This window comes from Lampetra fluviatilis, chromosome 2 (genome assembly GCF_964198595.1).
Source record: "Lampetra fluviatilis chromosome 2, kcLamFluv1.1, whole genome shotgun sequence".
Taxonomy (NCBI): domain Eukaryota; kingdom Metazoa; phylum Chordata; class Hyperoartia; order Petromyzontiformes; family Petromyzontidae; genus Lampetra; species Lampetra fluviatilis.
The window spans coordinates 25,716,812-26,804,057 of NC_136276.1; the positions used below are offsets into that span (position 1 = coordinate 25,716,812).

A 1,087,246-nucleotide genomic window follows, 5' to 3' on the forward strand; every position below is an offset into this window, starting at 1 on the left:
GTGCGTTTAATCTTTAAACTTTTTAATTCAGAAGAATTCGGGTCTGTCATACGTAGTGGGTTTTTTTAAGGAACACATAAAATTACTACTTGAATCAACCGTTGTTCAATCAGCACGTTTCGTTGATCCCATGAGCTAAACGACGCTCGTAATTTTCTTCCTCGTCAACGATTTTAGAAAACAAACTAAAAGGAAGAATTTATTTGTACAGAATGTACAACAAATGGCTTTACAAATTGGTAAATATTGTTCAGTTTCCTTTGTCAGTTCATTGCCAACTGAAGTCCTCATCCACCCTCTGTCATCCACGGCGGTGGCGACGGGAGAGGGGAGGCCTAGATTCCACTCACCACTGTGTGGATGTTGAACTTCTTTCGTGCCATACGCAGACAACCGTGCCCGCGGGAGGCGCGGCCATTGACGTTAGCCGTGGCCGGGAATCAAACTCAGGTGGTCGAGTTCATAGCACAGCATGCTGACGCCTGCCCCACCGCTCCACCCGCTTGTAAATGCATTTATTGCAGTAAATAACGTGTTCAGACCTGTGAGAGTTCACATACATTTACATGCAGTGCCGGATTATCATAGTAGCAAAAGTAGCTACATATGTAGCTACGGGCCCCGCACTTTCAAGGGCTACGCGATACATACTTTCAAATGATCAATTCCGGTTCAGTGATTCTGCGCTTGCTCTATTACGATATTACTATAACGCCTTCAACTTTTATGAACGGCTGGGTGTTTAAGGTTAGCGATTTGTCGCATTATCTGGCTGTTTAGCAAATGAAAACATGCAATAGCTTTAGTATGCAAGTTAAAAAATTTGTGTTTTAATATTTACTTTTTTTTTATTTAGGGCCCCTTTATAACATATGCGACAGGCCCCGCACTAGCTTAATCCGTCACTGTCTACAGGAGCCACACACATTTGGTGCGCTGGCTAAGCGACAAACGTGAGCGTGTGAAGCTGCGCCACGTTGCTCGCCTTCACGTGCCGGCTGACAGTCGACTCAGCTCGTCGTTCTAAAAAAACTAGCTCCTGCCCAATGGAGTGTGGAATTTCCACCGCCGTGTAGTATGAATGAGAGAGCACGATGTGAATCAGAGAGTGCAAACAACAACAAAATACTGAACACACGAAAGACAAAACCGACGAGGCAACACGATTTGGATGAGCATATTGATTCAGTGATCGAAAAATGATCCCCGAACGCGATAATGTAAGAAATCGTCGGTGGGAGGGATGGGCTGCTTTGGCACGTGCCTCATAATTATAATGTCACGGATGTAAGATGTGGTGTAACGTGCAAAGCAGGTTAACTTTTAATATGGGCGAAGTTTGCGATATTTATCGTCCAAGTTGATGCCTCTCTGAACGACCTGAAGATCGCGGATTATAGAAGCCACTTTTTCTTTTAACAACTCCAAGACGAACGAGTTGACAGGTAATATTAAGAGCGGTCTTGATGAGGGTCACTGGGGTGCTTCTGGCATCAAAAGCTCCACACGCCCCATGAGACGCGCCCATCCGACAGCAGCAGATCCCCAGAACGTTTCTCCCGAGGCACATTTGGTATCACTGCGCTGCTAGAACAATTATCCCAGTCGCCGAACAGGTTTGATTTATCCTCACTCTGAAGGGATAGAGATGCTTCGTGCGAGTACGGCCGTTGAAATTCAACTGCTGTGAGTGCAGTCGAAGTCGAGTTCAATGTACTCTTTGGTTCTTTCGGTAAAGTCACGTAGGTATAAAATAAAAAAATAAATTAAATCACGACGTTTCGGGCGCAACACAAGCGGCCGTCATCAGGTGGGACAACCACAGCAAGAAACAATTGTTTATTTTGTTGTCAATTGTTTATTGGTGTGGTTGTCCCACCTGATGACGGCCGCTTGTGTTGCGCCCGAAACGTCGTGATTTAATTAATTTAATTCCATACCTACGTGACTTTACCGAAAGAACCAAAGAGTATGGATCCCTGCAGTCACGAAAACTTAAAATCGAGATTCAAGTTCAATGTTTTGGTTCACCCCCCCGCCCCCCCGAAGTGAGAATCCAACCGATCTGGGGTTTGCAAGAGTGACGACTAGAGTCACCAAATGTTTTTATTATACAAGATAAAAGTACAGCAATGAGGCAAATAGAAATCAGAACAGAAACAACTTGCGTTGTCACGTACGAGATTATATATATATAGCACAAATATAAATCGATGTTGAATCGTAAATGACCTGTTGTCAGCTCTGGCAGATTGTATTCTAATGATCATAGTACATTGACGTTGGAGCTGCAGAAAGGTTAAACAGATGTAGGGTGACGATTGTGCTCATACGTAAGCAGGAAAGGAGATGGAATGCAGACATTGAAGGTCTGTTTTGCATACAAACAGAAACTGCGCCTGCTCAACATGACGTACGGTGTGTCACGCCGCGTACCCAACTCGCTGCGGCACAGGCGGATGGATGTGTGATGAAGCCAGAGACGTGGACATCGACGTGAAACGACGGCTCTGCCGCCGCCATTCACGCGGCAGTGGGGGAAGGTGGTATATTAAACTTAAACTATTTTTAATTTCCATCAGGTTGGGCACCACTGAGCTGTATAGCTCTTTTTCAGAGGCGATCTGGCTATCACAAATAATAGCTCTCGACTGAGTGGCTTATCATCACGTGGACATTTATAGCAGCCAAATACTCTGAACCCACGTTGATTCCAAATGTGGAGGGGCAAAACCAGAGCACCCAGAGAATAATCCACGCGACCACGGCAGCAGGCGTCAGGGTCAGGATCGAACCCACGACTTTCTCTATACCAGGCGAGGTAGTTAACGTCTCCTAGCCACCGTGGGCGGATGTGTAACGTTCGGATATAAGACGTCGATCTGTACTTCAAAAATACGTGTTGAATCACACTTATTTCATTATTGCCAACTGCATAATTGCCGCGTTTCAGTTTCTTTTTTCGTCCATGACAACATCCTAAACACGTGTGGCACAGATGATCATTTCAACAACTCACATCTCTTTCTTAACAATCAACGTTTATTATTATTATTTGCAACTGATGTGACAATGTCCCGCTTTTCTCAGAATTGTCCTCTTGTTGAGTGGGGCGGCTGTCCGAGAAAACCGGCGAGCCGTCCTGGGGCCTTAAACGTCCACGTTTGTTGTCAGTTGCGCAATGGCACGCCACTCATGGCCCTGGCCAGTTCCTGTCATCGTGGGATTTATTTGTGGATCTTGGATAAATAATCCAGTGTCGCAACTTTTGCCCAAGAGGACCTGTAAGACGTTAGGTTTTGTTGTCTACGTGTGGTCTATCCATTCGTTGATTCTAAACACGAATTAAGAAATGATATTGAATCAGATATTGCTGTCTGAATTAGTTATCGCATTCCATAAGGGATCGGTGGTTGCACTCCACACGCAGTGGGTGCACGTATTTTGAAGAAAAAAACCGTAAGGACATTGATGCTCAATCAAATATGGGATGATTCCCTTCTCCGTTTGCCTGCCCTGTGTCCGTCATGATAATGCCACACTACTGTGGTGGTGGTGGGGGCAGGTCACAGCACATGTACGTACTATGTTCAATTTCTTGCGCACCGTACGTAGCCAACCGCGCTAATCAGAGGTGAGCTTCGCTGGTGGCTTCGCCAAGAAGGTGGGATATCATGGCACAGCCACCCTGTGAGGAGCCTTGCGCTCCATCACGGGGCCCATCTGGGCAGGAAGCGTTGGCGGTAAGGTCACGTGGAGCGTTCCACTGTCGCAAAGTTCACACAATTACTGGAACCCGAGGAGATTTACCAACTAGTCTGTGCACTTCATAGCAAACACTGCAGCTTTCATGCAGTACGTTAAAAAAACACATTTCAAATGAAGATTTTTTTTTCATGTAATCAGTGTATAAGATTTATTTCCAAACACTTATTTAATTCCACTTCTGGAAAATTGCAGCAAGCCAATGCTCCTTTTGGCAAGCTACTTTATTGAGTCATTAAGACAATGTTATTGTGAACACCTTAAATGATTCCTATCCATATTCCACATTCGTTTTGTTTAAATCATCATGTTGTTTAGCATGTCTCTCATATCTATGTTTAGTTTTATCCACGAGCCACTTTGAAATAACTGCTGTGCAGGTGAAAGTGAGCACGTGACCGTTAGGTACATGTTTACATGCATTATTATATTATTGCCTCCAATTTTTTTCAACCCGCACACACACGCTACACATCATCTCAATTTAATTACAGCTGAAGGCTTGAGAGTAAATGCAAACGCAATGAAAACAACTTCAGTGAATGATTACGTTTGAAACTTTAATATTTATTGAATTAGTAAAATGGGGGGGCATATTTTTGGTCTGTAAAGGTTAAATTTGCAACAGCTGTTTATTGCATTAGTAAAACTAAGGATATTTTTTGGTTAATATAGGTTAAATTTATCACAGCTGTTTCTGGTATTTGTTTTGGAAAGAATATTGCACTATATTACACAGATTGCTATCCAATACTGTCTGCATCGCAAGTCGAAATGCCCAAAAAATATATACTCTTTGTAACGTTAGCAATTCGCATTTTAAGACAAAAATGCTAAATGTCATTGAAAAAAACTTTGTTTTGGAAAAAAGATTACGAGTCAATTATAGACAATTCCCATATCAATTTAGATTTGTAAATTATTCTGTGCATTCGCACTATTTAAGCCTCAGACATTAAAACCATTTGCAAATCTCACAAATAATTAGCTTCACAGTAATCCCAGCTGTCTAAGTGACACTGTCAGAATGCCTGACTCGAAAAAATAAGATTGCGTACAAATACCATTCAGGGGGTTGACTTCCTCCTGGGGGTTGATAAAATGAATATCATTGTGGGAAACAATAAGGGTGATTTTTAAAAGAGTCGTAATATTTGCGTGACTTTTCCATTGTTTTTTTTAATACGGGTTTGGAACTAAGATCTGCACTTTATAACATCTGTACTGGCGTAGAGTACAAATGAAATAGATCCTAACAGCTCACTGGAGCCTTCCCACTGAAATAAATAAATAAGATGTACTTTCGCTACGTTCTAACATTTATTTAGGCCTCGCTTTGTGAGAGCTTGGATGAGTGCATCAGTCTCTGTATCCCCTACAAAGGCCAGGGCGCAAATGGCCGTTGAAATGAATGCGTCTCAGGCAGAATACGAGGAATCGTTTGTACGTGGCCTGGGGCCTATGGCAGAAAAATCCGTGATGTAACAAAAATCAAACCCCCGCTTAATCCCACGGTTGGTTGATGTCCGTAAACAATTCAAAAAGAGTAAAACTTCTCGAAGTCGGAATCGAGAAATATAATTGTTGTAGTATTCATTAATTTTATTATTTGCCGTAAGCCCCCCCCCCCACACCTATAAGCACGTGGGTTCCATGCCCTATTAGTCTCTGGCATCAGGAGACCAATGGATCTGGAGTTCTTCATGTCAGTTTTATGACCTTATTTTGGATAGAAGCAGATTGATTGAGGCATCATTCCCTTCCATGCAAGTTAAAGAGAACATGAGAACCGGTGGCCAAGCCTAACAATGGAATGGCAGTCAAAGGGAGTGAGAACGTGTCCAGGGTAACGTTTGCTCGTTGAGATAGCGCGATGGACTCAGTTCATGTGCAGGAGCTACGTGGATCGCAGAGGCCGTGAGAGATGCAGGCGGCATGGGGAAACCTCCATCCAGCAGTGATTGCGATCGTGGCTAATGATGAAGATGATGAATCTGCTATCAAGCGGCAATTGTCCACTCGTTACTCGTACAGCACGCAGTGCACAGCCCTGTTTTGGAGAACAGCCCCAATATGTGATGCCACAACATTAATCCTTCAAAGAAATGGGTCTCTGTGTGAGTCTACGCAGATTCATTCTGAAGTTACATCAACCAGGCCACCGTATCCACAACACGGGCGCGCCTATTATATCCCCTCCCAAGAGTGATCATCACACGCCGATCAAACGTAAACTCACTGTTACAATTCTCAGACCCGAAAAAGAAATTTCCACCAAATTAAGTGCAAAACTAAAATTAATGCGAGGGGTTTTTCAGTCATTGGGGGGAAGGGAGGGGAGAGGGGGGACTGAGAAGAAGCCATCGACTGAACCTTTACAGCCCCACCACACTCGAGAACCTGGCGCTACCGTGGGCGTCTGCCCTAGTCTCAGAGAGACGCCCGTGACCACAGCGGAGCCAGCTCAGCGTAGCAAAACTCGTACTGGGCCCTCCGGTTACTTTCTAAATATTAATGTCCACGCACACGCCCGATTGCCAAATGTTGATTTGCGTTGCTGTTACTAAATACGTGCTGTTGTTCGTGGGACGTCCTCCCCCTATTAATCACTGAGGTTCCCCTCCCAATGTTTGTGATGTGGCTTTGAAGCCTTCCGCCGCGCATCGGCCCGTGCGTGCGCGCCACCGGTTCTGTCTCCTGGAAGTTGTGCCTCTGCCACACTGGGCCCCGGGAGGGCCACGCCGCCAAACCACTTGCTTCCAAACTCAGTCGTCCACGCAGGTCCCCGTGGTGGAGAAAGCGAGACCGCAGTGTTGGTCAGATATCGTGACCACGTCATGCATTAAACAACTTGATCTTGCATACCGCACCGCCGATTAGCACGGTTGGCTACGTATGGTGCGAAAGAAGTTCAAAATACATACATAGACTCACACAGAGATACATAGACTCACACAGAGACCCATAGACTGACACGGAGATGCGTAGACTCACACAGAGACCCATTGACTCACACAGAGACCCATTGACTCACACATAGACCCATTTCTTTAGAACTGCTTTTTGTGTTTTTGTGTGTTGTCATTCCCTCTGGCACCTTCGATTAGCGCGGCTGGCGACGTACGGTGCAAAATAAGTTCAACGCACATACATACTGCATCTCTTGACTGATTGAACAATATTTAACCGATTGAACAATTTCCCTTCAGATCCGAAGGCAATGCCTACCTCTTTGTAGTTTAGTGTTACAGCCGGGTTAATACCTCGCCAGTCTACCACGTGGGGTTGTGGGAGCAACGTGACCCTACTTAATCGCGCCCGTCAGTGTGGGATGGTTCAAGACGCCGCTTGCCACGGACGAACTGCGATCTGTGCGGGAGGTCGCGTTGAGGGCCGTCGCATTTCTGGGAGTCTCAACCAGGATGCCCGGCGACATCTCCATCAGCCCCGCCCACTTTGTACAGCCACGCCCACTCAGCCACTAATGCCGCCCACACAGAGTGACTTTGCCCCGTTCAAACTTCAGCCCCACCCAGTGCATACGTAGGGCTCCCCACCCTACTGCTCTGACAATTCCACCAAATATTTAGCTGGGACAACATCCCGAATTTTCCAAAACGCTTTTGGAACGCTAGGACAGCCTCCCAAACGTCCCGGCCAAATCCGGGACGTTTGGTAGCACGTTGTCCCCAGGTGCCAGTGTCTCAGCTACGATTCTGGGCTACAGCCACATTCCTGCACACACGGGTTCAGGCACATACACAGGCCCGTGACATCGTTCACGTCGTTTCGTTGAAAGCGCGCGCGGGGCTCGGGAGGGACGAGTCACGGCCAGAAGGGATGGCAGCCAATGGTCAAGAATCATGGCGATGCTGGCCAGGTGCGGTGCCAGCCCAGGGATTGGCAACCTGCGGCTCTTTAAGGGCCTGCTGCTTCGTGACAGTTATTTATTAAGGAACCACCACCGTCTCGCGTCGACATGCATTGCGGCGCTTGAAATATTGCGTTTTAGTTTTTTTGTTACCGAATTCGGAAAATAAATATCTCCTCTTGTTCTTTGAGTTACCCAGCCCTGTGTTGGCCACACCACCACCACCACACGTGTGTTGTCTACCAGTCTCCATGTGGTGGGTGCCTCTTACATGTCCTCGCTTGGTGCCAATTTCCCCTGCAAATGTCGTTCCGACGGCTTCAAAGCACGTTGCTCAGTGCCAGACTGACTCAGAGCAATGGGCAGAGATCCGTTTAAAAGTTGGTGTTCCCATTCATGCGTCCCAGAGTTATAACCAACGGGTGTCCGGGAAATTTTCTGCAGACCTGGTCAATTGACTCCAGCTATTTTGACAGGATGTTAAAACACGGGCACGCTCTCACTACTGTATGCCGGGATCCTTGAATTTATGCCAGAAAATGAGAATTCCTTCCTGTGCTGTGTGGTCACATGCAGCATTTAAAAGATTAACTCCCGGCTCTCCTGCCAGCACGTTACTATGGGGAAGCATCGGGGGCAATAACAAAACACATCCTTCTTTTCCCGACGGGGGAGGGGGGTGGGTTTGAGGGGGGGGGCATGGTTACGGTCCTGCATTGTGGGAAGCAGTAAGTCAGGATTCATCAGTGGTTTTCTCAAACCAATAAAAGTAAGTGCAAGGCAGGGAGATTTATACCGAGGCCCAATTTTTCAGTTGCCATCTATTGGCTGCGCCGATTGTTACGCGAGCCTCTATGTGTTTAATTACCCTTTTGGGGGAGGTATTCTCACGTACAAGAATGTGCAACTGGCGCTCTGTAGTGCTGGAACGCCACTAACATGATCCGTGTGCACATTTTTTTTTTATTATATATGTGGACGACACTAACATGATCCGTGGGCACATTTTTTTTATTATATATGTGGACGACACGACCAGTGCATATGTGGACGACACGACCAGTGCATGATCTTCATTTCGAGTGTTTTTTGAGTGCGTATCGATTCGACTTTGAATCTGTAAAAAAAATTGCTTCATAGCTCATCGGATTATTTCAGTAAAAATACTTTGAAATAAAAAAATAAGATTCTGTATGATAAATAAGAATAGGTATTTACCCTTTCAGGTATTAAAACAGGGGGTGTTAAGATGTTCAAACACCAAAGAAACACATTTTTCAATTAATCAAATCTGCATTAACCAAATATGTTTGCAAACATAAATTGAAATATATATATACAAACACATGTTTGCATGTTTACCACAAATACGTTTGTTAATTCTGATATTCATGCTGCATGATTAACTTTGGATGTTGGTGATGTATGTAAATTGACCTTTAAAAGTTCTCACTGCACGAACGTAGATTTGAACTGGTATCAACTGTTATCATTTTCATCCGGATCACGATTAATTTCTTATCATTTGAATTATCCAAGCGTAAATTGAAATATATACAAACACTGTCCTCGAATTTTGATTACTTTTACGTAGTATTTAAGTTTAGTAGCACACTTCTTGCATATTGTTTGGATGTGTGTGGCCTCTAACCAGGTAATACACAACGTTTGTCGATTAGTTGCCAAACTTGTCCATTGCGTTCACTTGGGAAGAAATCTATTACTTGTCCAATCTGTTATTATGCTCGGTGCTGCCGCAATTATATTAAAAAATAAAATAAAAATCCTGCCAACGCATTGCGCAGGGGCGCATTGGCTTGGCTCAAAGGCTTTGGAGTGACTGCTGAACGCTAAGAATATTGGACTTCTCGGAAGAATGGATCGAGATAACCTCCTTCGCAAATGTCACCAAGGCTCGAATGACGTCTTTCAATCGGGTTGTATTACCGAATTCTCTCGATTATAATATGCCCCCCGCCCCACCTTAATTTTGAAGCAAAATTTGGGAGTGCATCTTATAATCTGGTATAGTCTTGTACGCGTATGTGTGTGTGTGACCACATTTCTATAAATTAAATGTAGGGAGCGGTGGCGCAGTGGTTAGCGCATTGCGCTACGAACTCGGTGACCTGAATTAAAATCCTGCTCACCGTCAACATCGGTGACGGTTACTGAACCGGTCCTGGGCCTTTCCCTCGGTCGATTCAGCCTTTATGGGTGTTCGCTAACAGCACTTGCCCTCACAATCTCGTCAAGGCTATATGGGGGACCTTTGTCATTTAATTTGCATAACTTCACTGACACCGGGACGAAGGTCAGAGTGCGTCTTACTATTCGGGACCGCCTTATTATCCGGGGAGCACAGATTTCTGTGAGTGTATAAGCCAAATAAAGCTGTGCACATATCTTTCGATCAATTAGGGAAATGTAATGTCATTTACAGATCTTATTTATACACCTAAATTGTATATAATGAAGCCGTTTGAAAGAAAATAAAACACGTATCTGCAGAATAATCTCCCGAAAAAAAAATCGTTTTGAAACTAAAGAACGAATCAAAACATTAACATCTGTGGTTCTAAGTAGAAGAAAAACACTGCAGCTGTAACAGCTTATTCTATTATGTACACAGTTATTTGTGGTGAAGGTTGGGTCAGAGTTTGAGAAAGCAAACACGGTCCTTGTCATTTATATTGGATTGATCTCAGCCTTACGAGCAGTTTTCGTTGTTGTTCTGAAGTAGAAAGAAAATAACAAAAATCCACAATGGAGTGACATAGCAAAGACAAAGACCCTCCCCCCAACAGACTGTTGCACCATTGAAGGCCGCAACGGCACACGAGGGGGTGGGTGGCCAGCACCACGCCGGGCCACCTTTATCTCCCTAGTGGCGATTTTTACACACCGTACCAGATACTCATTTGAGACTGAGTCGACCTAGAAGAGGCCCAGAACCGGTTCAAATAATCGTCACCGGTGTAGGCCGTGAGCGGGAATGGAACTCGGGTAGGCGGGGTTCGTAGCGCAACGTAGCGCGCTAACCACTACACCACCGCTCCCCATGGAGTGAGCGTGCACGCGCATACACGCGCACTTGACATTCCCGCAAAATCAGTTTTGATTGCCACACGCACACTGCACGCGGCTCGCAGCCACCTCATTAGGCCACCTCTTCTGCGTTGGCTTCAAGAAACGACTCCGGAAAGATTCTAGCCCTCCCCGCCCCATCACCGCCCTCGTGTTGTTTAAATTCAATGGACACATTTTCATACAATTAACTACGCGATTTCAATCAAACAAGCATCCCCCCAGCCCCATTCGCGTGCCCTTCGCATAGACGAGCAGACGGTTTTTCACGATCAAAGTTAACATCGGGTTACACACACATTCAAAGGTAACGTCCACGGAAATATTGGAACAGGTGGGCGATAATCTTGATTTGAGGCTTTCGTGACTGCAAGAATCCAAACTCTTTGGTTCTTTCGGTATATTCACGTAGGTAGGAAAATAATAGGTGGGGGATATCCAAACTTTTTCACCACCACACCTGACCTGTCTATCCACTCACTCTCTGTGCCGTACCCATTTCCACGGTATCGCTCCACGTGGTGTATCGCTACACGCGGCGTACATAATACGCACGTCGAGGACACGTCAAGGATTTGGCCGCGTGAGTTTGCGCAGACGCTGACGAGCCTCCTTTAATTTGAGACACCCAAAATCCCGCCCAACCGAGGGCCCCCCCCCGACCCCCTTACTCCGTGTGCTGTGCCAGCCCGGGGCTTGTCGAGGCCGTGACCCGCCTGGCCTCCTCAGACAGAGCGCCGCGACCACCGTGCTGCCCGGGCTTGCCCGCAGCTCGCATCGCATGCGCCGCCCTCCTCGCGATCTACAGCGCGGCCCCGCTGCGCCTTTCGTTTGGCTCCTTCCATCCCTTTGCGCTCTGGTTTTTTTTGTTTAATTAATGAAACTTTTTTTTATATATATAACAAAAAAAATATTAACGAGGATAATAAAAGACGGCTGCGCCTGCGCCCGCGGAGTGGGAAGGGACGACGCGGGGGGCACAGTCTGACGGCCGCGTGCCCATCCAGGGTGCAGGAACGCCACCACCACCGTCCCCACCACCGCCACCACCACCACCGCCACCACCACCACCGCCGCCGCTGAGATTCGCCAGCTCGCGGCCGGCGCCGGTGGAAACGGATAACGAACCGAGACGTCACCGATTTAATAAACTTTTATTTTTTTAATGTTCGTTCCAAAAAAAACAAAAACAAACACACAGTGGCTGCTCTTTTCAACGTGCCGTGCCCAAAGCAGAAGTTGGGCCACTACTGACCGTCTCATCTGAAGCACCGGATCACGGGCGTGCATCACTACCGTGGCCAGTCTGCGGCCGCTGATGATGATGACGCATCCGTTGATGTGGTTTATCCATGAAAGCCCCACGGTGTTGAGAGACTTTGCCCATGAGTGCCCTGCACGTGGCAGCAAGCTGTGAGCACTTGGAGTAAACCCACGCGTGTGAACCCGCTTGCTACGCTCCTCTTTTCCGATTACCTCGTCGCTCAGTGGAGGCTTCGTATATTGATTCCTCAACGATAGCCTCCACCACGACGACACTTGCCTGTGTGTGTCTGTGTGTGTGTGTGACTGTCTGTGTGTTTGTGTGTGTCTGTGTCTGTGTGTGTGTGTCTGTGTGTGTGTCTGTGTGTTTGTCTCTGTGTGTGTGTCTATGTGTTTGTGTTTGTGTGTGTCTGTGTGTGTGTGTCTGTGTGTGTAACGGTGTGTGCAAGGGAGCGGTAGTGTAGCAGTTAGCGCGCTGCACTTCAAACCTGGCGACACGGGTTCGATTCCCGCTCATTGCCATCACCAGTGACGATTATCTGAACCGGTCCTGGGCCTCCCCTAGGTCGACTCAACCTCAAATAAGTACCTGGTGCGATGAGTAAACATCGCCACTAGGGAGACAAAAGCGGACGAGCGTGGAGTTGGCCACCCACCCCCTCGTGTGCTGTGCCGGCCTTTATAGGTGCTGACTAACAACACTTGCCCCTAAAGTTTGTTAAGAATTTACGGGAGATCTTTATCTTTTGTGTGCAAGGTGCTTGCTAACAGCACTTGTCTCGAGGGTCTGCTAAGGCTATATACAGGGGATCTTTGTCTTTGTGCATGAGTGGGGAGCAGTTGCGCAATGGTTAGCGCACTGCACGATGAGCGCGGCAACTCGAGTTCGATTCTTCCTCACAGCCATTATCGGTGACGAATATCTAAACCGGCCCTGGGCCTCCCCTAGGTCAACTAAGCCTCAATTGAGAACCTGTGTGGTGTATCGTCATCAACGCTGGCAAGCCAGATGTATCTGGGCATGGTGCTGGGCACCCACCCTCTCGTGTGCCGTGCCGGCCTTCATAGGTGCTCGCGAATAGCACTTGCCTCTAATATTTCGTTGTGTCTATACAGGCGGGAGGTCCTTTGTCTTTGTGTGTGTGCGCAGTGTGACCTGGGCTTAAATCTCGGCAATGTGCACCAGTGGCCGGTTATCCGAAGCTGCCATGGGCCTCTGCTAGGCCAGCAGTGTGTGACTCACAGCGAGACCAAGGCGGCGGTCACTCTACGCCCCCCACGTGCCACGAGTAGCCCTTGCCCCGACATCCTATGAGGCCAGTGAGGTATATTGGTGAGGCGTTCAGGGGCCAACTAAGCAACAGCTGATCAGGCACAAGGAAGCAACAACGGCAGAGGCTCGGTGGCGTCAGCTGTGCATGGCTTTGCCGAACAGCATCTGTTGTGGATACAACGGTTGCTGATAGATGGCATCATGAGTGCCGAGAGGCTCGCGACGTCTGTGTTAATGACCGCGGTGTAACGAGGCCGGGGTAGACGTCGGCCTGAACAGCAAAGCCAGCGGCGGTCCAGAGGAGTGAAGCTCGGAGCTGCACGGTGGAGAGGGGCCCCGGGGTGGATGCTGCGGGTCGTCAAGTGCAAACCGCAAATTTCGGACAGGTCTCCTCGCTCGTAGAACACATTTCAACCGGCAGGGACATGCGGTAGTTCAACGTCGTCCGACCGTCGTCCCATTAACCGGCCACACGCGGTGCGGTACTTGTCCGCGTTGGCGTCACGGTCGTTCTCCACGGATGTTCACGCGTCCAACATTTGCTCACGTCCGCCTGTAGCTTTGCTCCCTCCCCCCCCACCGTGGGCCGGATATGCGACGTTGGTAATGCCAGGAGTATTTTTGGGGCTCGCCACACTTTGCTCATTGGGGTCAGATCTCAACGCAAGTAAAAATGTGTGTCGTAAAACCCTCCTCAACCTGATGCTCAGCCAGTAAATAAAAGTCTCAAGGCCAAGCTCAGTAGCAATAAACGTCAGGCAGGGCACGTGACGTTCCGCGTGAAGTGTCCCAAGTCAGGCGGTACCTCGTCTGCCAGGTTGGCATGGTACAGCCCGTGCAGAGACTACGAGGTGACCATTGTCCAATGTCAACATTTACGTAAAACATTTTCCATAGTTAAATAGGACAGAATGTTTTACAGTGAATTCTCATTGACATCACCATATAGATTGTACCAAAATAGTTATAATTGGATTTTATGGTGCTATATTTGTTTTCTTTGGTAGGACATTTGCAATGTGCCTTTGGCACTGTACTAATTAAATCCTGGCCATTCCTGACATCATTGGCGAGCGATATATGAACCGGTCCTGTGCCCCCCTTTACCGACCGGCGTTGACCAGTGTGGTGAAGTATGGTCAAACAGCCCCCATTGCCGACACGGCATGGGGGAGGCCTTCATCCGGCAGTGGATTGGTTTAATTTGTTGTGTCAGGTGGTGTTTGAACATCTTAGCACGGCCTGTTTTATTGCCAGAAAGTGCAAAGCCTATTCTTATTTGTTCATCCTTTGGTACTGGCAAAAAAAACGTCCCATTTTGGTCTAACAGATATTTACAAGTTTATATCCTAGATGCTGGTGATTCGGTGCTGCTTTGTGCTTCCAGACCTACACTTCTGTCACGCATTCGACTGTAATTGAAGCAGAGTCCAGGAACAAAAGTGCCACAATTAATCTACTGGGCCGAATAAACACATGACCTTGAACGCGACGTTGCATGGCAAGTTGCGACCCATTGCGTGAACATCTTCGCCGAATCTTATCATGGACAAATACAAAAAAGTGTGCCTCTTAACTTGGGGCAGTGGCTCATTATTCTAGACTACGGCAGAATTGTCTGACATTCCCAGGGTGAGTTGAACACGTAGCAGCAGGAGGCTTTCGCGACCAATATCATCCATAGTAGAGATCTTTTTGGGGTTAGATCGCATAAATATACATGCGTCGTTAAACCCGCCACAACCCGACACAGCCAGTTAGTAAGGTGTGTCACGTGTCTGGCTAATTGCCTGATGAAGCTGGTTGTTATCACAACCGAAACGTCGTATTCAAATTGTAAAGGTTATGGCTTTATTCTCCAACACACATCGGTGCACTAAAGTAGTAACTAATTGGCACGTTTTGTTTACGTGACAATTCTTACTAATTTGTTGTGTAGGGTGGTGGCGGGTTTAACGACACATTTACGCGATCTAACCCAACAAAAAAAAATAAACCTTTATAATGGATTCCCAGGGTGGTCATTGTGAACAAAAGCCACGTGAACGAAGACGAATAACAAAGTACTGCCCTGGCCACCAGGGACCACGCGGCTCGCCGAACTTGTGTGTTGTTCTACCGCATGGTGCTGTTCAGAACGATGTCCGACGTTTCACTCCACGTGCCGCCGAGAGCTTCTTCGGGAACTCAAGCTCACGCCAGCCACGCGTCGAGCGGAACGTCCGACACCGTGCCGTGCAACACGTGGTACGGCCCCCCAACAAAACAAAAAAACACTGCGGTACGAATCTTGCAAACCCGCGCAGCACTCTGGCAAACCATCCACTCGTAATAAAACTAATTCGGCAAAAAATGCTTCTTATGGAACATTTAAATAGCAACAATGGATTAGATCCCACGGGAATGGTAATTTTCGGAACAAATATACATCATCTTGCGTACGGGGTTGGACTCCTATGCCAACCTTCCCATTGCAATTGGCCCCACCTCTCAACCCACCCGGCCCTGCTACTGACAATAAACACCAGAAAAGTCGCTTGGGAGGAACAAAAAATGAAGTCCCTTGCCCCGAGGTGCATGCATATATGTCTCTTACCACTACAAGGAGTTTTTTCACAGATCTGGGAGGGAGGAAATTATTTGAAATGACCTATCTATCATCTAAAATTAAGCATCTCAGTCATTGCGGGAACATCGTGGTACAAACACCGTGGTGCAAACGCGAGATTTCGTTGTGTTTTTGCCCTTAGGTGTTTTTTTTTCTCTCTCTCTCTCAGCACATCGAAAACAATATTTACTTTTTAATTGTTTTAATTTACGGCTGTAGGCATTCGCATGCAACGTATTGCGCGATTATTTAATTGAACACGCCTGCAATGGGCGCGGGTGTATGTGAATACACGTGTAAGTTTATGCAAAAGTACAAACCTGGTTGTTCCTTTGTGTTTGTATTTGAAAGGATGTGTATTGCCAGACTCCCGACGAACTGCACTAATTGTGGGAGTGCAGGAACTTATTATGCACAGAGAAAACGTTTTGGCCATGAGACCATTATGACAATAATAATAATCAGGCCGACCATGGGGAAGTTTCCATAGTGTAACAGCAGAAGTGGGAGATTTAAGATCCAGAGATCTTAAATCTCCCACTTCTGCCCAACTAGCACCACAGTTCGGAATCAGAATAATTATTTCTAGTCGAGGAATCCGACGAGCTATGAAGCTTTTTATTTCCACAGACGTCCAGGAGAATGAACGACGTTGGATGGTCACGTGTGGTGGCCTTTCTGACCAGGGTGGAAGAGTAGGCCAAATACCTTCTCTAACCACCTCTTCCAAGACGTTCTGACCAGGGTGGAAGAGTAGGCCAAATACCTGCTCAAGAGGGTCACTCTAGGGCTCCATCAAGTGGTGGGCTTTCTGCGAAGCAGTGATGTGAACGAGCACTTGCAGGGGGCTGCACCTTTACCTTATGGGAAGAAATGTCGCGTGGGAATGAGCCCGGGCGAGGGGTTGGTGGGGAGAGAGGGGGAGGTGGGGAGGGGGAGGGGAGGAAGGAGAGGGTGGGGTTCAGAGAGAGGAGGAGCGAGAGGGGGGGGTGCAGGGAAAACGGGCCACGGATGGTATTTTAAAAACATACGTGCAATAATAATAATGCCAATTATTTACCCAAGCAAGCCTCAATAGGACTCGATAATCTTTCAGGAGTGTCCTGCATCTCGATGTTTGTCTAATTCCATTGGAATGATTAGCCAATCATCTCGCGTGGGAGGAAGCCAGAGGACCCAGTGACCACGCGTCACACACACACGACCGGGTGGTAACACGCAGCACGGCCATCACGTGGCCACTTACAACCTCACACCTACAACACCTGGTAAGCCACGGTGGTCACCACTGGTTAGCTTCCGATTAAATCTGACGCATTCAGCTCGTAGCCCATAAACCCCACATCCTTTAAAAGCCAAATACCTGCTTCAAGTGCTGTTCATTATGCATGCGATTCACTTGGGGAAGAGTTCATCATATATACGAAGAATGTATGTATGTTCTTTATCGGTCCATTGTGATGACGTACTTTAAAAAAAAACTTTCATTTTGGCGATAGTAATTTAGAATTAATATCCTAACAATTACGGGTAAGAAAAGATATCGAGGCATAATGATGATATGGTGTTGTGTACTCCAATACTTATGTAGTGACATAGAATGGGTCACTACGGCACGTAGCGGTGGTTACTGACAGAGAGAGGGAATGTGGGCGTCACGGCCAACCTGATGGCAGAGCAGAGTGTAGCAGGCGTTCTGCCAGCAGACCAATGCCACAGAGTGGGTCACCCAGGGTGCATGGCGCTGGCTGCTGGCAGAAGGGGGCATATTAGGACATGGCACCCCGGACGTCTGGTGGAGCACGTGATAGGCCGGGGTGAAGGATGTGGGGCAAAGGTGACCAAGGGGACACGTGAGGTATAGCCCAGCACCTTCTCGTGGGTTCCGGAAGGGGGCGTGGCCGAGGGTGGAGCGAGGCCACGCTGGGGTGCATAAAAGGGAAGTCCCGAGGCTGGATAGCGGCTAACTGTCGGTGGAATGGGACCCAAGGTGCTACGTCTTCGTCTTCATCTCTGGTGTCGTGCCAGCTGTTCTGACCCGTTCATAGTTATCCCATGTGTGAACAGTGTCCAAAGGTGCAGAATGAACGAGTATTGTCTCCTACTATTAGTGTCTCAGAAGTGACTCACTTTTGAGACACGTGGAGGAGCCGGAGGAAGACGTGCTGATTTAGGAAGGGTGAGTGGACAGCCATGCCGCCGCCATTAGCCACGCCGCCGCCATTAGCCGAGCGCGGGAAATGGCGGAGCCTCGGCTCGCACGAGCAACCGCCATTTTGTCCGCTGGGTGGGAAACAGCTCCCACCAAATTTGACTCGCCGCCGACTTCGCGCGCGGAGATGCGCACCCTACAGAAGCAGTTGCTGTTTGTACGAGTGTTTGCCGTCACGGGGGGCGATTGGGCTGCCTTTCAAAGGCGTTTTGCTGCTACATGTGAGCTCGCAGGATGGACTGATGTTGAGGCGCTGCGAGCGCTGCCTACGACTTTGGACGACAACGCCTTGGCGTAATTTTGTGCGATTCCTCCAACGGACAGGATGACGTTGTCACAGGCGTATGCCCAGATGGCAGCTATTTTCGATCCGCCATCCAATGTACGATGCCCCTCGCCTTCCGCAGCGCATTGATGTCGCTGGCCCAAGCCGCATACCCCAAGATGGAGCAAGTGGGGTTGGACTCCCTGGTGTTGGAGAGGTTGTTAACTTTGGCGTGGGAAATGAATGTTTTTCTGCCCGCCACGGAGGAGAACGACCTGACTTCGATTAAGGTGGCTCGATGCATACAGACACATTGTAACTTGCAACAGCGAGCAGGGGTGGCCACTTGTGCAGGAAAGTCGGGGGAAATGGAAGCCCCCTCAAATTTGTGCATCACTGGCTGGGAGTCCGCGGGGGAAAGTCGACGCGAGACGGCAACAGGAACGGGAACTGCAAGGGAGAACCATTACCTCACCATGGAGAGCTTCCGTCACTGGTTTCAAGTGTGGCCTGTGGGGCCACATTTCCAAGGGATGCCATGCCGAGCAGGGACAGTTCTACGTGCATACGCCATCTGCCAGCACGCCGACCTCCGCTTCTCCGAGCTAAAGGCGAGTTGGGTATGAAGAAAATTTGGACTTCACCCTACCATCCCCAGACTGACGGGATGGTAGAGCGCCTGCACAGGACACTTACGCCCATGTTGTGCCAACCAGTCAACGAGGCAGTCCGATTGGGACCTACACGTTCCGGGTATTCTCACGGCCTATAGGATGGCCCCTCATGCCTCTACCAGGTTCTCCCCGTTATTTTTAATGTACGGGAGAGAGTATGACCCCCCCATGGAAGCCCAGTTAAATATTGCGTCGGATAATAAGAGAGTCACTGTGCCGGGACTTATACGCCTCGCCATTAAACGATTGATAAAAGTGCGAGAGGCGTCCAGTGGCAATTCGGCCAAGAGGCAAGCGGCAAACAAAAAACTGGCAGGGTTTCGGGAGTCTGGAAACCCGTGAAAAATTGGGGAGAAGGCATGGCTGCATTGCCCCCAGGAGCCCCTAAATTGTATAGACCGTGGCAGGGTCCAGTTGAGGTGATAGAGGTCAGGAGGCCGCAATGTGTTCGGATCCAGGTTGGTCAAGCGTTGGTATGTGCACCCGTCTCGGCTGAAACCTTATTTTCCACCTTACCAGGTTGTTTCATCCCCACTACCCAAAGGCCGGGTGTCTGATGTGCCCGACGAGCCCGGGCGTGCGACCGTGGAGGTTGTGCCTCAGCGGATTTCTGTTCCTACGCCCACAGGCATCCAGCACTCGACAACCACGGAACCACCCTTTGAGCCATCTGAAAGCCATCCAAGGAGGGAGGAATGACTAACACCCACTTCTTCTTCTCCCCTATCTTCTTTCCAGGAGGGGCCGCGTCCATTAGGTCATCTGCAAGTCGTCCCCGGGGTCCCTGAGGAACCCGCTCTTGTCCCACCCGGGGGCCCGGCGACGAGGACGCGTTCAAGAACTGTATATTTCAAATAACTGCCCCGGTCTTCCTATTTCTTCCACCACCGTCTGGCCAGTGGTTACAGACTTGAGCCAGGCTGTGTTTGCCGGTTGAACTGGGTCCTTCCTGTATTCGTGGGCTGTGGCATGCCAGCAATCCTTGGGTGTTGTTTCTAGTCTGGGGGTTGGGTTTATTACGGTGCGTTCGCGAATGTTTTTTTTCTGTTGCTATTGTTGACTCGCGAGAGGATCTAACGGTTGTTGTTGTTGTGTTGACTCGCGAGGGGGGGGCTAATGGTTGTTTTTGCTGTTGCTGTTGTTGTCGTCGGGATTGTTGTTGGTTGATGGTGGGTCGTCACACTGCGCGAGGTATGGAGGTCAGCCGGGACGGTTGTGTTTGTTAAGGGGAGGTGATGTAGTGACATAGAATGGGTCACTATGGCGCGTAGCACTGGTTACTGACAATAAGAGGGAATGTGGGCGTCACGGCCGACCTTCCGGCAGAGCAGAGTGTAGCAGGCGTTCTGCCAGCAGAGCAATGCCACAGAGTGGGTCACCGAGGGTGCGTGGCGCTGGCTGCTGGCAGAAGGGGGCATATTAGGACATGGCACCGCGGACGTCTGGTGGAGCATGTGATAGGCCGAGGTAAAGGATGTGGGGCAAAGGTAGCACGTGAGTTATAGCCCAGAACCTTCTGGTAGGGTCCAGAAGGGGGCGTGGCCGAGGGCGGAGCCAGGCCACACCGGAGGGCATAAAAGGGAAGTCCCGAGACTGAATAGGGGCTGTCTGTCGATGGAATGGAACCCAAGGTGCTGCGTCTTCATCTTCGTCTCCGGCGTCGTGGGTCAGACAGCGTTCCGGCTGTTCGGACCCGTTTATAGTTATTCCATGTGTGAACAATGTCCAAAAGTGTAGAATAAACGAGTGTTGCCTCCTACTATTAGTGTCTCAGAAGTGAGTCACTAAACTTACATCAAGTGTCTGTCCCTTGGTATGTAGGCATTAAGTCATGGGGCACCGCGGTTGCGAGATGTTAACTTCCTCGCCTAGTATTCAGGAGGTATTGGCTTCGATCCTGACCCTGACGCCTGCTGTATATTTGGAGTTTGAGTGTTTCTCTCTCCCTGCGATCAAGTGTTTTTTTTTTCTCAGGGTCTTTCGGTTTTTCCCTCCACATTTAAAATCAACGTGCGTTGAGAGTGTTTGGCTGCTCCACATTTGTGTCCAGGTCGCTTCTGAAAAAGAGATATACAGCTCAGTGAGCCTTACTTGGTAAAATACAAATAAATTAGTTTTTCGTTCATAAGTGCATCCACTCCATGTTCATTACAAGCTCTAGTTAACCATGCAGGCGTTAGCCATGGCTGGAAGTCTAACTGGAGTGGTTGGGTCCATTGTACAAGGTGTTCCAGATGTCTTGTGACCCCCTCAATTAAATTATCTAAAACTTCATATTCTTTGTAAGTAAAGGTTTATTCTCCACCGAAATGAATATGCAAAGGTAAAAAACGTTAGGGGTCAATTCATTGGTGGTCACAAGACATCTGGACCACCCTGCATAATGCTCCAGCACCATTCCACTCCCATTGTCAATGCCGTCGCCTTGCCAGGACGCCTTTGGAAATGAGACGTCCATATCGTGGGTCTATCCTGGTTCAATACTGATGAATAAACACCACATTAGCCATCTGATTTACCGGCAGCAATTTTGAACAGAAGGGGTAGCGGTCGTTTCTGTGCAGCTCCCCGATGTGTGTGGTTTGTCGGGTTGTTGTGTGGCACGATGGCCAAGATTTTGCTCCACGTGCTGGGAGCTTCCTCTCCTGGAGCCGAACTCAATTCTGAAGGTGGGACATCATGCCGAACAACACACGCGGTGCACTGAGAAATGCATCGGAGAGCTGTAGCCACTGATAGTAACCAGCAACACTCTGCAACCTCTGTGAATGGGGACAGGGCTGTTTATTCAAACAGGTTTGGGGGAGTGGCTGCGTGCGTCGTAGTAGGGCGTAGGTTCGAACCCGACCCTGATGCCTGCTGTATATTTGGAGTTTGCATGTTTTCTCTCTCTCACCTCGCGGTCGTGTGGATTTGTCTCCGAGTCCTCTGGTTTTTCTATCCACATTTAGAATCAACGTGCATTTAAAGTATTTGGTTGCTATAAATGTCCACGCGATAAGCCAACTTTCGCTGAGCTACCATGTGGCGACACAGCTCAGTGGTGCCTTACCTGGTAAAAACATGTTTAATCGTTTTTAAAAGTCTGTGGAGGTCTGGCCTCGACTCCGTGGCGTTCTGTAAAACCCTCTAAGCCTTTTTTTGTGAGACCCAATGAATGATGATGCCTGTGAACATTTAACGATGCCCGTTCGAGAATACCTTTGATAGACCACGTGTAGCAACGATCGTAAACACGAATACACTCTTTCACGTGTTATTGTACGCGACGCTTGCCAGGTCACCTGCAGCTTCGGTTGAACACCGCACGCAGGCGACGCCGTGGTTGCTTGCCCCTGCCCGACACGGATCATTTCAGAGACGCAGAAATCGACTTTGAAGTACTTGCCTTTTAGTTTTTATTGATATTTGTTCTACGATGATGCAAAGCAGAGATGCAGGAATGAGGACTTTACGATAGTGTATTGAAGTGTCGGTGTCTTGAGATTTCGGAAGTAATATATGAAGTAGTAATACACGCGATTAGTACTACAATGGTACAGATGCGGCCCAGAAATGTCTTGCTCACGGGACCTGTTGGCGGAAGGGCCTCGTCTATAGGACGCTGTCTAGGCTGGTATTTGGCCTACCCTTGCACACTGGTCAGGCATCCTGGAAGAATCATAATAGAGAATATGCATTTATCTTGGAGAAATCCGATGAGCTATGAAGCCTATGTTGTTCCCAGATGTCCAGTAGGGACCGGTCTGAAAGTTTCAACATCAAAGGAGTACCCGCAACAACAAAAGAGGTCGGAGTACCCACACTTTACCACACCACACGTCATCTGCAGCTCAAATTGATGTGCCCATTAATGCTGCTAGGTGGACAGGTGGAGAGATTTAAGAAACTTGCCGCGAAGTTTCAGCTCCCGCGCTGGGAGATTGAACATGTGTCATCTGGATTGCAAGTCCAGTGTGCTAACAATTCCACGGTTAATATATTCCATGACACACAAAGCAATGTTTTAATGATTTTTTATTGTAATTCTTCTTTTTAATAGTATATATATGTGTTGTTTGTCTCTGAACCGGGATTCTTAAATATGTTATTGTTAGTGTTAATGTTATGTCAGAAACACTTACGTCTGTGATCTCCAGTTGCCTTGGTGAAAATTGTGCGAAAATAGTTTTGCTCAATCCTGGCCAGCTGACTCAACAAACGTAATATAAAATAGGGACTCATAGAGACCCACAGAGATACATCGAGGTTCATAGAGATATTTCGACATACATAGATACTCATAGAGATACATAGAGATTCATCGAGGCTCACAGAGATACATAGACTCATATCAATACAAAGAGACTCATAGAGACTCATAGAGACTCACAGAGATTAAAACTAATTTAATACATAGAGATACATCGAGATTCATAGAGATACATAGAGATTAATAGAAATACATCGTAAATCAGGGATACATAGAGACGCAGAAACCCAGAGACGCAGAAACCCATAGAGACACGTAGAAACTCATCGTGATACAAAGAGATACATAGAGACTCATAGAGAACCATAGAGACTAGAGTAAAAATTGGGCTCAGTTTTGGCCAAGCTTGGCCAATTGGCTCAATAATCTTTATAAACAAACAAAAAACAAGTAACAAATGTGATTGCGAGGTGGGTTTGGGGGAGTAAATGAAGAGAAACAACTGGGCGTGACGGTGGCTTGGAGAGCCCGTGACACGAGCAAAACCACGGGGAAGAGAGAGGTGGGTTGCGTGTCTGTGACTGCTGGCCTCAGAGCCAGGAGGCACGTTCGCCTCTCTTCACACGGAAACTAAATTAGTTTTTGTTTTACCAAGTTCAGCCCACCAAGCTATACGCAGCTCTTTTTCAGAAGCGGCCTGGCCATCACAAATGATCGCCCGACGAAGTCGCTTGTCGCGTGGGAGATTTATAGCGGCAGTCAAATACTCTGAACGCGTGACGTCGATTCTAAATGTGGAGGGATAAAAGCGGAGGACGCGGAAAAAACTCCACGCGACCACATGGAGGGAGAGAGAGACGCGCAAACTCCAAATATACAGCAGGCGTCAGGGTCGGGATCGAACCCACGACCTCCTGTATACCAGGCGAGGTAGTTAACATCTCCTAGCCACCGTGGTGATGATGACAGAGAGAGACACGCAAACTCCAAATATACAGCAGCAGGCGTCAGGGTCGGGATCAAACCCACGACTTCCTGCGTACCAGGCGAGGTAGTTAACATCTCGCCATAAATGAAACTCCCCCGCACCCACGGGGCTCTTCACAGCTCATCGGATTTCTCCAGGATAAAAGAAGATTCTCATCCTCTCTCCCTCTTCGCACCTCTTCGCACCTCCTCCCAAGAGGCAGAGATTAACGAGGAGGGCACGCCGATGCTTGCTTGCTTGTTTGCTGCATCGCCACGACGACGATTGCGCGGATCCTAAGGGCCGTCGGGAGCCGGGTGGGAAAAGCGACGGGGGTTGCCTTGTTTTGCTTTAACCCAGGGTAACCAGGCTCCGCTCACCCATCCGGATAATCAACCACGTGTAGGACTTATCACATGTTTCAATTACCCCCCCTCCTCACTCACCCTCCTCGCCTGCCTGCCATGAATAGACATTGCATTTACATAGATTACAAGCCTCCACTCGGTTTCATAATGGGGAATGTCATTCATTCACAGACGACGCATTAAAAAAAAACAGGGAAGCGGCTGCATTATTTAAAATGCGTACTCATGTTCAACGGTGCATTTTGCCTCAACGGGATGTGTGTGTGTAAGCGAGCGTCGATTTAATGCTGGCATATTTTACCTCGCTAAGCATCCATACTGGGGGGGGGGGGGGGTTAGATCGCGTGAAGATGTGTCGTTAAACCAGCCGCCACCCGACACAGAAAATTAGAACGGTTTGTCACGTAACGAACCTCACTAATTGGCTGTGTCGGGTGGCGGCGGATTTAGCGACACACTTATATTTACGCGATATAACCCAACACAGGTTTATTATGGTTAGTATTAGTCGCGAAAGCCTCCTCATACGACTACTCAGAGTTAAACATCGTTAAGCACGTTGTCTAAACACTCGTGAGAAGCATTAGTCACCTCCTACGGAGAGTTTTTTTTTTTAACCACGAGAGATGAATTAAAATAGTGAAAGAGGGCACAAGATTGAAATCAAGCAATCGGTGCATCTGAAAAAAAAACTGCCTTTGTATTCACGTTGGGCTTCATTATTTTTTCTCTCCCCCCCTCCTCCTCCTCCTCCTCTCTCTCTCCCTGCCCTCCCATAGCAGGAGACCCACAGTGACTTGAGACGCTGAGTGCACGTTGGCACAACGCCAGTTTTGCAACGTGACATTCCGGGAAATCGCTGCGAATAATGAATTCGGCGTGAACTTCGGGATTTACCAAGCATATTCCGAAAGGGCAGAGATTAAATAAACTTACCGGAAGTTGGACAGACCATCAAATTATATCAGAAACACGTGCGGGGGAAAATGGGAAGGAAGAAGAAAGAAAGAAAAGAACACGAGTCATATTTAGAAAGGAATTTGATGGAATGATCTTTAGCGTTTCCATGCGATGCTGCAGCAGGTCCATAACCCATGCATTGCAATAGCACTGCTGTAAAACAATGCAAATGCAGCATCTATGGCCTGCACTTTGGATACCCTAATCCCTGGCTTCTGTGAGTTTATTGAACTACATGAGTACTGCGTTTGTCGTCTCGGTCATTCCAAAGGATTAACCGTACTAATTGGCTGTATAGCGAATATCAATGACACTTTTACAATCACCCAAACACCGTGGCACTATAACTAGAACCTTCACAGCAGTGTCATGAAATGAACGCGTGTGTCATTACATGTCATTGCAACTCTGGTAATTAAACTGCAACGATAATGTCTCAAAGTAATTTTATCGATTCACTGCTGGATGAAGGTCTCCTCACGCTTTTCAGTCATCATGGAGGTTGTTACGCCATTCTCCACCGCGCTGGTCAGCACACATGATGGGGGGCGGAGGTGGGGGCATGGCTGGTTAAAATTTAATCGCAGAACCGATGTCACCATGGCCAGGAATCAAACCATAAACGCGTTGTTCCAAACCACCGTCCAATTTCGCTTGCAATTGGCACAGCCATTCCACAAAGTGCCGAATCGCTCTTCGCTTTGACATCAAGAGGCCTGAGGACATACACACACAGAAGTGTCTGTGTGTGCATGTCACGGCCAACACCAGTGACGATTATTTGAACCGGTCCTGGGCCTCCCCTAGGTCTACTCAGCCTCAAACGGGTACCTGGTGGGGTTTGTAAAAAACATCGTCACGAGGGAGACAAAGGCGGTCGGGCCTGGTGCTGGCAACCCCTTCGTGTGCCGTGCCGGCCTTATAGGTGCTGCTGGCGAACAACAGACTGTTGGCACTTGCCCCAACAGTCTGTTGGGGCGATACGGAGGATCTTTGTCTTTGATGAAATGGGCCTCATTGGTCGCCCAGGGGCAGTGATTAGCATCACGGTGATAATGGTGAAGTCCTTCACTCCCTCACTGTCCGTGAGCTGCTTGCACGTGGACTTCTGTCGGTAACTGCGTACGCGCGAGAGACGCTTTATTGTGCAAGGAGCGCGCGCGTGCATGCACGCGATGGCGACTGAAAATGTGATCGACGGCTCAGAACGAGTGCATTGAAAAATTAAATCGGATTGAATGTCCCGCCGGGAGTGTCTAGTTCTAATTACTGGCAAAACGCAACGCACGTGACGCAAGCTGTCACCGGGGTGGTGGCATGGCGGGTGTTGCGTCTGCTTGCTCAGAGGTCGGCGGGTTCGAGGCCCGGTGGCCACCCTGGTCAACATTGCGGGAGCGTCCGCCAAATACTGCGCGTCGACGGCGAACGACAAACGGCGGGGGGGGGGGGGGTGCTAGTAAAACACACGCCATTAATGTAAGTACGGTACCGTTACAGCCTCTGCGAAGCAACAGCAACAAAATAATCCAAAAGAGCGAGCAGCTGAGGGCTACTACACGGAGACTGCACGGGAACGACGTTTCTCGTCAGACACCGCACTGGATCCTGTGAGCGCAAGAACAAACTTCCAACCGGGGCGCGTGCACTAGACAAAATAACCACGGTGTGGGGGCGAGATGTTAACTACCTCGCCTGGTATACAGGATGTCGTGGGTTACATCCTGACTCTGACGCCTGCTGTATATTTGGAGTTTGCGTGTCTCTCTCTTCCCGTGGTCTCTGGGTCCTCTGGGTTTTCCCTCCATATTTATAAAGAGCACCACGCGTTCATACATCTGTTATACATTTCCACACGATGATAAGCCACTTCATTGGGTTCATCATTTGTAATCGCCAGGTCACTTCTGATAACAAGAGCTCTGTAGCTCAGTGAGCTTTTCCTTGGTGGAATAAAAAAAAACTATAAGCGTAGGGAGGAGGCGTAATGCACCCTGATCCACTGTTTCCACAAAGTATCCACTGCTATTCAAACCTCGGGTGCTCATTGCTATGCTCGCACCACCTTCGAGCGAGAGCCCCTGGGGGTGGCGGGGGATTTTCAACCCGGGTGTCCCTGGGACTGGCCCCTGGACGTTTACAGTGAGAGGTCGTGCACCCCCCCCCCCCCCCCGCAGCGTCGGCGAGGTAGCGCTGCGGGCTTGCAAGCTGGCCGATGCAGAGCCAGCGACTTGCAACGTCACATTTCGTATGCTCGAGCCCAGATAACCGCGTTCAGGAGTTAAGCATCGGAGTGTAATCCCCCCCCCCCCGGTGGTGTCTCCTTGCTATCCGGCGCGTTGTTTTTGAGCCCTGAGCAGGGGCGTCTTGGCGTGGCTCGCGATGCTGTCGCTGCGGAGAGCGACAGAGGTCTGTGATCGATGCTCGGTCGCCACCGCGTTGATGGCGTCCAGTCGTGATCTTCTCGCTTAACGACAGAGAGGGGCCACGCGAAGGCTTCTCGCCGTCTTCCGCCCCAGCGCCGCGGTGGCTGCGCCTGCGGTCGCGCAATTTGGAAGGCCGCAAGTTCAACGGTAGAGGCGCAGCCCTGCAGCGCCTCGCTCACGTCACTGCTGGCGGAAGACCCTCCACTAGAGGGATCTCAGGCGAGCCTCTAATGGGGGGGGGGGGGGGGGGGGAGTAACTTTGAACCTACTTTTACACGCTGGTGTAAGACGTCTCGGAAGAGTTGGTAGTAACCCCCATTCCTCACCCCCGCCCCACGACAACCTCCTGTGGCCTGCCCATCCATTGCGGTGTCGACATTTGTCCTGCTGCGTGGATAGAGGCGATGGTGGCGGGGGGAGGGGGGGATTTAAACGACAACGAAAAAAATTGCCCGAATTGTTGGGGCGGCCAAGCCGGGGGGTTGACCCGGTGACCTTTGGGCTGCAAGTCCAGCGCGATGGGGACCATTGCACCGCCGTGGCAAGGATCCCACAGATTGCTGGAGAGCAAACATGATGTTCGTGTTTGGTTCAGCGTAACAGATAATATTCGACAATCCCCCCCCCCCCTCACTTTGCGTGAGAGCGCAGAAGTGTGGTATCACATCTACGCCTCTATATAAGGAACGAAACAGGTTGACGTCTCCACAAATCTGGCTGTCGCCTGATGAAGCTAGTTGTAATTGCTGGCGAAACGTCGTACTCAGATTGTAAATGTTGTAGCTTGGCTCTCCAACACACCGGTGTGCTGTACTAGTGACGAATTGGCCACGTTCTGTTTACGTGACAACCTTTAATAGTTGGCTGTGTCGGGTGGTGGCGGGTTTTAGGGACACCTTTATTCACGCGATCTAATCCAAAATAAACTCTGATTAATTCAATGATATCTGTAATATAAGTTTTTTTTAAAGGTTAGATCGTGTAAATATAAACGCATCGTTAAACCCGTTACCACCCGACACAGCTAATTAGTAGTAAGGTTTGTCACGTAATCAAAACATGCCAATTAGTTACTAGTTCAGTACACCGGTGTGTTCGGTGTGTTGGAGAGTAAACCCGCAACGTTCATGTGACAACCCTTACTAATTGGTTGTGTCGGGTGGTAGCGGGTTTAACGACACATTTATATGTACGCGATTAAATCCAAACCCCCCCACCCCCTCTCTCTATTATGGATAATATCTGTCGCGAAAGCCTACGAATTTAAATTCCACTCCCACAAGAGACCGTGCCGTGCAAACTCGTGCGCTGGAAGCTCGCCCCAGTATCTGCAGGAGCGTAACTTGTACATCGCCACCCCCCTCCACGCCGACATTGAGGGTGCGTGCGCCTGCAGTCCGGGTCGCTATAACCACCACAGCGCCACGGTTATCTCGATCCCTTGGGGCACTCACGTCGAAAATGGCCAAATCGGGCAACCCCAGAAAATTGACAGCCTCTGTTTGCTCGCTGAGCCCGGGTCTAAAGCCCTCTCGCGAGAGACCACCGCCAAACCTTCTCTCTTTGATCTTGCTTGGGAACTCCAGGCGCTAGGGACATTAGCATACGCACAAAAGAAAACTCCCTCTCCTACACAAAAAGAGAGGGGGGTGGGCGGTGGGACGGGCGGTGGGGTGGACGGGGGGGCAGACGGGGGCGGGGGGAGGGGCACATTCGCACGAGTCCTGAAAGCCTCTGATGCTGATTTAGACGGTGCCTGGGTCATTGAATGGAAGGGTCCCGGGGATGCCTCCACACCGCTCCCATAGCAGCGATGTTTGTGCTCCTTCTGCACAATGGGGGGGGGGGGGCACTGTATTCCTTGGGAGCTCCCGGTCATGTATTTGTGTCTCGTGTGCTTCTCAGTTCTCCTGGACTTCGACCCCCCCCCCCCCTCTCAAAATAAAAAAACGTGTTTTTGCATTTTAACAGCCCGGAGCGACAGAACGTAATGGTTGTATTAATAGAGTATTGCATGCGATAATTCAGTACACCCTGTGCTTATGGAAATGCATAGCAGTGCATTCCATGCAACTTGCCAAGCTAATAGTCAGTGGGCAACAGAGATCAATACTTTCAAACATGTGACACTCCGTATTGCATTGAGCACACATGTAAACATACACGTTTTTATTTACACCAGTTGTTCTTGATTACGGTATACTATATCGCACATCTACCGTGTGTAGTATATGTGATATAGTCAAGCAAAATCTGGATTTAAGCACACTCCTTAGGAGGAGTGTGCTTAAATGTGTGCTTATATCCATCCTTGGGGAGTGTGCTTAATTCAGAAGTAGTGGTGCTTGTATCAGAGGTTGCCCTCTGTCTCTCTCCACCAGTACATTGCAAGCATATGCTGCTTCTATAAGAACAGTGCTCATACGAGGTGTGCTTTAATCCAGCTTTTGCTGTAGTTTCAGAAAATCTCTGTCGGGTGTCAAAACATAAAGCCTTGCCTCGTGCAGGGTTTTGACTTTTTGGTTTACATAATTACAGCATACATGTTTCTTTTTGCACGCACAACAGAAGCGATATGTTGTACTGTATACATCGATGTGTCCAAAATGACGACGTTTCACAGACCATCTCGTGTTGGTCGTTGTCTGCATTGGCCACCGGCCACGTGGCACGGCAGTGGGCTGCACGCGGTTCATTATTTCGTCAGCCACACTTCGAGTCACGCGACACGCGTGCTCGTTACACGCGCATTGGCTCCACTGCTGGATGAGGGCTCTTCCCATGCCATCCCAGCCGTGGGGGTGATCCGGCCATACTTGAGCACATCTAACGTGTGTAGTATACGTGATATAGTCCTTGGATGCTTGGTCAGTGCGGGCGTCGGTGCTGGGTGTGTTGGCAGGAAGAGAAGAGGGCGGCACCACATTTTGACGCGCATGCATTTTTCATTTGCGCCTCGAAACGGGAATTTACGGGGGTGTTAAAACGGCGTTAAAAAAAAAACTTTGCGCCCGCTGACAATCTTTGTGTTTACAACGCTCTCAGCGGTATATCTGCAATTTATTTTTTGTTTTTATTTTTATTAGCGCTGCTGAGGAAATACTTCAACCCCATTGTGAGCGGATCTGGGCCAGAATGCCCAAGCCCCCCAAACCTCTTCCTCCTCCTCCCTCCCCCTGTGCGACTTCGAGCTTCCTCCCGACATGATCCTGCACACCTGTTTGCAGGTTTATTAAGCCCTCCGACTGATTTCTGGGCCTATTAAATGCTGCTTCCTGCCGTTTGCCATCACGGCTGTTTGTTAATTTCTACCCCCCCCACCAACACCACCCTCCCTCTCCCCCACCTCCAGCCCTTATCAGATGCAGTCTGACAACTCCTTTAGAAAACAGCCTCCGCTCGCTTTGATCTGCGCTCTTGCTGCCTGCCTGGTGCTATAATTAGCATACGCACAATGAGCCCGGCAGTTCACACAGGACACAGCCGAGGACTTTATGGTTTCCTTGGATGTCACAATGAGGCCTTGAAAAGAACCATTAACCTTCCCTAGAGTACAGCGTACAAACGTAGTTATGCTCACTCGCCAATCAGGACATAGTGTGACATTTAAAAATTCAACCATTTGATCGTTCGTGAACGTACGCAGGCACTGGGTTAGATATTGTCATCTACGGATCGCTGCCATGGAAATGATAAACGACAAGAGATACGATTTAAAGCTGTATTCATATGTATAACTGTGCCAGTAAATCTTCTTATTTTGCTCAAATTTTTGCTGACATTTCTCAAAAATGCGATCAAAAAAGAACTACCGTCGAGCACAACAGGAGAATTTAAAATGTGCATCTGACAGACCTTTCGACACAACATGAAGATCATGCCTACACGCAGTGTGTCCCCCGCTCTCTAATCATTGTGAATGACTCTCCATAGACTCGCGTAAACTTTGCTTGTCTTCCCCTGCACAGATATTTGTGGACTTTATTGTTGCCTTGCCTCTGTGCCCAAATCGGCTTTAACTTGGCCGCTGGTAACGCCGAGTGTTCTTCCATGAATCAACAAGGCTCTCGGTGAAGACTGGTGGTGGTGACATCGGCTTCCCACTGCCCCCTCTTGCCCCCAACCTTCCCCATTGAAGAGGCGCCGCGGTGGCGAGATGTTAACTCCCTCGCCTGGTGTACAGGAGGTTGTGGATTCGATCCCAAACCTGACGCCTGCTGTATATTTGTAGTTTGCGCGTCTCTTTCTTCGTGATCGCGTGGATTTTTCTCCGGGTCCTCCGGTTTTCCTTCCACGTTTACAATCAACATCGCGCATTTATGAGTATTGAGGCTGCTATACATTTCCACGTGATGATCGGTCACGTCGTTGAGCTATTATGTGTCGCCAGGTGGCTTCTGAAAACGAGCTGTACTGTATAGTTCAGTGGGTCTTACCTGGTGAAACAAAGTTTAGTTTAGTTGTAATAAGCCACGGCATCCCCAAGGCAACATCACCACCCCTTTCCCACTCGGCAACCCGTACCTCTCTGGCTATTTAGTCGAGAAACCCGTGATGCACCGGCTTCACGAGAACACGTCCGAATCTGGCTCGGGGCCAAGCAGGGCCAGGGGCGTGGGCTAATTGCGTGTGCAGTGTGGGTGACGTTAGTATAATGTGACGTCACTGTCATGGCATCATCTACATTGCTTCTCGACTCGTTCACTGCACGTGATGTTGGTGATATTTTAAACTGTGATTGATATTTTAAACTATTAAACTAGAAATATAAACCATATAAAAAAAACGATTAACTCTTTTATTTTACCAGGTAAGGTTCACTCAGCAATATAGCTCTTTATTTAGAAACGATCTGGCCACGAAGTGACTTACCACGTGGAAATTTTAAGCAGCCAAACACTCGAAGCGCATGTTGATTCTAAATGTGGAGGGAACAACTGGAGGACCCAGAGAAAATGCAGGAGACCACATGGAGAGAGAGAGACACGCAAACTCCAAGTATACAGTAGGCGTCAGGGTTGGGATTGAACCCACGACCTCGTTATTACCAGACGAGGTAGTGAACATCTCACCACCAATCCCTTAGAACCCTCACCCTTCATAAAATTGCACTGACCAGTATAGGTACGGTAACCCCCAAGACCAACACCGTGCGGGCAGACTTTCATTCAGCAGTGGAATGACAAACGGATGTCAGTTAAATTGAATTACGTCAGTTAACTTTTTTTCTCGGTACAATAGCCAACAGGAATCTTCCCTTACTGTGTGGATAACACACGTACTCGCAGCCCACTGGGCTTACCAACTCTCGTTGACATCAGCGGGAAAAATAGTTTCACGTTTAGCCGAATGGAAGTCTGAGATTTCCAAACGTATGTATTGATGCGCTTCATGGGAGTTCATAGTTGTGTATTTCGCTGCGGCTAGGGACTGCGCCATATGGGAGGTCTTTTCGCATAAGATAAATTGTCCAAAATGTAGGCTCTTAGCAGCATTTAAATGTAATCTCACAAAAGATAGTTTCCAGCTTGGAGGCATCTGCAGTCATTTATATATTTACAGTATATATACACTGCAAGGTAATGTATACAACATGGGACCTCTTTTTACAAAGTGTCAAAGTGTGAAAAAATAAAATAGGGTTTCACCCTTTCTGGCAATAAAACAGGCGTTAAGATGTTCAAACACCAAATAGAAACCTTGACCACACGGACTTGTGGTGAAAATGCACATTTAAAAAGGTCCCATATTGTAGCTGCTCACCCCGAGCTATAAATGCTCTATGTGCCATTGTCTTTATACTGACCGCCTTTTGGCGTCCTCTGGTGTGACACTGGTGAAACTAGGCTTGAAAGAAAGCTGTCTCTGGTGTGGACCAATCAGTTTCAAAGACAATGTCATATATTATCAGAGCATGTTGTTGATTGCATGTTCACCACAATTACGTGTGCTTAATGCAGACACGATTCCTTGCAAAAGGTTTCTATTTCGTATTTGAACATCTTACCACCTGTTTTATAGCCAGAAAGGGTGAAACATATTCTTACTTTTTTCATAATGTATGCAATTTCTCACATAACTGAACAGTGTGTCATAGAAAGCGGGCAGCTTTTGTTTATTACACAAAACAATGAGAAGAGGGTTGTGTGTGTGTGTGATTCATGTCTGGGTTCGTGAATGCATAATACGCGTTTGTGTCTGCATTGTTTTTTTTTTGGGGGGGGCGGTCTCACTCTGATCATCGATGCCGGCTGAGTTCCTTCGAACGTTGTTCCCTGACTCATTCAAATACCACGTGACGCAAATACCACGTGACGCACACGGGTAACTTGCTGATCACTACCCGTCGACTGTGGTCATATTTTAGTTACAACCTGAAGCTGGAAAACGATGTTTAACCTCGAACGCAATCTTCTATCGTTGTAGAAATGCATTAAAGGCAGCGTGCATATAGACAAGCAAGCCCGACTGCTGATGAGACACGAAATGTCAAAACCAGTCCAGAGCTTGCTTGTGTTTAAACAATTTTTCTGAAATTATTTACCCCCAGAAGGCTCTGCGGCTGATGGAATGTGGAATTTTTATTATTTTATAGGTGCAGGGACAGTTACGTGAAGGGATATTGTCTGCTTACTGAATGTGTTGCTTATGTTCTCCATGCCCGCCGCTCGTTATTATGTTGTGCTTTGCATGGAGGCTTTTGATGAGATCATTATTAATTATACGGAATGGGAAACATGTTTCATTTTACTTTTTGTTAATAATTATGCGAGGATTTCGCACCACAGTATGATTTTTTATGTCAGTAAATTACATGTTTAATTGCAATGGGTGCATTGCTATTCCATGATAAACAGCGTTTATTACGACTTAACATATCTACAGATAATTTATCTGTACAGTAATTAGCTATGTATCATTAAAAATACATGTAAACTATTTTTGTTATTTTACCAGGTAAGGCTCGCTGAGCTACACAGCTCTTTTTCAGAAGCAACCTGGCCACGAATGATAGCTCAACGAAGTGGCTTATCCAGTGCAACATTATAGTAGCCAAATACTGTAAACGCAAGTTGATTCTAAATGTGGAGGAAAACCCCAGATTACCCGGATAAAAATCCACGCGACTACGGGGAGAACATGCAAACTCGAAATAGACATGCGTCAAGGTTTCGGGATGGAACCCACAACCTCCTGTGTACAAAGCGAGGTAGTTAACATCTCTCCACCGTGGTGACCGACGGTACATTCGCGAGGGTTAGGGTCTTCAACATCTCTGACAAAGTATAATTCGACAATGAAGAGACGAAGTTGATATTTGGGGAAACGGGGGGTTAGGTTGCCATGTCTGACTCAACATACGAGGGGAAACTATTTGTTTTACAACATTAATCCTGTACTGTACGCATAAATAACACCTTCACACGCGGTAAAATTTGCACAATAATACAAACATATAATAACCCAAATCATACGATGAAATAAAAGATAAACAAATTCTACTGCGAATTTGGACGTTGTAATTACCGCAACAACAACAACAAAACCCTCGCCACGATCACTTGAACACGTGACCGACGGCATGATGCGCACGACGATGACGCGCGTGCACGTCTGCGCTGTCGGGCGAGCGTGTCGAGTGTTGCACGACGGCGTTGGGGTGCGCACACGGGGCCCACCGCACTCCGCCACGAGCCCCGTCCGGTCCCCACGATGCCATGGTTGCCTAATCGCGAAGCTTGAACCGGTGTGCAAATTGAAAAATCGTGAATAAGGTAATTTCGTGCGAAGTAAAAATGCAAATGAAAAGGTTTTACTCCGTTAGTTTTTTGTGGAAGAAAATGTGATATATGTATTGTTGCACAACAACATTTACGTTATATGACTTCACGTTATGTAAATGTGATCCTTCAATCATCGCAGTGACTGAAGGCTGCACGTGCGAAATGATCTGAACTCAGAGGTTACAAATCCCACAAAAGCGCCGTTTATTAGTAAGCTCAATTTAAATATCACGATTGTGTCTAATACTATGAGCACAAACATTCATGCACACACAGAAACGTACAGACTCATATACAAGGATTGAAAATCAGTTGAAAGTCCTCAATGTCAATGGGTCTCGTGGTTTATTAAAAAAAACATTCTTTATGCGCTACAAATATGCAATGTAATTACGATGTAATACATGGATGTAATTACCAGCGAAACGTCGTACTCAGATTGTAAATGTTGTGAATTCACTCTCCAACACACCACTGGGCTGAAGTTGTAACTATTTGGCGTTTTGTTTACGTGACAAATCCCTTACTGATTTATACTTACGCGATCCAACCCCAGAAACGTTATGATGAATTATTATGGAAATAATGGAAATTACATTGCTTATGCATATTTACGACGATGCTGCAAAAATAAGTAGGTGTATGCCATTCTCATTCCATTCGTGTTAGTAACTGTTGGCTGTCGTCTGATGATGCTAGTTGTCATTATTGGCGAAACGTCGTACTCGAATTGTAAACATTGTGGATTTACTCTCCAACACACCGATGTGCTGTACTATTAACGAATTGGCACGTTTTTTTCGTGACAAACCTCACTAATTGGCTTGTCGGGTTATGGGCAGGTTTAACGACACGTTCCTATTTACACGATCTAACCCAACAAAAACCTCTATCATGGACCCTAAGATAACATTACTATTTGTCCACTTGAATTCCATCGTATGCACGATTGCCACCTGTAGACGGACTTGGACGTTTGATTGAAGCTGAAGGCACCCAAGGGCTATCTGGAACCGTCTCCAGCGCAGGTTTTGGGCAATGGGGAACAATCGCAGAGGAGAGTTTCGCGAGTGGAGAATTAAATTCGGCCGCTGCTTCAACTTGAACTAAAAACCCCAACGTAATAATGTAGACACATGCATAGCAATAGCTTAAATCATACGACGGAATAATAATTACATTTTTTACGTAATTACACTTGTGCAAATTAACCACGTGCCGCCTTTGAGTCAAATGGCTGTAAGAAGATCAAGTATGCGTGCATGCACATGGTGTTAGGAGACCTTCATCCAGCAGTGGATTTACGAAAGGCTGTAAAATATTATAACTGTTGGGGTTGTTCACAAATGTACAAACATGATATTCATCTTTTCCGTGAATGAAATAGTTTGGCAGCCGCTGTCTTGTTTTTGCGTATCAATAAGCATGCCACCAAAACCACGCATGAATGGGCAATGCATGAATAATATCTCTCTAAACTAGTTGTTGCCTTTACTCTGTTGTCATTGTTGTTGTTGTTTCTTCACTGCAGTTGAGCAATTTTCGCTCGCAGCGACGGATTACCGTTGTACAAGCTTTGCCAATTACACACCGAACACGCCCTACTCGCCCGCGTTCGTTTCGCGAATAGCGAATCTTTTCTCGACATTACCCACGTTGAGCAAGAATGGAGAACTGTATTTTTATGAAACTTTTCAGCCACGGGACTCTTTCTCCCCCCCCCCAACCCACCCCTCCGCCCAGCTCGCTCGCTCGCCCGTGGCTCGATGGCAATGTAGCGGAAAAATGCCAAGTCCCACACTGCAGCCAACTGGGCCGTTTAGTGTGCGCCCCACGTAGGGATAATGAGGCCATGTGACCTGGTTGGGACAGAGCCCCCTTTGTTATCAGATGAAATGGAAAGTTTAAACTAACAAGGTCCTAGGGCTCGCGAACATCTGGACAGCAGCGCAGGGCGGAGGCGGGGAGGGTAGGCACGGGATGGGGAACATTTAAAAAAATGTTCTCACACAAGCAGGCATGAAGACGCGTGCGTGTGTGTGTGTGCAGACACAGACAGACGTGCGTGCCTGCAGACCCCCACATTGGCCAAACCACACACGCAGTTGTCCGCTTCTCGTGTCGAGTGGAAATAGCGACACTCACACAAAAGGGGCAAATCGAGTCTGGTTTTTTTATATATCTGGTCAAGAAAATGACGGTCTGCGCACGTTACTGGAAACGCCGCGGCGCCGTGGAATGAGCCCGAAAAAATATTGAGCCGATTTATGCACGCAGCAATGAGCCGAATCTAGCCAATGGGAAGAAGCGTGGGATCGAGGTGCTGTGTGTTTGAGCGTGGGATCGAGTGTGTGAATTGGACTCGCCTGATGCAGCTAGTTGTAATTACTGGCGAAACGTCGTACTCCGATTGTAAATGTTGTGGCTTGGCTCTCCAACACACCGGTGTGCTGTACTAGTTACGAATTGGCATGTTCTGTTTATGTGTCGGGTGGTGGCGGGTTTAACGACACATTTATATATTTACGCGATCTAACCCAAAATAAAACCTCTATTATGGTCGCTATCACTTCTCTCGATTCCTCTTCTACAACTCCCTGACATGGCCAAGCGCACACGCCCAGGGAAACGTTATTTGGCCATGGCACAGCGTACTTTAGATTGTCATAATTTGGGCCTCCTTATTCCATGGACGTGTTCTGTGTCACTTTGCAGCGCCAGCCTGAACGCATTTCCCAACGCGCAAACGCCAATGACATCCGGCAAAACACATGCAACGCACGTCACGCTCACACTCACACACGTATCCATCCGTGTGTGTGTGCGTGCGTGTGTTCATTCACAAACTTTTACAAAGAACCCCCGCCTGTTGGGGCAAGTGCTGTTAGCGAGCACCTATGAAGACCGACACGGCGCACGAGGAGGTGGGTGGCCAACACCACGCCCGGCCGCCTTTGTCTGCCTAGTGGCGATGTTTACACACCGCACCAGGTACTCGTTTGAGGCTCAGTCGACCTAGGGGAGGCCCAGGATCGGTTCAGACAATCGTCACTGGTGTTGGTCCTTGAGCGATAATCGAAATCGGGTCGCAGCGCAGCGTAGCGCTAACCGCTACACTCACCGCTCCCCACACAAACATTTGCATACACACACGCACACTTAAATACACGCGGACAATCGGTTCTCTCTTCCTCTGCCTAAATGTCTGTCTGGTTTCCTAGCAGCTGCGCGAAACTAGCCGCTATCGTGGGCATGTCCGTGGGGTCACCAGTGAAAACAACACGGCAGGTCACCTACAACGTTATCATTCACCCACAACGCTCATTATTACCGCAGCGATGCGCCTGTGGTTTCTTTCGTATGTATATGTATGTTGAACTTCTTTTGCACCGTACGTAGCCAAAGCGCCGTGCCAATCGGAGGTGCCGGGGCAATAGCACGCGCGCGTGTCTGTGTGTGTAAGGTTGCTGCGCTACGAACCTGGCGACCCCGGGTTCGATTTTTTGTATCGAACCCTAGGTCGACTCAGCCTCAAATGAGTACCTGGTGCGATGTGTAAACATCGCCGCTAGGGAGACAAAAGCGACCGGGCGTGGTGTTGGCTACCTACCCCCTGGTGTGCCGTGCCGGCCTTTATAGATGCTCGCTAACAGCACTTGCCCCTACAGTCTGTTAAGGCTATACGGGGGATTTTTTTCTTTGGTCTCCACATTAAACGTAAGGGGCAAAGGTGTTAACTAGCAGCGTCGTTGCGTCTATTTTGGTTTGTATCCCTCGCTCGCTCTCAAGCGCTGACATGGAGGAGAGGGGTTTGCATTGAGATGTTTGTTGGAATGTCTTCGTCGAGATCTTCTCACGTCGCGCACGAGAGCTCGGTGCCCGGGAGAGAGAGAGAAAGAAAAACTTGCGAGATTCGAGGAGGTAACAGACACCCACGCAATCGCCACACACCGTGCAAGTTGGTCCACATGTCTCGTGACCCCCAATTAATTGGACGCAACGCGTGGCGAGATGTTAAGGGGCCGTCCATAAATGACGTCACGCGATTTTGGACGATTTTTGACCCCCCCCCCCTCCCTTCGTCACGCGGCGTCACAAAAAGTCAGATCCCCCCTCAAATATGACGTCACAAAGCTCTGCCCCCCTTCCCCCCAAAAAATAAAAACATGCTTCAAATATCGATTTAAAGCTTTCGTGACCGCAGGAATTCATATTCTTGGTTCTTTCGGTAAAGTAACGTAGAAGGGAAATAATAAAATAATATAAATATAAAATAATAACAATTCTCACGACGTTTCGACTGCAACACAAGCAATCATATTTATATTATTTTATTATTTCCCTTCTACGTCACTTTACCGAAAGAACCAAGAATATGCTTCAAATCGCTTTAAAATATTGTCATTGTAGTGCGTATTTAATGTGGTGCTGCACTCTGATGTTGTAGGAGAAAACATTTATTAAAAAGTCTATTTAATTAGTAGAGCGTGTTGTCTATATTTATTTAAAGTTGCGCATTTTGATGTGACGTCACATTTCTCAACCCCGCCCCCCCATCGTCACACATCGTCACAAATGTCTGACCCCCCCCCCCCAGGTGCGTGACGTCATTTATGGACGGCCCCTAACTCCCTCGCCTGGTACGCAAGGAGGTCGTGGGTTCGACCCCGTCCCTGACGCCTGCTGCTGTATATTTGGAGTTTGCGTGTCTCTCTCCCTGTGGTCGTGTAGATTTTTCTCCGGTCCGGTTTTCCCTCCACGTTTAGAAACGTGAGTTTAGAGTATTTGGACGCGATACATTTAACACGCGATAAGCCACTTCACTGAGCTATGATTTGTAGCCAGATCGCTTTTGAAAAAGAACTACATAGCTCAAGTGAGCCTTACCTGATAAAATAAAAAAAATAGTTTCAAATAGTAGTTTCATTGAACCCCGAACGTGTCTTTCCTTTGCATGCTAATTTATTTTTGTTAAATATACCGTACTCTTTGGTTCTTTCGGTAAAGTCACGTAGGTAGAAAAATAAAATAAACAAAAAATTATATATCACGACGTTTCGATCGCAACAGAAGCAGTCGTCCTCAGGCGGAAAACAATAATCCAGCAGTGGAAGTGCTAAACGTGACTTTACAGAAAGAACCAAATAGTATAGATTCCTGCAGTCACGAAAGCTTAAAATCAAATATACCGTACTTTTAAATATATATTACGTTATAGATAAATAAAAAGCGGGTCACAAGACATCTGGACCGCCCTGCACAGTCGACTTCCATATTATTCGTGGGCAGATTGTCCGGTCGTGGATGAACCGTCCTCGAAATGACTGCGGATCTTGATTCACGCGGCTGTCAATGATTCGTTGCTGCTCCTCATTCAGCGATGGTCTGCGGCTCAGTGGCTGCCACCCATCCCCCGGGATAGTTGAGTCGACTGCGGCATCGTGCCTGCAGATTGAGTCTCGCGCACGTTGGAAGCCGTGATGATCAACCAACATCGATTCCCGAGCGCTGCCGAGGGTTGCGCAACCACAGCTGAGAAAGAGCTCAACGGAGACTCCTCCCTTACCCCAATCAAAATCATCACCAGCACCGGTTCGACAAAGCCCGACTTTGCTGATGAGACACTGAATGTGGAAACCGGCTGCGAGTTGGCTTGCGTAAAACCAAATTACGTACTGTCAGAAGGCCGTGTGGCTGATGGAATGGGTAAAAATCAGTGTATCACTGTTGTATTTATTTTGCATGTATGTTGAACTCATATCGCACGTAGCCAACCGTGCTAATCAGAGGTGCGGGGAAAGGACAACAAACTTAACACAAAAATCAGTTATAAAGAAACGAGTTTTAAAAGTGCACGATTCCAGTGGCTTGACTAATATCGGAAGGAAGAGCGTTCCAGACGGCCGCAGAAGCGCGTCTGAAAGCGCCATGCGATGCAGTCACCGCCTTTGCTCGATGGCCTGCCAAAAGCCACTGCTGGGAGGATGACCGGAGTCTTCGTGATGATTTATGCTCCTTGAGATTTGGAGGGACAGATACGTGAAGGAGGTGTCGTGTCTGCTGATTTATGTTGCTACTTGAATCAGTGTGCGCGACTGGGATCAGAGACGGACATTGACACAAAAAACTGGAACAAATGCTGAGCACCGCACAAAGAAGCACAGCGAGACGCTTGGTTGGAATGACACTGAGAGACAGAACGAGGAAAACGTGGATTGGAGAACAAATATAATGATCCCCCGTATAGCTTGGTCAGACTGTTGGGACAAGTGCTGTTAGCGAGTAGCACCTATGAAGGCCGGCACGGCACACGAGGGGGCGGGTGGCCAACACCACACCCGGCCACCTTTGCCTCGACAGTGGCGATGTTTACACACCACACCACGTACTCATTTGAGGCCGAGTCGACCTAGGGGATGCCCATGAACGATTCAGATAAATCGTCACCGGTGTTAGCCGTAGAGCCGGAATCGAACTCGGGTCGGCGGGTTCGTAGCGCAGCGCGCTAACCGCTTCCGCTCCCCCACAGACGGATTCGAGGGCATTCAACAACGTGACAGACGACACCCGCCTGAACGTCCACAAACGTGGGGTTGGGCGAGACGCTAAGCTATTGGGGGGATGGCGGCTTCGAGAGGAAATGGGAGCGATGCAAATCAAGTCGCTCGATAGATTATCACGTAGCGACGATCGTGAGATAGGGGGACGGCTTGGGGAAAGCCCTCATCATGGCTGATGATGATGTTAATGATGTTAATGATGATGATGAGACTCCTTCATGGACTGTGACACGGCTGGTAGCCCAGCAGGATGTTTGTATGAACGACATTCGCTTATTTGAGTCGTTCCAAATTTCACGCAAATGCTGACTTATTTTTTAGTTAATTAAATATCTGATGCAGTCTGTTGACCGCTTCTGATGATTGCCCACAGTCTGCCGGGTAAAACTGGAGCCGTATCCCTGTTGAACAACCATCTCCCGAGTACACGCTTTGTAAACTTCCAGAGCCTGTAACTCAAACGTGCAGGTCACTTAATCCACCTCCCAGCCCCCAAATATATAATGGTTTTAAAAAGTGCAGTATCTAATAATTACGGCCCCTTCATAATTGTTTATATTACGGTGTGTTTTTATTGTGAGGGATTTAATTTGAATAGCAGTGACTAAACCTTTGAAGCTCCTAAGCCCGCTACAAATCTCAGCTTATTCTTTGATCAGGATGAGTCAAGGCATCGGTCACCCTATAGTTTGCTCTTCCGATAAAATGCGATGCTTCACACTTGCCCTGAGAATCAAGCAATACTTGCTTGTACACATGCGATGAAGTGGATTGTAATTGTTTCCTGATATATTTATCATAACAACAACAAAAACGTTCACGTTACACTAATTTCCTCACTTCTGAAATATTGTAATGCTGACTGTACATGCATCAGTTGATCAGCTTTCACACACATTGTTTTCACAATCACATTTGCAGTCTGCGCGTGAATTTTGTGCAATGTTAACCCTCGAATTGTATTCACTCACATTCCCAGCGCGCATCGTAGGAGCGTACGGGTGGTTTATGAACCGTGTGATATTTGTTACAACGTTGGAAACGATATTCTACCGTGTGCCTACGATAAAAAACCCCTAAACCACTGAAACCTGCGCTCCTTCAACGGAAGAGGAATAGCAAACAAACACTTGCAATAACTCTCTCCTGAAACCATCTCGTCGTGGCGAGCAGCGCATCTCGCCGTGACCATGTGGCTGCTGAACACATTGCTGCCCTCAGCCGCAAGAATCGAAGAGTGTTGACAAGTGTTAAAAAAAAACGGCGCAGGCGTGAATTGCAAATGCACCTGAGTTGCATTCGCCCAATCCATCTGATCACATCCAGTCGACATCCTGAATGAGACTCACCTCCGTGCCACGGTCTTGTGTGCCCATCGAGGAGAGGGGGGAATGGTGTAGCACAACTGCCGCTCGACGAAGGGCAATTTCTGAGCAAAGCGGTGGAATTATGTCATTGCGGCACTGCATGTCCTCCTTCGAAAGGTTCACCGCACACACTCTCTGGACGGGGGAAGGGGGCGGCAGGCCTGGCACACGAGTTCCGTTTAAGGGGGGGACTCAACGATGGCTGAACTGATCGAGTCCAAAGTTGTCCTCATCCAAAGCGACTTCAAACGCGCCGGCGTCAATTCTCGGCGAGCACCGTTCACTCCGTGCTTCGTAGACTCGTCAGGACGAAGGCACAATGCAGACTTTTAGTTTGTTAATCACACAACTGTCTTCACTGGTTGAGTTAAAATCAACCCATGCGCTCTGTGGAATCATACAGTTGAATTGTAAATGTTGAGGGTTTACTCTCCCACACACGTGACTAATTCTACGAATTCGATGGGTCGGGTGGTAGCGGGTTTAACGACACATTTATATTTACGCAATCTAACCCAAAACAAAAACTTTTTATTGAATCATACACTCGTGTTTCACAAAATCGCCTCGGCAAATATAGAACACGGACTTTTTTTTTATTCATCTCACAACGACCTTAAATGTTTGAGTCATAACTAACCGATGCACTCTGTGGAATCATAAAAAAAATTTGTAATACGATGCAAAATATAAAATACCGTTTTAGCTGAACCGGCGCTGTGGTTAACATTCGACGCTGATACAAACACCATGCGTGTGTACTGCATGTATGTTGAACTTCTTTCGCACCGTACGTAGCCAACCGTGATAATCAGAGGTGCGGGATATAGCACGTGTGTGTGTGTGTGTGAGCGGTGGTGGAGCGGCTCGCGCGCTGTGCTTCGAACCCAGCTACCCAAGTTAAATTCCGGCTCACGGACAACACCAGTTACGATTATCTGAACCGGTCATGGGCCTTCCCTAGGTCGACTCAGCCTCAAATTAGTTCCTTGTTAGGTGAGTAAACACCGGGCGTGGCGTTGGCCACCCACCCCCTCGTTTGCCGTGCTGGCCTTGATAAGTGCTCGCTAACAGCACTTGCCCCAAAGGTTTGACCGGGCTATATGGGGATCTTTGTCTTTGCTTTCTTTCCACATTAAACGGAAGGGGCAGCAGCAGAGTAAGCAAGCGGTTGTGCAGGTCGTAAAGATAACCGATGTGTCGAGAGCATTGAGGCAGTGAGCCTTGGGCTTCAATCCAATGGCCACTCGAGATGGTTGTCATCGGTTGGGACCGGCAACATTTCACCGCTGTCAGTAAAGATTCACCAGAACAATCTTCTGTGTCATTCCTCTTCACTTGGCGATGCAAATGCATAGGGCGCCACGGTGGTGAGATGTTAACTACCTCGCTTGGTATACAGGAGGTCGTGGGTTCGATAGCTGACGCCTGTTGTTTATTTTGAGTTTGCATGTTCTCTTTCTCCCCGTGGTCGCGTGGATTTTCTCCGGGTCCTCAGGTTTTCTCCTCCACATTCAGCAACATGTGTTTCGAGTTATTTGACTGCAATGCATTTCCAAGTGATGATAAGCCACTTCGTTGAGCTATCATTTTTCATTGCCAAGTCGCTTCTGAAAAAGAGCTATACAGCTCAGTGGGGCCTTACCTGGTAAAAAAAAAGTTTATCACAGCGATAACTCAGTGTGCTTGGCAAACTTAAAATTGATGGCAAACTTTAAAAAGTTCAACATTGGGCCTTTAAAAAAACATTCTGTACACATTTTTCCTCACGGGTTAAGTCACTTCCATGGCCATTTATATTCGTGTATATAAAGTAAAGAGAATTATTCGTCGTTTTTCTTCAACATTTTCCAAAAAATTAGATGTTGGAAAAGGAACAATGCTTAAGGGAAAAAAATCGACCGTGCTGCGGTGATTTTTAACATGTAAGCGCGGGGACTCGTTAAATAAAGGAGGCGATTATTCCGAGCTTAGCGCTTGCAGTCAGCCCTATGCCCGCCTCTCTGCGTATCCACACTTCGCGCAATTTTTCCAAGAGCCGCGTTTTTTATTTTTCTTCGGGAGCTAGAACACCGCGCCTTTCCAATGCCGAGGCTCTCCAAAGCCCCCCTCTTGCCCCCTTCTCTGGCCCAGTGTCTGTTGGCGTTGGACGTGGAGGATTTTTTTCTGTGATCAGTGGCGGCACCCCCCCTCCCACCCCTGCCCCCCCAGCCCCCCCCCCACCCTCCGGCCCCCCAGGCCCCCCACCCCCAGCCCACCCTCCGGCCCCCCCCCCCAGCCCCCCCACCCACCCCCCGCCCCCCCAAACCTCCCCCAGCCCCCCCAAACCTCCCCCAGCCCCCCCACCCACCTTCTGGCCCCCCCACCCACTCCCCAGCCCCCCCCACCCACCCCCCGCCCCCCCCACCCCCCCAGCCCCCCACCCCCCAGCCCCCCCCACCCACCCTCCGGCCCCCCGCCCGCCATCTTTCCCAGGGAGAGAGCCACGGGGGGGGCGGGCTTGGCATAGCTCCCAGCATTCCTGGGCATTCGCATCAGCTCCCTGATAGACTTTAAAGTAAACAGGACCAGAGGAAACCCTGTCTAGACGTGGGGCGCTCAGACGAGATTAGCGCATGCGGAGCTCCCCCTGGGTTCTTTGGGCCCTGCGCTTGGGGTAAGACGCGGGGGCCTATTCATGAGCTGACAGCTGAGCGCAGGATGGGGCTGGAATTAGCCCAAAAACGCTGCCGCCGTTTTGCCCGTTTCTCTGAACGCGGTGCGCCTCAAAAGACCCAACGAGGCGACGACGACTTTCTCTCTTTCCCGTGATGATTTTGTGAGAATTAAATGTGCGAAATCGTTTTTTTTGTGACTCGCATCTCGCACCGGGCGGCCCCAAACAACAACAGCAGCAGCGGCAAAACAAATGTGCACGATACATCAATGAATGAGCGCGTACCTAGAGGTGACACTAATGATGGTGGATTAAAACCTCTACCTCGTTTTTGGTTGAAACTGTGGCGTCAACAATTTAACCCTTTTACCAAGGGAAATTATCAAGCAACCCCTTGCACTGTACGTGTGTCGGCGGGTGCTGGATTTATGAGAGAGCCATTAGGGATTTTTTTTAGCCCTGGTGAAACCAAGACAAAGAATTTCCCTCACAATTTAACTAAATGTTTATTTTAAGTTACTGCAAACGTGAGGGGCGGGGAAGGGGTGATGGGGGGAATCACTGTAAAGTCTAGTGGATAACACTGCCGTTTAAAAAAAAAAGTTGTATAATTACTTTGCGTGTGTTTTTTTAAATATCTTACTGTACTTTTGCAAAGTGAATATAGCATAACGGTACTTTATTTAACACGGCGTTTTCAGGGCTGTCGCCGTGTCATTTCATCACTTTTTTTTCCTTCCCTTGAAGATTTATCGGTCTGACCCCCCCGCCCGCACCATTTGACCGAAGCACCTTTCTCTTCGGCCCCACTGTACACCCCGAGAGCTCTCGTGTGCCATCAGAAGCCACCGTACGCACAGGAGGGCCAACAACAGCAGACGATTTGACATTGGCTCGACGGCTTGTGGAGGGAGGAACGTTCATCCAGCGGTGGATAGACCGCGGCTAGCTGACGAAAGTCGAAAACGCGATGACAGCCGCCACGGGTATTTTAGGAGCGCACGAGTATGCACCATTGCGAGTCATCTTAGCGATGCTGATGATGATGATGCTGCTGCTGACGAATTGAAATTGTTCACAGCGTTCTACTGTACACCACTTTGCTGTCTTTTGATTTGTGTATAGAACCGTGACCAGACCACATGTGCTGCCCAGATCGAGGAGTTTCCAGGCCAAACCCTGTAACTGGCAGACCTTTTGATCCACGGTCGTGACATCAGCATCTACGACTCCTGTTGACGAGCGCACAGCTGAGGGGGAGGCTGAGCCACAAATATACTTTGGGTAAGTCTCCTGAGATGTATTTGTTAAACATAGTCCAAATTGAAAAGCCATGATTTTTGAATGTGGTCCAAGGTACTGCCCGGACAAGAAAGAATCACAATTAGGAATGTCACTTCCCATATTTGGCTCGCGAATACTTTCACGTATCAATATGTTTTTGTTTTTTTTTGCCGGAATATGACGAATGGGCAATTTTTCGCCTCATAAACACCGTGCTATGCATCACAGAGCTCTGAGGTTGGTATTTTAGGGTCCACATGCCATGGTCATCTGTCACACAATGAAAAGCTTTTCCATTTGTTTACGGACTTAAACAGTTTCCTTTTTCAGATTATAATGATACTTGTACACTTTGATTAAGCGTCCTTTTGGCATGTTTTAAGCAATGGCTTTCTCCCTGTACCAGCAGAGGTGTTGTAAATTAAATCCACGGCACAAGCGCCAACTGTGCCAAGTTAGCATTGAGCCACTCTGGATGAACTTGTCCCTGCCGTGGAAAAGTCGAATTTCCACCACTTGCCAGTCAGTCGCCTCCAAATCACTCTCCCATCGCTACTTGCCCTGGTTCCTGTTCCTGTGAACTTCACTTAATGTAACCTCCACCCATGTGGAGGCCTCTGTCTACCGAATGCGACTGCATCCACACTCTCTGCTCAACGACCACACCGCAGCTCAAAACACTGCAGCTCTTCCTGCTCGACTGTGGAATGTCTTCCCGTCGTCTCTTTTCCCCCAAGCTCCCAACAAACCGATTTTTTAATTCAAGAAACGTGTAAACGCTTTATCTATCACAGGGATGACGAGTGCCGTTTGTTCCTGGCTTCTTGCTGCTGCAGGCGCTTTGGGCCTGTGCTCAGAAACCGTGCTGTAGAAATAACAGGGGGAGAGAGATAAGCACAACCGTCTGGTCTCTTGGCCATGGAAACGAGTGAAATGGGTTTGCTTGTTTCTTCAGCTACAAGTTTCCAAGACTCTGTGATTGTTTGTGAACTAAAAATGGGGCTCTCAGTGTGGTTCTCTGTGGAATATTCGGGACAGGTGAAATTATGTATGTGCTCGCAAAAGAAATGGAATTTGGCACCGTCATAATAGTGCACAGTTCGAGCAGTGGTCGAATGCCAAACTACTCCGCGCTTGCGTTCAACGCCCGGCGCGGCTTCGTGTCGGATTCTTGGTGGAAGAGGCTTCGACCTGAGGAACCCAGCCTCAACTGCTCCGTTTCTTCTTTCAAACATTTCCTGGCAGCTGCTGCTGCTTGCGCTGCTGCTCACAACACACTTTGAACGTTTCGGAACTTTGGGCTTTTTCGGTCCTTGGCCCTCAGATTTGGGACACCCTCTGCCTGAAGAACTGCGGCTGGCGGCTGTTGATTCTCCCATTTATAAAGAAACTACAAACTTGCTTATTTCCTATGGCATGTTAGATCAACTATAGATATATATTTAACTCTTTGTACGACACGCTTGAACCCTTTGTTGGGTCTGCTGCGCCTTATGAAAACGTAAATAATGCCCGTCGATATTTCACTGAACATAGAACCTTTTTTTTCGGCTTATTTGTGATTGTTTCATTATTATAGGACAGCATCAAAGGAGTTCAATTAATTGGTATGTATAGTTGCACATTGAGCATGCATCGTGCACTGGTGAGCTGTGGGTGCACAGAGATTCAGTGTAAATAAGTATATCTTCTTCTTCTATATATAAAAGGGAAATTTGTGAATATGTGTGTCTGTTCGAAATGTTTAGCATACTCCCAACATGCAACAAACTTGAAATTCGGCATGTGGGTAGCTTCCAGACTGTACACAAAGCAAAAAAGTATAAAAATAGACTTTTGTATTTTTGGAAGGGGGGGGGCGCAATAATAGCTATATTTTGCACGGCAAGTGAGCGGTGACGTCACATCTGTGATGTCACCCACATGCGGCAGCGTCACGCAGTGTGCCTGCTGACGTCACGCACCCCCCCTCCAACCCTCCGCGTAGGCCGTGTATTTATTATTTATTTTATACCTACGTGACTTTACCGAAAGAACCAAAGAGTAAAGAATCCAAGTCTTCGGCGAAGCCGGGTAGTAAAGCTAGTCTCAGAATAACCGGAGTAGGGGAATAACTGCAAAACGCATGGGTCCTGATATAGATGCAGAGCAACGACTACAACCTCACATTCAGGTGGTGTAGCCAGACAACTGCGGTGGTCAGGAGGAGTAGAGGAGTCTATCGCTGCGATGTCTCCTTCGTATTTATGGATCGGGGAATTGCGTCGGTAGACATTGTACGGTCTGTTCTGGATGACCACAGTCGTACACTCCTGGAAAGTTTTTAATTTTCCACTTGTGCATCAGATATCCGCATCTTCTGCCATGGTTTGTGCAGTGGTTGCGGTTTACGGTGGACCATGAACTTCGTGGAAGATCAGACCCAGGACTCTTCTGCGTTGGGTCTCTCACAACAAGGTGTTTGTGATTTTTTTTTACTCCATTCAGCTCTCCAAGCTTCATCGGGTTTGAACTTTCATTGTTGACGGTTAAGCGTGTGGGTCCTGAGCGGTGTATTATTACAACTATTATTATTAGTGCACAAATGGATAAAAAAAATATTTTCCAACACAGCGACCGCACCTCAAAAAGAGGACAATCCAGGAAAAACCAGGACAGGTGGCAACCCTCCTTTGCGAGATTCCTAGCTTCGCTAAACTATTTAACTTTTAATATTTTACAAGGTAAGACCCACTGCGTTATGTAGCTGTTTTTCAAAAGTAACCTGGCTATCACAAATGATAGCTCAACGAAGGGGCTTCTCGCGTGGAAATTTATAGAAGCCAAATACTCGAAACGCACGATGTTGATTCTATATTTGGAGGGTGAAACCGGAGGGCCCGAAGAAAAATCGACCCGACTGCGGGGAGAGACACCGCAAACTCAAAATGCACAGACGTCAGGGTCGGCATCGACCCCACGACCTACTGTATAGCAGGCGAGGTAGTTAACACCTCGCCACCGTGGCACACTAATTTAGTATCTAGAGGGGAACATTTTGACACTGACGACAACTGACTTAGCACTCGGTCCCTTCCGCCGCAGCGAAGAAATCCGCCGGCCCAGTGGAAGCGCGCTGCGCTGCGTGTTGTTGTTGTTGTTGGACAGCGCTGAGCTGTGCATTGATGCACTTGCCCACCAAAGGTTTTTTTGAAAATCCCATTCAGGCCACGGTAAGGGAAAATGATCCCCCGGCCGCTGATATCGGGCATTAAAAAAAATCACCGTGTATCAAATAAAGTTTCCTACATAGTTCTTGTATGTTAAATCCCCTTTCAAAACACAATTCCTGACATCATAACAATGACTACTATTTCTATTTTACCAGGTAAGGCCCACTTAGCTATATAGCTCTTGTTCAGAATCGACCTGGCCACAAATGATAACTCAACGAAGTGGCTTATCCCGTGGAAATGATTAGCAGCCAAATATTCGAAACGCGTGTTAATTCCTCTTCACATGAAGCAAGCCCCCTCCCCTGTCGAGTTTCCACTCCTCCCTCAAGACCCCCACGGCCTCTTCTCCCTGGCCCACCCTTCCCTCCATCCGCAGGTACCCCCCTAATTCCCGTGCCCACTAACCTCCCTGCCCATACCCTTTCCCTATTCACCATATCACCTTCATATACCCTAATTTTAAAACTCATAACCATTGTGAAGCGCTTTGGATAAAAGCGCTATGTAATTTAAAAGCTAATATTATAAATGTGGAGAAAAAATCAACGCGACCACGGGGAGAACCCAGGGGCCAGACGTCTGGCCGCGATGAGGGGGGGGGGGGGTCTCAAAATTGGACAGGGGGGCCCCATTTCACGCAGTGGCAAGGAGATGTTAACTACCTCGCCTGGTATACAGGAGGTCGTGGCTTCGATCCGGACCTTGATGCCTGCTGTATTTTGAGTTTGTGTCTTTCTCCCCGTGGTCACGTGCATTTTTCTCCGGGGCCTCCGGTTTTACCCTCCACATTTAGAATCAACATCACGTGTTTAGAGTATTTGGTTGCTATTAATGTCAACACGATAAGCCGTTGGGTTATCATTTGTGACGTCCAGATCGCGTCTGAAAATAAGCTACATAGCCTGGTGGGCCTTACCTGGTACAATAAAAAATACTTAGTTTATAAAACAGGTGTTAAAATATTCAAACACCAAATACCTTTTGTAAAGCATCAAGTCTGCATTAACCACACGTACTTGTGGTGAACATGCAAACAAACATGCTCTGATAATATATGGCATTGTCTTTGATACTGATTGGCCTACACCAGAGAGGGCTTTGTATGGCCTTATCTCACAATCAGTGTCAGACCAGAGAGCACCAAAAGTCGAACAGGACAAAGACAATGCATGTATCAGAACATTTATAATGCAGTAATATCTAAAGGACCTTTTTTGCCAAAATGGTTTTGCCCTTTCTGGCAAGCTCCCCCAAGCTCCACCTGCAAACAACTGCAGAGGCATGCTGGGTTGAACCGCATAGCCCAGCTGAGCTGGAATATGCAGTTATGTAAAGGTGCATCGGCTTGTGACAAGGGATCAATTTAAGGATAAAAAAATAGAAATCTTGTACGTACTCACGATACATGCATCACGCGGTCGGTTTGTGTAAGGGGTGATTCTGATTTATGCTAATTGGTTGCAAATTACTGTATATGTAAGATGCAAATTATATGTCTGTTTAGGTTGATGGCGCATATGAGAGATTGTACAGACGAGAGATGGAGTAAACAGGGAATAATAGAAATAAGGCGGAGGAAAAACGAGACAAAATAATCAATTATTGAATGGGATCGCCACCCCGATTCCGGACGATTCGTTGAAATGCTGGGGGAGGGGTGAGGTGCGAGAACGAATAAGCGCGCATCTAAGGACGTGTCTACGTGGATATGTCAAGGTCACGGAGGGCATCACGGTCAACGCACCAACGCATCTCGCTGCGACGTTCGCCTCCAACGTCACCACCACGTGACCGACTGTGCCCCCCGCTTGGTCATCCACCGCTGTCCGCCTCCCCCAGGGGCGCCTCAGTTCCCTGCCCTGCCCCACCCTGCACATACAAAGACAAAGATCCCCCGTATAGCCTTAACAGACTGTAGGGGCAAGTGCTGTTAGCGAGCACCTATGAAGGCCGGAACGGTACACGAACGAGGGTGTGTGTGGCCAGCACCACGCCCGACCGCCTTTGTCTCCCCAGTAGCGATGTTTACACACCGCACCAGGTACTCATTTAAGGCTGAGTCGACCTAGGGGAGGTCCAGGACCGGTTCAGATAATCGTCACTGGTGTTAGCCGTGAGCGGGAATCGAACCCGGGTCGCCAGGTTCATAGCGCAGCGCGCTAACCGCTACACTAACGCTCCCCACACACATACCAGGCCAGGTGCACTTTGAGGCCACGTGAAGTGTCGAAGGCTCGCTGACAGAAGGTCTCGGGACAGCCTTAGGTGCCATGGGTTGGCTGACCGAGATGACTGGCAGATGCACCCGCTTTACCCCCTACTATACTGTGCCACCTTGCCGCATTTTATCCATCCGGCGCTCCGCTCGTTGTTGTGAGCTTCGCTCCTCTCCCCTCCGTTGTTGCTAGAGGGCGACTGCCTCCAATTTCCCAGTGGCAGCGTTCTTCACGAGCCTCCTTCATAGAGGCCGATCCTGACACCGCCGGTACCAGCCGTGGGCAAGTGCACTCAGCTGCACATCCTCGCGAACCGCTTCAGTCCATCTCTTCTCCAGCCCACGTCCTGCCCCCCCACCTCCCCCCACCCTGCACACCCACGCAGGCGCGCCGCACCCACTGCAGCCTCCCACCCAGTCACATCCGCAACACCTCGTGGCCGAATTTTTAATCTTCAACTTCCAAGTTCCCGTCGTATCCTGCGTTGACGTTCATGGCATCCTCCACGTGCACCTTTATTTAAAGGCGAACCCGTTGTGGTCCCGACCCACCCCCCGAGGTATTGCCAGGGTGTGGCTCCCTGAACACGGACGAGACTCTCCCTTCACAGCCATTCCCCCAGCTCTGCAGTAAAAAACTTGCTTACTCTTGCAAAGCTGATTTTGTGTCTCTTACAAAAAAAACTGCCCCGGTGACGCGATACATATCCTGAGCTCCTCTCTCAAAAGCTCCCTTAAATGATCCACACTTTGGAAAGCTCAGCATGCAACTTTGGATATGTTTACGTTCAAACGGTTTCATATTCGTTCGAATGGGGACCTCGCCGTTTGTCTCCAACGCATCCGAAATCTGCTGCGGCGGAGTTCTTTCCGGAAGGGTTCATGCGGGGGAAGCAAAACACAACTTTTGTGACAGTTTCCACCTGTGTGTGTGTCTCATTGAAACAACAACAAACAACACAGAATGTAGCTGGTATCGGTAAAAAAAATCCCAGTGCTGAAAAATTACCTCCTTACTCAATCGATATTATGCATATTAAACTATGAACAAATGTTTGTTTTGTACCAGGTAAGGCCCACTGAGTTATATAACTTTTTTGACAAGCGACCTGGCTATCGCAAACGATAGCTCAAAACGTGGCTTATCATGTGGAAATATATAGGAGGCAAATACTGTAAACGCACGTTTCTAAATGTGCAGGGAATAACCGGAGAAAATGCCAAGTGACCACGGGGAGAGAGACACGCAAACTACAAATATACACAGGCGTCAGGGTCGGAATCGAACCCACGACCTCCTGCGTACCAGGCGAGGTAGTTCACATCTCGGTCCCTCCCTACTGCAAAAACATAGCAGGACCCTCCTGAAAACTAATCTAGAGACTCAATGAGGCTTTTCCTGGGCAAACGAGCGCAGGAGTGACAATAAAGAATGCCGAATGCGTCCTGTGGAATTGATCACCACGCCCTCCGCACACTCATTGCATACAGCCGCATCTGCCACTGAGACTCCAGAGGAATGATCGCTTCTCACGAATCGCACGCAGCAAACACTTCACAATTCCGTGGCGCCCCACGTAGCCCAGCGCCACTCTTGGACCCCCGTCCATCGTGACAATTGGGACACGGTGGAATGCAGTGTGAACGTGGCTGGAAGCGACCTGAATAAACACCGAGAAAAGAGCGGGGCAGTCATTGGGCCCAAACAGGGCAAGATGGTGACTCAGAGATGATTCATGCTCCCTAATCTTCCACGCGTCCTCGATCAATCCACATCGTCTCGCCCCTCCTGGCTCCCTCGGCTCTTTCCCCTCCTTGTTGTGTGCGCTTCGTGCCGGGACCTGCGATCCACCGGGCAGACACGCTCCCCTTGGCGGCAGCATGAAGGCTGCTTTGGAGAGAGAGCAGTCAACATCAGTTCCTTCTGGCACCGTTAACGTGAACATCTTCTCCCCCCACCCGCCCCTCCGTCGCGTTCTCTGCGTCTTAACAGGCACGAATGTGCCCGCGCGATGTCCAATTATGTTGCCCAGCAGGAGCAAGCGACGTCGTGGAATAGGTGAAGCGGCGATGGGGGGGGGGGAGCGGCCCGTGCGATGTCCTGCCCGCAACGCTTCTGAAGGACAATCGTCTGATGCTGCGTTCGCGCAGCCGCTTCGTAGCCCCGCTCACGAAACCAGGAAAGTGGTGCCCGTCCGGACGACTGCGGCAACCTACCGAGCCGCACTCGTGCCGCGCGGCTCTCGTGTTTGGGCTACCAAATCTCAGGCTGGCCGCACTCAGAAGCGGTCGCGACATCGCGACGCAACCGGCCTACGAGGCGCTCCTTAAGCAGCAGCAGCAGCACCACCCACACCACCACGGTGGAAACGTATAGCCAGTAATGCGCCGCCGCCTTGGTGGGGTGACGTAACCTGAGCCGAACAAACGTGAGACTGTGTCCACCCAAAATTACCATCCAGTGGCAAATACGGTCAGGTGGGGGCCCCAATCTTTGATTTGTCTCACACGGTGGCCACCCCAGAGGCTATTCTACATCGCGGCCTCCTCTTGCCTAATCTCATCGTTAAATGCGTGTTGTTGTTGTTGTTCTTTTACACTGTTGTCGAAAACATATCTCATGGAGGTCGTCAAGAAGGCCCCAGCTCGTAGCTTTGGCCACCAGGGGGAAGGGGGGGGGGTGGAAGCTGAGGCACCCCTACCCCCACGCTAGTTACGATAGTTACGCTAGTCAAGCATGTTACGCTAGTTACACGAGTTAAACTAGTTAAGCTAGTTACGATAGTCAAGCTAGTTACGCTAGTGACGCTTATTACACTAGTTACACTAGTTATCCTAGTTAAGCTAGTTACGCTTATTATGCTAGTTACGCTAGTTATGTTAGTCAAGCTTGTTACGCTAGTTAAGCTAGTCAACCTTGGTACGCCCCTGTTACCATCGCTTCGCTCGAGCCGTAGAGGCGACGGACACAGGGCGAGGGTTGGTGCACGTCGGTAGGAGACCCCGAGTCGTTGCAAGGATCATCCGGAGCGGCCGGGCGCTGCTCGTGTCTGGTCCCCTATCACCGTAGAAACGCATCGACAAAGACAAAGATCCCCCGTATATCCTGAACAGACTGTTGGGGCAAGTGCTGTTAGCGAGCACCTATTAAGGCCGGAATGACACACGAAGGGGTGGGTGGCCAGCAGCCACGCCCGGCCGCCTTTGTCTCCCCAGTGCCGATGTTTACGCACCGTACCAGGTATTCATTTAAGGCTGAGTCGACCTAGGGGATGCCCAGGATCGGTTCAGATAATCGTCACTGGTGTTGGCCGTGAACGGAAATCGAACTCGGGCCGCCGGGTTCATAGCGCAGAGAGCTAAACGCTACACCACCACTCCCCAAAACACATACACATACACACATACAAAGTACATACACAGATACACACATACAAAGTACACACACACACAAACACACATACACAACGCTGCCAGGATCTGGGAATTGTGACCTGGGCCCTGGCACCACCCAACCAGATTCGCCCTCTTCTCAAGACACGGACTGAAGAAATTAAAATACATCAGTCAGTATGTGCACAAACATGGAATTTTATTTTATTTTACTAGGTAAGGCCCACAGAGCCATATACAGGTAGTCCCCGAGTTACAATGGTCCGACTAACGATATTTCGATCTTACGATGGCGATATCGATACGAGAAAATTGCCATCAACAACCTAACATCGTTCAAGTATGCAGACGACGGACATAATCTTGGTGAGTACAGTACAATATGATACGTTACGATACGTTCAATGCCCTGTATGATACGTTGCTTTAGCGATTTCATTTCAGGGTTACCACGATACGATACGTTCAATGCATGTTAAAAGTTTGTTTTATAGCAGATAGGATTGTTTCCTGAAAAAAACTTTCTATTAAATTACAGTTCATTTAGGTAGGCTAAGAATTTACCTTGATTTGTTTTACTTTAAATTTTACTGTGTAATACAGTATTGTAATTAATAACTACATACAGTATATAGTTTATACAGTACGGTACTGTAAATTGCTCTGTTTTGCTAAATTATCACCATTCTTTAAGACTCCTGGGTAGGCTAGGCCATGTTCGACTTATGCTATTTTCGACTTACGATAGGGTCGTCGTAATGCATCTCCATCGTAAGTAGAGGACTACCTGTAATTGTTTTCATTAGCGGCCTGGACATCACAAATGACAGCTCAACGAAGTGGCTTATCATCACATTTATCGCAGCCAAATAACTCGAAATGCGTGATGTTGATCCTAAATGTGGTAGTTAAAAACCGGAGGACCCGGAGAAAAATCCACGCGACCACAGAGACAGAGAAACATGCAAAGTTCAAATATACAGCAGGCGTCAGGGTCGGGATCAAACCCACGACCTCCTGTATACCAAGCGAGGGAGTTAACATATCATAACCACCGCGGTGCCCAGGGCATTAAATCGGAGCATTATTGCACACCTAGTTGGCCAATGTTTGCAGTAAACAAGAAACATCGTTTAAAAGTCCATATCAGAGGCAATAACGCAAATTCCTACCGATGTATTATGACATCACAGTCATGTTCTGTTTGCGTGTGTGTCCGCGTGCAATGGGGCATGCTAAATTAGTAACCATGCAAGTTTAAAAAAAAATTTTTGCATAACATAGCAGCGTCTTGAGCCGACATTCCCTGCCACCACGCTGTGCAACCTGTGCAGCAATGTATGCATGTTGTATGTTGAACTTCGTTCGCACCGTACGTAGCCAACCGTCCTCGTCATAAGTGCGTGGGGAAGGTGACCAAACTAAACGCAAAAAGCAGTTTTAAAGAAATGAGTTTGTCAATCTGAATGATGATTTAAAAGTGAATAACTCCAGTGGCTTCCTAATATCGGAAGGAAGAGCGTTCCAGACGGCCGCAGAAGCGCATCTGAAAGCGCCCCGCGATGCGGTGACCGCCGTCTTTGTTCGATGGCTGATATCGTTGAAGAGGCTGCAACGTTTGTCGAGGAGTCCACAGAGCAAGAAGAACAACGCTGAGTGCTCTTCAGGACGAAGGCGAATTGAGAAGCGCCGCTGCTCATTAACGCCGCAGAAAACCGCTCTCCCGAATGTGCGTGGCCTTAAAACAAACCACTCGTCAGAAAACAGCGGTGGCAAAACGGCCACAGAAAGTTCCCCTAATTGCAAACAAATTGTTCCTAAGTAGGTAAAACGATATTCCGCCAATTAAATATTTCTGTGTGCCTCAACTCGTACACAGCAGGGGTAATATTTTATTTTCGTTGAAGCCAAACAGCAGCTCCCTTATCCTTGACACATTACGTGTATCCGGCTTTATGCATGTCTCGTTTGTCACTATTTTCACGCTCTTAGCTGAATGCAAAAAAACAATCATCAAAACGGAAACTATACTGTCTACAATTAAAACGTATTTATTCCCACAAGCTGTATGATTAAGACCAATTTTGTGTGAACTTGCATAAATTCGCGCAGTATTGCACAGTTCTGTTCGACTCTGTGTTGTGAATCCACACCCTAGCCACCGCACTGCAGGCCATAACAGCACACTCACTCACCCAGTCACTCACCCGACCATTCACCCAGTCACTCACCCAACCACTCACGCAGTTGTTCACCCAACCACTCACAAAGTCACTCACCCAACCACTCACTCACCCACCCAGTCACTCACCCAACCACTCAATCAGTCACTCACCCAACCACCCAGTCACTCACCCAAACACTCACTCAGTCACTCACCCAACCACGCAGTCACTCACCCAACCACTCACCCAGTCACTCACCCAACTACTCACCCAGTCACTCACCCAACCACCCAGTCACTCACCCAACCACTCACTCAGTCACTCACCCAACCACCCAGTCACTCACCCAAACACTCACTCACCAAGTCACTCACCCAACCACTCACTCAGTCACTCACCTACCCACCCAGTCACTCACCCAACCACTCACTCACCCACCCAACAACCCAGTCACTCACCTAACCACTCACTCAGTCACTCACCCAACCACGCACCCAGTCACGCACCCAACAACTCACCCAGTCACTCACCCACCCACTCGCTCACCCACCCAGTCACTCACCCACCACTCACTCACCCACCCAGTCACTCACCCAACCACTCACCCAATCACTCACCCAACCACTCACCCAGTCACTCCACCAACCACCCAGTCACTCACCCAACCACTCACCCACCCAGTCACTCACCCAACCACTCACTCACCCAGTCACTCATCCACCCAGTCACTCACCCAACCACTCACCCAACCACTCACTCACCCACCCAGTCACTCACCCAACCACTCACCCACCCAGTCACTCACCCACCCAGTCACTCACTCAGTCACTCACCCAACCACTCACCCACCCAGTCACTCACTCACTCAGTCACTCACCCAACCACTCACCCACCCAGTCACTCACCCACCCAGTCACTCACTCAACCACTCACTCACCCACCCAGTAACTTACCCAACCACTCACCCACCCAAACATTTACTTACCTAGTCACTCACCCAACCACTCACTCACCCAAACACTCACTCACCCAGTCACCCAACCACTCACTCACCCACCCAGTCACTCACCCAACCACCCACTCACCCACCCAGTCACTTACCCAACCACTCACTCACCCACCCAGTCACTCACCCAACCACTCACTCACCCAGTCACTCACTCAACCACTCACTCACCCACCCAGTCACTCACCCACCCAGTCACTTACCCAACCACTCACCCAACCACTCACTCACCCACCCAGTCACTCACCCAACCACTCACCCACCCAGTCACTCACCCACCCAGTCACTCACTCAGTCACTCACCCAACCACTCAACCACCCAGTCACTCACTCACTCAGTCACTCACCCAACCACTCACCCACCGAGTCACTCACCCACCCAGTCACTCACTCAACCACTCAATCACCCACCCAGTCACTTACCCAACCACTCACCAACCCAAACATTTACTTACCTAGTCACTCACCCAACCACTCACTCACCCAAACACTCACTCACCCAGTCACCCACCCAGTCACTCACCCAACCACTCACTCACCCACCCAGTCACTTACCCAACCACTCACTCACCCACCCAGTCACTCACCCAACCACTCACTCACCCACCCAATCACTCACCTAACCACTCACTCACCCACCCAGTCACTCACCCAACCACTCACTCACCCACCCAGTCACTCACCCAACCACTCACTCACCCAGTAACTCACCCAACCACTCACTCACCCACCCAGTCACTCACCTACCCAGTCACTCACCCAACCACTCACTCACCCACCCAGTCACTCACCCAACCACTCACTCACCCACTCACCCAACCACTCACTCACCCACCCAGTCACTCACCCAACCACTCACCCACCCAGTCACTCACCCACCCAGTCACTCACTCAGTCACTCACCCAACCACTCACCCACCCAGTCACTCACTCACTCAGTCACTCACCCAACCACTCACCCACCCAGTCACTCACCCACCCAGTCACTTACCCAACCACTCACCAACCCAAACATTTACTTACCTAGTCACTCACCCAACCACTCACTCACCCAAACACTCACTCACCCAGTCACCCAACCACTCACTCACCCACCCAGTCACTCACCCAACCACTCACTCACCCACCCAGTCACTTACCCAACCACTCACTCACCCACCCAGTCACTCACCCAACCACTCACTCACCCAGTCACTCACCCAACCACTCACTCACCCACCCAGTCACTCACCCACCCACTCACTCACCCAACCACTCACTCACCCACCCAAGCACTCACCTAACCACTCACTCACCCACCCAGTCACTCACCCAACCACTCACCCACCCAGTCACTCACCCAACCACTCACTCACCCACCCAGTCACTCACCCAACCACTCACTCACCCACCCAGTCACTCACCCAACCACTCACTCACCCACTCACCCAACCACTCACTCACCCACCCAGTCACTCACCCAACCACTCACCCACCCAGTCACTCAAGCACCCACCACACTGCAGGTCACCTCCCATCTCTCTCTCTCTGTTTCTTCCATCACACTGCTACCCCGCATCCCATCCCCCATCCACTATTTTCTGACGCTTCTACAATGGCCCGTGCTCAATGCCGTCAAACGCGTCATCTCCCCTTTGTCCATGACAACTCTAACGGTGCTGTCTGTTGCTGATCGCTTGCCGTTTTGGGGCTTCTGGGCCTACTGTGCTCAGCGGCTGCCGGGTTTTAATCATATATATTTATAAATAAGTATATATATAAACAAAATATAAATCCACTGAGAGCTGTGGACTTTTAAATCATCCAGATCGAAAACGCATTTCTCTCGGCACTGCTCGTGATTGTGTTCAGTTTTGTTTGTCCCGTCCCCCGCACACCTCTGATTAGAAACTGTTGGCTACGTTCGGTGAAAAAGAAGTCCAACATATCATATTATCGCTGCCAAGGACGAGGTGAGAGCAATCCGCTTCGTCGACATTGACACGGGAACGTCCGACTTGGTTGCCTGCAGCAAACAGACGAACGGGCGATCGCCAAGAACCGGTGATATTAAAACAAATCTGTCGTGTTTCCATGTTGTGTCCCCCCCCCCGCCTCTTGTGTGTGTTCATCACTGGGACGCGAGAGAGCGACAGACGCGACCGAAGCAAACATTTTTGTAACTTCTTCTGCGCCCGACTCGAAATGTTTTCAAGATTTTAGTTTTTTTGAGTTTTACTCGTCAACCTAGTGCAGGCGATGAGATGGAATCTCGCGGGCGAAGTGGGAAAATCTGGTCGGTTTATAAGGCAGCGGTGAATAGCCGAATAGTTCCATAGCAATCATAAAAGAGAATGGGGGGGAGGGAGATTAACAGTTTAACATTCCAGTTTACCGTATTTCCTTGCATAGACGAGAAGCGAGATGTTATTAAACGCAGGCCCTGAATGGGGCTCTCACATCCATGAGAAAAATAAACGTTGAGGTATTTATACACGCGCCCCCCCCCCATCACCACACCCCCATCCGCCCTCCCAACAAAAAAAAATAATTCTCTGGTCACTTCCCCTTTCAAAAAAATAAAACCACACACACACGGGGAAGTGAGGAATTGGGGAGGGTGCGGCCGCATGAACACACATCACATCACGGGTCAGTTCAACACGTAGTAGTCGGGATGTCGAGACCAATATTGTCCACGAGCGGTTTTATTTCGGGGGGTTAGAGCAACTTTGGCTGTCGCCTGATGAGGCTGGTTGTAATTATCGCCAAGGTGCTCGACTTGTAAATGTTGCCGTGGGTTCACTCTACAACACACAAGCGGTGTGCTGCACTCGTAACTCATTGGCATGTTTTGTTTACGTGACAAACATTACTCATTGGCTGTGTCGGGTGGTGGCGGGTTTAACGACACATTTATATTTACGCGATCTAACCCAATAAAATATATTCTGGATCACGAGTCACTCAGAGACCCCCCCCCCCTCATCCCTCCTCCTCCTCCTCACACATGTGATGCACATGCATGAACAACGCAACAACACACGCCGTGCCTTAACCGTGCCCCGTGGGTGTAATATTCACATGGCTGGCAGGAGGTGGCAGCGACCCCCCGCCCCACACACTGCTGGATGGAACATAACCTTGTGCCAGGTCACGTAGAGTGCTCCCGTGTGTGTGTGTATTTAGAACTTATTTCGCACCGTACATAGCCAACCGTGCTAATCGTGGCCGTGCTATTTTATGTACTTTCGAGGCCCCTTTGCTGACTTCATGGCCCTCTGGAACGCTCTTCCTTCCGATAATAGGAAGCCACCGGAGCTATGCGCTTGTAAATCATCAATATTGAAAACTCCGATGAGCACGGTTGGCTATGTACGGCGCGATAGAAATTAACAGAACATTCATTCACATTGAGGCCACCCCACATCTCCCTGCGCGCATCTTTACGATCGTTCCCACACAGCTGCCGTAAAGGTGGTGCATCACGTGCTGCCAATGCTATACCGTCGCCTCAAGCTACACGTACAGAAAGTCCAAGTGTTTTTTAACTCGGAAAGCCGCACAAAGTCCTTAAGATGCATTGTCAGCAGGGAGGTTGGCATTAATTTTGCCACCGGCAGTTATGTGTGAGTGCTGCGAAGAAACACGACGCGATTGTGGCTTGGTATTGGAGAGGCGAAAAGAAGAACGCGTGGATCAATACATTTATTTTTTGTCGGTTCAATCGTATGAATATGAATGCCTTGTTAAACCCAGCACCACGTGACGCAGCCAATTAGTAGGTTTGTCACGTAAACAAAACGTGCAAATTCGTTACTACTTCAGAACACCGCTTGTGTGTTGGAGAGTAAACTCACAACATTTACACTTTCGCTGGTGATTACAACCAGCTTCATCCGGCGATTTGCCAGAATTGTGAAGAAGTCCTCCTGTTTCCGGTCTTAAACAGAGTAAGATGACCTCATCACTGTGGACCTACCAGGTGCGAAGATCAGAGGAGGGGGGCGGGTTAATGTAATCGTATACATTATACAAGAAATATAGATTAAAAGTCTACATCGGAGGCAATAACGCAAATTCGTACCAATGTATTACGATATCACAGTCATATTCTGTTGGTATATGTGTGTGTGTCAGTGTACAATGGGGCATGTGAAATGAGTAACCATGCAAGTTTTATAAATTTTCATAACATAGCAGCGTCTTGAGCCCACATTCCCTGCACCCACGCTGTGCAACCTGTGCAGCAATGTATGCATGTTGCATGTTGAACTTCTTTCGCACCATACGTAGCCAACCGTCCTCATCAGGAAGTGCATGGGGAATGACACCAAACTTAACACAAAAAGCAGTTCTAAAGAAATGAGTTTTCAATCTAGATGTCAAGGTGCACAGCTCCAATGGCTTCCTAATATCGGAGGGAAAGAGCATTCCAGACGGCCGCAGAAGCGCATATGAAAGCGCCACGTCTTTGTTCGATGGCTGATATCGTTGAAGAGGATGCGACGTTTGTCGAGGAGTCCACAGAGCAAGAAGAACAACGCCGAGTGCTCTTCAGGACGAAGGCGAATTGAGAAGCGCCGATGCTCATTAACGCCGCAGAAAACCGCTCTCCCGAATGCGCGTGGCATTAAAACAAACCACTCGTCAGAAAACAGCGGTGGGGGGAAAAAGAGCAACCGAAAGTTTCCCTAATTACGATAGATCACGCGAATCTCAAAATATGCAGTGCGTGCGACATTCTAACAGGTAAACAAAAGTGGAGCGGGTTCCGTCAGGACGTGTCGCTGGAAGAACCGGCGGTCGGTGGTCAAGACTCGCGATGGAGTGGCAGCCGGCGTGGATGGACCGCGTCCGAGAGGAGCTTCACCCGGGGGGAGACGGACCGGCGATGAAATCGGCTCGTGCGCGGGCGCCCATGGGATTTGTTACGACGCCGAACCGTGCAAGGCGGCGGTGGCTTGGGGAGGCCTTCATCCAGCAGTGGATTAGGATGGCGAGCGTTGGCGAGTCCTGGGCAGTACAGTGAAAGCCCTCTTTTCGTAACGACGTTGGGAAAAATGTTTTTGTTGGGTCCGTGAAAACCACCCCCTGTTGTCTAATCATCACTATCTTCATCATCACCATCATCGTTACCGTCATTGCCATCGTCTTCATTGCCATTATAACCATCATCGCGTCGAACCACTGTCGATCCACGGCCACCTATTCGCAAGCTCGCTTACTTTTCCCAACAATGAATGTGTCTCTAATATGCCTCGTAGTTTGTTGTCCTTCCCCCGCACCTCCGATTGGCACGGTTGGCTACGCACGGAGTTCAACATACGTACATATTTGCATGCGATGAAAATGCATTTGACTCGGCGTTGGTTAACTCACAAACCGAAGCCTCAATGAGATATAGTTAGACATTATACAAACCATTTAGATGGCTGGGAAGAGCGACACTGAGATCAACGGTATTACAAATACACCCATCATCAACATGACCTTCCACCATCATCCTTATCATTATTATTACCATCATCTTCTCCATCATTATCATCACCATGATCAACATGATCATATCCACGGTGGGAGGCCGACAGACGATGCGGATTTATGAGGAGTGATTTGCCTCCACTCCAACACGGCTCCTCTCATTCACGAAATCGCCACGTGGGTAATTCTGCCCCACGGATAACAGACGCTGTGGACAATAGGGTGATGGGTAAGTGGAGCTCCACTGTGTTCACAAGTGTCAGTGGGTGCTGGTGAGTGCTGGTGAACAAAGTGTGCATTTGTGTCAGTGGCTATTGGTGAGTGATGGTGAGCAAAGTGAGCATTTGTGTCAGTAGGAATTGGTGAGTGCTGGTGAGCAAAGTGAGTGTGTCAGTGGGTATTGGTGAGTGTTACAGCAGATAGTATACAAACAGTACTTTGATATAGCATGCAATACGCGTGATGATAAATATACCGTACTGCATATGCACACTACACTAGCCGTATTGTACCTACTTGGCCCAATTCCATGTTAGAAGTCGTGGCATTGATTCAAGCAACATCTGTTGAATCGTAAAATGTTCATGCTATATTTAGCGGAGCACAACTGGAATGGTGCGACAGTTGACATGAACAAAAGTTTATTACTTTTCAAAACGCACCTGTACCTTGTTATTATTACTACATATTTTAGTTTTAATCTATTCCGTGACACAACCAGACAGCGAACGGCATGCGATTATTAATAAGGCCATTCTGGAGCCTAAACCCACAATCATTATCAAAGCTATGTTTGGGGGGTCGCAACGGTCATATTACAGCTGTACGGACGTCTGTCAAATCGCCATCAGTTCATTACATTTCATGCTGCGACTATTGACAATCGTTTCGTCGCGAAATCTCTCAGCTGTTGCACAGTTTACATTTGAACCTTCGACATTCAGTCCTCACACAATTGGGCGGCCTACTCCTTAAATTGATCACACCTGCATTCGAATGAACGACTTCCATTCCGCCTAGATGTGCTTAAGGTTGATAAAAAAAAAGAAATGTGCCATCGCGAAAAGTCTACCGACAATTCTACAAAACCATTTCGGGTCTACGCTCCATCAACGGAGGAGGAACAACACAAACTACGCGGATTCTCTCCCGAAGCCCTCGCCTGGCTAGAGATCTCGAGAGTGGCATTCGACGACTGAACGTATTAGCATACCAGTGTTAGCCGCACCTCCGATTAGCGTGGTTGGCGACGTACGGTGCGAAAGAAGTTGAACCTACATACTGTACATGTACACGTAAATAGAAATGCTTACACCGGGAGGGTTGGCGATGACGATTCACGTTATGCGCAGGTGGCGATGCAGAGGGTAAGGGTTCATCTAACCCTGCGTGGCATTACTGGAAGCCAGAGCCAAGTCCAGATTGTGTGGGGCATCCATGGCCGACATTATTTAGGTGTAGAGGTTGAAAAAAGACTCAAGATAATTTCCCTCATTTATTACATTTGAATGTATAATTATGATCAGGGATGTGTACGTATGTATGTTGAACTTCTTTTGCACTGTACGTAGCCAGCCATGCTAATCGGACGTGCGGGGGAAGGACAACAAACTAAACACAAAAAGGAGTTCTAAAAAATGTTGTTTTAAATAAAGATTCAAAAGTACATGGGTCCAGTGGCTGCCTAAACCCGGAACGAAGAGCGTTCCAGAACATCGCAGAAGCTCATCTGAAAGCGCGCGATGCAGTGACCGTCTTTGTTCGAAGGTTAGCCAAAAGCCGCTGCGAGGATGAGCTGCTGGGAGGATGTGGAACAATGGAACAATTGCCATAAATATTTAATTATGGTTTCATTCTCAACAGAAAATATCCTTTTCTGAACTGCCTTTTTGGCTTTTTATGAGATGGTCCTTAAAAAATGAATTAAATTTGTGGCAATGACGGTGTGACTTGATATATGTAACACTCAAGGAGAAAAGGCATATCTCTCACTGCATGGATTCATAATAAAGGTTATATCGCGAAATAGAAATGTGTCGTTAAACCTGCCACCACCAATTAGTAAGGTTTGTCACGTAAACAAAAACGTGCCAATCAGTTACTACTTCAGCACACCGTGTATTGGAGAGGAAACCCACAACATTTTACAATTCAAATACTCGAATTATGAATGTCGTGTGTTTACTCTGCAACACACCGGACTTTGCGAATAATATGATTTGTGGCTAAAAGGATTTGTAGATAATATAATAATAATAATATCAATCACTACGACATCTGTATCTACCCAGGATATTGCAACGTACTCTGCAGGAGATTTTCATTTTTCGGATCGTTGGTCATTTCCCTGAGTATATATGGGATTACCCTAATTAATGAAGAACAGCATACGTAATAGTATTTTTGATAGCAAATATCAGATACCAGGGTGGGCAGAAGCGCGGGGGTGGGGGGGGGGGTTAAGAAACTTGCCCAAAGTTTCAGATGCCACGCTGGGACATTGTCCACTGGATTGCAAGTCCAGTGTGATAAAATAAAATAAAAAAATCCACCACAGTGAGTGGATCGGCAGGTTGCGTGTGGTGGGGGTAAAGTGTGGCCACTGCCACCTCTTCCAAGACATCTGGCCAGCGTGGACGAATAGGCCAAACACCATCACTCGAGAGGCTCTCTGAAGCGCCCTCTAGTGGAGGCCCTTCCACCAGCAGCAGTGGCAATGCAATTGCAGGACTTCGCCTTTATCTTTTAATAGATACCCAAAAGAGCGAAGATGAATTACTAAACCGCACCGACATGCATTTTAGGGGAAATATATATTAAAAAAAGATTCTCATCATGTTTATGTTAGGCGCTCACAGGTGTATTTTCGCAAACGAACAGGCCTCTTTGAGTGACTCCGTGATTTGCATCCCCACTATGCCCACCACGTCTCACACGCGCCCGGTGTACAAAGCGCGCCACTGTGTAACGTGCAGACAGAATTATTTTGATAACGGGGGGGGTGGGGAATTCTGTAACCTAAATCCGTGGGTTGAGCACGAGGTCACATTTTTTTTTTCAAGTGTGCGGAAGGAAAAAGTGTGCAAGCAATTCAGGGGGATTGATGGGAAGATGTATACAGTCACACACACACACTTACAGTGGGCGGGGGAGGGAGCAGTGGCGCAATGGTTAGCGCACCGAGCTCTGGAACCCAGCGACGCGAGTTCGATTCCTTGGCCACGTCGAATAAAGGCGGTCACCGCATCGCGCGCTCTCAGAGGAGCTCCTGCGGCCGTCTGGAACGCTCTTCCTTCCGATGCTATGAAACTCCTGGAATTAATCCACTTCGAAATCATCCAGAATGAAAACTCTTTAGAATTGCTCTTAGTGTTTAGTTTGGTGTACTTCCCCCGCACCTCCGATTAGCACGGTCTGCTACGTACGTTCAACGTACATACATAACATCAGTGGCGAGTGATATATCCTCCCCCCTCCACACCTTCCTCCAACTTCACCAACCCACATTGACCAACATTGGGAAGCATTGTCAAACAACTCCCATGACTTACATGTCACGGCCCTTCACCAAGCAGTGGCCTGAGATAGCGCTCAGATTGGTAACCATCACCCGCTCCGCTACACGCTACAGCTGCGTGGCACGGCTGAAGTCATGCAACTTGCAATCAGAAGCTTCCAAGTTCAAATGCAAGTCTGGAGCTTGAGCCTGACCTTCCACAGGGGTCGATAAACGAGTGCGCCATTGTTAGAGGTGATTGATTTTTGCTGTTGTTATTGTTGGAGGTACTTGCCTCTGCCATGATACTGTGGAATTTCCACGACTGGCTCAGTTGCCATCGATGGAGATGAGCGCCGCCGCCGTGCCTCGTTTGTCACTCGACAGCGTGGACCGCGCGCGTCAACCTCGTTAAGACACGTGCACGCGCGTCAACCTCATGAACACACGTGCACGCGCGTCAACCTCGTGAACACACGGGCACGCGCGTCAACCTCGTGAACACACGGGCACGCGCGCACTCTCCCAACGCCTACGTGGACACTGCCCACGCAGGGCGCAGCCACCGAGAGCGCAGGCGGTGCAACTGCCCATGGGCACCACGTGCCGGTGGGGGAGGGGGGGCACGGCGCTGCGGAGAGAGCGGGGGAACATTGGACAAGAGCTCCCCCCCCCCTCTGCCCCCCCCGCCCCCCGCCCCCGCTATGCGCCATGGCCGACGCTGGCCTCGCCACTGCGCCACTCTGTGGATGGATCCGCACGCGCCGTGTTCTCGATGACACCAACAACAACAAAAATGTATATTCTAAGCGCGAACAAATGACGCAGTAAAAGCACGTTTGCGTCAATGAAATGTGACGACCGGGTTTCATATAAATACTCAAATTGTAAATCTCGTGGGTTTACTCTGCAACACGCCGGTCTGCTGAACATGCAACGTTTTGTTTTTCCGTGACAAACCTCACTAATTGGCTGTGTTGGGTGGTGGCGGGTAAACGACACAGGACGCTATTTTATTCATATTCTGTGCTCTGTTGCACAGCTCGTTTGTATCCTACACAGATGTCCATGAAAACCTTCTGGACATCTGTTAAAAAGAGCTTCATAGCTCATCGGATTCCTCCAGTATCAATACATATTCTGATTGATTCTGTGCAATGTATAGAGGAGTTCCGATACGAGTCACTTCATAGCATCAACTTACGAAGCGCGGGCAGCTTGCAACACGCGTAGCGGGCATGCAGTCACTTGGTAGGTAGTCGGCAGAGGTGGAAATCATCAACCCGGCTCCGTGCAGATACAGCAGAGGCCCAGGCTTTTCAAGGCCAATCGCCTCACACATTCGGGATGGCCAACCTCAACGCAACTGGGCTATTATCATGGGAAGAGTTTGCAGGGGGAGGGACAAAGCCTCTTCCCCCCGTCGTTTACAATAAATATAAAATAAATACATTTTATGCACCCGCGATTCCTAACGTCAGGGACAAAGCGAAACCCTGCCCTGCCCCCCACTATAGAAGTCAAACTCTGCCCAGTGCCGTATTAAGCGAGTGCGGGGCCTGTTGCATATGTTATAAAGGGGCCCTAAATTTAAAAAACATGAATTAATAAAACACTAAATTTTTACTTGCATAGTAAAGTAATTATATTTTTCATTTGCTATACAGCCAGATAATACGACAAATCGCTTACCTTAAACACCCAGTTGTTCATGAAAGTTGAAGGCAGTACAGTACTATATTAATAGAGCAAGTGCAGAATCCTAGATTTGAGGCTTTTGTGACTGCAAGTATCCATACTCTTTGTTTTTTTCGGTGAAGTCACGTAGGTTAAAACGGAAAACAAATAAATTAAATCACGACGTTTCGGAGGCAACACTGTATCAACTGTATCACTTGATACAGTAATTTTGCTGTGACAGTTCTACCTGAAGACGGAGGCTTGTGTTGCCTCCGAAACGTCGTGATTGAAATTTATTTGTTTTCCGTTTTTAACCTACGTGACTTTATCGAAAAAACCAAAGAGTGCAGAATCACTGAACAGGAATTAATAGCTTTAAATATTTTAGCGCGGGACCTTTGAAAGTGCGGGGCCCGTAGCTACTACATATGTAGCTACTTTTGCTACTACAATAATCCTGCACTGACCCCGCCAGTGGACTTATTTTACCTACACGTGCCCATTTTCAGTGCAATGTCCAACTTGGTTCACCAAACGTAGCCGAGGCGCTATAATCCCCAGAAAAAATCTAACGCTCATTCAAAAACAACAAACGTCGCTCCGTTGTCACGAGACAATTTCTCTCGCTTTTGAATGTTTTTTTTGTCTTCTCCATCTTCTTCTGAAATCGTGGATCTGTTATGGGGACGGCGATGGTGTGGGCATGTCTGGCGTATGGGGAGGGATCGACCAATCGAAGGAGTGGCATTGTATGAAAATTAAGAATAGATTTTCCCTTCCTGGCAATGAAACAGGTGTTAAGATGTTCAAACACCAACTAGATACCTTTTGCAGGCAATCATGTGCTGCATTAACCACAAGTACTTGTGGTGAACATGCAAAAACACGTGCTCTGATATTATTTAGGCATTTGTCTTTGAAACTCATTGGCTTACACGAGAGCCAGTCTTCTTTGTGGCCTAGTCTCACCAGTGTCAAACCACAGAACTCCAAAAGACGAACAGTACAGAGACAATGCCACACGTATCAGAGCATTTAAAGCTCGGGTGAGCAGCTATATCACAGGGGCCTTTTTTGCCAGTATCAAAGTATGAAAAATAAGAATAGGTTTAACCCTTTCTAAAACAGGTTTTAAGATGTGCAAACGCCAAATGGAGAGTGTTTCAAAACAATGTTAACACTTTTGAGAATTTGCAACAATACCACAAGACTTGTGCCTTCGGGTTCTGGAGACCACCTGGAGAAGATTCCAGGCAACGCGTTGACAATGATGGCGAACAAGTGGAGACTCTTTGACTTGTTGAAGCTATTAACATACATTTGTTATCATGTTACAGTGTATTATCCGTTCTTTTTCCATTATAAACGATAGTCCCATGTAAGTGTGAACATTCTTTTGAAGCACCATGTATATACCATTGGCAAAGAATCAAGTCTGCATTAACCACACGTACTTGTGCTGAACATGCACTGAACATTGATATAGACTGGCATCGTGATTGCAGCCGTGGCAGCTGGTGAACCGAGCGCAGCCCGGGTTAAAGGCATCGTGCCGCTTGTCAATTTGACCTCAAGCAATGTGTTCCATCGCACCGCGACATATTTCTGCATCTTGGGTCTGCATAACACTGGTCAACACACTTTTTCTGGCATAAGGTATTCCAACGGTATTAAGGTCATTTTGGGGTGCTGATTCCAAATCTGGCATCAGTTTTTGTCTATCACATCAGGTTTTTGAGATATCAAATATTGCATTTTCAATAAAAACTGCAGAAAAAAAATATTAAATAAATGTGGATATCTACATAAAATTATATTATAAACACACTATCCTAAAAATACAGCACCATATTTTAACACTAAAGCAGTCACTGACTCGCAACAACTTGCAATCATAAGTGACAGAGTTAATTTCGGATAAAATCAATGAAAATGGGGTATGCCGATAACATAAAATGAGATGTGATAGAGCAAATCTGAGATCAGATTTGGAATCAGCACCCTGAAATTAGTCTAAAACAGCTGCAAAAGTCCAGGGCAGAAAAAAAATGTTGTTGACCAGTGTAATAATGCACGGAGCTCAATCGTGAATCGATGGAGAAACGGGCGAGTAAAACTCAAAGCAGATTATTCGAAACCGCAAAAGGGCGCTTTGAAGAAGAGGACAACATCGAACGAGAGGTGCAGAGATCTGACGTAGTCAATCGTAAAGACTGATAAAATAATTGTGAGAATTTGCCAATCGACTTTTCTTAACTTGCCATAGAATTGCGAATAGAAGGGTTTTAACTCGCCTACGCTATTAACACTGTCGTGGAAAATCAGATGAAACTTCCGCGTGTATCCACTGAAGGGCCGTCCATAAATGACGTCACGCACCTGGGGGGGGGGGTCAGACATTTGTGACGATGTGTGACGAGGGGGGGGTTGAGAAATGTGACGTCACATCAAAATGTGCAACTTTAAATAAATATAGACAACACGTTCTACTTAATTAAATATACTTTTTAATTAATGGTTTCTCCTACAACATCATATTTGAGGGGGGGGTCTGACTTTTTGTGACGCCGTGTGACGAAGGGGGGGGGTCAAAAATCGTCCAAAATCGCGTGACGTCATTTATGGACTGCCCCTTATCCGTGAAACAAATTGCGGATAACAGCAAGCTGTCCCGCAATGCAGGATGGGAACATTTACAGATATTTGCGAATAGGTAAATTAGTGGACCCTTTTTTCGAACTCCGGATGACAGGAGTAAGAATAAAAATATGTTCTTTATACTTGAGAAATACGATGAGCTATACAGCTTTTTGCCGCAGATGTTCAGTGGAGTCACTCGTACTCTGGTCGCGGATGAAAGGAATTCTACCGTATTCTTTGGTTCTTTTCGGTTAAGTCACGTCTAAAAATAAAATAATAAATCAAAATAAAACAACACATTACGACGTTTCGATTGCAACACAAGCAATCATCATCAGGCATAAAAGAAAATAGCAACAAACATCTAACTAGAAAACTATAGACAGACATACAAACATGACATGTATGTCTGTCTATAGTTTTCTAGTTAGATGTTTGTTGCTCACACAGCCGATTTGTGTCCTCTCTCTGTGTGCCGTTGTGATGTCTGTCTGCTTGTATGTCTGTCTATAGTTTTCTAGTTAGATATTTGTTGCTCACACTTAAAATTCTAACTTAGCAAATTTTGAAACACGTAGTCAACCAGGCCATGCGTTAATTGTGTGTTAACCGACTCTCTGTGTTGTATTACATTACATTTCAATATTTTACTAGGTTATTTAATTTTCGTGTGCCTGTATACTCCTCTCTATGTGTGCCGTTGTGATGTCTGTCTGCTTGTATGTCGGTCTATAGTTTTCTAGTTAGATTTTTGTTGCTATTTCTTTTATGCCTGATGATGATTGTTTGTGTTGCAATCGAAACGTCGTAATGTGTTGTTTTATTTTGATTTATTATTTTATTTTTAGACGTGACTTAACCTAAAAGAACCAAAGAATAATTCCTGCAGTCACGAAAGCTCCCAAATTAAGATTGTACCGTATACCAGTATTCTGTCATGGTCTGTATACCCGCACAGTGCACGTGATTGGCTAACGGATCTGTCATTCTTCAAGTGGGTTTCATCGTGATTTTTTTTGAAGACGAATGATCGAGGTGTCGTAAAACTGTTACCTTCTTTCACGTCTCCATAAACCTCCGGTAAATAGTTCCGCGAAAGCGGGTCCTCCTTCTTTGATGGCGGTGTTATTTGTGAGTAATTGCTCATGGATAAAACGCCGCACCACTTTAACGTCGACTATTACGTTTGCTGCGTGTGCGTTGAACGGCATGCGTATTCACGTGCTTTTACACTCGTTGCACGTAATGAGTTCACGTGGCCACTTGAGCCACTAGGGAGCCACTACCATTCACCACGATTAAACACAACTCATTCAAGTGATGACCATGAATTGTGACAATTGAGTTATTGGCTTGGAGCTCGGGGAGAACCATTCCGCCCGAAAAAAAATGTCGCTCCCACCACCCTTCCAATCCACTCCCCCATTCTCCACAAATTCACGGACACACGAAAGGCTACTCGATCAGTCGACGGACGTTCATTTTTTTATATTTGACGATCAGCGCTATAACAGTTGCAATATATCTAAACACCGTTGGACCTGTAACCCCGCAGCTTCATGTTGTCCGCGATGCACTGCGTTGTGCTCGTTGGCGCAGGCACCGGCGAACGCGTACGCCTGCAACGTGTGTATACGATTACGCGCCACGGTCGGCACAGAAATCATTTTAAATTATACGTCTGACTAATACAAAACATATATATACACTACAAATATTAAACATGCGTGCGCAGCGCACAAACCGCACACCGCCTTATGTACACTGGATGCGCAATCAATTGAAATATGGCATATCTCTGTGACTGTTTGAAACAATATGAGAGTGGACAAGCCAAAGTAATGTAAACATCAACGTTATTGCTGTTTTGTGGCACGTGTTAATTTTGCTGTAATATTTCTGTCATGTTCTATTTCTTCAACAAACACTTCCTTGCGCACATGGTAAGCCTCACAGCCGACAGCGTGGGGCAATGCTGGCATCCATCTCCACGCCGCCCTTTCTCTGGCGGCATCTAAAACAAAACGTTTTTTTATTCTACCAGGTAAAGCCCACTGAGCTATGTAGCTCTTTTTCAGAATCGACCTGGCCACAAATGAAAGCTCAGCGAAGTGGCCTATCATCACGTGGACATTTCTATCAGCCAAATAATCCAAACACGCGTTTAGATTATTTGGACAAAAATCCACGCGACCCACGGGGAGAGAGAATCGCAAACTCCAAATATACAGCACGCGTCAAGGGTCGGGATCGAACCCACGAACCTCCTGCATACCTTGCGAGGGAGTTAACATCTCGCAACCACTATGGGAACCTCATTTGCCAGTAAAAATATGATAATTGGTTCTTTACCCTTCTATCTGGCAACAAAACTGACACCTTTTTACAAGGAGTCATGTTTGCATAGACCGCAATACCTGCAGTCATAATACAAACAAAAGAACATAACTCTGATAATGTGCACTGTCCTTAAAGTTGATTGATCCACACCCGAGACAGCTTTCCTTAGAGCCTAGTATCATATGGGTTGGACCAGATGACGCCAAAAGGCGCACAACTCAAAGACAATGCACCATCAGAGTATGAGAGCTCGGGGCAAGCATCTACACTATGGGAACCTCATTTGCCAGTAAAAATATGATAATTGGTTCTTTAAGGACAGTGCACATTATCAGAGTTATGTTCTTTTGTTTGTATTATGACTGCAGGTATTGCGGTCTATGCAAACATGACTCCTTGTAAAAAGGTGTCAGTTTTGTTGCCAGATAGAAGGGTAAAGAACCAATTATCATATTTTTACTGGCAAATGAGGTTCCCATAGTGTAGATGCTTGCCCCGAGCTCTCATACTCTGATGGTGCATTGTCTTTGAGTTGTGCGCCTTTTGGCGTCATCTGGTCCAACCCATATGAGACTAGGCTCTAAGGAAAGCTGTTTCGGGTGTGGATCAATCAACTTTAAGGACAGTGCACATTATCAGAGTTATGTTCTTTTGTTTGTATTATGACTGCAGGTATTGCGGTCTATGCAAACATGACTCCTTGTAAAAAGGTGTCAGTTTTGTTGCCCGATAGAAGGGTAAAGAACCAATTATCTCGCAACCAGCAGCGCCCTGATGTGCCTAATGGTGAAATAAGTAGCACGTCAATAAATAAAATGTATACAGTATTAAGCGTTATACATAAGAGGCTTTTTTGTGGGGTTAGATCGCGTAAATATATATGTGTCGTTAAACCCGCCACCACCCGACACAGCCAATTGGCAAGGTTTGTCACGTAAACAGAACGTGCCAATTCATTACAAGTTTATTCTCCGACACACCGGTGCGTGCTGAACTAGTCACGAATTGGCACGTTTTGTTTACGTGACAAACCTTACCAATTGGCTGTGTCGGGTGGTGGCGGGTTTAACGACACATTTAGATTTGCGCGATCTAACCCAAAAATCTCTAATGTGGATAATATTGCTCGCGAAAGCCCTACTACGTGTTCAACAATATTAAACGTTGTTTTCAATTCATCCTTAGCCTCATCGTCTAAGGCCAATTGAATGTTAAGGCAAAGCGCAAACAGCAGAGCAATCAAAAAGGAACGGCGACATTAAAACTATTTGAGCGTTTTCACGGCCAGTGCCCCGGATGGATTGTTGGTCGCATCGCAGGATCGTGAAAAGTTTGTGGTGGCGGCTTCGGGAGGCCTCCATCCAGCAGTGGATTGCTCATGGCTGACGATGACAACGATGATGATGATGGTGATGATTGCGGCGAGTGAATGGCAATGGATGGCAATGAAAAAACAAACCGGGGCATCCAGCAAGTGACTTTCACAACGTCGGCAAGGCATTATTGAGGCGTGCGACGACGGATAACCCCCCAGCTGTTGGTTGCATGTGAAGAACAAACAAGGCAGTGAAGACAGCGGGAACGACATCGCACCGTGGTGGCGACTGCGCATTGCGGAGGAAGGAGAGAGCGTTGCAAAAACGGCCGCCCGTGTGTTTCAAAGTCTGCTGTGGAAACCGGGCAAGACTGTTGGCGTCTGCGGCTTCTTAGACACACACACACAAAAACACAAAGATCCCCCATGTAGCCTTAATAGACTGTCGGGGCACGTGCTGCTAGCGAGCACATATGAAGGCCGCAACGGCACACGAGGGGGTGGGTGGCCAGCACCACACCCGACCGCCTTTGTCTCCCCAGTGACGATGTTTACTTACTGCACCAGGTACCCATTTGAGGCTGAGTCGACCTGGGGGAGGCCCAGGACCGGTTCAGATAATCGTCACCGGTGTTGGCCGTGAGAGGAAATCGAACCCGGTTCGCCGGGTTCGTAGCGTTGCCGCTACACTACCGCTCACACACACAGATAGACACACAGACATAGAGACACACAAACACACAGATAGACACACAGACATACAGCCACACACACACAAATAGACACACAGACATACAGACACACACACAGACACAGGGCGCACGTGGCTGGTAGTGGGTGTGTGGGTGGCGGTGTCTATTGTTTATGGAGAATCTCCTTCCAAAGGGAAAGTTTCCAGCGAGACTCCTCCTCTCTCCTCTCCCCGCGTCCACCGCGAGCGCGCCGCGCAGACCGACCCAGCCAGACGTCTCGGAATTAGCGCCGGGTGGAGCCGCAGCCCCCCCCCCCTCTTGTTAAGGGGGTGGGGGGCCCCCCTATTGGGAAAGGGGGGGGCGGTTGAGGGGCCTTTGGCGAACGGGAAATCAAAAAAAATCGTGGAACGTTTCTGGGAGATTTAACGACGACGATGAGGGCGATTTTTAGGACGCTGCATCCCCGTCGTGAATGGTAACAACTTCACACACGCACGTGCAACGAGGCGATCAGGGCGTTCCAGTAGCCGCGCTAATGAATTAAAATGAAGTGGGAGAAACATCACAAAAAAGGAACGAATCAGAACAAGTGGAAATAAAAGCAAACAAGTGCGATGCTTGTCTACTCCGCTCCGTGTGATGCTATTTTGACAAGATCTGAGCAATGTTCAGACATCATTAATGTGGTGGATTGCAGCTAGCAGCTTAATGGCAAACGTCCAAAGCCTACAGTCAGTGCAGATATATATGTGGGAGGAAGGTGGGGGTGGAAAGTTGCAATAACAAAAGTGTTCTTTGAGTTACCAGACTATAAGACAGGAAACCAAATGTCAAAATTTAACTTTACACTTTAGGGATTGCTACTTATATGACTGCTATATTGTAACCAATACCGGGGCAACATGATCTTCATACTCGCTTTTATATAAACATGTCGTGCAAGACAGTGCACCGACGCGCCTAAAACGATTCTTAAATGTGTGATTAAAGTCGAAACGCTTTGACAACAAGGGGTTGTTTGTTCGAGAAACGGCGTTGTTGCACAAAGAGAGTAAGTCACGGGGCGAGCAGAAGGACGTGGAATGGAGTTGCAGGAAATGTACCACCGGGGCCTCTGAAGCCGCGAGCTTTCTGTGACGAATTTCACCACGCGCAATCGCGACTCTTAACCAACAAATATTTTGCTCGAGATACATCAAAAACGAAAAGTTAGTTTTTTACATTTACAGCACGAGCGCGGACGTAATAATTCACGCGCCGAGTTCACCAAAGCGGTTTCCAGCACAACGTCGTAATATTCAACGTCACTTATCCACCGCGACCGTTTAACCGCCCACACGCCCAGTGCGCTATTTGTGAACGGTGTAACGGTAATTTTCTGTAGATGTTCACATGTCCGACCTCGTCACATATCCACCAATGCCTCCGGTCCTCAGCACAGTGGCGAGATGTTAACTCCCTCGCCTGGTAAGCAGGAGGTCGTGGGTTCGATCCCAACCCTGACGCCAGTATATTTGGAGTTTGTATGTTCTCCCCGTGGTCGCGTTACATTTTCTCCGGGTCCTCCGGTCTGTCCCTCTGCATTGAAAAACATTTGTTTAGAGTATTTGGCTGCTATAAATGTCCACGTAGTAAGCCACTTCGTTGAGCTATCATTTGTGGCCAGGTCGCTTTTGAAAAAAGCCAAAAGCTCAGTGGGCTTTACATGCTAAAATGAAAAAAGTTTAGCTTGATAGATATGATGCTGGTCTGTTCTCTCCTCTGTGGATTTGATCGCACAATATCAATATCAATAGCCCATCAAATTCCACTCTCCACAGTCTCAGTATTTATTGTTTAATCTTTGCTTTCATAAATAAAATTGCGCTTTAAAGTGTGAACGTGACCTATCCTTTGTTCCAGCCTATGATCTTATTTTAGAAACACGCATAGAGGATCTGGCTGCAAAATAAATGCCACGTGATAAGCCATTACGTTGAGCAATCGTTTGTGGCCAGGTCGCTTCTGAAAAAGAGCTATCCAGCTCAGTAGGACCTAACCAGGTAAAATAAAAAAAATAGATTATTTCAGTTTAATTTGACGATGTGAGAATTAACAGATTAAACATGAATATAAAAACAAACTATTTTCACCAATCCTTAGTTCAGGTGAAGCCACTTTGACTGCGAGAAGTATTCTGTGTGTCTGTAGGTGTGTTACATTTATTTCGCACCGTACGTAGCCAACTGTGCTAATCAGAGGTGCGGGCAGGGAAGGATGGACAGCAATCTATGATGCACAACGTGACAGGTGCGGGGATGCGTGCGTTGCCAAACCAAAGTTGTGCACCTTAACCCGTAGGCTTTTGCGACCAATATTATCCATAATAGAGGGTTTTTTGGGGTTAGATCGGGTGAACATAAATGTGTCGTTAAACCCGCCACCACCTGACGACACAGCCAATGAGTAAGGTTTGTCATGTAAACGGAACATGCAAATTCGTTACTCGTACAGCACACCGTTTTGTGGAGTATAAACTACTAACGAATTGGCTCGTTTTGTTAATGTGACACACCTTACCAATCGGCCGTGTCGGGTGGTGGCGGGTTTAACGACGCATATATTTACGCGATATAACCCAACAACAAAAAAGAAGAAAACCCTCAATTATGAAGTCGTGCATCATTAGAAGCAAGGTCGCCCAGGGGGGGTAGACGGGTGGGGGAGGGCAAAGGAGGCAACTACACCCTGGGCACCACACAGCAGAAGAGGGCCCAGAACGGAGCCTGGCATTGAGTCACTCACTGAACAAAGGGGCCCCCGAGGGGGGGGGGGGCTCCAGCCTCAGGCCTTCTGCCCCTGTGGTCTCCAGGAAAGCTCTCTCTGGAGCCCCGGTTAAAAGGGCTGTAGGTTCTGGAAAGGAGTTGGAGTTGTGTTATTCAGCGCATTCAGGAGTGTGCTTCTGTCGAGAAAGCGTCATAAATTTCACCATTAGGTAGCTTTAGGTATTGATTCTCCACAATCGGAACGAAGGCCCAATGGCAAGCAGAGAACGAGGAGAATTCAAACACACCGGCCTTCATGAGGGGGTACAGAGGGACGGATTAGTAGTAGCCACTCGCATTTGTCTACCCAGGCTGGCTGATCTTGTTCAGCGATCTCATGCGAGTGAGTTTGCGCCACTTACGGCTGGAACGATTAGTCAATTCATTGATGGTCATTAATGAAATATACAGAATATAAACTCAAAAGCGCGCAGGAATTCACGAAGAGACGCATGTTTAGAATGTTCTTTCGTGCGACAAGGTGACATGGCAACGTTACGTGTGGATACCGAGGTGATTCGACATTTCAGTAGCCTCTGTGGAGGCTGGGTGGATGTCTGTGATATTATCCACGAATCGGCGGCACGGGCAGTGTGGGATTACATTGGGACAGAGAAAGAAGAACACCTGGACTGGAAAACATGCGCAGGTTCATGCCACCATCCTAACTATTCAAAAAAGTAAAAGGGCTTGGTCAGGAGACGTTGCTAGAAGGGATGGTGGACGATGGTCAAAAAATGATAACAGAGTGGCAGCCAAGACGAGGCCACGAAGGAGATGGAGCGATGCAATCAGAGCGCAGGTTCTGGATGGAGTGTTGCATCACATTAGGCTTGGACCACTCTTTTAATTTTTTCCTCGTGCAGCAAGGGAGTAAAGTGTGGTTTTGTGAAAGTCCTCATGTGCTGTGCAGTCCATCGATGCACGTGTGTACACCAGCATGCGATAACGGAGTTGGGCCTGTAGGGGGCTGGCAGGGTTAGTTATTAACCGCACTTGTACACCAGTGACCTGGTTAATGGCGACTCGATTGAAAATTGCTGTGTGTGACACACGTGATGTTGCATTTTACAGATTGACCACAATAAATGGGTTTGCCCTCGATTTGGAGCACCTGCCCACGTCCTTCATTTCGAGTGTGCAACAGTAGCCTTTTAAATTCTTCATAAAGCAGTGGATTCATCATGTCTGATGATGATGACTATTGTTAGCCAGTCTTAGCTATTTTCACATTTGTAAAAACAAACATTGTGGGTTTTGGGGAGAGAGCAAAATGTTCTGCTGACTTAAAAAAAGTACACTGCAAGATTAATGTTTCAACCTGTGCGCTATTCCACTGCCCGAGATGGATGGAACCCACATTTTCACTGTGGACCACAGCCAATCCCAAGACATTGGTCAGAGTGCAGAACTTCTGAACGAAACTAAAACGAAACTATGTTTTATTTCACCAGGTAATGCCAATTAGCTATATATAGCTCATTTATAGAAGCGATCTGGCCACCATTGATAGCAAAGTGGCTTATCACGTGGACATTTATAGCAACCAAAAAACTCAAAACATTCTACCTGAGTCAATGGCGGCGCTGCCACCGTGCGAACCAAACTGCCAGAGCACGAAAGGACTGCGGTCGCAGCCTGGATCTTACAGAATCAGAATCTTTATTTATCCTGGAGAAGTCCGATGAGCTATGAAGCTTTTTTCACAGATGTCCAGTAAGCGGCCGGGGGGTGGGGGCAGACAGTTGCAAACAATACAACAAACGATAGGAGTGGAATGTATAGGAGAAGTAAGCAAATCACTCAAATTAAATGCGTAAAATTGAAGTATATACGTTTACATTGCATATGGACACCAATTGCCAAAATTGGGCAAGAAAGCAAAAACAACAGCAAGAAAAGTCCCAGACCACACACCAAGACAACGACACACAGTCCTCAATACAATTGCGCAAATACAAATTGAGCTATCGATACGTACAATGTAACTATTCCACATGTCACGACACTTGTTTCTTTGAACCAGATGGGAGAGTCTGCGGCAGAAAATGTCACCTCTGGCGGTTAGGAAGAAACATCATTCTGCTTGTGAGCGCAAGTTGTCCCACCGATGAGATGGATTTTGCGTAATGAAGTAACATGTGACGATGTTTTTTTCTCCACATTTCTGCCTTCTGAGTTGTGCATAATAAAGGTTATTTTTTTAGGTTAGATAGCGTGAATATAAATATGTCCGTAAACCCGCCACCACTCGACACAGCTAACTAGTAAGGGTTGTCACGTAAACATAACGTACCAATTAGTTACTACCTCAGCACAACCGGTGTGTTGGAGAGTAAACCCACAGCATTTACAATCAGCATACGACGTTTCGCTGGCGATTATAACCACATTTATTGCATGAAGAAGCTGGTTGTAAATGTTTTAAGTTTACTCTTGAACACACTGGTTGTGCTGATCTACTAACTAATTGGCACGTTTTAGTTTACGTGTCAAACCTTACTAATTGGTTGTGTCGGGTGGTGGCGGGTTTAACGACACATTTATATCTAAGCGATCTAAACTAAAAAAAACTTTATTATGGATAATGTTGTTCGTGAAAGCCTACTACTACTACGTGTTATTCTAAGCTGTGCAACGATTTGTTTTTACAAGTCACAGTGAATAGCGCTGTAAAGAGACACACACACTCACTCATCTGTGCCACCCTGGCCCTTGCGAGGACAACTCAACTTACCGCGGTGGCGAGTTGTGAGCTCCCTCGCCTGGTATACAGGAGGTCGTGGGTTCGATCGCGACCCTGACGCCTGCTGTATGTTTGGAGTTTGCGTGTTTCTCTCTCTCTCTACCCGTGGGTCGCGTGGATTCTTCTCCAGTTCCTCCGGGATTTCCCTCCACATTTAGAAACATGCGTTTAGATTATTTGGCTGCTCTAAATGTCCACTTGACAAGCCACTTCGTTGAGCTATCACGTTGTGACAGCCAGTTCGCTTCTGACAAATGGCTTTTTGACGCCAGTGGGTCTTACCTGGTAAAATTAAAATAGTTAATAGTTAGATAATTATTTAATACATACTCCCACCCATTCTTGAGAATACCAGCCGGTGCATTAACCCGCTGTCCGCACGGTGGAAATCATATAACGTGAATAACGGTGAACAGGATTAATGTTATTATTAGGATGAGTTATTGCTATCGTTTCCAATAAATTGGCAAAGCAGATAGTCTGTTTCCGGCGACAACGTGATTTATACTCAGAGTAGAATAAGTATTGCGCCCACATGTTCTGGTGAGGAACAGCTCTCCTCAGCTGTTTGGAAAGCATTGCTCCGACTTCTCGTGCGCACTCTCGAACAAAAACGTGCACAGCCGCTGGAGGGGCAACAACGCCACGTCGTGTGCCTGGGACACTTTGCTGGGTCCATACTGAGTTGGCAGTGGTGCGCCAGAAACGAATACTGCACTCAACACAATCACCATTTATATTCTTGGTTCGTTTGGTAAAGTCACGTAGAATGGAAATAATAAAGTAATAAATAATAAAACCACAGCTATTTTTGTTGCTGTGGCTGTCACAACTGATGATGATTGCTTGTGTTGCAATCGAAACGTCGTGAGAATTGTATTGTTTTATTGTTATTATTTTATTATTTCCCTTCTACGTGACTTTACCGAAAGAACCAAGAATATGAATCCCTGCAGTCACGAAAGCTTTAAATCGAAACATTCACCATTGACACTGTGGTCTTCAAGGTTAAAACGATATATATAGTAATGGTAGTAGCCAACGATTTGGGACATGGGCCTTCTTCAGAGCAATTTTATTTATGTATTATGAAAGGCAATTTCCTGAAACGTCGCCTGCTGATGATATGTTTTTTTTTAGCTTAAAGGCCCACCACCGTGTTATTGTGCGAATGTGTTGCGGTTGTTGTCGTTCGTGTCTGGACAGCGAGATCTCACCCAGAGTTGGGTCTGAGAGACTGGAGCTGGGGAGTTGGAGATGCGTCATCGTGACACTTTGTTGGGAAGCAAGCTGGGCAAAAGCTGTAAATGAGCAATGGCTGGCTTAGTCATCGGAGTCGGCTGTGGTCTATGCCCAAAAACAGTCGTTGCTGCTACTATTTAAACAAAACTCATTTTTATTTACCAGGTAAGGTAGACTGAGCTATATAGTTGTTGTTTTTAGAAGTGACCTGGCCACAAATAATAGCTCAACGATGTGGCTTATCTTGTGGAAATTTATATCAGTCAGATAATTTTTAACGCATGTTTCTCAATATGGAGGGTAAACCGGAGGACCCGGAGAAGAGAGACACACAAAGTTCAAATATGCAGGCGTCATCAGGGTCGGGATCGAACCCATGACCTCCTGTATACCTGGCGAGGTACTTATTTTTATTCAGCTGTGTAGTATATGAAGGCATACTATAAACAGCATTGTTTTGACGTACTGTGAATTCTCTCACGATGTGCATGTGGTTATGGGTGGCTCTATGCAGTTCAGAATCAGAATATGTATTTGTACTGGAGGAATCCGATGAACTTTAAAGCTCTTTTTCACAGATGCCCAGTCAGGGCGGGTCAGAACGTTACAACAACAAACAATACAAAACACGATAGGAGTGCAAAGTATAGAAAAGGTAAGCAAATCACACAAAAATATAGACACAAATAAAACTTAATATTTAATTTTGCCAGGTAAAGCCCACTGATCGAATAGCTCTTTTTCAGAAGCAACCTGGCCACAAATGATAGCTCAACGAAGTGGCTTATCACGTGGCAATTTATAGCAGCCAGATATTCTAAACGATTGTTTAGAGCAGGGGTGGGGAACGTCCGGCCCGCGGGCCGTATAAGGCCCGCGAAATCATTTGATCTGGCCCTGCCAAGGCAACCGCAGGCGGGACACGAAATTCAATAAATCTAGGAGCAAACCTGGAAAAGCAGTTGCAAGTAGCAACATCATCAATACCAGCTAACATCACACGCCTCGCCAAAGAGAAGCAGTTCCAGCCATCGCATTAGGGGTGAGTTAATTAAATGGTTGACCAAATATAACAGACTAATTTTTAAGTTGATAATTTTGTATGGCCCGCGAATGATGTTATAAATATCCAAATTGCCCTTGGCAGAAAACAGGTTCCCCACCCCTGGTTTAGAGTATTCCCAAGAGCGGGTGGGAGTATTTATTTGCTATCAAACTATTAATGAACTATTTTTATTTTACCAGGTAAGGCCCACTGAGTTTCATAGCTCTTTTTTCAGAAGCGACCGGGCCAGACATGACAGGTCAACGAAGTGGCTTGTCACGCGAAACAATCTACAATGATATAAACATATGACAATGCGACTATAAACTTTACTTGTGCGAATATGATGACGCACACATGAACACGCTGGGGGGGGGGGGGTGCGGGGGGACTCTCTTGTTACTGTTGTTTGTTTCCAATTTGTTGCTTAGAAAGAGGGCAATACATTTAGAGAGAAATGCTCATCTCGCAAGGCGCGTGGCGCAGGGAGGCAGATATGTATCACGTGGGGTCAGGTTCGCACGGTGGACCTACGGATCGGAGGAGCACATTGCTACGGAGGAGCGGTTCTTCTCTCCCTCGGCGCTCAAAGTGCAGGTGGCAATTTTTTTAAATATTCTCGACCCACATAAACCACCCCCCCCCCCCCCGATTGGAGTGCTTAATCTCGATTGTTATTTTCTCGTTCCCCCTAATTGTTTAATTGGCCGTAATGAGAGGCGATGGTAATAATAAGCTCGTGTTTGTTTGTGGACGCGGAACCACACTCTCAGCGGAATACAGGCTTGCGGGAGGACTCAGCGCCAGGATTTTGCCCGAGTCTGTGCTCTCGCTCCGTGGAAAGGGAACCGTGTGCTCTCCCTCCCTCATCACCCCCCTCCCCTCTCTCTGCCAAACACCCCCCCACCACCCCGTCCAGCCCATGGTCAGAAATAAAATAACAAAAAAACATGACCACAGTCAGCGCAATAATAATTGTAATTTATTATTCCGTGGATCCTTACGTCGTAATTAGCAGCGTCAATTACAACAAACCATGGGAAAAGCAGGCAGCGGTGCAATTGAAGGCGAGCCCTGCTTCGGACTTGCATGCTTCCGATGAGCGATGTTTACACGATGCACGCTGGGGCCGAGCGAACGAGCGAGGCGCACAGGGCGCAGATGTCCGCTACTGTGGGAATGCGACGTGGCGAGATTCCCAACCCGAGCAGTGTAAATATAGCGCGCGCACGGAGCAATCGTCTCGAGCAATAATAACGCACAGCCCACGGCTGAGCTCATTGATTTGAATACGACAGCTAAACTATCGCGGCGATTAGCAGCATCAGCGTGAATGCACTTTTTTCTACAACATTCCAAATTGTCTTGAGACGACACGTGACAGCCGTGTTGTAGCACCTCCGATTAGCACGGTTAGCTACAGACGGTGCGAAAGAAGTTACACTACATGGATGCGTAAAGCCCTGTTGTTGATCAATGCCTGAGTGAGCCCCCCCCCCGCCATTGCTAAACCGTGTGACTCCTGGGGGTTATTTGGCAAGACCGCAACCACGATGGTCAACGTGGGTTGGTCAGAGAGCGGAGCACGGACGGACGAGCAGTAAGAACGATGGATCTTTGTTGCTACGCGATGTGTTGCTGTTGTTCGTGCGACTTTCCTGATGCGTTCTCGTGCGCCACTGCCAACGCAGCCGCAGCGGCAGCGGCATGACCAAGCATTGTGCTTGATCGCGAGTGAAAAGGTGGGGTGAGGAACACGCTTCCGTCTCCGCATCTCTGTAACGACTCGCGCTGAAGCCGAGCTGCAGGCTCAATGTGTGAACGTGCGTTGAACTTCTTTCCCACGGCACGCAGCCGACCGTGCTCATCGGAGGTGCGGGAGGCGAAGGACAGCAAACGAAACACATCAACAGGCAGTGCTCGAGACGTTCGTTTTCAAACGAGATTATTTCAAAGTTCATGGGAAGAGCGATTCCGGACGGCCCCAGAAGCTCATCAATGTCACGCACGGGGGATGCCCCCCCCCCGCCCCACCCCCGAGGAGAACCCACGACGAGCAGCGCCGCGCGAGGCGAGCTACGCGTGGGGGTCACCGCTCGCGCCGGTGACCCAGCGAGAGAGACCCCCACCGATCTCTCCTGCAGACGTGGGCTGGAGGAGTCATCGCGCGCCTGAAGACCGTTCGCTCGCAGCGCTGCCGCGCGTCATCGCGTGTGCTGCCTCTTGTTTGTATGCGTCGTTCAGCTTGTTGACGCCGGAAGGACTCGCCGACTCTCAAGGCTTGTTTTCAAGAGGAAACTCCTTGCCGAACTTTCTCGGTCGGAGATGATGATGATGATGATGATGCTGTTGCTGCTGCGTGTAATCCCAATTGAGCACTTTGCAGGTATTTTTGTTGCATTTGGGATATTGTTTGCTCCAATATCCGTCGTAATTATGCGTGCGTGTGCTTTTTTTGTAAGCTATGGGAAGAACGCGGATGAAATGCATGCACCACTCGGGAGGGGGTGGTGGGAACGGAGCGAGAGATAACACGCAAAGGCAACAGAAAGGCGTCCGGTGTCGAGACTCGAACCCAGGAACCCTTCTTGCTGCGAGGGACGAGTGCAACAACCAATGTGGACCACCGCCCTGCTTCCTGACTAATACACACGTGTGCAGGGCTAACAAATAAATGCCCGCGAGTGGTGAACGGTGGTGTGAACGGGACGTGCAGGAGGGAGAGGGCGCTGACTGAGGTCGTGAGCGCAGTTGGCAGTCGCGAGCCGCGTGTCGCCGTCAACATCACAACAGCCGTCGCTAGGGGGCTGCGGGGCTCGGGGTGAGTTTCATCAATGGAGATTGTTGAAGGAAGGATGTACAGGGGACGTTCTTGGAGAGTGTCGCGAAAGCCAAAACGGCGATATTCAATACCGAGGCCTTACCTACATAATGGGGTTTAGGTACACGGCAAACCAAAAAATGGACATCGCAATTGAAATAAGTACTGTAATGTCATGCCAAGTAAACTAAAAAAACTAAATAATTTAAATAAACATGTAAAAATAATTACAAACAATAAATAGTAGTACAGTATAAGTACCGAATACGTACTGTACTTACCAATGATGATCCAAGTGGAGAGCGGAGCGGTTAGCGAACTGCGCTACGAACCCGGCGATACGAGTTGGATTCCCGCTGACGCCCAACACTAGTGACGATTATCTGAACCAGTCCTGGGCCTCCCCTAGGTCGACTCAGCTCCAAATCAGTACCTGGTGTGTTGTGTAAACTTCGCAACTGGGAAGATAAAGGCGGCCGAGCGTGGCGCTGGCCACCCACACCCTCGCATGCCGTGCCAACTTTCATAGGTGCTCGCTGACAGCACTTGCCCCAACAGTCTGTTAATATCTTGATTTTAAGCTTTCGTGACTGCAGGAATCCATACTCTTTAGTTCTTTCGGTAAAGTAACGTAGGTAGAAAAATAATAGATCACGACGTTTCGATCGCAACACAAGCAATCGTCATCAGTTGGAACAACCACAGCAAGAAAACAACTGCTGAAGTAGGCGAGAGATCTGCCGCGTTAATCGGCTGTTCGGGGGATCTTTGTCCACGAGAAGCTTATTTGGTAAAGGTGCCGTGGTACTCGTCTGTCCCGCACCACGGTACCAGCCAATGATACCATAGTTGTAATAGTTTACCGCTGGCTTTGTCTTATTTCCCTGCTTTATATACACGCGCACCTTTGGATGCTTATATGAAATGCACCTTGCAAATGTAAATTATTATTATTATTCGCGCTCGCGGGCTGATCTCATGACGGCGGACGTGCTTTCGTGCCCAGTCGCTCCTTTCCAACCGCCTGTCCTGTCCACCGCTACATCTCGTGCCCAAACACCACCGGTCATATCGTTCTGTGCAGATACGGGGTGCTTCAAAAAAAGGTGAACACTTCCGAGAATTTGCAACAATACCACAAAAAATGTGCCTCCGGGCTCTGGAGACCACTTGGAGAACATTCCAGGCAATGTGTTGATAATGATGGCTAACAAGTGGAGACTCTTTGACTTTTTAAGCTATTAATATTACATTTGTTATCATGTGACAGTGTATTATCCATTTTTTCCTAATAAAAACGATAGCCCCATGTAAGTGTTAACATTGTTTTGAAGCACCTTGTAATTCTCGTCGTTGACAAGTAATAATTCGTATGTGCGTCATTCCATGCTTATTTGAATCGCGGGGCATGCCACGGTGGCGATATGTTAACTTCCTTGCGGCTTCGATCTCGACCCTGATGCCTGTATATTTGGAGTTCGAGTGTCTCTCTCTCTCACCGTGGTGGCGTCGATTTGCCTCAGGTTTCTCCGATTTTTCCCTCCACATTTAGAATCAACAAGCATTGAGAGTATTTGGCTGCTATACATTCCACACGATAGGCAACTTTGTTGGGCGATAGTTTGTGGCCAGGTCGCTTCTGAAAAAGAGGTGTACGGCTTAGTGGGCCTTACCTGCTAAAATAAAAATAGGCAATAGTTGTTCCGATTTATTTATATATTTACTTGACAGCTTATGAATTGTTACAAGAGCTTGCTACGTGTGAACCGAGAACGCATTTGTGAATGACTGCACTGATAAGCAGACTTACAGACATACTTACGTACACGCCTGGTCACTTGGTAGTGGTGGTAAATTGTAGGGCACGGTTCAAATATTGAGGGGCTTCTTCATGTAAAAACACACATGCCTCGTCGTAAGGAAAAGCTTAATCGCCGATCGGCTGTGGTTTCCATCCAATACGGTGGAATTAACAATTTCATCTTTAGAAAATACGCTGCTGTGTGTGTGGTTTCTGTGTCTTTATTCTTGCAGAATGCGAACCCCATTCAGGTGCACACTTGGCAGGACTGCGGCCCTCTGCTTTATGAAGGTTTTAATGAAAAAGTTCCCTGGGATATTCACGGGGATTGCGCTTTGTTTAAAAAACATGCAGTCAACTTTATTGTCATTGTTTAAGGTGGAAATGTTAAGTATTTTTAGGGGTGGGGTGGAGAGGGGGGGAGAATTTCAAAATGAAAACCGACCACACAAATGTATTCTGGGTGTTCTTGTGCAGAAATAAAACGCGTACGGTACATATATAATAAGACTAAAGTTCTCTTGTGTCGTTCTGACTTACAAAACAACATGTCAATGCCTTTCCAGAAAGACCTCATGATGAATGGAAAGAATGCCTCCGAGCGAGAATGACTCCTAACAACTGCGGTGAGTGGGAGCGTTTCCGCCTTGTCCACGGACCAAACCTGAACATGTATCTCCGTCAGCGTCGGTCTATCAGAACTGGGCAGTCTGCTGCAATAAAGTTGAACGCAGCAATTCCAGTATAGTGCCTGATCTCGGCACAAATTGAACCTTGCCACCCGAACAAATACGCCGACTGGTCAGACATTCTGGGTGTAGCCCGATTCAGGTGGCAACCCTGAGCGGTGGCCTACACACTGCACCTTGAACCCAGAAGCTTGAGTTAAATTCCCGACCATGGCTGACGCCAGCAGTGAGTGATTTATTTGAACCAAACCTGGGCGCCCACTCAATCCTGTCCACCTGCACTGACCAACGTGGAGAGGCCTTCATCCAGCAGTGGATTGACAAAGGGCTGTTGATATTACAGTCTTGTTCTCCTATAACACTACGTAGTTTTCATATCGCGAATTGGATATAACGCGATGAATGTATTAGGGAACACATTTTTTTGTATAACGCAGATGCGATTTGGATATAACGTTATCGATCGAATGGAACTACGTCGCGCGAGTAGGAATAAGCGGTCTTTCGGCTGCCTCGGCGTAGCATCGCACAAAATGGCAAGGCAGTGGGATGCTGCTGGATGCTTATAGACGCTACCCACGCGCCTCAGTCTTTGTTTAGCCTGCGTACGCATCTCACGGTTTTATCGCGGACTGTGCTTTACCCCATCATTACATATTATTTATTACAATGCGATTTTTTTCCATCACGCGGTGTTCTTCAGGAACGCAACGACTACCGCGTCATGGGAGAACAGATTTTAAGAGTAAAAGTGATTCATTGCGGCTATAGGCCGCTCGAAACTCTGGCCGCCGGGCATCTACTCTGGACACACAGAATCCCAGGTGCCACACCGCGTGATGTGTGTTGCCACATTAACGCCCCGGCGTGCCGGTGGCTGCCCAGTGACACACGCAAGCGCACGACTCGTGAAACGTTCGCCAGTTGTAAACATTCGAGTGAGCAGGGGCGTTATGCCCGTCGCGTGTTATATTGGGCTCAGCGTGGAGTGGCATAAATAAACCGCACGTTTCCTGCAGCATAGGAGAAGCACTGTTAGAATTTTTGAATTAGTCATCAGTCTGTTTACGCCTCCCTCTTGCAGATAAATGAGAGGCGATGTCACCGATCGAGTTCCCCCCAAATACTAAAGTGAAGCTGAACGCTGTGTGCACGCGTACACCGCCTGCTGCTGCTGCTGCTCGAATTAATCGTGCCCGCCAAGAATGCTCAAACTAAACACATTTTCTTTTCTTTTACTAGATAAGGCCCACTGAGCTATATAGCTATTTTTCAGAAGCGACGTGGCTATCGCAAATTCATAGCAGCCAAATGCTCTAAACGCACGTTGATTCTAAATGTGGAGGGAAAAGACCCGGAGAAAAATCCACACGACCACGGGGACAACATGCAAGCTCCAAATATACAAGCATCGTCAGGGTCAGGATCGAACACACGACCTCCTGTATACCAGGCGAGGTAGTTAGCATCTCGCCACCGAAACGCGTTCGCTGCCATTGTGCCATTGATGAAATGTACATTTGTTTATTGTTTGTTCAGTTTTTTTTTATAGGGGGCAGCTGGCCACGATTTGCGCACGAACATAGGCCATCTTCTCCTCTCCCAGGCAAGCAACCGGACAGCGCAGACTCGGGGATTAAAACTCACAATCTATTCGCATTGCCACAAATCCGCACTTTCCACTGCAACACAAAAAACTGGATTTTTTGTTTAAAGAGTGCAGCAAGCTGCGTGCTACGCATGGTTTTGTGAACAACTCTGAAAGAGATTCCCCGGGGTGGAGGACATTCCCACAAGTCAGCGAGGAGTACAGTAACTCGTGTTATTTTTAGTAATGTGGGATGAAGGGGTCACTCCCCGCTGGATCATCGAACATGATCCATGGGCTATGTTAAATGGACTTCAGCTTCCGCAGATTGCTTTGGTCTGCGCTGCACGAGAGCAACGACACGGGGAGACCTACGGCTATTGACGCACATTGTGTGAGGGACGTGCTCCCATACTGATACGAAATAAATCCCCAATATTTCGTACGATCCCTAAAAACGGATTTTGTTTCGGATTGATCAAGCCACGTGACGTCACTCGGGCCGCATCGGGTGACGTCATTATCGTTAGCACGAAGCCATTTGAGATTCGTGCGTAATGGGAATCAATTCCGAAAGTTCGGAACATTCTTTAAAAAAAACGAATCCTAAATGCATCGATCTGAAAGTCATCGCTAGTAGAGGCACATATATAACGAGTGATGTTTTACATTAATGCCGAGTATTAACAACGATAGCCTCTGATCAGTTCACGATGATCGTGCTTGGATTGGCCAACCATCGTGCATACCAGGTGTTATAGGCCGTGGCGCTGGGTGGCTGTCAGCAGATGGCAGTGCAGCAAAATCAATTGTACTGTATTTCTATGGTCCGCGCCTTCACCAACCCACATCGACCGACGTGGTGAAGTATGGTCAAATAGCCCCCACAGCGTGGAGTAGAGGCCCTCAACCGCGGTGGCTCGGAGATGTTATCTCCCTCGCCTGGTATACAGGACGTCGTGGGTTCGATCCCGACCCTGACGCCTGTATAGTTGGAGTTTGCATGTCTCTCTCTCGCCGTGGTAGCGTGTACTTTTTTTCCCCTCCACGTTTAGAATAAACATCACGCGTCTACGTTATATTTGTCTGTTATAAATTTCAAGGTGGCGATAAGCCACTTCGTTGGGCTATCATTTGTGATAGCCAGGTCGCTTCTGAAAAACTAAAAAAGCTACACAGCTCCGTGGACTTTAAATGGTGGGGGGGGGGGGCGTGGAGCCGCTCGCCACCTTGTACAACATCAACATCGACATCATCATCGTGTGCGCGGTGTCACTTCGGTGTCAATTGTAATTGATGGCGCGCAGGGTGAGTGGGGACACGAACCCTCGTTGGGCATCAAGTTGTGGGCCACTCGAGCCGTGCATTTGAAGGGCTCGCTCGGTCTCTCCCCTCCTCCTCCTCTTCGTCATCGTGCCTGCACGTGCCCACCACTATCGGCACGCGCGTGTGGCGATGGAGCTGAGTACGAAACTTCCACCGTCGTCGACTCCCCAATCCACCCATTGGATTCTGGGGGAATTTGCGCGCTGCTTCGCCAAAGCGACGGAGTTTCACGCCAATTGTGACGACGCACGCGGCGCGAAGTCACTCGTCTGAATGTTTCACCTGTTACAAGACAGGCCCGGGCACCGCACCTATTTATCTTGAGTTGAACACGTAGGCTTTCGCGACCAATATCATCCATAATAGAGTTTTTTTTTTGTTAGATCACCGACATGTATAAATGTGGCTCTCCAACACACAAGTGGGTGCTGTACTAGTGACGAATTGGCATGTTCTTTTGATGTGACAACCATTACTCGTTGGCTGTGTCGGGTGGTGGCAGGTTTTAACGACATGTTTATATATTTACGCGCTCTAACCCGAAAAAAAACTCTATTACGGATTATCTTGAGTTGTTTGTTTTTGTCTTTTAAAATAGGGGACAGCCCGACCTGATCTGTGGCATCGCACACTTTGCTAAGGCCCATGTGGATGGGCAATTCATACAAACAATTAAAAACACACTGCGCAGTCATATGTCAACCGCAACTCTGAAAATCTGCACCAAACGAGATCGTGAATGACATTTCAGGATGGCAGCACATTGTTGGCTGTGACCCAATTGTTTAAAAAAAAATACAGCCGAATGCACCGTTCGCGGACCCACACATATATAACGCTTTGCAACTGTTATCATCTCAGCAAGGAGGTGGGAGGAGGAGGAATGAGATGAGGCTGGGTAAAGGTTACATTTTCACCGCAGCGAGCACGCAAGCGCTGATCGTGGCCGAGCCAGCGCCCGCAGATGGTTGCGTTCACCCCCCAAAAAAGTGATGACAACTCAATATTTCTGTTAAAGGTTGGGGACATTTGTCATTGGCATCAACAAAGCTTGCGCAGACAGCAAGCAAAGTTTGTTTTTTAACAAGATCCAACTGGCAATCTGGATCGCGTTTCTATTGCGCCAATCACGGGGCGCTTCTCGAAATCACATGGTAGACATGCACAGCAATGGCACTCCAAGTAAGTCTTGAGTTCTTCTGGGGTTTGTGCCACCTATTGCAGTTATACATTCCCTGCTGATTAAACAAAGCCATGTGGTTCTCTTTAAAGTAATGACACGAAGCCTTTTTTTAGTTTTCGGTGTGTGTGTGTTCTTTTTTTGCACAAAAAAAACTCACTGGAAAATATTAGCCATGCTGGGCTATCAAAATCGCTCCCCTTGTAACTTGGCAAGTGCACAGCCGCGGTATTTAAAAACGGCAACTGCACTTCCTGACCAGCTTGGGAAATCAGAGCCACACGGCACTGCCTTAAATAAAGCCACATTTTGCTACCATTTATGGCAAAAATGTTAAACGATTCACGTTGTATCCTCACATCCATCCGAATGCGCTGATCTCGTTTCTGACGGATGACCACTGCAACCGGACGCGAACCAGAGTCTCCCGCACGTTGTAGTGATAGACGGCTCGTGCTGGCTTTAATGTGTCAATTAAAAGTTATAGCCCATTTCATTGATTCCTTCGTTTTCCTTTTTTCCCTGAAGCTCGACTTGCTGTGTCACATGCACTCGAGGTTGCAAATATCTTCTCCAAATAGTTGGACTGCTGATAAAATCGTTCATGAATCACGCACACAAAACGTTTGCTCGTGTTAAGCGCAAGTTCTCTTCAAACGATGCATACTGTACATTCTGCCGAGAAAGCTCTTTGTTGTCAAAGGAACCGTTGCAAAGAAGTGTGTTCATTCTGCTGTACCCTGCCTTGCTCATAAGATGTAAAGACTCAATTATTAATTCACTACCATCAACCTGTTACATTGCCAGCTATCTGAACCATTTTTCTCTTCAAGTTGTGTCGCACTCCCTCGGCATTTATACGAGAAGCTGTTACTCTATCCACGGGATTATCAAAACTCCAGGAAAGACAACTCAAGTGCGAATCTGCTGGAGGTGACAGGAGGAGCAGGCATAACACCCTGGTTTGGTGGTGCCAGTCGAGGGACTCCTCTAGTTACGAACATTCGACTTACGAACTTTCAGAGATACGAACAAACCTGTCCGGATGTCCAGTTGCCTGTTCGGACTGAGAGTCGTAAGTTTAACCGCCGCGCAATAGATGGCGGTGGTGGAAACCACATCTGCAGAACATGAAGAACCAGTGGCATCTACGTCTACAGGAGGTTATACAACTTTTAAAGCCATTCCCCGTGTTTAGTGTATATGCCTTACAACATGTTTGGAATCGACAGGATGTAGTTGGACTAACGAACAAATTGACTTACGAACAGACCTCTGGAACCTAACTCGTTCGTAAGTAGAGGTGTCCCCGGAGTCAACTGAAACCTCGTGAGCGTTGAGCTTCCAGGCAATGGGTGACGTTAATGGCTGGGCCACGTTTGGGGGGGGGTCCGATGGTCCCTGGGGAGTAAGAGCCTGCCGCTCCCACCGTCCGGAGCTGGTACCCGTGCCACCGCGAGAGAACTCTGGTCAGTTAAATGTGCTGTGGGTTTGCTCTCCAACACACCGGTTTGCTGAACTAATAAGGAATTGGCACGTTTTGTTCACGTGACAAACCGTACGACTTGACTGTTGGGTGGCGGCGTGTTTAATGACACATTTATATTTACGCGATATAACCCCCCCCCCTCCCAAAAAAACTCTATGGATAATATTGGTAGCCAAAGCCTTCAACGTGTTGAAAGGAGGTGCGTTAAACTTTTATTTAACATTTTTTTTCACTCGAATATTACACCCCATCGGAAAACAAAAATCCCCCTCGAGATGGAACGTCTCGTTCTTTGTTAAAAGAGCGTCCACAGATGTGGCTCCAGCTCCTTCGTCAGCGGAGGCGGACGGGCAGTTATCCACTCGGGGCCAAGTGTATCGCAGACAAGGGGCAGTGTGGGCCTTTGTACGAACAAACGCGTTAACAGGGAGGGGCGTATCTCGGCAGCGAGGTCTGGGGAGGCAACGGCTTCCCGGCAGTTGTGAGCTCGTTTTTCTATCAACGGGGGGTGAGGAATTACATTGGCGGTTGCCTGTGCCCCCATACCCCCCCACCACGCCCCCATCACTGACCATTCACATCTGTGGCGGGATGTGGGCAAGACAGATGAAGCAGACGTCTTCAATGGCATTTCTAAGGTGTTGGATGAATTGGCCCCCTTGGACAGTCACGTCTCCTCACCTCGCCCACCTCCGAGGCTGCAAGCCGGATTGAGATAACGCCTTGGGTGGTGAATGCCTTCCACGAACACCTGCACCAAGCCAACACATTCTTTGAGATCACAACTCTGGTGGTGGATACCTTACATGAACACCTGCACCAGGCCACGACATTTTTTGAGATCCCAACTCTGGTGGTGGATGCATTTCACAAACACCTGCACCAGACGGAGACATTCAGGCGAGCCTGCAGTTTCCCTGGGCTCGTGAAGGTCCGAGTAGCACATAGATACTGGAAATGTTTTGGTCGAGTGCCACAAGGGGCTTTACCCACAGGCAAGGATGCAATCGGACTGCATGCCCAATGAGCGGGGGTCGCGATGGCGAGATGTTAATTACCTCGCTTGGTATACAGGAGGTTGTGGGTTCGACCACGACCATGACGGCTGTATATTTAGAATTTGCATGTTCTCCCGGTGGTCGCGTGATTCTTTTTTCTCCGTGTCCTCCGGTTTTTCCTTCCATACTTAAAATGAACATGCGTTTTGGCTGCTATAAATTGGCATATGATAAGCCACTTCTTTGAGCTATCATTTGTGTCCAGGTCGCATCTGAAAAAAGAGCTATATAGCTTAGTGGGTGCTTTACAATTTTCACGTGATAAGCCACTTCATTGGGCTATCATCATTTGTGTCCAAGCCGCTTCTGACAAAGAGCCACATAGCTGAGGACCTGGTAAAATAAAAATAGTTGAATTTAGTTCAGCTCTTGTGTGGCTGCATAGAGGGAAGAGCTGATGTGATATACACTCGGACCTGGACCAAGTGGGCCTGTCTGCAGTCAGTAACCGCAGATGTCGTGCAGCAGAGAGAGAGAGAAAGCGGTGGGCAATGAGCCGAACGGACTTCGGCTACAACATAAATTCGTCATAATGGGGAATTGTTGGTCGCGTATCCACCAGTCGCCATGCTCTTTCAAACCCACAACACCTGGATTACACTCTTTGATCTTTCCGTGATTAAACAGCCTCGCGCACTACATAAGCGCAGCACTTAAACAATGTACGCATGCAGTAATAATGAAGCGTGTAATGTTATACAACCGTGCAAACATCAGAAAGGTATATAAGCCGAATTCGTGAATACGCGAGGAATATACAACGCACGTGGTACGAAGCGCAGCAAGGTTCAGCTTCGTGTGTGGTCAAAGTTTTTTTCGCAGTGGCCTGCGGCTCATCGGGCCCTTGAACGAGCACTTGCGGCTCGCAATTAAGGAAAAAGTGCGGATGTGCAGCGCTGCAGGAGGATACAATCAGTGCAGCGCTGCAGTTATACAAAAAGTGCAGCGCTGAACAAAGATACAATCACCAAGAGCAAGATAAAGAAGTGGCGCACGTGTAGCATTGAGGAGGGCGCCGCGGTGGCGAGATGTTAACTACCTTACTTGGTATACAGGAGGTCCTGAGTTCGATCCTGGCCCTGATGCCTTCATATTTAGAGTTTTGTGTCTTTCTCTCTCCTGTACTTGGATTTTTCTCCGGGACCTACGGTTTTCCCCTCCACATTTAAAATCAACATCACGCGTTTCGAGTATTTGGCTTCTTTAAATTTCCACATAATACGCCACTTTATTCTAACAAAGAGCTATGTAGCTCAGTGGGCCTTACCTGGCAAAATAAAATTTAAAAAAACACCACGTAGTTTCTAGTTTTATGGGTTTGCCGAGACCGAAAGAGAGTGGCACAAAGAAGTAGAACTCCGTGCAGCATTGCTGTGAGGGTAGCCTTTTGGTGGTCACGTGTTGACTGATATATTTGTGGCATCTGGCAGTGTTGGCAACGTGTGAGCAACTGCATTGGGCATAATGATTGCATGGATTTGCACCGGTCCTAAATGATGTTGGAACCGTTTCACAGGTTTAACTTCTTTCGTGCCATACGTAGCACATCGTGCTATAATCTAAGTTTACTCCTCTAGTTGAAAATGTCGTTAAAGAACTCACGCTGATTATACTGTAAGGGTAATTGTCTCACTAAAAAACACTATACACATTTCCATGTTGAATTATTAACTCTTAGATTTTTTGAATCCTTCATTTCTAAAGCGCGACATTTGTGCACGCAACGTTTCTGGACGTACTATTCCCATACAACATAAATCTGCAAATATCAACATTTTCCCGACCCAACACGTTTTCTTTTCCCCCCTTGATAAATCTTCTCAGAACCTCTCACCTTGTCCACTTCCTGTCCTGAAAAAACTGCCCCGTCAGCTGTGGGTGCTTACATAGACTCACGGGGGAGGGGGCGCGAGGGGAGGGGGTAGGATAATCCTCAGAAATAATCAAAAGAGCCATCCGTAGGACTGAGCATTCGATCACAAAAGTTGAACCTCTAACAAAGACGATTGAGCTGGCACCTTGGCAGTTTTTATTTAATTCGCATTCCGCAGTATCCTTCACATTCGCTCAAACATGACGCGGAATGGGAGGTGGTCAGCAGGCGAAGGAAAAGCGGGGGAGAGTGGGGGGGTTGGCGTACCCAGATGGGATTTGCAAGCAAATCAAATCTATCGAATTACAGTATTGAAAACGCCTCGCGACGTGACCGCAGTGTTCATCTTTAGACGCGAATGTTTTTTTTCCCCTCTCTAAAGATACGACCGCGTATCGTAAAAAAGAAAATACTTCTTTGTTTACATTGTAATAAAACAGCTTTTGTACACAATGTGATTTAGTGAGTGTGTATGTGTTCAAAATTGTACAACTCGAGAAAACACGTTTTTTTACAAGAATAATTCGATATTACTTAAAATATATATTACTTCGCGACTGCGTGCAAAGTCTAAAAAATGTGAACCCCCCCAAAAAAATAGTCTTGCAAAATGTCATTCGTAAATAGGACCTCGGCGTTATATATCCCTGTGGGTTCCTCGCAAATGCTCGCTCCCTGATGTTACTCTACCCGCCCCCTTCAGACGCTATTGTTGAAAGCGCTCATTGTAACATCTGGCGCGGAATAGCGGGCGTTTAAACTGGAGGGTTTCATCTGATAGCGCAGCTGCGGCTCAAAGCCGGTATCAAGTGTACATATCTACAGTCTCAGCTGGATTGATACCATCAGCGGTTATTAATAACAACCACGGCTCCTTATGTGCGGCCCTCGTGGTGGAAAAAAAACGACGCTGGAAAATGCCCGCGAAACAAAGAAGGGGTTGTCTTTATGCAGCAGACCATCACGCTGGCAGAGTGGGCGAGTCCACTGGCCAGGGCCCCACGTTTTGGACCCATCGTCTTCAATTAGGTGCACGCTGGAGTCCTTCCCAAGCTGGATATTTAATATCGCCAGCGTCAAAGTGTCCCGCGGCTCCCCGCTAAGTGCGACGGCCGCTCTTGCGTCGGATTGTGTTGGCCGTGTCCAAAACTCATGGTGCGGATGAGAGGTGGGGGCAGAGGATTGTGATGGTGGTGGTATGAAAGAAAGAGAGGTCTTATTTTTGCGAGGACATTGAGCGATGCATTGTGGCATTAAACGAGCAAAAGAAGTTCAGGACTTCTGGCTTCCATTGTTCAAGGGGCGCCACGGTGGCGAGATGTTCACTACCTTGCCTGGTATACAGGAGGTCGTGGCTTTGATCCCGACCCTGTAGCCTGTATATTTTCGAGTTTTAGTGCCTCTCCTCCCGTGGTTGCATAGATTTTTCTCCGGGTCCTCCGGTTTTTCCTTCCTCATTTCGAATCAATATCATATATATTTCCACGTGATAAGCCACTTCGTCGAGCTATCATTTGTGGTCAGGTTGCTTCTGAAAAAAGAGTTCTATAAATCAGTGGGCCCTTACCTCGTAAAAAATAAATCTAGATTTTTTTTTAAATTAGTTTAGGTTTTAGTTTAAAAAGCGCTGGCTCCAGCGAGCTGTGTGGCCATTTTCTCGTTGAGAGCGTGGGGGTTCGCTGGTTTGGGGGTGGTGGTGGAGGGGTGAGATGGGGGGATGGGGGGATGGGGTACCTGGAGAAACATCAATGTAAAATAAGGGGCATATTGTCGACAAAGACCTCCCACCTCCCGCATACATGTGTTACTTGGCAGGGAGACAGCCTCCCGTCTGCACGCGCCGTGCCTCACCAGATGCTGCAACTAATCATCTGGCTAGGCTTACGGCTGAGCTCCAGCGACAATGGAAACTCTCCATCTTTACAAAATCTTCATTAATTACAGGACACCGAAATGAATAAAAAACACAATAAAGTTGAACAAGCGCCGTTGCTTAACTCGTGTGGGAAAATGTAACCGTATTCCCTTCTGTTATGAAGACGGCTCTAAAATTAAATTGCGAACGCTGATGAGTAATACTTACGTTATTGTATTAAGCTACAACGACATGAAACCTCCTCATCTTACTCAAGGTCAGCATTGTGCAAAGCTGGAGGATTCATGGCCTACACACACAGGGCTACTTATTGCTTTGTGATTCTTGATTCAAACTGAATTCACGCCTGCAAATCGGCGCGAGGCCGCTGAGAGCAAAATTAAGTTACGTCACGGATCTTCAACGATATTTTCTGACGGGGAACACAATACCGTGAGCACGTGCTGGCGGGCCACGTTGCGTCACGTGACGTCACGTGCACGCGTGCTGGCGGGCCACGTTGCATCACGTGACATCACGTGCACGCGCCGTGGCAACGTCATGGCGAATGATCGTTGGGTCATCTCGACCGCTCCAGCAGAAGCGTCGTCCGTCCCACAGAAGTCCAATCTCCCCGGGCGCGCCTGGGCCCATGCGTGGCCCTAGACGCGACTGTACGGACGCCACGCGGCACCGTGACGTCGCCAAGGCCGCACTCGTAACCAGGCAATCCCGTCGCTGCCGCGTCCGTCTCGACGGTGCCAAGTCGACACGGAAAGCAGCTCGGACGTGATCCCCCCCATTGGCTCCCACACCCTCCGCTGGCTCCGCCACACTCCACGTGGGCATGACAGTGCTCATTGTGATGACACGACACGTAAACGCGCGGACAGCGCGCATGAGTCTCACGCATACATGGACACGCATTGCACTCTTAACTTTACGATTAGACTCTTTAGTTTGAACAGCGATCATCTGGGGTTTGTCCATGACAATGAAGTCACTCTCGAGTCGTGGGTTCGATCCCGACTCTGACGTCTGGTATATTTGGAGTTTGCGTGTTCTCCCCGTGGTCGCGTGGATTTTTGTCCGGGTCTTCCGGTTTTTGCCTCCACACTTAGAATGAAGATGCGTTATAAATTGGCACATGATAAGCCACTTCTTTGAGCTATCATTTGTGGCCAGGTCGCTTCTGAAAAAAGAGCTATATAGCTTAGTGGGCTTCGCCTGGTGAATACAATAGTTTAAAATCAAATAGCTCCTAAATTAATTATACTTGCTCCTCCGCATTCACTTTATACGAACAGTCCCCGATTTACGACCATGTTAAGTTCCTGAGACCCGTTCGAAAGTCGAACAGTTAATAAGTCGGAACACATTCATGTACTTTATTTAAATGCACATATGGTCAGTGTTATTAAATGTGTTCCGGTTAACAAAAAAGGGAAGCATTGTTTAACTAATAAATTAGAAGAAATATTGTACATTTACTGAACCAAATTGTTCCGCAGTTCGGTTCGCAAGTGCGAGTTCACGTTCGCAAGTCGAATGGTTAAAAATAAATATCGTATGAAAGCTTGTTCGTAAGTGTGGATGATTGTAAGTCAGGCGGTAGTAAGTTGGGGACTGCCTGGAGACTCATTTTCTTATATGATACTTGGTAATATATGTGTGTTCATAAAATGGGTATCATTATAAAAGCGTCTTGCCTTATTGGCAATGGAACAATTGTCAACCGTATTGGGAACTGGTTGGTTGTTAACCTTGTGCAGAAAGCCGCGAGTTAACATGTTTCCATCTCCCAGTTGCAAACTGTAATCACCAGAATAACATTCTAATTCAGTAACTGCTTGGTTTCCATTAGGGCTGCCTTTCCTGCCCTGAGACTTGCTAGTGCAAGATATAATTTCAGTTTCTCCATGAAAGCACAAATGTCTGTGTTTTAGCACCGCTCTCCCAGTCTATCAGGCATGAATGCAACAGACCATGTCCTAAATGTGTATTTTACTAAAAATTTGTACATTCCAGGGCTTAATTAACAAGTGGCCTTTGTGAAACTTTGCTAAATCTCAACACCCAAGTCAAGAAGTGTGCCAGACTCTGAATAGACTGAGACTTCCTATGTTAACATTGGCATACTGACACACTGATTTTATACCACAATTTCCACACGCTTCACAGATGAACATGGAACGTATTGGTGCCAGATCCACATCTTCCTGCTTCCCCACTCCCCATCTTCCTGCTTCCCCACTCCCCATCTTCCTGCTTCCCCACTCCCCATCTTCCTGCTTCCCCACTCCCCATCTTCCTGCTTCCCCACTCCCCATCTTCCTGCTTCCCCACTCCCCATCTTCCTGCTTCCCCACTCTCCATCTTCCTGCTTCCCCACTCTCCATCTTCCTGCTTCCCCACTCCCCATCTTCCTGCTTCCCCACTCCCCATCTTCCTGCTTCCCCACTCCCCATATTCCTGCTTCCCCACTCCCCATCTTCCTGCTTCCCCACTCCCCATCTTCCTGCTTCCCCACTCCTCATCTTCCTGCTTCTCCACTCCCCATCTCCCTGCTTCCTCACTCCCCATCTTCCTGCTTCCCCACTCCCCATCTTCCTGCTTCCTTACTACCCATCTTCCTGCTTCCCCACTCCCCATCTTCCTGCTTCCCCACTCCCCATCTCCCTGCTTCCTCACTCCCCATCTTCCTGCTTCCCCACTCCCCATCTTCCTGCTTCCCCACTCCCCATATTCCTGCTTCCCCACTCCCCATCTTCCTGCTTCCCCACTCTCCATCTTCCTGCTTCCCCACTCTCCATCTTCCTGCTTCCCCACTCCCCATCTTCCTGCTTCCTTACTACCCATCTTCCTGCTTCCCCACTCCCCATCTTCCTGCTTCCCCACTCCCCATCTCCCTGCTTCCTTACTCCCCATCTTCCTGCTTCCCCACTCCCCATCTTCCTGCTTCCCCACTACCCATCTTCCTGCTTCCCCACTACTCATCTTCCTGCTTCCCCACTCTCCATCTTCCTGCTTCCCCACTCTCCATCTTCCTGCTTCCCCACTCCCCATCTTCCTGCTTCCCCACTCCCCATCTTCCTGCTTCCCCACTCCCCATCTTCCTGCTTCCCCACTCCCCATCTTCCTGCTTCCCCACTCCTCATCTTCCTGCTTCCCCACTCCCCATCTTCCTGCTTCCCCACTCCCCATCTTCCTGCTTCCTTACTACCCATCTTCCTGCTTCCCCACCCCCCATCTTCCTGCTTCCCCACTCTCCATATTCCTGCTTCCCCACTCCCCATCTTCCTACTTCCCCACTCCCCATCTTTCTGCTTCCCCACTCCCCATCTTCCTGCTTCCCCACTCCCCATCTCCCTGCTTCCCCACTCCCCATCTTCCTGCTTCCCCACTCCCCATCTTCCTGCTTCCCCACTCCCCATCTTCCTGCTTCCTTACTACCCATCTTCCTGCTTCCCCACCCCCCATCTTCCTGCTTCCCCACTCTCCATATTCCTGCTTCCCCACTCCCCATCTTCCTACTTCCCCACTCCCCATCTTTCTGCTTCCCCACTCCCCATCTTCCTGCTTCCCCACTCCCCATCTCCCTGCTTCCCCACTCCCCATCTTCCTGCTTCCCCACTCCCCATCTTCCTGCTCCCTTACTCCCCATCTTCCTGCTTCCTTACTCCCCATCTTCCTGCTCCCCCACTCCCCATCTCCCTGCTTCCCCACTCCCCATCTTCCTGCTTCCTTACTCTCCATCTTCCTGCTTCCCCACTCTCCATCTTCCTGCTTCCTTACTCTCCATCTTCCTGCTTCCCCACTCCCCATATTCCTGCTTCCCCACTCCCCATCTTCCTGCTTCCCCACTCCCCATCTTCCTGCTTCCCCACTCCTCATCTTCCTGCTTCCCCACTCCCCATCTCCCTGCTTCCTTACTACCCATCTTCCTGCTTCCCCACTCCTCATCTTCCTGCTTCCCCACTCACCATCTTCCTGCTTCCTTACTACCCATTTTCCTGCTTCCCCACCCCCCATCTCCCTGCTTCCTTACTCTCCATCTTCCTGCTTCCCCACTCCCCATCTTCCTGCTTCCCCACTACCCATCTTCCTGCTTCCCCACTCCCCATATTCCTGCTTCCCCACTCCCCATCTTCCTGCTTCCCCACTACCCATCTTCCTGCTTCCCCACCCCCCATCTCCCTGCTTCCCCACTCCCCATATTCCTGCTTCCCCACTCCCCATCTTCCTGCTTCCCCACTCCTCATCTTCCTGCTTCCCCACTCCCCATCTTCCTGCTTCCTCACTCCCCATCTTCCTGCTTCCCCACTCCCCATCTTCCTGCTTCCTTACTACCCATCTTCCTGCTTCCCCACCCCCCATCTTCCTGCTTCCCCACTCCCCATCTTCCTACTTCCCCACTCCCCATCTTCCTGCTTCCCCACTCCCCATCTTCCTGCTTCCCCACTCCCCATCTTCCTGCTTCCCCACTCCCCATCTCCCTGCTTCCCCACTCCCCATCTTCCTGCTTCCCCACTCCCCATCTTCCTGCTTTCTTACTCCCCATCTTCCTGCTTCCCCACTCCCCATCTTCCTACTTCCCCACTCCCCATCTTTCTGCTTCCCCACTCCCCATCTTCCTGCTCCCTTACTCCCCATCTTCCTGCTCCCTTACTCCCCATCTTCCTGCTCCCTTACTCCCCATCTTCCTGCTTCCCCACTCCCCATCTTCCTGCTTCCCCACTCCCCATCTTCCTGCTTCCCCACTACCCATCTTCCTGCTTCCCCACTACTCATCTTCCTGCTTCCTTACTCCCCATCTTCCTGCTTCCCCACTACCCATCTTCCTGGTTCCTTACTCCCCATCTTCCTGCTTCCCCACTCCCCATCTTCCTGCTTCCCCACTACTCATCTTCCTGCTTCCTTACTCCCCATCTTCCTGCTTCCCCACTACCCATCTTCCTGGTTCCTTACTCCCCATCTTCCTGCTTCCCCACTCCCCATCTTCCTACTTCCCCACTCCCCATCTTCCTGCTTCCCCACTCCCCATCTTCCTGCTTCCCCACTCCCCATCTTCCTGCTTCCCCACTCCCCATCTTCCTGCTTCCCCACTCCCCATCTTCCCTGCTTCCCCGTTATCCAGCTTCCCTGCTTTCCCGCTTTCAGTTCTCTCACTTGGGCGGCTACTCAGGCATACTTACTCGTTGGTCAGGCAACATCGGGTGCTGTTAAAGCAACAATACAATGGCAATGTTTGTTCACGTGATAACTTTATTAATTGGCCGTGTGGGGTTGAAAGTAGGGTATACGACACGCATTTTACTTGTGTGATCTGGCCCGATTATACATTACGAATCAGGCAATGTGCCCTGTGATGATGCAGCAACCCCCCAGGGAAGCTGAGAAGGACGGATGCACTGTGGGACAGAGTCTGGAACGGCCCTCAGTTAGAGTTGCAGTAATACAATTTTTCACAATATGATACATTATTAAATGTATATACTAAGATCGCGGTTCCCATTCACTTTATCACCATCTCTCTCATTTTAATCATCACCATTTTGTCAAGTGATGAACTTCAGGTACTAATTAGCTTAACATACTTCAACTGCAGTTTTAAACTAAAATAAACTATTTTTTTTTTATTTTGCCAGTTAAGGCCCATTTCATACTAGGCAAGAGAGTTAACATCTCGCCACCGCGGCTCCTAATTTACTTAAGGGAAGCCTGCCACGAGTCTCCTGGGCAATGCAATGTCACAATCTGTAACTCACAAAATGCTGCCAAGTCACACCAGAAATATTCCACAATTATACGTCAATATATCAGGCCACTCTCTAGTTCTGCTCTGCAGTAGAGCCATTTCTGAATACGGCAGCCCATTATATATATGTCTGGTATAAGTCGGTATTCACGACAAAGGTGGTGTTTTTGTCTACATATATATTTATTCATGTCAAATTATGTTGTGCTCGTACACCACTGCCAATGCCGCCCTATGATATTTTTGTTGCATTTTCCACAAATAGTCGCGCCGGAGCCTTCGTGAAAATCTATATATATATTTTTAATCATCTAGATTTAAAACGAATTTCTTTAGAACTGCTTTTTATTATTTGGTTTCTTGGCCTGCCCCCGCCCCTCCGATTAACGCGCTTGGCTACATACAGTGCGAAAGAAGTTCAACATAAATGCAAACCCCCTCGCTAACGTGGAATTGCGACAAATAGTTTGTGCTGTGTTTGCACATTTCTCCTTGAAACACTCCTCCTCTCCCCCCTCCAACCTCCAAAGCCTTGCTTCTCTCTTCGGTCCCTGCAGACTGTGCCCAGCCCCTCCGCTCCTCCTGCGCTTATCCGAGATCTCGGCGCGAGTTGTCGGGTTCACGGTGTCCTATCCCCTTCCCTTCACCCCCAGCAGCGTCCAATTAATGTCCTCTCCTCGTGTCACTGCCTCTTTCATCCGCCCGGGAACTTCCCCCTCACTCCCTTCAACCTCCCCGCTATCTCCTCTCCCTCTACCCCCTCCTCTCCTCTTCTTAACCCCCTAACATAGCAGCAGTTTTTAACCAAAGTGTAACTTTTGTTAAGTATGTTGAGCTGCCAGGGAGCGCTCGACAGACAGAGAGAGATAGAGCGAGAGTGAGAGATCGAGTTAGAGAGAGATACAACGAGAGAGAGATAGAATGAGAGAGAGATATTGCCGCCAGCAGCAACAGCACTGGAGGTGATTTCGATACGAAAAACAAAGTCACCAGCAACAAATAACACAATAAAAAAAAACGCGCTGTGGCACTGGACGTGCCACGCACAACACAAAAAAGTCACGTGGTGGTGGTCATCACGCACACCACGCCGACGACGGAGCACGTTAGAAGGTGAACACGAGGGTGCCGTTGCCGCTGGGACAGAGGGCTTTTCCGGCCCCCCAGCGTTCGAAGAAGACGCGCACGTGACCGGCATGTGTGTGGTACGCGTGTTTCAGACGGAGCCGCTCCTTGAGCAGGCCCCTGAACCCTGGAAGCACAAAGCTGCCGTCAGTGTCGCCTTGCAGCGTATTTTTCCTCGTCTTGTACACCGCCATCTTTTCTTGAGCGCAGACGAAGTTGGCGAGATCTTGGCGCTTGTTAGCCAGGTAAGGCACCCCATATACGAAGCGGTTGTTGTAGAAGGGCATCCCCAGTTTCCTGAAAATGTTACCCAAAAGCCGGAACACTGGGTTGAGCCACTGGCAGCATTAAGTACTGGTGTAGGGGTGTCAGGGGAAGGACTCCCACCAATAGGAGGGTTAGTGGGACGATGACAGGAGAAGGGGGAGGGGTAATCGAGAAGATATAAGGGGAGAACGGGCGGGAAGAAGGGGCTTTTGGCGGGAACGAGATTGGGACGGCTGGGGACAGGTGTGGATGGGAGAAAAGGATTAAAAGACGAACCCCCTGCAACCTTGTGTCGGTTCTCCTTTACACTGGTGGGGCAGATCCTCCTTGGCACCGCAGGAAATGCACAAGTCTGTTACCCATGGCGAGATTCGGCTGAGCCACACGGCTGATGGCAATGTGCAGTATGCCAATCTTCGCTGGAGGTCACCGCAGCGTTTGGCTATGGGAGACTTCATGGGACATCCTTTGCCAGTACCAAAATGTGAGAATAGGTTTCCCCCTCTTCTTTTTCTGGCAACAAACGGGTGTTAAGATGTTCAAACACCAAACTGAAACCTTTTACGAATGAAAAAGGGGAAAACCTATTCTCATACGGGAAACTTGTACATTTGTTTCCACTGGGGGGCGGCCACAATGAGGGGAGAGAAATGATCTCTCCATTTTGTGTCCGGTAGGTCAGCCAGGTGCAGCGCATTGACACAGCACGTGTAGAGCGCTTTGTTCGTGGCGCTCTTCAGGGGCACGCTCCTGCAGCCTCGGAGCTTCAGTAGCTTGCCGGAGTCGCTGTGGCCAGGGGGCTGCGTGCAGGAGAAGCGCCACTCCGGGAAAGAGGGGGAGGGGGGAGGGCCGCCACCGTCCCCCGTCGCCTCCAACTCCAGGCGCAGCTACTGCATAACACGGAGCACGTCCCGCAGCAGCTTCTCCCCAGCAAACATGGGTCCTCTCTCCTCTGATCCCCTGAAAGAGAGCGAGAGCGAGAGATACAGCGAGAGAGTTACAGCAAGAGAGATAGAGCAAGAGCGAGATAGAGCAAGATACTTTGACTTTTTAAGCAAATTTATTCCTCCAGCAGCAATTGCGCTGGAGTCATTTCCAATATGCGAGCCCTCACGGCAGGGAAAACAACACACAGGCACACGCGCCACACCGCCACACGCAGCGTCGGCACCACATCGTTACGCACGCTACCCTCCACAGTCAATCCTTCAAGCATGCTCTCCTCAGAGCCACGCCTCGGCCATTCCGCACGGCCTCGCCACCACCAAGTTGCGGTGGTGATGGTGATAACGCCGTTAGCGCTACGGGGAGGGGGTCTGTTGTTTCTTAACCTTTCCCATCATCGCTTTCAGCCGGTAAATCTCCTGGCGGTTGAACCCGTGCTTGTGCAGGTCCTGGACCGCCAGCTGGGCCGTCTTCATGAAACCCCCCTTGGCGGGGAACGTATCTTGCACCCGGACCTTGCGCCTTCCAAACGACCACTTCAGGAAGCCTCGAAGTCTTTCGGGCATGCACCCAGCTGAGGGCGACGGAGGCCATCGCCCCGCCTCCCCCTTCGGCCTCACCGGGTCGACATTGCTGGCCCCGCTCACCGTGTTCAACTCTGATGCCCCAGCATCAGAGTCGATTGTCACGTCGGCGCAGGTCTCCTCTGCCACCTCCGCCGACCCATCTGGAGCCAGGGTCCCACTGGGCTCGATCCCAAGCCCGGGCAGCCCACTCCCCTCGGGTTCCGCGGTCGCCTCCTCGCCACCCGTCGGGGCAGGCGAAGAGGTGCTCCCCGGAGCCGCAGCACCGCCCGGCACGCCAGTGGCGCCGGCGGCGGTCGGCGGCTCTTCCCCTCCCTGCGTCGTGGTGGGTGAGGCCGGGTCCGGCGGTCGCCCTCCTGGCTCGGTCGCGTCCGCCAGGTGCGCGTCGGTGAATCCTCCACCATCGTCATTTTTCTTGTCAGGTGCCGACTCTCCGCACTCTGGCACAGAGTCGGCACCAACTTGCTGCGGCTGCTGCTGCTGCAGTTGATGCTCCCGCTGCTGCTGCTGTTGTAGCTGCCGTGGCTGCCGCAGTTGCGGCACCGGCGTCTTCCGCTCCATAGCTGCTTGGCCAGACCTCACCACTCCCTCCTTGGTTTTGGCCGAGCAGTTTCTCCTCACATGCCCGATGCTGCCATACCCGTAGCACCGCGGTGCGGCTGTAGCCAGGTACACTATGTGGATGCGGCCACCAGTGGTATGCTTGATGGCCACGTCCAGCTCGGTGCGCCCGCCTTTTAATATGAGGAAAGCCTGCCGTTGCCCCGACAGGATGTGCTCCATAGCAGGGTTCCGCGACCGCATGGGCAGCAGGACAATGCTCGAAGCCACCGTGCCGTAGCGCTTTAGGTCTCCCACCAGCTCTGCGTTCGTGAGGTACGGCGGCACGCCAGAGATAGTCACTCTCACAGCCGGCGTGGAGAGAGGGCTCCACTGGACGAGCAGCCCCCCCTCCCCCCCGACGCCGAGTCCCCTCTCCACAACGCATGCCGCCGCATCCACCATGGCCACGTAAATCACGTAGCCACGGTTCTCCTTCTGTACCACATGGATGACTGCCGGCCCGATGTGTACCGCCACCACACCAGCGATGTTGTCGGGCGACGTCCCCGGCGGAGGGAAACACCTGAAGCCGTGCTCATCCGTGAGAGCTTCAGTACTGTTGTGCTGAGCCATGGCACTCACATGGCAGCAGCACAACAGTAACAAAAATAATAACAAAAATTAAACCCGACAACAGTAATAGTAATACTAATAATAAAGACTAAATACAGGGAGAGATGCTGCGATGACGGCGCATTTCTCCCTCCGTTTACCTCTCTCTAGGCCAGGCTCAGGCTTCACCTGTGCCCGGGCCTCCATCCGTACACCTGGGAAAGCAGGAGCAACCGGTAGGTGCGGCCACCCTCCACGGCGCCAGAGAGAGAGAGAGAGCGAGAGAAACAGCGATGCACAGGGGCACCCAGAGTTGGGCTCAGCCACCTCGAGTCCCCAGCCCACCGATCACGCGCGCCTACTCCATCCATGGTGACATCGTCACGTCGCCTGTCAGTGTGTAGGCAGAGTTGACCCCTAGCATGTGGCTTGGCAATAAAAGCATTGTACGCATGTTGAACTTCTTTCGCACCTTATGTAGCCAAGCATTCTAATCGGAGGTGCGGGGGAAAGACAATAAACTTAACACAAAAAGCAGTTCTAATGAAATAAGTTTTTAATCTAGATGATTTAAAAGTGCAGAGCTCGAGTGGCTTTCTAATATCGAAAAGAAGAGCGTCCCAGACGACAGCAGAAGAACATCTAAAAGCCATAACGTATAACCCCTCTCTCCAGACTCCCGCCATATCTCCTGCCGTCATTTATCGTTATAATTACTCTGCTTGTTGACCCAGGAAAGCCTCGCCAAGTCTCAAGGTCTCTTCTACAAGTGGGTCCTGCCCGTTTTCGCAATCGGGGGTGAATGTTGCCATGCGAAAAGCCCAATTGAGTCATTTGGAGGGAATTTTCCTGCATTGGGATATTTTTTGGGTCGATACAATCTACATTGTGTGTATTTATTTGTATTACGTGTTGTTGCTGCGGAGACCATGACATCGATTATCGATGTTCGGTAAATGCGTTGATGGCATTCATCGAAATTTCTCACCTAGCATAGTTGGTCGAGTGAAGGCTGCCATCTTCCACTTCATTATGATTATTTCTACGGGATAAGACTCAAGGTGGAGGAAACTCACGCGTGTGGGTGGGGGGGGGAAGAACATACAAATTCCACGCAGAAAGGTGCCCGAGTCGGGAATCAAACCCAGGCTTTCGCTGTGAGGCACGAGTGATACCACTGGCACACTTTACACTCAACTCACAATATTTTCTCTCCTACATCTCTCTCCATCTCGTTAACTCTCCCAAATTAGCCAGACTCCTTTACTCTCCCATCGTCATCATCATCATCGCGATCCATGGGCAGATGGCCCCGTAGGTGTCCACTGCACATTTCATCTTTTGTTTCCACGTTCCTCTCTGTCTTGTGCCACGATGCTCAAGTAGTGGCCACGTCTTTCTGGCACCAGTCTCTTGATCGTCGTGAAGCCACTCTCTGTGAGGGCTTCCTTTCTTGCCGGTTCCTTCCATTTTTACGAGCAACAACACTTTTAATTTCCCTGTTGTTGTCTATCCTACATGTGGTGTCCAAATAGTGCCGGTTTCCTTCTCACCACTGCCATCAGGTCTTCTTCTGTGTGCAACCTTTTTATTACCGCTACGTTGGGCACTCTTCGGGTCCGCCTTCGATGCAGCAGTATCCTTCTGTAACAATACATTTCGTTTGACAATATCTTATCTCTGCCAGTCTTACTCTTTTTCCTATGGCATCGTGAACAATGATGCCCCGTGCTGTTGGCAGCGCGCACGGCACAGCCGACGTCATCGCTCGCAGTGAACATCGTGAGGATGCCATCCTTGCGCGTACATCTTTTTTGTCACCCAAGACACACGCGGAAACAAAACAAAAATCCTGCCAAGGGCATTTCACCAAGGTTTCCTAAAGTCTCTACCAGTTGGCACAAAAAGACGTCAATAATGATGCTAAATGACCGATCCAGTCAGGAGAAGCAAACCACGGAGCATCTCCTGAGATACCCTGCAGCAGCACAATGCTCTCCTCACGATTTGGCAATGACAACGCCAGAAGCGGTGGCCTGTGCGGAATATTGGGCAAAGACTATATACGTTGGACAGGAGACACGAGGAAGAAGACCGATCCATACAATAAAAAAAATTGTGGGGACGCTGCTGTAGAGCAATGGGCAGTGCACCGGACTTGTAATCCAGAGGTCGCCGTTTCAATCTGCCAGCGTGGCGGTGGAGACCACTATTTCCTAAATCCCTCCGCCGCTGTGCACTCAGCAGTGTAACCGTGGACACCACGGTGAGTCAACGGGCAGGTCACGAGCGGAGGTATACAGTGCCGGTGCTCCCAGCTCTGCCAGAACGAGCGGTGATTCTTTTTAACCTGGGGTGCACTTGGCACCCCCTGGGGGATGCGAGACATGGCCATATTGTTTTAAAAGGTAAATCATCGAAAGACAAATTAAGTACAGGCATATAAGTACAACGACTTTTTTTCATCAAGCCCTATGTATTTATTAACGTTATACTTTGTTTTACGATTGGAAACCAAAGGGCTGCATGCCTGCAGTAAAGGTGAAGAACCACTGCTCTAGATCTACCTTTAGCAGTAGTGTGAGCAAGACATATGCGGGGCTGCACCTTTACAACCTTAACAAAGTGTGTGTAGTCGAGTGCCAACTCACTCCTTCAACAAGATCAAAACCATGGAGTTACATAGGTCGGGCAGGTGAGGGCATAGAGGGCGTTCGCAATCATCAGGTGTGAGCGGGACACCTGGCACCAAACCATTGTTGTGCACACACCAGACAGAATACATTGCCAAATAAGCGATATGACGCACAGAGCTCTGTGAGGCCGGTAGGATAGGAATGAGAAAATAAAGCAGAGAACAGCACCGCGAAGCGATGGATGACATCGCAATTGTAACTACTGGCCTTCGTGGCAGGAAGTCAAGAGGAAGCTTCTGGGCCAGGTGCAATGACTGTGGACATCGTCGGAGAAGTTAAGACCAGCTGTTGAAACAGAGTTAACTGACCTGTTCAGTGAATGTTTACACAGAAATCAAACGCCCCAATCGTGCCTCAATCATTCCTCCGTTCAAAACCCATGCGAAGGATTACATAAAAATTCGACTCCTGTCACAGATATATATATAAACAAATTTATAGTTCAATAATATTTTATGGAATCTAATTATATAAATCTTAGGCGGGACAACCGCATGCTATCAGACGATACAAAATATATATATTCGTGTCAAATACCACAATGCCTGACTTTTATGACGAAGTGGGTGTTTGATTTGAGTTGAATTTAAGTGGCAGACAGATCGTTCACACACCAAGGCCCTAACAAAAAAATGCACATTATCAAAGCTATTAGCAGACGAGGAGGCACTCCATTAATAATGCATAACGGCAGAAGCAGCACAGCAAAATACAAATCAGAAGAGGGGTCAGACAAGAAGACACTTTCACCAAGGCCACTCACAGCAACACGAATATGTCTTTGATAAGACGTTATCTCAACAATATAACTTTTGGAGGGATATAACTTGAAAACAAAGCATAATCCCTACGTCAAATGCAACAACAGAAACTCAGAGTTTATTGTCCTTACCCCGCACCTCCGATTAGCACGGTTGGCTACGTACGGTGCGAAAGAAGTTCAACATACAAAGTACACTCCCACCAGCCTCCAACCCCGATTAGCACGGCTGGCTACGTATGGTGCAACAACAAGTTCAACATTAATACTTCTATTTCATTCAAATGTATAAATAAAGTACAAAATAAGAGCAGGAATTATTCTTTGGTTTTTTCAGCAGGAATATACTGCATTCGTTTGAAAAGCCGAGCTTAATAACGAAATGCAATTCACAAATGTGCAAGATTGGTTTTCCAATTCAAAAACCATTACAACCAATTTGAATTTTTTGATTTTTTCATTGCCAGTTGCGCAATTGTGGATCAGAAAACTGCACACTTTGACGAAGGACATGGCTCACAAGCTGAAGAGCGCACAGAGGAGCGTTAAAGAGATGCGCGCGTGCCGGTGGGATTTCACCGCCGGAGACCTCGCGGGGCGCTGCTGCTGCTGCTTCTCGTCCGCGGTGCCACGGACCCGACACTCGCCGACGCCAAAGAGACGTTGCGATTTCCCTGAAGCATTAGGCTGACCTATGCATATTTCTTTTAACGAGAGGAGGTAATGATGAATGTGGGTGGGTTCTTACATGTTGTCGCGATTTATCGTTGCACACAACTGCTAGGGCAACAGTCCCCTTATTGTGGGGTCGCACTCGTTACACACAAAGTGCTCGCCGCAAATGAACCCCAATATATTGCTGATCTCGTCAAGGAGCATAAACCACCACGTGAACTCCGGTCATCCTCGCAGCAGCAGATTTTGGCTAGCTATCGAACATAGACTGTCACTGCATCACGCAATTTCAGATGCGCTTCTGCGGCCGTCTGGAACGCTCTTCCTTCCGATATCAGGAAGTCACTGGAGCTATGCACTTTTAAATAATCTACATTGAAAACGTATTTCTTTAGAACTGCTTTTTGTGTTCAATTAGTTGTCCTTCCCCCGCACCTCCGATTAGCACGCTTGGCTACGTACGGTGCGAAAGAAGTTCAATATGCGTACGTAGAGACATTATATTTATCGCCAAGCCACATGCAATGATTGGTGGGCTGTGGAGCGCGAGGTGGCGAGCCCAGCTGTGGGTGCCCACGCGCGCCGCTTTCTCTCCCCTCTCTGTCTCCCTCTCGCTCTCTGTCTCGTGCTCCCTGGCAGTGCGGTCGTCTCTCACAGCGGTGGTGGTGGTGATTCACTCACTCCAGCGGTCCGTTGCATAAAATATCTGAAAGTGATATTGTCTCCGAGTGTGCGGTGTAAACCGGTGCGAACCAATGGAAAAGTCACTTGCGGGATTGTATACAACTTGAAACACAAGCTGTGCGGTCATGGTTCGCGCGCGTGTGTTTGTGTTTGTGCGTGAAATGCCACTCAGGGTAGCGGTGATGTGGCGGTTAGTGCCCTGCGCCTGCGAACCCGGCGACCCGAGTTGGATTCCCGCTCCCCCGTATAGCCCTTAACAGACTTTAATTTCAGGGCAAGTCCTGTTCGTGGGTAGCACCTATGAAGGCCGGCACTTCACACGAGAGGGTGGGTGGCTAGCATCACGCCCGGACACCGTTGTCTCCCTTGTGGCTCAGATATAATCGTGGCCAGTCTTAGTGGCCGTGATAGGGAATCTCGACCTCGGGTCTGCCGGGTTTCTGAGGCGCAGCGCGGCCCTCCCGCCACCGGGGCCCGTTCCAGACGGCGGCAGGCCGAGAAGAGGCAACGGCCGCGCTCCTCCCAGCCTGCCAACCCCTCCGCCTCCCCAGCTCCGCGCGGTGCGGAATGAGCAGCACCTCGTGCGGCGGCTGAAGACGTTCCGCGTGTGTTGTTGTTGTTTTTGTTTGTTGCACCGCGTCTCTGCATTCGTGGTAGCGACTCCGCGAGCACGAATTTTGCCTCACCTTTACTGGACTTCTGTGAAAAAATATCTTTATAGCTCTTCGGATTCCTCGAGTCCAAATAAAGGTTTTGATTCCGACGTACTGTTTGTTGTTGTTGTTGTTGCGGGGCTGCAGATGTAAGGGTTAGGGGCTCTCAGCAGCAGAGCCACACACACACATACTGCGCTGGCCATGCTCACATTCTTCTGAGAAGTGCGGGCGAACAGCACAGGGCCTGTAATCACCAGCCGGACGTGCATCAGACGAACCGTCTTTGGCAGGGGCTATCTCAGAGAGCGCTGTAACCACAGCAGTGTTTACTGCCAAAAAACCGAGCAGTTAAACCCCATATTGGGGACGTGCAAATCACGTATTTGTGTGTGTGTACACGTGTACGGCCGTGCATCATAGTCCGCCTGTGTGTTAATGTTTGACTTACCTGACTCTTTTGGTGTTCATATGATTCAGGTTCTTGTAGGCTCTAGGGCACGTGTTTTCGCAGGCCTTCAGTTATGACATTGTGTAACAAAAATATATGTTCTTTGTTCCTGGGTAGTAAGTGTTATTTTCCAATTGCTTATGCCTCAAAAGTACAGAAAATGGCTATTATTCCCCGCAAACTTTGCTTTTGTGACCAGGACAGTGATATTTTGAAATGTACCTATTTTCAATGAGAAAACTTGTGCATTTGTGTCATTCCTTCACGTAAAGTCCTGGTCAAAAAAGCAAAGTTTGTGTGGAATAATAGCCATTTGCTATACTTTTGAGGCATAAGCAATTCGACAATAACACTTCCTACCCAGAAACAAAAATCATGTTACATAGTGTAACTTGCTACAGTTGCCACTGCTGCTGACCCATGTTGCTGCTGCTGTCACTCCACTTGTTTCACGCGGAGTTCATCCAGCCGCCGGACAGATGTCGTTACTGCTGATACTTCGTTATTTAGTCGGTGCCCTCATTCGATGGGAGCGCGGCGCTGTGTGCCGCAGATAAGCGGTTAAGGCTTTACATATTACGAGCGAAAATGTCTTCAGAAACATGGTCACAATTGTTTGTCGTAGGCCCTTTAGTTTTGTAGGCCCTACGCAGTGCCGGATTAAGCTAGTGCGGGGCCCGTAGCATATGTTATAATGGGGCCCTAAATAAATAAAAAACACACGTAAATATTAAAACACGCATTTTTAACTTGCATAGTAAAGTCATTGTATTTTTTCATTTGCTATACAGCCAGATAACACGACAAATCGCTAACCTTAAACACCCAGTCGTTCATAAAAGTTGAAGGCAGTACAGTACTATAGCAATAGAGCAAGTGCAGAATCACTGAACCGGAATTGATAGCTTGAAAGCATTTAACGCGGGGCCCTTGAAAGTGCGGGGCCCGTAGCATATGAAGCTACTTTTGCTCCTAGGATAATCCGGCACTGGCCCTAAGCCTGTGATAGGCACGTGACAATATGAAGCCACTGGAGCCGATGCACTTTAAATCGAGATCGAAGACTAATGTCTTTAGAGCTGCCAGCGCAACAGTAGCTTATTGTCAGGTCGCACTCATTACACACAAAGTGCTTGCCACGAATGAACCACACAATCTTGCTGATCTCGTCAAGGAGCACAAACCATCACGCGAACTCCGGTCATCATCACAGCAACAAATGTTGGCTGGCCATCAAACAAAGACGGTCACTGCATCGCGCGGCGCTTTCAAATGCGCTTTTGCGGCCGCCTGGAACGCTCTTCCGATATTAGGAAGCCACTGGAGCCGTGCATGTTTAAATCACCTAGTTTGAAATTTTCATTTCTTTGAAACAGCTTTTGTCGCGTTTAGTTTGGTGTGCTTCCCCCGCACCTCCGATTTAGCACGTTTGGCTATGCAGGTTGTCAAAATAACTTCAAGAAGTCTGCAGGCTGAGAGGGGCCGGAGGGCTCCCGCCGATGGGGAGCGAGGGCTGCGGGCTCGTCGAAAAGGGGTCGTCGCACCAATGGGGGGGGGGGGGGGCGAGGGGGGGGGGGCTTGATCGCACTACGACGGTATTCCCTCATTATTCACGAACTTGTTGTCAGCGATTCACATCTGGAACTCTCCGCGACTCCATTGAGAAAGAGAGAGAGATAAAGAAAGCGATGAGATGAAGTGATGAGAGATAAAGTGATGCAATTGAGTGATGAGAGATAAAGTGATGAGATGAAGGTAAGTTCATTCTGTAGTATTTAATACTTAGATTTTTATTAAATTTACTTTGTTTATTTTAAAATTTTTTGTGTCATAACGTTCACATACTGAATAATTTATTCATGGATTTACTTAAGGCAATTCATTAAAACGATAGGTTTCCATAGAACCAATATCACTCACATCTTCGGAACCTATTCCTCGCGAATAACGAAGGACCACTGTGCAGTGACCTTACGGGCCTGAGGCTGCAGTTGAAACGTCGAGATCGGAATCGCGCTCAGCTCACCAACCACTGCCCTGATTGCAGCCCCGTCTGCCTTGCAGCAGCAGCAGCAGCATCAGGCCCGAGCACGCTTCTTGCTCCAAAGCCCTGGTGATTTGAGGTTTCGCGGGAAACTTAGTGCGAAACGCAAAGATTTATCACCGCACGGCTTTGGTGCGGCTATAACTTTGCAACAATGCTCAGAATTGCATTTGTCTCGCCATAATTCTGCACAATTGGCTCAAATTACATTTTTAGCAGGGGGCAGCAGCAGCAGGGGCCTCTGGGGGTGAGGTTTTATTTGTGTATTATCATCTGCTCTGCGCCTCAGCCCCACAACAATACTGGCAGCAGGGCACTGCCGGGGCACGCCGTTGCTCTCACCGCGATCGTGGGCTGCACAAAAGGGTGGTTGGGAAGATCCATGGAGCGACCGTACGTATGACGTGGCGTAGTGTCGAACCTCTTTGGCCAGCGCACGAGGCCTATCGTGCTCATTGGTAGGTGGGTAGCGTCTTGAGCAACCATGGGAAACGTCGTCGTCACAAACATTTGGCTACATACAAAAAAACGCGAATGGCGAATCTTCACTTGCCAGCGCTACTACGACGTCGTCAGCACTCCCACGTGCCTGGGCTTACTCATCGCAAATCGAAGTCCCAACGCCGCCACAAAGCGAAGCGTTGCACTTGCGCAGTCCGTCTTTGCCAATCCTCTGCTGGATGACGGCCTGCCCATGCTGTTCAGGCAGTGAGGCTTATTTCACCCCATACGAACCCCTACTTACCGCCACCTGCTTATGCTTCATGGTGCTCACCCAGCACGATCCATGCTCAAGCCCTGCTTAGCTCTCGGGTTCTGGCTGGATCGAGCGGATTCCGGGGGCGATTTGTTTTCGTAGGCACAGAGAGAGCAGCGGTGACAAATGATGCACACCGATTGACAATACACTTTCATGCACATTGCACATTTTTTTGAGGCACAATATTGTTCCACTGTAAACACACCGCAGCGCGGGTGGAATGGGTCAAATTATCATCGCGAGTTAAGATGAAGTTGCGTTACATGGCGCGATGCTGCACGCGGCTGGTTTTTCGGTTGCAATTTAGCCCTGTTGAGTTTGCATTTTCAAAGCTTTGCTCAGTCAAAGCAGCACACACGAAGGTTCGTGCCTCTCCACTGGCGATAAAGAAGACCCGCGTGCAGTGTGTCATTAGTTGCCCATCACGGCAGTGACCGCAATTCCAAACACACAAAATATTAAAACTGAACTCATTGTGTCGCTTTCACAAACGCGCGTTCTCGTCGCTGATTGTTAAAACGCGCGAGTGGCTGCCAATGTAACCAACGACCACAAGAACACCGACTCCGCTTACAAGTGAACACAATGCATTGTCCGAAGTAATCCTGAAAATCGCACGACTATTTTTATAATAAAAGCAGGAAGTCTAGTACCCTTTGCTGCCCCCCCATTTCCAATCACATCCGCTGCTGCACCGCTAACCCCACAGTCACCCGCTTCCCTGACGTACGAGCCACTTCCCCACAGGATCCACAGCTTTGAAAATGATCTTGCGTCGTCCCCTCGCGGGGACCGCCCCTGGGCTCGCCTCTGCGTGTCGGGGGAGGTGACCACGCACACTCAGGGGTTGTTGCTGAGAGCGCGTAATCGGACGGAGGGGTACAAGTGCGCTAGTGGGAGGCGGGCGGGGGGGTTGGTGGTGGTTGTTTTGAGAGGGGCTTCAGGGATCGTGGCGGAGGAGGTTGTGGCAGCCAAGAATGGGCAAAGGAGGGAAAGCATCTGCCGCCTCCGATTATTTTTTTATGACACACCAAAAAAAACGTTGGGATTTTTGTTGTTGTTGTTGTAAATCAAAAAATCACTGTCGTCACACTGTCTCGGATGTGTGGAGTGCGTGTTGTGAAACGATTACCAAATGTCTGCAAAATGTACGAAACATTTCAAACAAAATCCGAAACACACGTTCATCGTTTCGAGAGTTCCGTGTCTTTTGACGGTTTTTTTGGATAGCGCCTTTGTATTCGCTGCCGACACAAAGACACAAACCCCCCATATAGCCTTAACAGACTGTTGGGGCAAGCGCTGTTAGCAAGCACCTATGACGGCCGGCACGGAAAACAAAGGGGGTGGGTGGCCAGCACCATGCCCAGCTTCCTTGTCTCCTCAGTTGCGATGTTTACACACTGCACAAGGTACTCATTTAAGGCTGAGTCGATCTAGGGGAGACCCAGGACCGGTTCAGATAATCGTCACCGGTGTTGGCCGTGAACGGGAAACGAACTCGGGTCGCCAGGTTCGTAACGCAACGCGCTAACCGCTGCACTACCGTTTCCCACACAAACCTTTGGGCCGACACACAACAAACCTTCGAGCAAAAAAAAAAGTCGTGAGCAAAGATGCATTTAAACGTTTCCATCATTTAAATCCCCCCACCACCCACCTCTCCCACGTGGTTGACAGGGGCCCAAAATGAACACCGACTTCCCCAGCTGGTTCTTGAACGACAACAAAAAAAACACAGGCAGCGCTTCATCAGAATTCCGGTACGAAAAAAAACGCCGACCCAGGTGGTAAAGCTCACACGCGGAAGCTTTATCCGGGCGCTGTGGAATGCGTTAATTGGCGGGGTTTAACATCGGGTTATTCAGGGCCCTTTTTTGCTAGGAGGCTAAGGCCGCTTTTGGCCGATAACAAATGAAAACACCTGCACTTGTTAGCGCAGGGGAAGCTGTGGGAAAGCCACGACCCCCGGATGAGGCAACGATACGGGGCCACAAGTTCACAACAACAACTTAGCAGCAGGCAGCCCACCACGTTAACGCCATCATCACCACCACCGCCGCCGCCGCCACCACCACACTGGGCTGAGCCACACCAGAGAAAGGGGAGATGGTGGTGGTGACAGTGTTGGTGGAATTCCCCGACTCAAAGGGAAGGATAAATCAAAGTGCGTGTGATGGAACTAGATCGCGACTTCTATTCCTTAGCCATTGGCAAGAGCGCCCCAAGGAAGGCCACATCATGACACAAACCTGACGCAACAAAGACGAGCTTGGGGTTTCTTGTATGAATGTATCACAGAAGTTGCATTGCATCATCTGATGTATGACGTAATTTGGTATACATTTATTTTTACTATCTTCTTGGTTCTTTCGGTAAAGTCACGTAGAAGGGAAGTGATAAAATAATAAAAATAAAACATAATAAAATCAAATAATTCTCACGACGTTTCGGCTACAACGCAAGCAGCCGTCTTCAGGTGACGGCTTCAGGTGACGGCTGCTTGCGTTGTAGCCGAAACGTCGTGAGAATTATTTGATTTTATTATGTTTTATTTTTATTATTTTATCACTTCCCTTCTACGTGACTTTACCGAAAGAACCAAGAAGATGAATCCCTGCAGTCACGAACACTTTAAATCGATATTTTTACTATATTGACTGTTTTGTTTTTATTGACAAATATGAACTAATGAGAATGAAACTGACAACATTATGGTGCAAGAAGGGTTTAAATGATCAGAGGGCGGAATAATACTCAATTCTCCATATTTTTGTAAAGCACTTATTTTCTGAAGTAACCTCCCATATAAAGCTCATCAGCACTTTACCTTTCGTGAACGAGCGATGGTAAATATCATTCAAGTGTTCCCTGTGCCCCGATGCCTGTGTGGTATCCATATATTAATTCACAAAACCCACTACAAAGGCACGTGAAAAACATTGATGCTAACTAAACAAATGCTCTTTTTTAACTTCTCTCTCTCTCTCTATGGATCGACTTCGACAAGTATTTAGCCACCAACGCCATCTCCTCCGTGTGTGGTACGGTGACAAGAGACGGACGGGTTCACGCCTGAGATGGGTCATTATTTATCCAGTGCTTAACATTCTCCAGATGTGGTGATTAGCGTTGCTTCCCTTCCCAGTGGGACAACGGGCACTTTTGTCTCCTCGATTCCACACAACGTCCCTTTGTGTCTCGACCGGACGGACGACACCTAACGGGCAGAACAAAGTCAAAGTACCTTCACAAGGGAGAAGGCGAAAAAGCGCGCTCCAGACTGCCACGCATACGCGAGGGTTGCTCAGCTCTCGCTCGATGTTCACCGTCCTGAGCACGCGGTGCAAACTCTACATTCCCATGGTAGGAACCGGGCTCTCCGTGGTATAAGCACTGTTAGCCTTTGACAAAAGTGTCACTCAAATTGTTATCAAGCCTGGTGGCATTATGTATCCGGTTGTCCCCCCTCCCCCCCCCCGACTGGGAGTTTCACAAGGCACAAGTTCTCGATCCCCAGGTCGGGTGAACTGCTGCGAGTCACATTCGTCGGGCGGGATAATTTTCGGCCGGCATTGCGGCCAAACAATTCGCGCACGTTTCCCGTCGCCGGTATGCACAACGGCGAACTCGCTCTCTCACTTGTGCCCGAACCCAGGGGCCATCTCCTTGACACGGCACGAGATCTCTCTCCCAGCCTTTGATGGGATGAACCGCAACGAGGCCCGTGGGCTAGGAGGCTAAGACACAACACAAACACACGAAACACACGCGCCCTGACCCCCCCCCCCACCCACTATCACACGGTGGCCTGGCCGCAGCAAGCTGGAACTGGATTTGTTTAGCAGTTCATTGCGCCCTGATATTGCAATTAAAACGTCTACGCAGAAACACGCGTGTGTGTGTGTGTACATAAACAGTATTCATATACAACCCATGTTAATTATTATTGTTTGGTGTAATGGTTAACATTATTTATCATGCTCCTTTAATCGTAATAATCTACCACGGCTCCCATTGCAATTGTGATCAAGGTTACCACTCGAGGTTATTCACAAAATAACAGGCCACGGGCTCCCTGGGGTACCATGGAATCTGTTATTGACACGTGAAAGGGCAAAAGGACGCTCCAAGCATTCCCTCTCTCTCTCGCTGGCCTCTGTAAGTGCTGTGAAATAGGGCCATCGCTCGAAACGTCGCCTCGTATCTATTTCATTTATTTTTAAAACCACAGTTGATAAATGTGTTGTGCTGTTGGCCGTGCTTGTGTGCCGATGCCAACGCAGCATCTCCACATGGACGCGTCATCCCAGTGCAATGCTTATGTTAGCCGAGTGATTGAAACGTCCACGAGTTTTACCGCCATTGCCCACACACACGCAACAAAAAGTCACGCATTGCTTTTGTATTTATGTTAAAATCACACACATTTGTTACGTTAACCGGCCGATTTGTCCAAACGTTGACCAATGAGGCGTCGTAGGAATTGTTTTCACCAAAATGTTGAATTCCTGTACGCAGATTGTAAATGTTGTGGATTTGCTCTCCGACACACCGGTGTGCTGCACTATTAACGCATTGGCATGTTCTGTTTACGTGACAACACCTTTACTAATTGGCTGTGTCGGGTGGTGGTGGGTTTAACAACAAATTTAAATTTACGCGAACGACCTGAAAAAAAACACATTTATTAATCCATGCATTTCTCTGTCCGCCTCCAATACCAAACCCGAAAAAGAAACCCCTGTATTATGGATGTAAAATTCCTCAAACACCGTTACAGTGTTCACGATAACTCCCTTGTTCCAGAATGTTCTATAATACATTTTCTCTTCAAGTTAAACCGCGTTCTGCTCGCTGCACACTCGCTCCGGGGACTCTCTCCGCCTTTCCGTGCGCCCTTCATTTTCGCGCACAAAATGGACCCGACGGCACTTTCTCTTTCATTTTCTTTTACTGCAAGCTCTGAATGTGACGGGACAATACACACGTGGACATTAAACCACCGGAGGGTGAGGGGGGGGGCTCTTTTGGAGGCACGTCACGGGAAGCAGTTTAATGACTGACACCACAGTGATACCAAACACACCTGCAGGAGCTTTCATATGGCGCTCACCCCCCTCCCCCCTATCAGTACAAACCCATCACGGGAAATGGGCTATTGTAGAGGCACACTGTGAAGAGGAATATAACACGAGCTGTTTAATTGGCGCGCGCCTCTGAAGTGATCCAAACCCATCATCTCGGCAATCCCCATCACCGTTTTACCGGCGCGGGGGAAATTTTGGGAACGTGCGATTTACATAGTTTGTGTCGTAAGTGAAATCTGTAGGGTTCTGCATTCGTAAGTAAGTAAAAAAAACTATACATGTTTATTCGAGCAGTATATGTAAAATTGCCTTGCCGTTTTAATACGTTTTGCAATTGCCAATAACGACGAAGTTTTAAAGCTGTGTTTAAAGGCAGATCGTGGCGATCACAGTCGAACCGCCCCGTGCGCTGCCGTTTCATTTCGAAAGATGGCCCGTTATTTGTCGTCGAATGTAATGCGATTTCTTTTCATTAACGCCAAGCGCCACGAACCGATGAACCCGGTTCGATGTCGCCCCAGCGGCTGGCATCCCGCGTGGTGAAGTATGGTCAAACAAACACCCACGGCCGACGGGCAACGACGGAAGTGGATTGATCAAGGGTAGCAACCCTATTTTGTCCAGTTAATGGTACACGGTGCCGCTCAGGCGACCATTACAATCGCCCTTGATTGTCGTGGTCGGTTTGTCCGTGATATATTGTGCAAAGATCGGTGGCTACGAACCCGGTGACCCAAGATCGATAATTTTGACTTGCATCCCACTAGGATTTTTGCACACAGCGTTATTGCTTTTTCTGCAATATTTTGCTGTCTTTTTTTGGATTTTCTGTTTGCACTTAGTCACTTTAAGATGTTTTCTTGTTCATGTGTTTTTGTTTTTTGTTTGGTGCGGTTGCACCCGATTCAAGAGCCGAATGGCTCACAGGGCTATACCAAATAAATGAAACTGAAACTGATTGCCGCTCACGGCCAACCCCGGTGACAACTGAGTCGGTCCTGGGCTCTTCCCTAGGTCGACTCAGCCTCAAATGAGTACCTGGTGCGGTGTGTGAACATCGCCGCTGGGGAGACAAAGGCGGTCGTGCGTGGTGCTGGCCACCCACCTCCCCGTGAGCCATGCCGGCCTTAATAGGTGCTCGCGAACAGCACTTTCCCCAACAGTTTGTTAAGGCTATACGGGGGGAGGGGGAACTTTGTCTTTGATGGTATAAATTGCATTAATCATTAACATCCATTAATAAAAGGGGACTTACAACCTTTCTGTGCGTGCCTTCTAAACATCCCTTGCTCCCATGTCTGTGATCACGATGGTAAATGAATACCGGAGAACTACTCTTATCAGCGGTGAAGTGGGGGAGGGAGGGAGGGAGGGAGGGAGGGAGGGAGGGAGGGAGGGAGGGAGGGAGGGAGGGAGGGAGGGAGGGAGGGGGGAGGGTCCTCCGATCCGCGAGGGTTGTTGTGGGCACTTTAATTTAACTTTTACACCACTCTCACTCCACTTATTCGCAGGCATAATCTCAGATGACGGGAGTTGCGTAAACAACCACGGGGTGCCACGAGGAGTAGTGGCGGGGTAACGGGGCCACCAGTTGGGTGGCGGCGTGCTCCTTGCACAGCGTTGAAGCGGGGCCGGTAAGGCCCCCCTAACGTTTGTAAACGTGGAGCTGTGGCAGAATGGTTTGCTCAGTGGTCCGAAAGAACTCCTCCTCTCTGCAGTGCCGTATTAAGCTAGTGCGGGGCATGTAGCATATGTTATAAAGGGGCCCTAAATAAACAAAAAAACACGTAAATATTTAAACAAATTTCTAAGAATAGTTTTTCCCCTTTTTTCTGGTAACAAGTTAACGATGTTAACTTGCATAGTGAAGTAATTGCATTTTTTCATTTGCTATACAGCCAGATAATACGATAAATCGCTAACCTTAAACACCCAATAGTTCATAAAAGTTCAAGGCAGTATAGTACTATAGTGATAGAGCAAGTGCAGAAGCACTGAACCGGAATTGATAGCTTAAAAGTATTTAGCGGGGCCCGTAGCATAAGTAGCTACTTTTGCTACGAGGATAATCCGGCACTGCCTCTCTAACGCCGAAACGAAAGCCCTCGGCGCTTCTCCTTCTCTCGTATGGCGGCTGACGTGGACGCAGAGCAACGACTACAAAGTCACATTCAGGTCGTCTGGCCACCAGTCAACCCGTCAGCTGGAGCAGTAGCGGAGTAGCGTCTGGTCTGGTGACCACAGTAATTCGTGCCCGTTCTGTATCACAGCAGGCAGGGTCGCAGGGCAAACGCTGCATTCGACGCTGCGCGGACGGTCATGCACGAAACGAAACGCGGCGTTGTGCGTCGCCCGTCGCTTGTTTGCCGAAAGCGCGCACGGTGAATTGTGACGACATTCGCAGTCAAGCCCAGACTTGCAAGCAATTTTGGAAGCCCCCGAGAAGGAGTGGGCCAGGAAAGAGGAGAGTCACTGGGTTAGGGGCTGTAAGAGGCAATCTGTCGTTAGCAAGGGTCGTGGTGGGGTCAATTATAATAATAATAATGTATAGGTGTCGTTCAACCCACCACCACGCGACACAGCCAATTAGTAAGGGTTGTCACGTAAATAGAACGTGCCAATTCGTTACGAGTACAGCAACACCGGTGTGTTGGAGAGCCAAGCCACAATATTTACAATCTGAGTACGACGTGTTGCCAGTAATTACAACTAGCTTCATCGGACGACAGCCAAATTCATAATACAGGTTTTTTTTGGGGGGGGGGTTAACGACACGTTAAAATATTTACGGGATCTAACCCAAAAATCTGTATTATGGATGATATTAGTCGCGAAAGCCTACGTGTTAAACTATAATAATAATAATAAGGCTCAACTAAATAATGTTTTGTGACCAAGTCAGGCCCACTGACCTATACAGTTATTTTTCAGAAGCGACCTGGCTATCACAAATGATAGCTCGACGAAGTGGCTCATGACGTGGCCATGTATAGTACGTGTGTACAGTATGTTGCACTTCTTTCGCGCCGTACGTATCCAACCGTGCGAATCGGAGGTGCGGGACAAAACGCAGTTCTAAAGAAATGAGTTTTCAAATTAGAGCGTTCACACCAAATACTCTAAATGTTGAGCGAACAACCAGGTTACCTGGAGAGAGAGAACATGGAACGGGGGGATGATCCGAACTCCAAATACACAGCTATCATCGTGAGGGTCGGGATCGAAAACCCACGACCTCCTGTATACCGGGCGAGGGAATTAACATATCTTAGCCCAGGAGAGCCTCACAAACAACTCTCACGGCTTTCTGTCAGAAGCGTCATGCCAAGTGCTTTTGTTGTAGATGAGGGGGGGGGGGATGATTGCTATGTGTGTACAGCCGAGTAATTGAGTGATCTGTGGGTAAAAAAGTTTGGAACCGCGATGTGCCCGCCTCGAGTGAGAGAGGCGTGTTTACTGTGGACAAGTTCTGCAATGTTTTTCCAAACAATGCGATAGGATTTGGATACGTCAAGCGACATACGTGAATCAGCTTTACATGATACTGCACTCATGTCATTGAGCACATCGCAGACGTTACATCTGCAGCAGTGCTATTATTCTATTTACACATGTATGAAATACTGTACGCTACAGTAGGTAGATTAACTCAATGCTCTTTCACTTACGGCACGAATACTAATCAGCTCATTGTAATTACACATCTGAATGAAGGCCTCCCCCTATGCCTCTCAGACGTGAAGGTTGCTTCACCATACTTCACCACTCTGGTCAGCGCGAGTTGATGGGAGGGGGGCTGTGATGAGAGATATCAACTCACGTATGGCCCCGGGGAATTGAAACTCTCAGAGGCCGAGTTCATATCGAAGCACAGTACCACCCCCTCCCATCTATCGCTCGATAGCCACGCATTCTCTCACGCTCCCTCCGCAGAGTTTCCACTGCCTGCATGCCCCCGGGGGGCGAAGTGAGCCTTGATATATTGGCCGTCTGGACAATGCGGACAAATTGGACTTGGAGACACTGGTACACTGTTTCACTTCGTTGTGCTCTTGCACATTGCAGATGCCACGTATTCCTGTGCGTTTCACGAATTGTTATGGGCACACTTGGGGTGCCTTCGAAAATGCAATTCCCACATCAATATACGCCATGAACATTTGTTAGCCAAAGAGTGAATGAATTGTCTTAATCTGCAAGCCTATATTTGTTTGTTACATTATTTCTTTTTTAAATGTATCTATCGCTACAGATATAATATCGAAATACCTTAAAGTATATTGCCCAAAAACGTAAAGTTTAATTCCTCCGCTCTTCATGTTAAAGGAGGAGGCGATTGTCTGTAATTTTTGTCGCTGCCAATTTCACCTTGCACCCCACTGTGAGCTGCAGTGGCATTCCCAGCTCAAATAAAGATGATTTCATCATTGTTCCATTGGGTGTGGAACTGCCCCGAGTGAAGGAATGTTCGTTATGGACACAAAAGTTCGTAATGGTTTAACTCTTTGCCATCGGCGGGTAATACGGTTACGAGCCCGAGTTACGCCTCTCCCCCGTTTAACGTCGTTTCGCAAATGCGTCGTCACGTTGTTAACACCGCCACTCGATTTGCGTCGCCTCAGCCCTCCCACTCGCATCGCTGACCGCATCAGCATCACTATGCGTCGCCTCTCAGCCTTCGTCTCCACCACCACCAACCCTCTACACGAACCACTTTGGGACGTACCATACAACGTATTATTTACGTGATTTGAAGAAGACGCCTTGTTTTATGTCGTTTCGATATTAGCCGCACCTACCAGGCACGCAACCCCGACGTAAACCGGGGACTGACTGCACTTAACACCACCACACAGCCTTCAGCAGCAGTTCGCGGACGTCATGAGCAACCTCACGTGGTGCCTTGACAGCTCCTGCAAGTGTCTCCACGCACGCCCTCAGACAACAACAACAAACACCTTGGGTAATGGTATGACGACAACTTTATTATACTGTACAGCCTTGAGTCAATTCCCCTGCCCTCCTGTGCGTCGTGTCGGTTGTGTCGGGTTTCATTTGACCATACTTCGCCATTCTGGTCAACGTGGGTTCGTGCAGCGGGTGCTGGGGGTTCGTAGGGCATTGCATATTGTGTGTATGTGTTTTTGTGTCGAGTCGCATCTCATGTTCCAGTCAAGGCCACCGAGAGCCCTTTGCTTGGTTCGGGCCTCATCACGCAAAGCACGCGCAGTCTGGGGAGACCTCTTGTGGTCGAGAATCCGCATTGCGACCTCCAATCGACGTTCTCAGCGATTTTTTGCGCAAATGAGCATGGGGCGGGGGGGGGGCTCCGATTGGACCCTGTCAATCAGCCCTGGTGGAAATTCCACATTCTTATGGGTGGGTGGGGGGAGGCGATTCTAGGACAACCACTGGTGACATCACAATGCTGAACTTATTGTAATGACCCCCCCCCACCCCGAAGGGAGGGTGACACGCGTCAACCCCCAATCAGGAACCTTCCGACTGTGAGTCGCTCCCTCAACCCTGCCGCTGAGTCAGCTGGCTGGCCGGTCCGTGCACGGCCTGTTTGCAAAATCCACTGCTGGATGTATGTTGAACTTCTTTCGCACCGTACGTGGCCAACCGTGCTAATCAGAGGTGCGACTTGGCTTCACACCTCTATCCATTCACCGTTGTCGACGTTGTGTTACGTCGTCGTCATCGTTATTTGACCATACTTCACCACGCTGATCAGTGCGTCTTGGTGAAGGTGGGGGGTGGTGGGGTGGGGGAGCTGGGGGTACAACGGATGTTACTGCACCGCCGTCTGCTGCCCGGTGTCAAGTCACGATGAACGCGGTTGGCTCAACATACGCACACTCACAGTGGGAGGAGGCAGTCGTTCGCCCTCCGAGCTATGAACGCAGCGACCCGAGTTGGATTCCCGGCCACGTCGAACAAAGGCGGTCACCGCATCGCGGCACGTTCAGATGCCCTTCTGCGCCCTGCCTGGAACTCTCTTCCTTCCGATATTAGGAAGCTATCCACTTTGATTGAAAACTCATTTTTTGAGAATACATTTTGTGTGTGTTTAGTTTGTCGTCCTTCTCCCGCACATCCGATGAGCATACACACATATACTAGAGATGTACATTTGCAAGTACAGGCGTGTACTCACATCTCAGGAAGAAACAAGGAAGATAAAGTATACATATATATGGGTTCTGTATTGTTTGCGTTTATCCTTGGAAGTTGTTTAAATAAACGCGAACTTCCTGCAATGGCACGGATTAGACGCCTTATTTGCATTGATGGAAGGCAATTAAACAACAGCTGGTGAGTTTTAAGAATGCCCTCATGCATCATTATTTGGATTATATCTGTAAACGATTTGATCTGGCACTGCACGTGTCACTCACACACAAAGATACAAAAAAAGTGGTTCATCTCCCACAAGGGATGTATTTACCTGTCCCTTCCATGTTGCTCAGACAAACTTCATCATGGGACCTTTTTTGCCAGTATCAAAGTTTGGAAATATGGGAACATGTTTTACCCTTTATGACAATAAAGCAGGAGGTGTTAAGATGTTCAGACACCAAATAGAAACCTTTCGCAATGAATGAAGTCTGCATTATACCACACAGACTTGTGGTGAACATGCAAAAAAACATGCTCTGATAATTATCAGAGCCAATCCGTTTCAAAGACAATGCATATATTATAATATAATAATAATGCATTGTCTATTATAATACATGCATTAATTCTAGATTTGAAGCTTTCGTGACTGCAAGGAATCATCTTCTTAGGTTTTTTCGGTAAAGTCACGTAGAAAGTAAAATAAAATAAAAACAAAAATCACGACGTTTCGGAGGCAACACAAGTCTCCGTCATCAGGTGGGACCGTCACAGCCAGATTAGCTGTATCAAGTGAGGCAATGATTCAAGATGTAATCCCTTAAAAGCGAGTTGAGGGGGGAGGGAGAGGGAGGGGGGAGCTCATCAGACTATGGTAGCCAATGAAAGGAACGTATCGGGAGGGAGGGGGGGCGAGGCCAAAAGGGTGGGCGATGGACGTGGAAGCGCTTGTGCGCAAGCGGCCAATTACTGCACACGCCAACACAATGGAGCGATTGTGCGCAAGCGGCCAGCCACTGCGGGTGCAAGCGGCCAGCCACTGCGGGTGCAAGCGGCCAGCCACTGCGGGTGCAGTGGCTGGCCGCTTGCGCACAAACGCTCCATTGTGTTGGCGTGTGCAGTAATTGGCCGCTTGCGCACAAGCGCTTCCACGTCCATCGCCCACCCTTTTGGCCTCGCCCCCCCTCCCTCCCGATACGTTCCTTTCATTGGCTACCATAGTCTGATGAGCTCCCCCCTCCCTCTCCCTCCCCCCTCAACTCGCTTTTAAGGGATTACATCTTGAATCATTGCCTCAATTGATACAGCTAATCTGGCTGTGACGGTCCCACCTGATGACGGAGACTTGTGTTGCCTCCGAAACGTCGTAATTTTTGTTTTTATTTTATTTTACTTTCTACGTGACTTTACCGAAAAAACCTAAGAAGAATACATACATTGTCTATTATAATATATGCCCCGTCTATTATAATACATGCACTGTATATTATAATATATGCACGGTCTATTATAATGCATGAACTGTATATTATAATATATGCACTGTCAACTATAATACATGCACTGTCTATTATAATATATGGCATGGTCTTTTAAACGGATTGGCCTACACCAGAGACAGCTTTCTTCATGGCCTAGTCCGACCAGTGTAAGACCAGAGAACGCCAAAAGTCAAACAATACAAAGACAATGCCAAACGTATCAGAGCATTTAAAGCTCGGGGTGAGCAGCTATACCGAGACATTTTTGCAAGTATCAAAGTGTAATGCGGGCGTAAGCGACCTTCCGGAGGTGACGTCACGGGGGGTGGAGTCATGTGACGTGGGGGGAAGGTTCGGGGCTTTAAGCGGGTAAACCGGAAGGGGAAGTTAGTCCGGTTGTGAATGGAAAAGGGTGAGGCCACGAGGGCGAACGAGAGGAGGGAGGCACCGCCGGCGAGCGGGGGCCGACCCCAGAGTACAGCCAGGAAGGCTGTGTGTTAGAGGTAGCGGTGTGGCTGCAGAGAGTCGCAGGAGCGACGAAGAGAGAGGAGAGTACAGCCAGGAAGGCTGTGTGTTAGAGGCAGCGGTGTGGCTGCCAGGAGGAGCTGCGGAGAGAGAGAGAGACAGCAAGAGGTTGTCGGAGCTGCGGAGGGAGAAGAGCAGCAGAGAGTACAGCCAAGGGGGGGCTGTGTGAGAGAAACAGCAGCGGAGCTGCTGTTGTGGATCGGGCCGACATTGGAGTCAGCACCGTGGAGAAGTTACCGAGTCAAGACAGCCGTGTGGGTGTACAGCACGAACCGAATAATAAAGGACACTGAGCCAGACATCGTGGTCCAGTCGTTTATTACACTGGTGTCAGAAGTGAAACGGCTTGTCAAGACGGCTCGGAAGAAAGAATATTCCTGTGCCATCATCTGCTACATCATCCGACTTACGATTGAGACAGATGGCGCAGCTGGAGACCTGGAAAATCGTGCTGGCGAAACCGTGTGAGCTCACCACGCCGACGACGGCAGTGGGGAAAGCCGATGGTGGTCTGCAGGCCGACGCCTTGCCTGCGCTGCCAGCGCCATCTGCCACGTGGCACGAAGACGCCATCTTGGGCGTGGCAGGGGAGAAACGGCGGGAAGCCGCCATCTTGTCTTCACCGCGGCGGGGAGACGCCGCCATCTTCAACATCGCGGCGGAGAGGCAGCCTTGCGCTGCCATCTGGAGGTGCCGCGGGGAGAGCAGCCTGCTGTGAGCTGCTGTTATGCGAGGGGGAGCTGCGAGGAGAGGACGACGACGCTACAGCTGCTGGGGCGGGAGCACTCCCGTCCTGGCTCGGGTGCGTGACAACGGAGCAGTCAAGTCGCCGAACGAGTTCTGCGAGACGACTCAAGTTGCCGCCCTGCCATCCTCTTCTTGCTGCAGCCCCGGGCGGGTCGTAACGATACGCAACCGGCCTTTACACACACCTCACCCATCTTTCGAGGGCCGGGTGGGGGCGATTTTGTTCTCTCATGACTCGATTGTGCGGAGCGCGGTTCGGAAAGTGTGTATGTGTGTGTAATAACGATGAACGCGCTATCTGCTTGTTGCTCGGTGTCAATTAAAGTGTGTACGTGTGTTGAGAATGGACGGAGAGTATGCTGTGCTTGCTGAGTGTTAAATTGTGTGTGTGCGCTGCGGTGTGGAGTTGTTATATTGATGGCGAAGTTAATTATTAACTCGGGAGCGTCGGGTATCTTGCGCTGTATCATCTCGTGGGTTACCTTGTGCGATGGGCTTAATTGGAAAATATATATATTTTTTTTGGTGTATTGTGCTGCGAGGTGCTAGGTGCGATGTGGTTGTTGCAAGAGAGAGAATATTGGTGTTGTTGCTGCAATGTTACGACTGGATTAATGGTGTGTTGGTTACCTGCAGATCGGTTTGCTATTGTGCTTAAATGTGCGCGTGTGATCGCGATATGTTGACTGTATGTGCTGTTACACCGTTCTGTACGGTTATGGGGTGCGATGCATTGATTGACTATTGGGATTGGGATGTTATTAATTGTGCGTACCTGTTTGGAAATTGGTAACAAATTTGAGGGGGACCCTATTATTTGGTCGTATGGATGTTATGTACACGCGATTTTGTGTATATTATGGGTAACGGCGCTTTGTGAGAGAGAGAGCGCGCTTTGAGGGTGCGTGATGACGCCGTTGTGGGTGTCTCAAAGGTTAATGCTAATGGGACCGTAAATTGGCGCAAAGTTGCGTCGCGTATTCGGTTGATCGCATGCAGCCACGAGTTGCTTTGCGAGTTGGGTTGTGTAACCAATGTGGTTGGTAAAATATTGGTTAAAAATTCCCCGATATGACTGCTGCGCGCAGCAAGCTGGGGCTGTGCGTCTATCGTTGTTGGGATTGTTACAATAAGACGGGGGATGCAATTTGTGACCCCCAGCAAAGGGAAGCTGGGGTGCACGAATGGAGAAAACTGGCCACGTGTTCGCACGTTGGGCCGCCATTTTGCGCACACGCGGGGTATGGCGTCGATGCGCTTTGCGGAAAGGGCCGCCATTTTGAGTGCGCGCGAGATATTGCGCGAACGCGCTGGGCGAAGGGGGCCGCCATTGTGAGCGCGCGGGGAAAACCTCGGTGGGGCAAATATTCCATCTGTTATGCCTGCCATTGTTGATTGGGTGATGCAAGAGTGGTGGTCACGTTGGCCTATGGCTGATGGCTGACCTGACAGCCGGGAGGCGAAACCTCCGTGGTATGTCTTAAACTAATGGGCCGTGTGCTCATATGGCTCGGGGAGTCATGGTTCAGTTGTGCGGTGGCAGACTGAACCTGGTGTGCCGGGGGCTCACGGGATTTGGGTTAGGGCGTTATTGTCTCTATAAGAGAACATTACCCCATGGGGGGGGTCGTTGATATCTGGCCTTGCCGAGGGATTGATCTTCCCTTGGCTATAAAGCGTCAGACTATAAGAGGCTGGTGTGTGTCCATCGCTGATGGGATAGTAAGGGAGGAGCATGGCCGAGTGCTGCTCATCCCCGAAATGGCACTAGCCGAGAGTATGGTAAATGGATGTTGCTGTGGGTTGACGACCACGGTGAGGGTTACGGCGAGTTAAACGTTACCGCTGGGGAGCGTGGCTCTCCACGCGAGGGTGTGCGATTAGGGGTTTTGTTGGTTCGTTGAGAGTGACTGTGGGTACATGCTGTGTACGACTGAGGTCTGTGCTGGTCCTCAAGGGAAGACTGCTGGTGGGTAAGAGCAGAAATTTTTTTGTTGTTGTTGTTTTCACGTGTAAATAATATTGCTGTTCAAATGTAAATACTGGGGCGTCCATCGCGGTTATTTGGGTAATTATTGGGGGTTTCTTAAGCGGCCCGGAATTACATCATCTCTATCCTGGGGCCGGGGGGCTGTCGTGTACGACATGCGGATGTGCGTTGTTGTGCTTTGCGTTGTTGTTGTTCTTGTTGTTACATTAAATGCTTAGTGTCCTTTAGGGGGGGAAGCTCGGTTCGCCGCATTACGATTTGCTATTGGTCAGCCGAGGTCGGCTGGGATTTTTCTACGGGGGAGGGTGGTGTAATGCGGGCGTAAGCGACCTTCCGGAGGTGACGTCACGGGGGGTGGAGTCATGTGACGTGGGGGGAAGGTTCGGGGCTTTAAGCGGGTAAACCGGAAGGGGAAGTTAGTCCGGTTGTGAATGGAAAAGGGTGAGGCCACGAGGGCGAACGAGAGGAGGGAGGCACCGCCGGCGAGCGGGGGCCGACCCCAGAGTACAGCCAGGAAGGCTGTGTGTTAGAGGCAGCGGTGTGGCTGCAGAGAGTCGCAGGAGCGACGAAGAGAGAGGAGAGTACAGCCAGGAAGGCTGTGTGTTAGAGGCAGCGGTGTGGCTGCCAGGAGGAGCTGCGGAGAGAGAGAGAGACAGCAAGAGGTTGTCGGAGCTGCGGAGGGAGAAGAGCAGCAGAGAGTACAGCCAAGGGGGGGCTGTGTGAGAGAAACAGCAGCGGAGCTGCTGTTGTGGATCGGGCCGACATTGGAGTCAGCACCGTGGAGAAGTTACCGAGTCAAGACAGCCGTGTGGGTGTACAGCACGAACCGAATAATAAAGGACACTGAGCCAGACATCGTGGTCCAGTCGTTTATTACAAAAGTATGAAAAACAAGAATAGGTTTTATCCTTTCTGGCAATAAAAACAGGTGTTAAGATGTTCAAACACCAAATAGAACATCTGAACACCTGATTTGTCGCAAGAAAGAGTAACACCTATTCTTATCATCCAGACAAACTCTTCCTGACGAGCCAGGCTGCCCACCACCAGAGATCACAACAATACAACTCACTCGTTGCAGTGAACGTCTTTCACCAGTGGGTGGACCCCGGAGACTCTTCACGAGAGACCTACGCCGAGTCTGTCACGGTCGTTAAAACGGGTTTCTATTATCGGTATTAGAGTAGAAGCCCTCTTCACGACGGCAATTGGTTTCGCGAAAGTGGTCGTTAAGTGATTAGGGTCATTAAGTGAGTATAGGAAATGCACGTTAAAGACTTCATTCGTTCCGATAGCATCGAAAGTCACCGCTTTTTCACCCAAAAAACGTACTTTATAATATTGAAACAATGGATATGAATATAAAGAGACTAACAACATCATAAACACATGATATTAAAATAAACATCGTTAATCAATGCATGAATTAATATTTACTGTACCTACAACAGCCCTTTGTTAACAGGGGAATGGTCGGTAAGTGAACACATTGGGCTCTATGGAGGCACTACACTACTATACACTACACTATACACTACTACACACTACACTATACACTACACTACTATACACTACACTACTATACACTACACTATACACTACACTACTATACACTACACTATACACTATACACTACACTATACACTACTATACACTACACTATACACTACACTATACACTACTAATACACTATACACTACACTATACACCACACCATACACTACACTATACACTACACATTGGGCTCTATGGATGCCCGTCGTTAAGCGATTAGTCGTTAACAGGGGGTGGTCGTTAAGAGGGGTTCTACTGTACAGGTAAGCGCATGAAAACCACCAACAAATGGTTACCGGTTAGCTTGGCACATACAAACAAAGATTACGTCCCCTCACGTGCGAGGTTCATCTGCAGCCACTTCAGTCTCCTCCCACATCGGTAACTCTACCGTGCTGATGACTCCGACTCAGAATATGTATTCGTCCCGGAGGGATCCGATCAGCTGTGAAGATCTTTTTCCCATGAAAAATCCGGCAGTTTCACGGATATCCAGCAGCAGTCAGGGCGAGAACGGTCCACAGTTCTCTACGCTGCTGTCAGTTCGGTTACGTTTGCCGTAAATTATACTGGTAGGAACCTCCTGGTTCCACCAGCCCACAGGGGATTATTGTGTCCGTCAGTCGTGCATCAAAAAATGGGAGGGGTGGGGCTGGGTGGAGAGGGTGGGGAGGGGCTGGGTGGGGAGGGTGGGGTGGGGCTAAGTGGGGAGGGACTGGTCACCCCGTGGTGCCCTTATAAAAATCAACGTTTAACCTACTCACGCCGGCTTGTGCCCGCCCTCACAGTCAGCCATATTTGCGGAATACACCACGCCGCCGTTGACCCTGGCCCTTGACCGAGCAACCCAACGTTCCTACCAGCTCCCTCCGCAGGAATGTGTTTTTCGATGGCGACCTCAGGAACAAGAGGACCACAATGCACTTCGGGCAGGCGACGCTCGCAGACGTTTTTGTTTGTTCCAAATGCGCCGTGGCTGCGTGCTCCTGACTCCGGTCGGTGCGTTATTTGAAACCTGCCGTTTGTATGGCCCCTGCAACTGCACAATTATTTTTCGATTTAAAGCTTTCGTGACTGCAGGGATTCATCTTCTTGGTTCTTTCGGTAAAGTCACGTAGAAGGGAAGTAATAAAATAATAAAAATAAAACATAATAAAATAATTCTCACGACGTTTCGGCCACAACGCAAGCAGCCGTCCTCAGGTGAAAAGCAGGTCTGTCGAGGCGACAGCGTCTGAATGAAACAGCACACGTGCTTGGAGCATATATATAAGCTGGGTTGGAAGGGGGGGGAAGGGCGCCTTGACAAAAGAATTTGCATATCAAGAGGAATTTAGCATATTTATGGGAAATGCAGGTATGTGATAAGTACTACTTATGCCAGTGCATTATGCAGGATTAGCAGCATCAAAAGGAGGGGATAAGGGAAATGCAGGTATGTGATTAGTACTACTTATGCCCGTGCATTATGCAGGATTAGCAGCATCAAAGGGAGGGGATATGGGAAATGCAGGTATGTGATTAGCATTATGCAGGATTAGCAGCATCAAAGGGAGGGGATATGGGAAATGCAGGTATGTGAATAGTACTACTTATGTCCGTGCATTATGTAGGATTAGCAGCATCAATGGGAGGGGATAGGGGTAGCATTAATAAAGGGAAGGAGTGTTAATAGTATGTAGCTGCAGTAACTAAAACCACCACGTAAACAACTAAAGTATAAACTACATAGTATCATCAGTATACTAAATATACTCTACAATAAGCTGAGTTACTAACAGTAAGTAATACATTACAATTCTAAGTCGTAAAATATAATATGCTTCCATCTAAACTTTATTCTCTTACATCACACGAGTCTACACCGTACTATATACTGCCATAGACAAACCCAACATTAAATTATATACTGTATTGCTATAAACCACTTATACGTTGTAATATTACACTATGTATTATTCTACCCACCCTAATGTATATCACACTGCTGTATATTCACTATACAATTACGATACTATATATTACTTTGTACATTGTATTAAGCATATAAATTTTATACTATTTGTTATTATACACTGTACCATTGACCGTCGTGTGAAAGATACTAAGAGGAAGCAATGAAATATGTCAATGGGAGAGTAGTGATAGGAAACTTGCAGTGGAGTAAAGAATCCATTCCCTGCGGTTAGTTACTGCAGCTACATACTATTAACACTCCTTCCCTTTATTAATGCTACCCCTATCCCCTCCCTTTGATGCTGCTAATCCTGCATAATGCACGGGCATTAGTAGTACTAATCACATACCTGCATTTCCCATATCCCCTCCCTTTGATGCTGCTAATCCTGCATAATGCACGGGCATAAGTAGTACTAATCACATACCTGCATTTCCCATATCTCCTCCCTTTGATGCTGCTAATCCTGCGTAATGCACTGGCATAAGTAGTACTAATCACATACCTGCATTTCCCATAAATATGCTAAATTCCTCTTGATATGCAAATTCTTTAGTCAAGGCGCCCTTTCCCCCCCTTCCAACCCAGCTTATATATATATGCTCCAAGCACGTGTGCTGTTTCATTCAGACGCTGTCGCCTCGACAGACCTGCTTTTCACCTGAGGACGGCTGCTTGCGTTGTGGCCGAAACGTCGTGAGAATTATTTATTATGTTTAATTTTTATTATTTTATTACTTCCCTTCTACGTGACTTTACCGAAAGAACCAAGAAGATGCACAATTATTCTTTCGTGATAGGGGTCTTCTCGTCATTCTATAGATCTGATTCCACGTAAAAAAAAACGTTGCAAAAGCAATTGGCCAAACGCCCTAATGCAGGTAGCTTTAACAACATACAGAGATGTGCGATGCATGTACTACCAGACAAGGTGCCGCCTTGAATCCTGGCTGAGACTTCGCGAGCCGACCTATCATACACACGTTGGACCCATTGCATTCAACATGTTGAAATACATGAATAACTAGAAGTCTTACACACACATCTACAATTAAATGTGTGTGTCAAGATTTACAAAAAAACACATCTTCCCATGACAATAGATGTCGAGCAACAATTATAATTTTACAATTCGGCGGTTGAGATCCCGGATTGGAATCCAGTGTTCATACGTCTGAGTAAACCAAATTCAACTAAAAAAAATATGTTTTAATCCTTTATATTAAGTTCGCTTGCTTGCTTACGACCGTGCAAATCTTTCGGTCGTTTTTTAACCCACTTCCCGTGATCCAACCGAGCTGACATTTTCCACACAGACTCGTTGTGCGTGACAATTAATGTTCGTGAAAGATTTTTTCCAAAATTTCACACTTTTTAGGACAAAAATATTATATTTAATTACCAATTGCTTAATGGTGCAATGCAATCATCTGACCTATAGGTGGCAGCCATCTCAAGCCAGAGGACGAGAGGACTCTAGCCGCTACGCATATAAAGGATGTATAGTGAAAAACTTTGTTTTTACGGGTTATACTTGTTTTTATTTTAGCAGGTAAGGCCCACTGAGCTATATAGTTCCTTTACAAGAGGCGACGTGGCTATCACAAATGATAGCTCAATGAAGTGGCTTATCGTGGTGTGAACATTGAGCGCAGCCAAATACTCTCAATGCGTGATGTTGATTCTAAACGTGGAGGGGAAATATCACAGCACCCGGAGACAAATCCACGCGACCACGGGGAGAGAGAGAGAGACGTGCAAACTCCAAATATACAGCAGGCGTCAGGGTCGGGATCAAGCCCACGACCACCTGTATACCAGGCGAGGTAGTTAACATCTCACCACCGTAGTGAGTCCTCGGAATGGGTGGAGGTATCGATGATTGATGTACACGAGAACAGCAATTCGTGGTATTAGCAGAAGAAGAGAGATATGGAGGCGACTGACCACCGGTGAGAGAGTGGCCGGAGTGAATCGGTGAGTGCTGGTCTCAGCAGTTAAAACATGAGCACAGCAAGTGGTCTCAGCCCGCTCACCAGTGACCGCACACAAAAAATAACGTTACATTTGGTTCCCCACCCTTAACGTGGCTAAATATGGGACGCCGCGGTGGCATAAAGGTTGGGATTTGCTATCTACGAGCTGCCGGTTCGATCTACCCGGCACGGCAGGTGAAACAAGGAACACATTTTTTTCCATAAATCTCCCGACGCCGTCCAACGAGAGGGATACATCTGTCCAAGGCATTCAGTTGATTGAGAGTCTGTGTGTGTGTGTTGGGGGGTAAACTAGCCATCGAACAAAAACGGTCACCACATCAGCACGCGTTCAGATGCGCTTCTGCGGCCGATATTACGAAGTCACTGGAGCTATGCTCTTTTAAATCATCGAGATTGACAAACTAATTCCTTTAGAACTGATTTTTATGTTCAGTTTGTTGTCCTCTCCCCGCACTTCCGGTTAGCATGGTTTGCTACGTACGGTGCCAAAGAAGTAAAAAATGCTCACAAAATACTGTGGGGAGCGATAGCGCAGTCGTCAGCGCACTAAACTACGCACACAGGCACTCGAGTTCGATTCCCGCTCACAGCCAACACCAGTGACGATTATGTTAACCGGTTCTGGTCTGACCCTAGGTAGACTCAGCCTCAAATGAGTACTTGGTTGCGGTGTGTAAACATCGCCACTGGGGAGACAAATTCGATCGGGCGTGGTGTTGGCCACCCACCCCCTCATGTTCCGTGCCGGCCTTCATAGGTGCTCGCTAACAGCACTTGCCCCAACAACCTTTTAAAGACTATACGGGGTATCTTTGTCTTTGTGGGTACTCACACCTCTTTCAAGACGTCTGACAAGTGTGGAAGAAGAAGCCAAAGTACCCTCCGCAGTGGCACTCTCGAGTGAGGCATCTAAGTGTTGAAAAATGTACCTGCAATCTTGAGTTGAAGCTTTCATGACTGCATGAATCCATACTCTGGTTTTTTCTGTAAAGTCACGTAGGTAGAAAAAATAATAGATCACGACGTTTCGATCGCAACACAAGCAATCGTCGTCAGGTGAGACGACTACAGCAAGAAAACTTCTGAAGCAGCTACTACTTCTACTATTTCACGAGAAAACTTCAGCAGTTTTGTTGCTGTAGTCGTCTCACCTGATGACGATTGCTTGTGTTGCGATCGAAACGTCGTGATCTATTATTTTTTCGACTTACGTGACTTTACCGAAAGAACCAAAGAGTAAAAATTACCTGCAATTTACTCAATTGGGATCACACACAGCAGCAACATCGCCCCTCCCCCCACTGTGCAAACTCAGCAGGTCCCTCTTTAAAAAGAGTCTTGAGACTCAAGTGAAGCTTTCCTGGGTACACCAGCGTAAATATATGTTTAAAAAAATAATCTACAGGTAACTCGTTGTCCTGCAAGTGAGTGTCGCACACGCATCATAGACCCGTCTGTACGTGGTGTACCCAATCCATCTCCAGTTGGGTGGATCGTCAGCCTACTGCAGTACAAAGGGCGCACACAACTGCTTGGGGTCCATACGTATTTTTTCCCTTTGCGATATTCATGCCTGGTTTTCTGTGGGTCCCCGTGCTGACGGACGTTAACAAACACTGCATCTCCTCCGCACCTGCACGGGGTATCGTGTGAATGTGGGTTACCAGGAAGGTGGATTCTCAATCATAATATGCCAGAAATGTTCTTTTTTGGAGGCAAAAAAAAAATAAAGTCATCATAAAGCCAAAAATACGATCTTGCACAACGGCAAACCCCTTATTTAAAATTGCTGTGTAGCTTACGTGTAAAATAAATGTGGGAAATGTGTGTCAGCAACATTCAACATTAACACACATGTATGGTTTACTTTGCAGAGTTGACCTGGAATATGTCAAATTTCAGTGTTCTTAAACAGTGACCTCAAAAGACCCCGTACACAAGTTTGTGTGCATTGTGCATGCAGGAATATATGTTTCGGGTCACGGGTTTGTTTTTCAGCAGAAGCTGAAGCGAAATGTCAAAACTTTTGCAAATGTATTTAATCGCTCAAAATCGACCGCACTGTATGCAACAGTTCACGAGCAAGGCCGACACGGCTCACACCTCGGTGGAATGGGTCGATCCAGGTCACTGGGAAGGATATCCACACGTGCCGTGGCTAGAACTACCAAGGATGGACTTAGTATGTACGTTGAACGTCTTTCGCGCAGTACGTAGCAAACCGTGCTCATCGGAGGTGAGACTTGTTTTCTTACGTCTAACCATTCACCATTGTCGACGTCATATTATGTCATCATCATTCAGTATTAACTACATTAACATGCTGAATGATGATGAGATAACATGACGTCGACAGGCACAATACCGCTTGACTCACAGTCAGAAGGTAGACTTCGCGTACCATCAAGGTGTGGCAAAAGATGGTCTCTTTCGGAGCCACATGTTCACCAGGTGGAAGAGGTTTAACTGGGGGATGGCGAGTAGGGTTTGACATCCTGTCCACGGACCAAACCCAGACATTTCAGTCAGCCTAGGTCAGGGGTCGGCAACCAAAACACTGTAACAAGAAGAGCCATTTTGATCGAATTCGGTAAAAAAACGTCAATATTTCAAGGGCTGCAATGCAATGTAAGTACGAGACCGTGGTCCTTAAAAACTAGCGTCACTTAGCAGTCCTGAAAGAGCCGCACGCTGCTCCAGAGCCGCAGGTTGCCGACGCCTTGGTCTAGGAGGTCTATCAAATTTGTGCAACATGCTGGTGATAGACTTTAATTCCTGGCAACCCACACAGCATATGCCAATTTCTTGGACAGGTGGTACGACCCTCGTGGGCAGGGCAGGGACATACATCCAAGAGAATGGGTGATGCTTGTTTTATGTATTCATCAGGAAAGGCCGCAACATGCTCTGCGTCCTTGGTCTCCGTTTCTGTTCGGCATCGGCAGATTCCCGCGTAGATGGTGATTGCAAGGGGCCCTCGCCGCAGCCCGTAGAGAGTCGAGCGCATCCAGGAACGCGGTGGGAGGAGGGATGCCGGCCACGAACGAAATTCGTCTCCTGCCGTGGGAGAGTTCTATTGCGGGGGCTCTTGAACTGGCGGCCGGTGGCTCACATTTGGCCCGCGAAGACCCTTGGAGTGGTCCGACGAGAGAGATACGGCTCGCCAAAACATGAGGAAAAAAAACGCTAGACGTTGGTGAGATGAAAGAGCGATAAACACGAGATAGAGATGAGAGAGTCGTGGAGACAGAGATAACGATTAGTGAAATGAAAGGGAGATTAACAAGGGGGAGTTGAGAGACACGGAGACAAGAGGGGCGCAGATTAGTGGTCACTAATCAGCACGCACCTATTTTATTTTGTGGCCCGCAGGAAAATATAGCACAGAAACTGTTGGGTTAGGGGGGCATTGAGGACCTGGAGACATTGGGCTGTAGGTCCCTGCCTGGGGCCACCAACAAAGATAAAGACGACCCCCACCCCCCCAACCCCGTATAGCTTACACAGGCTATTAGGGCAGGGCCGTATTATCCAAAAGGCACAGTAGGGACTGTGCCAAGGGCCAACGAAAACATTTTTGCCATGTTTTTTTGTTTATATGATAAAAACATTTAAGCAAGATATCTTCTTGAAAATATATGTATATAGCAAGGATAGGCAAATCTTAAATACAAAAAGGCAGAGTCATGTCAATCGGTTTGTTTCCATAAGGTGAGAGAGAAATGAACACCGGAAATTCATCTTTCGAGATTTTTTCATTGCAAAATTGGCTATAACATTGAATGTTATCGATGAAAATGAACGGCATCCTTTTAAAGCTGTGTCATCCGAAATTATGATCTTAGTCAAAAAAAATTTGAAGAAATGTTCTCTTGTATTTTTAGGCTTACCTTGTTTTTGTTCAAAGATTTCAAATTAAATTTGCTTATATGCTGTGCACAGCACGCTCCCCGTCGAATTAGGGGCACCGACTAAATAATGAACGTGTCAGCTGTAAGGACATCTGTTCAGTGGCTGGACGAAGTAACCGCGTGAAACTATTGGGGTGACAGCGGCAGCGATAGTAGTCGTGACATGGTGCAGCAGCAGTAGCAACTGTAGAAAATTATCACTGAAGGCCTACGAAACTGCAGTGCCTAAGGGCCTTACAAGAACCTTCATCCGGGCCTGTATTGGGGCAACAGTGCATGTGGCAGTCTTGCAGAATGGCGCTTTTGGCAATTTTCTGGCTACGGCCACGCGTGACAACCAGCTGGGCTTCTCATACACAAAATGCGAGGAGAGGAAATTGTGAGGGCAAGGAAAACAGTTGTTCATAAATAGGATTTTTTTTTTTAGAACAAACTGTTGTGAGTATATGTCTCCATTGCAAGGCGCGCGGAATGACTGCTGTGATGTAAACATTAGCTTTAGCTACTGTACCAGCACGATTTCTGGAATATTCTGGATTATGTTCACGTACTTATTTCTTCTTCACGTTACACTGACATCCTCCCACCCTCTCAAAATGGGCCTTAAAGATAAGGTGTGAAATATAAGTTACTGTAATAGTTACACTTTGTTGACATTTCGTGTTTTAAGTAACAGTGCCTACTGTATCTGTCACTTGAGTACTCGGGTGTCGTTGTTTGCTCTTGATGCGATTTTTTATCTTCTCGAGCTTTGGCTCGAGAACAAACGTTCCTTGCGAGCCTACTTTAATTTTATTGCCAAGTGCTCTTGGAAGAGAAAATAAAGCACTTTTATTATAACAGAGGCACGAGGAATGGGGGAAGGATAACCCTGCCCGTACCGCATTGGGAGATCTTGTAGGTTGAATCATTCTGCTACTTCGCTGAAGCAATTCAGAACCAGAATCAGAATATTTATACTGGAGGAATCCGATGAGCTATAAAGCTCGTTTCACACATGTCCAGTAGGGGCACGGGGTAAGAACGCTACAACAACAATAATACCAAAACACGACAGTAGTGCAAAGTACATGAAAGGTAAACACATCACCCAAACACATACAAAAACAACGTAACCACCATCCCCATCCTACCAGACAAAGCCCACTGAGGTTTTCACTTGTTTTTTTATAGCGACCTGGCCACAAATGATAGCTCAACGAAGTGGCTTATCACGTGGACATTTACAGCAACAAAATAATCTAAGTCGTCTAAACGCTTGTTTGTAAATGTGGAGGGAAAAACGAGAGGATCCGGAGAAAAAAATCCACGCGACCAAGGGGAGAACACGCAAACTCCATATATACATGCATCAGGTCGGGATTGAACCCCCGACCTCCTGCATACCAGGCGAGGACGATAACATCACACCACCGTGGCGCCCCTACCACTGCTAACTGCTGTTGGCGACGATACCAAGTAGCCTAACAAGCACTGTGCATCCATCAAAGACCAAGATCCCCCGTGTAGCCTGAACAGATTGTTGTTAGCGAGTGGGCACCTGTAAAGGCCGGCACGGCATACGACGGGGTGGGTTGCCAACCCCAGGCACGGCCGCCTTTGTCTCCCCAGTGGCGAGGTTTACACAGTGCCAGGTACAGCACTCATTTGCGGTTGAGTCGACCTAGGAGAGTCCTATGACTGGTTCGTTACTGGTGTTGGTGGCTGTGAGCGGGAATCGAACTCGGGTCGCCAGGTTCGTAGCGCAGCGCACTAACAGCTACGCTACCGTTCCCCATCGCACGCACGCACGTCGCTCTGTTACTGCCACTACAAGGGCAGCTTTCCCCAGTGGTGTGATGGTTAGCACGCTGGCCTTGCAATCATCCGGTGGTCGCCATGTTCCATTTCATTGTCCAACACGGCAGTTGAAACAACGAGGCAATGGTTCTCTCAAACCTCTGCTGTCCACAAAACGTTTACGGATGCCCACACGGTCAGTCTAAACAGGTAACAATCACAGTTAGTTGATCAGCCAGCCGCTCGTTATGTGATGGAGTAATGTGTGGTTTACTGACACACGTCTGGTCAATGTTACGTACCTAGTGTTGAACTTCTTTCTCACCGTAGGTAGCCAAACGTGCTAATCGGAGGTGCGGGGGAAAGGACAAAAAGCTAAACACAAAAAGGAGTTCTAAAAAATGAAATTTTCAATTTACTGTTGGCGACAAGGAAGAGTAGGCCAAACATCCTCTAGAGTTCGCTGGAGGGGAGGCCCTTCTGCAGCAGTGGTGCGAGGGAGTGTATTACAGGGCCACACACTTTGTACCTTTACAGAACGGACAGTGCTCCGGGTTTCTCTGGGATTCGACCACCCCTGGTTACTCTGACCACGGACAATTGTGGTGAACCATCGGTTTGGTTTTAAATTGGATTGATTCAGTCACTTGAGCAAAAATTCTAGTCGGATTGGCGAATTTGACCGAACAAAGATAAAATGTAATGTGACATCAAGGTCACATACCGAACATCTGATCAGATACTTTGGAATCTAACATACCCTGGACACTTGGTAACAAGATGTTCCATCTCATGATTTTTTCCGAGGTGAAATATTTTAATAAACTTTAATAAGGATGATAGTGGCTGTAGAAGTCATGATTTGAGTCACAAATCCATTTTTTTTATCGTGGAACATTATAATCGATTCATTGTGGAGAATTACAATAACAGCTACAATTATATTTATGATCAGATTATTGTTTTCACCATTGTTGCAGAATGTGAAGCAACATTAGCTGCAGGGGTCATGATCACGTTCACGAATTAATATGTTTAATTTACTTGTGTTTCCATATGTGATGGTGGGGATGGTACTGTCATGATTCTCCCATCTCCTCCACAAACAAAACAACCGCTAAACGTCCCTCATTTCTCGAGATTCGCAGACGCTCCCACTGTCAGGTTATACACATTGAGTATTACTATAATTCACAGTGTCGTAGCATACGGGGGACATCTTGTTACTCATTGTTTAACCATCATGGGTCGTGTAGAATCCATAGTTGGCTGCAGAGTTTCAAGAAAGCAAAACATAAGCGACGACGCGATAGGAATGACGCGTTGCCGATTGCCAAAACGCACGGTTTGAATCGCGTACCGTCTGGGCCGGATTAAGGATCTTGTAGGCCCTATGCGCTTCAGCTTTGTAGGTATTCAGTGATAACTCTCTACAGTTGATACTGCCCCATGTCACTACTACTGCTGCTGTCACGCCGCGTGTTTCACGCGTGGCACAACAACGCCTGGTCTTGCCTTGCACTACTACTCTCCATTGAGAATTAGATTGTGCGAAAAACACCATTTGAAGATGTTATTGCTAATTTTGCAATATGTTTTTTTTAGAAAAGTTCATCTCCGGTGTTAATTTCTCTCACCTTAAAAAAAACATTGACATGAATCTGTCCTTTGTATATACACTGTGCCTCTCCTTTCTATATAAATATATTTATTCAATAATATACCTTGGTTACATTTTTTATCAAACAAAAAACGAAAAACGTGTTAAACAAATTATAGGCCCTTTAGCTTTCATAGGCGCTAGGCACAGTGCCGACTGTGCCAATTGTATAATACGGCCCTGCGAACCGTTTGCGTAGACATTCATTCCATGCTTCAATTGTTACAACACAAACAGTTTTGCCTTGGAAGAGAAACTGCAGTATAACACGGAGAAGTTCTGCTCCGTGATCAATGTGGATGAGCGAGCTGAATTTAACTTTACACGTTGGGTAACCCCCAGTGCTTATTTTTTATCTGAAACGGTCCGAAACATTGTTCCAGTACTTACTTTGGCACGCCACGTCTATTACAGCTTATATTGTCCTCAATTCATTATAGGACGATAGAATACAATAACAGATTATTACCTTGTATTAGAGTGGTCGTGCCTTATGTATGTATCTGTTTTGAACTTCATTCGCACCGTATGTAGCCAACTGTGCTTATCGGAGGTGCGGGGAAAGGACAACAAACTAAACACAAAGGGCAGTTCTGAAAAAAATAGTTTTCAATATAGACGATTTTAAAATCGGATGGAAGAGCATTCCAGACGGCCGCAGAAGCGCATCAAGTCAGTTTAGCAGCGTTCAGGAAAATCAAGTGAGAAATAAATCCCTGGGTAGCAGCCCTGTGCTCGCCTCTACGTCCACATTATTGTGGGCCCAGCTGCAGAGTCGTCCGCTCACATTCGCGATGGTTCAACTCCTGGTCAGTGGTCAATTCAGCCAACCGTCCCTCAGCAAATTAGGCCCATTAATTAATTGGAAAGTAATGCGTAATAAACACGTGCTTTTCTGTTTTTATATTTTTATGCACACTGCGCAAAGACTCGAAGGCGCATTGCAATTATTCGAAGTCAGGGGAAGTTAGTTCCCTTAGAACGATTGCTGAAGGTAGCTTTAGAAATTTTAATTATTATTAGTTACACAGGGCAGGTAAGTGCAAGTGATATTATTTGAAATTGTATTCGCTGCATTATAGATAACACCGACAGTAATTAGTGTGGCAAGCCAACGTCACAGCTTTCCATCACGATGTCCGACGTTTCGCTCCACGTGCTGCTCTTCAGTGAATACAGTTGTTGAAGGAGCTCCGAGCACATGCAGCGAGACACGGGCCTGAAACTCTTTCGAGAGCCATACAGCACGAAACCCTACACCGCAGCAAACACCGCGGCAGAATTACACCAGTTACACAGAAACAATAGTGAGACTTTGTGTGTTTTTTTCAACCTTCCCATTAACTTGTTTTAAATTACAACACTTTAAAAAGGGTGTTGATTTTTGCTCCACGCAAGTTGATGCACATGTACGGCCCCGAGTTGACCTACTGCTGGATGAGGGCCTCCCCAACCCAGCGCTTGGTCATGGGAGTTAATTGGCCGTACTTCAGTGCGGATTGGTGAAGCCCGAGAGCACAGATGTGGGAGCATCGAAGCGCAGTACAATACCACAATGAATGATTCTGCACGGCCCCGTGCTGCCCACCATGCAGCACAGCCTATAACACCCCTCTTTGCATCGTGGTCGCCCATACAAGCACTATCCAGGCTCAACTGCGCTTAGCACCTGTGTGACACCGACACAAAAGTCATTTAAACCAGTGGTAAATTTCCCATGGCCTGCTTTTTACGTATGTTAACACTTTAAAAGCTTTATTTTTGCTATACCTGTGCAATACCTCGAAGTAATTGAAACCCGCGCTTGTTATTCGCCCACATATGGGGTGTTCCATACAGGTCCATGGGGATTCTCAGGTGTGAGACAATAAGTGCTTAGTGTTTGCAGCCGTTTGGGCGTAACGCTGGAATGCAACCACCCGCCCCAACAGCTGGGCCTTCAATTGGGCGGCCCTTGCAGTTGTTCGCGTTTTAACTGCCGAGACCAGCACTCACCAATTCACTCCGGTCACTCTCTTAACGGCGGTCAGTCGCCTCCTTAATCACTCGCCTACTGCTATGACCGCGCGGTGCTGTTCCCGTGTACATCACTCATCGGACACCACTACCCGTGTTGAGGACTCGGGTCTTCCAGACTGACCTTTTGTTTTTCGCCCGGTCCGAACTGTGTTCTATCACCGCAGTGCAGGTCACAACGGCACACTCACCCAACCACTCATCCAGTCACTCATCCATCCACTTCACTTATCCAACTACTCACTCACCCAACCATTCACTCACCCAATCACTTCACTCACCCACCACATTGCAGGTAACCCCTCACTGCTATGAAAGTAAACGATATTTTTTTTATCTTACCAGGTAAGGCCAACTGAGCTATGTAGCTCTTTTTCAGAAGCGAACTGGTCACAAATTTTAGCGCAACAAAGTGGCTCATCGTGCGGAAATGTATCGCAGTCAAATACTCCAAACGCGTTTCTAAATAGAGGAAAAACCAGAGGACCCGGAGAAAAATCCACGTGACCACAGGGAGAGACATGCAAACTCCAAATATACAGCAAGCGTCAAGGTAGGGATCGAACCTACGACCTCCTGCATACCAGGCAAGGTTGTTAACATCTCATCACCGCGGCTCTACTGGAATTTCCTCCAATCGTCTCTTTTGACCCCACCCCCCCAAGCTCTGACAACAACCTTACTCAATTCAAGAAACGGGGTACTCTTTTTATCCACTGCAACTTTGGTGGGGCTGCTTGTTGCAGGCCGCCTGAACGTGTCTAGGCCTGTGGGCCAACAGTGCTTGAGCGACTGCGTCTCTCCGAGCCAGAGGGACGAGGAGGCCGCGATCGATGGCCATGCTGGGAAGACAGACGCAAGCGAAGATCTCTTCAAAGTCGGCACCCGACAAACAAATCCGTCAAACCACCGCTACGCAACCATTACACAACGTACGGCGCTTTTGTGAAGTTTGACGTCGCTGTGACATGCTTTTAGCATCGCCTAAGCAGTTACATTTAAAAAAAAACGATGTTTGCACTTGCAAAGAACTCTCGGAAGCCGTATTTTATCGGTGGGGTATGAATGTACAAATAGGAGCTGAATGCGGTATATGTGTAAGGAAACTCTTTGGAGACGTCCATTTTATAACAAGGGGTAATTCTTTATTTTTGCCACCAGTTCTTCCAACGTGTTGTATTTTATCAATTCCCTTTACCGTCCCCTGCATCACTCCCCCCCGCCCCGCGAAAATAATAGCTGTCCCAGCTATAAAATATATTTTAATACTAGAAGACTCACAACGCTTCTATCATTATGTTTAACCGTAACAATGTTGGACACAGTCACCCCATAACCATGGAATTTCACAAGGGAGAAGTGCTTTCTCCCTGATTGCCTAAGGACACAATTCCTGAGGCACGGGTATCACAAGGGAATTTTCCCTGGGAGCATGGGACTCTACTTCTCATTGTCGTTTTAAGTCAACGCTAAACATAGGTCCGTGGACAAGTGGGGGAAGGCGTTATGATCGACAATGGCCTCTGCATTCAGCAGGTATAGTTAGCACAAGTTATATTTGGGTTTAGTACGGTGATTAAAGAGGAATATTTATGTACAACCAAACACACAATAAACTGGTACACCCCCTCAACCGTCGCCATGAATTCCCGTCCATTTGCACGCGATCTAACAGGCATGCTCGCTCCGGCGATATTTCTCCACAATTTGAGATTGGTTGAGTAAGTCTACACTGCATCACCTCTCCGTCTTCATTGAGGTCGTGCCTAAGAAGGGGGGTGAGAGTACGTAAGTAGTACCTTGCTGGGGCGGACATTTTTTGTCTCAGGCTTCCGTCATGACACATTCCTGGGCCCGACCTTTATGAACTTAGGTGACACTTTGTGTCAGTGGTTCCCTATATGGTTTCAAACGACTCGGGTGGACCACCCATCACCGGTGCCCCATTTGGATGTGTACACTTTGTGGGCAAAGAACCTGGACATTTTCTACAGGATCCTGCAAGGAGCAGTGCAGTTTAAGCGAAGTGTCCACCCAGACCTGGGGACAATGTAACCAGGTCCGATCCCCCTAATCAAAGGGCACCGGTGTTTCGGTCTCTTTCTCTGCATGCGTTCGTTTACAGCTTGTGATCTGCTGGATTCTGCTATTGTGGCTTTGCGATCTTCTTGCAGCCTTTCTACTGGTAATCTGAGGGAGGCCGTTCACGTGACTGCTTCAGCTGGGAGAGCCACCAGCTGGTCTTCAATCAATGGCTGTGGATCTCTCCCGTCCATCAAAAAAAGGCAGAGAGCCTGAACGATGTGTGCGGTGCCTTTGGGTATGCACACAGAACTCCTGCGATGTGCAAGTCCCAGTATGTCTGGTCATCCATGACAACATGGCACAGCATTGCCGATAACGTGCAATTAAGCCGTTCCACCTGGCCATCTGTCTGAGGGTGGTACGGCGAGGTTCACATTTTCTTCGTGCCCATAATGTCGCAGACGTCGTGCAGTAGTTTAGCCAAAAAAAAATCGACCCTAATCTGTGAACAGTTTCTCAGAGGCCTTTGTCCAAAAAGTATCCATGTGTAGAATAGTCGGAGACTGGTTAAGCACTTCTTTATTCTTCAAACCACAGCCACACTTGTTCCTCAAACCAACCTCAAACACGCGTTTCACAGACCCTTGTAAACCCTCCATCTCCGCCCTCCTTCCTAGTCCACATCTCTGCAAACATCGAAGTTTGCTTGTTCTCTGACACAATGGGTAGTACAATTATGTTCCTCTGGATGAGGCTCCGTATCCGCTCCACCACCAGTGCGTCCCTGGCCACCTCATCCATCCTTTGGAATGCCACCTTAGCGCTAAAAGGGCGCTACGGAAGGCCATCGGCAGTTCATTCTTTTCCCGTCGCCTGTTTGAAAACCGTTGCCTGGTGCTGGAAGGAGGGCAGAAGATATCTGCCATCTCCTCGTATGCCTGCTGTAGCATTGCGCGTTGGGTTTCTGGGATGGTGCAGAAGGCCGTCAGTGCTCCGTCGTCGAGCAAACATGAGTAGTGCTCAGAGTGCCTCCTCTTCGTTCCATCCGCTTTCACTGCCACTATGGAGCGTTTCACGAAGGCTGTCCAGTCGCCTCTGCTGGGTCCCAGCCTTCGTATCCTCTCCGTCAGACCCTGGGCTGGTTCAGTGAGTAGCCGTGGTGGTGGCTCGGGCGGTGCAGTTGTAATGGGTTCCGGAGTCACTTGTAGAGGTAACTTCTTTATTACAATCCAACACTCCAACAGTCCTGATACTCTGTTACAGCCTAGGTACACAGCCTAGGTACACAACCTAGATACACTACTCTGGCTACGCTCTGGAACTCGCCCTCACAAGGACGTAGAGCCGGGAGTTCCACAGTCCCACCACTGGCCCTCACAGCGTCCCAGGGTCCTCAGATGGCTGGTCTTGAGTCTTGGGTCTTGAGCTACAACTGGCCTCGATCGACCAGGGAGCTGCCCTTTTATGCCTCGTCCCCAACGAGGGGTGGGGTTGTGTGCGCCCCCAGATATCCCACAGAGCACACACAGCCCCCCCCCCCCCGTTGGTGGCGCCAAGGGGCTTAAGCGTCTGGGTTGCCTGGGAACCTAACGCCTGGCGCCAAGGGGCTTAAGAGTCTGGGTTGCCTGGGAACCTAGCGCCTGGCACCAAGGGGCTTAAGCGTCTGGGTTGCCTAGGGTCCCAGAGCCCCCAGCAGCCCCTCCCCTCTTATGTCACTGTCACTACACAGTGATGGCTCGCGTTGTTCGTGAAGGCGGCGGCTCAGATAATGCAGCCAAAACCCCAAGCCGTGCAGGCTGATTGGCCCCTGCTCCGGCTCGGCGATGTAAGCTTGTTGCACTGCGGAGAGAGGCGGCCGCTCAGGCCATGCAGCTTCGGCTCGCTCCCTCTCTTCAATGATCTTCACCAGCAGCCGTTCGATTGATGAGGTAAGACGTCTGGCTTTCCCTCAATTTGTCCAAGGAGCTCTCCAGCTGTGGCATCTTAGCCTCCTTGGTCCGTAGCAGGTTCTCTGTCTCCTTGGGGAATGTGGCCGCCAGCAGAGTTCGGCTCCCGCTTGTGTCCGGGTCCCGTAGGGATTGTCTCTTCCTTTTCAGTTTGAGCTCCTTTCTGGGTCCTTCTTCGTGATGCCGTAGACAGTATCCCACCGCAGCCACCAGTGTAAGAAAACTATTTGGAGACGTCCATTTTATAACAAAGGATAATTCTTTATTTTCGTATGTGAAGGTCGAACTCGTCCCAAATGTAGTTAGCCCCACTTCTTCACCGTTGTCCTCGTCGCCGTCCTCGTCCTCAGCCAGCGCTCCGACCAAATGCCTCTTCCTCCTTTATATACTCTCTTGGCCCCACCTTTGATTGGACAGTGCGCCTCGCCCCGCGTGTGTCACGTGTCCTTAATCATCTGAACGTGTTGTATTCCATTCGGTCACCTGTTCTTCCGTGTTGTATTTTATCAATTCCCTGTATACTCCCCTACACATGTATGTATGTTGAACTTTTTTCACACCGTGCTACTCGGAATCAGTATTGATCATTTCTTTTGCGTAACCTGTTTTAGAGTCGTAAAGCCAGTGGCAGGAATTCCACGTTCCCATGATGGGGACAGTTCTATCTATAAAACAACAACTCTCATCGTCACAACATATTAGCACACATGTACATTTATAATTTAAATGATTGAGTTTATTTCATAAAATATGAGAAAATTTCTCTTTAGAAAAAATAAAATAAGCAGTGATAATCAAATTGACGATACAGGGCAGTGTTTAAAAGACAATACAATTATAATGGAACTTACATCGTACAATATATCGGAGTTATCACCACATAGCACCAACCCTAGTATGTACACAATGACGAATGAATACACAAACTCATAAACACGTACACACGTAGCTAGAAACGCACACACGTTCAGATGTGAAGGCACGCATACACAGGAGCACAACAACACCCGCCAATCGCCACCAAGTGGCGGTGACGTCACTGCGGCACCTGTGCCAGGCTAGGTGCACTTTGAAGTCACGTGAAGTGTCGAAGGCTCGCTGCTGACAGGAGGTCACGGGGCAGGTCCAGGTGCCATGGGTTGTCTGAAACGACTGGCAGAAGCACCACCTGTGCCCCCTACTGTGCTAACTTGCTGCATTTTATCCGCCCGGTGCTCCGCTCGTTGTTGTGGGCTTCGCTGCTCTGCCTTCCGTTGTTGTTGGAGGGCGACTGCCTACAACTGCCCAGTAGCGTCCTTTACGAGCCTCCTCCACAGAGGCCGAGCTTGCCACCGCTGGTATCAGTCTTCGGCAAGTACACTCAGCTTCACATCCTCTGCATCAGTTTATCTCTTCTCTAGCTCGTGTCGTACCCGTTTAGCCCACCTCTATCCGGCGAAACAGAAGCTGCTTTGGTTCTTTCGGTAAAGTCACGTAGTTAGAAATAAAATAAAATAAAACAAATCACGACGTTTCGATCGCAATACAAGCGATCGTCATCAGGCAAAGGAGTCAGCCTCTAAAGGCAAACTGTGTATTAGGGTTTGGGGATGGGAGCCCAAGTGTTACACTTGGGCTACTCCATGGATTCCTGCAGTCACGAAAGCTTCAAATCAAGATAGAAGCTGCTTTGGCATGCGGTGGCTGGGCCATTGCGGGCTACATGACCATAGAGTGTGGTGTACACATGAGTACACACACACGAACACATACAAATATCCCAGGAATACCTTTAACAGGCTGTTGGGGAAAGTGCTTTAAGCTAGTATTTGTGGGCCCCCCCCCACCCCCGCTGGGCGGGCGGGGCGCGATGTCCACCCCCTCCACTCCCTCCTCCCCCTCGTCGGCCGCCTCTTGCCGGGCCCCCGCCGATCGGGTGATCGCCCCCCTCCCCCGCTTGCCAGCGCCCTCTCTGAGGGACATAGCTAACTGTCTGGCTCACCACCGCCCGGGGTTATCCCGCACACTCTCGCGTACACCGCCTCAAAAGTTTATTAGCCTAACTCTGCCTACGAACCCAGTCACTCAAACGTCCTACCACGTACTTCAAAGCTGTACTCACGGCGTCGCACGGACGCTGTGAGAGTCGGAGGGAGAAGAACGAGCGAAAACTTCACCTATCACTGCCTGAAAGCAGCACTCACTGGCATCACACGGATGCTGCGAGCGGCTTGAGAAGGCAGGACGGCAGGGAGGGGTCTTAACGGCCCGGAGGTTGAAAACAAGAGCCCAAAATCGTCCCGGGCTACTCTTTGTATTCCCTTAACTTCAAAGGCCCAGGGTGCCATTGTACTGCGCGGACAATCGTTCGCTTACCTGTAGTTACCCCCCCCCCGCCCTGTTACCGTGTCCTTCCTCTAGTCTAGTCCGTGGCAGTTGTTGACAGCCACCCATTGTCCCTCGTTGCCCATTGTCTGGAAGGGCGCTTGCGCTTTTCTTGCTTAATATTCCGTCCTCCCCCCCAATGTTGTAACTCATTGCGGTTGGCCCAGGAAACCTTTTATTTCTGCGCCCATACAATTTTAAACAAATTTTAGGGGCATTACAATGTAACCTGTACTGCGATGGTCGGCCAAACTCCTGGCACCGGGAAACCGTTGGACTTTCCCTCTAGGAGCCCTTCGGATTTAAAACCCTATGTGCCAGGCAATCCTCCGCCAGGACACCACGTGGGTACAAGTGCTATGTGTGTGTGCGTGTGCTCAGGGTGGGGGGTAGTGGACAATCACAGCGCTTGCAGAGTTGCTCCGCGGTCGTGGCACCACATATTCCCTATGAAGGCCAGCAAGGCGCACGAGGAGGGTGTGGCCAACGCCAAACCCGGCCACCTTTGTCTCCAAAGTGCTGATGTTTACACACCGCACCAAGTAATGATTTTCAAGGCCGAGTCAACCTAGGTGAGGCCCAGAACTGGTTCAGATATTCGCCGTCACTCTTACCGATCGTGAACGAAATTTGAACAACACGGGTCGCTGGGTTTGTGGTGTGCTCGAACCACTGCGCCACCGCACCCATAATAAAGACAGACAGCCACGTGTGGGCGGATGAACCCACTTTGTCAAAGGGTCATTTGCACACAGAGGCAGGCTTCTGTGAATCTTAGGGTCAAATCGAAGACGGCGCTTGCACACACACAATACACAATCATTAATTAACGTCAGTTTAGATTATTTGGCTGCGACTAGAAATTCCGCCGTGATGGATGATGCGAGCCACTGCGATGAGCTATCGTGCGTGGCCAGGTCACCTCTGAAAGAGAGCTCATAGCTCAGTGGACTTTTACCTGGTGAATAAAAAAGAAGGGTGGAGAATATATGTCACAAAATAAATAAACAGGCATACGACTCCATTACATATCCATTTCCACATAAAACGTAGACATGCATTTCTTTGTACACATCCCGCAAGGCCCTCTGGGGGGAGTTAAATTTTTTCAGCACCATTGGTTGAATACAAGTAAAAATCTGGACCGGTTTCGACGTTTGGTGTCCCATCAACAGAGGCAGACTTGCTGCAAGCAATGCTGGTGAACGGCCAGATGTTTGTATGCGAGCGCCCTCCCCTCTGTTACACGTGGGTCCGAGTTCGACGCCGCACGCGAATAGACTGCGTGGCTTCACCAATCCGCCCCATCACTACACGTGTCTGCAGTGTGTGTAAACGTGTCTGTAGTGTGTGTACACGTGTCTGCAGTGTGTGTACACGTGTCTGTAGTGTGTGTCTGTAGTGTGTGTATACACGTGTCTGCGGTGTGTGTGTACACGTGTCTGTACACGTGCCTGTAGTGTGTGTACACGTGTCTGTACACGTGTCTGTAGTGTGTGTACACGTGTCTGTACACGTGTCTGCAGTGTGTGTACACGTGTCTGCGGTGTGTGTGTACACGTGTCTGTAGTGTGTGTCTGTAGTGTGTGTGTACACGTGTCTGCGGTGTGTGTACACGTGTCTGTACACGTGTCTGTAGTGTGTGTACACGTGTCTGTAGTGTGTGTACACGTGTCTGTACACGTGTCTATAGTGTGTGTACACGTGTCTGTACACGTGTCTGCAGTGTGTGTACACGTGTCTGTAGTGTGTGTACACGTGTCTGTAGTGTGTACACGTGCCTGTAGTGTGTGTACACGTGTCTGTACACGTGTCTGCTGGTGTGTGTATACGTGTCTCTGTACACGTGTCTGTAGTGCATCAGTCAGTCATGACGGTCTCTGGAAAACACTGTCCAAACTGGGTTGCCCTACTAAGTTCCATCGTGCAGCAACTGCTCGTCGGACTGAATGGCCATGGGGTCAAACACAATGGAAGCCTCACGGACAGCGTCCCCATCAACCATGGGGTCAAGCAAGGTCGCGTGCTGGCACCTTGCACGCTTCGCCACAGCCTGATGCTCCAGGAGGCAAAGGAGGGGATTGACAGAAGGCCCCGACATCCGATTCCGGAAGGATGGCAGTCTTCTTTACAATCTTCGGCGTCTCTTCGTGAAGACCAAAACCCACGGTGCGACACATTCTGGAACTGCTCTTTGCAGATGACTGCGCACTGCTTGCACACACGGAGAAGGCCCTACAGCTCTGACTTGTTACTCTGAGGCAGCTAATGCTCTTGGCCTGACCACCAGCCTCAAGAAAACAACGGCGTTATACCAGCCCCCATCCACCTCGTGGAGTGTAAACCCCACCATCAATCACCATCGACAACACTCATCTCAACGCAATGGAACAGTGTACATAGCTGGGCAGCGTCATATCCAACGACGCGGTCCAGCACCAAGAATATTGACAACGGACTTGCGAGGCAAACTGCTCCTTTGGCAGGCTCCAAGAGCGCGTCTGACAGAGCCGCTCACTTCGCCTCGCCGCAAAGATGCAGGCATATGTGGCAGTTGTAGTAACCAGCCTATACGGCCCAGAATCATGTGCTATGGACAGTAAACAGCTGAGGCTGTTGGAGCGTTGCCACCAGAGCTGCCGGCGTTCCTACGTGAACATCAGGTGACAGGACTATGTGACGAACAACATAGTCCTGGAAATAACTCAAGACACCCAGCATTGAATCCACCCTGCTGCTTCGTCAGCTTGGCTGTGCTGTCCACGTGTTACGCATGGAGGACAACATGATTCCCAAAGCAGTCCTCTACAGCGAGCTGTGTCACGGGAAGCGAGACGGGAGGAGGACCTTGCAGACGCTTCAAGGAACAGCTCATACAGCAACTGACTGCTGCAGGTATCGACACCCGAAGCTGGGAGCTCAGGGCTACGGACAAAGACCTCTGGGGCTCCACAGCCAACGAAGCAGCTAAAATGGAAAAGCACAAAGCTTCAACAGAATAATGGGGGCGCAGAAAGACTCCCACCACGGACACGTTCTCCACTCTAGCCCCGACTGGTCAGGAGTTCAAATGCACCAGCTGCCACAAAATATGCAAGTCAAGGATTGGCCTGGACAGCCACCAGCGCGCTTGCCAACTACATGGACCTCATAATCCTCCCTGATATTCGCAGGCGAAGAACCAGCTGACGACGATGTAGTGTCTCTACACGTGTCCGTACACTTCCAGTCGACGTGGAATCGATTAAATGCTTGAATATATATTCTTACACTCGCCACAACACGTTCATACACCCACTTTCCAATGTGGAATCGACTGCAAACTTGTTATACTTATGTCATATTGATGACAATACTATATTCTATCATGAAATATATTTTTAAACATTATTTTGTATATGTTATGTTTCGGCTTGGGTCTAATTGTACACGGTCAACTGACGTTGGCTGTAATTGGCCACGGTCCCTTACGTTATGGCAAGCTTCAGGGCCACTTCCTGGAGTCGTGGAGTTGTTATGTATCGGCCTCGCTTTGAGCTGCGTTGCACCGCAAGCTGAGTAGATAACCTCGCGTCCAATAAACCCTCAGAGCCAGGGTGAACATCCGACTCCAAACGTCATTTATTGATTTTAACGAGGTAAAACTGGTGAGAAAACAGCACAGATACAGCATCTGTTAATACCCGGAAACACCAACACAATGAATGAACACCACAGCATCATAACATTGTCTTAGATAATGTCTCTAAACAATAGATCCTGGATGGACCAGGCCCCTACATTACCACTGAATAACTATACAAGAGCATAAGCTTCTGTGTTACATAAAGGCACATCGTGTATTCATCACACTGCACCCCAAATGTACAGTATTACACATAACACTAAATTGTGGATGAGATATTTCGTCATCCTTGCTCTCAGGATCGCAATATAGTTACTTGGGTACAAGTTTGACTCGACCTATTAAATTACAAGTTACATTCACAATAAGGAAAGTTGCAGGCTTCGTTGTTAACTAGGCCTCGTATTTATCATAACAATTTAACAGCATTATAAAGGCATTTACATCATTATAACGGTCATTCTAACATTATAACAGCATTGCCAATATTATAAGAACATAAACGAACTTACAGACAATGCTTCCTAAGGTCCCACAATGGACAATTGCGGCTGGCTTCACAGGGACGCGATGTGTGCCGCCATCTTGAATTATGTGTGTAATGGTCGGCGCCCGCGTGGTTGAGCGGGAATCTTAAATCGCAACTTCCTGGTCATGTGACCAAACTTAGCATCAAAAACAGGAAATTTCTGTGTACATACGCCCCCTCCTCCCCCATCTGCCGTGAGGCAAACCCCGTGCCGTGAGGCAGAACATTCCCCGTCTGGTATCTAAGAGATGCCACCATTTATTTCCTATTTCATAAACAAATGTATAACAACTTCAACGGGTCAACTTATTTGTCCATATCTTTGCGAGAGAGAAGTAGTACTGTCTCGACTATGGGCCTGACGAAAGTTCTTGCAACACCTTGCTTCGCAATCATAACCTCGACTTTTCTAACTTTTCCATCAGCACTTGGAATCGACTTGAGGATGCGGCCCATTGGCTACTCATTCCGTTTGGCTTGGTTGTCCTTCAGTAGGACAAGGTCGCCTTCCTGGATGTCTGATCTGTTAGACTGCCACTTGTTGCACACTTGGAGTGTCGCAATGTACTCGTTTTTCCAGCGATGCCAGAACGTGTTCGCGAAGCTCTGCACTTGTCTCCATTGACGTCTGTAGAGGTCTGCAGTGCTAGCCTCCTCGGTAGGTGCTGTGAGCACGTCTGTCTTCTGGGTAAGAAGTGTAGCAGGAGTCAAGATGAATGGTTACTCCGGGTCGGTTGAGACGGGGATCAGAGGTCTTGAATTAATTATGGCTGAGACCTCGGCCATGAGAGTGGTCAAGACCTCGTGAGAGAGCCGTGTGGACCCGACATCACATAGCATGGAGTCGAGAATACGTCGAGCAATCCCAATCATGCGTTCCCAGGCTCCACCCATATGCGAAGAGTGAGGAGGGTTGAAGATCCATGTGCAGCCTTGGTCACAAAGGTATTTGCTGACAGAATCATCTTCGACATTATCCGTATTGATCTTAAGCCCTTTACATGCTCCAATGAAATTGGTTCCACAATCAGAAAGGAGTTGCTTGGCTGGCCCTCTGATGGCGAAGAATCTCCGGAGTGCATTTATAAAGCTCGAAGAGTCCATGGACTCGATGACTTCGATGTGCACTGCTCGTGTACTCATACAGGTGAACAGCACTGCCCAACGTTTGCTGTTCACGAGCCCTCCTCTGGTGCGGCGAGAGATGACTGTCCATGGTCCGAACTCGTTGATCCCTACAGAGGTGAAGGGAGATTCCACACTGAGTCGATCGGCTGGGAGGTCTGCCATTTTCTGTTCTTCCTGTTTTCCACGTAGCTTGTGACACCTGATACACTTGTGGATTGTGCTGGTCGATGCACCTCTTTGCTCCAACGATCCACAGCCCTGCAGATCGGATTGCTCCTTCTGTGAAATGCCGACCTTGGTGCTTGACCTTCTCGTGGTAGTGGCGCACAAGTAAGATTGCGATGTGGCTCTGGCTTGGGATTATGAGGGGGTTTCGTTCATTCTCATCTAATTTTGCATTCCCTAGCCGACCACCGATCCTGAGCAAGTCGTCTTTGTCCATTCTGGGGTTTAGCTTCCTGAGGGTGCTGACCCTAGGAAGGTCTTCTCCCTTGTTGATGGCCTTGATCTCACTTGTATAAGCTGCCTGTTGCACACAGCGGAAGATTGATTTCCTTGCTCTGGAAAGCTCGTCTTCAGTGCGTTGCACTGTGCAGTGATGCCATCCATTGCAGCTACCAGTGGTGCCTCTCATCGGGCGATGGAAGCAGTCTGCGATATGCGTTAGATGTGCTATCGCTCGCATGAGTGTCGTCAATTTCGAGAAATGTTCAAAATGGTGTGGACTCAGTGGACTTCTTAGTCGCACATTTGTTACGAAAGTTGTCACTTGAGGACAAATCTCATTGTCTGACTCGGGCTCTATGAGTCCAAAAGTTTATTTGGTAGTACATGGGCCACCGTCACGTCGTAAAAGGAACGCTGGACCCGTCAGCCAGATGGTTTGCTTCAGCAGAGAAGCAGGGACGAACCTAGTTGCGAGATCTGCTGGATTCTGGTCAATTGGAACGTAATTCCATTGCTCCGGCTGCATCAATCTCCTGATGCGTTCCACCCTATTACTGATGTAGGTGTAGAACCTTCTCGTTTGGTTGTTTATGTAGCCTATTACGACCTTACTGTCCGTGTAGAACTTCACTGCATCCAATTGGATGTCCAATTCGTCTAAGATCAGTTTCGCCATCTCTGTAGCTAGAACAGCTCCACACAGATCGAGCCTTGGGATGGTATGTTCTGGTTGTGGGGCCTTGCCGTGGAACTCCTTCCAGGATTCCCACTCGGACGACAGCTCCAGGTCTAGGAACGGAGAGGCCACGGCCGCAGCGACCACCGCCACGACCATTAGCAGAGCGACGAGCAGTAGCTTCATCTTTGGCTTCCTCTTGTCAGTCAGGACTGGCTTGGAGAAACGTGGAGGAACAAAATCCAGCGAAGACGGTGGATGTACGAGGGAAGTTGTGGTCAGCATGGTGGTTTCTTTGTAAGTCTGCACGGTACAGCCTTCACTTCTGTCTTTGAGTTTCTTTTCCAGCGTGAAGTGGTTTGGGAATGGTTTGAAGAGCGACGTGCGTCCATTTGTGAGCACACTCGTTATGAATGTGCTAATGTGGTCTGGTTTGTGTGCTCCATCGAGACAAACGTCACCTACAATGACCCATCCTAGGTCGAGTCTCTGGGCGTAGGGAGCGTCGTGAGGTCCGTTGCGTTGATCATGAACCTTGTGGACCCTCAGCATGTCCCTGCCAAGCAGAAGTAAAATCTGTGCCGCGTGATCCAATGGCGGGATGAACTCTGCTATGGGTTTCAGGTGTGGGTGGTGACATGCGACTTCGGGCGTGGGAATTTCACTCCTGTCGTCCGGTATCTCATTGCATTCTGTCACCGTAGGAAGGGCTAGCTTCATGGTGCTATCCATGGTTTCCACCATGAGGCCGCTCGCTCTTCTTCCCGCTGTCTCCATCAGTCCTGAGCATGTTCTGAGCGTATATGTAAAGGAATTCCCACCTACACTTAGCTGATCAAAGAACTCTGACCTTGCCAAGGACTTGTTACTCTGGTCGTCCATTTAGGCGTACATCCTTACTGCCCTTTCAGGATGTCCTTTGGGATACACTCGGACGAGGCATATCTTTGAGCAAGATCTTCTTTTGAAGCCTTCTCCGCAGACTTCGGTGCATTTGGTTGTGATTGAGGAAGTGAGTGCGGCGGTCTCGCCTTGCTCCCCGCCGTGCTCTGCTTCGGGATCGGAAGCCTTAGTGCCACTGGGTTTGGAGTAAAATGTGTGCAGAGCAGTTGCGTGTTTGTCGCTGCCACATTCCTTGCAATTGATATCTGCCTTGCAATTCCTTGCAAGGTGGTTTGTAGAAGCACAGCATTTGAAGCACACTTCGAATTATTTCAGCATGTTCTTCCGCTCTTCCAATGGCTTCCTCCTGACCTCATGGCATTCCTGGAGGGAGTGAGGTTTATCATGCAATGGGCATTGCTTTTCTGGATCCTCTATCTTTTTCTTTGTGGTGGTTGCCTGGACGGAGTTTGCGAATGTCGTAGGAGATACCTCAGTCTTGTGTACAAAAATTGGCACTCTCGCTGTTCCTCATTTCACCATTGCTCTTTCCATTTTTGGGAGATCTGGACTGGAAATCCCCGTGGTGCCAAACATGAAACTCGGGTCATTTCTGGTCTTAGTCAGGCTGTGGATAAACTTTGAGAAAAAAGACAATGGGGGGAATGCAACCTGATGCTCTGACTTGTATCTTGAACCCGCTGTTCTCGATTTTACCTGCACGTCAAATGGCATTTTCTCTACGATGGGGTTCACGCCATGGTAGGTATTCAAGAAAATGAGACCTGGTAAGTAGGGGTCAGCCTGGGCTGATTCAAGCTCCACCAAAAGATATCCAAGCTCTCGTAACCTTTTATTGTCCCTACCAGAGATTTTTGGAAAGTCCTGAAATTTCTTGAAGAGAGCCTTCTCAATAGTTTCTGGGCTACCATAGCACTCCTCGAGCCTCTCCCACACTGCATGCAGGCTTGAGGCGGGGTCGTCTATGTTTGCCGACCGGATCCTCTTTGCGTTCTCTGCAGATTCATTTCCTAACCATTTCACCAACAGGTCGAGTTGTTCACTTGCAGAGATGTCTGCATTTCGGATTGCATTCCTGAAGGTAGATCTCCAGGCTCGATAGTTCTCAGAGTGGTCATCAAACTTAACGAGTCCTGTGTTGAATAGTTCACGGTGAGCCAGGTACCTAGCAAAGTCCCCTAGTCCTGCTGATCCAGGGTGTGTCCATACTGGCGCTTGTGAAGTGGCATTATTGGCTGTATTGCCTTGCATGCCGTCATTTGCGATGGCGTTGGACTGTGGGCCCAAAGGGTTTCGATCACGTTGGTTTGATCCCTTTATGTGACTGTCTGGAATGTGGGTCTGACTTGATGCATCCACGTCTGACCCCTCGTGTGCGACGCTAAGTCGGCGACTAACTGCGATGGCAGGATATGCATTTCCACCATTCCCGTAGACAGCATTCATGTTCATTCGGTGTGGAGATGGTGATACCTGAATGTCCACCCTTTGTTCAGTATCGTTTGGTGGAGGAGCATTGATGCATTGTTCAGACCAGTCCAAAATGTTTTTTCTGGTGAGTTGATCACGGTCCTTGACAGGTATCTGAGTGCCAAACTCACTCCAATTATCTTCCTTATCCAGGTTGGCTGCTCCCTCGAGCACCTCTGCCTGGGCCCTTGCAGCAGCTGCTTCCTTTTGAGTTGTAGGGTGCTTAACTTAGCATCCAGCTCAATTTTCTTCCGTGTGGCAGTAGCCACTAATATACTCTCTTGCTCTTCAAGCTCTGCTTTCTTTCATGCAGCAGTAGCGGCTAATGTACTTGCTTCTTCTTGTATGCGAGCCTTTTCAATTAGCATGGCTTCCTCTTCAGCCATGTAGGCAATACGGGCGTTTGCTGCTTCTGCTGCTGAGCGTGCCTGAGCTGCTGCTATACCAGTAGATGATGTATTTGAATGTGCTGAGGCTTTAGATCTTGTGGTGGACCTGAATGCTGAGATCGTGTCTCTCTTAAGCCCTCCACACGGTCCATTGCATCTTGTATCACTGCCTGCACATTATCATCGAGCAGTTCAAGAAAGTGCTCTTGCGTGCGCACTCCCTCAATGCCCTCATCTGTTTTCACCTTCATCAGGAGGGAGATATATTTATTTGCCAGCAGCCTTTAGCTTGAGCTGCTCACCTTCACTCGCTGGATGGCCCGCTGAATTAAGGCCACTGTGTCTGAGGCGTTTGAAGCTTCGGATATATCTGATTCAACCCGGTCCCATGCCCTTTGTATCCTGGCATCAAGGTCCTGCTTCTCAGCATCATAGCTTTCCAAAGCCCGTTTTGTCAACCTGACCTCTCTTTGGGGCCTTGAACTCCCTTGGTCCTCTTGAGGCAGGATGGGAGGTCCTGTATTGCTTAAATCACCTTCTTCAGCATCTCTCCCTGCTGAACTGTGGCTTTCCATGCTGCGATGCTTGCAACACGATTTTAATGTAGACTCTTTGCAGAGCTGGTTGCTTGCTGCAGGCTGACTGCTTGAGAGCTCCTTTGCTTGCTGCAAGCTGACTGCTTGAGAGCTCCTTTGCTTGCTGCAGGCTGACTGCTTGAGAGCTCCTTTGCTTGCTGTAGGCTGACTGCTTGAGAGCTCCTTGCTTGCTGCAGGGCTGGCTGCAGAGCTGGCTGCAGAGCTGACTGCAGGGCTGGTTGGGAGCTTCAAGAAGAATATATTTTTACTTGCTGCAGAGCTGGCTGCAGCACTGGTTGGGAGCTTCAAGAAGAATGTCTTTTTAATGACTCGGCCTTGCTGTGCGCTGCATTGCATCGCTAGCTGAGTAGATAACCTCGCGTCCAATAAACCCTCAGAGGCAGGGTGAACATCCGACTCCAAACGTCATTTATTGATTTTAACGAGGTAAAACTGGTGAGAAAACAGCACAGATACAACATCTGTTAATACCTGGAAACACCAACACAATGAATGAACACCAAGCATCATAACATTGTCTTAGATAATGTCTCTAAACAATAGATCCTGGATGGACCAGGTCCCTACATTACCACTGAATAACTATACAAGAGCATAAGCTGCTGTGTTACATAAAGGCACAACGTGTATTCATCACAATGCACCCCAAATGTACAGTATTACACATAACACTAAATTGTGGATGAGATATTTCGTCATCCTTGCTCTCAGGATCGCAATATAGTTACTTGGGTACAAGTTTGACTCGACTTATTAAATTACAAGTAACATTCACAGTAAGGAAAGTTGCAGGCTTCGTTGTTAACTAGGCCTCGTATTTATCATAACAATTTAACAGCATTATAAAGGCATTCACATCATTTTAACGGTCATTCTAACATTATAACAACATTGCCAATATTATAAGAACATAAACGAACTTACAGACAATGTTTATTAAGGTCCCACAATGGACAATTACGGTTGGCTTCACAGGGACGCGATGTGTGCCGCCATCTTGAATTATGTGTGTAATGGCCGGCACCCGCGTGTTGAGCGGGAATCTTAAATCGCAACTTCCTGGTCACGTGACCAAACTTAGCATCAAAAACAGGAAATTCCTGTGTAAATACGCCCCCCCCCCCCCCCATCTGCAGTGAGGCAAAACCCCTGTCGTGAGGCAGAACATCTTCCATTACTAGTACATTTCATAAAAGCGTGTTTAAAAAAAAGTTTTTTTAAATATAACTTATTTTATAAGCAATTACCGTGTTCCCCTGCTGCCGCTAGAGGCTGCTATATATTTCACCATGATGTTGTATTCATGAATCAAATTGTGATCCTGACTTGTGACAAGGCATCGCACTGCGAGGAGTGAAAATAATTTGCAAGGTCGAGGGGGCATCGCCTGTACTGATGCAATCAGCACCACACCTTGCCATCGCCTCCTTCCCTCTGCCCGATCCTGCAGAACAACTCACACTCGACCACCAACAGTGGCTTTTCCAGTCTCCCACTAACTGGCTGGAGTGCACACACACTCTTTTAGTCATCTGAGCTCGTGGGAAAAAAACATCCTGACAGAATGAGAACTCAAGCATCGTTGTGTGACTAGAACTCCGTTCTACATCCGTTTGACATCTACACAAATTCAAACCTAGTAATTTCTCAGAGTTATGCCTGTTGAATTTCTTTTGCACCATACGCAGCCAACCGTGCTAATCGGAGGTTTTGGGAAAACCCATCAGACATCAGGAAAATGTGTGCAGGGCATTCTACTGATGTGCACTACTCACAAACAGCAGTAGGGGATGATTGCCATCACACCTTGCATGCATGTCATGTGATTCATGATGTTAAAATCACTGTATTAGGCACAGTAAATGCTTATTTGGGCAGTGAATGCTCAATGTTGATGGGGACCTGGATACACCACAGAAACCTGGTTTGGATAGCAAAAAAAGAGTGAACAATACAAAACTAACTTTATGTGGTCATGTTGCGAATGGCAAGGTCGTTCATCAGCATGGTAGAACAGGAGTCCATGCCGCTGATGGGATTTGTTAAAACTACTACTTGTAGAGCGGCATATATTTTATGTGGAGATATAAGGGAAGGAGGTGTCTTGTCTGCTTATTTATTTTGTTGCTTAATTTACACAAGATCATCTTTCCGAGTTATCATACGTACCTATGTACAGTGAGGGAAAAAAGTATTTGATCCCCTGCTGATTTTGTACGTTTGCCCACTGACAAAGGAATGATCAGTCTATAATTTTAATGGTAGGTTTACTTGAACTGTGAGAGACAGAATAACAACAACAAAATCCACAAAAACGCATGTCAAAAATGTTATAAATTGATTTGCATTTTAATGAGGGAAATAAGTACTTGAAACCCTCTCAATCAGAAAGATTTCTGACTCCCATGTGTCTTTTATACAGGTAACGAGCTGAGATTAGGAGCACACTCTTAAAGGGAGTGCTCCTAATCTCAGCTTTGTTACCTGTATAAAAGACACCTGTTCAAAGAAGCAATCAATCAGATTCCAAACTCTCCACCATGGCCAAGACCAAGAGCTCTCCAAGGATGTCAGGGACAGGATTGTAGACCTACACAAGGCTGGAATGGGCTACAAGACCATCGCCAAGCACATTGGTGAGAAGGTGACAACAGTTGGTGCGATTATTCGCAAAGGGAAGAAACACAAAAGAACTGTCAATCTCCCTCGGCCTGGGGCTCCATGCAAGATCTCACCTCGAGGAGTTGCAATGATCATGAGAACGGTGAGGAATCAGCCCATAACTACACGGGAGGATCTTGTCAATGATCTCAAGGCAGCTGGGACCATAGTCACCAAGAAAACAGTTGGTAACACACTACTGAAATCCTGCAGCGCCCACAAGGTCCCCCTGCTCAAGAAAGCACATATACATGCCCGTCTGAAGTTTGCCAATGAACATCTGAATGATTCAGAGGACAACTGGGTGAAAGTGTTGTGGTCAAATGAGACCAAAATGGAGCTCTTTGGCATCAACTCAACTCGCCGTGTTTGGAGGAGGAGGAATGCTGCCTATGACCCCAAGAACACCATCCCCACCGTCAAACATGGAGGTGGAAACATTATGCTGTGGGGGTATTTTTCTGCTAAGGGGACAGGACAACTTCACCGCATCAAAGGGACGATGGACGGGGCCATGTACCGTCAAATCTTGGGTGAAACCTCCTTCCCTCAGCCAGGGCATTGAAAATGATGGGTCGTGGATGGGTATTCCAGCATGACAATGTCCCAAAACACACGGCCAAGGCAACAAAGGAGTGGCTCAAGAACATTACGGTCCAGGAGTGGCCTAGCCAGCCTCCAGACCTTAATCCCATAGAAAATCTGTGGAGGGAGCTGAAGGTTCGAGTTGCAAAACTTCAGCCTCGAAACCTTAATGATTTGGAGAAGATCTGCAAAGAGGAGTGGGACAAAATCCCTACTGAGATGTGTTAAAACCTGGTGGCCAACTACAAGAAACGTCTGACCTCTGTGATTGCCAACAAGGGTTTTTCCACCAAGTACTAAGTCATGTTTTGCAGAGGGGTCAAATACTTATTTCCCTCATTAAAATGCAAATCAATTTATAACATTTTTGACATTCGTTTTTCTGGATTGTTTTGTTGTTATTCTGTCTCTCACTTTTTTTTCTCTTCTTGGTTCTTTCGGTAAAGTCACGTAGAATGGAAATAATAAAATAATAAAAATAAAACATAAATAAACCTACCATTATAATTATAGACTGATAATTTCTTTGTCAGTGGGTAAACATACAAAATCAGCAGGGGATCAAATATATTTTCCCTCACTGTACATGAATACAAACCACAGAGAGCTGTACAGCTCAACAGTAAACACCATACAGGGATAACATACGTTATTGCTACTGTAGTGACGGCGTTTAACACCAAAATAATCTGAAAGTGGTATGAATAACAAATGCGACAATGTTACTTTATTTCATAACACAATTCTCATTAGTTTAATTCGAACATTTATTTTCCTAAACCATCAAAGTGTGCGCGCTCGTTCCGGAAGGAATTCATGAATTACTTCTAGATGCTCAATTGCCCCCCGCCCAGAAAGGCAACAATTAGCAGCTGTGCGATGAAGCGCTTTTGGAGAAGACAACGTCCACGCGCATTGCCGGAATGGCTGGTACACAGTCCCCCTCGCAGGAATGCGCCGTCGTGTTTACGATATACGGTGGCTGCAGTATCAGCCAGGATGAGGGCCTCACGCATACGTCGCGGCCTTTGAGGTGAGTCTACCGCCACCACCCCCTCCCCCATCCCCTATGCTAGATCACACACACACACGTACGTGTAAAGCAATACGTGTTTATACGTAACATTCGTCGTGATTTGAAAATGATTTGTTCGAAACCGTTACGTTGCTGCCACTCTCTCCCTCTCTCTCCCTTTGGACAACGCTTACGCGGGCGGCGGGGTGTGGGGATACGCGCACGTACGCGTGTCAATCCCATTTCCTAGACGGTAGTTGTGCAAAGGGGTTACGTTTTGAAAATAGGGCATTGGGAGGATGCGTTGCCACTCATTGCAATGTTGTACTTTCGGCAATCCTAACAGTGCAATTCATGTTGATGATATACATATTTAAAACATGAATCACGTGAATGGGATTCACTTTTGTGGTGTCTATCATATTTCTTGACCGTGTGCTCAACAAATATATCCAAAATGTTGTCCATAGCCTGTCCAAGTCACCTGCTGCTGGTCGATAATCCACCTCGCGTGACATCAGCAGCGGCGTTGGCGTCGTTCCTACGGGACTCGCGAGCAGCCAGCCCCCCCCCCATCAGTCCTGAAACACGATCCCGACAGTACCACCGGTGCGGTGCAGAATCCAGGATGTTCATACGCTGCACCAGGTGCTCAGTTTTGACCTGAGCCAAATTGGAGAGAATCGTGTTCTGGTTGCTGCCCCCCCCCCACCCCCCGGACCTCCAATAATCACGGTTGGTTACGTACGGTGTGAAAGAAGTTTAGCATGCGGGTCATACAACCGTGGGAGGGGGACATTAAACAACGCACCGCCTCCCACCCCCTCCCCCCTTCTTCCACTCGCTCCCTCCACATTCTGTATTAAACTTCTTTCTCCCACCTCGCCTGCCGTGCCCCCCCCCCCCCCCACTCGGCGAGGGCAGCAGCGAGCCCAATCTCTCCTCCCTTCTCCTCCTCCCAGCTCCATGTGCACAGCGTTCGGGACTAAGATCCGCGGACGTACTGCTGTACCCCCCCGCCCCTCCTACCTGTGTCACGGTTCGTGCTCTTTAGCGGGCTCCTGTTGAAATAGATATATATATTTAACCCCCATAACATTAAAACAACGCACCGCCTATTCTCCACAACAGCATGGAGATTTTCCATCACAATCGTGGCGATGTCACCGCGCGCTGTGCGTGCCAGGCCAGGGACACTCCGAGGGCATGTGGACTGGTGAAGGATCATAACGGGCTGTTAAGAGACAGGGCCCATATGTTTACCATCAACAGACGACTAGAATGTGCACCGACCACGACAGCCATGATTGTGCCAGCGCTCTGTTCGGACTACCAAAATGCTCGGCTTGTTGTTGCTGTGTCACACTGTTGATGTGTGGGGGAGTCGCTGCCAGTTGGCACGTGCCGTTGTTCTTGAACCTCCCCCACCACAGAGGCAGTGTTTACACATCCAATACAAACACACATGCCTACAACTTAGTACCAGGTTCCCCTAGATCACATTAGTCCAACATCATTCCACGCGATGCTTTTATCGTTCTATATTTGGCCAAAGTTAATCTGCTTGGGTATGCAGTGGCTGGGCATGCAGGACATATGATCAGCCAACACTGACTACTGATGAGATTTTATCAAAAGAGTATTCATATTTTACATTGCATAATCCATTCTAGATAAACTTAAAATGTCAGGCCAGCTTAACCAGTTGTTGTAAGTCAACACGGGTGTTTTTATAAGGGTTGTCCACGTTTCTCAATTATAGAGGGCACGACAGTGGCCAAAACGCAATGGAGTTGTGTCAAAAGTGACAGGCTGGTCAGCCAAAATGCAGCAAATTACATTGTCGCCATTGATTTGGATTGATGCCTCACAACCAACGTCTGGCCTGAGAACACTTTCCACCTGTGGGAAGTGCTCTCTAAGCGTCAAACTGTGTTCACACGTGTGCCACGGATCTGGATGGGAGGTGATGAGTGGCGCTCTGTGATGTCGTCGGTATCGTCACCCACGTGATGCTGGGCTTGGCTTGTGGGGGGTTTCCTGCCTTCTGTCGGCAGGCTGCGGGATCGGCCACCATTTTTAGAAGGGCCCGAGTCATAATGCTCGACAAAAAAAAGTAGCCTTATGACATAACTCCGATGGCATATGTCAAATATAGTTGGCGAAAGAGGTAGACAAAAAAAATGTAATTATCAAAAACAATGACACGGCATTGCATACATCTATGTGTATGTATGTTGAATTTATTTCGCACCATACGTAGCCAACCGTGCTCAGTAACAGCACACCACACTCGCAAGTAAGATTTGTAAAAAGGTGAAGTTGTAAATATCAAAATTATTGACCTGTTATATGGACCACCGGGGTACCTGTCACTTCCAGAAGTGTTTCACCAGTGTTACAAACGTTACCAGTGCACATGTCATCCTCTGAACTGCACTCTGAGTGTGCATCTTCAGCCGTTTAATTCACTTGTGAATGTGCCCGAGGCAGGGTCACCACTTTATCATATTTCACGTGGAAAATCCCTAGAGATGAAATGTTAAATTTTCAGTGATGATCAGGTGATCCACTCACACGGTGACAGAGCAGTGGAGATCAAAATGCAATGTAATACTGGTAGGAACCTCCTGGTTACACCAGCCCACAGGGAATTATTGTGTCCGTCCGTCCGTCGTGCAGGGAGGGGCTGGGTAGGGAGGGATGGGATGGGTGGGGAGGGGCTGGGTGGGGAGGGTGGGGCTGGGTGGGGAGGGGAGGGTGGGGAGGGGCTGGGTGGGGATGGTGGGGAGGGGCTGGGTGGGGAGGGTGGGGAGGGGCTGGGTGGGGAGGGTGGGGCTGGGTGGGGTGTGAGAGGGGTGGGGCTTGGTGGGGAGGGGCTGGTCACCCCGTGGTGCCCTTATAAAACTCAACGTTTAACCTACTCACGCCGGCTTGTGCCCGCCCTCACAGTCGGGCATATTTGCGTAATACACCACGCCGCCGTTGACCCTGGCCATTGACCGAGCAACCCAAAGTTCCTACCAGCTGCCTCCGCAGGAATGTGTTTATCGCTCTGGCAAACATGGAGGATTGTGGTTGAAAAGGATGCATGGAAATAAACTAAAACTAAACCATGTTTTTATTTTACCAAGTAAGGCACACTAAGTTATTTGGCTGTTTCCAAGAAGCGACCTGGATTCCACGAATGATAGCTCAACGAAGAGGCTTAATCATGTTGACATTTATAACAGCCAAATACTCTAAACGCACGTTTTTAAATGTGGAGGGAAAAACCAGAGAAAAATCCACACGATCACGGGGAGAACATGCAAACTCAAATATACAGGTGTCAGGGTTGGGATCGAACCCACGACCTCTCTGTATACCAGGCGAGGTAGTAAACATCTCTCCACTGCTGCTCCATTATAATGTAGGTTATTTTCTCTCTGGGCTTGCTCGGGCAGTTGGCATGAGTCACAAATTGTCAGAAGGTTGAATTCGTTTTACATGCAAATTCCGGTACTTTATGTATCTGCTGCTTTACGTGTGACATGCGGAAACTTACGAGGCACGAGCACGAGCAGAGACGAATGAGCAAACGAGTGAGCACATAAACGACCCATTGTGAAGATCGTGAAGCCGCGTGGCAGCGTTAGCAAGGAGGCACAGGGATTTGACGACACCAATGGGAAGCAGCAAGTGTGGAGCTACAAAGACATAGATCCCTGTATAGCCTCAACACACCTCATGAGTTGATCCTGGTCATCCATTGGCACTGCAGAGGTAACGTTTTTGTTGAGGCCAGCAGAAACGATACACATGGAGGCGTTTTAGCGCAGCGTGTGGGCAACAACAACACCCCACAAGGTCGCCAATTCTTTTCTTCCACTATAGACCAAACCCAGACACGTTTCTCAGTCAGCACTCGGTCGATCAACACTGCTCAGTGTCCTGCAATAAGGTTCAACACTACACCGGTACCAGGTCATGGCACAAAACAAAAACATGACAACAACAACTACAAAACAGATGCCAATTCCCAGCAGACTGTCCGGATCAAACCCAGACAGGCGGCAACTGTAGCCAACCAGCTGAGCAAGTCGACAGACAATAACTCTCATGGCCACCTCCTTGTGGAGGGTGATTTTGGAGAGGCTCCAATCCGGCGTCACACAGAGCAGCGTCGCCGTGTGGATGGCAAGGAATGAAATGAGGTCCCCCTGTACAATTTTCCTCCGCTCTCTGTTACTTCGTGCCTGGATCCCTCCAGCCCGTGGGCCTCTGCGCAGCTGCACTGCCTTCGCACTCAAAAGCCACGCCACTGAACCGTGCGAAAGCTGGCTCAAGATCGTGGACGACTCGATGGTCCTTCAACCGTACCCCGATCATGTGCTGTGATCGGACACTGCAAGTAAAATGCAGCTTAGACGCACATGCGCACACACATCGTACTTACGCCTGGCCGGAGACACCACTTGCGGTAGCAATCCTTGATGGTAATCGGGTCATTGTTCAGTGTCACCTCAAAGATAGCATCGCTGTTCGGCAAGGTCTTTGGTTGCGAGACAGATGCTATCTGCGTACACAAAGCAATGGGGACTTTGTGGCAGGCAAATCGGGTGACGGCGTTGAAAGGCTCCGAGGTAACCCACTCCTTTTGCATCCACCGCGGGTCCACTCAGGTGACGGATCAAAACCTGTAGGTGGCAACCGAAGGCCCATGGCTGCCACGTTCGAGTGCGGGCAGGACCCGCGACAGCTCCAGTGGCACACCGTGTGCATTGCGGTGCCACAGTGGCGATATGTTAACTATCTCGCCTGCTTTCAATCCGGACCCTGATGCCTATATATTTGGAGTTTGCGTGTCTCTTCCCATGGTCACGTGGTTTTTTCCTCCAGAAACACACAGTATTTCGCTGCTATAAATGTCCACATGATAAGCCACTTTCATTGAGCTATTGTTTGTGATCAAGTCGCTTCTGAAAAAGAGCTACATAACTCAGTGGGCCTTACCAAGTAAAATAACAAGTTTAGTTAATTTGGACCGTTGCGTTATTTAACACGGGTCAGAATCTGAATATTCATTTACTGGTTGAATTCGATTATTCCTGATGATATACTGGAGGAATTCGATGAGCTATGAAGCTCTTTATATCACACTCACAGAGCACAACAGGCCAAACGGCCCAAACATGTGAAGTTGCCAACAACGAACATCACAGCAAAGCTGTAATGCATATGAGTGTCACATGTTTTCATGAATAAAGCGAGATTATTATTCGTGCTCTGTGTGGGGGGAGGGGGGGCGGCAAAAAATGCAATGGAGGAGGGAATTAAGAAGTAGAGCAGTGCTCGGGAAGAATCATGAAGAGAGACGTTGTTACCTGCAGTGTGGTGTGTGGGTGTGTGGTGAGCGAGCGGCTTGGTGAGTGGGTGAGGCATAAAAGGTCAGTGGGATGAATGTTGACCTCGTCGAGGTGGCGTAGGGAGGGGGAAACTGCCAAGAGTAAGACTGGACAACAAATAAGATTAAGGCTGCTATGTACTTTGTGATATTACAAAGGTTGTGTAATAGTTTTAAGCAATAACCACACGTGTTAAGATGTTTAGTGTTCCAGAAAGGGATACATTTGTGCTTCAGTGCTATACGCTTCTTAAGAATATATCTTATGAAGTACTTATGAAGATATATAAACTAAATTCATATTCTATGGTTCTTTCGGTAAAGTCATGTAGATAAAATAAATAATACAAATAAAATAATAAAAATTGAAAATAAAGTTCATAAAAATAAGATGTTCTGCCTCACGGTAGGTGTTTTGCTCCGTGGGAGGAGTGGGGTCGTATGTACACAATAAATTCCTGTTTTTGATGCTGAGTTTGGTCACGAGACCAGGAAGTTGTGATTTGAGATTCCTGCTCAACCACGCGGGCGTCAGCCATTATACACAGAGTTCAAGATGGCGGCACACATCGCGCCCCCCAGTGAAGCCAGCTGTAAATGTACATTGTGGGACTTTAAGAAGCATTGTCTGTAAGTTCGTTTATGTTCTTGTAATACTGGGAATGCTGTTATAATGTTAGAATGACCGTTATAATGCTATAAATGCCTTTATAATGCTGTTAAATTGTTATGATAAATATGAGGCCTAGTTAACAACGAAGCCTGCGACTTTCCTTATTATGAATGTTACTTGTAATTGAATAAGTCCAGTCAGACTTGCGTTTTCTCCCTCTCCGCAGATTTTTCTCCGAGTCTTCCGGTTTCTCCCTCCACATTTATAATCGATGTGCGTTTATAGTATTTGGCTGCTATATATTTCCACGTGATAAGCCACTTCGTTGAGCTATGATTCGTGACTAGGTCGCTTTTGAAAAAAGAGCTATATAGCTCAGTGGGTATTACTTGTATTTTTAAACAGTTTTATAGGTATGGCTAGTGCGTGTAATTTCGTGTGCACATTCTTTCACGAGTTCTAGGCAGCAGGCTGTAGCTGCCCGAGACTCGATGAGTTCCTTGACATCAACGTTTCCAAATGGCAGTGACAAACCTCCCACGCTCCATCTCCATCGGAAATGTGAATTACTCACGTCCTAGTTTTATTATGAAAACCACTGACAAGCTTCACACTGCTTGTACGCGGCACAGATGAGAGGTTATACATACTTCCATTGTCCAATGCTGGTCTTGTATCACATTTTCCCATAACCCAGTGAAGAGGGCTTAATAAATCAAATATGTCAGCCGGTACATCAGCGGGCACCTGGAACGTGGGTGACACTGAACAGTCCAAATGAGATTTTTTTTAATCAAATTTTTATTTTCCTTCCCACCTGCAGCTCACTACATCGTAAATATTAATAATTTCCTGCCACTAAGGAAGTGTAGAAATTAAGCTTGTCTCTTGCAACAAGTCCGAGGTGTGGTCAGAAACAATCCACGGAAGTACAATATACAGGGTTATCTAGTTATAGACACCCCACTCATCCCTAATGACCCCCTTTACTCTCTTCTAGTGGCTCCCTACCATACCGTGGTGGCAAAATATTAACTCCCTCGCCTGTTATGCGGGAGGTGGTGGGTCCAATCCTGACACTGACGCCTGCTGTATATTTTGAATGTGCATGTTCTCCCCGTGCTTAAGTGGATATTGCTCCAGGTCTTCCAGTTTTTCCCTCCACATTTAGAATCAACATCACGCGTTTACAGCATTTGGCTGCTATACATTTCCATACGATGATAAGCCACTTCGTTGAGCTATCATTTGTGACCAGGTTGCTTCTGAAAAATATAGTTATATAGGTCGGTGGGCCGTATGCGGTAAGATAGTCGTTCAGAAGTTTAGTTTTAGCTTATACGGAGACAGTAACATTGCTAGGAAACATGTAGGGGCTTTGAAATAACCGGGGCCAAAGACTCTTTTTTCAGGAGGGTCCCGCTACATTGGGATGTTTGGCCAACACCGATGACCCTCTGTGTGTCTAGCCACGGGAGGGAAATCAGAGGTCCTATGCAGATGAAGAGAGCATGCAACCTCCAAAAGTAAGACAGCCCAAGTTTGGAAAGAACCCCTAATTGGCATGGTGAGAGGGCATCAGCAGATGTGACATTAAGGTGAACATTGCAAAATTAAGTAAATTAACATAAACATGAGTGAAAATCTTCTTGGTTCTTTCGGTAAAGTCACGTAGAAGGGAAGTAATAAAATAATAAAGATAAAACATAATAAAATAATTCTCACGACGTTTAGGCCACAACACAAGCAGCCGTCCTCAGGTGAAGACCAGTTCTGTCGAGGCGACAGCGTCTAAATGAAACACCACCACGCTTGGAGCATCTATTTAAGCTGGGTTGGAAGGGGGGGGGGATGCGCCTTGACAAAAGAATATGCATATCAAGAGGAATTTAGCATATTTATGGGAAATGCAGGAATGCGAATAGTGCTAATTTGTGAAATGCATAGGAGGTGGGCGGGGGGTTTTCAAAGTCATATTATGCCTATGCATTATGCAGGATTAGCAGCATCAAAGGGAGGGGGTAGGGGTAGCATTAATAAAGGGAAGGAATGTTAATAGTATGTAGCTGCAGTAACTAAACAACCACGTAAAAAACTAAAGTATAAACTACATAGTATCATCAGTATGCTAAATATACTCTCAATAAGCTGAGCTACCAACCGTAAGCAATACATTACAATTCAAGGTCGCAAAAAATATAATGTGCTTCCAGCTAAACTTTTTAAACTTTTTCCTTACATCACACGGGTCTATCCCATACTATATGTTGCCATAGACAACCCCAACATTAAATTGTATACTGTATTTCTATACACTACCCTATGTCTTAGAATAATACATAGTGTAATATTACACTATGTATTATTCTACCCACCCAACTGTATACCACACTGCTGTATATTCACTATACAATTACGATACTATATACTACCTTATACATTGTATTAAACATTTCACTTTAATACTATTTATTATTATACACTATACCATTGACCGTCGCGTGAAAGGTACTAAGAGGAAGCAACGAAATATGTCAATGGGAGAGTGGTGATAGGAAGCTTGTAGCGGACCAAAGAATCCATTCCCTGCAGAGAATACAAGATATATAGTCAATGTCAGTGAGTGGAACGCAGTCTGAAAGTCACCGTAAACGTGGACACAATCAGTTAAGATCCGAAATGGTTTATTACGTCCTTCCAATGATTGCTAAGCCGGAATCCATCTTCTCGGTTGAAATTGTCTCTGTGTTTGTATATGTGGATCGCCTCATGAACGAATCTCTCATGGTAGCCAGATGGCTTGCAGAGAACCTCTGTCTTGGAGAAGTCAATATCATGTGAACCCACTGAATTGTAACAGTGATCTGCCACAGCTGAGGTGTTTGTCCTACCGTGTTTCAAGTCTGCTTTAAGTTCACGGATGCGGTCCGAGACATGTCGTTTGGTTTCTCCAATGTAACTGCTACCACAGAGGCAGCTTAGTTTGTAGACGCCAGGGTACTGTATGTCTGGAACCACATCTTTTACACACGGGTAGAGGAGATGGAGGTCCCCTTGGCAGAGGAGGCGACAGCAGAGGTCGGCAGCGGCAGTCAAGGGCGAAGTGGCCCCGTCTGCCGCACTTGAAACACGCGGCCGACGTCGGCCGGTGGTCGGACGACCCGGCCGCCGCACGCGGCCGGCCCGTGAAGTCGCCCCGCTGGTCGCGCAGCCGCCGTCCCGGAATCCTATGCGGGACAGCAGCAGCCAGCATGTCGTCGTCGCCCGAGTCGTCGGAGCAGTGGACAACCAGTCACGGAGACCACCCCAGAGGCGGCCCGTCGATCTCGGGTTTCCCCGTCCACACCGCCATCTGGTCCCAACGCTTGATATTAAACTTAGCGTCCAGGCAGCGCGCCACCCACCGCGATGAAAGCAGTTCGTGGCCGCACACTGGTAGAGAGATGTTGAGCTCCTGAGACAACTCCAGCATGCGGGAAAGGATGAGCGGATCCAAATGCTCGGCCTTTGCGTCGGGGTAGGCGGCCATGGCCATCGCCATCAACGCCCCCCGATAGGCCAACGGCGATTCCTCCGGTGCTCGGCGACGCGACATAAATTTTCTGGTGGCCGTTGTCGGTGGGTCGTAAAATTCCGCCATCTCTGTGAACGCATCCCGCAGTGTCTTCTTCTTGGACGCCGGGATGGAGCGGAAGACTCCCAGAGACACATCATCGAGCAGCGTAGGTAGCGCTCCCAGCGCTTCTTCCTTCGTCCAGTTGACAGATCTAAAAGCTGACTCGAAGCGCCATGTAAAAGCACTCCAATCGCACCCGGCGATAAATTCTTTTATTTGTGGAAGGCGAAGTCCATGGTGGCAGGCGCGTGCCGCGGGCGTCTCCGACTGCCGTTCCTGCTCTCCACTCGGTGCAGACAAAATGGCGTCCGGCGGCCGCGTGGTGGTAGGCGCGCCCAAAATGGCGGCCGACGACTCCGGCGCAGCCGCCCCACCCAAGACGACGGCGTCCTCCCGCGTGGCAGGAGCAATGGCGGGTCCCGATTCCATAACCGGACCCCTTCCCGCGGCGTCCAGCTGATCGGCGATCTGGCGACCCACGGCTGGTGAGGACGCCACCGCGGTCACCAGGCTTAGCAGAATGGCGCGCAACGACTCAATCTGCTCCGCCATCAGCCGCCATTCGTCTCTCGGTCCTGCGGTGGTCGCATCCTCCCCCGGTCGACGCTGAGAGGCGTCGAGGCGAGTGTCATCAGCAGGCGGCACAAGGGCTGTAGCTCCCAACAGCTCATCTTCATCCGTCTCGACCTCTTCCTCCGATAGAGGCACGGGCAGGTTCTATTTTCTGGGGTGTTTAGACATCTTGACGATCGTCCAAACAGTCGCAGAATTACTTCTGACACCAGTGTAATAATCTTTCTTGAGACGGCTTCGGGATCAGTCCTTTTATTTCCACTCCACAATGCACTTTGCTCACTCACTCTCCGTTGCTGGCAGACAACGGAGAGAGGACAGACTTCGCACTAAGTCCCCACCGCGCACGTGGCACCCAGAGCCCCGTCCGCGCGTGACCCTGCTCTTGTCAGTTTCAGTCTGCTCTCGATCGTTCTCCCTCACTCTCTCTTAATACCTTCGTCACGTGGTCCCCCCAGCCAATCGTTCATGGACAGCTTCGACCATTCTCGATGGTTCCCTGTCAATCTCGGGACCACGCCCCTCATCCGGCTCCCCAATAGCTGGGGCCCCGAATGGCTAGGCCAATCACTCCTGATCACGCCTGGGCCATGGTCCTTATCTCAACCCTTATTGGCTACAAGCAGGACCGGCAAGCCAATCCCCACGTGAACCCTCTATGGCTGTTATTACACATTCATGGAACGTGTATGCGCATCTGCCGTGTTGTGTTCGAGCGTGGTTCAGTGTGGTCCATAGTCGTCATGGAAGAGAGAATCCCGGTACTCCCACCGTCGGATCGTGAATGATGTTTTTGTTTGCCACGTCCATAGCCGCCCATGATAATGGGCTCACAGCACTCCAATATTTGACACCAGCAAGGCACCCAGGTCAGGTCAATGCATCTCCAAACCTTCTGAGTCTCTGTATATGGTACTGATTGGCATGTTTCTCTGCTATGGAGAGTTCTTTTGCTTTGTGCCTACGGAGGACATTGTTCTTGCAACCCAGGTCTGCCACTTTGTCAGCCTCACGAACATCATGAACGGGGACGCGACCCCCGCCGAGACACGAGTCGCTTGTCCCCAAACACCAAGCACCTGGCTTTCCTCGCTCAGAGTTAATCTGCGGCGGGGAACGGTGCCCACTGTGTGGGCACGACCAGCCAGCACTCGGCAGAACAACAACACCACGAGGCTCATCTCCGGTGCCAGGGCTCTCAGTTCGAACCAACACCACCACCGCCAATCCACCCGCAAGCTGCAGCAAACCAATGGTCGGAAAGAGTGAGCCCAATGCCATAATTTGCCACATCACACCAACGTCTACGAAGCCACCGCTGCTTTGTGTCTGTCTGACGTTTTGCCATTTCCATCTCCAAACCCTGAGGCTGCGAGTACACAGCCCTGGGGCGAGGAATGCTTGAGGGTGTGCGTCAGGATCCCTCAGGACCTCGCCACGGTGGCGAGATGTGAATTCCTTCAGCTGATTTACAGGTGATGGGTATATTTGGATTTTGCGTGTCTCTCTCCCCGTGGTCGCATAGATTTTTCTCCAGGTCCTCAGGTTTTTCCCTCCACATTTAGAAACATGCGTAAATAGGCACTTCATTGAGTTATCATTTGTGGCCAGGTCGCTTCTGAAAAAGCTAGCTTAATGGGCCTTACCTAATGAATTAAAACGTTTTTTTTTCAACCCCTCTTAAAGCAGGAGTCCACCCCATCCGAGTTCTTAGCGCAGAGCCACTCCTCAGCAAAGGTCAACTGAAGCTAAGAACCACTGACTGTTACCAATACAACTTTTAATGAGAACAAAACGCAACTAAACAATCAACCCACTCACGTCTCTCCCCGACAAGTCACCCAACCGCACGTTGGGGTCTTGACTCTGGAAACTCTTCTGGCCCTTGTGCCGGAACAGCTTGCAGGCTTAGTCAGACTCCTGGGCTCTGATGCAGGAGCCGTGTGCAGCTTCAGACCCCTGAGCTAGTCTCAGGAGGGGCTTGCAGCCTCAGACCCCTGGGCTAGTCTCAGGAGGGGTTTGCAGCCTCATGCCCCTGGGCTAGTCTCGCAGCTGTATCCACAATCGAGGTCCTGAACATCGTCCACTTTGACTCAATGTCCACGACCTAGCCTGGAGTGCAAAATACGTTTTCTCAGAGGTGTAAGTTGAAAAATTTCTGCACTGGGTCTTCCGCGAGACGTTCCCAGAAAACTTGCACTATTCGCTTGGGCCTTCCACATCGATCTGGTTGGTGCCCTAAGTGTCGGATCCAACTTACCACCAGGTAGTGATCGGTTGATAGCTCTGCCCCTCTCTTCACCCGAGTGTCTAGAACATATGGCCTTAGGTCCGATGATACAACTATAAAGGCAATCATTGACCTTTGGCCCAAGGTGCTCTGGTACCAAGTACACTTATGAGCATGCTTGTGTTCAAACATGGTGTTGTTATTGACATTCCACTAGTGCAGAATTCCAATAACATCTCACCGTCTGGGTTCAGATCAGGGGGGCCATTTCTCCCAATCTCGCCTCTCCAGGTATCTCCATCATTTCCGACATGAGCATTGAAGTTGCCCAGTAAGAATGTGAAGTCGGTAGGTGGCACCTTGTCGAGCACTGCATCCACTGTCTCCAAGAAGGTCGAATAATCTGAACTGCTGTTTGGTGCATAAGCACAGACAACAGTCAGAGTTTTCCTCTCTGAGACCTGAAGTCTCATTGCGGTGACCTCTCATCCACTGGGACAAACTCCGACTGAACAGCACCCAGCCGGGGGGTTGTGAGTATCCCCACACCCGCCCAGGGCCTTTTACCAGGGGTTACTCCGGAATAGGAGAGAGACCACCCAAAATCGAGAAGTGTGGTTCCAGTGCCAATGCTGTTTGTGAAAGTGAGACCAACTCTATGTCGTCAGTACTCTGCCGCCTCATCTACCAGCTCCGGCACCTCCCCCCCCAGTGATGTGACATTCCATGCCCCAATAGCGAGTGTCCATTGCCAAGGTCCAGTCCATCTCAGACCATCCCTCTCCCTGTCATACTGGCATCGCACCCGCCCCTCACCCTTCGTCCTGTGGATGGTGGGCCCACAGGACGTGCAAGTCATTAACCGTATAAAGAAACGGTCCCAATCCCACCCACCCCTGATTCCCCACCAACATCCCTACGTGAGACCTACTCCTTTGCTTGGAGCTGTGCATTACGTATGTATGTTGAACTTCTTTCGCACTGTACCCAGCCAACCATGTTAATCAGAGGTGCAGGAAAGGACAACAAACTAAACACAAACGCAGTTTTGAAGAAATGAGGTTTCAATGTGGATTCAAAAGTGCATAGTTCCATTGGCTTCCTAATATCGGGAGGGAAGAGCATTCCAGATAGCCGCAGAAGCGAATCTGAAAGCGCGCGATGCAGTGGCCATCTTTATTTGATGGCTAGCCAATAAGTTCGATGGCTAGCCAAAATGTTTGATGGCTAGTCAAAAGGCTCCGGAAGGACCACGCTTGTCCAAGTTGCATGATCAAGTTCGTTTGTTTATGCTCTCAGTTTCTTCCTGGTGAAGTGACCCAAAATACCATCAGAAGCCACCGCTGCATTTGGAATACAGTACAGTTTTGGCGATCGTTTGACACTTCTCACCTGCCTCATCTGAGATGCCTGCCTCATCTGAGACGGGGGTTAATGTGAGTTTTAGTTTTAAATCGTATCACCTGCGGCTCAAACCCTGGTCTGTAGAGAAGAACTGCTGGCTTAGAACAAGAAGTGAAAATTAGCACAATGAGACTCTCATAAACCTCCGGTTTTTCCCTCCACACTTAGAATCAATATCACGCGTTTTTTGTGTATGGCTGCTATATATTTTCACATGATGAACCACTTAGTGGATCTATCATATGTAATAGCCAGGTCGCTTCTTAAAAAGAGCTATGAAGCTCAGTGGGTCTTTCCTGATAAAATAAAACTTTTTTATAGTAGTTTAATAGGTTCACACATGCACACACGCCTGCGGTCCCACGCGATGGACACAGTGTCGTTGGCTCTGGCGCAACCATGAGAGGTTCTCGCGACCTGCATAGGCGGAATATGGGAATCCGAGCCCCGTCTGCAAATGACCTCTCAGAATGTACCCGATAACGCAACATTTCAGAAGCCAAGCGTAGTCGAGGCTAGATGGTGGTTATATGGGCGACCGCCGCCCACACCAGGTTGCCGCCATAAGTGGCTACGGGGCTGGTACTACGTTGCAGGCCGCAGAGGGAAGTGCACAAAAATCAATTTACGATACTACACTGTGCTTCTATGCAACCACGTCAATGATCCCCTCCTTCAGTATACTCGCAACTGTGAGTTTTTGGGCTCAAATCCCAGTGAGCAGTAAATTCAACCGAGCAATCGTCCCCTCTGAAGCACATAATACGAGTACAACCTGTGAAGATTCACTTATGACCAAATCGCAATGCGTCCAATGTATGTAGAACTGATTTCACACCGAGCTAATCGGAGGTGTGGGCGAAGGACAACAAATTTAACACAAAAAGCAGTTCTAAAGAAACGAGTATTCAATCTTTATGATTTAAAAGTACATCGCTCCAGTGGCTTCCTAACAGCGGAACGAAGAGCGTTCCAGGCTGCCGTCGAAGCTCATTTGAAAGCACACGATGCAGAGACTGTCTTTGTTCGATGGCCAGCCAAAAGCTGCTGCTGCTGCTGCTGCGAAGACTACCGTAACTCACGTGATGGGTTTATGCTCCTTGACGAGATTAGCAAGGTACTGTGGATTGTTTGTGGAAAGCAAATCTCAGAAACCAAGCAGGGTTGTGCCTGGATAGTGCTTGGATGGGCTTCATCCATGCACACGTTGTCAGCATAGAAAACTTCGTGGTTGTACTGTATTCCGGTCCAGTCTATGTGCCCCCCCGCCCTTACCAATTCACACTGACCGGCGTGGTGAGGTATGGTAAAATAACCATCCAACCCACACCGCGTGGGGAGGTACTCATCCAGCAGTGGAACAATACAAGGGGGGGATGTACGTGCACAAACGCATGACAGATATGTTGCTGACCTACTTCGACGCAATTTAATAAATCTCCTCGCGCATGAAGGTGCTCTTCAGGTGGTCTGGTTTCTTCAATCAATACATCCAAGTTTCATAAACGTGGCACATTCAGCAAAAGGCCGAGACACAAAGGAGAGCTATTCAAACGGACTCCATGTTCTCAGCAGAGCCCACTGAGAGACTTATCTTGAGAATTGAAGGACGTTATAATTGCTTTCTTGTTCTCTGCTGTGACTAATACATAGTACGTATGTTGCGAGCTGCGTCTAATTATAGATGCATAACACAATATATCCTCATAATCCAAGCTCAGATATCCCAATTTTGTGAAAACGTGTGTCAGCGAGTTGTTAAAGGTGGTGTGTGTGACCTGTAAATTACCAAAAATCTCAGTTATGCACCGGTCGTAAAGACTTCGAGACGAGTCGTAAACAAGCACACCTGGCATTCATCGTCGTCGGAGGTAAATTTTTGCTTTGGTGAAAGAGTGCTAAAAGTTGGAAGGTTTCTAAATTTACGAAGTTACATATTTGCCTTATAACGATTATTTATTGCATCGAGAAAGGACACTCAGAAATATTTCGTGAAATATAAATGACAAAAAACAATATTTATTAACAATAAAGGGTTTTATTGGGTTAGATCGCACAGTAGAAATGTGTCATTAACCCGCCACCACCCGACACAGCCAATTAGTAAAGTTTATCACGTAAACAAAACGTGCCAATTGGTTACTACTTGAGCCCACCCGGTTTGTTGGAGAGTGAATCCACAACATTTTCAATTTGAGCACTGTGACATTTCGCTGGTAATTACATCAACCAGCATCATCGGGCGATTTTGCATGGATTGTGAAGAGATATACTGTCTATTGTTTGTAAATGTCAATTAAGATGTGTATAACAGAGGTGAGTCAAGATGAAGAGGTCATTATGACCAATGTGAGTAATGCCACCGCATCTTGCCATCAGTTCCTTCTGCCATATGCCGGAGTCATGGAAAAGTCATGTGGCTACAGCATGTTCAAACCCTGGCTATTTTAAGATATTCGTCATCTGAACATTGCGCACAACTGCTACCCTTAATACTGTTTTATATGTGTAATAACAGCCATAGAGGGTTCACGTGGGGATTGGCTTGCCGGTCCTGCTTGTAGCCAATAAGGGTTGAGATAGGGACCATGGCCCATGCGTCATCACGACAGGTCATCAGGAGTGATTGGCCTAGCCATTCGGGGCCCCAGCCAATGGGGAGCCGGGTGAGGGGCGTGGTCCCGGGATTGACAGGGAACCATCGAGAATGGTCGAAGCTGTCCATGTACGATTGGCTGGGGGAACCACGTGACGAAGGTATTAAGAGCGAGTGGAGGGGAACGATCGAGAGCAGACTGAAACTGACAAGAACAGGGTCACGCGCGGACGGGGGCTGGGGTTGCCACGTGCGCGGTGGGGACTTAGTGCGTGGTCTGTCCTCTCTCCGTTGTCTGCCAGCAACGGAGAGTGAGTGAGCAAAGTGTATTGTGGAGTGGAAATAAAAGGACCGATTCCGAAGCCGTCTCTGGAAGGATTATTACACTGGTGTCAGAAGTAATTCTGCGACTGTTTGGACGATCGTCAAGATGTCTAAACACCTCAGAAAAAAGAACCTGCCCGTGCCTCTGTCGGAGGAAGAGGCCGAGACGGAGGAAGATGAGCTGTTGGGAGCTACAGCCCTGGTGCCGCCAGCTGACGACGCTCGTCTCGACGCCTGTCAGCGTCGACCGCGGGAAGATGCGACCACCGCAGGACCGAGAGACGAATGGCGGCTGATGGCGGAGCAGATTGAGTCGTTGCGCGCAATTCTGCTAAGCCTGGTGACCGCGGTGGCGTCTTCACCAGTCGTGGGTCGCCAGATCGCCGATCAGCTGGACGCCGCGGGAAGGGGTCCTGCTATGGAAGCGGGTCCCGCCATTGCTCCTGCCACGCGGGAGGACGCCGTCGTCTTGGGTGGGGCGGCTGCGCCGGAGTCGTCGGCCGCCATTTTGGGCGCGCCTGCTACCACGCGGCCGCCGGACGCCATTTAGTCTGCACCGAGCGGAGAGCGGGAACGGCGGCCGGAGACGCCCGCGGCACGCACCTGCCACCGCGGACATCGCCTTCCACAAATAAAATAATTTATCGCCGGGGGCGATTGGAGTGCTTTTACGTGGCACTTCGAGTCGGCTTTTAGATCTGTCAACTGGACGGAGGAAGAAGCGCTGGGAGCTCTACCTACGCTGCTCGATGATGTGTCTCTGGGAGTCTTCCGCTCCATTCCGGCGTCCAAGAAGAAGACACTGCAGGATGCGTTCACAGAGATGGCGGAATTTTACGACCCGCCGACATCGGCCACCAGAAAATTTATGTCGCGTCGCCGGGCACCGGAGGAATCGCCGTTGGCCTATCGGGGGGCGTTGATGGCGATGGCCATGGCCGCCTACCCCGACGCAACGGCCGAGCATTTGGATCCACTCATCCTTTCCCGCATGCTGGAGTTATCTCAGGAGCTCAACATCTCTCTACCAGTGTGCGGCCACGAACCTCTTTCATCGCGGTGGGTGGCGCGCTGCCTGGACGCTAAGTTTAATATCAAGCGGTGGGACCAGATGGCGGCGTGGACGGGGAAACCCGACATCGACGGGCCGCCTCTGGGGTGGTCTCCGCGACTGGTTGTCCACTGCTCCGACGACTCGGGCGACGACGACATGCTGGCTGCTGCTGTCCCGCGTAGGATTCCGGGCCGGCGGCTGCGCGACCAGCGGGACGACTACACGGCCCGACCGCGTGCGAGGGCCGGGTCGTCCGACCACCGGCCGACGTCGGCCGCGTGTTTTAAGTGTGGCAGACGGGGCCACTTCGCCCGTGACTGCCGCTGCCGACCTCTGCTGTCGCCTCCTCCACCAAGGGGACCTCCATCTCCTCTACCTGCCGCGGAGCTGCAACAACCTCGGGCGAGTCGGCACAAATCGGGCACCCGGCAGGTCGTGTCACATCACTCATCCACTCGCACTCATTCTTACGCTCCTAGGGCCAATTTTACTTCTCCTGCTCCATTGACACGCTCTGCTACACAGTGGAAGAAATTGGCTCGCAGGATTGTGGCTGCGGCGTCGGGCTCGTCGACGGTACGCGGTACCATCGACGGCGTTGACGTCCGTATCTTGGTGGACACTGGCGCATCGGCTACCATCATTTCGGATGTCATTTTTCATTTGTTGTCCATTCCTGCGTCGAGAATACGCAAGGTTAATGATGCATGTGTTGCCGCCAATGGGGGGAGCATGGGTATCTGCGGACAGGTGGATGTGAGCATCGCTATCGGAAATATTACCGCCGCAGTACCTGTGTTAATTTCTCGCTCGCTAGCTGTTCCATGCGTGTTGGGGACGGATTTCCTGCGCCGGATGCCGTTGCGAATACGGGTCGACCAGGACTGTTTGGAAATGCCGGGGGGTCGTAGGATGGCGTTCCTGCCTTCCCTGCTGGCCAAGGTGCCTACAGGTAACGCAGTTACTGCTGTAGTTGCGGCTACGGTGGAAGTTCCATCGGGAGCACAAATGCTCATTCCGCTACGTTACCGAAAACCGCTTCAAATGGGAAAGGGTGCGAAAGGCGTGCTATTATCCCCATCGAATTCCGTATCGAAATCTTTTTCTTTGGCGGCGGCACAAACGATTGTGCGCCCAGGTCAGGCACCTTTCATACAGGTCTTGAATGGGGGACCTGATCGCGTTGTTGTTCCGGAGGGGTCGGTGCTGGCTCACGCCACTACCGATTTCGCCTCTTGTGAAAAACCGCCGCGCGCTCGGATGCCTGCTGATGGGTCTCCGCATGATCGTTCACAAGAACGCTGGATCGCGGAATTATGCGGAGAGAATTCTTCCTTGTCAAATGAACATAGGAACGCCTTGCGTTCGCTGTTGCTGCAGTACGCTGATGTGTTCAGCAGGAATGATTTGGACCTCGGACGCACATCGCTTTTGTCGCACCATATTGAAACCGGTGCATCGCCACCTGTCTGTATGCACCCTCACCGCATGAGCCCGGCGGAAAGGGAACACGTGCGTGGGGTGGTAGACGAATTGCTGGCGGCGGATATTATCTCGCCATCCAATAGTCCTTGGGGCGCGCCCGTCGTTTTGGTTAAGAAAAAAGATGGTGGTGCGAGGTTTTGCGTTGATTTCCGCCGGTTGAACAAAATCTCGGTAGCGGACGCGTACCCCTTACCGAGGATGGATGACTCATTGGATGCTTTATCGGGTGCTAAATTATTTTCCACCCTTGACCTGTCCTCGGGCTTCTGGCAGCTTCCCCTCGATGATGAGTCAAAACCCAAAACGGCATTCTGCACGCCGCAAGGCCTCTTTGAATTTAATCGGTTGCCGATGGGCCTGAACGCGGCTCCGGCCACGTTTCAGCGGCTCATGGAATTGGTGTTGGCGGGACTGCAGTGGGAAACGTGCCTCATATATCTAGACGATATAATTGTCTTTAGCCGCACGTTCGAGGAACACCTCCAACGCCTTGAGACAGTTTTTCAAAGAATGCGTGCGGCTGACCTTAAGTTTAAACCGAGGAAATGCCACCTCCTGCAACACTCCGTTCGTTACCTGGGTCATATTGTCAGTTCGGACGGCGTATCCACTGACCCTCTGAAAACGAAGTGTGTACGTGAGTGGCCCACACCCACTTCAGTGGGTGATGTTCGGCGGTTTATTGGATTCGCTTCCTATTATCGCCGCTTCGTTAAGAACTTTGCGATGTTGGCAAAACCATTACACGTTCTGACTGGCAAAAATCAAAGGTTTAAATGGGGGGCGGAGGAAGAAAGTTCCTTTATGTCACTTCGGGACCACCTCGCCACGGCGCCTACGTTAGATTACCCAGATTTTTCACAGCCGTTCATCCTTGATACGGATGCTAGTGATATCGGCATTGGGGCCGTTTTGTCGCAACGTAAGGATGGGGTTGAGAGAGTGATGGCGTATGGCAGCAGGGTTCTGTCCCCTGCGGAAACGCGATATTGCGTGACAAGGCGGGAACTTTTGGCAATTGTCCATTTTGTTCGATTGTACCGACCGTACCTGTATGGACGGAAATTCCTGGTCCGCACTGATCATGCGGCTTTGCAATATTCCCTCAAATTGGATCAGCCGTCAGGCCAATTGGCCCGGTGGTTGGAATCGTTACAGGAATTTTCCTTCGATATAACGTACCGAAAGGGAGCCCGTCATGCGAACGCTGATGCGCTCTCAAGGCTGCCGCCCGTTCCTCCGTGCACTTGCCTGACGGGCACGCACCGCTGCGCCGCACCGCCCACGTCGCCCTGCCCGGTTATGGGGGCGATGGCGAATGAGGACGACGCAGGGGCGAAAGCGAAAGAGGAGGACCAGCAGGTGTCGGTGGACACCAATGACACCTTACGGCTGCCGCACGCGGTCTGGTTGCGCGAGCAGGAGGCCGATGCCTCGCTGTTTCCACTAGGTAAATTGGTTGGGAAACAGAAATTGCAATTGGCGGGCTGGAAGTGGCAGATGTTCCGGGGTAAGTCGGGATTGCTAATGTGTACCGACGGGGTGTCTGACCGACCACGCTTGGTGGTGCCTACTTCGCTTCGCTACGACCTGCTCCGTGCTCTGCACGCTGATAAGTTGATGCACCTTGGCGTCCAAAAGACTGTGGCCGCGATGCAAAAGGATTTTTTCTGGGCCGGTATGACGGCGGACATCAATGATTTTGTCGGCTCGTGCCATGACTGTGCGAAAAGGAAGCCGCCTCGGAACCACTATGTACCACCGTTGCGTTCCATTGAAGTGTCCCGTATTAACAAATTAGTGGCTCTCGACATTCTGGGGCCGTTTCCCCCGTCGGCTAGGGGCAATAAATACCTTCTGGTCGGGGTGGAATATTTTTCTCGATGGCCGATGGCCTGGCCTCTGCCCGACCAAACGGCAGCGTCCATCACCGACGCTTTCTTGAACGGGTATGTCATGGACAAGGGGGCACCTGAAAGGCTGCTCACAGATCAAGGCCGGAATTTCTCCTCTAAATTGCTTAGGGAAGTTTGTGACGCGCTAGGTACAAAGAAAGTTCGCACCTCCCCATACCATCCACAAACAGATGGTATGGTGGAACGATTCAACCGTACCCTTTCCGCTATGCTTTGTCACACGGTCAGTGAAAAGCAAACCGATTGGGACTTGCACATACCAGGCGTCTTGGCGGCATACCGCATGGTTCCGCACACGTCCACGGGATACTCACCGTTTTTTTTGATGTATGGCCGTGAAAATGTTCCACCCATCGATGTGCAACTGGGTACACCGAGTAAACAACCGTCCCGCTCCCTGCCTGACCACGTGCGTGACTCGCTTGAACGAGTAACGGAAGCGCGAGAGGCTGCCCGGTGTGCGACGGCCCGTGCTCAGGCAAGGAACGAACGGTACGCGCGTCGATCGCATACTCGCATGCCTTGGTCAGTGGGAGACCTGGCATGGCTCCACTGCCCCCAGGTACCGGCGGGCACATCCCCTAAACTGCACAGGCCATGGCGGGGGCCTGTGACGCTTGTAGACGTTCGGAACTCGCAAAGTATCCGCGTTCAATACGGCAAACGTCGGTGGTATGTTCATTCCTCGCGACTTAAACCCTATGTTGACGCGCGTGTCGGTCCTTCATCCCCAATAGCTGACCTGCCGGGTTCTGCTGGGCCGACTACGCCGCTTGACATGCCCGTTGATCCCAGGGGGGATTGTGTTGTGCCTCCTGCAGATGAACAGGTTCTGAGGGCTGAGAAAGCCCCCGCTGCCCCCCCTCCAACGGGGCCCGCCCTGGACGTGACCAAGCACCAACAACCGACTTCTCCTTCGAGCCTGCCACCTCCTGTCCATCTGGAAGCAAAGCGACCTTGCGCTGGGAGCGGAGAGGGTCCCGCGTCGCGTACGCGGTCGAAATCTCTTCCGTTTCGTTAACGTTTGATCGTTTCGCTGATTCCCTGTCGTTACCACGCTGCAGGGGCGCCCTAATGTATGTTGTGATTTTTTATTATTATTATGGGTGACTGTTTTAAATGTTGTTAGGCGCGGGAACGCCGGTTCACCCTCAAATTGTTAAACGCACCTTGGTGCCCTAATAAGATGTTGTGGAATTGGTTCTTCACCCTTTTCCCAGCCGAGATGGCTAAATTTTTTCACCGGGGGGGGGGTGATGTAATAACAGCCATAGAGGGTTCACGTGGGGATTGGCTTGCCGGTCCTGCTTGTAGCCAATAAGGGTTGAGATAGGGACCATGGCCCATGCGTCATCACGACAGGTCATCAGGAGTGATTGGCCTAGCCATTCGGGGCCCCAGCCAATGGGGAGCCGGATGAGGGGCGTGGTCCCGGGATTGACAGGGAACCATCGAGAATGGTCGAAGCTGTCCATGTACGATTGGCTGGGGGAACCACGTGACGAAGGTATTAAGAGCGAGTGGAGGGGAACGATCGAGAGCAGACTGAAACTGACAAGAGCAGGGTCACGCACGGACGGGGGCTGGGGTTGCCACGTGCGCGGTGAGGACTTAGTGCGTGGTCTGTCCTCTCTCCGTTGTCTGCCAGCAATGGAGAGTGAGTGAGCAAAGTGTATTGTGGAGTGGAAATAAAAGGACCGATTCCGAAGCCGTCTCTGGAAGGATTATTACATATGTAAAAAAAAACTACTGCTCTTAAAACTAAATCTGTCAACTGTACCACTCTCACAAGGTGTGCTCCCAAACGACAGGGAGGTGGCAACTTCCCCCACCATGCCTTGCGGGCATATCATGTGACCACCACGCTGCATGAACTTGGTGACAATTCATTTGTAAATGCGCGAAGGACAAAATGAGAGCAGTGCACAAGTCACCTTGCTGACAGTGACAACAGTGTTCTTGCAGGCGTGGGCAGGTGTGTTTGTGTACAGCATTCCCTCGTTATTTGCGAGGGATATGTTCCGGAGATGCTCGTGAATGGAACATTTCGCGGATAATGATATTTGCCTACTGATACCGTGCGCGGATAGTTTCCAGATGTTTCTAAAGCTTTGAGAAGTTATCTCTCTCTCTAGCATCTCTTTATCTCATAACTTCTCGCATCACATTTTGTCTCATCACTTTCTCTATCTTTCTCTCGATGCAGTCGATTCGCGGATAGGCAAAATCACGGATATCAAGTTCGTGAATCTTCTTGGTTCTTTCGGTAAAGTCACGTAGAAGGGAAGTAATAAAATAATAAAAATAAAACATAATAAAATAATTCTCACGACGTTTCGGCCACAACGCCAGCAGCCGTCTTCAGGTGGAGAACAGGTCTGTCAAGTAGACAGAGTCTGAATGGCACGCTCCAGGCTTGGAGCGACTATTTATGCTGGGATGGAGGGGCGAAGAGCGTCTTGACAAAATAATTTGCATATCAAGAGGAATTTAGCATATTTATGGGAAATGCAGATATGCGATTAGTACTACTTGTGAAATGCGTAGGAGGTTTGGCGAGGGGTTTAAAGTCATTATGCCCATGCATTATGCAGGATTAGCAGTAACAAAGGGAGGGAGTAAGGTTAGAATTAATAAAGGGAAGGAATGTTAATAATATGGTGCCGCAGCAACTAATATGCTTATTGACTATACCTTGTCATATTACACTGTTTTATTCTACCCACTCAACTGTATAGCACACTGCTATATATTCACTATAAAATTACGATACTATATATTACCTTATACATTGTATTAAACATTACACTTTAATACTATTTATTATTATATAATATGCTATACACTATACGATAAACCGTCGCGTGAAAAGTACTAAGAGGAAGCAACGAAATATGTCAATGGGAGAATGGTGGTAGGAAGCTTGCAGCGGAGCAAAGAATCCATTCCCTGCGGAGTGCATATCAAGAGGAATTTGGCATATTTATGGGAAATGCAGATATGCGATTAGTACTACTTGTGAGATAGGTGGGAGGATTGGCGAGGGGTTTAAAGTCATTATGCCCATGCATAATGACATTATTAACATTCCTTCCTTTTATTAATTCTACCTTACTCCCTCCCTTTGATACTGCTAATCCTGCATAATGCATGGGCATAATGACTTTAAACCCCTCGCCAAACCTCCTACGCATTTCACAAGTAGTACTAATCGCATATCTGCATTTCCCATAAATATGCTAAATTCCTCTTGATATGCAAATTATTTTGTCAAGATGCTCTTTGCCCCTCCATCCCAGCATAAATAGTCGCTCCAAGCCTGGAGCGTGCCATTCAGACTCTGTCTACTTGACAGACCTGTTCTCCACCTGAAGACGGCTGCTTGCGTTGTGGCCGAAACGTCGTGAGAATTATTTTATTATGTTTTATTTTTATTATTGTATTACTTCCCTTCTACGTGACTTTACCGAAAGAACCAAGAAGATGAATCCCTGCAGTCACGAAAGCTTTAAATCGAAGTTCGTGAATATCGACGGAATACTGTACATGCTGTGCACATACAGCCCGTTTGTCAATCCACTGTGCCTTGCAACACATGAGTAATATTTTACCATATGTTGCACATTCGAATTGAAGGACGTGGGCAGGTGCTCTAAATCACAACACATTTGTTGTGATAAATCTGTAAAATGCAACAGCACGTGTGTCACACACAGCAATCCTCAACCGAGTCGCCATTAACCACGTGACTGGTGTACATCAATAACCCTGCCAGCCACCCACAGGCCCAACTCAGTTATCGCATGCTGCTGTACACACGCGCATTGGTATACTGCACAGCACATAAGGACTTTCACAAAACCACACTTTACTCTCTGGCTGCATGAGGAAATAAGTATTTAAAATAGTGGTCCATTCCTAATGTGCCACACTTTCCCCAAAAAGAATGAGTGTCGTCTCCACACTCCATTTTTCCCCTTGCAAATCTTTTGCAGTGTTTTTTCTTAAACTGGTCATGAAAGGAGTTTATGAAATGGTGAAAACAATTTTTATATGGATCAAATCCCTTCCAAGATAGTGCCACTACATAATCTCTCTATTTTGGATGAACTCCAACTCTTTGTGCACGAAGAGACAGGAGCCCAAGTATTGTATTATGCTTTTGAAATTACCAGACACTCTGGTATTATTTAACCATGCTTCACATTTTACTGACCAGAAATGATTAGGATTCTTTTCCTAGTACCTGTCAAGATAAAATCCTTTGCAGCTTGTTAAGGCCGTGTGGAATTTAGCTCTTAGGTACTTACTTATTGGCCTACCAACATACTTGAAACCTTTTCCTCACCATTTTTTTTCATCTTAAGCAATAACCCCTTGGTTAACATATTAAACACATCACTTACAAAAAAATCTCAAACAAATGAACAACCATATAACCATCTTATAGTTTGTCTTGATCACCCATTTTGTAGTCAAAAGTCCCTTATTTCATAACTGTTATTCCTCGTGCTATCGGGCTCCCTCACGATGGTAGGTTCGCCCAACTTGTCATAGGTGATAGTCTTTGACTGTCTCCTCTCTCTTTGAGGGTGAAGTCTCCTGTTGTGATGACTACTCTCATTCTCTTCATCACTCTGTTCCAAGTACCTTGCAGATTCACTTGCTGGACTCAACTGCTCTCCTTCATTATTTATAGCTAAATCGGTCTCACCGTATTCTGATCCCTTCGGCAAGATCTGTTCCTCAGTTGCTTCAGTTAACTGATATTCACTCTCTGAATCTGTCTCTCTGCTCTCTGTACCAGTTGGTGATAAATGTACCTGGGCTGCTGCCGATAACTGTTGTTCACCGTCTTGTGTGGATGGAATTCTTCCGCTTCTGAGTTTAATGGTGACTCCGTGTTTTGTATTGCTCTAGCTTGCTGAACAGTTTTTGGCCAACTGAAGTAACCTCTGTCAAATCCTTCCTCCGTTTCCAACTCACTGTCTGTTGATTCCTGCGTGTCTTTCCATGGGCCGCTTGTCCTTGTTGGGTGAGTTCTATTTGTTGCCTTATTACTCCGTTGCTTTTGTGATGGCTGCTAAATTGGGAGGAAGTTACAAGGTAGCAGCACGGCTCTCAGGTTTCACCTCATAAACTGGGATGTCATTTACTTATTCTCCCAATGACAACATACACCCTGTCCTCCCAGTAGGAGCGAATTTTGCCTGGTCCCCCTTTCTCACTCATGTTTCTCACCAGGACACGATTGCCTGGCTGTAGCTCTGCCCCATGAATTTTCTTGTCATACTGGCCCTTTACTTTAGTGGCTTATTTTGTTGCACAGTCGGATGCTATTCTGTAGGCTTCCACAATCCGCTGTCTCCACTTCTCCAATATTGGTTATCGGATCCTTACTCTCCCTGGTGTTCAAAACCAAATATAAGATCCACTGGTAGTTTTGGAGACCTCCCAAACATGAGATAAAATGTGAGATTCCTGTGGTTTAACTACGAGTACAGTTATAGGCATGCACTACCTTGGCCAGGGAGCTCTTCCAATCTGTCTTCTGCTCTTCAGAGTCCTTAACATTGACAGCAATGTCCTGTTGAATCCATCTACCTGTCCGTTACCCTGTGGGTGGTATGGGGTAGTGTGGGAGCCTCTTTTTCCACAATTTTTATTTATTTAGGCCATCAACTGATTCTCAAATTCTCTTCCCTGATCATGGTGTATTTTTGTGAGGAAACCAAATTTAAGGGCGTAGTCATTAAACAGCTTGTCAGTCACTGTTTTTGCTGTTTTGTTGGTTGTAGCATAAGCTTGAGCAAATCGTATAAAATGATCCATTACACCCAGGATATATGCATATCCCTGCTTACATGTTTATAGGTGCAGGAATCAATGGAAACCATCTCAAAAGGGTATGTGGTTTTGATGTTAGACAAATGTGCCCGTGTTGGTGTGTTTGGCTTTCTTTTCTTTAGGCAGTCACATACCTTTGTGACAAAATGCTCGACGTCGTTCTGCATCCTGGGTCAATAAAATCGATCTCTGATCAAGTTCAATGTCCTTTCCACGCCAAGGTAGCCCATTTCTTGATGCATTTCTTCATAGACCAATGGGTGATACTGTTTAGGCAATATCAGCTGGGACCTGGTATTGGTTTTCCGGTACAGAATTCCCTCCTTACAGATATGAACCTTTGCCCATTCTCTTAATAATGCCCTCACATCATGGTTTTCTGTATGGCTTGCTTTTACCGTGGGCCTTTGATGTTTGACTTTGTACTCCAATACTTTGCCAATGACTGGGTCTCTTTGCTGGGCTTGTCTGAGTTCACCCCTTGGGATCGGTTGCACTGAGCAAGCTAGTGAGTCACAATCCTATATTTCAATGGCATGGAGTGGTATCAATCTGGACCAGGCTGTTGATTCCTCATGCTGAATGGTGACTCCCTGCATTGTGGCACTAATCACCTCTTAGCTGACTTTTTCAGTGCACTGAGCTATGAGTCCATCAATGTCCAGTGGTATCCTTGACAGTCCATCAGCATCTGCATTGGTTATACCCGGGCGGTACTTGATTGTGAAATGAAAGTCGGTCAATTCGGCAACCCATCTTTGTCCAGTTCCATTGAGTTTGGCAGTGGTGAGGACATAGGTGAGGGGATTATTGTCTGTGCATACCACAAACGAAGGGCTGTGATACAGATAATCCCAGAAACGTTCACACACTGCCCACTTCAGTGCCAGAAATTCCAGCTTGCCTGAGTGAAGGTGGGAATTTTTCTCTGGTGGAGTGAGAGTTCTGGACCCATATGCTATGACTCTTATTATTCCATCTTGCCTCTGGTAAAGGATAGCTCCAAGGGCTTCTTGTGAGGCTTCGCAATGTAAGACGAATGTTTGATTAAAGTTTGGGTATGCCAATATCGGTGGACTGGATAGGTGATTAACCAACTGTATCAGAACACTTTGGTGCGAATCTGTCCATGTTATTGGTGTTCTGCTAAGCAGTTGGCCTGATTGTATTCCCTATACTGTTTTGTTGTTTGGAAATTGCCTAGGTGTTGTTAAAAGAAAGTCATACAGTGGCCTGGCAATACTTTAAAAGTTCCGTATATACGACCTGTAGTAAGAGATGAATCCCAGCATCATCCTTAGCTCTCCCATTGTTGCAGGCTTCCTTGCTTTAAGTGCAAGGAAGGCCATAGTATAGCTATCTTTCGATACAATTTTGACTAAGTATCGCACCTTTCTCTGGAACAACTCACATTTCTTGGCTGTCAGTTTGACACCATGCTGTTGATACCGACGCAAGACATTTTTTACATGCCGCACATGATCTTCAAAGGACTTGCTGTGAACAAGGTTGCCATCCAGGTACAGTGAGGGAAAAAAGTATTTGATCCCCTGCTGATTTTGTACGTTTGCCCACTGAAAAAAAAATGATCAGTCTATAATTTTAATGGTAGGTTTATTTGAACAGTGAGATACAGAATAACAACAACATCCAGAAAAACGCATGTCAAAAATGTTATAAATTGATTTGCATTCTAATGAGGGAACAAGTATTTCACCCCTCTGCAAAACATGACTTAGTACTTGGTGGCAAAACCCTTGTTGGCAATCACAGAGGTCAGACGTTTCTTTTAGTTGGCCACCAGGTTTGCACACATCTCAGGAGGGATTTTGTCCCACACCTTTTTGCAGATCTTCTCCAAGTAATTAAGATTTCGAGGCTGACGTTTGGCAACTCGAACCTTCAGCTCCCTCCACAGATTTTATTTGGGATTAAGGTCTGGAGACTGGCTAGGCCACTCCAGGACATTAATGTGCTTCTTCTTGAGCCACTCCTTTGTTGCCTTGGCCGTGTGTTTTGGGTCATTATCATGCTGGAATACCAATCCACGACCCATTTTCAATGCCCTGGCGTAGGGAAGGAGGTTCTCACCCAAGATTTGACGGTACATGGCCCCGTCCATCGTCCCTTTGATGCGGTGAAGTTGTCCTGTCCCCTTAGCAGAAAAACACCCCGAAGGAGAATATTTCCACCTCCATGTTTGACGGTGGGGATGGTGTTCTTGGGGTCATGGGCAACATTCCTCCTCCTCCAAACACGGCGAGTTGATTTGATGCCAAAGAGCTCCATTTTGGTCTCATCTGACCATAACACTTTCACCCAGTTGTCCTCTGAATCATTCAGATGTTTATTGGCAAACTTCAGACGGGCATGTATATGTGCTTTCTTGAGCAGGGGGGCCTTGCGGGCGCTGCAGGATTTCAGTCCTTCACGGCGTAGTGTGTTACCAACTGTTTTCTTGGTGACTATGGTCCCAGCTGCCTTGAGATCATTGACAAGATCCTCCCGTGTAGTTCTGGGCTGATTCCTCACCGTTCTCATGATCATTACAACTCCACGAGGTGAGATCTTACATGGAGCCCCAGGCCGAGGGAGATTGACAGTTCTTTTGTGTTTCTTCCATTTGCGAATAATCGCACCAACTGTTGTCACCTTCTCACCAAGCTGCTTGGCGATGGTCTTGTAGCCCATTCCAGCCTTGTGTAGGTCTACAATCTTGTCCCTGACATCCTTGGAGAGCTCTTTGGTTTTGGTCATGGTGGAGAGTTTGGAATCTGATTGATTGCTTCTGTGAACAAGTGTCTTTTATACAGGTAACAAGCTGAGATTAGGAGCACTCCCTTTAGGAGTGTGCTCCTAATCTCAGCTCGTTACCTGTATAAAATACACCTGGGAGCCAGAAATCTTTCTGATTGAGAGGGGGTCAAATACTTATTTCCCTCATTAAAATGCAAATCAATTTATAACATTTTTGACATGCGTTTTTCTGGATGTTGCTGTTGTTCTTCTGTCTCTCACTGTTCAAATAAACCTACCATTATAATTATAGACTGATCATGTCTTTGTCAGTGGACAAACGTATAAAATCAGCAGGGGATCAAATACTTTTTCCCTCACTGTAAGGCTGATAGATTTCATCCCGAAGGCCAGACAGGCAGTCCTCCATGCTCCTCTGGAATTCTGCTGGTGCTGAACTCAAGCCAAAGGGAATACGCACCCACTCATATAATCCCCATGGTGTGATAAAAGCTGTGAGGGGGCGACTTTCTTCATCGAGGAAGCCTAGATAGTAGGCTTTTCCTTGGTCTAAAACAGAAAACCATGAACTCCCACTCATACTGTCAAGCTTGTATTGGATCCTTGAAATGGAATGTCTGTTAGGAACAGACTTCCGATTCAGCTCTCGGTAATCACAACATAAACTCATGTTTCTTCCTTATGCAGACAATGGGTGAAGAATATTATTATCTTGATTTTGTCCCCCAGCCTCGATTGATCAAGTCTTGCAGATACTGCTTAACTTCATTATGCAATGGTTTTGGGACTGAAATGTACGTCTTTTGCACTGGAGTCCTATCCTTGAGGGTGATATTCATTTTCAATGAATGTCATCCCTAGAAAAATAATGGCATTCTTCTCTGAGCATAATCTTGGCGGAAATTTGCTGCTCTTAATTTTGAAGCTTTCGTGACTGCAGGAATTATTCTTATTTGCTGCTCCTTTGTTAGGTGGTCCAGTTTTACCAATGGGTCCTATTTTTCACTTTGCTCTTGAAGTTTTGGTCTCAGCTGCAGCCCCTTGGCTTTTGCTCCACAAGTTGTGTGGTCACCCTGTGTTTGTTGGCATGTCTGATCCTGAATAGGGGTGCCTTGGTGGTACGCTACAGGTCTTACTGCTGCTGGATATACAGATTTCACTCGCTGTAAGTGTCCTAGGGTGACCCGCTGATCATTGATCTGTAAACCCTCTGGCCATTGGGGCTTATCTTCAGGGACAAACAGCATCACTTCATCTCCCTCCAGCTGTCCCAAATGAACCATTGTGGCTTGAGCTGGTGGTAGCATCACTCTCTGCTTGCCTGTCTTGACTGCCCCACCATCACTGCCAGAAGACAACAGGTGGATGAGGACTTCTGTGTCTCCCGGAGTGATGGAGAAAGCTGCACCCACAACCCCCACTTAATGGGGTCCGCAATTGGCTCTCCTCGATGACTTTACAACCAATAATCGGATTTTCTACAATCCTGGGGTCACTGGATACCAGCATTGGAATGAGAAAGCATTGACTGGTCCCAATATTACTGTTTAATCTGAATGCCACCTCTATCTAGCCTGTGAATGGTATTTCTTTTTGGTGAACTGCCATGCCAGTAATTGTACCAGTCCCCAAGAGCTCTTCAACTGGTCTGACTCTTGACTTAGGTAGATGCTCTTTTCGCCAAGCTTCATTTATAACACTGTCTTGAGCTCCTGTGTCCCAGAGGGCAGATGTTGATACGTGGTCCAGTGAACACTTCACCATGCATTTTTTCTCAATTCACTTTAACAGTCTGTTGTTGCATTTAGGCCTGAGAAAGCTAACCTTGCCCATATTTGGGTTCCTCCACTCTGGTGTCTTTTCACATTCTGTTTTCTTCTGTAATGTGTTGATTGCTCGGCAGAGTACCTTGTGCTCTGGCCAGTGTTGTTTTTGGCAAGTATTCGAGCAGTACTCTACTGCGTGATAACCCTGGCACTTCTGCAGTCTTACAACATCATTCTCTTCACATAAACAGTAATGACACCCTTGGGACTCTGGCGTGTAGGTTACTGCTGGTCCCCCTGCAGCAACCCTCGCCAGTTTCCTTGCTGCTATCGAGAGGCTCGACATCCACGGGCCAGGTGTATCGGCTGGCCACATTTGAAACAATGGTCACATGTACCACCTGATCCAGCCTCTTGGTACATCTTACAGCCTCTTGGTCGCATTTCTCTATCTTGGGCTGGTTGTTTCCAGTGTCCTCGCTTGGTGTCTGGGGTGACATCATCCTGCCACCTCCTCCTGATCTCTGCAACTTCATCCCTTAACTCTCTTACCATTTTTCAATCCCATCTCGAGATGGCCTTTCAGTTGCTGATGTCTTGGTGCCCTTCTCTGGTTTGGTCCTGGCATTTCCATTGTTGGATGGTTGTATTGGTGATGTAACCACTTAAAATGATCCCTGTGAGTCCTGCTGACAGCTTTCCCTGCTACCCTTCAAATCAGCTTGCAGTTAATTAATTTCAGTCATTTTGGGAGCCAAATTATGTTAGAGCATGTTTACTCTCTCATGTTCAAAGCTGGCTGCTTCATTGACGTTTTCAATCAGCATCTCATCAGTGACAGTGATGTCATCCAGATGGGGTTTTATTTAGAATTGTATAGGGTCACTGAGCAATCATGTGCCAATCGATCTCAGGAATTTCCTGCGTAGGAAATCTGGATTGTACTGATCATCAGCTCCTTTTTCTTTAGATGCAAATAATAGTCTGTCGTTTAATTCGATAGCTCAGAACAAAACGTTGTGTGCAGTTTCTCTTGGCTCCTGAGAGATGTTCATCAACTTCTGATAGAGATCAGATGTGCTTTCTTCTCTATAGTGTCCTTTCAAAATGGTTTTTAACTTGTAAATATTCAAATCAGTTTTTATTTCTAGCATGTCCCTCAAATTTAGACCAGGACTGATTGCTCTGACTACTGTCTCAATTATGTCAGACTCAGCATGGCCCAATACGGGTTCCTGTGTCGATCTGGTGCATCAGATTGGTGTAAGATAACTTGTATTTCTGCACTCTTTCACCAAATCTGCCCGTAGATCCTGAATTCTCTCCGTATTGTGACTTCAGGCACATTTCCTCGTCTGGCCATTCGTATGGGATCCAATGCTGCTGTGGTGTTTGTTCCACCTTCACTTGAGGTTTTCCTTTCCTCAAGGGTTTTTCTGGATTCTTCTTGTGACTCTTGTATTTCACCATCCATATCTTCAGATAGTTTTGATGGTGGCAGTGTTTGGCCTGTTCCCTTGCTGTCTTTGTCTTTCTGCTGTATTGTTTCAATGAAAGACAGCAGGTTTTGAATATATACACAGACCTCATCATCTTATTCTTGGTCTTAAACTTCATCAAGTACTATTTCTGTCATACGAATCAAAGCCTGTCTGCTTTTATCTTCACCAGTCTCATCATATAGGGAACATTCAAATATCTGCATGTTTCCATGAGCTGGGCTCTCTGCAGCTGATTCAAAGCAGTACTGGCCTTGTCCTTCAGCTGTTCCAGTGCCATGATGTGAAGACCATTCAAATCCTCGCACGACTGTCTTTACATATGCTGCCTGTACAATTGCTTGGCCCGTCTTGTTGGAAGAGTTGATCCCTGTTAGTGAACTCTGGGAAACTCTCCTACCAGGCTCGCCAAAATATGTTGCACACTCCACATGAAGGACGTGGGCAGGTGCTCCAAATCGTGGACAAACACATTTATTGTCGTCAATCTGTAAAATGCAACAGCACATGTGAAGTATTGGAAAATGACGGCAGGAAACTCCTTGACGGGAACACACTTCTTTTATTAAATCTTGACTTGTAACAATACAACGCGTGGCCTCTCTTCTTCACAATGCGCTTCTCTTGACTCTGGATTCTGTGCTGCTGGCTCTCTGTGCCTCGTGTAGACTCCGCGCCTCGGCTACACTCCTCTCTCGCCTCGTGTAGACTCTGCGCCTCTGCTACACTCTCCACTCGCCTCGTGTAGACTTTGCATCTCTCTCTCTCTGGCTACACCGTATGCATACTCGGCTCGTGTAGACCTTCCTCTCTCTCTGGCTACACACTATACATTACTCAGCTCGTGTAGACCGTTCTCTCTCGCTGGCTACACCGTATGCATACTCGGCTCGTGTAGACCGTTCTCTCTCGCTGGCTACACACTATACATTACTCAGCTCGTGTAGACCGTTCTCTCTCGCTGGCTACACACTATACATTACCCAGCTCGTGTAGACCGTTCTCTCTCGCTGGCTACACACTATACATTACTCAGCTCGTGTAGACCGTTCTCTCTCGCTGGCTACACACTTATACCTTACTCTCCTCTACTCTCCATTACTCTCCATTACTCTCCATTACTCTCCATTACTCTCCTCTCCGGGCTCTATCTCTGCACCTTCGTCTTCATTCTTAGATGGTTCCACTTCTGCCCCTGCTCCTCTGTGCATCACCTTATATACCCCTTCTTCCCGGGAGACGGAGCGGATGCGGACCTCAACGTCGGCACCGCTCCTCAGTTACCCAATCCCCACGCGCTATCCCTACGATCCGGTTCCGCTCAGCGCGTGTTTCCACTCCCCGACCAATCACACCGCGCTGCTACCCGATCACTCCCTCTGGGCGCGTCACCGGCACACAGCCAATCAGCAGCACTACCCCCACCCGCGCACTGACGCCTGCTCCTCCCCGTCAGCGCGCGTCACCACACACACACCCGTACATACGCGCTGGCACACGACATACACACCCAGCGCGCATCACCACTACATCACCCCCTCCCACATAGCTCGCAGCCGGCCCGGCTGCTAACAACAACCAACCGCGACGATAAAACGACAACCAACAAAAAAAAACCCCGTAACCCCCCGAGTGTGCCCCGTAACATAACACAACAACAACAACAACAAGAATAACTATGTACAGATTGACAATGAACCCGAAAAGTCAACAATAACACGATACGAGCAAATTCGAAACGAACGCGCCCCACGTCCCTGCGACTACACGCAGTGACGAGGCGCTCCAACTGCCCCGACTCCTCACGAGGCAGGTCATGCAAAGTAGCACGACCTGGCGCGAGTCCGTCTGGCTGGTCCATCGTATGGGGCGGGACACTGACGACCGTCCGGCGGTTCCGGCTGCTCCAGACGGCGCGGAACGGGCCTGAAAGGGCCGGCCCCGCCGCGGAGATCCGGCCGCCGGTGATCGGCAGCTGTCAGTTCCGAGACACCTGGGAGCAGATCAGGCGAAAATACGTGTGGATCAGGCAGAGACATTTCCCCCTCTGGGTCGCCGGTCACGTCACACGCCCGGCCATCACGACACAAGGGGAGGCCATATGGAGGCGAGAACGGTTTCAGTCGGGAGGGGTGAACGTACCAACGGCGCTTTCCCCACTTTATCTGAACGCACTGGGGCCGTGCAACGCGCACGACCTCCACGGGTCCCCTCCACGGTCTCAACAATTTAGGCGACGTAGCCAAGGGTGCCTGAGGGCAATGCAGCCAGGCCCTGTCACCTGGTTTCCATTCGTGCATGGACACCTTCCGTGCCCGCAACCGTTCATTAGCAATTTGGCGAGCCCGCGAATTAAGCCGCGCGGCCTCCCTCGCCTCTGTCAGCTTGTGAATATTAAACTTAATATGTTCTGCCAAATTAGAATTAGTTCGTGGAGCGGACAGGCCAAGTTGCGTTTCTATTGGCGGGTCAGCTTCCCGACCGTACATCAAATAGAATGGGGAAAACCCCGTAGCTGCATGGGGGGCCATTCTATACGCGGCAAGGACTCCCGGGACCTGCAGGTCCCAATCTACATGTGCCTCGCACACCTGCTGGCACAGCATGGAAGTCAAGGTTTTGTGGAGTCTCTCCACCATCCCGTCAGTCTGCGGGTGGTACGGGGAGGTACGCACCTTCTTGGTACCCAACAGATCGCACACCTCTTGCAACAATTTACTCGAAAAATTTTTACCTTGGTCGGTCAGCAGGCGTTCGGGAGCCCCCTTGTCCAGGACATAGCCCTGGACGAAGGCATCCGTCACAGCCGCTGCCGACTGGTTAGCGAGAGGCCACGCCATAGGCCATCGGGTAAAGTATTCGACCCCCACTAACAAATATTTATTCCCTCTCGGCGTGACTGGGAAGGGCCCCAAAATATCGAGTGCAACGAGCTCGTTGGTACGCGAGACCTGAATAGATTGCAGCGGTGGATTAGCTGCCACGGCCGGTGGTTTACGCCTGGCGCACTCAACGCACCCCTTCAGAATATGCACCACATGACTTCCCGTTCCCGGCCAGTAATAGTCACGCTGAAGCAGGGCAAGCGTCTTGTTAACTCCCAAGTGCAAGAGGCGTTCGTGTGCCGCCAAGACAACCCTCCCCCTCACAGCGGAAGGCACCACGAGTGCGTTCCGCCGGGACAAACTGTCCCATTTCAATAACACGCCCCGCTCAAGTACATAGGAGCCGGTACGCTCCTGGTCCCCCTCGGGACCCCCAACCTTGCGGCGCAATGCTAGCAGCGAGCTGTCCGCCATCTGGAGGCGGCCCCATTCGCTGAGCGACAGCGAGAGCAGCGAGTCCCGACCCTGAGAGGCAGTGGAATCATCCCCGATCGGTGCGCCCGCTGTCGCAGCCAGTGCCCCCATCTCTCCCGCAAGCGTCGGTTTACAGCGCGCCGATCCCGACAAACACGCGCATTCATCACAAGGCAACAACCGCGACAAGCAATCGGCATTCGTGTGTCGCAACCCCTTACGGTACGTAGTCGTAAACTGATAGTCCTGGAGGACTTCCAACCAACGCGACAACTGGCCCGAGGGCTGGGCGACCCTCAATGAATACTGTAGCGCCGCGTGGTCCGTTCGGACTGTAAAGTGACGACCATAAAGATATGGCCTAAACTGCTGCACAAAAAAAACAATGGCAAGCAGCTCGCGACGGGTGACACAGTAGCGCTGCTCCGCCGGAGACAACACCCTACTACCGTAGGCGACAACTCTTTCGACACCCCCAACGACTTGGGATAGCACCCCCCCAATGCCCGTGTTGCTAGCATCCGTGTCCAGCAAAAAGGGACTGGCAAAATCGGGATAACACAAGGGTGGGGCACCCACCAAGGCGTCCCGGAGGGAGCGAAACGCGGCCTCCTCCTCCGGTCCCCATTTGAACTTCACTCCCTTCGCCGTTAGAGCATGCAAGGGTTTTGCAATAGTGGCGAAGTGCTCAACGAACCGCCGATAATAAGAAGCAAACCCGATGAAACTACGCACGTCGGAAACGGACGTAGGTGTCGGCCACGAACCGACACAATCCGTCTTCGCGGGATCGGTGGAGATCCCCGAAGAATCGACAATGTGACCCAAGTATCTAACGGACCTACGAAGGAGGTGACATTTGGCCGGTTTAAATTTCAACTTAGCCGATCGCATTCGCAAGAACACCCCTCTCAATCGCCGGATGTGTTCCTCAAACGTTTTACTGAAAACAATGACATCGTCCATATAAATCAAGCATGTATCCCACTGCAAGCCCGACAAAACCAGCTCCATAAGTCGCTGAAACGTCGCTGGAGAGGAGTGAAGTCCCATGGGTAACCGGTTAAACTGGAACAGCCCCCCTGGAGTCCGAAATGCTGTCTTAGGTTTCGACTCTTCGTCGAGCGGCAACTGCCAAAACCCCGATAACAAATCAAGAGTCGAAAAATATCGCGCACCAGACAATGCATCGAGGGACTCATCCATCCTGGGGAGCGGATACGCGTCAGCCACAGAGATCTTATTCAGGCGACGGAAATCAACGCAGAATCGCAGGGACCCGTCCTGCTTCTTAACCAGCACAATAGGCGCCCCCCACGGGCTAGAGGAGGGCGAAATAATATCGGCTTCTAGCATATCGTTAACAGCCGACTGAACATGTTCCTTCTCCACGGGACTCAGTCGGAAGGGATTTAGCCTGACCGGCGCCGCATCGCCCGTTTCAATGTGATGGTGCAACAAATCCGTGCACCCAATGTCATACTTATGTTTACTGAATACATCAGAGAATTCAATGAGCAACTCGCGCAGCGCACCCAACTGCGCCGCCGACAAATCGTCCGAGGCGGCACATAACGAATGGACCCACTCAAGGTCTTCCCTTGGCTCAACGTTCCGCGCGGGGCTCGAGCCCACCTGCGCAACCAACCCATCATCCCCAGGGACCTGCGCCGCGTGAGCCAGCACGGTGCCCTGCGGAATGACAGCTGGTCGCGACCCCGCGTTCAAAACCATCACAAACGGATCCCTGTCAGCCCGCACCAAAGTGTGAGCCACCGATAAATCAAGACCCCCGACAGCCTTGTTAGAAGGACCCAAAAGCATACTCTGTCCCGAAGCCTCCCTCACCCATGGTTTCCGCAACCGGAGGGGAATCAACATCTGTGAACCCGGGGGCACTTGCACTGTCTGCGTCGCCACCGCTTGTATCGTAGCGCACGCCGTCCGAATGTCAGTAGGGCCCGTCAAAAATGAAATCCGGCGACCCGATGGCAGTTCAATGCATCGTTGATCGATAAGAATTTTAATGGGCATTTTAGCCAAAAAGTCAGTGCCCAAAAGACACGGAACTGCCAAAGAAGACGAAACGAAAACGGGTCCCGACAATTTGATATCTCCAATGCAAATGGACGCCCTAACCTGACCGATAATGCCCAACGATCCCCCATTAGCGGCGTAAAATGGCACATCCACTGGAAGCAGCGGACGACATTGGACCGGAAGAATATTATAAATGAGGTCCGATATAATAGTTGCCGATGCCCCCGTGTCCACTAACACCCTAATCTCAACCCCATCAATAGATCCCGTAACAACGGACGAACCCGCCGAAGCAGCCACAATTCTATGCCCCAATTCCGCCCATTCAATGTCTCCCTGGTCCCGGCCGAACCCCCCTCGCCGAACTGAATCCCCGAACCTTAACCGGCCCTCCTCCGCCGCAACGCGGCGTCCCATGTGTGCCGAATAAACAGGCCGAGCGTGTGAGGTGCCGCGACTTGCCGGGGATTGTAGAGATGACTTGGGCTCTCGGTCGTCGTCCAGCCGAGCTCCCATGGCGCGCTGCCGCGGAGCGCGGCACCCGGACGCCACGTGGCCCCGGAGGCCGCAGTTATAGCACGTGACGAGGGTCGGAGTAGATCTTGGTTGCTCCGACTTTCGGCCCGATCGCAGAGGCGACCGGGCCCCCGGCCTCCAGTCCCCTGGTCGTCCCGTGGCGAACGCCTCCTCTCGGCGACCACCAAACCCGGGGCTGCGACGACAGCAGCGTTGCAACCAACGCCTTGCTTCCGTTGTAGGGCCTCGTGCGCTTGAATACTCGTGGCGACTCTCAAAGAAGAAATATCAATCTCGTCAGCTGTGTTGATAGGGACCCCCAGGTCCTGCGCCAACTTGAGCAGCTGCTCCAAAACCATCGCGTCTTGGCCCTCCTCGTCCATCCGAGGGAACGCAGCATCAGCAAGAGCCAGCAACGCCGTGCGATAGGCCAGCGCGGTCTCCGTGGCCGCTTTCCGTCTTGCGTAGAACTGATGGCGGCACGTAGAGGGAGGCCCGTAGACCCTGGCCAACAAACCCAGCGCATCCTTCAGCGTGGAGCGGTCCGACTTCCGTGCAGCCCTGAAGGCCGCGAGCGCATCGTCGTCCAGCATGGCGGGCAATGCCCGCAGCGCCGTAGCATCGGACCACGCTGACATCTCTTGATGCGCCAAAAACCTTCGCTGAAATTGGCCCCAGTCTCCGCCTTCCGCCTTGAAGGCTGACAACGTGGGCAGGCGCTGCTGAAAAATGAAGTCATCCGCCTCGTGGTTCCTCTCCGCCTGTCCGTCGGTGTCTAAGATGGCGGCTCCAGCAGCAGACGTAAGATGGCGGACCCCCTCGCGCGCTGATGACGTCGATGCGCGCGCTTGGGAACCCACCACCACGTGGCGCTCGCCGTTCCCGCCAAAAGTAGGCCCAGGCGCAATGGCGGGAATCCCCCATTCGTTTTGGCGGGAATCTGCGGGGCGACCTTGTAAAATGTCCCCCACCGTCCCCGCTCCTCCCGACGAGCTGATCTCCGCCAAGATGGACGCGGCGGCGAGCAGCAGCTCCGCCAGTCGGGAGTGCGCCTCACGAAGCCCGGCGTCTGTCCCCGGTCGCTCGGCCGGCGCCGTCGACGGACCCTGCAGCGTGGGCAAGTCCTCTTCCTCACCCCCCGCCACCAGCGGCCCCGAGTCGTCCAGGTCTTCCTCGCGGTCAATCCCGTGGGTCCTACGGGTCTTCCTCGTCTCCATACTTGGAAGCCCGTTTCACTTCTGACGCCAGATGAAGTATTGGAAAATGACGGCAGGAAACTCCTTGACGGGAACACACTTCTTTTATTAAATCTTGACTTGTAACAATACAACGCGTGGCCTCTCTTCTTCACAATGCGCTTCTCTTGACTCTGGATTCTGTGCTGCTGGCTCTCTGTGCCTCGTGTAGACTCCGCGCCTCGGCTACACTCCTCTCTCGCCTCGTGTAGACTCTGCGCCTCTGCTACACTCTCCACTCGCCTCGTGTAGACTTTGCATCTCTCTCTCTGGCTACACCGTATGCATACTCGGCTCGTGTAGACCTTCCTCTCTCTCTGGCTACACCGTATGCATACTCGGCTCGTGTAGACCGTTCTCTCTCGCTGGCTACACACTATACATTACTCAGCTCGTGTAGACCGTTCTCTCTCGCTGGCTACACCGTATGCATACTCGGCTCGTGTAGACCGTTCTCTCTCGCTGGCTACACACTATACATTACTCAGCTCGTGTAGACCGTTCTCTCTCGCTGGCTACACACTATACATTACTCAGCTCGTGTAGACCGTTCTCTCTCGCTGGCTACACACTATACATTACTCAGCTCGTGTAGACCGTTCTCTCTCGCTGGCTACACACTTATACCTTACTCTCCTCTACTCTCCATTACTCTCCATTACTCTCCATTACTCTCCATTACTCTCCTCTCCGGGCTCTATCTCTGCACCTTCGTCTTCATTCTTAGATGGTTCCACTTCTGCCCCTGCTCCTCTGTGCATCACCTTATATACCCCTTCTTCCCGGGAGACGGAGCGGATGCGGACCTCAACGTCGGCACCGCTCCTCAGTTACCCAATCCCCACGCGCTATCCCTACGATCCGGTTCCGCTCAGCGCGTGTTTCCACTCCCCGACCAATCACACCGCGCTGCTACCCGATCACTCCCTCTGGGCGCGTCACCGGCACACAGCCAATCAGCAGCACTACCCCCACCCGCGCACTGACGCCTGCTCCTCCCCGTCAGCGCGCGTCACCACACACACACCCGTACATACGCGCTGGCATACGACATACACACCCAGCGCGCATCACCACTACACATGTGTCACGTACAGCAATCCTCAACCGAGTCGCCATTAACCACGTGACTGGTGTACAAGTCTGGTTAATCAATAACTCTGCCAGCCACCAACAGGCCCAACTCAGTTATCGCATGCTGGTATACACCCGTGCATTGATGTACTGCACAGCACATAGGGACTTTCACAAAACCACACTTTACTCTCTTGCTGCACGAATAAATAATTAAAAGTGGGCCATTCCTCATGTGCCACACATACTTCACCACGCTGCTCAGTGGAGGTTGAAGGTGGGGGAGTGTAGATGGATTTTGATACTCTGCCCTCTACTGCCCACTTAAGCACGGTGGTCACCCATCCAAGCACTGTCCAGGCTCGACCTTGCATACAGATGTGTAGTGGCGTATATTGAGCCATTACGTCGTCTAGCGCCAGCTACTGAAGAAAGGGTGGAACTGTCTGTTGTTGAGTCTCTCTGGTGACGGTCAGAGAGAGGGCAAGTGAGCACGTGACAGTATGGGTGAACCCGAGAGGGCACGTGACCAGGTGAAGGTAGCGAGGGGGGCCAAGGGGTGGCGAGAGGGACATGTGACATGTGGCCCAGAACCTTCTAGAAGGACCCAGAAGGGAGCGTGGCCGGGGGCGGAGCCGGGCCATGCTCAGGGGCATATAAGGGTGGTCCCGAGAGCCGATCTGGGCTGTCTTCAGGAATCAACCCGCGGTGCTACGTCTCCTCGCTCTTCGGTCTTCGGTCATCACGTATGGCATCACGAGTCAGGCAGTACGTTACTGACCTGACTCAGATGAGTAGTTATCCCGTTGGGGTCTGAGTTAACCGTGGTAGTTACCACCTATATCGTTATGTGTTGTGGGTGTAGATATAAACGTGTTGCCTCCAAGTTAAAGTGTGTGCTTCCGTGGAAACCACTGCAGATGTAACGAAGTAGACACCAGGGATGTCGAGCTTATTGAAACACGCGGCATAGAAGGGTTCACATTATAAAACATGAGCAATAATTAATCATTGTACTTTGCATTATGTCTATGCTGGTGGCAATTCCCGCATATGTCTTCGCTGTGTAACTGAATCGTTGGATAAAAAAATAATTTTAGGGGGAAAAAAAGATAACAATTCCCGCTATAAGAATCCGAGTGCGTTCAGGACTCCGATGCGTCGCGACTAGTTACACCACATCACCACGACCACCACAATCCACGCTTTCCATTTGTATACAACAGGTTGGTTAACATGTAAATTAGCGCCGCAATGGCGAGATCTTAATTACCTTGTCTGGTGTACAGGAGGTCGTGGATTCGATCCAGACCCTGACGCCTACTGTATACAGAATTTGAGTTTGCGTGTCTCTCTCCCCGTGGTCACGTGGATTTTTGTCCGGGTCATACGGATTTCCCTCCACATTTAGTAACATGTGTTTCGAGTATTGGTAGCTATAAATGTCCACGTGATTTACCACTTCGCTGAGCTTTCATTTGTGACCAACTCGCTTCTGAAAAAGAGCTATATAGCTCAGTGGGTCTTACCTGGTAAAATAAAAATAGTGGTTTAGTTAGTAAAAGTGTGGCCCTACAGTTGCTTGCTCAAGCCACCACTGGCAGAAGGCACACCAGTCGCGAGAAAAACAAAAAAAAAATGTTACTACCACAAATGATAGTTGAACAAAGTGCCTTATTGTGGGAGACTTATAGCAACCAAATACTCTAAATGCGTGATGTTGATTCTAAATCGGGAGAGAAAAAACAGAGGACCCAGAGAAAAATTCACTCGACCACGGGGAGAGAGATAAATGCAAACTCTAAATATACAGGCGTCAGGGTTGGATTTGAACCCGTGACCTCCTGTTTAGCAGGCAAGGCAGTTAACATCTCGCCACCGTGATGCACTCTCGAGGGTATTTGGTCTCCTCTTCCATGTTGACTAAACGTGTTGGGAGAGGTGCGGGTACCCACACTTTACATCACCGCACACGGCCTCCTCCCTTATAAAGGGCCCGGCATGCACGGAAACTTTTTAAATAACCAAAAATTAATTGTAAACCGTCAATTGGTCAAGAAGTGGCCCAGAGTCCAAGCTCCTGAAGTGTCCACACTCTTGAGTGTAATCTGGAATTAAGGCACGGTCGGTATCGTTCTTGGCTTTGAGTGCGAATAGAAAGTATGCACAGGTGGTTCCACTATTCCACTGGCATTGGCAGCCCATTTTCAGTGGTGAATATAAATAGAAAATAAATAAAAAGAGAGGCAGATATGTTCCGCTATTGGCCATCATTGCCGCTCATTATGTAAAAGAAAATACAAGTCCCATCACAAGGGAGAAACACAAACAAATAGACAATTTTTTCTAAATGTTTGTCTGTATTGAAGTCGGCTGTACGCCATATGGACCTGAAAACTCAATTTCCCTGCACAATAATATGGGGTAAACCGTATGGGTTGACAGGTATGCCTTCCCCGCACACATTTTAAAGTTCACAACCGCGCACGACTAATCGTTTGAAACCCATACGCTCAAGAAAGGCGGCTGTTCATAGCTGGAACCGAATAAGCTCGCCCCGATCAATAAAAAAAAGCATGCAGGCAGTTGCTCAGGATTGCTGCTATGGGGGGTGGGAAGCGCTCACCTACCCCGGTGCTGTCAGGCGATTGCACTGGTTGCAACGTGCTCTCCATTCACACAGCAGCCCAGGGGGAGAGTGGGTGGAGGTCGTGGGGGGATGGTGCCTTCCTGGTTCGGCGCTTTTGCACTAACGAGACGCGCACGTGCGCAGCGGATGATGGCAGTGACGTTGATACCAACCGGCCAACCAGTTTAACACCAACCTGCCACCACCATCCTGCGGTTGGTGTAAGGCTGCCACATTGGATAATTCCACAGCAGTAGGAGTCCTATGCGATCGTCAGGTGCGCAACGATCACAGCCAGGATTCCTTGAAGATCACTCGGCCCACAAAATAAGAACCCGCACCGGGAGCCGCGTGAGCTGGAATTGACAGCACATGGAAGAGGTGTCCATCAAAGCGCCCGCGACGCCAACGGTTTCACATCTGAATCGTCGGCAAGGTCTCCATAGCACCGATGCTTCAGGAGGACGTCTGGGGAGGGCAAGCAGGCCACTGGCATCAGAGCCTCTGCATCTCACCTCCGTCAACATCCACAGAAGTACTCGCTGTAATTGCGAATGGGGTCCTACGTTGGACGTGACAATTCGTGGGCACGTGGCAGTAGCCAGAGCGTTAAAAACGCACACTCCTCACACTTTTGTAATGCGAGCAAGGACAGGGTCATGTGAGTGTGGGCGGAGTCAGGGTCGCGTGCGGAGGAGGAGGAGTCAGGGTCACGTGAGGGGGAGGATATAAGGGGAGAACCGGAAGGGGATCGGGAGTGGAGACAGAATAGAGAAAGGAGAGGCCACGCGGAGTGCTGGCGAGGAGTGGCGCGATTGCCACGAGGCAGGAGTCACGGTACCGTCGGCCAGCAGTGTTCGTGGAGCAGCGGTGGGTGTCTGCAAGATGTGCGGGAGCACACGGAGCAGCAGGGTGGCTGCTGGGTGTGCGGAGTCACACGGAGCAGCAAGGGGGCTGCGGAGTGCGCGGAGCACACGAGCAGCGGTGTGGCTGCAGAGAGAGAGAGCGGGAGCGGAGGACTCAGACAACGTGCGGAGGCACGAGGCAGAGAAGGTACGGGTCGGAGCGGAGGCATCGCGGGGTGCGAGCAAGAACCCAATAAAGAACACGGAGAACAACATCGTCTGAGAGTCCTTTATTACACTGGGGTCAGAAGTGAGACATGTCGAAACAGCTCAAAAGAAAGGCCATACCTGCACCATCTTCTGCGCCATCTTCTGAAGACAACGACGACCTTTCTCCGGCGGTGGCGCTACCAACAATGGAAGGCGGAGGCGAGACAGGGACGGGCGACGCGCCGAAAGTGCAGGATGTCGCCGGCGCAGCGGGACCGTCTCCGGGGGTGGGCGCCGAGGAAGGGTGGCGACACGTGGCAGCCCAACTTGAGTCGCTGAAGGCTGTTTTAACTCAGCTTTGCACCCTGGTGACGCCCACGACGAGTCCGGGGAGCCCGAGCCGACGGCAGCCAAGTGGGGCCTTGTCGTCGCTTCCAGCCCTCTCCGCCACGCGGCACGGGGCCGCCATCTTGGGCGTGCTCGGGGAAGAACGGCGGGAAGACGCCATCTTGCCGCCTCCGACGCGGGAGGACGCCATCTTGGGAGTGGTCGGAGACGAACGACGGGGAGCCGCCATTTTGAACACGTTGCAACGTGACGCCATCTTGTCGCTACCGCATGGGACATCATCGGCGAATGAAGGCGGCGTGGGGACCTGCAGCCAGCGTCTGACGACTGTGAAAGAGTTCTCCATTGGTGGAGATTGGAGCGCATTCGCCTGCCGGTTTCAAGCGGCGGTACGATCCGCTAAATGGACTGATGCGGAGGCTTTGGAGGTCTTGCCAACGGTTCTTGCCGACAAGTCCATCCGGTTCTTTCGTTCCATCAAAGCCGCTAAGAAGACGACGCTACAGGGGGTCTTTGAGGAAATGGTGGAGGTGTACGAGCCCCCGGACGATGCACACCGCAGGTTCGTGCAGCGGCAACGGGCACCTGAAGAATCGCCGGTGGCATTCCGGGGCGCGGTGATCGAGTTGGCAATGGCCGCATGTCCAGAGACTGAGCCCTATTTGTTGCAACCCCTGATACTGGGCAAAATGTTGGAGTTATCCCGGGATTTGGGCATCCCCATGCCCGTGTGCGGCCACGATAAGTTGACGTCCCGGACGGCGGCCAAGTGCCTGGATGCCCAATTCAATCTTCGCCGGTGGAAACAGGTGACGGCGTGGACAAGGAGCCCCACAGTCGACGGTGGTGCAACAGGAGGGGTCCTGAAGGAGGCCGTCTACGTTCGGGACGAGAGGGGTCCAGAGGAGCTGACGGCGGCATCGACCCAGTGGCCGCCTCGGGGGGGAGCGGGGTTGCGACCAGGGCCGCCGGCGCGGGAGCGACAAGACAGAGGGGGTGCTGCACGGTGAGCCGATCTGGCATGTTTCCGCTGCGGCCGTAAAGGCCACTTCGCCAGGGAATGCTGGGCTCGCGTTCGACAGCCGCCCCAGCAGGAGGCCTCGGTCACAGACGCGACGGGGAAGGACCACCCACGACAGGCGAGTCGGTACACATCAGACACCCGGCAAGGCCTGTCACCTCATGCATCACCATCGATACGCGGGCCGGGTGCCATTACTGATGGGGGGGCGTTCGGTGGTCAGCGTCGCTTGCTGACGCAGTGGCGCAAATTGGCACGGAGAGTAGTTGCGGCCGCTACGGGCTCGTCGACCGTGCCGGGGTCGATCCAAGGGATAGACGTGCGCATTTTGGTTGATCCGGGAGCGTCAGCGACCATTATCTCCAACGTGATATTTCACCTCTTGTCCATTCTGCCGGGGCGCGTGAGGCCGGTTTACGACTCTTGCATAGCGGCGAACGGGGGTAGTATGGGCATTGTGGGTCAGGTGGACGCCAATATATCGGTTGGGGGTGTTTCAGCTACTGGGACAGTGTTGATTTCCAGGTCTCCCGCGGTGCCCTGTTTGTTGGGAACCGATTTCCTAGCCAAGATGCCAATTCAAATAAGGGTGGATCATAATTGTATTGAATTGCCGGGGGGTCGGCGTGTTTCATTCTTGCCGTCACCCTGGGGCCGGGCAGCTCCTGACCGTCAAGTGCAGGTGCTGTCCGAGGTATCGGTCGATATTCTGCCTGGCTCGCAGATGCTTATTTCGCTGCGGTATCGGAAACCGGTGCCTGGAATCGAAGGGACGGTGGGTGTTTTGTTATCACCGTCTGCTGCTATAATGAGTGGCTTGACGCTGGTGGGGGCACAGACGATTGTCCGGCCGGGTCAACCTCCGTTTTTACAGGTATTGAATGGGAGCGGGGAAAATGTTGTTGTACCAGCCGGAACGGTTTAGGCTCACGCTACAACTGCTTTCACGAGCCATGGCGATCATGACCGTCGAGGCCTTGTAGGGGGGGTATCGGTCTCAACGTCACAGGACGATCGATGGATTGCCGAGTTGTGCCGTGAATATACGTCTTCGACTGCGGACCAGCGGTCCGTGCTCCGCGCACTGTTGGGAAGGTATTCCGACGTCTTTAGTGCGGACGATTTCAATTTGGGTCGCACCTCCTTGCTTTCCCACCACATTGATAAGGGGGATGCCGCTTCGATTTGGATGAACCCGCATCGGTTGAGTCCGCCGGAGCGGGATCACATTCGCGGCGCAGTGGAGGAGATGCTGGCCGCCGACATTATTTCCCCGTCAAACAGCCCGTGGGGCACGCCGGTGGTCCTTGTGAAAAAAAAAGGATGGGAAGCTGCGTTTTTGTGTGGATTTTCGCAAATTAAATAAGGTGTCGATTGCGGATGCGTACCCCCTGCCGCGTATGGACGATTCCCTCGATGCCTTGTCTGGGGCGAATTTTTTTTCTACTCTTGATCTCTCATCGGGATTCTGACAACTTCCCCTAGACGAGTCCTCGAGGGAAAAGACGGCCTTCCGGACGCCGCAGGGATTGTTTCAGTTTAATTGTCTTCCCATGGGCCTGAACGCCGCCCCCGCGACATTCCAGCGGCTGATGGAACTCGTGTTAACGGGTCTGCAGTGGGAGACGTGCTTGATATATTTAGACGATGTTATCATTTTCAGCCGCATGTTTGAGGAACATTTGCGGAGGTTGGACACGGTGTTTGCCAGAATGCGTTCGGCCAATTTGAAATTTAAGCCCAAAAAATGTCACCTTTTACAACGATCCGTGCACTATTTGGGCCACATTGTTAGTTCCGACGGGGTCGCCACGGACCCGGAGAAGATGGCGTGCGTCCGTAACTGGCCGACTCCGGCCTCGGTGGGCGACGTGCGTCGGTTTGTTGGGTTCGCCTCATACTACCGCCGATTCGTTCCTAACTTTGCCACGATCGCGAGGCCGTTGCACCTCCTTACGGCTTAAGGCCGGAGATTCAGCTGGGGACCAACGGAAGAGGCGGCGTTTCAGGGCCTGCGCGATCGTTTGGCGTCGGCACCGACGTTGGACTATCCAGATTTCACTCGACCTTTTATTCTGGATACTGACGCTAGTGACACCGGGATTGGGGCTGTTCTCTCCCAGTCTAAGAACGGCGTTGAACGCGTGGTTGCGTACGATAGTTGCGTGTTGTCTCCTGCAGAGACCCATTACTGCGTTACTCGCCGCGAACTTTTGGCCATTGTACATTTTCTTCGCCAATATCGGCCGTATTTGTACGTCCGTACGTTTATTGTGCGCACGGACCATGCGGCTTTGCAATATGCCCTGCGAGTCGACCAACCGTCTGGCCAATTGGCACGATGGTTGGAGACTCTGCAGGAATTTTCGTTTGATATTCAATATCGGAAGGGCACGCGTCATGCGAACGCGGACGCACTCTCCAGATTGCCGCAGGGGTCCCCTTGCGCTTGCGCTTCGGGCACGAACAGATGTACGCGGGTTCAGCAACCCCCTCGGCCTGTTGTGTCCGCTGATAAAGTGCCCGAGACTCCCGTTTGCCCGGGACCGGTTGAGGTGCCCGGTGTTCCCGTATGCCCGGTACCAGCTGAGGTGGCCGAGGATCCCGTGTGTCCGGGACCGGCAGATGGCGTTTTGAACCTGCCACGTTCGGTATGGCTTCGCGAGCAATTGCTCGATGAGTCGCTGGGAGCCATGCGGAGTCGGGCTGCAAAGGGGACGGGGGGCCTGCTGTCCGGTGGGACGCCGGAAGCCAATCTCCGGGATGAGTTGCTAATGTGGAGAGAAGGGTTGCACGATCGCTGGCGCCTGGTGGTGCCGTCGTCGTTACGGTACGAGTTGGTTCGGACTCTGCACTCCAAGACGTTGTTACATCTCGGGGTGCAGAAAACCTTGTTAACGTTGCAGCAGGACTACTTCTGGCACGGCATGACGACTGATGTCGTCGGGCACATTCTGGCGTGTCCCGACTGTGCCCGGCGGAAGCCGCCTAAACAACCATATGTTCCACCAGTGCAGTCCATACAGGTGTCCCGGATTAACGAGTTGGTGGCGTTGGATATTTTGGGGCCTTTCCCGCCGTCCGCTCGGGGGAATACATTTCTGCTGGTCGGGGTGGAATATCTTTCCCGCTGGGCTATGGCTTGGCCCTTGCCCGACCAGTCGGTGGCGTCTATCATGGACGCGTTCCTGTTCGAATATGTAATGGGCAAATGGGTGCCGGAAAGGTTGCTCACAGACCAAGGGCGAAATTTTTCTTCTAAATTATTGGCTGAGGTGTGTGCTGCACTGGGGACCAAGAAAGTTTGAACGTCTCCCTACCACCCTCAAACGGATGGCATGGTGGAACGGCTTAATCGGACCCTGTCGGCTATGCTCTGTCACACGGTTAGCGAAAAGCAGGCTGATTGGGATTTGCACATCCCTGTGGTGCTCTCTGCATACAGGATGACGCCTCATGCGTCGACGGGGTACTCACCTTTTTTTTTAATGTTGTGAGAATGTGCCGCCGATGAACGTGCAGCTGGGTACGGGGGTGAAGGGTCCTGTTAAGCCTCTTCCGGAGTACATTCGGGATGCCGTTCGTCGCGTGGCGGAGGCACGGGAGGGGGCCAGATTGGCTACAGCTAAGACCCAGGCCCGGAACGAACGTTGTGCTCAGCGCTCGGATGGGGAATCCCCCTGGCGAGTGGGGGACATGGCCTGGCTGCACTGCCCGCAGGTGCGGGTGGGGACCTCCCCCAAGTTGCACAAACCATGGCAGGGGCCGGTTGTGCTTATCGAGGTGACTAGTCCGCAGTCCGCGCGTGTTCGTTTCGGATCGCGGCGCTGGTACGTGCATACGTCTCGATTGAAACCCTACGTGGCCCCACGGCCGGATGCGTCATCTCCTAACGTTGCCTTGCCGGTGTCTGTTGAGTCCGACGCGCCACTGACTTTGCCTGTTCAACCTGCAAGCACGCCTGTCGTGCCTTCTACAGACGGACCGGCCGTGACACGGACAGAGACAGTGAGTTCTGCTCCGGGTGGGCCTACCACGGCGACGGGGACACTTGGCCCCGCCGCCCCTCCAACCCCGCCGCGGACGCATTTGCTGGAGACCCCGGTGACGGGTCTCCTGGGGGTACGGGACTCTGACATTGGCGGGACTCCAACAGCGGCGGGCGGTTCCGATCCCGCCGCTCTTAAAATCCTGTCGTGGTCACGGTCTATGCGGGGGCTGCCCCCCGTTCAGGACGGGCCGGCGACCCACACGCGTTCCAAGTCCCTTTCCTTTCGTTAATTGTGCTATTTATTGTTGTTGTGTTGCTGTTGTTGTGTTGTTGTTGTTGTTATCATCTCCGTTGTCTTGTTATGCCTGTTGCTGGACTCTTGCTCGCATTATTTTGCTCTGTTGCAGCCGGGGACGGCTGGGTTTTTCTACACGGGGGGGGGGGGGGTCATATAATGCGAGCAAGGACAGGGTCACGTGAGTGTGGGCGGAGTCAGGGTCACGTGCGGAGGAGGAGTCAGGGTGGAGAATATAAGGGGAGAACCGGAAGGGGATCGGGAGTGGAGACAGAATAGAGAAGGGAGAGGCCACGCGGAGTGCTGGCGAGGAGTGGCGCGATTGCCACGAGGCAGGAGTCACGGCACCGTCGGCCAGCGGTGTTCGTGGAGCAGCGGGGGTGTCTGCAGAATGTGCGGGAGCACACGGAGCAGCAGGGTGGCTGCTGGGTGTGCGGAGTCACACGGAGCAGCGAGGGGGCTGCGGAGTGCGCGGAGCACACGAGCAGCGGTGTGGCTGCAGAGAGAGAGAGCGGGAGCGGAGGATTCAGACGACGTGCGGAGGCACGAGGCAGAGAAGGTGCGGGTCGGAGCGGAGGCATCGCGGGGTGCGAGCAAGAACCCAATAAAGGACACGGAGAACAACATCGTCTGAGAGTCCTTTATTACACTTTTGTTCACGGGCGCGCGATCCTCCGCTGTGTGTCGCCGATTATGGCCACAGCAGGTGTCATGACCACCCCAAGTCTTTTTTTCTTGGAGTGCAATGGCCCGTAATAGGAGCATTGCAGCCCTATCCAAGTGAAGTATCACAGGAAATGTACCCGCGGAGAACAGCTCGCAATGTGAAAAATGATTTGCATTCATTAAGCGTTGAATTCAATTGAGGTGTCTCAATGTGCTGTAACAGGACGTAAAAAAACAAAGCTGTAATACATGACAGGGATAAGGGAAAAGTAATGACAATGTAAAGGCAAATGCAGGAGACAGAAAACAACCTCACGCACATATGTTTGGGTTCTTTCGGTAAAGTCACGTAGATAGAAAAATATATAATGAAAATAAAATAAAGTGAATATTTTTTTTTTTCGATTTAAAGCTTTTGTGACTGCAGGGATTCATATTACTGGTAGGAACGAAGTGGACCAGACCACCAATAGATTAATGTGTCCGTCCGTCCGTCCGTCCGACTGTCCGTCCGTCTGTCCGTCCGTCCGTGTATCAACATCGCCCCCTACTGAAAACACTTGGCATGACCCTGTCCGACAAGATGGCCGCCCGCTCCCCATGCGATCTGTCAACTAAACAAGATGGCCGTCGCTTCCGGCGCCTCACGGCGAAACTTTAAACTTCGCTTCAAAATTACTTTACTGAAACGCAGCACGTTTTAAAAAAAAATTACTTTACTGAAACGCAGCACGTTTTTTTAACACAGAGACAAGAAACATTTATTAACACAGAGACGAGATACATTTAATCGCCTTATTTGTGCACGAAAAGCACGGCGCGAGGCCTAGTGCGGCAGGCTTCGCGAGGCCTAGTGCGGCAGGCTTATTAACACAGAGACGAGATACATTTAATCGCCTTATTTGTGCACGAAAAGCACGGCTTCGCGAGGCCTACTGCAGAGGCTTCGCGAGGCCTAGTGCAGAAGGCTTCGCTAAGTCTACTGCAGAGAAGGCTTCGCGAGGCCTAGTGCAGTAGGCTTCGCGAGGCCTAGTGCGGCAGGCTTCGCGAGGCCTAGTGCGGGAGGCTTATTAACACAGAGACGAGATACATTTAATCGCCTTATTTGTGCACGAAAAGCGCGGCTTCGCGAGGCCTACTGCAGAGGCTTCGCGAGGCCTAGTGCAGAAGGCTTCGCTAAGTCTACTGCAGAGAAGGCTTCGCGAGGCCTAGTGCAGTAGGCTTCGCGAGGCCTAGTGCGGCAGGCTTCGCGAGGCCTAGTGCAGAAGGTGGTGGTGGGGGGTGGTGGGGTGGTGGGGGGTGGTGGTGGTGGGGGGTGGTGGTGGGGGGTGGTGGGGGGTGGTGAGGGCTGGTGGGAGGGGTGGTGTTGAGGGTGGTGTTGGGGGGTCTTTAAATCTCACAGCGTTTCTTGTCAAAACAAACACTTTTAATTAACGTTACACTAGAATACAGTTAAATTTTTTCTTTAACTCCTCTATACCCGGTCGATATCCCTGTACCGGTACTAAGTATTATTCCTACCAGCCCACCGCGCAGGGTCCTGTTATTGGTTCTTTCGGTAAAGTCACGTAGAAGGGAAATAATAAAATAATAAAACTGCCACGTTTTTGCAATTTTCTTGTTTTGGTTTTCACACCTGATGATTGCTTGTGTTGCAATCGAAACGTCGTGAGAATTTTATTGTTTTATTTTTTTATTTCCCTTCTACATGACTTTACCGAAAGAACCAAGAATATATTTTTATTATTATCCTTTTTTTATATCTACGTGACTTTACCGAAAGAAGCAAAGAATATTAATTCCTGCAGTCACGAAAGTTTTAATTCAAAATTTTACCTCACGCAAAACCCGCAGGGGCGCAAGGGTCTCCAAAAGCCAAACGCACCACCGATACTTTCAGAGAGAGCCCAGACACAGCCGTTGCTATCCACCGTCCACGGCAGTCTTCTCCCCGACTGCACCGCACCGCACACACCAACACGGTGCCAGGGGACGGACCGAGCTGGCCACGCTGCCATCGCATCCACCGGGCGTGGGCCAGACATCAGCACGGCAGCCCCAGAAGGTCCACGGCAGCTGCACGTGGCATAGCAATGTCGTCGTAGTGTAGGCCGTGCTATGCTGGACGGTCGCTCGACGAGGAGATACTGCTGCTGCTGCCGTATTTGTGGACTTAGAGTAGAGTGTTTTTTTGGGCAAGCTAGATTTGATGAGAGATCAGCAATGTACCGAAATGAGAATTGTTTTTAACAAGTTGCGCGAATTGTGAATGCAAAACGTGCAACATTGGCAGCGATACAATTTTAAAAAATGCTCAAAAATGCGCAGAGAAGTCTGGAGAGATGCCGTGCTCGCAATAACATTGGGAGACAGAAAGAGGAACACACGTGGTTTAGTGAAGACATGCAAGTTAGAGACACCGTTAAGAAAGGTAAGAGGGCGCTTGGGCAGGACACGTCACTGGAAGGAGTGGATGATGGCCAGTGGGCGAGACTAACAAGCTCAATCCAAAGAAGACGTCTAATGTGGAGATAGAGCGGTGACGTTAGCTCTTGTACAGGGGTGCTCAATGGATCGTTACATCGCAAGTCCATGAGAGATGACGACAGCTTTGGGTGGCGGAGGCTTTCATCTCGCAGTGGATTTATGATGACCGATGATTAAGATGATCAAGCTCAATCAAAATCATCGAACCTCATCCGGGAAATCTGCCCACACCTCACACCTTTGCCCCTCCCCCCACCCCCACCTGGCATCCCCCCGCTCTGTCTCTCACTGCCATCCACCCTGCTCGGCATCCAACTCGGTCGAGCAAGGCCAACGGGGCATCAACCCCTACGCATCAACACGAGCGCGCGCACTTCACTCGAGTGGCGCCATCAATTGGCCCGAAGCGGGCTCTGAGGACTTCTGAAAACTGCATAACAGATCGCTTTCGCCGCGCGTCTGACCCGCGTGGCATCTTACGCCGCCGGTGGGTTCACCGATCGTGCCGGCTTTTGATTACATTTGGGCAGCGAGAGAGAAGCAAATTTGTGCACGGGGCAAACGGCCCGTTGCGCCATTTTACTTTCCATGCTGGAAGTGTCAAGAGGACCAGCAAATTGATGTTTCATGTTTTGATGGAAAGGTCAATTGTGCACAGAAGATGTTTCTGTGAGGGTTGTGTTCTGGCCCATCTTAGTGGAATTTTCTGCACTCTTGGTCGAGACCAAATAGGCAAGGAACTTTATAATTAACTCTCTTGTATAAATGCAACAAAACTTAAATAGAAGTAAAGAAAAAAAATGCCAATAAAAAGCACAAAGCAGCCGTTTCATTGGTAATACTGAAACTAAATGTTGTGCACATGTTCTTAATAGACTGTGGTGAGAGATTTACTGAGTGAGTGTGGATTTCATATGTGCTTACACCTGCATTGAACCACTGACGTACGGCCACGTTTTCTGCTTCCACCGTTAACGGATGATAGGCGCAAAACTGAAAGAGGTGGATGGATTTGATCCCAGTTAAAAAATAAAATCTGGCCTCGTTCTCAACTCACGATACAGACACTAGGAGCGGTCGGCAGGAAAATATTTCATGTTGTCCAACGTGCTTTTGTGTTGCACTGCAAGGACGTGGAGCGAAACGTCAGACATTGTGCCGGACACTGCGCGGGAAAACCCGAAAACGCATAATAAAATAAAAATATACAATATTTTTTTTCTTAACTAGGTAAGGCCCACTAAGCTTTAGAACTCTTTTTCAGAAGTTACCTGGCCACAAATGATAGCCCAATGAAGTGGCTTATCACATGCAAATTTATAGCAGCCAAATACTCTAAATGCACTTTTCTAAATGTGGAGGGAAAAAACCTGAGGACCCAGGGGAAAAGCCACGTGACCACGAGGAGACAGAGAGACATGCAAACTTCAAATATACAGGCATCAGGGTCGGGATCGATCCCGCGACCTCTTGTATACCAGGCGAGGTAGTTAACATCTCGCCACCTTGGCACCCCAAAGTGGCATCGGCGAGGCGTACAACACAGTGACTAAACACGAAGGCGGTGTGAGACTGCGCACGTTGCATAACTACGATAGAGATGTTTGAATGTCGCTACATTGGAAATAAATACGAGTCTCTCATCTCGGCCCAGTGGAAAACAAAACTGGGGAAGACAACCGTGAACATGTACCCTTTAGCCCGACCACTGCTGCTGTGGAATACGCACGGACGCATTGGAAATGTAAATTTTCCCTGCATGCACGATAAAGTCCGCTTGGATTTTTCCACTTTAGGGAGCAACGCGCATTTCCCGGGGAACGCTGCGGTGGGAGCCATTGACGTAAGGACGACGATGAAACGACGCCAATGCTGGAACTTTTCAACAAAGTCTTGCTCAGTTTTCCTACAAAAGCTGTGTGCCTCACAATGCACCCGACTGTTACATGAGCCACAGAGTGTTTGAAGAGGAAACGTCTTCCACGGGAGTTTTCCAATCGCCAGGTCCAACGCACAATATTTTACAACTGGAATATTACTGCCGATGGCTTTTGACAGCGAAATTTACCACACGTACCGCACAAAATTGTCAAGTTCATTCCTGGTCACCTGAAACAGGGTTACCATCGCTGCACCATTATTTAAAAAAAAACATTAATCAGATCGCTAAAGATTTGTTTTACATTCTGTAAATTAATCATCAAAATTATTTTAGAGAATGTTACAGCAGAATGAAACCCACTAGCAAATTGAGTCAATCTTTAACAAAAACTACGCACTTAGGAATTATTTCCAATCAGAAATATCCCAGCTCTTAATTCCACTCAAGAGATCACCTTCACCATTGTGGCTGCTACCACCACACCTCACCTTCATTCGTTCCTTGTGCTTGAACCCATCATTGTAAGGCCCTCCCTTTAACAGTGTCTCACCATCTGGCTTTAAGGTCTTTCAATGAGCACCTGCACTAAAAGTAAGCTGCCATCCTCCATCCCACGGATGTGTCCTACCCATCACAACCTCCGTTTCCCGATTGTATTTGCAACACTTTCTTGCGATATTAAACTCCCACGTTTCCAAGTTGCTCAGCGTTTCCTTCCGTGAAATTCCCAGAATTCTCCGAAATTACTCGGGGAGACCCAAATCGTATTTACACACAGAGACACAGACGTAACTCTTCGTCTCAAGCACCCACGACTTAACACAAAAGTGTACGTCTCTACTCATCCCAATCGTTTCACGATGTAGTTAACGAGCCCAACAATGGGCCACAATCAATACAACGCTGTAAAAACATGGTACGTAATGAACCCATTGGTCACAGGGGGGAGGGCGGGGGACAGATCACGCCCAAGATTGCATTCACCAAGGAGATGGAGAAAATGAGATCAGCTTTGGTGCAGGAGGATAAATGGATCGTTACTTTGCAATACCGTGGGAGATTGTGATGGCTTGGACAGGCCTTCTTCCAGCAGTGGATATATCATGGCTAAGGATGATGACGGTTGTGAACAATTATTGTATCACCTCTTTTTGGGCCCATCTTTCTTTTTACACGAGCAACAGAGTTTCCTCGCTTTTTTTTTACAGTCATGAGTTTATGCGGCTTCTCAGCTTATTTGTTCAAGCCCCGAGTTATTTTGTTTGGACCGGCGCGGGTTTGAGCGGCGCGCCACAAGCGGCGCCTATTTGGTTTTAGAGCCCCAAGTGAAACGACCTGAAAATTGTGAGAGCAGAAACGCGTGCTCCCCCGCCACTCCGATGGGCGAGCGTCTGGCTTGCGTCGTAGCTTCAGTTTAGAACGCCCTATTTAAACGGCGAAATATTAGGGGTGAGTTTCGCGTTGAAAAAGGTGTGGACAAATCAGTTTCAAGGACAACGCATATATTATCAGAGTGTGTTTTTTGTTTGCATTCTGCCCACAAGCATTGTGGTTAATGCAGACATGACTCTTTGTAAAAGGTTTCAGTTTGGTGTTTTAACATCTTAACACCTGTTTTGTTGCCAGAAAAAAGGGGAAAAAGCTATAATCATATGTTGGTACTGGCAAAGGAGATCCCATGATGTAAAACAAACATATTGGATTTTCAAGGACGGTTTCGGATTTGTGTCAGATTTTCGGATAATATACGCAATGTATCCAGGGGCGGATGAAGGTTCTTGTAGGCCCTAGGGAACTTCTGTTTCGTAGGCCGACAGTGATAACTTTCTACAGTAGCTACTGCTGCTGCCCGTGTTACTACCGCCGCCGCTGTTACTCCGCGTGTAGCACAACAACGCCTCGTCTTGCCTTGCACTACTACTCTCCATTGAGAATGAGATTGTGCGAAAAACACCATTTGAAGATGTTATTGCTAATTTTGCAATGAAAAACATTCTCAAAAAGGTAATCTCCGGTGTTAATTTCTCTCTCACCTTATGAAGAAAAGAAAAAAAACGATTGACGTTGGCATGACTCTGCCTATTTGTATCTACACTGTACCGATCCGTGTTATATAAATATATTTATTCAATATCATATCTTGGTTAAATTTTTCATCATACAAACAAAAAACATGGTCATTTTTTTCAGAGGCCCTTTAGTTTTTGTAGGCTTCTATGCACAGTGTCTACTGTGGCCTATTGGGTAAGACGGCCCTGGATGAACCGGATCATGGACACGATGTCGCGATACCAAAGGTGACATCGCCAGATGCCGTGCGACACCACGTTTGGCGGGAAAAGTGCGGAGGTCACTTCGGATCTTTTTATTATTTCAGCGCTTTGGCACCATGTGACAAATGAGATGGCAGTTTCAAGGAGTATATATGAATGACAGGATTCATTATAATTATCATGATATTAACACCGAGCGATGTGACAAGCCAGTAGTTACTATTTAAACTTTTTTTTATTTTACCAGGTAAGGCCCACTGAGCTATGTTCTTTATCAGAAGCGACCTGGCCACAGATAATGGCTCAATGAAGTGGCTCATCACGTGGCAATTTATAGCAACCAGATACTTTCTCAGGGTCGGGAATCGAACCCACGCGGTCCTCTATACCGGGCGAGTTAACATCTCGCCACCGTGGCGCCCTATGCAACAACTGAGGCTGCACAAGCTGGCGGCGAAGGGCACATCTTGATGGGATGCAACGCATTAGCAGCAACGTGTTTCCCGAGCATCATGTCCTCCGGGGCTTTGAGAACACTTGAAGGGCACAAGCAGGTACGGGGCAGTGGGGGCCGCGTGCGAAGCCAGCATGGGATGAGAGAATTGTAAAGGAACGCGATGGGTTGGGTTTTGCAGTAACGCACAGTTAGTTCCAGAAGAGAAGGGCGAACGTGTGCATTGACGCGGTAATGCCCGGCTAATGAGTGTTGTGTTAAAGCAGTACCTTTAAAGTCGGTTGTTTAAATTCGTGCGATTAGCGAATCCCTTGCAATATCTGCAAGGTACATTAGCTCTGCGAAAGAAAATATTCCTTACAAAAAATATTGAACATTCAGGTCTTGGACAAATAAATGTTTGGTCCCCCACTTTGGACTGGCTGCCCTTCATGGCTCTTTAACCGCGAATTGCGGCGCTATCAGATATATCGGTAGGAGGGGGGGAGCTTGGAATTGGGTCTGCTACTCTAACACGCCAGCTGCTCAAATGTGGTGCCAAGCCATCACACTGAACGGTGATGCACGGTCGCAAATTGACTTCATTTTATCTCATTTTTAAAAAATGCACGCACTTTAAATATGTTTTTTTTATCTATCATCATCTCCTTCTTATTTACAGCTACCAGATTTGATGATTTCACTAGAGATAGGCCCAGCATTAATATGTGGGAATGTCCAGATGTAGTTAGGAAGCTTTTTTGCATGTAAGCATGTAATTTAATGTTCAAAAAGAATTAAAAAAATTGTGAACGTGCAAGATAGACAAAAAATTGCCGATTCCTTTTAGCATTCCGCTTTTTCTCTTTTGACAATCATCTACAGCTTAAATTTATATCGAGTGTAAAGTAGTGACATTTCTCAAGAATCAATGTTAAGTGATTTGACATTGCAATCAAACAAATTACATATTAAACCAATTTAATTTGTATTTATTATGTTATTGTACCCCACCCTTCTGCCATAATCCGTGAACAGTTAGCGGATTAAGGTTTATTTATTTTTACAATACTCCGCAGAAAACCGCGCCAGTGAGAGCCATTTAGTATTTTTTCTTTCTTTTTATTTTACCAGTTAAGGCCCACTAAGCAATATAGCTAATTTTTTTAATACGCGACCTGGCTATCACAAATGAAAATGTATAGCAGCCAAATACTCTCAACGCATGTTTCTATATGTGGAGGGACAAACTGGAGGACCCGGAGAAAAATCCACGCGACCACGGGGAAAACAGACAAACTCCACATATACAGACGTCAAGGTGGTGATCAATCCCACGACCACCTAATATGCCAGGCGAGGTAGTTAAAATTTTGCCACTGCATCGAGGCCTACGGTGAGGACATTCACATATTTGGGCACCTGAGTGAGAAAATGTTCCGCGAATCTGACAAGGCCAGAATACTAGTTAGCAAATGCTGGTTATGCTAGCTGGCGAGTTCAGATGGGAAAATCTTTGCCTTTTAGTGGCATAAAATGCAATTTTAATAGAGGATTGCACGCTTTGCTATGGTGGGTGAAATGGACAGAAACCCAAAACAGGCATTGGTATTCTCTTTGGCAAAACGGTCACGTGGTGTAGGTCCGAGTGATCATTCTGGTTACAGTGAGGTTTAACCGTCGTGACAAGACAGCAATTGAAGCCGAATGACGTCACAGCGAAGTACAGGGGAGGTGCATGCTGGGAATAACACCGAAGGAGCACGTGCGTGGCAGAACAGATGTGCGTTGGCAACGCCGCATTGGCCCAAAATAAGACGCATCGCGAGAAGCGACGATGGCCAAGGGCCAAGACTCATGACGTGGTGACACTCAAAGGAGAGGTACTCGGCCGAGAGGATAACCACCGCGGAGACGGAGTGATGAGATGAGGTCACGTGCAGGAGATGGATCGCTGCTGTCGCAATATCAAAATTGGAGGGACGGTGACCACCATTTGAGGTTTTCATCCCATCAGTGGATAGCTCACGGGTGACTGTGATTATTCTGTTGGACAACTCAAAGCATATTTGCTGGATTTGAGAGATAATGAGTGGGACCAACAACAGGAGAGGGTTAAAAACAATGTACAGGAGTTCCGCGAGGACCCAACGAGGGGCGAGCGCGGGAAGAGGTGCAGGCCAAGGGAGGAGTCGCGGAAGGTCAAGGCATGATGGAAGGTTGAGTAAGACGTCCGCTAAGGGGGGAGCCTGGCGGAAGGGAGGAACCCCGGGCAGAGGGGATAACAGGGGCACCTCGTGAGGGGGCAGGATAGAGAGAGAGGAAAAGCCTGAGGGAAGACGTCCCGTGCCGGCCGAGAAGGGGGGCTCCATGTGGAGGAGGTCTGACCTCACTCTCGGGCGGTGTTGGCTGACCCCCCGCCTGGAGAAGACGAGTGTGGAGACCTGGGGGTAGCCTTGGCAGGGTAGTTGAGGAAGGGGTGAAGGGACGGGGTGTAGCGTGCACCCACCACGGGTTCGAAGTGTCGAGTGGAGAGAGTGTGGAGAGGAGAGTGCGAGTGAATAAACGGCAAGCAGCCCTGAGTAAGAATCTGGTCTCCGTCTGGTTCTGGAATGCTCCTCGGCATCAAAGAGAAATACACTACAACAACAACAACCACCATTCGCCACTAAGTGGCGGTGACATCACCACTGCGCTTGTGCCAGGCTACGTGCACGTTAAGGCCACGTGAAGTGTTGAAGGCTCGCTGGCAGGAGTTCACGGAACAGACCCAGGCGCCATGGGTTGACTGACGGAGATGACTGGATGATGCCCCAGCTGTGCCCCTATTGTGTCAACTTGTTGAGCTTTAGCCACGGGGTGCTCCACAAGGTTGTTGTGAGCGTCACTCCTCTGCCCTCTGTTGTTGTTGGAGGGCGACTGCCTCCAACTGCCCAGTAGCAGCATCCTTCATGAGCCTCCTCCACAGAGGCCGATCTTGACACTGCTGGTACCAGTCATCGGCAAGTCCACTCAGTTCGACATCCTCCTGTACCACATCACTCCATCTCTTCACTAGCCCGTGCCGCGCCCGTTAGCCCCCCCCCCCCCCCTATTAGGCATGCGGTGGCCGGGCATGAGGGCTGCATGACCCAACTAATGCAGCCTTGCCTGCCGGAGGAGCTCACCGATTTGTGAGCTCCTCACACAATCCAGCCTGGTTGAACCCAGGATGGATCGCAGGCAGGCCAGCCTAAATGTTTCTAACCGGCAAAGATTTTCCATTAGGGGGGTCCACGTTTCGCAAGCACAGAGAAGGGAGGGCATAACCGTGACTGAGAAGACCTGAAGCTTCGTATGGAGCGACAGACCAGGTAGCTTCCTCACAGCGTTATACAGCCGATGAAAGATAATGTCGCCTGCCTGGAGTGAGACCTCTGCTGTCAAAACGGAGCCGATCATGACAAGGCCATGGAGTCAACATTGGGGGCGACCAAATCTTCCAGGGTGTCTGGGGGTCCCAACCCAGAAAAATATCTAAATTTGAAAACGAATTCCCTGCCTAAAATATAAAAAAAATTCACTAACACGTGGGATAGACATTTTATTTATGTTTTACAATAATGTCTAATAATGTATTGTATTACATTGCTCTGTTTTTACTTTTTTTACCATTTCTTGTTTCATTGTATGTAATGGCAGAGATTATGGATTAATAAAGTACAACCATAACCACAATCATATAAACATAAATCTATGCATTGATTTATATGAAGACAAGTCCAGATAGTGTGGCCAAGGTTTAGCAAATTGTCATTTTTATTTACATTGCATAGCAATTATTTTCTTTATAGCAATATATTGGGGGGGGGACATTTTGAGCATATTAGAATATTGGGGGGGATGTGTCCCCCCCAATATATATTTTAATTACGGCCTTGGGTCATGAGCACACTGCCCAGGTATGGAAAACTCTCCAATCTCTCCACAACTGCCCCATCGCCAATTGGGAGTTGTGATGGCGAGTGTTTGATGGCAGAATACCCAGGCAGGGTTATACACACACCAGCTGTCATTTGGCACGCTGTGCCAGGCTGGGTGCACTTTTATTTCAAGTCAAGTGTCAAAAGCATTCTGGCAGGAAGTCGCAGGACATACCCACGTGGTGTGGATTACAAGATTGGCCAGTGGGGAAGGCTGCCTACTGGGAGGTGGTCGGCTGGCACTGCCCAGTCGCATCCTTCGTGAGCTTCCCTTACAAAGTTTCATGTCGACATCACCGGTGCCAGTCGTTAGCACGTCGACTCAGCTCCAAATCCTCCCGTTATTATGAATCCACACACCCAACTACCAATTGCATTCCTATACTTGGCACTGTTTTCGTCTTTTGTTTACTGCTGTGACGATCGGACCTGCCCCTACTGGACATCTGTGGAAAATCGCTTTATAGCTCATCGGATTCCTGCTGCAGTATAAATACAGATTCTGATTCTCATTTCCAGAACAGTATAAATACAGATTCTGATTTCCAGACCACGGCTAAAGTGAGTGACGACTGGAATCCCATCCACTCATCCCCCCTTCCTCACAAAGGATCCATATCACAAAGGGATGAACATGTTTTTTTTTTTATCAAGCCCAATTGCATTCGGGAATTCCCATTGGAAGAATGAATGGGATAATAGAAAGCTGCCATGTTTGACCGAGTGACAGTTAAACGACAGCTCAGGTGTGAATGTGAAACGACAGCTCAGGTGTGAATTTGAAACGACAGCTCAGGTGTGAATGTGAAACGACAGCTCAGGTGTGAATGTGAAACGACAGCTCAGGTGTGAATGTAAGACGACAGCTCAGGTGTGAATGTGAAAAGACAGCTCAGGTGTGAATGTAAGACGACAGCTCAGGTGTGAATGTGAAACGACAGCTCAGGTGTGAATGTAAGACGACAGCTCAGGTGTGAATGTGAAAAGACAGCTCAGGTGTGAATGTAAGACGACAGCTCAGGTGTGAATGTGAAAAGACAGCTCAGGTGTGAATGTAAGACGACAGCTCAGCTGTGAATGTGAAAAGACAGCTCAGGTGTGAATGTAAGACGACAGCTCAGGTGTGAATGTGAAAAGACAGCTCAGCTGTGAATGTGAAACGACAGCTCAGGTGTGAATGTAAGACGACAGCTCAGGTGTGAATGTGAAACGACAGCTCAGCTGTGAATGTGAAACGACAGCTCAGGTGTGAATGTGAAACGACAGCTCAGGTGTGAATGTAAGACGACAGCTCAGCTGTGAATGTGAAACGACAGCTCAGGTGTGAATGTGAAACGACAGCTCAGCTGTGAATGTAAGACGACAGCTCAGCTGTGAATGTGAAACGACAGCTCAGGTGTGAATGTAAGACGACAGCTCAGGTGTGAATGTGAAACGACAGCTCAGCTGTGAATGTGAAACGACAGCTCAGGTGTGAATGTGAAACGACAGCTCAGGTGTGAATGTAAGACGACAGCTCAGCTGTGAATGTAAAACGACAGCTCAGGTGTGAATGTGAAACGACAGCTCAGTTGTGAATGTAAGACGACAGCTCAGCTGTGAATGTGAAACGACAGCTCAGGTGTGAATGTAAGACGACAGCTCAGGTGTGAATGTGAAACGACAGTTCAGGTGTAAATGTGAAACGACAGCTCAGCTGTGAATGTAAGACGACAGCTCAGGTGTGAATGTGAAACGACAGCTCAGGTGTGAATGTAAGACGACAGCTCAGGTGTGAATGTGAAACGACAGCTCAGCTGTGAATGTGAAACGACAGCTCAGGTGTGAATGTAAGACGACAGCTCAGCTGTGAATGTGAAAAGACAGCTCAGCTGTGAATGTGAAACGACAGCTAAGGTGTGAATATGAAACGACAGCTCAGCTGTGAATGTGAAAAGACAGCTCAGGTGTGAATATGAAACGACAGCTCAGCTGTGAATGAGAAACGACAGCTCAGGTGTGAAGGTGAAACGACAGCTCAGGTGTGAATGTGAAACGACAGCTCAGGTGTGAATGTAAGACGACAACTCAGCTGTGAATGTGAAACGACAGCTCAGGTGTGAATGTGAAACGACAGCTCAGATGTGAATGTAAGACGACAGCTCAGGTGTGAATGTGAAACGACATCTCAGGTGTGAATGTGAAACGACAGCTCAGGTGTGAATGTGAAACGACAGCTCAGCAGTGAATGTGAAACGACAGCTCAGATGTGAATGTGAGACGACAGCTCAGCTGTGAATGTGAGAAAACAGCTCAGGTGTGAATATGAAACGACAGCTCAGGTGTGAATGTGAAACGACAGCTCAGGTGTGAATGTGAAACGACAGCTCAGGTGTGAATGTGAAACGACAGCTCAGGTGTGAATGTGAAACGACAGCTCAGGTGTGAATGTAAGACGACAGCTCAGGTGTGAATGTGAAAAGACAGCTCAGGTGTGAATGTAAGACGACAGCTCAGGTGTGAATGTGAAACGACAGCTCAGGTGTGAATGTAAGACGACAGCTCAGGTGTGAATGTGAAAAGACAGCTCAGGTGTGAATGTAAGACGACAGCTCAGGTGTGAATGTGAAAAGACAGCTCAGGTGTGAATGTAAGACGACAGCTCAGCTGTGAATGTGAAAAGACAGCTCAGGTGTGAATGTAAGACGACAGCTCAGGTGTGAATGTGAAAAGACAGCTCAGCTGTGAATGTGAAACGACAGCTCAGGTGTGAATGTAAGACGACAGCTCAGGTGTGAATGTGAAACGACAGCTCAGCTGTGAATGTGAAACGACAGCACAGGTGTGAATGTGAAACAACAGCTCAGGTGTGAATGTAAGACGACAGCTCAGCTGTGAATGTGAAACGACAGCTCAGGTGTGAATGTGAAACGACAGCTCAGCTGTGAATGTAAGACGACAGCTCAGCTGTGAATGTGAAACGACAGCTCAGGTGTGAATGTAAGACGACAGCTCAGGTGTGAATGTGAAACGACAGCTCAGGTGTGAATGTGAAACGACAGCTCAGCTGTGAATGTAAGACGACAGCTCAGGTGTGAATGTGAAACGACAGCTCAGGTGTGAATGTAAGACGACAGCTCAGGTGTGAATGTGAAACGACAGCTCAGCTGTGAATGTGAAACGACAGCTCAGGTGTGAATGTAAGACGACAGCTCAGCTGTGAATGTGAAAAGACAGCTCAGCTGTGAATGTGAAACGACAGCTCAGGTGTGAATATGAAGCAACAGCTCAGCTGTGAATGTGAAAAGACAGCTCAGGTGTGAATATGAAACGACATCTCAGCTGTGAATGAGAAACGACAGCTCAGGTGTGAAGGTGAAACGACAGCTCAGGTGTGAATGTGAAACGACAGCTCAGGTGTGAATGTAAGACGACAACTCAGCTGTGAATGTGAAACGACAGCTCAGGTGTGAATGTGAAACGACAGCTCAGATGTGAATGTGAAACGACAGCTCAGATGTGAATGTGAGACGACAGCTCAGCTATGAATGTGAGACAACAGCTCAGGTGTGAATATGAAACGACAGCTCAGCTGTGAATGTGAAACGACAGCTCAGGTGTGAATGTGAAACGACAGCTCAGGTGTGAATGTGAAACGACAGCTCAGGTGTGAATGTGAAACGACAGCTCAGGTGTGAATGTGAAACGACAGCTCAGGTGTGAATGTGAGACGACAGCTCAGGTGTGAATGTGAGACGACAGCTCAGGTGTGAATATGAGACGACAGCTCAGGTGTGAATGTGAAACGACAGCTCAGGTGTGAATGTGAGACGACAGCTCAGGTGTGAATGTGAGACGACAGCTCAGGTGTGAATGTAAGACGACAGCTCAGGTGTGAATGTGAGACGACAGCTCAGGTGTGAATGTGAGACGACAGCTCAGGTGTGAATGTAAGACAACAGCTCAGGTGTGAATGTGAAACGACAGCTCAGGTGTGAATGCAAGACGACAGCTCAGGTGTGAATGTAAGACGACAGCTCAGGTGTGAATGTGAGACGACAGCTCAGGTGTGAATGTGAGACGACAGCTCAGGTGTGAATGTAAGATGACAGCTCAGGTGTGAATGTGAAACGACAGCTCAGGTGTGAATGTGAAACGACAGCTCAGGTGTAAATGTAAGACGACAGCTCAGGTGTGAATGTGAAACGACAGCTCAGGTATGAATGAAAGACGACAGCTCAGGTGTGAATGTGAGACGACAGCTCAGGTGTGAATGTAAGACGACAGCTCAGGTGAATGTAAGATGACAGCTCAGGTGTGAATGTGAAACGACAGCTCAGGTGTGAATGTAAGACGACAGCTCAGGTGTGAATGTGAGACGACAGCTCAGGTGTGAATGTAAGACGACAGCTCAGGTGTGAATGTAAGACGACAGCTCAGGTGTGAATGTGAGACGACAGCTCAGGTGTGAATGTAAGACGACAGCTCAGCTGTGAATGTGACACGACAGCTCAGGTGTGAATTGTGAAACGAGAGCTCAGGTGTGAATGTAAGACGACAGCTCAGGTGTGAATGTAAGACGACAGCTCAGGTGTGAATGTGAGACGACAGCTCAGGTGTGAATGTAAGACGACAGCTCAGCTGTGAATGTTAAACGACAGCTCAGGTGTGAATGTGAAACGACAGCTCAGGTGTGAATGTGAGACGACAGCTCAGGTGTGAATGTGAGACGACAGCTCAGCTGTGAATGTGAAACGACAGCTCAGGTGTGAATGTAAGACAACAGCTCAGGTGTGAATGTGAAACGACAGCTCAGGTGTGAATGCAAGACGACAGCTCAGGTGTGAATGTAAGACGACAGCTCAGGTGTGAATGTGAGACGACAGCTCAGGTGTGAATGTGAGAAGACAGCTCAGGTGTGAATGTAAGATGACAGCTCAGGTGTGAATGTGAAACGACAGCTCAGGTGTGAATGTGAAACGACAGCTCAGGTGTGAATGTAAGACGACAGCTCAGGTGTGAATGTGAAACGACAGCTCAGGTATGAATGAAAGACGACAGCTCAGGTGTGAATGTGAGACGACAGCTCAGGTGTGAATGTAAGACGACAGCTCAGGTGAATGTAAGACGACAGCTCAGGTGTGAATGTGAAACGACAGCTCAGGTGTGAATGTAAGACGACAGCTCAGGTGTGAATGTGAGACGACAGCTCAGGTGTGAATGTAAGACGACAGCTCAGGTGTGAATGTAAGATGACAGCTCAGGTGTGAATGTGAGACGACAGCTCAGGTGTGAATGTAAGACGACAGCTCAGCTGTGAATGTGAAACGACAGCTCAGGTGTGAATGTGAAACGACAGCTCAGGTGTGAATGTAAGACGACAGCTCAGGTGTGAATGTAAGACGACAGCTCAGGTGTGAATGTGAGACGACAGCTCAGGTGTGAATGTAAGACGACAGCTCAGCTGTGAATGTTAAACGACAGCTCAGGTGTGAATGTGAAACGACAGCTCAGGTGTGAATGTGAGACGACAGCTCAGGTGTGAATGTGAGACGACAGCTCAGCTGTGAATGTGAAACGACAGCTCAGCTGTGAATGTAAGACGACAGCTCAGCTGTGAATGTGAAACGACAGCTCAGATGTGAATGTAAGACGACAGCTCAGGTGTGAATGTGAAACGACAGCTCAGCTGTGAATGTGAGACGACAGCTCAGGTGTGAATGTGAAACGACAGCTCAGCTGTGAATGTGAAACGACAGCTCAGCTGTGAATGTGAGACGACAGCTCAGGTGTGAATGTGAAACGACAGCTCAGGTGTGAATGTAAGACGACAGCTCAGGTGTGAATGTGAGACGACAGCTCAGGTGTGAATGTAAGACGACAGCTCAGGTGTGAATGTAAGATGACAGCTCAGGTGTGAATGTGAGACGACAGCTCAGGTGTGAATGTAAGACGACAGCTCAGCTGTGAATGTGAAACGACAGCTCAGGTGTGAATGTGAAACGACAGCTCAGGTGTGAATGTAAGACGACAGCTCAGGTGTGAATGTAAGACGACAGCTCAGGTGTGAATGTGAGACGACAGCTCAGGTGTGAATGTAAGACGACAGCTCAGCTGTGAATGTTAAGCGACAGCTCAGGTGTGAATGTGAAACGACAGCTCAGGTGTGAATGTGAGACGACAGCTCAGGTGTGAATGTGAGACGACAGCTCAGCTGTGAATGTGAAACGACAGCTCAGCTGTGAATGTAAGACGACAGCTCAGCTGTGAATGTGAAACGACAGCTCAGATGTGAATGTAAGACGACAGCTCAGGTGTGAATGTGAAACGACAGCTCAGCTGTGAATGTGAGACGACAGCTCAGGTGTGAATGTGAAACGACAGCTCAGCTGTGAATGTGAAACGACAGCTCAGCTGTGAATGTGAGACGACAGCTCAGGTGTGAATGTGAGACGACAGCTCAGGTGTGAATGTGAAACGACAGCTCAGCTGTGAATGTGAGACGACAGCTCAGGTGTGAATGTGAGACGACAGCTCAGCTGTGAATGTGAGACGACAGCTCAGGTGTGAATGTGAAATGACAGCGCAGGTGTGAATGTGTGACGACAGCTCAGGTGTGAATGTGAAAAGACAGCTCAGGTGTGAATGTAAGACGACAGCTCAGGTGTGAATGTGAAACGACAGCTCAGGTGTGAATGCAAGACGACATCTCAGGTGTGAATGTAAGACGACAGCTCAGGTGTGAATGTGAAACGACAGCTCAGGTGTGAATGTGAGACGACAGCTCAGGTGTGAATGTGAGACGACAGCTCAGCTGTGAATGTGAAACGACAGCTCAGCTGTGAATGTAAGACGACAGCTCAGCTGTGAATGTGAAACGACAGCTCAGATGTGAATGTAAGACGACAGCTCAGATGTGAATGTAAGACGACAGCTCAGGTGTGAATGTGAAACGACAGCTCAGCTGTGAATGTGAGACGACAGCTCAGGTGTGAATGTGAAACGACAGCTCAGCTGTGAATGTGAAACGACAGCTCAGCTGTGAATGTGAGACGACAGCTCAGGTGTGAATGTGAGACGACAGCTCAGGTGTGAATGTGAAACGACAGCTCAGGTGTGAATGTGAGACGACAGCTCAGGTGTGAATGTGAGACGACAGCTCAGCTGTGAATGTGAAACGACAGCTCAGCTGTGAATGTAAGACGACAGCTCAGCTGTGAATGTGAAACGACAGCTCAGATGTGAATGTAAGACGACAGCTCAGGTGTGAATGTGAAACGACAGCTCAGCTGTGAATGTGAGACGACAGCTCAGGTGAGAATGTAAAACGACAGCTCAGCTGTGAATGTGAAACGACAGCTCAGCTGTGAATGTGAGACGACAGCTCAGGTGTGAATGTGAAACGACAGCTCAGGTGTGAATGTAAGACGACAGCTCAGGTGTGAATGTGAGACGACAGCTCAGGTGTGAATGTAAGACGACAGCTCAGGTGTGAATGTAAGATGACAGCTCAGGTGTGAATGTGAGACGACAGCTCAGGTGTGAATGTAAGACGACAGCTCAGCTGTGAATGTGAAACGACAGCTCAGGTGTGAATGTGAAACGACAGCTCAGGTGTGAATGTAAGACGACAGCTCAGGTGTGAATGTAAGACGACAGCTCAGGTGTGAATGTGAGACGACAGCTCAGGTGTGAATGTAAGACGACAGCTCAGCTGTGAATGTTAAACGACAGCTCAGGTGTGAATGTGAAACGACAGCTCAGGTGTGAATGTGAGACGACAGCTCAGGTGTGAATGTGAGACGACAGCTCAGCTGTGAATGTGAAACGACAGCTCAGCTGTGAATGTAAGACGACAGCTCAGCTGTGAATGTGAAACGACAGCTCAGATGTGAATGTAAGACGACAGCTCAGGTGTGAATGTGAAACGACAGCTCAGCTGTGAATGTGAGACGACAGCTCAGGTGTGAATGTGAAACGACAGCTCAGCTGTGAATGTGAAACGACAGCTCAGCTGTGAATGTGAGACGACAGCTCAGGTGTGAATGTGAGACGACAGCTCAGGTGTGAATGTGAAACGACAGCTCAGCTGTGAATGTCAGACGACAGCTCAGGTGTGAATGTGAGACGACAGCTCAGCTGTGAATGTGAGACGACAGCTCAGGTGTGAATGTGAAATGACAGCGCAGGTGTGAATGTGAGACGACAGCTCAGGTGTGAATGTGAAAAGACAGCTCAGGTGTGAATGTAAGACGACAGCTCAGGTGTGAATGTGAAACGACAGCTCAGGTGTGAATGCAAGACGACAGCTCAGGTGTGAATGTAAGACGACAGCTCAGGTGTGAATGTGAAACGACAGCTCAGGTGTGAATGTGAGACGACAGCTCAGGTGTGAATGTGAGACGACAGCTCAGCTGTGAATGTGAAACGACAGCTCAGCTGTGAATGTAAGACGACAGCTCAGCTGTGAATGTGAAACGACAGCTCAGATGTGAATGTAAGACGACAGCTCAGGTGTGAATGTGAAACGACAGCTCAGCTGTGAATGTGAGACGACAGCTCAGGTGTGAATGTGAAACGACAGCTCAGCTGTGAATGTGAAACGACAGCTCAGCTGTGAATGTGAGACGACAGCTCAGGTGTGAATGTGAGACGACAGCTCAGGTGTGAATGTGAAACGACAGCTCAGCTGTGAATGTGAGACGACAGCTCAGGTGTGAATGTGAGACGACAGCTCAGCTATGAATGTGAGACGACAGCTCAGGTGTGAATGTGAAATGACAGCGCAGGTGTGAATGTGAGACGACAGCTCAGGTGTGAATGTGAAAAGACAGCTCAGGTGTGAATGTAAGACGACAGCTCAGGTGTGAATGTGAAACGACAGCTCAGGTGTGAATGCAAGACGACAGCTCAGGTGTGAATGTAAGACGACAGCTCAGGTGTGAATGTGAGACGACAGCTCAGGTGTGAATGTGAGACGACAGCTCAGGTGTGAATGTAAGATGACAGCTCAGGTGTGAATGTGAAACGACAGTTCAGGTGTGAATGTGAAACGACAGCTCAGGTGTGAATGTAAGACGACAGCTCAGGTGTGAATGTGAAACGACAGCTCAGGTATGAATGAAAGACGACAGCTCAGGTGTGAATGTGAGACGACAGCTCAGGTGTGAATGTAAGACAACAGCTCAGGTGAATGTAAGACGACAGCTCAGGTGTGAATGTGAAACGACAGCTCAGGTGTGAATGTAAGACGACAGCTCAGGTGTGAATGTGAGACGACAGCTCAGGTGTGAATGTAAGACGACAGCTCAGGTGTGAATGTAAGATGACAGCTCAGGTGTGAATGTGAGAAAACAGCTCAGGTGTGAATGTAAGACGACAGCTCAGCTGTGAATGTGAAACGACAGCTCAGGTGTGAATGTGAAACGACAGCTCAGGTGTGAATGTAAGACGACAGCTCAGGTGTGAATGTAAGACGACAGCTCAGGTGTGAATGTGAGACGACAGCTCAGGTGTGAATGTAAGACGACAGCTCAGCTGTGAATGTTAAACGACAGCTCAGGTGTGAATGTGAAACGACAGCTCAGGTGTGAATGTGAGACGACAGCTCAGGTGTGAATGTGAGACGACAGCTCAGCTGTGAATGTGAAACGACAGCTCAGCTGTGAATGTAAGACGACAGCTCGGCTGTGAATGTGAAACGACAGCTCAGATGTGAATGTAAGACGACAGCTCAGGTGTGAATGTGAAACGACAGCTCAGCTGTGAATGTGAGACGACAGCTCAGGTGTGAATGTGAAACGACAGCTCAGCTGTGAATGTGAAACGACAGCTCAGCTGTGAATGTGAGACGACAGCTCAGGTGTGAATGTGAGACGACAGCTCAGGTGTGAATGTGAAACGACAGCTCAGCTGTGAATGTGAGACGACAGCTCAGGTGTGAATGTGAGACGACAGCTCAGCTGTGAATGTGAGACGACAGCTCAGGTGTGAATGTGAAATGACAGCGCAGTTGTGAATGTGAGACGACAGCTCAGGTGTGAATGTGAGACGACAGCTCAGGTGTGAATGTGAGACGACAGCTCAGGTGTGAATGTGAGACGACAGCTCAGCTGTGAATGTAAGACAACAGCTCAGGTGTGAATGTGAGACGACAGCTCAGGTGTGAATGTGAAACGACAGCTCAGGTGTGAATGTGAGACGACAGCTCAGGTGTGAATGTAAGACGACAGCTCAGGTGTGAATGTGAAACGACAGCTCAGGTGTGAATGTGAGACGACAGCTCAGGTGTGAATGTGAGACGACAGCTCAGGTGTGAATGTGAGACGACAGCTCAGGTGTGAATGTGAGACGACAGCTCAGGTATGAATGTGAGACGACAGCTCAGGTGTGAATGTAAGACGACAGCTCAGGTGTGAATGTGAGACGACAGCTCAGGTGTGAATGTAAGACGACAGCTCACGTCTTCCTATTGCCCTCGTCCCCGCCGTCTAACGCGGACTTTCACCGACCACACACGAACCCGACCGAGCGACTCTCACGCGGGCAACTTTGACGAGGGCCACGTGGAAGGCGCCATCATGTTTCCAACGTAGCTGTGTGGTGGGGGGGGGGTAAAAAAAATCGCATTGCAATCCATTTGACCGCATGCAAATAAATTTGACCATACTTCACCTCGCTGGTCGGTGCGAATTGTGTGTGCAACAGCAATTGATTGGGCGTAGTCCCGCAGCAGCCGATATAGTTGTTCGTGGCAGTGGTGACCCATCCCCCACTGCCCAGGTTCACGCCTGCTTAGCTTCATCAGATCTGAACGAGACGACCGTGCGCGCCTGAATTCCGGCCGTGTGGATGCACCTCGCGTGTTTCCCGATGTCTTTAGAGTGGGGAGCGCTCGTGCAGCGGGTTAGCGCGATGAGCTACAAACCCGGCGCACTCCGAGTTCGATTCACGCTCACGTCCAATACCAGTGACGATGGTGTTATCTGAAACCGGTCTTGGGCCTCCCCTGGGTCGACTCAGCTTAAAAAATGAGTGGCTGGTGCGGTGTGTGTAGTAAACATCGCCAGTGGGGAGACACAGACACGGCCGGGCTTGGTGTTGGCCACCCACCCCTCGTGTGCCGTGACGGCCTTCAAGGGTGCTGCTCGCTAACAGCACTTGCCCCAACAGACTGTTAAGGCTACACAGGGGGGGGGGGGCGGAATCTTTGTCTTTGTCTTAGAGTGAGTGGTGGAGATGTGCGGACGGGAGGAGTAGGGAGGGGGTTGGTGGCAGGGCACGCATCCCTCCCACGCGCTGCGTCATTCGCGGGCGGTGCACGAACGCCGGTTCCCTCGTCCCACGCGCGAGCCGCCCCCATCACGACAACGACGACGATCAATGACGACGATGCCGCCTGCCAGCAGGCTCCGCTTGCACGTGGCCCGGCTGCCCACCGTCGGCTTGCCCACTGTGCAAAGCAAGCTCCGTCATACGGCAGAGAGGAGGCTGCGGCGGCATTTGTTGAGGTCACCGACTCCAACGTTTAAAGTCAACGCACGTCGCGTTATTTTCTTTTGGTTTGGTGTTGTTAAAAGAGCTGTCTGTACACAAACTATAAATCGCGTTAAAATACTTGAATGTAATACATACAGTGCGAGCAACGGCGCATGTTCTTTGGACACTCACCGTCCGTCCCTCCAGCCAGCCAAACTTTTTTTTCTGATCTCGTCCAATTTATCGCACCTTCGATGAGCACGGTTGGCTACGTATGGGGCGAACAAAGCGCATCATACATTGACGAAGTGTCGTGGGAGTTGCAGCGATCTCGCAGTGATTCGCGCACCACATAGAGCGGCGATATCGCAACCCTCTGTAAATCCACTGCTAGATGAAGGCCTTTCCCAAGCCGCCGCAATTTCCTCCCCGTCATGCGATGTAAAACAAAATAAACCTGCTCACTGATTGATTTAAATCGCTCCATCTCCCCCCGGTGGACGTTTCGCTCTTTCTCGGCTGCGGACCTATTCCTTGGCTGCCACTCCGTCCTCGTCCTTAACCGGGCACGGGCGATTCATCCCCTTGGAGCGACGTGGCCTGGCCCGGCACTCCACCAAACAGGCGGCGTGATCGATGCCATTCAAACTGAGCGCGTTGCCCCACAGTGCCCGCGTCTCTCGTCGCCGTCTCAGTTCTAAATTCAAGCGTCTGCCCTCGATCGCGGTTGGGCCCCTTCCCCCGCTTGGCTCCTGCCCCTCGACGCCTCCTTCGTCTTCCTAATGCAACGATGCCCGATTACTTCTCAGCCTCCCGGCTCTCTGCCGGAATCACCCCCCACGCCTCGCCCAACTACGACCAGGCGCTTTCACGATCCCCCTCCTTATCTATCACCTATCACCTCTTGTTTTACTGCATCAAAACTACACCACCACTTACGTTCAAAGTATCATCACGCTGTGCACAATCGTTTTATTGCTGTTAAAGCACCTTCGTGAAGGCGCTATATAAATCTCAGCAGGATAAGATGCTACTTTGAACGCTTTGCAGGTTTCGCACACGTTCCATACTCTGCACACTCCCCCCGCCCCCCTCCCATATTCATCCTTGTCCATATCCATCGTTAAAGTGTCCACGCTTCTGATCTACTGCACAGCGGGTTACAGCAGTTCGCGTTCACAAACACCACCAGCAACACTCAAGGTCACTTGCCATTGACTCAAACCGCACGGTCACAAAGCGTTCGACACGATCCACGCGTGTGCACGGATTCGTCTTCCTCGTCCCCCTCGTGCGGATGATCGACACCCACAAACACGATGCGAGCATTGCCGGCACGGCGGGCGGTAGGCATAGTGGGGGGGGACACTGAAGATTGGGGGGGGGTGAACCACGCGGGTCCCTCCATACCTCACCCCACTCACTTCAGTTCCCCCGGTGGGGTGAGCTGAAGGCGTTCCCTGGTGCTGGACGTCTCGCGAGCGAAGGCGGGACTCGTCGCGCGGACGCAGCGTGGTGTGCACGGGAAGTGGTCCGCGTGCACGATATTGGAACGTCAGGAGGAGCCCGCTGAGCGTGGACTCGTATAAAGTGGTCCCACCCGCCGAGAAACTGTCCCGGTTGACTGCAGCAGCAGCATCAGCAGCAACAGCAGGTGGCTGATGGTGGTGGTGGTGAGGCTACCCGCAGAGGACGCGCGAGACGGGAGGAGGGAGATTCCCCAGCAGTTGTCAGCACGCGAGAAAGATGCCACCGCTCCGGGTCACCTCGCAATACCCCGGCCGTTCAAACAAACAATCGCGCAGCAGCAAGTGAAAGCATTAGGGACTACTTCACGCGACGAACGCTGTTGCCATGTGTTAGTTAGTTGCAGTGCGCGTCCGGGGTTTTATCTTGTTGTTTTGTTGTTATTGTTGTTGTTTTAAACCCACGCCGAGCTGGGAAGAGGAACCGTGGTGGGCGCCGCGACGTGGAGCGGGGGGGGTGGGGGAAGGGGGCTGGGGGAGGCTGCACCATGAGGCTGAGCTTCGTGTCGCTCGTTCTGCTGGCGTGGGACTGCGCGCAATGCGCCGCCGCCACCGCCGCTGCCGCCGCCGCCGCTCATGCGCAACGCGCTCACGGCATCATCCCGGCGCGGGGAGGACGGCGCGGGCGAGGTGAGTAGTGGGGAGGCGCGGCACGGCACTCACGCAGACACCAAACACACGCGTGACGGATGCAAACATCGGCAGGCACGCACGGGCGATGTGCTGCTGCTGTTGCCGCTGCTGCGATGGACCGCAGCGCTCTCTCTCTCTCTCGAGCGAAAATTGGACTGCAGCTCTCGGTTCAAATTTGACTGCAGCTTTCGCTCGCTCGCTCTCTCTCGAGCGGCGATGACGATGAGTGGTTTGTCAGGCTTGTTGCTGGTGCCGCGTGTTGTTTCGGCGCGATGTTCCGACGTTTCGCCGGCTGCCTCCACCTGCTCGGCGGTTTCTTCAAGGGGGGAATTAATTTGCCGAAGAAGCTTCCCGCAGCACGTGGAGCGGCGAAACGTCGGGACGTCGCGCCTCAAGGACACGCGGTACGAGCCGACAAACATCGCGGGAGAGCGACGTGAAGGTGGCCACGGCCGGTGGCAAACGCCGCGGTGCGCGAGTTGACGCGTGCACGTGTCCGTGACTTCGTCGTCTCCTCTTGGTGGTGGTGATGGTGGTAATGGTGGTGATGATGGTGGTGGTGGTGGTGGTGATGATGGTAATGGTGGTGATGGTGGTGGTGATGATGGTGGTGGTGGTGATGGTGGTAATGGTGGTGATGATGGTGGTCGTGGTGGTAATGATGGTAATGGTGGTAATGGTGGTGATGATGATGGTGGTGATGATGATTATGGTAATGGTCGTGATGATGGTAATGCTGGTGATGGTGGTAATGGTGGTGATGATGGTAACGGTGGTAATGATGGTAGTGGTGGTGGTGATGGTGGTGATGATGGTAACGGTGGTAATGATGGTAATGGTGGTGATGGTGGTGGTGATGATGGTAATGATGGTATTGGTGGTAATGGTGGTGGTGATGGTGGTGATGATGGTAACGGTGGTAATGATGGTAATGTTGGTGATTCTGGTGGTGACGGTGGTGATGATGGTAATGGTGGTGATGATGGTAATGGTGGTGATGATTGTGATGGGGTGGTGATGGTGGTGACAACGCGACTTGGTGCCGGGAGAAGGAATCTCTGCCGGCGAAGGAGGAGCGAGGTGACCGTGAGTGCGCCTGTCCCGCCAGACCCGAGTACGGCCTTTCCGCTCCTCGATAGGGTATTTGGCCTACTCTTCCATACAAGCCAGACCGTCTTGGAAGAGGTTCTATTATCCCCACCTTACCCCACCACGCGCGACCGACAACGGTACCCACTTACTCCTGATCGACCACTTATTCATGGAGATATCTGACACTGCTGGGAGGAGAGAGAACGGGTGTTGAGGGGGATTTAAGGATGTGTTTGCCGATTCTGCCTCCGCTTTGACCCATCGAGGGCATCGATGACAGCACGCATCGTCCCCGTTGGAGAAAACGTCTCAACTTTGCGCTAGTGGAATTTTAATGGTCGATGGGTTTTTTTGTTTTAGAGAGAGGGAGAGAATTCAACCTTCGCTTCGTCGCCTCCCACACCTCTCCCTCCCCCTCGCCTAAGTGGTTCCTCGTTGTTTTGTCACGGATGGGATGTCGCAAACGCGACGCCGACGCGCAGCGCCTCGACATTTCGTGGCGACGCAATTTCAAGGTCACATTTGACGCTCGCGACTTCTCGACGTTCCACACCGAACTCCCGCGCCGCCTACAGCAGCAGCACGACACGCTCACACACGGCAGATGTGTCACGGACGTTCAGGTGAGACTCAGGCACAACAACAATAACAACAAACGGCAGTTAAGAGCGTCCGTCTTCACAGACGTGTCGTCACGCACTCCCTAACGTGTGTCCGCGATGTCACAAATCTAGTCAAAGACAAAGATCCGCCCGTGTAGCCTGTAACAGACTGTTGGAGAAAGTGCTGTTAGCGAGCACCTTTGAAGGCGAGAAACGGCACACGAGGGGGTGGGTGGCCTACAGCCCGCACGGCCGCCTTTGTCTCCCCAATGGCGATGTTTACACACCGCACCAGGTACTCATTTGAGGCTGAGTCGACCTAGGGGAGGCCCAGGACAAGTTCAGATAATCGTCACTGGTGTTGGTGGCCGTGAGCTGGAATCGAACTCGGGTGGCCGGGTTCTTAGCGCAGCGTAGTGCTAACCGCTACACTGCCGCTCCCAACACAAATTAAGTCACGCACACACACACCCCCACCAAATTGTATAAGACGAAACCCCTAACTTTTGCTTTAGATCGAGTGGAACAAGTGTCCCTTGTAATCAGGAGAATAACGGTACAGTAGAAGTACCTTCATACCTATGAACCTATGGGGTAGTAACGATGCATTGCTACAATTGCCCACATAATATAATTATCGAAATAGCAGTGGCCGAAATGCCTTCACGTTTTAAAAACGCATCTCAATTCAAAGGTGGCTATAGGAGGAATTCGAATCAGGGATTCGCTTTCACGAAGCAATAGAAGGGGAATTTGATAACGATGACCATAATGGTGGTGGTGATGATGACGGCAATTAATTAATATCGAACTCTATACAACGTTCTGGATGTCGTCCCGATGTAAAAATGTTGGGCCTCGTGAGATATGCGATCCAGGGTTGTCATCTGACCAGCTGTGTCTACGGTAGCAGCGAGCAAGCTCGCAATGACTAGGTTGAGAGTTCGAGTTCTGTTTGGGGATTACCTCCCCTCGTCATCATCCCTCTGGTATTGATAAAAAGGCTGCTCGTCCCGAGCTGTCAATGCTCTGATACGTGTGGAATTGTCTTTGTACTGTTCGCCTATTGGCGTTCTCTGGTCTGACGCTGGTGGTGAGACTAGGCCACAAAGAAGGCTCTTTCTGGTGTAGGCCAATCAGTTTGAAATACATTGCACATCTTATCAGAACATGTTTGCATGTTCACCACAAGCACGCGTGGTTAGTGCAGACTTGATTCCTTGCAAAAGGTTCATATTTGGTGTTTGAACATCTGAACACCTCACGTTGTATTTCCAGAAAGGGTAAAAACTATTCTCATTTCTCATGAGTACCACTTTGTGGGCAAGTCACCAATGGTTGTCCCATAGATAGACTCGTCTCCTGTCATAGCAATGTGACATTCACACCACTGGTCCACGACTCTGAACAGGGATTTGAGCAACAAAACATGTAACTCTTCACAGTCAGGTCGCATGTGGTGGCGTGGGGGGGGGGTAAAGTGTGGTGGGGTAACTCCCTTTTCTTTTCACACGTCAGGCTAGCGTGGAAGAGTAGGCCAAATACCATCGAAAGGGGCTGTCTAAGAGACCACCTTTAGTGAAGGCCCTTCCGCCAGCAGTCGTCCCGAGCGGGGGATTCGAGGGCTGGAAAGACCGTTTACCCACACAGCGTTAAGCTGCACACGAACTACATTTGAACGTATTGGCGGTATATCGGTGCACCGTATTGAAAACAAAAAAGCGAAATTGTCGCAATAATTATTATTCGCAAACTACCGTCAGAAAATATTGTGGTGTGGTCCTACGTCAAAATATGTTCTGGTGATGTCGAAGGCGGAACGTTTATACGAGCGGCTGAACGCGAAGCTTCGCAGTCTGTCGCCGTATAGCAGCACCCAGCCTGATGACCATTGCCTGCTCCGTGTTCCAAAGGCAACATTTGATTCGTGCCCTAGACTCGGAACGAATCGGTTCCTCGATTCATTTCCGGAATCATTCCTTGGCGGATGGTGGCATCACAAGATTACGACTCGTGGTGGCGTCACCGCCCCGAGTTCGAATGGTGAAGCAGCTGCTGCTGTGGCATCAAAGTGCAATATCTGATGGAGAGTCCTGCAGCTCACTCAGGGGCAAACAGCGACTTCGTCAGACTATTTGATGAGGACCGGCGTCTTGGTACGCTGAACCCGGTGTTGATGTTACGCTGCACCGGTGTGCCGCCAATGCGTCCATTTGATCATCTTCCCTTTGAAATGCTCCAACACCTCTGGCACAGAGGCCACTGGCACCAAGCTCAAACTGCATCGGCTCCCGCGCTGTGGGGGTGATCTATGAAACGCGGTTGGCAGGTATACATTGTGAAGTCGCTTGTTAAAGGCAGTCCCATCGTGGGAGACGAGGCGCTAACTCAAACATGCCTGGGCCGATTTGGTTCGGTGCAATGATTTTTCAAAGCAGAAGATGTCCCAAATCCGGCGCGGTGCATTTGAACACCAAGCGTTGCATGTGCCGATGAAAGGTGACCTCACATTTGGTTTATTCACAGCGAGTATATAAATGCACCGTCCATTGTAAACCACAACAACAAATCTAGACAGCATTCAAACATCCTCTACTGGACTGACTTTGGCTTTTTGAGTATTGCCAGATGAGAGCGTAATGTATTTGAGCTCGTGTACAAGGATGTGTTTGGTTGTTCTTCACATTGGTGATTGCATAATGCTATTGGATTGTTTAAATTAAATACATTTAACGAGCTATTGGTTTTGTCACTGACCCGGCATCACTCTTGCACACGAGACGATTCTGCTCTTGAGTTCTCGCCCGGTCAAACTAAATGAACTTCAACTTGAACTTCATGAACATCTGTTTTCGTTTTAACCGGCCCGTGGCTCCCCTCCGTTACCCTAGATAATCTGAAGTTAACGGTCACAAACGAACCACAGAAACTTGCTGATCTCGTCAAGGAGCGTAAACCACCACGCCAACTCTGGTCATCCTCGCAGCAGCGGCTTTTGGCTGCTGGCCATCTAACAAAGACGGTGGTCACTGCATCGCGCGCTTTCAGATGCGCTTCTGCAGCCGTCTGGAACGCTCTTCCGGCATTAGTAAGCCACTGGGAGCTATGCGCTTTTAAATCATCTATGTTGAAATCGCATTTCTTCACAACTGATGTTTGTGTTTATTTCGTTGTCCTTCCCTCGCACCTCTGATAAGCACAGTTGTCTATGTACGGTGCGAAAAAAGTGCAACATACATTGTATCGTAATTGAGTCATTTTTGTATCAAGGCTCGTTTTCAGGAGGGTCCTGCACTGGAATATTTGTCCTTGCCATGAATGAGTGTTCGGTTTGTGAAAGTGATACCAGTAAATGCAATGAACGGGAGGATAAATGTCAGGAAGCCAGTAAATGGTGTGAGTGAGTGATTCATGGTTTTCAGTGAAAGATTTGGGCCTCAATATCCAGGATAAAACATTAAGGACCCATGCACAGGGGTTGAAAACCAACATAACAAGGAGATACTTTTGTTCGAATCCGGTAAAAACAAATCCTCAATATTTCTATAGCCGCAATGCACTGTGGGTGAATACGAGACGGTGGTAGTTCCTGAATGAGTCACGTGCGGCTCCGGAACTGCAGGTTGCCGACCCCGGCCCATGTAGATCCATTGTTACGAAATGCGGTGAAAAAATATAGTGGAATTCTGACTTGCTTTGTTCCAAAGTATGTCCAGTTGGGTCATGAATATAGTTTTATGGTTTTTCCACGATTATATCATGAACGGGTTGACTTTTTCCGTGAGTAGTAAAATGTGGAAGGCACCCTGACAGCCCACGCCTGACAACACAGAGCTCGACTTGGTGGACTTAGAACAAAGAAGAATATCATAATGAGTCTCCCATGTCGATGAGATGTTGCCGTGCGAAGCCCTTGTTTTTTGGAGATATTTCACGACTGCTATCAGCCAAACATTTGTCCATCTTTAAGTTATCAACAGATATCGGAAAACAAGCAGCGTTGAGCCTGGATAGCGCTCTGATGGGCGACCTCCATGTACAGCAGGGCGTTATAGGCTGCTGCTGCTGCTGCGGGGATATGTAGTGGGCAGGAGGGGGCAAAGCAGGGAAATTAACTTTGCCTACTGTGCTCCACGTCTATGCTCTCCACCTTCGCCAGCCCACAATAACCAGAGTGGTGAAGTATGGTTGAAATAACCCCAACGCTCTCCCAAGCATACAGATAAAACTATACTAAACACTTTATTTTTATTTTACCAGGTTAGACCCATTGAGCTATATAGATCTTTTTCAGAATGACGTGGCCACAAACGATAGTTCAACGAAGTGGCTTATCACGTGGAAATGTATAGCAGCCAAAAATACTCAAAAACGCGTGTTTCTAAATGTGGAGGGAAAAACCGGAGGGCCTGGAGAAAAATCCACGCGGCCACGGGGAAAGAGAGAGAACGTGCAGATTCCAAATATACAGCAGGCGTCAGGATCGGGGTCGAACTCAAGACCTCCTGTATACCTGGCGAAGTAGTTAACATCCAGCCACCATACGGTCCTCATTCTGCAGAAGATTGGCAAAAGCTTGTACTTGCCCATGTCCATAAATAAGGTAATTTTAAACACCTGAACACTATAACAGTTCATCGATTGTCATGGCATTTGGTAATCCATCTTCAATGTAATGTGCTTTTCACACCACTCCTATATTAGCCAAAAGCAGCTATTCATTTCTTCCCCGAATTTTTTTGCAGGTCCCTGGTTGACTGGGGTAGGTACACGTTTTGGTAGTCACAGACGTAGTGGGCGCCACGGTGGCAAGATGTTAACAACCTCGCCTGGTATGCCGGGGGGTGTGGGTTCGATCCCGACCCTGACGCCTGCTGTATATTTGGAGTTTGCATCTCGCTGTTCCTGTGGCCGCGTGGATTTGTCCTGGGTCCTCCGGGTTTTCCCTCCACATTTGTGGCTATATATAGCTCAGTGGGCCTTGCCTGGAAAATAATGTTCATAGTTCATAGTTTAAATAAATAGTTTCGTTTCATAGCGAGACATATACTGAATGTGGTGTGCATACATATTTCCGGAGGGACTTCTCCATCACTGTTCATGAAGGCATCTTCATCATCAGCAGCATCCTTGGTCAATCCGCTGCTAGATGGAGGGCCTCTCCAAGCCGCCGCCATCACTCACCATGCCGCGATGCAAGCTTATTTCATCGCTCCATCTCCGCAGTCAGCGTCCACTCGGATGCTCTCCGGTGGACATAAGCAGCGCCTAATTGAGACGTAGTCTCAATGAGATGCTGCACAGAAGTCGTGGGCTTCGGCGTTTTATAGGGAGAGGTGGTCAGTTAGAGTGGACGGGGGGGGGGGAAGTCTTGAGCCTGGACTTGAATGGGAGGGGGGGGATTTGTTGAAGACTGCGGGCGCAGGAGAATATAACACACCACAGTTCAACCACAATTGTGCCCATGTCTATGATGTAACTACGAGGCCGTGGTGGTTAAAGCGCCCAGCTCACGGTCAAACAGTCGCGAGCTCAACTCTGGGTAGGGGGTAAAGTTTTGGTAATTCCACCCTTTCCAACTCGTCTAGCCAGTGTGGAGGAGTAGGCCAATTACCAGTGTAGAGGGGCTCTCGAGCTCCCTCTAGTGGAGGCCCTTCTACCGAGCAGTGGCCTCATAAAGCAATTGCAGAGCTGCACCAAAATAGGTTGCACCCCCAGACCAATCCCAGACACGTTTTAGTGTTTTTTTCTCATCCAACGTCCGTTATCAAAACCACGCAGTTAAAGACAGGAATAAAAAAAATTCCAAACTCAACACCGGCACCAGATTCTCGCTGAAAATCAATTCCTGGCGCCAGAAAACGCGGGTGCCAATTCTCACCGTGTACTAGGGTCGAACCAGGCCAGGCAGGTGGTGGGCGACCCGGGCTGCACCAAGCGAACAAGTTTCAGAGTATTTGGCTGCTTTAAAGAGTTATCTTAAAAAAAAAACTAAACTTTTTTTTATTTTACCAGGAACGGCCCACGGAGCGATATGGCTCTTTTTCAGAAGCAACCTGGCCACATAGCTCAAAAAAGCGGCTTATCATCACGTGGAAATGTTTAGCAGCCAAATACTCTAAACGCGTGATGTTGATTGTAAATGTGGAGGGGAAAACCAGAGGACCCAGAGAAAAATCCACGCGACCACGGGGAGAGAGACACACAATCTCCAAATATACAGACGACATGGTCGCGATCAAACCTACGACCTCCGGCATACCAGGCGAGGGAGTTAACATCTCGCCACCATGGCGCCAATAGCAGTGGCCCTTACCTGGTCGCTTGCGCTTTCTGTCCCGTCAGCAGCGGCGGCTGGGGCAGCGGCGGCCGTGGTGAGCGCGTCCTGTCCCAGGGGCTGCCGCAGCTGCTCGGAGGTGAACGGCTGCCTGAGCTGCGAGCAGCGTTACTTCTTCTTCCTGGAGCGCAAGGGCATGCGGCAGCAGGGCCGCTGCACTGCCGCGTGTCCCCAGGGGCACTACGAGCAGCGAGAGCCCTCCATCAACAGGTGTGCAAGTGAGTAACCCCTGCCCCACCTGCCCACCCCCACCGCACGAAAGGACACCACCGGGCTGGGCATGGTCCCCCGCGTGGTCACCCGGCCTGACTCGTGGTCGTTAGGTTAGGCGAGTCGACGGTAAACTTTGGTAGGTTTTAGTCTAGGTCTTAGCCACGTGGATGTCACGGCCATGCTGGTGAAGTACGGTCGACGAACTCCCGTGGCCGACGCAGAATGGGGAGGCCTTGAAGCCAGCAGTGGATAGACGAAGGGGCCAGATTTATTTCTTTGTCTGCGTGTTTGGTTTATCCGCGTAAGGTTGCATGCTACAGGGGATTGCGTGCGACACAGGAGGGACGCATGTGGCAATTCTTGACAATTCAATTTTTAAAAGAAGCACAGTGATTGTCAAGTGTTTTCTTGTGTTTCACGTGCCACCCAGTGGCAAGGAGGGAGTCGAACCGAGTGTTGATTCTACATGTTCGTGGGGCGATTGAAAAGTCCACAGTCCGATATGGGAGTGGTGGCTCAGAATGTGGCCGTTCAGTTTTTTTAGTTTCATTGCAAATTAGGGTACAGCAGTGGTGAACAAGTGATAGGCAGAGGAATTGCACAGATGGAGAAAAAAAATGCGAGCGTGGCAGAGATGATGCGATGGCAATGTGACGCGGTACAGGAAGATTACGTGAGAATAAACACCACACAGGATGCAAGTGGATACCGACAAGGAAACAAAATAGTATAGTTTGCATCGCGGCCGTCTGGAATGCTCTTCCTTCCGATATTAGGAAGTCAATGGAGCTATGCACTTTTAACTCATCTAGATTGATAACTCATTTATTTAAAACTGCTTTTTGTGTTTAGTTTATTGCCCTTCCCCTGCACCCCCGATTAGCACGGTTGGCTATATACGGTGCGAAAGAAGTTCAACATACATATACTTACAGTGGTGAGACAGAAATGAGGAACCTCATGAAACATGAGATATCACGTGGTGAGATGCAATAAATTCATGCTGATACATTTCTGGGCGGCTCAACAGGGACGCATGGAGAGCTGGCAACCCCTCCCTCCATCATTCTCGCCCATTTTTACATGGCCACGCCCACCCAGCCACTAGCCCCACCCCCACAGTGGCTTCACTGCAACGTTGGCTCCACAATCCTGCCCATTGGCCCCACCCACTTCTCTGCCAACTCTGCCCACGACCCAGGTAGCCCTGCCCTCGTATAACGATTTGAGTTTCAAGCCAGAAAGAAAACGTTAAAACCCAACAACAAAAATCGATTTTTTTTTCCACAAATGCTTTGGAGGCGACACCAGGACAGCCTTTCTTTACCGGGCCACACTGGAACGTTTGGTGGACTTAACAAGGGTGCAAGTGGCAATGCTGCTAAGAGACTTGCGAGGTGACGTGAGATTGACACTGGACAGAAACCCCTGGTGCCGCGCTTACCGAGTTTACATGGCCATATTTGGTTTCAATTAAAACGTGGAAATAATTAAGGTGATTTTTAAAATGTCTCCAGCAGCCTTTGCCCACTTCGCAATCCGATTTGCTTTGCACCGCACCTGCCATTGCACAAACATAAACTGGACGATGGCGACGGGTCAAGCAGAACAGCAGCTAGCGGTAGGAGCTCACAGCGAAGGCCTGTGTCAAATCGTTCATCTCAGGATCTCTGATATCTTGGGTTCAAGCCGCAAGCATCTTACACAAGATATGAAAGAACAGTTCTCACGTGTTCCATATATGTTCGAGGTTCCGTCTCGGGGATTGTCAGTTCAGAAATATTTGCATAAGGACATGACGAAAAAAAATACATGTTGCACCGGTGGCGAGATATTAACTACCTCGCCTGGTATGCAAGAGGTTGTGGGTTCAATCTCGATCCTGACGCCTGCTGTATATTTGGAGTTTGCGTGTCTCTCTCCCCGTGGTCGCGTGGATTTTTCTCCAAGTCCTCCGGTTTTTCCCTCAACATTTAGAATCAACATCACACGTTTAGAGTATTTGGCCCGCTATAAATGTCCACACGATGATAAGCCACTTCGTTGAGCTATCATTTGTGATAAGCAGGTCGTGCTTCTGAAAAAGGGCTTCATAGCTCAGTGGGCCTTACCTGGTTACATACAATGTTTTTAGTGTGAATGGGAGTGGGGATTTCGGCAACTGCTTCAACCGCCGCTGCCGCGCCGGGAGATGGAACGGCTGACCTCTGGTCGGGCTGCACCACATGTTGATAAGCAAAGTTGTCCAACGTTCCGTATAACCTCCCCCTCCCCCAATTGACTTGGTGTGCTCTGAGACTGTTTTTGTTGTTTTTGCCGCCTCGACCAAGCTTGCATTTAGTGTTGGAAATTTGGACAGTCTCTAAGTTATTCTTTAATTACTTTTAACTATAGACTTGCTTACATTTTTCTCTATTTTGTACTCCTATCGTGTTTTTCAATTGTTTGTTGTAACTTGCCGACCCACCCCTACTGGACGTCTGATTCAGATTTTCCAAAACCCAAAATCACTTCCCTGAATTCAGTGCCTGAAGAAGTTCCCAGCAAAGCGGAGCAAAAAACGTTGGACAACGGTGCCGGACGACACGCGGTTGTTTGACATAAATCCCATTGGGGCAGCGGGACATCACAGCAGAGAAAGCCTACGCAGAATCAGCAGCAGCATGACGTGGTTTATATTTCACGGCATGGGTTACGGGGGGTGCGGGCATGGCCAAGCATTGAGGAGAGGACGGACGGGAGTTAAACGGAAATCTTTTTAAGAACATTTTATTGTCAACTTTATGTTGACTTTGTCATGAAATCACCGATGGAAACTATAAACTGGCATTTTCATTTTATCCGTTGATATAGCTTTCTTTATTTTCGGTGACTTTCAATTGCCTTTTTGAAAGATCCGTTTCAATCTCATATTTCTGTCAATAAATGACCCACGGGTCAACTTTTCACGTTTGAGATGCATTTAAAATCGATTTGTTTCAGGCAATATTTTCTCACATCTTAGGCGTCACTTTTATATATCTTCCTGTCTGAGATCACTTTCAATTCACTTTGCTGTAATTAAATCACCCAAAAACACTCCGTTCGATTTGCTTCGTAGTGAGTCCCTATTGCCTTTGCCTTGTGATGTAATGGGTAATTCACTTTCATGAGAAAGTTCACATCGAAATTAAAGTCACTAGAAAAGGACTTTCAATTGAATTTCAAGTAACCGTTCATATTACTTGAAAAGGTGGACGAGAATGCACGACCTCCACTTGTGAGATTACATTGAGAATTCACTTTTCTTCCATGGAATCAGTGATTTCCAATTGACTCTGCTTTTTTTTCAGTGTTCTCTCTGATCATTAACTTACTTGACAGTAAATTGCAATTAACAAAGCATCACGACCATCGTCGTCTGTGGCTACACAGTCATTCTTGTAGAAGGAGTTGCCAGAGATTCACGAATCCCCCCCCCATGTATCCTCGGCCACCTGGTCCGTTTTCTCAATCGTCAATTGAAACATTTTAATTAAAACAAACAGTACATTTTTCGGTCACTCTTGTGGTGATAATCGTTCTGAAGGCCAGGCATTTTTTGGCTGCCTGGTCTTGTTCGGAGAGATTACTTTTATCGCAAAGGATGGGTACGGTTTTTGTTAATACAGCGCTAATTACAGGAAAAACTTTTATCTGCAATGCCACGGTAAAGGTCATGGTGGTCGTGGGTGAATGAAACGGAACACAGGAGGACCATTTTTTAAACAATCCACGGGCCCATGTTTTCTTCACCGTGGGAAACTGTGAACAGATGTATTAAAAATGTAGCTTTATAGAAACGTGGTCACAGTATGGATGTGGAGTGCCAGGAGTTTTACACAATATTGTCCTGCCAAGTGTGTTGTTTTTTTATGTATCACGCAGTCGGTGGCGATGTTGCCTCGTGCTTTTTTTTGGCACGAAATATTTTCAGCATTTGTGATGTTTGGGTAACACCTGTTACATAGTAACGGTTTCTTGAGCTACGGTTGGGAATCGACCACCCCCCCCCCACCCGGAGGAAACCCCATGTAGAACAGGGGGAGAACATATACACTTCATAGAGAAAATGCCACCCGAATCGGGAATCCGTCCTCGGCGCTTTTTGGTGCGAGGCACGAGTGGTCGCCGCCTGTTCCGGCTGAAATTCAGTGCTGGTGTTTCGTGAGCGTAGCTAAGTTCACCGCAGAACACACGCGGGTGATAAAAAAAAACACTCGTATACGCCGATCTTTCCATCTAAACCACACACACACATGCACAATTTTCTTCATAATAGACCTAAAGGGCTTATCCTACCTGCAATTCCGTAACAATGCGGATGTTACGCGTAGCTGGCCCTGTATCCCCTCCCCCACCCCCCCAAGGCACCCAACGTTAAATGCCGAACGGCAACCGCGGTGTGCCCCACAGCGCACCTCCCGTCGCGATGCAGACGCCAGCATACGGGAAGGCCGGCGTGCAATATTGCCGACGGAGCTGTTTCTTGCTACCCTTCGCAGCTCCCGAGAGATGGGGCAGCATACATTAAACATGGGACACCGTGGGTGCGTGTGGTGGGATGGGGAGCGGTAGTGTAGCGGTTAGCACGCTGTACCACAAACCCAGCGACACAAGTTCGATTCCCGCTCACGGCTAACACGAGTGACGATGATGTAATCTGAACCGGTCTTGGGCCTCCCCTGGGTTGACTCAGCTTCATAAATGAGTGGCTGGTGCGGTGTGTGTAGTAAACATCGCCAGTGGGGAGACACAGACACGATCGGGCTTGGTGTTGGCCACCCACCCCCTCGTGTGCCGTGACGGCCTTCACGGGTGCTGCTCGCTAACAGCACTTACCCCAACAGTCTGTTAAGGCTACACAGGGGGCGAATCTTTGTCTTTAGTGGGATGGCATCGTCTGACCATGAACGATATCGGCTCCAATAATAATAGGGGGTTTCCCCTTTTTATCTGGCAACAAAACTTAAAACTTTTTGCAAGGATTCATGTCTGCATTAACCACAATACTTGCAGTCAAAATGCAAACAAAAACACACTATCATAATATATGCATTGTCCTTGAAACTGATTGGTCCACACCAAGGGACGGCTTTCTTTTGAGCCTCGACCCAATTGGTGCTCGACCAGAGGACGCCAAAAGGCGTACAGCTCAAAGACAATGCACTATCAAAGTAATGAGGGCTCGGGGTGAGCATCTACATCATTATACCTCCTTTGCCAGTACAAAAATATAATAATAGGGTTTTTCCCCTTTTTTCTGGCAACAAAACTGAAACCTTTTTACATGGATTCATGTCTGGATTAACCACAATACTTGCAGTCAAAATAGTAAGGCGTCTGTGCCACAGTGGGGGACACCAAATGGGGTTCGGACATCACGGTTGCTCTTGTGCCCAGGGGTACCAGCAGAGCTCCATTTCAGAGCTCCGAAACGCTGTTACGAGAATTAGAATGGCAACCACATCCATGTCACCTTATTTCGTCGTATTTTTGTTTAAAAAAACATACGACACATTAATATCGGATTATTATGGATAGGCGTACATTGTACTCTAGTGGTAGTGCCTCATGCCGATAATTCCGACTCCAAGCCAGCCGACCAGCGTTCACGGGAAAGCACCGAGTGAGAAATAAAAGCCATACACTCCATACTTGGCTACTTGGGAGGCAGCAGACTTTGTTAATTAGTCTGTCCCCTATCACGGACATCCACCGCTTCCACTTCTCATGGTCTTGTGCCATCGCTCGGGAGCTCTTCCCACGCAAACCGAGCTGTGCAGATAAAGCACATTTGCTTATCTGCCGCAACTGCCCTCACGGCATCACGGATAAGGATTGTCGGTATGCTCCGTCCACGGACTCTCACGTCCATTGACACAATTCGCACACTCATTCATGCTCGGAGCCACGAACAGAGATGAATCTCTCACCCCAAGAAAAAAAACTGCAACTATTTCTATTTTACCAGGTAAGGCCCACTGAGCTATACGGCTCTTGTTCAGAAGCAACCTGGCCACAAATTATAGCTCGACGAAGTGGCTTGTCGCGTGGAAATGTACAGCAGCCAAATACTCTGAACACATTTTTTTTCTTAAATGTGGAGGGAAAAAAACGGAGGATTCGGAGAAAAATCCACGCGACCACGGGGAGAACATGCAAACTGCAAATATACAGCAGCAGGCGTCAGGGTCAAGATTGAACCCACAACCTCCTGCATACCAGGCGAGGTAGTTAACATCTCGCCACCGGTGCAGCATATGGGATCGAGCCCCCAAGACTTCATGTAGACCAGGCGAGGTCGTGAACATTGTGCCACCGTTGCGCCCGTAAGATGTTTGTGGAAAGAGGACCTGGATAATCTATGCGACAGGGGACAATGGTGAAGAGCATTTCTAAAAGAAAAACCATTCCCGTGGAAAATACAGGGCTTTCCCAGCGAAGGGCAGACGATACCAAAAAGTGGACATCAGCAGCGGTTCATGACATCTTCTGACTTTCTGCCCATGATTAGCAAACTCCCGTTCATATGCGGTACGAATACACAGTGCTAGATCAAAACAAGATGGCGCAACCCTCAAAATACATGGTGCAGTCCAGCCATTGTTTCCCCACAGTGTCCTTTATTGTGCCAGACACCTGTTTGTAATTAGCTGCGGACTGTACCATGTTTTATAGGGGTGGTTCAACGAATTTGGACCAACACTTTGAATCCATCATAGAGTTGGCAAATGGTAAACGTTTACAGTGTGTGGTCTGGGAAAGCCAGTAGATATATTTAGTGATATAAAACTTGAAACCAAAATTTGAGGAATGCAATTATAATGTGCACCATAATTACATCTCAAGATTGTTATACTTGTGAAGTGAAAAAAGTGTCATTTTAAAAATATAAACATACAACGTGATCCATATCTGCACTGTAGTGAGCACGTGTTTCTTTCAAATATGGGCTTGGTATGTTGGTAGAGTCATGGCCTCAAACTTCAAGACACTTGTGACCTTAGCAGTCGGAGTGAAAAAAAAAATATTTGGAAGCAATACAAGTACGTAAAACATTGTTACATTTACGTGACAATGGAATGTGATGCAAAAGGGGCTAGGTTCAGTTAAAATAAAGTAATATAGGAGGTTACAAGTTTGACCCTCAGGTAGCGGAATGTATGAGGATGGGCAGTAATTTATCTACAGTAGAGCTGGGCTATTGATTACTTTAGTATCGGGGGCGCCACGGTGACGAGATGTTAACTACCTTGCCTGGTATACAGGAGGACATGGGTTCGATGCCGCCCTGACGCATCTACATTTGGAGTTTGCATGTCTCCCTCCCTGTGGTCGTGTGGATTTTTCTCTGGGTCCTCCGGTTATTCCCTCCACATTTTGAAACACGCGTTTAGAGTATTTGGCTACTCTACATTTCCACGTGATAAGCCAGGTCGCTTCTAAATAAGAGTTGTAAAGCTCAGTGGGCCTTACCTGGCAAAACAAAATAAAACCTCATGATGTGACTGATGTATGGGTTCCGTTACTCCGCTAAAATCGGATAACATGAAAATGGTCAGGAACGAATTTCTCAACTTCGATGCCACCTCGCCTGCGGTTCACTCGCATGTCCGCGCTTGACAAATCGTCAAAGAGACGCAAAATGCGGTGTACGTGAACGACGCTGAACGAAACAAAACATTTATCCGGGGTTTCCGATTGTCATCACTCGGGAGACGAGTTTGTCCTGAGGTCAAAACTGTCAGGGCACGGAGGACTCGTTAGGCTGTGTCACCTGCAGGAGGTATCACAATACTACTGCTGCTATGACGTTTGTTCACCCGGGAAAGCCCCACAAAGTCAGCACGGTTGGCTATGTACGGTGCGAAAGAAGTTTCACATGCGATGCATACATACGAGTTCAAGAATACTCTTCAGGAAGGTCCCACCAAGTCCTTGCAGTAGGAGGCAATGATTTCTATGCGTAATACCAATTGAGTAAACTGCCGGCAAACGTTTAGGATTGGGATGTTGGCCTATGATCAGTTCCATTGTACGGTTTTATTCAGTTTTTTGGGGGGAGGGGGGGGGGATGGGGGGGCACCAGAGAACCCAGAGAAAGCCACGAACAACAGGGGGGGACATGCAAACTCCACAATGAATAAAGATGCCCAGAGTCAGGAGGAATTGAACCCAGGTGTGCTTGGCTGAAGCGCAACTCTTACGACTGCGCCACCATGCTCCCCCCGTAGGCATCGTGGTGGCTAGGAGATTATATCTCCCTCGCCTGGTATGCAGGAGGTCGTGGGTTCGATCCTCAACCCTGATAACGCCTGCTGTATATTTGGAGTTACTTGTTCTCTACTCGTGGTCGCCTGAATTTATCTCTGGGTCTTCCGGTTTTTCCCTCCACGTTTAGAAACGTGCGTTTAGATTTCTTGGCTGCTGCAAAAATTCCACGTGATAAGCCACTCCGTTGAGCATTCATTTGTGGCCAGGTGACTTGTGAAAAATATTTGTATCGCCCAGCGGCCCTTACCTGGCAAAATAAAAATATAGTTTTGCCAAGTGTTAAAATATTAGTCTGCAATGTCAAATCAGAAGAATACCCTCTGCTTCTCGATGTAACATCAAATCCATGTGTGCGATGTGATTAAGACGTGGTGAAAATGCGGAGGCATCTGCTTCCAAGTAAAATAAATCAAATGGAGTTCCAATTGGAGCTGAAAAGGAATCTCCTCACATGAAATACACTGTGAGAATGAGTTCACGCAGAAATACTTCTATTTTTGTTGTTCGCTTTGTTTTGTTCCACAAATTTTTACAACGACCGTGCTGTCGGCATCACGTCATTGAGATGAAGAATTCTTTCCGAACTTTTTCAGAGTAGTTTAATAGCCCTTGTTATAAAAGACAGCCCGTGGAAACGGAGATCACAGAACTACTCATACCCACACCAAAGGGCAGCAGTCACCTTGTGCTGCTACAGAGTAATGCTTGTCATACGCTAGTAACATCTGACGTTTCATTCTTACAGCCAAAGTGCAAAACTAAATGTAATGCCAGTTTTGTTTCAGTATTGACTTGTGGCCAGGTTGAGACTATTAGCTCGCTACACTTGAGAGGCCAGTTGAAATCGCAGCTGGCGCCTGTATTCTACTTGATCGTTTTTACTTTTAAAAGTACGAGTGAGGTAGTGCGGCAAAATAATTTGGCCGACTTCATGCAAACACGGGTTTGGAACGCTCGCAAACAGCACGAAAGACGATGAATCAGCACGAGAAATATGAGGGCAGGATTTTCAAACAGCTGGCGCTTGACACTGGAGCAGAGGCACTGGCTCTGATGATGAAAAATAAAGCAAATGGATGAGGGCTCACAAAAAAGTGGAGTTAAAGTGGGGAAAAGGAATACACGCTTGCAATGGCGAGAGAGGATCCAGGTCGGTTCTCCGATACCTTTTTTGGGACTTGCCCCAGCATCGTCTGGCAGAATGTCTGACGTTTCACTCCAGATGCTCGGAGCTTCAGAGACCGAATTGAGCTGCTCATTTCTCACTTTTTCTTGGTTGAGTGAGGGAAGGAGGGAGGGGAAGTGAGACGTGAGCTGCTCCACTCAGTGCCGATCTACAGCGCGCACACACACAGCGGAGCGCTGTGCAGCGCAACACAACACCCGTGAACATCATCGGGAGAGCTGCTGAGAATATATACAACAGCTCTCCCGCGATATTTCTCACCTGATGACGATTGCTTGTGTTGCGATCGAAACGTCGTGATATTGTTAATATTTTTATTATTTTTTATCATTTGATCTATCTACGTGGCTTTACCGAAAGACCCAAAGAATATGAATTCCTGCAGTTACGAAAGCTTTAAGTCAAGATTTAATATGTATGAATGTTTCAACTTATTTCGCAGCGTAGGTAGCCAGCTGTGCTTATCGGACAACAAACTAAACATACAATAACATTTATAAGTTTAAAACCGGTTATGGGTGGTTGTGACAGAAATATATGCCTAAGAAGAAATGTTTGGGGAGCTGGTTTCGCTGGATTATGAAACGGAGGAGAGGAAACTTTGTGGATTCTCTGAGTTTTCGCTACTCAAGGCTTGGCTTCCTTGCCAAAAAATGTCATTGCATCATAGAGATGATTCCAATTAAAGAAAGAAAATAATTTCTGCAAGACTTATCTTCCATCTTATTAAATAAGCGTATCAGCTTCAAATTTCATTTCCAGATTTACCAGTGTCTCTGATGCATATATTCATTACGTAATATCTTGGGATTTTCCATGCCATAAAAAAGCACGTGTGGTTTTATGATATACGCGGATTTTCATTAAGCAGTTTTATTTCCCAGTTTGACAATGCTACCTCAACATTTACCGGCACGTCATTTCACGAGACATCTACACTCAAACTCGCATTCAAGTTGAAGTAAATGTGCGAGGTGAACTTGTATTTTAGCAGCCGCCAATCCATAATTTAATCTTTCTGCAGAAAATATTTCAATGCGAAAACGTTATACACACAATTGCAGATAGTAGTTTTTTCTTCAAACATACAATGAGATCACGTTTTATTGACACCCAATACATCTATTCTGATTCCGCACTGTTTCAATAAAACGTGATCACATGGTTACGTTTGAATAAAAACGTACTTCCTGTAATTACAAGCTAATGTCCTTGCTGGTACTCAAGATGGATTACATATGCTCTTGGCAATGCACCATCCAAAATATGGAATTTTAGATGCAAGCGATTGGAACAAAAATGTTTCCTTCAGTAGTAGTTACAGAAAATTGCACTGCACGAGCATTCTGCTCTGATGCACATGCATGCATTTGGCTCTCAGAACAGTGACCCCCCCCCTCTCTGGCTTACAATTCACCTGGGTCAGTGACGCAAAATATGCCCAGGAGATTTGCACCTATTTTTTTATTTTTGACAACCACGGGCCTGGAAAAGCATAATGGGAAGGAGGGAAGCCGGCGGGAAGGAGATGTAATCGGAACGCAGAATGGAGGTGGGGGGGGATTGACCTGGCAAGGTGTGGGACGGGTACTGCAAGATCCAAACGTGTCCGTCCAGTGCTCACCCAGCTGAATTGGCTTTCAGTTGCCGAACGAATACATAAAACTGTCGCACTCATGAGACACAAAGTGCTTGCCACAAATCAACCACAATGCCTTGCTAATCTCGCCAAAGACGTTCACCACATCAGGTGCTTTCAAATGCGCTTTTGTGGCCGTCTGGAACGCTCTTCCTTCAGATATTAGGAAGCTACTGCAGCTATGCACTTTAAATTTTAGATTCAAACTCATTTCTTTAAAACGGATTTTTGTGCTTAGTCCTTCCTCCGCACCTCCAATTATCATGGTTGGCTACGTTCGGTGCGGGAGAAGTTCAACGTACTTACAATTGATTATAGGCTCTGGCGAGTGACACTTCAGCACTAATTACAAGCAAGTGTCAGTTGAAGTCGAAAATGTAGTTCAGGAGCAAGCAAAATTAAAGCAAGCAACAGATTCAAATGTCTAAAAAAGCAAAACGATGTCATGAAAGGTGATGAGAGCGAAGCAAAAGGCGAACAAAGAATAAGTAATCTGATGCCACTAAAGACATGATGGGAAGGACAGATATGACAAGGGATGAAAATGCCAAAATAAATAAACACAACTCTGTCAAACAATTAGGAGGAGAGGGATATAATTAAAAAAAAGAGTTAAATCACAATGCACAAAAGATTGAAGATGTCATCACCACGGTCACGTGGTGCAGGGCAACAGTTGCAGATGCACAACGGGTCCTGTTGTGATGGCCACGAAACAAATCGGCCACACATTCAGTTCTTTTGAGCTGCTGGTCTGGATAAGGCCGAGGGCTTTTAAACACGCCGTGGTGGCGAGATGTTAACTACCTTGCCTGGTATGCAGGAGGTGGTGGATTCGATTCCGACCCTGGCGACGCCTGTATATTTGGAGTTTGCATGTTTCCCCCATGGTCGCATGGATTTTTATCCGGCTCCTGAATCTTAAACTGAACTTTTTCTTTTATTTTACCAGGTAAGGTTCACTGAGCCATATAGCTATTTTTTCAGAAGCGAACTTGGCGTGTTTAATATTGGTATTTATTTTGTGTTTTGTGCTAAATGTGGGGGGGTGTGTGTCCCCCTACCCTAAACTCGAGAATTTGAGACACACCGGGCAGCAAAGGGGAAAAATAAATGTGCGAATTGAAAGAATACAGAAGTGCTGGAGAAAAAGGTAGCGTTGGGCAAGGTGGCAGTGGCTGGATTATGGCAATGCAGAGAGAGAGAGAGAGAGCACTTGGCATCGCAGCGGCCCAGATGCTGACAGTTCAGTGGAAAGGTGAGCGTCTTGGAAGTTCATAATAAACTGGGGTGAGAAACCATCGTGGACATCGAACACGAGGTGGAGGTTGAAGGATGGGATGGCAGGTTACACAGGCAACCTACTGGGTGAGAAAAAGCTTTCAGTGAGGATAGGGGCTATGGGGGAAGGCCGTGAATCCGGAATACGTTGCATGTCGGGCTGTTTTAACCGTCCAACATCTTTGGGATCCGGCAGAAGGAAGTAACGGTGAAGAGCAGTGGCTGCGATGGTTGGCCCGATGACCTCGTGACCGCATGTAGTCCCTCCGATGTAGATGTTTGCTCAGCATTTAATGTGGAGATGCAAGAGAACGGCGCGTACAATTAAAAACAGGCCGCAATCTTTGACATGTGCTGCAACTTAGCATTCTTAAGAGTCTCTGGATTCTTGCGATTTTTTACGGAGGAGGCTATGACTCTTGACAGAAAACTAGAACCTCCTTCCAATTGTAAAAATAAATCAACAAAAACGGCAAGGGATTTGTGTTCTGCTCCACGATTGGAAAGAATCCGATGAGCAATGAGCCTAATCTGTCCACACTCAACGGACTGAGCCAACATTGAATTCTGTGTTGAAATCCAAACGGTCAAATAAAAAATGTATTTATAATTAAATTCAGATAATTTTAGTTCTGACGGCTAAACATGCAATGAGCAATCTCACTGCAGGCCGTTCAGGGTGTGCCGTTCGGTATAGGATCGGACACATACTTGAAAGCGACTCGACACAGCTTCTGGGACCTAACTAAACGACTAAACGATTTTTTATTTTACCAGGTAAGACCCACTGAGCTACCTAGGCTCTTTTCAGAAGCGACTTGGCCACACATTATAGCTCAACGAAGTGGCTGATCGTGTGGAAATGCATAGCAGCCAAATAAACTAAACGCACGTTGATTCCAGATGTGGAGGGAAAAACCGGAGGACCCGGAGAAAAATCCACGCAACCATAGGGAGAACACGCAAACTCTAAATATACAGGCGACCTCCTGTATACCAGACGAGGTAGTTAACATATCGACACCGTGTCCCCTGCACCTTATCCAAGGGTCGTTCCTTTGTGTGATGCAATAGTGCTCAGAGGTTTCTCTTCTTGGCACGATGCCGACAACAAAATTGGAAAAGATGGTTACTTTGTTTAAATACAGCCCTCTCCACACCGAGTCTCCAGTAAAATCAGAGAACAGATTTAAATCGGAATGATGTCATTTGCGTAACACGTAAGAGGCCATAATTGCTCTTTTTAGGTCTGGCCACGAAATTATCCGACCAAATTTTGACAGATTCTGAGACGCAGATTCTGTTGCTTGTCCAACCCAACCGTATATAAATATATAAATAAGTACACCACAGTGGGTCGACTGGCACCCCACCTCAGCATTAGCCCAGCGATTTGAGGACACTGCAGAGCTATGCGGCAGTTGAGATCCAGATTGGAGGCAGATCTAAAAAAAACGGAGAGGGTGAGGGGGATGAGGGAGTGCGGTGGAATTTAATTGATCATCTTGTTTATTTTAAAGTGCTATTTTTTTAAACACATCATAGTGAGCAAGTGTGGTGACCTGCCAACTTAAATCCAGCTGTCTCATGGAAAAGAGCTAGCAAACCACAACGTGCTCCTTGCATAGCCGCTAACCCACACCAGCCTTGCTACTGTCTGAAGCAAACCAAAAATAACATTATCTTGGGAGTCTCTATCAAGGTTGCTTGCGGTTTTGAGCATTCGAGAGCCTATTCCAAGTGCTTCGTTCACCGGAAACGTCTGTCCGCGATGGTGGAAGTTCCACATTTTGGTGGCGGGAGGGGGGCAGTCTCTTCGCAGGATGACCAAGTTTTAGCCATCCCACGCAGAATGAGGAGTTTGTCCTCAATCAAGGTTTTTGGGTTTGCAAAAATTTCAGATTGCGAGTTTGAAAGCTCCAGCGACAGTGGCTCCTGGCCGGGTCTTATTTGACAGTTGTGTTTCGTTTACATCATAGAGCGTTGGACATTTGGTGACGACATCGTGTTGAAGAAGAGCAAACGTTTAGAATACGATGTCAATTTGACATCCAGACAAGAGATTTGGGAGATGTGGAGTGACTCACGGCGATGTTTTCGCTGAATGAGCAACGGTGGTATCGCTGACTTGACGCTGAAGTTGTTAACCACATTTGCGCCGCTGGTGTGCACCTTAAATTCCACGTGACGTTCAACTTTCGGGTGCTTTAAAGCCTTCGCCGCAACACGCTGTGTAATTTTTTGTGCAATCGCTTTGTTTTTGCTTCTACTTCTTAAAAGAGAGCGCCTGTTTATCTCCAACAGAATGCAAAGTGGACCACTGCAGCAGCTGCTTCGCCAGAAGTTTTTGTACAAAATGTACATCTGGATATTATTTGCACCTGGGAAAATGTTCAAGCACCTGCCCAGAAGGTTTCGCTGTGGACAGCCAAAGCATGGAATGCATCAATGTCGGTACGTCTCCATGCCACCAGCATTGGCAGCACCCCCCCCCCCCCCCCCCCTCGGTGACAGGCTGCGGGAATGTTTCGGGCAACGAGCATGACAAACTTTAGCGCCGCGGCCATCACGCTTAATGACTCGCACGCTTGTGACCTCAGAATGGAGCAACACAGCACGATGTTTCGCAGTACACAGGAGCGTATTTATTAGTCTTTGGGATTAATCCCCTCCGTATCGCGGAGGCCAAATTTCGTGCAGATAACAAGGCCTTGCAGCGGTCGGTATTTGGCTCTCACCTTGCGCTGATGATTTACACCTGCCCTCGTCGTACCGCCCGTGCAGTCCTCCCCCCGGGCGCCATCCCTCATTTTAAAACCATGTCAGTCGAAACTGTGAAATGTACTCATTTGAAGTTGCTAGCAGCCGTAATTCGATGAGCAACTGTGGGCGATTTGCGTACAACGCGCTTTGGTGTCGCTTACAAGGGTTGAGCCCGCTGTGTTCGTTTAGGGCACGGTTGGCAATGTACGTCGTGAAAGAAGTTCAACATGCGTACATACAAAGTCAACTTTTTATTGCTTGTGATGAATTGGCAAAGCCGTGAGCTGCGGTCGCATTGCGACAAGCCATTTTGAGCCTTCTCGACTCAAGTGGGTGAAACGTGGCACGGCAGAGCCATCTACGTGTGTGTACAGTATACATTTCACATCTGCACAGACCCACGAAACAATTTTCAGTGAGGCAAAAAATCAAATCCACTTTTGAAATGTAACCCTAATTTTAGGGTTCAATACAGTGTCAACTGAAAGGTCAAATCATCGTTTTCAACACATGTTCAAAACATTTGGATTGAGAGGTTTTTGGAATTGCCGAGTAGATTTTTTTTTGGGACATTTTCTCAAAAGATCAAATACTAAATGTGAGCACAATCTTTACAGAAACAGGTTTTTTTTGGAGCAACAGCCTCCCCAAACGATTGCGTGCTTAAATCTTTGCCTCATCAACAGGATCAAACATGTTGATCCCAAAGGTCCTTCACTAAATCACAGCAGGCACACTCGGTATGAAGGGGTACATTTTTGGGTCACCAAATAATTGGGTCAAAGGTCAGTGCAACAATGTAACCTTCCCTCATGTATCGCAATATAGGCTTCTCGTCACTTTATAATTGTATTTCACATTATATTGTTTTATTTCTGTATTTTGACGTATGTCGAAATTTTATGAAGATTACTTCAAAGTTCTTCAACTGCAGTTCACTCAATATAAGACTGCCTTAAGTCATTACAATGTATATCTAAAATTAAACGATTAAAATGTAATCACAAAAATGACGTCATATAATCGCCACACCATCAATTACGCCAGAAAATATTTCGCAAAGAACACATTTCATAGATGATGGCTATTTATCACGACTTCAATTGTAGAGCAACGAAAAAAATAATAAAATTAAATCGGCAACAACAACAACAACAGTCGTGAGATGATGATAATTCGTGAAAGCGACGACGAAATTGTCATTGATCTCGCACTGTACAACATGGCCGTGGCAGCGGCAGCTGTCATCAGGAGGGTTCAAATTCTGGTCAAGGGGTCAACTCAGTTTTCTCTCAAGTACGTATGTTGCACTTCTTTCGCACTCTAAAGACATGATTTAAAAGTGCATAGCTTCCCAGTGGCTTCCCAATGTCGGAAGGGAGAGCGTTCCAGACGGCCGCAGAAGCACATCTGAAAACGCCCACTGCGGCGACCGTCTTTATTCGATGGCGAGCCAGACTCAGTTGTGAACACTGATCGCGCGCGGTCCCTCACACAATGGAAGGATGGCCACCACTGGCTTAGGCGCTGCCACCAACACAGCAGGCGAGTGCTGCCACGATGTTCAATCGAGCAGTCTATTAAACTATTTGAACTATTTTTAATATTTTACTAGATAAGATCCTCAGAGCTATATGGCTTTTTTTCAGAAGCGATCTGGCCACAAATTAAATCTTAACAAAGTGGATTATCACGTGGAAATGTATTGCAGTAAAATACTCCAAAAGCATGTTTCTAAATGTAGAGGGAAAAACCGGAGGACCCGGAGAAAAATCCACGCGACCAAGGGGAGAATACGCAAACTCCAGAGATACAACAAGCATTAGGGTCTGGATCGAACCCACAACCTCCTGTATACCAGTTGAGGTAGTTAACATCGAACCAACGCGGCACCCACTCGTCATTTAGAGATGAACAATTCAAGTCAGAACAGATCCCATCATCAGTAGTTGAAGCACACCAAGCAACAGCGTAGGGCCCAACCTATCCGGGTTTGACCTGAACAGGTGGCAACAGGGCTTGACCCGGGCAGTCCAGGAAGTGGCATCTGTGTTTTGAGTGACAGGAACAATCCCGGCCGCCGTAATGTTCAGGTTTACAGTCGACTGCCCGGCTCTGATGGACCTCGGCCGACGGAGAAACGTGTCCCAGTTTGGCCTGAAGCTCTTTTCACAGATATCCAGTAGGAGCAGGTCAGAACGTTACGACAACAAACAATCCAAAAACACAATAGGAGTGCAGAGTATTGGAAAGGTAAGCAAATCACGAAAAAATATATACAAATAATACTAAACATGTACGCCATCGGAACTAACCCGAAATAAAAACTATACCGGTACCGAGGCTCCCACAAGGACATGCTGGAAGGCGTGTGGCACAGTTTGGCGCCAGCCATCATTAGAGTGCGATCGTGTCGCTGCAGTTCTCTGCAGTGAGCAACGACGTCTTTAAAAACGACGGCGCTACTACGCCTCAATGAAATTAACGCCGAACCCGTGTTGCCGACAGTCGAGTGTGAGGTGGGGCCCTGGAGCGAGTGGGGGCCCTGCACGAAGAACGGCAAGCCGTGCGGCGGCAAGCGGGGCACCCACCACCGCGAGCGGACCATCGCGCGGGAGCCCTCCCTCCACGGCCGCCCGTGCCCGGCCGTGCGGGAGAGCAAGCGCTGCAGGCTCCAGCGCCGCCAGTGCGCAAAGAAGGAGGGGGCCGGCTCGGGTGAGTTCACCGCGCCTGGCACCGTACAGGAGCGCCACGTGTCCCCAGCGCAGCGGAGGATGCAAAAAGGGGGCTCCTCTGTCCGGTAACTCCCTGGCAATCCAAGGGAGCTCTGCGTTCGTGAAAAACGCGTTGGGCCGGCGCTCGTCTCGTCTGGTTTCACGAGAGTTATTAAAAAACAGAATTCACAACGGGCACTTCATTTGGATCGCCCATTGTACGGCGTGTGCATGAGAATGGCACGAGGCACAAAAAAACTTTGATTGATTTGACCTGCCCAGGCCACTGCTGGTAAAATGACCTCCAACAGAGGGAGCCTCCAGAGAGGCCCTCCAAAGGGTACTTTCGCCTACGCCTCCACGTCGGGCCAGACGATTTCGGAGGTGGAAGTTTCCACACTTTACCCCACTCAATGCAACCTGCCGATCAACTGTGGCATGGCCATTTATAGAGGGTGCCGCGGTGGAGAGATATTAACTACCTCACCTAGTATACAGGAGGTCGTGGGTTCGATCCCCGTCCTGACTATGCCTATATATTTGGAGTTTTTGTTTTTCTCCCCATGGTCGCGTAGATTTTTCTCCGAGTGTGTCCGATTTTTTCCTCCACAATAGGAATCAACGTGCTTTTAGAGTATTTGGCTGCTGTACATTTTCACTTGATAAGCCACTTCGCTGAACTATCATTTGTGGCCAGGTGGCATCTGAAAAATTGCTGTATAGCTCAGCAGGCCTTACCTGCTAAAATAACATTTTAAAAATATTGCCGAATGGACAGAGTTGGTGGGATTTAATAAACGTCCAAACTTCCGCACCGGAAGATTGTAAGCCCAGCGCGTTGACCGTTACACCAGTCCAGCATCCCTACATGCCATTGTAGCGTGGCGCGGACGACCAAATCACCCGGAATGCGCCCAGATCTCGAAAGCTGAGCAACGTTGAGCGTGGATGACGCTTGGACGGACAACCACCTTGCGCAATAAGGTTGTCAAATGTGTCTGTGGGGCTAGGTTGTGGTGTAGCAGAGGGCAGCACAGCAAAATGGCATTGTTGAACTGTATTTCTGTGCACCCACGTCTCTTGTGCCTGCTTTAACCAAGACAACCTTAATGACCCACATGGCGTGGGGAGGTCTCTATCCAGCAGTGGATTGACAAAAAGGCTGTACACGGACATTTTCAATGAGTTATCATAAAAAAACATGACTTGAGTGTGTATTGTTTACATGTTGGGGAGCAGTAGTGTAGCGATTAGCGAGCTGCACCACGAACCCGGCGACCTGGGTTCGACCCCCTGCCATCAACACCAGTTACGATCATCTGAACCGGTCCTGGGCCTCCCCTAGGTCGACTCAGCCTCAAATGAGTACCTGGTGCGGTATGAAAACATCGCCACTGGGGAGACAAATGCGGCCAGGCGTGGTACTGGCCACCCACCCGTCGTGTTCCGTGCCAGACTTCGTAGGTGCTGCTGCTCGCGAACAGCACTTGCCCCAAAAGTCTGTTAAGGCTACACGGGGGGGATATTTGTATTTGTGTTGTTTACAGTGTTGTGTGTGTGTATACCTAATAATAAGTAATAGTATGTGATGCCTTGTAAATACATCACATACTATTATTTGGTTCTTTCGGTTAAGTCACGTCTAAAGATAAAATAATAAATTAAATTAAATAATAGAATACGACGTTTCGATTGCAACACAAGCAATCATCATCAGGTATAATGAAATAGCGACATAAAATCTAACCAGAAAACTATAGATAGACATATTAGCAGACAGATATCACCAAGATACATAGCGGGAGCAACACAGGAAACAGAGAGGGGTGATCGTCTCCACAGAGACGATCTCCACAGAGACGATCACCCCTCTCTGTTTCCTGTGTTGCTCCAGCTTTTTTAGACGTGACTTAACCGAAAGAACCAAATAATAATAATAATTCCTGCAGTCACGAAAGTTCTAAAATTAAGATTACATCACATACTAATTAACTGTGATTAATAATCTATTGTTATATAATTACCCCCCCCCCCCCACCCTCTCTGCTCTCCGCATTTGATTGGCTTACAGTAATAACGTCACCTTGCTCTAATTAAGACCCAGAGCAGGTGGGTCTCTTCACAGTTCTGGCAAAATCCTGATGATGCTGGTTGATGTCACAGCACTCAAATAGAAAATGTTGTGGATTTACTCTCCCAACACACTGGTGGGCTGAAGTAGTAACGAATTGGCACGTTTTGTTTAAGAAACAAACCTTACTGGTTGGCCCTGTTGGGTGGTGGTGAGTTACGCCACATTTATACTTACGCGATCTAACCCAAAAAAACCTGTATTACGAATGCATATCTAACTACGGACTACGTGTGCTGTTGTCCTGTGTTAAAGAAACGGCTTCAGAAAAACCTCAAGAAAGGAAAGAGGTAGGCCACAAAGGACGGGGGAAGAAAAAAAATGGACAGCGTAAAAAAAACAGGAAGGACGTAACTGCAAGACCGCCTGCCACAAGCAAGGAGACCTAAGACGCCTCCTGGAGTCCAGCTACAACAAAGCCAAGTTTCCAAAACCGTTGCAGATCCACCAAGAAGTCAAGAGAGATCTGCGCCTTTGTATTTATAACTGGCGTTGTAATCATCGCGAACGATGCACACCAGAAACTTTGACGGTAATTGAATCGAACTCCTACAAGGTTACCTTCAACATCAACCCTCGCCAACTTGTCGGCATTACATTCCGTAAAAAAAGTGAATGTTTGACAAAGATACGAAATCTATTACTCTTTTGTTGTTGTTGCCAGCTTCGTCATCGCAAGCCACGACTGTCATGCAACAGCCAATAGTCTTGACAGGGTCCACTGATGTATGGGTCACCTTTGCCACAATCGCTTGGGTGCGAATTCCTGAACAATGGCGAAATCACCGGCAACGTAAACAACAGAGTCGGCAGAGCGCGAGATGCCGACCACGCGAGACCGTGGCCAAGAAATGGACCGGCGCCGCATGTCGAGCAGCGCACTTTTTTTAGTATCCTTCCAACGAGGACGGTGCGAGCTTTGTGAGCGGCGGCGCCGCGTGGACATCTGAGGGACAATCGCGAGCGCCGGCAAGAGGAGGACAACGCGTGAATCGATTCTACGGGCGGAGGAACGAGCAGAAAGAGGAGTGCCATCCCTGTTCCTTTTGACGTTTCGCATTTTAATGTTAAAAAAACCTAGTTTTTACTTTGCCACGGAAAAAAAACTGCCGTTATTTAAACAGCCTGAAGCATTAGTCACTGCTTCCTTCATAGTAATATAATAATAATTTACAGTCAGTTGTGTCAATCCACTGCTGGATAAAAGCCTCCCCGTGCCACGCATGGCATGGCGGCTGCTTGATCATGCTTCACCACGCTTGTCAGTGCCGGGGTTGGCGAAGGCTCTTTCACGGCCGTGTTACTGGCAGAACAACGTGGTGGGTTTCTGTTGGGCAGTGCTTGTACACCGGCCCCTTAATTGCTGTGCTCAAAAGTGCTCTCCATTGCATTCGTTTTAACAAAACACACTCCACCAACCACCAAGTGCTGATGGACGTCACAATGGTGGACACACGTTGGGGCGTGTTGCAGCAGCTGACCACATCCTGGCAGTTTCCTCTTCTCCCCCCCTCTCCTGGGATGGTATTGCAACGTGGCTGCGTAGGTGATCCGTTTGAGCGTTCCTCCAGAAAACTGGACGTGGCATCCTTGGGTGTCACCCGCGTCGGCTGCGCTGGTGTCCAGATCGAGTCCAAAGGGTGCCGTGGTGGCGAGATGTTAACTACCTCGCCTGGTATGCGGGAGCTCGTGGGTTCGATCCTGACCCTGACGTATATTTGGAGTTTGCATGTCTCTCTCCTCGTGGTCGTGTGGATTTTTCTCTGGGTCCTCAACATTTAGAATTAACATCACGCGTTTAGAGTATATGGCTGCTATAAATGTCCACACGATGATAAGCCACTTCATTGAGCTATCATTTGTGATAGCCAGGTCTCTTCTGAAAAATAGTTATATAGCTCAGTGGGCCTTACCTTCAGCTTAGTTTTCAGTTTCAGACGACATGCAGCCAAGCCAGGCCAAGTTGACCCCTTTTCCCCACTGGCATATTCGAGCAGAGCCAGCACGTGACCCCCACGGCACAGGTGGTTACTTACCGGCTTATTACCGAGCAGAGCCAGCAGAATCAAACCATGAAACTCGAAACCTTTGCAAGACTCCAAAGAATGGATCCGGACCAAGCAGGATCAGGGGGCGGGGCTAATTACACATTCAAATCGCTGATGACGTCAATGCACGGCTCGGCTTCTGCGGTGCAAAACAAACCGGCGCCTCCCGAGCCGCGCCAGGCTGGCTGGGCCCCAGCGTGGCTCGTTGTGCAGTGGAGAACACGAGGTAGTTGTGTCCCCACGAACCCTGTGGCCCTCATCCAGCTGTCCCACTTCCTGCACTCATCCCTCCCCACTGCACCACTTCCCCACTTCCCCACGGCTCGCGTTGTCGGGATATATTTTTTAAACTATTAATCATTGTTATTTTAACAGGTAAGGTGCCCTGAGTTATGTAGCTCTTTTTTAAAAGCCACCTGGCCACGTAGGATAGCTCAACAACGTCGCTTTATCGCGTGGAATTGTATGTTTCCAAATGTGGACGGAAAAACCGGAGGACCAAGAGAAAAATCCACCCGACCAACGGGGAGAACACGCAAACTCCAAATATACAGGCGTCAGGGTCCGATTCGAACCCACGACCTCCTGTATACTAGGCGAGGGAGATAACATCTTGCCACTGCGGAGCGACACGTTTCCCTTCCACCCCCCAAATTAATTCTAGCTGTGCCATCGACGTCGTGTTAGGAGACATCTGGCACTCTTGCAGGGGGGCAGTGCATGACTCCATGTTGGACACACGCCCACTGAAGGAGATAGTATCACGGAACTGCTCTGAATTCTGAAGGGACCTCCATTGCACACTTGGGTGGACTTTGACCCACCCTGATACCGAAAAAAGTTTGCATTACGCGACGGTCAGACCAACATTTCATTTCGCGCAGACCCAAATTTAATTACGTGCATTTTTTCGCTGCCAATGGCGACTGGATTTCGACCATCAACTCACAAGTTGTTTGAAATCGTGGGCAGCCGCCCAGACTTAAACCCAGGATCTCAACAGTGCCAGCTCAGCGCTCTGACCTCCACCCAGCCACCTGGTCAAGAAGCGATCTAACAAACAAATAAAAACACGTGTTAGACAAAATGTAACAGCTATATGTTCACCATCATCATCAGCAGCAGCCATGGTATATCCATTGCTGGATGAAGTTCTCTGAGATTACCACCATATCTTAAGGTCCTGCAATGCAACAATCCATCTGGCTCAGGGGTCGGCGACCAAAATAACAAGAAGAGCCAATTTTTTCGAACGCGCTAAAAACTCCAAAATTTCAAGAGCCGCAATGCGTGTGGTGAATACGGTGGTCCTTCATTAATAACATCATGAAGCAGTGCTCAAAGTGCCCCATGCGGCTCCGGAGCCGCACGTTGCCAACCCCTGATCTAGCCGATTCCAACACTCCATCTCCATGGCGGCCGCCCTATCCAGCATGTTCCCTCCTTTTGCTGCCACCTCGATCGTTAACGTCCCTGACCACGAGCCGTCATCGAGTTCAAGCAACATGCCCTTCACGGTCCACAGGAAGTCCCTAGCTTGTGTACGTCCTCAACTGCGGCTCGTCGTACGGAGATCCAGTGCAACACCCTCCGTTACAGATGGCAGCAACTCACATGCCACATGCTTTTTAGTTGTAACGCTCACTGTGCCTTATGAACTCAACCCCATGTTAAGACGCACGTGTTACCGGATGGGCAGCAGGTTCATATACCCTCGTTTTAAAAGCTGTTATTATGCTTTGCGGACTTCCCATCCAGCGTTAAATAACATAATGCAATGCTCGGTACATGCTGCCCTCGTTAATACCATACAGATTGTTCATACTTGCTTGTTAAGATTCACACAATGCTTGGGCCGCTTAATTCCACGAATATGTACAGTCTGGGGAATATACACACTTGGCACAAGATTGCAGATGGTATTGCAAAGAGTGTAGCAGCAATATTTGAGCGCATCAAACATTCCTTGGCATGGCCTTAAGTGAGAGCCCGTGAAAGATGAAGATGTAATCTATCATCTGCGAGACAGGCCGGGATAAAATTAATAATCGAGGATTATACCAACAACATGCTCGTGAGCGTATGCGTTCTAAGGACACATTAAAACCTGTACTGTACCGCATTATTGTAGGTTTCTGAGCAGGGCACAGCTGGGGAGGAGGGTAAATTAGATAGAGTTTGCTGTGTTCGTTTAATTTTAAAGGCTAAACCCTTAAATGCTACACCGCACTGCACAATTACCATTTTACACACGCCTATGGGTCGAATTTTAGAATAAGACTTACATTGTACTGCGTGTAAATTGCTTGATTTGATAGATGACAACCATTTATTGTATTATCCAGCAATGGAAATAGATTGCAGTTGTATCTGTACACCGTGTAACTGTATGCTCAGTAGTATCAAAGACAGAGTAAGATCGAGTCTGCGGCCTTTTACAATCATCGTAATAAATGTTGTTTTTTGGGTTTGATCGGGTAAATATAAACGTGTCGTTAAGCCACCGCCACCCGACAGCCAATTAGTAAGGTTTGTCACGAAAACAAAACATGCCAATTAGTTGCTATTTCAGTGTTGGAGGGTAAACCCACCACATTTATAATTTGAGTTGCTACGTTCTGCTGGTAAATACAACCAGCTTCATCGGGCGATTTTGCCTTTATCATGAATAATATTGTCCGTGAAAGCCTACGTTTTAACATCAGTGAACTTCACATCTGACTTGCACCGATGCTTCTGTAATTAGCGCAAAGGAACAGACAGAATCTTGGTTGTTCAAGGATCTGAAGGGAAAACAATGAAATTAGGGTCCCAGTAAAGTAGAAGTCCCATAGTTGATTAAACTTGAGTTTTGTGAACTCGTGAAATGAACTTTGTTTAGTGGCACCTGTCATGCACGCTGTACTGGCTGCAGAAGCGAGAATGAAGCATGAACGGTCCACTCACTTACAATCTAGGCGCGATACCCATCTCTGCTCGCGTAAGATTAATATGGTTATGTGCTTCAACAAATGCCGTTTATTTTTGTCCCAAAAATTCCTTCGAGAAACGTGTACCCGTATATTTCATGGTGTTCAAATGCAGCTGACAATGACAGTTTTATCTTGCGGTATTTGGTGAGGTTGCTTCATTAATATATTTTCACAACACTACTTTTCATATTTAAAACAATATTTCAGCGCCTCAAACATGCCTCGGCTCGGAATCAGGTGAGAAGCAATGGAGATAAAAAAAAATGTAACAATTCTTCTGTGAGTCAAGCCAGGGTGTTAATAAACCAGAGATTGTATATCAGCTTTACATGCTTGTGGAGCATTTGTGTTCTAAGGACATATTGCACCTTATTCAATGATGACATACCATGTTACTGAGCAGTGCTTCGTGGCGGGTAAATGAGAGGATTCCGTTCCGTGTAATTAGTACGGTATCACCACAGCAGGCGTATCTAAAACAGTGAAACTTGGATTATCTGGGGAAGGATTCTACGGATTATTTTTCCGGAGTTACCAGGAAGTGTTCGCCATAGGTGCTACATTTACATTTTTGGGGGGATGATTGTGGATAAGAGACAGTATTTTTGTGTCGATTTGGGTAATTCCTCCAACCCACAACTGTGGTCATCTGCTAACCACAGCTCCCACATCAACGTAGATAAGTTTCACTGAAGACAAAATCAAAAGAATGAGTTGTGTTCTATAGGCGGATCATAAAGGCATCAGCTAAAATGGCAGAATATTAAGAACTTACATCATTATTTTTCACATGGATGTACAAAAGAGTTTATTTTAATACTGCAAGTCACATAGATGTTTAAGAAAGACATTTTATTTTTGAATGCTACATTCTGACAGTGACCTCTGTATTCAAATGTGCTAAATGCTTTTGGCCTCGCTATTTTGTATTAAAAAAACACTCCACCTTATCTTCCACATTCATTGTGGTTATGGAATAAAAAAATTGGTTAAAACAACTTGCACAATTAGACATTTTACTAAAGGTAAAATGAGCTCATCATCCTACAGTGATAGATAAAATTCACATCACTTTGTGAAGTCAAGGGACGGGCTGGAGAACATGGCCGTGTGGTAAAAAATGTCACTCGTTGCGTTCGAGCCTGGTGACCACCTTGGTTAATACTGGCGGGTGTTTTAACCATTAATACGATCCATCTGCTTCACAGACTGGACGTTAAAGATCACGTGACATAAAAAGAGCAGGCCATGTGTGCCGATATCATGGTCTAAATGTGATACATTATTTAATTGGGGGAGAAGAAATAAACACGGAGAAACGTTGCTTCCTATTGGACGACCAATGCATATTTGCAGGCCGATGCTGCGCTCATCCTGTCTGCATAGGCACAGCTGCCACTGGGGGTCCCCTTAGCTAAACTGCAGCAGGGCATTGGAGTAGTTGAGATAAGATCTGGCGCAAGGTGCTTTGAGTTTCCAAGGCATACAAGCCCCTGTAATCCTCGTGTGATGTGAGACTTTGACCGGCTCAGAACCACGAAAGCTGATTGTAAAAAAACATGTTCATTCGAGCTATATTTTTCTAAATAGATAGACATACAATGACACCTTCATATATGTCTCTCCACATGAAAACTACAAGTATTTTATCACAAACACATAGGCCCCACAGCCTTCTGGGAGTGTGCAATTTCGGCAACAGTGTCTCATCAGCAGCAGTCAGGCTTGTATAAATGTTGAACTGCCAGATGTTATGGAAAGCACCACCTCTTTAAGATAAATCCTAATTTGATGCAAAATGATATATAAAATACAACTCTGAATAATAAAGTGTTCCTTTGTGGTGAATCACACTTTTAAAAAATATGCTGTTAAAAATAATGCCTCGAGTTTCCTGGCTGGCTGCTGGCTGGGCTCCTCTCCTCCCCGACAACAATTCTGTTGTGAGTGGCTGATGAGGGCCGTTGCCACCGAAACTAGCTGGGTGACTGGCTAAACGGTGTTTCCCGTGTAACAAATAAACGTTGAGTTCAAACGGTGCAAGACATTTAATATGTAGCGACACCGAAGCGGTGGGAGTATCGAATACAGAAGAATGAGGTTTCGTTTAAAATTGCTCAACATTTTCAATTTGTATTCATGGAATGGAATTCTTTCACCAGCATATTCTTTAAATTCTGGAAAATAAAAAATAAACGAATAATATATATCTTGGCATTTTATTACGTAAAAAATATTTTAGTGCTCCGAATACAGGATCGTGAGAAGAGCATGAACATCGATAGCTGTCTCTTATTTTCTGTTGAAGAGCAACGGGTTCAAACGCTGGCGGAAATCACAAACATGTAAATCAATATTTAGCTGCACTGCCCTCTGCTGCCCATGGCACGCAAATTCGTGAAGGTTGAAATGTTTCTCCTGACGTCTCTTTCCATGTTTGCACTGCCCCCTTTTCAATGCGCGTGTTTAAGATCTAAACTAAAACACGGGGCTTACTTGCACCCGCACCTAACTTTTATCTGGCGCCTTTTGCTCTCACATTTGAATTGTTTTTGATCCGCGTGTGTTTTTGTTTACGACTCTTACACACTCTTTGGTTCTTTCGGTAAAGTCACGTAGGTGAAAATAAATAAGAATAAAAATTAAGAATAAAATAGAAACAACTAACTTAAATCACGACGTTTCGGAAGCAACACAAACTTGGCACGGATTCGCTTTTCGTACGACGCGAAAGAAGCGAAAACTTCACCGCGAACACAAAAGCCGTGACGTCACTGAGCACCGTCAGTGGTGACGTCACGGCGGCGCAGGGCGACGTCACCGGGGTGACCCCGGCAGCAGCAGCAGGAGGAGGCGGAGATGGAGGCGCCGGGGAAGGTGAGAGAGGGGATGAGGCGGAGGGAGCTCGCGTGTTTACTGTTTGGTGGTGGTGGTGATGGTGGTGATGATGGTGGTGAAGTTGGTGGGGATGGTAGTGATGGTGGTGGTGATAATGGTGGTGGTGATGATGGTGGTGATGATGGTGATGGTGGTGATGTTGGTGATGTTTGGTGGTGGTGATGTTGGTGGTGATGGTGGTGATGATGGTGGTAATGATGGTGGGGATGGTGGTGATGGTGGTGATGGTGATAATGGTGATAATGGTGATGTTGGTGGTGGTGATGGTGGTGATGTTGGTGGTGGTGATGGTGGTGGTGATAGTGATGTTGGTGATGATGGTAATGTTGGTGATGGTGGTTCGCGCGCCGCGCTACGAACCAGGCGAATCGAGTTCGAGTCGAGCTCGCTCTGCCGTGACCATTATCATCTGAACCTCTGACGTCGACTCATCCTCACACGAGCACTGTACCCCCGGTGTGCGGTGTAAACAGTGTCGTAAACAGTCGCCACTGGGGAGACAAAGGCGGCCGGGCGTGATGCTGGCCACCTCCTTTTGAGCGCCGTGCCGGCCTTCGTAGGTTGCGACTCTCCCCCACGGTTCTCTTAAGAGCCCCCCACAGTTCTCTCAATGGGCGACACGGGGGCAGGGATCGTTGTCTTTGATGGTTTATGGCTGGAGTTGTAAAGGGAATGGGTTACGACCAGGGCCGCCCTATCACCGCAACTGTACACACGGTGGTGTAGCGCCACAAAACAACGTTAGTGTGAGTACTCTGTACACACACAACTCACAGACACTCATTACCTGTGAACCCCTTATCAGTGCCCTACCTTATTGCAGACCAATTCAGACCTTATTCGTCACCCCGTGCCCTTTGTAGATCTCAACGTTCATCCTACAGTCCCATCGCAAGGGAGAAACACAAACAAATAGACACAATTGTTGTTGCCTCTATTGAAATGCCGTATGGACTTTATAAAACTTTTTCTCTGTACAATAATTCGGGGGGGGGGGGGGGGGTTAACCCGTGTGGGTTAACAGGTATTAACAGTACACCGTGTGAAGTATTTGTGTTACCGTCAAACACAAATCATGATGTACATACACACCACAGTTCATTATAACCACACACAACCGTTAAACAATAGCAAATGGTAATTGTTTTTTTTACCCTTCTATCTGGCAACAAAACTGACCTATCTGGGAACAAAACTGACACCTTTTTTACAAGGAGTCATGTTTACATAGACCACAATACCTGCAGTCATAATGCAAACAAAAAACATAACTCTGATAATGTGCACTGTCCTTGAAGTTGATTGGTCCACACCCGAGACAGCTTTCCTTAGAGCCTAGTCTCACATGGGTTGGACCAACCCATGACTCCTTGTAAAAAAGGTGTCAGTTTTGTTGCCAGCTAGAAGGATAAAAAACAATTATCATATTTTTACTGGCAAATGAGGTTCCAATGGTGAACAGCAAATGGGTTATTATGACGCTAAATTATACATTACCTATAGATTATTATAACCACTGCTTTGTGCAACACTTATAACCTGTACGAAACACGAGCAACTTCACTAACAGACTAATCATCCACACTAACAATGTATGGACAGTATGTTGAACTTCTTTCACACCGTATGTAGCCAACCGTGCTAATCGGAGGTGCGACATCTACATGACCCATCACACTAACACCATCTAAACTAACACCCACCATCCATACGAACACCGTCTCAGCCTTCTATCCTCTTGCGCGTTCTCTTCCCCTTTGGCTGATATTCCATGGGCAGTCTTGATCATCATCCCCTCCTCGTCATGATACTACCTGCCCAAGCTCACTTAAAATAAAGGATTATCCCATGCAAGTGTTCCCTCCGAGTCTCAACGCAAATTTCCAGGAAAGCATCCCACTTTTTCCACGGCATAACATTCGGATTAAACTTTTTGTAAATGACCTTGTGACTGATCAATGTCTCCTGACCCACATCCTTATGGTTCTTTGCATGATCAAGTTTACTTTCCCAAAAAGCATTTCAACGCGCTCGCTCGCAATTCATAATCGATTGAAACGAAACACAAGAGTGGAACACGATACCATCCAATAATGAGATACACTAACAAGGACAGCCACTTTGGAGATACTCCAGCCAAAGTTAATTGTAGAAGATGTAGATTTGAAGCTTTCGTGACTGCAGGAATCCATACTCTTTGGTTCTTTCGGTAAAGTCACGTAGGTATAAAATATAGTTTAGATGGTGTTAGTGTGATGGGTAATGTAGATGTCGCACCTCCGATTACCGCGGTTGACTACGTACGGTGTGAATGAAGTTCAACATACTGTACATACATTGTTAAAATATACCTACGTGACTTTACCGAAAGAACCAGAGAGTATAGGTAGAAGATGTTTCAGAAAAAATATTATGCAGAAAGGCCAACATGAATTTGAAGAAATATTAACCATGTCAGATTGGCTTATAGTTGTTATATAATTAGTCAATAGAACTTTCAAAAGGCTGCAACAGTGTTTTTTTAGCACACTGCGCTGTGAAAACCCAGTGAACAGAGTTGAGTTCTTGGCCACAGCTAACATCATTGGTGAATGATATTCAAACCATTCCTTGGCTTCCCCCTATGTTGACTCGACCGTAATACCCAGTGTGTAAAAATAAAAATCAGCACTAGGAAGAAGACAAAGATGACCGTGCCTGGTTCTGGCTACAACACTTCTTCGTTCATTCTGTGTAGTCCCTGAATAGGTGCTCGCTATTAGCACTTGCCTTTTTGTTTATTATTGAATGTGGGGAGCTGGTGAAGTTGTTGGTGCCCTGCACTGCATCATGGATGGATCAAGGTTACGTTCTTGCCAGGAATAACATCAGCGTCGTGTGTCATCTGTCTTGGCGCCCTCAGAGTCTCACTGAGCCATAAGGGAAACTTAGCCTGGTGCTGTATGTAAGCAGCAGTAGCACTTGGAGGGATACATGTCAGAAGGCGTGATGTTGGCCACATCACATCACTCCATCGCGTGCAGTGCCTGCTTGAAGGACTCAATTAGTTACATCAGTGTCCCCCCAAGACAGAGCATTCATGAATGTCATAGAAATTATCGTCCATGGGCAATATTGCCAATAACGAAGATAACTGCTGTAACTAGAATGACTAAACTAAAGTAATTTTAATCTTGATTTGAAGCTTTCGTGACTGCAGGAATCCATACTCTTTGGTTCTTAATTTTACCAGGTAGTGGCCACTGAGCTTTTTTTCAGAAGCGACCTGGCCACAAATGATAGCTTAACAAAATGGCTTATTGTGTTTAAATTTATAGCATCCAAATACTTGAAACGCGTGATTTTGATTGTAAATGTGGAGGGAAAAACCGGAGGATCCCGATTAGAAATCCATGCAACCACGGAGAGAACAAGCAACTATACAAGTGTGGTGAGTGTAAGTAGCGCAGGAGACGTCGATGGAGGCAACACGTATTTATTAACAAGAGCTACGATACAGCGCGTAGCGAACCCTCACACTTGAAGGGGTAACGGCCCCTTCACCCGATTCTACTAGAGGATGTGTTCCTCAGCTAACGTTCCTCGTTAGCTCCTACTACACCCCTCTATCTCAGACCATCCTACAGGAGGCTAACTGACCTGGCCCAGCTTCAGCTCAGCTGAGTCCGACCCTCAGCCACTCGAGTCTGGCCCTCACAGGGACCCAGACCTCGCTCTCTGAGGTCGCCCCTGGCTTGCCCTGCTCGGCTCTTATAAGAACTGCGAGACAGGGTAGTCCCAGGGCTAGGCTAGTCGGTCTTCAATCTTCACTGGCTCTTCCTTCTGGCTCCAACGACTGCCTCGAGCTCTCTCTCTCACTGCCTTATATACCCAACCCCCCCCCGAGGGGCGGGGCTGTGTGGGATCCCAGCCACAGCTTTCACACAGCCCCCCAGGGTAGTGACCGTTTGCGGACGTTGATGTAGACACCCCCAACGTAACAGCTCGCCACACCCCGTTACATAATACCTCTACACAGGCGTCAGTCAGGATCAAACTCATGACCAGGCGAGGTAGTTAACATATCGCCACCGCAGTGCAGTGGTATTCACATGATATACAGCATAATAATATGCTGTGTGTAATATTACAGTAACACTAATAAAACATGTAATTTTAATTCCACTTACTCGCAGTTTTTGCCTATCCACTTCAATCAGATGAAGAGTGTTACCAATAAGGAATACGAAACCCGTGCCTTTGCTTGCGAGGATGCGAGTGTATCACTCTAATTATTCGATGGGGTTGCGCGAGATCGATACTGCTGGGACATCGCACATAGGAATACGAACTTCGAGCCTGGGTGGCTGTACGAATCCGCACATCAGCGTCAAGGAGAGGTGGAGGCCAGGCCAGTCTACCCCACCGCCCTCCCTCCATCCCCTGTGCTTGGGCACACGACAACCCTCGCGTCTTAATGCATCTTTAATCTGCGGCAGGTGCAGTCAACGGAGCAATCAAGGGTCTGTCATCACTGCCTGCCGCAGTGGCATGGAGCCGTTTGACCAGCTTGCGTGATTCGCGGGAGAGATTAGCTTCCGTTAATAAGTATATTTAAAGTAAATTGCATGCAGTTTTACCAGCTTAATTTTGTTTTGTTACCAAAAAAGTCTTGAGTATTAAAAGTCATGGGTTCGAGCACATATCTGTGCCATCTAAAGTATAAAATCTTTAGTCGTACTGTATTGACTTTTTTTTAGAGAGCCATGAGCCGTATCTCATTTAACAAGGTTATAATGCAGTGCTCAGGGCCATTGAAAGAGAAATACCTTCAAAGTTTAACCACTGCAATTGCTACTACCGATGAAAATATCTCTTTAGGGCCCGTGGACTAAGGTATGAGGAAATGCACTTCACTGCTGGCCATAACAGTCACTGCATAATGTAGCCATGCAGATGTTTCAATGTTATTGCACTCAAACTGTGTTCCACAAATTGAAAATATATAGACAACTAGCGGAAGTACCCGGCTTTGCCCGGGTGAAAAATATATTTCTTAAAAACCTTACATATATATACACAGATACTAAGGTATTGTCAAAGCCCGGTGGGCTGTTTGTACATTTCTCCACCAACAAATATATAAGAGGCTTTCACAAGTCCAAAAAGTTGTAGAAAGTGTGGGGTAAATAGTTGATGTTAAAAGGTTTCCGAAAATTGCGGTCTCCCCCCCCCCTCAAAAAATATCTTTACCCCTCGTAGGTATATATACTAACAACACCTTACATACAACAGAGGAAGTGGTATCTATTGACTCTGTAGTAGTATCTACCAGAGGTGTGGACTCGAGTCATGTGACTTGGACTCGAGTCAGACTCGAGTCATGAATTTGATGACTTGCGACTCGACTTGGACTTGCATAACAATGACTTTGTCCCACCTATGAGATGTGGACTCGAGTCATGTGACTTGGACTCGAGTCAGACTCGAGTCATGAATTTGATGACTTGCGACTCGACTTGGACTTGCATAACAATGACTTTGTCCCACCTCTGGTATCTACTGACTGTACCGTAGTATCTACTGAGCCAGTAGTAGCTACTGACTGTGTAGTAGTATTTAGTGACTGTAATAACTACTGACCATAGTAGTATTTACTGGGCCTACAGTAGTATCTACCGACTATATACTCGTAACGACTAACTGTATAGTATCTGATGACTCTATAGTTGTATCCACTGACTATAGTAGTAACTACAAAATCTATAGCAGTATCTACTCACTCTATAATAGTATCTACTGACTCTAGTAGCTACTCACCGTGGTAGTATGTACTGACTGTATAGTAGTATATACTGACTGTAGCAGTATTGACTGACTGTAGCGGTATATACTGACTGTTTTAGTATTTACTATAGCGGTATCTACCAACTCGATAGCAGTATCTACTATCGCTACAGCAGTGTATACCGACTGAGGTCGTACCTGCTATCACTACAGCAGTGCATACTGCTGTGTTGGTACCTGTTATGATGACAGCAGTGCATATTGTGGTGGAACCTGCTATGATTACAGCAGTGCATACTGCTGTGGTGGTATCTGCTATGATGAGAGGAGTACATATTGTGGTGGTGGTACCTGGTATGATAACAGCAGTGCATATTGACTGTACCCATCATTCACCCTCACCATTCACCACTCACAACTCACCCTTACCACTCATCATTCACCATTCACCCTCACAACTCACCACTCACCAACCTCCCTCACCAATCTCCCTCACCACTCACCCTCACCACTCACCCTCACCACTCACCCTCACCACTCACTCTCACCACTAACCCTCACCACTAACCCTCACCACTCTCACTCACCACTCTCCCTCACCACTCACCACTCACTCTCACCATTCACCCTCACCATTCAGCCTCACCACTCACCCTCACCACTCACCCTCACCACTCACCGTCACAACCACCACTCACCCTCACCACTCAACTTCACCCTCACTACTCACCATTCATCCTCACCAATCACCACTGACCAATCACCACTCTCCACTAACCCTCACCACTCAACCTCACCACTCACCCTCAAAACTAACCACTCTCTCACCACTCACCCTCACCACTCAGCACTCACCCTCACCACTCACCCTCACCACTCACCCTCACCACTCACCCTCACCACTCACCCCTCACCGCTCACCACTCGCCCATCACCACTCACAACCGCCACTCACCCTCACCACTCATCCTCACCACTCACCCTCACAACAACCACTCACCCTCACCACTCACCCTGACCACTCACCACTCATCCTCACCAATCACACCCTCACCAATCACCACTCACCCGCACTGCTCACCCTCACCACTCACGCTCACCCTCACCACTCACCCCTCACTAATCACCACTCATAACCGCCACTCACCCTCACCACTCACCCTCAACACTCACCCTCACCACTCACCGTCACCACTCACCCTCACTACTCACCACTCGTTCTCACCAATCACACCCTCAACAATCACCACTCACCCTCACAACTCACCCTCACCACTCACTCTCACCACTCACCCTCACAACAACCACTCACCCTCACCGCTCAGCACTCACCCTCACTACTCACCCTCACCACTCACCACTAATCCTCACCAATCACACCCTCACCACTCATCCTCACCACTTGCCACTCACCCTCACCCTCACCATTCACCCTCACCACTCTCCCTCACCACTCTCCCTCACCACTCTCCCTCACCACTCACCAGTCACGCTCACCACTCACCCTCACTACTCACCACTCACCCTCAACACTCACCCTCACCTCTCACCACTCACCCTCACCACTCACCCTCACCACTCACCCTGACCACTCACCACTCATCCTCACCAATCACACCCTCAACAATCACCACTCACCCTCACCACTCACGCTCAACACTCACCCTCACCACTAACCCTCACCCTCACCACTCACTATTCACCTCTCACAACCGTCACTCACCCTCACCACTCACTCTTACCACTCACCCTCATCACTCACCCTCACCACTCACCCTCACAACAAACACTCACCCTCACTACTCATCCTCACCAATCGCACCCTCACCAATCACCACTCACCCTCACTGCTCACCCTCACCGCTCACCACTCAACCTCACCTTCACCACTCACGCTCACCCTCACCACTCACCTCTCACTAATCACCACTCACAACTGCCACTCACCCTCCCCACTCACCCTCACCACTCACCCTCACCAATCACCACTCACCCTCACCACTCACCCTCACCATTCACCCTCACCACTCACCCTCACCACTTTCCCTCACCACTCCCTCACCACTCACCAGTCACGCTCACCACTCACCCTCACTACTCACCACTCACCCTCAACACTCACCCTCACCGCTCACCACTCACCCTCAACACTCACCCTCACCGCTCACCACTCACCCTGACCACTCACCACTCATCCTCACCAATCACACCCTCACCAATCACCACTCACCCTCACTGCTCACCACTCAACCTCACCACTCACGCTCACCCTCACCACTCACCCCTCACTAATCACCACTAACAACCGCCACTCACCCTCCCCACTCACCCTCACCACTCACCCTCACCAATCACCACTCACCCTCACTACTCACCCTCACCACTCTCCCTCACCACTCTCCCTCACCACTCTCCCTCACCACTCTCCCTCACCAGTCACGCTCACCACTCACCACTCACGCTCACCACTCACCCTCACCACTCACCCTGACCACTCACCACTCATCCTCACCAATCACACCCTCACCAATCACCACTCACCCTCACTGCTCACCCTCACTGCTCACCCTCACTGCTCACCCTCACCACTCACCCTAACCACTCATGCTCACCCTCACCACTCACCCCTCACTAATCACCACTCACAACCACCACTCACCCTCACCACTCACCCTCACCACTCACACTCACTACTCACCACTCATCCTCACCAATCACACCCTCAACAATCACCACTCACCCTCACCACTCACGCTCAACACCCACCCTCACCACTCATGCTCACCACTAACCCTCCCCACTCACCCCTCACTAATCACCACTAACAACCGCCACTCACCCTCCCCACTCACCCTCACCCTCACCACTCAACCTCACCCTCACCACTCACCCACACCACCACCACTCTCCCACACCACCACCACTCTCCCACACCACCACCACTCTCTCCCACACCACCACCACTCTCTCCCACACCACCACCACTCTCTCCCACACCACCACCACTCTCTCCCACACCACCACCACTCTCTCCCACACCACCACCACTCTCTCCCACACCACCACCACTCTCCCACACCACCACCACTCTCTCCCACGCCACCACCACTCTCTCCCACGCCACCACCACTCTCCCACGCCACCACCACTCTCTCCCACGCCACTACCACTCTCTCCCACGCCACCACCACTCTCTCCCACACCACCACCACTCTCTCCCACACCACCACCACTCTCTCTCACACCACCACCACTCTCTCCCACACCACCACCACTCTCTCCCACCCACCACCACTCTCTCCCACACCACCACCACTCTCTCCCACACCACCACCACTCTCTCCCACACCACCACCACTCTCTCCCACACCACCACCACTCTCTCCCACACCACCACCACTCTCTCCCACACCACCACCACTCTCTCCCACACCACCACCACTCTCTCCCACACCACCACCACTCTCTCCCACACCACCACCACTCTCTCCCACACCACCACCACTCTCTCCCACACCACCACCACTCTCTCCCACACCACCACCACTCTCTCCCACACCACCACCACTCTCTCCCACACCACCACCACTCTCTCCCACACCACCACCACTCTCTCCCACACCACCACCACTCTCTCCCACACCACCACCACTCTCTCCCACACCACCACCACTCTCTCCCACACCACCACCACTCTCTCCCACACCACCACCACTCTCTCCCACACCACCACCACTCTCTCCCACACCACCACCACTCTCTCCCACACCACCACCACTCTCTCCCACACCACCACCACTCTCTCCCACACCACCACCACTCTCTCCCACACCACCACCACTCTCTCCCACACCACCACCACTCTCTCCCACACCACCACCACTCTCTCCCACACCACCACCACTCTCTCCCACACCACCACCACTCTCTCCCACACCACCACCACTCTCTCCCACACCACCACCACTCTCTCCCACACCACCACCACTCTCTCCCACACCACCACCACTCTCTCCCACACCACCACCACTCTCTCCCACACCACCACCACTCTCTCCCACACCACCACCACTCTCTCCCACACCACCACCACTCTCTCCCACACCACCACCACTCTCTCCCACACCACCACCACTCTCTCCCACACCACCACCACTCTCCCCTACACCACCACCACTCTCCCCCACACCACTCTCCCCCTCACCACTCTCCCCCTCACCACATGTTAAGGGCGATCCTAAAGGAATCTACAACCTTCGATGATTCCTTTGCGCGATTCAAAGAATCGATTCCTGGCGCATAGGAGGTTTCCATTTTTAATTACAGAGTTTTATTTTCATTCTTATGTTATGTTTTAAAGTTTTCAGGAGTTTTAATTATATTTTAGTCCCGGTCAACGCCGGATATTTCCCATTCGTAGCAGTTTATATCAACTCGATAACCAACTAATATTAAACGGAAATAAGGCGATTCTAAATGAATCTACAACCTTCGATTCCTTTTCGCGAACCAGAGAATCGATTCTTGGCGCGGTCAGGTTTAGAGTTTTAATTACACAGTTGTATTTTCATTGGGATGTTATGTTTTAAAGTTTTCAGAAGATTTTAAATGTATTTTTCCCCCGGGCAACGCTGGGTATATCGAGTTTATACCACAAAGTCGACGCCTGACAGACTTGCGTGTCGAGGCCTAGTACCGTGCAGAGCCTCCGGCCTCGCCTAGATTGCCCACCCGGCTGAGGCTGGGTACTGGGTCCGTTAACCCCCCCCCCCCCCCCGCGCTACAATAATACTGTCTAATCGCTATAATTGTATTATCTACCGACCCTATAATAGTAACTGCACACATTGGGGTGGGGGGGGAGTGAAGAGGACGTGAAACTTTGATGAATTTACCTCAGAGTCGCGTGTTAATGCGTGTACATATTTTTAATGGTAATTCAAAATGGCGTCCACCCCGCAGCGAACGCGTTGCTATCCGTTGCCAGGGGCAACCGCCGTGGTCCGCGCCGGCCGGCAAGAGTAAATAAATAAATAAAGCGTTAAATAACTAATTAAAGATCAATCGCACTAAATCGATAATCGGTCCGATTTAAAGTTTAGAGACGAAACATCGGAAATGCCTAAGTTTACCGCGGGGCCGGGGGCGTGCCCACCTGCAAAATTTAATCTCGCCGAACGCCACGGTCCGAGAGCTAAATCCCCCGGTAGGGAGCGTACGCAGACGGACGGACGGACAGACAAAAAATGAATTATATAGGTTAGATGAGATGAAGAGTAGTTATGGATTCATGCTTTTTCTAGTTCCCATTTTTTTCCTAGGCCCCATTTGGAATTTATTTTCAAATTTAAATTGAGTTTATGCATGGAATAAAAAGCATAATTCCAAATATAAAACTTTGAAATTCAAATTAAAGTTCCATTGGTTAAAAAAAACTCCATACAAGTATATTTGGAAAAAAAATGTGTACAAATTTAAACCACGACGTTTCGATCGCAACACAAGCGGTCGTCCGCTTGTCATGTCACCATAAAAAAGTCATGTCACCATAAAAATTACACGAGGACACCACAGGTCAATCCACAACCATTTGTTTTGGACAATCCAAAATGTAGTATTTAGTCCTTATTTTCAGATATTCGCAGTTAATCATACAATTGGGAACACCCTGAGTTTAACATTCAGCTTTTTATCAATAGACACATTTTTTTTGCGACATTGCACAATATTTTATATTGTGATTCGTTCGAAAATGAATTATTTTTCTTTTTAAAAATCAACAAGGAATTTAACAGCTGGGATCCGAACCTACGACCCAATCTCAATGGGAAGTATTTACCCCATTACACCATCGTAACACTGGCCAGCTTGAGTTATTTTAACCACATCTGTTAATAATTTGGGCTAAAGAGTGCTTTGTATTTTTGTCAATTTGCCTGTATAACCATGTTAATACTTTGGCTTGCATGTCTTCGCTGTAGCCAGAGTTGCAGGGCAAGGCGTGTGGGCCAGCGCGGAGCCTGGTGCGCATGATCGGCACGCACCTACCTCTCAAGCCCTGCACCCGAGCCTTCATACAGGTACCCCCACTGCTATTGTATTTACGTATGTACGTTGAATTCCTTTCGCACTGTGCTCTAACCGCACCTCTAATTAGCACGGTTGGCCACCTACAGTGCGAAAGAATTTCAAGATACACACTTGTATCACATCAACGCTGCGCCATCATTGGCCTCACCCGAGCCCAACTTGAATCCCACGCACTCTTGCTGGGTGGCATGAGCAGCGGCAAAATTCTGCACGCAAAGAATCCTCCATTGGGCGGCACAGGGATCACTAAATGGAGACATTTCTAGATTTGAAAATGGCCTTTATTCTGCCAAAAAGTGGTGGAGCGATAGCCAACATAGTTGCATAGACTGGGCCTTTGTACTTTGTGCAAGTCTTCTGCAGACCTTTGCCGGTTATCATTAGATCATTATGGTTATGTAATATGGTGCGTTTTTTTTCTTCAGATTTTCAAAAGTTAAAGTTCTACCACATTTAAATCTTGGCAGTCTTAGTTTTAACGTTTTGAAATGTCTTATTTTGATACAAGCTTATACAACATAATATACATTGTATTTATCAACACTTGTTATTGGCCAAGTCATTTTCTATTTTAGGGTCATCAATAACAGACAAATGGTTTCCTTTGAGCAACATTTGGATCAGATTCTCGTTGCAAGGTAATGTTGACAACTCCCTACAAACTTCAAACCTGTAAATGAGAAAACGAATCTGCAACAGAAACAAACAAAATTGGGGTGGAAACAAATATATTTCACAATGAAAGGTGTGCATTAAATGCACAAAAAGCCAAATGTCCATCCAGCACTTTTGAGCCGATGGTCTGCATAAGTAGGAGAGGTTTTGTAATTGCAATGCACACGTGTGTGTGGCTAAATATATCCCTACAAAGTACAAAATGTTCGCTGGAGAAAGGTTTCCAAGTAATAGATAATACCGATGTTGTATTTCCATATTTTACCTGTATAAAATAATTTATTAAGGTGTACAAAAATTTAGCCCCGAGCTGAATTCCTCTAAATGTGCATTAATCTAGATGTTTGTTTACATTTACCACTGCTTGACGACACAAGACTGGTTTATCTTGGCTGGTCATTAAAATTTCACATTCATGTTTCCTTGCTTTTGGCTTTCGTGCAGCAATGTCGTATGAACACATTGAAACACCCATTTACATATTAGAAATTGTATGATTAATCTCGATCTAGATGTGCTCGGTTGTGACCGATGGATTCTACGTGGTGGTTGCATTCACCACTGAATCATTTGCACAGAATGAGCTGTTGCATTTTTGCAACTGTCTGCCAGGTAGTGTGGGCAATTACTAAAGTGCACCATGTGCTATAAATTGTACATCTAAATAACTTGTATGCAGTCGAGATAAAAACGTCTGTCGGCAGCAACTTCGATGAAAGCACATTCTGTCCTGTTGACTATGAGTTGAAGGTATCATTCTGCCAAGTTATATGGTCAGAGCCCATGTTCGCTCCGTATATATTTAACAAAATCATGGGTGTGCTACAAAATACAACACCAGGGAATAAACCTCGCCCACAGATGGTGGCCAACCAATCAGGTCCCGGATCCCTCTGACGTACATGCTTGTACACGTGTATGGCAGAGTTGGTCTGTTTATCATGTAGGCTTTCGTAACCAATATCCATAAGAGGTTTTTTGGGTTAGATCGCGTAAATATATAAATGTATCGTTTAAACCCGCCACCACCCGACACAGCCAACTAGTAAGGGTTGTCGCGTAAACAACATGCTAATTCGTCACTAGTACAGTACACCGGTGTGTTGGAGAGCCAAGCCACAACATTTACAATCTGAGTACGACGTTTCGCCAGTAATTACAACTAGCTTCAAGCTGCAGCCAGATTTGTCTGTTTCGTTCATTATATAGAGGCGTAGATGTGGTGATCACACTTCTGCGCTCTTGCGCCACGTGGGGGGGGGATTACTGAGGTCTGTCCGCCTGTCTTCAGAACATTGCTTGGGCTGGCACTTTCCTACCTCCAAAAAAAACACAACTTGGGTTGTGTTTTGTTGAGAGATCACTTATTCACCTCCACCGTGTGAAATCCCTTGCATTATCCGGCCAGCTCCCTCCCCTTGTGTCGAAGCCTATACCAGGGGTTGGCAACCTGCAGCTCCTGTGCCACGTGCGGCTCTTGAAATTTTAAAATAATCGCCGCTCTTGTTTTTTTGGTTGGCGACCCCTGGCCTAGACTCATACTTGTCAACCCCTTATCAGTGTCTAACTTATTACAGACCAGTTCAGATTTTTTTGGTCACCCCGTGCCCTTATAAATCTCACCGCGCATCCTACAAAGTCCCATCACAAGGGAGAAACACAAACCAACAGCCAATTTTTTTTTGCTCGTATTGAAACGGCTGTTCGCTGTATGGACTGTATACAGTGATGAAAAAACGTATTTGATCCCCTGCTGATTTTGTACGTTTGCCCACTGACAAAGAAATGATCAGTCTATAATTTTAATGGTAGGTTTCTTTGAACAGTGAGAGACAGAATAACAACAAAAAATCCAGAAAAACGCATGTCAAAAATGTTATAAATTGATTTGCATTTTAATGAGGGAAATAAGTATTTGACCCCTCTGCAAAACATGACTTAGTACTTGGTGGCAAAACCATTGTTGGCAATCACAGAGGTCAGACGTTTCTTTTAGTTGGCCACTAGGTTTGCACACATCTCAGGAGGGATTTTGTCCACTCCTTTGCAGATCTTCTCCAAGTCATTAAGGTTTCGAGGCTGACGTTTGGCAACTCGAACCTTCAGCTCCCTCCACAGATTTTCTATGGGATTAAGGTCTGGAGACTGGCTAGGCTACTCCAGGACCTTAATGTGCTTCTTCTTGAGCCACTCCTTTTTTGCCTTGGCCGTGTTGTTTGGGTCATTGTCTTGCTGGAATACCCATCCACGACTCATTTTCAATGCCCTGGCTGAGGGAAGGAGGTTCTCACCCAAGATTTGACGGTACATGGCCCCGTCCATCGTCCCTTTGATGCGGTGAAGTTGTCCTGTCCCCTTAGCAGAAAAACACTCCCAAAGCATAATGTTTCCACCTCCATGTTTGACGGTGGGGATGGTGTTCTTAGGGTCGTAGGCAGCATTCCTCCTCCTCCAAACACGGCGAGTTGAGTTGATGCCAAAGAGCTCCATTTTGGTCTCATCTGACCACAACACTTTCACCCAGTTGTCCTCTAAATCATTCAGATGTTCATTGGCAAACTTCAGACGGGCATGTATATGTGCTTTCTTGAGCAGGGGGACCTTGCGGGCGCTGCAGGATTTCAGTCCTTCACGGCGTAGTGTGTTACCAACTGTTTTGTTGGTGACTATGGTCCCAGCTGCCTTGAGATCATTGACAAGATCCTCCCGTGTAGCTCTGGGCTGATTCCTCACCGTTCTCATGATCATTGCAACTCTACGAGGTGAGATCTTGCATGGAGCCTCAGGCCAAGGGAGATTGAAAGTTATTTTGTGTTTCTTCCATTTGCGAATAATCGCACCAACTGTTGTCACCTTCTCACCAAGCTGCTTGACGATGGTCTTGTAGCCCATCCCAGCCTTGTGTAGGTCTACAATCTTGTCCCTGACATCCTTGGAGAGATCTTTGGTCTTGGCCATGGTGGAGAGTTTGGAATCTGATTGATTGATTGCTTCTGTGAACAGGTGTCTTTTATACAGGTAACAAGCTGAGATTAGGAGCACTCCCTTTAAGAGTGTGCTACTAATCTCAACTCGTTACCTGTATAAAAGACACCTGGGAGCCAGAAATCTTTCTGATTGAGAGAGGGTCAAATACTTATTCTTAGGTTTTTTCGGTAAAGTCACGTAGGTAAAACATTAAAATTAATAAAAATAAAATAAAAATCACGACGTTTCGGAGGCAACACAAGCTTCCGTCTTCAGGTGGAACCGTCACAGCCACGACAGCTGGAGTTTTACCCACGTGACTTTACCGAAAAAACCTAAGAATATGAATCCTTGCAGTCACGAAAGCTTCAAATCTAGGGTCAAATACTTATTTCCCTCATTAAAATGCAAATCAATTTATAACATTTTTGACATGCATTTTTCTGGATTTTGTTGTTGTTATTCTGTCTCCCATTGTTCAAATAAACCTACCATTAAAATTATAGGCTGATCATTTCTTTGTCAGTCGGCAAACGTACAAAATCAGCAGGGGATCAAATACTTTTTCCCTCACTGTAACAATTTGGGTTAACAGGTATGTAGTCTAAATACCTCTCTCTTTCCCTATTGTAATTGAGAGCTGTCCAACACAACAACAAACTCACATTGATTAACACTGTGGTCTTGAAAAGAAAAAATATATAAGAGGTGACGTTTCAGGCAATGACCCTTATGCACAGCACACGTGCCAGAGAGGGAGAGTAAAAAAAATATCGGGTCTGTTGGCAAAACACAACTCTTATGCCCGTATAATACAGGCTGGGTGCATTCCTCAAACTTGCAAATGAAGAGCCCAAGCTTCTCTGACATCAATGAAATGACGTTGACGATCATGCTCGGAATATAACCTTTGTAGTAGTACGAGACTCTGGAACGGAATCTGAAGGAAAACTAATGATGTACACGTACGTCATCAGAATGGGAAAGAGTTAAACCCATCATTCATGCCTCGCAAAGTATTTCACGCCGTACGTGTATTACGCGTGCCGTGCCGCAGACGGCGTTAATTTCGTAGCATGTCGCTTGTCCAACAGTCAGCGGGCGCGTGCAGCGTGGATCAACTGGGTGACCTGCGATGAATCACTAGATTATTTCATTCGTTCAAATTTGCGTGCACGATATTTCCGTCTTACCAAAACTTTCTAAAAACTGGACGGTGCTACGTTTCAAACAAATAACTTTAAACTTACATCTTCACTTTAACTTTTACTCAACAGCTACGACATACTGGTACTGTTAGGAGAGTAATTAATGCGTGCCATATGTGGTTAAACTTTTTCCAGAACTCTTATTTTAGAGCAGAGACCCTTGACATTGAAATAAAAGTTAGTGCTTTCACACTGCGAGAATAAAATAGCACCCAAACACTGAATTTGTTCCATCTTTTGTGAGTTAAGGTCAAATATGTAGACTCGCCCGGAACTAGTGTAGCAAGGATATCTTTTTTTATATCTCATAATAATAAGTCTACCATCTTGTGGAAGTATCTGGGTTCTAATTTATTCACTTCACATTGTTTCGCAAAATTTCACTGATGTAGGCTACAGAATAATTAGACATTTCTATACTTATTTTTTTTCGTTATTTAAATGCCATTGTAAACTTTATTATTTCCCAGGTTATAGTTTCCCAACAATATCGTCAACCTTCAACCCACCTTGCTTAATAACACGTTGAACTGTTGCCTGTTATGCCTGTCACAGACTGCTGGGAAGGATCAAGACATCCAGCAGTTAAATGCCAGCCCAGAGGAAGACCAGGACGTGCCTTCACTGGCAGATATCATGTGGATAATGGACGATGAGGGCGAGACCTTTAGCAGACTCCGGTGAGGCTCTAAGTTCAACATCTGGTTTTGGGTACAAATCGGAAAATCTTTTGCATTGTGGAAATTGTCCCACCTTGCACAGCTTGTGTACGCATCTGGCACATTGTCCGGCATTGGCAGTTAAGTTCTTGGTAGCGAAGAACGGTCATTTTCCCCCGTGGCATTTTTTGCCAATGGTAGGTTTTCCACGAACTGCAATTTTGACGAAAATGAGAGCATTGAGATCCTTCACAGTTTGCCATGGAAACACCTTTTGAAGCAAATAAGAGAACAACTTGACACCAATGTATTGCCTTTAAAGAATGATCTACCTTATTCGGAAAAGAAAAGTAGCATATTGTATAGCATTTTTATTATTTCATGTATATGCACTGCTATGCGTTTGTAGATTATAAATAGGTTGTATGGAAAATGAGCGTGCCCATTGAGATTATCTTGCACCATAGCCCCCGGTATATTTTGTTCCACTTGGACCAATCGTTTTAGGAGCTGGTTTTTGAGATGGCGATAGTTTTCACCTGCGTTACAGTATATAACAAAGTCCAATTCCATGGTCACCCTTCTCTAAATCACCAGTGCTCTTAACTGAGTAAAAGTAACGTGTTAAAGCGTTCGATAAATCAATCTTAAACGAGCTATGGGGCAGTGTCCATCCTTGTTGTGATGAAAAGTTCATGTTGGCATGCCAGCGGCATGGATAATAATCCACAAAAAATTACTATTTTTGCTCGTGACTCTAAGTTGATCATTTCAATTCTTTGTCAATTCTTACGGTTGTTACTTATCCATAAGAGGTTTTTTGGGTTAGATCGCGTAAATATAAATGTGTCGTTAAAACCCGCCACCACCCGACACAGCCAGTTAGTAAGGGTTGACATGTAAACAGAACGTGCCAATTCGTCACTAGTACAGCACACACATTGTAAATGTTGTGGCTTGGCTCTCCAACACACCGGTGTGCTGTACTAGTGACGAATTGGCATGTTCTATTAACATGACAACCATTACTAGTTGGCTGTGTCGGGTGGTGGCGGGTTTTAACGACACATTTATATATTTACGCGATCTAACCCAAAAACTTCTTATGGATGATATTGGTCGCGAAAGCCTCCTACGTGTTAGATTGTTACTTATGTCAAGGCCTAAAATCAGGCCCTCACTCCTAAATTGTTGGAAGAGGTCAACTATTTTTTCATCCGCCGCAGTTCCATTAAGAACAAGCAATTAATGTCTCGTAATCAACTTTCACATTTGAGATATGGATGTTGTTGGTACACCGTGAGCTCATGTGAATACATTTTTACAGCATCTTAGAATACAGTATTGCACAATTCATCGATTACCCCAGGCGTAGTAAACAGTCCCCTATATTACATTTTCCACATACATCTGTGCAGGCCACGAGGCAATTCAGTAGCCAGTATGTGGCATAAATGATTTCGAAATGAATTGGAAACTTACTGTGTGCATAATTCAATAATTAATATATCCCATGTGAAAGGTTTATCACCGTGTTAACTGAAGCACATTCTACTATTTGATAGAGCAGTACGGGGGGGGGTGCCGTGGTAACACTTGTGCCACACGCCAAGGGCCTGGGTTCGTCTATTCCAAACTCTGACACCTTTATGTGTCGGGTTTTTATATTACGCCCCCCCACTGAACAAGAGTTACCTCGGGATTCTCTATTTCCTCGATAGCTACAAAAACACACGCACGGTCATTGGTGCCTTGCCCAAAAATATCCCAACGCAAAGACCCTCATGAAAAAAAGAACAAAGTTCGACACACACGTGCCTTTCCCGGGTAAATAAGCAATTCATAATTATTCTCAAAACAATTTACAATCATATTTACCTTCTCTTGCTGCCAGGTCAGAGCTCAGGCCGGGCAAGCAGAATCGCCGCACCAACTCCCTGGCGTCGCTGCGCAAGGTTTTCTCTTCCCCGTGCATGCGTGGGCGTCCCGCGGGCGCCCAGCCCCCGCTCGCCGAGGAGGACGCGCCCTCTCACCCCCGTCTGGAGGAAGAGCTGAGCCACCTGCGCGCGCAGATTGCGCTGCTGCTCGCCTGCAAGCCGACCCTGCAAACCTCGCCAGGCGCCGGTCCGTCGCGTGCTCGGGCCGGGGTTTGCACTGAGAGACCTCTGGTGCTAGGTTCCGCTTTGTGTGCGCGGGCGTTCTTGCGCTTGATATCGTAAAAATGGAGCTGACTTTTCTAGCGTGTACCGCGTGTTGTTTGGCAGTATACGGCACAAGCCCAAGGCACATCGAAGAGCTAGACATAGAAAAACCACGCAATCCTGTGCAGGAGTACAAACAGGTCCATTGAAGTTTCCTAACATTCCGCTGGTTACTTGAAATGTGGCCGATTCATTTTAAATATGATAACGTTATTTTCATGCACCCTTCAGATTATAGTCAAAGCCCACGTTATGAAATCGGGCGTTTCCATGATACAGGCACTCCTTTACTTACGGACATTCGACTCACGAACTTTCAGAGATACCAACAAACCTGTCGGTATGTTCAGTTGCCTGTTCGAATCGAGAATCGTAAGTTTAACCCTTGCGCAATAGATGGAGGTGGTGGCATCTACATCCGCAGAACATGAAGAACCAGTGGATTCTTCATTTACAGGGGATTATACAACTCTTAAAGCCATTCCGGTGTGTTTAGTGTACACGCCGTACAACGTGTTTGGAATCGAGAGGAGTAAAGTTGGACTTATGAACAAATCGACTTACGAACGGACATGGAACATAACTTGTTCGTAAGTAGAGGAGTGCCTGTTTCCTGACCACTTTACCGTGAAGCCTCGTGCTCCATACATTTGCCATATACAGACCATGCGTGAGTTCTAGTACCTGTTGTGTGCGAGAGAGAGTGAGCACTGTTGTTCCCCAGTGATAACTCTCAACCTTGTGTTAGTGCTCATAGAAGCAGCCTAAGCAAAGCTCCATGCAGACAGAATCTATAATTAAAAAGAACGGTTATTTTTTAAATCCACTGCTGGATAAAGGCCCCCCACAGCATGTTGATCACCTGGGTAATTTGGCCTTACTTCACCACACTGGTCATTGTGGGTTGGTGAAGGGAGGGGCAGGACCGGTTCCCATACCACTTGCTGATAATGTTGGTCGTGACCAGGAATCAAACCCTGGTCTCGCTGGGTTTCCTGACGATGTGCGCTAGCCACTATTCTACCTCCAGACTAAGTTGATCGTAGTCCTAGCAATGTCTTAAAACGTGAAATCGCCACAGATCACACGTGAAGGTCTCCTTGGAAAGACGTGCGATGTTAAAGGATTCCTGCTTGGATGTTGCCTGTCATTCTACTATTTCAAACAAATGCTTTATCCATAAAAGCCTTGCCGAGAATCATTTGAAAAGAAGGAATGTGGGAGGGCAACTATGGTACCCAGAGAAACCGTGTGTAGAACACTTAAAATACACCCTGCAAATGTGCGAACTTGATTGTACTGCCATCTCCTGGCGACTGGATTTAATTTCAGCAAACAGGCTGGGCATCGACTACACCATGGCACCTCGTTGATCTCTCAATCTCACCTCGAAAAACAAACAAATTCCAAGGAGGTATACATCCCCAAGGTTCAACAAAAAACTTCGAACACCAACTTTGGCATCTGACAATGTATTATTTTGCTGTGTTTTGTGTTATTTCATCGATGAAAGGTGCCATGGTGTGCAGATAATCAAGTGCATTGCACCAAGATTTTAAAATTACATTACACCCATTATGGACTGACTGAAAATACATTTTAAACAAGGTTAATTCCCACAATACTTTGTTATTACTCCAGGAAGCCAATCAATTTATTGTTATTACTCCAGGAAGCCAATCAATTTATTAACCACCAAGACATCTTCAACGTACATCAAAATTTCCAAGGCGCAGGCAAGTGAAGCTGCTGTCGTTTTCCCGTTGCAATTCTAAAATCTTGTGTGAACGCCTGTGACCAATTCGCCCGGAAGCTCCCAGTCTCATATCAGAAGCCAAGCAGATTGGAGCCTGTGTAGCACGCACGACACTGGGAGGCCCTCATCCAGCAGTGGAAAAAGCACTGTACATGCACACGAAGGCTTAACTGTAGCGTGGATGCCTTTCCATCCCTCGCTGGACGGTGTGTGTGCGTGCGTGCGTGTGTGTTTGTACAGAGGACCAGTCGTGCAGCGTGCCGGCCGGCCTGGCGTGGGTTCTGGGCTCTGAGGAGCACAGTGACGACGAAGACGAGATGCCAAACGAACACTTCGGTCCCCTGAGCAACGCTCAGCCTTACAGGTGTGTGTGTGAGCGGTAGTGCAGCGGTTAGCACACTGTGCTACGAAACCGGTGACCCAAGTTCGATTCCCACTCATGGTTAACATCGGTAACATATCTGCACTGGTTCTGGGCCTCACCTAGGTCAACTCAGCCTTAAATGAGTATCTGGTACGATTTTTCAATATCACCACGAGGGAGATGAAGGTGGCCAGGTGATGCTGGCCACCCACCCCCTCCTGTGCAGTGCCGGCCTTCATTAGGTGATCGCTCACAGCACTTGCCCCAACCGTCTTTAAAGACTATACAGGGGGAATCTGTGTGCGCCCACCCGTCTAATGACCTGGTAAATGGCTCGTTTTAAGTACTTCTAGAATATTCTGCAGACGTGGGGGGCTGGTGGGTCCTTATCAAAAATCGCCCACAAACTAATTTGCCTGGGTGCATCACGGATGCCAACACCCTAACCTGTGGTTTATTTGGGGGGCGCGGAGGGGGCCCTCTGCCAGTGTGAATGTGGTTCTCACATCGGTAGGTTACTAACCGAGAAGTCTCCGTGGCCACCTTTGTGTTGTGTGAAGATGTCTTACCTCGGATGTCAATGAGCATTGAGTGCGTTAAGCTGTGGAGAAGCTGGCATGCCACAAAGCTCTTTTGTCCAATTTTCACGGAAACCACTTTCGCAAATAACTCGTAACTCGTAGACATTAAAATTCCAGCATGATCTTCCTCACTTCCTCACCACGGCTCTGAGGTGCACTAAGAACGTGCAAAAACTTGTATCGCTGTTGACCAACCGGTAGCTGCAGTGGCCACGGTCTAACAATAGGAGGCATAGCAGCAACTGCGATGAGGCAACATTTTCCAGTCCAAACACAACTGGTGGCGGTTGGGAGTCACGTTTGCACAGCAATTTCACATCGCTCATAAGACAATAGGTACCTGCACCCACCAGCCACGTTTAAAACATGAAAATTTAATGAAAACAAGTGTTTGTGAAAGCCTTATTTATTTAAAACAAGTACCGATACACTTAACTACAGAGATCTGAATTTACTTCATCGTAATATTCATGTTTGTGCAATTGAGGGCATCCTCCGTGCCAAGCTACGCTTGATCGTAATGGATACACTCCTGTGTCGCACCTCTTGTTCAATGAAGGCCGAGGCAGTCTGCGTTACAGCACTGCATTTATATAAGTGCAGCTCAGTACAATGTAAAGTAGCTACAGAACAGGACAAATACAATCAAATAACACATTTTCATCGTTGATAAAATTGAGTGTTAGTGAAGGCCTTTTTTAACGTGTGCAGGTCTTCAGGCGCGATAAAAAAAAATGGACAAGAATTGGCAGATCTGACCCAGGGTAGGTTAGGAGCATTACATGAACTGATTCCCTTAGCCCGAGTGTAGATTGTGAGCCGAGGGATGTCCTAATAATTAAAGAGTTTTGTGAATGGAGAGAAACATGCGAGCTCAGTGAGGCAACCAAGACCATTTCAATGCCTCGTAAAAAAATCAGAACGTCCAAATGGTGAACAAAACAGCGAGCGGGGAGCCCATAAAATGAGGCAAGAATTCAAGGAACGTGTACAGACTTTTTTTTATTCACTCATGGAAGTGTGTAACAATGTAGCAGGGACCATCCGTTCGCAGTAGAGTGAGCATCACGTTTTCGGGGCGAGGCTGCGGCGCTCTGCTCCCCTGGGCTCGCCGTGACCTCCAGCAGATGGAATATAGGAAGCGAGTGCAATTGTTCGGTCAAGCCGAGATGGACACGCGGTGTTCCTCTTCACACACGCAAGTCCATGCGCTCGTGTGACCCCCTTCGGAGCGTTACTCAGGCAGGATGGCTCAATTCACTGGCTCACAGGCCACATGAAGTGATTGTCAGGGTTAGTTGCGTTGAGAATTATTTACACGCATCCCTTTAAAATTGCAGTCTCTTTGAAGCTCATTTTTTTTGCGCAATTGTATATACACACACACACCCATGCGTGCTCCTGCCTGCCCTTGCTGTCGACTGTACTATACAGCCAGGAAGCTACGACACATCTTGTGTAGTACTGATCCAAATCTTAATCTGAATTAAAACAAGAGCTGTAATCAACAAGTCATACAATTAATACAAAGGCAACACACACACACCACATGAGCGCTTTGCTTGGACTGCAGCAAACATCAGTGCCGTATGAGTGAGCAGCGTCAGAATAGAGCCTGCCGACAAAACTACCCACGTGTCTACGCGGGCTGCCACTTTTTATCAGATTGCTCCTCCCCAGATAGATTTACAGGCTGCTGCTGCTGCTCGTTATTCTGATTGCATGATTATACAATTGAGTTCTCCCCCCCCCACCCAGTTGTCACACCAGTTGTCCCTCATTACAATCAGCTGATGCTACATACAAAGTGGCCGCTTTTATCGGCAAGACTTGATTAATCAGCTGGGACTTGCACCGTTGAATTGATTGCACTATGCATGAGCCTGTGTTCGTCAGTCGGTACCTGATGAACCCACAATTACCGTAATTCACCTTCTTATAGCCCTTAAAGTCCATAACGATTTGGTTTATGCAATGTATTAACCACGGTTGGCGATGTACGGTGTGAACGAAGTTCAACATACATTCAGAGTGCCCGTCGCCTGACAACACATGCACCATGTTGACATTTCTTACACTTGGAGGTGGCAGGCAACTCTTGTTTGTGCACAAACGCTGGCCCACTGAGCACACACACTAGCTAGATGCAGTTTAGTAGTTGAGCTATAATTATAGTGACTCAGGTTTCAATTGTTACCGTGCACAAAAGTGTAATTGGTGTCTTACACCAGTGTAATTGGTGTCTTACACCTGGCATGAACCTGCACGAGTGATAGCAGATGCTGTTTGTCAGCATCGGTACAGGAAGCTGGACATGTCTGCATCTCTCATACGCTTGCCCCAACATTATCTTTAGGCTTAATGGAGGTTTCGATTTAAAGCTTTCGTGACTGCAGGGATTCATCTTGTTGTTTTTTTCGGTAAAGTCTGTTGATATGCAAATTCCTTTGTCAAGGCGCCCTCCTCCTCTAACCCAGCTTAAATATACGCTGCCAAGCTTGGTGGTGTTCATTCAGACGCTGTCTTTCCGACAGCTCTGTTTCTTCACCTGAGGACGGCTGATTGCGTTGTGGCCGAAACGTCGTGAGAATTGTATTTTATTATGTTTTATTTTTATTATTTTATTATTTCCCTTCTATGTGACTTTACCGAAAGAACCAAGAAGATTAATGGAGGGTCTTTGTGCGTGTGGATGCACATATACGAACATCCTCATGATGTTTTGCATCTAGCTTGAGTCCCAACAGTTTTAACGAGGCCATGATAGGTGATTATGTTTGTGCATGTATTACATGCACACCTATATTTGAAACCAATAAATATTGCTCTTACAAAAAACTGATACACCATCATGTAATAAAAGTTCATGCCAGCATTGCATAGTTTTAAATCTCAAATCCTAGGACAGTGGTTCTTAACCTTGACAGCAGCCTCTCCAGCCCTTTGGTTCACAGGAAGGGCACCACGCACCGCCAGGAGGTGTGTGCACCCAGGTTAGAGCCACTGTCCGAGAGCCATCCCGCAGTCGTTCGTCTCATTTTCATCCGTTTTCCGAAAGGCGTTTGATTATAAACTAGATTCGAAGCTTCCCTGACTGCAGGAATTGCTCTTTGGTTCTTTCGGTAAAGTCACGTAGAAAATAAAATCAAATAATAATAGAATACGACGTTTCGATTGCAACACAAGCAACTATCATCAGAATGAATGATAAAACACAGACACGGGAACAGCATAGGCAGACACACATGTAGAGAGAGATGCACACAAAGACACACTGAGTGAGACACACCAAGATTGATGTTCTTCCAAAGATTGCTAAATTAGAAGTTAAGTGTGGAACAGACAAGCAAGGAGACATTTAGAGAGATAAATTGGAAGTTTGACAACAAATTTAGTAAAATTAGAGTGTCATGTAATGCAACGCAGAGAGTTGGCTAACACAGTTAACGCATAGCCTGGTTGATTAACGTTCTCCCAAAGATTTCTAAATTAGAAGTAAAGTGTGAGTTGTGAGTAAACCCTCCCCGTAGATGTGGTTCAAACTAGATTCAAAGCTTTTAGCAATCTAATTCAGCAATCTTTGTGAGAACGTTAATCAACCAGGCTCTGTGTTAACTGTGTGTTAACTGATCCTCTGTTGCATTGCATTACACTTCTCAATTTGACTAAATTTGCTTTCTCAAACTTTCGATTTTCTTGCTCTAAACCATTGACTCTCCTCCGGCCACTGTGGTCCGGAATTCCACACTGCTCCCTCCTTGTCCCCTCTCGTCTGTCCGCCTCCCCAGTCCTCTCTTTGCCTCAGCCCTCCCCCCCCTCTCTCTATTTAACGCCTCGGCACAGATTAGTTGTCCTTCTGTTTGTCTCGGTGTGTGTCTCGCTCGGTGTGTCTTTGTGTGTGTCGCTCTCTGCATGTGTGTCTGCCTATGTTGTTTCCGTGTCTTACCTGATGATGGTTGCTTGTGTTGCAATCGAAACGTCGTATTCTGTTATTATTTGATTTTTTTTTTCTACGTGACTTTACCGAAAGAACCAAAGAGTGTTTGATCATACTTTGGCACGCATCGATTTAGAAGCATTCAAAGTGGACCGTGGAGTTGCAAAGGTGCTTGAGTGTAAGAAGTTCTCGCTTTACAGCACGGTTTGTCTGTTGCTTACTTTGTATTTGTTGTTGTAACGTTCTGACCTGCCCCCTGCTTGCTCTGTGAAACAAAGAGCTTCATAGCCCATCGGATTCCTCCTGCAGTCTCAATGAACATTCTGATTCCAGTGGCACCGCACTGACGGACAACGGGCGCCACCCAGCCGACCCGGCGTCCGTCATCACGGAGGCCGTCAAGCTCAAGTTTTCGAGTCCTTCCTGAGGAGGCCTCTCGTCTTCCTCTCCCCCCCGAGTGGCAAGAGGTGGCACTGCCCACGTGGGGAAGTGTTTTTCCAACTGAGAGTGTGAGTGAGATTCGCGTACGTGAGCCGCGTGGCGTATAATCCCGTTGCCTTTCCCCCTCCATGCACCTTTGAGCATTGCCAACGTGAACGCACATTTACTTGCCTGTGTTTTATTGCCCTCTGCTGCACCATACGCTCTGACCTCAACCCTAAAATGGCCAATCTGTATCGCACACTCGGATGGATTCAGTTCACACCATGAATTGAGAGTGAACTCATAGCGTCAAAAAGTTATTTTTAGACGGCCACGTGTTACGTGCCAGTTATTAATCACTTGTGGAAAGTTACCAGATTACAATGTGTGTACACAAGCTTCTTTATAAAATAACGGAGTTCAAATCTGGTAATATGGGTCTTGCCTTCATGCGGCTTCAATGTACAAAATCAGTTAATTCGGGCGGGTGGCATGTTTATTAAAAAGCCTCACGGTAAATCGAGGAAGATGGAAAGCAAGAAGCATTGGCATTTGTGTTTTCATCATTCATACACCATACTCGCTTTTTAACTTACTTTTTAAAGTTTTTTCTTGAGGAAGCCTTCCCTTTTCTGTCTCAATGCAGGCCTTTAATTTCAACAAGCATCCATTGTTTTATATTTAACGTATTTGAAAGTTGTGAATTGTTATCCAGGTTTATACAAACTAACAGGTGATAAGAGAACAATATTATCGAATCTTTCGCAAAATGTACCTATGATTGAGCGCACTAGCTAAACATATACATAGCCTCGGGAAAACTCTTGTTTGTGACGGTGTACATGGAAAATGTCGTAAATAACATAAGATAACTCGTATGTAAAACGAGTCGCCTGGCAGGTTATATCAGGTGAATGGTGGAAGGTGTTTGTTTGAATGACTTCCCAGCGCCTCTGTGTCTGATTCACATAGTGTGGCTTAGAGGCATACCTGCATTCATGTAACTGAAGCGTCGAGGAAGTCCACCCTTGCTTGGCTGCTGTCACCCAGATAGTGTTAATCATTCATCTAATTTCTTCAAGGTATATATGTGAGCGGGATAGAGACTAACACCTGCTGGGTTCCGCAGCAGCATGAGCCAAGGGCAAGGCTGCACTTCCATCTATGATCACTAGCACGCGTGATGATGATGATGTGTGTCATACAATGTATGATACACTGCTATCTCATGCATCTTAGCGGATCCTCAATAATGTGGCGAATGGTGGACCTGCTGACCTCTGCAGAAAGCAGCGGGCTTAGGTGACACGGTCACAGATAAGCCGAATTCTCTTGCGCCATGATTTGCAAACATGTAAATCAAGCATTTTTATTATTAATACGTCTACCGCTGGCGGCGTTTACGCTGTGCGCGTGCGCATATAATCGCAAAGATCACCCGTCAACAGCTACGAGGCAAGTTGTGATGCCCGAAATGTTCAATCGTGAAGCTAATATTTTCGTCAAACGTACAGTTTATAAAAAAGATAGATTATCTTCTAATTTGTTACCAAAAAAGATCGCAGTATATCTAATTTATACGTGTGTACATTGGTCACAAGTGAGAACTTCAATGACTGCCTTGTTTGCTTTTCACTCATGAACACAAAACACCTGCACTGTGACGCGTTCACCCATGCAGTCTCGTGTCTTTTAAGCTCGTGGCCTCTGTGCGTGTGACGTTCAGTATTAATTGTAATCAAAATAGTGCATTGTCATATCTTGTTCGCTTGCTGTGATTTTAAAACTATCCTTAGATCGTTTTATGTTATTGGTGAACGTGTGAATAAAGCAAGTTTAAAAGCTCACGTCACATCAAGGGCATCTCGATATAAAGGGCAGGTTAATAACATAACTATTTGAAAAGTTCGCAATATTATTATAGTAGCAATGTAGTTTATCTCGGCCTTATTGAGGTTGGGTCTTCCAACCCAATTGTAAACACGAGTTAACGTGGGAGGAAAGTTACGCATACGAGGGAATAATCACTCGTGTTTTATTTCATTGAACATTTTGCCAAGATGTTTAATGTTATTAATAAACAATCCCTGCTAATGTAAGCCCTGTTTCTGATGTATGTTATGTGGCAAGGGAGTGTGCCAGGATTATTCATCATGTAATGAGACGTTATGAAAAAAAATTCCGTGAGAGTTCATAACCTACGATGTATGTAAGTTGTATGCAAGTGTACATTTAGGTGAATGGATTGAATGAGGTGTACGATGAAATTAGAATTAATGACAGGTGGGCCAAATGAGACCAATACTGACAGGATCGGTAAGTCGCACCTGCGATGAACGCGGTTGGCTACGTACCGTGCGAAAGAAGTTCCACATACTCGCCATCCGGATGATGGTGCTCATGTCAGCAAGCTGCACCCATCACCTGTCCAGCGACAAGCTTGGAAACAATTGAGATGTGTTTTTCCCCCAGCTCTTTTGGCGTTATCTGAACAGTTGCAAGATCAAACTAATAATCGGTAGAGTAATCAATTAAATTATTGAAGTAATTAACAACTCAACTATCAACTTCTAGCTCTTTTTCAGAAGCGACCTGACGACAAATGATAGCTCAACGAAGTGGCTTATCATGTGGAAATTTATAGCAGCCAAATACTGCAAACGCATGTGTCTAAATGTGGAGGGAAACACCAGAGGACCTGGAGAAAAATCCCCACGACAACGGGGAAAACATGCATACTCCAAATATACAACGGGCATCTGGGTCGGGATCGAACCCATGTGCTCCTGTATACCTAGCGAGGTATTTAACATCTTGCCACCGTGTGGTAAAGACATTGAAATACTCCGGGAAAACCCATGCAATAACGGAGATATCAAAGCTGCACATAGATAGGTTCAATAACCCACTTGCTACGTTGCTACCTGTGGAGTCTGTGACATTGGGCGTAATCCACCAACAACTGCCACAATAGCCATAAACTACCCCTTGTGCCACCACACGCAGACCAACAGCCCCTAGCCATGGTAGACATTCACGTGTGTGGTGTAATGTGTGGGGAGCGGTAGTGTAGCGATTATCTCACTGCGATAATCGCTACACGGTTAAAATAATCGGTGTGCAGTGTGTAGTTAACATCGACACTGGGGAAACAAAGGCGGCCGGGCGTGGTGCTGGCCACCCCACCCCGTGTGTCACAGTGCCGGCCTTCAAAAGGTGCTCACGAACATCACTTGCCCCAACAGTCTGTTAAGGCTATACGGGGGATCTCTGTCTTTGCCATACGGAGGACCTTAAGAGGTGGATGCACGAACGTGTCACAGCAAATGAGGGACCGCTGTCTGTGTAAAGAGTCCTTGTATGTTTCAGTTTCATGTACAGTGAGGGAAAAAGTATTTGATCCCCTGCTGATTTTGTACGTTTGCCCACTGACAAAGAAATGATCAGTCTATAATTTTAATGGTAGGTTTATTTGAACAGTGAGAGACAGAATAACAACAACAAAGTCCAGAAAAACGCATGTCAAAATTTTTATAAATTAATTTGCATTTTAAGGAGGGAAATAAGTATTTGACCCCTCTGCAAAACATGACTTAGTACTTGGTGGCAAAACCCTTGTTGGCAATCACAGAGGTCAGACGTTTCTTGTAGTTGGCCACCAGGTTTGCACACATCTCAGGAGAGATTTTGTCCCACTCTTTGCAGATCTTCTCCAAGTCATTAAGGTTTCGAGGCTGACGTTTGGGAACTCGAACCTTCAGCTGCCTCCACAGATTTTCTATGGGATTAAGGTCTGGAGACTGGCTAGGCCACTCCAGGACCTTAATGTGCTTCTTCTTGAGCCACTCCTTTGTTGCCTTGGCCGTGTGTTTTGGGTCATTGTCATGCTGGAATACCCATCCACGACCCATTTTCAATGCCCTGGCTGAGGGAAGGAGGTTCTCACCCAAGATGTGACGGTACATGGCCCCGTCCATCGTCCCTTTGATGCGGTGAAGTTGTCCTGTCCCCTTAGCAGAAAAACACCCCCAAAGCATAATGTTTCCACCTCCATGTTTGACGGTGGGGATGGTGTTCTTGGGGTCATAGGCAGCATTCCTCCTCCTCCAAACACGGCGAGTTGAGTTGATGCCAAAGAGCTCCATTTTGGTCTCATCTGACCACAACACTTTCACCCAGTTGTCCTCTGAATCATTTAAATGTTCATTGGCAAACTTCAGACGGGCATGTATGTGTGCTTTCTTGAGCAGGGGGACCTTGCAGGCGCTGCAGGATTGCAGTCCTTCACGGCATAGTGTGTTACCAACTATTTTCTTGATGACTATGGTCCCAGCTGCCTTGAGATCATTGACAAGATCCTCCCGTGTAGTTCTGGGCTGATTCCTCACCGTTCTCATGATCATTGCAACTCCACGAGGTGAGATCTTGCATGGAGCCCCAGGCCGAGGGAGATTGACAGTTCTTTTGTGTTTCTTCCATTTGCGAATAATCGCACCAACTGTTGTCACCTTCTCACCAAGCTGCTTGGCGATGGTCTTATAGCCCATTCGAGCCTTGTGTGTAGGTGGAGAGCTCTTTGGTCTTGGCCATGGTGGAGAGTTTGAAATCTGATTGATTGATTGCTTCTGTGAACAGGTGTCTTTATACAGGTAACAAGCTGAGATTAGGAGCACTCCCTTTAAGAGTGTGCTCCTAATCTCAGCTCGTTACCTGTATAAAAGACACCTGGGAGCCAGAAATCTTTATGATTGAGAGGGGGTCAAATACTTTTTCCCTCATTAAAATACAAATCAATGTATAACATTTTTGACATGCGTTTTTCTGGATCTTTTTGTTGTTATTCTGTCTCTCACTGTTCAAATAAACCTACCATTAAAATGAAAAACTGAGAATTTATTTGTCAGTGGGCAAACGTGCAAAATCAGCAGGGGATAAAATACTTTTATTCCCTCACTGTATTAGGTATAACCCTGTGAGCCATGCAGCTCTTGACTCGGGTGCAACCGCAACAAAACAAAAACATGAACAAGAAACATCTTAGAGTGACTACACGCAACAGAAAAAAAATCCTGGAAAAAACAGCAAAAGTCTTCCAGAAAAAACACCGAATTTCAACGCTGTGTGCAAAAATCCCAGTGGGATGCAATTCAAACAATATCAACCATAAGACAATGTAGATTCAAGTTATCAGGCCAACTCGGTACCACAACAAACAAACATGGCCAGACCAAACCGTCCTCAAAATCACCAAAATAAAGCCACAAAAACAATGTAACAGTGATCATAGGAACTGTGATTCACAGTTCAGAGTGGGTGTGCGCATGTGTAATGTGTGTGGGCGTCCCGCGTGTTATGTTGTGTGCGCGCTTACGCCACAAATGCACGTTTTTGCTACAGCAATTACAACTTAAAAGAGGCCGGTGAATTAAACCGTTGGTATTTTGCAACTGTCCGTGCTCCCAGGAAACTACTCCCCTATCTTTCGATTTAAAGCTTTCGTGACTGCAGGGATTCATATTCTTGGTTCTTTCGGTGAAGTCACGTAGAAGGGAAATAATAAAACAATAAAAATAAACATAATCAAATAAAATTCTCACGACGTTTCGGCCACAACGCAAGCAGCCGTCCTCAGGTGAAGAAACAGAGTTGTCGGAAAGACAGCGTCCTAATGTACACTGCTCAGCTTGGCAGCGTATTTTAAGCTGGGTGGGAGGAGGAGAGCGCCTTTATTATTTTATTATTTCCCTTCTACGTGACTTTACCGAAAGAACCAAGAATACTCCCCTATCGTGTCGGAGTAAAACTGTCCGTGTCAAAGTGGTGGCCCCTTGGTGTTATGTTGACTTGTTCCACTTGTTATGTCGGGCAACGCCGGCAAGCTGCAACCCCATCCATGTCTGCAGCTCGCTCGCAAGATCAATTCCCACACACGTGGGATGATGACCATGACGTGAGGCGTAGGTTTTTTTTTATTCCATGGATTTGAGGACATGGAAGCGTGCATGCCTCATTATTTGGCGAGATTATTACCTTGGCCTAATCTAAACATTAATTATAAAACAAGGCATAATATGTATGATTTATGTGTATAAGATGTCCAATGCAATATTAATTTACTGTATATTAAGATACTTTGGAACAAGGGTGGTTTCTTCATTAGGGCGATTGGGCGACTCACCACCAATGTCATTCAACCACAGAGTCACGCTAGCCGTCACTGTGCCTCTGGATATAGTCCAATCAGCGTCATGTCACGTTCTGTGGAGTACCGCCTCTTTTTGGGCGATTTCACTCCGGCTGAGAATCGCCCCGAGTGGCCCCATAGACTTACATTCAAAGATGGTTTTTTTTCGAACGGGGGCGCTGCAATGCATTCTCTATGGCTTCCGGGAGGGCTCGCACTAACGTGCTTACGTCATCATACGTAAGCACGTTTCATCCAACAATATAATTTGTCGCCACCTAGTGGAATCTTTAATAAAATAAACTTTAGTGGTTTGTTTTAATAGTGAGTATAGAAACAAACAAGATGTATTGTAAGAGTCACTTTATTTTTCATTAATATTAAAGAAGTGAAGTTGCCTTTACATGCTTAAGCTGTTAATTTATCCATTGCATGGGTGGACCTTATCCTTGTCAATCATCCAGACATTTGCCCCCCCTGAGAGATTTTGCAGGAGCCGCCACTGCTTTGGAAGAGGAGGGGACATTTGAATTATGGAAGCAGTGTGGGAGAGTTTTGAGGTGGCGAGATGTTAATTACCTCGCCTTGTGTCGTTGGTTCGATCCCGACCCTGACGATGCCTGTATTTTTTTGTGTTTACGTCTCTCTGTTTCCCCGTGGTCGCGTGGATTTTTCTCCGGGTCCTCCGGGGGTTTCCCTCCACATTTATAATCAACATCTCGCGTTTCGAGGTATTTTGGCATTTCAGATACCTATTGGGTTGCACTGATTGTCAATTGTATTCGCATGTAGCTCTGTTCATGAAATCATCTTGGAGCCATGGTCAAAGGATGGTGATGTCCACATCTTGTACACGGCTTATACTCCACATTTAGAATCAACAGGTGTTTTCCACGAAAAAACCACGTCGTTTGCGGCCGGATCACTTCTGAAAAAAAGCTATATAGCTCATTGGGCCTTACCTGGTAAATACAACAAAACGTTTGTAGGTTATTTGGCAACTGGAAAAAGTCTGTGCAAGGGGGAGAGGGGGGGGTGCAGACTAAACGAAGTTCAGGCAGAGTGACCGATCAGTCATGGACAGAGGGTAGCAGCAGGCTTTGCAGTTTGCACTTGAGGGGCGGGAGTCACGTGCAGCATGGAGAGGTGATGTTGACCATTTGTGAGTCTGCGGCAACACGACATTAATCATCTCGAGCACGAGCCGACCTTCGCTGGAGCGCAGGCATCGAGTCGCCCTGAACATCTGGTTCTATTTCCACGACATGCCAGTGGGTGAGTGCCAGTTTTGTCAACACGAGCCCTGATTTACGATGGCTCATCACGTGGGAAGAGATCACATTTTGTAAGACGTGCATGATTCAAGAATGCATTGAGTGTTTGTGTATACGTACATCATTGATTCATTCTGCTTCAAAGGTCGGAGTTAATATATAATAAGTGTTTTACGTCAAATATATGACACCTGAGATCTCCAGCAATGGACACAGTTTCTTAAAACCCCATGGCCAGTCATTGTCCACCCAGGAGTATGAATGGGTATGAGTTACTACAGTTGATTGGCGAGTCGCGTGTGGTGGGGTTGAGGTGTGAGTACTTCCACCTCTTACAAGACATCTTAAAAGAGACCCTTCTGCCAGCAGTGGCGTGAATGGGAAATTGCAGGGCTGCCCCTCAACACAACACGTAATGTATTGACATCGAATATCATAGGATGGAACTTGTGATGATCCGATGTATTCATATATCTGTATTTATAATGGACTCCGCTTGCCATACGTGATTTGAATTGTGCGTCCCTGAAGTCATGTGTAGTCAGTTTGGTTGGACAAGACCACTCTGTGTAGTCAGTTTGGTTGGACAAGGCCACTCTGTGCAGTCAGTTTGGTTGGACAAGGCCACTCTGTGTAGTCAGTTTGGGTGGACAAGGCCACTCTGTGTAGTCAGTTTGGTTGGGCAAGGCCACTTTGTGTAGTCAGTTTGGTTGGACAAGACCACTCTGTGTAGACAGTTTGGGTGGACAAGGCCACTCTGTGTAGTCAGTTTGGGTGGACAAGACCACTCTGTGTAGTTAGTTTGGTTGGACAAGGCCACTCTGTGTAGTCAGTTTGGTTGGACAAGGCCACTCTGTGTAGTCAGTTTGGTTGGACAAGGCCACTCTGTGCAGTCAGTTTGGTTGGACAAGGCCACTCTGTGTAGTCAGTTTGGGTGGACAAGGCCACTCTGTGTAGTCAGTTTGGTTGGACAAGGCCACTTTGTGTAGTCAGTTTGGGTGGACAAGGCCACTCTGTGTAGTCAGTTTGGTTGGACAAGGCCACTTTGTGTAGTCAGTTTGGGTGGACAAGGCCACTCTGTGTAGTCAGTTTTGGTGGACAAGGCCACTCTGTGTAGTCAGTTTGGGTGGACAAGACCACTCTGTGTAGTCAGTTTGGTTGGACAAGGCCACTCTGTGTAGTCAGTTTGGTTGGACAAGGCCACTCTGTGCAGTCAGTTTGGTTGGACAAGGCCACTCTGTGTAGTCAGTTTGGGTGGACAAGGCCACTCTGTGTAGTCAGTTTGGTTGGACAAGGCCACTTTGTGTAGTCAGTTTGGGTGGACAAGGCCACTCTGTGTAGTCAGTTTGGTTGGACAAGGCCACTCTGTGTAGTCAGTTTGGGTGGACAAGGCCACTCTGTGTAGTCAGTTTGGTTGGACAAGGCCACTCTGTGTAGTCACTTTGGGTGGACAAGGCCACTCTGTGTAGTCAGTTTGGTTGGACAAGGCCACTCTGTGTAGTCAGTTTGGTTGGACAAGGCCACTCTGTGTAGTCAGTTTGGTTGGACAAGGCCACTCTGTGTAGTCAGTTTGGTTGGACAAGGCCACTCTGTCCACGATAGCCCCACGACGAGTAACACACAACGCTCAGCACGTCAACAGTCCTACAAAGCAGAAGACGACGACGTTGCAGACGTCGGTTCTCCGGAACAGCACTCGAAGCCCACCCCGTGGCCACCCAGCCTGGCACGGGCACCGTGGCGACCTCCCAGACACCGACGACGGCTCGCTCAAGGTGTTTTTGAGGTCACCTGAGGGGTTGCCACCTGTACCGGTTTTCGCAGGATTCGTCCTTTTGCCAAGGGTGCAGCCCCTATTGGAGCCCGCGTTTGTTTACAGAACACAGCTGATCCATCAGCAAGGTTGGACATCTAAATGTCACAGAGACACTCACACTCACGAGCTGACCTTGACGGTTTTATGCCGACCGCAACAGTTCGTGGGACCCTGCAGAAGCTATGCGCAGGTGCGTCATGGCATCAATGGACATGCGCTGTGATGAACTCTTGACCTCTTTAACATTTAAACCATAAACACGGGTTAAGTTCCATGCGGGTCCATGCGGTACTTTTTAGGGGTTTAAGTCTTAGAGATAATACATTATGGGAGTATTATTGATATAAAAAAAGAACTTGTCGCGGTGTTTTTACGGAGCAGCACAATTGTCAGACAACAGTGACGTCATCTGAGACTGAGCTGCTTTACAAGTGATTGGTGGTGCAGCGTGCCTGTGACCGCACACAATGGGCACATCAACAACAACAACAACCGCCATCCGCCACTCAGCGGCGGTGACGTGACCACGGCGACTGTGCCAGGCCAGGCGCACTTTGAGGCCACGTGAAGCGTAACGAAGACTCGCTGGTGACAGGAGGTCACGGAACAGGCCTAGGTGCCTTGGGTTGACTGAGATGGCTGGCAGATGCACCAGTTGTGTCCCCTACTGTGCCAACTTGCTGTATTTTAGCCGCCCGGTGCTCCACCCGTTGGTGGGAGCGTCGCTCCTCCGCCCTCCGTTGTTGTTGGAGGGCGACTTCACAAGCCTCCTTCACAGAGGCCGATCTTGACACCGCTCGTACCAGTCTTCGGCAAGTCCACTCAGCTCCACATCCTCTGGTCCATCTCTTCTCCAGCTCGTGTCATGCCCGTTTAGCCCCCTCTATCCGGCCAAACAGAATCTGCTTGGGCATGCAGTAGCTGGGCATGTCAGCTACATGACCCAGCCAACGCTGCCTTGCCTGCTGGAGGAGCTCACAGATGGAAATGTGTACAGATTTAGATTTCAACTACAGCCACCGCCATACTCCCATCTAGGATCTCCCCAAAGATACAGGATTCTGTGTCCGACATACAGTATTTATTAACCACCCGCAATAAGCAGCGCCGGATGATCGTAGTAGTAGTAAAAGTAGCGACATAAGCTACGGGCCCCGCACGTTCAGGGGCCCCGCGCTAAATCCTTTCAAGCTATCAATTCCGGTTCAGTGATTCTGCACTTGCTCTATTACTAAATACTATACTGCCTTAAACTTTTATGAACGACTGGGTGTTTAAGGTTAGCTATGTGTCGTATTATCTGGCTGCATAGCAAATGAAACAATACAATTACTTTACTATGCAAGGTGCAAAGTTGTGTTTTAATATTTCTGTGTTTTTATTTATAATTTAGGGTCCCTTTATCACATCTGCTACAGGCCCTGCACAAGCTTCATCCGGCACTCCCAATACGATTACCCCGCTCGTGAATATAATACAAGACAACCCAAGATCCTGTAATAGCAGTTGCGTATGTATGTTGAACTTCTTTCACGCCGTACGTAGCCGACCGTGTCGTCTTTATGGTACGGCCCATAAAGATATCAACAGCAGCCGCTAGAGACTGCCCCGGGCCCCGCGCTTTGTGTGTGGGGGGGGGGTTGCGCGTTACGGTGTCAGATGGTTTAGTTTGAAGGCGATGGCGGTGGGGGCTCAGACGGTGTGGGGTTTGCACCGGGCACGGGAAACGCTAGCAATTATCGATAAAACAGGTTTGTTTGGGTTAAATCGCGATACAACCCAATAATACAGGTTGTTTTGTTGGGTTAGATCGTGATCTAACCCAAAAAAACACCTGTATTATGGATGATATTGGTCGTGAAAGCCTACGTGTTAAACAAGGGTCAATTAATTTGGAAGGGAGGGGGGTCACAGGACATATGGACCAACCCCCCGTATGTTGAACTTCTCTCGCACCGTGACGTGGACCACCGGCGCGAGTCGGAGGTGCGGGGGGAGGACGACAAAGGAACGGGGCTCGCCGTTCCGTGCCAAGCGCCACCTCCGCACAGCCGGGGCCCCGAGGGCACAGCGAGAAAGGGGCCGTCCGTAAATGACGTCACGCACCTAGGGGCGGGGGGGGGTCAGACATTTGTGACGATGTGTGACGAGAGGGGGGGGGGTAAGAAATGTGACGTCACATCAAGATGCGCAACTTTAAATAAATATGGACAACTTTTTAATCAATGTTTTCTCCTACATCAGAGTGCAGCGCCACATTAAATACGCACTACAATGACAATAGTTTAAAGCGATTTGAAGCATGATTTATTTTCAAAATGGAAATATGGTTTTGGGGGGGGGGGCAGAGCTTTGTGACGTCATATTTGAGGGGGGGTCTGACTTTTTGTGACGCCGTGTGACGAGGGGGGGGGGGGTCAAAAATCGTCCAAAATCGCGTGGCGTAATTTATGGACGGCCCCATAGACAAAGGCTTCACCACCCTCGGGGTGGTCTACGGGCTTTGCGGCGTGGTGTGTGTGCTGGACTTCTTTCGCACTGTTAGGTAACCAACGGGTGCTAATCGGAGGTGAGCTTCGCGAGTGGGTGGTAGTGGAACACTTTGCTGTGTGTGCTGGACCGTTTGCGTTAAGGCCACGTGATAACGATCTGACAACAAAATGTGTGTCGTCAAGACCCTCCACGACCCGATCACTTGAAATCTCTGAAGTAGTTCCGATACCCGATTCAATGGACCGTTCACGAATACGTGTTCGTAATGGGTTCCTAAAAATAACTTCCGATAATATATACACACGCGTGTACATTCTAGCCATTGCCCCACCGATATGACATGTGCGAGGGATGTTTGATAACACTGGTCAACAACAAAAAAAACATTTTTTTCTGGCCTGGACTTTTGCAGCTGATTTAGACATTTCAGGGTGCTGATTCGAAATGTGATCTCAGATTTGCTCTTTCACATCATTTTTATGCTATCGGCATACCCCATTTTCATTGATTTTACCCGAAATTAACTCCGTCACTTATGATTGCAAGTTGTTGCGAGTCAGTGACTGCTTTCGTGTAAAAATATGGTGCTGTATTTTTAGTATAGTGTGTTTATCATATCATTGTATGTAGATATCCACATTTATTTAATATTTTTCTTCTGCAGTTTTTATTGAAAATGCAATATTTGATATCTCAAAAACCTGATGTGATAGACAAAACTGATGCCAGATTTGGAATCAGCACCCCAAAATTACCTTAAACCCGTTGGAATACCTTATGCCAGAAAAAGTGTGTTGACCAGTGTAATCACTTCTCGAGTCACGCTCTTCTCAAACGCACTTGTCCGAGTGGCCTCTTCCTCGCCGTTCCAGCAGCTCAGATGTCTATAGGTAGGTCTCCAAAGCCATAAACATGTCGCCGCTTTCGCAACATCCTTCCTTGAGTCCTGCCTTCTTCATCACAGGTCGAAACAAATGGATGTCCGAAGGGGATAGGTCTGGGCTGTATGCTAGATGTTTCAGAATATTCCATCAAAGCTCTCCCCAATTCTGTCATTGCATGTGCAGGTTTTGGCTGTGTTATTGTGCCGAAACACCACTTTTCCTTTCTTAAGTCGGGATCCTTCCAAAATCAACGTGTGAAATTGACTGTAGCTGATCGATCACCTGGTCTACCGCTTTGCTATCATAAACATGTTCGCATCCTGATGTTCTTGTTTGTGAATGTTTCCGCAATCTATTGTTTCCACCATATTACAACTTTCGTCTTCAATGGATTCCACTTGCCTCTACACCCTCGGAGTAAATAACACAACTGCTTGCCACTCGTCGAATGTGCAGTTGTGTAAGGGTGCTGCCATCTTTGATCATGTGATGCGTCTGTCATCGAGTGGCAAAATATGCAAAAAAATTGTAACAATACCATGCCCCATTCACATCCCAAATGACCAAAATTGCAGATAGATTATAGTTATTCAAATCCCATAATTGACACAGCCGTGTAGAAGGTAAACATGGAAATGCATTTTACATAATCTGAAACTTGTTAGGGTAAAGGGCATACATTAATATTATATCCTATTTGTTTTTATATATTTTTTATCACATTTTTTTTTATCACAATCTGTCACTGCATCACGTAGCGCTTTCAGATGCGCTTATGCGGCCGTCTGGAACGTTCTTCCTTTCAATATTAGGAAGCCATTGGAGTTACGCACTTTAAAATCATCTAGACTGAAACTCATTTCTTTATAACAGTTTTTGCGTTTATGATAGTAGGTTTTTACCCTTTTAACTGGTACAAAACTGACACCTTTATTCAAGGCATCATGTTTGCAAACATGATGCCTTGAATAAAGGTGTCAGTTTTGTACCAGTTAAAAGGGTAAAAACCTACTATCATATTTTGCCACTGGTAAAAGAGATTTTTGCGTTTAGTTTGTTGTCCTTCCCCCACGCCTCCAATAAGCACGGATGGCTACGTATGGTACGAAAGAAGTTCAACATACATACGTACATGCATGAGATGGCCTAATTGTGCTCTTTATGGAAAGAATGGAGTTTTGTAAAGAGCAACCCATATAGCAGGGGGTACACCCCAATCCTGAATGACCCCAGAACCGCGAGGAGTGGCCCGGCTCACCTCGTACGAATGTGGGAGGCCGATAGCAGTTTGGTATCAGGCCTCTCTCCTTTGTCAAGTGCGTTTTTTTTTTTAACAAAACAACAGTGAAATGTGTGGGCACATTTTAAGGATTTCAATTGTTTATTTATTTTTCAATGTAAAAACCAAGGAAAACACAAAAAGCACCTTGTGCTGTCAACAGTTAACGTGTTACATACCGCGTAAGAATGAAAAACATCCACATAACTAAATGGCCATTATGGTATTATAAACTGCAATTAAAATAACTAAACCTAACATTACATAAAAAAACTAAGGGAGAAAAAAAAGGAAAATCAAAATACAAAATGGAATGTTCGCGAAGTGTTTTACGTTCCCAAAATGTAACCCAATTCCTTACAGTCAAGCAGAGCTGAATGGCAACCCCCAACGACCACGGTCTTAACTGTGACCAGATATCGCCGTGCACGTTAGGAAACGTGTTCAACTCAGCCATGTGCATAGGTTTAAGGCAATGGTATATTACGCCGATGGTTGTAATCGTTGCGACACTCTTTCGCCACGGCCCTGCTATGTTTTCCAAATGCGTGGCGCTGCGAAAGACGGACACACGTGAGTTTTTTTCGTTTTTTTTACCCAAGGCATTATTACGCGTGTCACAAATCTCACGACTTGGGCCTGCGGAGTTCCACTGAGATCACACCACGCGTGTCCCCACGCCCCATCGGCACGCCACGGAGACCGTGCGATGTGGCGTTCCGCACTTGGGCACCGAGAGAAAAATGTGTGTCGATTTAACAAAATTGTGGACCGACCTGCTGGTGGTGTTAGGCACAACTTTTAAAAAGGAAAAGAGCTTCTCCCGACACAATTCACCCGCTCCCCCCCCCCCCCCCGAGGCCAAGTCCCGAGCGTTTCACAGCGTCCCGTCAAGGTGCGTAAACCATCACGCGCGAACTCCGATCGTCACCTTCGCAGCAGCAGCAGCAGCGGCTTTTGCCGAGCCATCGCAACAGAGACGGGCACACGGCATCGTGCCACCAGAGCTATGCACTTTTAAAATCATCCAGATTGAAAAATAATTTCATTAGAACTGCTTTTTGGTGTTTAGTTTGTTGTCCTTCCCCCGCACCTCCGATTAGCGCGGTAGGCTACGTTCGGTGCGAAAGAAGTTCAACACACATACACGCACGCACACACATTTGTTGTGTTGCTTCCCTGTAGACTACTCGAATTATATTTACAAAAATGGTGACGCGCATCTGTGGATGTCTACGGGAACGGCCGAGACACAACGCCGTGATGCAATCCCAAACATTGGCAGTCACACGTTCACTTCTGATGTTCCGTTTGGGGGGGAAGATGACTGCATGGACTCCGTACCATTACGTCAACGTAAAGGATCCCAGGCTCAATGAAGAGGAACTAAAAAAAATGTGACAATGAAGCTTAATGTTAACAATTAAAAACAACGCATTACTCATCACAAACATGTTTGCCCAAGGCTTCAAAAAGGCAATACAAAATGCTTCATTTTAATGTACAACTCTCAGCACTAATGTGTACTCTTTCCGTCTCTCCTAAGGTTAAGCATAAAAAGACTGATAAATAAATGTATCTCAACAATAAAGAACTTTACATTATACATTAACATGAAAAAAATGCATCGATAAACATGCCAATTGACAGACGTAACAAAAGTACAGCATTCCAACAGTCGCTTCAGTGCAGCAGTAACACGTGGACATTTAGATTCTGAAAATGAGGCTACAGTGGCCATTGTGACTGCTATCTAAAGTCTTACACTGACGCCATATGTATGCATAACACGTATACATACATATCCACACGCTTATTTACACACACACATTCAACTTTTGAAAAGGGGGTCGCGCGAACAGAATTTAACCGGATGGTGTCAGTACTGAAAGTTTTTTTTTCCACAATGTTTTTTTTTATAATTATCATCATTCCGAGTGCACACTTTTGTTCTGTTTGTGTGTTCCTTTTACAAACAAGCCCAGCGCGTCGCGATGAAGCCGATTGTAAACAAGCGAGAGGGGTCTGAAACACACGCGCGCGCGCGAAGCATCCCATTCATCCCACCCCTCCCGGTCGCAACACTGCGTTTGTGAAGGCGGAAATTAATAAATAAACCCGGGGCCCCGGTTCGCTCCTGCCCATTCCCGTCTCATTCCAGCACAATGATCGCACGCGACACTGCTTAGTTTACCAAAGCTTTTTAGAACGCCCCGCCACCCGTACCCCCCACCCCCCATTATATATTTTTTAATAATCAGTGTTATATACTACCAATTTTTTTGTTTGTTGTTGTTCAGCCATATTAGTTCACAATTTGAAATAAAATCCTCTTGGGCCACACACAAGTTCCTCAGGCATGGTCGGTAACCATTATGGCAGCTAGAGAGATGAGGTAAGAGCATGTTATGAAACACAGAAAGGCTATAAAACCAAATTAAATTACAGTGCAAACTGCAAAAAACACCTCGGCTTATGCAGCTGGTTCTTGTCAGCAGAGTCGTTTGTCGTGAGCGTTTTAAACTGTTCTAAAAGCGGCATCGTTCAGCTTGCAGACCGCCCCTCGTCAATACGCACGCCACTGCACTCTCGTTCTCGATCAACTCCGAAGCGGTTTGCGATCTACTTGCCAACTCCGCCTTCTGTTCTCTCTGAAGCTATTGCGGATTATTACAGAGGTGTGGGCACCAACGCCCACCCCGCCGCCCCCCCCCCCTCAAATGTTCCCAGCCAGTTGGATTCCTTACAGCAAAATGTATCGGATAACATTTTACAAGTAACAAAAAAAAAGTTTGCTTTTGATGGTGTGAGTTTTGAGTTTGGTCACACTGTGCGATGTCACCGTCTCACCAAGTGCCCTCAAGCCAGAAATGAGGCGTGCGCGTGCTGCGCTGGAGCGACGCGTACACGGCTCCGTTCAGGAGTGGAATGTGGCGGCCCTTACTCCTCCAGGTTTCTGCGAACGACGGCATGGGGGACGACTTTCACGCAAGTCGGCGTTCCTGATTAAACTCCAATGTTCTGTTTAAGTGGCTCAACCGGGCTGGGGTTGGGGGTTTGACGGCCACGTTGGCTTCTCTCTTAATGCATCGCACGCGCTGGAGCGGACCCGCGTGGACGAGTGGTTGACCGAGCGAGTTCAGTTCGGAACGGTCGAAGCGCGATCGAGGAGAGGGCGGCCCTACTGCACAAATAACACGTCCCAGTTGCGGAGTACACTCACACGTGTGAGAGAGCTACACTTCCCGTGGCGGGTACCTCCCGCGGTGACGGTAGCTGTGCCGACACCCGCTGGGATTTCCCTGCAAGCTGGGATCGATCTACGCCGGTTTGCAGGGGCTGTGTTTTTGCACTTTAAGAGAGCTTCAAACTGGAAAAGTTTTGCTTAACACTGCCTGTGTAATAATAGCTTCCCTCCTTGAATTGTGTTTTTTATATTGTTTATTAACAGGTTACAGGTGGAAATATTGCAAATGATAAGAGTGCGGCCAGTTAGAAATTACTTTATATTATGCCAATGAAAACGAAAATGGGGTCAAAAATGCAATAGAATAATAATAATATAGAAATAATTTCCAACGAAAATATCTGCAGCAATGTGGGCTTGCGTGAGCGCACCTCCATTGGTTTTTCGTGCGTGTGCCATTCAACAGCTGTGAGCACGGAACCCCCACCGACTCTTCCCCTCACAAAACAGCGTCTCAAGACTTCGGATAATTGTATAAGGAGAGAAAGAGGAGTCTGCGAGATTCAGTGTCAACTCTGCATCGGAGGGGGGTTAGGGGGGGGAAATAATCGATGTTAACGTGAGGCCCCGCGACATGGCATAGGCATCGCCGTTGACTTCTGTCGAGTGGGCACAGGCGCGTGTGTGTGAAGCAAGAACAACTTCTATGGCCTCCCGAACGTCGACAATCGGATATAAAAACTTGACACAACCCTGTAATATACCTGAGAATGCATACTGTTCGCATTTTATATATGTACACACATCATACGCCCAAAAGTTTCCCCAGTCCCCCCCCCCCAACCGGCTTCACTCCACGACAGGCCAATTTTGCAGAAAGGAAACGCATCACAAATTGTTAAAAGTAAATCAAACTTAGCTGGACAGGGAACTGACGGGGACTTGGCAAAGCCTTGAGTTTTGTTGTTATATAAATGCGATTAACTTGCTCTTTCCATCGTTTATCAAACAGCAAGCATACAGGGAAAACCTCTAACAGTCTTGCAAGCTGAGTTTTGCTTGAGGTACTGTTTGCTTCGACAGTTTGAATTCAAGTCTTCACTTTTCTTGAAAAGGTGTTACCCCCCCCCGCCCGCTCCCCCCCCCCCTATAATTACATCACGCAACGCACGCACGCCCGTGCGTGAACGTGCACTTGCATTGCGCGCATGTGTGTAGAATAGCACGAGCTCGTACGCAAACACACGCGCACACAGAGCAAATGCATGCCATCCCTTTTTTCTTATTTCCATAGGTAAACAACAATTGGCCACGAACTCCCCAACGAGCCCACCCGTCACTCCATTAACGACACAATATACTTATTGAACATAGCAAAAATATCTCGACGGATTGTTTTAACGTGTTTCCGTGAATGCGCAAACTCATCGTTTTGGCCTTGTGCATGTATAAGACTTGGCTGCTGTTCCACCACCAGCGTTCATCGCTCTAAAATCTAAACCTGGAACTTTGACCACCTCAGAGACTTGACCCGCTCGCATTCAACTGCAGCCTTGACCAGTCGTTCGGCCACACGCCACCCCCACCGATTCCCGTGAGTGCACGGCGAGTACTTTGGTTTACCGCATACCCCATCTCCACGGCGGGCACGGTAAATGGTTAAAAACGACGCGTTCCATTCTGTGCTGGTTTGTGAAAGCGTGTAAAGGCCACGCCTCCTTCCTCGACCCGATGGATGTTTCACGATGATGGCTCCCGCCCATGCGCAAGTTTGTGAACGCGCCTTTGCACCCATTTCAACCACCGCAAGTCTCGAGATTTACGCAAGTGACGGTGGGAGGGGGGGGGCAACACGAGAACGTGAAGCGCAGGAGGAACGTGCGCCGCGTGGTGTGGGAAGAAATTAAAAAAAGAAATAAAAACCCAATCAGAAGAAAAAATATTCTCGGCAAACACCGCCGAGTTACCCCTGCTTGGTTGCACGAAGGATGTCGGTCCGGGTCAATCGATAAAAAAAAGGACACGCGACACCTCGCAGCCATCAGTGAGCACACCTTGGCATTTATCGGCCAACCAACAGGATGGGGAACTCTGATCATCCTCCGAGCCCTCATTGTTTTCATGTTCACTCGGCCTTTCGCAGGCTACCCAAGGGAGAAAACCGAATTTTAAAAGGCCGTCGAGGCGTTTTCCCCTTGCGACGGCCCCCGTGACCTGCTCGTCGTGGGCTGCGTGGGCCCCGACTGCGCACGCGCAAATTTAACTTAGGATTTTTGTTTTTTAATATTGGTAGAAAAGCAAAAGCCCAGCATGCGTGCGTGCCCTTCAAAGCTCTAAGCGCGCCTGTGTCAACCCCGCTGACGGCGCTTCTAGGACCCTAGAGAGAGGGCTCGCGCGGTCCCTCTACACCCCCGTGCTCGGACCGCGCGCGAGCGTCGGCAAGCGTCGCTCGCTCGCACGAGAACGGCGGGCCCCATTCGCTGGTGTCGAGTGTGTGGGCACAGCAGTGCAGCCGGTGCACGAGTTAAAGGCCTGGGGCTGGTGAAGTCAGAAAAAGGGGGTAATGAACTTCAGGGGTTTCAAGAAAGGGATTTAGGAATTGTTGTAAAATGCTTTTACTTTTTTAAAATCTCCATAGAAAATTCACCGGAGCAGCTGTCAGCCTAGCCTCAGTGGCTGTTGGGTAAGACTATGGCAGCGACATGAAACGAAGCTGGGATCGATAGATTCCGTGGGGGCCATTGTGTTCTTAAAACGGCCAGGGGGTTTTGGATGCGATTCTGACGAGTGACATTGAGAGGGTGACCAGACTTCATTTCGAGATTTCCAAGTGGCCTCTCCGTTTCCAACACTCTACGTTCCGTGTCCACGTGCCCCTTGGTCGAACTAATGCCTCGACGTTGCGTGAAGAAAAACAGGTTTTGAAGATTTTCACTTCTCCGTGTCATCAATAACTGCACACGGGCAGGGGCGGTCTGCTAACGCTGGTGAATCCTGCAATTGGAAGCGCATTCTATTCAGTATTGACGAATACATTTTTTCCCTTCATCTTCATCAGTCACAATCTATTGGGGCCCTCGAGAAGGCCACTTGTTTTTTTTAATCGGGGTGCAGGCCGCTCTGTCTTGATAGAGAGTTGAGGATGGGGGGGGGGGGGCGCATCACTGGCCAGCTGGATGTCCCTCCTCACGTTCTTTCTGAAAGTTTGGCATCATGGTCCTCACGTTAAGGGTTCATACAAATCCCTCTGAGATTCAATCACTTTTGCAAGTCCACCGTACACAGTCCTCACTTTCATCACGTATTGCGGTCGGTCTGCCCCGCTCGGCAATCCACAGCCACACACCGTGGTGGTGGTGGTGATGGTGGTGTCGCAAGGGCCGGTGGCGACGTTGGTGTCGGTGGCGGAGTGAAAGCAGGTGGGCGTGCTCAATACGTGGCTCCGTGCTCCTGCTGGGGAGCTCTCGTGATGCAAATAAAGGCCTTGGCTTACGTGACGCACAGCCAGCCATCTCGGCACCACCACATCGACGTGCGAACAAAACCGACGGTACTAAGGTCCGCGCAATCTTGGCACCGCTCTCGAGAAACCTCCGGCCGCTGCTGGAGGTCGAAGCGCCGCTATTGCGGGGAGGAGGAGGACGTGGGCCCCAGCTCGGGGCCCTCTCCGTCCTCGGGCGAGTCGTCCGCGGTATCGGCGGTGGCGGCGTCCGCCCTGACGCTGCCGGCCTCCAGCTCGTTCTGCAGGCCGCGCCAGCTGGCCTTGTTTAGTCCCAGGTGGCCCAGCATGGTGCGGGAGAGGTGCGTGAAGCCCATGAAGCGCGCCCACTCCATGAACAGCGGCTCCACCACGAACGTCATGAAGCCTGCGCGCACACGCCAACCGCACACGTCAGATCCTCGACGCTCCAGCGGCTTACGCGTCACGCACACGCCTGGGGATTTGAGTTTTCCCCATCCGCGATCGTGCACAGGGCCCAAGGATCCTCCAAGTTGCGTCAGGTTTTGCGGGAGAGACTTTGTGCATTTCAAAATTTCAGTGGCATTTGTAGACGTATCAACAACTGCACGAAGCTACCCAGTGTATACACAACAAGGAATAACATTAATTCACTTGGCTGGCTATCAGCATGAACCCTGGTGGATGCTGTACTATTAAGCTAGACATTACTGAATATATATCCTAACCCTCACACCTGTATATTTTGAGTTCGCATTTTCTCTCTCTCCCTGTGGTTGCGTGGATTTTTCTCCGGGTCCTCCAGTTTTTACCCTCCAAATTTAGAATCAACATCACGTATTTAGAGTATTTGGCTGCTATAAATGTTCACGTGATATGCCACTCCATTGAGCTTTACTTTGTGATACGCCATGTCGCTTCTGCAAAATAGCTACATAGCTCGGTGGGCCTTACATGGTAATGTAAAAAAATTGTTTAGGTTTCTTTTCTTTATATATGTTATTATAGTCACAAAAAACCCCCATGATTGTTGCATTTCTTCACAGCTCTAATTATTATTAACACGATCTCCGACCCTTCTTTGCATCATTAACCTTGTCTTATCGGAGCGAGGTCTATTTACACCCTGGCATGTCCAGGCAACAGGCAGGGCATGTTTTGTGCCCACAGTTACCATGGGAAGATCCTCCCCCCCATCGCATCACCGTGAGAAGTGGCCCTAAAGCTGCGACTAGCACGCACAGTAAAACAAAAAAACTACTCACCGATCTGAATGTTGGGCACAGTCTGTGTGTAGCGGTCACACAAAGGGCTGATTTCCAGCCTCCACTTGCGCTCCATGTCGCCTGCGCACACACCACACGCGGCCGGGCAAGAGGCGACAACGCAACCCGGGGGGGGGCTCGAGTTAGTGCACGGTTGGTTGCACGCGGAATGGTTCAACCGCCGCGGGTCAGTCCCGTAGGCCCCGCGTTCAACGCTCGTAGAGTTCACGATTGTTCACAGTCACACCCAGAATCTGGCAGATTTACTTTGTAGTCACAATGCAGATCTGTTTTTGTCATGTTTTTACCGTTCTGTTTGTATTCTCCTGTTACCGGCTTGTTTGTAAAGGTTTGTTCGTTAGAGTAAGCACAAAATCTGCATGAATTCCTTTTAACTGAATCTTGCGCACAATTGAGGCATTTGACGCACACTCTCGCACCTCCGATTAGCACGGTTGGCTACGTACGGTGCGAACGAAGTTCAACATACATACATGCGAACTTAATGATCAATACTAATCAATATTTTCGCCATTAATGCGAGGTCATCGCGATGGTGGAGACTTTCAGTTGAATGATACCTGAGAGTCCCTTGCTGTTGTAAAAATGTGCCACTCGGTAAACAAAATGTTTGTGGTCCCCCAACTCTTTATCGTGTTCATTCACATTCACAGCCATCCACGCGGATGACCGAGGCGACGGCATCAACTTTGCCACAGGCTCAAGTTAAAAATACTGCAGGCCGCGGTGGCGAGATGTTAACTTCCCCGCCCGGTATGCACGAGGTAGTGGGTTCGATCCTGACTCTGACATCTGTATATTTGGAGTTTGCATGTCTCTTTTCCCTGTGGTCGTGGATTATTCTCCGGGTCCTCTGGTTTTTTCCCTCCACATTTAGAATCAACATGCTTTTCGAGTATTTGGCTGCTATAAAAGTCCACGCGACAAGCCACTTCTATGAGCTATCGTTTGTGGCCAAGTTGCTTCTGAAAAAGAGCTCTATAGCTCAGTGGGCCTTAACTGGTAAAGGAAACAATCTTTTTTAAGTTTAAGAAGCCCGGGGCACCCACTTCGTGCTTGGACACACCATGCAGCAGCCCACAAGGGCTAGGATCACATGTGATCACGCTAACGCCCCGTGCTCGTGATGAAGCCTTCGTACACGTTCCGTGTGCCCACACCCCATCCTTGCGGGACAGAGGCTTTGTGCCACGTGTGCTGCTGCGTGTGCTGCCGCGTGTGCTGCTGCGTGTGCTGCTGCGTGTGCTAATGTGAGACGTATACCGTCTGTGCGAGTGTGCTGCGTGTGCCGCTTGTGCTGCCCCGTGTGGTGCCCCGTGGTGCCACGTGTGCCGTTGCGTGGTGTGCGCGCCACCCCACCTTGCTTGAAGAACTCCTCGCACACCTTCTCACTCCACCGCTTGCTGGTGTCCCATACGCGGCACGGGTTGCAGATGTCGGCGCACTTCAGAGCGATCTGTTAGAGGGCCGAATGCAAAGCCGAGCGAACATTTACAAAGTCGTCAAGTTTATCGCGCGGTTTATAAGTTCCGCTGCACCAATTGAATGCCATATTTTACACTGCAATTTAATGGATACAGCTGGCAACTGATCATCCTGAGGGACTAACAGCCACTTGCTTTGGGTGAATTACTTTAAAAGTGATGACTGATTAGCACGGTTGGCTATGTAAAGTGCGAAAGTAGTTCAACATACATACATACCAGTCGACCAAGTTTTTGGCCACTTTTGTGGCTATACATGCCCCTACATTCATGTGCATCACCTCTAGGTTCACGTGGTTTAGCCCATGATGTTTAAGTGGGGCGCACAAAGAGGTTGCAATTATTCCATATGTTTCAGCTACTTTAATGAAGTTAAAACCACTCTTGCAAGTAATTGATAAACCACCGGCTACACATTTCTTACATAACCAGCCAGGGTGGGTTTGGAGCAAGGCCACGATGATTAGTAAAACGGTTAATGGAAAATTACCTCACATTTTTATACTGCTTTCGAATGCCGATGTTAGCCATAACTTTCCACGTAATTAAAACGAACCGTCCTGTTAGTCAATCCATGAGGCCGGTGATGATTGTCAGTTCACATATTCCTTTGGTGGAGCAATAACAATAATGGCTGTTTCCAGCTCGTTATGTTCTGTTCGCCGGATCTGTGCGAGCGGCCTACTCAGGCGATGTAGGTAGGGACACTCTATTTAAACTATTTTAAAACACTCTGCTGTGTCAGCAATACACGGTCCTCCCAGACTGCCAGTCACACTATTCTATCGTAGAAGAATTCTCCTTTTGTTGTGCTTTCCCCGCACCTTCGGTTAGCACGGTTGGCTCTGTAAAACGAAACTGTTTTTTTATTTTTTATTTTACCAGGGAAGGCCCACTGAGCTATGTAGCTCTTTTTCAGAAGTGACCTGGCTATCACAAATTATAGCTCAATGAAGTGGCTTATTGAGTGGAAATTTATAGCAGCCATATACTCTAACTGCATGTTTCTAAATGTGGAAGGAAAAACTGGAGAACTCAGGGAAAAATCCACACAAACCACTGAGACACAGACATGCAAACTCCAAATATACAGGCAGCAGGGTTGGGATCGAACCCACGACTTCCTGCATACCAGGCGAGGTAGTTAACATCTTGCGGTGCGGAAGATGTTCAACATACATTCATAAAGCTAACTGGAATACACACGCGGTGTATCCGTTAATTACCGTCAGGGGGCTCTGATCTTCCACGCACGTACAATGCACGCTGCTATGAATCCTTAACGGTTTGCTTTGCTGTGTGACGGTCTATCCTGTTGCATCAGGTATCTTTACAGGATCACTTTCTTTTGGCTACTTGAAGTTTTAAGCTCATTTAATGTTTGCACTCGGGCTCAAAATAAGTATTGAGATGTATATAGTTCTGTCACAAAGTTGATATTCCTCCATATATGTCATCATCATACAGTTATTTTTATTGTCTCGATCGGTTGAAAGCAAATAACCCTCTCTTAAAATGTATCCACTTTTCATGTCAGGTGACTGATTTTGCCCCAAGATTCCTGGGGCTTTAGGGGAGTTTATCACGGATGGGCACCTGGGTTAAACCAGGACCTCGGAAATTCAAGCCCGGCACTCTGATTTTTTTTTTTATTATGAAGCAGCAATTGGCTGAAAAATAAAAGGCTAATGTCAATTTGGTCACGTACTTCCAGAGACCCAACGATGACAATGTACACATCGAGCTGATGCGGCAGGCCGCCTCTGCATTTGCTAGAAGAGGATTGTGCGATTCCTGAACCCATACCTGCAATATGAAGTGGCGATGAGGAGCTTCCTCAAGACATAAGTCCCCCTTGTCCAGGTGAGATTTGAACTGGGACAGGAACTCATTCTGTCGGCTGATGTCCGTGGCGAGAATCAGAGAACCAAGATCCCTCTCCATCTGCAGTCTGCACACAATAATTACAACACCACCACCAATCTATGGTTAGACAGCTTCACAACAAACAACCCTTACATGCATAGCGGATCACGCGTGACATTAATGACACTGCACACGGACAACTCATGTGTCACAAGTCACGCGACGACTCTGGGATGGTGATGATGATGAATACATGGCGGGAGAGTGACACTCGCCTCTCGTCCATTGGTAGGTGAGCGAAGAGTCCGGATTCCCGCAGCATCCCCACCGTGGAGCGCCAGTGGTGGTTCTCCAGCACGGAGGAGTTCTGCGGAGGCACGGCGCGCGCTGCTGTTACGCTCATCTCGGTGCGTTACATCGTCAGACCACATCAAGCGAGACTTTCAAAGTCATTTAATGAACGTATGTTCATTAAATTACTTTTTTTTGTTTTTGTGTTTGCATTCTGACCACAAGCATTGTGGTTAATGCAGACATGATTCCTTGTGAAAGGTTTCAGTTTGGTGTTTTAACATCTTAACACCTGTTTTGTTGCCAGAAAAAAGGGGAAAAACCTATTATCGTATGTGTGTGTACGTTGAACTTCTTTCGCACCGTACATAGCCAACCGAGCTCATCGGAGGTGCGATGAGACGGCGCGATGAGATGTCAATGTCCTTGAGAGAGACGCTTCAGCGTGATTGTGCATTTCTTAAATGCCTATTTACATTATGCTAACATTACAATGATTTATAGTGATTGGAAGATTTCCTCCTATCGTGCCAGTGGCAGGTCTTTGGCTGAAACTCCCTCCGTTCTATCTGATCTGGAGCCCTCTTCCTCATGCCACTTATGCACCCCCTTCTTCCTTCCTTCCTTGAAGGCGTCGAGCAGCATTTTTCTTTCTCTGCCTCTTGGCCTCTTTCCCAAGGTCCCTGACCCTTCCACAACGGATTAGCACAGTTGGCTGTGTACGGTGGGGACATAAAAAAAACAATAATCTGCAAACATAAATACAACCTTCTCCATCGAGCACACACCTGTGAGAATGTACCCAAACTACATCTCTTTCTCTCGATCGTCCTGATTAGACATCTGCAAGTAAGGCAAAGGGTGCCCACCAGTTTAAACAGGAGGCAAAGTCCTAACGAGCGCCACTTTGTGGGAAGCCTCCAGTTTTTTCGCTTAATGAATCGACTCGCCCGTGTCAGGGCAATGTGAAATTTCACCTCTTAAACTAAAACTAAACTATTTATTATTTTACCAGGTAAAGTGCACTGAACTATTTCGCCCTTTTTCAGAAGCGACATAGCCACAAATGATAGCTCAACGAAGTGGCTTATCACGTGGAAATATACAGCAGCCCAAATACTCTGAACGATTCAAGGATTCTAAAGGTGGATGCAAAAACCGGAAGACCCGGAGAAAAATCCATGCGACCACAGGGAGGGAGAGAACATGCCAACTCCAAAATTACAACAGGCGTCAGCATCGGGATCGAACCCACGACCTCCTGTGTACCAGGCGAGGGAGTTAACATCTCGCTATCGTGGCGCCCACCAGGCTGCCATAGGCAGTTGCAGGGCTGCGCCACGCTGTAGGTAGAAAGGGGCAGTGCAGAACAATCCGTTGTTGTGCTTCTAAGCTCAGTCTTTGCTCCCTACCTTCCACCCAGGCTGACCAGTGTGGTGAAGTATGGCCAAATAACTCCCACAACCCGCACGGCATGGAAGGGCTGTCGTCCGGCAGTTGATTAATGTAAGGGATGTACATTTACAATCGTACGTCTATGTGACTGTTGCTTAAATCGAGGAAATGCCGAATGGAGAGAGAGAGAGAGAAACTCAAGGTCTGTAGAAACGAGCGGTAGTCCATTTCAGTAGAAATGTACATACAATTATTGCTATATGAACGTAATAATGCGGACCCCGATACAAACGGTGTTTAATTCTTCAGAGCGTGTACGGACGGAGCTTTTAAACCAACGCGAAATGTCCTATCGTTATCAGTCCGATTTATACGATTTCAGAAAAGGCTTTTCAGAAAAAATAAAACTGAGCGACGGCGTTCACCCAGGGTGACCCCCCCCCCCCAGCGCCGCTGCGTGCTTGAACAGCCGGGCAGCCCGGCGGGTCTCCAAACAAACCTGACGCCCCATTTACGACTGTCATGCCACTCGAACGCTGCACGCGCATCTCATGTTCACGCCACTGAGCAAGGATCCTGGTGCACTCGACAGCTGGCTACGACAAGGACCTCCCATCGAGCCCTTCTGTAATGGATGGTGGCTGTCATCCATGGAGGAGTTTCTTACCACACACTCCCGCATAAGCACACGGTTGTGTATTTATTTGCCGAGTGTATTTATAGAGGGCAGATTAATTTTGCCACAGTTAAGTTTTTGTTTTAAACACCCTTCCTGTAAGTGTACGCGAGTTTTGAAGGGCAACTGGTTGTCATTGTAATGTAATATTGTTTATAACCAGCTGAGAGCACACTGGGACTAGAAGTCTCTTTTCTTAAGGTAGGCCCCGTGTTTAAACACATTCAGATGTAAAGGTGACACATTAGTCAGTATTAATGTGCACAATGTACACGTACACAAATTGTAACACAAAAAAGTACAAAGTAAAACTTCGAAATGAATAATAAAATTATGATTAAATACAAATTAAACGATGAATTAGTTAAAGAATCCAAAATGAAAGTGCAACTTCAGTGTCTAATCACACAGTGACTAAGATGAATGGATTGATGACAGCAAGCGTGTGCAGAGAGGCAGTGACGCATTAGCATGTGTTAAACACGGATCCCTACGGGTGAACGTCCAATAAGTGCAATTCCCAAATGCCTACACTCGTAACGTGTGAATAATGAATTTGATAATAATGATAATAATAATCAACATCTCGTGTCCGATGAGGGATGGGCGATTTGTCGTCAGGATGACGCTGCCACAGAGCAGATGCACTGCCTGAACACATGCCAACACGTCATCAATTTGCTCGGGCACGCACCGCTTAGGTCGCCGTTAATGTCGCACGCGACCGTGCGACACAGGCCAGAACTGCACGAGCAAAAAGTGTGTGCACGCGTGCGTGGGCCTTGCACGGAGTACGCACGCAACTGCGCAAAAGTACCTTTGTTTGCACTTGTTTGTACTTACACACGGTTTATGTTTGCATGCCGAGTTGTTCGCAGTGTGTGTGTGCGCGTGTGAATGACCTTTAGTCGGCACTGTGCCAAATACGGTGTTTAAAAATCTGTACAAGGTGGGGAAAACCGATCGCAACAGCAAGAGAAGAGATGACCACGATGCAGTTCTTCGGGCACTCGTGTTTTTTTTCTCATAACACTTATTGCCGGGAGCTTTTTTGTTTTTTTAAACGCAGTGCACATTTTTACGTGTTGTCCCAGTACAATGTGTAGATGGTGGCAGTGTGTGCTTGAGTGTTGCATGGGGTACGATGCGTGCGCATGTACGCATTTATGCGTATGCAAGTTTCCACTTCTGTGAACCTATTCTTAACGTTATCATCATCACGACCTCACCTTCCTCTATCCTGAGCTGGCAATTCTTGCATTTCTTTCAGTTATCCGGGTTCAACTTAGGGTCAAGCTGCTCTTACACACCGATGCTTCAAAAAAGGCTGTAGATTTAAACCCCGAGTGGATCCACATTCATATAAACAAGGTTTTATTTACATTCATCCAGCTCTTTTCAGCTGTCACACTTATCACCACCGAGCCCTCCAGCAAAGACTGGGACAACCTCAAAGAGCAACATTATTTTCCCACTGTTGCAAATCCACCCGGCGAAATCTCACGTACCGAAGGGCATAATCTCGTTTTGAAGTGGTGCACCGTTTTACAGTCGTCGACCGCCACAATTCGGGATCACGATTTGACAAAAAAAATACGTGGATGTATGTTTCACCTCGTTTTTAACGGTACTTGTTTGTATTACCGGCCTAAATGCTTTGCAAGTGTCAATGCAATACTGGAGGCTAAATACAAGAAAGGAAAAATGTAAGAGTCCTTAAAACGCAGGTTTTTGAAACCAACACAATGGTCACTCACTGTATTTGTAAAAGTTGAAAATGCTGTTGGGTGGCGGAGGGCAAATGACAGACAACACAAGGACTCCACTACTTACAAACAAGTTAGGTTCCAGAGGTCTGTCCGTAAGTCGATTTGTTCATACGTCCAACTTTACTCCTATGGATTCCAAACGTGTTGTACGGCGTGTACACTAAACACGGAGCATGGCTTTACAAGTTGTATAATCTCCTGTTGATCTAGATGCCACTGGGTCGTCATATTCTGCAGATGTAGATGCCACCGGCGGTTAAATTTACGACCACTATGTGGCAGAACCCAAATACAAATATGAATCATTTTAGGCTCGGTGACGTCAATTGCAAAAAAGCTGCCACCGTCAAAAACAATTTCCCAAATTAGAAACTTCTCCCCAATCAAACGACTAAAGCTACAACATATACACTCTCGTATACTCGCCCGTAGGAATCTTTAATCGTTATTCAGACTCTGAACGCTCATTGTGCCACAGTGACATGCTCACAACTGCACCCAAGCCGTGTTGTCGGTATATACAAGAAACCTCTTCCCACTGTGAACCTTAATATTTCCTGCAGGACATTTGCCGAAACACTTAAAAGCTTCTTTCCTCTCGGTGGCAGTAAAAACCCGTGATAATTTTTAATTAGCCTCTTAATATGCGGAAGATGCTGCACTCGGAGCAAGGGAATTACCCGACCTCCCTGGGTCACCCGAGGGTCTGTCTCGCTCTTCTCGTGCCTCGCTTCGTGTTTCTTTGTTTCCCCCTCGTGTCTCTCTATCCTCTCTCCCTCTCCCATCTCCTCGCGTCGCTCACACCGCCGACGCGGGCCCGCGGCGTGCGCAAGAGGTGCCCCTTACGTGGTACAGGCTGGCCAGGTGGTGGTGAGTCTTGATGAGGAAGGGCTGGTTGACCCCGGGGTGATCCACGTCGTGGGCCGATGCGGCCAGCAGGCCCAGCATGATGTCTCTGCGCGTCAGGTGCACGGCCAGCTGCAGGAAACCACACGCCAGGCACGCGTCGGTGAGCCACGGAAAAAGAGAGAGAGTGAGCCCGCACGTGATGACGCACACAACACAAAGCCACCCTTCACAGCTTCCATCAGACTGTCGAGGAAAGTGCCGTTACAGCCAGCACCCTGGTGGCACGCGAGAGGGTCGATGGCCAGCACCAATCCTGGCTGCCTTTGTCTTCCCAATTGGTGATGTTAACACACTGCACCAAGTGCAAATTTTACAACCTCTACCTGCTCAGGTATCCATGACTGATGCCAGCAGTGAGCGGGAATTGAACTCGGGTCGCCGCACTAGTCGCGCACTGCGCCAATCGCCACACGACCGCTCTCCACACATCAATGGACACGCACATGCATCCACGTAACAATATACTGCACACACTTGGTTATACACAAATACATTAAAAACTTCCAGATCATATATATAGACCAACGTATAGCCTTACAGGAACCAAGTGCTCTCAGTGAGCACCTACTAAAGCCAGCAAGATGAAAGATTTGGGGGAGGCGGGTGGGGGAGAAGAGGTAGTTATTCAGAATGCCTGGTCATCTTTGTCTCCCCAGTGCAGATGTTCTCACAGTCGGCATTTATTGATGGCTTGGTCAACTCAGGCCCAAGCGCAGGTTCATGGAGCCCTCGCCACTGATGTGCGTGGGCAGAATTCCAACCCCCGAGTGCCAGGAGGGCACCATCGAAGCGCGCCAACCACCGCACCTCACTGCTGCCGCAGCTGCAGACGTATCTCAGCACGTTTCGTAGTCGTGTACCATCTTGTGGTTAAGTCAACTCGCCCGTAAACGCACAGACGCTAACGCAAGCATCAATGAACACGACAATTCAGGTGGCCACATATGGACGTGCGTTGCGCAAAATATTAAAACCAGCAACACATTTTGCTTAATTGCTGAACTCTGTTTCGCTTTTGTAATTTTGGGTGACCCAGGTCACTCTTGGTCCCCTGGGTTTCCTGCCTGGATAAATAAAATAAAAACTTGAAACTAAATATACGTTGTGTTGTATTGCATTGTATTTCTAAGTTTACTATGTTTGTTTTCTCATTCATTCTTACCTGATGATGGTTGCTTGTGTTGCAATCGAAACGTCGTATTCTATTATCATTTTATTTATTTTCTTTCTACGTGACTTTACCGAAAGAACCAGAGAGTAATTCCTGCAGTCACGAAAGCTTCGAATCTAGTTTAAATCACAATATGTTGACTGTAGCTATACAGACATCCGCGTGACCACGCATGTGTTTACACATGCGTTAGCACACCACAACAGTCATGGGCACCAGCAGCCTCCATTCTTGCACCGAGTGACAATCGTGCCAGATCAGTACTGGCATCAGGATAGTTAAATGTCACACTGCATACACAAAGCCAAAGGTCTCCCAGTATAGCCTGAACAGACTGTTGGGGAAAGTGCTTTTAGCGAGCACCTATGTAGGCCAGAATGGCAAATGAAGGGAGTGGGTGGCCAGCACTACGCTCGGCCGCCTTTGTCTCCGTCGTGGGCAAGGCTTACAGACCGCACCAGGTAATAATTTTAGACCGAGTCAACCTAGGGGAGGCCCAGGACCAGTTGAGATAATCGTCACTGGTGTCAGCCATGAGCAGGAATCAAACCCAGGTCACCGGGTTCGTAACGCAGCGCGAAAATCACTACCACTACCGCTCCCCACATACACACATTTGCTGGACTAACTGGTAGCTGATGAGCAAATACGAGCCCCTGTCCTTGATGCCAGAACCGGCTCTGCAGCCGCTTTTCCATGGTTACTGGCTGGTCATCTGCAAGACGTGGCTGTTGTTATTCCACTGCGGGATTAGCCGACTGTCCCAAGTTCCATTCAAGCCTGCATCAGCCTGTCGCCACCATTCACTTGCTGAAGGTTCCAAGCGATACTGTGATCACCAATTGCGCAATCGGGCCCAGTCCCTGCCACCCCCTTGTCAACACGGAGGGCATGGGTGGGCATCCTTGAAGAACCGTGGTCAGTGCAGCCACGACGGTGGTGTCGACATTAACACAAAAACACCGTCGTATTTTAGTAACGTCCTGCGCAGAGAATTGCCAGGTGGTGGGGTAACATGAACTGTTGACTTGGCCCCAACTGGCGCAGTGGTAAGCGTTGACGAGCGTCACGCTTTCCCAGCTGCGTGACACTTTGCGGACGAGACAGATGACAGAGAAGGGTGGTGGGGGGGTTCAACTGGAACTGTCCGTGTCGATTTCTAAGAACGTGACCGTCATTTTTTTGTGGCACGTGCTGCGTAACCACTAAACTAAGCAACCTCTCGCGCTCGGTATGACACTGACATCACGCTGAAAACAATAGCCTGTGCACGGCCACACAAAGGCAGAGTGCCTATTTCGCAGAAGCATGCACGGACATTCTTTCTAATGCCCTACACGTAATGCGATACCGCATATGCAAACACGAAAATATTCAAACGAGCGGTATAACATATACCGTTCTTTAAATAATAACGATTTAACTAATGGATAAAAAAATTACTATTTTTATTTTACCAGGTAAAGCTCCACTAAGCTATATAGCTCTTTTTCAGAAGTAAGAGCACAATGAAGTGGCTTATCATGTGGACATTACAGCAGCCAAATACTAACCTAAACGCATGTTTCTAAATGTGTAGAGTACAAGCCGTATACAGGATGTGGACAAGATGATATAAAAACAGAGGCTATAATGAACACAGGTACATGCGAAGACAATTAACAATCACCACACCCCCAAGGGGTATCTGAAACAAAATAAAAAAGGGAACTGGAACAGCCAGCGCAATGCTGAGCTGAACACCAACGATTATTTGGACGCGTTAAAGTGACAAATGAATCTTCGTAGTACTGCGAGAGTGGCAGGTTGAATGGGACACTGTTTGAGCACGCTCTGACAAGTTGACCAACTGCTAGGGGAAAGGCTGTTTCCGTGTTAACGTTCCACACATGCAAATAGTGGACGTGACGGCTGCTTTCTGCAGGTGTGCGAAAGTGATCAATAGCCACTGCGTGGGCTCACATAGTACGTGCTGTGCGGCTCTGCGTGTGATGTGCAGCGTGTTGTTCGGCATGACGTCCGACGTTTCAAAACTCTGTGGAACCCCTCTAACCCCCCCCCCCCCCGAATTAAAACATTTTGCTTATCACGGCCTCACTCTTGCTGGGGAAGCGGGCCCATCCCCCTCCAACCCACTTCCTCCCCCCCCCCCGCTCTGGTTTATCCAGCTCAGTTGCATCGGGACGCCTTCGAGTGACGGGTGACCCTCAAACAGGACTGCGCGACTGGCTGCAATGGGCTCGTGTGTTGTTAAATAAAATCTTAATGTATATATAAAATAAAACCTCTCTGTAGAATCAGAATATGTATTTATACTGGAGGAACCCGATGAGCTGTCAAGCTCATTTTCACAGATGTCCAGTTGGGGCTGGTAAAAAAACAACAAACAGTACAAATACACGATAATAGCGCAAAGTACAAACAAGGTCAACAAATCACCCAAACACATACAAATACAATTAAACCATCCACATCCTACCAGACAAAGCCCAGTATTCACTTATTATTGAGAAGCGACCTTGCCACGATTAATAGTTCAAAGTGGTCCATCATTTGGACATTTATAGCAGCAAAATAATCTGAAAACTCTCAATGCATGTAGGGGCTCTCTCTCTTCAGTGGAGGTTCCTTCTGCCAGCAGTGACATGATCAAGCAAAATGCAGGGATGCCCCTTTAACAATTTACTTAACATGCCGAACTCGCAAAAGGCTCGTTGGCCGAAATTTTCGCAATTGGAAACGATAACATTGTTCAAGTAATATATCATCACGACTCGCAGCCCTCAGGGAAGTTTGTTCTGCTACGTTCTGCTGGACAAATTAATTTGTAAGAGAAGTGGGAGGCCGCAGAGTGAGCCCTGCCAAATTCCCTTTGCCACAACGCAGGCAGGCAGAGGGGACGCGTAATGACATTATCCACATTTGTATTTGGATTCGAACTTGTCTCCCCTGGACTGCCGTGACGAGCATGCCATTTCCCTGTACCATCGTGGCTTCCAATAACAGCAATAGCTATGCACTGACTGGAAAGATTTAGGGTTAAGAAAAGACTGGGGAGCAGCTACAATTACGACGACTACTGCCGCACGCAGTAATTTCTGTAACTCAAAACCACTGCGCTCCCCTGGATAAGACATCAGAGCAAAAAGAAATGTGTGTGTGGTGGCTGAAAAAATATATATTGTGAATCTTTACATTTTTTACCGAATAAAAACCAAACGCGCCGTCATCGGGCCCGATGGCTCTGAGACAACGCAATCACTGACCGCAGTCATGTCATTACCAGGGATGCCTTACGAGCAAGGCCAAGATTGCTGGGCTTCAATGCGCTGCGCTCTCCACAATCCACATTCCTGGGAGTAGGATTACGGGGGGCGGGGTGGAGGGCACGAGGTGACCGGGGGCTCTCTGTACAGCATACCCTAGCATTTTTTGTTTCACTATTTGGCCACAGGGATTTAGAGACACTGACGCTATTCGTGGCTCGCTTCAGAACCGACCTTCGGCGATAGTTGGAACGGCGGTGGCTCGACGTACCGCCCCCCCCCCCTCAAGGATGCTCCCGAAAGCGATACGTGTGCATGCGGTTAAGCCTCTTTCCACGCTGTGCACACAACTTGGCACGACCGCAGCGGCATCGTGGTGGCAGCCCAGGGTATAACAAGCACGGCGCACGCACGCACACTCTCTAACGAACGTCGCTGCCACCACAGACAGGACCAGCTTCTGCGCGGCACACAAGGCGGTGTGTCTACGTCAGAAGCGGTACAGAAAGTAGGCTTCCTCGCCTATCTGTGCAAAGTCCGAACGGTATCTTCTCAAACACACATGCCCGAGCTTTCTACGGGCATTGCGATTTCCACACTCGCGAGCATAATACTCTATCGGTCGGCCAAATGTCTAAACCCAGTCATAATACTTCGACCAGGATTTTAAGGGTTGTGATGTTATACGAGGCCTATGACCACATTACCAGGATGTGGTTATAGGCCTTGTATAACAGGCCTGTTAAGCTAAGCAGTGGGTTGAGCAGTGTTCTTCACTAATTTTCAGATAAGACATCATCAATGCGAGGGCCGCCACACATGATGATGATGGGGGGGGTGTTTTCACATTTGTGTATTGTCGGGGGCCGCACGTCAGCGGCCATACTAAAGGCCACCAGGGGCCGCCAGTAGCCTGCGGGGCTTTGCAGTGAAGAGCACTGATATTGAGTGTCGATTGTGCTCAGATCGGTGACCGCCATGTACAAAGGAGGCTGTCACAGGGCTGTGGTGGGGGATACATTTTGGGCAGTCACGGGCAGCACAATCCATGACGGAATTATAAAAAAAAAAGAATTCATGTCATGGGCAGAATAAATCCAGCACATCGCATACGGTCCATCTGAATGTTCATCCATTAATGGGCATACACTCGTTCAATTTGACCACAGTGGGGAGGTCAAACACTGTCCAAGTGGCTCCTTGCTCAATCGAGGGTGCAACAACTGCTCATCTACGTCGGGCCAAGCTCGTGGTGGAAATTCAACATTCCCATGGCTGGATTGAGGCTTACCAGAGAAGAACCACTGCTAATAAACCACAACGAAAGATGGGATTGGTGTCCCGAATTGACACTTCAACCGGGAATTTGAACTGGCAGAGTCGTTTGCTTCTCAGGCCAAGTACTCTTCACAGAGTGCCACTCATCGGTGAATCTGAGCATACACCGAATGACACTTGGCTTGAAGTGGGCGCGCAGCAGGTCCCATTTAAACAGTTCAGAAATCCACTCGTGTATTATAACGCGAGAGGCCACAAACTAATCATTGCTCTTCATCTACAACTGGCGTAAACTGTGTTACCAACCAAGCTGGACGAACAACATCCTTTGAATTAAATAGCACTTTTCATTGTAATGAAAACGTACAGAATTTGTGCCAAATCAGACATGCCCAATGACGAGATCACAATAAAGTGGGGTGTAAAACTGCGTGTGTAACCAAGCACACTGGATACCCAGCGTGGCAGTCAGTTGAAACAAAAGGGAAAGTTTATTAAATCCTCCCCCCACCACCTCTGTCCACCCAGTAGAACTTGGCCGCTTGCTACGGGGGGTAATGCGTGGGTAGCTCCCAGCGTGTAAAAGTAGGCCCCAAAACCCTCCCCTCCGTGGAGCTCTCAAGTTCCTGACAGGCCGGGGGCCCTTCTCTGGGCAGCAGAAGCGTGATACATTTTTTTTAGCAATGCCTTTAAAAAAAAAACGAAAGAGAAAAAAAAGCGTCCGCCAACACGCGTCGACGTTTCTCACCTTGGGCTCGCGCAGGTAGCAGTGCATGGCCTGCGTGACGTCCGCCGCGTGCACCGCGTTGTGGTACGGGTTCTGGTTATGGTAGTCTTCCTGCACCATCACTGCACAGAGACAACAACACCACCACACACCCACCGTACAGCCTTAACAGACTGTTGGGAGCAAGTGCTGTTCGCAAGCGGCACCTACAGAAGGACGTCACGGTACGCGAGGGGGGTGGGGTGGCCGGCACCACGCCCGGCCGCCTTTGTCTCCCCAGTGGCGATGTTTACACACCGAACTAGGTACTCATTTGAGGCCGAGTCTTCCTACGGGAGGCCCATGACCAGTTCAGGTAATCGTTACTGGTGTTGGCCGTGAGCGGGAATCAAACTTGGGTCGCCAGGTTCATAGCGCAGCGCGCTAACCGCTACACTACCGCTCCGCACCCACCGTGGAGAACACACCCACACACCAGGCACATGCAAACACACACACACATGGATGAAGCCACGCACCGTCAACAACGAGCCTCAGAACATGTGCTTTCAGTAGACTTTCCAATTGCCTAAAACTTCCATCGGTTGTGTTGCTCGTCAAAATGGTGCACTGCATAAACACAGGGCTTGGTTCCACAACGTACGCAAATGTTCACTCAATTCCAAGCACCCGCAAAACCAAATTCAGTCTAAATTTTGATGTAAAAGTTTCGTGACTGCAGGGATTCATATTCTTGGTTCTTTCGGTAAAGAAATCCACAGCAAAAAAAAATTCTTGCTATGGATTTCACACCTGATGATGATTGCTTGTGTTGCAGTCGTGAGAATTTGTATTGTTTTATATTTATATTATTTTACTATTTCTCTTCTACGTGACTTTACCGAAAGAACCAAGAATATCAACTTTAGTCTGTTCTCTTATAACGCTGCGTGTTTTCATAAGGCGATAAATGTATTTAGGGAACGCACTTTTTATCACGTGAAAGCAAATTGGATATCACGCGATTGAGCAAACGGAACTAGGTTGCACGAGTAGGAATAAGCGGTCGTACGGCTGCCTCGGCGTAGCTTCACACAAGGCAGTGGGACGCTGCTGGATGCTTCTAGATGCTATCTTTGTTCAGCCTGCGTACTCATCTCACGCGTTATTACCGACTGTGCTTTACTCTACATTATATCATTATATATTATTTATAATAACGAAATTTTTCCAAAACGTGGTTTTCTTCAGGAAGACAGCTACCACGTTACAGGAGAACAGGCTGTATTCAATATATGTATTTACTCGCTGTCACTTATTTAGTTTCAAAAATGATCTTGTGTTCTCAGGACTCCTGGTAACATAGAAGTTGCTAATTGACCTGGGTGATGATTAATTTGGGCTTGACAGTCAGCCGGGAAGAACATATTCTCGATACTTCAGGAACAACTGTCGCTCTCCTCTTCAGACGTCACAAACTGCTTTTAACCACCAGATTATCATTCCAGTTCACAAACGGGTTGTGATCCGTGTCAAGAAATGGTGCCGAGAAACTTGATTTGCTGTGGTGTGTGTGGTGCAAAGCAAAGGTGCCAAACATTTCACCTTAAATCAAACCTTCTTAAATATTTGCCAGGTTAAAATTAAGTTCAGAAAAAATAATTATGTTGTACTTAGGTTCATAGATTCTGAATCTGCATACAGAAATGCAGGAACGTGCAAAAACAGTGCGCAACATTCTACATCTACAACAGATTCCTAGAAATGGCTGCAAAGAAACACCTGTCAAGAGGGACTTCACCAACCTCCCTTCTAAATATTAAGTGATAATGTGGTGAACGTTTTTGAAAGCACCTCATAATACCTCTCACACTGCTTCCGAGGTTCCAGGCAAAAAATCAAAGCCATGTCACTTCCATCGTAGCGCCTGTATCTGATGATTTGACACGGAACAACCCAAACGGAACGGGCAGTGGGGAACCAACTCGGTGCAAAAAAAATAAATGCAAAGCCACGTCAACAGGCTTGCTGGTGCAGACCCACAGTGTTTGATGGCAGTACACCCCTGCCTGTGGTGTGTAGGCGACAGCGGCTTTAGAATCTCACCGAGAAATCCACGGAGCTTGACCATGTCGAGTTGGAAGTGCTGGATTAGTCCGTGGAAATTAAACAAGTGGCATGTGAGGGACACCAGGCTGTTCCCTGTTGAAAAACAAACAATGTACAACACTTTTAAGACCGGAACAGGAGGATTTACTCCGTAATTTTGGCCGTCGCCTAATGAGGCTGGTTGTAATTACTGGCGAAACGTCACGGTATTCAAATTGTAAATGTTGTGGATTTAATTCTCCAACACACCGGTGTGCTGAACTAGTAACTAATTGGAACTTCTTGATTACGTGACAAACCTTACGAATTGGCTGTGTCGGGGGGTGGTGGGTTTAACGACACATTCATATTTACGTGATCTAACCCAAAAAAAATCTCTATTATGGATATTGGTCGCGAAAGCCAACGTGTTAAACTACAAAACTTTTAACGTAGCAGCGATGCAGCTTTCCGATTATGTTTTCGCGGTGCGCTGTTTGACATTCGGCTCCTGAAGAAGCTTCCCAGCATACGGGGGCGAAACCTCGGACGTCGTGCGCAAAACAACACGCGGCGGTGCAATCGAGAAAACATCGGAGGAGCTGCGCGAGACAACGACGATAACCTGATGCAGCGGAGTTGACGTAGAAATAAACTTGGAGAGAGAGGAGGTGCACTAAATGAACCAAGCGAACCGAGTAAAACTCTAGGCCATGACTAACATCAGCGGAAATTGGCCAGAACTACATTTTTTAAAATATAAAATTAAGAAAAACTTTTTTTTTACCAAGTTTAAGATCATCGAAGTATAATATAAATGCGCATTCATGCTCAGCTGGTATTATCTCATTTTCAAGGGAATGCTCATAATTGAATTCTGACTTAGGTCGGGGAAACTTATGCCTTTGAGAGGACGCATGAATATTTTAACAACGGCGAAATTAAAAGTCTTACCGTTGGTTAATCGGTCGAACAAAAACATGTCAAAGCTCCAGCTTGCAGCCTTCATCAACATGCACTGCAACGGAAGGCACACACGTCTCACTTAGCACAAACCACGTGTACATCAATACACATGCAATGGTACATCCCTCGTCTACTCAAAGATGGTCCGAGCAATGAGCAGAGAATTATACAAATAAAAAAATTGGGAGTAAAAAATACTCCAAAGCTACACTTTACAACAAACCAATGGTAAATTATCTACTATATTCTATGCACAGGTATATACATATGAATTACCGTACTACTGTATGGCATTATAAATTCCAATGCACCTGAAGACGCCGTACAAAAACAGCGTGGCACTAATTTATATAATTTATTGCAGAGAAGAGAGAGTCACAGTCACAACAGATGAGGAAGTTCTTGAGACTGGACCTGACCAGGGGGGGTTTGGAAGCGAAATTGATCAAATGGTTTTGCCCAAAACCCGGCAGGAATAACACATGATCGGCCAAGGTGATAAGGTCATACACATGCCACCCTGATGCCATCATCATCGCCGCCATCATCATCGCCGCCATCATCATCGTTGTCGTATGAGAAAGATTGAGAACGAGTGGGGCAGTGATACGGCCCAGCGGTAGAGTGGTCGCCGTTTGTTGGAGAGATGCGTAGGTCGAATCCGAAAGGCGCCCCTGGTTAATACTGTGAATGTATGTATGTTGAACTTCTTTCGTGCCGGGCCAACTGTGCTATTCGGAGGTGCGGGGGAAGTATTAACCGCACGTGCCGTCCGTTTCACAGTGGACGTTAAAGATCCCGTGTCGTCATTCTCTCACTTGATACAGCTATCGTGCTGTGACTGTTCCACCTGAAGACGGAAGCTTGTGTTGCCTCCGAAACGTCGTGATTTTTATTTTATTTTTATTTTACTTTTTATTAATTTTAATTTTTTACCTATGTTACTTTACCGAAAAAACCTAAGAATAAGATGATCGTTGTTATGAATGTGAAGCTGATCGTTATTATGGATGTGAAGCTGATCGTTATTATGTGAAGACGATTTTTGTTATGAATGTGAAGACGATTGTTGTTACGAATGTGAAGCCGTGCAGGAGCCCACCTTGGCCTGCCCGTCGTAATCGTCGTCCAGCATGTGAAGGGAGAGACGCGAGCAGCCGCCCCGCTGCACCGGCGTGGCCCGCAGGTAGCGCTGGCAGCTCAGCAGGCGCTTCACCTTGCGCCGCGACGCGCTCTCTCCAGAGCCTGCCGCCGCAGCTGCATACGCGACACAGGATCGAGACGGCATGGCTGATGAGCACAGGATCGACAAAGCTCTGGCAACTACGAGGAGCACAGGATGAACACGGCGCCGGCACCACCGAATAGTCCAGGATGGACGATGCGTCGGCACTGCTGGTGGGAGACTCTTTTACTTTTCACCATCGCAAGGCACAAAGACTTCTGCTAAACCAAAAGACCGCTTGGGGCCGGGCTGCTCGGATTTGCTATTCTGCGCCTCTTCGAGGTCACGTCCACTGTCCTCGTTCCGCTGCATCCTCCCATCTCTCACCCTCTGTCTCCCTCCCCTCCTCCCCTGCACCGCTGGTGTCTCTACAGCCCTTCTATCGCTTCTTTACGCGTGCCCAAACACCAAAGTCTCACCGCACCTTAACTTCTCGAGAACATCAGTGACTCCCGCTAAGGCTCGAACGTATTCATTTGCATCTCAGCATTCTCATCTCTGCCCTTGCAAACGGTATTTATTTCTTGTTATTCTGAGGCAGAAATATTTATTTCCCGAATTAAATGCGGTTCCACATGGCTGAGACACTCCACTCCGGCTACCAAGAACCGAGCTCCGTGAAGCGAAGACGCTCCCTGTCGAAGGGAAACCCAAACGCGCATGAGCAAAGATGGCATTTCAATCGCTGGAGGGGGGTAACATGCTGGGTGATCGGGGTACTTTAAAGTTTCGTTGAAAATTCTGTCGCCCCTAAAGGACATGAATTGCATAGATTTTGATTTGATTTGCTTGTTTACCCAGGAAAGCCTCAACACTTTTTTTTCAGGGGTATCCTGCCAAGTTTTTCTATTCTTGCAGAAGGGGGTTACATTATATATATCTTTTTTAGCTATTGGGGGAGAATTTCAGGGAACTCGGAGGAATCCCATGTAGTGGTGGGTGAACATACAGAATAAGATTATTTATTTATACTGGAGAAATCCAATGAGCGATATAGCTCTTTTTCACAGATGTCCAGGATTCAAACTTCACGTAGAAAGGCAACCCAGTTGGGAATCGAACCCATGAAAAAAATCGTCGTGATCGGAGAAACCATACTGTTGCTTTAAACCTGTACGAGGTTATCTGTCACACTGCCATACACGTGGGGCTATTCAATGAAACCCATCGCTTCTCTGAAGACTTAGTGAGGCTTTCCTGGATGAGCAAACAACATCATCATCTTTATATTCTTGGTTCTTTTGGTAAAGTCACGTAAAAGGGAAATAATAAAAATAAAACAATAACATTTTCACGACGTGTCGATTGCAACACAAGCAATCATCATCAGGTGTGAAAACCACAGCAAGAAAATGTAAGTTTTATTTGCAAAAAAATTTATTTAATTATTTCCCTTCTACGTGACTTTACCGAAAGAACCAATAATATGAATCCCTGCAGTCACAAAAGCTTTAAATCGAAACATCATCATCATCATCAAGCCACAAACACTCCGGCAAAAAAAAATCACAATAAAGAGAACGGCGCACGATTCAACAGTATTTTCAGCACATTTACTGTGCGGTGAATGTGGGGGACTCTAAAAAAGGCAACATTCTATAGTAATTCTAATGGTATCACACAAATATGAGAGTAGATCAACTGGTGCTTTTTGTAAGGAAGTTGTCAGGAACTCTGGTTTGCCTCCAAAAATGACTTATTATTTGTACGCTTGCCTTTTTAAGCATTACATTGAGCAGCTCAATAGGTGTATCTTTCGTCAGCGAGACGTGTGTTCTATACGATTCTGATCATTTAATGTGACCAGTTGGCGGCTTCGGGAGAATTTCAAATCCGTGACGACGCGCTGGGACTTTCGTGGGTGCCTTGGTCGTTCACTTCGCCAGCTTTGAGAACTAACACGATTGGCTCACAAGTGACGACATCACATTCATCCCTATATTTAAGACCGAAACAGGAGGATTTCTCCGCAACTCTGGCTGTCCGTCTGATGATGCTGGTTGTTGTAATTACTGGTGAAACGTCACGGTACTCGAATTGTAAATGTTGTAGTGGTAACTAGTGGGTTTACTCTCCAACACACCGGCGTGCTGTACTAGTAGCGAATTGGCACGTTTTGTTGCCATGACAACCCTTACTAATTGGCTGTGTCGGGTGATGGCGGGTTTAACGACACCTTTATATTTACGCGATCTAACCCAAAAACCTCTACTATGGACAATATTGGTCGCAAAAGCCTGCATGTTAAATTGAGAACTAACAACACAAATTACCCGGTAAGATTTTGTGCGAGCTGGCCTAGTGGCCTGGTGGGGGGGGGGTTGTGGGGGGGGTGGGCACGCTGCGTGCTCGGTCACCCTAACCCCGACACAACGTGCATCGTCCATCCACTTGAGCGAGGAGGCGTGCGTCTGAAGTGGTGCGAGGGTGCGTGAGGCGTGGGATCGCCATGAGCCCGGGGACTGACTTACAGTGCAAAAGTCTAAAGTCGAGTTGAGGGTAGGAGCCCCTGCGCTGGGTCTGGGCTGAGAATCCTGCCTGGCTTCTTACTCGCACATCGCCTGCAACACACCAAACAAAATCGGCCACTCACAGAGCCTCCTGCAGTAGTAGGCGGAATAATAATTATCGTAAATAAGTACTGTAACGGCAAATAAGCAAATGTTAAGAATTGCTGAAGCTCTTGGCATTAACAAGCTTAAGTCGTATCGCTTAGTTTGCAATGGAACTTAGATTTAAAGAGCGTCTTCATGTTTTCACCTCGACAGTATCACACAAGGTATTGACCGATATACTCTATTGCGTTGGCAAAACCAAATTACCATTTTTGGTTGTAAATTGCCGGGATTGGTGCGGGAAAGCCTTTTCAGAATGAATGAGAGGCCCTGCCATAGGGGGTTTTCGCGTGCAATTTACCCCTGGGTGTGCTGGATTGCCGAGTGGTCACAACGTGGCTCAACACAGAGCGAGTGAGAGTTAGAAAGTGAGGTTCCCAAGCCACCTTAAAGCCACGTTGGGGGGGGGCACTACCAAAGTGAGCCGTTTCAATTGAAAGTTACACGATTTAGAAAGGTAGTAAAAAAAGTGATCGTTCTGTGCCTATGCCATCGCTGAGATAGCAAAATGAGAAAATTACACAAAACTAAATGACTTAAAAAAAACAACTCTGTGCAATTATGGTTATCTTGGCCTCCCTTGCGAAAACTGTAATGACGATTAACAAACAGGCTGTCACAGCCCGCTGAGTAATTCGCGTATATTGTTCACACTGCACAGTAATTGGACAATTGCGCTTTTACGTTAATTGGCCATAGAAAACGGTGTGGATGATTTTCACGTGCTCCCTTGCGGGCGAGCGACCGCGAGCGGACGCTCACCTCCCTTGATCCTCACTCCAGTGGCCAATGTCCTCCCCACCGTCTCCTCCATCTCTGCACCGTTTACCTCCTTGACTATTTCTATTTAACAATTTTTTCGTTTTACCAGGTAAGGTGCACCACTGAGCTGCTATATAGTGCTTTTTAAGAAGCAACCTGACTTTCACAAATGATAGGTCAACATCGTGGCTTATTGTGTAGAGATTTATAGCAGCCAAATACTCTGAACGCCTGTCGAGTCTAAATGTGGAGGGGACAACCACAGCAAAATCCACGTGACCACGGGGGGAACATGGAGAACTACAAACATACAGGAGTCAGGGCCGGGATCGAACCCACGACCTCTTGTATGCCAGGTGAGGTAGTTAACATTTCACCACCATGGCACACACTTCTGCATTGGAGTAACCCCATCACGAAGTTGGCATGCGCTCATTTGAGCAGTTGGACGATTTCCTCACACGTGGTCTATGTCGTCACCACCACTACGTGCTGCTGGAGTATACAGTTCAACGTTCACCGGTAATTATGCTACACAATCTGGTAACGTTAGTGGATTCCGATCATTTCCAAGCAGACAAAAGAAATAACGAGTCATTGATGATGCAGTTGCAGACAACCAATACACTCTTATAATATATGTACACAATGGTCTCGAAGAAAGAAGGGCACGGAACCTTAATTTTCAAACAACTCAAATGCATTTTAATGCCCGTTAACTTTGGCGAGGTCGTAAAATGCACCTTTCCCTGCAGTGATATGTTAGCGATGGATGCCTCGCTACCCACTGGCTACAACATTACGGGCACTGATGCACGGGGAGTCTCACAACAAAGAGGTTTGGGGAGGGGTCAAGAGGTTGAGGGTCATGCCAAGCAGCAACCAAGGGACAGGTCGTACACCAAGTACAGCAAGTACAGAGAGGCAGGCGTCAAGTCAAAGTAAGAGGAGACAGACGACAGTTGTGTAGCTTGGTGTACTGCACTATGACAATACGGACGGCCAGACACACTGGTCCCATATACTGGCCACGTATCACCGTGGCTAATTGGTTTATGAACAGAGTGAAGCAGCCCCTTAGGGCCAATGGGGTTCCCAACCTGTCTGGGCCCCTGGAGCACTATGGGCCTTTGAGATTTCCACGGACCACCATGCAGGAAAAGAAATCTGGCATTTCGTGAAAAGAAACTCATCTGCAACAGTTCCAGGAACACTTCCCATGGCCTCGCCAAGAACCAGTCGTCCGCGGACCAAACGCTAAATTATATATACATTTTTTTTTACCAGGTAAGGCCCACTGAGCCATAGCTCAATGAAGTGGCTTATCATGTGGAAATTTATAGCAGCCGAATAATATAAACGCACGTTTCTAAATGTGGAGGGAAAAACTGGAGGACCCGGAGAAAAATCCACGCGACCACGGAGAGACAAGACACGCAAACTCCGAATATACAGCAGGTGTCAAGGGCCGGGATCGAACCCACGACCTCCTGCATACCAGGCGAGGTAGTTAATACCTTGCCACCGCGGTGCCCCGGTGGGAACAAAAGGCTGGGAACCAATGCCCTAGATAAAATAGTTGTCACAACACGTGGCAAGACAAAGGTGGTTATGTGTGGCTCTAGCTACATCAACTCCTGCCGAGCGTTGCCCAATAAGAGCGTGCCCCAACAGTCCCTCTCGTCAGCGCGTGTGTAAAGTGCAGCAACCTTGCAACAATTTCACCAAAAACACTTAAGCCGGATCTATGTAAGAAAAAGTTTAATTGTAAATGTATGCCAACAAGCTAAGCAAAATTGACTTGCTCTGAAAGTATGTAGTATTGCTGCTACGACTAGTGTAAAAATGATACGTTCATTCTCTATGTGTGAGCCACGAGACAAAGGGAAGCTAGAATAGATCCAAAAGTGGAAAACATTCGGCATTAAAAAGGAATGCCACCTTTGAGAATTTTGGCCAAAATAATAACAGCAAGGAAGCGATGCTTAACCAACTTTAAAACCCCTTGCATACCCGTTCCAGCCTGCCCTGAAGCTGTAAATATTATGGAACTGCACTCATGGTCCATGTGCAAACACAAACGGCACTTACAGCCACGGCTGAAGTGTTTGAGCAATGCGAATGGATGGGAACACACAATACAATACAAGTGCACATGTATGGCAACAGCTGATGTTGAAATGAAAGTTCATGGAAATGAGTGTACGGAAATTAGAAGAAGTTGTGGGAACGGTTCATTAAAAACAACACAGAGCTAATAATGGGCTGAGGTGACCTCGAACCATCGGCACAATTCTCGTGACGTTAATGGACACCGCTTCACCATGTTTCTGGAGAATGACGGCCGATATTTTGCCGAAATTCTGTCCAGGCAGAGAAGAAAATGTCTTGAGTCAAGATTTAAAGGAGCAAGGATTTCAAGGAGGAGATAGCAGCTCACTTGTCGATGTTGATGGAAATCCAGAATTTATGGGCAGCCCAGGAGAGGAAAGAACTTCTAGATTGGAGGCTGACTGAGTTTTCCCAATAAGCCTCAACTGCTAGCGTTGCAGTAGGGTGGGGGGCAGTGGTAACACTTGTGTGTCACTGCAAGAACTGCTTGTAGTTTTAATACAGTTGTGGGATTTGGTAGAAAGATTAAAAGGGGCGGTGGTGGTGGCAGAGGGTGTTGGTGCAAAGGGGATTGGCTGCGATGACCTTTTGACCACGACATACGATCCTAACCCTGACGCTTGTTGTATATTTGTCGTTTGCATATCTCTCTCCCCCCGTGGTCGCATGGTTTTTTTTTCCGGGTCCTTAGTTTTTTCCCTCCATATTTAGAATCAACATGCATTTAGAGTATTTGGCTGCTATAAATGTCCACGTGATAAGCCACTTCGTGGACCTATCAATTGTGGCCAGGTAACTTCTGAAAAATAACTATATAGCTCAGTGGGCCTTACCTGGTAGAAAAAAAATTGTTTCGTTTGTAATTTAGTTTATATTGAAATAACAATGACATTAGCCATGCAATTCCAGATATCGCTGCAAGACATATTTGAATCCACCCAATCTTTCAAAGGGTTAATCGCGTGACCCTTGATGAGAATATTGATCAATGAGTCTGCCTACACTTCAGGGTTATTCAAACAGCACACAATTCTCAGTGCCTATGGTCATGGAAAGCAAAGGCCATTGCATGTTAAACATCAAAAAATATGCACTACGGCAAAACAACTCCTCATTACACATTGTTATTGTGTTTTTGAGCATGAAAAAAAAATGCTTGCGCAAGATAACGAATGTGATAATTACCTTCAAAACAGAAACTTAAATAGACATGAAGTTTTTACTACAAGCATGCGAGTCAGTGGAGAAGAAAGCTGCAGCCTACGAAAGTCAGAAAAAATGTCCGAACGGCACCGAATACAACACTGCACACGACGGCACGGCCACAGTGCGTGCATCAGAGAGCGGCGTGTACCTCTGCAGAAGACGTGCATAAAGCCTCCGGTGCTCCCTGCCTGCCTGCCGATGATCGAGACTCTCCCGCGCGTTTGCGAAATTGCACAGGGCTCTCCGCGAGCAGGCCACAGCGTGGACCGGGTGTCACATGGTCAAATTAGCCACCTGCTTTCAGTTACGTGTCACCCATTACTAAAGGGCACTCCTAAAAAACGAGTGGCACGCGACGCGGCCGAGTATTTATACGCGCATGCACACGGCAAGGCGGGGGGGGGGGGGGGCAAAATAAATTAATAAATAACACGTCCGTACGCCTCACAAGCCAGGGTGCCCTTGCTTCACAAGGCCAAGCCTTACGCTGGGCTACACGGGGGGGGGACGTGATATGGGCCAGCGGTGGCGCGTTCACAGGCTCGTTCTAGTGGGTCGCGGTTCGACTCTGGTGGCCGCCCTGGTTACTGTGGGGGGGGAGGAGGTAGCATTGACCGGACAACTTCATGGCGAGCATTGCAGATACCGTGATGTCAAGAGTAGGATATTGTGTGCCGGTGTGACGGTCCAAATTTGAAACATTACCCGCATAATGCACAGTTGGAATGTGGAATTTCGCCTCAAACTAAACAATTTGTATGTTACTAGTTAAGGTCCCACTGAGCGATATAGCTTGTTTTCAGAAGCGACCTGGCCATAAATGATGGCTCAACGAAGTGTCTTATCATGTGTAAATGTATAGAAGCCAGTTAATCTGATCGATTAAATGATTCTAAAATGTAGAGGGAATAGCCAGAGGACTCGGAGAAAAATCCACGCGACCACGGGGAGAGACATGCAAACTCCAAATATAAAAGCATCGTCGGGATGGCACCCACGACCTCTTTGCATACTAGGCGAGGTAGTTAACATCTCGCCACCGTGGCGCCCATAGCAGTCAAACTCCCCTACTGGATAAATACTTCGCAGGATCCTCCTTAAACAGAGTCATGAGACTCAGCGAGGCTTTCCTGGGTAAACACGTGTACCAAGTGAAACACGTATACATACGTTCATACAAGTACACACACGCATCTTCAGCATGTGCTCACAAACACAATTGTGTAATTTTCCATAGGGTACGCCAATTTATAAAGATCTTGGAACACCGACTTGCTATTTAAATTCCCATGACTTCAAATACACTCGAAGGAAAAGGTTCAGTGTTATGGACAGATGTGGATGAGAGTGCATTTATTTTTAGTGACGTCACAACGAGACGTCTGAAGTTTTGCCAGTGGAATTCCAGGATGTGAATACAGGGCTGGTCAAAAGCAAGATTCATAGAATGCTAAAAATTACTTATTCGGCAAGTTAGAGCAGTGGTGAGTTAGAGGGGTGGTGGGTTTTAGCGGTGGTGAGTTAAGAGTGGTGGTTAGTGCATCACTGCACCCTTTATTCCTCCATCGCTGAAGAAATGACTACCACTCTGCGGGAAATCAACGTGTTCGTACTATGAATGCACTCATCCCTGTCACTGGAATGTGGAATTTCCATGGCTGGATCACGGCAAAAAACAAGATGATGGCATTTACCTGTGATAGTTTGAGTGCAATGCTTTCATCCAATTTTATCATCCAATTTCCATTAAATATTTGAGAGCAGTGTTTCTGCATGACCTCGTACTTTATTCAGTAGCATTGTGTACACACACATATCTCGGCCATAGAATACGTACGTGTTCAGATATACTCATATTAATACTGTATATCAATCGTGTATGTGTGTAGAACTTATTTCGCACCGTACGTAGCCAACCGTGCTAATCGGAGGTACGAAAGCATGGACGGCCAACCGCAGGATGAAAAACAGGAAAATAAAAAGTGTGTTGTTGTTGTTGTGAAAAATGGAAGGAACCAGAAAGAGAGGAAGACCTCACAGAGAATGGCTTGATGACGGCATAAGAGATTGGTGTGAAAAAAAGATGTGGCACTTCTTGAACAAATTGGGAATAAGACAGAGGAAAGTGGAAACAAATGACGAAATGAGCAGTGGACACCTACAGGCTGTCCTGCCCATGGATCGGGGTTCGCCATCGAACAAAGATGGTCACTGCATCACTTGCTTTTGGATGCTTCTGCGGCCGTCTGGAACGCTCTTCCTTCGAATATTAGGAAGCCACTGGAGCTGTCGACTTTTAAATCAAATGGATTGATAACTAATTTCTTTAAAACTGATTTTTGTGTTTTATTTTGTTGTCCTTCCCCCCAACACCTCCGACGGGCACGGTCGGCTACGTACGGAACGGACAGAAGTTCAACATACGTACATACGTCACTGTGGACGAATGAGACTGTTAGAGCGTTTCGCCCCCGAAACTCGTGCACACGCGAGCGTTGTTAGAAATCCCGTTCTGGCTAGCGATGTGAACAGCCTTGACGAGGGTCACCCTGGCCACCAGCTCCACCCGTCTTGCGCTCACTTGGCAGAAAACTGGAAGACTAATCACGGGATGGTTTTGTTCCTCTTCATCCCTGGCCTAGAGCCACTTTAAAAAAAAATAATTCCTGCCCCAATGAGCATTGGAGGCAGTGCTCATCTCCTGTTTACAGTCTCTGAGCAAGTCGTTGGACATTCCACATACCTATGGCGGGGGCGAGTCTATTCACTGTTGATGTCACCACAAAGCGGGACTCAGTTAATCGACCCCCACAGGGACGATGGGTAGAGTCAACACACAACCGGAAATTTGAAATTGTAACCTTCGGATTTGCAAGCTGCCCGCTCTACCAATGGGCCAACTGGGCGGCTGACCTTAGCCCGACTCAATCGCTCGATGTGGTCTCGGCCAAGCAGAGATCATTAGCCATCGCCAGGTAGCACCCATTTGGTCGCAACGGAACTAAAATAAATGCAGTTTTCACCAACAACAGACCCGAGTGAAGCCTGAGTTCCACTGTGTAACACGTACGGTAAATAGGCACACAGTGATTCACTGCGTTAGCCATCAAAATGGATTCTTACGCTAACGATGCAATGCGGTGATTTGTGCGTATAGGAATCAATAGCTTACTAACGTTACATTTAGGCTACTGCAGAAGGAAGCTATACTTGAGAGGGAGAAGAGACAACAAACAATACAAACGAGGCAATAAATGAGAGGAAAAAAGAAAGGATTCTTGAATCGTACACACATTTTAAATGTGAAAATATATCAAATTACAGAGGCTGTCAATTGCTATATACCTACGGGAACAAACACAGAAATAAAACTCTCATTTTACATCGAGTGTAGGGTATTCATTTTACAAAGTATCCAGGGCCCAAATTGATAATAAATGTAAATTACCCATTTAGTTGGTGATGTCACAGCAGGCATTTTATTTCCCCAAGAGTATTTTTTTTATCGAACAAACGATTTGGAATCGACAGCAGTATATACAACAATTCGAAGTGCAATGATTAAACCCAAAGTTGTATAATTAGGAGGTGGATGCTGTGAAGGGGTTTCCAAGTGTGGTGCTGTGCTTCCTCCCTGCCCCGAAATCTTTCATTCGGATGTTGTCACGGCAGGTATTTAAATCGGTCAGCTGATGCAGCCCGTACGATTTCCAGAAGCACAGGGCTGAGCAAGCTCAATGCAGTTGGGAATAAAGTGCCGTCGTACATCTGGTGCCACATTCAATCGTGAAAAGTCTTACAAAGCCACCTTGAATGTGATCTATGCTTTTGGCACGTGTAATTAATCTCTGTAAATGTGACAATAGTGTTGGCTGGTGGAGAGGGGTTAACTACGAGAATTTTGGCATGAAAGAAATATCACTGTACGCGGCATAAACCCAAATCAAATTAGGCATTAAGCGTGGAGAGGGCTTTGGCGGTCAGAGTTGATGATCGCGTTGGCAATGGTGGCGGCGAGGAAGGGGAGAGACATCGCAGGCGCACTTACCTAGCATGCGAACGTAAATGGCATTCTGGTCCGAGCTTTCAAATGAGATTGCACCACGCCGCTGCAAGGAGGAGAGAGGGAACGAGAACACAAAAACAGGCTTTAGGTCATGTCGACAGTCGGTCACAAGTAGTAAGTGTTTTCCATCAACAGCAGCGGCCGCTTCTTATATAATAAGTATTCTGGCTCAGGGGCGAACAAATCATGTCGCGTGCCCCATAACCAAATCGCGTGGAATGCGCCTAATCTTGTCAGAGCTTGGAAGCTAAGCGGGCTGGGCCTGGAATAGATGCTAAAGGCTGCTGCCGGGCTCCGTTGTCAGCAGAGGGCATTGCAGAAAAAAAAGAAAGCCGTCGCTGTATTGTACCCTGCTCCAAAAGTCTATGCTCCCCCGCCTTCACCGACCGGCATGGCGGGAGTGTGGTAAAAACAAAACTCCATCCAGCAGTGGATTGACTAAAGAGCTGTACGTGTATAACAGTGTGTGGGTGTGCGCACACGGATGGCCACAGCGTACATGTTTGGCAAGAACAGAATGCACGTTTATCCACATTACACACAAAGCCTATTCTAGCCAGAGCATTACATAACAGGCCGTTTTAACATATATTCACTGGATTGTTGATGAGCAACAACAGTGAGCAGGTGTGCTTATTTTATATGGCATGAACAAGGAGCTGAGGTAAGTTAAGTTTTTTTTTTAATCTCATTAAGTGGGGGCAAGATGCACCGCCTGTGCTGTGTGTGTGCGCGTGCATTTGCCGGCCTGGGTTCGATTCCCGGTCACGGTTAACAGCAGTGACGATTATCTAAACCGGTCCTGGGCCTCCCCTTGGTCGACTCAGCCTCTAATGAGTACCTGGTGCAGTGTTTAATCATCGCCACTTGGGAGACAACGGCGGCTGGACGTGGCGCTGGCCACCCACCCCCTCGTGTGCCGTGTCCACCTTTATAGGTGCTGCTCGCTAACAGCACTTGCCCCAACAGTCTGTTAAGGCTATGCAGATGATCCTTTTTTCTTTGTACCGACAGAGCAAGTTTGGCAGTGGGGGGCACAGCCATCACAGTCAGTGAACAACAGTGACGTGCGGTGAGGTCAATGGCTGGGGAGGCACTGGCTCGTGTCAGAACCAGATTCACACACTGAGGGGCGTGGCCTCACGGAGGGAGGCGTGTCCTCACTGAGGGGGGCGTGTCCTCACTGAGGGGGGCGTGTTAGACACGTCCCCCTCAGTGAGGCAGATGTGATAGCTGCCTCCCCTGGTGCTTTTTCGTTGCAGTTTTATGACGAGACCAGCGAGCCTAAATATCTTTATACACATACGTGAGTATGGAAGGGTGAGGACATGAAACGAAGGGGTCTACAAACATTATATTGGTGACATACTGAGATAGTAACAGGCACGCGCTTATTGCCCGTGCTCCATCCAGTTACTGAGGGGTTGCGCAATCAGAGGGGAGGCTGAGCACGTCGCTGCCTCACCTCTCGTCTCTTCCTGTATTTGCAGCGGAGCTCCGCCAATTTGGCGATTTTGACTATAAAAATGATTGGAATCGTACAGAAATGACATTTATAACACAGATCAATGGAAAAATCTTAATATTAAATTTGATTTTTCTTTCTTTTTTACTTTTCGTAACAGCAATTTTCATTGGAGTATGACAGATGAGGCTCTGCCTCCCCTGCCTTCCCTGACCACACGCCCCTGGTGAACAAGTAACACCTGGGGGTCTCTGTCCCATGACCTGCCAACAAGCCTTCTACACTTCACACGGCCTCTAAGCGCGCATAACCCTGCGGTGACGTCACCGCCACTTACTGGCGAATGACGGCTGATGCTGCTGTTGTTGTTGATGCTGCTGCTTGAGAAAGTAATGTTCATTATTGGTGGCTGAAGTAGTAGCTACAGCTGTTAATATACTTGCCTCCCTAGTTACAAAACATTTGAAGCTGGATCAATAATGGATGGAGAAAAGGTGTCCGGCATAAAACATTTAGAAAAACATTGAAAATTGATGTATTCAAGTGTGTATGTAAAATGTACATGATTTGCATGAATTACTACTTTTGGTGAAACAAATATTGTCAAACAACCTCCATGGCCAATACATCTTGGGGAGGCCTTCATCCAGCAGTAGATTGACAAAGGGATGAGAAGGATTATGAATAATGATAATCAATCGAAGATGTCCAGCAGAGTTTGGTTATATAACACAACTGCTATTCTTTCTGTATTTAAACAAAACAATATTCAAATTGAGTTTAAAAAATCCGATGTACTTGTAGCCAAGAGGCAAGGCAATCATGCCCGACTTTGACCGTTTTCCGGAATAATAAGCCTCAGAAAATTGCGTGGGCAACCACAATTGGGAGTCATTACAGTCGGCTACTTTGCGGAACGTTACTTCAAAGGATTGGCGTACATAATTATTATGACCTCAATTTTTTTTTTATTACCACACGGAAAAAAAAGAATCTGTTTTATATCTCGTTGTTCATGAAAATTGTATCCCACAATCGCTGACGCAAGGCAGTGAGCCGGTGTCGATAATTTCCCAAGCTCTGCAGTCCTCTACATGTGTCTATTTTTCGTTCTTGCCTTAAAACTCACTTATTTTTCTGTGCTTAACCAAACTTCCCCCTCCCGTCCCCATCACTAACTCAATCCCTCTTCCCAAATTCTCTACCCCATCCATCATTTACCACTGATTGTCACACTTTCATCGTCCTTTACTTCACGCATTGTCAGACTCATGTCACACTTTTACAGTACACATCGTTAATTATTTCGTTCAGATAAGATAAAAAAGATGTTTAAAAACAATTAGTAAAACCACCAATCTTGAAGCAAGCGATGTAACATTCTGAATGGCACATCCCACTCCACCCTTCAATAATCCCAAACTCAGATACTGTCAAAGTTACACCACCACACAGCACAATTTCCAGGGAACAGATACCAGCTGGGCGAAAGGCAGATCTGCAATGCTTGCTGCCATAAGAATAATACGTCATATTTGCATTTATATCGCCATGTGCTTTTGGCTCACATAGTGTGCGTTCGTTGCTCGTGCCTTGGCACACTTTATTTGCAAACTCTGCGATATTTTTATTAAACTTGTTTACCCAGGAAAGCCACAAACAAAGCCTTACGACTCATTTTCAGGACGGCCTTGCCAAGTTTTCCGCAAGAGGCGCAGGGTGATGGCGATGCCTGGAACGTATATCCTCCGCGAGCAATTTCCGGGGCAATTGATTTCTTTTTGGCAATGTGGACCTTGATGCCGCCAATGCATTGGCCGCCTACCTCTTGCGCATGACGTCATGGGAGCTTTCACGCCGCCACTAGGAAGCGGATGGCGCGCATGGCATCATCACGGGAAAGACGCAGACCGCTTCATTAAAATCAGAAGCGGCCCTGCACCATTGCCACTGGGGCCGCCGCGTCACCGCAACGCATGCGGGGAATTGGAGAGAAAACCGCTAAAAGTGACGATGGGCGACTGGACAAGACCTATGTACGTAGCCAACCGTGCTAACTGGAGGTGCGGGGGGGAAAGGACAAACTAAACACCAAAAGTAGTTCTGAAGAAATTAGTTTTCAGTCTAGATGCTTTAAAGTGCATCGCTCTAGCAGCTTCCTAATATCGGAAAGAAGAGCGTTCCAGACGGCCACAGAAGCGCATCTGAAAGCGCGCAATGCAGTGACCGTCTTTGTCCGATGGGCTAGCAAAGAGCCGCTGTGAGGACGACCCAAGTTTGCGCGATGATTTATGCTCCTTGACGAGATCAGCAAGGTATTGTGGTTCACTTGTGGCAAGCACTTTATGTGAAATGAGTGCGACCTTATAAAGAGTAGTGACAGAATGACAGCCAAAATACAGAACATGCCCAAGCGGACAACCACCAGCGTGGAGATGGAGTGATGAGATTGGCTCGTGTGGTGCAAGAGTGAGATGGTTTATGGCAATGACTGTGAGGGGTGGTGACGGTGTAGGAAAAATTATAAAATACATTTCTCGTGTCTATATCTTTGTTAGTGCATAGGCCAAACGTCTGTTACGGTAGTGCATTGATAGTGCATCTACTCGTAATTTGCATTGTTTTATGTACTCAACTCTAATTTGTTAAGGGATTCTTATATACAGCGACGTTGATTTGTTATGTTTCAGTTAGATTTACGGAAATGTTTTTTGAAGTAGCAATCAAACTTCATCTTAAATTTTTATTTAAAGCTTTCGTGACTGCAGGGATTCATATTCTTGGTTATTTCGGTAAAGTAACGTGTGTTGCAGTCGAAACGTCGTGAGAATTGTATTGTTTTTCATTTGTATTATTTTATTATTTCCCTTCTACGTGACTTTACCGAAAGAACCAAGAATATAAACTTAATATTGTTTTCACATCGAAGTAAATATTTAAGCTACTTCGAGAACTTTGCAATATTAAGAGCTCGGTGACATGGAGTGCTGGCAACATCTATTAGCAGGTTTACATGGAAAAACAAGTGTCTGATAGGCTTCACAAGCACATACACAAGTGGGGAAGCTTATCAATAGATGTTAAAGCAATGCTTTTGTACAATGGACTCTTAAGACATTTTCTGAATGAATATTTAGATTTTTTTCTCCATTAAATATGACTTCAAATACTTACTCATTTAGCTCAATAAGTCAACTTTAACAGCTTTTAATCCACCGAGCCACATACAAAATTAGTAAAGTGTGATGAATATCCTTCATTGATCATTGCCTTTATGAAAAATAAACTAAACATATTTTACTTACTAGGTAAAACCCAGAGCTATTAGCTCTTTTTCAGAATCGACCTGGCCATAAATAATAGCTGAAAGTGGCTTATCGTGTGGAAATTTAGAGTAGCCTTCTAAACGTATTGTTTCTTAATGTAGAGGGAAAAACCCGAGGACCCGGATAAAAATCCACGCGACCACGGGGAGGACATGCATACTCCAAATAAACAGGCGTCAGGGTCAAGATCGAACCCACGACCTCCTGCATACCAGGAGAGGGAGCTAACATCATCTTGCCACCATAGCACCCCAAACCTAGAGCAATGGAGAAAGGAAATATGTAGCACATGGCATCTTGCATTATAATTCACCGGCTGATTTCTGGACTGTTTAAATGTACTAACCTCAAGCCAAGTGTATTCAGTGTCTGCTCAGATTCACAAACATTATCTTTGCCCCACATTCCCCGCCATCCACACGAGTGGCGCTCTGTGAAGAGCACTTGGCTTGAGAAGCAAAAGGCTGCCAGTTCAAATTCCGGTGAAGGGTCAAATCAGGCCACCATCCCATCTTTCGTTCTGGATCATGAGCAGTGGTTGTCCTGTGGTGACCCTAAACCATGCCACAAGAATGTGGAATTTCCACCACTAGCTTAGCCCGATGGAGATGAGCAGTGGTGCACCCTTGGTTGAGCAAGGAGCCACTTGGCCAGCGTTTCACCTCCCCGCCGCTGTCAAATTGAACGCGTGGACGCCATTAATGGATGAAAATACAGATCGGCCGCATACGATGTGGCGGCCTTATTCTGCAATTGACGGTAAGTTATTTGTTTACAGTGAAGTGACCATCTGTGTCATGAGATGAAGCGTCCACTTGGAACACCCACAAAGTAGCATCTTGTTAGAGAACAGCCCGGGGAAGCAGATTTCACAGAACTAATTCTGAGAACCCTTCAAGTTATTTATTTAAAAAATGCGCTGAGGGATACCACAGTCTCCCATACACCTGCTACAAACAAATGTTCATTTCAAGGATGAAAAATCGATATTCTTATTTTCAGAGGTGGAATTTCGCAAAATTAAGTGAAGCAACTAAAATTAATGCAATGGGTTTTTGTGTGTTCGTTTGACGGCCAGGTTAAAATCACGGCTCATGACTGCCAATGGTGGAGAGCACTGTCCCATCCTCGTCTAACCAGAAATTCTGTAACATCATTGACTTAAGAAGAACACATACACTCGATACTGCAGAGCGTTACAAACGACATTACACAACCCACTCGAGATTGTACCCTGTGTTTTCACGTAAGAAAACATCTGCCTGCCAAGCATATTGTGGCACACACAAACCTCCATCACAATGTGGTGAGAAATTGAACCTGCAGAGCTGAGCAGAATGCTATATTTTATCCTTAAAGACATTGAGATTACTTAGATAATTTCACTGCTATAATTCTAGATTTGAAGCTTTCGTGACTGCAAGGAATCATCTTCTTAGGTTTTTTCGGTAAAGTCACGTAGAAAGTAAAATAAAATAAAAACAAAAATCACGACGTTTCGGAGGCAACACAAGTCTCCGTCATCAGGTGGGACCGTCACAGCCAGATTAGCTGTATCAAGTCACTTGATACAGCTAATCTGGCTGTGACGGTCACTTGATACAGCTAATCTGGCTGTGACGGTCCCACCTGATGACGGAGACTTGTGTTGCCTCCGAAACGTCGTGATTTTTGTTTTTATTTTATTTTACTTTCTACGTGACTTTACCGAAAAAACCTAAGAAGATGTTCACTGCTATAAATGTCCTCATGATAAGCCACTTCGTTGAGCTATCATTTGTGGCCAGGTCGCTTCTGAAAAATAAGTTAACACCTCAGTGGGGTTTGCCTGGTCGGATGAGGATGGTTACAATGCATTTGCATGTGTTTGGGCGATTTGTTTACCTTTCTTGTACTTTAAACTACTATGATGTTTATTTTTATTGTTTGTTGTTGTATCTAATGTGCTTACCCGTCTCCTCCTGGACATCTCTGAACAAGAGCTTGATAGCTCATCGGATTCCTCCAGTAAAAATAAATATCCTGATTCTTAGTGCGACTCCCTCAGGGGTGAAGGTTCTCTGGGAACTTTGGTTTCCTCCCTGTGGTTTTGGCCTCGTGGTGCATGTCGTGAACAGGTCCGTGTGTTTGCGTTGTCGAGTTTCCACCGTTTTTCCTAGCTATCAGGCCTCAAGCCCCAACACCTCCTCCTCTGTGCTGCGTCCATCTGATAGCAGTTGCAGCTGAACCCACAGTGTTGGTTTTTTTCTTTCCATTGTCAGCCCATGCGCTGCAGCGTGTTACTGCACGTTAAGCGTACCGCACACAGGCAGGCACGCGTAAGAAAAGCCAAGGGGGGGGGGGTGTCACGTCCCCCCCCCGTGTGCGTGCCATGCCGCGATTGCGCATCGCAAGACCTTCCCCCGCCCGACTCGTCCTCTGAGTGCCTTGGCGTCAGAAAAAAATGCTGCAGTTTCCCCCCACCACCCCCATCTGGCATTAAATAAATGCTGCGTTTTTACGTGGCGACTCCCGAAGCATTTATTACGAGCCGCCTCAGGTGGTTGTGGCCGACCGAGGATAAAGTGAACGTATACAAGGAACGTCTTGTGTTTTAAACCTGGGTTTTAGCAGATCGTGCAAAAAAAATATTAAGCTTTTGATTCCCCCTATAAAGCAGAGGATAAGTGGCCACAGAGTTTTATAGATGTAGTGACATCGCAGATATCACTGTGTAATGCCAGCCCTAGAGAGGCACGGCGTGCGATGTATTAACATCGCCGACACCACGTGTATATGGGTGCAGCACCGACCCTAGAGGGGCTCTGTGAACGCTGACTGACAGTGCTGAGTGGCACCACGCTCTGCGTGCAGTGCCGATCCCTACAGGATAGGGTGTGAGAGTGCCGGCCATGGAAATGGGTTACTAAGGGCCATGACACACTGGCTGACCCCGAAGGACACGTAACGGGTAAAGTCTACACAGGGCCCCCAAATGGGGGCTAGGGGTGGTCACGTGTCAGGGTCGAGATTCTGCTCGAGGATTCTAGAAGGTGGTCGTGGCTAAGGGCGGAGCCAGCCACGCCACAGAGGATAGAAGCCGGGTCCCCCAGAAGGACCGGCGGCTGTTGTTCATCCTGAAGAATCTTCGTTCCACGTCCTACAGAGTCACCAACACGTGGACCTGGACCCAAGCTGTGGTCCGGTCCGTTGTAGCCAGTTACGTCGTAACTAGTGCAGTTAGCCTGGCGGTCCACCACCACAGGTTGTTATCTTGTTAAGGGGCAGTTACCCCGTGCGTTGGTATTAATAAATGTGTTGCCTACGAAAAGTGCGTCTGCGACTCAGTTGAACTCACTACATATATATAAAGAGAAAACTCTTTGAATGTAAGATAAAAGGATTGCCGTGGTATTGAGCAGATACTGCCGAGTATCCAGGAATTTCTAGAAAAGCAACGTTCAAAATCCTGCTTTATGGTCAAGGCCACCTGGGGCAGTGTGACAATGTGAAAAATACACGACTACATTATTGTTATTGTTTTGCATTCCACAACCAAAGCCATTCCTGGTGTTCACTGCCTGCCACACCTTGACCCTGTCCTTGACGCACTGCTCCCCCAGCTGTCTGACTCCCGTTCTCTTCGTTGTTCCCCTCTTGCCTGTGAACGACTGAGATGAGGTTGCCACAGTGGCGAGATGTTGACTATCTCGCCTGGTATACAGGAGGTTGCGGGTTTGATCCCGATCCTGATGTCTGCTGTATATTTGGAGTTTGTACGTTCTCCCCGTGGTCAATTGGATTTTTCTCCACGAGCTCCGTTTTTTCCCCTCCACATTTATAAATATGCATTTAGTTTGTTTGGCTGGCATAAATTTCCACATAAGCCACTTCATTGGGCGATCATTTGTGGCCAGGTCGCTTCTGAAAAAGAGCTATAAAGTAGCTTAGTGGTGCTTTAACTGGCAAAATAAAATAAAAAGTTTATTCTTAGACTGCCTCTTTCTCTCGATGAAATAAGCACGCACTCCCAGTCCAGCATCTTCAGATGCGGTCACATTCAGATGCTGCACTTTGTATAAATCCAAATTGTATTGTGTTACAAACGGTGCAAGTCAGAGGTTTCTACAATGCATGAAGGCACAATCTTGACAATTGGTTTCACATCCGGTCATCTGCAAGTGAAATTTTCCTCCATTTCCCCATATTTTGATGGATTTGCAAATACATAGTACAATCATAAAATTATATATCAGACAAAAAAAAACACTTTGGCCAAACTTGTCCGTGGCAAGTAGCATCGGGATAATGTTGACCTTTCGTTCTCCCAAAGCCGAGACACGCAAGGACAAATTATAACTCTTTGGCTTTTTCGGTAAAGTCACGTAGGTTAAAAGAAAACAAATACATTTTTTTTTTGTTTTCTTTTAACCTACGTAATTTTACCGAAAAAACCAAAGAGTATGAATCCTTGCAGTCACGAAAGCTTCAAATCTAGGACGAATTATAACCCAGCTTCAGTGTGGCATAGATAGATCTCTAAATCGGATGGGTTTTAAAACTCAGGCATGTTGAGACTCGATGTAAAAACAGCTGAAAATTGTGCCCTGTAATAACGTCTATATTCCCTGGTAGTAGCACCCTTCAGCTTCCACCAAGGCCTGTCAGCCGCCACTCAATTTCTCTTCCGTGCGAGTGACGACGACGTGTCGTGGTCCGATTATTTGTTGGCAAATTTTTCGAGAAAACGCAAATACGCGTGTAACTCCAAACACACAACACCAAGATAGCCGTTCCACTGACGTGTATGCACACACACCTTGAATCAAATGTTATTTACACAACATCTTTCATAATAACACGCCCGTGACCTTGAACGCCACGTAATGAATTTCGATGTGGGTGCACATACCCACTGGACCATTCCAGTCTGTCCAAGTCAGGTCTGGTCACGCTCGTTGTCTGCTATTATATTTATTGTTGCCATGGCATGAAACGTGGGTTGCCCCTGAGAGCAATCGTGTGATCCAGGATTGCTCTTGAGCAAGGTTGAAAAAAAAAACTGGATTGAGCGAAACATGTGCGGTAACAGTTGATTTAATTTAAAATGCGGACAGTCTTGACTGGTCCGAGCGTGACTGGGGTGGAGGACTCATTAATGTGACAGCGTTGTCAGAACCCCACAACAAAGCGACGGTGAATTGTTCGGTTGGGCCTCGACACACGGCTCGGCCAATGCTGCAACGTCTTCGCTGTGTTCGAGCAAAGGAAGCTCTCGAATTGTAAAATCTAGAAATTCTGCCGGTCCCTAATTAGTGCATGTTTGTTTGTCTTCAACTTAGCACTGCCGCTAAGAACACAAACTGGACCGCAGCCAGTTCAAAAGATGGCAACGCCAGACATCACAAAGCACTGCAAGGAATTTTTCAAAGGAAAGACAAAACTCAATTCCAAAACGTTTACACAACGCCCATCTCAAAGTAAACCAATGGGGTAATTTTTCTGCGATTTTGTTTCCTTTTTTGGTCTCGCAAATGGAAAGCAATTCTTCTTGTCTGGTCAGCAGACCCGCGCACGTGCGCACACTTGGAATCAATGAAGCGTAAGAATATCTATGATGTCACGGGCCATCGGGGGGCCCATTGGGTCACCACCCGCACCTCCAATTACCACGGTTAGCCTACGTACAGCGTAAAAGAAGTTCAACATACGTGCATACATTACATACATCGGGCCGCACAAGCGAGAAGGGAGGGGGTGTTCCCCCTCCAAAGCGGGGCCGCCACAAGGGAGCAGAGGTCGCCGTGGTTGATTTCACAGAAGCACGTTCGCCTGCAGCGTGACGCTAAGCATTCAGCAGCAAAAATAAAACCCCGCACGTGTTTATCAGGTGTGTCGGAGAGCTAAACTACCATTGGCGAAGGTGTATAATGTATTGTTTAATTTAAAAATTCTGCAGACGGGTTGTCTGCATAAAGACAGACACTGTTTATTTGCAAGAAAAAAAGTTCTGCTTTGTTTCAGCGACCGAAACGTATCGACGTATCATCGGGTGGTTAGTTGAGGCACGAGGTATTCAAGTGAAACATACATTACAGAGATTTATGGGCTCTTTAATGCCTCTAATGAGCACGTGAGATGCTTTCCTATGGCGTGCCGATCACAACGATGTCACGGGTTAGCCAAGGGGCATGAATTGTCAAAAAAATGTTGGACTGCCAGACTCGTCACTCGCCGCGTTAAACGAGACCACGTCTCCCTCCGCTGGCTCCCAAGCCAACCCCCGGGACAAGAAATGGATGGCACTCACCACCTTCAATATCCTCTCCATGGCCACTCCCCGGCCTACATCTCCCCTCTCATCTCCCTCTACCCCCCTCCACGCACTCTCCTACCTCTCCCCTCTCGTCTCACTCTACTACTCCCCTATGCCCGCTGTCTGCTCCATCAACGCAAAGCTCTTTGTCTAAACTCCCAGTCACCCAATGCTCAGTGGGAGATCACCCATCCGCCTCCTCCGCTGCCTCCGTTTGCTGGAACTCCAATCCCATCGCTAGCCAATCAGTAAATGTAGTAAATCCTTTTAAAAACATTTATAGTTAATTACCTTATGGTCCTCCTCAGTGTGCTGTTGTTTCTAATAAGGTTACTAAACGATCTCAGTCTTTGTCTTTATTTGGGCTCGTTAGCCTCCTCTCGCTGTAGTCCATCACGGTTGGGCCTGATCATTTTCCTCCACTCAGTCATCGTTGACTTAAATAAAAAAAAATAACACTTCTTTGCTTGTGTATATTTACGTAATGTTTTCATCAACAATTTCATTAACGGCATGCAAGCAAATCTGCTTCCTGCCTCGCAGTTATCCCACGTGTCTCCCGACAGCCCACGTCGTCACAAAACTGGAAAGTATTTGCGTGGCAGATGATAAGAACATCACATCAGTAATAATGCGTGCGCTCCGAGGGCCGGCCAGACGAATTATTATGTTGAACCGAACTCTCAAGCGGAGTGGCACACTAGGCACGGTGATCATCTCCGGCCGTATTTTGCGAGAGAGAGGAAGCAAAAACAGGCATCGTTTGCCATGAACCGCTTGTGCGGTTATACCAAATGGACTAATACACATTATCAGTACCCACTTCCACATCACATTCGTTTTTTTAATGAAATCAAATTGGAAAACCTACAGTATCTTGCATCGGCGGTCGTCTTAGTAAAACGTTGTGGGTTGTGAATTGGCATTCAGACAAGCCGGCCGAAGAGAATGCAAAGCTCAAACAATTTACGTCAATTGTGCTGCACGTACCGCGGGCAAATGCACATGCTTTTTTGCAAGCTCACTTTCCTGTATGAATTTCCTGTGAGATACGAACGGGCACAGAGCGGTGGCTCGCCGCAAATTGTGAGAGAGAGAAAATCACGGTGAATGACGTTCGGCATATGTGGTCCCAACAAACTTTGCTGGCAAGGGATGACTTGTTACAATAAAAGTGTAATGGCCAGCCTAAACATGTGCCCAGGAAAAAAAAAAGCAACGGCATAACTAGCCAATGCCAAGAACACATGTTCAAAGGTTTTTGGGAACAATGTCATTCTTTCAAGATCAGATGGTTTGAAACTTGGTTCCAAGAGACCTTGCAAAATGGATTTTGAGCCACTTTTTGGATCAAAATGAGCTTGAATTCCAGCTGTTGCCCATGGGAGCTGCGTGAATTTGCCAAATGGCATTCCATTATTAAAATGAGATTCATGAAACACAATTTACAAGATGTGTGCTCGCACCATGGTGGACAAGCATCCTCGTAAGAACTTCACCAACGACAGGGATGACGTAACCCAAGTGCCAGGTGAGGAATTTTTATTTATTTATTTTATATTTCACGACAATGCTGGAAGACAGACGAGTAATACATTTGCAAAAAGCACTTCAAACACGCTTCACTTCGCTCCGAGCTGTCCGCGCGAGCCTCGACAATTCTTATGGCCGGATCAAACGTACATTTGCTGGTCTTTAACACAACACAATTCAAAAAAATGTGCGTCACTGAGCCAGGCGATGAACAGATTACGCTCCTGTACCGGTGACGTAAATGGGAAAGCAGGCTTAGCGAGGACAATCAATGATCACAGCTAGAAGGGCTACCGGCAAAGTTCCTATGTTCGTCGTAATAACACAGACATTACTGGATGACAGGTTGTTCTGTAGATGGAAAGCCATGTTACTTTACATTCGGGAAAACGTTTGGGGGCACTGGTTCACCCACAATGCATTGCTATAACGGAATACATGGCAGTGTAAGCGACGGTGGCGATCTATTTAACACGTCGTGTTCGCTGCAGCCAATGCAGCCGGGGTCGGACGTGAATGAAGAAACGTTGCTCTAAAGCAGTGGTTCATGTTAGCATGGGGTGCGAGATGTCCTTTCTGGGAGTGCGAGACATGGCCAGATTTTTTTTTAAGGTAAATAATCGAAATACAAATTAAGCACGGGCACATAAGTACAACCACTGTGTTTAATCAAACCTACGTATTTATTAACATTATAAAACATTTTTACTATTGAGAACCAAACGGGTGCAAGGCTGCAGTAAAGGTTAAGAACCACGGCTCTGAAACAAGCGGGACCTCTTTGACGAACCGCACTGTAATTTTATTTCCACTACCTTTTAACCGATTTGGCTAAGGTGGCAAAGACGAAGCCGCACATGCTCCCGGTGCAGAGGTGTACGTATGTGTGTAAACTACTTATGTATGTTGAACTTCTTTTTCACACTTTACGTAGCCAACCGTGCTAATCGGAGGTGTGGGGGAAGGACAACAAACTAAACACAAAAAGCAGTTCTAAAGAAATGAGTTGTCAATCAAGATCAAAAAGTGCACAGCTCCAGTGGCTTCCCAATTTCGAAAAGGAAGAGGGTTCCAGACGGCCGCAGAAGCGCATCTGAAAGCGCGCGATGCGGTGACAGTCTTTGGTCGATGGTTAGGTGAGGAATTGTGGGAAGAGCGGGTGGGGTGAGTCATGTGGCCGGACCAGGCACTTGGTAGCTGATTTGTGGATGATGGCATTGGCATATAAAAATCGTACATGATTGCTATAAAGTCGGTACGTAATAATTAACAAAGATATTACAAATGTGATTGACACATAAAATTAATAAATAAATAGCTGTTAGCATGCTGTGCTGTCATTTCCAGGAACAGAGTTCAATTCCTGGCCAAGGCTAACGTAAGTTGCGGGCGATATATGAACTGGTACTGGGCACCAACCTGCACTCACCAGGGTGGAAGTATGGTCAAACAACCCCCAAGATGGACACCGCATGGGGAGACCTTCATCTAGCAGGGGGGTGACAGATATCTGCAAACTATTGCATTGTTAGGTGAGCGGCAAACACGGTGCGTTAGCAATTACATAACCTCCAGCCTCCACAGGTGGCCTCCGACACACTCCGACTCTGTGCTCATGAACACCATTCTGTGCCGCAAAACTTGATCAATCATTATTCACTTAATGATTGGGTAGGCGCTGACCCCCACCCCCCACAGCACCACGTAACTCCTCCGCCACCATTCCAGTGGGTGTCTAAGTTTTTGAGATCCATCTGGGTGCGAGATTTTTTTGTAATGCGCTCCTCTTAACGCCACGAAAGTAAAAAAAAAATGCCGTCATAGACGTCCCGGGTTTAAATCGCCAATGTCCGCAAGATTAAGTCATATTTTTGTCATAAAGGTAAAAAGAGGACTTGTATAGGACCAGTTAGGTGATAGTTAACACCAAGTGCTGGAAGCTCAGTTTAGAGTATTTGGCTACTGCTATAATGTCCACGTGATAAGCCACTTCGTTGAGCTTTCATTTGTGGCCAGGTTGCTTCTAATAAAACAGCTATATAGCTCAGAGGGCCTTACCTGGTAAAACAACAAATAAGTTTTAGTTTAGTTAAAAGTAAATGGCCGCACGCATTCAATATTGATTAAAGAGGGTGTACAAAGTTCCGGGAGCCTGGTACAAGACGTTATTTGCGGGCATGCCGACGGAGTGCGTCAGAATCAGAATAATGATTCATCCTGGAGAAATCCGATGAGCTGTGAAGCTCTTTTTCACAGATGTCCAGTGTCGGCGTCGTCGTCGGCGTCTGCCGCCGTACGCTTCTAACATGAGGCGGCCTGTTCGCGCCGAACATGCGTCTCTCGTCCAGGGATCGGCTGATGCCCGCTGCTGCTGCTGTTACTGCTGCTGCTGCTATGCCGAACGTGGCGGCGGGGGGGGGCGGTGAAGCTGCGCGTGAGAGCGCACGCCATCGGGCAGCCTTCCAGCCGCGCTGTCGGAGCCAAGCCTGAGACATCGGAGCCAGCCAGAGCGGCTCCAGCCATCCCTCGTGTTCACCACACAAGGGCCCCCCCCACCGCCCCTTTTCTCTTTACTCACGGCTTCGGTCAGAGCGGGTCTCGCACGTTCGCGCCGAGCGTTTTGAACGCATACCTCGAATAACCAACGGGGGGAGACGTGCCCAGTCGGGCGTTCTATTTGGCATGCCAAGGGGACTATTTCACGATGATTAAAGCACAACGGAGACGTTTCAATGTGTGCCTTTGTAATGAATTGTAAACGTTGAGCAACGGTGCGGTTTTAATGGAATCCGTATGGATTTGCCACACAGGCATGTAAGTCAGACAACAATTTTGGAATGTATTACATTTCAGCAAGTGCAGCGCCATCTCTTGTGTCACGATTAAGGCGAGCACATTTCTCTGGGAAGCTCAACCAGGAAACATGGCGAGTTGGCAGCACCACCCACTGTCACGTAGCCCCACCCACTCTGACATAGCCCCACCCACTCAACAGATAGTCCGCAAGGCACAGCGCATTGCCTCTTCTCATCAGCCCCGCCGAGGGCTTTGCCGATCCTGCCCACTACTCCTGGTAGCTCCAGTGGACAGCGGATAAAGGATTAAGAGGGATTAACGTCATGTCGATGCATTTTATTACTAAAGTTATTTCACTCTACTATTTTTTAACTGCAGAAAGAAATTCAAGTTATAGCCAGATGTTTAATAACTACCAACTTTCAATCGCATATGGGTCAGAATCCGCACACATGTGTACGTTTGCAAACACGTCCTTCAGAAAAAGGTGTTTGTTTTTGTATGCGGTGAGACCATAAACTCACTATACTTGAGAATCAACATGAATCATGGGTACCACTAACAGGATCTGAATATAAGATCTCAGAAGTACTATAAACTAGAAAAGTATTTTGTATTTTACCAGGTGAGGCCCACTGAGATATATAGCTTTTTCAAAAGCGACCTGGCTATCACACACGATGATAGCTCAACGAAGTGGCTTGTCATCGCGTGGAAATGTAGAGCGGCCAAATACTCGAAACGCATGTGGATTCTAAATGTGGAGGAAACAACTGGAGGACCCGAAGAAAAATCCACACGACCACGGGGAGAACATGCAAACTCCAAATAGACTGGTGTCAGGGTTGGCATGGAACACACAACCTCCTGTATACGAGGCGAGGTAGTTAACATCTCGCCATCATGGCAACCTAATTCAATATCAGCCATCTGGACCACGCACCCACCTGCAGACTCCATGCATTTTCAAACGCCGTTGTTTACGAAAAAAGACAAAGATCCCCGTATAGCATTAACAGACTATAGGGGCAAGTGCTGTTTGCAAGCAGCACCTATGAAGGCCCATTGCGCACACACACAAAGCCAGTATTTTTTTCAACGACCAAACGTGAAGCGATAATTCCTGCACAGACCCAATGTCCACCCACGACTTTCCCCACCGAAACACTTTGTTTGAGTTGAGAAACCAAAAAAGCCGTGATCTTTATATTGAGGCAAAATCCACTCTGGAAATAATTCATGACACACCACGTAGGCTGTGGGTAACGCCGTGCCACCAGGCTGGGCCGCCGCTGATGTAAAAACCACCGCGTGTCACGTGACGTTGTGTTGTGGTAAACGCATGCAAACTTCCACGATACGTACTTGCAACATTTTCCGAGGGATTGTTATGTAATCGTTTTCTGAATAAAAGGAGTAAAAAAAAAAGACGCGCACACACAACGTAGGAGAAACAATTTGGATCTTCATGCCCTTTTTAAACACATGCCCAGGAGGGAACCCCAAGGCCAGGAATCCCATCATCAAAGCCAAGGCTGAAGAGATGCGCAATGATGCCAGGCCCAAGGTTGACGACAGACTACAAAGGTCAGACGTGGCTATCATTCTGCAACTTTTCTCTTGTTGTTGTTGTAGAACCATAGGTTGCAGCACACACAATCAATTGTATCTCAACAGGCGGCTCCCAGCCAGTTCATACATGACAGTTAAAGGCACGGTATGTAACTGCTCACAGATAGTATCTGGGGAGGTAACAGACAACAACAACACCAAAGTCCCCAACAATTCAGCAAGCAAGTCTGGAAGTAATGCAGAGCTTGCCCCTGGAAACCAAACCGTGTCAAACTGCAGACTTCTAAGTCTGAGCAGCGGTATCGTAAAAACAATGGTTATTATCGAGGCCAGTGCTGCAATAAACCGAATTAGCGAGGCACTTTAACTGCGCCTCGTTAGACATTTGCTGAAGGAATATATTAGAAGGGATGGAGAATGAATCAGTTAAGCATTATTTAGAAAGTATATGCACGAAGCACGATTAAACTTGAAATGAATGGTGGATGTGTGTATAGCTCAGCATATGCACTTTTAAATCTAGATTTAAAACGAACTTTTTTATAGGACAGTTTTTGCGTTACTTGTGTTGTCCTTCTCCCACACCTGCAGTTAGCATGGTTGGCTACTTATCATGCGAAATAAGTTGAACGACATACATACAGAGCTTAGCCAACCATTTCAACTTGGACCAAACTGCTGCTAGGCAAGGCCGCTGCGCTCTTGACACTTTAATTAAATTTCAGTTACATACACCTTGTAACCAGAGAGCATGTTGTCATGTATTTGAAACTCCGGCTGTATTCCTGCAGGTGCCTCGAGGCTCCGACGCACGAGGTGGTGTCACGGAGACATGACGACGAAACGCTCCAAGCAGCAGCGGCCTCAAAAGCCGATTGTTTCCATCAATAAACGGCATCGAGCACTCTTGTGTCGTTCAAAACTGCAGCGCCACGCTGACGTCTCAACCCGTGTACGACAATGCACGCTTCAACGATCAAATGTCTACTTTTTTTTATTATTGTACAAACCTGCACTTTTCTGGGCAGCGGCGACAACGCATTGAGTGTCACACAGAAGCTTTATCCGCAAGCAAGGCTCGCCTAAGCCGAGGGATTGTGTCCTCGGCACCTTTATTCGTTACGTGGCAGCACAATCGTCGTGCGTTCCACGCGCGCACGAACGATCAACCAGCCAGTCACTTAACAGCCCACGGGGGTCAGGCGATAATTTCATAACCTCCCCTGTGACATAACAAAAAAATCCCTACAGCAAGGTCACCCGTCACCACTAAATCCACCTCTTCCATAACATGTGCAGCAGATAGGCGAGCACTGTGATGTCGTAGCTTGCTTGCACGCGCTGACCGAACCTTGCATTTGGTGGTTCAAATATGTTGTGCTGCAGTATTCAAGCCGCTGTTTTTAATCCTGACATGTACAAAAAATGCACGCGAGTCCATGAATTGGGCCATCCTAATGGCAAAGTTGGCTACGTACGGTGCAAAAAAATTTCAACGTACGTGCATACATAATAGAATTATACCGAAGGAGACCTGAAAGGCATTGATAATGATAACATCCAAAGGCTCAGGAGCAGCACTATGAGAGTAATCCAAGAGGATACCTACCCCATTTCAAAGTACACAACGATTAAGTGGGCCAGAATTTGCCCACACTTTTCTTCCCAAAATCAGTTGAGGATAACTTTCAAGGTCTTTGATCCCTCGTGAACACAATGGCTTATTCTGGCAAATGACGTCATTGGATTTTTCACCTCTACTTTGCAGCTGACAGCTCAATCTGGTATTTACTCCTCTGCAAAAATTACCAAGTATTTTCAGACGACGAAAATTGTTGAGCACCCATTGCAGTCGCCCTTGGCTCGGTGGCGTTGCGGTGTTTCCCCACTGACTCACAATTGGAGGATCAGAACGTCCAATCGTCATCAGGGGGTCGACAAGGCCATCATCCTTCCACGGTTGATAAAACTAAATTATCCCAAAACAAAACTTTTTTTTTTACAAGGTAAGACAAGCTGAGCTATATCGCTCTTCTTCAGAAGCGACCTGGCAATCACAAATGATAGCTCAACGAAGTGGCTTATCATGTGGAAATGTACAGCAGCCAAATACTCTGAACGCACGTTGATTCTAAACATGGAGGAAAATACTGGAGGACCTGGAAAGAAAGATCCACGCGACCACGGGCAGAGAGACATGCAAACTCCCAAATATACAGGTGTCAGGGTCGGGATCAAACCCACAACCTCTTGGAAACAAGGCAAGGTAGTTAACATTTCACCACCATAACACCCCCAAAAAAATGTGACTACTCGCACAGCTTTTCGCGGTTGTGCTCCCATGCGTTTCAGGTCGTACCGTGTGATGTTTGCCACGATGTACGTTTCCGTTCCCATGTACCAGGAGAGTGAATTCAGTTTTAAAAGACGCTCCCACCAGCACGTACAGCAAATTCATCACCGGTTGTCCGGAGGAAGGAGACTGGCCTCAACCAGGGGAATGTGGAATTTCCATGAGTTCAGGGCTCGCTGCAGAGATGAGTGCCCATCCCATTTATCATCATTAGAGCAAGTGAACACGTTGTTCTGATCTTCTGACAAGAGTATTCACCCACTTCCTAATTCATGCATTATTAAGTTTGAAGAGCAAGACGTGTCAAACTTTAATATGCTGACCTCTCTACACGCACCGGCGGAATGTCACAAATCAATGCATGAATTTAGTTAAGTTTCACATTCTTCTCCCTCGTTTTGTGTAAATTGTACCGCCTCGTCCATTGTGGTCATCAACAAAATACCGCGTATATTTTGCAGATATAAAAAAAGTCAACAAGTATTTAGCATAACATCTGCTAAATGGATAATGAACCTGAGATTATTCATAATGGAATCAATGCAGCCACACGAGGATCATAAACCATCACATGAACTCTGGTCATCCTCGCAGAGGCTTTTGAACTGACCATTGAACAAAGACGGTCACCGCATGACGCGCTTTCAAATGCGCTTCTGCGGCCGTCTGGAACCCTCTTTGGAAGTCACTGGAGCTATGCACTTTTACATTCAGATTGAAAATTCATTTATTTTGAACTGCTATTTGTGTTTAGTCTGTCATCCTTCCCTCGCAACCTCCAATTATCACGGTTTGCTATGTACGGTGCGAAAGAAGGTCAACATACATATATGTGCTCCAACTTGTAGAAGCAGTTCTTTCAATATCTCTCCACTTTTAAAACCAGGTCACATCTCCGAGTTATGAATGTCATCAATAATGCACTTCTGTGAATATGCCGAGGGGATTTAAATGGCGCTCCTCTGCCACAGCTCCCCTTACAATGAGGCAGCTTCAAAACGTAGCGCTTTATTTAGGGCTTTGTGAATAAGCAAATTACATAAATATTGTAGGCATGAGAGAATGCCATTGATGAATACCAGTTTTCTTTTGACAATATAAGAGCCTCCGATTAGAACTGTTGGCTACGTACGGTGCGAATGAAGTTCACATTTAAGCCTTAGAGCTGTGAACCTATTATGAAGTCAACTAATTTGTGCTCAAAAGCATCTATAACGTGCCAACATTAATCTCCACCCAATTATCAACACGAGCGTATTCAGCACCAACATTAACCATTACTTCATTTCGCAAACAAGTGCACCTATTCCGTGCACATGTTGTTTAAAACGATGAAGATCATTGCAATTCGCACAGTTTGCAGCTTGTGTTTATTGCACGGCAGCCGATTTGGTTGCAGCTATGCAATGCGCCACAGCATGCTAACCCTTGCCATTAATTGCACGCAGTGATGCAGAATAGCTACAAGCTAATCAATTGGGCAGCATCGTAACCGTTAAAGCCCTTGCCAGGTACGTTTCAAAGCTGAATAAGCACCTGGGGTTGATTGCATGACAAAGCTTGAGTGAAAATTGCCCTCAGTTCCCATGATGAGTCAACATATAAACGAATCGAAACGTTCACTTAAAGAGTAATTTGCTGTAGCCAGCCACTGGTGCCCAACACACTGCACATCTGTGAAAAAGAGCTTTACAGTTCATCGGATTTCTCCAATATAAATAAGCATTCTGGGTGGGGCAGTAGTGGCATGGTGGGTGGCACCACGCTGTGAGTGCAGCGAGCCGAGGGGATTCCCAGCCATGGCCAACGTCAAGTGACTGCTACTGTGGCACCTACCACCGTCACCGACTCACACTTGACCAGTGTGGTGAAGTATGGTCAAACACACCCACATGATCAAGGAGCAGGAGGGCCTTCAAGTTTATGGGTGCCGCAATGGCAGGATGTCAACTCTCTCGCCTGGTATGCAGGAGGTCGTGGGTTCGATGCCGACCCTGAAGCCTGCGGTTTGTTTGGAGTTTGCGTGTCTCTCTCCTCATGGTTGCGTGGACTTTTCTCTGGGTCCTCCAGTTTTTGCCTCCACATTTAGATTTAGCAAGCGTTTAGAGTATCTGGCTTCCATGCATTTCCTCAGGATAAGCGATTTTGTTGAGCTATCACTTGCGATAGCCAGCTCGTTACTTAAACCGCAACATAGCTCAGTGGGGCCTTACCTAGAAAAATTAAATAGTTTTTGTTTTGTTTAACACAGGTGAGATATCAGAGAGAGAGAGACCAGGGGCGAGCCTCATTTAGAGGAGTGACCTGGGTCACAAAAATGACAAAAGCTAAATAAATAAAATAAAGTACAGCAGTGAAGTGTGAAGTGAACCAAAATCATGGCAAAAACAACTTCATCCAACAGCGGCCTGATCATGGCTGATGATGATGATGATTGAGAGCAGGTGGTACATTTGACCCAAAAGGTCTCGAAGATTATAGACAAGACTACACAGTAATGCCCGAGCGCTCCAGGGCATTACGCCCTGCAACAAATAACAGCCTCGAGATCCAGTCAGAGGATTTCCACTAAGTAACAAGTGCAAGTTGTGTGAAGTGACGGACAATAATCTGGGACAAAGTGTCGAGCCAAGGCCACAGAGTCACGAGACGGGCTGACTACGTGTGTATGGTCTACACCAGGGGTCAGCAACCTGTGGCTCTTTAAGGACTGATACTCTTTGGATTTTTCGGTAAAGTCACGTAGGTAAAAAACCAAAGAGTAGGAATCCTTGCAGCCACGAAAGCTTCCAGTCTAGAATCTTTAAGGACTGCTTTGTGACGTTATTTTTGAGGATCACCGTCTCGTATTCACATAGCATTGTGGCTCTTGAAATATTTAGAATTTTTTTACAGAATTCGAAAAAAATAGCTCGTTGTTATTTTGGTTGCCGACAAATTCGAAAACGATAAGGAAATGCTGCACGTTAATATGCTCGTCCGGAGAGAGCCAATAGGCCAATGGAATAAAGCACGTGTTGTATTGACTGTATATGTGGCCACAACGGAGGTGTGCTTACGTATGCTGTTATTGTAAAACAATTATTGCGTGACCAGGGATCCAAAAGTTATGCAGCGCATTATCACTCGCACGGATTTGTTTGAGCGCTGTGATGCGCACACAGCTTGTTGAACCAGTGATATTGACATTATCCTTCTCTTTCACCCGGGCCCCCTTGACAGCACAGAAGCAGAGAGAGACTCAGCCAAAGATATTTCCCGAACACTCGTTCGCAGCTTCATTTCACCCTGCTGCAAAAGCAGACTTCTGTGATCAAATTATCAAATAGTATAGGTGAACATCCCCCAATCAACCTTTGCTCAGTGGGAGGTTTCTTATTCTCCTCTGCTACTCCCAGTCTTGAACTTCGTTCCCCCAGCCATCTGTGCTGTCGACTCCGTGCCCCTGTTCCAACTCCAGGCTCACGGCCATCGTCTTCTCCTCAGCCCAAGACAGACCGCCTCTTTTTCTCCATCAAATAAATATGAAAAATGTTCACGCACAGCGCCTTGAGACGCTGCTGCCTTTACACGCTATCAAAACAAAAAAAGATTCCGACGTATCGACTGTAACCGACTGTTGGGGCAAGTGCTGTTAGCGAGCACCTATTAAGGCACGGCCCACGAGGTGGTGGGTGGCCAGCACCACGCCCGGCCGCCTTGGTCTCCCAAGTGGCGATGCTATACACTATATACACATACACACACGTATTGTATTGCGATTGGACTGGACTGCATGGCCCACGCAGGTGAACCCAATGAAACAATATTTGCACACATCAACGGACAGGTACAATGTTATCGAATGTCCTTGGTTACCATGCCACCTAAAACCAACAGGCAGTTTAGTCACCAACAAACTATCTCTCCACGGTTGCGCTTCACCAGAAAGAAAGGTCCCCCCTGCTGAAATGCAGACGCTATAAAAGTCCCGTGTTGTGTTGTACAAACAGCAGGGCTGTGAAGCTGGCGGGGGGGAGGCAGGGGGGGTAACCGACAAGTGACATTTACCGGCTGGTGCTGCTAGGGTTACTGGTCGGAAAATACCTCCTCTGAATCGTTATGGGGGTGGGGGGGGCAGGTCACTTGGTGGAGCATACAGACGGCAGTGTCCGCGTTGGCAAGTGATCGCAAAAGATTTGTATGTCGGTGCGTGTTTGCACGTGTCCACGGTGCACGAGCACCCGGCGATCCTCTACCCGTTACGAACGGCATCCCTCACATTGCTGGCGCCCAGTGTGGTTTGCGAAGTGCAACGCAAGCCTTGGCAACCTGAGTTTGATTTCCGGTCACAGCCAACATTGGTGGCATGAGATATCCCAAAACCAGTCCAGAGCCTCCCTTCGTCGAACCGTACTGACCTGTGTATGGCAAAACAACCCGAACAGTCGATAAGGCAGGGGGAGATTTAAAACCCAGCAGCGGATTGGCAAGGGCTACACACAATACTAGGTTTTTCACTCTTTCCACCATTTTCGTCTGTAGTTACTTTGCAGACTCTTTCGGATGTAATCATCTCAAAGGCATGGAGGATGCACCGTGATGTGTTATGGACACAGTGCACGTTACGGGAGACGACCTGCGTGCTTATTGAATTGGTAACAGTTTCGGGGCACGGTGTATGGAAATTATTTGGCATACATAACTCGTACATGTTTACGAGACATGCCGTGGCTGTTGCTCCGATTTTGCACCGCTGCCGAGCTCCACAGTGGGACTCCGCTAATGCCACAGGGGGCCCTGTCTTTATTCACAAAGCCTGCTGCTGAATCTGCTATTTTGCCTGCCAACAGCACAAGCAATATATATAAGCATGAGGTTGAATATGTGAAGATTGTACTACCGTATGTGTTTTACTTTTCAAAACCAAGGTAGCAAATGCACCATTTTAATAATTTCTCTTTTGTGTACTTTCTCAGACAGTGACATCAAAGGCAAAAATGAGAGAACGTTGCCTTCCAAGGTGGCGTGGCCCCAGCTTCAAGCTATTCTTTCAAGACTCCCTGCCTGACATTTCCAGAAATGTTAACGCCTTACCAGCATGCCAAGCAAATAAAAAAAGGCTCTTTCGAGATCATCTGTTGCTGGACAATACCGCCGCAGATTCTATCTCTAGGTTGTACACCTTTTGGCATCCTCTGGTCTAACACCGTTTGAGACGAAGCTCAAAAGAAAGCTGTCTCTGGTGTGGACTAATGAGTTTCAAGGACAAGTATTGTGGTTAATTCAGACATGGTTCCTTGTAAAAAGGTTTCAGTTTTGTTGCCAAAAGGGAAAAAACCTATTCATATATTTTGGTACTGGCAAAAAGGAGGTCCATGATGAAATATTTCACTCAAGTTCGCTAACTCTGTGAACGTGAACGATATACCGTAAACACACTCGCAGTTAATGTTTACGTCTTTGCAATTGGCACGAACGGCAAGACGACCCCGACGTGTGCGCCACGCATGGAGAATGCAGCGGAGATAATGCAGCGTGCCGAATGCAGTGTCCACCACTTTCAGCGCCGTGTATTACGGTATAGCAAGGGAAAATGTGGGTCAAAAAGTGTTAAAAATATGAGAACGAACCAATTCATACTCAAGTTGCTCAAATGTGCTCCAAGACAATTCTTTTGTGGAATGACATTTCAAGCTCCCTTTGATATGAATGTACAATATTCCCTCGTTATTCACAAACTTGCTGTCCGCAAATCGCACCTGGAACTCTACACGACTGCAGCGAGAGAAAAAGAAATTGATGAGATAAAGCGATGGAGATAAAGCGATGAGAGATCATATATAATATAAGGTTAGTTCATTTATAAACTAAAATTTAATACTTTAACATTGATTTGCATTTACTTTATGTTCATTATAACCAATTAAAAATTATTTTGTGTTGTGATACTTTTCATGTATTTAATATCTTATTTACGTATTTATTTCAGGTAATTCATTTTTGTAGGACAATATAATTATTTGATTTTCACGAGGCATCTCCGGAACGTATCCCTCGCAAATGGGAATACTGAAATATGTTCCAGGTTTCGAGGAATAATGAAAATTATTACACGGACAATTAAAACAATATTCCAGACAACCGAAACTATAATTATCTTCCCACAAGAGTAACCTTGATTGTATTTTGTTTCATCATTAAGATCCAGGTTTCCAATGTCAAGACTTCTAAAATGTACATGGCTGCTTCATTGACAAGGGCGAGAAGTTACTGCAGCTGGCATTGAAGCCACAAGACCTTCCCAAATCTTTAGGCACATTGCTATAAAGTGTTGCTTGTAAGTTACGCATTCCTCGTTAACGTTTATTGTACAGCTAGCCGTGGGTTTATGTGCATGCATGCAAGAGATTCTACGGATTCGAGGTTGTTCCAAACATGTGGATTTGGCAATCGCGCAATTACACCAATTACGCTGTAACGGTCGCGGTTAAATATACTCGCCACATTCGACTTCCATATTCAGATATCGGCCGCTTCACTGGCAACACGAGCGCATCGATCCGTAAACACACGTGTAGTCATCAGCCGCGCTTTAGTCACGCGCGACGTTTTCTCTCCCACGGTGAGGCACACGAGCAACGTCGTGTGACGCTCCAGGATGAACGTGCGCAGTGAAGCGTGATCGTATGTCGGCAGGTCACTAGTGAAGAATTGAGATTTATGCTGTGCGACTTTACAGCCGTTACGTTTCACCTTTATTTCGTGTGGCGGCTGATGTAGATGCAGAGCAACAACACAAATTTCACATTTAGGTGGTCAAGCCAGATAACTGCGAAGATCAAACCCAGAGATCTTGTGTGTTGGGTCTTTCACAAGGTGGATGTTTGAGAGTTATTTTCTTTGTGAACTGTTACGTTTTATGCTCGAGTAATGGTTCTTCAATTTTAGGCCAACGTAGTTTACAGAACACAGTGTCTCATGGTACCGTAATTTGCTTGTGAAATATCATCCTCTATCTCCTGCAGTTCCATCGCTCATATCAAACTGCTATGAACAAAATAAAAATTCTGGCATTTGACTCCTCCAAACCTCACCATTGCTGCCCCGTGTCCCTGCCTGTTCTGCGGATCCCTTTGCTTGCAGCTACAGGGGCCTGTGACCTACTGAGCAATGGAAACCCCAACGAAATGTGGATGGAAAATATTTAAAAAAATCACGTTGAAGTGGAAATCTCTTTATTATATTCCCGCTCCTATTTTAATTATCACAAGCTTTAGGGATAGTGAACAGTAAAGCAATGTCTACATTGTGTCTGCGTTGGTGTTTACATCACATGGGTCATCAACTGGTTTGTACCGTATTCGCATTAACGTTAAAGTTTCACACAACATACACTTGCCACTTATTTGTTATGCTGTCCACGTTACCTCTGAAAGGGGTGCCCCATACATAAATAACTGTGAGAATAGCCGGGAGAATGTCCACTACGCTTGGGAAGCCAACTTACCATGAGTCGGTCGTAACCAGCTGAGTTGTGCATTGTGCTCTGCGTAAGAGGCACACTCAGAAAGTGAAAATGTATTTATACTGCAGGAGGAATCCGATGAGATGTAAAGCTCTTTTTCACAGATGTCTAGTAGGGGCGGGTTACAACGTTACAAAAACAAACAATACTAAAACACAATAGGAGTGCAAAGTATATGAAAGGAAAGAAAATCACAAAAATGTATACAAATAAACATAACCTATTTTTATTTTACCAGGTAAAGCCCACCGAGCTATTAGCTTCTTTTTCAAAAGTGACCTGGCCACAAACGAAGTGGCTTATCATGTGAAGTGCATGTTTGTGAGCCAATATGAAATCAAACCACGCACGAGTGTGTTCTGCGCGTTGAAGACGGCCCATTTAACGCACGTGCGAATCTACACACAACATCAGCGGTTAGCGGTTAGCTTGCAACTGTCAGAAACCAAAGAGCGGCCGTGCTTATAACACCACTGCCCAGTTCCTTCCATCATTCGCTGGCAGCACTGCAGATATTCATCACAAGGCTACTCCTGGGGCCGTCCATTGACTCACCCCTGGACCTCAACATGAACAGACCAGCGTCGTTCATCTACTTGCCACCAAACCAAACGAAAAGGAGGCGCGTTCGATCTCACGAAACACTTTGTCTGCGATGACCATGGCCTTTTAGAACATCTACGACACGCACCCGAGTACAACAGGAAATAAAATAAACTTTCAAAACACAACCTTTGACATGCATCTCAAAATTTTTTTTCTAAAAATGTTGTTCATTACAACCAATGACGTTTGATATATTCAGAAGGACAAAGTGTGTGTATGCATCTATACACGCGCAATGAAGATGGTAAATTTGTGTTGTAACGCATCCTTAAATAATGTAGCCTCGTGAGCACCACTATCACCACAGCACACTCACGAGTTTTCCAGAATGCTCTGTCCTTTAGCGCAGAACACACGGAGAGAGACCGGGGCAGGTGTTCCGTGTAAGCACGCTTGCCACAGAGTGAGATGTACCCTACCTCCTCCCGGCACCTCCAGAGCCGGCACAGCTGTGCCACCAGCTTGGAAAGGGCATCCTTAAACATAGTCATCTTCAGCTTCAACTCTGCGCAGCGAGTATAAACATGAATATTTACAGACGCAACGGCATACGGGTACGTGCGTGTGGTTATTACAGTAAATACACGGTGGTTAAAATTGTAATGTGCAATTATCTTCCAAGGGTGGCCAAGGCGTCTCAACCCCTGGCAAAAATTATTCTGAAGACGTTGCTTCGATTTCCGCAGCGTCCTTCAGTGCCAACGCTAAAATGCCCCTCGTTTTATAAAAAAGACAGTCACCATTGTATTGGTTGGGGAGTGGCGGCGGGGGAGTTGGGGAGGGAAGAGAAAATTAATTTTTAAATCTCAGTGTCCTGCAGACGATGCTGTAAAGTTTAGCTGGGCTTTAATCCGCCTGTCTGAACAGCGTGGGGCTCAAAGAATTCTGATATACTAATTGCTCTCAAGCAAAGCTGCCCCAGCGGGATTTCCAGTGAACTTCTTCTAATGAGACCTTCACATGTGGTCCAGTGGAAAGGAAAGGAGGAGGAGGCATCGCCGCTGACTGATATTCATGCCCCGCAAATCCCAATCCTCCTCAAGCCCCCCCCCCACCCAGATGCAACCCCTTCCCCACACTCCCCCAGCCGGTGCAGCCCAAAGATGGAGCGGTGTTCACGGTGCGATCCTATTTATATTGGGCTGGCCTTTGCCACAGGCCCATGTGGAGAGAAGGGTACAAACGTTTTGCGAAAGGTGCACGCTCTGTGCTGTCAGACTGTTGTTTGTAACGTAATTTTATATAATCGCTCTCTCTCTCTATCGTGTTCTGCTCTCCTCTGGCAGAAAGCATCCGTTTATGCCAGAACAAGTTGACTCGCAGTGTGATACATGATAGAGGTCCGATGCATTCTTTTCGCCATTTAACTGCAAAATAAAGTCCAACAATTCCTCGTATATTTACGTTACAAAGAAGAGGATATGTAAATCCTTTATTTAACCAGGAAGAGTCAAATATCCCAAGTGGTTGTTCTATGGATAGAATGGCCACCAGCATGGGAATGTGGAATTTCCATTGCTGCCTCGGCACCATCCATGGAGAGGAGCACATCCCCAATGCCCATTTGGGCATGGAAACTATTTGACTTTTGAGAGACCTTAGAGATGAACAGTTTGAGTTTCATAGGAGACATGGCTCACCATAGTTTCTGCAAAGTGGAATTCCTCAACATTTAATTAAATTGCAATCATATGTAAATGTACTACTATCTATCTGGCCACAAATGATAGCTCAACGAAGTGGCTTATCATGTGGAAATGTATAGCAGCCAAATACTATAAACGCATGTTTATAAAAGTGGAAGGTAAAACTAGAGGACCCGGAGAAAAATGAACGCGACCACGGGGAGAGAGTCATGCAAACTCCAAATATACAGGCGTCAGGGTCAGGATTGAACCCACGAGATCCTGCATACCAGACGAGGTAGTTAACATTTTGCCAGAGCGGCATCCCTAAGCTGTATAGTGGGCAACAATAAATGATGAAGTCTACCTGTGGGGCAGGAACAAGAATTGAACGTACTAGCACCCACATCCTACGCCTTTGTCTCTCTGTGCTGCTACACGCACGGAGGCCATTTTTAAAATTAATTATTTTTAACATCGAATTCGTACGCAATCGAAAAAAGCATGCTACCTGATACACACGCGCGTGCACACGCACACCCCCAGGCCGTGTGCGTGCCGTATACATTCCAACAGCACATTTTTGTCGTCGCCCATCTGCCCGCAGACCGTGCGCCGCAGCAGTCCCACCGGCGTGGTAAGGTGAGCCCGGCCAGCGCGCCGTGCCGACCAGCTGCGCCCCCCCCCCACACGCACTCCTCGGGGAGGCGGTCCCCCCCCCACCCGGCTTCACCCGGCTTCTCCCGGCAATGTTTCTCCATCGCACAGGTACCCTCAGTAGCGTCCTTCAGGAGCCTCCTCCATGTCACCACCCCGTACATATATACAAACATAACAATAGCCTTAACAGACTCGCTGAGGCAAGTGCTGTTAGCAAGCACCGACACACACTAACCGTACCGGCACAAACATCCCCATTCAACTAAAACAGACAAGTGGACAAGCGTGGTTATTGAACACCGATAATGACAGATGTGGTACACAATAGGATAATAAGACTAACAAGATAAATGCTGACATTAATACTAAATGCTATCTTCTCATTGCAAGCCAATTGACTTTTGGGAGGCTCAGTCCAAGTCCCAATAACAAATGTCAACGATGCACATCTCCGAAGCGTACGGCTTTAAATCGCTCATACTTTAATTAGCTAAGCGCACACGGACACATGCATGCACTCACTTACACAAGCACACAGGATGAGATGAATAGGTGTGCTCGCATTACACGCAAAGGCCTCAACTTCACACACTGCTCAATCATCCCCCCGGCTAATGCTTCGTCAGCAGTCAGCTGTAGACACTCAATTCTTGACGGCACTTTGCCACTAGAAGTCAACGCACGAGTATTCGGTGCTGTCATCGTAATCATTTTTCAGACTCTGCATTCCACTGTCAAGCAGGGCTTTCCACACACAGCAATGGCAAACAAGACTGGGCACTGGGCAGAGATGGTTCAATATCTACGCAAAGTTTACCTCCAGTTCAATTGCCGAACGATCCATGTTGGAGCAAAGATGCACGTTTCAATTGTTCGTATTTATGCTTCATGAAGCCATGACGTCTCTCGTACGATAGTTCAGATTGAATAACATACACTGTGGAACCTTTCTCAGGCTCAAAATGCCAAGGAGACTGTAACAATGCCCATCCCTGTTGTCATATTTATTTACCCCTCAGAAATATTTACATATTATGGATAAGGCAACATTCATTGGCTATTGGTGTCAATGAAATCATTTTACAGGAATTGGGAAACTGAGGTTTTCAAACGGAGAAGGAACTACCAATCAAATGTGCAGTCTCTTCACGAGCGAGTGGTGGCCATGGATCTCCATCTTTGTTCTGTCCTCTGCTCTTGTGAGCTATTCAAGTTTGGGTGCCGCAGTGGCGAGATGTTAACTACCTCGTCTGGTATACAAGAGGTAGTGGGTTTAATTCCGACCGTGATTCCTGTATAGTTGGAGTTTGCATGTTCTCCTTGTGGTCATGTGGATTATTCTCCGGTTCCTCCGGTTTTTACGTCCACATATAGAAACATGCGTTTATTTGTCTGCTATAAATTTCAACGTGATAGGCCACTTTGTTGAGCTATCATTTGTGGCCATGTCGCTTCTGAAAAAGAGCTATATGGCTCAGTGGGCCTTACATGGTAAAATTAAAATAGTAGTTTTATAGTTTACATCAATCAGGGTTACTCCATTATTTTAAGTTGTCAATCCATTTCTGTCGCTGCCTTGTGCAGCTATATATGTATATACACACATATACGAACGCACAATGCGAGAAGGTCTCCGCACACGTGTACGCTGAACAACATAGTGCCCGCCACGTGTTGCTGCTTGCTCTCTGCAGACGGTGGCTCTGCCATATGGAGAAAACGGTATCGTGGAAGGGGTGCCGGCAATGACAAATTAAAGGTGCTCTAAACATTTACAGGTTCCACTCCTTTTTTTAAAGTATTTTATCATCATTTCTCCCCCGCCATTCTATTCCGAATTAGCCATCGGCGTCACTTCATAAGACAGTTTCCATTTCTCGTAGAGCAGTGCGACTCTTCTTGTTCAAAGAACGACCCACGGAAGTGGATATCACGGAGCTACCTCTGAGACCCCTGCAAGTGACTTGGTCCATACACGATAGTGGGCAGCACTTCCCACTTGCATATGAGAATTAAGTTTACTTTAGTTAACCAGGTGATAACCTCAAGAAACAAGGCTAGTCTCATTTGCACGAGTGACCTGGAGTAATATTTGTTGCATGACAAACCAACATTACATTCTCAGAGATGGAATTTAGCCACATTGTGAGCAGAAGCGGATTTAACGATGGTTTATTTGTGCAGTCATTGGTCACTGGACTGAAACCATAACCGCACTACACTTGAGAACCCAGCCAGTCTTTGCCAGCAAGGGCAGCGGTGACGCGGCGGTTCACGCGCCGCCTACAAACCTGGCAACCAGAGTTCAATTCCTGACCATGGCAAACACCAGTAGAGTGAGCGATATATGAACCGATCCTGGGGCTCTCCTTTCACCAAACCACAAAGACCAGCGCGGTGAAGTATGTTGAAAAACCAGGGTGACCAAAGAGCATGGGGAGGCTTTCACCCAGAAGTTGATTGACAATGGCCTGAGTCGTACATACACAGGGTGTTGCCTATTCATAGAACCCAATGCATTCTGTTATTTACATCTGATCAAGCTGAATTGAGCCACAATATATGGACTTTCCCCACTGAAATAATACAACCACCCAGGAGAGAATCCGAGCGCTCGTGTCCAGGCACGAGCTTCTTGACCACGACTCCCACGGCCTACGAGCCACACAAGACCGCGGGGATCGTGCTGACACCCTCTCTCCTGTCGCCGCGTCATTCCGCCTCGGCAAATGTTTACTTTTAGCCACAGCGCGTGCGTGATTTGCAGCTTCGGTGTACGCACAGGCACGCACTTAGTGATGCTGTCACACGGTTGCGTGTAAGATAGCATTACTAAACAACCACAGACTTCGTCGGGAACTCAGACACTCCGCAAAATACTCTTGAAAATAATGAAGCGAAGGTGCCGAACTTGTGACAAAAGGGGCCATACATCTACACGCACGGCAACGTACACAACGGTGGCATTCACAGTGCCGCACTCAACATGGCCCGTGACCCGGTGGTGGGATAAGAGGCCAATCCTCTCCACATGGGGTGGGCAAGGCATGGGGGAGAGAAGTCGCCAGGGGCGAGACGCGGTGTGAGAGGCGTTGTGTCTACATTTCATAGGTTTGCTCACGTCAGCACACGGCGGTTCGCTGATTTTAAAAGGTTAAACAATTTTTTATTTTACCAGGTAGGGCTCACCGAGTTGTATAGCTCTTTCTCAGAAGGGGCCTGGCCCCAAATGATAGCTCAACGAAGTGGCTCATCATGTGGAAATGTACAGCAGCCAAATACTCTAAAACACATGTTTGTAAATGTGGAAGGTAAAAACCGGTGGACCAGGGGAAAAATCCACACGACCACGGGGAAAGACAGACATGCAAACTTTAAATATACAGCCGTCAGGGTCAGGATCGGACCTACGACCTCCTGTATACCAGACGAGGTTGTTAACATCTCACCACCGTGGTGTCCCATTTTAAAAGTCGTTGTGGTCATAGTTGTGACGTATTACGTGCATGGCCCTTTTTGTCAATGCACTGCTGGATGAGGACCTCTCCCCTCATGCCGTGTGGGTTCGTAGGGGTTATACCATCACACTTGACCACGCTGGTCAGTGCCAGTTGGTTAAGAAGGGGAGTATGGACATTAGAGCAGATGCGAAATATTAGGTCACCCACGTCGCCCCGGCTAACGGAAAGTTCTCCACACGCCTCAGAATTATGGTCATTTATATCTGTGGGAGATTGTCCGCGTAAAATAATTATTGCAATTATCGTGATATATTTTGTACCTGTGTAGATTGCTACATGCAACACATCAGAATTAATAAAAATTGGCCACAGTCGTGCACCTGTTTTTACATTTATAAAATTGTATGCTGCCCTGGATCGCTTCAACATGGACTGCATTTCAATCAACTCTGAAGCACGACAGGAAACCCAGAGTTTGCTTATTATTACAAGTCAAATTGCAACATTTGTTTGTTCCAGTTCCGTCCCATTGCTATTTTTTTTATTTTGCAAAGTGCACATAGTATAAATACGTAGACTTTTAAAACATATCAGGTTATACAGGTACATTTTACTCTCTGCCTTTCGCCACGGTGGCAATATGTTAACTACCTCACCTGGTATAGAGGAGGTCGTGGGTTCGATTCCAACCCTGACGCCTGCTGTATATTTTGAGTTTGTATGTCTCGTTCTCCCCATGGTCGCGTAGCTTTTCTACAAGTCCTTCGGTTTTTCCCTACACATTTAGAATCAACATGAACATACATTTAAATTCCCACGTGATAAGCCAACTTTCTCCTAGCTATCATTTATGATAGCCAGGTCGCTTCTGAAAAAAAAAGCTACACAGCTCAGTGGGCCTTACCTGGTAAAATAAAAATGTCTAAATAGTTTTCAATCTACGTAAGGAAACTTGCCCGAGTTTCAAAATTGCACAGGTGTTTCCTGACCACTTCACGCATGGCTGCCGTGTATGAGGAACCCGGGGTGGGGGGGGGGGAGTCTTCACTCTAACGGCTTCACAAATGAAAAATGTTGTAGTTCAGTCATTCGGCCTTTTTTCAAACTCCGAGACAAACGTTGGCCGCTGACGTGCCGGGACTTTTGTAAAACGAGCGAACGGCAATGGGAAATAATCGTACAGTTTTCTGTGAAGTGTGTTTACACGCGACATGCATACACACAGTAGTGTCATGTGTGCATGTAAGATACAGTAAAGTTCATAAAATACCGTGGGTGATGAGGAAGTCCTACTTCCGAGGACATATGCGTACTGGAAATCATTTCAGAATCTCTGTATATGGATGATTTTTGTTCCTCATGACCATGTCAGTCATGGGGTTGCTTGACCATACTTCACCACACTGGGTCAGTGCAGGCTGATGTTAGCCATAATGAAAAGCAATAGAGCAATGGGGCCTCGGGAAGAACATCTTCAACCATTGCAATTTAATGACCATGATGTACAGATCGAAAACATGGATTCTGTCAATGAACGTGGAACAAAATCTGAAAAGTACACAAAAATAACAAAATATGCACGTTGGGAATTACCCTCAAATACAGAAAGAGGAATACATGGATGAAGAAAACAAGTCCAAAAAATTGGACTTAAGCGTACTTGAGGAAGGTCCTTTTGCAAGAATGACAGTTGATGGGTGGGAATGGTGGTGGAGTGGCAGTCAAAGGTGGGATCAAGCCCGGGAGTTTTACCACCACTAAAACGGAGCGACGAAATCAGCTGGAGCGAGATGGACCGTGGCATCGCAAGCCCATTGAGCAATGGCAACAGCATCCAGCAGCGGGTGGATAATTGCTGACACGGACAAGAAACCACAGGACACGAACGGCTTAAAAACCTGGTGGCGAGTGAAGTCCGTAACTGGGCTCTCTGGGGTGGAAACCAACCTCACCCCCACATTAACCTGCCAGGGGAACATTCTCACGTAAGTGCTGGCTGATAAACAGTTCACACGTCACAGATCCCGTTCCATTGTTCCTAAGACCCAGGCCATTGTGTGTCCCTGCCTTGCCCAAATTTTACAAATTACCTGCAATTATCGAATTGTCTGAATGTTTGCTACGACTGAACACCTTGGTGGAAAGCTGTGATAGATCCATTGGGGCCCAACTGTCGCAAAAGCAATTCCTAGGTGTAGATGAAGGGACAAAACGATACTGCACAGGTTATCTTGAAGCGCGCACATTGCCACGGTTTAAAAATGTAAGTAAGGCTTTTCGCAGGCAAACCACTAAATGCCGAAATTAAAGCGTTGTGCAGTCCTAGAAGTTAACGCGCGTGCGCAGGCACTCGGTTAATGATTACATTGGCAGGTCACAACGAGAGGCGGTGGTGAGGTTTGGAAAAACATTTCATCGAGCTGTGGATTGAACGTGGCTGATAATGATGACAATCATGATGGCCCTGAATAATACGCATTTCATTTCGTTCATATATTTTTAGTTGTTGTTGTATTGTTTGTTGGATATTAACATAAAACGAGAGATGCCCTTCATGGAGGCGAAGCAATAACCCAGTGGTTCTTAACCTTTACGTCAAAGTAGTTGTAATCTGTGTTTAGATGATTTACGCGTCCAAAAAAAAAAATCTGGCCATGTCTCGCACCCCCAGGTGAAGAACCACTGCAATAACCGGTGATGGCTCCCTCTGGTGGTGGAGCGATGTAGCTATCCGGGTGCAGGACGTGTGCGTGGTGGCGCCGCTACGTGGAAGAAGCGTGTGTGACGAGCTATCACTTGCAGACGACTTTTGCAGGACGAGCAAATGCCAACGAGAGCTGGCTCCATTTGTGTACCATTCGATTACAATCGATTACAATCGTAATCGACTACTTTGCTGCGATAGATTAGTCCAGGGTTCGGCAATCCTGCGGCTCTTTAAGGAACCGCTCCGTGGCGTTATTTATTAAGGACCGACGGTCTCGTATCTTCACCAAATTGCGTTGCAGGCTTTTGAAAATAGATGGGGTTTTTTCCGAATTCGAACAAAATGTGGCTCTTCTCGTCATATTTGGTTGCCGACCCCATTGATTAGTCGAACCCCTTTGAAAAACTGACGGTCACCCCGACACCCTGGTTCTCCCCCCAAGTCAGGAACCCCACCCAAACTCACCAAGGCTGTTTCACAACACACGAGGAGGCTATAGTGGGGATCTTTGTCTTGTCTGAACATTGGACTTGGGGGGAGCGGCGGCGTAGCGGTCAGCAAACTGCGCTATAAAAACCGGCGACTCGAGTTCGATTCCCGCTCGCGACCAACAGCTGTGACGATTATCTGAACCGGTCCTGGGCCTCCTCTAGGTCGACTCGGCCTCAAATGAGTACCTGGTGCGGTGTGTAAACATCGCCACTGGGGAAACAAAGACGGCCCGGCATGGTGCTGGCCACCCTGCCCCTTGTGTGACGTTGCTGGCCTTCATAGGTGCTCGCTAACAGCACTTGCCCAAACGATCTGTTAAGGCTATACGGGGGATCTTTGTCTTGTCTGAACATTGGAATGAAGAAATCAAGTTATAAACATGACTGTTGAAACGTTTTGAGATCTTCGATTTGCTGATGACACAATCATGATAACAACTAAATGGAAATTTACTCGAGGAAATTATTTGAGAGTGTAATAGTGAGGACTGACAATATTTCGTGAGATACGCGAGAGAAAAACTACCATAAGTCATTACGAAAAAGTTTTCAGAGCAAAAAAAATAACCGTTGGGGGACACAAAACCGGAAAACGCTGTATTGTGTAAATACGGTAAGTTATTTGTAAGTAATCTTTGAACATCGTGTGCAGATTGAGTGTATTACACGATGATTTTGGTTGGACAGTTGCATGAAGGCACTTGTTTACCAGGCAAGGACATGATGATAGCAGGAAAGAATTAGTCCGCATTGAGCCATGCTTACGCAATGAGCATGCGTGCAAAAAAAACTGTGCAATGGTTCATTTAAACGTGGCCATGTAGGGTTAATTAAGTAAGATTATGCACAAATGAAACACTTGTGAGCAAAAACAAAATAGAAGACAATGACAACGCTGCTTTAGTCGACTCAAATGGAAAAAAAAATGTGATAGAGGTCTTTTTACACACCCACTATTACAGAACATCCACACCTATTATTACATGCCATCTCTTCTCGATCTCATCTCAATTCACCGTACGGTATTTACATTGGCATAAGTCAAAGTTATTTCCTACTCAAATGAACACCGAGGCAGTTCTCATCTGTTTGAAGCCCTGAAGTGAAGGGTGGAAATTCCACATTCATATGGCAGAGGCCAGTCGACCCACTGGACAAGCACTGTTGACTTCCCCACACAAAGTGGTACTTATTTTGTTGACACACGAGGAAATGATGGGCCAAGTCAACCCACAACCAGGAATCAAACTTGCAACATTGCGAGCCATTCCTGCTACAGTGCCGTAATTCATGAAGTACAGTGTGTAGCCAATGTGCTCCTTAGGCCAATGTTCACAGAACCACATCAACAAATCTCTGGACCCACGGAGACCAAGCCCAGGTGCTTAAATGTCACGGGCTGGGGTTTCCAGCCCCTCTTGACCTTTAGATTAATTTTCCTACTTGCTCGTCAGGTGGACATTGGTGCTGTTGTCGGGAGTGCACGCGCTATCTAGAGTTGTATAACTATTGCGGGTTGGTTCAAGAGTTTAAGCAAATACATTCCAAAAGCCGAAACATTCAGGATTTTGAAACCGAAGGCAATCCCAGTTTTTTGGCGACCGTTATTCACAATGGGCCCCGGGTTATGTTGGTGAAAATTCCTCGTCTGATTTTGGGGGGGCGGAAATAAATAAATGAGCCCATTTTACCATCTGTAAACCAAAGGGGCAAACTTGCCAAGGTGGTGGCAGTATTACCGACATTTTGCCAACACGCGCACGAGAATCTGGGATGTGTCCATACAATCGGGGTGTCGTCAAGACAGCGTGACGAGACCGAATGCCGTTCGATTGGTGAAGTAAAATCTAAGATTAAGCTTACGTTGGAAAAGCCATTCGCAGAAGTAAAAAAACGCCGCGCAAACCCGGCTTCAAAATAGATTTTTGTTACAGAATGTTCCGTACTGCTACCATTTACAATTAAGTTTGCACAGTCAAAGAAATCCTATAAGCTGCCTTTGATAGAACAAGTGCATTGTGGGAATGATACCAACGCGAGCTTATGCGTAAAACTAACTTAAGACATGACATGCAAACTAAAAACAACGGGTGGGCTTTCTGAGCATGATCTATGGAAACATAACATACACGAGCATACATTAAATCACAAAAACACATGCTTCCAAACCTCTGCGATATCTTTTGCACGGTGTAATGTTAAAACAAAGAAGAGGGCATTCACAAAAACGCCATCTCTCATTGTCAAACGCGACGGGTCGTACGAAAAAAACTGTGTTCTATATGGCCTTTGGCAAGGAACAAAACACACACCACATGATGTGTTTTGACGGGTGTGATTTTGACCCACCTGCGAGTTCAAAACCTTTCCAGAGTCCCATTGCCTATAGTCATGCGGGTGGACCAGCATGATATATGATATTTACAACACTGTAATGCCCATACGTTCTTGAATATTACCACCATTTACAATCCAAATGCGTCCACAGTGTCAAAAGACCCGTATTTTGGCAAAACCTTTCACCGCTAAATCTAACGAGGTACACAGTTAAATAACCGTCGAGTATGTATGACAGAATGACGGTACAGCCACACATTGTATTTCCAGTTCCTCTTGAAGACGCCCATTTTGCTAGCAACCCCAAAACAGCAATCTGCCGTTGTGTGAAGTGTGGACCTCACGCCACAAGCTCACGAACGAGTCTCCCTCTGGAGGAAGGGGCGGAAGGACCCACACTTTACCCCACCACACGTCACCTGCCGATTGACTCTGTATCCATTTATACTGCTGGATGGAGACAAATGAAAGTGGATTGAAAAAACGTGGCCACCGTTTGACCTGCCACACTGGGAGATTGAACCAGCGCCAACTGGACTGCGTGTCCAGTGTGCTAAGCACCACCCCACACGTAAGTGGTTTTAATTCAACAAAATCTTACTTGGCCTTCATAGCCCGATCACACTATTTTCTGGCACATAATATACACTTAACAGATATAAAATCTGAGACATTCCAGATTACATAGCAATGCATAATTTTCTAGAGATATCAAAAAATGTTTGCCGCATTGTATAGTGCAGTAGGTTTTTTTTATCTACAAACTTTAAATTGTAAAAATATAAAACCATGATATCTTTCCTGTAAGGCACAGAGCTAGTGCTGGTTTTTCACAATTGTGCACTTTCACTACCACTTCAGGAACACGTTATGAATGAAAAACTGAGGTAAGGAAAAGAACGCTAACGCTGGCGTGTGTACAGTACATCACAAAGTTTCTATGGGACGCGGTCAACAGCTTAAGAAACACTCCCTAATTATACTGCGGTTCCGCTTTTGCAATACGTTTTGGGTTATCAATTTTTTCACCCATCAGATAATGCGCTACGTGCGTCATTGGGGTTAACTTGTAACCCTATCTGTACCCCCAAAGGCGAGATCAAACGGCATCAGTGGAATGACCAAGAGCGGCCCACGGGACTCGAGATGGCAGGAGGCCAGCGGCGCAGCAGCGCCATAAACAAGCAACGCCACCACGACCGCCCGACCGCCCGCCCGCCACGGACTTTCGGGAGACCTTGCACCCCCCCCCTCCGCAGGCCAAGGCGCAGGGGGGTGCCTGCCGTGGTGCAGCCCTGCGCTGGGAGTTGTAAGACGGCGCTTGTTTTAGCGGAGGAGGAGGCAGGGGGGGGGGAAGGGAAGAATAATCCTGTAATAAAAAAAATCCAGGGTTTTTGTTGCACATATCGTTAATGCTCCCAGACCTGTGGAATGCGATTGCGTGGCTTTTTAAAAAATATTATTTTTACAAATTGCACGCTGGTCGTGTTACCGATGTCTGGGCACCAAGAAAAGCAGTTTTTTTTACCCCCATTTTGAAACTTGTACAACTGTACAGCGGCATGTCCTGTAGAACGGGCCCGTGAGTGACATCATACATATTCGTTTTTATCCGTAAGAAAAATCTAGCTCTTGCAAGCTCTGGACGGATTGCTTCAACTCAACAGAGGAATTAATTCTCATCAAGTCACCATCAACATCATCATCCAGGATCTATCCACGACTGGATGAAGGCCTCCGAAGATGTCATCATCTCTCATGGTCTTGCAATGGAACAGTCCGTCGAGCTCCTAGCACACGAGCCGATACCAATGACTTCCTCCTCCTCCTCCACAATGAGCGTCCATTTGGGCACGTTTTCTCATTTGGCTGCCAATCTGTCATTAGCCTCAACCACCAGCCATTATCTATTCTATGGATGTCTCCCTGCCCAAACACCACTCACATTTCTTATCAGTCTACCCTCCCGAGGGAGGAATGAATTATCCGTGGTCACCATCAACATCATTATCATCCAGTTCCCTCACCTCTTCTCCTTACCGTTGTGCTCCCATTCTTTTCTCTCTCATTGCATACCATTTCACTCTCTCCTCCTTCATCTCCCTCCCCCCACCTTCCCCTCCATTGTTGTAATGTAGGCACAGATATTTGATTCATAGACTGCCATTATAATACTGGCAGACCCTGTGATTAGCGAGCATTAAAAGAAGCATATTTTCTCTTTCGCTTTGTTATAGTCCAACCCGAGTGCCACACGCTAACAAACACTTGTATCCGACCAAAAAGTTGACATCTCTTCTACTCCTAAGTGGTTTATGCAGTCCCTCAAAACTACACGTTGCTACCGAAACACATTTCTTGACTTCCTTTTCGTATGCAACTGTGCACGGCTGCCGCAAAACACACTACGACGATGCAAAATAACAGTATCAGTTCCTTCGCCTCTTTGAAGCCAGCGGCATTATCCTCACCGTTACCACCATTACGTCGTCGTCGTCGTCCTCTCTACTGGGCAATTTAAATGACCACCGCGTGGCAAAGCTGCCGCTGGTTTCCGAGCGAATAGCGTCGGCGTTTAAAAGTATCGCGCGCTTTATGTCACCAGATTAAGAAACCCCGCTGAGACATTAAGCCTCCTTTGCCAGGGAGACATTTGGCTCACACAACTGCCAGTAGGTGCAAACACAACGGGCCTAACACATACAAGGTGAGGCCCGAACATCGAAAACAAATTCGAATAAACAAATAAACAGATTGGTTCCCATCGTCGTAGCAAGGCGAGCGTGCGTCACTGCCGTATCGCTCCGTTACAAAGACGAGCACCACCCAAAACCTCTGAGCATCCGCAACGCCGATGGCTGCTTGAGCATAAGGGAACACGACAAGGGAGTTGAGTTGTTCTGCTTACTGGCAGGAGACATTTAGTTTCCCACAAGGGATGAACGTAAATTCTGGTGCGTGAATGATTATGATGATGATGAGACTTCACTTAACTGCAGCCAAATTGCTGCCAAGACTTGCAAGTTGGCGCACAGTGATGATTTCCTCGTAATTATCTTACCGCCAGTTAAAACTTTACCTTTCGGCAATCTCGCACCGCCGTTGTTAACGTATCGCTGCGTTCGCTACAAATGTACCTCTCGCATTTCTAACGGGTTGTTTAAACTTGAGCCGGAGCCGTGCCGGTGGCGAAACTCTACGGGAACAGTCGAGTGGAGCTCCCTTGAGCGGCACAGCCTTTGCACTGCCACGTCGGACTCCCCTCCAGCCGTCGCTCCGCACACAGCTACCCCCCCCCCCAAACTTCTTCCTCCCCCAACCCGCCACGGCTGAGTGTCCAACCCTGCGATAAAAAAAACACCTTCGTCTCTGCCTAGTTGATTGTGATATTGCCTACAACTAAACTACATAGCTCATTTTCCGAAGTGAACCTTGCCACAAATGATAGCTCAACAAAGTGGGTTATCACGTGGAAATTTACATCAGCCAAATACGGTGAATGCCTAAAATGTGGATTTGTCCACAATCACGTGTGTTCGGAAATTCTACCCAACATTCCTTCCCGTCCATCTTACAAGAACTACGCCAGCATTAGCGAAACAGCCATTTATTTTGCACTCTGATAGATCTGGTTCAGTCACCAATTTCAAATAATAATTTGCACTTATGAGGTGCCTTTAACAATGAATATAGGCACCAACCACTTCACTCTGTCATTAAAAAAATAATTTCAATTGGAGACATGTTACCTAGCAACAATCATTAACCAGTCTGATGGGACAGGCATGGGAGTAAATCCATGAATATTACCGGAAGCACACCAACATTATCTGGGAAACTTCACCCAAAGTCGCTTTTGTAAAACTCGTAGCGTATAAAAACCTTGCCACTCCCGCGTTTCACTCCCATTTAATAATCGTCGCCAAACAGCAACCAGAAAAAAAACCTTGCTCTCAACTTCATGGAATGGTTACAAAACCACTTTCTAAAAGAGTGCCATAGGCTGTGTTTACAGGAGGGAATTAGTTAAACACTGAACTCGGTGTGAACCCCAACTAACCCATCTGATCCTTGTCCAAATTGACCCCCCCCCTATTAGCTATAGCAGCGGTTCTTAACCTAGGGTGCATCTCGCACTCCCTGGGGGTGTAGAGATGCCCTTTCTGTGGGTGTGAGACATGCAAGATTCTTTTTTAGAAGGTAAATCAGCTAAAGACAAATTAAGCACGGGCACGTAAGTATAACTACTTTGTTTAATCAAACCTGTGTATTTATTAACATTATACAGTTTGTTTTTTATACAGCTGAGAACCCAAGGGGTGCAAGGCTGCAGTAAAGGTTAAGAATCGCTGACCTAGAGAGAAAGGCTTGCCCCACGCACTTCACACACCAGTGCTCTTGTCCAGCGGAACCACCCCCACCTTTCGACGTGTCTCCACTCGTGTTGTCAAGCAAAAATTGCAACCGCGGTGTGTCCCCGTGTATCTGTTTATATAACCTCCACTTCCCCCGTGTGTTCTCTCCCAAACAAGAGGTGTTTTTGTCCAGAACAGGCTCTCCCCCTACTCCCCCCCGTGTAACGGTTGCGCTCTCGTGTTCCGAGCATTTCGGGAACGCGTCAGAACAGAGAGAAGAGGTTATCGAGATGAAGGCCGGCACTGGTGTTTTGAGTGAGAGGAAGAGAGGAGAAAAAACACATGGCAGAGTGACCCAAACCGAATCCTATGATGCGGCATCAAGCAAGTCTCTCTTCAAATCAAAAATGATCTCAAATCCACTCTGAACTATTTCGAGCAGGAAGGACTTTTTTTTCCTTTGACAAAAACCTACATCTGCTGGTTTTTGTTCATTACACCCATAAAAAAGCACGACCTGCACGACCTGGGTGAGATTGCAGGGGACATTTTTTTTTTCTCCAAAGCATTCACTGAACGCCTGTGGGCGCTGTGCCAATTTGCGAGCAGAAGGTCGCGGCCGGCAGCGGCGGCAGCGATCGTGTTTCTGCCTCATTTGTGTCCCGCCAGCGGAAGACCAGAAACCGGTGAGCAGAGAGACGCTTGCGTAACCCCAAGCGCTAAGGTTGTCTTTTAATTCAGAGGAGAAAAAAAGGGGCATGGTCAAGGTACTTGTTGTTTTTTTCCCCCCACTCAATTGACATATGTATTAACTAAAAAGAGAGATGCCCACTTCCAAACTCAGAATTGTTGCAAACTTTATAGGAAAAAAAACTGGCTTATTTACTTATTTTTCCTCCGACCACCGGGATTTGCATAAATGATTCCGCTTACGGAAAGACAGAGCACAACTATGAGCGCTGCGGAGTCGCACAAGAAACACTCCAGTCTGCTCCCACGTGTGACAGTTTATTTTAAAAAGCTAAAGTCGAATTGGAGAATCCATATTTGTGTTGTGAAAAGGTGATCAAATGTTGAAGCTACACAAAATGGCATTTATAGCGATTAAAACTTCCAGGATTTTTATTAAGAGGTTTCAACCTGACTATACATATGAACGAAGCGTAGCATAAACATGGGGCTTCAAAAATAAAACTTTACATACAGCAATGTATATGAATGGTGCTTTGTGACTACACACAGCGTAGACCTATGTCGCCAATGCACAGGAGGTCATGTTACACGTGTCTCAATTGGCCTGTATTTTCATCTCAAGGTAAAATAAAATTAAATACTACGTGCGCCGTATGAATGCGCGTGGGCTATACGGGACGAAGAAGCAGGAGCGGGGTGGTTTGCGCACGTGCGTTACGAACCAGGCAACCCAAGTTCAATTCCCGGGCCCGACTAACATCAGTGGCGAGTGGTGTCTGTAAAATGGTACTAAAATTAACGAGTTAAAACCAAGTTCAGCCACCGGGGCAACGACACGGATGCCGCTTTTACAAAAGGGGTGGGGGTATATTGCGTTGACAAAAACAGGTTAGGTGACTGATCGACATTCTGATCTCATGAAGCCGTATCCGACATTCGGTTGTATACAACTGTGGCCAATAAGACCGCAATGAAAGTACATTAAAGTATTTGCAAATACATTTGTTTGCTTTAAAACATATGAATATTACTGATTGACAGTTTTAAAATGGCAATGAACATTATGAGTAAATTATGCAATTGAATTAAATTACTTATTGTACATACTTTACTACTACACGTGAAATTAACTGCAGGAAAAATGCGCTAAGTTCATAATAAGTTTTTGTCTTCATACATTTCAATTAAAGAAGAAAAGAATACATGCAAAGTATATATAAAAAAAGAATATATACCCAGTACATATTCGGATGTTTCTCTCCCATCAGATGAACACAAAGGGTACGTTGTGAACCATCATCAGCGGACCCCAATCCACACCGTCTCCAATCCAGGCGAACTGCTGCTCCAGTCTCACCGGGGTCTGCGGCCCGGAAACCTGGACCCAGTCACCAGCAGCAGGGATCCAACCTCGAGAGGCCAGGTTTGCAACAGACTTACAACAGCGTCCTTCCTAAGCGCCTACTCTGCGTGATCGGCGCACGCTTGCGATGAACTGGACTCATAAGGGTGTGCGATAGCGCCGTGTTTACAGTCTTACTTGCAGCGTTCGCTTTTAGTTTTCCTTAAAATGTAAGTGACCGAACTTCACACGTAATGGTTACCCTGAAATAATCATTTGTTTTCCACACCAAAAAATGTCCCAACAACATTTTGCACTCACCGTGTTTACCCGGGAATTGTCAACATGCTGCTCCATGCAGGCTGTGGATTAACAATAACAGGCTACCCACAAACCACAGGCGGTACAATGAAACTGCAAACACGAGTGCCCAGACACCCGGCATTAAACATCGGAGTTCTAACGCATTTTATTGCTCGCGCATCTTTGCCAGCACGGGCATTTTATGGGTTTTTTGTTTATGCTTAACCGCAAGCACATTAAAACACGCTTTTACCTATACCAACGCATTGGCAGAAGCAATAATCCATCGCAGTGGTCGTGATGAACGCGCCAGCCCAGCACGCGTGAGGTGGAGGGGGGGCGCAACGTGACGCGCGCTCGCACGCGCCGCCGGTCGGTCGGTGACTGCCATTGGGAATTTTTCTCGTTGAACAGAAAGAAAAAAAACCCCGTCAGCGTTATCAAAACTCATGTAAAAATGCATTTTTCCCTTTAAGGCAGGCAAACAATTTCCTTTACAAATCTATCAACCGTGCAAGCGAATGCCAACACAAACTCCGACGCCGCAGAATTCCATGCGAAGAAACACGACCGCCACACACGTACGCACTGTATGCTGGCGATGAACGTCCGCTATAATTACATCGCGTAACAACACGCACAACCGTAATACCCAATGTGCAACCTACGGACGACGCAGAAATTCCGCTGCTAGGCTAACTGCGTCAGCTCCTGGAAGGGTCCCGCGTGATAACGTCTCAGCTGCGCGTCATTCAAGATCGCTGTGAGCATGCTCAAGGCTGCCGCAGGACAACCACACGTCTCCCTGGATTGGATTCTCCTTCTATAAAACTAAAAACCTCTTTTTAATTTGACCAGGTAAGGACCGCTGAGCTGTGTAGCTCTTTTTCAAAAGCGACCCAGCCACAAATGATAGCCCAAAGTAGAGGTCTTATCGTGTGGAAATGTAGAGCAGCCAAACGCTCTAAACGCGTGTTTCTAAATGTGGAGAGAAAAACTGGACCCGGAGAAAATTCCACGCGACCACTGTGGGAGAGAGAGAGAGAGACGCAAACTCCAAATATACAGCAGGCGTCAGGGTCGGGGTCGAACCTACAACCTCCTGCATACCAGGTGAGGGAGTCAACATCTCGCCCTACCACGGCACCCATTCAACTCGGCATCGCTGACAAATGAGGTCCCGCTGCCTTTCTGAACCTTCATCTTCCTGACCCCTTCCTTAATAATCGCATCGCCAAGATCGCGCACGCGCTCTCGCACGTGCTCTCGCACTCCAAAGAAAGCAAACGCATTCTCCGTCACCCTCCTGTCAACCTCCTCGCCACGCTAGCAATACGGTGCGCAAAAAAAGTTTAACTTCCACACATACATACGGCTACATGTCACCCGAGTCTGAAACAGCCTAGGAGAAGGAAAGAAAAAAAACCACTCCTTTTGTTAAATTCAAAACTAAAAGAGTTTGGTTAACAAGCCACACCAACCTACTTTTTAAGACACTTTATTTCTTCTTCTCCTCTCACGTTGCATAACTCTGTCGTCATAACTCCACCGTGTCTTGGATTGCCCTCGTGTACGGAGCTCTTTACAACAACAAGGTGAAGAGTGTCAACTCAATCAGCACCATCGTCGTCGTCCACTCTCTGCGCAGTGCCCCCCCCCCCCCGAGCTCTGACACAAGCAGCTATTTAGCTCCTCCAGCTAGTCCACGACCAAAGACGCAACGACGTGGAAACATAAATTACCGAGGTTATTTCCTCCAGACGTGCCCATGATGCAGATGCACGGTGGATATTGCTTTTGCAAAAAATAGCATCGCAGACAGTTTAACACGGAGACTTTCACAACCAATATCATCCATAATAGAGGTTGCGTTTGATCGCGTGAAAATAAAGGTGTCGTTAAACTTACCACACACCAGTGTGCTGTACCAGTAACAAATTGGCACGTTCTGTTTACGCGACAAACCTGACTCATTGGCTGTGTCGGGTGGTGGCAGGTTTCACGACACATTTATATTTACGCGACCTCGCCCAAAAAAACCTCTATTATGGAATGTTTACAGTGCCTACACCTTTTTACGGCTGACGGGTGTACGTCCTTGCAACCGCGAGTGGCAAGAGAAACTGGCCATCGGGTTATCCAGTGGCTCGCACCGCGTGCGTGAATATCCAACTAATATACGTGCGCAGACAATGAAACGTATCACTAAGTTACATTCCGCGATGCATTCATCTAAGCACTTTAATACTGTCCTGCTTGGCCTAAGCACCATGTTGAATGATGGGCTTACTCGCTACGAGTTTACACTGGACAGCATCAACATACGAAGCAAAATCTAACGTTTATTAGACTACTGTACGTGTTATTTATACGAACGTCGGACCAGGTATTGTGTAAATCCCATTTAACAAATCTCTCGTAAGCTGTTCAAATGATCCTTGAAGTTAAATACTTTATAACTTTTTAGGGAAAACATAACAACACGGGACGTCTTGCTAGCTTGCTTCGAGCATGGTTTTTTGTTTACAGGGCTCATGTGAGCTGCAACGTTTTGGCATCAAACCCATAATTCTACATTTTTGCACAGATCTTCTTCGGATGAATCCTGAGAGCATCACCGAGTATTTTTTTATTGTTATATAATACCCAATGCATTCGCTTGAACGTTTTCCTTTCTCCGAGTAAAATATGTTATCTTTTGTTGAAGCATTTCTTTGAGATTGTTTTAATGTTACATCAATTACTGTACTGTACACTCCCGTTGATATTTGGAAGCCACTGGAGCTATGCACTTTTAAATCTCGTTTGAAAACTAATTTCATTAATACTACATTTTGTGTTGAGTCGATTGGCATGGTTGGCTACGTTAGGTGCAAGAAAGGAAGTTCAACATACATATGTAACTAGTTTACATAGATTATAAAATACGATTCTGTGTTAATATCATTACACGCCTGCCACCCAAAAGCAAACAAAGAGGACCCCCCCCACCCAAAGTAAAGCAAGCACAAGTACATAAACAGTAATAAAAAAATATAAAAAATACAGTGCGAGATATAAACTTTAAAACGATGGCAATATATTGTCGACGTTCAAACCCTCAAAAACGTGCCGTCAGTTTGTGATAACCCCGAGAATCATCTGAATAGCCACTGTGAAGACAAACAAGCGGCGGGAGTCATTTTCCTCCTCTATCGCTCTGCTGGGGCAGTGGTTCTTCTCCTTCACCTGTGGTGCACGCTGCACCCCGTGGGGATGCGGGATGCCCTTTATGGGGGGGTGCGGGACGTGGCCAGATTTTTTTTCGAAGGTAAACCATCGAAAACACAAATTCAGCACGGCCGCCTAAGTACGACGACTTTGTTTCATCAAAACCAATGTATTTGTTAACATTGTACATTTTATATTTTTACGATTAAGAACCAAAGGGATGCAATGCTGCAGCCACGGTTAAGAACCGCTGGGCGAGGGTGGTGGCGTAAGGCTTCTGGCGCAATACACACAACTCCCGTACCGTCGCAGTCACTGCCGACTGGACCGACTTCCAATCCTGCCAGTGGGGGCCACAGGCATTGCCAAAGTGCTCCGCTGGAACACGGACAAATGTTGCATCCCCCCCCCCTCACAGCCGAATTTGTAAAGTTAAATAATAATAGACAAAAACAGTGCTAGCTTCCATCCTCACCTTGTAGGTGACCCGCATATTTTCCCCGCCAATAGATAATTAACCTCAAAAGTGCCTTAACTCGTGTTCGTTATAAATTGACAATAAGCTGAGATTGTTTTTTTTCCCTTCGGAGTGTAAAGTACCAAAAAAAATCGAAACAAAAAACTTAGAAGTACAAATTCGCGTAGCATTTTTTTTGTAAAATTGCTTTTGACTAACCATTTTGGCGCCATGTGCTGAATCATGCTCTGGAGTATAATCCGGTTCATTTGGCAGCTCCTGGCAAGGAAAACAGGCGTTTCGAAGGAAGAGACACCAGCAAGCACACGCTATCTCACAGCTCTCACACACACGCACGGCGCGGCAGCCCAAAACGTCAGTCCGCGTATCGCGCGACAGAATATTACAAAAACGACGCGAGTGTGCAAAAAGGTACGCGAAACTTAAAAAGCCGAAATTTAAACATAAAAAGATTACACTGTCCTCAGAACAAATTTAGCGCGTTAAAATTAAGATGAAAAATGAGACTCCAAAAACAGTGTATTATTAGCATACAGTACATTAGTATTACTGCAGAAGTGCCGATGGCTGTTATTGAACAAGAGAAAGGTGGAGATGGGTACCTCAATGGTAAGGAAAGGTCACACACCGCCTTTCCTCCGCAAACGATCAACAACGTTCAGTCAATTTTCTGCTGATGCTGCTGCTGCTGTTGTTACAAACCACTCGAGGCAATGCAGATGTGTGATCCAGAAAGTCGGAGCACTTCCACACCCAACAGCCAACAAGCCGTCCCCCCCCCCTCCCGCTGAAGGCTTTTAGAGGTGGTCCCTGGTTTATCGCCCATAAGGGGCAACTCGTTCGCTCCTGCCGAGCCAGAGATAACCAGCTGCAGTTCAGCGACCGGCCAACGTGCAAACGTCACTTCAGCACAGAATGCGCAAGCATTACACACACGTGCGCACATGCACACGCGCACACTCACTAAACAAAGACAAAGATCCCCCGTGTAGCCTTAACAGACTGTCGGGACAAGTACTAGTTAGCGAGCACCTATGAAAGCCGGCACGGCACACGAGCAGGTGGGAGGCAGGTGCCACGCCCGACAGCCTTCGTCTCCCCAGTGACGACGTTCTAGCACGCTGCGCCAGGTACTCATTTTAGGCTGAGTCGACCTAGGGGATGCACAGGACAGGATCAGATCATTGTCACCGGTGTTGGACGTGAGCGGGAAATCTAACTCGGGTGGCCGAGTTCGTAGCGCAGAGTGCTAACCGCTACACGACCGCTCCCCACACGCGCGCACACACACAAACCCACACAAACCCACACACACACGCGCATACAGAGGGGTGCAAAAGTCCACGCGAGAACGATGGCTGTAATGAGAGACAATTCGGGGAGTGGAGCCGAGATACAAACCGTCACATTCTCCAGCAAAGTGCGGAGAATATATAACAGTAAGTACATGCCAATAAAGTAGAAAAGTCCCCATCTTACCACATACAAGCAGCGGTGATGAAAGCCAGGCAAACTAGGTTTTTCCAGAGTGACCGGATAATGTGTACTAAAATTCATTAACTTAGTGGCATACAATTATAAAACTGTATACTGTAACTCCTCGTTTGTTTCGCAAGACTCGGTAACATGCTTTGTGTCTTCAAATACACCTCAAAGTATGTAAGTACTCGACATTTAATGTTTTTACTCTACTTCTGGTTTAGTTATGACACACAATGCATTTGAAATCGACTCGTGCAAAACATGGTCAGGTCGTGACACCAGATGTGAGCGGAGATGGCAAATGCTCAAAAGCGGGAGGACGGTCGAGCGGTGAAAAAATTAAACCCCAAATGTTCAACGCGTTGACAAACGTCTGTGAAATCAGCGTTGGATTTTCCTTGCAAAACCACAACTAGCTACGGTGTCACCTGTGGCAGCTTCACATGCAGCGCAATGGGACACAATTGGATATCATATTAAGAGAGAAACACCTGAATGCAATAGGTTAAACATGCAGGCTCTCGCGTCCAATAATATCCAAAAGAGGTTTTATGGATTAGATCGTGCAAATATGTGCCGTTAAATCCACCATCATCCGACAGCCAACTAGTAAGGTTAGTCACGTAAAAAAAACCATGTCAATTCGTTATTAGTTCAGCACACCAGTGTGTTAGGCAATTGTAATGTATGTGGGTGTTCTATCCAACAAACCGTTGTGCTGAAATAGTAACGAATTGGCAAGTATTGTTTACGTGACAAACCTTACTAATTGGCTGTGTAGGGTCTAACAACACATTTATATTTCCGTGATCAAACCCAAGGAAACCTCTGAATGTAATATTTTGGCAGAATTTTCAACTAGAATTCAATGTTAAATAAACAAATAAATATTTATGTACCCTCCCCATAGTGGTGTTCAATAGTGCCCCACTATATTATGGTCCGATGTTTGGGGTTTTTTTTCTTCTTCTTGCTTACGTCAATTGCCTAATCAGTAACTGGTGCAATTTGTGGGGGGGGCGGGGGTGGAGAAGTTCACACTGTTATGCGTGCACATGCGTGTGCACTTTTACAACGCCATAGCTCTCAGTCGCACATCTCCCGTTTCTACGTTTGACAAAAATACTGAGATGTCGATTTGTCTTCGGCAGCGTAGAAATATAAAACTTTATTTGTTTCTTTACTCAGCCTCTGAATTTTTTTGGGGGGTTTTATAATAATTACAAGCCATGTCCACCCATCAAGCATTGTATTCGCGATGGACGGTTGAAACACAAACGCCATCCTAAAAGACACATGGTGCTGGTGATCCACGCAAGCACTGGAGTCTACACAAAACCTCAAGATAATGGGGTCTAATCGTGTGTTCGGCCAAGCCGTTTCTTCGTAATTTTCTGCACAAAATGGGCAGGAACTCATCAAAAGTTCCTATGCCATTCAACCAAAGCAGTTTCCGCTATGCAAAAAAAAACTGCCTCGCGCCATGATTGGTACTCATTAAAAATGGCGGAGGGACTGGGGTTAGGCCAAACCCCAGTGGCCACACTTCCACGCAACTCACGAGGCAGGTTTTGCCACTTGACAAGGACCTTGCCGTGCTTCCAAGCATCGAGAAACTAAAACAATTTTTTATTTTACCAAGTAAGGCCCACTGAGCTATATTGATTTTTTTCAGCAGCAACCTGGCTATCAAAAACAAGAGCTCAACAAAGTGGCTTCTCAAGTGGAAATGTATACCAAGCAAATACCCTCAACGCACATTGATTCTAAATGCGGAGGGAAAAACCGGAGGAGCCAAAGAAGAAATCCACGCGACCAAGGGGAGAGAGACACAAACTCTAAATATACAGGCATCAGGGTCGGAATGGAACCCACAACCTCCTGTATTCCAGGCGAGGTAGTTAACATCTCGCCAACTGCTCTTCCAGCACGATAGCTCCTCATGGTTATCATGAAGAACATGGACCCATACCGACGTGTAACACACACGGATGGTCGGACGGATGGCTAGGCCTATGTAAGAAAGCGTTTCATTACCGTGTACCGCCTGCTCTGACATATGGTTCAGAAACACCGTCATTAATAAAAAGATAGAACGAAAACTGATAAGTGCACACCAGATGCGTGGAACGAAAGATGCATATGCTTGGAATTAAATTCGCAGCGTTCAATCTCTACACCGACTTAAGGGACACCGTTAGGCTGCAATCCCTTTCCTCTCACCTGACTTTTGAGTGATACGGGAGCTTGGCTCCGAGCACCCCCCCCCCCCAAAATAGTGGTCATTTATACCCGTGAAATATTGCGCGTGGTAATAGACATTGCCTTGTTACTACTACTACTATGATATTGAGAGAAGGTAAAAATGTGGGTTAGAGAACATACATAGGAGAAGCGATACTTTGAAGGCATTCAAACTATGGGAGTCGAGGAATGGCAGGCATCTGAGTGGACGTCCATTACGGAGATGTAGGGATGAAAATGAGTTCATGTGCAGCTGCTGGATGTTGTATTATTGCACCGCACGATCACGAGAAGCAGCGGCTTCGTTCGGTCGTGGTTTGTCAATGGCTCACGATGACGAGGCGGATTGAGAAATTAGCATTCTTCCTTACCACCAAAGTAAATAAGATGGTGTAGTATGCATACACAGATAATGCATATTGACTTGATCTCACAAAACGTTGCCCGTCTGTGCACACTCCCTGTGCGGACACCCAGTTGAGTTTGTTGGCCTCCGGCCAACACCTACAATTAGCACGGTTGGCTACATACGGTGCAAAAGAAGTTTAACATACATACATGAGTTGAAGCTTTCGTGACTGCAGGAATCCATACTCTTTGGTTCTTTCGGTAAATTCACGTAGGTAGAAATAAAATGATTTGTTTAATTTTATTTTATTTCTACCTACGTGACTTTACCGAAAGAACCAAAGAGTATACATACATGAGTGTTAGGTATTAGGGCAGTGATTTTGCAGCATTTCATGAATGGCGCATTAATAATATTTTCTGTAAATAGATTCAGAGACACACGATTGTAAGAGCAGACATTAGGGGCACGGATAAGAGGAGTTTCACTGCGAATGAGCCGCCTTTTAAATGACGATACATTACGTGTTTGTGGGTACATTACACGCACATTTATAAACTCCCATAATTAGCCGACACCTCGCACGCATCCACGTGGATGCGTATGGCCGAGTGTGCAGTACATGTGTGGGTAGTGTGTGGGTAGCACTCGTCGGTCTGGGGAATCTCCATCTGTGTGTGAGAGAGTGTGTGTGTTTTCACGGTGGATGGGGAGCTGTCGTGTAGCGGTTAGCCCACCGCGCTACAAAGCTGGCGACCCGAGTTCGATGCCCGCTCACGGCCAACACCAGTGACGATTCTCTGAACCGGTCCTGGACCTCTCCGAGGTTGACTCAGCCTCAAATGAGCACCTGGTGCGGTGTGTAAACATTGCCACTGGGGAGACAAAGGTGGCTTATACGTGGTGCTGGCCACCCACCCCCTCATGCGCCGTATCAACCTTCATTGGTGCAGCTCGCTAACAGCACTTGCCCCAACAGTCTGTTAAGGCTACATGGGGGATCTTTGTCTCTTGTCTTTGTGTGTGTCGGGATGCAGGGAGCCTCATCGCCCAGCCTCATCTGGGGACAGTTTGTTAGGTGGCATCGTGGATGCTCCAACGGAAATTCCACACTCTGGCCCCGGATTTGGATACCGATACGACGAGGTGGGGAGGGCAAGGGCGGGAGGGCAAGGGCGGGGGGGGGGGAAACACGGGCAACTCCCATTCTACCCAGTGGGAGGTCACGCAATTTCCTGAATGAATGCAGAAACGTGTACTTGCTGGAAACCTTTTCCCACCACTGCTTTCTACCTAAACATTGAATTAGGCGCGATATAATTTGCATCGACAAGCGTGAAATTATGACACAAGTTATCGGCGGTGTGGTCACAGGGCGATTACCATCCGAGAGCACCGAGTCGGCACCGATAAACTGGATTGGAATTCTCATCAGCGAAATTAGAAAAAATAATACATCTTTATTATCTATCACGTGTGTTTTGAAGGTAAACCAAAACAGAAAATACAGTCAACTCTCGATTATCCTACGTGTAAATGTACAAGTACAGATACATATCAAACATGCATAAACACCTCACATATATAAATCATGGAATAAATATTTATTTCACAAATCATTAAAGCCCCTAAATTGAGTTCCATTGCCCCAAAGATAAGCTTCAGTGTCCAGCACTCATTACACACAAAGTGCTTGCCACAAATGAACCACAATACTTTGCTGATTTCGTCAAGGAGCATAAACCATCACGTGAACTCCGGTCATCCTCAGAGGCTTTTGGCTGACCATCGAACAAAGATGGTCACGACATCGCGCACTTTCAGATGCGCTTCTGCGGCCGTCTGGAATGCTCTTCCTTCCAATATTAGGAAGACACGAGAGCTATGAACTTTTAAACCATCGTCTAGATTAAATGCTCGTCTTTACAACTGCTTTGTGTTAAGTTTGTTGTCCTTCACCCGCACCTCCGTTTAGCGCGGTTGGCTACGTACGGTGAGAAAAAAGTTCAACATACACTCATGAGACCTGTGGCTAGAACGACTGCTCTCCATTTGCAAAAAGTTATCAACGGTCCACAACACTCGCAATCATTGGTGCATGTCTTGCCAGCTCAGTGCCAACGTCAGACAAGAGGTTACAGCACACCCTGCACAGCACCTATCTAGCAATCAATTATTTTGATTCAAGTGACACTCAAAACATAAATGCCAAAGCAATCTGTAAGCCAAGAAACTACATGATTGCAAGATGTAAATGCCAGAGGTCCATGTGGAACAAGTTGTAAATACATTTATTCTGCTTGCTAATCTGTGGCCTTTCCTTCACCTCCCCCACCATCGTGCGCAATGACAAGATGGATTGTTCAGAAGTTGATCTTATTTGAAGTTCGAACCGGAAGCTGAATGTTTGCACTCTGGGCAAAGGTGGCTTCACTTGAAGGGGCATTCAAATGGGATGATGTTCTTGTGATCAAAGTCCAGCATTGACTTTGGGGATGCACACAAGCATACATGGCATGATAATGTTGTTATATATATATATTTTTACATTCTAGGACAATACAGACGCCAATTCCATGCACGGGATAGTGGTGGCACAGTGGTCAAGTGCGCTGCGCCGACCTGAGTTCGATTCCCAGCCGTGGCCGACGTGACTAACGAGTGGCATCTGAACGAGTCCTGGGTGCCCTCTTCACCCACCTGCACAGATGAGCGTGGTGAAGTATGGTCAAACAACTCCCACGGTGACCAACCAGGCACGGAGGGGGATTTTCTTCTAGCAGTGGATTTAAAAAGTGCTGCACATTCGTTTATTTACGTTTTTCTTCTGCTGTACTCAATTTAAGCTGCAAAATACCCACAGGGTTAACGTAATTTTCGGAGAGTGTTTTACGCAAGAATACGCCATCATGAAATTAAATTTTGCCAAAAAATAATACGGCATTAAAGAAACGTTCTGCTGTAGTAGTAACAATGAAATAAACAATTAATCAACATCAATATATACCAGATAGAGACCGCCCTATGTAGTATTAATGAGCAACACTCCTCCAGTTCTACGAATCAGCACAAGTCCGTCACCAAAATAAGCGCAAAAATCCAAAAAGTTGAATTGCTTATATTTTTCTTTCCCAGCATCTGTTTAAAACTCCCTTGTGTTCGAGCTGGGCAGGGAGGAAATGCTGACGCAGCAACTAAAATTACTGTTTATGCAACCGTGTTGCTTTAACTGAATCTAATGTCAACTCTGCTTATTGTCATGCATTTTTGCGCCCCCACCCCCCGCCCCCAAAAAATCCGCCATGCCAAAGTGAATTGCAGTGTTATTTTCCCTCCACGTTTTAAGTCTTTAACGTCATGCGTGCCACTGTAGTTCAAGAATGGTTATGAACAAACTATCTTTGCAAGCCTGCCCCACCTTATTGAGAACATATTTGCATTTCCATCCTCACCATCAGGAGCCATGGGGACTATCCTCACTGCTCGGTTAAGCCCTCCCCACCAGGCCGTCACCAGCTTCTCCCGATGCGATAATCTATTTAGCTCCGGCAAACAAGCCGGTTTCGTCGCTCCATCTCCATGACGGACGGAATTTTCTCGGGCGTGTTCATTCCCCTGTCATTAGTCTCGACATAGCGTCGGCTATCGTACCCGGTTGCAGTGTGTTCTCAAACCAATACAATGTCTCTAACCTCACGTGGATGTTATCTAATCCGTGTGTTCTTTTTGTCTCTCATTGCAATTCCAAGCGTGCACATCTCCATGCTTCTTCGTGCACTGTTCAGTCGTTGCTCAAATTACATCGTCATTGTCCATGTTTCTAATCCGTATCTATAGCAGGTCATGTACATGGGTTAAAAACTTCCTTCTTTAGGAAAATCAGTACACGTTGCTTTTCATTTTTAGGTTCAGTTTCTATAATATCAAATTGATTTATTTTACTTTATAATATTTAAGGTGAATGTGGCATATAACATACATAAGCATGTATATTATGCACGATTGAATGTATGCTACTGCAATGGTTGCAGTGGATAGATGACATATTTGGCAGGGCGAATAAAAAAATGCAGCACCCACTATGGGCAGTGAATAGCATTGCGTTAGAGAAGTCGTTTAATTTGGTGGATACACCACCATTCCAAAAATCGCTCCACATCCAACTGTGACCAAAGTGTCATCAGTTCTGCATGCGTTCAGCTCGTCAGTTGTGCACATTGACAGGCGTACACAGGTACAACCCAATCAGGAATCATTTAAATCCCCGATTATTAACCATGTACCCTACTGTACAAACGACCTGAGACATTGAAGTACATTTTTGCAAATGGCATGAGACTCAAAGAAAAGAACTCTTCGTCGTGGCTTTGCCAGCTCGAGCCTGTGACACAAAGCCAAACGTGTTGATGAATGCAAGGGTGGAGCATAAATCAGGATTGGAATTCAAACATTGACGTCATAGGCAACACTTTGCGGCAACTCCAGTCCCTGCATTCCACGTCTGATTTATGGTTCACTGCAACATTCATTTACATTTTGGCGTTGATACTAAAGGCAGGTTTACTCCGCCAAGCTGGTTTCACTCACACGGGGCTTGCCGCAAACTGGTTTGGAGCAGCGTGTGTTTACACCGCATTTGTGAGCCAGTCTCGTGACGTCACATGCAAAACTATCAGTTCCTTTATTTATTTACAGCAACGGGCAAGACACCCTGTTGAAATAAACCTTTATTCTTTTGCAACAGCGATCCGTGCCGGCACTGGAACACAATGGCCCGTGAATTTAAATGACGCCACGGTCTCTGGGGGGCCTCCGCAGAGCACACAGCAGTCGGCTTCGACGATGCGCCCCCATATATGGTACCTTAAATCACCGACATTTGTTAACCCGCCTGCGTCAAAGCACGCTAGGCAAATTACCGTCCGTGATGTCAAGCTCATAGGTGTGGTCACGGCTGTATTGTTGCTCTGCCGGCCCGTGTCATGATGGAACAGTGATGTCACCGGCTAATTTGCCTCCCAAATCAGATTGGGTTCAACCACTTGCAGCAAGCAGAGGGGTGGGAGAACAAACCGGGCGGGCGAGTGCAGGGCAGGAAGATGCCTTGTGGACGCAAGAGTAAACTGAATTGACTGCAGACCACAGTGAAGAGAGTAGAGTGAATGAAGCCTTCATTGAATTGCTTAGGAAAAAAGTATGTCCTTTGCCACATATACTTACGTACCAGCAGACCTACACGCATTGCCCCCTCTGTAATACTGCACTCCGAAAATAACATTGCACACTTACCAAAGTAATACCATTCGCTTGTAAACATTGCCCCTTTATTCATTCCAGAAAACCTAAATTGTCCGTATTCTTTGCAAAAACAGAATCTAATAGGAATTCAAGGGATTACTGTTCAATTACCATCTACAAAATGTATTTAAGGGAATACAGTACTCCGTACAAAATACATCAACTAGAAATTAAGTTTCGTACATTAATGTCATGAAGAATTATCAATGTCCAGCCTTTAACAATGCACTGCTAGATGAAGGCCTCTCCACGTTGTTTCGGTCATGCAAATTGTTTGACAAAATTTCAATTTAAAGCTTTCGTGACTGCAGGGATTCATATTCTTGGTTCTTTCAGTAAAGTCACGTAGAAGGGTAAAAAATGTTTTTATTTCCCTTCTACGTGACTTTACTGTTTGAGCAAACTTCACGGGGCTGGTGAATGAATCGTGAAGGGATCCCTGAGAACCGGTTTACAATACCACTCGCCACAATCGAGAGCCGTGGACAGGGGAGCCAGGTTCATCGCAGAGCGCGGAACCACTGCACCAGCTCTCCAGTCGCGGCGATTTATCTAAAGATCATATATCCTCACTATCCAGCAGTGAGATTCATAATATCGCGCCTTGTAACCTATTGTGAATATTCTAACCATCAGACGATGTTCCCATATCCAGGCTTTGCACATATCCTTCTGTAGTCCAGTCCTCCCTAGGCGAGTAGGGTGCAATGTTGCACTGTAACCACATTCAAGTAAAAATGAACGTGCATTTGCTAAAATGGAGTAACCAACATTTCGGCTGAAATTGCACCGGGGTCAATCATTTCCACTTACAAACTGCACAACACGTCAGACATGGACTGGCATTGAACACTTCACACTTATCCACGGGCCAAAGTTCATTGCACAATTTCCAAAGCTTATGCCTAGACAGTGCAAGCTGTGGCCAACACACACTCCACATTTCACCCATGTATATGCAGGAGGATGTTATAATATATGGTCAAAAAAGTAAGTGTCCCTCCTTTATCAAAACGGCGATGGAACTATGCAGGTGGTCACTTGGCGCGTGGCGATAATTCCACATGCCTATGGTTGGGAAAGTGTTTCCGTGAGATATCCACTGAATGATGCAAATCTCAAGCTTATAAACGTGGCTGACAAGAGTAAAATTTGGGAATGCGATAATGCAAGAACACGTTCACGAAACGTTTGAGAAAATAAGTGAATAGATATTATCTCTAGCATAGTGAATGAAAAATGTGTGATGTTACCTCTTAAAAATCATATTCTGGAATGGTTTGATCGTTTCTCATACATACATCCCCATGCTCCAACCAACATGTGGACTGGTAGTCCCGTGCCAACAGTTGAAATTCCACATTCCTATGACGGGGACGAGTGTTTTGCAAGACAACTACGCATACAGTATGTCTGCTGAATAACCCATCGGAGTCAAGATTACAAAAATTAGATTCCCATCGGGTTGAATCGATGACACAGGGATGTACACACTACGAATCCCACGACTTGAGCTTGATTCTCGGTCACAGCTAACATCAGTGGCGAGCGATATTGTCGACCAGCATGCTGAAGTATGGTCAAACAACCCCTACGACCAAGACAGAATTATAAGGCAGACAGAGCAGTGGATTGACTTAAGTGGCATAAATTATGATCACTGAAATATTCTAAAATATGAAACTATTAAAAGTAAAAACTATTTTTCCAGGATAAGGCCCACTGACCTGTATAACTCATTTTCAGAAGTGATCTGGCCATAAATTATAGCTCAACGAAGGGTATATCACGTGGAAATTTATTGCAGCCAAATACTCTAAACGCATGTTGATTCTAAACATTGAGGAAAATACCGGAGGACCTGGAGAGAAAGATCCACGCGACCACAGGAAGAGAGACACGCAAACTCCAAATATACCATCGTCAGTCAGGATCGAACCCACGACCTCCTGTATACCAGGCGAGGAAATGAACATGTCGCCACCGTGTTGCCCAGGCTCAACATCGGTAACACATCTTCATTTTGTGCAACGTACTTATTTTATTTGTTACATTGGAGCCGAGCGAAGCAACGGAGAGCGAACGTCCTGATTTTTTGGGCAGCACTGTCCCACTCGCAGCCATGCTCAGACAGCACAGCACTGCACAGCGAACACACACGAGCGGACGGACGGTGCGCACTGAGCGCGCCGAGCAGGGGGTGGCGGCAGGGCCCTGCAACCCGAGCCTATCCCCTTATTCCCTGCACGCAGGCACGGCTGTGCAAACAGGCATGCGCGCCGCCGCCCGTGGTAATTGGCATGCAAGGGGTGGTGCGTGCACACAACCGGGAGGGAAAGCCACCCGATTGGACATTCAGGCAGCGAGCTTCACCACGCAGCTTAACCTGCCTTGCAAATAACCCCCCCGTTTCAAAATTACAGTACATTATAAAAGCGTGCTAATGTAAATACTATGGTAGATGCATGTACGAACGCGCGCATGTTTCAATGCGGCGCATTATATGCCGCAACCATTTAAACCTTTAAGATGGGCAAAATCTCTTCCTGCGAGTTCCTGCACAAATATTCACAGATATTCAGGGTCGTAACATATTCACGTAAATAGGCGAATAATAACGTCAAAATCACAAAAAAATAATTTACGTGTTATCTTTATAATGAGATCATAATGATAAATAACCACAATTCACATAAATAATTTATATCAACCACCATAAACGCGCTCAACTTTATGTGTTGATCCTGCTTAGTAATTGGACGGGTGACCACCACCGGGTGCTGGCCAGTTGCCGTAGGAGTGGGGGCTGTAAGGCAGCCAGGAGACAGCCGTGCTGAGTGTCACTGCCTCACGTGTGGGCTTTTTCGCGGGTTCCAGACAGCCCCCCACACTCATTCGTGGAACGGGCAAAAACATCCCAAATGCAGGACCCTCCTAAAAAACGAGTCGTGAAACTCAATGAGGACTTCGTGGATGAAAGGGCCAGGTCGGAGGAATAAAACCAACAACTGCTGAGAGAGTGGAGGCCAAGTCCACGGGGGACTGCTCCGGCAAACAAGTGCTCGTTGCTACTCTGATTTTTTTTCGGTAAAGTCATGTAGGTAAAAAATAAAATAACGGTTCCACCTGAAGACGGAAGCTTGCGTTCCCTCCGAAACGTCGCGATTTAATTTAGTTGTTTTCATTTCTTTTATGTTCTACCTACGTGACTTCACCGAAAAAACCAAAGAGTATGAATCCTTGCAGTCACGAAAGCTGAAAATCTAGAATTAAGTGCTCGTTGCTCTGAAAGTTCGGTAGAACTCTTTGCCATGCTGCAAAAGCCTACTTTACGAAATAACACATCCAAAACATTTGTTTTGAAAATACAATTTTCCTTTAAAATACAATTTTCCTTTCGCTCCGATAATTTTCATATCCTACATAACGGAATAGACAAAAGAGTGAACGAACCAAGTGCGTACGAGGCCTTATGAAGAGACTAATATAATTTCGTCCTTTATTTAACCCAGCAATAGATGATGCAGTGGGACTGATCATCTTTATTGCTGGAAAGGTCCAAGTGTTGACACAAGTAGGCTAAACCATTACTTTAAAAGTTTAATTGTAACATTACATTCATATTGTAACACCGTACTGCACTCATATTTTGAGATTTGGATTAAGACGGCAACGTAATGGGTTTCGCAAGCAATTTAATTTATCTGGGAGTTTAATTAACATTGACTTTAAAGCACGCGGCAGCTTGGTAATTCACTTTTATATTCTTAGGTTTTTTCGGTAAAGTCACGTAGGTAAAACATCAATTAATGAAAATAAAATAAAAACAAAAATCACGACGTTTCGGAGGCAACACAAGTCTCCGTCATCAGGTGGGACCGTCACAGCCAGATTAGCTGCATCAAGTGAGGCTAATCTGGCTGTGACGGTCCAACCTGATGACGGAGACTTGTGTTGCCTCCGAAACGTCGTGATTTTTGTTTTTATTTTATTTTATTTTCATTAATTTTGATGTTTTACCTACGTGACTTTACCGAAAAAACCTAAGAATATGATTCCTTGCAGTCACGAAAGCTTCAAATCTAGAATGAATGGTAATTCACTGTTCAAATTATTAGGAGCAGAGCAATGCCTTGCTGTACACAAGTTTCATGACAAACGTGTAATTCCATGTGCCTTGAGACCAGTCAAACATCTTGAATATAGTTTGTGCCCTTAATGAAAATACATTTTGGGTTGTTTTGTGCACTCTTGTAAGTATACTTGCATGTTGAGACCGCTTTTAAAAATTCGTTTTAAAAGCAGTTTTCCGTGACAATTTTGCCTCAGATGAGTATTAAATCACTTAATTTGTCTTCGGAAATCTAATGAGGCGGTTGCCTTTAGCAATCATAAACTCAGGGAGACACACAAACACAGTTACGGATACACAAATAAAGCAATGCTACGCGAACAAGGACAGCAAGAGGAGAAACAGGTAACCCTTGAAAAAAAATCAAAACAGGGGTAACACGTGTGAAGCCTTCGAAGACGCCAGAAGTGTGCAAGGTACACATATATGAGATATACTATACTTACAAATGTGGGCATGCTGAGGAAGGTGCAACGTTCTGGCATTTGTCAGCTTGTGATTAGCATACTCGCAATGGGAACATCAGTTTTACTACATTCAAAACAAGAAGCCATGAGTCCAAGGATAAAGTGTGAGGTCGAACGCCAAAAATCTGAGCCGAGTCTAAGGCTGGGAAGCCTTGTAGATCGAGATCAGTGTCAAGGCCATTCAGGGCTGAATCCTCGAGGCTGAGGCCAGTGTCAAGGCCAGTCAAGGCCAGGTCCTCCAGGCTGAGGCCAGTGTCAAGGCCATTCAAGGCCAGGTCCTCCAGACTGAGGCCAGTGTCAAGGCCATTCAAGGCCAGGTCCTCCAGACTGAGGCCTGTGTCAAGGGGAGTTAAGGCCAGGTCCTCCAGGCTGAGGCCTGTGTCAAGGGGAGTCAAGGCCAGGTCCTCCAGACTGAGGCCAGTTCAAGGCCATTCAAGGCCAGGTCCTCCAGACTGAGGCCTGTGTCAAGGGGAGTCAAGGCCAGGTCCTCCAGGCTGAGGCCTGTGTCAAGGGGAGTCAAGGCCAGGTACTCTAGGCGGAGGCCTGTGTCAAGGGGTGTCAAGGCCAGGTACTCTAGGCTGAGGCCAGTGTCAAGGGGAGTCAAGGCCAGGTCCTCCAGGCTGAGGCCAGTGTCAAGGCCGTTGGGGCTCTAGGCCAAGTTCTCGGACGATACCACACACCCGAGGCCAAGGCGAAGAATCAGAGTTGAGGAAATGTTCCGAGCCAACCTCGTAGCCCAGGAACAGTTGCCAGTATTCAAGTCTTCCAGTTTGCATAAAATCAGTTCCATGCTGCTGCCTGGAAGTTCCTGCATGACATTACAAAAGGGAGCCCCCCCCACCGCCTCATGCAAAGATGGCATTAATTCCTCTTCCAATTTATTTAAAAAATTGCACCATTTATGTGGTCAGGCCAACATATGAATTCTCAAACTGAATATAGAAGAGCAATGTCAGATAACTTCAGTTAGCGAATTATAATGGGTTCCTCACTTTGTTAAATGTAGGACAATGAGCTGAAATTACCCTGACTTCATTACCGTGTTAATCACTCAAAAGTCTGCAAATAAGGCTGAACATCTACCAATGCTTAACGAGTATAACCATTGGATATCTGTGCTCTAGTAATCAGACACTATACAGTCCCATAATGCAAAGTAATTGTCAACATAGAAAGTATTTTCGAACAAAATAAAAAAAAATACTCTTTGCCTCCTTCCCATATCGGTCTCTTCACTTCATTTTATTTCTAAAATAAAAGTACTGTTAACACGTACCTTTCGCCACAGAAGCATTGGTTTAACACAAACTCTGAAACAGAGTTGAAATTATGCACTCGAGAGAGCCGTGTGGGCTGATGTGATATAAAAACTATGTTTTTGTTGAGGGAGAACGCGATGTGAATGAGACATATTTTCTGCTTATTTATTTTGTTATTTATATCCTTCGCATTGATATTTTGTCATGTATTGCAGGAAGAAAACATCCAGTTAGTGTTGAAACACTCGCTAAATTGCACAATCACCATATGTGGCGATACATCCTCAAGCTACACTGGCTGCAAACAATGCACAAGCTTCACTTTCAGACAAAAGCCGACGCTGGCAACGATCTCAGCTCCAATCACGGCAGACGCCAAAAGCTCCACACGAATGTCAGCAAAAAATGTGATGCTGTTACTCACTATATCACAAAAAAACATACCGCGCATTCACCAACAACACGGGTCTCAACAGGAATCATATATAGAAAGCTTCAGGCAATGGTCCTTCTAAACATAAACACGTTTAATTATTTTATGTGCGATGAAAACGTACCATTGCTCAAATCGTCGCCAACTATATCTTTTTCCTTTTAAGGCCGCAGTGTTGTTATTGACGGTCGTGGTGAGATTTTTTGTTAATTGTGCACCACTGCCAACGCTGCTTTACATATATTTTTAATCCCATCAAATACATCTGTCACCAATGACAGTTTTACAGAGGAACGAGTGACCCACAATACAAACGGCACTTTTTTTTTTAACACGCGTAACTCGGCTGAGTGTCGTCCACTCACAGTAGTTTGAAGCATCACTATCAATAACAAAAAAAAACTTTAATCTCACAACTGAGCAATCGAATACAATAACTGCATTGGTGTTGTATTCAAACATATGCCAGTATTGTCACTTGAGTGCTATAATAAAGCATTCGAATGTAGGTCTTAAACAATATTTTCTGTCATTAAATAAAAAAAACTCTTGCACAAGGAGTTAGTCAATCCAGGGCGCAGAGCCTATGTGTTTGTGTGTGTACCTGCAAAATGTATTCATTTGTTGGGTTGCATCTTCCTTGAGGGTGTGCTAAATGATGACTGTGCTCTTCGCGAGTCGTGAAACATCCCCCCCACCCTGTATGATTAAGGCCAGATCGTGAAGGTGTATGCAATGTATGTTGAACTTGTTTCGCATCTTACGTAGCCAACCGTGCAAATCGGAGGCACGGCCGAAATGAGTTTTCAATCTATATGATTTAAAATTGCATAGCTCCAGTCGCTTACTGATATCGGAAGGAGAGCGTTCCAGGCGGCCGCAGAAGCGCATCTGAAAGCGGGGGATGCGGTGACAGTCTTTATTCGATGGTTGAGCCAAAAACTGCTGCCGTCATGCTCGCAGGAACACCCCTGCGGCCGATGGAGATCCAAACTCCACACACAAAAGGCTGCAACAATATAGTAGGACATCCAGCGATACACTATACAGCTACTTACCTCATCAAAAGGAGAAGGGCCATGTCGACATTTGTAAAACGCAAATTAGTTATGAAAAACAAGCGTTGCATTCATGAAGCTCACAACACGTCTTGTTTAGCACTTGTCATTTGCTCATAACAACGCACCCAATACTCGCGGGTGCGCACAAACAGCACTGTAAGAATGTTGTACTTCCATTGTTGAAGTCCAATTATGGACATTAGAACGATATCCAGTAGCATTAACACGTTTGGTAGGAGGTTGACCAGTGACAATTCATTGTTGGCGGGGGAAAGGAGGTAACTGACAGAGTGAGGTGAAACTTTCGGCCATGGCACAGGCTCGGGGTGTGGAGCAAAACCAGGGTAAAGTGCTCGCCGCATCTCTCTCCGAGTCTCAAGGTTCTGAATATTTATGTTCTGCGTGATCCAGTTGCCCTGACAACTGGGAAGGGGGGTGGTGGGCAATAAAAACTGCTCATCCTGCAAAATGTTCTGGGTTTGCCAAGACCGAATGATGAGGATAAAGGCAAAAACTGTGCTCGCTCACAGACACGCAACCTCATGCCTGTGGCTGCGCGCGGGATGTGAACGTGAACGAATGCAAGCTGAACATCCTGCACGAACGTACGTTATGACAACGATGACATTATTAACCACATTTGAGAATAAAACTATCCTGGTCTCTTGAGTTAAACAAAATTAACTCAACCATTTTTTTTTACCAGGTTAGACCCACTGAGCTATATAGTTCGTTTTCAGAAACGACCTGGTCACAAATTATAGCTCAACGAAGTGGCTTATCACGTGTAAATGTACGGCAGACAAATACTCTAAACACATATTTATAAATGTGGTGGCAGAAATCAGAGGAAAAATCTACACAGCCGCGGGGAGAACTTGCAAACTCCAAATATAGGAGGCGAGGCAATTAAAATCTCGCTACCTTGGTGCCCCTACTGAATATTAACACAAGTAATTTACATAAAATAAAACTATATAGTTGTTGTATTCCCTATCTTCAGATGATTAACTAATGTTCTTATTCTACAACTTTACAAGTCATTCGGGTTCCTAATGAGAGCATATTTGTCACTGTATGATAAGATCTGTACAGAAACACTTCTATAAACGTATACCATATTAAAAAGGTATGGACTAATGTCAAGTTGTGTGTCTGCTCCAATGAGCAGTATTCATGTTATTTGGTGACCCTTAGGCATTTATGGAAAGTCCACATTCCCATGCAGGGCCAATCTGTCCACGGCATGACCATTGTTAACATATCACAAAGTGGAACTCGTTTTTTTGACCTAGGACAAATGATGGCTGAGTCCAGCCCAGACCAGGATTTGAGATTACATCACTTCCATTGGGAGCCATGTGCTCTTTAACCAGTGCCACCGAACTGGTTATGTAATCATAAAAGAGAAAACTAATATGCAAAATTGTTTAAAATAATGAAATGGAGATGATCATAATACATTCTAGTTTATGAACCAAGTGAACTCTTATAATTATGGGGGGGAAAAAATGTTTATTACGAGTAAAGATATACTTTAGCTTTTGTTCTGGTTTATTCCGCAGAGGGATCGAGTGAATTCCACATTTTGCTTTATTGACTATTGCCGTCACACAAGCACGGGAAATTGAACCGTGGCTGTAAACCCAGAGTTTAACGGCAACTGCTCTGCTGTTGTCCAACATTCCAGTAACATAACACATTTTAATTCTGCCACGACAATGTGGCTCTGCCCCAGCCGTGGCAAAGGGTCACTGGCTGGAATTCCTAGCTCCACTGTTGGGGGCCATTTGCCCGGCATGGAATCCTGAAACTTGTAGTCCTTCCAAGCAAGTCTTGGCCCACGAGAACACTGCTTGAGCTTACATCACAGCCATTTAATATGTCCACAATCATGAATACACGGGATCATGTCACAAACAAGGAGTTATATATATATATATTTATTTATTTTTGCCAGGTAAGGCCCGCTGAGCAACGTAGCTCTAAATGTACGCCATATATATGTGTCACCAGGTTATTGCAATTTTAGACACTACACACAGTATGACGAGTTGTGGCATATCGTGAGTCGACTGTACAAATAACTCGGAGGCCTGAGTTGTATTCCCAAAAAGACAAATACAATTCATTCGTGAATTAAATTATGACCGAAAATTGTGGCAAACCATTTAATAATTGAAGGGGTGAAATGTATATCCATCGTACTTTGCATCAACACACAGACACATCACAAGCGACAGATGTAAATAAATAACACAGCATGAGGCTGAAGTAACAACACGGGCATATACACTATTTTAACAAAAAACTAATCATTCGAGCCGAAAACATGCGTACAACATCTGAGCACTTACTAAACTGCATATTAACAAAAGTAGGCAGGCAGAAGGCATATAGAAAAAAATCAATGGAAATACTGAACATGCGATAGAATTAGTAGATAGGTCTTCAGGGTGACATGCTTGGAGTGTACGAGCAGCAGCAGCAGAAAGAATGAGCAGAAGATAGATACAGACCTCCCCCCCCTATTCCCTACCATATTAAGACTGGCCCAAGTTTGAGTTAGCAGGTGGAATAGTGAAGAGAAATTTAAATCGGAACTTCAGTAAACACTGTCATCTTGCGGGCATTAAGGATTTTACATGTTGTGTGCGTACGTACAAGGGGCAGATGAACAGGTCTTGTAAGAGGGTAATTAATGTAAGACACCTGACGGTATTTGCAGCGCTTCAACACGGCACTCTGCTTGCTAGCCGAGAACAGGTAGTCCCCTCGTTAACATCACTGCACCACGCTGTGAAAAGTCGTCATGGGTTGTTCTGTGGAGGGGATGTCCCCTGCTAGGAGCGGGGGGGGGGGGATCTTCAGCAGAGGCATTTGGGACTGCCGCTGGAGAAGAACGACACCTCCGCCGTGCTCGACGGCACATGGAGAGGACGCCTCGACTCGATCTATGCTCTTCACAAGGCCCTACCGCAAAAAGAGCTTAATAAAAAAAAGCCTCACAAAGCATCGCACGTGTGACTTTTATAATATCCCTCTTGAAACAGTTACCTCGGCGAGCGCGTAAAAACCAGAGTAGAATAAGTGAAATATAACAGCTGAGGGACGGCAAAGCACGCACGGTGGCAAACACACACCTCGAGAAACCGCTCAACAAGGCGCGCACACACACAAGACGTTGTGATGTGTGCGTGTGTGTCACCGCCAGCAACATCGGTGAAGGTGAGACAGATCATCTCGAGCGCGCATTGACGTCACGGGCGGTGTGCGGCGGTTGACGTCGAAGGTGGCTGTCAGTGCTCAGAGTCGTGGGGAGAAACTCACGCAGGCCAGCTTGCACAGCTGCCTTGTTTTAGTAATTCATTTCAGTCTGAAAATATTTTGGCGGTGTGGATTTTTTTTTCTTGCTCAAGCCACAGTGTGTTTATATGCTATTATTTTACATTAAGGTGTTCATGAAAAAAAAAGGACAGCACTGTTTTTTTTGATGGATGAAGTCACATCGTGACAATGTTTAACTGGTTCATACAAAACCAGCTCCATTGTATTGAAAACAGGCCCGGCAAGTAAGTCAATGGGCCACCATGTCACGTGAAAAGTTCAGTTTCACAACAACCAGCAAGTGACCCTGCTATTAAGTGCGTAGATATGCATCAGGTATTGGTTGAGTCAAATAATTATTCAATTACATCGTTATTCAGACATACAAATGCTACTACCTCAACATGTAAAAAATATTCAATTGCCTTCACTGCCAATTTAAATATCCCATTTTTATTGAACTCTAATAATGAACACCGAAAGATCTCCCATTCATGCAATTATGCACACAAAAGCAGACTTAACTGCGTACATGCATACATAACCATAACATAATTATACACATGACATTATGCCACACGTACTCAGTTCCAATAAGCATGAGTAATGTTGAGCTACATGAATAAAAATTCATTTTTTTTCTTTTCATTCTTGGCGCTCAAGAGCATTTGTTCCATAAAAAAAATACTTTTAATAATATCCTGATATTGAGTCCAACAAAAATGTGAAATTGATTTTTTTATCTATCCAATTTCGAAAAACCTTGTAACTAAATAAACAGTACTAATTTGACAGGGGAAAAAAAGCTTCATTTCAAACCGACTGAAGCCGACGAACAAATATTAAAAACAAAAATACAAATATTCTGGCACGAGGGTTATGCATAAATATAGTAATTGAGAACACATTGACCGAAAACATTTATCATTTATTAAAAACATGGAAATATGGACATTTCCAAATTGGGCAGAACTGGCTCAAATGTAACGTTTTTTTGTAGCAAACAGGAACTAATTACCACTATCGCCATGCAATGCCTCTACGCAGATCATTACAAGGTCAGCAAGTGAAAACATGTAAACTGTCAGCCAGCTATTCCTTCATAGCAGCATGTACTAACACAATCATACAATAGGACAAAACAGCAAGTGCGGCGCCATTATTGGCACTGTACATAACAATAATATTTTTTTTATAAAACCTATAACTGCTGGTTTCTGAATTTAAAATAAAAATCGTGAGTAAAAATGCAGTAAATGAAAATAACTGTATTTATGAAGACGCACTACTCCTCTATGGGAAGTAAATTAAAACTTCATGCCCCGTTGACAATGAATCGAATGTACAACATTTAGTAAACGTCAAGGTTCAGTCTTCGCCATCAGCAATCGTCGATCCACTGCTGGATGAAGGCCTCCCCACGCCGTCGCCATCTCTGACGATGTACATCCAGTGGCGGGGCGGACTACACTTCTGCTTCGTGTCATCTCAATGCGGCATTAAGGTTTGCTATTTGATACAGAGTAAAAACTTTATAACTGTGCGATGTCATTGTACGGTGTTAGTGGTAATAAAAACACGTTGCAACTAGATGTCTACAATAAGCATAGCCGCTGTTAGGCAGCTTATATTTGTGCCCACAGTCAAATGCATTGTAACCTGCATACCTCTTCATGGGAAGCCAATAGTGGTCATTCTATGGAGAAAGAGAGGCTGGCCATGCCAAGGGAATTTGGGGTTGCCATCACTGGCTTAGGCTCTCCGACGGACAGAAGCAGCGCATCATTGCTCATTTGTGTAAGGAAACAGACTTTTGCTGGGAAAATCTATAAAAAAAACAGACAGCAGTGTGAAATAACTACATTTACCATTATCTGTGATTTTGTAGGTTCCCTTGAGACGCAAGTAGTGTGTACAATGAAAATCCTAAAATACACGTCGATGCGAGGAACACTTTTCGTGGATCTTGAAATCCACAAATAATCTCGATAACAACTCCTCAAATTTTCTGTCAAAATAAACAGAGATGGACTGTTGCATTGCCAGATTTGTGAGGCCTTTACCCAGCAGTAGCTCATCAAGCCATCCATCTCCGTGTCATTTTGCGTGCGTCTAATTGTCTGCGAGTTTCCCTCCATATCCCGGTGTCTATCTCCATCTCTCTGTTTTCTCTCAATCTCTCTCTTTGTATTTCTGCGTGTCTCGGGTATTCCCACGTGTCTGTGTATGTCCCAGCTGTGGTTCGAAGATTTACCAAGTGCTTTTAAAAAAAATCGTGGGGGGCCGGGCCTCGCAATTTTAGCCGGGAGTTAAATGCGCCGACTCCAAACATTGCCAAAGACTCGTGAATTGTTGGGATTTGCTCTGAACTGCAGGGGTGTCGTGGAAATAAAATGATGCGCAGATTAAATCGGATGGCAGATTTTCAGTTTCACCAGAATGACAATTTGACTGTAAAATAAGACCGGTGGTCATGGGGTAACAAAGCTGGGGAGGGCACGAGGAATTTAGTTTGAGAAAACCCTGATGCAGGCAGCACAGAGGTTTCATCCCATGTTCACCTCGCGTACACACAAGCAACTGCATTCCCAATCAATCGTTCGATGTGCATGGAAAAGCCAGTTGTTTAACTTAAGCTTGAATAAAAAAAAATACACGACCGTTTATATAAAGGAAATCGTTTGTCTAAACAGCATTATTATATTTTGTAATTTAGATGTGGATTTGTTCCAATTTGGTATCCGATACAACACCACTACAGCGACCTAGTCACGTGCACCGTTGTTGCAGTTCCACGTGCCTACGGAGCAGTTGACATGCCAGGAATGGTAGCAGGATAACAGCTATTGAACCAGTACTAATGTACTCAGTGGCAGGTAACGATCAGTACCAATTAACCAGCTACCAAAAACAGAGCTGTACAGCATTAGCTCGAAAAGCTACACATGTAGTAGTAGTAACTAGCTACCTAGTGATGTGTACCACCATTACAAGGTGAAATTATAAAACACATGGGTCACTCTCTGTCATCTGAAAATCCGAAATTATTCACAAGCAAGAAATAAACAAGTCAATGCAGGAGAACGGTAATCAGTAGCCAACGTGTGCCAGCATGCGATGGGGGTACGTCATACCGGCAATTCTCAGAACACCAAGCACGTGTAGCCGTTACTCTTTAAAATGGATCTTATTTCTATGCTGCGATGTTTCCGAAGCAGGTGAAACGGCAGTGAACATGGGGCTCCAGGACAAGTCGGTTTCACACACTGGCACTTCTACATTTATATTTCCACTATTCGTGGTAATACAGTCGAAGCATCCTGGTTATATACATAGGACTGGCCACAGCCAGAGAAGCAGAGAAAATTAGGTCTTCATTCAGCCTTGGATAAAGAAAATCCGCAATTGACAATTTACATATTATATCCTCATGTAATGAAGATACACAAAAGAACCTGGCAAAGTTAATCCGGAAATTTTCACTCTAAATAGAAGAAATATTTTCGAAAATAGTGTTGCAAGAAAAAATTGCATTGCATTTACTACTGCACCGCATGTTGCTGCACACTGTATGCAATGCTGCCGAACACATTTTTTCATTGCTATTGCTAATTACTACACATAGCAGAAATTAAAGGAGAATTATGTTCACTATGCTATGATGATCACTAGAAGGAGTTGTACAGAAATGTGTTTTGAGTGGTGTAACGGCTTTTACCGAGAGCTGCATGCACATCCCCGACGATAAACCCCACTGTTGTCGTGCAGGCACATGGCAATGATTTTCAAGTTGGGGTGCAAATAAGCATGGGGTGCCCCAAGTTGAGTAGGATCTCAGGGGATCCATGAATTCAATTGAAAGGACAGAGCATAGCAGTTTGCTGGAAAAAAACCTCATCAAAAAGTTAGGTGCAGCTCTCCACATACATATCCACGATTCCCAATATTCCAATGCTCTTGTTACTTCTATAACAACACATAAAGCAGCTGATATTTGTTAATTGCCACATGCCACAAATATTACGCTTATGACATGTCCAAGCGTGACCACAAACAGGAGGGCACATCAATGTGCGTGTTCAAAAATGCACGTCAGTCTAGGAAGTAACCAAACAAAAGCGTCACGAACTTCTCTCCAATATACATTACGGCTGTGTGTGCCAATGGTCGTCCGCAAGCCACACATGTTAAAGCTTTAAGCCTTCGCGATGCACAGGAAAGCTCGCTCTATAACTGCAGCCTTGAGTCGCAATCGATTCACCCACATGGACATTGTAAGACAGCTGCTGTGATGGTAGGTTCCAATGTGATACACCTGTATGAGCACGCCTTTGAAACGGTTGTGCAAGCTACCCCGCAGATGTTTTAACACGTGAGAAATGCATCGTCATAGCAGGATACCTTCATCAATTATTAAGCCGTGCTGTTTACAACCCGAAGGCAGTAGCATCAATTCCACATTTCACAAGCGTGATCCGTATGCCAACTTACCTTGAATGGCACTTAAATAGCAGGTATTATATGGGGGCTATCAACAAATCACTCACAATGCACCCATCTCATTACAAAGTAAGCAGGGCTGAGACTGAATAGTACTTGGATGGGCGACCAACATGCACATGCGTTACTACATGCTAGTGTGAGGCCACATTGTAGAAAGGCAATCCGCACTGACCATTCAGGTGAAGTATGGTCAAATAACCACCATGACCTGCACAGAGCGGAGAGGCCCTCATCCAGTCGTCGTTTGACATGCACATGAGTAAATATTAACGATGTTACATTATCCATGTTACATTGCTTAAAGAGTGATGAATACAAAATAATGGGTGGTTACTAAACTGACACTGCAGTGTCAAACGATAGTCCCACACTCCGGCAGGAATTCAAAAATGAGCGTCACGAAGGCACTGACGTGGGCACTGCTGTGCCACAGTGTTTGTGGCGATACTGACGTGGGTGCAGAGCGGCGTTTGTGGAAACACGTCGGCACCCGTTACATAAAAAGAATACCAGCGTTTGAATGGCTGCCGTACAAAAAAAAACACGGAAATATTATAAGGGACACGACACTCGTTGACAATGCATTACACGATAAGAACTGCAGTCATATGAAATGTGCGTGTGCACAATGCACGCAATTGGTATTTTGCATGCATTGTCAGTAGAGCTGCTTAGCAAGTTCCACACGAGTGTATGCTCCTCTCCATGGTATTACGTGTTGCACAGCCCTTTATCAATCTACTGCTGGGTGAAGGCCTCCCCATGACTGGCCATGTGAGTGTGGTGAAGTACGGTCAAATAACCACGCTGATCAGTGCAGTTTGGTGACAGAGGGACAGCCAATAACGACACTCGAAAAGATAAACCAGAACACCACATTTGGGGTCTCAATCAAAAGGCCGTTTTTGCAAGCCATCATTAAACACAGCCCCAAGATGATTTTTTTTATTTCGCTTTCTTCACACACTGTGTACGTTAACAATTGACGGAAAATTAGGTTAGCCTTCAGCTTTGGACTTAACCTGAAAACTAGAAAAAAACGTGGGTGTTAGTGACCTACCGCAACACATTACGTTGAGAAGATTTGTTACCTTGGATGGAGCCATCCATGTAAATCCTAAAACATCGGAAGGAGTGACGGAGTAGTGGCTGGATGGCTCAATAAGCCATCCAGTCACCTCATCACTTCACAAAACTCTTAACAATCTCCAATGTAAATTGGCAGAGAAATCACTCGTTAATTTGGCCACCTTATATAACTTCCTAAAACAACAAGCAAAGGGATACGTGCAAAGAAAGAATTGCGATACGTCTGTGCATTGGCACGGCTTCTAAAAGAAGCCATTTCATTAGATAATAAACGTAAACATAAACCGTTTACAATTGTTTACAAGACCTCCACTGAACGTAGAGGAACGCCCTACGCACAACATACGCACAAGTTTTATGCTCTTCAAACGCAAACAAGTCATTTTGGTTTCTTGTGTGTACTATTACCTTCGGGCTATCATGAGCATACACCCACCACCATGTATTTCTATCGTGGTCGCTGGATGTCCCAGATTGTATTCCATTTGCCAGTGAGTTCAAAGTGTGAGGCCGAACCTCGTGGGCCCCGCTAACACACAGTGTCACCCACCCACTGTGGGAACACGTACACACAACAAGCTCACCCACCACTGCCTGATTATTTGTATGGACCCCCAGTGATGATGTTTACTATAAACGTGGACGACTGCATGCCAGTGCCTGGGCCAAATTTGGAATTATCCGCAATTACTGTACTAAATTGCAAAATTGTCCCTTCCTGAATCTTGAGCATGTGTACCGAAGTTTCCAGGGCTTAAAAAACGGCCGGGTTTTGAGTTTGTTGGGCCGCATACGTTTTAAAAAGTATCACACAACGATGCGTGTCTTGGCACACAAATGACGTATTACACATGTCTCCGATTATATTAGTACGTACAGTAGAGTGCATTATATACAGGATATATAGTGTAAACACACAGCACTTATAAAATAGTGTTTGTGTGTATGTGTATAGAAGGCACAATGATTCAATTAAAATAATGATATAATCCTTCCACAAGACACGGGGATTATAAAATACGATAAGTTAAACCATTTTTTTTACATAACAAAAAACTTCCTTGTGAAAAGACACGAAAAGTGTCTACTGACTCACAAGTGTAGCTTGAAGATCAAGTGGAGGCTGTGATCATTCCACATAGCACACTGGGACAAGGACAGTCCTTTAAAGCAAGTTCCTTACACTACTTAGAACAATGATACATTGAAAGGAATTCGCAGCACAAAAATTAGCTGTTCGCAAATAGTTTAATTATAGGAGGTAATAATTTTCTATGCGCTCCACAATACCCTCTTTTTAACTTAAGAGTGACAGACCTTCCCTATCTAATACCCACATGTTTGCCTCATCAAAAAGTGAACCACAAATCAATTTTCTACAGTTGCAGCCATTCACCCGCCCTCCCCACCAGATGGAATTCTGTATATCGCGAATTAACAACTCCAGTGTGACTCGAATATTGAACTGGCTACCTCTGGATTGCAGGCCGAAATGCCATGCTGTATAAATAATGCTCTACGGGGATCCATCGGCTTGCTAATTAAACCACCATGTGAAATGTCTACTAACGTTCAATGCAAGCCACTCATTCTCTTGTTCAACAGCAACGTCGCCAGGCTTGGACTGATGCTGTTTTTTTACAGTGGAGATAGTGTGAGTTTTTAGGGGGGTTTGCGTGCTACATTTTGGGAGGGGTTTCCTCGTTACATCTTCCTGTTTCTATCCCTTGTCTGTCCCTTTACGAACGCCGTGAAACCAAAGTGATGGAGTTTCATTGCGCCCCACTGCTCAGAGCTATCTCTCAGATTTAAACAGAAAAACAAATGCTGTCCGTATTGATTTCACATTATTCAGAAATATGCCCCGCGCTCGGCTAATACTGTAATATATACAGCATACTGTATGAATTTAGACACCGTAGACATATGTCCGGGTACAGTACCTGCACAAGAGTTTGTAAATGTGCAATGCTGCACGAACAATTTTAATTAATGAAAAGCGGGACGCACTCAAAACTGTACTTACCACCGTGATATAAATACGCAAACACATTTCACGTCGCCAATAATATAAATGCTCCAATATCTACTGCCCAAAGGCAATGAATATCGGCCGCCTGGTGTTGTCGTGCCTCTATAGAATATTCACTCCTTCCAAAGTAGTAGTCGAGGCAGAACACAATACGTACGACCTAGGAGGAGAGTCCTTTGAACACAATATATGGGTTGATTTAGTGTACTGCCCGACCACTGTCACCTGTGTTGTAACTACATTATCGGGCCACTTGATGAGAGAAGCCACACAAAGAAAGTCACCCTCGTGAAAAATAAGATTTTGAGTTGGCTATAGAAGGCAATGGGGAACGCAATTAAGTATTCTTTAAATACAAAAAACAGACCACGATTCATTTAGTGAAACCACGAAATAGCACAACTTTGAAATGATAACAGTTGGAGAAACGTAGAACGATCTCGGTGTTTTTCAACTAACACAAACATTTGTTTTAAAGAAATTAATTTTCAATCCAGATTTTAAAGTGCATCGCTCCAGTGGCTTCCTAATAAATTGTGACATTGGGACTGAGCAGCATTGCATACAAAACTTCACCAGGTCACTTACAAATGAGTCTCTCCTGGTCTCTTGAGTTCTCACCTGGTTAAACAAATCCACTCAACCCCACGCAAGGCTTATATTGTGTATAAAGCGATAAATATTAGCAGCTCCCCACTCACCATGGACACCTCCACCGCAGTGGCACTTATTTAAACAATTTACAAACGTGACTGTCCCAAACAAAATGCAGTGCTGCCTAGGGCCTCGTGATGCCGTCACACGTACCACCACAATGCAAAGTTTACACACTTGTAGCAAAGAAGGAGCCTACTACAATGGAGAGACCCCCCTGAGTTACCAGAGAACTCCATCCCAGTTTAGTGTCACGCTCAGGCATCCAAGGCATGGAACGCCTCAAATGCAAACAACTGAGCCACAATATTCTAGGTTAAGTGACAGCGCCATGAACATGCAATCGCTGTGCATGCGACGGTGCAGATTACCGTACATGTCTGCACGGTCAAAAAGTTTGCACGTTCGCTACTTTCCCTCCTGCACACGTGTAAGATGCACTTATTGTGTGAACGCGCAGACGAAGAGGGGTTTGGCAGACTTCGCTTGCTGTGCCGTCACTATGCACCGTAAAGTACTTGTGGCACAAGTAACAAACTCCGGCAGCTTTTGATGTGTGTCATCGCAGCAGCAATGCATCAGCCGCCTTGATTGTTCACAAGATTCAACGGATTCAACTTTGAAATTCCGATTAAAAAAACGTTGCAAAGAGGCGGCGTTTACCACTGCACCAATGCCCCCCCCCCACCACCCTAGCACGTTGTGCGACCATCCGATAGACCAGAATAAGCATTCTATACCGGAGGAATCCGATAAGCTACTAAGCTCTTTTTCACAGATGTCCAGTTAGGAGGCACGTGATGAGAACGTTACAGCAACAATCAATACAAGCACACGACGGGAGTGCAAAGTACAGCGAAGGCAAACAAATCACCCAAAAAACATACAAATTCAACTAAACCATCCCCATCAAACCAGGGGCAAAGCCCACCGAGGTATTCACTTAATGTGCAGACAACCACCGAGGTATTCACTTATTGTTCAGGCCACCACCGTGGTATTCACTTATTGTTCAGGCCACCACCGAGGTATTCACTTATTGTTCAGGCCACCGCCGTGGTATTCACTTATTGTTCAGGCCACCACCGAGGTATTCACTTATTGTTCAGGCCACCACCGAGCCCACCACCGAGGTATTAACTTATTGTTCAGTATTGACTTATTGTTCAGACCACCACCGAGGTATTCACTTATTGTTCAGGCCACACCGAGATATTCACTTATTGTTGAGTATTGACTTATTGTTCAGACCACCACCGAGGTATTCACTTATTGTTCAGACCACCACCATCTCCACCACCACCATCACCACCACCGTGTGGCAGCTAGCAGCGGCTCGCCTTCCCCACCGTACCTGTGACAGAAGCCTGGGCTGAGGTCCACTGAAGAGGGCCGTGCAGGAGCTGAAGCTTATGGCGCCTCGTCGCAAGAGGACGTGCTTGGGGATGGGTCGGTCGAGGGGCAGCACGGGCAGCTGGTGACATGTCTCCATCGACTTGGCCGCCTCAAGCTCCTGCTCCAGCTGATGATGCTGCTGATGCTGCTGATGCTGATGCTGTCCGGGCCGCAAGCTGTGATCTGCAGCCGGATCCCGGCCATGGGCCGCGGCGTCCTGGAGCAGACCGGACCCCGGGAACAGATCGGCTCGCATAGGAAAACAAAACCGAGCCCCAGAAAAGCTGCGGGGAAATGAGAGCCTGGGGTAGTCTCCTACTCCTCCTCCTGCTGCTGCTCTTCCTCCTCCTCCTCGGGTCGGGGGTGTCTCTCTTAGTCCACACTCTCCTCTTCACTATCGATCTCGCTATGAGGTTTCAAAGGAACGATGTAATACTGCAACGTCAGCTACAATGACGAGGCTAACGAAAAAAATAACAAAATAACCCCACCGCTAAACCAATTAAAAACACGAATGTCAACTTAAAAACGAACAGACTCGAATCGAAGGAAACACGAGGCTCGCTTTCTCGCCGGCTATGATATTCCTTGGAGAAACAACCACCACCACCATCACCGCTACTACTCAAGTCCAGTCGTCTTCTTACGCCGTGACCATCCGTCCTGGGGGGGCTTGGAAGCCACGAGGGGGGCCACGAAAAGAAGACGAGATGAGCGAGAGATGAGGAACGACCTCCACCGAGGCTGGCACGAAGCGACGACGGTGATGGAGAGATCTCTCTCGTCGGTGTTTGCAATGGGAATCCGAGCGAGAAGACCCTTTCTTCTTATTCTCGTGTCTCACAATAACAACAACAGCGAGACGAGAGCCTGCAAACAAGCTGGCTTTGTGGCTGGCCACGAAACAAGGGGGGGGGGGGCCCTCTCGCGCCGCCTGCTTGCCGCCGCCGACAACGATGGACAACCACACGGCAGACGCCGGAGACCGTGGTGGTGGTGGATGATGATGATCGATGAGAGCAGGAGGAGATTGTGGAGGCTGCGGCGGTGGCTGCCGACTCCTTTTAAGTCAGCGGCAGAACGACGAAGCGACGCCGGCGTGAGAGCTCGGGGACATCCGCATCGTCCCCCGCGTTTATTTCATTGTTTCTCCCTCTCACCAACCCCGCCTTTCGCTTCTCTTTCTCTCCCTCTCTCTCTGTTGTGTGTGTGCTGAGTGTGCCGAGTGTTGCAACACGGTGGGTGACACGGCGAGCGGGAGATAGATGATGATGGTTGTGGTGGGCGGGGTGGAGAACACAAAATCTCCTCCCGTCCTTATCCTCCTTCTCTCTTGTCCTCGTTTATTCGCTGCTGCTGCTGTTGTTGTTGTCGTCGTTGTTGTTGTCCTCGTTGTTGTTTTCCCCTCGGTCTTCCTTCGTCATTGCCCGTAGCCGCCACCGCTGCTATTATCGCTGTTATTGTTATCGCGGATGGGGGGGGGCGGCAAGGGAGGATTTTCCCTCCCTTTAGAATGGGGAGGGGAGGGAGAAGGAAGAGGAGGAGGAGGCGATAGAAGAGGAGGAAGAGGGAGGAGGGAATGAGAAGAAGAAATAAATAAAAATGTGCTTTAAATAAATAAAAATCCTACCAGCCAGCCAGCCAACCATGGGCGAGGAGGAGGAGAAAGAAAGAAAGAACGGGCGGGCGGTCGGTCGGGCAGACATGCGGCATTATCATTCCCATCGCGTGGCGCCTCCTCCTTCTCCTCCTCCCCCCACACCGCCAGGCCACACAGCTCACGCATGTCGGCCCAGAGGATTTCCCTCCACACGTTGAATGTGGGGGGTGGTGGGCGGTGTGGTTGTGTCAGAGGGCTTTTTCAATTGCGTGCCAAGAAATGTCCAAGCAAGCAACGTGTTCCCCCTCCCCCCAGGAGCAGTGTTGGTGTGCTCCGTCCCCCCTCACACCACGCACGTCCTAGCTCATCATGAGATTGCGAGTGCTTAAAGTCATTCGTCAGATGGAGGAAGATGCGTAGACGAGCGAGATGAGAGAAATGTGGAGAGAAAGATGTGAGATTAGAGGTGGGGGTGGGGTGAAAGATGGAGTTTTAATTGAGATTTATAGACAAAGAGATAAGAGATGTGGTCAATGTAGGCAAAAATAGAGATGAGAGAGATTAAGTGAAATGGCGTGTTTATATTAATTAGCCTGTTAGCTTATATTAAGATCTGAAATGGAGCTGATATCTGCTTCATTTCTTTCACAAATCTGGAGCCGCTCTGGCTGCGGTACTAACTCATGCCGGGAGCCACCGCTGGGGGGCCTGCGGGGGACTGAGCCCTCGTCCCTCTGCCCCTGCTGAATGCCCCCCCCTTTCCAAATCCTCATATCAATTATAATTGACTTATTATCTAGAAACGCCACACTGAAATCGTGGGACCATATTTTTTTTTCTTTCAGGAAAGTCCTGCCTTGGGATTTTATTTTTGAGATGCTTTCAGCCAATGGTTTTTTTTTCTAGTTGCCCTTGGCCACGTACGGTGCGAAAGAAATTCAACATACATGACAGAGACTACAGGAATCACAATGAATGTTTATTGTTTTACAAGTGGGAGGAAACCGGAGGACCTGGATACAACTCACGCGCGTGAGAGGGCAACACTCTATCCCCTTATAGATGGAAACACATGGTGATTAGTCAACTTGCAGTACTGAATTATAGTCAAGGGAGCAGTTTGTTTAACATTTTAGTTTTACCAGGTAAGGCCCACTGAACTATATTGCTCTTTTTCAGAAGTGACCTGGTCACAAATGATATCTGAACGAAGTGGCTTATCGCGTGGAAATGTTTAATGTGGATAAATCAGTTTAAACGCATGTTTTAAGTGTGGAGAGGACATCTGGAGGACCCAACCACCTGGAGAACATGCAACCTTCAAATATACAGGCATCGCCAGGGTCGGGATCGAACCCAAGACCTCCTGTATACCAGGCGAAGTAGCTAAGATCTCACCACCCGTGGCAAAGTGAGGGGGCATTTAAGAAACGTGTCCACTGTTTCAGCTGCCGCTGCACCTTGGCAGCAGCATCCTGTAGTTTATTTAAGAGTGGCTTATGCCTGCCCTCGACCGAGGGCATTAAAGAGCACACGTCAAACCTGAAGTCCTCTCAGATAAGTTCTTGACCGAGAATAACTCTCCCTTTTGTTAGTGCAGTTTCTAGATTTGTCCTTAATCCATAAACTCAATAGGTGTGTAATAAACGACTGGACCACGATGTCTGGCTCAGTGTCCTTTATTCGGTTCGTGCTGTACACCCACACGGCTGTCTTTACTCTGTAGCTTCTCCACGGTGCTGACTCCAATGTCGGCCCGATCCACAACAGCAGCTCCGCTGCTGTTTCTCTCACACAGCCCCCCTTGGCTGTACTCGCTGCAACTCCTCTCCCTCCGCAGCTCTGACAGCCTCTTGCTGTCTCTCTCTCTCTCCGCAGCTCCTCCTGGCAGCCACACCGCTGCCTCTAACACGCAGCCCTTCTGGCTGTCTCCTCTGCAGCTGCACACCACTCCGCAGCTTCCTCTTATCTTCGGGGTTGGCTCCCGATGGCCGTCGGCGCCCCCCCCTCTCCACACTCGCCCGCGTGGCCTCACTCTTTTCCGCTCACACCCCGACTGCCTTCCCCTTCCGGTTTATCCGCTTAAGGACCCGAACCTTCCCCCCACGTCACATGACTCCACCCCCCGTGACGTCACATCCGGAAGGTCGCTTACGCCCGCATTACACCACCCTCCCCCGTAGAAAAATCCCAGCCGACCTCGGCTGACCAATAGCAAATCGTAATGCGGCGAACCGAGCTTCCCCCCCTAAAGGACACTAAGCATACAATGTAACAGCAAGAACAACAACAACAACGCAATTAACATCAACGAACGTACAAAAAGCATGCAATAAATACAACTGTAAGAAAAAAATAACAAGACAACAACAATCAACGAAACGTAAGCGATTTGGAACGTGTGCGGGTCGCCGGCCCGTCCCGGACGGTCGGCGGCCCACTCGCAGAACGGGAACGCGATGAAAGTCGAGGAATGACAGGGGGTAATCCCCCTGTCGCAGCTGGAAGTCCACCGCCGTCCCGTGTCTCTAAAGAGTTAGTCTTGGGCTTGTCCTGCGACCGTGCCCGCAGCTGGGTCGGAAGGGCTGCAGGGCTCGAAGGTCCCGCAGACCTGGCAGGCGTCCTCCGAGCAGGGCCCCTCGTCCCCCGCAATGTCACGGCCGGCCTGTCTGGAACAGGTACGACAGGCGCTCTAGCAAGATCAATGGACGCAGGCAGGGGAGAGTCAGCAGCAACAGACCCCGGCAAGGCAACATTGGGGGATGACGCATCATGTAAGGGAGCAACATATGGTTTCAAGCGCGACGTATGCACAACCCAGCGACGAGACCCAATCTGGACGCGTGCTGACTGTGGGTTGGGAACCGCAATGAGGCGTACAGGACCATGCCAGGGTTTGTGCAATTTCGGCGAGGTCCCCGGACGTACCTGTGGACAATGAAGCCAGGCTAGGTCCCCAACCTTCCAAGGGCACTCCCCCTCAGACCGTCGCGCATATCGCTCGTTCCGGGCCTGGGCTTTGGCCGTAGCCACGCGGGCATTCTCCCGCGCCTCCGTGACTCGGCGAACCGTGTCCTGAATGTATTCAGGAAGTGGTTTACGAGGTCCCTTCACCCCAGTTCCCAATTGCACATCCACCGGCGGCACGTTTTCCCGACCATACATAAGGTAAAACGGCGAATATCCTGTAGCCGCATGAGGCGTCATCCTGTACGCCGAAAGCACCCCGGGGATGTGCAGATCCCAATCTGATTGTTGTTCACTCACGGTATGGCAAAGCATGGCAGACAATGTCCTGTTCAGCCGTTCAACCATACCATCCGTCTGCGGATGGTATGGGGATGTCCGTACTTTCTTAGTCCCAAGGCCCGCGCACACTTCCGCCAATAATTTAGAAGAGAAATTCCTGCCCTGGTCCGTGAGGAGTCTCTCAGGCGCCCCCTTATCCATAATATACCCAAACAAAAAGGCGTCGGTAATGGCCGCGGCCGACTGATCGGGCAACGGCCAGGCCATCGGCCAACGGGAGAGGTACTCAACCCCTACCAGCAAATATTTATTACCCCTCGCCGATGGTGGAAAAGGTCCCAATATGTCCAGTGCCACCAATTCATTGACTCGAGACACCTGAATCGACTGGAGAGGCGGCACGTAAGGATGTTTCGGCGGCTTACGTCGTGCACACGCAGGGCACGCGCGCACGTGCCCTACGACATCTGTCGCCATGCCGTGCCAAAAATAATGACGTTGCAACGTCAACAAGGTGTTCTGCACCCCTAAATGTAAGAGAGTGTCACAATGGAGGGTTCTAATCAACTCGAATCGCAAGGACGTTGGTACCACCAGGCGCCAACGTTCCTGGAACCCCTCCCGCCACATAAGCAGACCATCTCAGAGAGCGGTTTGCGGCCCCACAGCCTTACTCGGACTCCCATTGTCCTTAGCAGACCGCTTCCGCAAGGACACCAATGACTCATCCATCATCTGTTCCCGGATCCAGACAGACCGCGGCAGATTCAAAACCCCGTCAGCCGGTCCCGGTTCCATCGGAGTGTCCGACTTCTCGACGGCCAACGTAAGCGGCTGAGGGGGGTTTGGAATCGGCGAACACCTATGCGTCCCCGACTCACATTTACAAGGGGCGCGCCGCGGTAATCTGGAAAGTGCGTCAGCGTTCGCATGGCGCACTCCCTTCCGATGTTGAATTTGGAAGGAAAATTCATGTAGCATGTCCAACCAACGTGCCAACTGTCCGGATGGCTGGTCAATTTTAAGGGCATATTGCAAGGCCGCATGATCCGTACGCACAATAAAAGAACGACCGTAGAGGTATGGTCGAAATTGCCGTAGGAAAAAAACAACCGCCAATAGTTCTCTGCGAGTGACACAGTAGCGGGTTTCCGCAGGAGACAAGACTCGGCTACCATACGCCACGACACGCTCTACACCCCCTTTAGACTGTGATAACACCGCCCCAATACCTGTGTCACTCGCGTCCGTATCAAGAATGAATGGGTGATCGAAATCGGGATAATCCAATGTTGGGGCCGTGGCCAATAGATCACGCAGACTCCGAAAGGCCGCCTCCTCCGGCTGTCCCCAAACAAACTTCCGTCCTTTACCCGTAAGGAGATGCAAGGGCCTCGCAATCGTCGTAAAACCCGGCACAAATCTTCGGTAATACGAGGCAAATCCCAAAAACCGCCGAACATCCCCCACGGTGGCCAGAGTCGGCCAATCCCGGACGCACGCCGTCTTTTCCGGATCCGTGGACACTCCCTCAGCACTCACAATGTGCCCCAAATAGCGGACGGACCGTTGCAGTAGGTGACATTTCTTTGGTTTGAATTTCAATTTGGCAGAACGCATCCTCGTGAACACTGTCTCCAGCCGCGTCAAATGTTCATCAAATGTGCGGCTGAAGACAATGATATCGTCCAAATATATAAGACATGTCTCCCACTGCAACCCCGTCAAAACGAGCTCCATCAATCTTTGAAATGTAGCAGGGGCCGCATTCAATCCCATCGGGAGACAGTTGAATTGAAATAACCCCTGCGGCGTACGGAATGCGGTTTTCTCCCGTGAGGACTCGTCAAGGGGAAGCTGCCAAAATCCCGAAGAGAGGTCCAGTGTGGAAAAGAACTTAGCCCCCGACAATGCGTCGAGGGAGTCATCCATACGCGGCAGGGGGTACGCATCTGCCACCGATATCTTATTCAATTTGCGGAAATCAACACAAAATCGCAATTTGCCATCCTTCTTCTTAACCAAGACGACTGGAGCGCCCCATGGGCTGTTAGATGGCGATATAATGTCCGCAGCCAACATGTCTTCCACTGCCCCCCGTACGTGTTCTCGCTCCGCAGGACTCATCCGATGCGAATTTAATCGAATAGGGGCAGCATCGCCCGTCTCAATGTGATGGTAAAGCAACGAAGTGCGGCCCAAATCCAAATCATCGGAGCTGAACACATCGGAATATGTCAACAACAATTTACGCAGCGCACCACGTTGCTCCATGGACAGGGAAGAATTTTCGTCACATAAATGAGCAACCCAACGATCATCCGAACTCCTTGGCTCGGAAACCCCAGCAACAACTCCCCGGCTATGTGGACAATCATGGGTCGCAAACGCCGTAGTGGCATGTGCCACAACCGTACCGGCCGGGACACGGACGTTTTCTCCCCCCGCATTAAGCACCTGTAAAAACGGTAATTGATCCGGCCGGACGATGGTCTGTGCCCCCACTAACGCCAACCCGGTTGTTATCGCGGCGGACGGTGACAACAAGACCCCTACTGCTCCTAGCCGATCAGGCAGGGGCTTCCGATACCGCAAGGGTATAAGCATCTGTGTACCAGGTGGGATGTCCACAGATGCGACGGACAGCGCCTGCACTTGTACGGCCGAAGCAGGTCGCCCCCAGGGCGACGGCAGAAACGAGATTTGACGGCCCCCCGGCAGTTCAATACAATTCTCACTGATTTTGATCAAAATGGGCATCTTAGCCAAAAAATCGGTGCCTAACAAACAAGGAACCGCCAAAGATCTCGATATCAACACAACACCCGAGGCCGACACATCCCCAATAGATATCTTAGCATCCACCTGACCCACGATACCCATGCTACCCCCGTTCGCAGCGACGCACGACCCATAAACCGGACGCACAGCCCCCGGCGGGATGCCCAACAGATGAAAAATGACATCCGAAATAATAGTCGCAGACGCGCCGGAGTCGACCAAAATGCGTACGTCCACCCCTTGTATAGACCCCGGTACAGTGGACGAGCCCGTAGCGGCCGCGACTACTCTCCGTGCCAACTTGCGCCATTGCGTGACCGAGCGACAAGGCCCCGTCGAAGGGCATGCTTTAACCACAACGTTAGGATGGCGCAACGACGGTGATGGGTGAGGTGTAAAGCCTTGCCGAGTGTCTGGTGCGTGCCGACATGCCTGTTTCGGAGGATCTTTAGCCGACTTGACCGGTGCCGAGGCCTCCTGCTGCGGCGGAGCCGGGAAGCGGGCCCAGCAGTCTCTGGCGTAGTGGCCCCTACGCCCGCAGCGGAAACATTCGGCCTCGTTGCGCCGAAGCGCAGGCCTCGCCTCCTGACGGCCCCGTTCTGGTAGCGCCGCGCGCGGTCTCGGCCCGCCGCGTCCCGTCCATGGAGCGGAGGCGGCCGTCAGTTGTTGAGGGCCCCGGTCATCCGGAACATAGACAGCCTGCGCAGGGTTCCACCCCAGCGCATCCCCTTCTTTGACGGGCCCCCCCGTCCACGCCGTCACTTGTTTCCAGCGACGGAGGTTGAATTGCGCATCGAGACACTTAGCAGCCGTCCGGGAAGTTAGCTTCTCATGCCCACACACAGGCATGGGGATCCCTAGATCCCGAGACAGCTCCAACATTTTCCCTAATATGAGAGGCTCGAGCAGGTCCTGTGGCGTCTCAGGATAAGCTGCCATGGCCAGCTCCAGCACCGCACCCCTGAACGCCACGGGCGACTCCTCTGGTGCTCGTTGTCGTTGAGCGAATCGCCGATGCGCATCATCTGGTGGCTCATAAGCATCGGCCATTTCTTGAAAAACACCACATAAAGTTGCCTTCTTATCGGTCGTTATGGAACGGAAGAATCGGACAGATTCGTCGTCCAGGAGAGTCGGCAACACCTCCAAAGCCTCCGCATCGGTCCATCTTGCTGTGCGTACCGCCGCCAAGAAGCGGCAGGCGAACGCGCTCCAGTCCCCACCGACGGAAAATTCTTTAACCGTTGTAAGGTGGCGACTCCGACTCCTCTTCCAGCCGTCTTCCAATGGTGGTGGTTGTGATGGCAAATTCAAAATGGCGTCGGCCCGCGGCGTGGCCAAGATGGCGGTTTGGCGCCACGGAGCGCGCAAAATGGCGGCCTCTTGCCGCGTGGGCAATGGCGGCGGCAGGACAGGCAACGTGGCGGCCCGCGGAGCACCACTTGCATCATCCATCGTCCCTGGCGCGACGAGATGGCATAGATGCGCCAGGACGTCCTTAAGTGCCTCCAGTTGTACCGCCATCGCTTGCCATCGTTGATCCGCGTCTGATGATGTCGACGGACCCGCCACCGCGCCAACATCCTCCACTCCCGTTCCCGTGGTCGCCTCAGCCGGGCTCTCCTCCACCACCCCAACAGGATCCGTGGTTGGAGGGAGTTCGTCGTCGTCGGACGAAGAAGCCGATGCAGGCGCCGGATTAACTTTCTTCCTCACTTGTTTCGACATGCCGTTGCACTTCCGACACCAGTGTAATAAACGACTGGACCACGATGTCTGGCTCAGTGTCCTTTATTCGGTTCGTGCTGTACACCCACACGGCTGTCTTTACTCTGTAGCTTCTCCACGGTGCTGACTCCAATGTCGGCCCGATCCACAACAGCAGCTCCGCTGCTGTTTCTCTCACACAGCCCCCCTTGGCTGTACTCGCTGCAACTCCTCTCCCTCCGCAGCTCTGACAGCCTCTTGCTGTCTCTCTCTCTCTCCGCAGCTCCTCCTGGCAGCCACACCGCTGCCTCTAACACGCAGCCCTTCTGGCTGTCTCCTCTGCAGCTGCACACCACTCCGCAGCTTCCTCTTATCTTCGGGGTTGGCTCCCGATGGCCGTCGGCGCCCCCCCCTCTCCACACTCGCCCGCGTGGCCTCACTCTTTTCCGCTCACACCCCGACTGCCTTCCCCTTCCAGTTTACCCGCTTAAGGACCCGAACCTTCCCCCCACGTCACATGACTCCACCCCCCGTGACGTCACATCCGGAAGGTCGCTTACGCCCGCATTACAGGTGTTTGCCTACCTGTACGTTTTAAGATGGAATGTTTTTGTTGTGATATATATGAATGCAATCCTCTAATTGTGTTGAAAGTTTAAATGTATATTCTTGGTTATTTAGGTAAAGTCACGTAGAAGGGAAATAATACAATAATACAAATTTAACTATAAAATTCTCACGAAAATGTTCTTGCTGTGGTTTTCACACCTGATGATGATTGCTTGTGTTGCATATTTTAATAGCACGTTGATAACAAATGTAAAACTCGTGTTATATCCACAACTCATGGAATTAATGTAATGTAGCCACTCCACAATATTGTACATCCTTTTATGTGCATATCATTGTTTATTGTTACTGGCGCAGATCACACGAGGATTAACGGATGCATTTGACGACAGATAAGAAGAAGAAAACACCTTTTTAAACCGTGACATTGTTTGACCAGTGAACGAGACATCCTCATTGTCGTGTGGATTTACATATCGATGAATATGAGAATCTACGGTCAAGCAAACAAGGTGTTAAAACCAAAGCAGATGGCATCATCGACTCGCTGAGGTTGCATGTGCAGTGCTAAACGTACAGCCTTCAGCTATATATTAAGCATAACAAAAACAAGAGAAAGCTCCATTCCTTTTGAATATGTAACACAAAACTAGTATTATCATCGTGGAGAATGTAAGTAACAAAATAAACAATCAATCAGTCTTCTTCCCATATATGTCCCTTTAATGATGCTGAAATAATTTTCTGCCAGAAGGTCGTGTGGCTGATGGAATGTGTAAAATATACTTAAATTTGTATGTTGACAGGCATGGAACGAAGGCGTATTTTTCTGATTATTTATTGTATTTTTTTAAGTCAGTTTATATAGTCAACAAAAGTTTTAACGTTCAACAGGGTCCCCCATATCTGTGAAATGTAGGCATTTTTCATTGGTCAACACATTTCCCCTGGATCTGGTTACTGCTGATGTCATATTTCCTCATCGACAGCAGCAGCTGAGATGTCTGCAACAGTTTTAGATTCTGCATGCAGCAGCAGATGTGTTGAGGAGTAGAGTGACGACGGGATGAGTGATGACGGGATATCGCACTCGCCTCCGGAGCAGTGACGTCATGTCACCTCGGGGTATTTGAGGGGGGACCGGTCACATAGAGGGGCTCTTCGCCAGGAGCCAGGCGAGTGAGTGGTAGGGGAGTAGGGACCCCGGGTCAAAGGGGAATTGGCGCCAGGCTAGAGGGCTGCTTTAACCGGCTGACCGAGTTGGCTGAACCCTCGACCAGTGCTGAGGGTTAAGCTGGTAGGGTGTAAGGAACTCCCAGTACCCTTCCCTTGGCGAGATTAGTTAGTACCAAGTTGTGTTAACCCCTTCCCACGAGTTCGGCGTAAGCCCCTAATAAACTATTCGGCGTTAGCCCCTATACAACTCGCTTCCAAGTCGTTCTTCTACACAACAGATGTATAAACAGCAATTGTTACTTATGTAGAAGGCAGCCACGGCAAAATTCAATAGCAAAATCACAATATAATTTTGATTTATAAAGCTGTGTAAACAGGACAACAAAAATCATGGGCATCAAGCGGTAACTTTCAATGCTTGACTCAATGATAACGGCACGTCTACTGATCTATATTTAGGACAGAAGCAATAGAGAATGTTCACAACAGGAGCAAGTCATGATCGTATGGCAGAGATGTGCTGGCATATTACATGATGTCTCCTTGATATTGAAATACTGTAAAACAATACTTAAGGTACCCTACAAGGTGGAGAGGGGGCTAAAGAGTGGTCACGGAGTATTTTCTTGTTTGTGATTTTTTTGTTATTTCTTAGAACCTATCTACGTGACTTTACCGAAAGATCCAAAGAATATGAGTATTTTCTATTTATTTACATGAGAAATAAAATACAATTATAGTGCATCAGAAATAGGAATGGGATTTGGGAAGAGTAAGACCGTTTTGAGCTATGATTTACACGGGAATGAGATGGGAGTGCAGATGTAAGGACGAAGTTACATTGAGTGGACACGGAGGTTGTGACAAAGGGCCTTGCTTTCTATAGTGGAGTGCAACAGGTGGCGTTCAGAGATGAAATTGAGAATCTATGGAGGCTCTTCAAGATTAACGAAGACAATATTTTATTTTATTTGATTGGAGACCAGTGGAGGGATCTTTGCACTACGTTCTCATTGCAAGTAATACAAAGGACAAAGTCACGTAAGCTGCTTTATGCAACGACTGACAATTTGGGTAATGCGGTGCCTTTTATGGGAAGTCTGGAAGCAGCAATGTTGTAGTTACGGTTACCGTGTTTATGTCCCAGGCATCTCTTTAAGGAATGTTTTAATCTAGTACAGATTGTGAAAACAGTGGTGACAGTACTGTAATGCATAAGGGTTAACAGCAGCATTCGCTAATTAATTGATATAGAAGCAGTGAGTGACATAAGCTGTAGCAATGAAACGCATAACAATAGGAGTAATAGCAATGATATTACTTGACAATCACCATTAGCCATGGGCAATCTTCTACTGAAAGCCTGCCCAAGTCACCACCATCTCTCAGCATGCTGCGATAGAATAATCCATATGGCATCTTCACACACGAGCTCATATCATCACTGCATCTCCTCAGTGGCCAAACTCATGAACCCATTCCGTACCTTGGCTGTCACACCCCCCCCCTCCCAAGATTTGAACTCGCAACCTTCCGATTGCGAAGCACTCAACCCTACCACTCAACTACCTGGCCGGACATGTGCGTGTCAATCCACTGCTGGATGAGCGCCTCGCAGCGCGGATGGGTGAAACATCGAAGTACAAAACTTCGGATTTTTCTTCCCATCAGCCCCATGACTACCCTGATTGTGCAATGTGACCACCGATCCAAGCATCTGTCCATGCAGGCTCAATTCTTGGCTTCTGAAATCTGAAAAAAAAACTATTTAAGAAATATGAAACTCCTTCTTGGTTCTTTCGGTAAAGTCACGTAGAAGGGAAGTAATAAAATAATAAAAATAAAACATAATAAAATAATTCTGACGAAAAAAATGCTCACGACGTTTCGGCCTCTCCTGAGGACGGCTGCTTGCGTTGTGGCCGAAACGTCGTGAGAATTTTTTTATTATGTTTTATTTTTATTATTTTATTACTTCCCTTCTACGTGACTTTACCAAAAGAACCAAGAAGATGAATCCCTGGAGTCACGAAAGCTTTAAATCGAAATTTAAATATGAAACTATTTAAATTTTACCAGGTAAGCTATATCCTGTAGCTTTTTTCAGAAGCGACATGGCTACCAAGTGATAGCTCAACAAAGTGGTTTATCGCGTGGAAATTTATATCAAATAACTATAAACGAATGTTTCAAAATATGGAGGGAAAAACCAGAGGACCCGGAGAAAAAAAAGACACAAGACCAGACAGCGAGAGAGAGACGAAAACTTTCAATATACAGCAGACGTCAGGGTCGCATCCCTGGCCTATTACAGACCAATTCAGATCTTATTGGTCACCCCATGCCATTATAAACGTTCATCTTACAAAGTCCCATATGGACCTGAAAACTAAATTTACCCGTACAAGAATTCGGGGTTAAACTGTATGGGTTGACAGCTATGGGGTCGGGATCGAACCCACGACATCCTGTGCACCAGGCGAGGTAGTTAACATCTCGTGTGCACTGAGGAATATGGTCACAGGCCAGACGACAGAAATGTGAGTGGGGCCAATGGCAACAAATCCACTGCTGGATTATTTTTTTCCACCTTAGGACGACCGCTTGTATTGCGGTCGAAACGTCGTGATCGATTATTATTTTGTTCTACCTACGTGACTTAACCAGAGTAGAGAATACAATGGAACGTGATTTTTGCATGTTCCCTACAGTACAGCAGACACTTGATGTGCATAGGACGTCAAGGCTTTGTGCATTCAAGATGGGAAAGGCAACGCATAGATTGGCTGAAGAAAAACATTAAAACACCCAATGCAGGATATACCCCCATGAAAAAACTCGTCCTGTGACTCAGCGTGGCAGGATATAAATATACACGAAGTGACGAATGCGTGGTGTGGGCCGTGACGGAGCAGCGAATATCGCACTCGCTTCTCGCGGATTCAACGACGATCGTCGAGCAGAGGCATCGATCCATCATCGATTGCCGCGCGCTCCACGGACCGAATCGTGCGCACGTGCTTGGGGAATCGGATTAATGACCATTTGTTCGAATAGCAGTACATAAAATCGAACACAACAAAGTCAGATTGACAAAGTGTAAAGGAAACAGACAATGAAAAGGAGACGTTTTATTGTGTTTTTTTATATCGATTGTCGAACAGCTTGGGGCTGGAAGAGGGTGGATTGCAACGCGCTTATAAATACCCAGCGCCGATGTAACGAGCCACCCCATTGGATAGAGCCGAGGTCGTCACGGCGAGACGCGCGTTTTAATTGGTCACAACTGGGTTGTGGGCGTATCCCCTCCCCACCCCCTTCTCCGCCCCCACCTCCTCCCCCTTGGGTGACGTCACGCGGAACCCTCATTGAGAATCGCGGCGCGTGCTGGGGGTTTCCCGCCGCCGCTTCGCGCGCCACTGCGCATGCGCCTAGCTGAGTGAGTGGCGGGGGAGGGGGACAAGTAACCCCCCCCTCCATCCCTCGTAGTGTTGCCACCTCTGAGGTATAAAAACCGGGACGTTCGTTCAGATTTTTTTGTTGATTGAATCAGCTACGAACAAGGGGCCCAAGAGACGAGTCTCATTTGTATCAGAACTGCCCGCAACTGGTTTGCAGACACGCCCGCGTATAGGTTGCATGCAACTAAGCTGTGTGCTGATCACTCTCACAGGAGACATATTTCCTAACTCTTATTCTCTCTTATTCTTTATCCACGGATGATAGCTCTAGGACACCCTGTATAGCTTCACATCATTTGGGGAGTCTGTGAATTGAATTGCCTTGCCTGTAACTAACGTTGGTTTCTGAAGCCAATACAATGAACCACTGAAAAATAAGAGGTTTAACACGTTGGGGCCGTCGATAAATGACGTCACGCAACTGGGGGGGGGGGGGTCAGACATTTGTGACGATGTGTGACGAGGGGGGGGGGGGTGAGAAATGTGACGTCACATCAAAATGCGCAACTTTAAATAAATATAGACAACACGTTCTACTTAATTAAATTGACTTTTTAATAAATGTTTTCTCCTACAACATCAGAGTGCAGCGCCACATTAAATACGCACTACAATGACAATAGTTTAAAGCGATTTAAAGCATGTTTTATTTTTTCTGAGGGGGGGGGGCAGAGCTTTGTGACGTCATATTTGAGGGGGGTCTGACTTTTTGTGACGCCGTGTGACGAAGGGGGGGGGTCAAAAATCGTCCAAAATCGCGTGACGTCATTTATGGACGGCCCCTTTCTGGCAATAAAACAGGTGTTAAGATGTTCAAACACCTTTTGCAAGGAATCAAGTCTGCATTAACCACACATATTTCTGGTGAACATGCAAACAAACATGGTGTCAAAATATATGAATGGTCTTTGAAACTGATTGGCCTACTCCTGAGATGGCTTTCTTCATGGCCTCGTCTCAAGAGTGTCAGACCAGAGACGAACAGTGATACTGGCAAAAAGGTCCCATGATACAATGGACTGCTGCTTTTCGGTTAGTTTTACGCAGGATTTATTGCCACGAACCCTCCACCATCCGTCAAAATTGCCACATCGATACGTACAGTATCATTTACACGTGGCAATGTGTTGATCAATTTCTGACCAGTAAAGCTTCTCACCGGTTGCTCAAGACATTTTCATGACGTAATTAAACTTCAACATCTGTCGCTTACTAATTTGAAATTTTCTTATGACGTGTCCTTGTCATAACAAATGAAACTGCTCAGTTCAGTTTTTGCGCACAAACAACTAGCCTTGCCCTGAGGCAATTTGGCTGAACTGCATTGGGAAACCACATTTATTTTCCCTTCATACCCTGCAAACCTCTCATTCGCTTGAGGATTATACTTCAGATGTATGTCATAGCATAACTCTATAGTTGAACATTAAACAACACTTGTATTACTATACAAAGTATTTTATACTGGAGGAATCCGATGAGATATAAAGCTCTTTTTCACAGATCTCCAGTAGTTTTTAATTGTTACTGATAAATGTGTACGTATAAAATCCAATACTGGGAGTGGAGTGGTGGCCCAGTGGTTAGCACACTCCGCTATGGACTCGGGACGACCTTAGTTCGATTCCTGGAAATCGCCAACGGTGGTCGGGGAGTAATATCTGACGCATATCACATTTCTAATTGAATACAGAACGTCCAAGGACGAACGCATGTTGGAATGCATTCCAGCAATTGTCCCAACCTCTGTTCGCGTACCCCCTCTCAGCCCTATCAACTGTCAGCATATCCCCTACCAGCAGGGCTTTAATTTCTCGTGGAATATTTTATGGAGACCCCCCACCCACCCATGACCCCACAAATGGCAGATAATTTGTGTGATATTAGTATTGTTAGTTGCATCATTGGGTTGTTTACAGCGTGCGCGGCATCATGAATACACACACTTCCTCTTTCGTACGGCTGATGTAGATGCAGAGCGACAACTACAAATTCACGTTCAGGTGGTCAAGCCAGATAACCGCATCAGGAGCAGTGGAGTGGATCGCTGCGATGTCTCCTTCGTATTTGTGAATCGGGCATTGCGTCGTCATATGATGTACGGTCTGTTGTGGATGACCATGGATACCTGCATCAGGTATCTGCATCTTCCATGCTTTGTGTGGATGCGGTTTAGGGTGCACCATGAACTTTGTGGATGATCAAACCCAGGGATCTTCTGCGTTGAGTCTTTCACTACAAGGTGTTTGTTTATTTTGAACTCTATTCAGTTTTCCAAGCTTCATCGGGGGTCGAAATCGAATTGTTTAAGGTTAAGCGGATGGTGTCCAAAAGGCCTTGCTGTGATTTCAAGCGATGACGAGGGATGTTATGGAATGGCGACTGTATCCTTCGACTATGCATATGTAGTGACTATGGCTGTCACTGTATGGTGCCGGGGCTTACGAAGCCACGGCGGATAATGTGTTATCAATATGGGCAGCCCGGGTTACGGGGTGTAGTACCAGCCCTGGCGGGGCTGGGTGAGTGCTGGTTAGCGTGGAGGCACCGCGAGCAGTGTGCGGTGCAGGCTCCCGGTGAGGGAGCGAGAGGGAGCGTCAGCCAGCCAGGGTTACATTGGGGCATGATACGCTGGTTGACCTGCTGACACGTGACCGGATGATACTGGAGGGAGGCCACCTGTGGCCGGGGGCCGCGGGGTGGTCACGTGGTCCAAAAGAGCTCTCGGGAACCTTCGAGAAGGAGCTCGAGAGACCTGGAAGGTGGGCGGGGTGAAGGGCGGAGCCAGCCCCAGCCCGAGGGGATATAACGAGGGCCCCATGAAGAGCTCGAGGTTCTTCGTGTGCTGGTGTTATGAAGATCCACGTCAGGGAAAAGACGCCTCTAGCCACGCGGTCCGGGACCCAGCTTGTGGTCCGGACCGGGATAGCGAGTCGTGTCTAGTTCTGCCGTAGCGTGGTTAAATGGGCATTCGAGACCCGAGTGTAGATTGTGTTATGTTACGTACCGTTGTGTAAATAAATAGTGTTGCTCCTAAGATAACGTTTGCGACTCAGTTGGACTCACTACACATATGTAGTGGTGATACGCGCGGGTAGTAAGGATCGTGGGGTAGCGCGTGGTGATTGGCTGTGGGTTGGTGACGCGCGCTGACGGTGAGGGATCGTAGGTCAGCGCGGGGTCATGGGTTATGTGATGGTGATTGGCTGTGTGTTGGTGACGCACGCTGACAGTGATGGATCGTGTGGCAGCGCGTGGGGATTGGTTATGTGCGCTGGCACAAGAAAGGATCGTGTGGCAGCGCGTGATGATTGGTCGGTTAGGGTGGGTGCTCGCATCGCGGTCCGCATAGGCTCCGTCTCCTTGGAGTGGAGGGTTATATAAGGCGGTGCGCGCGGGTGCTCGGGGAGAAGTTGGTGACCAGTGAAGACGGAAGACGGAGGAGGAAGAGATAGGGCCCTGAAACACCTAGTCCCGCTGTCCTTGTAGGGACCGGGGCCCTGTGTGGCTCGGAAGCGGGACCTTGGGACCCGGGGGCCGGACGTCCGTGTGAGGACCGGGCCACGGGACCCAGTGGTCGTGATCCGTACCCAAGCTGGGGTGGGTCTGGAGGTTCCCCCGGATGCTACGGGGCTGGAATGCCCGTGTGTGTGTAGCCGGGTGGAACGTGTAGCGTGAGCAGTAGTTACCACCCGTGTCAGGTGGAACGTGTAGCGTGAGCAGTAGTTACCACCCGTGTCAGGTGGAACGTGTAGCGTGAGCTGTAGTGACAACACGTGTTATTGTGACAACCCAAGTGTGAATAAAGTGTGCTACCCGTCAAGTGGTTTCCCACCGTAGTTTACTATACTTCACCTGGCGTCAGGAGTGAAAGTCTTCCAGGCATGGATACCAGGAAGACTCATCGGACTCACGAGATTGACCGCGAGGATATGTGATGGTGATTGGCTGTGTGTTGGTGACGCGCGCTGACAGTGATGGATCGTGTGGCAGCGCGTGGGGATTGGTTATGTGCGCTGGCACAAGAAGGGATCGTGTGGCAGCGCGTGATGATTGGTCGGTTAGGGTGGGTGCTCGCATCGCGGTCCGCATAGGCTCCGTCTCCTTGGAGCGGAGGGTTATATAAGGCGGTGCGTGCGGGTGCTCGGGGAGAAGTTGGTGACCAGTGAAGACGGAAGACGGAGGAGGAAGAGATAGGGCCCTGAGACACCTAGTCCCGCTGTCCTTGTAGGGACCGGGGCCCTGTGTGGCTCGGAAGCGGAACCTTGGGACCCGGGGGCCGGACGTCCGTGTGAGGACCGGGCCACGGGACCCAGTGGTCGTGATCCGTACCCAAGCTGGGGTGGGTCTGGAGGTTCCCCCGGATGCTACGGGGCTGGAATGCCCGTGTGTGTGTAGCCGGGTGGAACGTGTAGTGTGAGCAGTAGTTACCACCCGTGTCAGGTGGAACGTGTAGCGTGAGCAGTAGTTACCACCCGTGTCAGGTGGAACGTGTTGCGTGAGCTGTAGTGACAACACGTGTTATTGTGACAACCCAAGTGTGAATAAAGTGTGCTACCCGTCAAGTGGTTTCCCGCCGTAGTTTGCTATACTTCACATACACTCGTAACGAAGGCATTCAGCCGGGCCCTCAGTGCTTTCTTTAGTGACCATCGCTATTCTTGGCCCCTGACCCATGTGGACTGATGCCCATCTCATAGGCAATCCTGTCTTTATGTATGTTGAACGTCTTTCGCAACATAAGTAGCCAAACGTGCTCATCGGAGGTGCCAATTTTCGCTCTAAAGTCTCCGCGGACAACCAAGGGCATCTCAAGCATCTCAAGTGGGACACGTGTCCACCTCGGTGGGAGCGTAGACAGCGGTAGGAGGCAACCAAAAGAGCGCCTCAGCTTCATCGTCGTCGTCATTGTCCGCTCACTGACCGCAGTGACCCATAACCACCAGGGGAACAAGAGCACCCTCAACCACAGTGGCCAACCAATGCCGGTGTTCACCCTCCCAGGCAGCCCGAGCAGCAGTGGTCTAGCCACCATGACTGACCTGGACCTCCCCAGGGTGACAACACCTCAAACAGGGCGGCCACTTTGACCTTTAGTCTGCGCAGTTCCTTTTGATAGGAGGGCCAAGGTATCATCATCTCCCAGAGTTAGGACGTTCCAGGAGATGAACCTTACAACTCGCCGAAGGTTCACCCCAGGCTGGCGCCTTCGGGGGCGGAGGGGGGGTATGACCCCCTCAGCTCTCCTCCACTGGTGCCCTTTGACTGCTGGAACAGCTGGGCTCGGGCACCAGCAAGAAGCCACTGTCCCCCTGGTCGCTGGTCCTGCAGATCTTTGTTGGGGCATCAGTGGAGGGACCTTACACATGGCTTAGTCCCAACTCGTATTCAGTGACTGAGACAAAAAATCGGTCCAGGCATTTATAAACACAGCGGTCCAAATTTGGGCTGTGGACATTTATTTTTTAGACGAGTTGTGCGACGAACTTTCATACTTGTAGCTCGATGTGCGCTGTGACGTCTTAGCGCCATTTTGCTGTGCGATCTCATTGGCCCATTTGGACTGGTCCAAAAAACAAATGGGCCGATGAAGAAGAATCTTTGGGGCTGCTGAATATGGGACTTAATGCCAACTGAGAGTGTAAATAACCAATGAGGCGTACACAGAAGTAATACAATATTTTAATAAAAAAATTACTCTGATCACATTTGCAATTTTCCCACACAGACCGGCCCACCGTACGGACTGCTGCTCCGATGGCCAGTCCGGGCCTGGTGGTATTCGACCGTGGATTCGTGTAATATTTGGGTTAATTGTAATAAAAACACATCTCTTATCCGTGACTTCATGTCGTCGTGGAGAGGGAGAGTTTAACTTTTATGAAATTATGTATGCATGTTTAATCTATTTCACACCGTACGTAGCCAACTGTGCTAATCGGAGGTGCGATAACTACGTATCATATAAATCATTTAAATATGGAGCATGTATAACATACAAGATTAGCGTCAGCTGTATTACCCTCAGTTTTTGCCTCCCGAGTTCCCCATTTCAAATCCAACATGAGTCCCTTGAAAATGCAATGCACTGACACCAGATATTTTCGCCATTGGCTAATTTGTGTGAATGCAAATGATCCTTGTTGACACTAGCAATTGGCACGTCATTGTGTGCCGGAGTGAACAGGTGCATTTGAAGCATTACTATCAACAACTTAATTACCACATTGTACCTTCCTTTGTGTGTGCCAGGGCAAGATGCCCCTGAACCGAGCTGTGACGAAGCATCAGTGAGTATGTTCTCCCCGTGGTCGCATGGATTTTCCCCCGGGTCCTCCGGTTTCTTCCTCCACACCTAGAATCAACACGCGTTTAGAGTATTTGGCTGCTATAAATGTCCATGTGAAAAGCCACTTCATTGAGCTATCGTTTGTGATAGCCGGGTCACTTCTGAAAAAGAGCTGTATCGCTCAGCCGGCCTTACCTGGTAAAATAAAGAAAGAAATCTTTGAATAGTTTTAATAGGTATACTGTACTCCTAACCTGCATCTGTTGACCACCACGAGAAAAATAAGTGCTGTAAAGTAGAGCACCACTCAGGGCATTCAAAGACTTACATTCGACATCGGTAAGAATCACAAAATGGCCCATAATATTGCCTTGGTACAGCTCTCGTTCAAAAAAGGGGGCATGTAAAAAAACTCACGCGTGGCAAGGCACAGCCAAATGTTAAACAAGCTTTAAACACGTGCTAAACACTTTACAGAATGAGCATAACTAAATGTAATCTGATTTGTTTTCTGTTATTCATTCTGCTAGAGCACTCCGCATGCCCTATGTCTATAACGTACAGTCTGTTCTCCGATAACGCGGTGGTAGTTGCGTTCCTGAAGAACACCGTGTTATGGACAAATCGCGTTATCATATATTAATTATAATAAAGAGTAAAACACAGTCCGCGATAACACGTGAGATGCGGATGCAGGCTGAATGAAGACTGAGGCGCAGGGGTAGCATCTAGAAGCATCCAGCAGCATCCCGCCTTGTGCGATGCTACGTAATTCTGTTCACTCAATCACGTTATGTCCAATTCGCATGTGTGTTATGAAAAATAATGTGTTCCCTAATATGTTCATCGGGTTACATCCAATGCGCGTTAGGAAAACATGCGCCGTTATAGGGGAGCAGACGGTTTAACACGTGGTAGGCTTTCACCACCAATATTATCCACAATCGAGGTTTTTGGGATATATCGCATAAATATAAATGCGACGTTAAACTCTCCACCACCTGACACAGCTAAATTAGTAAGGTTCTAGATTTGAAGCTTTCATGACTGCAAGGATTCATACTCTTAGGTTGTTTTGGTAAAGTCACGTAGGAAATACAAATAAATAATAAAATAATAGAATAAATCACGACGTTTCGGGCGCAACACAAGCGTCCGTCATCAGGTGGGACAACCACAGCAAGAAACAAATGCTGAAGTGGGCAAAAGAGCTGCTGTAACAAGGGGCTATATAGGTAAGAGACGGGGGAGGAGCCAGGGAGGAGAGATCGGGGGGGTGGGTGGGCGGGGATGGGAGTGGGAGGAGGAAGACACTGGAGAGTTTAGGGGGGTTTTGGATGAGTTTAGGGGGGTTTTTGGCTGAGTTTAGGGGGGTTTTTGGCTGAATTTAAGGGGGGTGTTGGCTGAGTTTAGGGGGGTTTTGGCTGAGTTTAGTAAGGGTTTGTTGCGTACACAAAACGTGGCAATTCGTCGCTCGTTCAGCACACAGCTAAGTTAAGAATATATTGTAGATAATTGTTTTACTTGTGTAGTGTTGTGTAGAATCACTCAGTCGGACATGTTGTTCCAAGTCACCTGCTTACACTTGATTACTCTCTCTCGCACCAGTTGTAGGCACTCCTATCTCTGTCTATACGGTCACTTTGTTAACCAACTTCCCCTATCTACTTTACACCTCGCTGACCTACCTGCGGTAGCTCTTCCTCTCAGCAGCTCCGCACTCACAGCTCCGCACACAGACAGCAGCTCACACAGAGGCTTGCACACAGCAGCAGTCACACAGAGCTTGCACACAGCAGCACTCACACAGAGCTTGCACATAGACAGCAGCTCACACAGCGCTTGCACACAGACAGCAGCTCACACAGAGCTTGCACACAGACAGCAGCTCACACAGAGCTTGTACACAGCAGCACTCACAGCTCCGCACACAGACAGCAGCTCACACAGAGCTTGCACACAGACAGCAGCTCACACAGAGCTTGTACACAGCAGCACTCACAGCTCCGCACACAGACAGCAGCTCACACAGAGGATTGCACACAGCAACACTCACACAGAGCTCGCACACAGCAGTGCTCACACAGAAGCTTGCACACAGCAGTGCTCACACAGAGCTCGCACACAGCAGTGCTCACACAGAAGCTTGCACACAGCAGTGCTCACACAGAGCTTGCACTCAGCTGCTCTCCCTCTGCGCCGCTGCCCTCGCCTACGTTCCCTCAGACCCACTCACTCGTCCGATCTGGGCGGGGGGATCAACCATCACCCGCCCGGCGACTCGTGAGGGTTGAGGTCCATCCCTGGCTTGAGCGGCGGCGGCAAGATGTCTTCACCTTGGTCCCAGAACCCGAACTCCTGCTCCGCTCTCACGCACCCCCTTATTTCCTCCTCCCAATTATCGAGCTCCTCCCTTGTGTCTCTTTAGGGCCCGATAGGCCGGCGCCTGTCAGGCCATCAATCACCCCTTATCGCACGTCTCCCTGGCAACACCTCCGGTGCCAGCGTACGACCCCGGACCGACCCCGTCTGCAACCGAATCTCCCGTTAAAGAGGTTGCGGTTTGCACGTGGAACCTGACATTGCACACAAGCAACCTGCCTGCCATCGGCAGCAGTGGCACCGCGTATTTTACCACACTACACTTGACTGAAAACTTAGAAGAGGGGGGGGGAATGAGCCCTCGGCAGGGGAAGCTTGCCCCCTCCCCATGGACACCTTCATTAATTTATTTTCAATAGTTTCCAATTAAGATTAAAACAAATCAATTACATGCACCCGGCTATTCCGAATGTGAGGGACAAAGCCGACCTCTGCTCCCCCACCCCCAAATATAGAAGTCAAACTCTGCCTGTGCTACGGCGGGGGGCTGCATGAGCAAATACCGGGTTCATTGCCATTCTCACAGTCGTCAATGCTCTCTTCCAGACATCCTGAAATTGCTGATGATCCTCGTGGGCCGACCGTGGCAATAGCCTGGTGCTCGCATCGGCCCGCCTCGGGTGACTTTGCTTCGGGTGTATCTGGAGGCAGAGCGGTGTACGTGTCGTGTGCATCGTTTGAACAAGAAGAAAAAAACCGGTTATCAGGGTTTTGTTGTTGTTGCGGAAATCAAATGCTGCAACTGCACACACGTAAGTTGGAACAAACGCTGCGGGCCGTGTTTAAATTTGCAAATTGACAGTGAAGAAGGTGGGGTGGACACCTAATTTGGTTGCGTGTTTGTCTATTTGTCTCGAGTTTCGCAACAAATAAGACTGGAGGATACAGTACATTAAACAAGTCACATTTAAAACACACATTTCCGGAACGTGCCGTTAACATCATAAAGTACGTACAAATTGTTTTTATAAACAATTGTATTACTCGGATGAGAGTAAATATTGGCAGGTATAGATTTGGCATTAATGAAGTGTTTTATTTCACGCGGCCAACTTCTGATTTCTCTCCTGTGTCACTTTTTATTGAACAGAACTCCTCGCATTCGACAGCACGTGACTCCGTCGTGATTTTCCCACTTGCGCTGCTCGCTCTGCTCCCCCCCTCTCTCTTTTTTTATGATCAGTGGAAACAAGAAGATGCTCGGTGTAGTCAGCACTTTGCTTCGTTCATCATTTCGTAATTTTTTTTTTATAACTTTGCTTTATGTAACCCCCCACCTCTCGCTCATTCTCTCGCTCTCTCTCGTTCTGCACGCAGCCCTTCTCGCAGTCCAACGGCCTCTGACGGGTAGTTCATATCAGCATGCAGAGCTCTCCACCGAGCACACGGCCTCCTCCAGCGCCCACTGCTCCTTGAAGGCCGGCACGGCGTGGGTCAGCCGCACATGGCGGAACTTCAGCCAAACCCTGGCTCCGACGAGAGCGCGGAAGATGCCCAGGCTGCTGACCGGACATTTCCCCTCCACGGCCACCTTTCTCGCCCTGTAAATGGCGAGCTTGGCGTAGCCGACGAGCACGTTGACCAGCCCCTGAAGATGTTGGGGTCCGTCGCCCTTCGGGTATCCAAAGATGAGGACTGTCGGGGAGAATTGGAGGCTGAACCTTAGGAGGATGTTTCTCAGGACCTTGAACAACATGTCCAGGCTCTTGCACTCCACGTACTGGTGCGCCACTGTCTCCACTTTACCACAGAACCGGCACTCCGCGGACGTGTCGGTGAAACACGCCAGGGAGGCATTGGTGGTGACGGTGCCGTGGGCGATGCTCCAGCTGAGGTTACCGATGCGGTTGTACGTCGGGCTGGAGTAGAGTTGCCTCCAGTGAGGCCTCTCCGAAGAGATGCAGGGCAGGGCTTTCCTCCAGCCATGGTCCTTGTGGTTCCTCAGGGTCTCCTGTTGGTGAAACCGGACCATGTAGGAGTAGAGCACCTTCCTCTTTACATTTGTGAAGGCCACCTCCGGTAGGTCTTCCAGCACAGATTGTGATCCGCCTTTGCTTGTCGGCATTGGTGATGCAGTGGCACGACGGAGAGCTCCGGTGGAGGGGGACCGAGAGGGGCCTCGTCATCCCTAACGCCGATGGGGGGCGTTGCTGCCGCTGAGAAGGCCCCCTTGGCTTTGGCCAGGATCCGGGCAGCCACCCGGAGCGACTGCAGCCCTGTCTTTGCGGCAATGTCTGCTGGTCCGAGCCACCGGCCCCGTGTTCCAGGCTCCACCAGATCTCCCATCCTGGTGAGCCGCGCATTGGCGAGGCACCTCTCCATGCCGGGGGTGGCGGTGGTGGATGGCAGCTTTGTCTGCGGGTTCCTGAGGATCGGTTCGAAGACCAGATCCTCGGCCGATCGCGGCTGGTTCAGCCTCCTGACGGCGAGGGAACTCCATGTCTGCAGGACACTCCTGTAGGAAGGTGTCAGCTGTCCCAGTGGGGGGCCCTGCAGGTCTCTCTCACTCTCCTAGCCTCTCTACTGCTAGCCTGTTATCTCACTCTCCTAGCCTCTCCACTGCTAGCCTGCTCTCTCTCTCTCTCACTCTCCTAGCCTCTCCACTGCTAGCCTGTTCTCACTCTCACTCTCTCTGCCTCTCCACTGCTAGCATGCTCTATCTCTCACTCTCCTAGCCTCTCCACTGCTAGCCTGCTCTCTCTCTCTCTCACTCTCCTAGTCTCTCCACTGCTAGCCTGCTCTCTCTCTCTCTCACTCTCCTAGCCTCTCCACTGCTAGCCTGTTCTCACTCTCACTCTCTCTGCCTCTCCACTGCTAGCATGCTCTATCTCTCACTCTCCTAGTCTCTCTACTGCTAGCCTGCTCTCTCACTCTCCTAACCTCTCTACTGTGAGTGATGGGTGGTAGGGGTGGGGGCTGGGTGGTGGGTGGTTGGGGGGTGCTAGGTAGGCCACTGAACGGCATGGAGTTCAACTGCTCCAGTGAAGTTCATCAAATCGCCTGATGAAGCTGGTTGTAATGACCAGAGAAACGTCGTACTCAAATTGTAAATGTTATGGTTTTAGTCTCCAACGCACCGGTTGTGCTGAAGTAGTGTTGTTAAACCCGCCATCACCCGACATTCCCCATATATGTTAGTCAGTTTAACACGTAGGCTTTCACGACCAATATCATCCATAATACAGGTTTTTTGGGTTAGATCGTGTAGATATATAAATGTATCGTTAAACCCTCCACATCCCTACACAGCCAACTACTAAGAGTTGCCACGTAAACAGAACATGCCAATTCGTTACTAGTACAGCACGCCAGTGTGTTGGAGAGCATAGCCACGACATTATTTCCTCTAATCCCTAAAATACCGAGAAGTACACCTGGGATGTTTGTGCCGAAATTGAATTCCAGCTGGGAATCACTGTCGTAAAGTGATAACACACCATTACATTAACAATCCAAAAACATAAACAATGGTCCGTATCTATTTGGTGTTTGAACATCTTAACATCTGTTGTATTGCCAGAAAGTGTAACGCCTAATTCTTATTTTTCATACTTTGATACTGTCAAAAAAAGATCCCATGATAATGGGATATATCTCGTAAAAATGTGTCTATTTCATCATTCCCACTGGGAGAGTGTTTGAATCAACGAGTACATTGGGTGAAGTTCACTACGCCCATGTGCGGAAGCCACAATGGTTTGAGATCGCAATAACAATCAAGGCAGTGCGATTGGAGAGGAGTGAGACTCCAACATATTGATCGCAGTGTGAAGAGTCAACAAAGTGCCGGAAGCCTTGGCAACTGTACACCTTCACTGGGAATCGTTCCAACGTGGCGCCTATTTTTTTTAATTGGCGCTCACGCTATTTCTACAATCTATTTGTGCAAGGAGGCAGTGTGACGTGATGCAGGCTGACTTGACTGCGTGAGTTTGGCTTGTTGAAGCTCCCAGAATCTGAGCAGTTCGCACAACGTATAAGGGTGTTGGACAGAGAGAGAGTGGATGTGCATTAAAGCCAGCTCAGCCAAAGGAATACATTTCCCCAAAATTTGGATCCACGTAAAAAAAAAGCAAGAAAGGCATGATTGCATTTTTGTGAATACGGAGCTTTATGAATCCTATACATTAGGAATAGTATATCTTTGAAGACGTTGAGCTAAAAATTATTTGAGATCCGGTGCAATAGAATTTCAACAGGATACCACCAGACACCTGGTACGAATAAATTCCTGCCATCTGAACACATTGATGCCAAATGCCGGACTATCTGGGTCAAACCCAGGTAAGTGGCAAACCTAGTACCCCGTCCACTTTATTTCGAGGGCAATACGGTATATATATGTTCCTCAAGTGTTACAGCAAACACCATGTACAGAATCTATTAGGTGGCAACATTTCTAAATCCCCGCCCTGAAGTCAACATCTGAGCACTCAAAAAATGCAATTTCTCTCTCCACACTGCTCTCTATTCATTGGCCAGACATTCCTGACGTGATTGGTTTCCATAATAAGTAGTTGTTTCAACGGTAATTGCTATGCTGAGCGAATGTAAACACTATTTAGATGCGCAAAACCATTTAATAGGTAGAAACCAGTTAAAGTGCGGTCTTTTAGGCGTTTTAATTAAAATTCCACTCGAGAATTCTACCCCACGCTAGATTGTGTTTTCTGTTGATCGCCGCCTCTCTGGCCCCACAAGTCCCGCGGTCGGTCGCCTTTCGTTTTAAATGGTGAAGAATTCGAACTTTTCCTCTCGAGCGACAACCATCTTCCTACAAAGGACCCAAAAGCTCTGCAAATAAGTAGCATGTACACTACAAAGGCGGTTGCAAGTTTACTGCATACACATGTACAAACGCACATGAAAAAGCCTGTACTGAAACATTGTTCATGTACGCGTGTTGTGACCGAGAGTGGGACGTGGGGGGGGAGGATCCATGAGATAGATGGTGATGATGATCATGATGGAGATGATGATGGTGTGAAACGACAATGTGGTCACGAGGGGACGTGACACGGTGTAAAACGCAATGATGTGGGGCTGTTATAATGCGGTGGTGTTGCGGTAGTGGGGAGCGGTAGTGTTGTCGTTCGTGCACTGGGCTACGAACCCAGTGACCCGAGTATGAATCCCGCTCAAAGCCAACATCGGTGACGAATATCTGAACCGGTCTTGGGCCTTACCTCGGTCGACTCAGCCTTAAATAAGTGGCTGGCGTGGTGTGTAAAGCATCAGCATTGGGGAGTCAAATACGGCCTTTGTGTGGTGCTGGCCACTCACCCCCTTATGTGACATGTGTACCTTGGGGGGCACATATGGAGGGGGGGAGGTAAGGGGGCGACCAGGGGGTGGGAGGGGGGGGCTATAGGTGTTGTCACGTGAGAGGGGGGCATCCAGGGGTGGGGAGGTAGGGAAGTTGGGGGTGGGGGAAAGACCGTCGTTCAAACAATGGTTACTATACTCTTTGGTTCTTTCGGTAAAGTCACGTAGGTAGAAAATAAAATAAATTAAATCACGACGTTTCAATCGCAACACAAGCAATCATCATCAGGTGGGAAAACCATAGCAAGAAATGTTTTCCCACCTGATGATGATTGCTTGTGTTGCAATCAAAACATCGTGATTAAATTATTTTATTTTCTACCTACGTGACATTACCGAAAGAACCAAAGAGTATGGATCCCTGCAGTCACGAAAACTTCAAATCTAGATAGAATGGTTACTTTCATGGTTTGTTAGGGAAAAGATTGGCTGGCTGGCTTGGAGGGACGAACAGACGGTCACGTCCAAAGGATGTGCGGCTGGATGCTTGTTAACATTTTTAACAACAAAAAAGTAGTTAATCGAATAGGTTTGCATTTCGCCTTCTCTACACTCTACCAAGCAGGTATCCACTCGTAATGTACGTATTTGCTATTTAAATTAGCGCATCTAATTTAAGCTACCGAGCAATAATCCTGCCTCACCCCCTACTCCCCAACCCAAAAAGTTGCATCTCTCAATCCCGTCGTCGCATGCGGCAGGCAGCAACTCCCCGCCGTGCCAGTCCGCGGATGAGCGAGGGAGACCGCGCGACGCCTCACGAGGAGGAGGACGACGAGGAGGGGTCACGTGGTCTTCGGTGGCCACGAGGAGGAGGCACGTGGTCCCAGGTGCACCAGGCGTGGCTGTCGCTGTGCGTCACTCGAAGTCACGTTCCACCCCACCGCCTTCCTCTTACCCCCGCGGGGTTTTTGTGCAACGCGTGAATCACAAATGCCCAGATGCCCCCCCTCCCCCCCATTGTGTTTATCATTACCAGAGGCGCGCCGCTCTCCTCCCAGCTACCAATGTAATGTGTGTGTATGTTGAACTTCTCTCTTTCTCATTGCACGTATTCCTCACCGTGCACTTTGTTGTCTCGACTGGCTCATGGAAATCGATGGAATTCATCGTGAACGTTTGTCTTGGCGGGCAAGAACATTGCTGCCATTTGACGGCGCGCCACGTGTCGGGGGAGTGAAGGGGGCTCACGACAACAGCCCGGCCAGATCATTCTGCAGTCCCAACTAAAACATACGTTAGCAATCACAATGTGTGTATGTATGTTGAACTTCTTTCGCGCCGTACGTCGCCAACCGTGTTAATTTGAGGTGCGGGGGCAGGGGAAGGACAACAAACTAAACACAAAAAGCGGTTCTAAAGAAGAAATTGAGTTTTCAATCTAGATGTATAAGTGCGTAGCACCAGTGCTACTTATACCATGGAAAGCCAAAATATTAAACATGTGCGTCTCGAGAGAGATCGATCCCACTCTTCCACTCGAGGCCTTATTGGTGAAGCAGGAATTTACATCGTGTTGGACACGTTGTGAGAACCTCTGGACGAGAGGAATCGGTCTTTGCTTGAGAATGGAGAAAGTAGCAGGGGCAGAGGTCGACCTTGGAGGAGGTGGATGGACGACATCAAAAACACCGCTGGCCTTACACTAACCCAGCTACGAAAGGCAGCGAGAGACAGGTGGTGTGGATGGCGGCAAGGCCGTAGCCATGGAGTCAACATTGGGGGGGACCAAATCTTCCAGGGGGTCTGGGGGTCCCTTCCCAGAAAAAAACAATTTGAAAACTAATTTCCTGCCTAAAATATTAAAACATTCACTAACATATGGGATGGACTTTTTATTTATTTTTACAATAATGTCTAATAGTGTATTGTATTACATTGCTCTGTTTTTTTCTTTTTTACCTTTTCTTGTTTCATTGTATGAAGTGGCAGAGATTAGGGATTCATAAAGTACAACCATAACCACAAGCATATACACATAAATCTATTTTATAGCAATATATTGGGGGGGACATTTTGAGCATCCTTGAATATTGTGGGGGATGTGTCCGCCCCAATATATATTATAATTACGGCCTTGGATGGTGGAGTCTGGTGGTGGATGTCACCAGAGGTCATACTCGACCTGACGGCACAGGGTGATGGGGTGAGCACCAGTGAAATCCCCCATTCATTCACCGGCGTTGCCGATTCATGTAAAATAAAATAAAAGATTCCTGACGATGTTGTTCACGTAAACATTGTCTCCCAACAGCACCGGTGGTGCTGCGGAAGCAGTAGCACATTGGCACGTTTGTTCACTTGACAGATGCATTGATTGGCTGCGTCGGGTGGAGCAGGGTGCACGACACATATTTCACTCACGCGAACTTGCCAAAACAAAAATCAACAATTAATCTTAGCGCGCTTGTCAAACACATGCGTACGTGAATATTGATTGATGTACTAAAACTATTATTTACAGTACGTGATCTTACCTCAGCCAAAATAATACAAAAAAACGGACGGTGCCAGGACATTCCTATAACTTGTCACCAGATGTATTCCGTGCCTGTGGCCTTGTGTGTTTTTTTAAGTGTTATCTGCGGGGAGCGGTGGCGCAGTGATTATCGCACTTCGCAATGAAACCCGGCGATCTGAGCTCACAACCGATCAGAGTGGATCATATTTAAACCAGTCTTGGGCCTCCACTTGGTCAGCACAGCCTTAAATGAGTGCAGTGTTTAAAACATCAGTGGTGGGGAAACAAAGGTGGCCGGATGTGGTGTTGGCCAACCACCCCGTTGTGTGCCGTGCCAGCCCTCGTAGGCGCTCGCAAACAGATCGTGCCCCAACAGTTTGTTGAAGGCTGTACGGGGGATGTTTGTCTCTTGCGTGTAACGGTTAGGGGCCGTCCATAAATGACGTCACGCGATTTTGGATGAATTTTGCCCCCCCCGCTTCGTCACACGGCGTTACAAAAAGTCAGACCCCCCTCAAATATGACGTCACAAAGCTCTGCCCACCCTCGCAAAATAAAACATGCTCCAAATCGCTTTAAACTATTGTCAATGTAGTGCGTATTTAATGCGGCGCTGCACTCTGATGTTGTAGGAGAAAACATTTATTAAAAAGTCTATTTAATTAAGTAGAATGTGTTGTCTATATTTATTTAAAGTTGCGCATTTTGATGTGACGTCACGTTTCTCAAACCCCCCCTCTCGTCACACATCGTCACAAATGTCTGACCCCACCCTCACCCCTTGGTGCGTGACGTCATTTATGGACGGCCCCTTATTCAAACAGTCATGCATCCTATCGTGAAACACTAAACACCGATGTTTACAAAACAGCGGCCTGCAGGAATGTGCCAACACTAGTCTCGGATCTTCACTCTCTTCTCTCACAGTTACCAGTCTGGGTCACCGCTGCACCGCTGACATTTGTTCAAAGTTCGCGGAGCGAAGAGGGGAGGTGACAGACGTCTCAGTGGTTTCCTCCCGTCAGCTCCCACGGTTTTTGCCTTTCACGACAATACAGGCTGTTCCGTCTCCAGAAAACATCGTCTTACTTAGATCGTCCTGCCGTAGGCTGCATGGGTGCTGGGAGACAGCTGCCGATAGCCCGAATCAGCCACGCGCACCGTGCCGTTTGTACGTCCGTTGGTGCCAATCGGTGCATTCCTCACATTTAACAGGAAATCGTTAGTGCTTCCCGAATTTTTATAATACGAGTGGTCGCCGTTTAACAACCCTCGTCTCTGTACACCATGTAAAACTGAACTAAACTATTTTTCTTACCAGGTAAGGCCCACTGAGTTATACAGTTCTTTTTCAGAAGCGACCTGGCCACAAATGTGGCTTATCATGTGGAAATGTATAGCAGCCGAATACTCTGAACACATAATTCTAAATGTGGAGGGAACACCCGGAGGACCCGGAGAAAAATCCACGCGACCACGGGGAGAGAGACACGCAAACTCCAAATTTACAGCAGGCATCAGGGTAGAACCGACGACCTCCTGTATACCAGTCGAAGTAGTTAACATCTCTCCACCGTGGCACCTTGTATGTTGAACTATTTCGCACCATACGTATCAACCGTGACCATTGCTACCTTCTCTCAGGGTAGGAATCATTCACTGATCTCGGATGGACGAGGAGCCGAGTTGGCTCTCGAGTGCCATTTGAACTCGTAACATTCAGACTTCAAGCCTCGCGTTCTAACCACCGTGGCCACGCAAGTGTAGTTCGGAACACCTTGATAGCTAAATCACACGGAACGAATTAATACAACATTTAATAACGATTTGACTTTCAAACTAGCAACGTGCAAATCTTTGGACGTGACCGTCCATCCGCCTCTCCCCCCGGATGTGACAGTCCTTTGGACATGACCATTACAGGGGACAGGATGGAAAGAGGAAAACAATAAATGATGGGCAGGCAGCCAGCCAGCCAGCAAAACTTTTTTCGAAAAAAAGATATCATACAGTATGGTTAGATTTAGTTGTTTAAAGTGTAACTACAAGCAAGCCGAGCGTAATCAACCACAGGGCTCCTTTCAGTTGGACTTAAACATTGCAAAAAAGTAATCTGATTAATGAGCAAGATGTGTGCTGGCTCATGAATCTGTCATAACACGACCGGCAGATTTTCACAAAGCTAAACACACAGTTTCGTCGCTGTCCGATTGGCTGTTTGCCATTTTGTTAAAGCCTCAAGGTTTTTTTTTTGGTGCACTTTGCACACTGGGCACATATTCTCCTGCACACGCGGCAACATTCTTCACCTGTCACTGCATGCCGTGTCCTGGAAGCCACGCTGTGACAAGAGAGCAGTGCATTCGTCACAGACGCCGTCGCCACACGTGGTGGATTTATTCCTTCGATGCACACTCCACATGCGGAATCCGCGAGACGTTGTACCGTCCTGAAAACTACTTAATATGTCTGCACAACTTATTGAAATGCTGAAGTAATTCGCACTGATACACGGGTGTAATGCCGTGCAGGAGAAATAATCTAATCCGTGGTGATATGGGGTTATCCACAAATTGACTTCTCATTTCGTGGGAGTAACAAAAAATAGCAGATAACCCGTCGGATAGTAGGATGAATTTGCTGCACGACTCCTTTTATCCGCATTTTTTGTTGTTGCAAATCTTAGTAAGCCGATTCACTTTGCATTATGGGTAAACTCACGGATAGTCACGAATAATAGTAAGAAATAGGGCCGCAGATAATGGGAGTTTTTATGAACCCCAGAGCTGCCGCGGATAATAGGAGTCGTGGGTAATAGTGCCGTGGGTGAGAGGAGTTCTGTGTTATTAAAGTTTTATCGGCGAGGTCGTTAACATTTCGCTTCGGTGGTGATATGTTAACTGCCTCGCCTGGTATACAGGAGGTCGTGGGTTCGATCCCGACCCTGCCGATGCCTGTATATTCAGAGTTTGCGTGTCTCTTTTTCCGTGGTCGCGGTGATTTTTGTCCGGGTCCTCCAGTTGTTCTCTCCACATTTAGAATCGACATGCATTAAGAGTGTTTCGCTGCCATACATTTCCGCGCGATGATAAGCCACTTCGTTGAGCTATCATTTGTGGCCAGGTCGCTTCTGAAAAAGACCTATGCAGCTCAGTGGGCCTTACCTGGTGAAGTAAAAATAAACTGTATAGTTTTTCGTTTATATCAGTTTTGTGCCATGAGACGTTGGGTGGACGTGAAACACGGTGAACATGGGCCATGGTTCACCTCCTGCCATCCGTAGAGACACATGAACAGGCAACACACTTCATTTCAGGATACGTGGCCATTGCTGGAAACAGATTTAAAAGAATTACAAATATTCACTGAAACTGGGATTGAACCCATCAAACCCTTTGCTTTTCAAAACGATCAAATAAAACCGATAACAGTACGCCACAGCAAGTTGGGATGCAAAAGTAATTTTCCTTTAGACTTTCAGTAGGTTTAATAATAAAAAAACACACTGCCCGGACGAGTTGCTCACACGGGGGTGGGGGGGGGGCTGTTTGCAAGCTGGATGTTGACCTTTGGGATCCATGAGGGGTTGAGTCCTTTATCAGGGCTGCAGAATCTTCTTTTTTCAGTCATAAATTACCTATTTATCTTAAACACTGATCGTGCTAGCATTTCTACTTTTCTTACAGTCCAACCTTGCGTGGCATACACAATCAGAATCTTTGTTTATCCTGGAGGAATCCGATGAGCTATAAAGCTCTTTTTCCACAGATAGGGGCGGGTCAGAACGTTACAGCAACAAACAACACAACAATCGACAGGAGCGCAAAGTATAGGAACGTTAAACAAATAAATAGGTAAAATATATCAAGTAAACACGTTCTAATTGCATAAGTACAAAGTATTCCACTTGCAATAGTGGTTTTACTTTGCAGTGATCCAAACAATTTGTAGTAACATAGATGTATGTATGTTGAACTTCTTTCGCACCGTACGTAGCCAACCGAGCTGATCGGAGGTGTAGGGTGAAGGAGAACAAACTAAACACAAAAAGCAGTAGTGGACACATCCAAGTGGAATCAGTCCCCTTGTTTAAACAATATACTCTCCCATTCCCGGCACTGTAAATACGTCTGTTTAAAAGACAAAGGACGTGTCGATATATAGAGAATTCAGTTGGGGCGTTTAGATATATTCTATTTATTTTGTTCAAATGTTGAAATTATGCGCAGCTCTCCGCCGTGCGTTCGGGTCGTAACGCGCGTCGGTGCCTGCGGGATGTCCGACGTTTCGCTCGTTGTGCTGGGACCTTCGTCAGGAACTCTATTCCAACTCTGGAACATCAGGCCCCAACTGAATTCTAGTTCCTGAGAGAAGCTCCCAGCAGCGTGTGGAACAAAACATCGGACATCGCGGCATGCGACAAAACATCGGACATCGCGCCAAGCGGCACGCGACAAAACATCGGAGAGCTGCAGAGAAAATGTACTTTTTATTTTACAAACCCATATATTTTTTCTGAAAATGTTTACTCGATAAGACAGCAATTATTTGGGGGGAAAAATCTCCAGGAACAGTCAAATGCATGTATGTAGGTTGAACTTCTTTCGCACCGTACGTCGCCAACCGTGCTAATCGGAGGTTGCGGGGGAAGCCTGTGACCAAACGACCCAATATAGGAGCACAGAGTTTGAGCAATTGTTGGCACCAGTCCTGGCCGTCTTGCCGCTTCCCCGTGGTTTCCCACTCCTTTGAATAATTTTCTCTCTGAGAGTGAACGAAAACTTTTGCCAGTGGCAGGGAAACAAAGCCTCGTCTGTGTGTGTGTATGTTGAACTTATTTCGCACCGTATGTAGCCGACCGTGCGAATTATATTACGTCGGTTGGTGGCAAGAAACAACCTTGAGCTGCAGTCATCCGCTCACTGTCTGCTCACTGTCTTCTCACCGTCTTCCATGCATTTAACATTGAAGACTGCTGACCATAATGTAATGTAGGCCTTCATGGACTCGTGTCATGAAAGCTGAATGCTTTGTGTTGTGGCCGAAACGTCGTGAGAATTTTATTTTATTATGTTTTATTTTTATTATTATTTCCCTTCTACGTGACTTTACCGAAAGAACCAAAAAGATGAATCCCTGCAGTCACGAAAGCTTTAAATCGAAAATCTTGGATAACCCTTTCTCGCTTCCCCAGACCTCAATTGTCAGAGAGAAATCGCATCCCAACGGGTTCTTTATTAAACAACGGGACAGTGACCGCCAGATAAATACCTTGCGGCACTCGATTTATGTGCGTATGTTGAACTTCTTTCGCACCGTACGTAGCCAACCGTGCTGGCCTATCCTCAATGTAACACTCCATTGCAATAATGTTGACTTCAGACTAAAGTGCAAAACAAATGTACGAATGGAGTCAACATGGGTTGATGTTTGTATGGCTGTAAATTACATCGCCATCAGCGATACGCTACAAAAACCACCGAAGCAAACTGTGCCAAAGGCAAACAGCGACACCACACTTGCAGCGACATTAATTGGGCCGTCGTTAAAATTGAAAATGTGCTGTGAATTTAAACGTTATTATTATTAACAAGTGACCGGTGTCAACACACTGCGGGAGTTGTAGCGAATGTGACGCTCGCGGTGAGTTCAGCGGGGTTTAAATCTGTTGACAATGCGGGGAAAAAAGCAGGGAAAGAGTCCACCCATCAACAGCAATGTGGTGAGATTACAGGGCATCATTTGCAAGGACACTCCAATGTTTGCCGGTATCACGACGCACATTCTTACAAGTTAAAAAAAAAATGTTATCTCCGGGCGCGCAGTTAATTTGTTATTTCCCTGGCGGCGTCGCTCCACGTGGAGTAGTGGCGGTGCGGGTGGCACAGTTGGCTTGTGCAGCACAGCTGACTTTGTCGGCGAGAATTCTCTGAATCAGCTGATGCACGGACACCAGCAACAATAACAGCAGCAGCAACAAAACTTGGACCTTGCATTGCCAAGAGATGAAAAGGAGACAAAAAAACCACACGGCTGTCGGATCTGAATCTAAGGTCGAGAAGGTGCTGATGTGCAGGCTTGGTGGCATACCACGGGAATTAAGGGTGCCAGCCACCCAGCCATGCTGCCTTTCTTTTGAAGTGAAAAGTCCGAATTGAATAGAAATCCACGTTCATGTTTGTAGAGACGTCAATTTGTCTGTGTCGTTTTTGTTGTTGTTGTTTTATTGCTGTCGACAAAACAGTGAACATATTAACACTGTGATGTTTGGGCACCAGGGTTCCACTATTCGACATTTTCATTATTATTGTACGATATAAACCCTTGGTGTAATATTGCATTGACAGTTATAAGAAGTTTTTTCTCTCTCTCTCACAAATTATATTGTATTCTATGGTTCTTTCAGTAAAGTCACGTAGATAGAAAAACAATAATGACAATAAAATAAAATAAATAAAGTGAATATATATATTTTTAAATATTACGACGTTTTGATCGCAACACAAACGGTCGACCGCTTGTGTTGCGATCGAAACGTCGTGATATTTTATCATTATTTTTATACACTTTATTTTTATTATTTAATTGTTATTATTTTTCCATCTACGTGACTTTATCGAAAGAACCATAGAATATGAATTATTGCAGTCACGAAAGTTTTAAGTCAAAAAATTACATTGTATTTATTTGTTTCCATTTGAATTGTTAATGCAAAAACAACTTCAAAGTCCTCTATTTGTTTTCTCTGTTTACCTTGTGCTCTGCGGTTTGTTCTGTGCAAGATTGAAAACAAATTTCTTCGAGAACTACTTTTTGTGTTGAGTGTTGTCGTCGTTTCCCTGCACCTCCAATTACCGCGGTTGGCTACGTATGGTGCGAAAGAAGTTCAACACACATACATACAAATCCCAAACACCTCCTTTTTGCGACAGGAGAAAGCCGATCAGCGCACCTCTTCCCTGCCCTACACACGTGCTGGCTTTACCTCGAGCTCACAGCCGTTTGCTTCTCCTTTGCAACAAATCGCTGGTGAAACGCCTGCAACGCCCAACAAACTCACACAGCTCGATAGTTGCCCACGTCAATATCCGTCCCTGTTTATTCGGAGATAAAAATGTGATCATGCTCAGGTTGAATGGGTCGTGCCACAGGGATGTGGAGTTTCCACCGCTGGCTGGACTTGGATGTATGCGACATCACAGCACTGCAAATGCTGTGAGCACCCAGCGTGACATCGCCAACCACCCCGGCTCTCTTACAAAGGCGTGTGTATACTTTTTTTCGTGTGTGTGCGTTGTTGTTATTGTGCAAGAACTATTGCCTTCAGCGCATGACTGTAGCCTCAGGTTTCCAATATCCCTGACATGCTTTTTCGTGTTGAAACACTGACGTACGTTTCTTACGCTGCACAACACAGTGAAATACTTTGCAGCCGCAGTGCATGCCAGTGCGGCATACCGACCTCGCGACGTATCTCTTCATACATCATCTTCAAAGTGTGCCGATGAGTAAACACGCCTGTTCCCACGTTTAATATCATTGCCTACAAGCTCACCTCAAATGTCCCTTGTACCTGACCTGAAATGTCCTTGACATTGTGTGCATCTGTAATCGAGTGCTTAGCCTAACCCACTGCATCGTTCTAGCGATGGTCACGAAGTGGAAACTTGCTATAACCTGTGAGTTGTGGATTCGTCTTCCCTCGCCTGTATCGTGGGGTAAAGTGTGGATACTTTCGTTCGAAGGCAGTGTGATAGAGCAGTGCGAATAGGGGCGCTCTGGTGGCGAGATGTTAACTGCCTCGTCTGGTATACAGGAGTTCGTGGGTTCCATCCCGACCCTGACGCCTGCTGCTGTATATTTGGAGTCTGCATGTTCTCCCCGTCGTCACGTGGGTTTGTCTCCGGGTCCTCTGGTTTTCCACCTTCATATTTAGAATCAACGTCACGCGTTTAGAGTATCTGGCTGCTATAAATTTTAACATGATGAGAAGCCACTTCGTTGAGCTATCATTTGCGGCCAGATCGCTTCTGAAAAAGAGCCGTATAGCTCAGTGGGCCTTACCTGGTAAAGTAAAATATAGTTTGTAGTTTAAATACCTTCTAGATGAGGGTACTAGATCATTGTCTAGTGGAGGCCTTTCCACCAGAAATGTCGTGAGCGAGCGATTGCAGGGCTGCGCCTTTGCCTGTGGCCATAGGACCCCTCCACTGTTTTGTGAATGAGCATTTATTTTTTTATTTACCCCCCTCCCTCACCGCCCCCCCCTTAATAAAAAAAACCTCGTCGTTTACTTTCCAAGGTTCGTCGACAGCGGTGGCTTCTCGCCTCTGTCCACTCGGCAGTGCCGATGGCTCACGACCACATTTTGGTCGATCGGCAGGTCACCTGTGGTGGTTGGGGTAAAGTGTGGGATTGGCACTCCCACCTCTTCCAAAGAAGACTTTTTTTATTGGCAATTCTGCAAGAGGGCCCTTTCTGCCAGGAGTGGCGCGATAAAAGTAAAATGACAGGGTCGTGTCCTAACCTATAAATCATAAAGTTGTAGAATCAATTTTTAAAAAGGATGGGTCATCGACATTTTACAAAAAGATCACATGCAAATTATAAGAACCCACGTCCTTGGGAATTTTTTTTGAGTTGTAATTTTTTTTTAATGCACACGGTGACGCAGTCAAAAAAAAATGCGTGAAAACGATTGTGACGCACAGGTGTCCCTGTACCGCCGCGAACTCCAATAATGCAATCGTGGTTGCTGGACCCTGCCCTTTCGGCGACAAGAGCGATCGTTTAGCTCGCGCAATTGACAGCACCACGTCAGTGCCGCAGCCTCGGGTTCAATTTCATGCAAATGAAACGAAGTTAAACGTTGTGCAAAACTTGCACATCCAACAAGTATTTACTTTTGTGTTCACGCTGTTGGCATCATGAGGTTTGTATTACTGTTGGAGTTGTGAAGTCTGTATGACTATTGGCATTATGAAGTCTGTATGACTATTGGCATTATGAAGACTGTATGACTATTGGCATTATGAAGACTGTATTACTGTTGGCATTATGAAGTCTGTATTACGGTTGGCATTATGAAGTCTGTATTACTGTTGGCATTATGAAGACTGTATTATGGTTGGCATTATGAAGACTGTATGACTATTGGCATTATGAAGACTGTATTACTGTTGGCATTATGAAGACTGTATTACGGTTGGCATTATGAAGTCTGTATTACTGTTGGCATTATGAAGTCTGTATTACCGTTGGCATTATGAAGTCTGTATTACCGTTGGCATTATGAAGACTGTATTACGGTTGGCATTATGAAGTCTGTATTACCGTTGGCATTATGAAGTCTGTATTACTGTTGGCATTATGAAGTCTGTATTACTGTTGGCATTATGAAGTCTGTATTACGGTTGGCATTATGAAGTCTGTATTACCGTTGGCATTATGAAGTCTGTATTACCGTTGGCATTATGAAGTCTGTATTACCGTTGGCATTATGAAGTCTGTATTACTGTTGGCATTATGAAGCCTGTATTACTGTTGGCATTATGAAGTCTGTATTCCTGTTGGCATTATGAAGACTGTATTCCTGTTGGCATTATGAAGACTGTATTACTGTTGGCATTATGAAGTATGTATTCCTGTTGGCATTATGAAGACTGCATTACTGTTGGCATTATGAAGTCTGTATTACTGTTGGCATTATGAAGTCTGTATTACTGTTGGCATTATGAAGACTGTATTACTGTTGGCATTATGAAGACTGTATTTCTGTTGGCATTATGAAGACTGTATTACTGTTGGCATTATGAAGACTGTATTTCTGTTGGCATTATGAAGACTGTATTTCTGTTGGCATTATGAAGACTGTATTACTGTTGGCATTATGAAGACTGTATTACTGTTGGCATTATGAAGACTGTATTACTGTTGGCATTATGAAGACTGTATTTCTGTTGGCATTATGAAGACTGTATTACTGTTGGCATTATGAAGACTGTATTTCTGTTGGCATTATGAAGTCTGTATTACTGTTGGCATTATGAAGTCTGTATTTCTGTTGGCATTATGAAGTCTGTATTACTGTTGGCATTATGAAGACTGTATTACTGTTGGCATTATGAAGTCTGTATTACTGTTGGCATTATGAAGTCTGTATTACTATTGGCATTATGAAGTCTGTATTACTGTTGGAGTTGTGAAGACTGTATTACTGTTGGCATTATGAAGTCTGTATTACTGTTGGCATTATGAAGACTGTATTACTGTTGGCATTATGAAGACTGTATTACTGTTGGCATTATGAAGTCTGTATTACTGTTGGAGTTGTGAAGTCTGTATTACTGTTGGCATTATGAAGTCTGTATTACTGTTGGCATTATGAAGTCTGTATTACTGTTGGCATTATGAGGACTGTATTACTGTTGGCATTATGAAGTCTGTATTACTGTTGGCATTATGAAGTCTGTATTACTGTTGGCATTATGACGTCTGTATTACTGTTGGCATTATGACGTCTGTATTACTGTTGGCATTATGACGTCTGTATTACTGTTGGCATCATAAAGTCTGTATTACTGTTGGCATTATGAAGACTGTATTACTGTTGGCATTATGAAATCTGTATTACTGTTGGCATTATGAAGTCTGTATTACTGTTGGCATTATGAAGACTGTATTACTGTTGGCATCATAAAGTCTGTATTACTGTTGGCATTATGAAGTCTGTATTACTCTTGGCATTATGAAGACTGTATTACTCTTGGCATTATGAAGTCTGTATTACTGTTGGCATTATGAAGTCTGTATTACTGTTGGCATTATGAAGACTGTATTACTGTTGGCATCATAAAGTCTGTATTACTGTTGGCATTATGAAGTCTGTATTACTGTTGGCATTATGAAGACTGTATTACTGTTGGCATCATAAAGTCTGTATTACTGTTGGCATTATGAAGTCTGTATTACTCTTGGCATTATGAAGACTGTATTACTCTTGGCATTATGAAGTCTGTATTAATGTTGGCATTATGAAGTCTGTATTACTGTTGGCATTATGAAGTCTGTATTACTGTTGGCATTATGAAGACTGTATTACTGTTGGCATTATGAAGTATGTATTACGGTTTGCATTATGAAGTCTGTATTAGGGTTGGCATTATGAAGTATGTATTACGGTTGGCATTATGAAGTCTGTATTACGGTTGGCATTATGAAGACTGTATTACGATTTGCATTATGAAGTATGTATTACGGTTGGCATTATGAAGTCTGTATTACGGTTGGTATTATGAAGTCTGTATTACGGTTGGCATTATGAAGTCTGTATTACGGTTGGCATTATGAAGACTGTATTACGGTTAGCATTATGAAGTATGTATTACGGTTGGCATTATGAAGTCTGTATTACGGTTTGCATTATGAAGTCTGTATTACGGTTTGCATTATGAAGTCTGTATTACGGTTGGCATTATGAAGTCTGTATTACGGTTGGCATTATGAAGTCTGTATTACGGTTGGCATTATGAAGTCTGTATTACGGTTGGCATTATGAAGTCTGTATTACGGTTGGCATTATGAAGTCTGTATTACGGTTGGCATTATGAAGTCTGTATTACGGTTGGCATTATGAAGTATGTATTACGGTTGGCATTATGAAGTCTGTATTACGGTTGGCATTATGAAGTCTGTATTACGGTTGGCATTATGAAGTATGTATTACGGTTGGCATTATGAAGTCTGTATTACGGTTGGTATTATGAAGTCTGTATTACGGTTGGCATTATGAAGTCTGTATTACGGTTGGCATTATGAAGACTGTATTACGGTTGGCATTATGAAGACTGTATTACTGTTGACATTATGAAGACTGTATTACTGTTGGCATTATGAAGTCTGTATTACGGTTGGCATTATGAAGACTGTATTACTGTTGGCATTATGAAGACTGTATTACGGTTGGCATTATGAAGTCTGTATTACGGTTGGCATTATGAAGACTGTATTACTGTTGGCATTATGAAGTCTGTATTACGGTTGGCATTATGAAGACTGTATTACTGTTGGCATTATGAAGTCTGTATTACTGTTGGCATTATGAAGACTGTATTACTGTTGGCATTATGAAGACTGTATTACGGTTGGCATTATGAAGACTGTATTACTGTTGGCATTATGAAGACTGTATTACCGTTGGCATTATGAAGTCTGTATTACGGTTGGCATTATGAAGTCTGTATTACTGTTGGCATTATGAAGACTGTATTACTGTTGGCATTATGAAGACTGTATTACCGTTGGCATTATGAAGTCTGTATTACGGTTGGCATTATGAAGTCTGTATTACGGTTGGCATTATGAAGACTGTATTACTGTTGGCATTATGAAGTCTGTATTACGGTTGGCATTATGAAGACTGTATTACGGTTGGCATTATGAAGACTGTATTACTGTTGGCATTATGAAGACTGTATTACGGTTGGCATTATGAAGACTGTATTACTGTTGGCATTATGAAGACTGTATTACCGTTGGCATTATGAAGACTGTATTACTGTTGGCATTATGAAGAATGTATTACCGTTGGCATTATGAAGACTGTATTACCGTTGGCATTATGAAGTCTGTATTACGGTTGGCATTATGAAGAATGTATTACCGTTGGCATTATGAAGACTGTATTACTGTTGGCATTATGAAGACTGTATTACGGTTGGCATTATGAAGACTGTATTACTGTTGGCATTATGAAGACTGTATTACCGTTGGCATTATGAAGACTGTATTACTGTTGGCATTATGAAGTCTGTATTACGGTTGGCATTATGAAGACTGTATTACTGTTGGCATTATGAAGACTGTATTACCGTTGGCATTATGAAGTCTGTATTACGGTTTGCATTATGAAGTCTGTATTACGGTTGGCATTATGAAGACTGTATTACTGTTGGCATTATGAAGTCTGTATTATGGTTGGCATTATGAAGACTGTATTATGGTTGGCATTATGAAGACTGTATAACGGTTGGCATTATGAAGACTGTATTACGGTTGGCATTATGAAGACTGTATTACGGTTGGCATTATGAAGACTGTATTACGGTTGGCATTATGAAGACTGTATTACGGTTGGCATTATGAAGACTGTATTACGGTTTGTATTATGAAGACTGTATTACGGTTGGCATTATGAAGTCTGTATTACGGTTGGCATTATGAAGTCTGTATTACGGTTGGCATTATGAAGTCTGTATTACGGTTGGCATTATGAAGACTGTATTACTGTTGGCATTATGAAGACTGTATTACGGTTGGCATTATGAAGTCTGTATTACTGTTGGAGTTGTAAAGTCTGTATTACTGTTGGCATTATGAAGTCTGTATTACTGTTGGCATTATGAAGTCTGTATTACTGTTGGAGTTGTAAAGTCTGTATTACTGTTGGCATTATGAAGTCTGTATTACTGTTTGCATTATGAAGACTGTATTACAGTTGGGATTATGAAGTCTGTATTACGGTTGGGATTATGAAGACTGTATTACTGTTGGCATTATGAAGTCTGTATTACGGTTGGCATTATGAAGTCTGTATTACGGTTGGGATTATGAAGACTGTATTACTGTTGGCATTATGAAGTCTGTATTACTGTTTGCATTATGAAGTCTGTATTACGGTTGGCATTATGAAGACTGTATTACGGTTTGCATTATGAAGACTGTATTACGGTTGGCATTATGAAGACTGTATTATGGTTGGCATTATGAAGACTGTATTACGGTTGGCATTATGAAGACTGTATTACGGTTGGCATTATGAAGACTGTATTACGGTTGGCATTATGAAGACTGTATTACGGTTTGCATTATGAAGACTGTATTACGGTTGGCATTATGAAGACTGTATTACGGTTGGCATTATGAAGACTGTATTACTGTTGGCATTATGAAGTCTGTATTACGGTTGGCATTATGAAGACTGTATTACGGTTGGCATTATGAAGTCTGTATTACTGTTGGCATTATGAAGACTGTATTACGGTTGGCATTATGAAGACTGTATTACGGTTGGCATTATGAAGTCTGTATTACTGTTGGCATTATGAAGTCTGTATTACGGTTGGCATTATGAAGACTGTATTACTGTTGGCATTATGAAGACTGTATTACGGTTGGCATTATGAAGACTGTATTACGGTTGGCATTATGAAGTCTGTATTACTGTTGGCATTATGAAGACTGTATTACGGTTGGCATTATGAAGTCTGTATTACCGTTGGCATTATGAAGTCTGTATTACCGTTGGCATTATGAAGTCTGTATTACCGTTGGCATTATGGAGTCTGCATTACTGTTGGCATTATGAAGACTGTATTACTGTTGGCATTATGAAGTCTGTATTACTGTTGGCATTATGAAGACTGTATTCCTGTTGGCATTATGAAGACTGTATTACCGTTAGCATTATGAAGTCTGTATTACTGTTGGCATTATGAAGTCTGTATTACTGTTGGCATTATGAAGACTGTATTACTGTTGGCATTATGAAGACTGTATTACTGTTGGCATTATGAAGACTGTATTACTGTTGGCATTATGAAGACTGTATTACTGTTGGCATTATGAAGTCTGTATTACTGTTGGCATTATGAAGACTGTATTACTGTTGGCATTATGAAGTCTGTATTACTGTTGGCATTATGAAGACTGTATTACTGTTGGCATTATGAAGTCTGTATTACTGTTGGCATTATGAAGTCTGTATTACTGTTGGCATTATGAAGTCTGTATTACTGTTGGCATTATGAAGTCTGTATTACTGTTGGCATTATGAAGTCTGTATTACTGTTGGCATTATGAAGTCTGTATTACTGTTGGCATTATGAAGTCTGTATTACTGTTGGCATTATGAAGTCTGTATTACTGTTGGCATTATGAAGACTGTATTACTGTTGACATTATGAAGACTGTATTACGGTTGGCATTATGAAGACTGTATTACTGTTGACATTATGAAGTCTGTATTACTGTTGGCATTATGAAGACTGTATTACTGTTGACATTATGAAGACTGTATTACTGTTGGCATTATGAAGACTGTATTACTGTTGACATTATGAAGTCTGTATTACTGTTGGCATTATGAAGACTGTATTACTGTTGGCATTATGAAGACTGTATTACTGTTGACATTATGAAGACTGTATTACTGTTGGCATTATGAAGACTGTATTACTGTTGACATTATGAAGTCTGTATTACTGTTGGCATTATGAAGACTGTATTACTGTTGACATTATGAAGTCTGTATTACTGTTGGCATTATGAAGACTGTATTACTGTTGGCATTATGAAGTCTGTATTACTGTTGGCATTATGAAGACTGTTTGAACTCCAACTAGACACCGACTGAAGTAAGCTATCCATCAAATCAGGCACGAGAGAATGCTTGATCTCGCACAATGTTGCCTAATCCACGCAGTATTTTTCAATGTAAAACCACAACTATTTGTTAAATGTAATGGGTTCACAGATTCTCATCTCGATTAGTGTTTACGAGCACCTCTTGCAAATGGCTTTTGCTGCCGTGAATGTGCGCTCACATTGCAGAAACAGGTCACAAAGTCGACAGAGCAGGGGGTCGGCAAAGAACAATAACAAGAAGAGCCACCTTTTTTGTCGAATTCGGTAAAAAAATAAAAATCGCCCTTCAATATATTCAAGGGCCGCGTGTATCGTGGTGGAATCCGAGACGGCGGAGGTCCTTAATGAACGTCACGAAGCAGTTCCTGGGAGAGCCGCATTCGGCTCCGGAGCGGCAGGTTGACAACCCCTGGACTAGAAGGCAAGGAGGAGAATCACTCCAGAAGTTCATTGAATGACAATGATAGTACATGTTGGTAGTACATGTTGTTTACGTCGTTTATTGTGAAAATTCGGTCACAGTTCCTATGACCACTGTTTCATTGCTTTTATGGCTTTATTTTGGTGATTTTCGAAACGTTTTTTGGTTTGGCCATGTTTGTTTGTTGTAGTACAGAGTTAGACTGATGGCCTTAATCTAAGTTGTCTTGTGGTTGTTGTTGTTTGACTTGCATCCCACTGGGATATTTGCACAGGGTTGGTGTACGGTGATTTTTTTTCTGCAATATTTTGCTGTCTTTTCTTGGATTTTCTGTTTGCACATAGTCACTTTAAGATGTTTTCTTGGTCATGTTTTTGTTTTTTGTTTGTTGCGGTTGCACCCGATTCAAGAGCCGAATGGCTCACAGGACTATACCTAATAAATGAACTTTGAACTTTGAATGACATAGGGAACGTCCAACATTGTCCTTGTGGTTCTGTGGGATATTCAAAAATACTGGGCAACTTAAAATACACACACATATATATCACTGGTGCAGGATATAAGCACCGCTTTGTGGGAAAGTCAATGGATATCCTCGCTCCCCGCTATGGGAATGGGGAATTTCCACCACTGGCTCGAGGGAGGGGGGGTATTAACAGATGAGCAATGCCTCCGTGCTCATTTGTGCAGGACGTCACTTCTACGTTGAGTGCAGGAGATCAATCATGGCAAAGAGTGAAGGCTTTCATAGTTACCAGGCCACTCACATAAAAGTGTCACAGAGATCGTAAAAAGTTACAAACGAGATGACATTCAAGGCTACACAGCATCTTCTGTGTAAAGATTTGCCACGAGGAACATATGGCACTTGAGTGGGTGAACGGTAACTTATTGCGTGAGCTGCACTCTGGTGGCAGCGGTTGCCACATAATTTTTCTCGCAAAACTAAACCCAGCCCACATCTATCAAAATTGTGCACGATTCCGCGTTAAAGTTCAACGCAAAATCGGTGACAGATATCCGTTCAAACTAATTCCTGCCACCAGAGCACAGACGCCTCGTCCTGGAGAGACCAGCTCAGTCGGCTACAGCAGTGGATCTCAACCAAGGAGTACGCGGACCCATGCGGGTAAGTGGCAATGTCCCCGGAGGGGGGAGGGGGGGTACGTGAGGTGCTTTATAACACATTCCTGCGGAGGGAGCTGGTAGGAACGTTGGGTTGCTCGGTCAATGGCCAGGGTCAACGGCGGCGTGGTGTATTCCGCAAATATGGCCGACTGTGAGGGCGGGCACAATTCGGCGTGAGTAGGTTAAACGTTGAGTTTTATGAGGGCACCACAGGGTGACCAGCCCCTCCCCTCCCCACCCAGCCCCACCCCTCCCACCCCCACCCAGCCCCAACATCCCCACCCAGCCCCTCCCCACCCTCCCCTCCCCACCCAGCCCCTCCCTTCCCACCCAGCCCCTCCCTGCACGACGGATACAATAATCCCCTGGGGCGCTGGTATAACCAGGAGGTTCTTACCAGTAAATGTGTCTATTTATATCGTACATGGGAGTCATTGGTGAATAATCACGAATGAATCTGGCAATATAAAATAACTACAATAACATTGTAATTCCCGTGGTAACCTCGAACGATCTAAAAGACCGTTCCCAACTCATCAATCGTAAACTCTCCGGGTTTCCAAGAGTAACCAGCGAGCGCAAACAAATGACGCCACGTTATTGTTTTATTCGTTTGCAGTTTTTTTTGCTATTTGGGATACCTCACAAAATGGGAAATTGATACAAATATCGATGTTCATTATTCGTACATTTATTTCTCGGAACCATGTTGGGTCAGGCTAGGGGGGGGGGGGGTGAAAATAAATTCACCAAAGGGGTCACATATAGTTGATACCCCACGGGGCTAGAGCATTATTCAGGATTGGGTTTGCCACCTTTCTGCATTTTTCCTGGACAGGTGGCACCCTAAATAGTAGCCGACTGTGATTGTGTTGACCTGCTCCTGTGTTTGGGTGCTCAATACGTCGATGTATGTTGAACTTCTTTCGCACCGTACGTAGCCAACCGTGCTAATCGGAGGTGCAGTGTTGAGTCTATGTGCAGTGTTAGCCTATGGATAGTGCTAGTCTATGGACAGTGTGGATGTTGAACTTCTTTCGCACCGTATGTAACCAACCGTGCTAATCAGAGGTGCAAATTAATGTCACATCAAATAGGCGCCTCTGTTTCGTTCAACAGATTTTTGCATACACCGTATGATAACACTCAGTACAATATTTCCAGCACTCACAAAAATCAAGTTCAGTAGGACTCTGTACTACATTGTGTCCTTATTTAGGCTGGTGGGAATTATGCTTGCAATTATTTCAATTGTGCACTTTTAAGTCTAGATTAAAACACTAATTTCTATAGAATCGTTTTTTGAGTGTTTAGTTTGGTATCCTTCCCCGGCACCTCCGATGAGCACGGTTGGCTACTTACAGTGTGAAAGAAGTTCAAAATACGTACAATTCCTCGTGTGACGAAAGTAGTTTTTCTTTTCTTTTGTCGTTTTGGTGACTCAGGTTACTCTTACAAACGAGACGAGACTCATCCTGGTCTCTTGACTTCTCACCTGATTGAACAAACTACACTTGAACTGACACAGGTAATATCCAGTGCCGGATTATCTGAGTAGCAAAAGTAGCATATGCTCCGGGCCCCGCACTTTCAAGGGCCCCGCGCTAAATGCTTTCAAGCTATCAATTCCGGTTCAGTGATTCTGCACCTTTGGTGGAGGGGGACGTCCCATGCCAAGTCGCACGCCTTCGCTGGGAGTGAGGGGGACATTTTCTTTCGCGTTAAAATGCTATAAAAATAGACTGCACGCTGAGCTTAAATCTTCACTGTGTGATGTCCCCCCCCCCACCCTGATGCGTGCAGTTACTAATATATACAGTCGACAGATGGTATCACTATAGGCCGTAGATATTACTGCAGAGCGGCCGGGGAGATCGTGGCTGGGGGGTGGGGGAGGTCAGGGTTAGCAACCCAGCCCCAGCCTGCCAAGGTGCCACCTCGGCCGGCTGGACAATCTAGGCGAGGCCGGAGGCTCTGCATGGGACTAGGCCTCACCACGCCACTCTGTCAGGTGAGTACTTTGTGCTATAGAGTCAATACATACTGCTATAGAGTCAGCATGTACGACTGTAGTGATAGCAGGTACCACCACAGTCGGTATGCACTGCTGTAATCATAGCAGGTACCACCACCGTCAGTATGCACTGCTGTTAGATTTTTAAGAGTAGGTGTGAAATATTTTTTGGACCCGGGCAATGCCGGGTACTTCCCGCTAGTAACAAATAAAAAAACATACAATTACTTTACCATGCAAGTAAAACATTTGTGTTTTCATATTTATGTTTTTTTTTATTTAGGGCCTCTTTATAACAGATGCTACAGGCCCCGTACTGGCTTTATCCGGCACTGGTAATATCGCATGCTCGAAAGTGTCTCTCTTGAGCGAGAGACAGGCGTATGACATCGTTGATGAAATCCACAACACGTCGCCTGCAGTGTGGAGGCCCCCTAGTGGATGATGATCAGAGGTCTCCAAGATAAACAGAACCGTCCTCTGGGGCCCCGTCCCCCACCTCTCCTGCAGCTACTCTCGCGGAAACAGTCTCTATTTATCCTGGAGAAATCCGACGAGCTATGAAGCTCTTGTTCACATATGTCCAGTAGAGACGGGTCAGAAAGTTACAACAACAAGCAATCCAAACACACGATAGGAGTGCAAAGTATAGTCGAGGTAAGCAAATCCCAACAAATAAATAAGTTAAATAGATAAAGTAAAGCCCACTGAGCTAAAGTATTCCATCGTTATTAACGAACTTGCTATCCGGGATTCTGGCTATCCGCGAATCGCATCTGGAACTCTACACGAAAGCATCGAGAGAGAAAGTGATGAGATAAATTGATGAGATCAAGTAATGAGAGATAAAGTGATAAGAGGTAAAGGGATGATAGATAGAGTGATGAGCAAAAAAGTGATGAGATAATTTCCATGTGTTTAATATCTTATTTACGTATTAATTTAAGGTCATTTATTAAAATGAAAGGCCAATATAATTATCCACGTAATTTGATATTCATGAGCATCTCCAGAACGTATCCCTCGCGAACAACGAGAGAACACTTAATCAGTTTTTTTTCAGAAGTGACCTGGCCACAAATGATAGCTCAATAAAGTGGCCTATCGTGTGGAAATGTATAGGCCTCGAATAATCTAAACGTATGTTTCTAAATTTGGAAGAAAAAAAACAGAGGACTCGGAGAAAAAATCCACACAACCACGAGGAAAGAGACACGCAAACTCCAAATATACGTGTCAGGATCGGAATCAAACCCACGACTTCCTGCAAACCAGGCAAGGGAGATAACATCTCGCCACCGCGGTAAGGAAAGGGCTAGTTTTAAATAAACAAGAGTTTATTTAAACATAAATTATAGTACATTGACGTCAAGAAAAAATGGGGTCCATCAACATCATTCACCATGATCCACTTCTGCATGAAGGCCTCCCCAAGCCATCTCCACGCCTGTATATTGGGAGTTTGTGTGTCTGCCCTTGATTGCGTGTAATTTTCTCTGGGTCCTCCGGTTTTTCCCCTTCACATTTAGAATGAACACGCGTTTAGAGTATTAGGCTGCTATACGTATCCACGTGATGTGGAACTTCCTTTAGCTATCAATTGTGGCAAGGTGGCTGCTGAAAAAGGGCTATATAGTTCAGTGGGCCTTAGTTGAATAGAAACAAGATAAATGTCTCATGTTGCTGCAATGTACCGATTCCTCCAGCACATGAGCTCATTTCTATACTCCTTCTCCACCGTGGACGTCCTAACAGGCCTGAACATTTGGCAAGGATTATTTGTAAAAAATAAAACACGATGAATTCAGCCCATTATCTCCCCAGGGTTGACAAAATGAGCACAAATCTTTGGGAAGGGAAACCGTGGTCAACCTGTAGAGAGAATGGCCCCGTCCATAGGAACGTGGAATTTCCACCACTGGCTCAGCGCCGATCCTTTACGAGGTTGGGGAAGGCAGACACGATTCATATTATCTGGAATCCTCCGCCCCCTTTCCCAACCTCTCCTCATCATGAGATATGAACAACACCACGCAAAGGAATCATTTAAATGAAATTCATTTTTTTTTATTGTATGCTCATTATGTTGCCAATCTCTCGCAATGAGAGGGGGGAGGGGGGTTCAACTGACCAAAATCTATCATCAATCTTTCATCATCAGACAATGATTCCCTTATACTCTTTGTTTTTTTCGGTAAAGTTACATAGGTATAAAATAAAATAAATCACGACGTTTCGGGAGCAACACAAGCGTCCATCATCAGGTGGGAAAGCATGGTCTGCTGCTGAGGCAGACTGAGTATGGATTCCTGCAGTCACGAAAGCTTCAAATCCATGATTCCCTCTTTTGTGTTGATATAGTACCAGGATGGCCGAGTGGTTAAGGCGTTGGACTTAAGATCCAATGGACGAATGTCCTCGTGGGTTCGAACCCCACTCCTGGTAGGTGTATTTAGCTTTTTATTTGTAAAAGCAAAAAAAAAACCATGAATGGTGGTGAGCACAGGAGAAACCCCCAGAAAGCAATGCAGGTCGGACGAAGGTGCAGCACTTGGCCAATGCAGATGAATGAGTATGCTTTGGAAACGAATGCTGCTGCCATCTGCTTGGTGTTAAAGCAGCGAATCAAAATGAGCATCATCATAGCCACGCACACAAAGATCGTGACGGGGCACGATTTGGCATGATAGGACAACATATGTTTGGTGTGGTGCCACAACCGCGGGGCAACTCCGCAAGCACCGCGATTCCCTCCCCCCCCTGGCACTAAACATGCAGCGCATCCACGTAGTGTCCTGGGGATTGCCTGCCACATCGGGTTTTAATCCAAAGGGCCTCTAGAGGGAAAGTCCGACGGTTTCCCGGTGCAAGGAGATTTGCCTACCCTCGGAGGGCAGATTTCATTGCGATGCCCATCAAATTGGTTGAAAATTGTGTGGGCGCAGAAAGAAAAGGTTCCCTGGGCCAACCGCAATGAGGTACAAGTCGGGGGAGGACGGAACCCTGAGCGTGAAGGGTGCAAGACAAAGGGACAATGGGTGGCCGCCGCCGGTGCACAATTGGCCGCGGGGTACAATGCCACCCTGGGCCTTTGAAGTGAGGGACTTAGGCCACGGTAGAGACGGCGGAGAGGGACGACGGCATGATTGGCTGCGCGGTACGACGTCACTCTGGGCCTTTGAAGTTTAGAGAATAAAAAGAGTAACCCAGGACAATTTTATTGCAGTTTTCTTCAACCTCTGGGTCGTCAAGACCCACTCCCTGCCATCCTGCAGTCGCATCTCACGTCGGTCTGGAACGCTCCCGCCTTATGGATGGATCTTTTGGTCTCTATCCCTACTCGCGAATCGTTCAACAGACATGTAAACCAGCGTCGATGTTGTTGTCGTTGTTTATTTCGCGCAGCACTTTGGGAGTTGCTCGGACCGAGAGTTCACGGCGCCTCTCGCTACTCGACCATCGCCAGAGGCCTCGCGACGTCGTCTCTGAAATGGGACAGATAAATGTTTGCTTATTGTTATTTATAATAAAAAAAATCCTTTAAAAATAACACCATGGTTGTCTGTTCTGAAGCAGCCAATGTTGTGTTTACTGTGGCCCACGTGGTGTGGTAATATCCATGGTGGTCCACATGTCTTGTGACCCCACAATTAATTGACCACTAAAAGTTTTTTCCCCTTTGCTTATTAATTTCTGTTTTCACACCCATTGGAATACAACAATATTATGTTTTAGAGCATTAAATGTGGGTCACAAAACATCTGGACCATCCTGTAGAGTACAATACCACTCACAATTTTCGTTTGTTGCCCTCAAAGTCGTAAATCGCGTGATGCCTTCAAGAAAATGATAAACACGAACAATGTGTGAAACAAACACAACAACAACATGCGACCGCTGCGTTGGCAGCGGTGCTCAAGTAAAAAAAGATCTCGACGAGTCGGTCAGTAACACTGCCTTCAAATGACAGACTGAATCGGCGACGTTTTGTGGAAACAGCCCTTGCTCGTGCGCTGCGAAGAAGGGCTATCGCCCGATACGTCGCCTGTTACAGATATTTTTTTTTACCCATAATAGAGGTTGTTTGGGTTAGATCGCGTAAATATGAAAATTGTGTCGTTAAACCCGCCGCCACCCGACACAGCCGATTAGGAATCTTTGTCACGTAAAACAAAGCGTGACAATTCGTTACTGGTTCAGCAGACCGGTTTGTTGGCAAATCGCCCGATGAAGCCAGTTGTTGTAATCACCAGCGAATTGTAAATGTTGTGGGTTTGCTATGCAAAGGTCCATCAAGCCAGGGTGTTACTTTCGTCGTAACGAGTGCTGCACTGTGGTCGTGCGGGAAATGCCTCTTATTTGCAGGAGAGAGGCACACGTGGAAGTGGTTGCAGCTCGCGCTGATTATTGTATCTAAGGCCAATGTCATGTTCATAGATTACCGCCATGACAATTCATGACAAAATCATCATAATTCCACAATGATTACACTATGTAACACAATTTTTGTTCCTGGGTAGTAAGTGTTATTTCGTAATAGCTTATGCCTAAAAAGTATAGAAAATGGCTATTATTCCCCACAAACTTTGCTTTTGTGACCAGGACAGTGATATTTTGAAATGTACCTATTTTCAATGAGAAAACGGGCGAATTTGTGTCTTTTCGTTCACATAAAGTCAGAAAAAAACAATATATGAATCAAAATTAACATGCATATATATACTGAAGTAATACAAAAATTACTAGAAAAGATTTAGAAGTGAGTAGTTTTTCGAGATTTACGATTATACTATAATTCACTTTAACGAATAAGCCCCACACATGTAGTCTCCCATCATGTTCTCGTTATACTGTCCTTGGTAGCGGCGTTCAAAGTCCAGTATATCCTGGTGGAAGCGCTCGCCTTGCTCCTTTGAGTACGCTCCCATGTTCACCTTGAATTTATCAAGATGAGCACCAAGGATTTGGACTTTGAGGGACATGCTACAGCCCATTGTGCCGTAGTTCTTCACCAGAGTCTCAAACAGCTCCACATAGTTTTCGACCTTGTGATTGCCCAGGAAGCCACGAACCACTGCGACAAAGCTGTTCCAAGCTGCTTTCTCCTTATTAGTGAGCTTCTTGGGGAATTCATTGCACTCCAGGATCTTCTTTAACTGTGGTCCGACAAAGACACCGGCTTTGACCTTTCCCTCAGGACAACTTAGGGAAGAAGTCTTGAAGGTACTTGAAGGCTGCTGACTCCTTATCTACAGCTCTGACAAATGGTTTCATAAGGCCCAATTTGATGTGCAGTGGTGGCATCATCACCTTCTGGGGGTCAACCAGTGGCTTCTACTTGACGTTGTTCCTCCCCACAGAGAACTCGGTCTGCTGTGGCCAGTCCCGCCTGTTGTAGTGCGCCTTGGTGTCGGAATCTGTCGTCGTCATTTTTGTATTACTTTAGTAAAATACATGTTCATTTTGATTCATATGTTTTTTTTTCTGACTTAATGTGAATGAAAAGATACAAATTCGCCCGTTTTCTCATTGAAAATAGGTACATTTCAAAATATAACTCTCTTGGTCACAAAAGCAAAGTTTGTGGGGAATAATAGCCATTTTCTGTACTTTTGAGGCATAAGCAATTAGGAAATAACACTTCCTACCCAGAAACAATTTTTTTTGTTGAACAGTGATTATCTCGGTGCTGCTGATATAGTACCAGGATGGCCGAGTGGTTAAGGCGTTGGACTTAAGATCCAATGGATGAATGTCCTCGTGGGTTCGAACCCCCACTCCTGGCAGCTGTTAACTTTTTATTCTTCAAACCATAAATGGGGCGGATTATCACAGGAGAAACACCAGGAAACACATTCCTGCGGAGGGAGCTGGAAGGAACGTTGGGTTGCTCGGTCAATGGCCAGGGTCAACGGCGGCGGGCCAGAAGATTTTATTTTTGCCGTCACCGTGGGGCCAGTCCGCCCTGGACCGCCAGGTGCAGGCGCTGTCCGATGTTTCGGTCGACATGCCACCTGGCTCGCAGATGCTCATTCCACTGCGTTATCGGAAGCCCGTGCCTGGGGTCGAGGGGGCGGCGGGGGTGTTATTGTCGCCGTCCAACGTGGTTACGGCTGGCCTGGCGCTGGTCGCGGCACGGACGATTGTTCGGCCGGGTCAGCCTCCGTTTTTGCAAGTGTTGAATGGAGGCGCGGACAATGTCGTCTTGCCGGCCAGAACGGTTCTGGCCCATGCTACGACCACCTTCATGGCCCATGACGATCCGGCCCACCGGGCCTCGAAGGGGGGGTTTCGGCCTCGACGTCGCAGGACGATCGATGGATCACCGGGTTGTGCCAAGAAAATGCGTCCTTGACTACGGACAAGCGGTCCGCGCTTCGCGCGCTGTTGGAGAATTATTCTGATGTCTTTAGTAAAGACGATTTCGATCTGGGACGCACCTCGTTGCTCTCCCACCATATTGATACTGGGGATGCTGCTCCCATTCGGATGAATCCACATCGGTTGAGCCCGGCGGAGAGGGATCATGTACGCGGCGCAGTGGATGATATGTTAGCTGCTGACATTATCTCTCCATCCAACAGCCCGTGGGGCGCTCCGGTGGTCTTGGTGAAGAAAAAGGATGGTAATTTGCGGTTTTGTGTTGATTTTCGGAGGTTAAACAAAGTGTCGGTTGCGGACGCTTACCCCCTGCCGCGTATGGATGATTCCCTCGATGCCTTGTCTGGGGCGAAATTTTTTCCACTCTTGACCTCTCTTCGGGGTTCTGGCAGCTCCCCCTCGACGAGTCCTCGAGGGAAAAGACGGCTTTCCATACGCCGCAGGGCCTGTTTCAGTTTAATTGTCTTCCCATGGGGTTGAACGCCGCCCATGCTACGTTCCAGAGGTTGATGGAACTCGTGTTGACCGGTCTGCAGTGGGACACGTGCTTGATATATTTGGATGATGTTATTGTGTTCAACCGTACGTTTGAGGAGCATCTTTAGAGATTGGATGCTGTTTTTGCTAGGGTGCATTCCGCCAATTTGAAATTTAGGCCCAAGAAGTGTCACCTTTTGCAACGGTCCGTGCGCTATTTGGGCCACATTGTCAGCTCTGACGGTGTGGCCACGGACCCAGAGAAAACGGCGTGCGTCCAGGACTGGCCGATTCCGGCCACGGTGGGTGACGTGCGTCGTTTTGTCGGGTTCGCTTCCTATTATCGCAGGCTCATTCCAAATTTTGCTATGATCGCTAGGCCGTTGCACCTCCTTACGGCAAAGAACCGGAGATTCAGCTTGGGGGCCAGCTGAGGAGGCGGTGTTTCATTGCCTACGCGATCGCTTGGCGTCAGCGCCGACGCTGGACTACCCTGATTTCTATTTTGGATACTGACGCTAGTGACACGGGGATTGGGGCCGTCCTATCTCAGTTTAAGGGTGGCGTCGAGCGCGTTGTGGCTTACGGGAGCCGCGTTTTATCTCTGGCGGAGACCTGCTACTGCGTTACCCGCCAGGAACTGTTGGCTATAGTGCATTTTGTCCGTCAATACCGCCCGTATTTGTATGGCCGCAAATTTATTGTGCGCACAGACCACGCGGCTCTGCAATATTCCCTGAAAGTTGACCAACCGTCTGGCCAATTGGCGCGATGGTTGGAAACTTTGCAGGAATTTTCGTTTGAGATTAAATATCGTAAGGGGTCGCGTCACGCAAATGCGGACACGCTCTCCCGATTGCCACAGGGATCCACCTGCGCCTGTGCCTCTGGCATGAATAGGTGCACGCGGGTTCCACAGCCCCCGCGTCCTGTCATGTCCGCTGTGGAGATGCCCAGGGCTTCCACGTGTCCGGAACCGGCCGACGGGGTTTTAAATTTGCCGCGTTCCGTGTGGATTCGAGAGCAATTGCTCGATGATTCGCTTGGGGCCTTACGGAGTCAGGCTGCGAAGGAGAGGGGATATCCGTCGTCCGATGGGACGCCGGGAGCGACTCTCAGTGACGGCTTGTTGATGTGGAGGGAAGGCTTGCACGATCGCTGGCGTCTTGTTGTGCCATCGTCGTTGCGATATGAGTTGATTCGGATTCTGCACGCTGAGAAGTTGTTACATCTCGGGGTGCAGAAAACCTTGTTGACGTTACAGCGGGATTATTTTTGGCACGGCATGACGACTGACGTCGTCAGGCATATTCCATCATGATTATCCACCCTCTTAATGGTAAATGCAGTTCTAGAGTTACCAAGTGGTTAAGGCGTTGGACTCTACATCCACTCCTGGTAGCTGTACTCGAACTTTTATTCGTTAAAAAATCAGATGAATGGTGGTTAGCACAGGGGACAAGCCAAGCAAGCAATACAGGTAAGACGAAGGTGTAGCACTTGGGCTATGCAGATGACGACAATGATTGCAAACACGGCAATATAGCAGGTGCCATCTTCCCAGTGTTAAAGCAGCGAATCAAACTGAGCGTCATCATTTTCCCCCAGAGGTCATGACGGGGATACGCTGTGCCACCAAATGCACACTTTCAAATACAGTGTAGGTATATTTAAAGCACACAATTGAGCAACATTTTGCGTAGCGCAACGGACCAATCAGTTCATGTGTGTCCCACTGGGAATTAGGAAATGTGATGAGCCTTCACCATTAATTTTAGACTTTTGGTTGAATCTTGTAACTTTCTAATATTGGTAAGTGACACATATACTGTATATAGTAGAACTATTTCGTGAAGTTTGAATTGATTCCGCATACACTCCTAATACCCCCAAGTATAAGCACCCTATTGTGCGCTTTTATCCACAGTTAAGAGTTGGCGGCATAGAGAAAGCGAGTACTGTGGTCGTGCGGGAAATGCCTCCTCTGATTTTCAGGAGAGAGGCGCGCGTGGAAGTGGTTGCAGCTCGCGCTGATTATTGTCTCCAAAGACAATGTCACGTTTATAGATTACCGCCATGACGATCCATGATAAAATCATCATAATTCCACATTGACTATCTCGGTATAGAACCAGGATGGCCGAGTAGTTAAGGCGTTGGACTTAAGATCCAATGGATGAATGTCCTCGTGGGTTCGAACCCCACTCCTGGTAGCTGTTAACTTTTTATTCTTAAAATCATGAATGTGGCGTGTTGTCACAACAGAAGACTTCTTTCGCACCAAACGTAGCCAATCGTGCAGATCGTTGCCACCATCAGAAGCCAATGAAACTGTGCGTCATGATATTCACCCACACAGGGGTCGTGACTCGGGAACGCCTTTGCAAAAAATGGGAAATGCAATGTTTGGCTCAACGTTGTGCAACACAATGAACAAATTGGTCAATGTATCTCCCAGTGGGCAACAGGAAATGTGAAGAGCCTTCAGCATTGACTTTTGAATTTCTGATTGTGTCTTATATCACCTGTCCTGTGGTGTGCGGTGCCGTTCTGTTGGTCGTGTCCTGCGTGGTGTGGTTATTCACGGAGCTCCTCACAATTGAAGTGTAAATCGCACGGCGTCTTCAAGAACACGATAACCACGAACACTCAGAGAGAGAGAGAACACAAAACGACCGCTGCGCAAGTGAGAGGAACGCTCTCGAACTCGACCACAGGGGCTGGAGGGGAGCCGCTGTGACGAGCTGTCAACTCGTGGCAGGCGCAGTGGGGATGGGGACAGCTTCCAGGGAACGGCGGGGACTGTCGAGGCATTACAGGGATTCATTTATCATTTGGCTGACAGGTTCGTTCGTTTGTTTTTAGTCCGCTTGTCCTGGTGAGGGTCGCGGTGGCAGCGTGTTGAGGAGGGCGGTCGAGACCTGCCTTTCTCTGGCGACAGACTCCAGCACTACACTACTATACACTACACGACTATACACTACACTATACACTACACGACTATACACAACACTCTACACTACACGACTATACATTATACACTACTATACACGATTATACACTACAGTATACACGACTATACACTACACTACTATACATTATACACTACTTTACACTACTATACACTACACTATACACGACTATACACTACACTATACACGACACTACTATACATTATACACTACTATACACGATTATATACTACACTATACACGACTATACACTACACTATACACTACACTATACACTACACTACTATACATTATACACTACTATACACGATTATACACTACACTATACACGACTATACACTACTATACACTACACTATACACTACACGACTATACATTATACACTACTTTATGCTACTATACACGACACTATACACGACAGTACTATACATTATACACTACTAGACACGACTATACACTAGTATACACTACACTATACACTACTATACACGACACAATACACGACACTACTATACATTATACACTACTATACACTACACTATACACTACACTACTATACATTATACACTACTATACACGACTATACACTAGTATACACTACACTATACACGACTATACACTGACATAATCCCGCCAGCATATCCTGGGCCCGACCCGAGGTCTTTGCCGACCTGGTTCGGCTAAAATGTGAACTCCAGATATCTTAAGGTCCAGCAAGCCGGGGTTTTACTTTAGTCGTAGCGAGTGCCGTACTCTGGTCGTGCATAAAATGCCTCCTCTGATTTCCAAGTGAGGGCAATGTAACCTAGATCAATGAGCACCAACACCAAACGCATTATATAATTCCATCATAACCCCATACATCCATCATGAGTCTCCACCCTCTTGCTACCAAGTGCAGAACCAGGATGGCCGAGTGGTTAAGGAGTTGGACTTCAAATCAAATTGCGCCAAATGGCCAGGTGGGTTCGATCCCCACTCTGGGTAGCTAGCTTTCGTGACTGCAGGGATTCATATTCTAGGATATTTCGGAAAAGTCACGTAGAAGGGAAATAATATAAAAATAAAACATAATAAAATTCTCACGACGTTTCGGCCGCAAGACAAACAGCCGTCCTCAGGTGAAGAACAGAGATGTCTGAAAAGCTTGTCTTGCGGCCGAAGCGTCGTGAGAATTTTATTATGTTTCATTTCATTATTTCCCTTCTTCGTGACTTTTCCGAAAGATCCAAAACCAGGAGAAACTCCATCAATCAATACAGTTCGAGTCAAGGTGCAGCACTTGGCTCAGTTGGGACGTGGAAAGCTTCTTTTTCCTTTAAAGGGCGGTCCATATGACCCATAAATGAGCTATTTCATTGCATATCCATTTCTGTTTTAAATCCACCTTACTTAAAAAAAAACATTAAGTTTGTAGAGAATTAAATGGGGGGGGGGGGGGGGGGGGTCACAAGAAATCTGGACCACCCTGCTCAGTCGTGGTAATGAATACGAGTTCTGTCGTAGTGTGGAAAATCCGTCCGATGATTTTCAGGAAAGGTAAAATTAACGTGAACAAATTACAACAATCATCCGTCCATTATACATCCATTATAATTCCCTCTTGCTGGTATATATGTAGTGAGTCCAACTGAGTCGCAGACGTTGTTCTTTAGAGGCAACACTTTTATTGTAACATCAACACGTTAACACAAAGGGGTAACTGCCCCTTCACCAGGTACAGCCTAGGGTGGTGATCACCCAGCTAACTACACTATACATAGGGGTTACAGCTACGAAGGGTCGGGCCCTAACTCGGGTCACCGACCACGTGTTGGTGCCTCGTAGGACGTAGAGCTTCTAGCTTGTAGACGGAGGGCTTCCAGTTGTCAAACGAAGAAGTCCGTCCCTCGCAGGGACCCGCCTTATATCCCCCGGGTCGGGGCCGCTCCGCCCTCGGCCCCGCCCGCCTTCTCGAGCCTTCTAGCTCCCCCTGGATCCCTCTCAGGAGCTTTCCCCGGACACGTGATCACCCCCTAGCCCCCCCATCTGGGGCATTCTCTGTGGACACTCCAGATCACGTGTCTGCGGGTTCAACCAGAGTGCTATGGCCCGGGGCAACCCTGCCCCTGGGCTGACACTCTCCCGCTCCCCCTTGTGGGAGCTCGCACTACACGCCACGCGTGGTGGCCGCGCTATCCCAGCGCTCGCCAAGCCCCGCTAGGGCTGGTACTACACCCGCCTACTGGGTGTACGCGATGACGGTGCATCGCACGCCATGGCCATCCCGGGCTGGAACCATACAGTGACATCCTCGATGTCGTTATGTATGGAACCAGGATGGCCGAGTGGTTAAGGCGTTGGACTTAAGATCCAATGGACGAATGTCTTCGTGGGTTCGAGCCCCACTCCTGGTAGCTGTTAACTTTTTATTCTTAAAACCATGACTGGAGCGTGTTGTCACAGCAGAAATACCACGAAACACATTCCTGCGGAGGGAGCTGGTAGGAAAGTTGGGTTGCTCGGTCAATGGCCAGCGTCAACGGCGGCGTGGTGTATTCCGCAAATATGCCCGACTGTGAGGGCAGGCACAAGCCGGTTTGAGTAGGTTAAACGTTGAGTTTTATAAGGGCACCACAGGGTGACCATCCACACCCAGTCCTACCCCCCACCCGACCTCCCCTCCCCACCCAGCCCCTCCCCCTCCCCACCCAGCCCCTCCCTGCACGACGGACGGACGGACACAATAATCCCCTGTGGGCTGGTGTAACCAGGAGGTTCCTACCAGTATGATACGTTGTCCAAACTTCTTTCGCACCACACGTAGCCAATCGTACTAATCGTATGTGCAGATCGTTGCCACCATCAGGAGCCAATGAAACTGTGCGTCATGATATTCACCGTCACAGGGGTCGTGACTCGGAAACGCCTTTGCAACAAATAGGAAATGCAATGTTTGGCTCAACGTTGTGCAGCACAATGAACCAATTGGTGAATGTATCTCCCAGTGGGCAACAGGAAATGTGAAGAGCCTTCAGCATTGACTTTTAACTTCTAATTGTATCTTATATCACCTGTCCTGTGGTGTGCGGTGCCGTTATGTTGCTCGTGTTTTTGCGTGGTGTGGTTATTCACGGAACTCGCAAGTCGTAAATTGCACGGCGTCTTCAAGAACACAATGACCACGAACACTCAGAGAGAGAGAGAAAACAAAACAACCGCTGCGCAAGTGAGAGGAACGCTCTCGAACTCGACCACAGGGGCTGGAGGGGAGCCGCTGTGACGAGCTGTCAACTCGTGGCAGGCGCAGTGGGGATGGGGACAGCTTCCAGGGAACGGCGGGGACTGTCGAGGCTTCACAGGGATTCATTTTTCATTCAGCGACCGGTTCGTTCCTTCGTTTGTTTCCAGTCCGCTTGTCCTGGCGAGGGTCGCGGCGGCAGCGTGTTGAGGAGGGCGGTCGAGACCTCCCTTTTACTGGCGACAGACTCCAGCACTACACGACTATACACTACTATACACTTTAACACGTAGGCTTTCGCGACCAATATTATTCATAATATTGGTTTTTTGGGGTCGGATCGCGTTATTTATAAATGTGTCGTATCCCTCCAACACCCGACACGGCCAAACAGTAAAAAATGTGTCACGTTTTTCAAAGGACAAAATAATACACTTCTTTAGCCCACCGGTGTGCTGAATAGAGAATCAACAGCATTTTGAAATTTGAGTACGACGTTTCGCTGATTGTAATTATTATTATTACAATAATCCCATGTGGGCTGGTGTAATCAGGTTGTTCCTACCAGTATCAACTTGGACAAATGACAACAATCATCCGTCCATCATACATCCATTATAATTCCATGATGATGAGCTCCCTCTTGCTGTTATGTAGAACCAGGATGGCCGAGTGGTTAAGGCGTTGGACTTAAGACCCAATGGACGAATGTCCTCGTGGGTTCGAACCCCACTCCTGGTATCTGTTAGCTTTTTATTCAAGAGACGAGCAAGGGAAAACCCCCAGGAATCAATACAGGTCAGATGAAATTCACGAACTTCGACTGTGCAGATGAATGATTACGATTTCAAATACTATCTAACTAAGCACCATATTCACCCACATAGAGATCCTGACGAAGTGCGCGTTGCCACCAAAATTTAAAATAAAGTGTTTGTATTTCGTTATGTGAAGCAGACAAATTGGCGATGTTTGGCTCAAAGGTTGCGCAGCGCAATGAACCAAGCGGTTAATGTCTGTCCGGCTTGGTGAGAAAACACGAGTAGAAGAGCCATCAGCATTAACTTTGGACTCCTTGCTGTTTCTTAAAACCTGTCCTGTCGTATGCAGTACTGTTCTGTTGATTGTGTCCTGCAGGATCCAGCTCGCCGCAGTTTTACTGCGGTGGTGGCTGAGACGAGTGACGTAGTCGCGCAGTAAATGCCGCCTCTGATTTGCAAGAGGCCCACGTGGAAGTGGCGACAGCTCGCGCGAAGTACAGGGTGTTTAATTAAGATTGACCCAATTTCAAAGCAGTATATTTCACGATGGCAACATGTTACAATTAAACAAAAAGTTATAAACGGTTTAATGAGTTATCACGTTTTACTAACCATTTTATAAATGCTCTATGTGCCCTCCACCTGCTGTACGGACATCGAGACGATAGTTGATTTCGTCCCAAACGCCTCTCAAAGTGTATTTTTCCACTAATAATAATAATAGTTCAATTTGTAACGCGCGCAAATTTGCAGACGTAGTGGCCGCAACTCAGAGGTCACCGCTGCCGTGATTCTGTTTTGAGGTCATCCAGATTAGTCGCTAATGGTGGCACAAAAACACCACGGTCTTTGACGAAATCCCCACAAGAAACAGTCGCAGGGTGTGATGATGTCTGGGGCTCTTGGGGGCCAGGAGTGGAGCGCCAAGTCTTGGGGTCCCGTGCGACCTATCCAACGTTGAGGCTGTGGGTCTTGCGAATGACTGAGGCTGTTTGTGCGCTGGGAGGCCTCTAACGTAATCATTTGAAACTATATGCCCCGCCCTCTCTATGCCCCGCCCTTTCAAGTGGTAAGAATTTAATTCATGGACGGTTCGTGGTTGCAGAGATATAGCGATTTCAAATCGGGTCCATATTTTGAAACACCCTGTATTGCTTCGTAGGGCAACGTGAGACGAGATGTTAACTACCTCGCCTGGTATGCAGGAGCTCGATCCCGACCCTGACGCCTGCTGTATATTTGGAGTTTGCATGTGTCTCTCTCTCCCCGTGGTCGCGTAGATTTTTCTCTGGGTCCTCCAGGTTTTCCCTCCAATTTTAGAATCAACGCCAAACGTTTAGAGTCATTTTGCTCCTATAAATTTGCACGTGATAAGCCACTCCTTGGAGCTATAATTTATGGCCAGGTCGCTTATAAAAAAAAAGCCATATAGCTCAGTGGGCCTTGCCTGGCAAAATTAACGTAGTGGACGTAATGTTGATAAATAATCACGACCGATCCATTATGAATCCGTTATGACCCCATCATTCCATAATGATTGTCCACATTGTGCTGATGTGTACCAGGATGGCCGAGTGGTTAAGGCGTTGGACTTAAGATCCAATGGACGAATGTCTTCGTGGGTTCGAACCCCACTCCTGGTAGCTGAAAAGTCTATCTTTTATTATTCACAAACACTATGACCGCGTGATGTGAGCACAGGAGAAACCCCAGGAATCAATACGTGCGGGTTTTTCTCTCTCTGACAGGATTAGTTAACATTGTAATGCAAGCATGCAACTTGCTCGAGATCTTCACCATCGCGTATGATCATCGATTCCATTGGAAAAAAAAGTCTTCTCGGTGGATTCCTGGCCGTATTGCTGACTTGCGTGCGTGATGACGTCACCCGTGTCCTCGACCGTTAATCCGGGTTTGGTGCGTGCTAACGTAAAGCCCCCCTCCCCCCACTCTTCCTCCACCCGGTCGCGTGGGAGAGGGATGAGTTTACGACTATAAGTAAGTTTAGGTGTATTCGTTTTGAAAAATAATGAATCGGTTTTTACCCTTTCTGGCAATAAAACAGGAATTGTGTTCAGATGTTCAAACGCCAAAGAGATACCCTTTTCGATTGAAAGCTTTCGTGACTGCAGGGATTCATCTTCTTGGTTCTTTTGGTAATGTCACGTAGAATGGAAATAATAAAATAATAAAAATAAAACATAATAAAATAATTCTCACGACGTTTCGGCCACAACTCAGGTGGAGAGCAGGTCTGTCGAGAAGACAGACTCTGTCTTCTCGACAGACCTGCTCTCCACTAGAGGACGGCTGCTTGCGTTGTGGCAAGACAGACTCTGTCTTCTCGACATACCTGCTCTCCACCTGAGGACGGCTGCTTGTGTTGTGGCCGAAACGTCGTGAGAATTATTTTATTATGTTTTATTTTTATTATTTTATTATTTCTATTCTACGTGACTTTACCGAAAGAACCAAGAAGAAGCTACCCTTTTGCAAGGCATCATTAGTCTGCATTAACCACAAATACTGGTGGCAAACCATGCAAACAACCACTCTCTGATAACTAATGAATATATGGCATTGACTGCTTGGCCTCTACCAGAGACAGCTTTCTCTATGGCCTCGTCTCACCAGTGTCAGGCCAGAGGACGCCAAAAGGCGAACGGCACATTCCATGAATGGATACCGGCAAAAAGGACCCATCGATGCGTTCTCGTCGTGTGACGCGGGTGGTGCCGTTGAGACGCTCTCCCGGCTATTTCACACGGGAGCGTGCGTGAGAACAGCAGCAACAAAAACCATCAGCACTGCAGGGAACGAGTTACGGGCCCTCTGAGGAATATTTAACAACAAACGAGGGTTTTAACGGTCATAAGCGAGGTAGGCGCGAATTAAAGAAAACAAACAGTGGAAACAATATGGGCGCATGGAGATAGGGGCCATCCATTGAGTACGTACGTACGGAGGGGGTGGGGGGTTAACCCAAATGCGTATGGGGGGTCTACTGACAATGTACGTACGCATAGGAAACTGGGGGGGGAAGCCTCGATAATAATTTGTCTACATTCAATTGAGTTAATCTGGCATTGGACTATCTGTTTGCTTAAGCACGTTAATATTAGTAATTCCTGATCGTTTCTGCGTGGATTAAATATCGGCCGTTCTATAGGATTGGGGGGGGTGCGTCAGGCGTACGTATGCAGGTGGGGGGGGGGGGGGGGTAAAAGTCCGCGTGCATACAGGGAGGGGGAAGGGCTCGAGTTTTGACAGATTTTTGCGTACCTACTCAATGGATGGCCCCATAGCGGGAGAGGTGACGGAGGGAGATGTAGGAGGGAGGTGGGGGAGGGATATACAGCAGGAAGGACGAGACGGCAGACCTGTCAACCCCTTATCAGTGCCCACCTTGTTCCAGACCAATTCAGACATTTTTGGTCACCCCGTGCCCCTTATACATCTCAACGTTCATCCCACAAAGTGCCATCACGAGGGAGAAACACAAACGAGTAGGCAAAAAAAACGCCGTATGGACCTGAAAACTCGATTTCCCTGCACAAGAATACGGGGTAAACCGCGTGGGTTGACGGCTATGAGACGGAGAGCGACGAGAGAATGAAAGGGGCGTCGGACGGAGAGGAAAGAGCGAGAGCAAAACTGAAAGCGGAGAGCGAAGGAAAGCAGCACAGCAGTTGGGAGGGTGGATGATATTGATGCAAGAGGGATGGAGATGGGAGAGGTAGGAATAAGGAGGGAGGGAGGTAAGAGAGAGAGAAACCACACACACAGGGAGAGAAATAGGGGGGGAGTGGTTGAGATGCAGTGGAGGGAGGAAGAGAAATTCAGAGGGGAGAGGCAGAAGAGGGGACAGAGAGCAACAGAGACACAGAGACGAAGTGAGAAGATGGAGATACATTGGACGACGCAATGCGCAGCTCATTGAATTGTTACTTTAGCGACACGATTCTGGCATGAAATATAAAATGTCGAATGTGATCATTTGGCAGCATCGATGCACTTGCCCGCAGGGTGGCTGTGTCGCTGTGTGCAAGTGCTCCGCTGCAGGGTTCGCCGTGACCGGCCACCGGGTTCCCGGCAGCAGCAGGGCCGGTCACGGAGTCTCCTGCAGCGCCAAATAACATTGCCCGTTGACTTGCACATGCGCTGGCCATACAATGCACAGCAGTGGGGAGCGGTCGTGTAGCGATTAGCGCGCTGTGCTACGAACCCGGCGACCCAAGTTCGATTCCCGCTCACGGCAAACATAGGTGACGAATATCTGAACCGGTCCTGCGCCTCCCCTAGGTCGAATCAGCCTCAAATGAGTACTTGGTACGGTGTGGATACATCGCTACTGGGGAGACAAAGGCGGCCGGACGTGGTGGTAGTGCTGGCCACCCACCACCTCGTGTGTCGTTTCGGCCTTCATAGGCGCTCGCCAACAGAATTTGCCTCAACAGTCTGTTGAGGCTATATGGGGGATATTTATCTTTGGGGTTGCCACCTCAGAAGTAAAAACTGAGACATATCATGCGGGAAAAGAACATCTCCCAATACCGGAAGAGAGAAGAACTGCATGTAAATTAATTGTCTTTGGTGGTGTATTGTCACGCAACTGACAAAAAAATATTTTTGTATGGAAACCTTGTGCCAGTGTCGTGTTGAACTTTAATAGACTGCCCAGTTCTGTTCGACCTCGGGAGACCGGGAAACGTCCCGGTTTGGTCTGTGGAAAAGGTAGTGACGGACTGGAACTCATTGGCCCCTTGTGGCTGGTCCAAAAAAAACAAATGAAGAAGAATCTTTGGGGCTTCCGCCAACTGAGAAAGTAAATGAGCAATTAAGCGCACACATTAGAAGTGATAAAATATTTATATATTTGGTTCATTGGAGAAATGTTACCCTGATCACATTTGCCGTTTCCCAACACAGACCGGCCCACCGAGTGGCCCACCCGGCATTTGGACTGTGGACTGCTGACCTCTGGCCAATGAGCGCCTCCTCTGAAAAGTCCACTGGGATTCATTGTCTCGTTTTGGAGGGAGACGTGGCCACGTGCCCTGTACGTGCAATGCATTCTTCATGAGATTACGTTTAGAATAGCATACCTTGTGCCAGTGTTGGGTTCAGGGAGGGGGAGGGCAGGGGAGGGCAATGACTTTCATAGAGACCCTGATAATTGATGTTTTATTGATATTTAGCAGAGGCAATGCATCGCATGATATCCTTTATTTATGTACGGCCTTGTTTTCAAAAGCTTGAAATCACGAGTTTCTAGATCTGCCTCTGTCTTGTGGATGGCCGATAACACACACACACACACGCAAAGTATGAACACATATGCAGTACAACACCAACAGCAAACCAAGTTATACACCAGTCTCACATACTGTGCACTCTGATAATCGAGAGCCTTCATAAAGTTATCCTACATCAGGCGGAAAGGTCCCTCTGTCCTTCTGGAAAGTATCCCAAGCGTAGCGGCCGGAGCAGCTGCTGTTCCAGCACTGCGGATTTGCAGGCTTTCCCAAGGGGCGGAAGTATGCGGCAGATTTCATTTCTGTAGAATTATATTCTCCAACCCGTCGTGACCGTGAACAATTGTTGGGGATTACGACGCACAACGATTTCGGTGATGGGCGCAGCAGTGGCGCAGTGGTTGGGTCACTGCTGGGGGTCGTGTCACGAGTTCTGTGCGTGATTCACCAAGTTCTTTCCCCGTGGAGGACGGATCACTGGCTCAATGTAACACATAAATTACATTTATATTATTATACAGTGTTCATACATTTGTGTCTTCTTTGGCTACTCTGTACATTGCCGACAATGCGATGAGCAATATAAACGCAGTACAGCGTCCGCTACGCAGTGAACAGGGAGCGTGCTGTGGGGCAGATGTTCGCACACTCGGATAGAAATCCACAAGTCGCCGGGTTCGATCTCCCCGGCGTGGCGAGTTGGAACGATGGTGCGAGTTTCTTAAACATCCCCTCACTGCTGTCCACCCAGAAATATATAGGCGCACCTCTTATAGCGCTCGCTGCCTCTTACAGCGCTGCTTCGTTATAACGCTCTTTGTCCTGAAGGAAAATTCCTGTGCGGGTCAGCCCCCATGTATGGAAGAAAGTCGGCGTGGCGTTGCCCGTAGGGTCGTGTGTTTGTATGTACCGTGTGCGTGAGTTGAACTTCTTTCGCACTGTACGTAGCCAACCGTGCTCATCGGAGGTGGTCTTGTGGAACTTGAGTCGAGGTGTCTATTGTGTCAAGTCTGCTCACAGTCGATCCGACAGCCACGTAGATTATCGATTCATCGATGGTTAATCAGTGCATCGATTCATTGGCGATCCATTGATCGAGTAATCCCATTGTTTAGTGCTGTACAGCTTCTTGCGGATCGTGTGTTTACGGCAGACGGCGGTTAATCCTACGCAAGCTCTGACCGAATGCACTGGTGAGTCCATAACTTATTGTATTTTTTCCTGTCATTATAAAAAAAAATCACAACATGCTTTTACAGAAATATCATCTGTACAGTATAATTATTCAGATTATTCACCGATATCCCAATGAAGCCCTCAGATATCGCTCATTGGTATAAAAAACCAAGTCGGGAACGCATCTCCATTAGAATCACGTTATAATTACCTCCTATAGCACTGTTTCGTATAGCGCTCCGTTTTACCAATAACGGCATCCTGAGCGCTATAGGAGGTATGCCTGTCTATGGGTACATGATAGTCGATCGTGGGGTAAAGCGTGGGTATATCGCACCTCTTCCAAGACGTCTGGCCCGCATGAAGGAGTCGGTTAAATACCTTCTAGAAAAAGGAGGCTCTGTGGAGCCCCTTCGAGTGAGTAAGCAATTGCAGGGCTGCCGGCTGCTTCCGTAACCCGGGGGTTTCCATCCTTCGTCACGTGGTGCCCTCTGTACCGTTACCCCAGGGCCAATCCACCCAGAGCTGCGTGTCGCAGCCTCCTAGCTGCAGAAGATGAAGTTTCTTTTCCGGCGGCTGGCAGATTTGGCATCAATTGTCCGGCAGTACACGTGATGTTGATTCTAAATGTGGAGGGAAACCCGTAGGACCCGGAGGAAAATCCACGTGACCACGGGGAGAGAGAATGACCTGAAAACTCCAAATACACAGGCGTGGAAATGGCTTGGGTAGGCCTTCATCCACGAGTGGATTGGTCATGGTTAATGATGATAATGATGATGACCTTGTATTGGGGGAAATTTTAAGCAGCCAAATAACTCGAAACGCGCGATGTTGATTCTAAATCTTGACTTAAAGGTTTCGTGACTGCAAGAATTCATATTCTTTGGGTCTTTCGGTAAAGTCACGTAGATAGAAAAAATATATAAAACATCACGACGTTTCGATTGCAACACAAGAAATCGTCATCAGATGCTTGTGTTGCGATCAAAACGTGATATTTTATTTTTTATTTTTTTTCTATCTACGTGGCTTTACCGAAAGACCCAAAGAATATGATTCTAAATCTGTTGAAGGTGCAACAGGTGGTTCACTTACCCCCCTCAGCAGCCACGCCGCCGGGTCCGCCCGTGTAATTTGTCACGGATTCCAATGACAACGCACAAAAGAAAATTGCGATCGGACTGTCAGGCTAAGCATAATTGCATGCTGCTGTAATTGTGACGGAACTCCCCCAACCCACCCACCCACAGCTCTGCTTCACAGTGCCCATGAGCAGCAAGCAGCAGCAGTAGCAGCAACACGTGGGGAGGAGACCCTGCGGGTCTGAGCGCAAGGCGGCGAGTGGGGGTGGCAGCGCTGCGCTGTGAACCCGGCCACCCGAGTTCCATTCCCGCCCACGGCCACCGACTCGTCCGCTGACGATTATATCTGAACCGGTTCCTGGGCCTCCCCCTAGGTCGACTCGGCCTCAAATGAATACCTGGTTGCGGCGCTTCGTGCGTGGTGCTGGTCACCCACCCCCCTTTCGTGTGCCGTTGCCGGCCTTTATAGGTGCTCGCTAACAGCACTTGCCCCTACAGTCTGTGCAAGGCTACACGGGGGGTCTCTGTCTTTGTCTCGCTAATAGCACTTGCCCTAAGTCTGTTGAAGGCTATTCGGGGGATCTTTGTATTTGTCTCGCGAAAAGCACTTTGCCCTAAGTCTTTGTAAGGCTATACGGGGGATATTTGTCTTCCACTAACAATACTTGCCCTAAGTATGTTGAAGGCTACACGGGGGATCTTTGTCTTTGTGCCTCTCACAGGGAGCGTGGCCACCCCTTTTGCTCGGCCCCCTCTCGCCATCCGCGTGCCCCCCCCCCCCCCCTCGTGTGAATTCACGAATTCACGGCAGCCTCCAGAGTTAAGACACTTAGCCCCCCACTACCCACCACCACCCCCATCGTTTAAACTGCCGCTCCGGGCGATCGAACGAGCGACTCTTGTGGTGTTGGCATCAATATTCCCCACCTCTCTCCGTTGTTGCGACGACCCTTTAGAGACAGAGCCCACAGGGCAGGAGGCGCTCGTGCCGCCGACTGTAACGGGGCAGACGATTTCCCTTCGCCCTACAAGTGACCATCAGCAGCAGTGAGTCGTATCAGTAGAGATGGTGGTGGTGTGGCGGTCCAACACGCAGATGGGCAAAAGTTGGAAAACAGCTCGCTCGGTTCGTTGTGTCGCCCGCCTCTGCTGTTGCCGCTGAACGCAAGCAGCTGTCAAGGGGCTCTTATAAACATCGCGTGACACGGACCGCATGGCAGTTCGAGCGGTCGCGGGCTCCGCTGCGAGCCGAGATTCCTCCCCGCCTGTGACGGTACGTCCAATTCCCGGCGCACGATCCGCGGACAACCCCTTCGGCGTGAACGTCTCGTTCGGTGTCTCGCCTTTGTGTGTCTCGTTGCCCTCGTCACGGTTGATGTGGTCGTCGTGAGGAGGAGGAGGTGCGCGTCTGTGTGTGAGCGAGTGTGTGAGTGCGTGCGTGAGAGAGAGAAACGGGGAGCGGTGGTGCAGCGGTTAGCGCTATATGCTGACCGCTACGAACCCGGCGAGCCGAATTCGATTCCCGCTCACTGGCCAACACCAGTGTCGATTATCCGAACTGGTCATGGGTCTCCTCTGCTAGGGTCGACTCAGCCTCAAATGAGTACCTGGTGCGGTGATGTAAACATCGCCACTGGGGAGACAAAGGCGGTCAGGCGTGGTGTTGGTACCCACCGCCTCGTGTGCCGTGCCGGCCTTCAATAGGTGCTCGCTAACAGCACTTGCCCCAACAGTCTGTTAAGGCTACACGGGGGATCTGTGTCTTTGTGAGAGAGAGAAAACGGCTCCGTCGTGTTCCCTCGGTTATTCTTTTGTCTGCAGGGTTCATGCACGACAGTTGTTGTTTACGATATTTCTAACACCCCCCCCCACCCCTTCAAAAGGAGCACACTACTATTATTTAACTCGAATTCACAACATTTTGGCACTCGCTCACTGTGTGTGAATGGCAAAGATGACAATGCAAAGTCGCTGTGACGCTTGCGACTTGAAGGATAAAACAAGAAGGGACGCGACACACACAGACACCAGGCCTCTGTGTTTACTCTGGCTCGTGCGTCTCGATGCTGCCAGCGAGTTTTTTTTCTTCGCGTCGGTTACGCAAGGCATGGAGTCTGGCTGGCTGTTGCTGCTCCTTCCTCTGGGCCTTTGTTCCACGGAACCACCCAGCCGCTCCTCCTCCGCCTGCCTGAGCACCTTCATGCTACCCGGACCCAACGGTAACTGCCACCACCGCCACCCAGGACCACGGCGAGCTCACTCTGCGACGCCTACGGCTGGGTCGATGGCAACTTAAAGGACTCCCCGTGTCCCTCCCCCCACCGCCCCAAAGTTTGAAAGCGACGCGAAAGGCTTCGGGTTTTGGGGCCACGGTTCTTTCTGTCTCCTTCGTCGCGCGCTTATTGAGTCGGCGACCGTCTTTGTGGTGTTTTTCTGTTGTCGCAGTCTCTCTGCGGAAATTTGTTTTTGTCAACTCTGTGACTTTCAAATGAGTCGCTCACTTAGACCGAATTCTCTACGACGACATCCTCACACCCACTGCCCTCCCCATCCACCTCCCCCCCGCGTGCCTCACCAACAATTGAGATCCACCCTCCCCCATTCGGTCGGTGCCCCCCACGCTCCACCCCCCCCCCACCTCCTTCAGGAGGGGCGCCTGAGCCAACCGACCCCACCCCGCCACTCCCCAGCCCCTGGAACGGCTGCGCCGCTCACAACGCCACGGCGAGACCCGCGCTGTGCGGCGAGCGGGTTCGGTAGGTCCCATCAAGACCCGCTCCGTGTCCCTTAACACTTGTGGGAATCGCCCATCCTATGGTGACTCTGAATCCCGTGGGAGGCGCTGAGCACGCTGTGGAGTGCGTGGGGAGCGGCAGCGGAGCGCTCGCGAACACCCCGGCGACCCGAGTTCGATTCCCGCTCGCTGCGAACGACGGTGGCGACAATCTCAACCGCTCTTGGGCCTCCCCTAGGACGACTCGGCCTCAAATGAGTACCCGGTGCGGTGTGTAAACATCGCCACTGGGGAGACAAAGGCGGCCGAGCGTGGTGCCGGCCACCTATCCTCTCATGCTCCGTGCCGGCCTTCATAGGTGCTTCTCGCTAACAGCACTTGCCCCAACAGTCTGTTCAGGCTATAGGGGAGGGGGGGGGGGCGATTTTTGATAAACGAAACATGATTTTGCATGGCACATTATACAGTGTTCACGTGAAGCCCCCCCCCCCCCCCCCGGCAGTGATCACCGTACGACTGGCGACTGTCGTCTGTGTTTTGTTTGCAGGAGACCAAGGGGGAAAAGGAGATAAGGGAGAGCAGGGGCTGGATGGGGAGCATGGAGCTGTGGGAGAGAGAGGTAACAGAGGGCCCCAAACTAAAAACCCTGAACCCATGGTGGCGGCTTCGTGGCTCAGAGGTCACAGCGCTGAGCTGGCACTGACGAGATCCTGGGTTAGAATCCAGTTGCATGAATGTGCAGTCGGCTCTCGATTATACGCGTGCGGTTTATCCGATTTGCAGATTAACCGCGCACCTGCGAATTTAATGAAAATTAACATCTCGTGGATTTCCCCCTAAGCACAAATCAATAATCTGACAACAGTTATACAGCATTGTTATGTCTGGAAATATGTATTACAAGTCACGTGCTTAAACCGAACAAATATGTGCTCCAGTGAATCCGAAATTCACGTGATCGCCTCTACACTACAGTAGTTGCAACAGTGGATGGATTTTGATTGATGTAAATTTGCGTGGCTCTGCTGCTGTCCACTTAGTGGGCAGTCTTCTGCACGGAAGCAGGAAAGTGTCATCAATGAGCACGCGCGTCTATCGGTCGATCGTTAATATTCGTAGGCTCGGCTCCAACACACCGGTGTGCTGTACTAGTAACGAATTGGCCACATTCTGTTTACGTAATACGTGACAAACCTGACTAATTGGCTGTGTCGGGTCGTGGCAGGTTTAACGACACATTTTTTATTTACGCGATCTAACCCCAAAAACCTGCATCATGGGTGATATTGGTCGCAAAAGCCTACTACGTGTTAAACTGACTGTTCATTAAGTTTAATTGTCCGCTTAATTTTGGCTCAACTTCATTTGGTTAAATTATATGCCGCACCACGTGACTGCCATGTGGCAACTACAGCTCTCATATGCAGAGCAGGTGGACAATGGCTTCTGTCTACTGTGAGGGCTCTCAGGGGTAGCTCTGTGACGTCCGCTTCCTCGGACCATTCTCTTATTCTCTAACGGTGGGATGTGCTGCTCTGTGAGAGATCTGAACGGACTATTTATTTGTCTCATGACAAGATTCCCCTCGCTAAAGCAGGATAAAATTGGTGGATGGCGGGGGGGGGAGTACTTTTTTTAATCTAACACACCTTGAATCATATTAAATGGAGTTATGCGAATGCGTTAATCTTTGCATCTCTGGCATGTTTATTTATAGTTGTATTTTATAATCGCGAAGTGTTGAACGCCGATCAAAGATCACCTTGGGCAGAAAAAAGAAACACGCCTTGAGTTCTGAAAATAATTGTAATAATGCGTTTGCAGGTTTTGCAGGTGAAAAGGGCTCCAAAGGAATCATGGGACCGTACGGCAAAATCGGCGCAGTCGGAGAAAAAGGTGAAACTCCTCTATCGGGGGCTTTCCCCGCCACGTGAATTATCTCCATTAAGTTGTATGAATAATTATCTCCATCAAGTTGTAATTCATGATCTCCATCAAGTTCGAATGAATTATCTCCATCAAGTGGTATGAATTGTCTCCATGAAGTTGTAATGAATTATCTCCATCAAGTTGGAATTAATTATCACCATCGGTAAAGTCACGTAGATATAAAAAATAATAACAATAAAATAATAAGCTGTGCAGTCGACTTTCATATAGTTCAACACAATCCCGGTGGCACATGTCGGAAGAAATCAATTCAGGACTCCCGAATAGAGATGACAATGTCCGGATTGTCCAGGTCACATCCTGGGACAGGTGGCAACCCTCTATGTAACACGTGTTGTATGTGTTACATAGTGTGTTGTATCGGTACGTCCTGAACACACGATCTCGATTCACCGAAGACTCCCTTATACAGTATACAAAGGAACAACAGTTTCAAAATGAAATGCACCAATGCCCAGGCAGATTCAGTTTTTAGCTGAAGCAGGGTTGGTAAACCTGTGGCTCCGGAGCCGCATGCGGTGGCTCTTGAAGGGCTGCAGTGGTGGCCTCGTGAAATAAAAATCAAAAAAATCTCCTCTTGTTATTTTGGTTGCCGACACCTGACCATGGGAGTCCAATTTAGCATGGGAGTCCAGTCCACCATGGGAGTCCAGTTTTTTCCATGGGATTCCAGTTTACTTTGGGAGTCCAGTTTACCATGGGAGTCCAGTTTACCGTGGGATTCCAGTTTACCATGGGAGTCCAGTTTACCATGGGAGTCCAGTTCACCATGGAAGTCCAGGTTACCATGCGAGTCCAGTTTACCGTGGGAGTTCAGTTCACCATGGGAGTCCAGTTCATTGGAGTTCAGTTTACCGTGGGAGTCCAGTTCACAATGGGTAGTTGTCGGCAACCTGGGGCACCACTGAGATCCTTGTGCACTGCTTCCCCGTGACGTTATTCACGCGCATCGCGGCTCTCGAAATATTGAGGTTTATTTTTTTACCGAATTAGATTTTTTTTTTAATGTCTCTTCTTGTTATTTTGGTTTGACGAGCCCCCTGTCGCTAAATGCACGGCGTTGATCGGAGATGAAGAGCCCCGTCAGCTCCGTGGCCCTGCCTGCCACGAGGTGGCGCCACAAGGCTGGGGCCGCTGTGCGCACCCACAGGCGGCAGACGAGGACGAGGAGAGGTCACGCAGAGGTCAAAGCGTCTCCCAGCCAACACGCAGTTTGCAATGTCTGCATGTGTTGGACTTCTTTCGCACCATACGTTAATCGGAGGTGTGGGAGATGGACAACAAACGGAACGCAAGAAGCATTATTTGTTTCTTTCGGTTAAGTCACGTCTAAAGATAAAATAATAAATTAAATAAATTAAATTAAATAATAGAATACGACGTTTCGATTGCGTCGTATTCTATTATTTAATTTAATTTATTATTTTATCTTTAGACGTGACTTAACCGAAAGAAACAAATAATAATTCCTGCAGTCACGAAAGTTCTAAAACGCAAGAAGCAGTTCTGTTCAAATGAGTTTGTCAATGTCGGTGCTTTAAAAGTGGATAGCTCCCAGTGGCTTTCTAATATCGGAAGAGCGTTCCAGACGGCCGCAGAAGCGCATCTGAAAGCGCGCGATGCGGTGACCGTCATTGTTCGATGGCCAGCCGAAAAGCGTTGCTGCGGCGAGGATGACCGGAGTTTGCGTGATGGATTATGCTCCTTGACGAGATCAGTCAGGTATTGTGGTTGATTTGTGGCAAGTGCTTTGTGTGTCGTGAGTGCGACATTATTATAATGTATTATTTCAGCAACCGGAAGTCGATGCAGCCCGGCGAGCAGTGTGGGGAGTCCAATAGTGTAGTGGTCAGCGCTATGCACTAGGAACCCGGCCACCCGAGTTCGATTTCCGCTCACTGGCCCTGAACCGGTCCTGGACTTTCCCGAGGTCGACTCAGCCTCAAATGAGTACCCGGTGCGGTGTGTAAACGTCGCCACGAGGGAGACGAAGGCGACAGGGCATGGTGCTGCTGGCCACCGACCTCCTCGTGTGCCATGCCGGCCTTCATAGGTGCTACTCGCTGACAGCACTTGCCCCGACAGTCTGTTAAGGCTACACTGTGGAACTTTGTCTTTGTCAGGCGTCAAAGGAGAGCTGGGTGGCGAGGGACCAATCGGGCCAGTAGGCGACCCAGGTGAGAGAGAAGCACACTCTGACACCAAGCGTCGTGCGCCGCCACACAGCAGCTCGCAAAACTGTCACATCCCCATTGTGAGGGGGTTGACTCAGCCCAGGGCTCAGGAACCTTGCGGCGCTGGAACCACGTGTGGCTCTTTAAGGAACGGCTTTGTGACGTCATTTACTAAGGGCCCACCGTGTCGTATTCACCACAAGCATTGGCGGCTCTTGGAAATATTGAGTTTTTTTAATATACCGAATTCAATAAAAAAAGGCTCTTCTTGTTATTTTTGCTTGCCGACCCCCGACTCAGCCCAAAAACTACTGGCCATCTCTGAACAAGAGCTTTATAGCTCATATGATACTGGTAGGAACCTCCTGGTTACACCAGCCCACAGGGGATTATTGTGTCCGTCCGTCCGTCGTGCAGGGAGGGGCTGGGTGGGGAGGCGAGGGTGGGGAGGGGCTGTGTGGGGACGGTGGGGAGGGGCTGGGTAGGGGGTGGGAGGGGTGGGGCTGGGTGAGGAGGGGCTGGTCACCCCGTGGTGCCCTTATAAAACTCAACGTTTAACCTACTCCCGCCGGCTTGTGCCCGCCCTCACAGTCGAGAATATTTGCGGAATACACCACTCCGCCGTTGACCCTGGCCATTGACCGAGCAACCCAACGTTCCTACCAGCTCCCTCCGCAGGAATGTGTTTCCTCCAGTATAAATCAATATTCGAGTTCTGATCCCTCTGGTGTCAATAATATGAGAACCAGTTTGAGGAAAAGTCACGAGAGTAGTTTTCCCGAAAGAGAGGCTCTTGCCATGAGAATGTGGAATTCTAACCGCTGACTCGGTGGTGTAAACAGGAGGCGAGCACTCGCAACTGATATGAACTGCGGCCGGGAATCAAACCCAGGTGGCCGTTGTTCATAGTGCGTGCAGTGCACCAGCCACTGCACCAGTGTTCCCACGCTGGTTTGTGTAACCAGTCATTAAAGCAGCACTAAGCCTATTGCACCACTGTAATGATCAGAGTAATGTGCTCTCTGCCCAAGGTTACTCAATGAAAGGGGTTGAATGCATTTTTCGTTGCAGGCTCCCACTGCGAATGTGGCCACCTGCGTAGGACTGTGGGAGAGCTGGACATCGTCATCTCACAGCTGAAAAACGAGGTTCAGCTGATGAAGAATGGTGAGGTGGCACACCGCGCGGTCCGTGTTCCATTACACGTGGGTGTCCGTGCTGCGAGCGTGTGTCTCGTGGGTGAGGAGCGGTGGTGTAGCGGTGAGCGCGCTGCGCTACAAGCCCGGCCACCCAAGATTGACTCCCGCTCACAGCCAACATATCGGTGACAGATATCTGAACTTGTCCTGGGCCCCCTCTAGTTAACATCTCGCCACGATGGCAAGTTGGTAACCACCTCTCCTGGTATCCAGGAGGTCGTGGGTTCGATCCCGATCCTGACCCTGACGCCTGTATATTTGGAGTTTGTATGTTCTCCCCGTGGCCGCGTGGATTTTTCTCCGGGTCCTTTTTTCCCCTCCACATTTAGAAACATGATTTGAGAGTATTTGTCTGCTATAAACTTTCACACGATAAGCCACTTTTGTTGAGCTATCATTTGTGGCTGGGTCGCTTCTGAAAAAGAGCTATGTAGCTCAGTGGGCCTTACCTGGAAAAATTACAAGCCAGGGAAATAATAACAAGTTGAGTTTGAGTTTATAGTTCGGCTTCTTTCAGGGAACCCACAGTTTCCCCGTGGTCCTCCAACCCCGGGGGTTGGGTGTGCGTGATGCGCATCCTCACCTTCCCCCATAAGGGTGGAGAGTGCCCACGTTTCCAAATCTGCCAACACTCTTTGCACACGTGTAGCCGTTTTCTCAATCCACCGCCGGATGACAGCCTCCCCACGGCACACGTGGGGTTTGTTGGGGGTTCATTCACCATGACTCACCGCGGCAGCGAGCACGGATTGCGGCAGCGAGCACGGAAGGGGGTTGTGAGGACCGGTTTAGGATATGACTCACCACGATAGGAATTGCACTCGGTTCAGCGGGTTCAACTCGCAGCGCAATAATCGCTGTGCCAGCGTACGGTGAAATCAGTCGGGTGGAAGAGAAAAATGTTCATAATTTTTTAAGCATTGTTTATTTTGCCATGGGAGTCTGCAATAATGTGTACTCCGAGCAAAATCATTTCCCCACTGGTTGGGCAGTGAACGAGTAGCTGCTATGGAGTAAAATGTTATTAGTTTTTTCAAAATCACCGAGGCTGGCTCTGGGTATTCAGTGGAGATCAACTCGACAGCACTCGCAACTTTTTTTAAAATTACTTGCACTGTTGAATTTTTTGCAAGTGACGTGTTATTTGAGCTTGTGTGTGGAGAGCAGTGCCAGTTGGAGGGAGGTGGCACAGTGGTTAGGGCACTGCACTGCACACCTGGCTACACGAGTTAGATTTCTGGCCACGGGTAACATCAGATGACAATTTATATCTGCACTGCTGCTGGTCCTGCCCAGCCTTAAGTGAGTTGCTGGCGCGGTGTGTAACTGGCCATGGTGTTACCGACATCACCCGCATGCTCGCGCGCCGTGCCCACCTTCACAGGTACCCGCTAACCGCGCTCGCCCCACCAGCCTGTGGAGGCTACACGGGAAGCTCTTCGCCTTTGCGTTTTTACAGCAGGAGTGCAGAGGCCATGGTCCAGAACAACCACTGCTCACTTTCATAATTCGCTGGCAAGCATTTATCTGGCAGCTTCAGGCTTCGTTGAGCTATCATTTGTGATAGCCTCTCAGCGGCTTTTGGCTAGCCATCGAAAAAAGACGGCCGCCGCATCGCGCGCTTCCAGACGCGTTTTTGCGGCCGTCTGGAATGCTCTTCTGATATTCGGAAGAAACTAGAGCTATGCACTTTTAAAACGAGATTCAAAACTAATTTCTCTAGAATTGCTTTTTGTGTTTAGCTTGTTGTCCTTCCCCCGCCACCTCTGATTAGCGTGGCCGGCTACGTACGTACGGTGCGAAAATAAGTTCAACGTGCGGTACGTACGCACGCATAACGCACGCACGCCCGTGAACGTAATTTAACAACAACAAAAAACCGCGTTGCACGCAGTGGTGGGCGTCTCCGAGCTGGGCCAGAAGAGTTACATCGTCGTCAAGGAGGGCAAGAGCCACGCGGACGCGGCGAGCGACTGCCAGCACCGTGGCGGCACGCTGGCCATGCCCAAGGACAAGGCCACCAACGACATGCTCGCCTCCTTCCTCTCCCACCGCGGCGTCGGCGCGGCGTACATCGGCGTGCGCGACCGGCGGGACGCGGCGGACGCGGGCGAGGGGCCGGCGGCGGCGCGGCGCTTCGCGTACGTGGACGGCGGCGCGCTGGTGGGCGGGCTGGCGCGCTGGGGCACGGGCGAGCCCAACGACTCGGGCGGCGCGGAGGGCTGCGTGGAGCTGACCGCCGCCGCGGGCGAGTGGAACGACGTGGACTGCGAGGCGCCGGCGTACTTCGTGTGCGAGTTCGAGCGCGCCGCCGCCGAGTAGCCGCGGGGATCGCCACGCGCGGTTAGGGGGGGGGGGGGGGGGTCCCGGTGCGCCGGGCTGTGCCAGAGGCTCGGCGGGTGTCCGTGGCATGGAGGGGACGCGCCCCAGCGGCCTGCGTCCCAACCCTCGCGGTCATCGCCCTTCCCCCGCGCCTCCGCTTAGCACGGTTGGCTACGTACGGTGCGGAAGAGGTTTAACGTGCGTACGTACGCGGACGCACGGGGTGACAGGGCCGACCTGAGGCTTGGAGCTGTGACTGCGATCGCGTGATGCCACTTTACTTTAAGCCAATTTGAAGATGAGATCAAATAAACAAACTTTGATTTGATCTCAGCACGTTCAATAACGGTCTTGCACACAGTTTGTAAACCGTGTTAAATTTGTAATATAATTTCAGGTATCCTTTGAAGTTTGAATGTAAACATTATGCGCAATGAGACTTTTAAATTGTGGTGTCAACGTGGAATATTGTTGCTGCGACATGACCAGTTGGTGCCATCACAGCGCTGCGAATTGTGCATTACAGTTTATTTTAAGTCTTATCTCCCAAGTTATTTACCGAAGAAATTTACCGTCGAGCTGGGCGTCTCGTGTACCAGCAACACCTCCAATTTAAAGTGGTTTACAAAGATCGAGGTGCCATCATCACGCGATCGCAACATGAGCGTACAGGAGAACAGACAATCCGGTCATGGCTTCAACACCAGCCAAGCCGTGACAATGCTACCAGGTGTGATGACTTCGGGCATAATGAGATGACGTCTGTGAAAAAGGGGCGTCGTGGCTCGTCGGATTACTCCAGGGGCAAGTCGAGATTGCCTCCGCCCGATAAGAGATTATGACGGCGGAAACAAAAATCATCGGTGGCTTCACGGATGTTTTAAATGCCGGTCTAACCCCACGCTATGGCCACAGAGCAGCCACGCCCTGCCCTCATGCCAGAGGAGAGTGCCATGGAGGGGATTTAGAGCCCCATGATTACCGGCATCTCCATTGTGTGGTTTCAAATAAAATCCGGCCATTCTCAGTCCACAAATTATTGCGGGGGCTTCCATTCTCCACCTTTGCTCATTTAAAATAATTTTTTTAACCATACTTCACCACTCCAAGTCATTACTGGTTGATGAAGGTGGGAGATGACATAACTCGTTTTCATATTGCTTACCGCTGATGTTAGCCGTGGCCCGGAATCAAACTTGGGTCGCCGGGTTCATAGCGGAGCGTGCTAATCACTGTGCCACCACTCCTCCCTGTGTCTTCCTTCAAATGTACACATTTTTAAATAAAGCACCTGATTGGTTTGCTCAGTGGCCAATCAGGAGCACGAATTCAGCACGGTTACCCTCCACTGTTCCTTGTATATGATTCCATCCCCACCCGTTGCCAGGCGGGGGTGTTAAAACAAGTAAATGTCTCAGTATCTTTCGCCGTCGTGACGTGAGGCGAAGAATCCCTTGGGGAATGTTACAGAGCGGCGCAACCACCGTGTGTGTGCAGCCCTGCAAGACATTTTGACGTATCTTCTTCGAAAACGTCCTTTTTAAATGGCCCCTTTTGTCTTTATAACACAGAGGGCGCACTTTCCCACGCACTCTGCTGTGAGAATGGTGAATATTGGCTTGACTTTCACATGACAGTCAGACACATTTTAATTCTCAAAGCTGGAATATAACCAAATTGAGAATCCAAACTTGAATGTGACGTGTTGTTATGCTGAGACCATCACCTCACTCCACTAAGGGACCCAGTTTGACCAGGCGGGTGGCTGGGACCCCGATCCAACCTGAGGCATCGGTGGCGATGGTTGACTCCTTAGCTGCCTGATAAGGTGGTTGCGGTCTTCGTGCTAATTTCACAACTGGGCGTGGTCTGATGGTCACCATAGGACGCAGCTGTCGACGAGCGAGCTAGCAGTGAAGATGCCTGACCGCTGACTATTGTGCCAAGGGGTGTCACGGTGGCGAGATGTTCATTGCCTCGTCTGGTATGCAGGAGGTCGTGGCTTCGATCCCTATCCTGACGCCTGCTCCTGTATATTTGGAGTTTGCATGTCTCTCTTTCGCTCTCCGTGGTCGCGTGGATTTTTTTCTGGGTCCTCCGGTTTTTTCCCTCCAGATTTAGAAACACGTGTTGAGAGTATTTGGATGCTATAAACTTCCACACGATAGGCCACTTCGTTGAGCTGTCATTAGTGGCCAGGTCGCTTCTGAAAAAAAATATCTTTATAGCTCAGTGGGGGCCTTACCTAGTAAAATAAACAAAAAAAAGTAAATCGACTATAGTCAAATCTAGAATTGATTGAGCAAGCGCCCGCGATCACAGCAGCAGCACCGTTCTGTTGTTCACCACCAGAGGGCATGGCGACCCCTCTCAACGTGCTCATCGCCAATGAAGTCGTCAGTTGGAGAGAGAGAGAGAAAAAAACGACTTTGAATCGACATGTAAACTCGTAAATAATGTGAAGGAGGCGGGAACCCGACTTAGCACCGTGTTGGTGACGTTGTCCTCGGCACGCGCGGCATGATGCGCCTGTTGCTCTGGACGAACGGGAGATGATTTCCAGCTGCTGTTCTTCTTATTCTCCTCCTCGTGTTTCTACCAAAAATGGTTTTCTGAAAATCATAAAATCCGTCTTAGTTGATGAGTGTCGATATATGAAAAAAAAGCATTACCAGAAGAGACCACGTGCTAGCATGTGACTCGTGTATCCAGAGACTCTTCTAAAGCAGCACACCAGTATTATTCACTCGCCGCATAATAGCACCCTTTCTCACGTTAGTTTGCTCTCGTAGTACTGTGTATACACAAAACATCGCTAATAATATCTGATGGAAGCCATACATTTGTCAATACATGGCCACTGAAATGTGGTTGCCATTTAGTTGATTGGGCAACTTGCATTGGGATGGGAAATGAAAGTAGCACATTAGGAATACATTATAAATGCTCATTGAGAGAGATGAGTCTTAACAATTATCCACTTAGTAGCAATAGAATGTCAGGAGTTAATGAAATAAAATAAAAATATATATTTGTTTAAAAATAAACGAATTGAGCAGTAAATTATGGGCTGCTATTAATACGTCGACATGAGCAAGACGTGTCTGGGATTATGGGTAGAGCAATCGTGAACTACAACATTTCCCAATTCACAACATTGCAAAACTCAAGAGCATCACGCCAACCTGAAGCTGCTGTGATGTTCTGCAAAACCGTGTCAGCGTAAGACGTCTGCGATTCTTTTGCAGTCTGTGGAGACGCCGCTGTCAAAATGAGCTTTGCCAAAAATATGCTGTTAATAAAATAGCGTTCATGCAAAATGACACTTTCAAATATTGTACTTTGTCTCTACGCAGAAAACAATAATAAACGTGAATACTTTAACATCATGAAGTTTGTATGTGTGCATCTGTTGTAGTACTTTGCATATTAGCAGTTGTGGGGAGCGGTAGTGTAGCGGTTAGCGCGCTGCACTATGAACTCGGCGACCCGAATTCGATTCCCGATCATGGCCAACACTAGTGACGATTATCTAAACCGGTCCTGGGCCTCCACTAGGTCAACTCAGCCTCAAATGAGTATCTGATGCGATGTGTAAACATGAGCATTGGGGAGTCAAAGGCGGTTGGGCGTGGTGCTGGCCACCCACCACCTCGTGTGCCGTTCTGGCCTTCATAGGTGCTGCTCACTAACAGCACTTGCCCCTACAGCCTGTTAAGGCTGAAAGTCTCTTCATGGTGGCATGCTGCTGCTTTGCGTATAGAGAGGGCTTGTGGAATCCAGAGATGAAAGCTCCTACTGATGCGACTACTACTGATGGTGATCATGTATGTTGAACCTCTTTCGCACCGTACGTAGTCAACCCTGCTAATCGGAGGAGTGGGTGAAGGACAACAAACTAAATACAAGAGCAGTTCTAAATAAATTAATTTTCAATCTAGATGATTTTAAAGCGCGTAGCTCCAGTGGCTTCCTAATATTGGGAGGAAGAGCGTTCCAGACGGCCACAGAAGCGCTTTTGAACGCACACGACGCAGTGACCGTCTTTGTTCGATGGCTAGCCAAAACCCGCGGCGATTATACGATGATGATGATGCTCCTGAGAGTCTGTGAGCGATTCATAAGAGGTGCACACTGTGAACACTCTTTTCTATAGTTCCCATGACAGCGCAAAAACGGCCGTTTCTACCGGCAGGAATGATCAATATCACTGTGATCAGGAAGATGAAATTGCAATGGGTGCGAAACACAGGCAAGGCGGAGGAGGGTAGAGTTATTGAGTGGCATCCAGAGGCCGTCAAAATCATCACCATCATCATATGTATTGACACTGGAGGAATCCGATGAGCTATGAAGCTCTTTTTCCACACATGTCCAGTAGAGGGGCGGGTCAGAACGTTACAACACTAAAAAATGCGAACATTCGATAGGAGCGCAACGTCTAGGAGAGAAAAAGAATCGCTTTAAGAAGGGGGAACATCCAACATGCAGAATGTGAATGCGATGAGAGCAGCCTCCGCAGGCACGCGGTGAACTTTGTGACACTTACGGGATTTCGATTTAAAAATGTCGTGACTGCAGGGATTCATATTCTTGGTTCTTTCGGTAAAGTCACGTACAAAGGAAATAATACAAATAAGAATAAAACAATACAATTCTCACGACGTTTCGATTGCAACACAAGCAATCATCATCAGCTGTGAAAACTACAGCAAGACATGTTTTTTTCTTGCTGTGGTTTTCACACCTGATGATGATTGCTTATGTTGCAATCGAAACGTCGTGAGAATTTAATTGTTCAATAATTATTTTATTATTTCCCTTCTACTTACGGGATTCTCGCAGGAATCGGCATTGTCCATCGGTGTTCCGATTCCCCCCCCCCATCCAATAGAAATGTACTGCGCTGCGAGTGGGGTCCAAATGTTATGGCACCACGTTAAAGTTAATCTCCTGCCATCAGGCAAAGGAAGGTCTTTAATGATGATAATAATAAGCCCGAGACAAGAATGAACACTTAGGAAGACCTGCCAACACTTGCGAGACTGCCGACACAAGGCAATCTCGCTCAGGATCAGGCAGGCTGGCCTCTAGACTGCCTCACCTAGTGCACTGTATGGATTTAGTTAAATGTTCATAATTGTGCAAATTGAGTTGTCGTGGGTTGTTACTGCTGCTATAGACGGCATTCCACTGGCCAAGCACAGAGGCCGCGGGGTTTGCTCCAAGGGAGTTAGGCGCGAAGGGAAATTTAACATCCATTTATGGGATAAAAGGACCAGTGAGGTTTAGATCGCGTAAATATCCACGTGTCGTTAAACCCGCGACCACCCGACACAGTGAGCAATTCTAGAGGATTTTTGTTCGCAAAAGTAGAGTGGGAATATTTAACGATGGGCGAAATTAATGAGTCACCCTTAATGAGGTTTTATTAAATTCATTTTCGGAAGGGGCCTTGATTGGAGTTACAAGGAACAAAAATCCGATTTGAGACACATACGGACATAATAGAGGTGTTTTGGGTTCGATGGCGTTAATATAAATGTGTCGTTAAACCCGCTACGACCCGACACAGCCAATTAGTCAGGTTTGTCACGTAAACAGAACGTGCCAATTCGTTGCTAGTACAGCACACCGGTGTGTTGGAGAGCAAAGCCACAACGACGTTTCGCCAGTAATTACAACTAGCTTCATCAGGCGACAGACAGATCACAAATCTGTCTGTCGCCTGATTTAGTTAGTTGCAATTACTGGCGAAACGTTGTACTCAGATTGCAAATGGACTTGCTCTCCAACACACCGGTGTGCTGTACTAGTAACGAATCGCCATGTTCTGTTTAGGTGACAAACCTTACTAATTGGCTGTGTCAGATGGTGGCGGGTTTAACGACGTATTTATATTTACGCGATCTAACCCAATAAAACCCCTGTATTATGGATGATATTGGTCGCGAAGCCTGCGTGTTAAACTGACATGCGGACAGTTTCAACTGCCACGGTGGTGAGATGTTAACTATCTTGCCTGGTATACATGAGGTCGCGGGTTCGATCCAGACCCTGGCGCCTGTATTATTGGAGTTTGCACGTTCTCCCCATGCTCGTGTGGATTTCTCTCAGAGTCCTCTAGATTTTCCCTCCACATTTAGAAAAATGCGTTTAAGATTATTTGGCTGTTTTACATTTGCACATGATAAGCAACTTCGTTGGGCTATCGTTTGTGGCCAGGTCGCTTCTGAAAAAGAGCTGTACAGCTCAGCGAGGCTTACCTGGTAAAATAAAAAAAATAGTTTCATAGTTTAGTTTTAGTTATTTGGCAAAGCGGCTTAAACGGGCGGCCTCGGCGATTCGTTCGTCAGCAATGGAGACGGTGAGACGCACACGTAAATCCACTGCTGGATGAGCACCTCGTGGCCCTGTGGGTTGTCAGTGTCGTTTGACCATACTTCACCATGCTGGTCAGTGAGGTCCGTGAATGCGGGAATCGTAGACGTAGCCGCATCGTACAGGAATCCCCCGATTCACGTCTCCCCCTATTACGTCGTTTCGCATACACGTCGTCGCTTTACTGACACCGCTGCCCCGATTGGCGTCCCCTCAAGCCCGCACTCACGTCGCTGACAGCATCACCGTCCCTCCTTTCTCTCTGTCGGTCGCCTCTCTCAGCCTTCGGCTTCCACAATCACCTGCTACTGACTACCCGGCAAATCGCTTCCACTCACGTCGTTTTGATATTCGCCGTCGCATCATTTGAGGAACGCATCCGCGACTTAAGCCGCCCTCTCGTGGCCACCACGCCGCGCAGCAGTCACTCACGATGACCTATCTGGTGGTCGCCCATCATACCCCAATTTTCCAGGCTGAACCTCAGCGTAGCTACCGAGATCTGAGGAGGTGGGGTACATTCCGGGTGATTTGACCGTAGCATTAGCATTTCGTTACGGTTGATGTTTAGTCTTAAAAAATAAATACTCTTTAGTTAATGTTTCCGTGTCGTTTAAAACGTGTTATTTGCAGCAATGCAATTTCGAGTTTGGCCAGACATCAAAGACAAAGATCTCCGTATAGCCTTAACAGACTGTGGGGGCAAGTGCTGTTAGCGAGCACCTATGAGGGCAGGAACGGCACACGCGAGGGGTTGGGTGACCAGCACCACACCCGGCCGCCTTTGTCCCGCCAGTGGCGAAGGTAACACATCGCACCAGGTACTCATTTGAGGCTCAGTCGACCTAGGGAGAGGCCTAGGACCGGTTCAAATAATCGTCACTGGTGTTGGCCAGTGAGCGGGAATCGAACTCGGGTCGCCGGTTTCAAAGGCGGTCACTGCATCGTGTGGCGCTTTCAGATGCGCTTCTGCAGCCGTCTGGAAACGCTTTTCCTTCCGATATTAGGAAGCTACCGGAGCTATGCACTTTTAAATCACAAAGATTCACAGACGCGTTTCTTTAGAACCGCTTTTGGCGTCTAGTTTGTTGTCCTTCCCCCGCACCACCAATTAGCACGGTTGGCTACGTACGGTGCGAAAGAAGTTCAACATACATACATATATAGTGATTGGTCAAATATGTGTCGTGTTGGACTGCGGAATGATCTGGCCAGGCTGTCGCCGTGAGGCCCTTCACTGCCCCGACACGTGGCGTGCCGTCAAGCGGACTGCTTCAAAGACAAATGTCACGATTTGTTTGATCTACAACAAAGTGCGCAGTGAGGAATACGTGCAGTGAGAAAGAGAGCAGTTCAACATACATACATAAACACACACACACATTACATTACAGTGATAGGTGGGCGCAGAGTGGCGCCTCTGATAATCACATCCGTCAACCTCTCATCAGCGCCCTACATTATCACAGACCAATTCAGACCTTATTGGCCACCCGTGCCCTTGATAAATCTCAACGTTCATCCTACAAAGTCCCATCGCAAGGGACACACACAAACAAACAGACACAACACATTTGCCCGCATGGAGACGGCCGTACGCCGTATGGACGTGAACACTCGATTTCCCCGTACAAGAAGACAACGGGCTTGAACCGCGTGGCTTGACAGCGATGGATGATGGAGGTGCCGGGGCGCATCTGGGACCTGCACGTCCATAACGTGGCGCGCCTCACGTGGCGAGACGACGTCGCCATCGTGCGGAGTAACAGCGGCGAAGCGGCAGTCGCGGACAAAACATTCGCTGCTCTCTGCGGGGAGGGAGCGGGGCATGAGGTGGTCCGTGGTGCTCGTTGATTTAAAACGCGTGGGGCAGCGCGAGGCCAACACACACCAGCGATACGACATCGATCTCCGCAATGCTTCTGCCCTGGCAATGTCGCCATCCAATAACCGTACGCCCAGTATTTACAAGGATTATGATTCGGTATATTTGGTATTAGACATCCTCCCCCCAAATATTTAGAATTACGTGTTGAACCTGCCCTAACGTGCGCCCTCTAATCCATACATTCCTCTATTTCCGTCTTTCCAAGCCTCTCTGGGCACTTGTCACTTCTTTGTTCGGTGCCTTCCCTGTTTCTGAAGCGCGCGTCGTCACAGCAGGTAGCGACGTGCCGATTCATGCACTCACTACCCACTCGTTTTGAGGCTGAGTCGACTTACGGGAGGCCAGGGCCGGTTCAGATAATCGTCACTGGTGTCGGCCGTAAGAGGGAATCGAACTCGGGTCGCCAGGTTCGTAGCACAGTGGGGCTAACCGCTAAACCACCGGCACCACCACAATCACAATCACCACCACAATCACCGCCACCACCGCCACACTCGTGGTCTCCTCGGCAACCCGCATTCTTCAAGCCCTCCGGAGCAGCGGCCACGTTTAGGAGGAGTAAATAAATAAACGGCCGCATAAATAAATATATAAACGAGCCGACAGTGGCCAAAACACACAGACACAGAACCACCAGCACCACCACCAGCCCCACCAGCACCACCATCACCAGCACCGCCCACCACCAGCACCGCCCACCACCAGCACCACCAGCAGCTGCACCAGCACCACCACCACTACCAGCAGCACCACCACCACTACCACCAGCACCACCAGCAACTGCACCAGCACCACCACTACCAGCTGCACCACCACCACCAGCAGCAGCACCACCACCACCACCAGCCCCACCAGCAGCAGCACCACCACCAGCAGCTGCACCAGCACCATCACTACCAGCACCACCACCACCAGCACCACCACCAGCAGCAGCACCACCACCAGCACCACCAGAATCACCACCAGCAGCTGCATCAGCAGCTGCACCAGCACCACCAGCACCACCAGCACCACCACCACCACGAGCACCACCACCAGCACCACCACCACCAGCATCACCACCAGCAGCACCACCAGCACCACCACCAGCTCCACCACCAGCACCACCACTACCAGCTGCACCACCACCAGCACCACCACCAGCAGCACCACTACCAGCTGCCACACCACCACCAGCACCACCACCAGCACCACCACCACTACCAGCATCACCACCAGCAGCTGCACCAGCAGCTGCACCAGCACCACCACCAGCACCACCACCACCATCACCAGCACCACCACCAGCACCACCAGCAGCACCACCAGCAACACCTCCAGCACCACCAGCACCACCACCAGCACCACCACCACCAGCAGCACCACCAGCAGTAGAGCTCTGCGCGAGCCGTCATCTCGAGCTGTGACTTGAGTTGAGCCACTTGATCCACGTCGGCAGATGATTGCCGAGCACAACATCGAACGTCAGGCCAACACGGGGCAACAACACTCGTGAAAGCGCGACCCTGGCGGAGGGAGGCCAAATCTCCGGCACCTCCAGCCACCCAGGGAGATGGTGTCCTCTTTCAGAAAATAAAGGCAACAGCAGAATAAACCTGCGCCGCTCCCATGAATGGACACATGTCGAGCAGCAGCAGCGGCAGGCAGCGGGAGTCGTGCCCACGGCAACGCTCACGCTCAAGTGGCCACTACGGCCGAGTCCACGCTGCTGGGACATGCTGCAGTGGAGGAGGAGCAGGCAGGAGGAGGGGGGGGGCACGCTCACAGGAGAGGGCTTAGCGCTGGTAAATCGTGAGCAGCGGCGGTAGCAGGAAGAGGCCGGTCCGCAAACACGACAGCAACACGAGCGAGACAGGGCGACACGCACACGGGACCCAACGCATAGCCCGCTCGGCTCCTGCTGGTGCTGTCCTACTGCTGCTGCTGCTGTTGACTGCTACTGCTGCTGCTGTTGACTGCTACTACCGCTGCCGGGCCAGGTGGAATTCGCTAAGGGACCCAATCTTTGGTTTTCGTTTGCGCAAAAAGACGCGCAAACGACGATTGAGCGTCAACAAACAACAACCGCGGGGTGCACGCCGCGCTGCTCACGCTCGCTGCCGGGGTGCGCGAAGACGCGCGTCGTAGTGCGCGGGGTGTCGTCAGGGGTAGGGCGGTTGCCAATCCGCTAGGACCCTTTAGCTTGTTTGTTTTAATTTCTCTATTAAAGAGCGAGAATTCGAACAATTGGCGACGAGACGTGCAGCGGCCGTTGTGAAACTCGAGATGTCCTCCAGCGCCGGGAAGACTCCGTTCGTGGCGACGCAGTCTCCGCCCGCGAAGAGCATCGTCGTGTACCGCAACGGAGACGCCTTCTTCCCGGGCAGGAGGCTCGTGGTGAACCCGCGCCACGTGGGCAACTTTGACGTCTTCCTGGGCACGGTCACGGACGGGCTGCGCTCCACGTTCGCCGTGCGGAACATCTACACGCCGGCGGGGGGCTCGCGCGTGCCAGACCTGCACAGCCTGCTGCAGCACGGCGGTCGCGAGTTCGTAGCGGCGGGCAGCGAGAGGTTCAAGAAGCTCCAGTGGGTAGCGCGCACACACACACACCAACACACACACACATACACACACCAACACACACACCAACACATACCAAACACACACACACACCAACACATACACACACCAACACACACACACACCAACACACACACCAACACACACACCAACACACACACACACCAAACACACACACATCAATACACACACCAACACAAACACACCAACACACACACACCAACACACACACCAAACACACACACACACCAACACACACACACACCAACACACACACACCAACACACACACACACACACCAACATACACCTATACACCAACACACACACACACCAACATACACCTACACACCAATACACACACACACCAACACACACACCAACACACATACACCAACAAACACACACCAACACACACACCAACACACACAAACACACACCCCAACACACACCAACACACACACCAACACACCAACACACACCAACACACACACACCAACACACACACACACCAACATACACCAACATACATACACCAACACACACACACCAACACACACACACACCAACACACACACAAAAATGCAAAGATCCCCCGTATAGCCTTAACAGACTGTAGGGGCAAGTGCTGTTAGCGAGCACCTATGAAGGCCGGAACGGTACACGAGGGGGTGGGTGGCCAGCACCACGCCCGACCGCCTTTGTCTCCCCAGTAGCGATGTTTACACACCGAACCAGCTACTCATTTGAGGCTGAGTCGACATAGGGGAGGCCCAGATAATCGTCACTGGTGTTGACCGTGAGCGGGAATCGAACTCGGGTCGCTGGGATCGCAGCGCAGCGCGCTAACCGCTATTTAAAAAGTAAATTAATATGAAAATAAAAAAAACAAATGTTACTTGTCAATTAATTAGGGGGTCACGGGACATCTGGACGACTGTAGAGCCCCATGAATTGAGATTATTGTGCAATTTGTACTTCATTACTTGATTCATATTTAGGGATTATATATTAGCGGCTTGTTAACCTCGTATCTGTCTCGCTCCCCCACCCCTCCGCACCTTCGATTACCGCGGTTGGCTACGCAGGGTGCAAAATTAAGTTCAACGTACATACATATATCGGCTTAAAGCCTTCGTGACTGTCTGTAAAGAATGTAAGTAAAGTATGTAAAGACTACATACACATATCGTTGCATTTGTATTGTTTGTTGATGTAACTCGCTTGGCCCCTCTGTGCCACTGCCGGACATCTGTGAAACAGAACTTCGTAGCTTCATCGGATTGCTCCCACACGACAGACACAGATTCTGATTCTGACATCATCCACCGGGGTTGTGTATTCCGGAGCGCAGCCCCGGACAGCTCCGGCTGCTCCAATCGTGTCACGCACGTGTCTAGCTAGAGCGCAGGTTGTCGCGAATTGCCCGATGATGCTGGATGTAATTACCAGCGAAACGTCGTCTCAAAAATAGTAAATGCTGTGGATTCACTCTTCAACACACCGGTGGGCTAAAGTAGTGAACTATTTGTCTTTTGTCAACGTGACACATTTTTTACTATATTCTTGGTTCTTTTGGTAAAGAAGGGAAATAATAAAATAATAAAAATTAAACATAATAAAATTTAAATGTTCTACGTGACTTTACCGAAAGAACCAAGAATATGAATCCCTGCAGTCACGAAAGCTTTAAATCGACATTTTTTACAGTTTGGCCGTGTCGGGTGGTGGAGGGTTACGACACATTTATAAATAACGCCATCAAACCCAAAAACCTTTATTATGAATAATATTGGTCGCGAAAGCCTACTACGTGTTAAACGGTCGCGGTAGTGTGCGCTCTCCAGCCCCTCCGATGTTGTCTTCAGTTTGTTTTTGTTGCTGACGTTTCACGCCACGTGCCGGGAACTTCTTCAGTTGTGTTCATTCGGCTCCTGAAGAAGCTGCCAGCACGTGCCGGTGAAACGTCGGACGCCGTGTCGAACAACATGGGTCAGAGCACGAAAAAAAACATCACAGGAGCCGAAACGACAATTCCAGAAGGGGCTACTTGATAATTGGTTTTTTACCCTTCTATCTGGCAACAAAACTGCCAGATAGAAGGGTAAAAAAACAATTATCAATTTTTTACTGGCAAATGAGGTTCCCATAAGGGGCTACTTGTGTTGGGGGAGCAGTGGCGCAGTGAGTTGGGGCGAAACGAGTTCGACTTTGGGTCACGGCTAACATCAGTGCGACAGATAACTGAACCGGTCCTAGACGCCGCTTCACCAACGTGGACTTGTGAGCGTTGGTTACATTATTAAAATCTGCTGCGTTATTTTTACACTCGGTGCATTACTGGTATATGTTTGTAAATACTACTGTATTATTATTCATAATACAGGTTTTTTTTGGGTTAGATGGCGTAAATATATTAGTAAAGGTTTGTCACGTAAACAAAACATGTCAATTCGTCACTAGTACAGCACACCGGTGTGTTGGAGAGCAAAGCCACAACATTTACAATCTGAGTACGACGTTTCGCCAGATATTACAACTAGCTTCAATAGGCGACAGACAGATTTGTGGAGAAATTCTGTTTCGTTCCTTAAATAGAGGGGTCATCTTTTGAGGAACGCCAGTGAAGACGACAACAACTTAATCTGCTTCATTCGGAGTTTCTCCAATTTTCTGGTTTGAAGAAAAGTATCCTCCCCATAGATGTTAGTCAGTTTAACACGTAGGAGGCTTTCACGACCAATATCATCCATAATACAGGTTTTTTTTGGGTTAGATCGCGTAGTTATATAAATGTGTCGTTAAACCCGCCACCACCCGACACAGCCAACTAGTAAGGGTTGTCACGTAAACAGAACGTGCCAATTCGTCACTAGTACAGCACACCGGTGTGTTGGAGCACAACGCAACAACATTTACAATCTGAGTACGACGTTTCGCCAGCAATTACAACTAGCTTCATCAGGGAACAGTATCGGGTGGTGGCGAGTTTAACGACACATATATTTACGCGATCTAACCCAAACAAACCTGTGCTATGGGTGATATTGGTTGTGAAAGCCTGCTACGTGTATTATTATTATTATTGTGGTTATCAATACTATTGATTTAAAAAGATGTGTGTTGTTGCTCTGGAGACCGGGAGATCAATGATCGATGCTCGGTCGCCGCGTTGCTAAAAACTCGTCGTGATTTCTCACTCAACAACGGAGTGGGGCTGCGTGAAAGCTGCCATCTTCAATTTTCATTAAAAAACAAATGACAGACACCCTTAGTCAATCGACTGCTGGAAGAAGGCCCCCTCACGCCGTGTCAGGCATTGGGCTTTGTTTGACCACACCGCAACCATTTGGTATAAGGGAAGGGCACAGGATGAGTTCATGTCACTCGCTCTGATGTCAGCCGTGACTGCGAGTCGAACTCAATTCGCGGGGTTCATCGCACAGCGCGCTCAGAACTACGCCACCACTCGGCCCCAATTTTTAAATTAATAATCATCTTCATCATCATCAACCATGATCTATTCACTGATGGATGAAGGCCACTAGCAGCCTCTGTCGTATTTCAAGGTCTTGCGATGGAACACTCCATCCAGGATCTGCACTAATCTTGTTGAAATTACACGGTGGAAAAATACCAAACGTTAAAATAGTTCACCCTAGGCTACGCCTGTGCTCAGCTTTTATTTTTTACAGGTGAATTTCTGCCCACCTGTGGAGGGGACAGCCGCAGGCTCAGCCGCCCTGCTATATTATTTTTCATTATTATAATAAAGTCCAAACAAGTTGGAACAATATTTAACACCAGTGGCAATTAATCGATGGGGACGTCGGAGCCATTCACGCAGATCGGGGGGGGGGGGGGGGGGGTGTGTGCAAGCGGAAGCAGAATACGCGACGGACAAAATCACCCCACTCATCCAGTTTAGCGTTTAGACATTGTTTAAAGTTTAACAACGGCTGTCTAGTGCCAAAGTGTTTTTTTTGTTTGCCCCCCCCCCCCCCCATTTTAAACAAGGTCACACTACAGCACTGACCTAACCCCACCGGGAGCCTCATTGATCGTGGCAATGGGGCCCACACGTCCCGGGTCATGCCTCTAAGCCAGCACAGCTCCCATTGGTCATGGAAACGAAGCATCAATAGGCCGCGTTTGGTGGCAGGCAGATAAGAGCTGTGGTCACTACCGGAGCAGCTGATGCCATACTCTTGTCTCGCTGCCATTAGACTGAGGGGTTGGGGTTTAATAAAAATAATAATCTCGGTGTCTTTATTCTAGTGAGTCTGGGCAGGGGTACAACGACCTTTTCCAAAGGGAGGGTAGGAGGGGGGGGCATTCAAGATACGAGTGTGGGCCCTCCTCCTTTCTCCCGACTCACTTTTACTGAAATAGCTACGGATGTTTTTAACACGTATACATCAATTTGTAGGCTATAACTATATGTATTATTTAAATTGCACCTCGTAAAGGCTTTCGAGCAAGTTTTACATTGACAGCATTAATAACACAGATGTAAAGGTACAATACTCACCTTATTTATATTGGCATTGGCCCCACGTTGGGGGCCTCGGTGCCGACGCTGCGTTTCAGGATGAAGGAAGAGGGAGGGAAGCGTTTTCCCGACCGATGTCAGCCACGCTGCCTTCCTGCTCGCCGACAGTAGCACGATTAACGCCGCGATATTCTGACGATGGGTGCAAAGGACGCGTTCTGAGTCTGTGAACATGAGCTTTGGAGCTCATCGGATTCCTCCGATGTAAATAAGTCGTCTGCTAGTCTGAAAAGTTACAGTGATCTCCTGCTCATCAAATGATGAGCGTTGAGGCATCGGTGGTCATTTGCCAATAGCAGCCCCGATCGAGTGGTGGAGATTCCAGATTCCTATGGTGGGAGCGAGTATTCCCAAAGGACAACCACTGTTTACTTTATCTTTGGGACTTTTCTTTGCCAGTATCAAAGTATGAAAAATAAGAATAGGTTTTACTAATTAAATAGGAAGTGTTAAGATGTTCAAACGCCGAATAGATACCCTTTTGCAAGGAATCAAGTTTGCATTAACCACACAGTACTTGTGGCAAAACATGCAAACAATATATGCTCTGATATATAAAACATGCATTGTACTTGAAACTGAATGATCTACACCAAAGATAGCCTTCTATATGGCCTTGTCTCACCAGTGTCAGACCAGAGAATGCCAAAAGGCGAACATTACAAAGACAATCAGATAATGTATAACTTAGGTTGAGCAGGTACAATTTTATCAACTACAAACAAATGGGTGACGGGCCGAGTCAAGCCCCAACCCGAATTGGAACTCGCAACCGGAAGGTTGTGAGCCGCTCGTTCTACAGCCGAGCCGCCACGCTGTAGAGACATTAGACAAAAGTAGCTCCACTCTGGCACATACAGGCAGGTCTCCCTCTCTTCTTTTTCTTCGTTCGTGCGGCAGCTGATGTAGATGCTGCAGAGCAACAACTACAATTTCACATTCAGATGTTCAAGCCAAACAACCGTACGTAGGCGACATCGCTGCGATGTCTCCTACGTACTTGTGGATCGGGCATTGCGTTGTTATACGTTGTTAAAGGTCTGTTCTGGATGACCACATTCGCCACATCACCGGAGAGTTTCTAATTTTCCATTTGCACATCGGGCAATCCCGCATCGACGGCCGTGGTTTGTGCGGCGGATGCGATGTAGGGTGAGGGGAAGGCGCTAACAGCGGCGGTGTGAAGAGGCCTCGGTGCACGGAGCAATTCTTGCTGCTCTCCGGAGGGGCTTTGCGAGTGGGTGGAGAGGGTGGGGTGCCGCGTCATCGATCGCTGCCATCTAGGACTATGCGTTCACTCGGGGCCCCTATGGGAACCTTAAACATTATGGGGGGGAGGAGGGGCATTGTGCAACCTTTAAATCGTGGGTCCCGAGTATGGTCCAGCGATTGAATCGCTGTCGATCCGGAGATGTTGCAATTGACAAATGCACTCATCACCAAAACTGGCTGTGGTTATTAAAATCTATGCTGTGTCAAAGTAATAATCTACGCGGTGAGGATTCAAGGCTCCTGGGTTTTACCGTGCTTGTGTGTTAGTCTGTTTTTGAGCACGCGGAATGAAGGGAATTCGACTCTGTTTGGTTGCTTTAGCAGCCAGATTGCCCATTCATACGTGCATACTTTCATCCACGTTTTGAACACAGCCACTTCAAAGGGCAGATGTCCATGCAAGCAAATCCTTGGGGAAGGTGTACCCCGAGTTGCTTATACAGCACAACGTTTTCATACATATTTAGAAACAAGTTGGAATCTTTACCAAGCCGTACTGAGATCTGATGAGATGCCAGGCTGGGATGTGCGTTGTTAATTCTGGCCTATGTGCTCGATTTGTCTCTGCATGTACCGTATATTGAACTTCTTTCGCACCGTACATAGCCAACCGTGCTAATCGGAGGTTCAATGTTGAGTCTATGGGTAGTGTTAGTCTATGGGTAGTGTTGTTCGATGGGCAGTGTTATTCTGTGGGTAGTATGTATGTTGAACTTCTTTCGCACCGTACATAGCCAACCGTGCAAATCGAAGGTGCAGTGTTGAGTCTATGGGCAGTGTTAGTCTATGGGTAGTAATAGCCTATGGGTAGTGTGGATGTTGAACTTCTTTCGCACCGTACGGAGCCAACCATGTTCATCGGAGGTGCGGTGGAAGGACAACAAACTAAACACTAAAATCAGTTGTTCCCCGATGATGATGTGCCACTGCTTTTGGTGCGGACTCACCGACACTGGTGACCCTATAAGTGACACAGTGAGAACTTTCAGCAGTAATACGATTGGTATCAAGTTTATTGGGAACGGACCGGCACTTTGCGCAGTCGTATAAGCATGATGATTAACGAATCCACGGAGTGGAGATTGAAACCCTGAGCGGGTGATGTGCTTATTGCATCAGCAACATTGCATCAGGGCAGAGCAGTGGGACGGTGGAGCAGTGGTTAGCACACAGTGCCATGAACCAGGGGGACCTGAGTTTGATTCCCATCCACGGCTAACATCAGTGACGAACGATGTCTGAACCGGTTCGGGGGCCTCCTCTTTTTCAAGTATTGAAGTATGGTCAAACAACCTCCTCGGGTGGCACGGCTTTGGAAGCCCCCTCAATCGAGCAGGGGATCAACACATGGATTAAAATAGTGTCTTTCGTTATCGAACCGTAACTCACGATCCGTCGTATTACTGGCGAGGATACAAGATTCATCGCAATCCCCCAAAGGCAAACATTTCTGTGAAGCCTAAAGTAAAAAAAAGTTGATATGTGAGGGCATTAAATATCCATTCACATTCGTGTTCATCGTATTCTTCCTAAACTGTTGTTGAATATTGCGTGTTTATGCAACGCACCGTGCAGTATAACATTGCAATGAATAATGAACCGTACATATTTTTTTAAAAATTAAACATAGTAGCTTTGCAGCCTATGACCAAATATTGCACCTGATGTCATCAGTTCTCAGAAGCTAAGTAGAATTGAGCTTGGAAAGTGTTTGGAAATGCGAGCACCATGCACACACCCAACCATCTATCTATCTTTAGTTTTACCAGGTAAGGCCCACTGAGCTATATAGCTCTTTTTTAGAAGTTAGAAACCAGAAGACCCGGAGAAATATCCACGCAACCAACGACTTGTATACCAGGCGAGGTAGTTAACATCTCGCTACCATGCCATAGGGCTGTGGGGCTACGTAGTGGTGATACGTAAACTGAGGTCAACACGTGCAATAGACGTGTTTAATTTCACGGGCTGGAGCAGTGAGCCTGCTAGTTGATGAACTGCACAATGAAACCCAGCAACTTGAGTTTCATTCCTGGCCACAGCTAACATGGGTGGCGGGTGATATCTCAACCAGCCCACGGTGGCCACGATACACACATAGGTTGCCATAGGGCAGCTGGGCAACGTGCTGGGCAGCAGCGGGAGAGGGCAGTGCACCAACATCTATTGCTGCACTGTACTTCTATGTTTCCTCTTTATTCTCCATGTCTTTACCCACCCACACTGACCAGCCCAGTGAAGTATGGTCAAATAGCTCCCATGACTCATAAGGTATGGGGAGGTATGGGGAGGTATGGGGAGGTATGTGGAGGTATGTGGAGGTATGGGGAGGTATGGGGAGGTATGGGGAGGTATGTGGAGGTATGGGGAGGTATGTGGAGGTATGGGGAGGTATGTGGAGGTATGGGGAGGTATGGGGAGGTATGTGGAGGTATGGGGAGGTATGGGGAGGTATGGGGAGGTATGGGGAGGCCCTCATCCAGCAGTGGATTGACAAAAGGACCGTGTGTGTACATTAGCTGTTCGCTACAGTACATGGTATACATTTACATTGCACTAAGTAATTCTGGCTGATGAGTTAATTAATAATTTCTGTCTGTGTTGCTTTACAGTTATGCTGAGATTGGAACCATTAAACCCAAAACGAACAACAAATGCTTTTCAGAGGTAAGCCCCAAAATACACGCTCACAAATATGATTTAAGTTGACATTTACAGCTAAATGTGAATGTGCTTTTCTCATATCTCTGTTAAATTCGAATGTCCTCTGCTTTGTCTCTGTCTGGCAGGATCTCTTTCTCATTGCACATAAAGTCTGTTCTCCTATTAAGAAGTAGTTGTGTTCCTGAAGAACACCACGTTATGGAAAATCGCCTTATAATTTATAAAATAGGGTAAATCACAGTCGGCGATAACACGTGAGATGCGTATGCAGGCCGAACAAAGACTGAGGCCCGTGGGTAGCATCTAGAAGCATCTAGCAGCATCCCGCTGCCTTGTGCGATGCTACGCCGAGGCAGCCGTACGGCCGCTTAGTCCTACTCGCGCGACGTAGTTCCATTCACTCAATCGCGTTATAAAAAATGTGTTCCCCAATGCATTCATTGCGTGATAACCAATTCGCGTTTTGAAAACTACACGCGTTGTAGGAGAACAGACTGCATCCCTCCCTGTGCACTCTGTTGTCTCCGCTAGCGGATGGAAATCGATGGAATAAATCGTTCACGTCTTGTCGGGCAAGAATATTGCTGACCTTCGACGCTGTCCGCTTGACATTTCGCGCCACGTGTCGGGGGAGTGAAGGGGCTCACCACAACAGCCTGGCCAAACCATTCCGCAGTTCCAACACACGCAAAAAATATTACCAATCACAATGTGTGTGTGTATGTATGTATGTTGAACTTCTTTCGCACCGTACATAGCCAACCGTGATTATCGGAGGTGCGGGGCCGAGGAAGGGGAAGGGCAACAAACTAATCACGAAGAGCATTCTAAAGAAATGAGTTTTCAATGTTGGTTTGCAAAAGCCTGCGTGGTTAAGTTCACAGCCATCACAATGATTTGCATTTCTAAGGCACACTTTCAGAAAATGTCTCAAGGCACCATAGCACAACCTTGTTTGACTTAAACTAGTGCCAAAGTAACCCTCTCAACTTGTTTCTCTTCACTCTTGCTCCTTCTCCCTTGCCATCCCTTCCCCTTATAAAAAAAGTCCGCGTTCCTGATCACAGTCCCCACGCAAGTAGTTCCTACGCAAGTAGTCCCTGCGTGAGTGGGGTGGCGGGGCCCATTTCTCGCCCTGTCCCCAGACCCGTGTGAACACGGCGTTTAGGGCTTCTGCCCGCAGAAATTTCTATGCCCCCCCTTAACTTTTCATTGCTCGCGCTTCATACCCGGGGCTCTTGTCAAAATATAAAAAATAAAACTACACGGATATAAAAGAAAACTCGTGCCCAAGTAGATATTCGCGTCAGTTCTTGCCACGGTCATCTTTTCTGTGTCGCATGTTTCAGCAATGCCAACAGAGCGCCGTGGCGTCGGGGGCAGGCACTGCACACTGTTTTGTTTTAGGGCTCTAAAACAAACCTGCAGACGGTCCCTGCTGTTCCCCACGTTGTCTAAACTTTGCCACAAAACACGCTTCGTCGCTATCCCTTTGCCGTCGTGGATAATTTTATAAACGTGGATCTCTTTTGGACAATTTCATTCCCAAAAATCATGGCAATCCATAATATTGGGGTGTTATTGTGAACAATGTGTAATTTAGTACAAATGTTGATTCGTAGATAATCTAAATACCATTCCATCTCAAGACGCAGAGCCGACACTACAGCAAAGTGGATGCCTCCAGTAACATCCCAGTGCATTCCTGGGTGGCTGTGGGATTATAACTGGTGAACTGTGCAAAATATGCTCTCCGGTATGATATCCAAATGCCTACATAGAAACAACTTGATACGTACACTGCGGTCAACACGTGCAATACACGTGTTTAATTCCACGGGCTGGAGCGGTGCCCTGCTAGTTAGTGAATTGCACGATGAAACCCAGCAACTTGAGTTTTATTCCTGGCCACAGCTAACATGAGTGGCGGGTGATATCTCAACCAGCCCACGGTGGCCACGATACACAAATAGGTTGCCATAGGGCAGCGGGGCTACGTGGTGGGCAGTAGCGGGAGAGGGTAGTGCACCAACATAAATTGCTGTACTATACTTCTATGTTTCAACCTGTATTCTCCATACCTTTACCAGCCCACACTTGCCAGCAGAGTAAAGTATTGTCAAACAACCCCCAATGACTGAAAGGGTATGGGGGAGGCCTTCATTCAGCAATGGATTGGCAAACGTGCTGTAAAATATTAGAATTAGAATTATTTAATGGAACTAAACAACAATGTTCAGAAGCATCATTGTCCAGTGTTCACTTGTGAGTACAGGAGGTCATGCGTTGGATCCCGACCCTGACGCCTGCTACATATTTGGAGTCGGCGTGCTCTCCCCGTGGTCACGTGCATTGTTCTCTCTGGGTCCTCCGGTTTCCCCCTCCACATTTGGAATCAACATGCGTTTTAGAGTATTTGGCTGCTAGAAAGGTTCACGCGATAAGCCACGTGGTTGAGCTATCATTTGTGGCCAGGTCGCTTCTGAAAAAAGAGCTACATCGCTCAGTGGGCCCTTACCTGGTAAAACAATAATAACAGTTTAAGTGAGGTTGGTTTTGGGTGGCTTGCTGTCACGTGGCGACTATGCTGCTTGCTTACTTTGTCTATCGTTTTAAAATCGATGTCGCTGGCAAACAACAGACTCTTGATGTGAGGAGCACTGTGCTGCGGACGGACGCATGTTCTCGAGCATTCCAGGAGCCTCTCAAAAAGACTTTCCATCTTTTGTTCGGGATGGGTTCGAGAGTCTATCCACTGGCACGGCCATTGCGCTGCGCATCGTTGGCACGGACGCAGACACCAGCTCGTGTCCACGCTCCTCATTCGGGCTTCCATTCAAAATAAAAAAAACTTTTTATTTTATTTTAGCAGGTAAGGTCAACTGAGCTACGTTGCTCTTTTACCGCACGTGTTCACACACAAGGTGCTCACTCACCCAGCGCTATCCAGGCTCAAATCCTGGCTTAGCTTCCAATGTCTGACTGGGATCGGGCACATTCCGGGTGATTTTCTCACAGGACACCGAACACGCGAGCACAGAGGAATGCATTCCCAACGAGTGCCTCCAGCCTCACTATTCATTAACTTCGAACAAGCTTACGTGCCACGGCACAGTTCAGGTTCGTCGAGACAAAAAACGTTTATAATTTGATTTTATTTTACATTGAAACTGCCTTTCTCGATCCAACGTAAAAAAATAAAAGTCACCGGTCCACTGAACCATGTTAAACAATTTTACAGCCCCGGCTGTAATGAGTCATCATCGTGAGCCATCATCCCACAGACACGTTCGGCACAGTTAAGGCTTTTTTTCTGGGTCAAAACAAACCGTGGCGGAAATATTGCTCACTTGTCACGACCAAAGCCTTGTCCTTCCCCTCGTGGAGAGCAGTGCTCGGTTGCCTGCAATTACGCAACCTGTGACGGAATGGTCCTCTAAGAGCAAAGGGCAGAGCCGGGGCAAGGCCATGGAATGTGGAATGCACGGGCGGAGTTTGCGGTGGGTGGGGGGGCACGGAGGGGGGGCAACGCCCCTCCAAACCTGGGCACCTTAATTAATTTATTTTCAGTTGGCTTATAATTTAACATAATACATTAATTATACAGCCGCAATTCCTAATGTGAGGGAACACAGCGAACCCCTGCCACCCCCGCAAATATGGAAGTCAAACTCTACCGATGGTGGAATTTCCCACCCCCCATCCCTCACCCCCTGCAATTCACGGCCCAAATTTCCCCGTGGGGGGGGGGGCTCTCTCCCTCGTCGCAAGTGCAGTCGAGAATGTCATCAGCCTGCTTGGACGGGACCTCGTGCCCAGGGCCTTGTTGGTGTCCGAGTGCGCAAACACCACCTGCGATGAAACAAAAGGAACAGAAAACCTCTCCAGACACCGTGACGCCCCGAAGTGAAGTCAACGGACGCATTCAACATCAAGTTCGGGCACCTGGAGCGACATGGGGCCCTCCCTGCCATCCACCCGACCGGCGACAGAGAAGATTCTTCAGGACACAGACGTTGTGGTCACCTGTGAGCAAAAGAGAGCTTTCACCGCTCATCGGATTCTTCCGGTCCAAAGATTCTGATTCTGATTCCGGTCATCGTGGTGCCACACCGTGTGCATGCCGACCTTGGCTTTCAGGAGTGTTACGTGCGTCATCGTTATCGTCGCTATTTAATGTTCTAGTCATAGCACCTCACATCTGCGTGGGAAGTCTGTTTTTTGGGCACGAAAAGGAGGAAGGGGTTTGACACGGAATGTCCACGCGAGGAACTGAAAAGTGATTACCAATGGGTCAGGAAAGTTTTTGGTGGGGAGGAAGAGGCGATGGGGATGGCAATGCGGAAGTCGTTCATTCCTTTGCTAAATGCGTAACGCGCTCAAATTGAACTTAAAGATGACATTCGCAGGTTTGTGCGAGAATAGATAAAGTAAATAAACACGTTTGACACGTAGGCGATCTAACCCGATAAAACCTTCATTATAAATAAACAAGTCTTCAGATTTCCCACAGAAGGACAACACCCACGCCGAGGTGCGGTGCCGTGAGAGAGGAGGCGACGCATTCCAGACGACTGGAGCTGCTGCAGAGAAGCCACGTAATTTACTGGAGGTTTGAGCTAATTCCGTCATTCTAGATATTTGAATTTAAAAGGAGGCATTGCCACCAGCCCCTATTTCTGAATTTGGGCTTTTAAATATTTGCAACAATGTTATTCCAGTTTTGATACGGGCATGTACAATTCCAGATGCTGCAGTACTCCGATGCTTGAGCCAATGGGAATAAAATCACATGTAACATTTCACAGCAATCAAGAAGTGAAATCACAGGTCTTTGCCTGATATACTAATATGGTCTTATCTTGCATCACCTCTTCTCTTCTGATCTGCAAATGGGTGATTGGCTTAAATGTACAGCCTTTTGTCAATTCCAACTGCTGGATGAAGGCCAACACTTGCCCAAGAGGACTTTGACAATACTTTAGCACATTAATCAGTGCAGGTTGGTGAAGAAGGGAAGCTCAGTTCTAGGACAGATATCATTTACAGATAGACTACAAACTACTTAACATTTTTTTTTACTTCAGCAGGTAAGGCCCACTGAGCTATAGCTCTTTTCCAGAAGCGACCTGGCCACAAATGATAGCTAAACGAAGTGGCTTATCATGTGGAATATTTATTGCAGACAAATAATGTGGAGGGGAAACCCAGAGGCGCCGGAAAAAATCCACACGACCACAAGAAGAAAATGCAAACTCAAAATATACAGCAGGCGTCAGGGTCAGGATCGAACCCACGACCTCTTGCATGCCAGGCGAGGTAGTGAACATCTCGCTACCATCGGTACCCAAACGTTGGCCTTGGCCAAGAATTAAACTCGGGTGTCATAGTGCGGTGCGCGAACGTGGACGGCTCAATCTGTGGGTATTTTCCCAATACACATTTGGGGACAATTTTCACCCAATGAAGCGCAAAGCCAAATTTGCATCGGGCCCTTCACGACAGCTGCCTGTGTGTCATGGTGAGCACCGTCGACTTCCGAAGATTAATTCTGTCAGCGAGGCGCGAAAACAATGGTGGCATGTTCCTTAAAATCAATTTGTGTCCAACACACAGTACCTAAATGGTTACACCACAGAGAGCCATGGGCAGATCACGTATGGTGAGATAAAGTGTGGGTACTTCCACCTCGTCCAAGACATCTGGTCAGTGTGACAGAGCAGTTCCAATACCCTCTACAGGAGGGTACGAGCGCTTCCTCTATGCAGGTGTTCTTCATTTCAAGGCCGTGACGTGTGGAAACCCCGACAAGACACGGATGGTGAAGACACCCCCCACCCGTCATCATCATCGTCGTCGTGCTGCTGTCAAACCCAACGATGGTTTCAAATGGCGTGGCGGCCACTCACGCTGATGATGTTTCATCGGCGAAAGTGACCCCCCCTCCCTCTGAAAATGAGTGAAGAACTCTGCTCTTCTGAGACCATTCCGCCAGCAGTGGCGTGAGCGAGAAATTGCAGGGCCGCACCTTTGCCTGTGGCCAGAGACCCCCCTCAAAGCAGTTTTCTGAATTCACATTTAATTGTTTATTTACCTACACCTCCACCCCGCAAAAGAACACCCCCCCATCGTCTACTTTTCAAGGCCCATTGCTTCATCGTGCAGCCGTGGCTGGTGGCTCTGTTTGTATTCTGTCTTGGCAGGGGGGCAGGGCAAGGTGAGGTGGGGGTGCCCTCCACCCCCGCCCCTCCGTGCTTGGTCATCGCGCTGGGGTAGCTTTGGGTGGTGCGATGCCCCCCCGCTCGCCCTCCCCCCACCCTCCTCCACCACCCGCCCCCCGCTATCCTCCCCTAAGCACCCCCACCCCCCGTCCTCCTGCTCCCCGCTCTCCATGACCCCTCCGTCTCCCCCCGCCCTCCTCCCCTATGCGCCCTTCCCCCTTCCCTCCCCGCCCTGCTCCCCCTCCCATGAGCCCTCACCCCGCCCTCTTCACCCCCATGCGCCCTCCTCCTGCCCTCCTCCCCCTTTCCCCCCTCCCTCCCCGCCATGCGCCCTCCTCCACAGCCCCCCTCCCCCCATGCTCCCTCCTTCCCCCCTCCCTCCCCACACTCCTCTCCCCCAATGCGCCCTCCCCCCGCCTTCCTCCCCCGCCATGCGCCCTCCTCTACAGCCCCCCTCCCCCCTCCCCCCCATTCTCCCTCCTGCCCTCTCCCTCCCCGCCCTCCTCCCCCCAATGCGCCCCCCCCCCGCCCTCCCCCCCCACCACGCGCCCTCCTCTCCAGCCTGGTGCTCACAAACAAGGCGCTTCCCACTCAGGCGCTCGCTCTGTCCACCTGGCCACTCCACCCCGAGTGGCTTGGCGCTCCCGCTCTGTGTACACACGCGCGCCCGGTTTTGTTGAAATCGAGGCGTCGTTGCATGGGCATGTGGCGGTCCAGCCTTTTCATTCTTTTTCAAGTCGCCTTAAAATAATAATCGCAATAATAATCATAATAATAAACAATAGACTTTAACAAAAGCATTGAAATAATATAAATGCATACATGTGTTGCCTCCAGCGCACGCACGCCGGACGTTATCTGACGGTCATAAGGAAGGTGACATTTAAGGTTTGGAGTATTTTGGAAATTTTCCCTGCCCTGTTGTTACTACGCGAGAAAAATGTGTTTGCTGGGTCTAAAATTAAGTAGATTTTTGTGTTGTTTCATAAAAACTGCGAGCTTTAATGGCAACTTATGGAGTAAAGCATGAATCAGAGCATTATGTCTTCACTGCGATGCTACTTTGAAGCTGGACGTCTGTGAAAAAGAGCTTGATAGCTCATTAGATTGATCCAGTAAAAATAAATATTCTGATTGTGAACTATTTTTTTACATTTTGTAAAGATAAAAAAGACAACAGCTAAAAGGACGCAACTCCAAATAAGTTTCTTAGTGAGAATCTTTAAAATATGTTTTTTGTTGTTGCAAAGTAAACCAAAGCCACACATTCCTAGAGCCCCCCACCCTCCCACGGGGGCCCCACGGGGACCACACGGATCACGTGGCCGCTTCTTCACGCCTTGTGCGGGCAGCTTTATTTTGTATGTGACCCAAACTCGAGCAGAGAGGAGTGGGCCATCTCTACGCGTGTTGGTGCACACGCGAAAGAAGAGGGAGATTAATCCAAAGCCCGTATCCACGTTTGTCCACCAATTTAAGCGTCTATCTCTTTGCACCTCGATCAGAGCTACTCAACGATGTGTGCACATGTATGTATTGGGGAGGGGGGGCGGTAGTGTAGTGGTTAGCGCGCTGCGCTACGAACCTTGCGACCCTTGTTCGATTCCAGCTCACGGCCAACACCAGTGACGATTATCTGAACTGGTCATGGGCCTCCCCTAGGTCGACTCAGCCGCAAATGAGTATCTGGTGCGGTGTGAAAAAATATCGTCACTGGGGAGACAAAGGCGGTCGGGCGTGGTGCTGGCCACTCATCCCGTCGTGTGCCGTTGCCGGCCTTCGTAGGGTGCTACTCGCTAACAGCACTTGCTCCAACAGTCTGTTATGGCTATACGGGGCATCTTTGTTTTTTGTATGATGAAATTCTTTAGCCAACTGTGCTAATCGGAGGTACTCAGGCAATTGGTCTCCGCCAAGAGTTGCCTGTCGTCGGTTAAAACTGAAAACCGAGTGCGGTGCACCTTTAGTATAGATCTCAGTCCCGTGCGTGTCACTGGCACATCGGGAAACCCATTGCCTCGACGTTAATAAATAATTAACGTTTTATTTCACTAGTTGAGGCCCACTGAGCTAGACAGCTCATTTTCAGAAGCGACATGACCACAAATGACAGCTCAGTGAAGTGGCTTATCATCACGTGTAAATCTAAAGCAGCCAAATACTTTACACGCAAGTTGATTCTACATGTGGAGGGAAAAACTGGAGGATCCGGAGAAAAATCCACGCGACCACGGAGAGAACCAACAACCTACTGCATACCAGGCGAGGTAGTTAACATCTCGCCACTGTCACTTATCATGGCTTTGAGACGTTACCGACTCCCAGCTCTTCCCACGTAACACCAGTGTCTGCTGTGGCCTTCTGATGGAACCACAAAATCCTGACTAGCTGCAATGCCGGCTAGTTTGGTTCCAGCTCATGATCAATAATCAACAAAGTAATATATAAGGAACCACAGCAAATGACTCTGGCCTACAACGTCAAAGATTTGAGCTTCGAATATCGAATAAGTGTTAGAATACACGAAGAGTCCTGACTTATCTGCATGATATTTCAAATGAAAGTGGGAAATGCCATCCGTTTTTATTTTAATCGTATTGTGGAGTTTATTACAATTTTTTTTATTCCTCAAAGTGTGTTTTGTCCCTAAAATAGAGCCGCAACAGAACGGCTTCACGTTTCTGTTCTCTCTTTCAGTGACTTGAGATGCGGTTGCATTTGGACACTACAAATCTAAACTGTCAATTGCGTTGTGCGTCACACTCGCTAATGGGTCTACGTACTATCCATCGCGCAACATGTCGACAAACTCTAGGGCGATCCGTGGTTAGGGTTAGGGTGGTTTGTGCCTCTGATTAGCGCAGTTGGCTACATACGGTGTGAAAGAAGTTCAACATACATCCATTGGGTTAGATTCATTGGCCCAGACAGATCATAGAATTTTGACAAATGATGAAAAACAAGTTTGATCTCATGCAAATTTTGACTGCTTACTTTAGTTAGCTTGCTTCTTACGGATAGCATCCACACGTGCAGAGTTACTGACATGTATTGTGCGGTAGGGTTAAAAATTACGACCTCATACTCGGTAAGATGAAAGACCCCTTTCACTATTCCTTGCGCTACTCATGGATTTTTCGAAGCCTCCATTCCGAACAGGAGTACCCAGAACACGCACGTGCAGAAATCAATTGTGTCCTTGGTAACGCCGTATTTTCACCGGCACTGAAGCTGCAATACGGCATTCTACCCAAACAACAGAATCAATATTTGGAAATGGAAAGCTTTACAATGCATTTTTTGTAGTTATCACTTTGCCCCAAAGTGATGACTACAATTTTAATGGTTATCATGCAGTGTATCACTGAGCCTCGACTTCCTATCCAAAAACAATATCTCGGACCCATATCTCCTTGTCTATATATATCAGCTTTTTAATCTAGATTGAAAACTCACATCTTTAGAACTGATTTTTGCGTTTAGTTTGTTGTCCTTCCCCCCACACCTCCAATTATCACGGTTGGCTACGTACGTTGCAAAAGCAGCTCAACATACACATGTACATATCTGGCAGTTCACCAGCATTGGTTCAAGCAAGGCTGACTGCTGATGATGACGAGACATCTGCAGAGTTCCTTAAGCCAATGGTGCTGAAATTATGCACTCCCAGAATGCCGTACGGCAGATGTGATATGTAAAATAAACTTTTTTTTTTTACATAGAGGGACAGATATGGGAAGGAGGCTTATTGTGTGCTTGGCTATTGTGTAACACAGATACAAGATGTCCACAATGGAAATTAACCTCGAGTTAGACTTTGCTGTCTGAACTGCATGGTTGAAATGTAGGCAACATAATCTTCATGCGTATTAAGTTTTATACGCCTTAAATCTTGAGTCATCTTCAACATCAACCGACAACAATCACAGCTGATGTTGGTTACCACCTGGAGCCCTTCTCAAGTCTCGAGTCTCGAGCTGCAGAGGGATGCGACTCGGTCGATGAAACCTTCACACGCCGAGTGAGATACCTGGATGGACACCGTGAGCATCCCTTTGTAAAAGGAAAATCCGATGATTGATAGTGTCTCCCGACTCAAAAGGGCAGCAATGGGGCGGTACTTGTCTTTCTGCTGGTGACATCGAAGCAGCGGTGGAAATTCCACATTCCCATGGTGGGGGCCAGTCTTACAATATGAAAAAAACCCACAATATGCAAACTTGAGCTTTGCAGAGTTTTCTAGCTCGAAGCATGTGCTCCACTGTAGTTGTGTACCAACTACCCAATCTTCAGCCCTTTTATGATATAATTGGAATATATATAACTAACCCGTTCTGTTAAGAGGAGATTAATGCATAACCTAGTTGTATTAACCCTTTCCCATTCCGTTGACATACGTGTACGTCATTAATTTGTCTTCCAATCCGGAATAAAAACTAAAATGAAATATCTTTATCGCTACCGAGGCTCCCACAAGGCCATGCGGCAGGGCGTGTGGTAGCACAGTCTGGCGCCAGATGTCAATAAAGCGCTATCGTGTCGCTACGGTTCTCCGCAGTGAGTGACCGATGTCTTTTAAAAACACCGGCGCTATACGGTGCGAAATAAGTTCTACATACATACATGAGAAACGTGACCATTGTTTCAAGTGCCGCGCCAGGAGATCGAACCTGCGACCGCACGTGACACCGCGGTAGCCTCGAGGCATGCTCCTTCATCGGAATGGAAACCAAAATGTGTGTTTACTGAGCCAGCTGCCTGCGTGTCTGGTAGCGTGTGCCCAGGAAACCACTGGAGCCGTGCTGTGTGTATAACCCGGTCAATGCTGAAGCCAGTGCCGCTTCTGTTGCAGGGAGCACGGCTTTGTGTTCAGCGATGCAGGCTTTTTAACCCTTTCCCCCTTCCGAGACGTCTGCAAGTTGCAGGGTTTTGGGTGTACCCCTCACCTCTGAATCTCGGAATGTGCAAGTGGCACAGCGTTAATTTTATTTAGGGATGTGCAGTAGCAGCGCCGTTGTTTTTAATGGCATCGCTCCTCACAGCAGAGAATTGTAGTGACACGACCGCCGCACTCTATGATAGCTGGCGCCAAACTGTGCCACACGCCCTCTCTCCCGCGTAGGCCTTGCGGGAGCCTCGGCACTGATTATGTTATTTTATTTGAATTTTTCTTCCGGTTCCGTTCCGATGACATACACATACACGGTCGTCATCGGAACGCCGGAAGGGTTAATAACGCCAATCTCTGCCGGATCACGAAGTGCATCAGCTGAACTGGGCTCTCCACAGCGATGCATGACACACGATGCCGTACAATAATTAATGAAGCCAACACACAGCTGCGTGACCCCCAGGTTATCGTGTTAAACGTCGCATATCCCACTCGCTGTGGACTGAGGTACAGTATAGGTCAGGGGTCAGCTTCGGAGCCACATGCGGCTCCTCAAGGATCGCTTCGTGACGTTAGTTATGAAGGACCTCCGTATTCTTTGGGTCTTTCGGTAAAGTCACATAGATAGTTGCAAATTAATAAAAATAATCAATATAAAATAAAATAAAAGCTACGACGTTTCGATCACAACACAGGCGATCGTCATCAGGAGGAAATAAGGGAAAAGCTGCTGAATGCAGACGGTTTTACAGGGTGTAGTAGTCCTAGGGTCATAAACAAAGTGGGCGGGGCTAGCCACCCGCACACTTGTCGTGGAGGCCGCTCTCCGATCTTACATTGACATGCTAATTTCTCACATTAACATGGCCACCTCCATGCCCTCGTCGTGGAGACCACTCTCCGATCTTACATTGACATGCTAATTACTCACATTAACATGGCCACCTCCGTGCCCTCGTTGTGGAGACCACTCTCCGATCTTACATTAACATGCTAATTTCTCACATTAACATAGCCACCTCCATGCACTCGTCGCGGAGGCGGCTCTCCGATCTTACATAACATGCTATTACTCACATTAACATGGCCACCTCCGTGCCCTCGTCTTGGAGGCGGCTCTCCGATCCTACATTAACATGCTAATTTCTCACATTAACATCACTAGTCCCGCCCACTTCGTTTATGACCCGAGGACTACACCCATTTTAAACCTGTAGAACAGTCTCTATTCAGCAGCTTTCCCCCGTCGAAACGTCGTAGTTTTTTGTTTATTTAATATTTATAATTTTTTATTAATTTGTACCTATCTACGTGACTTTACCGACAGACCCAAAGAATATGAATTCCTGCGGTCACGAAAGCTTTAAGTCAAGATTTAAGAACCACTCTCTCGTATTCACCATGTGCATTGCGGCCTTTGATGCATTAATTCTTTTTTTACCTAATTCGAAAACAAATGCTCCTTTTCGGTTGCCGACACCTGGTATAGGCGGATATGTAAAGAGGGTGGATACGTGGACGTCGATAGAAATTGACACTTTGATTGGTTGAGGGCGGAAACGCGACGGTCGGATATGCAAGTTCTCACAGAAACAACAAAAACCCAAACTAGCCCGTGATGACACGGGCTGGGACGGGACAACGGGACCGTGACTCCACTCTCGTCACGCGCGCAAGAGACTTCCCCGCTCCGTTGCCACTCATCCTCGACACGGTGGCTCAGGACAGGGCGGGATGGGTCGTCATCGTTGCGGCCCCAAGGGGCTTGTCGATCGATGGTTGGAGGGAGGTTGGGGCAACGCCAGGAACAGGCGAGGGCCGCATCGCAGCGCCCCCTGTGGCGGCCTCGACTGGACGGGGGGAAGTGGTTGAGGGGAGGGGACAAAAGCATCCACAATAGAGGTGATTTTGGGTTAAGTCGCGTACACGGAGCTGTCAACCCATAAAGTTTACCCGTATTTTTGAACAGGCAAATTGCGTTTTCAGGTCAATAGGGCATTCAGCCGTTCCAATATGAGCAACAACAAAAAAATCATGCGGCCAAATAAGAAAAGTTGATGACTATTTTTTAAATTAAGTTAAGCAGCAGCATGCAAGATCACAGACAATAGCATGATAAGTCGTACAATTGAATTAATACATAACAAAGTTGCGTAGTAAAATCGTTTTTGTCTATTTATTTGTATTTCTCCCTTGTGATGGGACGTTGTAGGATGAACGTTGAGATGTATCAGGGCACGGGGTGACCAATAAGGTCTGAATTGGTCTGTAATAAGGTAGGCACCGATAAGGGGTTGACAGGTATGCGTAAATATATAAACTCACCACCACCCAAAACAGCCATTTAGTAAGGTTTATCACGTAAACAAAAATGTGCCAATTCATCACTAGTATAGCTCACCAGTGTGTTGGAGAGTAAACCCACATTCACAATTCAAGTACGACGTTTCGCAGTAATTACAACTGGCATTATCAGGCAAGAGCCAGAGTTGTGGAGAAATTCTCCTTTTACGGTGTTAAATCGAGGCGTTAGTTCTGATGTCGTCACGTTTAACCGTTGTACTCGCTGGAAGGTTGTGTTGCTCCCTTGCGAGTGGAGGTGTCAACCGTGCTTAATGTTCCCTGTATTTATGTTGAACTTCTGTCGCACCGTACGTAGCCAATCGTGCTCATCGGAGGTGGCGGTGGCCGGGGGCGGAAGGACCGCAAACTAAACGCGTCAAAATCCGTTCAAAAGAAATTCGTTTTCAATCTGGAAATCGTGTTTGTGTGTGGTTTATTTAGCGAATGCTTCTTTTTTACACGGGACTTTAACGCTGCTAGAGCAGCACATTGACAATAAATTCTAATTGTTAAACAAACGCAAATGTACGTCAATGTTATATTGTGGGTGAACGTCAGCCCCACGTAGCCACACACCCACGTGACAGCCTCCTCCTTCAGCACGTGCAGGGCAATGAGGGTGTCCATCGACAGGCGTGCCACCCCTATAGAATGTGTAAACAGACAAGCAAGCAACCAACAGCAGCAGCAATATCCCCAATCTTACATGGCTTGTCTAAGTCACGATCATCCTCCAGATCAGTGAAAAACTCTCTCCTCCCCCACTCACCCTTACGCATAACAGACTGTTGGGGCAAGTGCTGTGAGCGAGTGGCTCCTGTTGAATGCCGATGTGGCGCACAAGTGGGGTGGCGATGTTTGTACGTCACAACAGGTCGTCATTTGAGGCCGAGTCGACCTAGGGGGGAGGCTCAGGACCGGTTTAGTTTCGGTGACCACGAGCGGGAATCGAACTTGGGTCGCCGGATTCGTAGCACTCACCATGGGCGAGTGTTGATCATGTTCCATACGTTAAGCGTTTGCTCTCTGGGCTGCACTCTTGAGAGTGTGATAATTAATCTGATTTATTTACACCACGTGTTGCATTCGTCACTCAACGGTTGCATGGCGGGTTAAAGGAACGAGGCAAAGATTCCATTTTCCAAACGAAGAGTGGCTTTTTACTTAAAACTCAGGAACACGAAGCATTTACACTCAGAAATGCAGTTTCCATACAGGAACATGCCGTCACTGCTACCAGTACCTGGAAATAGACACGCATCTCCAGGGTTGTAACCTTGCCTCACTTCCTGACATCACACATCTTGTCATTTCCTTCCTCTGCCAATATGCAAATAAACATCAAAGGATCCATGTGTGTAAACTCAAGACTAGACACCAGAGTAAGCCTCATTATTGTCTGCATATTTTAGATAATTTAACCCGTGAAATGTAGTAACACAACCAACTGAAATTTACCACTATATGTGCTGTAATGTATATTAACTCATGATTGGGGATATGCTCTTTTAAATCTAGATTGAACACTCATTTCTTTTGAACTCCTTTTTGTGTTTAGTTTGTTGTCCTTCCCCCGCACCTCATGATTAGCAAGATTGGCTACGTACGGTGCGAAGAAGTTCAACATACATATTCATATCTATCTATTTGACTGGATGGCTCACCTGCAACATAAAGAATCAAAATGATTACACTCAGAGATGCGGTTTCCATGCAGCCACACACTTCACCATGCCGGAGGCTGCATCACCACCAGCTGGGATCATCATCCGCGATGTTTGATGCATCCAGGCTGACAATTTGTCATCCTGCTCGGCACGTATAGCACGACCAATGATCTGTTACGATTTTGTCAATGATGACGATTGGGTGATGCATGATCGGTGATCGTGGATGATGGCACAAGATGATGGTGGATGATGATAATGCTGTATTTCACATAAGGTTCCCAAGGTATACACTCAGTACTTTAAAGAAGTTAATAATAAGCAGATGTTATATTCCTATAAAGATTTCATTACATTCTCATTCGACCGGATTTTCTACTCATACCCAGATTAACTCCCAACAGCCAAACATTCACAAATAAAATTTTTTCCCCGAACTTCCAACGCAAGAACCGTGCTGAAAGATAGTTTGAAGGCACCACGAGGTTATCCGGTCTCAACAAGGGGCATGAGCTTTGTAGTTTTTTTTAAATCACAGCACGCGTTGTGTTTTCAGGAGGTGCCACACGTTGTTCGGGCATGACGCCCGAAGTTTCCCTCCACGTGCTGGGATCTTCTTCAGGAACTGAATCGAAGAAGCTTCCGGCACGTGGAGCGAAAACACAGAGCTCGAGCACTGCCCTGAATACCGACACATTAGTAGGGGCGCCACGGTGGCGAGATGTTAACTACATCTCCATATATACAGGATGTCACGTGTTCAATCCCCACCATGACGCCTGCATATTTTGAGCTTGCATGTTCTCCCCGTGGTCGTGTGGAATTATCTCCGGATCTTCCGCTTTTCTCCTTTCACATTTAGAATAAACATCACGCGGCTAGAGTATTTGGCTGCTATACATTTCCATATGATAAGCCACTTTATTGAGTTATCATATGTGGCCAGCTGGCTTTTGAACAAAGAGCTGTATAGATCAGTGGGCCTTACCTGCTAAAATAAAAATTGCAAAAATAGTTCCGGTTAGTTTTTAGTAAAATAAAAAGAGTTTTTTCAGTTTTTTTTTTGGGTAATGCTTTCGACAAGCGACCCGAATGAAGACGGTAACGTTTGGCCGTTGTTGTGCTGCGCTCAGATCAAGCCGGTGCTGCATAGCAGAGTGGTGGTGTCCGCCCGGTGGAGGAAGTGCGCTCCTGAGCCCTGCTTCATATTGTGAGTCACGGGGCTCACGCCCTGCCTCCACGCGCCACCACATGACCACGTGCTCCTGCACCTCTTTACACGTGTCACGAATGACCCCCCCCCGCTCCGCCGGCTGACTATAATGGCACGAACTAAAGACACATTTGTGATTTCCGGAGCCTGAAACTCGAGGGACGATCTTCTGCGCAGGGTGCTCAGATCGGTTCGTCTTCACCACCGTCGATTGTTGTTTAGACCGCGCCTCGCATGGATTACAGCTCGAGGCGCCGGGACAAAGGGGAATTTGAGACGATTGCTCGGCGAGGGAGGGATTGCAGACTAAATACAACGTTTAAATATAAATATACGGGATAGATGACGCAAGCAACGAACGGGAACGCAATTGAAAATGTAAACTGTGGTCGAGGATGCTCTCCTTGTAGTTCAGTTAATTCGAGTCATTCAAACACTACCTATAATGTCTCTAAGTGAGTCATAAATTGATCAATTGTGGGTGCAATAACAATATTGGCAGGTACGCTGTTACACAACTTTGGAGTCAAACGACTAAATGCCCATTCAGTAAATGGCAACATGATCATCATTACGCTCACTTTAGAGGGAAACAAATATATCAGCGTGTACTTTGATACTCGAAAAAAATGTCCCATGGAATATATCACAGGTGACGTTTGGGATAATGGCATTTCATCTAACCAAGTGGCATGAAGAATGGCCATTATCCATATTTTTGGGAAATATCACTAATTTTATTTTGGCTGCAGGTTTTTTTTTCCTCACGCGTGCTTGTGCACCGCTGCCAATGCAATATCACCAAATAATAATACCACAATTAATCCGTTATCGTAGATAAGTGGAATATCAGAGTTCACACCGGGTGAACGTGGAGGACTTGCTACTCCACAGCAACAGCTCCCCCAGGGGGGGAATTGATTGCCGGAAAGACCCCCCCCCCCTAACTCCCCCCTACCTCCACCCTACCTCCACCCTACCTCCCCACCCCCCGTGATGACTCAGCTCCTGGCTAATTGGGCTCAGTGCACAGACAGCAAGGCTATTTAAAATGCAAATGAGAGCTCAATTTATTTATGTTTTTTTGGTCTAAAATATTTAACCGTCCGACCTGCAAGTGAGCTGGGAGCTTCTTTTCCGCGTCAATGGACACAGTTGACGATGCAGCAAATGCACGCGACAGACTTGGCTTGAGGAAAATGTTAACATTTGACGGCCGTACACATTAAAACCAACCGTGTTAAAGAAAGTACACCAAAAAATATATACGCGACCAGGTTATGGAACTGACATGCTCGCGAATATTTTACTTGGAGTCACAAGGGGAGATGGAATAGGAAGTGAAGACATAAGCAAGAACATGAAAGGTGGAACTGATAACACAGAAGTAGAAAGAAAGAATTACACTTACTATTTGTGTTTAACCAAGTAAGGCTCACTGAGCTATATAGTTCTTACTCAGAAGCGACCTGGCCACAAATGATAGCCCAAAGAAGTGGCTTATCGTGTGGAAATGTGGAGGGAAAAGAAGCAGGACCCGGAGAAAACTTGCAAACCCCAAATATACAGACAATGTCAGGGTTGGGATCGAACGCAGGAGCCTCCTGCATACCATCTCGCCACCGCGGCGCCCTAATTGAGGGGTGCAATGGCAAACAGGAATCGAGCAGAGTGAATGGCTAAAAGACTGGTAGGTGACAGAGGTTGGTGGGCGACCGACAAGGAGTGTCGGAGTGGAGAAAGGAGGCAACAGCATGGAGAGGAATGACACGGAAGCATCAGCAGCGGATGGGACATCGTGACGACGATGACGACGATGACGACAATCGCCGACAGTGGAGGACATCTTCTGCTGCTGCCGAAAGTCCATGAACCCAGCGGCCTCCGTAAAAGGCTTGGACAAGGAAGAAGGGAATAAGCTGCATTAAAGTTAAAACCCCGATTAGTTTATTGGTGACATCAGATGGCCAACTCTCGTAGGATATATGCACATTGCTTAACAGAAGAGAGTGTGCGAGGAGGACCTTCGTCCAATTGAGCAACTCCCCCCCCTAAAATCTCGTTGTCTCGACTCGGACGAGACCCCGCTGACATAACTCGTCCAATTTCTCCGCGGCGAGGGGAGACGTAACAGGGTGCGGGGGGGGGGTCCACAATGTTGGCAACGTTGCCGCCGGCGACGACCTCACGGAGATTTGTCTCCCCCGCCTACGCTCAGAGGCAGTCGACGACGCAGCTTCATTAATCTCCCGCCCGACAATAATTACCGAGCGGGTTAACCCGGGGGGAGGGGGGGTCACCCACTACAATGCACTGGCCCACATCGGGTCAGCACGCGAACCGCGAGGTCGTCACCGCGTGCTTTCTGTACGCGAAGAGCGACGGGCCGTAGCCTGGCCACAAGCATCGTCGTCGTCGTCGCTTTAGGCCAGTGGTTCTTTAGCTGGGGGTGCGTGATGCCCTTTTTGGGGGTGCGGGACATGGGCAGACTTTTTAAGGAGGTAAATGATCGAAAACACAAATTTTAGCACGGGCACGTAAGTGCAACTACTTTGTTTCATCAAACCTCTGCATTCAGGAGAAGAACCACTGCTTTAGGCCTTTTCTCTGTCCACGTGATGATGATAAGCCACTTCGTTGAGGCAACAATTTGTAATAGCCAAGTTACTTCTGCAAAAAAGATAAAGCTAATAGCTCTGTGGGCCTTTACACCTGGTAAGATTAGAAAAAAATTAGGTTAGTTTAATTTGTATATTTTTTGTTAAAAGTTATTTCTTTTCCTTTCCTGTACTTTGTACTCCTATCGTGTTTTTTATTGTTGTTGTAACGTTCTGACCAGCCCCAACTGTACATCTTTGAAAAAGAGCTTTGGAGCTCATCCGATTCCTCCAGTACGAATAAGCATTCTAATTCTGACTGTTGAATGAAGGCCTTCCCACGTTGAGTCGACTGTGGAGGTCGTTTGACCACACTTTGCCAAACTAACCTTTGTACCACCACTCCACCACAGGCAGAGCCTATTTTAATAATAATATACAGTGTCCATCTAGCAATGATTAGCAATGGGAAGGCACGGAAAAAAGCACACAATTGATTGCTTTAATAATTAACCGTACATTTCCATGCAAATCAGACCCGTCTCAATGGGCTTTCACTTGGCTGAAAGGCTATTGTTTGTGGTGTTGGGAGAATTACGTGGGTAATTTTCGGATGTAGACTTTTTGGCCGTGACTGAGCAAACGAATGCTTTAGTGCATGAATCATTGAGTGGGTTAGTCAGTGAGTAAACGCTTTGGTGAACGAGTGAGTAAGCGACTGAGTGATTGAGTGAGTGAATGATTTGGTGAGTTAGTGAGGGAGTGAATTCTTTGGTGAGTGAATGAGTGAGTGAATGAGCAGGTGAGTGAATTAATTGGTGAGTGAGTTAATGAGTGAATTAATGATTTAGTGAGTGAGTGAATAAGTGAGGTAATGATTTGGTGAGTGAGCGAGTGAGTGAATAATTTGGTGAGTGAATGAGTGTAAATTAATTGTAAATGTTGTGGGTTTACTCTCCAACACACCGGTGTGCTGTGCTAGTAGCAAATCGGCATGTTGTTGTTTACGTGGCAAACCTTACTAATTGGCTGTGTCGGGTGGTGGCGTGTTTAACGACACATTTATGTTTACGCGATCTAACCCCAAAAACCCCTCTATTTTGGATAATATCGGTCGCCAAAGCCCTACTACGTGTTATAACTGGATGAGCGAGTTCACGAGTGAGTGAATGATTTTGGCGAGTGAATGATTTTGGCGAGTGAATGATTTTGGTCACTCCACCCCTGGCAGCTTGTTCACCAATGGGGACCTGGTGGTGCCTCCGGCGCGGTTGCTCATCCCGCGGCGCGTGATGGCCGACTGGGAGCGCGTCCTCGCCCTGGCCACCGAGCGCCTCAACCTCCGCACCGGCGCCGTGCGCAGGCGAGCACGGACGCACACACACGGAGATGCACACGCACGCACGCACACACGCACACGGAGATGCACACACACACACGCACGCACACACACGGAGATGCACACGCACACACACACGGAGATGCAAACGCACGGACGCACGCACACGGAGATGCACACGCACGGACGACGCACACCACACGAGCGCACGTGCACGCACATGGACATGCACACACACGGGCATGCACACAAACACACATACACAAACGCACACGCACGCACGCACATGGATATGCGCGCACGCACGCACGCACGCACACGCACGCACATGGACATGCGCGCACGCACACACACGTGCGCACGCACTCACACACGGACAAGCACACAGACACATATACGCGCGCGGACGGCATGCATGCGGCTCTGTGTGTGGGGAGCGGTGGTGCATTGCTGAGCGCACTGTGCTTTGAATCCGGCAACCCTGCTGAACCGCCCCTACTGGACATCTGTTAAAAAAGTGCTTCATAGCTCATCGGATTCTTCTTCCAGTCCAAATAAAGATGCTGATTCTGCCCTGAGTTTGAGTCCCGTTCACGGGCAACGTCAGTGACGATTGACTCATTTTACACTTGTTTAGATCGGCGCAGCGCCTCGTTACAAAGGGACTTCACGACAATTCTGAACGAGTACGTGAGATGATATCGGTTGAAATAAAGAGTGGGGGTTATGGTAAGTGGCGGTGTAGTCATGGTGACAGGAGGAGGAGAGGTGTGAGTGGTTAAGGAGGGGTTGGGATAGGCCTGGTGCTAGCTGAGGGGCAGGGATAGCAGTAGGGATAGTGATAGGGGTAGTGAAAGTGATAGGGGTAGTGATAGGGGTAGTGAAAGTGATAGGGGTAGTGATAGGGGTAGTGAAAGTGATAGGGGTAGTGATAGGGGTAGTGAAAGTGATCAGGGTAGTGATAGGGGTAGTGAAAGTGATAGGGATAGTGATAGGGGTAGTGAAAGTGATAGGGGTAGTGATAGGGGTAGTGAAAGTGATCGGGGTAGTGATAGGGGTAGTGAAAGTGATAGGGATAGTGATAGGGGTAGTGAAAGTGATAGGGGTAGTCATAGGGGTAGTGATAGGGTAGTGAAAGGGGTAGGGATAGTGATAGGGTAGTGAAAGGGGTAGGGATAGTGATAGGGTAGTGAAAGGGGTAGGGATAGTGATAGGGTAGTGAAAGGGGTAGGGATAGTGATAGGGTAGTGAAAGGGGTAGGGATAGTGATAGGGGCAGTGATAGGGGTAGTGAAAGGGGTAGGTATAGTGATAGGGGTAGTGATAGGGGTAGTGAAAGGGGTAGGGATAGGCCTGGTCCTAGCTGGGAGGAGGGAGGGCTAGGGAGAAGAGATGGGTTTTAAGGGAGGAACGGAAACTGGTCATGGGCCTCCCCTAGCTCGACTCAGCCTCAAAATGAGTAGCTGGAGTGATGGTGCAAACATCGCCACTGGGGAGACAAAAGTGGCCCGGCGTGGCACTGACCGTCCACCCCCTCGTGTGCCATGCTGGCCTTTACAGGTGCTCGATAACAGCATCTTCCCCAGCAGTATGTTTAAGTCACTATGGGGAATATGTGTCTTTAACTTGTTTTATGTGTGGAGCGGTGGTTCAGTGGTTAGCGCACTGCATTACCAAACTAAACTGTGACTGCAGGAATTCATATTCTTTGGTTCTTTCGGTAAAGTCACGTAGATTAAAAAAACATAAATTAAAGGGGTTAGCCTCTAAAGGCAAACTGTTTATAAAGGTTTGGCGTAGCCCAAGTGTATCAGCAGTACCAGCAGCATGGGCGGGGCAGCAATGCTAATGCAGCAGCAATGCCAATGCAGCAGCAATGCCAATGCAGCAGCAATGCCAATGCAGCAGCAATGCCAATGCAGCAGCAATTCCAATGCAGCAGCAATGCCAATGCAGCAGCAATGCCAATGCAGCAGCAATGCCAATGCAGCAGCAATACCAATGCAGCAAAGGGCCGCCAAGAAATCACTGCACCCCGCTCCACACACCACACTGCGGACGGTGGATGTTGATTGACAAGAAAACACAAGTCAAGTCATGACCCAAAGTGGTTGCTGACATCTTTCCAATGATTTCCAGTCTATAAACTTTATCTCGGTTGAAATTGTGTTTGTGCCTGTATAGATGGATGGCTTCATGAGCTAATCTAGAGCCAGTCGGCCATGTGGCCAGATGACAAACGTGTCATCCACGTACCTCTTCCACAAGGACAGGCGTAGAGTGGATGCCTGGATGGGGGGTCAAAAATCGTTCAAAATCGCGTGACGTCATTTATGCACAGCCCCAAATGTATAGCAGCCATTTTTCTAAATGTTGAGGGGAATTTCGATTTAAAGCTTTCGTGACTGCAGGGATTCATCTTCTTGGTTCTTTCGGTAAAGTCACGTAGAAGGGAAGTAATAAAATACTAAAAATAAAACATAATAAAACAATTCTCACGACGTTTCGGCTACAACGCAAGCAGCCGTCTTCAGGTGAAGAATGAGACACTGCCAAGCTAGGAGCTTATATATAAGCTGAGTTGTAGGTGGAAGAAGAAGAGAGCCTTAACAAAATAATGTGCATATCAAGAGGAATTTAGCATATTCAAGGTAAATGCGTAGTGAGTGGACTGCAGATACACAGTTAATGCCAGTGAGTGGACTGCAGTCCGATTTTGATTTCCTCGCACGGCCAATATCAAGCATGAATATCTGAACTGGTTCAGGGTCTCCGCTTGTGCAGAGGTCTATGTCAACTTGTCAACATCATCCCTATACATCGGCACTCGCGAGTTCGATTCCCTGATTTGGCCGACATCAGTGGTGAGTGAAGACAACTAACCTGACCCTGGGCTCCCCTTTGCATGTATGTATGTTGAACTTCTTTCTCACCGTACGTAGCCAACCAGCGTGGTAAAGTATGGTCAAACAATTCCTTATGACTAACATGGCATGGAAAGACCTTCATCCAGCAGTGGATGAACAACAAGGCTGTAAATGATAATAATAATAAATCATCATCACAATCCATCGGCAGATAGGTGCCCGCTGTACGTTCCGTCATTTCTTTCCACTTTTCTCTGTCTTGTGCCAATATGCTCAAGTCGCGCCACATCTGTCTGGCACCGATCTCTTCATGTCATCGTCAAGCCACTCTCTGTGAGGTCTTCCTCTCTTTCCCGTCCATTCCATTTATCCGAACAACAACAACAACAACACGCTTTAAATTTTCCTGTTATTGTCCATCCTCCATGTGTTTTCAAATCGTGCCAGTTTCCTTCTCACCACTGCCTGCATCAGGTCTTCTTCTCATGTGCAAGCTTTTTCTTACTTTGCATTATTATTGTATTATTATTATTATTATCATCATGTAAGCTCGTGTACATCAACACAGCAGGTGATCGTTCTTCCTTGCTGGGGGAAATACAGATCATGAGGCCACCAGTGCGTCATTCTGAGCAGCTGTTAGCACTCACACACTCTCAGGCCGCTGCCCATGGCTAAGCCCTTCATCATCATCATCATCAACATCGTGAGCCGTGATCTATCTGCTGTTGGATGATAGCTTGTATGTAAGCACGTATAATTTATTTTGCACCGTGCATAACCAAACCTGCTAATGGGAGGTGCGGTGGATGGTCAAGCAACTAAACGACAAGCTAAACTAAAACATTGATTCACGAGAGATTCGATGACCGTGGTAGCTATAGGAATGGTATAAAGAACAGCATCACTAGGCACCTATTGATTCACTTTATCTAAGGCAGTGTTTACAGACGTAATGCGTTGTTAACGGCTCTATTCTCCTCTATAACATTGTTGTAACTACTTCCTATGGCCGTAATCATCTCTCTCAGTCTTGCGATGCAAATTCCCATCAGTAAATTCTGGCTGCTACACACATCGACGGTCGCCGCATTACATGCCCTTGGATGTGCCTCTGCGGCCGTCTGGAACGCTCTTTCTTGCCGATATCATGAAGCCACTGTAGCTATGGAGTTTTAAATCTGAATTGCAAACTCATTTCTTTAGAACTGCTTTTTGTGTTTAAGTTGGTGTCAGTGCGAAAGAAGTTCAACGTACAAACATTGCCTGTTAAGTGTCAAATGTAACGTGGTACCAGACTCCATCGCCACTCACGCTTATTTCTTTAGTACTACTTTTTGTGTTTCGTTGATTCTCCTCCCGCACCTCCGATGAGCACGGTTGACTACGTACGGTGCGAGAGAAGTTCAACGTACACGCATACACACGAGCGGATTTCACCACTCCGTCTCCGCAGTGGGACGTCCTCGCTCTCGGACAGCTTCGTCTCCTGTGGCCGCCACTCCACCATTCGTCCAACATCACCGGTCGTGCTCTCACACCGTGATAATTCCAGGCTCTGTCCAACTCATGGGTGTATGGGTTAGTGTATTTAAGACCTTCGAGTGCAGGTCAAGTGACTGAAGTCACGCTGCTAAGCAACTTCGAGAGACTCGTTGCTAATCCCGGAAGTCAGCGCTTAGGGATAAATAAACTCGCCGGGCTGGAGAGTCATGTGTCCTTGCAAAACGACAGGCGCCATCGACCCAAATACGATCGCTAAATTTACAGATGAGCGGTAAATAAAAGTAGATGTTTGTAACTTTTCCATTACTTCCTTAATTTATTCACATTTTTAAAGGTTATTCATGAATTACCAATTAATGCCAGTTGTTGGTCAGACCAAAATGCTGCACATGGGCCTTCCCATGCCACGTGGATCACGGAGACGGCGTGATCGTACTTAAACACGCCTTGGTGATGGGAACACCCTCTACGCAGACAGAGAAACCCCACGTAGATCGGTGTAGCGACTCCTGTTCGTGCAGAATGCAGCCGCCCAGATGTGTCTACGTACGTGTGTTGAACTTTTGTTTTGCACCGTCCATCACCAACCGTGCTAATCGGAGGTGTGGGGGGAGGAAAACAAACTAAAGACAACACTCAATTCTAAAGAAATTAATTTTAAATCTAGATAAAAAAATATATATATATGATGATCCGGCGGGTTAGCCGATCTGAACACATTACGCCTCCCCTCCGTGGCTTGCACTGGCTACCGGTCCGCTTCCACATCCAATGTAAGGTTGCTGTTTTCCTAACCTACAAAGCACTGCATAGCTTGGCCACTATGTGCCTGCAAAACCGCATCTCCCTCCAATCCTCAGGCACATATACACTCCGTTCCACAGGAACGGCAATGTATGTATGTTGAGCTTCTTTCACACGGTACGTAGCTAGCCATGCTAATCAGAGGTGTTGGAAAAGGACAACAAACTAAACACAAAAAGCAGTTCTAAATAAATAAGCTCTCAATCTGTGTGATTTAAAAGTGCATTTCTCCAGTGGCTTCCTAATATCAGAAGGAAGAGCGTTACAGACGGCCGCAGAAGTGCAACTGAAAGCGCCACGCGATGACCGTCTTTGTTCGATTGCCAGCCAAAAGCTGCAGTGAGAATGACTGGAGTTTGCATGGTGGTTTACGCTCCTTTACGAGATCAGCAAGATATTGTGGCTCATTTGTGGCACAAACTTTGTGTGTAATGGTTGCGACCTTATAATGTATTTGTTCCACTACCGGAAACCAATGCAGCTCAGTGAGCACTGGACGGACATGGTCTCGGATCTTGCAGCACCCGTCACGACACTATAGCTGGTTAATGTTTTTGCCAGACGTCCCGTATAGTAGTGAGTTGTAATATTCGAGCCTTGTCGATACTATGCTACACGCTGCCGTGTTGGCTATGTCACAACTCAATAGTGGCCGAATGTGTCGTACAGCCCTGATATAAAGATTGCAAGACCTGACTAGATTTTGCACGTGGTGATCAAACGAGATTCTGGTTGAGTCTGGTGCCGAATCTCTTTAGATGAGTAGACAACTGCGACCGCCACACCTGATCCTCCCACAAAGTTTTCGCCTGAGTGCCAACCAGCAGAACCTCCGATTTTTTTGGGATTAAGCAGCATTTCGTTTTGTGCAAACCACACGTGCACCGCTCACGTGCAATCTACCGAGGCTCTCCAATATCTAACTTTGACTTCACTGCGGTGCACAATTGTGTATCATCAGCAGATTGATGGAACGTATTGTCATGCTATGAGATGACATCGGCGATCGGAGAGACATATGTTGAACATAGGAAGGGCCCATGTGGTATGCCAACTAGGGACGGCATAGGAGCTGACTGTTCGTCACCCAGCTTGACGAACTGTGATCGACCATGTAGGTATGACTCGATCCACCCAAGTGCCGTATTCACTGAACCTTGACCTTAGCCGCCCAACGAGTATCTCATGGTCGATGGTGTCGAAGGCGGCTGAGAGATGGAGGCCAACCAACATTTGGGATGCATTAGTGATCTTTAGTAGAGCCATCTGGGTGCTGAGAAATATCCGGTACGCCGACTGCAACGGGTTGAATCTGCCTGTCGCAGCGACGAGGGGGGAAGTAACCGCTTCAGACAAATGTGCTTTATGACCTTTGAATTCGTATTCAGTTTTGAGATCCGGCGATAGTTTGCGGGGTCACTACGGCACAAGCCTGGACTTGCACACCCCAGGATTTTTCACCAGACGCTGGGGGGATGAAGCCTTCTCGAACGCAGCCCCAAAAATCTGGAACACCCCGCCAGCCTGCCACCGGACATCCAATGAGCGCCGAGTGTCTCTGAATTCCGCGGTCTGTAAAAGACTCACGTACTCAGACTTGCCTTCCCATACAATTTTATTTACCTATTTATTTTCATGTACTACTTACTTTTCTTATCCTATTCGATGCACACGGTCGCAGTTTACTTTGTTCAGTCATTCCCGTTGCTCTGTGCCCCATCCCGTTATCGTTCCCGTTCTGCTGTTAACGTGCACCGATGCCCACTTTATTGAGGGCGATATTGGCACGTAATATAAAGGTCGATTGATTGATACGTAGTCACGCCGGTCAGTGCGGGTTGGTGAAGGCCCCAGTTTAGATCTAATTTGCCGCTGATGTTAGTTGTGGCCTGGAATCAAACTCAGGTGGCTGGGCTCATAGGGCAGTTCGCTAACCGCCGCTCCACCCTGCCGTTGTACATGACGCTAATCATGAGGATAATTTGTATTTACAATACGTAAATATGATGTACACATTTAATTACGTTAATACAGTAACAGCCATTTCATGAATTCATTTATTAAATCAACTGTAACAGCGATGCACTATATACTGTAGCGTAATATTCCCACATTTTAACAATAAAAAACTAGCTCTGCTCATGATGTATCGAGCACAGGGTCTGGATTGCATTCAATTTCATCCGTCCTCGATGCGTGATGCATTTGGGGTAATTGTCTCTTTCACTAATGGGTGAAAGCCAACCTGTATTAAATATTCACAAGAGGGCAATGAAATAATTGATATAACTCTAAGGTTTCTGCTTGGGCGCATTCAAGCGCGTGCCGCTGGTACCGTTAATTGTTTTATGGGTTTTAGTAAGTTGAACCCAGCTTCAAAATATAATTACTAAAGTGTGACATTTCATGGTCACGCTCAATACTTCATTGCGGTGAATTATAATTTCTTACGTGGTGTACAGAGGACATTTAATTAGGTTCTGTTTCATTATGAATACAAATTGAAACCAAGAAAGTGGGTACTTGATGGAATCATGAACAATATTTTTCGTTTCTCCATTACGCGTACATCTGAGTCGTCACGTGAGGCCATTAAATTTAGCTTTTCACTTAATTTGGCACAATTCCAGCTCTCGGAATTAAAAAACGGAGTTTGTCGGAAAGTAAAGCAGCCCCGAGTGTGGATAAATGACGTCACCAGGAGGGATCTCAGAAATAGTTATGTGATATCTCCTTCCATGAATCCTTCTCCGAAAACTAGGCTCCACACAGGTAGAACATTTAAACTACACTAAACTTATATTCTTGGTTCTTATGGTAAAGTCAAATAGCAGGGAAATAATAAAATAATAAAAATATAAAAACAATAAAAATTATCACAACGTTTCGACTGCAACACATGCAATCATCATCAGGTGTGAAATCCACTGCAAGAAAATTTGGAGTGAAAACCCGGAGGACCCGGACAAAAATCCACACGACCAAGGGGAGAGAGACATGCAAACTCCAAATATACAGCAGCAGGGTCGGGATCGAATCTACGAACCCAAGACCGGGTGCCACTGTGGTGAGATGTTAACTACCTCGACTGATATACAGGAGGTCGTACGTTCGATCACGACCCTGATGCCTGTATATTCCGAGTTGACATGTTTCTCCCTGTGGTCGCGTGGATTTCTCTCCGGGTCCTCCGTTTTTTTCCCTCCACATTTAGAAACATCCATTTAGTATTTGGCTGATATACATTTCTACATTGATAAACCACTTAGTTCAGCTATCATTTGTGGCAAGGTCGCTTCTGACAAAGCGCTATATCGATCAGTGGGCCTTACCTGGTAGAATAAAAAATAGTATAGTAGTAAGACGTCCTGTATACCAGGTGAGGTTATTAACATCTCACCACCCTGGCACACATGTTGAGTAACGTTGGGTAAAAAAGAAAGTAATAAGAACAACATAAGCCTGTCTGTTCCAAGTCACCTTTGGTATAAGTGGGATCTTGGTTTTGAAAAAAATGTCCAAGTGCTTAAAACACCTTTAAAAAAAGAAAAATATTCGAAGTACAATAAATAATTACATTTGAGTAGTGATTTGAGCAAACCGAGAGCACAGCTGCCTTCTGGGAGGCTGGCCAGGCGCAAGTGGCTTGCATCTCCGTGCCTTTGTTTGCGCTGATAAAGCCCCTTTTTGGCACCGCTCTGTTTTGATCTGCTGCTAAGTAACTGGTTTGATAATTTCAGCTCACGTTCCAAGCAAGCTGGAGCGGATAAAGCAGGGCAAAAGAAAGGGGCAACAAAATTCAAACTGTGCCTGCCAGTCAATCGCATTGTCGTTTACTTCAACCTAAATCTCTGCATTCGCGCGAGTATCGTCTTCCATTGAGACAGATGTACGGAGCCCCCACACACCCCACCACCGTGTCTATATCGAGCACGACGCAACGTGGCCTAAGTTACGATTCCAGAGTTCCGATACAACTGAGGGGCATCTCAGTTGATGGCGCATTACGGAAATGACTTTGCTGCGTGTGAATGAAAACTAACTTCTTTAGAATGTATTTTTGTGTTTTGCCTGTTGTCCTTCACCCGCACCTCCGATTAGCACGGTTGGCTACGTGCGGTGCGAAAGAAGTTCAGTGTACAGTACGTGCATACGTTGTGACCCGCACCTGCATTCACCTCGGGTTGTCACCCGTCCTGGCTTCTTGTTCAGGTAGCCCTCCTGGGAAATCTAGCGTCAATAGTCGTCCCGATCGTTTTGTTGATAGCTACATGGGGTACTGCCTCCGTATTCCCAGTTGTCCTCTGTTTTTGTACCGCAGAGGTGGCAAGCCTAGACTTGACAACTTTGCAAAAGCTAAGCCACGTCGAGCCTCGTAATGACTTTATGTAAATCCCTGTCTTAATAAAAAAACATCTAGTAGCCATGCTAAACTGTGACCCCTGCTGATCTGCACGGTCCATGCATTACTGCATCGCGAGTTTGAAAACAGAGGTCACCTCCCGTAAATTGTTGTTGTCCGTGCACAGAATAGTTAGTAAATGAATATAAATGTATTTTTTTTTATATATCCACGGCCCTTTGTCAATCTACTTCTGGATTGAAGGCTTTGCCATATCTAGCATCAGAATCTTTATTTAGACTGGAGGAACGCGATGAGCTACAAGGCTCTTTCCCACAGACGTCTAGTAGGTTTCACAGATGTCCAGCAGGACCAACTATGTTGGTCATGGGGATTGTTCGTCCATACTTCACCACACTGGTCAGTGCGGGTTGGTAGTCTATCCACAGCACGGTGATATAAGCGGAATCCAACAAGTGCTCATAGTTTGTACTGTATTAAATCATTGTTATTCAGTTCGGGAATTAAGATGCAGTATCCCTTACCGTATAGACTCGTCAAGTTACATATTGTTTCTTGAAAGAAACACACGTGATATTGTACAGAACTCACGGCTAGAATTTATTTGGTGTTCCGAGTCGGAAACAAGACGTTCTTACGAAGAGTTACATCACTTAGCCGTCCAGGGCCACGCGACGCACAGTGCAAAAGGTCCCTCAAATTTGTGAAGCCGATGGCGAGCGCATTCACAAACCGTGGACGCGATACATAAAACACGTGCGGTGTGAATTGTGTCCCCTGCCGTTGGTGCTGTTCGGTGGCCAAACTTTGAGAGCTGAATGTGAGTTCTCAAAATGACCCACAAACACCTTGTTGTGAAAGATCCAACGCAGAAGATCCCCACTTCTGATCTTCCAAGAAGCTCACGGTCCATCCTGAACCGCATTTACTGGACACACCGTGGCAGATGTGGACACCTGATACACGAGCGGGGAATTAAAAACTCTCCAGTAGTGTGCGACTGCGGCCATCCAGAACAGATCGTACAACATATAACGACGCAATAAGTCCCGACCCACAAAAATACGAAAGAGACATCGCAGCAATACACTCCTCCTGACGCGGTTGTCTGGCTTGACCACCTGAATGTACAACTTGGCATGGATACGAGTCGACAACGCTCAAGAGGTCTGCACGGATGGATTCAACAATCTGCTCGCTGATCTGCCAATGTCCATGGCATTGTAGTTGTTGCTCTGCGTCTACATCATCGATAGAAAATAAGTCTCCATCTCGCCAGCATTGGTGCCCATCATGGGAAGCCTTCACGCCCCAAATCCACAATGTAGCCTTGTAACGATGATGCAAATAACACAAACTGCTGGAAGATTAAGCATTGGGTAAAACCATTTTAATGTGGGCCTTATACGTAATGTTTCCATGACGAAACAATAGGTGTATTATTGGCGGTACAATAACAAGGAGACTCCCACATTGGGATGTTTGTTCAATTCTGCTATTTATTGTTTGGCACGTGGGCAGAAACTGTTATGGCCCCGGAGTAAACTCATGGATACGAGTGGACAACGCTCAAGAGGTCTGCACGGATGGACTCAACAATCCGCTCGCTGTGCTGCCAATGTCCATGGCATCTAGCACAGCAGGTTTTCAGCATTCCACAAACACGGCACGATCCGGTCCCGACCCTTTGCCTGCGGTGCCTTGCCAGGGCAAGGATATTTGTTCGACAGCCTTCGGAAATGACTATCGCCTGGGCCTGGGCCAGGCACGACGAGCACAGGGGAACTCTCCGGCGCGTGCAACGCCTCCAACGTTGGGAAGGTCCGGGGGCCCTGTTGTTGTTGTTGTTCGAGAGAGAGAAAAAAGGCACGGCGTTCACTGATCTGCTTCGACCTGATTAAATATCACCCGATCAAATGCGGCGCCCACCCCCCACCCCGTAACAACGGGTCGAACAAACGGCATTGCACTTAGAGCGGGTGGGAAAGTGCTCGGTGGCCCCGCCCCCCCCCACCTAACGCGTCATTGCCACGAAACGGATCCGAAAACTTCGTTAAAGTTTAACTCGGGTCAATGGGTGAAACAAGTTTCAGCATTGAGCAAAGAGCATTAAGTGCTACGGTACCCCAAAGTGCTTCGACAAACGGTAATTTATTCATACGCACATGACGACCATATTCTCCAGGTTATAAGACACGCTGTCACACACTTTAAATCAAAACGATATGCGGGGCATTTTATCATCTGGAAGATGTGTAGGTGTCTCTAAGTGACCACCAATTTTCTTTTTTACAACTTTATTGACTCTGAGGACAAGTTTCGGGTGTGTATTGCTTTCCGGAGTGTCTTAAAATCCGGAGAATATGGTAACAGAACGAGCAATGCAATTGAGATTATCAAGTGCTTATACATTTGGCGCCCTTATGTTGAGTTAAACGGTGCATTAAATATAAGTTTTGATTTTAAGATATTTATCTGTTGCATCACATTATTTGATATGTTGACCTCATAGCTGTCAGTCCCACGCATTCCGTACAATGTTTATTTGCTTTCTATGGACAGGATTTATGCAAGCCTCGACTTGCCTGCTCTGGGGTTTAATCTCAAGGTACACAAGCATAAGCCCTCGCTGTTTAATGTCCCTGCCACTTTAATATGTTTTTTCCCACAGATCGCTAGACATTCTTTGTATTATGAGTTATTTAATGTATTTTTTGGTTAACCAGCAACGGAAAACCTGAGGCCTAGAGATTCAATTAAGTGCAAAACATTGCGGCACGTCTATTAAAGATTTACCAGCTGCACTCTCGTAGTTTTTAACACCATCAGAATATCAACATGACCATATGTTCTTAAACCTGTGTTGTTCCGTAGAATACCAGTCCTGTCCTTAAACCATTATGATGCTGCTCATCAACGTAAGCCTGATTCCCATCAAGCAAGATTCTTAAAGCAGGTTGCTTATCGAGTGAGATGAGCCAAAGCAACTAAGTCATTTCCACAGTCACTCTGTCCAGTGAAATTCTTGTTCACATCTACATAAATATTCTTAGAATGCTTATAACCACGAAGTCAATTGCCTAAAACAACTTCTTTCTATTTGTTTATGTTAGGATCTTCCATCAATTCTGCCTCCTGTACTCTTGCCAGGAAATAGACCCATTACGATTGATGACAAACATGTCAGTCTGCTTGTATGTGACTTCAGTATGAATTCAGATACATTTAAAATAACTTTTAGTCAATGTTATTTCAGACGAACCTGGCTTAAAATAAATACATTTCCTGGCTCGGAGCGTGCACGTCTCCTGGGTTAAGTGCATGTGTCTTGCGATCCCAGTGCAGGTTCTCGCAACCTATGCAGGAGGTGAACAACATCGGCACGTTCAGAATTATCAACGATGCCGATTCATTGACTGAAATAAATCCCTACGTTCGTGATATCGTGAGCATGAAAAAGCAATCGTTATTGCTTTACATGACGTGTACGTCGAATGTAATTGCTGTTATGTGAATGGTCCTTTTGTGAACTCTGCACCCAACAGGGGGGCTCTACATTCACCACATTGCCAACACACAACTCTGGCCGTCGCCTGAGTTGTAATCACTGGCGAAACGTCGTACTCAGATTGTAAATGTTGTGGCTTTGCTCTCCAACACACCGGTGTGCCGTTCTAGTAACGAACTACCATGTTCTGTTTACGTGACAAACCTTACTAATTGGCTGTGTCGGGTGGTGGCGGGTTTAATGACACATTTATATATTTACACGATCTAACCCAAAAAAAACTGCATTATACAGAAAAAAAACTTGGGAACCCCAAAATTGAGACAATTTATAGAATCGCGTGGGGGGAAATTGTTACGAGTCTAGCTGTTGCCCTGCTCACTCTCCCCGCTCTGTGTCCCTCATGTGGCTGTATAGGAAGGCCTCTGTGAGTGAAAGTAACCTCGAAGCCCATGGGCAGAGAGCAGTGAACCAGGGAACGGCTTCAGTCTATGTGCAGTGGATTGCTTCAATGCTTCCGTTGAATGTTCGAGGGTTCACAGTGCTTCATTGCTATGTGCGCTCACACGTAATTATATGAGACCCATAGACTCACATAGCGGCCCATAGACTCACACAGAGGCCCATAGGCTCGCATAGGGACCCACAGACTCACATAGAGACCCACAGACTCTACGTACATAGAGACCCGTAGACTCACACAGAGACCCATAGACTCGCATAGAGACCCAATAGATTCACATAGAGACCCATAGACTCACACAGAGCCCCATAGACTCACATAGAGACCCACAGACGCTATGTACATAAAGACCCATAGACTCATATTGAGACTCATCGACTCGCATAGAGACCCATAGACTCGCATAGAGACCCATAGACTTACACAGAGCCCCATAGACTCACATAGAGACCCACAGACGCTATGTACATAGAGACCCATATACTCGCATAAAGACCCATAGACTTACACACAATCCACGGTAGTTCACGACAATATAGGTTCCTAGACTGGCATAGAGACGCATGAACTCACGTAGAGTTCACATTGGTTCATGATTAAGTGGTCTCACGAGTCACATGACGACTCAAAGACTCACTTGGCGACACAGTCTCACGTGGGGAGACACAAAAACTCGCACGGAGTTCAAAGTGGATCACTGCTGTGTGGTGATTTGTTTACCTTGCCCGCAATTTGCACTCGTAGCGTGTGTTTACATTATTTGTTGTTGTGACATCTGTGAGAAAGAGCTTCATAGCTCATCGGATTCCTCCAGTATGAATACATGCGGTGTTCGGATTCTGTTCCCGCAAAGGGGCTTCATCCGTCTGTCATCCTCGCCACCTGCTGGCCACTCTGACTCAGCGCAGCGCCAGTGGGTCGCTTCACCCCTCCTGGTTCGTTGCCCTGCACGTGGCTGAGTGAGGCTGTCACGTGGCTCTGTCGTGACGTGGGGGCTGACGTCCACACACATGCATATAACACATTCCTGCGGAGGGAGCTGGTAGGAACGTTGGGTTGCTCGGTCAATGGCCTGCAGGGTCAACGGCGGCGTGGTGTATTCCGCAAATATGGCCGACTGTGAGGGCGGGCACAAGCCGGCGTGAGTAGGTTAAACGTTGAGTTTTATAAAGGCACCACGGGGTGACCGGCCCCTCCCCACCCAGCCCCACCCTTCCCACCCTCCCCACCCAGCCCCTCCCCACCTTCCCCACCCAGCCCCTCCCCACCCTCCCCACCCAGCCCCTCCTCACCCTCCTCTCTCCACTCAATCTCACCCCTCCCATTTTTGGATGCACGACGGACGGACACAATCCCCTGTGGGCTGGTGTAACCAGGAGGTTCCTACCAGTATAACATTGACATACAGGGACTCCACTACTTACTAACATTCGACTTACGAACTTTCAGAGATACGAACAAACGTGTCCGTATGTCCAGTTGCCTGCCATAGATGGCGGTGGTGGCATCTACATCTGCAGAACATGAAGAACCAGTGGCATCTACATCTACAGGGGATTATACAACTATTAAAGCCATTCCGGCGTGTTTAGTGCACATGCCGTACAACGTGTTTGGAATCGACAGGAGTAACGTCGGACTTACGAACAAATCGACTTACGAACAGACCTCCGGGACCCAACTCGTTTGTAAGTAGAAGAGTCCCTGCACGTAAGCACCAACAATATGTATTTATTTACATTGTGTGTTCAGTGCTCTCGCTGTGTCAAAGTCGCGTGCAAAAGCATTCGCTAAATAAACTAAACCTGTTGATCCACACGCGGGGCTCACCGCTGATGTGCCCTTACAAAGAGTGTGTGTGCGCACACATCAACCAACGCACCATTTTTAATTTTGAGAACAGGAAGATTTTAAAATGAGGTGGAAAAAAATAATAATATCACTTTTGGTCTTGTGCAATGGTTGGTGGCCAGTCTGACAATAATTTCACTTACAATGAAGAAACCGATGCAATAATGTTGTGGCTGAAGCCCGGATTATAACCCACGAACTCAGTGGTGCCAGGCTCAGTGCTCTGACACCTGGAATTCGCCTTCAGTCACCTCCACGATTCCCAGTTTCTCAATGAGTTTTTTTTTCCCTTTCGGATATGGTGGGGAAATAGACGAACACGCGGTTATCGCACACTCTGAGGGTCTGAAACAGGTCTGTGCAGGATGGGTCACAAACGTTTCTGCTGCACTGCCGTCTACTGACGCCTTTGGAGCACTGCAGGTTGGAAGGCTCAAATGAAAGGCACAATCTGCGTGCCTTCAGATTCGGGGGTCGGCGACCTTGCAAAAAACAAGAACAAGAAGAAGCAGAGGCATTGTTTGGGTGTTTTTGTATTTGACAAAAATAGTTGGGGAGCCGCATCACACGCAGAGTCGCTTGTACACAAACACAGCAGGTATACAGCAGATGACGACGACACATTCTGACGTGAACAAAACAGGCGATTGAATAAACTGCGTCTATTTAGTATTTTTCCCCCCCACCTCCCCTTTAGTTATTCTTTGACAATACAGTACGACTGCACATTGTGTTGTCACCACGACATTCCACAGTGACCCATATTTATTCTATTATTTTTTTCTGTTAAATTATGTTTTAAGATTTATGGTTTGAAAAAAGAAAAATGGTTGCCCGCAAGGGGGCAGCCAAAGAGCCGCGTGTTGTCAACCCCTGCGCCAGAGCCTTAGAATTCACGTGGGCACTGCCTTGCCAGGCCACACTGTGGCCAGTGCCGGATTATAATTCTCGTCGCAAAAATAGCTAAAAATGCTATGGGCCCCGCACTTTCAAGAGCCCCGCGCTAAATGCTTTCAAGCTATTAATGCCGGTTCAGTGAATCTGCACTTGCTCTATTAATACAGTACTGTACCGCCTTCAACTTTTATGAACGACTGGGTGTTGAAGGTTAGCGATTTGTCGTATTATCTGGCTGTATAGCAAATGAAAAAATACAATTACTTTATTATGCAAGTTAAACATTTGTGTTTTAATATGAATGCTTTTTTAGAGCCTGTTTATAACATTTGCTGCAGGCCCCGCACTAGCTTAATCCGGCACTGACTGTGGGCATTATTCTATTTTGGAACAGAGTACAACTCTTTTGCACCTATCATGGAGCACGAGGTTCCAGTGTCACCATCCGGCTGTGGGACAGATGCGAGTTCACGGCATGAGCTGTCATAGTTGATTCACCATTTCCGTTTATTCGATGTTCATTTTGTAAATGGTTAGATTTAGTTACTGGATTTATTCAAACTTTCAGTCAATAGCGTTTTTTTTCACATGCAAATCTAAAATTACCAGTGAATGAAAAAAATTTTAATCCCAAAATTGATATAACTGAGGGATATCTCGATAAAAAATGTATCGTCTTCCATTGAGACAGATGTACGGAGCCCCCACACATCCCACCACCGTGTCTATATCGAGCACGACACAATGTGGCCGAAGTTACGATTTCAGAGTTCCAATACAACTGAGGGTTGTCTCAGTTGATGGCGCGTTCGAGAAATGACGATGCTGTGTGTGATTGAAAACTCATTTCTTCAGAACTGCTTTTTGTGATTAGCCTGTTTTCCTTCTCCCGTGCCCGCGATAAGCCACAGTTGTCTACGGGCGGTGCGAACGACGTTCAGCATTCATACGGTACATAAACGACACCACAATAAACCGGGCTCAGAAATGGAATAACAGGGCCGTGTGATCATTCGCGTTTGCTCGCGGCCCCACTCTGTGTGAGCAGGCTGTGCCAGCTGGAGGGGCTGCCTGTGCATGGGGCCAGCGAGCTCGAGAACGGACACTTCTACGTGGCCGTGGGCAGCGAGCGCTTCAAGCCGATGCCCTACGGGGAGCTGGTGGCGCGGTGGGCGTCACGCAGTCGGGTGCGCAGGTAAGCGGCCCGTCACGCGGAGACACTCTTTGCTTCGTCGGCGCGAACGTCAACTCTGTCCGTCATCACCGTCGTCGTCGTAGCGAGTCGGAATTAAAGCGCGGTGCAGGTTTGGGAGGTGCGGTTCCCGTGCGATAGAATTAACGCCCACTCGTGACTTGTGAATCCTTTAGAAATCCTTTACAGATTACGCACGTTGAACTTCTTTCGCACCGTACGTAGCCAACCGTGCAAATCGGAGGTGCGGGGAAAGGACAACAAACTAAACGCAAAAAAGCAGTTCTAAAGAATGTTTTTTTCAATCTAGATGATTAAAAAATGCACATCTCCAGTGGCTTCCTAATATCGTAAGGAAGAGCGTTTCAGACAGCTGCATAAACATTCCAGACAGCCCCATGAACGCCATCAATGCGTGGCATGTCCCCCCTCCCACACACACTGCATCAAGCAGTAGGCAGCACTCCCAGCTCCAGGTGCAGCATTGGGATGAGGAGGCCCTCACAGCTCGCGGTTTGGTGTCTCCAAACTCCAGCAGTGGAGAGCGGACCTCCTGCCTGCTGTTTGCTGCTCCTCCCGCACCCCACCACCTCCCCTCCCCTTGTGCTTTGTAGCTTCCTCGTTTGCATAAACTGGAGGGGACCCAACCTGGATGCGACTGGGGATTGGCCCTTGCGAACTCCTTGTACTTTACATCGTGCAGATGGAAGCTTCCGGAACCCACTTCTCAAAAAACTCCACAAACACGACAAAGATCCCCCGTATAGCCTTGACAGACTTTTGCGGCAAGTGTTGTCAGCGAGAACCAATCAAGGCCGGTACGGCACATGAATGGGGGGTGGGTGGCGAAGCACCACGCCCGGCCGCCTTTGTCTCTCTCGTGGAGATGTTTACCACACACCGCAGCAGGTACTCATTAGAGGCTGAGTCAGCATAGGAGAGACCCAGGACCGGTTCAGATAATCATCACTGATGTTGGCCGTGAGCGGGAATCGAATTCGGGTCATAGCGCAGCGTGCTAACCACTACTCTACCGCTTGTCAAACAGGAGAGACCATCACACACAGCGGACATTCTCTCAGGGGATGGGAATTCTGCTTCACATCATCACACTCATAATCATCATCATTGCCATGATCATTATTTCTTTCAAGCCAATGCTATCTTTTTCTCTTCTGATTGAGTCGTCTGCCCAGTGGTAAGCTCAAACTCCACAATGCTGCCGAAATTATTCTAATCTTGTCGGAATGGAGTCTGACACACAAGTCGATGGGAAGCAGTGGGGTTCTTACCGTCATTCCATGCGTACCAGGAGAACGTGTGCATGTGCAGGTAGTACAAATCTGTTGTCTTTAAGGATGTCAACTCCCTTGCTTGGTATGCAGGAGGTCGTGGGCTCAATCCTGACCCCGACGCCTGGACATTTGGAGTTTGTGTGTCTCTCTCCCCATAGTCACGTGGTTTTTCTCCGGGTCCTCCGGTTTTTCCCTGCACATTTAGAATCAACGTGCATTTGGAATATTTGGCTGTTATAAATGTCCACACGCTAAGTCACTTTGTTGAGCTATAATTTGTGGCCAGGTCGCTTCTGAAAAAGAGCTACGTAGCTCAGTGGGCCTTACCTGGTAAAATAAAGAGTTTAGTTTTCGTATGATGGGGTTATTTGTGAGTAGAAAGTCAAGAGATTACTGCATTAGCAAGTTATTTTATGGACAACATTAACAACTTCGGGAACCTGGCCATGCCAATTGTAATGTTTGGACAGGTTCTTGTGGCGACATGAATGCCTGTTGCTGTACGGGTTAGAGAACTGCCCTTGAGTGAAACAATAACCAAATAATCTCGTGGCTTTTGGACGCAGTTGCTTGTGAAGGATGCAATAATGGGAGGAGAGGTGTAAGCAGCTTTGTGGCTCGGAATAGAATGTGTCAGGAAAGCTCTGTAGACATACCAGTCAAGCCCTTATCAGTGCGCTACCTCATTACAGACCATTGCTGACCTTATTGGTCACCCAGTGCCCCTTATAAATCTCAAAGTTCATCCGACAAAGTCCCATCACGACAAGGGAGAAACACAAACAAATAGACACAATTTTTTGCCCTTATTGAAAAGGCTGCACGCCGTATGGACCTGAAAACGTATTTCCCCCGTAGAAGAATACGGGTAAACCAAATGGGTTGACGCGGTGTGTGTAGATGTAATTGTGAAGAGGAGGTTGCGGATGGGTGCAACACGTTTGCAGGAATGAGCAAGACAGGTTCCAAACACAGGGACAAAGGGGGCACAAGAGGGACTTACTTTTCAAAAACATTATCGCCATCATGATGGCTGCAAATTGTTCACAGCGTTACAACCAGTATCGTGCCGTGTAAGAGCTTATCATGGGGTTTTGCCCCATGGTAAAAATAAATAGTGGGCAGAGCAAAGGTACCTTGGTGTCACAGAGGATGTAGGTAACGTTTAATTACTCTATTGTAATGCGAGCAAGGATTGAGGGGGGGGGGCGGAGTCTGGGTCACGTGGGGAGTGGGTGGAGTTAGGGTCACGTGGGGAGTGGGTGGAGTTAGGGTCACGTGGGGGAGAGGATTTAGGGAGAGAACCGGAAGGGGAAGGGGGAGTTGAGACGGAGTGAAACACGAGGAGGCCACGCTGGGCAGGACGGAGAGAGTGGCGCGGTCGCCACGCGGTGGGAGACGTCGACACCGTCAGCCATCGGTGTCAGACGCAGAGAGCTAGCGGCTGTGGGAGGCTAGCTGTATACGGGGCAGCAGTGAAGCTAGAGAGCGGAGCAGCGGTGTGGCTGCAAGGCGGAGCAGCAGGGAGACTGCATATCGGAGCAGCAGGGAGACTGCATATCGGAGCAGCAGGGAGACTGCATATCGGAGCAGCCGAGGGGCTGTGGAGAGGTCGTCGAGAGGGACGCGGGCCTGAGCGAGGACGCCGTGGTATCGAGATTCTACGAACCCAATAAAGGACAACGGAGATCGACATCTGAGAGAGAGTCCTTTATTACACTATTGCTGCAAGCTTCTCTCTCTGTCTCTCTTCGCTAAGTTGTGTATTAAATAAATTAATAACAGTGCTGCACTTGACTACTTTTTGTTTTCTTCCAGATCTAACCGTACTTCTCTTCCGCCCGTGTCTCCAAATTGGAAGAAGAAATCAGAGGTAAAATAAAAAAATATATTACTCAAATGTTAGAGTGATGCAGCTTCTCACCTGAACTAGTTTGGAGAACCTGAATTTGTGAGCAAACTTATCAGACCGAGCACGTGTTATAATTCGGGGCAGCGAGGTGGCTGGGTGTATCAGAGATCAAAGCACTGGGCCAGTAACCGCTGAGAACCTGGGTTGGAATCTGGGTCGACCTCCCATGAATAAATATGGAATCTCAAGAGTAACTCGTATAAGGCCTCTGCTCAGTCACCAATGATGGCACAAGAAACCCACCACATAATGATTTTGTCATTAATTTTCTGAAATTCGAGGTCTGAGAATTCGACAAACTAATAGCAGAGTGAAAGGGACAGTGCGGCCACAATTGTGTGAACGATTAAAAACGTCACTTGAAGGGTTTTGCCCAAGAACTATTAAATGTCTCATGTACAGCTGGAGAGGGCCCCCTCTAGAAGGTGTATATGTCTCCTCTTTCACAGTCGCCAGAGATGTTGGAAGAAGTGGGGGTACCCACACTCTACCCCACCACACATACAACCTGCCAATTGGCTAAAGTTGGTGCCCCCAGTTCATGCTGCTGGGTGGACAGAGGCGGGAGGAGATTTAAAACAAAAAACGTGCCCATTGTTTTAACCGCCGTTGCCGGGAGATTGAACCATTGACTTATGGATTTTGAGTCCAGTATGGTAACGATTACGTCAGGGCAACAGGCCTGTTTTAGTGCAGTTGAGTAAAAAAACATGAACAGGGCTGACAGTGCCGAGACACTCCAACAAAGTGTTGGAGTTATTTATCGGTTGGAAGTTATTTATTAGGCATGAAATGTCTCCTCGAACATTTGCTAAATGGTCACAATTCAATTAAACGATCGATAATATTTAGCCTCTTTTTGACCGTTTCATTCGCGTTGTTTCTAATTGTTTCCCCCCCCCCCGTCTTGTTTGCACAGTTTTGGTCACTCCATGGCCAGAAATGTAACAGCCTTTCATTGTCACGAATGGTAAATAAATGACTCTTCTTCGTTCCGCGCGGTCTCCTTTCATCTTGCGTTAGCGCAGTAGAGCTCTGTCGGTCTCTCTGTGCATCCCTGTGATCAGATTAAGAGGCTCAGCCAGTCTACAGGGGGAGTCAGTGACTCTGTCCTAATCTCTCCACCTCTGCAGGTGAGCTCCGAGTGCTTTTGAATATCAATCATAAAGTGTTCGCTTGCTTTGAAAACTAAAAACCCCGAGAATCAATATATCGCTTTCGTTGTTGGCAGTTCCATGATTTACGACAGACATTGAAGACTCATTCGTGTAACCGTGAAGTATATTTTTACTTGGGCAAAGTGTATCAATCAATTAGGACTGTTACGCAGATAGCAATGTATTTTCATTTGCCGATAAGGGAGACATACTCATATACTCTTTGTATATATGACAATAGCATCTTTTGTGATTGGCTGTGTTTTTTTCGACGACTATATATAAAAACAAGCTTGTCTCTTATCCACACTTTGCATGCAAAACACTTTCTAAAAGCTCTCCACTTTCTGAGAACGGAGACACCGGGCTTAGACCGTGATACCCCCCACACTCAAAAGTGATCTTTCATTTTTAATGAGAACTCAAGAACCAAACCCTCAAATCTCACCAGTTGCTCTCTCAGTATTTCTTATTGGTTGTCAACAACTTTCATTTTGCGCTCGACCCAGTGAAGCCTCATCCTGAAACTCTGTTGCAAGCCAAACAGTTTAGCGTGGCGGGTCCTGTAAGTTCAGTTCACGCGTTAGTTTTGTACGTCTGGCCATAAAGGGGGGGGGGGGAGGGTGTCGAAGTTCCATCGCTCACGTAAACACGGCGCAATATGAGCAAAAGTTGCCATTACTATGAGGGACTTGCCATTATCGAAAAGCAGCCAAGCAGATACAAGCTTTGCTCCAAAAACTGGGAAGACACAAACCAGAGCAAAAAAAGAACTCCTTTGGGAGCATACCATCTAATTTTCGCCGTGATGGCGACTCTTCAGCTCCTTGCCTGTTCAATACTTCTGAAGAGAGACACGTGTTGCAAAGCCTGACACGATCCCTGCGCGTGTGTGATTTTATTACATTTTTCCCCAACCTGTTTTTTCCACTTTTTTTTTGCATCTCGACGTGGTGTTTTTTTTTGCGCGTGTGTGCGTGTCAGGAGGAAAACCGGCACACGCGCTCCACAGGTGACGTGCGCGAGGGGGCCTCGGATGGGCCGACCAGGCCTAAGGCGGCTGGCAAGAAGGATGAGGAGGGGAAGGGCGACCGCACCGACTCCGACGCGGTGTTCCACGCCCGGCCAGTCAGGGTGAAGCGGGGCAATGGCGGCAGGCGGTCCTCTCATTCCCCGTCCTCCGGAGGTGATGAACGTTTCATCCGGTTCAATGGCGGCGAGCGGAGGAGATACGGGAGATCGCACAAACCGAAAAGCACTTGAAACGGAAGAACCCAGTATAACGGTCCAATATATTGTTTGTGTCCTGGCGCTTTGCTTTTTTGCTCCTTTTCCAGACGAGGCCGGGGTGTTCAAGGCACGGCCAGGCCGAAGGGAGATGCAGGGGGCACGGGAAGTGAAGGAGGACACCAACACGAAGGTGGAGCTTCCACTGGACCAGGTGAACATTGCGCTTCTGCTACCCCCGACACCTAAAAATAAAAACCCATATATTTATATTACTAGGTTAGGCCCACTGAGCTATGTAGCTCGTTATATAGAAGTGACCAGGCTACCACAAATGATAGCTCAACCAAGTGTGCTTATCATGTGGACATTTATAGTAACCAAATAACTCTGAACGCATGTTTCTAACTGTGGAGGGAAAAACCGGAGGACCTGGAGAAAAATCCACATGACCACGGGCACAGAGACATGCAAACTCAAAATATACAGGCGTCAGGGTCAGAATCGAACCCACGATGTGCTGTATACCAGGCGAGGCAGTTAACATCTCCTAGCCACCGTGGCACCTGCGGCCCGGGCGCTGGCCGCACCTTTGCAAGGCCGCGCTTTGCACGCACAACTTTCGCTCGAGTCATCAACGTCCCATCCCGCCCACGGCCATTGATGCGCCCTCGCCAGGCGTTCTGAAGGAGGTGGGGCTACCCACACTCGACCCCAGCACACGTGACCTGCCCAACGACCAACCGCGGTGTTCCCATTTACACTGCCGTGTGGATAGTGAGAGTACAATTGTCTATGCGCTGCGTAGATTGCTGCGTGATAATAAGACGTACCCATGCGTTTTACTGAGTGTGGCATACTCTGGTCTCACTCTGTAGAGGGCAGCAGAGATAGTGGAAGAGGACCTGACTGAACCCACGGCTAGAAAGGACAAGGTGAGGGCTCTCACCCACGGAAAGGTACAAGCTCGCTTATCAGGGAGAAGGTTGTCTTGATGTTATGAGGTTGCACTCATTACCACAATACTTTTCTGATCTCGTCAAGGAGCATAAACCATCATGTGAACACCGGTCATCCTCGCAGCAGCGGCTTTTGGCTAACCATCGAACAAAATGGTCACTGCATCGCGTGCTTTCAGATGTGCTTCTGCGGCTGTCTAGAAAGCTCTTCCTTCCGATATTAGGAAGCAACTGGAGCTATGCACTTTAAATCTAGATTGAAAATATTTTTTTGTAGAATATATTTTTGTGTTTAGTTTGTTGTCCTTCTCCCACACCTCCAATTAGCATGTTTGGCTATGTACGGTCTGAAAGAAGTTCAACATACATATATACATTTATGTGTGTTTTTCAATATAAAATGCAAGTGGCTGTCATTTACTTCATGGGATAAATGTCATTATTTACATTGTCTTCATTCACCATAGCTTGGGGCAATAGCAATTGTACTGCTATACTTTTCCCACATCTGACTCAAGCGCCACCAGTTTTCGAATGTCGTGCAACTTGCGCAAAGGATTTGGATGATGGAACAAAAATATACACGGCACATAAAGCGTCAGCACGGTAAATTGTGAAACATGTCTTGATATGATAAAAAAAATCCCCCAGCATAATCAAGCAGAATAAAACGTGGATTTACAGTGCATTTTTTTTTAGGATGTGAAACGTTGTACTGAAATTGTCAATGTTGTGGATTTGCTCTCCAATACACCATTGGGCTAATGGAGTAACTAATCGGCGTGTTTTGTTTACGTAACAAACCTTACTAATTGGCGATCTAACCTCAAAAAACTTTTATGATGAATACTATTGCTCGCCGAAAGCTTCCTACGTGTCAAACTGGGAGGCTTTACGTGAAATTAGGTCAGCCCAAAGGTCAACGAGATTTTAGGATTATTCCATTAAATCTGAGAATCTGGTCGAGATACAAATTTTGGATTGCCCCGAATGTTTGTTATTGTTTTGTATTGATTGGTAAACACGTCATCGGATGCTGTCACGGACATCGTGTCACGACCGCGCTTTTACCACGAGAAGTGGTGTCACATGGTATCTGGCGATGTCAGTTTTGTCAGCACGAAGACACATTACATGATTCACAAATGTGAATGATCCGAAAATATGAAAGAGATCCAAAATGATATGAAACAGCTTCATGCATATTAACAAACTAAATCACTGAACATTTTTCTATTTTACCAGGTAAGGCCCACTGAGTTTTACAGCTCTTTTTCAGAAGCAATCTGGCCACAAACGAAAGCTCAACAAAGTGGCTTATCGCGCGGAAATGTAGAGTATCCAAATACTATAAACGTATGTTGATTATGAATGTGGAGGATAAAACCGGAGGGCCCGGAGAAAAATCCACGCGACCATAGGGGGAGAGGCACCGCAAAACTCCAAATATACAGCAGGCCTCAGAGTCGTGATCAAACCCACGACCTACTGTGTACCAGGTGAGGGAGTTAACATCTCGCCACCATGGCGAGCCACCTAACCGCATGAAAGATGATGATTATGATGATGATGATGTCCCTCCGTGGCGCTACGTATGTAGGTGGCTCACAGCAAGGAGAGCCCACCTTTTTCTCTCCGGCCCGCGCGTGTCAATCACTCGCCACATACGGCCGCCCTGGTCAACGGCAACGGGCCTCGGAAGCAGGAGAACGCGGACAGCTCCGGCTCTCTGCAGCTGCCAAGGGAACCCATCGGCCCTCACTGATAGAGGGGCAGCCTGAATACCGGGGCTGCACAACAACGCCGTTCGCTTGCGAGCGCTGGGAAGGGGCACACTCGTCGGTGACGTGACGCGCGCTGAACTGACGCTGCGTTGTTTTTGCAGCCTATTTGTTGCAATGCCTGTAATAGAATAACATGTATCATAATCATCATTATCATCATTATCAGCCATTGTCAATTTACTGCTGGATGAAGTCCACGCCATGTTTACCCTAAAATAAATTGAAGAAAATAAATCGATCTTTCTAACTAGTCTGTCAGCCAGTTCTATCTTCGAGAGTCCATTCATAGCCAAATGAAATTATTGTTTGTCACCGATATTTTTTCAATTTTGATCAACATCACTTTCTGTTTTAATAGGCAACAACAATTTCAGTTTAAATTTCATCACCGTGTGTTAGCTGATTTTTTTCACCTGGTTTCTCGGTGATGCTGTCCGATTACCCCTGGCACCTGGGATGATGGCAGCTGCCGGATCAGGTCAAGCCAAAGTGTCTCGATGAGGAAGCGACTTTGGAGCCACTCTCATCCACTTTTGGAAACCCTGAACCATTGCTGGTGCATTCCAAATGTAGACGGTGGGTGCCAGATTATCCACAGTACAACGTTCGTTGAGATTTCACAAAGTGTTACTCATTTTATTCACCGAGTCCACCACAAAGTGAGGTTCAAATTCATGACCATCCCATGGTGATTTGCGGCCATACCCACTGAAGCGCTGCTGGCCAGACTGATGACCGCAACCAGCTCAATAATACAACACTGCGATAGTTAAGGGTTATAGCATCCACCGCAAAAGTTTTTGTTACGTTGTCGCTTTTTTGTTTTTTTTTCACGTAAGAATAATTACAATTTTTACATAGGCTTAGCAAACAATGACAATAAAAAAACGGTCTTGATATTGTGAATTAATAACGTGTAGCCCACTTCGCTGTGAATAACTTCGTGATGATGCTAGCGTGCGTTCATTTTGTTTGCACCGGTTTATAACGTTAGTCAGAATCTAATGAAATGCTTCTACACATTTACATAAAAAGGCTTTTAAAACGTTCCGAGGATTAAATACTTTTTAAAAAGTTTCTGCATCCTCATTGTATGATTTACGCGGTCATGTCAACGAGCAATGATAGTTGAACGTGAGCTAACGTGTTCGGTCAGTGACACTTTTCAACTACAGTTGACGCGATGCATTCACTCTGTCCTTCTGCCTGTCTGCAGCGTTGATCCCCCACGACTCTCAGAAAGACGATCCAAACACGAACACAATTTTGAGTATGAAAGCGGTGCCGCTATTGGGTACTTGTCCTTTGGAAAGCAGGCCAACGTGCTTAAAAGGGTTTCTCAGAATTCAGCAGTCAAGATAAAAACGTTTTCTTTTTTAATCCAAGGCGATGACGTCACACTTCGTACGCCCACGTGCGGCTCGGCAGGCTTGTGACGCTGCTTAGCCATGACAAACACACCGCTCGCCGTAGGCCTCTAGCCAAGCTGCCACCGCCCCCACCCCCACGGCGGTGGGTCCCGCGATGCGAGCATTCAACCGAGGCACCTGCGCGCACCACCAGCCGCTCTCGTCGCTTGCCATCGCCACGGCGCACGTGTGCTCTGGGGGCAGCATTCTCGCCCCCATGATTGTCGTCCCGTCGCTCTTTGCAACCGGCGGCCCTCTTAACGGCGCGTCCTGCCCAAGCCAACGTTTCTGAGCAGTCGGTAACCTGCACGTGTCCTTGAAGCCTGTGCGCTCCTCTTTCTGTCCCTCAACGTAATTCCAAGCGTGCACCTCCCCGTGCTTCTAACCACGAATTTAAGTTTGTGTTCTTTTTGCTTGGTCGACGTCCATATTGCTGATGTATGTATGTTGAACTTCTTTCGCACCATACGTAGCCAACCATGCTAATTGGAGGTGCGGGAAATCCGAAGTGCGGGATCCATGTCATAGCAGATAGTACGCATTCAGTAGCAAAGACAAATACTTCCGAGGGCAAACACGTTGGAAATCATTATAGAATTCGTGCATATGCATGCTTATTCTTCCTTAATAGTCTTGTGTGAGGTGTTGTAGGTAGGTCTCTCGTGCTATAAAAAATATTGTTTGCTATCTTGTGCTTGTATTTAAATTGACCCTCCAACTAAGAGGGTTACCCTTGAATATCCTCATAACCTTCCAACTGTGACTTGTGCACTTTCCACCGTGGCACACGACAGTATAAATGAATGGAAGTGAGGTGCCCGGGTGGTGCAAGGTTCACATTACTCAGTAGGCTCCACTGATGCTACTATGCTATATATGTTTTATTTTACCACGTAAGGCCCACTGAGTTATATATATAGCTCTTTTTCAGAAGCGACCTGGCTATCCCAAATGATAGCTCAACGAAGTGGCTTATCATGTGGAAATTTAGAGCTGCCAAATACTCTCAAACTCATGTTTTGTGAATGTGGAGGGAAAAGCCGGAGGACTCGGAGAAAAATCCACTCGACCACGGGGAGATAAGAACACGCAAACTCCAATTATACAGGCGTCAGGGTCGAGATCGAACCCACAAGCTCCTGATTACCAGGCGAGGTACATTCCATCTCGCCTCGGTGGTACACAATTCAGGCCGGGGTCCTTGATGGAAGAGGCTTCTCAAGTGGAGGGGAGAGTTAATGGTCTCACCCCAGACACCAATTGATGAAAAAAACACCGTATTATAGAATTCATTTGAAAACTTTATTCGAGTATGGCTGTGTGTGTGTGTGAGACTCGTCAACATTTGTTGCTTAAGTCGCCCGTCCTTGCATCCGTTCTCCGTAGACCACAAAGGTGGGCGAATTAGGAATGGGAATGTAACAGGACTGTGAACGTTACCAGTGAGTACAGCCGTAAAGCTTACTCATTGCGACTCTGTACTAACGGCTTGCTGTAGGCCAGGCGGCTTGTGTAGTAGCAGCAGCAGCAAATATGTTGCAGCAGCACGCACAACAGCAGCATCATTCAGCATGCACAGCAACATCATTAGACTGTTCACAGCAGCAATCTGCTGGCTATGTACGGTGCGAAAGAAGTTCAACATTCATCAAAGCCTTGTCTGGCATCATATTCCCCGATATCCTTCAGGCTTGGTCAGTCTTAGTGGGGCTTGGTGAAGGTTGTGTGTGATCCTGATATATTGTAGTCCTCATAAAAAAAGATGTCGTCTAGTTAATCGGACATGTACCAATAACAATGAATATGCCAGGTTCCAGACAGTAGTACACAACCTGAAGTTGCCATGACACACCCTGTGTGTGGGGTCAAAATAAGTTCCCCATAATCACCCAACCCCAATATGCGTGAAAAAGCCTAAAGCAGATCGGGCGAATCCGATGCCAGACAAGGCTTCTGAAAACAGACTGCTACTGCCGCACGGTCCGCTATCTATTAAAATGGTTATGCCATTTGTATAACACGACTGCGCATATACAACTTACACAATTGCTGCTTCAGTCGAAAAATGTGTTCCTTCATAAATATTTTGGAAAGTTTGGTGCAATTCCATGGCTTAAGCAGCTGTATAGTTGCGTTTAAAACGGTTCCCAACATCAACAGTTCTGTTCCAACGGTTGCCCTGTGATGTTGGAGGAATATTCATCAAATAATGCTACTGCTGTTAGGCATATTTTAAAGACCCTGTTGGAGTGCTTGAAGATTACGCCATTTTGTGTTGGTATCGTGGTCTGAATATGCAAGTTTAAAAATTACCTATTTGACACGTCTATAATACGAATATTTGTTGCTACAGGTCCCCGTTGAAAAATATATAAATACCAATGTGCTTTATTCTGGTTAACTTGAAACATTGGATAAAATTGTTTAAAACGATTCATTTTCCCAAAACCACGACAGCGACGTGTTTTCTAAAATCATGTATTGTCTCCTATCACTGCAACTAAAAAATACTGTAACAGATTATTAATGTAATATATCCAGGATGCTGCTGCAAAAGATAGATGTACATCTCTGCACGGAATCATTTGACATAATGGTGAATAACTACCCAATCAACTGCATTCTACCGACAAAAATAATCCGCAGATATTCAGTCACAACTGCCTCACTGCCTGTCACACCATGAGCAGCCAACAGTACAACTCTACCTTTCACTGTTCATCCAGTCTTCACACCGATTCACGGTATTGCCTTGATTCTAGCACCTCACCTATAATTGCCCTGTTGTTAAAACGACCAAACGATCGAGGTCTCATTTCGGTCAACACCCTTTTCATAAGTTCGGACAAGCCGATTTTTAAACACTCCCAAGAACAGCCACGCCGGTGCCACTCAACCCGTTTTTACGGAGGGCTGAACGTTCAGCACCTTGGACAGCGCTACCGGCAGCTTCTCAGCGGCACGGGCCCAGCCACCGCGCGCTTTGCCATCGCTGTGTCTCGTTTCCCCTTGCTCCTGGGACTGGAACCAAGCGCCTTTGTCGTCGCCCGAGCGGAGGACAGAGCACGCCGACAGGACGATGCCGAGGGCGAGGGAGGTTCCACCCAGGCAGAACAGGATGGCGCCGGACAGCTTGCACATCTCCAGCGCGCGGTTGAAGCGCAAGGCGTGCTTGTCCACCACGAAGAAGTCGCCCTTGCCGAACGACTCGATCTTGGGGGGGATGAGGTAGCCGGTGCACACCACTGCGATCCCGATGAGTAGAATGATGCAGCCCGTCACAGTTCCGGCCTGCGGGCCCAGGTGAGACATCGCGTTGGCAAATCACACCGTGGACCTGGGCAGGAATCGCTGGCTTTTTCCATGGGGATATTTATTTAAACCTTGGTGAATAAACCGTCTCTCACCTCGTTGAAAATGAGTGCCATTAACTAAATACGGTACAACCAGAGTCTTTGCTTCTGGAATAAAACCAAATAATGATCTGCATTGCTGTTCATTAAACTGACCACGTGGCTCCCAAGCCACGGGTTATCTGTAGAGACCGCAGCTGTAACCCACAACACAGGGCAATGCTGGACTTGCATTACAATCAGTCGGGGTAATTTGCTCCTTTAACAATGGCTATCACCTGCATGCCGTTTTCGAGAAGACATTAAAAAAGCATTGCCATTAACACCAATACAGTTTTTTTTTATATAATGCTGAGGACAGGTAACAACTAAATAATAAAGAAGGGATGAAAAAAACCAGTAAAGATTAATTATCTTTGAAAACAGGCGTAGACTAAAATTTGATGCACAGGTGCATCCCTGCAATGTTTCATTATGTCACGTACGATGGAAGGGTTTTCACCAGACAGAGCCCGTCTTGAGGGTATGTTGGCCTGCTCTTCCACGCTGGCTGATGTGTCCCAATTTAATTTATTTGCTGGACAGAGGCGTGGAGTGTTTGCTGCATATTATACATGGAATCCAGGAAAGCCTTGCTCAGTTTGAATGTACCGAAGGGTTCTGCATTGAAATGTTTCGCCACTTCTTTTCTAAGAAATAATGTTGCATGTTACAGAAAGCCAGAGTACCTGGGAAAAAACAGAAGTGACACAGGACAAAGGTCTGTGCAGAAGTGCCCACGAACGCATTTTCTGTATGACTCTCTTACCTTGCAGCCCTGCGGGATTGAGAGTCTAAAAAAACTCCACAACGACCCTTGCCTCCACAGTGCTGGAGTGCAGTCATCTTGGCACAATGCCCGGCTTTACCAAAATATCCAGCATTTAATTATCCCGTCTACTCGGCTCTTAATGGTGCCCTCGGCAATGAAGGATATGACCGTGTCGTTACATCAAGAGCATCACAAAGGAAATTCGAAGTCAATAATTGAGAGGGTGCAGTAATATAGCACTTACATGAGAAAGTATGTTACTATCAAAATAATGCAGTTAACTTCAAGATAAAGCCAATTCAGCAACAGAGTAGGTTTCATGACTAAAACTAATAATTGTATAACGGTCAATTTACTAACCAACGTAATTTACTAGCAAAATTGTTAAAATACGAATACAATACATTTACATAATTTATATTCAAAACTACGATGCATTGTAGTGCAGAGTATGTGAGGGGAACGCTGAACAACAATCAACGTAATAAAAAAAATATGAATTCTCTAAATGTATATTTGAACAATACGCATGATTTGAAAAAAATAAACCACCGCGATTACCCTCCGAGAATGTAATATTTTCATCCAGTTTAATCTGCGCTACAAATATGTAAAGCACAGAAGTATTTTGCTTCATACAAAAGATTCATACATTATTTCGAGCCTTAATTGTATTCCATTTTGTAACGTTGCAAAAAATATTACAGTTTTTTTTTTCTTTAACAACACAGATTCGTCTGTGGACCCAGCAATTGTGATTAACACAGAGGCGCAGATTAGAATAAGTAATGTTATATTGGGTTAGACAATTCCCCCAAGAAAACGCATTCGGGTAGAGCCTATTGTCCAAAGGTAAATCACAAGCATCACCGACAATGCTGTTGCTAAATCAATAGAATATCCAGTGGCAATGGTCAGCAGCATGCATATCATAAGAACATCTGACGAGAGATGAGAGACAAGAGCGGCAGCAGCAGCAGCAAGACAGCGCCGCAGAGTTCAGAGGCCACGAATGGACACGGGCAGCTCGGACAGGAAGGGATGGAGCAGAATGGGGGAGGATTTTGCCCAGCGGCGGGAAGCTCCAGGCTGTACGTGTATGGATGTTGTAAGGAGCCAAGCGTGCTGCCAACAACAGAAGCAGTAGCACCATTATCTAGAGTGCAACTGTCTGGCCTATGCTGCCCATAACTTCCATTACAGGCACTTAGGACCGTGATCTTATAATAATAATGACAAGCATCGACGAACCCGAACGATTAAGGGGCCGTCCATAAATTACGTCACGCGATTTTTGACGATTTTTGACATATATTAAAAAGTACATTTAATTCTAGATTTGAAGCTTTCGTGACTGTAATGATTCATATTCTTAGGTTTTTTTCGGTAAAGTCACGTAGGTAAAAACATTAAAAAGTAAAATAAAATAAAAATAAAAATCACGACGTTTCGGAGGCAACACAAGCTTCCGTCTTCAGGTGGTACCGTCACAGCCACGACAGCTGTATCAAGTAAATGAGAGATTGCAGGAGTTACCACTGCGTTTATATAATGGTTGGAGAAGGTGGTGGGGCAAGGGCTGCATACTTATTATTAATATGGTAAGGTGAGGTTTGAGACTAAGAATAGACTGCATAACAAAGGCTGAGCCTTTGTTATGGAGAGGTGCGGTTTGTGACTCAACCTGTAACAAGAAGACCACCACTAAACATGGTTAAACAATAATGGTTGTCTGTCAAATAAGATTGGCAAATAAGTGTAGTTAAATCTTTTTTGCATGGTTAATCACATCTTTCCAATGATTACTCAGTTTGTAACCGACATCACGGTTGAAATTATGTCTGTGTTTGTATATTTGTATGGCTTCGTGTACAAACCTTTGATGGTAGCCAGGAGGTTTGCAGAGAACCTTGGTCTCGGAAAATACAATTTCATGAGAGCCCACCGAGTTGTAGCAATGATCGGCAACGGCCGAACAATCAGTTCTGCCGTGTTTCAGATCTGACTTGTGCTCGCGGACACGATCAGAAACATGACGTTTCGTTTCTCCAATGTAGCAATCACCACAAATGCAACTCAATTTGTAGACTCCAGGATACTGTAAGTCAGGAACGACATCCTTCACAGATGGAATCAAATCACGGATTTTATGCACTGTACTGAATCGGACTTGGATCTTATGTTTGTTTAGAATTTTGGAGATCTTTTTGGTCACGCCTGCTATGTATGGCAACGTGATAGTTTTGGTCGGAGTTTCATGTGGCTGTTTCTGTATGGTGGGAGAGACAGCTTGGCGGATAGTGCGGTCAGAGTATCAGTTCATCCTGAGGGCCCGATGTACATGTCTTAATTCACCGGCCAGGTGGTGTTGGTCAGCAATGCCATGGGCTCTGTGGTATAGCGTTTTGATGAGAGAATTCTTTTGAGATGGGTGGTGGTGGGAATCCGGTTTTAAGTAGGAATCTGTGGTGGTGGCTTTCCTGTAGACAGAATGTCCCAAGGATCCGTCAGGCCTCCTCTCAAACACATCCGCTGCTGTGTCCTCACCGAACTCTAAACAGATCTTATTTAAAGCTAGCCTATCACTAATCTCGAAGAGAATAAGGTTACTCCGATCTGAACTCGATAATTTAGACAAGACTCTCTTACAAACACATTTAATGTTAACACAAAAAATGTCACCTTCCGATTGGAACCACGTTGATTACATGACTTCTCCTTCTGCTGACTCAATGTCAGCCAAATGCAAAGCTAACCTGATTTCTAAATTCAACCTCCTATCTAAGAAGAAACCAGAGCCACACATCGCAAAGCTGGATGTTAACAAGACCGTGATTAATCAGAGTAACATCCCAATTTCTGACAATCTAAAAACGGTACTGGCCAAAGGACTAAATTTCGCCGTCACCCCTATATATATACCAGTAGAGGATATGATTTCTCAGATTGATGTAGCCCTCAGAGGCATAGGACACATCCATGCGGATGTAGCAAGAGCTGAAATAGCTACTATTCTTAAGAATGCTAAAAAACCCACTAGTAACATCAGCAAAAACGAACGCTCTGAACTCGCGGACCTAAAAAAGAGCGATGATGTAGTCATCCTCTCGGCAGACAAGGGCAATGCCACGGTCATCATGGATAAAGATTCATACAACAACAAAATCCTGGACCTTCTTAATGATGGGAGTTACTCCAAAATTAAAAACGATCCCACTAAAAACCTAACGACAAAAAACCAACAGTATCGTCACGAGTTCGACTTCCCTAATCGAACCACGCAAACGTCCCTCTCTAAAACCATCGGCGGCTAGACCTCCCAGACTCTATGGTCTTCCCAAAATCCATGAAGAAGGCACCCCGCTACGACCCATCGTGTCGACGATAAACTCTCCTACGTACAAACTAGCCCGTTTTCTATCAGATACTCTGCTCCCCTTCACAGGCAAGACCTCTTCGGCAGTACTCAACTCAACCCAATTAGTCTCTATGGTTAAGGACATGGTACTATCTCCTGATTACATCCTCGTCAGCTTTGATGTAGTATCTTTGTTCACCAAAGTCCCAGTACCGGACACCCTAACAATAATTGAGGACTTAGTCCAACATGGATTGAATTCTGATGTACCTGCGCTGGTTAGGCATTGCCTCACCAACACTTATTTTACCTGGAATGGCACCTTCTACAAACAGAATGAGGGTACCCCTATGGGCTCCCCCTTGTCACCAGTTATAGCCAACATGTTCATGGAAAAGTTTGAATCAGACGCCATCCAGACATCCACCCTGCGTCCTTCCTTGTGGAAGAGGTATGTGGACGACACTTTCGTCATCTGGCCACATGGCCTCCCAGCATTGAACCACTTCTTGGACCACATCAATTCTAGACACCCATCCATCAGATTCACCATGGAAGTGGAGAAAGACGGTAAACTACCATTCTTGGATATTCTGTTTGAGAGGAGGCCTGACGGATCCTTGGGACATTCTGTCTACAGGAAAGCCACCCACACAGATTCCTACTTGAAACCGGATTCCCACCACCACCCATCTCAAAAGAATTCTCTCATCAAAACGCTATACCACAGAGCCCATGGCATTGCTGACCAACACCACCTGGCCGGTGAATTAAGACATGTACATCGGGCCCTCAGGATGAACGGATACTCTGACCGCACTATCCGCCAAGCTGTCTCTCCCACCATACAGAAACAGCCACATGAAACTCCGACCAAAACTATCACGTTGCCATACATAGCAGGCGTGACCAAAAAGATCTCCAAAATTCTAAACAAACATAAGATCCAAGTCCGATTCAGTACAGTGCATAAAATCCGTGATTTGATTCCATCTGTGAAGGATGTCGTTCCTGACTTACAGTATCCTGGAGTCTACAAATTGAGTTGCATTTGTGGTGATTGCTACATTGGAGAAACGAAACGTCATGTTTCTGATCGTGTCCGCGAGCACAAGTCAGATCTGAAACACGGCAGAACTGATTCTTCGGCCGTTGCCGATCATTGCTACAACTCGGTGGGCTCTCATGAAATTGTATTTTCCGAGACCAAGGTTCTCTGCAAACCTCCTGGCTACCATCAAAGGTTTGTACACGAAGCCATACAAATATACAAACACAGACATAATTTCAACCGTGATGACGGTTACAAACTGAGTAATCATTGGAAAGATGTGATTAACCATGCAAAAAAGATTTAACTACACTTATTTGCCAATCTTATTTGACAGACAACCATTATTGTTTAACCATGTTTAGTGGTGGTCTTCTTGTTACAGGTTGAGTCACAAACCGCACCTCTCCATAACAAAGGCTCAGCCTTTGTTATGCAGTCTATTCTTAGTCTCAAACCTCACCTTACCATATTAATAATAAGTATGCGGCCCTTGCCCCACCACCTTCTCCAACCATTATATAAACGCAGTGGTAACTCCTGCAATCTCTTATTTACTTGATACAGCTGTCGTGGCTGTGACGGTACCACCTGAAGACGGAAGCTTGTGTTGCCTCCGAAACGTCGTGATTTTTATTTTTATTTTATTTGACTTTTTAATGTTTTTACCTACGTGACTTTACCGAAAAAACCTAAGAATATAAAGTATATTTAATTAAGTAGAACGTGTTGTCTATATTTATTTAAAGTGGCGCATTTTGATGTCACATTTCTCAACCCCCCCCCCTCGTCACACATCGTCACAAATGTCTGACCCTCCCCCTCCAGGTGCGTGACGTCATTTATGGACGCCCCCTAACCTTGCTGTATCCCATTATCCAAATCATTACGGAGAGCTCAATTTAATTCATAATGATAAATTGTTAGTCCAACTGTTTTAAAAATACGGATCGCAGTACAGTATTTTAAACTCACTGTGACCTAAGAGGATTGGGGAAATAAAGATGTGAATGATAACGGGGGAAATATTAGTCACATCAGATGTGCTGAGGACAAAAACGTCCAATGATAATATTTGTGTGCTCCCATCGTTCGTCTTGTTCGTGATGTTTACATTGGTTGTTGTTGTCGCTTGCTGATCCGCCACTGATTTCCTCCTCTTGCAGTCTAAATCAAGACTTTGTAATCCGATTCTGAACGGAAGGTAATGTTCGGCCAACGCAACTGGGAAGGGTGCAACGTTGAGCTCAGGGTGAATGTGAGAATAAACAAAAGTCAATTTTCTAACAAAGTTCGCTGAACAATTGGAGACGAATGTACGAGTCTCACAAAACACGTGGGCAGAATGAGCAGAGCCACGAGAGGCATTGAAGGCAGCCCCAACCCTGCTCCCCCAACGTGAAATAAAGAGACGGGTAAGAGCAGTTTGACGTGATTATGGGAAGATGTTGTTGTTTTCTCTAAAGCTTTCACGGACATCGACTGCTTCGTATTGTAGCCAAATGAATAGCTGCATGCTTTCTGTAGGATACTGCTGTTTGGCTGTTTCTTGTGTCTGAGTAGCGTTTAACTCAAATGATGGATGAGACCCTTACTTTGTTTAGACCGTAGTGTTGACTGTAATGTAGATTGATAACGGTTTGGTCGTTTGTATGAAATAAAATCAATCTACGGTAATGTGTATCGAGAGATATATATAGTGTGTGTGTGTGCTATGTGAGCTGCGTGTATGGCGGTTTCTGCAGCGATGCACGTGGGAAGAGGGACGGAGTCATCGTCGTCGTTGTTTGACTTGCCATCACGGTGCTGACCTACTCACTGATGGATGCCCAGGACGCGGCATTGATTTGCAACCGACGGAAGGCAATGGGCCTTAGGGAGGGTGGGGGGGAGCATGTCATTAATTAAGAACATTTCTTTTTTTTCTTCAATGTTTCGTTACTGATGATGTCTATTTTTAGGTTTGACCTTTTTGCCGTTAACAGCCTCGGCTATGGGCGCCACGGATGCGACAAAAAACACCCTCGCCTGGTGTACAGGACGTCGTGGATTCTATCGCGACCCTGACGCCTGCTGTATATTTGGAGTCTGCGTGTCTCTCTCCCCATTGTCGCGTGCATTTTTCTCCGGGTCCTCCGGTTTTGTTCGCCTCCACATTTAGAATCAACTTCACGCGTTTAGAGTACGTGGCTGCTGTACAATGCCACGTGAGAAGCCACTTTGTTGAGCCATCATTTGTGATAGCCAGATCGCTTATGAAAATTGCTCCATAAGTGCTCAGCGGGCCTTAACTAGTAGTAAAAAAAAACCCACAAGTTTAGTTTATCATTTCGTGTGGGTGTTTGCCGCATGGGCAGGTCGTGGGGTTTGGTTACTATCTCGGCCTTGTCAAGATCATCCCGACGGCCTACACGGCGGGGGGAGGGGCTCCCTGGGCCGTAGCCCCCCCCCCCTCGAGCCCCCCCCTCCCTGTCCCCCGTTCAGTGGTGGACTGATGAAAGGGCGGCACGGCGTAGCCAGTCGGCGCTGCGAGGCTAATGAAGTTGTAAAATAAAAAAAAGTATAAAAATAACATTAGGACGGTATCGCGTGCACAGCCCAGGGTCAACACATCGATAAGCAATTAAGATAGATTTAACGCAGCGCTCGGGGAATCAGCGCTCATTATGCATAATTCACACAGGCACAAGCTTTTAGTGGTGCTATTAAAGCGTTATCATATTGCCCATCGATTGAGCTCTTATTTGTACACATCACATGTTAAAAATATCACAACCGCCCTGAGGATTGCACGTGAATGACCAGTGCTTTATCTGAGTGTACCCTGGGGGATTTGAGTATGCCACATGTATATACAGTACTCGGAATACCGTTCGGATTAAAACAAATTCTGACATCACATTTGCAGATATTTAGGAGCAGTCTCCGTCTTTCGTACTGCCGGAGGGAAAAGCAAGAGGTTGTGAATCGTCGCCTGGCAGTCGAACGCAAAGTTCGTTCAACCAGTCCAAGGAGGCAGCTGCAGACGCCGTGTGGATGTGTGTATGTGTGTAAGTGTGTATGTCTGTATGTGTGGATGTGTGGGGAGCGGTAGTGTAGCGGTTAGCGTGCTGCACTACGAACCTGGCGACCCGGGTTCGTTTCCCACTCACGGCAAACATCAGTGACGATTATCTGAACCGGTCCTAGGTCGACTCAGCCTCAAATGAGTACCTGATGCGATATGTAAACATTGCCGCTAGGCAGACAAAGGCGGCTGGGCGTGGTGTTGGCCACCCACCCCCTCGTGTGCCGTGCTGGCCTTTTTAGGTGCTCGCTAACAGCACTTGCCCCTACAGTCTGGTAAGGCTATACGGGGATCTTTTTTATCTTTATGTTGGACTTATTACGCACTGTGCGAAACCAACCGTGCTCGTGCTCATCGGAGGTGCGGGGGAAGGACACCAAACTAAAGCCCTGAAATAAATGTTAGATCTAATATCCAGTGGCGTAGTGACGCCATAATCATCTCAGGGTGTGCGGCAATCGGTCAGTTGGGGCCCCAATATTTGATTTGTCTCGCACGCTTGCACCCTGGAGGCTGTTGTGTATCGCGGCTTCCTCTTGCCTAATCACATCGTCGTTACGCTCACGGTCTCAAGCATTTAACGCTGTAGGGGCGCTCCGTCTTCTTTTACACTGTTGTTGAAAACATCTCACGGTAGTTTTCAAGGAGGCCCCAACTCGTTCCTTTGGCTACGGGGAGGTGGGGGGAGGCAAGGCACCCCCTGCCCCTATGCTGGTTACGCCAGTTATTACGCTAGTTACGTAAATTACGCTCCTGATAATATGAGAAATCCGTTCCAGACGGTCGCAGAAGCACGCGCGATGCAGTGACCGTCTTTGTTCGATGGCGAGCCAAAATCCCCTGCGAGGATGACCAGAGTTCGTGTGATGATGGTTTATGATCTTTGGCTTACGCTACTTAAGGGCATCAACGAGACAGCAACGTTCATATTTAGTACTCTATACGAAGGCCATGAATGGTTTTAGAAACTGGCGGATATTGGTTTTCGTGCCATCTGGTGCCGCCACGCGTTCCACCTGTTACCATACTCGGACATGTATTCACACAAGCAACCATGGTGACACAATTGCACAAGTGGCAACAAAGAATGCCTGGCAGTGCCTGCTCAGTGATTGGCCTCTTTGTGCGTCCACAAAAAGTCCACTCCAAAATGAACGAGTCTGCTTTGATGTGTGTGTAATGCACATGGCTGGAAATGGGAAGAAATTACTGGGGGAAGTCTTAAATGATTCCCTCCCACCTCCAATAGATCTGAGGAGAAGGAAGGGAGGAGCTTCGCTCTGTGTGTGGGTCTCTGCGTGTGTTTGTGGGTCTGTGTGTGTGTCTGTGGCTCTCTATGTGTATCTGTGGGTGTCTCTGTGTGTATGTGGGTCTCCGTATGTGTCTGTGGGTCTCTGTGTGTGTCTGTGGGTCTCTGTGTGTGTCTGTGGCTCTCTATGTGTATCTGTGTGGGTCTCCGTATGTGTCTGTGGGTCTCTGTGTGTGTCTGTGGGTCTGTGTGTGTGTCTGTGGCTCTCTATGTGTATCTGTCGGTGTCTCTGTGTGTATGTGGGTCTCTGTATGTGTCTGTGGGTCTCTGTGTGTGTCTGTGGGTCTGTGTGTGTGTGTATGGCTCTCTATGTGTATCTGTGGGTATCTGTGCGTGTCTGTGGGTCTCTGTGTGTGTCTGTGGGTCTCTGTATGTGTCTGTGGGTCTCTGTGTGTGTCTGTGGGTCTCTGTGTGTGTCTGTGGGTCAATCTGCGTGTCTGTGGGTGTCTGTGTGTCTGTAGGTCTTTGTGTGTGTATGTTGGTCTCTGAGCATGCCTGTGGGATTCTGTACGTGTCTGCGGGTCTCTCTATTAGCCTAAGCGTCTACCTGTGAGTAAAAAAAAATCATTGATTCCTTCCAGAAGGCAGTCAATCGGGTTCAAATTTTCACTCCCATCACAGCGTGCGTTCCGGGGCTTTCCTGCCCATTTTCACCGCTGGTAATGGAAAAATTTGTGGAACCTTTATTCGAACATTAAATTACGTTCCTTGGGTTGCATCAAACAGCTTGACACACAGGCATACCACGTGAGCGGTGAAAACTGCAGCGAACGCGACAGGATCCCCTTACATTGTACATGCTGGATGCGCACAGGCGATTTTCCTTCTCCAGCTCGTCAGAGCATTGGTCATCGGCCGCCCGCGCCGTCTCGAGTCTCGGGTTTCCGCAGGCACCCCCCTCCGACTCGGCGCCGCATGGTCCGCCGCGGTAGAAGTAGTGCAGGTAGGAGTGCACGCCGTACTGACGGCTGTGCACCGCCTCCTTGTGACTGCAGAAGGAACACTCGGGGCACGCCATGGCCATCTCTGTGGTCTGGCAGACGGGCGATGGCTGGCGACAAAAACAAAATGCGGTTATGGTTACGGCACCAATGCAAGATATTTCTCGGAAGCCGAGGTCAAGTGGAGGTCATCGATTGGCAAACATCGCCGATGCCACCGCAAACTTCCCTGCCGCGCATTTTGCACGGTGAGCGCTCCGCCAATGAGACCACAAGGCGACTCGCGGTATCGCGTCGGTCTGGCTCCAGCTCTTGGCCCCTGTTCACCAAGATGTTCGTACCCACTTACATTTCTGTCACAGTAATCAGCGCCGTTACTCAATCCTGCACACGTCCATAGTGTATGCAGTTCCTCTTCCAGATGATTTTTACCATGCTCTTTTGCAGTATTCCATCGAGAAATACAAAGTTACTTGTGATATCTTGCTTTCAAAAATTGCTCAAATGTTCTACATGTATATATACCCAAAGCCAAACGTTTGTTTTCTAGTTGCTTATAGTCCAGCTTTCAATACATCTGCTTTACGGCATCCACCAAATACCTGTCCTGCTTAGGCAATACAGTGAGGAAAAAAAGTATTTGATCCCCTGCTGATTTTGTACGTTTGCCCACTGACAAAGAAATGATCAGTCTATAATTTGAATGGTAGGTTTATTTGAACAGTGAGAGACAGAATAACAACAACAAAATCAAGAAAAAAGCATGTCAAAAATTGTATAAATTGATTGGCATTTTAATGAGGGAAATACGTTTTTGACCCCCTCTCAATCAGAAAGATCTCTGGCTCCCAGGTGTCTTTTATACAGGTAACGAGCCGAGATTAGGAGAACACTCTTAAGGGGAGTGCTCTTAATCTCAGCTTGTTACCTGTATAAAGACACCTGTTCACAGAAGAAATCAATAAATCAGATTCCAAACTCTCCACCATGGCCAAGACCAAAGAGCTCTCCAAGGATGTCAGGGAAAATATTGTAGACCTCACAAGGCTGGAATGGGCTACAAGACCATCGCATAGCAGCTTGGTGAGAAGGTGACAACAGTTGGTGTTATTATTCGCAAATGGAAGAAACACAAAATACTGTCAATCTCCCTCGGCCTGGGGTTCCATGCAAGATCTCACCTCGTGGAGTTGCAATGATCATGAGAACGGTGAGGAATCAGCCCAGAACTACACGGGAGGATCTTGTTAATGATCTGAATGCAGCTGGGACCATAGTCACCAAGAAAACAGTTGGTAACACACTACACCGTGAAGGACTGAAATCCTGCAGCGCCTGCAAGGTCCCCCTGCTCAAGAAAGCACATATACATGCCCGTCTGAAGTTTGCCAATGAACATCTGAATGATTCAGAAAACAACTGGGTGAATGTGTTGTGGACATGATGAGACCAAAATGGAGCTCTTTGGCATCAACTCAACTCGCCGTGTTTTGAGGAGGAGGAATGCTGCCTATGACCCCAAGAACACCATCCCCACCGTCAAACATGGAGGTGGAAACATTATGCTTTGGGGGTATTTTTCTGCTAAGGGGACAGGACAACTTCACCGCTTCAAAGGGACAATGGACGGGGCCATGTGCCGTCAAATCTTGGGTGAGAACCTCCTTCCCTCAGCCAGGGCATTGAAAATAGGTCGAAGATGGGTATTCCAGCATGACAATGACCCAAAACAACACGGCCAAGGCAACAAAGGAGTGGCTCAAGAAGAAGCACATTAAGGTCCTGGAGTGGCCTAGCCAGTCTCCAGACCTTAATCCCATAGAAAATATGTGGAGGGAGCTGAAGGTTCGAGTTGCCAAACGTCAGCCTCGAAACCTTAATGACTTGGAATTGATCTGCAAAGAGGAGTGGGACAAAATCCCTCCTGATATGTGTGCAAACCTGGTGGTCAACTACAAGAAACGTCTGACCTCTGTGATTGCCAACACGGGTTTTGCCACCAAGTACTAAGTCATGTTTTGCAGAGGGGTCAAATACTTATTTCCCTCATTAAAATGCCAATCAATTTATAACATTTTTGACATGCGTTTTTCTGGATATTTTTGTTGTTATTCTGTCTCTCACTGTTCAAATAAACCTACCATTAAAATTATAGACTGATCATTTCTTTGTCAGTGGGCAAACGTACAAAATCAGCAGGCGATCAAATACTTTTTCCCTCACTGTACATTTGTTAACCTCACAATCTTCCGTATTATATAATTCATTAGTGAATGATATAGCACATTATCTTTTATTTTCCGAAAGCAATTTATGTTTTTATTAACCAAAACACATTATGCATGTTGATATTGAGCAGATAAATATTTTACATGACATATGCAGAAGAATGTGTTCATCATGTTCACACTAACTTAGGATATTCGATTTGATGAGTTAAGTTGTTGCACTTGTTAATTGGGGCGCCACGGTGGCGAGATGTTAACTATCTCGCCTGCTATACAGGAGGTGGTGGGTTCGATCCCGTACCTGACGCCTGTATATTTCGGGTTGCATGTTCTCCCCGTGGTCGTGTGGATTTTTCTCTGAGTCCTGCGGTTTTCCCTCTACATTTAGAAAAATGCATTTGGAGTACTTGACTACAAGAAATTTCCACATGATAAGCCACTTCGTTGAACTAGCTATCATTTGTGGCCAGGTCGCTTAAAAAAACAATTAGCTCGGTGAGCCTTACCTGGTAAAATAAAAATAGCGAGTTGATTCGGAAAAAAACATCACAGCATGTCCCTGTGTCTCCCAGGAGGCTAATTATCGCCTTTAAAATCTCATTAAAAAAACTATTGTATTGATACATGCTGATGTTTTGTTTGTTTGTACACTAAAAGTACGCGGTGGTATGTGTATTTTATTTATTCCAATTTTCCTGGCCAAAATGCAATCCCACGTTAGGTCAATATCTATCTGCGAGTGTACGCACACTCAGTCATTTGTTACAACAGCTATATTTTAAAAGGTTAGGCCAGCCAAATTGGACACGGCAAAGCAAATGTATGCCAGGTTTGTACAAATCGGATTCAGAATTACCTTGGGTCGAACGTGACTGTCGTACAAAAGATATGGAGGACACATAAGCCTTGTAGGATGGGATAAGACCCCAGGGAACAAACATCCTGCAGTACGCAACACAAATTAATGTCAACCGCCATCGAGAAACTCTAGCATGCAGCCTCTGTACCATTTGATCAGGACAATATGTGCACATCTGGCCAGAGAGTACATTGGCAAAGTTCTGAACTCACGGCACAGAATCCTTGCAAGTGTGCGCTCTCAGGTTAAAATATGAGCAAATATTGCAGACGGCTCAATTATCCACGTTCTGGTGCTGTGTCAGGACGTCACACAGATCCACGTGAAACGAATTACACGACGGTGCTCCCCCGATACTTAGAAACTAACAACGCGTTGACGAAAATAATTCAAATGAGACAGCGTGAAAGCGCTGCACTACAGCGAACCGAATATGCTTTTTGACGATTTTTCTAAAGGCACTTTAATGGTCCATTGTGCGTAAAGGTACATCCATTCATCTTTTTTCCTTTTTCGCAATTTGAACATTTCTTGCTGCGCATGAATGGCTGGAAATCTCTTCTAATGGCACATCCATTCATGGACACTTTGCCTGGTGCAGGGCTGCCCATTCTATCTTCCTTCGGGAATATCTGATGGAGGGCGGACAATGACAAAGACCCATGGTCATGCTGTGGGATGCGTGGTACAGTACTGCAAGGAACAACGTGTTCCCGTGCACGAATCCCTGGGCAATGCGATGCCCATTCATCAACCGCAGATATCTCAAATTGACACGTCGAGAGTAAATATTTATGATTACCATCAGGCGATAATTTGCACCGCTGCGGAATCCTATTCGGGAATTAATTAGGCGTGTGGGACAGTGGGTTTGGCTATGTTTCCAATGCAACGATTTACTCGATGCATTTTTCTCTATGAAGAATCGTCACAAGCACGATGTACGTATGAGCTTTCTTCACACCGCACGGAGCCAAACGTGCTAATGGGAGGCGCGTTAAGGCACCACGAGCAATTGGCAAATCATTTTCTGTTTCACGAATCGCCTAAAATAAGATTTACCTTTAATGTATTCTGACAAAAAAGAAGTCTAATTTGATTTACGACCTCATGAAGCATTAATTAGTCGTAGAGCGCATATATTTAACGATAATCAGTTTTTGCACGGGGAAATTCAACCATGGGATGTTTTAAAATTGTTTGTACGCCGAACAGCTGATATCAGTGGGGACACCGCTCGATGACAGCGCTCACCACTCCGGTGAAGCCTCGCTCGCGCGTCCGTGCCACATTTAAAAGACACGTCTTGCGATTAAAGACACATGTTGCAATGCAGGCAGCAGAGGAAGACGATACCATGCTTATGTGTAATGATGTGAGCTGATTTGATACAGTTGATTGGCAGTGCCGGTTGGGTTTATCTGACCACATTTGACCACATCGGTCAGTTGATGGCATATTCGCGGGCGCGGAGCGGTACAGTACAACAATGGATGTTGCTCCACTGCCCTCTGCCGCCATTCGCGTTCACGACTCCATCCAAGGCGTCCAAACACGCTGGTGTGTAGGGACGGTCACCCATCATCAAGGCGTTACCCAGGCTCGAACTCGCCGTGCTTGCGAGACCTTCTCACGAGAGCCGGCGCATTCCGCGCTGTGTGGCCAAAGGCAAGATGTGTCCGAGGACGAAGTGAGGCTGATGCGAGTGGTGGTCGCGTGAGCGGGTTGCCGTTAGCCGCAGCGTGACGAGCAGGACGCCGTGAGCGGTGCACCGTCTCGAGCAATCGCGGCGAGTCTGGAACGCTGTTGGCGAGCGGGGCTTAGGGGCCATCCATTGAGTCGGTATGCACACATCTGTCACGACTTGACCCCTCCCACTCTCTATGTACGCACCCCCCCCCCCCCGAATCCTATAGAACGGCCGATATTTAATCCACGCAGAAACGATCAAGGATTAATAATATTAACGTGTTTAAGCAACCGGACAATTTAACTCATCTTCTTGGTTCTTTCGGTAAAGTCACGTAGAAGGGAAATGATAAAATAATAAAAATAAAACATAATAAAATACAATTCTCACGACGTTTCGGCCACAATGCAAGGAGCCGTCCTCAGGTGAAGAACATGTCTGTCAGAAAGACAGCGTCTGAATGAACTGCTTGCGTTGTGGCCGAAACGTCGTGAGAATTGTATTTTATTATGTTTTCTTTTTATTATTTTATTATTTCCCTTCTACGTGAGTTTACCGAAAGAACCAAGAAGATGAATCCCTGCAGTCACGAAAGCTTTAAATCGAAATATCTAACTCATTTGAAGGCCAATGTAGATAAATTAGTATCGAGGCTTCACCCCCCCCCCCCCCCCGGTTTCCTATGCGTACATTGTCAGTAGACCCCCCATACGCAAGCGTGCGCATTTAGGTTAACCCCTCTCCTCCCCCCTCCATGCGTACGTACTCAATGGATGGCCCCTTACGAAGGTGAGCGGCAGCGACTACGGGGGCTACAACGTCCACACCCCCGATGGGAAACTCCATTACCGGCACACCCTCGGGGCCAGTTGTCAAACCGCTGCTGCTGCGTCTGGCCCGGGATAGAACAAAAACCCCGCCGTGGCTTGTGGTACCATCAGCGCCTCCACAGACAGGCTGAGACGACCTGCCTCTGAATAGGGGGCACAGTGGGATGCGTGGGGTGGGCGGAGGGGGGGTCTGCTACTGATGCGTAATGTCACCTCGAGAGGGGGGGGGGAGAGTTAAAATCGCAGCAGCAGCAGCAGCGGCTGAATGAGAGAGAGAGAGAAATGTGGCGCGATCACTCATGGGGCGAAGCGAATGCGGGCCATGCACTGGGGAAGAGGCAAGCGGCAATCTCATTTCTGGCGTGGACTGCACGCACGTGGGCGAGGGGCATCAGGTGATGATGCAGTCGACGCGAGACGGGATGAGGGTAGACTGATTCACGAGGGAAAGAGCAATTTCGTCGTCGATAGCAGTTGCGTAGATCGCGTGGGGCAGGCAGGAGGTGGCTTGCACCCCCACCCAAGTTGGGCCCCCCTTGACAAGCACCGTGAGAATTATTTTCAACAACAGTGTCAAAAGAACAAAACACTAATTTAAAACGCGGTTTCAAATTATATATATATATATATTTTTAATGAAAATTATTTCGTTTACGGTCCGCGTTTCATTGTTTTAAGTCATTAGAGCAGTAATCGTTTGGCTTCCGCAACAATTTAGGCAAATCAAATATTTGGAGAAGGGGCGGGGGAGGCACCTGAGCCGATGGCCGCACTCCCTGAGCTGATTATAATAATATTGTCACGACGCCACTGGTCAATATACAACGTTGAGCGCGGCGTGCAGGACGTGGCAAATTCAATTGCAGCTCAGCGCCGTGTCGTGGCGATGTGATGGTGTTGGGGGGGGGGGTGCAGGGGTCAGATGGGGCCTCTTTACCCGCGCTGGACCGGCCTCAAGGGCCACACGTTGCGCCATGCACATGGGGACATTTTGGACAATCGTTCGTTCATTTCGTAACGCCGCCACTGTCAACTCAACCCTCACTTTGATCGAAAACCTCAAATCGATCGAGCTTCGAGCTCCCGCGTTGTTCACTCCAGCAGGACTTCCCCTGCTAATCGTGTCCTGCATAGCCCTTTGTCAATCCACTGCTGGATGGAGAGCTCGCGGAATGCCGTGTCGGTCGTGGGGTATTGTCTGGACATAACACGCTGGCCAGGGTGGGTTGAAGTTTGGTGCCCGGGGCTCGTTCGGATATCAATCGCGACCCATAAAGCCGTGGTCAAGAATCGAACTCAGCTTGCGGGTTCCATAGAGCAGTGCACTAACCACTGCACCACCACTCCCCCAACGCTGCTACGATCGTCACGTTTTCTGCTCGTCCCTTGTACCCCAGTACCTTACTGCTCTTAAAGGAAGCGCTGACGCCTGGACAACAGCTCCGTATATATTGACCTTGTTACGACCTTGAGTGGAGGTTTCAGCCCAGAGCGGCTGAACCGTACAGAAGCATCCTTCTCGTAATCACAGAAAGCCGTACGTGGTAGCTGCTACACCACCACCAGTAGCAGCTGTAGACTGCTGCAGAAGCAATTCGTGTCAATATCGTTTATCACGAGTAATTGTTTGCCCTGATGAGCCTGTTCCTGTCTTGAGTCCTTGAATGCAGTGCTGTCTATATCACAGCACGTATTGTGTTTTAGTTATATATTCAGCATATATGAAAAAAAGTCACCGTTATTTTCAAGTTCAATATGAGGTTCTGTGGTTCACATCTCATATTGCCCGTGCAAGTTCTGGGCACATTAAATTAAGGGGCGCCGCAGTGGCGAGATGTTATCTCCCTCGCCTGTTATGCAGGAGGTCTTGGGTGCGATCCCCACTCTGACGCCTGCTGCTGTATATTTGGAGTTTGAATGTCTCTGTCTGTCTCCCTCCCGGTGGAAGCGTGGATTTATCTCCGGGCCCTCTTGTTTTTCCATCCACATTTAGAATCAGCATTGCGCGTTTCGAGTATTTGGCTGCTATACATTTCCACGTGACGATAAGCCACTTCGTTCAACTATCATTTGCGGCCAGGTCGCTTCTGAAAAAAAGAAAAGAGCTCATAGCGATTTCGCTATTAGCATTTTTTGTTTGTTTAAATTCCCACGGCGACTAACTCATGTAAGGGAAGGCTGCGCAGTTGCGATGGAGTCACAAATCCGCATCTCCTTTGTCGATCGAAAACGTGTTCTGTTTTTGCTGAGCTATTACCGAGCCATCATCGTTGCCTGCCGAGCATCCATCAGGGTGCCTCGCCTGCTGTCGGGTTAATGTCCAACTACACTATCAAGATTTAATAGCGACGATCCGCCCACGGCAGGGGTTATACGTTGATTGAATGGCAAACACCAGCCACTACGTGCATGCACTTATATTCCACTCTCGTACGTATACACATAAGTGTGAGCGAATCTAAATTCAAAGGCTTACGGATGACAGCATTGTGAACAGCATTATAGTGGGTATAATATTGTGGTGATGTCCACGATAACAGAATTTCAGTATGGGATACATAAGCTAATACAGTAATCGCACGATTCAACCTAGAAATCACGTGTGTCCTGAAACATCGTGCACTAATGAATGTTCGCTCACACGGCACGTTTGGTGCCATATACAACGTAATCTGTTTCAAGGTCGTGCGTCAATATTGACACGCGCCGAAGACTTGCATGTACCCGTGAAAGCCTCGGCGGGCCCTCAAGACCCCAGGCCAATTCCATCCACGAAGTATCTGGAACTTGCAGACGAGCCGGAGTGCTGGGGAGAAATTCCGCATCGGAGAGGGCAACACTCAAAGCTCCCGAGACATCGACTCAAGAATCAATGGCCCTGCACTGCCATCTCCTTGCTCGCCTCCTAGCTTAAACTCACAGCACACGCGCGCTGTTCACCGGGCCGACGCTTGCTTATATATTTCGTTCTGCCGAGGATATGGGGTGCATTCGGGTTAACACGATGTTTCCTCGATTGTTCTCGTAATTCCGTGACCGCAGTGTCCTCTGCACAGTATACACGTGCATAGATTTCCGCGTAACACATTTTAATGATTGCACACACACATACACGTGCCATGCTCTACGTAATTGATCCGTGATGATTGTCGTACCAGTCTAAAGAGATACGTTCCTTTGGAGGTATGCCTATAAGAAAAATGCGTTTAAGGCTATCAATCATTTCAATGTGTACACCGATAACGCATGCAACTGATTAAAAATCCGGCAATGCGTCCCGTATGGGGGGTTGGGGGTGAGTACGCGTGTCATCTCTACCGAACAACACGACGTGACGGACGATACAACGGCAACACGCACGGACACTCGCTCACCGGTCTCGTGCACGGGCTATGCCTGAGAGCTCTGGCGCTGGGACATCGCAGACGCTACTGCTACAGCAGCAGCAGCAGGAGGAGCAGGAGCAGCAGGAGCAGCCGCCGAGCTGTGGCGGGACAGCCGAGGGAGCGGGGAGTTTATAAAGCGCGGAGGAGACGGCGCACATTGCGCATGCACAGAGCCCGCCTCCAGCCGCGTGACAGGGGCAGCAGCAGCGGCCTCCTCTGTGGCCTGTGGGACGATTCACCACCCCCTCCCCTACCCCCTCTCCTCCAGCCGCCACACCGCACGCGGCCACCTTTAGAATCCATCATCATCATCATCATAATAATAATAGGGGATTAATTTCAGATGGGGCTGTCCGTGGCTGAGATCCGGAATTGTTATATGGGACATTTTTGTCATGTTAAAAAATAATTATGACAAAAATAATAGGCTTCACCCTGTCTGCAAAAGATAAACATAAAGTCTGCATTTGCCACACGTACTTGTGGCAAACAAAACATGTCTTTGCTGGAGGCCAATCAGTTTCAAAGACAATATATTATCATAACATGTTTGTTTGCATGTTCACCACAAGTACGTGCGGTTCATGAAGACATGATTCCTTGCAAAAAGGGTTTTCTTTCGGTGTCTGAACATCTTAACACCTGTTGTATTGCCAGAAAGGGTTAAACCTATTCTTGTTTTTCAACATGCTCTAATAATACACGCATTGTCTTTGAAACTGATTGGCCTACACCAGAGACAGCTTTCTTCATGGCATTGTCTCACCAGTGTCAACAGGTATGTCATTCGGGACATTTTTGCCAGTCTCAAGCAAAAGGCTTGAACCTTTCTGGCAATAAAACGGGTGTTAAAACGTTCAAATATGTTAAATATACTCCCCTCCTACACACACCCCCTCGTCTCTCTCCCGCCACCCCCTACTGTCGTTTCGATTTGAACCCAGATAACTATCAGCCACGGTCGCACGACTGCTGCATTAAAGGCTTCCAGAAGTCGCCGATGCTGCGATGGATGTTAATATTCCAAGCCTGCACCTGCTCGCTCCGTCGACTCGGGATGGGTGTTGTCTACTGGACATCGGTGAAATGGAGCTTCGTAGTTCATCGGATTTCTCCTGGATAAATACAGACGCTGATTCTGTCGAACGCGTTTCATCTCGGCGACAAGATTAAGTGTCGCGATGCTGGGCCCGCGATTCGATTACGAAATCGACTTTCTGTGCTCGTGTTTTACAATCTCGCCTGCACTCACTGTTGTGTTCGTCCCATTAGCTCAAATGTCACATTAAAATATAATTTGCAGGATTAAAAAATGTTGATCCTAACACATGCACATTTCGTGCGCCATAAATATCACAAGCCTTCAGAATCAATACCAATCGAGAGTAATCGATCCGATGATTCCTCGTTGCAGCCTTGCACACAAACTACACAGTGATTGCTAATTCCCCGTTTAACGCGGTAGATGCGTTCCTAAAAATTGCCACGTGAAGAGATGACGCGTTAAGCGAAAACAATTTCGAATAAATAAATCACAATACAGTTTGGCGAGAGACGATGCACTACACACACACATTGAGATGGAGCGACAACTGAGAGTACGCCGCCGCGTCACTGCACTATTTAACGTGCTGTATCACTCCGCTCAGCTGCGCAGCTCAAGAAAGTCGTTTGCCGTTGACCACTCAGAAACCGCGTTATAACGGTGCGCGCTTCGCGTTGTGCGGAAAGTATAGAAACGCGTAATAGCGAAAACGCGTTGCGTGAACAATGCGCGTTAAGCAAGGACTTGTGGTACACAGAGAATATTGGAGATGCGCTCCCCAAGTTTAAGACTAATCCGAAACATCCGGAAATGAGGCCTCGATATGAAATGTAACGAATTATTGAATCCAGCATTTGTTAAAATTTAAGGATTCTCTCGCTGTGGAGGTGACCAAAGTGACCGAGAGAGCCACGTGACCTGTGACGACCCCTCGACAGAGCGCCACGTGGGCAACCTTGTCACGCTTTTGCGGATTGATCATTCCCGGCGCTGGTGTCGGGATTTAATTTTTCAAGGATCTTAATCACTCTCATTCCACTGGAGGTCGTGACGAGCGCGCTGGTTTTACAGCTCGGCATAACCTCAGTGGCGAGATGTGAACTACCTCGCCTGGTATACAGGAGGTCGTGGGTTCTATCCCGCCCCTGACGCCTTTTTATTAGGAGTTTTCGTGTCTCTCTCTCCGTGGTTGCATGCATTTTTATCCGGGTCCTCTGGTTTTCCCTTCACATTTAAAGACTTGCGTTTAGAGTATTTGGCTGCGATACATTTACATATAATAAGCCACTGGGCTATCATTTGTGGTCAGGTGGCTTCTGAAAAAGAGCTATATAGCTCAGTGGGCCTTACATGGCAATTTTTTTTTATCGTTTAAATAGTAATAGCCGTTACGTGCATTGGTGTCTGGGCTGTGTTGCGTGACTGACTTTCATTAAAATGGCCCCCAGGTTTCCACAGCGGAAATTGGCTCCATCTTTCCTTTCCACACTCATCTCATTAAGAAAATTGGATATATCCAGGCCAGACGTAGGCGGGTGGTGGCGGCAATGTATGAACTTCTTTAGCATCGTACGTAGCCAAACTGTGCTAATCGGAGGTGTGGGGGAAGGACGACTAAACACAAAAAGCAGTTCTATAGTAAAAAATGCGTCGCTCCCAGTGGCTTCCGAATATCGGAAGGAAGAGCGTTCCAGACGGCCGCAGAAGCGCATCTGAAAGCATGCGGTGACCGCCTTTGTTCGATGGCCAGCCAAAAACCGTTGCTCCGTGGATGACCGGATTTCGCGTGTAAGGCAATGCGTGATGAGACTCAATGTTTTTTTTTCACGTTTGTTACACAAATTTAACAGAACACGGAATTTACTTACTTTGTCAGTCATTGTGTATTAGGGAAGAAAAAGAAAATCCTTCCCTTAGAAAGAACCAGTGCCATCTTGTGTACATTACGAGGAATGTTTGTGGTACAAGTTCGAGTAGGATGTCAATCAGACGGGAATGAGATGCCAACCGAGTGTGCAGATTATGAACAATCCGTGAGCTATAATTATTTTGCTTAGTACAAAAATACTGGGACGTGCAAAATGACCGAGCTAGTCCGATGGGGGTTTGGCCATTTGTGAAATCGTCAATTTCCTGAGACGTTTTCAATTGATGAGCAGAAGTAAGATTTCCAAGTGAAGGAACATTTTTGCCCACAAGATTCCGACACAATGGTCACTTGTCTACATTGGGGAATTGGCTCTGTCCTGCATTTCTACACGAGCATAGTGAAGCAAATTGTACAAGACGAGATCAAAAGTCGCAGGATGCTGAATGCAACAAATAATGCACCTTACACTTCATTAACGCAGCCTGTAATCCAGCAATGTTGTGGCCAGGGTTGGTGGATCACATTCTTAGGTTTTTTTTCGGTAAAGTCACTTGATGCAGCTAATTCGGCTGTGACGGTCCCACCTGATGACGGAGACTTGTGTTGCCTCCGAAACGTCGTGATTTTTGTTTTATTTTATTTTCATTAATTTTGATGTTTTACCTACGTGACTTTACCGAAAAAAAACCTAAGAATATGATTCCTTGCAGTCACGAAAGCTTCAAATCTAGAATTGGTGGATCACTGCACGAATATTGAGAAACGCCCTTCCCGTAGGCATCGAGGTGCCATACTCTGGCTCGCCAGGAGAAGGCAGTACAGCGAATAGACTCATCACCATCTGTTTCCATCGTTTATGGGGATAAACCGCTGTCCCCTCTCGCACGTGGGTTTTCTCTGGGACCTTTGGGTTCCTCCAACTTGTGAAAGAGCTTTATAGCTCATCCGATTCCCCCAGTATAAATATATATTCTGATTCTGATAATTTAGAGAAACACTCATTAATTGTCTGAAAACATTTAAAAGAAAAAATGGAATGCAGGACCCTCCTGAAAACGAATCCTATGCCTCAGTGTGGCTTTTATGGATAAAAAAATAGATAACATGGATTTTTTTACATGAAGAATAGTATATATTGTAATTATATATACATGTGTAATATCAAAGATAATTGTGTAATTATGGGCCGGGGGGGGGGGATTCGTCTGCACCAGACAATGGGCACCAGGTGTACAGGTAGTCGCGGCAAGGTCGCCTTCTGATGCCGAGGCTGTAGCTGCTGTGGCCGGATATTACATTACATGCAGTAACACCACGGTTAATGAATCCTCGGGGAACGAAGCTTCTTCATCACGAAGTCGGCCATGGAGAAGCCTTAGGCCGCCCTATTTTTGCAACAAGAACAACAAAATTGGAAAACATTAAAATATAAAATGTAAAGCGATGTAAACATCGCTGCGCCCACGCCATGTGATCACGACCGAGCGGAGTTTTTTTCGCTCTACACGATCAGCAGCCAATCACAGAAGAGCTTCATGAGCCACCGTCTCCCGCACACCACTGCTCCATCTCCTCGTGCTGGTAACGCATTTTTTTCGTGTCTTTTGGTTGTTGTTGTTGCAAGTGATCGTATGGTCTTATTACCCCCTTTAAAGGCACCCAAACGAGCACCCAGTGTGCGTGGCCTTCCGTGGGGAGGAGGGGGGGGGACCTACAGCGTAAATTTATTTCTTTGGAAACTAAAACGCAGATCATACGGTGGATAGAGGCGGGACAGATGCAAAGTTAAGTGACGTTGTAATAGAGCGATAAAATCGTACACCCGACAAAATCGCCGATCAAAGTTTTGCCTAAGTATGGTATTGTGGATCGTAAATCGATATTCATTGTAATGATTGCGATCAGTTGATCCATAAAAAAACCCAGCAAAAACACCGGGTTAATCATAATTTATAATTTGCGGATTAATCGCCTTCTCGATTAATTGCCAATCGATCCATGGATCAAGTAATAATGTGACACGCCCCCTTCATTTGATTGGCTAATATCAGCAGCGAGTATCGGTGATTCCGTCGCAACCCGCTTTTATTGTACCACTTCGCGTTCGTTAGGGTTAGCGCAGTCCACCTTAAAGATAACTTTAAACCAAGCAGGCAAAGTGAAGGCTACTGTGCAGCATCGCTTTCATATTGTACCCCCCTTCTCTGATGTCCCGGATCGCATCCCTAGACCTCCCATGCTATATCTACCTCTGGTAACGAAGTTTCTGATAACGAGGCGACGTCACGGAACACATCGACTTCGTTAACCGAGGTACACCTGAATATCCCGTCTTTATGACAAACTGGTACCACCTTGTCACGACGTTTCGGCCACAACACAAGCAGCCGTCCTCAGGTGAAGAAATAGAGCTGTCGGAAAGACAGCGTCCTAATCATTAGGACGCTGTATTTTCCACAGCTCTGTATCTTAGGACGCTGTCTTTCCGACAGCTCTGTTTCTTCACCTGAGGACGGCTGCTTGCGTTGTGGCCGAAACGTCGTGAGAATTTTATAATGTTTAATTTGTATTATTTTATTATTTCCATTTTACGTGACTTTACCGAAAGAACCAGGAATATGAATCCCTGCAGTCACGAAAGCTTTATATCGAAATTTGGCACCACCTTGTGTACACTATGAGGAACTACGTAACTCCGCTTACAAGTCTCGAACGCGAACGCGGGAGGTTGCGCTTGAGTACGTGTTTGTTGCATAGCTTCGCAAGCCCCAAGACAACCTGCGTGTGCATTCCGGTTACTCATCCATTAGAGCACCATCCAGGCTGAAATCCGCTTAGCTTACAAGATCCAATGAGATGGGTTGCAATCCACAAGATTTGTTCTCAGACATTTACACACTATTCTGTGATTAAATTATGTTATTGTTGGCCATGCGTATATTTACATTTTCCCAGCATCTCATTCCTTCGGCTGCTCTCTATAGCCTCGCACGGCACACGACAAACCTGTCTGCGTGTGATGGTCACCCATCCATCGGGAGCACAATCCAGGCTTACAAGAGCCAATGAGATTGGTTCCAATGCAGAAGAGTTTGTTCACAGACATATAGACACTATTCTAGAATTGTGTGCATATTGGTGGGGCCTTACCTGGTAAAAAAAATGTGTTTATTAAATGATAATGTTATTATTGGTCATGCGTACGTAAAAAAACAGTATCTTTTTCCTTCTGGTGGTGTCTTCCAAGTGATTCAAAATCTCAATGACAGTCACCCCAACAGTAGGAGATCGGTGGGGGGAGCGGTGGGGGGAAGTGAGGGAGATGGGGAGAGGCCCACTCCGTGCCGATTCGAGAGGCCCCTTGTGACGCAGATGTTGCCATGGCGCCAGCCACCCTCTTCACAGCATCCCCTTGACAGTCACAGCCACCGGAAGAAAAGGAAAATTGCTAAAATGTTCCCGGCCCAAAATATATACAACTTTCATCTCGAATTGGTTTTTTTTTGTCGCTTCAGATAAAAAAGAAATATTAACCTTTGCTTTATAAAATCCAGTTATTTCATCGTATTCAACACATAAAAAAATATATAATTTGGAAATTGAAATCGCACGTTGTTAATTACTGCATCATAGATTTATTACGTGTATTTATATATTTATAGAGCCGTTTTGTCAGTCCACTGCTTGATGAGGCTCTCTCCACCCCGCACGGGTCATAGGGGTCATTTTACCATACTTCACCACGCTGGTTAGTGGCGGTTGGTGAAGACGGGGAGCTTAAATGTGGTGACACACAAGCGCCGTACAATAATTGCGTGTTTGCTCTCCTGCCCTCTGCTGCCCACTACTTAGCCCCAGTCTATGATACCAGCTGTGCGTGATATTTGCCATTCAAGAACAATCCAGGCCCAGCCCTGCTGAGAGTCTGAGATCTGACAGGATCAAGCAAATTCTCAACAATGCTTTATTCTGCTTGCTAGTGGAATGAGAAATGATGCTGTAGTAGTAAACATTTTATACATTTTGCACACACAATCCAGGCCCAACCCTAAACTAAACGATTTTATTTTATTTGAACAGGTAAAGTCCACTGAGCTATATAGCTTTTTTCAGAAGCGACCTGGCCACAAGTGATAGCCCAACGAAGTGGCTTATCATGTGGAAATGTATAAATGTGCATAGAAAAAATTGGAGGACAAGGAGAAAAATCCATGCGACCACGGGGAGAACATGCAAACTCCAAGGGTCGGGATCGAATCCATGACCTCCTGTATAGCAGGGGAGGTAGTTAACATCTCGCCACCACAGCATCCTGCTGAGAATCTGAGATATGACAGAATCAGTAAAATTACGGGTGGGCATTCATATGCTCTATAATGGTGTAGGGTTGTTACGGGAGGGCTGTAGGTGCATGGGATCCAACGGGGAATAAACACAGTGGGCGGAGCTCCGGGAGTACACGGGGGGGGTGCCCGCAGCGACGTCCGCATCAGGCAGCCTGGGGGGTTGTGATCCTGACGGGGGGTATAAAGGGGGAGGACAGAGAGAGCTCGTGGCTCAGTCTGGGAACGAAGGAGGAAGAAGGAAGATCTTCTAGTTAGAAGCCCTGGACTCCCCTCGACGCCGCCCTTGTAAGGGCTGCGGAGGATCGAGCCAGAGGCGTGGTTCCGTGAACCAGGGTCAGTACCCTGGGACTCCGGAGACCGTAGCCCGACTCACCAGTGTCGGGCCAGTTAGCCTCCCCTAGCCCGTTAGTGGAGGACTTGGGAGTAGGTCAGGACTAGCTAGGGTGTATCCCCAGTTATCCGGGTGAGGGGGCCGCTACCCCCTCTAGTGCTGTCCTGTACCGACAAGCTTGAATAAACATACGTGTGCCTCAACCTGGGTGTCCAGCGTAATTACCGGTACTTCATCTGGTGTCAGAAGAACTACGGACATGGAAACACGCCAGACAGCTCGAGCCAGAGTACCGGAGGAGGACACTGCTGAAGTCATTGAGCCCGAGACGGCTCACCAAGACATGGCGCAGCCGGGGGCCGACGCGTTCCTACCGGGGCATCGGCATGAGGAGGGGCCGCAGCCAGACGCGCTACGGCTGGCTCACGAGAGACTGGCGGAGCTACTGTACGCCGCTGCCGCCACGCTGGAAAACATCACGCGGCTGGGGGCTGGTGGTCCACCACGGGGCGAGGGGAGTCGTCGACCTGAGCGCCTTCCCGCCATTTCTGAAGACTCCAACTTTGAATTTCCCGCCATCGTTACGGCAGCTGCAGAGGGCGTGGCCGGGCTCAACCTTGGGTCCGACACCGCTCTCGCTGGGACAGCTGCGTCATCACCGGCGGAGGGAGCGTCATCACATCGGCGACAGGCGATTCCATCTGCCATTCGCGCCGACGCACAGCCGAGTCCCGGGAATAACAGCCTGCAGAATTCCAAGGCGAACGCTGCGCTGCAACAACGGCTGCCTCCGCTGAAAGAATTTGTTGGTGCAGAGGGCGACTGGGGCGGCTTCCAGCGACGCTTCATCGCCCACCAAGAAATGGCAAGGTGGTCCGACGATGAAGCCCTCTGCGCGCTGCCGGCGCTCCTCGACGCAGACGCGCTCGCCGCCCTCACATCGGCGCCGAAAGAGAAGCGGTCTACTCTGCCGAAGGCGCTACAACTGCTGGCCGGGGTCTATGGACCTTCAGCAGAATGCAGAGAGCAGTTCTACGAGCGCAAGCGGGGTGAAAAGGAGTCGCCCCTGGCATACAGGACGAGCCTCCTAGCGCTGGCTAAGACGGCTTTTCCCCGTATGGACGACGATGGCGTGGACGCGATGGTCACGGAGAAAATACTCCTCCTGGCAGACGACCTGGACATCGCTGTCGTCGCACAGGAGGACGCTGAGATGACCTCTCTTCAGGCGGCGCGCCTCCTTCACGCCAACCTTCTGTCCCTGCGGCGGAAAGCCAGCAGGGCATCGGCAGGGCGTGCGGTGGCTGCAGCCACCCTTCCGACGGAGGAGCTCTTCGCCGTCGACCATCGACGGCAACAGGCGCAAGAAGCACGGTCGGCCCGGGACGGGTCAAGCCGTTTCAACCGCCCATCGTCTCCACCGGGGCTCCCGCGGTGTTTCAACTGCGGCGTCCGGGGCCACGTCGCCTCGGGGTGCCGCTCTCCGCGACAGCGCGGGACGACGCCTCGACGGGACGCCGGCCCTCCTCTTCCCAAGCTCCAGCAACATGATCCGGCGAGTCGCGGCACCACACATGCTTGGCCAAAGCACCCACCCGTTGCACACTCTCGCACCACAACGAACGGGGGGCCGATGTTGCGTTGCGACGGCCCAACGCGGATCACTGCGGGGACTCGAATCGAGCCCAAACAGTGGTCCGTCTTGGCCCATCGCGTGGTAGCCGCGTCGTCAGGGTCGTCGGCCGTGGTCGGACACATTGACGGGGTAGAGGTACGCATCCTGGTCGATACGGGGGCATCGGCGACAATCATTTCGGAGTTAATTTACAATATTCTGCCTGTACAAAGCCGGCCCTTACTGCCGGTTAACGTCCCATTCTATGCCGCTAACGGGGGCTCTCTGGGCATCATGGGACAGATTCGCGCGCAAATTTGTATCGGGGACATCAAATTGTCGGGGCCGATTTTCGTTTCCTCCTCGCTGGCGGTTCCGTGCCTGCTGGGGACGGATTTCTTAGGCAAAATGCCAATTCGTATTTTGATCGACCAAGGATGCATTGAGCTTCCGTCAGGGCGACGCATGGCCTTCCTGCCTTCCCCTGCGGCGGCTCGGACGGCGTTCGCGACGGTACCGGCGTTCGTCGTCAGAACAGTTAGTGTGCCGCCGGGAGCTCAAATGCTAGTGCCTCTGAAACTTCGTAAGCCCTTCGCTAAGGGCGTAGGGGATCAGGGTGTTTTGCTGGGACCGTCTAGGGCCGGGGTTAGTGCACCTCATTTGATTCCGGCCCAGACCGTCGTAAGAGGGGACGAGGACCCTTTCATCGCGGTCCTCAATGTGGGGTCGCAGACAGTGGTGGTTCCTCAAGGGACGGTGCTCGCTCACGCGACGCCGGTACCCTGCGAGGAACCTGTCGCGAACCATGTTGGCACTGCTTCCCGAATGCTCCCACATTCGGACAGCGATGAAGGGTGGCTCGACGCGCTTTGTGCGGGATCGACGGACCTGACAAATTCAGAGCGCCAACAGCTTAGAACGCTACTGAGGGAATTTTCCGACGTTTTCAGTCGGGATAAATATGATTTGGGTTGCACTCACCTGCTGCGTCACCATATTGACACGGGTGACAGCGCGCCAATTCGCCAAAATCCGTTTCGGTTAAGTCCCGCCGAAAAGGACCATGTCAAATCGGCTGTTGATGACATGTTAGCCGCCGACATCATTTCTCCCTCCACCAGCCCTTGGGGAGCGCCGATCGTCCTGGTTAAAAAGCAGGACGGCTCGTTGCGGTTTTGCGTGGATTTTCGGCGCCTTAATAAAATTTCGGTTGCCGACGCATACCCGCTCCCACGGATGGACGAATCGCTGGACGCCTTGGCGGGAGCGCGATTCTTCTCCACACTAGATTTACTTTCGGGATTCTGGCAGCTTCCTCTGGACGATGATTCTAAGCCTAAAACTGCTTTCCGTACACCGCACGGCCTGTTCCAATTCAACCGGTTGCCGATGGGCTTACACTCAGCGCCGGCAACTTTCCAGCGATTGATGGAATTGGTTTTGGCTGGATTGCAATGGGAATCGTGCCTGATTTATTTGGATGACGTTATTGTCTTTGGTAAAACTTTTGATGAACATCTCCAGAGGTTGCGGGCGGTTTTCCTAAAGATGCGGGCTGCTAATTTGAAATTTAAGCCCCAGAAATGCCATTTGTTACGCGAGTCGGTGCGTTATTTGGGGCACATCGTAGGGCGCTCGGGTATTGCTACCGATCCCGCCAAAACGCAGTGTGTCAGCTCCTGGCCGACTCCCACCTCGGTGGGAGAGGTCAGGAGTTTTATTGGCTTCGCATCATATTACCGACGCTTCGTCGCTAATTTTGCAACGATTGCCAAACCCCTACACGCGTTAACATCTAAAGGGGTTCGGTTCCACTGGGGTCAGGAGGAGGAAGCTGCTTTCTGCTCCCTTCGGGACGCCCTGGTGAAGGCTCCTCCCCTGATTTACCCAGATTTTTCTAGGCCGTTTTTGCTCGACACCGACGCGAGCAACACGGGTATTGGAGGTGTGCTTTCCCAGGTGGTTGACGGCGTGGAACGGGTGGTTGCGTACGGCAGTCGGGTGTTGTCTCCAGCGGAGCAAAGATATTGTGTCACCCGTAGGGAACTGTTGGCAATTGTCTATTTCATCCAACAGTATCGCCCATATCTGTACGGTCGGCATTTCACCGTCCGCACAGATCATGCGGCACTGCAGTACGCCCTGAAGGTTCAACAGCCATCGGGACAATTGTCCCGATGGTTGGAGGTCCTCCAGGATTTCGATTTCGAAACCACCTACCGTAAGGGCGTTCGCCACACCAACGCTGACGCTCTGTCACGGATGCCAACCGCCTCCGAATGCGCATGCCTCCTGGGGTCTGGGCGTTGCAAGCCGGCAGGGGACATGATGGTTCCGGTCCTGGCGGCCGCCGCCAATGACGAAACATTGGTCACCAATGATATCGCGGAACAGGGGAAAGATTCCCTGCTTGGGTTGCCCGTTAATGAATGGGGGCGCCTCCAAATGGAGGATACCTCCCTCCTCGCGTTGCGTCGTCGCGCCGGAGAGAGGGGGCGGGGGACGGGTGAGGCCGACGCTTGGGGCATGCACGCAGGGTTGCTCATGCATTGGGACAGCAAATCCCACCGTCACCGGCTGGTGGTCCCTTCGGGATTACGGGGTAAGGTGGTGTGGGCTGCGCATGAGCGCCTCCTCCACCTGGGGACCCAGAAAACTCTCTCCTTGCTCCAGCTGAATTTTTTTTGGCCAGGCATGACAAGGGATGTCACTGATCTGTTGGCAGCATGCCCTCGGTGTGCGCAGCGCAAACCACCGGCACGGGAGTCGAACCCGCCCTTGCAGTCCATCCAGGTCTCCCGAGTAAATGAACTGGTCGCACTGGACATTCTGGGGCCATTCCCCGCCACCCCCAGGGGTAACAGATATTTGCTTACTGGGGTCGAATATTTTACGCGCTGGCCTATGGCCTGGCCCCTGCCAAATCAGTCGGCAGCAGCCATCGTCGACGCCTTTGTCCAGGGTTATGTCATGGACAAAGGTGCTCCGGAGCGGTTGCTGACCGACCAGGGTAGAAATTTTTCCGGGAAACTCCTAAAACAAGTCTGTGATCTCCTAGGAACGAAAAAAATTCGAACCTCTCCTTATCACCCGCAAACGGACGGGATGGTCGAGCGTCTGCATCGCACCATCTCGTCTATGTTGTCGCAGCAAGTCTCGGACTCACAGACTGATTGGGACTTACAAATTCAAGGGGTTCTAGCGGCATACAGATTGGCTCCCCATGCTGCGACGGGATTTTCACCATTCTTTCTTATGTATGGCCGCGAACCCGACCCACCTGTTCCGGCACAGCTGCAGATCCCCGCGCCGCTGGGTAAAATTAAATTGGATGAACACGTTAAATTTAACCTTGACAAACTGACTGAGGCGCGGGATGCTGCGAGGCTAAATTCTGACAGGCGTCAAAAGGCGAACGAACGCCTCAGGCTGGCTCGCGCGCACGTGCTGCAGTGGAAGCCGGGGGACAGGGCATGGCTGCACTGTCCCCAGGTACCGCTCGCGACCTCCTCTAAACTCGTGCGCCCGTGGCGGGGCCCCGTCGAGGTTGTCGAGGTTTTGAGGCCTCAGTGCGTTCGAATCAAATGGGGCAGGCGCCGGTGGTTTGTACACCCCTCTAGGCTAAAACCGTTTGTTGCGGTGCGAGGGCCCACTCCACACGCGCGGGGCCAAGCATGTGGGGGGTCGACCGACTCGGAGGGTCCGTCGCTGCTCTCGCCTGATGTGTTGCCGGCTGTCCCACCCACAGGTGCACCGGGAATGACGGGCTCATGCCCTACAACCCACACGGGTGATGCCGACGGTCGCGCCACTTCAATCGCGACCTCATCTCGAAAGGGACAGCCGCCACCGGATGGTCCGCCGTCCGGGGTTGCCCCGTGTGACGGGCCTGCGGCAAGGACGCGCGCTAAGATGCGCAGACTCTTATAATATACAAAAAGAAGAATTTTTTTTTTATTTCACGTGTCATGGTTACTGTATGCTGCGTCGGTGGTGCGCTCCTGCCACATTGTGTGTGTTGTGTTGTGTGTGTGGGCAGGGTGTGTGTGTTGTGGGTGCGTTGTGTGTCGTGGGTGTGCTGTGTGTGCTGGGGGAGTTCCTGGCTAGTTGTATATACGCGCTTTTACGGATTTCGTATTTATACGGGGGGGGGGGGTGCGTCGGACATTCCCTTCGGGGGTGTGCTTGTTCTTCTTGTTGTTCTTGTTGTTGTTGTTCAATTTGCATTTTGTTGGAAAAAAATGAGGCACACACGGGGTTGAGGGGTCAATGTTCCTTTATTGGAATTGTTGCAGCCGGGACGGCTGCGAGCTGTAATGGGGGGAGTGATGTAGGGTTGTTACGGGAGGGCTGTAGGTGCATGGGATCCAACGGGGAATAAACACAGTGGGCGGAGCTCCGGGAGTACACGGGGGGGGTGCCCGCAGCGACGTCCGCATCAGGCAGCCTGGGGGGTTGTGATCCTGACGGGGGGTATAAAGGGGGAGGACAGAGAGAGCTCGTGGCTCAGTCTGGGAACGAAGGAGGAAGAAGGAAGATCTTCTAGTTAGAAGCCCTGGACTCCCATCGACGCCGCCCTTGTAAGGGCTGCGGAGGATCGAGCCAGAGGCGTGGTTCCGTGAACCAGGGTCAGTACCCTGGGACTCCGGAGACCGTAGCCCGACTCACCAGTGTCGGGCCAGTTAGCCTCCCCTAGCCCGTTAGTGGAGGACTTGGGAGTAGGTCAGGACTAGCTAGGGTGTATCCCCAGTTATCCGGGTGAGGGGGCCGCTACCCCCTCTAGTGCTGTCCTGTACCGACAAGCTTGAATAAACATACGTGTGCCTCAACCTGGGTGTCCAGCGTAATTACCGGTACTTCAATGGCACAGTTTAAGGACGTATGTTTTTTTGGAGGTAGTCGTTCTCTGTTTTCAACAACAAATTAATAAAACAATGAATATGTATATATTTTAAGTGTTTCTCAACTCCAGTGCAACCATTCTAGTTAGTGCAATGATAAATGATGGTGTAGTATTAAATATTGTATTAATTTGGCAAGCACGCTATATTTCTCCATGTTCCTTTAGGTGTCCACAAGGCAAGGGTTAATGTCTAAAATTGAAACTGTCTCAGGGCATTAATCACTGCGTTAACGAGAATTGTGCTGCCAATGTGTTCGGAAATGCATCTGGGCACATGCCCTGTTGTACACACGACTCAGGGGTTGCAATAAAGAGCGAAAAGCACATTTCCATGTTTAAATTAGTGTTTTACGAACTAATCGTGTGTTACGATCTTTAACTGCGCTTTCATGCATTTCGACGCAACAGAATTGAAGTCTTAAATAGGTGCATATAATGATCATTGTTCAAATGTAACGATGAATTGAACATTTACCGCACAGAATAAGGTCATTAAACGACGCCTGAACACGGTTAGGAAATTGCCTATCATTGCAGGCAATAGAATCGTAGAATTCTTGACATTTGCATAAGTATAAGTGTTTAAATTTAGCTGTGCAAATTACGGGTACACTCAGCAGTTGTTTTTCAAATGCACCAGAATAACAATTCACATAGCGATAAACATTGATGGTGTCTGATGAACTCAACAAGTCGCAAAAACATGTGATTGAGAAAACAAACACGTGAAAACTAGAGCCCGTCTTACTGTGCATAGTGCCTTGGAAAAATAAGAACACGGCACTCTTTGCGGGACTGTGTAGGTATATTTTTACGAGTTTCCCGTGAGTGGAGAATTAATTGGTTCTCATCTCCAGGGTCTTACCGCCCTCTTGTGGCCAGTTTTACGTTGCCAAAATTAATTGCAGTATTTCCTGTTAAGCCATTGATTTTGAGCAGGGGTTTAGTTGTGGGAGCGTATTGAAAACCGATCGTTATGATTATTGTATGTATGTTTGATGAACTTATTTCGCTCCGTACGTAGCCAATCGTGATAATCGGAGGAGGTGCGGGGAAAGGACAACAAACTAGACGCAACAATCAGTTCGAAAGAAAAGTTTTCAATCGATTTTTAAAAGTCCATAGCTCAATGGCTTCCTAATATTGGAAGGAAAAGCGTTCCAGACGGCCGCAGAAGTGCATCTGAAGGCGCGCAAAGCAGTAACCGCCTCTGTTCAAGAGCTAAACGCAAAAATCAGTTCTTATCAATGACTTGAGGGTTAGATGTGATGTTGCGCCAGCTATGCATAGTAGCGTGGAGTGGTGGAGCACTGGGAGATGGAGCTGAATCGACGACCTCTGGATTACACGTGCAGTGTGTCAAACATTACGTATGTATGTAATGAATGTTAAACTTATTTCGCACCGTACGTAGCCAACCGTGCTAATCCGAGGTGCGATGCCAGCTGCCTTCGTTTCTCACGTCAGAAGTGGCCACGACGGGTTTATTGCGAGGCATTGTATGCGCGAGGCAAACCGGTGACACCTTTTTTTTACCTTCATGCGATTACCGGTAATGCATCAACACAAAATGTAACGACCTCATTTTAAACACAAGACATCAATTGGCATCCATTCTGATCCATCGTGCAACGTTCTGCATGTTTGGGTATCCGTAATGTATTTTTATTTTTCATGTTTGATTGAGAAACACCGACCACCGTCATCATCATCTTCTACCCTGCACAGTCACTTCCAAGTTAAACATGTGGGAAGGATGGTGGTGTGATTCATCAGAAACAGTTACGTTTCAAAAGTCGTTCAGAGTTGCAGACTCCGCCCTTCTGTACGTAACATCGATCCCGGCTGCGTTCCTGGGATGAGAGGGCATTTGCTGTGGCTGCAGCACGGTTGTGGAATTCCTTTCCGTAGGAAATTCGTTTCTCCGTTGTGTATACTTTTAAGTCACGTTTTGAAACCACATCTTCTGAAGACAGTTCATTATTTTTAGCTTCTCTCTCTATTGGCCGTTCCTCATCCGAATTCTTACAAGGCGCTTTGAGACATTAGTGGAAGGTGCCTTACACATAAATGTAAATGATTATTGTGAAGGCCCTTCCACCATTTTCACTTCAAAGCAGCGCAATTTTATTTCATTTTTATAAGTTTAAATCGTTTTCTACTTCAGAAAACACGTACAGGCATTTTTACAATGTTGAGTTTCCATTTAGTTTTTACAAAAACAATTCGTCTCCTTTGTGATGCACCTTGAATATTTGTCTGGTCGACGGCTCCACTTCGAAAGTTTGGACAGCACTGGTGTAGGCGTACCAATATCATTCGTCAACATTTTCACCTGTGAGTCACCATTCCAATAGAGTATCCCAATAGTCCCAGTCCCATGAAGCCACAGTCCTATGTTATTTCAGTTATAACTGTGTTTTACATGGGAATACCCAAACTACACACCAGCGGTCCCCAACCTTTTTGGCACCAGGGACCGGTTTCATGGAAGACAATTTTTTCATGGACCGGGGGGGGGGGGGAGTTCATCATTGGGTCTTTCCCCGTTTTCAAAGAAGCTTTCCAGCGACGTTTGTTTTTTACTCATGTTGGCTACTAGGGGTTAGCAGCTTGTGGGCTTACCAACACTGTGACTGTGACAAGTGCGCAGTGCGGGAAAGAGGCGTGGACGGAAGTGGTGAATAATAAAACAATGGGGGCGGGTTCCACGCGTGGACTCACCGCTCTCACCTCCTGCTGCTGCTGTGCGGCCCGGTTCCTAACAGTCCACGGACCGGTAGCGGTCCGCGGCCCGTGGGTTGGGGACCCCTGCTATACACCATTACAGGTAATCTCAGTCTTATGGAGTATTGGATTTGTGTGAACATCTCTCGACCGCCCTATAGATGGTGCTCTTCATCTCTCTAACGCACGGTAGGTTCGTCTCGCCTTGCGACCCTGACAATGTTGTAGCTTCGCACGGCTTTATCACAACAGCCATCCGATATTTGGGGCCGTCCATAAATGACGTCACGCGATTTTGGACGATTTTTGACCCCTCCCCCTCGTCACACGGCGTCACAAAAAGTCAGACGCTCAAATATCACGTCACAAAGCTCTGCCCTCCCCCCAAAAAATAAAACATGCTTCAAATCGCTTTAAACTATTGTCATTGCAGTGCGTATTTAATGTGGCGCTGCACTCTGATGTTGTTGGAGAAAACATTGATCAAAAAGTCTATTTAATTAATTAGAACGTGTTGTCTATATTTATTTAAAGTTGCGCATTTTGATGTGACGTCACATTTCTCAACCCCCCACCTCCTCACACATCGTCACAAATATCTGACCTCCCCCACCTAGGTGCGTGACGTCATTTATGGACGGCCCCTTTCCCCTTGTTTCCTCGCTACTCCTCCTTCATACCCGACGTTTCGGCTACAACGCAAGCAGCCGTCTTCAGCTGAAGACGGCTGCTTGCGTTGTAGCCGAAACGTCGTGAGAATTGTTTTATTATGTTTTATTTTTATTATTTTATTACTTCCCTTCTACGTGACTTTACCGAAAGAACCAAGAAGATAAACCCACTTAATTTACACTTTGAGTACGACGTTTCGCTGATTACAACCAGCTTCGTCAGGCGATTTGCCTGATGAAGCTGGTTGTGGTTCTGTGCCATTGTAAAAGAAGGGCCCCATGTTTACATTGGCGTCATGCAGGCCTGCATGACGACATGCCAATCATAAACCAATCGTAAATCATCACATCATATTCTCCCAAATGTTGAAGACTCGGTACACCAGATTGACTCTCTCATCCACCCTGTTTGAACCACAGCACTGCAGTGCTTTAATAACATTTGCTCAATTCAAGAAGCCTGTTGCACTCTTTGGCCGTTACAACGTTGATAGTGCTGCTCGTTGCTGGCCGCTTGATGTAAAACGAGCCTTCGGGAGGGTGCTCAGCAACTCTGTCCACATGTTCAGGTTTTAATAAATAATGGTGAATGTAGTTATAACGTGAGAAGTCTGGGTATTTAACGTTCATCGCATATGATGGTTTAGGCTCCTTGACGAGATCAGCGAGGTAGTGTGGTTCATTCGTGGCAAGCACTTTGTGTGCGATGAGTGCGACCTTATAATGTAGAACCTTAAAGGATGATACATATCTATTTTTGCCAGATGACACCACTTATCCACAGTTTCACCAAGTCCTCCGTCAACCCATTGCAGATAAACACCACGACTGCCTCCTGCCGGCAACTTATCAGATCATATTTCCGTAAAGAAGGCCTCTTGAGAAAGCAGGAAGAAATGACGAATATTCCCCTTTGAAGTTTAAATGAGTCTGTAAGCACATCACAGGGACAGTTCTATAACACAGCACGTTAACCTGTTGGGGCGCGCCCCTCTTTGAAAGGAACCAAGGGCATCACTAATATGCCGACAGTCAGGAACCTCTCCTGCAAGTGTCCTATGCGAAGAGCAGAACCGGCCCTAGACCTTTGGGGGCCCTAAGCAAAATTTGGCTGGAGGCCCCTTTGATGTATGATTTTTTTCACCCACTCGCTAGCAGTGACTCTAGGGGGCCCTCTGCTGGCCACGGGGCCCTTTGCAATTGCAAGGGTCGCTTAGTGGCAGGGCCGGCTCTGGCGAAGAGGCCCGCGGCAATGCGCGCCGGGGCCGAGAGGAGGATCGAGGGCAGCAGGAGAGCCGGTGGCATCAAAGGGCCGCCGACCTCCTCGGCTGTGCGCGTGCGGATCGCACGACTCGGGGAGCTGATGGGATTCTGAATTTCTGTTGCACGCGTCACATTCAGATGCACTAAAGGCTCCGGGGGTTTGGTTGCTGGGGGAAGGGGAGGGCTGAACAGAAATCCTTCAAGATATTTATTTTGAAATTTGGTTCTTGCCTGGGTCACTTCTTTTAAGTAAGAATCCATAGGATTTAATTGGGGATATTCCACTTTTTAGTTGTCGATGAATATGCATGTCATTGTTCGTCCCTCCCTGTAGACACTTTAAGGTGTTTCTCAATATCTTAGGAACATCATTTTCAACGCAAGGATGTGGGTGATAAACACCAAGGACTGCTTATACATGTAGCGTAACTGCATTTAATTTAAGGCTTACAAAACTAAGGGAGAGAAGCATCCCAACTTTCAGTGTGAGTTTCGAATGCCAGTCGCGCGTGTGTAATTTCGATGTTGCCTTTTTTTAATCTACGGTGATTCCACAGGGAGCATATGCCACCTATCTGCTTGGCCGATGCCAGCTATGCCAATTATTCGTAACGGAAAATCGAAATTTCTCATGTGTGGCTGTGCATGTGTCATGTGCATTTGCTATCGTCACCGCAATGCGTAGCGTAAGCACTTAATCGGGGCGCCACGGTGGCGAGATCTTAACTACCTCGCCTGATATACAGGAGGCCGTGGGTTTCATTCTGACCCTGATGCCTGCTGTATATTTGGAGTTTGCGTGTTTCTCTCCCTGTGGTCGCGTGGATTTTTCTCAGGGTCCTCCGGTTTTCCCCCTCCACATTTACAATCAACATCACGCGTTTAGAGTATTTGGTTGCTATGCATGTTCACGTGATGAAAAGCCGCATCGTTGAACTATCATTTGTGATAGCGAGGTCGCTTCTGTAAAATAGCTATATAGCTCAGTAGTGGGGCTTACCTGGTAAAATAAACATAGTACAGTAGTGGTAGGCATGCACAGGTAAAGGTGGAGCCCTGCAATCACTTGTTCAGGCTACTGCTGACAGAAGGACCTCCACTAGAGGGAGCTCTAAAGGGCACCTCTGAAGGGTATGTGGCCTGCCTCCCCGAGAAATGTGCGAGTTTGCCGACACTTTACCCCACCACACGCGACCTGCTGATGGATCAGCGTTTGGTGGAGCCCATTTTATTCTGCTGAATGGACAGAATCAGGGCGATTAAATAAACTTGCACCGGTCGTTTCAACCGCTCTGACCGGAGCTGTAACCGATGACCACTGGATTTGAAAAATCCACTATGTGAACTATCACACCGCGGCGCACAATAAAGTACAGTTTATATATTACTATATACAGGGTGTTTCAAACAGATGGACCCGATTTGAATCGCTGTATCTCTGCAACCACGAACCGCCCATGAATGAAACTCTTACCACTTGAAAGGGCGGGGCATAGCGAGGGCGGGGCATAAAGAGGGCGGGGCATAGATAGGGCGGGGCATAGAGTTTCAAATTATTACCGCGAGATGCCTCTCCCAGCGCACAAACAGCCCCTAGCCTCAGTCATTCGCAAGATGGCGACCCCACACCACAAGGCGTTTTGCGTTCTGCAGTTCAGCAAGACTGAATCCGTAATTGCGGTGCAGCGTGCGTTTCAACGGCGTTTTGGCATTGATCCGCGAATGTCAAAGAGCATTCGTCGTTGGTACCGACAATTTGAGGAAACAGGCTGTTTATAGAAGGGGAAGAGCACAGGGCGACCACGCACCTCAGAGGAAAACGTGAGAAGAAGACACTTTGAGAGGCGTTTGGGACGAATTCAACTATCGTCTCGATGTTGTCCGTACAGCAGGTCACATAGAGCATTTATAAAATGGTTAGTAAAACTAGATAACTCATTAAACCGTTTGTAACTTTTTGTGTTATTGTAACATGTTGCCATCGTGAAAAATACTGCTTTGAAATTGGGTCCATCTCTTTTAAACACTCTGCATCGCAATACCAATCAGAAACGTACTTAAGAGAGTCGCTCTCCAGCATTAAATATATTTGACGTCCGCAAAGCCCTGTGGCAGTTTTCCTTTTTTTGCGAGGACCTGCAACAGCAGCAGCAGCAGCAACAACAACAACAGACGTTGTCGACTCAGAGGAACAACGCCCACCTCTGATTGCCTGCACGGGATTGCCCAAAGCGAGTGGCAAAACGTGCAGTTTGAAACTCTAGACGCCCCATCAAACAATTATTTCCAATCACAAAGCGAAACTGTCAGTCTCACAACAAAGAGGGGTAGTGGTTGGGGAGGGGGGACTCATTGAAGTTGTCTTTGAAACCGTAACTGCACACACACGCACACTTCGGGATATGCTTTTAATGCACTCGTTTATCATTCTTGGAGAGAGAGTTTCCCATCCATAATACAAGTGTGTTGGGTTAGATCGCGTAAATATATAAATGTGTCGCTAAACCTTACACCACCCAACACAATGTTGTGGCTTGGCTCTCCAACACACCGGTGTGCTGTACTAGTGACGAATTGGCCACGTTCTGTTTACGTGACAAACCTTACTAGTTGGCTGTGTGGGGTGGTGGCGGGTTTAACGATACATTTATATATTTACGCGATCTAACCCAAAAAAAACCTGTATTATGGATGATATTGGTCGTGAAGCCGAGTTTCCCATGATGTGCATCCTGTGTGGATGACATTGCACGTGTTTGGGCAGTACCTTTGCAGCTCTGTATTATCAAATGCCCTAAATATATTTTACATCACGATATTATAAATCATTTACATACATATCAAAGCCATAATACGTTTTTTTTTTTACAAAACATAAATGACAGATTACATTGCTTCTCGGCCTTTTGGCTCAGATCAAGTGCAGTATCTGTTCTTATCAGTTTAATAAATGAAAGATTGCTATTTTGATGTAACAATTAAATAGTGTATTCGGCTTTACAGCTGCTAAGGAAATCAATCTCCAGTCTTTCTCACTGAATAATTGCAGAATGCAACCAAATAGGCCCGCACTATATATATGTGTGGTGTCGTGATTCGAGCACCACGCTACAAACCTGAGTTCGATCCCTGGTCATGGCTCACGTCAGTGGCGAGTGATATCTGAACCGGTCCTGGGTCCACATTTTGTCCCAACCCACACTCATGGGCCCAGACGAAAAATTGAACTGTGCTCGTAAAGTAAAAAAAAACTTGGGTTGTACCAACAATCTTGAAATCGCCAATGAAGTTAATGATACAATAACCTTGTTTAATAACTCAAATAATCGTTATTGTCGTTCTGTAGAATATATTTAACAAAATATACAAATAGACAATACGTCTCCTTAGTACAGGGTGTTTTAAAATGATTGGCACAATTTGAAATGACTATATCTCTGCAACCACGAACCAACCGCCCATGAATGAAACTCTTGCCACTTGAAAGGGCGGGGCATAGAGAGGGCGGGGCATAGAGAGGGTGGGGCATATAGTTTCAAGATTACCGCTAGAGGCCTCTCCCAGCGCACAAACAGCCCCTAGCCTCAATCATTCGCAAGACGCGCCGCCTCAACGTTAGATAGGTCGCACGGGACCCCAAGACTTGGCACTACACTCCTGGCCCCCAAGATCCCCAGACATCATCACAACCTGCGACTTTTTCTTGTGGGGATACGTCAAAGACCGTGTTTTTGTGCCACCGTTAGCGACTAATCTGGATGACCTCAAAAACAGAATCACGGCAGCGGTGATTTCAGTGGAAGAAGACACTTTGAGAGGCGTTTGGGACGAATTCAACTATCGTCTCGATGTTGTCCTTACAGCAGGTGGAGGGCACATAGAGCATTTATAAAGGTTAGTAAAACTTGATAACTCATTAAACCGTTTGTAACCTTTTGTGGAATTGTAACATGTTGCCATCGTGAAATATACTGCTTTGAAATTGGGTCCAACTTTGAAAAAACCCTGTATATCTGCCTATCCATGTACAAAAATAACAAAAGTATTCTTAACACAACCCATAGACCCCACGGCCTTCTTGGTGGAGTGAATAGTGTCAACAGAATTGATTCAGTACAAGCAAACTATGGACTAAATCAATGGTAAATCAATGTCGTTGAAGTTATTGACTCCCAGAAGGCCATGGCTGATCGGTTGTGGACAGAATACTTTTTTTTACGTGGAGATTTATATGATGGAGACTGCCTGTGTATCTACTAATGTGTTCCCACATAGTCCACTTGCATTAGCCATGTACAGGAACCGTCATTTATTAAATAAATAACACCTCTTGTACCAAAGTCTGCTCAGAAAAGGTCACTTCAAAACTCTGTATTTAAGGCAACAAAAACGACACACTGGTGTAAGTGTACACTCGCTACCACTGGATCGTTAGCGTGCGTTTCGTAGCAAAGAGTGTTACCCTTTAGTTGATGACTCAAAAATTACTAAGGGCATGCTGGAATGAAACTGTTAACTGTGCAAACTGCGGTCTTAAAAGTGTGCAAGTGACAACACTTTCCTGTTATACCACAGCACTCATAGCATTTAATAATATAGTATACATTTGTATGCACTTATGTCTTTTCTTCAGGTAGATTTTTCTAAACGTGATTTTTCTTTTTAATACGAAGGCAACATTAATAACTTGTAGCACACTTAGTAGATGTGTTATGCATTTAGTCAGAGTTAAATGTACAGCCTCCAGAAATTCAAGCTAATATTCATTGCATAAGCGTTGAATATCATCGCATCGGACAAGTTCCAAACTATGAAGTGTTGAGCTCTAACGAGGTGGCACTGGATTAACAATGTAGGAGTTGTGTTGGATCTTTTGTAAAATAAGTAATTTTCTTTCATTCCAAGTTGCAGTATTCTCTGATGAGAGAACCCATCACAACGGGAACGCGTGTGCCAGTTGCTGCCTGATGGCATGACCACATTTTCAATTCCTTGCGAGTTGGTGGTCTCAACAAATATACAACCGCATGTGCAGCTGTTGAACTAGTGGTCTAGATAAGGCTGAGAGCATTTAACGTGTAGTGTGGTGGTCACATGACAATACATGCATGGCATGATGGGAGCTATGTCTTCCTGTTGTTTTTGTGCAGAACTTTTGAGTATTTTTTCGTCAGTGGTAAAATAGTAGTGTTGGCACATTTGATTTAATTCCGACAGAAATTCGCTTTGGTTTTTATGGAATGCTTTAAAATATAAGTGTCGTGAGGTGGTTACGAGTAAAACGGGTAAAGGGGCAGCCCTGAAACTGCTTGCCCACACCATTGTTGGAAAAAGCGCCTCTTTGCTCGTGTGTCCATGATAGAGTCGTGCTCCAATTGCCATGGATTGCATCGTGTAGACTGGTGTGCGTCATCATTGTTACGTATATTGTGATGGCAGTAACCCAGAGTCTAACCATAACTTAAATTTTAAGCTGTTAAATTATTATTGAAATTGACTTCAAAATTAAAAGGTGTGCGAATACGTATAAATTATATATTAGGCCAAACAGTGAAAAGTGAAATTTGGTGCACCCCTAATTTTAATGCAATAATTTTTGTAAAACATTTAGAAATGCAATAGAGACTATTCAAAATCATGAAATAAAACGGTCGTTTAGTGTTAATAATTGTCCTGGTTTCTGTTAAAGCGTGGGAGTAATAACCATTGTGATTGTCTCCCATGAACAGTATATCAAATGCATTGCTTAGTTGGTTCTCATGATTTAAGTAATACACGGGGGAGCGTACACATCCATCGTGTGTTATTGGAAAGCATGGTCATTTCTTTTTTCCCCCCCAGAAAATTTCAACCAAGATCACATCGCAGTCACCATTTTATTTAGTCTCATAAAGATACCTAATATATTCCCTGATGCACATCATCAGAGCTATTAAGCTATTTTTTTCACAGATGTCCATTCGGGGCCGGTAAAAAACGTTACAACAACAGACAGTACAAAAACATGACAGTAGTGCAAAGTACAAGAAAGGTAAACAATTCACCAAAACAATTACAAATATAACTAAACCATCCCCATCCTACAAGGCAAAGGCCACTGAGGTAAAAAAGTATTTTTCAAAATCGACCTGGCCACAAAGTGGCTTATCATTTTGACATTTATAGCAGCAAAATAATAAAATAGTCGAAACGGATGTTTCCAAATGTGGAGAGAAAAAATGGAGGACCCGGAGAAAAAAAACCCACGCGACCACAGTGAGAACATGCAAACTCCAAGTATACAGCAGGCGTCAGGGTCAGGATTAAACCCCCGACCTCCTGCACACTAGGCGAGGAAAATGACATCACACCACCGTTCGAGGTTTCCATTATGATGTGGCCTAGTTTTTTAAAAATATATAATGGATTTTTTAACTCGGTCACTGCACTCGACATCACTGCCACGTTTGTCACTCACAGAAGAAAAAAACCGGCGCTGCGGGAAAGCGAGCCACGATTGCCGGAAGCTACTCCGAGCTCCCGTGTAGACGAACAATATAATCGGAGCACCTCCCAACTCCCCCGTGTGATGGACCCGAGCGCGCATGATAAATGACGTCATTTAAAGTTCGAAATGACTCGCTCGCTGGGGGTATGGGGGGGCTGTGGTCCAAATGGCAGATGGGAGAGAGACGGAACAGAGAGGCCAGAGTGACTTGTGCTAATGTCTGGTGTCCTCCCCCCACCACCACCCATTCAGTGGTTGTCTGAGTCTAAAGGGTTGCCAGGGCCTTGGTATTGATTTGCCTCTGGGGCTCGCAGTGCCACCTCTGGAAGCCTAAATGAGGGATTGATCGAGACATCTCGTTATATTGTCGTGAGCACACGGTGCCATTCACATTGCCGATGTCCTTTGGTGGCCAAAAAGACAGACGACTGGAATGTTCCATAAGTCGCGTTTATCAACAACAATACCAAGAACATAAAAAGAAGACATTGTTGGCTATAATAGTTAAGTTACATCATTATTACTTGTTGGTTCTTTCGGTAAAGTCACGTAGAAAGAAAATAAATTAAACAATAGAATACGACGTTTCGATTGCGACACAAGCAATCATCATTAGGTACAAATGAATGACAAAAACAAACCTAGTAAACTTAGAAATATAATGCAATACAACAGAGAGAGTCGGCTAACATAACATCATAATTTACACCCCTCTGTCAATCCACTTTAAATGCAAGCTTCCCCACGCGATATTATGGGCTTGTTTGACCATACTTCACCACACTGGTCAGTATGAGTTGGTCAGGGTGGGGGGGGGGTTGAGATATTACTCACCACTGACGTTAACCACGGTTGGAGATCGGCTATTGCTCACTGGGTTCAGAGTGTGCATGCTAATCGCTATGCCCGTCACTCCCCCATAAAATTCTTGGCCGAACCAGGATGAATACAACATCTATGATAGAAGCTGTGCTTGAGCGTCGCATCCTTCAGACTTCATGGGTGGACATGCAACCTCTGGACCGACGGTCAACTTCGGGGCAAGGTAACACATGTTTTCATAATGGAGGTTTTTTGGTGAGATCGCGTCAATAAAAATGTGTCGTTAAACACCGCCACCACCCGACACGGCCAATTAGTAAGGTTTGTCACGTGAACAAAACATGCCAATGCGTTCCTAGTACAGCAGCACACCGGGCAACGCCACAACATTTACGACGTTTTGCCAGTAATTACAACCGGCATCATCAGGCGACAGCCAGATTTGTAGAGAAATCCTCCTGTGTCGGTCTCAAATAAAAGGATACATGTGATGTCGTCACTTATGAGCCAATCCAGTGCGAAGGCCAGAGGGAAGGGGGGTTAATGTGTGCCAAGGCCGTAGCCATGGAGTCAACATTGGGGGGGACCCAATCTTTCAGGGGGTCTGGGGGTCTCCCTCCAGAATTTTTTTTGAAAACTAGTTTCCTGCCATTTCCTGCCTAAAATAAAAAAAAATTCACTAACACATAGAATGTACTTTTTTTATTTATAATGTCTACTAGTGTATTGTTTGCTCTGATTTTATCTTTTTTACCTTTTCTTGTTTCATTGTATGTAATGGCAGAGATTAGGGATTAATAAAGTACAGCCATGAAAAACAATCATATAATTTTTTTATAGCAATATATTGGGGGGGGGGACATTTTGAGCATATTTGAATATTGGGGGGGGTGTGTCCCCCTCAATATAAATTATAATTACGGCCTTGATGCGTGCACACATTTTTGTTCACATTGACTACTTCGTGGCACTACCCAACAGCAGATGCACAAACACGAGAGCAGGCCAAGCTGAGTGATAAGTCAGAAGTGGTGCCCCATCGTATGCCCGCATTGTGTTTGTTGTCTATCTTGCGGCTGTGTCGGCGACTGTCACTTTAATTGACGACGGTCGACTCAGAAGTTGAGCGCCCGTTTGGGGGGGGGGGGGGCAGGCATTTTACAGACGCGCATTATATGAGTGAAACGGGCACGAGTATCTGGTTCATAATCAAAGGCACGTCCTCCATCATGCCCTGACACTGCGGAGTGGATTTGATATTCCTGAAAAATGTAAAAAAAACATAAACATCGGGATGGAAGTACATGGGATAAATGTATTCTGTACTCGAGCAGGTGGGAGGAAATGCTAAGCTGCAACTGTTGCTTTCTAAATGGGTCACAGTTGTGAGTTATTTCATGGTTTGTGTACATCGTCATATACTATCTAGATTTGATGTTTTCGTGACTGCAGGGATCCATACTCTTTGGTTCTTTTGGTAAAGTCACGTAGGTATAAAATAAAATGAATAAAATCACGAAGTTTCGGGCGCAACACAAGCGTTCAGCAAGTGTTTCTTGCTGTGGTTGTCCCACCTGATGACGGACGCTTGTGTTGCGCCCGAAACTTCGTGATTTAATTTATTTTATTTTATACCTACGTGACTTTACCGAAAGAACCAAAGAGTATCGTCATATACTTTTTGATATTGTGCTTAGATCTGCCAAACATTTATCCGATGATAAAACGCGTTTTTAACGTCAATTGGAATGAGGGATGTTGCTGGACCTGCAATCCAGAGGTCACCGGATTCACCTCCCAACATGGCAATTGAAACAATGGCGCAAGTTTATTGAATCTCCACCACGTCTGTCCCACTCTGCAGTGTAAATGGGTCCACCACAGTCGGTTGGCAGATTGTGTGTGCTGCGACAAAGTGTGAGTATTCCCGCCTCTTTCAAGACGTCTGGCCAACGAGGAAGAGTAGGCCTATTACCCTCCAGAGGGGCTCACTCTCGAGCTCCCTCTAGTGGATGTCCTTCTGCCAGCAGCGGCGTGAGTACGGAATTTGCAAGGCGACGCCTTGACCTTTTACATTCCGATGGACCGGTAGCAGCAGCAGAAGATGAACTGTCTGAATAGGACTGTTAATGCCTTGCCTCCATGTAGTCGTAGTCACAAGCTCAGTCGCTGGCCCATCCAGTCACCCACGACTGGACTCGTGAATTGTGTTGACCTTGCCTGTGGAGTAATTATATTGTAATTTATTGATAGCTATCCATCTTTCAAACAACCATGAGATGTTGTCTACTTTAAATGTTTCATCCGTCTTGCACAGAGGCCGAAATAATGGATCCGAAGGCTTACGGACCTCACGGGACGTGTCAAAATAACATTTACGCTACTCGGGACAGGACGGCTGCTCCAGGTGATTGCTCGTTAGTGCGCGAATAAAAGGTTTCTGCACAAGTGGCATTTGAAAAAGAAAAACACTTTTTAGTGGTTCAAATGAAACATCTCTCATACTTGTAATTTCTCTGAGCATAGAAAGTTGGTGGTGTTGACTCACCAGCTGCGATCTCTTTGGGAATTTTGAAGCTAATTGGCTTTTTTAAAGTAAGGCTGCCAAGTTAATGCTTTGAATTCCAAGAATTCATAAATGCCTACGGCTTGAAAAGCAATCCTCAGATACTGTAAACCAAACCGCACAAATGAGAGTGCAGGGAACAATTCACACAACACATCACAATGTTAAAAGAAAAATTGTGGAAGATTTTAATGTAAAATGAACATAATTTTCGATGTGAGCTGGGCTACATTCATGTGGTTTCATTCATACAATTCAAAGCCTTTCGCATTTGCCTTAAAAAATTTATGATTTTTAAAAGCAAGTGCCATTCACATACACAATAGGGTTCATTCAGCACCAAAAATGAAAATTAATTTAAAAACTCATACGCCATCATGGGAATTATGAGTACCACAATGATAAATACAAAAAAGTATGTTTCTCCATGTTGGGTTTTTCTGTGACCTAAATTGTTACATTTAATAGGATTTGAATTTGATCTGATATTTGGTGCACCCTTATTTGTTCGTGAATAAAAGGCCCATTGGGCTGCTATGGGTCCTGGTTTGTTTACACCGAGCACCGCTACTGCTCGGATCACAAACATTATTGGTGCGGCACCCTTTGTCAGAGTTGCCCTATGGATAGACTGGCTTCTGCCATGGTAACGTGTAACGTCCACCTTGAAATCGGGGCTGTCAATGGAGACCAACATCAGCCCAAGCTCGACTGAGTGGACAGGCTTTGACTTTCGACTTTGAGCAGCACTCGTCCCAACAGTCCATCTCGGCTAAAATTTTTTTTTTTGTCTCTCGTTGAATTATCCACACTCCCACTCCATCACCCCACGACGCATGGAATGAGCCATCTGCTCACGAACTGACATTTCATCCTTTATGACAGTATAACCCGTGCCCCTGTGTACATCCAAATTTGGGGATGTCAAAAATACGACAAACAATTTTGAATACACGTGCAATTGTACTCAAACAATAAAATTACGTCACAAAAAGTAATTTTCTATCACTCAGGGTTTTCCAAAATGTTTTGCCAGAATTCTGACCGATTATGTGCATAGCCTGCTTGTAGTATGAATGACGGACCTGCATAAGAGGTCACACGTAATAGTGCCATATTCCAGTGAATTATGACTTCAGTATTAGTATCACCATCAGAGAGATTATATGCACAAATATATTGCTGCATATCAATCGCCATGGTTCTATGGAATAGAATAATAGATCATTCATGACATAACAACGTAATTTAGATGCAAATATGATTTTTCAAAGACCCAAAATAAAATGTTTATAAATAGTGTAGGTTTTATCTACGAATACTCAAGGCGATGCAGTGAACTCCGTTTACTTGTTCGTTTGATTGTTATTTAAAAATGCCATGCGAAATAAATTTTTAGTAAATGTAACTCCTCAAAAACGGAGCGTATCGGAAATCACACACGGCCCTACATTGTATAATGAAGCACTATATGGTTTAATGCACGTAATATATTACCTGCCAGCGCCGGTTTAGATCATTTAAAATGTTGCTATGCAAATGATGGCATGTTGTCTGGCCTCTGCGGTCAGGCGATTTGTAAATTAAGCGGAAGTGGCAGCGGCTGAAGGTGGCGCGCATTGCGGTGACACACGGTGACACACGGTGACACGCGGTGGACTGTGGCCCTTCACGTGAGGTTTCAAACGTCCAACTTGAACCGGCTCTTCCACACTGGAAAGGAGTTAGTTAAAAATTTAAATTTACATTTCTCTATTTGGTGTTGAGAACATGCCCAATAGGTAAAATGGAATTAATTGTACTCGGAAGGAAATAAAAAATAATAAAAGTAATGACATGTATTTAAAATGTAGCTACCATACAAGTTATTATTTTATGCTGATATTGTGCATGTTTTATTCTATATTTATATAGGATTGGTAATCCTGAGCAATTTCTCATACACATCATGCCCTGGTATAATGTGTTGAAATATCTCGTGGCTCCATGGAGATGATTTACCACCTCTGATGGAGCTGGTAAATGATGGAATGTTTTGTTTATTATGTAGATAAGGACAAGTACATAAAACATAACCAGATGGAACAGCTGCTAGAGACACCGTGCGCATGCTGTCTCAACGACCATAGCCCCTTACAGATGGTTGAGTCGTACTTCAAAGTTTAATGAAGCTGGGTAAGATTAAATCAATTGCAAACACCAATCCAGGCTGCATTTTCACTCATTGGCAACTGGGCTGAGACCCGCAAACTCATTACACAAGGGTATCTTATTGACCTCAGTGAGTAATCAAGGGCTCGAACCCAAGATCTCATACTTGCCGGTTCAGTGCCCTGACACAAGCGGTTAGCGATCCTGGGGAGCCACGCGGCCATCTCGTTTAGTTACAGAACGTGAGATGCGCCACCGCCGCATCGCGCAAAACCCCAATGTTTCGGATCGGCAAGCTTAAACGTGTTTTCCCGTTACATGGGGCAGCAATGTTTCAAGCCATATACATGGTCGCTGCTCAGGGCTGTATGTTAACCCTTGTGATATATATAGGCGCCACGGTGGCGAGATGTTATCTATCTCGCCTTGTATGAAGGAGGTCGTGGGTTTGATCCCGACCCTAATGCCTGTGTATTTGGAGTTTGCGTGTTCTTCCCATGGTAGCGTGGATTTTATCTGGGTCCTCCGGGTTTTATCTCCACATTTAGAAACATGCGTTTCGAGTATTTTAGCTGCTATAAATTTCCACGTGATAAGCCACTTCGTTGAGCTATCATTTGTGGCCAGGTCGCTTCTGGAAAAGATGTCTATAGCTCAGTGGGCCTTACCTGGTAAAATTAAAGATATTTATCGTTTTGTAGATACTACAGCATGCATTTAACAAGCACTATTGCAACTTTAAAGTGTGCAAAAGAAATACTCCTCAAAAGGCAATGACACTGTAACAATATTTATGCTCAATAGAGACAGCACTTCATTGGTCCATGATGTGGATATATGCATCTGTTGATGAAATACAACGACAGTACTGTATATCCAGTTCCGTAATGGACCTCATTTCCATCAGCCATTATCTGTCCATGTGAATGAAGGCTTTCCCACGTCTTCACCATCCTTCACAGCCCTACGATATCGCAATCCGTCTCGCTCCTGCACACATGAGCTGATATTATCGCTATATCTCTGCCACGGTTGTCCTTATGTAAACGAGATGGCTGACAAACGCGGTTGTTCTTTGAGCCATACATTTGCGAGCAAAAGCATGATGGAGTGGTTTTGGAAAATTAAGATTCATAATGAAAAGAAATGTTACCAATGTACCCGAATAGGAAAGTTTTCAATCAGTACGTATTACCTGCAACACAATGGATCATAAACATTGAGTTTGATAAAAAGAACATAAAACACAAGCTGAAGAGCATAACAAGAAGCATGGAGGGTTTCTGTAAATACTCTGCTGTATATCCTAGAGTGCATTATCAAACATGTATGCTCCTGTTCAGGTAATCAGTATCACCTTTCGATAACAAAAAAATCCAGAACTGAGCTGCACAGTATAGAGTCATGTTTAAGCCTCTAGTCAACAACATCGAAGGCTGCATCCAAACTGCCGTCATCCATGGAAACCAAACTTTCACGCGACGTAACCTCAGAGTTCGGTCCTCGGCCCATTGCTATTCCCTGCCTACACCTCTCCAAGTGGCCATCTCGTTGACAGCTTTGGTCTCAAGCACAGAAGATGGCCTACTCTTCACCTCCGTCGGTTCCACCCAACGCCTCTCGACTCGAATGGCTTCCTTTTTTTGTGTTTAGTTTGTCGTCCTTTCCCCGCACCTCCGATTCGCACGGTCGGCTACGCACGGTGCGAACGAAGTTCAACATACCACCTTGCAGCAGTGATTCTGGGCCCACGATCTCTCCTTGAATGCATCCAAATCCGAGGCCATCCCGATCGGCACCAGATAGCGACTCACCATGTCCGCGCTCCCCTTATAGCGGTTAAATTGCCGGCTCCATCCTTTTTCTCCACATTTGACAGCAGACACACTCGATTCCACCTTATCCTTCGACAGCTAGCTACATCAACCACATCATCAGATCTCGCAAACACCACCTCAGGGCCCTCCGTAATTTACGTCCACTCGTAACCATCGAAATCGCCAATACCCTCGCCTGCAGGGGAGTCGGGTCTCGCTTTGACTCTTGCAGTCCATCTTTGTTCGACCTTCACAGAGTAACCTTAAACAAAACAAAACTCCCAACGATTGCAAAACCATCTCGCCCGTATCATCCTCAGGCGCCTGCCATCCTCGGCAAGATTACCTTGCCTCCCTCCGTTCCCTCCGCTGGTGTCTCATCGTCAGCAGGGTCGGCTACAAGATCGCCTGCTTCTGCCAACGCGCCTCTACTTTCGGTCATTCACCTTCCCCCGCACCTCCGATTATCACGGTTGGCTACGTACGGTGCGAAAGAAGTTCAACATACATACATTTACTCCTATAACCAGTGGCGGCTCCTGCAAAATCTCTCAGGGGGGGCAAATGTCTGGATGATTGATAAGGATAAGGTCCACCCATGCAATGGATAAATTAACAGCTTAAGCATGTAAAGGCAACTTCACTTCTTTAATATTAATGAAAAATAAAGTGACTCTTACAATACATCTTGTTTGTTTCTATACTCACTATTAAAACAAACCACTCAAGTTTCTTTTATTAAAGATTCCACTAGGTGGCGACAAATTATATTGTTGGATGAAACGTGCTTACGTATGATGACGTAAGCACGTATGATGACGTAAGCACGTTAGGGCGAGCCCTCCCGGAAGCCATAGAGAATGCATTGCAGCGCCCCCGTTCGAAAAAAAACATCTTTGAATGTAAGTCTATGGGACCACTAGGGGCGATTCTCAGCTGGAGGGAAATCGCCCAAAAAGAGGCGGTACTCCACAGAACGTAGCATGACGCTGATTGGACTATATCCAGAGGCACAGTGACGGCTAGCGTGACTCTGTGGTTGAATGACATTGGTGGTGCGTCGCCCAATCGCCCTAATGAAGAAACCGCCCCTGCCTATAACTAAAGCTCATGGTAGAACTCTCCGCAGCGGTGGCAGGGTGACTCACAACCTCCTCCTCTCTACCCCAAGGACCAGGGCCGTCACTGCCAGGCGTCGTTTTTCCATGACAGTCCAAGGCGTCTGTAACGTCATCCCGCTGAAGATTCACAGTCGTGTTCAATGAACACTAATTACGCACACACAGTTCGTGCCATAAATGAATAACAACACCAAGAGCATAAACCGTCATGTGAACTTCGCTCATCCTAGTTTGTTGTACTTCCCCCATAGCTCTAATTAGCGCAGTTGGCGAATTACGGTGCTAAAGAAGTTCAACATATATACATATATACACCGACTTTTAAGAGACACTTAAAGCCCCACCTCTATCGCCCGGCTTTAGAGACACATTGAGTTTGGCTCCACATCTCAGAGCCATGGCCATTTATGTACCGTGAAATATTGTGCGCATTATCGTATATTATTATTCCCACATTGAAGTTGACACAATCCACCACGGTATTAATGTGTCCAAAACAAACCGTGAGGCACACGATGCGTTATCAGATATTCCAGTGGAAATCAAGAACTAACAATGTAATTAACCAATCAGTGATCTAAAACAGTTACACTGGGCGCTGACCTTGTATGACCCTGTCACCGGTATCGGGGAAGTGTTAGAGCCACGTGGTGAGATCATTAACAGGCCGTATAAGTGACTGGAGTAATCACAGTGGCTGCTACCTTGAACGGTGTGAAATGAGATGTCACAATTCATTTTACAGCAAGCTGCAGTCTGACAGATAGGCCCGCTCACTGCAATTGCGAGTCGTGATAGATTTCAGAGCAGAGCAACAACGCCGTTCAAATGAAGTATTTCGGGATGACGGTGTAAAAGTTGGCTAATGTCATTTTTGAAGATTGGTCTTGTTCTGCTCGTGCGATTTTCTTTTTTCTTTTCGCGCGGTTCTGTGATAGTTTTTTTGTTTGCTCTCAACTTAAAGAAGTTGATTATTCCGAATGGAAGCTTACTCAATTTGTACCCTCTGTGTTAGTTTATCCTTTATTACATTGGCTTTATCAGAATGACCAGAGTAGGACTTGTTTCCCATGCGGGCAATTGATTCTCGACCGTGTCAAATGCTACCTTGTCCCAGCAGAAGGGTAAATCACCAACTATGAGTTTTTCACACACTAGCATGCTTCCACAGCGATACTGTAGTACATAATCTACGAGTTGTACTTGCTAACACTTCATTAATAACACACTTACTGGACTCATGTGTCATGGGAAAGCATGGACCAGTGTAAGCGTTGAAGTTGGTTCCAATCGTGACATGTTTTAACGTGGCAATATTAGGTACAGTAATGCCCCGATTAACGTTTCCTCATTTTACGTCGTTTCGCAAATGCGTCGCCTCAACCCACACTGACGTCGCTGACAGCGTCATCTTTCCTTTGCCCTATCTGTCGCCTCTCTCAGCCTTCGCAGTCACCTACCTCGTACATCGCTTTGATTGAAGTCGTTTTGATGATATTCGTCATCGCCCCTTTCAGGAACGCAGCACCCCCGATGTAAACCGGGATACTACCGTTTCACATCTTCAGATGATGTAACCGATGTGTATTTTGCTTGGCGATATTTACTTACAATTCAATTGTTTAGCACGATACACCATCAAAATCTGTGAATTGATTTAATATTTAAACACGAATTCGATCGCTCTTGTAATTCATGCTGTCTTGGAGACTTGGTTAAAGTGTTATTTTTAATTTACAACACATCCTTTAAATAAAATAGAGTACCCATCAGGTTTATAAAATGTAAAAGCAAAAGTATAATTACAATACTTCAACAGTTTTGAATCCCTAGAGACACTTGTGAGATTATTATTTCGAACAAATTTAATCTCATCTTGAACATTTCCCTTGTATTAAATGAATTAAACATGAATTAAAATTGACGACAGCAAATGTCAGGCGCACGGAGCTAAGAATAAAATATTACCTTCAGAAATACCAACTGTGGATAGGGAAATTTACAATTAAAATGTAACATACCATGTTGAAAGACAAGCTAGTATCAAAATATGTTTATTTATTTATTCATATGTAACGCTTTCCGATAGTTAACATTATGTGCACCGAATATCGCAATGCTGAGTTTTTTTGCACAAATGGATGATCGCGCTTTTTTATGGAATAATCGTGACAACGCAAAATGGGACATGTTTTGATCTGCACCGTGACAATAATGAAGAACTTTGTATGGTCAAACGACCCCCACGACCTACAGTGTGGGGGAGGCCTTCATCCAGCAGGGGCTTGAGCTGTCGATGATTTACATAATTTATAAATAACTAGACAGTGATGTTGGGTTTAGTTTTACCGGCTTTACCTCTGCAGTGTTCGGCACCGTCGACAACGCACTGCAGGCAGTGTTAGATAATGCCTTGTTTGACCAGGTGCACTTGTGAACGGTACAGAGTGGGGGTGGACTTCACCGGTGCATGGGAGTTGAACCCACAAGCCACAAAGAACATGTCTATTCATTACCAAAATGCTCATTTCACGAATGTTTGTGGCACGTGACACAGTGCTGTATTTAAGAAAATTAACACTTCTACGAAGCAATTACACATACAGAGGTTCGGGGAGGTGTGGGGAGCATTTAGTTGTCTTTAAAGTTTATTCAGACGATGCCACGTCATACATGGGATTAAAGACAGCTTGTTGTAGAGGACAGCCAACAGACGTGCGGGCCATTATTTTCTCACCCGCGTCCATGACTTTATTTCAGCGTAAAGTACACATTTCCTTTCATATGTTTCGAAAAGCTATTTTCACAAGTACAAAATTGCAATTTTCAATGTCAGCCTCCATTATGCTTTGGAGAGAGAGGCAGCTTCTCCTCATGCATTTCAACGGAATCCAAATGTTTTGCAATTCAAAACAATGCATCTGTCGTTGTGTTCATAAATGCATATACCTGCTGTGCAGCCTAATTCAATATAATATCAATATGATCGCTTTGGTTTGCCTGAAAATGTATGTGCATAAAGTGTTTCCATTATGAGCTCTGCAGGTGCGCTGGAAGGGAATGAAAGACGGTAAATCCTCCACTCCCACTAAACACCCATTATTAACTGGCTAAAGGAAATTCTGGGAATCAGCTGAGGCTATTATTTTTCAAGATTATATGGACATTGACTTATCACCCTGATCATCACCATCATCATCAATGTCAAGTATTTACTTGATTTTACTCTTTGCATTTATATCTTAAGATTTTTAAAATTATTATATTCAAGCCCCCAATATACTTCATTAAATTCAAACCCAAAATAGATTTTTTTTAGTTAGGAGTAGCATTTATAAATGTGATATTTCAGAAAAAATTAATTCGGTTTAGCGTGACAAGGTAATGTATTAAAAATAATGTCCATATAAGTAGTTTGCAAAGTATTTGTAGTGTTTGAGGCATTTTTACTGTTTCTTTGAAACAAAATGCTAGTTAATGGAATATATTATCAGGTGGTGTGCATATATATAATGTGCAGTGAATAATATGATGACATTGGCTAGAAATGTAATAAAAAAAATGAAGGTACATTGAAAACGTGCGCTCATTATGTGCATGCTTCTCTAATAGAGCAACGATTTCCCTCGTGCAGGAAATTTCCCCCACCACCTGCAACAAAGCAGTGCCACTCCACATGGAACAACTTTTGGAATCCAAAGTTGCAGTGTCCCTCCCCGTTCTAACGATCCTTTTTTTTTCTCTTTTACTATTTTTTTTATTTTGTTTTACCAGGTAAGGCCCACTGAACTGTATAACTCTTTTTCGGAAGCGACCTGACTTTCACAAATAATAGCTCAACGAAGTGGCTTATCGTCACGTGGAAATATATAGCAGCCAAATACTCTAAACGCGCGATGTTGATTCGAAATGTGGATGGAAAAACGAGAGGGCCGGGAGATAAATCCACGCGACCACCGGGAGACAGAGACATTCAAACTCCAAATATACAGCAGCAGGCGTCAGGGTCGGGATCGAACCACAGCCTCCTGCATACCAGACGAGGTAGTTAACATCTCGATGAGGGAACGTAACCTTCCCAATGGCAGTGACCCTTGAAGCTGTGTGAAACATTTAAAATACGATTGGCTCACACTGATACATGTTAATTGGGACTGAACTAATTATGGATCAGTGATTATTTTTAATTACGTATGGTTCATTAGAAGCTAATGATATGCCGCTAATTATCATTCAGCCTGGTGTAATCGGGCACCACCACATGCTGGGCGAATGCTGAGCTTGGACAGAACACAGCCACATGCGAGCGAGCTCTCTGTTTTAACTTTGACTCTTGCAATCTTTCGGACACAACCAATGATATTGTACCGTATGAATTATAGTATACTGCATACATAATCGTGCACTGTGTATATTGAGTGTGCTGTAAACACTTTGGTTTTTTTCGTAAAAGGTTTGTGACTTTACCGAAAGAACCAAAGAGTAATTCCTGCAGTCACGAAAGCTGAAAATCAAGTTTGTGCTGTATACATTATGGTGTCCTGTAGAAATGATGGTGTCCTGTAGAAATTATAGTGCAGTGTATAAATTATATTGTACTGTATGCATCAGTGTACTGTATAAATCAGTGTACTGTATAAATCACATTATACTGTATACATTATGGGGAGGTTGGAGGGGTGGCGAATTTGCTCGCAACACTGCGCTGTTAAGAGATAACCCAAAGGTTGGGACAGGAGTCTTGATACCGCACCGTCCACACCTCGACAAGAGGTGCGCTGACGAGTAGGGCTGAACGATTCGGGGAAAATATGTAATTGCGATTTTTCTGACTGATATTGCGATTTGGTTTGCGGTTACATTTTTTCAAGTCAAGCATCAGTTCAATATTCGCTGTGTACTAGATATAAAACATGTGATGGAGCATTACCACATGATACCATCACAATATGAACTGCTCTATATATTCCAATGCAAGGATGAGAACTTAAAATATATGAATTCCTACCCACATGTATTTATTAAAATGTTTTAATTGAAGTAGAACAATCAAACGTAGAACAATTGTAAAAGTTAAATAAATAAAGTTATAATGATATAAACATTTCAATAGGAAAGCAATAGGACTTTTCAAATCGCAGCCTTTGCGATTTGATAATCGCATTGTATCAAATTGCGATTTAGATTTTAAATCGATTAATCGTTCAGCCCTCCCGGCGAGTTGCTGTTCGTGGAACTGGCCGGCTGGCCCTGGCAGGCTGGATCAACGTGGGGCGCTGGTAACCCGACGGTGCCCCTCGTTCTCTCTCTCCCTGTGCTGCTACTCTGCGAGCAGAACGCTGTGCAACACCGTGTGGACTCGGTCAGCTCGCACCAAATTGGTGGACACTCGCCTGAAGTGTCATCAATCAGGACGAGCCCAAAGCTGTCAACCCATACGTTTTACCCCGTATTCTTGTACAGGGACATCGAGTTTTCAGGTCCATACGGCGCACAGCCGTCTAAATACGCAAACACATTTTGTTTTGTCTATTTGTGTTGTGTTTCTCCCTTGTGATGGGACTTCGTATGATAAACGTTGACATTTTTAAGGGGCACGGGGTGACCAAAAAGGTCTGATTTGGCCTGTAATAAGGTGGGCACTGATAAGGGGCTGATAGGTGTGTGAAACCCCATGGCCGTGGTTTCCAATACTCTGCAACATCCCCCCCACTCCCCCCGGCCCAACAATATGCCACCAGGCTGCAGCGGCCTAGATCCTGGACAAGGTAGAACGTGCGGCACCGGTCGACACCTTAAAACCCGTGCTGTCCCCATGAGCCTGAAGTCCCGAACACCAAGGTGTGGGCATTGCCGCAGCCCGCCGGCTCGAGTGTGCGGGAGATACCCGCACTGCCTGGGGTGAGGAATGGAGATGCGTGGATGTGTGCCTAACAAAAAGGCCTGGTCAATGATCCGTCTGTGGAGCCGTCCATAAATGACGTCACGCACCTAGGAGGGAGGAGGGGTCAGACATTTGTGACGATGTGTGACGAGGGGGGGGGGGGGAGTTTGAGAAATGTGAAGTCACATCAAAATGTGCAACTTTAAATAAATATAGACAACACGTTCTAATTAAATAAATATACTTTTTTAATATAAATGTTTTATCCTGCAACATCAGAGTGCAGCGCCACATTAAATACGCACTACAATGACAATAGTTTAAAGCGATTTGAAGCATGTTTTATTTTCAAAATAGAAATATGGTTTTGGGGGGGGGGGGGGGGCAGAGCTTTGTGACGTCATATTTGAGGGGGGGTCTGACTTTTTGTGACGCCGTGTGACGAGGGGGGGGGGGGGGTCAAAAATCGTCCAAAATTGCGTAACGTCATTTATGGACGTCCCCTGTCCCAGATGCCTGGCTTCGACCTCCCAAGGTGCCAGTTGGGCAGTGGGCGGCACGTGACATGTCCACTAGGTGGGGCTGTTGTGAGTGACCTCTGAAATGATGGTGTTCCAATTAAGAAAAAACCTCGTCATGCTATTGGCCTTCCCGTGAAAGTGATATCACTGTCTTATCTACCAACGGTAGGCATTTATAAACAATATACGAAACAAAACAACAAAGCACTCAAATGCTGTCCCCATGACCCTCAAGTCCACACTACACAACCCTTGCATACTTTCAAATGGAATATTTAGGAGTGATTCCACAGTGTTTGTTGCTAATTCTTCGTTTGCTGCACCTGCTGCCATCGCTATTGCTGTTTCCTCCTAGGGCGTGTAGGCTGTGACCTGCGATATTTTCACAGCGCAACCTCGCAGTGTGACATGTGCGCCTTTTTCACCGCCCTGAATGGGTCTCGCAATGACTTAACGGGGGACATCTCTCACTCGGACGCCTTCACAGCCGTCCCGAGACCTCCCCGAGGCACAAATCAGACTGTGGTGTTGCAGCCGTTTCTAATATGAACAACTTAAAATGTTATCTTCGTAATTTTTTTTAATTAGAAAAATAATTTCTCAGCTCCAGCTGCTTGGTGAGGCTGCGCCCCAACGTCCCGAGTGGACGAATCACGCCTGCAGTCAGGTTCATTTGAACCACTTCGCGTGTGCCCAGGGGGTGTGTGCCGCTTCTGAACATTGATGGGGCATCATACTACTACGTGACAGTCCTGCTGTGTGAATGCGAGGAGCAGCAGGAGACAGTGGAGCACCATCGTCTCCGGCTGTGAAGTCTGTCAGGGCGTGCTGGTTGCCGACCCCTGACCATGGAAATCCAGTTCGCCATGGAAGTCCACTTTACTGTGGGCAGCGGTTGTCAACCGGTGAAGGACCGTCTTGTATTCACGTGCATTTCGGCTCTTGAAATATTGTTTTTTTTTACCGAATTTGGGAAAAAATGGCTCCTTGTCTGTGTTGACGTCACTACTCACCAGCGAGTACAGTCACTGTTAATCTCAGCCTACAATTTCTGTCCAAATGCACATCCTGAAAATTATACCCCATCAATAAATGAGTTGGGAAAGGCAATGCACAAGTAGAAATGGTGAGAATGGCAGTGGTGTCACTTAGTGTGGGCATAAAGAGATGTCTTGATATAATGGAGCACTTCTCTTCTCCGTGACCTCACTGTTCACGGCACCTGTTATGCGTATCCCGACCCTATGGGTAGATGTCGCCTTTTATCCACATTCATCCACAGCTGTCCACGTGGGTAAGATGTCTTTTTTTTGTGCAGATGAACAGATAATAGCATGCATGATGAATAGTACACCCCGCCCCCCCTCGGGTTTCGCCATAGGTATGAGGAGACTGACAGCCAGGCCATGAGAGTCCAGTTGAAACCCACCCTCTCGTTTTTAACCTCCACTACAAACTCGTTGCCTCTGGCTGTTAACTATGGACGTGCAGGTCGTGCACAACTCCATAATCAATGCGCGTATGATACAAAGTATTTGGTGATACTGTTAGGCAGTGGTGTACAAGCACAAATAACAACTTTCAACACGTTCATTAAAAACATTGCCTCAGAATGAAAACTATATGATAGGCGACAATTTGGCTAATGGCAATTCTTCATAGCAAAAACATATACATTTTTGTTACATTTGCTTTTAAGAATGGGCGTTGACCAAAACATCGCCAATTATATATATACATACATATTCATGCCACAGTGTTATCGACATACTATATATACGGTCAATACAAATGTACACAGCAAACTCAAATGTTTTCATTTCCATTACTTGACTTAAAATGTGGCTTAAAATACAGACGGTTACATTCCTTGCTGTAGATAAGAGGCACTGTAAATATCACAGCTGTTGGTGTGACCTCGCTTGCATTTAAGGGAAGACGGTGTTGCATCACTCAACGGATGGCCATGCCAGTGGTGGTGACAGCATACACTTAGTTGGAGGCATACGAAAGTAGTAAAATCACAGACACTCCCACCTATTTCTGCCGCACACTCTCGCAGGTTTACATCGCACGAAGATCACTGATCGGTCAGCCGCTGACTCTACGGGATTCTGGCCCATTGCCTGGGCCATATCCTGTCTTTGTTGCCGCTCTCTGTGCGATGACTGGGACACATTTATCTGCCGGCATGGGGTCCATCGCCCCAGGGACGAAGCAGAGGGCTGGTCCCAGCCATCTCGCAAACACATAAACCCCCTACGGCGCGCTCTGTGATTTGGAGGTGAAGAGAAATCAAGTCAGCGTAACTGGCCCACGCACCCACCCGCTTGCCAGACCCAATACACTCGGCATACCGGAGCCTTATCTCTAGGCTACGGTAACTTTAATACATTTGAACTTGTCTCAACCCAGGACATTCCCTCCAGAGTAGGGGTTTCTGTTCTTGCTCTTAAGCCCTCGGCCATGTTGCCCATTGGGAAATTGGAAACATTGTGATAGATGCCCCAATACAATGAGTTGGCTGTACGAGTGTTTTCAGATTAATGTCTGACCACAAAGTACTTCACTAGTTTCGGGAATTTGAGGTGTGTTTAGTTTCCGCATTTCATGATTGTTGAAAGGGTTCGTTGATACCGATATTTAGCTGGGATACTTAAACACCAGAGCAGCATTGTCTAGGGTAGTGGTTCTCAACCTTTTTTGGCGACTGTGACCCCCTTTTAATTATTAAACGCTTTTATTTAACTCACTCCGTCTGTTGTCGTATCCTAAAATCTTGTAACTCAATTTCAACCGTCTTCCCAATGTCGTATCGACTGTAAACATGGTATAGGTATGTCATACTGATGACAATACTATATTCTATCATTAAAAAATTAAAACACATTTTTAAACGATCTTTTTTACGGGTCTAATTGTCCACGCTCAACTCACGTTGCCTTTAAATCACCACGGTCCACTTCCTGGAGTCGTGGAGCCCTGCTATTACGAGTACGGTACATTTCATTAAAGCGTGTTTAAAAAAAAGGTATTTCCAAATATTTTATTGAATGTTTCAACCGAGTAACCTTTATGCATTACCCAACATGGTTCTGAGAAAATAATATATAAATAATGAACATCAATATTTTAACCGATTGTCCATTTATCGAGGTATCCTAACTGGCCAGTAACTCCAAGCGAATAAAAAAAAAATCAACGGACGCTCTGCATCCGTGACCTAATTTGTTCACGCTCCCTGGTTACTCTTGGTAACCACATTACTGCCGATAAATGAGTTTAGAAAGGTATTTCATGTCGTTCTGGGTTACCATGTGGATTACAATTTCATCGTAGTTATATTGGCAGATTCGTACATGATTATTCACCAATGACTCTCACGTGTGGTATTATTTCACGCATTTATAAATGACCCCACGCACCCTCTGGGACATTGCCACGTACCCCCCAGGGGTCCGCGTACCCCAGGTTGAGAACCACTGGTCTAGGGGGGGACAGCATATACTCGCATGCACCTCACTTGCAGGTTCCATTTCCTCTTTTCTTTGCCAATGATGAGCAAAGGGATTCCACGACGTCTGTCCCCTCTGGGGGCCCCAGTATTGAGAGGGGGGCCCATTCAGGTACCATACCTTACTGTTCATACGTATCATTTTAGCAATTACCATTTGCAACGAACGAGATGCCCACCAATGCTGAAATATAACATTCACTTTAGCCAAGAGAGGAACTCTCCTCTCACAGTGCCAGTGAGTCACTCAAGCACAGCCCGTTAGCGATGGCCTTGTCTAAAAGGGGGGTGGGGGGGGCATAGTAAAGTCAATGTTAAACAAATTTTAAACAAATGTTAAACCATGAACAGAATGAGCAACGATGTGATATGCTGTTGTCCATCGTGTAATCTGCTGCAGTCTCCCACCCTTTTTTATATGAGCCAGTCCCGTCCAGTTACCCCCCCCCGCGTCCCCCCCCCCACGCTACAGGGCTGCCCTGGCCCTTTTCCACCCTGACATATACCAACCCTGGGCTTCCTTCCCTTCCTCCTCTGAGTCACTCCGTAGCATCCCCTTAACAGAAAACATGGCTAAACTTGTTTTACAGATCATGTCCACGTTGATCCTTGTATGTATCTTCTTGGTTCTTTCGGTAAAGTCACGTAGAAGGGAAGTAATAAAATAATACAAATAAAACATAATAAAATGAAATAATTCTCACGACGTTTCGGCTACAACGCAAGCAGCCGAAACGTCGTGAGAATTATTTCATTTTATGTTTTATTTTTATTATTTTATTACTTCCCTTCTACGTGACTTTACCGAAAGAACCAAGAAGATGAATCCCTGCAGTCACGAAAGCTTTAAATCGAAACCTTGTATGTATGTTGAGTTTTTTCGCACAGTATGTAGCCAACCGTGCTTAACCTTCGCAAGCACCTTTGTTTTTGTGTGTTTTCACACGTGCATGGAGAGGGGGGGGGTGACGCTCACCCCCTTTGTAAACTCTGAGCGGGTGGTGTAAATTCCATATTTCCATGACGAGAGCCAACATTTCCAGAGAACAGCCAACGGTTGATATTTTTTGCACGTGGTATGTACACATAGCATTTTATTGACTCCAGCGCGATGATGGGCTTTTTCAACTCTTGGCCGACACTTGGGAATGTTCAAATGTGAGCAGAGGTCTGGCATAGCACCAAGCCCATAAGTGGCTCAAAAATCCCCGTAACAAGCCGTGTATCTGTCAATTAAAAAACTGGAAGCATGAACACTACAAAGCCTCGCAAATCGGCAGTGACAACCAATGTTATTGTGGTATTTTTTGCTCACAAGGCTGCAGCTTTAAACAGCCTTTGATTTTGTGAACTAAACTTGGCCGATTTGTAAATACAACCGCTGGCGCTGAAGGCTGTGAGTATACACTGAACAGATTGGTGTTCAGTGTACATCACCCTTTGCCACAACATGAACTAGAGAGGCACTGTGGTCTTCGTTTGACCTCGAGCTGCATACATTTCCTACAACGTCTACGGTTAATTGCCACCCCCAGAAATGACTGATATGTTTGAGAATACCATAAAATGATGAAGCACATTAGTCTGCCTGCAGCTACGGAATGCTACTCGCTTTGACTTTTGTTTTATGCACAAAGCACAACCCTCGTTACGTCACCCTCTTTTATCAACTCATCACACAACGATGATCCATTTCCTTGTGCCCTTAAATCATTAACAAATATTTGAGATGATGAGATGACTCGAAGGTCTAATGGAGCCGTCCGACATAAAACCGGGTCTCACGTGAGACCACATTTATGGTCTTCGTACATTTTCCAGATAAGGCCCAAAATGATCATCGTAAAATCTGCTTTTGGTTCTTAATGTTACGAAGCTCCCTAGGCTCATAAAACAAAGGTGAACGGTTATGATAGGATAGACCATTGACTGATAGTGATAATGTGTTATATACTGTGATGGACCAAACTAACCCGCTTTACAATGTACATTTTGATGAAGATGCACAACATACTACGTTTAATGGAAGGACTCTTTAACTACAAGGTTCAAAATGTTAGTGTAGAAGCCAGGGAACCTCCTTGTTGCACCCCTTGGTGCACTGGTTGCATGCATGTATGTTTGTTGAATTTCTTTCTCACCCTACATAGCCCACCGCGCTAATCATAGATGCATGTTTTGAACACAGCTTTCCTCACCACATGAAACGATCTCCCATTGGACCTAAGTACTGCAAACTGTCAGGGAAAGCGCTGTTAGCGAGCACCAACCAAGGCTAATGACTTCCGGTTCCTGTTGAGAACCCATTTAATGTTTGGTGGACAGACCCAATGTTATGCCAGGAAACCTAATCTATCTCTCATGGGAATTCAATCCAACTATTCTGGACTATGTTTGCATACACTGTGTATGTGTGTATGTTACTAGTCAATAGTGGAGATTTAACATCACAGTTATTAACATTCATTCTTAAGTTCACGATACTTCCATCAAAGTGTTGTAAGAATGAATTTGCTGTATTTAATAGTTTAGGCTATTTGCACAACTTGATAAAATAAAAAAACAATACTATTGTAACAGTTTATTTTATGAGAAAGTTCCCGATGCTGTGGGAAATATGTTTTATCCCAAAGCTCTGACCTTGACACATAAGATATATAGTTTGGATTCAAATCAATCGCAAAAGTTACAACTTCATAGTTTTCCAGGAGATAAGAACATCGAAAACTGGTAACTATATTTGAGATGCTCCAGCAGTATGATGCCTTCGATTGCTGATGTAAATATTGTTAGAATACTCCATCGAGTCGAGAACCCTTCTACATTTTTGAGTTTTTTTTGTTACAATAAATATCACTACATTGGCATGTACGTAACTTTGAAAAATGTTTAGAGAATTGGCGAGACGGAGCGGAGCATGGTCGACAGCAAAACAAAGGGTGGTTTGTGTTTCTGGGCTCTCGGGTCAGGGATAATGACAGGGCCCTCTGCAGTCACCAGTACACAGTGCGGCTTCAGTCGCCCATGCGAGGTGGTGATGGGGCCAGCACAATACTCGACTGTACGCCTTTATCTCGCTAGTCGTGACGGGGCACTATAAGATCCGACCGTGCCCGTCCAGTGCTCGTCGAGGCGGATTTGGCTTTTGGTTGCCGAACGAATACGTTTTAAGGTCGCAATCGTTACACGCAAAGTGCCTGCCACAAATGAACCACAATACCTTGCTGATCTCGTCATGGAGCATAAACCATCACGTTAACTCTGGTCTTCCTCGCGGCGGCTTTGGGCAAACCACCGCATCAGATGCGTTTCTGCGGCCGTCTGGAACGCTCTTCTGATGTTAGGAACCCACTGGGAGTTTGTGCACTGTTAAGTCATCTAGATTGAAAACTCATTTCTTGAGAACTGCTTTTTGTGTTTAGTTTGTTGCCCTTCCCCCGCACCTCCGATGAGCGCGGTTGGCTACGTACGGTGCGAAACAATTTCAACATACATCGCGCTCGTTGTGATTTTGACGCAGCTGCACAATACACAGCGCTCATTATACGCAGAGTTGACGTAGGGGAGAGACCAACTCCAGGTTCAGATAACACGTTTCGCTGGTGTGCAAGGTCAGAGAGTCGGAACCTGCTCACAGCGGCATCGCTCAACAATGCGCCGTCAACGCCACTGCGAAGCCCCTGGGTTTGCCGTACTCGCTGGACATCATCGCAGCAGCTTTGCGGCTGCAGAGTTTCGCGCTGTCAGCTTTTACGGCCTCCGATATCGGTTTGTAGACACTCGGAAGGCGAGTGCTGCCCGGTTATATAGCCTCCGCTCCGTGAAAACCAAACATTCGCTCCTTGGACAACTCACCAAGAGGCAGCGCTGCCAATTATAGTTGCCGCTGATTTATCTCGCTCATCCCCCTTGCACCTTTCTCTGCAAGAAGGGGGAGGATTTCACATCGAACATAGATTAATGAGTGCGTTTTTTTCGCCGTTTCTAAAAGTCTGAAAACCGAGGATTTATGACTCGAATATGTTTTTTTTATGTTCTTTTACTTTATTGTTATTGGGAATGGTTGCCCCATTTTGCTTCATAGAGTTGTGTTAACCACAGGGATTGGGGATGAGATAAATTATACTTTCTCTTCTTGCGATTTACATAATAATATTGCAATGATAATGCACTGCTTGTTTTTTTAGTATTATTGACGATTATGGTCCATATTTGTCATGGTTTGTGCCAAAAAAACAGGACATTAAACATACTGATATAGTTTAAATTATTAATATACTTTAACATTAACACAGTATGTTGTCAAATTTGCACGTACAGATGTGGCTTCAGTGTTTATTTTTTATAACCTATTGTACACTTAACAGATAAATATCATTAATCATTCTCTATCCCCTTCTAAGTGAAGGCCTACACATGTGGGAAATGTTCCAAGTCCAGTGATATGATTATTTATATATTTGTTTCCATGTGCTTGCGCACACATTTTTTTAACGTTGGTCAATGCAGATACGTTGTTGTCACGTGTTCACGTCACATACTTCGAGAAAGATGCGACCAAATGGGGTGGCTGCTTGTGGACATTGTTCCTGCAAATTGAAACCAATGTTTCACGAAATAATAACATCATTGATCAGGGGTCTCTTAAAATAGGGCACTGAAATGATCACAAAGCAGTGGCTGGGAACGTGGTGGGGGTCTTGGGGAAGGAAGCCAGGCAGAGAGAACCACTTCATTAGAAAGGTCCCTCAGGTGCACACCAAAGAACATTTGCCCACCCCTTCGCAGAACCACCCACAGCCACAGTCTGTCGCCCCACAGATAGAGCACGGGGAGTTGCGGGTGGAGGGGAGATGCAGAGTGTGGGTGTGCGTGTGCGTATCTGTGTGTGTGTGTTTGTGTGTGTGTCTGTGGGTGTGCGCGTGTGTGTCTGTGTGTGTGTCAGTCATCTCAGTCAGTCGACCCGTGGCACCTGGGTATGCCCCGTGACCTCCTGCCAGCGGGCGTTCGACATTTCACGTGGCCTCAAGGTGCACATAGCCTGGCACAAGCGTCGTGGTGACGTCACCGCCGCTTAGTGGCGAATGGCGGTTGTTGTTGTTTGTGTGTGTGTCTGTAGGTGTGCGTGTGTGCTGTCGTATAGCGGTTAGCGCGCTGCGCTACGAACCCGGCCACCCGAGTTCGTTTCCCGCTCACGGCCAGCACCGGTGACGATGATCTGAACCGGTCCTGGGCCTCCCCTAGGTCGACTCAGCCGCAAATGAGTATCTGGTGCAGTGTGTATATATCACCGCGAGGGAGACAAAGGCGGCCGGGTGTGGCGCTGGCCACCCACTCCCTCGTGTGCCGTGCCTACCTTCATTGGTGCTCGCTAACGGCACTTGCCCCAACATCCTGCTAGGGATACACGGGGGATCTTTGTCATTGCCTTGTGTGTGTTCCACGACCCAGAGGTTGATATTGGACCTCTTAGAAGACAAGGCAATTTCCCGCACACACAGATCTGCTACTGCACCGGACTAAGGATCTTCCCAGCAGCAGCAGGTCCAACAAACACGGGGCTTGCGAGCAGCCGTTCGCCTCCGTCCATCACTCCGGCTTTAGCGCCGCGCTCATGCTCACTCCCACAGCGGCCCGTGCGTTTGAGCGCACGTCACCTCGAGCGTGTCAAAAGGAAATTCTGCAAGGAAATGGTCCGTTAACAGACGCTTGGAAGTGGCCAAGGTGGAATTCGATGCCTCCATCTGGGGGAAGGTGCCTCCTGCTCGAGTGGTGGATGGCAGAGTTGGATTTGTTTCCAACTTTTTTTTCTTCTCACTGCCGATGTTCGGTTTACTTTATATACCAATTATTTCTCATAGTTCAACTGTGTATTGCGTCTGCGCTTTGCAGTATTTGTGACAACAGCATTCGTTTTTCTACGGGAAGGATTCTTGTGGGGGGTGGGGGGGGGGAAATACACGTACAAGGGCAAAAGAAGGCACTTGCTATTATTCCTACAGTCCTCGACTTAATTATTCATGTTTTGTAATCAGAGTCCATCTTTCAAAATCAAGAGTGGATTGATTCTAACACAGCGGTTCTTAACCTTGACTGCAGCCTTGCACCCCTTTGGTTCACAATCGTAATAAAAAAAAATGTTAATAAACACACAGAGAGTTTGATGAAACAAAGTCGTTGTACTTAGGTGCCCGTGCTTAATTTGTGTTTCGATGATTTACCTTCTTAAAAAAAATATATGGCCAAGTCTCGCACTCCCACAAAGGGCATCTCACACCTCGAGGTGCTGCGTTTACCCCAAGTGAAGAACCACTGTTAATTTAGCACAACACAGCCTCTGCCTGTGGAAGACATCACAGGATCCTTTAACTCGGTTGTACAACAAACAGCAACCCAGAGGCATTGCCGGGCACAGTGAAGAATCTCACGATCCCACAATGTATGTTCGACATCGTACGCGCCAACTCGGTCATAATTAGTTGAGTCAAGATAGTAAAATAAATTTACTACACTCGTTAAAAAGAGCAAACGTTTTACATTTTCTACTTTGAATGCTATCTCTGTCTGTTCAAGAAGGTGGTGCAAGCAAAGCGATAAAATGGTTCTGTGATAAATTATGATGACGTAAAGTCGGTTTGTCATACCCCGAAAACAAGGTTACCCTGGGCATGTGCTTTCCCATGTGAGGAGTTATGGAACAGGAATCGACAGAAATAATTTCGATTTTGATTCCACGCCCAATCTCCAACTGCTCAGAGCGCATGCTCCGACCCGACCCTGACGCCTGTATATTATTTAGATTATGTTGGTGCTATAAATGTCCAAATAATGGGCCACTGTGTTGAGCTATGATTTGTGGCCAGGTCGCTTCTGAAAAAATAAGTGAATACCTCAGTAGTTAATGCAGACATGATTTATTGCAAAAGGTTTCAAGTTGGCGTTTTAACATCTTAATCACCTTTTTTATTGCCAGAAAGGGTAAAACCTATTCTTATACCTCAGCAGGCTTTGTCTGGTAGGATTGGGATGGTTTAGTGTTGTATTTGTATGTACTTGGGTGATTTGTTTACCTTTCTTGTACTTTGCACTCCTAGAATTTGTTTGTACTGTTCGTTGTTGTAACGTTCTTACCTGCCCCTACATCTGGGAAAATAGCTTTATAGCTCATCAGATTTCTCCTGCAGTATAAATACATATTCTGATTATGATGACAGCTGGAACCCCACTTTCATCGTTTTCAACTCGATTTGGCCACCCGCCTGCCCCCAAAGTCCTGCGGCAGCTGCCGTGTGCATTTATTTGTTTGAAACGGGGTTTGTTGATTCTCTCTCCTCACCTACTTTTTTACGTAAACAAACTTCCGCGCTGGCCACAACTATCTTCAAGTTTCAGACTTCAAGGACAAAAGGTTCTGCCAGTCATGGTTCTGGGACTTTGGCTTCCGATAGACATAGAAGTAAAATGATGGGCAGAACCACCGTGCAATTGTTAAATGTACTGCTGACACGTGCAATGAAATGGAATAATATTTCATGAATGGAAGAAAAGGAAAAGCAAAGATGGTATGAAACTAATTAATATACATTGACTCATTTGCACAGCAGTACTGTGTATGTGCAATGCAGTGTATAGATAGCATTGGCACATTTCTAGGGTGTTGTACATGTGAGCAAGAACATTCAGTTAAAACTAAAAACACTAAAAGTTTTTTTTTATTTGACCAGGTAAGGCAACTGAGCTATACGGCTCTTTTACAGAAGCGACCTGGCCACAAATGATAGCTCAGCAAAGTGGCCTATTACGTGGAAATTTATAGCAGCCAAATACTTTATTTGTACAAAATTTGGTTTACCATGCTTATCTGTTTATCGTATTTGAAGACCCCTAAACCTCTCTTTGTAAAGACGCGTGATATATTGCCCACTCTACGTAAAATTTAGATGTAAAATTTTACAGCACGTGCTGTGTGCAGTGCTGAAGATTATTGGCGAACTCCTGCCAGACACAGTGCCAGGACAATACTGTACATCCTGGAAAATGTTGCCAAACCCTATCGTTAAATAAATCGAATTACAATTCACAAGAGTTCATATTTTGACTCTACATGTGCACCGCAGTCAAAGCACCTGACCTCTAGGGCCCTCCTCTTGAAGACAGATGTGGGAAGTCTAGTTGTAACCAAGATATTTTGGAAGCAATTGACAGCAAAGGCTGTTGCAAATCTTATACACTGGAGCGATGTGACCTTCTCATGTGCAGACTGATGGCAGAGTGAAAAGAAAGCATTGTATTTTTTTTGTTCGCACCAGAATCGTGGAGAAATAATAGCAGGGACACGGGAGTAAGGCCATGAAGGATTTAAGAGACAGTGACAGATGTGTTACACTTAAATGGGGCAAGTGAATGGAAGGCTTGTAACGAGACATGTAAAGGGATCACCTTTTGTGAGTTGGCATGTATACATTTTATTGATTCAGTTATGTCATCAGTTCCATTTACATCAGTGCATCTTATATTATTAATATTTTAACAAATGAGGAAAGGAATATTATGGATAGGATGATAAGTTAGCAAACTACTCCGGATCAAGACCGAGCTTCTTAAAGAGTGGAGTTAAAGCTGCCACCAGGAATTAAACTTAAGTCGCTAGTTTCATAACACAGTCCACAAATGTTAATGAACTTGAACTTATTTCACACCGTACGTAGCCAACCGTACTAATCGGAGGTGCGGGGAAGGACAACAAACCAAACATAAAAAACAGTTCTATAGAAATGAGTTTTCAATTTAGATTATTTAAAAGTGCATTGCTCCAGTGGCTTCCTAATATCGGAAGGAAGAGTGTTCCAGACGGTCGCAGAAGCGCATCTGAAAGCGCCGCGCGATGCAGTGACCGTCGTTGTTTGACGGCGAGCAGACAAACGCCGCTGCGAGGATGATTGACTGTGCTCCCCGCATTACACACACACTTCAAAAATAACAAGCGACATTTTTATACACATGAAGACACGCACGCAGATATTGACACGAGCGTACAGTGGCTCTCAGAATTCCTAGCCTGCTGCAGGAATTCCACAAAAGCACAAAATCAAATGATACATTAATGATTCCCAACGTGTCAGGGAAAAAAAAGGGCCGTGGATGTCACGTCACTTCTGATGATGATGTCACGTAACTTATGATGATGATGTCACGTAACTTCTGCAGGCGCGGAAGTGAGGCTCTTATCCAACACTAGATGGCATAATGCATGCGCTGCAATAGATACAATGCTAACGCATTTAAATACGTATTTCTGAGATCTGAAATAACATTATAAACAACCACAACAAAAAAACCAAGTTAGACATGGTATCGTGTGTGAAGTCATTTGTGAATGGGCTGAGACAATTGTTGAGAACCTGGTTTAAACAGGTGGCTGCCTGGATTCATAAACCATTTTTGTATTTTGCCAGCTCAGGCCCCACTGAGCTTTCCATCTCTTTTTCAGAAGCGACCTGGCTATCACAAAATGATCGCTCGACGAAGTGGCTTCTCATCACGTGGATATTTACAGGAGCCAAGCAACTCTAAACGCCTCACGTTTGTACTAAATATGGAGGGAACACTAAAAAAAAACCGGAGGACCCGGAGAAAAAACCCCACGTGACCACGGGGGGAGACTGCTGCTGTGTCGGCTCAGTGCTCTGACACAAGCAGGGCGAAGCCACCCAGCCACCCGGAATGTCACGACTGCTGTTGCCATCTCTTTTTCTGTCCATCGTGACCAAGTGATCTTTGTCGTGACATTGATCACGTGAGCGAGTTTTCACCGAACAAACTCCCAGCACCACCACAGCCCCACGATTGTTTCGCTCACAATCTACGGATTGAATGTAAACATGGTTTGAGACAAACGAAGGGAAAACAAAAGTGGTTGTGCATGCCAAAACAACATCACCGGAATAGGTCTGGAGCGAGGGGGCGATTGGTCGGGTGCAAAGGGGTCAAAGGGCATATGGACGCCGTGCACTTAGCAGCAGACAACACTCAGCAGGCTGCCACATGGTCCCTCGTGCAGCCCCAAGCTCACCACATCGCCACCCCTCACTGCTCACCCACTCCCCACCCAAAACCCCTTTAACACTGCAACCCCTATTATCTTCATAACCTCGGCCTTCCCAACAACGTCTGCTTCACCTCACCCAGTGGAGCGTCCAGTACTTCCCATCCGTACGTTGTAGCACCCAGCACCGCGCTCACCCGGCACGAACGCCAACACCCCCTTCCCGCTCCAGAGAGCCGGCTTACAGAGAATGACATCCAAAACAAAGTGTGCATGGGGGAAGAGGCTCAGTCATGCCTCAGCAACAGGGCAGCTCTTCCGTCAGCACTCCACCAGCTGCTCATCTGATGATCTCAAACGGAGGAGGGACAAGAAGAAAACACCATCATCATCGTCGTCGTGACAAACCACACATGGCTTCTACCTCAACCACAAAAAAACCTTCAAGTTGTTTTTTTCTTTGTTCTGTTAACAATGTTTACTATGGGGCCAAAATAACTTAGGAACAAAACGGCCACACGATGGCAGTACAGCAATTCGATTCCTTGCGAGGAGCTCTCACGACGTGTGGACTTTCTGGCTTCCAACCACGTACAGTTGGCCAAACCTTCCAAGAATCGATGCCCTTCTTGTAAAATAAGTCTTGCGACTCCTGGATAACTGCTGCTCGTGGTGGGTACAGGCATGTCTGCGCAGTGCTCTCCGAGCTGCATTGGCTTCCGGTTGCCGAACGAATACATTTAAGGTCGCACTCATTACACACAAAGTGCTTGCCACAAATAAACCACAATGCCTTGCTGATCTCGTCATATCTCGCAGATTGACTTCTGCGGCCGTCTGGAGTGCTCTTTCTTCCGACATTAGCAAGCCACTGGAGCTATGCAATTCCATGTCTTGACTGAAATTCCTTTCTTTAGAAATGCTTTTGGTGTTTAGTTTGTTGTCCTTCCCCCGCACCTCCGTTTAGCACGGTTTACTACATACTGCATACGGTGCGAAAGAAGTTCAAACATACATAGATACACGTTGAAATGAATTTGTGGTTCAAAAGGTCATGACCATTACAGAGCAACGAGTCACGGCAAACGAGATCCTGCCAATGAGCCCCAAATGTCAGCCATAACTATGACACTCTCTTCTCAAATGCGGACATCAGTAAATAATGGTGTCATGATGGATACGGGCGGTGGATTGATACGGACCCAAAACAAAAACAAATTTGGTTTGCCATTTCATTGCTTTTATCACATTTCAGACGAATGAACGACAACAGTAAATACAGTGGCAGGGAGCCACTCATTTGTGCAGCTTGAATGCATTCCAACTTGTGGTTGTGATATTGGTAGGAACCTCCTGGTTACACCAGCCCACAGGGGATTAATGTGTCCGTCCGTCCGTCGTGCAGGGAGGGGCAGGATGGGGAGGGAGGGGGCTGGGTGGGGAGGGGAGGGTGGGGAGGGGCTGGGTGGGGCTGGGTGGGGAGGGTGGGGAGGGGCTGGGGTGGGGAGGGTGGGGATGGGTGGGGGGTGGGAGGGGTGGGGCTGGGTGGGGAGGGGCTGGTCACCCCGTGGTGCCTTTATAAAAGTCAAGGTTTAACTTACTCACGCCGGCTTGTGCCCGCCCTCACAGTCGGGCATATTTGCGGAATACACCACGCCGCCGTTGACCCTGGCCATTGACCGAGCAACCCAACGTTCCTACCAGCTCCCTCCGCAGGAATGTGTTTCCCGTCTCATTTGTATTGTTGCTGGGTTGTTTTCTTACATCTCGCCTGTACAATTGTGTTTGCACCATTAACCTAAATGTAACATTTTATTTCCATTTGCAGATAATTAGCAGAAACCGTAAGCGATTCTCAACATATTGTGAGGTTAAGAATACATTTTAATGAACACAAATGCATCATTGCACACCGAATTAAAATTGATATTCACAGGATTCCGGTGTCAGCCTCGCTTGGGGGAACTGACGACATTTTGACCTTCATCTCTTGTGGAAGTCGTGGAAGTGAGAACGAATACGCGATGGAAGGGGCACCACACTTGGAGGATAGCAGCGAGCAGGTGGCAGCCAAGTAGTGGTTGTGGATGTAAAATGAGATGTTGACGACCTCGCCTGGTATACAGGAGGCCGTGGGTTCGATCCCGACCCTGACGCCTCTATATTTGGAGTTTGCACGTTCTCCCCGTGGTCGTGTGGATTTTTTTCCGGTGCTCCGGTTTTTCCCATTTAGAAAGATGCGTTTGGAGCATTTGGTTGCTATAAATGTACACGTGATGAGCCACTTCGTTGACCGATCATTTGTGGCAGGGTCGCTTCTGAAAAAGAGCTATATGGCTCAGTGGGCCTGACCTGGTCCTGTAAAATACATTCATAACATCAGGTGGTTGTGTCAATGCAGCAAAAGACAAAGATCCCCCGTATAGCCATAACAGAATGTTGGGGAAAGTGCTGTTAGCGAGCACCTATGAAGCCCGGAATGATACACGAGGGGTGGGTGACCAAAACCACGCCCGACCGCCTTTGTCTTCCTAGTGGCGATGTTTACACACTGCACCAGGTACTCATCTGAGGCTCAGTCGACCTAGGGGAGGCCCAGGACCGGTTCAAATAATCGTCACTGCTGTTGGCCATGAGCCGGAATCGAACTCGGGTCAGCGGGATCGTCGCGCAGCATGCTAACCGCAACACCACCACTCCCCAAATACGACACACGCAACGAAATAACAATTATGTTGATGATGAACGCTGTCTCAACCAGTCACCCCGCGTCTCCCGATTCCGCGCATCTCAACGGGCTGTCGCACGCTTAAATGAAAGAAGACGATCGATTGGATACAGTCGGAGAATGAAAGGCGCGGTGGGTGGGGTGGCCGAACACGGCTGAATGATGGAATAGGGGGATGACCTCTTGAAATTGGTCGCAGGAGGTTTAAGGCGCACAGTACCCCGCTCCACTTCAACCTTTAAAAGAAGTACAGTGTATATTTTTGGTTATTTCGGTAAAGTAACGTAGATAGGAAATAAAATTACTTAAAAATAAAGGTAAAAAAACCACGACGTTTCGATTGCAACACAAGCGGTCTTCATCCTACTGCAGCCACGAAAGTTTTAAGTCAAGTACAGTGTATATTGAGAGCCCTGGTAGTGTAAAATATTTGAGACTTAGACGTGACCCATGAAAGTCAATAAACATCTGGCACAATGTAATCTTCCGTCACAAACCTCATCCTAGAGATGAATCCCCTAAGTATTGTCCTGCCAAATATCTACCATGTCATTGAACATGCTGAGCACTACTGTGTATAACTTGAACATTTGACCAGAATGGAAACGGATCTAGTTTTTTTAGTAAACACAAGAAGCAGCAGCAATCCCACACACAAGTAATGTTCAACAATGGTATCCAGACAAGTAATGTGCATCCTATCATGTTAAACCACTAAATGACGAAGTAAATCATTAGCAACATGCTGGCCACTGCTGTGTGTCTTGCAGTTTGACCACGTGCCAGTTTTCTTTACTTGAAGTGCCAGAAACAGTTGATGGCTTGGTGCAAACTAACACAACGTATTGCAATGTCCAAGTAATGGTGTTGCGATGTCCATGGTATTGCAATGTGGTTTTGCTGTTGTGTGGCTGCTATAAATTACCAAACGATGATAAGCCACTTCATTGGACTATCATTTGTGGCCAGGTCTCTTCTGATAATAAGAGCTGCATACAGTGGCTTAATGGGCTTTACTCGGTTTAATAAAAAAAGATCACTTTCCTTTGTGCGATTTCATACACATCCTTTGTAAAAGCAATGACAAATGATGCATTACTTGATTACTTTTTCAATTTCAACTGTATCTCACAGTTATGCTATGCTTTCTTTTTTATTCCATTGCAAGTTGTTTTAAAATCAATGAAAATAGAATAATTAACCAATGCTATATAATTATATATATACATAAAACATATTTTAGAAAAGGGCAGGTTGGCAACTGTGGGTAATAGGAAGCAACAGCACAAATATGCACACATGATTTATTTTATGGCAATATACACTGAACAGTGTTGTTAAGTATGCTATAAAAACACATTCAAGTCTGTACGCATGTTGAAATTATTTCGCACCGTACATAGCCAACTCCGTTAAACGGAGGTGCGGAGAAAGGACAACAAACTAAATACAGAAAACAGTTCTAAAGAAATGAGTTTTCAATCTAGATGTCAAGGTGCACAGCTCCAGTGGCTTCCTAATATCGGAAAGAAGAGCGTTCCAGACTGCCGCTGCAAGGATGATCGGAGCTCGCGTGATGGTTCATACTCTTTGCCGAGATTTGCAAGGTATATATTAAAAAAAACAGCCCTGAGTATCCCGCAGTTCTGCACCCACCAGACAAAATATATTACTATGGAATGTCCTAATACAGTAATTACAAGCAATGGTATGTATATTCACTGAACATTCATATTTATTGTAGCAACAATTCTTCCATGTAAGGCGCCAAACTTTTCAATTACCCCTTGTGCGCGTACAACATATCTGCAGCTAAGATGCAATAAACAATTTGAATATATTTCAGACTCATAACTATGCAAGGACCATCTGCTGGTCTTTAACAAGAGCCCTTTGACATATATAAGTAACAGAGAAGACCAGGCCAAGCAGATATTACATTGCAAAGCCTTGCGACTGTATAATACAATTCGGAAGAAATAAAATGTGTCCGCTTATGGAAAGTAAAAATGATCGCAGTGAGCGAAAGGTTATGCGTGAAAGTAAAAGTATTCGTCTGCAGTCTGGAGATGCGGTTGTGTGTGTGCGTCGCGTCTGCGGTGGGCTGCAAGATGCATTCGTTTTGGCCCTGTCGTCGGCTGGAATGCCACGTTCACGTATTATCCCCACGGCGTAATTGCATACAGGCTCGGTGCCCTGCTGGTGCCCTCCGATTAAGCGAGATAACTTTTTTTCTTTAATATGTGTGCCTGGCACGTGTTCAAGTCAACACTCGATTTGCGTTCAGTGTTGCGTGCACAGTGAAGTATATCGGACGAAATAAGCGGCGTTTTTCTTGAACTGTTCACGTGGCTTGCATTTAGTTTTTTCAAGATTTGTAGCGCCTGTGGTGTAAAATGGTTAGCGCACTGAATGGTCTATTGAGAGGCCGCTGGTTCGATCTCCCCTCCACCATCACTGTCAGAGCCAGCAGCGTTAATGGGTAATACCACAGTTGATTGGTAGGTCGCTTGTGGTGGGAAAAAGTGTGGGGGTAACCTCACTTCTTCTGAAACGTCTGACCAGCCTGGAGGAAGTCAAAATGCCCTCCAGAGGAGCTCTCTAGAGCTCCCTCTCTTTGAAGGCCCATCAGGTAGCAGTGCCATTAGGGAGTTATTGCAGGCCTGCACCTTTATCTTTTTACCTAAAGGCAGATTGCAGTTACGCATTTAAATATGAATGTGACGCAATACCATGACTTAGACATTGCAATGACATCGACATCGCAATACCATGACTTTGACAAGAATATAATGATTTTGACATTGCAATATCACGATTATTGCAATGCCATAACTTGGACATCAATACCATTAATTAGACATTACAATATCATGGACATCACAATGCCATTACTTGGACATTGCAATACCATGGACATCACAATGCCATAACTTGGACATTGCAATACCATGGACACCGCAATGCCATGAATTGGACACTAATACCATGACTTGGACATCAACACCATTAATTCGACATTGCAATGACCGTACGAGCACTAAGCCACCTATTGCCAGCCCTATTATCAAATGGTGTTCTTCTACGGAGTTTCCGAATGGAATACCATCTGCTGGGCTGTTTATGGAGATGGGAAGACCGGTCGGATTGCGTGCTCGGAAAGGGGCACGGGTAACGGTATTGTGGCGGAGATATTTGAACACGTGTTGCTTATAAACGCAATCAAACTGAATTTCCCAACTGAGAAAATAATGGTGGTTTAACTCGGCAGGACATCTTGGCAAGCTTTCTGAGGCTGCAGCAGCGTGTTGTTTGCTTGTCTCAGGTGTAGCTAATTTCTGATTATTTTTAGAGTACTACCTCTCGTCTAAGATTTCTTGGAAAATGTTGGACACCAAATCTGGCGGAACAATGAGCATTCTATTGTTTAAAAAGCAGTTCCAATGCAGTCATCATCTCCACAATGCATCGTTACTTGTGTAGTGTTGATCACGGAGGCACACACTTGACTTGGAGGCAACACATTTATTACACAGCCCAACGGGGCTAAATACATAAACATACACTCTAGACCTCAACAGGGTAACGACACTGCTTTAACCGGGTAACTACATAACCGGGTCAGTCAGTAACAGCCTGACTGACCCACGATGCCGAGCGGAGACCGAAGATTGGAGAGACGTGGCGCCGAGGGTTGATTCCAGAGAACAGCCCAGAACGCTCTCGGGACTGCCCCTTTATGCTCCTGAGCGTGGCCTTGCTCTGCCTCCAGTCACGCCCCCTTCGAAACCTTTCCTGAAGGATCTTGAGCGAGCATCATGTGTCCCTTAAACCCCCCTCGGGCGCCTCTGCCTACCCTGTCCTGGTCACGTGCCCTCTCGGGTTCACCCAGACTAGCATGTCCTGACTTTCCCTCTCTCAGGCCGTCAACAGGACTATGCCCCCCAGGGCCCGTTCGCATGCTGTACTCACTCTGGCCCCAGGGAGAGGTTCCAGCCACACACAGTAGCACTCTTGTGACAATGCCTGGCGCTAACACCATAGTGACACCCTTAACGTCACTACATCACCCCCCCCCCCCTTTATAAAACACAACCGTCTCAGCTGTAAAATCCCCCATGTTAGAATGAAAAATAAATTTTAAAAACCCAGTCGCATGCCTCCCATGATAAAAAGAGTTGCGATGAAGATTGCAGCCAGCGGCGGAACAACTATTTCCAAAACCCTAATATATATACATTACCAAAAAACGAAATAAAAGGGGAAGATTTTAAAGAAAAAGAGAGAAAAAAATGTTGGCACTGTGAACGCACCAAAAAAAAATGTTGGCACTGCGAACACGCCAAGGATGCGCCAAAAAAAAATGTTGGGAACACGCCGATTCGACCTCCAGGCAGCAAGCAGCATTCCACCCCTGTCTGTGTGTCACCACCCGCGAGCACAGGATCAGCCAATGACCCATCCGGCTCGCGAGTGTGACCACAACCAGACGGTGTAAGGATAATTTGCCTGCCGAACAAAGGTCACTTAAAACGGGCAGTTTTTGAGCGGGTCCTCGTCGCTGGACCCCCAGGCAGGGTGATTGTGGGCTTCCCGGGGATTCCAGGGAAAGGTATAAGATGGCCTAATGAGCGCGGCCCCTCCCGAGATGAAGAAGAAGGAAGTCCAGCAAGAGGAGAAGGAGTGGACGATGGCCGCTCCTCTCTCCCCAATTCACCTCCGGTCGGTGCAGTCAGCTACGCCAAGAGTTCTAGACGCTGGGATCCTGTGCGTGGAGAACCAGAAATCCCCTGAGGAACAACCTCCATGGCCACACGCCCCGGCATCAGACACACAGCCCCTGCTTAGCGAAGATGAAGGGATCCTGGCCGGCGGAAAAAATGGTTTCAGTCGTGACGGATGCACAAACCAGCACCTGCGACCGAATTGAATGCGTACATTTTGTGGACATGCAACCTCTACAATTTTCACTGGACCTCGCTAGGGCTTATACAATGTATACAAGCCAAGCCATATCACCTGGCGACCATTTTGTTTCCGATTCCTGGTGCCCAACTAGACGTTCGTTTGCAGCTTGCCGTAAGGCCAAATTCCCTCGATAAGCTTCCCTTGCTTCCGATAACCGCTTGAGGGTAAGGGGAATGGGGCTAGGCATTTTCTTATTACCCTGCTCCGTGTTCAATTGAACCTCAATTGGTGGATCCTGCTCCCTCCCGTACGTAAGAAAGAACGGCGAGAAGCCGGTAGAGGTGTGAGGGGCCAATTTGTATGCAGCGAGAAAGCCTGGGACATGCAGGTCCCAATCAGACTGGTCCTCATTGACCTGCTGACACAGCATGGATGTCAAGGTCCTGTGTAGTCGTTCCACCATGCCATCAGTCTGTGGGTGATAGCGCGAGGTGCAAACCTTTTTGGTGCCCAACAGATCGCATACTTCCTCAAGTAATTTAGAGAAAAATATTTGACCTTGGTCCTTAAGAAGGCATTCCAGGGCCTCCTTATCCAAAACGGAACCGTGGAAAAATGCATCAGTAATCGTCGCAGCCAACTGGTCCGGCACCGGCCAGGCCAATGGTTACCGAGCTAGGTACTCAACACCCACCAACAAATATTTATTACCCCACGTGATGGTAGGAAACAGGCCGAGCACGTCGAGCGCGATGAGTTTGTTCACACGGGACACACTGATCGATTTTAGAGGGAGGCAAGCAATTTTAAGAGGAGGATTCCGACGAGCGCACTCCATGCATCCTTTTAAAACATTATGGACGTCTCCTGCTATCCCGGGCTAGAATATATTTAGCCAGAGAGTCGAAAATGTCTTTTGTACACCAAGATGCATCACTCCTTCATGCGTCGCCCATGTAACTTTACCCTGCAAAACGGTGGGCACAGCAATGTTATATTTCCGCAATTCTCCATCCCACCTCATCAATAGACCCCCTCGAAGGATCACCGTGGACAATGCACGTTGGCCCTTAACATGGCGCCTTATTTTAATTAAGGAGGTATCCTCCGCCTGGAGTCGCCCTCATTCCATGTGGGTGAGATTGATTGTATCATCCCGTATGTCAGCAGTGTCAGTGTGTGCAACATCCATTGCAGTGCCCTGCCCCCGTAATGCATGCACACTGATCACCTGGTAGCAGTCGTGATAGTGCGTCAGCATTTACATGGCGAACACCCTTTTTGTATGAAACCACAAACGAGTAGTCCTGAAGGACTTCTATCCATCGGGAGAGCTAGCCGGATGGCTGTTCAACTCATAGCGCATACTGGAGAGCCGCATGATCCGAGCGTACCTCAAACTTCCGTCCATAGAGGTACGGACGGTATTGCTGGACGAAGCGAACAATAGCCAGCAATTCATGGCGCATCACTCAGTAGCGCTGCTCCGCCGGGGACAGTACTCTACTCCCATATGCAACTATGCACTCCACTCCGTTTACAACCTGGGATAACATGGTGCCAATCCCAGTATTATTGGCGTCAGTATCAAGGATGAAGGGCAGGGAAAAATCAGGGAACCGAAGGGGAGGTGCGTTGACCAGGCAATCTCTCAGTGTGGCAAACGCAACCTCCTCCTCTCCCCATCGAAATTTCTGTCCCTTTGCCGTGAGGATGTGGAGAGGCTTTGCAATTGTGGCAAACCTGGGAACAAAACGCCGATAGTAGGAGGCAAACCCAACGAAACTACGCACTTCATCCACCGACATGGGGGTTGGCCATGTGCGCACACACGCAGTTTCATCAGGGTCCGTCGATATCCCAGATTCGCTGACAATGTGCCCCAGTACGTGGACTGACCATTGCAGCAGATGGAACTTTTGCAGCTTAAATTTGAGTTGCGCAGTCCGCATTTTAAGGAAAACCACGCGCAACCGCTGCAGGTGTTCCTCGAACGTTCGGCCGAAAACAATGACGTCGTCAAGGTAAATCAGACACGCGTCCCATTGGAGTCCCACCAGCACCAATTCCATGAGCCTCTGGAATGTGGCAGGGGCCGAATGAAGTCCCATTGGGAGTTGGTTTAATTCAGATATCCCCTGGGGTCTGCGGAAGGCAGTCTTAGGTTTTGAACTGTCGTCCAAGGGTATTCGCCAAAACCCCAAAAATAAATCAAGGGTTGAGAAGAACCGTGCCTCCGACAAAGCGTCCAAAGAGTCATCCATCCATGGGAGCGGGTACGCATCAGCCACGGAGACTTTGTTCAGCTTGCGAAAATCGACACAAAAGCATAGTCTCCCATCCTGCTTTTTAACGAGCACAATGGGGGCCCCCACCGTCTGTTCGACAGGGGAAATGATGTCATCCGCCAACATCTCGTCAACCACGTGATGCACATGGTCCTTCTCCTTGGGACTCAATCTATACAGGTTTTGGTGAATGGGGCCGGCATTTCCCATATCGATGTGGTGATGTAGCAGAGGCATGCAGCCAATATCGAATTTGGTTTTGATTAAAACATCGGAGAACTCATTCAAAAGTGCACGCAATTCGAGCCTCTGTGCGCATGATAAATCCTTGCTCTCGGTGCAAAGCGCGTCAAGCCATGATTCATCACATTTCTTACCCTGCCCCACAGCCGCCGCAACTTCTGCAGTTCTGCCATTTCCTTCCTCGCAACACACGACCGATGCGTGAGCCAATTCACTAACCCGCCTGTATGATGGATGTCTCTGACCCAACGTTCAGAACCTGGATACATGTCTGATGATCATTCGCCACCAAGGTCTGCGCATACACCAAGGTTGGACCGCTAACTGCCTTTTTGGAAGGGACCAACAGCATCCCTTACGCGGTCGTTTCCCAGTATAGTTGTTTACGCCGACGCAAGGGGATGAGCATCTGTGCACCAGGGGGAACTTTAACTGTCCACATGGCCAGCACTTGAACCGAGGCGTTAGCCATGCGGAACTGAGTTGGGGAGGACCAAAATGCCAATCCCGACGGCAATTCAATACAGCCTTGATCCACGAGGATCTTCAGCAGCATTTTACCAAGAAAATCTGTCCCTAACAGGCAGGATACAGCCAGGGACTTAGAGACAAGTACCAGTCCTGTTAGCCTAGTGTCGCCTATAGAGGCCGTCACTGATATCTGGCCAATAATCCCTAACGATTGTCCATTAGCAGCAAAACAGGGGATATCAACGGGCCGAATGGTGCACACATCTTGTGGAAAACAATAAAAATAATCTCGGAAATGATAGTGGTGGATGCTCCGGTGTCGATGAGCACCCGCACCTCTACGACCTGACACGGTTCTGATCATGGCCGATGAACCCGCAGCTGCAGCAACAACACGGGGGCCTAACGCCGACAACTGACCAGGGTATCACAGCCACCCATCGCCCGCAACAACACAATCCTCACCCAACGCATCCCGACGAGAACCGACGACCCGCGACTCCGAACACGATGCCTGAGGTGACTGCAAGGGCTGTGTGTGTGGTACACCACGACTCACCTGAGGACCCAGCGGAGTGAAGGACGGTCGAGCGGAGGATGGCGGCATCGTGAACGGTCTCCCACGTTGGATGTGGCATCGCATCAAGACGTGTTCCGGCAGGCCGCACCTGAAGCCCGTCATCCACTTGGTACCGTCAAGTGAAGCACAGGCTTGCAGAGGCTCCACATCTTCGGGTGCTCCACTGCCCTCGGGAGGTCCAGTGCATGCGGCCACGGTCGCACGCTGCTGGATATCGAGATGTGCCTGGAGACACCATGCAACTTGAAGTGACGACAAGTCGTCCTCTCCTGTGGCTGGCATGACGACTTTCAGGCCTTGGGCCAGCATCAACATCCTTTCAAGGACCAGGGAATCTCGTCTGACGTGGTCCATGCCGGGGTACGCAGACTTCGCCAGCGCCATGAGACCACTGCGGAAGGCGAGGGGCGTCTTGGCCTCGCCCCGCCTTCGCGTGGAAAACTTTTGGCACTTGTTGGATGGCGGTGCGAAAATTTCTTCCATCTGCACGAGGGTTTGAGGCAGCATCGACTTGTGCTCGGACAGGATGGCGTCGAATGCTGTCAAAGCGTTGTCGTCGAGAGCTGTGGGAAGCACCCGCAGTGCCTCCATCTCCGTCCACCCCGCAAGAGCGCAGGCGGCAGCGAAGCGTCGTCGGAATGCCTTTCAGTCGCCACCTGCAGCTGTAAATTCCCTAACGAAGGGAAGCCTTTTCTTCAGAGTGCCTTCTTGAAGCGTCGGTGCTTTCGGCGGGAGGTCCGTTATGGTGAGAATCTCGTCCCGACCGTCCGTCAAGATGGCGGTGGCTTATGTGGGCCGCGCCTCTCTGTTTTCCCGCGTGCGGGTAACACGGCGGCGGAGACTTCTTGGCGCAGCTCCGGGGCTCCGACGATGACCGTCCTCTTCACAGCGGCGGCCAGAGCAGCAAGGGCGGCCAGAACGTCGTCGATGCATTCCGACAGCGATCGGCGCTCCCCCTCCAGCGGCGATGGCGCGGCGAGGTCCGGGTCCACTTGCTGCTCCGCCGACAGCACCTCCTCGCACTCCATCTCCGGGGCTGCATCTCCCGGGGTTGTCTGTGGAATCACCCTGTCGTCCTTCTCCTCATCTGGAGACGACTTGGTAAGTTGTTTCCTCCTAGTTAACTTTACCGAAAGACCCAAAGAATATGAATTCCTGCAGTCACGAAAGCTTTAAGTCAAGATTTAACCTAACTGTTACTTTTTACTTCTGACACCAGTTCTAGTGTTGAACACGGGGGCACACACTTAACTTGGAGGCAACATGTTTATTACGCAGCCCAACGGGGCTAACTACATAAACGTACACTCTAGACCTCAACAGGGTAACGATGCTACTTTAACCGGGTAACTACTTAACCGGGTAAGTCCGTAACAGCCTGACTGACCCACGATGCCGAGCGAAAACCGAAGATTGTAGAGACGTGGCGCCGAGGGTTGATTCCAGAGAACAGCCCAGGACGCTCTCGGGACTGCCCCTTTATGCTCCTGAGCGTGGCCTTGCTCTGCCTCCAGTCACGCCCCCTTCGAGACCTTTCCCGAAGGATCTCGAGCGAGCATCACGTGTCCCTCAAGCCCCCCCCGGGCCCCTCTCCCTACCTTGTCCCGGTCACGTGCCCTCTCCTGTTCACCCAGACTAGCATGTCCTGACTTGCCCTCTCTCAGGACTATGCACCCTCGGGCCCGTTCGCATGTTGTACTCACTCTGGCCCCAGGGAGAGGTTTCAGACGCACAGTAGCACTCTTGTGACAGTGCCTGGCGCTAACACCAAATAAGTGACACCCTTAACGTCACTACACTTGTACACGATGCTGAATAGAATCGTTTATTTATTGGAGATTGATGCTTGAGTTGCAAAGGTAAATAATGCGTGTATTTTTTACATAATTTGCTCAAATACTACATTGTACTCCAGAATTTGAGCGATTCAAATGTAAAAATATTATGGACACTGTATAGTTTATGCTTCTACAGTAGTGTAAGGTGTCTGAGAGAACGGTATGTTGTCTATAAAAAATAAACTCAAATCGTGCTCCCTTTCTACCGAGCATTCATGCAATATCATACAGACCGCGCCAAGCACATACTATATGCACTTCAGTGCTCCATGAATAATAAGTCAACTTGCTTTTCTACACAACATTGCATTTCTGTGACACCACATGAGAGAAAAAGGTCAAAACAGACGCATTCAATCTCATAGGAATACATTGCATTCCACGCACAACATCGCACATGGAACATATCGCACATACGGGCACACACGACACACTGTGTGCGGATACAAACACAGACAAAGATCCCCCCGATAGCCTAAACAGACTGTTAGGGCAAGTGCTGTTAGCAAGGACCTATAAAGGCCGACACGGCTCATGGGTGGGTGACCAGTAACCACGTCCGGCCACCTTTGTCTCCCTATTGGCGATATTTGCACACCGCACCAGGTACTCATTTGAGGTGGAGTCGACCTAGGGGAGGCCCAGGACCGGTTTAGATAATCATCACTGGTTTTTGCCGTGACCGCAAATCGAACATTGGGGACGACGTTTGTAGTGCAGCTCGCTAACCGTTACACTACCGCCTCCCACAATACATTGCAACTAAAACGACCTCGGCACAACGCATAACTAACATACGTTTGGGGCTATGAAACGTGACAGCGAAAACAACGGTAGTGCATCGTTGTTAAATTACACAACATCCCATTGCATTACTGCCCAAGAAAAGAAAGCAAAGGGAAGAAAAAAACACGGATGATAGCTATCAAATATCTAAACTGAACTTTTTTATTTTATTTTACTAGGTAAGGCCCACTGAGCTATATAGTTATTTTTCATAAACGACCTGGCTACAAATGATAGCTCAACGACGTGACTTATGACGTGGAAATGTACAGCCGCCAATCACTCTATACGCATGTTTCTAAACGTGGAGGGAAAAATCAGAGGGTCTGGAGAAAAATCCAACGTGACCACATGCAACCTCCAAATATACAGCAGGCTTCAGGGCAGGATCGAACCCACGCCCTCCTGAATACCAGGCGAGGTAGTTAACATATCACCATCGCGGTGCCCCAGTGATGTACATGCTCTGACTTACCACTGCTGGTCAAAGGGCCTCCACTAAAGAGCCGCTCTAAGAGGGTCTTTTGGCCTATTCTTCCACACTGGTGCTAAACAATGACACCACTGTAGAGATGGACACATTAAAACAATATTTCCAAATTGGTATCAGCGATCCTAATTTCTTCTCTATGGGCCACTTCTCAGGGAATCCTTTTTTATATATGTACTCGAGCCATATCTCAGCAGCATCCCATCAGCTGATTGATCTAATCGTTATCTTTCTAGTTTAGTTATTGGTTGTAAATGAAGTTCAAAAGAACTCACAAACACCTCGTGAAAGACCCAACGTAGAAGATGTCTGGGCTTGATCTTCCACGAAGCTCATGGTCCACCCTAAACCGCATCCACTGCACAAACCATGGCAGTAGATGCGGATACCTGATGCACAAATGGAAAATGGAAAACTCTCCGGTAGTGTGCGACTGCGGTTATCCAGAACAGACCATACTACGTATAACAATGTAATGCCCGATCCACAAATACGTAGGAGACATCGCAGCAATAGCACTCCGCTGCTGCTGATGCGGTTATGTGGGCTTGACCGCCTGAACGTGACATTGTAGTCGTTGTTCTGCATCTACATCAGCAGCCGTGCGAATGAAGATTGGTTGTAAAGCAGATTCTTTCTTCTCTGCTTATTATTGTATTACTCACAACAATGCACCAAGACAATTCATGGTCATTTGCATAATCCTAAGTGTACCTTAGCCTGCTTTTCTGAGCCTCATGAATTAACTCTGAGCTAAAAGAATCCTAAGCATGCCTCAGGCATTGAATTAAATGAATTAGGGATTCATGGATTAAGGTTAAAGATTAGTGTTATAGTAAAGTATGTTGCCCAACTTACAAGATACATGGTAAACAACGAAAGTGTTCAATTGATAAAAAATCACTGCTTTTGTGTTTAGTCTGGTGTCCTTCCTCCGCATCTCCGATTAGCACGGCTGTCTACGTACGGTACGAAAGATGTTCAAAATACATTCTTTATGTATGCGTGTGTGTCAACTTATGCTTTGAAGAATTTCCCTGAAAGAAGAGGTGCAGTATGGAATCTCCCTGCGCTCCAAGCTGGGTAAGGACATGAATCAGCACAAGTGTAATGCGGCAAGTAAATACACTCATGTGAGTGACAGTCACATGACAAAAAACTAAACAAATAATTACAAAACTGTGCATACTTTAATACATTTTATAAATCTGTCATTTTTTACTGAACATCATAGCTTTTGACTTTTAGTGCTGTCAAATTTATGATTTTGGATCATTATGCAAACAGATGTAACTCTTTCCACAATTTACCACAAGGATTTTTTTTTCCACCAAAAAATTATGTTTCCTGTAAATACTCCTTCCCATTACCAACGGGTAAATGTGCTGGGTGACTTACTCGTGTGATACGATTTTGCTGTGAAATGCGTGTTTTTTGGGCGAGTATTGTGGGGCTGCCACCAGCAGACACGGTGGGAAGAGCTCAACACAAACATGCGGAGCATCTCAACAAAAAAATAACCCCATACCATAGCTGCGCTGACCAATGGACATAGCAATGCATTTACACAGGGCTGGACACACGGTGAACCCACTGCAATCTAAACCCAGTGATTTCCGATTAGCACGGTGGCTACGTACGGTGCAAAAGAAGTTCAACATACATAAATTTAAGTTTGATTCTCGGCCACGGCTAACAGCAGTGGCGACTAATATTCTTTCCTGGTCCGTAGTACTTTTCCCACATTGGCATTAGCTGCCAGGCCCATCTCTAAACCATCTGTAAACAGTTCTTTGATTGGTGTAGACCTACTGCAGGTTACGGAGACCTCTCCTACATTAACAGCTGCCCCGCCCATCTCTAAACCTTCATAAACAGCCTGCCTTGGCAGATTTCCCCCTCTTTTTTCACCTGAAGACGATTGCTTGTGTTGCGATCAAAACGTCGTGATATTGTATTATTTATTCTATCTACGTGGCTTTACCAAAAGACCCAAAAAATATGGTGAAGAATGGTTAAACAAACCCCATGACCAACGCAGCGTGGGGGAGGTCTTCGTCCAGCAGTGGCTGTAAGTTAATTTTACTGTCTTATAATTAAATTGGCAATATTACACGCATTGCTTGTATTTAAGTAAAGATTGGTAGTAGAATGTGAGGTTAAAACTGAATGTGCAACTGCATGCTTCACGGTGTCATTAGTTCCTCAAAATCTAAGGCAGACGTGAAGACAATTACAAGTGTGACAGTGAGGGCAATAATATGCACAATTTACCTTGCCAGAATTCAAATTTTAATAGCGCATAATCGTACCGCCAGACACAACAAAGTGGGTTCAGCTGCCCTTTAATTAAGAAATCTGTCAGCAGTCTGATTTTTAATAGCTTTCTAACGGCATATGCTGCTATCGGGCTTTCAAACAACTTGCTGTTCACTCAAGGCTCACGTCACGTCTCCAGCATAGCGCATGCAGCGGTCGCGCACCATGCCCATACCAATCACGAATTCACTGAGAAGGTGGAGGGGGGGTCACGAGAGCGAGGTGGAGAGTGATTGGAGGAAAGAGGACGAGGAATAAAAAAAAAATTTGTTTAAATATATTTTTAAAATGTATTCCATACCCTCCATGGCATCATACATTGATGGGTATAGAGCAACATTCTGACGTTCCGGCGGGCGGTAGTTCCAGGGGGTATCGACTTTATCGTGCACAACGGACTCATCAGAGCAGGTGAGGGGGGGACATTTTAAAGCAACGCTTTTACTGGGTCAGGTTTGATTTAGAGCATTGTTCTTCGCGAATTTTCAGAGGGGGGCGACTTTTGCCGAGAAGACATCATCAGTGTGAGGTGCCGCCACACATTTCAAACCATTGGTGTTTGACAGCACGTTGATAGGAGGGGCGGGGGGAGGTGTTTTCACTTGTTGTGTATTGTCAGGGGCCGCACTAAAGGCCACCAGATGCCATCGGTGGCCCGCGGGCCTTGCAAAGAAGGACATTGATTGAGAGCATTATCACGAGGTCAAGATGTCGACTGGAGCAGGTTTTATGTTGATGAATGAAAACCTTGCTCGTGCAACATGAACAAATCAAGCACCAGGTTAGCCGGAGCGGTGATGTCTACGTAAGTGGCCTGTAATCCAGCACTGGGGTTGGTGTATCACACACAAGTTGTGACACTCCCTTCTTGTTGGTGTCGAGTTGCCATACCCCGGCTCGCCAGGAGAAAGCGGGAGAGCAAAGTGCGGGCTAATATATATGTCCCTTCTGTATTTACTTCAATGTATGTTCAACTTCTTCCACATCGTACGGAGCCAACCATGGCTCATCGGGAGTACGGGGGAAGGACAACAAACTGAACACAAAAAGCAGTTCTCAAGAAATGAGTTTGTTCATCTATAGTCACTACATACCACTTTTATAATAATGATAATGTGCAGCCATTTGTCAATCCACTGCTGGATATAGGCCTTCCTATGCCATGTTGATCAGTATCCCGAGATGCATTGCACCTAAATGCGATTTGCAGATCCAAACTGCACTGAACTGAAATGCTTTAAAAAAAAATTGGTATATTTTATGCCTTCCTTAAACTGCATGTGTGTTGGGTGTATGTCGGGTGTTCTTTGTTACTTTCGCCATGCTGTACCTGCTGAATCAGCTTCGAAGATGAAAGAGAGCGAGAAAGACACGACCAACTGTTGAACGTTCACCAAACGAAAGACGTTCAGTATTGCTTCTCTGTGAGCAGCTAAGAGGTGGGCATCTCGCCCTCGTTTGCACCACGTGGTGTCCAGCACGATGTCCGGCGGTACTGAGCAGCTCGTTCTCACAGCGTTGCCTGCTCAAGAACCGATAAAACCAGCAGTAGCAGTCGATACGTGTCATTAACCCACCACCACTGGACACAGCCAATGAGTAAGGTTCGTCACGTAAACAAAACGTGCCAGTTATTACTTCAGCCAAACGGTGTGTTGGAGAGTAAGCTCACAACATTTACAATTTGAGTACGACGTTTCGCTGGTGATTGCAACCAGCTTCATCAGGCGATTTGCCAGAATTGTGAAGCAGTCTTCCTGTTTTCGTCTTACACAGAGTAAAGGTGATGTCATCACTGTGGGCCTATCAGGTGCGAAGACCAGGGAGGGGGTTAATGTCGTCATATAATTTACAATAGATAATGTTAATGTAACAAAAACATTTATTATTGATATATTGTTCGCGAAAGCCTACGTGCTAAACCAGGTAAGTTGCGTTCGCGAAGAAGATCCCAGTACGTGGAGCGAAACGTCGGGCACTATGCTGAACCACACGCATCGGAAAGAAACCCACTAACATATATTGTATAGTACACATAATACAGCCTTGCATGTGCCTGTAGGTGGTGGCTATGCACACCTGTAATCCAGCACTTGGGAAGCGAGGGTTGGTGGATGACACGCATTTTGAAAAACTTCCTTCCCATGCACTAATCCCCATCTGTTCCATCTGTTTTGGATAGGTGCATGGGTCGGGAACCTGCGGCTCCGGAGATTCGTGCGGCTCTTTAAGTGACTGCTTCGTGACAGTTATTTATTAAGGACAACACCGTCTCGTATTCACCCACAGTGCATTGTGGCTTTTGAAATATGGAGGGGTTTTTATTTTTTACGGAATTCGACAAAAATGGCTCTTCTTTGTTGTTTTTGTTGCCGAACCCTGGGATAGAGCGTTGCAGAATTTCTCCGCGTTCTCCAATTTACTCTCACGCAAATATAAACTCGTTTAATTGGTTAAACACATCCTGATTATATAAATGTGTCTCCGTGTATTGCAGATTGTGCAGCATTGTGAGATGCAGTTTGAATGAATGATGCTGTATAGAACAGTGATTATTACCATTACAAAGTGCAATATATTAGCGCTATGATCTGTTTACTAGTCACATAGTAAATGCATCTCTAGAGGGGAGAATATATCTTTTCGTAATTATAGCCTCTTAACTTGTCACTTAAAACATTCTCCATCCAATGCAAAACTGTTGTCTCTCTCATGAGGCTGAAACTTCACAAAAATAATTCAGATTATAAATACTGTGCTAAAACGGTCGCACTAGTGTCAGATTAATCAAATGTCCACTAATTACAACGGAAACCTGGCTGTAATTAGGTAATCAGTTTACCACACACTTGTTTGTTAACCTAAGATCCAATTTAAATAATTCATAATGTAATTATAATGCTCTCTGGCCACGTATGTTCTGGGCGAGGCCGCATGTGTTTGTGATGACCTCACGGATCTGGGGAGAAGTTTGGGTGGCGTTGGCATTTCTACATTGGCTAGGGGATGTTAACTCCCTCGCCTGGTATGCAGGAGGTCGTGGATTCGATCACGACCCCGACGCCTGTATATTTGGAGTCTGCGTATTCTCCCCATGGTCACGGCGATTTGTCTCTAGGTCCTCCGGTTTTTACCTCCTAATTTAGAGTCAATGTGCGTTTAGAGTATTTTGCTGCATTACATTTTCACGTAATAAGCCACTTCATTGAGATATCATTTGTGGCCAGGTCGCTTCTGAAAAACAGCTATATACGTCGGTGGGCCTTACCTGGTAAAATAAAATAGTTGAATTGTTTAACTTTAATTTCATCCTTTACTTGTGTAGTATATAAGTTTCCCTCAAAAATGATATCTGATTAGCATATGACCAAACAAAAAAGATAATAATTCGTTTACAACATGTAGTCCACCAGCCCAGACTAGATATTTCACTTGAGATGAAAAAACTTAGCCATGGATTTTTTTACGTAAATGTCCATAATCATATTTGTATATATTACCACATTGCAATGGGTATCTTGAAATAATCAACTTTTTACTGGCTATATCAAAATTGGCACTTCTCAAGTTCAAGTGAGGCCAATATCTGCCATGGCACATGACTAAAGGAGCATTGGACTGAAAAGTATTTTGACTCGAAATTGAACGCACCAGCATGAGATGAACTCTAAATCAACTCTCTTATTGTATTATGATTCAGACGCCTTTTACATTACATTCCTCTTGTGTGCCATGACCAAGTAAACAATCCGACTTAGAAGAAATAGGTATTTGAAAGTTTTTTTCTCCTTAATTAAGTGCTCCACTGCATTCCACTACCATTGCGTAATGTCGTGACCCCATTGATATAAATACAAATCCCAATATGGTTGCAAGTTAAAGTATGCCTGAGCTTTGCCATACGTACAGTAATACCATTTTAAATTAAGAGTCTCCGATCATTAATAACGACGACGTAAATACAGTAATGCGCCTATACAACAAGCCTTGATGCCATCAGAATTAAACGCTTAGCCGGTGTGTTGTCAGCCTGTAACATCGCATCTTACAAAATCCCTGCGAGGGGAGGTTTGCAATTACATTCTGAGAACAATAAGATTTCCCTACGGAAAGGAGTGAGTGTCTATTGGGGCTGATGCCCCACACCTTATGTAGGTCTTGACCGCAAGGGGTGGCTCCACCTATACTGGTGTACCCCCCCCCCCTTGTTTCATGATGATGTATGGGCCCATGTAGAACAGGCAAATCGTGTTTGTATCTCCGTATATCCGTAAACCTGTCGAATTGAATCTGTTCGCATATATTGCTCATTGCCTTTCCACATGTCTCCCTTAGCAATGATAGAGGTTTTTGGGTTAGACCGTGTAAATGTGTCGTTAAACCCACCACCACTCGACACAGCCAATTAGTAAGGTTTGTGACGTATAAAAACACATGCCAATTCATTACCAGTACACCACACCAGTGTGTTAGAGAGTAAATACACAACATTGATTATTTGAGTACGACGTTTCGCCAGTAATTACAACTATCACCATCAGACGATTGACAGAGTTGTGGAGAAATCATGTTTCGGTCTTAAATGTTGTGGGTTTACTCTCCAACAAACCGGTGTGCTGTACTGTAACGAATTGGCATGTTTTGTTTACGTGACAAACCTTACTAATTGGCTGTGTCGGGTGGTGGCGGATTTAACGACGCATTTATATATTTACGCGATCTAACCCAAACACCTCCATGGTCTAATATTGCTCGCGAAAGCCCTACTACTAATTGTTAAACTCTCTCCCTTAGGGTTGTCTCTCCGTCTGTGTGTGTTGCTATTAGAGCTGGGCGAGTCTCATAATCCATAACTTGGGATCATCGTTCACTTAGAGCAGACGCTACCAAGTGAAACTGTCCACAACTGGCGATAACTTTGGTGCTTCACGTTAAAGTTGGTGAAGCGTTCACGCCACCACCGTCTGCTCTCTCCCTCCCTTTATCAAACCTTACACTGGCAACCAAGACTAATGTGTCCACTGTGGTATGCAAGCCATGCGATAACAAACATTGAGCAAGCACAAACAACTATTGTACTTTACCAAATTGGTAAAAAATATGGGAATGTTATATTTATTCATGCAATACGTGCAATTTATAAAATGTTGGACTGTGCACACTGAAAGGAGTATGGTTGAGTTAATTTTGGTTAAACGTTTAAGGTAATTGGAGCCGATATATTTTACATCCTGGCATTCCTCTGGTCAATAAAAATGATTGATGTACCACTTTGTGGGAAATCAAGAGTGGTTGTCGCTAAGAATGACTTAGCCGAGTCATAGGAATCTGGAATTTCCAGCACTGGCTCAAGAATGCTAATGGAAGGATGATGGTTGAAGCATGGAGCCATTGACTTTTTCAATTTTAATAACCTTTAAGTAAGACGTGATTTTATAAAAAATGAAGTGGACAAATTCCAAAAATGTTAAGTTGAATGATTGACCTTAATTTAACCAGGCAAGTCCAGAGAGATGAATTTGTTTTATAATCTTGGCTAATTATAGTGACATACTGGGATACATTGTAATTTAGCCCACATGTAAGGCTAGAATTTCCATCAACGACACCATTAGACTGTGATGTAATACCGTGCCAATAATGGATACTGTGAAAATAACAAGAAAAGGTTTAGTGCAGATGATTAAACCCAGCACTTTCCAAAAATATGTCACCACTAATATTTGCTCGTGAACAGCACTATCTGATGAAGCTTAGAGAGCCCGTGGCAGCAAAATAATTATTATCCTCGATCTTAATTCACTTTGTTGTTTCCCTCGCTGCATGCTCGTGCCCTGAAAGCCCTGCAAGCAGGAACAGACACCTGCTCCACGTTAAGTCTAGCACAGGAAACGTTGAGGATTTACACCAGGGCCGGGCAAAGGAGCCGGGCCGTGGTCAGGGCACAAACGGCACGGCAGATTCCTCGGGCTTTCCGCCCTGTCGTTATTGCGTGCACGCATAGCGTCACGACGACCTGTGTGTATGTGCGTGACTGCGGGGTGGTGGGGGGGGGGGAATTCGATGGGACGCATTCCTGGTATGAAGGTTCGGGCGGAGTGGGCAGCCCGTATCCCACTATCTCTGGCGTCTGTCCGGCATTCCGCGGGATGGCCATGGTGGCAGTGTGCCACGCGGGTCGCAGCAAACAGCTCTCCCTACACAGGGCTCAGCGTTGGGAATGCCAAACGCGAGCGAGCTGGCCAAAGGTTACTGATACAATTATTTTTTTCCATTCCGCTGTTCATGCAATGCCTTTTGAGTAGGTAGCAGCACAGCACTGTGGACACGTTAGAAGGGCTCGTGTGTTTAAATATTACCTTCAATATGGGAAACATAGCGTTGCGTTCCTGGGTCCTAAATTATCAGCAACACCCTCTTTGTTCAACTAATTCTAATTGATTTCCACCCTTGTTTTTCGACTGAAGGATGCTAAATCGCTGTCCATTTCTTGCGTGTGTGTGGACAATCTTTACTTTTCAATTTCACCTCAAAGCACAACCCATTACTCTTGTCGCACCACGGCACTTACGCCAAATGCTCGCCCCTTACGCTGTCACTTGAACATTCACCATTCGCCATCTCGGCGTCCGTCTAACGTCCTCAACGAGATGCATTGAGCAATGTGTGGACATTTGCGCTGTGCCGTTATGCGTGTTGAGTGCGTTATGTTATCACACGAACAAATATACACGAAGAAACATACACGCAAAAAAAAAACATCCGTGATTATTACATCGTTCTCACTTTAGATTCATTCACAACTCTCCAATGGATGCGGCACTCTCAGGGCACTACTTTGTCGACGCGGAGATGACAATCAGCTGCGTCAAACTGTGTGGAGCCGGAACATCATCTCCCTGTTCCGGAAAACAGACCTCATTAGGTACACCGCAGAGACCCGAATCACGCGCTCGAAAAAGACGCGTTGAGCAAGGTTTTCCCTGTATAAATGTTCTTATTATGTCCAAGATGTACGTTTTGCAAGTCAGTTACAAAATATTTTTTTCACATCAAATATTATGCAGTATAATAGCATGGGTTGCTTTTCTTTTTTTAACAAAACACCCCCAAAACAGTAGGCCCAGAAGTAATATCATAGGCTTTCACTGGAAAAACTGCATTTCAGACGAATTCCCTCATGTCACTTCCAGACTGCATTTTGGCCAATGCAGCTGCATTAACGGTTCACTCCGAGCTGGTCTGTGATGTAAACGTTTAAAGAATGAAGAACCACAACAGCGCGTGCCAAACTAAACTCACGACATTCAATGTGAATTTTTTTTGCATAGTGGCTGGGCTGAGATCATCAACTTTTTGGTGGGAATTTGTTTTAAAACGTTGGGTGGCTGCCCCTAACACTTAAAAACCTGGTGTTTAATCGGTGCCCAGTTCCGAGTCGGAGGCACGCATCCACCCTACAACCAGCCCGGTGTTGCATCTGGGTGATATATCACAACTTTTAAGCGGTGGAATGACCTGCGACCGGTTGAACGTGGCGATTGGCTGTACACGACAACCTGTTTCCTCTCAAACGGACACCTGCTGACATGAATCACTCCTTTTTTATTTTTAGAGGAACAAAAAATGTTTTGAAGGAGCAAGCTTTGTAATAAGATACAGATGCTGGCTTACATATATATATCAAATGTTTGACTTGAGTAGGCGCTTGCGCAAAATGGAATGTTATTGAGAATTATGTTAACGGGTGTGTCTTACGTGTACTAAAACGTTAATAATTCCCGACAGAAGTTTCAAGAATAAAACAAACATCAGTTTCATGCAAACTGCTCTGGTCGTGCGTGACCAGCTATTGTCTGTAGATACGAAATGATTTTATTTCAGACGTGACCTGGCTATCACAAATGAGAACTCAACGGAGTGGTTCATCATCATGTGGAAATGTATAGCAGTCAAATACTACGAACGCATGTTAATTCTAAATTTGGAGGGGAAAAAACCAGAGGACCCTGAGAAAAATCTACACGTCCACGGGGAGAGAGAACATGGAAACTTAAAATATACAGCAGGCGTCAGGGTCGGGATCAAACCCACGACCTCCTCCATACCACGCGAGGGAGTTAACATCTCCTAGCCACTGTGATAACGGCACACCATACCCCTGCACCTCAAGATGCAATGCACAATTCTGGAAAGACTGACAGCTCACAATTTGATCGTGGTCTGAAATTATTTGAATGGCTTTAAAATTGTATCTTGCTAGCTGCCACGACTCCTATCACACTTTTTCACAGATGAATGATCCAGGTTGCAATTTTGATGGAAACAGTAATGAAAACATATCTCTATATATAGGCACTATATATCTATCTCACGGGCATGTATATCAGAAATTCCAGAAAAGAATTGGATCAAGCAATTATAAAACTGACTTGAAGTATATATTTTTTCACATTGTACGAAAACACAGTACGTTTTATGTATCCTATCATAACATCTGCACCTTCCTAGCTCTCCTCCCAAATAAGATATCTCAGAATGTTCCTGAAAATAAAAATAACAGGCCTGATTTACTTGTCAGCAGGTGTCCTCGGGGAAAAGGCAAAATGTGGCCGGGAGATGACGGGAATGGGATCGTCGAGGCTTTCAACGGTGTCACCTTTTGTTCTACAGGGTTCACTCCCACAAGCTAAGTGCTCATTAATAGAATTGGCCAAGCACCTCAATGCAGGACCCCCCCATCCTCCCTCCCGACTGAAAAATAATAATACGACTCAGTGATTCTTTGTGAGTAGATATAAAGGTCATTGTTATTATTTAACATTACAACTGCAACATCTAGAAAGATGTTGGAACAAATTGCCTTCATTATAGCCTTGCATCATTACAATCATTAAAACACCAAGTGTATTCATGATTTGACTTGACTATTTTATGTTTGGCAATGGACGTGGGTACCAGGAGTCACGTCGTGAATTCCATATGCTGTGGACAAACGTGGATACTACGGTAAGAGCAATCAGCCACTCGGGTGCCGTCTACCGTGACATCATTAACAGCAACAACATTACCATCACCATCAACAAAACCACGTCCACCATCAACAACATCAACAGTAGCTTGACCATCATCGCCATCATAAAACATCACGATCATCAACAGCACCACCACCATTAAAAGATAACCATCGACACGTTCACCTTCAGCATCATCACGATCTACAACACCATCAACAATATTATCACTATACCTTAATCACTATCACGAATATCATCATCAATACCACAACAACCATACTCATCACCAACCGTATCAATAGCATAATTGTTTATCCACTGCCGGAATAAGGTCGCTCTGCATTGTTACCATTCTTCATGGTCCTGTGATGCCTCCTTCACCGATCTCACTGCTGCACGCAACATGAGTCTCGGCTTCATCTCCTCGGCGGTCGTGCTCAGCCCATTCTCTTTGTTCCCACATGCGACGAAACCCGCCGAGCTCGTGCCTAGCTGGAGACAGCGGCCGCCACGCGCAGAGTGAGCTATGGCACTTCACTGCTGCGTGAGGCACGGCACTTTACCACGGGGTTAGCCACGGCGCTTCAACACGGAGCGAACCACAGCGCTTCAACACGGAGCGAGCCACGGAGCGAGCCACGGTGTTTTACCGCAACGAGAGCCATGGCGCTTCACCACGGCATGAGCCATGGCACTTCACCATGATGTGAGCCACCACGTCTCTCAACAGAGTGAGCCACGGCGCTCCACCGCGGGGTGAGCCACGGTGCTTCACCGCGGCACTTCACCATGGCGTGAACCACGATGCTTTACCGCGGAGTGAGCCGGGACACAGCCCAGCAACAGCGCACCCCAGCAATTACAGCATCACCATTGCCATGATCCATATTTGTTTTTGTGTTGGGCCACGTGGTAGGTTTACGCCATTATCCCTTCAACGAGTTGACAACATTGGCCCATTTACAATGATAGTTTTTAACGTGCCAATGATTTGATCAATTGATCTTATAATTTTCATCAATCCATTATCATCATCGCCGTAATCACATCCAAATATTATTGTCGATCTTTCAGCATCATGCCACGATAGGAGGCCATGGATAAATTGGAATACAAGGCGAAACTTTGCCTTGCGACTCCAAATAGCCACCCTTTACAGGATTCGCTGGAGATGGTACATTTGCGTGTCTTTTTTTACAATGTTAACTTACCGCCGTTACAATTTTACTGCTGCCACTTCTGGGTCATTCGCTTAGACACATAATAGTAACACATTATAGGAGCAATCTATGCTGTGGATAATAAGGGTTTCTGTGGATAGGTTTATGCCACGGATAAAGGGAATCAGGTTTAATAGGGTCGCGAATAAGTAAGAGGTGCTACAATGCACAGTGAAACTCCCCTTATCCTGATGATGTGATGAGTGATATTGGCGGATCCTATCATCTGTAAAAAATACTCCAGATATATCCGTGCAGTTACCCATAAATAACATGATGAGTTTTTAGCATTTCCGAGTAATCACTTTAAGTTAGCTCACTTATGGATTGAAGGTTGCATTTTTTGCTTCCATTTCTTGTTGTCCCCTTTGATCCGTATCGAATACAGATATAATGAAACGAATCCATACGTGGATAACTGGAGTTTCTGCGGATGAACTGGTGCTGCGGATACTTGACGTAGCAGATATTCGGGCCACGGAAAAGTGGAGCTTTGCTGTGCTGGGCCGTAGATGGGGAATCATCATCATCGACAGTTACAGTATCAGCATGGGGACGAGTCGAATGAGCATTGAGGCAAAGGGCTTCTATCACGTTTCATGCGCTCGCTCCATGAACCTGACCCATGCCCTGCGATGACAAACTGCAGGCAATGCTTCACCGCACGTTGAGAATCAATAATCTGTATCGAAATGCAGCAATCCCGTTGGTTCATTGCAGTACTGTACATTCAACACGACCACAGAGCCGCGACACAGACATGTGCGCAATCTGTTCTGGCGAAGTTGCTCAGCTGCATGTTTCCTAACAAAAGTGTGTTACTTTGGAAAAAAATCCACGGAAGTTACACGTAATTATAGCCAGATGTACATTAAACTATATAATGTTCTACATTTAGACACGTGCAATTGCAATTTTCCTGATGCAAGCTCACTTTTGGTTGTCGTTACCTTTCATATAACATTTTAATTATTACCCGATTATGTACAAAACGTTGCACTTATGCCTGCGCTGAAGAAACTTGAGATGGTGGTCAGAAATATTCCACTGAAATTTGGGAGTACGTCGTTTTTTATGTGTGATGCGTTTGACAGTGAACACATTCGACTGTCTCTCTGTGTATGCATGTAGAGTCCTCCTGTATGTTATCAGGTAAAAAAGGCATTACCTCTGTATTAATGAACACAATAGAATGTGTGATCCTACATACAGTTATACGAACGCTGCCCTGACAAAGAATTTCATGGTAGTGTACAGAAAAAAAAGATGAACTAGTCATCTTTTTACAGGTGTTTGAAATCATCTCGTTTAGAAACTGGAGCCGAGAACAGTCGTAACGTATATTCTCAAGAAGGGCATGACTCTGCCAGAGGTCTATAGCGACATGGGGAACACATTAGGAAGAATCTGGCTCATCGTCTTCCCCGGTTAAAAAGGAGTGCGTAGAGTTTAAATGTGGAATACAGGGAACACGGTCTGCGCATCCTCTTAACGTCCAGAATGTGGTCCAATGTCAGTAAAGTTCACGATCTTGTCCAGCCAACATCCTTGTCTGACCATAATAAAGATTTATTAGACTCTTGGTATTTCGTATGGCACCAGTCAAAACCACGCTGACACACCATTTAGGGACGAACGTGGTGTCTACAAAATGGCTGCCAAGATGTTTCAACCGTTAACGATGGCAAACCGCTCTCTATGCATTGTCAGGCTCCTCTGGAGCAGATGTCCAGCAAACACCGTCATCTGCTGGACGACAATCGATGAAAGAAGGCTCCCGTATTGTGATCCAAAAACCAAAAGCTCAAAGTATCCAACGGGAAGGACATGATGGTACCCCCCCACACCCCGCTAGGAGAATTTCCCTCTGATGGCAAAGAGGATCGCCTCAGTTAACTGGGATACAGATGGGATGATGCTCTTGAGAACATGAGGCATCAAGACAGGGCGGTACTTCATTAAACAGACGAAATAATGAATAATGCATCACCATCAAAACCGTTGACAAGCCGCGGGTTTCCATGGCTGCCCTTTCCTGGACATCTGTGAACAAAGAGCTTCATAGCTCATCGGATTTTTCCAAGATAAATATTCTGATTTTGACTGTGCCAGATCGTGACTGATTGGTCACACACTGTACTCACCAAACCCGACTCCCAGGAAGTTCTGCACATGTATACTGTAGAAGAACCACAATGTAGTGATACGTGTTTATATTTGCTGTTTCCAAATTGTTTATTATTGTTATTCCATGGAATTGCACTGTTGCATTAAATACCACAAGTACTGGACCTTATTACAATACCACATTGCACATTTTATAACTGCATATTGGGATTGCTTTTGAAAAATACACTTGAATATGTAAATAAAATCAATATGCCCAAAACATTTTAAAAAATGGTTCGAAAAATCTATGCTTATAGATGGATAGAAATATTGAATTTCACAACTTTTTAAAACAGTAAGTTGGACGTTCAATGTGAAGCCAACGTGAATGTGGTAGGAGACAAACCCCGTTTTTTTTTTGTTAACGGATGGTACAGCCGATCAGCAAGACAACACATAATACATTATCTCTCCAGTGTGCTCCAATTACAATTACAATAATCGCAATGCAGTAGCATAACGGTGCATTTGCAACTCGGCAGGCGTATACATGGGGGGGGTGGGGGATTTGGGGGGTGCTCTCGAATTCAGCACTTTCAGATCATTCCCCGGCGTTTCCCTGCGGTGACGCGGGTGGCCAGGATCTCGTGGGTCTCTGGGATCGAGAGAAATTCTCGCTGCGAACAGGTTGTGGCGGCAGGACCACTGTTGAGCTCACCGTGCTGGCAAACCGATCGGTCGGATTGACAAGGCCATGGCGGCCGAAAGGCCACCCCCCCCCTCCTTGGTTCGGCAAACGCGGCCATCTGAGTGTCGCACCGCGGCTGGCCAAATCTCACGCGCCAAACGACGTCCCCGACTTCACGGCTCCGAATTAAATAAAGATTAAAAAAAAAATAATGTGCACGACGGGCTAAAATAATAAGATGACAAAACGCTGTGCATTCAATATTTAATGTGGCACAAAAAAGTGGTGAATATTATAATCGCCGTATAGCAACAATAACTGTAAAATGACAGTGCAAAATAGCGGCGTTGAAAACAAGCGGCATGTAATACATGATAGTACAATTATAACAAGATAAAGTGCTATACAGTCCTTGCACAATATAGCATCCTGTCGACATATCTGGCAACCTGTGTCACTTGCCAGTAGGGCTGCTGGCTTTGCGTTGTAGCATTCACATAGATATTTTTAAATTGTAACATAGTGCATTGACCCTGAATCAAGCAGCTTCAAACGCCATAATCCCGACCCCTTTTGGCAAGAGGTGACGGACTAATTTCTGGAATAAGGGCTGAACGAGCCTCACTCAGCATTTAACTGCCTCCCATTACTTGTGGAGTACATTCAGCTCTGCATCCCACATGGTGGAACGGTGTCAATCAGTGGTTCTTAACCTTTTACTGCAGCCTTGCACCCCTTTGGTTCTCAATCGTAAATGTGTTTTTTTAAATATATATGCTAATAATAAATACATAGGTTTGATGAAACAAAGTAGTTGTACTTACTTTGTCCTTTCGATGATTTACCTTCTAAAAAAAATCTGGCCATGTCTCGCACCCCCAGAAAGGGCATCTCGTGCACCCCAGGTTAAGAACCACTGAGCAATGGGACTATCGCGGAGCTGAGGCACGGCCTGCAACACTGTGGAATGCCCCTGCTATTCGCAGTCCGTGTTTTAGTGTGTGGAACTGTTGAATTCTAAAAGGTCGTGGGTGTATCCACGACAATGAACCTGGGATTGGTCGAGGATGGAAGCTCCATTCCACACTATTCATGAGTGGTCATGCACGAATATTACGAAACGCATGCACAAAATCCCCCACATTATTATCCACATTTCGATCGCAACACAAGCGGTCGTCATCATTTCCTGATGACGACCTCTTGTGTTGTGATCGAAACGTCGTAGTGTTTGTTTGTTTGTTATCGAGGCTGATCACTGGAGCCTTAAATTGGTCTTTCCAAGGACACAGTTGAGCATAATGGTTAGTGATGAGTCTCCTGCTGCTTTATCACAGGGGTCAGATGGAACTAAGAGTGTCTGGGTACAAAGCAGACAATTACACCACGAATCAATAGACAGTTTGTTTTGCACGCAATATGTCAATAGATCAACCATGCTCAAAGCTTACCCTATCAATAATTAAGGTGTCCTTTGATATTGTTCTGCCCCATGGCAGGTATGGGAGTGTTGATTACACAGTGACTTCCTGATATGGTGTTGAGTTTGGTCACGTGACCAGGAAATTACGATTCAACATTCTCTAAGCCATGAGGCAGGGTGTCAGCCAATATACAGAGTACAAAATAGCGTCTCAGTGAAGACAGGTGCATCTGTTCATTGTGGGACTTTACGAAGCAGTCTGTAACTTCGTTTATGTTCTTATAATACTGGGAATGCTGTTATAATGTTAGGATTGCTGTCTTGCCTCACGGCAGATGGGGAGCGTACGTTCACAGGAAGTTCCTGTTTTTTTATGCTAATGTTGGTCACGTGACCAGGAAGTGACGATGTTAGATTTCCACTGTACCACGCGGGCGTCAGCCATTACACAGATAAGTCAAGATGGCGGCACGCATCGCATCTCAGTGAGACCACAGCCGCACTTGTCCATTGTGGAGCTTAAGAAGCATTATCTGTAAGTTGTTTATATTCCTATAATATTGGAAATGCTGTTGTAATGTTGGAATGACCGTTATAGCAATGTAAATGCCTTTATGGTGCCGTTAAGTTGTTGTAGTAAATACGAGGCCTAGTTAGTAACGAAGCATGTGACTTTCCTTATTGTGGATGTTACTTGTGATTTAGTAGGTCGAGTCAGACTTGTGCCTATGTTGCGATCCTGAGAGTGATGACGAAGTATCTCATCCACAATTTAGTGTTAAGTGTAATGCTGTACATTTGGGGTGCAGTGGGATGAATACACTATGTGCCTGTATGCAACGCACCAGCTTGTGCCTTTGTCTAGTTGTTCAGGGGTAATGTGGGGGCCTGGTCCTTCCAGGATCTATTGTTATCTGAGACAATGTTCTGATGCTGTGGTGTTCATTATGTGGGTGTTTCCGAATTATAACAGATGCTGTATCTGTGTTTTCTCACCAGTTTTACCTGTTACAATCAATAAATGACGATCGGAGTTGGACGGTCATCCTGGCTCCGAGGGTTTATTGAACACATGGTTATTTACTCGACTAGCGGTGCAACGCAGCGCACGGCGAGGCCGAGATAATTGCCGTTATAATGTTATAAATGCCTTTTAATGTTGCTAAATTGTTACGATGAATACGAGGCCTAATTAACAACGAAGCCTGCCACTTGCATTATTGCAAATGTTACTTGTAATTGAATACGTCGAGTAAGACTTGTACCCATGTAACTTTAATGCGATCTTGAGAGCTAGCATGAAGAAGTATCTCATCCACAGTTCAGTGTTATGTGCAGTGCTGTATATTAGGCTGCAGTATGGTGATTACACGATGTGATCTTATTTAACACAGTAGCTTATTCTCTTGTGTAGCTATTCAGTGCCAATGTAGGTGCCTGGTCCATCCAGGTCCTATTGTTGAGTTTCATGTCATCTAGGACAATGTTATGATGCTGCAGTGTTCATTGTATTGATATTCCAAGTATTAATAGCTTCTGTATTTTGTGCTGTGTTTTTCCATCAGTTTTACCTCGTTCTATTCATTAAATACGTCGGAGTCGGATGCTCACCCTGGCTCTGAAAGTTTATTGAATGCGAGGTTAACTACTCGGATAGTGGTGCAACGCAGCGCACAGCGAGGCCGAGACAGATGTCATATGACACGGCCGCCAAAAAGCAGGCATACCCTGTCTAAATAAAGAATGAACAACACCTCCTTAAGCAACATTATCAATCTGGCGACCCGGGAATAGCAAATCGCATCCCAGAGGGCCTGAATGAATCCTGAACAGCATGCTGGGAGAAGCAAGCTTATAAATGGACTTGTCAAGATCTATCGGGAAGGAACGGACGACACTCATCCCAAGCAGTGTGACCGCAAATCTGACCAATGTTGCTAAAGCGAAGAGAAAACCTATTTGGAGGCGTCAATCAAAACAGATTTGGCGTAAACACGGGCGCATCTCCTCAGCTCGACCAATAGAAATGCACAGATATCAACGAGCACAGCATATTCATATGACATCGCTCATATGATACCATCACATTTGAGTACAAAAATATGAATGCATAAGTAACTTTTTAATCCATTTATTTATTCGTTGGCAGGGGGGGGGGGGTAGCATAATTACAGACAAGAGTGTCGCTGACTTTTATGAAGCTTGCGGGATGCGATGCAAAAAAATAACATCAAACAACCAATCGTTCCCATTCACAGTGGAATCACAGCGTGCACAGTCCTGGCTCGTGCATAATGGGCACTGAAGCCAAATCTCTGTTATTAAATCCTTTATATTAAGTTTGCTTGCTTGCTTGCGTGCTTGCGTGCTTGCTTGCTTGCTTACGACCGTGCAAATCTTTCGGTCGTTTTTTAACCCACTTCCCGTGATCCAATCGAGCTGACATTTTCCACACAGACTCGTTGTGCGTGACAATTTATTTTCGTGAAAAATTTTTTCCAAAATTTTACACTGTTTAGGGAAATTTTTTAAAATATTTAATTACCAATTGCTTAATGCTGGCAGACAATCATCTGACCCATAGGTGGCAGCCATCTCAAGCCAGAGGACGAGAGGACTCTAGCCGCCACGCATATAAAGGATTTAGAGTGAAAAACTTTGTTTTTACGGGTTAATTTTTTTTAATGTTGACACGGCGGTGACAGTTGTGGCAGTGAAGACACATAAAGCGACACAAAAAAGTTAACGTTTCTTTCCCCATCATCTCGGATTGCCAGTTTAACGTGTAGTAGCAGTAGGCTTTCGTGACCAACATTATCCATAAGAGGTTTTTTTGGGTTTTATCTCGTGAATATAATTGCGTCATGAAACCCGCCACCACCCGACACAGCCAATTAGTAAGGTGTGTCACGTAAACCAAACATGACAATTAGTTACTCGTTCAGCACATTGGCTGTGTGTTGGGTGGTGACGGGTTTCACGACGCATTTATATTCACGCGAGCTCAGATTACCCATGCTGCTCCATGTGACGTGTAAATGTAAGTGGTGTTATTTACTTTTGCCCAGCATGTATATTAACTACCCAACCCAGTCCACCTCCTGCTTTGCAAGAGCCAAACCCAAGGCTTTTGAAACTTCAAACCTCTATAATTATTGACATATGTTGCATTTTCTAACATTGTCTCTTCAAATGTAATCAGGTAATGTACAGGGCGGTCCAAATGGCTTGTGATCCCCTATTAGTCGACCCCTCGACCCCTAACATTTGTTTTGTCCTTTGCATGTTCATTTCTGTTTTAAATAAACAAAACATATTACAATTTAGGAGAATTAAATTCGGGTCACAATACATCTGGACCACCATGTACTGAATTGCAATGGATCTTTTGTTGACCCACCTCCTCCCTGTAGTAACATAAGGCACTGCGTATTAGATTTCAGTCATGGCTACTGAGCACAGAAGGCCCTAATGCCCAAAACATTCAGCGGTCAGCAACAAACGGCACAATTAAATTAGGAATACAAAAGCGAGTAACGCGTTTTTTTTTTTAAGCAAGCAAGGTTTGTGAGAGCTCGGGTGAAGGGGATGATCGGAGGGACAGGCTCCAAGGTGGAGCAGTGCGAGGGAAGAAGCAGAGAGAGGAGTGCTGTGACCTGCAGCGTGGTGGTGGTGATTAAACACAGCGTGGTAGTGGTTGAACACAGTGTGGTGGTGGTGGTGGTTGAACACAGTGTGGTGGTGGTGGTGGTGGTTGAACACAGTGTGGTGGTGGTTGAACACAGTGTGGTGGTAGTGGTTGAACACAGTGTGGTGGTGGTTGAACACAACCTGGTGGTGGTTGAACACAGCGTGGTGGTGGTGGTTGTGGTGGTTGACCACAGTGTGGTGGTGGTGGTGGTTGAACACAGTGTGGTGGTTGAACACAGTGTGGGGGTGGTGGTTGTGGTGGTTGACCACAGTGTGGTGGTGGTGGTGGTTGAACACAGTGTGGTGGTGGTGGTGGTTGAACACAGTGTGGTGGTGGTGGTGGTTAAACACAGCGTGGTGGTGGTGGTTGAACACAGTGTGGTGGTTGAACACAGTGTGGGGGTGGTGGTGGATGAACACAGTGTGGTGGATGTCTGGTCGACGCCATGGGTGGAGGGATTATAGCGTTCACGGGAACCGGTAAACCATGTTGGTTGTGATTAGCAGCTGAGGACCGAAATTCACGCATTTCTTTGGTCCATTAAATGAACATGCCACATTTGAACCTACACGCTGTCAATGGCGACATGCAAATGTTACTTGATTGTGGCCCGGCTGGGGTTGTGCATTCACGGTTATTCAGAGAAATCTGGCGGGCATAAAGAAAACACACCGACTAGAAAGGCAATCCATGGAAAAGTTCTCCATGTGTGGCTGTCTACTTAAAGACGAAAAAAAATTGTCCAAAGACCCCGCAACTCCATACGACATTACTACATTATGTTCATTTCCTTAGCAGATGTTAATTGAAGTGAAATGTGATTTTTTTTCGTCTTCTTCTTCTTGTTACCGAGAAATTTTCTTCGAAAGTTTAATTGAACACAGAGCGCCCGGTGCTTCTGCGATGAACGCATTCCCTCATTCGCTGGCAAAAGGAACCAGATGTGTGTCCTGCAGCTTTGTAATCCACCCTGCGTGGCCATCCTTCCCCCCCTCCCGCACCTCCGATTGGCACGGCGGGCTACGCACGGTGCGAAAGAAGTCCGGCAGACGTAGACGTAAAGTGCCTTGCCTGGCGGCGCCTTCATCATCGAGAGGACGACGACGACATTTAAGATACATGAACTCTGAGGTGGCGTGGCGTATCTTGTGATTTTTTTCTCATCGACGGACGATCGATTAATTATGAATGTTCAGCCTCCTACTCGCCACCGCCGAGTCAGTTTGTGGTGGTCACTTTCTCTGCGGTGGTGGCGGTGTCCAGCAACGCTTGAGGGAGAGTGCGCCATTTGTTATGGATTAGGAATGAAATAATGTGACATGCTTAGAACACTGTTGCTACGTGTGTTACGGCCATAGCTTGAAGGCAATGTGCGTGTTTTTTACCTCTAACTGTATTTTAAAATAATTCTCCCCGCATAATTACTTACGCATGGGTCTCCATCGCAAAAATAGAACATTTGTATTGTTATTGATGCTCTTTCATTTGGTTGTACAAGGAACGCTGCTTTAAAAAAAGACACACGTAAAACTGTGATCCTTTTACAGTGATAGCAGATGAGTCTCACTGAGAATGAGCCTCATTTCACCGAGACACAGAATAGGAACATCTCTGCATCGGGAGAACATCCGCAAGTCAAATGAGTCATATTCACCGTAAACAAAATGTAGTTTGGGTCGGACGCGTCGCGAGAAGGCACGATCGTATCGCTTGTGGCCCAAACTTCTTCTTCTTCGGGTACGGATAATGTAAATGCAGAGCAACAACTTACGATTTCACATTCAGGTGGCCGAGACTGACGACAGGGTACAGAGCAAAGGAGCGACAATGCCCGAGGGGACATCCAACCCAAAAATGGAACAATGAGAGAGACCGGCTGGTGGTTGGATTGCTTCATCGCGTGAGGGGCAACAACAGCTGGGAGAGGCCTTCATCCAGCAGTGGATAGGGTCATGGCTGGGGCCACTTGGACTGTGTATTGGCTCCCTGGGATGTGAATAGTAATTTCCAAAATTAAGATGTAACAAAATGGAAACTATTAAGTTCTGCCAATTTGTAACATAGGCGAGTTTGGGTTACTTCGGGAGGTGTTGTGGTTTTGGAACGTGCTGACGCAGAGAGATCAACTGAATTGTCCATGTGCCAGTTAGTTACAGAGCTTGTGTGATTTCCTTGTACAGAGACGAGCAACAGCTTAATTGGACTAAAATATTGATGATGAAAATGTATTATGCTATCATATTACCATTAGAGGGTAGCATATGTTTCTACTGTACTTCAATATTTAATGCAAGTCAGTTCCAGCATGTAAATCTTGTCTAAACCACAATGCAAATTGTAATTAACTGAGATGTCATTTTTGTCACAAAAGTCCAAGTCAATTGCGATGTGGCTTTCGTAAACTGTACTCGGGTAAACCTGATGAGGTCAAAGGTGACCGGATGTTGGAGGGAAGATAACGATTATGGGTTATAAATCTAATCACATCCATAGGATGGGCTGGTTGCAGTTTATTAATATATATTCATGATAGTTTAGAAAACTAATCACACATCCATGGGATGGGCTTGCACCAGCCTATTTATATATATGATCAAGAACAATGTAGTATTGCTTAATAGTTATCATATTGTGGGCGAAACCAACATTTTTCACGCAATCTTCAGTGATTGAAGTGCGCAATTTTATAGATACGTGCAGGCAGGTGATGATGTCAGAGCCAACGTTATCAACTTAGGCGTGCCACAGTTGTGAGTGACATGATGCCTCCTGTTTAAAGTTAGTGAAGAACTCTAGGATAGGGAATTGCGTTCATTGAGTGGGTTAAATATTTACAAAAACATCCCCAAAGTGCTTTACAGTGCTAATGAGAAGACCAAAACACCATGTGACAACAAATGGACAATTTGGCGATGGTAAACACGTGAGAGAGAGAGCAATTAATTTAGGGAAACATTTAGGAACGGAACCTCAAAGACCCTGTACACACAAACACAAGGGCACAGCAGCCATCAAAGTTAAGAGAACCAAGGGAGCTCCAAAAAATGCTATCATTCACTGCCCTCATCTCTTCCTAATGCACAGAATTGTGGTCAGATTAAAACTCCTGTGTGCGACTGCGACTACAAACACCGAACTCTCAAGAATTGCAATTGCACGACTAAAACACTTGAAACTGAATCTGTCATAGTTTCACTATATAGGCTGTACTAAAATAAATACAATTATATGTTCCTTACCAAACATCACACTGATCTAAGCTTAATCATGTGAGTAGGACTGCCCTAGTATGACGTCATTGGATGTTTTTTTTTTAAACAAGAGTGGTGCTGCCACGATCTAAGCTAAAGGGCAAAGATACACGTCAAGGGCCTTGTGTTTCTGGTCTTACTCTAGAGAGCAGATGACTTACATGTCACGTTCACCACTGAGGACATAACTACATTTATATCTTCGAAGGACTGTGGCCTATCTATTCACATGAACCATAAACCAAAATGCTTATGAATGCACGTGTCCTTTCCTCATTTACGGAACCAGTGTGCATCCTCGCTGCGAGACATTCCTCCACTGGTAGTCCTGAATGTGACTCTGAGGAGTTACCCGAACGCAGGATAATCAATTTGGGAGCTACACTCTTCCCAAAAGGATTAACAAATGCCCCTTAAAAGCTGTTCGTGCTGCAACAGTTGTGCCATTTGGAATTAAAGTACACGATCTGCACGTAGCATACGAGAATGGTATCTGCCCAGCTTTATGATATCCCTGCCTGGTATGGCACCCAGCGCGGACAGGTGAGCAGAGCTACATACAGACTTCAATCGGTAGGGGAGTGAACTATGAAACATATTCCGGCATTATATCATGAGCAGGAGCATCAGCGGCACAGCACCAATGAGGAAGGCTTGCAATTGCTTAACCTTGCGGGGGCTGGCGTGCCATCAAGGCCAGCGCCGGGGTGACTCTTGCAAGATGAGACAAAGAGCAATAGACGCTGGAGTCAAACAGGAGCCTTTCTCGTCACACGTGCTGGCATCGCCCGGAATATGACGGAAGGAGGCGTCGTGTCGAGGGGAGGCATTCGATTTGATGGGGGAGCTCGCGGCGAGGGGAGCTGTTGTTTTAACATGGTCACACCACGGCCGCCCGCTACGACCACCGCCGTTGTCGCTGATAGAGGCGATGGGCTGGGGAGCGTTGGGCAGGAATCCGCGGGGTTTCACGCCACCCACCCCCACCTCTTCGTTTTCTGGCGTCTTTATCTGGGAGGATGCCTGTGAAAATAAACGCAGGATTGGGATGATATTTCAGAAGAAAGAAGGGTCTTACAATTTGTTTTAATCACGGTCACTCTGTTTTGTTATGATATCCTGTTTTTCCTGATTTTCCCATTAAAGAAAATACACACGCCATTATTTCAAATCTTCTTGTGCCCTTATACAAATAAATCAATGCCATTTATTCAAGGTGGTATACGCGTATTACCATATTATTATTTTTCGTGATTTCCATTTTAGTTCTCTATTAACTTTCTCAGCACCCGAGGGGGTGGGTGGCCAACACGACGCCCGACTGCTACCGCCTCCCCAGTGGCGATGTTTACACATTGCACCATGGTACTCATTCGAGTCTGAGTCGACCTAGGGGAGGCCCAGGATCCGTCCAGATAATCGTCTCTGGTTTTGGTGGTTGTCAGCGGGAATGGGACTTGGGTCGCAGGGTTGGTAGCACAGCGCGCTAACCGCTGCGCCACCGTTCCACCATTCAAATGATATATACTTAATGTGTATACCATTCGGCCGTGGGTAACATACAGATCGGATATTTGGATTCCGACACCTACATACGCACTTTCTCTTCGTTGAAAGGATATTGCAACATGTTAACAACCGCTTTCCATCACGGAGCATGGCCAGATAATTAGAGTGATGCTGTGGTAATGAATTGTTGACTTTGCTCTAAACCATGGCAAGTGCTCAATACTAGGCTGTATACCCAACCATATGGTGCACGTGTATTCAGCGCCTTAGAGTTGTTTTCAAATGAGTTCGTGTCGTCATTGATGTGGACATGTTGGCAAACATTCGTTATTGATTTTGATCCAGGGGTGAAAATTCCACATTTCTGTGGCAGGAGCCAGTCTATTTGAAGAATATAATGAGTCCCGTATACTGCATGCAAAAAATAATCTGGTGACATCACTGTCGCATTAATATTTTTACTCTCTAAAAATGCACGATTAGTGACTGTTGCAACAGTGGTATGGTATTGACACCACAAAAGCACTCCATATCACGACAGGTTGCGACTTTATCGTAATTTTGAGTAATCTATCTGCAATAGTGCAGAATTACTGAGCCTGATACTGCTGTCAGGCAGCTCAGAACATTAGGGCTTTGCCAGGTATCCTGCAGGAAGCTGCTTGTACTTTGCATTCCACATTTTTTTTATTAAAGAATGATATACTTGTACAGAACAACATACAGTAAGGATATATCTTACTGACATCAGTGGCATAGATGCAGACCAACTTTTTCTGTGTTCGTTTGTTGTCCGATTATCGCGGTTGGCTACGTACGGTGGTAAACAGTTCAACATGCATACATGCAGTTGTGGTGCAAATGTATGCCGTAATGCCAACGAAAGATAAGGCATGCAATTAGCTAAAATAAATATTCAATCAGTAATGCAAATTAGCACATCACGACATTTCACTGAAGCCTCCCGCAAAGCGTCAGCAATTAATGTTAAACAAAAAATAATCACACGGTCCTTTATCCGACGCTAAACGTTGAAACACGTTTGGCCAATTAAAGTGTCCGTGTCTTTGAAGGCAGCCAGCCACAAAGGTGTGCTTTTACTAACACTCAAAGCCCACTAATATATGCATTGCATAGGCGCACATATACTGTGCAGCACACAGGGTTGTTTCCCCTTCTAGAAATCCATGGTGTTGTACGTTAGCTCTCCGGGTTACGGAAGGGTCAGGTTACAGAGAACGATCCATAAGGGGCCATCCATAAATTACGTCACGCGATTTTGGACGATTTTTTACCCCCCCCCGCATCGTCACACGGCGTCACAAAAAGTCAGAGCCCCCCTCAAATATGACGTCACAAAGCTCTGCCCCCCCTCCCCCCAAAAAAAACATGCTTCAAATCGCTTTAAACTATTGTCATTGTAATTTAAAGCTTTCGTGACTGCAGGGATTCATCTTCTTGGTTCTTTCGGTAAAGTCACGTAGAAGGGAAATAATACAAATAAAACATAATAAAATAATTTTATTTTATTATGTTTTATTTTTATTATTTTATTACTTCCCTTCTACGTGACTTTACCGAAAGAACCAAGAAGATATTGTCATTGTAGTGCGTATTTAATGTGACGCTCTGATGTTGTAGGAAAAACATTTATTAAAACGTCTATTTAATTAAGTAGAACGTGTTGTCTATATTTATTTAGTTGCGCATTTTGATGTGACGTCACATTTCTCAAACCCCCCCTCGTCACACATCGTGCGTGACGTCATTTATGGACGGCCCCTAACCCGAATTTTCCGTATGTCGGAAATTGAACAATTTTCTCCCAAGATTGAGATAACATCACATAGCCGGAAATGGTTGTGAATTACTTAATTGTTAGATGAGGAGGAAGGAGAGGAGACGGGCATTATTACATCATCGGGGGTCAACAACAGCAGCCGTGGGTTCTAAAGCAGGGGTGGGGAACGTCCGGCCCGTGGGCCGTATAAGGCCCACGAAATAATTTGGTCTGGCCCTGCCAACGCAACCGCAAGCGGGACTCGAAATTCAATAAATATAGGAGCAAACCTGGAAAAGCAGTTGCGGTTAGCAACATCATCAATACCAGCTAACATCACACGCCTCACCAAAGAGAAGCAGTTCCAGCCATCGCATTAGGGGTGAGTTAATTAAATGTTTGACCAAATATAACAGACTAATTTTTAAGTTGATAATTTTGTATGGCCCGTGAATGATGTTATACATATCCAAATGGCCCTTGGCAGAATAAAGGTTCCCCGCCCCTGTTCTAAAGGCAGGGATGTATCTCTTCCACTGCAGCCCTGCAGAGGGGGCTGTCTTGACGCCCCGCTGCGCGGTATTCATTCGCACCCTCACCACGCTGCGCTATTTGCGCTTGCGTAACTAACGCAAACATTTCCGCATGTTGATCATTTTTAACACGATTTAATGGAGCATTTCCATGAAGTCGCATTTCCGTAAGTAGGATCTTCCATAACCCGGAGACTGCCTGTGTACGTTTTCTACTTCGGGAAATCTCAACAAACAACGTAAATAACGAAAACATTCTTATCAGTATCTTATAACATTGAGGTGCACTAACTTGTCCGGGCAATCAAGCCACAACTTACAAATCATGCAATGCATTGTCGTACGTCCGCTTGAGATAGATGAGAATTAAGATGCAGATTGAGCAGAGCACAGGCTATTTCAATACTGATTTTAAAAGAAAAACCCAATCAGCTGCAATGTTTACCGTACGTTGTTGTTCTATTCCATCGTAATTAGAATTCCTCCACACGTGCTTCGCCAAACGACTGTGCGCACCGTCGAGACACGATACTTGTTTGGCCACGGCTGGCTACGAACGATGCGAGAGAAGTTCAACGTTATTTACGCGCATACATTTAGACTATTTACATTATTTAGCTGTCCAAATGATGGGCCACATTGTTGAGCTATCATTTGTGGCCAGGTCACTTTTGAAAAATAAGCGAATACCTCAGTGGGCTTTGCCTGGTAGGATGGGGATGGTTTAGTTGCATATTTATGTGTTTGGGCGATTTGTTTACCTTTCTTGTACTTCACACTACTATCATGCGTTTGTATTGTTTGTTGTTGGACGTCTGTGAAAAAATAGCTTTATAGCTCATTGGATTTCTCCAGTATTAATAAATATTCTGATTCTGACATACAAACAGCTGCCAAGCCAACAATAATGCACGCACATCACTTTGGAGCAACTTTCGCTCCTCAAGATTGACGAGACATGCGAAAGCTTGGTTAGCCAAGTGCGGTAAATGCGCCACACGGTAGCCGCGCCTTTGCAAGGCACGGCATATAAACTTCCACGGTCGTCATGATCGGGCGTGCCTTGCTTCCTGAGGCTACGCGGAGTTGGAAGCCCACTGGAGGCTGGATCTGCAAGGGGAACGAGCAAATCTGCGAGTGACCGATACAACAAAAATACCCGCCCCTCTGCACAGCTGGGGCAGAGACAAACATCCTCTGTGTTATTTCCCAACCCTGCCCGAATCCCATGCCTCTACCTTTGTTTGTATTATCTCTGTGAATAATCCTTAACCCGTACTGGTGGCCCGCCACCCCCCCAAAAAAAAACATTTCGTGGGTTTGGCAGTCACTCCTAATGCCTCTCACCATTGGGGCCTGCTAATCAATAAGGGGTCAAAGGCCACGGAGGCAGCCATCTCCATTAGCAACCCAGGCAGCTGGCCCTACAAACTTTGCGGAACGTTCAGCATTTCAAATCTGTATTTTCACAAAAACGCAATGTGATTAAAGTGACTCTGGCCAGCTTTGTCTTATTCGCCTCTTTGTTGTTGGGGCAGAGCGAGCGTTGTCGTTATATCGACTGCCATAAGGGGGACGGCGCAAATACTAAACCCCGGTGTGTCTAATCATCTGCCAAGGAGTAAACATTAACTTGTGGCCCACCGTGGTCAGTGCTGCAGCTGCTCCTTGGCATCTTGCTTCAGTGCGGATGGACAAAGCACTCGCTCGACACTCAAAAAGAAAGTCCACGCCGCAATAGATGCTCGCGGTAAAAGATTCGCCTCACGGACGAGTTCTTCTGTTGTTGTACCTCCAAATGGCTTTTTTTTTGGTCAAAGTTGTAGATGGCTGTGCAATTATATGCGTTTTTGAGATCGTGTTTGGCTACAGAATTTGCCCTATTGAAATCGTCCAACTAGGGTATGGTAATAACCGCACTAGCCGGACGCGAGCTCGACAGATTTCACATTTAGCCCAGCAGGCTGGATTTTAAATAGAAGAATATAGTGAATAATGTAATTCGCATACAATATGCTTTAGAGTAAATTATTAATATAATGTGCATATTAAAATGTACGAGATCGCATTGGATTGTGTATAAGCTACACGAACATAAATACATAAACATGTGTACAATACACAGCAGACTTAGTTGTTGTTTGTCTGTACGACAACAAAGATCCCCGTGCAGCCTTAACAGATTGTTGGGGCAAGTGCTGTTAGCGAGTAGCACCTATAAAGGCAGGCACAGCACACGAGGGGGTGGGTGGCCAGCACCACGCCCGGCCGCATTTGTCTCCCTAGTGGCGATGTTTTTACACACTGCACCAGGTACTCATTTGAGGCTGAGTCGACCTAGGGGAAGCCCAGTACCGGTTCAGATAATCTTCAGCGGTGTTTGCTGTGTGAGCCGGAATCGAACTCTGCCCGCCGGTTTAATAGCGCAGCGCACTAACCGCTATACTACCTCTCCCCGAGACAACACTGTACAATTATACATTGCATTACATAGGTGCACCTACACTGTGCAGCACACACGGTTGTTATTTTATACATTGCTCTTTATTGAGATCGTGCTAAGCTGGACTCTTCAGCTAGCCAGGCCAGGGCTGCCCCCCCCCCTATCCCGATTAGCCCGGCTAGCTGAGGTTTCACTCAGATTAGTGGGTGGAACAATGCATCTATTCAATGCAATTTGTCTTGACTCAGGGCAGCGATTCGATTAGACCAGGGGTCAGCAACCCTGCAGGCTCTGGAGCCGCACGCGGCTCTTGAAGGACTCCAGTTGCGGCTCTTGAAATTCGGAAAAAAATGTCTCTACTTCTTGTTTTGGTTGCCGATCTCTGGCCATGGAAGTCTAGTTCACCATAGGAGTCCAGTTTAGCATGGGCAGGGGTCAGCAACCTGCATCTCCAGAGCCGCATGCAGTCCTTTCAGGACTGCTTCGTGACGTCACCGTATTCATTAAGGACCACCTCGTATCCACAAGCATTGCAGGTCTTGAAATATTTTTTTACTGAATTCTAAAAAAAAAAAATCTTCTTGCTGCTTTGGTTGCCGACTCCTGGATTAGACCATACCTCAGCACGTTGGTCAGCAATGGATTTAGCTCCACTGCTTTCTTCTATCCACCATGCAACCCCAAAGCCATGCTGGTACTGTGAATGCCATTTCACAATGTTTTCTGATTTCCTTTGGAGGTTCCATGATTGATTACTATTTATCCATGCGACTTAATTTTTAGCACATTTGACTAACCTCCAGATTTAATTATGTAATGTTCTATCGTCGGCTTGAAAATGCATAATAAAGATGAGGTTGCAATTGGTCGCAAATGCGTAAATGATAGAGGAGGGCAGGTTATTGAAGATGGCATTGTAATGGGCATCAGAAGACCTAAAGTCAGATGATGGGCATCTGTAAGAGTAGCAATTGTAGGCTGAGTTGTCAACTTTTGCAGCAGATGCAAGATCTATCAGAAGGAAACCACGGTGGGGTTGAATCAAAATCATCGGCCTTGATGACAATTTTCAGTGACGGTGAATTTTACTTTTAATTAGCTGTAGGGCAACTTGACGTCAGCGTCATAGTCCATGACCAGCCAAAAATTAGAAAGTGAAAACCTTGAAGTTGTATTGATTCAGGGGGCTGATAGAATGCTGTGAGTAAGCAGCTATGTATGGTTAAACCGAGTAATGCACACACGCGATATTACGCTGTAAAACGAGTTAATACTGAAACCCATTTCTCAATGTTGAAACATTTTAAATATGGGCTCATTGAAATCTCTGGCTGTAGAATGAACATGTCTAACAAGAAAGAGATGGAACTGTTTTAGATTTTACATCCTACGATTAATTTTCTTTGTGTAACTTTAATTAGATATACCTGTATGGAAAAAAAGGTAAAGTCCATTAATTCAGAGTATTACATTTCCTTGAATACGGTAAAGAATAAAAAAACATTTACACATGGCTCACATTATTCTCCAGACTCAACTGCCCCAAACAAACATCTGAACCGAAAGACGTGCGGCGCGTAGCCATCGCTGCTTTTGGTTTTGAATAACTCGCCATTGCTGTCCCCTGAGGGCTGGCTGTTGAATGCAAAGAGAAAAAAAACCTTTTCCTTTCAGATGTTATCTACCCCTTTCATGGTTTAATGGCATTACAACCTTTACACTTTGTCTGGATTTTTTTAGTCTTCACAAGGAACATTTTGCAGCTCAATAATGTTTTCATTGTAAAATTGAATGTTTGTTATATATTTTTTTTGAACGTTAAATTATTCGCTGTGGGCCTCCACTGTTTCATTCAAAGCACGATGACGATGATACTGATGACGACAACGATGATGATGACAACGATGATGATGACAATGATGATGATGACGACGATATTGATGATGATGACGACGATATTGATGATGATGATGACAACGATGATGATGACAATGATGACGACGATATTGATGATGATGACGACAACGATGATGATGACAACGATGATGTTGATGACAATGATGATGTTGACGACGATATTGATGATGATGATAACGATGATGATGATGACAATGATGATGATGATGACAATGATGATGATGACAATGATGATGATGACAATGATGTTCTTTTTTGCCAAGCAAAACGACTGTATTCGATTCTTGGATTAAGACAAATCGTTTCCCGTTCACTATGAGTGAGAGCTCTGTATTTACAGTGCGTTTGTAATGCACAATCATTTACACACAACTACTTATTGACATTTGACATTCTACAATATGCGAGCTAGGTAATTAAAGTAGGTCACCAACAAAACCAAATTACTACGAGGACTGTCACGGTTTATTCTGTATTCATCTTCATTTGAGATCAACAAATACGCAGTCGTTTCTAACATTAGAAAACAACACTTGTCTACACCATTGGAACCTCATTTGCCAGTAAAAATATGATAATTGTTTTTTTTACCCTTCCATCTGGCAACAAAACTGACACCTTTTTATTAGGAGTCATGTTTGCATAGACCACAATACCTGCAGTCATAATGCAAACAAAAAACATAACCCTGATAATGTGCACTGTCCTTGAAGTTGATTGGTCCACACCCAATACAGCTTTCCTTAGAGCCTAGTCTCACATGGGTTGGACCAGATGACGCCAAAAGACGCCAAAAGGCGTCATCTGGTCCAACCCATGTGAGACTAGGCTCTAAGGAAAGCTGTCTCGGGTGTGGACCAATCAACTTCAAGGACAGTGCACATTATCAGAGTTATGTTTTTTGTTTCCATTATGAATGCATATTCTTAGGTTTTTTTCGGTAAAGTCACGTAGGTAAAACATTAAAATTAATAAAAGTAAAATAAAATAAAAATCACGACGTTTCGGAGGCAACACAAGCTTCCGTCTTCAGGTGGAACCGTCACAGCCACGACAGCTGTATCAAGTAAATGAGAGATTGCAGGAGCTACCACTCCGTTTATATAATGGTTGGAGAGGGGGGAAGGGCCAAGTACAGCACACTTTTTATTCATATGGTAAGATGAGGCTTAAGAGGGTGAGCCTTTGTTATGGAGAGGTACGGTTTGTGACTCAACCTGTGAAAAGTAGAAAACAACTAAACATGGTAAACCTGTAATAGTTGTCTGTCAAATAAGATTGGCCAAATAAGTGCAGTTAAATCTTTTTTGCATGGTTAATCACATCTTTCCAATGATTACTCAGTTTGTAACCGAGACCAAGGTTCTCTGCAAACCTCCTGGCTACCATCAAAGGTTTGTACACGAAGCCATACAAATATACAAACACAGACATAGTTTCAACCGTGATGATGGTTACAAACTGAGTAATCATTGGAAAGATGTGATTAACCATGCAAAAAAGATTTAACTACACTTATTTGGCCAATCTTATTTGACAGACAACTATTACAGGTTTACCATGTTTAGTTGTTTTCTCCTTTTCACAGGTTGAGTCACAAACCGTACCTCTCCATAACAAAGGCTCACCCTCTTAAGCCTCACCTTACCATATGAATAAAAAGTGTGCTGTACTTGGCCCTTCCCCCCTCTCCAACCATTATATAAACGGAGTGGTAGCTCCTGCAATCTCTCATTTACTTGATACAGCTGTCGTGGCTGTGACGGTTCCACCTGAAGACAGAAGCTTGTGTTGCCTCCGAAACGTCGTGATTTTTATTTTTTTTACTTTTATTAATTTAAATGTTTTACCTACGTGACTTTACCGAAAAACCTAAGAATATGAATCCTTGCAGTCACGAAAGCTTCAAATCTAGAATTATGAATGCAGGTATTGTGGTCTATGCAAACATGACTCCTAGTAAAAAGGTGTCAGTTTTGTTGCCAGATAGAAGGGTAAAAAAAAACCAATTAACACTTGTCTACGTAAAACAAACTGAAGAAAATTGACAATATATTTTAATGTTGGCATTACACAGATAAATATAAAAATGTATAACATAAAATATGTTGTAATGTACTAATTGAAGCATAGACACTCATTCAATGTCTGAAAACCTCTTAATTATAGAGGAGTGGAGAACTTGGGCAATTATTGGCACCAGCTCTACCAGCTTGTCTGTGGTTCGTCAGTGATTGTAAGATACATTTTTCATGAACAACCACATTATATAAAAGTAAAACATTGTGATTACTTACAATAATTAAGAATATATATCGCATAAAAAAATACCATTTCAAAATACCGCTTTACTTCCTGGATTTCTAGCCAATTTTTTGACCGCCTACTCTCATGGAACGACACGGCTTCACGATCACACGTGCATTTTATATGTGCCTTTATTTCTTATCCAGATTTCCATAACACCCGATGAAGGTACTCATGATTATGGTGTGTTATGTATTATACAATTTTTTGTCCAAATCGGACCTATATTTTAGAAAGACGGTCCTTGGTACATAACTTCTGTCAGTTCACCAGCATTTATTTAAGCAAGCCTGGCTGTTGATGAGACACTGTATGTCGAAACCAGTCCAGAGTTTGCTTGTACTGAATCAATGCTAGCGACATGATGCACTCCCAGAATGCCGTGTGGCTATGGGTTGTATAAAAAAATATTAGTTTTACATGGAGATACATATATCAAGGAGACAGTCTCCTTATCTGTTTTGTTATTAAAATACAATGTGAGTTATATGTGACTATTTTGATAAAAAAAATACAGTGAATAAAGTGTTAAGCAGGTGACATAATTACGCTTTCTAGTGAGCTGGGTCACATAGGCTGGACTGCACCACTTGGGCAGCAACTCATTAATTCTGTGTATTGGGCACCCAAAGATTGGTGACTGAAGAGGAAGACCTCCAGCCACATAGTTGTGTACGGCAAGAGCAGACCTTGTAGGTCAGACATTGACTGCTACAAGTGCAGGATCTATCAGAAGGAATGGGTGGTTGGAGGTGTAGCTACAAATACAGCATTGGCCAAGATGACCTCCTGACCTTGTATTACCAAAGGACATTAGTGTTATAAAGAGTTCATTAAATACCATATGAAATAATTTGAAAGTGTAGGTAATTGTGTACCAGTGCCATATCACAAATTGAAAATTGATTCTCAAATAAATTGTTTAAACACATACTGTAATGATATATTGCATTGTTCTGCGAGGTCTCATTGGCAATTACTGTATCTGGGATTTCACGTGGTTACATTAAATAACTGATTTTGAATAAATCTGAAAGGTTTATGATAAACACTGGCACAAACAAAAAACACCTGTCTCTATGTTTGCACTCATAAGCATATTCCCATTCCAGCAGTGCAGGGAGGTATTTGCAGACAAATGCACAACATATATGCTGCTCACTTACAAAACACATTTTACTATTTTTTATTTTACCAACTAAGGCCCACCGAGCTATTAAGGCTATTTTTCATAAGCGACCTGGCCACAAATGATTGCTCAACAAAGTGCCTTAACTTGTGGCAATGTAGAGTAGCCAAATACTCTAAAAGCATGTTTTTTAATGTGGTGGGAAAAACCGGAAGACCTCGAGAAAAATCCACGCGACCACAGGGAGAACATGCAATCTCAAAATATACAGGCATCACGGTGGGTGTCCGAACCCACGACCTCCTGTATACCGGGTGAGGTAGTTAACATCTGGCCACCGTGGCGCCCGAGGCAATAACACAAACGCCCACGTGGCAAGGCAATGATGCAAACGAAGTACAGGGAAGGGCTCCATTAGCTGAATGCTTATTCAAATCGAGTAAGCAAAATGTTGGCCAGATGTGGCGTGTTCAGGACTTGCTTGATCATAAATAAATGTGAGAATTGTGACTGTCAATACAAAGCACGGGTCCACAACGCTCCCATGAGCAAATCATTGATTCCATAATGAGAATTGTATAACAAAATGGCTTAAAAGTTAAAAAGAAAAATCATTCTGAAAGACAAACAGCATCAGTATTACGGGCTAATGATTTGCCTCCATTGCGGTTCAATGTTTTTTTTTGCAATTCAGGGTTGCAAATCGATTCAAGAATCAATGATTTGAAGAAAAAAAGATGGAAGTGAATATAGTAGATTGATGGCTAGAAATGGGCTCACACCACACATCTCCTACATACAACATACAAGGACAATAGTTTACACAGCCTTTGCATAAAAACATCGTCGGACCAAGGGCTCCCCCCGAGCCATTTCAATCAAGGGGGGGGGGGGGGGTTTATTAACCATACTTCACCAGGCTGGTCGGTGCCAGTTTATTAACGAGGAAGCCAGGACCGGTTTGCATACCACACACCACTTGTGATAATCATAACCAGGTATTGCACTCCATCACGTTATATTCACGTCTCTGTATTATATTAGTATAGATTAATTAAACAAAAAAACGCGTACATTCTTACAGGCAATATTATGCATGTATTATGACGCATTTAATGCTTCAGAGTCGATGTTGCCCAATGAGTCCAATGCATTGTTAGACCCCTAATAAGTACGCTACTCCAAAACTTGCACGCTGATGATAGGCCTGATGATATGTATCGGTGTTGTAATACGTGAAGAAAAGTCGTGCTTATTCCTTCCATTCTGGTGAGGAGAGGATTTATGGTGTGTAATTCGTCTGGGTATGCTTCCAACAACTTCAAACAATTCATAATATAGGTTTTTGGGTTAGATCGCGTAAGTATAAATGTGTCGCAACCCTCCACCACCCGACACTGCCAATCAGTAAAAAATGTTTCACGTTAACAAAACGCCAATTTATTACTTCTTCAGCCCACCGGTGTGTTTGAAGAGTGAATCCACAACATTTAGAATTTGTGGATTCACTATAACTCAAAAACCTTTATTATGAACTAGCTTTACTACCCGGCTTCGCCCGAGACTTGGATTCTTGTCTTGGATTAATACACGACCGACGCGGAGGGTGGAGGGGCATGCGTGACGTCAGAAGGCACACTGCATAACGCTGCCGCATGCGGGTGACATCACCGATGTGACGTCACCGCTCACTTGCCGTGCAAAATATATGCATTATTGTGCCCCCCCAAATACAAAAGTCTATTTGCATTGTGTACAGTCTGGAAGCTACCCACATGCCAAATTTCAAGTTTGTTGCATGTTGGGAAGTATGCTAAACATTTCGAACAGACACACATTCACAAATTTCCCTTTCATATATATAGAGATAGAGATAATACTGGTCGCGAAAGCCTCCGTGTTAAATATTCAAACAATGTTTATCATTTGCTTCCCAGCAACAAAGCACCCGCATCTGCGCGTTACTCGCTTCCGCAATCCGCCTGCACTTTCATATGCGCACCTCCTTCACACTTGGAAGTTATTGCGAGATGTTTGTGCCTGTGCTTTTGATGCTGTGGTTACAACTGCATCAAGGCAAACAGCTGGGGAAGCCTATTGAACAATGAGCGACCCCTCGCTGTGCACTGTACTCAACCCCCCCGGAATCCAATTTGAAAAATCACACCAGGGTCAATTTAGAGATCCAAACTTGATTTTATTTTATTTTTGCCACCAGCATACAACTCCAGTGCCTAGTCTGGATTTCATTGCCTGCACTAATAAACGACGACGACTACTACACACAAACAACACCGACGACACCTGCTATATCCATCATTTCCAGCTTTAACCAGGACTTAGAGCTCGTTCTTAACCTTCATTGCAGCCTTGCACCCCTTTGGTTCTCAATGGCAATGTTTTTTTTTATAATGTTAGTAAATACATGGGTTTGATTGAATAAAGTAATTGTACTTACGTGCCCGTGCTTAATTTGTACTGTCGATGATTTACCTTAGAACAAAAATCTGGCCATGTCTCGCACCCCCAGGGGGTGCGTGATGCACCCCACGTTTAGAACCACTGCTCTAGGACATCATCAGCAGCACACCCAGCTCCAAGGCTGACTTGCTGATGGCAAAGATGAGCCCAATGTGGGAGCGACACCCCAGTTGGCCCTTCTCACACAGGGCTGATTACGAACAAAAAACAATACATTAAAAAATATATATTTTAGCAGGTAAGGCCCACTGTGCGATATAGCTCTTATTCAGAAGCGACCTGGCCACAAATGATAGCTCAACGAAGTGGCTTATCACGTGAGAATTTCTAACAGGCAAATACTCCAATCGCGTGATGTGGATTCTAAATGTGGAGGGAAAAATCGGAGGACCCGGAGAAAAATCCACGCGACCACGAGAACATGTAAACTACAAATATACAGCAGGCGTCAGGGTTGGGATTGAACCCACGACCTCCTGTGTACCAGGCGAGGCAGTTCACATCTCGCCACCTTGGCGCCCAGCAGTCAGAGTAGACTCTTGCATTGGGGACCTGAAATGTGGTCAAGACTTGGCAGCCGAGGATAATGTTTATCTGGAGCAGTATTTTCCAGACGGGGTTTGAAAACTGCTCTCGGAGGGGTTGCAAAGTGGTGTTTAAATAATTGCACGTGTGTGTGTGTATTTTGGCACCTTTTGTTACGCTGTAAAGCACTGAATTCTACACAAATTGCCAGCACCCATGTCTTACTTTTCACAGTAGAGATGGGTTGCAGCAGAGCCATGAAACATTGATTCGAATAGTTTTACATTCATGAGAACAGTGGCTGAGCAGTCACGAGCATTTCGTTTTAACCGAAGTGGCAATAACTAAATATTAAACACTGACTTAAACCCATGCACAAAACGGTTAAAGTCATTCCTGAACTTTTTGTCGGTGGAGATTGATAGGTCCAATGTACATGAATTTTAAAGAAATGCCACGGCCTACTTTCCAGAGGAGGACGTTTTTTTCCCTCCAAGGCGACGCTTGTCCCCAATAGCCCATGCACACACTCACAGACTTACTCGTACACTCACTCACTCACAAAACAGACTCTTGGGCAAGTGCTCCTTAGCGAGCACTTATGAAGGCCATCACAGCACGCAAGGGAGCGGGTGGCCAACATCACATATGACCACCTTTGTCTCCCTAGTGGTAACGTTTACACACCACAGCAGGTACACATTTCAGGCTGGGTAGGTCTAGGGGAGGCTCAGAACCTGGTTCAGATATTCGTCACCGATGTTGTGCCATAAGCAGGACTCGAACTCTGGTCACTGGGTTCACAGCGCAGCGCAACTAACCACTGCACCACCAAAGCCAAAGATCCCCTGTATAGCCTTCACAGGCTGTTGAGGTAAGTGTTGTTATCGAGCACTTATGAAGGCCTGCATGGTACATGAGGGAGTGGGTGGCCAACACCACTCCCGGCCGTCATTGTTTCCCCAGTGGCGATGTTTACACACCAGGTACTAATTTGAGACTGAGTCGACCTAGGGGAGGCCCATGACCGGTTCAAATAATCGTCACTGGTGTTGGCCTTGAGCAGGAATCGAACTCGGGTGGCCGGGTTCGTAGCGCAGCACGCTAACCGCGACACTACCGCTCCCCACTCAACACACACACACATGCACACCAATTCCTATGTAACAAAAACATAGATATTTTTTGTTCCTGGGTAGTGTTATTTTCCAATTGCTTATGTCTCAAAAGTACATAAAAATGGCAATTAATCCCCACAAACGTTGCTTTTGTGGCCAGGACACAAAAGCAAAGTTAATAATTCACTCCATTAATAACACTGTGTAACAAATTTAGTAGTTAGTGTTATTTCTTAATTGTGACCAGGACAGTGATATTTTGAAATGTACCTATGTGCAATGAGAAAACGTGTGCATTTGTGTCATTCCTTCACGTAAAGTCCTGGTCACAAAAGCAAAGTTTGTGTGGAATAATAGCCATTTTCTATACTTTTGAGGCATAAGCAATTAGAAAATAACACTTACTACTCAGGAACAAAAATTGTGTTACATAATTTACATGCAATCCAACATATTTGGATTGCATGTACACATATACTCACTCACTCTAACCCATGACACTAGAGCCAAACTGCACTCTCTGGGTTAGATCGCGTAAATATATAAATGTGCCGTTAAACCTGCCACCAACCGACACAGCCAGTTAGTAAGGTTTGTCACGAAAACAGAACATGCCAATTCGTTACTAGGGTGTTGGCGGGTTTAACGACACATTTATAAATTTACGCAATAGAACCCAAAACACCTGTATTATGGATGATATTGGTCGCGAATGCCTACGTGTTAAACTGAACTCTTTGGGTTGCGAGGTTCTCCAACACTCACCACACAGGCAGGCCAGACTTGGCTTCCAGCGAGCTCCATCTGCCTGGCCATGTGAAGGAGGACCACTTTGGTGGGCGCAGATTCTGTAATCAGATGACAGAGTGAAGCCAATGTCTCGAAATGGTTCAAGTAGGGAGACGTTTTTTCCTGCGCAGCATTGGGCATTCAAGCGCCTGTTGCATGGGTGGGAAAATAGTCTGTGCTGTGGTTGGAGACTGTGTTGAGATCTAGGTGAGCTGCCATGAATCCTGGAATTAAAACCCTCTCTTTTTCAGTGATCAATAGTCAAGGGATGGACTCGAACCACTCTCATAGATCCACAGTCTTCGATATATGTGCAACATTGTAATCTGTCCAATATGCGGCAAGCGAATGCCTGTGAAGAGGTCACATGGTAATTGACATTTTTGTCATTTTTCTTGAATTGGGGTCGTGCAGGTTCCACGTCCAGTGTCATAGGCAATGATGCTGCTGCAAGAGAACACAACTGGATGTCTGGAACCTTCTATTTGGAAAAAATGTGTCCAGACATTTAACAATGAAAAATTGTTCAAAATACCCAGACATTACTTATTACATTGCATTTTCTGTCCTAAACAATTTTCTCGTTAAGCCTCTTCAAAGTTTATTTATTTCTCATTTACTATACAGCTGGTTTAGGCTGTAACGGGCAGATATTAGTTCCCGTAGAATTCTGGCCGTGTTTGGCAGCGGCATCTGGGATTGGCAGCAGAACAGTGCTCAAGGTTTTTTGCTGTACGTTGTGGAGAATATAAGTAACAACATAAACATAATAAGACGATACACCTGCTTCCCATATCTTGGCCCGTATGTATCATATAATTGTGTTTTAGTATACAACTATGATCTGTATCTGTCAGACAGAGAGAGTCCTTGCATGAAAAAATATCGGGAAATTCAGAATTGGTTCAAGCAAGCTTGACTGCTGATGATACACTGCATGATTGGAACAGGTCCATAGCTTGCTTATGGTTGAACAAATGCTGCTGAAATTATGCGCTCCCAGAAAGTCCGTGTGGCCGATGAGATTTGTAAAGAATACACTCATGGGTAGTCGGTGGTATGAGGGTGAGTTGTGCGCTTAGGGAGGGGATGTCGCAGCTCATGGGAAAAAGAATGAGAGGTTACCCAACTGGGCAGGACTCCTGCGCTGTGCTGCTGTGTCGCGCTGCGATGTGTTTTTATTATCGTGTTGCTCGGTACAATGTACGACATTTCTAAACTAAAACGAACAATTTAATTTGACCAAGTAAGGCCCACTGAGCTCTTTTATTACTCTTTTTCAGAAGTGACCTGCCTATCGCAAATGATAGCTCAATGAAGTGGCGTATCGAGTGGAAATTTATAGCAGCCAAATATTCTAAATGCGTGATGTTGATTCTCAATGTAAAGGGAAGAGCCGGAGGACCCGGAGAAAAATCCATGTGACCATGGGGAGAGAGACACGAAAACTACAAATCTGCAGGCGTCGTCAGGGTCGGGATAAAACCCACGAGCTCCTGTATACCAGGCGAGGGAGTTAACATCGTCAAGTGCTTAGAGCTTCAGTTCCTTAAGAAAAGCTTTCAGTACGTGGAGCGAAACGTCGGACGTCGTGCTGAGCAACACGTGGTCCAACCCGAGAGAGGGGGGCTAGGTAATAGTGGTGGGTAATGGTAAGGGGAGAGGATGTTGGAGGGGTTGGTATAATGATGGGGTGGAGGGGTGGGGGTCGAGATGATGGAAGGGTATGAGGTGGAGCCGAACAGAAAGGCACAGGGAAGATATGCTTGGTGAATGCGGCAATGAGGAGAATTTGGGTTGAAACCTCACATTATTATTATGTACGGCAGCTAAAGCTACTTTGCCATTGTCAGCGCGGGATGATGGTTCAAATTCCTACAAACGTCTGGTGATATATAGGGGAAGTGTCGATGCACATATTCTAAGAAATGGGAAATTAAGGGAGCAGCTGACAATTCTGTACAGGAGCAGATAGCTACTCTATTGTAATCAATGTCGTAGACCAAATCCAAAACAAGAACATATTTCCCACAAATATATACTGTACATAAAAACCCAATGTTTATGTGCGTGCCGGACGGTAATGCTGTGGTGAGCAGTACCATGAGGGGAGGGCAAATTTCGATTGGCCATTTCCCTCATGGCATTGGTAGCCACCACAGAGGCCAAAGGCGGCTCTGGACTGGTGCGAGCGGCTGGTAACTCCTCTACCTTCAATCCAAGTAGCACTAAACCACGGAAAAAATATCTACTTAAGCTTGTGCCGGAGGTGCCGGGGGGACAGGTGTCTATGACGTCTCCTGGCCAAACCCTATTTGGTGGAGCGAGGAGATTGAATCCTTTCCCTCGGGGTTCCTTCAGAAACAGCAACAAGCCACTGCGGGTGGCCACGTCGAATGTTCGAATGCTCATTGCGGAGGAGAGGTTGCCACTCCTCTGTCGGGAGCTGGACCGGTACCTTCTGGATCTCTGTGGTATTCAGGAGCTCTGGTCGACCGGCTCTGGCTCCTGCCACCATGAGGGGTGGATAGTCCTCTACTCGGGGCAGGAGAATGCTAAACAATAGAGAGTGGCTCTTCTTCTGAACAAAGAATGAATGGGGTGTGGGAGCGTAGCGGTGAGTGTGGGAAGCTGCAAGCCCCAGGCTACTTTGGGCTTGCCTTCCTATCAACCAGAGGCGAAGATTGGTGGCCGTGGTTACTTATGCCTCCACCGAAGAGAAACATCAGTCGAGGGATGCAGGCAAGGACGATGAGTGAGATGCCTTCTATGACCTCCTTACAAAGATGCGAGCTAAAGTGGCCCCTCAGGATAGAGTCATCTTGTTGGGTGACTTTAATGCCCGATTTGGTCATGATGTTGGCACCTGGTCTGGAGTGATTGGAAGGCATGGGCCAGATCAGCTCAATAACAACAGTAGGAGGCTGCTAGATTTTAGTGCAACCCATGGGCTTGTAATTACCAACATGCTGTTCCAGCATCGGCGCATCCACACATCATGGATGCATGCCGGATACAAGCAAGACCATCTACTGGACTATATAGTGATGGAACAGCAGATGCGGGCCCATGTCCTTGACACCAGGACCGACCGTGGATCTGATCTGCCCACTGATTTGTCATCTGTAAGATGCGCCTGCCATTCTTCCACTCCAGTGGTGGGTGTACACCCAGGATCCCATTCAAACCCATAGTGGCCTGGTCTCAGCTAGCTGGTGAAAGTTGCAATTGTGGAGAGAGTGAAGAGTTTCCCATACCTGGGCAGTGCACTCATGTCCAGCTCCGGTTTGACAGCAAAGGTTTCACTCCGAATTAGTCGAGCGGCATTATCTTTTCATCGGTTGCATAACGCTGTGTAAAAGCTACCTGGTCTGTCACTCAACAAGAAGCTTCAGGTCTTCTTGGCCACAGTCATGCCCTCCCTTCTCAATGCTTGCGAAACATGGCCCCTCCAAATGAAACATCTTCGCCGGTTAGAAACATTTAGGCTGGCCTGCCTACGTTCCACCCTGGGTTTAACGATGCTGGATTGTGTGAGGAGTTGACAAAACCTTGAAAGATATGGACAAAGTCTCATTGGTGAGCTCCTCCAGCAGGCAATGCTGCATTGGCTGGGTCATGTAGACCGCATGCCCAGCCACCGCATGCCTAAATAACATTTGTTCAGCCGGATAGAGGGGGCTAAACGGGCGCGGCACGGGCTATAAAAGATATGGAATGATGTGGTACAAGAGGATATGGAGCTGAGTGGACTTGCCAATGACTGGTACCAGCAGTGTCAAGATCAGCCTCTGTGGAAGAGGCTCGTGAAGGACACTACTGGGCAGTTGGAGGCAGTCGCCCTCTAATAACAACGGAGGGCAGAGGAGCGATTCTCACAACAAAGAGCGGAGCACCGGGCAGCTAAAACACAGCAAGTTGGCACAATAGGAGGCACAGGTGGTGCCTCAGCCAGTCATCTCAGTCAGCCGACCCGTGGCATCTGGGTCTGCTCTGTCACCTTGTGCCAGCGGGCGTTCGACACTTCACGTGGCCTCAAAGTGTACATAGCCTGGCACAAGCGCCATGGTGACGTCACCGCCACTTAGTGGCGAATGACGATTGTTGTTGTTGTTACCATGTATTTATTCGACGTGAAAATAGAGATAATTAATGGAGCGCACAGAAGGTTGTGCCATATTATTTTGCTTTCAAGGCAAATTCTGGGTGCTGAACGCATTCGCGAGCTGTCGCCAGGATTCTGTCGTCAAAAAAGTAAATTAATCTCGTCGGATGAAACACAAGAATTGGTTTCACCCTTCCTGGCAATAAAATGGTGTCAAGTGGTCCAAACACCAAATAGAAACCTTTACCAAGGAATCAAGTCTGCATTAACCACACGTAGCACTTGTGGTAAAACATGCAAACAAACATACTCTGGTATTATATGCAGTCTTTGAAACTGATTGGCCTACACGAGAGACAACCTTTTTCATGGCCTCGTCTCACCACCAGTGTCAGACCAGAGAACGCCAAAAAGCGAACAGTACAAATGGAATGCATATACAGTCATACCTCGGGATACGACCGCTTTGGAATACGTCGAATTTGGTATACGTCGTGTTTTGACGAGAAAAAAATGTCTTGGGATACGACGTCTTGCTTGGGATACGGCGCGCTTCCTAGAACTTGTATGGGTCGGGATGAGTCACCGCGTACCCGCGTAGACCCCGTTCACCCCCCTTCCTCACCACCATCCTCGTAGGCTATCAACTCCTCTCAGCAAGGTAAAGTGATGTTAAATTTTATTTTTATTTCAATTTATTTATGCATTTATTCTTATTTCTGTATGCATTTTAGTAATAAGTAGTGTCTAAATTATTTTAAACAACCCTAGTAATGTATAATATTCCATATTCTCAGGTTTTTTTTCGGTAAAGTCACGTAGGTAAAACATTAAAAGTAATGAAAGTAAAATAAAACAAAACAAAAATAAAAAATAAAATTCACGACGTTTCGGAGGCAACACAAGTCTCCGTCATCAGGTGGGACCGTCACAGCCAGATTAGCTGCATCACTTTCATTACTTTTAATGTTTTACCTACGTGACTTTACCGAAAAAACCTGAGAATATGAATCATTGCAGTCACGAAAGCTTCAAATCTAGAATTATAATATTCCATATAAAATATCATTTCTTATACTCTGGAACGGATTATTTCCTTTCCCTTTATTTCTTGTGGGAAAAATTCGTTTGGTATACGGCATTTTCGGTATAAGTCCTACCTTCTGGAACGAATTAATGATGTATACCGAGCAGCACCTTAACAACTCTTGGAACCTCCCAGTTCAACCAGTCTACACAACAAAGGCTCATTCCTAGCAGTGTGCTTCAGCCGCACCGAACCTCACAATAATAATATCCAGGAGCCTGCCTTGGCTCATCCCACCCTCAACCAGTATATATACAAGGACGGTTTTCTTGGAATTTCTCTTACTTGATACAGCAATCGTGCTGTGACGGTTCCACCTGAAGACGGAAGCTTGTGTTGCCTCCGAAACGTCGTAATTTTTATTTTATTTTTTATTTTACTTTTATTAATTTTATTTTTTTACCTACGTGACTTTACCAAAAAAACCTAAGAATATGTATACCGAGGTACCACTGTATAAGAGCATTTATAGCTCGGGTTGAGCTGTTAACAAAATGTCACGTAGATATCACCTCATGGGCTGCACCTCAACAGGTCTGGAACCAAAGCGTACATTTCACACTTGGCACGATGCATGTATTGGATTATTTGTACCGTATATACAGTGGTGTATATTGAACTTCTTTCACACCGTACGTAGCCAACCTTGCTAATCGGAGATGCATTGGGAATTGATGTTTTTTTTCTTGATGCAAATATCGTGCAGATGTTGTCTTTAAATCTGAAAAGACATCTTTTTGTAGCTTTAATAACGACCTGACAAGGCCATTCTAAATCACCCTGCCAATTATTTCAATGCAGAATGCTCCTGAAGAAGAGTCTTGAGATTCGATGTGGCTTTCCTGGATGAATACATTACATTATATATAATTAAATACGAGATTATTGTATACCAGTACTTTATTTTAGAAAATGTTACGTGTTGCATGGAATTCTTTTCACGTATATAATTACTGTACCGGTTCCGCCTGCGAGTTAAACATACTGTCGTGCCACCTGAGACCACATACACTGAAGGCAATGAGCCCTCTATTGCACTGGCACACAAGCCACCCGCTCTCCGATGGACTCGTACCTGCACCGGGCCCATGGCCAGATGCCCAGGGCCCTCTCGGCCACGTTCTCCGTTTTACTCACTGCCCACCCACCGGCTCTTCCCCGACCCTTCTGCCCTCCTCTCGTATTCCACACCACATCGGGCGGAGCCCCCCCAGCTCCAGCCTCATTCGCCCTGGGCCTTGCCACACAATGTGGCCCTCTCTTCCCCCTCTCCCTTGTGTCCCTGCCCTCACTCATTGCCCCTCTTCTTCCCATGGCTGCAACAATTCCCCCTTGTTTCACCCCCTTCCCCAGTGCCCCCCCCCCCCCCCCATTCTGGCATAGCACTTTTGAGATGCAGTTGCATGTAGATGCCTAATAAATATATAGTGTCTTGTAATTGCATCTATTGAACTGCATCATAGGGTCCTTAATGTACACTTGACAGCTTAAGTTACGCACTAGTAATTGCATGCCCATTTACAACAGACAATTACCATGAAAATAACTTGCGCATAGATCAAATTATTAATGACAATTTTACATGTAAGAAAATACAGTGGAGGAATAACACACACTGGCAGGCGCTGGAAATATTTAACGGTTGTAGTTTTGCGGGTGCAGTATCGTACACATTTAAATTAGCTTATATTATTTATCCGAGTGCCTGTGAGCTATTTTATATCTCGTATTGGATGGAGGGTTTTTTTGTATTTGGAAGACACTCTCTGACAGCGTTATGAAGACTGAGTAAATCCTTTCAGTACACACAATTGAGTTGCTGTAACGGCAAACTGAACAACCTCTACAACGTACAAACAAATATTTTACAACGTAGAAAGTGCCAAAAACATGGCGCAAGAGATGGTCAAATTAGTTACTTTTAAAATCAGAGCAGATGCCACATTGAGGCACCGACGCATAAAATTACACACCGTTGCAGTGCAAGACTTGCGATGTAAAAGAAGTGCACATTTAAAATTCAAAATCTCATTTCCGTGTATTTCTAGGGTCATGAAGAGGTTACGAGCCCTTGCAAAGGGGTAGCGAGCGCGGTGGATAGACAATTACCGTGAACATGACATTAGAAAGTAAACTGACTGACGAGAGTAAATTACTGATTACAGATGCAAGGCATTTTTTGGTCATTCACAAACATGACTTGTACGTGAAAAAGGAAACATCGTCTCCATTTGCCGCGGGGCGCACGTAACAGATGGTGGAATTCCACAGAGGGTTTACACTCTAGTAAAATGTCAGACAATTTCTAGCTGAGAGTAGGATTTTGTTAATTCAGATAACTGGGGGAGGGTTGGATGGGGGGGGGGTCTGGCAATTAATTAAATACACAACATTTTACGAATTAAAAGGTGTCTTTGCATCTCTGGATGAAACGCGCTTTTATAAGTGCAAATTTTTTTTTCCCCCTCTAAGTATTTCATTTAAAAGCTGAACATAAAGTTTTTGGATCTAATCTCCATCAGTATTTTAAACACATACTTAATAACTAATTATAAAACTCTTACATTTTCAAACTCTTAATTTATACTGGTATGTTTTTTATTACTTTATCGTGTTAGTCATATCTTTGCGGTATTTTTTTTTATTTAAAGCGACTTGGGACGAGTTGTGAAAGGCACCGTACGCGCGTGAATTTATATTCTGACGGCCACGTGCAGAAATGGAACTCCCGTCTGATATACAGACAGCCATGTGCATACACTCAAAGACAACAATCCCCCACATATATAGCCTTCAACACAACGTTGGGGCAAGTGCTCTTAGCGAGCACCTATTAAGGCCCACACAGCACACGAGGGGGTGGTGTGGTCGGCTCCATGCTCGGCCACCTTTGTCCCTCCAGTGGTGATATTGAAACACTGTACCAGATACTTATTTAAGGCAGAGTCGGCCTAGGAGAGGTCCACGACCGGTTTAGATATTCCTCACCAATGTTGGCTGTGAGCGGGAATTGCACTCGGGGTTTCAGGCTCATTGCGCCGTGCACTAACTACTGCACTACCGCACGCCACACGTGCAGACAGCCACACGAGCAGACACTCATACACATGGTGCTTACACATACAACTCTAAATCTCAATCCACGTCTCTGTGTCGCCACCTTCTTCCCCTGCCTAAGCTTCGCAAATGCTAAACCTGCATACGGGTCTGCGGACAAGCATCTCCTCGGGTGAGATTGGAAATTGAGTCCCATTGATGATTGTCCACCCATCCCCAATGGGATCTGGGTCTATGTAAGCATCGCTTGCGTGTGGGGTGGGGAGGGGATTTCAGGCTGACAATGAACCGCGTTCCCCTTCGCTGTTGCTGAAATGTCCACACCTAGTTGCGGTTGAGCGGGGATTTGTGGAGCGTTATCTTCCATGGAAAAAGATGCGAGGGAGATGAGGCGGGGGGGGCTATGGCTCAGGCATGGACAGAACGTGCGTCTTTACTGAGCTGGTATCTATAAACTATTAAACTAAACTATTTTACCAGGTAAGGCCCCCTGAGCTGAAATAGAATTATTTTTAAGAAGCGACCCAGTCATCACGAATGATCACTCAACAGTGTGGCGTATTATCACGTGGAAACGTATAGCAGCCGAATACTCTAAGCACACGTTGATTTTCAATGTGGAGGGGAAAAACCGGAGCACCCGGAGAAAAATGTGTTCGACCACGGGGAGAAAGACATGCAAACTCCAAATATACAGCAGCAGGCGTCGTCAGGGTCGGGATCGAACCCACGAATTCCTGTATACCAGGCGAGGTAGTTACAGATCTCACCACCACCACGCAAATTGCTCCAACGCGCGTTTCCACGTTGTCCAGCGAGTACTGCTCTGCCTCGTACGTATGTATGTGTGTATGTATGTTTTTTTGTTTATGTTGACTGCTGGGCTAAACTAAAAATAAAAACGTAATTTTTTGTTCAACATTTTGAATTTTTTTCGCACTGTACGTAGCCAACCGTTCGAATCGGAGGTGCCTCGTCTCTCTTCGGGGAGAAATGAGGACGGCGAGTTATGCCCTTAAACAATTTAAACATACGCGGGCAATGTCACCTGCTTTTGTTTTGTTTTCTTAAAACAGAGATCACGTGTTTATTATCTGCTCAGCCTCAGAGCCTTGCCTCCCTATCTTATGTAACGTTGGGGGGGGAGGAGGGGAGTTTGTCGCCCGAGTTTTCACTTACGTCTGCGATTGTGGCCATGAATTAATGATGTCTTTCTTATCTGTTATCCGTGTTATCTGACAATCCGCAGGGATTCATGATAATGGGAGGAATTGCACATCTCCTCGCCTCGTGGGTAATGGGATTCACAGACTACTACAGATGGTATAGGATTTTGACTTTCGGCTGCAGTATCGCAGTAATTGCACACTTTTATTTGCGAGCCATTCGTTATAGTTTGTACACTGGATACATCACAACCAGAAAACTCCTTCTCATCGAGAAGTATTTTTACGTAACGTAAACTTTAATTAGGCCTATCCGTGAATGTTAGCATTGCATTGCTACAAGGTCGTAACCCATGTAACGGAAGCAAAATAAATAATCGACAGAGACATCAATCAATACATATGAACATCCCCACATTTAAAAGCAGGTGCGGACCCACTGAGATTCAAATATCGCATTTTCAAGGGAAAAACAGATGTAAATATCTGATGGCACAAAAGAGGGTTGAAAGCAGTTAGGCCTTCACTACAAAGTTGATGCCCAAAGTGATTTTGTATGAGCTTCAGGCAAAGTTCATAATCAAACAAGCAAAAGGAAGACAACCACTAAGTTGGTTTGTGTGGATTTTGTGGTTGGATTTACTGTGACAGCTTCCTGGCTAATTACCAAGAAATCACAATTAGACTGTGGTGTGCTTGTGCAACGTCGAAAGTTCAAAAATGCCAATATATCCCAGCAACTACATTACGAACAAATTAATAAAGGTCTACATTTCGGGAGCATTGGCTCAGGACTTCATTGGAAAGGACATATTGAGTGTCAGGGAGCTCTGAGCAGGTTCGAATAAAGGTCATTAAATTACAGGGGAGGGGGGCGGAATAAATGTGTGCATTCATCCCAGGGGAAAGGAATTTAAAATTAAATTACAGCAATTTTTGTAATATACTAATCTAAGTGACATTAATATTGGCATAAAAAAATGTACTACATGACTGGAAAATGCATCACTCAGGAGAGAATTCACTGGCTGAGGGGGGTAAATTGGCTCTGTCGATGTCCGTAAGCTAAAAGGCAACGTGGTAGAGGCTGTCAAGGCAAGCGGGCTGTGCTGTGATTCACGAAACGAATGTCGGACGGGACAATGCAGACACATCCGCGAGGAATATTACACCAAATGAGAGCTTGCACAGCAATGCTCGTGTATTCATATGAATTCAACGTTTCCTCGGACACAATATTATTCGACTGCTCACAGTCCAACTACAATGCAAATTACGCTACGGAAACATTCAACAGATATAGGATGACTTTTGCTGACATGTTAGCAGACAGGGGAGCGTACAAGCGGCAATCGAAGACAACACTTGACCCATCTATATGCGCTATTATTGCCGCGATGGGCATCCGTGCAGCTTCAGCAGTAATTCACAGCCTCGCCGGGGCCTCCCGCATCTCCAGTGACAAGCTGCGAGCCGCGCCGCTCCGGACGTGTCTCCAGTGCGTCGTCGCACGGCCAAGGAAGCCGCTCAACGGTAGTCCACGGGGGCTTCGAGCACTGAGGGGGTAATTTGAAATCCGTAATGGTCGCACGCTGTCCCGACAGCCGGGAGCCAGGATTTGAAAGGTGAAATGGATGTTTTCTATTTAAGGAAACTTATTTCAACTGCTGCAATGCCGTGGATCAATATTGCTTTGATAGATACAATCCTGCGAGCTTTGGCAATGCCTTTGGTGCCGTCTGGCCACAAAGGCCTTGCAGAGATCAGAACAACCGTGGACACATGGGCTAATGCTTGTTGCTACCTTGACTTCTGGAATCAAAATTGTATATTTTTAAAAGCTATCTATTGTGTATTTTGAGAATTTGGCGAAATGTTTGATCGAGAATTTGGAGGCGCGGAATAACAGACAAGCATCTTTCAGTTCATTTTGATGAAAGCATCTTAAATAAAATGACTACTCACGTGATTATGTGAAATATATGGTAATTCAGCCTTCCGTGTAGGTGTCTCTCGCAAGTAATCAGAACTAACCAATCAGTCCATGAAACGTTTTTTTCTCCAATCTCCAGGTCAAATCACACCCCGAATATAAATTCAACACCAAGCGAAAATGCATTTAAATTCTGTCATGTTATATATTATATATATTTACCACTTTTAATTACGTCATCAGCATACACAATGCTACTTCTGTGAATGACGTCACAGGAGCTTTATCGTCCAATTCGGTTCAATATTCGTGAATTCTCTCCCAGCCAGTCCGATTACCTCATTTGTCTGGATATTAATCAGCCACCGCGAATGTAACGTAACGAATGTTGAACTTCTTTCGCACCTTACGCAGCCAATCCATGCTCATCGGAGGTGCGGGAAAATGTCTGCCTGGCTGACCGACGAGCGGAACCGCCGTGAGTCCTTTCCCTCCTGCACGGTGACTCCTCCCGTGTCTAAGCGCCACCACCACTGTGGGAGGAGAGGCAAATCTCCACGTGCCAGCCGGCCACCGCGCTGTGCCAGAGTGGCCCCACTGCGCGGCACGCACACACCCCATCTGCTCCGGCTTCTGCTCGCCGTCGGCGACTTACAGAGTCGCAAAAAGGGCGCGCCGCTACAAAGGCAACTCGATGCGTGGAGCGGAATTGTTCGGGTAAATGTTTTGCACGCGGCAAAAAAAAAAATACAAAATGAAGCATTGCAAGCATGCAACGGTGCCTCAATAGCTCAGGAGCACGGACAATAACGAGGGGAATAGACCAAAGATTGAAAGGTGCAAAAGTTGGCACGGAGAGATGCACACTTGGAATTGCATTGAGAGAGGAACACGTGAATTAAAGAAAATACAAATGTAGGTTGAATATATAATTCTAACCAATAGGAACGCTTGCGCAGTCAATGACGCTTGAAGGGACGATGGCTGATGGCCAAGGATAACGACGGAGTGGCAGCCAAGGGATGGAACGCGCCCCAGTGGACGTCCATCCAGCTCGGGTGCAGCTGCCAGGCCATGAGAGATGGCAACGGCTTGTAAGCGTGTATGTTGAACTTCTTTCGACAACAAACTAAACACACAAAAAGCAGTTCTAAAGACATGTATGTAACATACATACATGTAAACACATACTCATGCGATCATACAGGCTTGGGAATCAAGGCTGATGCTAATGTGTAAATTTATCAAACCATATCTTCACTGCTGAATGTTGTTATACATATGTCTATCACTATAGAGTGTTTCATTTATCTGAATGTTGCACTGTTATTGTGGCACATTAATGTAAATAATTTTAATAGTTTTCAAATGAAGACCATTAGCATCATGTATAGATGTTCAATGCTGGAATAAACCAATTATTGCTACAAGTGAAGATATTTAGTGCATTGGCTCGGCGATTAGAATGGGCCTCCATGGTGGCTTAACATTTTAGTCGTTTCTTTATGCAAAAAAAAAACGCAATCTGTCATTTTGATAATAAGAACGACGATGGGCATTTAGCTCGTGTCCCATTAAGGGAAGTGCAGGTGGAAATATACGACTTCACCTAAATGCCATTAAGTAATATAATACTGGTGAATTACGTCTGGAGGGAAAAAAACACCATAGCTTCTGCAATTTGAGTTTTGCTCATGTATAATGTATAATACTAATAAGTCAATTAGATTCAGCAAATGTATTTGATGAATGGTGCATTGAATGCCATTAGTAAAATGGCGCGCCTTTCGTTAGCTTAATTTCAAGTGCATAACAGCAGCTGTATGACGCACTCCGATACATAAACGCAATCATGCAAAAATTATAAACAGTTTTAAATATATTATGAAACAAAGTTTCCACAACCAAAAAATACTCTGTTATGAATAGAAAACAAAGAGTTGGTTTGTTGGTGTAAACACCACTGAGTGTATCACATCGGAAATTGTGATGACACTGAACTCGTATACTATTTAAGTAATTTCCACAAGGTCCAACTGTCAGCACATGGGCCAAACTTTACATTTTCCAGGTGTGTCAGGTGGCCCGGAGTTACAAAGCGAGACAGCAGCTTCCCCACTGTCAGACAGCGCTAGACCAACAGCCTAGCGATGCAAAGCTACCAGGGTCTTTTAGAAGGGGTACCGCACAAACTGTAACAACTACAGGGGCATCTCACTCCTCAGGTCCTGGCAAGGATTATTCAACATTGCCTTGCTAGGCACGATGAGGAGAGGCTTGCGGAGCCCCAATGCAGTTTCAGGAAAAGGCGGTCCTGCACAGATGCCATATTTTCTGTCCGTTTGCTACAGCAGAGTAGTAGGGAATTCTAACAAGACCTACATATCTGCTTTATTCACCTGGTCAAGGCCTATGATAGCATCAGTAGGCCTGGGCACTGGGTTGTTCTTGGTGCTTTCGGTGTCCCAGACCCTCTGCTCATGATCATTAAGGACTTTCATGATGGTGAGCGGGCCCGGGTAAAATTACGTGGTCGGGAATTGGAGCCATTCCCTGTACACCTTGGCGTGCGACAGGGGTGTCCTCTGGCTCCGACATTATTTCAGCCACCTAGTTTGTGAAGCCTTCAATAGCTGTACTGGAGGAATTTCCATCTGGTAAAGATACAATGGGAGGCTGAACGATACCCGGGTGTGGTCAAGTGTTGGCTCCCTATTGCTCAACCATGTTACGTATACCGAGATCTGATAATTGCTGCTCACTCAGAGGAGGAGTTGGAGGCACTGCCGCTGAACCTGGAGCGTGCCACTAAGATGTGGGGCCTTACCATCAGCCCCATCAAAATTAAGCACCTGCCTGGGTATTTTGTACCATCGGACACTCCACCCCCACAACTCCCAATTGTTGATGGGGCAGTTGTGGAGAGAGTGGAGAATTTCCCATACCTGGGCAGTGTGCTCATGACCGGATCCGGTTTGACAGCAGAGGTCTCACTCCGAATCAGTCGAGCGGCATTATCTTTTCATCGGTTGCGTAACGCTGTGTAGAAGCTACCTGGTCTGTCGCTCCGTACAAAGCTTCAGGTCTTCTTGGCCACAGTCATTCCCTCCCTTCTCTACGCTTGCGAAATGTGGACCACCCTAATGGAACATCTTCGCCGGTTCAAAACATTTAGGTCTGCCTATGATCCATTCTGGGTTTAACGAGGCTGCGTTGACTGGGTAATGTAACCGGCATGCCCAGACACCGCAAGCCTAAACAGCTTTTGTTTAGCCGGATTGATCAGGCTAAATGGGCATGGCACAGGCTAGAGAAGAGATGGAGTGATGTGGTACAGGTGGATGTGGAGCTGAGTAGACTTGTCAATGACTGGTACCAGCAGTGTCAAGATCGGCCTCTGCGGAGGAGGTTCGTGAAGGACGCTACTGGCCAGTTGGAGACAGTCGCCCTCCAACCACAACGAAGGGCGGAGGAGCGACACTCACAACAATGAGCGGAGCACTGGGTAGCTAAAGAACAGCAAGTTGGCACAGTAGGGGGCACAGGTGGTGCATCAGCCAGTCATCTCAGTCAGTCGACACTTGGCATCTGGGTCTGCCCCGTGATCTCGTGTCAGGGGGCGTTCGACACTTCACGTGGCTTCAATGTGCACATATCCTGGCAAAAGCGTCATGGTGACATCACCGCCACGTAGTGGCGAATGGCGGTTGTTGTAGCTGTTGACCAACAGCTTATCAAAATAAAGCCATCAGGGTCTGAATATAGATGTCAGACAGCGCTAGACCAACAGTCTAGCAATGTCAAGCCACCAGTGTCTGAATGTGGATGTCAGACAGCGCTAGACCAACAGCCTCCTAATGTCAAGCCACCAGCGTCTGAATATGGATGTCAGACAGCACTAGACCAACAGCCTAGCAATGTCAAGCCACCAGGGTCTGAATGTGGATGTCAGACAGCGCTAGACCAACAGCCTAGCAATCTCAAGCCACCAGGGTCTGAATATGAATGTCAGACAGCGCTAGACCAACAGCCTAGCAATGTAAAGCCATCAGGTTCTGCATATAGATGTGGCTCGCACAGGGCATTGCCTGCTGGATCTGCGCAGGGTTCTTTTGAACTGCTTTTTGTTTCATCCTTCACCCGCACGTCAGATTAGCATGGTTGGCTACGTGCGGCGCGAAGGAAGTTCAACATACATACAGAAGACGATGATGGACAACAACGCCACCACCACCAGAATATGGCCCTCACTCACAGGTGCGTCCAGAAAGTATTCAATTCAACAACAGATGGCAGGCGAAGTGTGGCTGAAGATGAAAATGTACGTGAACACACAGCAATATGGTGCTGAGTGCGGTCCGTGTTTTAGTAGAGAAAGAAGCAGTAGGAGCAGAATGAGTGACATTTACAAGTGATTTGATGAATCGTCATGATGATTCAGAGGTCACCATTCGATTCCGTAATCAATTATTTGTCGGTTTTGTTTACTTCGCAGTAAATAGTAACATATCCAGCAGCTGCAGGGCTTGATGCGAACCCATTGCATACCACATATACGAGATACAAATCTATTCCTACACGTGGAGGTGCGAAGGATGTATCAGAAGCTTAAACATTGATATGAATTGATGGAGCAATGCATGGTTCCTCCACTCCAAAGCAGAATTAAACCGTGCCATTGACTGGATGGGAGATCTCCTGATGTGGACAGATGCTCTTGGCAGCTCCATGAATGGAACGGGATGAAGTTGTATGCGTGAACGATTCAAACTGGAATATGGTCATGCGGTTCACAAAATGATTTTGGCTAGGACTGGAGTAATAAGCGCATTATAAAGTGCTATCTAAATGCAAATTAGTGCATTCATTCGTGTGAATGAACGCACTAATTTAGTTAGGATGAGGTTCAAGCATTGTGATTTTGATGGCAGCTGAAGAATATGGGCCAAGTGAGCCACGGAGAGCCATCTGATTACATCATCCTATTCTTGGTTCTTCCGGTAAAGTCACGTAAAAGGGAAATAATAAAATTATATAAATATAAAACAATAAAAATTATCACGACGTTTTGACTGCAACACCTGATGACGATTGCTTTGTTGCAGTCGAAACGTCGTGAGAATTTGTATTGTTTTATATTTATATTATTTTATTATTTCCCTTCTACCGAAATAACCAAGAAAATGAATCCCTGCAGTCACGAAAGCTTTAAATCAAAATTTACATCATCCTCGTTCAGTGTTCTTCACAAATTTTCAGAGGGGCGGCCCCCTCACACATCACCAGTGTGAGAGGGCCGCCACACGTTTTAAACCATTGGGGGTTTGACAGCAGCACGATGATGATGGGGGTGGGGGGGTGTCTTCACTTGTTGTGTATTGTCGAGGATTGCCGAACGTCAGGGGGCCGCGCTTAAGGCCACCAGGGGCCGCCAGTGGCCCCACGGGCCTTGCAATGAAGCACGAGTAGCTACAGGAGATGACCCTCGCTGCTTCCAAAGGGAGAAGCTGCAAGCCGCACTTGGGAGAAGTGCAGGTGGGTGGTCACAAACGGCATGGCAAGAATGTGAGACGGCATAGGTGGCAGAGCTTGCAAACGCTCGCAAACCCGAACAGACAAAGGTGAATTGGGAAACCAGCAACGCTCCTGGGATTATGGAAACAACACATTTCAGCGGCAGTGGCAGAGACGCCCGGATGCGACAGGGACAAGTGTAAGGAAAATCAGTTTAACACGTAGCAGGCTTTCGCGACCAATATTATTCATACTAAAGGGTTTTGGGTTAGATCGCGTCAGTATGAATGTGGCGTAACCCTCCATCACCCGGCACAGCCAATTAGTAAGGGATTTGTCACGTAAACAAAACGCCAAATAGTTAATACTTCAGCCTACCGGTGTGTTGGAGAGTAAATCCACAACATTTACAATTTGAGTAGTATGACGTTTCGCTGGTAATTACATCCAGCATCATCGAGCGATTTGCCAGAATAGTGAAGCAATTCACCTGCTTCCGGTCTTAAATAGTGCAGGACGACGTCATCACTGAACCCAATCAGGTGCAGAGATCAGAGGCGGAGGAGGGGGGTTATTGTAATTATATAATAGACTAGTAATCAGTTAATTGGTATGTGTTTCCTCTATAAGGAATTATAATTGTAAGATGTATTACTTCATAATACGCTTCCAGGCCGCACTAAGCCTGGAGCTGTCCGAGTGATTAAAAACTCACTGAGTGGGGAGAATCAGTCAGAGGAGACAAGATCATCGCAGAGCGAGAGAAAGCGATGGCGAGGGATCGTTCCGCATGAGTCGTTGACTTCTCTGCAAGAGGAGCTCAAATGATATTGTTCAGAACCGGAACAATTATAGTAGTGCTACTGAATGATCGGAAGAGGAGAATTGGATAGAACGCAATCCAGCGAACGGAACTCCGTCACGCGAGTAGGAGTAAGCGTTCATACGGCTGCCTCGGTGTAGCATCACACAAGGCAGTGGGATGCTGCTGGATGCTTTTAGACGCTACCCACACGGCTCAGTCTTTGTTCAGCCTGCATACGCATCTCACAGTGTTATCGCGGACTGTGCTTTACCCTATTTTAAATATTATTTATTACAACGCGATTATTCCATAACGGAACGCCACGTTATTTCAAAAAGTTTACTTCAAGGAACATTTAAAAATGCCGCCGTTTGCCAGTCAAAGGAGCGAAGACGACCAGGGTGGAGAAGCAGACGTCAGATGAGTCCGTGGGATGCATTGTGGCAGCAATCGGATTACATGAGATGGCAAGGGCATAGGGAGTCCCTCATCCAGCAGTGGATGAACATCGGCTGACGATGATGACAATGATGATGATGATGTCTCGCCGTGTGGTGTCGTGGCGGTTGCTGATAGTCAAGGGCGTCGGGAGACAGAATTGGTCAGCTCGTGCAAACCGAAATTGTAACGCCATAGCCGCAGGGTTAGGAGCTGGCCAGTAGATGGCAGTAGAGCAAGTAGGTTACTGACTCATCAGTCGTGAATTTAGAGTCTCTCCCCATGTGCGCGAGTTTTCTCCAGGCTTTTCTAGCAACTTTCACAAGCAAAATTATTCAATAAAGAATTGACCGAATATTCGAATGCAAAATCTACAAACTTTTAAGGAACAAAAACATGTGTTAATGAAAGCATCATTCAGGGAAAGGTTATCGTTTTTAGGATTAGTCTAGAAATGTCTCATGATACGCACACATCACAAATTGAAGTTACATTGTAGATCAAGCACATTGATGCAAGGAGCTATAATACGTGACCTAAGTGTAAACTAACATGTAAATATATGCACATATTTGTATGTATGTTGAACTTCTTTCGCACCGTACGTAGACAACCGTGCTAATCAGAGGTGCAGGGGAAGGACAATAAACTGAACACGAAAAGCAGTTAAAAATATTATTCTCGTCATATTCGTTCCCGTGATGATAAAAAAAAATCGACAAATTTACACGTGAAGCTACAGGGACTCTTTTTTTGCAGGAGGGTCGTGCATTGCATCTCTTGATGTGAAGATGTTTTCAGCAAATTGGCGAATGTTTTCGCTTTGCGCGAGGATAATCGGAGCGCTCTGAGCAACCCACGCGTGCAGCGGAGCGACAGCCGTCACCTCCGCAGGTCTGGAGTGCTATAAACTAAACTGTTCAACTCTTTTGTTATTTGACCAGACAAGGAGCACTGAGCTGTATAGCCCGTTTTTCATAAGCGGCCTACTTTTAGTCGATTTCTTTATAGTGATTTGCATACCTTTCCGATACTTTGCACTCATATCGTTTATTTTTTTTGGTGTTGTTTGTTGTGACTTTCTGACTCCCCGCCCCTACTGATCCCGTGTGAAAAAGAGCTTCACAGCTCATCGGATTCCTCCAGCCTCAATACATATTCTGACTCTGAATAAAGATTCCGAAATGCCTTGATTAGCATGGGTATCCTGTTGTGGCGAGTGCTGTTTTAGAGATATTCAAGCCGTTATGCCACACAACCGGGTCCTGCGAATGGTCGACTCGGTTAACATCGTCTTTCTCCTCTCTCCGTCTCGAGCCATAGCCATTTTTGTTCCACCAGGTACACGCATTAGATCGTTAACAATTTCCACCGGTGATTTGCGAGGCCGGGAATAAACCCCAGGTCACTTGGGTTACGACAAAGTGCTCCCCTATCAGCATGCCGGTGCTCGTCCCACCGGGGAGCGGCGACTGTGGGCGTCGTGGGTGTCCGGACAACCCACAATTTATTTGGATGTGGCCAAGAGGACACCCGCAACAAATTTCGGTCGGCCGTCGTTGGTATTTTTTTTATGAGGCCAAAATCATTCTCCCCTCGAAAGGAAAAGGGGGAGGGAGGTGGGGGACATACGCGGCGAATGATTCTGGCCCGATGTGCAGCGGGCGCACCACAGGGGCCATCCATTGAGTACGTACGCATGGAGGGGGGAGGGAGGGTTAACCCAAATGCGTTCGCTTGCGTATGGGGGGTCTACTGACAATGTATGTACGCATAGGAAACGGGGGGGGGGGGGGATGAAGCCTCGATAATAATTTGTCTACATTGGCCTTCAAATTAGTTAGATAGTCCGGCGGTGGACTATCTGTTTGCTTAAATACATTAATATTATTCATCCTTGATCGTTTCTGCATGGATTAAATATCGGCCGTTCTATAGGATTTTATAGGATTCGGGGGGTGGGGGGTGTAAAAAGTACGCATGCGTACAGGGAGGGGGGGGGGGGGTCAAGTTTTTACATATTTTTGCGTACCTACTAAATGGATGGCCCCTAACCGCGAGCTCGGCAATGAGGCGGGAACCCATAGTCGGAATAATTTCTCACGTTCGCGGTTGGGATTTCATGATTTACTCATTTTGCACGTCTTTCTTCTTTCTGTACGTTTTTTTGTTCACTTTAATAGCACAAAAAAACCCAAAAATGATTGGATCACGGTGATAACGTCATCTTGCTCTGTTTAGGACCAGAAGCATGTGGATTTCTTCACAGTTCTGGTAAAAATCGCCCGATGAAGCCGGTTCATGTAATTGCCAGCGTACTCAAATTGTAAATGTTGTGGAGTTACGTGACAAATCTTACTGGTTGGCTGTGTTGGGTAGTGGTCGGTTAATAACACATTTATACTGGTAGGAACCTCCTGGTTACACCAGCCCACAGGGGATTATTGTGTCCGTCGTGCAGGGAGGGGCTGGGTGGGGAGGGTGGGGCTGGGTGGGGAGGGTGGGGAGGGCCTGGGTGGGGAGGGTGGGGCTGGGTGGGGAGGGGAGGGTGGGGAGGGGCTGGGTGGGGAGGGGCTGGTCACCCCCTGGTGCCCTTATAAAACTCAACGTTCAACATTCTCACGCCGGCTTGTGCCCGCCCTCACAGTCGGGCATATTTGTGGAATACACCACGCCGCTGTTGACCCTGGCCATTGACCGAGCAACCCAACGATCCTACCAGCTCCCTCCGCAGGAATGTGTTACTTAAGCGATCAAACCCAAAAACCTTTATTATGAGCATATCATATTGTATTTTACTCTGCGCACATCTTTAGCAATTGACATTCGCGCGTACGACCAGACGCACGTATCACGGTGAGCACTATAAAATCGGTTACGATTGATGAATCGACGCATTGTAACGAGCCCCTGGGCTGGGCACAAACAAAATCAACCCTCGTCCTTCCTATGGTCTGGTAATGTGCATGCCTTGCTATTCTGTACAGGTCACATTGTGTAAATGCAAATTGCAATGCTTTGCAAAGTTACATGAATGCAGATATGGTATGACTTAACGTCTGTCTGATAATTCCATTTAAAACCGATGTTATTCCAAAGCGCTTGGAAGGTATTGATCAATTTCAGTGCTGTATATTGTGAGAAAACACTCCTGTAATTTGCAAATGGATGTTCATCTGCCTTCCCCTTTAAAATGTACCGAATGTTCCGTACAGCACTAACAATGCTGTTACATTTAGATGCTATGCAAACTCAAATTATGTTGCATTGTATTTGTTGATCTTCGCGCATCGTATACACGTGGGCTGAGTATGGTTGTTTTGTTAGAGTAACTGTACAGGTATTGAGACTATTAAGTGATGTCCCACCCAGGGACTCGTTACAATGCGTCGCATCCCCACCCTTGAAGCTTTGTGGCAGGGCCGACCCTAAATACACGACATTTTACAAAGAGCTCACACACCCGGCACGACAAAAATAAATCCGCGTATCAATGCCGGGATGTTAGCCTCCACAAGCGCTCGCAGACCCACGCACCGATTCGACTGGCCCCCAAAAAAGACAAAGATCTTCCATATAGCCTGTGGCAGACTGTTGGGGCAAGTGCTGTGAGCGAGCACCTACGAAGGCCCGTACGGCACACGAGGGGGTGGGTGGCCAACACCACGCCTTTGTCTCCCTCGTGACGATGGTTACACACCGCATGACCAGTTCAGATAATCGTCACTGGTGTTGGCTGTGAACGCGAATCGAACTCGGTTCGCCGGGTTCATAGCGCAGCGCACTAACCGCTACATTACCGCGCCCCACTCAACGTACACACACGCACACCAATTATTGGTACATGCAATCCAACATTTTTATTTTCCAATTATCACTCCCGCACTCGTGTGCAGTAACAAACGCCACGAAGCGTGCAGTTCACAGTCGCCCTCGAAGTGATTTTCAAATTCATTAAATATGCACACCCGCGTTTAAGCCGGGAGGCTGAAGCTGACCACCACCTGCTTTCACTACAGAAGTGCATACTGTGGTGGTACCTGCTATGATTACAGCAGTGCATACTGCTGTGGTGGTACCTGCTATGATTAAAGCAGTGTATATTGCTGCGGTGGTACCTGTGTAGTAGGTTCAAATTAGGTGCACACACACGCAACTTGGAGGCAACACTATTTATTAAACGGTAAATAATATAACACTCTACATGAGGTGGTGACCACCTTCCTCAACTCACTAACACTCTGGAACACGACACAGACTGGACCAGGCAGGCAACGGCCTGCCTGGCCCAGGACGACGACTCGGGACTTGACGACCGAAGATGTCTTCACCTTGGAGTACAGTACAACAGCCGCCTCGCTCTGCGTTCACACCACGCTTATATTTGGTTTGGCGTGGCTGACTCCGCCCCGGCGTGGCTGGCTCTCTTCAGGCCACGCCTCCCTTCCCAGGACACGCCTCACTTCCCCCACCTCTGGGAAGGTCCGGATCCCTCCACCACGTGACCCCCCAGGCACCCCCTTGGGGCCCCCAGCCTTCGTACGGGCCGACACAGTAGTGACCTTTCTCTGTCACTACATCACCCCCCCCTGTATAAACACACAGCCGTCCCCGGCTGTAACACAACTGTGAAACATCGAAAAGGTGTGCCTCCGAACCAACAACATCAATAAATGACCGGCGACCGATAAGAAATACAATCACGTAATATATACAGAATCGACGAGGGTAAAAGGGAACCGCATAGAAAACGGGGAATTAACAACAATTATACATGAAAACTGGCTAACCCACTTACGCTCCAGCACAGCCCCCCCACCCGTTAGAATCACGCATGCAATGACAGTCACCCGTTAGCACCCCCCCGCCTTTCCGACGTGGCGTCACAACTAGTAGCACGCGTCGGCCATATCGGGGGGGGAATTTCCATGTTACCACCCCACCGCCTTTCCGACGCGGCGTCACAACCAGTAGCACGCGTCGGCCATATCGGGGGGGGAATTTCCATGTTACCACCCCACCGCCTTTCCGACGCGGCGTCACAACCAGTAGCACACGTCGGCCATATCGGTGGGATTTTAACCCAGTCTCTCTCCAAGACTCGCATCGCAGCATATAGCTGTACCGACCGAGCTGAGACGACCCAGTCTCTCTCCAAGACTCGCATCGCAGCATATAGCTGTACCGACCGAGCTGAGACGAGCCGGTCTCTCTCGAAGACTCGCATCGCAGCATATAACTGTACCGACCGAGCTGAGACGACCCATCGTTCACTCATTGCACAACATGCACCCTAACAACTGAGGGATACAGTCCCAACGTAACAAGACAACTCCACCTGAACCTTACGAATCTCCAGCCCACTGTTTCAACGCACCTCCGAGTGTCTCACTCTCCGGGCCGTCAGGTCAAGCCATCAGACACAGCATGATGGGACCACACTCTCTGAGCCATGTGAGCGCACAGCCCACTTGGCTAGACAAGCCACGGAGTGTCTCGATCTCCGGGCTGTCAGGTCAAGCCGTCAGCCATTGCATGACGGGACCACAACGTTCATGTTAGACACGCAACACTCACTGGGCCATCCTGGTCAGGACCTGCGCCCCAAGATAGGTGACAGCCAGCAGCACAATTACAAATTCCTGGCAGCATGTCACCATCGCAATTTAACACCATCACAACACATACAATTTGAATTATGATCCCCCACAGAACTGATCCAATGCCGAACAGGTACGCACAATTTGTGACGATCCCGAATATTCAATGGTCACAACAATATACCTCACATCCCGTATCCGTACACATCATCTCCGAGACTCGCATTGCAGCATGCAGCTGTACCAACCGAGTGGAGAGAGCAACGCAATTTGACGGCAATTAACGGAAACGCACCCCCGATCCATGTAGAACACAAGGGGCATTCCCGCACAAAAGACATCATCTGTGCAACAACGGACAGGAACCAACCAGCGAGTTTGAAACAAACCGAAGCTGTCATTTCTAAATCCCCTTCAACATTAACCATGGGACTCAGGGCATTCGAATTTTGAGAGCAAAAAAACTAGACACAAACCCCAAGAATCGCCGAATTGATTAATACAGTATATGCAGTATACGAAGTTCGTACAGTAAATCGTTTGGCGCAATGCTCCATCCAGTCCCCACATGGCAACACACGCAATCAATACTCCAGACAATCTGTACATAGTAAACAATCACAAGCAAGTACCCAACATTCCATACACTGTTAACAATTCCAAGCAAAGCTCCATACGGTCTGTACCTTGGCAACAATGACGATCAAAGTTTCTTACAGTTACACGTGACAATCACGAGCGAACCTCCATACAGTATACACAATAACAATGGCGATTTCGCAACAAAACGATGTAACACGAGTCATTAACACGGCAACCTACAGGATATCAACGGAGCTCGGGACACCAACAACGAATTAATCATTAACTACACCCAGAAGATACCGATCTCGACGCCGTATTTAACCGTCCGCGAGGAACACAAAACCGGAGAGTCAAACTGAAAAAGTCCCTCCCAGCAGTGTCTCCAACGTCGAAACCCTCTCTTCAATCACGGGCCCCTCTCGCTCTCACCACCGATGCCCTCCCCCGCTCTTCTTACTTCAATGTGGGGAGGGAGGCCCGTAATCACAGGGCTGCAGCAGCGCGCCGCCAGGCCGGCGCAGCACACAAGGCGCAAAAGGCGGGAACGCCGCCATCGCGAAAACACTGGCGCGGTGAAAATGGCGGGAACGCCGCTGTGGGAAGTGCGGGAACGCCCACACGTTGAAATGGCGGGAACGCCGTCGCCGCGGGAACGCTGGCACGTAAAAAAAAAATGGCGGGAACGCCGGCACGTTGAAGTGGCGGGAAACCCCCGGCATGGTGCAAATGGCGGGAACGCCGGCGCTGTGAAACTGGCGGGAACGCCGCCGCAGTGAAATGCAGGAACGCCGGCACCGCCGAAACGGCGCGAACGCCACATCTGCGTTATCTTGCAATTTCGCCATCACTCACCAACACCCGGCCACTCCCTTGCCACCAGCAGCTGGTCGAGTTGACGAGCGACGTCGCTCCAACTCGCCGTCGATGGCGACCAGCCCGGGCTCGCAGCCTCCTCCCATGCAGGCTGCAGTCGCCCATCCCCCGGGGCACATCCCCGGGGCCCCAGACTCCGTGTTCGTCGCAGGGAGAGGCCAGGTGCAACCCACACCGTCCATCCGCACCTCCGGTTGGGTCTTGCACTCCGCTGCCAGCTTTTACACCATGGCAGCGAAGGGTACAGCTTCTTCAAATTAATCAGCGAAAGTTCGATGACCACTTCTACACCAAATGTAGTAAGACCGAATTAGGTGCACACACACGCAACTTGGAGGCAACACTATTTATTAAACGGTAAATAATATAACACTCTACATGAGGTGGTGACCACCTTCCTCAACTCACTAACACTCTGGAACACGACACAGACTGGACCAGGCAGGCAACGGCCTGCCTGGCCCAGGACGACGACTCGGGACTTGACGACCGAAGATGTCTTCACCTTGGAGTACAGTACAACAGCCGCCTCGCTCTGCGTTCACACCACGCTTATATTTGGTTTGGCGTGGCTGACTCCGCCCCGGCGTGGCTGGCTCTCTTCAGGCCACGCCTCCCTTCCCAGGACACGCCTCACTTCCCCCACCTCTGGGAGGGTCCGGATCCCTCCACCACGTGACCCCCCAGGCACCCCCTTGGAGCCCCCAGCCTTCGTACGGGCCGACACAGTAGTGACCTTTCTCTGTCACTACACCTGCTATGATTACAGCAGTGCATATTGCTGTGGTGGTACCTGCTATGATTACACCAGTGCATACTGACTGTAGTGGTATCTGCTTTCACTACAGCAGTGCATACTGTGGTGGTACCTGCTATGATTACAGCAGTGCATACTGCTGTGGTGGTACCTGCTATGATTAAAGCAGTGTATACTGCTGTGGTGGTACCTGTTATGATTACGGCAGTGCATATTGTGGTGGGAACCTGCTATGATTACAGCAGTGCATATTGCTGTGGTGGTACCTGCTATGATTACAGCAGTGCATATGGTGGTGCTACCTGCTATAATTACACAACCCCCCCCGCCCCGTTTTTTTTGTAATGGCGGTAACGCGCACGCACGCGCGCACGTTCCGTGCGGAGTGATGGTCCTTTGAAAGCGCGTGACGACGTCTTCCGCCCGAGTAGAGTGGCGCGTGTCGCGTGAACGACGACCCCGCGAGCGCTTTGGTGGCGAATCGTTGAAAGTGGGACAGGCGCGCGCAAAAGCAGCGCTCCCAAGTCCACCACCACCCCCCCCCTATTTTTTTTCTTCCAGCAGCCATCTGTCGCGCTCCTTGCTTATACGCAGCAGGCCAGCTGGTTTGAGATTCAGCTGCAAATGTAATCTTAAAGGAGCACCACTCCGCTTGCCTCCGAGTAACGAGCTTTTATACGCTGACTTTGGAGACTCAGCTGCTGCCACGGGGGTTAGATTTGTATCTTGCCAATGCCATCTCTTGCACAACGCCTCGCCGCCCGCTCGTGCGCGCTTGCATGTGGTGTGCCTGTGTTTAAGAGAGTGGAATTGGTGCTTGGGTCTACGGAATTTGTGTAACGGTTAGCGCTACGCTGCGCTACGAAGCTCGTGACCCGGGTTCGATTGCCGCTCACGGCGAACACCGGTGACGATTATATGGTACAGGTCCTGGGCCTCCCCTAGGTCGACTCAGCCTCAAATTAACACCTGGTGCACTGTGTAGTAAACATCGCCACTTGGGAGGCAAAGGCGGCCGGACGTGGTGCTGGCCACCGACCACCTCGTGTGCTGTGCCGGCCTTTATAGGTGCTCGCTAACAGCACTTGCCCCAACAGTCTGTTCAGGCTACATCAGGGATCGCTGTCTTTGTACGTTGAGCCCACTCCTGGTGACTAGTAAAGTATAACTATATCTAACCATTATCACGTCTTCAAATCCTATTATTTGCACGGGAAATATGATCCGCGCTTTCTACAGTTATCCACAGATCCTTTAAGTGCGCAGCCATATGAGGGTGGATAATATTTCAAAATGTCAATGGTGGCCCAAAAACCCAACGGTGACTGTGATGGAGCTGTTCATGAAACAGCGTGGCACCGCATGCCACAGCCGAGCACCGCATGCTATGAGGTTCATCTTGGGGTACGTGGCAAAGTGCGCTTTGACCCCCCAAACCTTAAGCGGTCTCCACATGAAAAAAAATAACATCGTCTACTATCATTGTATTTTAAATGCACGATTCACCCTCCTAATATCTCGCTCCCTATTTCTCTCTCTATCTTTTCAGCGAGAGATAGAGAGAGAGATAAAGAGAGATATCACATAGAGTAGAGTTGCAGAACGTTAGCTACAACTCGCAAGCGTTGCATCTACTGCACCTGCCGTGCAGTAGATGGGACGAATGAAGTCAGAGTCGCTGCTCTTGAGGACCTACAGTGTCCAGCACCGCTGCCTTGTCTCCATCGTGATTGTCCATGGGATGAGGCGGCGAAATGCAACAAATTCACGCGAAACTCCGCCTCCCGGCGTCACATTTCATCAGCTGACTGGGATTTTGCCAACCCACTGGATCCGATCACTGGGTGGCACCTCCAATGAGCATGGCCGACTACGCTCCGTGCGAAATAAGTTCGACGTACATTCATGCACACGTTACGCCAGCTCTGAATATATTTGGTTATCTGTTCAGATCCGACAATCAGCCATTGTCAAACAAGAACTGTCCACCCCCTCGTAGCGATGTAATCGCTGTGGCAGCAAGCGACTGGGGAATGGGGTGTGAGGTGAGGCTTGTAGTCACGGTGACGCTCCACTTTCGCTTGAAGGGCCCCGCTCAGATCATACCCTGAGCAGTGCAGGAGTTATTATTCAGATGCTCGCACACTAAGGTCTAATGTACTTAAATGCAAATAAATGTCAATAACCTCTCTTAATGATGAGCGTTGCATAAAATATACATTCACGTCCAATGTTCATTATGTTTGTGAGTGATGGGCCTCACTGAATATTGCAAAAGCATTGTGGCACTTTTATTAACGCAACATTTTACTAGACCCGCTTCTCATCGATTACATTGCGGAGCGTCTCGTCGCGTGGGCTGCCCTGCCACAATGCTTGGGCTGCCGCTGTCTGGCTGTCTGCGTGCCATTCCGTCAGCAACAACATTACCGAGAAACCACACACAGCGTGGACTTAATAAACCTTTAACGTACTACATGCACCTCCACGCACATTGTGGCAGGATTCACTGCCATTTTTTTTTACAATAATCGCAAGCATGTCCCCAATTTTTTTTTTGCAATGTTTAACTTAACATATATATTGAGGAAAAATAAACTGCCTCTTGTGCTGCCATATTAAATGAAAAAGTAAACTTATTTTTTTTGTTTCTGCTTGGGAGTCTCATCATGAAATATTGACTCAAAGAAGTGACCGTGGATTTCAATTCCCGCCTGGGTAGGATAATCTTCGAGGTCAACCTCAAGTTGGTTCGCTGTGGCACTCAGGGCCACAGTGAATAAATTAAATGTCAAAAAAACCACATGCCCTCAACAGAGACGACAGCCCATTAGGAAATAATACAGTAGAGTTAATCATTCATAACCAAGATATCAATCACACGCAAGGAAGATATCATAATTATTTCATAGTAATAACAATGCTAATAGGTTTTAGCCACTCTCAATTCACTGCTGGATGAAGGCCTCCTCACGCTGTATCAGTTGTGGTTTGTTGGTTGGCCATTCTTCACCACGCTCATCATTGTGGGGTGGCGCAGGGGTCAGTTCAGATTACGTTCGTTGCTGATGTTGGCTTTGGCCAAGACTTGAACTCCGGTCACAGGTTTCATGTAGCACCACGTAACTCTTCAGCATTTTTGTTTTGTAATTGTTTATTTCTCTCAAATTTTGGACCTACGATGGCCTAAATTGGCAATTTCTGTGGCATGCACATCCTCGAATGTCAACTGTGGAGCACACACCTTGGTATTACCCCATCACGTGATTGGGTGGCCGCAGATACTCAGTGAGGAATTGAGCTGTGGACTGCCGCAAACTGGTTCTATGGCAGGCATGTTGACCGCTGGGCTAAACTCTAAACTAAACAATGTTTATGTATGTTGAACTTCTTTCGCACCGTACGTAGTTAACCATGCTAATCAGAGGTGCGGGGGAAGGACAACATTGTTGTATTTTACCAAGTAAGGCCCACTGAGCTGTGTAGCTCTTTTTCAGAAGCGAAGTGGCTTAAAATGTGGAAATGTACAGCAGCCAAATAGTCTAAACGCATGTTGTTTCTAAATGTGAATGGAAAAACCGGACGACCTGAATACAAATCCACGCGACCACTGGGAGAGAGACATGCAAACTCCAAATATACAGGCGTCATCAGGATCAGGATCGAACCCACAACCTCTTGCATACCAGGCGATGGAGTTAACATCTCGCCACCGCAGACAACCCAGCAACCCGTACCATCCGCGAATAAAAACAAGTACCCTTTAAAGGACATCACTCCGATCTAGGAAAGTGCATAGAGTACTTTGTGCGAGAGGACAGCTGCTGAGGAGACGAATGGGCTCCAGGTGTGGTGCTACTGATGCACTCTCGCAGCACTTGCCTCGGCAGTCCTTTAATAAGGCTTCAAATACAGGATCCTTTATCCTTTTTGTTCTGCAAGGCCCGGGGGATATGCAGCACAGTGGGTCAGCTTTCCTCCACCGCACAAAGCATTTCAGTGTCACGAAGCCTCCCCCACACTCGCCCACCCGTGCACGGGAGGGGTCAAACTCACCAGAATGCAACGCTTCGCAGAGAAAGTGTCCTCGGCCGACGCGAAGTCAGACGCACAGGGCCCCGCGTCAGCGAGCGGTGCCCGAGCATTCGCTGCCTCGTGCCACGGCGGCGCTGTGCATGCGTAGCCGTGACGACGGTAAATCAGGAAATTCCCATAATTAGCGATGAAGATTGATCGTCACCTCACTCCTTGCAACACTACCTGACATTGATTCCACCCGCGAACTGCGCGCCGCTATGAAACGCGCCGCTGACGGGCTCAGAGGGCCTGCCTACAGATACCACAGAGATAGAGGGCACAGTGCCTCGAGGTTGTATATACAGACACCTAAATACATTGACGTTGTTTTGTATCCTACATTGAAGCGCGAACAGCCCACAAACTTATATATTTTGAAAGGCAGACCCAAGTTACGTGAGCAGCGGTGTTTTCGGAATGAATATATTCTGGTAATTATATACGAATATTGGTCAACATCATCATAGGATGACTGCCCTTCTGCACGTGATCGCACTGTTTCTTTAACCACTCACTTTGCAGCAGCACCTGCACTGGGGTAATTCTCTGCAGAGCTCACAAGGCAGTCGTGAGCACTGAACTGTTGACTTGGCACCAGCTGAGGGTGCACCAATCGCGAGGCATATCCGGCCACACCATTACAACGAGCAGTGTGAGCAGGGCGGAAAGACGGTGAAAGGTTGCAGTGCCATGAGCAACGAATTGGCACGGGGTGAGGATAGGTTTGGAGATGAGTGCAGTAGTACGTACGCATGCATGTTGGACTTCTTTCGCACCGTACGTAGCCAACCGTGCTAATCAGAGATGCTGCGGCAGGACAACAAACTTAAACACAAACAGGAGGATGTCTCCACAAATCTGGCTATCGCCTGACTATGCCGGTCATAATATCTGGTGAAACGTCGTACTCAGATTGTAAATCTTGTGGATTTGCTCTCCAACACACCGGTGTGCTGTACTAGTGTAATGCGGGCGAAAGCGACCTTCCGGATGTGACGTCACGAGGAGGCGGAGCCAGGTGACGTGGGTGAAAGGTAGGGGGTCCTTAAGCGCGTAAACCGGAAGGAGAAGTCAGTCGGGGTGTGAATGGAAAGGTGTGGGGCCACGCGGGCGTACGAGCCGAGGGGGCACCGTCAGAAGCGGGAGCCAACCCTGGGAACAGTAGGGAGCTACTGGGAGGTGTAAAGCTGCAGACAGAGATAGGCAGTAAGGCTGTGTGTGAGGGGCAGTGAGGTGGCTGCCAAGAGTCGCAGGAGCAACGAGAAGGCGAGACAGCACGAGGCTGTCAGAGCTGCAGCAGGAACAGCCAAGGGAGCTGTGTGAGAGTACAGCAGCGGAGCTGCTGTGGGGCTGCAAGAGCGACAAGAACAGCAGCGGGGCTGCTGATGTGGACTGGAGTGACATCGGAACCAGCACAGAGAGAATAAGAGAGACAGCCGTGTGGGAACGCAGTACGGACCGAATAAAGGACACTGAGCCAGAGATCGTGGTCAAGTCTTTTATTACACTGGGGTCAGAAGTGAAACGGCATGTCTAAGCAAGTAAGGAAGAAAATTCCTCCGGCGCCAGCATCGGCTTCTTCGTCCGACGACGATGAATTCCCTCCGACCACGGATTCTGCTGGGGTGGTGGAGGAGAGCCCTGCTGAGGCGAGCACGGGGACGGGCGTGGAAGATGTCGGCGCGATGGCGGGTCCGTCAACAACATCGGACGCTGACCAAGGATGGCAACAGGTGGCAGAACAACTTGAGACACTCAAGGACGTCCTGGCGCATCTATGTCACCTCGTTACGCCAAGGACAACGGTGGAACGAGAAGGTGCTCCACGGGCCGCCACGTTGCCTGCCCTGCCGCCGCCATTGGCCACGCGGCAAGAAGACGCCATCTTGCGCGCTCCGCGGCGCCAAACCGCCATCTTGGCCACGCCGCGGGCCGACGCCATTTTGAATTTGCCTCCAGAACAACCATCATTGGAAGACGGCGTAAAGAGGAGTCGGAGTCGCCACCTTACTACAGTTAAGGAATTCTCTATCGGGGGCGATTGGAGCGCTTTCGCCTGCCGATTTTTGGCGGCGGTTCGTTCAGCAAGATGGACCGATGCGGAGGCCTTGGAAGTGTTGCCGACTCTACTGGACGACGAATCTGTTCGATTTTTCCGTTCCATAACGGCCGATAAGAAGAAGACTTTATGTGGAGTTTTTGAGGAAATGGCCGACGCCTATGAGCCACCTGACGACGCGCATCGGCGATTCGCTCAACGACAACGAGCACCTGAAGAATCGCCCGTGGCGTTCAGGGGTGCGGTGTTGGAGCTGGCCATGGCAGCATATCCTGACACGCCACAGGATCTGCTCGAGCCTCTCATATTGGGAAAAATGCTGGAGCTGTCTCGGGATCTGGGGATCCCCATGCCTGTGTGTGGGCATGAGAAGCTCACGTCCCGGGCAGCAGCAAAGTGTCTGGATGCGCAGTTTAATCTCCGTCGCTGGAAGCAAGTGGCGGCATGGACGGGTGGGCCCGTCAAGGAAGGAGGCGCGATGGGGTGGGACCCCACAAGGGCGATCTATGTGCCGGATGAGCGGGGTCCACAGGAGCTGACGGCTGCCTCCTCTCCATGGTCGGGACGCGGAAGGCCGGGGCCGCGCGCTACGCCATCGGGAGGGGGCCGCCGGGATGCAAGACCTGCGCTTCGGCGCAACGAGGCCGATTGCTTCCGCTGCGGCCGTAGGGGCCATTACGCCAAAGATTGCTGGGCCCGCTTCCCGGGTCCGCCGCAGCAGGAGCCCACAACACCGGACAAGCCGACCAAGGAACCTCCGAAACAGGCATGTCGGCACGCACCAGACACTCGGCAAGGCTTTCCACCTCACCCACCACCTGTGTTGCGCGATCCTATTGTTGTTGTTAAAGAAAGGCCATCGACGGGGCCTTGTCATTCAGTTATGCAGTGGCGCAAATTGGCACGGAGAGTTGTCGCGGCCGCTACGGGTTCGTCCACTGTACCGGGGTCCATACAAGGTGTGGACGTGCGCATTTTGGTCGACTCGGGAGCGTCTGCGACTATTATATCGGATGTCATTTTCCATCTGTTGGGCATTCCGCCGGGGGCTGTGCGTCCGGTTTATGGGTCTTGCGTCGCTGCGAACGGGGGTAGTATGGGTATCGTGGGCCAGGTGGATGCTAAGATATCTATAGGGGATGTGTCGGCTTCGGGCGTTGTGTTAATATCGAGATCTTTGGCGGTTCCTTGCTTACTAGGCACGGATTTTTTGGCTAAGATGCCCATTTTGATTAAAATCAATGAGAATTGTATTGAATTGCCGGGGGGCCGTCGAATCTCGTTTCTGCCGTCGCCCTGGGGGCGACCTGCTTCGGCCGTACAGGTGCAGGCGCTGTCCGTCGCATCTGTGGACATCCCACCTGGTTCACAGATGCTTATACCCTTGCGGTATCGGAAGCCCCTGCCCAATCGGCTAGGAGCATTAGGGGTCTTGTTGTCACCATCCGCCACGATAACAACGGGATTGGCGTTAGTTGGGGCACAGACCATCGTCCGGCCGGATCAATTACCGGTTTTACAGGTGCTTAATGCGGGGGTGGAAAACATCCGTGTTCCGGCCGGTACGGTTGTGGCACATGCCACTACGGCGTTTGCGACGCACGATTGTCCGCATCGCCGGGGAGTGGTCGCTGGTGTTTCCGAGCCAAGGGGTTCGGATAATCGTTGGATCGCTACCTTATGTGACGAAAATTCTTCCCTGTCCGTGGGGCAACGTGATGCGCTGCGTAAATTGTTGCTGACGTATTCGGATGTGTTCAGCTCCGACGATTTGGATTTGGGACGCACATCGTTGCTTTCCCATCACATTGAGACGGGCGACGCTGCCCCTATTCGGTTAAATTCGCATCGGATGAGTCCAGCGGAGCGAGAACACGTTCGGGGGGCGGTGGAAGACATGTTGGCTGCGGACATTATATCGCCATCTAACAGCCCATGGGGCGCTCCTGTGGTCTTGGTTAAGAAAAAGGATGGCAACTTGCGATTTTGTGTCGATTTCCGGAAATTGAATAAGATATCGGTGGCAGATGCGTACCCCCTGCCGCGTATGGACGACTCCCTTGACGCATTGTCGGGGGCTAAGTTCTTTTCCACACTGGACCTCTCTTCGGGATTTTGGCAGCTTCCCCTTGACGAGTCCTCACGGGAGAAAACCGCATTCCGTACGCCGCAGGGGTTATTTCAATTCAACTGCCTCCCGATGGGATTGAATGCGGCCCCTGCTACGTTTCAAAGATTGATGGAGCTCGTTTTGACGGGGTTGCAGTGGGAGACGTGTCTTATATATTTGGACGATATTATTGTGTTCAGCCGCACATTTGAGGAACATTTAACGCGGCTGGAGACAGTGTTCACGAGGATGCGCTCTGCCAATTTGAAATTCAAACCAAAGAAATGCCACCTACTGCAACGGTCCGTCCGTTATTTGGGGCACATTGTGAGTGCCGAGGGGGTGTCCACGGATCCGGAAAAGACGGCGTGTGTCCGGGATTGGCCGACTCCGGCCTCTGTGGGGGATGTTCGGCGGTTTTTGGGATTTGCCTCGTATTACCGAAGATTTGTGCCGGGGTTTGCGACGATTGCGAGGCCCTTGCATCTCCTTACGGGTAAAGGACGGAAATTTGTTTGGGGAGAGCCGGAAGAGGCGGCCTTTCGGAGTCTGCGTGATCTATTGGCTACGGCCCCGACATTGGATTATCCCGATTTTGATCGCCCTTTCATTCTCGATACGGACGCGAGTGACACAGGTATTGGGGCGGTATTATCACAGTCTAAAGGGGGCGTAGAGCGCGTCGTGGCGTATGGTAGCCGAGTCTTGTCGCCTGCGGAAACACGCTACTGTGTCACTCGTAGAGAACTTTTGGCGGTTGTTTTTTTCCTACGGCAATTTCGACCGTACCTTTACGGTCGTTCTTTTATTGTGCGTACGGATCATGCGGCCTTGCAATATGCACTTAAAATGGACCAGCCATCGGGACAGTGGGCACGTTGGTTGGACACGCTGCAGGAGTTTTCCTTCCAAATTCAACATCGGAAGGGAGTGCGCCATGCGAACGCTGACGCACTTTCCAGATTACCAGGGCGCGCCCCTTGTAAATGTGCGTCGGGGACGCATAGGTGTTCGCCGATTCTCAACCCCCCTCAGCCGCTCACGTTGGCCGTCGGGAAGTCGGATACTCCGATGGAACCGGGACCGACTGATGGGGTTTTGAATCTGCCGCGGTCTGTCTGGATTCGGGAACAGATGATGGACGAGTCGTTGTTGTCCATGCGGAAGCGGTCTATGAGGGACAATGGGAGTCCGAGTTCGGCTGTGGGGCCGCGAACCGCTCTCCGAGATGGTCTGCTTATGTGGCAAGAAAGGTTCCAGGAAAGCTGGCGTGTGGTGGTACCAACGTCCTTGCGATTTGAGTTGATTAGAACTCTCCATTGGGACACACTATTGCATTTAGGGGTGCAGAAGACCTTGTTGACGTTACAACGTCATTATTTTTGGCACGGCATGGCGACAGATGTCGTAGGGCACGTGCGCGCGTGCCCTGAATGCGCCCGGCGTAAGCCGCCTAAACATCCTTACGTGCCGCCTCTCCAGTCGATTCAGGTGTCTCGAGTCAATGAATTGGTGGCACTGGACATATTGGGACCCTTCCCACCATCGGCGAGGGGAAATAAATATTTGCTGGTAGGGGTTGAGTATCTCTCCCGTTGGCCGATGGCCTGGCCGTTGCCCGATCAGTCGGCCGCGGCCATCACCGACGCCTTTTTGTTTGGGTACATTATGGACAAGGGGGCGCCGGAGAGACTCCTCACGGACCAGGGCCGAAATTTCTCTTCTAAATTATTGGCTGAAGTGTGCGCAGGCCTTGGGACTAAGAAGATACGGACATCTCCATACCATCCGCAGACGGATGGTATGGTTGAGCGGCTGAACAGGACATTGTCTGCCATGCTTTGCCATACTGTGAGTGAACAGCAATCGGATTGGGATCTGCACATCCCCGGAGTGCTTTCGGCGTACAGGATGACGCCCCATGCGGCTACAGGGTATTCGCCGTTTTACCTTATGTATGGTCGGGAAAACGTGCCTCCGGTGGATGTGCAATTGGGTACTGGGGTGAAGGGACCTCGTAAACCACTCCCTGAATACATTCAGGACACGGTTCGCCGGGTTACGGAGGCGCGGGAAAACGCCCGCGTGGCTACGGCCAAAGCCCAGGCCCGGAACGAGCGGTATGCTCGGCGGTCTGAGGGGGAGTGCCCCTGGAAGGTGGGAGACCTGGCCTGGCTCCATTGCCCGCAGGTGTGGCCGGGGACCTCTCCTAAATTGCACAAACCTTGGCATGGTCCTGTGCGCCTCATTGAGGTTCCCAATCCACAGTCGGCGCGCGTTCAGTTTGGTTCTCGCCGTTGGTTTGTTCATACGTCGCGGTTGAAACCATATGTTGCTCCCCTACGTGATGCGTCATCTCCCAATGTTGCCTTGCCGGGGTCTGTTGCTGCTGACTCTGACTCTTCCCCGCCTGCGTCCATTGATCTTGCTGGAGCGCCTGTCGTACCTGTTCCAGACAGGCCGACCGTGACACCGCGGGGGAGGAGTGGGCCTGTTCGGAGGGCGCCGGCCAGGGCTGCGGTACCTTCAAGCCCGGCGACCCTTCCGACCCCGCTGCAGGCACATTCGCGGAATACGACCAAGACTGATTCGTCAGGGACACGAGATGTCGGTGGACTTCCAATCGCAGCAGGGGAATTACCCCCTGTCATTTCTCGTGTTCCATCGCGTCCCCGTTCTACAAGTGGGCCGCCGACCGTCCGGGACGGGCCGGCGACCCGCACTCGTTCCAAATCGCTTACGTTTCGTTGATTGTATGTTGTTATTGTTCTTGCCGTCGTATTTATCGCATGCTTCGTACGTTCGTCGATGTTACTTGTGTGTTGTTCTTGTTGTTATATTGCATGCTTAGTGTCCTTTAAGGGGGAAGGTCGGTTCACCGCATTACGCTTTGGTGTTGTTCAGCCGAGGTCGGCTGGGTTTTTTCTATGGGGGAGGGTGGTGTAATGCGGGCGAAAGCGACCTTCCGGATGTGACGTCACGAGGAGGCGGAGCCAGGTGACGTGGGTGAAAGGTAGGGGGTCCTTAAGCGCGTAAACCGGAAGGAGAAGTCAGTCGGGGTGTGAATGGAAAGGTGTGGGGCCACGCGGGCGTACGAGCCGAGGGGGCACCGTCAGAAGCGGGAGCCAACCCTGGGAACAGTAGGGAGCTACTGGGAGGTGTAAAGCTGCAGACAGAGATAGGCAGTAAGGCTGTGTGTGAGGGGCAGTGAGGTGGCTGCCAAGAGTCGCAGGAGCAACGAGAAGGCGAGACAGCACGAGGCTGTCAGAGCTGCAGCAGGAACAGCCAAGGGAGCTGTGTGAGAGTACAGCAGCGGAGCTGCTGTGGGGCTGCAAGAGCGACAAGAACAGCAGCGGGGCTGCTGATGTGGACTGGAGTGACATCGGAACCAGCACAGAGAGAATAAGAGAGACAGCCGTGTGGGAACGCAGTACGGACCGAATAAAGGACACTGAGCCAGAGATCGTGGTCAAGTCTTTTATTACACTAGTAAGAAATTGGCATGTTCTGTTTACGTGACAAACCTTATTAATTGACTGTGTCGGGTGGTGGTTTGTTATAGATGACATTGGTCGCGAAAGCCTACGTGTTTAAAAACACTTCAATAAAAATTAAGTTTAAATCTGGATTTAAAAGTGCATAGCTCCCAGTGGCTTCCGAATATCGGAAGGAAGAGCGTTCCAGACGGCCCCAGAAGCGCATCAAAAAGCGCGCGATGCAGTGACCACCGTCTTTGTGCGATGGCCAGCCAAGAGCCACTGTGAGGATGACCGGAGTTTGTGAGATGGTTTGTGATGTGGACGCGAGAGGTTCGTTTTGAGGAGAAGGCATCTCGTAGGCGTGGTGGTGGTAATAGTCGTTGTGGTGGTTGTAGTCGACTCGGGACAACTTGGCCTGAAATGAATATCTGGTGTGTTGTGTAAACATCGCAACCTGGGAGACGAAGGCGGCCATGCGTGGTTGTTGTGTTGGTGGTAGTGATCATTGTGGTGGTGATGGTGGTTGTGTTGGTGGTAGTGATAATTGTGGTGGTGTTTGGGGTGGTTGTGTTGATGGTAGTGATTCCTGCTCAGTTAGAGGAGGAGTTGGAGGTGCTGCTGCTGAATCTGGAGCGTGTCACTAAGATGGTGGGGTCTTACCATCAGTCACACCAAAACTAAGCACCTGCCTGGGTATTTTGTGCCAGCAAACACTCCACGCTATCAGCTCCCCATTGGTGATAGAGCAGTTGTGGAGAGAGTGGAGAGCTTCCAATACCTGGGAAGTGTGCTTATGACCAGCTCCAGTTTGACAGAGCGTCCCTTCTCTATGCTTGTTAAACGTGGACCTCTCTAATGGAACATCTGCGCCGGTAAGGAACTTTCACGCTGGCATGCCTACGATCCATCCTGAGTTTAACCAGGCTGGATTGTGTGAGCTCCAAATCCTTGCAAGATCTGGACACAGTCCCATCAGTGAGCTCCTCCGGCAGGCAAGGCTGCGTTGGCTGGGTCATGCCCAGCCACGGCATGCTCAAGCAGCTTTTGTTTGGCCACATAGAGGGGTACAGCTGGTGCATCTACCGGTTATCTCAGTCAGCCAACCCATTGCACCTGGGTCTGTCCCGAGACCTCCTCTTGTCAGCGAGCTTTCGACACTTTACGTGGCCTCAACGTGCACCTGGCCTGGTACAGGCGCCGTGGTGACATCACTGACACTTAGTGGCGAATGGCGGTTGTTGGTATTGGTAGTGATGACTGTGGTGGTGGTAGTGGTTGTTGTGTTATTGGTAGTGATTATTGTGCTGGTGGTCTTGGTGGTTGGGGTGGTTGTTTGTGGTAGTGGTTGGTTGTCGTGGTTTTCGTGGTGGTTTTCGTGGTGGTCGTGGTTGCTGGAGGATGTAAGTAAAGCAGGAAGGGCAAAAAAAATGTCTGCACGGTCTGTAGACACTCACTCACGCAGATTCACCAATCACATCTAATTTAAGCCAGGCAGTGGCAGCACACACCACGTCGGTGCCAATTACCGTGAAACGCTGTCAATTACCAGTCTCGTCAAACGCTGCATTAAAGCTGCGATGAAAAAAAAATCCATTAAAAACCTGCCTCGGGCTCCAGACGGCTGACTGATCAGATTGGGGGGGGGGGGGGGTTATCCTCCTGCTCTCTTTCACAATCCACGATCCTATCATCGTCAACACGCGCATATTCAGCGGATCACTCTTTGAACACCTACCCCCGTGTAACCAACATATTTCTTCTCTCTCTCTCTCAGCGCAATTTTTGTACGTTTTGAGTAAACCCTGCACACACGCGCGCGCGCGCGTATCCGCTGTACAAATATTTCACTATCTTCTTTACGCCCGTCAAATGAAATGGCATTCAATGTCGTATTAAAGTGGGAGAGATTTCAAGGCGCCTTCTCCCCTCCCCCCCCCCAGAGAGCTTCTTCATACATTTTAATGCAGTGTGCTTTAAATACCTACTAATAAAACCTAGTGATCATCCGAAGCAATTCGCCATGAAGATTAAAGCCGAAATAGCTTTAACCCTTTTCTCTCCGGCAGTCGTATAAAAAACCTGGGTTGACATTCAATTACCACTCATTAACATTTGAATTATGTCTTCTTTCCGCCGCGCCCTCTGTAAGGCTAACGACAAGTACCGAGGTTAAGGAAGAAAACGGAGCCAGGCCGCTGGACCATGCATACAAATGCTTTTAATTAAAGTGCAGTAGGTAGTAATATACAAAAGAATACTACCGAAGCTGCCCGTTAATCACAACGGGAGCTGATTAAAGTTGCAAATCTCGCACAACGGGGGCCTGTTCGTCTCGGAGGACCAACACACATCTTTAAGATCACCGAGCCAGCAACCTGCTCAGCAACTCGGGTTGAGTCGCGGGAGACTGACCAGGGTGAAACCCATGGTCTCATCTGCAGACAGGTTTTTTTTATCTCAGCATGCGCGAAACACAACGCAAGCGAGTTCTCGACTGTAATGTGGTTGAGCTGAACGTCATGGAGCAGACAGGCCCGTATGTGAAGAAGCACCATGTTGGTGGCTGTGGCAATACTACTTTACTGTTATTGAAGTACTTTACAAGTGGCATCTCTTCCATGCAGGGTTAATGCTCTGATGTCGACTTTTTTTAGTGATAGCTACTGCCTTGTGGCTGCTCACAAAACAGTGTAAGGAAGCAAATCGCCAGCAATGGTCTATCCGCTGCTGGATGAACGCCTTCCCAAGCCGTTTCCATCTCCCAGGGCCCTGCGATGCAGCACTAGATGTGACCCCGCTGTATACGAGCCAAAACCATCGCTCTGTCCCGACGGTAGCCGAGACTGAAAATGATAAGGCGGCAAAAAGGAAGGAATAATTAGGACATGTTTAATCCACTGGAGCTTGAAGGGCACGCTGTGCCAGTCATTCGGGGTTATTTGACCAGACCACACCAAACTGGCCACTGTTGGTTGGTGATATAAGCTGGAAACTGTTGAGAAACAAATAAATAAATATGAAAGGATTACAACGCGTGTCTGGGTAAGCTACAACAAGGATGAATGCAGAGGCCATAAAAGTAAGAAATATTGAGCCACTTTGTTATGGGATGTTGTTTCATGGTGACGAGGGTTAAGGTCACGGTGTAGGCATAGCGAGTGGCTCGGAGCTACAAGCCTCTCATTCAAGAACATGACATTTCATGCTTAATATTCCCACGGATACCAGCCACCGCAGCATAAAAACAGCTTGCAGTATTAACCTCAAGCATTCATTAAAATGTTTTTTTACGCATTTTGGATTTGTAATTTATATGAATTATGTTCATTTCCCCAACCTACCCGCATGAATTATTTATTCATTTCTTACAAAGACAAAGATCCCCCCTATAGCCTTAACAGGCTGTTGGTGCAAGTGCAGTTAGCGAGCAGCTTTGAAGGCCGGTATTGTACACGAGGGGGTGGGTGGCCAGGACCACGCTCAACCACCTTTGTCTCCCGAGTGGCGATGTTTATACACCATACCAGGTACTTAATTGAGGCCGAGTCGACCTAGGGGAGGCGCAGGACCAGCTCAGATAATAGTCACTGGTGTTTTGACGTGAGCGGGAATCGAACTCGGGTCGCCGGGTTCGTAGCGCAGCGTTCTAACCGCTCCTCTACCGCTCCCCGTTTCGCACACACACACGGCTGTACTGTACACTTATTGTGATAAAGCAGCCATGCTTTGGGAATGCGATGTAATCCAAAAGCTACTGCCTAATGCTGGCACAACCTCAAAAACATTGCCACAAAAAGGCATTTTGATCCAAAACAGTAGTCTAAGACTAAGCCTCCTGGCTCAAAATTTCATCCCTCTGATCCTGAAAAAAAGAGTTGACTCATTCCCCGGGGCTTTAATATAATTTCCATTTTTCATGGCGTCTTTAACGTTACCGTGATGTTAAATATTATTGTAAGGGCAGGGCTTAACTATACCGCCCCCCGCCCCCCCTCCGTGCTGGTGTCTATGCTGGAGACGGCAACACACTGGGACGCGATGCGGGACGAGCAGCAGCTGCGCGCGGACAGAGGGGTGCGTAATGAGATCTGGATGGGAGCTGCCCTTAACGAGATCAGTCTCCACCAGCCTCGGCGATAATCCAGGGTCAAAATGTCAGCACACGACCGCGCTCCGCGTGAGCGTGCACAACTTTGGATGCCCGTGTGCAAAAATCTTGTGACGGCTTCTTAATTATTTAGCGCATTCACCAGAAACGCGGGGTAACCGAGGGGCCGGGCCCCAGCTGCTTGGCTTTTTGTGCCAAATGCGCCGAAGAGACCATTCATTTTTCACCGCCTTTGCCAGGTTGGTCCAAAGATGTCACGCCAAGAGCGCAGCCCTTAATGCTTTAAAACAGGAGCGCACACCACGGCTAGGTTTGTGCCTGAAAGCTAATTTATTTACTGCAGAGCATGAGAGCAGGGGTTGGTGAGATGCAGAGTGCATTGGAAGGAGGACGGATGAGGCGAGGGGAATTCAAAACGCAGTGCCCGAGGAAACCATTTCGAGCTCTACTGTTGAGCTTATTCACATCGAAGCAGCTGCTGTTGTGATGAGTTGTGTTTGCAGGGTTTTGTCAGGTTTCTTCACATGTGACAACTGCCAGAAAAAGAAAAAAAGAACCCTTCGACTGGGATGAATCCTGAAATTCAAATCTCCGCTGGAATCTTATTTAAAAGCAGTGTGAATGGCGCACGTGGTGGGGTAAAGTGTGGGTACTCCTACATCCTCCAAAACGTCTGGCCAGCGCGTAGACCAAAAGTAACCCTCTCCTGGTCCTTCGAGTGGGAGGCCCTTTCAGAAGCAGCGACATACGAGCAAGATACGTGACCTCTGTACCTTTAACTTTGTGGGGGTTAAATAGACGGTGGTCAAAAAAAAGAAACATCAGTTCGGCTGGAAAACCTGCATCCAACCCAACAAATGACATGGTGAACGTCCTCATCCACGATCCCAAGAGGCTGCTACGGTCAGCTTGGGCCTCCTGCCTTTTGCTCCCACTTGAGCCACCACTGCCGGGCTGGCTGAAGCCCTTTTCACTCGTGTGGCATTAAAAACGGCGAGAATCTCAGAAAATGGCCAGCCCCTCGCACCCTCACGCACAAGGCAAAGTGACTTCGTCACAATTACGGGCCACCGTTAGAGTACAGCAAAAACCACTTGAGGCTGCACTCGAGGAAGCCAGAAATTGGAATAAGCTGAAAAAAGCTAAAAATGAGAGCTTCTCCCCCAATTAGTCTGGTCTCAAATATTCATTAACGCGATGTATTTTCCCCACGTAGCAAAACGTTCACGGATAAAAAAAATAAACTAGTGGATTAAACGACATCATAGTTTGCGGTTTTAATTGGGTAGTCATTTAATGATTTGCCCTTCATTAGTGATTCGATTAGCACAATTTGGGGGTTGAAATTTAATTATTTTTTGTCTTGGTTTTATTTGACTGTTTTTTTACCGTATAGTTTCTTATTTATTCCATTTAACGTAAATCATACGCAGCTCTATTTGATCCATTGACCTATATTTACCACGGGCATATCACGTGTAAGCAATTCGCAAAAATATGAATTACCGCGATTGTGTTTTATTGTTGTTGCGTGCATTATTTAAGTGCGCGCATCTTGATACGTAACATTGAGGTTTTTTGTCGAGGAGTCGGCGCATTGACCTCCTCGGTATCCAACGCCTGCCGATGGTGCTCGTCAAATGAGACGAGGTGTACTGGAAGGCGATTCCGTTTCTGCAGCCGGTGCTTAGTTCACAAGGACACGATGTACACAAGTGTGCCACGCGTTTTTAATTGACCATTAAGGAACGGGTGACATCAGTGACCTGAGGGGCTATTTTGGTGCCGGTGCCGTGGTTAAAATCCCACGTTGGAAAAATATCCTTCGCACCAAGTCAAAAGATGGAAATTCTCATCAGTAACAACATTTACCAAAATCTTCGTAGTAACATATCTCAATGACTTAGCATCTGATTAACAATAAAAAAACATGAAAAGTGTTTTGTTCGGCTTTTAGCTCTCTCCAGGTGCATATTTAGGCTGCAACAACTTTTGAGAAAATCCTCATTAAGAATTCCTTACAGGCCGAGCTGACTTGCAAGAGGCACTCACCATGTGCATTTAAATTGTTAAGAGGCCAGATTCCCTGCCCAGATAAACAAGAACAAAGACTCCGTTCTGCAGCTTCCACACAGCCCTAGTGACCCATGTGTGTGGTCTGCTTCCTGAAACATTTCACTTGGGATAAGTACTTTACTGTTTCTCTGTGTTCCTTTTTATTATTTTAGTGCGTGCTCAGCCATCTCTGGTTTAGCTCTCGACGAAGGGGGGGGGGGACACAACAAAATGCGATCAGTGTTGGCCAAATGATAAGAGCTCTAGGCATTTGCAGCAAACGCTTTTTTGACGAACATCAAGAGATGCAGTTGAAAACGTTCGGCGCCCGATAGCCAAAGTGAAAAGCCAGGCAACGCGGAACCTTGGCGCAAGGTTGGCTCAACGTTGGCGCAACATTGATGCAAGGTTGCCCCAACGGTGCTAACCGCATGCCAACATTGGCGCAACGTTGGGGAAACGTTGGCATGTGGTTAGCACCGTTGGGGCAACGTTGGCAACGGCGTTCCATGTTGACTGCTCATTACTGGGTCACTTTGCTCAACTCAATGGCTGTATTATTCCCATTGTCCAGAAACCTCCTAATTTGAATTTATCGGTGCTGTGCCACGCGCTAGAAAGTGGAGATAAAGACACTGCGGTGACACTAGCGAGAATAAGCATCGGTGCTGCAGGTGTATGCACACCTATCTCCGACGAGACCACTCAAATCCATTTCAGACAAGCAACACTGTATTTTTAGCCAAAACGTTACTGACAGAAGCAGTCCCTGCCAAGCCCTTACGTACAATTAAATCCCCCCCCCCCCATCCTGCCATTTGCCAGAGTGAGTGGCACAAATAATCACAGGCTTTGGTCTCGTTACCACCGTAATTACGGGAAGCACATCAACTCGGCGTAAACTTGCTGGCGCTCACCACCGCCCACCCCCGAAAGCGAATTTCACACGTCCGCACGAGGGTCTTTACATCCTCATGCGAGCTCTCGTCTGCGTGAGTGACACGGTGGCTGAAGGGAAAGTGCCATTTGGAGCAATGAACGTGGAAGCCAGGCGCTCTCACGCCGAGGGGAAGACGTGATGCTCTTCCTTTCCTCCCGTCCCCCTTTCCTTCCCGCTGCTGCACGGAGCGAACATCCCACTGTCGGTCAATTATAGATGCCGCATAAACTTCAGAAATGCCACCGCTCGTGCAGCAAAACATTCGGCCGTGCCCCCCCACCCCACCCCTCACGCCACCCCCAACGCAGTGCTGTGCGCAACACGCGTTTCGTGTTGCCGTGCGTAATTTAACATTGCATTCGGCATTGCACAATAATTTATGTTTTAACATGGTTTAAAAAGGCGATATCCAGTATGTGTGTATATGTATAACGAAGACAAAGAGCCCCCTTTACTTGGCTTAACAGACTGTTGGGGAAAGTGCTGTTAGCGAGCACCTATGAAGGCTGGCACGGCGCACGAGGGGGTGGGTGGCCAGCACCTGGTACTCATTTGTATGCATATTGAACTTTCTTTGCATCGTATGTAGCCAACTGTGCAAATCAGAGGTGCGGGGCTAAGTCGACCAAGGTGAGGCCCAGGACCGGTGGAGATAATCGTCACTGGTATAGTGTATATACACACACACAGTGGCGGTGTGGCCGTTAGCACACTGCGCTACAAACCTGGCGACCTAAGTTGTATTCCTTCTCACGGCCAACACCAGTACCTGGTGCGGTGTGTAAACATTGCCACTGGGAACACAAAAGCGGCCGGGTGTGCTGTGCATCACCCACCCCATCATGTGCCGTTCCAGCCTTCATAGGTGCTCGCTAACAGCACTTGCGCCAACAGTCATATAACGCTATACGAGAGATCTTTGTTTTTGTTATACACACACACACAGCTTGAATGACAAAATTCCCCCACCGAGGTGTTTGTTACATATGTAGTAAATCCTCCATGCTCTACTACGACTACTACTATCTGCACCTTCCTATTTGTTTAAATCCTGCCGGTCGATGAGTCGTCGAGGACCCGGGCAATGGTGAAAGTAACACGTTGCGAGGGGGGCACCAGGCTCACGGCACGTGGGGTGGTGGGGGGGGGCATCACTCCGTGGCCGACCGCCGTAGGCTACTGGAGTCCTGCTGCCACCCCTTTGGTGTCTGCGTGGTCCGCACGCCGTTGGCGTGGCGGAGCCACTGTCCGGCAGAACTATTAACGACCAACATTTTATTTTATACGACCAGGTAAAGCCCACTGAGCTCCGTCGCTGTGTTTCAGAGCCCCGAATGTCAACTGGAGAGCATACACCTTGGTATCACCCCAAGGTGTATGCTCTCCAGACACTCAGTGAGGAATCGAGCTTTGGACCATTGCAAATTGGTTATATGGCAAGCATGTTGACCGCTGGACTAAACTAAAAACGTAACTCTTTTTTTATTACCAGGTAAGGCCCAGTGGGCTGTTGGCTCTTTTTCAGATATTACCTGGCCACAAATGATAGCCCAACGAAGTGGCTTATAGTGTGGAAATTTATAGCAGCCAAATACACTAAACGCACGTTTCTAAATGTGGAGGGAAAAACCGGAGGACCTTGAGAAAAGGTTCATGCAACCACAGGGAGAGAGACATGTAAATTCTAAATATACAGGCATCAGGGTCGGGATCGAACCCACGACCTTCTGAATACCAGGCGAGGGAGTTAACATCTCGCCACCACGGAGCAAGGGGGCGCTCGGAGGACATCTGTCGTGATACTGAGCTGTGGTTGTCCCCTCGTGCAGCACGAAGCTCACAGACGAGCACCGCACATCCCCTGCACCTCGACCGATGGCGCCGCACACGATCTTTCCCGCGGAGCGCTCTGACTTGAATCTTTTTCCTTGGAGCGTGAAGATGGATGTTCTTCTGACACATGCACCGACCGCCCGTCTGGGACTCCGGGGTCGCAAAGGCAAATCCAGGTCTCGCCACCGGTTACCGTAAAGCTGTCGAAAATCTGCCTTCACCCAGGTTACGATTGTCATGCTCGGTGATCAGACGCTGCCCCCTTTCAGAATTCCTAGCTCGCTCCCGAGCGACCGTGCCAGATTGTTGCCGCCGATGCCCAAGGTGTCAGCTGGCCATTCGAGGCGACAGCAACACGGCAGGCTTCCGTAGCCGCGTGGCGCACGGCCTCTCCAAGTCGTCCTCGTTTGCCTGCCCCGACCCGGGGCCACCTTCAAGAGGCCTTCTCCAGTCACGACAAAATCCCGCAGCGCGCGTTTCTCAGCTGCTGCCGCTGCTGCACTCGTGCCGGTGCTCGACTCGCGTGAATGAATAATAAATAAATACATCTCGCATTGAAAATTCAATGACAGCACGATCCGGCAATAGGCAGAGCATAAATAAGAGGCAAAGCAATCTAGAGCAGAGAGCTCTGGCTGTTTTGAGTATTCTCGACTACACGAAACCACAATATCAAGGGTCTTTGGAAGTTCCCTCTGTAGTAAGCTCAGTACACGCTGTACCGCTAGATATTAATCATGCTCGACGGTTCCCAGTAAACCTGAAGTGAGGCAAAGTGTGAGGTTCGAGATCAAGAGCCAGTGTTGATAAGTGGGTGGGATCTTAAGGCAATGTTGCTTAATATATGAATGTTACAGATTCAAAACCCAGCTCAGGCAAAGTTAGGATTATGACTTGTTAAACTGTAAAAACCATGTTTATCTTCAACAGACGCTTTTATTTATATTGGGGATATTGAACACGTTTGTATGAATGTATGATGTTGAACTTCTTTTGCACCGTACATAGCCAACCGTGCTAATCTGAGGTGCGGTTTAACTATGACAACAACAAAAAACATTCTTCCGAAGCTGCATTTCAAACGCTTCTGCCTCCACACGCCAAGGGAGGGTGCCCCTCTCGCCCCGCTGCTGACTCAGTGACCGAGTTCTCTGCGCTGGTGTTGGCCTTCCTCGAGTGGTCTCCAGGAAATTACCCTAGCGGTCCCGAGGAGAAGACACCAGCCGGCACGACGAGACTAGTCGATGGGTCCTGAGGAGACTACTCGAACATTCTCAAGTAGCCGACTCTAGCGGTCCCGAATAGACTACTCTTGCAGTGCCGAGTAGACGACTCGAGGGGTCCTGAGTAGACTATTCTAGCGGTGCCGATTAAAAAAGAAACATAAAAATTGTGCTTTCCGTTTCGATCAACCAATTGGATCCCCGTGTTTCTTGATGAAAACCAAAGTTCGGACCAACTTGGAGAAGCCCCTACCCAACTCCTGCGATCACTCGAGTAGTTGAGCAAATCATGCAAGTGTATATATTTTTTTTTTACCAACTCAAGTTGTCCTGCTATGGGAGCTCTGGCCTAAATAAGGTTCAGCTCTAGTCGACTCGAGTTGGCTGTCCTCTGGAAACTAGGAGCCCTCACGATGATGATGATGAGGCGTTAAGCCAAAATAGGCTGCCAAGAGGGACCACAGCCTTTCTGAAACAAAACCTGGTTCTGGCACAGGACCGGAACAATTCCAAAAAGTTGTTTAAATGGGGTATTAATCTCTACAACGTTGGCCCAGGTTTAAAGCATCTTACAGCGGAATGCTGTAAGATGCTATTCGCGCAAGCCGTACACTGCAGACGTGAGGTCCATCTCACGGTGCGACAAGCTGATCTACAGCATGGAATCTTCAAAAAGTCTGAGCACGGCAGACTTGGAAAGAAAACGTTTGCAAGAAAATGCGTTCAGCATCGAAATCAATTCTTCTTATTGTGTCCATACTGCTTCAAACAGCAGAGCACACATGCTGACACGGACACATGCCAGAACACAGAATGATTTCTTTTGGAACGAAGCTGCCAATTTATTTGTAATTAACTTGCACAAACAACTTGTTTGCTTTATATTGAAATCTTGCATGCTGTGACGAGAGAGGGAGAAAAAATATATTTTTAAAAATGCATACAAGGGCATTCATGGACAGAATCCTTGATGGTGTTTTTTTTTGCATGTTTGACTCATCTTGAAAAATTTGGATGGTGAAAAAAAAACGTCCCTCAGCTTGAAATCGGGGAACAAGGAGCATGAAAATAGACATCGTTTACCACAATAGTAGCCCTCCTCAGGGCCCATTATTTTAATTATGAGTGCATTAAGGGGCCTAGCAGTTGCGAGCAGTCGGGCGTGAGATTCCGGCAGTAGCCACAGCAGAGTTAACGAGCCCCTCTCCACTTGCACCGTCACTAAATCCCAATTCGCAGTCACAGAGCACGCACGCTTGAGCATTGTACATTTGTTTTCAATTGCTTCTGACGTAAGCACGTGCGTTTATTTGAATTTACAATGAGATAGACGTCTTGATCTTTCGATTAAAACTCGTCTGCCCGTGTTTCACCGAGGTCTGCGGAATTGCCCGGACCGTATGTAATCTTGCTTTCGACCAAAAATGTGAATCACAAGGCTCGATTAGCCGAATGTACTTTAAAAAATTGTAAGTAAAGGTTAAATTCGGTGATGGAAAATATTGCAACATTATTTGTGTGTGTGCACATGAACGCATGGATGCTACAACTTAACCACATTTGACGTTTACATATAAATATTTGTGAAGATAACATATAATGAAAAGTAGAACACAAAGGTCAATGAACCAAATATACAATAAAATGTTTAATTTGGAAGTCAAAGTTATATTTGGGAGATGAGAAACTTTTACAAATGTTAAAGCACGTGCCCCACGAATATATAGATGTCTATTCAGTGTGCAAACTCACTGCACCAGGGACTTGCTCAGTTAAGGATGTTCCCTTAGGCGAGTCCCGGGACGAGAAATCAAACTCAGGTGTCAAGATTTGTAAACTAAAACTATGTTTTATTTTACTAGGTAAGGCACACTGGGCTATATAGTTATTTTTTAGAAGTGACTCGGCCGCAATAGATAGCTCAATGAAGTGGCTTATCACGTGGAAATGTATAGCAGCCAAATACTCTAAACGCGTGTTTCCCAATGTGGATGTAAAAACCAGTGGACCTGGAGAAAATTTCACGGCACCACGGGTAGAGATCCATGCAAACTCCAAATACACAGCAGGCATCAGGGTCGGGATCGAACCCACGACCGCCTGTATACCACGTGAGCTAGTTAACATCTCACCACGATAGCATCCTCTCAGTGCTTTGCATTTTGAAGGACTCCAAAACATACACGAACCGTTTGATAATGGTTTAAATCCAATACTATGGCACAATGAAAAATAGTAGTATGTAATTTGGTAATTAAAGCCATACAATCACTGTGTGTTACAACCAACTATATGCTTCAATTAAACTTGTTTTGTTCGTTTTAACGTTGATATAGCTTTCAAATTCGTTACATCACTTTAAGAAAAAACAAAATAGCCAAGGTGAATAATTGTGGAGGGATTGGTGTTGGGTATGGGTGGAGGTGAAACAGAAGTGGGAAGGAATTGAAAATACAGAGCCCTCCCCCCTCCCCAATCTCTCACAACCCCGTGCTCCCCTCACACTCAACCCAGCCCTGCATAGTCTGTCCTGATAGTGAGCACCGCATTTTCAGGAGCGGTCACTACCTTCACGCGCTTTCAGATGCGCTTCTGCGTTTGTCCAAGATGCTCTTCCGATATTAGGAAATCACTGAAGCTATGCATATTTAAATCTAGAATACAAACTAATTTCTGTAGAATTGCTTTTTGTATTCTGTTGGTTGTCCTTCCCCCACACGTTCCATTAGCATGGTGCAGGGGAATGATGCGGAAGAAGTTCGATATTCGTATTTACATGAGAAAGTACCAATTAATAGATTTATTGATTGAAACAGATTTTTTGTTAGGTTCACCTAACGCTTCACATCATCAAGGTAAGCCTAAGGGATAATTCGGTGTTCCATGAACATCAGACACCAGAGAATTTGATCTCGACCTGACGTGGATAAAGAACACAATGTCCAGTGTAGATACAAGTCAGAATCAGGATCTTTATTTATGCTGGAGAAATCCGATGAGTTATGGAGCTCTTTGTTACAGATTGTCCAGTAGGGCGGGCAGAAAGGTACAACAACAAACAATACAAAAACACGATAGGAGTTCAAAGTATTGGAATGTTAAACAAATCACTCAAAATAAATGTGTTAAATAGATAAAGCATATAAGTTAAAATCGCATAAGGACACCAATTCCCAAGCTGGGGCAAGGCAGCAAAACAACATCAAAAGCTGTTCCAGACCACACCAAGACAACATACAGTCCCTCAATAAAATTGCACATTAAAATTGAGCTATCAATACACGAAATGTCTTGGCCCTGCTGAAATCGGGAAGACCAAGACTTACCGATCGTGGCACACGCGTCGAATCATCATCTGCGTACAAATGCAATTAACTTTCTGAAGCCACAAGCGCCGCGTTCACCGAAATGGCCCCAACAAAAAATATTTTCCTGCAAATCGAATCACCACAAAGAATTACGATAATTCATTGAATTGTTAGATGGTGAGATGGGGGGGGGGGCAGCGATGGGGAGGGGGGGGTGAGTACAAATCATTGCCTGTGCGTGCCGAAATGGTTTTTCGCTGGATTTGGGACAGGTGCTGGGCGCTGTTTGAGGCCCTCTGGTTTTGCTTGAGATGTCTGTGTGGCCGGCTTTACATCAGGGAAGCTGTACACCCACAGGGAAGGTGCTGCATCTGGTAATCTATAATTTGGGGCTGAGCTCACCTAAGGGAGGCACACACTGAAAAAAATGTCCGAGTCTCCTCACGTCGCGAACGACTGTGAATTGAACTTTAACCTCCGGGGTTTATACTGCTGTGGTTTAACCGTTGCAATAAGGCTCCGCATACAGTTTCCTTAAACATATAAACAGACCATTCATGTAAATACACACACCAGCATAACGTATGCAGAGAATCATAACGTACACTTTAATTCAATGATGGATCACTAAAACAACATCCTGATCCAGATAAAAACACACCTTGTTTGAGTTAAAGCAAAAATGCAAATAATGTAGTATAGCCAAAGGCTCTGCATACAGTGTGTGACTGAACAACGTGGGCTGGAAATGTAAATCTCCCACCTTATCTACACTGCCATGTCGTTACATTGAACGTAAATATAATTTATGTTCGTTATCCACCAACGGGTATTGTAACAGGAAAAAAAAGGGTTAAGGAACGAACATTATTCCACACCGATGTTGAGAAAGCAAATCCGATGTCCGTATTAGTGCCACGCTTTAGAATGTGCAATCCTGGGCTGGTAAGTGGTAATGGATTTATTCTCATTTGACCTTTGCCAAGGTCGCGCGCATCAGCCGTCGTCTCCTCCGTGCGCCGTTGCACGGGAAGCACCCCGAAATGCCATTGGAGACGGGCGATCCGCCTGCCACCCGTGGTGGTGAATGTCACGGGGTGGCGATGCACGCAGGCATCGCCCACCCACCCAAACCCCCCCCCCCCCGAGTAGCGGTTAATTAACCGCCGGCGAGCGCACGCCACGCACGCCTCGGGCGAGTGCCCGCGGTCAGAGCGTTCACGGTGCCCGCGAATGATTGCGGCAGCGTGGGTGGCGTGAGCTGCGGTGCACGGATGGTACCGGTCGGGGCGATCGCGGTCGTTGACGGCGCGCGCAACCACGGCGCACGTGCAGCCGTCACAAACAAATAAACGAAACACGCAAACAGACGCGAAGGGTAAAGGCGCCACTGCTGGCGGACAGAGGTCTCCGCTGGCGCAAAGGAGACGACCTTGACAAAGCGACTCCAGAAGGAGCGTAGGACCTCGGGAAAAAAAACAATGAGGATAGACGCAGATATTGCGCTTACGTTACTTTATTTCCGGTTTTGTTTGGTTACATTATTACCGCTTGCTCCCCTGCTTCCATCTTCTTCCCCTTCTCCATTAATCTGCTGTTTCCGATGGTTGCCCGCCTATTGTGTGGTAGGGCAGTGAGCCCAAGCGCCTCCAGACGGCCCCCGATTTGAGGGTGTATTGTCTCCGGTTCGACCACATGTTCGTAAGTTGTTTCTCCCTCCGTGATGTCCGTGTTCTGGGTTTATTATTATTATTATTGAATAATAATTAAAATGAACATATGACCTTTGAGTGAATACACTAAACTGAACTGTAGAATTTTTTATTTAGCCGGCAAGGCCCACTGAGCCATTTACTGTATGTATATTTTTCAGAAGCGACCTGGCCACAAATGATAGCTCAACAAAGTGGCTTATGTGTAAATTTATAGCAGCAAAATACTCTAAACGCATCTTTCAAAATGTGAATGGAAAAACCGGAGGACCAGGAGAAAAATCCACGCGACCACGGGGAGAACACGCAAACTCCAAATATACAGCAGGCTTCTTGGTTCTTTCGGTAAAGTCACGTAGAAGGGAAGTAATAAAATAATAAAAATAAAACATAATAAAATGATTCTCACGACGTTTCGGCCACAACGCAAGCAGCCGTCCTCAGGTGAAAACCAGGTCCGTCGAGGCGACAGAGTCTGAAAGAAACAGCACACGATCTTGGAGCATATATATAAGCTGGGCGCCTTGACAAAGGAATTTGCATATCAAGAGGAATTTAGCATATTTATGGGAAATGCAGGAATGTGATTAGTACTACATATGCATGTGCATTATGCAGGATTAACAGCATCAAAGGGAGCTGCAGTTGCTGCTGCAGTTGCTGCTGCTGCAGTTGCTGCTGCTGCTGCAGTTGCTGCTGCTGCTGCTGCTGCAGTTGCTGCTGCTGCTGCAGTTGCTGCTGCTGCTGCAGTTGCTGCTGCTGCTGCAGTTGCTGCTGCTGCTGCAGTTGCTGCTGCTGCTGCTGTTTCATTCAGACTCTGTCGCCTCGACGGACCTGGTTTTCACCTGAGGACGGCTGCTTGGGTTGTGGCCGAAACGTCGTGAGAATAATTTTATTATGTTTTCTTTTTATTATTGTATTACTTCCCTTCTACGTGACTTTACCGAAAGAACCAAGAAAATTAATCCCTGCAGTCACGAAAGCTTTAAATCAAAATATACAGCAGGCGTCACGGTTGGGATCGAACCCATGACCTCCTGCATACCTGGAGAGGGCGTTAACATCTCACCACCGCAACACCCATGCAAAGGACGCCAGAAATGGCATGGCAAGAGTCGGCAAAGAACCTGGAAACTGAATGGAATGTGGCATGAGGCAATTAATACATATGACGATTTCAGACGTGCATTTCAGACACTTGAAAGATGTAGTATAAAAATTAGTGTTGGCAAGAAGTATATTTTTTCCGAGGCCACTCGGTGAGACTGATGGAAGTAACAACGTTCTATTTTCTGGATGATGGAGTAATACGTTTAAAATTCACCGGTGTTGAAATTACTCAGGCGAATACACAATATTGTCTACAGCAAGATAATCACCGATGAAATTACACCACACGCATTATGTGAATGATTTTGAAATTTGACTGAGGTTGCCGAATTTCTGGAACTTACCATCCCTCTATCTCAACGTACAGTATATCACATTACAGATAGTGACCGGCTCGCATGTATGTATGCTGAACTTCGTTAGCACCGATTAGCCAACCGTGCTAGGGAATAAGGAAAGTGAGTACGTATCGACAATGCCTCCGGTCAGTTTATTCCTCGGAGAAGGATTTGAATCTTTTCAAGCATTACAATTTGTTACCAGTCACTTTCCTACAATTGCCGTGTTTGGTAAACATTCAAACACGGTGGCGCCATGGTGGCGAGATGTTAACTACCTCGCCTGTTATACAGGAGGTCGTGGGCTTGATCTCGACCTTGATGCCTGCTGTATATTTGGAGTTTGCATGTCTCTCTCCCCATCGTCGCGTGAATTTTTCTCCGGGTCCTCTGGGTTTTCCCCCCACATTTGGAAACAAGCCTTTAGAGTATTTGGCTGCTATATATTTTCACTTGACAAGCCGCTTCGTTGAGGTATCATTTGTGGGGAGGTCGCCTCTGAAAAGCAGCTGTAGAGCTCAGTGGGCCTCACCTGCTAAAATACAAATAGTTTCATAGTTTGTCTTCACAAATTAAATCAATACTTGAATTATTAAAATACCACACACGTAAGCATCACCTGATCTTCGTAACGTTCTGTTCTTCATTTTTTACATGTTAATGGGCTTCTCAATAGGCATTTGAAGAATGCTTTTTTTTATTTGATAACATTCACAATAGAGTTTCAAACACAAATGTGTAAAACAGCCACGCTCATTTTCGCTCATCGTGCTTGAGATTTTACAGCTTCTGGTGGAAACAATTCTTGAGTTGTTATTCTCACGCTGAATTATGGCCTTAGACAAAAGTTCGGATGGCTTCCAACTGCAGTTCCGACGCTTAAGAATAAGCAGCTATAGGAAAGAACACAAAAAAGCACACGTAGCTCTCCTTAAACAAACTGCAGAAAAGACACAAATTCCCCTCGAGCTAAGAAGCCTCATGAAGACTGATGGAGCAAGTGCCGTTGGCTGGCTCTGCAGCTAACCCAGCAGCCACCCGAGCCTTCCTCTCCCCGCCCGCACGCCCGTCCACGCGCCTCTCCGGTGACAGCGTCCGTGACATCGCTCAGCGGCAGCGTGGCGATTTGCTTCGCAGGTCAGACGTGCTTGGACTTTTGAGTCCCAAGGTCGTGGCTGCGAGCGGCGCGCGCAATCCACGAGCTGCCGTCGAGGACGCGAGTCAAAGAGTCGCGCCGCTCGCGGGCTCCTCCTCTACGACCCCGTCACTTTCGCTCTCGCCGGTGGGAAACTGCCACGCGGACACCCGATGGAAGGTGTCCGTGCGGTATCCGGTGCGGCGATACGCGACCAAAAACAAGCCAGCCCTTCACTAATCCTTAGCGTCGCGCGAGCCCGGCACGCTTCATGGAATGATCGATGGCCTTGCCTGGGCCACATTGCACCACCCCTTACAGGTGCCACGCACTTGCTCCCGCGTCCCGCGAGCGGGGGCGGCAAAGCGTCGGACTGGCTCGCCGCCTTTCTGTCGCACACGACGCGGGGGGCAACGGCGGCATGATTCGAGGTGTCCCTCTCCGTTCCAATTCAAAGCCTCGTTTAAATTGGTGAGAGAAATCTCCCTTTTTATTTTTTCTCAAGGGTTTTCTGGCTCACCAGAGTCAAAGATGGGCAGCTATTAATTAATTTACAATTTTTTTTTAAGTACTGGAAGGATTACATTGTTAGCAGTATACAAACACAGATCGAAAATGCCACATCAACATCTTAATTGACACTGGCTTTTCTAGATTTGTGACTAGCTTTGCTACCCGGCTTCGCCGGAGACTTGGATTCTCGTCTTGGATTAATACACGGCCTAAGCGGTGGGTGGGGGGGGGGGATGCGTGACGTCGGCAGGCATACTGCGTGACGTCAGCAGGCACACTGCGTGACGCTGCCGCATGCGGGTGACATCACAGATGTGACGTCACTGCTCACTTTCCGTGCAAAATATATCCATTATTGCGCCCCCCCCTCCCCCAAAAAATACAAAGTCTATTTTTATACTTTTTGCATTGTGTACAGTCTGGAAGCTACCCACATGCCAAATTTCAAGTTTGTTGCATGTTGGGAAGTATGCTAAACATTTCGAACAGACACACATTCACAAATTTCCCTTTTATATATTTACAGTGCAGTGTCAATGAAGAAGGCGATACGATGTTTCTCATCCATATTAATATATAAGTTGCACGTTATAAACTAAAACTTAACCAAACTATTTTTTTTACCAAGTAAGGCCCACGGTTCGACCACATGTTCGTAATTTGTATCTCCCTCCGTGATGTCCGTGTTCTGGGTTTATTATTATTGAATAATAATAAAAATGAACATATGACATTTGAGTGAATACACTACACTAAACTGTACTATTTTTTTTATTTAGCCGGTAAGGCCCACTGAGCCATTAATATATTTTTCAGAAGCGACCTGGCCGCAAATGCTAGCTCAACGAAGTGGCTTGTCACGTGGAATTGTATAGCTTGCCAAATACTCTTGAGTGCATGTTGATTATAAATGTGCATGGAAAGACCGGATGACCCAGAGCAGATGCAAACTCTAAATATACGCCAGGCGTCAGGGTCGAGATCGAACCCACTACCTCCTGTATACCAGGCGAGATAGTTAACATCTCACCGCCATGGCGCCCCAAATATTTATAAAAGTTGTACTTTGACTTTTAACCCTCCTGAAAACAATTCCTGAGACTTAGTGAGGCTTTCCTGGGTAAACAAGCGTAACAAATATAATGACAACTTCATGAAAAATATCCATTCATTAGCTCCATGACCAGCACATCCAGGATGAAGTATGGCCTTCATAACAGCACACAGTATTCACACAATGTTTACACTGACGGGCCAGCAGGGCGGGATTGCCATTCACGTTCCAGGTCACAATTATTAAAAACCGCAGGCAGAGAAAGATAAAGCATGTTTTATCCCTCCCAGACTATCGCATCAGAGGTCAGTCTTCTGAGAATCCGAAACTTAATTTATACTGGGGGAATCCGATGAGCAATGAAGCTCTTTTTCACAGATGTCCAGTCGTTTCACAGATGTCCGGTAGAGCTCCCCCAAACCGTCACCGTTCATTGCAAGAAACTTTTTTTTTACACGCTTCCTTTAACTCACTCTGTCTGTTGTTGTTGTCGTATCCTCAAATCTTGTAACTCAATTTTAACCCACTTCCCAATGTGGTATCGACTGCAAACTTGGCATACTTATGTCATACCGATGATAAAACTATATTCTATCATAAAAAAATGAAATATATATTTTTAAACATTATTTATTACATGTTATGTTTCGGCTTGGGTCTAATTGTCCACGCTCAACTGATGTTGGCTGTAATTGGCCACGGTCCCTTACGTTATGGCAAGCTTCGGGGCCACTTCCTGGAGTCGTGGAGTTCTGCCATTACCGAGTTCGATTCCCGCTCACGACCAACACGATCATCTGAACCGGTCCTGGGCCTCCCCTACATCGACTCAGCCTCAAATGAGTACCCTAGTGTGGTGTGTAAACATCGCCACCAGGGAGACAAAGGCGGTCGGGTGTGGTGCTGGCCACCCACCCCCTTGTACAGCTTTTCGGCCTTCATAGGTGCTCGCTAAAAGCACTTGCCCCAACTGTCTGTTAAGACTATTAGGCGGGATATTTGTCTTTGTATACAAATGTTGTTTTGTGAGTCTTACATTTGTAATAAGAGCCATGTAGGGCTCACGTGGTGATTGGCTTGCCGGTCCCGCTTTGTAGCCAATAAGGTGTGAGCCAGGGAGCATGGCCTCGGCGTGATCAGGGCATGTTAGCAGGGGTGATTGGCCTGGCCAATCGGGGCCTCAGCTAATGGGAAGCCGTGTTCCCGGGATTGACGGGGAACCATCTGGAACGGTCAACGCTGACTACGGAGGATTGGCTTAGGGGTACCACGTGACCCAGGGATTAAGAGGAGGAGAGACAGAGGAGTCGGGAGCAGATCTGGGAACGAAAAGAGCAGTAGTCACACGCGTACGGGGCTCCGGGTGCCACGTGCACGGTGGGGACTTAGCTGGGAGTCTGCCCGCTTTCCGTTGTCTGTCAGCAACGGGGAGTGTGTGTGTGTAACTGTGGAAGTTGAAAAATAAAAGGACTGATTCCGGAAGCCGGCTCGAGAAGGTTTATTACACATTATTTGATTGTGCAAAAAGTCTACGTGGTAGTCCCAGTGATCGGAGCAGTCTGTGTGGTGGTCTCAGTGATCCCAATTCGAGTCCTAACAGTCCCAGTAGTTTGTGTGGTAGTTATGGTGATGTCGGTGGTCTCATTAGTTATCCTAATAGACCCGGGATTCGTTCCAGCGGTTCACATTGACAGCAGTTGACAGGCATTGATTAGAATTGCCTTTGCATTTTGTGTTCAATGCACATAAACGTGCATTTCACTCGCCCGTGCTCCCCTTATTACACCATGCAGCCCAGCCCGCCCCCACAACTCCACAGCTCCACAATCCCACAATCATATATGAATTGTTATACGATTCCAAAAACGGAATGGAGGTTCCAGGCTAGGAACCACGTGAAACATCCAGCTCTGATTAAAGTGTAAAACATGTTTTTATTCGTTAAAAATTGCAATAACATGTTCCGCTTCGATATAATTTGGTCAGATATGAATCTGATCTGCTTATCACGTATACGATAAAAAAGGCAAACTTAACATTGTACGCTCAAAATCTGGTTGCACGTTTCTCGTCTGGGCCACTGTTGTTGATAGAGGTTCGCCACTTGAAAGCACATTCCAAATAAATAGTTCCCATGACATATCAACAAAGTCCCTCCATCTCTTCTCAGAGACAAAACTCAAAACAGCTCCTTTTCCTCTCCCCACACCGTCAGAGAAAGAGAGAGAAAAGAAAGAAACCCCCGATGGTACAGGAAAGGAAATGTTCCGTCGATTGGCAGTGCTGAAACCGGCGACAGTGCTAGAAATGGCGAGTCGGTTGCAATGTGTTCGCTCACTCTAGGAATTGCCGTGGTGTGCTTTTTGGGGGTGTTTTTCTTTGAGCATTCCAGACGTGTTAAAAATACAACAAAAAAATACTCACAAAATTGAATGGTTCCCAAAAAAATAAAATGCAGTCCAATCAGATCCTCTTGGAAACTAATCTTGAAGGCTCAGTGAGGTTTTTCCAGAATAAATATTTAAAACTGTAATTGAATTACCGGGCATGCAATTTTGTGTTAATTTACTTTCATAGCTATCATCATCATCATTATCGTTACCATTCACCCATGTATTTGGGCACTGCCCATATATACATAAGCAGATTAAAGTCCATTTTAGTCGTTGACACATGTGCCCTGCTTCCCTTGACTGTTAATTGTGTAGGGGTGTTAGAGAGAGAGCCCGTTATGCATGGCAGCCTATGGTAAACAAACACAGTAGGCGGGGCTACATGTGTGCACAAGCAGGTGCCCTCTGCGACGTCCGCGCCAGACACCCTGGGGGGTCGATTCGGTCGTTATGATCCCCCGGGGCCCCACCCCTCAGGGAGGGGTTGGGTATAAAAGGGGATTGTATCGAAGGGCTCGGGAGTGATGTTTAGCTAAAGAAGAGGAGGCGGAAGACGTCTGAGATAGAGCCCTGGACTCCCCCTGGTACGCCGACCTTATCAGGACCGCGCAGGCTCGAGCCAGAGGCGTGGTACCAGAGCCAGAGCCAGTGCTGGTCTGGACTCTGGGTACCGGGCCCGACTGACCAGTGTCGGGCCAAGATAGCCTCCCCTAGCCCATTAGTGGAGGACTCAGAGGCAGGCTAGGGTTAGCTAGAGAGGTGTGTCCTCAGATAGACGGGTGAGGGGGCCGATACCCCCTCAAAAGTGTGCCTCCAACTCCGGTGTGAACGAGTCGTGAGCGTTACTACATCTGGCGTCAGAAGTGAAACAAAGTACGAACATGGATACACGCCGGACGACTCGAGTCGGAGTACCAGGGGCGGAGGACACCGCTGCAGTCGGAGGGCCCGAGATGGCTGAAGATGCCATCGAGCAGCCGGGGCTGGGTGCATCCACGCCACAGCAGCTGGAGGAAGGGGAGCCGTCGACGGAGGGGCTGAGGCAGGCGCACGCGAAGCTGGCCGAGCTGCTGTACGCCGCAGCCGCCATGCTCGACAACATCACGCGGCTGGGGGCTGCGGGACCGCCACGAGGCGACAGCAGCCAACGACCACAGCGCCTTCCCGCCATTTCAACGGAGCAACATTTTGAAACTCCCGCCATCGCCGCAGCTGCTGTTGAGGGCGTGGCCGCTCTAAGCATCGCGTCCAACGGCGGGAGTACAGTGCCTGCCGCGTCACCACGGGTGCGACCGGCGATGCCATCGCTGGTTCGTGCCGACGCTGAGTTGAGTGAGGCGGACGAGGGAGTGCGTTCTTCCTCTGCAGCCGCTGCCTTACATCAGCGGCTACCTCCACTCAAGGAATTTGTGGGCGAGGATGGCGACTGGGGCGGCTTCCAGCGGCGCTTCCTCGCTCACCAGGAGATGGCACAGTGGACAGACGCCGAGGCTCTCCGCGCGCTGCCAGCACTTCTCGACAGCGACGCCCTCGCCACTCTAACATCGGCTTCGAAGGAGAGGCGCTCCACGCTGCGGAAGGCGATGCAGGTGCTGTCGGCGGTATATGGTCCACCATCGGACTGTCGCCAACTCTTTTACGATCGCCAGCGAGGGACGAAGGAGTCGCCCCTGGCGTACCGCACAAGCCTCCTGGCACTGGCGAAGGAGGCCTTTCCACGAATGGATGACGAGGGTGTCGACGCCATGGTGACAGAGAAGATACTTTTGCTGGCGGACGACTTAGACATCGTCATTGTCGCACAGGACGATGCAGAGATGTGCTCCCTCCAAGCGGCCCGTCTCCTCCACGCAAACCTGTCCTCTCAACGACGGAAGGCCAGCAAGGCGGCGAGCGGGCGCGCCGTCGCTGCGGCCACCCTCCCGGCGGAAGAGGTTTGCGCCATCAACCATCGACGGCAGCACGGAGCGGGAGCGCGGGAGGACCGGGCCGGTTCAAGCCGTCTACAACGTCCATCGTCGCCACCAGCGCTTCCACGCTGTTATAACTGCGGCATCCGGGGCCACGTCGCCTCGGGGTGCCGCTCTCCTCGGCAGCGCGGAACGACACCTCAACGGGACGCCGGCCCTCGTCACAAGCTCCACCATCATAATCCGGCGAGTCGCGGCACCCCTCATGTTTGGCCCACGCACACGCCCGTCACACACTCGAACACCGCAGCGAAGGGGGGGCAAATATCGCGTACCATGGCACCAACACGCACCGCTCTGGGTACTCACATTGAACCCAGCCAGTGGTCCGTGTTGGCCCATCGGGTTGTAGCCGCGTCATCGGGGTCGTCGGCCGTTGTGGGTCACATCGATGGGGTCGAGGTGCGCATCCTGGTCGATACAGGAGCATCGGCGACCATTATTTCGGAGTTGATTTATAACATTCTCCCTGCCCAGAGCCGTCCTTTGATGCCTGTTAATGTGCCATTCTTTGCTGCTAACGGGGGTTCACTTGGCATCATCGGACAAATTCGAGCCCAAATTTGTGTCGGGGATATTAAATTATCTGGGCCGATTTTTGTTTCCTCCTCGCTGGCGGTTCCGTGCCTGCTGGGGACGGATTTCCTGGCCAAAATGCCGATTAGGATATTAATCGACCAGGGATGCATTGAGCTCCCATCGGGCCGACGCATGGCGTTTTTGCCATCCCCCGCTACGAGCCGGACGGCGTTCGCGACGGTGCCGGCGTTCGTAGATAGAACGGTGCGCGTTCCTCCGGGGGCGCAAATGTTAATTCCTTTGAGACTTCGGCGGCCCTTCGCTAAGGGCATTGGGGCTCAAGGGGTTTTGCTGGGACCGTCTAGGGCCGGGGTCAGTGGACCTAATTTACTCCCGGCCCAGACCATAGTGAGAGGGGATGGAGAACCCTTCATCGCGGTCCTCAATGTGGGCTCGCAGACGGTGGTGGTCCCACAGGGGACCGTGCTTGCTCACGCAACGCCGGTGCCCTGTGAGGAACCCGTCGCGAGTCATGTCGGCGCTGCCCCTGCACCGCGACCACATTCAGACAGCGATGAAGGGTGGCTCGAGGCGCTTTGCGCGGGATCGACGGACCTGTCAAATTTAGAGCGCCAACGTCTTAAGACACTACTGAGGGAATTTTCCGACGTTTTCAGTCGGGATAAATACGATTTGGGCTGCACTCATCTGCTGCGTCACCATATTGATACGGGTGACAGCGCGCCAATACGCCAAAATCCTTTTCGGTTGAGTCCCGCCGAAAAGGACCATGTCAAATCGGCTGTTGATGACATGCTAGCCGCCGACATAATTTCTCCCTCCAACAGCCCTTGGGGAGCGCCGATCGTCCTGGTTAAGAAGCAGGACGGTTCGTTGCGGTTTTGCGTTGACTTTCGGCGCCTTAATAAAATTACGGTTGCCGACGCATACCCGCTCCCACGGATGGACGAATCGCTTGACGCCTTGGCGGGAGCGCGATTCTTCTCCACATTGGACTTACTTTCGGGATTCTGGCAGCTTCCTCTGGACGATGATTCAAAGCCTAAAACTGCTTTCCGTACTCCGCACGGCCTGTTTCAATTCAACCGGTTGCCGATGGGCTTACACTCAGCGCCGGCAACTTTCCAGCGGTTGATGGAATTGGTTTTGGCTGGATTGCAATGGGAGTCGTGCCTGATTTATTTGGATGACGTCATTGTCTTTGGCAAAACTTTTGAGGAACATCTCCAGAGGTTGCGGGCGGTTTTCCTAAAGATGCGGGCTGCTAATTTGAAATTTAAGCCCCAAAAATGCCATTTGTTACGCGAGTCGGTGCGTTATTTGGGGCACATCGTGGGGCGCTCAGGTATTTCTACCGATCCCGCCAAAACGCAGTGTGTAAGCTCCTGGCCGACTCCCACCTCAGTGGGAGAGGTTAGGAGTTTTATTGGGTTTGCGTCGTATTATAGACGCTTCGTCGCTAATTTTGCGACTATCGCCAAACCCCTACATGCTTTAACATCTAAAGGGGTTCGGTTTTGCTGGGGTCAGGAGGAGGAGGCTGCTTTTTGCTCCCTTCGGGATGCTTTGGTAAACGCTCCTCCCCTGATTTACCCTGATTTTTCAAAACCGTTCTTGCTCGACACCGATGCGAGCAACACGGGTATTGGGGGCGTGCTCTCCCAGGTGGTTGACGGCGTGGAACATGTGGTTGCGTACGGCAGTCGGGTGTTGTCTCCAGCGGAGCAACGGTATTGTGTCACCCGTAGGGAACTGTTGGCAATTGTCCATTTCGTCCAACAGTATCGCCCATATCTGTACGGTCGGCATTTCACCGTCCGCACAGATCATGCGGCACTGCAGTACGCCCTGAGGGTTCAACAGCCATCGGGACAATTGTCCCGATGGTTGGAGGTCCTCCAGGATTACGATTTCCAAACCACATACCGTAAGGGCGTTCGCCACACCAACGCGGACGCTCTGTCACGCTTGCCAACCACCTCCGAGTGTGCATGCCTCCTGGGGTCTGGACGTTGCAGGCCTCCAGGGGACACATCGGTACCTGTCTTGGCGGCCGCCAACGACGACGATGCAATGGTTCCTAATTCGATCGAACAGCAGGGCAAAGATTCCCTGTTGGGGTTGCCCGTCATTGAATGGGGGCGCCTCCAGATGGAGGATGTCTCCCTCCTCGGGTGGCGACGTCGCGTTGGCGGTGCGGCGGGGGGAAAAAGTGGTGGTTCCGACGCATGGGAAATGTGCCAAGGTCTGCTAATGCATTGGGACGGGAAGTCACGTCGACATCGGCTGGTTGTCCCTACTGGGTTGCGGGGTAGGGTGGTATGGGCCGCTCATGAGCGCCTCCTACACCTGGGGACCCAAAAGACTCTCGCCTTGCTGCAACTTGATTTTTACTGGCCTGGCATGACGAGGGATGTGGGGGATTTGTTGGGATCGTGCCCTCAATGTGCACAACGCAAACCGCCGGCACGGGAGTCTAACCCGCCCTTGCAATCGATCAAAGTGTCCAGGATAAACGAGCTGGTCGCTCTGGACATTTTGGGACCATTCCCCGCCACCCCCAGAGGGAATAGATATTTGTTGACGGGTGTCGAGTATTTTACACGCTGGCCTATGGCCTGGCCTTTGGCCAACCAGTCGGCAGCAGCCATCGTGGAGGCCTTTGTTCAGGGTTATGTCCTGGACAAAGGTGCTCCGGAGAGGCTGCTGACCGACCAGGGCAGAAATTTTTCCGGTAAACTACTCAGACAAGTCTGCGATCTCCTGGGCACAAAGAAAATTCGGACCTCCCCATATCACCCACAAACTGACGGGATGGTCGAACGTTTGCATCGCACCATCTCGTCCATGTTATCACAACAAGTTTCGGACTCGCAAACGGATTGGGACCTACAAATTCAGGGGGTCTTGGCGGCGTACCGGATGGCACCCCATGCGGCTACGGGGTTTTCTCCCTTTTACCTTATGTACGGCCGAGAACCAGACCCGCCTGTTCGTGCCCAGTTGCGGATCCCCGTGCCGCAGGGAAAAACTAATCTGGCTGACCACGTTAAATTTAATCTGGACAAATTGACCGAGGCACGGGATGCTGCAATGCAAAACTCTGACCTCCGTCAGAAGGCAAATGAGCGCCTCAGATTGAGTCGAGCGCACATGCTGCAGTGGAAGCCGGGGGACAAGGCATGGTTGCACTGCCCCCAGGTGCCACTGGCAACCTCCTCTAAACTTGTGCGGCCGTGGCGGGGCCCTGTGGAAGTGGTGGAGGTGTTACGTCCGCAGTGCGTGCGCATCAAGTGGGGGAAGCGGCGATGGTTCGTGCACCCCTCCAGATTAAAACCCTTCGCTGCGGTTCACAACCCCACTTCACACGCGCGTGGCCAAACATGTGGGGGGTCGGCCGACTTGCTGGGTCCGTCTCCGTCGCTCTCACCGAATGCCTTGCCGGCTGTGCCACCTTCAGGAGCATCAGGAGTGACGGGCTCACGCCCGATCACCCCTCCTGCGGATGCCGAGGGTCACGCGGAGTCAGAGGAATGCTCACCTCAAGACGGACAGTCGCCACCTGATTGTCCGCCACGCGGGGTTACCCCGTGTGAGGGGCCCGCTGCAAGGACGCGCGCTAAAGTGCGCAAACTGTTGTGAGGCCGGAAAATGTGTACATAGCTGTTGTGTTTATTGGGTGTTGTGTGGATGGTGTGTTTCCCGCTCCTCGGATGTACATATGCTGGGTTCACCGTTTGTTGTGTGTGCGGGGTGGGTTCCCTGCTGGTTGTATATAAGCTGTTTTTTTTACGGAATTCGTATTTATTCGGGGGGGTGCGTCGGGTTGGTTCTCATCTTGTTGTTGCGTTCTTGTTCTGGTTCCTGTTATTGTTCAAAAATAGTGAGGCACACGCGCGGTCAGGGGGTGAAGGCACCTTTATTGTCAAATTTTTGTATGTTGGCAGCCGGGACGGCTGCATGCTATGCGGGGGGGAGTGATGTAGGGGTGTTAGAGAGAGAGCCCGTTATGCATGGCAGCCTATGGTAAACAAACACAGTAGGCGGGGCTACATGTGTGCACAAGCAGGTGCCCTCTGCGACGTCCGCGCCAGACACCCTGGGGGGTCGATTCGGTCGTTATGATCCCCCGGGGCCCCACCCCTCAGGGAGGGGTTGGGTATAAAAGGGGATTGTATCGAAGGGCTCGGGAGTGATGTTTAGCTAAAGAAGAGGAGGCGGAAGACGTCTGAGATAGAGCCCTGGACTCCCCCTGGTACGCCGACCTTATCAGGACCGCGCAGGCTCGAGCCAGAGGCGTGGTACCAGAGCCAGAGCCAGTGCTGGTCTGGACTCTGGGTACCGGGCCCGACTGACCAGTGTCGGGCCAAGATAGCCTCCCCTAGCCCATTAGTGGAGGACTCAGAGGCAGGCTAGGGTTAGCTAGAGAGGTGTGTCCTCAGATAGACGGGTGAGGGGGCCGATACCCCCTCAAATGTGTATGTCACAACGTTGGTGTTAAATAAACAAGTGTGCCTCCAACTCCGGTGTGAACGAGTCGTGAGCGTTACTACAATTGGTTGATAACTCTTTTGGTAATTTCCCCATCCCAGACAACTTGTTTTGGGGGGAGTGGATGGGCTGATTATCGCTTTGCCCAGAATAATTAACATCCATCATTCCATCCGTCCCTCTCAGTCCGTCCACCAACCAAGAACACATCACATTTCTTCATAAAAAAGAACAAAACTGCAAAGCAATTGAGGCCAAATGTACCGAATAGTTTACCAATACACATGCCTGCATATACAGTAGTTTGAATGCGAAATTTACAAGATATAACAAACATCTTCAAACAAAGTGGCGTTATGCTGAGCACAAGCACTATGAGCTCATTGGCGTACGTGTGTGCATCTGACTTGTGGATGCCTATTTGTGTGTGTTCCCGTGCACACGTGTCTTTTTCCATGTCAAATCCTCCAACAAAATACTGGGCTCCCTTAATGCACTGGCTTGCCAGCTTGTTTTCCTAGTGAGGATGAGAGGCTTCAATACCGTTTGCACTTCATGGCGTTTAAGAACAACCGTACCTCAAGGTGCTGTACAGAAACAGTGGGCATATTCTGCGGAAAGTGAAGTGATCCCTCTTTTATAAACGATTCCGTAAGTGTAAGCTTTCTTCTGCGTTTATATACGTGTGATGTTAACATTTGAAAATTTATTTTCCGAGTGAAGTTTTGAAAATGTACAATTGCATATCAAATGTTGGCATCTTAATGTTTTATCCAATTGGCTGCAATGACTCTAAACCAGGTGACTGCTGCAATGCTTGTATTAATGTTGTCCCGAGTAAAGTTAGGTTTGTATTACTCAATAATTAGAAAATGATGCCGACGAGAATAAACATCAGATTATTCTGCTGGCCAAAATTTTTTTTTTTTAAATGTGGATCACATCTGATTGACTCAGAAAAAAGTTTTAGTCTGAGCAAATCTGATATTATTTCGTCCAATCAGACCATCACTGTGCGCAAAACTTGAATTGTGAAATACTGAATGTATTGGTAATGTGTCTATGTAGCAATTAAATTAAATATATATCCATACATGAGGTTTTCTAGACTTCATAAAGTGTTGTTCTATCTTTAATCTCAATTCACGACTAAATGCATACCAAGAATACATAACCACGTACTTGTTTACAAAACGTATGGTAAACCATTTTACCACGTTAACAAACATCCATAATTCGTAAACACGTTATCTTACACGAACAAAGCCAACGCAATTTGCGATGGGTTTTTTTTTGTGTTCCGTCTTTTTCAAGCAACGCTTTCCACGATGGCATGGGAGAAACTTAAATATTTGATGATGGCACGGAGAGATTGATATTGTGCAGGCGCCCGTTGGACGCGCCTCAACGTACCCCCACACACATCGCAGAAAATCTTCCCCCTCGCCCCCCTCCGCACCGTGGCCTTTTCCTCACCTCCCCTGGACACGAGCAGAACGTTGGAAAAATGCGGCACCTGCAAAAATATAACCAAGTCGTTGAGAGAGAAAAAAATAAGTTTTTTTCAAAAATTACAGCCATATGTTTCTTAAGGTTCATATATCTAGGAAATGAGGTCTACAACATAAACAAATATTGCTAACCCGTTGCAAGAATTTGGTCAGTATCACGTTGGCCCGCGGTTGTGACATATGCTAGCAATAACAATGAAACATGTATGCTACACAGATACCGGACACCGTGGACACACACTGGAGGCATGGCAATGAGACCGATATCAAATAAGTCTGTACGTGTGTGTATGCATGCGTGCGCGCGCGTGTGTTTTGCTTTCTCAACAGATACGGCTCACTGGTGTGCGAGAGCCTGATCCGTCATTAAAGTCCAGACGAGCGCTTTGCATTTGGACACACAATCTGCAGTCAAATTCATGCAAATCGAACGGTCACGCGCGAGTGGTAATCCGTGTGTTGCGCCCGGTAAACATTAAAAATACTGTCAAAGAAATTCTCTGCAATTTGGATCAGGGACGTGGAAAGGAGTCGGGTAGAAATTGGACACACAGATATGCTGGCGTGGATTCTTTGGCTCGGGACGAACTCCAAATTTGGAATCTACTGCTTGAATCGATCCCAAGAATTTGGCACTCCGATTTACACGTGCTTTTAAGCTGAGAAATGTTGATAGGGGTGTGCCCTATGCCGTCTAGCCTTGTTGGCATTCTCAATCGTGAACGTAATATTCCATCCCCTCTTTCCCACTCCAGCCACCCCCCCCCCCCGAGTGGGATGCTTGGGTGGTCCAGTGCTTCGTGTGACATCTTTCTCATTGAGCCGTCCCATTTTCTTCCATGTGAACCTTTTGGGCTCCACGCCTGAGGCTGAACTTTTATAATCGTATGCACACCTTCACAAGAAAGGCTGCCGGCGGGTGCAGGATTATTTAAATGTTCTTTAGGTATAAAAAGTCTGCTTTTGGCAATTTTCAATTTCACGCAATTTTGCTGTGAACACACGAGCACAAACCGAAACATGTTTCATTACGGAACCACCTCGCTACCGAAGATGCACCACAAAATTCCGATCATGTGCAGACTTAATGCCAGATTCGGAGAATGTTCCTTGATCCGTGATGCTGCACAAATCTGGAACAATGTAGCACTGGTTATAGCCTAGCATATACACATTGGACAACTACGTGGGTATGTAGCCTTGGCCATAGCCTCGCATATACACACGGGGCAAATCCGTGTGTATGAAGCTCTGGCTACAGTCTCGCATATACACGTGGGGCAGCGCCGTGTGTATGAAGCTCTGTCTACAGCCTCGCATATACACATAGGGCCGCTGCGTGTGTATGAAGCTCTGGCTACAGTCTCACATATACACGTGGGGCAGCTGCGTGTGTATGTAGCCTTGGCTATTCGCTGAGCTGCTCCACGCATCCTGGCCGCACGTGGGCACGAGTAAGCAGTGTGCACCAGTCGGCCTTCCCTCGGCCATCCTCCTTTCTTTCCTCAACACCATTTTAGTTTTGGGTCATTTCGAGGGCGATTCTAGCCACTTGGAATTAGCCAGATTCACCATTCGCCAGAATAACCATTCTATGAAAGAGTGCCGAGAATCACCATTCTGGCTGGCTGGAATCAGCAGTGCATAGATTAGTTCAGCGTAGCCGAAGGTTAGCTACATTTGAAGCACATTTCTATATTTACGCATTCTAACCCGAACAAAAACCCTCCTCTATTATCGATTCGAAGCAGAATTGCAATAGAGTCCAATTATGTTGCATACATCTTCCATGCCAGAATCCCGATGTAATCTCATTCCAATGAATTGAGATTTTGAACATGGTACTGACACACGTAAAAATTGTGAATTTGATAGGAATAATCCAAGGTGTCATCATATGATTACTGCAGGAATTTCCAAGCCAGCATCATGTCCATTCACCTTGTTTCCACAGTGCTGATTTCTAAAAACACCACACCTGCTATCAATTTTCAGGGCTAGCTGACGTGAGGCCCAGACACCTGGTGACCAGGAATTGAACCCGAGTCACCGGCAGTGTAGCACTGCGCACCAACTGCCAATCCAACACAAGTAGGAACGTTCAGGGTGATGGCGCAGGCTTGCAATTTCTCACGCCACTGCTGGGGAAATAGGGTCTCCACCAGGGAGAGCTCCAGAGAGCCACTCCAGAGGGCATTTGGCTCCTAGCGAACCGTCGTTCACCACTAAGTGGCGAGGACGTTACCGTGGGGCCTATGCCGTGAGGCCACGTGAAGTGTCGAAGGTCCCGCTGGCAGGAGGTCGTGGAACAGACCCAGTTTGCCATGGGTTGACTGATTAAGATGACTGGCAGATGCACCAGCTGTGCTCACCCACTGTGCCAACTATATATAGGCGCACGCACGTTTAACTTCTTTCGCACCGTACGTGGCCTGTGCTCATCGGAGTTGCGGGGGAAGGACAAACTAAACACAAAAAGCAGTTTTAAAGAAATGAGTTTTAAATCCAGATTTAAGGGTGCTTAGCACCAGTGGCTTCCTATATCAGAAGGAAGAGTGTTCCAGACGGCCGCAGAAGTGCATCCGAAAGCGTGCGATGCAAAAACCATCTTTGTTCAATGTTTATTATGAAATGCAAAGCCATTTTTATTAGATTACAGTAGATATTTCATATTTTTTTCAAACAAACTTGTTTTACCAGGGGTCCATTATGAAATAAACAACGTCTTGTTTTCAAGAACCCTACAGTTTCAAGATTACAGAAACTAAGTATCCAATTACAGAATTGTTTTAGAAACCTGCGATTGATTTTCAATATTGGCATAGGGCCCAAAAATCCATATGGATCTTGTACTTCAAAAGCTTCAATAGCAATTTATCAACTTTACTAAATGGTGTTCAATGTTCTCGGCAAATTCCCTGCGGGATACCGACAAGAGACAATACATTACCAGCAGAGTCTCCGGTTCACGGAGGCAAACATCCTCTGCAGATCTCTGATGAAGGCTCTTGAAATCAGTCAATGAAGCAAAGCACCGGAATGCATTGAAGAATGTGCCAGTTTATATGCAATTTATTAGTTTACAATTTTTATTTATTTTAAAATCATCTCCAAACAGCATCCCAAAACGTCCTGTTGGTTTCGCTGTTTATCTCAGAGGACCTCCCTCCAGCTAGTAGAGCGTCCCACTGAAATACTATTTCTGGACGAACAAGAATTGGGTTCACGGTGGAAAAGTTGCATTGATCAAAATTGACAAGGGGCTGAGTGATTCAGCTCTCGACTTTCCAGTTCATTTTCCACACGGCAGAAAGACCAAATTTGAGCTGAACAGCACATGTGAAGTGGCTGGGTGGCTCAGAGGGCTGATACATCGTCAGATAGCGGAGCTGGCGCTGTGATTAAACCGGGTTCTCAAGTGTAGCGAGTTGATGCTATCAGCCCGGTCACCAATGACTGCACAAAAAAGCGCAACATATTAAAATGTGGGTTTCATTGCATTCAGGTCAGCCCAGGTTTACCAATTAAAAATGTTGCTTTGATTGACGTGAAAAGAATAATTATTTGCAGGGCATATCAAATGTGTGCTCCTATTGTGTATAAAGATGTTTATTGAGGAGACTAAAGGAGTGGTGCATTGATGCAGTCATCCATGGTGGTTCACTGCTCACTGAAAGGAATCCAAATCTCATTGTTTTCATCTCCCGATATGACATTGATAGCACAAACGGAATCAACTTCGGAGAAAAAAACCTAAAGAACTGCACGTGTTTCAAAACTTCACATTACCATGTCTTTTGTAAAACTATAGGTATAGTGAAACCTCTTCATTCACGTTTTTTTTTATTTCGCGAAATTCGATTCTATTTGTACACCAGTTCAAATGTCGCGCATTTTCGCCTCGACTTTTCGCGATTTGGCAACCATGGCATCATGCGGAGGGGTGACTCACGCAGCGGTGGACTGTGGGCCCCGTGTGCGCACGCCCAAGCCTCCGATTAGCACGGTTGACGACGTACGGTGCGACAAACACTATTTAAGAATAGTGGATCATACTGGTTGATCCATGTGACCATGCACAGCATTGACATGTGATCCAATTGCAATTGGAGCAAATCCTGATGATTGGTTCGCAAAGCTTCGTCCAGTAAGCCAGTTAGAAGGAGGCATTATTTTATTTCTGCCATCGAAGCATTATCCAGGCTTAGCTTTTGAGATCTGATGAGATCAGGTGCATTCTGGGTGATCTGATCATAGGCATAAGGCCCATTAATTACAACAATGTTTTCACGTAATTCGTAGGTTTTCACCACCAATATGATTCATTATTGACTTTTGGGGGGTTAAGAGATAGGATATGTAAAGATCAGGCCACATTTTAGTTGGAGAGCTTCATGATCAAAATTTCTGCAGCTCGTTATGCGGCATAACCTAAAAAAATATATTGTGAATGTAGCTGTTCAAGAGACGATACTTACTAGGCTTGGAACCCCTCGGTAAACATGGAACGTTGGGCCAAAGTTAGACCGACGTCCAATGGTTCCATCCACAAGCCGACGTTGGCCCAGCGTTGCACGTTTACAAGTTTTGTCAAGTGAATCCATCTTAACAGTCTAGCCACTCAGCTGCAGCAGCTCTCAACTTAGATTTGTTTAACTAAAACAGTTGCTCTCATTTTTTCTTCTTTAAAACTTAACAGTTAAAAGGTACATGTACAGCGCTGTTATTGCTTGCTGACACCACCGCTGGTGCAAGGGCATCCACGAGAGGTAACTTGTAAGAGCACCTTCATAGGGGATTTGGCCTACTCTTCCATCCTATAACGAAAAATGTGTCTTACTGAAACAGCATTAAAAATATTGGCCAGTGAACATACATTGTTGTTATTCTCATAAACCATTATATGAATAATATAATATGCAGTCATTACCATTTCTTCCCCATCATTTGATCAGGATGGGGATTTTGCTGCCAGTGAATCAGATTCTTAAAACCTATATTTGGTCACTCAGACGCAAAGAGTGTCCCCCTTCTGGGTGCATTCCTGTGCGTAATGACCATACATACTTGCGTGAGCATATTTGTATACACATTGGTAGAAAAAATATGCTGTGCATATATGTACTTGTTCAGGTGCACGCACAGGGGTAATTATTTGACGCAAACATTTAAATCAACAGAAATAGAATTTGAAAAATCTAAAAAAAAAAATGCCAAGCAGTTGAAAATGGCCCATGGAATGACTTCCAATGTCAATTCACATCCCAAATCTGGCTTAAACTCAATTTTAAAAAACAACTACTTCTTGATATATTTTTGTTCCGTCATTGGTATCTCTGCTAGGTGCCATGAAACCGGCTAAACATAATAATAATCAGTTTTACCTTTGGTGGATGCTCATATCTCAAACCTCGGCTTTCACTGGTATCGATTTTTGTCGTTCATGTGGACATTCTACCTCTCGGCCAACTCTCTCACACACACACACGTGCTGTTCAATTCTGTTTACATGTGCAAGCGATGGTGCTGCCAGTTAAGCTGGATTCTGGGGCTGAAAATGAAGCTGACATTTTTATGCCAGCCACACACACACACCTGACTCCACTTAACTCATGCTTCGTGTGTTGGCTCACGTCCCCCTGGTTGTTTAAAATTTGGACCCTCTGGCATGTATCACACATTGACATCTGTTCAGGTCACAACGTCTCGCAGCATTTGCAGGAAAAGTTGTTTTTCTTTTCTTCAGAGGTGGCTGCGTGGCTTAGTGTGCTACGACTGACGAATCTGCATACGAGTTAGAGTACTGAGCTGGCATCAGCGAAATGATGAGACCAAATCAAAGGATCCCCACTTCAGATGAACACAAAATCCCATTTCATCAGTCATTCATTTGCAGTTGCCCCATGTGTGTCCCTTGTGTTAATATTGACAAAGCCGGGTTGACGAACATAACTTATAAAGCCAAAAGGGACAATTGAAAAATACCGGCAAAAATTATTTTGCCTGAGTATTTTGCAATTAAAGTTTTTTTTTTCTTTTTTCAAAATATGAGAAATGTGGCCTATGACAAACTATTAAAAAGCCTACTCTTGCAAAAGCTGGCTCAGTGGTTGTAACATACACACACGTAACAGTAAATGGTACACACTGCATTGATAATGCCCACCAGTATTACCAGATGGAGTTTACCCACAAAAGCACTTCAATCTGAAGTGGCATATACACTAACCATATATATTAACGGGCAATAATGCATATTTCATCACCAAAATAAAAGAAAATGGCACTCAATTGACCAATTGTTCCATCTAGACCACTGACCAATTATTTTGGCAGTTCAAAATCATTCTTATCTATTTCTATTTCAAATTGTTATTTCACTCAGAGAGCCTCTTGAGACAACGGGTACGTCTGGCTTTGAATAAGGAGCAAACAAAGTGCATTTGCTGTAAAAATAAAAAAACATTCTATTATAAAATTATAATACTGCCTTAAACTCAAAATACATGTTCAGCTTTTGCCAATCCACTGCTGGCAAAGCCCCCCACGCCACCCCAAGGTTGTTCTGGGGTGGTTATTCTACCATACTTCACCACGCTCGTGAGTGCGGCATGGTGAAGGGAAGGCCCAGGATCGGTTTGTATATTATGCACCACTCAAGTTATCTGCGGCCAGTAATCGAATTCAGGTCATTCAGAGCACAGTGCACGATTTTCGTGTGTCTTGGTGATAAAGCTTTATTGGTTGAACCCTGTCTGCAGGCAGCGTTTTTGCACTGGTTTTAAGACACTGGTAAAATTCCTGCAACCCATTTCTGTCTTGGAATTGGCTGCAGTTCGTGAACCGATGGTGATCTCCCCCAACTTTACTCACCAAAACGAGGCAAACATTGGAACATTCATTCATTAGATGGCACTTTGCAGAAAATGTTCACACTTGGAACTTAATGCTGGGGAAATAGATCAATTATCCCCTTGATATTTCGACTCGCTTCAATAAAATATCCCCCTTGACAAGATTGAACAATGCATGTTATTTTATAAGATCAACATGAAAACGATGGCAGAAACAATTTACTGCATGTGATGACTATGATTTTCATGCATGAATAACACTCCTGCGGGGAGGACAGTGTAACAAAACATTCCTGTATATGGTACGAATGTTTATTTACTGTTGAAAATGTAGTGGGTGGAATGGAAATATACATTTTTAGTGGAACATTACGCCCTGATAAAGCACGACCTTACATCTGTAATGTGCAACCTTTAAAGCGCTTAGTGGCATTAGCCAGGCTTACACTTAAAAGTATTTCACCAACTATGTTGCATGAATGCTAAGTGGCGTTGCATACCAGTTAATGTATGACCTGCCAGACTCAATTAACACCTGTACCTTGGAGTTTCACGTCAGCTTAACGCCAATGGGGAGTGGTGAGCCACATTTTTGATTCGGCAGTGCCAGTGTGACACTGTGGCCGTGGACTGTGTCTATGCAATGGCATGGCAAGCTTGTCATTGGCCATGGGGCGATGCCGCAGCTGCCCCAGTAGCCCAATATTGGATTGAATTGGCCAATGAGATGACATGTCCATCTGATAAGGGTCGAGATTGAAGTGCACCAAATCGATTCAAATTATATTCATAGTGAATCGAATTTATTGAAATAGATACCAAATTAATCAAGTTAGACGACTTAAATTCGCCACTTATTATGAGTTTGTATTACTTCACTTGTTTTTTTTGTAACGACAGCATTGGCTGTTTAAAAAAAAAAATAAGAAAACGTTTACGTATTACGTTCAACTTCTTTCCCACCGTACGCAGCCAATCGGAGGTGCACAACTTCAAATGACGGCGATGACGTAAAAGCAAAACAACGACAAATTATGGCAATCACTAATGCGTTCGGTTGGAGCTTAAGTGGCGGGCCGCCCGCAAGGCGCCCAATCGGCACCACGGACGCCACTGTCCTTTCGCCTCGGAGTCCTCTCACCGGACAGCAACTCGGTTGGGGTGATTATTAAATCGGTCACCGGGATGCCAAAGTGAAGATGCCAAAATCCGCGTCTCATTGGGGGCAGGTAAACCGGGTGCCCCAGAAAAAAATATTTTGGAAATATATTCTGTCGAATCCATTCGAAAAGCCGAATCAATGTGAATTAAAAAAACAGTAACTCGTTTTAAGTTAATTTTACACAGGTTTTTTTTTTACGCGGTTTAATTCATGAATTAAGATAAACAAACATTGTATATCCTTTAATAAGTCACATTTTGTGGTGGGGCACTGTTCCAAGGCCCCGTATAGCCCAGCTGTCACTGCTTAAATCAAATACCCAAAGTCTGTCAATGCCAACAACACCCAGTGCTGCCTGAGAGAAATGTGGCTGGAAATTGCCGTTGGCCCAACTGCTCATTAACATATCGTGCCAGCACTGATAAGTGCTTGCTAACAGCACCTGCTCCAAAAGTGTAATCAGGCCAACAAGAGACATATATATATATTTTTTTCAATGCATGCATGCATGAGAAGGCTTTGCATGTCGATCTTATAACTGTAACGTGAGCCGTCCACCCTCGGAGACTCGGTGCGGCGGTGCCAGCTCGGCGAGGAGTTCCCCAGCTGAGACGCCGACTGAGTGCCACTCTTGCACCGCAGCGGTCAGAAGACCAGCCGAGCAGTTCGGTTGGGCAAGCGGTGGGCAAAACGTGACTTCATTCGCGTGCCACGCACTTCAGCTTCGGGCCATTTTGAGAATCGGCATCCTTCATCGTCCTGTCCCTGCCCCCTCTGGAAGTTGGTTGCAGATTATTTCGGTAAATGCTTTTGCACGTGACTTTTACACAGTTATAGCATCAGATACACACACACAAAAATAAGTGTGTTTGTCGCTTGTAGCATTAACTCGTTCGAGCACCATCATTATTTCAGAACTAGTCAAACTTACCATTTTGACATGTGGACAGTTCAGCGGTGAGCGCTGCCCTCTGCGGCAGAAAAAAAAAACGACGTTTTTATCATTTGAATCCAACTTCTGGCCAATAATGCTGGCTTCATCATCATCATTCTCACCAGTGGCGATCAATGTGCTGGTTGATGAAGGTTTCTCCAGCCTATTGCCATCTCCCTTGGTCCTGCGATGTAAAATCCCAACGAGTACCGTGAACATCTCCTGGTTGCCACTCCGTCGTTAGCCCATCCTTAGTCTCGACCATCAGCCATCATTCCTTCCAGCGATGTTTTATTTCATCTGCCATTGTCTGTATTTCTGAGTCCATATGTCACAGCAGATGTTATACCCGAATTCAAAAACACTTTATTCTTTTGGCACATTTGGTTTGTTGCTTAAGTTTTTTTTTTTTTAAAGCACTGCAATCTGCTGTTAGTCTGCCTCTTCATTTCATCATTTTTATTTCAGTTCGCCTACAGTGCCGAACAACACGCAGTACAACCCGAAAACACCGTGGGAGATATTTAAGCCACGGAAAACCAAGCAATTTGTTCCCCATTCATATTCATGGATAATTTTCTACAATCACATTTTTAGAAAACGCCATCGAACATCGCCCTAAACAGCACGAGAAAAAAAACGAGCGAACCATCGTTGGACTCCAAACTCTGTGCTTTTTTGTCTCACGGAATCTCAGTGTAGCCGTTCAATTTTTAAAAATATATATTAAATATACTTATCATTTCTAAAGATTGGGAGGTCGAGTTGAGCAGCTACATCATGGGACCTCCCTTGCCAGTATCAAAAGAACACCGTTTGAGATCAGGCTCTAAAGAAAGCTGTTTCTGATGTTGACCAATCAGTTTCAAAGGCAATGCATATACTACCAGAGCATGTTTTTTCTTTATATGTTCACCACAAGTATATGTGGTGAATGCAGACATGATTCCTTGCAAAAAGGTTTCAGTTTGGTGTGTTACCATCTTAACACCTGTTTTATAGCCAGCAAAGGTAAAACCTATTTTTATAATTTCTAGAGATGGCTAATTTACGTCGTGGTATTTATTTAGAGTATCGAATATTAATTACCACTGCGCCATCCATGGCCTTGGTAAACTGTTAAAGGGCACAGATTGACTGGGTGAAAATTGATGCAGTCATCAAGGCACCAGGGGCTGAATAATTGCAGCGAACCGCCCTCTCTCTCTCTCCAACCGCGAGGGTTGCGTTCTTGAAAACGCTCACGAATGCAGAATTCGCGAATGCTGAAACCTTCTTTGCAATGGGGTAACACATGGGGTTACGTTTCTGGTAGGAGGGAACATCGGTGGGTGAAATGGAAAGCGTTTAATAACAATGACTACAATGAAGAAATAATACATTTTAAGGAACAATGTTTTTTTTTATACTACATTTGATGATGATGATGCTTTGGCGATGGGGATGGCGAGGAATTCAGGAGGAGATGCAGACGTTTGATAAACAACACTGGCCAGTTATCACTTTAGCACTCTGCGAAGCGCCAGCAGCAAACACTTTCCCTGATTGCATGTCGCGTTTTTTTAGCACGGACCTCACGAAATGTATGAACTGTGAGTACGTGTAAAGTAAAACAATTAATAAATGTACAATAGCGAGTTCAGAGCGGGATTACTGCAAGACTGAGGACTACGCGGGCAGCCGAGGCGGCGTGCGCAATCATCGCAGCAGACAGTTTCACATGTACAGCAGCAACATGTACAGTAGTAACATGTACAGATGGAACATTCTGCGAGCACCATCCCTGGTGTGGGTGGTCTGTAGGCACTCCGTACACCGCGCGAGTCCGGCGGTATCGCGAATAGGGAATTGGGACACATTCAGTAATTCGCGAATATGCGAAACTCGCGTATCCTCGTCAGAACTCACGCGTAGCGACGGTTCACTATAAATGCAAATATCTGTGGCATTCATTGATCATATTTTACGCCGTCTTCGGCAACAGCGCACGTTCAAGTCCTCGGGCCCCTGGATTTACGCTTTTGCTGTTGCTGTGAAAAACTCCCCGAACGAGTGACAATATGAAAATGTAACCTTTTTTTCTTCTCAAATAAATCATTACGTAGAAAAATATAAGCGCGCGTTACCGTGTGGGCAAACCTGCTGTGTGTGTGTGTCTGTTGCACAATGTTTAGTGTCGAAGCCCTGTAGCCCTCTGACACCGGGTCCTCTTTAATTTTGACTTTACAAGCACGGCAATAACACAGTTTCCTTTTATTGAGGAGGGGGGCGGGTAACAACAAAACCACACATTTCCTGGAGAGTAAAGAGAGAGATGACGTTTATTTTCCACAAGTTATAAAGTTACACTTTTTAAATGAAAAGTTCGCAATGGGTGCTGCTCAGGGCGGCACGCTGGTTAAAGGGACATGTTCATTTGCACACGCATTACCCACTTTTCGCCATGGAAATTGGGTACAGTATTTAATCATTACATATGTATGTTGAACTTCGTTCGCAATCGTACATAGCCAGCCGTGCTAATTAGTGTGAATAACATGATTTGCCCAGTTTTCTTAAATCCTCCCCATTACCATTCACCCAGCAGTCGCCCGCGATGGGGAAACGTGTTGGTGTTCGCACTTCTTCCAAGACGTCTGGCCAACGTGGAACTCGAAGCCATGGAAGGGGGGGGGCTCTCTGGAGCTGGCTCGAGTGGAGGCCCCCTCCACCAGCCGGTCACGGGCAGTGGTGGCGAGTTGTTAACAACCTCGCCTGTTACACAAGAGGTCGTGCAAGGTTCGATCCCGACCCTGACGCCTGCTGTATATTTGGAGTTTGCGGTGTCTCTCTCGCCGTGGTCGTGTGGATTTTTCTCCGGGTCCTCCGGTGTTTCATCTACACATTTAGAATCAACATCACACGCGTCCAGATTGCTTCTGAAAAATAGCAACGTAGCTCAGTGTGGCCTTACCTTGTAGAATGAAAAATAGTTTAATTTCCTTGCTGTTCTGTTCCTCTAACCTTGAACCCAGGAAAGCCTCGGTAAGCCTCAAGATCCTGTTCCAGGAGGTCACCGCATCAAGACGTTTGGCCAATTCCATGAAAGAGTGTGCGGTTTTAATAACGCAGTCTGTTATACATCAAACCGGCAATGTACATACATTTCCTGATCCCGGACACTTTAGATGCTACGTCTAAAATAGTGAATATAATGACGCCCAGATGTCCAGCACTCTCACCTCTCCCTCTTAAGCGTATCCCACATCCCACCTCCCCCTCCTCTCCCTCCTCCCGTGTCCATCTCCTCCCCCCGCGATGTTAGTTACCTTCTCTCGGTATGTTAGTTACCTTCGCCCTTACCCCCCCCCCATATCAATCTTCATGGCCCTACACGTGAGTCCCCACTTTGGTGGGGGCAGGGAGTCCAATTTTTTTTCTCCTTCCTCAGGCCCTGTCGCTCCAAACTCGCGTCGCTGTTCGTGGAGTTTGTGCCCCCTGGCCCCCCACAGTTTTATGATGGTTCTCAACGTTTTTGACTCTACCGTGACCCCCTGAATTCTAGATTTTAAGTTTTCGTGACTGCAAGGATTCATACTTTGTTTTTTTCGGTAAAGTCACGTAGGTAAAACAAAAAAAAAATCACGACGTTTCGGAGGCAACACAAGCTTCCGTCTTCAGGTGGAACCGTTACAGCCAAAATCACTGTAGTAAGTGAAGAGAGCTCATAGTCGCGTTTCTCTATGAGCTCTCTTCACTTACTACAGTGATTTTGGCTGTAACGGTTCCACCTGAAGACGGGAGCTTGTGTTGCCTCCGAAACGTCGTGATTTAATTTAGTTGTTCTTTCATTTTGTTTTTTTACCTACGTGACTTTACCGAAAAAACCAAACAGTTTGTGACCCCCTTGTTGCATTTTGTTTCAACCGAGTGTACCCCCCCCCCACTTTCCTGTCCCAAACAGCATGGTTCTGAGAAATAAATGCATGAATAATGAACATCAATTCACAATGCAGGTTTTTTTTTCCGGTTAGATCGTGTACTTATATTAATGTGTCGTTAAACCCGCCACCACCCAACACAGCCAATTAGTAAGGTTTGTCACTTAAACAGAACATGCCAATGCGTTACTAGCACAGCACAACGGTGTGTTGGAGAGCACAGGGGCCGTCCATAAATGACGTCACGCGATTTTGGACGATTTTTTACCCCCCCCATCACACGGCGTCACAAAAAGTCAGACCCCTCCCTCAAATATGACGTCACAATGCTCTGCCCCTCCCACCCAAAATATAAATAAAACATGCTTCAAATCGCTTTATAACTATTTGCATTGTAGTGCGTATTTAATGTGGCGCTGCACTCTGATGTTGTAGGAGAAAACAAGTATTAAAAAGTATATTTAATTAAGTATAACGTGTTGTCTATATTTATTTAAAGTTGCGCATGTTGATGTGACGTCACATTTCTCAACCCCCCCCCCCTCGTCACACATCGTCACAAATGTCTGACCCCCCCCCCCAGGTGCTTGACGTCATTTATGGACGGCCCCAAAGGAAATTAGTAAGACTTACGTGACAAAAATTGCTATTTGACTGTGTCGCGTGCTGGCAGGTTTAACAACACATTTATATATTCTTGGTTCTTTCGATAAAGTCATCAGGCCTGATGAAGACCTCAGGCCCTGTCGCTCTAAACTCGCGTCGCTGTTCGCTTGTGTTGTGATCAAAACGTCGTGGTTTTTTGCTTTTATTTTGTATTTTTATTTATAATTTTCAAATTTACATTTTATTTTCTATCTACGTGACTTTACCGAAAGAACCAAGAATATGAATTCCTGCAGTCACGAAAGTTTTAAGTCAAAATTTTACATATTTATATGTTTTATGCCATCTAAGCCAAACACACCTGCATTATGGATGATTTTGGTTGTGAAAGCCTACGTGTTAAAATGAACATCAATATTTGAACCAATTGTCAATTTTGTGAGGTATCCTAACTTGCCACGAGCTGACGTTCTGTTTGCGACTGCTGGTTACTCTCGGAAACCACATTGTTTACAATTAATGAGTTTAGAAAGGCCTTTTAAATCGTTTTCGGTGAACCATTTGGATTACAATGCTATCGTAGTTATTTTATATCGCCAGATTCGTAAGCGATTATTCAACAATGACTCTCATGCACCATCTAATTTCACACATTTATAAATAACGTGTTGTCCCAGGCTCACGTGAAAAAATAAAAACATTAGAAAAAAGCATCTCCCACGTGCAACACGAAGCAGGCATTTGGTAATTGCCAGGTCAAAGGGCACGACCTTGAGTCCCTGAGAACAGCAGCACGGTGGTCACAGCTGACATGTGCATTACGACACCAATTAACGAAATGTATCATTACACACGCATTGGCTTAAATGCATGCTTTATACTTCAGAGAAGATCCCGAAGAAAGTTGAACTCCTGAGAGACAACTCTTGCAATGTTACTCTTTGCTATCACAACATCCTTCAGTGCATGCACCACATACAGTGGACATGTGCCGCATGAACAATGCCACGCCGTTGGAAATTTAAATAACGAGTGATATTTAGATGATATGAAAATACATGCGCGGTAAGTAACGCACTTTCATATACAGTACTGTACGTAGCGTTATTATCAGCCACTGCCTATCGACTGCTGGATGAAGCTTCCCCACGCGGTTGTCACATTTTACAGTCTTGCCGTGCTGCAATCGACCTCGTGCTCATGCACATCAGCCGACCTCATCATTCCACCTCCGTGGTTGGTTCTCCCATCGGGCGAGGTCCCCTCCTTTGCTTGCCATTCCGTCACCAGCCTCCTCCAACGTCCAATCGTCTCTCCCAGCGATGTTCCACCCAAGACCACTTACTTTCCTCGACTGTCAATGTGAAGTCTTTGATTCCCATTTGTTCTCTGCTCTACGCGTTCCTCTGCCTGTCTGTTTCTGTCGATCCCCTTACACGCTTCTGCGTGCACAATTCTGCCGCCCGTTTCATTTTGTTTTTTTGCTGTTGTCCATGTGATTGATCCGTATGTCATAGTAGGTAAAAGCCACCGAGCATTAATGTTGCACTGCAGGCACAATAAAGTACTGGTATCATGATGATTCATGATCAAATTCTGTTTTCCAAAAGCGCTCCGAACCGCGCCTTGTTCCCCTCGGCATGTCATCTTAGTAATCTAGATGCACCTTCAGTAATTGTCCTTGAATACCCAAACACGTTGTACAAACCAGTACATCGAGTAGGAGAGTACCAAGGTGCATTTCGTGAAGAATCCCATCAGCTTGGTCGTCAAACAAACAGCTGGCGCAGCGCAGCTGAAGGAAAGAAAAAAAGTGACACGAAGTAAAAACGTAGCAACGCTGGATGGACAAAGCTCTCTTTAAAAAAAAAATGTGAACGGAGGAGACTTTGAAACCGCTGACATTTCAAGCTCTCATCGTGTCCTCTGAACAAGCCGGACAACAGGTAAACAATTCTCTCTCTATTTTTTGAGAGAGAGAGAGAGACCGCGTGACCAGCAAAGCCATGAGCTCACGGCGCCTGCGTCGACTCATTTTTTAGAGGCAAAAATCTGGTTTGCAAAAGCAAACCCACCCCAGCACCTGTGGCCATTCAAAGCCCAGCTGGAGTAGAAAAGTAACAACACCCCCCTCACACAGGGCTTTTTAGTGGCACTTGGTGGTAACCCTAGAATGCGAGGAGTGGATTTCCTTTCAAGTCCTTCCCGTATCCCCGCCAACCTCTTAGCCAAGCAGTTACAAGGGGGTATTGTGTTTTTGGTGTGTGTGTGTGCACGTGTGAATGTGTGTTTGAATGTGCACGTACATTTGTGCGAGTGTGTGTGAACCTGTGAGATTGTACGAGGTACGCTGTGCTACGCAGCAGAATGCACGGGGTGATGCTTGTCCGTGCCGTGTCACGGCCAGCGCACTGGACTTGCAAGCCAATGGGGGTCGCTGGTTTGGTTCGATCTCCGGGCGCGGCGGTTGAAGCAATGGAGCGAGATTTTCTTAAATCCTAACACACTGCCTCTGTCCACCCAGCGGCACAAATAAGTCCACCACAGTTAGTCGACCGGTAGGTCGGGTGTGGTGGCGTAAAATATGGGTAGTTTCACCTCTTCCAAGACATCTGGCCAGCTTGAAAGAGTGGACCACAAACTACAGGGGGGGGGGCTCTCTAGAACTCGCTAGTCTAGGCCCTTCCGTCAGCAGTGTGTTGCAAGGTGGCCTCTATAACGCACACGTAATATCACGTGTGCCCATTACGCACGCGTATAACACATGGTGGCTTGGTGTTGTTGCACATCGCCTTACAATCCCAGAGACGTGGATTCAATTCCTGGCTGGGCATACCCAGAGGCAATTGGCATTTGTGCCGAGAACTCCTATGGGGCGATGCGACCTAAAATAGGTGCGTGGCATCATGGTATGTCTCTCAACGATGGTGAGAGAGAGAGAGGTCAGCCAGGTACCATTAGTGGTCTCCCAACCAGCCCCAGATAATAATTAAGTTCACAATAGGCAGGGGCACATGGATATGCAACATAGGTGATTAGGTGTAAAATATAACATAACAACCGTCGTTCACCGCTAAAAGGCGGTGACGTCACCACGGCACTTGTGCCATGCTAGGTGCACTTTAAGGCCACGTGAAGTGTCGAAGGTCTGCTGCCAGGATGTCACAGAACAGACCCAGTTGCCACAGGTTGACTGACTGAAATGACTGGTATGTGCACCTCACTGTGCTCTCCACTATGCCAACTCTGCGCTTTAGCTGCCCCACACTCCGCTCGTTGTTGTGAGTGTCACTCCTCTGCCCTCTGTTGCTGCTGAAGGGCGACTGCCTTCCACTCCACCAGCAGCGTCCTTCACGAACCACCTCCACGGAGGCCGATCTTGACACCGCTGGTACCGGTCATCGGCAAGCCCAATCAGCTCCGCATCTTCTTCTTCTCTTCTCTAGCCCATGCAGCGCCCGCTTAGCCCCCTCTATCTGGCCGAACAGAAGCTGCTTGGCCTTGTGGCGGCTGGGCATGAGGGCTACATTCAAAAAGACTGGGCAGGGACCACACAAAATACATTTCAAAGGGCCTTGGCCTCCTGGTATTTGGGCATGGGGTGGTGGTGGGTGTGCCTTTGGAAACGGTGCCTCGGGGCACCAGTAATCCTTGTGTCAATAGGTGCTCGCTAACAGCATTGCACAAAGTCTCCCCGTCTGACAAAGAGTTCATTATTTATATGGTGTGTATTCAAGCCCCTGTGACTAATCCACAACTGTATTTCAGTTAGAGGGCGGAAAGAAGTCGTTACGAGACTTTCTGGGACCTTGCCTACGTTCGGCAGACTATCTAAAATATTACAGTTCAGGAATATATTTTTACAGCTATGTTTTCTCTTTTTCATGATTATGTAAGAACAAAATTTGTAGTAAAAAATTGCTAGAAGTAGTGGATATTCATATAATAAATTCGGTTTTTTATTATTATTATTATAGCCCAATCGGCAGATCATGTACTGTATGGTGCGGTAAAGTATGGGTAGTCCAACCTCATTCCAAGAAATCTCCCTCGTGCTGATGTTTACACACCACAGCAGGTAGGCATTTAAAGCTGAGTTGACCTAGGAGACGCCCAGGACCAGTTCGAATATCAGCCACTTTTATTGATCGTGAGTGAGAATCGAACTCGGGTTGCCAGGATCATATTGCACTGTGCTAACCACAACACTACCGCTCTCGATAAGAGCATTATAAAGACAAAGATCAACCATATAGCCTGAAACACACTGTTGGGACTAATCCTATTAGCGAGCACCTATGCAGGCCGGCACAGCACACGAGAGGGTGGGTGGCCAACACCACGCCTAGCCGCCTTTGTCTCCCTCGTGGCGATGTTTACACACCGCACAAGCTACTCATTTGAGGCTGAGCCGACCTAGGGGAGGCCCAGGACCGGTTCAGATAATCGTAACTGGTGCTGCCGTAAGTGGGAATCGAACTCGCGTTGCCGGGTTCGTAGCGCAGCGCGCTAACCATGACAGTACCGTTCCCCATCAATATGAGCATTACAAAGACAAAGATCTCCCGTGTAGCCTGTAACAGATTGTTACAGGGCATTACATACATAGACATGTGAAACATAGAGACAACAACGCTTCAATAAAAATAAAATGGGTATGTTATTCTCATTTTTTTTATTTAATTACAGAAGGCCACCTAAGGATAACGTTTTTTTTTATTTATATCAAACAGAGAGAACCAAAAATATATATTTTTTTTACTGCCACTGCGCAGGATAACGGCAGAGCTCCCAAGCGTCGCAACATTCTGTGAAACGCTCACACGTTTGACAACTCTCTCGCGTTGCTCTCACAGTAACGCAGGCGCGGCAATTATTATCACGCAATTCCAGGAAATCTGTCCACGAAGTCCAACGTTACCAGTACCCCATCACAAAATCCCTGAAAGTGATTTTTTTTTTGTAACCACAAATGCTATAATACCTTCTCCCCCCTCTGATCGAACCGAATAACTCTGAATGTGCCTCATCAATGTCAGAATCAGAGAGTGAGCAGAATTCAGCCTGGTAGGCACTGGAATGTGTTTGCTGGCTTGAGCCGTGAAATGTGGGCCCAGGAGATCCATCTGTGCCGACGTTTGAATGTTGCCCTCTTGTATGCTCCCTCCCGCAACACACACAAAGCCAAACGCACATTAATATGTTGGTCTACTCTTCCACGGTGGCGAGATGTCTTGGAAGAGGTGCGACCCTCAAAGCTGACTGATAGAAACCAAGCAGATCCTGCTGCTAGTACTGACTAATGTTAATAACGTGTCTGTACATATAGCAGATACCGTTGTAAATGCATCAGCAATTCTAAACAATCATTGTAGTATAAAAACAATACAAACGACAATTAAGTCTCAAAGAATCAGAATCTTTATTTATCTTGGAGGAATTAAATAGAAGGAGAATGTTCAACTTTCATGATTTATATTTATTCTAAATATTGTGAAACAGGAATGCACATTTACATGCTATATATGGACAATATAGTGTATATATATACACCACTATATAAATATATACTGCCTATGGAAAAATACACACATGCACAGTGTATCTTCATACCACTGCTGGGCATTTACCGATAACAGAATACACATATGGGGCACAAAAGTCAAAAATGATGTAGATAGAGTGAAAATACAATAACCTTCTCATGTCTCACTTTGCTTTGGTATCTTAACAAAAACAGTGTGTCAGTGTGTACTTTGATTATAGTCTGTTTTCATAAGAGTTCCACAATTTAACGGTGTATTTAAACAACACTGTCAATGTCAACATGAAGATGTTGGCTCAGAAATTAAATGTACCCAATGATCGTTGTTTACGAATGCAAAATAAATCATCACGGTTCAAAAACAAACATTAGGATGTGCGTGTATCGGGTACACTATGAGCAACCTCACAAAAGAAAAAGCAATACCACACACACATACACAGAGCGCTCGGTTCACTGCACGCGACACGTTCTGCAGAGAAACTGCGGTTCCGGTTGACGAATTTACCTCCGACCAAATTGCCATGAATCCGCCGTGATCTCATTTGATCGTGCGAGCTGAGCAGTGTCAAGCCTGGAATAGTGAACAGATGGGTGACTTTGACACGTAGACTTTCGCGACCAATATTTTTTTTATAATAGAGGTTTTTTTGCGTGTTAGATCGCGTAAGGATATCAATGTGTCGTTAACCCGACAGCCAATAAGTAAAGTTTGTCACGTAAGCAAGACATGCTAATTCGTTACTACTCCAACTCACCGGTGTGTTGGAGAGTAAATCCACGATATTTACAATTTGAGTACGACGATTTGCTGGTAATTACATGTAGCATCATCGAGCGATTTTTGCCAGAATTGCGATTTTGCCAGATGGGTGACTACAACTTGCATACGAGACATTGCAGGCGTGTGACTGCAAGGATCGTGAGGTGACAGGAGATGGCAGTACAGCGATGAGTTTGATCCGCTGATAGATTTGGCCGAATCATTGGTTTGAGTCGGTGGATTGAACGTCGTCTACGCGGAGTTTTGAGCAGTGCCGGATTATCCTAGTAGCAAAAGTAGCTACATATGCTACGGGCCCCGGACTTTCAAGGTCCCCGCGATAAACGTTTTCGAGCTATCAATTCCGGTGCAGCGATTCTGCACTTGCTGTATTACTACAGTACTATACTGCATTCAACTTTAATGAACAACTGGGTGAAAAAGTTTACTGATTTGTCATATTATCTGGCTGTATAGCAAATGAAAAAATACAATTGCTTTACTATGCAAGTAAAACAATTGTGTTTTCATATTTACGTGTTTTTTTTTTTATTCAGGGCCCCTTTATAACATTTGCTACAAACTCCGCACTCGCTAAATCCGGCACTGGATTTGAGTTTTATCACTTCATGTGTGTGGTCGGTTTTCTCCGGCTACTCCAATTTCCTCCCACATGTCAAACACTCATGAATGGAATTGGCCAAATATCCCGATGTAGGACCCTGCACAAATATGATTGATATTTTTTGGAGTAATTTACATTATTTTACTGTAGCTTAAAACAAATATTTGGACTCCCCCCCCCCAACCCAAATGTATTCCAAATGTACTATTGGCAACATGTAATGAGAATAAGAATTCGTTTGGAATCCTCAAAGAGCACAATGTGTCAGAGAAGGGCTGCTGAAGAGATTTTCCATCGGACTTATGAAGAATTATTTTCAAATTTGCCTCAATCCTTTACACAGGAGGTGGTCACACTTTTTCCCAACGCTGGTATGGCAACTGGCATTTTTCACAAGGCACCGAAACTGTTATTTAAAAATCATAGTCCATGAGCCCAGAGCAGATGGTGCCACTTGGAGTGGAATCATCCTCGCGGTTTCAATTTCTGTACGTGGCCAATATCAGTGAATTATGAGATAAACATTTTAAACGAGTGGGGGTTTATTGAACGATTCACCCTCAGCCATATAACATTAATCGGTACTATTTAAGGTTTGCTACCTTAGGTGGTACTGATTTCTGCCCTGGCCGATGGACGATTACCCATGCTAGCAGTTAGCCAAATTAAGTCACGATTATTATCAGCCATAATCAATCCAGGTGGGACTTTAGATCAGCCATGTTTCCAGCCATAGCTCGCTGTTTATATGCATCTCCGATGGTTTGCGTGATGTTTTGATGTTTGGGAAATTATATCATCACTGCAGGAGATAATCGGCAACTTCATCCTATTATACACATCACTGTAGATAATAATAATAATACATCAAAAATATATAAGAACAATCCCATGTACAGCGATGTAGGACGATGGGGTGAGTGCTATTAGCGAGCACCTATTAAAGTTAGCACAGCACATTAAAATGTGGTTTGTCCGACACCATTCCTAACCCGCCTTTGTCTCCCCAGTGGCAATGTTTACACACCTCACCAGGTACTCATTTGAGACCGAGTCGACCTAGGGGAGGTCCAGGACCGGTTCAGATAATCGTCACCGGTGTTGGCCGTGAGCGGCAACAGAACTCGGGGTCGCCGGGTTCGTAGCGCAGCGCGTTAGCCGCTGCACTACCTGCTCCCCCATAAACCAGTACCCAGTACACACAAAAAACACACCAAAAGCGCGTACAGCACTATAAACCATTGATCCGAGTGGGGAGCGGACATCCGGGGGGTGTAAGTTAACCGTACAGTTCTCCTAGACGTGATTCTATCGCAGCATCCGTGGGGATGCACAGATAGCACGGGTGCTGAAAGAGCAGCGCGACTCCAGACCACACGCAAGCCGCTGCACGCAGACGGAGACTACGCAGGCTCCACCCTCGAAACGTGGTGAATTGAGCGAGATAAGAACACATGTGCATTGGTGGGATCGGGATAGATAGATAGATATCCATTGCAATCGCATGTTGGAACCCAAATAAATCAGGTCCTTTATTTCACCACGATGAATGCGAAGCAGAGTGGCATGGGAACTTTGGGAACCTTTGGAGCGTTATCTTGTCAGATTGTACGGCGATTCGCAGTTAATTTTAAAATCAGGAACTTGAGCCATGACATAATAGGGTATTTAAATCTATATACAGCAGTTGGAGGACTTTGGTAATGCTGTACACTTTAACTTCGTAGTAACCAGCATTTAAACCATCAATTAATTCTAACGTACCTCTCCTATGATCACAGGAATAGATAATTATTAACGTGTGAACATACACTATTCTGTTTCACCATGTGAATATATGATGGAAATAAGTAACATTTTCGTCTATCAACCAATGAGCCTTCTGGACCAATGTTGTCCAGCAGCTATCGTTCAAGCAGGAAATCCCTGAGCCAGTTTCGCTTTAGTCAGTCTAATTGCCAGTGCGTGGCCCACGACATGCTGCTGGGTTCTCAGATATCAATGTACTGTAATAACGTCCTTATCCTGGAAAGCCTCAAAAAGTTGAAAGACATTCTTTGAGGAGTACCGAACACTTAGATGTTTGAGGACTATGTTTAATTATGCTTTAAAAGTACAATAACAGTCCTTGAAAATACTGACAAGCCAGACGTTTTTTTTTTTTGCCGAGGTTGAATATTCAGTAGAGGAAGCCTAATACTGCACGCTCTGTTTAATATCTGGTGTGACTGTTTAGTTACTCACAAAATGTTCATTATTTTCCCACAATTAACGTGTGAAGAACGATTAATTTGTCTCGGTCAAAAATAATAATAATGATACCTCAATATGTCCCACGTGTGCGCTATGAGTTACTTTTCAAAGTCATGAACTCCAAACACTAACAGGGAAGCAACATGTCTTGACCAGGAAATGAGTGTTCTTCACCCAACAGCCTCCAGTGGTCTTAACCTACACAATCACAATAGTGTCCTCTATTCGTTGTTGCAGATAATCTTTATTATACATACATAGTATTATATATTATTTTGTTGCGCAGGCATTAGGGAGTGGACTACGAGCGAACTCGCCACATACAATAACCTGTTCTCATCCTTGGGTGGGGGCCCACCCACCCAGCCACCCAGCCACCCAACCACGCAGCCACCCAACCACCCACCCACCCAGCCACCCAACCACCCACCCACCCAGCCACCCACCCACCCAGCCACCCAACCACCCAACCTCCCGGCCACCCAACCACCCAGCCACCCAGTCACCCAGCCACCCAGCCACCCACCCAACCACCCAACCACCCAGCCACCCAGCCACCCAGCCAACCAACCACCCAGCCACCCAGTCACCCAGCCACCCAGCCACCCAGCCACCCAACCACCCACCCACCCACCCAGCCACCCAACCACCCAGCCACCCAGCCAGCCAGCCAGCCACCCAGCCACCCGAGTCAGGGCACGACTGACACACACGAGGAATAAAATGACTCACAACCGTCTAAACGCAACAACAACAACATGGTACATGGTTAGTGCATTGCTCTATGAACTTGCCAATCCGAGTCCAATTCTCGGCCAAGGTATGACATCACTGCATCATAACAATACTTGACCGGACCCTGAGTTTCACGCCTCCCTCTTTACCAACGTGCATGAGCAACTTTGGTGAAGTATGGTCAAACAACTGCCCTGACTGATGCAGCATGGGCATGCCTTTATAAAGCAGTAGACTCTCAGAGGACCAGAGAATACACATTCGTTACGTCAACATGTATTGCACATACGTACATACATACATAGATACATGCGATACTACAGCTACAACAAGTAAAAACAAACTCGAGCTACCATCCCACAATGAATGTACCGCATACCGTTCTAAAACTGGAATTGTACTCGGACGCACGAGTGAACGCGAGCTTCGTGCGTGTGCGTGCTCGCTCGATGATAGGGGAACTGCCGCAGACCGCAGACTGCAGACACCGTATCCGGCACGGGCGAGGAGGAGGAGGGGGCCGGTTGGGATGTCCTGGGGCGTGTAAGACGAGACGGGAGCTCTCCGGCCTCCTCCTCCTACTCCTCACCCGGGACACTTACCCACTTATCTTGCTGCAGACGTCGGCCGCTTCCTCCATGTGCCGAATAACACGACACTGACAACCCCGTCAAGTTGCCAGTTTAGTCTTCGAGATATTGAGTCCATCTGCATCGGCAAACAACGAGAGAAATTGAGGTTAGAATGTTGTCGCATGCAACGTTTTCATGACTTTTATTTTATTCCCTGCAGATGAGTGCGGTGAGCGATATTGAGACACGTTCGAACTGGACTGTATTGCAAAGTGTGGACTTCGTTAAATTTTTTCACTTGACACGTGCAGACCTTAAAGTCATTAATTTGGCATGACAAGGTTATGTGAAAAGAAGTAATCCGCACATGTAGCAGTGCGAATTACAGGCCCATTAGCACCCTTTCTTCCGGATATAAATTGTTCACAAAGATCACACATGGAAACAGAATAATTGGCATTTTATAGGCGAGCCAAACATATGAACCTTATGGCGGGACCCCGGGGTCCCGTAAGCCCCCGGCTCTCGCATAAACTGCGTTGCGACGTCATTGTATGTCTGTTGAAGGCGAACAATGAGGCGATCTATTCCTCTCGACGAGCTCTACACGATGCGCTCATTCAAGTTTCAAAGTTTTGTTTCTTCTGCGCATTCGTCCTCGCTGCTGCGCTTGCACGACACGACAACAGAACGATCCGCGCCAGGTGGGTCGCGGCGTTTATGTGCGCGGTGGGACGCAGTCGCCAAAAATAAATTAATTACGATTTTAACTTCCGTTTATTCGGGCCCCCAGGGTCCCGCCATAAGGTTCATTTGAACAAGCTGGATGTACCAAAAATAGTCCTACCATCGGCCACATAACACAGAATCAGAATGTTTATTTATACTGGGGGCGGAATCCGAGAAGCTATGAAGCTCTTTTTCCCAGACGTCAAGTAGTTTCATGAAAGTCCAACACGCCATCAATCAGAACCTAGCAACAACACCCGTTGAATTGTTTTCTTAATGCCAGTTAATCTGTTGCCACATGCAATGCGCTCATAGATTTTTTTTTATAGTGATTCATAACCTTTTTCGATTTAAAGCTTTCGTGACTGCAGGGATTCATCTTCTTGGTTCTTTCGGTAAAGTCACGTAGAAGGGGAGTAATAAAATAATAAAAATAACACATAATAAAACAATTCTCACGACGTTTCGGCTTATATATAAGCTCCTAGCTTGGCAGTGTCTCATTCTTCACCTGAAGACGGCTGCTTGCGTTGTAGCCGAAACGTCGTGAGAATTGTTTTATTATGTTTTATTTTTATTATTTTATTACTTCCCTTCTACGTGACTTTACCGAAAGAACCAAGAAGATGATTCATAACCTGTTTCTTTTGGGTTAGGTCATGTCAAAATGTGTTGTAAACCCTCCTCCACCCAACACAGCCATTTAAGACAAATTCTCACGTGAATTAAAAGTGCAAAATGAATTAGTGCTTCAGAATCAGAATATGTATTACTACTGGAGGAATCCTATGATCTATAAAACTCCTTCTCACAGATATCCAGTGGGGGCAGTTCAGAACGTTACAACAACAAACAATACACAACAAATACGATAGGAGTGCAAAGTATAGGAAACATGAAAAAAATCACTTAAAAATAAGCAAGTAAAACTAAATAATGTATTTTTTTAAATCATACTGATAATGCCAACGGAGCTATTAGCTCCCTTTTCAGAAGCGACTTGGCCACAAATGATAGCTCACTGAAGTGGCTTATCGCGTGGAAATATATAAGAGCCAAATACTCTAAATGCACGTGACCACAGAGAGAGAGAGACATGCAAACTCCAAATATACAGCAGGGATCAGGATGAGGATCGACCCTCGACCTCCTGTATATCACGCGACGGAGTTAACATCTCTCCAACACGGGGCAAGGAGGTCTGGTTGCTCATCGCTCCACAGCGTGTTTCTTTGATCAACTCGTGTGGTCTGCGGAGCACGACTGCCTGATATTGACCTCAACGAAGTGGCTTATCACGTGGAAATGCATAGCAGCCGAATACTCCAAACGCATGTTTTGGAATCGAACTCTGGTCGCCACTGGTGTAAGCCGTGACTTTGAATAGAACTGAGGTCACAGGGCTCATAGCGCAGTGATTTATCCACAACACTCCCGCTCCCCACACACATACCCTCAATACTTGCTCACAACAAAGATTCCCCGTATAGCCTTTAACAGACTGTGAGGGCAAGTGCTGTTAGCGAGCACATATGAAGCCCGGAACGGCACATGATGGGGTGGGTGGCCAGCACCACGCCCGGCCGCCTTTGTCTCCAAAGTGGCGATGCTAACACATCGCACCAACTACTCATTTGAGGCCGAGTCGACCTAGGGGGAGGCCCGGTGCAGACAATCGTCACTGGTGTTGGCCGTGAGCGGGAATCGAACTCGGGACGCCCGATTCAAAGCGCAGCGCGCTCACTGCTACACACACACACGGAGGCACAGACGTGCACGCAGACACACACACATACACAGCACTGCATAAACACACGCACTCCAGCCTCTTACGCAGAATAAACGTCAAGCCATTCCGCGCGGTGACTCAACTGCTGAACACGGAGCTTTCGAAACTAAGGTTACATCAAGCTGAAACTTTGTTCAAGTTAAATGAAGATGACAACGGGAACATCTATATTTGAACGAGATCATCGGTATCTCGCTCGTGGTTACTTAGACGTAACAGCTTAGGGACTATTTTAGCACATCTGCTGAATATAGGAGGACCGTGTCAGAGTCTTAGGATTATCCTTTCTCTTGGGCATCCCAGCAAAGGAAGCCGCGATAGAATGCAGCTTTCATAAAACAGACAGTTGCACAATAGAGTGGCTTACCTGTACGCTCATTATTTTGGTTAAAAAAGCCAAACAGAGAATCCTTCGTTACGCAAAGAGCACAAGCCATTCCACATCAATCAGCGCAATCCACGGTGATGTGTACGTAGGTCGCCATGGTTACCAACGTGTTATTTTTCTCTCTCTCTATTTAAAATTCCAAGTCTGCTAGGAGATAGAGAAGAAGTCAAACATTTGGCCTTCCCCATTGCTTGCCCGACACTCATCCACTCCCCTTCATCACCGCTTGTTGGAGACAAAATGTGTCCCTCTACACGAGAAGGATTGTCCCTCCCTTCAAAATGCCAAAAATCCTAAAGCATCTCATGAACACGGTATACGAACCGCAGCTGCCATTGAAGAGCTCAACTCTCCAGAGAAAGAGCTTTGCTGCTCCTCACGTGGGCATTAAGGTGGAGCTCATCACTTCAATACAGACGTGAGTCAGTGGTGACAATTCCACGATTCTATGGCAGGGGCGAGTGTATCCACAGGACAACAGTTGTTGAGGAATGATGGGCAACTTCCAAACCAGGATTCAAACTCGTCCCCTTCCAACTGTGAGCCGCTCATTCTGCCTCGACAGGTTCCCCTCGAACCACGATGAAGGTGTAGGTTTACTTTTTAATTTAGCGTCCTATACGCCAAGGCATCTCAGAGCACATATACATCACAACTCATCTCCATTCAATTCACAGAGCAACGAGGTGACTTGGTCTGCCAGGAGGAGGCAACGATTGCTGTGTTTATAATCCAAACAGTCATTTGGGAGAAAAAAAATGTTATTGGCAAATCATGGATGCTGACGCCGGCACACAACGGCATGACCCTCGCGAGTGATGTCAAGGGATCTTTTAGCGTCTCCTGCGAAGCAGATGGCGCGCACTGTTGTTAAGGTTGATACGCGTCCACCACAGTGTTAACCAGGGCGGCCACCGAACTCGAACCCTCTGCAACAAGTGCCGAGGCCAATGCCGCCGCCCACTCAACAACAACAACAACAACAACTTAATTCTGCATGCATTCCAATTGACTGTTTATAATGATTAATGTTAAACGTAAACTTGAGTTTCTCCAAAAAGGAATAAGGCGAGCAGTGGTCTGTGTCCCTGGCACCAGTCAGAAAATATCCTGTTGTGATGTTCCCAAACAAGAGCCAGTGGATTTGAAATTCAAACCAGTTATAATTTGTTTTATCTAAGAGTTTGTAATTTTCAAGTGGGACACTTAATATGGTTAATATCTCATTTTTTTGCTCTGGACAGGAGCCAGGCTGGCCCAGCATTGTTGCAGCCAGGCGAGAATGTCCCCATGCATTTCTAAATGGGTCCCGAGTTGGTCTGCCAGCCCCAGGCAACTTTGGCTCTCATCAGTGCGACAATTCGGGAGAATTCATCGGGCTGATGAGCTCACTGCCTTGGCTCGTAACTATTGTACATCAAATGTGTATTTTGTCATGAAAGAGTAATACTATTGCCGGAACAAAGACAACCGTTCCTCATTTGGCCCTATAAATCGTTGGGCTAAGTGCCCGTTAGTGAGCCAGCAGAGCAGACGAGGGGGGTAATGTGGATTAGACCAAGCCCAGTCGCTTCGCTCACCCCACTGCTGCTGTTAGCACACTGCATCGAGTGCTCGTTTTGGGATGATTTAGCGTATGGGATGGCCATGCCACGTTCAGATATGAAATATGAATATCTATGGGACCTATTTGCCAGTATCAAAATTAGGAGAAAAAATGTTATGTAAAAAAAACCTTTACACTTTCAAACACCAGATAGATAACTTTCACAAGAAATTAAGTCTGCATTAACCACACGTACATGTGGCAAAACATTCAAACAAACATGCTCTGATAATGTTTGCATTTTCTTTGAAACTATTTGGCCTACACCAGAGACAGCCTTTTTATGGGCTTGTCTCACCAGTGTTAGTCCAGAAAACGTCAAAAGGCGAACGGTACAAAGGCAATGCAATTTTCACAGTATTAATAGCTTGGGTTGAGCAGTTATATCCATGTGAATTGCGAATCGTTGCGTGCGTGGCGAGGAGTTAAACCCACAATGTGCCCAACGCTGCGCTCAGCTCTTGCGGGAGCAGTAACCGCAGGAATCTGGGTGAGAACTGTGGCGTTTAAGGTGGTGAGGCCGTGGTGCAGGGCCCACCCTTGGCTCTCTTTTGAGAGTAGCAGTCGGGATGGAAATGCGGCTTCAGTGAGGGATTTGCAACATTGATTAGCCAATGAAAACGAGTCACGAGGCTCAGTGAGGCTTTCCTGGGCAAACAAGCGTAGTCGTGATAATTATAATATATTCAAGAATTGTCGTGCGTTCTTTTGATTTTATACGCAAACAAGTCAACCGCATTGTTTCTATATTTTATGTAATCCTTTGGAGCACGCTTAATCAAAATTAGCTGAATGAAATGCTTTAATTGGCACGTAACCTTTGTTTCCCCTCGCAGGAGGCGCGTTAGAAGAACTATGCAAGGTCTGTATGCGCGTGTTTACGTTAGGAGAAATCCTTTAATTAAACATTATTACTTGACCCGCATTATCTAAATTGCCATCACTAAACAAACACAATCAATTAGGAAGAGCCGCTGAACACACGGCGCTCCACCCACGCCGCGCGTTACATTTCAGGTGCTGTACCCACAGCCACAAAAGCCGAGACTCAAACAACGCAGAGACTCCATTGCGAGTGTCAAACGATGCGCCGCCCATTCAGAGGTTTACCCCGTCGATCTCCCGGTGTGGCAGCGAAGACCATGGCTGATTCTATTGAATCACACTGCGCCCCCCCCCCAAGCCAACTCTATCCACCAAGCATCATAAATGGGTAGATTACAGTGAGCGTGTGGTGAGTTGAAGTGTAGGTACCCTCACCTCTTCTGAGATGTTTCAGTTTCATGTATTAGGTATAACCCTGTGAGCCATGTGATTCTTGATTCGGGTGCAACCGCAACAAACAAAACCATGAACAAGAAACATCTTAAAGTGACTACACGCAACAGGAAAATCCAGGAAAAAACAGCAAAAGTCTTCCCGAAAAAAATATCGTATTTCAACGCTGTGTGCAAAAATCCCAGTGGGATGCAAGTCAAACAATAACAACCATAAGACAATTTAGATTACGGTTATCAGTCTAACTCTGTGTTACAACAAACAAACATGGCTAAACCAATCTGGCCAGCGTGGAAGAGTAGGCCAAACACGGTCTAGAGCTCCCAACCAGTGGAGACCATTCCACCAGCAGAGGCGTTATTACGTAATTTTTGGGATGCACATTTGCTTTTTTAAATACTTCTTCTTGTCAAAGCTACAGAAAACAATTTCAAATTCTATGAAGATGTAAACAAAAGTATACATACTCACGTAGGAAGTGACTTTACCGAAATAACCAAAGAGTAATTCCTGCAGCCACGAAAGCTTCAAATCAAGTTTAAAAATATACAATTGCTTGTAAGTAGATTCAGAGCACCGTACAAACATGCTTTGAAATCGGCGTCAAGCAAATGCATGCATCTAAAACACACTGCATTGTATAGGGTCCCCTAATGTCTCGTCATCGTCTGCGCTAAATGTATGTGATCGAGTGGGAAACGTACTCGGTTCCATACCTGATAATGTCTATGGAGAATTCTGACCTCTGCTGTAAGAGATAGATGGATATTCAACGAGCAGTGACACCATTCACAAAGGTTAGCTATTGTGTTCCACTATCACGACCTCAAGGACAAATACACAATAACCAACATTATATTTGGGTTTCTTCTGGGTACTGCACTCTAGTTTCCTCCCATATGCTAGAAACGCGTTCATTCGTGAAAGTGGCCAGGCCTCTAATTGAGGACTCTTAAGAACTAGTCTCGAGACTCGGTGACATTTCCTGCCATTATTACAACGATTGCCCTCTGGCACTATCTGTCAAAATATTTGGCCGTAAAAAAAACACACGTTAGAAAGTGTGTTAACAACAAGGTAAATATAGTGTTTGTAAAACACATATATTAACAAGTTTTTTTTGGGGGGGTAAATGTTGTCTTTGTACCCAGTATACCAAATCTGACATTGTTGGAATGTTCTTAATTAGACCATGTGACCACAAGCAAGCCAATCGCGAGATGCTGCCCCCATCGCAGATTGTAAATGCTTCTCGATTCTGAAAGGTTAGATTCCCCCCACCTGTGCTCCCAGAACCCAACCTTGGCTGCCTTGACATTTTTACTGCCATGATGTAATATTAATGATTCGAGGATGCATTTGCTGACCTTTTGGTAACAGTGGGCTTCCCAGGTGCTCCCTGCTTCTTTAAAAACTGCCATTTGCACACTGCAGCAACAGCCATGGAGCAAAGAGACCTCGGCAGGTTTTTATCGCCGAATGTGTTCGCACACACCCGTCGTCACACTGCTCACTTTCATCTTGCCAGGGCTGCCAGATGGGAACAATTTCCTGCACAATTGGACATTTTGTGTAAAAAAAAAAAGGCTGCTGTGAATTGTTATTCAAAAATACAACTTTTTAAAAATGTCTGCTCTTTTTATGAAGTCTGAAGCTGGCAAATGAGGTGTTATTCCTTCATCTGTCCAAATGGTTTGGGTAATATTTCCCCTCCCCCACCCTCCCCACAAATTTTGCAACGCTGCTGTCTACTTTTAAATATCATTGATGCTCGCTGTAGCCGGGAATCACACTTAATATTTAATGACGAACGATTTTGACATTACGTATTTAATATGTACTCTTAATGGTGTAGTGTTTACTCCAATTGTGCTATATATATATAAAAAACTGCAGCACAGTACTTATTTAAACCCAGATCTCTATTGAAGAAGAGAATCCTGGTCTCAGTGGGTTTTTTACTGTTTATAAAGGTCATCTGTCTGCCTCCGATCTATCTTTACTCAATCCCCTTTACACAAACACTTCCCATACAACCTTATAGCCCTTCATTCTCAAATCACTGTACCATTATGACTAAGGATCTGTATGAGATACCTCAGAATCAGAAAGTGTATTTATCTTGGAGAAATCCGATGATATATGAAGCTCTTTATTCACAGATGTCCATTAGGGGTGGGTCAAAAGGTTACAACAACAAACAATACAAAAAGCAACAACTACATTTTCAACAACTCAAAGGGCCTTGCATGACATCTCATCTCCACCAATCCAATGCCCTGCTGCAGACTGCCAAGAGAAAATCCCCCCATCGGCAGCTGCGGTCGTGTGGCACAATATGTTGCACAGCAGCTCCGACCTTCGAATAGGCATTTGTTTGCCAGTAGGGGGCGATATCGCTACGTTTCGTTTTCTTTTCCCCAATCAAGTAATTTTGTAATCGTGATGAAATTTGCCAAACGGCGTCGGCACACATGGCCTGCTCTTTCGAATCACACCGCAGGACCTTTTAACGTCCGTTGTGAAGCAGACGGCAAGTGTTGTTTTTTTCTTTCTTTACAGTTAATACGCCCAGAGTATTAACCAGGGTGACCGCCGAGCTCAGACTGCGGACCTCCGCAACGAGCGGCGAATTCGCCACTGTGGTATCTTGAGTTCGCACACCTGGTCGAACAAAAGAAAACTGAAACTCCCTTTAACAGAATTACGTTCATAGAATGGGAGAGAGAAATGTGCTGGGCATTTAGCTATTCATTGTGTGTGTGTGAAAACGCCATTCGAATGCTGTGTTCCCCAAAAATCATACAAATCCTCTTACATTCGCAAAACCCTTTACCTTCAAGTGATGCACAATAAGCTCAACGAAACTGGAAAGCTGGATAAGAAGGCAGCTGGAATAGCCTGGTGGCTGGCACGCTTCCAATTGTAGCCGATGTACACGGGGTAGAAGACTGCTCCAATGTTCGTGGCCAATTCTCGCAGCTGGCCCGGTAACTATTTGGCCAAGAAATGAAAGCGGCGTCTACTTAAAAAAAAACGGACTTTGAAAGAGACCGCGACATCTTTCACATTTACTACGCCGCTGTGGGGGCCTGGGTCACAGCCTAAAATTGCTCACGTGTAAATGACTTGCAATAAACTAAAAATAAAAACGTGGCATTTTAAATACGGTCACTTAGGTCTTGTGTGCCGTGTAAACAATGCACGATTCGAACATCTACTCACGTAGTGGAATATTCAACATTAAAATGCAAGTCTGTTTCCAGCACTTCTAGGAATACGTACTTTACAGGGATTTAATCCCTGAGGTGAAAGTAACTTACTTCTAATTGCTCTCAACTTTGACGGTATTTTAAAGCCCCGTGACCATGCCTGCTGGTGGAGTTGTCCACACACCCAGGCAACTCGCTCCACAACCAGCTACAGCCCCTCCCACGTAAACAGCTGTGGCCAAGATACGAAATTATTTTTTACATTTTGCTCAACAGGTATCATCCATAATACAGGTTGGTTTTTTTGTGGGGGGGGGGGGGGGTTAGCTTGCGTAAACATAAATATGTCGTTAAACTCGCCACCACCCGACACAGACAATTAGTAATGTTTGTCACATAAACAGAACATGTGTTGGAGAGCACAACATTTACAATCTGAACAGTTTTTTTTTATTTGACCAGGTAAGGCCCACTGAGCTAGGTAGATCTTTTTCAAAAGCGACCTGGCTATCACAAATGATAGCTCAACGAAGTGGCTTATCACGTGGAAATGTATAGCAGCCAAATACTCTGAACGCATGTGGATTCGAAATGTTGAGGGGAAAAAACCGAACGACCCAGAGATAAATCCACGCACCAACGTGGAGAACATGTAAACTCCAAATATGCAAGCGTCAGGATTGGGATCGAACTCACGACCTCCTGTATAGCAGGCGAGGTAGTTAACATCTCGCCACCGTGACGAGATGTTAAACACCACGAGGCCTAGGCACGAAAATACAAATGCCTGCCCCAGATCTCCCAGTCAGCGTCGTTAACCTCTCTCTTTTCTTTCCACTCGGTCTCTCTCACCCACTGCCCCCCCCCACCTCTCCCATGCACCCCCTGTCAAACTTGCCTGCTAACTGCCCCATCCTCCGAGAAACAGCTCACTTTTACCCATCCGGCTCCACGGGCTCTCTGGGCTGTTAAAACAACAGGGTGCTGACCCGTGCATTGCTAACACTTTGCTGCAAAACAATCACGACATTGTACAAGGCACCCCCCCCCCCTTGCCGCATGCACATTTGGGCTCTGCCACTGAAGAGGTTGGGCGGCAGGGGGGGCGGGGTATGGAGAGGGGAGTCGAGGGCTGTGCCCCGCTTCGGGTTTGGCATGCAGCAGCAATGGATGCTGAATGTGCGGCGATGCAATGGAGTATAACGTAATGTGCGGCTTCTTGGTTCTTTCGGTAAAGTCACGTAGAAGGAAAATAATAAAATAATAATAAATAATAACATTATTTTCCTTCTACGTGACTTTACCGAAAGAACCAAGAAGATGAATTCCTGCAGTCACGAAAGTTTTAAATCGAGAAATGTGCAGCGTTCAAAATCTATGATGCTATGCTGCATATTGATCACTGCAGTTAATACCGCGGCTACTAATGATGATGGTGATTGGTGTGATCGAATTTAAACGTGTTGAGATATTTATTAATTTCGGTGTGTCTGTATTGAAGATAAAAAACAATTTTAAATCGGCATATTGATAGAATGTCCGTGATTCAAATTAGGTTATTTAATCATAAGTAAACACATTCTTTGGTAACACTGCATGGGGCGATAGGTGCACAAGCACAAATAACAGCAACAAAACTCAACACATTCGTCAATAACAACACAGTGGCCTTTAAAGGAAAACATATCACGAGAGGCCATGGCCATTTTCTTTAAACGGCACGCAGAAAGTCCAGAGGGACACTGCCCCAGGCGTCGCCTCTTGTAATACTTTTCCCCTTTTTAAGGCCACGGCGTTATTGACGAACGTGCTGAGTTTCTCTGCATTCTCATATGCAAGGGGGGAGTCCGTTTTGATGAGTGTGTTTTGAATGGGAACAATGTAAAAAAATAACATCTCAAAACACCAAATCTAAACGTGCAAAGTCAAATATAGCATCTAAAAAAACTGAAAAGAAACAATGGAGAGTTACCATTTAAATGTAAACTACGTCATATATAAGTGCATCATTTCATTCATGCATTACAGTTCGATAAAAGCTTGAACAAAAATAATTCACAAAATAAAAATAAACGAATCGTTTAAAAAATTACATTTTTAAAATATGAATTAAAGAACTTTATACTATATTTAACCGTGCCTGTACAGTATTAAACGATTATCAAAATGCAGTTCCTATTGTGGGCTTGCTTTAACATTTCTCTAATCAAACACATATACGTTCCAAATTTCCACAAGAGGGGATAATTGTCCTTTTGCAGGAAAACGTCAACACGACTAGACTTGCTGCCATCTAGAATTAGACCCTCGGTGTTTGAGATCTGATTTTTAATGGAAAGGGCAGTGATCAAATATTTATTATGAATGCATTTTTTTTCCTGAAATAAAAAACACCCCCATCATGTATGTATGTATGTATGCAGAACTCGTTTCACACCGAAAGTATCATATTTATACCAATTAGTTATTTATTTCTGGGAAGACATACATGTATTTAACCTAACCCTGAACCCTTTGACATTCATCATAGCCTCTGCAATGAATGTGTATGAACATCGTAGCATCATTAGAATCCTTTTTAATGTTTTACGCTTCATTTAGGGTTTTTTTTTTAAATCAAACGTGGAATTTGTACCGTGACAAGTAAAACAGCTACATTATGGTATTGAGAACGCCATAGAATTTTGAACATCCATTTTCAAAAATATGGAGCACTTTGATAATGACCGGTTGTGAGATTTGGATGTGCCCTGAGCAGACAGGTTCTGTGGCGAGCGTGTTGAACGTTCGGCAAAGTCGGCTATCTTAAATATCTAACGGTCCTATTTCCAACGAAGAATTAATGTTTAAGGTAAACATTGAACACGGGAGGGTTGCTCTTTCCTAAGATGCCTACGAATGTACTCTTGGTGGACTACCCACATTAGCCGGGTTTTCGCCGCACATTAATGCATGTGCATTGCTGTTGAAATATGTGGAATGCTACCATAAATAAGCACACGTTTCTACCAAAGAATGCATACTTGGCATGAATAATAAATGTGCTGTAATGTACTGAGGTTTTATTTTTCATATTTAAATAAAAATACGACATTACAATTCCAGAACACCCACTGGGGCTCGAGAACAACAGCCGAGACACACGCCATTCACACAACACACACTGGCGGGATCGTCCGAGATCAATTGTTGCGATATTAAATTAGCAAGTGCACGCAATCCGACGGCTTTAAAACAATTTTGTGATAAAGGGCCATCTTCGCAACACCTGGGGAAATTCACCTGCTCATCAATCGCACGAAACAATTGATCCTGTAAAAGGTCAGTTACGAATGGTGCGCTAGAAAAATCCATTGAGTGACCACCCAGTGTCGAACCGAATCTATTAATTGTCCTTTTGTGAATCAGAGCAGCAAAAATGTTGATTTTCGGACACAGAGCTGTGCATCGACACACGTCAAGTCGTTTTTTTTAAATAGCCACAGCTCTGGGATGTAGGTGTATCCGCTCACACCAACCTTATGCACGCCCTTGCAAGGAGCAGGGTCTTAACCGGACCTTTTGCAAACGACGTTTCACATGGTTATGCTCAGGTACACCCATTGGCTCTCAGTATTAGCCCTCGTGTTCAAGGAACCCATCACGGCACACTGGAATACTGCTGCATGGCTGTATTTTTGACTCTGGAACAAGCAAACACATTCGGTGTTAAATGTTTCCTATTGAATTGGCAAGCTTCACTAAATGTGGAAACATCCGGGCCAAACACTGCACTCTGCATGGTGGTACATTACTGGTCACCCTGTAAAAGGGGTCTTCAAATACAATTCGTAAAGCTTCGATTTAAAGCTTTCGTGACTGCAGGGATTCATATTCTTGGTTCTTTCGGTAAAGTCACGTAGAAGGGAAATAATAAAATAATAAAAATAAAACATAATAAAATAATTTCGATTTAAAGCTTTCGTGACTGCAGGGATTCATATTCTTGGTTCTTTCGGTAAAGTCACGTAGAAGGGAAATAATAAAATAATAAAAATAAACCATCAAATTCTCAATCGAAACGTCCTGAGAAATGTTTTTATTTTTATCATTTTATTATTTCCCTTCTACGTGATTTTACCGAAAGAACCAAGCATATAATTCGTAAAGCGTCTAAAAATACAACGGTATCTCGAAACACGGTGCTTTATGGACATTTGCTATACACAGGAACGAGGAGCATGATGGAAAATGGTTTAGAAGCCTATCTGGAAGTGTCAACTATCAAGAAATGTGCAGTCCACCGCGCAATTAAAAACTGGTGTCTCGTTGAAACAAATAATTTCGGGATGCTACATTGGCAGTTGTGCAGAAGCACATTTAATAATAATAAAAACTTTTCACATTCAATAATAACACTGTGGCCTTAAAATAAAAAAATCATAGGCGCCATATCAGGCAAAGGCACTTCCTCATAGCAGATAAATGAAGGATCATTGCCCAAAACGTTTCCTATTAATATATACATTTAATGCATAGAAATATTACTCTCCGACCAACATGAATTGTTTCATAGAGTGCATTCCCCCGCATTTCGTGCTGCACAAAATGTGCATTTCTCATCGGAACAAACGTGAGCGTACGAAGAGCGTGGGTTGTGTGCACGTCTCAGACTGCAGCTCAACGGGGCCGAGGGGGGAACTCCCCCCCGCTCACCCCCCCCCCCCGCTCACCCCCCCCCCCGCTCACCCCCCCCCCCCGCTCACCCCCCCCCCCCGCTCACCCCCCCCCCCCGCTCACCCCCCCCCCCGCTCACCCCCCCCCCCGCTCACCCCCCCCCCCCGCTCACCCCCCCCCCCCGCTCACCCCCCCCCCCCGCTCACCCCCCCCGCTCACCCCCCCCCCGCTCACCCCCCCCCGCTCACCCCCCCCGCCCCTGCACCCCACCCCCCTCACCCCCCCGCCCCCGCCCCCCACGGACGGAGCACGGAAAGGAATGCGCCGTGCAAGCAGGGGAACGACGCAGCGGTCCCCTGGCCCACCTGGTGCCAACCGTGAAAGAGGCACGGCACCAACAATTTGCGTTGCCGCATCCGGTACATCTCACTGCCGCGTGCCGGTTAAACAAAGACAAAGATCCCCCGTATAGCCTTAACAGACTATGGGGGGAAGTGCTGTTAGCGAGCACCTATGAAGGCCGGCACGACACACGAGGGGGTGGGTGGCCAACACCACGCCCGGCCGCCTTTGTCTCCCTAGTGGCAATGTTTACACACCGCACCAAGTACTCATTTGAGGCTGAGTCGACCTAGGGGAGACCCAGGACCGGTTCAGATAATCGTCACTGGTGTTGACTGTGAGCGGGAATCGAAGGTTCGTAGCGCAGCGCACTAACCGCTTCCCAAATTACCGGTTAAACACACACTACCGGTTAAACGCACACACACACACACACTACCGGTTAAACGCACACACACACGCACATTACGACCCGGTGCAATTTCGCCGAAAATGACCGCGAATCCTAAAATATCTGTGCTGTAAAAGGAATCCTTCATCTGAACAAACTAAAAAATATATTCTGAAAAATGTTGAAAAGGTGAATGTAAAAAAAAGAAATATATCGCAGTTAAAATTGAGAAAGCTTATTAGGATGCTAAAATGGCATTCTATCAAACCGTGTAAAGGCCAGATGCTCCTCGGTGGGGCCCAGCTCTTTATATTGATACTGAATTTGAGATACATTTATTCGTTTCAGCAGGAAGTGCCCAATAAGCCCTTTCATGAGCATCTTGGGATGGTACGGGTATTTTTTCACAAGACGTAGAATCACCTGCTGTTGATAATGTATAGATTAATAGCTACATTACATAGACAAATATTCGTAAAATATGTTAAATGTCTAAATATATTCTTCAAAACACCCACATTCCTGTATATGTTCATTATATAATCTGAATTATGTTAATACTGGACAATTCAATAAAAAATGCCCTGCAATGTGAGCAGATGAAAAAAAAAAATCACATTTCCAATGCACTGTTAGATGAAGACCTCCAAAGCATAGTGGTCGTTTTATTTCACCACTATGGGTGGAGGTTGCGGGGGAGGCACGGGGGGGGGGCAAGGCCCCTTCCCAAACTGGACGCCTTTATTAATATATTTTCAGTAGTTTACAATTAAGAAAAAAAATTGCACTCGCGATTCCTAATGTGAGAGACAAAGCAAACTCCTGCCCCACCCCCCCTCCAAATATAGAAGTCAAACTCCGCCTGTGTCCACCGCATTCGTAAGGGTTGTGAGGGGGGGGGGGGGTCCCCCTCCGGAGCAGTTTGCACGTTGCTTGCCTGCTGATGTTTGCCATGGCCAGAAACCAAACTGAATCCACCCAGGTGCTTGGTTCATATCGCAGCGCTCCAGCAAGCCTCTCCGCCGCCGTCACTCCGTTTTTCTGCCCCTCCATTCATGCAAAGATATTTCAATAATTCTACGGGAAAATTAAATCATCACCATTATTTAAGTATCATGCACACAAAGACGAAGGTCCTCCATAGAGCCTTAACAGACTGTGAAGTGTCGTGAGCAAGCACCTATGACGGCCGGCACGGCACACGAGGGGTGTGGGTGGCCAGCACCACACCCAGCTGCCTTTGTCTCCCCAGTGGTGATGTTTACACAACACTCTAGGTACTTACTTGAGGCTGAGTCGACCTAGAGGAAGCCCAGGACCGGTTCAGATAATCGTCACTGGTGTTGGACTCGAACTCGGGTTGCTAGGTTCGTAGTGCAGCATGTTAACCGCAACACTACCGCTCCCCAATTGTATGTATGATCACACACACACACATACCACGATTAGAATGTGGCATAAAGCAAATGCCTGATTGCATACCTGTCAACCCCTTATCAGTGTCTACCTTATTACAGATCAATTCAGATCGTATTGGTCACTCCGTGACCTGATACATCTCAACGTTCATCCGACAAAGTCCCATCACAACGGGAGAAACACGCCGTATGGACCTGCAAACTCGATATCCCTGTACAAGAATACGGGTAAACCGTATGGGTTGACAGCCACGTGATTGTTTCATCAGCATTGTTTTCTTTTACAGAGCAACACAAAAACAAAAGTTATTTCCAAAGCCCATATAAGAGATCAACACAGAGCGAACGCAGAGCAATCACATTGCTTCCTGCCACGGCGGATTCCTTTGCTTGTCCTTAGAACTGTTCAGGGCAATTAGAGGCACTTCCCACTATTAGCCTTTGAAACACTGTACCCCGTTGTGCTCACCCTTTGCTCGACTGCGCGCTCCGTTATTCTAAATATTTTCACCGGAGAACGTGGCCAAGACGCTACTCGTCACTGGAAGTCTGGTACTGGTGGCAGTTCAGGGTCACATGTCACCCACCACTATCTAAACAGTCTACAGAGTCTGCATTTTCAAGATAAGTTACATGGAAAACTAGACGGAGGAGAGAGCGCGAATACTCAAAACACTGTGACCTATTACATTCAACATATGCCGTAAAGGCATACCATGTGTACAAACAGAGCCGGGCACATACACAAATAATTCGAGCGTGGCGAATGGGAACACAGCGCAGAGAGAAGTGCTGTGCATAAAAAAAACAAGAATCATGCTTTTGCCCAAGATGGATTTCAATTGGACCAGCAGGTTCCGTTCAGGAAAGCCATCTATTGTGACTTTATTTAAAAAGGCAGGCGAAAACAGTGGGGGATGTGGTGGAACTCGGTAAACACCAGCAGTTGTGTTAGTTGGAAGTACAGCAGCTCACTGAATTAATAGTAAACCCAGGTGAAGCCATGTTTGTGAGCATGGGCCCTTTGCTGTGAATGTCTCATGTCAGGTAAAAACAAAAGCAGGGAATCCACCAACAATCACAGGTCGGGACCAGAAAATCCAGTGCTTACGGGACTGCAGTTAATGCACAGCAACATAACTAAACTGGGCTAGGAATTGCGTGATGTTGCTGCGTTGGCAGTGGTGCACACGCACAAATTAAATTAAAACAAAAACTCCATCACATTCGTCCATAGCACTGCCATAAAACAAAAACATATACCCGGCGATATTTTGGGAAATGTCCCTTCTTCATCGCACACAGAGAGAGATAGCGGCTAGAGAGATAACAAAATAGTTGGAGACTGCACTCTACACTATGGGGCCTGATAATAAGAATAAAACATGTTTCCTAATGAACCGTTAAATTGGCATTATAAGTTACATCATTGGTATATAAAGTTACCTATGAGAGGAACTCAACTGGGGCTGCATGTGGCTTTTTGCGCAGCTACCAAGTCAGCTTTGCTCTGAATTATGTTCAACGTTCGAGCTTCGGGATCAGAGATTATTATTTCGTAAAACGACGGGTCCCCAAAAACCTGTTATACTACGTGAGACTGGTTGATCCGCTCACGTGATTTCGAGGGCACACTGCACTCTCCCGTGCGCGTTCTCCCATCGCACCGACAAGTGAGTGCTCAGCTTGAAGATTGGTCTCCAATTAATGGATACTGGTAGGAAACTCCTGGTTACACCAGCCCACAGGGGATTGTTGTGTCCGTCGTGCAGGGAGGGGCTGGGTGGGGAGGGTGGGGCTGGGTGGAGAGGGGATGGTGAGGAGTGGCTGGGTGAGGAGGGTGGGGCTGGGTGGGGAGGGGCTGGGTGGGGAGGGGAGGGGAGGGTGGGGAGGGGCTGGGTGGGGACGGGCTGGGTGGGGAGGGACTGGGGAGGGGCTGGGTGGGGAGGGGCTGGGTGGGGAGGGGCTGGTCACCCCGTGGTGCCCTTATAAAACTCAACGTTTAACCTCCTCACGCCGACTTGTGCCCGCCCTCACAGTCGGGCATATTTGCGGAATACACCACGCCGCCGTTGACCCTGGCCATTGACCGAGCAACCCAACGTTCCTACTAGCTCCCTGCGCGACTGTGGCGAGGCACTGTGTGCAGGGTGGGCCAGATGTCCTGTGACCTCCGTTCAATTATCTCGAACTGAAAATAAAAATTATTTTTTCTCGAGTCAGGCTTATTTAAGACAGCAATTAATGCGCACGGGAAAACAATGTTAGGGGTCAATTAATTTGGGATCACAAGACATCTGGGCGACCATGTAGTATATGGTATATTATATATAGTATATATTAATATATTATGTGTAATAGCATATGGTATATTCTATATTAAGCCTCTCCCTGTCTTAAAACATATGATGTTATCTGCAATAAATATTCCTCAAAATACAATATTACACATAACGTAATGCATTTATCTCACCCTCAATGCCTCTCTCTCAAGACACACGCAATGTTGTGTCATCAGGGCGGCAGTGACAATATAACTCCAGCATTTACAATACACACGTGCACCTCTGTAAGCCAATGTGTGGGGACTGCACACAATTGCAGCAGCAGGCATGAATCTCTATTGGAGGTCGACTCATCCCATCATCCCAACAGGGTCATAAAATATTTACCACTTTTTTTAAAAAGCAGATAATGGTCACCCTATGGATAGCTTGCCTTACGCCACGATAATGTGGAATTTCCATCATCGGCTCAAGGGCATCGATAAAGACGACTAATTTCGTTTGATCAAGGGACACCGACTCAATGACTTTGATATAGAGAGTGCAGCACACATGGCTTAACATTGTAATGCTGGGTTCAATAATATGAGAACATACTCGGCTAAAAGCTTTTAGGTTGAATGCTTCGTCGGTAAGAGGATTTGAATGAGGACGGTAGAGGAGATGGGAGGTTGTTTAGTAATTCAGAGGAGGGGATAAAATCCAATATCCTTTACCTTCTTGACATACATCGCCAACGACTGTAACACGGCAGAGTATGTGCGTGCCAGATATAGACTCACGCGAACGACAAATATGATACGCGCGATTCCAAAGTTAAAATTAATTCTCTGATCCCAGCGCATGCGCGCGCTTGCATTTGCGAGGAGAGCGCCTTGAGCCCTGCCTATTTAAATATTCATCTGTAGTTGCAGAGCACCTGTTGTTTTATTGGAACCCCAGGAATGTCAAGCTGTAGTCTTGGCTGCTTGCGTGGCCGGTTAGACAGGTCCGACCAAAAAAAACGCGTTCATATTTAATTATGCATGTGTGGCCTTATTAAATTTGAATGGTAATGAGGAACCAAATTACTCATGCATGCTAACCTTGGAAAAGTGCTATCGTTTCAAACGTATTCAAAACTTAAAATGAACAGAGTGTTCGAGAAAATATGTATTAAAATATATACAGGTTAATAAATGCTTGTAAATGTGAATATCAAAACCTTGCTGGTAATCGTGAATCTGCTGCAGCTGACGTGATTATATTGCACTTATGTGCACATGTATGTCCTGTATATGTGCTCTACATTGTTAACGTTACGCCGTTAAGCCGTCAAATCGTGGAACGCCGGGCCTCGGGCATGGAATGAGGAATTTCCACCAATGGCTTGGGCTGTCAGCAGAGATGAGTTCCGGCCCCATGTCTACATCATCAGCGATGATCCACTGCTGAATGACGGCCTCCCCTAAGCTGTCCCCCATCTCTCGCACATCTTGCGATGTAATAATCTATCGGATAGGTTCATCGTCGCGTCTCAGCGGTGGAAGCTTTCTCCACAAATCTGGCTGTCGCCCGATGAAGCTAGTTGTAATTACTGGCGAAGCGTCGTACTCAGATGGTGAATGTTGTGGCCTTGCTCTCCAACACACCGGTGTGCTGTACTCGTAACACATTGGCATGTTCGGTTTACGTCACAAACCTTAATAATTGGCTGTGTCGGGTGGTGGCGGGTGGTGGCGGGTTTAATGACACGTTTATATATTTACACGATCTAACAAAAGAAACCCTGTATTATGGATATTTTTAACTTGCATATATTTATCGTATTTTTTTTCTCAGAGCAATTCCAAATTTTTTGCTGTTGTTGGGTATTTCAACAGAACTACCAACTTTAAAAAGGTACAAATAAATGTTCGATCAGAGACTTGTGACAATAAATGTTTTGCGTGCGTGTGTTTGTATCCCATGCCATTGTAAGCGAGACCACCATAATAATGTATTTACTTCGGGGTATTTTGATATCAAACTAACATCTGCAGAAAATTAGTTTCCCTTTGGAATCATGAAAACACACGAGCATGTTAATAGAGATGGGCGCCTTAAACGGCTTTGCTCTGTAACAGCCCAAAGCACAATTCTTGGATGTAAATTAGCATGGCCACATCACAATGGCGCTCCCAAGCAAGAATAAAACAACAAATGTACACTTTCCAGTGGTTCCACTGCCTTGACATTTAAAATATCTCACCTTCAATGTGGCTAAAATGATCTGCAATTAATAAGGAATGCCCTCTTTTTTGATTGAACGGCGTTGGGTATTCCCACAGCTTGTGCAGCCTAAACTGTTGACATTCTAGCACGTACAATATGGCTTTATTTTTAATCCGCACCTGTTAGCTTGCGCAGTGAGTCAGGTTGTATTTAATACAAGGGGGTGTTGCGTGTTCTAATCTGCGAGGTAGTTGAGGAATGTTTCAATGCGCAGTATGCTGCGAACGGTCTGCATTTGGTGAGCATTCATCTCAACCGATTCGGCGGTAACAATTTAGAAACAATGAACAGGAGGTTCCACAATCCTGCGGGTTGAATACTTCACCAGAAATGGAATGTCTAGGGGACTCAAATGAGCGCGAGCAAGAGACCGCGCAAAGGTGTTTGCAATCTGACGAGTTAACCCGCCTCGAACGGATGATGAATGAACAAGCGTGCGTGGAGTCAGGTGATTATTTATATCTGTTGTCGTATTATATCACCGTCTTGGCAATGTGACAATGACGCTAAATGGACGTGCGCATAGAAACACGAACTTTAGTTGCCAAAATGTCGCGCAAAAGCAATCGCACAGTTCAGTTGCATCCGGATGCAATAGGATGCAATGGTATAGCTCGAGACAAAATTATACACCAGATATCACCACGTCTCGGAAACCAAGTGGGGGTTTGGCCTGCCTAATGCTCGGACGGGCGAGCATCGTGCATAGCAGGCTGTTATAGGGTGCGGCAGGGCTACGTGGCAGGCAGCAGAGGGTAGAGTGGCACACTCCACTCTTCCGGATATCTGTGAAAAAGAGCTTTATAGATCAACGGATTCCTCCAGTATACATTTTCTGTAATGTACTTCTGACCACCTTCACTGACCAGCATGGTGATGTATGGTCAAATAACCCCCGCTTGTGTTGCGATCGAAACGTCGTGATCTATACATTTCTATCTACGTCTCTTAAATCGGGTTTCATCAATAAAAGCATCGTCGTTTCCCTGGCAAATATAACGGACGTAACAGGTCGCGTAAAACATAGACATTTTGAAAGAAATACTCAATGAAGAAATAAATGGCAAGAAATCACGATGTATATGACACAATTTTCTTTTGATTAAATAACTTTTTGCAAATAAGCCATGAAAACGCAAATGGTTAAATCGTTTCCCTGAGAAACATCAAATTTCAAGTTACAGCAATAATTACAACAATCACGTTATTGCACTGGCTATGTACGGCATGAAAGAAGATTGACATACGTTACATACATTTCCCCCTCCTCAATGACTTTACCCAACTCCACACTTCCCAATACTAAAATATTACAACAGAATAATTAAGAATAGCTTTTGGTAATGCGTCAAACGGCCAATTAACAGTTTTGTATCCGGCTCAACATTAGCTTTGTTGCTTAAACTGCGCTTGCTTATGCCATTAAAGATTAAACACAGTGTATTTTTTGACAGTATGTGAGATAACATATTGATTTACACGCCACAAGGCATACGAATACAAAAACAAGCAATTATCTTGTTAAAATCGTGTCAATGTTGGCCATACTCTTGATTTAAGCAAATACTTAATGAGGATTCCTTATAAGCTTTGGATACCTTAATGAGCGCCTCATGACATTTATCTCAACCTATAAACGTTTTCAAGTGCGCGAATGTAAATATGTTATGATTAAGCACAATTCTAACGGTAAAGGCTGGGTTTCTGGAAAGGCACATCAGCAGAGACCTGTCGCTGGCATCTGCCCCGGGTCTCCCCGAGGCTGACAAGCTGGTGCTTTGTGTCAACATTGCATCATCATCACCGAGGTAACAATGTTGTACCAACTACGCCACCTCTGTGTGCTGTGTGCCTTAATAGATGCTTGCTAACAGCACATGACCAAAACGGGTCTTTGAAGAAAATAGATAATACATTACGCATTCGACAGTTGGGCGTGTGTGTTTGTGAGCACATGCACATTTTTACTCTGTACGAATTTTTAAAAAAAAGGCTATTGATTCTTGTTTTTAGACAAGCATATCAACCAACTTTTCTGCCCCGAGGCCCTAACATTAACATGATTACATTAGTGATACGCGTTATTGTTATACGTTATTTACAAGCACTGACCTCTGGGCACAACGAAAATTAATTTGCTGGGGAGGGTCGGCGAACACTTAGTGGCGTTTCCTCCGACTGTAAATGTAATTGAAAATTGACTGTGCCCTTGCAATAATGCAATTGTATCGCTTGGCGCGCCACAGTTACGGCGCTCGGTTGTGTAAAATGTGAAAGTCCAGCCCCTGCATGCGGTGGTGATCACAGCAACGACGGGCAGCAGTGGCCCTGCCTGGTTCAACAACGTCAAACCCTTCCACACCGGCTCAGCGCGCTACACGCGTTATGGTCGGTGCACCCACCCACACTCTATCCCGTCACAAATGACCCACTGCTTAACTTAATGCAAGCAATGCATTTATATCGATATAAGTACATTGGTATTTAGACGACAGTATTTTCCAGCAGAATACCAATTCACCATACGCAATGATGTTTCAGGGTACGTGGCTGTAAATACGTGAATTCGAGATGAAAGTTACCGCATTTCTGATCATGTTCCCTGCCATAAATGCGCCTCACGTCCACAATATCACAGACAAGATTGTGCATTTAGCCATCCCACTTCTCCAAGGCTGTCACGTCCCACGCACTGTGCATGTGACGGCAGACTTTAAGGGCAAGTGTTGTTAGCGAGCACGTGTGAACACCCGCACGACACACGAGGGGGTGGGTGGCCAGAACCACGCCCGGCCGCATTTGTCTCCCGAGGGGCGAAGTTTTCACATCATTTGAGGCTGAGTCGACCTAGGGGAGGCCCAGAACCGGCTCAGATAGTCATCACGGGTGTTGGCCGTGAGCGGGAATCGTCGCGCAGCAGGCTAACCGAAACAATACCGTTCCCCATATGTTCACTTACTCACACAGACATGTGCACACAACTCTGGAAAATGTATATCTTAAATATCCCTGATAAATGATCATCTTTTACTTTCCAATTACAAAGACTGCATAGCATGGTATATATATATAATTTCGTAAAACTTGCTCTGTAGGATTTTTGCAGCGAACATTTCGAAGATCATGACGGTTTTCTCAACATACTATATTCTTTCAACACTGGGTGTATTTTCGTACTATTATTATATTCACAAACGGAAAAATGAAGGCAAGATAATGTTTGTGTGATTCATATGCAGTGCACTTTCAGATGTGGTTGGTGTATTTGTTTGTTATTGTTTATACCGAAAATCCAATTAGTTTTGGAACATTATCATTTATATATTTTCTATTGTTCCTGTATGAACTCAGTGTTCAACATTTTAATATTACACAAAACACACACACGACTCCCTCACGTATTCATGACCCAACGCTCCACCACCACCGCCACCCCCACGCCCCCAATGATTGCATGCCAACCCACTGCTCTCTCTCTCTCCTGCACCCACCCACACAGCAAACACACATTCGCATTCCCTAAGCTTGACAACCCTGAAGATGAGATACCTTTCCGTTACTTTTTGGACAAACTGTGGTTGGCTGTGACCCTCGCAACAAATATTTTTTTGCCAAATGCAAAAGGTTATTTTTGGTTATTGCCAAGTCCGTAAAAAAATTGCAATGTCCAATTGGCAAACAGATTGTTCGCCCTTCGCATTACCTTTGTTGTTGCATCGTGTATTTAACCACCGGGATGACATAAACCCATTGATACACGTGAAACATTAGTGCATTTTTGCAAAGGCAAGCTAGGTATTAAATACTTCATCACAAAGTTAGTGAAAAGTCCAATGTGTGCGATAACAGTATTTGCACAAACCATGCATCAAGGCATGCAAACATGTGCACTTCAAGGAATTTTCTCACTAAAAGAATAAAATATTTACATTGGCCTGAACTGGTGCTATACACAAAAAGCATCGATGTAACAGGGTGACTGCGGCGCTCCCACGTGTGAAGTCTGGTGCTGGAGTGCATTGCTTGCGATTCGGCAATCACTTCGGGGGTCAAGGGGAGATTTCCAAAAACTCGTGAACCTGTTGGGCTTTGATGTAGTCAGGAGATGTAAACCCTCCTCGCCTGCTATACAGGCGGTCATGGGTTAGATCCCGACCATGATGCCTGTATATTTGGAGTTTGCATTGCTCTCTCTCTCTCCCTCTGGATCTTTCTCCGGTTTTTCCCTCCTCATTTAGAATCAACGTGCGCTCAGAGTATTTGGCTGCTATGCATTTCCACACGATAAGCCACTTCGTTGAACTATCATTTGTGGCCAGATCGCTTCTGAAAAAGAGCTATATAGCTCAGTGGGCCTTACCTGGTAAAATAAAAATAGTGTGTAGCTTTTTTTTACAGATGGTAGTACAGCAAGTTGGTTAGTGCACTCATCAGCATGGAGCTTTGAGTGTTATCAGCTTGTATGCGTGATGGGTTTTACTCCAGTTTGAAATGTACTAAATACTCAAACCTTCCAGAGGAGAGTGTTGATACTCAGTGAGGCTTTGTTCAATAAAAAAAATATATCATGATGAGAAAGTCACTCCATTATCCGTGTTGTTTACACCATCGATCATTCACAACTGCAGCCAACTGCAGATTCCCATTAAACGCCAATGAAAAAGCCATTGTCGTGAATTATAAAATGTGCTGCACGTGCATCCATGGGCACGTGCTCCATCTACTCCCAATCATCATCATCATCATCACAATCCATGGGCAGATAGCCCGTATGTGTCCACTGCACATTTCGTCTTTTGTTTACACCGTCCTCTATCTTGTGCCAGTGTGCTCAAGCAGTGCCACATATTTCTGGCACCAATCTCTTTATGTCGTCGTCGTGTTCAAGCCATTCTTGGGGTGTAACACTTTTAATTGTCCTGTTCTTGTCCATCCTACATATGGTGTCCAAATAGTGCCGGTTTCGTTCTCATCGCTGCCTGCATCATCAGGTCGTCTTTTGTCTGCAACATTTTTCTTAATTATACATCGGTCATTCTTTGGCTCCAATTTAGATGCAGTCTCCTTCTGTAGCGATACATTTCGAATATATTATTGGTAACTTGTTCCTGTATCTCGGAAAATCATGGAGTACATGCCACACTATATACAGTACCATCATTATGCACCAGTCCGATAGCTTAAAATCGATGTGGAGCGATGCTGTGCGGATTGTTTGGATTGGAAATTGGACGTAGAGGCAAAACTTGCCATCCGTTAGCTCCCTTCTCGATGTTGCTTTGGCTGCCGGGCTCGATGGGGACATTCTCAGCTTGAGAAGGAGCATGGCCTATCTGAGCACATTTGGGCCACATCAGCTCAAAAGAAGATATCGATCAGGTATCCGTGCTCACGGAGAATACATAGATCTTGCCCTTTAATGGAATGCAACCACAATACAGTACAGGGTTAAGACAAAACTAAATCAATACGGGTGATATATGCAGTGTTGCAAAGGTTAATTTTAATTAGTAATCTGTCTGCTGATTACTAATCAGTTGACTGATTCCCGAATTTAACCATAATCTGATTACGTTTTTACTTTTAAGAATATAAATAAAAATTGATAAACACACCCAGAACTACATTTCTAACACAATAACATAGTATATACAGTACATGGACAATCAAATAATCGTCACCGATGTTGGTGGCCATGAGCAGGAATCGAACTCGGGTCGCCCAGTTCGTAGCATGGTGCGCTAACGATTGCGTCACCACTTCCCACATACAAACAAAGACAAAGATCATCCGTATAGCTTTAACAGACTGCAGGGGCAAGTGCTGTTAGCAAGCACCTATAAAGGCCTGCACAGCACACGAGGGGGGATTGAGTGGCCAACATGACGCCCGGCCGCCTTTGTTTCCCGAGCGGCTATGTTTACAAATCGCACCAGGTACTCACTTGAGGCTGAGTCGACCTAGGGGAGGACCAGGACCGGTTCAGATAATCGTCACTGGTATTGGCCGGAATCGAACCCGGGGCGCCAGGTTCGTAGGGCAGCGTGCTAACCGCTACACTACCGCTCCCCACACACACACACGGTGACACACACAGTGACACACACAGTACATAATATAGATCTATACATAACCCACACAAGTAAACACACAATACATTCACACACTTTTCCTCTGCGGAGTCTTTGCTGGATCCACCCAATCCCTGCTGCTTTCCGTTGACCCTCATCTCCGCCACTCCTCCCTGCCACGTGGTGGAGTTTAGAACGCAATGGTCCTTGAGATGTGCCGCCAATTTCAAACCGAGATACATTGAACTTTAAAAACTACATATACTGCGAATATCACGAGAAAATGTTACAGAGGGTTACACGCTAAGTAATCTAAACACACATTGAAGACAATGCAATCGTACCAGATTACCACGACCTTAAATCGCATCTGCACAAACCATGGCATGTGCAGATAGTTGATGCACAAAATGGAAAGTGAAAACGTCCCGCTACGACTGAGGTTATCCAGAACAGACCGTACAGCGTATGACGACGCAATGCCACGATCCACAAATACGATGGAGACATCACAGCGATGCACCCCACTGCTCCTGACGCGGTTATCTGTGCTTGACCACCTGAATGTGAAATCGTCGTCGCTCTGCGTCTACATCAGCAGCCGTACGAAGGAAAGAGAAGAGAACTACCTGAGGGCAGTTGGTGTGATGGACACGCGTGCAACATTGCACAGAGTGATCCAGATGCCTCGTGACCCTGACAATTAATTGAACCTAAACATATTTTTTTCCTTTGCATGTTCACTTCTGTTTTAAATAAATCTTACACAAATATTACGTTCTAGAGAACTAAATGGTTGGTCACAAGACAGCTGTACCAACGTGTAGAGTTTATGTGCATTCTTTACATCACTGTGTCACATCACGTAACATTTAGGGGAGCTGTAGCGGCGAGATGTTAACTCCCTCGCCTGGTATGCAGGAGGCCATGGGTTCGATCCAAACCCTGACGCCTGCTGCTGTAGATCTGGAATCTGCGTGTTCTCCCCGTGGTCGCGTGGATTTTTCTCTGGGTCCTCCGGTGTTTCTCTCCACATTAATTAACAATCGTTTAAATCAATTTGGCTGCTACACATGTCCACGTGATGAGTCACTTCGCTGAGCTATCAGTTGTGGCCGGTCGCTCCTGAAAAATGAGCGACATAGCTTGGGCCTTACCCGGTGAAATAAAAATAATAACGAATAAAAAAAATAACGAATAATAATTTCAGTCAACTGCTGGGTGAGGGCCTCCCCATGCCGCGTTGGTCAATTCCGATTCGCCCTGTTGGCTACGTACGGTACGAAAGAAGTTTAACATACATACAGTACATCCATGAAGGTTGCATGACCATACTTCACCGCGACGGTCAGTGCGGGTTGGTGAAGGGGGTGGGAGGACAGCACCGGTGCAGGTATCGCTCGACACCGATGCTAGCCGTGGGCAGAAATTCAACTCAGATCAGCGGGTTTCAAAGCGCAGTCCTTCATTGACCACCGCGCAGCGTCTCGACTCACTTTGTTTTGCTGTTGTATTCAGTAATGTTGTGCTTATGATGTGAATGCACGCACAAAGTGTATGGGGCCGTCCATAAATGACGTCACGCACCTATTGGGGGGGGGGGGGGGTCAGACATTTGTGACCATGTGTGACGGGGGGGAGATTGAGAAATGTGACGTCACATCAAAATTCGCAACTTTAAATAAATATAGACAACACGTTCTACTTAATTAAATAGACTTTTAATTAATGTTTTCTCCTACAACATCAGAGTGCAGCGGCACATTAAATACACACTACAATGAGAATAGTTTAAAGCGATTTGAAGCATGTGTTTTTTTTTTGGGGGGGAATGGCTTTGTGACGTCATATTTGAGGGGGGTCTGACTTTGTGACGTCGTGTGACGAAGGGGGGGAGGTCAAAATCGTTCAAAATCGCGTGACGTCATTTATGGACGGCCCCTATGCGCACGCAAAGTGCACGAGTTTGCATGCGTGTGGGTCAGTGGCGTAGTAACGCCATTATCAGCTCAGGGCGTGCGGCAATCGGTCAGTTGGGGCCCCAATGTTTGATTTGTCTCGCACGCTTGCACCCTTGGAGGCTGTTGTATATCGCGGCCTCCTCTTGCCTAATCACATCGTCGTTACGCTCACGGTCTCGAGCATTTAACGCTGTAGGGGCGCTCCGTTTCCCCAAAATAAGTCTTGTTGTTGTTTTACACTGTTGTTGAAAACTTATCAAGGGGGCCCCAACTCGTTGCTTTCGCCACCAGGGGGAGTGGGGGGGCAAGGCACCCCCTGCCTGCCCCACGCTCAGTGCGCAACTGGTGTTCGCATATTCCTGTGTATGGGGAGAGGTAGGGGGTAGCCAGTTAGCTCCACGATGCGCTAGGAACCCGGCAACCCGAGTTCGATTCCCGCACACGGCCAAACCAGTGGCTGTTATCCGAACCGGTTGTGGGCCTCCGATATGTGCGGCGTATAAACATCGCCACTAGGAAGACAAAGGCGGCCGGGCGTGGTTGCTGATCACCCACCCCCCACGCGTGGCCATTCCGGCCTTAGTAGGTGCTCGCTAACAGCACTTGCCCCAACAGCCTGTTAAGGCTATTCGCGGGATCTTTGTCTTTGCGTATTCCTGTGCGTGTTTATTTAACGCTTAATTGCGAGCTGGGTTGTGTAAACGCATCTCGAAGTGCTTGCATGTTTATTCCTGAGCGCACGTGTCGTGTGAACACGACTACAGTTCTCTCCACGTGCGTGTGCCCTCCATACACGAGTGTGCACACACACGTAATATGCATGTGGATGGATGTGAACCGTGGGATAACACTTGGAAAGTGGTCTCTGCATAGGTTCTAGACCACCTCTAGGTCGGCTCCGACTCAAATGTGGCTTGTGAACTTCAGCGCTGGAGAGATGAGGTGCTAGCCACATTCATCGTTAACGTAATTTGGGGGTGGCCTTAATAGGTGCTTCCTAACAAAATGTGTTGCTGTGGGATAACAAGCCTGAAATGCTGGATCTTTGCGCAACACCCTTACGATTCAGTTTGACAATGACAAACGCATTAAAATGCCGGGGCAGATTTGTTGATAATCTCGCATGCAATGTTCAAACTCATTTTCAAAAAGATCCACAGTCGCACGCTATGCCGGTATGACGACCGGTGGCTCGGACCACTACGCAAAGGACAAACAAAAAGACGATGTACCCGGTGTAATGTCCTGAAACTGTACAGCTATCATCACGAATGCAAACTCTGTGATCATATCAGCAAGCAGTCTCGCGGGGAGCCTGGCAGACAGGTTTCAAGAAGGTGTGTTAAAAAAAAAACGAAAATAGATTCCTGTGAAAACGCGGCTCATTGGAGTTAAATTCCAGGCGTGTGTGGGTGGCCTCCCGAGACCCGTTAAGTGGCTTACAGGTGCAAGAATTTGTAACTGAGAATTGGTATGAATCCCCCGCAGCGCGTATATTGCAGAGATGTTGCTACGTTCATTACCATGAACAAAAAAAAACTTCAGAACATTACGGCGCATGCCATCCGTATTTGCAGCTGAGAGAGAGAGAGAGGGGGCATCTCTTAAAGACGGCAGGAAAGCAAATACAGTAAAGATGCAGAACACATTTACACAGTAGATTAGTCAGTGGGGCTGTGACCACAGCAGGGAAACTGCCAAATCTTATTATCCAAATAACGTATTTAAAAATCTCATTTAAAAATCACTGTGGTGGTCTTAAGTGGCGTTGATATGGTGGGGGTAATAATGCCGTGTTTCCCTGACCACTAGAAAGTGTGGCCTGCTCAGGTCACGAGCCCGGCTCGCCAACTTGGACCGAGTTCCCAGAGGAGTCACAGCAAGGCCCGCAAGTCACTTATAAAAACATGACGCTGCTAACCCAGGCCAACTTTCGGGGCAATTCGTGACAGTATGGGGCAAATCTATGGGACCTTTTTGCCGGTATCAAAATGATGAAAAAATAGATATAACTGCTGAACCCAAGCGATTCATATTTGTATACTTGCGTTTGCCTTCGTACTGTTCGCATTTTGACGTTCTCTGCTCCAGCACCGGTGAGACAAGGCCATACAAAGGCTGTCTCTGGTGTAGGCCAATCGGTTTCAAAGACAATGCCATTTATTTTCAGAGCACGTGTGTTTGCATGTTTCGCCACAAGAGCGTGTGGTAAATGCAGACTTGATGCCGTTGCAATATGTATCTATTTGCTGCTTGAACATCTTAACACCGATTGTTTTATTTCCAGAAAGGGTGAAACCTATTTTTATTTATTTATCGGTATGGGAGGAGAGGGGGGGGGGCAGCACATTAACACGATACGCATTCAGTATCGTCCCTCAAGTAGTCCAACTTTTGAAGGCCACACAAGCATCATGGAAATATCACGGTGGGAAAGCACAAATGAAAGAATTGTTACACATTGTTTCCAACAAACCACTGTTTTGTTCTTCAAACGTTACTTTGCAACCCTCTACCCCCGAGCGGTCGTGGCGGCAGTGTGTGGGAGGGGGGGGGGGCAGGTGCACAGAGTGCAAGGGGCCACTTCAGAGCCCGTGAAATGTGGGGGGCCACGGCGGGCGTCTCGGGCCACGCTGCTGATCCTGACAAACGCACGAGGCGCCCTGGACCACCCAAACGCCCAGTTGCCAGACGTTGTGGAAACAAACCACGAGGCTTCCATCTGGCCATACTGGGTGATTTTTTTAAAGTAACTTCACATGCGTTTAACAATCTGGCATTCTTTCAACGGTCTTTTTAACTGCGATATAATGTGATATTTTCCACACTTTTGGGATCATGGATATCTAACTGCAATGGAAAACGAAAGGGAATGCAAGACATTCCACTAATTACGGGAGTTTTCTATCAGGTTGTATTCATCTTGAGCAAGGTATCTGCAAGCGTCCAAAAGTACCGTCAGCACCTGGTCTCACATGTGGCACAGAATCTTTATTTATCCTGGAAATGTCCAGTAGGGATGTGGAATGTCCCACACTCAAAAAAAGATATTGCAATATTAAGGTAACACTCTAAAATCAATCGATCTCCATTCTGTATCTCAACTTTAAATATAATTTGACGTTAGTATATCGGCCTATTAGCCTTCCATACGCGTGTGAACCAGCGGTGGTTATTTATTAGGAGGCTGTTTACAAGAGGAGAGATGGACAAAAAGAAGAACGGGAAGATATCAGGAGAGATGGTGCGATGAAATCAAAGAATTTCAGAGGTCAACGACTGGACAACAATAAACAACAATAATAACGAATGAATGGAATCCCTTCTGAGAGACCTTTGCCTAACAGTGGGAGGTAAGAGGCTCACAACAGCTACAATAACATTCAATTATGACCATGATTTACCACCTGAATGCTCTGCTGCAGTGCCCAGTGGGTTTTTCTTTACATTTAATTAAGGTCGTTTTAGGTGGCTAATTCCCACGTTTGCCTGGTGAGTGAACACCGCTGAGGTTCTGGGTTCATAACAGGCAGTCAACCCCATGCACGGTATAAGCAATATCCTCACATTCACCACGGTCACCAATTATAAACCGTCATTACATTATTTAGCACTTTGCTACATTCCATCTCTGAGGATTAACAATTTCAAGTCCGATTGAACTGCAAGCCGCAACGTTGCATGCACCACCTAGTGGTGGCTATAATATGAATGCATTGATTCAAGCAAAGCCTGACTGCTGATGAGATGCTGCGTGCCGAAACCAAGCTTTCCTTCTACCGCATCAGTGCTGCTGAAATTGTGCACTCCCAGAAGTCCGCGGGGCGGATGGGTTGGGCAAGGGATGCTTTCATTTTGTATGATACAGAAACAATAGAGGAGACGCATTTTCTTGTCCATTTTGTCAAAGAGCCGTAACTGGAACTTCAACAGTCGAAGTTGTCACCCTCCAGGAGCCGCCCCCTGACACTAAGTACAGACCATTGTGAGCTTTTGAGTTGTCATTTATGCGTCGGTTCAGGCCATGTAATCAATGACCTGACCCAAATGTGATATTTGATTGCAACAATTCGACGGGGTAGAATTGTTCTGCGACTTAACGGCGAACTGGAACAATAATAACGTGCCATCTTAAATGCTCGTTAAATACGTGACAGGTGACTCGTTTGGCTATGTGGGTGGTGGAGGGTATGAATAACAAAAAAAATTGGCCAATATCATTGCCAGGCCTCACCCAAAAGTCAACAACTCCCTCGCCTGGTATACCGCAGGTGGTGGATTCGATCCCGACCCTATCGCCTTTATATTTTGAGATTGCATGTTCTGCCCGTGGTCGCATGGATTTATGTCCGGGGCTTCTAGTTGTACCCCTTCACATTTAGAAACATGCGTTGAGTGCTACTGTTAGTTCCCACATATGATAAGCCACATTGTTGAGCTGTCATTTGTGATCAGGTCGCTTCTGAAAAATAGCTCTATGGCCCAGTAGGCCTTACCTGGTAAAATATTACGCAAGAAAAAAATACATTTAATACTGGCTGTGAAAAGCTATGCGTTAAATTGTGGAGCTTTTGTTTTACGTGCGTATATATATAGATTATCCCAGTGAGAGTTTCTGGAGGAATAAGGCAAGCGAACCACCCAGTGTGCAGGATGCACCATCACACGTGTCGAGGATGCACCCACCGTTTATTCTGAATGCGGCAAGCGATGCAGCGTAGCTGTCCCTGGTAACCCCCAGATACGCTCAGGTGGCAAGGTGAGGGGAGGGGCAGGGTGGGGACCCTTCATGCGGAAAACAACAACAACAACAATAACTCTGCTGAAACTAAGTTTTCTTATCCGTCAGCCAGATTATCTGTGCATTCCTAAGAGTCAGCAGGCGACCGAAATGATTCATAATCCACCGGACCCCACGGATAACAGGATTTGAAGAGTTCCCATTGTGGGCAGCATGGGACACGATGTGCTTCTTTGGAAAATCAAATTAACGGCATTTCAGAGAGAACGGAATGCTTGTTCCCCGGAACAACCACCCGTTATATACGGGGTGACTTACCATCCAATTCGATATCCGATATCGGAAATGTAATTTGATTGGAACAGACTTGCACTGGATTTTAATACCTGAATATTCGCAGGGTTGGTTACAGTTATGCCGAATTGTCGCTCGCATAGATTGTGAGTCATGGTGAACTATTTTGATATCCTGTTTCTTATTAAGGGTGAAAGGCATGCAGATGTAATTTCCCAGAAGCAAATTTACAAAGGGTTGTAAATAATTACACTATATCACGCAATTTTTGTTACAGGGTAGTAAGTGTTATTTCGTAATTGCTTATGTCTAAAAAGTATAGAAAATGGCTATTATTCTCCACAAACTTTGCTTTTGTGACCAAGAGAGTGATATTTTGAAATGTACCGATTTTCAATGAAAAAAGGGGTAATTTGTGTCTTTTCATTCACATAAAGTCAGAAAAAAGGACGTATTAATCAAAATGAATATTGATTTATACTAAAGTAATATAAAAATGACTACAAAAGATTTAGTAGCGAGTATTTTTTCGAGATTAACAACTATACTATAAATCACTTTCACGAATCAGCACACAAATGTAGTCTCCCATCATGTTCTCGTTATACTGTCCTTGGTAGCGGCGTTCAAAGTCCAGTATATTCTGGTCGAAGCACTCGCCTTGCTCCTCCGAGTACGCTCCCATGTTCTCCTTGAATTTATCAAGATGAGCATCAAGGATATGGACTTTGAGTGACATCCTACAGCCCATTGTGCCGTAGTTATTCACCAGAGTCTCAACCAGCTCCACATAGTTTTCGACATTGTGATTGCCCAGGAAGCCACGAACCACTGCGGCAAAGCTATTCCAAGCCACTTTCTCCTTATTAGTGAGCTTCTTGGGGAATTCATTTCACTCCAGGATCTTCTTTATCTGTGGTCTGACGAAAAGACAACGGTTTTGACCTTTCCCTCAGACAGCTTAGGGAAGAAGTCTTGAAGGTACTTGAAGGCTGCCGACTCCTTATCTACAGCTCTGACAAATTGTTTCATGAGGCCCAATTTGATGTGCAGTGGTGGCATCAGCACCTTCTGGGGGCCCACCAGTGGCTCTCACTTGACGTTGTTCCTCCCCACAGAGAACTCGGTCCGCTGTGGCCAGTCCTGCCTGTGGTAGTGCGCCTTGGTGTCCCTGCTGTCCCAAAGGCAAAGATAGTAGGGGAACTTGGTAAAGCCGCCTTGGAGACCCATCAAGAATGCCACCATTATTAAGTCTCTGATGACCTCCCAGCCATACTCATCATACTTCAAGGCGTCCAGCAAGGTCTTGATGCTGCTGTAATCCTCTTTGAGGTACACCGAGTGAGCCAGGGGAAGAGACAGGTACTTGTTACCATTATGGAGCAGCATAGCTTTGAGGCTCCTGGATGAGCTGTCAATGAAGAGGCAACACTCATTCTGGTTACAGGCGATTCCGATTGCCTCTAACAGACTGGTCACATTGTGGCAGAAGCAGAGCCCATCTTGACGGGTGAAGAAGCTGCAAAAAGGTTGGTGACGCTTCCTCTGATCTGCGAGACGTAAAAAGCTCGGCATTGGACTTGGTGAGACCAAGATCTCTGATCAAGTCGTTGAGGTATTTTTGGTTGGGGTAGTATAGGTTTCTCTCCTCAGCTCCATCTCTGAAATTGTTATCTGGATCTACAACATCTTCCTCGCTCTCTGACTTGCTGCTCTCTTCTAAAGACGGCAGCTCTCGCTCCGGAGGAGTGGGTATGGGGAGCTCATGGCAGTGTGGCACCGGGGCGATGGATGAAGGAAGGTCCGGATACGTGATAGCAGGTGCATTCTTGCCAGTCCGACGTTTGGAAGGGTCCACTATGCAGAAGTAGCAGTTGCTTGAGTGGTGAGTGGGTTCCCACCAAATTCTTGGGATAGCAAATTTAATGGCTCTCTTTTCCCCTCTGTACCATCCTACAAAAATACATTTATTTCACCCATGACTAATGTGTAAGAGATTCTTGCAACATTTTTCATATATGATATAATTTTTCAGTAACATTGAAAATTGTAAAATATTTTAAAATTAAAACTTTTACAATTTTCAAAATTGTAACCATTTTTTTAAAAGTAAAATTGCGAGCAACAATTGTCCATCTTACCATCCAGAGTTTTTTTGCATTGCTTGCAGGTGAAATGAGGTGCCCAGGGTTTGTCTTGATCCACGACAGGCATGCCAAAATATGCCTTGTAGGACTCACACATCTTGGCAGATGCTTCCACAGAGTACTTTTTCCCTCTAGTTTAATAAATTGGCCGCAGACATAGAAAAATCCGTCCGCCGAAATCTTGCAGCCTCTTGATGCCATCTCAGAAAAATGCAGATATGTATCCACTTAGGCAGCTGGAACTAAACTGAACTGGTGGGCTTAAGGCCCCTGTATTTATACTATTTATATTACTGGAAAGTTCTAGAATGTTCTAGAAGTTACTCCAAGTTCACTCGCACTGAATCTATCTGGAATGTTCTGGGAAATAGGTCAATTTCAAAATATTACTGTCCTGGTCACAAAAGCAAAGTTTGTGGGGAATAATAGCCATTTTCTGTACTTTTGAGGCATAACCAATTAGGAAATAACACTTACTACCCAGGAACAAATAAAAATTGTTACACAGTGTTATAATTAATACTTATTACCGTTTTATCTGCAACTAATCTTAAACCTTGTGTGTGTTTTTTCCAGGTGGCTCAAAAACAGAGCAATCAGAGGGTGAAGAATTCAAATTTCTGGTTGGGGGTTAACGCAGCCCATCATCTCTTCTGGATACCACTTTGTAGGGGAGCCAACGGTGGATCGACAGACTCGTTCCTGCCACAGGAATGTGGAATTTCCTCCACCGGTTCAGAGATGTCAAGAGGAGATGAGCACCACCTCTTATTGCTCATCTGAGTAGGGAATCACATTGACTTTTACTCAGTGGATCAATGGAGAATACGAATCTGGATGGGCTAGAGGTTGTGTACTTTTTGACTATCACGTATGATTAGCACAGTTGGCTACGGATGGTGCGAAAGAAGTTCAACGTACATACAATAAATATGTGTGAGTGCTATTAGTCAAGGTGTAAAGTCCTGAATTGTATTTCCATATGATGTTCAGCGGCACCAAGTGGGGGCTATCCATGGTCTGGGCACCCCCCCCCTCCCCTCAGAGTATCATGGTCACACGAGTTCATTCATGCAAATGAGTTAAACAAAAATAAAGCCACAGGGAGATAAATGTCTCAGAAGGCCATAACTCCACGATCCACTTCGTCAGCCCTCTCTTACCCAACGAGGGCATTGCCTTCTCTGTGCTCTGAAAGGTTTCGTACCAAGCAAGCATGAAACATTGAAACGACTGAGGCCACAAACAAGGACAGGTTCAAATGACAATAAATGGGCGAGGGGCCAAAAAAAACCAATTGACTTATTGTGGTGGATTTTGTCTCCGGTCGCTTGCGATGAATCTGATGCCCCCTACATGAAACAATAGCTTGGAGTGCACCTGATAACTTTGACTGATTCACGTGTGACTGACCCAGAATCATACCCAAGTTATCTGGCTTAGTGCTCTCAAAAGGAGGCGCGTGAACGGTGCCGAGACATCGGGCCACCCACAAGCGCCCTTTATAAGCCGCCTGTTTGTGGACAATTCTGAACGTCCCTTGCTACAACTCGGACATTGCTCTCGCTCGAGCTCTTTGTTGTTATCTTGGCTTTGCTTTAAAGACCTCGGGGCCTCTGCTTAACAGCTGAGAAGAGAAGGAAAAAAAATGTGCCACAGACACCCAGTAAAGAATGTTATTTCATGCCTGTCCATGCTGAACACGTCAACTCACACTCTCTCATTTTGCAGGGACATCACAAGTTCTCGTTGAGTTTTGTTGACGGTTGTACACAACGGCCTCGTCTTGCAAGGTCATGTCAAAGAGCTCTTAATCTCCACGTTACAACAGACGGTGTACAGGTTGGTCCATATGTCTTGTGACTCCCCCCCCCCCCCCCCAACAATGAATTGCCCCTACAAGCCTTTTTCTTTGCATATTCACGTATATATTTTAAATAAACCTTTACTTACAAGAATTATAACGTTTTAGAGAATTAAATGGGAGGAGAGGCCGGCCGGTCACAAGACATATGGACCAACCTGCACAACACTTCAGCAAGTGGCTGCATGGCTAAAATCGGCGACCCTTAAGTGTGTAAAGTGTCTCGATGATTATGATTTAGCGGGCAGTGCACGCGAAGGGTAGTGGGGTTGGGGTGGAGGAGGTGGATGCGTTCGTTTGAAGCGCAGCTGAGCTTTATTTTTGGTCGCAAACGGCCTCCCGGCTTCTTTGCCACCACTGTTTCTGGACAAGTTCTTACGGGACACAATGCCAGGGCCCAAGGTGGATATGGGGGGCAAGGGATTTTTTTGTTACAATGTCATGAATAAAGAATGCATCTGCTAAGGGTTTTTTTTTTCCAGACTGTGCATAACAACCGTTGTTAGTGTGTTTAATGCAAGCGTTGAAGAAATATCTTTCCATCCTCCCTGGAGACCTATAATTTGTTTTATTCTGGCAAATAACAGCGGCAATTTAATCTTTCGGAGGCTTTTTACACGGGTAGTATTATCCACACTGGATAGAACTTTGTCATCTTCATCTGTATGTTTGTATGTGGAACTTTTTCCGCAGAGTCGACGAGTCTCTGTGTGAGTCTATGCACGTTGAACTTCTTTTGCACTGTACGTAGCCAATCGTGCTAATCGGAGGTGCGGGAAAGATAACAAATTATGGGTGTCTGTGTGCCTCTATAGGTCTCTGTGTGAGTCTATGTATGTTGAACTCCTTTCACACCGTACGTAGCCAGCCGTGCTAATTGGAGGTTCGGAGGAAGAACAACATAATATGAGTCTCTGTATGAGTCTATGACACACAGTGTGAGTCTTGAGTCTCTGTGTGAGTCTATGAGTCTCTGTGTGAGTCATGAGTATCTGTGTGAGTCTTGAGTCTCTGTGTGAGTCTACGAGTCTCTATGTGAGTCTATGAGTCTGTGCGAGTCTATAACTCTCTGTGTGAGTCTTGAGTCTCTGTGCGAGTTTATGGGTCTGTGTGAGTCTTGGGTCTCTGTGTGAGTCTATGAGTCTGTGTGAGTCTATGAGTCTCTGTGTGAGTCTATAGGTCTCTGCGTGAGTCTATTGGTCTCTGAGTGAGTCTTTGAGTCTCTGTGCGAGTCTATGAGTCTGTGTGAGTCTTGGGTCTCTGTGTGAGTCTATGAGTCTCTGTGAGAGTCTATGAGTCTCTGTGTGAGTCTATGAGTCTCTGTGTGAGTCTATGAGTCTCTGTGTGAGTATATGGGTCTCTGTGAGAGTCTATGAGTCTCTGTGCGAGTCTATGGGTCTCCGTGTGAGTCTATGAGTCTCTGTGTGAGTCATGAGTATCTGTGTGAGTCTTGAGTCTCTGTGTGAGTCTATGAGTCTCTGTGCGAGTCTATGAGTCTCTGTATGAGTCTATGAGTCTGTGTGAGTCTTGAGTCTGTGTGTGAGTCTATGAGTCCCTGTTTGAGTCTACGAGTCTCTGTGTGAGTCTATGAGTCTCTGTGTGAGTTTATGAGTCTCTGTGTGAGTCTATGAGTCTGTGTGCGAGTCTATGAGTGAGTGTATGAGTCTCTGTGTGAGTCTATGAGTCTCTGTGTGAGTCTATGAGCCTCTGTGCGAGTCTATGAGTCTCTGTGTGAGTCTATGAGTCTGTGTGCGAGTCTATGAGTGAGTGTATGAGTCTCTGTGTGAGTCTATGAGTCTCTGTGTGAGTATATGGGTCTCTGTGAGAATCTATGAGTCTCTGTGCGAGTCTATGGGTCTCCGTGTGAGTCTATGAGTCTCTGTGTGAGTCATGAGTATCTGTGTGAGTCTTGAGTCTCTGTGTGAGTCTATGAGTCTCTGTGCGAGTCTATGAGTCTCTGTATGAGTCTATGAGTCTGTGTGAGTCTTGAGTCTGTGTGTGAGTCTATGAGTCCCTGTTTGAGTCTACGAGTCTCTGTGTGAGTCTATGAGTCTCTGTGTGAGTTTATGAGTCTCTGTGCGAGTCTATGAGCCTCTGTGCGAGTCTATGAGTCTCTGTGCGAGTCTATGAGTCTGTGTGCGAGTCTATGAGTGAGTGTATGAGTCTCTGTGTGAGTCTTGAGTCTCTGTGCGAGTCTTTGAGTCTCTGTGCGAGTCTATGAGTCTCTGTATGAGTCTATGAGTCTGTGTGAGTCTTGAGTCTGTGTGTGAGTCTATGAGTCCCTGTTTGAGTCTATGAGTCTCTGTGTGAGTCTATGAGTCTCTGTGCGAGTCTATGAGCCTCTGTGCGAGTCTATGAGTCTCTGTGTGGGTCTATGAGTCTGTGTGCGAGTCTATGAGTGAGTGTATGAGTCTCTGTGTGAGTCTTGAGTCTCTGTGTGAGTCTATGAGGCTCTGTGTGAGTCTATGAGTCTATGTGTGAGTCTATGAGTCTCTGTGCGAGTCTGTGGGTCTCTGTGTGAGTCTATGGGTCTCTGTGTGAGTCTTAGTCTCTGTGTGAGTCTTTGAGTCTCTGTGTGAGTCTCTGTGTGAGTCTATGAGTCTCTGTGTGAGTCTGGAGTCTCTGTGTGAGTCTTGAGTCTCTGTGTGAGTCTATGTATGTATGTTGAACTTATTTTGCACTGTACATAAACAATCGTGCTAATCGGAGGTGCGGAAATCTTCACAATCTAGTGCAGCAAAATAATCCCATTTGCGCTCACGTGGTATACCGCAATGACTAGCGTGCTCACATGCGGACAATTCAAACAGTCCGATTTCAGACACGTGGGCCACTCGCCACTTCAGCTTCTTCGTTCACTCCATTTTTTTCACATGTGTGAGGTTTAAAAAAAAAGAGAAAAACTTTTTTTTTTTGGAATGTAAATAAAAGCCCTGCAGGCGGATGACCCGGTGGAACGGGGCAATCCACGTGTCATGGTACTGGGGCCACAACTCCCAGAGGGCTGTGTCCCCAGGGATTTGCAAACGGGGTGGGGGGAGGCATGAACATTGCTCGCGGGACCTTTGAAAGGCCCCTGAACACTCGGGATGCAAAGAGTCGGCATGTGGGTGGCAAAAATCGGTAATTGGTGTGTGCATCCTGAAGGTAGGCAAAGCTCTGCAGCACGGGTGGTTGGGCGTTTAAATCCTCGCAACTGGCAACTATTTAGCGTGCACCGTTTCATATAAATATCTGCAATTGGTATGCAAATGCTCCCAACTTGTTATATTATTCTACATGGGGTGAACAAGAGTGTACAAAGTAGATGGGACACAAGACACAATACAAACGAAACACTAGAAATCTGTCAAAGAATAATCGATTTTCAAATCGCGAGTCGAAATCATGGCAGTTGGTGGAACAGTTGCCTGCTTGGAAACCCAGAGGCATCGCAGCAGATGTTGAAAAATTGCACAATCGCAGGATCACAGGATTGGACGATTGCCAGAGGTGGCGGTGGCTTGAAGAGGCCTTCCTTCCGCAGTGGATTGATCATGGCTGATGGTGATTTTGTTACTCAATGGAAAAAAAATATCTCAATTGGTTAAGCAGCAAATTCCCAAGAATGCTAAGAGTTCAAATCCTAGTCAGGGGGAGGGGGGGGCTCAACTCCCTACCTTCCATAGTCACTGAGGCCAATAAAATAGGTATTGCCTGGTGAGATGTCGTTCGTGGTTGACTAATTGAGAAAATTAACTCTGCCATCAGAACTTCATATTTCCACCGCTGGCTCAGAATCGCTGAGATGAGCGATGTACAATGATACACAGCGCACGTGGGAGCACTCACATTTGCAGCGGCACCTTTGTGATGCGGATTTGCAACTTTGTGGATTTCTCCAATGCATCGGCATCGTACATTCACGTTTTATGCAGGATGTTCGCTATGCTTATCTGCATTGTTGCAGAGTAATAGGCTGCCAGCGCGCAACACAGTTGCCTAAATGATCTCTGCACGAGTAACTTCCGCTCTGTCACTGATACAAAACACGCGCGCGAGAGATTATGTCCAGAAAGTTGTACGCCCTCGAATTTGTTTTATTTACTGCTCGACTTTGAGCTGGGCTGGAAAAAAATTGAAAACCATATCGTAGAGGCTTCTGCGATATGGCAAAGGCCCATAGCTAAGATTGGTCCTAACGATGCTTTGATGCCGGTCTGTTTGGACAAGTAACGGCTGCTGCTGTGGTCGTGCGGATGCAGGCTCGAGCAAAATGGGAATCTAATCGAACGCGCGAACGTTTCATTAATACAAACGCACGCAATGAAAATGCAGTGTGGATTCATAGACGAGCAACTAAATGCGACTGCATCTCAACAAGTCAGATTTGACTGGAGACCAGACAAGTCACGAAAAACAAATTAGCTACACAAATTAGCTACACAAATTAGCTATTCCCTAACTTAGAGCCCACCGAGGTTGATAATTCCAGGAACAATTAAATTTGCCCGTTCAAAATGAGTAAACCATTATTATTTGCCAAGTATATATTGACTATGATTTTAATTTCGATTTAAAGCTTTCGTGACTGCAGGGATTCATCTTCTTGGTTCTTTCGGTAAAGTCACGTAGAAGGGAAGTAATAAAATAATAAAAATAAAACATAATAAAATAAAATAATTCTCACGACGTTTCGGCTACAACGCAAGCATTTTCCATGAATATGCTAAATTCCTCTTCATATGCACATTCTTTTGTTAAGGCGCTCTTCCACCTCCAACCCAGCTTATATTTAAGCTCCTAGCTTGGTAGTGTCTCATTCTTCACCTGAAGACGGCTGCTTGCGTTGTAGCCGAAACGTCGTGAGAATTATTTTATTTTATTATGTTTTATTTTTATTATTTTAATCTCCAGTAACGTTCACCATTCTTGGTTGTGAACAGAACCCTAGGACATAGCATAGTTTATCTCAATGTCATCAATGTCTACCTTACAGCAGCAGACACGCTCCAGTAACTCTAGGGCAGGGTGTCGCGGTGGTGAGATGTTAACTACCTCGCCTGGTATACAGGAGATCGTGGGTTCGCTCCTGACCCGGACGCCTTTATATTTGGAATTTGCATGTCTCTCTCCTCGTGGTTGCGTAGATTTTTTTTCTCCGGGTTCTCCGTTTTTTTTCCCCTCCACATTTAGAAACATGCGTTGATATACATTTTCACATGATAAGCCACTTCATTGGGCTATCATTTGTGGCAAGGTCGTTTCTGAAAGTGCTCACTGGGCCTTACCTGGTAAAAAAAAGTACAATCTGGCAGGTGGTGAGAAGCAAAAGAAGACTACAAACTAGGTTAGTTGTGTCCTGGACACTGGATTATGGGAGTGCTTAGAGTGAACTAATCAAGCTGGGCGGTAATGCAGGCTGGATGTCTCGCTCACAATCAGTAGGTTTGTGAGTTTTAGGGCTCAACTCAGCTCTTCATCCCTCTGGGAACCCCTGCCAGAGGGGCGTGAAATTTCCTCAATTGTCTCAGGGTTGTAAACAAGAAGCACGCAGGCGCGCACACACACGCACCGATCCAATCGCTTTGACTTGGGAGTAAAACAAACGCAAAAAAAACCGGTTCGCGCAGCACGTGGCCAAATCCCGCGCCCACGGACGTCGAGCTCGCGCATGTCATAGCGAGGCAAATGGAGCGGGCAAGGCGCCTGCGCGTGGTTCGCTGCTAAGGGAGAAACTCTCAGCGACAGCGGGGGGCTGTGCGTGCATCGGCGGTTGGGCCAGGCGAGGAAGTGGTCCACAATCCACAGGCGGCGAGCAGCGAGGTGCTCGTTGATTGCTCGTGACGCGGGTGAAGCCACTCTCAGTTTTTTTTTGAGTGGGATGTCAATGCGCACGGTGATCCTTCAATTTTTGAAATTACTCCGCCGCCTTATTAAACCCTCCTCTCGTATTCTCATACCCATTGCAGGCAACAGGAATCAATAAGGCAGCCTCAGAGAGCGCCCATCACTCGATTTCGATGCGACGCGTCTTAACGTTGTAATCCCCTTTGAAAATCACGGAAGTAAACACTTGAAGCGCCAGACGTGGTATTGAAAACCACATTTTTTGTTATACGGTTATTGTCACAATAAGGACCCCTTGTTTCCGAATGCATCAATTGTTCGATAGAATCATTGCCAGTTAATGCAATCTTCAACACAACTTATACACAACACGCCAACACGTGCATTCTGTACATACATCACGCGTGTTATTGATGTTGGTTCCCCTGTGCAGTACGTTTGGACAACAATCCCTTGACTGGTAAGAGTGTACGGAGGCCTTCATCCAGCAGTGGATTCACAAAGGGCTGTAAAATATTAAAAATCAAGAGTTGGGATCCCTATGTATGTATGCAAGTTGCACACGCATACACACGGCACTGGGTGACGGTTATGGCCATCAGCACGTACGGTGCGAAAGAAGTTCAACATGCATACTGTAAGTGCTCGCTAACAGCACTTGCCCAGACAGCTTGGTAAAGACTATACGGGGGATATTTTGTCTTTGTATGCCGGCGTGTGCCTGGAATCATTACAAAGTGCACTCACCGGGCATCAACCTCCCCAAATGCAGGAAAGCTCTCCTCCTATCTGCGGCCATCTTATTCACGGGCCCAACCCAATCTGCAAATAGCCAGATTAGCCCGGGAGGTTTAACATTCCTATCGTTTTGTATTTAGCAATGGGTAAGAGAAGATTTCTGCGAGCGGTTGCAAATAAGAGGTGGCATCGTGTGGAACATTCACCCAGCTGCTGTCCGTGGGTAATGGCACAACCGAAAGTGCTCAAACCTGGTGCGAAATTATTGATGACGAGTGATGGCAACAAATCTTTCAAACGAAACTAAACTATTTTCTTTCAACCTATCTACGTGACTTTACCGAAAGACCCAAAGAATATGAATTCCTGCAGTCACCAAAGCTTTAAGTCAAGATTTAAACTATTTTTTTTTATTCTTGGTTCTTTCGGTAAAGTCACGTAGAAGGGAAATAATAAAATAATAAAAATTAAACATACAATTTCACGACGTTTTGGCCACAACGCAAGCACCTGATGACGGCTGCTTATGTTGTGGCTGAAACGTCGTGACAATTTTTATGTTTTATTTTTATTATTGTATTATTTCCCTTCTACGTGACTTTACAGAAAGAACCAAGAATATGAATCCCTGCAGTCACGAAAGCTTTAAATCGAATTTTTTTTTAACCAGGTAAGGCCCACTGAGCTTTGTAGCTCTTTTTTTCAAAGCGACCTGGCCACAGATGAGAGCTCACCCAAGTAACTCATCGCGTCGAAATTCGACTTTAAACGCATGTTCATAAATGTGGAGGAAAAAACCGGAGGACCCAGAAAAAGTCCACGCGACCACGGGGAGAGCACACGCAAATATACAGGCGTCAGAGGCGGGATTGAATCCACGTACTCCTACCTACCAGGCGAGGTAGTTAACATCTCGCCACCGTGGCACATTCATCCAATTATCCGTGATATATATTTTGAAGGAAATAAGAGTTGTGTGTGAAATTCATCAAAGTCTGCCCATTTATCCACGCTTACTTTCGCAAGTAGGGGCATTGAAATTTGGAGATAGGCACCGATATTAGGATCTGCCAATAGCACCCCACACATTTTCGTGGAAGCGAGAGTGGGTCAACTGCAGTTGATAATCAAACACTAAAAACCTACGAATATTGAACCCTTTCATTGTGACGGGCGAACGAAATGACCAACATTAATTGACACGGACAAAACAGCTACTGGGTTTGCCAGCAGCTACGTTGGAATGTGGCCCACGGCAGAATAATTCCTGTGCCAAGGCTAAGAAGACAGTTTGCAAACTCGAGCTCATGAGTTACGGAAAGTAAATCGTTGCAATGCAGACCAGTGTACCACACCACTGGCTCCAGGCCTGGGGTCAATTATAATTACAATGACACCAGCAGTGTTAACCGACATTACAATGACATTGTGATTGAAATTCATTACAAACGACACAATTACAATGGCAATTGACCCCGGGGTCTGGCTGGCAAGCTCCTGTATTTGCGCCAATTAATTGGTTTAGTACCTGAAGAAATCATCAAGTTAATTTTTGTCATAACGTTTAAAAATATATACCTTTGTATATTTTGCGAATGCACAAGGTGAGAGAACTCTGAATATAAATGTAACCACCACCACAACATCTATTTATTTTGTATGACTGATGTAAACTAAACGAAAAACATTTATTTTATTTTACCAGTTTAGGCCCACTGAGCTATACAGCTATTTTTCAGAAGCGACCTGGTCACAAATGAAAGCTCAAGGAAGTGGCTCATCATGTGAACATTTATAGCAGCCAAATACTCTAAACGCACGTTGCTAAATGTGGAGGGAAAACCGGAGGACCTGGAAAAATTCCACACGATCACGGTGGAGAACAGACAAACACCAAATATACAGGCATCAGGGTCGGGATCGAACCATGACCTCCTATATTCTAGGCGAGGGAGTTAACATCTTACCATCGTTGTAGATGCAGAGCAAAAAGTACAATTTCGCATTGTAGTGGTCAAGCCAGACAATCGCGTCAGGAGCAGCGGAGTGCTATCGCCGTGATGTTTCCTTCATATTTGTGGATCTTGCATTGCATTGTTATAAATTGTACGGTTTGTTCTGGATGACCACAGTCTGAAATTAGAGAGTTTTGAATGTTCCATTTGTGCATCAGGTATCCGCATCTGCCATGGTATGCACGAATGTGATTTTGGGTGGACCGTGAGCTTCGTGGAAGACCAAACCCAGGGATCTCCTGCGTTGGGTCTTTCACAACGTGGCGGTGTTTGTTTGAGAGTTCTTTTGAACTCCATTCAGCTCCCCAAGCTTCATCGGTGTTGAACTCGCATCGTTGAACGTGAAGCGCATGGGGTCCAAAAGGGCTTGGCGTGACTTTAAGCGATGACGAGGGACGTTAGTGAGGTTCTGATGAATGGGAAGGTGACCGTTTTCCTTGACTAGCAGGACTTCCCGGAGATTTGCAGCGTTTTGGCGGATGTCTGAAGGAGAGATGTGTGACAGTACGTGCAGCCGAGGTTTCGGGGTCAACTCGAGACCACAAAATAACACAGGCCCATTAGGCCCACGGGTTGTACGAGAAATAAGTTCAGGTGGAGAGACAGATAGACAACAGATATATATTGTCTGCTCATATATTTTGTTAGATATACGTTTAATGTCACTATTTTGTAGCAAACATGAGATGGTGGCTCTCTAACCTGTTGTTGCACTTCAAGTAGGGAATCACACGCCCATCTAGGGTACGTGTTTCTGCTTCGTTCCCACTTTTTGCAATCCAGACCTCAGACCGGTCTCTTCTCAATGGAACAATTGGCTCTGTGAGCTCATACACTGCTCTGACATGCAAATCATCGTTCACCTTCTGAGCCACTCGGTCAGCCCAAAAGTCGTTACCTTTGCACTGCTCCTCACGTAACCAGGTGGGAGGGTTTGGAGGCATAGAGCGAGAGGCAGTGGACGGTGTTTCTGGAGAGACAGCTCGTTATTGGCAGAGAAAGGCCTTATGCCTTGGCGTAGTCAGTTGTCCTTCCCCCCGCACTTCCGATTAGCACGGTTGGCTATGTATGGTGCGAAAGAAGTTCAACATGCATACATACATACATGGATGACCAAGGGGATGGAATTCTGAACTGCATGGGGCAGGAGAGGTGGTGTGACCTCCCACAAATAGGATGTCGAGTCGAGTTTATTTGTCTAACCAGATGAGAACTCAAGAGACCGGGCGGGATAGTCTCATTTGCAAGATTGACGTGGGATGTCACTTGTGGAATTCATCAAGAGGGCTTGCTCTCTCTCTCAAGCATATTTGTTCAAGTAGGGCAGTAAAAAAACAATAGATGAGAGCAAATAGGTTTCCTAGAGCAAGACCTTTGATAATAAAAAAATGGATGAGGGTTATCTGGTGATTGATGAAAGTAGCGGTGGCAGTCATTTTTGGGGGAGAGGAAATTAGAATAAGGGTAAATGATTGGTATATGATGAGTGAGGTTGGATAGATCAGGCTGTCAAAAGATAATGCAACGAAAGGCAGGAGGACATTTACAATTCAATTTAATAATTTTCACTCATAATTTGGATTTTATTGCTAATTTCTGTAGCCGATACACAAATATAGAATGAGCACGTGTTCATAGTCATTCTCTACCAAGTTCCAGTAACGAGCATTGCAGTAGCAATGTCGACCACAGGGAGATTGGATATATCCAGTGATAGAAGAGCAATAGAGTGGAATGGCACATGTTGTCTTTTCATGTGGACGTGATGATTTAAAGACAATTTTTCATCTTACAGAGTGTAGTGAATATCTCTTAATATCGAACCATCCATACACTTAAAAGGATATTAACCGATGCTGTCCGTCTAGGACTGCAGTATCCCGACATGTGTTTGAAGCTTTATGAAGGGGGAACAAACATTTAAACAGGTTCAGGAGTTATCCAGTGACACCATTAAGGCATCACTGTGGCATTATCAGATAACGCCCGACTAACTTTAAGGGATGTTTTTTATTCTCTCATAAATTAAGCTTCAAACGCCTTAATTTTCGATGTAAAGCTTTCGTGACTGCAGGGATTCATCTTCTTGGTTCTTTCGGTAAAGTCACGTAGAAGGGAAATAATAAAATAATAAAAATAAAACATAATAAAATCACGACGTTTCAGCCACAACGCAAGCAGCCGTCCTCAGGTGTTCTTTACCGAAAGAACCAGGAAGACTTCAAACCCCTTCTCTGACAGCCCAAAACGCGAAGGGTAAGTATCTGCACAATAAGAATCCCTGGTATGTAGAGTTACATCTTCTTTTCACGGTTGAATCAGACCGACCTGCGTTATTGTTTGTGGTGCACGCCAAAGTCTTGTTTGCAATTCCTTATTTACGCTTAATTGTAACAATGGAGCAATCACCGTTGGCCAACAAGTTTCGAGATCATTGGAACCTCATTTGCCAATAAAAAATATGATAATTGTTTTTCTACCCTTCTATCTGGCAACAAAACTGACACCTTTTTTTACAAGGAGTCATGTTTGCATAGACCACAATACCGGCAGCCATAATGCAAACAAAAAACATAACTCTGATAATATATGCACTGTCCATGTGAGACTAGGCTTTAAGGAAAGCTGTCTCGGGTGTGGACCAATCAACTTCAAGGACAGTGCATATATTATCAGAGTTATGTTTTTTTTGTTTGCATTATGGCTGCAGGTATTGTGGTCTATGCAAACATGACTCCTTGTAAAAAAAGGCGTCAGTTTTGTTGCCAGATAGAAGGGTAAAAAACCTATTATCAAGTTTCGAGATGTAAAAGACAGTAATCTCTCGCAAAGTAAATGGCATGATTTTGACAAACGAAGGAAGGCCCCGTTCTGTGAATTCCATTAGAACTCTGAAGTACAAGATACGCGTCATTATGCTGAGCAAAGTTACAGAGCAAAGAAGCTGACGTGCGATTCAAACTGAATCTGAACTTGCACGGACACAGCCAAAGAAAGTACAACTTTAGATGGGTTAGCCATGCTCCGATGCAGACAGCCCATTTATGGCACTGGAATATATGAATGCCTTTCAGCTATACACTGTACGGTATTTTCTCCACTTAGTCAAATTATTTGTAAAGCGCTGCTCCCAAACAGGAACACAAAAAAAAACATTTTATCGGACTGTGATTGAACACACATTTGTAGAAGTAATCAACTACTCCCTTCTGTCTCTCGTCTGCCCCGGGAATCAAATGCTGTAGTCTGCGACAATAAACAAACAGCAGCCCTGCCTGCGAACATACACGGATGTTATTTTTTGTATTCTGCATACACAACAACAGGCAAATTTTACTAAGTTAATTACCATAATGTGACGGAGTATAACTACACAGAACTATATCTGCGCCTTCATCTCCTGGCCCACAGCTGCTACTGTGGCGAGATGTTAACTACCTCGCCTGGTATACAGGAGGTCGTGTGTTCGATCCTGACGCTGACGCCTGTTGTATATTTGGAGTTACATCTCTCTCTCTCTCCGTGGTCGCGTGGATTTTTCTCCGGGTCCTCCGGTTTATCCTTCCACACTTAGAAAACATGCGTTTAGAGCATTTGGCTAAGCCACTTCGTTAGGCAATACTTTTTGGCCATTTCGCTTCTAGAAAAAAGAGATATATAACCCAGTGGGCCTTACCTGCCAAATAAAAATTGCTTAATAGTTTAGTAAAAAAAAACTCCATTGCCCTGAACAATAGCTTTTTAAAGATCCCTGGTGGAGTTTGTTCAGTTTGGGGTAAGCGTTGTTAACCTCCTCCACAGCAGTTGTGGACGGTGGCAAGGCAGTATTACTAGAGCCCTACCAAGGTACGTACATTTCTGTGAAACTTTCCTTGAGGCAACCCAGCGCATGTAACAATTACGACAGATTATGCAAGATAGCAATTATTTACCAATGCCTACACACATGCAATGTCGTGTACGGCTAAGGTGCAGCCCTGCAAATTCCCTGCTCACGCCTCTGCCTCCACTACTAGAGGGAGCTCTGGAGAATTACTCTGGAGGGAATTATTACTGGAGTTCTGCTCTGCTGTATTCTGTTTTTTGTGAGCTGCTGCATATAGTGAGGCTTTAAACACAGTGCTCGAGTCTTAGTTTTCTGTGCCAAGCATTTCTCCAGATGCAATCTATCTAGGTCTACAAGGGATTGAATGTGCGCAACGAAAAAAAAACACAGGCAGCAGGCAAATTTACCGGATACAATCTATGCACAGCGAGTTGGGATTTCAAGTGTGGAAACATGCACAAGAAAGTACCGCGCATTCTCGAGATGCAATCTATTTCGGCGCACCAAGGCTTTAATAACGTGCTCCAAAATATACTGGCAAAGCACTGCACGTAGACCAGATGCAATCTATATAATGAAGGTTTAATAATATGTGCAACAAGACAGCAGCAAAGGCTCCACGCGTTCGCCAGAGAGTTCAGAGTCGACAACACCGTTCGTGGCTCGTTAATTTGGTTGTAATTACCCATTGATGGCATTTAATGGGCTTGCAATATATGGTCTGGGAGAGTCGATGGTGTAATGATCCAATTACTCACACAGGTGTGGAAAAAGTGAAGGAATGGAAATAAATTGTCAGCCTTGCAGGAAGGTCGTTGATGAAGGCAAAGCGGCTTGTGAATTATACACGTGTACCCGTGGATTCAAATGTGCACAACTTCAGAGTAGCAACTATAGCCCCTGGGTAAATAAAACTCGCCATCAAAATATATTATTGCAAAACATTAATATGTAGTTATATTAATCATCTGCCCACTGTTGGCTCGAGGACTCCTCAAGCTGTTTCCATATATCTTGGAGGTGCCGCCATGGCGAGATGTTAACTAACTCGCCTGGTATACAGGAGGTCGTGGGTTCGACCCCGACCCTGACGCCTGTATATTTGGAGTTTGCGTGTTCTCCCCGTGGTCACGTTATTAATTTATTTTCAGTTTACAATGAAGATACAAACATAATTAATTGTATGCACCCGCGATTCCTGATGTCAGTGACAAAGCTACCCCCCCGCCTCCCCCCCAAATATAGAAATCAAACTCTTTGGTGGTTTGATGGGACCCAAGGTGCCAAGGCAGAGGCAAGCTCGAATACAGCAGCAACAACAACAACAAATACCCAACGGAATGACAACAGATTGATGGCTAACTGATGAGACTTGGAAAAGTGGAAAGTGGTCCATGGAGAGAGACTTTGTTTTTATTTAAACAATTGCTCTTGGGAACCGTTAATCTGTATGGCCTACTCGGAAGATTAAATCTTATTTGCATTAAAAAATGTAACAAACCCTGTTAACCTACAACAGTAATTCATTGTACTTGCAGTGCTTGTTGTGTGCAGATTGAGAATAAAGTTTGTGCAATTTATGGAGTCGTTTTTTTTAAAATCCCATTTGGGGATCACAGATTTAAATCCACAGGGTTTTGTGGTGCTCGCTCGCGGATATACTAACCCTCGTTAGCCCCCTTGCATAGCCCCCCCCTCCTGCATAGCCCCCCTGCAACCCCCCCCCTCCTGCATAGCCCTCCCCCCACCACCCCTGCACAGGCAGCTGGCAAGGCAGTGTTTGCTGTGCGTGGGGTGGAGACTTGGAAGACCCGGCACGAACGCTGCCATAAATGAAATAGGTTGGCAATAAATTTACGTGTTTTAATTAACGCACAAAAACGCAAGAGAGTGTTTCATGGGGCTAAGTCCCGTTAGTCTAAGCCATCCGCCCACTAGAAGAAGCTTGGAAAAGTAAAACGCGTCGTTAATTAGCCTCGGGAAATTATTGTCCATAGATCGTTAATAAATCCAAATTGGCAAAGTGCGCTGCATTGATTACGTGTGTATGAAATTAAATCTCGCCGTGTGAATGTGGCATCTTAACCACGGTGTTGTATTCATATCATGTTCATTATGAGAGCATTTATGAACTAATAAAAACATAATCCACTTATTGGAAATCATTGCGAGGTTATTTAAAAATAAGAATATGGACGACTCATTGTAATTGGTTTATTTGAAAAACTCGAGGGATATTTGGTAGAATTTCATTAACAAATACAGACTAAAAGTTATCAAGAGCTTCGCTTTCTACAGCTTAAACTGCCCAATAATAATAATGAAAAGAAAAATCAGGTAACATGAAACAACCGACTCACAAAAGAAAATAAATGCTGCAATAACTTGCATTTTTCAAATTCAACAATATTAATTACCCAATTGCTCATGCTCACATTTTGCCGTCGTCGCGCTCGACCTGTCGATCAACTCCAGTAATTCACAATCGATAAACAGCCACGGCCGTAGCCAGAGTAATGTGCTCATGATTATAATGCTGCAAGCAACACATGGTGTGGCCAGCATCATTTCTTTCTGTCAGTGTAAACATTAGGAATGTAGCAATTTACCTCCCCCAGCAAGTCGATGAATTGTCAAGGTTCTCGGTTGCAATTTGACTCGAGAATCCATTATTTTTAGTCTCGTTTATAACGTTTCCCATTTGCACAGGTTGTTATCCTCTCTGTAACCCTGTATGTAACACTGGTAGATCTAATGCATATCATTTTCTCACGCATATTATTCAATGCTCGTATCTTGAGCGTAAAAATAGGTTTGCATAACGTCCTGTGAAGGGTCATTGTCCGAAACGTCGCCTATTACTTAATTTGCATTTTTTCAAAATCCGTGTTATTTTTTCTATCATAATCATAAATATTGACGACTGTGTTGAGGTTTGTTTTGTTGTATGCACCATTGCCAACGCAACATCAGCAGGTAATTGTTTACCTTTGACAGATGCACTCGATATCGAGAACACATACACACACAAATTAGGCATCCACCCACAGCACATATTGTACCGTATGACCCACACGCGAACAGTTCTACTTTGAGAATATTCCGTCTAATCCGCGAGCTTACAGCCTCAACGAACACCCTTGGTTTCGGACAGAACCCTGGATTAGCAGAAGAGTACTTATTGAGTAAATTTGGGTATATCAATAATGCAATTAATAATTTATCTGTGGCACTGCACATACATTGGCTTTCGTGGATTTGCAGTTACTCTCTACTCTTCGCCACTCTCTCGATTTGACGTTAAATTTAAAATATATATTTTACAATGTGTTCACAAATGGTTTCAACCATGTGTAATGTGGGCGTAAACGGCTTTGCGGATGTGACGTCATGGGGGGAGGAGTTAGGTCACGTGAGAGAGAGGGGTGAGGTCTTAAGGGAGAGATACCGGAAGAGACGGGGGAGTGTGGGAGACAGAGTTAGAGTGAGGTCACGCAGGGCGGAGGTCGAGGAGTGGCGAGATCGCCACATACACGGAGGGTAAGACTTGGCACCGTCGGCCAGCGGTGACCAAGCACGGAGGGACGACGGGCAGCGGTGGAGCTGCAGTGAGGGCAGCGGTGGAGCTGCAGTGAGGGCAGCCGGAGGACTGCACAGGGGATCTGCAGCGGAGCTGCAGAGGTGTGGAGGCTACGGGAGCGAGAGCAGCTATGGAGCTGCCAAGGGGAGAGCTCTGAGCGAGGGCCGTGCGGGAGAAGTGTAAGAACCCGAATAAAGGACGACGGAGACAGAACCAGGATCGAGTCCCTTATTACACATTTGTAAAGAAGCATTTCAGTTTGAGCAAAGATTGATGTAGCCTTAACATACTGTTGGGGCAAGCGCTGTTAGCGAGCACCTATTAAGGCCGGCACGGCACACGAGGCGTTGGGTGGCCAGCACCACGCCCGACCGCCTTTGTCTCCCCAGTGCTGATGTTTTTACACACCACACCAGGTACTCATTTGAGGCCGAGTCGACCTAGGGGAGGCCCAGGACTGTTTCAGGTAATCGTCACTGGTATTGGCTGCGAGTGGAAATTGTACTTGGATCACTGGGTTCAGAGCAACACGCTAACCGCTGCACTACTACTAAGACAACAAAAACAAAGACAAAGATCCCCCGTATAGCCTGAACAGACTGTTGGGGCAAATGCTAATAGCGAGCACCTATGAAGGCCGGCATGGCAAAAGAGGGGGTGAGTGGCCAGCACCCCGCCCGACCGCCTTTGTATCCCTAGTGGCGATGTTTACACACCGCACCTGCTACTCATTTGAGGCTGAGCCGACCTTGAGGAGGCCCAGAACCGGTTCAGATAATCGTCACTGGTGTTTGACTTGAGCGGGAATCGAACTCGGGTCGTCAGGTTCATACCGCAGCGCGCTAAACTCTACACGCCCGCTCCCCACACTACTACTACTACAACAACACCCACACATGTTGGTAGTGTGAAGATTTGATCGTACGAATTTAATCGATATATCGGCGATCTATTAGAGACGTTCCTTGTATGGAGTCTTGAGAGTGCCAGGTGTCAACGAGCATCTCAGCTATCATTGTTGCCAATGCTCACATGACGTGTAGTTGAAGGATCACTCTAGCTCCTCATGCCAAAAAACACATTGTCCTGCGGAGGGAGCTGGTAGGAACGTTGGGTTGCTCGGTCAATGGCCAGGGTCAACGGCGGCGTGGTGTATTCCGCAAATATGCCCGACTGAGAGGGCGGGCACAAGCCGGCGTGAGTAGGTTAAACGTTGAGTTATTTAACAGCACCACGGGGTGACCAGCCCCTCCCCACCCAGCCGCACCCCTCCCCACCCTCTCCACCCAGCCCCTCCACTCCCCACCCAGCCCCTCCCCATCCTCCCCTCCCCACCTAGCCCCTCCCTCCCCACTCAGCCCCTCCCTGCACGACGGACGGACACAATAATCCCCTGTGGGCTGGTGTAACCAGGAGGTTCCTACCAGTATAAGTAAACGTGTAGTGTACAGCATATCAGGAATATCTTGCCAACCAATGCAACCACAACCGTTCCACACTGCAGTCGAATTATAATTCTTTCGTAATGATTGATACCTCTAGAGGGGGCTCTGTAGGGGTCCTTCTTGTGGAGGCACTGTCAGTAGCAGTGGTGTCAGCAAGCAATTGCAGGGTTGCTCCTTTATGTATATATGACCTAAACGGGCACCAGTATCTTTTTGAACAGACCGCAGCAAACACATCTCACGTTGTAACTGTTAGTCTCACGCATGCTGCTGTAGGCTGTTGTTGCCTTTAAACCACACTGAACCGCACAAGCGCGGATACAGGATTTCATTAAGAGACCAAATAACAGATTTATGAACGGATGTTTGTGGGCAGTTGCTCATATTCATCACATGCCCGAGCTCAGGAGGCGGGCTTGGGTCAGTAGTTTGGACTTGCGCAAGTACCCCGGGGCTAATGGGTCGCTTCCTGCCCGCTCAAAGCGCTTGCAGACACGGCCGCTCCAGCCACGTGGTTCGCATCTCGCCGCCGCGTATTGCCTCACGCTGGGAGAATTCGCTTCCACACGCAACGCGCGCATGCACGCACGCGCGTAGCATTGTTTCTGTGAGTCTCTTAAAAAAAAGAATTAATTCAACATCTGCGCTTAGCCAATTGGGAGGGTCGTGTTGGGGTTTGGATCAAGTGCGGGCTGACTCCCACTACTTCTCAAGAGGTCTGGCAAAGCATACGGCAATGTACCCTCCTCTAGAGGGTCTCCCTAAACGGACCTCTGGAGGGCCTCTCGGGAGATCCGTTTAGTGGAGACGTTTCCGGCAGCAGTGGTGTAGGCAGGCAATTTCAGGGCTGCACCTTTACCCGCGGTGGCGAGATGTTAACTACCTCGCCTGGTATACAGGAGGTCGTGGGTTCGAGCGGAACAGGATGCCTGTAGATTTGGAGTTTGAGTGTTCTACACGTGGTCGCGTGGAATTTTTCTCCGAGTCCTCTGGTTTCTCCCTCTACGTTCATAAACGTGTGTTTAGAGTATTTGGCTGCTAGAAATGTCCACACGGCAAGCCACTCCGTTGGGCTATCATTTGTGGCCAGGTCGCTTCTGAAAAAGAGCTACATAGCTCAGTGGGCCTTACCTCTTAAAAAAAGAAAACAATTTTAGAAAGAAGCGACAGGCTCCAGTCCAAAATTCTGGACTGCTCAAATCATTGAACACCACCCCACCTCCCCAGTGGGTCCTAAACATCGTACTGTATCTGCCTTGTGTATAAACATTACATTCAACCAGTCCTCGTTGTTTTTTGGCCAGCATTTGAGAGCCAGGGTCATGACTTGCAACAGTGACAGTAAATCATGTTTAAATAGAGAGGCTCATGAGCCAGTGTGCAATTTGTCCTTCATCAATACTGGTCTTAATGGGAAACACATTCAATTGCCTTGCCTCTGTATGTAGTTCCACAGTTTTGTTTGTGTATTGTAATTTTAATGGATGACTTTGTTTTTTTTCGGGGGGGGGGTGGGTTCTTGAATTGTTGGGGTGATATAGTTAGACTCTGTGAGATGCCTGACCATCACACACACTCGATGTTTGTGAATAGTAATTATATTAATAGTCTGTATACCCATAATGCAGTAGTTGCTGCATTCCTGAATAACACCGTGTTGTGGAAAAATCGCGTTATAATAAATAATATATCATGTAGGGGTAAAGCATAGTCTGCGATAACAACTTGAGATGCGTACGCAGGCTGAACAAAGACCGAGGCGCGTGGGTAACGTCTCGAAGCATCCAGCAGCATCCCACTGCCTTGTGTGATGCTACGCCGGGGCAGCTGTATGAACACTTATTCCAACTCGCGCGAAGTAGTCCCGTTCACTCAATCGCGTTATATCCAATTTTCATCCGCGTTATACAAATTTTTCTCCTTAATACATTCATCGCGTTATATCCAATTCCTAAGGGATTCGATGGATTGTCATGATTTCAGGCCCAAAGTTCATTAGACTCAAATCCTGTTTTCTCTAATTCGTCTCGTTTGTATTATCCATCTTGTACGACACCTCTAGTTATAATCACCGTCGGTAGTGTAATACAGCGATGTACGGTTTCCCTCTGATGTGTACTATACAGTATACGCACCTCTCAGGATTTAGTAAAAAAAATAAAGCGCAATTCAATTTTAAGGGGCATTGACAGATCACTCCGAGATGACACCTCACCGCGGTCACCTCAAATGACCCAGGAGGCTATAATTAGCTCATGCTGCTGCTACTGCGCAGCGAAAGTGAAAGATGAAGAAGACAGATGCACTTTAGACTGGGAACACTTCCTATCTGTGAAGACAGTCTATTAAATTATTAAACATTTTATTTATGTTGCCAGGTAAGGCCCACTCACCTATATAGCTCTATTTCAGAAGTGACCTGGCTATCATAAATGATAGCTCAACGAAGTGGCTTATCATCACGTGGAAATGTATGGCAGCCGAATACTCTAAACGCGTGTCTCTAAACGTGGAGGGGAAAAACCGGAGGAGCCAGAGAAAAATCCACGCGACCACGAGGAAAGAGACATGCAAACTCCAAATATACAGCAGGCGTTATTGTCGGGATCGAACCCATGCCCTCCAGGATACCAGGCGAGGGGCAGTGAGAATCTCGCCAGCATCGACGCAGGTCACAGAAGTGTACATCTCGTGGGCTGACATGTCTTGTAGCCCACATGGGTCATTAAAATGACTAATATCGACTACTAGTTAATGCGGAGTGTTATGTTGGCAAATGAACTCGGGTCATCGTCGCAGCGGCTTTTGGCTATCCATCGAACAAAGACGGTCACTGCATTGCGTGCGTTCAGATGCGCTTCTGCGGCCGTCTGGAACGCTCTTCCTTCCGAGATTCCGAACCCACTGGAGCTAAGCACTTTTAAATCATCTAGATTGAAAACTAATTTCTTTATAACTGCTTTTTGTGTTTAATTTGTTGTCCTTTCCCCGGACTTCCGATTAGGATGGTTGGCTACGTATAGTGCGAATAAAGTTCAATATACATACATATGAGATCAGCAAGAGTCAAAGTAGTTGATTAGTTGTACGATAAAGGCAGTCTGCATTGGCAAGAACATGTGTCATACAGCATGCTATAACGCCTGTGTGTTACACGTCATGCTCTCTAGACGAGCATCATTGACAATAAATAAATAACAGGCAGGAGGTTTAACTTTTCATGCAAAATTTCAGTCCATCAGCCTATGGGCCTTCCAGACCAATGCTTTCCCACAGCACTTGGTCAACCAGGCAACTTATGGAGCGATGTTGACACCATTTGTTTCACCAGCAGAGTCAAGCTTGTTAAATAACTGCTGCCAGATGTTATTCAAACGAGGACTCGTGTTTTAGTAAAGCCTACTGCTGTGAAAGGTTGATTTATATGACGATTCATATTGATATATGCTAATTCACATGATAGGGTTATCCATGACAAAATCGTGACAAGCACGGAGCCACCCATCAAAGTGGGGAATACTCCCACAGAGAGAACACAAAGTAACAACTGTGCATCCAATGTCTCGGCAAATGGGCCTCTTAACGCACCTAGCATTACGCGTTCGGCGACTTTATTGAGTTACTCGTTTTGTTTGTTGTCCTTCCCTGCACTTCCGATGGGCACGGTTGGCTACGTACGGTGCGAAAACGTTTTAACATTAATACATACATCATAACGGTGTGGGTCTATATACCAGGGCATATTAAGACCGAACACAATTTTAAGTTCAAAACGCCACAATGATTCTAGATTTGAAGCTTTCGTGACTGCAAGGATTCATACTCTTAGGTTTTTTCGGTAAAGTCACGTAGGTAAAAAATACTAATAGAAATAAAATAACAATAAATGAAAATAATTCAATTAAATCACGACGTTTTGGAGGCAACACAAGTTTCCGTCTTCAGGTGGGACCGTCACAGACACATTTACTGTATCAAGTGACTGTGACGGTCCCACCTGAAGACGGAGACTTGTGTTGCCTCCGAAACGTCATGATTTAATCTAGTTATTTTCATTTGTTTTTTTATTTTAATTTTTTACCTACGTGCCTTTACCGAAAAAACCTAAGAGTACGCCACAATGAGACAAGCAGATTAAAGGTGGGGGGGGGGAGTTCCTTTCCTTAGATGGGCATCGAAAGATCAACATTGGGATGTCGGTGTTGCTGACGTTTACGATCAAGCACACGGTGATTGTTCTCAGCTAGCTGCCCCGATCTGCTATCGGGGTTCACTGCGGATTGTTCGGCCCAATGTCAGACGCTCCACGTGCTAGAGCGAACCGTCAGCACAACCCGTAAGCACCGCGGAGAGCTGTCCAGCAGGACAACCATGAATGCGTGCGGAGTCTGTGGACAGGAGCAGAAACCGGTTCCACCTAAGGTAGCGCGATACTTTCGCCTTACCGATTTATTTATACAGCTGATACGAGCATATTGTTTTAGAAGCCACGCATTTCACATGGCTACAGCATAATTCACTGTAATTGGCCACGTAAATACACTGAAACCGCTCACGTTATGCCACGTTAGTTGGTACCAACAAGTGCAATATCTGTTCTAGATTTGAAGCTTTCGTGACTGCAAGGATTCATACTCTTAGTTATTTCGGTAAAGTCACGTAGGTAAAAAGTGAAAATTAAAATGAATAAAAAAGAATAAAATCACGACGTTTCAATATCTGGTCTGGGCTTATGGACGAACGGTAGTACAAGTTTTACGAGACACCCACTCTACGTATGTACGTTGAATTTCTTTCGCACCGTACATAGCCAACCGTGCTCATGGGGAAGTGCGGAGGAAGGACAACAAACTAAACGCAAAGGGCAGTTATAAATAAATCCCCAAAATTGTTGTAGGATATAGTAGAGTTGTGAAATTGTACGACACTCTGAATTTTGATTTAAAGCTTTCGTGACTGCATAGATTCATATTCTTTGTTCTTTCAGTCGAAACGTCGTGAGAACTTTATTGTTTTATATTTTTATTATTTTATTATTTCCCTTCTACGTGACTTTACCGAAAGAACCAAGAATATGACAACACTCTGGTCAAGGCTTTTCCTCGTGTAACATGTCCACGTTTTAAGGTGTGCAGGTCAGACAGCACTGTGTGTAGGTGTCACGTGGGCTTTTCACTGCAGGTTTGACGCTTTCAAAATATTAAATGTGCAGTCATACATACGGGAAAAAACAATTCTTAGTAAAGGTAAAACGATGCGACTGGAATATGTTTACATTTTTCAACAAAGCGATGATGGACAAAACGATAGTGGCGGCCAAGAGAGGTAGACTGCCCCAAAAGACATCCCCCGTGAAAGTGAGCGATCAAGTCAGCTGTTGAGCCAAAACTAGACCACCTGATGAAGGACGCTTGTGTTGCGCCCGAAACGTCGCGCTATATTTTTATTGTATACCTACGTGACTTTACCGAAAGAACCAAAGAATAGCACGTGAGCACAAGCTAGATCAGTCGTTGCATCACGGCAGCTCTAATGGATGGCGATGTATTGGGGTGGTTGTCATCCAGCAGTGCGTAGATCGTGGCTAACGATGAAGATGATACTGAGCAGAGACTGGATCGTCAGGCTACAGTGAAACCACAGGTAGTTCGTGGTTTACTTTTTTTCTTCTGATGACGATTGCTTGTGTTGCGATCGAAACGTCGTGATATTTTTCGTTCTTTTTTATACCATTTTATTTTCATTTCAATTTGTATTATTTCATTGTTATAATTTTTTTCTATCTACGTGACTTTACCGAAACAACCATGGAATATTATTGGTTCTTTCGGTAAAGTCACGTAGAAGGGAAACAATAAAAGAATACAAATATAAAACAATAAAATTATCACGACGTTTCGACTGCAACACAAGCAATATATTTTTATTATTTAATTATTTCCCTTCTACGTGACTTTATCGAAAGCACGAAGAATATGAATCCCTGCAGTCACGAAAGCTTTAAATCAAAACCATAGAATAGTTCATGGTTGTATTTAGAAACAAAACATTTTTTTTTTAATAAGTAGTTCTACATGCCCAATAGAACGATGCTAGACACATTGGCTATTGTATCAGAGAGGTTCGAATGGGCGAAACCCTGGTCCTGTAGAAATGTGTCTAATTCTGTAAAGTAGCAAGATAGTAGAGTGGGTTGTAGATATCAGACGTGCTCCTCTGGGTCTCTTGTGCTCGCAGCAGCGTCCAAGATCAGGAATCATTTGAACCTGAATCGGACTTGAACTTTGACTGCAGGCACACACTTGCATAATCAATCCGCCTCTGATTATTTCAATGTGAGAGAGCCTCAATTCTGTGTAAGAGCCTATTGAAATATACATTGTGGATTCCACAAAGGTAACATCACAACCGTAATTGTAGAGTGGAAATAACGATTGTAAAAACGCTTTAAAAAACTGCACTGAGTTTATGTTATGGGAGCCATCTAAACACCAGCATTATTATCGGATTACAATTATTATTCTGATTGTGGGGTATTCAATTATCTTAATCGTTAACACCAATGTCACAACATGCACAGATCACTACAGTATTTCTAGGCATTGTCTGTGAAACAATTAAAAGAACATTATACTGTCACTGTTATGATTTATATGTAATTGGAAGCATACTTTTAAAACGTGTTTTTATTTTAAAATCTACTTGCATCTAACATACCCCAATATTATTTTTATATTCTTTATTTAATACACATTTGGTATGTATATATATACCGTTCAGTTTAATGTGTTATGAGCTGCGTCGTCTCTGTGAGCATATAGAAGTCATCTAAGACTTATCATCTGATTCGCTTGAGTTTACTGGTTAATAACGGTCCAAATTGTAGAAAAATACCCGAACATTTCTAAAATGTAATATATATTATATAGCAAGCATCGCCTTTCCTACTCCAAAAACTTGGCAGGACCCTCCTGAAAGGAAGCCATGAGATTGAGTGAAGCTAAGTTTTGCCTCCAGTCACGCAGCGCAATTGTCGGTGATTTTTTGTTGTTTTTACGTTGGATATTGGTAATGACCTCGGCCCGCAATAGCCAGGACTTGCGAATGCTTTCATGGGACAGTTGACACCCAAATCAAAGGAGACTGAACTATTCGATAACACCACGTGACTGCACCAAGGCGTGGATAGAATTCAAAGCGTAAAATTGCGAGGTACATTTTTGCTCTTTAACCAATACAATGCCTGTTGTGGCACGATGTTCCCTTGGCAAGAGAGACAATAAAGAATGCAAGCGCCACGTTAACAACTAAAATTATAGATGCACACTATGGTCCCTTCAAAAATGTAAATTGCAACATAAAACACAAAAATCTATATTTGTGACTACAACTGCGTATGTGATGTCATATTTTACAAGATTTGGTGTCGCCCTGCTGCAGGAATGACACAAGCAGCCTTAGAAATTAAACCGTGGATCCTGCGCAAATGGCATCAGAAACGATCGTGCCAAGGGCCTTGGCCATATCGCATCCGCCACGGGACTTGGAATACAGCAGCAGAATGGCGATGGTAATAATGCTCGTGATTTATAACACACGCACACTTTGCGCAGCGAGTCGCTAACGTGAGTCCGTATCGCTAACGTGAGTCTATGTGGCAGATACAAGCCAGTTTAGTTTAATAAATAGTTTGGACACAAGCCATAGTCGTTATTTTAAATATAAAAAAAAAAATACTTGAATATTTGTTGATATTCTCTCTAAGTATTTTTTGCTACATTTTAGTAAATTAATACATTTTTATGTTTAAAGAGTTATCGTATCAAATGTGTCCTGACGATATTTAACACTTTTGTAATTGATGTGGATTTCCATTAAATTACATTGCTATCTTGCACACGACTGAAGTGCTTTTTTTGTTAAATAATTGTAAATGTTGTGCATTCATTTTCCCCTGTATTGATGGAAACCTATTTACATTGCATGTAAAACCAGCTCCGTCTGAGAAGAGATGAAAACTGCGCTCCTGGGGCTTTCGCTCAGCAAAATGCAGTAACTCTCAGTTGATTTATTGGGTTTAATGTCACCCTAACGATCCATAACCTGCACAACAGGTGGACAACATTTTACAATTGCGTCCAATCGAGAAACTTCTCATTTATACATCGGGGCAATGAAAGGATGTGGTGGCATTGCCGGGAATACAGCATTGTCTAAGAAGCAACAGCTTGCTCCATCCAGGCATTGCTCTGAGAGCCAATATCCGCCTTGTCGCGTTCGTCCCACCTTAATGCCACTGCATTAAAATCCTCTAAATAGTACAGCACTCTAGCAATAATTGATTTGTGTATATAAAAAAAATATTACGATGTTGCATATCAAATTATTCCACGGCGCAAGGTGCAGTGAAGTCCTCCAAGGATTAATAAATACCGATACTGTCGGATACCATCCTCAAATATACTGTAGTCAGTCTATGTCTTGCGTTCATGCGAATGGGAATGATAAAGCCACGTATTTGTGCTTTTCCCTTTGGCGAGTCTGAGAACAGCGACAAACTGTCAAACATGCTAATTTCCTCTTGAATCAGCATTGTTGTATATTATAAACACCTGTTTTAAATAATAAATAGCATTATCTATCGGAATTAATCAAATGTATATATACTGCAACCTATAAACTGTATTGATTTTCATGCAAGACTAATAATACATAGCGGGTGCTTTATGAACAAGATATATACACCAAGTACTGCCCGTTTAACTCTGGTAACATTCGTTTGAATTTGCACACCAGCACTAAATTATTAAAAAGGCTGACACGCGCTCACGAACTCGGCATCTTTTCCAATAGAAATATCATTTGGCCAATTTGCAAACAAAGACATGCCTGTGCCGAGTGTAAGTTGCTGCCCTTTGTCTGGAACAATGCACAAGGATCGCTGGTGCGTATTGCACAGACACTGGCATCGCCACCGCCACATTTTCAATCAAATAAACGCACACGACACATTCTGATGGACAAACCGCCCCCATGAACTGTCAAAGGCGATCATCATGCTAATGAACACACATCGATTACACACAAAGCATGCTTTTGATACCGATAGCACGGTATGTCTAAACGCCGGTCACGAAACACAAAACATGCGCAGTGCACACACACACACCCTCGCAAGCTTCATCAGTTGGCCGACCTTATTTCGAAACGCAGAGACAAAGCGGGCAGCCTCTTCGCGTAAACTTGCGACGGAAACAAGACGCCGATTAATTCGCCATCGGGTCGTGTGCGTTGACGACATTTGGGGGCATCGTTCGCATCGCCCCGAGTCGCGACTTGTTAAGCGCAACAAAAGCGCAGCGCCGGCAGATCAGATCCCTCGGCTGTTTCGCATTCCTATGCGCGGTGCCGGTCGCGCCAATCCGCGCAGGAACAATGGACATCACCAGCACCGCCGCCGCGCGCCCCCTCCCCGACCCCCGACACAATCTTCCGATGCAGATGGATATTGGCGATCTCGTTTTACCTTCGCTCGTGCGTTCCCTCCGGTCTGTCCGCCGTTGTGCGCACGCGGAAGGGAGCAATCATCCCGCGGATGGAGGGAGCCCACGAAAAGGACCCGCGGTATAATCCAAACTCCGACGCGGCGCATTGTTCGGAACAAAAGGGGACGTCCCGTCCGCCTCTTTGTCCCTCGTATCAGCAGACTCCGCGACATCTCATTGGACGCACGCCCCTCCACGGGAGTAAACAATCGGAGGGGGCCGACACTTTTGTCGGCAAAGTCGACTTTCGACAGCGGCGGCAACGGCGGCGGCAGAAGAAGACGAACACCGTTAATTAGCGTGGCGCTTGTTGGGGGGGGGGGAAGAGAACGAGTTAGGCGATTCTAATTGGATTCGCGCCTGGCGAGCCGGCGGGGAGCGACGTCCCCAATCTCCAGCGGGAGCAGCAGCAGCAGCGTGCGCGTGACTCACAGACAAGTGCGGCGGCCACGGGCAAGCTACGGCAGTAGTCGCGTTGTTAAGAGCAGTCACCGGTTTCTTTTGTCTTCATGTGCAGCGCGCTGCATGCCGGACTCCCCTCCTCCTCCTTCTCCCCCCCCCCACTCCTTGTTTCCCTCCATCCATCCGTCCCTGCCTCCTCCATCCCGCGAACACCGTCGAGCCGCGCCAATCGCTCACGGCCCCAGGAAGAAGAGAAAAACAACTTATCTCGTGGCAGCGAGCAACGGGCACGTGTTGGGCGGGGGTGTAGTCATTGTCAACGCGGCCACACCTTGAGACGCACCTGCCCCGTGCTCCCTGCGAAGACGGACACTGCCCCCCCTACCAACGTGCCTTCCTTGCTCGTTATCACCGCAGCGGCGTGGCAGCGTGACAGTCATACTCCGCTCACTCATTCGGAATTTGCGGATGAATTTCACGGTTTGATTTTCAGCCGGGGCTGTGCTGAGCGTGGTGGGGGTAGTGGTGGCGGGGGTGGTGGGGGGGGGGCTGAGCTCCGGAAAATGTTCTCGCTACTTAGGGGGAGACGGGCGAGGTGGTGCTTCAGACTGAGGGGGGGGGGGTCTCTGGAAGACCTTCCACGACAAATGAAGCCCTTGATGAATCAATCATCGGACACACGTTGTTACATAACGCATGTTCATAGCTTTACAAGCTATATACAACAAAGCAGCACGTTGGCACGCGTTCGTGTAGTGTTGAGATATGCATCTTCTATAATGATCATTGAAAGCGTGCCTCTTGTCAATCCACTGCTGGACGAAGCCCCCCCCCACCCCCCCTCATACCGCCTTGGTCACGGGGGATTCTATTCCACGGCCATACTTCACCACCCCTGGTCAGTGAAGGGGTTGATGGAGCAAGGGCGGAGGCGATGCGAGGTGAGTTCAGAGCAAGTGCAGATATCATTCGCGGTTGATGTTAGCCGGGGCCGGGAGTCGAGCTCAGGTGGTGTGGGTCAAGTGTCCAGCCCCGGTACAAATAAACAGCGCTCAGGTCGACAGCTCGGCAGGTTGTTGTTGTTGGGGACCGCTGGAGTAAAGCCCATTGCGGCGAAATCGTGGATATTTCACGCTCTGATTTCCTTGTTTGTGTAATTTTGACGACGACATTATATCCTCGTGTCAATGGAATATTCCTGTCGAAATGCGAGTAGCTGTGCTGTATTTGCGTGTATGTTTTTTTTCATATTCTAAATCAACGTTAACATCCATGCCTATTAAGATATCAATGTGCAGTATATACTAATGCACACACACACATCGTTTTTTATACAATGTATACCGACTTTAGAGTGAGAATAAACGGGAATCGAATTACTTGCTTCACTGGTCATGGGGATCATGTCATGTTAAGTGTTTAGCACAAGGTTTAAAGCAATTAAACTTTAGGTTCACCGAACCCAGACAATTAAACCATTCCATCTACAGACCATGATGATATTTTATGGCCCAATTCGACAATAGGTACCTTTCAGGATTATTCTTGTTATAATTACGAACTTGACCGAATTGTACCAAATTTCTGCTTCATATTTCGATACAACACGGTACAAAATCGCAGCTCCGACAGTCAGATATCCGCCCTGACCAAGTAACCGACCACACCCAGATCAATGCAGTCGTTAGACCACAGTGTAACTGTGTGTCTGGGGAAAGGCAGTGAAATAGTGATCACGCTGCGCTAAGAAACCGGGTTACCTGGGTTCGCTCACAACTCAGGGCCAACATCAGTGACGATTATCTGAATCGGTTCCTGGACGTCCCATAAGTCCACTCAGCCTAAATGAGTACCTGGTGCGACAGGGAGACAAAGGCGGCCGGGAGTGGCTCCTGGGCACCCACCCCCTCGTGTGGTGTGCTGGCCTTCATCGGTGCTCGCTGGCAGCACTTGCCCCAACAGTCTGTTAACACACTTTGTCTGTGTGTTTACAAATCCATCAATTCAACACAGCAATGTATGATTTGTCTCCCATACGTTCGCTTCTCAAGCACAACGAATGATTTCCCCACGTTTAAAGCGGCTGTATTCAGTCACATAGTTGTGCACGCTTTATGGATGTTCAAATACCTAACCTTTTCATGTATGCGCCTGTGCCTTTAGTCGGCAGCGAGCCAAATTTGGCAACGTTATGCGGTATAAAGTAATGGTTTGCGTATGCATGTACTTTTATTATCCAAAATGTAAACTCCAAACGGGAAACGTAATTCAATATATTGTTATCACTGTATTTTCCGAAGAACGTTTGGGCAGCTCTACATGACATAGTCACCTGTTAAATGTGCGTGTAATAAGCCACGGTGGCGAGATGTTATCTACGTCACCTGGTCCGCAGAAAGTCGTGGGTTCGATCCTGACCCTGACTCCTGTATATTTGGAGTGCGCGTGTTCTCCCCGTGGTCGCGTGAATTTTCCTCGGGGTTCTCCAGGCTTTCCCTCCACATTTTGAAACACGCGTTTAGAACATTTGGCTGCTATACATGTCCACGTGATGGTAAGCCACTTCGTTGAGCTATCATTTGTGGCCAGGCCGCTTCTAAAAAAGAGCAATATAGCTCAGTGGGCCTTACCTGGTAAAATTAAAAAGTAATAAAACCATGTAAATCATGCCACAGTGTTGCTGACGGTGATTCAGCAGAAATAATATCAGGAGTTATTTTCCCTCTAGAATGTCAATTGTGGAGCTACCAGAACATCCACGATCTCTTCAAGCAAAATAACCCACCTTTTAATGAATATCGTGCTTATTATACTTAATCTGCGAATGAGCGTTGAGGCAACAACACTTTGCTGTAATTATACGTCCATGGTAAATATGTTAAGGGCGCATCTTCCTTTAGCGTTATGTTTAAGTTCGCTGGAAACATTCATCTAAAGTGCAGTACTTTTGCACATTGGAACACTGTTTTTTTATGGCAGGGGAGACGAAGAATCCCTCTCCTCTGTAATTGCTGTCATTTTTCCTCTTTGCGCGAGCAAAGGTTGCCACGATCGCAATTTTATGAGGATCTCTCCATTTATGTTCACCTCACTTGTTCACCTCACTGATTCCAATTTACATCACAATTTAGACTTCCCAATTGCGTCTACGGTTCAGCAAAGTTTGATTCACTCGACAGAGTCTGCACGATGTGCATGTCTGCAATGATCCAGACGGCTCCTAGTTTCTACCCAGTGATTCTTAGCATCCAATGCTCCCTCTCCATGGCAACCGATGTACGTACGTTGAACTTCTTTTACACCGTACGTAGCCAACCGTGCTAATCGGAGGTGTGGGGGAAGGACAACAAACTCAAGGCAAAGCAGTTCTAACGCCACGATTGGTGGTTGCACTGCTGATGGAGAATGGGCGATGCTGTAGAAACGCTGACCGCGATGATAATACTTCGACATTCTGGTCGTCGCGGTAATGATGATGATGGCGAAGAGACTAATCTCTGTCTCTGGGAGGAACCAGAGGTGTGGACTCGAGTCATGTGACTTGGACTCGAGTCAGACTCGAGTCATGAATTTGATGACTTGCGACTCGACTTGGACTTGCATAACAATGACTTTGTCCCACCTATGAGATGTGGACTCGAGTCATGTGACTTGGACTCGAGTCAGACTCGAGTCATGAATTTGATGACTTGCGACTCGACTTGGACTTGCATAACAATGACTTTGTCCCACCTCTGGGAGGAACTGAATTTTTTTTTATTGCTGCTGAAAAGGCCACCTGCGTGGGGAGGTCAAAATCGGGTGGATTTTGTTTAACCAGGAGGCGAGTCAAGAGACCAGGAGGGTCTCGTTCGGATCCGTGAACCCGGGCCATCAAATTTAATAAAAGAAGACCCAGGTAATGGTAATGAAAAAACAAGAAATCGGAACAAAGACAATAAACTCAAACGGATAACTGTGTCACGTAAATAATCAAACATATAGCATCATCAATATAAAATTAATATTATTTATATAAAAAATATATATTATTGTATATATATTAATTTTACACTGATCATAATACACTCACATAATTAAGCTACAGGAACATGAAACAGATATAGGGTAACTATTGTACCATTATGTATTCAGACAAGGCTCTATGTCAATGCAAATGGAGGTGAAGTTATAAATAATCGACAGTTTACCATCAAATTAGGGCGATTCACAGGTGCTAATGCAGCGTGTATCTGGGAAATAAATCAATAAATACATATACATTATAAAATCTGTGTATGGTGTATTTGTATTTATTGAAAACGCAACTATGTGATGTAAATCATTAGCCATGGTGTATCCACTGCTGGGTAGATCGCAATCTCTCACGGTCCCACGATGCAACAACCCATGCCAGCTCCTTGAACAGGAACCGATTCCAATGCTCCATCTCTCCGGTGGCCATCCGGCATGTTCGTTGTGTAGAGCTAAAGGAGCAGCCCTGCGATGTTTTTGCTGGTGAAAGGGCCGCCAGTCGAGGGACGTCGAGCGATGCACAAGATCGTGGTCACCGCATCATCGCGCGGCGCTTGCAGATGCGCCTTCGTGGCCGTCTGGAACGCTCTTCCTTCCGATATTAGGAAGCCACTGGAGATGTGCACTTTTCAACGATCTAGATTTAAAAACGAATTTCATTAGAACAGCTTTTTGTGTTCCGTTTGTTGTACTCCGATTAGCGCGGTTTGTTACGCACGGTGAGTAAAAATAATAAAATATATTATATTATATTATTATAATACTTTATTTTATTTTTATTTTACTTTTATTAATTTTAATTTTTTGTTACCTACGTGACTTTACCGAAAAAACCTAAGAATATGAATCCTTGCAGTCACGAAAGCTTCAAATATAGAGTCAAAATAAGTTCAACATACATACATACATTCTTCTTCTTGGTTCTTTCGGTAAAGTCACGTAGAAGGGAAGTAATAAAATAATAAAAATAAAACATAATAAAATAAAATGTTATTATATATTATTTTATATAATATTATTATATTATTATATTATATTATTTTATTATGTTTTATTTTCATTATTTTATTACTTCCCTTCTACGTGACTTTACCGAAAGAACCAAGAAGATGAATCCCTGCAGTCACGAAAGCTTTACATCGAAATACATACATACTCTTTAGTCTAATCGTCCACGCTGGCCACATGTCTTGGATAATAGGGGGAAGTAGCCACACTTGAACTCACCGCACACGACCTGTCGATTGACTGCGTGGTACCCATTTACACGGCTTGACAAACCTGCGCCATTGTTCCAAATGTGGAGCCGGGAGATCACAGCGGTGACCTGTGCAGCTCCAGTGTGAGACACTAGGACAGGAGCCCGTACGTGTGCACTTGGCATCGGTATGTACACCTGCGATTAGCACGGTTGGCTACGTATGGTGAGAGAGAAGTTCAACATACATACTTAAATGTGCATCAATTAAATGTCAAGAGGTCAAAGTCGTAACTCGGGAGACATCAAATTTATGTTTACTTCTGCCTGACGAATTCTCCACATCATTGACTCCATTTGTCCACTGCACCGGCGGATTTATGAGGCAGAACAGTCTGCGCCTCGCGCGCGATAAAGCATCAACAGGCAATTGCGTGATCTTTACAAATGAGTGACTCAAATTAGACAAATAGCGTGGTTGCCACGAAGTCAAATTAGCAGAGCCCCTGCAAACATCCTGAAATGGTGGCACGGATGGTCGTGAAGAATGCAGCGAGAGGAGCTTCATGCGAATGCCCTCGGGTTTCGGCGCGACGGCTTCTTCGCTGGCGATGCGTGAGGTATGAACGAATTCTGGACACGAGGCGTCGGATCACCAACGGGACAAATGTGTATTGTTGTGTTTTGGATACGGCAATTTAGCTTTTTTCCCCTTCCTTACGAGAGGGTTGTCGCCGGTGTAGATTTATACATTACAACAACAACAAAACCCACGCATTTCAGTCAATGTAAACCGTATCTATAAGTGGGTCATAGGCAAATGAAGAAGAATGTCCCCCTTGGGACTTTAGTAGTCGATTGTCGATGAGCCACAGTGGTGAGCAGAGGGGTGGCGCTGACATCAAATAAAACACGGACAATGCGACAACAAAAATCCAAGTATGAATTAGGCTGAAAAAATAAGAATAGGTTTTACCCTTTCTGGCAATTAAAACATGAGGTGTTAAGATGTTCAAACACAAAATAGAAACCTTCTGCAAGGAATCACGTCTCCATTGACCACACGTGTTTGTGGTGAGCATGCAAGCAAACACGATCTGACAATTAGACGTGCGTTGTCTTGAATTAGGCCATACAATGGTGTCCATTGCATAATGTCGGCAGCATTTCAGCAATTACATTTCAAATTGCAATTCATTTAAAAAACAATAACATGCAGCATTGCATCCATCACAACAACATATTCACTGGGGTTGATGGGCGCGAGGGATCGTTGGCAACAGGCATGCGCTGAGCGGGGTTCCACGTGATGAGCGATTACGCACAGGCCCGAGACAGATGGAACTCGAGCAGGGAATCAGCTCCGCCTGGACCTGGCAAAGCATTGTACGCGAACTTGGACAAAACGTGGTGCCATGTGGTTATTCAAGACGCTGGCCCTCTGGTTGACCCAACGATGCACCACTGCGCGCTTCAACATATTCAAACCCCAGGGGCTTTGAATATGGACCACGATCGGGAATGAATGCAGTACACAATATTGTACAATAGGGGTGTTTAGTCGCCAGCTTGTATGAGTCGTAATTAGGGTGTCACTCCTCCAACGATGCAGCGATGTTGGGTCTAATCCACAATTAAAGCTCTCATAAAAGAAAATCGGCAGTGCGGATAGGGATGGGATCACCCATGGCACCTTGGGACATCCCAGCATTTATTATTTTATATAAATAAGTAGTTTTGATTACAGTGAGCATATTGTAGCACTCATCGTCAGTTCGATGTCTCCACCATTGTTGCGATGGATGGGCTAAAGTAGGCACGGAGGATGGGGCAATGGTGTGTGTGGGGAGTCGGGGTTCACGGTCACTGTACATGTGTGTAATGTATGTTGAACTTCTTTCGCACCGTACGTAGACAGTCGTAATAATCGAATGTACGGGCGGGGGGGGGGACAACAAACGGTAACGTAGCAGGTACATTTCCAATGTGCCCCACCACATTCCAACCGGCTGTCCGCAGTTACCCATGCTAGGTCGCAGCTACAGTGCTCCTTTGAGGTGGAGGTGGCGGGGGGCTCGAGTTGCGCGCCAGGTGTGGCTTTAGAATGTTTATTGTAGTGGCCAGCACGTGCTGTGGTGGAGAGAGTGTGTGTGTGTCTGCGTGCAGTGTAGCGGTTAGCACGCTGCACTACGAACCCGGGCGACCCGGGTTCGATTCCCGTTCACGGCCAAACACCGGTGACGATTATTTGAATCGGTCCTGGGCTTCCCCCTAAGTCGACCCAGCCTCAAATGAGTACCTGGTGCTGTGCGTAAACATCGCCACTAGGGAGACAAAGGCGGCCGGGCGTGGTGCTGGCCACCCACCCCCTCGTTTGCCGTGCGTCAGAGGCGCTTGCTCACAGCAATTGACCCAACATTCTGGTAAGGTTTAACGGGTGACCTTTGTCCCTGTATCTGACCCAGGGAAGCTCCTGCATTCTAGAACAGCTATCTGCGGTCAGGAGCTTTGAATTAGCATTTTTTTTTTACAAACTCGGGGTTGGGCAAGGAGGGACAGGGTTAATGCACATATTGGTGTGTGCAGGTTTTACGTGGTGTGCGTTGGCATATATGTGTACGTACTGTACTGGCGGAACTCATCAATTATGTCCGACCACCAACAATATATCTTAGAAGGAGAACGGGAGGAGAAGGAGCTTTGCTCCGTGTGTGGGTCTCCGCGTGTCTGTGGGTCTTTCTGTGTGCGTGTAGGTCTCTGTGCGTGTCTGTGGGTCTCTGCGTGTCTGTGGGTCTCTGTGCGTGTCTGTGGGTCTCTGCGTGTCTGTGGGTCTCTGTGCGTGTCTGTGGGTCTCTGCGTTTATGTGGGTCTCTGTGCGTGTCTGTGGGTCTCCGCGTGTCTGTGGGTCTCTCTGTGTGCGTGTAGGTCTCTGTGTGTGTCTGTGGGTCTCTGTGTGCGTGTAGGTCTCTGTGCGTGTCTGTGGGTCTCCGCGTTTCTGTGGGTCTCTCTGTGTGCGTGTAGGTCTCTGGCGTGTCTGTGGGTCTCTGTGCGTGTCTGTGGGTCTCTGTGCGTGTCTGTGGGTCTCTGCGTTTCTGTGGGTCTCTGTGCACGTCCGTGGTATCTATGTGTGCGTGTCGGTCTCTGTGCGTATCTGTGGGTCTCTGTGCTCGTCTGTAGGTCTTTGTGCGCGTCTGTCGGTATCTGAGCGTGTCTGTGGGTCTCTCTGTTAGCCTAAGGGTATATCTGCGAGTCAAATAAAAAAAAAATCTGAATTATTGATTCCTTCCTGAACTCGGTCGGGTTCAAATTTTCACTCTCATCTCTGGGGTGCTCCGTCCCATTTCCACCACTGCTCTCAGCTTTGATAATGAGAAAATAGAGAAAGCTGCTATAGACCGTCTGGCATGGCGTTGACTATTTGCGACCTTATGTTCCACAGGGAGCGAATAGGAGTAAGATAAGATAATAAGTGTGGAGCCCAGAAAGGTCTTCCTTCCACCACTGCTGGTGGAAGGGCCTCCACTAAGAGGGAGCGCTAGAGATGCCCTTTCGATGGTATTTTGGCCTTTAATTCCACACTGGCCAGATGTCTTAGAATAGGTGGGAGCACCCATCACTTTACCCCGTCGCACGCGGCCTGCTGATCGACTAACTGTGTACGGGGTATTCATTTATTCCGTCGGGTGGACAGAAGCAAGGGGATTTAAGAATATTGCCTCATTTCGATTTAAAGCTTTCGTGACTGCAGGGATTCATCTTCTTGGTTCTTTCGGTAAAGTCACGTAGAAGGGAAGTAATAAAATAATAAAAATAAAACATAATAAAACAATTCTCACGACGTTTCGGCCACAACGCAAGCAGCCATCCTCAGGTGAAAACCAGGTCTGTCGTCGTGAGAATTGTTTTATTATGTTTTATTTTTATTATTTTATTACTTCCCTTCTACGTGACTTTACCGAAAGAACCAAGAAGAATATTGCCTCATGTTTCACTGACCGTGCCGGGAGATCGAAACGGCGGCCTCTGGATTGCAAGTCGCGTGTGCTCGCCATTGCTCGGTGGCAGAATCCCTCTCATGAGAGGACAGACTTGTGACGTAACGGCCAGGAGCTCCATCGTAATACTCCCGGTGATGTCATTACTTTGGAGATGTTTAAAAAAATGTATGGGAGTGAAGTCACTGACTGCCAAAATGAAGCGACTGATTATGAAGCAAAAATAGACGTGTTCATTCTCAAACCTTCAAAACCGTTCCAGTCCATCTGGGACACCCAGACGAGGCATGTACGGTACTTACGTAAGCTACAAGAAAAAGATTGGGATTATATCCTGTATTTAAAAATATTATACCGTCTGTAAAGGTATAATTGTATAATTGATGGTGCGAAAAAACGTAACACCACTTTCAAGCCAATGAACACATGACGTGTTCAAACGCTCTGCTATAAAGGTTAATACAACTGAGCAATAATTGAACCTTATATTTTTTTTTACATCAGTAACTCATGGATTTGCTTATGTGCAACAATGATCGTGATCGTGTAAAAGTAGGGCATTGCCTCGTGGTCTAAATAAATCCCGGTCGCTGAATAAGGAAGCAATGAACCGTGGCGAATACAAAGGAAGGGATAATATGGTAATTGTGGGTAATTGAACAGATCTGATGCAGCCACACAAGGGCCTCTATTCGTGTTAACAATATCACTGGATCTCAAACGCCGACACAAATTAACACGCTGAATGCTTTATTTAATAATCGCCCGAGCAGCAAAAAAGCATGGCATTGGATTGCAGCCAACAACTCGCGGGGGCACAACCACGAGCAATGAGCCTGCTTGGCAAACTCTCCGTGCCCTTCATCACGAGCAGTGTCGTGTATCTGGCCAGGTGCTGCTTGTTGCTGACCTCATGGTGTTGTGGGCCGTTGGGGCCCTGCCTCAGCTACCCTCAAGGAGAATCGTCTGGAGCCAACAGTGGCGCGAGCAAGCAGTTGCAAGGGCTGCACCTTGATCTTCCATATACTGCAACGAACGTAAATCAGGCTGCTCTAGTCAACGCTTGAGTTGTTCACGTGAGATGCAATTTATTAATTGGATCCATGCCGGACGTTTACGTTGTCCTTGAATTTCAAGTGCCTGTGGAAATTAACGGCGGACCTAGGTGAGCGTTAATGTTAAAAAGCAGAAAGATTCCTCATCGTCATCATCATCATCACGATCCATGGGCAGATGGCCCCGTAGGTGTCCACTGCACATTTCGTCATTTGTTTCCACTTTCCTCTCTGTCTTGTGCCACGATGCTCAAGTAGTGGCCACGTCTTTCTGGCACCAGTCTCTTGATGTCGTCGTGAAGCCGCTTTCTGTGAGGGCTTGCTTTCTTTCCGGCTCCTTCCATTTTTACCAACAACAACACTTTAAATATCCCTGTTGTTGTCTATCCTACATGTGTGTTCAAAAATATTACATTGCTTTAAAGTGTGCCGGTGTAAAATATATAACAGTCTCATTACCCATCCACACACAGCCCTCTCCCCCACCTCCTTCTCGGAAGGATTCTTCAGTTACACCCTGCATTTTAAAGTGCGACACGTACAGTGAGGGAAAAAAGTATTTGATCCCCTGCTGATTTTGTACGTTTGCCCACTGACAAAGAAATGATCAGTCTATAATTTTAGTGGTAGGTTTATTTGAACAGTGAGAGACAGAATAACAACAACAAAATCCAGAAAAACGCATGTCAAAAATGTTACAAATTGATTTGCATTTTAATGAGGGAAATAAGTATTTGACCCCCTCTCAATCAGAAAGATTTCTGGCTCCCAGGTGTCTTTTATACAGGTAACGAGCTGAGATTAGGAGCACACTCTTAAAGGGAGTGCTCCTAATCTCAGCTTGTTACCTGTATTAAAGACACCTGTTCACAAAAGCAATCAATCAGATTCCAAACTCTCCACCATGGCCAAGACCAAAGAGCTCTCCAAGGATGTCAGGGACAAGATTGTAGACCTACACAAGGCTGGAATGGGCTACAAGACCATCGCCAAGCAGCTTGGTGAGAAGGTGACAACAGTTGGTGCGATTATTCGCAAATGGAAGAAACACAAAAGAACTGTCAATCTCCCTCGGTCTGGGGCTCCATGCAAGATCTCACCTCGTGGAGTTGCAATGATCATGAGAACAGTGACGAATCAGCCCAGAACTACACGGGAGGATCTTGTCAATGATCTCAAGGCAGCTGGGACCATAGTCACCAAGAAAACAGTTGGTAACACACTACGTCGTAAAGGACTGAAAGCCTGCAGCGCCCGCAAGGTCCCCCTGCTCAAGAAAGCACATATACATGCCCGTCTGAAGTTTTGGCAATGAACATCTGAATGATTCAGAGGACAACTGGGTGAAAGTGTTGTGGTCAGATGAGACCAAAATGGAGCTCTTTGGTATCAACTCAACTCGCCGTGTTTGGAGGAGGAGGAATGCTACCTATGACCCCAAGAACACCATCCCCACCGTCAAACATGGAGGTGGAAACATTGTGCTTTGGGGGTGTTTTTCTGCTAAGGGGACAGGACAACTTCACCGCATCAAAGGGACGATGGACGGGGCCATGTACCGTCAAATCTTGGGTGAGAACCTCCTTCCCTCAGCCAGGGCATTGAAAATGGGTCGTGGATGGGTATTCCAGCATGACAATGACAAAAACACACGGCCAAGGCAACAAAGGAGTGGCTCAAGAAGAAGCACATTAAGGTCCTGGAGTGGCCTAGCCAGTCTCCAGACCTTAATCCCATAGAAAATCTGTGTAGGGAGCTGAAGGTTCGAGTTTTCAAACGTCAGCCTCGAATCCTTAATGACTTGGAGAAGATCTGCAAAAAGGAGTGGGACACAATCCCTCCTGAGATGTGTGCAAAGCTGGTGGCCAACTACAAGAAACGTCTGACCTCTGTGATTGCCAACAAGGGTTTGCCACCAAGTACTAAGTCATGTTTTGCAGAGGGGTCAAATACTTATTTCCCTCATTAAAATGCAAATCAATTAATAACATTTTTGATATGCGTTTTTCTGGATTTTTTGTTGTTATTCTGTCTCTCACTGTTCAAACAAACCTACCATTAAAATTATAGACTGATCATTTCTTTGTCAGTGGGCAAACGTACAAAATCAACAGGGGATCAAATACGTTTTTCCCTCACTGTACATAACCTCTGCATTTGGCATACATTCATATCATAGAAATGTCTGCATGCATTAAAAACGAAACATTACCATAACACGCAGCTGAGTTAGACATTCAATTATCACGTAAACAACTGGGACACAAATCCTGTTTACATCTCTTCTTCACTCGCACAGCCGTGAGTTATGCAAAGCGACGAGAATCAACAATTCGAGCATTTATTGCAACATTTAATATAAAATTGTAATGTCGCACCCTAAATTATTCGGCATAGACGCTTGATAAGTGCGTATATATTTTGGGTAAAAAGCAACAAGCGCAAACATGTTTGTTGTTATTACCGATAAGTCAAGAAAGATCTAAGTCTGTGCTCGCGGTTGCATGGGTGAACAGGAGTCCTTGACCAATCTGGGCCAGTCTGGCTCAAACACTCAACACATTTACGTGGAAATACATAGCCACAGTGAGTTAGAGGTCAATCTTGCAAATGAGATTATCCTGATCTCTTGAGTTCTCACCTGGTTCAACAAAATAAACCGGAGGTGATTCCAAAACACGTTGTCCCTTCATATGAAGGGATCATCCGTGACCCTGCTCATGGCTGCAAATATTACGTATTGCGATGTGTGTGCCATACAGCTCTGTTCAAGTCATAAACCACGTGTGTTTTGTTTAAGTTTTTGTGTTTTATTTTAGAATACTTATTTCTTCGTACCCACTATCGCATTGAACATCAAACACGTTTAACACCGACGATTCTAAATCCCACATCCACCCTATATAGGTGTCCCTCGGTTCACAAAAATTTCGCTTCAACGCAATTGACAAATCATTGACACTTTTCGATGAACGAAATCGCATTTTTCGCGTTAATTAAATCTCACGACGGCCACGCGCGCCTAGAGATCATCGAACGAGAAGCCACGCGGGAGGCTGCGGCACCCAAACCGCGGCAGCTGCTTCACCGTGTCCCTGCGATGGCAGCAGCAGTAACGCCTGTACCCATCGCCTTGACGCTCATTCCAACGTGCAACAGCAGTGCTGTTGGCGAGTTCCCCGAAAAGGTTGATTATTTTTGGTTAAAAATAATAATTATTCAATCGTACACCGACAACGCACTATCAGAGCATCTGTAGCTTCGGGGTGGTGAGCAGCTACAAAATGGGACTGTTTGCCAGTATCAAAGCGTGAAGCAATAAGAAAGGGTAAAAACCTATTCGTTGATATTTTGCCAGTATCAAAGTATAAAAAAATAAGAAAGGGTAAAACCAATTGTTATTTATACTCTTTGGTTATTTCGGTAAAGTCACGTAGGTATAAAATAAAACAAAATAAATCACGACGTTTCGGGTGCAACACAAGCGTCCGTCATCAGGTGGGAAAGCTATTTTTAAATCCTTTATATTAAGTTCGCTTGCTTGCTTGCTTGCGTGCTTGCGTGCTTGCTTGCTTGCTTACGACCATGCAAATCTTTCGGTCGTTTTTTAACCCACTTCCCGTGATCCAATCGAGCTGACATTTTCCACACAGACTCATTGTGCGTGACAATTAATTTTCGTGAAAAAAAAATTCCTAAATTTTACACTGTTTAGGGAACATTTTTTAAATATTTAATTACCAATTGTTTAATGCTGGCAGACAATCATCTGACCCATAGGTGGCAGCCATCTCAAGCCAGAGGACGAGAGGACTCTAGCCGCCACGCATACAAAGGATTTATAGTGAAAAACTTTGTTTTTACGGGTTAATTTTTTCATACCTTGATACTGGGAAAAAAGATCCCATTTTGTAGCTGCTCATCCCGAGCTATAAATGCTCTGATAGTGGCATTGTCTTTGTACTGTTCGTCTTTAGGCGTTCGCTGGTCTGACACTGGTGAGCAGAGGTGTGGACTCGAGTCATGTGACTTGGACTCGAGTCAGACTCGAGTCATGAATTTGATGACTTGCGACTCGACTTGGACTTGCATAACAATGACTTTGTCCCACCTATGAGATGTGGACTCGAGTCATGTGACTTGGACTCGAGTCAGACTCGAGTCATGAATTTGATGACTTGCGACTCGACTTGGACTTGCATAACAATGACTTTGTCCCACCTCTGCTGGTGAGACTTGGCCATACAGAGAGCTGTCTCTGGTGTAGGCCAATCCGTTTCAAAGACAATGCCATTTCTTATCAGAGCACGTTTAGTTTGCATGTTCACCACGAGTACGTGTGGTTACTGCAGACTTGATTCCTTGCAAAAGGTTTCTATTTTGTCTTTGACCATCTTAACACCTCATGTTTTATTGACACCTATTCTTATTTCTTCATAGTTTGATTTTCATGTTCTTTATTATAGTTGTTTTATTGTGAAAAGTAACATGACTGTTTATTTTTTAGGTTAGATTCAGCAAAAGACCGCCCGAAACACATCCCTAATTTGTCGTTGTTATTAAATGAAAGCGAAAAGTTGTCCTAAATTTTACAGAAATTGCATTGTACGCGTGTTTTTCAAAGAATGCATCCCTGATTTGAAGTGTTCGTGACTGCAGGAATCCATACTCTTTCGTAAATCGAGGAATACATGCGCATTTCAATTGCAGCATTTTCTCTATCTCATCCCAGACTGACAACACTTCACCATCAGCATCACTGACTAACACCGCCTTGTAACCCGATCACACTACTGTATTTTGGAATACAAGTTTTGCTGCCTGGCTTCCGGCCTGAATTCCGGTTTGGCTGGCTTGCTTGCGGGCAAATGCATGCATCCCACATAGCGCTCAGTCGGGGTTCGTGCATTGTGCTGACTTCACGCCTTCCCCGCCCCCACCTTCCACCCAGCCCCCACCTTCCACCTAGCCATATGTCCCGCGGGATACGCTCTCGCTCGATCAAACGATATTCGAAACAAGTTTTGCTGGCTGGCTGGAGGGTACTTTTCGACCCTATTCTTCCACACGAGCCAGATATATTTTGAAGAGGTGGTGGGAGTACCCCCCCCCCCCCCACAATTTACCCCAACCCCCCCCCCCCCCCACAATTTAATCCACCACATGCACCTGCAGATCGACTCGCTGTGGTGAACCCATTTATACCGCGTGGTGGACAGAGCTGGTGAGAGGGGGTGTTGAAGAAAATCGCTGCGATTGTTTTAACTGGGAGATCAAACGGTCCAGTGTGCTCACCATTGCGCCAGGACAGCATGCCACGTGAAATACCCTCCTTGCGAAAGGAGACACGCTTCAAGGAAAACTCGATAAGCAGCAAAAAAAAATCGTGTCCACTGTGTTCCCAAATAAGACGGTAGTTGCGTTCCTGAAGAACACGGGGTTATGAAACAATCGCGTTCTAATAAATGATATGTAATGTAGGGGTAAAGCACAGTCCGCGGTAACACGCGAGATGCGTACGCAGGCTGAACAAAGACATAGGAACGTGGATAGCGTCTAGAAGCATCCAGCAGCATCCCACTGCCTTGCCACTGCCTTGTGTGATGCTACGCCGAGGCAGCCGGATGGCCGCTGACTCTTACTCGCGCTACGTAGTTCCGTTCACTAAAACGCGTTATTTCAAATTCGTATCCGCGCTTTAAAAATTGTGTGCGCTAATACATTAATTGCGTTCTTTCCAAATCGCCTTATGGAAATATGCGTTATAGGAGAACGGACTGTGACTGACATTAAATTATAATGACAAAATTACAATGTAAGTTACAAAACTAAACTACAAAGCATAATAGCAATGTATGCTAAATGTTGGATTCAATGAAATACACGTTAAAACGATACACTGTCACGAGCTATAGCTTAGCTGTTCTTGTATCGAACGAGTATGATTAAGAATAAAAACACGACCAAGAAATATGCAAGCGGGCATAAGATGCTTTTTCTCAGCAACGTGAATTAATTAACGCTTGAACATACACAACAACAACAAACTCGCCCCAGCACCTATGGCAGTGTTCGATAACCTCTCAGGAGAACGTCCGTGGGGAAAAAAGTCGTTCCAGTATGGGAGCCAACGTACGCAACACCACGTGGCTCTGTGAACTCATGGCACCGCAGTATATGAGTTCATTTAATGTCCATCAGACATTGGAATGAAGGTCGCGACCCCCCCCCCCCCCCGTTGCGCTTGTTTTTTTTTTGTCGATGGCTCTCAAATTTCCCTTCAGCGTGCGCACCACACGAATCGCCTGTGTATCCCCGGTCAGTCTGCAGCGATTGCCCGAGCGCTGAGTGACACCAGTGCCAGCAGTGACCAGGACGGCGATCATTCCACGCGAACGCCGTAGTGTATTTGTACATCTGCACACTGCGCGCACACGTGTTTTAATTTTTTCGCAGTCGCGGTTTATGGATCGCAAACATAGCTCTTTGCTGAGAAAACGAATTAAAAAAGCCACACGTTCGTCTAAAGATGTGTGAAACATAAATTTGGGGGTAAGTCGGAGATAAAGGTTAAGTGATGCATTGTACAGGGTGCTTAAATGTTTATTTAACACTTATTTGGGACTATATTTTTTAATGGAAAGAACCGATAATACACGGTAACATGATAACAAATGTGATGTTAATAGCTTCAAAAAGTCAAAGAGTCTCCCACTTGTTCGCCATCATTGTCCACGCGCGCCTGGAATCTTCTCCAGGTGGTCTCCAGAGCCCGGAGGCACATCTATTGTGGCATCGTTGCAAATTCTCCGGAGTGTTAAAACATTTCTGAAGCACCCCGCATAAGGAAAACAAGCAGGGTGCACTGATGGTGTTGATAAAAACAAATAAACAAAAAAACATTGAAAATTCGCAGGACACGTCATGAGAACAACTGATGAGAGGCAACATCGACTGTGGAGCGGAGACCGAGAGAAGCGTTGAGAAGCAGAGTGGGGCAGCAGACGGGACGACAGCAGTGAGACGACACCGCAGAGTTCGGAGGCCACGTTGGGACACGAGGCAAGGAAGAGGAGGAGTGTTAAAACAACGGGGGAAGCAGTTGGCGAGAGGTGGTAAGTCACAGGCTCAACAGGAACAACAACCACGGCATGCAAGTGTCATTGTTAGGCCACATTCCACATTCCTATGGCGGGGGCGAGTCTATCCATAGGACAGCCACTAGTGACTTCCACCGCAGAAGTGGGGCAAATGTTATTGACGCAGGAGGGATGATGGACTAAGTCATAGTTTGATCTACTATCGAGACTAAAAGTGAGCAGTCCTTAAATGTGTGAATTCAGAAGCTGATGGTTGAACGTTTAACACATTCCTGCGGAGGGAGCTGGTAGGAACGTTGGGTTGCTCGGTCAATGGCCAGGGTCAACGGCGGCGTGGTGTATTCCGCAAATATGCCCGACTGTGAGGGCGGGCACAAGCCGGCGTGAGTAGGTTAAACGTTGAGTTTTATAAGGGCACCACGGGGTGACCAGCCCCTCCCCACCCAGCCCCACCCCTCCCACCCCCCACCCACCCCCCACCCAGCCCCACCCTCCCCACCCAGCCCCTCCCCACCCTCCCGACCCAGCCCCTCCCCAACCTCCCCTCTCCACCTAGCCCCACCCCTCCCATTTTTTTATGCACGACAGACACAATAATCCCTTGTGGGCTGGTGGAACCAGGAGGTTCCTACCAGTAAAATGTCGCTCATATATACTGCATGTACACGCGACTCCATATCAACTGCACTTGGTATGGCTACTACATAAACCATACAGTAGCACTTACGCAACATTCGTAGTAAACAAATGCATGCTCTGTTGACTCTTCTCCGGTTACATATATATGCTTCACATATTGGTGACTGTGTAATACAGGTTTTTTTGTGTTAGATCGCGTAAATATATACATGTGTTGTCAAACCCGCCACCACCCGACACAGCCAATTAGTACGACGTTTCACTAGTAATTACAAATAGATTAAGCTAGTTGTACTTACTAGCGAAACGTCGTACTCAGATTGTAAAATGTTGTGGCTTGGCTCTCCAACACACCGGTTAGTGCTGTACTAGTGACGAATTGGCCACGTTCTGTTTACGTGACAAACCTTACTAGTTGGCCGTGTTGGGTGGTGGCGGGTTTAACGACACATTTATATATTTACGCGATCTAACCCCAAAAAAACTATATTATGGATGACATTGGTCGCGAAATCCTCCTACGTGTTAAACTGGTGACTGTGTATTGCGCGTGTGTTGAATTATGTGTTCGTGGAGCGCGTGTACGATAGAACGACAACTCAGCCATGCTGCGTTCCCAGTTTTGAAACTAAAGATAAGTTTCGCCCTTGACATCGGCTCAGCTGAGGTCGTTCAGTCAGGCGTACGAGGTCGGGGGTCACACAATGACGTCACTGATTCATATTGAAAGTGCTTCGCATTAGAATTAACCTTGGTTCATGTTTTTGTCATTGCTCCTTCCAAAAAAATGTTGCCACGTATGTCGCAGTGTCCATGCACACTTCAGCAGGGTCGATCACACACACGCACAAAATCGCTTTGGTTTTGGCCCCCTCGCGAATTCACTCACCGAGACCCTGGCCGCGTCACGGCAGCCAGCGTCGAGAGCGCGATGCACAAGGCTCACTTGTTAATACCTCAGTGGGCTTTACCTGGTGAGATTTAAAACACCCCAAAAAAATGTAAATTAGTATTTTTTTAAAGCGATTTGTTTACCTTTCATATACTTTTCACTCCTATAGTGCTTTTGTATTGTTTGTTGTTGCAACGTTCTCACCCGCCCCGACTGGATATCTGTGAAAAGGAGCTTTGTAGATCATCGGATTCCTCCTCCAGTTTAAATAAATTATTCTGATTCTTTGAAAGCGGCTCATTAAAAAAAATTGTTAGCATTGCGGTGTAGTTATCAAGTTCATCCTGTTTACAGGAAGCCAGGTTTGATTCCTGGATCCGATGGAAATAATTGTTGTCAAAGCTCCGACCTGCCACGGGCACCTTATAGGTCAACTCGGGTTTAAATGGGTGTCTGATGCTGCGGTGTGTTAAAATTAACACCGTGGGGAGGGGCCACGGGGGGGGGGGGGGGGGGGGGGTGCGGGCGGGGAAGTAACCGTGATGACCATTAGCCATGGTGGCCTAAATAGGTGCTCGCTAACAACACCCTATTTCTTTCGGTTTAATGGGGGCAATGGGGCACGTAGGTCGAGCCTTCAAACCCACCCAACCTGGGTCTGTTCTGTGACCTTCGGTCAGTAATCCTTCACCCCTCCACGTGGCCTCGTTGCACCAAGGGTGACACTGACACCTTTGGCGATGTCTCCACCACTTAGTGATGAATGGATGATTGATTAGTTATTTGGTGGACAACACAGCCTTGGCGTGTGAAGCCTCCGTGTGGCAGGCGACAGCCTTGATGTTCAATATGAACGTCAAAGGTCAAGGACTTAAAAACAGCGGCTGTCAGGAGCAATATACATGGCTGTTAATGCTGTTAGCATACGCAACTTTCAAGAAGATGCAAACACCTCATAAGGTGAACAGTTGAAGCCTCTATCCGCATTTTACGAGCAGATTATGAGTAAACTTAAGATATCGGAGGTGGATAGATGGCTCAGGGGTCTGAGCAGTGAGTCAACACTGCAGAGATTAAACTAATTAAGCTATTTCTTTTTTATTTGACCATGTAAGGCCCACTGAGCTATATAGCTTTTTTTCAGAAGCGACCTGGCCACAAATGAAAGCTGAACGAAATGGCTTATCGGGTGGACAATGATAGCAGCTAAATACTCAAAACGCATGTTTTTATTACGTAGAAGCGAAAAACCGGAGGATCCGGAGAAAAAACCACGTGACCACGGGGAGAGAGGCATGCAAACTCCAAATATATAGGCATCAGAGTCGGGATCGAACCCGCAACCTCCTTCATACCAGGCGAGGTAGTTAACATCTCACCACCGCGACGCCCCCAGAGATCCTGGGCTTGAATCTGGGCAGCCACGTGTGATTAAAATGGGTTCTCAAGTGGAGCGAGTTGATAGCGTTTGGGGAATACATGCGTCGGCTGTGTCATTAATACTCTGTTTAGCCATTGCCTTATTAAGTGAGGAGGAAACAAAACTCCTCAGAGAAAAGTCACTCAAATGAGGGATTAACAACAACAAATAATCTGAATAGGGTAACAACCTACTTGGTGTACTGCCTTCTTACAGGCCAACTCGTAATCCCACACACGCAAGATGACGTCTGTGCAATTCACCAAAGCTCTGCCTCCAGAGGCCTGGGGTGGTTCCCAGGCATGCCACACCAGACCAGACGTGACACGTGACTCTTTTCTCAGCTGTGCAATTCTCATTCATACAATTTGCCACGGAAAAACAAATAATACATTTTTATTTCATTGCATTTTTATATTGTTTGGACAACTTGTTCACGGATTTGTGTACCTAGTTCGTTTGGAAACGTAACATTTCTTGCCAGATTTGGTCACCGTCCTTCTGAGCAATAACCTCTGAACGTCGATTGAAACAAAAACAGATCACGTGGTAAGAATATGCTGAATCCCAATCATACCATTCACGTATTAATTTATCAATATTCACCGAATGTAATGCATTTAATCATCATATTTACGAGCTAAATAAGCTGTCGTGATGTTGAAGGTTCCAAGTTAGAATCCCAGTTCATTTATTTGAACATTTGTGATATCTAAAGGTTAGATTACCGATTTGCATTCAGTGTGACATAAGAAAAAACCGCCACTTTTTTAAAAAAAATTCTTGCTGTGGTTTTCACACCTGATGATCATTGCTTGTGTTGCAATCGAAACGTCGTGAAAATTTAATTGGTTTATTTTTATTATTTTATTATTTCCCTTCTACGTGACTTTACCGAAAGAACCAAGAATATAGGTTAATTTGTTCATGATACTGATGTGGCGCGATTAAGTGTGGGTGTTGCCATCTCTTTTCATCTATCTGGTCATTGTGAAAGAGCACGCTAGGCACCCCTTGAGAGTATGCGGCCCTCCTCCCACAGTTACACAGCGGGGGCCTCGTAAACGGAAGATCTTCGGTTCGATCCCGACCCCTGTATATTGGAAGTTTGCGTGTTCTCCTCATGGTCACGTGGATTTTTCTTCGGGCCCTCCGGTTTTTTCCCTCCACATTTATAATCACACACGTTTAGAGCTGTTAGCTGCTATAAATTTCTACGTGATAAGCCACTTCGTTGAACTATATCATGTGGCCAGGTTGCATATGACAAAGAGCGATATAGATCAGTGGGACTCATTTAGTAAAATTAAAAAGTGGTAGTCTAGTTTACACGAGTACCATGTGCAGAGAAGACCTCTGCCTGGTAAACATCAGGAAGAAGAAACGAGGAACATTTCCCTCTTAGATGTCTCCAACATTACCTTCATCGGAAAAAGACAGGTTTGCTCACCGATACAAAGCCGCAGGTGAGGGCAGTCTGCATTCCAACTCCTTGCTCAAACCCTACATGGGCCAGCTCTCATAAATATTGAGCCAGAGATAAGTGAAGGGTGGTTGTAATTTGCAGAGGGGAATTAGAAATCACACGCTGCCTCCTCTGATGTCCAGCGTGCCAGTCAAGCACTGGGGAAGTAAGTCGTTGACATGATGGAACAATCTGCTTCAAGGTTTGCAAACCATATGCACCTGATGGAGGTAATTGATTGCACACGTGCTAATGTTTTGCTTACAACAGTGCATGCACATTCTCAAGTTACTCACCCCTTGCTACATATACTGAGGGCATTTCATTAACTCTAGTATAGAACTATTCATTCTCATCCCCTCGAATATACTTCCTGTTGTTTTAGAAAGTCAGTTCACTGTCCTCCACTTAACTAACTGTTAATTTGACCATGCAAGGCCCACTGAGCTATATAGTTATTTTTCCGAAGCGACCTGGCCACAAATGATCACGTGGAAATTTATAGCAGCCAAATACTCTGAGCGCATGTTGATTTTAAACGTAGAGGGGGAAAAACCGCACGACCCGGATAAAAATCTACGCAACCGCACGGTGAACATTCAAACTCCAAATGTACAGGCGTCAGGCTTGCGAATCAAACCCACGACCACCTGCAGACGAGGCGAGGTAGTTAACATCTCGCCACCGTGGCACCCACGCAGCTGGGTAGCGGAGTTGGGGTTCCAGTGGAGCAGCTAAGAGGAGAGATATGTGATCACATCTGAAGTGCATTCGTCCACGGTTTACAACTCGTAACCATATTTACATCTAATATGAGCCGGCACACTTTTCTGCTAAAACTTCAATTCCAGTTGGTTAACGGCTTGCCTACCAGCTCCAATATGCAGCCTTCACAAGACGGCCCATGAAAGACTCGGCTGAGGCTGGAATTGGCGATAATGTCTCCATGCTGTATCGGGGTGTTTTGTCTCCCCAACTGAATATATGAACATGCTGTCGTGTTTTAAGAGCGCTGTGTTATTGGACTTGTGTAACGTCCCGTTTATGCTCCACATACAAGAAAGAGCATTCATAAAAGTAGCAGCAGCAACTTTATAACTGTACGGGAATTGGAAGTGTTACAACAGTGATCTAATTCCCTGCTCAGTCAAAAAGTAAGACACCGTTGGCGCTTTTGACATTTTCATACCACTTTGTGGGAAGTCATTGGTGCTCATCGTATGGGCAGACTAGAACCTACCACAGGAATGTAGAATTTCCACCAATGGTTCAGGGCACCAGTGGAAATTACCACCACTTCAAGCTTACGTGTGTGTTGTGCTAATTTACACGATGAAACCATGAATAATGTTTAATTTCATCAGGTAAGGTCCACAGCGAAATCGCTCTTTTTCAGAGGCGACCTGGCCACAATGATAACCCAACAAAGTGGCTCATCATCGTGCGGAAATGTAGAGCAGCCAAATACGGTGGGGGATAAAACCGGAGGACCCGCAGAAAAGTCCACGTGGCTACGAGGAGAACATGTAAACTCCAAATATACAGCAGGCGTCAGGGTTGGGATCGAACACTACGAGTTCCGGCAAACTAGGCGAGGTAGTTAACATCTCACCACCGCGGTGCCCCTTCAATACGATGTAAACTGCATGTTACAATCAATGAAAGCCAACTTTTTGCGCACTTCAAACACGCATCACGGGCCCAGTTTAGTAAAGCAAGTAAAGTGCTTGTTCATCCATCATGCAGCAGAATTATCCCTGCGTTTGCGACAGGAACAGAACCATTTCTCTTCTATCGTTTCATTCATCGCACTCCGCTGCTCTTGCAAGCATATTTATACTCTATGAGACATCTCCTTTACCAGTGGCAAAATATAGTAATAGGTTTTTACCCTTTCAACTGGTACAAAAACTGACACCTTTATACAAGGGATCATGTTTGCAATAACCACAATACAAGCAGTCAAAATGCAAACAAAAAGAACAACTCTGATAATGATAATGATATGCACTGTCCTTGAAGTTGATTGGTCCACACCCGAGACAGCTTTTCTTATAGCCTAGTCTCCATTGGTGTTGGACCAGATGACGCCAAAAGCTGTCTCGGGTGTGGACCAATCAACTTCAAGGACAGTGCATATCATTATCATTATCAGAGTTGTTTCTTTTTGTTTGCATTTTGACTGCTTGTGTTGTGGTTATTGCAAACATGATCCCTTGCATAAAGGTGTCCGTTTTTGTACCAGTTGAAAGGGTAAAAACCTATTACAGTATATTTATAGTTGTATGTGTTTGGGGTAATTTGTTTACCTTTCTTGTACTTTGCGCTACTATCATGATGTTGTGCTGTTTGTTTTTGGTAACGTCCTTACCCCGTGCCCCTACTGAACATCTGTGAAAAGATCGGATTCCTCCAGCATTAATACCAAAAATTCTGATTCCGAATCCGCTGTGCCTTCCTTACACACAGTGGGATTATCCAGAGTGGGCAGGGACAGTGTTAGAGCCATGGCAACGTCAAAAGCCTTCAGTGGCCATGCTCAACACCTACCATGTGTGACGGTATGGGGCACCAAATTGTAGACTCCTGTACACCCCCCCCCCTCTCTCCCCCCCCCACAATTTACGAGCACAAGTTTCCACTGTGAGGAAATGTGGCATGGTGTATTTTGTTGGAATGAGAAAAAGAAGTGGGTAGATTCCACGCTCTCCACCACGCCACTCGGCCATGCTCACTCCACTGCACAGCGGCGGATATGCCTTCAATTAATCTCCAGCTGCCTTCCTCTCCTCAAACTTGCCCCTGTCACGGCACATTATTCAGCTCCGCAAATGTTAACATGTGTTTGCTAGTGCAGCCACACACACATATTTGTATGTGCACAAACATTCGGCGGTGTGTATATATACACACACACACATTCATGTATATACATTGATATACAAGGGAGGCCCAAATGTCAAGTCACATTTATTTTAACACTGGCATTAAAACATTGCTATTGTTAATTATTTAAGTTAAGATTTGATTAATTCCACTATGTAACACAATTTTTGTTCCTGGGTAGAAAGTGTTATTCCCTAATTGCTTATGCCTAAGTATAGAAAATGGCTATTATTTCCCACAAACTTTGCTCATCCAGGAGCCTCAAAGTGTGTAGATGCAAGCCCAAATCACACAAAATGTGCTTTGTATTTGTGTGTATGGCGATAAATGGTTGCCTTTATATGCGTATTTCATTGCCACAATCCTCCATGACAGTGCATGATAAGTGTTGTTGTTGTGTACGCATACATGCATTATGTATTGAGTCTGTCAACATATGCATATACAGTGTATAAATGAAAACAAATATGTCTGTGTTCATGACAGGAGCACACCCGTACACCCCCCCCCCCGCCCCCCCAATTTTGACAACCCAAAACGTCTTTAACAAGATGTAGATGAGCTCGAGCAAAGTATATTTTCCGAGGTATGGACTAGTTATGCACCTTGTGAAACGGGTCTGCGTTTTGTGGAATTGCTCGACAAACAAACACAAAAACGTGGAACCATTCACACGCACAGCGTATGCACGCACACTTGCGCATGCCTATGTGTGTGTGGCTGATTGGTTGGCTCCATCTGTGGCTGGGGATTACATCTTGGGGTCATGACCTCATGGAAGAATTTCACCATAAAGGCTGCCATCCATGGAATAGAGGCTCTGGTCCAATTTGCCTGGTGGAATGATGCATAAGTTTTGCTCATGGATTGAGCAAAATATATTTTCAGGAAGTTTTTAATTACTGGAACTTTCTTCCCTGCCACATATGTACTACTAAACTCACTAATCTGGTGTATTAGTATCATCATCATTCCAGTTTCGTGGCAATTCTCCGTGGCATACATTAGTATCTTGACGCCGGTGCGTATCTGAAGTGTTTTTATAAATATCAACTGAACGTATTTTGTCGCAATAATAATTTATTTTCCCTGATTCACAACCCCGGTTAGAAAATCTTGCGGGGTGTTGATGCGTCAAAATCGGTTCTCGTGATGTCGAAGCAGTCTGAATACGAACTTCAGTTCAAATGTTGATTTTTGACTGTTTCATGAGGACCGGTGTGTGTTGCTGCACTAGCGTACCGCCAAATACTTCCAAATACTGTTTGTAACTTGCCTAGTATCTATATAAATATTTACATTCATTTTCGCACCCTTACTGGTGGCGTCAGGTGATGTAGGGATGTGGAGTCATCCTGGTTTTATGTTCGTAGTATTCTCCATTCCATGGGCAGTCTCTTCTCTGAGTTTGTCCCTCTTGTCCAATAATGTTGTGAATGAGAGACGGTCTTATATCATTATCGAACGCAACCGTTAGGTCTAGCGTGAACACGACGTTGTTAAAACACCGCATTTACCCACTTCCCAAACACCACCCTACGACACCTGACCAAGACTTCTGCTCGGTGACCTGCAAACTTTTTCTGAGTTCGTTATTAGACACACAGTGAAGTCTAGATGGTGCCTATTGGTCGGTGCGTATCGAGGAATGCCTATAACGGAATATAACCAAATAATTTTTAAAGCACCCATTCTCATCAGATCTTGGAAGCCGAGCTGGGCTGAGCCTCGTTGTTACGTGGATAGAACACCCTGCAATACCAAATGTCGTAGGCCTGGGCTTCAAAGCAATCAGAATTGTACTGGGTGTGGCATAAGTCAGGAATCATCGTGACTTCAGACGCGGCGCTGTATGTACCGTTGTTTGGTGTGTGAATGAGACATCCGCACACAGGTGGAATGGGATGGTGGAGGTCTCATTGAACGGCACCCAGGTCAGCAGACGTCACGCCTCTCGCCTAGTTTCTGTTGGGAAGGGGGGGGGCATTTGAAGTCGGTCATTTATCAGACTCAGAATCAGAACATTTATTTATACTGGAGGAATCTGATGAGCTGTAAAGCTCTTTTTCACAGATGTCCAGTGTTTCACATATGTCCATTTACACCTCCCGTCTCTCAGAAGCAATGCAAAACTAAAGGTGAAAATACGAGCTGAGTGCGCTAAGATCATTGGGAACATGTTGAGGAAATATGAGCCGAGTGGGTTAAGATCAATGTGGACGTGTTGAGGAATGTTCAAGCTTCCTGTGTGAAATGGATTGAGACGTGTGTCCAAGAGAATGGTGCATAGTTGGAGCATCTGCTATAACTTACTGTGCAGATGTATGGTTCCTGACTTTTACCGGGCCCTGTACAATGATCTATTACAGTAGAGGTATAAGTCACCGAATCTATTTGTGTGGAGCTTTGAGTGTTACCTCCTTGCGTGTACGTGAGATCATTTTTTCTGAACAATCCAGTTTTCTCCCCCATGCTGCAGACTCGTTCATGAAAATGGCCAGACGCTCTAACGCAGGTTCCTCCTGAAAGAGAGAAAAAAAATGCCTTGGCACTCAGTGAGGCTTTCCTGGATAGAGGACAACATTATTATTATTAGAATGAAAAGTGAGATTTGGTCCAGGTGGGTCATGGTCTGGCAACGTATTAAGTTCAGCCCAATCATAAATGGTCATGGTACCATAGCATTCGAAAGCCACGGGGCAAAATCAGCCGCATTGTGGCTTCAAAATGACCTGGAAAAAAATTGGTCACGGATTAGAAGCGTACAACTTTGCCCGGGATTTCACTGATAACCAACCTAATTTAATTAGCCCTGGGGGTAGCATGCAGATTTTATCGTCTTTTAAAAAAGCATAATTCCAGTGTAATTGTATAAATGTTGTAATTAATATGCGTCTACATGCAGACATTCCTGGGCATTGTTAGAGTTATCCAATTGCGAAAGAATAAGCACATTCATTAAAATGTAGAGCATTGTATAATCTAATTACAAGATGCAAGCACAGCGTTTTTTTCATGTAACAGAGTACCCACTACCGTATTAACAATGTGATTTATATATGAAAGCATAGACTTACAATGAGGATAACCTCTAAGCTTCAAAGAGACTCTTCAGGGTTGTACTTCAGAGGCGTGTTCAGTCAGAGAGGATGCGACCAGAGTCCATTACAAAGCACACGCAAAGCGAATCAAAGCGGCAATCATCACCGTATGGAAATTGAGCTTACGTTGCACAGATAGCCATCGTTGCGAGATGCTTTTCTTACTTAGTCATGGCCAAGCATGCAGCACAAGACGACACACTATCCATTACGGCGTGCGTTTGTTAAAACGCCAGAAGCTGTGCTTAGGAATGTCGTACAAATGATTTGGGCAATTGCTCTCATTCTGAGTTGCAGAAGGGCAATTGCCCAAGAACATTTGTACTATTGTCGTGAATACACTGTTTGCCAGCGCAACAATGCGATTCAATTGCACGTTCTGCTCCCTCCACAGCCACACCTTTGAGTACTGCCTGTCACCATTAAACCTTGCTGTGACCCCTACCTCACTCTATAAAAATACACAGCAGAGATTGCCCCACAAGTATTCCAGTATTTTCACGTAACACATTGACAGCGTCGGCAATGCACATGTGGCCATTTACTATGGAGACCGTATGCTGTGCTGTGAAGTAGTCACCCTCGTCCACATGGCATTGTCTCCACCTGTCTCATTTTTCTTTGCAGCTATTCCATGGTTTTTGCTAACTCGTAGCGACAGGACGTTGGATAGGTTCCTACGCTTGCAATGACGGTTTCTGACTGGCACCACTCACGATGTCGAACTCTGACAGGCGGCAACGGGTCGGTGAGTGGGACATATCCTGCATGTGCCGCGGGCTCGTCCGTCTTGCCCGTCTGGAAATAGTTTCTGTTGTTGTGGTAAATTTGTTTTAAGGGTGGCACCCACCACGTGTGATAGCAGCCGCGATGCAGACCGTTGGTGCTTGATCGGTGTCAGGAAGGTGGGGAGAATGAGAAACTAGAACGTGTGCCAATGATTTGCAGTGCAAGTATTCTGCAGGCATTTGTGATGATTGTATCTAGCTTGTGGAAGAGTGAAGCAACTAACCTACACACACATTAGTTGCAGCTCTGCTTGTGATTTGGTTACCAAAAGGCTGTACATTTTGCTTCATGTTATCTGGACCCATGTATGGATATGGAAAAGGACACACGTAACTAGGCGAAGTTGAGCAGTTTTCAGTTTGTAATTTTAACTCTATGTTTAGCTGGTGGGAAATGTGACATCCATGGAAGAGATGATGGTGTATAACAGTGAATCTGTCATGAAATGCCATCGCCACCAAACTGTAGCTAATGATATATTTAGCCTTTAAACTTTAACAAGCCAGTATTCCACATAGCCACTGTGTATTGCATAGAGAGATATTCCATATCAGCTATTTACATATTTAATGACAACTTCATAATGTTGTGAGCCCAAGTAATGCCCAGTGAATAAAAATCCAGATCATAGAAGATGAGTTATTTTTATCTGCTGTTGTTGATTGAATCGATTTGCTTTTGTAAGGTTTACATATTCACAATATGTACACCCCTTTGTGAATCCACTGTCAGTTGAAGGCCCCCTTGCCACGTGGGCCAAGAGGATTGTTTGACCATACTTCACCATATTGGTCAGCGTGGGTTGAGAGACAATGATCTCTGACGAATTGAAACTCTCTACATTGCAACCAGCCTCATCTGGCGACGATAATGTCTGTCGCCTGATTAGGCTGGTTGTAATTACCGGCGAAACGTCGTACTCGAATTGTAAATGTTGTGGGTTAACTCTCCAACACACCAGTGTGCTGAACTAGTAACTAATTGGCATGTTTTGTTTACGTGACAAACCTTACTAATCGGCTGTGTTGGGTGATGGCTGGCTGGTTAACGGACACATTAATATTTACACGATCTAACCTAAATAAACCTCTTATGGATAATATGGTTTGCTAAAGCCTACATGTTAAACTGACTATCTACATTACTTGTGTCTGCAAGTAAGTAACACTCTTAATGCCATCAAATCTGGTTCAATAACACAATGTGCAAATGCATTCATATAATTATCAATGAGTGGTACTCATTAGCTATATGATTGGGTGCCACGGTGGCGAGATGTTAACTACCTTGCTTGGCAGACAGGAGGTCATGGGTTCGATCTCAACCCTAACGCATATATAATTGGAGTTTGCATGTTCTTCCCGTGGTCCCGTTGAATTTTTCTCCGGGTCCTCCATTTTTTCCCTCCACATTTAGAAACGTGCGTTTAAGATTATTGGTCTGCTATGAATGTCCACATGATAAGCCACTTTGTTGAGCTATCATTTGTTGCCTGGTCGCTTCTGGAAAAGAGAGCTGTATAACCCATTAGACTTACCTGGTGAAATAAAATGTAGTTTATAGATGGATTGCTCTTTAGTGAGACTGGCACCCTTCACGCGAATGTGGAATTCCCACGACTGATTCAGGACTGTCAATAGACACAATCGATTATTCAACACGACATGACACAAATGCTGATTTGTGCGGAGAGACACTGAATTAATATTCTTGGTTCTTTCGGTAAAGTCACGTAGATAGAAAATAAAAAAATAAATTTTATTTTAAAATAAATTAAAATATCAAATAAAAGCAAAAAAACACTGGTGGTGGTTTTATTTTTATTTATTTTCCATCTACGTGACTTTACCGAAAGAACCAAGAATATGAATTCCCGCAGTCACGAAAGTTTTAAGTCAAGACACTGAATTGTTTGCAATTGCTGTAAGAGCTGTATTATAACCTTACCTGACATGGTGCAGATCCCGTCCCACAGACCACTAGAAGGAGGGTCGAGGTGGTTTCTGTCAGTCAGTAACCTATTCTTAGGTTTTTTCGGTAAAGTCACGTAGGTAAAACATCAAAATTAATTAAAATAAAATAAAATAAAAACAAAAATCACGACGTTTCGGAGGCAACACAACTCTCCGTCATCAGGTGGGACCGTCACAGCCGAATTAGCTGCATCAAGTGAGGCAACGATTCAAGAAGTAATCCCTTAAAAGTAAGTTGAAGGGGGGAGGAGAGGGGGGGGGGGGAGCTCATCAGAATGTGGTAGCCAATGAATGGAACGTATCGGGAGGGAGGGGTGCGGGGCTCAAAGACAGCACGGAGTGCTCAGCACAACGCATCGGGAGGGGGGGGGGGCGGGGCCAAAACAATGGACGACGACCTGGACGCGGCTGCTGCTACACACGCCAACACAATGGACAGAGAGGGGGGAGGGGAGGTCTGATACACATGATAGACAAAATAACGAAAATGCCCATGTTTATACCAATGCTGGCTGAACAATGAAGAGAGCACTGCCAAAAAATAACTGGGGATGTTAAAACTCGGTGAAGTAAAGTAAAATAGTGCCTGTCAGATAAGATGGTCCAAAAAAGTGTAATTAAGTCTTTTTTGCGTGGTTGATAACATCTTTCCAATGATTACTAAGTTTGTACCCATCATCACGGTTGAAATTATGTCTGTGTTTTATATATTTGTATGGCTTCGTGTACAAACCTTTGATGGTAGCCGGGAGGTTTGCAGAGAACCTTGGTCTCGGAAAAGACAATTTCATGAGAGCCCACCGAGTTGTAGCAATGATCGGCAACGGCAGAAGAATCAGTTCTGCCGTGTTTCAGATCTGACTTGTGCTCGCGGACACGATCAGAAACATGACGTTTCGTTTCTCCAATGTAGCAATCACCACAAATGCAACTCAATTTGTAGACTCCAGGATACTGTAAGTCAGGAACAACATCCTTCACAGATGGAATCAGATCACGGATTTTATGCACTGTACTGAATCGGACTTGGATCTTATGTTTGTTTAGAATTTTGGAGATCTTTTGGGTCACGCCTGCTATGTATGGTAACGTGATGGTTTTGGTCGGAGTTTCAAGTGGCTGTTTCTGTGTGGTGGGAGAGACAGCTTGGCGGATAGTACGGTCAGAGTATCCGTTCATCCTGAGGGCCCGATGTACATGTCTTACCATACATAGCAGGCGTGACCCAAAAGATCTCCAAAATTCTAAACAAACATAAGATCCAAGTCCGATTCAGTACAGTGCATAAAATCCGTGATCTGATTCCATCTGTGAAGGATGTTGTTCCTGACTTACAGTATCCTGGAGTCTACAAATTGAGTTGCATTTGTGGTGATTGCTACATTGGAGAAACGAAACGTCATGTTTCTGATCGTGTCCGCGAGCACAAGTCAGATCTTAAACACGGCAGAACTGATTCTTCTGCCGTTGCCGATCATTGCTACAACTCGGTGGGCTCTCATGAAATTGTCTTTTCCGAGACCAAGGTTCTCTGCAAACCTCCCGGCTACCATCAAAGGTTTGTACACGAAGCCATACAAATATACAAACACAGACATGATTTCAACCGTGATGATGGGTACAAACTTAGTAATCATTGGAAAGATGTTATCAACCACGCAAAAAAGACTTAATTACACTTTTTTGGACCATCTTATCTGACAGGCACTATTTTACTTTACTTCACCGAGTGTTAACATCCCCAGTTATTTTTTGGCAGTGCTCTCTTCATTGTTCAGCCAGCATTGGTATAAACATGGGCATTTTCGTTATTTTGTCTATCATGTGTATCAGACCTCCCCTCCCCCCTCTCTGTCCATTGTGTTGGCGTGTGTAGCAGCAGCCGCGTCCAGGTCGTCGTCCATTGTTTTGGCCCCGCCCCCCACGATGCGTTGTGCTGAGCACTCCGTGCTGTCTTTGAGCCCCGCCCCCCTCCCTCCCGATACGTTCCATTCATTGGCTACCACATTCTGATGAGCTCCCCCCCCCCTCTCCTCCCCCCTTCAACTTACTTTTAAGGGATTACTTCTTGAATCGTTGCCTCACTTGATGCAGCTAATTCGGCTGTGACGGTCCCACCTGATGACGGAGAGTTGTGTTGCCTCCGAAACGTCGTGATTTTTGTTTTAATTTTATTTTAATTAATTTTGATGTTTTACCTACGTGACTTTACCGAAAAAACCTAAGAATATGATTCCTTGCAGTCACGAAAGCTTCAAATCTAGAGTCAGTAACCTGCTTCATAAATACAGAGCTCATCATACTGCGCTAACGGCATGTCACAATTTGGAGATTTAAAGTCACCCACACTTATTAAATCAACGCCTTCAGAGTCTGCATGCGCATACCTGAAGATAAACGCTAACATGTAAATACCTCTAATGATTTATGAATAGTTTAAGGTATACACTTTGAAGGTAGATCCAATATGTGTGATTACTTACAGCTACCGATGAACGAAATTCAAAAGCCCAATCATCTATTCCAGGACTGCGACGTGTACTGACATTGGTGAAGGAGCCTATACATTATTTACTTTGCCAAATTACCACATTTGCATATGTTAATTTACATTAAATAATTAGCGCATGTAATTAGGAACACATTAACCCAAGAAAGCTTTGAGATACAATCGCAATTTGAATGCATAGGTAGGTGTGGAATATGCCTTGTAAGCCTTTAATTTTAGATTATTAAGTCATTTGCATATGCTTATTAACCCAAGTAAATTTGGGGGATCGTTACGCCATGCGTGCCAGCGCGATATACAGAATAAATGCGATATTGCTGGGGATTAGACCGTGTGTCGGCACGTTACTGCTCCGTCATTTCATTTTGGTTGATTAATTCATCCGCATGTGCTTCTGAAGCCTAATTATTGAGTGTGTTTTCCCCAAGCCTCCCCCCCCCACCCCACTCCTCCCCCCTCCCCCCCATGATATGTTAAAAGCTATTTGCATTTCAGGGCTGTGTTTTGAAACATGGGTCAGTATGCATCATTGCTCAAAGCTATTAAAATTTGCAACTAATTTGAATATGGTAATTAAGGGTGGCCGATGTGTGTTTCAGCACGATAAGATGAAAACAAATTCTTTGCGAAGCCTTTTTTTAACGTAAGATGTTTTTGTTTAATGTAATTTAATGTTGATTGATCGCTTAATTTGCATGCGTTAGTTAATGTCCATCACTGGAAATTACAAACCATTTTGGTAAAATCTGACATTTCTAATGTTGATTGATATGCAAAATTCAGCTAACAAAATTGTATTGACAGAACCTACGCTGAATTGTGCAGTTTTATAACCTTGATACTTTACAGTTAACAAATGCAACCATTTACTTAAGCAATATAATCCATAAAACAGAAGGGCCGTAATAGTTGGAGACTGCACTCTACACCATGAGGGTTGATAAGAAAGATAGTTTTTAAAAAGTTTCCTGGTAAGCAGTTTTTAAATTGTTACCTATTGGTAGCTTTTGGCATACAAAACCCTCAATAACCCAAAAAGTATTACTCAATAAACTAATTTGTATTAAAAGTAAAATCATAAAATGTTTGCTGGCACATTGGAGGATTTGCTTGAGTCAGGTCACTTTAACGGTCATTAGCATAATCCACTTAGTTATGCATTTCTGGGCCCAGCTGTTATTTGGCATAAAATGAGAGATGCTCTCAAGAGAGGACTTACAAATGTTCTAAATTCCTGAACCTTTGAGGACATTTATTTTATCCACTATTACCATTGTAAAAAAATTAAGTAATTTTATTTGAGCATCTTTTGAGCCATTGCCGTCCAATTTTACTGAGAAATCAGATGTTGTGCAAACGTGTGTTCCAAGAGGAGGTACACCACATATGAATACAAGAAGCGCATATTTTCGTCGAGCACTCAACAATAAAATGTTGTTTTAAGTGACGGTGAGCCATTCATTCAATCTTGCCGGCTGAACGGTTTTCACTTTGAATATGAGGCGACCTTCTGTCATTTTTATTTGGTGCAATTCCCACCGGAGATCAAAGTCAAGGCCACGCAGCAACATCCCACTGGGTCCCCCTTGCTGTTGATGTAACGAGCCGCTGGCTTGGACATGATGTCTGCCCCCACGAGCTGACACAGAAGACGTTGGCCAAATCTATCGGGGAGGCGTTTACAAGTTTCCCCAATTCTAGCGGAGGTTGCAACGTTTGCATGTGATACAATAAATCAGCTTTGGTGGAGATGCATGTAAAACCTACGGTGGTGTGAGTCACAAACGATGCTCTGTGTGTTTTGAGGACGTGCATCGATTGATGTGAAGACACACGCTTTGCATATTATCCGATTACATGGGAAGGTGCCTCGTCTGTGAATGTCATTACCGGTGTTTTGCACGTTATTATTTTTTACTGTACGAGTATGAATATGCCAATTTGCGATCAATTTAACACGTGCACATTCGTTTCATTACTCAACATTAAAAACTAAACCTTTTTTTATTGGACCAACTAAGGCCCACTGAGCTATATAGCTTTTTTTTCCAAAAGCGACCTGGCCACAAATGATAGCTCAACGAAGTGGCTTGTCACGTGGACATTTATAGCAGCCAAATACTCTGAACGCGTGTTGATTCTAAATGCGGAGGGAATAACTGGAGGACCCAGAGAAGAATCCACGCGACCACAGGGAAAACAAGTCCAAATATACAGGCGTCAAGGTCAGGATCGAACCTACGACCTTCTGTATACTAGGCGAGGTAATTCACTTCTCGACACAACGGCATGGAACTAAGTTATTTAGCAAATGTGTGCAATTGTAAGCATCTAATTGACATTATCTAATGGTGATCAAATGTTATATTGTTCATTTCTGTGTGTGTGCACTAGTTGAAGTTTGGAGTGAGAGCATGTGTGTCAGCGTGTGTCCAGCATGTGTTTGTTTAGGAACAATTGCCAACATTGTATTTTTATTTGGGCCAAACCAAGAGATTAATTTTTTTTTACAACACAATACCTCAACTGTTGTACTTCAAAACCCCCACCAGACTTGACCCCCTGCACATGTAGAACTGTTGACAGTGTGCGGGCTTCGTGTTATTTTTAGGATTCAGTGAAAATTCCGAGAGCTCAGAGGTCTCAAGTAAGGGCCTACATTTAAACAAAATGTCTCCACAAGAACACAACATTTTACTGTATCCTGGCATTGAAATATGAAATACATAATTTGTATTGATGTTGTTATCAATATATGTGTGTGTGTATATATATACACAAACGTAAATCAGCCATGGCAATTAATTTTCAGCTATCTGAAATATCTTCGGAACTGTTTTGGGAGTAATTGACTTTGTCCAGTGATCGGCATGCCAATGAGTCAGTTCATACGTGGTCAACAGTTAACACCCACAGCTGTCTGGTAATGTCTGCTGTTAAAAATAAGCAGATAGCCCTTTCTCAATCCACTGCTGCATGAAAGCATTCAAAGCTTCGAAAGTCGTGTTTGTTTGACTATTCTTCACCTTGTTGATCAGTGTGAAAGGTAATCAGTTGCTGTTTTGGGGAGAACAGACCCTCTTGAAGAAATGTGGCATAAAAAAAAACTATTTAATATTTTTTTAAATTTTTACCAGGTAAGGCCCACTGAGCTATGTATCTCTGTTTTTAGAAGCGACCTGGCCACAAATGACCACGTAGAAATGTCTAGCAGCTAAATACTCTAAACGCATGTTGATTCTAAATTTGGGGGGAACAACTGGAGGACCTGGAAAAAAATCCACACGACCACGGGGAGAGAGAACTTGCAAACTCCAAATATACAGCAGGCATCAGGGTCGGGATCTAACCTACGAACCCTGCATACCAGGCGAGGCAGTTAACATCTCATCACATTACAGCACACACCCAAGGATGATTTGAACAAAACACACTTTTTCCATCACAAAATATATCGCCAAATAATTATATAATCGAATGTGTTGTCTATTTGTTGTCCTTCCCCCGCACTAGCCAGTTGGCTACGTACTGTGAAAAAGAAGTTAGACATACAATAACAATAACAACAAGCTCCATTCTCCGCGAAGTGGCAGTGACGTCACTACGGCGCCCTGTGCCAGGCCAGGTGCATACATATGTAATAAAAGACTCGACCACGGTATCTGGCTTGGTGTCCTTTATTCGGGTTCGTCTACTTTTCCCACACGGCTCTCTCCCTCTGAGACCCTCCGCTCGGCGCCGACGCTGCTGTCGCTCCCGTAGCCTCTAGCAGCCTTGCTGCTGATCTCCTCGTGCAGCCTCTCCGGCTGCCCTCGCTGCAGCCCCACCGCTGCTCTCTCTCTCTCTCTGAACAGTCCCACTGCTGCCTCTTCGTGCAGCCTCCCCGGCTGCCCTCGCTGCAGCCTCACCGCTGCTCCCTGGGTTGGTCACCGCTGGCCGACGGTGCCAATCCTCTCTCCGTGTGTGTGTGGCGATCTCGCCACTCCTCCCAGCCTTCGCCCTACGTGGCCTCACTCTAGCCCAGTCTCCAACAACCTCCCTTCCTCTTCCGGTTTCTCCCCTTAAAGACCCGAACCCTTCTCCCACGTGACGTAACTCCTCCCCCCCGTGACGTCACATCCGGAAGGTCGTTTCCGCCCGCATTACACCACCCTCCCCCGTAGAGAAAACCCAGCCGACCTCGGCTGAACAAGAACTCCGACAAGTAATGCGAGCGAAACCGACCCCGACACACTAAAGGACACGAAGCATGCAATAATTATAACAGTAAGAACAATAACACAACATAACAATCAACGAAACGTAAGAGATTTAGAACGTGTGCGGGTCGCCGGCCCGTCCCGGACGGTCGGCGGCCCTCCCGCAGAGCGGGAACGTGATGGGGTTTTAAGAGTGACAGGCCGAAATCCTCCTGTCGCTGTTGGAGGCCCACCAACGTCCCGTGTCCCCGAAGGCTCAGCCCCGGAGGTGTCCCGCGATTGTGCTCGCAGCGGGGTCGGAAGGGCTGCAGGGCTCGGAGTTCCCGCAGTCCTGGCAGGCACCCCCCGAGCAGGGCCCCTCGTCACCTGCGGTGTCACGGCCGGTCTGTCTGTAATAGGTACGACAGGCGCTCTTGCAAGATCAACGGACGCAGGCAAGGGAGAGTCGGCAGCAACAGACCCCGGCAAGGCAACATCAGGAGATGACGCATCAGGTAGGGGAGCAACATATGGCTTCAAGCGCGACGTGTGAACAAACCAGCGACGAGATCCAATCCGAACACGTGCCGACTGCGGGTTGGGAACCTCGATGAGGTGGACGGGCCCTTGCCAAGGTTTATGCAATTTAGGAGAGGTTCCTGGCCGCACCTGCGGGCAATGGAGCCAGGCCAGGTCCCCAACCTTCCAGGGGCACTCCCCCTTGGAGCGTCGAGCATACCGCTCGTTCCGGGCCTGAGCTTTGGCCGTAGCCACGCGGGCCCCCTCCCGCGCCTCCGTGACCCGGCGAACGGTGTCCCGAATGTAATCTGGAAGTGGTTTACCAGGTCCCCTCACACCGGTTCCCAACTGCACATCCATCGACGGCACGTTTTCTCGACCATACATAAGGAAAAACGGCGAATATCCCGTAGCCGCATGCGGCGTCATCCAATACGCCGAAAGCACCCCAGGGATGTGCAGATCCCAATCTGATTGTTGTTCACTCACCGTGTGGCACAGCATGGCAGACAATGTCCGATTCAGCCGTTCGACCATACCATCCGTTTGCGGATGGTATGGGGATGTCCGTATTTTCTTAGTCCCAAGAGCCGCGCACACTTCCGCAAATAATTTAGAAGAAAAATTTCGGCCCTGGTCCGTGAGGCGTCTCTCCGGCGCACCCTTGTCCATAACGTACCCGAATAGAAAGGCGTCGGTAATAGCCGCGGCCGATTGGTCGGGCAACGGCCAGGCCATCGGCCAACGGGAGAGGTACTCGACCCCAACCAGCAAATATTTATTACCCCTCGCAGATGGTGGGAAGGGTCCCAAAATGTCCAGTGACACCAGTTCATTAACCCGAGACACCTGGATAGACTGTATCGGCGGCACATAAGGATGTTTAGGTGGCTTTCGCCGGGCACAATCGGGGCACGCGCGCACGTGCCCGACGACATCTGTCGCCATGCCGTGCCAAAAGTAATGACGCTGCAACGTCAATAGGGTCTTTTGCACACCCAAATGTAAGAGCGTGTCACAATGGAGAGTCCTGATTAACTCGTATCGCAGGGACGCCGGCACAACCAGACGCCAGCGTTCCTGTAATCCTTCCCTCCACATGAGCAGACCGTCCCGGAGAGCGGTTTCCGGCACCCCGCCCGTACCCGGACCCCCACTCTCCACCGCAGACCGCTTCCGTAAAGACAACAACGACTCATCCATCATTTGTTCCCGAATCCACACAGACCGTGGCAGATTCAAAACCCCATCAGTAGAACCCGGCTCCATCGGAGCATCCGGCCTCTCGACGGCCAACGCAACCGGCTGAGGGGGAGATAGAATCTGTGTACACTTATGCGTCCCCGACGCGCACGCGCAAGGGGAGCGCTGTGGCAATCTTAAAAGTGCGTCCGCATTCGCATGGCGCACCCCCTTCCGATGGTGAATTTGGAAGGAAAATTCTTGCAGCGTGTCCAACCAACGCGCCAACTGGCTGGATGGCTGGTCCATCTTAAGAGCATACTGCAAGGCCGCATGATCTGTGCGCACAATAAACGAACGACCGTACAGGTACGGTCGAAATTGGCGTAGAAAAAAAACAACAGCCAAAAGTTCTCTGTGAGTGACGCAGTAGCGGGTTTCCGCGGGAGACAAAACCTGGCTACCGTACGCCACCACGCGCTCCACACCCCCTTTAGACTGAGACAACACCGCGCCAATACCTGTGTCACTCGCGTTCGTATCAAGAATGAAGGGGTGATCGAAATCCGGATAATCCAACGTCGGCGCCGTAGCCAATAGATCGCGCAGGCCTTGAAAAGCCGCCTCTTCCGGCGGTCCCCAACCAAATTTTCGTCCTTTACCCGTAAGGAGGTGCAAGGGCCTCGCGATCGTCGCAAAATTCGGAACAAATCTCCGATAATATGAGGCGAATCCCAAAAACCGACGTACATCCCCCACGGTGGCCGGGGCTGGCCAATCCCGGACGCACGCTGTTTTGTCCGGATCCGTGGCCACCCCATCAGCACTCACGATATGCCCCAAGTAACGGCCGGACCGTTGCAGTAGGTGACATTTCTTAGGTTTGAATTTCAAATTCGCGGAACGCATCCTCGTGAACACCGACTCCAACCGCCGTAAATGTTCATCAAATGTGCGGCTGAAGACGATAATATCGTCTAAATATATCAGACATGTCTCCCACTGCAACCCCGTCAATACTAGCTCCATCAACCTTTGAAATGTGGCAGGGGCCGCATTCAGCCCCATCGGAAGACAATTTAATTGAAATTACCCCTGCGGCGTACGTAATGCAGTTTTCTCCCGCGAGGGCTCGTCAAGGGGAAGCTGCCAGAATCCCGAAGAGAGATCTAGTGTAGAAAATAACTTGGCCCCCGACAAGGCATCGAGGGAGTCGTCCATACGCGGCAGGGGATACGCATCTGCCACCGATATTTTATTCAATTTCCGGAAATCAACACAAAATCGCAATTTGCCGTCCTTTTTCTTGACCAAAACAACAGGCGCGCCCCATGGGCTGTTAGATGGAGATATTATGTCCGCAGCCAACATGTCATCCACTGCCCCCCGAACGTGTTCTCGCTCGGCCGGACTCATCCGGTGCGAGTTCAACCGAATAGGGGCAGCGTCCCCTGTGTCAATATGATGGTAAAGCAACGAGGTGCGTCCCAAATCCAAATCGTCGGAGCTAAACACATCCGAATAAGTCAATAACAATTTACGAATCGCACAACGTTGTTCCTCGGACAGGGAAGAATTTTCCTTACATAAGTCGGCAATCCAGCGATTATCCGAAGCTACCGGCTCCGAAACACCAGCAACCACGCCCTGGCTGTGCAGGCAATTCTGTGCCGTAAATGCCGTAGTGGCATGCGTCACAACCGTACCAGCCGGGACACACACGTTCTCGGTACTCGCATTTAGCACCTGCAAAAACGGTAATTGGTCCGGCCGGACGATGGTCTGCGCCCCAACCAGCGCCAATCCGGCCGTTATGGTGGCTGACGGTGACAACAAGACCCCAACCGCACCTAGCCGATCAGGCAGGGGCTTCCGATACCGCAAAGGGATAAGCATCTGTGAGCCAGGTGGAATGTCAACAGATACTACGGATAACGCCTGCACCTGTGCGGCAGGAGCAGGTCGCCCCCAGGGCGATGGCAGAAACGAGATTTGACGGCCACCCGGCAATGCAATACAATTCTCATTTATTTTGATCAAAATGGGCATCTTAGGCAGAAAATCAGTTCCCAATAAACAAGGAACTGCGAGAGATCTTGAAATTAACACAATTCCCGAGGCCGACACTTCCCCGATAGATATTATAGCGTCCACCTGGCCCACAATGCCCATGCTACTGTAGTGACATAGAATGGTCACTACTGTGTCGGCCTGTACGAAGGCTGGGGGCCCCAAGGGGGTGCCTGGGGGGTCACGTGGTGGAGGGATCCGGACCTTCCCAGGGGTGGGGGAAGTGAGGCGTGTCCTGGGAAGGGAGGCGTGGCCTGAAGAGAGCCAGCCACGCCGGGGCGGAGCCAGCCACGCCAAACCAGATATAAGCGTGGTGTGAATGCAGAGCGAGGCTGTTGTACTGTACTCCAAAGTGAAGACATCATCGGTCGTCAAGTCCCGAGTCGTCGTCCTGGGCCAGGCAGGCCGTTGCCTGCCTGGTCCAGTCTGTGTCGTGTTCCAGAGTGTTAGTGAGTTGAGGAAGGTGGTCACCACCTTATGTACAGTGTTATATTACTTACCGTTTAATAAATAGTGTTGCCTCCAAGCTGCGTGTGTGTGCACCTAATTCGAGCCTACTACACTACTCCCGTTCGCAGCGACGCACGACCCGTAAACCGGACGCACGGCCCCCGGTGGGATGCCCAAAAGATGGAAAATGACATCCGATATAATAGTCGCGGACGCACCGGAATCAACCAAAATACGCACGTCCACCCCTTGTATAGACCCCGGTACAGTGGACGAGCCCGTAGCGGCCGCGACGACCATCCGTGCCAATTTACGCCACTGCGTCACCGAGCGACAAGGCCCCGTCGATGGCCTCCCCTTAATAACAACACCCGGATCGCACGACAACGGTGATGGGTGAGGTGCAAAGCCTTGCCGGGTGTCTGGTGCGCACCGACTTGCCTGTCTTGGAGGTTCCTTCTTTGGCGCGTCCGTTGACGAGGCCTCCTGCTGGGGCGGACCCAGGACGCGGGCCCAGCAGTCCCTGGCGTAATGGCCCTTACGCCCGCAGCGGAAGCAGTCAACGTCGTTGCGCCGCAGCACAGGCCCTCCGTCCCGCCGGGCCCGTGCCGGTGGTGCAGCGCGCGGGACCGGCCCACCGCGGCCCGACCATGGACCAGAGGCGGCGGTCAGCTCCTGCGGGCCCCCCCATCTGGCACGTACACCGCCTTCTTAGGGTCCCAACCCAAGGCACCTCCCTCGACGATGGGCCCCCCCGTCCACGCCGCGACTTGCTTCCACCGGCGGAGGTTAAACTGTGCATCTAGACATTTTGCTGCCGCCCGGGACGTCAGCTTCTCGTGGCCACACACAGGCATGGGAATCCCCAGATCCCGAGACAGCTCGAGCATCTTACCTAAGATGAGAGGCTCGAGCAGGTCAGGCTTCGTCTCCGGATATGCGGCCATAGCCAACTCCAGTACCGCACCCCTATATGCCACCGGCGACTCCTCGGGCGCTCGCTGTCGTTGAGCAAATCGGCGATGAGCATCATCAGGTGGCTCGTAAGCATCCGCCATTTCGTCAAAAACTCCACGTAATGTTTTCTTCTTCTCGGCCGTTATCGAACGAAAGAATCTGACCGACTCGTCATCAAGAAGAGTCGGCAAAACTTCCAAAGCCTCAGCGTCAGTCCACCTAGCAGAGCGTACCGCCGCCAAAAATCTGCAGGCGAAAGCGCTCCAATCGCCCCCGATGGAGAATTCTTTGACCGTAGTAAGATGCCGACTGCGACTCCTTAGCGTGCCGTCCTCAAGCGATGGTTCATCCGGTGGTAGGTTCAAAATGGCGTCGAATCGCGGCGTGGTCAAGATGGCGGCTTCCCGCCGCGGAGCGCGCAAGATGGCGGCTTCGTGCCGCGTGGCTGATGGCGTCGACAGCGAAGGCAAGGCGGCGGCCTGTGGACCACCCTCGGCTCTCCCCATCGCCGTCCTCGGCGTGACGAGGTGACATAACTGTGCCAGTACGTTCTTGAGAGTCTCAAGCTGCTCCGCCATCTGTTCCCATCGGAAATCCGCATCCGTTGGTGCTGACGGGCCTGCCGACGCGGCGACATCTTCAACTCCCGGACCCGCACTTGCTTCAGCACGGGTCTCCTCCACCACCGCAGCTGGGTCCATCGTTGGAGGAAGGTCGTCGTCGTCGGACGAAGAAGCAGATGATGGCGTCGGAATATTATTTTTTCTTAGTTGCTTTGACATGTCGTTACACTTCTGACACCAGTGTAATAAAAGACTCGACCACGGTATCTGGCTTGGTGTCCTTTATTCGGGTTCGTCTACTTTTCCCACATGGCTCTCTCCCTCTGAGACCCTCCGCTCGGCGCCGACGCTGCTGTCGCTCCCGTAGCCTCTAGCAGCCTCGCTGCTGATCTCCTCGTGCAGCCTCTCCGGCTGCCCTCGCTGCAGCCCCACCGCTGCTCTCTCTCTCTCTCTGAACAGTCCCACTGCTGCCTCTTCGTGCAGCCTCCCCGGCTGCCCTCGCTGCAGCCTCACCGCTGCTCCCTGGGTTGGTCACCGCTGGCCGACGGTGCCAATCCTCTCTCCGTGTGTGTGTGGCGATCTCGCCACTCCTCCCAGCCTTCGCCCTACGTGGCCTCACTCTAGCCCAGTCTCCAACAACCTCCCTTCCTCTTCCGGTTTCTCCCCTTAAAGACCCGAACCCTTCTCCCACGTGACGTAACTCCTCCCCCCCGTGACGTCACATCCGGAAGGTCGTTTCCGCCCACATTACACATACATGACACAAACTTCACTAACATGGATTTGATTTCATTGTAATGACGTGAGTAGGTAACATTTATGTACTACCCACACCTTGAAAATGCCTGTATTTTGTGCAGCTGTTCATTTACTGTAATTAGATGGAGCATTTTACACCTGAATGGTAATCATCAATTAAAATAATACACTGATAGTAATATACAAAATGTGGCAATCTACTGCTGAATGAATGTCTGCTAATGCCATGCGGGTTGCCTGACCGTACTTCACCACGTTGGTGAGCGCAGGTTGGTGAAGGGGAGCCCTGAAGGACTGCTTTAGACATCACTCACCACTAATGATTGCTGTGGCGAGGAATTGAAACTCAAATTTCTGGGTTCAGTGAGCTGACCACTGCATCACCGCTCCGCCATCCATATGCTATATATACCCTGATGTATGCAAGTGTGGTGCACTCATGTTTTATTACTTCATCAGCCCCACTCCCCACCGTGCCCCCACCTCGCTATTGAATGTATATAGAGCTGCATTCATGCCACGTTCCAAAGAAATACATGCTTGAAGAAAAGCAATTATTCAAGCAGTGTGAATACCATATTCTATAACATAAAGAATAGATGACACTCATGATAAGTGGTGCACCTGAGGCTCGTGCATTTATTGCAGTGCACATCAGTCGTTGAGAATGGGCTTTTTTAAATCAGTGGACAGGACTGATGTATTTGCACATTTGAGCAACCTTTTAAACATCTTGGGTCTCCAGCAGAAACCTTCTAATCACTAGATCTCACACAGATGTATGCATACACGCATACATCCTTAAGCATATCCAAGTCAATACAATTTAAGAATCCTTTACTACTCAACTGACCATGTTCGTCTGTGCTGATGCAAAACATACATTGCAATATCATTGCAAATATTGCTAATTTACCTGCATTATTCTGCAGCTCCATGATTCTATATATGTGCAACTCCACTGTTTGAACACTGCACTGAGTTCACCCGTGCAAAGAAGCCAGCGGCCTCTGAACAAGGGGCAGGCAGTCGACAGCATAGATGGCTGGGGGCAGCTCTAAACAATATAACGCCAGATAATGATGTTACGTATATGTTTTAGTCGGTAAACCTCTGGTTTATTGTATTTTACAAATGACATATTTAAATTATAGGTCAGAGTCCACTTAATATAGTTGAGAGGTACAATCTAATCATATATATGTTGTGGATAGATTATATAAAACATATATCAACACATTTGAACAAAATAATGTTTGGCAGTGTCGTAGTATTTGTAATATTTGTTCTTGTAATATAAACACAAATGCAAAACCACGCTGCTATAAGGCAACAAATATCCTTCAAGACCTCTTGCTGGCATTAAATGCTCCAGCAGCAAGCAGTGATTGGAAGACTGCTCAATGCAGCTTATTCAAGTAATAAACATCAACGTGGCCATAGGCACATGCTTTTTTCCCTAGCTATGCAAACCCGATTGTAGTGTATTTGAAACAACACATATTTCAGCAGTATACAGGCACCAAAACTGACTTCTTTGGAAAGCTATACTGATGACTGCGTGGACATTGCCTCTTGCTCCAAAGTGGAACTCACAATTGTCTACTATTCTACTCACAATTTTCAGGCAGCAATAGAATGTACCTTTCCGAACATCAGACTGTCCATCCAAGGCGTTAAATTGGCCACATTTATTTTCACACTAACCAAAATACTCAAACTCCAACCTGCTCTGCCCATCATCGCACCCAGCCCACACCTCGAGGGCAATACCATTTTCACGTTTCTCCACCTCCATAGCTCGTGTAGCGACAATGGACATTTCAATAACAAAAGACAATGAAACAAAGAGGTTCTTCGCAGCTTGAAAGGACCCTGAATAGGTAGTAAACAGTGCCTACCAAAGCACCCTTTCGGTGGACTGTGAACTATGCAACCAGTCAAGCGATCAGCACAGGACAGGGTGCCATTTGTCATGACCACCCATCAAACCTGGCTACTGTTAAAGACACAATCCTGAAAATGTGTGATATCCTAAGGAGTTAGTTACACAAGTACTGCCAGTACATTTAAGGGACCACCTCTTGCGTGCGTTTTGCAGAAACACAAACCCCCAGGATCGGCTACGTGAAACGGCTCTACGCATACCGGGCACCTTCCCATGTAATTGGAGAATGCACAACGCGTGCATCTTCACGTATTTGTTTATTTGTGTGCTATGAAGAAGGGCCTAAACATAATGTATTTCAGTGGACTCTCGATTATCCGCGCCAATGACAAGGATGATAAAAAAAAATAGCGGATAATGTAATCCATCAACAATCAAACTCTAACCACTGTTGTAAATATATGCAACTGAACCTTATGGCGGGACCCCGGGGTCCCGAATAAACGAAAGTCAAAATCGTCATTAATTAATTTATTTTTGGCGACTCCGTCCCACCGCGCACATCAACGCCGCGACCCACGTGGCGCGGATCGTCCTGCTGTCACGTGGTGTCCAAGCGCAGCAGAAGCAGCGAGGACGAATGCGCAGAAGAGCTGAACAAGCGAATGCTGCACTCCACGCTCGGGTATGGGCAGGATCATAATAAGTCTCATCCAAAGCTGCTCAAACTGCCTACACGACTGAAGTCCTGTATTTGTCATCACGGTATGCATAATACAGTGAAACTGCTCTCTTATCTTCATTATTATTTGTGACCTATACCAATGTCTGCAGCCAGGATCAATCGATGACAATCCTATTACCTGCAGATATTTAACAGATAAGATGCATTGCACCTCCTGTTTAATAATACTTCTCTTGTCCGTATGCATCTGTGCAGATAGTTGTTTGGGGGGGGTTAAGACACAGTCCCCACATACCGCTCGTATCAATGTGGATAAGATGAGCGGCGACCCACTACTCTGTAGAGTAACATTGGTTGTTACAATATGAACAGCGCATTGAAAACGCGTACTATGTAATTTACTGTTTACAAAGTGTGTTCACAAATCCACACTGAAAAACACGATGATTGACAGAGGGGTGTAAATTATTTTTTCGATAGTGTATTTAAATAGATGTAATGCAGGTTAAGTAGTTTTCAGTTTTAAAGGCATAGTATAACAAGACAACACTTGCCACCATCCTTCAAACCCATTGGTGAAAGAGAGCAAAGCTTTTGTTTACATCATAATATAATGTTTATGCGAGAGCCGGGGGCTTATGGACCCCGGAGTCCTGCCGTAAGGTTCAACTACGATCGTCTCCAGGCGATCACGTGGTTTTCGGTTTAACCGGATAGACAATGTTGTTTGGTTTCAGCACGTGGCTTGTAATACACATTTCCAAGAATAACTACGTGCAAGATTTTTAGATTATTGATTTGGGCTGAAGGGAAAATGTTATACATTTAATTTACGTCACAATCGCATTAGGCGCGCGGTTAATCCGCAAATCGGAAAACCGCGCGCGGATAATCGAGAGGCTACTGTAGATACTTTTAAAGGCAGTATTTTTGGTGGAACCAAACCCAGCCATGGTGCATCCTCGTGCGAATAATTAACGCGGTGACACTCATCAAACTAACAAGCATTTGCACAAAGCATTAGTGTAATAGAGGAGGAGGCAGCAGGGGGCAAGGGTGAAGGAGGGTGGGGGAGGGAGGTGTGATGTGCAAGGTGAGGGGATGAGTTAAGATTATTCAAAGCGGTGTTGGTTAAGCTGACTGCTTCCCTATTAGGCGCATTGCATTTTTCACACATTCTTTACTTCGCATTGCTCTTGCTAATTTATTCTGAAAAAATATATATATTTGCCTGATGCTGTGTTGGCAAATGGGGCACAAGCCAAGATAATAACAAACTCAACACATTTGTCAATGACAATGCCTTCAAAGGAAAAAAAAAACATGCCTTCTTCACAGCGCATGAAATAAAAACATGCAATTAAATGCGGGTTATGGGTAAGTTATATATTGTACTGTACCGACAAATCAATTACAGAATGTACAATTTGCTTTGTATTTTGTAGTTTTCCTCATAAATATTTGAAAATTAACCATATGTGTCCCTTTATTCCTGCATGGACAAAAAAACTCCACTTTAAAGCCCATTTTCATCATAAAATGGCCACATTTATGGGTGCAGTCGTATAAATGCGGCTAAGTTTTTTTAATGGCAAACATGAGCGAAACTGCATATTCACGGACACATAAGTCTCGTTGCCCCATCGAAACCTCACAACATTATTTTAGAAACAACGATGATGTGTATACAAATTTGTAATTCACTGGAAAACTGGGATAATTTTCTTTGACTATACATGGATTTCCATTTATTCCCACACTAGGACAACCCCCACGAGACACGGGACTTCATTTATGGGTTTTCAGGAGTCAGCTTGAGCACGAAACGTAACAAAATGAGTCATATGCCAATTATACTCAAACACAGCATGTGCTCAATACTTCATTCGCAATTAAACGCATATGAATATTACAGTTTCAGCTTGCATTTTTGGGGGCGGTGTAGATTTTGACAGCAATGTATTGAGAACTATTGCGCTCCATAAAAAAAGATTACTGTAGTATATTCAGGGTTCGTCTTCACGAAATGGGGCTCTGTTTCAATGAGTGCTAGTCTGGTTACAACTATTTTAATGCAACTGTGTAGTTCAGAAGAGGCAATTTGCAGATATTAAGAGGTAGGGACAGATCTTAGGGGTAGAGTTAATTATAAAGACACAGGATGTGTTTCCTGAATAGTCTGTGATAATGTACGTTTCATGTATTTCTCCACATATTTTTCACATCAGATACTAAAACTGTAGGCCAAATAAATATACATATCAAAGACCAGCGGTTTATCTAAAGGTTCACAGTTATCCATATGGGTTGCAAATGACAATTGTATTGATGGACCCATAAACATGAAAGGATTTTCTAACATTCAAGGTAGCATTCTAGACTTTTATTACATGTGTAGTGACATAGAATTAGTCACTTAGAAGCATAGCGCTTGTCGCTGGCAGGGAAGGGGATCTGCAGCTACAGCAGCCCTGACTGACAGCAGGTCACGTGATAGACCAGAGATATGGGTGTAGGGGAAATGTTACAGAAGGGATACATGAGGGAAGCCCAGGAACCCGCTAGTAGGTTCTAGAAAGGGGGCGTGGCCATGGCGGAGCGAGGCCACGCTGGGAGGATAAAAGGGGACCCCGAGCGGGAGCTTGGGCTGTCGTTTGGAGTCTTCGTCGCCGTCTTCGCCTTCACCTTCTCGGCGTCGTCAGTCAGGCAGTCTGCCAGCTGTCCACACTGGGAGCTGTAGTTACATTGTGTGAACTCTTGACTTAAAGCGTTCGTGACTGCATGAATTCACATTCTTTGGGTCTTTCAGTAAAGCCACGTAGATAGAAAAATAGTCAAATGAAAAAAATATCACAACGTTTCAATCGCAACACAAGCAATTGTCATCAGGTGAAAAAATAAATATATATATTTTTCATTGTCATTATTTTATTTTATTATTTTTCTTTTTACGTGGCTTTACTGAAAGACCCAAACAATTTGTGTGAACTGTTAAGACTGTTAATAAACAGAGTGCCTCCTACTCGTACTGTCTCTGAGTCAGTCACTACACATATAAAATGCCTTGTTACATGACTATGCATGCTATTTTCACTTGTTATACGAGTCACGCTTTGCAAACTGAAGTATATTTTAGGGTGTTTTAAAACCTAGGCTTCATTTTCAGGCATATCCGAGCGATTGACCACTCATCCCCACTGATCAGATGCTCACATTTCTGGACGTGCAAGGTTTAGACCACACATTGTTTTTAAATTGAATTTGACGAAGAACGTCAATGCAATTGGATTCTCCCCCGCTGTGTTTTCAATCTACTGTTGCGTATTTCCATCCTTTGGATGTCCGCCTGTGCCGCATTAAAGCGAGCTCCTGTGTTCTACATGCAACAAGTATTGGTCTATTGAATTCTGCAGACACGTTGGTAGTTTTTGTCGAAAGTATTCACGCCTCGAGACTAAATTACACGGTTTCTGATGTGATTTCCTCCCAACATTTGGAACCAGTTAAAACAGTGGTAATGCCCCTAATATTATACAAAGCTCTTTGGGTTTGCACTTAAAATGAAAGCTACGCAATACAGTTAAACAATACAGTTAGAATGGCGATTACGTAGGCTATACCTTTATTTGCACAAGTCTAATCCACTTAATCCAACGTACTGAAAATATAGCTTCGGCATTCTGAAGTTATGTAGTTTTCTATTAAACGATACCAAATATGGATGCCAAATATGGATGCATATAAGGTATGGTAAATTTTCACTGATTAAAATAATATTTAAAGAGCAATATCTTGAAACTCAGAGAGGCTTTCCAGGACGGATCGACATGATGTCTATGTCCGTATCCAGAACCTTTATAGTTAACTCGTGTAGCTTCTGTGAATCTGTACAGTACTGTATACATATATAAACTGACATTGCAGCTATTCCGTACTGCACGTATGGGACATTGATCATAGCAGTTACTTGCCAAGGGGGCGTGGCCCAGTGGCGAGTGATGTCTGAAATGGTCCTGGCCTCCCTACCACCACCTTCACCATCCCATACCGACACACGAGGGGAAGTATGGTCAAACAACCCATATGAGCGACACAGCGTTGGGTCGGACATCGTTCAGCAGTGGGTTGACAAATGGTTGCACATAATGTATGACTGAGATGCAAACTGCGGAATGAGTTGAAGTAAAATGCATATTTATTGATAATTAAATATTTTAAACTAGCTTTTTTGCCCGTCCAATGACGACGGGTATATATTGCAGTAAGTTTGAAATATTGAATAGAAAATGTGTTCAGCTCATGATGATTAATGAGGAGGTTGCCCCATGTGGAGTGACGTCACCCGCTAATGGTTATTGTGGAGGGGTGCGGCATGTGGAGTGACGTCACCCGCTAATGGTTATTGTGGAGGGGTGCGGCATGTGGAGTGACGTCACCCCTTCATGGTTATTGTGGAGGGGTGCGGCATGTGGAGTGACGTCACCCGCTCATGATTATTAATGAGGGGAGGGGTGCGGCATGTGCGTTAGTGTAAATTTCCACCAGCTCATGATCATTAATGACGGGGAGGGGATGGGGGGGGCTCTTTTGCAGTGCCGTCACGCACGGATGTATCACTGTGCTGCGTATATTTATTTTTTACCGTCACTTTCTGTGAAGAAACGTCATATTTGAAGCGACTTTGCGTTATAAATTATTTCATTCAGCGAGACCTTCCTCTGCGTTAGTGTAAAAATCCACCCACTCATGAATATTAATGAGGGGGTGGGCATCATGTGGAGTGACGTCACGCGGGGGGGTGGGCCTCATGTGGAGTGACGTCACGCGGGGGGTGTGCCTCATGTGGAGTGACGTCACGCGGGACACACATTCTTGGCTCATTATCGTAGTAAGAATGCACAAAATGTATGGCATCGTAACTGACAGATCTGAGATGAATACATTTTATAAAGTGTTCATTCTGCTAGTGTTGAGCTCACTTGGCTTTAAAATGTATTTTCGCTTAACAGTACAACAGAGTCATTTCACAATTGATTTATAGCCGACCTAGCACGTGCTCCTTTATACAGAATATTTATACCGGAGGAATCCGATGAACTATAAAGCTCTCTTTCACAGACGTCCAGTACACCACATACCCCACCTCCAACTAGACAGCCCCTTTGATGCACAGTAATTCCATACTAAAATCGTACTGAACGTAGGATAAATTATGCGTTACAGCCTTTGCCAAACCACTGCTGGATGAATGCCTCAACCACAACGTGTCTGTCAATGTGGCTGGTTGACCATACTTCGACACCCGTCTCAGTTGTCCTCCCCCCTCCCACCTCCGGTTAGCACGGTTGGCTACGTACGGTGCGAAAGAAGTTCAACACACATGCAGTGGCGGGTTGGTTGAAGGGGGTGGGGAGTATGCAGAGGCTAAGCATGTTTGAGCCTGGTCGGTACTTGGATGGGCGGATGCCTTGGGTTACCGGGTGCCGCAGGCTTGCTTGGGTTTGCGAGGTCGTCATGGAATCTCAGTATAGCAGTGGAGTCTTGACTATATCTGCGCGGAGCTTCAAGTGTTATCAGTTGGACGTGGTGGGGTTCCTCCAGTCGTAACGGCCTCCTCCCACGTGGCAATCATTAACGGGGATTGGAAAAGCAAGCGCACGCAGGAACCCTCCTGCAAAAAGAACAAAAAAGCTGCACGAAGCGGGGGTGATTTCCACGGTAAACAAGTCGATCCGTGACGCGCGATATCAAACGTTACCATTCCTACAATTGCATCGTTTGAGTTTTGAATATATGCCGCAATTGTTCAAAGGGTGCAGCCGCTGATGTCGAAGGGGGTTCTATAGTGTTTCCAAACTGCCAATTTATTTTTTTTGCTGCCTACTCAGAGTTCTTACCACCACAATGGGCATGCATGTTTTTTTTTACTGAAGAAACGGAGGGCTATTTAAACGCAAATGTAATTTTACCCACTGCCCCTCACCCAAAGTAACAAACCCCCCAACCCACCTCCTCTCTCCACCATTATTTTCGGATAAGAAAAGCTAACGGGTGTATATATATACACACACACCACAATGGCTCTGTGGGGTCACTCCCATTGTGGTGCATGCAGATAAGTGAGCGAGTGGCAGTGAAACGCACGGCACTAGGGAATTCCTTTCACTTGGGAAAGAGAGAAAAAAAAGCGAAGGGCCAGCCGGAAATTGCTCCCGCAGTCTCGGTTCGGAATTGAGCTCCTAAACATTCGTAAACGTATACACAGCCGGCCAGCCAGGGCTCGCCTGCATACACGCAATGCGTGGGCTGTGGCAGCTGCTGCCGTCCACGGAGCCAGTCCAACGCCAGCACCAGAAACCCCCACTGATCACACGCCGCGGTGGCGAGATGTTTACTATCTCGCCTGGTATACAGGAGGTCGTGGGTTCGATCCCGATCCCGACCCTGACGCCTGCTGTAAATGTTTTGTTTGCATGTCTCTCTCCCCGTGGTGGCGTGGATTTTTCTCTGGGTCCTCCGGGGTCCCCCCCCCCCACATTCAGAATCAACATGCGTTCAGAGTATTTGGCTGCTATAAATAGCCACGTGATAAGTGACATCGTTGAGCTATCATTTGTGGCCAGGTCGCTTCTGAAAAAGTGGGCCTTACCGGGTAAAATAAAAAAAAGTTTTGTTTGGAAAAAAAGTTGAGTCGCATCTGGAAGTAAGCGTCGCAAAGATTAACGGTTCGCTTGCAATGGCTGCCCTGGTTAATACACACCGGCTGCCTCAGTCGCAGTTTGGACGCTTAAATGTCCCTTGACGTTCTCCGGAAAAGTAGGCCATTGTGTGCCGCCCCATCTCTCCTTGGTCTACGCAGTCTCGGGTGTGTTCCCTGCTTTGGCTGGCTGGCAAGAACAAGTCTGTTGTGCATATATGCATAATGAGACTGAAATGGTTTAACGAAAATAGAGTGCCTTATTTTATTCATAAATCGTTATACCATCTGGCCTAGGTAGCAACATATATATTTTACAGTGTACACACATACTTAGCAATGCCATTCTGCACGTAAACCTCAAGATTGCCTGTTGATGAAATTGGAATTTGGCACCGTGCCATTTCTTAAAATATATTTTCCATCTTACATTTCTTGGAAAGCCAATCTGTCCAGTTAATGGCGTCTTCAATGTCGTGGTTCTTCGAAGGTGGAAACAATGTTTCAGGCTGACGGCACCGCGTTGGAGGGTAGGGATGGGAGAAGCGTGAGTAAACGCGCGGTTTAATAATACACGAAACTACCGTGGACGCAGATTTACATCGCATCACTGCTGGCCTGTGGGTTGTACGGAGAGCGTTGGCGCAATCTCCATTGGCGCACTGAACCGGCCATCTGAGTTGGAGTCTCGTCCACGGCTAACATTCAGTGGCGTGCGAAATCTGAACCGATCCAGGGATACCATCCACTTGACCAAACCACACTCGCAAGCGTGGTGAAGTATGGTCGAAACCAACCCCCCCACCCCCCAAGACGTTAGGGGCCGTCCATAAATGACGTCACGCACCTAGGGGGGGGGGTCAGACATTTGTGACGATGTGTGACGGGGGGGTGAGAAATGTGACGTCACATCAAAATGCGCAACTTTAAATAAATATAGAATTGTTATAACAACACTCCTACAACATCAGAGTGCAGCGCCACATTAAATACGCACTACAATGACAATAGTTAAACGCGATTTGAAGCATGTTTTATTTACGAAATGGAAATGTTTTTTTTTTTGGGGGGGGGCAGAGATTTGTGACGTCATATTTTAGGGGGGAGATCACCGGGGACTCGTTCGCATGGAATATTTTCCGCCCCCACCCACCACGTGCCCCCCCCCACCAACATCCGGGGGTGTGGGAACGCGAGGATGAGATACCGCAGACCAGCCTCCGGGGATGGTGTGCCATGGTGGCGAGATGTTTACTACCTCGCCTGGTATAGCGGAAGTCGTGGGTTCGATCCCGACCCGAAAACTTGCTGTATATTTGGGAGTCTGCATGTCTCTCTCCGTGGGCGTGTGGATAGTTTTCCGGGTTTTCCCCTCCACTTATCCGAGCTTTCATTTGTGGCCAGGTTGCTTTTGAAAGAGAGCTATATGCGTTTGGGGAGGGCCCCCCCGACTGTGCACGAGTTGAATGGTAGTTTGTGAACAATACTCAAGCGTTGTGGATTGTGACCCGTGCACGGTTGTTGCAGGTTGTGTCATGTAAACGCTTTACAACTTGGGTTACGTTTGAAAGCGTTTATGGATTGGCTCAGTCCGCGTCTGCCCATAAAAAGCGGAGAGCAATTGAACAACAGCCCAAATTGATCAAAGAGGTTTTTGTCAGATTTTTTTATGTCGGCTTGTCGGCCGGCGCTAACGGGACCTAAACCTCGGCGTGCCGGTCGAGGTGGGTGCTGCCGGGCACAGCTGCTATCAGTCCCGTTGTCTCTTCACTGCCGAAGCACTGCCTTCTGGCGCAAGTCATTGCTCCTTAAAAGATCATTCGCAATCACACAAATGCATGTTACACAATCTATGCGTTATGCACGCTTGTTTTGTTATTATAGACCGCGTTTTTTTTTTATCGGCCCATAAAGTTATAACTTAGGCCATCGATGTGTGTGGGTTTGGCGTACCAATGTTATCCAGCAACGTTTAACAAAACCAGTTGCCTATGAACGGTGCGAAATAAGTTCTACACATACAAGGAGAGCCAGGCTTATTAAATAAATCCTGCTGGGTTGCAATGCCATTGCATGGTCACTTGATACGACTAGAGCCTTGGTTAACGCTAAAAGCGATGTATATAAAAACATAACGGTATGGAGCAATATAGGTCAATGTTTAATTAATGACCTGCGATGACAGATTAGAAACGTGGACAAATATAAGGGAATCAAACCTGAGATGTGTGAGCAAAGACGTATGAGGAGGTGCACGCTTGTAAATGCATTGATTATGGAATGTATGCAGAGGTTAGAGACATCATTGACTTAAGTGGTGCTCGGGAAGGAAACGTCCCGAGTAGTAGGGTTGGGTGATGGGCCGGTAGCTTCATTCAAGGACAAGGAGAAAGACCCGCTCGAGAGAGGACGCCAACCATGGAGACGGAGCGATGAAAACAGCTCGTTGCAAGAGCTAGATGGAGGACCTTGAGATGGAGACGGCTTGGGGAGGGGACCTTCATTCAGCAGTGGGTTGAACATGGCCAATGATGAACACTGAACAACCCATTGGTGTACCGATGCCTTGTGACAGCACATTCAATGCATGGAGGACACGTTTTTTTGTTTATTCGGTGGCTTTAAATATTGATAAAATTACATATCGAGATGCTGGTTCGTTTTTAAAGATTAAAATGGCACGTTTTAATAAATTTACTGCACAGTATAGTTCATGAAACATGCATTTTTCTATGTAAAACAGGTCAATCCCACGCCTGTGGACCTCTGCATAGATTGCACCAATGTAAATTATATACTGTACATTGTCAATTACATTCTCATTTGTTGGTAATTTGACTCACCCGTACAATTAACGGTTCGGAGTAAGAACTGCCCACACATCGGGTTGAAGACCTTGCCGTTTGATGGTGACCTTAGCCAATCCACTGCAGACTTCCCATCGAGTAATGACCACACGACGGTACCGATTTTTCCAGTAAGAATGATTCATTTCGATTTGAATCGATGATGCCCAAGATTTGAACTCGAGCCATAAGTGTAAGAGCGGCGAGTTGTTTTTTTGCCAAGTGACCTACATTCCGGTGTTTCGTCCTGTGAGCGTTCACGTGAAATATTACATTACCGTAATTTTATTTACATTAAAAAAATGCGACGGCGAACAGATACATTATCGGCAGGAGGCCGAGTGCAGAGGCAACGCTTCCACGTTATAAAATAGAGGTCTCGAATTGATGAAGGTTTCTTGCGAGACATTTAAAAATTCAGCGTTTGAAATATAAGTCCACGTTTATCTCATTGATGCAGCATTGTTCACTGCCATAGCCTCGTATAAAGGCGGAGCAAGATAAAAGCAACTGAAAAAGGTTTTTTTCCCCAACCTTTTTAAAGCCGCGCAGTAGTGGGGGGGGGGGGTCCCGGGGGGGGGGCATATAAAAGTCCACGAGACACTCAGGGTAGCGAACAGAGAAGCGCGTTACCAGTCTGTTATGCAAAGTTTTTCAATTTTAATTGATCAAAAGTCCTTGAGGCGGAGAGAGGCTCAATGCACTCAAAATCGTGAACGCAAGTGCTCACATTTTACAGGGCTCATGTTTCAGATCCAGCTGACGCCGTCTCTAACACGCTGTATAATGTACACACAGGCGTTCTGCTCGCTTACAAGGCTCGCAAAATCGGGCGTATATTGCACAGGCTGGTAACAGAAACAGCTGGTGAGATCATTTATTATGAACCGTATGCGCTTGTGTGAGTTTTAAGTATCAAAAAAGATACACAAATGGCAATGTCAACCGTACACCACCGATAAGCATGTCAAGAACAAGAAAAAAACGGCACTATCGTCGTCTAAACTCGTACATTTCACAAACTCGTTTTTTTTACTACCGCTAGCCACGATTTCACGTTTTTTTTCTCAACTAGATTGTAATCTTCATAACCATAAATACATCGTCACCGTGTAACCCTTTAAATAACAACACATTAAGCGATACAGTTTATATGCGTGGTGAGATGGAGCATTGCTTTACCATTAGCACGCATGCCGAGTATTGGCAAAAATGTAAACACGCGCCTATGAGACAATCCTCAAAAACATCGAAAAGGAAAAAGAAAGGGCGCGAGTTCTGAATACGATTTTTGTTTTACTCTTTTTTTATACAAAAATACATAGAGAAAATAAATCTTTGTACAAAGTTTTCGATCGAAATGACGTATAAGAAAAAACTCTGTACTGCAAATAGAATCAAGCCCTTTTACGTGGACGTGGTCATTTGTTGTTCCAAATGTGTTTCCGACAGGCAGGTGCTGTTATATTGTTTATATATGTACATTTAAATCCATAGAAGAAAAAAAAACCTCCAACCAAAATACCTCCCCTCCCCCTCTCTCAACCGTACACTTAAAACAAGCAACAGTAACAACAAAAATCAACAGTCAGTGAGCGAATGGACGCACGCACGGACGGGGTAATTCTCAATTGTAACCACAAAATGAACGTGTTGGGGAGTGAGTTTCTGTTGGTTTAGAGATAGGGCCACCTAGTGGTGCACGTCTTGGATGGCAACGCAGAGAGAAGACATCTGTACGAAAAAAACGCGCTTACTAAAACCCAAACCCTCCTCCCTAAATCCATCCCTCCCACTCCGCCACCCCGACCATGGGTCTAAAGATAAAACCCGTCTCTCAACCGCACAATGGATATAATTATCTACAAGCATATATGCCGTGCATTCTCCCCCCCCACTCCTCATCCTCAAATATGTCTCGAGTCGCCATCCTAATCCCTCCTCGCCGCGGCGTTTTGCACGCTGCCATCATCATCATCCTCACAACCTTGTTCGCCTTATCCGCAAACTAATGAAACTAAATCATCATCGAGCACGGTCTGTTTTTTAACACAAGGCAATTTAAACACACCTATAAAAACCCTCCCCCCGCCCCCCTTCGTCGTTAAGTTAATGTCAATGCAGTCCAGCTACAATGTAAATACAGTATAAATACACTTTTCACGGACTCGGTAGACAGACTCATGGTTAACCAAGCGTTATTTTGGACTTATCGGCTATTGCGGTATCAATATTGGTAGCATGCGGACTTGCTGAAGAAGCTCCTGGTGTGTCCAAAAAGGCAGGTAGAGGATTCCAACCGTGGAATTTAAACCTCCCGAGTGTGGCAGAGGAAACCGCGGCTTTGGATAGATTCCCTTGGTGGGTCATCTTCCAGACTCCTTTAACGAGTGACAGCTCTCTCTCTCTCACTCGCGTTCTCTGCATCTCCCATCGGAAAAAAAAATATTGGGGGCCGGAGAAAGTCAGCGCGACCAATGCACAATGCTGGTAAAGCTGGGTTTTGAAATCAGTCAACTCAATTTATATTCGTATAAAAAAAAACAAAAAAATATTTAAGTCTCAAATACTTTGAAGTGATCGAGCCTCGTCTTGGCTCGCACACTCACTCACTCTTCCGAGACGATCCGCGCGATCATCTCCCACCCTCTCCCCTCCACAAAACTCATCCTTGTCGAGCGCATGTCACAAGAAGAGACCGGCAAGTCCAGGGTGGCCCTCTCGCTTGCTCGGTTAGGGGGTAAGAGGGGGGGGGGGCGGTCAGTACGTGAAGACCATGTTGGTGATGCTCGATTCGAACCAGTCACCCGAGATGAGCTCGCTCACCTCCGGGGTGCAATAGTCTGGAAAATCGAAGTGAGACGCAGAACTGCCGTCACTTAGCGAGTCGATGTCTCGGTCGAGCGTGGAGAGGCCGATACTGCCCAGCGTCTGCAGCTGCAGCTCGCCCCGCTCGGACGCGCTCAGCGCAAAGTCCAGGATCGAGTCGTCCATCCCTCCCGCTGCTCCTCCGGCCCCTCCGGACGAAAGCATCGTGGCCATCGGCGCCGAGACGGAGGGCACCACGGACGGCGAGACGGTGCCGGGCTCGATCTTGATGGTCGTCACTCGCACGCCCGAGATGTCCTCGTAGAAGCTCGCGGACTCGCGGCCCTCCGCAGATCCGCTGCTCAGCGTCGGGCTGGGCGGCACCGCGGCGGGGGACGTGGGCTGACTGGACGAGTGCTGGTGATGGTTGCCGAGCTGCTGATGATGGTGGTGGTGCCGGGCTTGTGGAGGCGCCAGCAGGTCCCGCACCGTCTTGGTGGACACCGTCTTGAGACCACGGCCGCCCGAGGGTGCCCGCAGGTGTGGCGGCAGCTTATGCGCCTTGGATTTGCCACCAGAGCCGCCGCCGCCGCTGCGCTTTGCCGGCTCGCCCTTCTTGCTCGACTTGGGCGGCTTCTCCTGCGGGGACAAGGGCCCCGCGCCGGCAGCAGCAGCAGCACAGCCTCCCGCCGCTCCCCCTCCGCCGGGAGTCTTGGCTTTCTTGCGGGGCCGGTACTTATAGTCCGGGTAGTCGGCCATGTGCTTGAGGCGCAGGCGTTCCGCCTCCCGCATGAAGGGGACCTTCTCGCAGTCCTTGAGCTGCTTCCAGCGGCGGCCCAGCCTCTTGGAGATCTCCGCGTTGTGCACGTCGGGCGACTCCATCATGATCTTGCGCCGCTCGATCTGTGACCACACCATGAAGGCGTTCATGGGCCGCTTGATGTGCCCGTTCGCCGTCTTGCACCAGTCCGGCTGGCCGCCGTTGCCGCTGCCCGAGGCGGCACCACCACCACCACCACCCAGCGCCGAGCCAACAGCGCCGGCAGTGTCGGCGACGCGAGCCGGGGACGGCGGCATGCAGTAGCCCGGCTCCAGGTCGCTCCCCTCCGAGTCGCTCATCTCGGCGGCGGACAGGCAGTCGTCAGCGCTGCTTGGGAGCCCAGAGGCGTGCAGCACCATGCTCGCTCAGCCGCAAGGTTTCCCCCCACCCCACCACCCCACCAACCCCCGACAACCTCGCGCAGCAGTGCAGTCGCGTCTACGTGCACGGCGGCTAAATACCGAACCCACCGCCCCCCCGCTTCTTTACGTGTCCTTAGCCATAGAGTTCCGATTGGGATGTATTATCGCACGGTACGAATGTAGCTACATTTTCTTTTCACCGCGAATGAGACATCCAGGAATGGATTTAGTTTGCCGTTGGGGTATATATATAAAATAATAATACTGAGAATCACTTTATCTTCGGTGCGGCGGGGGGTAGCTTTAAAGCCAGGCACCGCGGTGTATAAACACCGCCAAACACGTGGGCGCCTCTCAACTCACTGCCTCGATTGCGCTGCGCTCCGTTTTTATAGGAGGCTCAGCTCGGTGACGTTACCGCGAAACACAAGTCCCTCCCCAAGCATGTAAGCCACGCCCTCAGAACGGCGAGGCCACGCCCCACTCACATCCCATTGGTTAGAACGCCTCTCCCCCCACTCTCCAGTGTTCGCCAATCAGCAGCTGCGAATGGGGTAAGTGGAGGAGAGGTGGAGGGGGTTGTTGGGGGGTTTGTAGGGGCGGGGGTAGAGGGGTACAGAAGCCGCGAGGTCAAAAGTCATCGAATCAAAGCCACGGCGTGGTCTCAAGTCAGCTGTGGCCCCTCACTTTTAACACGTAACGAGTCGGCTTTCGCAACCAATATTATCCATATAATAGTTTGTTTTTGTTGGGTTAAATCGCGTAAATATGAATGTGTCGTTAAACACGCCACCATCTTACCTAAGATTTTTAAAAGTTTAGTTTTATTTGCGTATATTTATTTCAAATAATTAGTTTGGCTTGCCTATTATTGGCACTCCCATTTTTTGGGGGGAATTATCTATTGTTGATGTAACCTGCCCTGACTGGACATCTGTGAAAAAGAGCTTGATAGCTCATCGGATTCCTCCAATATAAATAAATGTTCTGATTCTGATTAATAATTTTTGTCACCTCAATAACAATGCTTGGCATGCTGGTGTGAGACCAGCCAATTTCTCTTCCACAGATATTACAGATCACGGTGGGAAGGCGATGGGTGCTTCAGCACACTCGGTGTCTGTTGGAGAGTAAACTCACAACATTTACAATTCGAGGACCGTCACGTTTCGCTGGTGATTACGTGGTTGGTGAGCTGTGGGGAGCGGTGGTGTCGTGGTTTGTACACTGCACTACGAACCCGGCAACCCGAGTATGATTCACGCTGATGGCCAATACCAGCGATAAATATCTTAACCGGTGCTGGGCCTCCCTGAGGTCGACTCAGCCTCAAATGAGTACCTGTTGTGGTGAGTAAACATCGTCACTGGGGAGACAAAAGTGGTCGGGCGTGGTGTTGGCCATGCACCCCCTCGTGTACCGTGTCAGCCTTCATAGGTGCACACTAACAGTACTTGCCCCAACAGTCTGTTATGGCTACACGGGGGATCTTTGTCTTTGGTGAGCTGTGCCCCTGCAGTTTTCTGGCTGCCCACCGTCCAGTTCTGGCGGCTGCCGTGCGTTTGCGAGGTTCTATGTGTTTTTGTCTTTTACGCAGATAGACCAGGACTCCAATAATATCCGTACTCCAGTAATCCTGCACATCCATGAAATTCGTGGATTACTCGCGGTTCACAACTCCTCCCGTAATCCTGAAACCTGCAAAAAAAACAGCGGATTTCGGATCTTTTTCGGGAGTCGCTACTTCCTCCCGTAATCCGCGACACATCGCGTCGGCTACGTCTGGAGATTGTTATCTTATTACTTTATAATCAATTTGTTAGCTTTTTTTCGTTCGTTTTTCACAGTTTGTTTTGTAAATAGCCCACCGGCGTGATTTGTTGTGTAGTTAAGTATTGCTGCATTGTTTTTAGATTTTGTTAGATTCCAAAGAACACAGGATGAGATGTTACTATCCTTTGTCCAAGCACTTCCAAGAGTTCATGAACAGTGAGCCTGGTGAAATTTGGGGAGCGCATCGTCAGTAGTGAACCTTTGGATCCTAGGGTGTTTCGGCCTTTCATACTATACACCCTCCCCAAAGGCGGCCAGCGACAGGGTGATCAATCCTATGCTTGCGTCCCATTCCCAATTAGTCATAGGAGTTGCCTTGTTGTTTTTATACTTGTTTTAAATGGGAGTCTTGGATTAATCTTCTTGGTTCTTTCGGTAAAGTCACGTAGAAGGGAAATAATAAAATAATAAAAATAAAACATAATAAAATAAAATTCTCACGACGTTTCGGCCACAACGCAAGCAGCCGTCCTCAGGTGACTTTAGCGAAAGAACCAAGAAGATGAATCCCTGCAGTCACGAAAGCTTTAAATCGGAGTCTTATATGTCGTGAATAAGCATTTCACTATTTACAGAAAGACCCATTTATAGATACCCCACTTGTTTCTAATGACCTTTCTTAAGGTGATTGAATATTGCCAACGGCAATTTGGAGCAGAAAACTACATTAAGTGAACGTAACAGTCTGAGAAACATTTTAAATGAACATTTCAATTGGCATGTATTTTAGTCAGGCCAAGTAAACGGGAAACACCACAGGTGTTTTGCTCAACTGTCACAGGTACACAAGTTGGAAATTAGGAAGCCACTGGAGCTATGCATTTTTAAATCTCGATTTGAAACTCATTTTTTTAGAACTGCTTTTTGTGTTTAGTGTTTTATCTTTCCCCCACACCTCCGATTAGCATGGTTGGCTACGTACAGTGAAAAAGAATTTCGATTTAAAGCTTTCGTGACTGCAGGGATTGATCTTCTTGGTTCTTTCGGTAAAGTCACGTAGAAGGGAAGTAATACAATAATAAAAATAAAACATAATAAAATAATTCTCACGACGTTTCGGCCACAACGCAAGCAGCCGTCTTCAGGTGAAGAATGAAACACTGCCAAGCTTGGAGCGTATATATAAGCTGGGTTGGAGGTGGAAGAAGAGCGCCTTGACAAAATAATTTGCATATCAAGAGGAATTTAGCATTTTTATGGGAAATGCGTAGGAGGTGGGCAGGGGGGTTTCAAAGTCATATTATGCCCATGCATTATGCAGGATTAGCAGCATCAAAGGGAGGGGGTAGGGGGTAGCATTAACAAAGGTAGGGAATGTTAATAGTATGTAGAAGCAACAAAACATGTCAATGGGAGAGTGGTGGTAGGAGACCCGCAGCGGAGCAAATAATGCATTCCCTGTGGAGAACACAAGATACACAGTCAATGCCAGTGAGTGGACTGCGGTCTGAAAGTCACCGTAAACGTGAACAACAATCAGTTAAGATCCGAAATGGTTTATTATGTCCTTCCAATGATTGCTGAGCCAGAATCCATCTTCTCGGTTGAAATTGTCTCTGTGTTTGTATATGTGGATCGCCTCATGAACGAATCTCTCATGGTAGCCAGATGGCTTGCAGAGAACCTCTGTCTTGGCCTCTGGTAGCAGTTACATTGGAGAAACCAAACGACATGTCTCGGACCGCATCCGTGAACATAAAGCAGACCTGAAACACGGTAGGACAAACACCTCAGCCGTGGCAGATCACTGTTACAATTCAGTGGGCTCACATGACATTGACTTCTCCAAGACAGAAGTTCTCTGCAAGCCATCTGGCTACCATGAGAGATTCGTTCATGAGGCATATACAAACACAGAGACAATTTCAACCGAGAAGATGGATTCTGGCTCAGCAATCATTGGAAGGACATAATAAACCATTTCGGATCTTAACTGATTGTTGTTCACGTTTACGGTGACTTTCAGACCGCAGTCCACTCACTGGCATTGACTGTGTATCTTGTGTTCTCCACAGGGAATGCATTATTTGCTCCGCTGCGGGTCTCCAGCCACCGCTCTCCCATTGACATGTTTCGTTGCTTCTACATACTATTAAAATTCCCTCCCTTTGTTAATGCTACCCCCTACCCCCTCCCTTTGATGCTGCTAATCCTGCATAATGCATTGGCATAATATGACTTTGAAACCCCCCCGCCCACCTCCTACGCATTTCCCATAAATATGCTAAATTCCACTTGATATGCAAATTCCTTTGTCAAGGCGCTCTTCTTCCACCTCTAACTCAGCTTAAATATACGCTCCAAGCTTAGCAGTGTTTCATTCTTCACCTGAAGACGGCTGCTTGCGTTGTGGCCAAAACGTCGTGAGAATTATTTTATTATGTTTTATTTTTATTATTTTATTACTTCCCTTCTACGTGACTTTACCGAAAGAACCCAGAAGAAAAAAGTGAAAAAGAAGTTCAACATACATATGAGAAATGTCATCCAGATGACTTTCCATTTGTTTCAACTCTTGAACAGATACAAAGAGATTGTTCATCATTTTGAAGATACGTATATGCGCTTTAGCTTGTATATTTTATTTCCAACTTGTTTTGTTTGATAACATTCATAAAACTGAGGTTTTGTATAAGCTGCCACCTGGTCTATTACATGTCTGCTTTACAAACCACTCGATTTTAGTGGAGCATTTCAATTACCTTGGGAGCACAGTTACATTTGATAACAATTTTAATGTGCAGATAAATGATCACGTACTGTCTGCAGCAAGCGCATTTGGTAAACTACAAAAATGAGTGGTCAAAATATGGGAGAGGAATAGTCATGAAATGCAAAGTTTATTGGGCATTTGTGCTCACATCGCTGTCATATTCCACTCAAACATGCACACGTCACAAGTGCCATATCAGGACATTTCAAATCCTCAAAATGGTAAATCCTCAAAATTTCATGGAATATCGAGTACCAAATATGAACGTACTCAGCCGTGCGAACCTGCCAAGTGTCGAAGCCGTTCTTCCCACCACGCAACTAAGATGAGCTGCGCATGTTTCCCCAACGAATGGTACACAAATGCCAAGAATCGGTCCTCTATGGAGAGCCGTCCCATTGAAAACACCATCGCAGAGGACAGTGCCTACAGCTGAAGAATGTGACATCTCAAAGCTACCGTTCGGTATTCCCGTGGACAAATGGGAGGACCGAGCTCCCGATCGCCTTCACGTTGGAGGAGTGCAATCTGCCAAGGGGTATGGAGCAAATCGAGGAGACCAGGGTGGAGGCTTTCCGTATTAAGAGGGAGTGACGTCACGTGCCTGCAAACACCCATCGCCTTCCCACCGTGATCTGTAATATCTGTGGAAGAGAAATGGGCTGGTCTCACACCAGCTTGCCAAGCATGCGACAAATCTTGACTTTTGTCACCATCGATACGACGGACGGCCTTTGTATGTGTTCACAATGTATATGCACAAAATACGTCGATTTGGCTCGAGTTTTGACATTTCAATGTAATGTACTCTACCGTCAAAGTTTGTTTCGTCTTATTCTCAATATTATTTGACATCCCTTCATGTATTTAAATAAGGTAAACGCCATGATTGCACACCTCTTAAACCTCTGCAGGCAGAGAGAGGGCCTCATCTACAAAGAGAAAATTTAACTAACTTGTGATGGTTAAGGGTGCCACAATTTATGCCGAATATGCACAAACACCCACCGTTTGTACGGTAGGAGTTAACGTCATTTCACCAGGATATTGAAAACAACACATTATGATGACATGGAAATTATTATTCGTAAGCATGTAAAAAATTCTATGAACAAGATGCTGTACCGTACTTATATTGAGGTCAAAACTTCACTCAAAAGGTCATAAAGATTTTAGCTCTGTCTGGTGTCTACTACCCCAGGAACAGTAATACATTCAGGTTTTTGCATTACATTTAAAGTATCATGATGTAGATATTTGTAATGGCCTTTCACATTGACAATACTTGATCCTACACTGTCCTGCATATATTACTTGTGTTGGCTCAGGGCAGTTTTATCCAGATGGCTTCCATCAACTTTGCACCGGGGTGTTTATCCCCGGAAATAATTAAATAAGGGACAATTGTGGGTAATTCTATATGGCCCGCCAAGGCGCAGTGGCCAAGTCTTCGGAACAATGTCATGGGGTCATTGCAAAGACAGATCCCTTGTTTACCGTGACTTTTTGCCACAAAACTGTCAGAGAAGCTGGGACTGTTGCATTATACCAATGCTTTAATAAACCTCCTGTCTCAAAGACAAAGCAGGCTGAGGTTCAAAAGATTAACGGACCTGAGTCCAATGGGCTAATATCCATCTAGTGGGGAAATACTCACTTTATCCGATTCAATGCAATACGGTGTGCTTACAGCTCAGTAGGCAGAAATAAAGTTACCAGTGATTTTTGTTATCTTGTTTTAGGAGTTGAGCCTGCATGTTGTCATCCTTATGGGTGGCAGGTCAAATCTTCCAACATTTATAGAGTTCTAAATTCAGCAATTCTTCATCATGTATGGACGATGATAAGACTGTGCACATTTGACTAAAGATGGGGGTTTAGAGAGGCATTAATCCTTTGTAAGTCAGAAAGCAGCTGCGAATTAATGCCGTATTATCAATATCTGGCGTTGAAAATAATCACGCGTCATGTGCGACTGACACGACGCAGGGCTATGCGCCGTAAATGTTCGCCTGTATTGTATGGGCGATTTGCGATCGCTCAACTGCCCAAGGGGATGGCTGTAAATGTGGGCACAGAGGCGCGCATTCAGAGCAGCGAACTCATGCTCGCCCCTAGCATTAAAAAAGCTCAATAAAATAATTCAAGCGAGCACTATAAGTGGAGTAAGGCGCTTATTTTCACAAATTGTGGATAATTGCTATGCCTGCAGGTGCTATGGCTTTTGTAAAAAAAAAAACTATTCAGGAAAGAAAAGAATAAAACACACACATACACAAAAACATGACTTTCTAAGGAATGTTGTCAAGCCTTCTGGTAGCCTATAGGCACCAGCCAGCTGACGTGAGTGCATGCACTGTATATACTGAACGACTTGACATCTGTAAAAGATAGCTGTATAGCTCATCGAATTCCTCCAATACAAATAAATATTCTGCTTCTGATATGCTGCAAATATATCCAAGTGAAGACAAACAAGCTGCTGGACACTCACAGCAAATAGCTTTTTGCAAATGCAATATACTGAAACACAGCGTTGGAGACCCAACTATCCATCCCAGTGCACGCAAAGTTTTGGAAACAAAAAGCACAATACATCTATTTTCCACGAATCTCTTCGCGTGCACGTCCTATTTATATGGTCTTGAGATGTGATCGCATTTCGAGGCCTTCTAAATCCAGATTTGCGAGTGTAACAGAAGTAGGTACATACGCAAAAGCAAATTGTTCGACTTTCTGTACGTGCTGTAGCATTCGCTTCACGCGATTTGAAACGAATAGCCATGGTTTATTAACGTTGGGGCTGGAATTTAATGGCGTTGATAGAAAATAGAATCCAGATGCAGGTTTATATGCTTGCAAATGTAGCATATATGTTATTTATATCCTCACTGTAGAGTGTAGAACACTTCGTTTTTGGTACATAGATCAAAAGCATGAACATTAACACACCTCCGATTAGCATGGTTGGCTTCGTATGGTGCAAAAGAAGTTCAACATATGAGGGCAATGGAACACAACTCGAAAGACGCATTGAGATATGCAAGCTTGGAATTACACTGAGACATGGAGAGAGGGATACGTGGGTTTGAGAATGTATGCAGAGTAAAGACATCATTCTTACCGTTCATAAAATAAGGGTGCTTGGGACAGGACACATTGCCAGAGGAATGATGACTGATCGTCAATAATAACGGATTGGTGGCCAAGGCATGCAATGAGTCCGAAAGTATGTCCACTGAGAATTTGTGCTGATTAAATTAGCTCGTGCGCAGGTGCGAGGTGGATTATTACATCAAAAGATCGTGAAATGGTGATGGCTTGTACGTATGTGTGTTGAACTTCATTCGCACCATACGTCGGGAACCTTCGTCCATCAGTGGATTGATCATGACTGCAGATAATGGTATCAACATTACCACGCACTGACATCATATGCGGTCTACAAATGTGTGCACACAACGCAACAATTTGAAGGTGACACGATGTCAGCATCAAAGGGTGGCAACATCACAGAGTGACAAGTGACTGACTGCGCCAGTGGACGAGAGACGAGAGGAGAGAACAGGAGAGGAAATGGAGTCGGCGTGGAAGAAGAGGCACAATCGAGTCAGGGAGAGAAAAAGAGATAATGGAGTCAGTGAAGGATGGAAGAGAAAATAGAGTCAGTGAGCTGGTAAGAGTGCCTTAAGTAAGAACATCAGAGGTAGGTGTTGAGAACAGAAGTTAAAGTAATTTAACTTGTGTAGCATGGGGAGAGAACACATGCACTCCGTATATACAGAGATTACCAGGATCCGGCATCAAATCCACGACCTCTTGTGTACTAGGCGAGGGAGCTAACATGATTCCTTTATAATGGAAGGCCTGGCATATAATTTGACTGTGTGAGATGATTGTAATTTAGCATTTGGACGCTTGCCGAGTTAAAACTTTTGACTTCGTATAAACTTGCCCAGCGGTGATCTCTGACTACGAGACTGCCTAATCGCACGAATCGGTTGTCACTCTTTGTGAGGTCATTGGTGGTGTGAACGCCCCGTTGATTGGGGGCAGGCTATACGGTGTGTCTCTTTTTTTTTCAGTGGCTCACATATAAGGCTCACGCTTGGATGCATATAACAGTCGAGTAGAGAAGTCACAAATGATATCCACATAAATTGGTTGGCCTGCAGCCTGCGGGGCAAGCCAAGGGGAGGGTGGAAAATGTAAATATTTGCCAAGTTCTTTCACGACGATGGCTGCAGAAAGCTAAATAAAGACAAAACTTCGTGTTTTTTTTTAAAGACATATGGCCAACATGTTAATGCATAAACTTAACCCACTTTTTGTCCGCTGTAGAGCAGTCTGTTGGTACTCTATGTTCCTGAAGAAAACTGTCCATCAAAAATGTCCACTTAGCAGGAGTATAGCCACACTTTGGATTTTAAGAGGTGTCTCCTACGACTCCCGAATGGTTCCCCAGTGGTGTGATTGATTAGATTACATAAGTAGAGTGACGCGTTATTTTTAACCAGGTGAGAGTACATACACAATGCTATGATTAAATACTGCTGCCACGCTATATGTAGTACTAACACATCATATTTATAATATGTTTAACTTTGCTTTCGTGAAACTAGCGCAATGTAAACCTTTGAAAATAACGAATTGAAAGAGATCATACGAGTATAAAAGAAAACAAAAATCAGATCTTGCTTAAAACATTCAACTCCAAATCTACCACCTTTAAATTCCCATTTAAGACACGTGTTCGATGACCTGAACGATGTGCCGTGAAATATTGATCCTACGCCGTAGATGAGCACGACGTGTGGATCTGTTATCCGCCCTGGAACACGTCGGGAGAGGCGCAGAGACGGCGTGTCAAGGGCCGCAACCGTCCACTCCTCACGAAACCACTCGGCTGCCCGCGTCTCCACCCCAGCTTATAAATACTTGATCGTCATTGTCAGAGTGAAGAGTAATAAGACAGTTATTTCTTCTTAAATACTATTGTTCTCACACCACAATGAAAACAATTAAATAAAGCGTCCATAAATCCTATCCCTCTCCGCTCATAATTAAGCGGCCTCAATGGATTCGCAAAACTGCTGATGTTTAGGGGTACAGATTACATCCTTGACGTAGCATTGACATTAACCTCGTATGCAATATTTATTCAGGAAAACCCCATCCCGCCAACCGCTCTTACTCATGACAATGCCCCATCTACTCAATTTGCATTCAACCTCATTTTCCACACTGAGAACTACTAACAGACCACTACCGTTCCGTATTCTTGGTTATCGTTGTTTTTTAATCGCTCACCATTTCACAAATTGTTTTAACAGCCATTCCTGGTGTTGTGTGATTAATGTTTTTTTTTGTTAAAGTATCTCCTCAAATATAACTAATTCGATGAAATCCAACACATTTTGTTTATTTTGACTTCAAACATCTTAGCTGCATTCTAAATATATATCTTCAGTCTTAGATGAAATATGCAACATATAAAAAAGATCATGTTTGTGAGTAGGAGAAGCTGCATTTTAATTCGTCGTGTAAATATCCTGGCTCACATTTGTTGGCATAAATTACACTTATTCAAGTAAAAAAGGACACATGCAGCTTGGTAAAATTATCTCAATCATATCGGGCAACTGGCATTTTTCTCCTGAGCATATTGCACACACACAACACACAGGAATAGAATAGCGCCAGTGAGTTGAGGTGGTAATTTGTAGGAGTGCACTTCGTTTTCTTTCGTACGGCTGATGCAGATGCTGAGCAACGACGACCATGTCACATTCAGGTGGTCAAGCCCAAATAATCGCGTCAGGAGCAGCGAATTGCCATCGCTGTGATGTCTCCTTCGTATTTGTGGATCGGGGCATTGCGTCATCATATGTTGTACAATCTGTTCTGGATGACCACAGTCGCCACCACTACCGGAGCGTTTTTAATTGTCCAGTTGTGCATCAGGTATCCGCATCTACTGCCATGGTTTGTGCAAATGCGGTTGAGGGTGGAACATGAGATTGGGAGTGCACTCAATATACTTTGTACCATTCGGCAGAAGACCCAAGAGATTATTCAATGAATCTGATATATATATTTTCATCCGGATGTGCCGTTTTTGCACACCAGAGTCCAAGTATTATCTGAACATTGCCGAAGCCTCAATCAGGTTAATAATTTTAATATATATGAGTACATCGAACTGTGTGTCACATCCATTATAGGATGGATTCATTAATCTGCCTATAGGGATTAAGTGAGAGCCTTCAGCTTCAAAAGGCTCTCACAAACTATAACTCAATGGATCAAATTTCAAATGTATTTTGTTTAACCAGGTGAGAACTCAAGAGACCAGGATAGTCTAATTTATGAGAGTGACCTGGGGCATTAGTCTGCTAGTAGATGGTGATGATTGCTATTCATAGTCCCAATCGAGAAATGTAAAGGTAATTTCAAATCTTGGCAAAATTTCGACCAAGCCAACTCTTGCAAACGACACCAGGGGATCTTTGTCGTCCACTGTAAAACATTCATCCCGTAGAATGACTACAGTTAACACACATATCACAGTATTAACCAGGGCACCCGCTGGATCCGAACCTTGAACCACTGCAACAAGCGGCAAACACGATACCACCAGATCGTGTCACCGATATCAATCAAACTAAAGCGACAATAGCTTTTGCACATGTTACAGGGTCCATGGTATATCCTATTACTTGATACAAAAAACACCCATATAATCATACAGACGGTTGCCGGAAGTGCTGTTAGGGAGCACCTATTAAATCTGAAGAAACATGAGGATAACAGCGTGGTCAACACCACACCAGGTGCCTTTGTTTCGTCACTGCTGATGTTTACACACTGAATAAGGCACCTGTTTAAGGCCGAGTCAACATAGGAGAGGCTCCATGCAGATTTAGATATCACTTGTTATAGATGTTAATCGTGGCTGGGAATCGAACTCAGATCGCTAGGTTTTGTAGCACAGTGGTTAAGTCCAGCGACACACATCCAGAAGGACACACACACAAAATCCCTTCTTCTCACATTCTGTAACGTGTAACAAATACTTCACTCGTACAACTCAAGCCGATCATAGACTTCCCATGCACGCGAAGTGCGCATGCACATGATACAGAGAAGCTGGAACGTGCATCACACAAGCCACGCCAAAATAAATAATTGTGTGCCGTGGCAGAAAAAAAAACCAAACGAATTGCAAACAAAAACATCTCTAAGACACGAAATGACAATGGCGTGAATGTTGAGCTCTACGTAGGAGACCATTCAGCTTGGCCAATGTTGGCCTGTTATTATACAGAACCAACTCTGTTGACACATTTTGACAAGCATAATCAGTATCCACTCTTGAGTAAATAAAGTATGTTCATCGTTGTCTCTTTCCCACTAAGAGTGAATGGTATAACGCGCTCCATCATTGTTGTACTTCAATCAGGAAAGAGTCCGAATTGAGAATAATTCTCATTCAAAGACAGATGGCAGAAAGTAACTAAAAAAGGGTATTTTTTTCATATTATTTATCTATCTTTAGAGAATAAAAAAATGTGCCTCTGACCAGATTGGCTTGGATGTTTCCAATGTAACTAAGCGGTGCCAGAACTGGATGAGAGATACAAAATTACCCACCACTGATGGTAGCCGTGGGCAGGAATCGAAATAAGCTCACGGGGTGCTTAGCGCAAGTATGCTAACCACTGTGCCACCACTCAACCTCTGCTACTGGGCTATCCTGAAGATCTCTCACGGCTAACAGATCTCAACATTGCCATTTGGCTGCCGCACATATTGCCATCGTATGCAAGAATATAAAACGACGCTATCCCAACCTCACGTACGGGACCAAACTCGAGCAACATCGTAGAGCAGCGATGATGGGGCAACCCAGACGAGTCGGGGGGCCACGTGAGCGGCCCTCCTTCGCCTCGGCGAGCTGCAAGCTTGACATCGTGCTGGTGGACTCACCACGACCCCATCACCCTACACCAGCGGTGGTCCACCGGCGCTTCCACGAGCCGCATGCGGTTCTTTAATCCACCACGCGCGGCTCTATCGAAGGGGCATAACGGAGAACGTAGCAAAGAATAACGAATGTCTCCCGTGCTGTGCCGAAAACTGCAAATATATACAACAACAACCGCCATTCGCTAATAAGTGGCGGTGACGTCACCACTACGCTTGTGCCAGGCTATGTGCACCTTGAGGCCACATGAAGTGTCGAACGCCCGCTGGCAGGAGGTCACAGGGCAGACCCAGCAGGTGCCACGGGTTGACTGACTGAGACGACTGGCTGATGCACCACCTGTGCCCACACACACACGCTTGGCTCCTTGCAGAACTCACGGCTACTATTTGGCTCTTGGTCTGTTGTACACGTTGGCCACCCCTGCCCGAGACACACTGAGACCCAGGCCACCACAAGAAGGGCCCCCGTGGGTCCCGTGCCGCCACCACCGGCGTGCGTGTAAGATGTGGCAGTAATTATGGCGTACAAATAAATGCGCGTTGTCGGGGCGCGCCATCGCAACGCCGCGCGGGTCTACGCTGGGCTTACAAGCAGCAACACACTGAAACACAATGCAGCCAAGTGCATAATAAGGGGAATGTAAACCCATCCCTGGGCCGACAATGCAGGTGAAAGCCCCCCAGACCCCCCCCCCCGGGCAACGCACGCGTTATGAATCACATGCTTTCGGACAGAGGGAGCCGACCGTGAACGTGACTCACCTGACAGATGCCAGGTACATGATAATAATAATAAAATACGGGCGAGAGAGAGCAGGTGTTTAGTTGGAGCACCGCAACCTGTATTTATACAAGAAGAAAGCACCGTCTGCTGCAGAAACGCCACACGCGCGTTTGTGTTGTTTTGCGAGCTACTTTGCGGACCCGGGGATTTGTCGTAAGGGGCTAAAGGGCCGCACGTGACACAAGTTCAGCCAGGATGCCGTCTGGCAGCCGCTATGCTCAACCACGTTTTGGAGGGTGTGAATCAGCGGATGGTGCGTCACAGGTGGCGGGGTAACCACACCAAAAGACTGAAAGCAATGGAGACCTTACGGACGGGATTATGTAAGTGAGGTTGTGTTTTATGCTGTGACTAAATGCAAGTGGTGGTGATGGGAAGTTCCTAAATCCTTTACCTCAATGACTTTGGTGGGGATCTTAAGAAAGGGGCATAGGATCCTTCCATTCAGCCCGGAGAACTTTGACATGTGTCATAGAGTACACATATAGGTGGTAGTGCAAACATCATACGCGCACGGGTGTCTAAATTATTTAGCGATGACTCCTTTGGCTAGCGCCACACTTAGGGGTCTCAGTGACTCTGTTAGATTCCTATCCATGAACATGAGTGGCAATCAGTAACGGAAATTAGTATGGTTCTTCGTTTGGTTGACCCGACCTGAAGCAAATCTTTTATATACCATTTATCTTTCAATTAATGACAAACGGATACTCCATTGTCTCCAATTTATCAGGAGTAGAATATTGTGACGATGATCTTTGTTTCCTCTTCTGTTTCAGCCCCGCAAATCCGGAACACAATCCCGCTGGAAATTCGCAGCGGCATTCAACCCACGCCGACTTTAAAGAGGCACTTACAGGCCGACCTCATTCGCCTGGCTTCTGAGCGACACTGAACTTGGTCTCATGCGCCTCAAAGTCTTGATGATTTATGTCTGAGAAATGCTGTGGACGTTATACATTTCAATATTATTTTATTGTTATCAAGCTTTTTAAATTGCTGCTCACTTAACAACACAAATCTTCCTCAGCACGTGACTGTGTGGATGGACCAGCAACACCATCGAGTTTCCTTTTCCCAGTGATATTGGCAGGAATTCATATGAAGCCGAATTTATCGAGTGGAAACCCATGACAGATGAGAAGTGAATGGGAGCATTCCATACATTTAAAAACCTTCTCTTTCACAGGAGTATGATTCTTAACATATCCAGATATCAGAGTTTTAGGATTCCAGAGTACGGTGACTTGCTTTAAGTTGCCCAAATTACATTGAGGCTGTAAATCCAGCGGAATAACAAAGGGCTGTAACAAAAAAATTAAATACACTTAATATAGAAAAAATTGTGTCATATCTTATAACTAAAGTAATATCAGACGTTCCTAAAACTGCCAAACATTCGAGAAAGTAATACGAATGGGAAAAAAAATGTTTTCACAAAATATGTAATTTTTTAAGAAAAAGCATTTTGATCCAGTTTAAACGTCTACACTTCATAAACTATTACTTGAGCGACTCCTTTCAGTTAAGACGGATCTATCCCGACAACGCATCACCGGCGATCCGCTCCAGAGTGGAATTGTTTCACTTGGGAGATTCTTTGTCTCTATCGAGTGACATAAACATTTGGAACAGCTGTTGGGTCCTTCCCCCCCCCGTCCTCGCTACCGTGTTTGTGTGCGTTTGCCACGGTTGGAGGGGCGCGTTGCACGGTATTAATCAAAGCCTTGCATGGGGTGCCACACGCCTTGAGGCACACCGCTCGGCACGACAGAGCAGGTGTACTCCTGTGACGAGCCCTGCCCTTTGTCAAGCGCTTCAATGTTGGCTGGCTCCGGGCACGAAAACTTATACCCTGTATCTTTCACCGGGTCTGTGCCATTAATGTATTTAGAGCCCTTCTAATCCACGTACATTATTGTGGAGGGATTGTCCTGCGTGACATTTAAATAGGGCGCACTCCTTGATGCCGACACCAAAGTTGGCGTTCACGTTGACGACGGCGTTGCGTTTCACAAACGTGGCGCACACATGCACACCACACACAGATGAAGGCCTACATTTCTAACCTGGACAGACTGTTGGGGAAATTGTTGTTGGAGAGAAGCTTTTAAAAGTTATAGTACAAGAGGGTGTGGTGGGGGAAAACTACACCTCGCGACCTTTATTTCTTTCTTTGAACGCTGAAATAAGTATTGTATAGTATATCATGCTCAGTCAACTTGTGGGAAGAGGAGGCTATAAAATGATACCGGTTAGTGATGTGCTCTGCATTGTGAAGAGTGAAGCCGCGGCAATAGAGCATTGGTCATATGCGAGTAGATTTATTGTTTTACTTAAGACAGCATAACTATTATTTGGATCTTTCGGTAAAATTTTTGTTCCACGTGACTTTACCAAAAGACCAAAATAATATGAATTTCTGCAGTCACGAAAGCTTTAAGTCAAGATACAGCATAACTATGGCAAAGACTTGATCATGACCAGCCTTGGATTCATAGGGCCAAAGTCGAGGCCATGGGCTTTGTAGGTCAAGACAGGTGTCAAGGCCAGTCAAGGCCGGATTCTCCAGGCTGAGGCCGGTGTCAAGGCCAGTGAAGGCCAGGTCCTCTAGGCTGAGGCCAGTGTCAAAGCCAGTCAATGATGGATCCTCTCGGCTAAAGGCTGGTGTCAATGCCAATCAAGGCCAGGTCCTCTAGGCTCTGGCCAGTGTCAAGGCCATTCAAGGCCAGGTCCTCTAGGCTGATGCTGGTGTCAAAGCCAGTCAATGATGGATTCTCTATGCTGAGGCCAGTGTCAAGGCCAGTCAAGGCCAGGTCTTCTAGGCTCCGGCCAGTGTCAAGGCCAGTCAAGGCCAGGTCCTCTAGGCTCTGCTCAGTGTCAAAGCCAGTCAATGATGGATCCTCTAGGCTGAGGCCAGTGTCAAGGCCAGTCAAGGACAGGTCCTCTAGGCTGAAGCCAGTGCCAAGCCCGTTAACTGTAGGCCAAGTCATCAGACCGAGGCCACACACCTGAGGCTAAGGTCAAGAGCCACAGGTGAGAAAATGTCCTCGACCCAGCCTTGAGGCCGAGGACCAGTCTCCTCTACCCAGGATTGGTCGTATGCTGAGTGATGCCAAGTGCTCCACTCTTTAAACGAGGTTGCACTGGCTGAAAAGACATTGTCCAGCAAATATGAAGATAACTATAGCGTTGTCCTCACATCACCTTTTACGATTTGCCAAAATGGGACTACATTATTTCTCATGAATTTACTGTATAATTTAGAAGAAAAACTGCCCTTATCTGTGACGCTATTACCTGCTCTTCCTATTATCCTTGGACCTTCAACAATCTACTTAAACTCCTATTGTCTGGATTTTTTTCACGGATAAGAGGATTCAAGTGGCAATTGTATTCCACTCTTGTTTCTCTGTCGGTAAGAGGCACACACATATGTGATTGACATGGGTACTAAATTAATCCAATTATCCACCTTTGTCAGTGGATTAAAACAGCCACAAAACAAATTAATCCTAATATTCCTGGTTATCTGTCCGTAAGAGGCACACCAAGTTATCCAGGGCTAACAGTCACTATGAATTGGTCTCCAAGCAGTGCTATAATCAGCTTAAGTGTACACAAATATTTGCAGATAAAGGTCACGTGGTGAAATCATTCAATTATTAATCGTCTTAATCCATAACTGTTTGTGTAAGGGTAACCGTTTTTTGCAGGATGAAGTGCTTTTGGGAAACTACATTTGTAAATTAAGAGCAGCATACGAGGGTGTCTGAAGAGTAACGTTTTCAATCCGTGCATATTTCCTGGTATGGAAACGCAAGCATGACCACTCACAGAGAAGAGATTTTGAAAAGTAGGCAAAGAACCACGGAGAGTTGCATCCGTGGGATTGCACCGAGAGGCAGAAGAAGAACGCTCATATCAGGAAACGATCACAATCATATTCACTGTGCCGATTTAAAGCTTTCGTGACTGCAGGGATTCATCTTCTTGGTTCTTTCGGTAAAGTCACGTAGAATGGAAAAAATAAAATAATAAAAATAAAACATAATAAAATAAAGTAATAAAGTAATATAATAAAATAAAAATTATTTTATTATGTTTTTATTTTTTTTATTTTTTTATTTCCATTCTACGTGACTTTACCGAAAGAACAAAGAAGATATTCACTGTTCATAAATAAAAGTATTGTCCATTGGCCACCATGCCCTCCAGTGAATTGCAGCCACCATGCCCTCCAGTGAATTGCAGCCAAATCAGATAACACACCTGAAGGAGACTACTGTATGTATGTTGAACTTCTTTCGCACCGTACACAGCCAACCGTGCGAATCAGAGGTGCTGCAGACACGGGAGCGTGAAGCTCAGAGCGAGAATTGTGGCGTTGCCAGATCATGAGGGATGGCGATAGTGCTGGGAGACTTTCATTCAGCAGCGAATTCAACTATTTAAAACTATGAAACAAATTTTTACTTTACCAGATAAGGCCCACTGAGCTATGTGGCTCTTTTTCAGAAGTGACTTGGCCACAAATGATAGCTCAACGAAGTGGCTTATCACGTGGAAGTTTATAGCAGCCAAATACTCTGAACGCGTGTTTTTAAATGTGGAGGGAAAAACCAGGGGACCCAGAGAAAATCCACACAACCACGGGAAAAACATGCAAACTTCAAATATACAGGCAGCAGGGTCGGGATCGAAACCCATGACCTGCTGCATACCAGGCGGGGGAGTTAACATCTCGCCACCGTGAATAATTCATGGATGATAATGATTATTATGAATAGCGCTCGTCACATCACTGCAGCTAATCCCGTTGAATTTGCAAGAGCAGACCACTGTGCTCTTGAACAGAAACGCTACTTTCAGAAATAATAAAAACAACCCACAACTAATTTACACAATCTCTACACGACGATTTTTACAGCTCTTTTGTCAAGCCGCTGCACTGCACTATGAACCTGACAACCCAAGTGTATTCCTGGCCATGGGTATCAGAGTTGGCAAGTGATAATTTGCACTGGTTCTGGGTACCATACTTACCCGGCCGGCACTGATCATCAAGGTGAAGTACAATCAAACCGCCGTGACTGACACGACTTGAGAAGGCCTTTATCCAGTCGTGTATTTCAAAAAGTTGTAAACTCTTGCACAGCAATACCATTATACTTGACGACATAAGAGATTGGTGCCAGATAGATGTGCGCACTCCTTGAGCATAATGGCACAAGACAGAGGAAAGTGGGAAACAATAACGAAATGTGCAGTGGACACCTACGGGCTTGTCTGCCCATGGATCGTGATGATGATAATGACCATTTTTCGTGTTTAGTCTGTTGTCCGTCTCCGGCACCTCCGATTAGCACAGTCGGATATGTACGGTGCAAAAGAAGTTCAACATACATACATTTCCCAGCTCTTCACATACAACTCTCAGCGGACCCTCGACTAGTTATACCGAAAACTCCAATGATCCTTAACCCTATTACTCACGATTGCTATTGTTCCATCTGTAGCATTCACAACTAACCTAATTTTATCAATGCCGGTATCCATTCAATTATTCTGAATTTTCTACGGTTTTTCCTGTCCTCCATTGTTGAATTCTTCCTATCTGCAATTTTTTTTTTACAGATTTAAGGAGTTGCACGAATGTTGACTGGTCCAGTTTACTGACAGTGTGCTTTGGGGCATTACATCACAACTGGCGAGATGTTAACTACCTCGCCTGGTATACAGGAAGTCGTGGGTTCAATCCTGACCCTGACGCCTGTATAATTGGAGTTGCATATTCTCCCCTTGGTCACGTGGATTTTTCTCCGGCTCCACCGTTTTTTCCCTCCACATTTAGAAACCTGCGATTAAAATATTTGGCTGCCGTAAATTTCCACATCATAAGCCACTTCTTTGAGCTTTTCATTTGTGGATAGGTCGCTTCTAAACACAGCTAAATAGCTCATTCGGCGTTACTTGGTCAAATAAAAATACCTGTCATCTGTTCGCGCGCATAAGCGGAGTAAATTTGAAAGTTTGTTCCACACATCGCTGCGGACACGAGGAGTTCTACTGTATGAAGTTAACGTTCATCATAAACGCGCTGGCTTTTCAAGTTGTAAGTTTATAGACTCAGAGTGTTGAGGCAGGGTGCGTGCAGAGCTCGGCCAAGATTCTGCGGTTGCCCCGCACATGGCTCCCTCGTCAAATCGTACATCAGCAGGAGGAGGCGTCCGAACCGCTTAGCAGCTTTTCCTCCCTCTCGCGTGGCACCTGTCAGGGAACAAAGTTTACCCAGCGCTTACGGGTGATTCTTTTTTTTTTAAACACACCCCAGCGACACAGGTGTTCAACTCAAACACAGAAAGGTGTGCCGTACACCTGGTATGCGCGGTTTACAACTTTTTGCACCTGTTCACCGCACGCCCCAATCCGAGCAATGAGCGCGTGTGCGATTACACACAACACTCGCGTGTAAGACTGTGTGTGTGTGTGCGTGCGTGTACGTGCGCGTGTATGTGCGGGGCTGGTTTGCCAGGGCCATTTGCACGGTGGACAAGGTGCGCTGTGTTTGCTCAGCTATCGTGCGCGAGTTTTTTGATGGCCCTAAAGCCACTCGCAGGCACTCGTACGCTCGCCAGGTGGTTGGTTGACTGCCTCATCTGATTTGTGATGTGCATACACTTCTGTATGCAGTGACAGGCGCGCAGTTTGGCTAATTTACCGAAATAATTTAAGGTTGAGGGTCACGTTTTATTCGAGTTGTGGCTGATTTTCTAGAGTCTGGTTAATGGTTTTTGCTGGTACTTCGCCTATTATCAATCCAGATGGAAAAAAAAATCGATATCAACCTCCGATGAGCCGCTTTCATGACGAGAAGTCGCTCATTCTCCTCTGCTGCTCCTGCACCCTCTGGGGTGGATGTACACGCTCGCCGATTTGGAAGTTGTTATTTTTTCTTGCGCTTGACAGATGTCGTAAACACAATAACTTATTACCAACAAAATGCGTCAAAGAAGTGTTTCACTGTTGAACTAACGTCTTGTTTTTACTCATTCCTGCCGATAATTCATTTGATTTTCAACCCTCCGGTTGTATTCAAATACCGACTCATTCCCTATTACGAAATGTCACTTCATTTTACCCGTTTAATAATTATGTAAACAATACAATATAATCAGACAGCCCTTGTCCATTGACTGCAGTCTGAAGGTATTCTCGTGCCGTGCCGTTCATGAGGATTGTTTGGCCAGACTTCACCGTGCTGGTCCGTGCAGGCTTTGTGGAGGGGGCCAAGAAAAAAAGTTCACATTCTCCCTCATGATTGATGTTAGCCACGGCCCGGAATCAAACCCAGGTTGCTGTGCTCAGTGTGGTAACCTCCATGCCACCACTGCACCCTGGGGTATTTTTTAATTCAAATTTACGTTGTTTGACCTCATTACCTCTTGTCACCATGAGCGTGTAACCCTCTAATTAATTGGCTTTATTGGGATAGGCATACCTTTAAATAGTATACATGCCATATCTATGCACACGTCCTCTGACACATCTGATCAGCGTGGCACGATGAGACCAAATGCCCTCTAGCAGCCTTCTCCTCGTAGAAGCCCCTTCCGCCAGCAGTGGTCTGTGCAATTGCAGGGCTGCACTCTTACATGAGTATCACACACACACACAAGAGTGTATAGATACATGGATAGAGTAATTGTGCAAAATATGGGTATACGCTGTCGAGTACAGAAAAGGATAGCAGTCGTGCATTTTTAAATGTTGACTTGATTAAACATTGTGACCACGTCCCTTCAAGTAAGATATATCAGAAAGATAGCCATTCGTTTGAAATGTGGCTCTAAACGTGACCTTTCGCCGCAATGTCAATACTGCAGCATTAACGATCGCGTAAGGCGTGCCGATTCCTCCACGGCTAGCAAACGTATGTCAGTGCCGCAGTGGTTGGTGGTTTTAAACACTTCAGGCATGCGTAAACATTGTTCACAAGCTTACTAAAGAAACTTGACCGATGCCAAACCCTTTCACGGGGCCTCTGGTCCACTTCTACATCATGACATTTTTTGCCATTATTAAATATTGCAAAATCCTCATAACCTGAACTTCCATTTTCCACATTTTTACTTACAGCCTGTGTATTATAGGTCATGTGCACCGTAAAACACCTACCTATTCCGACACGGACACAAAAACACATACCTCTTTTATAAAGAGAATCATTCACACCATTGCCCCATATATATAAAAAAAAAACTATTTAAAGCTGGTATGCACTTGGTTATGGTAAAGGCAAAACTAAATAAAGGAGCAGGCCTGCAATTGCACTCTCTCTAAAGAGTATTCGGCCAACTCTTCAAAACTGACCAGTCGTCACGAAAGAGGTATCCACACTTTACCCCGCGACACACGATCTGCTGGTCGACTGTGGTTGAATACCGGTACCGCTGGGTGGACAGAGAAAGGGGAATTCAATAAACTTGGCAATTCATTCAACTGCCACGCCTGGAGGTAGAACCAACGAGCCTCTAATAACATCTAGCACAGGGATGCCCTGTTCTACATGATGCCCTGTTCTACATGAATCCCTGTTCCACATGATGTCCTGTTCTACATGATGCCCTGTTCTACATGATGCCCTGTTCTAGATGATGCCCTGTTCTACATGATGTCCTGTTCTTCATGATCTCCTGTTCTACATGATGCCCTGTTCCACATGATGTCCTGTTCTTCATGATGCCCTGTTCTACATGATGTCCTGTTCTACATGATGCCCTGTACTACATGATGCCCTGTTCTACATGATGCCCTGTTCTACATGATGCCCTGTACTACATGATGCCCTGTTCCACATGATGTCCTGTTCTTCACGATGCCCTGTTCTACATGATGCCCTGTTCCACATGATGCCCTGTTCCACATGATGTCCTGTTTTACATGATGCCCTGTACTACATGATGCCCTGTTCTACATGATGCCCTGTTCTACATGATGCCCTGTTCTACATGAAGTCCTGTTCCACATGATGCCCTGTTCCACATGATGCCCTGTTCCACATGATGCCCTGTACTACATGATGCCCTGTTCCACATGATGTCCTGTTCTACATGATGCCCTGTTCCACATGATGTCCTGTTCTACATGATGCCCTGTTCCACATGATGTCCTGTTCTACATGATGCCCTGTTCTACATGAAGTCCTGTTCCACATGATTTCTTGTTCCACATGATGCCGTGTTCTACATGATGCCCTGTTCCACATGATGCCCTGTTCAACATGATGTCCTGTTCAACATGATGCCCTGTTCCACATGATGCCCTGTTCTACATGATGCCCTGTTCTACATGATGTCCTGTTCTACATGATGCCCTGTTCTACATGATGCCCTGTTCCACATGATGCCCTGTTCTACATGATGCCCTGTTCTACATGATGTCCTGTTCTACATGATGCCCTGTTCTACATAATGTCATGTTCTACATGATGCCCTGTTCTACATGATGCCCTGTTCTACATGATGCCCTGTTCAACATGATGCCCTGTTCCACATGATGCCCTGTTCAACATGATGCCCTGTTCAACATGATGCCCTGTTCCACATGATGCCCTGTTCTACATGATGCGCTGTTCTACATGATGCCCTGTTCTACATGATGTCCTGTTCTACATGATGCCCTGTTCTACATGATGCCCTGTTCTACATGATGCCCTGTTCCACATGATGCCCTGTTCAACATGATGCCCTGTTCCACATGATGCCCTGTTCTACATGATGCCCTGTTCTACATGATGCCCTGTTCTACATGATGCCCTGTTCTACATGATTCCCTGTACTACATGATGCAGACTTCACCATCGCGACCCTTGAATTGCATTGTGTGATCCACAACATGACAACTTAGTTTAACACGTAGTAGGCTTTCGTGGACAATATTATCCATAAGAGGTTTTTGTGGGGGGGTTATATTGCATAAATTAAATGTTAAACCCACCACCACCCGACACAGCCAAATTTGAGGGTCTGTCACGTAAACAAAACGTGCAAATTAGTTACTAGTCCAGCACACCAGCGTGTTAGAGAGAAAAACCCACAACATTTACAATTCGAGTAAATAAAAAAAAGACACTATTATGGATGACACGCTATGCTTACGTGACTGGAAGAGGTCAGCCAATGAAGGTCTCAATACTTGATTTTCCTATCCGCGATAGCAGCGACACCTTGTTCGTGTCTTAAGTTAATTCTTGTGAGTTTATTTTGTTTAACCAGGCGAAAGAACTCAAGAGACCAGGATGAGTCTTATTTTATTATGCCTCGTACGTCGTTTTTGTGGGAACGGTGGCTCTCGTTTGAAATGGCTTCACTCGTCCACACGATCCATATTGTAAATGACAGAACATTATAACATCGGGACGCTGTAAACGCAGACCAGATTACAATAGAGCCTGGAATGACTGATAATGTAACTCATTTGGATTTGGATCTAAATAAAAACATTGATTGTGGATTGATCTGGTCCGGAGTCAAATTGAAGATGGTGTGCAAACTGAATATGAGCCCACTGGACCGATACTGTATTGGCATCAGAATATATCAATGATGTGTATATTGGGATTTGCAGATCAGAGCTGTCATTAATTAATGGTGTGTGCTTCTCACAATGTTTCCCGTATAAGTAGTGAATCAGCTTGGTAGTTTATAAATGCAAGATTTTACATAAACAATGTACTGGCAAATTTTTTACTTTTTTTTTTCTTAAACTCAGAAATTCTGGTAATATTTATGCAATATTATGATAACAAAAAAATGTAAAGTCACAGTCGACCTAGGGGAAGCCCAGAACCGGTTTAGACAATCACCACCGGCGTTGACCGTGAGCAGGAATCGAACTCGGGTCGCTGGGTTTGTAGCGCACGCGGCACGCTAACCGCTGCACTCACCGGCGGACACACACAAAGCACGCACGCGCCACAACACACGGCAAACCCCTATATGACAATACTATCACGGGGTACTCTTTGTAATTTGTTAAACTAACGTGCAATAGGGTACTCGTTGAAGCACGTGCTTACTATCAGTTGACTACGGCCACGCAGAGAACGAAACGATTCCCCTGTCTACCTCGTTAATACTTTATATTTATTATTAGGATTCACCACTGCACGTTCTTTCTGCCCACCCAACGCGGGCAGGTGAGGGTCCAATTAGAGCCATCTGCTCTCCCGATTGTTAAATGTCAAATGTGTGTGTTCAGTTGTTCACTCAAGAGGAGCGCCCTTCCTCTGCGAGCTCGGGGGGCCGTTGCGTTGGGGGGTGGCGCTCCGCTTTGCACGCGCACCTGGACCTCGAGAGAAAATTTGTTGCGCGCTGCGGGCTACTTATAGCGAGGCGCGTTCACGTCATTATTAATGCAGTGGGATGATGACGATGATGTGCAGCTCACGACAGAACGCGGTTTAATGTCCCAGACACGTGCTTGCGCGCACGCACGTGTGTGTGTGTTTATGGTAGTGTTGCGGTTAGCGCGCTGCGCTACGAACCCGGCGACCAGAGTTCGATTCCCGCTCACGGCCAACACCAGTACCTGAACGGGTCTTGGGCCTCCGCTAGGTCGACTCAGCCTCAAATTAATACCTAGTGCGGTGTGTAGTAAACATCGCCACGAGGGAGACAAATGTGACCGGGCGTGGTGCTGGCCTCCAAACCCTTCCTGTGCTGTGCTGGCCTTCAAAGGTGATCACTAACAGCACTTGCCCCAACAGTCTGTTAACGCTGTACGGGGGAGCTTTGTCGTTGGTATGGCACTCAGTGATATAGCACTCGGGTGACGGCTTCATGATACAAAATATTTGAGACTCAATGCGATTGTGTTGGCTTGTGTTAATTATATAAAAAAGTCAAAGATTCCCCGTGTAGTCATACAGACTGCTGGGCCAAGTGCCTGTTGGTAGCATGGTGCATGTGGGGGTGATGTGACCCACACCACACCAGGCCGTTTTTGTCTCCCCAGTGCCGACGCTTACACACCACACCGAGGAACTCATTTGAAAAGTCTCGCTGGCCGAGGGATGGCCCAGCACTTGTGTAGTGACATTGAATGAGTCACTGTAGCGCGTGGCGCTGGGAGATTGGTAGACGGTGCGATTGGGGGTAGCAGCCCGTTCTACCAGTTGCACCTGTGGGCGAGGCATGGAGCCTTCTGGGGGATCCAGAGGGATGCGGGGTCGAGGGCAGAGCCTGGCCACGCTGGGGAGGATAAAAGGACGAGCTCCGACTCACAGTCGGGGTCGCTGCCATCTGGAGTGGAACTCGTCGTGCTGCCATCGTTGTGGTCTTCGCCCTTTTCAAGATGTGGGTCTGGCAGCGTGTTGGCTGTCCTGACCCGGTATGTGGTTATCCCCGAAGGCTGTTAAGGCCGGAATAAAAGGGAGAGAGAGTGCCTCCTACTTAGTGTCTCTGAATTAGTACACTACACTTGTTTCAATATCACTCGCAATTGATGTCAGCTGTGACCAGGATTCAAACCTTAGATTGGCGTATTTGTAGCAAGGGTGCGCTGACCCTCTGCGCCATCACTCCCCACAATAAACAAGGCACACGTGACTTTCACACACGTACGCATACAAATTATGCACACAAACATATAACTGTGACGGGCCTGAGCAACTGCATACTTTAGACTGCATTCGTGAAGTAATGTCTACATACGTTGGAACACTTAAAGCTGAGATACGCATAGACAGTCATATACACACCTTGTGTGTCAATGCAATCTAATGTAGAGATGTATATATAGTACAGTATGTCAATACATGTGTTAACATTTTTTACAGAGACGGCATATGCATAGGTTAATGCAGGTACATTCAAAGTCTAAACACAAGTAAGCTCATATAACGCCACGTGTGTTGGTTTATCGGCACGCGTTATGCATTCTATAAAGGTGCTCCCACAACTCGTAGGCAAGTAGACTTACGGGTACTCCGATTAACAAGCAGAGAGGGCAACTTGATCCAAGAGGACGTTTCATGTCTTAGGGCACATGGGTATTTTCACTCGGGGTCGATGTTTATTCACAAGGATGGGCCTCTTGCAAAAAATATTTTCATTAACAAGCTTTCGCACTTCATAAGCTTTAGGCATTGGCATACACTGTGAGTAGAAGTGCAAATGCTGCCTCTTTCAAACTAAGCAATTCAAAGAACGTGTTGTTAGTGAAGATGACATGCAGTGGGAAGTGTGCGGCACTATGAACCCTGTGAACTGTGTTTCATTCCTAGCCACAGAAAATATCAGTGGGTGAACGATATCAGAACCAGTGCTGGGCTTCACCCTCGCTAGCCCACATTGATCAGCGTGACACTGAACGAGGAGGTCTTCCTCCAGGACTGGAATCATCAAAGGGCTGTAAATGATGACATTTTGTTGCGCTATTGAGCTGTGTTCTTTATTTAACCTGGCAAGGGGTCGTTGAGCTGAATGCTTCCTCTTGCAAGAAAGATCTTGGAAAGTAGGAATCTAACGATGCATCGATTTACTAATGAATATTCATTGCGAAGAATTAATGCTTTACAATGCACACTAATGTAAAAAAATATATACATTCGTGAATAGAAGAGTGACCCTAAGCAGCGGCAATGCATAGCATCGCTGGGGGTGGTGAGTTCTTACACCCCTACCGCTTAGAGCAGTGTCAAATAGGGACAGATTTTGCATGTTTTGGTTTACTTTACAGCAGAGAGTACGCGTTTCTAATTCTCCGCAGACCCAGCCGGGCGGTTACGTTAATCGAACTTTGCTGCCTTCGTGGAAACAAATCCGGGTGTGAATGCATGTATGTTGAACTTCTTTTGCACCGTACGTAGCTAGCCGCGATAATCGGAGGTGCGGGGGAAGGACAAAAACTAAATAGAAAAAACTGTTCTCGAGAAATGAGTTTTCAGTGTAGATTTAAAAGTGCGTAGCTCCAGTGGCTTTCTAATATTGGAAAGGAAGAGTGTTCCAGACGGCCGCAGAAGCGCATCTGAAAGTGCGCGATGCGGTGACCGTCTTTGTTCGATTGTTGGCCAAAAGCCATCGCTGTGAGGATGACCGGAGTTCGCGTAGAATTTTATGCTCCTTGACGAGATCATCAAGATATTATGGTTCGTTTGTGTCAAGCACTTTGTGTATAATGAGTGCGACCTCATGATGTGTTCGCTGGGCAACCGAAAGCCAATGCAGCTGGGCGAGCACTGGACGGACACGGCCAGATCTCGCACTGCGCGTGTGAGTGTTCCGGCAACCTCAGTGCTCGACTGCCTCCTCACCGAGTGAGTTTTATCCTTGGTATTATTTTACCTTTCTTTTAAAACGAGTCTGATCAGCCAAAGTATATTGCCTGTGAAGGAAACTAAATCGATGGTACGTATGTACATGCACCGTCTGCATGTCAATCCACTGCTGGATGAGGGCCGCCCTATACCGTGCAGGCAGCAAGGATTATTTGACCGTACTTGACCCACGCAAGTTGGTGAAGGTGAAGAGAACGCAGAACAATTTTCCTGCACTGACCGTCTGCTAGCCCACACCGCCTCGCACGCCTGTTTTGTGCTTGGCGGTGGCCCACCAAAGCACTATCACAGGCTCACCTGCTTAGCCTGGGACGTCTGACGGTATTGGGTGCATTCTGTACGATTTGGCCAAAGGCAAATAAATAATTATCTAGATCAGTGGTTCTTAACCCTTACTCCAGCCTTGTACCCCTTTGGTTCTCAAGAGTCAAAAAAAAGTCAATGAATACATGGATTTGATTAAACAAAGTAGCTATACTTACGTGTCCGTGCTTGTTTCGATAATGTACCTTCAAAAAACGAACATGTCCCAAAAAGGCATTTCTAGCACCCCCAGGGAGTGCGTGATACACCCAGCCAGGTTAAGAAGAACCACTGCTCTCGATGTAGGTTAAGGGGGGGGGGGGGTCGATTCAAAACTCTGCACATCTCCACGTGAGCTATTTCTGGGAGGCCTTTTTGGGTGACACATCTATTACATCTGGCGAGGTGCCAGCGGGCGAGAGGACGACAAAAAGAGAGATACATATATACACGCGGTAAATAACGTCAAAATGGAACCCGTCAACACGAGCAAACGGCGGCGATTCTGTGCCAAGTCTGCGAGAGACAGAGAAGTGTGGCAACGATGGGCCCCCCCCTCGCCTCGGCCATTGACTGTAAATTGTGACCGTTATCAATGGGACACCGTCACACACACACAAAAAGAGACGAGAAACCGTCCCGCGCAATGCGTACACACGCGCGTGTGGCTGGCGCAAGTCAGCCGGGCCAATCGGAGGGCCGAGGCGTAGAAGCCAGCTGGCACATAGGCACCCAGAAACAGGCATTTATCACCCGGACCTATTGTTTGTCTCGGGGACAATTTAGTTTCACCCCCACCACCCACCCCACCCCCCGCCTTCTTCTCAACCTCCCTCTCTGTCTGGCTTTCATTTCAGCCCTCCTTTGTGCATGCGTATACACGCATTTGTGTGTTACGCGTGCACGCGCATGCATTTACAAAACAACGAAAGAGAGAGAAAAAAACACGCCTACCCCCGAAGTATATTGCAGTCGCTTTATTATTATTATCATCACGCCGACGACAACGAGTTCCAATGATAGAAATTGTAATAGCACAAAAAACCACACACACAAAAAAATTGTGCGCACTCATCCGGAGCGAGTGGCTCAGCTTGCACGGTGCTGGGCGCGCGCCTGCTCTGAATGAGGGGGGTTGATGTGCGTGCATGAATAGCCTCCGTCTTAATTTCGGGGCTACACTCCACTTTTGCACCCCCCCCTTCACCACCCCTACCACCATTCAACAGCCCCCCCCCCACCACAACACAAACCAAAAGCCCAAAGCGCCCCCCCACCACCTCCCACCCCGCACTCTCTCCGCTCCGCCTCCCACTTGCCAACGCATCCAAAACCGACAGCAAACCGATTGCTTGCACCCCTCTCCGTCCCCCACCGATCGCCCCGCATCACCCAATAGCGCCACCGCGCCAATCTTTGACCCAACAACCCCCCACCCACCCACGCGCCAGTGGTCGCTACCAGGCCACCGTTGGCTTTCCATGCAAAAAGAGGGCATCAAAAGCCCCCCCCACCCCCCCGAGAAGCTACACCCCAGACCCGTTGTGCTGCCTCGCTCGTTGCTAAGACGGACAGATGCAGGCTCCCGTGCACGCTACGTGTCCCGCTTGTCAATGTCAAGGTATATAATTATGTTAATAGTCGACGGGTAATTTTACCCCCGGCCCAGGCCATGCCCAGCCAACACCCGCTCATTCGCTCGCTCTGAATGCACAATTGCAAGCGAGCGATTATATAGGGAGTGCGGAACACGGCAAAGAGGGATTTTATTTCGAATGTTTTTTTTCTTTCTCCAGGGTTAATAGTTTTGGACCACATGTGCATTCGGCTAAGGTAACTGGGGAATTATCGCAGGCCTTGCCGCATCCTACATGCAAACATTCTCTTATTGTACAGCTACATTTTTTACAGTTGTTTTTAACACCGAGCGAATAAGACGTGCTGCTCTTTTCTGTTATTAAACGCAATACAGGAAGGACATTTCCATTTGGTTCACTTTAGCTTAAGTGCATTCTGTGGCTGTTGTTAAAAATAACTTAATATACACGTGTTTGAAAATTTACAGATGTACAAATAAGTTGTTAAAATAAATAGGCGTACTAAACCGGTTTCCACAAACCCATTCAGGCAAAGACAGAAATGAAGCGGTGAGCTTGGTAGCCGGCAGTTGAACACAATGAGCAATGAACGAGTTTACATGGTGGTGTTGATGGTTTAATTCAGTAAAGCATTGTTCATGTGCATTCATCATCACAATCAACCAGCTAACCAGTCAACCGGTCAATCTCGCAGTGGCTAGCCATCAAACAAAGACGGTCACTGCATCGCACGGGCGCTTTCAGACGCGATTCTGCGGGCGTCTGGAACATTCTCTCTTACGATATTAGGAAGCCACTTGAGCTATGGATTTTAAAATCTCAATTGAAAACTCATTTCTTGAGAACTGCTTTTTGTGTTTAGTTTTGTTGTCCTTCCCCCGCACCTCCGATTAGCACGGTTGGCTACGTACAGTGCGGTGCGAAAGAAGTTCAACATACATAAAACCACGGTCGGTTCACTGCTGGACGAAGGCCTCCAAAGAACGCCGGTATATCTCTCACTCGCCTGTGATGTAACAATCCACCCAGCGCCTGCACAAGAGTTGATTGGACATCTGTGAAAAAATTAACCCGTAAAAACAAAGTTTTTCACTATAAATCCTTTATATGCATGGCATCGGTGTTATTTTATTATTCATTTCTGTTTTTCTTGAGTAAGAGTTTCATTTTTATCACATTGGTATTTTAAATAAAATATGAAAAAAAAATTTCCCTAAAAAGTGGAAAATTTGGGAAAAAAATTTTCACGAAAATAAATTGTCACGCACAACGAGTCTGTGTGTAAAATGTCAGCTCGATTGGATCACGGGAAGTGGGTTAAAAAACGACCGAAAGATTTGCACGGTCGTAAGCACGCAAGCAAGCAAGTGAACTTCATATAAAGGATTTAATAAGAGCTTCTTGGCTCATCGTATTTCTCCAGTGTAAGTAAATATTCTGATTTAAGTCGCTCCATCTCATCTGTCCACTTCTCCTCAGACACTTTCCATTTCCTTGGCTGCCACTCCGTCGTCATTCTTGACCACTTGCCATCATTCGTCCCAATACAACGTCACAATTGTAAAATGATTATTTACAGGGCTTGCCTCGTGCCTTGTAATGCTCTGTCTGGCACAACAATCACCGGTGGTGACACGGGGCCCAGTCTATATTTGGGCCGTGGAAGGTGTCCATGCTTTTATTAAATTATTGTTACAAAATAGAGGGAGATTATAATTTTGTATTCACGGGCTTAGCAACTGCCAGCCAGAGCCTGTGGACTTTTCCACCACCGAACCCTCTTTATGCGGTGCCGAACAAAACCTTCAAAAACTTTTGGCACGTCAAAAGCCTTTAACAGACTGTTTAGGACAAGTGCTGTTAGCGAGAAGCGATGAAGGCTGTCACGGCACACGAGGTGGTCAACACCACGCCCCGCCACCTTTATATCCCGAGTGGCAACGTTGGCACACTGCATCAGGCACTCATGTGAGGCTGTGTCGACCTAGGGGAGGAAGCCCGTGACCGGTTTAGATAATCGCCGCTCGTGTTGGCCGTGAGCGGGAATTGAACCCGGGTCGCCGGGTTCATAGCGCAGTGTGCTAACCGCTACACTCGCACATACATTAACACACACATTATCACGCATTAACATGCACGCCTTCTTAACATGATCCAATAATGACGCGATGTAAAAGCAACATGATTCACCTGCACTTGCACTCATGCGATACCATCAGACCCTTCTCTTCCGCTCCCAGGCTGCAGTCGAACGTTGTTCACGGCTGTCTGCCCCACTCACACAAATCCACGTGTTTTTTTGGTGTACGTTCTAACAATTACACAGCGCTGTCTCCTCCTCAGCTGTGCAAACAGGACGATGAGTCACTCTGTGCCAAATAAGCTCTCAGGGCCTGAGCGTGACCGAATCGAGTGCAAAAATAATTTCTGTGCAATCCCGATTTCGTCTTCACGCATTCGCTGCTTTCTGGGTTGCGCACTGCGACCAGTTTTGTGATTTTTTTTCCTGCTCCGGGTTTTCCGTCCCCATTTGGAAACATGCGTTTTGACTGTTTCGATTACTTTGCTGCTATAAATGTCCACATGATAATGCTGCTTTGTTCAGCGATCATTTGTGGCCAGGTCACTTTTGAAAAATAAGTGAATACCTCGGTGGGCTTTGTCTCGTCGGATGGGGATGGTTTCATTGTATTTGTGGTGTTTGCGTGATTTGTTTACCTTTCTTGTACTTTGCACTCCTACATCGTGTGTTTGTACTGTTTGTTGTTGTAACGTCCTTACCCGCCCCGAACTGGACATCTGTGAAAAAAGCGCTTCATAGCTCATCGGATTCCTCCTGTGAAAATAAAAAAATCGGATTCTCTGTCGTCGCCTCGCAGTGGAGTCGGGGTTTTAAGTCGGCGATTTGAACCCAGGATCTCAGTGGTGACAGCTCAACACTCGGACAATGGTGGCAATCCCAACCGCGCGTCTCAGCCACCTTGCAGATGTCTGCCATTAAATCAGAAAATGGCTTGTTTTATATTAAATTGTCTCTGTCTACTGCACGTAATGGTGAATAATTTAAAAACACACCATTTTTGATGTGGCGGGGACGGGGGGCGGCAGGGGCTTTAATAATTTCATAAGACTGTCAGCACCCGACCAACATACTCCCAAAAAGCCCTCCAGGCATCGCTAGCGGTATTGACAGGGTGCACTTACAGCTCAAAATATATATATGGAGTGCATTATTAAGTTATCAATACAACTATACGTATAGGGCCATAATAATCATCCTTCAAGCGTTGTCATGCATCATTCATCATCATCTATCATTCATCATCATCATCTTCACGGTTGGAATATGTTTAGTGGGCACAGTGGAGGGGGGGGGGCAACTGGCCAGGCGCTCTCTCATTGGATGATTGCATAGCACCTGAGCAGGTGGCAATTTTTCCAGTGCTACCCAGCCCCCTCCCCCCTTGCCTTTGCTTGCAACTTTAAACCAATTTTTGCTCGGCGCCACGCAGAGAAACAGCCTGGGGTCTAACTAACGTACTGGCGGGTTTTCTCTATATATTTTTTGTTACACCAATACTTCATATTTACATCAACAGCGCCGCGAAGTTACACCTGCACACACTATGCCGTGTGTTGTGAGTGTCTCGTGTCGGTTGTCGTGTGTCCACATGCAATGTCTGTGTGTGTGTGTATAATTAGTGATGCGGTTACATCTTGCAACGAAGAGGAAGGAGACAGCCGGTGGGGATTGAAAGGGAGACTTTGGGGTCAACCGCGTGGACCAATAACAATGACTCGGCGACATCGTGAGACTCGAGTACGAGTTTAAGTGCGTACACAGGGTAATACGATAACATCGGCGGCGTCTCCAACGCGATTACAGTTCATTGATCGGCACGGTGGCGAGATGTTAACTCCATCGCCTAGTATGCAGGCGGTCGTGGGTTCGATCCCAACCCTGATGCCTCCATATTTGGAGTTTGCATGTTCTCCCCGTAGTCACGTGGATTTCTTCTCCAGGTCCTCTGTTTTTCCCCTGCACATTTAGAAACATGCTTTTAAAGTATATGGCTGTTATACATGTCCACGTGATAAGCCACTTTGTTGTGCTATCATTTGTGGCCAGGTCGCTTCTGCAAAAAGAGTTGTATAGCTCAGTGGGCCTTACCTGGCAAAATAATAAAGCGTAGCATAGCAAACTCTTTCCGTCTTTATCCAGTAATTGACAATTAGGAGTACTGGGAATTCAGTCTCCTTAGTTGTACCACAATCAGAAGGTTAGTGAGATCAAATCCCAGTCAGGGATGATTCGGCCCATCATATGTCCATGGTCAATAAAATATGTACCACTGCGTGGGATACCAACAGTGCTGATGATGTGCCATTTATTCTTAATTACAATGTTATAGTATTGATGTCTGGGTATGGGTCTCTAACAGCAACAATGGATGTGGCAATTTGTAACACGACATAATGATCACAGTAGGGATCATGCAAATTTGACAAATATTTTTTACATTGCGTTGCCAAAAACATGTCATTTCTGGCTCATGAGGCTCAGCACAGAGGAACTCCTCCTATCGACTTGTGTCCAGGGCTTCTATCATCTGTACCCCGGAATTGATGCGTGCACATTCTAGAGGTTGTCTTACGGAAGCACTGGGCACAATCCTTTCACTTGAGCCTTGGTGCGGATGTGAGAAGTGGCTTGGAAGTCGTGGCAAATGTACCTCTCCTGTTTGACTGTGTTTCTTCCTAAGCTCTGACACTCAAATAAAGCGACAGAAATGTGAAAAAATGCAGCTAACGGGCTCCACTCTAGTTGCCCTCCACGTGAAACTGGAAAAAGGTTGTGAATAATATTGTCCCGAGTTTTTTTTTTCATAGATTTGTGTTCATTAACATTATTTGATATAAACCCTGTCAATGTAAAAACTGCTCCTTACTCTGATTAGCACGATTGTCTTCGTACGGTGCGAAAGAAGTTCAATATAAATGCATACATTAGTTGCTCCCTGTGGGCATTCCTTACACTGGGGTGGAGCGGTAGCGCAGTGATTAGTGCACCGCCACATAAGCCTGACCGCCTGAGTTAGACTCCTGGCTACGGCGAACGTCGGTGGCGAGTGATATGTGAACGGGTGCCTGGGCCCCCTTCACCAACCTCTACCGAGCAGCGTGGCGAGGCACGGGGTTAATCCCGCCGCAACGAACACGGTGCGGGGAGATCTTCATCTGCAAGTGGACGGACAAATAGCTGTCAATGATTAATTGCTACTAATCTTCCTATACACCATGCGTGCGTTTCAATTAACCTTCCTTTTATTTAGAACATGGTTACAGGCCTGTTGAGATGCACACAATTATTAAGGACGGGCTTGCAAAAAACACGTATTTTTTCTCATTTTAGTTGCGTGTAATGTTCAGGTTTAACACGATTCATATGTTGAATGTAAAGTGGATTTTAACGCAACATTTGTATACGTGCAATTATTGGTCGCAAGCGATGCACACGGAGTGGCGTTAGTGAATCGCTACACTCTGCTATCCAACCACACGGATATAAGAACAGTGGACGAATGTTCACCCCTGCGCTACAAAAAGGTTATTTTATTCACTTTGCAGTGGCACAAACCTCTCCACTGGTACATTTACATCAATGCTCCAGGCTACACACACGTAAATAATTAAAAATATCACGTAATGCCTAATTCATGCTGCGTGCATCTGCACACGCAATCGGCACGGAGAATAAAAACCCAAACAGGATACCGCTTTATAAAGGGAACGCGTGCCCGAGCAACGGCAACGGCAACACACGGACAGCAACAACAACGGACAAAAACAACAAAAACACAAGACAGAAACAGGAAGATTTCTCCACAACTCTGGCTATCGCCTGATGATTCTCGTTGTAATTACTGGCGAAAGTCGTACTCGAATTTTAAATGCTGTGGGTTTACTCTCCAACAGACCGGTGTGCTGTACGAGTAACGAATTGGCACGTTCTGTTTCAGTGACGAACCTTACTAATTGACTGTGTCGGGTGGTGGTGGGTTAAACGACACATTTATGTTTTCGCGATCTAACCCAAAAACTTCTTATGGATCATAGCGGTCGCGAAAGCCTTACGTGTTAAACAACAACAAGGCGGGATATTCCGTCTTGTTGCTTGTTGCACAGGCCTACCCCGACGCCCCCTTGACTCAGCGGCGTCCTTGCGGGGGCTACCTCGCCTACCTCGCGAGGGCGTCCTTGCGGGGGCTACCATGTCTTACGTCTGAAGGTGACCACGCTCCGCCACTTTCCCCCACGGCAGGTGGCTCGCTCTGCGGAGAGGTGTCAAGTGGTCCGATGATGCAGCACCGCGCAAAAAAGGCGCTTATGCATTTTCTTTTGTGGCCGCCTGGGCAGGCTGCGAGATGCTCCCACTTACAGCGGGCGGACGGGCCCCTGTGCTAATTATTTTCTGCCGAGCTGCATTTAACAGATAAACACCCGCTGTGAACGTGTGTGTGTGCACCCCCAACCATTTGTGCCCTCTCCATCCCTCCGATCTTTACCGTCCCCCATTTTTTTCCAATAACCAGTCAGTCATCATCCACCGCGCGCATCCCCCCCCCCCCCGAACGCCACCTCTAGCTGGAGACTTTTGATTTTCAACTTCCCGAGAGACATGCTCGCGTCTTGTGACAACAAATCGTTGCATTGAATCATGGCATTTTTGCTGTAAATAAGGTGGGTGGGAAATGTAATTTATGATGGAGATGTTTATTTTCTTGCGTTACATTTGCCCCCCCCCCTCTTTTTTGTTGTTGTTGCTGCTGCAGCTCCTTGCAATCATCGAGCTGATACTGCTGGTGAGCCGTGTGTGTGTGTTCCCGCACAGTCGCCCCCGGCACGAAATCAAAGGTTCCATTCCCGGAGCTGCCAGGTAATTTCAGCGGGAAATTTCAGCGGGAAATTACCAAAGTGTGCCATCTGCTTCAAGCTGGACGTTAAACACCCCCGTGACATCACAGCGGTGGGTTAAGGGTAGACAATCTGTTCCAATCTGCACCTCTTGCTAATGACCCGAACATTGTCCTTTCTTGCCACCTAAATCGCTTCTCATCTGTCCTCCGATATGTACATCATGTCAGTTGCCAAGGGCACCTTTGGTAAATGCTTGTTTCTATTTTGCGCAAATCCTCTGCCCAGCAACCATAAACTCCCAATGCTGCAATCCTTACAAATAATTGGTCAATTCCAGGAGGTACGAGGACACTTCTCTCACATTTGGCTTCGAAGCCCAATGACAATACTAAAATGTATTGATGCGGTCACATCAAGACGTGTCTAACTTGTTGGTGTTTATCCCAATCTAACTCTCTTGTCTTGCCTATTCTACCAGCATGCCTGCAAATAACCGCTCTTCTGAAGTCTCTCGTGTTAGTTTTACACGAAGACTTTTCACGACCAATGTTATTCATAATAAAGGGTTTTGGGTTAGATTGCGTAAGTATAAATGTATCGTTAACCCGCCAACACAGACAATTAGTTAGGTTTGTCATGTAAACAAAACGTGCCAATTAGTGACTACTTCATGCCACCGCTGTGTTGGAGGGTTAATCCACAACATCATCTGGCAAAATTTCCCGATTATGCTGGATGTAATTACCAGCGAAACCTCATACTCAAATTGTAAATGTTGTGGATTTACTCTCCAACACACCGGTGGGCTGCGGTAATAACTGGCACGTTATGTCTACGTGACAGACGTTACAAAATCGGCTGTCACGAGTTAACGACACATTTATACTTACGTGAGCCAACCCAAACAATGTCTCATATTAGTCTACCTGTCTGTCGAAGAATGAAACCAAGTCACCTAGGTTCACTTTCTGTTGTGGGAAACATCAGTGAGGCACGTTGTATCTGAACCTGTCCTCTTACCTCTCCCCCCCCTCAAGTCAATTCATCCCTAAATGAGTATCTGGTGTGCTGTGTAAACAGCATTGGGGAGACAATGACAGCCCGGGCATGGTACTGGCAACACCACCTTCTGCTGCACTGTGCTGGCATCAGTACATGCTCATGGAGACCACTTTTCTCTTGCATGTTTACTAAACTCAATTTGGGATATGTGTCTGTATATATGGAGGATCTATATGTATACATCCTTATAACAATATTCAGTTGCATATTGCACCTTTTATCAGAGACTCACTCCAAGGAACTTTAAAATCAAATTGTACGCGAGACAAAATGACAGCGCCGTGTCAATCCACTGCTGGGTGAAGGCCTCTCCTTGCTGTGTCGCTCAGGGGGGTTGTTTGGCCATACTTCACCAAGATGGTCAGTGTGGCTTGATGAAGATGGTGTTGGCGGTGGCCAGCAATCAAGCTCTGGTTACCGGGTTAAGTTTACGCAGCACAAACCACTGTGCCACTAGTCCCCCTCCACATCACCATACCACACTCAAATATTAATCATGGTGTGTTCAACCATTTACCGCATATTTCTATTATAATAAGTTAAGCTTTGCTCATTTTTTTATATTCCTTAATAGAGAACCATGCTTTGAGGCTATATATATTACGTGTCTTCATATAGGGTAGATCAGCATCTCTACTTAGACTGGAGGAATCTGATGAGCAATGAAGCTATTTTTAATAGATGTCCAATATTTCACAGAAGTACATATCGTGCATTACACGTAGAGCTCATATCAGTGCACGAGGCTCAATTTTTCAAAGACTGTTTCTCCACCATGTCCAGGTGGGTTTGAAGCACGTAATGGGGGTTACTAACACCACAAGCTGAAAAATCACAATACTTCAGTTAATGCATTTAATGCTGGATTGAGCAGATGCAAAGGTAGATGAAGATACTAATACAAGATTTCCTCCCTGGGAGAAATTAACCGAATAAATTCAAATCACGCGCTGGCCTCTCCGACACGCTGACGTTATTTCACAAGTGCAGGGCAATTTGTGGAAGCACACTATAGCCACATTTTGCAAATTAACGCTATTAGCGAATTACCATTCAAAGTTGACTTACGAAGTGAAAAATAAAATATGACATGCCGTTGGACGCATAAAGGATCAAGCAGAGTGTCCATTGTGGTTTCTAATTTTCATCGCACTCATGGGAAACAAGCTGCTGGGAGATGCAAACTAATTGAGATATAACCACTGAAATAATTAATACAATTGAAATCAGACAAAAATTGTGTGGGCACGATACACATGGGCTTTAGGAAAACACATCTAGCAAATGCCAATGGTAAAATTTCCCAGAGCAAAGATTTGGTAATATGAACGAGTTGATAAGGCTGATTGTATATTGTTCTTGTCTTTTCATCCACTATTTCTTATCTTGAACTGCGGACATGCAGTGAAAGTGCAACCAACTGTATGTATGTATTTTGAACTTCTTTGGTATCGTACGTTGCCAACCTTGCTAATCAGAGGTTTGGAGGAAGGACAATAAACTAAACACAGAAAGCAGCTATACATAAATGAGTTTTCAATCTAGATTTAAAAGTGTTCCATTGGTTTCCTAATATCGGAGGGAAGAGCATTCCAGATGGCCGCAGCTCAGCTAAAACACACGTGAAGCAGTGACCGTCTTTCTTCGATGTCTAGTCAAAAGCCGATGTGAGAATGGCCGGAGTTTGTGTGATGATTTATGCTCTTTGACGAGATCAGCAGGCATTGTGGTTCATTCGTGGCAAACACTTTGTGTATAATGAAAATGTTTTCATTATACACAATGTTTTCCTTCAACAACCGGAAACCAATGCAACTTGGGGAGCACTGGACGGACATGGTCAGATCTTGCAGTACCCGTCATGACACGTGCCAAGGATTCGTTGTACACGCTGCAGCTTGGTGATTTTTTTTGCCAGAAGTCCTGTATAGTAGTGAGTTGCAATAATCGAGCCTTGTCGATACTATGCTACACGCCACCGTGTTGCTAACGTCACGACTCAATAGTGGTAAAATGTGTTGTTGAGCCCTGATATGAAAATTCTAGGACTTGACTATGTTTTGTATGTGATGGTCAAACGACCTATAGATGAGCAGAAAACTGAATCGTAGAGTCTGCAACCAGCACACGTGCTCCTCCCACAAATGTTTGCGCCTGAACTGGAGTGCCAACCAGCAGAACCTCCATTTTTTTTTAATTAAGCAGCATTTTGTTTCGTACAAACCACACATGCACCGCTCCCGTGCAATCTTCGAGGTTACCGAGGCTTTCCATATCTGTGTGTGAGTGGAGTGGACCCAAACTGCATGTGATGTCACAAATCATACATTTAAACTTGACAAAGGCATGACCTCGAGTTTGTGACACATGGAACCACAGATTATTCGCGAGACAAGGAAATTAAAGACATTATCACTTGTCAGGTTTTGTAATTTAATGCTATCTTGGGATTTATTCAGGGACCCTGATTAATGCCACGACTCTTTGGTTTTGCTTGAAGAAAGTCCGTTATGCGAGGGATATTATGTCGAAGGTTGGGGTGGCGCAATGCATCGTGATTCATGCACTATCCAATTACTCTGATGTCACTGGATTCATAGTGGTATGTTTTTTTACCAAACAGCAGATACACATTTTCACCGTCTATATCCCATAACATTTACTAATGTTTAACAATTTTGACCACATGCCAAGCAAGGGATGTGTAGGACAGTACTTTCCAATGGCATACAGAAGGTATTATAGCAAACACATAATGACATTCGAGAGATGATGGGTGAATGATCTACCACTTGCATTTCCACTTGTCAGGCAAATTGACGGAATGAAATCTTTGGAATTCAGTGGATATCCCGATGTAAGCATGCTGCACGAGCATTAAGCGAAATGGTGTAAAATACAAAAAAACACACTCAAGCACACTAAATAAATGCATCAACTATAACCGACCATTTTAAAGTTGTGCTATTAACAGCACGTATAATACTCATAGATATTTGTTAAATAATTGCAACGTCTAATAATAAAGTCATTGCATTGTGATAATACACAGCATCGTGTATCAAATACAATTTCACTTTCACAGATGATATCATTATTACTATCTAAAGCTTCATATCTGATTTAGTGTTCATCAGCTCGTGGTGGAAATTTCCACATTCCGATGGGGGGGGGGGGGCAGTATGTCCAGATCACCGCTGTTTACATGTCACCAATACGTTGTAGAAAAAATGCGCAATGACTGCGTTCAGTTTGGGATTCACTTATGTTATAAATTAAGCTTTGTAGCTTCCGACATTCAGTGCTGATGTTATATCACTATTTATTCCCTACTATTTAAAACAGAGATAAGCGAGGGTCAGCATAGTGTCGATCAGTGTGCTGGACTTTACTTGAACTAAAACTTAGTTTTAATTCCTAAACTTTTTTTATTTTACCAAGTAAGGCTCACTTAGCTTCATAGCTCTTTTTCATAAGCGACCTGGCCACAAATGATAGCTCAACGATAAGTGGCTTATCATGTGGAAATGTATTGCAGACAAATACCCTGAACGCACGATTCTAAATGTGGACCGGAGGAACCGGGGAAAAATCCACCCGACCACAGGGAGAGAGACATACACACTCCAAATATGCATGCGTCAGGGTCGTAATCTAACCCACGACCTCTTGCATACCAGGCGTGGTAGTTAACATCTCGCCATCGCTTAGCAACTATAAAAAAACCAAGTACAGCGATGCGATATCGTTCATAGGAAAATAAGGCAAGCGGCTTCGAAGTTCAGCATAGCATGTGGCAGGAAAAATGCTGCAGCAGCAAGTGCCTGCGGTATAGAGCAGAACACCGGCGTAGCCCCGAGAGGTTGGCAACCAAAGGGAAGACCTCAAGCCACATTCTGGGATACTGGATGAGAAGGTGCTCAAAGTTGAGTGCTGACTTTGGAATGTCTTTGGAATCTGTCATAAGCAAAGAGGTGACAGCAAATCGTGGTGGAATCAATGGTATTGACTGGAGTGACCGCTTGGATGTTTTCTCTGGGTCCTCCGGTTTTTCCGTCCACATTTAGAAACGTGCGTTGTGATGGTGTGGCAGCTATATATTTCCACATAAGCCACTTCGTTGAGCTATATTTTACGGCAAGGTTACTTTTGAAAAGAAAGCTAATAGTTCAGTGGGCTTTACCTGGTTAAATAAACGTTAATTTTCATTAGTTTATTTTCTTACCTTTCCCATACTTTGCCATCCTATCGTTGTTTGTATTGTTAGTCGTTGTAAATTTCTGACCTGCTCCGACTGGACATCTGTGAAAAAGAGCTTTATGGCTCATCGGATTACTCCAGTATATAAATAAAGATTCTGATTCTCTGGATGGTAGTTTTTTGTGTTCGTGCGGTGAAGGAAGATTGTGAGGAAGGTGCCACCCGTGTTTGTCATCTTACAGGAGAACAACCTCCAGGGGAGGGCAACTTCCGCCGTTGTCTCTTCAACGATAAGGAAGCTCTCATTAGAGCCAAGAATCTGGACATTTGTCATGGATAAATATACATAAATACATCGTGTATCGTCTGTCCGCCGTACCTCCATTAGCATGGATGTCTACATACGGTACGAAATAAGTTCAACATACATACATCTGTGAACGTTGGGGTTAACTTCGGCATAAAATGAGTCCGTGGCAAGAGTCTAGTCCAGGTCAAGACCGCCTTTAATGACTGCCTGGTACCAATACCACATTTTTAGGTTTTTTCGGTAAAGTCACGTAGGTAAAAAAATTAAATTAATAAAAGTAAAATAAAAAATATAATAAAAATCACGAGCAGTGCGGTGATGTGACACACACCGCACTGCTCATGATTTTTATTTTATTTTTACTTTTATTAATTTAAATGTTTTACCTACGTGACTTTACCGAAAAAACCTAAGAATATGAATCCTTGCAGTCACGAAAGCTTCAAATCTAGAATTAATACCAGATTTGATGAAAATAAATTACAGTAAAGTACCCAAATCTCAAACGGAACGAAGAGGGGGGGGGTTGTCTTAGCGTGACTTTACTTATTACAGCTCTAATAATTAATAATTATTACAGCTGTAATAATTATTAGAGCGGAGTTCAAAATCGCGCACGCGCTTAGCAGCGTCCGTGAACGCGTCAAAAGCTGCGGCGCTGCGCGGAGTCCCAGAAGCTCTTTCCCGTCGCCGTAGAAGATGCCAAACAAAACTTGGCCCGTTTTCGCTCCTTATCCTCCTTTCCTTTAAAAACTTCTGCCTCGACGTCCCCTCGCAGCTCAGCGGCAGCAAGCCCTCACTTAAGGCTGGGTTTTTTTGTATTTTAAGGGGCTCTCAACGAAACTACGTTTTTTTTTTGGCCCAGGTCACACTCGCCTTCGGAATGGCGTGTCATTTTTTTTACTTTTAATCAAATCGCTCATACTCGACAGATCACACAAAGCCCCGATGCTATCTCGCCCATGCCGTAACCACAACACAGGGAGCCGAGCACTCCCGCCGCCAGCCTTTGATGTCTGTCACCCCCAACTCCTCCTCCTCCCCGTGTAAAGGGGAATACCTGAGGCTCCCCGTTCGAGCGACGCCCCCGTCGCGGCCTTTAAAGCGACGGGGGCCTAGGCCGGCCTCGGTGCTAGAACATCACAAGGTAATTGCTAATTAGTGAACCCGAGCCCAGGGGAGGTTGCAGCGAAGGGAACGCCGACCGTGTGGTGGCTGTGTTTCTTGCCGCCCTCGCGTAAGAGAGCCACCTCTGATGTGGTGGCTCGCATCACAGCTTTACCTGCGAGCGAGCGAGCGACGGACGCGTCAGCCCGTGCCCACGTGATCGCCCGCTCGCTCGCACTGGGGAGCCGCGTCGAATGCCGTGCCCCCCCCCCCTTTCCTGCGTTGTATTCTTGAACTGTGCCCCCCCATATCCTCTCTTGCATGCGCATCGGAGCCCCCCCCTCCCTCCTTAGTGCGACAACTCCGGAACAAACTGCTTGCCGCAACGCATTTGTGGCCGCGTTACTCTATGCTGTGTCCCATTTTCTCATCTGCTTTGTTGTTGTTGTTGTACTGGCAGCAGAGCTTCATCACAGTGGGGAATAATCCCCGTGTGAGACCCCCACAGACCTACGTCTAGTAGTGTCCCTTCAGCGGTGCCCTTCCAACACAAGCAACCGCATTGGTGGCCCCTTTCCGCGCTGTGTCGATGAGTGCAGGTCGCCTTTAAAGCCGGGCCAGGCCAAACTCTGCACGAAAGCATTGGTGATCATCAACATTTGTGTATGTGTGTGTATACATACGTGTGGTTTAACGTGTTTTTTTGTTAATACAGTCTTGTGTATTGACATATTCAGCAGTTGTATTCCAGTATTTCAGTGATGCTCGGATCTGTAGGCTTCCCTGACATGGACTCTATGCACCTAAGCCACAAAGTGATTCGTAATGCATTTGCAAATACAGCGTAGTTCCTATTAACCAATTGGCTTGATAATTGGTGATATACAAGCAAGAGCAAAAAAAAAACCAGACCAACTTTTTTGACATTATTAGCTGGACAACATCAGAATGTTGTGATCACATCACAAAGAAAGAACACGTTCAACTATTTTTCACCGGCGGAGTGTCACGTCATGAAACCCAGTGCCATGGATCAGCAGCTGAAGTTTCATGCCACTGATGTTGAGCAAAAAGAGTCAACTCGTACTGCCAGGGCTTGATAGTTTGAAGTTTTGTCCTGTCACCAGAAACTACTTGTCCAAAATATTACAACACATCCAGGCAGGTAATAACTCCAGATTCAAACTTTCATACCATTTTTCACTGCTGGTGTTTTCTATATATCTAGGATAGAAGGTATAATGCGTTATTTCTGTAATATTTCTCCATTCTATTCACATTGGGTAACAACTGAGTCCCATCCCTCAGTGCCGTTGAATAGGTCCAGACTCAAGACGTAGCTATTTATGTATGTTGAAGTTCTTTCGCACCGTACATACCCAACTATGCTAATCGGAAATGTGGAGGTAGGACAACAAACTAAACACAAATTGCTGTTCTAAAGAAACAAGTTTTCAATCTAGAAAATTATTTTTCAATCAAGACCTTCATGTTCTCCTTTGCCCAAGACTAACCTCGCTATTTCTCTTCATATACAGGATATAAAGTAGACATCCTTTCCCCGGGTTGCCCGTATTGCACCGTTTGGTGCAGCATCTTGAGATAGAATTGCAGTTATGTGCTATTTCAATCCAAATTGCACGGTATTATGAAGTACAAATATTAGTGGTGCGCAATCGGTTTGATGCGAGATTATAATGCACCTGATGTATTTGAAAACATATCAGATCAGACCCATGATTTCACCAGGCAGGGACTGAATGTGATACGATTGGGATTAGATCAGAAGCCTTGATCAGCTTGTTGGATTTGAACCAATCTGTGGAGATGTAGCTTATTAAAAATGTAGTCTAATTAAAATGGACAGTCACTGGATAGTTGGGGGCCACTGGACTGCTGGGCAAATGATCAATGCAAAATAAAAACAATCTTTGTGTGTGTCTCAACAAGAAACGGCTCCCCTTTTGAAATTGACAGAACGTGATATCATGCGCTCTGTGGGCAGTGCAGGGCTTGTGGGTTAAGAGGCTGCACGTGCAGCAACAAACATAAGTTGACAATGTTTATTTCAAGTACAATGGGTAAAATCAAAAGTTCGACTATTTCATTGCTCTAACAAGCAGGGTGTGGTGGTCATATCCTAAGCCAGCCGTGTAAATTCCACTTCAGACTCTACATTGCCAATTCCACATTCCTGTGGTGTGGAGCAGGAGAGCAGTGGACAGTGCACTCCGACACGAACCCAGGGCAGCCCGAATTCGACTCCGTCACAGCTGACATGAGGAGCGAGCGATATCTGGACCCATCCTGAGTTACCCATACACAAAGCCGCACAGGGCAGTGTGGCGAAGTATGGTGAACAAACCAACATGATTTGCATGTTTAACACGTAGTAGGGCTTTGCTATAAAGAATTCTACAGTTGCTTAGCCTCACAAAAGTAATGTTGGGTCATGTGTATGTGCAAAACTATGAAAACAGTTAAAAATTTCGTTGATTTTCTCGACCAATATTATCTATAGTAGAGGGTTTTGTGGTTAGATCGCGTAAATATAAATGTGTTGATAAACCCGCCACCACCTGACACAGCCAATTAGTAAGCTTTGTCACATAAACAAAAAATGCCAAATAGTTACTAGTACAGCACACCGGTGTGTTGGAGAGTAAACCCACTACAACATTTACAATTCGAGTACTGTGACATTTCGCCAGTGAAGAAATCCAGATTTGTGGATTTCTCCACAACACTAGCCATCGCCTGATGATGCTAGTTGTAATTACTGGCGAAATGTCATGGTACTCTAATTGTAAATGTTGTAGTGGGTTTACTCTCCAACACACCTGCGTGCATCTGTACAAGTAACGAATTGGCATGTTTTGTTTATGTGACAACCCTTACTAATCGGCTGTGTCATCGGCATATAAAAAATGTGCGATCTAACTCATTAAACATTCATTATGGATGCTTAACATGGCATGAGGAGGCCTTCGACAGTGGATTGACAAAAGGGGCTTAAAAAATACTCATAGGACATCCACTGTTGACATCCCATAATTAAGTACTCATTTCACCTGAGAAATTATGATGGGCTCAGTTGGTACCCACCTGGGATTGTGACTTATCACCTGGTATTTTGACTTATCACCTGGGATTTTGACTAATGCCCCCCCCCCCCACAACTTGTGAGTCAGATGTTATTTTCCCAGCACTGCTTGGCCAGATCGAACGTGCAACAGGACAACATTAAATCCTGAAGAAATCTGTGTATAAGCACTGTTTTCATAACGGCTCAAATTGTAGTTCTGTGCCATTGAACCTTGAATTAAATCCCCTTGCGATACAATGTCAAGGCCCTGTGTGGGGCATGTATTCACATGCGTGCGTTTATACTCATTCGTCATATGGCCGTGTCAGTACGACAAGCCGGGGTTGTGCACATGGGTGCGACGCTGTCACACATATATATGACTGACCCAGAAGTCTAAGCCATTATACAATCAATACAAAAACCACAAGCATGCTTTGGACTCATATTTCAAACGAAGAGGAACGTAAACATGTTATTTATTTATTTTCTTACAACTATTGGCACGTGTACAATGTTATAGCTCTTTTAAATAATCTGCCTGACGACACCCAGTCTTAAGTGTGCAACATGAAAAAGTAAAGCAATCAGCTGTGCACCGTACCAGAATTGAACACTGAGTTGGAGGTACTGTTCCCATAACCTCCCAGTAACGTCGTTATAAGACGAATACAACATTATTTGTTGCAAAATTCAATATGAAGTGCCAAAGCGCATAAATCACAAGAAAATATTGTTGTGTACGGGACTACCACACTTCAATAACATGATTGAAAATGATCCTGGCTATCGTACAATAATGTACCAATAGTAAATGTAACATATTAACGAGGCAGAAGCCTCACTATTGGTGCCACCTATTTGCCAGTGCAGCAGTAACTGTTCTTCATATGCCAGAACATAGTTTTATTAATTCCGTAACGACTGGGAATCTGTGAAAAGGGGGCTTTATCGCTCGTCAAATTCCTCCAGTATAAATACAAATTGAGATTCTGGTATTGGATATCTGGTTCTGTGCTACCATTTCACTTGACAGCCAAAGTCCTTCATGGTTCCATGAAGTGTTTCCTTCTACAGGTCACAAGGTGTCACACACAAAATAAAACGTTACTTTAAACTACAAAAGCAAGTAGCACATGGACAATGTTGGTTGCGCCAAGTGCCGTAGAAGAGGCGGTAAGTAGCTTGCAAATTGCGACACATTCACCTGGAATGTGGGAAAATGTTTGAGGGCTACACTTATTTCAAAGCACGCTACTCGGCAGTAGTGGAGAGGATGCCTCGTGACTCAGGCAGGGAGGTGATGTCCTCTTCACCTGACCTGGCACCGCTGAGATCATGGGACCGAATTACAGGCGGACACATGCGACGATTAGGAACTGCGTACAATCGGCAAAGGATCGCATCACGTTGTTCCCTGGCGTGACGTGATCGTCTGCCGATTGTAGAAGGTTACCAAAAATGGAATAAATGCTTCTTAACCTCGTGCCCTGGCTCTATAAGCGCGGCCGAGACGTACCGTATTCTCCGGATTATAGGCGCACTGGAAATACTTTTATTTGGGTCAATTTAGAAGAAGAAAAACACTCATTTAAGTGAATAAATTCTATGTGGGTCAATGTGACGTAACAATAAACAGAATAGGGAACGTTACGGTACCCGGCATGGGAAACGCAGCGCTAAAATTGTATGTCTTACAAACGGTGTGTAGGACCACCAGTCTCAACACTGTTAGAGTACCGGCAAAAACCCTATAACCAACAAATATATATACATACTTTGTGTGTGTAAGTAAGTATATTTCAACAATATATGCCAAATATTTTGAAAATTAGTTTGTGCACAGTGCCTGTAAAACTTTTTCTCTCCAGTCGCTTGCTAAAATTAATTTGGTGGAATGAGTGGCACACAGGATCAGTATCACAATCTTTATGCATCCCGGAGAAATCCGATGAGCTATGAAGCTCTTTTTCACAGATGTCCAATAGGGGCGGCTCAGAAAGTAACAACAACAAACAACACACAGACCGGGTGGTACACAGAGCGGGTGGCAAATCGCGTGGACATTGATTGTAAGTTGCATGTGCAGGTGCTCACCCCCCTCCCCCCCCACTTTTGATTTAAATAATGAACAAATACATGTGCCTCTTGCAATCCGGAGAATACGGTAATTGGCTATACGTTGCACGCAGCAAGGGCCAAATGGCCTCATACCCAGATGCTGTTCATTGGCCACCTTGCAGCCAATAAGTAGTGTGCACTCTTCGCTTATTAATCGTACGAGGATCGTGTTCACACCACAGTCAAACAACCGTGGGCAGAAGCGTTGGGAGATTTGCGACGGAGCCAATTAAATCCACGAGGGGTGTCTAAGACAGCCCAGCAATGCCCGTGTGTTTGCCTGCAACAGAAGTGGCAGCAGCAGCGGCGGTAGCAGTAGCAGCAGCAGCCACTGGTGGGAAGCAGGCGATTTTGTTTTGTCTAAGTATTATGTGCTTGGACGAACTGGGCACATCCAAGAGATAGAATCACTCTGGCGACCGCCGCATATTGACGGAAAGCTGTTTTGACAGCTATTGACTGAACACGAGCCACGACCATTATTAGCCTTGGAATATATTGCATCGCGGTGCAATATAAATAATGTTGAAAATACCGCGATAAAACAAACAGGAAAACAGAACCAGGGCATTGTAGGATTGGAAATCCGTCGTCGAGAGGGCTGCAAAGTTTTGCACTCGGTGCTCTTCATGTCACATGCGGGTGGGAATGATTGCCATCGAACTGGTTTTCTTATTATTTTTTACCTGCAACATAGATGCCCTCATGTGAATATGCCCTTTGGTGTTGATGGGAGTTTTTGAATGGGTTTGAAGCAAAAAAACACGTAGCATAGCAAAGTCTAGCACGGAGCAACGTTACCATGCGTGCAAGGGGGAATTCAATCCCGTATAATCATTAATCGGGTTTAACCACCTCCTGTGGGTGTGAAATAAAATAAGTAAACAGACCAGTGTACGTTTGTACTGCATGTTGAACCTATTTTGCACAGTACGTAGCCAACGATGTTAATCGGAGTGTGATCCCATGCTTTTCTGTGCTTCGAGTGTTCTAGGCTATAACATTCGGGGACTCAGCAGAATCACCATTCTGGCGAATTGCCCGATGATGCTGGATGCAATTACCAGCGAAACGTCGTACTCAAAACTTGTACATTTTGTGGTTTCACGCTTCAACACACTGGTGGGCTAAAGTAGTGAACTATTTGTCTTTTGTCAACGTGACACTTTTTTACTGATTGGCCGTGTCGGTTGGTGGAGGGTTACGACACATTTATAAATAACGCGATCTAACCCAAAAACGTTGATTATGAAATATATTGGTCGCGAAAGCCTACGTGTTATAATTAGTTTAATCAGCAACACTCTGCTGACGTGACTCGGAGAGAGGGAAGGCAGTCCAGAGTTTATTTTCCGAAGCAAACGCTGCTGGGCCCAGAATCCCCACAGGCTGACGGACCGCATGATATTAAGTGGCGAGACAGAGCCTCGCTTGTTCATGCTTTATCCTAATACCCACAATCCACCACGGCAGCGCAGAACACATTTTGTACAATTTTCCTGTGGTTCTGCCAATGAATCAATGACATCAGGTGCGGTGTCATCTGCTCGAATCAATCGCTGCACGGTGTTCAGGATATGTGTACACAGAGTGACTACACGCATCTTATTGACAAAATACAGCCTGCATATTGAAGTGGAGCGTTAATGATTTTATCATTTTAGAGAGGTGCTCAGCTGGTAACGAATTTTAAGTAACGTTTGGTCGCCAGTGAAAAATCATTGCATTTATGTACGTGGTGCAGCTTTTCCCACAGTGGTTCGTCCATCGCATTACAAACCTGACTGCCTGCACTTGAGTAATCTGGCCATGGATAACATTAGCGACATGGCATCTGAAACTGTCTGGGCACTTGAGGCTTTGACTCGGCCTTAAACGAGTTCCTGCTTTGGTGCGCAAAGACACCGGGAAGACAAAGGTGGCTCAGTGCGGTGCTGGACAAAACTCCCCGTTCGTTGCTGTGCCAGCTTGAAACGCAGCTTCATATCAGGACTCGCACTTGCAGCCGGTTGCAGTGATTTTAGAAAACTGACCTGGGTAATGAAAGGCAACTTATCAAGGGGCCCAAAGGAGACAGTTTAAAATCATTATGCATTACCAACTATGACCTATGTATCATAAATATGAACGCTGTTTTAATAAACTGGAACAAGAGCTGAAAAGTGGGCTAACAAGCATGCAAAGGTACATCCTGGGAACAGACAGAGAAACGTCGATCAGAAAAAAATATGCAAGACAGTGACATCTCGTGCACTGTTAACAAATGTGGGCTTGTTTGTATTATTTTCATGTTGAACTTATTTGTCACCGTACGTAGCCAACTGTGCTAATTGGAGGCTTGAGCAGGACACGTCGCTGAAGGGGATGATGCCTGTATGTGGAGACTAATGAAGGACTGGCAGCCTTTGGCTGCCAGTCCTTCATTAGTCTCCACATACACCACGGAGATTGAGCAGTGAAATGCGCTCACTGCAGGAGCTAGCTGAATTACCGCATCGCGAGACTGGTAGCAGTAGCAGAAAGATCATAACTGTTTGTGATGATGAGTCGAAACTTGCCAATAGCCTACATAGCTGTGGAAGGGATATTTGTTGTTTGTTGTTGTGCGCATGCCTAAACTATTTACATTGTACGAGGATCGTGTTTGGCTTTTTGTGGTGAGACGGTGGCTGCACTGGTTTTTCTGCATGTCGGGCAGCCCCAAAAAGAAACTCTCTACAGATCCACTGTCATCCGTGCAAGGAGCAGTGAAAACAAACAGACGTGGAGGAGCACTCTACATGCCGTTATCGTGAGCTGCAAGACTTTTGAGTTCTAGGAGCAGCGTTGTCTTCGCCACCAAACGCACGCGTTAAGAATGGCGCTCAATGCATTCACCATCAAGTAGTATGGCTTTTTTTTCCTTCACCATGCCTGCCCGACTATTTGTATCAGTTCACACAGATATTATTTATTTACGGCATGGGAATAATACAATTATTTGGACGATGAATGTTTTGGTCCCTTTTACTGCATGCTTGCTGGCGTAATGCCGCCTATGTTCCTAGCCAGAAGGCTTTCCCCTTGGCTAAAATTAAATTACGTTCTTATACATAATTACATTTGTGGCGCTTTAAACAATCAATTTGTTCCTTGCAGACAAGCAGCGCCTGAGCTTGAAGCATCCTGTAGACCATACAAATGTATCCCCCAGATTCCATGGACAACTTTGATGAAGAAAAAAATAACAACTGAAAACGTTAAATTTAACATAATTGCACAGATAGTGGAAACATTACTCACCACCAAGATGCGTCTCATTCGATCGGCACTTTCCAATGTCAAATTTCCATAAAACACGTTCGAATAAAATGCGTTCGTGAAAAAGTGGCGCCAGAAGCAGCACTCAGCCAATTAAAACGCTAATTCAGGGTCTGGTGGCACCATGAAGTTTGCCCTTGAAAGTTTGTGCATTTCGAGTGAACTGTGCTGGGCGTAAAATTGTTTGAAGGTGACCGTAGCGGTGAAGGGAGGACAAAAAAAAGCACATGAAGTGGTTCCCTTTCGTCGCTTCCTGTTCAACAATGCAGTGGGTTTTTTTTGCTTGAGAAAAACACAAAGTCTTACCGAGTGAAAATCAATGGGTGGTGGTGGAGGACGGAATATTTCTATTGCCTCCACTGTGGAGCTGCCATCTCGCACCTTGTGCATGGCTGGGGATGGACAATGCACGGGGCAATCGCTCCGGGGCCATAGCTCTGTTGGGTTATTTTAGAACGAGGCAACGGAGAAGCTGTAATAACAGCAGCCAGAACTGAACGTGGAGCGGAGTGCGAACAAAAAATGTTGGCCAGCTGTTCTTTTCCTCGCTTTAACCCATTCAGCCCTTCTCCCCCAATGGCCTCTTCTAACATCCAGCACCTCCTGCACCCCCCCGCTTCCCCACACAAAATTAGAAAGGCCATGTAATCTCATTAAATGCACACGTCCTTTAATTACTAAGTTATTGAACAAAAAAAATTCGAGTTGTGTTTAGAATCCCAAAGGATTTATTAATTACCAATGTGTCTTATCGTGTACCTAGGTGAAATGCATCTAAATATCCATCTCAAAGGATTATCAAGGAAAATGTATTAATAAATGGTCATTATTACACTGGAAAGGGGCACATTGGGGAGCATTATCAAAAATATTAAACATTTGTTCGTTAAACCAAGGAAAGCATCGCTGAGACTTGAGAATTTGCTCTGGCAGAGTCCTGCTTGGGATGTTTTAGCAGTTCCCTTGGTTCGGTGTGGATCCAAAGTGCCCACACACATCTCACTCGCACACAATGTCAGAGCATCACGTTTGCTGTACTGGTGCCAACATACACCCGTCAGGCACCTGCAGCTGAGTGTCTCAAAAACACACGATCCCTGCTTTATCCATCAACCCTACAAACCTCCTCACCCGATAGATCACAAACGTGAACGACCAATTCGTCTCAGAAACTATGGTCACGAGGTGAGGTGCCATTATTGGCAGGCTTTGTATGCTTGGAATGCTCATCATGGGGCTATGATGCCAACACATTGATGGCCTAAAACGTGTGCATTTAACCACAGGGTCCGATGTCTACTTTCATAGCTGAAGGAGCACTTGAACGATACCCAGCAGCGTTACCTGGTGAAGGTTCAATTTACTATATTTTATTTGTATTTTACCAGGCAAGGCCCACTGAACTATTTGGCTCTTTTTCAGAAGCGACCTGGCCACAAGTGAGAGCTCAACGAAGGGGATTGTCATGTTGACATTTATTGCATCCAAATACTCATGTTTCTAAATGAGGAGGGCAAAACCTGAGAACCTGGAGGAAAATCAACGCGACCGAGTGAAGAACACGCAAACTCCAATTATACAGGTGTCAGGGTCGAGCTCGAACCCACGACCACCTGCATACCAGTCGAGGTATTTAACACCTTTCCACCGTGGCGTCCCCTTAAAGAAATCACCCCCTACAATTTGCACCCAAGGAACCCTTTTAATCCTCCACAACCAATGCCAGGGCAGCTGCTTTCAAGCTTCTAACACGTTAAATGTAATTTCTAACCAAGGTAGCACAGTAGCCCAACTATTCTCTCACTTACACTATCTTCATTAAACATGCCCTAACCCTTTGAAGTATGACCTACCAACCAAAATAACTAAGGCTATTTCCACACTGCGACCATTTACTGTTACTAAGAGTGACCAATGAATGGTTAATTCATTATTAAGGAAGGCAGCGACGTTTAGGAGTTACGACGCGAGGGCCAAACGTGCTCGATGAAACCGCGTGTCCCGTCGTACAAGCGATATGATTATAACGCGACCCCGAATGATGTCACGAAGACGTCAGCGCATTGTATTGTCCACAGTAAACGTGTCTTGTCCGTGACTTTACGCTGACAGCACAGGGTCGAGTCACGAACACACCGAGGGACGTCACCGACTGCGACGCATCGGCACTCGCACGGCACGCTACGGTTTTGCGTCGACGTGAACGCACCCGGGTTTGCATTCTTTCGTCTGCAGCCAACGCGCCTTGGACAAGCCCGATCTTGTCACGTGTGAGATGCTCCGAGAGGTCAGGCTCGGTCGTTACGAGGATGGGGGACCACCAGGTTAGAGGTAGCGTCGTGCTAATGGCTATTGTGATGGTAGGGGGTGATGTCTTTAAGATAAGACTTTAAAAGGGAGATGTTTGGGTGACAAAGGGATATTGCTATGTCCGCGTGAGCACTGAAGCGGCACCAATGGGATTCTAGATTTGATCACCCAGGTGCCACGTGCTAAAAAAGACACGCGCAGAATATTTCGTGACCTTAGCCTGCCCATGAATGACGGCGCATGTTCTGAAATTGGTAAAATGCATCTAACGACTCGCTTACTACACAGAGTCGAGAGGTCATCGTGAGATGGGTTCCTTGAATGGCGTTGGGCAGAATAATGCGATGCCATTTCCAGGTCTGTTGTTGTGAAGCTTCTGGGATGCTGGTCCCATGCCAACACCACAACTGGGTTATAGTTGGAACAATGATTTACCCATCAGCTGATTAAGTTCCACGATGTTTAGTATCATGAGAAAACGATAGCTAAAGTTTGAACTGGAATAAAAAAACTAAATTAATTGAAGAAAAAACGTAAACATGGATAAATACCATGCTTTACAAATACAATGGCAAGAAATAACGTATAATTATAACAATTGAAACATGTTATAATGCACAGTATTTGCTCACTTTGGGATTGAGATAATGTCCTTTTCCCGGCAGTACATATACAATAAACCCTCCCTATTCGAGAGGGTTACGTTCTTGAAAACTCTCTCGAATGCAGAATTCGCGAATGCAGAAACCTTGTTTGAAACAGGGAAACAATGGGGTACGAGTGAACATAGGTGGGGAAATGATAAACGTTTAATAACAATGACTCGAATGAATAAATTATGAATAACAATGTGTGTTTTAATTACCTTTGATGATGATTTGACGACGGCGGAGACGGCGATGATGGTGAGGAATTAAGGAGGATGTCTCCTCTGGAGATGCAGGTGTTTGATAACAACGGCGCACAGCTGCCATCATGAGGATACAGCGGGCAGCCGAGCGGGCGTGCCTCATCCTCGCAGCAGACAGTTCCACGTGTACAGTAGTAACATGTACAGTCGTAACAATCTGCGCGCAACATGCCAGTGACGGTGGTCTCTGTAAGGCACTGTGCACGCTCCGTCTGGAGGGGGTCGCGAATAGAAAACTGGCATACATTTGGTTCTTTCGGTAAAGTCACGTAGGTATAAAATAAAATAAATTAAATTATTTTATACCCACGTGACTTTACCGAAAGAACCCATGCCTATGGATCCCTGCAGTCACGAAAACTTCAAATCTAGATTGGCATACATTTGTCAACTCGCGAATCCAGAACTCGCGTATGAGCGAGGGTTTTGCTTGACTGAGATCGGGGAGGAGAGAATGACTCCGAGGGGTGAGGAACCACTTGAGAGGCTGGAAGGCAGCAGCAGCTACCTGGCGTGGAGCCGGCGGTGCAAACAATTGCCCAAGCTCTGCGTTCCTCTACGCTCGGTTGTTATCGGCCAATTGCAGAGTGGTTTACATGAGGGAGACAAGTGGCGCACTTGAATAAAAGCCGTGCATGCTTTCAGTTTTTTTTTCTCATTTATTTGGTTTAGCCCTGTGAGCCGTTCGGCTCTTGAATCGGGTGCAACCACAACAAACAAAACACAAAAACATGAACAAGAAAACATCTTAAAGTGACTATGTGGCTGTGTGCAAACAGAAAATCCAAGAAAAGACGGCAAAATATTGCAGAAAAGGCACCGTACACCAACGCTGTGTGCAAAAATTCCCAGTGGGATGCAAGTCAAACAACAACAACCACAAGACAACTTAGATTAAGGCCATCATTCTAACTCCGTACTACATTCAATCCCATACGGATGGAACATGTGGAGCCCGCCTCTTTTTTGCTGAACTGCATTGTCCTGGCGAGACGTGATATATGACGCCTCGGCGTGAAGTGATGAGTAGTCCTTCATGCGTGAAAATCCACAAAGCAGAGTGGGTTTAATGAGCTTATACATGCACCTCCGATTAGCACGGTTGGCTACGTACGGTGCGAAAGAAGTTCAACAAACAAACAAACATACGTGAGTAAAATAAATACAATGCCAAAATAAAATCGCATCCAGGCTATTGACCAATGCACCTTCTGGAACAATGCTGCCCGCTCGCGTGAACCACCACATCGTTTCAGGAACTGTGCTCATGAGGTGAGGTTCCATTATATCCAGGCCTTGTATGCTTGAAATGCTCTTTATGGGGCAATGATGCCAGCACACCGATGGCCTGAACTTGTGCATTTAGTCACAGGGTCTTACATGTCTACTTTCAGAGCTGAAGGAGCAGTTGAACGATGACCGGCAGCGGTTACTCGGTAAACGTTCACTTTGACCCAAGGAACCCTCTCAATTCTCCACGACCAATGCCAGGGCAGCTGCTTTCAAGCTTCAAGCACTTTAAATGTAATTTTTAACCAAGGTAGCACAGTAGCCCAACTATGCTCTCATTGACCATATCTTCATTAAACATGCCCTGACCCTTCAATACACCCTGGACTGGTTTTTATTTCACAGGTTCTTATCAGCAGAGTGTGGCCCGGGGTTGCCTTATGTGTAAGGCAAGAGTCATCCGTGGATGTCGAAGCTCATAATAAAGAAAAAAAATGGTTTGAATGTGTAATCAAGTACTTCTGGAAACACGTACGTATGAAAGTCTCATTGTGTTATTTTATTTTGGTGAAGGAGAGAATGTGTAGGCTGCTTATTTATTAATTACCCACAATCCACCAAGGCGGCACAAAATTACTACGTATTTATGCTCAATTGGAATTAATTTATACAAACCACGTGACAGCCCGTTGAAGAATAACCGTTTCATTCCAGGGAAAAGATTCGCTTGCGATTTAATTATGGGGTTTATTTTTGTTTAAATTGTCGTGCAGTCCCTTGATTTGTGATGGGAGACAGTGGAACAACATGATGTCAGTTTAACATGTCGGCTTTCGTGACCAATATTATTCATGAGGTTTTCTTTGGTTAGATTCTGTTCTGGCTATCGCCTGAAGAAGCTGGTTGTAATTACCAGCAAAACGTCGTTACTTGAATTGCAAATGTTGTGGGTTTACTCTCCAATCCACCAGAAACGTTTTGGCATCTTTTGTTTACGTGACAAACCTTACTAATTGGGTGTGTTGGGTGGTGGCGGTTTAACGACACATTGATAGTTACGCGATCTAACCCAACAACAAAAAGCACGATATCCTCAACCTTCATACTGCATCGGGCAGCACTCTCTCTCGCTCTCATCACTCCCAACATTGCCCAGTAGCCCTCGCCATCAAAACGAGCCCAGCAGCGAGCGTATTAACCACTATATCATCCTTTACAATATATTTCCACGATATATTTACATCAATAATTTATTAAAATGCATACAAATATTTATATATAAACGTAATATAATTTCATGCATTATGCATGCGATACGAGGGATGTATCCACTTTACATTAAGCATATAAAGACATATCACGTGTGCATCAAATATACTGCATAGTCATTAAAAAATATTAGTACGATTAATCAATACAGAATGTACCAACAGGCAGATTGTAAAGGTTATGCATAACTAAGATTTTGATCTGTGATGACAGTAAGGCCCACTAAGTACATCATAAATAATACAATTGGGTCCACATTTACGGAATAATGAATACAGTAATAAGGCAACAGACTAGGAAGTCCTTTCCCTAATTAAAGGACTGGGGGAGCGTTTGACTTGAGTGTTCAGTTGTCGGAGCACGTGAGCGAGAATATTTAATGAATGAGCTTGTTTGCATTTTTCACACAACACCCGAGGATTCATATTCTTACGTTTTTTTCGGTAAAGTCACGTAGGTAAAAAAAATTTAAATTAGTAAAAGTAAAATAATCAAATAAAATAAAAATCACGACGTTTCGGAGGCAACACAAGCTTCCGTCTTCAGGTGGAACCGTCACAGCACGCTTGCTGTATCAAGTAAGAATTAAGTAAGAATTAACACCCGAGGATATTAAATCGACACGTACAGGTAGCTTTGCGAATCTACGTGTGTGTTCTCGGTGCTCTGTCTCTCTTACAACAACGTTCAACTGGCTCCCACTTGCTTTATTGTTTGTTTTTATGCCGTGAATTACTTGTGCTATAAAAAAAATCCACAGTTGTTTAGCCTCACAAAAGTAATGTTGGGTCATGTGTACGAGCAAAAAAATATAAAACTGTTTAACACTTCGTTGGCTTTAGCGATCAATATCAATGATAAAGTTTTTTTTGGGGTTAGATGGCGTAAATACGTGTCGATAAACCTGCCACCACCCGCAACAGCCAATTAGTAAGGTTTGTCAGGTAAACAAATTCCAATTAGTTGGAGAGTAAACCCACAACATTTATAATTCGAGTACGACGCTTCGCTGGTGATTGCAGCTAGTGTCGGGTGGTGGCAGGCTCAACGACACATTTATATTTACGCGATCTAACCCAAAAAGTATAAAACCACGTTCCCATCTTACTGAACATTGTTGGGATTATTGTATGGCGTATTTATTGCATTGACGCATCACAGTGTATGTATGTACGTTCAACTTCTTTCGTGCTAATCGATCTGTGGCTGGATCGCTTTGTGGTAATACTATCCACGGGGGAAACGGTTTGCTGGGCAGTAATATCTTGCGCGAAATTACCAAAGTATGCTCTCTGTTATAGAATGGATGTCAAAGGCGCTGTCATTGCATTCACAAAAGTTGGCCACAGTCGATGTCCGATGCGAGCTTAAATTTCTTAAAATGCCCACAAATGCTTCGCAAAGATACAATAATTGCTTCTTTTTGTGTAAACCGCCTCAGTCTTGCTCTCCCTCGAAGAAACAAAACAACGAAGAGGACATAACTTGTTTATGGGAAACAAACCATCGATTGATGTTGCATAAAGCTGCGTGACATCGCACCTCGAGGGAGACGTCGACGGACCGGTGAAGAAGAGGGGAGGGAGCGAAGGAGCGGAAGGGGGAAGGGAACGGGTGGGGGATGGGGAGAGGTGCCAAAGATGAGAGGGTTGAGGATAAAGGTGGTGGTGGAGGATGATGGAAGTGGATGTGGCAGGAGAGAATAACGTGTGAGATGGGTGGGGGGTGAGGGGTGAGGGGGAGCGGTCGTGCAACGGTTAGCACACTCCGCTACGAACCCGACGAGTCGAGTTCGATCCCTCCCCCCTTACGGCCAACACCAGTGACGACTATCTGAATCGGTTCTGGGCATCCCCTAGGTAGACTCAGCATCAAATGAGTACCTGGTGCGATGTTTAAGCATCAGCACTGGGGAGACAAAGGCGGCCGTGCACGGTGCTGGCCACCCCCCCCCCCCACCCCTCGTGTGCAGTGCCAGCCTTTATCGGTGCTACTCGCTAACAGCACTTGCTCCAAGAGTCTGTTAACGCCACACGGGGGACCTTTGTTGTGAGAAGGAAACTGTGGGGGTAAGGTTAAGAATGGATGTCGCGAGAGGGAGGGTGACATATGGGGATGCGGGGATGAACGAGTGGGAAAGAAGTGAGGAAGAGGCCACAGTGATTGGAGGGGTTAACGTGGGAAGTGGAAAAGCGATCAGGTTTTCTGAACAGTGAGAATAAGAGCCACAGTGTGCCGGAAATTGTGAACGTGTGAGATGTTCTAGTTGAGTATCCCTCTGCTGGAGGGGGTTGAAGGGAGGGAGCGGTGCCGCAGTGGTTGAACACGCTGCCCTATGAACCCAGCGACGCGAGCGTGATTCTTGGCCACCGCTAAATCAGTGGCGGGACGATATTTGAACTGGGCCTGTCCTCCAAAGTTCACCAGTCAACATCGACCAGCATGGCGAAGTGTGCTCAAGCCACCTCTGTGACCGAAATGCCTTCAACTAGCAGTGGATAAACAGAGGTCCGTAAATAATATATATTTGACGATACCCTTCACTTTCTATGCATCCCCTTAAATGCATGCTCCAACATTGTGACTTCATAGCCACACGAGTTGCTGTCATTGTCCCCCGTCTCAATTACAAAGCTCCCAATTGCCGCTTCAGAAACTCTGACCCGTGGCCTACGACAAGCGTACTCAAGACGTCACCGGTCCCACATCACCCCCTCGCTCGTTAGGCCTTGGTCTGCTATCGGCCGGATGCACAGTCCCATGCTGGGGCCGGTCGACATAAAAGAAAAAAACATAATTGTGGATTTACATTTATGAAGGATGGCTCTATGAACTGCGATATTTTTCCCAAGGGGGGTATGAAGTTGGTGGGTGTCAGGGGTTTAGGTCATGATGTTCGGGTTGGGGATAAGCTTTGGGGGCTCGGTCGCCGTATATCCGGAGAGAGACTTTTAATTCGACAAACCTCTCGGATGGGAATCCCTAGCCAGGCACAACTTCTACTCATTAGCACTCGTATTCCACCCACTCCCACTTTTGACCGATTTAATTCCCATGCAATGTTAAACAGCCACGTGGATCTTTACGTATGATCTTGGCAGGTGTCTGCTCGTGCTCGGAGCGCGGCCGTGCATTTGCAAGTGATTTGCGATGCCTTTTGAAGCGCAAGAAGTCTCCTTTCATTTGCTCAGCGAGTCTCCCCGCCCCAGACCTGCAGCCCTCAAGCCCCCAAGTAATCTGTTTTTTCCTCTGAAGGTTAATTTGGGGCACGTATTAAATATTAACTGAGACACCCCAAAGACAGATGACTTGGTTTTTTTCCCCTACCCACCTCCCTCCCCCTCTGATTTTCTTTTTGTTTCCCAGGTAACCCGGTCTCTTTTCCTAAGCCAGAAAGCCAAGCAAACAGGATAGTGATAAGAGATTTCCATCCGCCCATACAAACAGCTGTTTAACCATCTCACTTACAATTCCACCAACGTGGGGGTGTGGAATTAAAGAATATTTTGGGTTAAACGCGATATCCCTGCATTTGTTCATTAATCCTGGAGTGTGGTTTGTAGTTCTTACGTTCAATGCTGGGAAATGTTTTTACAATGCGTGTTTGTAAAAAAAAAGTATGTATATATAGCTCGTACAATGAAGTCGACAGGCTCTCGGTTGTATGGTTACAAGTTCAAATCTCGGTCAAGGCTGACTGAATCCATCATTCCTCCTGAATGGGTCAAATGAGGACCAACTGTCGAGGCTGCACATCTTGTGGGAATTCACCAAAGTGGCTCGTCTATGGATGGAATGAGCACTGCCCATATATGCATGTGGAATTTACAACAATGCCTCAGGAATATAAGAAGAGATACATATGACACAATGTTTGAAAATAAATAGCAGGCGTTGGCTTTGCTTGCCATAGACGCATACAGAGTGATACAATGGGTGAACCCCATTGCAGATGAGCAACATTGTGGATGATTGGAGTGTTTATTCTGTTATCTGTGATGAAAACATCTCTTATCCTTGGTCCATTTTCAGGAGAACCACAGAATACAATATCTTTTTATGGGTGCAAAAATCCTCATCCATTACAAACGCAGATCATAGCAATGCTTTTCTGTTATATGTTCACGTTATCCTTGGTCAGCCACGGCATGGATAACTCAGAGAATATTGCGTTAGCGCCTGCACTGCACCTCCCAAGCATTTCTTGGAATTGCCAAACGTACATTTTTCTCGAAAGCCCTTTAAACCGGCTAAGTTGTCCAAGTATTGCCCCGAGTGCCAACACGACACTAAAGTTTTTTTTTCATTTCGGTGTGTGCAATCGCACCAAACGCAAGCGCCGCACACACACACATACTCCTCTCGAGGTGTTTTTATTTATATTCAGACGAAATTCGTTAAACGCAACCCCCGAACTCCTCCGCTATCTACAGACACAAATGCAGGCAAAAGGATGCATACGCCGCTTAGAACTTCTTAAACAACAGCAATTAAACAGTTTAGCGCGTAGGCTTTTGCACTCAATGTTGTCCATAATAGGTTTTTATTTGAGTTAGATCGTGTAATCATGTGTCGTTGAACCCACCACCACCGGACACAGCCAAATAGTAAGGTTTGTTTCGTAAACAGAACATGCCATTAGTTGCAAGTTCAGCACACAGGTGTGTTGGAGAGTAAACGCACAACATTTACTAATATTGCTGGGTGAAGGCATCGCCTCACTGTCACTCATGGGGGTTGTTTCGTCCATACTTCACCATGCTGGTCAGTTAAGGCTCGTGTCCGGTTGAGATATCGCTCTACACTGACGTTACCAGTAGCGGTGAATGTAATTCTTGTCACTGGGTTCATAGTGCATTGCACGAACCAATGCACCGCTTCTGCAGCCCACATTGCGATTATACACATACACACACTGAGCATTTTCCTGTTCATCCACTTCCCAGGAGCGCTCACTCACGATGAGGTCGTTGGGAGCGCCGTGTTGGCAGCGCGGGTCGTGATCTGCCTCCACGCGGAGGAGCTGGTCACGGAGGAAGCCAATCTCCAGTCTGTGATGTTCTGCACCCAAGGAATTCCCCCGGTGCCCTGCTTTTCTTTTCTCCTCAATGGTGCCCCGTAGGATGGCTTTTGTTGTGCTGCCGGAGATATTGGTGTGGCTAAAGAACGGCAGCCTTCTTTTCCTTCGAATGGTGCCAAAAGTTAATGCTTTGCCATACACTGCACGATTATACTGTTCTTAACTTACAACCAATTTTACGAATTATTTAGTTACCCTGTGGTGGCAGTGGTGTGCGCAAAGATAAAGAACAAAACACACATTCTAGATTTAAAGCTTTCGTGACTGCAAGGATTCATAGCCTTTGGTTTTTTCGGTACGTGACTTTACCGAAAAAAACAAAGAGTATAAAACACACATTCCTCAAAAAGCCTGCTTTCAAAAGAAAACATATATAATAGCCGACATTTCGGGCAATGGGCCTTATTCATAGCAAATAAATAGAGATGCCGGAGAGCTTGGGTAGATAAGGGTTGGAGAGTAGCCAAATGAGTTGAGATTTTTTACGTAACTAATTTGGACCATTTTGAAAAATTACAAGGCCCCGTGTTTTTTTAAACACATTTTCTTCGCTGTTATTCACGGGTGAGCGATTTTTTTTCTTATTCTAGGGTCACGCTGCAGCCTAGAGGAAAACAATTGCAATCTGTTGCAGTGCAACATTACCTTGCTCATGCATTTACGGCCATGTGCGTCAAAGAGTTAAGTCTAAGGCGACCTGAGGGAGGGCCTTCCGGGGTATAGAAGCCATTTAGAAATCAATTGAAATTGTCTGAAATGTCAGTGTGGGACAAAAGGAATCTAAGCTTCGAGCCTTGGGACCTCAGGCATGGTACATTAAGCACTCCCGGACCACCATAAAACATCAAAGTCCATTTTATGGTGTGAAATGTGCAGATATGTAACGCTCTCTAAGATCTTGCAGCTTTCCATTTTAGTGCTGCAGTTTTATTTTTTTATATGCAGCAAATGGCCAACGTGGATCTCGGTTTCACAAAAAAACTGTAAATCTGAAACTCCGTATTAAAAACAACAACAACAAATGAGATTAGCAAGATAAGCAATGAGCTCACGTCAATCTTAACGGATAATATGCTGAGATTTGTTTGGTGGAATAAGTGAGACTTGGGGAAAATATGCAGGAAAACATCGTACGATGGGGGGAGAAAAACATTAAAAACCCCTCGTAAATATTGAAGAGGGTAAAGTGGCAAATTGCACAAACACTGCCAATAAATTTCACAATACATCGACCATATGAATAGACATAATGTAAAGAATTGGCGAGTTGTAAAGACTAACTAAATAGCTATCCTGAATTTTAAGCACAAGCAAACTTTAATTAAAAGCAAACCGCGAGCAAATATATTGATCACCGTTTCAGAGGCCATGGGAAAGCGAAAACGCGCGTTTCACAAGTGATTAGCGTCACGTTACAATGTTCCAATCGACGCTGCACTCGACTGCCAGGCTCCAGTGTGAAATGATGAGCGATGGATATCAACGTAGGGCAGTGGATCTCAGAGTGTGGGTCCCCGGTTCCACCGTCGGTCTGCGACGGTCCTCCGGGCGGTCCTGTGGTGGCTGTGATGCAAATGCAAGTTGATCTGGACAATAATTACATTTGCGAATCACTGACGTAGACACGCACACACACACATATATATAATGTCAAAATTAAACAGCGGTGTGGACGTGTGTGCGACGCAAGTGAAGCTCAGTGTTGGGGCGGTTGGGAATTGCGGAGGATGAGGAGACAAAAAAAATTGCGTTGATCGTAACGAGCGGCACCACGGTTCTTGTTAAACCGAGCGCCGGCCAAGCTTGCCATGTGTCCCAGCTTGTCACCTCCCCCCCCGCCCGCCTAACGCACGGTATTTTTGTCATGCCGCACGCCTCGATCGTAAAAAGCTACCCCAAGGGGCCTCGCACCGGGCACGGAGAAATCCTTCTCTTACAACGTTCACGAGGCCGGGAACAGAGGACGGGACGCAGTAGGGGCTCCCCCGCACCACGGGGTTCCCGGTGGGATGGGAGGTGAGACGGGTGCAAGGAAGCGGAGCAGGGCGATCGAGATGGAGTGAAACGCGGGCGAGGTTGGGGGGCGGGGGTTGGGAGGTGATGTGACCCATCCAATTGTGTTTTAGCAAATGGAACACACAATATATTCACGGCAAACCATTCAACCAGAGGGAGCCTTGGTGAGTCTGCTCTCCCACCCCCCAGAGGGACTCAATAATCAGGTTCCCCCAACCCCATCTCACACACACATTCAACGCAGCCCACAGACACCTCTCATCTGCGTTAATGCTGACTAGAGTTTCGGTCAGGCGACGTAACTCCACGTGGCAGAAGGTTTTAGTTGTTGCCGACGGATGAGACCACCCCCGCTCCTCATCTGAGGGAAATACATTCCCAGCCTGAATGAGCACTCTCAGTTGAGGGACAATTGATTTCTCAAACCGCAATGCCTGAAAATCAGAATGAAATCATCCCGGTTCTCTGCATTTGTTCGGCTGTGCAAGAGGTGGCCCCGATGATTTGCGCACCGCAACGTGAAGCTGGCCATGGGCTAACATCAGTGGCACTGGGCGTCATCAGAATATCTCTCTCCACCAACCCGCACTGACAATGGTGGCGATATACGTGCATACTACCCCCATGACTGACACAGTGTGGGAGGGCCTTGATCCGGCAGTGGATTGTTTGTGGCTGGAAATTATTATTATTATTAGTCGTACATTTAATCAACTATTCAACATTGGTGCTTTGCATTTTACAACCCCCTCATGTTGGTCGTTTCAGCTACAAATATTTGTTTTCTTGCCATGATATAACGTGGTATTATTCTGTAACTGTTGCTATTGTGTCTGTTTGATCACAATCTAACAGCGAATCCTTTATGGGATTTTTGTCCATTGTAAGTAAACATATAATCTCCCTTCTAAAACTAAGTTCGGTCAATGCTGGTGGTGGACATGCTAAAGAACAGGGCCCGGGTCCCAGCAAAACCGCTGTTGACTTCCCAGGAATCGGAACTCATTTGATCCACACTCGGCAAGTTGCTGGGCCTAAACAACTCCCAACTCATCCAGGATTTATCCTCGCCATATTATGATCAATGATGATTAGGCCGTACAATAGCCTTGAATTTAAGAGCATGTTTTGACCAGAAATAATGAATTCTTAGTATTGCTGTCATATGGTCTCATACCTCATTGTATAAAAGCAAGGCAAACCTGTAATTGTTTCTCCTTACGAAGGTCAGACTTTCAATGTCAAGCAAGTCGAGGCCAGAATCAAATAGCACAAAAAAACATCCTCTTCTTCATCATCACCATCATCATCGTCAATTATTACAAATACTGTTCACAGTATTAATGTAAGTAAAAACATTATTGAGTTTTTTTATCGATCCACTGCTGGATGAAGGCCTTCCCATGCCGCGCCGGTCACGGGGGTTGTTGGATCACACTTGGTCCACGCTTGTCGGTGCGATTTGGTGAAGCGCGGTTCTCAGAATTGGCTCAGAGTTCACTCACCAATTTGCTTGGCCATGGCCGCAGTTCCAAACTCATGTGGCCGGTAACACAGAGTGTATGCCACGCTCACTACTCCACTACGGCTCCACCCCCAGTACTCTGCCAAATGGAAATTCATGTTTACTGTTTATGAATGACTGCGTTGGTCCTAATGTTGCTATTATAGAGTTTAGCTATGATTCTTACACTTTGTGATAATCGGACTAATCGGATGATTATTCGTTTTACATGATAGAGTATTTTGGTTTTTGGATACTGGCCATGAATTCACATATTTCAAAAAAGTTAAAGTCATTGTATCACATTTTCATGGCTAAAACCCCATGTTTAAAAATTTCCCACAGATAAAAAAATCAATATTATCTATATATGTCCATATGCCCTTTCAGGTCTCCTGAGCAACAGACACATTCCATATTCTACATCAACACGCTCTGATATGGCCCAATAAAACACATGGCTTATGATTACACGGTGGCAATGATACACATTATTAGCCTATCTTATGGTCAAACTATATCTTGAGGAATAAGATATATGAAAACCCTATCAGCACTGGACATCTGTGAAAAAGAGCTTCATGGCTGATCGGATTCCTCCAGTCCAAATGAAGATTCTGATTCTGAGCATTGGCACAGTCCATTTTTAATGGACCACTCCCCCATTGATTCTGAGTTTTGGCACAGACCATATTTAATGGGCCACTCTCCCACCGATTCTGAGCATTGGCACATTCCATATTTAATGGGCCACTCCCCCACCGAGTCTGAGCTTTGGCACAGTCCATATTTAATGGGCCACTTCCCCACCGATTGGCACAGTCCATATTTAATGGGCCACTTCCCCACCGATTCTGAGCATTGGTACAGTCCATATTTAATGGGCCACTTCCCCACCGATTCTGAGCTTTGGCACAGTCCATATTTAATGGGCCACTCCCCCACCGATTCTGAGCTTTGGCACAGTCCATATTTAATGGGCCACTTCCCCACCGATTGGCACAGTCCATATTTAATGGGCCACTTCCCCACTGATTCTGAGCATTCGTACAGTCCATATTTAATGGGCCACTTCCCCACCGATTCAGAGCTTTGGCACAGTCCATATTTAATGGGCCACTTCCCCACCGATTCTGAGCTTTGGCACAGTCCATATTTAATGGGCCACTACCCCACCGATTCTGAGCATTGGTACAGTCCATATTTAATGGGCCACTCCCCCACCGATTCTGAGCTTTGGCACAGACCATATTTAATGGGCCACTTCCCCACCGATTGGCACAGTCCATATTTAATGGGCCACTTCCCCACCGATTGGCACAGACCATATTTAATGGGCCACTTCCCCACCGATTGGCACAGTCCATATTTAATGGGCCACTTCCCCACCGATTCTGAGCTTTGGCACAGTCCATATTTAATGGGCCACTACCCCACCGATTCTGAGCATTGGCACAGTCCATATTTAATGGGCCACTTCCCCACCGATTGGCACAGTCCATATTTAATGGGCCACTTCCCCACCGATTCTGAGCTTTGGCACAGTCCATATTTAATGGGCCACTACCCCACCGATTCTGAGCATTGGCACAGTCCATATTTAATGACCAACCACGACCTTCCCCCACTGTTTCGTGCAGGCTGGTTCATTGTGCACAGCGTTGGGAGATCATTTCAGGTATAAACCAATTGCTAAACAGGGCTCTGAATCCTAACACCCATACAGGAAGGACCATTTGCAGTTGCATTGTAAAACTCTTCTTCTAAAATTGACCGCTAATAATGTAAACTTGACATTTAATACCTCGCCGCTTGCCTTATAAACAAGTAAATATCACGAGTATGCAGATTTTCTAACCATACTTTTTGCATAATGCATCACCACATGTTTACATTTATATATGTAAAGACTGTAATGTACATGTAATCGTATGTATTATGTTTTAGTGCTCCCATACATTGTACATTCCAGAAAATCTGCACGACGCCTTACTGCACTTAGACATATGGTGAATTATTTAGTTAACCACAGTATCTTGGCACCAGTGAGCGTTGTGGCTTGCAGCAGCAGCAACAGCAGCTGTGTTTTAGGAGTTACAGAAAATATGAACGCACGTTAATATTTTGGCTTACTTTTGGCACCTTTGGATGCACCGGTTTAACCCTTTACGAAGAGCTGGGTCCAGTGAAATAATAAAGCCGTCGGTTCAATTGACTGGTATTTAAATGGGATGTCGACTACTCATCATAAGATACACCGCAAACTCATCGTGTGACTAAATTACTTTAGAATAGTACGCTGAACAAATTCAAAATGTGATCATTAAGATATCACATGCGTAGGACACAACTACTTTGTATGTTTTGCAGCCTTTGGGAGTCAGGCGGCCACAATGTAAAATATAAATACAGATACAACTGCCCACGTATTATACTTGCTACCCGCAATGCTGTGCAAATCATTTCGTGCTGTTGTGGAAAATGAAACAGTTAAGCACAACGGCCTGTGGTCGTTAACTAATTATCCACAACTGATCATAAGCACATTGATTAAGGACACACGTCCTGAGCAATAAAATTATAATTAATGCTCTACAATAACACGTGACGATTTTTCCACACATTGTGCGAACCCTGCAGGTCTTCCAGATTTGTGGGTATAATTTTCAATGGACGAGGTCGCCATGTGGTGAGCTCTTAACTCACATGTGAGCACAATAATAATAATTTGTCATAGATTGCATAGCGGGAATAAAGCAAAATTTCGCTCAAGAACATACAAAGACAAAGATCCCCCATATCGTCTGAACAGACTGTTGGGGCAAGTGCTGTTAGCGATAACCTATGAAGGCCAGCACGGCACGCGAGGGGGTGGGTGGCCAACCCCACGCCCGGCCGCCTTTATCTCCCCAGTGGCAATGATCTTTACACACCGTACCAGGAACTCATTTGAGGCTGAGTCGACCTAGGGCAGGCCCAGGACCGGTTCAGAAAATCGTCACTGGTGTTGGTCATTGAGCTGGAATCGAATTTGGGTTGCCGGGTTCGTAGCGCAGCGCGCTAACCACTACACTACCGCTCCCCACGTGCTCACGCACACACTCCTACACAACATCGTCAGCCCAATATCCAGTCTCAGCGGTCGTGTGTTTTCATGGCAAATCTAAAGATAAATGTCAAGTCAGCTCTTGCCACCACCATGAATCATAGTTGCTAATGATCCACATCTGGATGTTAATTAACACACTCCGCGACTTTAAAGTTCTCCCCAGAGTAGTAAGCCGGTATGATAATAATAGTAAGTGTGCCACTTTGTGACGAGTCGTTTGCTTGTGGTGCAATAACACTTCCCCGTATTCTGTTAACTCCAAACACCGCAACGCCCTTCTCGATTGGCAAGTGAACAATGTCGTTGCATATTTATGTATTCTTTATACTGGTAGGAACGAAGTGGACCAGACCACCAATAGATTATATCGTCCGTCCGTCCGTCCGTGTATCAACATCGACCCCTACTGCAAACACTTGGCAGGACCCTACAAAAACCTTTCGACTCAGTGGGGTTTTCCTGGCTAAACAAGTGTAATAATACATTATGTTTATATTCTTTGGTTATTCGTTCCTACCAGCCCACCCCGCAGGGTCCTGTTTATCTTCAAAGCACTGCCTCTCAGCATATTCCAGGTAAGCGACTCGACGTGGAGGTGAGGCTTTGCTTTTGCGGTTCAACATCCGAGATGCTATTTCATAGTCACATCATATTAACGCTGCGATGAACATAGGGGCCTCATCACAGGCAACATCTATGAATTGGAATTCATCGATAGTTACACGCACACGTCTACACGTGTTTCTTGAGCTTACAACTGTTGAAATTAATCGATGACACTGATGCATCTGCTACACATCTGCTCATGTATATTGTCACTAACGCATCGTACGGCGAAACTCTTCGAATCTGTGCTACTCGCCGCGGCCTCTAGAAAGTCATGGAAATCGTAGCGGAAGTTTAAAAGTTGCATCTGTTTAGGCACGCGACTCCTGAGGTCTGCTATACAATAACAGCTTATTGGGAGCTTTTAGCTGCGCCCCTTACAACTCCCCGCGAACAGAGCTCTCGCAGCAGCGCGCATGGGAACCGCGAATGATAGGATTTGCGGATACGAGTTGCGCGGATGAAAGGAGTTTCGCTGTAAATGCATCCTGTATATTACGCGTGTGTTGTATCACCCGGAATACGCCTGGTCGCATCAGATTGGAGAAGCTAAGCAGGTTTGAGCTTGGATACTGCAGCATAGGGCAGTGCAACAAAGCGTAGAGTAAATGTCCTCTTGTTTTCTTACTCACGGACTAACCAAATATCACACCTGCCGTGACCTGGGGCTGACAGTGCCTGCAGTTGAGAAACGAAACAAGAACACATCTGTCTGTCGCCTGATAATGCTCGCTGTAATTACTGACGAAACGTCGTACTCCAATTGTAAATGTTGCGGGTTTACTCTTCCAGCACCACCGGTGTGCTGTACTAGTAATGAATTGGAATGCTTTGTTTGCTTGACAAACCTTACTAATTTGCTGTCTTTGGTGGTGGCGGGTTTAAAGACGCAGTTTCGCGATCCAACCCAAACATTTTTATTATTAATAATATTGGTCGTGAAAGCCAACGCAGTTTTAAACAGTTTTTAAAATATTTTTGCTCGTACACATGACCCAACATTACTTTTGTGAGGTTAAACAACTGTGGATTTCTTTATAGCACAAGCAAATCACGGAATAAAAAAACACGCACAATGAAGTAAGTATGGATCCAGTTGAACTTTGTTGTAAGAGAGACAAAGCACCGAGAACGCGCGTAGCTTTGGCTGAGTCGGGTGGTGGCGGGTTTAACAACACATTCATATTTACTCGCTGGGTAGGTGGGTGGGTAGCTGGTGGGCGGGTGGGTAGCTACTTGCTGGGTGGGTGGGTAGATCCTTGCTGGGTGGGTGGCTACTTGGAGGCGTAGGTGGGTAGCTACTTGGAGGCGTGGGTGGGTGGCTACTGGGTGGGTGGGTGGCTACTGGGAGGGTGGGTGGCTACTGGGTGGGTGAGTGGCTACTGGGTGGGTGGGTGGCTGGTGGGTGGGTGGCTACTGGGTGGGTGGGTGGCTACTGTGTGGGTGGGTGGCTACTGGGTGGGTGGCTACTGGGTGGGTGGTTGGCTACTGGGTGGGTGGGTGGCTACTGGGTGGGTGGGTGGCTACTGGGAGGGTGGGTGGCTACTGGGTGGGTGGGTGGCTACTGTGTGGGTGGGTGGCTACTGGGTGGGTGGGTGGCTACTGGGTGGGTGGGTGGCTACTGGGTGGGTGGGTGGCTACTGGGTGGGTGGCTACTGGGAGGGTGGGTGGCTACTGGGTGGGTGGGTGGCTACTGGGAGGGTGGGTGGCTACTGGGTGGGTGGGTGGCTACTGGGAGGGTGGGTGGCTACTGGGTGGGTGGGTGGCTACTGGGTGGGTGGGTGGGTGGCTACTGGGTGGGTGGGTGGCTACTGGGTGGGTGGGTGGCTACTGGGTGGGTGGGTGGCTACTGGGAGGGTGGGTGGCTACTGGCTGGGTGGGTGGCTACTGGGTGTGTGGGTGGCTACTGGGAGGGTGGGTGGCTACTGGGTGGGTGGGTGGCTACTGGGTGGGTGGGTGGCTGGTGGGTGGGTGGCTACTGGGTGGGTAGGTGGCTACTGGGAGGGTGGGTGGCTACTGGGAGGGTGGGTGGCTACTGGGTGGGTGGGTGGCTACTGTGTGGGTGGCTACTGGGTGGGTGGGTGGCTGGTGGGTGGGTGGCTACTGGGTGGGTGAGTGGCTACTGGGTAGGTGGGTGGCTACTGGGAGGGTGGGTGGCTACTGGCTGGGTGGGTGGCTACTGGGTGTGTGGGTGGCTACTGGGAGGGTGGGTGGCTACTGGGTGGGTGGGTGGCTACTGGGTGGGTGGGTGGCTGGTGGGTGGGTGGCTACTGGGTGGGTAGGTGGCTACTGGGAGGGTGGGTGGCTACTGGGAGGGTGGGTGGCTACTGGGTGGGTGGGTGGCTACTGGGTGGGTGGGTGGCTACTGTGTGGGTGGCTACTGGGTGGGTGGGTGGCTGGTGGGTGGGTGGCTACTGGGTGGGTGGGTGGCTACTGGGTGGGTGGGTGGCTACTGGGAGGGTGGGTGGCTACTGGGTAGGTGGGTGGCTACTGGGTGGGTGGGTGGCTACTGTGTGGGTGGGTGGCTCCTGGGAGGGTGGGTGGCTACTGGGTGGGTGGGTGGCTACTGTGTGGGTGGGTGGCTGGTGGGTGGGTGGCTGCTGGGTGGGTGGGTGGCTACTGCGTGGGTGGGTGGCTACTGGGAGGGTGGGTGGCTACTGGGTGGGTGGGTGGCTACTGGGAGGGTGGGTGGCTAATGGGTGGGTGGGTGGCTGGTGGGTGGGTGGCTACTGGGAGGGTGGGTGGCTACTGGGTGGGTGGGTGGCTACTGTGTGGGTGGTTGGCTACTGGGTGGGTGGGTTGCTGGTGGGTGGGTGGCTACTGGGAGGGTGTGTGGCTAATGGGTGGGTGGGTGGCTACTGGGTGGGTGGGTGGCTACTGGGAGGGTGGGTGGGTGGCTACTGGGTGGGTGGGTGGCTACTGTGTGGGTGGGTGGCTACTGGGTGGGTGGGTGGCTACTGGGAGGGTGGGTGGCTACTGGGTGGGTGGGTGGCTACTGTGTGGGTGGGTGGCTACTGGGAGGGTGGGTGGCTACTGGGAGGATGGGTGGCTACTGGGAGGGTGGGTGGCTACTGTGTGGGTGGGTGGCTACTGGGTGGGTGGGTGGCTACTGGGTGGGTGGGTGGCTACTGGGAGGGTGGGTGGCTACTGGGAGGGTGGGTGGCTACTTGGTGGGTGGGTGGCTACTGGGAGGGTGGGTGGCTACTGGGTGGGTGGGTGGCTACTGGGTGGGTGGGTGGCTACTGGGAGGGTGGGTGGCTACTGGGTGGGTGGGTGGCTACTGGGTGGGTGGCTACTGGGAGGGTGGGTGGCTACTGGGAGGGTGGGTGGCTACTGGGAGGGTGAGTGGCTACTGGGAGGGTGGGTGGCTACTGGGTGGGTGGGTGGCTACTGGGAGGGTGGGTGGCTACTGGGAGGGTGGGTGGCTACTGGGTGGGTGGGTGGCTACTGGGAGGCTGGGTGGCTACTGGGAGGGTGGGTGGCTACTGGGAGGGTGGGTGGCTACTGGGTGGGTGGGTGGCTACTGGGAGGGTGGGTGGCTACTGGGTGGGTGGGTGGCTACTGGGAGGGTGGGTGGCTACTGGGAGGGTGGGTGGCTACTGGGAGAGTGGGTGGCTACTGGGAGGGTGGGTGGCTACTGGGTGGGTGGGTGGCTACTGGGAGGGTGGGTGGCTACTGGGTTGGTGGGTGGCTACTGTGTGGGTGGGTGGCTACTGGGAGGGTAGGTGGCTACTGGGAGGGTGGGTGGCTACTGGGTGGGTGGCTACTGGGTGGGTGGGTGGCTACTGGGTTGGTGGGTGGCTACTGGGAAGGTGGGTGGCTACTGGGTGGGTGGGTGGCTACTGGGAGGGTGAGTGGCTACTGGGTGGGTGGGTGGCTACTGGGTGGGTGGGTGGCTACTGGGAGGGTGGGTGGCTACTGGGTGGGTGGGTGGCTACTGGGTGGGTGGCTACTGGGAGGGTGGGTGGCTATTGGGAGGGTGGGTGGCTACTGGGTGGGTGGGTGGCTACTGGGAGAGTGGGTGGCTACTGGGAGGGTGAGTGGCTACTGGGTGGGTGGGTGGCTACTGGGTGGGTGGGTGGCTACTGGGAGAGTGGGTGGCTACTGGGTGGGTGGGTGGCTACTGGGAGGGTGGGTGGCTACTGGGTGGGTGGGTGGCTACTGGGAGGGTGGCTACTGGGAGGGTGGGTGGCTACTGGGTGGGTGGGTGGCTACTGGGAGGGTGGGTGGCTACTGGGTGGGTGGGTGGCTACTGGGTGGGTGGGTGGCTACTGGGAGGGTGGCTACTGGGAGGGTGGGTGGCTACTGGGTGGGTGGGTGGCTACTGGGTGGGTGGCTACTGGGAGGGTGGGTGGCTACTGGGAGGGTGGGTGGCTACTGGGAGGATGGGTGGCTACTGGGAGGGTGGGAGGCTACTGGGTGGGTGGGTGGCTACTGGGAGGGTCGGTGGCTACTGGGTGGGTGGCTACTGGGTGGGTGGCTACTGGGTGGGTGGGTGGCTACTGGGAGGGTGGGTGGCTACTGGGTGGGTAGCTCCTGGGTGGGTGGGTGGCTCCTGGGAGGGTGGGTGGCTCCTGGGTGGGTGGATGGCTCCTGGGAGGGTGGGTGGCTCCTGGGAGGGTGGGTGGCTCCTGGGTGGGTGGATGGCTCCTGGGTGGGTGGCTACTGGGAGGGTGGGTGGCTACTGGGAGGGTGGGTGGCTACTGGGTGGGTAGCTCCTGGGTGGGTGGGTGGCTCCTGGGAGGGTGGGTGGCTCCTGGGTGGGTGGGTGGCTACTGGGAGGGTGGGTAGCCAACTACTCCAGTCGGCAAAATAAACACGCGCGGTATAAAATAGAAGCCGCACCTCCCAGGCACGAGGTGGGGGGGGCGAGGCCCCAAACAAAAGTTGCCTTTCTGGTTCTTCTTTTCGTCGGGGTCTTTGCAAACAACAACAACAAACGCCAACCTCAAGGCGCTGCTGCTGCTACCGCCTTGCCTAACAGATGGCTTCGGCTATACTCCGCACATTTTGGCGATAAGCGTTGCCTTTAATGGCATTATCGCGGCGCAGGGAGATAGCGATATGTATTTTATTGTCGTCGTTGGACCACGGCCAAGGGAGTAAGTAGGTAACCTCTGGCCGCAAAAGGGCCCAGTCATCAGACTTCACTGTAAAACGTTTTCATAATGTTACTGCTATAGTACTTCGATGTTTTTGTTATTTTATCAGGTAAGGCTCACTGAGCTGTACGGCTCTTTTTCAGAAGCGACCTCGCTATCACAAATGATTAAGGCCTTTGAAGCTTCGAAAGTTGTATTAGTGAGAGGGGGGTTGTTTGACCATACTTCACCTTCTTGGTCAGTGTGAAAGGTAATCAGTTGCTGTTTTGGAGAGTACAGACATACTCTCTTGAAATGTGGCATAAAAAAAAACTACTTGAACTATTTTTGTATTTTACAGGTAAGGTCCACTCTTTTTAGAAGCGGTCTGGTCGCAAATGATCGCTCGACGAAGTAGCTTATCACGTGGACATTTATAGCAGCCATATACTCGAAACGCGTGTTGAGTCTAAATGTTTAGGGGGGGAAAACCGGAGGACCCGGAAAAAATCCACGCGACAACGGCGAGGGAGAGAGACACGCAAACTCAAAATATACAGCCGCAAGCGTCGGGGTCGGTATCGAATCCACGACCTCCTGTATACCAGGCGAGGTAGTTAACATCTCCTAGCCACCGTGATGATGATAAGAGAGAGAGACACGCAAACTCCAAATATACAGCAGCAGGCGTCGGGGTCTGGATCGAACCCACGACCTCCTGTATACCAGACGAGGTAGTTAACATCTCCTACCCACAGAGCATGAATGTCCATCGCAGTGCCTAGCAATGCATAGCACGCAACTGGAAACCAATGTGTCTTCAGATATAAATTGTAATAAATATGCAGGTTTCTGCTCAACTAATTATAGAGTTATCGTTATTATTGTCATCACACTGGCGCCGCCTATCCGGCCGATGCGTGTGAAACTTTTCACGTTTGAGAATCTCATCCCTGCCCTGAATCCGAAAGGCTCGCGCGAACACGCACTGCGGGAAATGTCTCACCTCCAATTCACATAACAGCGTGTGTGGTACGCGAGTTTTGCTGTGAGTTACCGTTCAAGCGGCAAGAAACAGCGTCACTCACGATAACTGTGTCTTTTCGTAAAAAAACATGTGTAAAAGTGGTCAAGCATGATTTACTGTTTTGGTTTTCTTCAATGAGGATGCATGACTAACAACACAACCTCTACTCACCAACCACTGACTCACCCTCTACACTCACCAATCAGGCACCATCCACTCACGAACCACACACACTCCACTCTACACTCACCAACCACACACACTCCACTCACCAAACGCACTCTCACTCCCCACTCACCAAACACACACACTCCACTCACCAACCACACACTCACACTCCACTCTCCAACCACACACACTCCACTCACCAACCACACTCTCACTCCACACTCACCAAACACACACTCTCTACTCCCCAAACATACACCCTCCACTCACCAACCACACACACTCCGCACTGACCAAACACACACACTCCACTCACCAACCACACACACTCCACTCACCAAAGACACACACTCCACTCACCAAACACACACCTTACACTCACCAAACACACACCTTACACTCACCAACCACACTCCCCACTCACCAAACACACACTCTACACTCACCAAACACACACCCTACACTCACCAACCACACACTCTCCACCCACCAACCACACACTCTCCACCCACCAACCACACTCTCCACTTACCAAACACACACCCTACACTCACCAACCACACTCCCCACTCACCAAACACACACTCCACTCACAAAACACACACCCCACTCACCAAACACACACTCCCCACTCACCAAACACACACCCTACACTCACCAACCACACTCCCCACTCACCAAACACACACTCCACTCACCAAACACACACTCTCCACTCACCAAACACACACTCTCCACTCACCAACCACACTCTCACTCTCCACTCACCAAACACACACCCTACACTCACCAAACACACACTCTCCACTCACCAAACACACACTCTCCACTCACCAAACACTCACTCTCCACTCACCAACCACACTCTCACTCCCCACTCACCAAACACACACTCCACACTGACCAAACACACACTCTCCACTCACCAACCACACACAATCCACTCACCAACCACACTCTCACTCCCCACTCACCAAACACACACTCCACACTGACCAACCACACACTCTCCACTCACCAACCACACACACTCCGCACTCACCAAACACACACCCTCCACTCACCAACCACACACCTTACACTCACCAAACACACACCTTACACTCACCAACTACACTCCCCACTCACCAAACACACACTTCACACTCACCAACCACACACTCTACACTCACCAAACACACACTCTCCACCCACCAACCACACTCCCCACTCACCAAACAAACTCCCCACTCACCAAACACACACCCTACACTCACCAACCACACTCCCCACTCACCAAACACACACTCCACACTCACCAAACACACACTCCACTCACCAACTACGCTCCCCACTCACCAAACACACACCCTACACTCACCAAACACACACTCCACTCACCAACTACACTCCCCACTCACCAAACACACACCCTATACTCACCAAACACACACCCTACACTCACCAAACACACACTCTCCACTCACCAAACACACACCCTATACTCACCAAACACACACCCTACACTCACCAAACACACACTCCACACTCACGAAACACACACTCTCCACTCACCAAACACACACTCCACTCACCAACTACGCTCCCCACTCACCAAACACACACCCTACACTCACCAAACACACACTCCACTCACCAACTACACTCCCCACTCACCAAACACACACCCTATACTCACCAAACACACACCCTACACTCACCAAACACACACTCTCCACTCACCAAACACACACCCTATACTCACCAAACACACACCCTACACTCACCAAACACACACTCCACACTCACCAAACACACACTCTCCACTCACCAAACACACACTCCACTCACCAACTACGCTCCCCACTCACCAAACACACACCCTACACTCACCAAACACACACTCCACTCACCAACTACACTCCCCACTCACCAAACACACACCCTATACTCACCAAACACACACCCTACACTCACCAAACACACACTCTCCACTCACCAAACACACACCCTATACTCACCAAACACACACCCTACACTCACCAAACACACACTCCACACTCACCAAACACACACTCTCCACTCACCAAACACACACCCTATACTCACCAAACACACACTCCACACTCACCAAACACACACTCTCCACTCACCAAACACAAACCCTACACTCACCAAACACACACACTCCACTCACCAAACACACACACCCCACTCACCAAACACACACTCCACTCACCAAACACACACTCCACTCACCAACTACACTCCCCACTCACCAAACACACACCCGACACTCACCAAACACACACCCTCCACTCACCAAACACACACCCTCCACTCACGAACTACACTCCCCACTCACCAAACACACACTCCACACTCACCAAACACACACCCTACACTCACCAAACACACACACTCCACTCACCAAACACACACACTCCACTCACCAACTACACTCCCCACTCACCAAACACACACCCTCCACTCACCAAACACACACTCTCCACTCACCAACTACACTCCCCACTCACCAAACACACACCCTCCACCCACCAACCACACTCCCCACTCACCAAACAAACTCCCCACTCACCAAACACACACCCTACACTCACCAACCACACTCCCCACTCACCAAACACACACTCCACACTCACCAAACACACACTCCACTCACCAACTACGCTCCCCACTCACCAAACACACACCCTACACTCACCAAACACACACTCCACTCACCAACTACACTCCCCACTCACCAAACACACACCCTATACTCACCAAACACACACCCTACACTCACCAAACACACACTCTCCACTCACCAAACACACACCCTATACTCACCAAACACACACCCTACACTCACCAAACACACACTCCACACTCACGAAACACACACTCTCCACTCACCAAACACACACTCCACTCACCAACTACGCTCCCCACTCACCAAACACACACCCTACACTCACCAAACACACACTCCACTCACCAACTACACTCCCCACTCACCAAACACACACCCTATACTCACCAAACACACACCCTACACTCACCAAACACACACTCTCCACTCACCAAACACACACCCTATACTCACCAAACACACACCCTACACTCACCAAACACACACTCCACACTCACCAAACACACACTCTCCACTCACCAAACACACACTCCACTCACCAACTACGCTCCCCACTCACCAAACACACACCCTACACTCACCAAACACACACTCCACTCACCAACTACACTCCCCACTCACCAAACACACACCCTATACTCACCAAACACACACCCTACACTCACCAAACACACACTCTCCACTCACCAAACACACACCCTATACTCACCAAACACACACCCTACACTCACCAAACACACACTCCACACTCACCAAACACACACTCTCCACTCACCAAACACACACCCTATACTCACCAAACACACACTCCACACTCACCAAACACACACTCTCCACTCACCAAACACAAACCCTACACTCACCAAACACACACACTCCACTCACCAAACACACACACCCCACTCACCAAACACACACTCCACTCACCAAACACACACTCCACTCACCAACTACACTCCCCACTCACCAAACACACACCCGACACTCACCAAACACACACCCTCCACTCACCAAACACACACCCTCCACTCACGAACTACACTCCCCACTCACCAAACACACACTCCACACTCACCAAACACACACCCTACACTCACCAAACACACACACTCCACTCACCAAACACACACACTCCACTCACCAACTACACTCCCCACTCACCAAACACACACCCTCCACTCACCAAACACACACTCTCCACTCACCAACTACACTCCCCACTCACCAAACACACACCCTCCACTCACCAAACACACACTCTCCACTCACCAACTACACTCCCCACTCACCAAACACACACCCTACACTCACCAAACACACACCCTCCACTCACCAAACACACACTCCACACTCTCCGCTCCATTCATCCCCCCCTCTCCCCCACCGCCACACCTCCACTCAGTGGGTGGTCTCTTTCACTCCCCACAGTAACCTTGTGCGTTTGTGTTTGTTTCCTAATCCCTTAGCTTCGACATTTTCGCAAAATACGTCATACTTGACCACAGTGGTTTAACATTTTTTGTTACATTTGGACAAATTTGGTTTCTGTTTACATTTAGTTGAAGTTAACTTCTGATTGCCATCATGACAAGATGTTAAATACCTCACCTGGTATACAGGAAGTTCCACGAGTAGCCACACTTAGAAAACATACGTTCAGAGTATTTGTTTGCTAACATTTCCACATCATAAGCCACTTCTTTGAGCTATCATTTGTGGCCAGGCCGCTTCTGAAAAATAGTTGTATAACTCAGTGGGCCTGACCTGGTAACTTTAAAAACAATTCATGTATTCAACCACACATCGTACACTTCCCGCTGAAAGGAAGTCAAGTCAGCGCCTTGTGTGGAAACATCGACGAAAGGTGTGCTGGAGATCGAGCGGTTTGTGGTGTTCAACGTCGAGGATTAGTAGGAGTGAGAGTGACCCGTGGGTATGGGGAGAGTTGAAGGTCATCTACCACACGTAGAAAATCAGTTTCGGTAGAATGAGCTTTGGTGTACTGGGTCATTGAGTCCGCAGAGGGAGAGATGAGAAAAGATGCAGTAAGCGCCAAACAAGATCTGGGCTGCACTCATCGTCGTCACAGGGAAGTCCTGTGCTCGTGATGGCGATTCCACAATAATATGGCAGCAGTCAGTCTCACCAACCGCTATTGAACTCTCGAGAAAGTGCCCCTCATTTTATTGACCCACGAGGGATAATAGGCTGAATCACCCCCCCGCACCCCCCCCCCCCGACCAGGATTTGAACTTACGACCTTCCAATTGTGAGCTGAATGCTCTGTCACAGCATTGACCCCAAGCCACGATCATAAAATGCCGTCGACCCACTTTCCACTCGGCGTTATATTTCATGCCAGGGCAAAATCATTCCATCCATCACTGTGACCTTTATGACTGATCTAGATTTCTTCCCCAACCCCACCCCCACAATTTTTTTTTTTGCGCTGCTCGGAAAAACATCACGTTCGTCTTTTTTGCGCGCGTTATCGAAGTTTCAACGACAAAGTATCGCGTCTTATCTACATGCAGACCCGCTGCAATCTGAAGTAAGGGGCCTGGGAACGCATTTTGCCACCTTTGTCATTAACAATCCCGCATTGAATCTGTGATAAATATATCCTGTACATACGTATGATAAACATATGTATACATATATAACATGTAATTTGCAAGTGTCATTCTTCATGGCAAACGGAGAAGTGATGTATATTGTGCTTCATTAATCACCAAAACAATCGTGGCCAAATTATGCTCCGCAGATTGAAGGACTAATTGGAAGATGCAAGCGTAATTGTTTTAGAGGCCCATATTCAGGCAACCGAGCAGTTTCACTTGTGTTTTATTATTATATCTCATTTGAATTCATGCAACATAATTAGTTTTATTTGTGCGTCTATTAAACATTTCATACGGAGTTTTAAATGTTCGCTATATTTTACGGTTCATCTTTAGTGCTCTGGAATGTTATTAAATGTAGACGTTTAGTCTCACGGTATTTTTTTTTCTACGTATACAAAACGGTTTGCATCGTACCAAATATCTGCAAATGAAAACTATTCATACACCAATAGTTCCCCCCCCTCGCCCAGCAAATTTCATTGCCTTTGTAAGTAACCGCATTGTAAAACGCTGACTCCTACAATAAATCAGTTTCCTACACGCCATCCTTCACCGCTCTGAAAAACTACCGTCGCAATACTAGACTGCTTATTATACTTATACATGTTTTACTTGCAAAGGCAGATTTTAAAGGCAATAGTGGTCAAGTGTAATTTTTTAAATATTATTTAACATCGCTTACATATTTTTTTTTCATTCGGACCGTGCGCTATTTAATGTCAGTCAGGCAGTCCTCTCGAGCCAGAGAGGATCCCATTTAGAGTTCTAACGTAGAGACGAAGGTGGAGAAACAAATTGCAGCAGAAAATACTAACACAAAATACGCGATGAGCAGAGCGGTACCCAAAACAATAGGCCGACTGTATAATAGTGCGGATGAACGCCGCATATCCACCGCCTTCTCTCCACCCTGACCAGTTATCCACCCACACTCAGTTCCGTGATGGTCCAAGAAGTGTTTTTTGCTTACGTAATGGAATACACTCAGGGGGTATGATTGCCCATTTCGGGATGATAATACTGAGACCCTAGTTTTTGTTTTTTACCCAGGCAGTCACTCGTCATAAGCTACGTCCTTCGTCACCAACAAGCCGCGATTCCATTGACTGGATTTCGTTCTCCTAGTTCAGAGGGATAAAAAATGAGACACCGTGTCAGATGACTGACGCAGGGCGAACCGCTTTGCTTCACAGAGCGTGGCAGAAGGCCGTATCGCGTTGAATCGCGAGATGTTTTATTACGAATGCGAATTGCGCAGCAGAATTTTGGGGGGAGTTGTTCCTTGCCTCGGCCCGCGATGCCGCGCCAAATGCTGGCATTCAAAAAAGGTGCATTTCTTCACATCACCAAATAGAATTCGAAACAAATTCTGGAGACTTTGGCAAACTGAAAAAAAAGTGGCGAAAAGCCAATGAATGTCAACGATTCATTGAGAAGAGATGAACGCGTATGAATGTTGTGCAAAGTTCTCCAACTTAGAAAACGTTACTTTATTCCACACACTTTAAATAAAAAAAAAAGTCTGTAGTTATGAACTACCTGTCGGGGGGTCCACAATTCAGTGGCTATCTGAGCCAGTCGCAATCGTGGATAAAAAAAGGAGGATGGTCAGGCGAAAGGGTTGTCCTGATACATTCGGCCGTGAAAAAAACAAGACGACCAAAGTAATCCAATGCCACGTGGCGACCACAGATGAAGAAGGATACCGGCTCGGACGACGACAGAGGGAAGTGTAAACAAATGACAGAATGTGCATCATCATGGATCGTGATGATGAGTGGCGCCTCGACCAATGTGTTTCCATTCCCGAAGGTGGTGAGATGTTAACTACCTCGCCTGGTATACAGGAGAGGTCGTGGGTTCGATCCCGACCGTGACGCCGGCTGTATATTCGGAGTTTGGGTGTTTCTCTCTCCCCGTGGTCTCATGGATTGTTCTCCGGTTCCTTTCGTTTTTCCCTCCACATTTAGAATCAACATCACGCGTTGAGAGTATCTGGCTGCTAAAAATTGCCACAAGATAAGCCACGCAATTGTTCATTAGACATTCACAGCACGACATTGCGTGTGGAATCAAACACTCGGGCATACATTTGCAAAAGGAGCCGATTGTCTCAATGCTAATTGTAACGGAGGAAACGAAAACACACAAATGAGTTTACGAAGCAGCCCTCTACATAATCAATCCCCATCCCGAAATGCGCAGTGAAGAGTCATAAATTAGCGATCCCCGATGAGCGAACATTGATTATTTAATTTGCCTAAATAATGGGGGAATACACACGGTAAAGGAGCTGAGGTTCTCAGTGTATTGCATCGCGGGTAAAACAGAAAGTAGGCATTCTGTGCAAACCCACGGACACACTCACACACGAGAAAACTTTCATTAGCATTTCACAATTAATTAGTTGCCAAAACTGTAATCACTGCGATGATCGCAACATATGGGATTTCGTGACACAAAAATCAATCAGAAGTTCAGCACTTTAATTGCAGCCGAACGAAGGCTTGCGAAAACGGCGTGCGTGAACACTTAAATTAATGTACAAAAATAGATAATGATCCCCAGTATAGCACACGTAGACTTTTGCTGCAAGTGATGCGAGTGTGTGGTTAACGTCTTTTTTTAAAACATGTCTTCATCAAATGGGACTTTGTGATGAGATTCAAACATAGACGGGAAAACGTTGCCCAACGCGGCTTTATCTAACGCGTGTTTTGGCTCTTCACATTTCACCCGACACGAGGTCGGTTTTCCGGAACACGGGGGCGATGTTTCGGCTCTGCGCGGTTTGACGCTGCCAAGATTCCCATCTGGGCGTCGACAAAGCAGTGTGCCGTGAGAGTGCCACATCCGTTGTTGGATGGTGTGAACGAATCGACCGTGCGAACGATGTATCTACCACGTGTGTTTTTGCGCGTTGAGTTTTTTTGTTGTTGTTGTTGCGTGATAATGTAACACAATTAACACACTCAACGCGCACAACGAAAATGTGCACACATTGCCGCAAGCATCGCGCCGTGCAGTCGTTGAGGACGTGAGTCAGACGGACGCCGATTTGGCGAATCATTAACGAGTGACGGTGTCAGGGTCGACCGTCGGACTGACAATTCAGAGTTAGGGGCGAGCGTCGTGCGTGAGTGACGCGGTGCTGGAAGAGGATAAAGGGGACAGGGGTTTTGTGTTGAGGTGAAATTGACATATAAAGAGTGTACAGTACACGCACAAGAAATGGAGTGCGACTCGGCATCCTTTAGTACAATAACAAGGGCGGAAATAATTTGGGAATTAGTTCAGCAAAGAGGGAGGGGCTTATAATTATGGGCCCAGGAACGCAACCCTATGTTTCCCACACGGTATATTATTTGTTGAACGCGGTTTTGCGCATCACGGAATTTTCCAGGAAAGCATTTGGTGAGGTCTGCCTGTATATATATTACTCAAAGTATTTGTCCCACTCTCAAACTCAACATATTCCAACGTAACACACCATTTTTACAGACGCAAGTCACACATTAGAAGCAGTGCCATCACAATGTTTTTGTGCTTAATTCGTAAATGTTTTTTTTAATGCCTAGGTTCCTGGAACAGTGTGAAGTTTGAAAAAAGTGGCCTAACCCTCGAGCAGTGGTTCTTAACCTGTGGGTGCGTGGTGCCTTTGCTGGGTGCAGGCTGCAAGAAAGGTGAAGAACCACTGCCCCAGAACGCCAGAATTGTTGGGCCAGTGCCCGCGTTACGCTAACCGAGGTGCAGGGATGCCGACTTCACAGCTCTCCGACGCGTCTTTGGTTTCCACCGTGCGTTGTTCGGCACGGCGTCTTGACGTTTCGCTCCACGTGCCCAAATTCAGTTTCTGAAGAAACTCCCATTGCGTGGAGCGATAACCGGTACACCGGACAGTTCCCCGGACATCACGCATTACACGGCATAGAACACAGTCAGGATGTCAACTCTTTATTTGGTTGCTGCTATAAATTTCCACGTGATTGGCTACTTCGTTGAGCTATCATTTGTGGCCAGGTCGCTTCATTCATTCATACCTGATGATGGTTGCTTGTGTTGCAATCGAAACGTCGTATTATATTACTATTGAATTTATTTTCTTTCTACGTGTCTTTACCGAAAGAACCAAAGAGTCATTCCTGCAGTCACGAAAGCTTCGGATCTAGTTGGAAGCTAATCGTTTTAGTGGACTTTACCTGTTAAATAAACATAGACTTTATTTTGCTTACCTTTCCTATACTTTGCACTCCTATCGTGTTTTCACGTTGTTTGTTGTTGTAACTTTCTGACCCCGTGCCCGTACGAGACATCTGTGAAAAATGGCTTCATAGCTCATCGGATTCCTCTAGGATAAATAAAGATTCTGATTCTGAGTAATTATGTGTTTGCCCCGAGAGCCTTCCTCGGTTTCCCCAACTCTGGCCTATTTGCCAGCCAAGTCTCACGGATGTGGAGTGAGAGTCGCGCACTCGGGGTCTTTTTCGCACCCTCGCTGTGATGTGGCCAAGCCCCATGCATTTCCAGGACGAGGAAATGATCACGTAATTCATATAGAACTGCCGATGTTTGCTGTGCCTGAATGTATGCATGTACGTTGAACCTATTTCGCACCGTACGTAGCTAACCATGCTAAACAACAAACTAAACACACAAAAAGCAGTTCTAAAGAAGTGAGTTGGTCAATCAAGATGATTTTAAAGTGCACAGCTCCAGTGGCTTCCTAATATCGGAAGGAAGAGCGTTCCAGACGGCCGCAGAAGCACATACGAAAAAGCACGCGCGATGCGATGACCTGTGATGCGACGGCAAGCCTCGCGCATTTTCCAGGACGTGGGGTGCGGGGGGAAATGATTGCATCATTCATTGGGAACTGTTGATGTGATAATTGGTTTTTTACCCTTCTATCTGGCAACAAAACTGACACCATTTTTACAAGGAGTCATGTTTGCATAGACCACAATACCTGCAGTCATAATGCCAACAAAAAACATAACTCTGATAATGTATGCACTGTCCTTGAAGTTGATTGGTCCACACCCGAGACAGCTTTCCTTAGAGCCTAGTCTCACATGGGTTGGACCAGATGACGCCAAAAGGCGCAAAAAAAGGTGTCAGTTTTGTTGCCAGATAGAAGGGTAAAAAAACAATTATCATATTTTTACTGGCAAATGAGGTTCCAATGGTGTAACTGTTGATGTGTTTGCTGTGCCTGAATTGCAAGTACGCATGCTGTGTAACAGGCCCACACCACCTACAGCCTCATGTCGGTAGCCCCCTCACTTCTGTTGGCAACTGATCAATCGGTCCCCGTGAGCCTATCTAACGCACCACCACCACCCCCCACCTCCCCCCACTGGCATCATTTCAATTGACTCTCACATGGAGTCATAGCCAGTCTAATGACCTCCACTAGCCATCTCTCATCTTCCAACACTTAATTTATAATTCAGCAGTCTGGACGTATGGATAAGGTGCTGTTGCTGTTCTAAAGATGAATTTGGATAATTTCACATTAACACCGGCAGCTACAAAGGTGCATTCATGTAACAATCAATGTGTTTGAAGACGAGTGTTGGTTATTACACCTTTTACAACTTGAGCATCAAGTGATATGTGGATGAGCAACTCAACAAAAATAGAAGTTCCTCGTTCCATACCGGGAGCTTCTTCAATCAGTTCCTGAAGATGCTTCCAGAACGTGGAGCGAAACGTCGGACATCTTCCCAAAAACGACATGTGATACAACCCGGTGAGATGTCTCTACTACAATGCGCACCGCGTGACCTCGCCTGGCCTTTGCCTCACGCTTCTGTAATGACAGTGTATTTGTTACCGTCGCCTATTATTGAAACCAATGCTTGACTACTATCTCTTCATCTTGTCTGTTTAAAATTACTTCAGTGCCGCATTAGCGCATAGCCCCCCGTCGCTTCGTCCTGATCTGTGCGGTGGTTGATGCTCCTTTTCTCCCACGTTTCCTCTCCCCCACCACGTCCTCTTGCAGAGCCCCCCACTTGTATAAAGTGAGCTATGTTTTTTTGCGTTTGTAAGGATGTCTGTGTTGCTGTTGTTGCTGTTGGAGGTGGCGGGCAGCGGTAATCCAACGGTTGTATGGCGCTGCGCTACGAAGCCGGCGACCCGAGTTTGATTACCGCTAACGGCCAACACCGGCGACGATTACCTGAACCGGTCCTTGGACTCCCCGAGGTCAGCTCGGCCTCAAATGAGTACCTGGTGCGATGTGTAAACATCGCCGCTAGGGAGACAAATGCGGCCGGGCGTGGTGTTGGCCACCCACCCCCTCGTGTGCCATACTGGCCTTCATCGGTGCAGTCTGTTCTCCTATACTGCGGTAGTTGCTTTCCTGAAGAACACCGCGTTGTGGAAGAATCGCGTTATAATGATTAATATATAATATATGGTAAAGCACATTCCGCGATAACACGCGAGATGAGTACGCAGGCTGAACAAAGACCGAGGGGCACGGGTAGCATCTAGAAGCATCCAGCAGCATCCCACTGCCTTGTGTGATGCTACGCCGAGGCAGCCGTACGACCGCTTATTCCAACTCGCGCGATGTAGTTCTGTTCACTCAACCACGTTTAATCTAATTCGCATCCGCGTCACAAGAAATGTGTTCCCTAATACACTCACCGCGTTACGTCCAATTCGCGTTATGAATACACGCGTTGCGAGAAAACTGACTGCACTTGATAGCAGCACTTTCCCCAACAGTCTGTTAAGGCTGGACAGGAGATATGTGTCTTTGTTGTTTAAGGTGATGGTGGTAACAATCAAACAAATGTATTGTGCTAATTCATGTTTTTTAACACAAACTCATTCGGGGGTCATTTAAATGACAGCTCCTGGGATCTATCATAGGTGTCTGGAACGCATCTCTCGCAAATAACGAGGCAATACTGTAATTCCAATACCTTTTATAACTATAGCATTAATGCAGCCCACATTCGCATCCACTTTGCCAGCCATATGTGTGTGTGGTTTTTTACGTGTTTGTTTCTGTGCTCCATTCAGCATTCATAAACCAAATATTGCCTTGCAGCGGTTTGGCTGTTTGCCCGCCACGCCGTTTCAGTGTAGACCTGTGCATCACTCGGAAGCCGACACGGCCACAGATGCTGCCTAACGCTAAGGATTTTTTTTTTGCCGAGAGGTAATGCTACACACGCGATGTGCGCGCACGCACGTGCACACCACCTAGCCACATAGATACAAAGAGTTCCTTTTATCCTAGGTACGTTCTGGGGCGGATTTCTACTGGTGAGGATCTACTGAAAGGCCGCATTTTTAGCCTACCCCCAGCGCTGGTATTGACACAGCCCACGGGCTACTCGGTTCAGGCTGAGCCAACCTAGCAGTAGCCCAGGCCGAGTTTAAATGCCACTCGTCATGAATGGTTAGGGATTAGAAATGTGGTTGCTTGAATTGCAGCACCGTGCGCTAGCCATCACACCACCACTCCGCTCCTTCTGCACGTGGCACTGTTGTTGATTAGCGAGGGGGCTCAGCTTACATGGCAAGTTGATTTCCTTTAAAATATTACAATTGCAGGGTTTTCTTGTCACTCATTATTAACTAACACTTATATTCATCGTGCAATTATGCGTTGTACAATTATGCAACAAAATTACCGCGTGTTAAATATATCTTAACGATGTCAATTCGTGCATCTCTCGTTGATTCTGCACACGTACACGTGTTGATATGGAGTACACGAATGACTTTGTGTTTTGTTACCGGCCAGGTGGTTTCGCGGTATAGCGACCGGCTCACAATCAGAAGGTTATGAGTTCAAGTCCCTGGTTCGGGGTTGACTCAGCCCATCATCCCTCTGGGTTCAATAGAATAAGTACCGCTCGCTCTATGGGGAAGTCAACAGTGATTTTCTCCACGGATAGACTGGCCCCCGCCATAGGAAGTTGGAATTTCCACCACTGGCTCAGGGCTTGTGGACAGGAGATCGAGCACCAATGCCTCGGTGCTCATCGTTGCAGATAATCACTTTGGTCTGGATGTTAGGACTTGAGTATTAGATATCCGGATTGATATATGTCCTTTAATTATGATCAGATAAGAGTCTATTGGGGTGGAGAGGTGGTGCCGTGGTTGACACATTGAGAAACATGCGTCCATATTATGTAGATTATGTTGCTGCTATAAATTGCCACATGATGAGCCGCTTCGTTGAGCTATCATTTGTGGCCGGGTCGCTTCTGAAACAGAAGCTAATAACTCAGTGGGCCTTACTTGGTAAGAAAAAAAAAACGGTTTCGTTTTATTCGTATTCATTTTTTACGTGATTCTTTTACCTTTCATATGCGTCGGACTCCTATTGTTTATTTGTATTGTCTGTTGTTGTAACGTTCTGACCTGCCCCTTCTGGACATGTGTGAAAAAGAGCTTCATAGATACATTGGATTCCTCCAGCATAAATGCATTTTCTGATTCTGACACACTTCGCTAAGATACCGGCAGCATGAATTCAACTTTGTCATGGCTAACACCAGACACAAGTAATATGTGAACTGGTCCTAGCCTCCCTTCACTAGCCCTGACTGCCCAGTGTGGTGAAGTATGGATAAACAGCCCTGATGATTGATGCAGCGTGGAGAGGCCGTCATACAGCAGTAGCTTGACAAAAGGCTGTACGTTATTATTAGCTATTATTAATATAATACAGAAGTCTCTTCTTCAAGGGACACCTTGGTTTAAAAAAAAAAACTGTATGGCAAAACAGGAAATCGCAATGTGCAAACGGTAAGAATGCAGAGACACTTCATGTATGGACAATTTACAACACAATTAAGAACAGTAAATAAGTAATGAATACACAATAAAGACTAAATATTAATGAATATAATATACATTAAATGGGCTTATGATTATTCAAGTTTTGGCATTTGGGGAGGGAAGTGGCTCAATGGGTCAGAGGCCTGATTGCTGAACTGACACTGCTGAGGGCCTGGGTTCGAATCTCAGCACCTACTTGTATTTAAACTGGGTTTTCTCAAGTGGAGGGAGTTGAATTTCGATTTAAAGCTTTCGTGACTGTAGGGATTCATCTTCTTGGTTCTTTCGGTAAAGTCATGTAGAATGGAAATAATAAAATAAAATAAATTCAACATAATAAAATAATTTTCACGACGTTTCGGCCACAACGCAAGCAGCCGTCCTCAGGTGGAGAGCAGGTCTGTCGTGTAGACAGAGTCATTCAGACTCTGTCTACTCGAGAATTATTTTATTATGTTTTATTTTTATTATTTTATTATTTCCATTCTACGTGACTTTACCGAAAGAACCAAGAAGATGGCGGGAGTTGGTGATTTCTGTCTGGTTCACCAATGTCTGCACAAAAAAAACCCTCTCACATTAAACATTTGGTTGTAAAGTTTAAATTGGTTTGTAAAGTAAAAAATTAAAACATAGGTTTGACTGTCATGTGATGTGCCCCACTCTGATATGCATAGTACGAGGCAAGTGCGGCCCTCTGCTTTGCGGACCACAAGTCAATCGAAGGGATCTCGGAGGCAGCTCTGTGATGTCTACTTCTGTGGGCCATTCTTTAGCATGAAGGGGGTTGCACTGGCCTTGTGAGAGATTTTGAAAGATACTTCGTCTCGTTAGGTGATGCTCATAGCAGATTTTTTTTTAGTTACAAAAAATGGGGGAAATTATTTTTAAAAATGAGTGATGCTGGCACAGAATGGCTTACTCATGAAAATGTCGTCTCAGGGTCTTTTCAAAGCCTACTCTATAGCAGGCAACATTCTTTGGTGTTTTCTCACATAAATTACCGGGTGACTGCGTGTTCACTGGCTCATTGACAAGCATGCTGACCACTTGGCTGCACAGCTGTCGACGAAGTGCTGCATACACACCCAACATAAAATAGGACAAAGATCCCCCATGTAACCTTTACACACTGTTGGGGTAAGTGCTATTTGGGAGCACCTATTAAAGACGCCCTGCTGCTATTGTCTCCTGAGCACTGATGTGTGTGCACTGCAGCATGTGCTCATTTAAGGCGAAGTTAGCAGAGGGGATGTCCAGGGACAGTTCAGGTATCACTTACTCCTGATGTCAGCCATGGCCCTGAATCAAACTCAGGTGGCTGGGTTGGTATGCATGTGCTCTAACCACTATATTACCACGACAAAGACAAAGATCCCCCGTTTAGCCTTAACATACTTTTGGGGCAAGTGCTGTTAGCGAGCACCTATGAAGGCCGGCGCGGCACACGAGAGGGTGGGTGGTCAGCACCACACCCGGCCCCCTTGATCTCCCCAGTGCTGATATTTACACACTGCTCCAGGTACTCATTTGAGGCTGAGTCGACCTAGGGGAGGCCCAGGACTAGTTCAGATAATCGTCATTGGTGTCGGTGGACCTTAGCGGGAATCGCACTTGGGTTTGCTGGGTTCGTAGCACGGCGCGTTTGACAACCACGCTCCCTTTGCCCAACAAGCACACACACAATGTCACCAATGCAGTTTACACGTAAGAGCCCACGCGCGTACCGGCGCCAATTGAAGACGTTGCAGGCAAACGCCGGCGGAGCGACGCAACGAAACGTGCACAAACTCGAACGGCGCCACGGACTCCGTGCGAGACACTACAATCCTCAAACAACAACAAAAAAAACGTGGAGCAGAACCGCAAAGGGCTTCACTCACAGGCACACGACGTGTGCGTTGTAAGGTGCGGCGGAGGGAAAGCCAAGGCGGAGAGAGAGAGAGGTGGAGGGACTCGCTGTTGGTTTTTTTTAGAAAGGCAAGCCACACCACCGGAGCAGTCGTTCCGGATGAGAGCGCGCTTTTTGGCACCTTGGGTCAAGGCTTTCTCGCGAGCTGAGAAAGTTGCGGAGAGCCCCACGGTGTTGCGGGGCAGCTGCAAAAACAGCTCGGGTTTCAGGCAGTTAAAAGTAAAGAGCCCCGGGGCTTGCCGTGTGATAAAAAGCCACAATCAATACTACCCCGCTCCCTCTCTCTCTCTTTCTCCCCAGGCGCGCGCGCGCCTGCTGGTCACACGCCAGCCTCGGGACACTCACGACGATTTGTCCCCCCAGTGATGGAGGTAGCAATAGAGCGGCCGCACGTAGGGAAAGGGCGACCGGAAGGGAAAAAAGTCAGGTTGCTAAAAGGGTACCGGTGTATCGAAGCGTGATGCAGAGCGTTCGCCTCTCGTGCTATAGCCACGTTTCGGCGGCATCCACGACATAAATTAAATTGTTTGGGTTTTCTGTAACACCCCGGCCGGTTTACGTTGGGGATGCGTGCCCGAAAGGTGTGATGAATATCGAAATGACGTAAATACAAACATTTTTTCTCTCTCTCCAAATCACCAAAATACGCAAATAATATTTCATACCTTACAGTACAATACATGTATTTTACGTGCTACGCTGCAAAGTGGTTCGTGTACATGGTAGTCGGTGGAGGCGAGGGCTGAGAGGCGACGGATATCGAGAAACGACGGACGGCGATGCTGGCAGCGACGTGAGTGTGCGGTTGAGGCGACGCAAACTCGGGTAGCGGTGTTCACAAAGCGACGGGGTCTCTGTGAAACGACGTTAACGGGGGAGACGTTACTCGGGGTATGGGTGTATCATGAATGCATTAAATGAGGTTTCATCCAACACGACATTATTTTGCCATGTGTATGGACATGCTAAAGATTAAAGGATCTTGTTTTCAAGTGTTTTGTATTACAGGGTGTGAATATACATCATTCATATGTTTTATATTTAGTTTACATATTTGTTAGTTTCTCAGTTCGCTTGTGCTGGTGAGGGTCACGGCGGCAGCGTGTTGAGTCGGGCGGTCCACACCTCCCTTTCCCTGGCGACAGACTCCAGCACTACACTACACTATACACTACTATACACTACTATACACTACACTATACACTACTATACACTACACTATACACTACTATACACTACTATACACTACACTATACACTACTATACACTACACTATACACTACTATACACTACTATACACTACACTATAAACTACTATACACTACTATACACTACACTATACACTACTATACATTATACACTACTATACATTATACACTACTATACACTACACTATACACTACTATACAATACACTATACACTACTATACAATACACTATACACTACACGACTACACATTACAATACACTACTACTTTTCACAGACTCTAGCTCTTGCTGGGGAATTGCCAGGCGTTCCCAGGCCATCCGAGCGACACAGTCCCGCCAGCGTGTCCTGGGCTGGCCCCGGGGTCTTCGCCTGGACCTTGGCAATGGAACATTTGTAGTGACTGGGAATGTCACTGTGTGGTGCGGGCCTGCAAGGCCACGGCAGGATGTCTACTGTTGTGTGTACACCCCGGACACGGGGTGTAGTACCAGCCCTAGTGGGGGCTTGGGTGAGCGCTGTTTAAGTGCGGTGGCACCACGCACAGCGTACGGTGCGGGCTCCCATTGACAGAGCGAGAGAGTGTAAGCCAGCTAGGGTTACGTTGGGGGCATGATACTCTGGCTGACCTGGGGACACGTGACCAGATGATACTGGAGGGGGGCCACCGGTGGAGGGGGCCAATGGGTGGTCACATGGTCCGGGAAGAACTCTCGAGAGCCTTCGGGCAAGGGGCGAGAGAGATCGAGAAAGTGGGCGGGGCGAGAGGCGGAGCCAGCCCCAGCCCGGCCCGATATAAGGGGGGCCCTGAGAGGGGCTCGGGGTTCCTGCTGTTGGAGAGGCAGCAGATCCACGTGAAGCTTGAAGAAGCCTCCAGGCACGCGGTCCAGGACCCAGCTTGTGGTCCGGGATAGTGAAACCGTGTCTAGTTCCGTCGTAGCGTGGTTAGTTGGGTGGTCACCACCCAAGTGTATGTTGTGTTAATAGCCTGGAGTATGTTGTGTTAATAGCCTGGAGTGTGTTGTGCAAATAGTTAATAAACGTGTTGCTCCGAAGACAACGTCTGGGACTCAGTTGGACTCACGACACATATATGTATGGTCCTATATTAGGAAAAACAATGTATACTGTACTTCATAGATTACATATGTGTATATACTGGATATATATACATGGATACTCACACCTACATCCCTATGGGAACTTGAAAGAAGCCATCCCAGGGAAAAGAAAATGCAACCATCAGCTTTAATGAAAATTAACCACATCATTACATCGTCAAATATCGATGATTAAACTCAAGATACATGCGGAGCACAATGCGTGTAAGAATCCATGTTTTTCAATTCGTGTGTTGTACTTCATGTCCTGTGATGGATTCACATACCACCATTGCAGTCACTGGAAGAGCTCACCACAGTCCTAAAGAAAAGAACTGAATCACGACCTTGAACTATGACAATTGGTTGCAACCCTGGATTAATCATTCAACCACAACGATTTAATCATTTTAATGAAGAATGTAATCAACAGATTGACATAATTTTGAGGATATGGGTGATAATGGTTTTGTTTGAACGTTTCAAGTTGGTGAACTCCACGCATTGGCATGCAAGCTTTTGCATTCCTCATTGGTCTGAGGTCAACCAAGAAATCCGCTATTCTGATAACCTTTTACATGGCATTTTTCTTCGAAAGAGACCAGTGAATTATGTCGGAGTAAAATATCTAAGACGCACAAAGACACACATATATCTTTTGTCTAAAACGCGTTACATTGGACAGTATTATATTATATATTATATTCAAGGTTGGCGGTAGAACAGTGATGTGAATATTGGGCTCACCGCGCTATGAAGCCTGCAACGTGAGCTCAATTACTGGCCATGGCTGTGATTTGGATGTCAGTGGCAAGTGATGTCCAAATCGCAACTAACATTGAATGTACGTATGTTGAACCTCTTTCGCACCATACGTAGCCAACCGTGCCAATCACATTATGGTGAAGTATGGGCAAATAACATGTATTACTGACACGACTGTAATCGAATAGTAGATTGCCATTTGGCTTTATATATATTTTGAACTTACAATATATGCTAAGTGGGACTGTTTTATGAATATGAATTGGGGACCTTCATCTAACAGTGGATTGAAAGAGGCTGTGGCTGCTGCTGCTGATAATATACACGGTATGCTATATACATCACAATGTCTGTTGTTTTTAATATCACTAAAGGGCTTAATGCCCCCTTGTTCCAGGCATGCAATCATGCTTGACCAAACTCTGAAAGGGAATAAGCTTAGGGAGGCCCAAGGGGTCTGCGTGGCTTTGGGTCTCAGATGTATGCTTGAAATGAGTGCAGCTGAAATATAATGACACCACTCCGTTGCCAAAATAGCACATTATTATCAATTTCCACTTTTTGTCCCAGCACATGTACGTTTCCGAAAAGCGAACGATGTTTTTTTTCACTCCCAATCAATACAATTAAGGATCGGAGAGTCATCCGTCAGCTGCAGATGTAACCGTTGATTAAATTTAAAAGTAACAATCACGACCGCCCTCCGTAAAGCAGTTTGTGAATGGCGTGAACGTGTTTTGGAAATGGTATTCAAAGCAGTTCGCAAGGAAATGTTGGCGTGGCTTTAGCTGGTACATGTTCACCAAGCGTGAGTAAAGAGGTCTTCTTCAGAAAATGCTTTGAGATTCATATTTTTTGGGGGGTTTAGACTTTTGCAATGTAGACAGGGTGTCTCGATATCCTTTGTCTGCACACTTGGTAGTTGCAAATGTGAAGCTTCAGCTTAGAAACGGTAATATTAGACACGCATTTTGAACATCAACAGTGAAAATACCACTGACAACTTACTAACTACTAGGAATTAAATAAACGTAAATACTAGTTAGTTGTAACACTTTTTTAAGTGCGCATTTTGAACAATCTCGGGTGCATTTTTCCAGGCAATAAATCGGTGACAAGAATGAGCTTCACAATCTGTAACGAGATTAATAACGGCTGATTGGTCGCCAGCAATTGGAATGATTACATCAATCCTTGCTTTACATTTGATTTGGCAAGAAGGAAACCACCCACTTATGTGGAGAGTGGGAGGAGAGCAGACTCGTGGATACGTGATGATAGGCCAATGAATGATGTCGGGCTAAGAAGGGATGTGACGTCACATCCAGGTCACCATGTAATGGCGTGTGTGGATGCTGTGCTCTTGAAGGGGATTCTACATTCATAGGGTCCATGTTACGACTGCACATCTATGGAAAAAGAGCTTCATAGCTCATCGGATTCCTCCGGTCTAAATCAATATCCTGATTCTTTTAAGCATTTAAAAAAAAAAACTAAATGATAAAGGATGAACGCTATTGCAAAGTTCAAACACGTTGCCAGACGTACACACTGCGAGCGCTTTGGACGTATGCACGTGCAACACGAACGTAGTGACATTAACGCTGTCGGCATCCCCTAACATCTGTGGGTCATTCAGGGATTACGGAAACTTTTTTTAACCATAAAGACTTTTTTTTATTCAGAGGGTTGTACAGTAGCTGTTGTGCAGCCCCTGATGTCACAAGCGGCTTTGCCAGTTGCTGTGGTTCTCCCGTGAAAATCTAAAGCAGCTCGGTCACTGAAAAGCTTTGAACCTCTTAAGGCAAACACATGGGCCAAAGCACCATTATCAGGAAGAGATTACAGAAGCGGCCACAACTGCATTAAAAAAAAACATTTAATCAGCGCTAATAAAGAATGCCAACGTTTAATTTGATGACGCGAAACGATCCCGTTAAATCGAATGTCTACAAAAAAATGACTGCAGAGGCGGCATCAAGCTCGGAATGTCACACAGGTCCACGTGAAAGTGACAAGTTCGACACCAGAACCACTTTGCCCACTTGTTCCATTGTAACCATACAATATGTGCCGTGTGATTAAAGACACAAGGTCAAAAAAAACAGCTCTTATCTTGCAGCTACATACTTGCGTACTCTTGTGTGTCCAAGGCTGTCCAACAGTTTGAAGCTTCGTGAGTTAAGTTGTGGTATGGCATCGCATTTACAGTGCTTTGTAGACGCATTGGAGTGACAACATCGCAGTGACATTACGAAAGTGCTCCTGACTGTAACGCTTAAGGAGATGTTTCTTATTAATGAAGCTTCAACTGCATGTCAGACAACCCAAGGCACATAGCTTAAGGTATCTACTCTATATTTTGATATCTTGCTACATTTGCCTTTAACTTGAGTTAACACTTAGACAAATTGTATAAAGGGCAGGCACTATTTGGCAGGTTGTATTGGCTGTACAACAATTTGTATTAAAACATTTTGAGGGGATAATTAACGTCATATGAATTGCAAACTATTTATAACGTATGTGTTTGTACAGTTTATTGAGTTAAATATGTGGAGCGATTTTAGACTGACCTAAACGAAATGTTCCCACCTCTCTAGAGAAATAAATGGTGAATAGGATGCAAAGATGATCAATAATGTAACGCAATAACGGCTGGGGTGGGGGGAGTCAAAAAGTAAACAGAAAACAACCATCTACATCAATAAAATATGACAAAAGTAAATAAGATATATGAATAAAAATTTCCCATAATAAAATGTACAGCACAGTTATGATCTGAATGAGAACACGATGAAGACAATTATATTTCATCACAAACGACATTAAAGTTTAATTATTCAGCTTCAAGACACAGAGAGAGATAGCCACCCCAGGTGGCAGGGAATTACATCTCACTTAAACTAAAATAAACTATTCTTATTTTACCAGGTAAGGCCCACTGAGCTATAGAGCTATTTTTAAGAAGCGACATAGCCCTAAATGATAGCGCAACGAAGTGGCTTATGATGTGGAAATGTATAGCAACCAAATACTCTAAATGCATATTTCTAAATGTGGAGGGAAAACCCGCAGGACCTGGAGAAAAATGCACACGACCACGGGAAGAGAGGGAGAGAGACGTGTACACTCCAAATATGCAGCAGGCGTCAGAGTCGGGATCGAACCCACGACTATCATGTATACCAGGCGAGTCAGTTAACATATTGCCACCATGGTGCTCACTAGCAAATGATGCGAGAAGATCAACGACACAACTACTTCCGCCATCTCCTTCACTCGGGCCTCTGTGGACAAACCCCAGACGGTGTGTTTCTGGCTGTGTATTGACCGCTTTGCGCTTTGCCAATCCACCGGAATGAACACGTTGTGTCAAATTAAATCCTTCAAGGTGCAATGGATAGCGCACTGCACTTTACACCCTGTCACCACCCGAATTGGATTCGCGGTCCTGGCATACTATTACTGCTGATATGCTTGTTTACCCAGGAAAGCCTCACCGAGTCTCATGAAGCCTTTTTCAGGAGGCTCCTGCCAACATCACTGGTGAGTGATACAATCTGGTCGTGGGCCCCCCACCTTCACCAACGTGGTGAAGTATGGTCAACCAACCCCCGTATGATGAACACGGTGTGGGAAAGCCTTTGCCCTTCATTTGTAGTGACGAAGTGTTGCCAAATATCCATATCATCAAAGCAAGGATGAACCAAATACCACGTAGTACAAAACCACGTTTTATTTTGAAAGTGATTGGTGACCTAGCTGAGACCATCAGAGAGTGTTGAACTGGGAAAGGGTGGTGTGGGGAAAACAAATCCCCATTATGGCAGAGACTTTGGCTCCGTTTTCTGACACAGGCGTCATCCCACTGAGCTCACCAACCACTCCCTTCTCATTACCTGCACCTTTGAAGGTGTTGCAGCAAGAGTGCTTGAACCGACAACCAGAAGGTTGCAAGTTCAAATCCAAGTTGGGTGCCAACTCGGCCCATCATGCGTCAATAAGATGAGAAGCACTTTTAAGTGAAGCAACGATGATGGTGCTGCATAGAGACAGGCCCCTGCCACATGAATGTTGAATACCCACCACACGCGGAGCACCACAAACTAGGATTATGACTAACCCATTGCTTTGTTTGAGCAGGCAGACACTTTGAATCAAATATTTTTTTTCATTTCTATCACTTCACAATAAAAAAAAACGAGGGCTACTCCATTTGGGACTCTGCGGTTCGCTTTCATTGTCTGAGCGATTGAATGAATTTCAGAAAGCGGCCAATCGGCAGCCTGTGTTCTGAAGAGCAGGCGACCCCCTGGGCACAGCACCAGGGTGCGGGTGAGGTGAGCGGTGGGGGAAGTGAAGCGGATTTTTCGCACAAGGTGAGCAGCGGCCCCATGTCCCGCACCGGCTGTGGTGGTGAGATGTTAACAATCTCTCCTGGTACGCAGTAGGCCGTGGGTTCGATCCCGACCTTGGCGCTACCTTAAAAAGTAAACTATTGTATTTTATTTCATCAAGGCCCACTGAGCTATGTAGCTCTTTTTCAGAAGCGACTTGGCCACAAATTATTTTTCAAAACAATGGCTCTTCACGTTGGAATTTATAGCAGCCGCATACTCCAGAAGCACGTTTTTAAATGTGGAGGGAAAAACCGGAGGACCCACGTAAAAATCCATGCGACTACGGGGAGAACAGGCAAAACGTCAAACATACACGCGTCAAAGTGATGAGAGCGAATGTTATGCTAGAATGTAATGCTATCAAGTGATGCGATACAGTAATGAGATTAAGTGATGAGAGAGAATTTGATGCGAGAAAGTGATGAGATAAAGTGATGATGACGATCCAGATGACCCCCCAGTGTATGCGGATGTGTCTATGTGGGAGCGGTAACGACATCCCAACGATCATCGTCATTATCATTGTCGTCAGCATCGTCGTTACTGCGTCCTCTTACTGCGCAGCATCATATTTTAAGGTAAGTTCAATTAGAAACTATTACTTAATACTCTTTGGGTCTTTCGGTAAAGTCACGTAGATAGAAAATAAAATAAAATCACGGCGTTTCGATCGCCACACAAGCAATCATCTTCAAGGGAAAAAATACAGCAGGCGGACTGCTGTAGCGAGAGAGCTACTGCAGCCAAAGGTTATACAGTAAACCTTGGATTGCGAGCATAATTCGTTCCGGAAACGTGTTTGTAATCCAAAGCACTCGTATATCAAATCACCCGTATATCAGTTGTGATCACGTGATGCTCGGCAGACAAAGTGTATGCACGTGTAATAAAAGACTTGACCACGATCTCTGGCTCAGTGTCCTTTATTTGGTCCGTACTGTATTACCCACACGGCTGTCTCCTCTTTGCTCAGTCCCCACAGTACTGACTCCGATGTCTCTCTCTTCTCCACCAGCAGCCCCTCTGTTGGCCTCTGTCGCTCCTGTAGCCCCCACAGCAGCTCCGCTGCTGTTACTCACTCTCAGCCCCCCTGGCTGTATCGCTGCTGCTCTTCTCCCTCTTGCTTACTCCGCAGCGCTGACAGCCTCGTGCTGTCTCTCTCTCTCTTCGTCGCTCCTGCGACTCTCTGCAGCCACACCGCTGCCTCTAACACACAGCCTTCCTGGCTGTACTCTCCGCAGCTTCTCACCACCCTTTAGCTCCCTGCTATTCTCCGGGGTTGGCTCCCGCTGGCCAACGGTGCCCCCTCCTCACGTTCGCCCACGCGGCCCCACTCTTTTCCATTCACACCCCGACTCCCTTCTCTTTCCGGTTTACCCACTTAAGGACCCCAACCTTTCACCCACGTCACCTGGCTCCGCCTCCCCGTGACGTCACATCCGGAAGGTCGCTCACGCCCGCATTACACACGTACTACTCGTATTGCAAGACCTCACTCGTTTATCAAATTAATATTTATTTAATAAAATTGCTCGTCTTGCAAAACACTCACAGACTAAGTTACTCGCAATCCAAGGTTTTACTGTATACGTTTGAGGTGGGTACAACCCAAGGGTAAGTGGGCGGGGCTAGAGATGGAATTTGCAATTATACGTCAGATCGCAGAGCTGGGTATACCTCTGCTAATCATGTCTGCATTAACCACAATACTTGTAGTCAGAATACAAACAAAAATAAAGGCGACCGGTATTACCTTGGTGTCGCGGCATCTCTGCAGAGAAGTGAGCGGCTCGATCAGATGAGCCTTCTCGTCTCGGAGTCCGTTAAAAGATCTAATGGTTGTGTAGAAACCCTCCCCGTAGAGGCGGTTAATACTTTCATATTTTTTTTCATTTTGTTTATTATAATATATTTTTTGTGTGTGATTATAAAGTATGTAATAGCTTATTTACGGATTTATTTAAGGCAATTCATCTAAGTTTTCATATGCCAACATAATTATTCGTGAAATTTGCTATTCATTAGCATCTCCGGAACATTTCCATGGCGAAGAACGAGGGAAATACTGTAGACATGTCTTAGTATCTTTATCGAGTTAATTACTCCTCTTCCTGCCCTGTGGAGCATAAGGCCGCAACAAACCCACGCCATGCCGGACAGTCTATAGCAGCATGCTCTGCTTAATCCCAAGACAGGCCCATAGTATTTAATAATATAATAATAGGGTTGTTCCCCTTTTTTCTGGCAACAAAACTGAAACCTTTTTTGTCTTGTGGTTAATGCAGACATGAATCCTTGTAAAAAGGTTTAAGTTTTGTTGACAGAATAAAGGGGAACAACCCTATTATTATATTTTGGTACTGGCAAAGGAGGTCTAATGATGGCCATGGTGTTTAGTTGGTCTAGAACGGTGCCATCGCCAAGTGGTCTTCTGCCTGCCCCGTGGTCTTTTCCTTTGTGGCGTTCCCCGTTTGGCGGTTTTCGCCATGGACTCGGGTTCCATTCTCAGAACATGTCTCAGCCACATTTTAATCGAGTTAGCACCGTGCAATATTTTCAGTTTGTACCTTTATTGAATGATTCTGTTTACCGTCATGGGCCTCTTTGACGTGTGCCAGTCGGAAGTTGAGGATTACAAGTTTCCCCATGTTCATAAAAAATATATAATTAATCTGTGTTTTGTATTTGAAATGTATATTCCGCGAGGGCAAGCTTTTAGCTAAAAAAAGTTCATACTTATGGGTTATAATTAGAGAGCTGGCATTGAGGTTAGGATTAGAATTAGGTGGGAGAGGGAGGTTAGTGTTCGGTTAGGATTAGGGAATTCAGGTTAGGGTTAAGATTAGAGTGGTGGGGGGTAAGGATTAGACTTGTGCATGGCTGAGACAGATTTACTACAGCATGAAGCAATGTGAGGGTCTGTTGTTGCACCGTTTAACTCAGAATGTATTGTTGTAGAATGCAGAACAGATTCAGCTTCGAGGCACATATATCTGAACCGCAAAAAAATGACACTCAATGTTTATTTCCAATAACAAAAAAAAATGTAAAAGGTACAGTTAAATGGTCGCGTTTGACTAGACGCCTAGTAGCAGCATGAACAGATGGTTGGGACCTGCGCGTGACAGGATTAGCATTACACCTGCGCAGCGCTGATCGCACGATAGAATAACATTGTAACAAAAAAAAACGTCGTGCGTGTGTTTAAGCAAGACGCCGAATAGTAAACGAAAGTGTTGCTGTGTCGGCAAACTGTAAATGGGTTGTTGTTGGGGAACAATTAAGCACGTCGCTACTGTTTCGGTATTGTACGAGCGTAGGGACACATGACGTCACTACTGTGTTGGCTCGGTATGGGGGCTGTAGGCGGGTGTCACGGGGGTCGTGTCAGGCCATGACACTGCGTGAACCCCACAGGACACGTGACCGGACAAAGGGGGGGCTAGGGGCCCCAGGGGGGAGCTTGGGGGTTACGTGGCTGGGGGCCCGTACCTTCCGGAAGGATCGAGAAGGGGGGCGTGGCCTGGGGCGGAGCCGGCCACGCCACGGGAGTTATAAGCGAGGTGTGAACAGGAAGCTGGGCTGTTCAAGCCTGGGATGAAGACGCCATCAGCGGTCCTCGAGTCTCCGATCGTCGTTCGTGACCAGGCAGCCCGTGACCTGCCCTGGTCACGCTGCGTAGTACTCCCCGAGTGTTAGTGAGATTAGAAACGGTGGTTACCACCTTATGTATAGTGTTCACGTTGGTTGTTATGTGTTAATAAATAGTGTTGCCTCCAAGTTGAGTGTGCGCCTCAATTGAACCCACTATATAACGGGTCCGCAACTTTGCCTCGATAACAACAACAAATAAATATTTGTACGTGTATATAGCAAAAAAAAGAACACGCGCCAACTTGGCGTCTTGCCTCTTTGTTAGAAGTTGCCTTGTAAAGTTAATGTTTTTTTGTTGTTTTTGCCAGGTAGTTTTCAGCACCCCAGGGACGCGTTGACATGTGCATTGACGCTTCTGTTATTGGTGGCAATATCGGGCCTACAAGCACGGGGATTCTATGGCCCCATGTTTATTCTTAGTGAATGAAAAAAACCCACTCCTCTTGTCCACCTAAACTTGCCTTTCCGAAACTTTGCACTCGTATCGTGTTGTTGTATTGTTTGTTGTACCTTTCTGACACCCGACCCAGCCCTACTAGGCATCTGTAAAAAAAAAGAGCGTCATAGCTCATTTCATTTGTCCATGATAAATACGTATTATTCTCACACAGCCATGGATTAGCACAGATAATAATAATAATAGGAGTGACTTTTAACTAGGTTTATTATCCGTGAAATGGCCGTGGTTCGCAGGAGTTGTCACGCAATTTCTGGATACCCGAACCCGTGTCACCTGCATATTCATACTATAGTTACCTTCTCTCGGTTAAATGTTAATTTTTTTGTCGATGAGTTTTGTAATTTGTGTTACGTTCAATCTTAAGATCATCTGGCCCATTCGATGTTGTGCTGCAGACAATTGTGTTTGCACAAATGATCAATTCCTCAGTTGTTTTTCTTCAGAATTGTATTTCCTTCACTCTTGAAAACGAAACTCATCCTGGTCTCTTGAGTTTTGGATCTTAGGAGTGATTATGAACATCGCCAAAATTATCATCATCGCCAACGTCACCATCATCAATCAATCCATTCCTAAAGCTATTGTCAGGGCGTGACAGTGGTGAGATGTTTTACTACCTTGCCTGGTATACAGGAGGTCTTCAGTTTGATCTCGACCCTGACACCTGTTGTATATTTGGAGTTTGTGTCCTGTGGATTTTTCTCCGGGTCCTCTGGTTTGTCCCTCCACGTTTAGAAATGTGTATTTCGATAATTTGGCTGCTATCAATTTCCACATGATAAGCCACTTCGTTGAGCTCTCTATCATGTGTGGCCATATCGCTTCTGACAAAGAGCTTCATGGCTGAGTGGGCCTTACCTGGTAAAATAAAAAAAAGTTGAGAAATAGTTAATAGTTTAGTCATTTTCACCACCATTATCATGAATGATCATTACCACCGCTCACGAAAATCTGAATAGTCTGGCTTCTGACACAGGAATGTCGAATGTCCAACCATGGCTTCGTGCCAGCATTTCAGATGAGCACAACCTCACACTCATATGAACAGGGATATTTGTTGAATTGTTCCTTTACGGTTTGGGCTAATAAAAAATCCTGGTTTTATGGGTTTGTTGTGGGTGGGATATTGGTCCCGAGAAATAAAACCCACCGGTTATTTTCATCATGTGACTGTTAGTAAAGCTCATGGACGTGACATGTTATTCCGAACTGCAATATGAAGTGTGGCAGTTGCCTATGAATTTTGTGATCTCAAAGTTAAATGAATGCAATTTTGACTATAATTATTTTTTTTACAGTAAATCCTGCATTTTCAAATTCACAAAATACACGTGCATCGTTTAAACGTTGTCGTATTTTCAATAAGGTCGTTAGACGTTTACAGACTTGAAGCTATCTTTGGTGGAAATGTTAAGAAAATGCCTTCAACTCTGTATGTACGTATGTTGAACTTCTTTCGCACCGTACTGAGCCAAGCGTGCTAATTTGAGGTAGCATCTCAATAACAAGAACCTCAGCACATGCCCTTTCTCACCGAAAGCCTGGTCTACACAGGATTTACAGAGCTACTTTAGCAGGCGAACGCAGCCCAACTCACGCACGCCCTGGGGAAAGTGGCGCTCTTCGTCCCGGGCAAGAGGTCTGTCAACTGTGGGACGTGGGACGGGATTTACGGCACAATTTGGGACAAAGTGCCCCAATGTAACGCGTGCACTCAAATACAAAGATCCCCCGTATAGCCTGCAACGACTGTTGGGGCAGGTGCGGTTAACGAGCAGCGCCGATGAAGGACCGCACGGCACGCGATGGGGTGGGAGGCCAACACCAAGCCCGGCCGCCTTTGTCTCTCCAGTGGTGATGTTTACACGCTGCACCAGGTACTCATTTTGAGGCTGAGTCGACCTAGGGTTCAGATAATCGTCACTGGTGGTGGCCGTGAGCAGGAATCGTAGCGCGATGCGCGAACCACTGCACTCCCGCTCCCCAGTCTTGCACTCGAATACAACAACAACCGCCATTTGCCACTAAGTGGCGGTGACCTCACCAGGGCGCCTGTGCCAGGCCAGGTGCACTTTAAGGCCACGTGAAGTGTCGAACGCCCGTTGGCAGGTCAGGGGACAAGACCTAGGTGCCAATGGTTTACCTGACTGCGATGACTGGCCGAAGCACCACCTGTGGCCCCCCTACTGTGCCAACTTGCTGTGTTTTTGGAAGCGTCGCTCACTCTATCCGCCGTTGTTGCTGGAGGGCGGACTGCCACCAACTGCCCAGTAGCAGCGTCCTTCACGAGATTTATTCCTTTCAAATACAACAACAACCGCCATTCGCCACTAAGTGGCGGTGACGTCACCACGACGCTTGTGCCAGGCTATGTGCACCTTGAGGCCACGTGAAGTGTCGAACGCCCGCTGGCAGGAGGTCACGGGGCAGACCCAGGTGCCACGGGTCGACTGACTGAGATGACCGAGATGAAAAACACACACACACACGCGCACCCATACACGCAGGGCTGCAAGACAAACGGTGCAGTGTGTGGCCGGTGTGACACACGCAGGTAACCCGACTTCTCAAGTCGCGCGCGTTAGTTCGGGGGGAGGGGGTCGACTCATGCGACGCTCTCACGCATCTCACTAGACCGCGAGATGCCCGCATGCGCTCGTGGTGTGTGTGTGTACTCTGTGCTTTATAGTCGAGCGTACGAAGCTTGGCGTCCCCCGAGTTCGATTCCCGCTCACGGCCAACACCAGTGTCGATGATCTGAACCGAGGTCGATTGAATGAGTACATGGTGCAATATTTAAACACCCAACAATTCTGGCCACACGACCCCTTCAAGTGTAACGCTGGCCTCATTGGTGCTCATTAACAGCAATTTATGTAAGAGTCTGAATGACTGTACGGCAGTACTTTGCCTTGCTTGAGCTTGTGTGTGTCCATGCAGTAGGGTAGCGGTGAGCGCACTGCGCTACGAACCTGGCGCGACCCGAGTTTGATTCCCGCTCACGGCCAACACCAGTGACGATTATTTGAACCGGTCCTGGGCCTCCCCTAGGTCGACTCGGCCTCAAAATGAGTACCCGGCGCGGTGTTGTAAACATCGCCACTAGGGAAACAAAGGCGGCCGGACGTGGTGCTAGTCACAAGCCCCCTCGCGTGCTGTGCCGGCCTTCATAGGTGCTCGCTAACAGCACTTGCCCCAACAGTCTATTAAAGGCTATACGGGGGATATTTGTCTTTGTTTTCCCATTGAACATGCCAGTTGCCTTGTGCCCTCCTTGGCTGTTCTCTGCAGTAGTAGTGGTGAGCAGTGTTCATTTTGCTCGAGAAAATCGGTGACACAAACGTGTTAGTCGACCAAGCGTGTTCTTAATTTATTTTCGTCCCTGAGTGGACGAGTGGACAGCAAGTAGCCAAGTACGATGGTGACTCTGAAACCCACAAAATACCAGCGGGTGACGACCGATTAGGAGACGCGAACCGAGATAAGAGGCCGTCCATAAATGACGTCACGCGATTTTTGACGATTTTTGACCCCCCCCTCCCGTCGTCACACGGCGTCACAAAAAGTCAGACCCCCCTCATATATGACGTCAAAAAGGTCTGCCCCCCACCCCAAAAAACATGCTTCAATTCGTTTTAAACTATTGTCATTGTAGTGCGTATTTAATGTGGCACTGCACTCTGATGTAGGAGAAAACATTTATTAAAAAAGTATATTTAATTAAGTAGAACGCGTTGTCTATATTTATTTAAAGTTGCGCATTTTGATGTGACGTCACATTTCTCAAACCCCCCCCTCGTCACACATCGTCACAAATGTCTGACCCCCCCCCCTAGGTGCGTGACGTCATTTATGGACTGCCCCCAATGTATAATACAGATTTTAATTTTGGGTTAGATCGCGTTCCAACCCAAAAAAAACCCCTGTATTATGGATGATATTGGTCGCGAAAGCCTACTTATTAAACTGAGATAATGTATTCACGTCGTTCGAGACCGGAGTGAGAAAGACGACCCCCACACACCAACATTCATTAACGACGAGTCAACTCAACGTCCGACTGCCACAGTCGCCTCGACCAGGAGAATGAAGAAATAAAATCCACAGACTTAGACCTAACTAATACTCACGGCTGTCATCAACCAGGCTAAGACTATGACTAAAGTAATACACTAATTAAATAAATTATGAAATTCTACCGGCGGTTTCACGCATTGTGCTATAAACCCGGCAACCTGATTTCAATTCGTGACTACGGCTGACATCGAGTTTCTCTATCTGACTCCTCTTCACTGCCGGACTCTGACCAGCACGGTGATGGATGGTCAAACAACCCTCGCGACCGAGGCTTTCATCCAACAGTAGACTCACAAAGGGACGTGCAATTCAGTCCTGTAGAGTGTATGCGGGGTTATCGTCAGCCCCTTGGCATGGGGGTTGGGAGTGGAACTCCCCTACTGAGAGCTCAGTCCTCCTTGTCTAAAAAAATTCTTACATTTTAAAGTTGTCTTGACCGCCTTGTTTTTCCTTTGGTTTGTATGTCCCCCTTTCCACAACAAGGTCACACTGCAGGGATGGTTATGTCCACAGCTGCAACGAGTCGGTGGCGAGAAGTTAACGACATCGCCTGCTAAACAAGAGGTTGTGGATTCGATCCCGACGTCTGCTGTATATTTTGAGTCTGCATGTCTGTCTCTCCACATGGTCGCGTGAAATTTTCTCCGGGTCCTCTGTTTTTTTTGCCTCCACATTTAGAAACATGCATTTAAGAGTAATGAGTTGCTGTAAATGTACACATGATAAGCAACTTAGTTGAGCTATCGATTGTGGCCAGGTCGCTTCTGAAAAGTTTTTTGCCTCCACATTTAGAAACATGCGTTTAAGAGTAATGGGTTGCTGTAAATGTCCACACGTTAAGCAACTTAGTTGAGCTATCGATTGTGGCCAGGTCGCCTCTGAAAAAGAGCTATTTAGCTAAACGGGCCTTACCTGGTAAAATTAAAAAAAATATTTAGTTTTACTTTTTTTTACTTTTGCATTGCCTAATCAGTTAAGATTACATGTGAGTACGAGAATATAATGAAAGTGTATAGCAGCTACAAGCGCATTGCATTTCATGTAGAGGATTGATCGCTATTGGCTTAAAAATCTAAAGGTTATCTTTGAAGAGCGTCTATCATCAAAACCGAAAGCACTTACCATCCTAATCCATTGCAATAACACACACACACGCATATATACAGTACTACATTATATAAAGTGCATGACCACACTTGTGTTCATTCATATCCTACCATATGGCACTCAATGACATCTGATCTATCAACAGCACAAGATAAATACGGATATTTAATATTTTGGCCATGAGCGTTTTCAGAGTTTCAGGGTAACATTGCATCTTAATATCACACGCCACTCTATATTGAATAGATATTAGTGTATTTCTAAACGTATCTTAACAAAGCATTATTAATACGATACGTTAAGCAATAACTGTATTAAGAACCGTTTATTTATAGATCAATTTACTTTAATGCACTTTATTTACCATAACAATGCACGTGACATTTGTCAAGCGTGTCTAAGCTCCTCATAGTTAGACAATACCTGTATTGTTATTATTTTTACAATTTAGCTTTGGGCAAATTATTATTTTTACTTTGGAGTTGAGCTATTTATAAAGAAAATAATTAGCAACTCATGTGAAAGCTTTAATATCCTTCCCATCACAGTAGACAATACACTTTGGTCATTTCCCACTTAAATTACTGGTGGCAATAAAATCCAAAATTGACTTTGTTAAAATTGACCCACCGGTGATTGTGCGAACCGCTGATCTATCGGCACACAAATAATTACTTATTACAGCACAGAACTGTATTTTTTCAGCAAATAAGAATGGGGGCAAAAAAAACGTTTCCTAAACAAATTACAAGTCCCAGTAATTTTTGAAATCATAATTTCGCGATGACCGTGCGCCCGAGAGCTCCCGAGTTGTTCCGAATGACCAAGCTCTTTTCTGATTAAAATCCCGAGCAAGCGTGTGGGTAGAGGTCCTCAATTGTGAGGGCTTTGGGAGGGGGATGGGCTGTGCATTGGGGGTGGGTGCAGGGGAGTGGGAGGGTTGCGTGATTGTGGTGAAGGGATACACTGGGGGATGGGGGGGCAAGCTATAGCCCAGCACGTGGCTGCATAAGGCCTGTGGCGAGTAATTTTCTCGCTTTTATATGGCTGAGCCCTGATGGTTGCCATGGGATATGTGCCTGGCATAAGGAAAGCCACAAAGCAGGAACGGAGGCGGTATGGGGCAAGGCAGCCCACGGTTTGCAACACTGGAGGGGGCCCAGGGGGTGGTTTTAGTTTGGACGGATTCAGTGCCTCTCCGAAAAAAAAAGGATGAAAAAAATAACAATAGAGGGCCAGGGCTACTGTAGAGCCTTTTTCATGCAAAGGTCAGCCTGGATGACCCTAAGCCAAACTCTGGATGCTGCTGGGCTCCTTGCAGACAATAGACTTCTAGACAGGGCATGCAGGGCTGCATGCCCAATACACACGGCGAGATGCAAAATGCTGCGCTTAAGAGTGATCAGCCCATATTGTGCGCATGCAAAGATCCCCCGTATAGCCTTTAACAGACTGTTGGGGCAAGTGCTGTTAGTGAGCACCTATGAAGGCCAACACGGCACACGAGGGGGTGGATGGCCAGCACCATGCCCGACCGGCTTTGTCTCCCTCGTGGCGATGTTTACACATCGCACTAGACACTCATTTGAGGCTGAGTCGACCTAGGCGAGGTCCAGGACCAAACCAGATAATCGTCACTGGTGGTGGTCGTGAGCGGGAATCAAACTCGGGTCGCCAGGTTCGTAGCGCAGTGCGCTCACCACTACCCTACTGCATAGACACACACAAGCTCAAGCAAGGCAAAGTATTGCCGTACAGTCATTCAGACTGTTACAGAACTTGCTGTTAGTGAGCACCAATGAGGCCAGCGTTACACTTGAAGGGGTCGTGTGGCCAGAAGTGTTGGGTGTTTAAATATTGCACCATGTACTCATTTAATCGACCTCGGAGTGGACCGCCGCAGCTTGTAATAACAGCTGTGTTGCCTGCAGTCGGAAAATGAACCAAGAGGACCCAAACAGATTCATAGTTTTAATTAACAATGGGCATCTATTAACAATCACTTTCGAAGCTTTGTTTCCATGAATTCCCATTTGTGTAAGCGTAAACATTGGAAAGCAGTTTAACACAAAATACATTCTGTTGTGCAGGGCACGTCATTAAACATTAAACTACTGAATTCACCGCCACACTATTTATCTACGTGGAATTTTTTTTATGCTGGTGATAAAAAACGATTTTCAATAGCCCTTGCGGTTTTGTGAAGCAGAAAATGCATCATTGGCTAAAAAGAGTTTAGGAGGATAAAAATGTTAGAACTCGGGCTGAGGGAGCTATATTCTCTCACAAACTGCTTCTCATAATACGGCACTTGCTGTTGACTGAGATAACAAGATTTCACAATGCTCTCAGCAAGGGCAATTGTTACCATTCAGTCTAAAATGAGACTGAATGGTAACTATTCGTTTGGCGAGATTTTGAGTTTGCAGATGGCGTTTCTGAAAGGACTCCAACTGATGGGATCGGTTAGTGACGGAGTGGCGGGCAAGAACAGGGTACACCCATGAGTGGGTGAGCGAGAGGGCAAAGAAAATGATAAGATCAGGAGACACGGGGAAAAAAAGATGGATTGCAGATGCACGCGTTCGAAATTGTAGCGACGTTAGCAGCACGAGGAGGCGATTGTGAAAAAGCACGGTAAAAAAAACTATCACCAATAAACTTACGATTCACAATGTTCATTGAAGTAACAAATTAAAATGTACAGCCCTTTCAATGCATTATTCAAACTAAAACTATTTTTTGTTATTTTACCAGGTAAGCTCCACTGAGCTATATAGCTATTTTTTTTAAAGCCACCTGGCCACAAATGATAGCTCAAAAAAGCGGCGAATCACATGGAAATGTATAACAGCCAAATACTCGAAGCTTCTAAATTTGCTTCTAAATTTTGGGGGGAAAAGCCAGAGGACCCGGAGAAAAGGCCACGCGACCACGGGGAGAGCATGCAAACTCCAAATATACAGCAGGCGGCAGGGGTCGGGGGTCGGGATCGAACCCATGCCATCCTGTATACCAGGGGATGAAGTTAACATCTCGCCACCGTGGTGCCTTGTACTAGATGAAGGCCTGTCCCAATGCTGTGTCAGTTGTGGGGGGAGGGGGTTGTTTGACTCCACCACGTTGATCGGTTGTTGAAAAGGGCAGAGGTGGTAAGGGGCGGGAGTGGTTTAGATGCAACTTTTTCTCTGTGGTCAAGAATCAAATTTGATTCGCTGGGTATGGTGCGTGGTGCGCTCTAACCACGGCACGACTGCTATCATGAATATGACGGAGCACTAAAACAAACGTACATTTATAGTGTGTAAAGATCGATATAAAGAGAGGGGGGGGGGTGATTGTAGTTTATTTTCAAGATAACTGGATATGGTGCTAGATTCAATATTGCATTTGGGGAGATCTGAAATCAGGAATATGGTCGAATAAGGAACGTGCAGAAAATAAAACCCCTGGGAATATGTATTCCTTGTGATTTACAAGCCTAGTCTTATTGTAATACAGTAGAGAACCGTGTAAGAAATCATTGATCAAGTTTGATAACATTTGCATTATTGCAATAAGTAATGTGGGAGAGCATAAGCAAACATCCCATGGCCATAGTTTGCCGAGCTTAGGGAACGCAATGCAAAAAAGAGGATAATCTGAATCAAAATATAAACAATCACGATCTGCCAAATAAGTTGTGAACATTTTTTTTCGTCAATAACTCACTAAACTACTGTGATGTGCTCATAAAAGTGTACGTGTGCCCGCATTATTGGGAGAGTGTTTTTTTAGCGATTGAATGCGTGCAAATGCATGTGGGTGCATGGCGTGGGAGTTGTATGCGTCAGTGTGTATGTGGGAGCAGTATTGTCGTGGTTAGCGTGTTCTGCTACGAACCCGGCGACCCGCGTTCGATTCCTGCTCATGGCCAATACCAGTGACGATTTTTTGAACTGGTCCTGGGCCTCCCTTAGGTCGACTCAGCCTCAAATGAATGCCTGGTGCGGTGTGCAAATATTGTCACTGGGAAGACAAAGGTGTGGTACTTGCTACCCACCCCTATCGTATGCCGTGCCAGCCTTCATAGGTGCTACTCACTAACAGTACTTGCCCCAACAGTCTGGTAAGGCTATACGGTAGATCTTTGTCCAGCGTGAATGTGTGTGTGTTTATGAATGAGCCTGCGTGTCTTCGTACGTGAGTTTTACAAGCAGGAATATGTATGCGCATGTGTGCATAACATAGCATGGCGTTAGCACGATAGTGTATGGACAATTTAACTCGGTGCGATGAAAATTGGCATGGTTATGACCAGAGCCATGTAGATGAAGTGATCTAATTTTTGGCTTGTCTTAGGCTCACAGTTCAGAAATTGTAAATGTACAAAAAATTACGCCGGCTGTAACGCTGAATTGATAATGTCGCGTGAAGGATTGTGTTTAGCGCAAAGCGCCAGTGTGTTCCCTGATGCGGTCAGTTACATTTAGGCTTAACTTTAAATTCAAATATAAGCCATTAAACACTCAATTGACTGGATAATCCATCTTGTTTTATATATTCTTCTTTTTATTACTGCATGGATATAGCATCCATCACTGGACCGGTGCCGTGGCACCGCACGTGTCCATATTTATTCGGTGTGTCAATTTCACAGCAGTGCAAAAAAAGGTACAGATGTTATTGATGAACACGTTAACTAAAAACTGAAAATGCATTTGCGCTTATCAGTGCAATACTAATTAGTGTAAATAACATTGCACAATGGTACACCAATTAACAACACGATACTGATATATCAAATATCGAGAGATATACTTTAGCCAAACATCTTCAGATTGCTTATGCAGAAGTGTGTGACTACAATGTCCACTATCTCACCTTGGCTACATCAAAACCCTGACTACGTTCATTCTTGGCCAGGATGAAGCTCAGTTTGAAGACACACATTGGTTATTATCCATCTAGGCTCAACTCATCCCCATCATCTCCCCAGGGTCGATAAAATCGGTGCTGCGTAGCGAGGCTGTAACTGCCCGTAGAAAATGAACAGTAGACTGTTGAACGATGAACTGGTCACTGTCTCATGAATGTGGAATTCCCACCAAATGCTTGGGACGACTACACTGGCTTTTTTGCTTTGACACAGTACTATATAAAATGTGATGCATTTTATATTTGTTTATACATCTTCTGGTATATCTATATATTTTTCTAAGTTAAAAGGCTGTCAAAATATTTATGCGAACAACTCAGCTAAAATCCCCACTAAAATTCTAAAGTTTCTTTTCAAGTCCCTCTTAATGTCATAACGAGTGTGTTACCCGCAGCTGAGCACTCTTTAAATTAATTCTGGAAGCTTTGGGCATGAACAATGAGCCCCTAAAAATCCCAAAAATGCTTTAGTCTGGCTCTCTGAGCATTTGGGCAGCAAGAACGAACCCTAAGAATCTTTCAAATGCCTTGGACTGTCTGTTTGTGTTTTGTTGTGTCAGTTCGTGTATGTATAGGCAGCTTGGGTGGAGTAGTGGCACAGTGATTCACACACTGCACTCTGAACCGGCTACGTGGGATTGAATCTCGGCCACAACTAACATCGGTTGTGAGTGGTATCTGAAGCAACTCATGAGTTTTCCCCTTCACAAACCCGCACAAGGTAAAGTATAGTAATCGCAACAATGAGAGACAGTGTGGGGAGGCCTTTACCCACACTGTATCTCATTGTTGTGATTACACAGCTACTCTGCATGTTCTCTTACTCCTTTATGTAGCTTTTACATTTTTTGTTTAACGTTAAGCCCTTTTAAATCTTGACTTAAAGCTTTCGTGACTGCAGGAATTCATATTCTTTGGGTCTTTCGGTAAAGCCACGTAAGATAGAAAAATAATGAACATTTTTCTGCTTTAGCAGCTCTCACCTGATGACGATTGCTTGTGTTGCGATCGAAACGTCGTAATATTGTGATTATTTTTTTTATTTTTATTTTTTTCTATCTACGACGTGCCTTTACCGAAAGACCCAAAGAATATGTTAAGCCCTTTTTTTATCCATTTCTGAATGAACGCCTTTTCTTGGTATGTCGGTCCAAACTAAACGAAATTATTTATTTTACTTTGCCAGGCAAGACCCACTGAGCTATGTATCTCTTTTGCAGAAACTGCCTGGCCACAAAGTGATAGCCCAACGAAGCGGCTTGTCACGTGGAGATGTATCGCAGCATAATAAGATAAAGGCATGTATCTAAATGTCGAGGGGGAAAAACCCGAGGACCCGGAGATGAATCCACGTGACCACTGTGAGAGAGAGACCTCCTGCATACCAGGCGAGGTAGTTAACATCTCGCCACCATGGGTTTTTTTTTTTACCCAGGACTGTTTTTTTTTTATATCACGTGCACTAATGTTCGCCGTAGCCGGGAATCAAACTCGCTCAGCGTGGTCATAGTGCAGGTGTAGGGGTGTTACGGAGGGGCTGTTATAGAATGGGATCAGATGGGAAAGAAACACAGTGGGCGTGGCTATGTCGGTGCACGGGAAGGTGCTCCCAGCGACGTCCGCATCGGGCAGCCTGGGGGGCTGACTCGGAGCTGGGATTCCCCGGGGCCCCACCCCTCAGCGGGGGTTTTGGTATAAAAGGGGATGAGCCGGAGGGCTCAGGAAGAGAATGTTGAAGCTAACCAGTGAAGGCTGAAGATCGTCGTAGATAGAGCCCTGGACTCCCCTGGATCGCCGCCCTTATCAGGGCCGAACAGGATCGAGCCAGCGGCGTGGTCCCGAGAGCCAGAGCCGGTGCCCTTGTAAGAGCTGGTCTGGGACTCCGGGTACCGTGAGCCCGACTTACCAGTGTCGGGCTAGCTAGCCTCCCCTAGCCCGTTAGTGGAGGACCCAGAGGTAGGCTAGGCGTAGCTAGAGAGTGTATCCCCAGTTAGACGGGTGAGGGGGCCGATACCCCCTCCAGTGTTGTATGTCAGTGTTGTGCTGTACCGACACGGAATAAATACGTGTGCCTCCAAACCCCGGCGTCCAGTCTCCTGGAACATTATTACACAGGCAACTGCACCGCAGCTCCTCATACATCCCGACACTTTACAGAGATGACGATAATTGGCTCCACGGAACCGGTTGTTAATTGATTTGGTCGTTAAGCAAGTCGGTGTCTCCACTTCAAAGCGCGGAAGACACTGAATCTAAACAATCTCCCGGCGCTCATGAATGGACGTAGCTGACTGGGCGAGGACCTGGTCAGACCACTTTGGAGCTCACCGATTGGCCGAAATTGGCGGTCACGTGCTCCTCGTAAGCCCGTCGTTAACAGGGCAAAGGTCGGTAAGGGAACACATTGAGCTCCTTGGAGGCACTTCACTACTATACACTACACTATACACTACTATACACTACACTATACACTACACTATACACCAGAGGTGTGGACTCGAGTCATGTGACTTGGACTCGAGTCAGACTCGAGTCATGAATTTGATGACTTGCGACTCGACTTGGACTTGCATAACAATGACTTTGTCCCACCTATGAGATGTGGACTCGAGTCATGTGACTTGGACTCGAGTCAGACTCGAGTCATGAATTTGATGACTTGCGACTCGACTTGGACTTGCATAACAATGACTTTGTCCCACCTCTGCTATACACTACTATACACTACACTATACACTACACTACTATACACTACACTATACACTACACTATACACTACACATTGGGCTCTATGGAGGTCCGTCGTTAAGCGATTTTTCGCTAACAGGGGTGGTAGTTAAGAGGGGTTCTATTGTAATTATTAAACAATAATGATAATTAAAAGTGTTGTCATGTCCCACGACACAGTGTACTCAAACATTTACACAGCTACTGTGCGTGTCTGTTCCATTTATTGTGTGTAACAGCAGCTTATTTAATGTGGACTCATATACTGCAAGTATATGTTGATTGATATTGGGGGATACAACTGCAATTTTAATCTAAAGGAAAGCATAGTGAGTGCACGTGAAGAAAAGCAACGAGTGCACTTTTTTCTAGAACGTGACATAAACTTTAGACTGTATTGTGTGTTTGTGTGCCTATATATATACCTATATTAAACCAAGGACTGCATAGAAAACTTGTAATAATACAGAGCTAATGATGGACAATGCTGGCCGTGCTTGATGGTGCACGCGGTTTATCTTGGCTGGCTTGAGCGTTGAATCTGGCTGTAGAATATTCGTCGACTGCTCTCTAAATAGCAATGGCTTGACTCTTGCCATCCTCAACGTCACGTCAGGCCACGTAACGCCTCCAATGAATTATGTAAAGCGTCGTGGATTATGCTTTTATTTAATGCATAATGGATGAGCTGCAAAATGTTAGGAGGAGCCCGTTGGTCGTCAGATGAGTTGGCAAAGGCCACGGCACAAGCGAGACCAGGTAAGTGACGTTTGTAGGGCTTAGTCTCCGTGTGCACACGCTTACACTGGAATTGCGTGCCAGTGTGGGTTCGGTCCAGGCCAAACTTGCAGCACAATGCATCACGTTACAACGTGGTCTTGTGGAAAATTAAGAAACAAAACAAAAACACAAACCTATCTCCAGATGCCTTCCAACCGTGGCGGAACGAACACAATCGGGTCGAGTCTTAGAAAGAAGAGTGCGACAGATATTGCCTTGTAGTTTTTGTTTCATGGGCTCAGTGTGTGGCAACGGCACCACTGGCTCACTTTGATTAAAAGCGAGCGGTTTGATTACGACTATCATCCTATCATTTGCGTAAGGAATTTCCGAAGCATTGCCAAAGTCGTTATTAAAGTTCCTGTGGATTCATTTGTGAAGGGAGAATAATTTCTGCCAGTTCAATGGCCCATCATCTTAGATATTCAAAACTACCTGCAATTAAACTAAATGGCCCTTTACAACAATGACGACTCAAAATCTCCCCCCATTTAAAGGACATTGTTCTCTGTGTTCTTTTATGTAGCTTACAATTGCATGATTCAATTGATTTATTGATTTAAGCACTCGCATTTAGTGATGCTTTCCTTACACCCAATGAAACTATACAACCATCGGTGCATGTTTGTATCGGTACATTCCATTCGCACGGAAACGCGTCAATTTAAATGACTTCGTCAGTTTGTAATCGGGTAAATGAACAAAAGTTGTGAACCCCAATTCATTTTCATCAAACTTGACAAAGGTTTAGACATCAAAGCAGCCATGCATTATAAAAAATGTTTCCTAAATCCTTTTACGTTAATGCATAAATAAAAATCCTTCATGCGCACTGACATTTAATAATGATATTTAGCTATTAAAACAATACCACTGTTATGTACGAAAGACTGTGCGACACTGGGTTAGCAGTTGTGCATGAGCGCAAATGCACAAAAACTCAGGACGTTCATCAATAACACTGCCCTGAAGTGGAATATATATGCGAGGTAATGTTTAAAGCAATGGCTCTTCTTCACAACAGAGATTTCCTTCTGCATCAATGCATCATGATAAACAGGGCATGCAATTGCATCTCAAAATGTTGCATGCAGAGAAGGAGAGAGGCATTAGGCCGGAAAGAACATCAGGAAAGGCAATGAGCAACAGGGCTGTATAGGGTTAATTTGGAGAGCCTGTGCGGTATATGCACGTATGTTGAACTTCTTTCGCACCGTACGTAGCCAACCACATTAAACGGAGGTGCGGGGGAAAGACAACAGACTATATACACACACAGCAGTTGTGAAGAAATGTGTTTTCAATCTAGATTTAAAGTGCATAGCTCCAGTCGCTCTCTGTAAATGACGTCACGCACCTAGGGGGGGGGGGGGGTCAGATAGTTATATTTGTGACGATGTGTGACGAGGGGGGGGGGGTTGAGAAATGTGACGTCACATAAAAATGCGCAACTTTAAATAAATATAAACAACACGTTCTACTTGTTTAAATAGACTTTTTAATACATGTTTTCTCCTACAACATCAGAGTGCAACGCCACATTAAATACGCACTATAATGACAATAGTTTAAAGCAATTTGAAGCATGTTTTGGTCAGAAATCGTCCAAAATCGCGTGACGTCATTTATGGACGGCCCCAAAGATAACGTGCAGGTGTAACACAGAGAGGGAGTCTGGAGAGTGGAGTTGAACGGTGGTGCAGCGATTTGTGTACTGCACGATAAAATCGATAATTCAGAGTATTTGGCTGTTATGAATTACCACGTGATAAGGCATTTCTTTGAGCTATCATTTGTGGCCAGGTCGCTTCTGGAGAATAACTAGTAGCTCAGTGGGCTCTACCTAGTAAAATACAACGATGTTTAATTTTAGTATATTTACGTATGTATTTTTAGTGATTTGCTTCCCTTTCCTATACGTTGCTATCTGATCGTTTGTTGTAGTGTTTGTTGTTGTAACATTTTGGGACATCTGTGAAAAAGAGCTTCATAGCTCATCGGAGGATTTCTTCTGGATAAATAAAGATTCCGATTCTGAACACAGCATCCAGAGTCACGTTTCCGAACACGGATCAATGCAGTGGCGAGTGATATCCGAATCAGTCCTTGGCATCGCCTTCCACAACGTGCACTGACCGGTTCGGTATAGTCAAACATCCCCCCCGCCAAACCCCCCTCATATATTTATATATTTTCAGGGGGAGTAAAATGTGGATGAGAAGAGATGAGAAACGATGCAATGAAAACAGGACTCATTGAAATCACATCAATGGGGACAATTCAATCATAGAGGAAGAAGAGGAGGTAAGTTTTAAGGCCGGGCTTCAACGGGATGAGAGTGAGCAGTGAGGACAGGCACAGAAGTAATCATTCCAGACTGCAGGGATGAATGAGGGAAAGGGATGACCTGTTGAACAAAGGTTGATTGCACCTGTCAAGAAAAGACATTGTTTGCCAGGGTGGAGGACATGTGTAGGAGAGCGAATGTACATGGTGATGTCTTTTGAAACAAAATATTCACTGCAGAGAGCAAAACACGTACATTTATTCAAGCAAAGTTAGGTGTGTCTCGATTGAAAGCTTTCGTGACTGCAGGGATTCATCTCCTTGGTTCTTTCGGTAAAGTCAGGTTGAAGGGATATAATAAAATAATAAAAATAAAACATAATAAAATACAATTCTCACGACGTTTCGGCCACAACGCAAGCAGCCGTCCTCAGGTGAAGAACAGGGCTGTCGGAAAGACAGAATTGTATTTTATAATGTTTTATTTGTATTATTTTATTATTTCCCTTCTACGTGACTTTACCGAAAGAACCAAGAAGATTAGGTGTGTCTGTCGTTGATAGTGATGGAAATTCTACATCCTTACGGCACCGGCAATTCTAACATGTAAAACAACAAGAGCTGGGATGATTAGTCGACTAAGTGTCGTTGGTTACGTGTTTTTGTGGTTGATCACTCGGGTCCGTTTAAAGTTGACGACCGCGCTCACATCCTGCCTCTTAAAGGCTGGAAACTCCTTACAAGTCACACCAAGTGTGGCGCGTTGATGATGCCAAGCCCCGCCCACCACCTCCCGTCCAGCGGCACGCACAAGAATATAAGTGAGACTCTTTTCCCCAACAATGTTTTGGCTATCCTTTAATTGAGGAGATGATCGGTAGAGTGATCAATTACCTGTATAGTCGGGGATCCCAGCTGTAAAAGCAACAACAACCGTTGACTTTTACCACAATGTAGTACAATACTATTTTTTTTCAACCGTCGAGGAATGATGGGCCAAGGCGACCCTTGACCAGGATTTTAACTCGCAACTCTGTGATCTTGATTCGTGCACCTTGTCACCCAACTGATTTGCAGTGTTTTAATAATAAAAACAATCTATCAACGCGTGTCCCAGCTGAAATGAACAAAGGAGCGATACTCATGTTCTGTCGTAGGCCCTATCCCTGTGGTGGAATTCCACCTTCCCATGGCGGGAGACAGTCCATAACAAAGGAAAGTATAGGTACATCTTGTTGAAATTAGCATGCTTGGAGGGTTTATTGCCAGCTACTAGGACAGGATCGGCACATATCCATCATAATAACGTTGTTTTGGGTTATATCATCGAAATGTAAATGTGTCAAGAACATACTTCCACCCAACATAGCCAATTCGTAAGGTTTGTAACGTGAACAAAAGGTACCAATTTCAGCACACCGGTTGCATGTTGAAGAGCAACACACCGGTGGGTTTGTGACATATTTATAAAAATATACGCGATCTAACCCAAAAATGTCATTATGAACAATATCACGTGTTAAATTCATGTCCATCAGTTTGTAAAAAAAAAACTGCATTGGCGCACGCTGCCATTCTTTACCATCATTTGCATGAATTAACTCTTAAGTACAAAAACAACAACAACAATTTGGACAGCAGAGACTTCCAAGAAGTCCTGGCAGAGCGGAAGGCATCGGTGGGCAATCCGGATCGTTTGAGACAACGGCGACCCAGTGCTTGCTAATGGTAATGCTTCATAATCCTGGCCGGGAGATGGCTTTGTTAATGCTTCATAAATGCTTTATAAGCTCTTTTTTCTTTTCAAAGCGGTGATAATGGACTGAGAGAGATTCGTATTTATTGTTTAGCAATATTATGAATGCCTAATTACAGCTGGTGGTTTAACCTTCAGTATCCAATTAATAGTCCACATAAACAACGTGTGTGCGTGTGCTTGTGTGTGTGTCCATCACTCTTCAAATCTCTGACTGCCAAAGTGTGATGCTGTGTAATGTTAAAGGCTTTATTGTTCCAAACGTCAAGGAGAGTTTTTTTGGAACGCGAAAATGATAGCTGTGAAAATGCACTCAACAGCCTCTTTCGCATGCGACAATACACACCGAGCATGGAGGTCACATGGGCCATTACAAGTGATTGATATTAAACATATAATTGTTTCTGATTGAATATTCATCCCCATCATCCCTCTGGGAGAGTAAATGAGTATCAGCTGGAGAGACACTTCACGAGTTGAAATCAACGCGGGCTGCCGTCCTGTGGTCCCCACCATGAACGTGTCTGCACGGTCTCAGGAATACTAATGGATGTGAATGCTGTGCAGGGCCCAAAATAGCACCCGGGACACTGCAGTCTGAACTGATTCCCATCTTTATGAAAAGGCCCAATGACATCGTCTGTCCGGTTTGCCCCACAAGTTGCTCAAGGAGCCATTGGCCAATTTATGCCCCAAAAATAATCTGATGTAAAGGGACACACGACAACCTATGAATCGGAGCCTTTGACTTAATATTTATTATATATATAAAATATGTGGCTGTTTTATACGAAATGTGCTTTGACTATTCAATATAGTGGGCATGCACGTGTATGTGTGTTTGAGAGTAAAATAATGCCCGAGTGGTGTTTCCACTCAAACGTGGGGGGCATTTTTTATGGTACGGATCCATTGGTGGAAATTCCACATTCCTATCATGGGGGAAGGGGGCGGTCGTTGCAAAAGACAGCCACTGTTGACTTCCTGCAAAAGTAGAATTGTTTTTTTTTCACACCCTGGGGGAATAAAGGGCTAAGCCAACTGCCGGTTGGCATTTGAACTCCGTGACGTTCTGGCTGCGAGTTGTTGCGCTGTGCTCAGTAGCACCCGCCTGGGTCTAGTTAATGGGCCAATATTAACCATCGTCTGGCCAACTCCTACAGCAAGTTGTGCTGAAGAATTTAACTCCCAGGTTAACTTGATACGTAAAAAAAATAATGCTTAGATATAGTATACCGTCGAAAAATCTTCACACTCGTATCACGGACTTAAAACTTTCGTGACTGCAGGAATTCATATTCTTGGTTCATTCAGTAAAGTCACGTAGATAGAAAAAAAAATGATAAAAGCAAAAACCCACGACGTTTCGATCGCAACACAAGCGGCCTTCATCAGGCGTGTGAGTGACTGCATGATGAAGACCGCTTGTGTTGCGATCGAAACGTCGTGGGTTTTTTGCTTTCATTTTAGATTTTTGGTTTTCTATTTACGTCACTTTACCGAAAGAACCAAGAATATACTAGAGTAACGGTGGAAATTGTCAAACCCTGTGGGAAGTGAGTATACTCTTTCATACAAATAGCATAACCTCGAACACAGTCCATCCAATTCTTTAGGATCGCTTCATGAGTTTAACTCGCTCAATGATTAACTTATATTTACATATTTACATAGTTCTGTTTAGTCATATGTATGCCTCTCTTTCCCGAATGATGCGTATATAGCCATCGAACAAAGGCGGTCACTGCATCTTGCACTTTCAGATGCGCTTCTGCAGCCATCTGGAACGCTCTTCCTTCCGATATTAGGAAACCACTGGAGCTATGCACTTTTAAATCTGCATTAAAAACTCATTTCTTTAGAACAATTTTTTGTGTTTAGTTTGTTGTCCTTCCCCCACACCTCCGATTTCCATGATTGTCAACATACATGCACACCACTGTTCTGTATATAGTCTAAAGATGTGGTTGCATTTAAATGCTCTAAAACACAAATTCTTATTGCGTTGCTTACCAATGCACTAAAAAACACGACGTAGCATTACAAGACTCGGTGTGGTCAACACGACTTAAAATGCCACGATGCCATGTTGTGCACTGTTCAATGTTAACGCTCAGCATTCCGGCGCTATTGTGTTACGAAAGAAAATAGATGAGTAAATCTCACGAGAGTGACAGCCCCGAGGAAGAATATTGGTTTCCTTGAAATTGTACACTTAAATTAATGGGAACAGTGGTGACCTAACAGAAATTGCAAGACCCAGTGGATGTATTGCTTTATGTCGCTTGTGGAATATTTTAAGGTGTGAATGAACGCGCGATCAAAAATAAGGACACACTCTCAGGGATGAAATGCCGGTGAAGTTTGCGTGCTTTATTTAATCTGCAGCAAGCTGCACCTGAGATATGCACATAACACATACCTGTTTTAACTTAGCCGGTTGGATAGTGGACTGGTCTTCACTGAGCCAACATGCATCTGACCTGCGGTTCAATCCCCACATTGGTACATTTTGTCAGGCATTTTCGAATAATGCCAGGTTTTGCGTGTGCCCCTTTTCAGCTGATGCAAATTTGGCATGGAATGTGCTCTAAATGTTAGTGGTACGCCATTTGGTGGCACTGTCACAACTAACGTCCCAGTTTAACAGGCGCAGCCCTGCAATTGCTTGCTCACGCCACTGCTGGTAGAAAGCCCTCCACTAGAGGGAGCACTGGGCACTTGGCCTACTCTTCTGTGACGGCCAGACATCTTGGAAGAGGTGGGAGTGCCCAAACCTTTGACCCCAACGGACGTGACCTGTCAACTGACTCACCGTTGGTGCAACGATTTCTGCTGCTTGGTGGACGGAGGTTGGGGGGGGGGATTTAAGGAAACAAAATAATAACAAAAAACTTTGCCCCATTATTTTAACCGCCGCGCCGGGAGATCGAACCGGAAAGCTCTGCATTTCAAGTCCAGCGGCCTCACCGTTGCACGCGAGCAGCGTCATGCAGATTAAAAGTCAAGTTCACGAATTACTCTGGGGGGGTCAAACAATTAGGTAAAAAAAAATTGGGCGGGGGGTGGGGAATCATCAGAGGTACCATGGAATAATGGGCTCGCCCTTCACCATGACACTGTGGTGTGTCCATCATTAGCTCAGGGAAGTCAACGGAGATGATCACCAATGTTTGTCAGATGAGGTCGACACTTTTAACGTGAAAAAAAATTGCCAAAAGGGAATGTAACTAAGAAAACACCATCCAACCAAAACGTTCTTTCCTTCCTCGCAGCAAAGACAAATGGTCCCTTTTAACTTACGTTCATTTAATTCGCCTGTGTCTGCTTACTGCAGCAACAACTATATCTCAATCACATCTCTTCGAAATATTGTTTTGCATATGCAGCAACTGTTTTTTCCTTGTCTAGGCCGTAAGTAATGTCATCCCAGTAATAATTATGCCACGTTGATAGAAAACTTTTTTTTGGCTTCATATACAATCAAAGTATTATAAGATGAGGCGCCATTTACTTATCTTGCTCTGAAGTGCAATCTCCATCACATGTGGAAATGCTGTCTTAACGGTGGAGTGAAATATGACGAATATGCCTGTCCATGTCTTTCACATGCATACAAATGATACTGATTTAATATTGCTTGCTATATTTGCTGTATTTTAATGGGCAATTCAACATCGCGAAGGCCAAGCGATACATTATCATATGTACAATGGCATATTAGTATTCATTTAAGTAGTCATTTGACATAACTGTTGCGGAGTGTTTTGTAAACTGCTCATAATTATAGGATGTACGCAAAATGTGTGTCTTTAACTTGACAGCCATTTAATGGTAATGAACCATTGAGAATGATATCACACTCCGCCATGAAAACACAAGCAGCGAGCACCGTGTAAAACGACAATCGGAGAATTCTGTCCACGTGCCACGGGCTTGCAAGAAAAGCCACAAGTCTCCCCATGTGCATGGGAAAACTCTTAGTTTTAATGAGCGACATTGAGAATGGGCTTTTGTGTGTGTGTTTTTTTTTATATTCCGTCTGTCCATCCTGTAAATGGGCCAGCGGAAATATAATCACAACAGGAAGCTGCCTTGCTCGTTGAGAGTAACGCTATACCGTGTCAGAGCAGAAATCGCACGCTGTCGTGCTAAATAGCAGATTTTCACGGGCAGCGAGTTTGGTGATTTCAGTGCAGTCACCAAAAAACTTTGCAAACATGATGAAAAAATGGTTCTTGCGTTTGTTTTGGGCCAATCTCAACTGTGATGGCATGTGTGGAGAATTGGCAAACATTATGCGGCGAGAGCATGGATAAGTATTCCGGAAGATAGGCCAGTGAAGGATGTGGCAATATGTCATTGGATGGTTCAGGTGGACCTTGCTGCCCAAATCTGACATGACTTTTCATCTGTTAGGCCCTTTTGTGAATATTCACAATGTTTAGAATGCCGTAAAGTTGTACAGGATTCTGTTCACAAATAATTACATAAGGCCGACGAATCAATTTATAGTTACGGAAAATCATTCATTCGAGAAAAATGCATAGAAAACACATTGAGACTGTGTTGCACAAAACTAATCTCCAAATGTCCATGGCATTCTCAGGAATTAACGTCTCAAATTTAGTTTCAGTTCAATAAAAAGTTATTGAGAAAAAAAAATAGGAGACGTTACTTTCGCAGCATCCGTCATATTTGAGACAAGACTGGTTCCCTCCTGTTGCAAGATGCTATTTTTGCCGCTTACTCGAGATGCGTTTGCAGCCTCAGACAAATTGTTCATGGATTGCAGGCTCTGAGAATCTAGAATTCATTACTTGGAGAGAAGTGGAACCATGAGCTGTTACTGAGTCATTTGTCAAGATAAGTAAATAAATAAAACTACTTTGGTGTCGTTGCTTATGTATGGACACAGCCTAATCACAATGATAAAATAATCTCCTGTCAACTTTTAATGGGGTATTAATTAATTCCGTCTCTTTAACTTTCCCATTACTGCAATATTATAGCTATCGAGCTGTTAAAATGTGTAGGTATATTTAGTATCCTCAGTAGCTGAAAATTGGGCTTGCTAAAAATGATTAGCTTACTTTCCCAGGGCTTTGTGCAAACATTCATATTTTCAGAGAGAGGTGAATGGGTTCTTTTATGGACGATGGCGTCACCTCAACCAAAACCGTTCAAGGAAGGGATGGTGAAACTACCTCCGTTGTCTTTTGCCGAGCAGTGGCTGAAAACACCCGATTGTGGAGTATGGTGTTGTGTGGTGATAAGGGGTAGCAAGATCAAATGGCATACGGCCAGCTTGAGCTGTGGACCTGCCCTTGGACAGAGAAGTTAACACATTCCTGCGGAGGGAGCTGGTTGGAACGTTGGGTTGCTCGGTCAATGGCCAGGGTCAACGGCGGCGTGGTGTATTCCGCAAATATGCCCGACTGTGAGGGCGGGCACAAGCCGGCGTGAGTAGGTTAAACGTTGAGTTTTAAAAGGGCACCACGGGCTGACCAGCCCCTCCCCACCCAGCCCCACCCCTCCCACCCCTCACCCAGCCCTACCCTCCCCACCTAGCCCCTCCCCACCCAGCCCCTCCCCACCCAGCCCCTCCCCCCTCCCCTCCCCGCCAAGCCCCACCCTCCCCACCCAACCCCTTCCCACCCTCCCCTCCCCACCCAGCCCCTCCCTGCACGACGGACACAATAATCCCCTGTGGGCTGGTGTAACCAGGAGGTTCCTACCGGTAAGAGAAGGATGTGACTATACATTCTCATCCCACTGATTGGTCTTCTTAAGCCAAGTGAAATATGCAGCAGGGAAACATGTTTCTTGCTGCAAGCACGCCTACAATGCACGTCCTGAGGCCTCAACGTACTTTGCTTGACAGTTAATGTATGTGGGAAGCGGTGGCGCAGTGGTTAGCGCGCTGCTCTATGGACCCGGCGAACCAAGTTCGATTCCCGCTCACGGCCAACAACAGTGATGATTATCTTAACCGGTCCTGGGCCTCTCGTAGGTCGACTCGGCCTCAAATGAGTACCCAGTGCAATGTGTAAACCGCCACGGAGGAGGTGCTGGCCACCCACGCCCTCGTGTGCCTTGGCGGCCTTCATAGGTGCTCGCTAACAGCACTTTCTGCAACAGTCTGTTAAGGCTACACGGGGGATCTTTGCCTTTATGTATTTTGAACTTCTTTCGCACCGTACGTAGCCAACCGTGCTAATCGGAGGTGCGGAGGAAGGACAACAAACTAAACTCAAAAATCGTTTCTAAAGAAAATGTCTAAAAAGTTAAATATGCCACAATGGCAAAGTTTTATGGGCAGACCTTGCTGATGAAATGTTGCATGCACTCTTTTACTGTGTAGCACTTCCTGAAAATATGATACTGCTTGCACAAACCAATAAAAGTGAGGTATCGCAGCAAAGGAATTCTTCCCCTGTGAAGTAACTTCCGTGCTTTATGATATCGTTCATTATTAACGGGAGCGGTGGCTTAGCGGTTTGTGCACTGGAGATCTGAGTTTCATTCCTGGCCACAGCTACGATCAGTGGTGAGTGATGTCTGAACCAGTCCTGGTCCCACACCTTCACAAATCCACGCTGACCATCATTGGGGGAATTGCGGTCCAACAACCCCTTTGACCTGCGTGGCATGAGAAAGCCATCATCGAGCAGTGCATTGACAAATGGCAGTAATTATTATTGTATTTTTTACAATGAGGTAAAATTGCAAGTACATGTATTTTTTCACATCCTATTTTCAAAGCGTATTTCCCCTGAAGGTGGAATGGTGGTGCAGCGGAAAGCGTTCTTACATCACTGTCAAGCTGAAAATCTAAGTTCAATTCCTGGCCACAGCTAACAGCAGAGGCAAGGGATGTCTGTACCAGTCCTGGGCCCTGCCTTCACCAAACCACACTGATCACCAGCGCCTGGACCGACAGCAGTGGATAGACAAATTGGCTGTAAATTAATGTTTATTATTATATTAACAGAAGAACATAAACACTCGGAGTGGGATGTATAGCGGGCCCAGTCCTTAAAGCTTAAGGTGTGGATTAACAGTTAACAATAACGGCATCTGTGCACCTGTGTATATACGCAGGAACTTTAATGGCCACACTCAGTACTTATTTTGTCTAAAACCAATTGCAGATTTCATGGCACGGCTCAAGTGAAGGCCCGTGTCAGTTGTGGGCCCTGAGTTTGGCCACGGTGTAACAGTCTTTGGGTGTTGACCTACGTGGACAGTTCTTCTTTCGTACGGCTGACGTAGACGCACATTTATGTGGAGTGGAAGATGGCAGCCTTCACGCGGCCCACTCTATTAAGCGAGAAATCACGACAAATACCATCAACGGGGCGACCGAACATCGATTATCGATCACACAGTCTCCACAGCAACAATAACACGTACAATGGGTATCGTGAACTGTGCCCTATTTGTTTTAGGCCAGATCAACAGCCCATCGAAAAACGATATCTATTTCGCAAGATGGAGCCGGAACGTTTCCGTATTTAATACTTCAACCCATGAAGAGGCCAACGGAGGTAACTGAAGACCAGCCTGCACCAGCACATTCACTTAAGCTCCGATTTCCACGCTTAATGCGCAAAAAATTGTAAAAACCCATGACAGAAAGATGTTCCACGCCAAAAACGGGATTCTGATCCAAGCCACGTTTTTTTATGAATTAATATATGGCTCGGTTTCCATTGATTTTTTTTTGTTTAAAGTTTGGGCATGTTACTCGATTTCACTACTGCACTGGCTAAGGCAACCATCATGTCTGTGATTAGCAGTGGAAACCACAGCCTACAACAATATTGTCTCGTAGGTCATCTCGTGATTGTGGTAAGATTAGTCTCGCGAATAAATGCTGCCCGTTGTGCTTGGAAATCTCTGCCAGTCATCTCCGGTGTGATGTGGTTGCAGTCTGTCGAATGTGATTATAACCGTGGCTCTTTGTTTCGTTGCATCCATAGTAAAATATGTAAGTAATTGGTGAGAAAACGTAAAAATAACAATACAAAACGCTACTCCATAGACCACGACAGTTCCCATCAGTGTTTACCAACACTGCAAGATTGATGAAAGATTGCTGTTATATGTTGGTGTAAGTATTTAATTGTAAAAGTACAAAGACAGATGTTATCCTGAACTTTATTGTATTAACTTGATGAGAGTAGATCAATATGGGTACCATGCACAGAAAGTTTGCTTTCTGAAGTTTCTGCCAAATTTCGATGTTTAATCTATATCCAGCATTCATTTGCACCATTGTACCCTCCTGTAATGTCACTGAAGCACATGATTTATAATGGTTGGGGAAAAATAAATACGTTTTTCAAAGCACTGCTACCGCCAGCACATGCCGATTTAAAAAAAAACTGGGAACTGTTCTATATTGTGGCAGACACACTGCGACAAAGAAAGATTGCACACTGACAATTCCACACATTTTCTGAGGTAAAACAGCTCCGCTTGTCGCTTATGAATTTCCCTCTATTAAATGTGATGCTGATGTAGAAAGGGGTCTGTAAGTCAACCATCAAAAGACCGTAATGTCCTGAGGGCTACAGCTACCGATATTACTTTGGTTTAGTAGACCTGAAAACACGTTTGATTAAATAACGACGACTCTGTTGATGTGAAAAATGCAAAAAAAAACGGAATATAGCAGTCTAAATGATTGCAGTTTATAATAACAATTTTGTTCAAAACTAAAATAATTTGAGTGTGGTGAACACGGTAATAATTATATATGTTACGTGCTATGGGAAATTATCTGTTTCCGTGGCAGATCCTCACACTGAATTAAAATGCAACACTTTTTATGAGTTCTGAACACCCCAACGGGCATTTGAATTATTGTTGCCTGCAGGCAATGAGGCTGCCCACTGTGTAAATGTGCTGTCCCTTCCATGTCAGGGCTCCCAGAGGCACAAGGAAGCGGTGAACATAAATACAAAACCAGTCTTCACTTGCCTATGATCGGATGGCCACATTTTCAACTCTATTCTTTGATTGGTGATCGAAACAATAGTCCAGCCACACATTTAGCTGTCTCGAGCTGGTGATCGAGACGAGGCTAAGAGCGACGTGCGTGGAATGTGTTGGGTGGGAGACGGTAGCTTTCTCACGGCCCACCTGGTACGTGTTCTGGTGTCACCTTAAACACAACTAATTCTCTCATCAGAGAAAAATGGACGTTGTTAATTCGAATCCCAACTGTGACCAGTAACCCGTACAGTAAACAACTGAGGTCCGCAATCGTTCGATGGAGGAATGGCAAATCTACGCGAACTCTCTCCTGAAGCCCTCTTGCGGCTAGCAGACCTTGACATTGGCATTTAGCTCCTGAAACGTATTGCTGCCACACGCAAGCATAGACTAGAATGCGGCGGGTCACGCGACAATTCATGTAAAGGCTTATGGGTGGGCAGTCGTGCCTTCCTGATGTTTGTGAGCAGCAACATCAGTGGCAGCAGCACCCCCTTTGCGTGTTGTTATTTTCCTCAAACTTCTGCAACGCACGATTTGCTGGAGGCGCCCCTGGGAAAAGACTGACACAGCAAAATGGTCCTGGGTGGCAGCTGTTCACACTTCAGAATGTTGCAGATAAAGCCAAGCCTGACAATGCAAGTGTATTGCATCTAGAGCTGAAATGGAAGAAAATGAATAGAGGGGGAGGGGGGAAGAAAAGCTCAAATGTGGAGCTGTAAAAAGTTAGAAAGTTTGCATGGACATGTCCGAGCCTTTCTGTCCATCCACAGGTTGACGAGGGCCTTCCCACTTCATGCGGGTCACGGGGTTATTTGTCCATATTTCAATCTGCTGGTCAGTGGGGGTGAGTGAAGGTGGGAAGCATAGAGGCATCGTTCAATAATGGATTTCACTGGACTGTCATCTTCTGCCCACGACATAGGACAGCCTCTCAGATGCCTATAAAAACCTGGCATGCACGGTGGTCACCAATTCAAGCATTACCCAGGCTCAAACCTGCTTAGCTCCTTAGATCTATGCAGACGGTGTTCATTCCAGGGTGTATGATCAACTAATTCCATTCAAAGCTTTAAGAGTTCAAATACCCATTCAATACAAATGGATTCCATCTTTGCATATAATGCATTTTCCAACCATTTGAATCAAATGGGAAAAGTATACTATAGGATTTAAAAAAAAAATGTGCGACAGAGACCCGAATATCTGTCGTAAGAAGAAAAAAAGCAACAGAACGCAGGAGTGAATAGTCACTGCAGAGGAAATGACAAAGCGTGGGCTCAGGGGCAGCAATGCTACATGCTTGTCCGCACAGTGTGCCAGCGTCATTGAGCATCTCGGTACTAAAATGTTGAACGTCAATCAGCGGAAAAAAACGAGATCCTTGGTTGAAATCTTCCACTCCTGTTGAGTAAAAACAACAACTTCTCACGGTATCAATTTAGTCAGTAATAATTTAGCAAAAAAAAATATTTGCTTAATGAAGTCTGCTTCTGCTCCGATGGGCTTTCAACAGATGCTCATAGCGAAGCACTCACTCCACCGCACAGCTTCAAAGAGTCTCTTGGTTGTGTAAAATGGACCCTGGTTGTGTAAAATGGACCCTGTAAATTAGACCCTGGAAGCACACTGGGTAATCCTCCAAGGTTACGTCTTAGTCCATCCACAATTTGCTGTGCGACCCGTCTGCTGGCTGAGATTGCAGAGTAAAAAGCCAAAATGCCTCGCTTACGGCCTGGAACCCATACTGGTAGAGCATAGCACCGCATATCTGACTCGCTGGAGACTGAGGTACAGGCGGATTTGTGAAAAGTCAGAAATGTGACGGTTAATGCACGTGCAGTATTCCCTCGTTGTACACGAACTTGCTATGCCCTATGTTGGCTTTTCGCGAATCGCAACTGGAACTCTGAATTAGTGCACTGAGAAAGAAAGTGATGAGCTAAAGCAATGAGAGACAAAGTGATGCGAGATACATTGATGAGAGATAGAATAATGACGGATAAAGTGATAACATGAAGATAAGCTCATTCATAAACTATTATTTAATACTTCAACATTTACTCTTTATTTACTTCATGTTTATTATAACCAATTTTATTTCTTTGTATTATGGTAATTGTCATGTATTTTACAGCTTATTTAGTATTTATTTAAGGTAATTCATTCAAAAGATAGGGCTTAGTTGGCCAATATCATTTTCTGCAAAATGCTCTCTTCACGAGCATCTCCGGAACGTATCCCTCGCGAAACGCCTGCTGCTGCATATTTGGAATTTGTGTGTCTCTCTCCCCGTGGTCGCATAGATTTTTCTCTGAGTCCTCCCGTTTTTTCCCTCCACATTTAGAAACGTGCGTTGAGAGTATTTGGTTTCTGCTATAAATGTCCACGTGACGATAAGCCGCTTCGTTGAGTTATCATTTGTGGCCAGGTCGCTTCTGAAAAAGATATAGCTCAGTGGGCCTTACCTGGTAAAATAAAAAACAAATTTAGTTGAAAGGTAAGATAAGGAGGGAAAACTGTACACATAAGTAAGTGGACAAATTTAAAGCGCAGAGTGCTTAAACAGGGGCGATGTATCACTGAGCTTTGGAAGTGAGCTAACTTACGCTTGATTAAGAAGACAACGCTGTGTGTGATAAGGTAGGATTTGTGAACATTTATTTTTTTTAAACGATAGTTACAACCGCGCAGATTTACCGCAAAAGGGTTGTGGGTGTTTAATTGGGCGGTGTGTTTATGTCACGGGCCGGATATGTGACGTTACCTTGTTGATTGGAACAGAATAAAACCGAGAGAATATAAGTATTGTAGCTACTACATTTCTATACTGTGGTTTTACAACGTAGTTTCTCGTACATTTCAAAAAGCAACACTGTGTTTTGCACGTCTTGAGAGACAAGCACCTATGGACTTTCAATCATCTTAAACGCCCAATTCTTTGCTGCTCACAATACAAAAATCCCCCCCCCCACCCCGACAAAAAAAACTTTCTGTCAAATCTGGACACGCTCTCTTGTTGTGCATTGCGATGGAGATTTCACTCCTGAGCCCCCAATAACTCGGACCACATCGGCAGCCCTTGATAGGACATGATGGACATCGGGGCGACCTTATGTCTGGTCTGCTGGTCCGAGCTGAACATGCGATATATTTTTTTCTCCCGTGCTTTCTGTTAGAAAAAAAAATAAACCAACTGCGATATTGCCTGCGGATAGGTCATTGCGTATGCACGTGTGTGTGTGTGTATGTGAGCAAGTGCCTATTCAATACTATTTGAAGGCGTACTATTTCTCGGTGAAGTCGATACGTTGACACATGCACCAATATGATGTATAGACACATTTACTAATGTACTCTATACAGTAGTATATCGACACAAATACAACGACGCCCCGTATAGCCTTAGACTGCTGTTTGCATCTACGATTAGCACGGTTGGCTACGTACGGTGTGAAAGAAGTTCAATATAGATACGGTGCTAGTTGAGTTATATAAGACAACGATCCTCCGTATCGTCTGAACAGACTATGGGACAAATGCTGTTAGCGAGCACCTATGAAGGCCGGTACGGCACATGAGGGGGTGGGTGGCCAACACCATGTTCGGCCGCCTTTGTCTCCCTCGTGGCGATGTTTCCACACTGCACCAGGTACTCATTTGAGGCTGAGTCGACCTAGGGGAGGCCCCAAACCCGTTCAAATAATCGTCACTGATGTTGGCCGTGAGCTGGAATCGAACACACACTTATATTGACTTCATTAAAAAAACACATATTTTAAAAAATAAGCAAACATCACGTGTTCAATAGCCACATGGAGGCTGGCAATACCATGGCATGCAACAGAATTCCATTACTTGGCAACACGGCTAGACGCACCGCGTTCTAAGTCCAGAGCGCATATGGGTCATGTCTTGCTGTGTGAGCTGTATGTAGCGATGCATGATGTTCCAGTATTCCTTGAATACAAGTCCAGTATATGTTAATGGTGATATACCGTATAGAGAACACGTGCGCAGCTTCGTGGCACCGTCGACGCTCTAAAGCAAAGCGAGTGAGTGGACTTGGACAGGACCGGTCAACGGAAGGGACAATGGCCGATGGTCAAGATTAATAGCGGAGTGGCAGCCAAGGAATGGAACGCATCGGATAAAATATCCACCAAGGAGATGGGAGCAATGGAAGCAGTTCAAGTGCAGGTGCTGGATGGGGATTGTCGCATTACAGGATGGTGTGTGGTGGGTGGTGGTGGCTGTGGAAAGCGTTCATTCGGCAGTGGATTGATCATGGCTGATGATGACATAGCAGAATAAAGACGCATTTACGTTTCTCAGCATTCATCGCCTATGGCTCAGATAAATGAGAAGGCACATTTACGATTGTCAGTGTCATTTGTTGGTGGCTGAGATTGAGAGATTATAACGTCACCATCAGCTAGGGCACAACAAATAGAGTCAACGTATATATTGTGATTGTATTGTTACATTGTCGTGAGAAAACTACTGCATTATATAACCACTATCTCTGCGATGAATTGGGTCGAAGGTAAGTAAGTCGATGTATAAACAAGCATTAGAGGGGATAGAGTTTGCAACCGCAGTACATATATGTGCAAGCTTGCATTTTTTTTGTGTGCACATATGTGATTGTAAATTGTGCGTTTAAACAAACTAGAGTATTACATGTCTTGTTACATAATCGTTAAATTTGTTACAGATGATATATACACACACACATATACGCTGCAGTGGGTGTAGAGAATGGAGATTAAAGTACGGGGCCTGCCAAAGTGTTTGTTTAAAGGGCCCCTATCAACGGCAGCATCAGTAAATACACATTAAACTCTGCCTCACCCTCCGACTAAACTATTACTCCCTGCTCTCCCAAGAACCAATCGACAGAGCGTGGAGAGCAGTGTTCCAGAAACAAGGAGCAAGACTGCTCTGTTACTACTGACTTAAGGATACCTGCAAGTTCCTAGAAAGGAGACGATATTCGTCTCCTCTCCATCTGGCCACCGTGAGAGCGACAGTCCGAACGAGGTTATGAGTTTCGATCCCGACCCTGACGCCTGCTGTATATTTGAAGTTTGCATTTTCTTCCCATGGTCGCGTGGATTTTTCTACGTTTCCTCGGGTTTTCCCCTCTACATTTAGAAAACATGCGTTTTAAGTATTTGGCTGCTTTACATTTCCACATGATAAGCCACTTTGTAAAGCTGTCATTTGCACCCAAGTCCCTTCTGAAAAAGAGCTATACAGCTCAACACCGCACCGTTACTACTGACTTAAGGATACTTTAAGGATACTATCTCGCCACCGTGCATGCCACGGCAGACAGGAGGTCGCCGGTTCGATCCCGACCCTGACGCCTGCTGTATATTTGGAGTTTACATGTTTTCCCCGTGGTCGCGTGGATTTTCCTCCCGAGTCCTCTGGTTTTTCCCTCCATATTTAGAATCAACAGGGGTTTATAGTATGTGGCTGATATGCATTTGCACATGGCAAGCCACTTAGTTGAGCTATCTTCTATGGCCACGTCGCTTCTGAAAATAAGCTACCTATCTCAGTGGGACTTTCCTCGTAATTTTTTTTTAAAGCTTGAGTTCAAAATCTGCTGACAAGTTATGGAAAAAAGAGGATGTAGCATGGACAGTCGGGATGCAAGCATGTTATAGAGGGTACTTTGTTTACAATTAGTCATGCGTTTTAATGAGCAGTGGCACAGTGATTTGCGCACTGCGTTATGAATCCGGCGAACTGAGTTCAATTACTGGCCATCACTCACAGTGCACCTTGCCAAATTGCATCAAGCAGCATGGTGAACTGGAGTCAAACAACCCCCATGATGGACGCGGCATGCATGGGGCAAGGCCTTCATCCATCAGTGGATTGACTAAGAGATGTACGTATATACATATCTCCCACACAAATCAGTGATTGATCAGAGGTTTGAGTTAAAGTACTTGGTTATGTTTTGTAACAGATCTGAACAAATGATGTCTGCAGTTCTGCATTGGCTCTGCTTTATTATTACAATACATTCATTCAAGTTACAGCAAGATGACTGTTAAACCTTTAACTCTTGCAAAATTAAAATCAGACACCGTCGTGCAGTTGAGTACTGTATTAGTTTCCATTTGCGTCCATACATATGTATTTATATACAGGACATCTGTGAAAATAAGCCTTATAGCTCATCGGATTCCTCTAGTCTAAATATATTTTCTTATTCTGATTCTGATATTTGTTTAGGGTGTGCTTTTGTGTGACACCAGGCAGCAGCTTCATTATTTGCAAAATGCAATGCTGTCCTCAGCGGACAATCATATAAATACATAAACACGCTCCCAATTATTTTATACACCAATGTTGGATGAGATATTGCTTTGTTTCCTCACAACACCTGATACCTTTTCCGCTGACCAATCACTTTCGCGGAGATGAATTTTGCTAGATGAGTGCTTTTGCTCGCTGGATAGAGAATTCCATCTGCAATATGAATGTGTTGTTTAAAATCGCAAATTTCCTCCTTCAATTATTTTCCTCAATTGTAAGAAATACTGTAGTCAGCTGGACAGTATGCAGTAGTTGTCAGCAGACTTGCCAATGATCCATTAGGTGAAGAATGTATGGTTTGGCGGTTCAATTTATAGGGTTATGACGTTACGGAGACATGACATTTTAGCAAAAAATGTATTCTTGAGAGACATTTTGGGAGTTCAGCCCTATCGAACTGTCAGCATCTCATCAACCTGCAACTCCTCCATCAATTGCATCACACACACACTATATATGTAAACCACGTGAGAGCCTGTTGTGTCACTTTTTAAAGGGAGACAGTCACAAAATAGTATAAGACACAATGTGTACGTTTGAACAGTTTAACATGGATTAACTCTAAATTGTCTCCTAATGATTACATCTTAGTTGCGGTGCCACATCGCTTTAATTCTATTTTTACAATTGCAAAAGTTAAATAATAAATACTATAGTTACATTTTGACGTTATAATTTATATCTGCATTATACTCTCTGGTTCTTTCGGTAAAGTCACGTAGATAGAAAAAATAACAAAATAAAACACGACGTTTCGGTCGCAACACAAGCGTCCGTCTTCAGGTGAGAAAATGACCTGGTTTTGTGGCTTTACATAGGCACGGGAGGGGGAGGGGGGCTGGAGTTTTGTCGAGTCGTGGCTGCAGGAGTTCACGGGGGAGAGGGGGGGAGGGTTTGTGGCGTGCAGGGACGAGTGGGGCTGGAGAAATTAGCATGTCAATGAGCTTAAATTAGTAACCGAAAACCAAGACGAACGGGTGGGTGTGTAAAAATCAAAGCAGTTAAAACTTGACGTGGTTAATCACGTCCTTCCAATGATTGCTCAATCTGAATCCATCTTCTCGATTAAAGTTTTGTCTGTGTTTGTATATCTGGATGGCTTCATGAGCACATCTCTGATGGTAGCCCGAGGGTTTGCAGAGCACCTTGGTCTCGGAGAAAACAATGTCATGTGTGCCCACAGCGTAGAAACAATGATCCGCCGCCGCTGAGGTGTTGGCTCTGCCGTGTTTCAAATCCCCTGTGCGTTCGCGAACCCGGTCTGAGACATGTCGCTTCGTTTCGCCAATGTAACTGCTGCCGCAGACACAACTCAGCTTATAGACACCAGGACATTGCATGTCCGGAATCGCATCCTTCACCGATGGGATCAAATCACAGATTTTGTGAACTGTATTAAACCGAACTTGGATCTTGTGTTTGTTCAAGATTTTGGAATGCGATGAAGCCACAACAGCAGATCATTTTCTCACCTGAAGACGGACGCTTGTGTTGCGACCGAAACTTCGTGTTTTCTTTTTTTCTTTTTTCTATCTACGTGACTTTGCCGAAAGAACCAGAGAGTATAGATTCCTGCGAAAGCTCAAATCAAGACCATATCTGCATTACTTAAACGAAACTATATATATTTAACCAGGAAAGGTCCACTGAGCTATGCAGCTCTTTTTCAGAAGCGACCTGGCCACAAATGATAACCCAACGAAGTGGCTTATCGCGTGGAAATTTATCGCAGTCATAAACGCATGTTTCTAAATGTGAAGGGAAAAACCGGGGGACCCAGAGAAAAATCCATGAGACCACGGGGAAAACATGCAAACTCCAAATATACAAGCATTGTCAGGGTCGGGATCGAACCCATAACCTTCATGCATACGGGGCGATGGAGTTAACATCTCACCACCGCAGCGCTGGAAAATTAAAGTTAAAGACTGCTTGACATATTCCATGAAATGGCGAATGAGTTACAGCTTAAAATAAAATGAATAACTAAACTGTAAAAATAACTGCTGTAATTACATATAGAAACTACAGGCAGTCAATTCCCCATTATAAACATAAATACATATAAATTGACTGACACATTATAAAATACATTAAATGAATACATATAGGAAACGTCTTGAACATGGTTACATACTTTAAAAAAAGACCACCATGTTTTGTGTTGCCTATGACTCAAACCATACGGAGTGCACCCTATCTCGTCAAATCAAGCTAAGCAGGTTTGGACCTGGGTTGTGCTTAGATGGGTGGCCACCATGCATAGCAGGTTGTTATAGGCTGCTGCTGAGCTATATAGTTGGCTGCAGAGGCCAGAGCAGCAAAAGCCACGGTTGTACCGTACTGCTACTCTCCGCACCTATACTCCCCAAATTCACCAACCCACACTGATCAGCGTGGTGAAATCATATCCAAAACTGAGAGTAGAGGCCCTTATTCAGAGTGGACCAACAAAGGAAGGGCTGTATAAGCACAGTACATTGCTTTGAGTTGATGTCCCACATAGCCACATAGATTATAGTTGATCGTGAAAAACGTTTTTAATTTGACCCAGTAAGGGTCACTGAGCTATATCAATCTTTTTCAGAAGCGACATGGCCACAGGTAATGATAGCTCAACGAAGTGGCTTATCATGTGGACATTCATAGCAGCCAAATACTCTAAACGCACATTTATAAATGTGGAGGGAACAACCGGAGAAAAACCAACGCGATCACGGGGAGAACATGCAAACTCCAAATATACAGGTGTCGGGGTCGGGATCGAACCCACGGCCATCTGTATACCAGGCGAGGTAGATAACATATCGTCACCAGAAGGCTGCAGAAGTTAAGGAGGAAAGATGAGACAGCATAAGATGTCATCAAACTTGCAAACATTGACCGCGGGTAAGAGTTAGTGACTTGGCGACATGGACCTTTCCCCCCATCACCTTGTTCATTACCCACATTCTACTGTACCCCAGACACTTTGTTTTGTTTCCCCTTCTTCTCCCAATTCCTTCTTGTTATTCTGCACGCATGGGGTGGGGGGTGTCGGTGCATAGACATGAGCAGCTCATAAACCAGGTGCAGCCTCGGTGCGGGCCGTGCGTGGAGTTTGCAGGGGAGTTATGGATTAGGGCTATCGGGCCCGTGCAGCTTGCCTTACCCGTGCCCTAATCCTGTTTCTCCAGCTCCAAACATGCTGGCTTAGTAAGGCTCGGCGCGGTGCCCAGATTAGCCGGGATTAATAATTTGTTTTAAACATGAGCCCGAGACGGTCGCCCGGCAAAACACAGACTCATAAGACAAGATTAATGCGGCATATTAGCAGTGCGGAGGGCAGATTACTGTGGTGGGGACTGTGCACTGTACGGTTAGGCCTAAGCCTGTCTACATATTTTTGGTGCCAGTACCTGCCTTTGAGCTTTATCTTGCCGTAACGCCCCCATCCATGTGTTTTATGTTCTTATTTCCGTATTTATCACCTCCTCGCCTCTGTCTAGATGGCGTGTCTCTCTCCTAAAAACATATCGTCATGGTTCTGACTCCGTATGTCTGTCCTAGGGGCTAAAGTTGTTGTCAGAACGGTGTGCCAGAACCAAATTCGATGCTTGATTTGAGTTCTATATGCAGCAATCAAAACTAGGTCCTAAAGTGCAGCAAGTTGATGTTTCTCAGGCCAGCCCAATAAACATCTTCATGGAACAAAAGGGCAGGGTTTGTTTTGCAACCAACTTAGCATTTTCAAACTCGTGAGAGTATAGATCTTTCTTTCTAATTAACACAGTGATACAATGTGTAGAAAAGCATAAAGGAGACCATGGAGGGATCGGATGTTAAACCATTTTTCTTGTAGAGAGAGGGTCATGAGAGTGGTACGGACAGACAGGTTCGCAGATCACAAGAATTCGGTATCATTTATGATCAAAATAAAATCAACGTTTTTAGACAATACACATCAAATTAGGTTCAAGGCCTCAAGCGACAGCAACAACAAATGCAATGCTGTCTGATACTTGAAGTGAAAATAATGTCAATCTGACGAAATGTATATCATTTGGAATGTGTTTGGTAATTGTATAGCGCAGATTTATAAAAAAAATGCTCGTAAAAACAATTGCTTTCTTGTGCATCGTCACTGCATGAAGGCACGCATCTCGCTTCAGGTTATGCCGTCAACTCTTCTACAAAAGTGCCACACTGTAGACGTTTCTCTCTTTTTACTCGGCTATGTTTCTACGTCAATGTAATAACTGCATAACACATTCATAATCGTGTAGATGAGGTGAGATAAATAAACGGACGCAAGATTAAACAAAAGGGTTCAGGGCAAAGGTTAATTGGCAGAGGATGAGATGCTTAACGTTAATGGCGTGTTTATCCGTGCAATTGATTTGACTCGACTTCACCGGAATATCCTGAAAACAGACGCAACTGTCCTGAACAGCTTTAATGGTGTGGGGGGGGGGGTCACACGTTTCTTTGTTTGGGGTTGCGCATCTCCCCACGCACATTCGCACGTATTTATAGCAAATATCTACGATAGACCACTTGCAGGTCTGCGCGGATAATGTGTTTCCCGTATTGCGGCAGCTGTGGCATTGTTTGTCTGCACCGTGCCTTTACAACCATGCATCATACATCACAAACGTGGGATTTAATGTTAAAGTATTACAAAAATGGAACACATCGTTTTGCTACTTGGCCACATATATCATATGCATTTCTTGTGGCATATATATATCAGCAAACTGATGGAGAATGTTTTCAATGTGAGACATTTGAAGATGATAGTGTCACCTCTAGAGGACCACTGCAAGAAGGGAAGGGGAAGCCACCGCAACCATTAATGTCAGTTTGCATGCCTTGATCTTGTTCATTGTCACACATATGGCCACCACAGCAGCTGACCGAACTTTAACAATTCACCTCACATGGTGGAATGGGACACAAGAGAGCGGGAAGACAACTTTTTTCCACTTGTCCGACGAGATCCGTGATGAAAAAAAACAGCTTCATAGCTCATCCGATCCTTCCAGTCTAAATAAAGATTCGGATTCTGAAATGTGTAATTCAGCATGCAGAGCACTGCCCTAGTGGAGTGGGTGAGGAAAGGTGTCAAGGGAAATTCCAAGATATTCATTGCGCAATCGTGCATGCTCAGCTTGCTGACAAAAGTTTTTAAAATTCCACAAGGCACCGCTGCCTCATTTGATATTGCCGAGGTAAAATGGTTCGCGCACAGGTAAAGTGTGAGTACTCCCACCTCTTCTAGGACATCTGGCCAGTGTGAAAGAGTAGGCCAAAAGACCCTCTAAAGGGGCTATCTAGATCTCTCTCTCTTGCGGAGGTCCTTCCGCTAGCAGTGACATGCGTGAGTAATTGCAGAGCTGCACCTTTGCCTTTTTGAAATACCAAAAAAAAGTGCTTAAACATTTCACTACTGCTCAAGCCACACTACAATAAATGGGCCCGTATTTTGGATATCTGTCAAACTCTTCACCTTGTGTTGTTATTCTGTTTCAAATATTTCAATTGCAGGGAAACCCTGCCCAACGCGGCTTCAATCCAACACGTTTCGGCTCCTCACGGTGTTTCCGAATGAGATCTCTTTTCCAGAACACGAGGGGCTTGGCTGCTAATATTCTCATCTCCTGGTCGGTATAGTAGTGCCGTTAAAGTGCTGCATCCGTTGGAAGGCGGTGAATGAGTTGACCGTGAGAGTGAATAACTTACCATATGTGTTTTGCGTGTGATAATGTAACATTCAACGCGTGCCACAGGCACATTCACATATTGCCGCACGCATCTAGCCGTCCAATCGTTGAAGACGTTAGTCACACGGACGCCTAAATGGCAAAATCATTAATGTTCAATTGACAGCGAGGGGCGAGCATTGGGCCTGAGAATTCGGTGTCAGAGGGCGAGCATTGGGCGTGAGTGCCGTGGTGTGGGAACAGTAATGGGTTTTTGTTGTGTTGAGGTGAAATTGAAAAATAAAGATTGTACACTACACACACAAAACATCGAGAGCGAATCAGAATAATTTAGTGCAATAACAAGGGCGGAAATCTCGTGGAATTAGTTAAACAAATAGGGCGGGTGTGATGATGTCGGACCCCAGGAACGCAACCCTATTTTTCCCATAAGGTATATTATTTGTCTAACGCGATCTTGTCTGACATGCCATTTTCCAGGAACATTAACCTCCGCGTTCGGCGTGGTCTGCCTGTAATGTAGTTAGATAAGCAGACAAGGGTATTTTTGAACAAGTAAAAATAAAATAAAATATTTAGATTCATTATCTTATGAGCCCTGTAGACCAACGATTCCCATCAACATTTGTTGAGCCTGAAAATGTTGGATCGGTTTTGACTTCCACGTCTCATCAGCAGTGAAGCCTGTAACTGCTGCACTGTTTGCAGGCCAGACTCGACTGATGAAACGTATATGGTCCAGATGTCGGTTGTTTAAAAATGCTACGGGGAAATATTCCTACACAAGTCCCATTTGTTAGAGACGTAAAATTGTATTTTCTTTTATTGGTGCTCGCTGAAACTAAATGTTGCATGTTTAGGATATGATTACCTCAAATCCACGATTACACTACACGGAATCAAATAGTGCACACAATTATGTTTACTTTCTTTACAGAATACTTCTGCCTAAACTCAATCTGACGGTTATTTCATTTCAACATATTAATAGGAAAGCACAGATGCATCACCGCTTAAATTAATTAAACACCCCACGGTGCCTGTTACGTAACTTTTAAATTATAAAGTTATGCAAATCACACTAAAAGTCACAATTAACTCTGCTGTAATTGCCGCCTTCATGCAGGTTTATGCCAATCACATGGCCCTCCGTTTAACCATGCAGAGGCAAATTGAGGTCAAGCACGTGTTTCTTTTTTGCCATAAAGATTTGGCAGTTGGTATTTACGCAGGGATGTGTTACAATTTAGCGGTGGATCATTTCCATATTTGTGGCTTAGGCTATGACAACAGCACACAGTGGTCTATTTGTGTGACATGTCACAAAGTCTTTAATGTTGACTTGGAGATAGCGTGCATTTGCATTTTTGCTTCAGATACGACCGGGCCAATGCAATGTATAATTCCGCCGTTGAACTGACGACTGTCGACACGGCTTCCCTTCATGATATGATTGCGTTCACGTGTGCTCGTGCTTTAACTTTACAGCCAATTTGTATCCTGCCACCTCGCTTCTAGCTGACACGTATGGTACATTTTGCAATGTGAACTACAAGAACCTAATCCAAGCGGGCAAATGCAGCCAAACTTTACCTAGGATGAGTTTTTTTTGTTACGATTGCAAAGAACAACCCAGCGCACTTTCCAGAAAGCAACGATGTGGCTTTCATTATGCGCACAGATAAAGATCACCCGTATAGCCTTAACAGACTGTTGGGGCAAGTGCTGTTAGCGAGCACATATGAAGGCCGATACGGCACACGAGGGGGTGGGTGGCCAGTACCACACCCGGTCACCTTTGTTTCCCTAGTGGCGATGTTTACACACCGTACTAGGTTCTCATTTGAGGCTGAGTCGACCTAGATGATCGTCACTGATGTTGGCCGTGAGTGGGAATCGAACTCGTGTCGTTGTGCAGCGAGCGAACCGCCACGCCACCGCTCCCCAACTCACACACGCACGCGCAGCCACATCTGTAATCATCGTTTTTTTCATTGGCAAACAAAGAATACTAATTAAGTGTAAAGATAAAGGATATGCAATTAGAGGGCACTTAAATTACACACTTTCAGCCGTAATGACGGAAAGGGTTGCAGCTGTTGCACGCTGGCATCAATCGGTTCAATGCTCAAGGAGAGGGCGGGGGTTACCAACCTTTCATTGCATCCGAGCTAAAGTGTCACCAACCACACACGTGAAGTTTATTTAAAAAGCAGGTGAGAAGCTCATTCGGAGTCCTGTGTTCCAACCTCAAGGCAAACCGCACAAAACCCAACCCAGTGTGGGGGAAATGAGCAATTGAATATTAAAAGGCAAATTAAAAAAAAATTAATCAATTGAAATAATATGTACAAGGAACTATTACAAAAAAATGTTTTATCACCCCACATCTCACGCGAATATATTTCAAACGGTTCGTGATCTCATCTCTCGCCGGCCCTGCAAGCCACTTCAAAGAGTCCATTGGCAACAGACAGCACGGACAGCATGTTGAAGACTGTAAATACAAGTGCGTAGTTGTACTCAAAATGAACCGTACCTATTTTTGGTTTCCAACAGAATGCGCTCCTCCCCATCGCCATCCACGTGACACTTTTATTAATTCCTGTGTTGGGTGGATGAGGGTTCGCGACACACACGACTTATCCCTCCTTAAACCAATTATGAATCCTATTATAATCATGTTTTAAATAGGACGGCGCTGATTTAATATGGACATGGCATTCGCTCAAACATGCGTGGTCTTGGAGGGGTGGTAAAACAGAATAAGGATAGAATTGAGGTAACAATGTGTCATTGGGTTTTAACAAGGGCCTTATAATTATCGATTACTCGTTGGTTCTTTCGGTAACTCACACAGAGACAAACAGAGAGAGACACACACACATAGGTACACAGAAAGACAACGTCTCTGTGTCGAGGCCTTAAGTCTCTCTCTCTCTGCTTGTGTGTCTGTCTGTGTGTCTCCGTGTCTATGTTTTGTCTCTTTCTCAAATTTAGCAATTTTTGGAAGAACGTAATCAACCAGGTGGGGTGTTGACTGTTTTGTTGGCCGACTCTCTGTGTTGTATTGCATTCTATTTCCAAGTTTGCTATGTTTGTTTTCTCATTCATATGTACCTGATGATGGTTGCTTGGGTAGCAATCGAAAAATCGTATTCTATTAGTATTTAATTTAATTTATTTATACGTGACTTTACCGAAATAACCAAAGAGTAATTCCTGCAGTCACGAAAGCTTCGAAAATATCAATTATTTCGTTGGTTTTGCAGGGTCTGATGGGGGTTAGATGGAGGGAAAAGTAGTTTCGTCGACCTGGTCTGGTTAATGAACAGTTTAATCCATGGCCTAACTTCTGAGGCTTGTCTCTGAAATGTGCGCATTGCGCTTTACAATCAAGTGTGCGATCAGGGTAGTTGGCTGCTGCTATACATTTCCACACAGCGATAAGCCACGACGTTGAGCTGTCATTTGTGATGGCCAGGTCGTTTCTGGAAAAAAGAGCTACAGAGCTCAGTGGGCCTTAGCTGGTAATATAAAAATAGTAACAATGGGGACTTTACGAACCACACCCACATTATGTCGTGCTAGATTAATAAGACTTTCTCATTTGAAAGCTAATTGCCTTAATAACTGATGTTTGTGTTTAGTCTGTTGTCCTTTTCCCACGCCTCCAATTAGCACGGTTGGCTATGTACGGTGCAAAAGAAGTTCAACATGCATACATACAACTCTGCAACGATAAATTATTACCCTCAGCTTAGCTAGGTGTGCGCTCGACATTCTGTCATTTGCAAGGACAATATTAGAAACCTTGGTTCATCGTGTTAAGTAAAAAAAATATCCAAGATATCTTGTCATGAGCAGTCATACCAGCTGCGATATTGATCGCCGTAGTCGCAGTAGATTTAGAAAAATATATTGATGGGGGAAGTATTATATGTGGTCGTGATGTCAATAGTGTATTGTAGATACATTACGTTTTTATCATTCGAATACATGGGCGTATAATTAGAGAATACATATAGACTGTCTGTATTACTGTCGTGTAGAATTGTATAAACATGTAACTTAGTTGAATAATATTCCGCAGCGTTATGCATGTCAATGACAGAATGAAAGGGTTATGACGCTACACTGCTACGTTCTCGTGAATTGACTAATCTCCACGTTGACGCCAAAAAGCATCTGCTTTGCTGTTTGCTCTGCAGTTGTATTGGCAAGCTTTCTAAATCTGGCCACAATTGAATTATGTTAATCATGTATGCAGGGAAAGTAGGGCAATAATGCAACTGGCAGCACAAATTGCTTTGGGGCACATTGTGAACTTGCCTTCATCACTGTCCTAAGGCGAAGCAAATCAAGCCGTAATGGACTTACTGTGTGTTATATCAGCCGTTCTCAAGTTCTCATTAAGTGACGGCACTAAAGTGAGCGGGCCAAGATTACTTATATAGAGGAGTATGGTGAGTAAGCGGCCGTCCATAAATGACGTCACGCACCTGGGGGGGGGGGTCAGACATTTGTGACGATGTGTGACGAAGGGGGGGGGGGGGGTTTGAGAAATGTGACGCCACATCAAAATGCGTAACTTTACATAAATATAGACAACACGTTCTACTTAATTAAATAGACTTTTTAATAAAGGTTTTCTCCTACAACATCAGAGTGCAGCGCCACATTAAGTACGCACTACAATGACAATAGTTTGAAGCGATTTGAAGCATGTTTAATTTTATTGGGGGGTGGGGGGGGGCAGAGCTTTGTGACGTCATATTTGTGGGGGGGTCTGACTTTTTGTGACGTCGTGTGACGAAGGGGGGGGGGGGTCAAAAATCGTCCAAAATAGCGTGACGTCATTTATGGACGGCCCCTAACGAACAGAAGGAGGTGCGAGCGGGTTGACAGTCAAGGATGACGTCACGGGTGGTGCAAGAGGCACCTTCAGGAACAAGGGCGGGTCCGAGCTGGGGGGAGGAGCCGCCCATAGGGTTCTTAAAAGGGACACCCCGCCCCTCCTCGTCGCGGAGCGGTGTTGGCTGAACCCCCGCTCCAGGCAGACGAGTGAGAGAGCCCAAGGTGTAGCCGAGGGTAGGACCCAAATAGTATTCAGTGTCCGAGGTAAAGGACCGAGAGAGAGTGCACCTACACTGGTGTGAGTGTAGGATGCCGAGTGTGTGAGAGTGTTTTAATTAACGGCAACAGCCCTTATAGTATTCCCCGTCTCCGCGTGGTTTTACTGCACAACACTTACATCAATTCTTCACTGCTGCTACATTGTACCACCGCTATAATGTAATCATTGTCACTTTAACATGTTTATGTTGGAGAGAAAATTCTGGAATAATATTTTACAACGCCGTGGAAAGTGCTCTTATAGCAGATCACAAAGTTTGCATTCCAGCCAGTGCTGGAAAAATGATGAGCGTGCAGTCTAATGATGTTTAAGATAGACCCTGAAGAATATATGACGAAGTCCTTTGATGTCACTTCTGGGCAATTCCACAATGTGAAATGTTGTAGGGAGTTCTGGAATTGTAAATATGTGTCTAATGTGTGTCTAAACACTGCTCGATATAACTCATGAAATATGGCAACAGTAACTGACTTACAAACATCGAGGATGGAAGTATTACTTTGCATTTGCCTAGATTATTTCAGTAAGAAATCCACAGCTTACACTTCATTTCAGACTAAGGCAAGGGCTCAATCCTTCCTCACATCTTACCGTCCAGAAAATGTGCACTGAGTGTACACAATAAATCATGGTTGAGAATGTTATGATAATGTCAGTTGTCTATTGTTTCAGTCCCACTTCATATGAAGCCAGTGACAATGTAATGGATTTATTGCACAGCACTGTGGCGGATAAATTACAGTGATGCTCACGCTGTGGTAACACGATGCCCTTCTGTGATGATACAGAGCCCAGCAGAGACTTTGTCCGATCACGATGATGGTGATGAGGATGATGTTGCCGACTCTGATGATGAATTACACCCATGTACTTGTTTTGAGTTCGTCGGACAAGTTTCATAAACATACGTGACCTGCTGGCTGCATTCCACATTTGTGTCAACAAGCATTAACTTGGCGGCATTGTGTACATTATGTACGTACGTTGAACTTCGTTTGCACCACACGTAGCCAGCCGTGCTTATCGGAGGTGTGGGAAAGTGTGACAGCCAGTGGGCCAGTTTAAATAGCGATTCGAATGGGTTGTGGACAAACGCAATTGCTTGACGGACAGCATTTCGACAGATGCGGTGGCTGGGCTGGATTGAGGTTGGTAGTGTTCGAAGGACGTTGGCATGTAAACAAATTAAACGTAGAAAATGGAAACAATATCACGGGACCTTTTTGCCAGTACAAAAGTATGAAAAATAAGAATAGGTTATACCCTTTCTGGCCCAATATATACATTGTCCTTAACACCGTTTGAGACGAGGCTCAAGAGAAAGCTGTCTCTGGTGTGGACCAATCAGTTTCAAGGATAATGCATATATTATCAGAGTATCTTTTTGTTTACATTCTGACCACAAGCTTTATGGTTAATGCAGACATGATTCCTTGTAAAAGGTTTCAGTTTGGTGTTTTAACATCTTAACACCTGTTTTGTTGCCAGAAAAAAAAGAGGAAAACATTATCAAAATAGATATATTTTGCAAGGAATCATGTCTGCATTAACCACACGTATTTGTGGTGAACATGCAAACACACATGCTGGTGTAGGTCAATCAGTTTTTAAGACAATGAATATATAATTATCAGAGCATGTTTGTTTGCATGTTCACCACAAGTGGTTAATCCAGACCTGATTCGTTGCAAAAGGTATCTATTCAGTGTTTGAACATCTTAACACCTGTTTTATAGCCAGAAAGAGTAACACCCATTCATATTTCTGTTTCATTGCCAGAAAGGGTAAAACCTGTTCTTATTTCTCATAAAAAAATAAGTTCTAAAGAAATTAGTTTTCAATATAGATTTCAAAGTCCATAGCTGTACCATACGAAGGATAATGATCATTCCTTAATACGTTTTTTTTTCTCTCCAATTTTCCCTCTTCAATACGACCACACAATGGAACTTGGAATTCCTACAATCTCTACCCTCGATTCACCATTGAATTCCTAGAATCGATACCAATTCCTAGAATTCCCACCACTGCCTAAGCGCTGTGAACTCGAGATGCACTTCGCCTAATAGCAATGTCCCATTTGAGCAGGATATCAACTGGACTTTTTTGTTGACCAAGAGAAAATTAAAACCGTGTTTTGCTCGGCGATGTAACGTCGAGTGCGATGTCACAACACCACGTGCACTGAGACGTACGCACGGCCACCTGCATGTGCCGATCGCCTTTCTTGCCAACCAACTTGCCAGAAATGTGTGAGAGATTATTTATTAGTGATGGTGCTTCCTCCTCTCGCCCCATCTCTCCCTTCCACGTCTCCCATTCGTAATCCGGTCGTAACCTCCCCATTTTAACCGGTAGCCCATTTTCAGATGTATAATATTCCGTTTAGATGCTCTACAAATACACATTTATGTTGTATGTAAATAACTTAAAAATCCATAACAATATAACATTGGATATGCACTCTAACTCGGGCACCTAATAGCTTTCCTCATGAATTATGCTGCAAAGTGTTTGTATGTATGTATGTGTAGTGGCATTGATTGAGTCACTGTAGCGCGTGTCGCTGGGAGATTGGTAGACGGTGCGATTGGAGGTAGCAGCCCGTTCTACCAGTTGCATCTGTGGGCGAGGCATGGAGCCTTCTGGGGGATCCAGAGGGATGAGGGGCCGAGGGCGGAGCCTGGCCACGCTGGGGAGGATAAAAGGCGAGCTCCGACTCACAGTCGGGGCTGCTGTCATCTGGAGTGGAACTCGTCGTGCTGCCCTCATTGTGGTCTTCGCCCTCTTCAAGCTGTGGGTCTGGCAGCGTGTTGGCTGTCCTGACCCGGTGTGTAGTTATCCCCAATGGCTGTGAAGGCCGGAATAAACACGAGCGAGTGCCTCCTACTAGTGTCTCTGAATTAGTACACTACATATGTATGTTGAACTTCTTTCGCACCGTACGCCGCCAACTGTGATAATTGGAGGTGCGGGGGTAGGGGACAACAAACTAAACACAAAAAGCAGTCCTAATGAAATTCGTTCTCAACCTGGATATATAATTGTACAGGTCCAGTGGCTTCCTAATAAATGTAATGTACACTTTACCACAGCAACGCCGCTTTTAATTCTCCATAGAAGTTGCACGGACATTGAACCGCGGATACCAGGCAAGCTGGCTCCGTGGGCGAGCATGCTGCCCACTCACTATTCACCCCCCTCTCATTCTTCTTGTAAACAATGGCTATAACCGTTTTCTTCGCTGCGCTCTTTTAATGAGATTTCGAGCGTCAATGTCGACAATGTCCACACGGCACTGTCGCGTCCAACGAGAGGAGTCACGGTTGGACGGCTTGCGAGTTCAAATCCCTCTGTTAGTGGACAGCTGAGCCCATCATCCCTCCAGGGTTGATACATGAAGTACCACTGAGTGAAACGTGAACAGCGGTTGCCGTACGAATAGACTGGCACGTGTCGTGTGAATGTGACATTTTCAGTACCGGCTTTGCTTGATGGAGTAATCTACGGCAGCGTTCAGATGCAAAGGTTGCTGTGATTGATACACAGTTATAATGAAGCATGGCAAAAAAAGGAAATCGGAGTACCCAAACATTAGTGTTTAAATAATTACTCCAGCAGTGGGTGCATCGATGATGGTCTAGATATCCAACGACAGTACCTGTCCCTTCTTTGTCCAAATATAGAAAGGCATTTTGGTGTGAGTTCCAATATCTGTGCGTCTCGTGCCACTCACGCACACGGCATTCTCCGGTAACTCTGATATCCTCCAATATGTCAAAGTGCTCGTTCGTGACATTACCCAGCATCCCAATGACGCCTCTCCTGGACAGTCTCACGGCTCTTTGAAGCTTTGCTGGATAGATAATTGGCATTGTTATTATTATTATACTCTTTGGTTCTTTTGGTAAAGTCACGTAGGTAGAAAATGAAATAAAATAAAAAATAATTTATTTTATTTTTCTACCTATGTGGCTTTACCGAAAGAACCAAAGAGTATGGATTCCTGCAGTCACGAAAGCCTCAAATCAAGATTATTATTATAGCC

The 1,087,246-nt window shown here is 46.9% G+C and overlaps 7 protein-coding genes, 6 non-coding genes and 1 pseudogene across 23 annotated transcripts; 11 read left to right on the forward strand and 3 right to left on the reverse strand.

Moving 5' to 3' along the window:
* The first annotated feature begins 39,598 nt into the window (after positions 1-39,598).
* Positions 39,599-524,426, forward strand: LOC144944630 (collectin-10-like). 3 transcript variants are annotated; one of them, XM_078872987.1, is made up of 7 exons: positions 511,991-512,295; positions 513,128-513,241; positions 514,304-514,375; positions 515,581-515,652; positions 517,830-517,883; positions 518,952-519,047; positions 520,974-524,426. In XM_078872987.1, the coding sequence occupies exons 2-7, from the start codon at positions 513,130-513,132 to the stop codon at positions 521,399-521,401; spliced, it is 834 nt and encodes a 277-aa protein (XP_078729113.1). In that variant the 5' UTR covers positions 511,991-512,295; positions 513,128-513,129; the 3' UTR covers positions 521,402-524,426. The 3 variants fall into 3 exon arrangements, with proteins under 3 accessions (XP_078729120.1, XP_078729113.1, XP_078729104.1); XM_078872978.1 differs by lacking the exon at positions 511,991-512,295 and having other exon boundaries at positions 512,913-513,241; XM_078872994.1 differs by lacking the exons at positions 511,991-512,295; positions 513,128-513,241; positions 514,304-514,375 and adding an exon at positions 39,599-39,602 and having other exon boundaries at positions 515,579-515,652.
* LOC144938250 (R-spondin-3-like) lies at positions 254,338-275,039 on the forward strand. Its single transcript, XM_078866101.1, has 4 exons — positions 254,338-254,602; positions 269,303-269,452; positions 272,270-272,476; positions 274,862-275,039. The coding sequence occupies exons 1-4, from the start codon at positions 254,338-254,340 to the stop codon at positions 274,993-274,995; spliced, it is 756 nt and encodes a 251-aa protein (XP_078722227.1). The 3' UTR covers positions 274,996-275,039.
* MTFR1L (mitochondrial fission regulator 1 like) lies at positions 282,422-310,998 on the forward strand. 2 transcript variants are annotated; one of them, XM_078872923.1, is made up of 6 exons: positions 282,422-282,503; positions 294,272-294,370; positions 299,786-299,910; positions 301,784-302,013; positions 304,087-304,210; positions 309,062-310,998. In XM_078872923.1, the coding sequence occupies exons 1-6, from the start codon at positions 282,486-282,488 to the stop codon at positions 309,153-309,155; spliced, it is 690 nt and encodes a 229-aa protein (XP_078729049.1). In that variant the 5' UTR covers positions 282,422-282,485; the 3' UTR covers positions 309,156-310,998. The 2 variants fall into 2 exon arrangements, with proteins under 2 accessions (XP_078729049.1, XP_078729057.1); XM_078872931.1 differs by having other exon boundaries at positions 309,007-309,143.
* Positions 327,417-441,438, reverse strand: LOC144944617 (high affinity 3',5'-cyclic-AMP phosphodiesterase 7A-like). 3 transcript variants are annotated; one of them, XM_078872945.1, is made up of 13 exons: positions 439,665-441,438; positions 360,848-360,908; positions 352,576-352,665; positions 349,982-350,136; positions 348,868-348,931; positions 347,932-348,027; positions 345,868-345,968; positions 339,342-339,473; positions 334,640-334,731; positions 334,305-334,449; positions 332,374-332,470; positions 330,994-331,074; positions 327,417-330,134 (listed from the first exon to the last, which is right to left on the reverse strand). In XM_078872945.1, exons 1-13 carry the CDS (start codon positions 439,959-439,961, stop codon positions 329,890-329,892), a joined length of 1,656 nt encoding a protein of 551 aa, XP_078729071.1. In that variant the 5' UTR covers positions 439,962-441,438; the 3' UTR covers positions 327,417-329,889. The 3 variants fall into 3 exon arrangements, with proteins under 3 accessions (XP_078729071.1, XP_078729090.1, XP_078729080.1); XM_078872964.1 differs by lacking the exon at positions 439,665-441,438 and adding an exon at positions 388,738-389,026; XM_078872954.1 differs by lacking the exon at positions 352,576-352,665.
* On the forward strand, positions 492,058-492,140 carry TRNAL-UAA (transfer RNA leucine (anticodon UAA)). Its single transcript has one exon. It is a non-coding gene; the product is annotated as a tRNA-Leu (tRNA).
* On the forward strand, positions 495,398-495,481 carry TRNAL-UAA (transfer RNA leucine (anticodon UAA)). The gene has a single exon. It is a non-coding gene; the product is annotated as a tRNA-Leu (tRNA).
* TRNAL-UAA (transfer RNA leucine (anticodon UAA)) lies at positions 498,684-498,766 on the forward strand. The gene has a single exon. It is a non-coding gene; the product is annotated as a tRNA-Leu (tRNA).
* TRNAL-UAA (transfer RNA leucine (anticodon UAA)) lies at positions 501,839-501,921 on the forward strand. Its single transcript has one exon. It is a non-coding gene; the product is annotated as a tRNA-Leu (tRNA).
* On the forward strand, positions 503,404-503,486 carry TRNAL-UAA (transfer RNA leucine (anticodon UAA)). Its single transcript has one exon. It is a non-coding gene; the product is annotated as a tRNA-Leu (tRNA).
* Positions 505,067-505,149, forward strand: TRNAL-UAA (transfer RNA leucine (anticodon UAA)). The gene has a single exon. It is a non-coding gene; the product is annotated as a tRNA-Leu (tRNA).
* A 6,636-nt stretch (positions 524,427-531,062) lies between the features above and the next one.
* On the forward strand, positions 531,063-587,843 carry LOC144944647 (doublecortin domain-containing protein 2-like). 4 transcript variants are annotated; one of them, XM_078873012.1, is made up of 11 exons: positions 531,063-532,237; positions 540,668-540,722; positions 556,975-557,051; positions 560,883-561,014; positions 578,297-578,443; positions 581,554-581,608; positions 582,567-582,617; positions 583,789-583,990; positions 584,142-584,245; positions 584,910-584,990; positions 586,591-587,843. In XM_078873012.1, exons 1-11 carry the CDS (start codon positions 531,936-531,938, stop codon positions 586,753-586,755), a joined length of 1,371 nt encoding a protein of 456 aa, XP_078729138.1. In that variant the 5' UTR covers positions 531,063-531,935; the 3' UTR covers positions 586,756-587,843. The 4 variants fall into 4 exon arrangements, with proteins under 4 accessions (XP_078729138.1, XP_078729133.1, XP_078729152.1 ...); XM_078873007.1 differs by lacking the exon at positions 582,567-582,617 and adding an exon at positions 582,715-582,780 and having other exon boundaries at positions 531,064-532,237; XM_078873020.1 differs by lacking the exon at positions 582,567-582,617 and adding an exon at positions 582,715-582,780 and having other exon boundaries at positions 531,066-532,237; positions 584,910-584,966.
* A 1,632-nt stretch (positions 587,844-589,475) lies between these two features.
* Positions 589,476-875,841, reverse strand: LOC144944675 (neurensin-1-like). 3 transcript variants are annotated; one of them, XM_078873038.1, is made up of 4 exons: positions 875,579-875,841; positions 811,225-811,330; positions 601,923-602,183; positions 589,476-591,474 (listed from the first exon to the last, which is right to left on the reverse strand). In XM_078873038.1, exons 3-4 carry the CDS (start codon positions 602,154-602,156, stop codon positions 591,076-591,078), a joined length of 633 nt encoding a protein of 210 aa, XP_078729164.1. In that variant the 5' UTR covers positions 602,157-602,183; positions 811,225-811,330; positions 875,579-875,841; the 3' UTR covers positions 589,476-591,075. The 3 variants fall into 3 exon arrangements, with proteins under 3 accessions (XP_078729164.1, XP_078729175.1, XP_078729169.1); XM_078873049.1 differs by lacking the exon at positions 875,579-875,841 and adding an exon at positions 826,523-826,619; XM_078873043.1 differs by lacking the exons at positions 811,225-811,330; positions 875,579-875,841 and adding an exon at positions 611,055-611,269.
* LOC144947221 (U2 spliceosomal RNA) lies at positions 632,728-632,898 on the forward strand (annotated as a pseudogene).
* A 55,802-nt stretch (positions 875,842-931,643) lies between the features above and the next one.
* LOC144944697 (transcription factor Sox-11-like) lies at positions 931,644-936,199 on the reverse strand. Its single transcript, XM_078873059.1, has one exon. It carries the CDS (start codon positions 935,814-935,816, stop codon positions 934,590-934,592), a length of 1,227 nt encoding a protein of 408 aa, XP_078729185.1. The 5' UTR covers positions 935,817-936,199; the 3' UTR covers positions 931,644-934,589.
* Between the last annotated feature and the right edge of the window lie 151,047 nt (positions 936,200-1,087,246).

What these genes read in the sequence shown, in the direction of transcription:
- LOC144938250 (XM_078866101.1), top strand. Translation starts at nt 254,338, where the DNA reads ATGGCGCCAATAGCAGTGGCCCTTACCTGGTCGCTTGCGCTTTCTGTC. An exon ending in CATGGAATGCATCAATGTCG is followed by an intron (nt 269,453 to 272,269) that starts GTACGTCTCCAT and finishes TGTTGCCGACAG; the next exon opens with TCGAGTGTGAGGTGGGGCCC. An exon ending in GAAGGAGGGGGCCGGCTCGG is followed by an intron (nt 272,477 to 274,861) that starts GTGAGTTCACCG and finishes CCTGTGTTAAAG; the next exon opens with AAACGGCTTCAGAAAAACCT.
- MTFR1L (XM_078872923.1), top strand. An exon ending in GCACCCGAGCCTTCATACAG is followed by an intron (nt 294,371 to 299,785) that starts GTACCCCCACTG and finishes TGCCTGTCACAG; the next exon opens with ACTGCTGGGAAGGATCAAGA. An exon ending in GCAAACCTCGCCAGGCGCCG is followed by an intron (nt 302,014 to 304,086) that starts GTCCGTCGCGTG and finishes GTGTTTGTACAG; the next exon opens with AGGACCAGTCGTGCAGCGTG.
- LOC144944617 (XM_078872945.1), bottom strand. Translation starts at nt 439,961, where the DNA reads ATGCGAGCCGATCTGTTCCCGGGGTCCGGTCTGCTCCAGGACGCCGCG. An exon ending in AGCCCAGGCTTCTGTCACAG is followed by an intron (nt 360,909 to 439,664) that starts GTACGGTGGGGA and finishes TCCTCCTTGCAG; the next exon opens with CGGCGTGGTGCAATCTCATT. An exon ending in CGACTTTAGACTTTTGCACT is followed by an intron (nt 350,137 to 352,575) that starts GTAAGTCAGTCC and finishes TCGCGTATGCAG; the next exon opens with CTGCGGCGGCAGGCTCTGGA.
- LOC144944630 (XM_078872978.1), top strand. Translation starts at nt 512,968, where the DNA reads ATGGCAAAGATGACAATGCAAAGTCGCTGTGACGCTTGCGACTTGAAG. An exon ending in CATGCTACCCGGACCCAACG is followed by an intron (nt 513,242 to 514,303) that starts GTAACTGCCACC and finishes TTTTGTTTGCAG; the next exon opens with GAGACCAAGGGGGAAAAGGA. An exon ending in CGGGCCAGTAGGCGACCCAG is followed by an intron (nt 517,884 to 518,951) that starts GTGAGAGAGAAG and finishes TTTTCGTTGCAG; the next exon opens with GCTCCCACTGCGAATGTGGC.
- LOC144944647 (XM_078873007.1), top strand. Translation starts at nt 531,936, where the DNA reads ATGTCCTCCAGCGCCGGGAAGACTCCGTTCGTGGCGACGCAGTCTCCG. An exon ending in TCACGCAGTCGGGTGCGCAG is followed by an intron (nt 578,444 to 581,553) that starts GTAAGCGGCCCG and finishes GTTTTCTTCCAG; the next exon opens with ATCTAACCGTACTTCTCTTC. An exon ending in ATTGGAAGAAGAAATCAGAG is followed by an intron (nt 581,609 to 582,714) that starts GTAAAATAAAAA and finishes CCCTGTGATCAG; the next exon opens with ATTAAGAGGCTCAGCCAGTC.
- LOC144944675 (XM_078873038.1), bottom strand. Translation starts at nt 602,156, where the DNA reads ATGGCCATGGCGTGCCCCGAGTGTTCCTTCTGCAGTCACAAGGAGGCG. An exon ending in GCGCATCCAGCATGTACAAT is followed by an intron (nt 591,475 to 601,922) that starts GTAAGGGGATCC and finishes CTGGGCCCGCAG; the next exon opens with GCCGGAACTGTGACGGGCTG.
- LOC144944697 (XM_078873059.1), bottom strand. Translation starts at nt 935,816, where the DNA reads ATGGTGCTGCACGCCTCTGGGCTCCCAAGCAGCGCTGACGACTGCCTG.